The 1,153,433-nt window shown below is 43.1% G+C and overlaps 1 protein-coding gene, 1 long non-coding RNA gene and 1 pseudogene across 6 annotated transcripts; 1 reads left to right on the top strand and 2 right to left on the bottom strand.

Annotated features, from left to right (window-relative positions):
* Positions 1-14,683: 14,683 nt before the first annotated feature.
* GRIN2B (glutamate ionotropic receptor NMDA type subunit 2B) lies at positions 14,684-973,425 on the bottom strand. Of its 5 annotated transcripts, none has more exons than XM_033935220.1 (13): positions 973,036-973,425; positions 881,267-881,680; positions 699,782-700,380; positions 423,932-424,046; positions 136,730-136,938; positions 109,859-110,030; positions 98,391-98,544; positions 94,064-94,189; positions 90,853-91,082; positions 61,218-61,378; positions 37,732-37,919; positions 29,913-30,151; positions 15,031-16,794 (listed from the first exon to the last, which is right to left on the bottom strand). In XM_033935220.1, exons 2-13 carry the CDS (start codon positions 881,660-881,662, stop codon positions 15,031-15,033), a joined length of 4,353 nt encoding a protein of 1,450 aa, XP_033791111.1. In that variant the 5' UTR covers positions 881,663-881,680; positions 973,036-973,425. The 5 variants fall into 5 exon arrangements, with proteins under 5 accessions (XP_033791113.1, XP_033791115.1, XP_033791114.1 ...); XM_033935221.1 differs by lacking the exon at positions 973,036-973,425 and adding an exon at positions 926,680-926,746; XM_033935222.1 differs by lacking the exon at positions 973,036-973,425 and having other exon boundaries at positions 14,684-16,794; positions 881,267-881,662.
* LOC117354859 lies at positions 954,277-954,979 on the top strand (annotated as a pseudogene).
* A 115,367-nt stretch (positions 973,426-1,088,792) lies between the features above and the next one.
* On the bottom strand, positions 1,088,793-1,124,004 carry LOC117355879. Its single transcript, XR_004538467.1, has 3 exons — positions 1,123,936-1,124,004; positions 1,090,717-1,090,831; positions 1,088,793-1,089,886 (listed from the first exon to the last, which is right to left on the bottom strand). It is a non-coding gene; the product is annotated as an uncharacterized LOC117355879 (long non-coding RNA).
* Between the last annotated feature and the right edge of the window lie 29,429 nt (positions 1,124,005-1,153,433).

Here is a 1,153,433-nt window from a genome sequence, read left to right on the forward strand (position 1 = left end):
AGGATGTGGTAAGAGCGGATAGTGTAGCTGGTTTTAAGAAAGGTTTGGACAAGTTCCTGGAGGAAAAATCCATAGTCTGTTATTGAGAAAGACACGGGGGAAGCCACTGCTTGCCTTGGATCGGTAGCATGGAATGTTGCTACTTCTTGAGTTTTGGCCAGGTACTAGTGACCTAGATGGGCCACCGTGAGAACGGGCTACTGGGCTTGATGGACCATTGATCTGAACCAGTAAGGCTATTCTTATGTTCTTATGTATTAATAGTTGTACTGATCTACCTGTACTAGCAACCCTATTGAATGTCCATGTCAAACTGTCCATTGCAACTTCCTGGGTAACTGAACCAGCCTCTTATAATTTAATCTGACCTTGAACTGAAAAGGTAAAGGCAGTGGTGTAGTGAGGGTGAGTGGCGCCTGGGATGGTGGCACCCCTCCCCTGCCCTCCTCTCTGCCCCCCCATCCCCTTCTCCAGTATCTTTGTAAGTTGACAGGCACCTGCTGCCCACAATGTGTCAGCTATCCCTCTGATGTCTCTTCCTAGGCGGGGGGCTCGGAAGTGACATCAGACAGAGGCAACACCGAGGTGGGAAGCAAGTTCGTAATAAAGAAAAATAAAGAGATACGAGGGATGGGGCGCATGCACTCGTGCGGCAGGGGGGCGGGAAGAAGTGGGGGCGCAGAGAGGAGAATGGGTGCCTGCGCCCCTTACAAAGACTATGCCCAGGGCGGACCGCACCCCCCCAAAATCCCCTTTACTATGGAAATGTATTTTTACCTGCGTTTTTTTCCAGCAAAGTGTCCCCTGAGGAAGGCGTCCTCAAAGCCGAAACATGGATCCTTGTTGGGATCACCGATTGAAATAAATACTTGATCATTGGTTGGAAAAGACGCCTCCCTTGCCTTCTGTTAGACTGTCTATATCTCTAGGCGAGGTGTTATTTCTGTTTGTTGGCATACTTTTACACATGCATACCTTACCTCAGTGGTCTCAAACTCAAACCCTTTGCAGGGCCACATTTTGGATTCGTAGATACTTGGAGGGCCTCAGAAAAAATAGTTAATGTCTTATTAAAGAAATGACAATTTTGCATGAGGTAAAACTCTTTATATTTTATAAATCTTTCCTTTTTGGCTAAGTCATAATAATAACATATTAATTCACTCCTTGGTTATTTCAAAAATCGATTATTGCAATGCCCTATTCAAGGGAATAGTCCAAAATGAAATCAGACGTTTGCAGATTATCCAAAATGCATCAATCAAACTTATTATGAAAGCTAAGAAATTCGATCACGTGACTCCCCTTCTTAAGAAAGCGCACTGGCACCCATTCGCACACGTAGGCTAATGTATAAATTAAGTTTGCTTACCTTCAAATCTTTGCTATATAAAACTCTGGCTTTCATTTACATATCATTGATTCCCTATACCTCAACCAGACTTCTGAGGTCTAATGATCAACATTTACGAGTTATCCCCTCATTCAAAATTATTAATACAAAGCGGCACTTCATCTTTTCTGTTATAGCTCCTCAAACATGGAATTCCCTCCCTATTTACTTAAGGGAAGAAAACAATTTGGATAAATTTAAGAGCAAACTAAAAAGCTTTCTTTTTAAAGACGCATTTAATAATTAGAAAGCCTGACTAGGAGTTTCATTCCAATTCCATAATTTCTTTGAGATTCATTGTTCTTTCCCTTCCTTTTATTTTTTTACCATAATTGGCTTCTCTTCTATCAATCAAATTGTATTTCTTTTCCCATCCTTTCCTCGTGTTTTATTATGTTTGTAAAGTTAGTCTTTAATATGTTTTGTAAGGTTTAGGTCTTTGTTTGTTTTGCTGCCCCCTCAATTTTGTAATTTTACTGATATGTTCATCGCTTAGAATTTGGAATAAGAGATTAATCAAATTTATAATAAACTTGAATAATATTGTCATTTATAGCTAAAGAGACATATGATCAAGAAACTGTTTTATTTTACTTTTGTGATTATGATAAATATACCGAGGGCCTCAAAATAGTACTTGGCGGGCCGCATGTGGCCCCCCCAGCCCACCAGTTTGAGACCACTGCCCTACCTCGATTTTTGAAACACCTGCTTTTCCAGGTGGTAATTCTGCAAATGAGCTATTTTTGTCTTACCATGACAGTAATATACCTCATTCCTATGCCAGGATATGTGGAGTATGATCTCGGTCTCTCAAATTTACTGCTGACACTGGCTTTACTACTTGCATTGTGCCAAAAATAGCTTCTTTTTGGAGTTCATAAGATGTAAACATGTATAGACATGTGCGCTTGAAAGTTCTTTTTGATCAAGACTGTATCACCCAAAAGGATGGGAAATATTTCTGCATCTTTCTGCCCCATTTTCTTGGTCTCGGACTACTTTTCTTGGTACTTAAGGATCTTCCCTCTCTCCATGTGATTCACTGAGTAATCTCTTGGGACCGGCACCTCTATCCAATGCCATTCTGATGTTTTTCTCTATCCAGTTTTGGTACATACTTATTTTTATAAGTTGGGATTGGAGGGGGGGGGGGGATCTGCAGCTGATCATAATTCTCTTAATTTCATGATCCCAATGAAGTACTTTTCTGATACACTGATGTCATAATACTTACAGAGTTTCCAATGAATGAGTTGTGCCACCTCGTTGTGCCTTTCTGTTTAAAAATTTTCCATCGGTACTTTGCAGTCATGCATAAGATGAGCAATTGTTTCCTGCTCTTTCTTACAGAATCTACAAATCTGTATGTAAAGCACTATTATTAAACACAAAAAACTGAAGGCTTTTTAGAAGATGGGATTCACCAAACCTGAATTCTTATCACCATTCTTCATTGCCGAATGCATCCTGTAATGCTTTACTCCCAGAAACAAACATTCACATGTGTATTTTGTTCTTGGAAGTTGCTTCTTTCTGAACATTAGTGCTTTGGGAATTTGTTTTCTGAGAAAACGGGTATAAAACTGATTGATAGGTAGGAAATTGAACTTATTAATTGTATCAGTATCTTGTAGTTCAAGCAACTGAAAATTGTTCCCAAGAGAAACTGGAATAGAAAAATCAGTTTTGAAACCAGAAGTTCAGGTAAAGTTTAAGAGCTCAGTCTAATAACTTGTTTAACATTTAGTGATATGAATACGAAATGCATGTAGTGGCACAAATATTCCCCTGAAACCTTGCCCTGCCATCACTCTGCAGGTTACTGTGGAATTGTCATACCTTCACTTTTAGTGGGCAATTACATGGTAAAAAATGTACTGACTCCTGACTCCAGCTCCAAAATAAAAACTTATAACATTGTAACATACAGTAAAGGTATCATGTTATCTATAATAATAAAATGTTAAGCGCGCCTGTGCACTCTTGCCGCGTTCCCTGAGATCTGATCTGTCGGGGATGTGGCCACAAGAGTGCGCATGCGCGCTTACCAGCATCACTCTCTCTCTGTGGCAGCGGGCTTGAACACTTGCAATTACCTGACAAAGTTCATTTTTTAGCTCAAGCCGCCGCTCCTCTCTCGAACCGCACCAGGCGGGGATCGAGAGAGGAGCTGTGGCGTCGGCTTTGAACTAAAAAATGAACTTTGAAAGCGGGCCGGGGACCGCAGCCAGCCACCGATCGCCTCCACGAGCGAAATGAGGAGCCGGCCCAGGCAGTGCAAGGTCCATGCCTGACCCCGGCTCTGCCTAGCGCTGGCTGCAGGGCCGAGCTGCTGCCATTGCTGCTCCGCGCAACCCCAGCCTCTTCCTCCTCCCGCAGATATGTGCGCACAGACGGGCAGGCGGCCCGCAGACAGGAGGCTGCCAAAGCCGGAAACACACGAAGCTTCCCCGGGGTAAAGGGGGGGAACGGCGCGTGACGGCGAGGAGGGAGTGGGAGCAGGCCACAGAGGCTGTCGGTGCTTGCAGGCCACGGCAACTTGAGGCGGATGTCGGTGGAGGGCAGACAAAAAAGAACGGAGGTAAGGGTTGCTACTGGACATGGGAAAAGGTGCTTATGGACGGGGGGAGCAAAAAAAGGAAGGGAGGCCTACTGCTGGACAGGGGGAGTACAAAAGAGGTGCTGCTGGACAGGGGGGGCAGAAAAGGAAGGGAGGCCTATTGCTGGACAGGGGGAACAGAAAAGAGGTACTGCTGAACAGGGGAAGAGGTGCTGATGGACGGCGGGGGGCAAAAAAAGGAAGGGAGCACTACTGCTGGACAGGGGTAGCAGAAAAGAGGTGCTGCTGGACAGGGGAAGAGGTGCTGATGGACAGGGGGTCAGAAAAAGGAAGAGAAGCCTACTGCTGGACAGGGGGAACAGAAAAGAGGTACTGCTGAACAGGGGAAGAGGTGCTGATGGACAGGGGGGGCAGAAAAAGGAAGGGAGGCCATTGCTGGACAGGGGGGGAGTTAAAACAAAGGGAGAAGGGCTGCTGCTGGATAAGGGGAGCAGTGAAGGGGTGGTGGTGGACACAGGGGAGGTAAAAGGAAGGGAGAATGGACAGGGGGAGCAGGCAAGGGGTGGTGGTGAACAGCAGAGAAATACAGAAACAGGCTAAGGAGAGAGAGAGAGAAAGAAATAAATACAGACACACACACACATATTCTAGCACCCGTTAATGTAACGGGCTATAAGACTAGTGTTTATATATAAATATAGTTTTGTCCAAATTTCACAATATATTTTGTGATCTAGTGGTCCTCATTTTGTACACTTCTCCCTCCGAATATGCAGTTTCAGTATCCATGGATTCGGTTATTCATGATTTTTTTTTTTTTTTTTTTAATCGATTTTAATTTTTGGGGATATTTTTAAGCCCTCCGAGACTCCCCAGAACCTTATCTGGTGGTCTAGCGGGCTTTCGGGGCAGGAGCGATCTTCCTACGCTCCTGCCCCTTGTAGATCACTCATAGGAAATGGCTCCCGTTAGCTCCCGTATTCTCTCAAGACTATGACAGGAGCTCACGGCAGCCATTTCCTATGAGTGATCTGCACGGGCCAGGAGCGTAGGAAAATTGTTCCTGCCCCGAAAGCCTGCTAGACTACCAGGTACGGTTCTGGGGAGTCTCAGAAGGCTTATGGTAAGGTCCGGGATTCCTGGGGAAGGCGGGGGATGGGTCAGAACCAGACCAAATATTATTTGCGTTTTTTAAATATTCACGGGCCGGCTCTGCCCCTAATCCCCGCGAATATTGAGAGAGAAGTGTACATAAACAAATATCCTGTTTTTATAATGAATCAAATTTCTCTTAGATTTACTATAAGAGTTGGGAGTCCCTAGGTAGAGAAAGAGGAATTGGAGTTGGAGGTTTGGGGTACTGACTCTACAGCCCACTATATTGGCATGCCATTTTACTTTACTACACATATAAATGCTAGCATGGATCCTAAGTGTAAGGGGTGAGTATATACAAAGATGGAAAATAGGGACTCCCATATATGCAAGTAACGTACAAGTTGGTTTGTATCCCTCCAGCACTCAGGCGCGAACATATATCAGCTCTATGGCTGATATGTGAGTGCCTATATTTTAGGCACTTTGGCATTTATTTTATAAAGTCCGCCTAAAGTTAGTACTGATAGTGGCACCGATGCTATAAAACTTAGGTGCCCATTATAAAATCATGCTTAGCATCACTTAAGCATACTTAGGTAGCACTTAGTGTAGACACTTTGGGCTAGATACCTACTTTTTACAGAATCGAGTTTTTCAAGTTAGCCTAACTTTCAATTAAGTCCAATTTAAGCTGATTGTGAGGTGTTGAGAGCCATTATCGGCACTGATTAAACCTATTGATCAATTAAGTCAGGCACTGATATTGGCGCCTAACTTTAGGTGGACTTTAATATAATCAGGGCCTTTAATACCCAGTTATGCTAGTGTCTACTTTTGGTTACACAGTAGGCCGGTGGTTCTTAAACTTATCCTGGGAAACATCCAGTCGGGTTTTCAAGATATCCCTAATGAATATGCATGAGGCAAATTTGCATATAATAGAGGTGACATGCATGCAAATATTTACTATCCAAAGCAGGAAGTGAATTCTGTAAAATGTAACAAACTTATAAAATGAACACAATAAACTGAAAGATATCTGAGGAATAAAGACCTCAAATACCCCTTGTGTCAAAACCAAAGTTTTGCAAAGACAAGTTTGAGGCTTGCAAATCTGCTTCATGCCTATTCATTAGAGATATCTTGAAAACCCAACTAGCTGGGAGTCCCCCAGGACAGGTTTAAGAACCACTGGAATAGGTTTCTACCATGCACCCTCCAAGTATCTATATAATTGGAAGCATCGTTATCAAATTGCTCCCTTAATGCAGATGAAGTCATGACACATCGTTTAAAATTCAGCTCTTCTCCTCTTTGTGAGAAACAAGTAGTTGGCTCTCCAGCCCCTTTTTGGACTGCGAGTACTACTTCAGCCTCATCAACAACACTTGAGTAATCTTCTGAGAAGCAACAGCCAAGCTATGGATCAAACCTTAGCCTTCAACTTGACAGAACATGTTTCTAGCCCCTTATGCATCACAGCCCGTGGGGCCCTTAGTGAGAACATACAGGAGGCAGAGTTATCAAGAGTGATAGATCCCAGTAAGTGCAGTTCATCTGAAGAATATTAATCACGTAGGCTAATATGTATAGGAAGAAACCTGGTTTCAATGGGTAAACAGTGCAGTGGCCAACCACTGGAACAAGTCCTAAACTCAGGATCACAATCCCCGTGGGTAACAGGGGTTTCTCCTCTATAGCTATGGCTTGAATGCCTACTGGAATGTCTTTGTACAAGTTAATAAATTATTACTTATAATGACTGGGGTTGCCATTCAACAAATTACGTATAATTGGAAAAATTGGAGTAGATTAAATTATAATTTCTGGTGAAATTCCTTATGTCATGTTTATAAAATGGAAAGATTTATTGCAATACAGTGCGGTTTTTTCAGGAAATTTCAGGATGTGTGGGAGCCATTTACAAAGTATTGTACCGATTAGATGATATTTTATTTTATTTTTTTTTCCCTTAAATTTACAAGTTTGATTGTGAGGGGGCGAGGGGAGGGTAAATTTATTGTTACATATTGTATAAGGTATTGATTATATGATAGGAAGGGTGGGAGATAAGAGCATATTATTTGTACCATTGATGATTATTAAGTGTTATATTTATTGTTAATTTGTTTGGATATATTGTTACACTTATTGTAAATTTGAAAATGAATAAAGAATTTAAAAAAAAAAAATAAATTGAACAGACTAGGTGAATGTTTTTTCACGGTTGTTTTGGTTGTTGGTTGAACATATTGCAAACAACCTTGGGGATGACTCTGGAGGATCTTACCAAACTAGCATAAAATTGATCTCTTTTAGATCTGTAATTCATCAAGTTGCTAGGACTCGAACATGAATCAACCTTGGGACAATTTATTTGTATAAATTCAAAAAAAAATACAGAAGCACATGAATAAAAACACATGTCCTATGAACATAATGTCCTTATGTTGAAAGGATCCAGCCGATGACTTTTATGCATGTGTTTTTATTCATGTGCTTCTGTATTTATTTTGAATTTATAGAAATAAAAGATTGTTTGTCCCAAGGTTGACGTGTTCTATCCCACTCCCCACTTGCTCTTTCTTTGTTGGATCTTACGTGGTTTCTATTCCCTTTACTTTGTTCTATATTTGACCTAACTAACCCCCTTTTGCAAAATTGTGCAAAAGGTTTTTAGCGCTGGCCAGCGCGCTGAATGCATTGCTCCAATGCTCCTAGGAACTCTATGACTATCAGAACAGCACAGAGCATTTACTATGCCGGCTGGCACTAAAAATCTATTGCACAGTTTTGATAAATGGGGGGGGGGGGGTTGTTAAATGTTTTAATATTTGCAGCCTTTATGTCATCTTAAGCTGAATGAAAACCAAACTTTAGTGTTCATTCAAATGAAGGAGACTTTAGCCTGTCAATTATGAACAGGAATACCTTATTTAGAAAAAACCCCAATAACTTTGGAACAAGAGACCACTGAGGTTTTGGGCAATGGCATCCATTCTCTTTTAACAGTCTTATGGTATTGTATTTTCTGAGGGAGTCAGAATCCTCTCTAGCTCCTGAGTGCCTGAGATAGGATAATGGAGTAAAGCACTTATTTATCTTTTCAACTGAAACAAATTGGGTTTAGCAAATGCTCTATGGATCAGGTCCAATATTTTTGGTGACTACCCTGCTAAAGGTTAAATTATGACAGAGTATTCCATGCCTTAATATGTTACTATGAATTATATTCTGATGCATAGTATATAATACGATGCTGGTGCATTGCAATGGCTTATCGTGTCAAGTTATGTTAGTTATAACATTGACCGCTTACAAATTCCAGCAGACTGTGGCCTTCCTACACATTTTCTGGGAGTTTCCACGGCACTCCCTGAAGACCTATTATCTCTAGTGGATCATTTAGTGGTCAGCCAGAGAAAACTCTGGAAAAACAGTGAGATACATCTTAGGGAAAGTTGTAAGCAGTCAGCATTGTAATATATCAAGCCTTTTATATATTGCAAATTCTGGCAAAGCACTTGTTTAATTTCACGTCTTCTAATGGCATTTCAAATACCCCTGAAATAAAGTGAATATTGTGCTAGACCCCGATTTAGTATGTTTATCAGAACGCAGAGAATCCACTGAAAAGTGACAGGCACTCAGGGATACCAGTGATCTCAATATTTCATAGTCACATGGCTAATTATTATTTTTAGACATTCTACTATACTTTAATTCATATTAGGTCAATTCTGATGGTATCTATGTACCCCCAGCATGTCAAGTTGCAACTTACTTTAGTACGCTTTTAAGACAGAATATGCAGTATTAATGCTTTAAGTACTGTTATGCAAAATTATGCAATTGAGACTTGGGGTGTGTTCTATCAGTATATTGTAACAGAGACCCTGCAAACCCTGAGCTTGAACCTCAGGAATATGAACCTAGTCCTACCAGCAGCCCAGGAAGGAAAGGTTTAGAACCCCTGAGAGAAAGGCAGAACCAAATTAAAAGTCCCAGATACAAAGCTGTCACTTTAAAGTCTGCAAAAGCCGAGTCCCAGTTTAAGAGTGCAGGTCCCTTGAAATCTCCAGCTAGAGAGAGGGGGGTGGGGCCCTGGAGCACCGAATTTTAGAGAGCAGCTTTCTTCCTCAGAAAGAGACCCAGCACCTGGCCAAGGAGGAAAGAAGCAGCCCAGAAAGGCAAATGTAGAGCTGATAAGAAAACTGTTTGAGAGAAAACACGAGCAGGTAGAATTGCATGATATTGAAATGTAGGAATTGGATTCAGAAGAGGCCATTTGTGACCCCCAAGGGGAAGTAATGGACTGGCAGCTTGTTTCTGAAATGCTGGGAAATGTAGAGGAAAGTATGGACTTTTAACAGTGTCCTGAGATCATGGAGGAACTGAGTAACTGCCTTTTACGAAACTGCGATAGGAGTTTCTAGTGCAGGGAGCCATGCTGAATGGCCCGCGCTGCTTCTGATGCTAATAGGAACTCAATGAGACTAATGGAACTCAATGGGACTTCCTATGAGCATCAGAGAGAATACCACCATGAAGGGGCCTAAATTACTTGCTATCCCTGCTTACAGATATAATTCTCATTTTTTCACAAACAGGTTATCTGTCTCTGAAAAAACATATTTGCTTAAAGTTTTTCCTAGGATCGTTCATTTTCTTATCAAGGATCCTTTACCTTGAGAATTAAGACAAATTTCATCTTATCTGGGGTTTTAGAAAAGTTTTAAAAACAATATATTTTAATAATTATGATTTTTGTGGATAATTGTATATCCCTCAAATACCGAGGCTCTCTTGGTTGTGGTCTACTACGAATCTAGTTTGGAATGTGGGCAGAATATGAAACATGTATAGAATAAAATAGAATAGAAAAATCCAATGCAGATGGGGGACTGTTCATGAGGGGTTTTTCACACTGTAATGTAAGTAGTCCCTCATCTGTACTTATTGATTGAGCAAGGTACTATTCTCTCCTCCCTCTCCAGGATTTTCTTCCGACTCCGTTGGAGTTGCCGTGTGGGATTACAGAATTCTTATTACATGTTTACTATTTGAATACCTTATCTGTCCATTTATGTTCTCGAACACTGGAAACTACCATGTTTGCTCTATATGTTATGTTCCACTTGTTTAAAAATTTCAATAAAAATATTTGAAATCGAGAAAATCCAATGCAGTAGAAAATAAAACAGCACAAAAGCAGCAATCAAATAGGTGAAATGTAGACCTTGTGAGAGAGCTTGTAGCAATAGGCTCAGGGGGCTCATTATGAGTAAATAGAATTGTTGTATGGCTCCGTTCAGGTGGCTTCGCATCTAGCACACAGATCAATGAACTGTTTGATTGCCCTTGACATATATGCATTCTACCACCAATTTTGATGATTTTTGTGCCAGCTGATTCATTGGCCACTGCTCTGCTGTGACATCAGAATTTAGTATGCCTTATGTCAGGCATGGATACCTTGTGAGAGACTGCATGTTGATGTTCACCAAGATAGCCCATGGCTCAGTGGGCGCTGCGCTGTAGCGTTTTAGAGAAAATATAATTTATGAGAGTTGCTGAACCAAAGGGGAGACACAACAGTAAACCTTCTAGATAAATTTGCTCAGATTTTAACAATGGCCCAAATTCACCACAGTTACTTCTGTTTAGAAATTTCTGATACAGCTTTATTACCAACCTTGGACACATGTCTGGTTAAATACCCATGCCTTCCACATCCAGGATGTCATATATACCTTATCATTAAGAACAGCAACCTTTTGAAAGTTATTTTATTTTTTTGTTTTATTTTCCTTTTTTTTTTAATGAAAGAACATCTTGAATAAAAACGGTTAGGCAGCACTAAAAACTTTCAAAAAAAAAAAAAAAGCCCCAAAATCATAATCATCTTTTAACCCAAACCTCTGTACTGGGAACATACTTGCACTTGTACCCTCACCCTTATGTCAGGGCTGTGAAAGTGCCAGTCAAAATTCCCCTTGACAAGTCTGTGACCCTGTAGATGTGGGTGCTGAGATGCTTAAAATGGAAAGATGCTGGTATAAGCTTGAAACAGGGTGATGAGGACAGTGCATGCCCATTAAAAAGTGAGGTGGCTTCGGTCCCAGCGTTGAAGCCTGTCCTTGAAATACTAAGGGCATTTCCTACTGTTCTATGCTTCTTTCAACAGTTCGTTTGATGTGCAGAAAACCCTGCTCTATAGCCAGCCTGAAAGTCAGTCTTCCAGACACCCTGATTATCAGTGGGGGGGAAAAAAAGAAGTTTGAACACCTATTTATACAAACAAAACAAACCCAAAAAATATTTACAAAAACAAGAAAGTGTTAAAATCTACTGGCAGCATTTCCTATTTCATCAAGCGATGCCATTTCTCCAAATCTTTCATATTATCCATTGGTGGAACTGACCCATTCCCTTTCCCTCCACAACTTTCTTTTATCCATGATTTCTCTACCAAAGGGAGCAGTCAGAAACAGTTCTTTTAAATAAAAATTATCAACCCAAATTTCTAGAAAATAATGGAAGATGATGATTACCGAATAATAAACACCTGGCAGAGAAACCTAGCAGGAACAAATATGCAGTATTCCATTTCCAGGAAAATATCCCATTATGAGGTAAACATTTTAGAAATGTGTTTTAACAGCGCTGAAAAAAGAAGATATTGATTTTTCTTATTCTAAATTAGGGGTCCTTTTACTAAGCTGTGGTAAGAAATGGCCTTAGTACTCTTGCATGGGTCCTTTACGCGAACTAAGGCCATTTTTACAGAGGCCATACGATGCTCTAATTTCTAGTTATCTCATTAATGGCTATGCACTAATGTCACCATTTGTGCATAACCAATGAAAAGAATTACCGCATGGTGGTAAGGGCTCTCGCGATAGCCCTGTGTTAATCAGTTAGCAAGTACTCTCTACCTATTCCCTGTCCATGCCATGCCCTTACCCCTCCCCCCCAAATTAAGGAAAAATAAATACTGCACATTGGTGTTAAACCATTACGAGTAATGTGGCATTAGGCATGTATTACCTAACACAGCGTAATAAAAGGACCCGTTAATGAATTAAAGAGGAAATTACTTCCTCTGGCAAATTTCTCTGTATAAACTAGAGTCTTTGTAGCTTGTGAGATTTGATAAAGGATTTATACTGCTCTTCAAGTATCAGTAATCATCTGCATTTAAATAGATTTGAAAACATATATACAGTAACATAAAAACACATAATAAATTTTCATCAATTATCTAAGAAGCTATTTGAAAATTAAAAACATTTTGGAGCTATGATTAAAACACTGCATTTTGCACCAGATGGTTAGATTCCTGTTTGTTCCTTACCAGTATACATTTCTTAATCAGTATAATTTTATGTTGTTGATCATTTTTGACAATATGGTTGAAAGAATCAACAAAAAAGATGTTATATAACATATCAACGTTATAAATTTCCCAGGCCTCTTCTTCAGATGTCCTCTTTATCACAACCTACAAAGACTTCAGTAGAAATCAAATGTTGATCTTGATGAACTTTCTCTATGGACAGATAAAGCTGAAATGTCCCTCAGGTGATCATGATATTCAGCTTGGGGGGTCTTGTGAGACCACAGTTCCTTTAGTGGGACATTTATGTGGTAATGATTATAGATAGGAGGAGTGAGAGGGATGTGATTCCAAAAATAGAACACTACCTTTTGGTTTCTTCCATTAAAGGTATTCCACACCCTTGTTTTGCTGGCTCTGTTTTATGCAGGTCACATGACCTAATCAAAGACCTCAAAAGAATGGTTTACATCTGTTTAAAGGAACACCACTGACTTCAAGCAGGCTCCACAACACCATCTGTTTTATGCTGTATAGAGAGAGCAAGAACCTGCAAGCTCTCCAGGACTTGTATCAAGACAGTAAATGTGACACCATTTCAGATACATCATAGCACTATCTCTCCTTAGAATACATGGAGCCAAGGAGTTAAAAAAAAAATGCTATTAATGCCTGATTCAGTTTTAGACTGGCATTGATTTGCATTGTGCTGTAATAGGCTCAAATCTTTTAAATGTCTTCTGGCAAGAGAATTCTATGATTTTCCAGCTATTCCTTTGGGGGCACAATTGGGATAGCCCGGTGTCATCTGAAAGCAGTTTAATCAGGACTTGTTCTAGAAAGAATGAAACCTTTCTAGAAGCCTTTGGTTGCAATACAGAATCAGAACTCTGGTGGGTTCTTATAAATGTTCTAAGTAAACATACATGACTCCCTGAAATAAAAAACAACTGAGCAAAACCTTCCTCTGAGTTAAAAAATGTCATCATTGAATACATGTCTTTCTGAGGCATTCTTTTTTTGGCCTTATATCCTGGGTTCAAAAGGTTTTGGTTCTAAACAAAGAAGCAATCTAGAACTAGAACCCAGAACTGCTGGAGGTCCTGCACACATTTAGAACCTCAGCCTTCAAATACTAGAAGTGAGGGTCAAACGTGAAAATATGTATTGACCTTTAAACAGACATGAGCATTTGTCTAAACATCTAGTAAGACCATTAGCTGCCATCGAAGATTCTGTTATTATAGTTGAACATTATCAAGTAAAATATATGGTAAACCCACATTAGTTATTTTTTTAAATATACTTTACAGTCAAACAAGTCCACACAAAAAAAGAATTGTAAAATTCACAACGTACACATTTAAATAATTTCAAATGTGATATATCAACAAAATATATGGCAAGCTACCAATCTCATTGGTTCTTCCTAATAATAGCAGTGGCCAGGAAACTGTAAATTAAGAGTTGCAGTGATACTTAAGGTGGATGTTGGGGGTATGTGGAATACCTTTAACCAAGCAAAAATAATAATAATAATAATAATAAAAAAGACCCCCCACCCCTTTTTATACTTAGATCCTCTCTCTCCCTTTTAACTTGGATTTAAATGATTTAACACAGGTACCGGTAGCTTGCACTTAAGCATTGTGAACTTTCAAAGTAGCCTTGGGGCTGTCTGACCCTGCTTTCCCTGCCTCCCCTGATCATAACATATTAGCTGATTGCAGGTCATTCTCCTTCCTGTGGTGGAGGAGGGTCACCATTTATATGGCATTGTGATTCCAAACAAGCGTTAACTAATGAACAAGGTCCTCATCTGTGCAAGCTGAAATATGACTTTTACCCAGCCCACCTCAATCTATCCACAAGAAATTGAGCCCTTCGAGGAATGAAGGCTGGTGTACTGAGAAAAAAAATAATCTACAATTATGAAGTAGTGGGAGGCCTCTTCACTTTAGTCTCTCCTTTCCCTGCAATGACATTGACCAATGAAACTTCTACAGTGTAAGGCCAATTCCATCAGAATAGAGATACTCCATGCCTCTTCATCCTTCTTAATTCCCAATACTTTTCATTGTATACATAATATATGTATATATAATGAATTGTGTGTATATATTTATACATACAATACATTATAATTTTGCAATACATTCTCCTTCTCCTATTTCAAGTATAAGTCAGCCCTAAAATCCACCTTTCTTTTCACATTAAAAAAAACCCTGCTTCATCTATACTCGGCACTTTATTTTCCCCCCAAGCATTTTCTTTCCCTTTTATACCTTACTTTTTTTTTTTTTTTTTTGTCTTTTTACAGTTTGGGGGAAGAATTGCTTGAGAAAATGTGTCCTCTTTTTGCTTGTTTTCTCTCTCTCCCTCTCTCTTTTATACTCTGCTATTTTTCACCACACCCTTTATATCCTTTTCAGTTGTTAAATAATATAAAAAAGGAAACTGCTGTACTCCTTTCCACTGCTAGGGTATGCACTCAACATCAGTGTAGAGGTGAGATGATTAGGAAGGAAGGAGGAAAGGAAGAAGTGCAGTGCCACTCATTGCCAGCTCTGCCCTAGCCTCAGAACTCCAGTATTCCAAATTAGGACAGTAATAAGGGGAACCTGCCCAACCCCCGCCTCAAACATCAGACTCAATGCTGGAGAGTTTCTCATAGACGTGCCCATTGTTGGCAGAACCATTGAAAGCCCGGGGATTTTTGTTATTAGGCACACAGGGATTAGACTGGTTCCCTATACAGATGTCTTTCTGGAAACGCCCAGGAATGGCCCCGTGGAGAGATGACATGGGTTTGTTCACCATTCGGAAGTCTGACCTGGCTTTCAATGCTCCTGGGTGCTGCCTATAGTAGTAGGACTTGTTTCCATGGAGTAAGCATTGATCATCCCCAAAAGTAGGGATAAAAGGGTTTTGTGTGACCCGATCAGGGTAGAGAGACCTGCTGAGCATATAGCCACTGGGGTTATGAGTGGACATTGAGGACTTGTTGGCAAAGGAGGTCTCCGCTGGCATCTCAAACATATGGGCATAAGGGCTTCCTTCCAAGAAACGGTCTTTGTCCTTCAGGCTCACGCTTCGTGGAGCAAGTGCAACATCTTCTTTCTGGAGGTCTACAAAGGTGTCATAGGAGTGCTGCCGGCGCAGCTTGTTGCGATTTTTCTTCTGTACCTTGGAGTTGGAAGGGCTCTGGGGATATTTGGAGGCACTCGATGCCACTTGACCTGATGGCTGTTCTATTTCTTGGAGAGAGTTATCTTCACTGATGTCATAAAGGTTTCCAGCTTTCTTACAGGCTTCACAGCGGATACATGCTGGGCGGTTGGAGTTTTGCCCAGCATAGTTGTGGAGCTTGGAAGGACAGTTACGACAGAAATTGCTGGATGACCTGTCCTCCCAGTCCATGCTAGTGAGATTCTTTTCCCAAGGTGTTCCTCCAGATCCATGCTTACGATCATTGGCTATAAAATCCCCACCATGCTTGTGATGCTGCCTATTTGAGCAGGACCCCTCATGTTTGAAATCCTCCCCTCTTTCTTTGTATATATCCGTCAGGTCCACATGCTCCCAGTGGGGATTATTCTCCTTGGTCCGGAATTGATCCAAGTAAAAATCCCTCAACCCTTCTTTGTCCCTAAAATAACGTTTGTGGTCAGGGGAATGAGGCCGCCGTCGATAAGCCAATTCAATTTCATCAAACTCACGCCTTGACTTGGCTGATGCTGGTCGCTTTTTTAGGCTATCCTTGTACTGTTTCCGCCTTTTGGCATTCCCTTCAATGTTGCCATAGGTAACCGTGTGAGTAGAGATATCAGAAACGTCAGATCGTATTAAGTCATCAGGCCCATAACGGTCGCTCTTGAATGAGAATTTCCCATAGAGGTCACTGAATTGACTAGAAGGAAGCTTGGAAGGCAGCCCAATGTCAAGAGGCTTTTTTGTGATAGATCTGGGTTGGTTGGTGAATGGTGCATTATCACAATCATATAGTCCATCAATGGAACTGCTGCTGCCAATACTGTGGGGACGATGGTGATGATAATGGTCCTGGAATAAATTGCTGTCCTTCAGTTGCAAGTTGCCAAATGTTCTCTCCACTTCTGTGATGTAGTCACTGAAGAGGTTCTCCTCAGGCTGGTAGGACTTACAGTCTGAGTGGGTGAAGCTTCGCCGATGCTCGGAGATATCATACACTGATGACTCTCGCCGGATGAAGTCAAGCGCACTTTGAGGGGAGCCATTCACACCAGAAAGATTGGTCATGTTCTTAGCAGTCCGTAGCAGTCGTAAAATGTTGGAGTGTGTGTTATTCATGGTAGCTGTGGGTGAGTTCATAACTGACTGCCTGTCTTCTATAGGTACCCCATGGATACAGCTGTAGATACCCTGCAATGACATCAAAATATGGATATTTACTAACACATTAATTTAGTTCTTTCTATTTTTGCTGCTTCTACACCTCTTAATAGTCTTGAATGGGAAAGTCAAATGGTCCAGAGACTTTGGCCCTCTTTTACTAAGGTACGCTAACCGATTAGTGCACGCTAAACGCTAACGTGTGTTTGTTGGTTTATGGACGCATTAGCATTTAGCGCGCGCTAATTCGATTAGCGTGTGCTAATCGGTTATCGCACCTTAGTAAAAGAAGGGGGTTAAACACAGTACTGACAGAGGAACCCTAAAGTGTCACTGTTTCTTGAACTATACTTGGGTAATAATAATAATTTCCCTAATGTCCCTTTCAGCATATGTCATGTGCTATCTGCTAGAATCAGAAATGAGCTATTGGACCAATCTGCCCAAAGTAATGGCTATTTTAGAGGTTTTATTCTTGTTTTAGACATCTGAACACTGGCATTTGTAATAATACATATAACAACATAATATGTATAATATATACTATCTAACCAAAATGATTTACATATAAAGGTGGAAAAAAATCCCCACAGAATACTTTGCTCAATTCAGCAATTACAAATAACTAAAAATGATGAAAAATAAAAGCTAGTGCATACAATATATTTCACAAATAGCCAAGTTTTCAAAGCTTTCCTAAATCTCAAATGATTTGTCCATATTACATGGACATCCAAATTCTGATTATATAAAGCAGTGGTTCCCAAACCTATCCTGGAGGACCCCCAGGCCAGTCGGGTTTTCAAGATAGCCCTAATGAATATGCATGACAGAGATTTGCATATAATGGAGATGCCAGGAATGCAGATCTGCTCCATGCATATTCATTAGGGCTATCTTGAAAACCCGACTGGCCTGGGGGTCCTTCAGGACAGGTTTGGGAACCACTGATACAAAGCCTGGATATGGATATCTAAAACTGCTGTACATCCATATGCCAAGGGGGTGTAGTCTGGGTGTGTTTTGGAAGGGACTAGAGAGGGGCTCAAAAAAGGATGTTCAACTCTGATTGCAGACCTGAAAGGGATGTCCATGTTCAAAAAGATGGAGGTCCATATACAGTCATGTGAAAAAATTAGGACACCTCATGAAATATTCAGTTCTTTCTTAAGAAATGCTCACATATCGGAGAAACAAAATGGGGGCAGCATGATAGCAGCTAGTGAGTCGAGCTCCGTCATGCCTTGCAACTTCAATAATTAATGCCTCAAGTTTAAAGGGGGATTTCTTTCCTTCGTGGACACATGGAACGCGCTTCCAGAGGCTGTTGTAGACAAGAAAACATTAAATGGTTTCAAAGAAGGTTTGGATAGATTCCTAGAAGAAAAAGGGATTGGGGGTATATATAGGTATAGACCATTGCTCAGGCAATGGGCCTGATGGGCCGCCGCGGGAGCGGACCGCTGAGCAGGATGGACCTATGGTCTGCCTCAGCGGAGGCAACTTCTTATGTTCTTATGATAATACTCCATACCAAACGCAAGGGCTTTCTCCGGGTAGATCCACCACGCCCGGTCAAGCGTCAATGGATCACTTTCTCACCAGCTCTCCGGCCAGTATTGAAGGGGGTAAGAACCCAGCGATGACTCTGTTGGAGGGAGCCACCGGAGCCTTAGGACTTGAAATCTCACTCTCCCCTTCGGCTATTCGTTTGCCACCTAAACCGGCACCAGAGGACCTTGAGTGCCAGCGTTCTCAAGCAGTGGGGAGCCTGACACCGCTCTGAGCGTCGAGTTTTCATCAAGTTTAGGAGCGGAAGACAGCTGCTCGTCAAAGGTGACATTGCACGGCATTTGGTGAGGGCTCCAGAAATTAGAAGTGGCTGCTACAAAATCTGCCTGTGATATCACTACAATTGTGAATAAACTGGATGATTTTTCTGCTTCTGTATACAATATTCAAATTGAAACTACTGCAAAATTTGATCAAATCAATAAAAAAATTACTTCAGTCCAAAATTTAACAGGTTAAAGACAGGCTTTTTTTTTTTTTCTCTCCAAAAGAAGATTGAACATTACAACAGGAGACTTAATCTTAGAGTGCTAAATTTTCCTAAATCTTTGACTATTACCCCACTTGACATATTTAAAAAAATACCGTACTGAGAATTTACAATTTCCTCTGGATGCAATTCCTCCTATAAACCTATTAATTTAAATAACTTAACAGGTATGTTGGAAACCACCCAAGAAGACACTGAATATCGTAGCGCACTTATATTATCCCTAATCTTTGAACAAGATCTTAATGCTATATTGAGAATGTTCTTCCGGTATTACAAAGGCTCTATTTATGGGTCAGAGAATTTGGTTTTTCCTGATGTGACAAAGTCTACTCAAGACCGGAGGAAGCTGTTTCTTGCTATGAGGGAGGAAGTGAAGAGCTACCCTTGCAAATGTTTGATTAGATACGTCGGGATTAAATATGTTTTATTTGTTCCTGAGCACCTTCGTAGTTTTCTGGACACAAAGAAAATGCTGTAGGGTAGTAGCAATTTGATGGTCTGTTTATTATCATGTTAAAATGCCTTACCCCAGATGAGAGGGGTCAGAAAGACTTAGAACAAAAAATAGAGACCTGCTCTCTATTCTCCGAGCACTTTTAGAGAATATCATTGGGATATTACATACAAGCTGTTGAATCAGTAGGTAGGAACTCATGAAAAAGATTTATCCGAGTTCACCAGGGTTCAATATGTTACCCACTCATATCACTTAAAACACCCTGTGGGCTAATCTAAAATTCTATACTTTATAATGCAAAAAGCTTTTTTAAATCTGTTTTCTTTTTAACTATATTTATTACAAAAACTAGCCAGAGATAAATTTAAAAAAAAAAAAGATTTGACATCGATATTTGAACAATTCTTAAGAAAGAACTGAATATTTCATAGGGTGTCCTAATTGTTTCACATGACCTTATACAGACCCAATGCTTGGAATGTCTAGGCTACAGAAAGTGAACTGATTGAATACCTGTCCACTGAAAGGATTGCAGAAATGTCACCTTCCTAATCCTCCCTTATTTGTTGTCCCCCTCTTTCCCCCTAATGGAAAACTGGCAAGAGATACTGGGATCGATGACAGCTTTAGGACTATGAACATTCTTAATAGTCTTCTATGCAGATTTGAGAAATAACCTAATGGTTAGTATAGTGGACTGAGAGCCAAAAGTCCTGGATTCAAGCCCCACTACAGATCATTGTTTTTATTTGTATGTTAAATTATGAGCTTTTCTAGGACAAAAATTATCTACTGTACCTCAATGTATAAGGGAACTGCAAGCCTGAAGACTGCTGAAGTAGTGCACTCAGGTACAGTAGGTATTTTTCTGCCCCTGGAGGGATTACAACTAAATTTACAAAAAAAAAAAGGCTGATAGCTGAAGTGAGACTTGGGGCTCCTTTTATCAAGGTGCGATAGGGGTTTAACGCGTGGAATACCGCACGTTAAACCGCCTGCCGCGCTAGTTGCTAACGCCTCCATTGATGAGGCATTAGTATTTTGGCTTGCCGCAGGGGTTAGCGCGTAATGAAATGTCCGACGCGCTTACCCCCGTAGCTCACCTTGATAAAAGGAGCCCTTGAACCTTGATCCCCTGAGTCACAGCCCACTGTTCTAACCACTAAACTACCTTCTGCTCTGTGTGGATGCCTGTATGGCCATTTTATAACATAATCCCCCCCCCCAATGAAAACAAAAAAGGAAATCAACAGACCCCACAGTGGTAAACCAGTCAAGAAAAGTTTCAATAACCAGTTTTCCTGCACAGAATGCAGTTGGGTTGCAACAACATTTGATATTATAGCCACAAAGGTTTGTGTCCATTTATGTTTCCAAGGTTGTATGCTCCCACTAAATACTTATATTACTCTGCATTTTACCGTAAGATTACGGCTGCTGATGTAGGCTTCCAAGTGCTAAAACGCGGCCCTGTATTGAGTCATAGTTTTGTGGTGGTCATTGAGAGTTCTTTTAACTTATTTAATAAAATTGTTCTTTGGACTTCTTCAGGACTCTTCCCCCCCCCCTTTTTTTTTTAAGACCATTTACCGGCCCTACTTTTCTTGAGTAGTTTACCATCCTATAACATAGACATTTCTTTGCTGTCCCAAAGGCATCCATGTCCCTTGTTTTTCCCATTCATAATTGGGACGTTTCAGTTTCTTTAATGGATGACTATGCTGGACATAGTCCAGCACATGGAGGTCTATTTCTCATGCATTTTAGAACAGGCTGTATGATGTAATTGAACATCCATACTCTGAGTTGGATGTCCTTTCTAAAATCTGCCTCAATATGTGTAGTGCTTTGCAAAAATCTTCATACCCACATATATTGCTTATGCTGTTTAAAAACTGCAAGTCAAATTACATTCAAATAGGAGTTTATTTCCTTGATTGATACAACATACTCTACACTCAACTGTAAATGTGAAGAAACAATTGTAGAAACAGTCAAAAAGCAATCAAAAATAAGAAACCAATAAGTATTCATTGTATAAGTCTTCACACCCCTTGTGTCAGTCCTTGGTAGGGGCCCTTTTTTTGCAGCAATTGCAGTCAGAAGTTGTTTAAGATCAGTGTCTAACAACTTTGCACAGGAAGGAGGGGATGCTGGTGTTTTGGACCATTCTTGGTAAAATAGCTCAAGTTTTTTTCAGGTTGGTTGTGGGCTGCAATCTTTAAGTCTTGCATACGTTTTCCTTTGGATTCATGCCTAGGGTTTGACTGGACTACTTGAGGGCATTCACTTTCTTCTTGCTGAGTCACTCCATTGTTGCTTTTGCTTTCATGTTTGAGTTTGTCCTCCTAAATGGTGAATCTGTCACTACGCATTGCATCTTTCCTTCACGCTTTGCAAGTTTCCCTGTCCCCATTATTGCACAGCACCCCTACAACATAACGCTGTAGGGATGCTCTTAGCAGGATGATATACTACGGTTATTTTATGCAACCCATATTGCTTAGCACTGAGAAAAAAAAACAGTTCTATTTTGGTCTTAACAGATAGCAAAATCTTTTTCCCTTAGCATGTAGCACTTCATGGGGTGGTTTTTTTGGGTTGTTGTTTTTTTTTTTTGCAAATGCTATGAGGCACATGATATGATTTTTCTCCAGCACCGGTTTCCCTCCAATGCAGGCCAAATTTGTGAGGTAATCTTGAAAATGAATAGTCAGCATTTTCCTCAGTCTTTTAAAATAGTGTTAGGCCTCGCATTGGCCTTTCCTCAGCAGTTTAATCCACAGCTATTGTCTTTGAAGGGATGACTGATTGAGGCAGTGTCTTGATGGTGCTAAACAATTTCTACTTAACAACGATGGGCCCTCAAAGGAAAATCAAACACACTGTAATTTTTTATATCCTAGAATTCTTTCGGCAGTTCTGTGTTTGGCATGGTTTATTCTTTGGTTCAAATTAACTTCATACATTAATAATAGCTTGATTCTTCATCAAAACATATTCACATTATCTCAACTACTGTGACTGGATACAGGTGATCGCTATAATTTATTATGGGCTTTTTAAAGGCAATTTTGGAAAACAGAGCTAATCTGGGGTTGCTATCAGTTATTGATTGATTACCAGATGATGTGGATCAATAGTAAGACACATCTAAAGAGTGTTTATTCAAAAATGAAGGTTCTAGACTTCAAAAAACTAACTTTGTGATGTGAAGATGGGAGAATATCTCAAGGAGTTGTTAGTTGGATTGGAGAATCTGGGAGAAGTAGAAAAGCAATGGGTAAAAACAAAGGATAGTGAGATTCTGTATATGGTCTTTTTTTGTCATCATGTTCTGTTTCTGTCTGCTCTTCAGTGTGAAGAAAGATTGTTTTGTTTATTAGGTGTTTATATACTGCCTTTCAAGGTTTTATCTAAGCGGTTTTACAATCAGGTACTCAAGCATTTTCCCTATCTGTCCCGGTGGCCTCACAATCTACCTAACGTACCTGGGGCTATGGAGGACTGAGTGACTTGCCCAGGGTCACAAGGAGCAGCACAGGGTTTGAACCCACAACCCCAGGGTGCTGAGGCTATAGATCCAACCACTGTGCCACACACTCCTCCAGTATGCCTTGTATTCCAGAGTTTCAGCAATCAAGGAGACAGTGAAATGTAAACAAAGAAAAAAAAATGATGTGAATTCATGAATTTCATGGAGAAAAAGTCTATAGTCTTGTTATTGAAAAAGACATGGGGCAAGCCACTGCTTGCTCTGGATTGGTAGCATGTAATGTTGCTATTCTTTGGGTTCTGGCCAAGTACTAGTGACCTGGATTGGCCACTGTGATAATAATAATAATAATTTATTTTTTTGTATACCGCTATACCAAAAGTTCAAAGCGGTTCACAACAGAAAAGATACATACAGTCAATGTATATAAAGTACATAATAACACAGTCGATAAAAAAGAATACATCAATTAAAAAGCAAGAAGAAGTTAAAACAGTAACACAACTAAAATGTAAACATGTCAAACAGGCGTGTCTTTAGTGATTTTCTAAAATCAAAATAAGAAGTAGCCTCAAGTATAGGTTTTCCAAGCCATATGTTCAGTGTAGCGGCCTGGAATGATAAAATTCTGTCAAAAAACTTCTTATACTGACATGACTTTAGAGAAGGGTAATTAAATAGATTTATTCTACGTGTACTCTTATTGGAATAGTTCAAAGAAAACTGAGAGGCAAGGTAATCTGGTAGCATCCCGAAAACTGCTTTGTAATAAATGCAAGAAAACTTAAACAGAACTCTGGACTCCACTGGCAGCCAGTGGAGTTTTTGATAGAAAGGGGTAATGTGCTCCCATTTTTTTTGTCCAAAAATGAGGTGAACCGCAGTGTTCTGAATCAGTCTCAATTTTTTTGAGTATTTTTTTTGTAGGCCTCTAAATATATATTATTACAGATTATTGGGCTTGATGGACCGTTGGTCTGACCAAGTAAGGCTACGCTTATGTTCTTATGTTTTTATGAATATCAATCATAAAACATTTTTGGCTAGCATGCTTATAAAATCAATTTGAATGTGTGACAGGAACGGCATCTATTTCTTTTTTTAACCTATGGTGTTAACATTTGCATTCCAATGGATCTTTATACTTTCAATAAAGGCATGTCTTGGCCTTTCATTTGCGAAATATTTTATTAATAAATGTTTCCTGCATTTTCTACATTTTGTTTCTGTTGTTAGTCCTTCTATGTTTCTCTTTACTCTGTATCGCCCGCTTACAAAATATACTACACTAACTAATGCACGATGAAGTGTCACGTGGTACAAGGGGCATTCAATAATTTATCTACTCAAATATGAACGAAAGTTAGCAAGAGGGTTGAAACAAGTCTGTGCATATTGTGACATGTCTCAAGGTTACTCAGGCACAGTTGCAGCTCAGAGTGTGTCCAGTGTTCCAAGAGACAGAATGTAAGGAAAGTCCTCATAAAAATCAAGTATGAAACTGCTAGATTTGGAGCACAGTTCAGTGATAAAATTTCTCACATGAGAAAGGAAAACACCCAAAAGAGATCCATGAGATCAGTTTATGGTGCATCTGCCCCATCATCGTACAAAGTAAACTTTTAGAGCAAGCAGTTTAAGTGCGGTAGAGAATCCATTGAACATGGCCCTCACACTGGACGGTCTGTGGAAGTAACTTCCACAGAAATGTGCATGAAAGTTGAGGATTTAATTTTGTCAAACAGATGAATTAAGATTTCCCGAAGAAATGGGCATCTCAGAATGTACAGTTTGGAAAATAATTCATGAAAAGTTGGGCATGTCCAAGGTTAGTTCAAGATGGGTTCCAAGAATGCTGATGCCATGTCAGAAGGCAACAAGGCTCCAGTGCTGTCAGGAGAACTTGGAGATGCTCCATGAAAACTGGAGATGAGACTTGGGTCTATCACAGAGATCCTTAGTCCAAAATGGAGTCAATGCAGTGGAAGCACAAGCCATCCCCACCTCAAAAGTGTTCAAGACAGAAAAATCTGCAGGCAAAATCATGGCAACTGTCTTCTGGGATGATGAAGGACTTTTGCTTCTGGAGTTCATGCCATACAAGACGACCATAACCAGGGCAAGTTATGCCAATGCAATGATCGTTTTGCGGGAGTCAATCATGGAGAAAGGATGAGGAAAACTCGCTGCAGGCGTGCTGCTTCTTCACAACAATGTGCTGGTACACAAGTCACGACAATCACAAACTGCCATCTGAAAATGTGGGTTTCAGCAGTTGAACCATCTACCCTACTGTCCTGATCTGGCTCCCTCACATTATTTCCTGTTCCAAGTTTTGAAGAAATCTCTCCATGAATAGCAGTTTTCAAGTGATGAAGACATCAAGGAAGTTGTGGTGTCCTGGTTCGAAGGTCAAATAGAAGAATTCTTTTCGAAAGGGTTAAAGTCATTGCAGGAAAAATAGATAAAGTGTATGGAGTTATCAGAGGACTATATTGAAAGATAAAACAAAAATTTTTTGAAAACTTTTTTCTTTCCTACTGATGTAGATAAATTATTGAACGCCCCTCGTAATATACCATGCTTGAGGATATGAAGCTGGTCTAAGTGTCGTAGAAGCAAGCGTTGCTTGCTCAAATGTCTTATAACCCCAAAAATGTCTCTTGCTATAGCATTTGAAAGCTGCATGGTCTAGAAATGTAGAAACTGACTGAAGAATCAAAGCTACATAATTTACTTGCCAGAGGAGGATGAGTGCACTTGTGTTTCTGAATTGTTCAGAACATGTGTGGATCCTGTCTTGTGAATGGTGGTTTAAACGTACCAAACTATGTCTCTTTAGCTTATGGACAATATGGCAGAATTTCCTTAGACTTCGATGTCCAGGTGGCAGCAATCAAAGATCTGACACAGCAGCAAAGAGTACTGATCTAGGACTGACCTGTGTTTTGTAGTCTTAAGGAGACTAATCTGATGCATATAGCACGGGCCTAGTACAGACTGAATACACTGGCCTCAATTCTTCAAATCAGTCTAATAGAGTGAAGTACTCTTCCCTTTCCCACTGACTATAGATGCATCCTAAGTCTGCGGATATCGCTCAAAGACAGATAAGAGCTGCAGGCCCAGAGCTGCAGGCTCTGAAGCTGAAAAGCATCAATTATAAGCTGGTCGCTACTGTTCAGTTCATACTTCACCAATATGGCTTGCTAGTTTCATTCATTTCTAAATACTTTTGCTAACTCAGTTCAACTGTAGCAAATATCTGTGTGTGCAACAGCCAGTGACTGTCTCATAATTTACACTCCTGTTTAAGTCAATTAAACCCTTCCAAAAATTGATTTACTTCAAAACCAAGCATCAGGGACACCTATTTTTTTATGGCAGCTTTGACTTTTAGCTTGAATTAACCTTACTTGTGTGGAACTAATCCTTTTTCACTATTCAGAGGCAGCAAGAACTCGTAAAGAAGGGATCTATTTCATTTGAGCCGAGAAAAGCAGTTCTTGGGTTACTACTAAAAATGAAAGTAAAAGGCAGCAAAATTTTTCTCCATGTCCAACTTAGGCTGAGATACCGCAGCCATATTTGTTTTAAGTAGCATTATGCTTCAGCTTTACTCAGGTAGCCGTCTGTGAGAAAGAAGGGCTGTTGTGTGGGAGTTCACCAATATTCCCATCTGTGGGTGCAGTGGTGTAGTAAGGGGGGGCAGGAGGGTGGTCTGCCTCAGGCGCAGTCTTAGTGAGGGTGCAGGCACCCATCCTCCTCTCCGCCCCCCCCATTCCTTCCATACACCCCCCCCACCCCCACTGCTATGGGTGTGTGCTACATTCCTTCCTCTGTACCTCTGTAACATTTCTGGCACAAGCAGCAACCCCCAACCTGGAACCATGCTTAGGAAATGACATCAGAGGAAGAGCCAACGCTGGTGCAACAGCAGGCTGGGGGCTGCTGCTCACGCCAGGAATGTTACAGAGGTATGGGGGAAGGGATGCGGCAGAAGGGGGCAGGGAAGGAGCATGTGGAGAAGAGGGGAGGGTCACCCCTGGCACCTCTCACCCTCACTATGCCATTGTGTGGGTGGAGGTTCTGTAATTGAAAACACTATCGCAGCATCGGTAGAGGATTTCTGTCAACAGAGAAGGCATAAATTCCCAGACAGTCCATAAATCATTACCTGTTGAAGATTGAAGTTTGGATAAGAAAGCATGGCTTATGCTTAAATGTGGGAAAAACAGAGGTAATTTTGTTGGAAGGAGTGAGGAAGAGCTGTGGCCCGATTCCTTAAGTGTTTTGGGGTGACACTACCTGTGAGGAAAGAAATGACTGATCTGGGGGTTGTTATGAATTCAGGCCTGGCCGTGAAGCTGCAAATAGTTAAGACTGTTAAGATATGTTTTAACCAACTTCATATGCTCCATCATTTGAAATCATTGATCTTGCCTTCTGATTTTCAGACTGTTATGCAGGGATAATAATAACTTTATTTATATCCCGTCATACCTTTCAGTTCAAGACGGTTTACAACAAGAGAAACTGCATGAATGTAGCTAAGTTACATCATGAGTATTGTGACAGGAATCTGGCTAGCCCTACTAGAAACAGGGAGAAAGTCCCTGTAAGCCCCATTAAAAACCCTGTTACCAGGTATAGGAAACATCCTGATCAGTGTGAAAATCCTGTGTACAACTTTAGGAAGGTGCCTGTCCCTTTAAGAGTGTTCAGAGCTCAGGCTGATATTGAGATGGCAGGGCCCTTTAAGAGTTTGTCTAACCCTGCTAGGAGGGGGCATGGCATATTGCCGAGGCTCCCATTTATAGAGCTTTCCTGGTCAGATATAGAGGAGAGACAGCTGGGACAAGGAGCTGAACAGAAGATGGGAAGGAAGCCAGTCCTTCCAGCTGAACCATGGCCAGCACAAGGAAGTTTCCCTGAGGATTGGGAGATGGAGGAACTGGAAGCCAGCAAGTCCAAACCAGTCACAGAAGCCCAGCCTGAGGACTATGACATGGAGTACCAGGAGGACTGTGTTTTGCCTAACTGGGAAGAACACTCAATGGACTGTGAGTAGGCTGTTAAACCAAGCAGTTTTTCTTTTTCCTCCTGGGAATTTTGAGTTTGTGTTTTATTTTTTTGGAGCAGTTTGTGCACTGCTCTGACTTGTGCTTGGGGGTTGAAGAAGGAAAACCTGAGCCTGTCTATTGGGAGGGTGGTAACACCTGTGGTATACGGGCTTATCTCCTCCCAGCCTGTTGGGGATTCGGCTCTACCCAACAGGGCCACAGCCAAAGCAAGAGAGAGTGTTTTCAGAGAACAAGTGTTTGGTGCATGTACTGTTTTGTTAGGCCCTGAGTAAGGCCAGAAGGAAAAGTTAAGGACTTTTTTTGTTGATGGACTGGACTGACTCTGAAAGCATGGCTTGTGCTAAAGTGAGACTTATTTGCTTCCTATGAGGAATTAATTGAATTCCTGGAAGCCTGTCCTTTTTGCTCGTGCCATTTCTGAAATTGTGTTTGGAGTTTTGTTTTCCATTAAAGTGTTTTGTTTTGATCAACCAGGAAATCTCAGTGTGCAATTCTTGGGAGGCACTGAGTGCTGTGTTCCACCACCTTTATTTAAACTTTGGAACTGGGATTCAGTGAAGCAACTAGGCCTAGCCAGGATCCTGTCCCACAGTATGAAGTAGGAGGAAATAGACAGGCATATACAACAGGAGCATGCCAGAAGACGTAAAGGAAAAACGATTAAGGAAGTTAAACAAATTTGTCAAATAAATGGGTTTTCAGTGATCTTCTGAATGATTGGTATGACAAATAGTTAAGGAGTAAGTCACTTAAGAGTACTGTTCCAGATTCTTGCTTGGAAGGAAAGTGTCTTGTTGAGGAATCTTTTGAATTTGCATACTTTAGGAGTCGGAAAGACGAATAGTAATGTTCTGCGTGAGAAGCGGAGTTTGTCTTAGAGAACAAAGTGATTCAGAAGCTAGGTTTGGTCTGTTGTAACGCTCTCTATCTTGGAATTTTGAAAACAAGGAGAGTGTTACAATTGATACAAAATGCCGCAGCTAGGTTGGTGATGGGAGATGACAGGATTGCACATATTAAGCCAATTTTGAAGCAATTACATTGGTTACCAGTTGTATTTCGGGTGCAACATAAAGTTGTTTTTGTGGTCCACCAGACTATCTAGCATCAAACACCATGGTACTTTCAACAAGTTGTGGCACTCTATAAGCCTAATAGATCTTTACGATCCAAAAATCAAAAGCTATTAATTCCAACAGCGCAGAGAAATAATGTAGAAACTAGTGATGACTTTCTGCATTGGTGTTGGCTCCAGTGGGCCAATTGTGACTGTGCGTAAATCTGTTTCATTTTAAGAAACAGTTAAACACTCATTGAGTTCCTATGAGCGTTGGGAGCAGTGCGGGCCATTCACTGTGGCTCCCCGTGCTAGAAACTGCCATTGTAGTTTCGTAGAAGAGGGGGTTAATCTCTTTTCATAAACCATGGCTAACTCTACTGCATATCAGACCTTGACTAAGACCCTAGGAGCCAGCGATTCAAAATAATTGTGGATAAGTCAGATGACCTCACTTCCTTGGACATAGTAAAGGAGTATGCATCATATTGGGGGCACTCAAGCAACTAGTACACCTAATGTTACAATATGCCAACCATAGCTTTTGTTCTTAACTCTAAAAATGGTCAGCAGTGTTTTTGTTAAGAATCCAGGGTAGTACTTATAATAACCATGATAAATTGTATGATCAATTCCAACAGTCAAAATATTGTCCGACCTTGCAAAACCATTCCAAACCATTGTTAACAACTACAGGTCAATTAAAATAGTTCAGACAATCCTTAATCCAGCAATTCTTTATCATAAACTTAATTGGATGCAGGTGACAAGCTGGCTCACAAAGAATTTTGACTTGACCGTGACACAGTTCAGACAATGTTGATCTTCTTCTTCTGAAATATCATCAACCCATTTAGGAACTATTTCAGATGTGGATTATTAATTCAGAGGCAGAATCAAAATAACCCTGGACCAGTATCATAAAACAATACTCCACGATTATATGCTGAAATAGATGAGTGGGGACTATAACTTTGACTAGTACTTACTCTGCTGATGGAGAAAACCATTCCTGGTTTGCCAGAACAGACATTCATGAAGCAGTGGCGCAGCTGCCAGAAGAAAAGGTGCTCACAGATGAATGTGATAAGACTGAGCGCCATGGCAGCCCCCAACATATAGAAGACACCAGCCATGTTATCGATGTCCAGTTGGCTGCTCATAACCTCATTCTTCTCATTATGGCAGATACCAGTTAGCCATAAAGCCTCCAGTTCTTCCATCTCCCCTGAAAAGCAAACAAATTCAAATATTACCTTCATCTGATACTATATTTGCATATTCTCTTTGCCTTGAGGTAAATTGAAATACAGTAGGAAAAGTCCATAGTCTGTTATTGAGACAGACATGGGGGAAGCCACTGCTTGCCCTGGATCGGTAGCATGGAATGTTGCTACTATTTGGGTTCTTGCCAGATACTTGTGACCTGGATTAATCACTGTGAAGATGGGATACTGGGCTAGATGGACCATTGGTCTGATCCAGTAAGACTATTCTAGAATGGAACAATCAAGCCACAGTGACATCACTGAAGAGGTTGGCTCTCATACGTTTGTGGAATGAGGCATTATGACATCACTGTCTCAGGTCTGAAATGTTGCTACTCTTTGGGGTTTTGCCAGGTATTAGTGACCTGGATTGGCCACCGTGAGGCTGGGCTACTGGGCTTGATAAGACCATTGGTCTGACCTAGTAAGGCTATTCTTATGTTCTTATATGTAAATAATCAGAATACTAAAGTTAAAAGGAGATAGATTCCGTACAAATGTAAGGAAGTTCTTCTTCATCCAGAGTGGTAGAAAACTGGAATGCTCTTCCGGAGGTTGTTATAGGGGAAAATTCCCTCCAGGGATTCAAGACAAAGTTAAATGAGTTCCTGCTGGTCTCAGTTAGGGCACTGGTCTTTGACCTAGGGACCACCGCGGGGGCGGACTGCTGGGCACGATGGACCACTGGTCTGACCCAACAGTGGCAATTCTTATGTTCTTATGAATACTATCAAGAGAACACCAATAGAAAGATGTTATTTAAATGAGGAAAAGACCTCCTTTTATCTGTTAAGAAGCTGTTGAAAAAGATAAGTGCTTTTCTTATTTGTTAAGAAACTGTTTAGGATTATTGAGATTGCACATAACACAAAATAAGCAAAAGAAAAACAAGAAAAAAGGAAGAATAGCACACATTTGAGGTTAGACTACTGCAATGCCTTATATTTAGGGGTTCCAACAGCTCAGTGCAAAGCTTTACAAATGGTCCAAAATGCGGCTGCAAGGCTAATTTTGTGGAGTTAGAAAATTGGACCATATAATATCTTGGTTGAAGAAATTGCACTGGCTACCTGTGCGATTATGCATTATTTTCAAAACATTAACTTTGATATTTTTAAAGTCATTTACCATGGGATTCCTTGGGATTTATCACAGGCTATAGCAATTTACTGACCACTCAGAACTTTGCAATTTGAGGGTGCAATGCAATTGGCCTTGACAGATTTCTCAAAAATACACTATGAGAACACAAGAACATCGGCCATTTCTACCATGGGAGTAACGCTGTGGAACAAATTAACTGGACTGATAAGAGCGTTACCGGATATTCAGAAGTTCAAAAAAATCCTTAAAACCATGCTATTTTTAGAAGCATTCCAATAAAGTTGAAACGCTGAATGCTAGCTTTAAGATGAACAGTACTGTGAAGAGTTATTTAAAATGATATTATTCATCTGTAAACCAACACGTTTGTAAAAGTCTTGTTTGTCATATTCTGTGCATGTTATTGATGTAATGCCGTCTAGATATAGGCGGTTGATAAATTTTTTAAATAAATAAAATGATAAGACTAAGGTGTTGTTCTGACACTAAGGCTCACCAAGAACAATCTTGAGGTCTTCCCCTCATTTAAATAACATCTTTTAATTCATGTTCTCTTGATAATATTCATTTGGTATGACAATTTGAACACTTACTATCGCCTCCAATAGCTTGAAATAATCAGAATACTAGCATATACATGTGTACATATATGCATATATGCTAGATAAGTGCCTATGTGTAGAAAGCACATATATTACAGGTTGGTATCCATCTAATAACAATAATAACAGTTTATATACCGCAGGAGCATGAAGTTCTATGCGGTTTACAATGGTTAAAAGATGTTACAAATTAAGTAGAATTACCAAAGTTAGAAGCTAGTTATTAACAGCGCTAGAGATCAGTTATTGTGGAGTAGGATTGTACAGGTTAGTTGCCTAAATACTTCAGGAACAGATATGGGCTGCTTTTACGAAGCCACGTTAGCGGCTTTATCGCATGCACATTTTTAGCACGCGCTAACTGAAAAACTAGCACTAGCTGAAAAACTTGCACTCTGAGGTTGCCCACTGGCCTTGTACTGGAGGAAGTCATACAAACTGCTCCCCAGCTGGAGAGACTCGTGTCTGTGGACAGAGTCACCCAGCCCAAAATCTGAAGCGGCAGACCCCTAGGCAAGTGTCAAGGGACTCAACCCCCACTGCATGCTGCTGCACGCTCTTGCCATCCAGGGCAGCAGTGTAAATAATGGGTTCTGTTGCAGACTCCAGCGGGACAACAACGCAGTTGGGACCTGGCCCACGGCATCACACGAATCGACGCCTGCTCAAGAGGCTACCGCAGCCAGCAAATTAGCGTGCGCTATTACGTACATTAAACCGCCATCGCGGCTTCGTAAAAGGAGCCCTATATATTTAGGTGTTTCCTAAATTCCCCATAAGTAGTAGGCATGAGCAATTGTTCCAGATCTTTGCTCCATAATGCCGCTTGATGTAGAGAAGATGTGAGAGAAGATGGGTCAGCTCACACTTATACATATACTAGTATTTTAGCCCGTTACATTAATGGGTGCTAGAATATATGTCGGTCTTTATTTCTGTCTCTCTCTTTCCCTCCCACTGTCTTTCTTTCTGTCTGTCTCTCTCCCTGGCCCCCTTTGTCTGTCTGTCTTTCTGTGTCTTTCTTCTTTTCTTTCTGTCTCCCTTCCTCCCGCTGTTTGTCTTTCTTTCTATCTGTCCTCTCCCTGCTTCCTATGCAGCAGCATTTCTCTCCCCTCACTTTCCTGTGCAGCAACCACAGCAGTATTCCCTCCCCCTCAATTTCCCTGTGCAGCAGCCACAGCAGCAGCATTCCCTACCCCTCCATTTCCCTCTCCCCACACCATTTCCCTGTGCAGCAGCAGCGTTTTCCCTACCTCCCCTTTCTCTTCCCGCAGTCTGGCCGGCTCCCTTACTTCCCCCCCTTCCCTTCCCGCGGTCCTGACAAACCTGCCGATTCCAGCAGCGTGTGCAGCACTCTACACACGCTGCTTCGGGGGCCTTCTACTGCCTTCAGAGACGCAGCAGAGCAAATCAGGGCAGTAGAAGGCCCCGAAGCAGCGTGTGTAGAGTGCTGCACACGCTGCTGGAATAGGCAGATTTGTAGTCGGGACCGTGGGAAGGGAAGGGGGGTAGTAAGGGAACCATGTCTCTGTCTCGCAGTGGGGTTGCTGGCTCCGGCCAGCCAAAGTTCATTTTTTAGTTCAAAGCCGACACTGCGTCTCCTCTCTCGATCCCCGCCAGAGTCGGAAGTCTTCTCTGACTCTGGTGAGGTTCGATAGAGGAGCCGCGGTGGGGGCTTTGAACAAAAAAATGAACTTTGGCTGGCCGGAGCCGACAAGCCCGCTGCGAGACAGAGACATGGTTCCCTTACTACCCCCCTTCCCTTCCCACGGTCCCGACTACAAATCTGCCTATTCCAGCAGCGTGTGCAGCACTCTACACACGCTGCTTCGGGGCCTTCTACTGCCCTGATTTGCTCTGCTGCGTCTCTGACAGAGAGATGCGTGGTAAGCGCGCATGCACACTCTGCTGGCCATGGAACTACAGATCAGGCAACACGGCGTTAAGAGTGCGCATGCGCGCTTAGCGTTTTATTATTATAGATAGTATCACACCCAATGTGATAAATCACTTGCATTTAGGTTACAGGGGTGTTCTCTGGACATTGGATATGTATGTATAAGTAGTAATAATGATTGTAGTATGTTAATTATTTTATAAACAAGAATATTAAATTTTCACCATTTGAATTTTTGTGAGTTTGTAGATGGTTATTGATTCTTAACAAACTCTTTTTTTGTAAGAATTCTTGAAATTGGAGGCTGTATATTTATGTAATACCCTAATTGTTTTTTATTGGTATATCAGAACTTAGACACTCACACCTCGACCAACTCTATGGCTGACATAAGTGGCTCAAGTCTAAACCCATATACAAACTGTTTCCCCCGAAAATAAGACAGTGTCTTATATTCATTTGGGGTCCAAAAAAGGCACTAGGTCTTATTTCCGGGGTATGCACATGTCCATCTCTCCCTCCCTCTCCTTCACCTCAATTCTTCCTCTTTCCTTTCTTTCTCCCACATGTGCAGCATCTTTCCTCCCCTCCCTCCCTTCCATCCCCCTGTGCAGCAGAAGTTTGCCCAGCTGGACCTGGAAACGGGGACGAAATGTGAAGTTATAAAATTTGCGGACGACACTAAACTCTGTAGAAGGGTTAGAACTACGGAAGAGTGTGAGGATCTACAAAGGGACCTAAACAAACTGGAGGAGTGGGCGAATAAATGGCAGATGAAATTCAATGTAGGGAAATGCAAGGTCATGCATATAGGGAGAAAAAACCCGATGTTCAGCTACCAAATGGGGGGATTAGTATTAGAGGGAAGTAACCTTGAAAGAGATTTGGGTGTACTGGTGGATACAACAATGAAGTCTACGGCGCAATGCGCAGCAGCCGCGAAGAAGGCAAACAGAATGTTGGGTATTATTAAAAATGGTATTATGACCAGAACAAAAGAAGTCATCCTGCCGTTGTATCGGGCAATGGTGCGCCCGCACCTGGAGTACTGTGTTCAGTATTGGTCACCGTACCTCAAGAAGGATATGGCAATACTTGAGAGGGTCCAGAGGAGAGCGACACGAATGATTAAGGGCATGGAAAACCTTTCATACACTGAAAGACTGGAGAGGCTAGAGCTCTTCTCCTTGGAAAAGCGGAGACTCAGAGGAGACATGATAGAAACCTACAAGATCATGAAGGGCATAGAGAAAGTAGAGAGAGATAGATTCTTCAAAATTTCAAAACATAAAAGAACAAGAGGGCATTCGGAAAAATTGGTAGGGGATAGATTCAAAACAAATGCTAGGAAGTTTTTCTTTACTCAGCGGGTGGTGGACACCTGGAATGCGCTTACAGAGGACATAATAGGGCAGAGTACGGTAATGGGGTTTAAGAAAGGATTGGACAATTTCCTGTTGGAAAAGGGGATAGAGGGGTATAGATAGAGGATTACTGCACAGGTCCTGGACCTGTTGGGCCGCCGCGTGAGCGGACTGCTGGGCGCGATGGACCTCGGGTCTGACCCAGCAGAGGCATTGCTTATGTTCTTATGTTCTATCGTTCCCTTCCTCCCATCTCTTATACAGCAGAACCCTTACCCAGCTTCTATCCATCCTTCCCTCCCGCCCTCCCATCCCTTGTGCAGCAGAACCCTTGAGCACCCCCCTGGCCCCACCTGCTGACCCTCCATCCTTCCTTCCCCGCCGACCGTGAGTGAGCCCTACCTTCAACTGAAGCAGCGTCAAGCCAGCAGCACTCTAAACAGGCTGCTTAGACTTGTCCGTCAGGGATGTCACTCTGTAATGTTGGGGGGTTCCCCCCATCCACCCCCAATGGTAGTGCCAACACTACTAAGTTAAGTGCGGGGTTCCCCACTCACACCCCCCCTCAAATTGAGTTTAAATCCGGCGCGCTGATGTCCTGCGCATGATTGTCGTCCCGGCTTTGTCTGAGCGCGATTGTCTTGCACGGTTTTGATGCGTCACCGTCTGAAATATATATTGCATTGGTTCTCAAGTCGTTAAATTCAAAACGTAATTGCCAGATTAGGATATTTTCCTTTACTGCCAGCTTTGGCCATCCTCTTTTTGTAATGTTCTAACTTGTGTCATCACTGCCAGCGCTGACTGGATTCATAACAGTATGAGGTCAGTTCTGGTTATTTGGCCAGATGTGAAGGAAATAATTTCCTAAGTAATAACCATAAAAGATAATATTTGGTGTCTGTTTTTTTACAGGAGCATTTGTTGCTTGCTAGGACTGTAAGTTAGGAAATTTTGTGAGTTCAAATGAGGTCTCCTTTCAGTAACTATGTGTCACTGGTAAACTTGCTATATTGCCTTGCATTTCAGATTACACAGTTGAGACTGTATAATGGAAATAGCGCTCTGACTGCTACAATCTTAAACAGCAAGCTTAGAGATCCTATTAGAATTTGACGTGACAAATAGGTTCATAATGAGTATTACTATTCTACTTTACTATACACTCTGTTAATCTTTGTTATGGTTTTAAACTGTTCTAGTCTCGTTTCTTTAAATTCCAGAGAGGGATTAGGAGTCCCAGGACACCGCTGACTGAGAGCTAAAAAGCCAGAAATGACACAACCCATACAGAATTGCCTCTGCTGATGTATTATGTCTGTGGATTAAAAGTGTGGATTTTATGTACAGCATCACATGGTTCACCATTTGAAATCTGTATTCTGAGCAATGGCAAAATGAACTATAGCTACCAAACTAGCAACATTTCCTGCACTTAAAGTAGGCTACACTTCCTGTTCCGCAACCGAGCTTCGGTGATCAGAGTCTGTTATACTTTTTAAAGCATGGCCTTTGCCTTATAACGGCCCTTTTCTCTCTGAAAATGGGCATACAAACGAATAGTTAAACACAGATACATTTTTAAAACATCTTCTCTTTAAATCTCTTACTGTACTGCTTGTCCTTTTTTGCAGCCTCATTCAAACTGTATATTTGACAAGCAGAGATATGAGTGTGAGTCAGCCAGTGTGTGAGAAGTCAATATTCAATAGAGTTATTAAAATATTTAAAAAAAATTACCCTTCTTTAGCTGCTGTGTAGGCAGTATTTGTCAATCTTTTGTGATTGTGACCCCATGATAGTGGCCAAATAAAATTTATGACCCTCTGGAGGTACGGAATAGTGATGAACCTATAGAGACCCCACCAACCTGTAACCCCATTTGGGTCCTGGCTAGAGAATGACACGGGGAAAAAATTTGTCCCTGTCACCGCCCCGTCCCCATGACCACTGTCCCCGTCTCCACAGCATCCATACAAGCCTCAGTACTGCAATATTTAGATTATTCCTTCCTTATAAATCAAAGTTCTGGCTGCTGAACTAGAGAAAGAGATGTGGGGGCAGATGTGGGGGCAGAGGTGGGTGTGGAGCTGAGGGTGGGGCTGGGTAAAACTGGGCGGGCCTGGGGGGGCGGGTCTAGGGGGGGGTCCAGATTTTACTAGTGTAAAATCTGGTAATCATACATTCAAACATCCAAACTTTAGTTTTTGGTTTCTGTTTCAGCTAAACCAGGCAGCAAGTTTCAGCTGCAGTTTTGGTTTTGGCCAAAAATTGAAAAAAGCCATTTCTGTAGGCCTCTACTACTAAATGATACCTTCATCTAGAACCAATTAATACTGCTTTGCAAATGACTGCATAAAATGTAATTGCAAGTAGTAAAGCTGAGCGACAGTCTTCTAATCAATGAAGATCTCATCTTTACAGCTAAATTCCTACCAATCTATCAAGATTACCACCTCATCACTCAAATTCATTGCATTAAGTAGCAGAAGTCTTTCATCTATCATATGTTAGAATGCAGGTCCTTAGATACACATATTAAAAAAAAAAATACCATCTGCTTTTACACTTACCATCCCCAAATAGCTGTAAGATGGCGAGATCTACATGCCTCTTCCAGCCAGAATCTTTCTGGATTGCGATCCCATATCCTGTGGTAGCAAATACCTTCCCACTGCCGATGGTCACCAGCTTGCAGCCCTCATCTCTTCCAGCCATATAGTTCAACACTGCTGCATCGTAAATAAATGCATCCAGTTTCCTACAATGGCAGATTATAAAAACTCACTTAGATGGATCCAGTGACTCTGTAGACCAGGGGTGTCCAACCTTTTGGCTTCCCTGGGCCACATTGGCGAAAAAAAATGTTTCTGGGGCCGCACAAACGCTACAGCAAGACAGAGGAGGGAGCCAGCAAAACGGTAAACACCCGGGGGCAGCAGAGGAAAAACACTGCATCAGCCTCGACCGGGGCCGCACAAAATACTTAACGGGGCCGCATGCGGCCCTCAGGCCACAGGTTGGACAACCCTGCTGTAGACCTTACATAATTAAAAAGAAACTTTGAGAATGTTGAACTTGGATTCACAACCCTGCACATATTCTCTAGCAAACCAGGACAGTACATATTTTAAAGGATTTATAGAAGCTGATATTTATACTCTCCCCCTTCCCCCCACACAGAAAATTGGTGATAAAAATAATTAGGAGTATATGGTAGTTCAAGAAGAATAAAGCATAAACTAAGTATAAACTAAAGAAAGCATTGTGATGTTCTTATTCAAGCTTACTTATCACTGATAGGATAGGTAGAAACAATAGCTTACATATTACTGAGATACATGGAGAGGTATTTTCGATATGAAATCCAAATCTGAGTTTGGACATTTTGCAGAACACGCACAAAAATCCAGTAGTGAACATGACCATTTTGGAAGCAGAAAAAGTCTTATCTTTTTGTTTGAAAAATGGTCATTTCTCAGATCTGTTTGTCCTCAATGCATTTATATTTGTGAACTATTTTTTAAAAAATACAACCCCACATCCAAAAGAAAAACGCACAAAACAAGTCACTGGGATGTAGGAGGGGCCTGCAGTTTTAGTAGATTTGCCACACAGACATCCCATCAGAGCAGCTCTCTCCCTTTCAAAAAAAGGGAGGGCTCTATCTAAAATATATCATTTTTGCTTAGCTCCAGAAGTTTCAAGTGCTGCAGTTCTTGAAGTCCATTGGGAAATGGGAGTAAAGCTGTAGCCTTTCTGACAAGGAATGGCATATGATTTTTGAAAGCCTAATAAACTCTGCCACATCTTGGAGAGGATATTTCAAACGAGTTGGTTCCTTTTTTGACGTAACTGTGGGGAGAGGTTACTTCATTCAAGTATGCCCTATCTGTGAAGAAAAAAAAAAAAAAGCCAAGACAGAAGGGAAAGAAAAAAGGAATAAAAAGCTGAGATAAACATCCACAACAAACTAAAAAGCATAAACAAATTCACTCTCATCAAGAACATCAGTAATCATAGATGGTGATAAAGGATACATCCCCCCCCTGTATCAGTTGCCTCTAAGAATGATTTCCAGATATTGTAGGGCAGTGGTTCCCAACCCTGTCCTGGAGGACCAGCAGGCCAATCGGGTTTTCAGGCTAGCCCTAATGAATATGCATGGAACAGATTTGCATGCCTGTCACTTCCATTATATGCAAATCTCTCTCATTCATTGGGGCTAGCCTGAAAACACCGATTGGCCTGCTGGTCCTCCAGCCCTATAATACAAATTCCCATTTCAACCTGCTACTGTTAGATCATGATCTGTGTTGATGCAGACCTAGAATTAAAAGAGGCATTCAAATGGCCTGATTATTTACTGATTGTTGCAAAACACAGAACTGCTTCTTATTGAAAGCTAGCAATCTGCCAACTCTCTCTCTCTCTCTCTCCCCCTGAAGTAGGTCGCTGTCCAAGCCTACCTCAAAGGTGATCTCACATGCTATATGCTGATTTCAATAAGTATATATTTATTTAGTCAATCAATAACAGCTTACAGCAATAAAGTATTTAGCATATAGCGTAACAGAATAATGTGATCCTCAGGTCTGAGGGTCCTCTGATGTCTCTTCCTCTTAAAGGCCTGTTTTTATACATTTCTTAGTGGCCAACACCACGATGCCCTAAATCACATGATACATCCTTATTTGCTATTTTCTTATACATTACTGCCTAACTACATTCATTTATTGGCTGGTTTACCTGCGTCATGTTATACGTTCGCTCTGTTTACCGTAAGACCTAACCTTTTCCCCGAAATGCCTCTCCCCTATACCATATAAGCATTTCCGAGCATCAAACCCCCTCCCAACTGCAACACATTTCTGACACCTGCTATTAGATGATAATTCTTGAGAATTCTATCTTCTGACCATGGTCTGTGTTTATCTTTTCATGATATCTGGCTGGGTGGGCCCTGGTGCCAAACCGCAGCATCAGGACCTGCCTAAGGACCTGTTACTTCTTTCTCAAGTTTCACTGATACAGTAGCTTAACTTAAAAACAGGGTATTTCCCCATCTTTGCATGCTCTCTGGTAAATGGTGTGAAATATCTTTTCACAGTTAATCTACTGTTTCTATCAGCTGCAGAAATAGATACCAGTTGCAGGGAGAGAGAAGTTTCTGTAGAGAGAGAAAAGTTTCTGTGAGCTTCTGGTTTTTCCTTATCCCATTTCAACTGGTTTAATGTCAGGACTTACAAGGATCTTTCCATGCCAGAACTTTCCATGATTTACCTTCTTTCCATCTTCCTCCTCCTCTCACACCCCCCCCCCCCTGCAGTTTCTATAATGGTTACAAAAAAAAGCATGGAATATATTTTCACTGGAGAAACACAGTAAGGGATTTTTATTCAAATGCAATGCTTATCTGGAAATCATTCCTAGAGGCAACTGATACAGGGGGGATGTATCCTTTATCACCATCTATGATTACTGATGTTCTTGATGAGAGTGAATTTTTTTAATGCTTTTTAGTTTGTTGTGGATGTTTATCTCAGCTTTTTATTCCTTTTTTCTTTCCCTTCTGTCTTGCCTTTTTTTTTTCTTCACATATGTGGTGTTTAACCTCAGCTAGTTGTGATTCTGATATATTTTATCTGGAATGATTGAGTCATGGAGGCTGCACAAACCTCCAAGCCCTGCAGCTTCCACTGGCAACAGGCAAACCGGCTCCTCACAAAACAGGGATTTTTCCCTAGGTCCTTGCAGAAAATGTCAGGTAGAAAACTTCCAGAAAGACAGTTTTCCTGACCCCCTCCCCCCCCCCCGAGGAAGCCATTACCGATTGTCGAAACAGGCCCCGTCGGGTGAATACTTTATTTTACAATCTATTTTGCACAAAGGCACCGAAGCACTTTAGAAGACATTTTAAGATAAGTGCACTTTTTTGCTGATTTTTATTGAGCATGATATATGCACACGAGCTTTAAATGAATGAGTGAGAGGTTTTGGTCAATGAATGATAACCCACCCTGCATTTGTTAATCCAATGTTCATTCATTGAATGAAGCAGGGTATCTGAGACCTTTCCTCTCAACACTAACATAACTTTTAAGTTGTGGTACAGAAACCTGTGTTTTTGTTTTCAATCTTATATCCTGCCTTATTATCATTAAATTGAGTTCTAGGCAGGATACAGGTAATATATGGTTACATAGAATTTTGTATAGAGTCAAATATGTTATGAAGACATATAGAATGCTACATAAACCCCCCTTTTACTAACGCGTAGCGCGGGTTTACGCCGGCAGTGGCTGCAACTGCTCCGACGCTCATAGGAATTCTATGAACGCCAGAGTAGTTACTGCTGCTGCTGGCGCTAAAACCTGCGCTGCGCGTAAGTAAAAGAGGGGGAAGTTATCAAATTGGTAACAAATTATACATACGGGCTCCTTTTACAAAGGTGCGTTGGGGCCTTAATGCGCGGAATAGTGTGCGCTAAAATGCCCCGTGCGCGAGCAGGCGGCAGTTTTTCGGGTAGCGCGCACTATAGCGCATGCTAATCCGGTGCATGCGCTAAAAACGCTAGCGCACCTTTGTAAAAGGAGCCCACAGTCTGAGGTAATATATCATAAATAGCAGCTGACCATTCACATTGTCTTTGTTTCAAGTGGTTTGTATATTAGTCTGAGTCTTTTTGACCCCCTGGTACGGATTTTTTTAAAAAGCCGTGTTTTTAGATTTTTGCACATAAGTGGCTGGTTTTAACATGAATATTTATTGTACTCTCTTCTTGGAGTGTTGCTCTGTCCTTTTATCACTTTTCTTTGGTTTTTATTCTTTATATATGTAGATGGAGTTGTATTGTAGATGCCTTGGTTTTCTATTGATGTCTGGAGACAAATTCATTAACAACAAAAAAAATACATTAAAAGGTTATACAGTGATTTTCTTTGTCTTATAGTGAACTGGGGATTGTTATTTGGCATATATTTTTTCTCATAATGTTCATGGATTTTTTTTATCAACCTGTGATGAGTTGTGAAGTCCCAATTCTCCAAGGGCTTAGTTCACAGAGTTTGCACTTTCTACATACAGCAGATTTATACTGCAAAAGGCAAATCAGTCAATCCAATTGATCAATTAGTCTTCCTCCAGAGAAGATTAAGTGGCAACTCTATATCTTTGAATCATGTTTCAAGTTTTTTTTTTTTTCATGAATAAGGAACAGATATACTTGAGCATGAATAGCATAAGAAATGAGCTATATGAACAGATATCGAAGAATGAGAACAGATACACAGAAAGTCTGTCGAGCTATCTTTCCCTCTAGCTTGTTTCCTTGAAGTGTGGATCTGCTCCCACAGCTTTCAGTACCACTGTTATGGTGATGATTCCCAGATTTTCCTCTCTACACTTGAGATTCCACCAAGAATTCAGTAACAAATTTCAGCTTCTTAAGTCTGACACCATCACTTGGAATTTAATATAGCCAAGACAGAACATCTTATCTTTCCTCTCAAACTCATTGTGGCTCACTGGTTGAGCTGCTGACTCTGTACCCAGAGGTTGTGAATTCAAATCCTGGTGCTGCTCCTTGTGACCCTGGGCAAATCACTTAATCCTCCAGTGCCATCAGCTTTGAAATGCCAAAGTGATAACAAGGTGGTACACAAGTCACTGTTCCCTTTCTCTCTTTTTTTCTGCCACCTTGATTGGCACTCTCATTCTTTTGGTAATATTGGCTTATAACTCTGGGGTCGTATTTGATGCCCTTCTCTTCTCTACCTGCATGTATTGGTTCTGTACTGCCCTTGATGCTGTGGCGTGAATGGAGAAACTGTTCAAGAGCTTTTGGCAGATGTTAAAAATTCCTTATAAGATCTTATACTCTTTCAGAATCAGAAAGCAAAGCAGAGGAATTTATTTGCATTGCCCATGGTATAATAAGGGAAAAATGTTTTCCTGTATCCTCTGTCATTCATCTATGAATTATTTTTTTTGTAGATGTGTGTTCCCTATTCTGTTCTTCATCTCTTCTCCCCAGAATTTTTTCCAGCCAGCTGGCATGAAGGAATAGCTGGATAGGGGCAGGGAAGGCATTTGATAAAGTTGTCATGAACAACTCCTGAAGAAATTAGAAAGTCTGGGGATAGGAGGTAATGTCCTATTGTGGATTAAGAACTAAATTATTAATATTCTCAATGGAGAAGGGTAGATATTTGGGTTACCCTGGGATCTTTGGTGCTTTTTACAATATTTATAAATGATCTTTAGAAAAGAATTGCCATACTGGGATAGACTGAAGGTCCATCAAGCCCAATATCCAGTTTCCAACAGTGGCCAGCCCAGGTCCCAAATACCTAGCTAGATCCCAAGTAATAAAACAGATTTTATGCTGCTTATCCTAAAAATAAGCAGTGGATTTCCCCAAGCCATCTCAAAAATGGCTTATGGACTTCCCTTTTAGGAATTTATCCAAATCTTTTTTAAACCCCACTAAGCTAACTGATTTCACCACAATCTCCCGCAACGAATTCCAGAGAACATAAGAACATAAGAATTGCTACTGAGTGCCCTAACTGAGACTAGCCTTACCTGCGTACGTTCTGGTTCAGCAGGAACTTGACTAGCTTTGTCTTGAATTCCTGGAGGGTGTTTTCCCCTACGACAGACTCTGGAAGAGCGTTCCAGTTTTCTACCACTCTCTGGGTGGCGAAGAACTTCCTTACGTTTGTACGGAATCTATCCTCTTTTAACTTTAGAGAGTGCTCTCTCATTCTCTCTACCTTGGAGAGAGTGAACAACCTGTCTTTATCTACTAAGTCTATTTCCTTCATTATCTTGAATATTTCAATCATGTCCCCTCTCAGTCTCCTCTTTTCAAGGGAGAAGAGGCCCAGTTTCTCTATTTTCTCACTATACAGCAACTCCTCCAGCCCCCCTCCAGCCCCTTAACCAGTTTAATAGCACATTATGTGAAGAAATATGGGAATTATTAGTGAGATAATTCAATTTCTGATGACAGTTATTAAGTTGTTAAATTGAAAGAGGACCTTGGGAGACTGGGCAACCAAATGGCAGATGATATTTAATATGAGCAGGTGCAAAGTGATGTATGTGGGAAAGTAGAGCTATATGATAATGAATGTACTTATTGATTTTTTTTTTCCCCTGCTCTCAATATCTTAATTCACTCATTAGTAATTCAACAGACTACTGTAATTCCTTGTTCACAGGCATCAGGAATAAAGAATTACATAGACTTCAAATCATCCAAAATACTGCCATCCGACTGATACACAATGCCAGGAAATATGATCATACTAGATACATTTTTATCTTCAGTGTATTTTTGAATTTATTTATCTGTCTTCAATATGTTGCTTATTGTTTTCATGGATGGTTAGGCATGGAATTATGTTTGTATAACGTAGATTATGTTTTGAAACCCTTTTGTAATTTTGTTGGCAGTCCTTTGTTGATTTTCGAGTTTCTTTTCACTCGTATTTTGATAAAAAAAATAAGGGTTTGATTGTATTTTGTTTATTAAGATGAAGATTGTGGGGGTGCTGGTGTTTTGTGTGAGTGGAGGTGTGCTGTGGAGTTGGGTTTGTTGGTCTCTGTGAACGATTGATTTAATGATGGCATGGATGGTCCTTTAAATTTAATGCTATCAAAATGTTCATCCATTCTTCTTTCACTTCCCTCTTAGATCAGTGCATTTTAGTCTTTCCTCATATGGAACTCCTCTTATATGAGGAAAGACTACTGAGGGGAGCTATGATACTCAGATTTAAAAATTTCAGCTTGATATGTTTCCCCCTGATGCAGGCCATTACCAAAACATGGCCACATGAGGTTTCATTTTACCATTAAACCTTTTTGCTATACTGGTTGGGTCTTCTTGGTGTCTCCTGACCAGGCTATAATTTTTCTTACCTCTAATCTGTATCAGAACAGCACTGTATACACCTAAAAGAGCTTTAGAAATGATACCTTTTTCAGCTAGATTTCCTCACATTGTCTCCATCAGTGTAAAAATGCACTATGTCACAGCTAAAATGAACAAATGTTGCAATAACAAAGTGGGCCTTATTTCAGAGATTCATCAAAAAACACTCTAAGAAGAGGCATAAAAAATGATTTTAAAAATCCCAAGAGATACCCTTTTCATGCCTGTTCATGTCCACTTATTCAGGAAGTCACTATCAGCAAAGCATAAGACCTTCCCTTGCTGTGTGTGACCCTCTACAGTGCCACTTCAGGGTAAGAAAAAGAAGGTAAGGTCATTGAAAAAAAAAAACCCCAAAACCCCAAATTGCCACTGTAAGCATTAATCATTAATTTTGCTCCACAAACTCTATAATACAGGACACAGGTAAGATACCCATCATGCACTGAGGTCATTCCAGCTTAACGCATCTTTATATATTCAATTATATTTATTGAGCTCAACAATAGTAAATAACAATCAAAACAAGTAAGCTCAGTATTTTATATAAGAAAATCTATACCTATGAATAACCCAACACAACCCACTCCCCAAAATAAATAACCCCCCTCCCTCCCTCCCAGGGTCCTCCTTCCAAGTACATTTCAACCCAGAAAAATTTAACCAGGTAACCATATAAAATAAAGGAAAACAAAATAAAGAAATTCAACAGTTTAGCAAGTGGCTTCTTTATAGCCTCCCTTTCTCAAAGCATCTTTCCTTCCCTTATTTTGCTTTCACACCTTAAATATACAGTAAGTAGGCAAACACTGACAGTATGGGCAATCACAATGCTGGCACTAAGTGGGACCTCTTCCTCCTCCGATGTCAGGTTTGTGTAGTGCAAGGATCTCAAAGTCCCTCCTCGAGGGCCGCAATCCAGTTGGGTTTTCAGGATTTCCCCAATGAATATGCATGAGATCTATTTGCATGCACTGCTTTCATTGTATGCTAATAGATCTCATGCATATTCATTGGGGAAATCCTGAAAACCCGACTGGATTGCGGCCCTCGAGGAGGGACTTTGAGATCCCTGGTGTAGTGGTAGCAGCAGCAACAAACAGAAATTCAATACAGAGTCTGTAATTGCCTAAGTAGAAAGACTGAACCCTGTGATAAGAAAAAATATATATTTTGTCCTCTCCACAATCAGGCCCCATCCATTCTCTTGGTACACCAGTACAGTATATTGGTATCACTGTTTCACAGAATGATACGTTACCTTTAACAATGGAATATGAGCATAACACAGAAAGACTGAACCCGGGGCAGCAACGGCTCATTCTGTCTATTGCAAACTAGAAACCCCTACTTGATCTCTTATTTTACCCTGACCTTTTGGACACCGAGGGTCCTCTGTGCTTATCCAATGCTATCTTGACTTCAAACATTAATTTTGTCTTCAACTCGCTAAGTTGGAGTTTGGGGTGGAGGAATGGCCTAGTAGTTAGGGCATTGGGTTGAGAAGCTGGGAAACTGGCTTCAGTTCCTTCTGGGGCGCTGTGTGATCATGGGCAAGTCATGTAATCCTCCATTACTTCTTATACAAGAGCTTAGATTTTGATCCCACTGGGGAGAAAAAAATTATCTGTATATAACATATAAACCACCTTGATAATATCACAGAAAGGCAGTATATGGAATCCATAAACCCTTTCTTTCATGTGCATACCACTCCTGCATGTTGCTCTTCAGTATGCCCCTTTTTTGCCTCATAATTTGATTTTGAACAGGGGTTATTAAGCCAATCCTTAGTTCACACCAAGCCAGTCAGGTTTTCAGGATATCCAAAATGAATATGCATGAGGTAGATTTGCATACAATGTAGGCAGTGCATGCCAATTTATCTCATGCATATTCATTGTGAATATCCTGAAAACCTGACTGGCTGCGTCCTGAAGACTAGACTGAGCATCCCTGATCTATTCCACTCAGATGCTGACACATCTACAGTATGTTAAGTATTCTTTTCAGGTATTTGGATGTCTCTGTCCTATACTGCTCCCCTCTTCTCTCCTCCAGGAGAGAGCTTGTGAAGCAGACTTTGCATTGCTTTGATAGCTCACCTCTGGTATACAAATAGAGGAACTTGTCCTTTCAGAAAATAATTCAGTAGCACCTCTGCAGTCCAGACTTCTATGCTAATGAATATATTATGATTCCAGAAACAGCTCTAATATCAAAGCTCTTTGCAATGCTAAGTATCCTTGGCAGAGTGAGATTAATTGTATGTTTCTTTTAGAAAAGCATTAGCATGATTTTTTTTTTTTTTAAAAGAGCAGTAAGTATAACTAATGCCAGCAAGATGAGGAAAAAAATTCCTTTAGATTTTTATCTGATAATATACACACTTGCCAATGCTCTTTTTGAAATCTTTGTCCCTTTATTGTATGTAAATAAATGTTCTTTATCAGTGCGTCACGGCTGAGGAATATCTAAATTAGATTATCTAGAAAGCCATACAGTGGAACAAAGACGAGGGCATAATAAATCAGATGCTTTAGTTCTGGCCTGGGTAATGTTGCAGATAAATGGAAGTGCTGAATAACATTTCTAAGTAGAATGAAAATTCACCTTGTCATAAAAAGGCACATTGGCAGGACCTGTGCAATGTAAATACCCATGTGGTTTATTTATTTGGCCAGCTTACTTTACCCATCCTCACAGGCCCGTTTATAGCCCAGTGGAAATCTGCTCCAGCACCATCAGGTCATCAAGGCCTGAAATTTGGACACCAGGCTAGAACTCTGTATTTACTATAAAGCACAGTTACTTACCGTAACAGGTGTTATCCAGGGACAGCAGGCAGATATTCTCCACATGTGGGTGACATCATCCATGAAGCCCCAATCGGACACTCTCGCAAGCAAACTTGCTTGAAGATCTTCAAGCTTGTGAGAGTATTGCGCATGCGCGGTTGCCTTCCCGCTTGAGCTAGGGGGCGCGTCTCCTCCTCGTGATCTCAGTTCAGATAGCAAGCAAAGAAGCCAACCCCGGGGAGGTGGGTGGGTTGTGAGAATATCTGCCTGTTACGGTAAGTAACTGTGCTTTATCCCAGGACAAGCAGGCAGCTTATTCTCCATATGTGGGTGATGTCCAAGCTAACCAAAAAGGGAGGAGGGAAAGTTGGCAAGTTAGGAGAATATATTACTCAACACAGACTGGCCAAACTGGCCGTCACGCCTGGAGAAAGTATCCAGACAGTAGTGCGAGGTGAAGGTATGAACCGAGGACCATGTGGCAGCCTTGCAGATCTCCTCAATAGGCGTGGACCTGAGGACAGCAACAGACGCCACCATCGCTCTGACTTTATGCCCCGTGACCCGACCCTGCAGCGGGAAACCAGCCTGAGCGTAACAGAAAGAAATACAAGCAGCCAACTAGTTGGACAAGGTTCGCTTGGATACAGGACGCCCCAACTGATTCAGATCGAAAGATATGAAGATCTGAGGAGCAGTCCGATGAGTCTGAGTGCGTTGCAGATAAAAAGCCAACACCCTCTTACAGTCAAGAGTGTGAAGAGCCACCTCTCCAGGATGCGAATGGGACTTAGGAAAAAACACAGAAAGAACAATGGATTGGTTGAGATGAAATTCCGAAACCACCTTAGGCAATGTCTTAGGATGGGTGTGTAGAACCACCTTATCATGATGAAAGACGGTGAAAGGCAGATCCACAACCAAAGCCTGCAGCTCATTGACCTTGTGGGCAGACGTGAGCGCAACAAGAAAGACCACTTTCCAAGTGAGATACTTCAGATGAGCCCGATCGATAGGTTCAAAAGGAGGCTTCATCAACTGAGCAAGGACAACATTGAGATCCCAAATCACAAGAGGAGGTTTGAGGGGAGGATGAACGTTGAAAAGGCCCTTCATAAACCGGAAAACCACCGGATGAACTGAAAGTGGTTTCCCCTCAAGCGGCCGATGAAAAGCCGCAATGGCACTCAGGTGGACTCAAATAGAGGTGGATTTGAGACCAGACCGGGACAAGTGCAACAGATAATTAAGCACAGAAGGCAAGGAGGCAGACCGTGGCTCTAGCCTCAGCGACGAACACCAAGAGGAAAACCAGGTCCACTTCTGAGAATAACACTGTCGAGTGGACCGCTTCCTAGACGCCTAGGGAACATCCCGAACAGATTGAGAGAACTGGACAGAGGTGGTCAGATGCTGAGAAACCAAGCTGTCAAATGCAGGGACTGCAGGTTGGAATGCAGAAGAGAACCCCAACTCTGAGAAAGCAGAGACGACAAAAACGGAAGAAGGAGAGGCTCCCTGGCACTGAGTTGAAGAAGCAGGGAGAACCAGGGCTGCCTGGGCCACCGAGGAGCTATGAGAATCATGGTGGTGTGCACAGATTTGAGCGTGACTAGAGTCTTCAGAATCAGAGGAAAAGGCAGGAATGCATAGAGAAACAGGCCTGCCCAGTCCAGGAGGAATGCATCCACCATGAGGCGGTGTGGGGAATAGATCCTGGAACAGTATCGAGGTTTAGGGGGGAAGCAAACAGATCGACCTGTGGGGTCCCCCACCGATCGAACACCTGATGCAGAATCCGCAAACTGAGAGAACAATCATGAGGTTGCAGCAGGCGACTGAGTCTGTCGGCCAGGCAGTTCTGTTCGCCCTGAATGTAGACCGCTGTGAGAAAGATGTTGTGGTGGATTGCCCATTCCCAAATCTTGAGAGCTTCCTGGCAAAGGGACAGGGACCATGTACCCCCATGTTTGTTGACATAATACATGGCCACCTGGTTGTCCGTCTGGCTGCGAAGCCAGACGGACTTTGAGAGCGTTGAAAATGGCTTGAAGCTCCAATAGGTTGATGTTACAGCGCCTCTCCCCGCTGGACCAAGGCCCCTGCATCCGGAGGCCATCTAGGTGAGCTCCCCACGTGTAAGCGGATGAGCCAGTCATCAAGACCTTCTGCGCCGGAGGAGCATGAAACAAAAAACCTCTGGAAAGATTGGAACAGTGCATCCACCAGCAGAGAGATCGCTTCAAGGAGGGAGTCACTGCGATCCTGGCAGAGACTGGATCATGATCATGACGCCACTGCGAGGCCAGGGTCCAGTGAGGAACACGAAGGTGAAGTCTGACAAAAGGTGTCACATGCACGGTGGAGGCCATGTGCCCCAGCAGTATCATCATGCCTTTGGCCGAGATGGTCGAAAGGAGGGAGACCTGCCGACAAAGGCGGATGATGGAATCCTGACGAGGACGAGGCAGGAACAAACATAGACGCAGCATATCCAACACCGCTCCGATGAACTGGAGAGACTGGGACAGACACAACTGGAACTTCGGAAAGTTTATCTCAAAGCCCAGACTTTGCAGAAATAGAATAACCTCCGAACGAGACGAAACCTTGATCAGCCAGTCATCCAGGTACGGGAAAACCTGGAGCCCCTGCGTCCGCAGGGCCACGGCAACCACCACCAGATACTTTGTGAACACCATCTGGGAAGACGCAAGGCCGAAGGGGAGAACATGGCACTGCAAATGGAGATTCCCCACTCGAAATCTCAAGAATGGGCGAGAGGTCAGATGAATCGGGATGTGCGTATAGGCCTTTCTCAGATCCAGGGAGCAAAGCCAATCCCCCTCGTCCATGAGGGGATACAATGTTGGAAGAGTGAGCATGTGAAACTTCTCCTTGACCAGGCATTTGTTTAGAGCCTGAAGGTTGAGAATGGGACGAAAGTCCCCGGTTTTCTTGGGGACCAGAAAAAAACGGGCGTAAAACCGCGAGTCCCGCTGATGCTCTGGAACCTCCTTGACCGCCCAAAGGCACAGAAGAGCCTGGGCCTCCTGAAGCAGGAGGGTAAGATGCACCGTGTCAGAAGGAAACTCCCGGAATGACTGGGCCGGAGACACATGCTGAAAGCGAAGAGAGTACCCCTCTCGAATTATGGAGAGGACCCAAGCGTCGGCTGTCAGCATCTCCCACTGATGGTAAAAAAGATAAAGACGACCCCTGATGTGTGGCCCATAATTGTCAAAAAGATGGCGTCGGCTTCGCCGCCACAGGCGGCTAAGACTTGGCCAGATGCTGCTGCTGAGGGTGCCAAGACGGCGGATGAGATAGAGGAGGAATGGACTTCTGCGGAGGAAGCTTATACTGCCGAGCAGGAGGGGCTTTCGCCTTATGGCGCATCAGAGAGACGAAGGATCTCTCGTGTTCCGAGAGACGTTTCGTGGCCGCTTCGATCAAGTCATCGAAGAGCTTGTTCCCCACACAGGGGAGATTCACCAAGCGATCCTGCAAATTGGGGTCCATGTCTACCAGATGCAGCCAAGCCAAGCGACACATCGCCACCGCAAAGGCTGTGACCCGGGATGACAGCTCGAAGGCGTCATACGTGGCCTGCAGCATGTAGAGAGGGATACTGGGCAACGTCTCCAAAAGGCCACTGAATGCCTGCTGACGGCGAGAGGGGATGTCAGGAAGGAAAGACTGCAGTACCTTCAGGCAGTGCTTGAGATAAGAAGTAAACATAAAATTGTAGTTAAGGACGCGGTTCGCCATCATCAAGTTTTGATAAAGGCAGTGACCGAACTTATCCATCATCCGGTGACAAGTGACTGTAATGCTAAATATAAACCTCATCTTCTTGAGTGGAATTTTTTTCCACCTGCGAAAGATATGGTTGGACGCAGGCTGCTTCGTGGTATGTGTCCATGTCCTTCATAACAGCCCAAAGATAATCTATCCCACAGGAAAATGATGCAAGGCACTTAAATTATTTAAAAAAAATTTAAAAATTTTATACGCAAAAACACAAAAAAAGGGGGAAACACTCGGATCAATGATAGCCTGCAAGCAGGTCAATAACTAAGACTTGTTCTAACGGTAATTGACCGCGGGCACTTGAGATCCTTAGTCTTTCCCTTGGATAGGTTTAAATAAAGATCTCATTAGTCTAGGATTAGTCTTTTTTAGGAGAATATAATTCTGGATTTGACACTTCCCGGTGCTTATATTTTTTATCACCCTGGTGCCTTGCCTCATTTTCCTGTGGGATAGATTATCTTCGGGCTGTTATGAAGGACATGGACACATACCTGCGTCCAACCATGTCTTTTACAGGTGAAAAAAAATTCCACTCAAGAAGATGAGGTTTATATTTAGCATTACAGTCACTGCATAACTTTATACATATATGTTAGGTGTATAATTTTTATATACAACCTTATGCATATTTTCCAGGCTTGTATACATGTAAATGCTGGCACTGAGAATGCATGTATAAATATTATGGGTGCAATTCTGTAACTGTGGGCCATAATTTAAGTGCTACATTAAGCAAGTTTATTCTAATATATTACAGTAAGTTAGGAGATTTCAAAAACATCTAAATACTTCACACCTACCCTATAAAGTACAGAATAACAACAACAAAACAGGTAGTGCTCTCATTCCACTTCTTCAAAATTGAGTAAAATCATTCCAACTGTCATACAAAAAGAATTCAGATAGATAGGGAGCTTGGGGGAGGAACAAATGATAAAAAAAGATCAGGATTGGTGAAGAGGGTTCTGAAATAGCTGTGTGCTATAAGAGACCCCATGATCCATTTTCCTGAATTAGATTTCTGATGTTCCTCTTAGTGAATTTTAGTTTTCTCAGTTTTAGAAAAACTCCCTAGTGCATGGGATATAGAAGAAAGGTTTTGTGTAATTACTCTTAAAAGCCACTTTGGTGTGAAGAGAAAGCGCTTTTTATATGATAGTTAGTGATTTTACTCAATTTTGAAGAAGTGGAATGAGAAACACTACCTGTTTTTTTTTCTTTTTTGTTGTTCTGTAATTTATTCTAATATAACATTTACATGCATAATTACTGTTATAGAATACTAGTGAAAGTCGGCACCAATGGGCCATCATTTACCGTATTTTCACGCATATAACGCGCGCGTTATACGCGTTTTTACCTACCGCACATACCCCTCGCGCGTTATACGCGTGAGCGCGGTATACAAAAATTTTTTTACATAGTTCCCACCCCGCCCGACGCCCGATTCACCCCCCCAGCAGGACCGCTCGCACCCCCACCCCGAACGACCGCTCGCACGCGCTCCCACCCGCATCCACGATCGGAGCAAGAGGGAGCCCAAGCCCTCTTGCCCGGCCGACTCCCCAACTCCCCGACAATATCGGGTAGGAGGGATCCCAGGCCCTCCTGCCCTCGACGCAAACCCCCCTCCCTCCAACGACCGCCCCCTCCCAAGAACCTCTGACCGCCCCCCCAGCCGACCCGCGACCCCCCTAGCCGACCCCCACGACACCCCCACCCCCCTTCCCCGTACCTTTGGTAGTTGGCCGGACAGACGGGAGCCAAACCCGCCTGTCCGGCAGGCAGCCAACGACGGAATGAGGCCGGATTGGCCCATCCGTCCCAAAGCTCCGCCTACTGGTGGGGCCTAAGGCGCGTGGGCCAATCAGAATAGGCCCTGGAGCCTTAGGTCCCACCTGAGGGCGCGGCCTGAGGCACATGGGAGTCGGGGCAGTGCACGGAAAGTCAGGGCGGGTGAACGGAGAGTCGGGACAGCGCACGGAGAGGCGGGGCAGTGCACGGAAAGTCAGGGAGGGTGAACGGAGAGTCGGGACAGCGCACGGAGAGGCGGGGCAGTGCACGGAAAGTCAGGGAGGGTGAACGGATAGTCGGGACAGCGCACGGAGAGTCGGGGAGGGCGAAAGGAGAGTCGGGGTGGCCAGAGGAGAGTCGGGGCGGGCGAAAGGACAGTCGGGCTGCATGCGCGGTATACCCGTGAGCGCGGTATACAAAAGTTTTTGTACATAAAATTGTGGTTTCTGCGCGCTATACCCGTGTGCGCGTTTTACACGGGTGCGCGTTATCTGCGTGAAAATACGGTAATCACTAACATTTACAAGTCTTTGGCTGGCACAAATGTCATTGCCTACATGTGACATTTACACTCGTTATTTATAAGTTAAGGGTGTAAATGTTAGCCTTGCCTCTGCCCTGATCATGCCCTTCCCTTGTGAATGTCCGTCTTACAAATACATGTTACGCAATTTTAGCATGTAATTATAGACTAATGTACTATCCTATTCTATGAGGGTTCTTCAAAAAGTTTGCACACTTTCATATAAGCATGCTCAACCAAAAGCATTCTTTTATGACGGCATTAAGAAGTTGGTAGGATGCTGGGAAAAATATTATCGCAAAACAGGATGATTATGTGGAAAAGTGATGTCATTTGCTTTTGAGATATTTAATAAATAGAGTTTATGAAAAATAAAAGTGTGGAAACTTTTTGAAGATCCCTTGTATCTAATATAATAAAACCCTAAGCTGCGCATGCGCACTCCCACCTGCGTGCGCCCGTTTTCTGTGAGCTGTATGGTACCGCAGGTAGGAGTGCGCATGCGCGTGAAGCTCTCCCTCTCCCTCCCCCCCAAGATGGATGTCGGCTGGGGCAGCTGTCGGCGGCTGCAGACTGCAGCGGCCGAGTCCGGACGGCATTTAAAAATAAAATAGGCAAGTTTTTAAAGGATGGATTTTCAAACCCCCACACCACCACCGCCGCCGCTGTACCTTTTAAAACCCTCCCCCCCTCCAGCTTTGTGGTTAAGGCCTGGCTTCTTCGGGCAGCAGCAGCGTTTAAAATTTGCTGCTTTTGCCGGCTTCAGGCCTTCCTCTCTGGCGGGTCCTGCCTACTTCATGTTTTCATGAAGACAGGACCCGCCAGAGAGGAAGATCTGAAGCTGGCAACAGCAATTAATTATAAATGCTGCTGCTGCTGCCTGATGAAGTTGAAGGAGGAAAGGGAGCAGAGGGGGAGAGAATGGTAGGGCATGGAGGTAAGGAGGAAAATGCTGCACAGGGAAGTGGGATGGGAGGGAAATGCTGCAGCACACGGAAATGGAGGGGCAGAAAAAGGAAGGGAGGCGTACTGCTGGGCAGGGGGAGCAGGAAAAAGGGATTGATGGACAGGGGAAGAGATGCTGATAGACAGGGGGGGCAGAAAAATGAAGGCAGGCCTACTGCTGGACATGGGGAGCAGGAAGGAGGTGATGATGGACAGGGGGAGGTAAAACAAAGGGAGAAGGGCTGCTGCTGGATAAGGTGAGCAGTGATGGGGTGGTGGAGGACACAGGGGAGGTAAAAGGAAGGGAGAATGAACAGGGGGAGCAGGCAAGGGGTGGTGGTGGACAGCCAAGGAAAAAAAAAAAAGAAAGAAAGACAGACATAAATACAGAAAGCGGCTAAGGAGAGAGAAAAATAAATAAAGACAGACACACATATATTCTAGCACCCGTTACTGTAACGGGCTATAAGACTAGTAAAGTATAAAGTGAGCAAGCTCTGACTGTGATCTTGAAAATGGCTTTAAGGATTTTGATGAAATTGGGTCAATCTACAGTTTTTGGTGCGAGAAAGTATTTTAGCTAGGTTTGGAGTTCAGCAAAACTCATTTGGGCTTCAAACAGGGGATTTTTCAGATGTTCCTGCCAAACCCTGCAGTCCGTTGGTCAAATAAGGAAGTTTAGCTAGAAAAAAGCAAGACTGGAGGTTGCTAAGCAAGTCTCTAAGGCACTACACCTGTGTAGCTACTGCTCCCACTTCCCTCTGCAACCCATTGATCATATATTCTCAAGGAAACCAGGCTGCATGGAAAAACACAACTGAAGGTTGCTAGGCAGGTTGTTAAGGCATTGTCTCTATAGGTACTGCTCCTGCTTCCCCCTGCAGCCCATAGGTCACACACTCTTAAGGAAGCTTAGTCAGCCAATAGGCTACATTGAAAACCAGAACTGAAGGATGATATATCAATACCTTTTGGTCCTGTCTCCTCTGAAGCTTACTGACTGGCTAAGGAAGAAAACCTGCTGTGGTTTCTGAGGTAAAGAGATGCTGAGGCAAGAGATATGGAATGTATAAGGGAGAACAGCTGAAGTTAATGCAAGCTGGGAGAGTCATGAAAACTGATAGAAAGATAATAGCAGCACATTGGTCAGCCAATAGGCTGTATGGAAAAACATAACTGAAGGTCGCTAAACAGGTTGCTAAGGCACTTTTTCTATAGATACTGCTCCCGCCTCCCCTCATAGCCCATTGGAATCTTAGTCAGCCAATAGGCTACAGGGAAAATCAATACCTTTTGGTCCTGTCTCTACAGCTTATTGGTTGGCTTAGGAAGAAAACTTGTAGTATAGCTGAGGGGTTGAAAGGGAAAGAGAGGCTGAAGGAAGAACACAGCGGAAGTCAATGCAAGCTGGGGAAGTCATGAAAACTGATACAAAAATAACAGCAGCACATTGGTCAGACATTCCTAAGGAAGCTTAGCCAGCCAGTAGGCTGCAGAGAAAACCAGGACTGAAGGTTGATGTCTCATAACCTATTGGTCCTGTCTCCTCTGCCGCATATTGACTAGCAAAAGAAGAATACCTACACTGAAAGTAAGGCGTTCTGAGGGAAAAAGCAGGATAGGGAAGACATATGGAATCTAAAAGGGAGAACACAACTGAAGTTAATGCAAGCTGGAGGAAGCATGGAAAGTGATAGAAACAATGAAAATTGTAGCCCATTGCTAAGATATTCCTAAGGAAGCTTAGCCAGCCAATAAGCTGCAGGACCCCCCCCCCCAAAAAAAAAATAAAAAAATAAAATAAAGACTCAAAGTTGCTAAGTCACTGTCTCTGTAGTTACTGCTCCTGCCTACCCCTCCCCTGCTACCCATTGGTCAGACATTCCTAAGGGAAACTTGAACCAAAAGTTGATGTCTCATAACCCAAATAACAACCCCTCCATAATCACACAGCCCACTTTCCCAAATGAAGCTCGGTCTCCCAGGTCCGTGTCATTTATGTACATAAGTGTACACTGTAAACAGGTAAATGCTAATATTTTGTTAATTTAAGTATACAATTAACACCTAACTTTAGGTGACCTAAATGAGGGGTTATGCACCAGGTTCTGTATGCCTAGTTATGGGCACAGATCCAAAATTTGTGCATAAGCTAATTAGCCAATTAACAATTATTGGCGTTAACAAATACTTCATTGGCAGTAATTAGAAATTACATGTGGATCTGCGCTATATCCTATTCTATAACATGCTCCCCTAAATTTCATGTCACACAATATCCAAGGGGGCGTAGCCATGGTACAGTCATGGGCGGGTCAGGGGCATTCTTAGAAATTAGGTGTGATGTTAAAGAATACCTGCATTTACATGCTCCAACTGCCATCGTTTAGGCACAAGCATTTATACCAGCCTTTGGCAGAAGAAAACGCTCATGCCCAGAGTTAGGCACAAACCCCCAAATTCTGTACATGGCACCTTTAAACTGTGCGTGTAAATCGATGCACACAGTGTATTTGCATGCTCAAGTTAATTGGCTTGATCCGTGCCAATAATTGACAAATAACATTCATAATTGAGGCTAATTGGCAGTAATTAAAAGTTACGCACATAACATGAAAAGCACAATTCTCTAAAAGTATGCACCAGTTTTAATATATGAATTTGAAATATGGGCACTGAAAAAATTATCACTCTGCACTATCCTATAAAGGGTGCTCTGGGAATGAGTGTTCTTTATAAAATAGTGCTGAGCACCAAATTCCATGCCTAAATTTGGATGTGAGGACTTACGTCAGATGAAACCTACAAGGGAGCTTGTTGTGGTATGTTATGGGCGGGACTAGGGAAGGTTTAAAAGAAGGACATCCAATAGCAATTTTTAAATGGGAAGGAACGTCAATGTCTATAAAGGATGGTTTTATCTAGAACTGCTGCGATCACGTCCGAGTTACAAAAGGTTGCTCTAACTGAGCAGCTGACCACTGGAAGGATTAAGGCATGACCCATCATGAATCCCCCAGTGGTCGTTGTCGCCATCCCTCTCCTTTGAAAGTGAAACTGGAAAAAAAAAAGCTAGGATCTATGTCAGCTGCAGGAATTATAGCCATTTTGAAAAAAGCAGTAAGCAGAAGAGCTGCCCAATTCCTGGTTCAAATTGATTCATCGATTCAGTTCAAGTGAATTGATTCTAATTGATTTGTTTTAAAAACCCAGATTCAAACCCAGACTCACCAATTCAGGCCTGCACTTAGGCTTTCCCAAGATAGAAACCAGAGCCTGGGACCAACATGATTTGAATAATAAAATGACCAGAGAACAAAAGGTAGCAAAATAATTTTATTTTCTATTTTGTGATTATAGTATAAGTATGTTAGATTTGAAATGCATATCCTGCCAGAGCTAGTATCAGACAGCAAGCGCAAGCTAGAACATAAACAGTGTTTGTTTAGTTTACACATGACACCACTGGTGTGGAGTTGGAGAGGGCAAAGGGAGGAGGGGTGGGTAAAGAGGCTGCAAAATAAACCTGCCATCTCATTTTAAAGCTATGTAATAAAAAACTAATTGAATCATATTGAATCAAAAAATTAATTAAATTGGCAAAATCAAATCAAATCGAAAACTTTTTTCTGGAATCGTACAGCTCTAGAAAGCAAATTAGAGGAGTAACCTAGTAGTTAATACAACAGACCTGTGTTTCTCAACTTGGTCCTGGAGTACCCCCTCTTTGCAATCAGGATATCCATGATGTATATGCATTAACTTGATTTATATACACTGCCTTCATTATATGCAAATTTCTTTCATGCATATTCATTGTGGATATCCTAAAAACCTGACTCCAGGACCAAGTTAAGAAACACTGCAGTAGACTATGATCCAGGGAACATAGGTTCAAGTCCACTTCAACTTTTTTTTTTTGGGGGGGGGAGTTTCTAATTCTGAGCCTTCTAGAAACAGAAAAATACCCAATGTACCTACAAATATAAGACACCTGCAAGCCTGAAGGCTATTTAAGTGGTGTACATTCAGGTACCATAGGTATTTTTCAAGTCCTGGAGGGATCACATTTATATAAAGAGTTACGGGAGGGGGGCTGAACCTGTGTCTGCTGATTTACAACCCACTGAACTAACCACCATGCTAATCTTCTGTTCTACAAAAAAGTCTGTGTAGCCATATTTTTGATAATGATGCCAAAAAATCATTTCCCTAGCTTTCAAGCATTCAAAACTTGGGACATTTCACTTTGGAAAATGGCTATTCATTTTGGACTTTTTCAGTGTAAAAACATCCGTCTCATAGCTATAATCAAACAGGAAATCTAGAGGGGGGTTTATTTTTTCCTGTTTTATTATGCCTGTTAGATGGACTTTTGTTTTCTGGACAGACTTTTTTTTTAAAAAAATTCCCCTCCATATGAGTATTTTAGGAAGTGTATCACTGCATCACTACTATACTCCCAGCAATGCCTGCACGTGGTACACATATAATTATGCACATTATTGTACTTATACAGTATGGGGCTCATAATCGAAAGAGAAAAACGTCCAAAAACCGTCCTAAGTCGGCACTTGGACGAACATTTCTCAAAAACGTCCAAGTGCCGATAATAAAACCGGGCTTTGGACGTATTTCTAAACAACCTAGGCCTTCATAGTGCCGCTCAACGTCCAAAGCTAAACGGGGCATTTTGGGAGGTGTGTCGAGGGCGGGACATGGGCCAGCTTAGACTTAGTCATACAGCACGTATAACCGAAAGTTTAACAACAGAGCCTAGACGGAACTTGGACGTTGTGACTTAGACCATGTAAAACATGGTCTAAGTCACAAAAACCCACCTAAAATCACTAGATAAGCACTGCAAACACATAACACAGACCCCAACACACTACCCCAGTGATCACCAACCCCCCCACCCCATAAAAATTTTATTCACAACTTTAAATTTCAGCCTCCAGACCATCATCACCTGGCCACCTGGCATAGGAAAGCCTAGTCGTCCAGCCCAGAGGCAGCTTAAGTCATCTTGGGGGTAGGTTAGGGACCCATAGAGAAGAGGACCCATGCCCATAAGCCCCTGTAATCACTGCATTGATACTTAAACATGTGCACTGCCCTATACACCCCCAAAACCCTTTTTGACTGGCATATAAGTGGCTCCTGAAGCCATAAGGGCTATTGGGGTGGTAGATAAGTGGGTCTAGGGGATTCTGGAGGTGGGTTGAGGGGCTCACCATCACCTATAAGGGAGCTGTAGTGAGGAGAAGCCATGGCACCTTTTATGTGAAGTTCACAGCAGTGCCCTGTAAGGTACCCCACTATTTAGGTGGCATGTCTGGGTGTTCAATCCATCACTTTGCAGACTCCTCCCACGTCCAACAGGGCTTGTTCTAGGCGTTTTGGACTTGGACGGAAATGGGGTATAAAGATGGACGATTTAGCGGCTTGGACGATCAGATCGACAAGACAAATAATTAGACGATTTTCTAATGTAAAAAAAAGTTGGACATCTCTTTCGAAAATATGTCTTAGGCTCTTTTTAACTTTGGACGACTTGCAAGATGGACGTAAACGGACTTAGACGTCCCTTTCGATTATGCCCTTCCACATAGATAAGTTGTGTGATTTTAGAAATTCCTTTTTCTGCAACTATGAGAGGGCTGTAAGGTAGAAAACCCTTTTTATAGTCATTTATGATAGTTGACAACATAGGCCTCCTTTTACGAAACTGCGATATTGCGGGGAGCCGCACTGAATGGCTCACACTGCTCCCGATGCTCATAGAGTTCCTATGAGCGTCAGGAGCAGCGCGGGCCATTCAGTGCGGCTCTCTGCGCTAGAAACTGCTATCGCAGTTTTGTATAAGAGGGGGATAGTTGCTCTTTGGGATTTGGGTAAATTGTGAAGACTTTATGAGTGGATATTATCAACATGAGCTACTCTTAAGTTGGGTTATTTTAGTTCAGGGTCCCATTTTATGCAATGAGATTCTGTGCTAAAATAAACCCACTTGTGGTAAAATAACCCGAACAAATAGTCGCCCACCTTGATAATTCCCACTCTTAATTGCTATATATGAACTTAAAGATACAATTTGCAGAGTACATAGTAAAATACATTTCTTTAAATTATGAAATCACTTTTAAATGGAATGCTCTTATAATAATTAGCTCCCTCCCCCCCCCAACAAAAGTCTTTCTTTTGGCGGTGCCTACAAAGAATATGATAAGGTCTTACCCAGTCTTCAGAGAATGGAGAGCATCCTGCACTGATCGCTGGTTGAACTTGACCATGTAGTTGGACATATCTGGGTAGTTATTCCGGATATTTCTCTCTGTGCTGCCATTGGGGACAGTTCCAAAGCGAAAAGCTGGGGAGAAGTCAGTGGCTTTTTGAAACTATAAAAAAAAGAGAAGAATTGAGAAGGAAATCCATAAAGAAATAATGCTCAAGACAAACCAGTAAGTTGTGCAAAGTGCCAATGTACCATATAATTTTACAGAAAAGGGATGTCATGTTCTTTAGTTACTTCAATTTGCTTAATAGTCAAATTGTCAATGTACCGTGTTATTGAGAATGTGATCTAAATTCCTATCCCTAGTTCTATAATATGCTCCTTTTCTGGTATCGATGGTTAGTTTCTCTTTTGGCTTAGGTTCTACTTCAGAGTCATTCATATCCACTAGCAGACGGACATACGCAGCTTAATTACCAGTAATTTCATTAGTATTGTGCCTAGCTAATGGACCTTATACTGTGCCCATACCTACTTATTCCTAACAACAGATGATAGGTTCACTTGGGCAGATTTTAAAAGCTGCTTTACTGAAATGGTCACAGTTTGAAAGGAGACTGGTGATCCACTAAGTCAAACTTTCTTCTTGTTTGTTTATTATTCTATACTGTTTTCCTGGTCATAAAATCATTCAAAGTGGTGAAAAGAGATACTCTCCATAACAATAAAAAGCAATACATCAACCACCAACAAAAGGCAAACAAGTGTTTAAAATAAACTCACGATAAGCAACCACTGAGGTTCATAATAATCTGATAGCAGTATAATTTAACTCCTGTACTTAATGTTTAAAAGGGTGAGATCCATCAAGTGACAGATTACAGACCAGTTTTGTCAGTTCCTCTGTTTATAAAAATCATGGCAGTTTGGGTTGCCAAAAATGTAGTCATATCTGGATAAATTTCACATTCTCTATCCTTCCCAATTGGGATTTCGGAAAGATCTTAGTATGGAAACAGTGCTTAGCTCTATTATATCTCAAGGAAAATCCTCATTAAGTAAGGGGCAGAAAGCGAAGATAATGCAGTTTGATCTATCCAGTACATTTGAATTTGCAAAGCATGATATTCTTTTTAACAAGCTTAGAGGTCCTTTTACTAAGGCGCGCTAGTGCGTCTTAGCGTACGTTAAATGCTAACGCGTCCATTATATCCTATGGATGCGTTGCCACTCGTTAGCATTTAGCGCGCCTTAGTAAAAGGATCCCTTAGTGATTTCAGAATAACAACATGCTAAGATGGTTTCAGGTTTTTGTATTTTGAAGATCCTACAAGTTGAAGATGAACAGAGTTCTATAAGAAGCATGGCAAACTAGCTGAAGGGTTCCATAGGGGTCTCAGCTCTTCCCCATTCTGTTCAATGTATTGATGCAATCTTTGGGAACACAGTTAGATCAGTTGGTGGGTTGATTCATTTATTTATGCAGATGACATCATAATTATGTTTCCTATACCTCAAGACAAGGAATTAGTAATAAATGAGATAAAAACTTGTTTAGATCTTATTGATAATTGGTTATCTTCGCATAGACTTAAGTTGAATAGAGAGAAAATTAAATTTGTATTACTTGGAAGCCCCACTAGTTTCTGGATTAATCAATCTTTTCAGATTGACTCAGATCTATATAAGTTTGATATCTCAACTCAGATTTTGGAAATTTAGGTGGGCAGTCTGTTAACAATGGACTTGTAGGCTAATAAAATTGAAAAAGATGCTTTTATATTGTGGAGAAAATTAAGAATAGTCAGAAAATATTTTGAATCTTCTTTTGCTTTGATTGTGCAATCATTGAACTTGGACATATGGGTAATTATTCTGGATGTTTCTCTCTGTGCTGCCATTGGGGACAGTTCCAAAGCAAAAGCTGAGAGAAGTCAGTGGCTTTTTGAAACTAAACAAAAAAAAGAGTCCAGCACTGGTCGCCGTACATGAAGAAGGACAAGGTACTACTGGAAAGGGTCCAGAGAAGAGCGACTAAAATGGTTAAGGGGCTGGAGGAGTTTCCGTACAGTGAAAGATTGGAGAAACTGGGCCTCTTCTCCCTTGAAAAGAGGAGACTGAGATGGGACTTGATCGAAACGTTCAAAATACTGAAGGGAGTAGACTTAGTAGAGAAAGACAGACTGTTCACCCTCTCCAAGGTAGGGAGAACGAGAGGGCACTCTCTAAAGTTGAAAGGGGATAGATTCCATACAAACGTAAGGAAACTTTTCGTCACCCAGAGAGTGGTGGAAAGCTGGAACGTTCTTCCGGAGTCTGTTATAGGGGAAAACACCCTCCAGGGTTTCAAGACAAAGTTGGACAAGTTCCTGCTAAACTGGAACGTACGCAGGTGAGGTTGGACTCATTTAGAGCACTGGTCTTTGACCTGAGGGCTGCCGCGTGAGCAGACTGCTGGGCAGGATGGATCACTGGTCTGACCTAGCAGCGGCATTTCTTATGTTCTTAACCCATAAAGAAATAATGCTCAAGACTAACCAGTGAGTTGTATAATGTGTCAATGTGCCGTGTCATTTTACAGAAAACATATACCAAATTCTTTAGTTGCTCCAATTAGCTTAATAGTCAAATGGTTAGTGCACCATGTTACTGAGAACTGAGATCTAAATCCCATTCCAAACCCGGACTGAAACTAGTTGACCAACAGGTGACAGAGGGTGGTGATAAATGGAAAGGGAGGCGAGCAATAGAATGCCTCAGGGGTTGGTACTGGGGCTGATTCTGTTTAATATATTTGTGAAAGACATTGCTGAAAGGTTAGAAGGAAAAGCTTGCCGTTTTTGAGGATTGCTCATAGATAATCAATAGTGTGGATATCCACGAGGGAGTAGAAACCATGAGAAGAGATCTCCAAAAATTTAATGTAAAGAAGTGCAGAGTGATGCACTTGGGGTACATAAATCCAAAGTAGATAGGATGAGAGAAATTGGTAAGCACAGCTCAGGATAATGGTGTCCTAAGATCTCAGAGTGATGAAATACAAGGCAGGGGCCATTATCAGAAGGATGCTGGGCCGCATAGAGAGGGGAATAACCAGCATAAAAAAGGAGGTGTTGATGCCTCTATATAAAATGTGAGGCCCACTTAGAGTACTGTGTTCAGATTGGATCCCATATCTTTAGGGCTGTCCAGAAAAACCTAAAGTTAGAGAAACTTTACTAATTGAAGTTTTTCCCATTAATTTGTATGTGCTTGATCACAAAATATTTATAATACAATATTTTTAGGCCCATCCTGGGATTGCTCAAAGCCAATGAATATAGGCAACCCCAAAATCTATTTTTCCCTTAAAATTGGCTGATAATGCTTATAATATTATTTCAAAGTGAGTTACAAATATATTAAAATAGGGTAACAAAAATAACATTTAGTTAAATTTACATTGACAAAGTTCTTAGACAGACTTATAAGATACAGGAGGAGATAAGGTGGAACTACAGAAGTTTAGAGAAAGGCAACACTGATGGATCACATTGATGGATAATGCTATCATTCTGCTATGAACATAGATTAAATGTTTAAAACAAGTAAATATTACATTAGAAGTAGGTGAAAGAATTCCTGGGTTACAATGATTGCTTTTTTGCTCAAGTTAGGATAACTGCTGCATAAAAAAATTAAAATAAAATTAAAATTGCTTGCCACTAGTTTTCAAGGACCAATCATGTCAAAGAATGATGCTTGTCTGGGCGGTTGTATCCTTACGCACACAGACACTCATAACATTGACAGACCCTTATGCATGCGATGCTCGTATTTGTTATCTATTCTAGTGTATACTTATGAAGGGAATTTTTAAAAATATAGTAAAATTCTGGAATCTCTCGTGGCACACCCGGAATCTCTTCGGGGCACACCATTATGCCGTGGCACACAGTTTAAGAAACACTGCTGTATATCCTCACTAACCAGCCAAGTCCTGGCTCTGCTCAAGCTCCAACCCTAATTTAACTGGTTAGGAAATGTCCAGTTCGCAATGATATGCAGCAGCACTATCCAATTAACTCCCATTAAATATCGGTGGCCAACCAGCTCAGCAGGGTTTAACAAGTTAGGAGCCCTTTTCAATATTGGCTCCTGTTTCCTGACCTCACATTTATATCATGTTCTACTAGAGTCTTCAGACCTATTGATCCCTTTTGTTCCTTCAAAATGCAGTCACTAGTTATCAGTAGATTCACACTACCTTGCTTTAGCAGCTGCACTTTGGAACAGGGCGCTTGCAAGCCGATGTGCCATGAGACCTAATGGCTGACAATTGAAACTTGGCTTGTCTTCCTACTAAATCAGTCCAGTAGTTCAGGTAGGTTCAGATCAAGCTCATGATGAATTAATCTCAATATCAATTTAACGAGCTCCCCTACTATTTTTCATCTAAGTGTAATTTTATATTATATAAACTAAAGTTTCATGGTAGTGTAGTTATGAGGATCTAACCCCAGCAGATCTGTCACTGCTGTATAGGAAGCCTCTGGTTCTTTGAGGCATTCCATTTTATGCCACTTGTTTTACTTAAGTTATAATCAATGTTTTAGAATTTATGAGCAATAAAATATAGATTTGCTAATTACTAGAAGCCTTTAAAACTGCCATAAAAGCTACAAACAAATCAAAGATGAAGACTCTAGGAAGCAATAAAATATCTATGAGACTGAGACTTCCAGAACAAGTTGCAGCACTGCTAGAGAGCTCTGTATTACCTGGACAATTTCTTTTTCATCCAGTGAGGTCTGTACGATAAAGCTTAGTGAACATACTAAGGCTATTTATTATTAGGGCTCTCTAATTTTTCATAGGCTGTGTGCGCAAAAAATTTAATCTGTGCGCATTTTAAAGAAAAACTAAATTTGTGTGCGCTATAAAAATGATTGCCAGAGGGCCCGGAGTTCAGTTATGGGCGTTTATGGGCAGGTCTTTGAGTTTAGTCTGAATTAATGAAAACACAATGTAATTTTAGTTACACTTTATGTTAGTTACAATAAACATAAATTATGTTTCATTGAAATGTTTCATTGAGCGCTACCTATAAATAAGGTATCATTGTACTTTATACTTAAAATTTAGAAAATAACAGCAATTTAGTTTTCAAAGTTTTTCTCTGCGATCTTTCATATTTATCCAGTCCGAATAAATTCTGTCAAAATCTGTTGAGCCTCCATCTTGAAGGTGACTCTTAACATTTCCAAATGCTCTAAATGTAAAAGATTCCTTTGTTTAGTCTTCAAATTGTTCATTAGACTAAAACCACGCTCACAATCTGAACTAGATGCTAAGAATGTGGCACCAATGTCCATCAATTTTGCTAAATCTGCAAACTGATTATTCTGAAATGCAAATTTCGTCATATCTGGAAAGTTGTTTATCAGATTGCTTTTGAGTTTTTCTGCAACAAGGAATTTAAAGTCATTGTATTGCTGAATAATAACACTTTCCTCCGGAAGAAATTGTTTATACTTTAAACAAAGAGATCTGATATGTCCATTTCCGAAGTCAAAGTCGCATTGTGATATTGCTGTACAGTCAAAAGCAGACCATTCCTCAACTTCATTTTCAGGAAATCTTTCACCCAGATGCAAACATAGGATGTTGATGAAGGTTAATATGGAATTAGTATCCACTGAAACTTTTTCTCCAGACCTCATCCTGTTGTCAAGAATACTGTTGACTTTATCACTCCACTTAAACTTGTCGCCTAAGTATTGCATTCAAAGTTTGTTCAATTTACCCTGTGCAAGATGATAAGCTTCCAATGGTGTCAAACCACTTTTTTGAAATGCCATGGTTAAGGAAGCCAGTTCTGATAAGACATCATTCAAAACTTCAAGTGTAATATGAAATTGTTCACTATTCAGCTTCTTATAGCAGGATCATTATCTTTGCCTTCTTCAAAATATTTTAACAGGGGTCATAATTTCAAATAATTGCTTTAAGTGCAAAGTGTCTAGATAACCAGCACACTTCATTCAGAAGTCTGAAAGCAATTGATTCACATTCAGATGCATCTGCTATTTCTTGAAATTTGCATCATTTAGTAGAAGACCGACAGAACACCGTGTACACAGTTCTCATTACAGTTTCTACTTCTTTCATCAATTTTACTTCTTTCCATGAATCAGAAAGTCCCAAATCTTCCCGATGTGCAACATAATGTTGCTGCACTAAATGTGGAATGTCTTTTCTCAGCTGTGCTGCAACACCATCTATTTTGCCCAACATAACAGAGGCACCATCAGAGGTGAACATAACCATTTTATTCAGGTCAAGTTCATGTTTCCTATAGAATTCCCTAATTGCTGTTACTATTGATGTAGCATCACATGTTTCCAACTGTAGCATCCCACCAAATGATATCCTATACTCATTTGAATTGACTGGCCGATACTTAAAGTAGAGTATTAAATACTTGTTGACAGAAATGTCTGTGCTTTCATCAACAGTTAACGTATGATACGTTGCTAATTTAATGTCTGCCATACAATCATCTTGCACGATGCCATTGATAAGTCCAAGAAATTCAAACGCATAGTTTTTGCTTCTCCAGCTATCAGGTATACTAACATACTTCGCCATGTGCTCATTGATATCTTGAACAGAGAGCATTGAGATATTCATCTTAATGGCCAGCACAACACTGTCGACAAGAACCTTAATTTCATCAGGACTGAAATGCTTCCGTTCATTACTAGTTTGCCTATTTTCTTTTTTGGTTGGGCTTTCAAGCAACATGTTAACCAGTCCCCCTCTTAAATTCGGATTTTTACTTCTGAGTTTCCTAATACTGTCGGTATGAGATTTACTTGATAGATGGCGTTTCAGAAAGTCCAGTTTCCAAACATCATCCCATATTTTTCCAGTAGAGAATTTTCCAGTTGCTTTGGCATCTTGACAATAACAACACACAACTCCATCGTCTTTCATCATAGGTAAATATTTCACAAATCCGGTGTCTCCGTTTCAACAATTTCTTCAAGCCATTCAGACCTAAAAGCTGTTGCAGCTCTCTTGCGTTTTACACTTTTCACCATTCGAAAGTTTAGACATTTTAAGAGTTATATCTGGTTGCAATTTAATAAACAAATACAGTTATACAACCGCAGTACCACGCTGCACACTACGATTCCACGAAATAAACAATATGGTGGAACTTCAGGAAGTCAAAGAATCGGAAGTTTCATATCCTATGGGCCATAGGCTATGACCCTATGGGGCACATGACGTGTCAAGTTCAACTGCCAAAGATAACGGAATCACGTGAATGACTTAAAATTTATATTATAGTGCTTCAATAAATGTGATAAATGGGAAATCGGAACAGCTGGTCTTTTGCAACATTTCATTTTAGCAGTGAAAATCATTTTAGACAAAAATTTATTTTTTTGTGCGCGCTATTTTAATTTATGTGTGCGGGTTTGGCAAGTTGTGTGCGCGCGCACAAGCGCACAGCTTAGAGGGAACAGTGCTTATGATTATAGTTTATTAAATAAACTCTGATAACCGTTTCCCCCATATACAAAAAAAGAAAGCACTGGAAAAATGTCCATTCTCCTACTGCTCTGGCCCCTCCTCTGGACTGTCTTGTATCCTCTGATTAGTGTCTGTTTATCTTCTGTTCTGATGATTCCTAAGTAACACAAATGTGCATGTTTCATTCTAATAGAAAAGGTGCTCAGTAATAGTACTTATGGCACAAATAATCAAAACTCCTCTAATTAGCTGGAAAATAAACACTTTAGAGTACAACATTAAAACTCAAAGTTATCCAGATTGTTGGATTGTCCAACCTGTGTGCTGTTTACTATCTGCCCTGTATGCCTGCCTTCTATTCACAGGAAGAGCCTTGGGCACCTGGGCCAATCAGGGCATTAGGCCCCATTCAGTGCATCCCAGGGTACACTGGGAAGGGAAACATAGAAACATGATGGCAGATAAAGGCCAAATTGCCCATCTAGTCTGCCCATTCACAGTAACCATTATCCTTTTCTCTCTCCGAAAGATCCCACGTGCCTATCCCAGGCCCTTTTGAATTCAGACACAGTCTCTGCCCACCATTTGAAAAGGCAGGCCTGCCGGCAGGAGGGAGTAAGCATCCCTCCTGCCCATCCAAAGGTACAAGGGGTGTGTGGAGGGCTGTATAGGGATGTCGGGCTCGGTGTGAGGGGGCTCTCTTTGGAGTGGTGGATGGGAGGAGAGAGAAATCAGGGATCTTCCTGCTGGTTCAGCTAATTGCATCAGGAGAATCCCCAATCAACTAAGCTGACAAGACTCCCCAAAGCTGTGGTTTTGGTGGGTGGGTCTTACCAGCTCAGCTGATTGGGGATTCCCCTGCCACAATCTGTAGACTATTTTCGGGATCCCCTGGCAAAGACAGGTGCCGGAAATGTAGGCCAGAGTTTTCTGGGACTACGTTTCTGGCGCCTATCTTTGTGTAAATTGTACTTATGTAGATGCTATAGGTCGCTTAACACCATTTCCGGCATTGGCCAAACCTACTTTGGTATTTGGCGGCCTAAAGCACCTACATAGATGTGATTCCAGTGCCTTTTATTTAGGCAGCAGTAGGTGCTTCATCCTCACTGGGGTTTTTTTGCCATTTATAATGGCATTCTTCAATTAACATGTCGCTGGTAGGGCCCCTACTGGCACCTAAGTTTAGGCGCCAGGTTTCAAATCTCTCTGTCAGTTTATTTATCAACTGACTATATGGCACCATGTCAAAGGCTTTGCTAGAGTTCAAGTACACCATATCCAGCGCCTCTCCATATCCAACTGTTTGGTTACCCAGTCAAAGAAATCAATCAGACTTGTCTGACAAAACTTGCCTCTCATAAACCATTCTTCCTTGGGTCCTGCAGTCCATTCGATTCTAGAAATCTCATTATCTCTGCTTAAAAAGCATTTCCATTAGTTTACTCACTACCAAGATCAGACTAATTGGCTTGTAATTTCCAACCTCCTCCTTACTTCTGCTCTTGTGCAGATTAACCACATCTGCCCTCCTTCAGTCCTCTGGGACCACATCAGACTCTAGGAAAACATTCAAAAGATAGCAGAGCCCCCAGAACCTCTCTGAGCTCCTTGAGTACACTCATATATATTCCATCAGGCCCCATCACTTTGTCTATTTTTTAATTTTGCTAGCTCCTCTCAAACACAATCTTCTGAGAATCTCTCCTGGTCTACCATATCCATTTTCATTTGTTTGCTGTGGTCTTTCATCCGTGAACACAGAACAGAAATAATTGTTAAGCAGTTCACCCTTAACCTTATCAGATTTTGCAAATTTGTCCCTGTCATCCTTGAGCCTGATAATGCCATTTTGACACTTCTTCCTATCACTTGCATTTCTAAAAAATGTTTTGTCTCCCAATTTTACAGTACGAGCTCTCTTTTCTTCCATTTGCATCTTTGTTTGTCTGACAGCTTTTCCAGCTTCACATAGCTTTTCCACATTTTTATGCTACTACATTTCAGCTACTACATTTGAGAACCAAAGTGGCCTTCTTTTCCTTTTACCTTTATGTACTTTTCTAATTAGAAACAGCTCCTTTCAGTTTCCCCCACAGTTGTTCTACTTCGTTCAACTGTTCCCATCCAGCTAACTCCTCCCTGAAGTACTCGTATTCCCCCATCTTGACAAAGTTAATTCTTTTGAAGTCTGAAGGCTCCTTGGTATAATGAAGATCTTCTGGATGCTAAGATGCTGAGAGAGCCTGGAGCCTTGATGCTTAGGTATGCTGAGAGAGACTGGAGGAAGTTCTCCTCTAGGGTAACTCTTGAAAGTATAATTTTGCTAGGCAGTCTTATAGTGTTGCTTGCCTTCAAATTAAGAAGCTGTACTATAACACCACACAGAGTCAGTGCCCTACCAATCTAAGTAATTGTACTCCATTGTGAAATGATTATCTTCTGTTCCTGCTTCTAGGAAGCATTCTTGGACGACATCTCGAGTCAGGATTTTGCAGATGGTTTTAAATCAAAAGCTTCCAAAATTCATTTACCAAGCAGTCATTACCAGTTGAGTTGGAATATTCTTTTACTAAGAATGAACAATGGGTTGCTTTTCAACCAGTATGTATGGAACAGACTGTGAAAACATTATCTAGGGTGAATAATTCCTCTTGTATGGAACAGACCTTTATCTACTATATTGAAATCATTGAAGGATTTGACTAGCGGGTATATGGAAATATAATTAACTTGTCGTTTCAGAAGGTTATGTGCCAGATTCCTTACTGAAGGATTCTTCTTTAGATCCTAATAAAGTTTCAAGTTATAGGCCAATTTCATTTTTGCCCTACCTTGCAAAAGTTCTTGAAAAATTGATTAGCAGCTTAGCTTTAGACTGGTTTGCTTCATTTTTGACAGATAGGAAGTTTGGTGTTTATAAAAATTCAGAGTTCTCATCAAAGATGGTATATCAGACCAGGGTTCCTGTCTCTCTGCAATGCTGTTAAATATTTTTCTGTTGCCATTATGCAGATTGTTAAGCAGTTTTCCTATAAAATTTCATTTATATGCTGATGATATACAATTTTGTTAGAAATTAAGAATTCTGTAAATGATTCTTTCCATATGCTGACGCTTTGCTTGAATGCTGAGAGCTAATGTTTGCTTGGAAATCATCTGCAATTCAATATGGCTGACTCAAATTTTACTGTTATCAAGTTCTTCTTGAGATGACATTCCTCCTGGTTTTCATATTAATGACCTATGCTAGATTCAAGTATTACAATGAAATCACAGGTTACGAAGATCATCAGACAAGTTTTTTCCAGACTAAAGTTGGTTAGAAGATTACGTGATTTGCTTTCTTCTGCTGATTTTAGGATGGTCATTCAAAGTATAGTGATGCTATGTTTCAATTATTGCAATAGTTTCTTTTTGGAATAGCGTGGAGGAATTTTGACACCATTTTAGGTTGCTCAGAATACTTCCACTCATGTTTTTGGGGGAGGTGTATTCTTGAAAAAAAGTCCAGAATTCAGCAATTCGACTCCTATACAACCTCAGCTACCATGACCCCATTACTCCAGTGCTCTATGCAGCTCACTAGTTACCAGTCAAAAAGCGATGCATCTTCAAAGCCCTGGTCATGACACACAAGAGATTCTACCAAAAAAACCTAGCCTACATAGCATCCAAGCAACGCCTATAAACCCTTTAACTGCCCCCTCTGCTCCAAAGCAGAACAAAGACTCAGCATTCCCGCAGGGAGATCCTTCCGAATGAGTACGGCTTACAAAAGATCCTACAGCCATTTCCTACCTCAGCTATGGAACCGACTACCCACACAGATCAGGTCAATAGACTCACTAATGACCTTCCACAGAGCAGTAAAGACCTTCCTCTTCCACCAATCGGACCATTAAAAACTGCTTCCTCAATAGACTTCTCCTAGTACTCTTCGCTATGTCCAGTCTGGTCTCTAGAATAAGCTCTGTTATTGTCTACTGTAACCTATTTGTTGTCATGACTAGTCTGTTTTCAAACGATTGTGAATGTCTACTTGTAACCCGTTATGAGCTTCTGGGAGAACGGGATAGAAATTACCTTCAGAAAGATATAACCCTGCTGGAGAAGGTGCAGAGGCGAGCCACGAAACTAGTCAAAGGTATGGAGAATTTGAGCTACAAAGAACGCCTCGGAAAACTAGGACTGTTCACCCTTGAAAAGAGGAGAGTGCGAGGGGATATGATAGAGACTTTTAAAATATTAAAAGGATTTGACAAAATAGACCAAGAAACAGCATTTTTCACTTTTTCAGATGTGACACGGACAAGAGGTCATAGACTGAAACTGAGGGGCAGCAGGTCCAGGACAAATGTCAGGAAGTTCTGTTTCACACAGAGAGTGGTGGATGCTTGGAATGCTCTCCCGGAGGAGGTTGTGATAGAGACTACCGTTCTGGAATTCAAGCGCAAGTTGGATGCATACCTTCTTGCAAATCACATCGAGGGATACGGGAAATCAGGGTCTCCAACAGGGAGCACCTAGCTTGGCCTCCGCGTGTGCGGGTCGCCAGACAAGATGGACCTAGTGTCTGATCCGGTGAAGGTGTTTCTTATGTTCTTATGAAATAAATAAATATTACTCCAGCTCTAAAATCACTTCATTACCTAACATTCTTTTGCTAGTATTTAAGGTTTGTAATAATTTGGTTTCCCCAATGATTGCTTCAGCTTTATGAGTTTATCAACCTGCAAGGTCCTTAAGATCCTCTGATGCAAATTTGATAGATGTCCCCTCTTTTACACCTGTAAAACTGGATACATACTACTTGTCATTGTTTAAAATAAGAGGCCCTGTGGAATAAATTGCCTCAGGCTTTGAGATCTACTACATCTATTGGGTCATTCAAGCGGGAATTAAAACTTTGCTATTTTTTGAAGCATATAATGAACAAATTTTGTTGTGCTTAAGGGATTATTGCCTGAATGGGTACATTTTTCATTTGTAATACAGCAAATATGTAATGAGTATGTGTTGATATTACTCAATTTTTTGCACAGTTTAATATTTCATTATGAATGTTATTGTTTGGAAGACACCAAGAACATTTAGATATTGTGGGTTACAAATATTTTAAATAAATAAATATTCAGTAGCACCATCTGAAACTATCAGAATGTCTTGACACTGTAGTGATCAGTTTAGAAAAATTCTTGTTTTCACATCTGAAAACTGGCTTTTACACATCCATATTGCATAGATGTCCAAACCCAAATTTTACAAGGGCAGGATATGGATACTGTAATACATCCATATGATAAGGGAGCATGGCCTGGGTGTGTTTTAAGTTGGACTGGGGAGGGCCCAATATATGGGCATCCAACTCCAGTCACAGAAAGGGAAGGGATGTCCAAGTCTAAAAAGATGGATGTTGTTATTAAGACCTGGTACTTGTTATGCCCAAGTTACAGAAAGGTGCTCAGATTGATCAGCTATCCATAAGAGGGCATAATCCTTCCCTAATCCCCAGTGGATGCTGTCCTCCCTCCTCTTCCCTAAATGTGAAACTGGTAAGGGATACCAGGATGTATGGCAGCTGCAGGTATTATGGATATTCTTAACAGAGCATTAGGCTACTCCTCAGACCTACATACTGCTTTGTTAAGAATATCCATAATACCTGCAGCTGCCATACAGCCTGGTATCCCTTACCAGTTTCACATTTAGGGGAAAGGAGGGAGGACAGCATCCACTGGGGATTAGGGAGGGATTATTCCCTCTTATGGATAGCTCTTATGGATAGCTGATTGGAAATGTTCCTCCACGTAGAGGAACATTTCCAATAACAACATCTGACTTTGGACATTTGGGGGAAAACGTCTATAAATTCAGTAGAGAAAATGTCCATTTTCAAATCAGAAAAATGTCTATCTTTGTATTTCAAAATTGACCATTTTCTAAATGTTTTTGAGTTTAGTGTGTCTTATCTTTTAGGACCATTTTAGAAAAAAAAAACCTTCCATATAATTTAGACAACCCACCCTTTCCCTCTCCCCCCATTTGCAAATATATTTCCAATAGTAAATACCTTCACCGTGTGTAATTCACTCTTTATAAATTATTTTATAGGGCACATTAAAGTTTGCAGAAAAAGCAGATTAAAAAAAAAGTCCACCACAGCATGTAAGACCTCAGTGCATTCTGCATGATATTTTTCTTGTTGAATTTTGTTTGCAGAAGAACAGAAAATTAAAATCTTGGGCAAAAGATATGCTAACTCGCACTACATTATTTCAAAGTTCTGTAGGAAAAATGACCTGTAGAATTTGCATCCGTCTTTTATGTCATACTTCTGTGACATTCTGGTGAGGAATGGGTACGTGAAGCCATATATAATGAAATTGGTTTGAGTATTTGGTGGTACCTCTGAGGGTCATTTATACATCAACCAGGATTTACTTATTTGGCAGTGTGAATATATTGGAGGTGGCTGAGAGTGGGTCCACTCTTATCAAGTACAAATACTTCTGTTTAAAGCACATGAGCTACACTGGCACATGTAGTCGCAGGAGATTCAGGATATGTGCACCATCACTGTGAAATGCATTGTCCCTGAGATTCAGGTGGAATAGAATTAACCCCCTCTTCTATTAAACTGCGCTAGCAGTTTGTAGGGCAGAGAGACGCTCTGATTGGCCCGCGCTGCTTCCGACGCTCATAGGAACTCTATGAGCGTCGGAAGCCGTGCGGGTCATTCAGCGTGGCTCACCGCACTAAAAACTGCTTTCGCAGTTTCGTAGAAGAGGGGGTAAGGCTGGTGGAATTAGGATAGGCCTAGCTGCTCAGCCATACTTTTGGATAACGTTATTACCCTTCTCTTCTTTTCTGAGCTTGTTTGAGTTTAATATTTGGCAGAAAGTTGTTATTATTTGTTTCCTTGCTATATTTTATCTGTTCATTTTATTTTATGTGCTATCCTATCTTAGGTCCTCTTTTATTAAGCCACGGTAGAGGCACTATATGCTCCGAGGCTCGTAGAATTCTATGAGTGTTGGAGCATTTAGCGCTCCAGGCTGTGGTAGAAACCTCGACTGCGGCTTAGTAAAGGGAGGATGGATAACCAAGAAGGAATGAATTCAATTAATCTGTTCTGGAAACATGCCAGCTTTTTCTCTAAGCTACGAGTTATTCTATTAGTCAACAAAATACAGGACCACTTGTACCAATTAGTTTACACGTAAAGGGGCCCTTTTACTAAGTTGTGTTAAAAAGCAACCTGTGCTATTTGTAGCGTATGGGTTACCCATGTGCTGAGACCACTTTTTTAGCACAGCTCTAAAATGACTTCAACCCTATTAATGGCCATACACTAATTTCAAAATCAGCGTGTGGCCATTAGCACGTGAGCTCTTACTGTCACCTATTTAGTAGGTGATAAGGTCTCCCGCACTAATTATGCACTCATCGGTCAGCACGCGCTGATGCCCATGTGCTATCCCAGTGGTTCCCAAACCCTGTCCTGGGGGACCCCCAGCCAGTCGGGTTTTCAAGATATCCATAATAAATATGCATGAGAGAGATTTGCATATAATGGAAGCAAAAGGTATGCAAATCTCTCTCATGCATATTCATTAGGGATATTTTGAAAACCCGACTGGCTGGGGGTCCCTCAGGACAGGGTTTGGGAACCACTGTGCTATCCAATTAGCGCAGGGCACGCTTACTCTCTGCCCCCCTCACACCCTCCCCACGCTAAAAGTAAAATGTATTTTTTTTAATGCATGGGTGACATGTGCAAAGCCACACAGCGCATGGTTCTTGAGGGTGGTCCACTGGTGCCATTTTTAAGCAGGGGTAAGCACCCAAAATAAATGCGCTCTTCATTACACATTGGAATTGGGAGGACCAATATGGCCATAGTCTGATCAGCTTTTTATTTCATATAACCCAGTAGTTGACGGAAATGGGGTGAAGGATGGTTCCCAACCTAAAGAATGGTCCACCACTTCTGTGTTTTATCAACCTCAAAATTGCCTAACTTTTGTCTTCCAAAAGTTTCTATTAAGGAAAAAAGCAAAGTATCAACAGCATAACATATTAATGCCAACTAGCAGAAACCCCCATCTTTGCACCAGAAATTAAACAAAACAAATCTTGTTTGAATATCCAGACAATCATGTAGCATTAGCTCTTAGCACAAAGACACCTAATTAACAGAATCCTGACAATTCTTAGTACTCAATACCAAATTCCTAATTAACCACTAGAGTTAGTAACGTAGAGTTAGCCACTCAAGCAGCCAAACTAGACAACCAAATCGCCAATCAACTGACGGCATCCCTCGACTACAAGACTTTTAGAAAAGAAATAAAGACCATACTCTTCAAGAAAACTCTGAAAAAAGAAATTATACCACAAGTCTTAAACTCCACCTCTCACTAAAGCCAACTACCCCAAACAAATAACCTTACCCATTTCTTACTCTTTTTGAAAATGACCAATTTTTTTTTTGTAAGTTCTTGTTGTAATACATCTTGGATAATTCTTTTGTAATCTGCCTTGAACTGCAAGGTAATGGCAGAATAGAAATTCCTAATATAATGTAATGTAATGCTACGCATTATCACATATTCCCCCTCTTTTACTAATGTGTGCTAACGATTTTACTTTTCAGATTCTGAATTATGGTTCTCCTCTATTTTTATTTTTGCATTTGATTCCATATTCTCTTAGAAGGGAACTGCATTCCTCCAATCAATCCTTACTGACCATTCCATCAATTAGGCAGCTTTTTCTAGATATCTACAGAGATTCTAGTTTCTCTGTAATGGCTCCAAAGCTTTGGAACTCCCTTCCACTATATCTGCGCACAGAAAAATTTCTTAAAACATTTAAATCACACTTCAAAGCCTATTATTTCAAACTGGCATTTGACCCTAATTCTTAACAATTCAGTTTAGTTTTTCCCATGCTTTCTTTTTCTCGCATTTTCCCCCCATCCTTCTATTCTTACCATATTTGTACTTACCTCTTGATATTATAAACCTTTCCTCCCCTTCATTGTCACTTAGTTCCGAATTCTGTATAGGACGCCCGGGAAGGACGTCCTATTCAGAATAGGGCCTAAGCCCACCCAACATAAACCCGATTATATAACTGACGTCCATGTTACAGACGCCGGTTACAGAACCGGATTACTGTAGATGCGGCCGCTATACTTATTGCAAGGGATCTCCCTGCCGCGGTAAGTATAGCGGCCACGGCTGCCAGAACCCCCACCCTTGTACGATTGCGGCAGGAGGGAGCCCAATCGCTCCTGCCCAATGACCCGCCACCCGCCCCAGACGATCACCGGCAGGAAGTTGCCCAACCCCATCTCAGCCCATGTACCTAAGGCCCCACCCATAGGAGAGGCCTTAGGCGCCAGGGCCAATCAGGCCCTAGGCTCTTGTGGGTTGGGCAGGGGAGGGGGCAGGTGATCTTCAGAAAAGGGTGGGTGGTCATCGGGCAGGAGGGGTTGGGCACCCTCCTGCCAGCGATCGTCGGAGGGTGGGGGGGTCCTACCAGAAGGAGGGATTGGTCATCTCTCCTGCCTCGTTCGTTTAGGGGGAGGAGGAGACTGGCAGCCGCTATACTAATCGTGGCAGGGAGATCCTTTGCCACGATTTAAGTATAGCGGCCACGTCTACTTACAATGTAGGCCAGCATTTTGCTGGCCTACATTGTAAGCGTCTCCCGCTCTACTACGGAGATGCATATGGCCGCCTAGGTTCGCCTTAGGCTATCGCCTAGCTTTAGACAAGCTTAGGTGGGTTTGAGGGCATCCCTAGGCTCCCGGAGGTGCCTTCAATATAGGCGGACTGCCTGGGAGCATTTTTTTTTAAAAAATGTGCGTCCCTATTGGCTGATTAGACAGCTGTAGGATGTCTACAGCTGCCTACAATCAGGACACAGTTTTCAGAATCCGGGCCTGTTTTTAAAAAATTATTTTCCTTTAATTTTTATCTATTGTTTACCATTTTGATTTGACTGTTTTTGTTAATGTTGGTATATCAAATTAAATAACTTTATAACTGTCTCGTATAAAATGGGACCTGTAGTAAAATATTGCTTGTTAATGGCATTAATACACTAATGCTGTAACACCCATTAGTAACTCTAGCTGTAAGTTCATAGAGAAAGCTGGACCTGTTCCAACCACTAAAGAAAAGGAATCTTACACACATCCTAGTGCACGCTAGAAAAGAATATGAAGTTTGATTTATGCTCCTTGCATTATTACTCAGGCCACCTTGAGGCTTCTTTGGCACTGAGGGAGGAAGATTTTGTAAGCTACACTGTCTAGAAAAGTGCTAGAGATTAATAGTTTGGAGAGTTCCATTGTTCTGTTGAAATACCAATTTGCAAAATGAAGTGGTTAAACATCTCTTTGGCTTCAGTTAGCTAGCCGTGATTGGCAGAGAGAGCTGGTTGCACTATAATTGGCTGCAATTAGTGTGACATCCCAAACAAGTCAGAGAATAGCATTAAAAGGCATTTCACTTGTTATCCCTCCTTCTGGACTGGTATGCCTGCTAGTGAATACAGTTCTTTCGGAGATCTCTGCCATTTGTATTGTAACTATCTTGACTCAGAAGGCACATTTACATATTCCATACTGAATGATCTGGTTAGATATAAGAATACAGATATCTGGATGGAATAAAGAACACCCCCAGGTACTTCTGTTTTTCAGACTATTACCTCATGCTGATCGGAAAAAAGGGCAGGCCAAATTTTGTTCCATCTCACTCTGCTGAGCATCCTGCTCAGAGATAAACCGTGCAACTAAGCTACTGTTCAACTCACACTTCTGTTTAACGCCAATATCATTTTAAAATCAAATTTTGTTAAATCATTTTATATTTCAGCTCATTTTGTCTTGAGAAAAAGAATAAAATTGGACTTCCAGTCTATCGTGCCACATTAATTCAAAGGTCTCTTGGTCTATGAAAATCCACCATAGAAGAGCACATGACAAGACCAGTTAGACAAAATGTCCCACTGTAAGCTGCAAATGCAATAAATCCATCAACAAGCTGACCCAATAGCTTGATGTCCCAGCCAGAACCCTGCTCCCAAAACCAGCCAGGGATAGAGCTTTCCTCGACCTTTGTCAGGGTACATCCAGTCACTGATATGTGGCACCCTAAGGAAGAGGCTGGATTGCCAGAGACATGGCAGACAAGACAGTATTAAATACCCTAGGGGCCTGATTCTGTATAGGATGCCCTGTCTCAGCAGCCACCTACACAGCTTTTGAGAATCGCACACAGGTGTCCTATACAGAATCGCATCTATCCTAATGGAAGTCACCTAACCTTGCCTAACCATTCCGATTCTATAACTGGCATCCATGTCACAGATGTTGTTTAGAAAATCACGTTGCTGCTGAGCTGATCTTTCACCCTGCCCCCTTCTTTCTTTCTCTCTCCCCATGCCCCCTTTCTTTCTTTCACCCTGCCCCTTTCTTTCTCTCTCCATGCCCCCTTTCTTTCTCTGTCTTTCTCTCTCTCTCGTGCCCCATTTCTTTCTTTCTTTCACCCTGCCCCCTTCTTTCTTCTCTCTCCATGCCCCCTTTCTTTCTCTATGTCTGTCTTTATCTCTCTCTCCGCATGCCCCATTTTTTTCTTTCTTTCTTTGTTTCACCCTGTCCCCTTTCTTTCTTTCTGGCTCCCTGAATCCTCCCCCCCCTTTCTTTCTTTCTTCCTGCCCTCCCCCATGCTACCGCCATTGGGAAACATGCTGCTGCCACCGTCGCCGGGGAAAGGCTGCCACTAGCCATCAGAAACAGGCTGGCGCCGAGTTCGCCCTGCTTCTCTTCCCCGCGGGCCGACCAACTCTCGCTGCCCAACGTCAATTCTAACGTCGGAGAGGACGTTCCGGGCCAGCCAGGCAGCGATTGGCTGGCCCAGATCGTCCTCTCTGACGTCAGAATTGACGTCGGATGGCTAGAGTTGGTCGGCTCGCGGGGAAGAGAAACAGGGAGGGAGAACTCGGCGCTGGCTTGTTCCTCATGACGGCAGTTGCAGCCTTTTCCCGGCGGCAGCATATTCCCCGGTGAGTGGCCAGCTGTGCACCCCTTGGGCCGTGCACCCTGGGCGGACCGCCCCCCCCCCCTTGGTACGCCACTGTCAATAACAGATTATGGACTTTTCCTCCAAGAAATTGTCCAAACCTTTCTTACAACCAGCTACGCTATCCGCTCTTACCACAACCTATGACATTGCGTTCCAGAGCCTAACTATTCTCTGAGTGAAAAAATATTTCCTCCTATTGATTTTAAAAGTATTTTCTTGTAACTTCATCAAGTGTCCCTAGTCTTTGTAATTTTTGACGGAGTAAAAATTTGATCCACTTGTACCCATTCTACTCCACTCAAGATTTTGTAGACTTCAATCATATCTCCCCTCAGCAGCACCAACACAATTCCTGAAGTTACTAGCAACCAAAAACTTATCAGTGCTTTTGATAGTTGCCAAATGGCCACCAGGCTTCAGCTCTGCTACCCTTTAGTAAAGTGGTTGATTTATCAAAGATTAGGTACAGCTAATATAGATATAGTTATCTATATTAGCTGTATCTAAAAGAGCTGCAGGACAAGTACCAGGGATGCCATTGCTACTCCTTGAAATCTTGGACAAGTCACTTAACCATCCATTGAATCAGGTACAGAAATTAAATCGTAAGCCCTCCAGGATGATGAAAATACCAACTGTAGCCGAATGAAATTTGCCTTAAGCTATTACTGAGAAAAGTGTGATCTAAATCCAAATTCAAAATCCAGTAACAGGCATACTGTGAAGTAATATAGAATATTACAAATGTCACCCAGGACCTGAAGAGCAATTCTATTGTGCCAAAACAGCAGTAACATCAACGAGTCACGTAACAAGGGCCTACTTAGGAAAACACAGCACCAAACACTTCAGTTGATACTAGAAGATCAATAAACCTACTGGAAAACTAAAGAAGTCAAATTAGTTCAGATCTATCTTACACAGTCAATGCTAACAGAAAACCATGTCTCTTTCAGATACACATATAGACCTTCACACACAAACCACAAATTAAAAATAGAAATATGTAGAAAAATATTAAACTGCACCCCAGTACAACACCAGAGAAAAAGAAAAAGTGACGCATGTCCCCCTTTGCTGTGCAAAATATAAAGCTAGTAGACTTAAATTTCAAAAACTGACATATTCCAATCACTACATTAAAAGTTAACAAATATAGGACTTCTCTTATAAAGCCGCGCTACTGGCTGCCATCCGGCAAACACTCCGACGTCCATTAATTCCCTAAGGACGTCAGAGCAATTACTGCAGCAGCAGCCTCTAGCGTGGCTTTGTAAATCACCTTCCGACAGCAGTGAGAAGGATGAGAAGGGGCCTGCAATGACTTTATCTTTGTTTGGTCGTGGCAACTGTTAGTCAAGATAAACAGCAGCAGAAGCAGACACTTTGTCATTACAGTGGGAATGCCAAAAGAAAGGTTCCCATTCTTACGATACTATCGTGGAACAGTCCATTGTTCCTGCAGGGAATTTTATGGGGTTCTTCCCATTACCATGGTAACTGTGGTATTGCTGAGGTAATGGTTCCCTTGTCACTCTCTAATACAAACCTTGGTGCCAGGGCCGGATTAAAGGGTAGGCCCAGGAGGCACATGCCTAGGGCCTGAAATTGTCAGGGGGGCCCCAGGGCCAGCATCAGGGGGGAGCAAACAGGGCAGCTGCCCTGGCCCCAGAGATCCAGGGGGCCCTGCAGTCCGAACTTAAACAGCTCCCTTAAACAGCTAAATGCTCCTTTTCAGAGGGGCCCTGACATGGCAGCCATTCTCACAAACTGCTGGCAGCTACCCTGAAGCTTTCCCTCTTCGGTGATCTGCCCTGTTGGAAACAGGAAGTTGCAGCAGAGGGAAAATTTTGGGGCAGCCTTAGGCAGCTTCTGAGAAAGGCTGCCGTGTCAGGGCTTCTCTGAAAAGGAACATTTTGGCTACAGGGGGCGAGGGAGAACTGGTCTGACCCTGGTGCTCCAAGGCCCGGCGTCATTAACTTCTTTGGGCAGCAACAGCATTTACAATTTGCTGCTGTTGCCGGCTCTGGGCATTCCTTCTGCCGGATCCTGCCTACCTGTTTCCAAGAAGGCAGGACCTGATAGAGGGTGGGGCAATGCCAGGGGAGCCCAGTGTAATTGTGTGTCTTGGGGCCCTCGAATAATTAATCCTGCCCTGCTTGGTGCAGTTCTCTTTTAAGGCATAGGGCTCAGGTGAAGAGCCAGAACTTACAAAGATATCTTAAATCAGTGAAGTACAATATTACAATGCTGAGTGCAGCTCCAGATCAAAAATTAGGCAACCTCAGGAAGATGAGAGGAACTACTTAGAGCTACTCCAGGTGAGGACATACCATATATATTCAAACATAAACTGAGGTAACATTTTTCCCCCCAAAAAGGAGGAAAAAATATGATCATGGTACTCCCTTCCTGATTAATTCACATTGGCTTCCTATCAACCATCGTATTACCTTTAAAATATTACTCTTAGCATTTAAAACTCTGTCCACTAATGAACCACAATTTATTAACAGATTGCTTATTCCTTATAATACACCGCGCTCCCTCCAATCCACAAACCAAAAGCTCAGAGTAGTCCCTTCCTTGAAAGTTAACGGCACCAGGCGTCACGATATGTTTTCAGTGATGGCCCCACAACTTTAGAACACCCTGCCTCAATATTTAAGAGAGGAAAATGATCTTAGCCGTTTTAAAAAAATTTAAAAAGTTTACTTTTTTTTTTTTTTTCAAAATATTTTTATTGAAAATGGCAAAAGGTCCAGACAAGCATCCAAGAACTGTACAGAAACTTATACAGTATCAAAAAGAACACAGGATGAGAATATCAGCAACAACAAGCCTGAACAAGCCTCTCCCAAGAGAAAGTTGCCAATGAGAGGCATAGCAAAACACAACAAAAGGCCAAAACTTGGGGCAAGCAGGCAAATCCCACCCCAGGCCCCACAAGAATAATAAGCCGGACTTGACCCTCAGCCATATTTTATAATGAAAAAACCCGCACAAGCAGCAACACCCAGACCGCTCACCAGACACACCAATCCGCACAACAAGCACCCAAGAAACACCCAGCCATCACCCAGACAAAACTATCAGACACACCTACCCCACCAAACCCAGACCCAACCCCCCCTCCCCAGAGAGTGCAAGCGCGAAGTGGACCAGGAAAAGGGCAGCTGCAGAAGCGGAAAGCCCCAGATAAGTAGGTGAGCTAAAGAACGCCCACAGATAGAAGAAATCAGGATAACAGAAGTTCCAACAAGTGCTCCCACAAAGCGACGTAGTGCCTCAGATCCGGCTTACCAGATTTATTGTAGGAGCGGATCTCAAATTGCGCCATCTCTCTCAGCTTGGCCCGCCAGTGGGCCGGGGGGGGATCGTCTTCGGACACCCAATAAATCAACATCAGTTTCTTCCCCACTAAAATGGCATTGTAAAGGAATCGTCTCTGCGGGAGGGAGAAACCCTGATCCCGAAGGGACCCCTGAAAGCCCAGGAGGAGAGTACCATAATCCCATTCTATCGAGCAGTGGAGAACCGCATCAAGAAGGCCCAGGAGCCCCGTCCAGATAGTGAGCTTTGTACATTCAAGGAAAGAGTGAAGGTACGTGCCAGGCTGGCATTTACATTTACTACATAAGTCGCTAGTCCATAGCCCTATCTGAGCCCCCCGCTGTTTAGTAATATAGACTCTGTGCAAGATTTTATACTGCATTTCCTGATAGTCTGCCGATTTGGAGAAGAGATAAAGAGACTGAAAGCACTCCAGAAATTGGGGCTCTGAAATACTCAAACCCATATCCCCCTCCCATCTCTCCCGTAGAGCACTCATCCCAGAAACCTGAGCAGAGAGACGGAGAACACTATACCAGTGGGACAGCCGGTTAGACGCCGGCGGGGTCGCTTCAAAAATCCGATCCAGAGGCCCCGCGTCCCAGCCCCGCTCATGAACCTGCCGGGTGACCCCCCAGTAATGACGAAGTTGAAGGAAAGAAAACAAATACCGAGAAGGGAAGTCCCATTTCCTCTGAAGCTGTTGAAACGAGGGGAAAGTACCCCCCGAGACGGCCAGAACATCGGATACGGTACGACATCCACTGCGTGCCCAGGCTCGGAATATCGTCCGTCCCCAACCAGGGAGAAAGCCCGTATTACCCTCAAAGGATAGAAAGGGAGAAACCGCAGCCGGCAGACCCTGCCTGCGCCGCCACCACTGCCAGGCTCTCCTAAAAGGAGCCAAGAAAACTGAACGACCCCCCGAGCGAGCCACATGGTCCGGTTGAAAGTGAAGCAGATTAAAGAACCGAAAAGGTAGGCTCCAAGATTCAACCCAGCCCTGAGGGAAATAGCGCGCCAGACCGGTGTGACCCTCGTGGATCCACCGCAGAAGGGCTGCTACATTGTACAGGCGTAAATCAGGGACATTCAACCCTCCCCTTCCTCTGGCCAACATCAGCTTTGCCAGAGCTACACGAGGGGCCCTAGAGCGCCAGAGAAATCGGGAAATCAGAGAATGAAAGCGGAGGACATCGGGGCGTCGAAGCCAGATCGGGACCGTTTGGAGCGGATAGAGCAATTTGGGAAGCATGACCATTTTCACCAAAGCCACTCTGCCCATCAAACCCAGGGGAAGGTCCTGCCATTGATGGCACAACTTCCCGATGGCGTCAAGGTGACGAAGAACATTCATGGAGTAAAACGTGGTCGGCTTGGTGCTAAGATAAATACCCAGATAACGGACCGGGTGAAGCGACGGAGGAATGGGGAGTAAGGCATGCCACGGTTCCACAGGGCCGCCAGCCAATAGCAAAAGTTCGGATTTACTACAATTAACCAGCAATCCCGATAAGGCCCCAAAGTCCCGAACAATCGCCAATGCAGCCTCCAAGTGGATGGGGGCCTGATCCAGATACAATAAAATGTCATCCGCAAACATACTGATTTTGCACTCCTGTCCCCCCACTTGGATCCCCCGGACCTCCGGAGCCTGACGTATTTTGATAGCTAGGGGCTCTATAGCTAACAAAAATAACAAAGGAGATAACGGGCACCCCTGCCGTGTTCCCCGCTGCAATGCAAACGCCTCCGTCAAACTCCCATTAATAAGTATACGGGCCCGAGGGTTAGTGTACAAGGCTTTGATCCAATCCAAAAAACTCCCCGTAAAGCCAAAGTCCGCTAATATCCGAAATAGATACTCCCAGGAAACACTGTCAAACGCTTTCTCCATGTCTAAACCCGCCACTGCCGATTGCCCTCCCTTACCCCTATGCTCGTGAATAGCCCCTAACACTTTCATCAAATTCATAGATGCGTACCGGCCCGGTACAAAGCCCACCTGATCTGGATGAATCAGGTGCGGAAGAAAACAATTAAGCCGCCGCGCTAACGTCATAGCTAACACCTTAATATCCTGATCTAAAAGAGAGATCGGACGAAAAGAGCTCACCAGGTCAGGGTCCTTCCCAGGTTTGGGCAACAGCACTATGTGAGCCAGGTTGTCAGAAAAGGAGTCAACCCCTCTCGCCACCGCATTACACATCCCACTGAGCGGTAGAGCCACTAGGTCCCTCAGGATCCGGTAGAATTCCGGGCCCAGGCCGTCCGGCCCCGGCGCTTTAGCCAAAGTGAGCGAACCAATCGTAGTGGAAATCTCCTCTGCTGTAATGGGCTCGTTGAGAGACGCGGCCTGAGTCGCCGTCAACTGGGGCAACTTCAAATCAGCAAAGAACTGGGACATAGCATCGGCATCCAAGGATCGTCGGCCATAAAGGGCCTGATAGTATTGAACAAATTGAGAGGCAATGTGACGCTCCCCCTCATGTCGAACACCCCTCGAGTCCTTGATAGAAGTAATAACCTGTCTCTTTTTGTGCGGTCGGATCAAATTGGACAGGAGCTTCCCGGTTTTACTCCCCCATCTATAAAGTTGATATCTGTGATAGTGCAAGGAGGTCTCCGTACGCCTATTGAGAAGCTCCTCAAGCTGACCCCGCACCACCCGCATCTCCTCCCGAACCGAATCCGATAAAGTAGAGATATGCGATCGGCGGAGGTCATGCAACCGGGTAGACAGCCGCAAGAGTTCCCCCTCCGTCTGTTTACGCTTGCTAGCAATATAAGCGATAATGTGCCCGCGGAGCACCGCTTTGGAAGCATACCAAAAAGTAGTGGGACCCACATCCGGTGTGTCATTTGTAATTTGATAGTCTAACCAACGTGCCCGCAAAAAAACGCGGAACTCCGGATCCTGATACAAAGAAGAAGGCAACCGCCAAGAGGAGGTCCTACCCGCCGGCGCCACGCACAGACGGAGTCCCACCGGTGCATGATCAGATAATGTGCTCTCATAGATTTCAGAATGAGTGGCCCTGGAAAAGAGGCGTTTATCAAGGAGGAGGTAATCCAGCCTGGCATACACCTTGTGGGGATGAGAGTAAAAAGTGAAATCAGTGTCATAAGGGTGTAAAGTACGCCAAACATCTACCAGGTCTAAGTGTTGAGTGAGAAAACCCACCCCTCGCGTGTCATGATCCCGGGTCCGTGCCCGTGGCGGCTTGCAATCTACACCAGGGTTTGCAGTGATATTGAGATCCCCACCCACCACCAAATTGTAATCAGAGTGCTGCGAAATATGGGCCAGTACAGTGGAGAAGAACTTATGACAGTAGACATTGGGTGCATACAAGTTGCACAACAGTAACTTGAGTCCCCATAACTCTCCCAGCACCAGAACAAAGCGACCCTCCGAATCCTGAATTTGTTTATGAAGATGAAAAGGGAGATGTTTGTGAAGGAGAATGGCCACCCCTCGCTGACGACCCGCAAAGGTCGAAGAAAACACGTCCCCCACCCAGCCCCTGCGTAATTTGGCATGTTCCAGCTGAGAGAGATGCGTTTCCTGTAGGAAGGCGATATCCGCGCCCAACTTGCGGAGGCAAGACAGCACTCGCGAGCGCTTAATAGGAGATTTGATACCATCCACATTGAATGTGAGTACCCTGAGGTCAGCCAGGATCGATTCTAAGTGAAGTAGAACTGAGCTGACAAGAGATAGAAAAAGCCGCTCCTGGGTCTCCCAGCTGGACCCAGCAGCAAGACAACAGGTACCAAATGAGCCTGCACCCCCCCGAGACCTCCCCCCCCTGCCATCCAACCCACAATCCTAACACAAACACACCAACATACAAACCCCCATTCACACACCCCCAGCAAACTCCCCCAACCCCCCTAGCCCCCCTCCCACCCTCCCCCACACCCCCCCCATCGTGTAACCAGTACACAGACCCTAACATACCCACTGCCTACCCATAGCAGAACCCCTCCCCCCTCCCGCAAACATCCACCCCCAAAGAACTACCGCAGCAGGCAGAAAGAAGCAGGTGAAAGAAAAATAAGACCAACTCAAGCCGAAATAGGCTCGAGAGCAGTGCTAAGCCCCAACAGCGAAGGACTAGAGTCCAAGGGCAGTCCAGCATAATGTGAAGGAGAGCAGCCATTGTCCGCCCCTAGGACCAAATGGGGGTCCGGCCGATACACCATCAGGAACCAGCAGAACAAGAAGGACAGTCAGAGCAGCAAGTGCTCGCAGCAGATCATCATCCGAGACACCCACAAGTCCAGGCACCAAGGGCATGGCGGTGACCCGACAGTCGAAGATCAAGGAGAAGGGCAAGCCGCCAGATTGCCCACGTAGGCGCGAGCTTCCTCCACATTGGTCAGGGTCTCAGATGCACCATTCCGCCATACCCTCAGCGTAGCAGGGAAAACCAAAGCAAACTGGATCCCCCTCTTGTGAAGCTCAGTGCAGAATGGCGACATCAACTTGCGTTGGGCAGCGACACGCACCGAGTAATCATTAAAGACCAGCACCTTCGCCCCCTCGAATTCCAGGGCACCAGCCTTACGATAGGCCCGTAGCAGAGCTTCCTTGCCTCTCCAATTGCAAAAGCGTGCAATAGCTGTGCGCGCTCGCTTGCCATCCCCCGATTTGGGGCCAATACGATGAGCTCTTTCACAATCAAACTGCATGCTGGAGCCCGACAGGCCCAGCGTCTCCGGCAACCAGGTGCTGAATACCCGGTACAAATCAGCATCACCGACAGACTCTGGGAGACCAACCAGCCGCAGGTTGTTACGGCGGCTGCGGTTCTCCAGTTCCTCAATTTGCTCCTGCAGGTCAGTGTGAGATTTACGGAGTGCCGACATCTGGGTCTCCAAAGCCGCGCACGTGTCTTCCTGGCCCGAGACACGCTGTTCCACATCAGTTAGGCGCCGCTGCTGGGAGTCAAATTTTTCATGGACCTCGTCAACTGCCGATTGCAGTTTGTTGAGGCGATCCGCCAGGGCAGCCGATACCGACCTGGTGATTTCCTGTATCCAGTCTCCCGCAGGGATAGTGAAAGAGGCAGGCTCCGCCGCCATTTTAACAGCGGGAGACTGGGGCCGATCCCGGGTGGTCTTTGCGGATCGGATGGGCATGCCCTGCGAGAACGCGCCTCAGGACCGCAGCTATAACAACGCAGGACTCCCAGCGCTGCTCCCGAGGAGATCGTGGGTCTAAACGGGTGGAAAATCGCTGATATGTGCCGATTTCAGCGGGATCAGGACGGAGCTCTCCTCTCCCACGACCGATCAAGTAGGCTGCATCACGTGACCCCAAAAAGTTTACTTTTTAAAGATGCTTTTAATCTTTAATGGTAAAATAGTTATCCTCCCGACTTATACTATTCCCTCCCTAATGTTTTTCCCATCTGTGGCTCTTTCTATTTTAAAGCACTGATTTGTAACTTTAATCCTTCATTCCTTGTGTATCAATTGGTCTGTAAGTTTGTCAGTCTAACCCATTATTTTGTTTTAAAATTATAACTAACATGTTTAAAAACTTGAAACTTGACTCAAATATAAACCTGGAAAGGGGGGGGGGGGGGTTAATATTCAAGTGCAGTGCCTTGCCCTGCAAGGCTCTGCACCCTGTTCTCCCTCCCTCGCTGCTCTGCCAGTCTCTGCATCCAGCCCCCTCACTCACTCACTCCCCTTCCCTGCCAGTCTCTACACCCAGCCCCACTCCCTCCCTGCCAGGTTCTGTATCCTGTCCCCCCTCCGTCCCAATGACTTGCAGGCCTCCACCGGGCCTGCCGTGAGAGATGGTGGTTCTGCGGTGGCCGGGACAGGAGGGATCCCTCCCGCCTCTTGTCCCAGCCGATTCTAAGAATTTTATCTCCCTCCTGCCCCCTCCCCCGTACTTTTAACATCCATGATGCTCCAGTGGAGTAACCTTCCTTCGCTCTTGTCTGTGCAGAGCCACAAGCTGATTGGCTGCTGTGAGTTCTCGTGGGAAGGAAGGTCGTTCCTGGTGCGGTTCACTGCTAGACCACCAGGTATACTAAAGGCACGTGGGGAAGGCAGAGCTGGGACAGGCGGCAGGAGGGATCCCTCCTGTCCCGGCTACCGCTGGACTACCAGGTCTCACGGCAGGCCTAGCAGAGGCCTGCAACAGGTTTGGGGGGGGGGGTCAGCGCTGACCTGAATATAAACCAAGACCCCCATTTTGGGGACATTTTTTAGCCCAAAAATCTCAGTTTATATTCAAGTATATACGGTAAAACACATCTTTACATATTTCACTTTAATGCCTGCCACAAGCAGTCAGCATCCAGTGCTAAAGTCTTGGCAACTTGCCCTCCTGCTTAAAAGTTTCACATTTGTGCTAATCCAATCTATTAGTTTACACATGCCCACAATACATGTATGCATTCTACTCACACTTCCTATATTGTTAGTGCTGAGAGATTTGGACCCTGTTTTCCCTACTAGAAAATCCCCAACTCTTTAAATAATTAAGAGTGGTAAAAAAACATGATCTGTTGTTTATGGAGCCATCTTCTCCCTCTGTATTATATCTAAATGTCACCAGTACAGCAGAATACTATAATGCTACCAAATGAGGCACAAAAAATCCCCACTACTGTTAATAAAAATGGCAAGCAATCCTGAAAAGCCGCGATACCTTTTTGTCGCTCAGACCGGACACCTGATCCACATACTCCTCTTGGATCATGAAGGCAGCTAGGTTGGCAGTGTAACTGGCCAGAAAGATGACAGCGAAGAAGGCCCACACTGATACCATGATCTTGCTCGTGGTTCCCTTAGGGTTCTGTACCGGAACAGAGTTGTTGAAAACCAGCCCCCACAGCAACCAGATGGCTTTGCCAATAGTGAAAGAAGGACCGCCTGGCTCTGTAGTGACCAAGAAAGAGCACAGAGATTCATGAGGCAATGGATCCACCATCTCAATGTCATATCTCAAACATGCACACATATGCAGGCCAATAGAGATTTGCATGATACCATAAGATTAGAGCATTAGAATAATTTAGGACCCCATTCATTACAACTTATCCTGATTCTGTTGCTATGAGAAAATAGCTTAGGGAGTAATTGTATAATGGGTGCCTCAAGGTAGGAAATCCTGATGCCGAGCAATGAGCGCCAATTATATGATACCATCTGTGCGCCAGAATGCTATTATAGAACCTCAGTGTAAAGTCAGCATTGGCACGCCTGAAGTTGGGTGCAGTTATGTCGGATCAGTCAACGGCAGGAGTAAATGCTGGTCCTCTAACCCCCTGTTTTACTAAGGCGCGCTGGCCAATTAGCGCACGCTAAACGCTAACGTGTCCATAGACTAACATGCACACGTTAGCGTTCAGCACACGCTAAATCAATTAGCGTGCGCTAATCGGTTAGCGCACCTTAGTAAAAGAGGGCCCAAGTGTTCCATGATCTGCATGAAGCATACAGTATTCTAAAATTTCCATGTGTAAGTTGGAGACATGCTTACGTCCCTCCCATGCTCCGCCTATATGTGTGCCTCTTGCAGGTATGCACTAATGAATTTACATGCTATTTTACAGATTAACACACAGTGACCATCACTATCTTTTTGAGGGGGTACGCAGAAGAACTGAGTATCAGCAACGTTTCTATTACCTGATAAAAATGACCCTTAGTCAGTAGTGTAGTAAGGGGGGGGGGGGCGCAATCTGTCCCTGGCACCATCTTGTTTGGAGCGCCAGCTCTCCTCCTCCTCTCTGCCCCTCTTCCAACTCTCCCCTGCCCTGCCTGCGCCCCTTCCCTCCCCTGGGACCCGCGCCTAGGAACTGATGTCAGAGATAGCGCCGAAGCCAACGTGTGCAGTAAGTTGGTGGCTGCTCACGCTGAAGTTAAAATGGTATGGTGAAGGGGAACGCACGCAGCAGGGGGGCAGGGAAGAGGGCGGGGGTGCCACTCACCCTCGCTAAGCCACTTCCCTTAGTCCCCCAAGTATTAATAAAATAACTCAGGTTCTGCTCATGTAGGGCTGTCTTTTCATGGATTCTGTGGCTGGTTGCAGGGGACTGACTATTTTGGGGTGGGTACCTCAGTGATCACCCTGCTCCTGAAGAATGGCCAGGTTCTTGAGTACTGGCATCTTTTCCACTAGAAAACAATGCATGGGTGACCATACATACAAGTGCTAATTATCTCAGAGTTTACACACATGTAATTTGTGCAGTGGAGTAGTAAGGGGGAGGGGTGCGGTCCATCTAGGGTGCTGTCTTGGTGGGGGCGCCTGTACCTGTCCTCCTCTCCCCCTCCCCTTCCCTGTACCTCTTTAATGTTCCCAAGGTGAGCAGCAACCCCAACCTGTTGCTTGTACCAGCGTCAGTTCTTCCTCTAATATCACTTCCTGGACTCTAGGAAGTGACATCAGAGGAAGACCTGACGCTAGCACAGCATCAGGTTGGGGGTTGCTGCTTGCGCTGGAAACGTTAAAGAGCTATGGGGGAAAGGAAGGGGTGAATGCACGGGGCAGGAGGAGGTGGAGAAGGAGCGGATAGGGGAAACAGGGGGGAGGCACCACTCCCGAGGTGTCTCTCACCCTCGCTATGCCACTGGGTGTGGTAACTACATACACAGCTATAGAACTGCCCTTTTAATAAACCAGGACCTTAGTGAGAGTCACAGTGTAATTGTCCTCCACTAATTCAACAATGCAATATTCTGATTCCTTTTCAGTGCTTCCTGGGAGGCAACAATTGGAAACTCCAGAGAGGCGATTGTGAGAAGCTTTCATCTGCAACAGGGTTGTCCACTATCGGGCTTCAAAGGCAGCAATCCAGTTGGGTTTTCAGGATTTCCCCAATGAATTTTCATGAGATCTATTTGCAGGCACTGCTTCCATTGTATGCAAATTGATTCTAAAAACCAGACCTGGCAAGGGCTGAGGTTAGATGCCCAGTGTGCACAAAGGAAAATTAGGGCAGTTTTGCTGGTTTATGGTACCATTGTGTTGGAATCAGAGTGGTTCCCCCCCATATTTTTGTTTATCTTATTTTCTCCTTGGAAATTTTTCTTCTCTTTTTTTTTTTGTTAGTCATGTACTGCCAGAAAAGGACAGTGACCAAATACCCAGAATTTTGCAGGAATCCATTTTCTAAACCCCTTCTCCCCCCCCCCCCCCCACCCCCACACACATTTTGCATTTAAATTATTCAGAAAAATTACAGAAAAATTTCCATTAAACATTTGGAAACACTTGACGGATATCTTACTTCTGGAGAGCATGTTGAACCATATTGAACTATTATAAAGTATGCAAAGCTCATTTGTTTGATTTTTTTTTCCCTTTCAATATAGTACAAAGATGACGACTTTTTATTTCATTTCTCCACTGCCACTATCTGACTAGGGTTACCCGCTCCTCCCCCGTCGCATATGTACCCCTTTCCCTTACCCATACCTCTAGTTGTTCACCGCAGTGAGCAACAACTTCAACGTGTTCCTTGCTACCGCGTTGGCGCCCAATGACATCACTTCTGGATGCCGCGCACAGGAAGTGACATCAGAGGGAGAGGAAGCAGTCACGAGGAGCGCATTGAAGTTGTTGGTCGCGAGAGTGAACAACTGGAGGTATGGGGGAAGGGAAGGGGGCACAGGCAGTGGGGAGCGGAGAAGGAGCCACCACCCCGGGTGCCTCTCACCCACGCTACGCCACTGGACAAACACACAATGAGAAGAGAGAGAACATAGCTAGAAAGTTGGCCTTATTATGACAACAGCAAATCAGGGACCAATTGTTGAGGAGCTCCATTCTCAAATGTGGATGACATGTTGATTGGAGGATGGTTAATTGCCTCTGACATATTGGCACTGAACAGGAGGAAAGAATGCCTTACCTCTGCCATCAGCAAGGCAACGGTTGTACCCCACGGGGCTGAAGTACTCAAAAACGAAGACAGCCACGGCAGAGACGATCAGGAGCATCACAAACATCATCACCCAGACATCTGCACTGAACGGTTCTGCAGATGATGAGATGAGACAGAATTAGCAGCTATTTAGACATTATAATTCCGACTCAGAAGAATCAACAACAAAAAAAATCTGATAAAGCTAAGACTCACTAAAGTGGTGATTTTATGCAATTATGCTTGCACCAGCCCTTCAGGCTCCCTTCAGATTCATGGAATAATGATAACAGAAGCTCTCTTAAAACATTTAACCGAGAAGTTTTACAGAATTTGCAACTACTGCCTCCATCAAAGATGTGACTGAATATAGAGTAGAACCCCCTGTCACTCAGCTAGAGGAGCCACCAGTGGTGCTTAATATGGAGGCAGAGAGGTTGAAATTCAAATCTTGACAGGCAGTGGGAGGAGCAAATCACATGTATCCCAGCTGCAGTGTTTGCAGTCCAAACAGTGCATCATATCCACTGGTATTACAGGATCACGGTGAGATTTCAAATGAGCAGTCACTGATTCTCTGGTACAGAATGAAACAGTATCTCTGTGAACTTCCCATCAAGTTTAAGAATTAAATTTAAGATTTGGTTCATGCCTTTTCAAGCATTTCATAATGCTATGTGCACTCATTATCCATTCGCTATACACCCTCACGTACCTTTAGATCACTAAATGATCACCGATCGGGTTTTCCAGAACTATGAGCCACTCAGCTTGAGAATATGAGACACAATACTTTTTACTTCACAGCGATTGGCTGGCCCAGAACTTCCTCTCCAACGTCACAATTGACGTCAGAGGTGAAGGCTTGTGGGTCCGGTGCTTGTACGCGCCAGGCCTGGCTCGGGGAGGCAGGAAGAACAAGATCACAAAGGCAACGCGATTGACTCATGTTGCCTTTGTGATCTAGTGGTCGATCGTGATCAACCCTTTGGGCACCCCTGATCTAATGTATGTGGGGCAGTGCCCAGGATCACAAAGAGCAGTGTGGAGTTTGAACCCACAACCTCAGTATTTCATGGAGTAAAAGAATCATCATAAGCCTTGATCATAAAACATACTAAATAATATCTAGGAATACAGAATTTATATCCGAGAGAGAGGATTTGTAATTTACTAATTTAATAGAGTCTCTTATAACAAGGGATTCTTTCTTCAGTAGTTTAGTGTTCATGTTTAGTTCATTCATGTCCCATAGATTACTCATAGGGCTCCTTTTATCAAGCCGCGCTAGTGGGGTTAGCACGTCGGACATTTCATCATGCGCTAATCCTCGCGGCCGGCTAAAAAACTAATGCCTGCTCAATGCAGGCGTTAGTGGCTAGTGCGGCAGGCGGTTTAACACGTGGTATTATGCGCGTTAAATCCCTACCGCAGCTTGATAAAAGGACCCCTTAGTCTTTGTTTTCTTACAATTAAATAGGCAGGCCCTATTGGCTGTATTTTTTTTGTCATTTAGTCCTCCCCAGTGTCTCTGATGTTCCCATAATGCCCAGCTGGTTGATGGGGCCTTCGCACATAGATCACAAGCCCCAAAGCTAGCTCTATGCAATTCTGCAGGGAATTGCATAGAGTGCATAAAGTGCTCTTCTGTCTCCTCCCCCACAACTTTCTTCACCATGTGAGCAGAAGGAGAGACAGGGAAGAGGGAGAATAATGTTACTGGACAGAAGGTGAGAGATATAAGCATAAGCCCAGACATCAGAGCTGAAATCTTCCTGATGTAGAGCTGCAGGAAGGCTGTGTCTCTGTAGCTACTGCTCCCGTCTCCCCCCTGCAGCCCATTGGTCAGTCATTCCTTAGCTAGCATGCCAATAACCTGCAGGGGAAAGCAGGACTGAAGGTTGGTGTATCTATCCTAACTATTGGTCCTTGCTCTTCTGCAGCTTATTGATTGACTAGTGAATATCTGAGTAATGGGCTAATAGCAGGGAGCAAAGAAGAGCTATAGTGTAGGTTAGAGACCCTTCCCTGCTTTTAGTCTAACATAGAGAAGGGGAGAAGTGCTGAAAGAAGTAGTGGAAAAGGAATGAGGAAGGAAAGTGGGCACAGGCACTGAGAAATGAAAGACATGAGTTGTGAGGGGAAGAGAGTCTGAGGGAAGAAATATGGAATGTAAAAGAGAGAACTGAGATGAAGTAAATGCAAGATGAGGGGGAGGCAAGGGCTGTGATACGAAGTTAAATGCACTGAGGAAAGAAAAACAGATAAGGACAGGGAGAGGAACTGTGGGGTTCAAAGAGGAAGGAGCTAAGCTGAGAAAAGGGGAGATAAGCTGAGAAAAGGTTTCTGAAAAGTGAGATCAGGTTGGAGGGATGGAAGTGGCAGGAGATGTGAAACTAGGAAGAAAAAATAAATCAAGAACAAAGAAAAGATAATTTTCAGATTTGGGGGAGCATGGTTTAAATCTATCAGTTGCTCCCCACAATTGAGCGAGCCCAAGAATCACTGTGGGAATATATTATACTGCTAATTGAGCAGGGGCAGATTGGGTACCTGCTCTTTTTCTCCAACCTTGCTGTCACAGGGATATTTCATTAGGTGGATGGGGAAAGGGAATGAGGTTATGGAAGCATGGAATTCCATGAACTGGAAATCTCACTTTTATAACGTACTTTCTCTTGGAAGCTTTGGTGTTAAGAGGGGCTATGGTCAGGGAGTGAACTGAATGGGTGAGCCTAGCTTGTAGGGGAGGGGCACTGACCAATGAAGAGTGAGAAGGAACCTAACGGGGAAGGAATTATTATGGGGAAAGGTAAATTGGGTCAGGAGGATGAAGAGAGCAGATAAGTATAGAACAGGAAAGTAGAGTAGGTACAGGGGGATATTAAGCATTCTACCCCCAAACAAAAGTCAATCTGCATTGGAGAAAAAAAATGAGGGAAGATGAGAAAAAGAAAATGAGAGGAGGAAGAAGACATAAAGGTGAAAAGGGACTGAGAAAGAAGTAGGCATGGTTTGAGAGAAAATAAAGTGTATGGTGTACACAGTTTAAGATAAGGCAGGAGGACTATTCAGGACTGGCTGGGAGGGGGAGAATATGGGTTGTATAGATGGGTCAGGGTAGACTGCAAGGTATAGCGTGAATGTGGTGTAGATGGGCTGGGTGTAAGATGGTAAACTGTGGTGATGTGTTGGGATTGGGGAGGAAGAGAGACTGATGGAACTTGCAGTGCTACCTCCTAGCATTTCTTTTACCCACAGGTCCTCCATGTGTGACACCAACTATTGTGCTTTTCAATTAAGGACAGCCTGGCCAGCTGTGTTCACAATATAGTGTAGAAGAAGATTGAAGTACAACATACATAGAAAATGAAGAGAAGCACACCCAGAATACTTTAATTTTGTTTATATGGACTTGGTAACTTGTACCAAGTTGAACACCCCTAATCATTTGGAAAAGTTGGCTCCTATGGGTATAAAGAGAGTGAAGAGGGGAAGCTGTGTTAGAACTATTTCCTGAACTGAAGGAGAAGGCTCTGTGTCTGAGCTGCCATCCCTGGTCAGTTTTAGATTTTGCAGAGGTTACTAAATGTCTAAGGATGGCCTTGCATTCAAAGGCTCTACCAATTTCTGAGTTACCTATCCTAGTAGCCAATTTACCTTACAGTTAGAAAGTTCTTCATAAAGCTGGACCTAAATTGTTGTCCTATACCCAGTGGAAATATAGAACGGTTTATAATATTGTTCTATTGACTATCCAAGTGTTTTGAGAAACAATTGTATGAAACCTATATTGAACTTTTTATAAACTTGTATTGACTTCAAGACATTTGTTAGCTTTGCACCTATGCAATTGATGGCAGTATAGACCATACAAGGACTTGAATGGAAAATTTTGGATGTATAACTCATTATTCAGTCAAATTTATCCCCCCCCCCAAAAAAAAAAAAAGAAAAAAAAGGCAGGCCTTGTGGCATTGCAGAGGTGGTGAAACTTAGACAGTGATATTTAAAATATAAGAGTCGATATTCAGCCCATGGTGTTAAGTGGCTTGTAAGCTGCTTCCAGCCATGAGCTGAACTAATCCCCAATATTTAATGTTCCATCAACCTGGAAGTTAGCTAGGCATCAGCTGATACTCTTATCCACTCTTATCCAAGGTGTCACAGAACCTTTCTTATTTACTTTTTGAAGATGTATCATTTGTATTCCTTATTATTGACATATGTGACATCATATTCATCAATAATATGGCTGAAAATAGTCATTCAGAAGAAAAATGAATGCATTACATTCTTGTCCCCAGAACATTACCAAGAAATGCTGATGGTGAAACGGTTCCATTGCTACGGGACACCATGACACTAATGCCCGTCTCTATGAATGGTACAGAAAAATCCACCACCTCTGAGCGTTCTTCATTAATGGTCAAGGATCCCACAGCCATGTAGGCACGCTTGGTTACCACCTGAAACAAAGGAAAGATGGACTAATTGGACAACCTGCTGACTGAACATTTTACCATAGAAACAAACAAAATGATGCATCATGGGAAGACTGATGCTGGAGCAATAGCTGGAGGGAATAGAAACGATGACTTCCCAAGAGATTCAATTCACCATGCTTATCCTGAGAGTACCCTGGAACACTAAGATACAGAACCTGCTTTGATTGATTGGTAGTCAACCTTCTGTTTACCTCTTGAATTAAGGATCGGATCACTGATGCAAACAAAGTACTCATCACAATGCCAAAAATATCTCCTTGAGATGAGGAGCAGCTTGGCCTGTTTGAGGCTTCTAACAGCATCAATGTCTACCAGAGATTTATGTTTCTTGTTCTTAACTCCTTGTTGGGTTAAAAACTCTTGGATCCTCCTTCTAAAACAGTGGTCTCAAACTTGCAGCCTGCCAGGTACTATTTTGAAGCCCAGTTATTATAAAGAATGATTCTTTATGGAAAACTTGTGCCTTAAGTGTCCGGCGGTCGCATTCTGGAACGTTGCCTACCTCACTGCTGTAACCTTACGCAAACACTTTCCTGCATCTGTACGCGATTATCCTCTCCACTCCACCTCACAATAGGGTAAAGACGCAGGAAAGCGCTTGTGTGAGGTTACAGCAGTGAGGCAGGTAACATTCTAGAACATAAGGTAACCATTGGAGACAGTGCAGCTTGTGCGTGTGTCCGGTGCTGGAGGAGGTGAGAGCTGAAGGCAGTTGCGGACACGACCACTGGACACTTAGGCCCTGATTCTGCAAAGTGCGTTCTACAGCTGTTTAATCAGCCAATCGGGAGGCACTTTTTCTAAAAAAATGGTCCCCAGGCAGGCCGCCTATATTGAAGGCACCTCCAGGAGCCTAGAGAGGCCTGCAAGCCCGCCTAAGCTCGCCTAGGCGGCCCTACGCATCTTCCTAGCAGAGCGGGAGACACTTACAATGTAGGCTAGCAAAATGCTGGCCTACATGGTAAGTAGATGCGGCCGCTATACTTTATCGCAGCAAGGGATCTCCCTGTCGCGATTAGTATAGCGGCCGCGGCTACGGCCACCAGTCTCCCCAAACCCCCGACGTTCGCAGCAGGAGGGTGCCCAACCCCTCCTGCCGAAAGAACCCGCCCCTCCCGCTATAGGAAGGGCCTTAGGCTCTTGGGACAATCAGGCCCTAGGATCCTGTAGGTTGGGCAGGGGAGAGGCAGGCCCGCCTCATTTGGACAGAGACGGGCCTGCTGGCCGGATGATGCGAAGACCCATCCAGCCAACTTGGAGGTAAGCCCAAGGGGGGGTTCCGGGGTGGGGGTTTCATTGGGGGGGGTACGACAGGAGGGGTTGGGCACTCTGTCAGCGATCTTCGGGGGGGGGCTGTTGGGGGGTTTGGCAGTAGGGGATGGGCACCCTCCTGCTGGCGATCTTCGGGGAGGCCGTTGTGGGGGGGGGTCCGGTGAGGGCGGTTGGGGCATTTTGTTTGGGGGGGTTGTTGCGGGGGGTTCCAGCAGGAGGGGTTGGGTACCCTCCTGCCAGCGATCTTTGGGGGGCGCGGGTTCTTTCGGCAGGAAGAGTTGGGCACCCTCCTGCCATGAACATCGGGGGGGGGGGTTGGGGAGACTGGCAGCAGTAGCCGCAGCCGCTATACTAATTGCGGCAGGGAGATCCCTTGCCACAATAAAGTAGAGCTGCTGCGTCTAAACAAACCCGATTCTATAACCAGCGTTTACAACATGGACGTCGGTTACAGAATCGGGTTTACTTTGGCCGGGTTTTGTTCCTATACAGAATCCGGGCCTTAAGGCACAAGTTTTCCATAAAGAATCATTCTTTATAATACTGAGGGCCTCAAAATAGTTGATCCAAAATCTTATCTCTTGCAGTTGATACTTTGATAGTTTTTCACTTTCTGCATGTTGCACTGCTTTCATCTGTGTATAGCTGAAATTATCAGAAGCAATTAAGGAAAGATTTATAAACTATAGTTTATAAATCTTTCCTTAATTGCTTCTGATAATTTCAGATAATCCACAGTTGTCATCTAATATAATAAAATGGTAGGACGCGCATGCGCACTAAAAAAATTGTGTTCCCTGATCCCGTCGCAGAAACACGAGTGTGCATGCACGCCTACTACGTCACCACAGCCTGCTCTCCACCTCGCGCCGCTGCAGGCCCCACACTCGCAACTCACACAGCCGCTGCAGCCTAGCAACTCTGACCACAACCTTCCCACCTCAACCGCCTATGCCGATTCAGGCTCCCGCCGCAGTGGAGGGACGAAAAAGCCTATGACCCCATCTTCAAGGTTTGTCTCCAGCGCCTCTTATTTGCTCTCCGCTCACCTCTCTTCTGTTGACTCCGAGAGGGCCGCAGTGCGACCGTGTGGAAGGAGGGGGGGGGGAGCGAATGGTACGGTCGGATGGGAAGGGAAGCACTTTAGTCCATGGGTGGCGAAGGGAGCGACACTCCGCGGTTTGACCGGGCAGGTTGGTTGGCGTGTACGGGAGGGGTGGGGCAGGACCGACCAGGGACTTCTGCTAACGGAGCTGGACCCCGCCTGTCAGCAGCGGATCGACCACATGGCGAACGGCAGACAGAGGTGAGGATGGATTGATGGGACATGCTGGACTGTTGGGGGGGATAGACAGAGGGGAGATTCTGCTTTGGTGGGGGTTGGGGAAAGGAAGGGAGGCCTACTGCTGCACAAGGGGAGCAGGAAGAGGTGCTAATGGACAGGGGGGAAAAATGAAGGAAAGCCTACTGCTGCACAGGGGGATCAGGAAGAGGTGCTGATGGACAGGGGTGAGGGGGAAAGGAAGGAAGGGAGGCCTACTGCTGGACAGGGGGGGGGAAGGAAGGGAGGCCTACTGCTGGACAGGGGGAGTAGGAGGAGCAGGAAGAGGTGCTGATGGATAGGGGAGGGAAAGGAGGGCTACTGCTAGACAGGGGGAGCAGGAAGAGGTGCTGATGGATGGGGGGAAAGGAATGGGGGCGTACTGCTGGACAGGGGGAGCAGGAAGAGGTGATGATGGACAGGGGGGAGGTAAACAAGGGAGAAGGGCTGCTGCTGGATAAGGGGAGGTAAAAGGAAGGGAGAATGGACAGGGGGAGCACGCAAGGGGTGGTGATGGACAGCCAAAACAAAGAAAGACAGAAATACAGAAAGCGGCTAAGGAGACAGAGAGAGAAAAAAATAAAGACAGACACACACATACGTTCTAGCACCCGTTAATGTAACGGGCTAAAAAAGACAGAAATACAGAGAGAAAAAGAAATAAAGACAGACACACACATACATTCTAGCACCCATTAATGTAACGGGCTATAAGACTAGTGTCTTTAATAAGACATTAACTATTTTTTCTGCGGCCCTCCAAGTACCTACAAATCCCACTGATATAAAGCAACACGAGGATGATTCAGTAACATAGGCGCTAAATTTTAGGTTCCTGATATGCACGTACATTGTTAGAATAATGATATTTATACATGCATGCACATACATGTATACATGTATGTGCATATGCTAAAATTCTACCTAAACACTATTCTGCAAATACCTGATTATCTTACATAGTGTGGATTTGCAAGAAGGGCATACATAGGGGTAGATTATTAGTGGGGCTCACCGTACAAATATTGGAATATTATAATTTACATACATACCTCTAAAATTTAGGTGCTAACACAACAGCTGTATGGCTGAATTACATGCTCACACCTAAATATTAAGAACATGTGTATTTATATTCTTTTATAGAATGAACTCCTACCAGGCATCTTCTAGGTGCCTAATTTTAGATGCTCTGTTATAGAATTGCCCCTTAATTGCTGATAAAATGCTTAAAGTTGAAATGATTTTATATTTAAAAAAATCAATGTGATTCTCTTGTGATGGTCTTTGGCAGCTCTATGACTTCCAGCTTTTATCTATTCAGTTTATTTATTTATTTTTAAAATTTATATACCATCTATATTTAAACAGTTTCCATATAAAATATACATAGAATAAAATTAACATTACAAAAAGCTGAGTCGTCATGACATTTCTTGCCCACTTCCATCTACTGCCTGTACAAATAGAAATCTTTCATTACATAAAAGCAGATACAAATAGCTGCCTTTTCAATAGTTTTTCAAATTTCAATCAGTCAGCACATAGATGTAATTGCCCCATCACTGTGCTCTACATTTTAACACCTGCCACACAAAAAGCAGCTGCTCTAGTCTCAGCATATCACACTTTAGTCGATGTTTCAAGTAACATGGCATTTTCTGAATGCAATGCTCTATTGGGACAGTATAGCATCAGGAATTGCTTAAAATATAAAGGTATTGGATGGTAAAGCGTTTGATGAACAATCAAGTGGCTGTCATGCAATATAGCCAACTAAATTTTAGCTACTAAGCGCTAATATTCAGGGGAAATAGCCAGTTATCTGCTGAATATTAACAGTTAGCCGACCAAATACTATTCACCAGCCAGGAGCTGCTCCTGGCCAGTTAAATAGCACTGAATATCAGAGGGTTTAAGTTTGAAAAAGAGCCAGATCAGACTAGGAATTCCAGAAAACAAAAGTCTCCCTAAGAATGGCCTAAAGTATTTCTATGGGAATAGCAGTTCTAGTATGGAAACATTGATACTGTATATTGAAACACAGCAATTAGGCAAGTGCTCATTTCATACTGCTTTTCCCCTTTTCATTGCTCTCCCAGTCATGAACACTCAAAGAACCAGAACATAAACACACACAAGCACAAGAACAAATATACACACAAAAAACACAGGGATCCACACTCATACCCACCCAAATAACACCCCCCCCCATATGTATATTCACAAGGAAAATACACATATACTCTCTTTCGCTCTGTTTTGCACATGCACGCACACACCTACACGTGCAACATACCACCTTAGCACTGTGTCCACAGAGTGGCTTTGTAAGGAGGACCACACACAGGGGCAGCACAGGAGCAGGTCATAGGAAGATCCCTCTTGCACAATACGATATGTTTACACTGGTACCTGCCACACTTAGGTGCTCAGACTTCCACCAGTTATATATTTGGTGAAACATAACATAACATAACATTGTGCTTATTGACTGCGTAACCAGAAGTTCAACGCGGTTTACAAAAAGTTATAAAAGTAAACATGTTACATGAAATAAGATGATTCATTAAACAGTCAATGTTATGTGCATTGATACCCAATTGAGACCTGTCTACATTCCCTTATAGATTAGTCTCTTACTATGTGCCCTCCAGATGCCTAGTCTAAGTGCTTTATTATAGAACTAGTCTTTAAGCCTGTTACATTAATGGGTGCTAGAATAGATGTGTCTGTCTGTCTGTCTGTGTTTCTTTATCTCTCTCTCCTTGGCCGCTGTCTGTATCCTTCTGTTTCCCCTCCCCCCACGAGCAAAGCTGTCTGCCCTCAGGACACCCCTCCCCCCAAAGCAGCCCCCTTTCCCTCTCCCTGTCTCTCCATGGCCCCTTCTGTCTTCCCCACCAGAGCAAAGCTATCTGTCCCCAGCACCCCCCCACAAGTAGCCCCCTTTCCCTCTCCCTATCTCTCCATGGCCCCTTCTGTCTCCTCCCAGAGCAAAGCTGTCCCCAGCACACCTCCCCCCAAAGCAGCCCCCTTTCCCTTTCCCTATCCATGGCCCCTTCTGTCTCCCTCCAGCATACCCCTCCCCCCAAAGCAACCCCCTTTCCCTTTCCACCTGGCTCCCGGTATTGATCCCCTTCTTACCCTCCCCTCCATCCCGGCGTCTTCTGGCCTGCTCCTCTTCAAAGCAGCCTGCGATCGTGGTGGCCGGCTTTAGCGAACCTTGCAGGCTGCTCTCCAACTCGGTAGCACATTCCCTCTGACGCGATCCCGTGCGTCAGAGGGACCATGCTACTGAGGTTGGAGAGCGGCCTGCGAGGTTCTTTAAAGCTGGCCACGATCGCAGGCTGCTCTGAAGAGGATCAGCGGCGGCGGCAGTGGCTAGTGAGGTGACACGGCGAGGACGCAGGCAGGCAGCGATTGAGAGGCAGCGGTGAGTGAGGGCGGGCGGTGACGCGCCGAGGACAGGGAGAGAGCACAGTCGTGCGCCTTCAGCCCCCGCATGCGCCGTGAGGTTAGAATGTTGCCACAGAAGCACACCTCACAGGACCACACCGCACGAATTTTCAAGAGCGCATGCGCGCTCTAGCATTTTATTATATAATGATTGCATTATATGTGACTGATCTGTGTAATTTGCCACTAGTTGCTAGCTAGGGAGTGAGGTGGTGAGGAAGAAAACAGTGGCAGAGTTCAAACAAGCGTGGGATGATCAAAGAAGATCTCTAATAAGAAAATAATGGGTATACATTGAAGGAACTAAGGCCAGTACTGGGCAGTCTTGCACGGCCTGTGTCCCGTATATGGACATTCATTTGAGGACGGGCTGGGAGGGTTTCGATGGCTGGGATGGTTAAGATGGGCTGGAGTGAGCTTTGATGAAGACTCCAGTAATGGAACCTTAGCACACTACCAGGCAGGGCTCTGAGTTTCTGGCCCAGAAATATCTAAGAAAAAGGACCGGCGATCCTCTTGCAGGCTGCTCTGGGGATGGGACCGGGAATCTGAGATGGAGGAAGGGAAGGAACGGTGTACCAAATCACGGGCCAAATGTAATACTGTATTTTATTATTCAGCAAAAACTTTGACAGTTCCTAAGCAACTCCTTAGGAATGAATTGAAGGGAAGCTTGACCTGTTGCGCAATATGCAGCCTGTGATATAGTCAACTCATATCAAGTAAAAATGTTACTGCCGGAAATGATTTGGGAGTGTCGGAATGTCGCTTTTCCAGGTCAAAGATGTAGGCCCCATTTTACAAAGTCACGCAACCAGGCGCCATGTGGCAAATGCTCCGGTGCCTATTCAATTCCTATGGTGGTGGAGCATTTACCATACCAATCCACGCTACTGGCTTTAGTATATGAGAGGGTTAATTACTCTGAATGGCACAGTATAATACAATGCAGTGTGGCCTCATATTTTGCAACCGCCAGAACTAGAATTCCCAGTTCATAGTTTATTAAAATTTTGATTACATGCTTATTATTACATTCGAAGTGTTGTACAATAAAAATGTATAAATATAGATAGGGGAACAAACAGATAATAGACAAAATCTTGATACAACAGACAGACTTGAATGGGAAAGGGTAGTGTGAACAAGAGGAAAAGAGGGAGAACTACAATTTGCAAGTAAATAAAACGTAGAAGGATAAAAACAATGGGATATGAAAAGGTAGGGATTAGTTACAGGAGTAAAAGAATAAAAGAAAGGATAACTCAATCGTAGGCATCTTTAAAAAGAAAGCATTTTAAACTACTCTTGAATTTATCCAAGTTTTGTTCTGCTCTAATATATAATGGGAGAGAGTTACAGACTGAGGGAGCGGTGACCAAAAAGATGGAAGCACGACGGGTGCCGATTATTTTTAGTGAGGGGACACTGAGAGTATGTTGAGAGGTGGACCTTATAGTTCGGGGGGGATCGTAGGGTATTAGAAGTCTATCTATGAAAGCGGGGGCATTAGTCTTTTGAGTTTTGAAAGTTAATAAGGCAATTTTATATGTAATTCGGTGCAGAAAGGATAACCAGTGTGCATTCTTTAGCAAAGGAGTGACATGTTAAGAATGAAGCAGCCCTATGATCTCTTTCTGCATGATACGGTACCATCGACTGTATCAAATGGATGGATGTGTTTCGCTGTAGGACTAAAGTTGTTATCTTTTAGGAAGAGGGTTCACTTATTCTTGTACAATATTTTCGTTGGATGACACACAGATCACAAGGGGATATTATCTTTAGACCCAGTGGCGTAGTAAGAGAAGTATGAGGAGGTGGTCTGCCCCGAGCGCAGTTTTCCTAAGGGCACAGCACCCCTCCTCCTATCCACCCCCACTCCTCTCCTTGTCACGTGCACACATGCCCCTTGCCTTCCCCTGTACCTTTTTTAGTTCCCCGGCGTGAGGTTGCTGCCCATGTCGGCATCAACGCTCTTTCTGATGTCACTTCCGGGACCCGTGCCTAGGAAGTTGCATCAAAGGGCGAGCTGACACTGATGTGGGCACGCTGCTCATGCCACAGAAGTTTAAAAAGTACAGGAAAAGGGAAGGGGGTGTGCGCAGGGCAGGGGGGGCAAGAGAGAGGCCACTGTATAGACCATCTAAACTTAGATGGAATAACGCATGCTAAATGCAAATTAAAATAACAGCAGTTGTGCATGCAACCGCTGTTATAGAATACGTCCTAAGTGTGTATTTCTGCAGCTAGCTTTGGGTTAAGCACTTACACTAGCTAAATGTAAGTGTTAATATTCTATAACCCATGCATGTAACTGCCTGACCTGCTCCCGATCCAGATAAGATCCACAAACAGAGGAACACACACTCCATAATCAGCAACAGAAGAAGAAAACAAAAGTGGAGATGACTAAACGAGAGTAGCACAAAGCAGCTTTATTAAATCTTGTTACTTCTTATTGACATGACTTGACACAGGCCTGTGTTTCGGCTAAATAGCCTGCATCAGGAGTCTGAACAAACTCAGCCAATCCAATATCCATGATGTCAGTATAAAAGCAAAATAGATAATACTCAATCCTGACCAAAATCAGCCAATGTATCCACAATTGCTGTGTCGCTCATAAACAAAGATGACCAGCTTTCTGCATAGTATGAAACTACAGTAGAAAGCCGATTATCCGGATGTCCAATTATCCGGATTGCTTCAGGGTTCTCAGTTTATATTTGAGACACCCCCAAAGTACCATTCCTATCACTCTCCCTCCCACTAGTGCTCCTTTTCTGCTTCTTCCGCTGCTGCCAACAGCCCAGCCCAACGTCCCCTGAATCGGGAGACTTTCCCCCACCATCAGCAGGACCCCTGCAAGTTTTTAATAATTGTTAAAAAAAATATATATCTGACAAAAAAAGGCAGCATTCCCCCTCCCTCCCTGAATAGGCACCACCATCCCGCTCCAGGACCCAGAGGAAAGACCCCAGGCCTACCTTGTTTCCCTAGCAGCATGCTGGGGCAGGAGCGAACCTACTCACTCCTACCCCAGCTCTGTCAGCGACAAAAATAGCTGCCGAGACTTCCAGAGGCAGTCTCGCGAGGCTATGAGTAGCCTTTTTTAATGAGTAGCCACTTTTAATTTATTTTTTTCTTCTTAGACCAATAAAATACTCAACCTATGGAAAGCTGGATGCTGATGTTTTAAGACTGTCCATCTTTGTTTATGAGCAATGAAGCTATTGTGGATACACTGGGTGAATTTGGTCAAGATTGAATATTATCTATTTTGCTTTCATACTGACATTGTGGATAGAGAATGACATGGGGACAAATTTTTCACCGTCATCACGGGAACTATTTTCCCATCCTGTCCCGGCGAGTTCTTTTCCTGTCTCATCCCCATTCCTACAAGCTCTGTCCTCATCTGCACAAGCCTCAAACACTTTAAAAATCATAAGTGTTCGAGGCCTGTGTGGTTAAGGCAGAGCTTACGGGAATGAGGCAGGGACAGCACCAAAACTTGTAGGGACGAGACGAGGAAATAGAATTCCTGCGGGACAGGGACAAATGTCATTCTCTAATCATGGATATTGGTTTGGCTGTTTGTTCAGACTCCTGATGTTGGCTAATGTGTCGAGTCACGTCAATAAGAAGTAACAAGATTTAATAAAGCTGTTTTGTGTTACTTTCATTGGGTCATATCCCTGACCCACCGATATCCCCTCTCTCATTTTGCGCCATCACTTTACCACCGCCATGCACACTCGAATATCCATCAACCTTGACCTATAGCAGATTTAAACCGAGTTTTGGAAGATACTGCTTTAAAACACATTGCACAAGTATAAATGATTATTTTCAGTTTACTTTTCACATCAGGACCGACTTTGCCTTTCTTTTCAAGATTACCGTATTTTCACATAGATAACGCGCACCCGTGTAAAACGCGCACAGGGGTATAGCGCGCAAAAAACACAAATTTATGTACATAAATTTTTATATACCGCGCACACCCGTATACCGCGCATGCTGCCCGACTCTCCTTTCGCCCGACCCGACTCTCCTCTGGAGACCCTGACTCTGTTTTCGCCCACCCCGACTCTCCTTTCCTCCTTGAAGTCCTGTCCCTACCCTGAAAGCCTGATGCCCCCCCGACGTCCGATTCACCCCCCCGCAGGACCGCTCGCACCCCCACCCCGAAGGAGCGCTCGCACCCCCACCCCGAAGGACCGCTCGCACCCCCACCCGAAGAACCGCTCGCACCCCCACAGCCTCACCCCCCTCCCCCATGGAGAAGCTGTCTACCTTGTTTCCGGATGCCAGCGAGCCCAGCTGTTTCCTCTGCCGGCGGTCCCGCCCTTTCTCTGAGCCCTGCTGTGCTGCTTTTTCTTCCGGCAGTCCCGCCCTTTCTCTGACATCAGAGAAAGGGCGGGACCGCCTGAAGAGGAAGCAGCGCAGCACAGGGCTCTGAGAAGGGGCAGGACCGCCGGCAGAGGAAGCAGCTGGGCTGGCATCCGGAAACAAGGTAGACAGCTTCTCCATGGGGGAGGGGGGGAGGCTGTGGGGGTGCGAGCGGTCCTTCGGGTGGGGGTGCGAGCGGTCCTTCGGGGTGGGAGTGCGAGCGCTCCTTCCGGGTGATGAATCAGGCGTCGGGGGGGGGGGGAAACTATGTAAAAAAATTTTTGTACAACGCGCTCACACGTATAACGCGCAAGGGTATGCGCGGTTTGTAAAAACCACGTATAACGCGCGCGTTATATGCGAGAAAATACGGTAATCTAATAAATTACATGCATGTATAATTAGTGCACGCTGTCAATGCATACTTTACAGACTTGCCCTGCACGAGTTTATGGGAAAGTCTGTGGAAAAAGTACATCTGATTCTGGCTCAGTATATTAAAACAGAATCATAGAACTGCAGATGTGAGACTTATCAATTATCTCTTGTGGAAGAAGGAAAGCCTCAGATCGTGTGTCCATTTTCACATGCCAGCCCACTGTCCATTCAGCTAATGTGGACAACAATTTCAATCACTAGCCATCCTCTACCACCCTTAATTAATGTGCAAAAATCATGCTGTACAAACTCGCATTGATAACATATAAATTATATCAAAAGTGTAAAAACCACTTATCTTGAACTTGTTTTAAACTCATTCAGTATATTAAAGCCACTTTCACGTGGGACTCTGCCATGGCTTCAAATGTCCTGATGCCATTAGCTTACCTCACCAATCATTCCATTCCATGTGCCATTAATTTTCTTCCCATGCTTCCCATTGGTGACTAGGTAAAGGTTATAGGTGAATTTGACAGTTTTGGCAATCTTCTTCAGGATGTCGATGCAGAAGCCCTTGCAGCATCTCTTGATGTAGTTTCCGCCCTCTTCTGTCTTGTTACTGATTGATCAGAGCAAAGAAAGAGTTAAGACGTTGACAGATCAAGATCTGCTTGTCATCTTGGTTTTATCTCATTTATATCACTGTGCAAATGACAGAAATGGCTGCTGACGCTACATTTCCAAAAGAACATGAAGCAGAGGCAGAACAGAGCATGAACTGTAAGCTAAAATGCAACACTTCATCTTTGCTGGGTCAATATTTAAACTTCACAGTTGGTGTTTTTTTTTTTAAACACCAGCTGCAGCATTTAAACATATACCCAAATATTCAGCACTGGCTGCCTTTAATCTGGATATTGACACTGAATACCCCAGTATATTGGCAGCTTATTTACTGTCTCGAGGCATCCCAATAATTAGCTAAATAGCAGTCCTGAATATCATCATCTTATGGATAATTTGCTGCTCTTCTCAGGCTCCTCCCCTGGCTGTTCTGGCACTATCCAGAGAGTTCCGGGGCTGTCTGCAATGACTTTTAACAACATTACCTAGATCAGGGGTAGGGAACTCCGGTCCTCAAGAGCCGTATTCCAGTCAGGTTTTCAGGATTTCCCCAGTGAATATGCATGAGATCTATTTGCATGCATTGCTTTCAATGCATATTCATTGGGGAAATCCTGAAAACCCGACTGGAATATGGCTCTCGAGGACCGGAGTTCCCTACCCCTGACCTAGGTAATGGAACTGTAGATCACCGATTGGTGAGACAGAAAAGCCCTGTCATGGAATGAGAAGAGAGGGGATGGAGAGAGGAGAATGCAGGAAGGTTTTCTATTCCGCCTTTACCTATTTAGTTCATGGTTGGATTACATTACAAGAGGTTGGATCAGTTACCCAGAAGTTACAATGGACAGTTTGACATGGACGTTCAATAGGGTTGCTAGTACAGGTAGATTGGTACAGTTATTAATAGAGTTAGGTCATAGTTACAAATGCATAGTTACAAGTACAAGTAGGTCATTGTTGGCTATCTGTTTTGTTGCAGGAGTTGCATTAGACCAGTGGCCTCAAACTTGCGGCCCGGGGGCCACATGCAGCCCTCCAGGTACTATTTTGAGGCCGTCGGTATGTTTATCATAATCACAAAAGTAAAATAAAACAATTTCTTGAGCATATGTCTCTTTAGCTATAAATGATGATATTATTATTAAGACTTAGCCAAAAGGAAAGATTTATAAACTATAAAGAGTTTTACCTCATGCAAAACTGTCATTTCTTTAATAAGACATTAACTATTTTTTCTGAGGCCCTCCAAGTACCTACCAAAATGTGGCCCTGCAAATGGTTTGAGTTTGAGACCATTAGACAGTTTAGAAATGGACTTTTAACAATTACCATTTTAGTTACTGAAAGAGTTAAACTGGCTCCCGATTGAAAGCAGGGTGAAATTCAAGATCTTGTTGCTGACACACAAAAACATTCATCTCTCAGAACTGTAATACCTAGCAGACAGACTACATAACCATACACCAGCATATGCCCTGCGCTCGAGCCAAGAACCCCTGCTAGAAATACCCTCCATCAGAGACATCAAATACAAAAGCATTAGGACAAAAATGTTCTCAGTGTCATCTTAATGTACAGGTATGGGGTGGTTTGGGGGTTGGTTCAGTGAGGCTGAGGGGGCATCTGATGGAATGTGGGAGTAGGCATCCATCCTGCCGATTTTTTGTAAAGTGGAGTAGGGAAACGGATGGGAGGGGTCGGTTCATGGGGGGGTGTAAGATTGGTTGGGGGGGGCACAGCAGAAGGAGGGAGTGGACATTCCTCCTGTCAATTTTTATTGAAGTACGGGGAAAGGGGTCCTGCAGGGAGGGCAATTTGGCTAAACGGGGAGAGGGTGTTTGCAGCAGCAGGAGGGAGTGGGCATCCTTTCTGCCTCTAGTTTGGTTCTTGGGGGTGTTGGGGTGGGGAGGGGGAGACCATCAATGGAGAGGGTGGCTCGCATTTTTTTTTTAATGGGACAAATACTGTGCGTGTGTAACACATGCATAACATCTGTGCCATTACCAGTCTCAGTGCAGTCTATGCTGTTTGCCCATTTCTCTTCCTTGCATATGTACACTTCTTATGAAAAATTATTTCTTAGTAAATGCTTTATTTTGGGGAAGAAATGTATCCTGTGTTGCTGGCTTTCTTCTGAACCACCTTCTTTCTGGTATTGGAGGAATCGCCTTCATGAACTCCTGGGTTGGGAGGCCCGTTTGGCCTGTTCTTCTCGACGCCGGAGCAGAGACTTTGTTCACACTTGGACTCCGTATCTGAACATTTTGACTCCTGAGAGTCGTAGCCGTGTTTTGAATAGACTTCACCTCTGAATCTGTGCTTCTATGTGTCTTTGATGTTCCCTGCCTAAGAGTTTTCGGTATCTGTGGGGGGTTGGGGTAGGGAGGGTGGGGGGTTGGGGATTCTTTGCTGTGGGGTGGGGGTGAGGTGGGTCCGGGGAGGGCATAAGAGTCCAGTCCTCCGCGGGTGTTTGTTGAAAATGCATACCATGGTTGTTATGACTATTGTGTTTACTATTGCTTAATAAAAATAGATTTGAACATAAAAAAGAAAAGAAAAAAAGCTCCAACAGCTGAATGGCAGGAGGCTGCTTTGGGGCTTCTCCTGCCACTCAGCTGTTCGGGCTTCCCCAAACTGGCTCTGTGCATGTGTGAGAGCCGGTTTCTAACTGAGCAATTGCCCTCCGCAAAATTCATTTGCATGGACAGCCGTTTGAACATTGAGAAATCAGCCAAAAAATCAGCTCATAGCGATCTGCACAGTCTTAGTGACTGTGTTTTGTGCATCTATCTCTAAGTATCTTTAAACAGAAGAGGAAGGAGTGATACGAGGAAGCTAGAGTGCTGCAGAGAAGATAAAGGGCAGAGGAAGTTGGCAAGGGAAAGTGAATATCCTTTAAAAATGTTAGCCTTTATGTATGGAACGATGCCAGCAGGAGCTCACACAGAGTCCTTGAAGGGTGGAGTTCAGCCCTTGTAAAAAGGACAAGAGAATCTCTAAGAAAACCCAAGCTAAGGAAGTGCTTGAGTGGCGAAAAAGTTTGTGATTCTGAAATGAGGTTCAGGAAGAGAAGAATAACCCCTGTTAAGGGAAGATTACTTGGGGAAAGGGGCCTTGTACTCTACTTAGCACATTCATGTTTGAGCAATTAGTTTAGTGCTGTTTATTATGTACATGTCTTATTCACACTAAGGAACATAGGCCAGGATTCTCAAAAAATCCTTGTTAAAAAGCGACGGTCTGCTAATGCAGCCGTTTTGATAGCGAATTGAAAAAAGTGAGACATTCTCATAAAATTGAGCATGCAAATGAGGTCATTGTACAGCAGTGAAAATTAGCTAAATTTGCATGTGCCCATCGCTGGTGATAGTTGTGGGCACATTACCAGAAAACAACGAATAAAAAACCAAAAACATAACAGCGGGAGAGATGCACAGGGGAGGGTCTAAGGCTCTGATTGGCCCAAGTTGTTTAAGGCCCCTCCCATGGAAGGGGCCTTAAACAATTTGGACCAATCAGAGCCTCAGGCCCCTCCCTGGTGCATCCCAAGATGTACTGGGGAGGAGGAAGGTCCATTTTGGACAACGCAGGTCAGCTGGGAGGAGGAAATCCACATCCCTCGGGCATCTACTTAGCTATGTTTTGTTTAAATGCTCTTAATTGTTTGGAAGGAGTCAATACTGTTTGTAAGAGGAATTTGTGTTTCACTCCTGTGTAAAAAAAAAAAAAGGAAGATTTGTGCTTTTGAACTTTTTTTTTGGGGGGTGGGGAGGAATTGTAGCTGGAGTTGAAAAGCCTGCCTCTAGAAGGGGCAGGGTATAGTACAGAGTGACAAAGCTCCCTCTTTAGGACAGTATTTCCCTGGATGATGCTGGCTCCAATATAGGGAACTGTTGCCCAGGCAGCAGTGTGAACCTGGGAACAGATGCCAGGATGCCCTCCAGCTGTGACATTGGCTTTTAATGAATTTCATTTATCCACACAGCAGCTGCTGCTATCCAGATGTGCTTTTAAATATCAGTCCTGTCCATATACAGTATATGTCAGAGAGAAGAGGTAGGAAGACTATGTCAGAGATATTCCTGTTCAAATAATTTATTGGTTTTATTCAAAAGAAAAAAGTATAAACATAACAGAAACATAAAATACGAAAATGGTAACTGGCATGTTACAGACTAGCTGCATTAAAATCTTCAAATCCTGCATAAATAACCGTATCTTAAACTTTATACAACCAGTCGAAACATGTCAAACTCGTAGCACAAAACCAACGTAAAATATTAGCAGAGATATGTATCTGTTGTAAAGACAGGAAGAAAAAGGAAAGAAAGAAAGAGTTCCCAGTGAGCACCACACAACAACAACCAACCAGGAGTCTTTGGAGAGATGACATAGACAATAGTTTACACTCGTATATATCAGTGGTCTTTACTACAGTAAGACTTAACGGGGTCCCATACTTTGAGAAACGTACTGGTAGAATTATGTTTCTCAGCTATTACACTTCCAAATTTGGTAATGATACAAACGGTGTTCCACCATACAATATATTCCACATTAGATAAATATTTCCAGCAGTGTAAGATATTCTTAATAGCCAAAAACAGTAAAATGTTGAGCAGACGAGCATTATACTGAGACAAAGGATGTAAGAGACCATGATGACCCAATATAATGATCTTAAGATATAAAGAATCTTGTATATTCAAGATGGATGAAACGGTGTTCCAAACCTTAACCCAATATATAGAAAGGTGACAGCAATGATATATTATGTGGGATAATGTTCCTTCAGCTTTCTCACAAGACCAAAAAAGGCTAGAAGTGTCCTTTGAGAATTTAGCTAATTTTTATGGTGTCCAATGAGTTCTATGCAGAAGGAAGTATGTGGACTGCAATACCGCAGCTGATCGTATAGATTTAAACATTCGGGTCTAGACCTTTTGCCAAATATCGTCATCTATCTCTATTTCTAGCTCAGGATGAAATGCACTCATCAGTTGTAATATAGGAGTAAAGAGGCCTGTTTTAGTATTGCATACCATTTAGAAGCAGTGCCCTTTTGAACATTAAGCAATTTAGATTGTGAAAGAAGATCCGGTATAGCTTGTTGTTGGGTCTGGGTAGTTCACATGTATACTGTATCGCAATTGAAGCCATTTGTAGTGTTGGTTAGTCGGAAGACCATATGTTTCTTGTAGTTCCTCAAAAGTCATCCATTTGCGGCGTTTCATCAAATCTCGTAGCATCCAGATTCCACATTTTTGCCACTGCACCCAATCTAAGTCATCATCTTGAATTGTTATTTTTGTTATTATGCCATACAGAGACACTGGAAGAGTCTGACCATTTGTTCTTCATCAAGTTATCCAAATGTTTGAGTACTGTTGCCATGGACCGGTAAATAGTATCAGTATTCAGCTGTGTAGAGATTGATAAATTAAGGGCAAGTTTAGCGATGCCAAACATACTTTTTTCTAGAGTTAACCATGTTGGGGAATCCATTAATTCTTGATTTAGCAACCAAAGTGACCCTTGCCTCATTAAAAAGGCTTGGCGGTAATTAAAGAAATCCGGAAAATGAACTCCTCCTGATAATTTGTCATTTTTCAATTTTTGCAATGCAATTCGAGGTTGACGATTATTCCAAAGAAATTTGCTTAGAGTCTGTTCTATAGTATGATAGTTTTTTTTTTAATGTAGAAGAAAAGGAATCATGCTTAAGTTGTAATTTATCTTTGGTAGAATCATCATTTTGATGGTAGCTAAGTGTCCCCACCAAGTGCTCTTAAGAGGAGACCATCTATGTGACAAATCCTTTATCTTAGATCAAATAAGATCCGTATTTAATTGCTCCATCTCTTCTAAGGTTGGTCCGATAAAAAGGCCCAAATATTTTAATTTGCTGGAATCTCAGATGAAGCCAAAGGAGTCCATAACATGTTTATCTTCAGTACAGTTTATAGGCAATATTTCAGACTTAGATTATTTAGTTTGGAACCTGATACATTTGCATATCGATTTATCACTTGCATAAGTTGTAATATGGAATTTGGTGTGATATAAAATAAAATATCTTCTGCATAAACAGACAGCTTGATTTCCCCTTCTCCATATCTGAAATCATGAATATCAGGGGACTCCCTAATTGCCTCCTTCTAAAGCAAGGTTAAAAAGCAATGGGGATAAAGGACAACCTTGGCAAGTGCCTCTAGTGGGTCTAAATCAGTGGTCTTAAACTCAAATCCTTTGCAGGGCCACATTTTGGATTTGTAGGTATTTGGAGGGCCTCAGAAAAAATAGTTAATATCTTATTAAAGAAACTAGTGTTTTAGCCTGTTTCATTAACGGGTGCTAGAGACTCCTCTTCCTCCTGCCTGGTTCTAGCGCTCGTGCGGGCCACTGGAGCAGAGAGGACGGGGCGGAGGGGGCTGACACCTGGGGCCGGTGGAGAGAAACTAGGTGGCTGGAGGAGCAGCAGCCGCCGCCGCCAATTGCAGCCTCCTCGTAAGCTGCTTGCAAGCTTGGGCGCTAGAGAGACATGCAGGGATTTGTGAGGTTGCAGCTGGAGAGCAGCGAGATGTAATGCTTCCTTGCGCCGTCTTACCTTTGCCTACCTGGATTTGCTTTTTTTTCTTTTAGTTTTCTTTGCCGATCCTTTTGTTTCGTGCATTGTGGATGGCATGGTTTGGAGACGTGTCTTCAGTGAGTGAGGGGGGAGACGTGCCGGGCGTGAAGTGTAAGGGAGCCGGCAAGACCGCAGGGACCGTTGTATGCACGCATGCTTCAAGACCCTCCTCGGCATTCACCTACCTCCTGAAACACCTCACCCTACAGGACAAACTCCGCCTCTCTTTCAGTACTTTACTGTTCACATTTCCTTCTCTGAAAGGATGCAAATTCAAAAGATTATATTACTGATGAATATTGTATTGCACTTTTTGTTAAGTTATGGAAAATCAATAAAGATTTATAATTATAAAAAAAAAACAAATTCAAAAGATTCCTCAACAGGTCACTTTCCTTCCATGCAGGGATCTGGAACAACATCTTAAGCGACCTAATCCTGAAGGCGCCCACATACCACTCTGTCAGAAAAACACTAAAAACCCATTTATTCAACAAATTTATCTGATCCTTCAATTCCGCTCTTCTCTCACCTCTTCTTACTCGACCTGTTCCCACCCTACCATCCTTTTCTCTCAACTGTCTCCCACTCCTTTCCAATCCTTTCTGATCTGATGTAACCTCACTATTCTTACAGCATCTCTTGTTGTATACCGTCTTGAACTGAAAAGGTATGATGGGATATAAATAAAGCTATTATTATTATTAAAAGCTATTAATGATCTTAGGTAAATATTGAATAGTAAAAGAGAGAGGCGAGCCCTGTGGAACTCCACATTCTGGTTGCCAAAGATCAGAAAATTTACCTTCCATACTCTGTATGATCATTTGCATAGAAATTCAGTCAACCATGCCAAGACAGTTCCTGTAATACCTAACTCATTCAGCCTGAAAATCATGACATGGTGAACAAAAGCAGCAGAAATGCCAAACTAAAAGAACCAAATCCTGTTTTTTTTTCTAATCGCTGCAACCAAAGTTAACAAATAGTGTTTCCGTTCTATGGAGAGCATGAAAACCATGCTGGCTAGGTTGCAGGACATTATAATTCATTACATACTTAGTTGTTCACAAACATCAAACTCCAATAGCTTAGCAAATGAAGGAATACTAGCTATAGGTTTTTGACTGTCAACTTTTGTAAGATCTAGAACTGCAGATTTGGGAACAGGAGTAAAAGCAATCTGTGATATATCCTCAGGGTAGTGCCAAGCTAACCAAGACAGATCATGGATCACGGATCACGCAGGTAAGAGTGTGCATGCGCGCTTAGCGTTTTATTATAATAGATGACAATTTTGCATGAGGTAAAACTCTTTGTAGTTTATAAATCTTTCTTTTTGGCTAAGTCTTAATTATAATATTGTCCTTTATAGCTAAAGAGACATATAATCAAGAAACTGTTTTCAGCATCGAGGCTGATTAGTCCGAGCTTCTGAGATGACACTTGAGTGGCCGCAATGATATTTAAAAGCGTATGAGAGTTTCCAAGTTTATTTAAAATTTTGTAGCCTGCCCTAGGGAGAACCTTCTGGGCGGCTTACAATCTAAAACATAATAAAATAACAATATAATGTACAAAAATGACCCATACGCAATACATAAAATGAGGGTTCAAAGGGAGAAATACAGTAAATTATACACAATGTACAAGAAGCAAATAATTGGAAAGGAAGATCTAGAACAAGGACTCATGATATAATGCTAAAAGGGATAGATTCAAGAGTGACACAAGGAAATATTTCTTCAAAAAATAGTCAATGGATGGAACACTGTACTGGAATACAGTAAAGTACTGGTCAAGCATACAGGAGGAAAGATAGGATAAAAAAGGAAAAGAGGATAGAGAACTTGAATTACCTCAAGTTCAGTCTCGGAACTTTCTCCACCGGATACAAACTTGGGGCTCCTTTTACAAAGCCGCGCTAAGGCCATAACGCACGGAATAGCGCGCGCTAAATTGTCGCACGCACTAGCCGCTACCGCCTCCTTTTGAGCAAGCGGTAGATTTTCAGCAAGCGCGCGCTAATCCGGTGCGTGCGTTAAAAATGCTAGCGCACCTTTGTAAAAGGAGCCCTTGGTATTTCACAATCTTGTTCAAAGCACTCGTATCATCTTTTGGAACTATACTTAAGGCAGCCTTTAGACACAAACGAAAACTAGCCAAAAAAAAATAAATAAAAAAATTATATATATATATATATATATATATACACACAGACACACACATACACTTCTCCCTCGTTATTCGCGGAGGATACGGGCAGACTGTGAATGGCGAAAAACCGCGATTATCCGGCTCTGACCCACCCCCACCTCCCTGCTGCCTTCCCGGCCTTACCTGGTGGTCTAGAGGGCTTTCGGGGCGGGAGCAATCTTCCTACGCTCCTGCCCCTTGCAGATCGCCATGAGGAAATGGCTGCTGTGAGTTCCCGTAGTGTCTCGAGACTACGTCGGGAACTCCCAACAGCCATTTCCTCATGGCGATCTGCACGGGGCAGGAGCGTAGGAAGATCACTCCCGCCCCGAAAGCCCTCTAGACCACCAGGTAAGGCCGGGAAGGCGGCAGGGAGGTAATAAAAATATGTTTTTTTAAATTTTCCCCCTCCCCAGAAAAAAATCGTGATTATGTGAAATTGCGAGTGCAGAAACCGCGAATGGGGAGGGGGAAGTGTATATACAAAATGAGACCCTAAAATAGTACAAATGGAATAAAAAATCCCCATCAAACTTACCTTTCCTGAAGGCTCTTTTTTAATGTGGGGGTTTTTTAAAACCCTTTTTTAATGCTTTTTTTCAAGTTTTGAAGTATCCCTCTTTTCAGGTGTGAGTCAATCTCATGAGGAGGTTTATAATGCTTTAAAAGAAGCAGGATGGCTGTTGTAGAAATACTTTTCTGTTTTCTGGCAGGTTATTTTGCTGTGCAGCCTTCAGGAAAGATGCATTTTACGGCTTTTATTCAATTTGTGCTGTTTTAGAGTCCCTTACTATATATTTTTGGCTAGCTTACATTTCTGTCTTAAGTCTGCCTTTGGTGCAATTATTTTTAAATGTTTGTGCCTCTAGCTGGGTTCAAAACCCCTGGAGTTTTACTAGCCCTTTAACAGCCGCAGCAATAAAGTAGCATTTAAGTTTGATGTTTTAGGTGCCAGTTATTCAGAGCTAAGTGATTGTGCCTTAAGCTTCTAAAAGTTAATTGAGTTGGTACTAATGGCATGTTTTTTATGGTTTTTGCTTTCAGTTTTCATTGGTGGTGATACAAGACCATCCTGCAATGCAAGTACACTTATTTATGATTATTGCATTATTTAATTTTATTTCTGTGGTTTATTTGTCTAGCTTTTGACAATGCTTTTTAGTTTTTATGGTATGTTTTCTCAGTGTGTGCAAATAAGGCCTTGTAATTTGGTCTTATATGGTATTTAGAACTGATATTTAAATTAGCATGGGGTGGTTTTTTTTTATTTTTCCTTAGGCTCTGTCACACTTAGGTGACCTTGGTGGCTGCCTGTTATTTTATGTTTTCATTTACATAGGCTCTGAAGCAGGTGGTTTGCTGAAACATGTCAGGTATTTTATTATTTTTTAAATATTATTTATAATAGTACAGTAAAACCTTGGTTTGCGAGCATAATTCATTCCAGGAGCAAGCTTGTAATCCAAAGTACTCGTATATCAATGCAAGTTTCCCCACAGGAAATAATGGAAACTCAGACGATTTATTCCACAACCCAAAAACTTTAATTCAAAATACTATACGTACTTGTATTGCAAGACCTCGCTCATTTAGAACAGTCACTACACTCCCACAGCGTCAGAGACAGAAGAACCATTGGCTCAGTTGTGATGATGTGACGCGTGTATACTATATGTACTTGTATTGCAAGACTTTGCTTGTTTAGAACAGTCACTACACTCTTGCAGTATCAAAGAGAGAAGAACCATCGACTCAGTTTGATGTGTGTATACTATAAGTACTTGTATTGCAAGACATTGCTTGAATATCAAGTTAAAATTTAATAAAATGTTTTGTTTGTCTTGCAAAACACTTGCAAACCAAGTTACTTGCAATCTAAGGTTTTACTATATATGAATAATTCTGTTTACGATCAACCTTATAAGCAGCATTATTCTATAATCCTGGAAGCAATGGGCCATAAAGCCATGGCATGATGCTCTGAGACACTTCTTAAAGGAGTTGAACAAAGAGATATTGAGCTCCTTCAGATTCTCCCCCAAACACCCCCCCCTCCTGAAGATGCCCCCCAAATATGTTCTCCCCATCTGTATGGCCTATCCTCTAATTCAAGCCCCTCTACTTGGAAGCCCTGCCAATGAAAGACCCCCTACCTCCCCCCCCCCCGTGGAAGGTCCCCTGATCCAGAAACCCCCTAATTCAAGACCCCTATAACTGAAGCCCCCATTTCAGCCAATAGCCCCTCTCCCTTAGCCAGCCTTAGCTGAATATGAAGACTACTGGCTGATTAGGGAAGGCTTCAGAGTGGAAGGGCTTCCAGATATGACATGGGAGGATCTGATTGGAGGGGTGCTAGCAGGGATCTCAATGCCCCTTTGGCTGGTTACTTTAAGAAATGCTTGAGAGCACTGGCCACAGCTTTGTGGCTTGATGTGCCCAGGTTGGCAGTATAACACCAGTTTTTTGCTGGTGGTATTTTTCCAGGAAAAACATAGACATGCTATTGAATTTACCGTACATATTAATGATCTGTTCTATATGCATTTGCATCTCATTAGTATGTATCTCACAATATCTAAAAATGCCATGCATTATGGTAATATAACTTATATTAGTGTCCTTTAATATGTGTTCTGTTGAGGATATACAGTAGTCTATACTTGAATTGTTGATTCCCATTTCTTGCGAACTCCTCCCCTTCTTCATGGCGCACAGCACCACCATCAGTTCATTCCTTCTGCAAGCAAACTCAGAAGGTGGGTTTTGCTCTGCTTTGTTTTTATCATTATTGTTTACATTTTTTCTGCTGGATTTTTGAAGTTCTTCATGGCTTCGGTGCTCGGAGTCCCCTGTTCGGGCATAGTCCACCGGGGAAAGGATACAGTCCCACAAGGGAGGACTGCTGCTCCCAGGACAATCTCTCTCAGAGTTCTTGCAGAGCCAGCCTGCTTTGGATCCTTTCAGGAGCTTGGGGTCCATCCCCCCTGGAAGTGGCTCGCTTGCTGATTTTTTCAGAGGCTTGAGCACAGGCTGTGTGGCCCCTGTGTAAGAACTCTAAGGGTATCAGGGAGCTGGCTGAATAATTTCTCCCCTTGTCACTGTATGAGGAATCACAGGGGTGGGAGTCTGTGGACATAGTCCATTCGGCCGGCAGCCAGATTTCCTTCGACTGCTGAGGATCTGAGCATTATGTGCACCCTCTCCAACACTCCCTTCTGTCTCCATAACATTACTCCCTGCAGATGCAGCTTTTCTGGATGACGGAGGTGAAGCACAGCCTGCTTTGGTGGCTCCAAGGGGAGAACTTTGCAAGGGGCATGACACTCCAAATTGAAGCACAGGTGAATGACCAATGCCAGCCTCAGCATCTGCTGTGATCGCCCTCTCAAGGGCAAGTAGTCCCCATCAGAGAGCAAGTGGTCCAGCAACCATCTGGAACTGAGAGTAACTTCGGTTGGCTTTGCTACAAGTATAGTTTTTCCTGTCAGGAAAGCAATCAGGGTATTTTCGGATAATGCCACAGTGGTGGCTTACGTAAACAGACAGGGCCCAGAAGCATGGCCCTCTTCTTGGAGGCTTGGATACTTTTCCAGTGGGCAGAACTTCACTTGCAGGCCATTTCAGTGGCCCAAGTGGCAGGAATAGAGAACATCCAAGATGACTTTCTCAGCTGGCAGACCCTGAATCCTGGAGAGTAGTCTCTGTCTCAAAAGGTGTTTTCCCTCATAGTCCAAACTTGGGGCAAACCGGACATGGTTCTCTTGGCCACAGCCAAAAATGTGAAAGCAGTCTGCTTCTACAATCCCAGAGTCAAGCAGTGTAATCACAGGGCTGGATGCCCTGGTCCTACATTGGCCCACAGATCTGCTTCTCTATGTGTTTCTGCCGTGTGCCATGGTGGATCAGATCATCTGCAGGATAGCCACCCATTGAGGTCTGGTGATCTTGGTGATGCTGGGCTGGCCCCGGAGACCTTGGTATACGGACCTGGTGCATCTGCAGAGAGGCAGACCCCTGAAGTTCCTGTTTATACGGGGCTTCTCAGTCAAGGCCTGGTTCTGATGGAGAAGCCAGAATGCTTTGGTTTTACAGCACGTCTCTTGAGTACGTGGCCTTGATTCAGAAGGGTTATTCAGAAGTTGTAGTTATGATTCTCCTTTGGGCCAAGAAGCCTGCAGTGGTTGCAGCTTATGCTAAGACCTGGTGTGCCAAGGAGCAGGTGGAACCAGAGAGAGCTCCTGCGCAAGTGATCCTTGCCTTCCTGCAAGCTGGCCTCGAAAAGGGACTTGTGATTTCATACGTCAAAGTGCAGCTAGCCAGTATCTCATGCTTTCAGGCTCAGACTGGCCTTCGACAACTGGCTTCTAACCGTGAAGTCACTCAGTTTTTGATGGGGCTCTCAGGCTGAGACCCCCATTGCACAGACTGTTCCCGTCTTGGGATCTCATTTAAGGGCCTGGTCTGTGCTCCCTACAAGCCTCTTTTGAAAGCTACCCTACTACAAGGAGCTCCATTGGCTTCCATTCGAGGCTCGTGTGATGTTCAGACTAGGAACACTCTGTTATAAAACCTTATATGATCAAGCAGAGTATGTGTTAGAATTATTTACTTTATTCACATCAAACCATCCACTACATTATACTACTTTATTTGTTTTTCCCCAGTTCGAAGTTGTGTGTATAAGAAGTTCCAGCAACGCCTATTTGCTTTCCAGGCAGCTAGTTGGGATAAGGAGTTGCGTTCTCTGTTTAGATCTTGTTCTTATATACATTACAGAAAGTTACTGAAATCATTTTTGTTTGTAAAATTTCTAGAGAATTGAATTGATTGATGTTTACTCTGTTGTTCGCTGGGAATGTCCAGTTTTCTGTTTTGTGAACCGCATCGATCTGCGAGGTTTTGCGATCTAGAAATAATAATAATTATAGCTTTATTTATATCCTGTCATACCTTTTCAGTTTAAGATGGTGTACAACAAGAAGTGCTGCAAGGACATCAAGGTAACATCAGTTAGATTTGGGAAGGGGTAGATGGACCATTTTGAAACAGGCCAAAATTAGCTAGGGGGGGACATGTGAGATGAGGTAGGTGTAGAGCCGAATTGAAGGGTCAAGTAAATTTGTTGATAAAAGTGGGTTTTTAAAGATTTCCAGAATGAGTGGCAAGTTAGTGAGTTCAGGATTAAGTCACTTAAGGTGTTGTTGCAGATCCCTGCTTGAAAGGAGAGTGTCCTGTTGAGAAATCTTTTGAATTTGCATCCTCTGGGAGAAGGAAATGTGAACAGAACTGTTCTGCAAGACAAGCGGAGTTTGTCCTGTAAGGTGAGGTGTTTCAGGAGGTAGGTGAGAGCAGTGCCGGAAAGGGTCTTGAAGCAGAGGCAACTGAATTTGAAGATTATTCTGGCTTCGATGGGTAGCCAGTGAAGTTTCTTGTAATAAGGGGTGATGTGGTCAGATTTTTTCAAGCCGAAGATTAGTCACACGGCTGTTCTGGATTAGTCACACAGTGTTCTGGATAAGTCTCAGTTTTTTAATGTTGTTTTTTTTTGTGAGCTCCTAGGTAAATTATGTTGCAGTAGTCCAGTGAGCTTAGGACCAGAGACTGGACCAACAGTCTGAATGATGCAAAATTGAAGTATGGTTTTAGCATGCGTAGTTTCCAATGTAAGTGGAAGCATTTTTTAATTAGGATGTTGGTGTGGGCATTGAGTGTCAGTTGATGGTCTATGGTCACTCCTAGGATTTTTATGGTGGGGTTAATTGGGAAGTTTCTTCCATTTAGGTTGATAGACGATTCGGTTGGCTTGTTGGTTGTGGAGGCCATAAATATCTTGGTCTTTTCTGGGTTTAGCTTTAGTTTGGAGTTTGTTGACCATTTTTCTACTTGGTTGATGATAGATGAGATGAAGTGTCTGGTTTCGGTTGACAGTGTAGAGATGGGGGACGATGATTGTGATGTCATCTGCGTAGATGTGTGATTGGAGGTTAAGATTGGATAGTTCCTGCCCTAGGGAGAACATGCATAGGTTAAATAGGGTGGGGGATAACAGGGAGCCTTGGGCGACACCACAGGGGTTGGTCCAGGCCTGGGAGTAGGTTTTCTCGCTGGTGACTTGGTAGGATTGTTTTTTTAGGAAGCCTTTAAATCAGTTGAGGACTGACTCGGGACCTCTACTCTCATATCTAAGATAAAGAGCAGATGTGTTCAGGACGTGACCCGCAATGCCTATGGCATCTAGACGGCTTAGAAGGATGTCATGGTCCACCAGGTCGAAGGCGCTGCTAAGGTCAAATTGGAGTATTAGTGCGTTTTCCCCTGAGCTGAGTAGCTATACGATGTGATCTATGATGGAGGCTAAGATTGTTTCAGTGCTGTGGTGAGATCGGAATCCTGATTGGTATTCGTGAAGGATTGAGAATTTAGGTAGTTCATGAGGGCATCATTAATCAGACCTTCCATCAGTTTGGTGAAGAAGGGGATGTTGGCTACTGGTCTGTAGTTGGATGTTGTAGATATGGGGTCATTATGGTTCTTTATAATGGGCGAGATGGGGATATGGTTCAAATAGGTTGGGAAATTGCCGTTTGCCATTAGATGAGAGATCCAGTTAAAGAGCATAGAATTGAAGGGGGCGGGGGCTGCTCATGATGGTGGGTGGGCAGTTGTCTAGGTGGCAGAAGGTTTTGGCGTATTTATTATAGAGCTTGAGAAATAGGAACCAGTTAAGGGGTTCAAAGTGGCTACAGGTCATGTCTACCAGGACTGAGTCAGAGTATGTGGGTGTGGTTGTTGGGGTGGAGCTGGACGGTGAATTTTGGAAGAAGGCTCTGAGATTGAGGACTTTTGACTTGAAGTATAGTGCGAAGTTCTTAGTGGTTGGTAGTTGTGTGGAGGAGGATCTTTTGTGGTGATCAATTTCAAGAAGTGAGTTGATTAATCTGAAGAATTCTTTGCTGTTGGTTGTGGGGGATCCTATTTTGTTAGAGTAGAAGGCCCCTTCTTTTTTCCTTGGTGATTCTTTTGTAACGTAGACTTTACAGTCAAGACAGTGTTTTTAGTTGCCTTAGTCAGCAAGAAGGATCTTAGAATTACAGGCTTTCTCCTGCAGTGAACCATTTCTCCGTTTCACAGTCGGGTGTTTCTCGGCACACAGTTCCTTTCTTCCAAAGGTGGTTTTTGCCTTCCATGTCAATCAGGAAATCTGTTTACCCGCCTTTCAGCTTATGGGTTCTGCCAAACAGGACAAACTTTTGTGCAAGCTGAATGTGTGCAGGGTCCTGCTCATTTACCTACAGCGGACTAATGAGCTCCAGGTTTCTGACCAGTCACTCAAGACGGGGCAGGCTGGCCTCCAAGACAACCATTGCCAGATAGATCCACAAGGTGATCTCCTCTTCCTACATTTCCACCAGAAAACAGTTGCCTCTTTCCCTAGCAGCACATTCCACCAGAGATGTGGCAACCTCCCGGATGAAATCCCAGGCCATTTCTCCTGATGAAATCTACAGAGCTGCTATTTGGGCTACTCTTCAGATTTTCACAAAATTCTACAAAGCAGATTTGGCGGCTTGAGATGATGCCACCTACGGTTCCTTGGAACTGGGGTCAGGCTCATTTGTCCCTCCCTAGACGTATGGTACTGCTTTAGTATGTCAGCTCAAGTATGGACTCCTGTGTATCCACAACAAATTAGGTTCTTACCTCGGTAACCTGGGTTCTGCTAAAATACACAGGAATCCATACTTCTCTCCATCTATGGACTTGTTTTGATTCACCTGATTTCTGCCTTGGACATTGGCATTGTCTGACTCTGGACCTCTACTCTCATACCTAAGATAAAGAACAGATGTGTTCAGGTATTGGGGGTTTCCTTTTCTCTCGCCTCTTGGGAGGGTCCCATATCTCCTGCTTGTTATCGTTAGCAGTTTGGATCTGAGTTATTCCTGCAAGTGTTTGTTCTTTGTTTATTTGTTAAATATTTATTTATAATTGTTCTATTTTCCAAGTTTCAGAGTAGAACAGAATGTGTTCTTGCTGAGGAAGTTCCCCGCACCTCTCCTTCTCTTTTCTTGTTTCAGTGAAGTTCAATTGTTTTGGTACCAATTGAGGGGGTGGGGTGGGGGTGCTGTGCTCCACTGCAGAAGGGGAGAAGTTCTCAAGTTCTTAAAGGGATATCCTTCTGCAGTTCATGGGAAATGGGAATCAACAGCTCAAGTATAGATTCCTATGTATCCTAAAAGAACCCAGATTACTGAGGTAAGAACCTAATCTGTTGTTAATTGGTAAATAACAAAACACACCTGCATAATTATCACCCTCAGTCAGCTGTCAACAGTTGATGTTTGTATTGTATTTTACTCGTAAGATTGATTTTATTTAATATATATTATTTATGATCAAAAGACTTTATACGTAGCTAGTATTAACTATTGTATTTTTAAATGTTATTTGTATTCCCTTGCAAGGAATTTTTCTCTTTTGGTTCTGGCCTTCCAACTATTTGTCACAGTCTAGTATTGCAATGTTTCCTGACCTTCTCCTGGAGTGCCATAGAGGTCTGTACTTATTTATAAATGATCTGGAAATTGGAACGAGGAGTGAGGTGATTAAATTTGCAGATGACACTAAACTGTTCAAAGTTGTTAAAAAACATGTGGATTGTGAAAAATTGAAGGCGGACTTTAGGAAATTGGAAGACTGGGCGTTCAAATGGCAGATTAAATTTAATGTGGACAAATGCAAAGTGATGCACATTGGGAAGAATAGCCTGAATCACAGTTACCGGATGCTAGGGTCCATATTGAAGTCCATATTGGATACTAATCCCATATAGGGTCCATATTGGGTACTAATCCCTTTTCTTGGGATTAGTACCCAAGAAAAGGATCTGGGCATCATCGTAGACAATCCGATGAAATCTTCCGCCCAATGTGCGGCGGTGGCCAAAAAAGCAAATAGGATGCTAGGAATTATTAAAAAAAGGGATATTATAATGTTATAATAAGAATATTATAATGCCCCTGTATCGCTCCATGGTGCGACCTCATCTGGAGTATTGCATTCAATTCTGGTCTTCTTATCTCAAGAAAGATAGTGGCACTAGAAAGGTTCAAAGAAGAGCGACCAAGATGGTAAAGGGGATGTAATGCCTCTCGTATGGGGAAAGACTAAAATGATTAGGGCTCTTCAGCTTGGAAAAGAGACGGCTGAGGAAAGATATGATTGAAGTCTACAAAATCCCGAGTGGAGTAGAACGGTTACATGAGGAGCGATTTTTCACTCCGTCAAAAATTACACAGACTAGGGGACACTCGATGAAGTTACAGGGAAATACTTTTAAAACCAATTGGAGGAAATTTTTTTTTCACTCAGAGTAATAGTTAAGCTCTGGAACGCGTTGCCAGAGGATGTGGTAAGAGCAGATAGCGTAGCTGGTTTTAAGAAAGATTTGGACAAGTTCCCAGAGGAAAAGTCCATAGTTTGTTATTGAGAAATATCGGTAGCATGGAATATTGCTACATCATGGGTGAGAACGGGCTACTGGGCTTGATGGACCACTGGTCTGACTCATTAAGGCTATTCTAATGTTCTTAGGTACAGGTAGCCAGTCAGTGTTCAGGATTACCACAATGAATATACATGAGATAAATCTGCATGTACTGGAGACCCATTATATTCAATGCTAACTCATGCCTTTTCATTGCGAAAACCTAACTAGTTTGATGTGCCTCCAGGAAAGAGTTAAGAAGAAGTGCTTTAAGAGCCTTGTTTACCAAAGTGTAGGATAGTTTTGCACTTCTGTAAGTTAAATGCAACATTTAATGTTCAGAAGTGGAAAGGCTGTACGCCAGCCATTGGGGGGTATTCCCAGCAGGTTCCCATGCAATTCCTGCCCATTAAAAGTCTTTATCACATCTCAGTAAGGTGCAATATGCTAACGTCATTGTGAAGCCCATGTGGATCCCCTACTTAAATCAGGCTATGCAGTTAGCATGTAAAGTAGCATGCGTTGTCATGTCAGTACAGTAATGGTTAACATACTCTAATTCATGTAATAGCTGCTTGGCACAATTTAGCAATTATACCCCTTTATGTCTATCGTTTAGAACAATGGTCTCAAACTTGCGGCCCGGGGGCCACATGCGGCCCACCAGGTACTATTTTGAGGCCCTTGTATGTTACCATTGTTCTGGAACGTTGCCTGCCTCACTGCTGTAACTTCTCACAAGTGCTTTCCTGCATCTGTACGGTTCATAGTCTTTAAGCCATGAGACAAACGCGCGCCGACAAACAAGCGCTGACAATTCAGCGCAAGACTTAAGCGTGCCGCAGGAAAACCTTCTTTTAAAGGGCTCCGACGGGGGGTGTAGGTAGGGAACCCCCCACTTTACTTAACAGGGATTGCGCTGGCGTTGGGGGGGGGTTTAGGGGGTTGTAACCCCACATTATACTGAAAACTTAACTTTTTCCCTATTTTTTAGGGAAAAAGTTAAGTTTTCAGTATAATGTGGGGGGTTATACCCCCTACACTCCCCCAACACGGCAGCGCGAAGCAGCGTGATCCCTATTAAGTAGAGTAGGGGATTCCCCACACCCCCCCCCCGTCGGAGCCCTTTAAAAGAAGGTTTTCCTGTGGCACGCTGAAGTCTTGCACTGAATTGTCGGCACTCGTTTGTCTCATCACCGTAAAACTCTATAGTTTATAAATCTTTCCTTAATTGCTTCTGATAATTTCAGCTATACACAGCTGAAAGCAGTGCAACATGCAGAAAGTGAAAAATTATAACGAATTTTACCTCGTGTAAAGTTGTCATTTCTTTAATAAGACATTAACTATTTTTTTCTGCGGCCCTCCAAGTACCTATAAATCCAAAATGCGGCCCTGCAAAGGGTTTGAGTTTGAGACCACTGGTTTAGAACATCTTCAAACCATAAATGTAGTATTTGTAGGTAAATGTGAGCTATATTATTTTTAATTGGAAAAATATGGCAATATAGCTTCAGGCCAGAAATCTTGAGCAGAGAAAGGGCATCATTTCACTACTTGCTTTGCCTGACAATCGTAAGATTGCTCTGTCTTACCTTAAGCTATATGCATTATGGAGTAATAAAATAATAATCTATATAGTGTTGTACTGAAATAGAGAAATAACAAAGGTCAGAATTAAGGTAAGAGGTAGCAAGGTTAGAAAATGTGCTAGAACACTACAGGTGAGCGGAGTTAATGTTTTTGGTACTTTACTCTCAGATTTTGTCATTGCAAAGCTATATTGGTTTTCTTTGTTTTACACTGTGGGGCATAAGCAAGTTTTTATTATTATTTATTATTGCAATTCAAATAACAGAACAAGCAAAATATTCTTGTTACGAAGGAAATCTGAGTCAATTCCATATTAACAGCAGAGAAGGCCAGGTCTCCAAACTAAATGGACTTTCCCCCCTTTTACAAAACTGTAGCACGGTTTTTAGTGCCAGCCACGGCAGTAGCAGCTTTGACGCCCATAGGAATTCTTTGAACATCGGAGCTGTTGCCGCTGTGGCTGGCGCTAAAAACCGCACTACGGTTTTGTAAAAGGGAAGGTTTAATAGCAACCACTTGTATAAAACACACCTATGACGCTGTAACCCTGTCCTGGAGGACCACTAGCCAGTCGGGTTTTCGGGAGAGCCCTAATGAATATGCATGGGGCAGATCTGCACTCCTATCATCTTCATTACATGCAAATCTCTTTCATGCATATTCATTAGGGCTCTCCCGAAAACCCGACTGGCTAGTGGTCTTCCAGGACAGGGTTGGGGGGACCACCGCTGTAGACTCGACACGGCACATAAGCTTTTATGTGTTCTATTCTTTTTGTCAGTTTCTCATATAGTGGTCTTTTTACTAAGGTGCACTAACCGATTTAGCGCATGCTAAAGATTAGCACGCACTTAATGCTAAGATGCCCAAAGGAATATAATAAGACATCCATTATATTCCTAGGGGCATCTTAGCAATTAGCGCATGCTAATCTTTAGCATGCACTAAATCGATTAGTGCACCTTAGTAAAAGGACCCAAAAGTTATTTCAACTATTTTTTGTATTTAAGTGACCTGATGAGTCACCCAAAAGGTATGATTTTACTTTTATCAAAAGTGTGATTTTGATATATATATTTTGCATGGTTTTATTTATATGTTTTAATGTACCAATTTTATTTACTGATGTATCTTTATATATTTGTATACTGCTTTCTCTTTTACTGTTGTTTTTAGGACTCCTGAGGCAGGCTTTTTAGCCGAAACGCATGCCATGTCGCATCATATAAATGGTCTACAATGTCATATGTATGTTTTACACAAGGGATTGCTATTAAAGTCCATTTAGTTTGGAGGCCTGGCTTTCTCTGCTCTTTTTGGTTGCCTTGGTATTTGTGCAGAGAATGTCTTTTTCTATTTGGTAATCAATACAATATTAGACAGAAAAAATAATAAAAATTATCCTCCCATCTAAAAGAAAAAAAAGAAAGAAAAGACTCCATTAGACCACAAAAGGTGGGGCTGGAGCAACAGAATTATATGAGGATTTTAACAGGAGTTTCATAAGATAAAAGTAAAAGCTTAAACAGTCAATAGCAAATTATAACTTCACAATCAGCCATTGTCACCTGTATTGGGAGCTATTGTGGAAGTGGTTGGAATCAATGATTTCTTAGCATAGAGAAAAGATCTCAACTGATCTTGGACATAAAGAATATAGGAATTACCTAAGTATTTTATCAGACATTTACAGGAATATCTAAGGAAAAATGAAGCTCCCAAGCTTTGTACCTTTGTCCTCAAGGCCAGGAAACATTTTCCTTGCTCCAGAGTGGATCTTGATAAATAAGGAAAAATCCAAACTTTATGTCCCAGAAACAAAGTCTGAATCTTGCAAAAATAGAGATGAAGTAGTTTTCCCAAAACCAAAGGGTCTTCGGAATCTAATCCAGTTGCCATATTAGAACTGGCCAAAGAGATAGTTGAATCTTGCAGTTTTCCAGTATGAAGTTGTACTCCTGATTTGGAGGGTATATAATAAACCCTTGCTATAGGTGGTAATAATTCTGATTAAATCTTTAAATTCTCAGTCATATACTTTTTACAGAATTCCAATAGTGACATATCTTGAACCTTTGGAAAATCCAAAGAGTTGATGGGGAAACTCACAGAGTGAGCACCGGGTGGACAACACCAGAAGGCTGTATAATGTTTGTCCAAATAGTACCATATTTACTCGAATATAAACCGACCTGAATACAAACCAAGGTAACCTTCCCCCCCCCCAAAAAAAAAAAGAAAAAAGGTTGACTCAAATATAAACTGGGAAGTTAATATTTAAGTGCAGTGCTTTGCCTTGCACTGACCTGCCAGGCTCTGTACCCTGTTCCCCCTCCCTCCCTGCTCTGCCAAGCTCTGCATCCAGCCCCCTCACTCACTCCCCTGCCAGCCTCTGTCCCCAGCCCCCCCTCCCTCCCTGCCAGGTTCTGTACCCTGCCCCCCTCCCTCCTGATGCATTGCAGGCCTCCAAAGGGTCTGCCGAAAGTCCTGGTGTTCCAGTGTTGGGCTGGAATCCCTCTTACCTCCTGTCCCTGCCAATTCTAAGAATTTTTAGTTCCTTCCTACCTCCCCTGTAGTACCTTTAGAATCCCTGGTGGTCCAGGGGTAAACCGTGGCAGAAGCAACTTTCCTTCGCTCCTGCCTGAGCAAAACCACTAGCTGATTGGCTACCATGAACTCGGGGCAACCAATCAGCTAGCGGCTCTGCATGGGCAGGAGTGACCTTTCTTCGCTCCTGTCCATACAGAGCTGCTAGCTGATTGGCTGCCGCGAGTTCTCGCAGTGTCACGAGAATTCACGGCAGCCAATCAGCTAGCAACTCTGCATGGGCAGGAGCGAAGAAAGGTCGTTCCTGCCGCGGTTCACCTCTGGACCACCATGGATTCTAAAAGCACTGCAGGGGAGGTGGGAGAAAGCTAAAAATTCTTAGAATTTGATGAGACAGGGTCAGGAGGGATCCCTGCTGAACCTGGCTCACCGCTGGACCAGCAGGGATTTAAAAGGTACACCGGGGAGGGGGAGGGAGGTAAAAATGAGTAAAGTCAGCTGGAACAGGAGACAGAAGTATCCCTCCTGTCCCAGCCCACCACGTCTCACGGCAGGCCCGGCAGGTTCGGGAGGGGGGCCAAGTCAGCGCTGACCCAAATATAAATCGAGTCCCCTGTTTTTAGGCCATTTTTATGGCCCCCAAATCTCTATATACTATATATATATATATATATATATATATTGAATATACTATATATATTCAAGTATATATAGTAATAAACGTGTGTATTTCTAGGTCTTTCCCTGGTGGGGGTCAACATCACAGAGTTGGGCTGGGGCGCCCATGTGCTTGCTAAGTATCAAAAAGCTTTCCAATATACACTACATCGCATGCAGATACAAGGCCCAAAACATCTACAAAAGTAAGCAAAGTTCAGAAAATCGCAAACAGTACATGAAGAGAAGATTATTTTAGAATTTAAGCTGATCTGTGTAGCATTTCCTCACAGCACTACGGTCATTAGATTATGGATTACTGGACTTTACATAGTACACTTGTTTTAGAGGTAGATCAAAATTTGCTACTCAGTATTTGTAATAAAATTGTCAGATGTATATGTTTAGAACTGCATCTTTTCTTTCCTGTTGGCATTTGACTTAAGTTCTTTCAGAATGAAACCATAAATCAGGTAACAATTTGTAGTTTTGCTCAATAGATATCCAAGTCTAGAAATGAAAGGGGAATTTGGGTATTTGGAATAGACCAATACGGACTGTTGCAGATCATCACTTGTAAAATTGTTGTAAAGAAATTCCAGCAAACATGTGGAACTGATTAGATATTAGCTTGTTATAGACAAATTCTAGTTTCTTTTGGCGACTTTTCAAATTCAATTTATTTCTGCCCCGAGAGAGAGAACTGGTTGTGATAGAAGCACTTGCTGTAGTAATGTGTGCAGGGTTTACTAGGGTAATATTCAGCAGTAAGAATGAATAGTTTGATCAAGTTAACAAGAAGAAATTCTGTCTCTAAAAATGTCACAGGATATCATATACACCACATTCATTACTTTTTCTATAAGACATTTTTTTTTTCTTAAGAATGGGAAAACTTGGTTTTATAATAATGAGAATTTTCAAGGATCATACAAATCCGGTTTTATCGCACGCTAAAATGCCCCGCGCGCTAGCCGCTACCGCCTACTTTTAAGCAGGCGGTAATTTTTTGGCCTGCGTGCGCTATAGCATGTGCGCTAAAAACGCTAGCGCACCATTCTCAGTATTCCTTTTGCATGAATTACGAAGAATGTGTTTGAAAACATATGTTTTGATTTTAAAGAAAGTGGGGCTAAGTTGAAATACATTGGCAAAACCGTCAGCGGGCCTCAGGGAGAGAATTTGGAAAGGCTGTGCAGCAGGAATGAGGTGATTGTTTGGAGTTACTACTATTTATTATTTCTAAAGCGCTGAAAGGCGTACGCAGCGCTGTACATTTTAGCGTACAATAGACGGTCCCTGCTCAGAAGAGCTTACAGTCTAATTTAGACAGGACATTTCGGGGTTGGGGAGATTATGGTAGAGGAAATGATACAGTGGGTATAGGTATCTGACAGCAGCAGTGAGTGGGAGTTAGGAGTTGAAAACCGATTCAATAAAGTGGGCTTTGAGCTTGGATTTGAACGCTGCTAGGGAGGGAGCATGACATATGGATTCACGCAGCCTGATTCAGGCATACGGCGCTGCAAGAAAGAAGGGACGGAGTCTGGAGTTGGCAGCGGAAGAGAAGGGTACAGATAAGAGGGGCTTATAGTATAGTATACATTTCCCTACTTAATATTCTTTATTTATTTTTTGTTAAATCTGTACAATATAGCAAGTCACACAAGCATCTAATGAACATTAAATAGTACTGAATTTAAAAAGATTAACGTTGTAAATTTATAAACTGGCACACCAGTTGAGGTACCCACAATGTCGTGTGCCTAGTGCCAGCTCTATAATGGGCAAGATTCCATTATAGAATACTAGGGTATGTTATTAGGGCTGATATCAATTACTTAAGGTTTCGTAAAAAAAAATATGAAAATGTTTTTATATGACTTGTTATAATATTCATGGTGTTATGATATTTTAATTATTGATTGCTTTTGTATTCTCCCATAGATTTTACAGCTTCTTTGAATGTAAATTGCTTTTTGATATACTGTGATTAATAAATTGTGGATTAGATTAGATTAGTATTGGCATGCCCTCTTATGCCAAGAAAATGGCAGGTATAATCTAATGCACCTACGTGGATCAAGTGGCGCACAAATTTATAGTATTCTATAAATGGCATGCATAATTGGGAGACATACTCATGGCCTGTCCATGCTCTACCCACTTGTGCTCATATAAGTACCTGTTAAGTAAAGGAGCCTTTAGGTGCCTAACCCCCTCTTCTACAAAGCCGCACGGTAACAGCCCCAAAGCCCATAGAGATTTAAAGGGCTTCGGGGCTGTTGCCACGCGGCAGCCGCTAACTCGGCTTTGTAGAAGAGGGAGTAAAGTGGCTCATACCTCTAGGTATCATATAATATAGAAATATATCCAAATCAGCACACTAGTAGATTTTTTTGGGACCATCATAGGTCATATTCTCAATAGAATATAAATCCACCGTCCATAAGTCATCATTTAGTCTGATATTTTTGCAACATTCAATCCACTCTTCATCAATTGTCACTTTAAAATCACTAACTCACATAAGTTAAAAAGACAAGACAAAACTGAACATACTTATCTGGGTTCGCACTGGGGAAGTTAGATTTGCCGACACGAATTCATGTTTTGCCCAAATAGGCTGTATCAAGGCACTTCCCCCTCATGTATCTGTCTCTCACACAACATTCATTCATGTGAGGGGGAAGGGCCTTGAAACAGCCTATTTGGGCAAAACATGAATTCGTGTCGGCAAATCTAACTTCCCCAATGTGAACCCAGATAAGTATGGTCTGTTTTGTCTTTTTTAACTTATGTGAGTTAGTGATTTTAAAGTGACAATTGATGAAGAGTGGATTGAATGTTGCAAAAATATCAGACTAAATGAGTTATGGTGGATTTTATTTTATTTATTTATTCAATTTTCTAAACCGTTCTCCCAAGGGAACTCAGAACGGTTTACATTCATTTATTTTGGTACTCAAGCATTTTTCCCTGTCTGTCCCGGCGGCTCACAATCTACCTAATATACCTGGGGCAATGGGGGGGATTAAGTGACTTGCCCAGGGTCACAAGGAGCAGCGTGGGTTTGAACCCACAACCCCAGGGTGCTGAAGCTGTAGTTTTAACCACTGTGCCGCACATTCCCCTATATTCTCGTTAAAATTCTATTGAGAATATCACTTCTGATGGTCAAAAAAAACTACAAGTGTGCTGATTTGGATATATTTCTCTAATGTATGATATCTATCTATCTATCTATCTTTTTGAAGGAGTGCAATTTCTCTAATTTAGCATACCTCTACGTGCCAGCTTATAGAACTGCTCTGAAATGCAATGCCTTTAGCTCAACATTAGGTTATTTAATGCAAGTTCCAAATACTAATCCCAGTAGTATACAGAAATATGAAAGAAAGAAAGATTAATGGAGGGACAGTATGAAAATTTAAGTGGACAGTTCTGAAAGCATGTAGATATGAAGAAGAAAAGGGAGGGATAAGGGCATGAGAGGGTCAACAAAGGACACAGTGAATGCATGTAGGGATAGGAGAGAGTGAGACATGATTGGTGAAGAAGATATAGAAAGGGTGCATCCTACTCTTGCCGAATGTGCTCCCGGCAGGGGACAGTATTCCTCATGCAGGTGCCACTGAGCGGGTCTACATCCTCCACAATGACGAAGGGAGCCTCCTCTAGAGTGACGATGCTCAGGTGATCTTCACCAAACTCCTCCGAATCTGGATAGAGGTCATCAGGTGGCCAGACAAAATGCTTCATTTGTAGACTCCTATCCTTGTATTTCCCCACCTTAGGAAAAAATAAGAAAAACAAACAAACCAGAAGACGTTACCAATGTAGCTATTTACAGAACCTGGGTGCATCACAATTTACGGACAGCATGTAAAATTTAGAAATGGGTGAATACACTAAAATTTCTAAATCAGCAGATCTCTCTAGAAACGTTCACTGGATCTTTTGTTAACTGACTTGGGTGAAATTTTGGTTTGTGGAAGCTGATACATAAGTACAGAAGAGCATTGAATAAATCAAAACTGCCCTACTGGTTTTCCTTATATATTCAATTAACCCAACCCTTCATACCTGTTTAGAGCACCACTTTGTATACATAAATGACCTTTTTTTTTTTTTAAATAGCAACTAGCAAAAAGTATGCACATGTCATGGAGCGTGGCAGAGCCATTCTTACACTCCTTAGTGTATGCACATATATATGGAAAAAGTGCTTCAATATTTACACCAGCTCTTAAGCTGGTGGTGTAGGTGCTACCACCTATATGTAAACACATTAAGAATGTGCACTTGCCCTGGATTTTATATATGGCACCCAAAATAGCATGTTGAAATTTGGCATACATCGGGAGTATTGCATATTTGCATGCACAACTTAATTACTGAATGAGCAGTTAATTGGCAGCAATTAGGCACTAATAATTATTGGTGCTGACAACAATTTCAATTTAGGCATGCATCTTTGTAGTTGGTATTGTATAAAGATGTGCGCATAAATTTTACATTGCAGGTTTGAAAAGGGGTTGTGGCCATGGACAGGTCAGGGGCGTAGCTAGAATTTTCTCAGTGTTATACAAAAAGGCAGATCTGCACCTAATTTAACACGAAGATTTACATCAGGTTTCAGTCGGTGTAAATCCTCACGCCTAAAATTGGATGAAGAGCCCAGCACTAAATATTATTCTATAAACGGTGTCCAACTTGGAACACCATTTATAGAATAGTGCTTTGTGCTCTTTTTTTTTTTTTTTTTTGGGGGGGGGGGAAATTTGGGTGCCATTTATGGAATTTATTCCTATATGCATACATGGCCCAATTTTATAAACGAGACCTAAAACGAAGGTGATCTTGTTCAACAAAATAGGCATCCTTAGGTTTACCATATTTGTGCCAGGGTTTTCTTGGCCTAAGTGCTGGTGCCTAAGTCTAAAACAGGCACCTACAAGTAAAACACACCCACAATCCACCCATAACTATGCCTACTTTCTGTTGGGTGCCTTGGATTAGGCGCCTACCATCCAATTAAGTGCAATTAACATCAATTAAAAGTTAATTGCCATGTATCGGCACTGATTAAGCTAACTTTAGGTGTTATTGATAGAATCTGGCGAAATAAAAAGAAACCAACAGAAACTGCAATAAAAATCGCGAAGCAAGAAAACAAAACCAAAACTGCAGAAAATGTACAAGGTGCAGGAATTTATACTATAAAAGTCATAAAAACATATATAAAAATATAATCAATAAAATGATTGTATCCAAAAAAGGGTTCTTGTTGTCATGCGTACCGGACCCAACCCAGAAGAGGAAGAAGTGTTTTTCAAAACAAGGATAGTGTTGGGTCCGGTACGCATGACAACAAGAACCCTTTTTTGGATACAATCATTTTATTAATTATATTTTTTATATATGTTTTTATGACTTTTATAGAATAGATTTCTTCACCTTGTACATTTTCTACAGTTTTGGTTTTGTTTTCTTATTTATAGAATCTGAGCCACAGCGTGCCATTTTCTTAAAGGGGGTGCACTCTAGGTGTACAGTGCACACTCTTTCCTGAGAAGGCATGCATATATAATGACTCACGCACATATTTGCACACTCATTTTATAGAATAAAGTCAACTGCATGCACAATTGAATTCAATAATTGGCTATTAATTGGAGTTAGCTAATTATTGGGTTTACCGTAATTGGCAACAATTAGTAGCTATGCACATAATTGCCCTTAGCTGCTATTCTATAAGTTCCATGTTGAAATTCCAGAGCAGGCAACTTCAAGAGGAGGTGTGGAGCTGAAAGGAGCATGGGTGGCTCAAGGGCATGTCAGACAGTTACGTCCACAGGTTATAGAGTACTAGCATTTATGCACCTAATCGCTGACAAGTAGGCACAAATGTTGACAGTAGCCTTCAGCTGTTATAATGGCTCACACCTAAAATTTAGGGGGGGGGAGGAATGCTATATGTAACACCCAAATTTGTGTGCTGAAATTTGGATGCACACATTAACTTGCATGCACAACTTAATTGAGCAACACACCCTTAACTAGCAAAAATTGGATGCCAACAAACTAAAATCAATGGGATTAGGGGATACATTCACTACATGGGTAAAGGATTGGCTAGATGGTAGGATTCAAAGGGTGATGGTAAACGGTACCCCCTCCAAAATGTCAGCAGTGATGAGTGGAGTACCTCAGGGCTCCGTCTTAGGGCCGATTCTATTCAATTTATTCATAGGAGATTTGACCCAAGGACTTAGAGGAAAAGTATCACTGTTTGCCGACGATGCCAAACTATGCAACATAGTTGGCAAAAGCAGTGTGCCTGACTTTATGACGCAGGACCTAAAACAGCTCGAGCAGTGGTCATCAACTTGGCAGCTAGGCTTCAATGCTAAAAAATGTAAAATAATGCATCTAGGCAAAAAAAATCCACACAGAACTTACACACTAAATGGTGAAACCTTGTCCAGGACCACGATGGAACGTGATTTAGGAGTGATCATTAGCGACGATATGAAGGCTGCCAATCAGGTAGAGAAGGCTTCATCCAAGGCAAGACAAATGATGGGATGTATCCGTAGGGGTTTTGTCAGCAGAAAACCTGAAGTAATAATGCCACTGTACAGATCCATGGTGAGACCTCATCTCGAGTATTGTGTTCAATTCTGGAGACCACACTACCGAAAAGATGTGTTGAGAATTGAGTCGGTTCAGCGAATGGCTACCAGGATGGTCTTGGGGCTCAGGGATCTCACGTATGAAGAAAGGCTAAAGGAACTGCGGATGTACTCATTGGAGGAGCGAAGACAGAGAGGAGACATGATTGAAACCTTTAAGTATATTACTGGGCGTATAGTGGTGAAAGATGATATCTTCAGTCTTACGGGGCCCTCGGTAACCAGAGGACACTCGCTGAAAATCAGGGGAGGGAAATTTCAGGGTGATGCTAGGAAGTACTTCTTCACCGAAAGGGTGGTCGATCATTGGAACGAGCTGCCTAAGCGGGTGATTGAGGCCAGCAGCGTGTTAGATTTCAAGAGGAAATGGGATATTCATGTGGGATCTCTAGGAGAGTAAGAATCAGGGAGTGGGTCATTGGTATGGGCAGACTCGATGGGCTATAGCCCTTTTCTGCCGTCAATTTCTATGTTTCTATGTTTCTATGTTTCTAACAACCAATTATTGCAGTCAATTAGCATCAGTTAGAATTTAGGCATGCAGCTTTCTCTCATAGGTGTATCTGAAAAGGGGGTGTGGCAGGGGTGTTTCAAAAGGTTCACATGGAATTACTGAATTTGGCCTAAGCCACCTAACTTGGGCACTGGCATATACCTCTGCTTTCATAAGAAAATAAGAATAGCCTTACTGGGTCAGACCAATGGTCCATCTAGCTCAGTAGCCCGTCTTCACGGTGGCCAATCCAGGTCACCAGTACCTGGCAAAAACCCAAATAGTAGCACATTCCAGGCTACCAATCCAGGGCAAGCTGTGGCTTCCCCCATGTCTGTCTCAATAACAGACTATGGATTTTTCCTCCAGGAAATTGTCCAAACCTTTCTTAAAACCAACTAGGTTAACCACTCTTACCACAACCTCTGGCAACACGTTGCAGAGTTTTAATTATTCTGTGAGTGAAAAAATATTTCCTCCTATTGGTTTTAAAATTATCTCCCTGTAACTTCATTGAGTGTCCCCTAGTCTTCGTCATTTCTGATGGAGTAAAAAAATCAATCCATTTGTACCCATTCTACACCACTCAGGATTTTGTAGACTTCAGTCTTATCTTATCTAGTTTTTCCTCATACGATAGGAGTTCCATCCCCTTTAACATCTTGGTCGCTCTTCTTTGAACCTTTTCTAGTTCCACTATATCTTTCTTGAAATAAGGAGACCAGAATTGAACGCAATACTCCAGATGAGGTTGCACCATAGAGCGATACAGAGGCATTATAACATTCTTACTCTTGTTAACCATCCCTATTTCAATAATTCTTAGCATCTTGTTTGCTTTTTTGGCCACCGCTGCATACTGGGCGGAAGGTTTCCCTACAGTGACACCCAAGTCTTTTTCTTGGGCACTAACCCCCAAAGTGGTCCCCTGACATCTGGTAACTATGATTTGGGGGTTATTCTTCCCAATGTTCACATTAAATTTCATCTGCCATTTGAACACCCAGTCTTCCAATTTCCAGCAGGTGCTCAAAAGTTAGGCAAGAGATTCACACCTATGCAGTATTCTATAAGGCACCCAAGTTGCGGGGCCATACTGCATATGAAATTTTCCCCTAAGCGAATAAATGCAGATGTGCTGCATTCTATAACTGCAACCGCTGTTACAGAATTTGCGCTTAGCATGTATCATCCTGGCACTTTAATTTCAACGACCTTTTGAGAATTTAACCCTTTGCATTCTTAATCCTGAATGATATTCGTTGTAAATAACTGCTGATCCCTAATACCAACTAGCAGAAAAGTACATGCCGTGTTTTAATGAGGATGGATGGAGTTTGGGAGCAGCTGGGGCAGATTGCTCAAATGCATGCACAGATGATAGGATACTACAATTGACTCATGCTCAGGTAACATCTAGTCACAGACATTTATACCAGATATAGAGCTGGTGGAAGTGATCGGCCTTAAATGTCTCCACTTTTTCTGCCACTTGCACCAGTATTCTACCATGTTTCATGTTTATTAAAATTTGACGCAAACGCTTATAACGTAGTTTCAAAGTGAATTACAAATATAAAAAGGGGTAACAGGAACATTTTCACACATATAAAAAAAAAAATAGACAGACTTACAGACAACAATAGGAGAGGGGGTGGAAGTCCAAAATTTTTAGAAAAAGATAACAATGAAGGGTCACATAAAAGGGAGGGGCTAAAAGCAGAAGCAAAAATGTTTAAAAAAACCAAAGATCTACAAAAATAAATTTGACTGGTGAATTTTAATTTTCAAAAGCATCTTTAAAAAGAAACGTTTTCAAAACACTTTTAAACTTATCTAGAGCGGATTCTCCTCTAATTTATCCAGGCAAAGAATTCCATAATTGAGGCGCAGCTACTGAAAATATTTCTGCTCATCTCGTGCCGATAACTTTAAGAGATGGTACTGAGAAAAGGTTTTGGTCAGAGGACCGCAGAGTTCTGGATCAGTAACCAGTTCTGGATCAGTAACCTGTCCAAAAAGGTAGGCAGATTCGATTGGTGGATCTTAAGTGAAAGTAATGTTATTTTATAGGTAATACGATGGGGTATTGGCAACCAATGAGCATTTTTTAAAAGAGGTGTTACTTAAAGCAGGTATCTGCTTACTCTTTTAAAGACATACCCCTCCACATGCATACATAACTTCTTTTATTTTGTCCGAAAATGTTGCTTCCCTATGCTATTTGAGTTAGGTGCTTTAAAAAGCCCTTTCCCTGGAGCTACTTTTTCAGAAAATGTTAAATGATTGAAGGACAGTTTTTAAAAGTGTTATGAAAGACTTTTTTTTTATTTTTTTGCAATCTCCCAAAAACTCTGAATGAGTTTGTTTGATGGGTTAGCACTTAACTGTATTTCCCTTGGGCACAGACATTTACTCATATTTTTCACTTTGCACAACAAATGTAGTCATGTTGCATGAAACACAATATCAGATAAGAGAATCAGAAAAGGTGATACCACTGGTTCTAGATATCCTGTTACAAAGGATTCTTTTGTAGAACATAAATATTGTGGTATAATAAAAAGAAAGAGAAAATGGCAGGGAGCAAAACTGATGGAAAGAAAGCCACCTGCTAGGAGAATGTAGAGGAATGAAATGCTCAAATAAAGAACTGCTCAGACTTTCAAGGTAATAACATACCCAAGAGCACTGGTTAATGGAATTTCATTTGTACCTTCTAGAAAGTGAATTATTTGACTTGAAGGCTCTTTGAATTTATTTCATTCTACTAAAACAATGGTCTTATAAAGGAATATGGGATTATATCATCGCATAGTAATGAATAGAGTCAGATAGGAAGCACATATTTGTTTAGAGATATAAATCAGAATGGAAGTTCAGGAGATCATTCCTTCGCTTTTTCCTCAGGCCACGGCAGAGTACTTCCACAAAGTTTACAAGATTAACCTTGAGTTTTTGACCAAATTGCCTCCGCCTCTCCCTCCTCCTGACCCCTGCTGATCTTTCTTCCTTCTCTGAAATCACAGAGGAAGAAACTACATATCTTCTCTCCTCCAAACAGCTCCTACTTTATGGAACTCTCTCCCTCAATCTCTTCGGGATGAAACTCATTTACTTAAATTCAAAACTAATCTAAAAACATTCCTATTCAAGGATGCTTTTAACAATCCCTAATCACTTATATCCACTTACTTACTCATCATTTATTTCTGCGCATATCTTTTATACCATGCACCCCTGTCCCTCATGTTTTATCCCCTCCTTCTATCTCATTTCCTCCAATATTATGTAACTTTTCCCTTCCTTCCCATCTCTCCTCACGATCATGTTTGTCAGTATATGTCTAATATGTTTTCGAAAATTTCTCAAACACACCTTTAACTAGCTCTTCTCTCCTATCTTAAATTTTTTTATATTGTTAACCGGTCAGATATTTATTTTATGATCGGGATATCAAAAATCAATAAACTTGAAACTTGAAACCTATTCCTCTGAACTCATCCCCACCCATCTACTGATCACCATCTCTCCTACTGTCAGTCCCACTATCTGCTATATCCTTAACTATCGCTCTTTACTGCAACTGTATCCGACACCTTCAAACATGCCCTAATTATGCCGCTCCTTCAAAACCCATCACTGCATACAGTTCAAACTCCTCACACTGACCTAGAAGTGTATTTACTCTGCATCGCCTTAATCTCTCTCCTCTCTTATCTCCTCCCCCCCCCCTATAGTCCACCTAGGAAATCTTTTCATCGGGCAAATGTCTCTCATGTGTTCCCTTCTCCTCTACTGCCAACACCCAACTTCATCTCGTTTGCCTTGCTGTGCCGTATACCTGGAGCAACCTGCCTGAATCAATACATCAGGCTCCGTCTCTGGCGGTATTCAAATCCAGGCAATAAGCCCACTTTTCCAAAGCTGCATTTGTCTTAACCCCACTGACTTGTAAAGCACCATATTTGTCTGTCATTCCCTCTGTAGTCCCTGACTCTCTCTACCTCGTCATCCCTTTGTATTTCCCTACATGAACTGCATATATTTATTTGTCCTTTTTGTCCAGTGTGTCTGTCATAATTAGATTGTAAGTTCTTTCAAGCAGGGACCATTCCTTGTGTGCTATAGAAATAATAAATAGTACACTTCCCCCTCCGTATTCACGAATTCCGTATCTACGGATTTGCTTATTCGCGGTTTTAAATGAAAAAAAAATTACTTTCATTTTTCGGGCTATTTTAAGCCCTATAAGCCCCCCTTTAAGCCTTACCTGGTGGTCTAGCGGGTTTTCAGGCAGGAGCGATCTTCCCACGCTCCTGCCCCATGCAGATCGCTCACAGGAAATGACTTGAGAGACTACGGGAGCTCAAGGCAGCCATTTCCTGTGAGCGATCTGCATGGGGCAGGAGCGTGGGAAGATCGTTCCTGCCTGAAAACCTGCTAGACCACCAGGTAAGGCTTAATGGGGGTTGGGGGGGGAACTCACAGGGCTAAAAATAGCCAGGGGAAGCGGGGGATAAAGGCAGAACTGGCCCGAATATTATTCGTGGTTTTTCCATATTCGCAGGCCGGCTCTGCCCCTAACCCCCGCGAATACGGAGGGGGAAGTGTAGTAGAAGTAGTAATACATGTGAAGAAATCGCTATTGGGGAAATTTTAGACCAGGTCAGCTAGGTTAACAGAGTAAGAAGGCACCTATTTTCAGCCTGTGTCCATAAATTTTAGGGGTACACCAGAAGAAAGTTTATCTGGAGCCTCAGATATTTACCCTAGCTTAGGAGATGGGATACATGTGTGCACATACAATTGGAACAACCTTGCACACTTTGGGCTAAATTCTATATATGATGCCCCAAAAATTGGCATAAAAAAGAGCTATTTTATAAACTGCACTTAAAGTTAGGCACGGTTTATAGAACAGTGTTTATATCCAGGAACAGCAACTAAATTTAGTTATGGCCATTTGCTCCAACAGACGCACACAAAAAAAGGGATACCATAGAAATTGGAGAGGCTACCAGTGAGTGTGAAAGTTTAACCAACAGAAAAAAAACAAGCCAAAGTTAAAAACAGTCTTTTATTCTCACGGACATCGAATAGGATTTGTTCTTGAACATAAAAGACTGTTTTGTTTTACTTCAACTTAAGTTTTCTTTTGTTGTTTCTTTGAACGCTGTGACTTGTGTTTTTTGTTTAAAAAAAAATAAATTTTTTTATTCCTATTCAGAGCAAATATTACAAACATCCTAGAGACATTATAACAATAACATGTATCATCCATGTTATCTTCACACCCACTGGTGGCCGCACCAACTTCTATGGTACTCCACTTTTGTGTGTGTGTGTCCTTTTGTATTCATGTGGGGATCTTTTCTCCTGTCTGCTTTCATTTGCTCCAACGAAAATGTGGTGCAAATGCCTGAGCCTAAACTTAAGGCTCCTTTTACTAAGCTGCGATAGCGGTTTTAGCGCGCACTTAGCACGCGCTAAATTGCCCCGCTTGCTAGATGCTAATGCCACCATTGAGCTGGCGTTAGTTCTAGCCACATAGCACGGGGTTAGCGCACGCTAAAAACGCTAGCGAACCTTAGGGCTCCTTTTACCAAGCTGTGCTAAATCGCCGGCCGCGCTAGCCGCTACCGCCTCCTCTTGAGCAGGCGAGTTTTTCGGCCAGCGCAGGGGTTAGCGCGTGATTAAAAGTCATGCGCGCTAAAGCCGCTAATGCGGCTTCGTAAAAGGAGCCCTTAAGCGCAGATGCCCTTATTCTATAATTACGTGCATACCTTAAAGTAATGCCCCCATCAGCCCAGGACCTACCCATTTCCATGCCCCCTTTTTTGATTCAAACTATAATTTAGGTGCAGATCCCGCACCTTAATTTACATGTGTAACTCATAATTGATTTTAATTAGCATCATTAATTACTTGTTAAAATGCCAATTATCTGCGCTAAACCGCTTGTTATTTAATTAAATCACATACCCAATTATTGTTATTTAATTAAATCACAATACCAAAACTGAACGCAAAGGTTTTAGCGTTATTATAGAATTAGGGGGTTTGTGGCTCTACGCATGCTCCCCCACCCACAAAAATATGCCTTAGATCAGGGTGTCCAACCTGCGGCCCGAGGGCCACATGTGGCCCCATGAAATATTTTGTGCAGCCCCGGTCGAGGGCGATGCAGTGTTTTCCTCTGCTGCCCCCGGGTGTTTACCGTCTTGCCGGCTCCCTCCTCTGTCATGCTGCAGCATTTGCGCGTTTGTGCAGCCCAAGAAAAACTTTTTTCGGCCAATGCGGCCCAGGGAAGCCAAAAGGTTGGACACCCCTGCCTTAGATGGATGTCGTGTAACAGTACACTTTTTTTTTTTACCATGAATGCTTTTTTAAGAGTGTAACAACTAAAAAAAGGTTTGTAAAATTAACTCTTATGAATGCTCAAATAGAACTAATCATACCATCTCTAAACACACAGGTTAGAAGGGAAAGCATATCCCATAATATTAGATCTGAAGATCCCATGGGAGGAATTATAGAGTAAGATGCCTAAACAAGAACTCTAAAATGATACCTATTTTAAACCTATGTCAATCAGGTAACATAAGCAATCAGAACCAGTCCCAACAGTACACAGATGCCAATGCAAAAAAAACCAAAAAAACCAACCACCACCAAAAAGAAAACAAATCTGCTCCACAGAAAGGTGTTAAAAGGGTCTCTGTACTCGTACTCACATATTTTAAGTTAGTTCTAGCCTTTATTCATTCTAGTCTTGATTATTGTAATTTTTTTCTTTTTGGGTAAATCTTAGTCGCTACTGTCTCGTTTACACTTACTAGAGAACATCGCGGTTAAGATAGTTTTTGGTAAAACTATGTATGAAAGGGTCTCTCCTTTGTTGCATGACTTCACTGGCTGATAGTCTCAGCGAGAGTTGACTTTAAGATTTTATTTTGGGCTTTTAAAATTTTATAGCGAGGATCCCTTTTTTATTTGTCAAAATTATTTCAAGTCCGACCTTGTTAAATTCCCACTCAACAGATTCATATAAACACGTCCGAGTTGCCTTCGCCCTCAACTGTTCGAATGTTCTGCTTTCCTTCTTCAACAAAGCATTTTAATTGTGCAATTTCATCAATGTGGAATTCACTACCACTATCTATTTGATGTGAAACTAATTATTTAAATTTAGGGAAAAAACTGAAAGCTTGGCTGTTGAAAAATATGCAGGCAAGGAGCAGACTAGACATACCAAGCGACGTGAATACCAAATTGTTCATTTGAAGAATAGATCATTAAAGCTTGCCTGATGTGGTCACGTTTCACCTAAAAACAGGCCGTGTCAGGGGCTAATTATACTGAATTTGCTACTTTTGAGACTGCTGTGCTAGTTGCTCAAGCCCTGATTAGGGGGAAGAGCTTTTATTTGATCCCCTTTGGTTGTTAGCTCCTGACCCAGCCTAATTTTAGGCAAAACTTGGCCACATTGGGCAGGTTTTAATGACCTATTCTTCAAATAAACAATTTGGTATTCACATCACTGAGTGTGTCCGGTCTGCTCCTTGCCTGTACTGCTTTGTCACTTGTGGATCATTGTTGTTGTGTGTTGAAAAATATATAAACAATTTTTTAAATTAATTTATTTATATACCACTTATATCCTAAAGGGCTCATAATTTAAAAAAAACCGGCTACAAAGTGGCCTAAATGGGTACTTGGATGATCAAAAAGCATGATCGTACAAGTACACATAATCAAAGCTGGTTTTAGACTTATCTAAAATCAGCTTAGGCCTTTCCCCTGCCTCTAAATGCATAGAGTGAAAAGAGGCGTTTTTACAGGAGGGGAATGGGCGGAGGTGGGCAGAAGGTGGGCCGACCTAGACATAGTCGTACAGCAGGCATAACCAAAACATTTGACAGGTTGCCTAGTTGGCACTTACACGTTTTGACTTAGACCAAGTCAAAACAGGTATAAGTGCCGAAAAAGGGGCCGCCGAGCGCCGGCAGCCTGCCCACCCTCCACCGCAACCATCGCGGTAGGAGAGATGGCTCATCTCCCCTGCTGCGTTAACGATCCTGAAGTGCCGCAAACTGCCAATCTCTCCTGCCGCGATCCACTCCCCCCCGTCCGATCGGATCAGGCAGGAGGGAGCCCAAGCCCTTCTGCCCCAGAAACCGGCACTCTCCCCGACATGATCGGGGCTGGAAGGAGCCTAAGCCCTCCTGCACCGGTGTAACACCCTACCCCCACCCCCCCTCTAAGATATGGACAGGAGGGATCCCAGGCCCTCCTGCCCTCGTTGCACCCCCACACACACACACAATCGCCCCCCACGGGCCCCAAAAAACCATCAGGCTCAATTAGTTTTGAGTTGGTTTCAAGTTCCTTTTAGCATGAGAACTTGGGGCAGTTGCCCTGTTTGTGCCCCCCACGCCCCATGCCAACCCTGCATTAGATAGTTGTAAGCAGGTAATAAATCATAATACCAAGAGATACTAATCCAGTTTCTTAGAAGCAATATATGATACTGGAAGTGTTAAAGCAAATTTTCTGCCTTAAGTGGGTGGGATTCATGCTATAAAATGAAAGTATAAAATCCTTTATGAAGGAGGGGTTTTATTTTAAAGAAAATAAAGCTGGGTTGAAGTGCGTTGGCAAAACTGTCTACAGGCCTCGGGGAGAGAGGGGTCACATAGAATCGTCACTGAATAAATACACTTCCTTTGTCAGAATGCTGGTGATAGCATTCAAATGTCAAATATGCAAAGAATGCACCATATGGTACTGCAATACCTCTCTTAAGAGTATTGCAATACTGCATGGTGGGCTCTTTACATATTTGATGTTGGATTGATATCACTGATATTCGGACAAAGGAAGCATTTATTCCGTTTCATGGTTACTACAAAAAATATTTTTTTACATGGGGGGGTCAAAAAATGATGGGCCCCGGGTGCCACATACCCTAGGTACGCCACTGGGAGGGTTAATTCATTGTCCATGAGATTTATTTTCTTCCATCTCACTTAAGGCCAACTGCACTTGTCCTGCTAGTTTTTTCTTTTGTGTTGCTGTTCATGCTTTGCTCTATTCATCGCACGGTACCTCAAGGGCATCATTAGTAGTTTTAGAGAACTGAGCTTCCAATAAACATACCCAATGCTGTTTGAAAGAAACCATTTGAAGCTGCTAGAAATGTTAGAATGCTGACCACTGCACCATCCCAAAAGCTCTCCTCACTTTTGACATAGAGCAACAGAGACAAACAAATATAAATAGTAAAAAGAACTGAAATAGCTGGGAAAGGACACACACACACACTCCAACATCCTCCAGCCACAAACATGTATACACACTTCTATTCTCTCTTGAACCGCAAGGTAATGGCAGAATAGAAATCTCTAATGTAATGTAATGTAATATATGTATATTACACTACTCCATAGTTACATGTTCATCTCAACTCCCCACACCATTCATTTCATCAGCTATTCACAAACAAAACTGGAATCTCCAACAAATACCACACACATGTATTTCACACACACAAACACATTCATCAGATAAATACACACATTTCTTTAATCCACATCCACTAAGCAGACATTTATACCACCAGGCCAGTTCACTACCCACATAATCTTATATTCATGCATATTTTATACCCTTCACCTCCCACCCACCCCATATACTCCTCCATATATACCCACACATTTACATCATTTTATACCCATTCTCTCACAAACACACTCCTATGTACTCTCTCATATGCACATAACCTCACCACTGTTCCCTCTAAGCTGAGCAGGAGTCCTTCAACTGCACTGCTACCAGTAGAGGGTGGTGCTTAAATATTGTATCTTCAGTTGCTAGGGACAGACAGGTTCTCTGGAGTCCTGCAGAGCTTGCTCCTCTTTCATTATTGAACATGAGATAGTGAAACAGCTCCCCCTGCTGGTAGGACTGAAGGTGGAAGACATCTGCTCATCTTAGAGGCAACAGTGAACCCCACCTATCCCCAGTTATCAGATCCTCCATCGAGGATAAATCTAGAAAGAAATAAGTTTGGCTCAACCAACCTTGCTCTTAACCTATCAATCTCTGCCCCCACAAACAAACTTAACAACTCTATTCATTGGTCCACTGCGTCTATTCTTAAACACTTTGACAGTTTGATGAAAAACAAATGGAAAGACTCTTCCTATGTTTCGATATGGCACAATAGCAACATTACTATGCAAGATGCTACCCTAGATTAGACACAATGGCAAAACTGTAGAATATGGACAGTGAAAGATTTGATTATGCAGAAAAAATGGATGTCTTTTGAGGAACTGCAAAAATTGTATTGCCTTCAGGCCAACCAATACTTCCGATGGCTCCAATTATGACATAGCTTACATGTACATTACCCAGATCCAACCAACTGAAGTCAACTCCTGATCTTGTCACACACTCCAAAATACTAAACTTTCAAAAAGGTGCAGCCTCCAAATGGTACTCAATACTTAAACAAGCCTCTTCTACTTCTATATTGCAACTTATGTACGCTTGGCATTCTGATTTAGAAATGGAGGTGGATGAAGACACTTGGAAAGATGTATGGACCAGGCTATTCAAATCCATACAATCAGCAGCTGTTTCGCAATCGATCTATTTTCTCCTACATAATGTCACAAGCTCGACTCTCATTACGGCCGTGTGCCAGTTAAGTGCCCCAGAAATCGCCAGATAAAAATGGTTAGGGCTGACCATTATGTCCTGCTGGGCTCCTTAGGAACAGGACCAGGAAGTGCAGACTGAGTTTAGGCAGGACTCAGTACACAGCCCTGGGGAAATAGTTTGGCCCCTTTAAATCCTCCATCTTGGAAACTGCTGACCAAGCAAGGTAGAAGGCAGCCTCAGGTGGAGAAAACCCTTCCCCCGCAGAGGGCTGGGTGTGGCACAGCAGCTCTTGAGCACTTAGAGAGCTGGCTGTCTGGAAGGAGAAGGCAGTCAAATGAGGCTCTCATGTTGGAAGAGCCTACACCTCCTCCAGAGTAGAGAGCTGCACGGGAACGGGGATGACGGGAATCCCGCGGGACCCGCGGGGATCCCGCGGGTTCCCCCTTTGGGTCACGGGGATCCCGTGGGGACGCCCCCTAGGGTCGCGGGGATCCCGTGGGGACGCCCCCTAGGGTCGCGGGGATCCCGTGGGGACGCCTCCGAGGGTAGCGGGGTTCCTGCGGGGTTGGATCGCAGCGGGGTTGGTCGAGCCGCGAGGGTAGTCTCCTTCTCCTTACCTGCCCTGTCGCAGCACACATCCGAACGGAAATCTTCCCGATGTCAGCGCTGACGTCGGAGGGAGGGCTTAAGCAAAGCCCTCCCTTCCTCCGACGTCAGCGCTGACATCAGGAAGACTTCCGGTCGGCTGTGTGCGGCTGCGGCAGGGCAGGTAGGAAGAAGGCAATGGCGAACGAAAGAGGGGGGAGGGGGCGGTCCGCCCCGAAGAATGTGCACAGCCGGTCAGGTCCCCCGATCGACCGACAACAGGCCCGGCCGACAAACCTCCCTGCCCTGTAGCCGCGAATCTAAATTACCTCTTACAGCAGCTTCACTACTCCAGCTGCTGTAAGAAGGTAATTTAGATCGCGGCTACAGGACAGGGAGATTTGTCCGACCGGGCCTGTTCTGTTGTCGGTCGGGTGCAAAAGCGCCACAAAGGTGGAGGCAGGGAGGGAGGAAAGGTGGAGTGGAAAAGAAAAGACGCTTAAGGGGGGAGAAGGCCGCTGAAAGTACTGGGGAAGACAAAGGGGTGGAAAAGAACGCTGAAAGGACATGGGGTAAACGGGAGGAAGGGGGGGGGGAAGGACCCTGAAAGCACTGGGGAAGACAAAGGGGTGGAGAATGCCACTGAAAGGACATGGGGAAGACAGAGGGGGGAGAAGGCCGCTGAAAGGACATGGGGAAGGCAGAGAGGGGAGAAGGATGCTGCCTGAAAGGACATGGGAAAGATGGTGGGGGAGAAGGACACTGAAAGGAAATGGGGAAGAGGGAATGGGAAGAAGACGCTGGCAGGGAAGAAGACAGAGGTGCCAGACTATGGGGGGAGTGGAGGGAAAAAGATGGGTGCCAGACCAATTTGGGAGGGGGGAGAAAGGGAGAGGCACAGTAACAGAGCAAATGGAAGACGCAGAAGGAAGAGAGACAGTGGATGGAAGGAACTGAATGAGAACATGAGGAAAGCAGAAACCAGGCAATAAAGGTAGGAAAAAAATTTTTTTTTTTTTTTTTTTTTTGCTTAAGGATAAAGTAGTATATTAGTTGTGTTGATAAAAATTTATAAACATTAGAGGCTCTGGTAGAAACCCGTTTACAAAGTATGTATTCTTCCCAATTAATATTTCCAAATTAATAAAGTCTTTTTGCTTATTTTTAAATGGGTTTCTACCAGAGCCTTTAATTCAGTAGCATAATTAAATGAAATAACTATTTCTGTAGTTTATAGGGACAGGTGGGGATGTAGGGGGATTCCTCGCGGGGACGGGCGGGGACGGAGGGGATTCCTCGCGGGGACGGGTGGGGACGGAGGGGATTCCTCGCGGGGACGGGTGGGGACGGAGGGATTCCTCGCGGGGACGGGTGGGGACGGAGGGATTCCTCACGGGGACGGGTGGGGACGGGTGGGACTTTGGCGGGGACGGGTGGGGACGGGTGGGATTTCTGTCCCCGCGCAACTCTCTACTCCAGAGCTCACTGATGTGGAAATGGTGAGCCCAGAGTCAGATGAAGCAGCCCTAATAAACCAGGAACCTCAGGAAATTGACTGGAGAGCTTTGCCAGAATTTATGCTTGTTGAAGAGATGGAAGTAAGCTGATTGAATTGTGGGCTTGTATTTTGAAAAGTTTTCTTTTTGTGAACTTTTTGGGTTTTTGGATGTTTGACTGCTGGGACACTAATTTAACTTCTGTGATGGTTTGAAGGAAATAAATAAGTAAATTCTCTGTGTATGCTAGCAGAGGGAAGTGTGCTGGATGTTTACTCTGCTTGTTTGAAAGTTGTTTTGGGTTTTTTTTTTTTTTTAAGCCAAAATGGCTACTGCAAGCTGAGGCTTGACTGCAGCAAGGAGCTACTTGCAGTGTTCTTCCTAGGGTGGGAAAACCCTGAAGGCTAGGGCAGGATCTACCCAATATCTGTGTGGAGGGATTTGAGGGTTCATTTTGCTCCTTGTCCTGATAAGGAGCCATTCTTGACAAATCCTTCTACTATGGAATTCTGAGGAGAAGGGAAGATCTCTGTCATTGCAATGTGATAAGATTTTTTTTGTTGTTGTTTGCATTGAGGACTACAAGAGACTGAATTAAGTTTTGTTGCAGTAAGGAAATAAGACTTACCTGGGACATAAGGTGAACTGTTTTGAGTTCTAATCAGACCAGGCTGATGAGCGCAGCATTATTGAACTGTCAATTAATGTTACTGTTGTTTTGCACTTTTGTTTTTTTCTTGCATTCTTTTGATCCTGACTGGATAACAAATAAACCTAAGTTTATCCTTTTGATACTTAACTGTGAGAGGCCATTCTGTTCAGTGTGCACAGGGTAAGCTATCCACCACAGGACTTCCTCCCGTTTAAGGAAGCATGCCAGGGCTGTTTTGTGGTTGTGTGCCGGTCCCTGCTTTACCTTAAGGGATGGCCATGCTACAATAGAACCCATTGGACCCCAAAGAAACTTGCTAAACTCTCGAAGGATCCATCTAACATATGCTGGTCTTGCGGTAAAGCTGAAGGCTCGTTATCTCACATGATATGTTATTGTTGTCATCTATTGGCCCGTAGCTTGAAATAACAATCAATTAGAAGTGTCAAAATAATATGATATTAGGGGGGTTTTATAGTCAAACCTCCCCTTCACCACTTTCTATATACGGAGTAGTTCATACAATTCTTTCCGGCCCTCAGAAGTGCCACCAAATGTTCAATAACTTTCATAACATTTGGCTTTATGCACCCAATCGTCACCGGGTCATTTTTTTTATAAAGATTTGTGCATATTTTATGAATAATTTAGTTATAAGAGTGGTACTTAGCTTGGGTAGTGAATCTGGAGGGATGGAAACGCCAACATGTTTCACCCATAGGGGGTTTCCTCAGGGCAATAATCCCTCGTTTAACCTGGGGATAAGCTGGGGCAGGATTGGGGCATAATGGGGCATGGATGGGTGAAACTGGACGGGCCTAGGGGTGGGTCTAGTAAAATCTGGTAATGCTATTCATAGGGGAATGGGAAGGGGTCAGTAACCATTAGGAGAATCAGATCCATGTTTGTACACTAGACATAAATGAAACAGGTCTAGAATAAAAACATCCTTTTTCCATGCCATTATAGCTGAAAAAAATCCTAATTTTGGATCCTCCCTAGTCCCATCCAAAACACACCTCCAACATCCCCCCCCTTGCTAGTTGAACAAACTGAAGTGTAAAACATCTTCATTTTGCTATGTTTTGGATGTTTTCAACAGATGGACAGTTTGGCCGTTTTGAGATGTTCATTTGCTTCAAAAATGAATGCCATAAATGACAGTCAGCATGGATTCAACCAAAAGAGGTCTTGCCTCATCAATTTTCTTGACTTCATTGAAGGTGTGAATAAATGTGGATAAAGGAGAGATGATTGATGTAGTGTATCTAGATTTTCAGAAGGCTTTTGACAAAGTTCCTCGTGAGAGGCCCCTGAGAAAACAGTTATAGGATAGGAGGCAATGCTCAGTTATGGAGTAAAAATTGGTTATCGGACAGAAAATGTGCATTTTTCTCAATGGAGGAGGGTAAATAGTGGAGTGCCACAGGGATCTGTAATGGGCCCAGTGCTATTTAACATATTTATAAATTATCTGGATATTGGAAAGATGAGTGAGATGATTAAATGTGCAAATTACACTAAACTGTTCAAAATTGTTAAAATGCATACAGACTGTGAAAAATTGTAGGAAAACCTTAGGAAATTGGAAGATTGAGCATCCAAATTGCAGATGAAATTTAATGTGGGCAAATGCAAAGTGGTGCATATTGGGAAGAATAACCCAAATCATAATTACCAAATGTTAGGGGCTACACCTTGGAAGTCAGCGCCCAAGAAAAAGATCTGGGTGTCGTATATAATATACTGAAACCTTATGCCCAAGGTGCGGCCAAAAAAGCAAACAAGATGCTAGGAATTATTAGAAAAGGGATGTTAAATAAGATTAAGAATGTTATAATGCCTCTGTTTCGCTCCATGGTATGGCCTTACCTTTAGTATTGTGTTCAGTTCTGGTCGTTGTATCTCAAAAAAGATATAGTAGAATTAGAAAAGGTTCCAAGAAGAGCGACCAAGATGATAAATGGGATGGAACTTGTCTCATATGAGGAAAGGCTAAAAAGGTTAGGACTCTTCAGCTTGAAAAGAGACAGCTGAGGAGAAACATGATTGAAGTCTACAAAATCCTGAGTGGTGTAGAATGAGTAAAAGTGGATTGATTTTTTACTGCATCAAAAATTACAAAGACTAGGGGACACTCGAAGTTGCAGGGAGTAACTTTTAAAACTAATAGAAGGAAATATATTTTCACTCAGAGAATAGTTAAGCTCTGGAACGCGTTGCCAGAGTAAGTGGTTAACTTAGCTGGTTTTAAAAAGGGTTTAGACATGTTCCTGGAGGAAAAGTTCATAGTCTGCTACTGAGACAGACATGGGGGACGAAGCTCTGCCAGAGTAAGTGGTTAACTTAGCTGGTTTCTCCCCACTAACCTATTGTTTCAAGTAAGTAAAGTTATGTCATTAATAGTTTAACTGAGCCCCTTTTTAAATTTTTACTGTAAAACGCTTAGAAATTTTGATTAGCGTTTCATCAAATTTTTAATAAACTTGAAACTTGTTTAGATATGTTCCTGGAGGAAAAATCTATAGTCTGCTACTGAGACAGACATGGGGGAAGCCACTGTTTGCCCCGAGATCAGTAGCATGGAATGTTGCTACTATTTGGGTTTTTGCCAGGCACATATGACCTGGATTGACCACCGTGAATGCTTTGTCTATGTATTATGTGTGTCAACTCTGTAACCTGTTCTGAGCTCGATGGGGAGGATAGGATATTAATTGAATCAAATAAATAAATAAATATATATGGAATGCACAAAACTCCAATAACCCTGTAAAAACACTGGGTGGGGAGTGATTTTGATTTGCCAAGCTATGCTCAGCACAAACAGCATGCAAATCATTCTATTTAGAAACATAGAAACATAGAAATAGACGGCAGATAAGGGCCCACGGCCCATCTAGTCTGCCCACCTTAATGTCCCTCCCCTACCTTTGCCCTGTGAATAGATCCCATGTGCCGATCCCATTTGGCCTTAAAATCAGGCACGCTGCTGGCCTCAATCACCTGTAGTGGAAGACTATTCCAGCGATCAACCACTCTTTCAGTGAAAAAGAATTTCCTGGTGTCACCTCGTAGTTTCCCGCCCCTGATTTTCAACGGATGCCCTCTTGTTGTCGTGGGACCCTTGAAAAAGAAGATATCTTCCTCCACCTCGATGCGGCCCATAAGATACTTGAACGTCTCGATCATGTCCCCCCTCTCTCTGCGCTCCTCGAGCGAGTATAGCTGTAATTTGTCAAGCCGTTTTTGTATGGTAGATCCTTGAGTCCCGAGACCATCCGGGTGGCCATTCTTTGCACCGACCCCAGTCTCAGCACATCCTTGCGATAATGCGGCCTCCAGAATTGCACACAGTATTCCAGGTGGGGCCTCACCATGGATCTATACAATGGCATAATGACTTCCGCCTTACAACTGACGAAACCCCTTCGTATGCAGCCCATGATTTGTCTTGCCTTGGACGAAGCCTGCTCCACTTGATTGGCAGACTTCATGTCCTCACTGACGATTACCCCCAAGTCTCGTTCTGCTACCGTTTTTGCTAGGATCTCGCCATTAAGGGTATAAGACTTGCATGGATTCTGGCTGCCCAGGTGCATAACTTTGCATTTTTTGGCATTGAAATTGAGTTGCCATGTCCTAGACCATCGCTCCAGTAGGAGTAGGTCGTGCATCATGTTGTCGGGCACTGAATCTTCGTCTGTTGTGCATTTGCCCACTACATTACTCAGTTTGGCGTCATCGGCGAATAATGTTATTTTACCTCGAAGCCCTTCTGCCAAGTCTCTTATAAAGATGTTGAATAGGATTGGGCCCAAGACTGAGCTCTGTGGTACTCCACTAATCACCTCCGTCATTTCGGAGGGGGTGCCGTTCACCACCACCCTTTGGAGCCTACCTCCAAGCCAGCTCCCAACCCATTTCGTCAATGTGTTACCTAATCCTATAGAACTCATCTTGCTCAGTAACCTGCGGTGTGGTACGCTATCGAATGCTTTGCTAAAGTCCAGGTACACGATGTCCAGGGACTCCCCAATATCCAGCTTCTCCGTTACCCAGTCAAAGAAGCTGATCAGGTTGGATTGACATGATCTCCCCTTAGTAAATCCATGTTGTCGGGGATCCCGTAGATTCTCCTCATCCAGGATCTTATCTAATTGGTGTTTGATTAGAGTTTCCATTAGTTTGCTCACTATCGATGTTAGACTCACTGGTCTTTAGTTTGCTGTCTCCATCTTTGAGCCTTTCTTGTGGAGTGGAATGACGTTAGCCGTCCTCCAGTCCAACGGGACGCTGCCTGTACTAAGGGAGAGGTTGAAGAGCGTGGACAGTGGCTCCGCCAAGACATCACTCAGCTCCCTAAGCACCCTGGGGTGCAGGTTGTCCGGCCCCATTGCTTTGTTAACCTTGAGCTTTGACAGCTCACCGTAGACACTGCTGGGCGTAAACTCAAAGTTACTAAATGGGTCAACTGAGCCAACCCTTTTCTGTAGCTGAGGGCCGAGCCCTGGCGCTTCTCGGGTGAAGACTGAGCAGAAGTATTCATTTAATAGTTGGGCTTTTTCCGAATCCTTTTCCACATAGTCTCCGTCTGGTTTCCTAAGACGTACAATCCCGCCTGAGTTTTTTCTTCTATCACTGATATACCTGAAGAAGGATTTATCTCCCTTCTGGATGTTCTTTGTTAGAGACTCCTCCATGAAGAATTTAGCCTCCCTGACTGCTGTTTTGACGGCTTTTGATTTGGCCAGGTAGTCTGCTCTAGAGTCCTGCTTCCCTGATTGTTTGTAAGAGATGAATGCTTTTTTCTTCTCCTTGATCAGGTCTGAGATCTCCGCAGTAAACCACTGTGGCTTATTGTTCCTTCGCCGTTTACTTACTGATTTTACATAGCGGTTTGTTGCTTCTTGTATGGTTGCTTTCAAAGTCGACCACATGTCTTCCACGTTATCGGTTTCTTCTTGGCTTTGTAGCGCCTGGTGAACGAAGTCTCCCATTTCTTTGAAATTTGTGTCCTTGAATTTGAGGACTTTGGTTAGTGTAGTAGATTTAGTGAAACCTTTACTGATATTGAACCATACCATGTTGTGGTCACTGGAGGCCAATGTGTCGCCTACCGAGACCTCTGTGACACTTTCTCCATTGGTAAGTATCAGGTCCAGTATTGCCTGATCCCTTGTCGGTTCCAACACCAGTTGCCTGAGGCTTGCTCCTTTCATAGAGTTTAATAGCCTCCTGCTGCTGCCGGAAGCAGAGGTAACTGTAACCCAATCCACATCAGGCATGTTGAAGTCACCTAGCAATATTGAAGTCACCTAGGATATTTCTGCTGAGTATCCTGGTAAAAAAAGGGGGGAGGGGCTGTGCCTTGCGTCTGCACACGAACCGAGTTGTAGGCACAGCGCTTGTGCGCAGGTCCCCAGTACAAGCGGTACAAGCCCCACTAGGAAACAGCGATCAGAACACGATCCAGTACAGGCTAGAAATTGGATCATCAAAGGTGAAAAGAACTACGACGACTGCACTTAACTTCAAAAAAGGGAATTATGATGCCATGAGGAAAATGGTGGGAAAGAAACTCAACGACAGCGCAAGGAAGATGGAGTCCGTAGAAAATGCCTGGACCATACTCAAGGGCACAGTGCACGAAGCACAGAACCTGTGCATCCCCAAGTACAGGAAAGGGTGCAAAAAAAATAGAACAAAAAACCCAGTGTGGATAACAAATGCAGTGAAAAAGGCGATAAGTGACAAGATAGCATCATTCAAAAAATGGAAAAAGGACAAAACAGAGGAGAACCAAAAGGAACACAAAAAACACCAAAAGGAGTGTCATCGAGTGGTTAGGAAAGCAAAAAAAGAATATGAAGAGAGACTGGCAGGGGAAGCAACAAACTTCAAATCATTCTTCAGGTACGTTAAGGGGAAGCAACCAGCAAGGGAGGAAGTGGGACCCTTGGATGATGGGGACAGAAAGGGAGTGGTAAAAGAGGAAAAGGAGATAGCTGACAGGCTAAATAAGTTCTTCACGTCAGTTTTCACGAGGGAGGACACAACCAACATTCTGGAGCCCGAGGAGATCGTAAAAGGAGAGCAGGATGAAAATCTGGTCCAGCTAGAGGTGAACAAGGTAGATGTCCTCAGGCAGATAGACAGGCTAAAGAGCGACAAATCGCTAGGTCCGGATGGCATTCACCCAAGGGTACTCAAGGAACTAAGGAACGAAATAGCCGAGCCACTTCGACAAATATGCAACCTATCCCTAAAAACTGGAGAGATTCCGGAAGACTGGAAAATAGCAAATGTCACGCCCATCTTCAAGAAAGGCTCAAGGGGAGACCCAGGAAACTACAGGCCGGTGAGCTTGACCTCGGTCCCGGGAAAGATGATGGAAGCACTGATTAAAGACAGCATCTGGGAACACATCGACAACTATGGGCAGCTAAAGTCGAGCCAGCATGGCTTCTGCAAGGGCAGGTCATACCTCACGAACTTATTATACTTCTTTGAGGGGGTAACCAGCCAGGTGGATAAAGGGGAATCCATAGATATCATTTACCTTGACTTCCAAAAAGCCTTCGACAAGGTGCCACACGAAAGACTACTAAGGAAGCTATGGAACCATGGGGTGCAAGGGGAGGTCCACCGATGGATCAAAAACTGGCTGGCGGACAGGAAACAGAGGGTTGGAGTAAAGGGACATTACTCAGACTGGCAATGGGTCACGAGCGGAGTTCCACAGTGGTCGGTGCTGGGACCGCTCCTATTCAATATATTCATTAACGACCTGGAAGCAGGAACAAAATGTGAGGTTATTAAATTTGCGGATGACACCAAACTATATTGCAAGGTCAATAACATGGAGGACTGCGAAGATCTCCAAAAAGATCTGACAACACTGGAAAAATGGGCCAAAAAGTGGCAAATGAATTTCAACATAGGGAAATGCAAGGTCATGAATATAGGGAAAAAACCCCCAATGTTCACTTACAAAATGGGGGGATCAGCGCTAGGGGTGAGCGACCTTGAAAGAGACCTGGGAGTGATGGTAGACACAACATTGAAGGCGTCGGCGCAGTGTGCCACGGCCTCAAGGAAAGCAAACAGAATGTTGGGTATCATTAAGAAGGGTATCATGACCAGGACAAAGGAAGTCATCCTGCCACTGTATCGTGCTATGGTGCGCCCGCACCTGGAGTACTGTGTTCAGTTCTGGTCGCCGTACCTCAAGAAGGACATGGAGGTACTTGAGAGGGTCCAGAGAAGAGCAACTAAGCTAATAAAGGGCATGGAGGACCTCTCATATACTGACAGACTGAAAAAGCTAGGGCTTTTCTCCCTGGAAAAGCGGAGACTTAGAGGAGACATGATAGAAACCTTCAAGATCATGAAGAGCATAGAAAAAATAGACAGGGACAGATTTTTCAAATTAAGGGGATCAATAAGTACAAGGGGGCACTCAGAGAAATTGAAAGGGGAGAGGTTTAGAACAAATGCCAGGAAGTTCTTTTTCACACAGAGGGTGGTGGATACATGGAACGTGCTACCAGAGGATGTGATAAACAGGAGCACGCCACAGGGGTTCAAAGAAGCTTTGTACTTGGAAGACAAAGGGATTGAGGGGTACAGATAAGAGTAATAAGAGTAGAGGTAGATTATAGGGATGGGATTATAGGGATATAGGTAGATGATGGGATAGGTAGATGATGGGATATAGGTAGATTATAGGGATAAGTTACAAAATTAATCAGGGACCACTGTTCAGGCACTAGGCCTGATGGGCCGCCGCGGGAGCGGACCGCTGAGCAAGATGGACCTCTGGTCTGACTCAGCGGGGGCAACTTCTTATGTTCTTATGTTTGTTCTCGGGCAAATTGGACACGGCTGTTGTGTTTTGTGCGAGTGTGTCCCATGCCTAACAGCTGAATTCTGACCAAAGGGGTGGGACATTTGCTCACACAAAACATACACAAACAGCTACCAGCAGCCATTATAATACTAATGAGCTCCTTGTAATACATCTGTATAGGGTTCTCAGTGTCTGCTACTAAGATTGATAAAAGCCCCTGAGAACCCTATTGTACGTTGGAAGCTGACACGCCTTGCAAGAAAGATTGGCTACAACCAGTCTTACCTCCGTGGCAAGCTTTTGAGCATCAGGGCCTGGCTGTTAGCAGCAGTAGAATAAGATGACAGATGACCATGGGTAGACTCGAGGGAGAGGGGGTAAGGGACATTTCCCGATTTGATCTGTGGCTTCCCTCTTTGGTAACTGCTGTTGCAGGTACACCTGTACTATGCTTTCCTCTGGGAAAAACAATCCTACCTTTTCTTTAAAAAAAAAAAATATATATATATCAGAAAATGCCAGAAAGAAAAGCCATGTAGAACAATTTACCTTCTTTTGTTCTCATCAGATAATATAAAAATACCAATCTTGCTCTGTTTATATACACTATAGAAAGCTTCCCATGATTTTCCATAACCAGGGCCGGTTTTCCTACTGGGAATGGCAGTCCTTGCCTTTTAAAGGCCACCTTGATTTAACCTTTTATTCTAACTAGTGCCTTGTTTTACTTTCATTCGTATTGAATGCTGCTTTTCACATGCCACTCAAATTCTATACTCCGGAATGTCTTTCTCACCGTTTAATCCCTTTATCTTCCACTCACCCCCCTCGTCACTGTTACTAAATAAAGTTTTCTCCATTTTTTTTCTAAGTACTTTCTCTTGCTAGGACATCAAACTCTTCTTCAGAAGGTAATTTTTGTTTCCTTCCCCCCCCCCCTTTAGGACTTGTCTCTCTCTGATCAGGCATTCAAATGAAAGCAATCTCCAGCTCTTTAATGAGCTCACAGAAGCTCACCAGTGCCCCTATGTTCTCGCTGCCTCCGTAGCACAAGAACAATCTACTCTTTGAAAAAATAAAAAGAAGCAATCAGTCAGTAGAGTCAACAGAGCTAAGATATCACAAAAATGGAAAGATATCTAAAAATGGAAAGCAGAATACCTTGCTGGCAGCCTATCATCTTTATATAGCATCGCGTCAAGACCTTGCTGCACTGTGGCAAGTGTTTTGAAATCATAACTAGAGCTGCACATACAGAGAAATAGAAAAGAGTGGTTTTAGCAGACAGCTGGGAAGCAAGGATTCAATCCCTCTCTTCCAGTGACGTTCCCTGTCACCTTGGGCAAGTAATTTCACCCTCTTTCAGGTCAGATGCAAACTTACGGCTGGATTTAAAGTGGTCTTGAAAGTGATTCACTATAATATTCCTTGGTATCTGACACAAGTAATGACACTCTTATCGGCCTATCAGATCCTTAAGGTCCGAGGGAGTGATGCGATTATCTACAAATGAGTTCCTACATGCACATTATGAAGACACAAGAGTATCTCTTATCTCAATAGCAGAGGTATCATTATGGAACAATTTGACAGGACCATTGAGAGCACTTTTGAATCCTCAGAAATTTAAGACGACACTGAAAACTACTCTGTTTATGGTGGCTTTTAATTGAATGGGCTGTGATATTTTTATGAGGATATTGGAACTGTGCTATGCTTTGTATGTATGTATATTTTTATAATTATGATTGTATTTTGTAAGCTACTTAGGTTTAAGTGTGTAAGAATTTTTAAAAAAAATAAATACATTTACTAAAGTTCTTTAGTGCAGGACCCTTTTTATGAAAAAAGACCTCTTTAGTACTAATGTGAGTTAACGGTTAACATACACTAGCATGGTAATGCACTACAATACATCTAGCCCACAGATTGTATGCTCTCTGGGGCAAGGGACTACTCTAACTATGGCAACCACGTGGCAATTCACTCTGAGCGCGGATTCCTAAAGGCAAGTAATTCAATTCAAAGATGTGCATGCATAGACAAAATTTCTAATCACAACATTTGTTTTATTTTATTTCTATTTATAACCTTTAGAAGTGGGCTAACACTTTTTCTACGTTACACATGTAAATGTGCGGTTTATTTTTCCTCACAGAAATATGTCTTTTTTCAACCGTTCCAGTTGACTGCTTTCCTTTCATTGTCGCGACTGGAGAAAGATAAAGTTGCTAGCCCTAAATAGAATTATATAGATGTGACCATTCCAACTAGATATCAGCCTGACCAGTCATATTATCCTGTTTATGAACTTTCCTTTTTCTTTTGACTAGTCTGCTCTCTACATTTTGGATTCCATATATTGGGGACTAGAGCAATTATGGTCAACATTTTCGTAAGTATATTGTATTCTTTTGTGTATTGATATGATCCCATATGCTATCTGTACAAGTCTATACTTGAAATATAATTATGAAAATGATAAATAAAATAAAATAAAAAAGTGGGCTAACACAACTACTACACCACCTCACCAAAATCATTACATGAAAGAGTGCAATTTTTAATTTTGGGGGGGAGGTATATTTCTTTCTATTCTAGAACAAAGGCCTGCAGAATTCACACATTCATCATACAAAAAGATGGAGGAGTCATGAAGTGTGGTGTGCCCAGTCAGGGGGCCATTTTAGTACATAAATATCAACATTTACACATTTTTTGTGTGTAAATTTACAAAAAAATGTGTAAATGTTTATATTTATGTACTAAAATGGCCATTGGGAGGTACATAGGTGGGTCTATGAAGGGTTAGGTGAATTATGGGCAGAGTGGCTCGTGTGAAACTAGTCACCACTGAGGCTTCTGAAGATTATATCCTGCATGAGGACTGTAGCTGCGCTCTTTGTAAAGGTGTAGCTGTGCTGTCCATAATTACACATGGAGCGCTGGGCACATGTACAAGGTGTGCTAGAGTTCTATACCAGTGGTTCCCAAACCTGTCCTGGGGGACCCCCAGCCAGTCAGGTTTTCAAGATATCCCTATGCAAATCTCTCTCATGCATATTCATTAGGGATATCTTGAAAACCTGACTGGGGGTCCCCCAGGACAGGTTTGGGAACCACTGGTATAGAACTCTAGCACACCTTGTACATGTGCCCAGCGCTCCATGTGTAATTATGGACAGCACAGCTACACCTTTACAAAGAGCGCAGCTACAGTCCTCATGCAGGATATAATCTTCAGAAGCCTCAGTGGTGAGTAGTTTCACACGAGCCACCTCTGCCCATAATTCACCTAACCCTTCATAGACCCACCTATGTACCTCCCAATGGCCACCCTGCCTTTTGGGTTGTCCGCAGGAATAGTTAAGCGCCAAGTTATGGAACAGCGCGCAAGGAAGATCTGTGCACGACTTCAATCAAGCACCAATTAGCGTCAAATAAGTGGCCAATTAGTACCCATTTCCTCACCAAGATCCACAAGCAAATTCTGACACCCATCTTTGGGTGGCCTATATAAAACCCAATCAATTTTATAAGTGGTTGGAACGTCAACATTGTTTAAATGCTTTTTTGAAAAGTAAACATTTCTGTTCTTCTACTCCGAGTCTACTTTCCAGCATGTCAGTGATAACACCTAAAAAGGAGCTGTTTCTAAATGGTATAGGTTGTAGAGTGAGAGTGTGGTGCAGTGGTTAAACCTACAGCCTCAGCACCCTGAGGTTCTGGGTTCAAACCCACGCTGCTCCTTGTGACACTGGGCAAGTCACTTAATCCCCCCATTGCCCCAGGTACATTAGATAGATTGTGAGCCCACCTGGACAGACAGGAAAAAATGCTTGAGTACCTGAATAAATGCATGTAAACCATTCTGAGCTCCCCTGGGAGAACGGTATAGAAAATTGAACAAATAAATAAAAAATAAAAATACATTCTCCCGCCCTATGGGTACTGAGTCTACATGGCAATTTGATATTCAGATGGATGTTCCTGAGCAACATGTTTGGTCTTCTATTCATAATTCATTAAGATCAGCTGCAATTAAACGATCTATATATTTTGTATTTCATAAAGCCATTTGGACACCTTATAAACTATGTAAAATTTAAGAGTGATAGTTCAAATAAGTGTTGGTCATGTTGCGAGGATGCGAGTACATTAATTCACTCTTTATACCACTATGCTCATTTACGTGAATATTGGTTACGAGTAGGGGGATAACATTTGTACCCTGTTGAGTATCATGGAACCACTTACTTTGAAAATCATAGTCCGAGGTCATTTTGGCCTACAGCACCCCAATACCTGATAATCACTCGAAATGATTGAGAATCCTGCCCAACCTGGCCATTAAAAATATTTTACAACATTGGAAGGACGTTTCAATGGTGGAACATGGTCTGCATAACTGCCAAATATGAGCGTGTTGGCGCTGAAAAGTATAATGCTTGAAAAGCTTTTGCTAAAATATGGGAGCCATTGGATTCTTATAGCTATGTGTCTGTTTAGCCATGTGATTAATGTATTTGTCTTACTGGGTAAAGTGTACATCCATACTGTTCTCTTTGTTGTATCTTATGATATAATTAATGATCATTAACAATCATATTATTAATTTGCTGTTTTATTTATTTACTTATATTACATTACATTAGTGATTTCTATTCCGCCATTATTTGTATTGATCTCATATCATATCTTCTTGTTCCTTTACATATGTATGATTTACTTTAGTAATCTAACTAATAAAAATTATTTAACTCACAAAAAGAAAAAGAATAGTGTAAGTTGTACGTGCATCTTTGACACTTACTATACCAGGTCTATTGCTGGCATAAGTGCTCGCACCTAAATGCTACATGAATATAAAACCAGTTTTACTAGTATTTTATAAAGCAAATTAAGCACCTACTTCCCATTACAGCAGTGTCTTGCAAACTTTGCAAAGCCACGGCACACTACACGTGGTGGCCGCAGCATGATGTCATCACATTGAGGTCCGCCCCTCCAGATGGGGCCCTGAGCCACCGGTGGGGGAGGGGGTGATGGAAGGGAAGAGGTGTGGAAAGGAGAGGGGCTGGCGCTGGCTGACTGCCTACAGGATGTGCCTCTCACCGCGAGAGGCACGTCCTGTCGGCCGTCAGCCGGCACCAGAGTCTCTCCTCCTCCCCGACATACCTTGCGATCCACTGCTTTACAGAATAAGCAAGCACCAGGCAGCTTATTATAGAACAGCAATACATATGGAACAAATTGCCAGAGGAGCTCCGTGGAGATATATGCATTTGAGGAAGGACTTGACAGGGTATTTGTTTCCTCCAGAAGGCGGCTAATGTTTTATTAATAGTATGTTTAATGGGTAATTGATTAGGCTACTTTTTAAATCTTTTATGAGATGCGCTTCCTGATTATTTGTGAACCCTTTGCATGGATTTATTCCAGGCAGATGGTAAATAAATTCTTATAAATAAATAGATGACACGGAAGCATTCCACTTAAATGGAAGGATAGCCAGCAATATTCAGCCTCTATCCATCCAGAGGCAGCGCTCACCACTGTCTACATATGTTCAGCACTGTCACTTCATCAGAGAGTGGCACCGAATGTGTGTGAAATATTTAAATGCTGCAGGATGTAATTAAAAAAAACAAAACAAAAAAAAAAAAACACAACGGTTGAATATTGACCCTTTGTATTTTGCACAGTACAGGAGGAAATGCGTTTCCGTTTCTCTAGTGTTGCCTTGCAGAGAGGCTGACTATCTAGAGTTTATATTTCAGTTTTTCTGTGCACATTTCTGTTCCTAAACTGTGACTTATAACTCGGCTTCTTAGACTGCACGTTAACACATGTTAAACAACACTATCAATATTCAGAACGTGTTCAAAATGCATTCATGGGATTCACATTTCCACATTACTGAAAATGAAGCAAAATCAGGCACAGCCTGTACCCCCAAATTAATGGGCCACATCACATGAACTAGTGCAGGAATACTCAAATGGATTAACGTGGATTGTGATAAATATTGTGATGCATCTTAAACCAAGACCATTGACTAGAGTTAAAAGATGTTAGCTAATTTGCACTGAGAGCATTAACAGGCTAAAATGATTACTGAGGCTTTCAGTTTTCTCCATCGCCCACTGATTGTTAAAGAGACATGAAGCTCTGTTTTATAAACCCCTTCAATAATGGAAGAATCCACTCAATCCCACCTGAGACAAATCCTCCTCCCAAAAAAGAACTCCTTCTAGGCAACATCTGTTTATCATCCCCACCTACCCTCCACATATATAAAAAGGTATGGTCCACCCCTGCTTCATTATGTCCCCATCCAAATTATAACACCCTCAAGTAGACACCCCCACTGCTTCACCTCTACCAGACCCCTCTCTTACCTCCTGGTCCATAACAGACTAGCTGCAATCGCAAATCACTCATTCCCTATACCAGGGCTGCCCAATTCCGGTCTTCGAGAGCTACTGGCAGGCCAGGTTTTCTGGATATCCACAATGAATATGCATGAGAGAAATTTGCCTGCACTGCCTTCTTGGAATGCAAATCTCTCTCATGTGGTTATCCTGAAAACCTGGCCTGCTAGTAGATCTCGAGGACCGGAATTGGGGCAGCCCTGCCCAACACCATTGCCATTCAAAATAGTACTAGCTGACTTGAAGTTCATTTTTACCCCTGTTGCATGGATGGAGTGGAGGGGTTTGAAGTTGACCAAGAGTACCCTTTTTGCACAGAAAGCCTTCAGATTTTATAGTTACTTTAGCATTTGTAGATGCAGTAAGGTTCAGGCCAGGGTATGCAAAGTTACTGCCTATTGTACCTCTTGCTTATTTTGAAAACAATGGAATTTCTGTTGGGTGATTTTTTTTTTTTTTTTGTCTTTTCTGGGACATCATATTTTTAATTTTCTTCAGATTATTTATTTTAGTTATTTGTTAGAAAATCATTTTCTGCCTTTTAAAAGAAATTCATCCAAGATGGCGTCCAGCAAGCGTAAGCCAGATACAAGCAATGGCAGTAAAATATACAAACTCATTTTCCCATCCCGTCTCCGCTCCATTCCTGCAAGCTCCATCCTCAACTGCAACATCCTCAAACACTTAAAAATCATAAGTGTCCGAGGTTAAGGCAGAGATTACAGGAATGGGGCAGGGACAGGGACAGCGACAAAACTCACAGGGATGGGGAAATTGAGTTCCTGTGGGAATGGGGACATATTTGTCCCCGTGTCATTCTCTAAAACATAGAAACATGATGGCAGATAAAGGTCAAATGGCCCATCTGCAGTAACCATTATCTCTTCCTCTCTCTAAGAAATCCCACACCTTCTTGACAGAAACAAAATTTGTGCAGGTACTCAAAGTCTGTCCTGGTGGGCTTACAATCTATCTACTGTATCTAGGGCAATGGGGGGGATTAAGTGACTTGGCCAGGGTCACAAGGAACAATGTGGGTTTGAACCCACAACCTCAGGATGCTGACTGCACCACACTCTCCCCCAGAATAGCATATTTTATTATTTGGCTGAATATGAATACCGAATGCGAGTAATGGCAACTGAGCATTAACATAACAAATAATAAAAGAAGCTACATGAAATCATCTTATAATGACTGGTGTTGCCATTCAGAAAATCACATATGATTGGAGGAGATTAAACTATAACTTTATGCCATATCTATAAAATGGAAAGGTTTATTGCACTACAACGGGGATATTTTAAGAAATTTCAGGATGTGTGGAAACCATTAACAAAATATTGTAAAGATTAATTGAAATTATTTCCCTTGTATTTATCAATTTAAGGTGTAGGGAGGGGGAAATTTTATTATTATATGTTTTATATGATTATGGAATTATATGGGTGGGAGGGATGGGAAAGGAGAAGGGATAAGAATTTATGAAATGTACCGATGATTGTTTGTAAGTGATGTATTTATTGTTAATGTGAATGAATATATTTAACACTTAATGTAATTTTGAAGATGAATAAAGAATATATAAAAAAAAAGAAATCATCTCACCAGAACTCCCTTATAGGTGAGACTTGGTTCACGGATTCTCATGGGTGGGATATGGCTATACCGGGTTACAACTTGCTTCGCCATGACAGAGAGGGCAAGGTAGGGGAGGGGTGGCACTATACACCAGAGAGGGCATCAAAACTACGAGAATAACAGATGTCAAGTACAGTGGGGAATCCCTCTGGGTTAACCTGGCCAGAGGCAACGAAAAATGCCTGTACCTTGGTGTAATATACAGACCTCCAAGACAGCAGGAAGACAAGGACACTGAATTAATCAATGACATTGAGAATATCACCTTACGGGGGGATACAGTACTGCTAGGGGATTTCAATATGCCAGATGCAGATTGGAATGCACTTTCAGCATCTACCAGCGGCAGCAGAAGGCTGCTCTCCTCCATAAGGGGAGCACGACTCAAGCAATTGGTGCTGGAGCCTACTAGGGCCCAAGTGATACTGGATCTGGTGCTCACCAATGGAGAAAGCGTCTCGGAGGTCTTGGTAGGCGATAAGCTAGCCACCAGCGACCACAATATGATATGGTTCAACCTCAAAAAGGGGTTCTCTAGATCAAGCACGACAACAAAAGTACTCAACTTTCGAGGCACGGACTTTAAACGCATGGGAGATTTTGTCCATCAAGCACTGCAACACCAAGCGATGACCAATGATGTGGAGGATATGTGGTCAACCTTGAAATCTATCTTACACACAGCAACAAACCACTACATAAGATCAGTAAGTAAACGGAGAAGAAATAACAAACCTCAATGGTTCACCACAGAGATATCAGATCTAGTCAAAGACAAGAAGCATGCATTCATATCCTACAAACGCTCGGGGGAAAAAGAGGCTAGAACAAAATATATGGCCCAAGTCAGCAGCTGTCAAACTGGCCAAGCTTCAAATAGAAGAAAACTTAGCAAAGAACATCAAAAAGGGGGACAAATCTTTCTTCAGATATATTAGTGACAGAAAAAGGAACACGGATGGGATAGTACGCCTCAGAAAACCTGATGGCAGTTATACAGAGTCAGACACAGATAAAGCCGAACTACTAAATGAGTACTTCTGCTCAGTCTTCACCTGCGAGGGGCCAGGGTCCGGCCCACAGTTGCAGGAGAAGCACAACTCGGGAGACCCGTTCCTGAACCACAAGTTTACACCCAGTGACGTCTACAGCGAGCTATCAAAACTCAAGGTGAACAAGGCTATGGGACCGGACAATCTGCACCCCAGGGTGCTCAGAGAGCTGTGTGATGTCCTAGCGGAACCATTAGCCGTACTCTTCAACCTCTCCCTGAGTACGGGAAAAGTCCCTTTGGACTGGAAAACAGCTAACGTCGTTCCTCTGCACAAAAAAGGTTGCAGGGCAGAGGCTGAGAATTACAGACCAGTGAGTCTCACTTCAATTGTGAGTAAGCTCATGGAAACACTAATCAAACGTGAATTAGACACTATCCTGAACGAGGAGAATCTACGCAACCCCCACCAACATGGTTTCACCAAGGGTAGGTCATGCCAATCCAATCTTATCAGCTTCTTTGACTGGGTAACTAGAAAGCTGGACCAGGGAGAGTCCCTGGACGTCGTGTATTTGGACTTCAGTAAAGCTTTCGACAGCGTCCCCCACCGTAGATTATTAAACAAAATTAAATCGATGGGATTAGGTGCAACACTAACTCAATGGGTCACTGACTGGCTAAGTGGTAGACTTCAGAGAGTGTTGGTTAACGGTGCCCTCTCCAAAACGTCGAGGGTGTCCAGTGGAGTGCCACAGGGTTCGGTCCTGGGACCGATCCTTTTCAATATATTCATAGGAGACCTGACCCAGGGGCTTCAAGGCAAGATAGCATTGTTTGCCGACGACGCCAAACTATGTAACACTGTAAGTAAAAATGATTTGTCCGACAGCATGAAGCAAGACCTGCTTTTACTGGAACATTGGTCCAAGACCTGGCAGCTGGGCTTCAACGCGAAAAAATGCAAGATCATGCACCTTGGCAACAATAATTCGTGCAGAACATACACACTGAACGGCGAGACCTTGGCTAGGACGGCAGCAGAGCGGGACTTAGGGGTGGTCATTAGTAAAGACATGAAAACAGCCATCCAAGTGGAAAAGGCTACATCCAAGGCTAGACAAATGCTGGGTTGTATCCGTAGAAGCTTTGTTAGCCGGAAGCCAGAGGTCATAATGCCATTGTACAGAGCCATGGTGAGACCTCATCTGGAGTACTGTGTGCAATTCTGGAGGCCTCACTACTGTAAGGACGTACTGAGAGTTGAGTCGGTTCAGCGCATGGCCACTAGGATGATCTTGGGGCTTAAGGATTTCTCATACGAGGACAGGCTGCACAGATTGCGGCTATACTCTCTTGAAGAGCGTAGGGAGAGGGGAGACATGATTGAGACATTTAAGTACCGGTACATCACTGGCCGCATAGAGGTGGAAGACAACATTTTCTCTTTCAAGGGTCCGTCAGCCACAAGAGGACATCTGCTGAGAATCAGGGGCGGGAAATTTCATGGGGATACCAGGAAGTACTTCTTCACAGAAAGAGTGGTAGACCATTGGAACAAACTCCCAGAGCAGGTGATCGCGGCCAGCAGCATACAAGATTTTAAGAATAAATGGGATACCCACGTCGGATCTTTACGGGGGCAGTATAGAGGTGATACCACCTGTCAGCGACCCCTTAGGAGTGGTTAGGGGAGGGTTAATGGAGTGGGCAGACTTGATGGGCTATGGCCCTTTTCTGCCGTCATCTTCTATGTTTCTATGTTAGGTCATGGTCAGCCGCCCCAAAACCCATTATACCCACCCCAATAGCCCTTATGGCTGCAGGTGGTACCTATATGGCAGGAGAGTAGGGTTTGGGGTTTCTCACTATAAATACAGAGGTTAGAGATGCTTATGGGCCTGGGTCCTTCTTTCTATGGTTCTCTAGCCCAGTGGTTCCCAACCCTGTCCTGGTGGACCACCAGGCCAATTGGGTTTTCAGGATAGCCCTAATGAATATGCATAGAACAGATTTGCATGCCTGTCACTTCCATTATATGCAAATCTCTCTCATGCATATTTATTAGAGCTAGCTTGAAAACCCGATTGGCCTGGTGGTCCTCCAGGACAGGGTTGGGAACCACTGCTCTAGCCCACCTCCCAGACTACTTTAGCAGCTCTACTAGGCTTTCCTATGCCAGCTCTACTAGGCTTTCCTATGCCAAGTGCTGATGTTCCAGAAGCAGGTATGTACAGTACATTTTTACTCAGATTTTTATGGCAGTGTGAGGTGGTCAGTGAACACGGGGAGGGGGAAGTGTATGTGGGTCTTTACTTTGTCCCTGTAGTGGTTATCTGGTCACTTTGGATACCTTTTTGGCACTTATACCTGTTTTTAGATCGCTTAAGTTACAACGTATAAGTTCCATCTAAGCAGTCTCGTCAAACTTTCGATTATCCCTGCAGTACGACTAAGTGTAGGCTGGCTCACATCCCACCTTAACCACATCTTAAAAAATGCCCTTTTCTGCTCTGGGTGCACAGTGGGATTCAGAGGCCAAGAAAGTCTATGGACATATCTAAAAACCTGTTTTGGATGACCTGTCTTTTTGATCAGCCAAGTGCCGACTTGGCTGGGTTTTTAGATGTATTTCTGTTTCGATTATGAGCCCCATAGTCTCTGGGGTTGCCATGCAATGATAGCAATCTTACTCTTGCGCAATAGCTCACTGCTTGGAAAATGCAAAACCTGCATTTTGTCAACTCTAAATGTTGCTATTCTCAGAGGCTGCACCAGAGATATGTAGCTTGCTCTAAATGTTTAAGAAAGTGCTGAGATTCATAGTTGACATGGCAACATGATGCAATATTTACTGTCGTCATCTTGGATACATTTATTCCACTCCACCAGCTGCTAAATAAAACCTCTAAAGAAAGAAGCACAAGATGCCAATTTTGGTTTTGAAGATAAACTGCGAGTGGAGCACTGGGGATCCATGGAGTAAAAGTCTATAGTATGTCTGTGCCCTAAGCAGTCCTGCAGTGCAAAGATGCGAGGCATCCAGAGGATGCTACAACTTACTAAAGCATCATTCCTGGTGCCATGGACAGACAGCCAAGGAAGGAAAGGGAAAAAAATAGGTAGAGATCAGGTTCATATGTGTAATATTTTAACATGAAACAACCAAAATTGGCCCACAGTCTATGTTCGAAATCGAATATAATATTAAATGTGAATATGTTGTTGAAGGAAAAGTTTGAAAACAATAATAATAATAATGTTGTCAATTTGGTTAGGTGGTCATAAATCCCTTAACCTCAAAACGTCATTACTCCCATGGACCTTCAGTATGAGCCATAAGAAAGGCGCTCGATATGTCTCAAAGGCTCAGGTAGTAACCCGCGATGACTTGCATCATCCAAACTTTGGTCTGGATTGGAGTTACTGCCTCATACATCATGTATGGTCCATAATAAGGGAGACAGACTTTAAATGTGAAAAATAATGTGAAAAACTCAAAAAATCAAAAAATGATGGAAAGTAAAAAAATAAATGAATAAATACCAAACTAACCCTCACAGTTCCTACTCATAAAGTGAAACCCCATAAATCACAAAGTCTCCCCAAGGCTAGTGTAATGAAATGTAAATGGCTAAAAATGTCTGTGCTTAAGTACTATATCCATGTGTGAATGGAGTGTCTATGTGAATAAAGCAACCCAAGAAAAACTAGAAAAGTAAAAAACAATCCAAATAAGTAAAATATTGAGCTTGAAAAGTACTTAGCTTCAATTACTGAAAGCAAAAAGTGTCCAGTATTGGTCTCCACTCAAAATATTGAGCTTGAAAAGGTTACTTAGCTTCAATTACTGAAAGCAAAAAGTGTCCAGTATTGGTCTCCACTCGACGAAGCTCCGTTTCGTCGCCTTCATCAGGAGCGGGGATCCGGAGTAGTGGACAAACGGCAGACTGCAAATCGAGCTGTCAGCTGCCTGGGCGATGGTTAAACATAAAAGCCATCAACTCTCTTGGTGAGGAGCGGTTCCAATTACTTCCATCACCTCTGAATATTTTAACATACACTGTATACTTCTGTATCTGAATTTAAGAAAGTTTGGGATATATAAAGTGGCATAATCCCAACCAATCCCAACCCAACATCCAACACTCTCTATACCCTTAGTACTCTCTAATATTCTTCTATTTACCAAACGTTATCTAAAACCCCATAATTCACCCTATTCTTATCTCCTAAAACTTGTACTTCCCGTTGGTAACTCTTTATTTTTTTATTACCTTAAAAATTTTATGTCATCGCTTATTCTATTCCTTCAAATTTTTGAATGTAATTTTTGTTTTAGTTTTGGATGTAATCCACCTTGAATCGCAAGGTAATGGCGGAATAGAAAATCACTAATGTAATGTAATGCAATAATTAAAAAAAAGGTCTAAGTCTGTTTTGGGCCCAAAGCGCTAGTCGTCCAAAGTCAATTCTTGAAAAATATGTCCAAATTTTTTTTCGAGAAGAATCATCTACTTCTACATCCAGCTCTTTGATCATCCAGACTGATAAGTTGTCTATCTTTATACCACACTCTTGTCCAAAATGCCTGGAACAAGACCTTTTGGACATGGGAGGGTCAGCAAAGTGATGGACTGGCCACCTAGACATGGCAACAGAGTACTGGGCACTATATCCACCTGTATACCAACCCAATAGCCCTTATGGTTGCAGGTAACACCTATATGGCAGTTCAGAAGGCTTTTGAGGAGGCTTGGTGGACACATATTTTCCACCATGACTGCAGTGGTTAGAGTGGCTTATGGCCTGGGTCCTCCTCTCTATGGTTCACTAGTTCACCCCCCAGACTACTTAAGCCAACTCTGTGCAGCTTTACTAGGTTTTCCTGGAGGCAGGTATGTACTTTTTTTATTCCAAATTTTTATGGCGGTTGGGAGGTCAATGATCACTGAAAGAGTGTGTGGGGGTCTGTACTTTGTAGATACTAGAAGGATGCAGAAGATGAAAAAGTGAGGCACACTGGAAACAACCACAGCAGTTACAATCCTCACTTGTTTGGGTCAATTACGGGATGACAAGAGAGCTCACAAAGCCATTCATCTAGCTTTGGCTCATCTAATTGCCTCCTCTTTATATGCAACTTGCTTGCCTGTCGCTGTATTGCTTGCTATTGCATTTCAAAAATAAATACTAACAGCAGCAATTTATTTTTTACTTAACCATTTAATGCAGTGTCTCTAGCCCTAAATGAGGAAGGACGCTGAACGTGAGCTCCTTTGTGAACCCTTGAAAAAGCCCCTGTGGGTGAAACGGGTCCCGTCGGGGCATACTAAAGACACTGCATTAAATGGGTAAGTAAAAAATGAATTGCTGTTTAGTATTTATTTTTGAAATGCAATAGCAAGCAATACAGCAACAGGCAAGCAAGTTGCATATAAAGAGGAGGCAATTGGATGAGCCAAGGTTCATAGTCTAAAGCGCGCGAGGACAAAGGCGCACCGACAACCGAGCACGGACAACTGAGTGCAGGACTTCAAGTTTCAAGTTTATTATATTATTTGATTGAACGCTTTTCCAAATTACAAAGCGTTTTACAAAAGATAAAATAGGATTTCGAGAAATCACTTATACATAGTATATTAATCAAACATACAAGGGTAACAACTTTAAAAACCACTAGAAACAGTAGGAAAGAGGGGAAGAAAAACAATTTTTAAAGAAAAAGTACATAAAAGGGAAGTACATTAGGGGGGTGTGAGGAAAAGAATTAGGGACTGAAGAAAGGTCAATAGAGAGAGAAATTAGTAGTCTGGATTTAAGGGAGGTTGGAAACTAAAAGATTTTACCGTGAAAGTAAACTTTCAATTAAAGGCTTCTTTAAAAAGAAGGCACTTGAAACTTTTCTTGAATTTTTGCAAATCTTGTTCAAGTCTTAAGTATAAAGGAAGAGAGTTCCAAATCGTTGGGGCAGTAACCGAAAAGATAGAAGCACGGCGTGTTCCGATAATTTTTAAAGAGGGAAAATTAAGAGTAGACTGAGAGGATGATCTAAGAACTCTTGACGAACTATGTATGAATCAGAAGCCTATCTATAAATGCAGGTGTATTTGTCTTTATTGTCTTGAAGACTAAAAGAGCTATTTTGTATGTAATCCTGTATGATATTGGCAGCCAGTGAGCTTTTTGAAGTAGAGGTGTGACGTGGTCAAATTTTTTTGAACCTGAGATTATCTTTATTGCAGTGTTTTGTATGAGTTGAAGACGCCTTATATCCTTTAGATAAGCCCCTTTTAATAAGGAATTACAATAATCTAATTTTGATATTACTAGGGAGTGAACTAAAGTATTAAGGGAAAATGAATCAAGAAGGGGGACAAGTGAACGAATCATTCTTAGCCTATAGAAACAGTTTTTGACCATTGCACTGATGTGTGCACGGAACGTGAGATTATTGTCTATTAGGACTCCAAAATTTTTGTATTGGTAGTTTGATTAAGAGGTTTATTGTCGATTATGATTGGGTTAATGAGTTGTGCCCCTTCTTTCCCTGAGAAAAGCACAGTAGTGGTTTTATTGATACTTAGAGATAGCTGATATACTTCATCGCGCCGAAGAAAAACCTTATTTTCAAGGGCTCTGATGGGGGGTGTTGGTGGGGATCCCCCCACACTTTACTTAATAGAGATCGCGCTGAGATTGTGGGGGGTTTGGGGGGTTGTAACCCCCCCTCATTATAATGGAAACTGAACTTTTTCCCTGTTTTGTAGGGAAAAAGTTAAGTTTTCTGTATAATGTGGAGGGTTACACCCCCCACATCCCCCCAACATGGCAGCGTGAGGCAGCGCAATCCCTATTAAGTAGAGTGGGGGGTTCCCCCCCACACCCCCATCAGAGCCCTTTAAATACAGGTTTTCTTCAGTGCGATGAAGCCCTGCGCTCGGTTGTCAGTGTGCCTTTGTCCTCGCGCGCTTTTGACCTGTCACCTGAGCCAAAGCTAGATGAATGACTTTGTGAGCTCTCTTGTCATCCTGTAATTGACCCAAACAAGTGAGGATTGCGATTTCTGTGATCTGTACTTTGTCCCTGCAGTGGTTTATCTGGTCACTTTGGATACCTTCTGGTCCCTTATACCTATTTTTAGATCGCCTAAGTCACATCGTATAAGTTCCGTCTAGCAGTCCATTAAACTTCGATTATCGCTGCAGGACGACTAACCCCTTCTTTTACAAGGTATGCTAACCGATTAGCGCGCGCAAAACGCTAACGTGCCCATAGACTAACATGCACGCATTAGCGTTTACTGCTTGCTAAAATTTGTCCCCCTCTCCGCGAGCTCGCCCCCGTCACCATTTTGTCCCCATAGGCTTAGTCTCCATCACCATCCTGTCCCCGTGAGCTCGGTCCCCGTCACTGCCCCGTCCTTGCAAACCTAGAGAGAAGATTGTTCTTTAAATAGAAGGAGTTAACCAAAGTGGATGGGATTTGAGTGAGGAGGTAAGGAGAAAAGGCAGGGGAGATTGATAGGGAAGAGTCAAAAGGGGATGGCAATTCAAATATTTTTAATCTAGCCTCTTTCCCAGCGTCTTCTTCCCACTCTTTCTTCCCCATTTCCCAGCGTCTTCTCCCTACTCTCTCTTCCCCATTTCTCAGCATCTTCTCCCTATTCTCTCTTCCCCATTTCCCAGCATCTTCTCCTCTCTCTTTCTTCCCCAGTTCCCTTCAGGCTGCTTCAGCATCTTCTCTTCTCCACCCCCCCCCCCCAACAGCACCCAACACGGTCCAGAAGCTCCCTCCCGCTGGCTGGCAGTGCATCTTCCTCCCTCCTTTCCCCTTACTTTCTCTTCGTGGTGATTTCTATAAGGCTATGCGTTCTATTGCAGCCAAAGCCTTGAAGTCGCGTCACGTTGGCTGCTGGAAAAGTCTTTTCCGATGCAACCAGAAATAGGAAGTTGCATCAGAGGAGACTTTTCCAGCAGCCACACGCGATGCAACTTTAACTGCGGAGACAAGACCATTCACCACTCCACGGGGCGATGAATGGCCTTGTCCCTGTAATTGCGGTGACCTTTTTCTTTGTCACCATTTCGGCGGGCTAGCCGCGGGTAACAACCACCATGTCATTCTCTAGTTTCCACCATAAGTGTACCAGTTAGAGTGTAATACGGGCCTGAGTCTCTTTCTCTACAGTCCACCACATTGACCACTAGGCTACTCCATGGACCCACTTGCTGCTTTGAGAGGAATGGTCATTATATCTACAGCTGTCATAGAACCTGGTATTATTGTCACTTTCACCTCTTGAGGGGGTCAGTCATTGTGGGATTAAGGGGGGGGGGGTCATGTCTTTATTCCTCCAGCTGTCATCTGAATCAGTTTGGGGCTACTTTTTGGCCCTTGTCATTATTGAAACAAGTCTAGCCAAAACCATCCTATTTTCCCCCTCCACCCCTTGATGTTTTACTATATTCCATTATCACAGCATAATGTCCAAATCATAGTCCCACCTAAAACATGCCCCCTTGAGATTTAGATGAACTGCACAGAAAAAATGCCTTTGCAAATAAGTTTTATAAAAGCAATTTGGACATTTTTATGGAAAAAACGGTCTTTCTGCCACTTTGTGCCTTTTTTGGATGTTTTTCTATTTTGTAATTGAGCCAATAAGCACATGCCTGGCCACCCCGCTTAGGTGACCTATTGTAAAATTACCCTCTAAGGGTGAAGTGCACTAAACTGTGCCTAATATTTATTAGAATATATTGTGTGTACTCACATTGACAACAACTGCATATTAAAAGCAGCCAATGCTATAAAAATTCTGCGGTACCTGCTTAACTCGGTAAGGAAAATATTCGGGTGGTCTTAGGTGGAGATGGGTTATGACTAGCATTGATTGCTACATAGGCTTTTATTGCATGCTAGCACATGATGCCACTTCTTAATTTAATTTGATTATAGAGTTTTATAACCCACCACTTTCAGCCACAGGCCATACAAAGTGGGAATAGAAATGCAATACATAATACAACGTGACATACCTACCCACTCCTACAACCACCGTCTCTTTCCTCCTTCCCACACTACACTGCCATTTATACTCTCCTTGATAAATGTTCATGACAGCCATCTCTCAGCTTGCAAAACAACCATTATGAGGCCCTTAAAATTGTATATAGGATCTGCAGTGGTTCCCTTCCAGAACCTGCGACTTGGTTTAGAAGTAGTTCTCAATCTTTTTTTTCATTCATTCAGGACCCATATGACAGGCCGATGCTTCCATATGTGACACACTGCACACATGACTCTCATGTACCTTTGTTCTGACACAGTATGGCAGTTCTTATGAGTTAAATGCATCCACAAAATCCCTATCTCCCCCGCCCCTCCCCACCATCAATGTGCAGATCAAAACTAGCACATTTCTCCATGGGAGTTAACATACAAAAACACTCTCTCTTTCTCTCTCTCTTTTGACAAAGAATTCCTGTTTCTCTATAGCCGGACCATCGATGTGGAATGCTTTGTCTGGAACGTTTATGTTTTTGTGGATAATCTTCTGCAATTTAGAATAGCTGCTTAAACCCATCTGTTTGTTCAAGCTTTCTTTGAATGAATATATAACTTGGCCTAGATTCAGTAAACTTACCGATCCTGTAACGATGATTGCAAAATCCTGGTTTTGCAATGTTCCTGTTCCCCAACCCAATTCACTAAATGGTCCACCACCTAGTTTACGATCCCATCCGATCCACCCATGCAAATGAGTAAAACCCCATGCAAAATAGCCAAGCGATTGATTCACTAACAATTGCTTGGCTACTTTGAATCGGGTTTTACTATCCTACAGCCCAACTGTTACAGACCTGTCAGTAACTGTGTTGCCAAACAGGTATGCCTGTCTTTTTTATTCATTTTTTTTCCATGGCACAGATATTTTGTGTGTGTTACAAAGGCGAAATATCTGCCCCAATATAAAAAAAATGAATAAAAGACTTGATCTATCAACCCTCCCCCCAACAAAACGCACCGCCCCCTAAACATGCCCCCCCTGTGACTCACAAATGACAGGAGGGATGCCCCACTCCTTCCTGCCATCCCCCTGTTAGATATGGCAGGAGGGATGCCAACTTGGGAGGGGCCTGAGGTGCCTGAGCCAATCAGGGAGGGACCCGAGGCGCCTGAGCCAATCAGGGACTTCCTTAGGGCTGAGCCTAAGGAAGTCCCTGAATGGTCAAACAAATGGCCAATCAGGGGCTTCCTTAGGCTCAGCCCTAAGGAAGTTCCTGATCAGGGCCTTAGGCCCATCCCTGTGCATCACATGATGCACCGGGGCGGGGCCTATAGCCGGCATTGTGTCGCAGCCGGGCGAAGAGCAGAAGTAGGAGGACTTCTCCTGCTCCCGAAGACTGGAGGCCTATGGAGCAGGAGGGACTGATCACCCCTCCTGCTCCCAACTTTTACATGTACAGGGAGGGAGTGAGCATCCATCCTGCCATTTGGGGTTTTTTTTTGGGGGAGTGTTGGTACAATGTCAGGAGGGAGTTGGCATCCCTCCTGCCATTTCTTTTTGGGTTCGGGGAGGGGAGGAGGGAGGGAGCGCAATTTTTTTATTAGTCAGATTTTTGCACGTGTAATATATGCAAAATATCTGTACCTTTAAAAAAAAATTGAAAAAAAACAACAACCCGGCAAAAGCCCTGACATGAGGCTTCTTCTCCTGTCACTACTGTCAGGGCTCTTCCCCAACTCAATCGCTCACTGAGCAATTGAGTCAGGGAGTCCACTTGCAAATGATCTGTTTTGAGTTATTACTAGAAAGCTATGTACTATATTGAAGAATGATGTTACTTGACAATTGATTAGACGTAGTCCTGTTGAAGACGTGATGACATAATAACATAACTCTGTGCTTTCCGCTACCTAAACTAAACTAAACTAACTAAACTAAACCTTAGGTTTGTATACCGCACCATCTCCACAATCGTAGAGCTCGGCATGGTTTACAGGAATTGGGATGAGAAAGGAACTCCAAGGAAAGGATGAAGATCGGAGGAAAGAAGAATGTTTACAGGACTAGGATATCAAAGGAGGAGGGAGTGTTATATTTTTGAGAAAAGCCAGGTTTTCAGATGTTTACGGAAAAGTTGGAGAGAACTACCTAATGTATGTCTCCTCTGAAAATGTGTATTTTATTATGTATGGAAATTTGTGAGCTGCTTTGAAGAAAGGCAGATTAGAAATGTTTTAAATAAATACATAAGTCAAGAAATTTGCTCTGGCCTACAAGTGCATCTGTGATAGAAAACTACCTTATTTATTTAAAATACACACCAACTAGATTACTAGGTTGCACCAGATTTAGACTCCACCTACTCCATTTAGACTCGAATCCACACTCAAGGGCATCCAGGTTCTCTGCCATGCCATGATATGTGATCAAATCACTCCAGTCCTTATCCAACACCACTGGCTTCTGATCCATTACAGCAGGGTTGTCCAACATCGGTCCTCGAGGACCGCAATCCAGTGGGGTTTTCAGGATTCCCACAATGAATTTGCATGAGATCTATTTGCGCACACTACTTCCATTGTAAGTAGATAGTGCTCATGCATATTCATTTGGGAAATCCTGAAAACCCGATCTGGACACCCCTGCATTACAGGATACAATTTAAAATCCTGAAGCTGACGCTTAAGATCCTAAATCCAGCCTTTGATTTATTTTGCTTCCTTCATTATTTCTTACACTCCTGCAAGAGTACGGTGCTCCCTGAATGTCAGTCATCTTCATATTCTGCCTGTGTCCAGAGCTAGGCCGGGCACTACGGCCCATATTCTATAAATGGTGCCCTACCAGCGCCTAACTAAAGTGCAAAACGCAATTATAAAAAATAAGTGTCTAAAAAAATGTAGGCATCTGCATCACGGCTACAGAGGTGCTTTACGACACCCAATGCCACTGTAGGCATGGCAAATTCCGTAAGTGACGTTCAACATTGTACAGTGCCTCCATAGCCACGATTCATGTGAAAGGTAGGCGCCGGAAATGCAGGCCTTGAAAATCCTGGCTATAAATGTCCTGTGCCTTTCAATGCTCAGCCTCCTTCTGTGGAATACTTTCCCAGCCTTTCTGTATCTGAAAACTTACACAAAGAAATTCAAAGCTACTCTTCTGACCAAGTTCTGTGGGGACTTGGTTAGTATGTTTCCAGATGTCTCAAGAGCTACCCAGTTTAGAAGAAAATAATTTTTGAAATTGAGAACTAGAGTAATGGCACTTGAGGCATCATTTTATTTGAAGTTTCCTTGTAAATGTTTGGTTAAGATACAAGATACTGAATTTGTCTTTTGGGATCCCATTCAATTGCAACAATTTTTGGTAGCTCGTGAACAGAAGTGAGATTTTTTTCTTTTCTTTCTTTTTCATTTATTGATGAGGAATTAGGGTAGGAATGTCCTAAATTAAGTTGGGAATGATTTGGGTTCATTGGAACTCAACCCATTTCTATGTTTTTTCCTTTAAAAACTTATTTGATATAAGCAATATGTTTCCTCTTTTAGTGGGCTTGTAAAGAATTGTTTTTTGTATTATTTGATATATTGAAAATTTGTATGGAAACCTTTTTTTCCTTGATATCTTTATGATATTGTAAATGCATTAAATTCAATTTAAAAAAAAAAAAAAAGCTACCCTTCTTCCCCCTTCCCTACAGTCTACTTGACCTCCTCTGTTCTTTTTCCTAATTTCTCTACTTTTCCTGTTCGGTCATTGCAAGGAGTTCCTTTCTCATCTTCATTTTGAACTTGTAAGCTGCTTTCCTATTTTGTTAGGAATAAGCAGCCATATTTTGCTTCTACTCTCTGGAACAAACTCCCTGCATACTTGAGATCTGAGCTGTGTTACAAGTGTTTTAGAGAACTCCTTAAGGTTCGTCTCTTCATTCAAGGCTTTGGCACTCAGATAGAATGATTCGCCTGAGACGGTGCTTCCTTACATTCTAATTTAAGTCTGATGCTGTCTTAACTAAACATGTTAGAATTTGTTTTGCTATCTCTCTACATCAGTGTATCTCAAACTGTGTGCCAAACTGATGTTGTAGTTCTTTTCCTACCTTACTTTGTTCCATGTAAACTGCTGTGACATGTTATTTAGACCTAGTGGTATATCAAATGATACAGTAATAATAATAAATTAATTACTAGTACAAACAAATTGTGAGACTGCTACAGAGTTCTACACAGAAACTACATACAAATGGAATACCATATCTGGGTCATATGCAAAACACAGACAGACATTCACCAAATATAGAACAAGGGATCACAAATTAAAAATAGTTGAATTGTGAATCACAAAAGTCAAACTAGCATGTACCACAACATGGGCAAAATAAAAACAAATGTATTTCCTCTTGTACTGAACAAAATGCAAAGACATCCATGAAGCACATTTTCCAAAGTTAACATATTCTACTTAATAAATTAAAAATAAAACACTTTTTTCTACCTTTGTTGACTGGGCATTTTATTTTTCTATGCATAGTGGGCCCAGTTTCGCTTTCCTGCATTGCTTTTTAATGTTTTCTTCTCTTTTCCTGCGAGTACTGTCCATTTGTCCTTTCCTCCGCATCTATCTTCTTCTATTCCCTTACTGCATCTGTCCCTGACATATTTCATCTTTTTTTCTTCTGTCTGCCTACTCAAATTTCATTGTCTTACTCTTTAGTCCTCTATCTACATTTCATCTACCTACCTGCTTTCCGTCTCTTCCTCTTGCCCCTAGGTCTCCCATTTCTCCTGTCTCACTCCTTCCCTAGTCTCCTATTCCCTTCTATGTTTTACCCACCCCCGTTACTGCACTTCAACCCTTTGTACTCACCATCTCTTCTCACTCATCTACTTGACAACCTCTAAAGCTTCTCTCACATCTTTCCATCCATTCCCAGTATTTCCCTTCCCTCTTCTTCCCCACACCCTAGTAGTTCAGATTCTCTTCTCTTTTTCCACACTTGTAGCTCAGTATTGCTTGTCCCCCTAACCCCCTTCCACCCCTATTGTCCAGCATCTATATCCACCCCTCTCTCTTTTTTAGTTCTCCATCCCTAAGGTTCAGTATTTCCCTCTCTATGGTCTAATATTTCCCTGTCCCCTCTCATGTCCCTTCCCCTCATATTTATGGTCCAGCAACTCCCTATCTTCTGTCCCTTCTCCTGTACTCCTATGGTCTAGCACAGGGGTGGACAACTCTAGTCCTCGAGGGCCGGAATCCAGTCGGGTTTTCAGGAGGAGGCTGTTGAACAAACTTGATGAGCTGAAGTTAGGACCCAAAGTGGTGAACTGGATTAGAAACTGGTTGAAGGACAGACGCCAGAGGGTGGTGGTAAATGGAATTCGCTCGGAGGAAGGAAAGGTGAGTAGTGGAGTCCCTCAGGGATTGGTGCTGGGCCGATCCTTTTCAATATGTTTGTTAGCGACATTACTGAAGGGTTAGAAGGAAAGGTTTGCCTCTTTGTGGATGATACCAAGATTTGTAACAGAGTAGACGCTAAGGAGAGAGTAGAAAACATGAAAAAGGATCTGCAAAAGTTAGAGGAAAAGTCTAATATCTGGCAACTAAAATTCAATGCAAAGAAGTACAGAGTAATGCATTTGGGGATTAGAAATCGGAATAAGCCATATGTGCTGAGAGATGAGAGGCTGATATGCACAGATGGGGAGAGGGACCTTGGGATGATAGTGTCCGAAGATCTAAAGTCAAAGAAACAGTGTGACAAAGCGGTGGCTGTTGCCAGAAGGATGCTAGGCTGTATAGAAAGAGGCATAACCAGTAGAAAAAAGGTATTGATGCCCCTGTATAGGTCATTGGTGAGGCCCTACTTGTGTTCAATTTTGGAGACTGTATCTGGCAAAGGATATAAGAAGACTTGAAGCGGACCAGAGGAAGGCGACGCAAATGGTAGGAGGTTTGTGCCAAAAGATGTATCAGGAGAGACTGGAAGTCCTGAATATGTATACCCTAGAGGAAAGGAGAGACAGGGGAGATATGATTCAGACGTTCAAATACTTGAAGGGTATTAACGTAGAACAAAATCTTTTCCAGAGAAAGGAAAATGGTACAACCAGAGGACATAATTTGAGGTTGAGGGGTGGTAGACTCAAGAGTAATGTCAGGAAATTCTTCTTTACGGAGAGGGTGGTTAAGGCCTAGGATGCGCTCCCGAGGGAGGTGGTGAAGAAAAAACGGTACTCTGCAACTTAATCACAGCTCTCAATAATACTAAATAAATACATACAATTTTTATGAAGTGCTCAGACCAATAACCAATGATTTAGTGATAACACCAAACTGTGGTTATAAAGGGGACCATCATTGCCTTTATAGTCCCCGACCCAATCGTTAGAAATCCTTAACATTACATTACATTAGTGATTTCTATTCCGCCAATACCTTGCGGTTCAAGGCGGATTACATAAAAGTTTTCAGAAATTATATAAAAGTTTACAGGAATAGCATAAGAGATGGCATAAGAGTTACATATGAATTACCAGAGAGTTGTTGAGATCTTAAAGTGGTGAGTGTTGGGTAAATAGAGGCATTTAGCATTAGTTGGGTAGTTGGGGGCATATTAGAGTATATTAAGAGTGGGTAGGTGGGGTCTTCGTTCCAAGCAACTCATGGGCGCTTGGAGGAGGGAGGAGGCGGAGGGGGTAGTAAAGAAGTAGAGGGGGAGCAGAGCCACAAGGGGTGAGGAGGACCTCCTTCCCGAGACCCCCGGGGCAAACGCAGAACTTCCTGCTGCCTGAAAATAAGCTCTACATAAAGTAAAAAAATAATCTGGGGAAAAAAACCCTGGCGGCCCCAAGGGACTCCCTGCCACAGCAGGGAACCCAGATAAAACCTGCCCCTGTTTTCCAAGACAGGGGGAAGGTCACCTGAGGCTGCAGAGAAACTGGAGGGTCTTTCCACCAAAAATGGTGAAGTTGCAGGTAAAAATAACCCCTCCAGGGCCTGTAGTGGCTGGGAAGCCTGAACTGTTTTGCTAAAGCCTGAACTATCCCAGCCCCTAAAGCAGGCATGCCGGCATCAGCTGTGAGAGAAACAGCTTTGAGGGAATCCCAAGCCGCTTCAGCGGTATGGGAATCCTTTTTACCTTCACCATCGGCGACCGAAGAAATCCCTCCATGGGCAGCTGGGGAAGACCGGGCCTCCCTGCTGCAGCTGCCGACTTGCAATGCACTTTCGATGGGAAGTCCTGGCTGCTGGCACACGCTGCCGATTAGGCTTCTCCACCGCTCCGGCCTGTGCAGTGCTTACACAGGCCAGCTGCAAGTGCCTCACATCTGGAGTAAAATGAGCACTTCTTCCCCTATGAAGTGCTCATTGCTCCATAAGCGACCTAACTAAAGAAAAATGCCGGTTAGTTGAAAAATACATTAAAATACATTAAATTTAAAGGGAAAGCAACCCTTCAGACTGCCTCAGGATATATATATTTTTTTTACACAGAGCAGACTTCACTGGCTCTCAAAGCAGTATGTCTTGCTTTACTGCTGAGGCACCTCTAAAGAAATGTTGGGAAGGTGAAAGAAAGGGGGGGAGGCAGCATGAGACCTGCCAGGTTTGACACCCCCGAGGTCGGACGGACCCCCAAACAGGGCCCATCCAAGCTCACTCCGGCACAAAAACAAGGACTAGTGGTCCTGAACAACTACAGAAGAGAAATGGGTACAACTCACTCACACCTGCTGAAGACTGAGAGAAGACTGAGGTAATCAGGGGGAGTAAGCTATTAAGTACCATTCCAAAGTTCTGTCTCAGTCTCCACCTGCTGGTCTTGAAGAGATATAACCCACTTACAAGATGCCTATGCCGGTCTGGAATGTTGCTAAAGAAATATATTTTATCCTCCATTAACTCTCTCTTTTTCTACAACTACCATCCTTTTGAGGCTAGTTGAAATACACCTTTTTAGTTCATAGCTGTTTTTAATCACAACCCTTGGTTTTACATTCAATACCTATGTTTTGCTTTATCCTTCACTAGAAAATCATTCTGAAATTGGCCTGGAATTTCAGGCTAGAAGACAGAAGCAAGTTTACATTTTCTTCTGGCATTCCAATAACCATATTTCTACCATGGATCATGGTCAGCTTTGTGATCAAACTCCAGGAAGCCAGACTGAACCACAGTATTTAAAAAGGTACAAAATAGGCTGGGAAAACAGACCCTAAAGTAGTTTTCAATGGTTCAGAATCAGCCATGGGGAGATATATCAAGGAGGCTCCACAGGATGAGAGATGGCGGCAAAGGGGATGGAACTTGATATATCAATTTTTTTGTGTAGTCTGCACAATCAAAATGTTTTACATATTTTAGACAGGTACTCATTTTGTACCTGGGGCAACGAAGTGTTGAGTGACTTGCTCACAGTCACAAGGAGCTGAAGTAGGAATCAAACTCCCTCAGGGAGCTGAGACAGCTGCTCTAACCACTAAGCCACTCTGCCTAGCTCTGTTCAAATACAGGTACAAAACTGAACACTGAGAGGATGGGGAGAGAAGGAAGCAACATGGATATCAGGAGTAAAGTTCCAAACTAATTTAGAAATTCTAGAAACTGTCAGAAATCAGAGGAAATTCAAAGTTAAGTGGTACCACTGCAGCTCTGATGGCGATTTAGCTATAACTGAATGCACAGAATGCACTTCCAAAACACATAGCGCACTGGCACTTTATCACAGCTGTGGTTATCGACAGTGGCATACCAAGGGGGGGAGGGTGGTCCACCCCGGATGCAAGCCCTGAAGGGGTGCTCCTGGCCTGAGGTCATTGGCGTCTAGTTCCCCCCCCCCCCACGACGTCCTGTTCTCCCCCTGGCGTCCGGATTTCCCCTCCTTGGCCTCCCCGCACCATTTACCGTAGCGAAGCTGCCTGCAGCAAGATCACGATGCCAGCGATCTTGCGCTGCTTCGGTGCTGTTTCCTCCGCTGCAGTCCCGCCCCTCCTCTGATGTCAGAGGAGGGGAAGGGACCGCGGCGGAGGAAACAGCACGTAGCAGCGCAAGATCGCTGGCATCGCGATCTTGCTGCAGGCTGCTTCGCTACGGTAAATGGTGCGGGGAGGCCAGGGGGATGAGCAGTCCTTTGGGATGGGGGTGAGCAGTCCTTCGGGGTGGGGGGGGCGAGCGGTCCTTTGGGGTGGGGCAGCAGGCCTTCAGGGTGGGGCGGGCAGGCAGGCCTTCAGGGGGGATACAGGCCTCCAGGGGGAATGCAGACCTTCAAGGGGTGGGACAAGCCTTCATGGGGGGGAGACAGGCTTTCGGGGGGACATGCCTTCAAGGGGGACAGGCAGGCCTTCAAGGGGGGCAAGCCTTCATGGGGGGAGACAGGCTTTCAGGGGGACATACCTTCAAGGGGGACAGGCAGGCAGGCCTTCAAGGGAGGGACAGGCCTTCAAGAGGGACAGGCAGGCAGGCCTTTAAGAGGGGACTAGCAGGCAGGCCTTCAAGGGGGGGACAAGCCTTCAAGTGGGGTACAGGCAGGCAGGCCTTCAAGGGGGGGGACAGGCCTTCAGGGGGTGCAGGCCTTCAAGGGGGGAGGACAGGCCTTCATGGGTGAGATGCAGACCTTTAAGGGGGGGACAGGCCTTCAGGGGAGAGAGGCCCTGGTGTAGAAGTACACGGAGGGAAGGGGGGTTTCAAAGAGACGGGCATATGCCGGACTTTGGGGGGGGGGGAAGAAATAGTGGGTCTGAAAATAGAGGAAAGGGAGAGAGATGATGGACCATGGGATTTAGGGAGGAAAGGAACAAGGGATGGTGTGGAGGGTGGATAGAGATACTGGATAGGAGGGTAGTTGGGAAAAGAAAGGGAGAGATGGTGGACCCTGGGGGGGTGGGGAAGGAGGGAGTGATGCCGGATGAAAGGGTAGTTAAGAAAAGGTGGATCTATGGAGGGAGACGAAAAAAAGGAAAGATGCCAGACCTCCTGGGGAGGGAAGGGAAACTGAAGGGGAGGACAGAGATGGCAGATGAATAGTTAGCATGCAGAAAGAAGGAGACCCTGGCAAGCAAGTTATCAGAAGACAACCAGAGCCTTGGACCAACAAGATTTGAATAATAACCAGACAACAAAAGGTAAAAAAACTAATTTTATTTTCTGTTTTGAGATTACAATATTTCAGATTTGAAATGTGTATCCTGCCAGAAGTTGTGTTAGACCGCAAATGTGAGCTAGGATTTAACAGAGAGAGGAAAAGTCCTTTTTGTTTCTTTATTTTATTTACACCACAGCACCAGTGTGGTTAGGAGAAGCTAAAGGGGGTGAAAAAGCTATAAAATAAACCCATCAGAATGTTTGAAAATAACACCCAATTGGGCAAGAAAATCGAATCAAAAAACCAATTCAATAGGCTGAATCGAAACTTTTTTTCCTGAATCGGGCAGCACTAGTTTGCGCTACTGTCTTAGACTTTAGGACCTGGGATTTGGGAGAGATGGCATCCTCAGTATTTTATACTGCAAGTGAAATGAGGATTTGGTCAGACTTTTGAAGGGTCTGCAGAAGAAAAATATTGTATAGGCCGGGGACATGAAACAGCAGGAAATGGGAACTTTTCTTCCTTCTATTTTTGTGAATGGCAAAGCTGAGGATGTCAGAGAGTTCAGTTAAAATATGTGCTGTATAAGAAAATATAATAATGTGTTTTATAAAGTTTATAAGCATTGCTGGCCTACCCAGTGAGGTGGTGGCAGCGTGTCAATGTGTTGAGAGGAAGAGGTGGTCTGGGAAATTGTGCTGAGCAAACTCCGGGCCCATTTCTACCCCCCAGTTAGTCTACTCCACTTAACTGGTTCACACACTGAGTGGGTCTTTGGGTGTTGTGCCTGGGTAGTTGTTTTGGGATCTCTTCCAGTGGTTTGCCAGTATCTCCTTGTGGTCCAAGGAAGGAAACTTTGTTAACTTTAGCATTGACCTTCAGAATATGTTTGTAACAGCACTGCTTGTGTGGCTATGTAGTGATCAAAAGAAAAAAACCAGACCTTTGCACATTTTTGCACTATAGGTGGGTGTATGAGGAGATTCACATTTCCTGCACAGCTAAGTCCGTGTGAAGTTACCTTCTGCTGTATTTAACATCTAGCAAGGTCTCTGTTTGGAAGGAAAGATCTAAGCTTAAAAATGAAGTGGCCAGAAGTTATGGTAAAAGTAGATAGCGTAGCTGGTTTTAAGAAAGATTTGGACAAATTCCTGGAGGAAAAGTCTATAGTCTGTTAAGACATGGGGGAAGCGTCTGCTTGCCCTGGATCGGTAGCATGGAATGTTGCTACTCTTTGGGTTTTGACCAGGTATTAGTGTCCTGGATTGGCTACCATGAGAATGGGCTACTGGGCATGATGGACCATTGGTCTGACCCAGTTAGGCTATTCTTATGTTATGTTCTCATCTGTAGGGGCCTTTGTTTTCACTTCTTATTTTAATGTATTTTTTTTTCTGGGAACTTGTCAGTGTTTTTTATAATGGGAACAAAAATGGAAGAGAATTAATGTGTGTGGAATGGGGGGGGGGGGGTAACTAATTTCTTCAGCTAAATAATTCAATCCACCTTTTTAAAGATGCTTTTAATTGATTATCTGAAACTTAGAGATTAATCTACTCTTGTTTTTTACATTCAATTTCCCAGTCCCTTTTGTGTTTACCATAAGTGTTTCTCACATTTTCTATATTAATTGTATTTTTCCCGTCCTTCCCATTTGTGTTTAGGGGCCTTCAGGTCCGTAATTACCCTGTATGTAATTGTCGTCAGTCTAGAAATTTTTATATAAAGATATGTTTTAATTGTTAAATTTGTTTAAATGTTATTTTAAACCTTGTACAACGCTTTGTAGTATCGATAAAGCATTTAATCAAAAATTTGAATAAACAATAAACAAACACCTCAACCAGACATAGGAGAACTCACGCACCATTCACACACCCTCCAACCAAAAACGTCAAAAGAAAAAAACAGTTCGACAACCTCCTAGTCATTCGAGCTGCAACACTCGACCCCCCAACTCTACAACCTATTGACCTTGACCATAGACTACAAAACCTTCAAAAAAGAAATAAAAACCCTTCTATTCAAAAAACACATAAAACCAAACTAACACAATCAGACATGTCCCAAGCATCACCTACAACTACTACATATGAACTTCTAATGTCATGACAATTCAGACATAATTTATGTTATGTTATGTTATGTTTGGAATAATGGTTACATATGAGGTTCAATAAAAGAAAATTTTCACTGCCTGTTTCTATTCTGACCATTTATTCCGTTTCATGGTTATTACAAAAAATATTTTTTTACATGGGGGTGGGGTGTGTGTGTGTCAAAAAATGATGGGCCTTGGGTGCCACATACCCTAGGTACGCCACTGGTTATCGAATACCCAGCCTTCCAGCTATTTCAGATAAGTGTGTCTTTTTATTTATTATCTTTAAGGATTTCTAACGGTTGGGTCAGGGACTATAAAACCACAGTTTGGTGTTATTACTAAATCATTGGTTATTGGTCTGAGCATTTTATAAAAATTTTATGTATTTATTTAGTATTATTGAGAGCTGTGAATAAGTTGCAGAGTTATGAGAGATTCATCACAGATTTATATTGATAATCAACCTATTTTTATGAAATAAGAAGAAAAAACGGTGACAGAGTTGAAAAAAGCATGGGATGAATACAGAGGATCTCTAATCATAAAATAATGGTACAGTATATATTTAAGAACTAAGACCAGTATTGGGCAGACTTGCATGGTCATTCAGTTGAGGATAGGCTGGGATGGTTTAGATGGGCTGGAGTGAGCTTTGATGGAGACTCCAGTAGATGGAACCTATGCACAGCACCGGGCAGAGCTCTGGGTTTCTGGCCCAGAAATATCTAAGAAAAAGAACAATTTAAATTAAATCATTAAATTATAGAGAGTGTATGTTTGGGCAGACTGGATGGACCATTCAGGACTTTATCTGCCACAAACTCAGGCAATTTATTCAAGGGGGTAGCTAGATGAAAGGAGCGAAGTCTGGAATTGGCAGTGGAGGAGACGGGTACATATAAAAGCAGCTTATCTGAGGAATGGATTTATCTGGGAGGTGTATAAGGAAAGAGAAGAGAGAAGAGATATTGAGGGGCATCAGAATGAACACAATTGTAGATCAGCAATAGGAGCTCTCCCAGAGCTGGTGTTACAGGTAGGGAAAGAGGGCAATTGCCCTGCCTAAACCTGCCTGAAGTTGAAAGAGGAACAGCCTACAAGCAAGTTTTGAGCCCCTGTTCCTAGTGTTTGCCCTAGGCCTCATTATGTCTAGCACTAGCCTTGCTCTCTCCCTGCCTCACAATAGAGACATTCTGAAATGCTACCCATATCAGAAAAGAAAAAAAATGTGTGGATCCACGCTGGTTTTATGGTTCTGCTAGAACTGCCTGAAGTGCATTATGCTATCTGGTAGTTCACAGACATTTAAGATTTTTAAATAGCAATTCCGATTATAGAGGAAATGACATGTGGATGAATTAGAGACTGTGAGAAGCCGTTAAGAAAAGAACAAGGTCAGATTTTAACAAATCTCTTCCCTTTGCAGCGGCTGCGGTGCCCACAGAACAAGGGAAACATAAATAAAACAGAGATCCTGCCAGGAGCTTATGAATTACAGCAGAGAGGAGGGAGCATAGAGGAGCCAGAAAACCTTTGCAGGCTTAACATGAAATGATAGATTTGATAAGCATGGTGGACTACCATACATCAATGTCATTAACCATGCCACATCCTATCCTCTTTTGTGGCCTTGCACCTGTATGAACTCTCCTTTTTGCTCAATGGCTGACTCAAGCTATTTACCCTAGGGTGTGGATGGATGTCTCAAATGCAGACACACAGATAAGGTCAAATCAGCAAACCCAATTAGATCAGTTGCCCTTGTCAGGCAAATATAGCAAGTGGGGCTGCAGCGCCTTTAAAATAACCACTTAGAATATTTTTCTGGTGTTCTACAGCACCTGTTTTCCCAAATGTAACTGTAATTCACTGCATGCCTGGGGATTTGGCATAGGGGTAGTAGATTTTCTGCTGTTTGGAAAGCCTGATTCTGTACTTCATAGCACAGCATATGCTACTGCTGTTACAGAGCTAGCCACGGAAAGATAAAAACATTTCAGCTTCAGATTGGAGGTGAATTTGTGTCTTTTCAAAGTGTCTTAAGTGCCAAAAAGGTACCCAACCTGACCAGATGACCCCTGGAGGGGTGACAGCATGGCTCCCCACAAACCCCCAGGGACCATTGACACTCTCTCCCCAAAGATGTAAAAGAAACAATACATACCAGCCTCTATGGCAGCTGCAGATATTAAGAGACATCCCCATGGGTGCCGGTTAACAGAGTCTACTCTATTTCTAAAATCAATATGGATAAGATTATGTCTAAAGGACATTAAACTTTGGTCACCTTTGCATTTATCCTGGTGGGGCAGATTAGATTCCCTGAAAATGACGATAGCACACCAGTTTTGTTTTTATCCCTCTACACCAGTGATCTCAAACTCAAACCCTTTGCAGGGCCACATTTTGGATTTATAGGTACTTGGGAGGGCCTTAGAAAAGCAAAAATAGTTAATGTCTTATTTACCTCATGCAAAACTGTCATTTCTCTAATAAGACATTAACTATTTTTTCTGCAGCCTTCAGTTAAAGTTTAACATCTTTCCTTTCTCAAAATTGACACATTTCAATCACTATATTGAAAATAAAATCATTTTCCCTACCTTTGTTGTCTGGTGACTTTATTTTTCAGTGCTTTTAACTATGTTTCCAGGGCCTTCTTGTCCATTGACTAGTTTTCTCTCCGTCTTCACTTTCTGCCTTGCATCCATTTTGGCATTAACTTAACAATCAATTTTTCTGCTTTCTTCTCAAATCTACTTTTCCATATCTTACCTTCCCTCCCTATTTCCAAGGTCTGGCATCTCTCTCCTTCCCCCCCCCCCCCCAATATAACATTTCTCTTTCCCTTCCTCCTTTCTGCCCCCTGCAGTCCATCTCCCTTCCCTTCCTCTTTTCTGACCCCCTCCTAGTCCAACATTTCTCCCTCCTTTCCACCAGTCCAACATTTTTTCTCTCTTCCTCCTGCATGCTTCTGCTCTGGTCCTCCTTCCCTCAACTAAACAACATCTCTCTCTCCCTCCCTCCATGAATCCAACTTTTCACTCTCTGCCCTCTCCCCCTTCCCCTGTGTAACATTTCTCCTTCCCTCCTTTCTGTCCTCTCCATCCATCTTGCCCACTCCATGAGTCCAACACTTTCTGCCTCCTGCATGCTTTTTCTCTCTGTCCTTGCCCCTTCCCTCAGTGGCATCCCTCCTTCCCACCCCACAACCCAACATGCTCTCTCCCCATGCACCATCTCATCCTCCCTTCCAGTGTGTAGAACCTTTCCTTTCCCTTCCTTTCTGCCAGGTCCATCAGCACCTCTTCTCCCTTCCTTTTACCTCCCCCTGTCCAGGAGCACCCCTTCTCCCTTCCCTGTTCCCCCTGTCCAGCAGTACCCCTTCTCCCTTCCTTGCTCCCCCTGTCCAGCAGTACCCCTTCTCAATTCCCTCCTCTCCTGCCCAGCAGTACCCCTTCTTTCTGTAGCCTAGCAGCAGCTCACTTTGTCACACAGCTACCACTAGCTTTAGCCACGGTTTAATCAGGCAGCCTCGGGGCTTTTGCTAGGCTGGCCCACCTCGCATCATCAAAGTGGGCCGGCCTAGCAGACAAAATGTATGCAAATTTGGGAAGGGTATATTCAAGTTTGTAGCTTAGTTCTTACCAAATTCTATATGTAGGCTCTTAATGAATGGTGGCATATAGACATATGGCAAAAAAAATAGAAATGGGGGTTAAGATTAGGCTAGTATAGGGGTAGGCAATTCCAGTCCTCGAGAGCCGGAACCAGGTCAGGTTTTCAGGATATCCACAATAAATATGCATGAGATAGATTTGCATCTCAAGGAGGCAGTGCATGCAAATCCATTTCATACATATTCATTGTGGATATTCTGAAAAACTGACCTGGCTTCGGCTCTCGAGGACCGGAATTGCCTACCCCTGGGCTAGTATATCTAGGAGCTTGGGAGGATTGGGAAGGATCAATCACAAGGTACTGGGGGGGGGGGTGTAGGGTTTAGATTAACAGGAGGACAAAAGAACACAGGCCTTCGGCACAGCTGTTATTACTATTTGATGCCCATAAGGAGCAAGGGTGGAGGCAGTCAAAGGTGGTTAAGGAGGGGAGGAAGGGGTGGGGTTAAGTAAATAAGGTACAATTGAAATTTGTTCATGAATTCTACAGACACTGTTGTCAATTTCCTTTTCATATGAGCTGTTATTGCATTTACTGTTTCTGCTTCAATAGAGATTTAAACTAAAGAATGAAGCATACTGAGAATAGAAGGAAGAACAAAGATAGTTCAGATGTACAGGCTCATCCAAGTTCATTTTTCAAGGGTTGCAACAAGCCAGGTTTTCAGAATATCCCTAAGGAAGAGAAGGTACAGTGGTGATATGATAGAGGTCTATAAAATACTGAGTGAAGTGGAAAGGGTAGATGTGACTCGCTTGTTTACTCTTTCCAAAAATACTAGGACTAAGGGGCATGCAATGAAACTACTAAGTGGTAGATTTAAAACAGACCAGAGAAAATATTTATTCATGTGGCATATAATTAAATTTTGGAATTCATTGTCGGAAAATATGGTGAAATCAGTTATCTTTGCGGGGTTTAAAAAAGGTTTGGATAATTTCCCTAAAGAGAAGTCCATAGGCCATTATTGATATGGCTTAAGGAAATCCACTGCTTATTCCTAGGATAAACAGCATAAAATCGGTTTACTACTTGGAATCTAGTGAGGTACTTGGGACCTGAATTGGCCACTGTTAGAAACAGGATTCTGGGCTTGATGAACCTTCGATCTGTCCCAGTATGGCAATTCGTATGTTCTTAATATATGTGAGAAAGATTTGCATACAATGGATGTGGTGGGCAAGCAAATCTTTCTGATGCATATTCATTAGGGATATCCTGAAAGCCTGGCCCGTTTGCAGCCCTCAAGAACTGAACTTCTACAATCCAGGTTTAGAAACTACAGAATTTCAATCTCTGCATTGGCTAAATTTCAACCAAATAGCAATAAGAAGATAGTCACTGATGAGGCTGATTAGCTTTACTGTGCCAAAATGTGCAGGTATTTTTGAAACAAGATAAAACGGAAGGAGAAATAGCTTTCCCCAAGAGGTAGTTCTCATAATACGAACAGCAAGTAACTTGGGGCTGGATTCAGTAAATGGTGCCCAAAAATAGAAATGAGAAAGGTACGTGCTGAACTTGTATTCTATAAAGAACAATCTGCACCAAATCTAGCGTTCAACTTTGAGTTCAAGGACTTATGCCTGCTGACACCTGGTTCTTGTTCCCTACATTATGGAGTGTCAGGACAAAAGCGTGCTGGGACAAAGGCGCGAGCAGACAACTGAGCGCAGCGCGGAGGCACGCGCCAAAGAAAAAGACTGCTTTTAGGGGCTACGACGGGGGTTTTGTTGGGGAGCCCCCCCACTTTACTTAATACAGATTGTGCCGCGTTGTGGGGGGTTTGGGGGGTTGTAACCCCCCACATTTTACTGAAAACTTAACTTTTTCCCTGTTTTTAGGGATTTTCGTCCCTGATGCATTGGTGGGAGAATATGATTTCAAACGGGAGAGGGAGCCTTGATAAAGCCCTGTCATTTGGGCGAAACATGTTGGACAACTGATGTTTTCTACCCTCCCGACTAGCGTCACTAAGCTAAGTACTTTTAGCATATTTATATTCAAGTTAAGTTATTAGCATTTATGAGACATATAAAATATAGGTCCAGTGACGAAAGGGTGCATAAAGCCCCGCACTATGAGATACATTTGAGTGCGTGGTGGCCCTCTGAGGACCCATAAAAATCAACATTTCTAATGCTCGTAGAATGAAGTGGGGCAGACTTGCGAGGTAACGTCTTGCATGAACGGACTGATCTATGATAGTACTCTTCATTCAAAATATAGGTGAAGTAAGTGCCTAGGTTTTCAATATCTCCGTGGATGACATTCTGTAGTTTCAACACAAGATCCATAATCTTAACTCATTACAAATCTGTCTAGATTCCATAAATATCTGGCTTAATAGCAATTAGTTAATTCTTAATTCTTCTAAGTCGTCAGCCCTTTGGTTCTCGGGTTCTGGAATTACTCCATCTGTTGTTCCCACTATTTGTTCTACATCTATAAAACTTACCAATAATATGCACTATTTAGGTGTTCTCATGGATAATGCACTTACATTCATTCCACATATTTCATCAGTGGATCAAATCCTGTTTCTATTCATTGAGACTTATTTGTTCCATCCGCCCCTACGCTGATGAATCTTCTTGTGTGACCTTGCTTTATGCAAGGTCACACAAGCAAGACAAAGTTAGACAAGTTCCTGCTGAACCAGAACATATGCAGGTAAGGCTAGTCTCAGTTAGAGCCCTGGTCTTTGACCTAAGGTCTGCCGCATGAGCGGACTGCTGGGTACAATGGACCACTGGTCTGATCCAGCAGAGGCAATTCTTTTTATTTATTTATGCAATTTTCAAAAAATTATTCCAAGCCTAATAACATCTTGTACAGAAAAGTGTGATCAAGACATCATAAATTCAATTTACTTTCAAACTTGAAAGGTAAATCAATCAAATTATTAAAAAAGAGATGTCAATAATTAATGTATACGCTCCTAATCAAGACAAACCTGAATACTTTGATAGTCTCCTTTCTACAATTTTGGATGATAACTCACAGGCTCACATATTGGTTGGTGATTTCAATCTTGTAATGGACCCCATGGCCGACAGAAAATCAACTGTTGCTCACAAGCCCACGCGTGCTTGGAAAAGCTTACTCAATGTAGTCACACAATTGCGCCTGGTCGACATTTGGAGGCTCATGCACACTTCAGACAAACAATACACTTTTTATTCTGCTCCGCATAACTCATACTCCAGAATAGATTTTTTCTTAATCAGCAACAACCTAATAAATAGTGTAACGCATTCTGATATAAGTGAAATCTCAGTGTCAGACCATGCAGCCATCGAATTATCCTTTGATGACTCCTGTTTAACCAAGAAAGGTTCGTCCTGGCGTTTCAACAACGCTCTTCTTACAGATTCTGATTTTGTAGAGACAGTACGCAAAGCCATCAAGGAATACTTTGAGTTTAATACCTCTGATGATGTGGATTGGGTGACACTTTGGGATGCGTTCAAGGCCACCGTTCGTGGGGTTATTATCTCTTATCAAGCTCGCAAAGTGAGAGTCCTGACCAAGCAACTGGCTGACTTTGAGAAGTCCATCAAAGATTTAGAGGGACGACATCAAACTAACTCAGCGGATATGGATACTCTGAGGTTACTGCATCAAGAGAGACTACAATATAATTTGCTACTCAGCAGATGAGCAGGTAACGCTATCTTCATGCAAACGGCTCACTATCATTGTGAGGGCAACAAAGCTGGCAGAGCTCTAGCACGATTTTTAAAGGTCCATGAAGAACGTCTAAACATATCTGCCATTCAGACGGAGGAGGGCTGCCTTACCACTGACCCCTCTCAGATATCACAGGTTTTTCATCATTTTTATAAAAAACTGTACACCTCAGAAGTGGCAAATTCGGACACATCTGCTGTATTGTCTGACTCTGTTCATCCTACTCTGTCCACAGCAGACAACGAGTCGTTGGTGGCGAACATCACTGAGGATGATATTCGTTCGGTTCTTCACCTAATGTCCAAGTGGAAAGCGCCAGGCCCGGATGGCTTTACCTCAGAGTTCTACACCACTTTTCAAGACCTTTTGTCCCCATACGTGGTCTCTCTATTTGATCTCTTCATCAGCACTGGCAACGTACGGGGCACTTTTACGGAAGCTAGCATAATAGTGCTACCGAAAACTGGCAAAGATCCGTTACTGGTCTCCAATTATCGGCCTCTGGCCCTTATTAATGTTGATGCCAAAATATACGCAAAGATAATTGCCACCAGGTTACAACAGTTACTACCCAAATTGATAGGTCCTGAGCAGAATGGTTTCATGGTAAATAGGCTCTCAAGTGACAATACTCGCATGTTTGCAAACGTCATACATCATGCCAATACCAATCAATCTCCGCTGCTAGCAGTAGCTTTGGATGCTGAGAAAGCTTTCGACCGAGTGGAATGGGGTTATTTATTCTCTGCACTAAAATGGTTTGGTTTCAACAAGTCAGCTATTTCCATGATAAAAGTACTATACTCAGCTCCTAAAACGAATGTTAGAATCAATGGATTTGCTTCCACTAACTTCACGCCATCGAGAGGTACGAGACAGGGCTGCCCTCTTTCACCGCTATTGTTTAACCTAGCACTGGAGCCTTTTCTGCATTCAATCCGCCTCAACAAAAACATACATGGTGTTCGATGTGGTGACCTTGAAGTTAAATTATCAGCCTATGCGGATGACGTCCTCTTGTATATTACTCCAGACTCTATCCCTGCGTTACTCACCCTCATTAAAGATTATTCGGAGACTTCGGGTTATAAACTCAATACCAGTAAAACGGAAATCATGCCACTGAACTCTTTGGTACAACATCATATGGTTACGCATCATGGCTTTCAATGGTCTGACACTAAACTAAAATATCTAGGCATCCGCTTCGGAAATACCATCGATTCAACAATAGAAAATTGCTCGTCTCATTTATTGCAACTTGCTAAGGATCAAATTGCTAAATGGTCTCCTCTTCATCTGTCATGGTGGGGACGTCTGGACTCGATCAAAATGGTTCTTGCTCCTAAAATTCTATACACCTTGAGCATGCTTCCGGTTTTACTACTACCATCTCTTTATAAGCGATTAGAAACTATCTTGTCCACATTCTTATGGAACAACAAATCTCCTAGGATTGCTTTGCATAAACTAAAACAGAAAAGACAGCAGGGCGGAGTCAATTTCCCTGATCTGTTTGATTATCATTGCGCTTATATACTTCGTCAGAGCTCTCGATGGCTTTTCATTGATACTCCGAGTTCATCCACCAACTCCTGGCTACTCTTTGAAAAAATCAAATATCATCCTCTACAGCTACAACTACTCCCATTTATGTGCCCATCGGCGTCAGCGTCTGTACGTGATCATATCTTACTCTCGACAATAACTGCTTTCAAACATGTGGAGCAATATCTTGATGTCAAGTGGCTAGATACCCTACACTCTCCGATTTGGTGAAATAAATTACTACTTTTACAGAACCGGCAGATTGAATGGAAACAATGGCAGAACATTGGAATACACCAGATACGACATTTATTTGATGGTGAAACCTGGTTATCATATGATCAATTGAAAACAAATTTTGACCTGTCGAACACTCAACATTTTCGTCTTATACAATTGAAGCATGCCCTGGCTACTCACGTCAAATCTCATTCCTTAGTAACAGATAAGCCCTCAATACTGACGATTGGATTATTGTTACTGACTGGGAGAAAAGAGGCGTCTAACTGGTACAAGTTCATTAGACACCACAAGACTACTCAACCAATAGACTTATTAGACAAGTGGTCTTCTGAACTTAAGTTGGAGATGGAAGACCAACAATGGGAATACATATGGTCTCGTACTTCTACTGCTTGTAAAGCGGCTTCCTTCCTCCAAACCTCAATATTCTTGCTACATAGAGCATATTGGACACCCAGTCGATTAGCCAAATTCACTCCGGGTATGAAAGATAATTGCTGGTCCTGTGGTTTACCGCAGGGCACATTACGCCACATGCTATTTGATTGCCCGCTACTACAGACCTTTTGGAGCACAGTTTGGGCGGACATCAGATCAATGTTAAAATTACCTACACTAGTTCCCCTATCGTTCAACTTGGTTGTTATTGGTGATAATGGCTTTAATCTATCTCTAACTAAGGAACAAGACTGTATGCTGCACTTACTAATCATCATAGCCATTAAACATATTCTTTCCAATTGGAAAACGTTAGAGAATGTGAATTATCAAACGTGGTGGAACACTGTATGTTTAACTGCTAAATTTGAACGTATATACGCTGAAAGAACTGGATCTCTGATTCGTTTTGAACGGATGTGGGCTCCTCTCATTGATTCCACTGGCCTATCACTTGGCACAACCCTATGAGTTTCTTGCATACACAATGTCCATGTAGTATTATATGATTCTTTGCATATTATAGCTGTCAGGCTGCACTCTCTGTTATTGGCTGGCATATTTGTACACATCTATAATGTCGTATTACATAGCATACAGATGTTGCTTTAACTTTAATAAGTGTATCTGTTTTTGATCATTTCTCCATATTTCTTTATCCCACTGACCTTTTGACTGTTGTATCACTGCGCAACAAATTTGTACTGAATATTTCATTTTTGTGTTTTGTAAAAAAATTTTCAATAAAAAACTTTTTGAACTGAAAAAAGAAAAAAGAAAAATCAACTTAACTTAATCACACACCAGTCCTCAAACTTTGGATCCAAGACTTAAAGAGTAGAATAATTCAATCAAAATATTCAACAATCAAAAAGCACATTAACTACTGCTGAACAGAGAGCTAATTATTAGTAAGGTGCTGTTGTTCCTTCATTCTCAAGAAGCTTCATTGAGAGAAAACTTGGGCAATTCTTATGTTCTAAAATAGATTATTTATTCAAGAAACATGAAACACAAAATTGATTTTAATTTTTAAATTGTATTAATTCAGTTAAGTTTTTTTATTGATTATTTGATGAATTTGTACTATCAACCGAATTCCATTTTTTACAAGTTTTTGAATGCTGTAAGTTTTTTGCCTAGTGTTATACTACTTAGATTTGTGTTATTTTCATTTTTTAACATTGCTGTATAATTTAGGACTCCTAATGCCCAGTGAATTATTATTGTGAACCACCATGAACTGATGGTTTGGTGGTATATAAAAAATAAACTATTATTTATTATTATTATTATTTATGCAGGTCTTCCTTTGGTATCAATTACGAAACTTCGAACAATTCAGAATATCTCAATATGTTTACTGATTCACATGAAATGCTTTGACCATATTACCCCCCTACTGAAGGAACACCACTGGCTCCCAGTGAAATACCACATAGAACACAAATTTCTTACTTTGGCTTACAAGATTCTGCATACTGGACTCCCTTCTTACTTGGCTTATATCATTATCCCATACCGGCCGATACAACCACTTTCATCTATTTCTTCCCACCAATTAACTTCAGTGCACACGACTAGACTTACTTCCACATTAACACTCAACTTTTTTTTTTGCTTTGGTACCCTTACTTTGGAATTCCCTTCCTTCTGAACTTTGTTCAGAAATGTTTTATCTTAAATTTAATGCTTTACTCAAAATGTACCTTTTCATGTGAGCATTTGGTCATGATAGCCGAGTCTGATCTTGGGCAGTTCTGTGTGGCCTAGAGCAGTGGTGCCCAACCCTGTCCTGGAGGACCACCAGCCAGTCAGATTTTCAGGAAAGCCCTAATGAATTTGCATGTCTGTCACTTCCATTATATGCAAATCTCTCTCTTGCATATTCATTAGGGCTATCCCGAAAACCCCGACTGGCTTTTATTTTCCTTTTCTTTCCTATATGCTATTGTATTTCCTTTCAGATTTTTTAAATTGTAAACCGCCTTGACGTTTGTCAAAGGACAGTCTAAAAATATTGCTCTCAAAATGCAAAAAAATAAACATACACCTTGTTTTTAAAAACCCAAACAAACCCAAAACTTCTATAAACGGCATGGGAAACTAAAACATTTTTGTACTCCACCTCCTAGTTTTCACATGACATCACTTACAGATACTATCTCCTTCTGCAGTTGATAAGAATTTGGGGCTCAGTTAATCCAACATCTCAGCAACAGTGCAATGCATGACTTTGTGGGAAATTTGTTTCATTCTGAGACCTAAATTGTGCTCTTAAATAATCCAGTGGTTGTAGAAGCTACAGAAAGAGAATTTGGAATCCTTGACACTGACTCCTATATTGTGGTTTAAGAGTACATTTGTACTAGTTTTTTCAAAAGGAGCGCTAGACCTTGTTCCTTAACTAGAAGGAAGCCACAAATTAATGCCTATATGGCTAAAAGCCTAGAAGAGAAAAGAGGTAAGCTGTTAGGTGAAAGAAAAGAGAGTAAAATTTGGAATTATTACAAATGAGAGACAAAGAAGACACAAAACAATTAAACCTCCATATTTCCTAGCAGCCCATCGCTGTATTTTGATGGATAATAAAATAAATGGATTGCCTTTAGCAATTTCAGGAGAGGATTTGAAGCTGGTGATCATTAAAATATGAAGAGGAGGCGGAGGCTTTATAATTTTGCATTCACCCAGTGGACTTGATAATGAGGCTCTCTCCAAAGCAGAGCTGCTCCCGATTGGATTGCAAGGCAATAATTAATGAAGCATGGAAAAGGCAGATTTCCAAATGGCTGAAGGAAAGAACTGGGTAACTCAGCCCTGCTACACACCTATGCAAAGAAGCTTAATATGTTCTGCAATAGCGATTCTGGGTTTTTACAGAGAAATTCTTAAAATAAGTAAAGAGCATACCGAGGGTTATTCAGTTTAGCAATCTTAAAATGATCTAGGTGGGAAATACAAATGATCCATCACCTAATAAGGTCCCTCTTTTACTAAGCCACGGTAGAGGTTTCTACTGCGTCCCAGGGTACGGAGGCAGGGATTCTGTATAGGACGCCCGGGACGGGCGTCCTATACAGAACCGGGCCAACTCCCGCCCAAACTAAACCCGATTCTGTAACCGACGCCCATGTTACAGACGCCGGTTACAGAACTGGGTTATTTTAGACGCGGCCGCTATACTTATCATGGCAAGGGATCTCTCTGCCGCGATTATTATAGCGGTCGTGACTGCGGCTGTCAGTCTCCCCCCCCCCCCCTGAACAAACAAGGCAGGAGGGATGCCCAATCCCTCCTGCCATAGGCCCCCACCCCCATATGATTGCCAGCAGGAGGGTGTTCAACCCCTCCTGCTGGTAGGCCCCCTACCTACCCCGATGATCGTCAACAGAAGGGAGACCAACCCCTACTATCAGCCCCCCAATGATCACCGGCAGAAGGGTGCTCAACCCCTCCTGCCAGTAGGCCCCCCACCCTCCCACGATGATCGCTAGCAGGAGGGTGCCCAACCCCTCCTGCCGGACCCCCCAATGAAACCCCCCTCCCTGGACCCCCCCCAATGGAAACCCCCAACCCCCCTTCCCGCCCCCACCCCTGGTTTACCTTGATAAGTGGCTGGACGAATGGGTCTTCACAGTGTCCGACCGGCAGACCCGCCTCCGTCCAAATGAGGTGGGCATGCCTCTCTCTGGCCCATCTCACACCATCCTAAGGCCTGATTGACCCAGGTGCCTAAGGCCCCTCCTATGGGTGGGGCTTAGGCACATGGACCAACTGGAGATTCCATAGGAGGGGCCTTAGGTGCCTGGGCCAATCAGGCCTTAGGATGGTGTGGAATGGGACAGAGAAGGGTAGGCCTGCCTCATTTGGACAGACGGGCCTGCCGACTGGACATTGAGAAGACTCGTCCATCTGTCCACCTTTCAAGGTAAACCCGGGGGGGCAGGGAAGGGGGTTGGGGGTTTCTTTTGGGAGGTATGGGAAGGGGGGTTTCATTGGGTTGGGGTCTGGAGAGGGGGACTCGTTGGGGGGTCCGGCAGGAGTAGTTGGGCACCCAGTTGCCTGCGATCATCTGGGCAGGTGGGGGGGTCTACCGGCGGGAGGGGTTGAGCACCCGCCTGCCGGTGATTGTTCAGGGGGAGGTGTGGAGACTGGCAGCCGCTATGCTAGCCTACATTGTAAGCATCTCCTGCTCTACTAGGGAGATGCGTAGGGTCGTCTAGGTTCGCCTAAGGCTACCGCCTAGCCTTAGGCGAGCTTAGGCAGGCTTGCGGGCCTCCCTAGGCTCCCGGAGGCATCTTCAATATAGATGACCTGCCTGGGGAGCATTTTTTTTTATGAGCATCCTGATTGGCTGATTAGGCAGCTATAGGATACCTACAGCTGCCTAGAATCGGGATGCAGTTTACAGAATCCAGGCCTCAATGCTCCGATGCTGCTCCATAGAAATTCTATGAGTGTCAGAGCAGCGTCAGAGCATTTTGCACTCTGGGCCCCAGGAGAAACCTCTACCGTGGCTCAGTAAAAAGGGGGGGGGGGCAGCAATCAGAAGGGCAAACTTTGCTAGAAAAATGGTTAGCTAGTTTATTCAGATTTTGAATACTTAGATAAATAAGTAAATTTAGAAAGAGACTCACAGAAAAGGAAGAATTCATCAGGGAATTAATCAGACATATTTAGAGACCTAACAGCAGAATTAGAATAATTAATTTTATAGCCATGGAAAGAGACATATTTACTACAGAGGCTGATGAAATTAGGAAGAGAAATGAGGGACTTTGAGGCAAAGGCCAAATTATCAGCAGCATATAACGCTATTTTATTTGCTAATGTGCTTAGAGTCAGACCGTAAATATCAGGTAAATCCCTGCCGATTTTATGAGGTGTTCAAGCAATAATATGATACAAATAAAATGAGAACTAGAGCAGAGCAAAGGCTGCAAAATTAATACTGTTTACCTGTACAAAAAGCATTAGAATGATACATGGCTTCAAACAAACTTATTGTGTTAGTACCAAAAGTAAGTCTGTGCGATGTAACCAATAAAATATTCTATTCCACATGCTCCAAAGCTTTTCAGCATCAAGTGAAATTTTAAAAATGAGAATGCCATTTAGCCCACAGGGTGGAAAACATGGAAAGTATTTCTAACTTTAGTAAATGCTTGTCAAGTAAGGATGGGCAGCCAGCCATTTTTAAAAAAATTTTTTCCAGGTTTTCTTTTATTCTGGGACGAATGTCATCATGAGCACACACTTTTCGCAAAGGAGTGTACACTATGGGGGCCTTCATTTACAAGGTGTTAAGCCGTGGGTTTAATGGGCTACAATGTTGAATTTTAACACATGGCAAGCCCAAACTAATGTAGAATTATATTACATTAGTGACTTTTATTCCGCCATTACCTTGCGGTTCAAGGCGTATTACATAAGAGGTTATCTGGACATTTCCAGAAGAGTTACAGAGTTGAGCGGGTTACTTCGGGGGTTAAAATGCTTCCTGAGGAGTTAGTTTGTCTTGATGGATTTCTTGAATAGCAGGGTTTTTATTTCTTTTCTGAAAGTTTTGTAGTTTGGTGTCATGATCAGTAGATTGGAGAGTTGGTGGTCTAGTTTCACTGCCTGCATGGCCAGTAGACCATCGTATATTTTTTTGCATTTGTAGCCTCTGATTGGAAAGTGCGTGAATGGTGTCTGGGTTCTCCTTTGCCTGGTTGTGGTAGTTTGGATAAAGCAGTTGTTCAAGTAGGCAGGGCTGTCCCCATTTATGGCTTTAAATAATAGACAGTAGAATTTGAATATATTCTTGCTTGTATTGGGAGCCAGTGTTGAGTAGAGGTATGCAGCGGTGATGTGGTCGTATTTCTTCAGCGAATAGATCAGTCTCAGAGCTGTGTTTTGTACGTTTATAGTTGTTTTATCATGACTGTAGGGCAGGGGAGATAGAGGATGTTGCAGTAGTCTAGAAGTCCTAGGACTAGAGATTGGACCAGGAGCTGGAATTGTTTTCTGTTGAAGAACTTTCGGATTAGCCTTAAGTTTTGCATGACTGCGAATGATTTCTGTATTGTTTTGTTGATTTGTGGTTGCATGGTACAGCAGCTGTCTATCATAACTCCCAGAAGTCTTAGGGTGGGTTGAATGGGGTATGTGATTGAGTTTATTACTAAGTTTGTTATGGTTGGGGTTTTATTTTTTTTGAGAAGTATAGATTTTGTTTTGTCTGGGTTCAGTTTTAGTTTGTGATCTTTCATCCATGTTGCCACTGTATCTAGTGTTCTATGTAGTGAGTCTGTCATGGAGGGTGTTGATAGATCAAAAGGAAGTAGGATGGTGATGTTGTCTGCATAGCTATAAGAGGTTAAGCCTAATTTGTCTAGGCAGGTGCGAGGGATGCAATGTAGAGATTTAAGAGTGTTGGGAATAATGGCGACCTTTGGGTATGCCACTGGGGTTGGACCATGGTTCTGATTTCTTTGTTTGTCTTTACTCTGTAGGTCCTGGATTGTAGGAATCCTTGAAACTATGTGTGCACCTTACCTGTGATTCCTATTGTTTCTAGTATTTGTAGTAGGATGTCGTGGTCTACCAGGTCAAATGCTGCGGTGAGATCTAGTTGTATAATCAGCATTTTTTTTGCCTTTGCTGAGGTGTTGTCTAGTTGTGTCCAGGAGGGAACCTAGTAGTGTCTCTGTGCTGTAGTTGGTTCTGAACCCAGACTGTGTAGGGTGGAGTAAGTTGTGGTTTTCAAGGTAGTTGGTGAGGTGTTTAGCTACGAGGCCTTCCATTAGCTTGCCATATAATGGGATTGAAGCTATGGGTCTGTAGTTGGATGGTAAATCTGTTGCTCCTTTTGGGTTTTTATGATCGGGGTGATGATGATTTCACTGAGGTCTTGTGGGAAAAGGCTATCTGTGAGCAGGGATTGTATCCATTGTATGAGGAGAGTGCGGAATTTAGGGCTGGAGGCTTTTAACAGGTATGGATGGCAATGGTTGAGGTCGGACCATTGTATTGTGGCAATGTCGGACCAGGTTCTATCTACTGCAGCCAATTCTTTTTCTGGGGGGGGGGGGGGCATTGTGATCTCATCTAGGTGGATTGGGGGTTCTTGTAAAGGTTTCTAAAATATTTAGCTAGAAGGGTGGCTGAAGGGGGTGGAATGTCATTATTGGCCAACTAGGGTTTTTTAGTAATTGGAATAGTTTTTTGTGTCTTGAAGCCTTAGTGTGCGCCTTTGTGAAGCGTCCTCTGTGAAGCGACCTCACAGATTGGACCCAGCACACAACAAGACGAAGCGGACGAAGAGCCTTATGGATTTCACTTTCTTCCCAGTTCCTCTATAGGGTAGTCGACCCTCCCACCTGCCCCCACTGTTTCCAGCATCCCACATCGAGTCCAACAACTTCAGGGCTCCCAAGCCGCCTCCCTCTTTACTAGGCCGGGCGTGTGATCACACTCCACCCCCCAGAAGCGACCTGGGAACCCTAACCCCGCAGCAGCTAGAGCTGAGCACTTGCTACAGCCCTCCTGCCTACTACCACCAACACTGATAGCCAGCTAAGTTTTTTACTAAGGTTTATCCAATAAGATCTCTGCCTAACTTGGTTGTCCACGCTATAACTGCCAGATCTTGAGATTCATGTGTAACTGTTAGAGGCACGTGTAACTGTTCAGAGGCATGTGTAACTGTTAGAGGCATGTATAACTGTTAGTGGCATGTATAACTGTTAGAGGCATGTGTAACTGTTTAGAGGCACACATTACTGTTTAGAGGCACGCATAACTGTTCAGAGTCACGCATAATTGTTTAGAGGCATGTGTAACCATCAGAGACATGTATAATTGTTAGATGCATGTGTAATTATTAGAGACTTGTATTAGGACTGCTTAAGAACTATATCCACTTGGGTCACCTTTAGAACTACATCAATCCGCCTAACAACCATACAAACTATAAATCGAGAATTTTAGGGAAACTAATACAGTTTCTGTGTTAGGAAGAAACACACTATCCTGCAAACACGAATCTCCTACTGATCTTACTGATCTGTCTGATAAGTGGTAGCATCAAAGACGTTAACTCACTCTACCCACTACTCTACTCTACAATTACAATCAATCCACTACCCTGATCTATCAATCATGCACATTATTAACCCACAAGAAGACATAATAAAGCACATTAATGTTATCTCAAATAAAAGAAGCCATCAACGAACCCTTAAAAAAAGAATAAGGCAAGTAAAACCCATCAAAACCACTACCTCTACCAAACCTATCACATCCGCATCTATTCCCTGTGCATATCTTAATACTAGATCTGTCAGGAATAAGGCTTTCCTAATTAATGATTGGATCATCAGCAAGCAAATAGCCTGCCTTTTTCTAACCGAAACATGGCTATTGTCTGAAGATGATCCAATAATAAATGATCTCCTACCAGACAATTTCAAAATCCTTTCGCTAAACCACGCGGGGAAAAAAGGAGGAGGATTAGCAATTATTCTTAAAGAAGGATTTGAGTTCGAACTACTGGATTCCAAAGTGACCAACTAGAAATTTTAGCCTGTAAGATTAGTAACAGTCAACTAGAAGAATCCCTATCCTGCATATTATTCTATGTCCCACCAAAAAGCTGGCCAAAAGCCAAATAGGACTTTTGTGAATTTGTCATAATTCAATTGGTCCTTCCTACAATATCATCGCAGCAGACATAAACATACACCTAGATGAAGAGGACAACACAGACATGAAAGAGTTTAAAAACTTTCTATCCCTACTTAACTACAACCTCCCTTTACCCACACAAACACATGAAAAAGACCATCATCTAGATGTGGTAGCCATGTCCACAAAGGAAATCCTAGACTTTGTCATCTCTTTACCTCAAGGCACCTGGTGTCACGATATCTGGTCTGACCATTTTACTTATTATTTCAAGTCAATCTGGTCTCATCGAAAATCTAAAACACGTCCGATGATAAAAAGAGAACATCACACAAGAGGTTATATTAATCCAGAAGAATACTGGTCACAATATGAACTGCAAATGGAGATAGACGAAGGAATCGATTTCTGGGATCACTGGACGACAACCAGCACATCCTTTGTAGATAAAATTGCCCCTAAACGTAATAGCAAAAGTAGTGCAAATAAATATAACAAATGGTTTGACACCGAACTTCTAAAAACGAAGCAACTAGCTAGACGATTGGAAAGAATTTGGAAAAAACAGGAGAATTAATAGACCGTAACAAATGGAGAGCTAACATAAAAATCTACAAACAACTGATAAAAGACAAACGTAAAGCATTCTACTCCACTAAAATCAACTTATCTTGCAATGGTTCACAAGAAATCAATACAAAAGAGCTGTTCAACCTGATCACGAATTTATTTGACACCACTCGTTACACCATATCCGTACACAACACTAAGTTACACTCTGCGAATGACTTAGCACATCATTTCGATTCAAAAATTAAAAACCTAAGAAAAAACTGTTCAACAAACGACCCTAGTGATCATCAAATAGCTAACATACAAGGAAATGAAATACCAGCAGACTTGATCTGGAGTTCCTTTCAAGACTTAGAATGGAATAATTATACCAAACAATATAACAAATACTCTAAATCTTATTGCGTTCTGGACTCATGCCCCCCAGAAATTACGAAAGCGGCGCCTTTAGAATTTAAACTATCGTTGTTGCAATACTTAGCTCAAACCTAAAAAATGGGAAGTTCCTCACTAATAACGGTCACATAATAATAACCCCAATCCTAAAAAATAGTAAAGAATATTCAGCCCTAGTAACCAACTACAGACCAGTAGCATCCATTCCATTTATTGTAAAATTCATGGAGGGATTGGTACACACCCAATTGATGGAATATCTTAATCAGTTCTCTCTCCTACATGAAACTCAATCCGGGTTTAGACCTTTATTCAGTACAGAGACAGTAATTGCGGCTATTTTAGACAATCTGCGCCTACTGTTTAGCAAGGGCCTCAATGCCCTGGTCATTCAATTCGATATGAGCTCCGCCTTTGATCTGGTAGACCATGGGAAAATGCTACAATGCCTAGACACTATTGGTGTCAGGGATGAGGTGTTGAACTGGTTTTTGTGGCTTCATTATATCCCGTACCTATTAGGTACGTTTCAATTATGATCTCTCCGATATGTGGAGCAATCCATCCGGTGTGCCGCAAGGGTCACCGCTATCCCCTTTGCTTTTCAATGTCTACATGTCTTCACTGGGTGCGCAATTAACCCAGCTGGCGTTAAAATTATTCAGATACGCAGATGACTTTACGATTATCATCCCATTTGCTGACTCTATCTTGGAAACTATTCCCAAAGCTTCAGAAGCTATAAGCAATGGATGACAGACTTCAAGCTCAAACTTAATTCAGAAAAAACGAAATTCTTTGTTGCTTCACCACATCCGCTTGACACCAAAACACCACTATGCATCAATGAACTTAGTTACCCTATTCAATCCACCATGAAGATACTGGGTGTAACTCTGGATCAATGCCTAATCATGAAAGACCAGGTGGACTCCTTAATCAGAAAGGGTTTTTTCACTCTCTGGAAACAGATCCATTAAATCATATTTCGATACGTCAGCATTCAGAATCCTGGCTCAATCCCTCGTACTAAGTCAACTTGACTACTGTAACATCGCCTATTTAGAAATTTCCCAAAAGAATATGCGACGTTTACAACTAATGCAAAATGCAGCGGTCAGACTAATCTTCGGGCTAAAGAATTTTGATCATGTGACACCCTACTACCGGCAGTTGCTTGGCTACCGATGGAAGCACACATAAAGTTTAAGTTCGCCTGCCTCTGCTTTAAAGTACTATACGGATTAACCCCTAAATACATAACTGACCTTTTCTCCTTCTCAGCCAACAGACACAAGAGAAGCTCACATTCAAACTTCGTTCCCCCCCCCCCCCCCCAGTTAGAGGTTGTAAACTGAAAAAAACACCATGAACACCTTCTCTCACATCAAGAAGCATTATTTGGTAAAGATCTAGAACAATTGCTTTCGCACACTACTTATGAGGAATTCAGAAAGCGTCTAAAAACATACCTGTTCCTGAAGTATCTAGACAATTGACCCGTACATCTCTTTCTCCTTAATAATGGTTTTCTTGACCTATTAATCACTTTCTTCCACCTCCCTTAAGTTCAATCAATTTGTACCTTCGTTTAATTTTTTGTAAACCGCATAGAACTTCATGGTACTGCGGTATATAAACTGTTGTTATTATTATTATATTCCCACTCTTTTTTTTTACTGCAGCTCACGCATTAACATTCAGATTAATGCACAGTACCTGTTCCTGGTTAATGAGGAAGTATTTAATGTCTCCTATTTAGAAAAGAAACGCTGGAATGAGGGGGCACAGGATGCAGATGGAAGGGAATAGATTTAAAAGTAACCTCAGAAAATACTTTTTCATGGAAAGGGTGATGAATGTTTGGAATGACAAAGTGTACCTGAATTTAAGAAAGCTTGGGACAAGTGCTTTGGTTCTCTAAGGGAGAGAAGGGGATAGTAGATGGCATGGTTGGACAAACTAGATAGGCCATATGGACTTTATCTGCCTTTATTTTTCTCTGTTTCTTAGGAGGCTTCAAGTGGTCCTGTGTAACTCAGCATTAGCCAGTTAGCGTGTGGTAAGTTAAAATGCTAACTGACTAAAGTTTACGCATACATACTTTCTGCCTCTGTCATGCCTCCTGAGAGAAACATTTTGAAAAATTCACAGTTATCCACAGTTTAATGTACAAAACCAGGCAAACCACCACGAAAACTCATAAATCAGTTGCACTATAGTTTATCCTTGCATGTTAACCCACACATTAAAACCCTAATTCTCTATATGGTGCTCAAAATTGAATCAGTTATAAAGGAATATCGGCAATATAGACTTTATAGTCCTAATTATTTAAAGAATCAGCTCAAAATTTCACACACAAGTTTGGGCGTGCTACCAATTTGTGCATGCAGTTTGACAAACAAGTCAATTAGTGTAGCCTAGTGGTTAATGCAGTGGCCTGAGACCCAGGGAAACTGAGGTTGATTCCATGCAATTCTGAGCAAACCACTCCATTGCCCTAGGTACAGAATAAGCACCTGCATATATTATGTAAGTCCAGTGGTGTAGCGAGGATGAGGGGCGCCTGGGGTGGTGGTGCTCATCTCCCGCCCCAACCACCACGTGCACACACCCCTTCCCTGTACCTTTTTAACTTCGACGCAAGCAGCCACCGACTTGCTGCCCACATCAGCTGCGGCGCTGTCTCTGATGTCATGTTTTAGGCGCAGGTCCCGGAAGCGACGTCAGAGAAAGCACCAAAGCCATCGCAGGCAGCAAGTTGGTGGCTGGTGAAGTTAAAAATGCATGGGGGAAAGGAAAGGCACGTGCGCGGCAGGGGGAGGACCGGGAAGGGGGGCGGAGAGGAGGAGGAGTACTAGCGCCCCGAGCAAAACTGTACCTGGGGGTGCACCATTCCCCTCGCGCCCCCCCCTTACTACGCCACTGAGTAAATCACTTTGATTATAACCACAGGAAGTCCCATTTCCTTTCCACTAATCATCATCATCAGCTCAAGTTCTGAAGACTGTCCAAGCTTCATTTTATCAGCTTCAGGACCTGAATAGTGAATTCAGAATCCAGAACTACACCTAAATTCACACCCAACTAATAGCAGTTAGTTGCAGAAATACAGGTATTCTATAATACTGACCTGCCCATTCCCCCTTTGGAGTTGTGTGCCTGGCCAGTTTTCTGCCCTTGAACACTGTAAATGCATAACATCGAGGCAATGGACTAAGGACAGGGTGCATCAAGTGACTGATGTTGCTGGCTCATGCATGTGTCGGTGTGATCCCGCCTTCCTATGATGCTACTTCCTGTTTCTGGCAAGGCTGGATGCCTGAGAGGGAGAAAAATTGTATAATACAGGATGGAGTACCGGAGAAGGAAAGCTTCGGGATTACTGGTGGGCAACCTCAGAAGGTACGTCTTTTGAAGTGGGGCCAAATAATTGGATTGCTGCTGAGACAAAGACTTATAGACTCACTGGCTTCTAGCTAGCATTCATTGAATATAACATCAAGGACCTCTGATGAAGGCATAGTTCTGCCAAAACACACAACGTATTTGGTCTGAAGTCTGAACTACATGTTTACCTGATCGCAAATGCCATTTCAGACTGGCTTATATTGCAAAACGGACTATTTGTTTTCACTGCAAGCAGACCGGTTTTATGAACCAAATGTCAGAAAGTTCTGCTTCACACAGCGGGTGGTGAACGCCTGGAACTCTCTCCCAGAGGATGTGGTGGAGGAAACCACCATTTTAGGATTTAAGGTAAAATTGGACGCACATCTTCTGCGGGACACATTGAGGGATACAAATAATTAAGGTATTCACCCAGGTACGCCTGGCTGAGCCTCCGCATGTGCGGACCACCGGACTGGATGGACCCCAGGTCTGATCCGGTGCAGGCATTTCTTATGTTTCTTAGACAACTTGTTTACACCATAAGCTGTAAGCTCATTGGATTTATAATTTTATATTCATATTATTTTTAATAAAGTTTTTCTGAGTCATCCAGAAACCATTATTCCACTCCTTTTTTCCTTTTGGTTTCTCCAGACTAGTGTGGACATAGATCTTTTTTTAGTTCTGGTAAGGACAGGATATCCATTTCTAGTTAGAAAGCCAAACCTTTCAGTTATACTCAAGAAAAACAGGTGAGGTGATCCTGTCCAGCAAATCTTTATTTTATTTTATTTTCCTAAAAGGCAATAAAAATGGCATCATGGCTAAAGATCAGACGAAAGCAGGAGGGTCAAATCCACAAAATGATAACCATCAGACATCATGTGTCTTTCTACAGAGAGCTGAAAATGTAGTGTTGACGTCAGACGCACGATAGCGTCAGTTATGAGAGTGTGATTGAGAGTTGTTTGCTGTTCATTTGTCTTTTCAAGTACATAAATTCACAGCGTATTAAGTTGATTTGATTGTTACACAATATACTCTGCAATCAATACATTTTGCTGTTCTTGAGGCTCCTGAGGCAGGCCAAAATGGCCGAAACATGTGTCGAGCCATTATATCAGGGCTGCCCAAGTCCGGTCCTCGAGATCTACTGGCAGGCCAGATTTTCAGGATATCCACAATGAATTTGCATGAGAGAGAGATTTTCATACGAAGAAAGCAGTGTAGGCAAATCTCTCTCATGCATATTCATTGTGGATATCCTGAAAATCTGGCCTGCCAATAGATCTCGAGGACCAGACTTGGGCAGCCCTGCATTATATTAATAAAAACTTAAGTTTAAATTAGGCACCTTGGTTTTCTTGGACATTTCCACTGTTTATCTTGGCTAAAGATATCAGACTGAATGTCCAATATCATTGAAGAACCTCAGTTGAATATGGGCAAGGGCAGTACCTTCATGTGAACAGGATTTGGATTTAACCTGCAACTTTTCCAGTAGTAGTTCAAAGCCAGTTAGGTTCAATTTCCAGTGAAGGCTCTGATCTAAGCATATAGATAAGACAATGGAGGGTTAAGAAACTTGCCCAAGATCATAGTGTCACGGTGGGATTTGAGCTCTGGTGTCCTTAGATCTGTTAAGCTATTCTTCCACTCACTACCCCTTGCTCTTACCATTAAGCATCTCTTTCACTCAGGAACTCATTAGTAAAGTGAATCGAACTCTTGCTAAAGTGAAAAAAATGAATGGTGACATTAAATAAAGTCAAACCAGGAAGAAAGAAAGAGGCACAAAGCGGCCACAGCAAATGAAAGTCCAAATAAGAAGCAACAATTGAAAGCAGCTGCCAAAAATAAAATGCTTAATAAAGCAACCTTTGATAAAAGTGTGTCCATATCGTCCTACCATGCACATTACAAATGGAGAAATGGATGCCATTTGGATGGATCATGGCCTGTTTGATTCAGACTTGGAAACTAGCACCGTTCATATATGCTGATGGTATTCAGATTCTCATCATATACCGATCCCTAAATCCAAAGGATAATCTGTCCATTAACAACAAGCTGTCCACAATAAGAACATAAGAATAGCCTTATTGACTCAGACCAATTGTCCATCAAGGCCCAGTAGCCCGTTCTCACAGTGGCCAATCCAGGTCACTAAAACCTGGCCAAAACCCAAGGAGTAGCAGGACAAGCAGTGGCTTCCCCGATGTCTTTCTCAATAACAGACTATGGACTTTCCTCCAGGAAATTGTCCCAAACTTTTCTTAACTTGCAGTTTAGTTGGCAAGCTAATAAGCTTAAAATTAGGGCCTGATTCTCAAAATTCGCCAGTAAAATCCAACAAGTCGATGTAGTGGGCAGCAGGTGGGAACAATTTTTTTGGGTTGATGCTCAGCATAATAACAAGCAAATAAATGCACACTGTTTGTGCAGAGAATTGCCAGTAAAGAGTGGGAGAAACTGGGCCTGGCACTTGCTCAGAAGAGTAGCTGCTAAACACAGTTCCTCCCTTCTGTCAAAGCTGCTCTCCCTGCTCCAATCAACTAAGCCGCAGATCTCCCGGAGTCCTGCCAGGCTGAGCAGGGAGAGCAGCAGAGGGAAATGTTCTCCCATCCCGCCAACACCCTCTCTCGTCTGCCACTAGCCCAGCCCCCCCACACACATTGTACAAGATCGGCAGGTGGGATGCTCACATCCCTCCTGCTGCCGGGGTCCCCCGCCTTCTCCCCCGGCACTCATGACAAACCTCTGACACCCCCAACAACCCACCGGCACCATGGCAGGAGGGATACCCACTCCCTTTCACCACGGGGTCCCCGTCACCCCTCCTGGCAAACCCCCCAACAACCCCTCAACACTCCTAGCAGGAAGGATGCCCACTCTCTCCCTGCCATGGTCCCCCATCTCCTCCCGACAATCCCCCTGTTAACCCCCACCCCCTGCACCTTTATGACAAAGGTTGGCTAGAGGGATGCCTACTCCCTCCGGCCGACAGGCCTACCTCTTCAAATGGCAAGGCTTTCCCCTTCCCGGTGTATCCTGGGATGCATCGGGGAGGGGCCTAATGCTCTGATTGGTCCAGGCGCCTAAGGCCTCTCCCACAAGGACTAACAGAATTAAGTCAACCCACACTTAACAGAGGTGCTGGCATTTACATCTAATTTTAGGAGACATAATTTCTGTACCCAACAATTAGGTGCAAATCTACGCCTAAGCACAATTCTATAAAGCACAGAACCTTTATAGAATCACGCTTAGTGCCAGTTTTCTTGAGTGTAAAGTTTTGAGAGCCATTTACTGAATTGCCGCCATAAAGTAAAGAATGTTATCGGCAATACACGTACTTGCTCCTATGTACACCCATAGTGAAAGTGCATTCTATTCTAACCATGCCCATACTTTTTTTTTAGTTCATTCCCAAATATTTGAATAAAGTCCAGAAATTGTGGAACACAAAAAAAAGAAAAAGATCTCGCTTATTAAAAAGATTTTGAAAGAGACAGATGTTTATTTGATCTCGCTTTCATTATGTGTCAATTTTATGCAATGACTGTAAAAAAAATATATTATGGTAAGATATGACTGATGTAATCTGCCCAGGGTTTGGCCAGGAGTGACAGACTATAAAAAAGCACAAATAGATGTTTCAAGAGAGTCTATCTGAAACTACTCAGTATCAAAAGACTTATTATTGGACAGTTATTATAAGAGACAATAAGATTGTGTTATTGAGTTCAGCAGCATTCTCTTACAATTACCACGGCTAAGTTAATTTAGGAAAGAAATTGATTGAGAGAGTTGAGTATGAAGACCCTTGAAGTAAATATGTTAGCATAATATTCATCAGAGACATTTGTGATTAACGGATAAGAAGAAAGTACTTCCCATGAATCATTTAGAGCCCATGAAACAATTCTGAACTTGTTTTTTTGCCTGAATTGGCGAGCGGCAGTCGGCCAGATTAAATTGCCCTTTTCATAATAGGCTTGGCTGTTCTGTTTTAATACATTCTGTCTCTTCCAACAAAAACAGATTCATTTGGCCACTAATAGCATTTAATTTAGCCAAGATCTATAAATCTTCAGATCTCTTATGAGAACATTCTTGATTGGCTCTGTCCTGGTTTTCTTGTAAGCTTACGCCTAATTTAACTGTAATAATACAGTACAGATGCAGAACACTGAGAGTATAATAGCAGGGAGTCCAGGCAAGTGAATGCAGTGAAACAGCATAGGCACAATAATTCATTTGGAGAAAGGGCCAAGCAAGCTAAATGGAGAACAACTAAAACAGGGACCCAGGTACTCAATACTGTGCCTTGACTGGGCGTGTACTCTTTCAATGTGCTTCCGCACCAAGCACGCTGCTCATGAAGTGGCGCATTGTTGCCGTTGTGTGAGCTAACCCTAACAGGTGCCAATATGTCAATAATTGTGCTGCTAGCGCCCACGTATTGCCACTCAATTAAGTTGCACGCACATCGCATGCATCGTGGCCAAATTCGGGTGACCTTTATAGACTCTGGGAGATATTGCAAGGTCATTGAGAAGAGTGGACCCTTACTATTGAACACCAACATTTCGCCGCAAACATTTAACCTTTCTCTAGTTTTTAATGCATGTTTCATGAGTCAAATTTAGGCGAGAGTTCCTCTTGCTTCCCCCACATCCAGAAATACTTAAATTCGGTGCATGCAATCTGACTGAAGCGCTAACCTTAAACTTCGTTTCTATTCGGTGCTATGAACGTGGAAAAGAATGACTGTTATTTTGGCTTGTGCAGCACTTTACAGTCACATAATTGAGAGCCCCTGCTCTTTGGAGCATACAGTCTAGTCAAGCCTTTTAAGACACATAACTAGAAACAGATATGATGATTAGAGTTAATGCAGCAATGTACCTGACCCTCATATAGGAGATCTTGTAAAATGACTGGCAAAGGCTGACTATATGCCCTCAAATCAATCTACAAATGAAAACACCCCTGGGGTGGATGGGTGAGGGGGGATAGGCTATAATTTAAAGACATGTGGACAAAATACCACCAGGGGGTAGATTATACCAGTGTTTCCCAAGTCAATTCTGGAGTAACCCCTTACCAGTCAGGTTTTCAGGATACCCAAATGAATATGTATGAAATTGATTTGTTTATGTTTATTAGAAATTTGATAATCCTCTCCCACATATTTCATGACCTAAGCGGTTTACAATATAACAATTAAAAACAGAAAGGAACGCCATAGAACAGAATCAAATAGGAAAGGTAGAGATAAAGAAAGATACAAGATTATATAATACAAATCCTAACAAGTATTCACCACAAAAACAAAAAATTACTTTATAAATAAAAAACTTAAATTTAAGCAAATACACTATCTCAATATATGCAAATCCCTTTCATGCATATTCATAGTGGGCATCCTGAAAACCTCACTGGCAAGAGGTTACTCAAGGACTGACTTGGAAACAGTGGATTAGACTGTTACATATGGCACACAGTAGCAGAGTTATTATTGACATGTACCTGAGATCATACAGAAAATAATATTTTACTTCCTCCTACTTTAGGATGATTTTGAACTATTTCTCGATTCTACCCGCAAAACCATTTTCTCAGTCACTGCCGCATTATGAAACACCCGTCCGTCATATCTTAGACAAGAAACATCTCTTGAAAAATTCAAATATAAACTAAAAACATTCCTTTTTAAAGACGCCTTTTCAGTTTGATTCCATTCACTTAAAGCCCTAACAGCTTCTATGTAGACAGCAGTACGGATCTGAAACACTTCTTTTGAAGCGACCCCTATCCTAGTGTGCTAAAGCCCTTCCGTTTCTTCCCTCCCTTTTAAGATTTTATTTTTTCATTGTATTTAATTTATGCTCTTATCTTTTCCCATTTTTCCTTTTTATTCCAGTAAGTCTATTGGTTTTGTCATCCCCTTCACTTTTTACTTTTAAGTTTATGTTTTATTGTAACAATATTCTGATAATTGTAAACCGTTTAGGTATGTTTTTGATAAACAGTATATCAAAGATTAAATAAACTTGGAAAACTTGCAGGGCACACATCAGTAAATGGCAGTCACGGTTCCTACTACCTACAATAGCAATCTACAACAGAATCTGGGCCCCCCAGATGCAGTTATAAAAAAGTCTCTGGCCATGTGGCATCAGGACACCTAAATGGAGTTGCCCCAAAGCGCTATAACAGCTGGGCGTAATCGCCGTGTTCTACCTTGGTGTACGTAAGAATGAATATTGCACAGACTTAGAGGAAGGGAAGCAGGAAGTGATTAATTAGAAGTGAAGGCAGTGGAGATACCAGACCTTGGCATGCCAGAACAAAGCTCCCGTTTTCTTTCTTTTTAATACAGCTTTAAGCTGCAGTATTACCCCTGGAGGCTCATTGATTTCTCTGCCTTTTTAACTTATGTTCCAAAACAACAATACTGCTGTGCAAATTTCTGAATCATCATCATAGCTCTGCATAAAGGCTAATACTCTACTGGCTTGAGAACTTCTTCTTTTACTACAAAACAGTTCATGTGGTTTTCTAGGTATTGGACTGAATCATTTTCCTGAAAAAGAAGTGACTGTGTTTCTGACACTGAGCCATACTGCATTGCCCTTCATAGCTGCTCTGGTGGGACAAACAAAACATGCCCCCACCCAGTAGAGTAGTAAAGGTGGTGGAGTTGGGGGGGGGCAAGGTCTTTGTAAGGGGTGCAGGCACCTGTCCTCTCCACTCCGTGTTCCTTCCTGACCTCTTCTGTTGCCTGAATGTGCCCCTTCCCTGTGTGAGCAACATCACAAATTTGCTGCCTGTGTCTGTGTCGCCTCTCTCCGTCACTTCCAGGCCCCATGCCTAGGAAGTGATGTCAGAGGGATAGCCAATACAATGCTGGCATCATGTTTGTGATGTTGCTCGCACCTGGAAAATTAAAAAGGTACAGGGGAAGGAGCGGGGGGGTGGGGGCAGAGAAGAGGGCAGGTGAGGGGTGCCACTCACTCTCGCTATGCCACTGCCACTGCCCCCACCCGAAACCCGTGCAGAGGAACTTGGGACACTAAAGAAGTGCAGCAGTCTCCCGACCTCTTAAGACCTCGTAGCTCACCTCCATGGTTTATAGTGCCATGAACCTGACAGCCTCAGACACAACAAATAGTTGCAGCCATTCTGCAGCAGCCAACAAGTTGCTGTGGAGTGAACCCTGAAAATCTGCTCAGCCAACAGGCCATAGACTGCAACTCCAGGGAGTCAGGCTCAATGAAGGGATATATTCTGCTGTATCACTTCCATTCATGAGCCATCTGCTGGAGGCAGAGAAATGCTAGCAATATCTAATGCTTATAGTCACAGAATTGTCAGTGTTCTCTGCCTTCATTTTCTGGTCAAGGGACATAATTCCCTTGTCTGGACTGGTCTAAAAGGATGATAAGGAAGCAGTGGCAAAGTAAGGGTGAGGAATGGACCACCCTGGGCACCATGTCGGTGAGGGCACCGGCACCTCTCTGCCCCACCACACCACGCTCACCCCATCCCTCCCCCACCCCATACCTCTGTAGATCTTCGCTAGCACGAGCAACTTCTCTTGCCTGTTGCTCGCACCAGCCTGGTTCCCCTTCGAATCACTTCCGAGTCACGGGGCCAGGAAGTGACATTAGAGGGAAATCCGACACTGGCACGAGAACCATGCTGGAGAAAAGCCACTTGTGCTGATGAAGATTTAGAGGTATGGGAGTGAAGTGTGAGTGTGGAGTGGGGGGTGGGAAGGAGCAGGGGTGTGGAGAGGAGGGTGTGTGTGTGTGGGGGGGCACCCCTATCCCGGTGCCTTCTACTCTTACTACGCTACTGTAAGAAAAAGTTCATTTTGCTGCTTTTCATACTGAGTGATGCTCATTTCTAGCATTAGTTGGGTTACTATTAATTTGGGGTTCCAGTTACCTGTCGATGTGTACAGTGGACTCATTTTTATCTATACCCTTTCAAGGGAAAAATCAGAGACTAGGAAAGCTGTAAAGAGTGAAAGCCTTTGAGTTAATTCCCCTCCTCCCATCCCAAAGGATTGATTATGTTATTGTGTCGCCTTAGAGATCACCCTTAAACAGGTAGTCCACACATACACATCAGCATTTACTTGCTATTGGGCATTATTTTATGAAAGCATACAGACACCTATTGAGACTTCTCACCAGTGGCATACCAAAGGGGGGGGAGGGGGCACTCTGCCCCAGGTGCAGCCAATAAAAGGGTGCTCTGAGCAATGGGCCGGCATCATGGTCTGACTCCAGGAACTTCTTCTGGCAATGGAAACATTCAGAATTTGCTGTTTTGCTAGCATTGGGCCTTCCTCTGTGTTGTGTCCTGCCTTCATGGAAATAGAAAGTAGGTGGGACCTGGCAGAGAAGAAGGCCCATGCTGTGCTGCTGACTGGAAGGGTGTCAAAGAGAGAGAGAGAGAGGGGGAGAAGGAAGACCAGGGAAGGGAGAGGAGAGGAAAGAGATGCAAGACCATGCGGAAGAAAGGGAGGGAGGGGAAGGAAGGAAAGAAATGAGATGCCAGACCATGGAGGGGGAGGAAGAGTTGCCAGGGCATGGGAGAAGGGAAGGGAAGGAGATAGATGCCAGACCAGGGAGAAAGGAGGGAGGGACGGAAAGGAAAGAGAGGAAGTATCAGAGCATGGAAGAGGAGAGATAGATGGAAGGAAAGGAGACTGAGGTGCCAGACCTTTGGGAAGGAAGGGAGGGAGAGAAAGGAAGGAAAGAAGATGCCAGAGCATGGAGGGAGAGGGAGAGATGGAAGGAGATCCCAGGGCATAGGGGAAGGGAAGCAGATGCCAAACCATGGGGTGAGTTGGGATGGGAAGCGGGGAAGGAAAGGAGAAGAAAGAGATGCCAGAGCATAGGGGAGAAAGAGAAAAATGGAAGGGACAGAGAAAGAGGGTGGACGCTGGATGGAATCAAGAGTGAAGATAACATGAGGAGAGCAGAAACCAGAGATTTCAAAAGGTAGAAAAAAGATTTTTTTTTGTTGTTTTTTTGTTTCTTTAGAATAGAGAATGGGGACAAATTTGTTCCCTTTCTTCTGCATGGTCTGGCATCTCTTTCCTCTCCTCTCCCTTTCCTGATCTTCCTTTTTCCTCTCTCTTTGTCACCCTTCCAGTCAGCAGCCCAGAATTCAGAACTTGTTGCTCTTGCCAGCATTGGGCCTTCCTCTCTGCCAGGTCTGCAGAAACTCATTTTCCCCATCCCCGTGAATATTGTCACTGTCCCTGTCCCATTCCTGTAAGCTCTGCCTTAACCATACAAACTTCGAACACTTATGATTTTAATGTGTTTGATGCTTGTACAGATGAGGATGGAGCTTGCAGGAATGGGGCAGAAACAGGAAAATAACTCTCAGGAATGGGACGGGAAGGGAAAATGAGTTCCTGCGGGATGGGGAAAAATTTGTCCCTGTGTCATTCTCTACTTCAGAATAAAGTAGTATTGTAGCTGTATTGATAAACATTTATAAATAGAAAATGAAAGATAATACAATCTTTTTATTAGACTAATTTTAATACATTTTTTACTAAATTTTGGAAACCAAAATCCCCTTACACAAGCAATGGCCTACCGAGGGGGGGGGGGGGGGAAGGGGAGCCCCTAGGGGGTGCTCCTCTAATCCCTTTTTATATGGGGGAGGGTGTTAAAAATGATCGATCCTGAGTGTCACATACCTAGATACACCACTGCTTCTTATATAGGCATACAACTATAAAAACAAGCTCTAAAAGTATTGGCTGTAAATATAAGATGTATTTATTTATGTGATTTATTAGTAAACCAGTTTAAATCTTTACTTAAGCCAAATGATACATGCTCGCACAGCAGTCAGATACGCTGTTCCTTCTAATTTATGAACCTTCTTGGGCAGGAGCTTTTTCTGAAAGATTTGATAAAGCAATTTTCCACATTTTTAAGCTTTGCAGCATAATTAGAGTAAAATCTTCGGAAAGCAATTCACTTCTGTTTTAATGAAAAATGCATGTTTTGGAACAAGGCGGTGCTAGGAAGGGAATCTATTCTTGTAATTGACTTTTGCAAGGGTCTTGTATAAAAGCAAGCACAATATATGTTGACGGGAAATTTTTTCCAAACTTTGCATTTATATAATAGTGTCTATCTCTAGGATCCTTTTAGGCACAAGCACTTGCACCAGCTGAAAGCTGGCATTAATCCTAATTAATGCGTATATTTGGCACGGATCTCCCAAATTCCAAAATACTAGGTGCATCTCTCATGAATGCCCCTGTTCTGCCCATTCACCTCCCATGGCCATGCCTCCTTTTCAGTTGAACGTTAAAGGATTTAAACACGCCTCTTTATAGAATGGTGCTTAGCATGACATCCATGGAAATCCAAGTTTTGCTAATTAACAGTAATAATTGGTTGTTATGGCCCAATTATAAACATTAATTGGCTTGTTAACCAAAAGGAGAGTATGGTGTAGTGGTTTAAGCTACAGCCTCAGCACCCTAAGGTTGTGGGTTCAAACCCCGCGCTGCTCCTTCTGACTCTGGGCAAGACACTTAATTCTCTACTGCCCCAAGTACATTAGATACCATGTTTCCCCCAAAATAAGACCTACCCTGAAAATAAGCCCTAGCATGATTTTTGGGGTAGGTCTTAATATAAGCCCTATCCTCAAAAATAAGCCCTAGTCATAGACATTTTTTGATTAGTGGCATTTTGTATATGTGCCATAATAATTGAATACTCAAAAATCAAAAAATAGTGCACCAAAAATCAAAGACTAATCAGTAAAGTTTAAATTAGCCACCAGGTAATAAAAATATATAGAAAACTAACCACTAGTTCCTCAGTTTGCCACACTGTAATAACGTATGGTAGCTGTCCTCATAGGAACCTTATAACGTGTATTGTTTTCATTATTTTTATGCTTTTCTTTCTTTTTTACTTTTTCATCTTATTCAATAACTTATAATTATAAAGTGCTTGTGCCTAGTATATTAGCTACTTTTGCTATAAATGCTAATATACTAGGCACAAGCACTTTATAATTATAAGTTATTGAATAAGATGAAAAAGTAAAAAAGAAAGAAAAGCATAAAAATAATGAAAACTATACACGTTATAAGGTTCCTATGAGGACAGCTACCATACGTTATTACAGTGTGGCAAACTGAGGAACTAGTGGTTAGTTTTCTATATATTTTTATTACCTGGTGGCTAATTTAAACTTTACTGATTAGTCTTTGATTTTTGGTGCACTATTTTTTGATTTTGACTAGTCATAGACAGCCACGCTTCCCCCCGCAACCACCCCACCACGCACCGCCGATCCCCCGCTGAACCTCCATCCTTCCCTCCCAACCGAACCCTGCCGACTGCGACCATAAATACCTTCTGGCAGAGCAGAGTCAGTCCAGCAGCACTCTAAACAGACTGCTTCGCGGCCCTCTCGCTGGAGAATTCCTTCTGCCGTGTTACTGATGATGCTACCAGTAACGTGGTACACAGAAGGCCCCAGCGAGAAGACCATGAAGCAGCCTGTTTAGAGTGCTGCTGGCCCGACGCTGCTCTGCCAGAAGGTATTTATGGTCGCAGTTGGAGGAGTTTGGTTGAGAGGGAAGGATGGAAGGTCAGCAGGGGTTCGGCTGTGTAGCGAGTGCTCAAGGGTTCTGCTGCACAAGGGATGGGAGGGAGGGAAGGATGGAAGCTGGGCAAGGGTTCTGCTACACAGGGGGTTGGGAGGATAGAAGGATAGAAAGATGCTGCAAAGGGAAGGCACAAAGGATGGGTGAGAGGGGAGGAAAGATGTTGCACATGTGGGGGAGAGAAAGGAAAGAGGAAGAATTGGGGTGAAGGAGAGGAAGGGAGAGATGATCATGCACATGAAAAAAATTAAGCCCTACCCGAAAATAAGACCTAGTGCATTTTTGGGCCCGAAATGAATATAAGACACTGTCTTATTTTTTGGAAAATACAGTAGATGGTAAGGGAATAATCCTTGAATACCTGATTTGTAACTTGTTCTGAGCTCCTTGGACATGTTAAAAAAAATTAAATAAAAAAATTAAATTGGACACAAAAAATTGAACGTGCACATGGAATTGTAAGTGCCATATATGGAATCTGGCCCACTGAGTATGACGGTAGCAGGTTCTTTCCATTCCTACACGTCTTGAGAAAAAGTGGTAGGTTAGAGAATGCCTTTCACTGGATTAGCTTTGTTGATTTGAATATGATCCTGTATGAAGGATGAGCTGCTGTTTGTAATGACATGGGAGATGTCAAGAACAGTGTCGTAGTATGGGAGGGGTTGGTGGTCTTCTCCGGGCGCCATCTTGGTGAGGGCACCGGCACTCCTCCCCCTCTTCGTCCCCACTCCTTTCCCCGCCATGTATTCGCCTTCACTTCCCTTCACCACCATACCTCTATCTTTTCACTGGCGCGAGCAATTCCAACCTGCTGCTCATGCCAGCGCCGGCTCTCTTCTGACATCACTTCTGGGTCCCACGCCCAGGAAGTGACGTCAGAGGGAGAGCCGACATGGGCAGCGAGCTGGTGATGCTGCTCATGCCAGGGAAGTTAAAAGAGGTACAGGATAGGGAAGGGGTGCATGCACGCAGCAGGGGGTGTGGGCTGGGAAGGAAAGGGAGGGAGTAGAGGAGGGACGCCACCACCCCAGACACCTCTTACCCTTGCTACGCCACTGGTCAAGAACATCTCCAATATTGTTGCATGAATGACAGAAAAAAAAATAAGTAATGACATTTTTCCCAGGTTTCTACATAGGTTAGTCATAACTGGGCACCTAAGTTTATGTGTTCAGAGCAGATACATAGGCAAATTAATGAGTTAACATTAACTGGCACTAATTTGGATTTGTAGGCAGAACTGCCTGCACGCCTAAGTTATCTCACAGGCAACCTAAAAGGTATACGGTAATGGGAGGGGCACAGTCGGCCGGGATTTAGGTGCAGTGTTAAGGGCTATTGGGGTTATGCCCAATTTGTGCGTCAAGTTTTACACCATGTTTCAGCAGGCATAAATTGTCGAGCCCACAGCTGGGCATGGGAATCTGCATGAAGGTCCCCATCCTATAAACGGCGTCTAAAGCATAGGTGCCAGGGAACGTGGCGCAAAGCACTTGTCAATCATGAGTTAGACACCGTTTATAGACTCGTACCTAATGGCAGCAACATTGGATTTAGACACCAGGAAGCCTCAAAACCATAGGTACCCCTATTTATGCCAGGTTTTCTTGGCCTAAATACTGGCGCCTGCATGTAAAACATGCCCACAAGCTACCCTTAACCATGCCCACTTTCAGATGGGCACCTTGGTCTAGGCACCTAGCTGAAAGTGGTAGGCGCCTACAGAGTTAGGTGTCTAGAATGCAATTAATTTTAACTTAAGATAATTATTAAGCCAATTAAGCTTGTTACTAGTGCTGATTACGCTTTTTAAATAATTAACCCCCTCCCCCTTTTACAAAACCGCCATAGCACATTTTAGCTAGGGCACCAGATTTTCCAACCGGAAAATCCGGACCCCCTAGACCCATCCCCAGGCCTACCCAGTTCCACCTATCCCCGCCATGCAATGTCCTAATCCTGCCTTCCCAGTCCCACCTTAGCCCCGCCCTCGCTGCCTGCTCTCCCTGCCCGACGCAATTTGAGGAGGCATTTCAAACTCGAACAAAGTGCCAAGGAAATCCAGACATCTGGTATCCTATTTTTAGTGCAGGCCGGCATGCTGAATGCCCTGCGCTGCTCCCGATGCTTATAGGAACTCTATGAGTGTCGGGAGCAGCGCAGAGCATTCAGCATGCTGGCCTGCGCTAAAAACTACAATTGTGGTTTTGTAAAAGAGAAGGGGGGTAAGTTAGGTTCCTAGATCATAAGACTTGCCTTTCTAAGCACTTAATGTTAAGGGTCTTTTATAGAATCTAGGCCTAAGCACTATTCTATAAATGGCACTTAGCCCATCCTTTATAGTACAGTGCTTAGCCCAGATTTTTCCCAGCACAAAAATTTGAGCACCATTTGCTGAATCTGGCCCTTTATGGGGGTTTTCAAGTCACTAATTATAATGTGTACCCTTTGCAAAGAGTGGGTGCTTTTTTTTTTCCCAGATAGTGTGCACATGCGTAGACCATTATATGTGTGCAAACCAGCATGCATGCACACGCTTTCAAGGAAGGAATACATCCTTTTTAGGAAGAGTGTGCTTTCTATGCAAAGTGTACATTCTGTAAAGAGTGCACAGTCTGGACGACATAGCTGCCGTAATAAACAAATGGCCAGAAATTATAATTGCATTTATATTCCACAATTACCCCAAAAGTTCAATACGAATTACGGTAAAATTACCACCAACCATAAAACTGGCAAAATATAAAACTGAAGATTAACAATTCAATTACCTAAATATTGACTGAATAAATATGTTTTTAGTTTCTTCCTAAACTGCCCATAATTTGTTTCCAACCTGATCGTTCTTGGCAAAGAATCCCAGATCTCTGCACAATGATAAGATTTAAAAAAATTATACTGTATATGTTTGTATTTAACATGATTGACTGAGGGAAAGTTATGCTTTAACCAGATATTTGAATTACGCTTTTCTCAGACAATGAAAAGGACAACACAAGCTTTAGTGCAGGGGTGTCCAACCTGCGGCCCCATGAAGTATTTTGTGCGGCTCCAGTCGAGGGCGATGCAATGTTTTCCTCTGATGCCCCCGGGTGTTTACCGTCTTGCTGGCTCCCTCCTCTGTCTTGCTGCAGTGTTTGTGCAGCCCCAGAAACATTTTTTTCGGCCAATGCGGCCCAGGGAAGCCAAAAGGTTGGACATCCCTGCTTTAGTGGCAGGGGGAAATACCAATCCACATAATTTAAACAATGTCCACCCTTTGATTAGTAACCAATGCAGTTACTTTAACAAAGAACTTGCTCTTTCCCATTTGGATCCTCGAAATATCGTTCTAGCTGAAGTATTTTGCAATATCTGCAGTCGCTTGCACAATCTTTCAGAATAGCTCACATAAAGTAGATTATAATAATCTAATTGGTTGATTATATGAGCACGAGCAACTCGGCTGAACTGGGTTAGAGAAAGATATTTTTGTATTCTCCCACACTGTTTCAACTTCCAAAAGATTTCCCCCCCCCCCAGTACATTGATATGACTCCCGAAAATTAGCATGGGATTGAGTAACACTCCCTGTACTTTCGGAGTCATTTCATTTTCCAGATGTACCTTCTTTAAAGAGAACATTATTTATAGGTGGTGGCGTCAAGATATCTAGTGCAAACAAAACAAAACTGCAGATCTGTACAAGACGTAGGCAAAATTTATTAGTGACAAAAATATATGCAAACCCTTTTACCAATCAGGAGACCCGACACGGTCCGTGTTTCAGACAAACCTTCGTCAGGGGTCCATGGTAAAAATAGAGGGAAAAAAACCAAAAGTCACAAAAATATTGTATAGTGGCAGCAAAGTATAAGCGACGTCAAGGTCCGTCACTGTAAAAAGCAGTCAAGAAGCAACGGACCTTGACGTCGCTTATACTTTGCTGCCACTATACAATATTTTTGTGACTTTTGGTTTTTTTCCCTCTATTTTTACCATGGACCCCTGACGAAGGTTTGTCCGAAACACGGACCGTGTCGGGTCCCCTGATTGGTAAAAGGGTTTGCATATATTTTTTGTCACTAATAAATTTTGCCTACGTCTTGTACAGATCTGCAGTTTTGTTTTGTTTGCTCTCGGTTGTTTTTTACTGCAGTTTAGGTTGGACTTTTTTTGTTTTATTGTCAAGATATCTAGCAAAATCATTTATTCTTGTCTGCATTTAACTTGAAATGAACATTCCCAGAAATGACAGAAACATTTCTGCCTGCCTATCCCCTTGTCTCGTATGCAAGGTTCTTCATCAGATGTACTATGTAGTATGGGGTGACCTAACTAATACTATATTAGGGAACCACAAAAAGTGTTACAGCCTGTTAATATGGGCTGTTTTTGAGTCCTAGCGACTTGATGAACATCATCAAGTTTTCATGGCAGAATACAGAAGTAGATTGCTCGGTCTTTCTTCTGCGCAGTATAAATTTGATGTTGTCGCCTTTGCAGCATCAAACGCGATCCTCCGCCTCCAACACTGCCCATCTGCTGCTGCCCAGACGGGTGGTACATATTAGTCTGATATCTCCACTGAAACCTGTCCACCTTGGGAAGCCCTGCTGGTAATGAAACTACCGACAGCGTAGCTTTCAGCTTCTCAGATGCACTTATGCCCCAGTGGTGCAACGGTTCATAGACAATGGCGCGAAAGACAAAGGCGCGTCCGGACAATTGAGCACAGCGCGGAGGCACGCGCCGCTCTAAATTACTGTTTTTAGGGCTCCGACGGGGGTGTGTGGGGGGGGGACCCCCCCACTTTACTTAATAGACATCGCGCCGGCGTTATGGGGGGTTTGGGGGGTTGTAACCCTCCACATTTTACTGTAAACTTAACTTTTCCCTAAAAACAGGGAAAAAGTGAAGTTTTCAGTAAAATGTGGGGGGTTACAACCCCCCAAGCCCCCCACAACGCCCCCACAATGCGGCACAAGGTCTATTAAGTAAAGTGGGGGGTTCCCCCCCCCCCCCCCGTCGGAGCCCTAAAAACAGTAATTTAGAGCGGCGCGCGCCTCCGCGCTGCGCTCAATTGTCTGGGCGCGCCTTTGTCCCGGCGCGCTTTTGACCTGACACCGGTGCAACAAGCCCATGTATCATGGGTTAAGGGGCAAATAATGTGGGTTCCTGCCCTAACATTTCTTGATAACTACCTTCCTTAAATGCGATATTCCCTCCCTTAACTGACAGTATTCTGTGAACTGTGTAGTCATTGCCACTGCCTGCTCCCCACTCATAACCGTCCCTTGTGAATGCCCCCTGTGCATTTATACACTAAGGCCGTCTTTTATTAAGGTGCGCTAACTGATTAGCGCGTGCTAAAACGCCAACACATGCATGTTAGTCTATGGACATGTTAGCATTTAGCGCGCGGTAATCAGTTAGCGCACCTTCGTAAAAGAGGGGGGTAAGAGAGGCATAATCAAAACATCCAGATGTCCAAAAACCTGCCTAAATCGGCACTTGGATGTCTTAATCGTCAGGATGTCCAAGAGGAATACAGACTTCAGTACCTTCTTGCATAACTCCAGGAAGGGACTGAAGTAAGTATTCCTGATCGATGGACTGTGCATTTAAGATTTTCTCACTACATGTACTTCCTCAAATGTTTCAAGTTTATTAGGATTTTATATACCGCCTATCAAGGTTATCTAAGCGGTTTTTACAATCAGGTACTCAAGTATTTTCCCTCTCTGTCCCGGTGGGCTCACAATCTATCTAACGTACCTGGGGCTATGGAGGATTAAGTGACTTGCCCAGGGCCACAAGGAGCAGCGCGGGGTTTGAACCCACAACCCCAGGGTGCTGAGGCTGTAGATCCAACCACTGCGCCACACACTCTAGTTTATCTATTAGGGTGTCTCTGTCAACTTTGTTATTTGGGTCACCACTGAAAACTTTGTTATTTGAGACCACTGAAAACGCAGCTTTTTGAACATCGCCATAACATTGAGCACAGAAGGGAAGTGGATCCTCTTGCCCGACATGGTACTGATAAAAATCATTCTTTCAAAGAATTCATTGCACTGTATTGCAGTTGCAACAATGACCACTTTGAAGATCAAAGTAGACGTCGAGGCACATAACGTTTCAACATATCAGAAAGAAACTCAGGAACACTTATTTTCAGAGCCTTAAAGACTAAACACAATGTTTTAAATATAATTCTTGATGAAACTGGCAACAATTCTCCTTATTCCAGTATCACATAAACATGTTAACCATTAAATACCGTATAAACCTGTAATGAATCTATCAGTGTCACTCATTATCACTTAAAATTAAATACCGACAAGATGAAAATGTTATGGCTATGCACACTCGCTGCATTTTTACTAGAGAATGACACGGGGAGAAATTTTTCCCCATCTCCGCAGGAACTCAATTTTCCCATCCCATCCGCATGAATTTTGTCGCTTTCTCTGCCTCATTCCTGTAAGCCCTGCCTTAACTGTACAAGCCTCTAACACTTATGATTTTAAAGTGTTTGAGACTTGTGCAGATGAGGACAGAGCTTTCAGGAATGGGGCAGGGACAGGAAAAAAAACTCTCTGGGATTGGATGAGACAATGAGTTCCTGCAGAGACGGGGAAAAATCTGTCCCCGTGTCATTCTCTAATTTTTACTCATTGGAGAATTGAGACTTAGAAACACTACTTTACAAAATGAATCAATATTAAAATTATTAGTACGAGAGTGGTTTGAAAAGCTTGGTAAAAAAAAAAAAAAAAAAGCAAGCTAAACAATGTAGTTTCCATCGAGGGCTTAATACAGTGAGTTTCCAGTTTATTCGGAAGATATTTTTACTATGATACGAAAAAAAACTAGAAACTTGCTGGACTAAGGGGTCCTTTTACTAAGGCGCACTAGTGTGTCTAAATGCTAACACATGCTAACGTGACCATAGGATATAATGGACTCGTTAGCATGCGTTAGCATTAGCATGCGCTGACGCACTAGTGTGCCTTAGTAAAAGGACCTTTTAGTGTATAGCCCTCGAAGGAGACCATTTTTTTAACTTGCTATTCTTACCAAGCTTTTCAAACCACTCTTGTAGTTCTAAACACAGCACTGTTTGAACAGCAAATTACCTTGCTTAATAAAAAGGCTTTGTGGACATTGACAACTTCAAAAGATTAGACAATACTTAATTTTGAATCATTTATATCTAGTAGTACATTCTCTTGTGGTTAGTCAGTTAGACTACTGTAATGCACTTTATGCAGGGTGTTCTAGAATGTTGAATCAACTGCTGCAATTATTGTAAAACACCACTGCTAGATGTATATTTCAAACATGGTGGTTCAAGAGAGCTACTCTTCCTATAAAATCTTCATTCCTTGCCTATTAAGAATTGCTTTATCTTAGGAGGTTTATTGTTCCATAGAAATTTTGTAAGAAAACTTTCCATCTTATGATAAGGATTAGGAAGGGGTCAACTTTCCTAGTTTTTACGAGTATCATTTGGCCTTTATAGTTCGACAGAGTTCAAAGTGGATGTTAATGGAATCACAAACATTATTGCTTGCTTGGGTTAAATATGAGGAAGCAGTATTCAAGGTTCCATTATGGATGATTCCATATACAGCAATTCAGGGGGATCTGGATAGGAACCCGGTAATCATTGCTACTAAATCTGCTTATCATGAATTGCAAAAAACTGTAAGTCTTAAATGGAATGAAACATCCCGGGCTTCAATATGGAATGAAGAAGAATTCTGATCTAAATGATTTTATGTTTATAATGTGATGTCATTACCAGACTAGGACAATGACAGGTAGGGTTGGGATGACATGCTTCTCTCTAGGTTGTTTGGTTAGGTCTCTGGGCTACGTACTCTCTCCCTTTTCCCCAGCGACCCTACGGCACTCCTGTTCATCAAGAATTGCTCAACATCAGCTCCTTTTCTGCTCTGCCTGCTCCAACTACCCACGGGTGATGCCCCTTCTTCTGGGGTATCAGGGGCATCAAGAGGGGGATGAAGAAGAATTCCCTGTCGGACCCCCTCCCTGAAGACACGACTAGAGCAAACCCGTACTTTCTTAAATTTTCTCAAATTACTACACTTAATTGCATATAGTTTTTCATATTTACTGTATAAACATAACATGTTCCACCACATATTATATTCCAATTTAGAAAAATCTTTCCAATGAGATAAAATTGATTTAATTGTTATCATTATTAAGGGCTCCTTTTTACAAAAGTGCGCTAGCAGTTTAACGCGCGTAATAGCGTGCGCTGGACGCGCTATCCGCTACCGCCTCCTCTTGGCCAGCGCAGGGGTTAGCGCGGGATGAAAAGTCACGCGCGTTAACCCCGCTAGTGCGGCTTTGGAAAAGGAGCCCTAAGTTTTTCAATAATTGTATTTTAGTAGTCCTTTTACTAAGGTGTGGTAGCCCATTTAATGTGTGCTAAATGCTAACGCGTCCATAGGATATAATGTACGTATTAGCACGTGTTAGCATTTGGCGTGTACTAAAATGGCTAACGCGCCTTAGTAAAAGGACCCCTTAATGTAGAATGTAGAACCCTGAACCCCCTAATATGATTATTGGTTAAGTTAATGGTTCTGATATAGAAAACAAAGGTTGAAATTGTTGACCAAACTTTACTCCAATAAGAAGCATTTGCAATAAGGACACTTGAAAAGCATATGTTCCATTGTTCCAGTTGTATCCTTACATGACCAGCAGAATTTCCCTTTGGAGGTATCTATTTTTTGATACTTTAATCGCCTTATGCATTAAGAAGAAGGAAAATTGCATTAAACCTGCTGAGTGTAATGAGTTGCTTTTAATATAGTGCAAAAGCTGATCTACCTTTAGTATTGTTGTTTAGGTAGCCCATACTTTTCTGCAGGATCAAAAAATAGTATCTATTAACTGCCTGATCGGCCAGATACCTGAGTTTTTTCCCCAAATTTTCCAATCAACAATCGACCCTTGTATTTTATATGTTGGATTGTTCCTGGTAAAGGGGGCTGCTGACCCTCACCACAAATGACTCAGACCTCACACAGAATGCTGTTGCTTAGAAATGTGAATTTATTATAAAATAAATGGCAGTATACAAGAAAGAGCAGTAAATTGGTACAGCATTCAGTGTCAAACAGAGGAGATAAAATCCACACCTGCAGAATGCAGAAAATACCCGGTATGTTCTAACTTCTTTATCTCACAGCTGCTGATATACTTCTTAGCCTTGCATTACCATCTAAACTAAACTAAACTAAACCTTGGGTTTATATACCGCACCATCTCCACGAATGCGGAGCTCGGCACGGTTTACAGGAAGAAAGATGAGAGAGGAACTACAGTGGAGAGATTAAAGAGTTAGGTGTAAAGGGGGAAGGTGAGAGGTCTAAGAGGGGGGAAGTGTTACAGTTTTGAGAATAGCCAGGTTTTTAGGTGTTTGCGGAAGAGTTGGAGGGAGCTTGAGGTTCGGAGAGGGGAGGTGAGGTTATTCCAGATCTCAGTGATTCTAAAGGGGAGGGATGACCCAAGTTTGCCTACATGGGAAATACCTTTTATGGAAGGGAAGGATAGTTTAAAAATTTGGGAGGATCTGGAGGAAGTAGGGGTTGGGGAGTTCCAGGATAGAGGGATAACGGCAGGAAGGATGCCATGTAGGATCTTGTAGGCCAGACACGCACATTTGAAGTGGATCCTGGGGATTACTGGGAGCCAATGGAGCTTAGACAGGAGTGGTGAGACGTGATCAAATTTGCTTTTCGCAAAAACAAGCTTAGCTGCGGCGTTCTGAATCCGCTGAAGTCTGTGGAGGCTTTTCTTGGTTAGGCTGAGGTAGATAGAATTGCAATAATCTATTAGGCATGTTCTGATTAGTAGGAGTCATTAGCATAATTAATCAATTGGCAATAGATATCTATTTCTTCTCCTAATTGGCCATGTCCTTTAATGACGTCTAAGCAATTAGCATTGGGGTGATGGTCAAAAACTACCTAACTTATCTAGGCCCAACACCCTTCTTATCTGGGGCTTTCCAAAGGTTATCTGTGTATGATCTACGCCCCTTCCCAAAACTACCTACACCCTGTCCTGCCTAAGGGATATTTGGAGCATTGAGATAAAGCAAGACATTTCTGCTACTCAATGGCTACGGATTTGGTCTTGGAGGATGAGATGTACAGCGTCAGCATCTATGAAACAGACCTGGTTTTTTCTGTTATATAGGATTTTTTGGACCCCTGTTTGTTTGCAAACGCTAGATAGTTCGAAGTTTAATAGATCCTGGCATTGTCATCTTGATATAGGGACGCGGGATCATATGTTGTACTATTGCACCTTAATACTAGGCTTCTTGAAGTCGATATGGGTTACAATTAATAGGATACTGGAAACTTTCATTCCAATGTCATAAGATATTGTTCTCTTTATATTACATCCTAAGACTCCAATTTCTGCAGCTAAGTATAGACTACTTCTTGTAATGACTGGGATTGTTAGTATTTTTCTTGTTTGTGATGTTTTCTTTTAAATTTCAATAAAATATTTTTGGGGAAAATACTGGGCAGACTGAATGTCTATCAAGCCGTTATCCTGTTTCTAACAGTGGCCAACCCAGGTCCCAAATACCTAGCTAGATCCCAAGTAGTAAAACAGATTTTATGCTGCTTATCCTTGGAATAAGCTGTGGATTTCCCCAAGCTATCTCAATAATGGTCTATGGACTTCTCTTTTAGAAAATTATCCAAACCTTTTTTAAAACCCGCAAAGCTAACTGATTTACATTGTCTGGCAATTAATTACAAAGCTTAATTACATGTTGTGTGAAGAAATATTTTCTCTTCTTCAAGCTGCTCATGTGAAGTTTAAGCTATGTACAGTAATTTTTGAGATACAATATGGAGAGGTCTCACTACTTTGTAGGTCCAAAGTTTCATTTCGCTAAATGCCTCTATTTACCCAACACTTACCACCTTAGATCTCGACAACTCTTTGGTAATTCATATGCAACTCTTACGACATCTCTTATGCTATTCCTGTAAACTTTTGTATAATTTCTGAAAACTTTTATATAATCCGCCTTGAACTGCAAGGTATTGGCGGAATAGAAATCACTAATGCAATGTAATGAATGTTTTCCTTTCTATTGGCAAAGCAAGTCTGATACAAATAACTTCATTGCCTTATTACCAATAGATGTTAAATTAGAAATCAACTATGAAAATAAATAAAACACTAATTTGTTTCATAAATATTTACTGGAATAATGTTATAGTTATTTCATTCTAAATCTAAATTTCCCAGTAGTTCATTCTTGGTAAAATTTATGTACTCCTCATGGAAGAATATAAGTGTAATCTCAGTTCAATTCAGTTCCACTCACCTGCAAATAATTATGTACCATCGAAGATTGGCACAAACTTTCAGAACAGCAGGTAGATAGTATATTATCTTTGTTCATATATGTTCATAAAAGACCAGAAAACTGGCAATTACATGCATTCATGCCACCTAAATCTAGGTGACTTCTTATAGAATTACCACCATCGTGCCAGGGGGAGTGAAGGCAGAGCAAGGGCATTTCGCCTGACTAAATGGACAGAGGTGATACTGTACTACTTACAGCCGAATATCCACACAAGTGTAAGAAGTGAGAATCGCACGTGACTTTTGAAAAACAAATGCTGACTTGACAGGGAACACAAAAATTGTTAAATTAATTTGGGGCCCATTGATGTCTTTTGCAGAATTATTATAGTTTAAATTGTCTGATGTAATAATGGCACATCTAGGGGAGCGAGGTATATAATTACATGATCTTCTGATTTCTGAATTTTCTTGAGGGAGGGGAAGGGAAGGGGTTTTAATTTGTTAAGGGTTGATGAACTGTTTCTAATAGCTTGTAAGTGCTTAATTTTCAGATGTATGACAAGTATGCTATATTGCACTTTTGTAAGAACTGAAAATTTAATAAAGAATTAAAAAAGAAAAAGCAATATGGAATGATACTAAAGGCTACTAAAGGCTATTGTGTGAAGGAATTAGGAAAAAATACGATTGAAGAAGCACGGCCCCTGAGGAAACTGAATAATGTGTAACGGTTAGGTAACCGACATAACCGTAGGGCTAAAGTTAAATGCTCTTCTTGTACATTCTGAGTTGGAGCAACAGTAATGCTCTTTTTCCTATATTGTAATTGATACATTTGATTGCCAACAAGACCAATGATGAATGAACTACCCTAGCAAGGGCACAAAATAAATTAAAGTAGTGCCTTGGGTATATGAGGTCTCGTGTGAAAAAAAAGTTAGTTATATTGCATAGTTTGCTCTCTTTAAGCATTTGCATATATGAGGTATTTTTGAGTGGACTTTGAATTTCCTTTGTATGATCTGCATAATTTCTTTTTTTTTGACATGCCATTCATTTCTGTCTAGCTTTCCTCTGGCTTCATTTTGATCTTGAGTCATGCCTACTGCTTTCCTCATTAATGTAATGCTCTAATTATATGACTGGATGCGTTTCTAATGCCAAAACTGTGCTATGCCGATTGAATAGGCCTTGGACAAGGAGCCATCGTTCTGATCGGCCACCTCCTGAGGTTAAACAGATAAAGGCTTCTATAGAATTCAGCCAGCTTTATTCAACCAAGATACTGCATTTGTGTTTCATGATTTGCAATGGTTTCGTTTTAAAGAAAAGTGTGACTAACTGATTTGTTATATGATGAAAACAGGCACATAGGAAAGCATAGATCAGTGGTCTCGAACTCAAACTCTTTGCAGGGCCACATTTTGGATTTGTAGGTACTCGGAGGGCCGCAGAAAAAATAGTTAATTTAAAAAATGACAATTTTGCATGAGGTAAAACTCTTTATAGTTTATAAATCTTTCCTCTTGGCTAAGTCTTAATAATGATATTGTAATTTATAGCTAAAGAGACATATGACCAAGAAACTTTTATTTTACTTTTTTGATTATGATAGATCTAAAGAGGTAACAGCAGGGATCTGCCCCATTGCTGGGGAAGAAGGGGAGAGGCACCGGTGCCCCCCGCCAAGTTGGCAGTCTGCCCCGGCGCTATTCCTCTGTGGGGAGCACCTATTGGATAATGGCATCTAGGTGCCCAAGTTCCATTATAGAATACCATTGTAACCTGGCATTGGCACGTCTTACATTTTAGGCACCCAGAGTTAGCGCACGCTAATCGGTTAGCGTACCTTAGTAAAAGAGGGGGATAATTTTATCTGATCAGATGGAGGCACATTTGGGTGTATGTGCATATTTTACAGAATAAACATATACGCACGTAATATAAACCAGGAAATGTATTCCTCACAATGAGCGGCTGTAAATTTGTGAGCACATGAGATAGTTTTCACAGTGAAAAAATGCACAGACTTTTCTTTAAAAAACTGATGTAACTTACATTTTTTGAAGGAAATTTAAGTATGTATCCCTAGGTTCAAAATACATCCCAAAACCAAGAGACCTCTATGCTTAGAAAACCCTAATTTCTTCATTATGCAAGGTCATGCCTTTGGGCTGCAAAAACCCGAGGGAACGGTACACTTTAGGGGGAGAAGAACTTATGTGCACGACGGAAGAGCAGGACTTGGGTGTGATTGTATGCGATGATCTTAAGGTGGCCAAACAGGTTGAAAAGGTGACGGCAAAAGCTAGAAGGATGCTAGGTTGCATTGGGAGAGGTATGGCCATTAGGAAAAAGTAGGTATTTATGCCTCTGTATAAGACTCTGGTGTGACCTCATTTAGAATATTGTGTACAATTCAGGAGGCCGCACTTTCAAAAAGATATAAAAAGGATGGAATCAGTCCAGAGGAAGGCTACTAAAATGGTATGTGGTCTTCATGATAAGGCGTATGGGGACAGACTTGAAGATCTCAGTCTATATACTTTGAGGAAAGGCGGGAGAGCGGAGATATAATAGAATCATTTAAATACCTACATAATATAAATGGCATGAGTTGAGTCTCTTTCATTTGAAAGGAAACTCTGCAATGAGAGGACATAGGATGAAGTTAAGAGGTGATAGGCTCCAGAGTAATCTAAGGAAATACTTTTTTACGGAAAGGGTGGTAGATGCGTGGAACAGTCTCCCGGAAGAGGTGGTGGAGACAGAGCTGTGTCTGAATTCCTGGGATAAGCATGTGGGATCTCTCAGAGAGAGAAAAAGATAATGGTTACTGTGGTTGGGTAGACCAGATGGGCCATTTGGCCTTTATCTGCCGTCATGTTTTTATGTTTCTATTATAAAGCAATGAGGTATTGTTGTAGAAAAAAAATTAAAGGGCCCAATCTCTATCAGGTTCCAATATGAATGAAGCCATAGAGTAGCGCTACCAGATGCTTGGGTCCAACTTAGCAGCACCCAAGAAAAAGATCTAGGTGTCATTGTAGATAATATGCTGAAACCATCCGCCCAATGTGCAGCAGTGGCCCCCCCCCCCCAAAAAAAAAAAAAAATAGGATAGTAGGAATTATTAGGAAAAGGATGGTAAATAAGATCAAGAATAATGCTTCTGTATCGCTCTATGGTGTGACCTCACCTTGAATATTGCATTAAATTTTGGTTGCCATCTCTCAGAAAAGATATAGTGGAATTAGAAAAGGTTTAAAGAAGAGCTAAAGGGGATGGAGCTCCTCTCATATGAGGAAAGGCTAAAGAAGCTAAGGGGCTCATGTTAAAAAAAAAAAAACCAATGTTCAAAAAGTGGCCTAAATGGGTACTTGGACGATCAAAAAGACAGATCGTCCAAGTACCGATAATCAAAGCTGGTTTTAGATGTATCTAAAACCAGCTTAGGCCTTTCCCCTGCCTCTGAACGCCTAGAGTGAAAAGAGGTGTTTATAGAGGAGGGGAGGTGGGCAGAAGGTGGGCCAACCTAGATTTAGTTGTACAGCAAGTATAACCAAAAGTTTAACAAGGTTGCCCAGTCGGAACTTACACGTTTTGACTTAGACCAAGTCAAAGCAGGTATAAGTTCCGAATAAGGACCGCTGAGTTGATCGCGGCTGCCGTGATCAGCTCAGCAGCCCCAGCAACCTGCCCCCCCCCCGCAACAATCATGGTAGGAGAGATGCCCAATCTCTCCTACCGGCTCCCCAACCCTCCCAACAATACTGGCAGGAGGGTGCCCAAGCCCTCCTGCTGGAAGGCGACCCCCACCCCCCTCAAATACAGGCAGTAGGGATCCCAGGCCATCCTGTCCACGGCACATCCCCATCGACCCCCCTGAACCCCCTAACGCCCCCGAACCCCTGAATGGCCCCACAACTCTCCACACCCCACAACCTACTTTAAGGTTGCACAGACGGATGGGACACAATGATGTTACAAGGACATTTTTTTTCCACTCAAAGAATAGTTAGGCTCTGGAACTTGTTGCCAGAAGGTGTGGTAACAGTGGTTAGCGAAGCGGTGTTTTAAAAAGGTTTGGACACGTTCCTGGAGAAAAAGTACATAGTCTGCTATTCAGACAAACAAAGGGAAACCACTGCTTGCCTGACTCAGCATGGCTATTTTTATGTTCTCTCATGATCAGATGATTCCTATACCACCACCAATTTCAAGCCATTCATTGTTAGATCTTCTTGAACTTCCATCTCAGGAAGGCAAATAATATGCATTAGTTAAAGGAGGAAATGTTTTATACAGATATTTTAAAATCTCCAGAAAATATTTCTTCGGCATATCTAAATACAAAACATGTTTTAATGTAGGAAAATGTGTAAATCTCAGATTCTTCTTACTAAACAAATGTTCAAGAACCTTAGAAAAAGATTATCTTTCACAAGGGCTATATTCAAAAGACAGGGTTATTTTTGCTTCTCAATCCAACAATTGTTCTAAATGATCTTGAACAAGTATGAGAATTTTGAAGAGAGAACTTCACCTAGCTGTCAGACACCCAGTTAGAGAACTCTATTCTTCAGACGATGGACAATTCTTAACCAAACGTCACCACCGCTTGTGGAGCTGAAAGAGGGATTAAACAGAAAATCACTGATGGAGGTATAGGGAGATTAGACACTTTTTCTTCTTTCATCCATTCTTCAACTTCTCTTTCCCCAGCAGATCTATTAGAATGGCACGGGGACAAATTTTTCCCCATCCCCACAGGAGCTCAATTTCCCTGTCCCGTCCCCGCGAGTTTTGTCGCTGTCCCGGTCCCTGCCTCATTGCTGTAAGCTCTGCACAAGCCTCGGACATTTATGATTTTAGAGTGTTTGAAGCTTGTGTAGATGAGGACAGAGCTTGCAGGAATGGGGCAGGGGCAGGGACAGGAAATGAATTTGCCGGGACAAGAAAATGAGCTCCTGTGGAGACAGGGAAAAATCTGTCCCCATGTCATTCTCTAAGATCTATCACTTGCTACTACTTGAATCCTAACTAATATTAGGTGAAATTTGCCCTGCCTCTGGCTCTATGACTATGGTTGAGTCTCCTTTTTCATTTTAATGTTGACCACTTACCCCCTCTTCTATTAAACTGCACTAGCAGTTTTTAGTGCAGAGAGCAGCGCTGAATGCCCTACACTGCACCCGATGCTCTTAGAGTTCCTAGGAGCGTCGGGAACAGTGCAGGCCATTCAGTGCGGCTCTCTGCGCTAAAAAATGCTAGTGCAGTTTAATAGAAGAGGGGGTAAGTTTCCTCCTTCCAACTCAGCCCAAATTGTATTGGCCTGTTATCAGCTGGTAGTGAGAGGGAGAGATTGCTAGAAACCATTTCTTATGGTGTTTCTGGGGATGGTAGGGGAGTGCTCTCCCACAGTGAATCCTTCAGCCCACACGGAACTGCCACCAACACCTTGGATCTCAATGGAGCAGAAAGTGCATCAATCACTTCATTCAAATGCTGGACAAATGGACCATTAGGCAAGAGTTAGGCAAGCCCTGAGAGAACATAAAGAATCGCCATATTGAGAGAGGCCAAAGGTCCATCAAGCCCAATATCCTATTTCTAACAATGACCAACCCAGGTCACAAGTACCGGGCAAGATCCCAAAGAGTAAAACAGATTATCCTAGGAATAGGCATTGGATTTTCCAAAGTCCAACTTAATAATGGCTTATGGACTTTTCTTTGAGGAAGTTGTTTAAACCTTTTTTAAACCCTGCTAAGCTAACTACTTTTACAACAATCTCTGGCAATGAATTCTAGAGTTTAATTTCACATTGAGTGAAGAAATGTTTTCTCCAGTTTGTTTTAAATCTACCACTAAATAGCTTTATTTCATGCCCCCAGTCTTATTTTTGGAAAGAGTGAACAAGCGATTCACATCTAACCGCTCCACTCCACTCAGCATTTTATAAATCTCTATCATATTTCCCCTGAGCCTTCTCTTCTCCAGGCTGAAAAGCCCTAGCCGCTTTAGCCTAGAGAAGTTGTCCCATCCCTTTTATAATTTTCATCACCCTTCTCTACCAGAATTGCATACAGTATTCGAAGTGTAGCTGCACCATGGAGCGATACAAGAGCATTATAATACTCTCATTTTTGTTTTCCATTCCTTTTCTGATAATTCCTAACATTCTTTGCTTTCTAGGTGTTATCCTCAATGACGACACCTAGATCCTATTTCCTGGGCAGTGACTCCTAACATGGAACCCTGCATCATATACTGTAGCTATAGTCCAGGTTCCTCTTTTCCACATGCATCACTTTGCACTTACTCACATTAAACATCATCTCCCATGTTGATGCTCAGTCTCCCAGTCCTCTTGCAGTTTTTCACAATCCTTTTGTGATTTAACAACTGTGTGTCATCAGTAAATTTAGTTCTCACTAATTACCATCTCTAGATCATTGTTAAATATGTTAAAAAAGCTGCGGTTCCAGAACTAGGGTTACAAGATGTCCGAGAAAACCCATGTCCTCTTTTTAGAGGACTGTCCGGACTCCCAGATGGAGCTTTCCGAAACCCGGTATTTGTCCAGTGATGTCACAGGCTTCCACGCATGTTCCAGGCATTCTAGACATGGCCGGAGCTCGTTGCACAGAGAGGAGGCTTTCTGGGGGTGGGATGGAGGGCAGAATGGGGTGGGATTTGAGGCAGAATGGTCAGGGTTGGGGCAGGGAGGGACTGAAGGTAGAACAGGGCAGGGTCATGTGTCCGGGGTTTTCTTTTTTTAATATGTTAACCCTACCCAGAATAGACCCCTGGGGAACCCCACTATTTACCCTCCTCCATTGAGAATATTGACCATTTAACCCTTCTTTCTGTTTTCTATCTTCCCCTTCCCACTCTTCTATATTAACAATATTGGTCTCAATACAGCAGAGCTCCAAGAGCTGCAATCAGTGCTTCTGCAATCCACGGGATGCAAGATTTAATGAGAAAAGGCACCATTTGCTTTGCCATTCTAATGAAAAGAAGGAGTGAATTTTCTGATTAACTCTCCCCATGGAAAGCTGCCAATCGATAAGCTGCCAATGTGTCTTAAAGGCAAACTTGTCTTTGTTCTCCTTTCTTCTAGGCTGACTGGATAAGCTGCTGGACTCAAGTCAGTGAGGTCCTGGATGTTGACTTGGGTCCTAGAAAAAAATAAAAAGGGCACTGAAAGATGTTGCCTTCTTTTTACCTGAAGAAAAGTTATAGGAGACTGGAGTTGAAGATTCTGAACAGCTGGTTATAACTGGGGTACAAAACTTACATCTGGGAGAAGAGTTATTGGTGATTAGGCCCGAATTGAGCTTCTGGAGAACTACATATCCAGTAAGATTCTTCTTGTCAAGGGAGTCTAGGCATATATAGGTTAAAAAAAACCTTCTTGGAGGATTGCCAGACAGAACTTCCCCTGGGTTCAGTGAAATAGCAGTTTGAGGGAATATGAGGTGTCTTTTCAGATTCCAGAGAGAGAAGCTTGTTATAGAGTGGAAAATTATAGAGAAAATAAGCTTGAGAAGACAAAGCACTTAAAACTAAAGAAAAAGAGAAGTAAGAGGAAAAATTCAGAAATTAATCTGGCTGACTGTATTTGTCACTTTTTTTTTATCTGTGTTTATAAAGAGAACCAGGCTCAGCCCTACCAATGCTTTTAGTATAAGGCCCCATTTTACGGCTCTTACTGACCCCCACAATGAACAGACCATCACTGAAGATAACAAATAATGCTTCTCATTTACTTGGATTCACCCGGTATATTATATCTTGACCACCCGGTATCTAGAGTGGACATAGAAATTACTTGGAATGGATGTGTACCTGAGTAAAAGAAAAGAGTGAATGACTGTTGAACAATGTAAAATCTTGAAGTTTCTTCCCTCCCCTTCCCCACCTCTCATTGGCGAGATCTCCCACTTTCTCAATCTGTAACTCTTGATACTTCCCTCTCCTCCCCTCCCACCCGGAGAGACCCACTTCATTTAATCAACATTTCAGAGATTAGATTAATAGCTTTGTACCCTTCTTGCAGGGACCAACAGGGAATGCCCTTCCACAGAAGATAAATAACCTGTCAAAGAAGTTGAGAGCCTTATATCATTAAGTCCTACTAACAGCTACATAACAGAAAGGATGTCTTTTATGAATGTTTTAAACACGTAATCAAGGGCTGCTGCGTGCAAAAAGCACTTTCTGTCCATTAACTTCAATCAAGTAAATTAATTTAAAAAAAAAATCATATACCACTAATATTGCAAACTCCATTCTAAGCAGATTTGCTTTCTTAACCACTGTGCTAATGAGAACATGAACATCCTGATGTGAAGAGTATTAATGGAGCCCAATTTCTAATTCATCCTTGTAAATGCTCTCTCATACGCATTTATGGCTGAGGCACATCAAAGCTATGTGATCAATATCTCAAGAATGCAAGTGAGGCCACATGCGAGTGCTGTACCATCAGAGTCTTTAACATGACATGAAACAGATATGAGAGAAAAAGATAAGTCAATGAAGCCCTCTGCTCAATGTGTGGCGGCAAAAAGGGCAAACAGAATGCTAGGAATGATAAAGAAAGGGATCACGAACAGATCGGAGAAGGTTATCATGCCTCTGTACCGGGCCATGCTGCGCCCTCACCTGGAGTACTGCGTCCATCACTGGTCGCCATACATGAAGGAGGACACGGTACTACTCGAAAGGGTCCAGAGAAGAGCGACTAAAATGGTTAAGGGGCTAGAGGAGTTGCCATACAGTGAGAAATTGGAGAAACTGGGCCTCTTCTCCCTCGAACAGAGGAGATTGAGAGGGGACATGATCGAAACATTCAAGGTACTGAAGGGGATAGACTTAGTAGATAAGGACAGGTTGTTCACCCTCTCCAAGGCAGAGAGAACAAGAGGGCACTCTCTGAAGTTGAAAGGGGATAGATTCCGTACAAACGTAAGGAAGTTCTTCTTCACTCAGAGAGTGGTAGAAAACTGGAACGCTCTTCCGTAGTCTGTTATAGGGGAAAATCCCCTCCAGGGATTCAAGACAAAGTTGGACAAGTTCCTGCTAAACTGGAACGTACGCAGGTGAGGCTGGACTCATTTAGAGCACTGGCCTTTGACCTGGGGGATGCTGCGTGAGCGGACTGCTAGGCACGATGGACCACTGGTCTGACCCAGCAGTGGCAATTCTTATGCACATATCAAGGAGATGAAAGCATTGTAAGCTTCTTCCCTTTTTCTATGATGTTCTTGAACTTGGTGGCACCTTACCACTAAACTACCATAGCTAAGTAACAATGGACTGGGTACCATGTGTGATTGTACAGGCAGGTAACTAGATAGGCGCACACACACACTCACATGCACACATAGATACATAGATTAAACCCCCCCCCTTTTTTTTTGCCAAAACTGTGCAAGAGGATTTTAGCGCTGGCCAGCACGCTGAATGCTCTGTGCTGCTCCAAAGCTCATAGAGCCAGAGACATAAGAACATAAGAAATTGCCTCCGCTGGGTCAGCCCATAGGTCCATCGTGCACAGCAGTCCGCACCCGCGGTGGCCCATCAGGTCCATGACCTGTATGGTGATCCTTTCCTAAGCCCTTTAATCCCTCCTATCTTCTGTCTATACTCTTTCTATAACATATCTCTACCCCTATCTGTATCCCTCAATCCCCCTATCCTTCAGGAATCTATCCAATCCTTCTTTGAACTCCCGTAGTGTACTCTGTCCTATCGCAACCTCCGGAAGCGCATTCCAGGTATCCACCACCCTCTGGGTGAAAAAGAACTTCCTAGCATTGGTTCTAAAATTGTCCCCTTTCAGTTTCTCTGAGTGCCCCCTTGTACTTGTGGTACCCAATAGTCTGAAGAATCTGTCCCTTTCTACCTTCTCTATGCCTTTCATGATCTTGAAAGTCTCTATCATGTCTCCTCTGAGTCTCCGCTTTTCCAGGGAGAAGAGCCCCCAGCCTTTCTAACCTGTCTGCGTATGAAAGGTTTTCCATACCTTTTATCAATTCCGTCGCTCTTCTCTGGACCCTTTCAAGTATCGCCATGTCCTTCTTGAGACCAGCCATTTTTACAACAAATCAAAGGTAGCCACAGGGGGGATGGAAAAAATGCCGATCAGAGGGAGGAGGAGGGTGAAAGGATTAGATGCTGGGAGGGATGTGGTAAAGATAGCTGACCAGCAGGTAGGCTAGCCAGCAGCAAGATGCCAGAGTTCTGCCTGAAGATACAGTAGATATTGGACTCAGGGGGCCCTAGAAAGAAAGCACGTTGCGAGACAGTGTTACTCGGGGATGGGGTAGAAGGCAGAGAGGGAGAAATAGTGATTTGGGGGGAGTAGGGGAAGGAAGAGACATTGGACTCAAATGAGGAAAGAAGGGTAATGGATGGAGGGAGAGATGTCAGTATTGAAGTGCTTGTGTAATAATTTGAAAAATCCAATAAATAAATAAATATAAAAAAAGAAAAAAAAGATTGAGAATCATTGTCATAGAAACTATGCAGCATTTTGAAAATAAAACAAGCATATCTTTCAAAGTTTATACCCCTGAAGCACCTCTAGAAAATCTGTCATTGTGGTGGTGAATGGCACTCTTTGGGATGGGCCACCCTTTTCACATTGTTGTGGTACACCAGCCTTTTGGCTCCAGCAAAACTTGTGTCAGCTACTCCTTTCTATTATCTGCCAGGTCTGGTGCCATTAAATCAGCTCCATAGTTAAGAGCTCCTCTCTTTGAGCTGCTCTGGCTGCTAACATTGCACAGCTGTTAAAATCAGAGAGAATCAACTTCCTGCTTCATGTGCAATACAGGAAGTATTTGTTCTCCATTTTCAACTCCTGTGCAGTGCTGGCAGCTAGAGTGGATTGAGCGAAGAAAGGAGCTTCCTTCTGTGCAACAGATTTAGTGGTGCTGAGCAGATAGGTGAAGGGAGCTGATGAAACCAGTCTGCTGCTGGGAATGGGTAGACTTACCAGATGTCCAAGAAAACCCGGACATGTCCTCTTTTTAGAGGACTGTCTGGGTGCCCGGATGGAATTTCCAAAACCTGCTAGTTTGTCCAGGTTTTGGAAAGCCTCTACCTCCTGGCTGCGTCTGGAGGGCCTCTGAGCATGCGCAGATGACATCATACATCTGCACATGCTCGGAGACCATGCAGATGGGGCCTGGAGGTCAGAAAACAAAGATGAGGCTTTGTGGGGATGGGGCAAGAAGCAGAACAGGGCATGGCTAGGGGTGGAACAAGTCAGGGCCATGTGTCCGGGTTTCTCTGGACAAAAATCTGGTAACCCTAGGAATGGGTAAAGGGGGCTGGGGGCAGGTAGGAGAAGGGAGCTCGGAGCTCGGCAAGGAGCCTGTTATAGGGGATGGGAGGACAGCATTGGTGGGAGGAGAAGGACAGATATTTTTGGAGGACGGGAAGAAAAAAGGTGAAGATGGAAGGGCACAGAGATAGATGCTAAGGTTCATGCGGAAGAAAGATAAAATAGTGGATGCTAGGGATGTAGAAAAGGAACTATGGGAGAAGAAGTATGAACAGTGGCAGCTGGGGAAAGGGGATAAAGAAGTGTTTGAGGAATAAAAGAAGGTGACAGATGAGAGAAGGTGGAAATAGGGGAGGTATAAGGAGGTAAGACATAAGGAACAGACTGGAGGTAGCAAGAAGATTAATAACAGGGAGGAGATGAAAGGTAGAGATTGAAGAGGCATGGGAAGTGATGAATACAGAGGCTGGAAATGGGGGACAGGAAAGTGAGTGAAATTCAGGAGATAGAAGGCTGGGGAAGGAATAGGAGGAGAAAGGAGGAAAGTGTAGGAAGCGGAAAACTATATGTAGGTGAAAGAGGAGACTGAGGATTGTGGGAATGAGGAGGCATGAAATCTAATTACAGACAGTGACATAGTAAGGGGGGAAACAGACCGCCCTGGGCGCAGTCTTGGTGGGGGTGCCCTTCCACCCCCTCCCACGCCTCCCCTGCCACGCATTTGCCTTCGCCTTCATTTTCCCGCCACCATACCTCTAGCTCTTTGAGACGAGCAGCAGCTCCAACCTGCTGCTCGTGCCGGCCTCGGGTTTCACGACAAGGAAGTGATGTCAGAGGGAGAGTCGATGCTGGTGCGGGCAACAAATTAGAGATGCTGTTCATGCCAGGGAGCTAAACAGGTACAGGGGAAGGGAAGAGGAGCATGCATGAGGGGGGGAGGGCAAGGGAAAGTGCCACTGCCCCGGGCACCTCCCACCCTTGCTACGCCCCTGGTTACAGGTTCATAAAAATAAATGGAGAAAACAATTAAAGAGAACAGCGAAGAAACAGGAATTGAAAGTGATATCCTTGAAAGGGACTTGGAGAAAAGCATCAAAAGGAAGTAGGTAAAAAGTCCAGGACTAACCCAATTGGAAAAATAAAAAGTTCAGAAAACAAAATTTAGAAGAAGGCAATGTCAGCTTTGAAAACGTACATGTCTTGTATTTTATTCTGTATTGATGGAAAGGCATTCGAGTTTCTCTAGGATTTAACTACTCACAGTCTCATTATTTTTGTTTTCATTTTCATTTATTAAATCTACATGGCCGGTCTGTAAAAATGCTACATGTTGATAGTGAATATTTCAAATGGAATGAATGTGTTTCATTTGCAAGTTAGCTTTTGAAATTCATATTATTATATCTAAGTGTTGCTGATATTTATTGAAGACATTTTAGGACAAAAAAGCAATTATGAAGATAAATTAATGATGATATATCAGTTTTTCTATAGATAAGACACTTTATTAAGTTCTATAAGATTAAGTAAATTCATTTTTAATGAAATATTAAAGTTAATATAAAAAGTTGTTCAATTAATTAAGGGATGGGAAGGAGGATTTTGGGATAGATGATTATTTATAACTGAACAGAATACGGACTTGGGATAACATAGTTATGAGAGGTCCTATGCACTGAAATCAGTTTATATTGTATGATATACCACCCTCCTAGTTTATAAATTGGGGTTTTTTTAAAAAAAGAAAATAGAATTGAAGATGTATGTATAAATTAGATATGGATGTAAAGTGGTTGAATCTGATTATAAAAGAAGAAATGAGATGTAAAAGTACATTTGTGACTAATTTTAAAAAATATGAGATAAATTTAATAGGTTCCTACAGCCTTATTTGCTAAGATTTCTTTTAATTTGGGTAGGAATTTTGTGTAAAAGATCCATTTTTGTTTTGGAATCTCTTAAAATCTTTGCCAGAAAGACAATGTCAGCTTTGAAAACGTACATGTCTTGTATTTTATTCTGTATTGAAGGAAAGGCATCCGAGTTTCTCTGGGATTTCACTACTCACAGTCTGATTATTTTTGTTTTCATTTTCATTTATTAAATCTACATGGCCGGTCTGTTACATTAAAAAGTGCTACATGTTGATATGTATATAGTGAATATTTCAAATGGAATGAATGTGTTTCATTTGCAAGTTAGATATTGAAATTCATATTATTATATCTACTTATCTATCTGTAATAACACTTCATTGGCTCTCCTTTCAGTTTAACTCCTATGTTGCTAATACTTGTGGTAAAATAGCTTGGGAAACTCATATCAAGGACCTGCTCATAAACTAGCTATTTTTTTTTTTTTTGGGGGGGGGTGATGTCCTTATATGATTTAAATATTTCTTGGATTCCTATTGAGTGCATGTCAGATATTTTTTTGCACATGATCTGCATGTTTTGTGTGCCAAAATGACAAAGCATGGTCAATTGTTTTCGCATGATGCCTAATTTAAAATACAGTACAATCCAGAAAAATTGCTACCCATTGGTAAATGTTGACTCTTTTGTGCAGAATTTCCTTAGCACTGCAGTAAGACATCATAAGACAAAACACTCAGTTCTTGCTTCTTCAGTCTCTCCCATAGGCTTAGCATCCCAGCATTGACCTGTCACCCCTCTTCTCTAACACCCCCCCAACACAGTCCTCCTCAAGCCCAGAGAAACTGTGAGTAGAAATAAAATTTTGATTAAAAAAATAATCTTTATGATATTTATGTTACCTGTATAGATAATAGTGTAATATGTAGAATATCTTTTGTTCTTTCATTTGTATGACACTGTTTTTGATTAAAAACCAAAAAATAATAAAAATAATAATAATAATAATAATCTTTGTTATATTAATTCTGTTAATTTCACGATCATCATAAGCAATGTAACAGAATCGTTATGGCTCATGTCAAGTAGGTCCTCTGCTCACGCAGAAAAATATTTGCTCACATTCAGTCGGTCCTTAGAGAGAACATAGCTAGGCGCCAAGACGTAGCCGTGATTCCGGCGCCTACTTTTTTAATGGATTTTTAATTGGTTTTTAAACTGTGCAATCAATTACTGCACCGATTAAACCAATTCAAGCAATTAAGTTAGTCGCCTAATTTACAGCACTGTTTTTAGAATCTGGGCTATACTGTATATCAGTGGTCTCAATCTCAAACCCTTTGGAGGGCCACATTTTGGATTTATAGGTACTTGGAGGGCCTCAGAAAAAATAGTTAATGTCTTATTAAAGAAATGACAATTTTGCATGAGGTAAAACTCTTTATAGTTTATAAATTTTTCCTTTTGGCTAAGTCTTAATAATAATATTGTAATTTATAGCTAAAGAGACATATGATCAAGAAACTGTTTTATTTTACTTTTGTGATTATGATAAACATACCGAGGGCCTCAAAATAGTACCTGGCGGGCCGCATGTGATCCCCGGGCTGCGAGTTTGAGACCACTGTTGTATATGAATGAATTACATTATATAAGTAGGGTTACCAAACATCTGGATTTCCCCAGACATGTCCTCCTTTTTGAGGACATGTCTAGGGGTCTGGACGGCTTTTCAAAACCCGGCACTTTGTCCGGGTTTTGAAAAGCTTCCTCAAAATTGCGTCGGGTAGTGAGGGCATACGTGAATGCCCTCCTGCCCGACGACAGCAGGCAGTGGTGGGGGGGAGGAGGGCTAGGAAGATTGGGGGCAGGACTGGGGTGTAACGGGGTGTGGATTGGTGGAACTGTGCTGGCCTGGGGGTGGGTCTAGGGGTCCAGATTTTACTAAGCATACTACAGTATATGAAATGAGAAAATGAAGGTTTTAGCTGCTCACTGATGCCCCCTATGTATATCTTAGAGCAGTGTGCTTCAACCACCGGTCCATGGACAAGTGCCGGTCCACAGGGCCAGCATGTGCATCAGGCCCAAGACAGTGTTCTTCAACCGCCAGTCCACGGTGCGATCGATGCGGCATTATCTTCGAGCCAGCTCCCTCTTCCTAACCGATTCAGTGCACAAAGCCACGGGCAGTGGCTCCTACGGGCATCCTGCGCCTGAACCGGAAGCCTTCGCTCTGACGTTGCAACGTCAGAGGGAAGGCTTCCAGATGAGGCACGGGACGTGCAAGGTGCAATTAGTACTATTATGGGGGCGGGGTCTGGCCCACGACTTAGCCCCGTGTTCCTCAACCACCGGTCCACGGACCGATGCCGGTCCACAGAATAATTCTTTTATTTCTGCCGGTCCATAGGTGTAAAAAGGTTGAAAAACACTGTCTTAGAGTACGCCCAGACATTAAAAAAAATAATAACAGCCCCTTTTGACCATAGCTAAGGAAGTGTGTCAGATGAGTGTCCCTGTAATCAAATATTCTTTTCATGTACATTAGGAGCATGACAGGGCAGCAGCATGCAGCACCTGAAAGCAACAATCATTTCAAAGAAATTTTTTTTTTTCTTCTTGTTAGAACAACAAACAGTATAATGAGGTCAGCTGTTCCTGCCACGTTTCATTTCTTTGGACACACTGAAGCTGGCGAGGAAACGACGCTAAAACGCTGATCTAGATTTGTACATTTTACTTCGAGCAGCTGTGCGAGGGATCAGTGCACTCTCGAGTTTCTGGATGTCATGAAATTGTATTCATTCAATTGTGATCGGCAAGTGAAGTGGAAAATAAATGACTGTAGGAAACGGGAACATTTCTTGCAGGCTGCCAGCTGCAAAATTCAGCCGGCGTTATTGGATAGCGGGAGCCTGATGGAATTCAGAGTTGAAGTGGTGGGTGAAAGAAAAAGTATCACAGATGTACTGAGATAATTGCCGCTTTTTCCCCGCCCTTAGATGCTTTTGGTTTGGGACATGTCACTGCAGTTGTAGAGGCAAGAGAGATGTCAAAACCAACCAGCAGTTACATTTATTCAAAGCATAAATTATAAAACACCACCAGTCCTAGATCTTGACAAGAACATATGGTATTTATCCCTCAGACCGCAGAGTTCTAAGCGGCCAGTAGATCGCCATAATCTGTGATAAATACCAGGGAATTCCTTGGCAAATAACTTTGAACACCAGTACTAATGTTTTGAAAATAATACGCGAGTGCACAGGTAGCCAGTGGAGTTTCTTCAACCAAGCTGAAAATTCTAGGAGTCTGGCTGGATTGCACCCTTAGAAAGGATCAAGTTTTGTTTGTAGTTAAGTCTGTTTTTTTTTACACTTGCGATTGTTAAGACGATTGAAACCGATGTCGGTATATGATTGTTTATTGTTTATTCAGATTTTTGATTAAACTACAAAGCGTTGAACAAGATTTAAAATTAACATTTAAACAAAAATTTAACAAGTAAAACATACATTTCTATATAAAAACTACAAGACTGACAACAATTACATACTAGGTAAAAACGGACCGAAAAGCCCCTAAACACGAATAGGAAGAGGGGGAGAAATACAATCGATATAGAAAATGTGAGGAACATTTAAGGTAAACACAAAAGGGGATTGGGAAAATAAATGTAAAAAACAAGAATAGGTTAATTACTAAAATACAGTTGATCAATTAAAAGCATCTTTAAAAAGAAAGCACTTTAAATTGCTTTTAAAATGTTTTAAGTTTTTTTTCCATTTTTAAGTGTAAAGGAAGAGTATTCCAGATCATAGGGGCTGTCACATGATTTTCGTATAGTGGTACAGACGATAGTCATATCAAAACTGGACTATTGTAATGCCCTTTATTTAGGTAGGTATTTAGTGTAAAGCCTTGCAGATGATTCAAAAAGCTGCTGCAAGGTTAATTTGTGGTGTAAGAAAGTTTGAACACTTAACACCTTGGTTGAAGAAACTCCATTGGCTACCTGTGCACTCACGTATTATTTTCAAGACATTGGTATTGGTGTTCAAAGTCATTTACCAAGGAATTCCCTGGTATTTATCGCAGACTATGGCAATCTACCGGCCGCTTAGAACTCTGCGGTCTGAGGGCGCGATGATCGTCATTGATGGACTTCTCAAAAGTGCGCTATGAGAACACGAGATCTTCTGCTATTTTCATTATAGGAGTAAACTCTGTGGAGCAAGTTAACTGATCTGCAAAGAGCTCTTTCTGATATTCAGAAGTTCAAGAAAATGCTTAAGACTACACTTTTTGTAGAAGCATTCCAAAGAACGATGAATCTGGTTTATTTTGGTTTTTCGACTGACATCTAATCGAGCGCTGCAAATTAATTGTTTTTATGGAATGATTTGAAATGTTTGTTGTTCGTATAGTGTGAGCGGACTGTTGGGCGCAATGGACCACTGGTCTGACCCGGCAGCGGCAATTCTTATGTTAGGAATAGGCAGTTGAGAAATCTTTTAAATAAAATAAATAAGCGGTCCCAAAAGTGGAATTCTAGGAAAGTTCCAACTGGGATCAAGGTTTCGGCAACTAACGTCACCTTCCTCAGGGGACAATACAAGCAATGTAAGTAAAATCAGCAAAACTGTCATGAGCTCGTTGACGTCTCCGAGTCAGAAGCGCCAAGTTGTACTGAGATAATTGCCGCTTTTTTTTTTTTTTCCACCTTAGATGCTTTTGGTTTGGGACAAGTCATTGTAGTTGTAGCAAATATCAGGCAGTGTAGCCTCCTACCGAAGGGACTACTGATCTGCCGCCACAGTCCAGGTTTCTACCTCAGCCTGCTTGGAGAGTGCACAAGCACACAAACATTTGATTCATTTTCCGTATTTTTGGAAAATTTCTCAGTTTTCCGGAGCCGATGTTTTTCTGTTTGTTTCCAACATTTAGGGCTCCTTTTACAAAGGTGCGTTAGGGCCTTAAGGCGCACTAAAATGCCACGTGTGCTAGCCGCTACCGCCTTCACTTGAGCAGGTGGTAGTTTTTCAGGTAGCGTGCGCTAATCCGGTACGTGCGCTAAAAATGCTAGCACACTTTTGTAAAAGGAGCCCTTAGATTTAATCAAATACTTTAATATGTGGTAAAAAAAAAAAAAAAAATGTTAACGTGCAATTTGACTGCACACACAACTTGCAGGTTTCTCAATCATATGTACATTTTGCACTCAGTTACCCCCTTCCTCCTTTTTACAAAACCGCACAAGAGGTTTTTAGTACCAACTAGTGAACTGAATACTCTACGCTGCTCAAATGCTCATAGGAACTCTATGACCATAAGAGCAGCGCAGAGCATTTAGCGCTAAAAGCCTCTTGTGCGGTTTTGAAAAAAAAAAAAAAAAGTGGGGGGAGGTAAATTTTTGAAGGCAGAGCTGGTACAAGCCATAGAGGGCACCCTAGGAAACCTTCATCCTTACCCCCTCTTCATTGTTAATTTTCACACCCGTGTTAGCCTGCAACTGCCCCCCTCCCCTAGATTTTGATAAATAAATTTAACATACATGACTTAGGCGTCGGAATGGGGGAGGCCACAGGCAGCAGTAAATGGATTAGGATTGCCAGCGGTAGCAGTAAATGGATTAGGATTACCCTTATCTTTCGTTCCCCCGACCTTGAAAAAGAGATTCGAAACGCGTCGGGAAGGGGAACCGATAAGGATTTAAAGATAAGTGATACACTTAAATCTATGCTTAAATTATAAATAAGTTATAATAAAACTATAAATACAAAAATCTAAAATCTAAATATATGTCCAATAGTGGGGAATGATGAAGAATCCCAATACCACTGACTCTGTGTGAGTAGGTGGAATCAGAATTCCCATTGGATTGTATAGTTTGTACTGAGTGGAAGTTGTGACTGGTACTCTTATTGAAAGTTTAACAGTGAGTCAAGTATATTTGGCAGGAGGCCACAGGGGCCATAGCCTCCCCCAAAAGTGCCAGTAGTAATAGGGCCAAACACCAGGGTAGAGATCAACACTTTATACTCCAATTATCATACAGCAACCTCTTTTATCTTCTGTCTTCTACACCAAGATAGTTAAAAAAAAAAAAAAAATCTACATAAGAACATAAGAAACCCTTCACCGGATCAGACCGAGGTCCATCTAGTCCGGTGCTCCGCACATGCGGCGGCCCATTTAGGTACTCCTTTTTGGAGACCCGACTTTACCTATCCCTCAATATGATATGCAAGAAGGTGTGCATCCAACTTGCGCTTGAATCCCAGTACCGTAGTCTCCGCCACAACCTTCAACCTATGACATTCAAAATATCTTCTTAACACCAGGTGGATCTTTCACATGTACTCTCTAAAATTTATTTTAAGAACTAAAACTAACCAGCAGAGGAACATCAGAAATTCAACATTGGAAAGGGATCATGGGGCCTCTCATAGCACACAGCAATATCAGAACCCACTTCACCAATCCCAATCTTTTAATCATTTGTTCCTCCCCCTGACTTTCCTATTTCTGAACCTTATTTACTAAATATTTCTTTTAAATGACTTAAATATGAAATATTCCATAGAACAAACACAGCAAAGTGCACAGGCCAGTGGCAGTAAGATTTCAGTTACCCTGAGCGTGACGCCGACAAACTTGTTTTCCATGGAATCCCCCAATGTAGGTTTAATTTAATTTAATTTAATTCTTATATACCGCTAATAACCGTGAGGTTTCTAAGGGGTTTACAAAAATGAGTGCATTAAAAGATACAATAAATAAAAATAAATAAGATAGGTACTTGGAAATTCCCTAACTGTCCCAAAGGCTCACAATCTAACTAAAGTACCTGAAGAGACAATTTATGAAAAATAAAGATAAAATATAAAGACAGAGATAGAGATAGAGATAGAAATGAATATTCCTCCAAGTAATGAATAAATAAATTTAAAGATAGAATTAAAAATAAATAAGTAAAATAAATAAAAAATAGAGATAAAAAATAAGTATCAAGAGAAATAAAAAATATATATTTAAAGTATTCTCCCCTGCTGGATCGGGGGAGTGGTGTAACTGTGATCAGGTTTTTTTTACTGAAATGACCTATCTAGATTTTTTGGCCCTTACTATGCCTTTTTCTTGGGGCATGTTCTCCAGTCTGTTTTAAATCCACTACTTAGCAGCTTCATTGCATGCCCCTTAGTCCTTGTATTTTTGGAAAGAGTAGACAAACGATTCAAATCAACCCGTTCCATGCCACTCAATATTTTATCCTCCCCAAGTTCTAGTCTGTGAATATGCACACATCATGAGTACTGCGTCACATGGCCAATTTTTAGTGGAAAGCTCACATACAAACTGTGTAGTCAGCGTCTCTACCGTGCGGCCTTCTGCCATCAGCTCCTCAGAGAGCTTCTGGTCGAAGCCTGTTCTATAAAGGAAAGTAGTTGTGGACACTTAGGCCAGCACTAGAACTGACATACATGTTTGTGCCTAAATGTCAGAAATACACATATAAATTCAGATCCCACATTCTGAGAACCATCTTACCTGGCACAGCAGGAATTAGAAACACAAGACCTTCTTAAATGGCACCATAAATAGCTCCCTGCCGATAGCAATCGATATGCTCAATATTGCCGGCTCTGCAGACACAGGATCCAGTCCTCACAGCTACTGACATTGCTCACAAAGAAGCAACAGGAGCTAAATCAATGAAGAACAACCAGACCAAAGGCTACCGCAAATCGGGCTATAGTAGTACAGCAGGAAGGAGAACAGCAGGGGAAGCTGGAGTCTTGTTGGGGGGGAGGGGGGAGGGAATTGAGCTGCTGAATGTCTTGTACATAAGTTTTTGGGGAATCTAAAACTCCTACAAATCATGATTCTTGATGGGTTAAACTGAAGCCAAGGCCAGGGGGATTATATGGGCATATAGGGGATTATATGGGTGGTAGCTCCTGCCATCTCGCTCAATAGACAACAAAATGAAGCAGGGTTGCAGATTGTATTCTGGGCTATTAATCCATGCTGTGAGCAAAGTGGTATCTAAATTGTACCAAATACTCAAGAAAAAAAGATAAGGGGAAAATACGATATACAAAACACTCAAAGAGGCGTGGAGGGGAACTTTCAATAGGACATCTAAGTAACATAGTAACATAGTAACATAGTAGATGACGGCAGAAAAAGACCCGAATGGTCCATCCAGTCTGCCCAACCTGATTCAATTTAAATTATTATTTTATTTTTTTTCTTCTTAGCTATTTCTGGGCGAGAATCCAAAGCTTTACCCGGTACTGTGCTTGGGTTCCAACTGCCGAAATCTCTGTTAAGACTTACTCCAGCCCATCTACACCCTCCCAGCCATTGAAGTCCTCCCCTGCCCATCCTCCTCCAAACGGCCATGCACAGACACAGACCGTACAAGTCTGCCCAGTAACTGGCCTAGTTCAATCTTTAATATTATTTTCTGATTCTAAATCTTCTGTGTTCATCCCACGCTTCTTTGAACTCAGTCGCAGTTTTACTCTCCACCACCTCTCTCGGGAGCGCATTCCAGGCATCCACCACCCTCTCCGTAAAGTAGAATTTCCTAACATTGCCCCTGAATCTACCACCCCTCAACCTCAAATTATGTCCTCTGGTTTTACCATTTTCCTTTCTCTGGAAAAGATTTTGTTCTACGTTAATACCCTTTAAGTATTTGAACGTCTGAATCATATCTCCCCTGTCTCTCCTTTCCTCTAGGGTATACATATTCAGGGCTTCCAGTCTCTCCTCATACGTCTTCTGGCGCAAGCCTCCTATCATTTTCGTCGCCCTCCTCTGGACCGCCTCAAGTCTTCTTACGTCTTTCGCCAGATACGGTCTCCAAAACTGAACACAATACTCCAAGTGGGGCCTCACCAATGACCTGTACAGGGGCATCAACACCTTCTTCCTTCTACTGACTACGCCTCTCTTTATACAGCCCAGAATCCTTCTGGCAGCAGCCACTGCCTTGTCACACTGTTTTTTCGCCTTTAGATCTTCGGACACTATCACCCCAAGGTCCCTCTCCCCGTCCGTGCATATCAGCTTCTCTCCTCCCAGCATATACGGTTCCTTCCTATTATTAATCCCCAAATGCATTACTCTGCATTTCTTTGCATTGAATTTTAGTTGCCAGGCATTAGACCATTCCTCTAACTTTTGCAGATCCTTTTTCATATTTTCCACTCCCTCTTCGGTGTCTACTCTGTTACAAATCTTGGTATCATCTGCAAAAAGGCACACTTTTCCTTCTAACCCTTCAGCAATGTCACTTACATACATATTGAACAGGATTGGCCCCAGCACCGAACCCTGAGGGACTCCACTAGTCACCTTTCCTTCCTTCGAGCGACTTCCATTAACCACCACCCTCTGGCGTCTGTCCGACAGCCAGTTTCTGACCCAGTTCATCACTTTGGGTCCTAACTTCAGCCCTTCAAGTTTGTTCAACAGCCTCTTATGAGGAACTGTATCAAAGGCTTTGCTGAAATCCAAGTAAATTACATCTAGCATATGTCCTCGATCCAGCTCTCTGGTCACCCAATCAAAAAATTCAATCAGGTTCGTTTGGCACGATTTACCTTTTGTAAAGCCATGTTGCCTCGGATCCTGTAACCCATTAGATTCAAGGAAATACACTATCCTTTCTTTCAGCAACACTTCCATTATTTTTCCAACAACTGAAGTGAGGCTCACCGGCCTGTAGTTTCCTGCTTCATCCCTGTGACCACTTTTATGAATAGGGACCACAATCGCTCTCCTCCAATCCCCAGGAATCACTCCCGTCTCCAGAGATTTGTTGAACAAGTCTTTAATAGGACTCGCCAGAACCTCTCTGAGCTCCCTTAGTATCCTGGGATGGATCCCGTCTGGTCCCATCGCTTTGTCCACCTTCAGTTTTTCAAGTTGCTCATAAACACCCTCCTCCGTGAACGGCGCAGAATCTACTCCATTTTCTCGTGTAACTTTGCCAGACAATCTCGGTCCTTCTCCAGGATTTTCTTCTGTGAACACAGAACAGAAGTATTTGTTTAGCACATTTGCTTTCTCCTCATCACTCTCCACATATTTGTTCCCAGCATCTTTCAGCCTAGCAATTCCATTTTTTATCTTCCTCCTTTCACTAATATATCTGAAAAAATTTTTATCTCCCTGTTTTACATTTTTAGCCATTTGTTCTTCCGCCTGTGCCTTCGCCAAACGTATCTCTCTCTTGGCTTCTTTCAGTTTCACCCTGTAGTCCTTTCTGCTCTTCTCTTCTTGGGTTTTTTTATATTTCATGAACGCCAACTCTTTCGCCTTTATTTTCTCAGCCACTTGTTTTTATTGATTTTCTTCACATAAAGGTCCGTAGCCATTTTTATCGCTCCTTTCAGCTTAGACCACTGTCTTTCCACTTCTCTTATGTCCTCCCATCCTAACAGCTTTTTCTTCAGGTACTTTCCCATTGCATTAAAGTCCGTACGTTTGAAATCTAGGACTTTAAGTATCGTGCGGCCGCTCTCCACTTTAGCCGTTATATCAAACCAAACCGTTTGATGATCGCTACTACCCAGGTGAGCACCCACTCGAACATTAGAGATACTCTCTCCATTTGTGAGGACAAGATCCAATATCGCTTTTTCCCTTGTGGGTTCCGTCACCATTTGTCTGAGCAGAGCCTCTTGAAAGGCATCCACAATCTCCCTACTTCTTTCTGATTCCGCAGACGGAACATTCCAGTCCGCATCCGGCAGGTTGAAATCTCCCAACAGCAGAACCTCCTCTTTCCTTCCAAACTTTTGGATATCCACAATCAGATCCTTATCAATTTGCTGCGATTGAGTCGGAGGTCTGTAGACTACACCCACGTAGATAGAAGTTCCATCTTCTCTTTTCAGAGCAATCCATATCGCTTCTTCCTCTCCCCAGGTCCCTTGCATTTCGGTCGCTTGGATATTGATCTTTACATAGAGAGCTACTCCTCCACCTTTATGACCATTTCTGTCCTTCCTAAAAAGATTATATCCCGGTATGTTTGCATCCCATCCATGTGATTCACTGAACCATGTCTCTGTGATAGCAACAATATCTAGATCTGCCTCTAATATCAGGGCTTGCAGATCATGAACTTTGTTGCTTAGACTGCGAGCATTTGTGGTCATCGCTTTCCAGCTATTTTTCAGCGATAATCTCCTTTTTCGTATGGATTTTTGTGTCGTTTCACTTTCCGTTGCAATACTAAGAAATGAGTTGCTGATATTGCTTATGTTGCAGCCTTTACTACTATCACATCTTTTCTTTTGCCGGGGGTGGTCTCTATAATTGTCCTTCGTACATACACCACCCCCACCTTCTAGTTTAAATGCCTAGAAAAATATTGTCTAAATTTCTCTGCAAGGTTTCTTTTTCCTGCTGTAGTAATATGTAGCCCATCAGTGCAATATAGCTTCTTGTCCTTCCATGTTTTACCTCAAGTCTGAGGTTGGATGTTTTGTGAAAGACGTCCAAAATTCCAGCAGATAAAGGGCTCCTTTCACAAAGGTGTGTTAGGGCCTTAACGCGCGGAATAGCGCGCGCTAGCCGCTACCGCCTCCTGTTGAGCAGGAGGAGTTTTTCACACCTTTGTAAAAGGAGTCCAAAATGTCCATTTCGGAGAACCACAATATGTCTCTCTTTTTTCCTGAAAATGACCTATCTAGATGTTTTGGCCCTTACTATGCCTTTTTCTTGAGGGTGGGGGTGTATTTTTAAGTACAAAAACATCCAAACCAAAAACACGTCATACAAGCAGCCAGCATTCTTAGCAAACTGGCCACACGGTAACTTAGCAGAACAGAGCAGAGGGGCACTTTAGGGCATTGGTCTCAAACTCAAACCCTTTGCAGGGCCACATTTTTGGACTTGTAAGTACTTGGAGTGCCTCAGAAAAAAAAAATAGTTAATGTCTTCTTAAAGAAATAGACAATTTTGCATGAGGTAAAACTCTTTATAGTTTATAAATCTTTCCTTTTGGCTAAGTCTTAATAATAATATTGTAATTTATAGCTAAAGAGACATATGATCAAGAAACTGTTTTATTTTACTTTTGTGATTATGATAAACATACCGAGGGCCTCAAAATAGTACCAGGCGGGCCGCGAGTTTCAGACCACTGCTCTAGGGGGTAGTGCAGTGAATGTCACATTAAAAAGTCACAGGTACATATTGCATGCTGAGTCCTCCAAAACCCACCCAAAACTTATTGTACCCACCTATACACCACAACAATAGACCTTCTGCCTGCAGGTGTCATCTTTATGTAGGTAATGTAGGTTTCAGGTGGGTTTTGGTGAAATATGTACCTGGGACTTTTAACATGATATTCACTGCGGAACCTCCTAGAATGCCTCTCTGCTCAGATGTGCCTGCATGCCATCTGAAACTTAAATAAAGGCTGTTTCTTTCACATCTCTGGGTGGTGAGAGGGGGTTGGTGACCACTGGGGATTAAGGGGGGTCATTTAGACGAACAGGGGACGACCATCCTAGAAAGACGTCAAAAATATGGCTTTTGAAAATAGTGATTTGGACATTTTAGCAAGAAAAACATCCAAATGCCACTTTATGCCATTTTGGGGATGTTTTTCTCTTGAAAATCAAGTTTCAAGTTTATTAAAATTTTATTAATCGCTAAACATAAAATTCTAATCAATGTACAATTAAAATGAGGGGAATACATGTGATCATCTAAAATATGAATAATGACAAAGACACTAGCAGACATACAGGAACATTAGGAAAAAGGATGAACTGCAATTATTTTAGGAAAGAAATATAAAAAGGATTGGACATGAGCCCCATATATTCTTGCCTTTCTGTGAGATAATTTTATAAAGGATTTTCCATGTGAAAGGCTTTTTTTTTAACATGTAGAAAAGGCCTTTAAAAAAATCACTGCATTATTTGAGAAGATGGTGCTTACTTATACATGCGCATTCCTGGGGGCAGAATTGTGGTAATTTATAAAATACATGAGTACATACTTATTCCTGTAAATATCAGCATTTGCAAGCTGCAAGGCCTAGATCTGGAGCTGATTTTATAAAGATCCATATATGCCAATGTGTCTTTATAAAAAAGACTTCATAAATAGTGTCCAGTGATGATGATGTGCTTTCAAGACCACTCGAGCAAAGCACAAACACATCTTTAGGTGTTTCTTCTGTTGGTTCAGTAATAGTTATCAAATCCTGCAAGTATGCAGTTTGTTTCCAAGACCAATAACAACTGACTGAACTCTACACTAGAGAATGACACGGGAGTTCTTTTCCTGCCCCATTCCTGCAAGCTCTGTCTTCATCTCCACAAGCCTCAAACACTTTAAAATCATAAGTGCTCGAGGCTTGTGCAGTTAAGGCAGAGCTCACAGGAATGGGGCAGGGACAGCGACAACAACAAAACTCGCGGGGATGGGATGGGGAAATTGAGTTCCTGCGGGGATAGGGAAAAATTTGGCCCTGTGTCATTCTCAACTCTGCACTAGAACTACACAAGATGACTTGAGACATGGTTGCTATGGAACTTTGTTAAGTCTAACCCCCTGTTCTACGAAACTGCGCTAGCAGTTTCTAGCGTGGGGAGTCGCACTGAATGGCCCGTGCTACTCCCGACACTCATAGGAACTCAATGAGCATCGGGAGCAGCAGGGGCCCTTCAGCATGGCTCTCTGTGCTAAAAACCGCTAGCGCGGTTTCGTAGAAGAAGGGGTAAGTTTGTTGAAAATATGTCTCTATAGTATATAAAGTACCAAACAAACCCAGCTTTTATGAAGCCAAGTTAGGGTTTTTTATCACCGGCAGTGGTGGTAAAAGCTTTGATGCTCATAGAATTCCTATGAGCACTGGAGCTTTTACCACCACGGCCTGTGATAAATAACCCTAATGTGGCTTCATAAAAGGGGGAGAAAGTCAGAAAACAATCAAAAACTAGCAAGCTATACAAAATTTCCAGAAGAGTGACATCTGTGTGAGTGTATATATACATTGTGTTTAAAAAAATATATACAAAGCTAGTTTTCTACATAACTGTCAAAACCTAATCAATTTCAATAAAATTTTGGATTTAAATCTGCAATAAGTCTGCACTCACAGCAGCCACCTCAAAGGAGTGGCTCAGTGGTTAGTGCTGCTGATTCAGCACCCTGAGATTGTGAGTTTGGTTCCCACTGTTGCTCCTTGTACCTCTGAGCAAGTACCTTAACACTTTATCGCCCCATGTACAAAATAAGAACCTGTTTAAAATACATAAACCACTTTGACTCTCTCACATGATGTTTTCCGTAGTGCAAACTGATTGGTTCCTGCCACTTCTTGACTGGTGATCAGTTGACCCCATTTTTCACAATTTCTTCAAAACATATTCTATGTTTACCTTCTTCCACCTCTTTTCTTGAAACTCTTGCACCAAAAATTATAACCTTTCTTCAGTTACAAGTTTTTAATAAGGATCAGATCCTTTTGACTGAAAACTAAGGGAACTGTTTAAAGCACAATGGCATGCACATATCATGACGATAATCGCTAGGTCATGGTGATGTTGTTTAGGTGAGGTGGCTGGCCCAAGAGTATCTTACTACCAATTCTTCTTAATAATAGCTTAAAGATATCTCAATACAATAGCATTCACAGAGTCCTGAAAAGATTTAACCCATATAGAATGAGTTCTTGATGAGGTCCGAAAGGGGTATCAGACAGCCCAACAAATAGTCTAGTTTGAAGGGAATAAATTCTTCATTTGCCCCACGGTACCTCCTCCTCCGTGTCTTTTGAAAAGTCTTGTGGCGGTACGCTGTGTATGTTCATAACAGTAGCTTTCCCCATGTCGCCTTGACAAAGAATCCGAAACGCGTTGGCGTTCAGGGGAATGATTTCAAGGCTGAAAGCTAAGTATTCAGTATTGATATTCATGAGTAATTGTATGAAATAATAAGACATATGCACCAGAAATGATAAAAAGTGGTAGCAATAATTGAAAAAAAGAAAAAAAGAATTAATACGGAGGAGGAGATACCGTGGGGCAAATGAAGAATTTATTCCCTTCAAACTAAACTGTTTGTTGGGCTGTCTGATACCCCTTTCGGACCTCATCAAGAACTCATTCTATATGGGTTAAATCTTTTCAGGACTCTGTGAATGCTATTGTATTGGCCCAAGAGTAGGCTTATTGCAAATTTATTCAAGATGATGTATCCCAAATTTTAGGACCCCATTTATAAAGCCACGGGAGCGATGCTGCCGTATCCCTGGTATCTGTTCTCTAATAAAAAAGGTTTAAACACTAAAAAAAAGCACTGAAGCCATAAGACTTGAATTAGCTTGTGTCCTTTACTGCCCTGGCTTTGTAAAAGGGGCCCATAATGAACCTGATAAGAGTTTTGACAGTTATGCATGAAACAAGTTTTGTTATAGCGTTTAATTCTGGTCGCTTTATCTCAAAAAAGATAAAGCAGAATTAGAAAAGAAGAGTGACCAAGATGATAAAGGGGATGGAACTCCTCTCGTGTGAGGAAAAACTAAAGGGGTTAGGGCGCTTCAGCTTGGAAAAGAGAGGGCTGAGGGGAGATATGATTGAAGTCTACGAAATCCTCAGTGGTGTAGAACAGGTAGTTTAGTTTAAATGGTCCTTTATCTATATAAATAAAATCGGAGGTATGTATGTGTGTATGTATGTGTATGTGTATGTGTATGTGCCGCGATCACGCAAAAACGGCTTGCCCGATTTGAACGAAACTTGGTATGCAGATCCCTCACTACCTGGGGTGATATGTTCTGGGGGTCTCGCGGCCCACCTGCACACATGGGTGGAGCTACAAACTGAAAATCAGATTTCAACCATTCATGTCAATGGCAAAAATGTAAAAAGCTGCCAACGTAAAAACGGCTTGCCCGATTTGAACGAAACTTGCAACAGATCTTCCTTTTCAGTTTAAGAGATTGCAAATTCCAGTGAGACTTGCATTCTCTATCACAATCAACAAATCACAGGGACAGACTATTACATACTGTGGAGTGGATTTAAGATCCCCCTGTTTTTCCCATGGTCAACTCTATGTTGCTTGCTCAAGGGTGGGTTCACCCAAGAATTTATATGTTCTTGCTCCTGGAGTTGAAACTAAAAATGTTGTTTATAATCAAGTTTTGTGTTAGTTGTATTGTATTCATTTTGTCAAATATTTCACATTATAATTTGAATATTGTACTTTTTATAAAGCTGTAAAAAAATAATTTCATTCACCACTATAAAGTATCTTTATTTGAATCCATTTACAGTGTTATTGCTATAATTAAATACCCGTGCAACGCCGGGGCATCAGCTAGTCTTAGATATTTCTGGGCCAGAAACTCAGAGCCCTGCCTGGTAGTGTGCTAAGGTTCCATCTACTGGAGTCTCCATCAAAGCTCACTCCAGCCCATCTTAACCATCCCAGCCATCGAAACCTTCCCCAGCCCATCCTCAAATGAATGTCAATATACGGGACACAGGCCGTGCAAGCCTGCCCAGTACTGGCCTTAGTTCCTTCAATGTATATCCATTATTTTCTGATTAGAGATTCTTTGTGTTCATCCCACACTTGTTTGAACTCTGTCAACGTTTTCTTCTCCATCACCTTCCTCGGGAGCGCATTCCACGCATCAACCACCCTCTCCGAAAAGAAGAATTTCCTAACATTACTCTTGAATCTACCACTCCTCAACCTCAAATTATGCCCTCTGGTTTTACCATTTTCCTTTCTCTGGAATAGATTTTGTTCTACGTTACTACCCTTGAAGTATTTGAACGTCTGAATCATATCTCCCTTGTCCCTTCTTTCCTCTAGGGTATACATATTAAGGGCTTCCAGTCTCTCCTCATACATCTTCTGGCACAAACCTCCTACCATTTTTGTCACATTCCTCTGGACCGCTTCAAGTCTTTTTATGTCCTTCGCCAGATATGGTTCCATTTTTTTACTCCATCAAAAATTAGAAAGATTAGGAGACACTTGATGAAGTTACAGGGAAATACTTTTAAAACCAATAGGTGGAAATGTTTTTTACTCGGAGAATAGTTAAGCTCTGTAATGCATTGCCAGAGGATGTGGTAAGAGCTGATAATGTAGCTGGTTTAAAAAAATATTTGGATAAGGTTCCTGGAGGAAATGTCCATAGTCTGCTATTGATACAGACCTGGGGAAAGCCACTGTTTGCCCTGGATCTGTAAAATGGAATGTTGCTACTATTTGAGGTTTTGTCAGGTTATTATAACTTGGATTGGCCACCGTGAAGCCAGGATACTGGGCTGACCCAGTAAGGCTATTCTTATGTTCTGTTTGTCTGTCATATTTAGATTGTAAACTCTTGAGCAGGGACTATTTTTTGCATGTTTACTATAACATAAGAACATAAGCAATGCCTCCGCTGGGTCAGACCTGAGGTCCATCGCGCCCAGCAGCCCGCTCACGCGGCGGCCCAACAGGTCCAGGACCTGTGCAGTAATCCTCTATCTATACCCCTCTATCCCCTTTTCCAGAAGGAAATTGTCCAATCCTTTCTTGAACCCCAGTACCGTACTCTGCCCTATTACGCTCTCTTGAAGCGCATTCCAGGTGTCCACCACACGTTGGGTAAAGAAGAACTTCCTAGCATTTGTTTTGAATCTGTCCCCTTTCAACTCTTCCGAATGACCTCTTGTTCTTTTATTTTTTGAGAGTTTGAAGAATCTGTCCCTCTCCACTTTCTCTATGCCCTTCATGATCTTGTAAGTCTCTATCATATCCCCTCTATGTCTCCTCTTCTCCAGGGAAAAGAGACCCAGTTTCTCCAATCTCTCAGTGTATGAAAGGTTTTCCATCCCTTTTATCAGACATGTCGCTCTCCTCTGAACCCTCTCGGAGTATCGCCATATCCTTCTTAAGGTACGGTGACCAATATTGGACACAGTACTCCAGATGCGGACGCACCATTGCCCGATACAGCGGCAGGATATCTTCTTTCATTCTGGTTGTAATACCCTTCTTGATTATACCTAGCATTCTATTCGCTCTCTTAGCGGCCGCTGCGCACTGTGCCATCGGCTTCATTGTCATGTCCACCATTACCCTCAAGTCCCTTTCTTGGGTACTCTCCTTCAATAACATCCCTGTACAGTGCTGTGTGTGTCTGATAGCGCCATAGAAATTATTGATAGTAGGTTTTTTTTTTTTAATGCATATATAAATTAGTTATCAAAGATTGGTTTGTGGCAACTGATCTCTTTGTATCCTTTATTGACACAAATTCCAAAACCATTACCTGGTTTATATTTATGATTCCCTAAGTGCATCACCAGCACAATACTTTACAAAGTAATACAGAAGCGAATTACTCTGCAGTGACATTCATGCAGTGTGTGGATAATGTCTTTCATTTTATCTTGGCAGAGAATTCTAGAAGTTTCATTTGTCCTGAAGAAAACTGGATTCATATCTTGACAAATGAAGTATCACAAAGACAGAGACAAGAAACTATCCATTTAAAAAACCCTCAAAAATTGTGTTAAGGATTCTATATAAAGCCCCATTTAGACAGGTGGTATAAATAGGAATTGAGACTGGCAAGAAGACAGTGTGTCTCAAGTTCCACCTGTATTTTAGAATAGTTCACACAGTTCAGCTTTATTTAATACTAGTTGATCACCCGGCGTTGCCCGTGTATATATTTATATTTATCCCAACCTTCTATTAGACAGGAAAAGGAATCAAATGTATGTATAGTGTAAAATCAAAGTAATTTTATGTACAGGTTTGTAAAAATATAAGTACAATATGCAAATTATAAAGTAAAATCTTTTACAAATTTACTATAATATTACTTTAACACAAAACTTGATTATAAACAACATTTTTAGTTTCACCTCAAGGAGCAAGAATAAATAAATTATTGGGTGAACCCACCCTTGATCAAGCAACATAAAGTTGTCCGTGGGAGAAACATGGCGTTCTGAAATTCACTGCGCAGTACTTAAGACTGCCTCTTTGACTTGTTGATTGTGATCGAGAAGGCAAATGTCACTGGAAGTTGCCATCTGTTTAAGTTAAAAGGGAGATCCGTCGGAATGAGTGGTATCCGTGGAATAAAAATTGTTTCACCCTTTCCCGTTAAGATAGTCGATTCAATTACATTGCCCAGCATGTTCTTAACAGAAAATCTTGCGCCGTTGCACAATTTTGTTTCCGTAGTAAAATAATTAACGATCCCATTTTAAGTAAAAGACGATGTGGTGGGAATCAAGCCGAATCAAATGAGTTTAGGAAACGTGGTGGGAAATTGATGACCTCTAGTACGGTATCAATAGACTTGTATTCAGTGATTACGCCTGTTAAAATATAAAGTACAGGTAGACAATCTATTATCCAAAATTCCTTTATTCGAAAGGAGATGCTTTATTCAACATTCTAATATCCGAATTACTAAATTTTCTGTCCCTCCCCGCCCCCTTGACATTAGCTTATTCGGCTTTTGAGACCCCCCCTTCCTCTCCATCCCTAGTTGTCTATTGTTTACAAATCAGGGATGATGGTTTTTAGCTCATACTGGTGCTACCATTCTGAAAACCGAAATGTCCGAAGCATTTCAGATAAAGGATAGTTTACCAGTATTTGATTGTTTATTCCGTGGACATCTTCATTTTTAGCAGCAAGAATGGCCCTCTCTCGCAACCAGTTAAAATTGTGATGGGGCTGGGGCTTAACTTGGACGGGGCTCTGAGCCACCAGTGTGGGGTGCCGGAAGGAAAGAGTCACGGAGAGGAGAGGCGCCAGCGCTGGATGACTGCCTTCAGGATGTGCTTCTCGCTGCAAGAGACACGTCCTGTACAGGGCAGGATTAAGTCTTCGAGGGCCCCTAGGCACACAAGTGCAAAGGGCCCCCTGGCCATGCCTCGCCCCATTTATTTACCTGTTTTCTTATTTTTTTATGCTTTTTAGTAAAATGATTATATATGTATATCCCTTTTTTATTGTAATAAATCTCCTGGTGCTCCTGGTGCTCAAAACTGCTAGCGCAGTTTAGCAAAAGGGTATCAAAATATAGATAAATAATAAAGCAATAGGACAAACCACTAAGGCCTCTCTCTGACATCGCAATGTCAGCGGGAAGGCTTCCAGATGAGGCGCGAGACGCGCAAGGAGTCGCTGCTGCACTGAGGAAGAGGGAGCCGGCCCGAGATAACACCGGGAGGCAGGCCAGAAGGCAAGGCACCGCATGGAGGGAGGGAGACAACAACGGTAGGGGGAATGATTTTATTTTTGAATTTAGTGATTGATTTACATCTGCTGTCTGTATTTTGCACTGTTCAGGAAGAAATGCATTTGTTTCTTTTCCTCTGGGGTTGTACTGCATGCAGAGTCTTGCATCTTAAGGTTTGTTTGTATATATTAGTACTTTTAGTTTTTGGTCCCGTATTTGCATGGGGTTATCTGTGGTCTGGTAGGAATCAATATTGAGAAGCATACAGTGTGCTTTGTGTAGTTTAATTTTGTGGTTAACCATTATGTGTTGTTAATACAATTATATTGTGTGCATATATGAAAATGAATGGAAAAAATGGTGATCCAATTAGTACTATTATGGGGCCGGGGTCTGGGGTAGAGATTGGGTGGGAACGGCCCACAACTTAGCCCAGTGTTCTTCAACCGCCGGTCCGTGGACCGTTGCCGGACCACAAAATAATTATTTTATTTCCGCCAATCCATAGGTGTCAAAAGGCTGAAGAACACTGATTTAGACTATCTAGTCTGCCTAACCATGCCATCTACCGTACGATCCCCTCCTCTCCCCCAGACATCCAATGTACTTGCCCAAGCTTCCTTGAATTCAGATACTTTTTTGTCTCCATCACCTCCACTGGGAACCCATGCCACACATTCACCACCCTTTCAGTGAAAGAGTATTTTCTGAAGTTACTTCTGAGACTCTCCCCTTTCACCCTCATCCTATGCTCCCTCGTTGAAATAAACTCACCCCCTGTGGATTTATGCCACTCACATAGGTACTTAACCATTTAAGTGCCAGTTTATGCTTATATTAAATGTGAATGGGGCTTCTAAAATGAGAGCCAGAATTATCCACTCCATGGTCCCTATCGATCAACCCAGTGACTTGCAAACTGTGTGCCGCGGTGACATTGCAGGTGTGCCTCAAGTCACCGACCGATTACCTACACAGCAGGGATCTCAAAGTCCCTCCTTGAGGACCGCAATCCAGTCAGGTTTTCAGGATTTCCCCAATGAATATGCATCGAAAGCAGTGCATGTACATAGATCTCATGCACATTCTTTGGGGAAATCCTGAAAACCTGACTGGATTGCGGCCCTCAAGGAGGGACTTTGAGACCCCTGCTACACAGCATGTCTCTCGTGGAGAGAGGCACGTCCTGTAGATAGTCAGCCAGCACCTCTCCTCACCAGGTTTTATTTGGTGGAAATCCTCCTACCCAAAATTGGTCGCAGATCCCGGCACAATAACCCTTTAATGTAGGCTAAGCATGAGTTATTAAGACATAATGCTTACTTTTAAAAGTTATTTCTTTAGGTTTATTTTCATGCACTGAAATTTGGAAGGGACTTAATTGCTAGATATAACCATAGATTTTTAATCATTTTTTGATAAATATGAGTTTGCTGGTTAAATTGAAACACTAACATATGCATTGTTATTAATGTTCAAGATTTTAAAATAAAATTCTGTTTTAAAAAAATTTTGAAAGGCAAATGGATGCATATTAAACACAGATCCATGGCAGGCTGTTACAAAGGTGCACTGCCAAGCCGTCTATAGGAATAGAATGGTCAGCTCAGCGTATAGCCCAGGGGTGAGCAACTCCGGTCCTCAATCCAGTCGGGTTTTCAGGATTTCCTCAATAAATATGCATGAGATCCATTTGCATGCACTGCTTTCAATGCATATTCATTGGAGAAATCCTGAAAACCCGACTGGATTCCGGCCCTCGAGGACCGGAGTTGCCCACCCCTGGTATAGCATGTGCACCTTTGCAACAGGACTCGCCTGTTAGCAGGATTCTGATATATATCGTGCCCCTCGGGATTTTTTTAAGAAGAGTTTCGTATTCTTGCCTTTGCAGTATTTGACTCACTGGTGTTTTTTGGCAGGTGGTGACTCTCTTTTGTATTTCTTGGACCAGTATCACTTAATTCCTCTTTGAAAAATATTCTCCGATTAAGAACGTCTATTCAAAGCTAGCTCCAGGACGTTTCTTTCCTATAGAAATGATTCTTGTTTAGAAGAACATTCTGCTTCGAAGAACAATTTTAAGTACTCCCAGGGGTGTCCTTAGAAAAGGAATAATCCACTGTAATTATAATCAATAACTTGACAGGATTGTTAGTATCAGGCACTGTCAGTCTCTCCTAATGTATGCTGTCAATTTTACCAGCTGCTATCATGGATCATATAGTACTTTTTAGTGCTGTACTAGAAAAACAGATAATAATAATAATAATAATAACTTTATTCTTATATACCGCATAAGGCCCACCAGATATTTTAACACCATTACAAATTAGGATTTTCCAGCTAACTCTATTCCATGTACTTTCCTTTTACAGTCTTCATACTCTGCTTGCTCTGTTTCTTGTTTCTGTAGTTGCTTATCCCATCACATTTCCATTCCAATTCCAGACTGTTTTGGTGTTGACCCCCCTGATTTTTCCTCCTTTATATTTTTAGCTTTATGAAAACCAAAGCTGGGACCCTAACCTTTCTTTCACAGCCATGGGGGCTGGGGGATGGTTGACCTCTATTATATCCCTTCTCTCCCTCCTCTTACTTTAGTACAGAATATTGGGATCCAAATTGAGATCATGGCCATAAGAAGGGCATGGGTGGATCGAGGGTATTCTTTGAAAGTACCTGTAGTTTTATAGAATAAGGAAGAACCACCATAATTTAGGTGTGAGAATTTTCACCAGATTTTATTTGGTGGAAATCCCACCAAAAATTGGGCGTAGATCCCGGCAACAAATGCTATTCTTGAGGACCGCAATCCAGTCAGGTTTTCAGGATTTCCCCAATTAATATGCATGAGATCTATTTGCATGCACTGCTTTCATTGTATGCTAATAGATCTCATGCATATTCATTAGGGAAATCCTGAAAATCTGACTGGATTGCGGCCCTCGAGGAGGGACTTTGACACCCCTGATTTAAGCCAAACCTTCTTGATGCTACATGCGTTTTAGCATTCTCGCATAATTAGCATGCTGAGAAGGCAAGTACGCCCTATAGTGATTTCCAAACCTATTCTGGGGGAACCCCCATTCAGTCCAGTTTTCAGGATACCCACACCTCCTCCACTGGTTGCAAATCTCTCTCATGAATATTCATTGCAGATATCCTGAAAATCAGAACAGGTTTGAAAGCCATTGGCTTATGAGATTTAGACCTCAGCTTGCGCAACCCTAGAGGCTTGTACTAGTGGGCTGTTGTGACACCATGGGGCTCATTTTCAAAACAGAAACACGTCCAAGAAATGGCATACAGTGACACTTGGACGTACTTCTCGTCAAAACGTCCAAGTCGCCATTTTCAAAACCTACTTTCTGGATGGTTAATGAGGCTTTTTGTCTGCAGTGTGTCTAAATCTCAAGGGAACATGTTGAAGGTGTGTTATGGGTGGGATTTGGGCAGGCTTAGCACTTGGATATTTTGAAGGGATAATCAAACATTTTACAAAACGTCCAGGGTACAATTTGGACTTTCGCAGCTAGACCTGTTTTAAAAATGAATAAGGGCATCTTTCTACCTGAAATTTCCTTGTAAATGTTTGGTTAAGTTTCAAGATACTGAGTATGTTTTTTGGGACCCTATACAATTACAACAATTTTTAGTTGCGAGAGAACAGAAATGATTTTGTTTCATCTGTTGAGAATGGAGGAGTAATTAGAATCCCTATTAGTAAGGAAGGATTCAAGGTTCGTTTGGACGAACTGAGAATTTTTTTTCCCTTAATCTTTTCCTTTAAACTTGTGTGTTTAGAACAGGGGTGCCCACACTTTTTGGGCTTGCGAGCTACTTTTAAAATGACCAAGTCAAAATGATCTACCAACAATAAAATTTTAAAAAAACACAACGCACACTGTACGCATAGAAAATGTTAATCATCATTCCTATTCCAGGGTTTTTCAAAGAGGTCAAAGCAGATGACTCTATGCACTGTCACCTCACTAACAACCATACAAAAACAGACAAATACCCCCCTCCCTCTTTACTAAACCACGATAGCAGTTTTTAGCGCAGGGAGCTTCGCTGAATGCCCAGCGCTGCTCTCGACGCTCATAGGCTCCCTGCGCTAAAAACCTCTTGCGGTTTAGTAAAAGGGGACCTTAGTGTAAAATATAGGCAGCAGATATAAATTCAGACACATTTTGATCACTAAATTTAAAATAAAATCATTTTTCCTACCTTGTCTGGTGATTTAATGAGTCTCTGGTTGCACTTTCTTCTTCTGACTGTGCATCCAATCTTTCTTCCCTTCTTTTAGCCTGTATGCTTCCTCTCCTCCAGACCTCATTCCCTCCCCCAACTTTTCCTTCCTCTCTCCCTGCCCTTTCTTTCTCTCTGCCTCCCTTTCTTTTTTTTCTGTTTCTCTTCTTTCCTTCTGTCTCCCTGCCTGCCCTTTTTCTTTCTTTCTTCCTGCCCTCCCCCAAGCCACTGCCACTGCCATCGGGGACTAGTACCCAAACTGCCATCGGGGACCAGGACCCAAACCACCACCAATAACTGTCCCGAAAGCCGATGCCACCCCAAGCTCTCCCTGCTTCGGCCGGCCAGCATCGCAATCGACCTATTGGGGGAAATGCTGACGGGTCCTGCCTTCGCAGAAAAAAAAGCAGACAGGACCCAGCAGCAAGAAGAGGAAATGCTTCACTAGCCTGTCTCCCGCCTTAGCCCGTAGCGAACGCTTGCTTCAGGGCTCTCAACATGTGCGTGCCGGCTTCCCTTATCCCCCCCCCACCCCCGCGGACATAACTTCAGGTTTCGGAGGGAAGAGAAGAGAAGCTGGCACGCACACCTTAGAGCCCGGAGCATAAGTTCGCTACGGGCTGAAATCTCCCAAGCCGGGGTTTTTTTTAATGTTCAGCAGCGGTGGCAGCAGCAGATGACAGCTGGGTGGACCGCCCAGCTAAAAGGACCTAGGGAGAACACAGAGGAAGGCTGATCAGCCCGGTAGATCAGGACGGCAACACGAGTCTAGTGATCGACTCACGTTGCCTTCCTGAGCTACCGGTCGATCGCGATCGACGTATTGGGCACCCCTGGTTTAGAAATTGTAACATGTTTCCCCATAATGTGGGCTTAAAAAGAATTTTGTATGAATGAATGATTACGAATTGTTTTGTGAGATTTTTTCTTTTTTTCCTCGAATTATTGGATATTGTAAATATATTCAAAAGCATTAAAAAAAAATGAATAAGGGCCAAAAAGGTGCCCAAACTCACCACGTGATCCCTGGAGGGATGAAGGATGGCCTCCGCACACTCCCTCGGTAGTCACTCGCCCCCTCCCACTCCCCAAAGATGTGAAACAAATAGTACATCGCAGCCTCTATTACAGCTTCAGATGACTGCACAGAGACATTTCAGCAGAGCTAGGATTACCAAACATCCGGATTTCCCCGGACAATGTCCTTTTCGAGGACATGTCCGGAGTCCAGATGGCTTTTCAATACCCGGCACATTATCTGGGTTTTGAAAACTTCCTCGAAATGGTGTCGGGCAGGGGAGGCGTGCATGTGATGTCATTGCATCGCATCCGCGCGCCCTCCTGCCCGACGAGAGCAGGCAGTGGGGGGAAGGGCTAGGATAGGATTGGGGGCGGGACTGGGGCATAACGAGGTGGGGATGGGTTGAACTGAGTGGGCCTAGGGGCAGGTCTAGTGATCCAGTAACTCTAAGCAGAGCAGAGAGGCACTCAAGGGAGTACTGCAGTGAACTTCACTTTAAAAAGTCCCAGGTACAGATCTCACCATAACCTGCTTATATTATACTAGTCTTATAGCCCGTTACATTAACGGGTGCTAGAATATATGTGTGTGTGTCTCTCTTTATTTCTTTCTCTCTCTCTCCTTAGACGCTTTCTTTCTTTTTCCTTGGCTGTCCATCACCACCCCTTGCCTGCTCCCCCTGTTCATTCTCCCTTCCTTTTACCTCCCCTGTGTCCACCACCACCCCTTCACAGGTCTCCTTATGCAGCAGCAGCCCTTCTCCCTTTGTTTTACCTCCCCCCTGTCTAGCAGCACCTTCCTTCTCCCCCTGTCCAACATTAGGCCTCTGTTCCTTTTTCTTCACACACCCCCCATCCATCAGCACCTCTTTCCTTCTCCCCCTGTCCAGCAGTAGGCGTCCCTTCCTTTTTCTCCCCCCTCCTCCTTCTTATCCCTATGATACACTTACCTTGCTCTGCCCGTGATCAGAGGCTCCCGACAGCCGCCCAGTTGCATCCATTGGAAAAGTTCCCTCTGCGGCATCCCGCACCCCTCCTGACGCGACTTCCGCTGTCCCGCACCTGCCCCTGTGTCTTTCTTCTTGTCTTTCTGTGTCCCTTCCTCCGTCTGTATGTGCAAAGCAGCATTTCCTCCCCCCACACCAGTTCCCTGTGCACCTGCCCCTGTGTCTTTCTTCTTGTCTTTCTGTGTCCCTTCCTCCCTGTTTGTCTGGCCAAAGCAGCATTCCCTCCCCCCACACCAGTTCCCTGTGCACCTGCCCCTGTGTCTTTCTTCTTGTCTTTCTGTCTTCCTTCCTCCCTCTGTTTGTCTGGCCAAAGCAGCATTCCCTCCCCCCACACCAGTTCCCTGTGCACCTGCCCCTGTGTCTTTCTTCTTGTCTTTCTGTGTCCCTTCCTCCGTCTGTATGTGCAAAGCAGCATTTCCTCCCCCCACACCAGTTCCCTGTGCACCTGCCCCTGTGTCTTTCTTCTTGTCTTTCTGTGTCCCTTCCTCCCTCTGTTTGTCTGGCCAAAGCAGCATTCCCTCCCCCCACACCAGTTCCCTGTGCACCTGCCCCTGTGTCTTTCTTCTTGTCTTTCTGTCTTCCTTCCTCCCTCTGTCTGTCTGTGCAAAGCTGCATTCCCTCCCCCTTCCATTTCCCTCCCCCCACACCAGTTCCCTGTGCCTGCATTAGCGTTTCCTCTACCCTCTTTCCCTTCCCACAGTCGCGACTACAAATGCGGGCCCGAGTCCTTTCCCTTCCCGCGGGCCCGACTACACATGGCGATTCAAGCAGCGTGTCAGCACTCTTCACACGCTGCTTCGGGCCCTTCTACTGCCCTGATTTGCTCCGGACGTGCCAGAGTAAATCAGTGCAGTAGAAGGGCCCGAAGCAGCGTGTGAAGAGTGCTGACACGCTGCTTAAATCGCCAGTCAGGCCCGCGGTAAGGGAAGAGGGGGGCGGCAAATGAGTCGGGTCCCGGACAGCGGAAAGTTGCTGGGCTCCTCGGTGGGGGCGCTGAGTGGCCGCGATCCCTCTCCTCCCAGACCCCCATCCCCCGGAGGAACGGAGATCGATTTGCCGCCATTTTGAAGATCGTTCTGCCCTGCTCCTTGCCTTAGTATATTTTTAAGTTGAAAGACACGGCGGCGGCGGCTCCTCTCAAGATCCCCGACTGCATTGGACTTCCGACACAGGTGGGGATCCTGAGAGGAGCCGCTGCCTGGTCTTTCAACTTAAAAATATAGTAAGGCAAGGAGCAGGGCAGAGCGAAGAACATTGATTCCCATAAGATCATCCGCCTCGGGGGAGACAACCGCCGCGTCCGACATCAGCCTCGGGGGAGGAGAGAGGACTTCAGGCAAGGAGCAGGGCAGATCAAAAAACAGCACGGGCCGACAGCCGCCGTGTCCGACATCCGTCTCGGGGGAGGAGAGTGTTTCGGTCTGAGATGCTGTACATCTCACGGAAAACGGACCCACGCGATGGAACTGCGCATGCGCGGCCTAGCGTTTTATTATATTAGACTAGTGTTTTAGCCCGTTACATTAGTTACAGTAACGGGTGCTAGAATAGCCCCTGACCCTGACTCTGACCCCCACCCATGCCCCGCCTCTATCATGCCCGAACCCTGCCTCCCACTGATCCCAGTCCCACCACCTCACCTTTCACCATTTCCTTTGTACCCTTTTGGCCCTCCTGACAGGGTCTTTACTTACCCGAGGCGGCAGCAGCAGTCCTGACGTACCAACCTTTCCTCCCTCAGTGCCCCAAAGCAGCAGTGGTCCTACCATTTCCATCTCTCCCTTTCCCCGTTTCACCCCTTTTGCCATCTTTCCCTTTCCTGTCCCCCTCTGTCCTTCCCCAAGACCATCTCTCTCTCCTGCCCCCTCCACACTCCCTGAAGTCTATCTCTCCCTATCCCCTACCATCTCTCCTGGTCCCCCTAGAAGCCCCTCTGTCCTCCTCATCCATCTGTCTCTGTCTCTCTCTCTCCTCATCTCCTGCCTCTGTGGAGCTCTCACATACCATAACAAATACCAACTTAACCAGCTTCAAACCACCAGACAACTCTCCTTACACAGCTGTCTTCTCACAAAAAGCACCCCAAACTGTCAAACTGGCAATTTAGGACTTTTAGAAGCACTACTGACTTCTTCACTTAGAAATCCAACCTGGTGTAGAGCCGCCGCGGCCGACATCTGCCTCGGGGGATTCTCACGCATGCACACTCCTACCTGCAGTGCCCTACAGGTTTTATTATATTAGATGAGCCCAACCAAAACCTACTGCACCTACATAAAGATGACACCTGCAGGCATAAAGATGTTGTGGTGTATGGGTGGGTACAGTAAGTTCTAGGTGGATTTTGGAGGGCTCACCATATAATAGAAGCAGGTTATGGTGAGATCTGTGCCTGGAACTTTTTAAGGTGATAGTTACTGCAGTATCCCTTAGAATGACTCCCTGCTCTGCTCAGATGTCCGCGTGGCAGATCCATGTGTCCTCTTTTTTGTCTTCACAAATATGGCAACCCTAGTGTGGCCAGTTTGCTAAGAATACTGGCTGTTTGAATGTCCCAACAGCTTGTTTTTTTGTGCTTTTTTTTTGGTTTGGTCACTTTCATATTTGAAAATGGCAAAAAAAAAAAAAAAAAGATAGATGCACTAAGGGCCAAAATATCTAGATAGGTCATTTAAAAAAATAATGTCTTTCAGTTTCGAAAATAGACATTTTCTCTACTGGATTTTTAGACATCTTCCCCAAACGTCGAAGCTCAGACTTAGACGTCCTATTGAAAATGCCCCTCCACATTGTTTCTGTGCATTTTTTATGTATTTTAGTGAATGTCTGTAGGTTAATAAATTTGCCCATTACACACAAGCCTATATGAGACAAAAATACAATACAATCACACTTTCAAAACGTTTTGCAGCACAGCAATCACACATACCGTGTAAATGCTACGGAGTAATTCACAAACAATCTCCCAAAGCACTGAATGGAAACAAAGCAGGGATTGGCTGGCAACTGGTAAACAGGCTTAATATTGTGAAAATTATCATGAGGTAGGAAAAAGCCTCATATCCCCTCCTCCTACCCAACAATATATTGAAATTGTAGATAAATAGGAGGCTTTATAGGGGTAAATGTAATCACTGGCATAAAAAACCTCCTCTTATAATATTTCACTAAACAATAATAAATTTGAACAGAATAACAGTGAACACTCATAATAACTCATTCTGTTCTATATACAGTATATGTAAGTGACCAGGGAGAATAGTTAAGCTCTGGAACGAGTTGCCAGAGGATGTGGTAAGAGCAGATAGCGGAGCTGGTTTTAAGAAAGGTTTGGACAAATTTCTGGAGGAAAAGTCCATAGTCTGTTATTAAGACAAGGAGGAAGCCTCTGCTTGACCTGGATCTGTAGCATGGAATATTGCTACTCCTTGGGTTTTGGCCAGGTACTAGTGCCTTGGATTGGCCACTGTGAGAACAGGCTACTGGGCTTGATAGACCATTGGTCTGACCCAGTAAGGCTATTCTTATGTTCTTATGTGAGGGTGACAGAGAGTTTAGGAAGGATAGAAAATGAGAGGGAAGGAAAGAAACAATATACAGTAGGTAAGAGATCTCCATTGTGCAGTGGAAGAAGTCTTACATCCCCCAGCAATGGTCCCTCTATGCTGGGGGTTCTCAGGACACACTCATCTAACCGGGTTGTTTTTGTTTGTTTTTTTAGGATACCCACAATGAAACATAGAAACATGATGGAAAATAGAGGCCAAATGGCCCATCTAATCTGTCCATAGTAACAGATTTGCATATGATGGAATCAAAGGAATCTAGAATTTCAGTCAATCCTTGGTCTTCAAATTGTCTCAGCTATGGAACAAACTTTCTCTTATCTTAAGGGGTCCTGGTCCTTTTCAACTTTTTTGCAAATCTTTAAAACTATTTTATTTGCTAAACACTTCGAAAATCAGTCACATTAATATTTTTTGACTGTTTTCTTTTTTCTTTGTATTTCTTTTAGTTTCTGTTAACCGAGTCGAGCTCCATTTTGGTTGAAGACCAGGTATGCAAAGCTAAGTTTTAGTTTAATTTAGTGCATGCAAATGCAACTCATGTATATTCATTGTGGATATCTTGAAAACTTGACTGGCTAGCTCTGTCCCTAGAAGTGGATTGAGAATCCCTACTCTAAACTAAGTGGGAGTCCTCAATCTACAGTCCTGAGAGTGTGTGTGTGTGGGGGGGGAGAATTTCACTATCATATCACTTCCTCTTTACTAACCCAGCGCCTTAAAGTCATTCACCCTGAAATGCCACCCAGTCAACGCACCTATACCACTTAATCTCACCAGATGCTAATTAGTGCATATGTTTTATTGTCATGTCTATATTGTAATTTATGTAAACTATGTCATCTCTGCTCTGTCTGGATTATTATGGATGTACTTTGTAACCCGTTCTGGGCTCCTTTGGGAGGACGGGCTAAAAAAAATTGAATGAATGAATGAAATCATATTTTCAATAGTGAGGGGCAGGCAAGCTCTGCAGGACTCCAGGGAATTTTCTTGCCCCCTAGTGGTTGAAAATATAATACTGAAGCAACACCTCCCACTGACAGAAATTTTATTTATTTATTTAAAACATTTATAATCCGCTTTAAAACAAAGCGGCTCACATTAAACATACACAGTATGGAATACATCACATTTCCACAATAATCTTAAACAATAAAAAACTGAACCAATAAAAATATAGAAGGCGAAGAGGAATACTAATCATGTTTTTACAAAGACGAGGAAGTTGTCAAGATACATCATCTGCAATTGTACTAAACTTTTCATATCAAGAAAAAAGCGTGTGCAAAAAGATGTGTTTTTCGTAATTTTCTGAACTGCAATAAATTTCTACAGAATCTCAAAATTCCTGAAATGGCATTCCATAAATCAGGCCCAGCAATGTAGAAACAAGATTTCCTCAGACTTACATATCTTACTGTATTCCTTTTACATGTATCAAGCAACAAACGGTTCTCAGATCTCAGAGCTCTAGTCGGTTTGTACACAATCAAACACTTATCCCCTCTTCTATTAAACTGCGCTAGCAGTTTTTAGCGCAGAGAGCTGCGCTGAATGGCCCACGCTGCTCCCGACGCTCATAGGAACTCTGAGCATCGGGAGCAGCACGGGCCATTTAGTGCGGATTCCCGCGCTAAAAACTGCTAGCGCAGTTTCGTAAAAGGCCTTAGCCAAATCATCTGGCAAGGCATCATAAATACCCCGCTAAACAAGTTTCAAAATTTTAAATTGTATACAAAACAGTATTGGCAACCAGTGTAGTTGGAGGACTCCTGCTGAGGGAACAGTGCCCCCAGCATGGCCCCCTTGCTCGTACCCTGGTCAGACCTTTTCTTACTTCTCCCTTGCTGTATTTCCTAAGTTCTTCCCCCCCAGTAGTTCTCAAATTATTTCTATGTCTTTGTAGCAGTAGGGTTACTAGACTTCCGGATTTTTCCAGACATGTCCTCTTTTCGAGGACATGTCCGGGGATCCGGATGGCTTTTTAAAATCCAGCACTTTGTACAGGTTTTGAAAAGCTTCCTGTCAAAATCGCATCGGGAGGGGGCATCCGCAGATGCATGCATTCCGTCTGGGGGTGGGGTTGGGGGCGGAACAGGGTAGAACTGGATGTGTCTGTGGGTGTGACTTTCATAGCAGCGTTTCCTTTTTCTCCAGTCTTATTCTGTTGAGTCATTGGTTGATGTTTATAAATTGTCCTGTCATTACTACAAGTCACTCATTTATTGTTAGCTTCTGCATCTTGGCTTTCTTAAAAGTGTTACGTGCAGAGGAAAAAAAAAGGTGCTATTGTTGTTGGCCTTTTAATATAGGGAAAACAAATATAGGTCTGAGGCTTTTCTGTATTAAGTCTAAAGTGTTTTCTTATACGCTGCCAGATTAAAAAGAAAAAGTACAGCAGTGTAGTAAAAAGTATTTTTACCCACTCAGTAAAGGTTAAAGCGTTTTATTGAGCAATATAGACTTTGGGGATGGATAATCCTGCACATTGGTTTCTAAATGGAGTCTGTCATAGGGGAAAACACCCTCCAGGGATTCAAGACCAAGTTTGACAAGTTCCTGCTGAACCGGAATGTACACAGGTAGGGCTAGTCTCAGGGTGCTGGTCTTTGACCAGAGGGCCGCCGCGTGAGCGGACTGCTGGGCACGATGGACCACAGGTCTGACCCAGCAGCAGCAATTCTTATGTTCTTAAGTAGTGGGATCCTGTTTGGATGAAAGGTGCTGTGAAAAACATACAACCCCTAAACTAGGAAAACACTGGAATAAAAAATAACCGATTTAAGGTGTACAGAGGACAGGCATGGGAAAAGTAGCTCAAGCCTTCTCCTGTGTGTCCCTATCCTTTCCTGCCAGTATCAGTAACCGCTTTACCCAAACCCTTCTTGGAAGAGGAAAGACATGCAGCTTTAATTATAAGATGTTGGGCATGCTACAGTTTGCTAATGGCTCCGATTACAGCATTGGCGGAAGCGGTTCTTTGGAGGAGTAATTAATTAACATAACAAGGCAGCAGGGACCTGGTGCCAGACAAGAGCCTGGATGGTTACGATGGTGAAGGGGCTACATAATGTGACCATTTATTTTTTTCCTCAAAACGGGACATCTACTGATTTTTAGGTAATAACATTGTAGATATCTGTCTTTCTTTCTCTCTCTCTCCCTGCCCCCCTTTCTTTCTTTGTTTCTCTCTCCCTGCCCCACCCCTCCACCCCCACCACCGCCGATTTCTCCAAGCCACCGCCACTGATTTCTTCCTGCTTCCCTGACGTAGCAACAGGCCAGGTGCGTGCAGCGACTTTACAAGCAGCGGGTCCATAAGCCTCCCCCACCCCCCACCGATGTCAATCCCGTTGTCCCCAAGCATAGTGCCTTTTTTTGAAATTGTTACAGTGGATTGCTCTCTTTCTGAAAATGTGACATTTTGGCATCCCAAAGCTGTGCTTGGGTACAACGGGATAAGTTACCTAAAAACGGGACATATGATCACGTTAGGGATGCAGCATATTGTGTTGAATTACTAATCAGGCAATTTCCTGCTTTAGAAAAGGAAACCTGGACCCCACAGTTTCGGTTCATAGACAACCCCGCGAAAGACAAAGGCGCGCGCCGACAACTGAGCGCAAGATGGAGGCGTGCGCCGAAGAAAATTACAGTTTTTAGGGGAACCGACGGGGGATTTTGTTGGGGAGCCCCCCCAGTTTACTTAATAGAGATCGCGCCGGTGTTATGGGGAGTTTGGGGGGTTGTAATCGTCCACATTTTACTGTAAACTTAACTTTTTCCCTAAAAACAGGGAAAAAGTGAAGTTTTCAGTAAAATGTGGGAGGTTACAACCCCCCAAGCCCCCCACAATGCCCCCACAACGCGGCGCGATCTCTATTAAGTGGGGGGGGTCCCCCCCACGCCCCCCCGTCAGAGCCCTAAAAACAGTAATTTTGTGCGGCGTGCACCCCCGCGCTGCGCTCAATTGTCTGGGCGCGCTTTTGACCTGACACCACAGTTTCAGTTTCATATCCGAGACATGCACGATCTTGAAGAAGTAATTTACACGTCCTATAGTCAAACCTTTAGTGCACACAACCTAGTAACCGCACATTTGTCTCGTACCATACTTTATCTCCATACTGTATTAATAATGGCTCTACTACAGTCTTGATGTTCAGGGACTGAGCGCTTAATCTTCTAATTTAAAAAAGTATATAAAAAAACACTCCAGTAATGTGTAACAGTATACAGAAAACACCCTGTAGAAGTAGCACAAATATAATAGCACACATAAATGCAAAAACTAATAAATGAGTCAGCCGAGGCGTCATTATGCTGGAGACTCCTCATTTGCGCACTCACTGATCCCATGTCCTGAAGCAGCGGCGTCATTGCCGTAAAACGATGGCCAACATCGGGGGATTTTAATAGCGTTCAGTGTCCCGATAAGCGACTCGGGAAAGATTCTCAAAATGAAAATGTGCCTTTGACGTGCTCGCTAAACCGGTTCCAGCCAGTTTAGCATACATGTGTTTTAGCAGCGGATTATCAAAATGGCTTACTCTGGTCTTTTCTGAGTCTCCTAGCAATCTCCAAGACTGCTATACAAATGTAGTACAATGAGGTCATTAATATTAAAATGAGCACTCCGAGCAATTCTCTATCATCGCCGAGTGATTCCCTAACCTCGTTGTGTCACATTTGCGGCCAAAATTTGACAACAGATCTGAGCTGTCATAGCCTTAATTTTTGATCAGTGCCTGAGCACTGAATGGCTCAGGCACTGACAGGAAAATAAGGTTTGAAAGCTCAGACCACCCAACCCGCAAATTTAAAAAAAAAAAATAAAAAACCCAACCCCAAATTGAAGATTGGCAGGAGGGATGCCCACTCTATCCCGCTGCATCGCACACTACTACCCACTGGGGGGCTATCATGCAGCAGAAGAGATGCCCACTACCTCCTGCTACACAACTCCCTGACACTATTGCCCCACCCCCCACCCTGCAGCGGGAGAGATGCTCACTCCCTGCCACCAAACAATCTCCCAACACTACTACCCGCCTCCACTCTGCAGGGGGAGATATGCCCATTCCCTACTGCCATCGCCCAACCCCCCTGACAACTCCCCTGACAACTCCCCATCTACCCCGATGAACATCCCCTGCCCCTCCCTACCTTATTTACGAAGTCCAGCCGGATGGACGCCTATATGCTCCGGCTGGCAGGCCCGCCTCTTACAAAATGGTGGGCCTTCCCCTTCCTGGTGCATCCTGGGATGCGCCGGGGAGGGATCTAAAGCTCTGAATGGCCCAGACGCTTAAGGTCCATCCTAGGAAAAAGGTAGGGAAGGGCAGGGGGTCGTTGTGGGCATGGGGGAGTTGGGGGGGTTGGTCAACACTGCAAGATGGGAGGGTGGGTAGTAATGTCGGCAGCTGGAGCGCAGGAAATCACTCACGGTATGCTCCGACCACTTCTTCCTGCACTAAGTCGGGCCTTATCCAATCAGGAGCTGCTTTGACACACAGCTCCTGATTGGATAAGGCCCAACTTAGTGGAGGAAGAGGCGGTCATAGCATACCGCGAGTGATTTTCTGCACTCACGGCGCTTCGGCTGCTCTCCTGCTGCCCTTTTCAGGCTCCCCTATGAAAAACCGTATTCACGTTTTTTCGAGATTCGCAGGGGTTCCTGGAACGGAACCCCCGCGAATATCAGAGGAGTACTTTACTGTTTACACATTACTGGAGTGTTTTTTTATTTATTTTTTTGAATTGTACATTAGGCTATGGCCTAAATACCACCATGACAGAAGCTTCGGCTTGTCTGCTTAAATCACTGATTTTCATTGCCATCAAATTAATACTGACCCATTGGAAAAACTCATCTGCTCTGTCACACACAGCTTGGTGGAATATGGTCTGTCTGACAGCTAAATACGAACTCTATGCTGCAGATAAGAAAGGTATGCTATCAAAAATCCAGTCCATCTGGCAACCCCTAACTGATTTCTGTGCTGGTATATAATTTCATGATGTATCTATGATATTGCCCTATTTCTGAAACACTGTGATAAGAATTCTGATTGATGTCTCTGGTTTTCTTGTAGCTGAACGGTCATTTATTATTTATTATTATTTTTTGCTTACGGTATGATTTCTCATCTTTTTCTTTTTGTATATTTTCTTGAGTTTCAGTAATGCGCTGGCTCTACTTGGCTATCCTGATAGACAATAATTTGATATTGCATTACTATTGTTCTGCTTGAACTTACCTTGTTGGTTGTGTTCCTTGTTTATTGAACTACTTAAATGCCAATAAACAGTTTGAACTGAATTGTAAATTATTTCTCCTGTCCCTTTTTGTTTTGTAATCTTAAAAACAGGATGTACGTGGATGGATGTTCATTGTGGATATCTTTAGAGTTGACACAGAAACAACTAAAGAACACATTTGGGAGCCCACTATGGTATCACTGAAGACTGTGGGCTCTTCTTATCAAGCCGCGCTAGTGGGGTTAACGCGCGTGATGTTTTATCATGCGCTAACCCCCCCGCGCTGGCCAAAAACTACCGCCTGCTTGATAAAAGGAGACCTGTATTTAAGTTCTCATTTCTTGCCCAAGAAATACTATTCATGGATTCTTCAAAGACTTCTGTCATGAGTGAATAGATTTTACTAGAAATCTTGATAAGGTGAAACCTATTTGCTTAATATGAAGAGAAATCAGATAAAAGAAAAATGGGAATTCTCAGAAAAACTAATGCAGAATCAATCAGTCATTGGAATACACTTTAATGATTTGGGACAAAAAATGTAATATAAAAAGGAATTTTTTTTTTTTTGGGGGGGGGAATAATTTGCAAGAGCTGACAGAACACCCTTCATGTTTTTCAATTACACTTCTAATTTTTTTTTTCCTCCCTCTGCTTTCAGACAATAACCTGGCAATCTTGATGACTGGAAAATGGTGTCAAATAGAGTTCATTTTTTTTTTGGGGGGGGGCTTAGATCTATAGAAATACATTGCTATCCCTATATCATGGCAGAAGAAATTAATACAGTACTTATCTTAAATACAGTTTTTGCTAGAGAGTGTACACAAGCAGTGGCGTAGCGGGGGTGAACAGCGCACAGGGCGGTGGCACCCCTCTCCCGCCCTCTTCCTTGCTCCTCCCACTGCACGTGCCCCTTCCCTTTTTATCTTCGGCTTTAACAGCCACGAACTTAATGCTCGCCTCAACTTTAGCGCTCTCTCTGATGTCACTTTATAGGCGCGGGTCCCGGAAGTGACATCAGAGAGCGCACCAAAACTGACGCGAGCAGCAAGTTCGTGGCTGCTTGCGCCAAAGTTAAAAAGGTACCGGGGGGCAGGGAAGGGGCGCGCATGGGGCAGGGGGAGGACTGGGAAGGGGAGGCAGAGAGCAGGAGGGGTGCCAGTGCCCCAGGGAAGACCGTCTCCCCTTACTACGCCGCTGTACACAGGAGTTGGTGGAGCTCGAAATTCAGATATCTTATACCAAGAAGGGAATGACGTGGAGTCATGAAACTTAGATGCAAGTCCAGATATTCACTCCTAAGTTCAACACACTTGGGATATCGTGGGCTCTTTTTATCAAGCCGCACTAGCGGAGTTAACGCACGCGACGTTTTATCACGTGTAACCCCTGCGCTGGCCAAAAACTACCACCTGCTCAAGAGGAGGCGGTAGCGGCTAGCGTGGCAGACGGTTTAGCGCACGCTATTACGCGCGTTAAAACCGCTAGCGCGGCTTGATAAAAGGAGCCCCATGTCTGAAGTTTCTGTAACCCTTCCCAAAAAATACTCTGATGTCTGGTCACTGAAATACTGCCCTGCTGCTGCAATGACCTCCGAATCATTCGAAAAGTGTTGCCCTTTCAATCTCTTTTTAAGGTTTGAAAACAGAAAAGAGACGGAACAAGATCCGGTGAGCAGGATGGCTGGTCTATGCACGGAAAACCCCAGCGGCGTCAAAACATCCATCATTTTGCCAGCCTCGTCAGCAGGTGCATTGTCTTGCAAAAAGAGAACTCCTTTCCGCAGCTTCCCTCTCCTTTTTTCTTTCCATGACTCCTTTAATCGACACAGCAAGTTACAGTAGTATTCTGCATTAACTGTTTGAGCTCGCTTTCCAAGGGTCTCAGCCCTCCGCACTAGCCATTAGGATACTGGCACAGAGTGAAGGAGTAGATTTTAGAGGTCAATTAATGGCACTTAGGCGTTTAACATAGAAAAAAAAGGCTTACCGTAAAATACATTAAAGTGTTTTGTAGTAATTTTCCTTCTTGCGGACACTAACCACTATCCCCTCTTTTACAAAACCACGCTAACGTTTTTAGCGCTGGTCACGGCAGTAACAGCTCTGACACTCTTAGGAATTCTATGAGCATTGGAGCTGTTATTGCCGCAGTCAGTGCTAAAAACGCTAGCGCAGTTTTGTAAAAGGGGGGTATATTTATGGGGAGTATTTATTTTTGGCGGGAGCAAGTCAGATGCAGAATATAGGCATGGAAATACTATTTGGGTAGCATACTCACTAAATAACTAAGGGTCAATGTAGGAGCCCTTAGGGGGAAATTCTGTAAGTAGGTGTCTAGATCATGCCTACCGGCACCTATATTAATTGTTTTAATCAACTTTAAGTGGCACAATAATTGAACATAACCCTTCAAAATGATGATTATGGGTAATATTCCCCATAATCATCATTTTGAAGGTTTATTAGTCTTTGACATAGCATTTGGAGGAAACAATAATTGAACATGCCATTTAAAGATGATTAAAAAACAATTTAAAAAAATTTAGGCAGTGCTAGGCGCCTTCCAGGAGTGACGCCTACTTTTCTGGTACCTAGCAGCGCCTAGTGATACCCCATGCGGAAAAAAGAATGTTTTGGGGTGGTGCCAGACTTGGGTGTCACAATGCACAATTCTCTGACACACTTAGGCGTCAACAATGTAGGCCTTTAAAACCCACCTACATTCAAATGGCTTGGTTTTGGACATTTTTGTTTTCAAAAATGGCCAAAAAAAGTTAAACATCCTAAGGGCCACAATGTCTAAAAAGATCATTTTCAAAAATGAACATTTTCTCCACCTGAGTTTTGGACACATTTCTCGAGACGTCCAAATCTGACTTAGACACACTATCGAAAATGGCCCTCCTCTACGTATCTATATTATAGAGACATGCCTGAGTTTGCAAATGGAGAAAAGGGAAATCCTATTGTGTCTCACTTTAAGTCTGAACTTTTCAACTCAATTTTATTATATTTTGCAGACCTTTCAGCAGCCTTTGATCTCGTTGTTCATTCCTTGCTTATTCAATACCAGTTAGAGCAGGGGTAGGGAACTCCGGTCCTCGAGATCTGTATTCCAGTCGGGTTTTCAGGATTTCCCCAATGAATATGCATAAGATCTATTTGCATGCACTGCTCTCGAGGACCGGAGTTCCCTACCCCTGAGTTAGAGGAATCTCTGGATCTGTACTTAATTGGTTTGATTCTTTTTTGCCTGAAAGCACCTTTTCAGTAACTTTTGCTACTAAATCCACCTTATTCCTCTCTTCCATCAGGTGTACTTCAATGATTTATATTATCACCATTACATTTCAACATATTTTTAAAATGGATCGTGTGATAACCATACAACAGGGGCATTATAAGAAATTTAAGGCTGTTTGGAAGCCATTAACAAAATTTTGTAAGAAATGATTATTACTTTTTCCCTTTGAATATACATGTCCAAGGTGGGAGGGGATACTGAATAAAGAATTAAAAACCAACAACGACATATTCTTAAGCCGTTTAGCCATTTTATTTTAGTCTTGCAATGTTAATTTTTATTTTTAGTCCAATGACATTCTGCTCCTCTCCCCAGTCAACACTGACCTCCGCCCGCTGCAATCCTGTTTAGCTACTTTGGCTAGTTAGCTCTCACAACATAAGTTGGTGCTTAATCTACTAATAAAATCTCACAGGTTACCGATCGAACTCCCGGAGCAGGTGATCGTGGCCAGCAGCATACAAGATTTTAAGAAAAAATGGGATGCCCATGTCGGATCTCTACGAGGGTAGTGTAGAGGTGATGCCACCTGTGAGTGACCCCTTGGAGGGTAGTTTGGGGAGGGATAACAGAGTGGGCAGACTTGATGGGCTAAGGCCCTTTTCTGCCGTCATCTTTCTATGTTTCTAGAATTACCTTTAAAATCTTACTACTAACATTCAAAATAAAAAAAACTCGCATGCACCAGGATTAATTGATAGACTACTCATCCCCTACTGCTCTCCAAGAACACTTCACTCCAGCAATCTCCAAAAAGGAGAACCTAAATGGGCCGCCGCGTGCGCGGATCGCCGGACAGGATGGACCACGGTCTGATCCGGTGAAGGCATTTCTTATGTTCTTACATATCCCTCAGTAAGACATATTTTTTACGATACCACTAGGAAGCAAATATTCTCAGTCACAGCCCCTCCGCTTTGGAACACACTCCCTATTTATCTGAGGTAATCTTGAAAAATTCAAAGGAAACTTAAAAAACCTTCCTATTTAGGGATGCCACAACCTATGATTTCCCCACCCCCAAAGACTCTCAAAAGGAAGAGCATAACAATCCCTCCCTAACGTTCCCTCCTTTTTAGGTATCTTTTCTATTTACAAATGTAATTCCACCCACCTTTCCACTCATTTCTGTACGTCATAACACGTCGTATGTCTCTGTTTTTATCCCCCTAAATTTTAAACTTTTTTAGACAGCTATTATAAGTGGTATAGCAAATTTTAATAAACTTGGAAAAACCTTTGCTGGTTCGATACTTGGTCATGTCTCTCAGCCCTCCTTGTCCCCAGTTCTGTTTAATATACCAATTACCGTAGCCCTGTTCCATCCTTCTGCTATTTAGGAATTAGCTTAGACTCATCTTTGTCTTTTCAAGAGCATGTGGTAAAACCAGAGGACATAATTTGAGGTTGAGGGGTGGTAGGTTCAAAGGCAATGTTAGGAAATTCTACTCTACGGAGAGGGTGATGGATGCCTGGAATGCGCTCCCGAGAGAGATGGTGGAGAGGAAAACTGTGACTGAGTTCAAAGAAGCATGGGATGAACATAGAGGATCTAGAATCAGAAAATAATATTAAAAATTGAACTAAGGCCAGTACTGGGCAGACTTGCACAGTCTGTGTCTGTATATGACCATTTGGTGTAGGATGGGCTGGGGAGGGCTTCAAAGGCTGGGAGAGTGTAGATGGGCTGGAGTAGGTTTTAACGGAGATTTCAGCAGTTGGAACCCAAGCACAGTACCAGGTAGAGCCTTGGATTCTTGCCCAGAAATAGCTAAGAAGAAAAAATTTAAAAAATTTAAATTGAATCAGGTTGGGCAGACTGGATGGACCATTCGGGTCTTTATCTGCCGTCATCTACTATGTTACTATGTTAAGTATCAGCTTTGTCAGAACTAGGTTTGCTGTTTTCTGTAAATTATGTTGCCTTCACAGTTACCCTGATCCTGGGAAACTTATCTATGCTCTCTTGATATCAAGATTCAATTACAGCGATGCAGTCTATGCTAGCATTGCTGGGCACTTCTACTCTTCCAAACTTTACATAGTATACCAGCTAGACTCCTCTCCAGATCTAAATTTTGACCACAACAACCCCCCTATTTATTCGCCTATATTGGCTTCCCATCTCATGCTGAATTCGCTTTAAGATCTTACGTCTGAGTCACAAGCCTTAATATTTAGGGTACCATTTTTGTCTCTCCATTCTTACAATCCCCTATATCGCTTCCAGGAGCCTGAGATCTCTTGACTCTCACCGTCTTGTATCACCAGGCCCAAAACGAGCCACTATGGGGTCATTTTACTAAACTGTGGTTATGTGCTAGCGCATGCTTACTGCACATTAAACAGGCAAACCACGGGATGTGCCAAATTTGCCTGTCTGTGCATGTACTCTATGTGCTAAAAATATTTTTTTCCTAATTTTCTCCAAGGGATCATGCTTGGGGGTAAAGAGTAGGCATGACAGTGCGTGAGGCATTGCCACACACTAATTGATTAGCATGGGGTTAGCATTTGGGCCCTTACCGCCTATAAAATAGGTATCGATAGGGGCTTATGCAGTAACATTTTTTAATGGTGAAATTAGCATGTGGCCATTAATTGGGAAAATGGAAATGTCAGCTATTTTCCGGCCATGGCACAAGAGGCCTTAGCGCAAAGCAAATACATGTGTAAGTGGCACACCAAGGCCACTTTCTCCACGACTTTAGTAAAAGGACCCCAAAGAGTCTACAAGACAATCTGCCTTTCATTTTATAGCACTGAAACTTTGGAATAGTATACATCTTTTCACAAATTATTTATCTAGGCATTTATATACTGCCTATCAAGGTAGGGTTGCCAGATTATACATTACTAAAATCTGGACCCCCCTATACCTGCCCCCAGGTCTGCCCATCCGCTTCCTGTTAAGCTCCAGTCCTGCCCCCAATCCTGCCATAGCCCCCCCCCCCAGTTCCGCCTCCTACTGCCTGCTCTCATCCGGCAGGAGGGCATCCGCACATACGCAGATGTGACGTGATGATGCACGCGTGTGTATGATGTCATCATGTGGCATCCACGAATGAGCAGATGCCCTCCTGCCCGACGCGATGTGGAGGAAAGCTTTTCAAAACCCGGACGTCTGGTAACCCTATATCAAAGTGGTTTATAATCAGGTAGTCAAGCATTTTCCCTATCTGTCCTGATGGGCTCACAGTCTATCTAATGTACCTGGGGCAAAGGAGAATTAAATGACTTGCCCAGGGTCACAAGGAGCAACACAGGGCTGGAACCCACAAACCTCAAGGTGTTGAGGCTATAGTTCTAACCACTAGGCCACTCCTTCCTATTTTTGCCAAGCCTTTAGGCCTCAGCTACCAGGCTAGATGCATGATCAGCTCCTGCGGTTTTAATTACACATAACTGTGCTTGCGTATCTGTATTTTCCTTTTGAATTGGAGTTCCTTTCCATTTATTGGTAGGCTGTCTGTATACAGTCTCTTCCCTTGTAAACCGCTTAGAACTGTTTGTGGTATGGCAGTGTATAAAAATAAAGTTATTATTATTATTTTATTGTTCGTCGCTCTGGCTTGCACGGCAGATATCACTCTAATACTTCAAGCCATACATGAAACACAGACTAGAGAAAACTGGTTAAAAGGACCGTAAAAATAAAATATATTAGTCATATACTCACATCTGAAAGGGCTGCTATGGAATAATCGCAAAGCTTAAAGTCTAGCCCCCTTTCCAAGCCAAAAACACAGAATCAGATGCCGCATAGTCTGCTCTTACGACATTGACTGATGCTTTGTGCCGCTGTTCCAGATCACGGCGATTCTGAACCTTTCAGCAGCTTTCACCACTGTGGATCATCTCATTCACAGAAAGATTAAGACATGTGGCAGCTTGCAGAGCTATTTTGGGTTTTATCTCCAGGGCAGAGCCTAACAAGTGATTGAGGGTCCTCCTGCCCAAAGGCATGGCCTCTAAACAAAGGACACACTTTGGCTGGAAATATTCACGACGTACTTTACCATTACACAATCTGACACAGTACTGCAACATAACCTGTGGCCTCTAGCATGTATCTTGTCATGATTGTAAAGCGGCTGCAACTGTTAAACAAATGTGAATGCCATGCAATTTTACAAACCACATAATGTCATTTTCAACCAATACCACTATTCTGAATCTTTCAGGTTTTAATTAAGGGGATGAAACTCCTCTCGTACGAGGAAAGGCTAAAAGGGTTAGGGCTCTTCAGCTTGGAAAAGAGAGGGCTGAGGAGAGATATGATTGACGTCTACAAAATCCTGAGTGGAGTAGAACAGGGGTACAAGTGGATCAATTTTTCACTCCATCAAAAATTACAAAGACTAGGGGACACTTGATGAAGTTACAGGGAAATACTTTTAAAACCAATAGGAGGAAATATTTTTTCATTCGGAGAATAGGTAAGCTCTGGAACGCGTTGCCAGAGGATGTGGTAAGATCGGATAGCATAGCTGGTTTTAAGAAAGGTTTGGACAATTTCCTGGAGGAAAAGTCCATAGTCTGTTATTAAGACATGGGGGAAGCCTCTGCTTGCCCTGGATCGGTAACATGGAATGTTGCTGCTCCTTGGGTTTTGGCAGGTACTAGGGACCTGGATTGGCCACCGTGAGAATGGGCTACTGGGCTTGATGGACCATTGGTCTGAACCAGTAAGGTTATTCTTATGTTCTTAAACTTAATTTCATCTAATCAGTAGTGTTCAGTACCACGAATCAATGTTTTATCTGCAGATTAAAAAAAAAAAATCTTACAGCAAAATCCAAGGCTCAGGCATCCCGCGATAGTTTTGGGATTGGCATGCACAATCCATTTAATGCAGAACACGTCTACTCGCTGCCCCCATACATGCCCTCAGTACTAAAAAAAAAATAAAAAAAAAAATACATGGTCGAGTCACATTACTATGACCCCTTGCTAATATTCAGAATAACTGCCTCTGGCAGCACGAATGGCAAATCGAAACTCTTGAAGCCTGAATTTTTTTTTAATTTGGAAATTGCGGCATTTGGACCGCGAAGAATCGGAAACATCGTTTAAGCTTTTGGAAACATACCAGCCTGCTATCCTTGCTGTATGCTGAGGGTCATGTGGACTATCCATCTAAAGATACGTTTTTAGACTTGTATTTATTATGCAGACACTGGTTATATGCTTTTAAAATATTAGTTTGGATTTATGACATAAGATTGAGTACGGAGTTTTTCTGACCAAGGATGTGCCTCCTACTTCAAAATGAGTGTCGGAGCATTCAGCGTGCTGGCCTGTGCTAAAAACCACTATTGTGGTTTTTGTAAAAAAAGGGGTGGGGGGAGGGGTGGTAGGTACCTAGTAGAGAATGACATGGTGACAAAATTCATCACCGTTCCCGTCCCCGTGGATAACCGCGGGAAATAATTCCATGTAATTTTTTAGTGTCTATTTGAGCCTCAGTCCTTCTACACCAGCATTCTTCAAAGCAAAGCTTGAGGGTCAGTGGTTGTGCCCAATTATACTCTGATTCTTCCCTCTCTCCTTAAAGAATGTCATGAAGATGGTTTACTGCGGTTATCCACGGGGATGGGAACGGTGATGAATTTTGTCACCGTGTCATTCTCTAGAACCTAGATCGGCTAGGTGCGCCAATCTAAGCGCCTAAGTTTAGGCATCTTTTATAGAATCTGCCAGTAACTGATTGATATAAGATTAGAATGTGCGCCCTTACTACCTAGAAAATAGATGGAGAAATTAGCACATGGTCATTCATAGGGAAAATGGGACCATTTTACTGCTTTGCTAAGAGTGGCCTCAGTTTGCAGGAAAGCCCTGTTTTGGGGTTATCTCAGGCCACCTTTTAGCACAGCTTAATAAAAGAGTCCTCACACCATTCATTCTCAGCACTCATGCTTATGGGTTGAACATACTGAAGATTAAAAAAAAAAAAAAAAAAAAATCCATTGCCATTCTTTCTGATTCATAGACACTATCCAAACTCTCTCCTGTGGGATTTTGTCACTTGGTCTATTAGTCCCCTTCACAAATCTTTAAAAACTTGGCCAGACTGAATGCAACGCTCAATATAGGAGGAAGTACCTTGGAAGTGTGCCGACATCATCTCTGTTCAATAAATCTTGCGACATGCTATTACGAAGGCATTTTGCAGTCCATTTTATTTATTTCAAAAAATTTATATACCGTCTAAAGCTAAACGGTTTACATGCACAGTGTTAAAATAACGAAAAAATAAAAACAAATACATAGTAAAATAGTCATCTAATAAAAGTAAAATTGCATACGATCCTCAAGAAAATACCATAGAAGTAATAGCAGGGCTCTTGGAAAGTGCACCAATTTTAGCGGAGATAATTTTAAAAAAGGCATCTACGAAAAGTTGTATCTTTAGTAATTTTCTAAACCTGCCCTTTTCACAGCAGTTTCATATCTGACTCGCTAAGGAGTTCCAAATCTTAACTCCTGCATAACAAAAAGTCCTTTTACCTGTCTCAACAAGTCTTGGATTAACGGACGTCTTCAGTAAGGCCAAACTCTCAGAACACAGAGATCTCATTGGTGTATAGCTGAGTATGTTACTTTTAAGCAATTCAGGTATATTGCTAAAACATGCTACTTTTTTGACCACTGAAAATTGGCAGGGCATGCCAATATTTTGCCACTGCTGATCTATGGACTTCACTATACTGCCAAATATAAAAGATGTCATAAATATACCTGCTCTACTCCCTAAAGCAGGGGTGGACAAATTAATTGTCCCAAAGGGCCACACGAGAAAATGGGACTGTTTTGGAAGGCTGGACTAATAGGTTGAACTTAATTCTGCTCCACTTTAATTTTCTCTCTTTATAAAAAGCCGTAAATTGTATGATTTTGATTAGCTGCTGCTGGTAGATGTTATGATTAGGCTATGAAAATGTGAAACAGGCATAGTAAAAACACCAACATTATATTACTATTTAATCAACATTCACAAAAAAAACAATTTTGAAAATGTGCATGTTTTAAAAAAGCAGCATTAAATTAACTTTATACAGTACAAAAAAAGTAATAAGTACTATTGGAATTTTTGTAGTCTAATTACCTCATTGTAATCCTTAAACATAGCAATCTATTCTCCGCAAACTAAGCACACGGCTTTACCTTTGACTTCAGTAAATAAATACTTAGAAGGCCATGTCTTGTTAAAACTCTACATTCTTTATCAATCTTTCCTTTTTTTAACGTGAGCTGACATTTGTGAGGCCTAACAGCTAATACATCTCTCAAAAACGTCTGTTTGCAACACATTACGGTGAAGGTGCATACGCTTGTATGCACATGCACGCAGAAACGTACGTAAAAAAAAATTAGCACTTGCCTTCAAAATAAAAACAATGAAGTTGGTGTAGAATCACACTTCTCCCTCCAAATTTGCAGGTTTAGGACTCGCGACCGGTTATTCTGACCCACCTCCACCTCCTGGACCTCTCCACTGTACCTGATGGCCTAGCAGTGAAGCGGGATAAGAGCGATCTTCCTACGCTCCTGTCCTGTGCAGAGCTGTCAACAAAAATGGCTGCCGTGAGTTCTCGTGGGCTCATGAGACTACAGCGGGAACTGCATGTGGCAGGAGCGTAGGAAGATTGCTCTTAACCCGCTTCACTGCTAGGCCAACAGGTACAGTGCGGAGAGGTTGGGGAGGCATGAGGGAGGCAGGGGTGAGTCAGAGTCAGCCCTAAAAGTTATTTGTGATTTTTTCATATTCACGGGCCGGCTCTGCCCTAAACCCTATGAATATGGAGGGAGAAGTGTATTATGTTTGATTCCTAATTTGCCATTGATCTCATGCGGGCCAGTCAGAGACAACCAAAGTGCCAGATGTGGCCCGGGGGCTGTACAATGCCCAGGTCTGCCCTAAAGCAAAGCAAACAAAACCTTTTCTTCAAAATTAGCTTCTGGCTATTTCACGGTGAGCATCCACTGAGGAACTATCCCAATTCCCACAGTGGTTAAATTCTTTGACCTAAATCTGAGATTCTCAACGAGTTTTTGCCACTAGTTTCTGACTCTTTGGCAAGCTTCTTTTCAAATTCTCAGGGTTTACTACTTCACTGTTCTACATGGAGTTTGATACTGTTTATGCTCTTTTCAATTCTTCTCATGCAGACTTGCTTTCCATTTATTTGAAAAGATACATGCCTTTTGGGCTTTAATAGGCTCTTTCACCACCGCATTTAACCAGTCTGATTGTCATTTAATTACCCAACCTCTATTAATACGTGAAATGCATTTATTTCCAGTATTTAAAATGTATACCTCGCCACATCACTTGAGCTTTAGTGGAGGACGGGCCTAGTGGTTAGAGCAGCTGCCGCCACACCCTAAGGTTGTGAGTTCAATTCCCACTGCAGCTCCTTGTGATTCTGGGCAAGTCACTTAATACTTCATCACCTCAGGTACAAAATAAGTACCTGTCTAAATAAGTAGCTTTGATTGTAACCACACAGAAAAAAAAAAAAAAGCAATGTATCAAGTCTCATCCCTTTTACCTTCAAAACAAAAAAAATCCCACCAAAGCCACTGATAATTCTCTCCCCGTCAGTCCAATATCTGATATTACAATCTTATCACCAAACCTGCCCATATAATTGTTCCCTTAATCAAACAATCTCCTTTGACCTTGCAGGATGCTATTTTTCAACCATGTCCATGCATAATATAAGCAACTACTCCTTGTAAATGATTTTTAGGTTTTCATTTTTTAACCAAAGTAGAAAAATTTCATTTTCATTTACCCCCTTCCCCTTTTTACTACGCCACGGTAGAGGTTTCTATCGCAGCCCAGAGCGCTAAATGCTCCGACTCTGCTCAAAGAATGCGCACTACTGCACGTTGTTCTTCGATGGTGCAATCTTGCAATGGAGTGTCCATGTCTCTGACCTCATGGCTGCCACATGACAAAAGGCCAAGCGCGGCACTTTGCGTGGACGAACTATCCAACAGGCAATCTACGAGTGCACATGTTGCATTTTGGTAGCTCTGTTCCGGTTATTGCAAAATTTAACAATTGCCTTTAATTTTTGATTCACCCTCATGTTTATGTTACATATTGTGAGTGATTTGTAACTCACCTAGGAAAGAGGCATGAGATAGATTTTTTTTTAAAAATACATAAAATAAATAAATAATATAAGGATTGATACATCTTTAAAGATATTTTTCCTTATTTTTTGGAAGTGGAAGTGTTTGTTGGGTAATTACAGTAATGTTTTACAAAGGCTACATATGTTTTTATAAAACGAGCTCCATGAACAACCCCCAATAGGGCACAAATTCTCTCATGTAAATTTATCTCTCCTCTGAGGCAGGCGCAACTCTGTATGTGTGTTTATTCTATGCAAGTAGCCATGCATTTTATAAAGTCTGACATAGCTGATAACTCTGTACGAATGACACCCCTAGAACTGCATAGAAGTGCACAGGCTTCTATCAGATTTAGAACAGCCATTTTGTTAAACATGCTTCACACACAGAAAATGCTTTATGAAACTGCCCTGTTAATGTATTGAAAATTTTTTATTTATTTACTTCCAGAACTCCCATTTCTGTCTCCTAACAGCAGTTATAGAATATATTATTTTGAATGAAAACTTGTTTATCTTAGACATTAAGGGGCTCATTTGCAAAAAAGAAAAACATTCAAAAAAAAGAGACACATTTTATTTGCTACAATGCCCAAATTGCCATTTTCAAAACACATCTTTAGATGTTTGAAGTGTGTCTAAATCTCAAGGAGGCATGTTGGGGGCATGTTTTGGGTGGGATTAGGGCAGATTTATAATTTGGACATTTCTCTGTAATTATGGAACATTGCAGAAAACTTCCAGGCAAAACTTGGATATTTAATAATAATAATAACTGTATTTTTGTATACCGCTACACCAGGTGTCAGGTCAAAAGCGCGCCGGGACAAAGGTGCACGCAGACAATTGAGCGCAGCGCGGAGGCACGCGCCGAAGAAAATTGCTGTTTTTAGGGGCTCCGACGGGGAGGAGTGGGGGGGAACCCCCCCCCACTTTACTTAATACAGATTGCGCCGTGTTGTGGGGGGGTTGTGGGGGGTTTGGGGGGTTGTAACCCCCCACATTTTACTGAAAACTTCACTTTTTCCCTGTTTTTAGGGAAAAAGTTAAGTTTCCAGTAAAATGTGGGGGTTACAACCTCCCAAACCCCCCACAACGCCGCCGCGATCTGTATTAAGTAAAGTGGGGTGGCTCCCCAACAAAACCCCCGGTCGGAGCCCCTAAAAACAGTAATTTTCTTCGGCGCGCGCCTCCGTCTTGCGCTCAGTTGTCAGCGCGCGCCTTTGTCTTCCGTGATTATGTCTATGAACCGCCACACCATTGTAGTTCTAGGCTAGACTTGTTTCAATAACAAATAAGTACCATAAAGGTGAACAGATGACCACTGAAGGCAAGGCTCTTCTTACTCCCCAGGGATTACTGACCCGGGACCCCTTCCCACCCCTCAAAGATATGAATGAAACAGTACATGTCATGTCATGGCTAGTCCTATTAGAGTAGCCTGGTGGGCTGCAGAGAAGGGGACCCAGTTCCCTATTCCCCTCTAACTAGTACACTTGTGGTGGAAAGTGTGAGCCCACCAAAACCCACCCAAAACTTAGTGTTGACATATCGGTGACACTTGCAGGCATAAGGGCTATTAAGGAGGTATACAGTTGGGTACAGTAAGTTGTGGGTGAGTTTTGGAGGGCTTCCATACATTGTGAGGGCCTTTTAAATGTGAAGATCATTGCAGTGACCCCCCTAGTGTGTCTCACTGCTTTGCTGGGATGTCTATGTAGTCAGTCTGCTAAGAATGCTGGCCCCTGGTTGGTTTTCGTATGTTTTTCTAAGAAATGGCCATTTTCGACAACAAAAGGTATATTTTTTTCTGGTTTTAAAATGGTTATTTTCTCTACTGGATTTTTGGACATTTTTCTCAAAATACCCCAAATCAGATTTAGACATCATATTGAAAATGCCCCTCCACATAAAATACGTCTGAGACCGATTCAGACATATGGCACTAGATGCCCAACATTGGCAATGGGAGAATGTCTATTTTCAAAAAATACGTATAATTTTTTTTCAAAAATTGTCTATCTGGACATCCAGGCTATTGTTCATCCAGACTGTGAGTACGTCTACCTTTACAGTATACCACATTTTCGACCAAAATTTTGTCCAAGTCACAAACGCTCAGAACAAGACCATTTGGACATGGGAGGGGTCAATCTTAGAAACATAGAAACATGATGGCAGATAAAGGACAAATGGCCCATCCAGTCTGTCCATCCGCAGTAACCATTATCTCTTTCTCTCTCTGAGAGATCCCACATGCCTAGCCCACGCCTTCTTGAATTCAGGCAGTCTCTCTGTCTCCACCACTTCTTCCAGGAGACTGTTCCATGCATCTACCATCCTTTCTGTAAAAAAGTATTTCCTTTGATTATTCTGGAGCCTCTAACCTCTTCATCCTATGACCTCTCATTCCAGAGCTTCCTTTCAATTGAGACTCAACTCATGCTCATTTATGCTACGTAGGTATTTAAATGTCTCTATCATATCTCCCTTCTCCCACCTTTCCTTTAAAGTATAAAAGCATGCATATTGAAATCTTTAAGTCTATCCCTATATGCTAGTGCTGCCCGATTCAGAGAAAAATATTTCGATTCGATTCACCCTGTTGAATCGATTTTTTGATTCGATTCACTGTTAACGACACAGCTTTTTAAGTTTAAACATTTTATTTAACCAAGGCAATATCATATCAAAAATTCCCAGCTTCCATCCCCAGCCCCCCAGACTCACCAGCCCCCCTGCCGATTCCCAGCTTCCATCCCCAGCCCCCCAGACTCACCAGCTTCCCTGCCGATTCCCAGCTTCCATCCCCAGCCCCCAAGACTCACCAGCGCCCTGTCGATTCCCAGCTTCCATCGCCAGCCCCAATACTCACCAGCCCCCCCTGCCGATTCCCAGCTTCCATCCCAAGCCAAGACTCACCAGCCCCCCTGCTGATTCTCAGCCCTCCCTGCCGATTCTCAGCCCCCTCCCTGCTGATTCTCAGCCCCTCCTGCCGGTTCATATACTTACTCGACTGGATGTTGAATCGCGGGGAAGAGAGGAAAAATGCGGAGAGAGAGCCAGCAAAAAATAACGTTTGCTTCTGAGGTCCGCTCCACGAGGTCTGCTCGCTCTCCCCTCAACGCTCCCACATCCTTTCGTTTCTTCTGATGTAACTTCCGGTTTCGCAAAACCAGAAGTTACATTAGATGGGAACGAGTCTGGCGGCCAGCGATGAAAAAAAATAATGAACTTCAATCGGGGCTGAATCGGCGAGTCTGGTTTTTCACAAAAACGAACCGATTCAAATCGATTCACCTGATTCGAATTGGTGAACTAATTCGAATCGTGAATCGGGCAGCACTACTATATGCCTTATGATGAAGGCCATGCACCATTTTAGTAGCCTTCCTCTGAACCAACTCCTTCCTTTTTATATATTTTTGAAGATGCGGTCTCCAGAATTGTACACAATATTCTACATGAGGTCTCACCAGAGACTTATACAGAGTCATCAATACCTCCTTTTTCCTATTGGCAATACCTCTTCCTATGCACCCTAGCCTCCTTCTAGCTTTCGCCATCACCTTTTCAACCTGTTTGGCCACCTTAAGATCATCATATACAATCACACCCAACTCCCGCTCTTCTGTCGTACACATAAGTTCTTCACTCCCTAAACTGTAACGTTTCTTTGGGTTTTGCAGCCCAAATGCATGATCTTGCATTTCTTAGCATTACATGTTAGCTGCCAAATTTCAGAGCTTTCTTCAAGCTTTGCTAGGTCTTTCTTCATGTAATTCACATCATCCGGGGTGTCTACTCTATTGGGGCACATCTCAAGAGCACTCAGTTTATTTATTAGTCGTCTGTGTGGTACACTGTCAAAGGCTTTGCCAAAATCTAAATACACCACATTTAGCGCACTCCCTCTATCCAATTCTCTGGTGAACCAGTCAAAGAAATTGATCAGATTTATCTGACAAACCTACCTCTAGTGAATCCATGTTGCCTTCTCTGGTCCTGTAATCCATTGGATTCCAGAAACTTCACCATTCTGTGTTTTAAAAGCATTTCCATTAATTTGCTTACCACAGACGTCAAACTTACTGGCTTGTAATTCCCTGCTTCTTCCTTACTTCCACTTTTGTGTAGAGGGACCACATCCGCCCTTCTCCAGTCCTCCGGTACCACTCCCGACTCTAGAGAAGCATTGATGGGCCTAGATAAGGATGAGCTTTTATGTTTCTTTTTTTGTTTGTTTGGGTTTTTGCATCTGGTGTGACTTGGCTTCCCATAATGCATTTGTGCTGGCTTTGGTCTTACCTGCCCCATTGTGATGGTTTGTGAAGAATATGCACAAAACTAGGACTTTCTCTGGTTTCTTTCTTCACTTTTAGATTTAGAGGGTATTCTCATTATCCATGTGTTACATATTCACAGATTTGCTTATTCAAGCAAAATAAATTGTATCCCATTTTCACTGTTCACGGGCATTTTCACTTATTCACACAAAATAGAATTCCCCCTTTTTGTTATTCATGGACATTTTTTGTTTATTCGCAGTCATGCACAGTGAATTCCCATGAGGATGACTATATTCATTTAGCTGTGCATGAATAGTGTTAGACCCAAGATTGTTTTGTTTTTTTGTAAAAGCAATGTATAAAATATATTTACTGTATAAAATGCAGAAAGTAATAAGCAAGCTGTTCTTTACAAAAAGGATTCACAAAATGATAAATGTAGCAAAAGCTACAGTAAACAGGGTTGCACAGGAACCTAATCCCCTTTTTCCCATAAGGTCATTATTTCTCTATTCACAGGGTTTTCTAGGAACCTAACCTCAACGGTTCATAGACAAAACCGCCGAAGACAAAGGCACACGCCGACAACTGAGCGCAAGACGGAAGCGCGCGCCGAAGAAAAAGAGTGTTTTTAGGGGCTCCGACGGGGGTTTTTGTTGGGGAACCCCCACTTTACTTAATACAGATTGCGGCGGACTTGTGGGGGGTTTGGGGGGTTGTAACCGCCCTCATTATACTGAAAACTTAACTGTTTCCTTGTTTTTTAGGGAAAAAGTGAAGTTTTCAGTAAAATGTGGGGGGTTACAACCCCCCAAACCCCCCCACAACGCCCCCACAACGCGGCGCGACTAGTATAAAGTAAAGTGGGGGGTTCCCCCCCAAGCCACCCATCGGAGCCCTTTATAACAGTCATTTTCTTTGGTGCGCGCCTCCGCGCTTTTGACCTGACACCAACCTCAACAAATAGCAAGAACGCACTACAAACACAAAAGAAAAGTTCACAGGGGGCAAGACATATTTAAATTGCTACAATTTCCTGCTTCAGCCGGAACAGCCATACTGATAGGAGTCGAATAGCCATTGCACATGCTAGCGTCTTGTTAGCGCAGGTGACGTCGGTGACATTAAAGCCAAATCTGAATCAGCTAGATACACCGAGTATACGGTAATCTATTCCTCCCTCTAGTCTAAGTAGTAGGGATCGACAACCAGAAAAGGGTCTTTTCCCATATCATTCCTGAGAATGTGTGTTTTATTTGTTTGTGCTTGGCTATTTTGTCATCATAGGAACAAAAGTTGTTCTGTGTACTCTCTTTTCCTGACAGTGCGAACATGTGCATTCTTTCCACACCTACACAATGGCTCACACATGTGGAATGGTTTGTATGGGCTCACCACTGACAAAAGCATAGTGCACACTATAAATAAAAATGTGATTTTTCTGCTTATTTTCATTTGAGAATGACATACAACAAGATTAGAAATGTCATTGACACCTTCCATGTTATTGTAAACAGTCCATCCGTCCTACTGAGGTTTTTCTGCTTCCTCCTACTGACATTCCCTTTTGGGTTACACTACAGCACTCTCTGACCTTCAGATCTGTGCTTCATTTTCTTGTCTTTTTGTCTTTCTTTATCTCTTTATGGGGTATACACCCTGCCTTACATCTCCCAAAGATTCAGGGGAATTTCAGGACAGCTGCTTGAAAGCAACAACATTTTACAAGTTAGATTTTTAATTGACACAGGATAACTATCACTGCTTGCATTAGTGATGCCTGAAATTATGCATCCTCTTCGTTGACTAAGCTTTTTTCCAAACACTGCCTGACTGTAATTATGAGAGACCTATCATTAAGGATGTAGCCCACTCGACTTTTCATTTCTGTGTATTTGTTCAGCTGATGCCTAGAATCTAGTTATTGGACTAAGGCAGTGTATCGCAAACTGTGCGCCGCAAGATGCCGGCGAGGAGGAGAGGCACCGGTGCCAGCTGACTGCCTACAGGACGTGCCTCTTGCCACGAGAGGCACGTTCTGTAAGCAGGCAGCCAGTGCCGTACCTCTCCTTCTCTCCTTCGCCAGCACCCCGCTCCCTCCTCCCCTGGCAGTAGTTGGAGGCACAGGGCCATGGCTGGAGGGAATCTGCACATGTGCAGACGTCGATGTGATGACATCATACATGCGCGTGATGTCATCGCATCGACATCCAAGTATTTCCAGATGCCCTCCAGCCTCAGCCTCGCATTTAGTGTGCCACAGCGTCAAAAAGTTTGCGGCGCACTGGACTAAGGGATAAGAACTTGTATACTGCCTTTTTATAGTTACACAACTACATTCAAATAGGTTTACATACAGGTAATCAAGCATTTTCCCTAGCGTGGGATACAGGAGTAAATGTGAAAAGGAGGGAAGGAAATGAAAGAGAAAAAATGGTGCAAACAATGTATCATTCTGCTTTGCCTATGATCAGCCAGACAACTATGGGTTAGATTCACTAAGCAAACCGATCGTATACCGATTGGTTTGGGAGCCCTTTGCGACCCGATTTCCCTCCAACCCGATTCACTAACCTGTGTACCAATCCGATTCCGATTCATGCATGCAAATGAGGGAAGCAGCATGCAAAGTAGGCAAAATCTTGAACACCGACTGGGCTTGCCAATCAACAAGAAGCGAAAGCTGGGGACCAGTCGCTCACCTTTCCAACTGCCTTGCCAGCCCTGCAGCCCTGAAATAAACCCGCTCTCTGCCTCTGCTCTCTTAACCCTGACAAAACAAATTTCATCCTATTAGAAAACAACAAAACTCCAACATTAACTGAGCTTGTTAGAAATTCATTCTCATACCCAATACAACCTACACTAAAATTGCTTAGAATCACAATTGACAGAGGCTGCACCATGCAACCCCACATTAACAAAATAATAAAGGCATCGTTCATGACCATGAGACATCTAAGAAAAATCAGAAATTCTTCGAAAAGAAGCAATTCCTACTATTGGTATAATCTCTTATTCTTGGGATGATAGACTACTGCAACATACTATACCTACCATGTCCCGCAACCATGATGAAGCAATTGCAGACAGTACAGAATACAGCCCTAAGACTTGTCTACTCACTAAACAAATATGACCGTATCACACAGGCATTCCATGACTCGCACTGGCTTCCAATAGAAGCGAGAGTGCACTTCAAATTCTACTGCTTACTTTACAAGGCTCTCAACGGAGAAAGCCCAACCTACTGGAACAACCGACTAAATCAATCCTCCTCAACCAGACACAGAAGAACCCACTCACTATTCTCTCACCCATCCAAAAATGTCAAACGAAAAAAACTTTATGACAACCTAATAGCCTCCAAAGCAGCTAAATTGGACAGACAAATTACCACTCTGTTATCTTCAACTACAAACTACAAAACATTCAAGAGAGATACTAAAACCATACTCTTCAAAAAATACATAAAACCTATCTAGCACGACTAATTCCAACCCAATATCCAACACTCTCTATACATTTAATACTCTCTAACATTCTTATATTTACCAAATGTTATCTAAAATCCCCACAATTCACACTATTCCTATCTCCTAAAGACTTCTTCTTCCCGTTGGTAACTCTTTTTACCCGACATTTTCATTACCTTAAAAATTTTATGTCATCGCTTTTTTATTCCTTCAAATTTTGAATGTAATTCTTGTTTTAGTTTGGATGTAATCCGCCTTGAACCGCAAGGTAATGGCGGAATAGAAATCACTAATGTAATGTAATTCTTTAAAAGAAGTCATTGATTGGATTTTGATTTTACTCCTGCTGCATGCAAGAGATAGGGCTAGATTCACTAACCTCCAAAACATGCCCGTTTGCATGCAGGCCGACAAATTCACTAAAGGCCTGCATGCAAATGGGGACGATTGTTGGCACGCCCCCCACCCACTGCACAGATCGCTAGAAAGTGATCCTTGAGCATACGCAGACCATCTTCCTTGCCTGTAGATGGTCTGTGCATGTTCTCAGCATTTTTTTTTTTTGCAAGCCCTTCGTGCCCGGCAGAGCTTTTTTTAAAACCTTTTTACTGTTTTTTTCTACTTCGTGAGCCCGTGCTTTTAACCTGCTTTAAACCCGCAGGTTAAAACCACAGGCTCGCACTGCGGGGAAGTGCAGGCGAGTCGGGAGCTGAACAAGGCAGGAGATCGGCTGGAAAGTTGGGGGCAGAGAGCAGGTCGTGGCGATGCTTGATGTTTTCAGTAGGTATAGGGGGCAATGGTTGAGGTCACAGGCTGCATGGCTATATTTATTGTAAAGCTTGTTGAACTCTTCCCCATCTATAGTTGAGAAAGAATATGGAGCCAGCTGGATGCTGGGCTGTGTGCTTCCTTGTGGTTAGCCCTTGGCTGATGTGAAAATAATTAACCTCTGCTTCAATGCATTTTTGTGAAAATGAGTTTCATAGGTGTTTATTTAAGAGCACTCACTCCACTGTTTACTAGGCAAATTCCAGCACTAGGCTACCTACTCCCTATGGCCTGTAATTCTCATCCATGTGCAAATGATGGCGCCTATTTCATTTGTGTCAAGCTCCAGATCTCTTGGTATTGACCTTTCTACTGTTTGTTCGCTGGAAAACAGCTGGAAACCTGAAAGGCCCTGCAATACATACTATACTTTAAAGGTTAACTTACAATTCTACCTCCTGTCATATACAGGACATAGTAACATTGCAGATGACATTTAAAACAGAGCTATCTGACATGCTTACTCTCATCGCCTCTTTTTTTTCCTTCTCTCTCTCTCAAATCAATTTGCTTCACTGGGCACACCGAGGATGTAATTTGCCAAAGCTGGTCCCAGTTTCCAAAGCTAGAAGTCCTGCAATTATTTTTCTGTATTTAGTGAAATTCTGGCATGCAAAGGGCACACTCCATATCCAAGACTGCTATCCTGCCACAAATACAATTCTAGTACCCTCCCTGTTTCAGTCTTTCTACCTAGATGAATGCATATTTTTCTTAATTCTCTGCTTGGTTCAGAGAAATGTATTAGAATGATATCATTCTCGACTGCCAAAATTATTATATGAAATCCAACATATCAAATATTTAAGGGGAAAATGTCTGCAGCACAATATCTTCTTTTTCCACTCAATTCAGGAGTACAAGTATCAAAGGAATACTAAATTTTAATCAAATATTCAATATATATGCTTGAATGTGTCAGCAGTAACATGACAGGGTTATGAAAGGAGGCCAAGGGCTAAGTGTATTGAACAAGCAGGAAATTATTGCCATCTTTTACCATGTACCTTGGAGTGTGTTACTGGTTCTATTTAATGAAATGATCACTAAATTTTAGTGCTCAATTCAACAGCATTTTAGCAGGGCTTAAAAAAAGGTTTGGATAATTTTCTAAGTCCATAAGCCATTATTAAGATGGCTTGGTGAAATCAACAGCTTATTCCTAGGAAAAGTAGCATAAAATCTGTTTTCCTCTTTGGGATCTTGCCAGGTACTTGGTTTGGCCACTGTTGGAAACAGGATACTGGGCTTGATGGACTTTTGGTCTGTCCCAGTATGGCAGCTCTTATGTTCTTAAGCCATCACCTCTCCATAACTTCTTCACACCCAAAGTCCTTATCTTCTTCAGGCATTACAGTTCCAGAGCAACATCATGTCCATAACTTCAAAAGCAGGGTCAGTTTCTTGCTCACTTGGGAGTGGCTGTCTCTCTTTCTCTGCCCCTTTTGTTGCCCTTCTCCTCTCTTCAAGAACCTCTTACTCTAGTTACCTATTACTCCTATTGGAAGCTTTAGTCAGAGACTGTAGCCTGCCCCAGGGTCCACCCTTCCAGCTTAGTCTTCCCCGCATGACTGCTTAGCATTTCCATGGGGATCAATCAGGTGTGTTCTCTTCTATCACCACTACCCCCCCTCCTGGCTTTCCCAGCCCCTCCTGGGGAACACAAAGGGTGCATGTCCCTCCCATGACACCCTCTCCTTGGAAAACAGACCTTAAAGTATGACCCTGTTTGCTGCCTGCTTCTATTTGGCTTCTCCCATGCCTAGTGCTGAGGTTTTCCTTAGGGCTACTTCCTACATTCACTCCCCCCCCCACCAATTTTTTTTAGCACATTTTATAGAATATAGGCTGTACGTATGCATAATGCGCCTTAATGACATTTGTTTCTAACAAAAAAAACAAACATAATAAGCGCCCATCCCTTTTTGCTAAACCACATTCAGGAAATAACATGTTAATTGGCAATAAGGTGCATTATTTAAAAATACAGCTTAACACAGTTGTTGTTTTTTTTTTACAGCAATATTAAATAATGAGCTATAAAATATGCAGATGCACGGAACGCATCATTATTATGCAAAACGTACAACACTACTACTACTACTACTACAGTTTAAAGTACTGTCTTTGGTGCACTAAGTTTTGTATAGATCAGCTCCGGCCTTTTTTTCGCTTGCTTTGAGAGATCTATAGACCTAGAAGGACTTTGAGATCAGAGGGAGATATGAAATTAACAGCAATTAAGGAAATGGGAGTGCACTATGCAACTACGAAGATGAAAATATTTTTGATTGCTGGTGTGCATTTATGAAATAATCTCCCTGGACACTTAAAGACTATGTACTGACTGTGCTAGTTTTAAGAAATTATTAAAGACACAATTGACTTGATGCCTACATGCAGTGCGGATGGGAAATCCCCCATGCTGTATTGGGTACTCAGCCAATATTTTTGAATATGAAGACAGAGATTGTTGATTGTACGTCTATAGAATTATTATTATGAATGTTTGGCATTAGAAACTGCTTAGATATTAGGCGGTACCGTATTTTTTGGACCATAAGACGCACCGACCCATAAGATGCACCCACCTGTAGAGGAGGAAAAACCAAGAATAAAAACTTGGTTCAGAATTTTTTTTCTTCTTGGTTTTTCCTCCTCTACACATAGGTGTGTCTGGTGCTGGGAAGCCCAAAGCTGCCCGGAGCCGCTTGCAGCCCCCCCGGTACCTTTTTTTACTGGTGGGGTAACTGACTGCAGCCAATCACAGAGCGGCATGACCAGACAGGAAGCGCATAGGTCGCGCTCTTATGTTGTGCATCGCTCTTCTAAAGACCAAGGCAGCCGTCTAGGAGACTGTGCTGGACCACAGCCACTAAACAAGGTACCGGGGGGGGGGAGGGGAGGAGGCGCAATGTATTCGGTCAATAAGACGCACCCTGTTTTCCACCCCCTTCTTGGGGGTGGAAAAAGTGCATCTTATGTTCCAAAAAATACGGTATATAAATTTTTTAAATAAATACTTATCATTTCTATAGTGCTACTAAACATATGCAGCGCTGTGCATAAACGTTCAAAAGACAATCCCTGCTCAGTAGAGGTTACAATCTAATGAAGCAGACAAACAGGACAAGTAGGGGGTTAGGGTAGGGTTACAAGAAGTCTGGATTTACCTAAACGTGTCCTCTTTTTAGAAGACATGTCTGGGCGTCCGGACGGCTTTTCAAAACCCGGCACTTTGTCCGGGGTTTGAAAAGCTTCCACCTCGGGACTGCGTCGGGAAGGCATTTGCGCATGCAATGAGGTGACGCCAGGTCATGAGTGCATGCGAGTGACATCATTGTATGCAGATACCGCCTGAAGCGGCTCAGAGCACAAGAGCAGGTCAAGGGGGGCGGGGCTGGGAGCAGGGCTATGTGTTCGGATTTTACAATAGTAAAATCTGGTAACCCTAGCTTAAGGAATTTCTCAGAGAGGGAATGATGAAAACCGGAATGGGAGCTATACAAGCAAGTGGGAGTTATGAGTTAAAAGCAAGCTCCTAAAAGTGGGATTTTAGCCGAGATTTGACTACCACCAGAGACAGTAACTTCATTGAGTGTCCCCTAGTCTTTGTAATTTTTGACGGAGTGAAAAATCAATCCACTTGGACCCTGCAGTTCTACTCCTGCAGCTGGAAATGAATCGTAGTCCCAAATGCAGCACCACAAAACCAAATTTACTACCATATTTACTATCATGGGTTAGTGAAACCCTATATAAAACAGTAAACACACATACACTTCCCCCTCCATTTCATGGGGGTTAGGGCCAGAGCCAGCCCGCGAATATGGAAAAAACCTCAAATAATATTCGGGCCGGTTCTGCCCTTATCCCCCCGGCTGCTTTTAGCCCTGCAAACCCCCCCTTAAGCCTTACCTGGTGGTCTAGCGGTTTTTCAGGCAGGAGCGATCTTCCCACGCTCCTGCCCCGTGCAGATCGCTCACAGGAAATGGCTGCCTTGAGCTCCCGTAGTCTCTTGAGCCATTTCCTGTGAGCGATCTGCACGGGGCAGGAGCGTGGGAAGATCGCTCCTGCCTGAAAGTCCGCTAGACCACCAGGTAAGGCTTGGGGGGGGCGGGCTTACAGGGCTAAAAATAGCCTGAAAAATGAAAAAAAAAATTTTTCTGGTCAAAAATTGCGAATAACCGAATCCGTAGATACGGAATTCGTGAATATGGAGGGGGAAGTGTAGTACCATTTTACTGTGGGTTAATAAATAGTAGTTTCATCTGTAAGACCTGTTGGGCAGAGTCCTAGCTATTGTATCTGAACTGTAACTCACCTTGAGCATACAGTATATTTGGAAAGATGGATAATTAAATCCAAACTCCAAATTACAGTCTCTCACACAGACACAAACAGCATTCTTGAAAGTCCTTTGCCATGTTTGGTGCTTTGCATGGTGATATCAGAAACTTAACAGCTATCTCTGAATTTTCTTTATCTCACTTCCTGAATCTCTCTCCTCCACATTACCTTAACACTCTGTCCTTCCATGTCCCATCAAATGGTTCTCTGGTTCTGTTATCTCTCATTCTCTCTCTCTCTCTCTCTGTGTTCTCAGTTCAAGAAATTTTATTGGCATGACTGTTTGAGCCTATGTTGCCAAAGCAATACACAAAGTAATAAAGGAAACACAAAAAGAGAACATAAATAAGAAAAATAATTACAGTGATTCTGTTCATGTTCAGTTTTGGCTGTGGTCAGTTTATATTTCTTGCCTGGTGGCAGCCTGCGACATGTTCTTCTGCCAGATAGCTGCTGTTATTTCTGTTTCCCAGAAGATTATATAGTGTTTCTGCTGCTCATACTTTACTGGAAAGTCCTTTTATTTTCTCAGTCAGTTTCAGGGGAAGTATATTTCTTATAGTTTTATGTGTGGCAGAAATGCAAGAGGAAAATGCACTACTGCTTGTTTCTCAACTGCTACAATGCAAGCAGAGTCTGTCCTGGGAATTTCCACTTTGATTTATCTATACTCTTCCATTTCTAATTTGTGATCACTTGGGGGGGGGGGGGGGCAATATGGAATGGCCTGTCTAGCTGCAAGCTTCACATGCACTTTGGGACTGATTCTGTATAAACGATGCACGCTCTTCAATGAAGGCTCTTGACAAAATATTCAAAGGCAAGGAAGTAACACTCCAAACAAAGATCAGACTTGTCCAAGCACTCATTTTCTCAGTGGTCAATTACAGATGCGAAAGCTGGATACTACGGAAACAAGACAGAAAGACTGACTCAACTAAGCTATGGTGCTGAAGGATTTTATGCGTGCCGTGGACCGCCAGAAGAGATCAAACCGGCTATGTCATTCGAAGCCCAAACGATGGAGTTACTACAGGTACTCGTCGACTTATGACCTATTCAGGTTATGATTGTTCGACTTTGACGCGTTTACTACAGTTTCCCCCACCAGCTGTTAACAGCCCCAGTCTCCCACACTCCCAAGTCTCGCTACGCAGCAGTAATAATATAAAGAGGAGGAGGCGCCACAATGAATGTTCACCACAAAGGGATTGTGCTGTGCTTGATTTAAAAAGTAAGAAAATGTTGATAAAATATTACTTTAAGATGATTACAATGTCATTACCCAGTCTAATATAGTATTCTTACCTTAGTCTAACACAGGCCGACTTGCGTCCCGATCAACTTATGACCCGTCAGTCGGAACCAATTATGGTTGTAAGTTGACGAGTATCTATACTGTCTTATTTTGGTCACACCGTCAGAAGAGAAAGATCAGTGGAGAAGGACATTGCGTTTGGGAAGATCGAAGGAACCAAGCGAAGGAATCAGGGCAACTTGCAATCAGACGGCTGGACGTGTTGAAAACAACCATGGGGATGACGCTGGAGGACCTTCCCGGACTAGCACAAAACCGATTTCTTTTTAGATCTGTAATTTATCAAGTCGCTAGGACTCAAGCATGAGTCAGTGGCTCTTATAAAAACTAACTAAACCTTTATAGAAAATGAGCATAGTGCATAAGTCATGCTTAACTTTGGACACTAGACATGCCTCATAAAAACAACTGTAACTTCAGTGCCCAAATTTAGGTGCAGATAGGCCTAATTCTGTAAACCCATGCCTAATCTTTAGAAATGCCCTTCCCATGGCCATACCCTTTTTGCGATCCATGCGAGACCAGTTAGGTGTGGTTGGTAGAGAAGCTCATAACCCCCTCAAGCGATGTCAATTAAGTGCTTAACACTAATTGTACCAATTAACTAATAATTAACCCAAATATGAGTTTAAATTAAGATCTCTGAGCCACACACAAATTTTCATGCCAGTCTTCCAGTGCCATATAGATTTGTCCTTTATGTTGAAGCTCCTACAGTTTACTGGCATACACAAGGCACACTATACAATGATGTGGGCAGTTAATCAGGAGCCTAATTTTCTATATAGAATAGGCTTGAAATAGGTGCTTTCCAAATGCTTAAATCTAGGCAGCCTCTCTCATAGAAATACCCTTTTTGAATAGGGTTTGGTACTAGAAAAGCAGTGTATACTTTGAAATTGCAATGCATTAGATTAATATAGTCATCTATTCTCTGATCTACATTAGGATTATCCCTGAATACCTCCTTCCTTTCTGATTTGAAGGGTAATGTGTCAATGCATCATTACCTTTACAGGTTTCCTGTAATACAACCAGGTTACAGTTTAGAATACTACTGGAAAAGTTGAGATCTCTGCTTTGACTCTGAAGACTGAAGAATCAGACTTTGGATGTTCACAGGGGTGTCCAACCTTTTGACTTCCCTGGGCCGCACTGGCCGAAAAAAATGTTTCTGGGGCCACACAAATGCACAAACACTGCAGCAAGACAGAGGAGGGAACCGGTAAAACGGTAAACACCCGGGGGCAGCAGAGGAAAACACTGCATCACTCTCGACCGGGGCCGCACAAAATACTTCACGGGGCCGCAGGTTGGACACCCCTGTATCTAGCAGGTAAAGTGTCTGCTAGTGTCTAATAGTACAACATACAATGCAATAATTTAATAATAATGGGTTATGGCAACTTACGAATGTAACCCTATGGTCAGATATTGGTATGTTTCAAAAATGCCCTGTGGTCATGTCAGGATTGCACTGCAAGTGAACAGGTATTAAAAAGACCAGCATCCATTCTATCTCCATTTATTCCCACAATAAATCTCCTCCATCCGCAACCATAACCTGTAGGAGTCAACACTATTATTTAGCTGCTTGCTACCCACTGTTTCATCCCAACCCCAACAGCCTCCTGTAGTTTTTGGGATGGTATTCTGGCTGCCTCTCTGGGCATTCCAAGCCTCATTCTGGCACTCCATCTGCCCCTCCCTCTTTTTCTCTCTGTATATTTCAAGCCTCATTCTGGTGCTTCAGCTGCCTCTCTCTCAGTGCATTACAAGCCTCATTTTGGAGTCACCAGAGAATTTGACTACACTTCCACAGGAATTCCATGGCAACTTCTTACATCCCTGTGGAAATCCTGTGGCACCTTCTTGCATCCCAGCAGGAATTCCACAGGTTCTACGGGATTCTTACAATCCCCATTCCTGTGCAGCTCTCTACATAGCCACTAGGTGTCACACAAAGGCATTTCCAGGGAGTAGAGGTGGAGTGGCAGTGTGCATGCATATTTTATACAAACATCTGCACCTTTTTTGAGCAGGTGTAAATCTGTGCATGGATATGTACACACGATTGGGCTGGCTTAGATGCATGTGCGCTTTTACAAAATAGGCATCTATGCTGTTCATATAAAGCATCAGATTACTGCATCTCAATGGCCACAAATCTGAACTTGGAGGATGAGATGTACGGTGTCTGCATCTATGAGACAAACTTGGTTTTTTTTATTACATAGAGCAGTTTGGACTCCAGTTCGGTTACAGAAATTAGATAGTTCCAAGTAGAGAATGACATGGTGGCGGTTTACCCGCGGCTACTGCGTTTAGCTGCGGGTAACCCGCCAAAAACGGGGAATGAAAATTAGCAGCCTCTGCGGGGACGGGGACAAGGCCATCACCGCCCCGTGGAGTGGTGAATGGTCTTGTCACCGCAGTGAGGCATAAAGGATCGTGCGATCCCCGCAGCCCCCACCCGCCCACCCGCACGTCGGCTCGATCGTTTAACCAGCTTCCTCTCTCCACCTCACCTTAGTTTGCCGGCTTTCTTTTTCGGCGACCGGAACGCTTTCAAAAGAGCCGCGCACGCGCGGCTGCTCAGTATTCAATCTTCTGTTCTGACCCAACTGGAAACAGGAAGTTGCAGCAGAGCAGAAGATTGAACTTTGAGCAGCCGCGTGTGCGCGGCTCTTTGAAAGCGTGCCGGTCGTCGAAAAAGAAAACCGGCAAACTAAGGAGAGCTGGAGAGCAGTAGCGTACCAAGGGGGGGGGGGCGGGAGGGGCAAAAAAGGTAATGGCGCCAGGCCTTGGAGCACCGAGCCAGACCGCTTCTCCCCCCTCCCAGCCGAACCCCCGCTGACCCTCCTATCTCTCCCCCCCCAAGTGAACCTTTCCGACCCTCCCAGCAAAAGCAGCAAACCTCCCTCCAGTAGCGTCGGCTTTCTCCTCCCTCTGCCGCATCACTGATGACGTCATCAGTGATGCGGCAGAGGGAGGAGAAAGCCGCGAAGGAGGTTTGCTGCTCTCGCTGGGAGGGTCGGAAAGGTTCACAGGGGGGGAGATAGGAGGGTCAGCGGGGGTTCGGCTGGGAGGGGGGAGAAGCGGTCTGCCTCGGTGCTCCATTACCTTCTTCGGGCAGCAGCAGCGTTTACAATTTGCTGCTGTTGCCGGCTTCAGGCCTTGTTCTCTGCCGGGTCCTGCCTACTTCCTGTTTTCATGAAGACAGGACCCGACAGAGAGGAAGGCCTGAAGCGGGTAACAGCAGTGAATTGTGAATGCTGCTGCTGCCCGATGAAGTTCAGGACATCAGGGGAAGGAGCAGGGAGAAATCGGCTGCTGGCTTGGGAGTGAGGGTAGGGAAAGAATCGTGGAAGTGGAGAAATTGGCACGATGGCTTTGTGGGGGCTAGGGGGAGAGAGAAAGAAAGGAAAAAATAAAGAGGGGGGCCAGGGAGAGAGAGAAAGAAAGGCAGAAATAAAGAGGGGTCAGGGGGAGAGAGAAAGAAAGGCAGAAAGAAAGAGGGGGTCAAGAGGGAGAGAGAAATAAAGAGGGAGGCCAAGGGAAGAGAGAAAGAAAGGCAGAAATAAAGAGGGGGTCAAGGGGGAGAGAAAGAAAGGCAGAAAGAAAGAGGAGGGCCAGAGGGAGAGAGAAATAAAGAGGGAGGCCAGGGGGAGAGAGAAAGAAAGGCAGAAATAAAGAGGGGGGCCAGGGGGAGAGAGAAAGAAAGGCAGAAATAAAGAGGGGGGCCAGGGGGAGAGAGAAAGAAAGAGGGGGGGGGGGCAGGAGACGAAAGAAGGACCAGAAGAAGGACCAGAGACTCATGAAATCACCAGACAAAAAGGTAGGAAAAATGATTTTATTTTCAACTTAGTGATCAAAATGTGTCCGTTTTGAGAATTTATATCTGCTGTCTATATTTTGCACTATGGCCCCCTTTTACTAAAACGCAATAGCGGTTTTTAGCGCAGGGAGCCTATGAGCTTCGAGAGCAGCGTGGGGCATTCAGCGCAGCTCCCTGCACTAAAAACCGCTATCGCAGTTTAGTAAAAAGGGAGGGGGAATATTTGTCTATTTTTGTATAGTTGTTACCGAGGTGACATTGCATAAAGTCATCTGCCTTGACCTCTTTGAAAACCCGCGGAATATAAATGATAATTAACATTTTCTCTGCGTACAGCGTGCTTTGTGTTTTTAACATTTTATTGTTGGTAGATCATTTTGACTTGGCCACAAAGATAAGGGGGAGGGAGGGAGGGGAGCTGCTGAAAGACATCTAGTAATCCTTGCAGGCTTGACTGTGCAGGGAATTATTTTTGTAAAATCATGTTTTGTTATGTGACTGGCATTATCTAGACTTTAATTTCTATGAATGAATAGAATGAAAATGATATAAAATTACTTGCTTGCGGGGACCGCGTGTTCCGGCTCACACAAGGAAGGAGGGGGTGAAAGGGAAAAAGTTTCTCTTCCTTGGAAATAAATTCTGAAGTGACCTCATCAAAGAAGACCAGCACCAAATCCCTTAAACAATGTCAAAAGAGCCCAAAATAGAAAACTGCTACTGCCTTGAGACTCCATTATTGAAGGAATCAACTTGAAATCACAGAAGAGACAGGAAAAGGTTAAATGCCTCATGGAATCCTCAGGTACAAAACACAAACCAAATTGTGAATGAAATCAGAGCAGACAGTATGAATTATAAAATTGATGTCATTATCCATTTGGAAAAAAAGGCGTACTAGAAATAATGCCTCAGCAATACAATTTTCAGAAGTTCTATTTGCTCATGGTAAGGGAGAAGAGAGACTGCTAGTGATGGTGGGGGGACTGATAGAAGATATGAAAGAAGGGTGGTAGAAAGGAACAGATGGTAAAGGAGGGAGGGAAGGGTGGTGGTGGAAAGGAATAGAACAGACATTGAAAGAGGGTAGAGAGGAACAGACCCTGAAAGGAAATGTGGAAGGCAGAGTGGGGAGAAGACGCTGGAAGGGAAGAAGACAGATGCAAGACTATGGGGGAGTGGAGGGAAGAAGATGGGTGCTAGACGGGGATGGTGACGGGGCGGTGAATGGGAAGGCAGTGGCGGTGACGGGGCGGTGAAAGGGATGACGGTGACGGGGCGGTGAAGGGAACGGCGGTGACGGGGCGGTGCAGAGGATGGTGGGCCCGGGACGGTGCAGTGATGGGGACAGATTTTTTCCCCGTGTCATTCTCTAGTTCCAAGTCTAATAGGTGTTGGCACTGTCATCTCGAACCTGAGACATTAGATCACTTATTATTTTATTGTCCCTTGATACTTCAATTTTGGAGATCCATTTGGGATCAGGTAAACAAAGTAATGGAAAATCCAGTGGCCCTAACATATGAGAGCACTATGATGAGAGCTAAAAGCCAAATATCATCTCACAATAATAAACGTCTCTTTATTATGACAGGGGTTGTCATACAGCTTATTATAAGGAATTGGAAAAACTGGGATATACTGAACTATACCTTTTGGTGGGAGTCTCTCTGTCACGTTTTTAAATTGGAACGTAATATGGCTATACAAACGGGATATTATAAGAAATTTCTGAAGATTTGGGAGCCATTGACAAAATTTTGCAAAGGGTGATTTTGCCCTTTGGTCATACAAGTCCAGGGTGGGTTGGAACGGGGTGTTTTTTTTTTTTTTTTTTTTTCTCATTTTGAGTGTACTTTTTTAATATAATGATGGGGGGGGGGTGATATATCTGTCATAAATTAGAATTGTAATAGTATTTAAGTGCTTTTATAGAGTTATATGACTATTATATTTTGCACTTACTGATGGCTTTAAAATTAATAAAGATATATATATATAAAAAATAGGCTTAAAACAGGCATCTCCACAAAGGCATTCCATTATAAAATTATTCCCATGAAATTCAGTTTATATTGGCCGTATTTCTTAGGTATTTCAGCTTGAGCTTAGTTTCTCTTGATTATTCTTTTAAAGCCTGTAAATGTATGGTTTCACTGCTTAGGTGAAGAGACCAGCAATTTATATCACAGTTCATTACTCAGCTGCTGCTCCAAACGAAACATTACAAATGCCCTAAGAAACTCATCCATACCTCAATCACAGCATTCGTTCACACAGTAAACAAGCTAGAAGAAAGCTGATCTTTGTAGAATTCACTATTCATAACCCATACCAGAGAAATCACTATTCAAAACCCCTAACAGAGAAGCTTGAACACGAGATAAACAATTACAAATTAAGACATAGGTAAAAAAAAAAAAAGTAGAAAAACATAGAAAACTGTCAAGGTCACTAGCAGATTTTTCTGTAGTGATAAATGAAAAGATTTGGTTTTAAAGATTGTGTGGCTAATATCTAGAAGCTCAACTCCTGCACAAAGAAAGGGAGATGAATTATCCACCTGTCAGGCTTAGATGGTTTTTAGCAGATTTTTCCTATAAATGTATTTATCGTATTCATAGAAATTGCTATGCCTTAGGCTTACTGTGTAAGTGTAGGCAAATAGAAAAAATGTCAGTGTAGGTAAATAGGCAAAATGTCTGCTGTTATTCTATGTAATGTCCAGTTTTCAGTGGTGTTCTCCATTTATGTAGGACAGCTTTATAAGGAAGCTAAATTTAAATATTTAAGTGAGTCTGCTTTTTGTGTGGACCTCTTAAATGGTTACCATTATCTGGAAAGTGGCTGAATATTGATCCTGGCCCCTCCTCGTCTTACGATACATTTTGATTAGACATCGAGTTGTCTGTCCAGAATGTATACATTAGCTGACTGGGAAGTTTAAGAAAAAGCATTTTTTATGAATAATATCTGCTGAAACCACATATCAGCCGGTTTATAAGCATTGCAGATGTATCGTTCCAAGCACAAATCTATTCAGCTTTGATTGACCGATTATGAACCAGCAAAATTATACAAGATGGGCTTCCCCATTTCCAAAAAATGCATAGCAAGAAGAACAAAGACTCCAAGGCTAGACTTGAAAGAGTTACAGGGTTGCTTCTCCCTGGGTGATGAAGCTTCCAGAAGAAATCACAAGCAACAAAATAACAACATTGGAAGAACAAGGATAAAAGGGGATAGATTCCGTACAAACATAAGGAAGTTCTTCTTCACCCAGAGAGTGGTAGAAAACTGGAATGCTCTTCCGGAGGCTGTTATAGAGGAAAACACCCTCCAGGGATTCAAGACCAAGTTGGACAAGTTCCTGCTGAACCAGAACGTACACAGGTAAGGCACTGGTCTTTGACCTAAGGGCTGCCGCGTGAGCGGACTGTTGGGCACGATGGACTACTGGTCTGAACCAGCAGCGGCAATTCTTATGTTCTTATAACAATAGAAGATATAGCAAGAACAACCTCCCAAATGAAAGAGTCCAGCAGGGAGCTCCAATTTTGCTGCTTGTAATTTCTTGCCTAGGCCATTTGCCATTCTCAATAAAAATAAATTAAAAAAAAAGAAGTGGCCACCAGTCCATAGCAGTATCTTTTCTTTACTGGTAACAATTCAATCCTCTTATCTGACTCAGCACGGTATTCTTTATAGAGGGCAATTTGACAAAAGGTACTAAAATAAGGTGCAGAAATGGTAGCATTTTGGTCACATGAGCTCTTTTACCTGGGCATGATTTTAAAAGTGTAGAATTGATGGCACAAACCTTGTCAGTGGGCGCCTACATGGGTGGAGTCTAGATGGAGCAAGCAATTACACATAGAAATGATCAAATCTTATCAATTCTACACAATCTTTAGATATCTTGGTGCAGGGCTTTTACACTAGCTCTAAGGACAGATGTAAATGAACATCCCTGAAATGTAGATGCCATTATGCTACATATGCTTAGGGTTACCAGATGTCTGGATATGTCTGGGCGTCTGGACAGCTTTTCAAAATCCAACACTTTGTCCGGGTTTTATAAAGCAGATCATGTCAGGGGAGACATCCTCTTATGCGCGGATGCCCTCCCGTCCGAGATGAGATGAGCATGTGGGGGGGGGGGGGGGGGCTAGGAGCGAGGCTGGGGATGGTGTGGGTGTAATGGGGCAGGAATGGGTGGAACTGAGCAGGCCTGGGGGGGGCAGGTCAATGGGTTTGGATTTTACATATGTAAATCTGGTAACCCTACATATGCTAATGTGTACAATGCTTACTTTTCTATATAAAGTAATGCCTACATAGGTGCCTACTCATAGAATTGTCTCCCTAAGGGCACTTCTGTAACTGGGCACCTCCATTTAGGTACCCTGAGGATGCTTCCGGAGAGTCTGTTCTAAAAAGGCATCTGGGCAGATTCTATTACAGAGCACTAGTGCAATTCAATCTTAGCAAGCATGAAAGATTTGCTGGGGGGTGCACACAACTTACCGATCGTGTCCCGATCGTTGCTAAACTGGTTTGACTAGTTTAGCAATCGATCGATCGGATCGGATTCCCCGATGCACAAAACTGCCCAATGTGTGTTTTTCCCCTCGATCGCCCAGTTTTCTGAGAGTGGAGAGGACTCCAGAGCAGGATAAGAAAATGATTTCTTTACGGAGGGTGGAGATAAGTGACAATCTCCATATAGAGGTACCAGGCATGAAAAGAAAGTTGAAATTCAATACATCCTTGGGAAATGTGTTTATCCAACATAGCAACATAGTAAATGTCGGCAGAAAAAGGGTGTCAGGTCAAAAGCGAGCCGGGACAAAGGCGCACGCCGACAATTGAGTGCAAGACGGAGTCGCGCGCCGAAGAAAATTAAAGTTTTTAGGGGCTCCGATGGGGGGTTTTGTTGGGGAGCCCCCCCCACTTTACTTAATAGAGATTGTGCTGTGTTGTGGGGGGTGTGGGGGGTTGTAACCCCCCACATTTTACTGAAAACTTCAGTTTTTCCCTGTTTTTAGGGAAAAAGTTAAGTTTACAGTAAAATGTGGAGGGTTACAACCCCCCAAACCCCCCCACAACGCCGGCGCGATCTCTATTCAGTAAACTGGGGGGGCTCCCCAACAAAACCCCCCCGTCGGAGCCCCTAAAAACGTTAATTTTCTTCGGCGCGCGCCTTTGTCTTTCGCGGGGTTGTCTATGAACCCAGATAAAGACCTGAGCAGTCCATCCAATCTACCCATCAAGGTGGCCAAAGTTGAATCTGCACAGGTACAACTTCTTCATAATTAAATATCGGTATACTTTCTCTCTATCTCTCCCTGCTAATTTTGGGGAACAGACTGGCACAGGTTCTACTTCTCAGCTACTGGAGTTGCCAATGAAGTCCACTCCAACTTCGATCCTCGTCTGTGTTTCCCCCCCTCCCCCCCATTTAGAGGACCCAGATAGAAGTCACCCCAGCACTGGCCTTACTTCCCAATCTCTAAAGCTGCTGTCAACGCTCAGTTGTTATGAGATCATTTACGTTTCGCTTTAATTGGATTCCAATCCTTTTCAATATAGTGTCCCTCTGTGTTTGTTCCACACATTCTTCAATTCTCTCATCTGTGAAAACTGGTAGCCACTCATTATTTCAGAGACACCGTTCATGAGACTGCAGTAGGTAAGAAAAATGTAAACTCTTATCTTCTATCATGGTCTATTTCTACAGGTTAATTTTGATATTCCATAAAGCTCAGGAGGAGTAGCCTAGTGTTTAGAGCAGTGTCTCTCAAACAGTGGTGTGCCCTGAAGAGATTCCGGTTGTACCACGAGAGATTCCTGAATTTTACTTTAATTTTAAAAATTCCCTTCATAAGATACACTAGAATAGATGACATGTATGTTGCATGCGCAAGAGTCTATCAATGTTATAAATGTGTGGGTGCTTAAGGATACAACCATCCAGATAAGCATCGTTCTTTGATGTGATTGGTCCTTGAAAACTAATGGCAAGTCATTTTTTTAATGCATTAGTTATCCTAACTTGAGCAACAAAGCAATCGAGGCTTTGTTATTATTTTGGATCTTTTTATCTTTGAAAACTTGGATTTTCAGCTCTGACAGAAATTAAATAAAAAAAAAAAAAAAAAGAGAATGACTACAAATGGTAGATGATAAAATGTGTGTGTTTGCTTGTCAACTATCAAGCACATTCGTCGCATTGAGTAGCAATTCTATTCTATCTACTTTGCCCACCTTTTTACTAAATCGCGATAGCAGTTATTAGCGCAGCGAGCCATGCAGAATGCTCCGCGCTGCTTCCGACGCTCATAGGAACTCTGAGCATCGGGAGCAGCACGGAGCATTCAGCCCGGCTCCCTGCGATAATAACCGCTATCATGGTTTAGTCAAAGGTGGGATTACCGTATTTTCTCGCATATAACGCATGCGTTATACATGGTTTTTACAAACCGCGCATACCCTTGCGCGTTATACGCGTGAGCGCGTTGTACAAAAATTTTTTTACATAGTTTCCCCCCCCCGACGCCCGATTCATCACCTGGAAGGAGCGCTCGCACCCCCACCCGAAGGACCGCTCGCACCCCCACAGCCTCCCCCCCTCCCCTATGGAGAAGCTGTCTACCTTGTTTCCGGATGCCAGCCCAGCTGCTTCCTCTGCCGGCGGTCCTGCCCCTTCTCAGAGCCTTGTGCTGCGCTGCTTCCTCTTCAGGCGGTCCCGCCCTTTCTCTGATATCAGAGAAAGGGCGGGACCGCCGGAAGAAAAAGCAGCACAGCAGGGCTCAGAGAAGGGGTGGGACCGCCGGCAGAGGAAACAGCTGGGCTCGCTGGCATCCGGAAACAAGGTAGACAGCTTCTCCATGGGGGAGGGGGGTGAGGCTGTGGGGGTGCGAGCGGTTCTTCGGGGTGGGGGTGCGAGCGGTCCTGCGGGGGGGTGAATCGGACGTCGGGGGGGGCATCAGGCTTTCAGGGTAGGGACAAGACTTCAAGGAGGAAAGGAGAGTCGGGGCGGGCGAAAACAGAGTCAGGGTCTCCAGAGGAGAGTCGGGGCGGGCAAAAGGAGAGTCGGGCAACATGCGCGGTATACGGGTGTGCGCGGTATATAAAAATTTATGTACATAAATATGTGTTTTTTTGCGCGCTATACCCGTGTGCGCGTTTTACACGGGTGCGCGTTATCTATGTGAAAATACGGTAGTTTCACCGTTGTTACAATTATCCATACCTAGCTTTCAAGAATTTTAAATAAATAACTCCCAAAATTAATTTTTTTGTTGGTTTTGCAATTTTATAATTTAAATTATATTGTGCTGTGAAAAACATTTGCTCCATTTAGTGTACCACAAAAAATGTTTGCTCCATTTAGTGTGCATAAGCTAAAAAAGTTTGAGAGACACTGGTTGAGTGCATCAGGCTGAGAACAGGGAAACTAGGTTCAAATCCAGCTGCAGATATTTGTGACCTTCGGCAGATCATTTAACCCCCCATTGCTTCAGATACAAACCAAGCCTCTCTCCCTGGTCCCATTACAGGTGCAACATAACATAAAAATTGAATTGTATACCGTAAAACCTTGCAGTTTATGTAGTTATCAAAATAAAAGAGGACTGAACAATTACAGTGAAATATAAAACACCTATCTTCCAGGAATTCTACAAATAAAAAAGCTTTCAGTAATTTCCTAAAATGCAGATAAAAAACTTGAGCTGTCTATTAATCGACGAAGGTCAATAGCCCAGCTTGTGACTTGAAATGACAGTGGTTGGTGAAAATTACTTTTTACAGGTGGAAAAACAAATAAAGCAGAAGTTCGCAACAAATGTCTTGGATTAGCAAACATGAAATGCTCCACTAGGTGCAGCACAACAAAGAAAAATGGGGAGACCCAATGATCCACAATGAAAACAATCCACCGGTGAAAACAAAAACAAAAAAACTGTGGATACAGATGTTCTGGAGATAATTTATTATACACTGACATATAAAAGCATGAAAATTCAATTTAAAAAGTACAATGATAAAAAAATACAGTGATAAAAATCCAACCGCCCAGTTCTACCAATCACCACCCTGTTATGTCCCAGTCCTGCCTCCCAATCCTGTGCTAGCCCCCCCCCCCCCCTGCTGCCTGGTCTCGGAGATTTGTTGGGAGCTTTTCAAAACTCGGACAAAGTGCCGGGTTTTGAAAAGTCATCCGGACCCCCGGACATGTCCTCAAAAGGAGGACATGTCCAGGGAAATCCGGTAACCCTAGCTAAATGCCATGCAGCCCATTGTACACTTATGGGTTATATTGCACTTAACGCACACTAATTTGTTAGTGTATGCTACATCTGTTAATGCGCCTTAGTAAAAGGGCCTCTTTATGGCCATAGGCCTCGATTTTATAAATGGCACCTAAGTATTATAAGAACAGCCTTACTGGGTCAGACCAAAGGCCCATCTAGCCCAGTATCCCGTCCTCACGGAGGCCAATCCAAATCACCAGTACAGTACCTGGCAAAACCCCAAATAGTAGCAGCATTCCATGCCAGCAATTTAGGGCAAGCAGTGGCTTCTCCCATGTGTGTCTCAACAGCAGTTTATGGACTTTTCCTCCAGGAACTTGTCCAAACCTTTTTTAAAACCAGCTACATTAACCGCTCTCACCAATGCATTCCTGAGCTTAATGATTCTCTGAGTGAAAAACTATTTCCTCCTATTGGTTATAAAAGTATTTCCCTGTAACTTCATCGAGTGTCCCCTTGATGCAGTAAAAAAATCGATCCACTTGTACCCGTTCTACACCACTCAGGATTTTGCAAACTTCGATCATATCTCCCCTCAGCCATTTCTTTTCCAAGCTGAAGAGCCCTAACCTTTTTAGTCTTTCCTCATACAAGAGGAGTTTCACCCCCTTTATCTATAGCCATGCTTTATAGAATCATACTAGTGTTGCCTAAAGGTGTCCTAATCTTAGGTGCACCCTATTTACGCCAGGGTTTTCTTGGCATAATTGAGTGTGTCTAAGACCAAAATAGGTGCCTATATGTTAAACAAGCCCACAATCCACCCCTTAACTCAAAGTCAGTGGTGTACCGAGGATAAGAGGTGACGACCCTTCAGTGGCGTACCAAGGGGGGGCGGTCCGCCCCGGGTGCCAAGCCCTGAGGGGGAGCTCCCAGTCCGGTCCGGTTCCCCCCCCCTGCGCCGGGTGTCGTGTCTGGAAACAGCCTGCAGCAAGATCGTGATGCCAGCGACCTTTGCCTACTTCGGCTGTTTCCTCTGCCACGGTCCCGCCCCTCCTCTGACGTCAGAGGAGGGGCGGGACCGCGGCGGAGGAAACAGCCGAAGCAAGCAAAGATCGCTGGCATCGCGCGATCTTGCTGCAGGCTGTTTCCCCAGGGAAATGAAGCGGTGAGGCTGGGGGCTTCGTGGTGGTGGTGGTGGGGCCAAGCGGTCCTTCTAGGTAGTGGGGGGGCAGCAGTCCTTCAGGGTGGGGCGGGCAGGCAGACCTCGTGGAGGGGGGGACAGGATCACCTTTGAACCTCACTGCATTGCACAGCACAGTGTTTGATTTTACAACTGCCATTATTTTTATTGTTCACGTTCCAGACTCCGCCCTCCCTCTTACCGGTACATGTCTTATAAATTGGAGCACTTTGCGGCGCACGCTGATCACCTTTGAACCTCACTGCATTGCACAGCACAGTGTTTGATTTTACAACTGCCATTATTTTTATTGTTCACGTTCCAGACTCCGCCCTCCCTCTTACCGGTACATGTCTTATAAATTGGAGCACTTTGCGGCGCGCGCCAAAGGAGCGCACTTAAGGAGCAGGTTCTGCTCCTTAATGCGCTCCTTTATGCGATACTTGTTTGCACATTAAAAATCTTTAATACAATAGCACTGAAGTTAAAAAACTGTCTCCTAGTCCTTGGTCAGTTGCAGCACTCAATTTTTACATCATATATACTTTATCTAATTCTACTTTTATTCTTAAACAATTGTCTTAATTCTTACTCACAAGACGCTACTAAAACTCATATGACATTACACTATAAATATATAATGGATAATTCTTCTTCCACTTTTCAAGACCATTCTACTGCATCTATCCCGTTTTTTTTATAATGGGAACAAAAATGGAAGAGAATTAATATGTGTGGAATGGGGGGTAACTAATTTCTTCAGCTAAATAATTCAATCCACCTCAATCAGACATAGGAGAACTCACGCACCATTCACACACCCTCCAACCAAAAACGTCAAAAGAAAAAAAACAGTTCAACAACCTCCTAGCCATTCGAGCTGCAACACTCGACCCCCAACTCTACAACCTATTGACCTCGACCACAAACTACAAAACCTTCAAAAAAGAAATAAAAACCCTTCTATTCAAAAAACACATAAAACCGAACTAACACAATCAGAACTGTCCCAAGCATCACCTGCAACTACTCCATATGTACTTCTGATGTCATGACAATTCAGACATAATTTATGTTATGTTATGGTATGTTTGGAATAATGGTTACATATATGAGGTTCAATAAAAGAAAATTTTCACTGCCTGTTTCTATTATGACCATTTATTCAGTTTCATGGTTATTACAAAAAATATTTTTTTACATGGGGGGGGTGTCAAAAAATTATGGGCCCCGGGTGTCACATACCCTAGGTACGCCACTGCACTCCTCCCCACCCTCATCTTCACTCCCTGCTCCTTCCTGCCATGCGTGCCCCTCCCCCTTTCCTTCCCTTGAAACCTCTAGTTGAAGTTGTTGCTCACGGTGGTCAACAACGTGCTCCTTGCAACCCCGTCGGCTCTCCCTCCGACATCACTTCCTATGCGCGGCACCCGGAAGTGACATCAGCGGGAGAGCTGACGTGGAGGGGAGGAATAGGAAGAGACATGGGGGGGCAGAAAAGAAGAGGGGTGCCAGCATACCCACCAATATGGTGCCCAGGGCAGACCATCCCCTTCACCCCCATTTACTACGCCACTGCTCAAATTGGTAGGCCTCTACCATCCAATTAAGTGCAATTTTTGTCAGTTACAAGGTGCTAATTGAGACATTTATAGAATCAGGGCTAAAGTACCTGTGTACTTTTCAGCCTACACAAACGTACCTGACCTCACACACACAAAATACCTGGAAAGTTCATGTTTGAAGATCAGGTGATTGTATGTTTTATTACTATAGAACCAAACCACGTGTATTCTACTTTTCTGGAAACCCCACTCTGAATTGGTCTCTGTTCAACTCGCTATCTCCTTATTCAATGAAAGCAAGGCTCTTAAAGGTCTGCTACTGAACACCTTTTGATTACTTCTCAGAGTCATAATTAGCCCTACATTTTTTTCCGTCAGCAGCAAAGGAAGTGTGAACCGCAGGGGCTCTTCATAATTAGGAAGAGAATAATGACATTATGCAAAGAACAAAAAAGTTAAGGCTGGACTTTTGCAAGAGTAAATACTAAAGGAAACTGAACTGAGTAGTTCAAAAACTCAGATCATGGAATAAACTGAGAAAAAAAAAACTTGCTTAAAATCTTTTTATTATATATGTTTTGGATGTAAGTATTAATTTATCAGTTTAATGCATTACATTCTTGACAGATGATTTTTAGCAGATTTTTCCTGTAGATTATAGAAAATAAAGCAATTGGCTGGTAAGATTCAACGTGGAAACAGCAAGCTGATGAGGAGATAAAGGAAAACTTTATTCACTCTCTTCCTTTAGGTTATAAAAGCAGATGTTCAACATGACCATGTTTCACCTAATGCTGTGTCAGGAGCAAAATAAAATGCCAACTAGTCCTAAAGTCCAATTCTGACCAACTAGTAACAAACCTGGACTGCAATAAAGTGAATCCTTTCCCAGATTTTATGCTAGAAATAAGCAGTGGATTTTCCCAAGATCCTCTTAATAATGGCTTATGGACTTTTCTTCTAAGAAATTATCCAAACCTTGTAATGATACCTATTAATATTCAGTTAATCCTGTTACTAGGATTCAGTTTGCTGCCTTCAGGCTTACCTCAATTCATTGTGTTTGTGTTTATATATGAGGGTTCTTCAAAAAGTTTGCACACTTTTATATTTTCGCGGGAAATGATTGGGGCGGGAGGGGTGGTAAGAGGGCGTGCCGTAGAACATCATATGACTAGTCAGTCAGGCAAGCCGGCTTACCTTGTGGAAAAGTGATGTAATTTGCTTTTGAGAAATTTAATAGTGTTCAAAAAAAATAAAAATGCGGAACTTTTTGAAGATCCCTCGTATATTTATTTTACTACTGTTTACGCTGTCAACAAAATTTAAGTTTTACCTGCTATACACCACCATGAGTGAATCTCTTAAGGTGGTTAATAAAATACCAATCCTCCTAAACAAACTTTGCCATAGACTAATAAACCTAAAACCAATTTGATGGTTTTGTATGGAAATATCTTACTTTGTCGTCCACCTTCAAGTTTAAAGCTAATAGTTAGCTGATAATTAACCCGAGGGGAATAAAAACTTCAAGGGCTCACAGCAGTCTGTTTTTAGAACTAGTCTTAACAAAACTGCTACTTGCGAGCTATCATGAGTCTAACCCCAATTAAGACCCAGATTCACTAAAGATAGCGACTCAATCGCTGTTGTCAATTCTCTGGCTGATTTTAGAACAGCGATTGATTCTCTATCAAGTTTGCATGCAAATGATTTGCACGGAGGTGCAAATCATATACATGCAAACTCATCGACTCAATCGTTCAGTGAGTGATTGAGTCGGTACAGAGCCTTGACAGTAGTGACAGGAGAAACAGCCTCCTATCACTGCTGTCAGTGCTTCTGCCAGGGGGGGGGTTCTTTATTTTTTTTATTGGCACAGATATTTTGCATGTATTACACATGCAAAATATCTGCCCAATAAAAAAAAATTTGAAAAAAGCCCCCCCCCCGACAAAGCACCCCCTCCCTCCCTGAACCCCCCCAAAAAATGGCAGGAGAGATGTCCACTCCCTCTTACCATCGCAGCTGCCGCTGAACTGAGGGATGCCCACTTCCTCCTGCTATCGGCTCCCCCCCCATGGTCGGGTCGGGCCATCGCACCCCCATACCTTTAAGATGGGAGCAGGAGGGGTGCCCCTTCAAACCCTCCTGCTCTTCCAGCCTGCTCTCGCTGCAATGCAGGCCTTAGGCCTTTCCTGGTGCATTATGTGATGCATGGGGAGGGGCCTAAGGCCCTGATTAGCTCAGGCATCTCTGGCTCCTACCCTAGGAGGGGCCTGAGTCAATCAAGGACTTCCTTATGGAGGATCCTAAGGAAGTCCCTGATTGGCCAAAACAATGGCCAATCAGGGACTTCCTCAGGCTCCTCCCTAAGGAAGTCCCTGATTGGCTCAGGCACCTCAGACTCCTCCCAAGGGAGGAGCCCAAGGTGCCTGAGCCAACTAGGGCCTAAGGCTCGCATTGAAGTGGGAACAGGACAGAGGAGCAGGAAGGTTTGACGGGGCACCCCTTCTGCTCCCATCTTAAAGGTACGGGAATGGGGACCAACAAGGGTTTGTGTGCAACAGCCCGACCGGGGGGGGGGGGGGGGGCGATGGCAGCAAGGAGTGGGCATCCCTCTTACCATATCAGTTTGGCAGCGGTTGCAATGGCAGGAAGGAGTGGGCATCCTTCTTGCCATTTTTTTGGTTCGGGGAGGGAGGGGGTGCGCTTTGTTGGGGAGTGGGCTTTTTCATTTTTTTTAAATTGGGCAGATAATTTGCATGTGTAATACATGCAAAATATCAGTGCCATTAAAAAAAAATGAAAATAAACCCCCACAGGCAGATCTCTCGGTAACAGCAGTCGTGTTTTAGAATTGTAAAACCCGATGCAATATAGCCAAGCAAATGTTATTGAATAAATTGCTTGGCTATTTTGCATGGGTTTATACAAATTTGCATGGCTGGATTGGAAAATGGGCGATTGAGGGGGAAAACACGCGGTGGGCCGTTTAGCAGCGATCGTGGCTAAACCTGTGAAAACAGGTTTAGTGACGATCGCTGACTTTAGTGAATCGGGGCCTCAATGGTGGTTGTACTTTTTATATGCAAACTTGCAAGCAGTGTTCAAGGGTGCTTTAAATTTTGATTTGCTCAATGGAGCATCCCCGTTTCACTCAATTCTGAGCTTTATCAGGAGAATCACTGCACAATTCTTTTTCACTGAAAGGGTGGTTGATCGCTGGAATGGTCTTCCACTGCAGGTGATTGAGGCCAGCAGCATGCCTGACTTTAAGGCCAAATGGGATCGACACATGGGATCTATTCACAAGGCAAAGGTAGGGGAGGGTCATTAGGGTGGGCAGACTAGATGGGCCGTGGCCCTTATCTGCCGTCTATTTCTATGTTTCTATGTTTCAATGAACTCCAAAGAGAAATTCATCCTCCTCGTTCAATGTTATGTGTCTGTTTGGCAATTTTAACATGAGCCACAGCCAGAAACATATGCCTGAGATGCGATTTTCACAGTCCCAGCACCTCCGGAGCAGTCGGTGATTTTTGATCACCAAAGCCAGCATTGCACTTGGGGAAATCACATGGCGATGACAGAGAATTGCCTGGAGTGCTCCTCTGAATATTGATGAGCCCATTTTAATATTAATGACCTTGTTGTGCTATATTTGCCTGGCGGAGTCAGAGACTGCTAGAAAGCTCAGAAAAGACCGTAGTGAGCCATTTTGATAATCGGCTGTTAAAATACATGTAAGCTAAACCAGCTGGAATAGGTTTATCAATCATCGTTAAAGGCACGGTAAGTTTTGAGAGTCTTCTTCTATGTTTTCTTCTGCAGTACAGGCTCCTCCTCCTTATTCTCCAGCCAATTGTAGTAGAGAGCACAGCGCATGAGGAGGAAGACTGCAGTACTGCCATCCCATTAACCGAGTGCATATACCATTAACACATAGCCACCTCTAATTTTAAAGATCCCTTGTTTTCAGCCTCTGACATGATGCTGCATTAGGATGACAGCAAATATTCTGGCTTTTACGTGCATGCCAGCAGTGAGCATGTGATATAGCAATTCCTGTGCATATGATAAATAGATTAAATATGGAAACAGTAAAAATAGCAAGCCAATGAGAAGATAAAAGTAAACTTTATTTGCTTACAGTATTTTGTTTCAGGTTCTAAAAGTAGATGCCTCATCAGGGGGCATAATAAAATACCAATTGATCCTAAAGTCCAATTTTGACCTAGTAAGATCTGCAGTGTCACAATCCCGGATTCCTGTTTTTACTGTTTCAACGTTGGATCTTGCCAGCTGATTGCAAATTGAATCCTAGTAATAGGACTAACATGAAATAGTATCAGAAATATAAACAGGTATATTAATAGGTATAATTAAAAGGTTTAGATAATTTCCTAAAAGAAAAGTCTATAAGCCATTATTAACATGGGAAAATCCACTGCTTACTTCTAGGATAAGCAGCAATAAATCTGTTTTACTCTTTAGGGATCTTGTCAGATACTTTGACCTGGATTGGCCACTGTTGGAGACAGGGTACTGGGCTTGATGGACCTTCGGTCTGTCCCAGTATGGCAAACCTTACAGTATGTTCATTTGAAGGTAATGTGAAATTGTCATACTACAGAAATGTGATAACTGTCAGCAGGATATGAATCATGCCCTAATAGACACAATGAACAACATTCAAACAACATAGATATGATGCTAATACAGTTCATACAATACAATAAAACATCTTAATAGGTAGCCAAAAAGGCATGTGCAGTTGAGATATATAGACAGGACAAGATAGGTAATTCAAAGTTATTGGAGTACAACAGATGAAGTCAAAGGTGGAAAGAAGAGCAAACAAGAACCGGTCTTGCTAAAAGAGGAAGTGAAAGAGCCACAAGAACATCCTTCAAAGGGGGGAGGAGTCAATTAAGATGGCGGACTGAAGTCGTTTGGCTGAACGCTCCTGAGCCTATCTTCCTAATAATGGTGAAGCGCAAGTCCAAAACTCGGGTTTTTCCTATTGAACCCGAGTCACAGCAATTACCTGGCCCTATGGACGCGTTCGTCGAACGCCGGGCCCAACGAGATACGGTGAGAGCCTCGGCGCAAGGTGGGGGCGTTTCGAAAAGCCCTTCCACCTCTTTTGAGGCGGTCAGCTTCTCTCCGGAGGAACGAGACACGCCGGCGCAGCCACTCCCTCAACTGTGTTTGCAGGGTGAGGAGAGTGAAGAGAGCATGGCGGTAACTTCCGGGAGCTGTGAGGAGGAGGAAAATGAAGAACTGGCAGCCCGGAGAATGTCTACAGCATTTCCAACGCAGGAGGTCTTGGGGAAAATGGAGGAATGGCAAGAATCACCATTACCTTTAAATTCTCAAACAGGTACTGAGCAACTTAGATTTGGATATTAAATGTTTCCTAGCTCCTCTAGAAAAGCCTTCAGTGGTGGATTTAAACTCAATTTGGGAGGCAATCTCAACATTACAGATTTCCCTGGGAAATCAATTGCAAACTCTGTCTACTCATTCTGCAGGGATACTTTCTGAGACTTTAAAATTGCAAAAAAAAGTGGGCAAATTGGAGGAAAAATCATTAGAACATGAAAGAAAATTGGAAGTTATGGTGAACATTGAGAAAAAATCACTTGGAAAAAAAGTTGGAAATATTGGGAGCACAAAATCAGCTCCTTATGAGGGATAATGATAATATCAATTTCAAGATGGAGGTTCTTGAAAATGTAGTACGGAGACAAAATTTGAGACTGATTAATTTTCCAAAGTTAATATCCACTACAGCTCTTGATATGTTTAAACGGTATCTTTCGGAGATTCTAAAAGTCCCACAGAGTTCCTTTCCACCAATTTCAAAAATATACTATATTCCCTTGGGAAAGAAGAAGACTCCGGAGGACAAGCAAGAACCAGTAATAGATGTATTGGACTTAAAAAACTTATTAGAGAAGTCAGAATCAAAGGAATTAATGGTTGCCACACTTTTTGTACAATTAGCATTAGATTCAGATAGAGAATGGCTTTTGAAGTTGTTTTTTAAATATAAAGATGTTTTGTTTTTGAATCAAAAAATAAGAATGTATCCAGATGTTTCTAGGATAACTCAAAAAAAAAGGAAACAGTTTTTGCTCTTGAGACCACAGGTGTTAAAAATTGGAACTACATTTATTTTGAGATACCCCTGTAAATGCTTAGTTAATTATAGGGGAGCTAAATATATCTTTTTTGAATCTGCACGGTTATCGAGGTTTATATTAGATAAGGAGGTGATGTGTGCAAGTACCCCTATTTGTAACCAAGAAAATGTTCCAAGTTAGTTAATTGGGTCCACTTCAGTCAGCCTAAATTTCTTATGATTTGCTGGATTAATTAATCAGTCTCCGATTTGTGATACTTCTCCCTCATTATTTGTGGACTAATTAACAGTAGAAAGAATGTTAAAAATGTTCCTTATATTCTTTTATGTTATGTACTGTAAGGTGGATACTGTTTTATTCATCATGATTGTGTTAACATATAATTTAAACTCAATAAAGATAAAAAAAAAAAAAAAAAAAAAAAAAATGAATATCCTTCAAAGAATGAAAAAAAAAAGATCCAAATGAAGAAAATAAAAAGCAACATAGGCCCTGCAAGTTAGATTCAAAGCACTGATTTAAGAAAAAGGCTAAAAAGAACATGAATAGAAACATGCCAAAAGGCAAAAACGTTTTCAGGTATATCAAACCAGAAACCTGTGAGGGAATCCATGGGACTTTCTTGGGATCTAGCTAGATACTTGGGACCTGGGTTGGCCAGTAAACCGAGTCGAGTTCCAAATTGGCTGATGACCCGGTTTATAAAACTAAGTTTTAGTTTCGTTTAGGATGCTGGGCTTGAAGGACCTTCGGTCTGTCCCATTATGGCAATTAACATAAGAACGTAAGATTTGACGCTGCTGGGTCAGACTAGTGGTCCATCGTGCCCAGCAGTCCGCTCACGCGGTGGCCCTTAGGTCAAAAGACCAGTGCCCTATTTGAGTCTAGCCTTACCTGCGTATGTTCTGTTCCAGTAGGAACTTATCCAACCTTGTCTTGAATCCCTGGAGGCTGTTTTCCCCTATAACAGCCTCCGGAAGAGCGTTCCAGTTTTCTACCACTCTCTGGGTGAAGAAGAACTTCCTTACGTTTGTACGGAATCGATCCCCTTTTAACTTTAGAGAGTGCCCTCTCGTTCTCCCTACCTTGGAGAGGGTTAACAACCTGTCTTTATCTAGGAACAAAAGAGGCACTTAAGGAGGGTAAGGCTAAAGCAGAGAGACTAAGGGCAATATTCTATAAATGGCACCTCTATTCGGTGCCAAAACTGCAGCTGCCTAGCAATGCCTAATTTCAGGATCGGCGTTGAATTTAATTTTTGTAATTGTCTTAATTGGCACGGTAATTGACCAGAAATAAAAATTAAGCAATTTAAGAGATCAGCGCCAAATTCTTAGGAAGACTAGTGACGCTTAAGTGGAGGTGTCCTTCCACACCTAACAATGCCTATGTTAAAAAGTACCAAGTTATGGCTATATGATTTACTGGTATCACTTTATAACAGATACAGGGTTATGCATAAAAGATGGGTAATCCAGGGAGGGAGGGGTCTTGAGTGGGCAGACTTGTTGGGCCCCCGGCCCTCTTCTGCCGTCATACTCTATGTTTCTATGTTAATCCAAATCAATGTTGTGCAACCTTAATATAGTGCTCTTATATAGTTGTTTTTTGTTTATTTTTTTGTTACTTGGATCTTCGGAAACTTATGCAGTAATCTCATCTCTTTTCCATATAGAAAAACTGCTGTTGAATCTTCATTGATCCATTTTGTACATTTTATTCACTTAGTTATACTTTCCACTTATAAATTATCTTGATGGTAGAGTACGGTGTAAAACGGGAACAGCATTGAAACAGCCTAAACGGTGAAACATGTCGACAAGAGTCTCCAGCCAACAGTGACTAACGAAAGATAAATATTTATGTTTAAATTAAAACCAAAAATAAAACTGAAGTTTTAATAAAGAGATAATTTATAGGAGGCAAAATTCAGTTGTGGATTAGGAACTGGTTACTGGACAGAAAACAGAGGGTAGAGTTAAATGGCCATTTTTCTCAGTAGACGAGGGAAACATGTAGTTGAGGGTGTCAGGTCAAAAGCGCGCCGGGACAAAGGCGCGGCCAGACAATTGGGCGCAGCATGGGGGTGCGCACCGCACAAAATTACTGTTTTTAGGGCTCCGATGGGGGGCGTGGGGGGGGAACCCCCCCACTTTACTTAATAGAGATCGCGCCGCGTTGTGGGGGGCTTGGGGGGTTGTAACCCCCCCATTTTACTGAAAACTTCACTTTTTCCCTGTTTTAGGGAAAAAGTTAAGTTTACAGTAAAGTGTGGACGGTTACAACCCCCCAAACCCCCCATAAAGCCGGCGCGATCTCTATTAAGTAAACTGGGGGGGGCTCCCCAACAAAAACCCCCGTCGGATCCCCTAAAAACTGTAATTTTCTTTGGCACGTGCCTCCATCTTGCGCTCAGTTGTCGGTGCGCGCTTTTGTCTTTCGCTGGGTTCTCTATGAACCGTAGTGGAGTGCTGAAAATTAGAACAACAAATGTGGCGATTAAATTTGCAGATGACACTAAACTAGTCAAAGTTGCTAAAACGCATACTGGCTGTAAAAAAATTGCAGTCAGATCTTAGGAAATTGGAAGACTGGACATCCACATGGCAGATGAAATTTTATGTGGACAAAAGCAAAGTGATGCGCATTGGGAAGAATAATCCAAATCATGGGGCTCCTTTCACAAAGGTGCGCTAGCGTTTTTAGCGCACACCCCGGATTAGCGCGCGCTATAGCACGCGCTACCTGAAAAACTACTGTTTGCTCAAGAGGAGGCGGTAGTGGCTAGTGCAAGCTATTCCGCGCTATAAGGCCCTAACGCACCTTTGGGAAAGGAGCCCATAGTGCCAGATGCTAGTGTCCACTTTAGGGGTCAGCACCCAAAATAAAAATTCTAGGCATCATTGTAGACATTACACTGAAACTTTCTGCTCAATGTGTGGTGGCAAGCAAACAAGATGCTAGGAATTATTAGAAAAGGTACGATAAATAAGACTAAGAATATTAAAATGCCTCTATTGCTCCATGGTGTGACCTCAGCTTGAGTATTGCATTCAGTTTATCATATCTCAAAAAATACACAGCGGAATTAGTAAAGGTTCAAAGAAGAGCGACCAAGATGATAAAGGGGATGGAACTCATCTCCTATGAGAATAGACTAAGGGCTCCTTTTACAAAGCCACGCTAGCGGGGTTAACGCACGCGAGTTTTCATCACGCGCTAACCCCCACGCTGGCCAAAAAGTACCGCCTGCTCAAGAGGAGGCCGTAGCGGCTAGTGCAGGGGTAGGGAACTTTTGTCCTCGAGAGCCGTATTCCAGTCGGGTTTTCAGGATTTCCCCAATGAATCTGCAAGAGATCTATTAGCATACAATGAAAGCAGTGCATGCAAATAGATCTCATGCATATTCATTGGGGAAATCCTGAAAACCCGACTGGAATGCGGCTCTCGAGGACCGTTGTTCCCTATCCCTGGGCTAGCGCGTCCAGCAATTTAGCAAGCACTATTGCGCGCGTTAAACCACTAGCACACCTTTGTAAAAGGAGCCCTAAAGAGGTTAAGGCTCTTCAGTTTGGAAAAGAGATGGCTAAGGGGAAATATGATTGAAGTCTTCAAAATCCTGAGTGGAGTAGAACGGGTACAAGTGAACTGATTTTTTACTCTATCAAAATGTACAAAACTAGGGGACACTTGAAGTTCCAGGGAAATGCTTTTAAAACCAATAGGAAGAAATATTTTTTTCACTCAGAGAATTGTTAAGCTCTGGAACATGTTGCCAGATGATGTGGTAACAGCGGTTAATGTAGATGGTTTTAAAAAAAGGTTTGGACAAGTTCCTGGAGGAAAAGTCCATAGTTTGCTATTGAGACAGACTTAGAGGAAGCCACTTGGTATCATGAAATGTTGCTACAATTTGGATTTTTGCCAGGTAAAATTTGTGACCTGGATTAGCCACTATGGAAACAGGATACTGGACTAGATGGGCCACTGGTTTGACCCACTATGACAATTCTTATGTTCCTATTTTCTTAAATTATATGTCGAGTTTAAAAAGATACAAGGAACTGGGCTAAGCTAGTCCAGGTGTGAGTCAACAGTCACCCAGAACTTGAAAAAGATACAGACAGCAGAGACTTGTATGACAACTCTTATGAGATATAATCTGTTTCTCTGACACACATTTCTTCTCCCCAGCTTCCTACCATACTTCAGGAAGATGCATTTCCAAGATTCTTCACAGTACAATCCTTCCTAGACCCGATTAAAGGAGCCACACATTTTACTCGCTCACATTATCTACCTAGATCAGAACTATGATGTAACATCCAAATGAAAGTGTAAGGCCTACTGCATTTATATTTATTAAAAACTTATTATACCGCTTATCATATTAGAGACCTAATTCTAGAGAACTAAAGCAATCACCTATCATAATCTAGAAACTCCATTTATAAACAGGAAAGCTTAAACCATTTTCCAAGCACAATAGAAACCTACTTTCTTAATCATAGCTAAATAATGTCCTGCAGAATCGCTAGTGTATCCTAGCATTATCCACCACTCCTGTATTAAAAGTGTGTGAAAAAATATGTTTTTGATTATATTTTAAATTTACTTTAATTCACTTCACCCCTCAAATCAGAGAGGAGTTTATTCCACAAAGTAGGCGCTAAACAGAAAAAAGCTTTATTTTTAGTTGTGAACCATCAATCTAAAATCTTGCAAAGATTTTAAAACTCTCATTTTAGAATATTGAATAACCATTGTATGTTTTTGAATATAATAAGCCTTATGCATTAAGGTCAAAATTTTAAAATCATAGGTCAGTGGTTCCCAACCCTGTCCTGGAGGAACACCAGGCCAATTGGGTTTTCAGGCTAGCCCTAATGAATATGCATGAAGCAAATTTGCATGCCTATCACTTCCATCATATGCAAATCTCTCTCATGCATATTCATTAGGGCTAGCCTGAAAACCCGATTGGCCTGGTGTTCCTCCAGGACAGGGTTGGGAATCACTGTCATAGGTAATCAATCATACTTTAGATAGAGAAGGGTGACATGACCAAATTTCTTATAGTTACCCTTGTATACAATATTGCAATAATCTAATTTAGATACTAATAATGCTTGTATCAGAGTCTGTAATGACTTCTCATCAAAATATGTTTCACTGAATATAATCCAAATGTGACAAAACCTCTCTTAACATATGCAAATGTATTCCATAGGCCTTATATTCCATCACAGGGATCTGATAAGAGAATCATTAGAGAGAAGCAGTTTAAGCAGACCAGTTGGGTATAAGGAGTACCCATAAGGCCTCTGGAATACATTTGCATATGTTTGTCATACCAGGAAGATTCCTAGAGGGAAATAATCTTGCCAAAAAAGGGAGGGGGGGGGAGAAGTGACTCATGGGCCTCTGAGAAGATGTTGAAGTCAAAAGAGATTGATAGGGTCTTTGATTCCTCTTGATCTTGAGCTTTACCTTGAGAACCAAGACCCCTGCCAAAAAAAAATCAGTTAGTTGGGAAAAAAATTCTTGTGACTCACAAGCAAATGTTGGTGGGAGGAATGTAGAGTCTAACCACTGCTAAGCCTAAAAGATCAGAGTATGACCAAGGGCAATCCAAGTGGCTAGAGCATGGTGCAAGTGACCAGAAGTGACATGGAAGGACTAGGAGGGACAGAAAGTGGGCAGAATGATGGTCGGCACACCCACAACCATCCTTTCTGTAAAAAATGTATTTCCTTAGATTACTCCTGAGCCTACAGTATAACCTCTTAACTTCATCTCATGCCCTCTCAGTCTAGAGTTTCCTTTCACTTGAAAGAGATTCATCACATGCATATTTAGGCCATGTAGGTATTTAAACATCTCTATCATATCTCTCCTCTCCTGCCTATCTTCCAAAGCATACATATTGAAATCTTTAAGTCTGTCCCCAAACGACTTCTGATTTAGACCACCAACTATTTCCGTAGCCTTCCTCTGGACCAACTCCATCCTGTTTATCCTTTTGAAAGTGCAGTCTCCAGAATTGTACACAATATTCTAACTGAGGTTTCAGCAGTCTTATATGGGGGCATCAATGCCTCCTTTTTCCTACTGCCTATTCCTCTCCCTATGCACCGAAGCATCCTTATAGTTTTCACTGTTGCCTTTTCAACCTGTTTGGTCATCTTAAGATCATCAAATACTATCATATCCAAGTCGTGCTCCTAAGTCCTAAGTCATCACCTAACCATATATGTCATGAGATATAGCGCTAACAGGCAATATTCAGTGGAAATAACCAGTTATCTCCTAGTTAAATAGTGTGGAATATCAGGAAATATAAATATTAGAGCAGGAAATATTTTAGCACTACAGAAAAAAGCTTGAGATAATGCATTTGATTTGCTAAAGCTTTCTCTCAAGACAATGAAAGGAAAAAAATACAATCTATAGAGCTTCTACTCTGGACTCAAGGGTTCTGGCTGGAACAAGCCCAGAAATGGACTAGGAAGCATCTTGTTAAACATTTAAATGACATCTACTTAATAACACTCTATCCCTCAAAATACTGCATCACATTAATCAGTAGTAATAGTTTAGAAACACAGCTGTAAAATAACCTCTTTGGTGAGTATCAGAGATGACAGCATTCCACTACAACACTCATTCCATGAATTGCTCACAGCCCCTTATCTCAGCTGAAATCTGATAGATACTGGCCATGTTAATGTTCAAATTCTTTTCTGCGTATCCTGAGAAAATCCATTACTATCCCCACCCATCCCACTTCACCCTAGCTGAATTGAAACACCAGAAGACAAATGTCCTTCCAACCAGGGCTCCAAAACTTCAAAACTTTTGGAAGCTAGCAAGGGGTTTTTAGCTGCCAGCTCCTTCTCCCTCCCTTCCCATACTTTCTACTTTCTTCCCTTACAATCCCCGGCTTAATCTCCAGTCCTCTCCCCCCCCAATTCAGTTTCATTTTTCCCTCTAGTTCAGGGGTAGGCACTTCCGGTCCTCGAGAGCCGGAGCCAGGTCATGTTTTCAGGATCTCCACAATGAATATGTATGAGATGGATTTGCATGCACTGCCGCCTTGAGATGCAAATCTATCTCATGCATATTTATTGTGGATATCCTGAAAACCTGACCTGGCTCCGGCTCTCGAGGACCGGAAGTGCCTACCCCTGCTCTAGTTTCTCCCCTCTTCAGTTTGTTTCTGCATCCCCTCCATTCAAATTCCATTCTCCCTCTTTTCCTCCTATCCAATTTCTAACCTATTCTCCCTTCCTTCTTCCATCCCCTATCTCTTTTTGAGTTCCCTCTTCTTTCTTTTTCTCTTCATTCCTCACACCATTCCCAGTTCTTTCTTCTCCTCCAGTCCACTTTCCCACTTCTTAATTTCCTCTTGTGTTCTGTCCTCTCCTCAAATGATTCACAGCCCATGCTCATCTCTTTCCCCTGTTGATTCTCATTCCCTTATTAATTTCTTCCATACTCATCTTACCTCAGTCACTGGCCCATTCGTTCTTTTTCTCCTCAGCTCACTTCCATTGATCTCTCTCACTCCTACCTAGTCCTTCATTTATTGATGGACCAAAGGCCTTGATCCTGTCCTCTTGCCCTTAGGCCCCCCTCTTCCTCCAAGGGCTTAATCTTAGTACTTGTACTAACTCATAGAAGTGTGTTTTGTTTAGTTTTCCATTTATGGAAATTTTTGCTTTATTTGGGTTTTGTTTGTTTGCATATTTTCATTACAGGAGCAATATTGTTAAGGGCGCATGACATGAAACAGGATGGTAAATGTGGTTTCAAATGAATATCCATCCCTACTATCCCTCTTCTTCCTGGCCAATTCCTTCTTCTTCTACATGTGCTTCAGATGTAATTCTCAATTGGAAACTCTGGAACGAGGGGGCTTAGGATGAAGGTGAAACGGGATAGTTTCAGAACCTCTTGATATTCAGCGGGAATTAGCCAGCCGGGAAAGTCTCCCGTCTGGCTAAGTCCCATTTGGCTGGCTATCCACTGATAGCCGACTATTTCCCGCTGAATATCAGGCTCGCCAGCTAGCCCAATGACTTGCTATGTCACATGACATAGTCATTCTCCACCAATTTTCATCAGCTGCCCAGCTAAAGCACAGGACAGATAGACCCACCTAAAATGCTAGTATAGCCTTAGCTAGCCAGCTGATAAAAATCAGCTTAGCTGGCTAAGTGCAAGCCGCCAAACTTTGCCCTTGAAATTCAATGCCAGTGATCCCAGCATTGCTGCTGACTGCGGGAGGCAGCCAGGCTGCCCCCCATAGTTTAATATCAGGCCCAGGAATAATCTGTGGAAAGGGGGAACAGCCTCCCAATAGAGGAAGTGGAGATGAGGACAATGTCTGGTTTCAGGAAAGCATGGGAAAAGCACAGAGAATCTCTAAGAGAGAGGAAGGGATAGTAGAAATTATTAATTGGTATATATGGGCAGACTGGATAGGCAGGATAGTCTTTATGTGACAATATTTTCTCTGTTTCCTAGGGATGAATAGGGCATGGCCATTGTTCCTTAAAACAGAACAGGCCTGGAGGAAAGCAGGCATTCCTGTGGATCACTGGGACAAGGTAGATAGGAAGGCAGGCAGGCAGGAGTACTAGATTGGGACTAGCAGGTCTCTATTCTCTATTTCAATTGCAATGGTGAAAAAAGAAATAAGTTCAGAACGTTCTGGATGATTAACTGAAGGTTCATGACTTGGTACAAAATCACCACTGAAGACAAGGCTTCCATTGTTGCTCTAGCCTCTGAAGGCAAGCCCCTGAGCTTAACCTCTGTCTAAGAGTTTCTTCATGAAAATTGAAAAGGGAGTTACATATAAATAAACACAGATTAAATGGTCATGTGATCCCATTATATTCCAGTAGCAAAGGAAGTAAGACTTAGAAACAGCTCAGAATTCACAAAGCAGGAGTGTAATCTTAGCACATGCGACCAAAGTAATCTGTAGCCCTGCATTCCTTCTTCACTTCTGAATGCACTGTGAGATATACTTAGGGGTAAATATTCAGCTAGCAGTAGTCAGTGATGTTTTAATCATCATTGGCTTTAAGCCTAGTTGTTCAATGCCCAATGGATGGATTATGCCACATAGTTAGCCATCAACTCATGGCAACATGCACATGAGGAATTCACCCTGTGATATTTCATGGAGGAGTACAGAAGTTGTTTGCCATTGCCTTCTCCCATGCAGTGTGTGGCTCCACTATGTCACCAAAGAGCCCCTCAGCCTACAGTACCTGGTGGTATCCCATCCAGGTACTAGGCAGGCCTAACTCTGTTTAGCTTCCGATAGTAAGAGTGGGCCTGCTCTGGGTGGCCAGGCCATAAGCTCAATGCCTAATATCCAACCTTATATGATTCAGTTGAACCAGCCAAAGATAGAACTGTTATTTATGTGATCCTATTTGGCTGCTTAAACTTAATGAATTAAGGCTGAATGTTGGCTCTTAACCGGTTAAGTGGCATCCCTGAACAACCAACTGAATAGCTGGTTTCAGCTTAGGCGGTTAGGGGCTGATTCTGTAAGCGGCCTAGAAAACAGGTGCCTGCCACATGTCAATCACAGACAGGTGCCGCTTACAGAATCGCAGTTAGCAAAGACCATAAGCAGTGGAAATGTAGGCCAGGGTTTTACAGGCTTAAAATTTCCAGTGCCTAGGGTCCTTGCAGAATTACATCCAGCAGTGCCTATTGACGTCGAAATACGGCTCTGCCCCTAAACACACCAATTTCCAAGCTTCAGCATCGCTAGGCGCCATGGATTCAGGTGCCAGTCTCGAAGGTCACCTAGCGGCGTCTACTTTTTTTTTTAATGAATTTTTAATTGTTTTTTTCAATGGTGCAACCAATTATTGCGCCACTTAAAACCAATTAAAACTTTTAAGTTTGGGTGACTTTTTTCAGAATTCGGCCCTTAGACCCAGATTCTCTGTATGGCACTGATATTGGCAGCTGCTTAAAAAGTGGCCCCCAATCATGTGTCATTCATGTGATTGCGCCATGTAGAGAATTGCGCCTCTGGGAAAACAGGCACTGAAAATGAAGGCCAGCATTTTCCAGGCCTACATTTCTGGCACCTATCTTTGTCGTGAATTGTACTTACATAGGCGCTTTACATTGCTTAATGCCACTTCTAGCATTAGTTATACCCATAGTGGGGTTAAGCACTGGTAGGCACCTCCGGAGACGCGATTCCGTTGCCTTTTCTTTAGGTGCTGGTATGCGCTTTAAATTTAAAGTTATTTGCCATTTCAAACAGTGTTTCCTTATTAACATAGAGGCTGGTAGGGCGCCTACCGGCTTGGTTTGGTGGGGGCTCAGGAGCTCCACCCTATCCCCAATGGAATTCTACAGCACAGCCTCTCCCAACTCAAGTTTCAAGTCAAATTTATTCACATTTGTTATCCTGTCTTTTCTGTAATCAAAGCAGCTTTACATAATAAAAATTATAGGGTGCAGGGAGCAAATAAACATAAGGTTCAACCTCAGGAAGGGCTTCCCTAGATCAAAAACAAGAGTACTCAATTTCCGGGGGACAGACTTCGCACGCATGGGAGAGTTCGTCCATCAGACACTGCAGGATCAAGAAGTAACTGATAATGTGGAAGCTATGTGGTCAACCCTGAAACTGACCCTACACGAAGCAACTATCCGTTAAATAAAATCGGTAAATAAACAACAAAGAAACAAGAAACCCCAATGGTTCACTGACGAGGTCTCGTACCTCGTCAAGAAGAAAAAAAAAAGAATTTCTTTCATACAAACGTACGGGGAAAGAAGAAGCTAACATTGAATACCAGGTCCACAGAGGTCAAAACAGCAGTCAGGGAGGCCAAATCACGAGTAGATGAAACTCTAGCGAAGAACATTAAGAAAGGGGACAAATCCTTCTTCAAGTATATTAGTGACAGGAAAAGGACCACAAAAGGGATAGTACACCTTAGAACACCGGAAGGAAATTGTGTGGAAACAGATTCCGATAAAGCCAAACTACTGAATGAATACTTCTGCTCAGTCTTTACCTACGAGGCACCAGGGCACGGGCCACAGCTGGAAGCAAAGCCAAGCGCGGAAGACCCATTCCAGAATCTGAAGTTCACACCACCTGATGTTTACAGCGAACTGACAAGTCTCAAGGTGAGCAAAGCCATGGGACCAGACAAATTGCACCCAAGAGTGCGATATCCTGGCGGAATCATTAGCCCTGCTCTTCAATCTCTCCCTACGTACGGGGAGAGTCCCCCTGGACTGGAAAACAGATAACGTCGTTCCTCTGCACAAAAAGGGTTGCAGAGCAGAAGCTGCGAATTACAGACCAGTGAGCCTCACATCGATAGTGTGTAAACTCATGGAAACACTACTTAAACGTAAAATAGACACAATCTTGGATGAGGGGAATCTAAGGGATCCCAGCCAACATGGATTCACTAAGGGTAGTTCATGCCAATCCAATCTCATCAGCTTCTTTGATTGGGTAACAGGAAAGCTGGACTTGGGAGAGTCTCTGGACATAGTGTACTTGAATTTCAGCAAGGCTTTTGACAGCGTACCACACCGCAGGCTATTAAGCAAGATGAAATCGATGGGGTTAGGTGAGACACTAACTGCATGGGTCACTTTTTGTTTCTCTCTCTCCCTTTTTCTGCCTCTTACTGCGAATAAGTACTTGCTTCAACAATGCCACCCTATCCCTCACGTTCTATCCCCTCCCCACCTCCCCCTACTTTACTAAATTATGTAACTTCTCCCCTCCTTCCCTTACTTTCCTCACCTTCCAGTTTGTCTAGTCTATGTCATTTACGTTCACTTTATTTTATAACATTTTTAGCCTTTACAAAACATTGTTAACTGGCCAGACATTCGCTTGAAGGTCGGGATATTAAAAACTAATAAACTTGGAACTTGGTCACTGACTGGCTGAGTGGGAGACTTCAGAGGGTGGTGGTCAACGGCACTCTCTCTGAGACATCAGAGGTGACCAGCGGAGTGCCACAGGGCTCTGTCCTGGGTCCACTACTTTTTAACATATTCAGAAGGGACTTGACACGAGTGCTTCAGGGTAAAGTAACGTTATTCACCGATGACGCCAAGCTATGTAATATAGTAAGTGAAAGCAATTTGCAGGATAGTATGACGCAGGACCTACTTATGTTGGAAAGCTGGTCCTCGACATGGCAGCTGGGCTTCAACGCTAAGAAATGTAAGGTCATGCACCTCGGTAGTAGAAATCCTTGCAGAACTTACACCTTAAATGGAGAAACATTAGCTAGGACTTCAGTGGAACGAGATTTGGGAGTAATTATCAGTGCAGACATGAAGGATGCCAAACAGGTAGAGAAGGCCTCATCCAAGGCTAGGCAAATGATGGGATGTATCAATAGAAGTTTTGTCAGCCGGAAACCTGAAATCATAATGCCACCTCACCTGGAATACTGTGTGCAATTCTGGAGGCCACATTATCGTAAAGACGTGCTTAGAGTCGAGTCGGTTCAGCGGATGGCCACTAGGATGATCTTGGGGCTCAAGGGTCTCTCATACGAAGAGAGACTGAACAAATTGCAGCTCTACACCCTAGAGGAGCGCAGGGAGAGGGGGGACATGATTGAGACATTTAAATACATCACGGGACGTATTGAGGTGGAGGATGACATCTTCTTTCTCAAAGGACCCTCTGCCACAAGAGGGCATCCGCTCAAACTCAGAGGAGGGAAATTTGGTGGGGACACCAGGAAGTATTTCTTCTCGGAAAGAGTGGTGGATCACTGGAACGGGCTTCCAGTGCAGGTGGTCGAGGCCACCAGCGTGCTCGACTTTAAGAATAAATGGGACATCTACATGGGATCCCTACGAAGGTCGGGTTAAAGGAACTGGGTCATTTGCACACAGACTTAATGGGGTGGGTCAGTAGAGTGGGCAGACTTGATGGGCTATAGCCCTTTTCTGACGTCCTCTTTCTATGTTTCTATGTAAGATACATTAGATCATGGAATCATCAAGAGACAACTGTCAAGACTGACATGACTAACCCTAACTAAACAAACAGGCACATGAGGAAAGGAAAGAACTACAATCGTTGATAAGAAAGAACAAAAATAGGGGAATATGAAAGGGTGGGGAAACATAGTAACATAACATAGTAGATGACGGCAGATAAAGACCCGAATAGTCTATCCAGTCTGCCCAGTAAATTAAAACCCGGTAAAAGATACTGGGTACTGAAAAGAATTTTAAAAAATTAAAAACATCCTTAAAAGGACGATTATATTGCAAATGCATCTTTGAATAGCGTGGGGGTGGGTGGGTCCGTTTTCATTTAAGTCGCAAGTCATCCAAAGTAAAAAAACAGCTTAGGACACATTTTCGAAAAATACGTCCAAATTTTTTTTCGTTTTGAAAATCCTCTAAGTATACATCCTGCTGATCTGATCGTCCAAGCCACTAAATCATCCATCTTTTTACCACATTTTCATCCAACTTTTCGTCCAAGTCAACGTGGCAGGGGTCTGCAAAGTGATGGACTGAATACCCAGACATGGCACCTAAATAGTGGGGTACCTTACAGGGCACTGCTGTGAACTTCACAAAAAGGGTGCCATGTCATCATCTCACTACAGTTCCCTTATAGGTCATGGTAAGCCCCCCAAACCACCTCCAGAATTCACTAGACGCACTTATCTACCACCCCAATAGCCCTTATGACTGCAGGAGCCACTTATAAGCCAGTACAAAAGGGTTTTGGGGGTATATAGGGGAGTGCACATGCTTCATATCAATGCAGTGATTACAGGGGCATGGACATGGGTCCTCCTCTCCATGGGTCCCTAACCCACCCCCAAGACAGCTTACGATGCTTCTGTGTAGCACGACTAGGCTTTCCTATGCCAGGCTGGCAGGTGATGATGTTCTGGAGGCATAATTTTCAAGTTGTGATTAATTTTTTTATGGGGGGGGGGTTGGTGATCATTGGGGTAGTATGTAGGGGTCTGTATTATGTGTTTTCAGTGCTTATCTGGTCACTTTAGGTGTTTTTTTGTGACTTAGACCATGTTTTAAATGGTCTAAGTCATAACGTCCAAGTTCTGTCAATCCTGTACTGTATAAATTTCGGTTGTACATGCAGTACGATTAAGCTTAAGCCGTCCCATATCCTGCCTCACTCCTGCCCTCGACACTCGACATGCCCCGTTTAGCTCTGGTTGTTCAGCGGCACTATGAAGGCTTAGGTTGTTTATAAATACGTCCAAATTCCGGTTTCATTATCGGCACTTAGACCTTTTTGACTGATGATCTTCCAAGTGCCGACTTAGGCCGATTTATGGACGTTTTTCTCTTTCGATTATGAGCTCCATAGTTTTCAGACTAGACTTAAAGTTATCTAAGGTAGTAATATCACATAAATAATTTGGGGCTGAACTCCCCACCCAACTCCTCCTGGCACTGTACTTTTAAAACTTCGGGCAGCCGCAGTGCAGCGTCAGCGAGCAGGCCTGCCCCCGAAAGTAGAATGAAGTGCTCCAGGGCAGGCCTATTCATTGACGCTGCGCGGCAGCTGCCTGAAGATTTAAAAGTATGACACCAAGAAGCAGGTGGGAGGGTAGACACCAAACAAGAGACTGCCAATCTTTGGGGAGGTCATGGCCCCTCCCATTCTGATGCCTCTGATCGGATGTACCTAGAGCAATGGGGGGCAAGGGTCTCTGCCATAGTAAGCGTGTGAGTTAGTACGCTGCTATACTAGTCCGGAGCCCTGATGCAGCTCGTGGGAGAAACGGCAGCTAGCTTGACGTCGGCAAGGACTGGCGGGGATGCAGTGACATTCTAAAAACATCAAACCACCCTACCTGGAGCTAAGTAGCTTGATTTGTTCTAAGATTTAAGCTTTAAGTTTGAGCGGTATTTTGTGGGATAGGAGGGGGAATCAAGAGCCGGTGAAGAATTATTCCCTTTCCAGTGCAGTTGTAATAATTAGCAATACACGGGGATCTGAGGCTCTCCCATCACAATTTGACACACACAAGTTATAACAATATTTTTGATGCAAAAAAAAATGTTCAATGAATTAGGGTCTATGTTAAGATTTTGAAACTATTCTGAGAAAGCCATTGGACCTAGAAAAGGGACAAGTGATTTGCCCAGGGTCACAAGGAGTAGCATGGGTTTGAACCCACAACCTCAGGGTGCTGAGGCTGTAGCTTTAACCACTGCACCACACTATATCTAGCAGCAGTATCCAATTATCAGCAGAGACCACTGGATAAGTTAAACTGCTTTGAATATTGACCCCTTAATTTGCAGCTGTTTCTAGATGAGCAAAAAAGAATTAAAGAAGGGATCAGATTCAAATGAAAAATCCACAGGAATAACTTCAAAGACAGAGGAACTCTTATTAGAAACAGATAGTATAAACCAAACTAAAGCCGGTACTGGGCAATCCTGCACGGTCTGTGTCCTATATATGGGGATTTGGTTTAGGATGAGCTGGAGAGGGCTTTGATAGAAACTCCAGTGACAGGATGGTTAGGATAGGCTGGAGTGGGCTTCAATGACAACTCTAACAGTGGGAACCTAAAGACCTTACCGGGCAGACTTCTATGGTCTATTGCCCAGAAATATTAAAGAAAAGACAATTTAACCATGAATATATAACTCACAACCTGTTTAGAGAAGAGAGCAGGGCATAAGGAGAGCCATGAACAAAGCCCTCCGAGGACTTCTTTGGCACTCAGCTGGCAGTGCAGTCAAGGAAAGCCACTGAAATTTAAATCTATCCACTTCCATGGTGTAATCTGTAATCCGCAATCTCTAACAGTCGTGTGCTGATAAAGAGGCCTGAAAGAGAACTTTTAAGAAGAAGATGATGATAAAAGTGGACACGTTTTTAACTACAGAAAAGCAGAAAAGAACAAGTTAACTGATTTACACAAGACCAAAGGAATAACAGTGTTTGAAATTCTTGAGTTTGAGGGAGGGAATTGACTACTTTTCCCTGTTTGTCGTCTTATGTCTCTCCAAACCTCCCCCCCACCCCACCCCAGTAGCTTTGAAAGTCACTGCTGCCCATTTTCATTTAGGGGTAAACTGATTTACATTCTGCTGTCAAACGCCATGTGCAGCTCTGGCTTTCCTCTGCAAGCCCTGCTATGTGTACGTTTTGCGATTCTGCAGCATTACATACTGTAGAAGCAAAGAAATTAAAAAAAAAAAAAAAACACAGCTTGAAAGTAGAATTCCATTCCCACTAATGGTATATCAGAAGGAGCAGGAACTGATCAACAGCATCTTGCCACTCAGAACTCTAATTAATTGTGAATATTCATATTGGCAGAAGCGGCACAGTCAGGGACACATTGTGCCACAGGGAGTCTTCAGAACTGGGCAAGCAATCATGACATTAATAGGGAATCAAAAACGTATTCACAGCATCGGCATAAGACTCAGACATAATTAAATTATGGCAAATTAAGCGTAATCAAAAAGCATTACAGTAAGCATTATAGCTGAGATCTATATATAGATACGGTAAATATATAGATATGAAATGCTTACTGTACTGCTTTGTGATTTAACTTAACAATATATTTAAATGTACGCACACTCGCACAGACATATCGTAATTCACCTCCATAATGCTAGCAACTTAAAGTCATAAAGCTGCTGTCAGCCTGTGATATCTCACATATTTCTTTCAAATTGAACTTTTGAAGACAGCAGCATCGCAGCTGGTTGCTACAGCAAGCTGGCAAAGTCAACACCACTGTTGATTGTAAGCTCCTTATCCTTCATATCTATTTATATCATCTAAATGTCATGTAAGAGCTCATGATTTAGTCAGCCAGTTAAGCTTCTGGGATCCATCATGCCGCCTTGTTTCTTTTTAGAATTTTGGGCAGAGCTCTGTAACTGGAATAAAATGATGCGCGTCATGCAAGAGACAATCGTTGGCTAATCAGATGCGCCAGCCGATGAATCGATCATGAAATAAAAAAAAAATCCCCCCTGCTACTATTAAAGCAGAAGAGCCTGGTCCCACATATTTTGGAGAATATTTGGAGAAAACTGTTCATCTTGTTACAGAAAAGTGTTCTTTATGCGAGGTATTAACAGGACAGACAATCGAGGCAATATTCAGTTACCATCAGTCTGTAGATTTATAATGGGTATCCTAGAATAGGTGGGATGGAGCAGAGAGGAGGAGGAGCCTAAAGGTTGGATCAGTAGGCTGAGACTAGAAGCAGCTAGGGTCCCAGTCTGCTGAGGTGATGTATTGGATAAATCACTTCATTCTGCATTGCCTTAGCTAAAAACTTAGGAGTCGATTCATTTAGGCTACATTACAACAGACATATGCAATATCTGCCAATAATACAACTTGATGCAAAACATTTGCAGCCCCAATGTTCATTAAATCGCTCATTATTATGCAAATTGAATTGCACAGCTTATATTAAACATCACAAGCTGTGTTATTTAAGGAATGTTAACCACATCTGGAGCTGATGCTCCTAGGGATGAAATGAAAGGGGCCAGTGACAAAATGAAAGCCTCTCAACCCCTATCCAGCTAACATCATGGGGACTACTAAAGTACTATGTGGTCATCCCCTGAAGATCCCCCACCCCCAACCCAGGTGGACCTCTTTATTTTCACCAATGTGGTGTTATTCATTCTCACCCTCCTGTAGAAAAACTGGCACTAGCCCTCACTTCCATACCAAATATCATAGGTAGTTCAGTAGAGGGCAGACATGCATTCTCATAGTGCTTCTGCCCCATTGAGCCGTTTTATAAGATGGCATCAGCTGCCCTCAAGCACTAGAACAGAGGTGATATATGTAGTATTAGGTGTAGATACTTTTTTAGGTGATGATTTTGTTGAATAAGGCAGTTTTTATGGCTTTTCTAAAGGCATTATATGCCAATCTTGCTCCATTTATGTAGCTGTCTAACCAGTGTTGTTGTTTGTTAGCTTGGTACATAAAAGTTCTATCCAGGAAGGTTTTGTATCTGCAGCCGGTAATGCTTGGGTATGCAAATAGGTTGCTGTTTCTGGTTTGTCTCGTAGGGCTGATGGTGCCATTTTGAGAAATGGCGTTGCTAGGGCAGAAGCATCTGGTGAACACACCTTAGCTCCCTGGAAGGGGTAACACCAAATTCTTTTCCTTGATTTCTACCTTTTTTATTTTTCCAGAAGATAAAAATCTTACTGATAGTGGGGTGGGGGCTCGATGTGGACAAAATCTTACTTTATTCTATTTACAGCATCAGGTAAGTGGCTGGCTTGATGGGTGGTGAGAGACTATTTCTTTCTTATTGCTGGCCTCTTGAAAAGATAGCAAGCTCAAATGGGAGCCAATTATTATGCAATGCCATGGCTCAGTGGTCTCAAACTCGCGGCCCGGGGACCACAAGCAGCCCGCCAGGTACTATTTTGAGGCCCTCGGTATGTTTATCATAATCACAAAAGTAAAATAAAACAGTTTCTTGATCATATGTCTCTTTAGCTATAAATTACAATATTATTATTATTAAGACTTAGCCAAAAGGAAAGATTTATAAACTATAAAGAGTTTTACCTCATGCAAAATTTATTTAAAATGAATATTTAATAAGAAAATTTCTTTAATAAGACATTAACTATTTTTTTCTGAGGCCCTCCAAGTACCTACAAATTCAAAATGTGGCCCTGCAAAGGGTTTGAGTTTGATACCGCTGCCATGGCTTGTAACATGCAATGCTCATTTATTTCTTTAAAATACTTATAACATACACATTCCAAACTATTCTTGGTGGCTTGCATGTAAAACACACAACGAGGGAGTCGTGAGGGCAGGATATCAATAGATCAGCCAAGGGTGTATTGTTCCCCTTCCCCCATCGTAACTCTTTAAATCTTCGTCAGCATGAGCAACTTCTTTGGCCTGCTGGTCATGCCAGCCTGGCTCCCTTCTAAAATCACTTCTGGGTTGCAGGACCACGAAGTAACATCAGAGGGAAAGCAAACACCAGCATGAGGCCGGAGAAGCTATTTACACTGGCGAAGGTTTAAAGAGGGATGGGGATGGAGGGGGGGGGAGAGAGAGGGTGTCTGTGGCTTGGGGAGTGCAAAAGGAGTGGGGGGGGGGCATGGAAGAAGCAGGGGGCATCAAGGAGGGCAGGGGTGATTCCACCACCCCAGGTGCCTCCTATCCTCACTATGCCACTGGTACTACTTAAAGTGCACGCCCCTGTACCAAATTCTCCTCGCTTAAGTGTAGTGATTCAAGGGTTGCACATTTAAACTCTTTTGGGACAACTACATCTCTTTCATTGGATCTTATAGAAGCTTGTAGGTGGTCAAAAAAAATTTAAACTGTGGTGTAATTTTACAAAACCCGTTTATACATATGTAACATTCCTCCCTGTGAATCTAGGGTCTAACCTGACTAGAGTCCCTCTGGGGCAGGCTCCATTGGTCCCTTGAGCAGTTTGTACCTGGTGTCTCTACTTGGAGAAGAAAACTGTTTAGGGGTGAGTTTACCCTCTTTTCCTCCAAGGAAAAAATTCAAAAAGATCGCTATGTGACAAGGATGACAAAAATGTAACCGTTTTATTGAATTGTAGGCAGGTTTTGTTATAGAGATATATAAAGGTGTTGCAAGATTAGCAGTGATTAAAGATTTGCTCTGAGATAAACACTGAACTGTATAGAGGACTAATAACCATATACCACACAGTAACACCAACACTTTTAACAGATTACTTTTCCAATATCCAGCACTCTTAACTAATTAGTTCAACACTTTGAATCTATTAGTCTTGCTACATGACGGAAAATGCCATTTAATGGATGCCTCAATACATAAGCCATCTATTTGATCTTACCACCACACTGGTACATAAGAGAGCAGGAATCGCTCTCATACGCTTTGGTAGGGTTAAAGAGCTCATCATAGTGAAGATTTCACACACACACACACACACACACACACAAAAATTGAATATTACAATCACTTTGCTGTGAAATACAATGCTTGGAGAAAATCTATATCTACATATATAGAGAGAAAGAAAACAGATTAGATATAGATTTTCTCTCTTTGTACATAAACCTAATAAGAACTTACTTTTGCAAGCATTGTATTTCATAGCAAAGTGATTGCAATAAATGCAAACAGATACCCACGCACATATAGAGCTTAAATAAATCACATGAACTTACAGTATATTTGAAATATGGACTGCTCTCCAGGGGCTTTGAAGGGAATTTGTTCAGTGGGTGGATAATTATGACATCATAGGGTCCTGTCATATATGCTGTAACTGCAGCCCCTTCTTACCTTGAGGGAGCCTTAAAAGGACAATCTAAGTGTGCATACATGTTTAGAATCACTAGCACATAGGCGCTGAACTTACAAAGCACGTTATGTGCAAGGGCAGAGCATACATGAGCAGAACATGGGCAGGAACATAGGTGTGGCTCCTGTTTACACATTTAACTTATACACTTCCCCCTCCATATTCGCGGGGGTTAGGGGCAGAGCCGGCCCGCGAAGATTAAAAAACCGTGAATAATATTTGGGCCGGTTCTGCCCCTAACCCCCGCTTCCCCTGGCTATTTTAAGCCCTGAGAGCCCCCCCTTAAGCTTTACCTGGTGGTCTAGCGGGATTTTGGGGCAGGAGTGATCTGATCTTCCCACGCTCCTGCCCCATGCAGATCGCTCACAGGAAATGGCTGCCTTAAGCTCCTGTAGTCTCTTGAACCATTTCCTGTGAGCGATCTGCATGGGGCAGGAGCGTGGGAAGATTGTTCCTGCCCCGAAAACCCGCTAGACCACCAGGTAAAGCTTAAGGGGGGGGGGCTCTCAGGGCTTAAAATAGCCTGAAAATTTTAAATTACTTTTTTGTTTTAAAATCGCGAATAAGCGAATCCGTAGATATGGAATTCGCGAATACGGAGGGGGAAGTGTAGAATAGTGTGAGCTGTATGCATCCCTGCTGTATTTAGGCAGCTCTATGGCTGGTGCAACCATGGGCACCTATATGTTAGACATGCCAATACTAGGTTATGTTAGTATTCTATTAATCTAGGCACCTAGGATTCATTATAGAAAAGGCACCTACCACGCAGTCTTAGGATGCCTAAATGGAGGCGCTCAATTAGATCCAGATGCATCATTGATTCATAGAATTGTTCCCTAATTGTCAAACATTGCCCAAATAAAGTCTAATGAAAGCATACAGAGCCAGAGTTTGGGCACTGAAAAAGATCGGAACTAAGTGCAATTCTGTAAAGGGTGTACAGCCTTTGCAGACTAGTGTTTAGCAACAATTTCCACACCTAACTCTGTGCACTAGACTTATGCCTGCTGAAACATGAAGTAATTTCCAGCAGCCAAGCTTGGTACGGAGATCCCTTATTCATAACACTGTGCCTGTTATACCTCCTGCAGCCTTGCCCTGGTTGTAACAGGGCTCTAAGATATGCCTTATGTAATTCAGTATTGTCTTAGAACCTTATTGTTATAGTCATTTCCTGCCAGAACTTGTGAGATAAGCATTGTGGGCAATGTAGTCTTAGAGATGTTACAGCCCCCTGCTTGCCTATATAAACTGTGTGTGTATCTATTGGTCTTTATTCTGCAAGACCTCTTCCTCTGTCTCTCTCAGCTAAATTTGAATCTTTTGTCCCACTGCTGTTCTTCCTGGTCATTTCTTTACCTCTGCCTCATAAGGTCATCAAAGTACTACCTTTCCTCGGCCACCTAGGGCTAAACTCAGCTCTGATTGGCCTCCCTCTTGCACCCCCTACTTTGCTCTGGGGTGTTTCCTTTAGATCAGGGATCTCAAAGTCCCTCCTTGAGGGCCACAATCCAGTTGGGGTTTTAGGATTTCCTCAATGAATATGCATTGAAAGCAGTGCATGCACATAGATCTCATGAATATTCATTGGGGAAATCCTGAAAACCCGACTGGATTGCGGCCCTCAAGGAGGGACTTTGAGACCCCTGCTTTAGACCCTTTGTTCTGGGTCAGTCATTCTTTAGCTCTGCTGAAATACACTCCTGACCGCATGGCTTTTCTGCTGTGCCTCTTTGGCTAGAGGACCATTGTTTTCACCCTTCTCCATCTGACTTCATGCAAGAATCATCCTGCTATCCTCTCTGGCACCTGGATTCTTCAGTACCTGCCTCTGTCTCTCTCCCTCCTCCTGCTCTCTAGACTTTACTATACTGGAACAAAGAAGCTGTAGAGGGGATCTACTTCTGAGAAATTCTTCTACTGTGAGTACTTATGTTATATTTACTCAATAAAACATAATTCAAAAATTAAGAGGATTATTTGCATTTGTGTTAGCATATTGGGGGTTTAAACTTCTGATAAGTGTAATCTATATCTGGGATTTGGATATGCAAGAACACCTAAGTACCAATTTTCTCTGAATGCCCCTGCCCTGTCTATGCCCCTCCGATAGCCACTCAAAAGGGGGTTTTGAGTTGGGTACCCAGGGTTATCTAATCTAATCTTTGATTTATATACTGGGTCATCTCCAATCAGAGCTCAACTCAGTTAACAAAAATCAGAAGACCAGAAAATACATAGAGATAAGAAAAAGGGAAGATCATAGAGTTTAGCCTGGCCTACGGCAAAAGTGAGTCCTGTAATATTTAATGGTTGCTAGGTCTTATGGGCAAACTATTTAACTATTGTGAGAATAACAAAGTTTTTAGAGTTTTCTGAAACAATTGAAAGTGGCTTATCATTCTAATAGAACAAGGAAATCCATTCCACATCTCTGTTAACTTGAAAGTATAAGATTGACAGTTTCCCAACAAATTTGATTCCCTTAAAAAAGGGAACGAGAGTTTATACTTCTGTGTATTCCTCGAATAACAGGACCTATGAACATTCCAGTATAATGGAATCAGAGCATCAAATATTCCATAGAGAAGTTTAACCACAATGCATGCACATTTGAATTGGATCCTAAAATAGATAGGGAGACAATGAAGCTTTCTCAACAAGGGAGAAACATGATCAAACTTATGGAATAGCTTTCAGGCATATGCACGCACAAATCCAGATAATCGCCATACATTGAAGTTACTTGGCTCATTAAACAATTTGTGTGTGCATCTTCAATCTGCACTGAAATTTCAGCACCCGAAATAGGCACCATCCCCCAAAGTATAAATGTAGTGGCTTAAGTTGTGTGTACAAATCGGTGCACACAGTTGAATGTCACGCACAACTTAATTGATCAATTGGCCTAATCAGAGCCAATAATTGGCAGTTAACTCATAATTAATATAATTGGCACTAATAAAAAGTTACATACAGAACTCAGAAAGCATGATTCTATATACAGTAAGGGGCTCAATCAAAACGTAAGCACGTCTAAAAACACGCCAAACCTGTCTTTTAGGTCATCCGACGATCAAACCGACTTTCTGGATGTATCGTGGGACTTTTTATGCCTCTGAATACCGTTATGCCCCTTTTAGCTCTGGGCGCACATTTGGAGGAGTGGTTAGGGCAGTATGTGGGTGGGATGGGGGGGGCCGATCTAGACTTAGGCCTCCTTTTATCAAGTCGCTCGAGCAGGGTTAACGCGCACGTGACGTTTCATCACGCGTTAACCCCCGCGCTGGCCTAAAAACTAACGCCTGCTCAAGGGAGGCGTTAGCAGCTAACGTGGCCGGTGGTTTAGCGCGCGGTATTACACGCGTTAAACCGCTAGCGCGGCTTGATAAAAGGAGCCCTCAGTCATCCTGCAGGGATAATCAAATGTTTTACTAGACATCCTGGACAAAACTTAAAACGTTGAGAGTTAGACAATGTAAAAACAGGTATAAGTGTCAAAAGGTATCCAAAGTGACAAGATAACCACTGCAGAGACAAAGTAAAGACCCACACACACTCCCCCCCATGTTTACTGACTCCCTCCCCCTAAAGATAGAATAAAAAAGTACATACCTGTCTCCAAAACATCAGCACCTGGTATAGGAAAGCCTAGTAGAGCTGCACACAGGGGGGAGTGGGTTAGTGAACCATAGAGATGAAGACCCCGGCCCATAAACCACTCTAACCACTACATTTATGGTGAACATGTGCACCCACCAACCTTCCCCATCCCACCTTACTCTACTGCCATATAGGTGCCACCTACAGTCATAAGGGCTATTGAGATTGTAGACAGGTGGGTATAGTGGATTTTGGGGGGCTCACCATAACCTATAAGAGAGTTCTGGTGAGATCTTTATCTGGCACCCTTTTTGTGAAGTACACAGCAATGCCCTGTAAGGTGCCCCACTGGTCTGTTGCCATGCCAAGGTGGCCAGGCCATTACAAAATTGGCTCCTCCCACGTCCAAATGGTCTTGTTTTGGGTGTTTGGGACCTGGGCAAAATTTTGGTCGAAAATGTGGTATAAAGATAGACATCCTGGTGGTCTGGACGTCTAACTAGGTGATCTAAAAAAAAAAAAAAAATTCTAGACATTTTTTTTTAAATGGGCATTTCCCCATTGCCAGCTTTGGGCGTCTAGTGCCATATGCCCAAATCGGACTTAGGCGTATGTTTTGATTATGCCCCGCCATGGGTCACTTGCAGTGCATGAATTTGAAAAGTGGTCTTGTTCAAGGTACAGATTATGGGAGTTCCTAAAAGTTATGTGCATTGTTCTAACACTATTCCTACTACTCCTCATTTCTATAGCACTACTAGACATACGCAGCACTGTACATCAAAACACAGAAGAGACAGTCCCTGCTCAAAAGAGCTTACAATCTAGTCAAGACAGACAAACTGGACGAGAAGGTGCAACAATACTTAGTGCTCAAGTGGGGGAATTACAGAGGGAACGATAAGAGAGATATTGGGGCTTAGAAGATGGGTTGAAGTTTGGAATTGAAAGCAGCTTCAAATAAGTGGTCTTTGAGTCTGGATTTGAACACTGCCAGAGACAGAACCTGACATATCGAATCGGGCATACGGTGCAGCATCGTAGAAGGGTCTGAGTCTGGAGCTGGCTTTAGAGGAGAAGGATACAAATAAGAGATATTTATCTGATGAGCGGAGTGCTTGTGGGGGAGGGGAGGAGGGATGAGTGTGGAGAGAGGAAAGATGCTGTGGAACGAATACGCTTGTAGTTCAGTAAGAGGAGTTTGAATATGTTATAGAACAGTGTTTTTCAACCTTTTTACACGTATGGACCAGCAGAAATAAAATAATTATTCTGTGGACTGGCATTGGTCCGTGGACCGGCGGTTGAAGAACACTGGGCTAAGTCATGGGCCAGACCCCACCCATCTCTATTGTGATATACAAGGTATGCCTGCTAGGGCTGTTCCTAATATAAAGCCCATTGCTAGAGCGGATAGTGCCTATCCAGCTCTGCTAAAACCTCAGAGTAAACTTTTTCCTGCCATTACTCCTGTGGCCAGTAGGGGGAGTGCTAGTGCCAGACTGCAGGTTTCCCTTCCCCCACATAGTCAGGGAAGGAGAAACAGGATATCCTGCACACCTGAGAGTTTGGGGCGTGGTTCTCATCTGCTTAATCTTAGGTCTGCCCTGCTGGAAGGGGAGGAGGAAAAGGGAATTGGAGCAAGGCAGTCAAAAAGCTCAGAGCTGGGAGCTCTGCCAAGCTGTTCAGTTCCTGAGCCGATGGAACTTGTAGAGGCTGGGGCAGAGTCACCTGAAAGTCCATTTGAAGAGTTCCAAGGGATGGAACTGGATTTGGAGCCGGAGTCTTACCCTGAGTTACCTGCCAATATACAACCCATGGAAGTCTGCTAACCAAAGGCAAGTGTCCAGTGCTGTATAATTGTGGATTACAAATGTCCAGGTTTTCCTGGAAGGACTATTTTTGAACTGGTCAGACCGGGTTGATTTGCAAGGTGTGTGGGGGTTAGCCTCACGTTATATGTGGTGGGATAGCGGGCCAGTGTTTGGCGAAACTTCATCACGTGAGGCACACCACCTTGCCCAGCACTGCAGAGGCTGGAGGAAACCAGTGCCGTAGCACTGGTTCAGGCTCAGTCTGATTAGGAGAGAAATCAGGACTTGTGCTGAACCCATGTCTTAGTCAGACTAAAGAAACTTTATTGTGGGGAACTCTGTCTTAAGCTGTAAAGAACTCTTTTTGGAACATGAAGAGTTAAAGATTCAGATTTTTGAGTTTTGTTGTTTTGACTGTTTTTGGTTTTGAAATTCCCTTGTTGGAGAGAGTATTCAGCACAATAAGACTAATGAGTTTGCCTCTTCTGAACATTCAGAGACTTACCTGTTTATGGTCAATGCCCGACAATGTTTAATTTCTTATTATTTTGTTTTGAGGACTGTTATAAGGCTGAAGTGTGAAGCAACCATTTTGTTTTTGGATATCACAAATTAAATCCAGTCCAGGTTTTGGTTTTCCCTTACTTACCTGTTTGCATTGTGTTTTCTTTTTGGCTAAACCAGACTTATTCTTCCTTGTGTCGCCAGCCGCAGCACACAAGAGCTAAAAATCCATGTCCCAGCGGCTCGGGACCCATTGCCCTGACCCCGCTGGTGATACTACCCAATCTGCCCCCATAATAGTACTAATTGTAACACTATTTTTTCCATTCATTTTTCACAAATACACAATATAATCTTATTAACAACACATAACGATTAACTACAAAATTAAACTATACAAAGCACACTGACAGCAGATGTAAATTCTCAAAATTGACATCATTCAATCACTAAATTCAAAAATAAAATCATTCCCCCCTACCTTTGTTGTCTCCCTTCCTCCATGCTATGCCTTACCTTCTGGTCTGCTCCTGCATGGCAGTGCACAAAGCTGCGGGCAGCGCCTCCTTGCGCATCCCGTGCCTTATCTGGAAGCCTTCCCTCTGACGTTGCAATGTCAGAGAGAAGGCTTCCGGTTCAGGCGCAGGACGCGCGTAGGAGCCACTGCCCGTGGCTTTGTGCATGAATCAGTGAGGAAGAGGGAGCTGACTCGAAGATAACGCCGCATCGATCGCACCATGGACCAGCAGTTGAAGAACACTGTTTTGGGCCTGATGCACATGCTGGCCCTGTGGACCGGCAGGAAATTATTGTGGACCGGCACCGGTCCACGGACCGGTGGTTGAAGAACACTGTTATAGAACATGCCCGATCTGTGCATAACTTAGGCACAGGCATTTAGGCCTGTTTTCAGCTGGTCTAAATGGGCGTGCCAAAGTTATGCAACACACACAGGCATTAAGCATGATTTTATAAAAGGTACATATACCTTACAGAATCATACTAAGTGCTATTCTATTAGGCACCAATTTTGTAAGTGCTGTATATACAAGGGTCATTTCATAAATAATGCATACTTTTTTTGAAAAAAAAATTTACATGTTTTATTTTTTTTCAAGTATTTCTTTACAATCCTTCAATATAGTCTCCCTGCTTTGCAATGACCGAGTTCCAGTGTCCAGGAAGCTTCATTATTCCATCCAAGACACTGTTTTAGTTCAGTTGCCGAATGGCTCAGGTACCAGCGGAAGAAAGCTCTTCCAGAGATGCAAAACGATGTCCACGCATAGGTTGTTTCAACTTTGGAAAAAGGTCAAAGAATGGTGGTCTCATGTCTGGACTGTAGAGAGCATGAGGTAACACATCCCAACTGTATTCGTGTAGTTTTTCCAATGACGACTTTCCCTATGTGCGGGCGAGCGCTGTCGTGAAGAATGGGTGGCCCAGCCAAGAGCAACTGAGGTTGGGTTTTGTGCATTTTTCTGCACATTTTTTGGAAAAAATCTTGATAATACGCTGCTGTGACACTTCTTCCACAAGGAACTTTGTCTGTGATGATGATGATGCCTTCATGATCATAAGCAAAAAAAAATCATCATTTGTTTGACTTTTGATTGAGCTCGTCGAAATCTTTTGGGTTGTGGAGAAGATGGAGCTCTCCACTTGTCATTGAAAAACTACGCGAATACAGCTGGGAGGTGTTACCTCATGCTCCCTACAGTCCAGATATGAGTCCACCAGACTTCGACTTTTTTCCAAAGTTGAAACAACCTATGCATGGACATCGTTTTGCATCTCTAGAAGAGCTTTCTTCCGCCAGTACCCGAGCCATTCAGTAACTGAACAAAATGGTGTATTGGATGGAATAATGAAGCTTCCTGGACACTGGGACTCGGTCATTGCAAAGCAGGGAGACTATATTGAAGGATTGTAAAGAAATACTGTACCTGGAAAAAAATAAAACATGTAAATTTTTTTAAAAATAGTGTGCATTATTTATGAAATGACCCTCTCGTAGAATCCAAGAGACTGTACACTTTTTTTCCCCTTCGGATATGGCACTAGCACTGGAGCTGCTGTCCCTTCTCCCTGCAGACACAGACTTTCAAAACCTGAAATACAGGGTAAATAATCTTAGCCAGTAGGAAACAGGAGAGAAGTTGTTCAGGCTTAACTTGCAACAGCTTCTTAAAAGGTCAATTTAAAATAGACTCAGGTGGCTTAGAAGTCTTTCAGGCATGAGAGAATTCTTGAATAAACCTCATTACATCTGATGTGATGATACTGTACAGGTAAGCTAATCTTTTTTTTTTTTTTTTTTTAATATTCTACGTAGGGATACAATTTTTAACAAACTTTTAACCAATAGCATTCCAGCTGCATTCATACGCTATCATAAAACCAGACGATGACAGACACAGGGGATGGAAGGAGCAATCATTAATGATTCAATAAACAGCTCTCAGATGACATGATATGAACTTCTTTATTAGCTGTAGGGCTCAGCTCGAGCTAGAGTAGAACAGCCTGTCTCACCATTATTGGGGATGACAGCAAAATGGCACCTAAATAGTCAAAGCACTCCAGCTAGTAAAGGCGTTCTACATTTTTTTTTAGTAAAATGTTATCTTATGGGGTTGCTGAGGTGATCTAAAGTTGTGTAAGCGTTGTTAAATCTTCTTTAACTGAAATGTGCACTTTATTTTATGGACATTCACTGAAGTTTTGGGGAAAATGGGAATGTTTAAATCTATAAGAGAAATTATGATGCACGGAGCAGACTCGCCCCCTCTTTTACGACCAAATAGGGCTCCTTTTACTAAGCTGCGTTAGGGCTTTAACACGCAGAATAGCGTGTGTTACATTGCCGCGCGTGCTAGACCTTAATGCCAGCATTGAGCTGGCGTTAGTTCTAGCCGCATAGCGCCTAGTAATTTCCTGCGTGCGCTAAAAACGCTAGCGCACCTTTGTAAAAGGAGCCCATAGCGCGGGTTTTAGCGCCGGCAGCGGCGGTAACTGCTCCGACACTCATAGGAATTCTATGAGCTTCGGAGCAGTTACTGCCGCTGCCAGCGCTAAAACCCGCGCTATGCGTTTGTAAAAAAGGGGGTCAGTTAGGTACTGATTTCATAAGTACCACGTTTAAGACACTGTCTCGGGTTAAACTGCCTTTGAGTACCTAGTGCAGTTGCCCTGTACTGAATTCTCTTAATAATATTATTTAAGATTTTTTTTCTTGTGTTTTCCATCAGTGTTATAAAATGTATTTTTTGAAGTTCATGTATTTTTATTTGAGATCAGTCTACAGGAATTATTTTTCCTATTAATACACATTTCCTGCCTGTTTTTGTAAGACTATTTCAGATTTACTGGCAGTTTGTGTGTGTGTGTATGTGGGGAGGGGGGGTTTGGGGGGGTCCATTTATGGATTTTATAGAGTGTACACACTTTGAGTTATGAGTGTGTTATCAAACAGAATAAATAAATGGCTAAATAAATGTATATATGCAGTATCTCTTAATTTGGAGTTTTGCTACTCATGGGTTTGACCCTCTCCTTACTCAAGATCAGGCAGAAGAAACTTTTCACCTGATGAGCAGTTATGGAACATGCAATACCAGGAAGCATTTTCAAAATGAAGAGAGAAGCCATAATTGAATGAAAAGTGGAATACAGCTGGAAGGTAATTTTATTCATATTTTTCACATATAAAACCTTGCTTTATATGTAAAGCCCTAAATCCCTGGTGAGATAGGAGATCCTTGGTCATAGTGAGTTTTAAAAACAGATTTTCTCTGTCTGTATTATACTGAGAAAATAAAAGAGGTTTCTAACTGACCTCGTGCCTGAGCAGCAACACTGTAGTAGAAATGGGTCAGTTGGTTGAAATATAACATGGCTGAGCTAAGCAGAGTAAAATAGGCAGCGCTTTATGTTAATTATTCACTGTAAGAGAGACAGGCAGACTGATGGAGCCACATTTATACACTTTGGGGGATATTATCCACTAAAGGGGATACGATTAAAATGGGCTTAGTAATGTAAGCACACAGGGAAAGGATAGCTGAAGCTAAATGGGGAAGGTGGGGTCATTGAATTTACTCACCCTAATAAAGGAGGAATGTCATTAGAGCAACTCATTAATTGGGAGCTAGGACCTGGGTCTTCAAGTGTCCGATACTCAATAAATTCTGTGCTTGATCTTTTAGCTGAACTAGTCGGTTGCTCTCTATTGAGGAAACCCTAAAACTATTGGTGGTACTGGTAGAGCTGGTATTCTGAACCACAGCAAAGAAAAGTACTCTATGGGCTTTTTCTAAAGACTAGTGGCGAAGAAGAAGTTGTCCTTTATGGCGAAGTTCTAGGACTCTTGATCACGGAGCTCTGTTAAAATCTGGCAGTCTAAGCCACAGCAGAACCCCCAGAGGTACCTTGAGAAGATAAAATGATCACTCTAGGCGCCTGGGCCAATCACGCCTTAGACTTAGTGGGGATGGGCGGACCCGCTATGCCTTAGGTCTGATTGGTCCAGGCTTCTAGAGCCTGGGCCAATCAGGCCTTAGGCTTTGGCGGGATGGGCCGGGAAGGGGCGGGCCTGCCTCATTTCGACGAGGCAGGCCTGCCGGCTGGACGGGTAAGACTCGTCTGGCCAAAAGAAAAGGTTAGTTTGGTGGGGTGGAGGTTTGGGGGCTGTTAGCTCAGGGGAGGAGGGTGCGGAGGGGGTGCGTCTTCGGGCAGGAGGGATTGGGCACCCTCCTGCCAGCGATCGGTAGTGTCGGGGGGGGGCATCTTCTGGCAGGAGGGTTTGGGCACTCTCCTACCAGCAATCGGTAGTGTCGGGGGGTATCTTCTGGAAGGAGGGTTTGGGCACCCTCCTGCCAGCAATCGGTAGTGTCGGGGGGGGCATCTTCTGGCAGGAGGGTTTGGGCACCCTCCTGCCGGCAATCGGATAGGCGGCCGCGGCCCGCTATACTTATAGCGGCAGAGAGATCCCTTGCCGCAATAAGTATAGCGGCCGCGTCTACTTACAATGTAGACCAGCAATTTGTTGGCCTATATTGTAAGCGTCTCTTCCTCTACTAGGGAGATGCGTAGGGCCGCCTAAGGCCCTTAGGCGAGCTTAGGCATCTTGCGGGCCTCCCTAGGCTTTGGGAGGCGCCTTCAATATAGGCGGCCTCCTGGGGAGCATTTTTTTTTTAAAAACGTGCATCCCAATTGGCTGATTAGACAGCTGTAGGACGCCTACAGCTGCCTAAAATCGGGACGCACTTTGTAGAATCAGGCTTAAGTGACCAAAGAAAAACTCAAGAAAATCCTGCATTTTAATATGCGCTTTAATATTTTTTATAGACAAGTCACCCACAGTTACCCAATACCTTCTCTGCTCCTCCACAACATACAATTTCATTTATTTTCTGCACTTTGCTCTCACTGCCCTGTCCCTCCCTTGACCTACAAAAGCTGAAATATCACATACTATGATAAGAAAAGATTTATTTAGCCTTGTTTCGCCTCAGTGCCCGTAATTCATTCTCCTAAGAAGGAGGAAAGGGAACAATTTGCAAGATCAAGCGATCAGTCAGAGACTGCAAACTACAGTGGATTACAAACCGCAATATACCTTACATTTCTAAAGACAATCCACACGGCTAAGATCTTATCCTGTTCTTTTTGTACAAGCCTCAAACATTTAGTATTCAGTTAGATAAATATATTTTAAGCAAATGCACAAATTAAAATCTTTTATAAATTTAAAAACACATAGGGCCTGGTTTACAAAGCCGCACGGCAACGGCTCCGAAGCCCTTTAAATCTCTATGGGCTTCGGGGCCGTTACCGCACTGCAGCCGCTAGCGTGGCTTTGTAAAACAGGCCCATAGTACGGTAATTCAAGTTAGAGGACCTAGAAGGAAATATTGGTTAAAAGTATGAAAAATCAGAAAAAAAAAACTAAAATGAAGGCAAAAATACAGGGTGATCAGGGGAGAGTGTGGCGCAGTGGTTAAAGCTACAGCCTCAGCATCCTAAGGTTCTGGGTTCAAATCCACGCTGCTTCTTGTGACACTGGGCAAGTCACTTAATCCCTCCATTGCCCCAGGTACATTAGATAGATTGTGAGCCCATCAGGACAGACAGGGAAAAATGCTTGAGTACCTGAATAAATTCATGTAAACTGTTCTGAGCTCCCTTGAGAGAACAGTATAGAAAATTGAATGAATATATAAATAAATAAATAAGCGGTGGCCGGTGTAGACAAAGACAGAGAAATTGCATTTTTAGTGGGATACTTTAAATCATTCATACACTTAACATTACCAAATGCATTAAAACCTTGGATAGCGAGTAACGTGGTGTGCATTTTATTAAATTTTAACTTGATAAATGAGTGGCATCTTGCAGTACGAGCACTCATATATGCACGTCACGTACGCCCAAAATGCGCGCATCACCTCGCTGGGCACGGCTAAACCGCAATACAAGCACCCGCAGTTCAAGCACGCACAACATACACACATCTCACACTGAGCGCAGCTGAACGTAATTCACCCGCAGTGTGGGGACTGTTCAAAATGAGCGAGGTCTTGCAATCCAAGTACGTACAGTACTGTGTTTTGTATTAAAGAATTTGGGTTGTGGAACAAATCGTCTGAGTTTCCATTATTTCCCATGGGGAAATTTGCTTTGGATTACAAGCATGCTTCTCGAACTAATTATGCTCGCAAACCAAGGTTTTACTGTGTAACCAATATTCTACCTATGCATAACTGTGGCATGTGTGGGCTCTTCTGTGAATATGCAGATCAAAAGTACAGTGGTGCCTCACACAACGAACTTAATTCGTTCCAGGAGCAAGTTTGTTATGCGAAAAGTTCGTTATGTGAAACGCGTTTTCCCATAACAATACATGTTAAAAAAAATAATTCGTTCTGCAGCATAAAATATGCTAAGATGACATAAAAAAAGATAAATTTGTCAAAATGGTGAAAATGGTGGTCTTGCTGAGGCCAAACTCTTTGACGAGGTCACACTGTTTTACCCCACATTCACTCCTTCTAATTATTTCCCGTTTCATTTCAACAGAAATCACCTTCCTGGTTTTTTTAGAAGCCATGATATATAAAAAATATTGAGTTTATCTTAAAAAGATGACTGTATACAGTGAGAGAGGGCAGTTAAGCGCAGTGACTAACGACTGCCTGCAGTGCCTGCGCGGAAGGATGCAATACATCGGCAGCTCGGGCGACTTCGTTGTGTGAAACGAAGTTCGTTGTGTGAAACGAAGTTCATTGTGTGAAGTTCGTTGTGTGAAACGAAGTTCGTTGTGTGAATCAAGACATGAAGTTCGTTGTGTGCAGCGTTCGTTGTGCGAGGCGTTCGTTATGCGAGGCACCACTGTACTACACTTTCACCCTAATGCACGAATGCAAACAGCAGTAATACAGCGGGGCACCCGACACGGTCTTCGCTCCTCCCCATTCCAGCAGGGGAGAGCCGACGGAGGAGGGCTGCAGTCCGGCCATCGGACCAACGGTTGGCTCGGGGGCCCGTTCAAGCTGGATTTCAGTTTTGACTGTTTTGATTTTATTTTCACTTCTTTTTAGTTTATGATATATTTTTTTAATCTCACTCATTGTTTTACCACTTGTTTTGTTTTATTTTATCATTCAAATTTCATTTAAATTTCCCCAGAATTCTATTGCTTCAACGGTTCTCCCTCTGCATCTATTTCTATCTCCCCTCTTTTTAACCTTTCAAATTCCTTTAGATCATTGTAATCTTATTAAAATGTTTATTTTCTTATTTTTCTCCTCTATCTCTATTTTCTTTCTTTATTACTCTTCTAATTGTCATTTTTCCTGGTACTTTAGTTAGATTATGAGGGAATTTCTAAGTACCTATCTTACTTATAATTGTAATGCACCAATATATTCATTGTAACCCGTTCTGGGCTCTTTTGGGAGGATGGGCTAAAAAATTGGACGTCAAAGAAAGCACTGAGGTAACCTGCATAAAGTGGTGGCTCTTGCCTTAGCAGCAGAGATATGGTTGCATCAGGCTTCCAATCAGTTTACCATGATCCATAAAGACTGACCACGGTTAATGTGAAGATATCAAAGCACATTGGAAAACCAGATATTCTGGAACACTAATTTTATTGACTGTGTGGATTAATTAAAATGGCAGTAACAAAACATTGTTTAAAATAATGATCATGAAAGGAGGCCTGGGTATTTGGGCTAGGTATTGGTCCTGAGAGAATCAAGAAGAAACAACAGTAAGACCGGAACTGGCCTAACACCAGAAGTGGAGGAAGCCTGCAATCTAGCAGGTTGTAACTATTCTTGTGACTAGATGCATATATAACAGTTTTTGTTTCATTTTGGGCTTTGTCCTCTAAAAGTTATAGATTTTTTTTTTTTTTTTTGGGGGGGGGGGCTTTTTTTCACATCTTCACATTAATAAACATTGTTTAACACCCATTAGGACTTTGCAGTATACAGAAATGACTAAATAAGAAGGGATGCTGGAAAGGTCTCAGTTTAACCAACTTCCTATATTCCAAGCATTATTTTGCCACTGTTGCTGAAAATAGTGTTATTTTATTTTGCAAAGTGACAATTTGCAGAATCATAATGCTATGTTTTGACGTTGTTCCAGATCATTGAATGAATCATGTCAGCGAAAAGTGTGGAATCTTCAGGTGTGGAACTCCTAGCCGTCATGAAGTCCCTATTCCTGCAGAGGAAAACTCCAAAAGAAATCCATGACTGTATGATGAAAACATTGAGTGAAGAAGTGGTTTACAAACTCTCAGCATGGAGATTTTGAGACCCAAGATGCAGCAAGGTCTGGGAGACCTCAGACAGTGTCAACTCCTGAAATTGTTGACCATTTCCTTGACCTGATTTTGTCAGATCAACGAATATCAGCTAAAACAATTGCTGAGACACTACAGATATCCAGGGAACATATCGGGTGTTTAAACCACGAGTAGCTAGGTATGCAGAAGTGGGTGCCTAAATGTTTGGATACTGACAAGAAACAATATCGCGTGGACACTTTCAAGTTGATTTTGCTGCATTTTCAGCAAGCTGGTGCCAAGTGTTTAGAACAACTAGTTAATGTTGATGAAATATGGTTATACCACTATGATCCTGAGATAATACAACAGTCCATGCAATGGTGACACTCAGGTTCTCTAAGGCCAAGGAAATTCAAGGCCTAAAAGTCAGCAGGAAAGATCAAGGCCACAGTGTTTTGGGATCAGGAAGGTGTTGTAATGACTGACTATCAAACAGTTAATGCAGAATACTACTGTAACTTGCTGTGTCAATTAAAGGAGGCATTGAAAGAAAAAAGGAGAGGGAAGATACGGAAAGGAGTTCTCTTTTTGCATGACAATGCACCTGCTCACACGGCTGGCAAAAGGATGGATGTTTTGACACTGTTGCGGTTTCAGTGCATAGACCATCAACCCTACTCACCAGATCTTGCTCCATCTGACTATTTTCTGTTTCCAAATCTTTAAAAGAGTTTGAAAGGGCAACAATTTTTGAGTGAGTCGGAGGTGACTGCAGCAGCGGAGCAGTATTTCAGTGACCAGGCATCAGAGTATATTTGGGAAGGGTTACAGAAACTGCGGACACGATATGTCAAGAGTGTTGAACTTAGGGGTGAATTTGTGGAAAAACGTCTTAAGTTTCATGACTCCACGTCATTCCTTTCTTGGTTGAGCTGAGAACTTTTCATCACCCTCTTGTATGCATTCATTCATTGGTTAATGCTCTTTAAATCAACTTTGCACAAATTTTTTTGAAATACTTTTTAATGAACCAAATGTGTACTTATGAATGCACATTCCAGCAAAGACAGATATTGTGGACAGTGATAAGGAAAGGATTGAAATAGTAGGTAAATAGCATGAAGGGGGAACTAATGTGGGTATTTTGTGCTCATCTATTCAATGTGTTGGAAAATAAGAGAAAGAAGCTCAGCTGGGCTCAGATAAGTCAGTTGAAATTATCTGCCATCATTTATTTATTTATCCAGATTTTTTTTTTTTTTAAATTATTTGGTTTTTAATGCCAACAGAAGGTGCAATACAATTTACATACAAATAATAATCATCAAATAAGCACTTATAAACAATCGGAATCTATACAAAAAATAAAAATCCCCTCTCCCCTCCATCATTACCATCAGGAATAATACCAAACCAAAAGATATACCACCCCATGCTCCCACCTCCCCTGGATGTGTGGGTACAATACAACGGAAAATAAAGATAAAGAGCTACTATAACAAATCTACAAAAGACGTCAATGGACCCCAAACCCATTTGAATATCTTATTATGCCCCAGCAAGTCAGCATTCATTTTCTCATACTTATAAGTTAAGCATAAGCACCAGAAAGGAAAACTAAGGTGATCCCAATTCTTCCAATTGCGAGTAATCATTTGCATGGCTATCCCGGTCATTACACAATCCTATGTTCTAGGTGGAATTACATAATTAACATTCATAATTCTAAAAACATAAAACAAACACCATACATTTAAAATATTAAAACAGTGATCCTCCTATTTACCATTGATCAAGACTTCATCCTGCATCTTTAAACATTTCCTGTTTCCTCAAAGCCTTCTGAAAAATCAGGTCCTCTAAAGGTAAGTAAAGCCTCTATAAATCCAGAGGTAAAGTATTCCATAATTCAGGTCCTGCAATTTGTAAAGTGGTGGCCCGGATACCTAATAAACTCACTGATAGCAAACTTGGGACTTCGAAAAGATTTTTATTCTCTGATCTCAAAGAATGCAAAGGTTTATATATTTTTTAGAGTGGAGATTGAACTGCAGTATTCAATGCTTTGAAAATCAAGGTTAAAACCTTGAATTCAGCTAAAGTAGATGGCATAGGACAGTTCTATGACTGGGTGCCATAGTGGGGCATTCTGGGTGCTAATTCTATAATGGCACTTAGGTGCACCTATGTCATTATAGAATACTAGCACAAACCCGCTTTGGCATGCCAAAAGTTAGGCTTGATCACATATTAATATATTGTTACTTATCATGAACATGTCAATAACATTGTTAAATGCTGCTTCTATCGTCTTCGTTTAATTCGTTCAATGACAAAATATTTAGAACCGCAATCCTTAAATATTCTAATGCACTCTCTTGTTATATCAAGACTTGACTACTGCAACTCTCTTCTACATAATATTACTCAAAAAGAAAAAAAACGTTTACAAATTGTTCAGAACATAGCAATTAAAATAATTCATAAAGGTAAAAAATACGACCACGTAACACCTCTTCTAATCAAATCACACTGGCTGCACATAAATAACCGAATAACTTATAAAATAGCTCTACTGATTTTTAAAACATTAAATACTAATGAACCACAATTTATAGATCGTCTATTAATCCCCCATTCTTCAAATCGCTCTTTACGATCCGAATCCCAAGAATTATTAATGGTTCCCTCTTTAAAAATAGTAGGGACAAAACGCCACGATATTTTCTCTGTAGTAGCTCCTCTTACTTGGAATACTCTTCCTCTATATATCAGAAATAATAAAAATTTAAATCAATTTAAAACTAATTTAAAATCATTTCTTTTTAAACTCTCTTTTGATCTCTAAATTCACTTCATTGCCAATTTCTATTTTAGAACTTTTAATCCCTTCCTAATGTTTTTCCCTCCCCTCTCTGACCACTCTCTCTCCCTTTTAGGGAAACAATATTTTTGTAACTTTTAGCCCTCATAGTCATTCCACATGTGTCATAGTTTGTTTATATTGTTTTGTGTGTCCAATTCCCTTTTTGCTAAAGTAGTATTAATATATTGTTAATTTTACCCGTTTAATGTTCAATATTATATAATTTAACAATGTTTGTAATATTTTGTTAATCGCTTAGATTGTAATAAGCGATACATCAAATAAATTAAACTTGAACTTGAAACTTGATATGCAAGGTCAGTGCCTGGTGTAAGTGGGTACACCTAGGTGAGCCAATCAAAGCGCACAACTACTAGTATTCTATAAGTTGGGCACATTATTTGACAACCTGTCCATAGCCCGCCCATGTTCTGCCCACATATATGACCCCTTTGCACTTATGTACTATGGTGCTCATTTTCAAAACAGAAAGACATTCAAAAAATGGCATAAAGTGCCACTTAGACATTTTAATTGCCAAATCGCCCAAGTGCTGATTTTCTAAACTGACTTATAGGATGTCTTGCAGGTCACTTTCCATCCAGTACATCTAAATCTTAAGGGGGCATGTTAGAGGCATGGGTTGGGTGGGAATAAGGAGGGCTTAGGACATGGACGTCTTGCAGGGATAATCAAACCTTTTTGAAGATGTCCAAGACGTTCAAAATTAGACCTGTTTTAAAAGCACATAAGGGCCAAAAAGGTGCCCAAACTGACTAGATGACCTCTGGAGGGATTAAGGCATGACACCCTCCCACCCCCCCCTTTATTCCCTCAATGGTCACCGACTCCCTCCCACCACCCAAAGATGTGAAAGAATCCGTACATAGCAACTTCTATGACATCTGCAGATATTATGGGAAATCCGAGTGAAGCAATGTCTGGAGTAGCCTGATGGGTGGTATAGTGAACCAGAGAGAGTGGGCCCAGGCCCATATCCCAGCCTGTGGTAGACATGTGGGTACACTATGTTTTGGGGGAGTTTTAGGAGGGTTCACCTTACACTATAAGGGGGTTATGGTGAAATATGTACCTGGCACTCTTTGTGTGAAGTTCACAGCAGTGTCCCCAAGGTGCCCCACTGTTCTTTTGTCATGTCTGTGTTGCCAATCCATTAAAATGCTTACCCCTCCCATGACCAAATGAATTTGTTTTAGAAGTTTTGCATTTGGCCATTTTGATTTTTGAAAATGGCCAAAAAAGACAGACATCCTAAGGACCAGAACATCTTTGCAGAAACACCCAAAGTCTGACTTAGATGTTATTTTGAAAACGCCCCTCTATGGCGCTTAGGCACTATCTTAAAGACTAGGTCACTGATTATTGGCACAAATGACGTGCACAAGTGGCATGGAATTCTAGTGCCAAAGAGAGTGGTTTCAATGAAAATTGAAAGCTTTTACTCCAGCCTGAGTTCTAAGGTAAAATGTAAAGCTGACCTCACAGGACTGGTGGAACATGCAGATCCAATAATGAAATATTTTTTTCAGTCATATCTACCACCATTACTACGATGGCATTTTATACAGCAACCTAAAAAATGTTTGGGAAAATGGTTTTATAAACACCTGGTGCAAAAGACCCCTTCGAGTGTAACCACAAAACATGCACCAGATACACTAAATCTTAAGAACACTTAAAGCCATTTTCTTCTGTGCTCAGAGCTATGTAGATATCGAGACCATTGAGAGAGCAAAAATCTCACAGTTAAACGGTTCTCCCAATCGTTACAGTTTTGCTTGTATGCTTGATGCTTATGCAACAATATATGTTTTAAATTTCACAAGTTGTATAAACCATCATGAACTTAACTTATGAAGATGAAGGTTGAATCATCCTCTGGCGGGTCCTCCTGACGCGTTTTGCCAACGGCTGCTTCAGAGAACCCCGTTGGTCTTCAAAGGACTCTGCTTATGATGTCTCAGCTTCAATTCTTCCAATATTCAAAAAAGACAATTTTTTTTTAAGTGTTGGAAGACATTAACTATTTTTTTTCTGAGGCCCTCCAAGTACTTACAAATCCAAAATGTGGCCCTGCAAAGGGTTTGAGTTGGAGACCACTGGGCTAGAGCAACAAGTGCTGAGTGCCCAATTTGAGTGTTCTTATGATTTTATAGAGCAAGTCTAGGTATGTGCAGTAACTGCACAGATACACATTTTGTAATGCAATCAAGGTAAGTGAATAATACAAATAAGAGTCTAGGAGAGAACCAGAGTTTAAGATTTAAATTACTCCCAAAGATGAATTTAAAGAAGAGGCTTAATTGGGGATATGGATCTCTTTATCTAAATCAAGAAAACCTGCAGGAAATCATATCAACCTCCACTGGACCTTATTCACAGGTTCTTTTTGATGGCCCCTGCTTTGCTACTGTACCTAAATCACAATCTGATTCTGTTAGTTTCATACAGCTAAATGTCTTAAAGAGAAACTATTTCAGATAAGCTTCTATAAAAGCAACAGTATCCTTGCTTGTTTATATTTCCTTGCTCTGCTTTTCACCTTGACCTACATCTCATATACCTTTAAAAGTGCCCAGAACCATCTAAAAAAAACATAAGAACATAAGAATAACCTTACTGGGTCAAACCAATGGCCCATCAAGCCCAGTAGCCCGTTCTCGCAGTGGCCAATCCAGGTCACTAGTACCTGGCCAAAACCCAATGAGTAGCAATATTCCATGCTACCGATACAGAGCAAGCAGTGGCTTCCACCGTGACTTTCTCTAAATAATAGACTATGGACTTTTCCTCCAGGAACTTGTCCAAACCTTTCTTAAAACCAGCTACGCTATCCACTCTTACCACATCTTCTGGCAATGCGTTCCAGAGCTTAACTATTCTCTGAGTGAAAAAAAAAATTCTCCAATTGGTTTTAAAAGTATTTCCCTGTTACTTCATCGAGTGTCCCCTAGTCTTTGTAATTTTTGATGGAGTGAAAAATCGATCCACTTGTACCCATTCTACTCCACTCAGGATTTTGTAGACTTCAATCATATCTCCCCTCTGTCGTCTCTTTTCCAAGCTGAAGAGCCCTAACCGTTTTAGTCCTTTCTCATACGAGAGGCGTTCCATCCCCTTTACCATCTTGGTCGCTCTTTTTTGAACCTTTTTCTAGCGCCACTATACCTTTCTTGAGATAAGGAGACCAGAATTGAACGCAATATTCCAGATGAGGTCGCACCATGGAGCAATACAGGGGCATTATAATAATTCTTAGTCTTGTTAACCATCCCTTTTTTAATAATTCCTAGCATCCTATTTGCTTTTTTGGCCACTGCCACACATTGGGCGGAAGATTTCATCACATTATCTATGATGGCACCCAGATCCTTTTCTTGGGCGCTAATCCCCAAGGTAGACCCTAGCATCTGGTAACTGTGATTCAGGTTATTCTTTTCAATGTGCATCACTTTGCATTTGTCCACATTAAATTTCATCTGCCATTTGGATGCCCAGTCTTCTAATTTCCTCTGGTCCGCCTGCAATTTTTCACAATCCTCATGCGGTTTAACAACTGTGAACAGTTTAGTGTCATCTGCAAATTTAATCACCTCACTCCTCGTTCCAATTTGGGTTATTTTAACACAGGATCTCATTACATAAACGGGGAGGGGATGAAGTTATCAACATGGGCATCCGTTAAAATGGGTTATTTAATTTTACCACAATCTGTGCTACTGTAGCACAGGTGACTGGTCAAAAGCGTGCGAGGATGGTAGTGAGATCCAGAAAACTGATGAGGTCTAGTGTGTGGCCTTTTTTGTGGGTAGGGGAGAGAGTGGGAGGGGGAAAGCCTAAAGAGGAGAGGAAGCTATTAAATTTGGATGCGTCCTTGCTGGTGACATCGTCAAGGTGGAGATTGATGTCTCCGATGATCAGTAATCTTTGAAATTTGAGGAAGGCGTTTGTTATGGTTTCAAAGACGAGTTTGGAGGAATTGTTCCAAGGGGTAGGTGGGCGGTAAAGGAGCAGGATACCCAGTGGATGAGGGTGGTATTCATCGTTAACTGAGGCTAGCATGTATTCTAGTGAGGAGAGGCTGCCCTTTTCAAGGAGCTGGACATCGAAGAATGATTTGAAGAGGAGAGCCAGGCCACCTCCTTTTCGGTTAGTTCTGGGACAGAAGAAGCCTTGATAGCCGTGGGAGCAAAGTTCGTTTTGAGTAAATTGGTCATCTTTTGTGATCCAGGATTCAGTGATGAATAGGAATCCGGGGTCTGAATCCTTGAGTAGGTCTTTCAAGATTTGAATCTTATTACAAGCAGATCTGGTATTGCAATAAAGTGTCTGGACTGGGGTGAGAGAATCAGAGGCAGGATCGGAGAGAGTGGAAGCAGGGACAGGTTTTAGAGAGGCGTGGTTGACTTTACGAGGGTTTTTATAGGATGTGTGGTGTTTGGAGCGTATCAGCATGGGAATTCTGAGGCCAGGGCAGGTACTGCGGGCATTTGCAGGGTCGAGGAGGTTGGGGAAGGGGGGGTCAGGCAGGGGGAGAGTTTGAGAGAAGAGCAGAGTAGGAGAAGAAGGAGCCAAGAATGCGGCTTCATGATGAGAGTTGGGGGACCTGTGGGCTAGACGGGCCTATTTGGGGCGTGTGAGAGTAGGTTAAAAATAGAGGAGCGGCTAGATAATGACGTACTAGGTATCGGCACAAACGATATTAGAATAAATACACTTAATACAGTTATGATCTGGATGAAAGATCACAAACTCAAACTCAACCCAGACAAAACTAAATTCATCCTCTTCGAAAATGACAAAATCCAAACCTCAGCCAATTTAGAACTCAACTCAATCAACTATCCCATCCAAACCACCATAAAACTACTAGGAATGACCATAGATAGATGCTGTACTATGCAACTGCAAATAAACAAAACAATCCAGAAATCCTTTGCAATCATGAGAAATCTGAGACAAGTCCGGAAATTCTTTGAAAGAAATCAATTCCAGCTTATAGTACAATCCCTAATCCTTGGAATGCTAGACTACTGCAACATCCTTTTCCTCCCATGCCCTGCTACTATGATCAAACAACTTCAAACAATCCAAAATACAGCCTTGAGACTCATCTACTCATTGAGAAAATATGACCACATCACAGAAGCTTACATCAACTCACATTGGCTACCAATCCAAGAAAGAATACAATTCAAATTCTACTGCATGCTATTTAAATCCCTAAATGGATACAATCCTTCTTACCTGAACATCCGCCTCAACCAAGCATCCACACTCAGACACAGAAAAGCGCACTCCCCATTCATACCTCCTCCGATCAAAGAAGTAAAAAGATCAAAACTTCATGACGGCCTCCTAGCCACTCAAGCCGCAAAACTGGATACCCGGATCTCCAACCTGCTGATGACCACATCAGACTACAAGACATTCAGAAAAGAAATAAAAACTATACTTTTTAAGAAATTCCTAAATCAGCCCTAAATTACGTACTATTAACAACGCCAAAATAGACAAAACATCTACCCTCACTACACCAGCAATAACAACTATGCTACCATTTACACACTTCCTGTAAACTGTATTTATCCTCACCCCGAAATTATCTATTTACCACTCTAATTTATCATCGGTTCCTCCATTGTAACCCCGTTTATAAATATTTTGTAAGCCGCCTTGAACCGCAAGGTAATGGCGGAATAGAAATCCCTAATGTAATGTAATAAACTAGTAGAGCGTTTCTAAATTGGAAAAATTCTGTAATTGATCTAGTGGAAGGGGAGTGAAGATAATCCGGCTCTTGATTCTCAAATTAGCATAGACTGTTAGATACAATAGGCATTTAACAGATTATTTAAGAATCGACAACAGTTATCAAATATTAAGAAACAGCAAGCATTTAACAAATTATAAGATTCAACAAGTATTTAACACAATTTTTTGTTTGCTTTTGCCTATTATATATATTTTTTTAATTTTTTTTGAGAGCTAGTAATATTTTTTTTTTTGAGAGAGCTAGTAATTATACTTTACAGTTGAATGAATTCACGATAATACTTAACAATTGGAAAAGTTTGGCAGAATCCATCCTCTTCATCATAAAAACCTCCCTATCATCTGGGAATGTTCCACTCAACTGGATTACAGCCATTATCAAGCCCACCCTCAAGAAATCCACCCTCGATCCAAAAAACCCAAGCAACTACCGACCAGTCTCCAACCTCCCTTTTGTATCCAAACTCTTGGAACGAATAGTACTCCACTGCCTACTCTCTTTCATAGAAGAACAAGGAGCCCTATCCCCCTTCCAATCTGGCTTCTGAGCAGGCCATAGCTGGTCAATACTAGACAAAGGAAGCAATGCCCCACTAGTACTTCTAGACCTAAGCACCGCCTTTGACCCCATTGATCACCAGCTTTTAGTGCATAGATTCACTGACCTTGGAATCACATGCTCTGCCCTTCAATGGTCCACTTCATTCCTACAGCAGAGAACACAATCAGTACTTCTAGGCTCAAAAACATCAGAACCCAAGCCCATCGAATATGGAGTCCCCCAAGGTGCCCTGCTATCCCCACTCCTATTCAACCTGTACATAAGACCAGTCATTGATATTGCCCAGAAACATATCATCAAAATTCACTCCAATGCAGATGACATACAGCTACTCCTCCCGCTAGGTGATAACCGATCTACCCAACTCACCAAATTCCAACACTGCCTTGCCGAAATAAAGAACTGGATGACAAACAAACTCCAGCTGAATGCTGCTAAGACAGAACTGTTATGGATCAGAAAAAAAACCCACCAACTTCACCTGTCCTATACTACCATGGGATGCCACCCTCCTAACAGAAAAGGACCAGATGCACAGTCTCGGAGTGATACTGGATGGCCACCTGCCCCTTTCAGCCCAAATCTCGCAAGTGGTCTCCACTTCCTTCTACTATCTGCGCCAACTAAGAAGGATTAAGCCTTATATCTCTAAACCCAACCTGGTCCAGCTTCTCTACGCCTACTCTCTATGATGGACTACTGTAACTCCAAATTTAATGGAATTACCACTAAAGAACTCAAACACCTCCAACGAGTCCAAAACTAGGCGATCTGCCTCCTACATAGCTTCAACTACCGGGACTCCATCTCCCCAGCTCTCCACTCAGAACACTGGCTACCTGTCAACAAATGCTGCATATTCAGAGCCCTGGTAATAACGTACAAAAGATTCCATATCATCACTCCCTCTTACATCACATTCAAGATACACCAGTACACCCCCACCTGCTCCCTCCGCTCTGAAACAGAAAGGCAACTATGTCTCCCCCCAGGAAGATCTCTCCAAATGTAAACTGCACGTAACTGCTCATATAGCCACTCCACCCCTCGGCTTTGAAACCAACTGCCTGCACAAATAAGATCTCAGGACTCATTGATAGCCTTCCAAAAGGCAATGAAGACTCACCTCTTCAGCTGAACAGCCACCAACAAACAGTCTCCTCCCCATCCCCTTCTTCCTGTGAACACTTGCTTTACAACCTGCCTTCTCTTAATCTACTGCGACTTCCTTTATTCTACTGTAGTTTTCCTCTCACATCTTCCATGTGCTTATGATGATCTTGACAATGTCTTTGTAATATATTGTAATATTTTATGAATGTCTTTTTGTACCCCGTTCTGAGCTCCTGGGAGGAAGGGATAGAAATCAAAGCAAATAAATAAATAAATAAATTTAAAGGCCCCTAGTAGTCAAGTGGCTTCTTCAGAGCAGCAGCATCCCATGTTGCTCCTGCCCCCAGTGGCTCCACAATCAAAATGGTGGCTGTGACTTTCTGTGGCAGCCTCTCAAGACCACCACAGGAGGTCATGGCTGCTATTTTAGAATTGGGAATGTCATGAGCAGGAGTTTTTTCCAATTCTAAAATGGAAGCTGTGACCTCCGACAGCAATCTCATGAGGCTTCTGTGGGAAGTCGTGGCTGCCATTTTGAATCTGGAACAATCAGGGACAGGAGCAACATGCTCCCTCAAAGAAGCCACCCCAAAGAAGCTACTAGACCACTAGGGTCTTTAAAGGCAGGCCTGGGGAAGGGAAGGGTGAGATGGGTGGGGGTGTTAGCTCAGGGAGAGGGTAGTTTTGCCAAATTGGGAGGCTGGCTCAAAGAGATGGTTTTGCGGTAGTGGCCATGCTTTTGGTTCCAACTGAAAATGCTCAGGCATTTTGACCAGAATCCAAACTCAAATTTCAGACCGGTTTTGGTGCTGAATCTTAAAACAAAAACAAAATTCAGTCATCTTCTAAAAGATATGTTAATATTACATTACATATCAAACATCTATTCTACTATTTAATAATAAATAAAGCTAGGTACCATCATATTGCTATGAAAAATCATAATCAACAGTATAATCACCATACACACATTCACCAACAGACTCTCATGAGTGGGGAGGAAAAAGGCTCAGAACCCAACCTTCACCTTACAGGTGTCAGAGGATGAAGGATCTTCATAGTACAAAAACCTCCATTTAAAAATAGTCTGGTGGCTCTCTGCAATGCAACTAAAGGGGCAAAAAAAGGTCTCAAGGCTCATCTTATGAAGAAGGTCCATCTCATCTGACCTAAAATGTGAAAGCCTTCAACAAATTCATAAATCCTTAATAGTTGTTTTGTCAAAATTCAAGTGAATGCGTATATGTGTAATTGGCACCTCTATTTGAAAGCATCAAACATGATATCCTTTTGCTCCACAAAAAGTGGAGGAGGGTTTTACTTTTATGCCAATGAGGTTCCTTTCCCCTCTGATACCTACCACCAAGTCTCTGTAAGGTGGAGATTGGGTTCTGAGGCTTTTTCCTCCCCACTCATGAGAGTCTGTTGGTGAATGTGTGTATGGTGATTATACTGTTAACTGTGATTTTTCATAGCAATTTGTATGATATCTAACTTTATTTATTATTACATAGTAGAAGTGTAGATATTTGTTATTCTTGGGTTTCAACTTCACCTATGTGGGGTTTACTTGTATTACATTGCATTATATTGGTTATTTCTAACCCACACTAGCCATTGCTAGTTCAGCGTGGCCTACATATCAAGAAAGGCAGGATATCACCCTACTAATTATAGTGTATTCGTAACTTTCTGCTCTTTAATTATTATACATTGTTTACTATAAACTTCTGGAAAAGATAGGTCTTTAACATAGTAAATGATGAAAGATAAATACCTGAATGGTCCATCCAGTCTGCCCATTAGTTATTCTCATAAAAAAAATGATTAAATTAACTTGTCTCTTCTTTGATATTTCTGGGCCATAGACTAAAGTCCACTTGGTATTGTCCTAGGTTCCAACTGCTGAAGTTGCCATCTAAGCTCACTCCAGCCTATCCAACCATCCCATTGTTTGCAATATATCTACTGTAAAATCTGGCCAGTAACTTCCTCATGTTCCAAGTTAGTGGAGCTCCCATTGATGCCCTTCTCAGCTCATCCTACACCAAATCACCATATATGGGACACAGACCATGCAGGTCTGTCCAAGACTGGCCTTAGTTCTTTAATTTACATCTTTTGTTTTCTAATTAGAAATCCTCTATTTTTATCCCACGCTTTTTTGGATTCCATCACCGTTTTCCTCTCCACCACCTCCCTCGGGAGGACATTCTATGCATCGACCACACTCTCTGTGAACAGTTTCCAAAATTTACTATATATGTACTATAGCTCGATTTTACATAGTAAACATAAATATTGAAATGCTTATTTATGTTACGCCTTCATCTTATGTCAGTGTTCTTCAATGTAAGGCCCAGGGGCCAATTGGCCCCTAAAGTTCTATGGGGCAATCCCTATCATTATTCGGGGGGGGAGGTCCCCCTACTCTGCCTTTCCACCCAAGCTCAGAACAGAGAGGGGGAAATGGACGGAGGGAAGAACCACAATGCCTGAAGGGCAATACAGTTTTCAATAGAAGATAATACATTAGGAAATGCCCTACACCTTGAGAATACCTTCAATAAAAAGTTTGAAGGTGGGGCTGGTCAGATAAATGTCATTAACACACTGGTCAGCAGTGTTGCAGCCTCACATAGAAAGACATTTGGCAGCGCCTCTTCAGCTCTTTTGGATCCAAAGTGGCCTCAACTTAAAAGTTAGCGAAGACCACTGCCTTATGTACCTTCAGCGGGAAAAGGAGAAAATGTGCAATGAGAAATCAAAGTAAACTCATTGGTAGGAATCAGGGGTTCTCAACCCTGCCCTTGGGACATTCCGAGCCAGACACAATGAATATATGTACGAGATAAATCTGCATGCACCCAGTGGCGTAGCAAGGGTGGGAGGCACCCGGGGCGTGGCCCCCCTCACCCTCTTCTCCGCCCCTCCCCCCACCCCATTGCTCATGCCAGCAAAGAGCTAGAGGTACAGTGGTGGGGGAAAAGAAAGGCATATGTGCTGCAGGGGAGGAGTGGGAAGGAGCAGGGGGCGGAGAGGAGGTGCCAGCGCCCCCACCAAATTAGTGCCCAGGGCAGTCCACCCCACCACTACCACTTTCCCCTGCTGCCCCCTTACTATGCCATTGCATGCATCACCTCTGTTTTACACATATCTATCTCATGTGTATTCATTGTGGGTATCCTGACAACCTCCCAAGATCTGGATTGAGAGCTGCTGGTATAGATCAATTCCTGAAAACACCAAAAACAAAAAGAAACTGCAGAGAGGAATGTACAAGGTACAGGAACTTTTATTAAAATCAGTAAAAAGTTATTATCCAAAGGATGGCTCTCATATACATTGAGACCAGACCCAACATGGTCCGTGTTTCGGAGAAACACTTCTTCTTCAGGGGTCCAAGTTGTACTGTTCTTCACTAATAGAGAACCTTATGGGGTACAACGATGTTGTATAAAATCCTTGAAATTTGTGGATAGCAGGCAATACTCTTGTCAGACTGACACTCAGTGTGAACATTGGATGTGAAAGTGTTCACACTGAGCGTCAGTCCGACAGGAATATTGCCTGCTATCCACGAATTTCAAGGATTTTATACAACATCATTGTACCCTATCTCTATTAGTGAAGAACAGTACAACTTGGACCCCTGAAGAAGTGTTTCTCCGAAACACGGACCGTGTTGGGTCTGGTCTCAATGTATATGAGAGCCATCCTTTGGATAATAACTTTTTACTGACTTTTAATAAAAGTTCCTGTACCTTGTACATTCCTCTCTGCAGTTTCTTTTTGTTTTTGATGTTCTCCCTTCACTGCAGACTTGTTGGATCTCTCTTTTGTTTTGCCTATAGATCAATTCCTGACCTCTCTCATTTTTGGATCTTACAGCTCCATAGCCAAATCATTCAGTGTGACCTTGCCCAGGGAAAGGAAGATTCCTGGAGCAAAAGTGAGAAATGATTTGGTTGATCTCTCCATTTCAGCATAGCAAAAATCACATGGAAGGGACCAGTGAGCTGGCAGCTTTGTTCTATTCCGTGAATTGATTTTGCCATCTGTATCCGCCTTGGCTGATTCCTCACTGAGTAATGAACTGATAAACAGCTTCTGGAATTGTATAGAAGAAGGCCAGCTAAACCCTCCCACAGACCAGATTTCTTCTTGCCTGGCAGCCATGCTCCTTGCTTTAAAAACAGCAGAAAAGTACTCAATGTACCTTCCCATTCCCTAAATCCCAGGCAACCATTAACAGATGCTATTTGGTATCCCAAATGTATAATGAACTTGCTGCTAGTAAATGGTACTAGTTTAACATTAATGGAAATTAAGGCCTCCATGTATCTCCTATGTGGATAAAATACAGGTGGCACCAGTTTCTCCACACCTAAGGATTCAACTGCATCAACCTTGGACTAGAAACTGAGGCATGGACATCACTTTATTCCAACATGCATAGTAATATATTGTCACCAGCAGCAGTCAATGAGTTGTCCGTTTGTCGGCTATAACATGGTTCAGTTCAATGGTAATGCACTGGTTGGCAAAGTGTTGCCAGCAAACATGGGATTGTAAAACTATGAATATGCTGCAACAATAAAACCCCATCTTTCATTATAAAATATGAGAGAAACATCAAAAATAGTCCAGAATAGCAGAAAGCTAACTCTTCAATTGCAAAGTATAGAATTCTCCTTCATATGAGCGCCCAGAATCCTATAATTTTGTAACTGTTGTAAAGGTTGCAGAATTTGGACTTTCCCATGGAACACAGGAAATGAGTCAGTCAAAAAAGCTCTCCCTAACTTAAGAACATAAGAAATGCCATACTGGGACAGACTGCAGGTCCATCAAGCCAGTATCTTGTTTCCAAAAGAGGCCAACCCTAGTCACAAGCACCTGGCAAGATCCCAAAAAGTAAACATATTTTATGCTGCTTATCCTAGAAATAAGCAGTGGATTTTCCCACATCCATCTTAATAATGGTTTATGAACTTCTCTTTTAGGAAGGTAGCTAAACATTTTTTTAAACCCTGCTAAGCTAACTGCTTTCACCACATGAGTATAGAAATATTTTCTCCTGTTTTCCATTGGAGGTGCGGGTGAAGTTTAAGTTTAGCTGTTTTTGTTATAAGGTTTTGTTTGGTCTTACCCCTAAATATTTAACTGATCTTTTTTTTTCTTGCCAGTAATAAACAATGAAAAGCTCGCATTTGAACTTTGTCTTTCTGCCTGTAAAAGGTTGTAAACTTAAAAAAAAAAAAAAAAAATCAACATCTTTTGTCTTATCAGGTGGCTCTATGGGATAAGAATTTGGATCGATTGATCATGACTTCTAGTTCCTACTTAGAATTTAGGGGGCATCTAAAAACATACCTATTCACCAAATATTTTGGTAACTAATTTTTTCATTGAACTGTATATCTTATTTTTTGTAAACGCATAGAACTTCAGGGTCCTGCGGTATATAAGCTGATTTTTATGTAATATTATGTTAGTAGCTTCATTATATGCCCCTAGTCCTGGTATTTTTGGAAAGTGTGAACAAGTAACTCACATCTATCTGGTCACTGGTGTAGGAAGGGTAGGAATCACCCAGCGTGGTGATACCCCCGCTCTTTCCCTGTTTCCCTGCGAAACGCTTGCCTTCCCTTTCCCCCGTACCTCTTCAACTCTTCGCTGGTGTGAGTAGCATCTCCAACTTGCTGCCCATGCCAGCCTTGGCTCTCCTTCTGACGTCACTTCCAGGTCCAGCAACCAGGAAGTGACTTCAGAGGGACAGCCGACCAACACAAGCAGCAAGTTGGAGATATTGCTCACGCTAGTTAAGAACCAAAAAGGTTTGGGAAGGGCGGAGAGGAGAAGTGCCGATGCCCCCACCAAGACAGCACCTGCAGTGGTTTGCCCACATCCCCCTTATTACGCCACTGTACCTGTTCCACTCTACTCAATATTTTTAAGACCTCTATTATATCTCCCCTGAGCAGTCTCTTCTCCAAACTCAAAAGCCATAACCACTTTAGCCTTTCCTCATAGGGAAGTCATCTCATCCCTTTGATCATTTTTGTTGCCTTTGTCTGTACCTTTTTGTACCTTTTCTAATTCCACTATATATTTTTTTTGAGATGCGACAACCAGAATTGCACTTAGTATTCGAGGTGCGGCTGCACCATGGAGCAAAACAGAGGCATTATAACTTTTTTGTCTTTGTTTTCCATTCCTTTCCTGATCATTTCTAACATTCTGTTTGCTTTCTTAGCTGCCACTGCACACTGAGGTTTTCGTCATAACAGCAACGATGACACCTAAATCTTTTTCTTGGGCAGTGACTCCTAGCATAGAACCCAGCATCATGTAACTATAGCTTGGGTTCCTCTTTCATACATGCATCACTGTCATTTTGATGCCCAGACTCCCAATTTTGAAAGGTCATCCTTCAATTTTTCAATCCTCTTGCGATTTAACAACTTTGTGTTATCAAAAAATGTAATGATCTCACTAGTTTGTTCCCTTCTCTAGATCATTGATAAATATGTTAAAAAGCAGTGGTCCCAGCACAGACCCCTGGAGAACCCCACTATTTACTCTTCTCCAATGAGAATATTGACCATTTAACCCTACACTTTGTTTTCTTAATCCATAATAGGACATTACCGCCTGTCCAATAATATTCTAATTAACATAAGAATTGCCGCTGCTGGGTCAGACCAGTGGTCCATCCTGCCTAGTAGTCCGCTCATGCGGTGGCCCTCAGGTCAAAGACCAGTGCTCTAAATGAGTCCAGCCTCACCTGTGTATATTCCAGTTTTGCAAGAACTTGTCCAACTTTGTTTTGAAACCCTGAAGTGTGTTTTCCCCTATAACAGATTCCGGAAGAGCGTTCCAGTTTTCCACCATTCTCTGGGTGAAGAAGAATTTCCTTATGTTTGTACGGAATCTATCCCCTTTCAACTTTAGAGAGTGCCCTCTCATTCTCCCTACCTTGGAAAGGGTGATAAGTCTGTCTTTATCTACTAAGTCTATTCCCTTCAGTATTAACATAGAAACATAGAAGATGACGGCAGAAAAGGGCTATAGCCCATCTAGTCTGCCCACTCTAACAACCCCACCCCCTTGAATTTACCCCCCTAGAGATACCCAATGTGTATCCCCTCTACATTTTTTTTACCTCCCTAGAGATCCCACATGGGTATCCCATTTCCTTTTAAAATCCGGCACGCTGCTGGCCTGAATCACCTGAAGCTGAAGTTCATTCCAACGATTGACCACTCTTTCGGTGAAGAAGAACTTCCTGGTGTCACCATGAAATTTCCCACCCCTGATTTTCAGCGGATGTCCTCTTGTGGCCGAGGGACCTCTAAAAAAGAAGATATCATCCTCCACCTCAATACGGCCGGTGATATATTTAAACGTTTCTATCATGTCTCCTCTCTCTCTACGTTCTTCGGGTGAGTATAGCTGCAATCTATTCAGCCTTTCCTCATACGGGAGGTCTTTGAGTCCCGAGACCATCCTGGTGGCCATTCTCTGAACTGACTCAACTCTCAGCACATCTTTTTGGTAATGTGGCCTCCAGAATTGTACACAATATTCCAGATGAGGCCTCACCATGGATCTGTACAACGGCATAATAACTTTGGGCTTCCGGCTGATAAAGCTTCTTCGGATACAACCCATCATTTGTCTTGCCTTTGATGAAGCCTTCTCCACTTGATTGGCAGTCTTCATGTCTTCGCTAATGATCACCCCCAAATCACGTTCCGCCTTGGTCCTAACTAAGGTTTCACCATTAAGTGTATAAGTTTTGCATGGATTCCTGCTGCCGAGGTGCATGACCTTACATTTTCTAGCATTAAAGTTTAGCTGCCAAGTTGAGGACCAGTGTTCCAATAGAAGTAGGTCCTGCGTCATACTATCTGGTAAAGTGTTCTCACTTACAATGTTGCATAGTTTGGCGTCATCGGCAAATAATGTGATTTTACCCTGAAGCCCCTGAGTCAGATCTCCCACAAATATGTTAAAGAGGATCGGGCCCAAGACCGAGCCCTGCGGCACTCCACTGATCACCTCTGACGTTTTTGAAGGGGCACCATTCACCACCATTCTCTGAAGTCTACCGTTTAGCCAATCACTGACCCATGTAGTTAATGTCTCTCCCAGTCCCATTGATTTCATCTTGTTCAATAGTCTGCGGTGCGGGACGCTATCAAAAGCTTTACTAAAGTCCAAGTAAACGACGTCTAGGGACGATTCTTCTCGTCCAGGATCGTATCTAATTTATGCTTAATTAGTGTTTCCATGAGTTTACTCACTATGGATGTGAGACTCACCGGTCTGTAATTCTCAGCCTCTGTCCTGCAGCCCTTTTTGTGGAGTGGGATTACATTGGCTGTTTTCCAGTCCAAGGGGACTCTTCCCGCCCTCAAGGAACGTTTCGATCAGTCTCCTCTTTTCAAGGGAGAAAAGGCCCAGTTTCTTCAATCTCTCACTGTATGGCAACTCTTCCAGCCCCTTAACCATTTTAGTCGCTCTTCTCTGGACCCTTTCGAGTAGTACCGTGTCCTTCTTCATGTACGGCGACCAGTGCTGGATGCAGTATTCCAGGTGAGGGTGTACCATGGCCCGGTACAGCGGCATGATAACTCTCTCCGATCTGTTCGTGATCCCCTTTTTAATCATTCCTAGCATTCTGTTCACCCTTTTCGCCGCCGCCGCACATTGCATAGACGGCTTCATTGACATGTCGATCAGAACTCCCAAGTCTTTTTCCTGGGAGGTCTCTCCAAGTACAGCCCCGGACATCCTGTATTCGTGCATGAGATTTTTGTTACCGACATGCATCACCTTACACTTATCCACGTTGAACCTCATTTGCCATGTCGCAACCCATTTCTCAAGCATGTTTATGTCACGTCTTTCATGACATATTTTGTCAAATGATTTTTGAAAATCCAGATAAACAATAACCAGCTCATCTTTATCCACATGTTTATTCACTCCTTCAAAGAAATGTAGTAGATTGGTGAGGCAAAATTTCCCTTGACTAAGTCCATGTTGGCTTTGTCTCATTAATCCATGCTAATGTATATTCTCTAATATTATACTCTTTATACTAGTCTTTACCATTTTGATTAAACAACAATGTTAGACTTACCGGTCTATAATTTCCCGGATTACCTCAGCAGTCCTTTTTAAAATTTGCTGTTACATTAGCCACCCTCCAGTCCTCAAGTACCATGCTGGATTTTAAAGATACATTGCAAATTACTAACAGTAGCTCTGAAAGTTCATTTTTCAGTTCTGTCATCAATCCCTCGGCTAACGTTTTATGTTTCTGTGACTTAAAGAAGGAGAAGGTAGTCCTTCAGTGATTCATTTTTTTTTAACTGTTGATTTTCCTTATGGGTTGTGCCAGCTAGAAATACACTGCCAAATTTAACTTCATTAAGTATCGCAGTAAACCTTTTTAAATTTTGGAATAAGCCTATCTGGAGTGACATTGTATATCTGTGGTAGTGGTGGAAAGATCATTCTTTGTGTTTGTCCTGATCTGGACCATGCTATCAGGAGAGAATCCAGAAACATCAGTAGATTGATGGCACTTGGATTCAACTCCTCGATGGACGAAAGGCTACTTAAACTGCCTCACAGATCGGCAGCGATTGTAATGGTGCCAAAGAGACTACTGGGTGTACATATGTAGAAGGAAATGCCGAGCATGCATTCCAGATAATCCCTCCCCCTCATTTCACAAAGATGCGATCCATACAAGCCTTGTTGTTCCATTGTGTTTTGAGATAATGAGCACATTATTTGCCAAAGCCTCTGTAGAAAACTATAATTTGTTCTTTTGTGATAGTGCAGGTGGAGGGACTTGCTGTACAGTGGATCGTTAGCTGTTGAAAGCAACTGCCATTTTCAGACACCAGAGTGCCGAGGAGTGGATTTTTATACACATATTTCTTTATATGCCATCCTATCTTTTTTTTTTTTTTAGATTGCAAGAAGTTTTCTTTTGAGTATAATCGTCTTTGGGGAAAGCATCTCACCGTGGGCCCTGTTAAAGCAAATCTCGACAGAGGGAGTCAGGGAGAATATTCTTAGGTTTGAGATGTTTTACTGGAGAAACTCCTTTCTATGCAGCTAAATCAAAGAGGAGACCTGGTTATTGTAATAGGAATAATTAGAGAATGACACGGGGATAAAATTTCCCCCGTCCCCACAGGAACTCAATTTCTCCGTCCCATCCCTGTAAGCTCTGCCTTAACCGCACAAGCCTCAAACACTTACGATTTTAAAGTGTTTGAGGCTTGTGCAGAAGAGGACAGACCATACAGGAACGGGGCAGGGATAGGAAAAGAACTCATGGGGATGGGATAAAATTTGTCCCCATGTCATTCTCTAGGAATAATAAACACTCTCTCCTATCTGTCTTCAGTGTTACAAATAATGTGAGCAAGTAGATTATTTTAGACCTCTTTTTATTAAGCCACGTTAAGAGTTTTTTTTATCACCGGTCGCTGTGGTAAAAGCTGCAATGCTCATAGGCATTGTATGAGCAGCGGGGCTTTTACCGCAGCAGCCAGCGATAAAAATACCCTAATGCAGCTTGATAAAAGGGGGCCTTATTGCTTTGAAACATATCTCTGAGAGCAGGCAACAGGTTGGCACAAGGAGAGTAGCACAGGAAGATTCAATTTTGCATGGTAAACCTGCACTGATTAGCATTGGACACAATGGCCCCAAAATTATTCTTCACTCCTCTGGCCTTTATGGTGTGAACTGGAGGTGAATAAACAGAACATTTTCCTTTCATTCTATTTTTCTTTTGTGTTTCATGTTGCTTAATAGTGTATGCTAAGGAAGAAATTTATGAAGACATTTTTGCACATTAATGCTGTTATATGCATGTAAAAAGTCTTATAAAATTATCCCAGGTGTTCAAGTGCATGCTATAACAAATAGGCATTTACTTGTGTTCAATCTGTATGAAAGCATATTCGGCAGCATAGTCTGGGTGGAGGGCAAAGGAACCAGAAGGTAGAAAGAGATAAAGAACTAGCTATATTCTGTAATTAGAAAGGAAAAGATTCAAAGTCCTACCCTATTTTCATAGAAAATGTTGTTTTCTGTTGATCTTGTTTTTATTCAGAGACTGGCTGGACAATGAACTTCAGGGCAGGAGCATCCCAAGCCAAAATCATATCCTGTGCAACATGCCTCCTAGTTAAGGTTACCAGATTTTGTCCTACAAAAAAAAAAAAAAAAAAAGGATGTGTGGTCCCGCCCTGTTCCATCCCCAAACAAAGCCCGACTCTTCGGGGCCATATCCGGAGGGCATCTGCACATGCTCAGATGCAAAGCTATGATGTTACATGCATGCATTCATATGACATCATTAGGTCGCAGCCGCTCATGTGCAGATACCCTCCAGATGTGGCCCTGAGCTCAATGGTTTTCAAAGCCCAGACAAAAGAGCTGGATTTTGAAAACCCGTTCGGATACCTGGACAGTCCTCTAAAAAGAGGACTTATCTGGATAAACCCGAACATCTGGCAACCCTGTTCCTAGTACCCACTCCCTGTCCAAAGTGCCCTGCAGGCACCGTAAGGTAGGGTTACCAGATTTTACTCCTGCAAAATCTGGACCAATGTCCTCGCCCCCAGGTCCGCTCAGTTCCACCCAAGTCATGCCCCATTCTGCTCCAGCGTTGCCCCCCAGCCTCGTCCCCCCTCAACCTGTTCTCATCCTCAGGACCGCGTTGGGAGGGCATCCATGCATGCACAGATGCCCTCCCGACGTGTTCCCAAGGTGGAAGCTTTTCAAAACCCGGACAAAGCGTCAGGTTATGAAAAGCCATCTGTATGCTTGGACAGTCCTCTAAAAAGAAGACTTATCTGGGTATATCTGGACATCTGGTAATACCTACTGCAAGGGAGACAATGAACAGGAAGTGATTTTTTTTTTTTATGGCCCCCATCTCCTTTATGCCCTCTGTGGCTACACTGCTGCACAGCCCTCAGAATGACGCTGCTTTATGATATGCCTGCGAGGTGAAGAAACTAGTGTAGTCAGAAAAGGAAGATTACAGCAAAGCCTTGAAAGTTAGCATCCTCCTCCACTCCCTCCTTCCAGCAATGCATAGGGTTACCAGATTTTCAGATGGGAAAACCCGGGTGCATGGCCCCGCCCTGTTCTGCCCTCAGCCCCATCCCATTCTACCTTCAGCCCCGCCCCATTCTGCCTTAAGCCCCACCCCCAAAAGTGCAACTCTTTTTTTTTTTTCTCGATCGCCTGGCCACATTTGGAGGGCTTCCAGCATGTGCAGATGCGTGCAACATCACCCGTGCATGCTTGTTGGAAGCTCTATAGACAAGGCCGTAGCTCAGGGCTTTCCAAAACCCAGACAAACAGCTGGGTTTTGGAAAGTCCGTCCAGGAACCTGGACAGTCCTCTAAAAAGAGGATATGTCTGGGTTTTCCCAGACGTCTGGTAACCCTAGAAAAATGCACATGCCCTGTGAGTGCGCTATATGCGATGAATTTAGATTTCAGCAACGGCAATCCTGAACACCCTTGTTAGGGGCCTTAAAGTTACTAATATTTTCATTAATGTTATGTTTTTATAACTGGGTTAAAAACTAGATGAGCAGCAGTAAATAAGGTTCACTCTGAGGATAGGGGTGGTGTGCCACAGGGGTTGATTCTTCATCTGATTCTTTTTAACATTTTTTGTGATTGATATTGCAGATACGTTGGGGATTAAATCAAAATCTGTCTCTCTGGATGGTGTACATAAAATGAGGAAAAATCATGTGAAACTTGAAGAATGGGCCTGAGCTTATGCAAAAGAAAAAAAAAAAAAGCAGGGTCATGTTATAGAATTCAAAAACCCAAAAGAGAAGTACAGTATAGGGAATGAACATATCTGAATATCCTAAGATGGCCCTTTCTCAGGTCAGTATATTGACCTGAAGAAGGAAGAAAGTTAATTGAAAAATGGATTAGTCCAATAAAATGGTATATTCTTATTTTCATTTTTTGTTTTATTTCTATTTGTTAATTTGTAAAGTGGTGAATGTTTGTCAGTTTCTTCAAATTTACATCTGCTATATTTATATTTTTCAGAGTATTAGGGGGCTCTGTGTCATTGTTTCTGTGGTGTTTCATTGTATGCAGTTTGGCTTCTTGGAGGTTCAGTTTAACCTTTATTTACATATTTCTATTTTTAGTTTGTGATTACTTATTCCATACTGGGTGAGGGTGTATCTGTGTTCTAAAGACATGGTTTTCTGTTAGCGTTGACTAGCCTTGTTTGGCGAAATGCATCGGGCATGGTTCTTGGGAGCACCTTGAATAAACCTGATTTGAATATCTTTATTTTCTGCCGATCTTCTTTTATTTCATGTTGGATTCTTTGGTGGACTTCTTGCCTTGTTGTTTCATTACAAGTTAACATACATGGAGTAGAACGTACTAGAGGAGTTACAGATTTAGTTGTTTATCCATACATAAGGGTTACAGTTGGTTGACTTGGAGTGAGGCAGTTGAGAGGCGTTGTAAACTTGGTTATTAATATAGACTTATATTTCGGATACTATTACTGCTTTACAATATATTTGAACACTTTTATATATGTATGAAAAGGATTCAGAGTTAAAGTCCTGGGTAAGTTGGTGGGAAGGGAAGGAAGGGGGATTTGTTCAGAGATGTTTGGGGGTTGCATAGAAGAAAAACTGTGCACTGGTATGCTAATCTTTGTTTTGAATTAAGAAAAAAGAAATACAAGTGGAAGTAAGTAAATAAGAAAACAGATAAATGTGGACGGGGTGTGGGCAGGGCAGGGGGCGGGGCAGGCCCAGTATACTTGTGTGCCGAAGGGCCCTCGAAGAATTGATCCTGCCCTGCACTCATCTACTACATTCGAGCAGCACAAATCTAATAACCAAAGATGATATTCAGAAAGTAAAAAAATTAACTCAAGAAGCAGAATATTAGCTTAGAAAAGTTGAACAAACAAATGGGCCTTGAGCAACTTTCTAAATTGCAATAGATTTCTACAGAACCGTAAAGTACCAGACAATGCATTCCACATAAATGGTCCAGCTATAGAGAAACATGAATTTTTGGTCTGTACATATCGTAAAACATTCCCCTTTGATGACTGGAGAGATAGATTTAGAGATATTGCAGAGATGGATAATAAAGTTCAGTAGAAAGTGCATATCTGTCCATTGACTGCGAAGATGCAGGGTTCACTGACAGAAAAATGTTAGGCTTTTAGGGTAGAAGAGAGTTTAATATCGTCAATGTAAAATGTACCGCTAACTTCCCTCTCTACCTCTCCCTAGCTGCCCTTTCTCCCTCCTTCCTCCCCTCCTAACTCTTCTCCTTTCCTCCCTCTACCTATTTGCCTTCACTTGAATTGTACGTCGCCTTGAATCTTTGTAGGCATAAAGCAACTCACAAATCGTAGATTAGAAGAGAATACTTTCTCCAGAAGGAAGAAAGAGCCTGAGCTACCTGCACTTGAGCCCAAGGTGGAAAATTCTGCTCTGCAGGGAGGGATACAGAAAATACCCAGGAATTGAAGAAATGAAAAAGAAAGTCAGTCAACTTTGGGCTGAAGCCTGAACCGGTCAGGATTCTGAAGGACTGGACAAAATGGGTCACATGCAAGGGATGACCTGTGAAAACAGAAGCTACAAGTCCTATCAGGTAGCCACGGCTAGTTTGAATCCACAATGCAAAATACAAACACAACAAACAGTGTGGGTTATAAATGGTTAAATTAAAATAAATATGCACACACATCTAAAATAGTTAGTGGTCTTTGTCACGCTTACAGATCTCAATGTGTATATTTTGGAAGAAAGGAGGGAGAAGAAATGCTAGAATTTAAATATCTTTCTGGCATAGGAGGAAGCTTTGAAATAGCCCCAGAAAGAGTGGTGGATGTGTGAAGTAACCTCCCATCGGAGGTGGCGATAAGAGCATTATGGCCTGGGTTCCATATGGTGCCATACGTTAGGCAGCGATAGGTGCCCTAATGCTGCCTAACTTACCCCCACCCCCACCTTTTACAAAACTGTAGCGTGTTTTTTAGCGCTGGCCAGCGTCAGTAACAACTCCGACGCTCCTAGGAATTCTAGGAGCATCAGAGCTGTTACCACTGCGGTCGGTGCTAAAAAAAAACATGCTAGTTTTGTAAAAGGGGGGGGGGGGATAATTGCTTTAATCGATTTTAATTGGTGCAGTAATTTACCATGCCATTAAAAAACAATTAAAACGTCATTTAAAAAAGTAGGCACCGGAATTGCATCTAAGCATGGCGCCTATCAGCACCTAAGGTCAAAGTAAATGTGGTTAGGGGTGGAAATTACCTCAGGCACCACCATGCGCATTTCTCCATCAAACATAGGCCTTTAAAACCCTGGCCTACTTTACCGGTGCCTAGGTTTTCGGTAGCCCCAATTCTGTTAACGGCGCTTAGGAACAACTTACACACAACCAATGCCGTTTTTGAAGCCGCTGGCTGAGGTAGGCGCTGCTTATGGAATCCAGGTCTCTCTGAATTCAAGAAAGCGTGAAAAAAGCGCTGAGGTCTCAGAGAGAGGAAGGGGTTGTACAGCTTAGTAATAGGTGTGGATGGGCAGAATTTGCAGCCATATGATTTTTATCTTTTTTCTAAGGCCCTCTTTTACTAAGGTGCGCTAATCGATTTAGCGCATGCTAAACCCTAACGCATGCATGTTAGTCTATATCCATCATATAACAAAAATTTCTTAAACAAATTTATCATAAAATAAGTCTTCACAGATCTTCTAAACATTTGGTAAGAGACTGAATCCTATATAATAAAACCCTAGCCGTGCACGCGCACTCCTACCTGCGTGTTCCATTTTCCCTGTTCCGTGAGATATAGGTCCGTGGTGGCAGGAGTGCGCATGCGCGGGTCCCCAGCCTTACAGCACCTAACTACACTTGCCGGCAGAACTGGCCGCCAATGCTGGACTCCCTGCCTTGCAGCCCCCCCCCCCTTCCTGCGGTCCCAACTCCAAACCTGCCGACTCCAGCAGCGTCTGCATCACTCTACACACGCTGCTTTGGGGCCGTAGAAGGCCCCAAAGCAGCGTGTGTACAGTGCTGCAGACGCTGCTGGAGTCGGCAGGTTTGGAGTCGGGACCGCAGAAAGGGAAGGGGGGGGCGGTGGCCAGGGACTACGAGAGCCGACCACACTTCTAGCACCTGTTAACGGCTAAAATACTAGTTTAGAAATAAACCACTTATTGTTTTGCTCCAAACACCAGCCTGATAAGATAGAGTGTGAGATGGAGTATGAGACGGGTTTGCTTACAATGGAAGCAGTGCATGTAAATCTCATGCCTGTTCATGGTAGAAATCTTAAAATGCAGGGCTCGTGGTGAAAAAACATAAAAGAGGTGTGTACTTTGGTGTGCAGGGTACACATTTGGGAGCAGAGAGCCGTTTGTGGCAAACAAAAGAATTTGTAGAAATCATTTTCACATTCTTTCATATCGCTGGCAGATTTTAAAGAAAATCATTAACAGGTTTATAAAAAAAAAAAATAGCAATAAAGAAATTATATTGGAAGCAGGTTTTCTTTTATCCTTACAGTGAAATATCCTGAATCAAGGGACATTTAAAGTTATCCAAATGATTAAGATACACCAGAAATTTCAGAAGAAGAAATCATCCTGGTTCAATTTTGGAGGTCCAGCATACAATGAAAAGCTAAACCTAATAAAAATTCAAGATCAAATGGCATGCCCAGGGAGTCTTAAACATTACATTTAAATAAGGTTAGAAATAAATTAAATGGAATGTCTGTAGCATAAAGGTAGCACAATTAAAAGGCCAGGAGATACATGTTACAGACAGACCAAAAATCTGACTGTTCAGACTGTTTTACCTCCGTTTTTATCTATATTAGCTGTCTGTCACAGATGTTATGGGGCATCAAATTCAATCTGATTGAAAAAGATATCACCTATCAGCTTAGGAACAGAGCACGAATAGACATGTTAACCTCACAATTTCTTTGAATTAATGTTTATAATGTACAGTATCATGATTTGCATAGCTTGATCTCTTCAGCAGATGCTGACATCTGCTGTTATCATCCTGCATTAAAGGGGTAGAGATTAAAAGAGAAGCCCTCATATACAAACTCACAAATTGTCTGCAGGTTAATATCAGTTTTTGTGAGTGGCATAGCGAGGGCGAGAGGCACCCAGGACGGTGGGTGCCCCTCCCCAACCTCTCCGCCCCTGCTTCTTCCTCATGCCCACCCCCCTTCCCTACCCCATACCTCTTAATTTCCCCAACACCAGCAGCATCACTGACTTGCTGCCACATTGGTATCAGTTCTCTCTCCAACGTCACTTCCTAGGGGCAGAACCCAGAAGTGACATCAGAGAGAAAGCCGACGCCAACGTGAGCAACAGGTTGGGGTTGCTGATCATGCCGGCGAAGACACAGAGATACAGTGTGTGTGTGGGGGGGGGGGGGGTGGAGGGGGGGAGTGAAAGTGTGCGCCTGGCAGGAGGAGGAGTGCTGAGGCGGAGAGGAGTTGGGGTGCCATGCCCTCACCAAGAAGGCACCCGGGGAGGACCGCCCCTCCCCACGCCTGGCTGTGGAATTCAAATGAACTTTGCATGTTGCCACAGCCAGGAACTTCACACCACAGGAACCACTTTTCTACGTGATTTGGGGTAGGGTTTCCATAAGGCTCCAGAAAAAGGAGAATGGATTGAGACATCCAGGTTTTACTTCAATTGCTTTCAATTGAAGTAAAACCTGAATATCTTAATCTGTCCTTTTTTTTCTGGAACAAACAAACGAAACTGCAGACGTGTACAACAACGTAGGCAAAATTTATTGTGACAAAAAATTATATATTAAAACCTTTTTACCAAACAGGGGACCCAACATGGTCCGTGTTTCGGACAAACTTCATCAGGGGTCCATGGTAGAAAGGGAAAAAAACAAATGTCACAAATATTTGCGACGCTCGGCGATACATATAGTCCGTTTTTTTCTACTGAATTTTGTCCATAGCTATTTTTTGTGACATTTGTTTTTTCCCTTTCTACCATGGACCCCTTATGAAGGTTGTCTGAAACACGGACCGTGTTGGGTCCCCTGTTTGGTAAAAAGGTTTTAATATATAATTTTTTGTCACAATAAATTTTGCCTACGTTGTTGTACACGTCTGCAGTTTTGTTTGTTTGTTCCTGGTTGGCTTTTGCACTGCAGATAGAGTTGGACCTTCCCCTTTCTTTCGGGCTGTTGCTTTTGCTTTTTTTTCTGGAGCCATATTTCAACCCTAATTGGGGGTGCTTAACTCACCACAAATTACCAAGTTCATATGAAGGAATTTAAAGCATGTTGGGGTGTGAACACAACTGGTCAGGCTGTCCTTAACTGAAAAGTACAGTAGATGGAGCCTCGCAGGGAGGACTTGTGGGTAAAGAAGTGCTAGGGGTAGCACTGCAAGTCCCACCAGTCTTTCTTCCTCCTCAACCCCAATTCATCACCACAGTTTACCATCCTACTCCCAGACCATCTACGCCACATTCACGCTATACCATCCAGCCCACCCTGATCCATCTATACAACCCATATTCTCCCTTCCAACCAGCCCTCAATTGTCCCTCTTCCCAAACAAACCTATGCAGACCATACACTTTATTTTCTCCTAGACCACCTCTACTTCTTTCTCAGTCCCTCCCTTAATATCTTCTTCCTCCTCATCATCTTATTCTGTTTTTCCATCGCTTCAATGCAGTTTGGCTTTTGTTTTAGGGTAGGATGCTTAATATCATCCCCATACCTATTTCAACCCCCCTCCTCCCCATTCTATACTTCTCTGCTCTTGTCTTCCTCCTAACATGACGTACCTTGTGTTAGGTGCCATCTCATCGGGTTTGAGTCCTAGCAACTTGATGAATTACAGATTATACCACTTAAAGGTATGTGAGCATTAATGTCTGAATAGGCTTCAAAAAACCAAAAATATTACCAATACAATAGGAAACTAAGCTGAATAATTGGTAAAAGAACCCCTTTAACTCCTGACAGGAATGACACCTGCAGTTTAAATTTAGCAAGAATTAAGCCATACAAATAATCAAGATAAGGAGAATTCAATATGGGCTCAATCAACCCTCCGAATCATAAAAGGCCCCGGGCAGGTATTCATAGGTGACAAGCACCAGACCGAAGGTCTAAATAAACCCTGTCCCGTAGTTCCCTATTTCAAAAACAGATTTCTTATTCAAATAAATATAAAGTGCAGATGTGCATTCGGAGGTTGGAAAAGGAGATATAAAGTGGTTTGAAATAGGGGAATTTATGATGTATGGGGTACTAAGATCCTCTGTACTTTTAACATTTCTTTTGGTCACTGTCTTAATTAGTGACCCATTTGTGAAGCATCTCACTAACTCAATCGGATCTAGACCTTGTGATGCTGGTGAGTACATACAGTATCCCATCTGAAATGTGGAAATCTCAGACTCTGAAAATTCTGCAGAGTGGTCTGCGTCAAGTCTAAAACTGAGAACCACTTGCTACCCATCAGACAGTCCAACACATCATCTATTTTTGGCAATGTGTACTGATCTGGTATGGTTCTTTAGTTCAATGTTCGGTAGTCTATACATATGCATATGAACCCATTCTTATTCCTAGCCACCACTATAGGTGAGGTATATTGACTTCAGGACTCTTCGATGATTCTTGCAAGTGCTTTCTATCATCGTCTATGTCTCCTGGTGCCAACTGTCTCGATCTCTCCCGGAAGGAGCATGGATCATGCAGACGTATGGAATGTTCTACTTCTTTGGTCAATCCTACATCTCACTCATGTATTGAGACTACATTGCTTCTGTTTAAAAACTGCTGTATCAATCTCTCCTTCCAATCAGGAGGAAGAGGTGAGTCCCCAAAATTGGATCAATTTTTGATGCTGATACCTTTTGCTGAAAACAGCCTGCAGTAATGGATTCCACACTATATACATGGACTATTTGTCATCCTTTTTGTAAAGTGATCTTGGATTTCTTTCATACCCACACCTGCACTTCATTTGTTTTCAAATCAGAAACAGGTAATATGCCTGCAAAAGCTCTCAAGTGGAGCATCGATCATCAATGGTTGCTTCTTCATCTTTGGAGTAAGCTCTAAATGCCCGGTAACTGAGATTATTGTTCCAGGCAGTAACTTTAATGGCTTGGGAGAAGCATACAAACAGGGCCCAAATATTCTTCATGGGTCTGAGAGTGGTGCTGCCCTGCTTTAACATACTAAGCTATATTTCCTGACCACTCTCCTAAGCAAAGCTTCCAAAAGTTTTTCTCTCTTTTTTCTACCTGTGTTTCTAAATCAAAAATACAGGTCAGGTCCATTTTCTGCATTGCCAAATGTGCTTTCTAATGCTTCTAGGCACTCTTCTGCTGAAGCTTAGGGTTGGGTTTTGTTTTGTATTTTTTTTAGCTTTTACAGTCCCAAAAATCTGTAGAGCTGGGCCCCTTAGGCTTTCGCCTATTTACCTTCTTGTTTTCAAGGCAGGGCATTCTCACTCTTCCACCATCTGGGTAGCTTGCTCTATCCAATTTTCATAATCATCTTCTCCTCCAAGCACAGGAAGTCTGCCTGAAAGAGTTCTTAACCTCTTTAGACAGGGTTTTCTCTTTGAACCTTTTGATTATTTTCTAGCAGAATAATAGAGGCAATGTCACTAGAAATATTTTCTCTGAGACTGAGCATTGATTTAATGACAGCTAGTGGTCTACCTTGCAGATTTAAGAATTCAGCGAGTTCCTTCTCTGTTTGTTCTGAGGGGGCCACCAGCTTCCTTCACTGCCAGAATCTTCTAGAGTATGGCTTCAGTGTCTGGCATAATCTCCCCTGGAAGTGTCCTAAGATCAAACACACAGGACTAGTCATTTTTCCTGTGTGGAATCTCTCATCCTACCTAGAATTTTTATCTTCTACTTTTGTGTTTCTCTCCAGTACAGTCTGCATTTCCTGAGAACTAATTCCCAAAGGAACCTCTTCTACTAGAAAAGCTTTTGCAGAATCAATTCCCTCTTCTGAGCATCAATTTAGTAAAATTTGCATTGCCATTTTCACAGTAATATCCAAAAACACACAAACCAGTTTCTATTTCTGCTTGTTTGACTGCTATGTGTTGTCTGGTATGTGTATTGTCCCTTGCGTAGGGAATTCTTGGGGAGGGATGAAACATTAAAAACTTTATGAGGCCACAAAGAGAGGTGGGCTGTTTTTGCTCTTGGACAGTCCGGTGTTTTCTTGGTGTATTTTGAACTTTTGTTGCTGACTAATGTGCCCTTGTACTGGCTGCTAATGTTTGCATATTTCCTATTTCATTATGGAACCATGCTTGTTTTCTTGTGGACTCTTTAATAAAAATGATGTTAAAAAAAAAAAAAAGAATGTCAAAAAGAAAATTGCATAAAAACTAACCATTGGGACATACAAGCAACCAGAATTCTTAGCAAGCACACTGGTCAAACAGACAGCTCAGCTGAGCTGAGGGGCATTTTAGGAGGTACTAGAGGGACCGACACATTAAAAACTTGTTCACATATATTTATATTGTATAGTGAACCCTCCCAAACCCACCCAACACTTACTGTTACCTACAAATATTAAATCCCAGTTTTTAATGAGTGTTATGTGTAGGTCGCCAAAATACTCTTTATTTCACTTTATATCTTGGATTTGAGATCCTACCATATATGTTTTCCATGACCCCTCCATATGTGTTTTTTTCCTTAAATGTTTCTTTTTCTTTTCTTAAAAAATGTGTAGTTCACCCCTTTTGCCTTTTGTACCAGTTTGTAATAGAATGCCAAAATTTGTCTATATTATCTTGTTTTGTCCTCCCCACATTGTTATTTTAAAAACAATTGTTATACGCATTGAAATATATGATATTGCGTAGATAACAAATCCCAATAAAACTTGAAACTTGAAACTGTACCCACCTGTACAATGCAATAAGTCTGCAGGTGTCATCTTTATGTAGGTACAGTAGATTTTGGAGGGTTCATCATGCAATATAATCAAGTTATAGTGACATGTGTACCTCGGACTTTATATGTGACGTTCACTGCAGTACCCCTTTGAGTGCCCCTCTGCTCTGCTGAGCTGTGTCTGTGATCATTTGAAGCTGTAATACACTTCTCCCTCTGTATTTGCGGTTTCAGCATTCGCGGTTTCAATTATTCATGGTTTTTAACTTGCTGGCTCCTCCCCCGAAATTACATCAGCTTGCATAGAGAAATCGCCGATTCCAAGCGTTTACAGAAAAAAAAATCGCTGATTCCCAGCACTTTCTTCACCGTGTTTTGCCTCTCCTTCAGGAACAGGCCAGATCTCACACCATGTTATTTGCGGTTTCACCATATTCACGATGGTTTTTAATAGAAAACAGCGAATAACATATGAAAAAGGTATTTGCGGTTTTTCTGTATTTGCGGTTCTGTTAATCCCCTATCACAGCGAATACGGAGGGAGAAGTGTACAGGCTGGTATTCTTTTACATCTTTGGGTGGTGGGAGGGGGAGTCAGTGACCACTGGGGGGCGCAAGGTAGGGCCATGCCTTATTTCCTTCAGTGGTCATATGGTCAGTTTGGGCACCTTTGGTCCTTATTTGTTTTTAAAACAGGTCTAGCCCAAAATATCTAAATGGTACATAATTTGTCTTATTGTAGTAATTTGGTAAGGGGGGGGAGAAAATGATTGTTCTAAGTATAAATTGTATGTTTAACAATGCGTTTTATGAAATATTTAGGTTCAGATAATTGTATTACATTGTCAAAGTTTAAAAATCAATAAAGATTAAAAAAAAAAAAATAAATAAATAAGAAGAGGAACTAAGCAAATAAAAACTGTCACACTCATCCTAAAAAAATTTTTAAAAAATGGTGCCCCGGATGTTCTGTTAAATGTTTATCGCTGCAAAATGTCCAAGCCCGCCCCAAACATGCCTTCAATGCGTATCCTTGTTATATAGGGTTTTGAAAACTGATTTGGATGTTTAGCAAGAAAAACGTACAAATGCCATGTTATGCCTGTTTTGGATGTTTTCTCTTTTGAAAATGAGCTCTTTACTTAATTACTTTACGACACAGAATATGTGGATCAGAATTTTAGAAAGGACATCCAAGTCTCTACATCAGATGCGGATGTCCATGTCTCGTGTATTTTAGAAGAAGATCTGTTCTAAAATACATGAGGAATGAATGTCCAAGTGCTGCCTATGTCCAGCATGAAACTCAATTTTACAAACTGAACCTAAACTCTGAACGAGGCACAACAAGTGACGTGGATGTCTTATGTGGCAGTATAGGAAGATCCATGTTATAAAATTGTCCTATAGCCATCCATATGGAGGACTAGTTAATGACTCAGAGCTGGGATCCAGAGATCATGGGTTCACATCTCCATGAAGCTTTTTGTTTCTTTTTTTTTTATTATTATTATAAGCCCTCAAGGGACAGGAAAATACCTACTGTGACTTCCCTTGCTCCATTCGGCGAAGAATTGCTCAATTGGAGTGCACCTTTCTGTAACCTGGACTTGCCAATAACAGGTCTAAATATGAATGTCCATTTTTTAACATTGCATTCAGTGTTTGACATCCATCTTTTGGGCCCTCCCTAGTCTAAAACACCGATAGAGCTTCTAAAGTAAACACCATAGTATCACTATCTGGACAGCGTCAGTCAATATTCCTGGATAAGCCCAGCTAAGCCATTTATCCAGATAATGACAACTATTATCCAAATGTATGGCTTTGAATTCTGCCCTATTACCAGCTAAAAGCTACCGTTTGATGGGTTAACAGACAGACTACTTACATGCTGCTGTGATCATTTTTACCACCCACTTGTTAAAACTTACGTCGGTCAATTACTTTAGTCAATTAAGTGGCACTTCAGCATTCATGTGGAATTTTTAAGGACGTGTATGCTAAATTTTCTTTTAGCATGAATTTTACGCATTGGACTTCAATGGTGAAGAGAATAAAGGATTGCCTAAAGCAGCAGTTCTGTAAAGCACTTTGAGAAAGAAAGTTTTGACTTCTTCCTAGCCATGTTATTCAGAGCAAAAGCAAAAGCAAGTATGGCAAAATTGAACAGCAGGGGTTGGACTCCAGTACAGATCAGAGTGATTAACTGGTTATCATTACGTGGAAAATGATACACCAGGGCAAATCTACAATACATAAAAACAAATGAAAAAGGCCTCCAGAAAGATGCAGTGGGAAACCTGATGCAATGAGTCATATTCTTCCCATGTCCTTTTGGCAAGAAATTTGTTTGCAATTGCATAAACATTAATGAAAATTAGGGAAGAGTTGAGTGGCCTTCCTGACAAATGTTGGGCCACAGAAGGTGACAGCTCTGGCCTTTGTGCTATGCTCTTTATATGGATAGGTGTGTGCCTTAATTACTGTTGCTGTATTTTTCACATGAGGGCACCAGGTTATTTTAATGTTGTTTTTGCCTCCTCAAATTGGGTTCTCTTCTGCTAAAGGCTAATCCTCACACGGTGTTCTGAAAAAAATAAAGCCGTTCCATTTAATAGTCTCAAGTGTATCGATTTCAAAACTATAGAACCTCAGCAACAGCACTCCGGGCTCAAACTTTCATTGCCCTAAGCTTTGTGTGTCAGATCATCACTGGTTCTTTTATCTTTAATTTTTTTTTTTTTCAATATTTATATATTTCTCTTTTATATTTGCATAGGGTAACACAGGAGAGTCAAACCACAAACACAACACTCAGATGAGAAAGAGTGGAAAAGTCCAAAAGAGCCCCAGAGCATGGGTGAAGTTGCTTGCAGGCTACGGCAGTAGATAGGGCAGCTGCCCTATTTGCTCCCCCTAATGCCGGGCAATTTTTTGGGAGGCCACGGCCCGGGGCCCCCCCCCCATTCCGACGCCTATGATTCATTCTGCTGCCCCTCAATATCTCTCCTCGCTTCTCTCTCCTTATACACCTCCCAGAGAACTCAGTTAAGTCGCTCTTAGAGTTACCCTTCTCCTCCACTGCCAATTCCAGACTTCATTCCTTTCATCTAGCTGCCCCCTATTCCTGGAATAAATTACCTGAGCAGACTGAAAACCCACCTTTTTGATATAGTTTTCAATCTTTAATCCTACTCCTCTGCCCTCCAACACAACCCGCTGATTAATCGTTCCCCTTAACTGTATCCATGACATCCTGTTTGTCTGGCTTGCCTCTTTAGATTGTAAGCTCTTTCGAGCAGGGACTTTTTTCTTACTCTTTGTGACTCTGTGCAGCGCTGCCTGTGTCTGATAGCGCTACAGAAATAATTAATAGTAGTAGTAGTACTCTTTGAGTTTTTGCCAGGTACTAGTGACCTGGATTGGCCACCGTGAGAACAAGCTATTCTTATGTTCTTATGTAACACATTTAAGAGATGGCCCTTGCTCAGTAGAGCTTACAATCTAACAGACAACAGGACAAGTAGGGGCTTAGGGAGTTTCTCAGGGTGCTTAGGGTAAGGGGACTGTGAGTTAAATGCATTCTTGAAGAGGTGGGCTTTTAGTCTGGATTTGAATAGTTCCAGAGACGGCGCTTGACGTACTGACTCAGACAGTTTGTTCCAGGCATATGGTGCAGCAAAAGAGAAGGGACGTGGTCTAGAGTTGGCAGTAGAGGAGAAGGGTACAGATAAGAGAGACTTGCTCGATGAACAGAGTTTCCAGGGAGGAGTGTAGGGAAAGACAAGAGAAGAAAAATATTGAGGAGCTATAGAGTGAACGCAATTATAGGTCAATAAGAGAAGTCTGAACTGTATGCGGACATGAATGGGAAGCTAGTGAAGTGACTTGGAGAGTGGGTGATGTAAGTGTAGTGACTCTGGTGGAATATAAGTTGTATCTGCAGAGATAACATGCCTCTTCTTCACATCAAAAATGCTACAAAATACAGTAAATCCCAGTTAACCGGTACTGAACCAACCGACACTCTCAACTAATCGGCAAAAAAACCAAATAATCCTCCCTCTAGCCCCCAAAGCAGCAGCAACAGCAGCAGCCAGTCCTGACCCGACAACCCTTTCCCTCCCTCCATCCAGCCCCTGAAACAACAGTGGCAGCCAGTCCTGACCAGATAACTCGCCTTCCCTTCCTGACAAATTACAGCTATACTCGCTCGAGGAGCGCAGAGAGAGGGGGGACATGATCGAGACGTTCAAGTATCTTACGGGCCGCATCGAGGCGGAGGAAGATATCTTCTTTTTCAAGGGTCCCACGACAACAAGAGGGCATCCGTTGAAAATCAGGGGCGGGAAACTACGAGGTGACACCAGGAAATTCTTTTTCACTGAAAGAGTGGTTGATCGCTGGAATAGTCTTCCACTACAGGTGATTGAGGCCAGCAGCGTGCCTGATTTTAAGGCCAAATGGGATCGGCACATGGGATCTATTCACAGGGCAAAGGTAGGGGAGGGACATTAAGGTGGGCAGACTAGATGGGCCGTGGGCCCTTATCTGCTGTCTATTTCTATGTTTCTATGTTACAGTTCCCAAAGCAGCAGCAGCAGTCGGTCCCGACCCGACAACCCCTGGTCAGCAGATGCAGCGTTGAAAACAGGCTGCTCGAAACCAGCCCTGGAAGGGCCTTTCCCCTGCCATGTTACTTCCAATATGGCAGAGGAAAGGCCCTGCCAGGGCTGGTCGCAAGCAACCTGTTTACAGCTCTGCCTCTGCTGACTTCATGCCGCTTTGGGAGAGCCTCAGGTAAGAGATACCATCCCTACTCATGTGGAGGGAAGGAGGGCAGACCCAGGGAGGTGGACTAACAGTGTGTGGGGGTTAAGGAAGGGACATGGATGCTGGACCTGCAGGGTGAAGAGCAGGAGAGGGCAGATAGATGGATGCTGGAGCCATAAGTGTGTGGGGGGGGGGAGAGAGAAAGGAGGGTGGGAAGGGAGGAACATATGCTGGACCTACATGTGAGGGTGGGGAATGAGAGGAAGAGAGAGTGACTCAGACCAGAAAAGTGAGATGGGAAGGGAGACACAACTATTTTTAATAGTAACTCTCAAGCAACTAGAAACTACATTTTCTGGCATCTACCAATCCCAATTGAGAGTCTACTGTATACAAAGTTAAGAAAAAGACTCCAATCCCACTGTTCTCCTGCAAATTAATAGCTGGTTAAATGAGATATTCACACTTAACCACCTATGGGTTACCCCATAAAGATATAATAGATATAACAGGCAACTCAGAGACTTGGTGGAATGAAGACAATCAATGGAACACTGTTACCAGGGTACAAAGTATAGTGCAATAATAGAGTAGATCACATTTGAGGAGGGATTGTGCTATATGTTAAAGAGGGAATTGAATCAAACAAAATAAACATTCTGGATAGAAATTCCACATATAAAGGGAATGAATATACAGGTAGGGCTATACTACTGTCCCTCTGGACAGAATGAGCAGACTGATGAAGAAATGTTTACAGAGATTAGGAAAGCTGACAAATTGGGCAGCAGCAAAATAATAGGCGATTTCAATTACCCCAATGTTGACTAGATAAATGTTACATCAGGGAGTGCTAGGGAGGTAAAATTCCTAGATGTCATAAAATGACTGCTTCTTGCAACAACTGGTCAAGGAAACCAGGAAGAGGGGGAGCTATTTTAGATTTGGTCCTTAGCGGTATAGTATGAGAGGTTACTTTGTTGGGTCTGCTTGGAAATAGTAATCATAACGTGATCAAATTTGAGCTGACACCTGGATTGACATCACTAAAGAAATCTAACATAGCAGCAATTAATTTTCGAAAGGACAATTACAATAAAATGAGGAAAATGGCTAAAAATAAACTAAGGGCCTCTTTTATCAAACTGAGCTAGCAGTTTTTAATGCAGAGAGCGGTGTTGAATGGCCCGCACTGCTCCCGACGCTCATAGAGTTCCTGAGAACATCAGGAGCAGCACGAGCCATTCAGCGCTGCTCTCTGCACTAAAAACTGCTAGCACAGTTTGATAGACGAGGCCCTTGGTTTATTTTTAGCCATTTTCCTCATTTTATTGTAGTTGTCCTTTCGAACAAAGGTTAGGACTGTAAACAGGTGTTTACACTATTTAAAAATCTATCATGGAAGCCCAGACAAGATGTATTCCACATATTAACAAAGGAAGAAAGAAGAGAAAACAAGAGCCGGCATGGTTAAAAGGTAAAGTGAAAGATGTTATTAAAGCCAAAAGAGCCATTCTTTAAAGAATGGAAACAGTATCCAAAATAAGAAAAGACAAGCACTAGCAAGTTAGATGCAAAGTATTGATAAAGAATGCTAAAAAAGAATATGAAGAGAAGCTTGCCAAAGAGGCAAAAACTCATAGGGCTCCTTTTATGAAGCCACATTAGCATGCGATAAACTTCCAGCCGCACTAGACGCTAACGCTAGCATTGAGCTCGTTAGTTCTAGCTGCATAGCGTGGGTTTAGTGCATGCTAAAAATCTGCGTGCACTAAAACCGCTAACGCGGCTTCGTAAAAGGAGCCCATAGTAACAACTTTTATAAGTACATCAGAAGCAGAAAACCTGCGACTTAATCCATGGGACCATTGTATGATCAAGGAGAAAAAGAGGTGCTCAGGGAGGATAAGGCCTCAGTGGAGAGACTAAATAAATTATTTGCTTCAATCTTTATAGAAGAAGATGTAAGAGATCTACTTGAACCGGAAATAGTTTTCAAGGGTAATGTTGTGAAGGAACTAAAATAAATCTTGGTGAACCTGGAAGATGAATTAAGTCAAACTGACAAGTTAAAGCATGATAAATCACCTGGACTGGATGGTATGCATCCCAGGGTACTGAAAGAACTCAAACATGAAATTGCTGATCTGCAGTTAAAATCTTCTAACCTGTAGTTAAAATCTTTTGCAGTGCCTGACAATTTTTTAAAAGAGTTCCAGGGCAGATTTGGGAACTTGCAGACCGTTAAGCCTGACTTCAGTGCTGGGCAAAATAGAAACAATTAAAAAAATAAAATTGTGAAACAAGTAGACAAACATGGTTTAATGGGACAAGTCAGCATGGGTTCTTGCCTTACCAATTTGCTTGTATAAACATGTGGTTAAAGGTGAATCGGTTGATGTAGTGTATCTAGATTTTCAGAACGTTTTTGACAAAGTTCCTCATGAGAGGCTTCTGAGAAAATTAGAGTCATGGGATCGGATGCAATTTTCAGTTGTACATTAAGAATTGGTTATTGGATAGAAAAAAGAGGGTAGAGTTAAATGGTTATTTTTCTCAGTGGAAGAGGGTAAATAGTGGTGTGCTGTAGGGGTCTGTACTGGGACCAATACTATTTAACATATTAATACAAGATCTGGAAATTGGAAAGATGAGTAAGGTGATTAAATATGCAAATGACACTAAACTGTCAATATTATTAAAATACATGCAGACTGTGAAAAATTGCAGGAAGACCTTAGAAAATTGGAAGAGTGGGCATCCAAATGGCAGATAAAATTTAATGTGGACAAATGCAAATTAATGCACATTGGGAAGAATAACCCAAATCATAGTTATCACATGCTAGGGCCCAAGAAAAAGATCTGGATGGCACAATAGACAATATGCTAAAACCTTACGCACAATGTGCAGCAGTGGCAGCAGCCAAAAAAAAAAATTATTAGAAAAGGGATAGTAAAAAAGAATGTTATAATGCCTCTGTATCATGCCATGGTGCAACCTCACCTTGAGTATTGTGTTCAATTCTGGTCATCTTATCTCAAAAAAAGATATATAAGGAATTCGAAAAAGTTCAAAGAACAGCAACCAAGATGATAAATGGGATGGAACTTCTCTCGAAAGGCTAAGAGGTTAGAGCTGTTCAGCTTGGAAAAGAGACAGCGGAGGGGAGATATGACTGAAGTCTACAAAATCCTGAGTGGTGTAGAATAAGTACAAGCGGATTGATATTTTACTCCATCAAAAATGACAGAGACTAGGGTCACTCAATGAAGTTATAGGGAAATACTTTTAAAACTAATAGAAGGAAAGTGATAAATATAAACACTTAACCAGCCAAGTGCTGACTATGTGCACAGAATGATCCTAAAAAGTCAGTTTTGTGTTTGGGGCTAACCAGTTATTTTCAGTGACAATAACCAGTTACGTGCCACTGCAAATGACTGGTTAGCCTCAAAAAGGCAATTTAATATGCCAGAAGAAATTTCTGGTCAGTTAAATCACATTGAATATTGATCCTGTAGTGCATTGGTGGAACTGTTTTGGGGTCACAATACTGGTGTAACAGATGATGCATTAAAAGGACCAGAATGGAAAAAATTAGTTCAGTGCCTACAACAATACCATCAGTGTTATCAGAGCCTCACCTGAAAGTAAAAATACCAACAAAAAAACCCCCTGACTGTATGGTCCTTCTTCTGTTCTTTATTTAGATGGGGCTCTTTTTCACTAGGGGTAAGAGATATACTTCAGAGTTCTAATGATGTACCATGGTAGTTCTCCAGTCAAAAGGCTTCATCACAAAGCATACAGGCATAGGCTCAAAGCCCATAAGCAGCCCTGTACTAACAGTATGGACCTTATAGCAAGGCATTCAGGAGTAGAGAATGATATGGGAACACATTTGTCCCCGTCCCCGCAGGAACTCAATTTCCCCGTCAGTTTTATTGTTGTCCCTGTCCCATTCCTCTACCTTAACCACACAAGGTTTGTGCAGATGAGGATGGAGTTTGCAGGAATGGAGCCGGGACAGGAAAAGAACTCGAGGGGGATGAGATGGAAAAATGAGTTCCCGCGGGGACGGGGAAAAATTTGTCCCCCGTATCATTCTCTATTCAGGAGGTCCCTGAACAAAAGCCTTCTAAGTTTTTCCCTCCATTCATCTATCTCTGTGTCAGTGTATTCCTTCTGTTTCTTGTCTTTCTGCCATCTCCCTCTCTCTTTCATTTCCCCTCTCAACAAAGTCAATCTAAGCACTTTCAATGCCGAGCATGTAGTTCCCAGGAGGATCAACACTTTACGATGAACTTCAAGACTTATCTTCATATAGGGAAGTTATACCCCAGTAGACGGTGGCGAGAAGAGCTCATTTAAAATCCCAAAATTACTTTGACTCCCAGAATACTAATAGAAAAGCATCTGGCTTGCTGGACTGTGCAAGATCCAATATTCCTTCTCTGAAGCAGCAGTGAAAGGATTAATAGACTGAAGTGACTGCACCAGTTTGATCCGGATAAGGCACATTCATTTTATGTGCTGTGGCTCCAATGGAGAGAGATATTATTTCTGATTCTGTTCAAAGAGCAGCCCAGGATTACTTCTTTAGAAAAATCTATTTGGACCTTTCTTAACTTTAATTCTCACTACTTATATGTTGCTTTTCGGCAAGTCTTTTTATTTTTAATGTTCTTTCCTTGCTTTAAATGTTTTGAATCAGAGATATGTTCTGAATCTTCATAGGGGACAGTCTGCACCCACTGTATATTTTACTTTCCTTATTTTCTGAACATTGCTATATCTTACTAGGACGGCTCACCTCTGTAGAAAACACAGCGATGCCTCTGCTACCCCCAGGAAAAGTAATGGGTCAAGGCTGTTTCCACAGGTTAAATTGTGTTTTACACATGAAAATGAGCTCTTTGACTAGTGCCTTTATCTGAAGGAAGGGATCTGGAAATATGTACATTATTTTAATTGGAAAAAGAACATACTGATGCAAGCATCTGCAAGTGCTTTTTTCTTACGGATCTGTCAAAGTTAAAGTAGGTATATGCTTTCACTGAAAAATTGGGTATGTGCAGTTTGTAAGCTTCTCTCTATCGGTCAGATAGAAAATGCTGAATGCTCTAAGATAGAATTTCTTAAAAGAAATCTTTGGTGTCACTTTCTTCCCAAAATATTGCTTATCTTCTACTGGGAAATGGGCATACTCTACCACTTCTGACTGAAGGATACCTTCATGCATTACCAGTGTGGAAGTGACCATTTCTGACATAGAGAATATAGTTCCTGTGTGGTCCAAAACTTCTAAACTTCAAGGATTTTGATCAAGTATATCAATAAAGGATTAGCCAGCAAAATCAAAGGGTTATGCCATGTAGGTTCTGCACTGGAAAGAATAAACCCCACCAGTCTGACCAACATCTCAAACCAGAGAGGAGCATGCAAGCTTTGGATGCTTATGTAAGCTCTACTGAGCAGGGACTGTCTCTTGATTGATTTAATGTATAGCACTTCATACGTCTAGCAGCACTATAGAATGATAAGTAGTAGTAATATCTGTTATAACCAGCAGTGAAAGATTCTAAACAAGATCCAATAGGAAACACTTTGCCAATGACCTAGACATTTCAGGTTTAAATGATAGGAGATTAGAAATTTACTTAAGGTCTTGTCCATGAAAATCTAGCCCACCGGTACTAAAATACTATTATTTTAGAAACAGGCCGCAATCTGCATTAATTTGCCAAAATGTACCTCTTCCCATTCTAGAACATGCCATTGTTATGGGAAGTATAGGCTATAGTAGAGGAGTAACTTATGCTGGGTTTTACTAAACAGCAGTAGAGGTTTCTACTGCGGGTCAGTGAGTTAAATGCTCTTAGAATTCCTATGAGTGTCATAGCATTTATCTTGCCGGCTCGCAGTACAAACCTCTACTGCCGTTTAGTAAAAGGATCCCCTAGTGCAGGGGTGCCCAATGCGTCGATGCTCGCTCAGGCGACCCCAGTCTATCGCAGAGCGGGTTCCCTTCTTCCCTTCTCTTTTTTCCCCTCCTGACTGGCCTGCTCCTGAATTCTGCTGCTGCCTCCGCTGCTCAACATTTAAAAAAAAAAACGGCTTGGAGAACTTATGCTCCGGGGGCTAACGTGTGCTTGTACCGGCTTCCCTTCGCTTCCCTCTGAAATCGGAAGTTATGTCCGGCGGGGAGGGGGAGAGAAGGGAAGCCGGCACGCACATGTTAGAGCCCCGTTCGCGGGCTAAAGCGGGAGACAGGTCAGTGAAGCTTGTGATTGCTCTTCTTGCTGCCAGGTCCTGCCAACTTTCTGTTTCCTCAAAGGCAGGACCCGGCAGCATTTCTTCCAATAGGTCGATCTTGGGCCGATCAGCCTTCCCGACGTCAATTCTGCCGTCGGAGAGGAAGTTCTGGCCAGCGGAACTTCCTCTCCAACGGCAGAACTGACGTCGGGGAGAGGAATGCTGGTGGGCCCGAAGCAAGGAGAGCTTGGCCGGCGGTAGGCGGCTTTGGGGGCCTGTTATCCGATGGCAGTGGCAGTGGCTTGGGGGAGGGCAGGGAGGGAGAAAGAGGGCAGGCAGGGAGACAGAAAGAAAGAAGAGAAACAGAAAAAAATAAAGGGGCATGAAGAGAGAAAGAAAGAGAGGGCAGGGAGAGAAGAAGAAAACGTTGGGGAGGTGGAATGAGGTCAGGAGGAAGCATACAGGCTAAAAGAAGGGAAGAAAGATTGGATGCACAGTCAGAAGAAGAAAGTGCAACCAGAGACTCATGAAATCACCAGACAAGGTAGGAAAAATGATTTTATTTTAAATTTAGTGATCAAAATGTGTCTGAATTTATATCTGCTCTCTATATTTTACAATATGGTCCCCTTTTACTAAACCGCAATAGAGGTTTTTAGCGCAGGGAGCCTATGAGCGTCGAGAGCAGCTCTGGGCAATCAGCGCAGCTCCCTGCGCTAAAAACTGCTATCGTGGTTTAGTAAAAAGGGAGGGGGTGGGTATTTGTCTATTTTTGTATGGTTGTTACTGAGGTGACAGTGCATAGAAATGATAATTAACAATTGTATGCGTACAGTGTGCGTTGTGGTTTTTTTTTTTTTATTTTATTGTTGGTAGATCATTTTGACTTGGTCATTTTAAAAGTAGCTCGCAAGCCCAAAAAGTGTGGGCACCCCTGCCCTAGTGATTAGTGCAGTAGCCTGAGAACCATGGGGGCTGGTTTGGATTCCCACTGCAGTTCCTTGTTTCTCTGGGCAAGTCACTTAACCCTCTATTGCCGTAGGGGGGGGTCGCGGTTTGACATGGCAGGAGGGTGGGGGGGGGATTCTGTAACCGGTGTTGTTTTTGACAGGCACCGGTTACAGAATCCAGCTTTTAGGCGAAGGACTGGCTCCTCCTTCGCCTAAAAGCCCTTCTGTTGGACGTTTGTGGCCTAGGCGTGTTTTTGTTTCATTATGGCTAAAAAGTGTAGACGTGCTGTGGGGGTACTTTTAGACGTAGTGGAGATTGGGCGTTTAGGCAGAGGAAGGCCATAATCAAAACATGGACGTTTGTTTTGGTTATGGACACTTTCCCTGCTTCTGGGTTGAACGTTTAGGGACTTAGGCCAAAAGGGGACTTAGACGCTTTTTTTGATTATGCCCCTCCAAGTGTTTTGACTAATTTTTTTTTTGAAGAAAAAACTGACACATTGAATGTAATTGGATTTATAAAGTGCACCTTTATTTTTGAGCATATTGGGTTAAATAAGGGGTCTGAGTTCACCTAGTTATGTGCAAGTAAGAGGGGTTTATTTTAGGATCTATGATTGAAAACTGGAACTGATAAGTCTCAGACTGTTTTCAATTTCTTATATACTGAGCAGGTTTCTGAGATCATTTTCCCCTCTTTTTCATATTTGTTGTGTGCTACAATTAAAAAGAAGCTATTTTAGTGGTTTGTAATGGATCTGTGTATTGACCATCCACCCTACTCACCAGATCTTTCTCCATCTGACTATTTTCTGTTTGCAAACCTTAAAAAGAGTTTGAAAGGGCAACAATTTTCAAGTGATTCGGAGGTGATTGCAGAAGCGGAGCAGTGTTTCAGCAACCAGGGGTAAATATGTGGAATTACTTCTAAGTGTCATAGATCCCCATTATTCCCTTCTTGGTCATGCTGAGAACTTTTCAGCACTCTCTCGTACTAAACAAACTGGATTAGTACTTGTACAAATTGATTCTACAGACATTCAATGCTATCAGAATAACTGGCCTCTTTCACACAAACAGACTCTCGTCAAACATGGGATAAGTATCTATACACTAAAAATAGAGATATGTAGACAAAAGTTAAACTGAATTGCCAAGAAGCCAGACTCTGCATACAACACAACACCACAAAAACAGAAACAATGAGACGGGAGAGGATCCGCGGGACTGGAGAAGAGTGGATGTGTTCCTTCTTCACAAAAGTGTTCGCAGAGATGAAGTGGGAAACTACAGGACAGTAAGCCTCACTTAGTTATTGGAAAAATAATGGAAGCGTCGCTGAAGGAAAGGATAGTGAAATTCTTAGAAATTCATGGATTACAAGATCTGAGGCAACATGGATTTACTAAAGGTAAATTGTGCCAAACGAATCTGATTGAATTCTTTGACTGGGTGACCAGAGAATTGGATCAAGGATATGCACTAGATGTAATTTACTTAGATTTCAGCAAAGTCTTTGGCACGATTCCTCAGAGGAAGCTCTTGAATAAACTCCATGGCTTGAAGTCCACCTGGCACTGTCCTTAGGTTCTAATTACTGGAGTTGTTATCGAAGCCTACTCCAGCCTATTCAAACTATCTTGCCATTTGCTGGACACAAATAGTAAAAGTCTGCCCGGCACTGTCCTCATGTTCTAAATTATTGGAGCTTCCATCGAAGCCCTCTCCAGCCCATCCTAAATTGAATTGCCATATATATGACACAGACCCATATACGTAAGTGTGCCCCTTACCAACCTTAGTTCTTCACAGCTGGAGTTGCCATCTAAGCACCACTTGACACATCAAACAAACATGTAACCAGTTGAGTTTTGTTTTTTTATACCACTTATTTCCTCATTAGCGATCCTTTGTGTTCATCCCACACCTTTTAAAATTACATCACCATTTTCATCTCCACCACCTCCCTTGGGAGGGCATATCACCCTCTCCATGAAAAAGAATTTCCTGACATTATTCCTCAATCTACTACCCCACAATTCATGTTCCCTAGTTTTACCATGTTCCCTTCTTTGAGATAGTGGAGTATGGATAGGGGTGTCAGGAAGGGCCCGTGGCCCTCTGAGTGTCAGCCTGAGGACCTTGAAAGGGCAACAAAAAACAAGAGCCTTTGATATGGTATGAGGATTTGTTTTTGAACGGGAAGTTCAAATGTAAATATTGATCCTTGGGTGCTGGAGACCCATAGTATGCCAAAGGCAGGAGAGTAGTACAACAGTTGAACATCATACATTAACCCACAGATTCTATAAAATACTGTGTTTTAGGTGGTATAGAGCCTATATTTCTGGTGCCTATATTTCAGGGTGACTAAAGTAGGGAAAATCTGTTATAAATCCTGTGTTTTAGGGTAGCACTGATAGAACCTGCAGTTTTGTTTAAAATACTGTGTTTTAGGTGGTATAGAGCCTATATTTCTGACTCACTAGTTTTTAGCCATTGTGTCTGATTAGGTGGAGAAAGGAGGGGCTCTGTTTTACTTCTAAGGTTAATTGCATTATCTTTGGGACATTGCTGTGAACAAGGCTGCCCTGTAAACATCTAAAAGCTAAGTTACTCAGCATTTCATATTCTGCTCTTTTCACTGGTTTTCAGCATTATATCTGCTTAATTTCTCTTCTCCTCCCTGTTTCTTACTAAAAAAAAAATATAAAAAAGCACAAAAAAATAAATCCTTCTCTTTCCTCTGTTAAATCTTATTTCCTCTTCCTGCATTTTTGTTTAAAATACTGTGTTTTAGGTGGTATAGAGCCTATATTTCTGGTGCCTGTGGCTCAGAGTGACTAAAGTAGGGAAAATCCTGTTATAAATCCTGTGTTTTAGGGTAGCACTGATAGAACCTGCATTTTTGTTTAAAATACTGTGTTTTAGATGGCATAGAGCCTATATTTCTGGTCACTTCACAACCAATCAAGTCACTTCACAACCAATCAAGATGACCTTTATTCTATGCAATCACTGTGGTGCTTTAATTCCAAGACATACTATTTGGAGGCTTAAGGCTTGCCCCATCTGTCTTCAACTTGCCAGTATTAAGGAGGAGCTCTGCAAACTTAAACAGGAATTGAATACAATTAAAGCAGCTTCCATCACTCCACAAAATCATACCAACTTACCACCTCTACCTCAAAGAATAAAACAGCCCAGGAATAAATGGGTCACAGTAGGCTCAGGAAGACTGCGACATATAACACAGAAACATCCACCTTCACTATTATTACCTCTACAGAATTCCTTCGCTCCACTAGTGCACTGCGATACTCAGGAAAACAGAAGGGAGGTGGGACTTGAACCAATGAAGGAAACTCAAGGGAACAAGAGCACCCTAAGTACAAATAAAAAAGCCAAAAACAGAAAACTATTAATGTTGGGGGATTCCATCATCAGAGGCATTAACCTTGGAACACAGGGCGAGGAGACCAAAATAGTGAAATGTCTTCCAGGATCCTCAGCTACCAGGAGTTCCAGGCAAATACTGACTATAATTAAGGAAGAAACTAAGGATTTTAACACTGATGTTGTTATCCATCTGGGAACAAATGACCTGGCCAACAACTCCACACTTGCAGCACAGAAAGCTTTTCGGGAGCTTGGTGAGGGCGTGAAACCTTTTGTAAAGACTTTAGCTTTTTCTGAAATACTGCCTGCATATGGAAAAGGAGAGCAAAGAGTGAAAAACACAGAGGACTTTAATAGATGGCTCAAAGCCTGGTGTCATCAAAAAGGCTTCAGGTACATAGGAGGATGGGGAAATACATGGAAGGACAAGAAGCTATATTGCACTGATGGGCTACATATTACTACAGCAGGAAAAAGAAACCTTGCAGAGAAATTTAGACAATATTTTTCTAGAAGGTGGGGGTGGTGTATGTACGAAGGACAATTATAGAGACCACCCCCGGCAAAAGAAAAGATGTGATAGTAGTAAAGGCTGCAACATAAGCAATATCAGCAACTCATTTCTTAGTATTGCAACGGAAAGTGAAACGACACAAAAATCCATACGAAAAAGGAGATTATCGCTGAAAAATAGCTGGAAAGCGATGACCACAAATGCTCGCAGTCTAAGCAACAAAGTTCATGATCTGCAAGCCCTGATATTAGAGGCAGATCTAGATATTGTTGCTATCACAGAGACATGGTTCAGTGAATCACATGGATGGGATGCAAACATACCAGGATATAATCTTTTTAGGAAGGACAAAGATGGTCATAAAGGTGGAGTAGTAGCTCTCTATGTAAAGATCAATATCCAAGCGACCGAAATGCAAGGGACCTGGGGAGAGGAAGAAGCGATATGGATTGCTCTGAAAAGGAGGAGTGTGTGGCGCAGTGGTTGGATCTACAGCCTCAGCACCCTGGGGTTGTGGGTTCAAACCCCGCGCTGCTCCTTGTGACCCTGGGCAAGTCACTCAGTCCTCCAAAGCCCCAGGTACGTTAGATAGATTGTGAGCCCACCGGGACAGATAGGGAAAATGCTTGAGTACCTGATTGTAAAACTGCTTAGAAAACCTTGATAGGCGGTATATAAAATCCTAATAAACTTGAAACTTGAAAAGAGAAGATGGAACTTCTATCTACGTGGGTGTAGTCTACAGACCTCCGACTCAATCGCAGCAAATTGATAAGGATCTGATTGTGGATATCCAAAAGTTTGGAAGGAAAAAGGAGGTTCTGCTGTTGGGAGATTTCAACCTGCCGGATGCGGACTGGAATGTTCCGTCTGCGGAATCGGAAAGAAGTAGGGAGATTGTGGATGCCTTTCAAGAGGCTCTGCTCAGACAAATGGTGACAGAACCCACAAGGGAAAAAGCGATATTGGATCTGGTCCTCACAAATGGAGAGAGTATCTCTAATGTTCGAGTGGGTGCTCACCTGGGTAGTAGCGATCATCAAACGGTTTGGTTTGATATAACGGCTAAAGTGGAGAGCGGCTGCACGATACTTAAAGTCCTAGATTTCAAACGTTAGGACCCAAAGTGGTGAACTGGGTCAGAAACTGGCTGTCGGACAGACGCCAGAGGGTGGTGGTTAATGGAAGTCGCTCGAAGGAAGGAAAGGTGATTAGTGGAGTCCCTCAGGGTTCGGTGCTGGGGCCAATCCTGTTCAATATGTATGTAAGTAACATTGCTGAAGGGTTAGAAGGAAAAGTGTGCCTTTTTGCAGATGATACCAAGATTTGTAACAGAGTAGACACCGAAGAGGGAGTGGAAAATATGAAAAAGGATCTGCAAAAGTTAGAGTAATGGTCTAATGCCTGGCAACTAAAATTCAATGCAAAGAAATGCAGAGTAATGCATTTGGGGATTAATAATAGGAAGGAACCGTATATGCTGGGAGGAGAGAAGCTGATATGCACGGACGGGGAGAGGGACCTTGGGGTGATAGTGTCCGAAGATCTAAAGGCGAAAAAACAGTGTGACAAGGCAGTGGCTGCTGCCAGAAGGATTCTGGGCTGTATAAAGAGAGGCGTAGTCAGTAGAAGGAAGAAGGTGTTGATGCCCCTGTACAGGTCATTGGTGAGGCCCCACTTGGAGTATTGTGTTCAGTTTTGGAGACCGTATCTGGCGAAAGACGTAAGAAGACTTGAGGCGGTCCAGAGGAGGGCGACGAAAATGATAGGAGGCTTGCGCCAGAAGACGTATGAGGAGAGACTGGAAGCCCTGAATATGTATACCCTAGAGGAAAGGAGAGACAGGGGAGATATGATTCAGACGTTCAAATACTTAAAGGGTATTAACGTAGAACAAAATCTTTTCCAGAGAAAGGAAAATGGTAAAACCAGAGGACATAATTTGAGGTTGAGGGGTGGTAGATTCAGGGGCAATGTTAGGAAATTCTACTTTACGGAGAGGGTGGTGGATGCCTGGAATGCGCTCCCGAGAGAGGTGGTGGAGAGTAAAACTGTGACTGAGTTCAAAGAAGAGTGGGATGAACACAGAAGATTTAGAATCAGAAAATAATATTAAAGATTGAACTAAGCCAGTTACTGGGCAGACTTGTACGGTCTGTGTCTGTGCATGGCCGTTTGGAGGAGGATGGGCAGGGGAGGGCTTCAATGGCTGGGAGGGTGTAGATGGGCTGGAGTAAGTCTTAACAGAGATTTCGGCAGTTGGAACCCAAGCACAGTACCGGGTAAAGCTTTGGATTCTCGCCCAGAAATAGCTAAGAAAAAAAAAAAAAAAAAAATTAAATTGAATCAGGTTGGGCAGACTGGATGGACCATTCGGGTCTTTATCTGCCATCATCTACTATGTTACTATAAATGGCACCCAAAGAGGTGAAAACAATTTAATTGTCTAACAAACCGATTAGCACCGATAATTGGGTGCTAACAATCAATTACTGGTGTTAATTAGCAACAGTTTAGTTTTGCATAGGCAGCTTGCTAAGCGCTATTCTATAAAATGTATGTGCAAATCTTTTAGCGTGTAAGGAGGCATGCCCAGGGTTGGGGCATGGGTGGGTCGGAGGTGTTCACTAAAAATGCACTTATTAAAGAATTTGAGGGATCCTCGCCTAATTTATGTGCAAGAAGTTATACTAAGGCCCTCTTTTACTAAGGTGCGCTAACTGATTACTGCGCTAATCAACTTAGCGCACGCATGTTAGTCTATGGACACATTAGCGTTTAGCACGCGCTAGTCGGTTAGCTCACCTTAGTAAGGGATTAGTTTCAGTTGATGTAAATCCTCACTTCTAAAGTTGGGCACAGGTCCTACATGCTATCCTATCAACCAGGGTCTCTCAAACTGTGTGTCCCAGCACAGTAGTGTGCCCCGAAGGGATTCCGGATGTGCCACGAGAGAGTCCAAAATTTTGCTTTATTTTTTAAAATTCCCTTTCATAAGTATACACTAGAATAGATGGCATGTACGTTGCGTACGCAAGAGTCTATCAATGTTATGAACATCTGTGTGCGTAAGGATACAACCACCCAGCCAACATCATTTTTTTATGTGATTGGTCCTTGAAAACTAGCGGCAAGTATTTTTAGTTTTATTTTGTTTTATGCAATAATTATCCTACCTTGAGCAATAAAGCAATCGAGGCTTTGTTACTATTTGTTTCTTATCTTTGCGAACTTGAATTTTCAGCTCTGGCAGAAATTAAATTGAAATAAAGAGGACAACTACAGATGGTGGATGATGAAATGCGTGTTTGCTTGTCGACTATCGAGCCACATTTTGAGTTAATTTGCACTCAAAAACAAGCGCATCCATCACATTGATGAGCAATTCTATTCTATCTACTTTAGTTTCACCGTTGTTACAATTATCCACATATAGCTGAAAGAACTTTAAATAAATAACTGTCAAATTTAATTTTTTGTTGGTTTTGCAATTTTATCATTTCAATTATAATGTGCTGCGAAAATCATTTGCTCTGTTTAGTGTGCCATAAAAAACATTTGCTCCACTTACTGCCTCTTTTACAAAGCCAGGCTAGTAGCTGCCACGCGGCAACGGCCCCGAAGCCCTTTAAATCTCTATGGGCTTCAGGGCCATTAGCACGGCTTTGTAAAAGAGGCCTTTAGTGTGCCAGAGCTAAAAAAAGTTTTCAGAGACACTGCTACAAACGGTGCCCAACTCGGAGCACCATATATAGAATAGCACTCAGTGTGCATTGTTTTCAGAGACCAGGTTTGGGCATCATTTACTGAATCTAGTCCTAAATGCTTAATGCCTTTTAGCAGAAGGGCTTCATAGTTAGGCAGAAGGGGCCTTGCTCTGCTCTTGCTCTGTTCTGGCACCATCTAGATCAGTGGTCTCAAACTCACAGCCCGGAGGCCACATGCGGCCCACCAAGTACTATTTTGAGGCCCTCAGTATGTTTATCATAATCACAAAAGTAAAATAAAAGTTTTTTGATCATGTCTCTTTAGCTATAAATTACAAAATTATTATTAAGACTTAGCAAAAAGAAAAGATTTATAAACAATAAAGAGTTTCACCTCATGCAAAATTGTCATTTCATTAATAAGATATCAACTATTTTTTCTGCGGCCCTCCAAGTACCTACAAATCCAAAATGTGGGCCCGGCAAAGGGTTTGAGTTTGAGACAACTGATCTAGATACTGCTGTGACAGTTAGAGGGATTTTTATCAGCACACATAGGAGAAATAGTCACTAAACACATTCTATAAAGGGTGCTTTGATCGGCAGTCGCCCTCAAAAGCAGAATCAATAGTGTGTCAATCATGCAACGGCAATATTTATAGAATCGAGGCCATGTCACGGCTAGGCGCTGGAAATATAAGTGTTTCAAGGCCTACATTTCTGGTGCCTATCTATGACAAGAATCATGACTACAGAGGTGACTACCGATGCCAGCATTAACCATGCCTGGTTTATACTTAGGGCTCCTTTTACTAAGCTGCGATAGCGGTTTTCACACACGCTTAGTGCGCACTGAATTGCCCCGCGCGCTAGACCCTAATGCCAGAATTGAGTATTAGCCGTGTAGCGTGGGTTTATCGCACGCTAAAATTCTGCGTGCGCTAAAAACACTATCGCAGCTTAGTAAAAGGAGCTCTTAGGCACCAGTAGACACCTCCATAGTCTCAGTTCCCTTTTTGTGGAGATGCCATTTTTTAAAATGACATTTTAATTACTTTTAAATGACACAATCAATTATCGCTTCAATTAAAGGCAATTAACATAAATAAAACATAACATAAAAATTTATTTCTATACCGCAATACCATTAAGTTCTACGTGGTCTATAAAATTGAATTTCAAAAACTGCACATATACAGTTGAATATAATACATTAATTTCCTAAGAATCTTGTAAACAAATATATTTTCAATTGTTTCCTAAAATGCTGATTTGAACAAGAGGTCACTATTAGAGAATTCAGATCTTTATTCCAATTAAGTTAGGCGGCAGTAGGTCAGCTACTGCTGCCTAACATTCGACGACTGTTGTAGAATCTGGTTCTTAAGTCCTTTTGAATATTAATCCATTATAATTATTGTAAACCCCCCCCCCCCCCCGAAAAACAGCAAATTCAAACCTAATGGATTTCAGCAGGAAATACTGGCTTATTTCAAGTCTGCCCTCTCCAAAACAACTTTCCAATACTTTGACTGACATACTTTATAAAATGCTAAAAAAAAAAAAAAGGCAAAAATATCAAAACTTTATTTTCCAAGATATCCTATAACAGTGGTTCCCAACCCCGTCCTGGAGGACCACCAGGCCAATCGGGTTTTCAGGCTAGCCCTAATGAATATGCATGAGAGAGATTTGCATATAATGGAAGTGAGAGGCATGCAAATCTGCCCCATGCATATTCATTAGGGCTAGCCTGAAAACCCGATTGGCCTGGTGGTCCTCCAGGACGGGGTTGGGAACCATTGTCCTATAATATATGTAGGAGACAAATGTATGTGATAGCAGAAACTTCACATTTTTCTTTTCCTTCGAAGCTATTTTTGTCCATCATGGAGGAGTGTTCTAACCAGTGAATACCACATCATCTCAAGATTGCATTCTTTATCTATGAATAATCTGGATTCCTACTCACAATACTTCTGTCCCTTCCCCAAACAGTGAGACAACAATGAATTAGTAGACTGGGCTCCTACCCGTTCCCATTTCCGCGTCCTGGTAAGGAGGATGATCACCAGCTTTGGATGCATTTGATACCCGTCCTGGCTAAATGACAGGTTCCTGTCTTCATATGTCACATTGATCAGGTATCTGAAACAAAAGAAAGAGAAGAGAAATAAATGGATGTTAGTGAATGAGCTATGCAGTACCAGTGAACATAGGAAACCTGAAAATGCACTGAAACCTTTCCACCAAGATTCTTAGAAACCTCCATTATTTTGTAAGCAGCCAAAGATTTTGGGAAAGCTTAACAGTTTGGCTGTGTCTCTTATGAAGGTTATGAAGATAAAAGAAATGTATCTTAAAACAAACACTTGCAGATACTGCTTTTCTTGGGTAGCCCCTCTCCCCTACATCCAAAACAATATAGAAAGAGAGACATTGGGGAAGAGGGAATCTTTCCTATCAGAGGAAAACCAAACATTAAGTGAAAATAAATTTAGCCACTGTCATAAGAAGCAGCGGGGCATTCTGGAAGCCCCACCCAGGTAAACCATCCAACTCTGTAAGCAATGCTTTCCTATCTCTCTAGCAACCGAAGGCACAACATTGAAGCGCCACCCCCTACTGGCAGCAATGCAGTTGGAGGACTCCCACTTAGCTTAGAGAGAACAGTGGTTGGGGAAGTTTTGGTTCAGTTTCTGCTGAAACAGAGCAGCTATTTAACTAGCTAGGAACCATTCCTAGAGCCAGAGGGATCCCTAGTCATTGTTCAAATCTGACATCTAGTGGCTGGTTTCAAGTTGTACTTCTATAGGCTCCACATAGAGTTGTAGCGCAGGCTTTCTTTCCACTTCCGCCACACACCCTCACACATATGCACAAATAAACTGGGTGTAAAGATGGCTCTATATTGAGAAGCCTTTCTTGGGATGGAAGGGCATTTTCCCTTCACAAGATGAGCTTCCTTATAAAAGGCAGCCTACAGGCAGTAAACTAGCCAGACAGGAAGTGCCACTAGAGCCTACATTCTGCTCTTACAAATCAAACTAATTACTTGCGGTGAGTGGGATCCAGATTTAAATTGAACTGCTTTGGCCACAAGGTAATTTTATTTGTGCTGCTTATAAAACTCCTGCTATTATAGATGGCATTTACCTATAATGAGCACTGGGACTGCAACATCTGTATTTCAGTGATTATGTATGTGTCTTCAGTAAAGGACCCCTGATGGTATTATACACAGTATTTATGTGCCCAGTCTCATCCACTCTGAGAGCACATTAAATCCACATTAAAACTAATAAGTGATCTCAGCCCGCTTAACATGATTATTCTCAGAAACACCCAAGGAATCTTCTAATGATTTGTCACTTATTAGAAAGTGATGCTCACTCCTAAAATAACTCCCTCTCCATCTTACTATACACAGATCTCATAATCTGAGAGGGTTTATAGCTCCCTGCTTGCAAGCATCTTCTCTATTCTATTCTATATAACATTTATAGCATGCTCTAATCTCTAGATTCTAGGCAGGTAACACTTAAAAAAAAAAGATACATCAAGGTGGATAACAATATTTAAATATAATACATCAAAGTTCTCAGCAATTTACAACAAATCAATTAAAATAATGAGTTTTTAAATCTCTATGGGCTTCGGGGCCGTTAGCGCAGCGCAGCCACTAGCGCGGCTTTGTAAAAGAGGTCGTTACTATGAAGAAACTTTCCTTAATTCAGTAGAAAGATCATGCCAAGTTTGGTTCCTACATATTCAAAAGATTTTCTCATCAAAGACTTCAGACGAATATATTTACTTGCTGAATAACCGAGCTTCAAAGAATGCTTGAAATGAGAAGCAATCTTACTTAATGGAAAAGATAAATATCTTAATAAACCTTCAGGTCCCATACCATCTAACATTTTATATTTTTCAATAGAACCACTTTAAAATTTATTCTCTTCTCAACTGTCAACCAATGCAATCGATTTAAAAATGGAGTCACCCAATCATATTTCTTAGCTTTGAATATCAGACGCGCCCCTGTGTTTTGAAGCAATTGTAACCTATACTTCAAATTTAATGTAATACCACAGTAAAATGAATTACAACAATCTAACTGGGCTAAAATAATTGCCCTAACTATCCCCCTCTTTTACTAAGGTGCGTGCTAAATATTAGCATACGCTAAATACTAATGTGGCCATAGAATATAATGGACGCGTTAGCATTTAGCACACGCCTTAGTAAAGGACCCTTATATTATCTGAAAACTATTAGTAGAAAGAACAGAACATATTGCACATAGTTGATGTAATCAATAAAAAAACAACCTCTTACTCAATTCATTAACTTGATTCTCAAAAGTCAAACCACAATCCAGGAATATATCCAGAACCCTAGACCTCTCCTCAAATATAAGTATTTCACCAGTAGACGATGCTATTTTTTTTTTTTTTTTGCCAAAACAAACCAACTTGATCTTCTGTTTATTTAATCTTAAAAAATTAATAGACATCCAATTATCAACTAATTTTATTGTATTCTGAATAAACCTAAAAGCCTCCTCAAAATTTTCTAAAGCTGGACTCAAAATACAAATATCATCTGCTTAAGATAAGACAAATATTCCTAAATTAGACAGCCATTCCTTCAAAAGGCTTATGTACAAGTTAAAAAGTAAGGGTGAAATTGGTGAGCTCCGGGAAATGCCACAATCTGCCAACCTAAAAACAGAATTTGAAGTAGCCCCTTTTACACTATATCTTCTTTTAGTCAAGAAATCAATAAACCAACTCAACACCTTACCACCCACTCCTACAGCACTCAATCCATTCAACATTACTTTATGATCTATCGAATCAAACGCTGTAGATATATCAAATAGAAGCAGCAAAGTTTGTTTACTAAAACTCATCATTTTTCTAATTTCAGAGACAAAAATTAACAATTAGGTTTCCATGCTGTGGAGTGGGAAGAAACCATGCTGAGTTCTTTGTAAACAACCTTTGGAAAATATGTAATCAGAAAATTGTTGATATAACAAATTCTAACAATTTGGCTTGCCATGGAATACCAGCCACTGGATGACAGAATTCAACTTTACTTAAATCAACATTTGATGCTTTTGGTATTGGTTAAATTATGTTTAAATCATTTTTATTAAAGCATAAACATAGCAAGGAACATCGCATCGTACAATTTTCAAATATTAAACAAATCCAATCCCCACCCACCCAACCCCCCAACCCCCCTCCCACCCTCCCACCCACCCTGGCAGCAGCGGTAACAAATCAAGAAAGAAAAAGCAAAAAAAGGGGAGAAAAAGAAGTCCATTAAGTACCCCAAAGTTGGTTTTGAATATAAGGTGTAAAAGTCAAGCTAAAAGGGTACCAGCACTGAGTGTATAAACGTCCAGCTTTAGTGGATAAGTCCATCACTTCACGCCGCTCCAGTAACATTTGGTGTAACATTAATGCTCTCCATTGAGGCACAGTCGGAGGTTGCGGTGAAAGCCATTGCAACAAGATGCATTTCCGTCCCAGCAATACAGTTTTCCTTAAGAATGCTGCACAACCTGGTCTGGGTGGATGAAATCGAATCTGCATCGTGAAAAGGAAGTTTGGGTGCAATCTCCAAGAGCAATGCCAAAGGCGTGCCACCAAAGACACTAACTGGATCCAGAAGGAGGATATCATAGGGCAAGACCAAAACATATGTCCAAACGATGCCATAGGACCAGCACATTTCCGGCAACAGTAATTATGATAGTATAATATTAGTAAGCTGAACAGGATATACCCTTTCTGTTAACATCGTACTAACAAAGGCCCTCTTTTACCAAGCCACGATAGAGGTTTTTACCACGGCCCAGGGTGCTAAATGCTCCAACGCTGCTCCAATGCTAATAAGAATTCTATGAGCGTCGGAGCAGAATCCGAGAATTTAACACTCTGGGCCACGGTACAAACCTCTTTAGCTGCTTAGTAAAAGGGGGGAGGGAGTTAGTCAACCAATATAAAATCTCAGATGGCATTAATGGCATTAAAACAACAGGACAAATATCTAAAACACACGATTTAAGTGATAATCACAACAAAACCTTTAAAACTTGTTGGTCTGAGACTCTGGAAAACATATCCCAAAACAAATCTCACAAAATTCCTGTTTCCATATAAAAAATGTTATAATCTGGTACTTCACATGTAACCAAATTTTAAAAGAAAATCAAATATTTTCCACTTTAGATTTTTGAAATGGCCAATTTATCCACTGAAGGTATAGATTCTTTTGCCATTGATTTAACAGGGTCAAGATTGGTCAACTCTGTAAAAACTTGAAACATGGTTTTAATTTCATTATTTGACTGATTAATTCTATCATCATAGTAAGCTTTTATTACCTCAAACATTTTAGTTTTATATATTTTAAATTTATATTTCCATTCCAGGTATGACTTATCATCATTTAATTTCTGCCATTGTATTAAAGAAAGTACAGTACCAGCAGCTCTTGAAGTAATTACTGACCTGTCTCATGGTTTTGGTTTTAAAGTAGAACCACCACCAGTTTTCCCTGTGTTTCCTTAATGTTACATATGTATTGCCAACAATGAAGCTGAACTTTTGGAAACTGCATCTGAATTTAAAACTAAACCATATCGATGTTCTCTGAAAAGTGTTTAACGTGCTACCACAACAGTGGAAACTTGGCTTCTGATATCGTGGCAGGAAATATATATCAGCCAGCGTCAACACTGGAGAGATCTCCAGTGCCTGCTTGTTTTGGTTTTGGAAGGGGAAAGGACTATACAGAAAAGACATCTCAAAACAGTAGTAAAAAAGAACCACCTCATGTTTTGGTTTCACCCCTTAATTCTGCCACCAACCTCACATTATTCCCCCACTATGTGCAGTTCAAATGTAAGAAAAGATAGCAGAGTCAGACCATGTTTTATTGAACCACAACTTCCTCTGACAATATCCAGTCTAGTTCATAAGTACCCAGCAGACTTTAAGCAGGTAGACGCTAACAAGCAAGAAGAGCTTATGGTAACATGGAGGATATGGGTGTGGCTACTACTTAGTGAACCCAGCAAAGAACCGAGGGCTGATCACGGACTTGCTCTCAGGCTCCCTGCTCCTTACTCCAAGAATCTGGCAGCTCTCTCTCCCTTTATATCCCTTCCACCTCCAAGGGTCTCTTCTACCTCCCACCAAAGGTCCAGCATCTCTCTTTCCCTTGCTCCTTGCAGTCCTCCAAACTCACTTGGGTCACTGGTAGCACAGCCCTGAAAACATGTTACCTGCAGCCAGCAGTAGGTGGCACATAACCAAGCCAAGCCCTATGTGTATGTGTGTGTGGGGAGGGGGGGCAGAGAGAGATGCTAGACCCATGGAAGGGAGTAAAAGAAGAGATGCTGGACAGCCTGGAAGGAGGGACAAATGCTTGACCTGAGGGGAAGGAGAGAGTGGAGAGGCAAGAAGAAACTGAACCAGGGGGAAAGAGAAGATGAGATGCTGGAATCAGAGAGGAGGGAAGTGGAAGGAAGTGAGAGAGGGAGTAAATAGAGGAGAAGGAGGCAAAACAAGAGAAAAGGAGAGGGAGATGCTGGACTAACGGGGGCAGAAGGGGGCAGGCAAGAAAGAATGAGATGCTAGCTCCAGGAGAGAAACTTGACACAAGGAGGAACAGAGAAGAGGTGTTGGACATAGAAGGGATAGGGGACATTGAAGGGAGATACTGAACTGGGCGAGCTAAGGCTAAAGAGGGGAGATGCTGCATATGGTATTTTAGGGTCCACTGCAATATTTACACTGCTGTCTTTTCATGGATAAGATTAATGCTCTTTCAGTCTTGGCAGTTAGTCCTGTTGTATATGGTAATGTTCTGAATATGTTTATGCACAAGTTTTGTGTATAATATTTTGAAATGGAGGGATTGTATGTTGGCCTTACTGAAATGACATCAGAGGTGCTGCTTTTCATAAGTATGGTTTTTCTATTTGAGTCCAAGACATCAATGCTACTTTATTACAAGAGGTTTTCTATATAAATCTGGATTTTTAAAATTTTTTATTTTGCAGGATTTTGTTACTGGAGCTTTGAAGAGATTTCTTCCCTCTACATCCATGCCCCACTATCTTGAGAAAAATGGTGTTATTGGGGGACCATCTTAATTTTTGTACCGGGGGCCCATTCATTCCTAGGTAGACCACTGGTAGAGAAGAGGAGCCTTCCCTCCAAGACATCTGAGAAAAAAAGTTTTAAACTCCCCCCCCAAAAAAAACTCTGCATAAATCAATCTCACACAAATGGACAGGATGAATGCGGCACTACAATGATGTGAATTTTCTCAAACTTGAACTCTTTGGCAAAGATTTGTAAAAATATGCACAAACAGGAGAGCATGATATGTCATTCAATTCAGTTGCTTCCAGGCCAACACTCCCAACCAATCCTAGTCTAGAGTCCATCCAGGAATCTGACACCCATGACAAAAGTGCCCTGAGGCTACACATAAGACTTCTGATTTTAGGTTTAACCTGAAAAACACTTATAACACCCCCCTGATGCACCAAAAAATTAACATAGGTATTTATTAGATAAATACTGGGAAACACCACTTCCTCTAGTATACTTTCATCCCTCTCCAGACCTGACCAATATACTTACTATACCTGAATGTACACCACTTTGATAGCTTTCAGATTTGCAAACAGTATATAAGAAACTGAAATAAGGTAAAACCTTTCATCCAATACTCAGTTTTTGTGCCTTTTCTGTACTAATGATTCCTAGGTGACATATTGGATTCCACCTGAAAAAGTGCCTAGCGTCAAACACTGATATTTTGAACCCTCAAATAACCCTCAGTTCGCTGTAAAATAAACATCTAAATTTACAGTTTATAAACCCCTAAGAACAGAATCCCTACTGTACAAATAGACAGACCTCATAATATACACTTGCAAAACAGGTTAATAGTAAAACAATCACCGCACTAACTATATACAACATAGCAGAATAGTCTGAAATGTGTCATATATATGCATTATTCAGGTATACTGTGCAAATGCATAGTACATGAACCCTCATGTGAAACAAACAGAGGCTGTACACATGCCATCGGCATTTGCTGGAGTTAAAAAAAGAAAAAAGGCAAACTGTAAGTGACACATTTTCCAGCTATCATGGATCTCTAATTAGACATTCCTCAGCAATGTCACAGTGCTGAAGAACTCATTATGGCCTCCCTCAGGAGTGGCAGCGTGTTAGATGAATGGGGAAAAGACAGAAACGTGTAAGGAAAGCGTGATATGTTAAAGGGAACTATAAAGAGGAAGGAGAAGCACTTTGAGTCCTGTTTCCAAGAGACTTGTGTTAGAAACAGAGAATTAAAGAGATCATTTTGAGTAGAGTTGATTTATTTTTAACAAGTGTGAGTAAAGAGAAATCTCAATATTTTATGTTTGCCTATTTGGGTTGCAGAATCACTGAATACCTAACAGCTGAAAAGGTGAAACTGGAATGACAGGGATGTTTTGGTGCTACTATTTTAGGTGGGTTTGTGCCAAACATAGTGGACAGGTCTGATGAGGACATCAAGAGTTGACAAAAATAAAGTGAAAAAAAAAAATACATATATACCAGCCACCACCTAGAGAAGACTGACATGTTTCTTTGAATGAATAATTATGTTTCATTCTTTCAAATGTAGTGCAAAGACAGAGAACCTTTCAGTTAAGCACCAAAAAACAAAGATCATTACATAACCCAGTGTCTACTTTAGTCAAAATGTTAGTACATTTTAACTCTTTGGAATGTGTTTATGACTCACTCATGTATTCAAGAATTTTTTGCTCATTCTGTCTTGAACTGAGGAGGAGGGGGCATTTAAATTTCATACGTAAGTTAGTCAAAAAGAGGGTACTTCTGTAACAGGGTGCCTAGAAGATAAGAGAGTAAGCAGGCATATATTTCAGGCCTATTCTATAAAAGAAGTAGGTGCCTACTTTTCTTTATAAAATACTAGTGAAAGTGCAGGAAACATGCTTAAAGTTAGGCCTGGAAAGCGGGATGTGTTTACAACCAAAACAAGTCTTTATTAGAAACACAGCACAGCTCATTGTTTCTGCTCAAGTGTCCCCTACAGAAAGCATCTTTCATACGCCAAAACTGGGAATCCTTGCTGGGACCTACTGTTTCTAATAAAGACTTTGTTTTGGTTGTAAAGACATCCCTCTTGCCTTTCCATGTTGTTTTGGCTTGTATCCCAAGGCGAGGGGCTCTTCTGTTTGCCTGTTAAATTTAGGCCTGATCACTTATACCAGCCCAGGTGTAAATGTTTGCACCTAATTTTAGCCAGAATACTAGAATTTATGCATTTATTTGCATTCTCCACTCAAACTCTGCCCAAGGACATACCTACTGGTGCATATGTTTTGTGCTAGTTGATATTCGACCAGAGGTAATTTACACACATAAGTGGACCCTTATGCATGCAAATGACTAGAATACTGCCATTTATACATGTTCCTGCTCCTTATGTGATTACCCCAGAATATTTATTCCAATGAAAAGGTATTACCTAAGATTCTACTTTGTTTAGATTTCAAGTAGATTAACATGGATATCATACTATTTTAGGATAGTAGCGGATTTAACCAACGTCACTCTTGTTTACGCTACATAGGAAGATCACCATCAATCTAAGAGCTAGCAGACCACTTTAGTTAAAAAATCCTGACCCTTCGCCACACACTTAGCCTCAACAATGCTGTAAATGATAGACCGAAGGACCATCAAGCCCAGTACCCTGTTTCCAACAGTGGCCAACTCAGGTCCCAAGCACCTAGCTAGATCCCAAGTAGCAAAACAGATTCTATGTTGTTTATCCTAGGAATAAGCAGTGGATTTCCCCAAGCCATCTCAATAAAAGCCGATGGACTTCTCTTTTAGGAAATTATCCAAACCTTTTTAAAACCCCGCTAAGCTAACTGATTTCACCACATTCTCCAGCAACGAATTCCAGAGTTTAATTACGTTGTGTGAAGAAATATTTTTTGCAGTTTGTGTTAAATCTACTACTTAATAGCTTCATCACATGTTCCCTAGTCCTAGTAGTTTTGGAAACAGTGAACAAGTGATTCACATCTACCCTTTCCAATCCACCCCTGAGTCATCTCTTATCCAAGCAGAAGAGCCCTAGTCGCTTTAGCCTTTCCTCATAGGGAAGTCATCCCATCCCTTTTAGCATTTTTGTCACCCTTCTCTGTACCTTTTCTAATTCCGCTATATCTTTTTTGAGATATTTTGAGCGACCAGAACTACACACAGTATTCAAGGTGTCGTCATACTATAGAGCGATACAAGGGAATTCTAACATTTTCATCTTTGTTTTTCATTTCTTTCCTGATAATTCCTAACATTCTATTTGCTTTCGTAGCAGCCACCACACATTGAGTTGAGGGTTTCAGCTTATCCTCAACAATGACACCTTACAGTGTACAAGCTTTTGGACTTAATCTTGAAATTGATTGGATTTCAGCTATTTGAATTGACTAGAAGAGTTCCTACTGGCTGGAGCAGATCACGGGATCCTTTTATTAAGGTGCGCTAACCAATTTAGTGCACGCTAAATGCTAAGACATCCATTATATTCCTATGGGCATCTTAGCATTTAAGGTGGGCTAAATCTGTTAGCGCACCTGAATAAAAGGACCACCATGTGAAGTGTCCTCACTAATGAAAGGCAAGTTTCAGCTGCCATTTTTTCTGTAATGTTGGAGGAGAGTGAAGGTGCTCTGAAGGTATTGTTTATTATGTGGGGATTTTTGAAATCATCCAAGTAATTTAAAACCTTTTTATAATGTTATTTTTGAATAGAATTAATTTTTGATGGTGATATTTATGCTTGCTTTTAGGAGTTGTTACCCCAATGCCCTGATGCAGTGAATGAAACATTGCTATGTCGGCAGGGGCTCTCCTATACAGCTTATAAGATAAGTCTTTCAAATCTGAATACTACATTGGAATGTGTTTTGAAACAATTTGAGAAGAAAAAATTATTAAATCAAATGAGACTGATGATGAGGTGTCAGTTGGCTTGATGTTGTCAGAATGGAGTGTGTGCAAAGAATGGCCACTTCTGACTGGTCCCGAAGTAAATTGAAGTTGATGCATGGTCTACTTCACGCAGAATTCTCAACAGGATCCAATTAAACCTCTCCTCGACAAAAAATCTCAAGTACAAAAGAATCTTCCAGTCCATGTTCACCTTCCTCGGAGTCAAAATCTGAGACTATGGGCTCCTTTTATCAAGGTGCGGTAGGCGGTTAACGCGCGGAATACCACGCGTTCAACTGCCTGCCACACTAGTCGCTAACGCCTCCATTGATGAGGCGTTAGTTTTAGGCTTGCCGCAGGGGTTAGCGCGTGATGAAATGTCCGACGCACTAACCCCCCCGTAGTGCGCCTTAATAAAAGGAGCCCTATAAGAACGGAAACCAACCATACCCTATTCTGAAAGAAACTGAAAACTTCGCTCTTCGACAATTAAGTCTTCAAAGATCATCCAGTCCATGTTCACCTTCCTCGGAGTCAAAATCTGAGACTATAAGAACTGAAACCAACCATACCCTATTCCGAAAGAAACTGAAAACTTCACTCTTCGACAATTAATTCTTCAAAGATCATCATAAGCATCTGACCTTTACTTCATTCGCCTAAGTTTTTATGTTTCCTGTCCCCTTTCCGCTCCTTCCCCCAACCCTAACCCTTTTCCCTCCCTTTCCTCAAGTCGCCTAGAGCCCGTTTAGGTGTGCGCGACACAAAGATTAGATTAGATTTATTGTGGGATTTTAGGAGTAATTTTTGTTGATCATCCCACTGCGCTCAGTTACTGACCATACAGCTGTGCTAGAATACTTGAATATGCATGTGTAAATTGCACAAACACGTATAAAGCCCAAATATGAACCTAGGTGCTATTCTCTAACTATGCACATATCTATAATAACATGTGGTTTACAGGTAGGCATATACATGGATGGAACATGGAGAGGGCATATTATTACATGCATAATTTATAGAATATTGTAAGTTATGCATATATCTCTGGAATATAGGCACAAACACTTGCACCAGATGTTAAGGTATTATTCTATACACAAAAATAGGCACCTACTTTTCTTTATAGAACATGTATCAATCAGGTGATCTCTGGTTGCCTATATGTAGATAGTTATAGAATTGCTACTATAATGCTATGCATTTTTATTTGTAGGATTTGTTGTTTGTGTGTGCCTTGTGGGCCTGAACATCTTGCCCACCTTAGATTTGTGTACTGATACAAAATATTACTACCAAAGAAGGATATATAAAGTATTTCCATATAATCTGCATGTCTCAAAAAGATCTTACAACCTACTCACAATGCAGTAAAGAAGTTTAAGTTCTATAAATAAAATAAGCTTCTTAATGGTAGGACAATAATGCAGTATAACTCTAGCATGCTATCAGGGCAAGATAATGCCAGATAAAATGCTAAGCAACACATGTATCATTGCATATATAATTCAATATCCATGCTCTCTTGTTGCGTTCCTTGTCCCTCTCTTCCTCTAGTGCATGGAGCATGATGAGAAAGGCTGAGCCTGAAGAAGACAGCAAAGTACTCTGCTCCCTAATCTAGCCCCTCTACTCCTTTTATTCAAAGACAGAAGAGGAAGAGTGAGGATAGAACAGAAAATACAAGTCAGTCTACTTTTTAATCCTGTCCTTTCCCTCCAGTCATGCTGGGGAGGGGGGAGAGGAAAGGATGGAAGACATTTGCCAACACTTTAATACAGTCCCTCCTTCCTTGCTTGCTATTACCAGGGACTGGAAAATAAGGGGGGGGGGAGACTGTAGCAGTAACAGGTGTGGTTTCTGTGAGTGATTTCTATGGAGGGAGAAGATAAAGGAATGCCTGGGGAGTGGTATAAGAGGGAGCGGTGAGAACACTGTAAATAGCTGGGGCAGTGCTGCAAAAAGGGGTGAATGCTGGATAGGTGAGGAGGGTGACATTTAAGGGGGCAAATTTTGGGGAGCTGAGGAAGGAACTAAAAGAAGAAACAGAATACAAATAAAGCTGATCTGGAGAGAAATTGCTGGCCTGGGGAGAAGGCAGGCCTCAGAAGGAGATAGAATGAGGATGGAGGAGAAGGAGAAGGCTAGACTTAGGTAGAGGAGCTGTGGCAATAGTTAGAAATCATTCCTGAACGAGGGGAAAATTGCCATCTCCTACTGTCAGACCCCTCCTTTTACTATCTACTCTAGTCTCAGAGTAACAAGCTGAAACGTTTGTAGACATACCTAGTTCTTCCAACTCCCATCATTGCTGAATCAGGACTAGTAACCTCAGCTTCCCACATGTTTAGGATAAATGAATCCTCTTAGAGGAAGGCAGCAGTGATTATTGAAGGAGCAGTAGGACTAGGGTTAGAAATGCAGCAATGAAGTTAGAAAGAGAGAGCTGGGGTTTTGTATAATTATAATGGGATAGGCCCGCAGGGGCAGGCAATTCCGGTCCTCGAGAACCAGAGCCAGGTCAGGTTTTCAGGATATCCACAATAAATAATCATAAGATAGATTTGCATCTCAAGGAGGCAGTGCATGCAAATCCATCTCATACATATTTATTGTGGATATCCTGAAAACCTGACCTGGCTCCGGCTCTCGATGACCGGAATTGCCTGCCGCTGGGATAGGGGGGACTTGGACCTCGGATCCTTGCACCAGTGCTATTCCTGCTTCTGTTTCTTTCCTTCTAGTTGGCAGCAGAAGATATCATGTTATACCCAATGAAAAGAAAGAGGACATAGTGCCACCAAATCCCATCTTTCTCCTTTCCTCACCTGTTACCAAAACAATAAGTATGCCCCCTAGAAGCAGCATACGTTGGGGAGATATTTTGGACAGGATAGAACATATAATCAATGCCTCATTACACAAGGGCTCATTTCCCTGTTCGTTGAAAAATGTAGTGGTAAAACCATTATTGGAAAAAAGCATATAGATTCTCAAGAAGTGACAAATAGCCCACAGCAAGCCCTCCTTTTTCAGAGAATGTAATTGAAAAAGCGGTGGCTGACAAATTGTTGGATATTTTAGATTCAGAGAGTCTACTGGCAACTTCTGCTAGGCTTCCGGCAGCACACCATGGAACCAAGTCAGATGATATTTAATGTAGTAATATAATGATCGACGGCAGATAAAGACCAGTATGGTCCATCAAGCCTACCCAGAAAAGTCACCAGGGCTGCATGAGCAAGTTACCCTCTTCTAAGTTCTCTCTCTCTCTCTTTTTTATATGTTAGAAACATTTACATTTTACTTTTGTGGAAATAATCTATCTGGTTTGTTGTCCCAATGGCTATATGAAACAGGAATTTGCAGGATGATACTGAAATGGCTATCATTTTATTTGAATAATAGAAACAGGTTGTTTTAGGACCACATAAATCATGGGGAAAGGATTATGGAGTGTTCCACTAACATTGATATTGTCACTGATCTTGTTTAATATTTATATACAGCCCCAGTGTAATGTACTCTGACAAGAAGAGTTTAAATTTTATCTTTACATAGATGATATTCATATTAGACCAAATTCTATATATGTCACCTATAAAACAGGCACTGCAAAGGTTGGTACTTAACATGATTCTATAAAATGCCTCCAGGTGTAGTGCCCTTCTGTGTGACTAACATTTAAGAACATAAGAAACTAGGAACATAAGAATTGCCGCTGCTGGATCAGACCAGTGACCCATCGTGCCCGGCAGTCTGCTCACACGGTGGCCCTCTGGGCAAGACCAGTGCCCTGAGACTAGCCCTACCTGCATACGTTCTGGTTCAGCAGGAACTTGTCTAACTTTGTCTTGAATTAGAGGTCTGCACGGGAACGGGGATCGCGGGGATCCCGCGGGGATCCCGCGGGTTCCCCCCCTGGCCCACGGGACTCCCACGGGGACGCCCCCTGGCCCACGGGACTCCCACGGGGATGCCCCCCTGACCCACGGGACTCCCACGGGGACGCCCCCTTGCCCACGGGACTCCCACGGGGATGAAAACAACCTACCTAAATTCTGGCGATGCAAGCATGCAGATTACAAGTCTGGCGTCGTGTCGGGAAATAGCCATGTTGAGCAGTGAGCTCAGCACGTACACAGATGAAAGCCTTGCTTGCTGATTGGTCCGGCGGCCCCGCCCCACCGTGCCGCCGGACCAATCAGCAAGCAAGGCTTTCATCTGTGTACGTGCTGAGCTCACTGCTCAGCATGGCTATTTCCCGACGCGGGCATTAGGCTGTTTTTTTGTCATTTCGGGTGGGGGATGGCAGCGGCAGCAGCAGCCTGAAAAAGAAATCATCCTGGCCGGGTTCGGTGTCATGCTCCGGAGCTTCTACAGCCTTCCTATCTCCCTCTCCCTTCTACCTGCGGCTCTCTTCGGCAACTCAGCAGCAGCTTCTGACGTCGGGGCCTACCCTCTGCGAGTCCCGCTTGTTTCAACTTCCTTTTTCCACAAAGGCGGGACTCGTAGAGGGAAGGCCTCGATGTCGGCAGCTTGTCTTGATCACCGCTGCTGACGAGTTGCTTAAGAGAGCCGCGGAGCAGGGGGGTGTTGCCAGGTGCAGGTAGAAGGGAGAGGGCCAGATGCAGGACTCGTGGGTGAGGGAGGAGAAGAGAGAGGGGAGAGAAACAAAAGGAAATATTTCATACTGGGTTGGGCCGGAGTGGAGGGAGGGTGGAAAGATTCTGGCTACAGGGTGCATTAACAAAGGAAAAGGGGGGAAAGCTGAAAATGGAGATAGTGACACAAAGAAGAGAAAGGGTAAGCAGGACCTTCTGAATAAGGATAGAGATACAGAGGGGACATGAAGAGGAGGTGAAATAGAGACATAGAAGTAATGCTGAAAAAGTGTGTGTGGGGGGGGGGAGATAAAGACATTGAAAGGGCAAATGGTGAATATGGGGTAAAGACAAGGACAGAGACAAATGAAGATTCTGAAAAAGTGGTGAGATAGGGATATAGGTGAGATGGACACAAAGAAGGGTGATGCTGGAAAATAGGTGGAATGGTAATTCTGACAGACACAGAAGGGAAATGCTGGATCAAGGAGAGATGGGGCTCAGGCTGGATGGAATGAGGAGAAATGCCTTGTTGGCCCGGAACTTCCTCTCCTACGTCAGAATTGACGTCAGGGAGCGGAATGCTGGTCAGCGCGACGCTTCTGCAGGGAAAGCTTGGGACAGCGGTGGCTTGGGGACTATTCCCCGATGGCGGTGGCAGCAAACCGAGTGGCTTGGGGGAGGGCACGGAGAAAGAAAGAAAGGGGGCAGACAGAGAGACAGAAAGAAGGGGGAACCGGGAGACAGAAAGAAAAAGTTGGGGGAGAGAATGAGGTCTGGAGGAGAGGAAACATACAGGAGGCTGAAAGAAAGGAAGAAAGATTGGATGCACAGTCAGAAGAAGAAAGTGCAACCAGAGACTCATGAAATCACCAAACAGCAAAGATAGGAAAAATGATTTTATTTTCAATTTAGTGATCAAAATGTGTCTGTTTTGAGAATTTATATCTGCTGTCTATATTTTGCACTATGGCTCCCTTTTACTAAACCGCAATATTGTTTTTTAGCGCAGGGAACCTATGAGCATTGAGAGCAGCGCGAGGCATTCAGCGTAACTCCCTGTGCTAAAACCTACTATTGTGGTTTAGTAAAAAGGGAGGGGGTGTATTTGTCTATTTTTGTATTTTGTTACCGAGGTGACATTGCATAGAGTCATCTGCCTTGGGAAATGTATATGGCAGATATCTTTGTTTTGTGTTCAAAAGAAAAGGAAATGCATTTCTGGTTTTATTTCTACAGTGTTGAAGTACTTGTTGGCCCTTGCTGTGACTGGTGGGGATCCCCAAGCACCGCCAGCAGAGGACCTCCTCTAGAGATGGTCATAACTCCCCTCCACCAAGCGCAGCAGTCGCTGGCAGCATCCATGAGCCACTGAGGTGCCAGCATCTGTGACTCAGGGACGCTACTGCTGCCTGCCAAGCTTGGCAAAAGGGACCCCAGGCCAACTGCAAAGGAAGTCCTCAGCTGACAGTTTGTGGGTTCTCATCAGCTGAGTATTTATATTTTATATTTACATTAGAGGTTCTGGTAGAAACCCATTTACAAAGTATGTATTCTTCCCAATTAATATTTCCAAATTAATAGTCTCTTTGCTTATTTGTAAATGGGTCTCTACCAGAGCCTTTAATTCAGTAGCATAATTAAATAAAATAACTATTTCTGAAGTTTATAGGGAAGGATGGTGACGGAGGGGATTCCTCGCGGGGACGGGTGGGGACGGAGGGGATTCCTCGCGGGGACGGGTGGGGACGGAGGGGATTCCTCGCGGGGACGGGTGGGGACGGAGGGATTCCTCACGGGGACGGGTGGGGACGGAGGGATTCCTCACGGGGACGGGTGGGGATGGGTGGGATTTTGGCGGGGACGGGTGGGGACGGGTGGGATTTCTGTCCCCGCGCAACTCTCTATCTTGAATCCCTGGAGGGTGTTTTCCCTTATAACAGCCTCCGGAAGAGCGTTCCAATTTTCTACCACTCTCTGGGTGGAGAAGAACTTCCTTATGTTCGTATGGAATTTATCCCCTTTTAACTTTAGAGAGTGCCCTCTCGTTCTCCCTACCTTGGAGAGGGTGAACAAACTGTCCTTATCTACTAAGTCTATTCCCTTCAGTACCGTGAATGTTTCAATTATGTCCCCTCTCAATCTCCTCTGTTCAAGGGAGAAACGGCCCAGTTTCTCTAATCTATCACTGTACGGCAACTCCTTCATCCCCTTAACCATCTTAGTCACTCTTCTCTGGACCCTTTCGAGTAGTACCGTGTCCTTCATCATGCCAATGAAAGCCAGGCCTATATGCCTATACCTGTTGTATGTGGATTGGGTATATTCTACTACTAATAATAATTTATATAGTGCTACTAGATGTACATAGTACTGTATACACTATATGAAGGTACTTTCTATGTCCCTGATTTTGTACCTGGGGCAATGGAATGTTGAGTGACTTGCCCAGGGTCACAGGAGCAGTGCAGGGTTTGAACCCACAATTTCAGGCTGCTGAGGCTATAGCTCTAACCACTATGTCACATTCTCTTCCATACATCATTTTACGCTTAGAAATTTGTGCACATAAATTCTAAATAGTGCCAATTAGCATCAATAATAACTTGTTAACTTATTCCTCAAATCTTGGTCGACATCAACCAGAAAACTAAAATTGCTTCAACTACTCCTTCCATTTCCCAAAGGGGTCAAAATTCAAATGCACATTTAACTTGCTCTTCACTTATCTTGGCACCAAGTTCTGGAACAACCTCCCAACTGACATCAGGATGGAAACATTCTACAGCAGATTCCCCAAAAAATTAAAAACTCTCTTCTATGAAAGCATACACCTCATAGACAACTAACTCAAAATACTTAATTGTCATTAAGGGCCAGATTCTCAAAATTTAGGTTGCCTTTAACGTAGTCGCTAAACCAGTTCCAGCCGGTTTAGTATGCTTGTATTTTAGCAGCAGATTATCCAAATGGCTTACCGTGGTCTTTTCAGAGCTTCCCAGCGGTCTCCATTTTTTTTTTTGGGGGGGGGGGAGGGGGTAGTAGACAAAAGCACACTTTTTGAGCACCTATATTATACCCCTGTCTTATGTGTTTCTGGCTGTGATTCATGATAAAATTTGACATTAAAACAAATTACAAGATTTACATGAATTATAGCAGTTGTTTTTTTTGGGGGGGGGGAAGAAAACACATGTTTTATGCTGTGATCAGTCAGGCTCTGGGCCTGCCATGGTCCCTGGTAAATCTGGTATAAAGGGTGGCAAGAAGCCCAAAAAGGGGATTTCCAAGGCCAACTCACAGTACCAGTCAGACCAGCTTGATGATGTCAATGACCCTGAGTGGGGGGGGAGGGGACAGGGAAACCCTACCCTCCACACAGCAGAGCTAGAAACATAAGTCTATTTCTGGGAATAGGGAACAATGCTATTTCCTTGGTGTCCACCAGGGGAGTCAGAGAGAGACCCAGGTGAGATCCAACTCATCCAAGGTAGGGCGTGGCTCCCCACATGAAAAAACCTGTAGATTAGACTAGACCAAGGGTAGGCAATTCCGGTCCTTGAGAGCTGGAGCCAGGTCAGGTTTTCAGGATATCCACAATAAATATGTATGAGATGGATTTGCATGCACTGCCTTCTTGAGATGCATATCTATCTCATGCATATTTATTGTGGATATCCTGAAAACCTGACCTGGCTCCAGCTCTCGAGGACCGAAATTGCCTACCCCTGGACTAGACTGTTAAGATAGGGAGGAGGAACAAGCCTCTCCCCAAGGAACAACTTCCCAGCTAAAGCCAGGGTAATCTGCCAGACCCGATGGAAATAGAGGAGGCAGGTTCTTCTATTGAAGTTGCAGCTCCAGCTAAGAGGAGCAGATGGAGTTCAAGGAAACGCTGATTTCACAGGAGCTGTTCCAGAAACCGGAATTGATGGATGTGAGCTTGGCTGCCAAGCACTACTGATTGCAGGGCTGTGAGTTTTTAGATTTTGCTATATTTTGGACATTTGAATGAGAATGTTGGGGGTTTTTTTTGCTACTGCTTATTTTGCTGAGGATTTTTTATTTTTATTTTTTTGCCTTTTCATTTACTGCCAGAACTGTGGGATTTATAGTGGCAATAAATAAGACTACTCCACTTATTTAATCTATAAGCACTATCTCCAACGGAAGACAAAGCCTCAGGTATTATCACGGTAGAGCAAGAATGCTCAAACCTCCTCCACCCACATCATTGGCAAAAAACTTCTAGAAGGCGTGTGCTATTACCACTACTCTATTTATGCAGGACTAAAATCATTAGCTGCTTTTTAAATTGTGAAGCTGAAACAACATGTTAGCCAATGTTTCACGGCATATAGCCGTTTCTTCAGGGCTTTATCAAATGTCACCTCTCCACATATGTATGTGAAAATAAACAATCATTTTATGTACCTCGTTGTAAAATCTTGAGCAGTGCTAGATGTAACCCGCTAGAATACTCACTGTGTGGCTTTCTTTTCTGTTCTTACCAGCGTCCTTTCAGCTTAGTGGTGTCTCTTGCTCCATTTTAACAAGAGCTTCGCCAATCAGTTCACTACACGTCACTCACATGGGGGACGTTGGCTGCTCTTTGCTGATTGGCAAGCTCAGCCTAGACACTTTCAGGTAGGTTGTCTCAGAAGTACAGAACATTTAATCTCATTCTCTGAAACTGTATGTTTAACAAATCACAGATTTAGATTTAGAACAAATCCGATTCCAATCCATGCATGCAAATGAGGGGAAACGGCATGCAAAGTAGGCAGGGACGCAATTCACTAAAAAAAAAAAAAAAAGAGGGACACCGACTGGGCTGACCGATCCAAAATAAGTGACTGCTGAGGACCAGTCGCTGAGGTCCTTTCCAACTGCCCTGCCTTCTGCCGCTCTGCTCTCTGCCCTGCTTCTTTGCTTTCAGCCCCGATCTGCTGCCTGCCCCGATCTCCTACTCTTGCCCCAAATCTCTCCTGCCGCCCTGACTCACTTGCCCTTCCCCGCAGTGCAAGCCCGTGGTTTTAACCCACAGGCTTAAAGCGGATTAAAACCATGGGCTTGCAAAAAAAAAAAAAATAAAATAAAAGTTTCCTGCTGAGAGCATGCGCAGACCATCTACAAGCAAGGAAGATGGTTTGCACATGCTCAATGATCGCTCTCTAGCAATCTGTGTGATCAGCCTGCATGCAATCGGACACGGATCGAAGGTTAGTGAATCTAGCCCTAGGTCTCATTGCATAAAATGGGACCTATGCTAAACTAGCATGAAATAGTGGTAAAATAACACATCTTAATGGAAGTCCATATTGATATCTTCCCCTCCTAAATGACCATGGAAACAGATGAAAGATGATGTTTCATAAACTTTAAATATCAGAAATTGAAAAGAAATGGGGACTCAAAACAATTACATTAATTCTAGTTGCAATATTGACAGCTCTGCTATTTTAAAGCAACATCCGGCCTTGTGAATGTTTAACCTTATTCAAAGATCATTAGGAATATTTTGAAACGGCAAGTATACCAGGGACTACCATTGTAAGTGTTAGGAAATCCCAAATGCTTTTTACATGACGATCTTCTGATTTTACTGCACCTCCTTCCTTACAATAGCTGAGCATGTGAGCCATAAAAAAATCTGCAGCAAATTCTCAAGGTGATAAAACAAGTGTGGAATCCTAGTAAGGTGCAGAAAAAAAACAACCCCAAAGCACTTGCAATTATTCTCTATACACCTCCCTTTAACTGATCTTTTTTTGAGCTTTTCTTATGCTAAAAGCAGGAGATAGAGACATATAATTACTTGCTCCACAGTGATGCTGGAAATATAGAGGTACCAGTTCTAGAGGATTTGAATAACCTGCCTTGTACATCACAGAAAGGGCCTGTTAACCCATGATATTCTGCTTGTAATACTAGCCCACGGGAATGATATGCAAACCAGGTAGGCACAAGATCATGAACACGAATGCAAAAATATTTAACAATGCCTCCCAGAGAAGTACTTGTGTCCTGTGAAAAGGTAATTTTATGCATGTTAAAACTCACAAAATTGATGTTGCTGCTTTGTACGGTTCTGCAGTTCAATACTTCTTTTGCATTCACACTACAGGTATAACGTCTTCTCATAATTTTATAGAAATATAGAAACATGACGGCCAAATTTTATAGAAATATAGAAACATAAAGGCCAAATGGCCCATCCAGTCTGCCCATCCATAATATCTGCTATCCACTCCTCTCCCTAAGAGATCCCATATGCCTGTCCCATGCTATCTTGAATTCAGACAGTCTTCATTTCTACCACTTCCATCAGGAGACTATTCCAAGCATCTACCACCCTTTCTGTAAAGAAGGATTTTCTTACATTACTCCTTATCCTATCACCTCTTAACTTCATCCTATGCCCTCTCCTTCCGGAGTTTTCCTTCATTTGAAAAAGACTCACTTCCTGTACATTATTCCACAGAGATAGTTAAACATCTGTCATATCCCTTCTCTCCCATCTTTCCTCCAAAGTATACATATTAAGGTCTCTAAGTCTGTCCCCATACGATTTATGACAAAGATCACTAACCAGTTTTGTAGTTGCTCTCTGGACTGGCTCCATCCTCTTTATATCTTTTTGATGGTGGGGTCTCCAAAATTGCACATAATATTCCAAATGGGGCCTTACCAGAGACTTTTATAGTAGCACTATCACCTCCTTTTTCCTACTGGCCATTTCTCTCCTTATGCATTCAAGCATCCTCCTGGCTTTGATCATCACCTTTTCTACCTGTTTTGCTACCCTGAAATCATCAGACACAATCACCCCCAAGTCCCGTTCTTCTTCCGCACACAGAAGTACTTTGCTTCCTATATTATACTGTTCTCCTGGATTTTTGCAGCCCAAGTGCATGACCCTGCATTTTTTATCATTAAATCATAGCTGAAAATTTATATGCAGTTAAACACAATTGTTAAGAGTCACTCTCCCCAGCTTCTTTTTTTAAGTTCTGCTTTACTCATTCCTGATGATAAAGTTGTTCAGAATTTGCCAGTTTGTCATAGAAACACGATGGCAGACAAAGGCTAAATGGTCCATCCAGTTTGCCCATCCGCAGTAAAGGGGGTAGGGCATTTTGGCCTACTAAATTTGTTTTCATCATCTGGGGCCACAGGAATTTTTAGCTGTTGAAAATGAGGTCATACTGAACAGAAGTTTGGAAAAGCACTGCATTAGTGTATAGGAAATGGCCTCAGTCTCAGCTCTTCTCTCCTGTTTTCAGTACTTTGCTCTCTTATCAAGAGCCAAAGGTTTTTATTAAGGTTATTGTAGAGACATTTGGAGTATCGAGTTAAAACAGCATATTTCTGTTTCTCGTTGGCCACGAATCTGGACTTGAAGATTAAGATGTACAATGTCATCATCTATGAGACAAACATGGTTGTTTTTATTACGTAGAATTTTTTGGACTCCAGTTCGGTTGAATAAAGTAGATAGTTCTAAATCTAATAGATGTTGGCATTTGTCATATTGATATTGGGACTTTGGATCATCTTTTGTTTTTTTGTCCATTGATACTTGGCTTTTGGAAGTTGATTTGGGGGCAAATTAACAATATTCTTCAATCCTCTATTCCTTTGACATATGAAGCAATAATTTCTGGAACGATTCTTCATGATAAACCCACTTTGGATAGAAATAATAGTCGCCTTTTCATGATCTTATCACTCTAAACAGGCTGCTTCGCGACCTTCTCTCATCGGGGAATTCTCTCTGCCACCTCACTGATGATGTCATCAGTAACGCGGCACATGGAAGGCCCCAATGAGAGAAGGCCGCGAAGCAGCCTGTTCAGAGTGCTGCTGGCCCGCCGCTGCTCTGGAGGGAGATATGTAGGGCTTGTGGTTGGTGGGGTTTGGATGGGAGGGAAGGATGGAGGGTCAGTGGGGGTTCAGCTGCACAGTGGGGATGGGTGCTCAAGGGTTCTGCTGCACAAGGGATGGGAGGGAGGGAAGGAAAGAAGCTGGGCAAAGGTTCTTCTGCACAGGGGGATGGGAGGGATGGAGGGATAGAAAGATGCTCTTGGTCCGGCCCCTCTAAAAAATTTAAGAATCCATTGTGGCTGAGTCAAAAAGTTTGCCCACCCCTGGGCTAGACCAACATATACTGGGAGTAATAAGGGGTAAGATATGATTGACCATATTGACAAAGATTAGGTTCTCATGTTAACTTAAGCGTACTATCCTTAGAGCCAGACGTTTGCAGGATCTCCAGACTTAACATGGGCTGTAATAGTGTAGCTTGCATTTGCAAGCATCATCCTTCACAGTGCCAGTGAGAGCTGAATGGGAAGGTGTAAGGGGAGAGGCCATACAGCAGAGGATGAAACAATTGTCGTTCAGGACAACATGTTCAGTGAGAGGTGAGGGAAAGAAGGGTCAGAGGGATGCTGTTACTCCGTTGTCAGCTGAGCACTCTTTCTATGCATGTCCTTTCTATTCTTCTCTTTCTTCTTCTCTCTGTGGGTTGAGGTTTCCATGGATACCGATTCTTGCGCCTCTGAAAGTATATTGTGTTTAAGCTGTTAACCTTTCATTTGCCATGGGCCCTATTAAAAACCATTTATTATTATGATGATGATGATGATGGTGTTATTTTTAGGGAACCACTGTTTTTATTTGACCAGATGAGACTGACAGCAACAAGAGTAAAAACATAAGTAGATATACGACTCTGGCCTGCCCGGTGGCTAGCAGGGCTAGACCCCTATCTCAAAGAATACACTACAGAAGAATATATAGAGCCGTGTTTCTCAACCCATTCCTGGAGGCACACCAATCCAGTCAGGTTTTCAAGCATACCCCCGTGAATATGCATGAGATAGACTGGCACACAATGAAAGACTCCTTAAGTATGTCTGTAAGCAGAGTGCAGGTTGCTATGGTGGTTACTTGTCCTGTGTGTCTCAAATCTTTCATACAAGCTATGGAAATGTTTTCCTTTCTTGACAAATATCTGCTAAATATCTTCTTTTATGACCGCTATTCAACAAAACTTCCAGAGGCTAAACAACTGTGGGAGAATCAAGCCCCAATGGATATTTTAAACAGCCATTTAGATTCAGAGCGAATTATCTAGCTACTTGGATGAAACATTTGTATTAGTCAGTCACAATTTTACATGGTGCCCAACGACAAGATAATACTTCAGTCATATTATAGAGAATAGATCATAACAAGATCAGGATAAAAGCTCCCCCACCACCACCACCAGAAAAAAAAAAATTCAGGCAGTAGGATGAGGCTCTTTCATGACATGAATTCTAACTGGAATATTGGTAAGGATACAGTCCTAAGACACTAAAACTGAGTAAATCCCAATTATGCCCCCTCTTTTACGAATGCATAACTCGGGTTTTAGCGCCGGCAGCAGCGGTAACTGCTCCGACGCTCATAGTGAGCATCGGAGCAGTCACCCCGCTACCTGCGCTAAAACGCGCACTATGCGTTCGTAAAAGAGGGGGATGGTGCTCTAAAAGAGAGAAAGCCAGAACAAGGAGAACCAGCAGCCTTTTGGGTACATACTCTTTTTTTCTTCTTTATCCTATACAGATCATCGTCGACTTACGACCTATGCGACATGCGACCGTTCAAGTTTACGACACGTTTCCCCAGCCCATACTAATTACATTTTTTTCCCCTCCCGGCCTACCTTTTCCCTGGTGGTCCAGCGGTGTATCCTGCCTGAGCCTTTCCTGCTGATGTCAGAAGCCAGCAGCGCACCTGGGACGGCACACACAGGAGCGAGCTTTTAGACCTCCCGCCCTGGCCGCTGACTGAAACACTGCCGTAAGTTCTTACGGGACTTGTGGTTCTCACGGCACTTAAGCACAAGCACATATGCATGAGTACTTTTTCATTTTGGCTGCCTTATGAATAGAGCTGTCAGCTGTCCATCCCGTAACTTAAGAAAAGTTGTTTTATTACCATTCGTATATGTATTAAGTTCCAGTGATGTCATCGCATTGCATCCACAAATGTGCGGATGCTCTCCTGACCGACGAGAACAGGCTGAGAGGGCAGGGCTGTGGGTGAGGCTGGGGCGTGGTATGGGAGGCTGGGTGAAACTGGGTGGACCTGGGGGGGGGCGGGTCTATGGATCCGGATTTTACACAAGTAAAATCTGGTAGCCCTAATGATGTATCCAGTGATCGGCACTGAATTTATGTTTTCGTGTTTGGCCGCTGGAACTGAACCAGTTAAGCCAATATTCAGTGCAATCTGGTTATGTTCCTAGCAGTTAAAGACAGGACTACTATCTATGCAGTCCTATTTAACCGCTAAACCCAGCACTGAATATTTACACTAACCAGTTATATTGCATGATATAGCCAGTTAGGCCTGGATTCTCTAATAAGTGTCAATTTTTTAGGCACCGGTTGGCACCCAAGCTCAGTAAAAAAATGCTGTTTAAATGACATTTTTAACCGAGTTTCAAGGCGCCTACTTGCACCTATAAAATCAGCAAAAACAACAAGCACAACACAGGCGACCTCTGGATTCTAATAATTTATTTGATTTCAATAAAGACTAGACATGTCTGTGTTTTGGCCCAACTGGTTTGCATCAGGAGTCTTAATTATCATGAGAAACTATAATTAATCCTCTATTGTCTTGTAGTTTGGTAAAACTCAATATGATGTGACTTTGGCAAATCTCAGAAAAAATAAGGAAATAAAGAACCACGCACTGTCACCGACCAGCCCCGTAAGCTGGACTACAGGTGCTGGCTGGTGGCAAGATTTAAAGTTTTGAAAGTTCTTTACTGAGGAGCTACGGGTGGTCAAAAGAAAGAGAAAAGTTAGGTTTAAACCCAAACCACACACCCGACATCTACAGTGCTCTTTAAAGTGGGCAAGTCTATTTCTGGAGACTTCAAACTTCAACAGAAAAGATATTGTCAGAATGCTCCCATTCATAAACAAGACTTAAGCACTCGTTTCCTCTTCTCAATAGAAATAGGTGAGGCTGTGAACACCACCTGCATGGCACCGTCCTTGAGCCAGCAGCTTTTCACAAAAATAAACACAAGTTAAAAGAAAAACACTTCCCAACAGCAATATTCAGATTTACAAAAACATGCTGCTTCTGGTAACTTTAAACTTCAGTTCTTTTGCTTTATCACACAATGATGCTGTTCTTGGTTACGCCCAGTGCAAAGCGCTGGGAAAGAGTTGCTGAGTCTGCAATAAGGTTGAAAAAAATAGTTCCTCCAAGAAACCCATCCGGATTACACAGACTGTCCAACACAACTCTTACTGCAGGTTGCAGAATTAAAGCAGACCAAAATAAATCATAATTAAAAAAAACAAAAAACAACACTTTTGAAGGCTTTCTTTGTAAAGTACTCTGTCAGTTCACTTTGGCTTTTCCAGGAATCTGGCAATGCCACACAATAACACAGCACCAAATTCTCATACAAAAAAAAAGCACTTGCCTTTCTTCAGCATACACCCATTACCTTTGCTTGCCCATTCTAGGGCTACCCTATGGCTCCAGAAAAAGGAGGATGGATTGAGACAACCTGCTTTTACTTCTACTGAAAGCAATGGAAGTAAGGAGGTCAGATAGAGACGTCTGGGCTTTACTTCTATTGAAAACCTGAATGTCTTAATCCGTCCTCCTTTTTCTGGAGCCATATGGTAATCCTATTAACTGCATCAGTTTCCATGTCCCAAATCATGATTTGTCCTGCACTGGTTTCAAGGCTCTGCCTTTCCTGGCATCAATGTCCATACCTTCAGCAGGCTCTGGCTATGTGCTTCTCAGCTGTGCATGTGGCTTCTCTTCCTGCTTGACCTTCTGTTTCTCTCCCTGTGTCTCTCTCTCTCTCTAACCAAACTCCCAGCTTGTTTAAGGTGTGAGTGCCATGCCCCAAACTTTGGCTTCCTCCCTGGCCCTGGGATGTACTGCGCTGATTCATACAGGGGTTTTTCCCCTCTCTGAGCTTTGTGTCTTCCCCTCCCCCCACCTGTTTCCTTGCGATCTAGTGTTGGGAGGAATGCTGAGCTCAGAAGGAAAGCAGGCTGGTTTGAAAGGGCTGTGCTTGACGGCCTTCTCGCCGACAGTCTCATCTTCAAGGTTTGGGTGAGTGGGCATGCCTGGCACAGCCAGCAAGTAGCAGCACGCAGTTATCCGCATGTCAAACAAGCTTAAGAAGAGTTTGTTTGACGTGTGGACCACTGCGTGCGTGATTCTATATTTGCTTACTTTTTCTGAGATTTGCCAAAAGTCACATCATATTGAGTTTCACCAAACTACATGACGTGAATAGCTATCCAAATGGTCACACATAACTGGAAGAGCCACGACAGAATAAATTACACATTTTGGTGGGCAAATGTGTGTACCACATATAAATATGAGAGAATAGAAACATAGAAACATAGTGGCAGAAAAGGGCTATAGCCCACCAAGTCTGCCCATTCCAAATATTCGCTACCGAATTTACTCCCTTAAAGATCCCACGTGAGCATCCCATTTACTCTTAAAATCCGTCACGCTGCTGGCCTCAACCACCTGCAGTGGGAGTCTGTTCCACTGATCCACCACTCTTTCGGTGAAGAAGTACTTTCTGGAGTCTCCATGAAACTTCCCTCCCCTGATTTTCAGCGGATGCCCTCTGGTGGTCGAGGGTCCCTTAAGACAGAAGATATCATCTTCCGACTCAATGCGACCCGTGATGTACTTAAACGTTTCAATCATGTCTCCCCTCTCTCTTCGTTCCTCAAGTGAGTACAGCCGCAACTTCTTTAGTCTTTCTTCATACGTTAGATCCTTTAGCCCCGAGACCATCCTGGTGGCCATTCGCTGAACCGACTCGATCCTCAGCATGTCCTTACGGTAGTGTGGTCTCCAGAATTGAACACAGTACTCCAAGTGAGGCCTCACCATGGATCTGTACAACGGCATAATGACTTCAGGTCTCCTGCTGACAAAACCTCTACGGATACAACCCATCATTTGTCTTGCCCTGGAGGAAGCCTTCTCCACTTGATTGGCAGCCTTCATGTCCTCACTAATGATCACTCCTAGATCACGTTCTGCCGTGGTCCTAACCAAGGTCTCACCATTTAGTGCATAAGTTCTGCGCGGGTTTCTCCTACCCAGGTGCATTACCTTGCATTTTTTAGCGCACAATGAATGCGTAATGTATGAGGTTTAGTGTGGAGCCCACTGAATAAATGTGTTACCTCGCAATAAGGGTCATGTATCTTTCCTTTTCTTAGATTTCATTACACATCCAGGGTGGGTGGGGGGAGGGAAATGTATTTTGAGGATTAAAATTACTTAATTATAATATTGTAATCACATCATATGTCTTATTGTATTAATAATTGGGAGGAGTGTTTTATTATTGTTTTATGTATTAATTGTATAGTTAATAGTGCGTTTTATGCAGTATTTTATGCTCAATTAATTGTATTGCACTATCAAAGTTTGAAAATCAATAAAGATTAAAAAAAAATAAAGTTTCTCGTGATAATTAGGACTCGTGTCGAGTCTATATTGAAATCTAATAAATTAGAACACAGAACTCGCCTTCGCTGTGGTTGTTGTTTTCTCCGGTGTGAGAAGGATTTTTTTCTCCTGTGTTTGCTACTGTGGTACCAGAATCACACCTCCATAGGCGCTTTAAGATGCCTAAAGCCATTGGGCATGGCTAATGCCGGAAGTGGCTTTGGCAGCCCAAAGCACCTATATAGGTGCAATTCATGACAAAGGCACTGGAAATGTAGGCCTGGAAAACACTGGCCTACATTTCCGACACCTATATTTCCCAGAGATGCGATTATCTATACAGTGCCATCACGTGATTTGACATGCGATCGGTGGCCACTTTTTAAGCGGCCACTGATATCAGCACCATTTAATAATAATAATAAATTTATTTTTATATATTGCCATACCCGAAAGTTCTAAGCGGTTCACAACATATTGGATAAGATTTAGAGAATCCAGGCCTTAGTAGCTATGCACTAGCCATGAATATTCTACAGAGATAACTGGTTATCTCCCACTGACTATTTGAGGAGAGACAGTTAAATGCCCTGTACAAGGGATTACATTAAAAGAAATGCGTAGATTACAAATTCTCCAAAACACCGCAATAAAAATTATCATGAATAAGAAAAAATTTGAACATGTAACACCTTTGTTAAGGGAAAATCACTGGTTACCGGTTAATCACAGAATCACTTATAAAATAGCTCTATTGACACATAAGATATTACTAAATAAAGCTCCAGTATTTTTAGAAAGATTTTTAATACCATACACACCTACAAGATCTTAGATCAGAAGAAAAATCTCTGCTGGTTACTCCTTCACTAAAAATTATTTATTCAAGGAGAGACACGATGTTCTCTGTTAAAGCTCCCCAAATCTGGATTCCCTACCTCTCAATAATAGAGATGAAAAACTACTCGCTAAATTCAAAGGCTTACTAAAAAGCTGGCTATTTAGGGATGCTTTTATCTGACCTTTTTCTGGTTTAATCATTTTACTTTTTCTTAGAACTTATCTGGACAAGGAATACTGTTAAATAGAAATCAAGTTGGTACCGTCCCTAACCTTTTCATGTCCTACCCACCCTTTTTATTTTATTTTTACATTGTATTTAATCCAATTTTTTTTCCCCCTCATTTTTTTCTTAGTATTTATAATCACAATGTTTTTAATACCATGTTTGTTGAAATTGTTTTGATATTTTTAGTTTTGTAAATCGCATTGGATTTAGATATTGCGATTATATCAAACATTAAATAAACTTGAAACTTAAAACTATTTAACCTAATCTAATCTTCGATTTATATACTGGGTCATCTTCCGTCGGAGCTCGACTCAGTTCACACGTAATTAAAGACCAGAAGTACATAAAAGGAAGAAACATGGGAAGAATAGATGTTATAGTGCTATCAATTTGTTGATTCTATATATAAACCATTTAGATATTGTGTAAACAGCAAAGTTTTTAGGACTTTATAAAATTATTTTAGCTGACCTATCAATCTAACAGAGTCAAGAAGTCCGTTCCAAGTCCCTACCAGCTTGAAAGCAAAGGATTGACTGAGCTTCCAGGCAGATTTAATTCCCTTAAATAATAATAATAATAAATTTATATACCGGAAGGCCTTAAAGTTCTATGCGGTTTAGGAGGGGAACAATAGCTTGTATCTCTGTGTATTCCTTGAATAGTAAGATCTGAAGGTATTCCAATGTACATGCACATTTAAACTGGATCCTAAAACGAACTGGGAGCCAGTGAAGATTTAACAACAGAGGAGAAACATGATCGTACTTTCTTTTCCTGAAAATAAGTTTGGCTGCCGTATTTAAGTGGTCAGCGGCAGTTGCTGACCAGTCAAATAGCAGTGAATATCATAGAGACTATTGCTAAATATCAGCATGGACATTTCAAGCAGATCGAACCAGTGATTTGAAATGCCCATTGAATCAGTACAGATATTGTAGCTTTTTAAAATTTGCCAAAATTCCTCAAACCTCTCATACACTGAGGCAATAAATTCCATAATTTAGGACTAATCACATAAAAAATTGAATTTTTGTATTTGTCCAAAAGATCTCTAACTAATTGATGCTGATCTTAACCCCCCTCCCCACTTTGACAAAACTATAGCGTGGTTATTAGCACCAGCCAGGTGGTAACAGCTGTTACCGCCATGGCCGACGCTAAAAACCGTGCTACAGTTTTGTCAAAGGGGGGTGGGGGGGGTTAATGATCTAACAGACTGATGCAAATGTAAACTGGAGGTCATATGTTACTTTAGAACAGAGCTACCAATTTTGCAGTTAAAAATATAATTGTTTTGATTCTCCATTTCTTTCCAATTTCTGTTTCATTTCTGATATTTAAGCTTGCGAAAGATCATCATCTCTCATCTGCTCCTATTGGCTATGATCCACTAATTCTTCAAACATGTAGGATTCTGCAAAGCAGAGTAGGCAGAGGCACTGGAACAGACTGGGAGCGTGAAATGGTCATGATCTACCAATATTTACTGTGGGTCAATATTTAAAAGTCCACTGAAAGGGAAAACATTACTGAAGGGTCAGAACAAACATTGTCTGTTGGAGGCCTGGTAGAGCGAAAAATGCTAAGCTTCCACCGAAAACACAGCTTTCTGGAGAACTAAAACTTCTGACCCCGGAGTTTTTTACCACTGGTACTAGAGAATGATATGGTGATTGTTTCCTGCAGCTAGCTGCGGCAAGCAGCGGGTAACTCACAAAAACAAGGGAAAAAAAAATCGACTGGTTGCCGCGGATATGAGGATCTGCAGCAAGTTGCCTCCCTTCCAAGTTTCCAAGTTTATTAATTTTTAATATCCCGACCATAAACCAAATATCTGGCCGGTTAACAATATAGTTTAAAAAAAGGGGGTAAAAGGGGAAAATGGATAAAATATTTAAGTGAGACATGAATGACAAAACAAGACAGACTTGACTGTGAGGATAGTAAGGGAGGAGGGGAAAAAGTTACATTTAATAAGAAGAAAAGGGAAGAATGGGTAGGGGAAAAACGTAAAGGTAAGGGCATATTGTAGTGATAATTGCTTGCAAAAGGAGAGAGAATAGAAATAAAAGAGAAGAGAGAGAAAATGGATAGAAGAAGATCTAGGTTCGGTTATAAGCGTCATGAAATAAGAAAGTCTTTAGACAAGATTTAAATTTAACAAGTTGTTGTTCGTCGCGGAGGTATTGTGGCACCCCTCCCAGTCGGCAGCCTCCCCTCGCAATCATGGGTACAGCAGCAGCTCCCCCCTTGTGAATCCAGCAGCCTCCTCCCTATCACGAGTCCAACAAACCCTTGCACCCTCCCTTCCTCCCAATCACGGGTGGCAAAAAAACAAAAAAAATACAACAAACCTGTGACTCTCCTGGGTCGACCCCTTCACACCTCCTGGGGCGGGCCTACCAGCCTCTTAGAAGTTTCCTGCATGCAGGGATGCTTCGGAATCTTCTTGCCGCTGAGTTCCTCCTTCTGATGTAACATCTGGTGAAACTAGAAGTTCAGCGGAAAGAAGGTTCCGGAGCAGCCCTGCGTGCAAGAAGCTTCTAAGAGGCTGGTAGGCCCGCTCCGGGAGGCGCGAAGGGGTCGATCCAGGAGAGTTGCTGGTTTGTTGTCTTTTTTTTTGCCACCTGCGATCAGGAATGAGGGATGGAGGCTGCAAATGGGGGGGGGGCTGTTGGACCCAATATGAGTGAGGGAGGGGGCTGCTGGACTAACGAGGGAGGGCTTCTGCTGCATCCATGAAGGGGGAGGGGGTTGCTTGGGCTTCTGTACCGGCTGGAGCTGAAGGGAAAGGAGACAATTGCTGGATTGGGAGGAAGGGAAACGGGTGCTGGGCCCAGAAGGGAGATGTGCCAGATCCACACATGGGCGCTGAAGGGAAGGATAAAAGTGTTGGACCCATGGGAAGGGGGCTAAAGGGAAGGGAGAGAGGTGTAGGACCTACAGGGAGGAAGAGAGCGAAGGAAAGGGAAAGACAAAAGCTGAACCAAGGGGATGAAGGAAAAGTGAGTGAAATATTGAACATAGCAGAGAGAGGCAGGAAAGAGAGTGTGAGAAAACACTGGTGTAAGGGAGTAAGAGGGGAGAAGCTGGACACAGGGAGATATACAAAAAGAGGGAAGATGGTGGGCATGGATGGGAGCATAGGAACAGGGACAAAATGGGGAATGCTCCATGGGGGTGGTATATAGACACAGAGAGAAGATAGTTAGACATGGGGAGAATAAGAATGTAGAAGGAAGATGCTGAACAGGGAGGAGTATAAGGATATAGAGGGGTGATACTGTATACAGGAGGAGGGGATAATAGAATGGTGAGATGATGAAGACAGGGAGATGGGCACAGGGGAAATACTAGAAAGGGACGTATAGGAGACATAGAGAAGGGAGATGCTGAACATGGGAACAATACATACACAGAGATAGAAGATGGATGGAGAGCATGGAGAAAGAAGAAATGTCAAATGGTCAGGAGACCCTGGCAAGTGAGTTAAGAGAAGACAAAAGAAAACAGAGACTAGCACCCGAGATGGACATGATTTGAAGAATAAAATGATGAGACAATAAAAGGTAGAAAAAAATTGTATTTTCTATTTTGTGATTAGAATATATCAGGTTTGAAATATGTATCCTGGTAGAGCTGGTGTTAGACATAACTAGGGACTGCAAAGCCCAGGCTGTGCTTCTTTAGCTTCCAGCTGGCTTAGAGCTCTCTGACCAGGGGGTATTTGCTCTAGTTGCGTTCCCCTAACACTATTCCTGCCATGTGTGACTGACATATTCTCTTAGCTTGATTTTTATATGTAGTATTCTGTAGTAATTTGACTTCAGTTTTCTCAATAGTGGAGGGGATATATGTGAGGGGAGACAGGGGTTTTGTTGATCCTTGCTCTGTATTATTTGTGATTTATAAAATGACAATTGTATAGAATATTGTTTCTTTTTATACTTTAATAAAATATGTTCAATATAAAATCATAACTATTCCAGGCTTGTGCCAATGGAATCAGACGATTTGCGGGGACGGGGCAGAAACTGAGCTCACAGGAATAGGGTGGAGATGAGGCCTAAGCTCACAGGGACGGGGCAGGGGCAGGGCAGAGATGGGGACCAATGTTTTCCCTATGTCATTCTCTAATTCAGGGGTGCTCACACTTTTTGGGCTTGTGAGCTACTTTTAAAATGACCAAGTCAAAATGATAAAATTTAAAATGATAAAATTTAAGAACGTTATTCCTACATGCATTACCTTTGTTCATACTGCAATTACTCTGGTGGTTATGGTTTTTTTCTTTGTATTTGTACTTCATAAATACCAATAAACAGTTTTGAACTTAAAAAAAACCAAACACACCACCACAAAGCACACTATACGCAAAGAAAATGTTAATTATCATTTATATTACATGGGGGGGTCAAAGAGGTCAAGGCAGATGACTTTATGCAATGTCACCTCAGTAACAACTATACAAAAATAAACAAATATACCCCCTACCTTTTAACTATACCGCAATAGCGTTTTTTAGCGCAGGGATCTGCGCTGAATGCCGTGAGCTGTTCTCGACGCTCATAGGCTCCCTGCGCTAAAAACCATTATTACGGTTTAGTAAAGGGGGACACTAGTGTAAAATATAGACAGCAGATATAAATTCTCAAAATGGACACATTTTGATCACTAAATTACATTACATTACGAATTTCTATTCCGCCTATACCTTGCAGTTCAAGGCGGATTACAAAAGATTTGACTAGACATTTCCAGTGAGGATCACATTACAGAAGATTTGACTGGATATTTTCCAGTGAAGATACATTTTTTTTTTTTTTTTTTATAAGGGGGTAGAATTCTAGGGGACCTTACGGGTTGGATAGTAAACTGACTGTGCCGAACTGGGTGAATTAGCAAATGGAGTACAGTTAGAGTAGGCAAGATTGCAATCTATTTTAGGGGTCTGTTTACTTGAAATGTGTTTAAGTGGGGTATTTGGGGAGAGTTATCTGGCGGTAGGTGAGTTGTCTGGAGGTAGGTGAATTAGTTGGAGGTAGGTGTAGAGGGTTTAAGATATTTGGATGAATTTTTTGAAAAGCAGGGTTTTGATTTCTTTACAAAATGTTTTGAAGTTGTCCGAAGTTATCAGTAAGTTGGAGATGGAATGGTTGAATTTTGCTGCTTGTGTTGCCAGAAGGTTGTCAAACATTTTCTTGCGTTGTGTACCTTTGAGTGGGGGGAAGGCAAAAGGGTTCGGAGTTCTTCTGTGTCTTGAGGTGGAGATCTGGTTTAAGCGGTTGTTTATGTAGGAGGGGGAAGAGCCGTGTACTGCTTTGAATAATAGGCAGTGGAATTTGAATTGAATTTGTGCTTGTATGGGTAGCCAGTGGGAGTCTAAGAAGGCAGTTGTTATGTGATCATATTTTCTAAGTGAGTAGATCAGTCTGAGGGCGGTGTTTTGTATAGTCTGGAGTTGCTTTATCATAATGGCTGGACAAGGAAGATATAGGGAGTTGCAATAGTCCAGCAGACCTAAGACTAGGGATTGTACAATTGTGTTTGGTTGAAGAATTTTCTGATTTTACGTAGGTTTCTCATGGTGAGAAAAGCTTTCTGGGTCGTCTTGTTGATTTGGGACTGCATTGTGCAACATCTGTCTATGGTAACTCCTAGGAGTTTTAATTCGGGTTGTATTGGGTATTTGGTATTTTTGATTATCAGTTCTGTGATGGTAGGAGTTTTGGCCTTTTCGAGCAAAAGGAATTTTGTTTTTTCAGAATTTAGTTTTAGTTTGTGATCTATCATCCATTTTTCTTCAATATCTAGGGTAGTTTCCAGCTTTGCTGTGGTGGAAGGCTCTGATGGGTCGAAGGGGATGAGTATGGTGATGTCGTCTGCGTAGCTAAAGGATGTGACATTTAGGTTATCTAAGGTGGCTCCAAGGGAGGAGATAAAGAGGTTGAAGAGCGTAGGTGAGAGAGGTGATCCTTGTGGGACTCCGCAGGGATTTGCCCATGGTTCTGATTTGATATCATTGTATTTTACTTTATAGGTTCTTGATTTGAGGAACCCTTGAAACCAATTGTAGACTTTGCCTGAGATCCCTATGGCGTCGAGTATCTGTAGTAATAAGGTGTGGTCAACAAGGTCAAATGCTGCAGAGAGGTCGAGTTGTATTAGTATCATCTTTTTTCCTTTACTGATGTGTTGCCGTGCTGTATCAAGAAGTGAGACCAGTAGTGTTTCTGTAGTATGGTTAGTTCGAAATCCTGATTGTGAGGGGTGGAGTAGGTTATGTTTTTCCAGATAGTTTGTGAGGCATTGTGTAACTAGGCCTTCTATTATTTTGACGTATATTGGAATTGAAGCGATGGGTCTATAGTTGGAGGGGCTATCTATTGGGCCTTTGTGATCTTTCAAGATTGGGGTGATTAAGATCTCTCCTAGGTCCTGTGGGAATTGGCCTTCTGTTAATGTGGATTGAATCCATAGCATGAGGTTGGTTTTGAATGTGGTGGAGGAGTTTGATAACAGGTAGGTGGGGCAATTATTTAGTTCGCTGGAAGCATGGCTGTATTTATTGTAGAGTCAGTTCATATCCGACCAAAGTAGGATTGGGAAGTTGGACCAGCTTCTGTCTGCTATGATGGCTTCACCTGTTGTTGGGTTAGTTGTTATCTTTTCGAGATGGGTGGGTGTGTTGATGAATGCAGTTCTGATATTGGTGATCTTGTTTTTGAAGTGGTCTGCTAGGTGGATGGCTGTCAGTGGGTGGGTTCCTTGAGTGGCAAGGTAAGGTTTAGTATCAGTGAGGTTCTTTACCAGGTTGAATAGCTTTTTTGCGTCTGGGATTTTTGTGCCTATCATTTTGGAGTAGTAGGCTTTCCGTTTTTCCTTGAGTTTGGTTTTGTATTGGTTAATTTGATTTCTCCATGCTGTTTTAGCTGTTTTAGTGTGTTCTAAGCTCTTATTTTTTTTCCAGTCTCTCTCTAGTTGTCTGCAGATCTTTTTTGATTGGAGAAGTTCGGAGTCGAACCATTTATCAGAAGGTCTACATATTTTAGATTTTAGTTTTTCTGGGGCTAGTTCATTCAGAATGGTTTCGCTTATGGTTCGCCATTGGGATATGAATTCGTTGTGGGCTATGTTGGTGATGGCATGGTCTGCTTTATCCCAGAATGTGGAGGGTTCGATTTTTTGGCGTGTTTTGAAGGAGGTTTTTTTTGGAGGTTGTTTGTTAATGCTTTGAGGCCAATGATGTTAAAGGTGTATTTATAGTGATCTGACCAGAGTGAGGGGTGCCAGGCCCCATTTGAGATATGGATTACGGGTTTGTGAGGGTATTGGGTCATGTAGGCAGCGACATCTAGTTGGTGGCCTTTTTCGTGTGTGGGTTGGGAGTTAAGGATCTGGTAGTTCAGTGCTTTGAGGTATGCAATTAAATTTACTACTTGTTTAGAGGTGTGATCTTCTAGATGGAGGTTTATGTCTCCTAGGATTAGATTATGAGGTGATATTAGGGAGTTCTAGTATATAAATTCTTCGATATCTTGTTTGTTATCATTCCATTTTCCTGGTGTTGAGTAACAGAGGATGCATGTTAGAGTTCCAATGAGAGAATCATCGGATAGTTGACAGGCTAGGAGATCTAGGTGGGGGGTGGAGTGTTTGTCTAGGGTCTTTATATTGATGTTGTTTTTGAGTATGATGGCTAGACCTCCACCACGTTTTTTTTCCCTGCAGATCAGTTCTATTTTGTAACCTGTTGGGCATATTTCTGTGATGGTGGGATCAGATTCCGAGGTTAGCCAGGTTTCGGAAAGAAATAAGCAGCTTAGTTGTTTTTTAACTATCCAGTCCTTAATAAGGTCTGCTTTTGTGCTTATTGATCTGATGTTCATATATGCGCAGGATAATGAGGTGTTGAGAGTTTGGGGAGTGGGTGAGCAGTTTGGGTGGATGAGATTTTCTTTATTTTGTGGATGATGGTTGTGGTTTTCTGATTTTGGATTTGGGGGTGGTCTTTTTCCCCAGCTGGTTGGTATGCTGATGTGGTTGAGTGAGGAGCAGTCTATTAAGTTTCTGGGCGAATATGGTTTTCTGGTAGGTAGAGGGAACCTATGGGATTCTGTTAAGGTTGGGATGGAGGATGTATGATATCCTTCTGTTTTTCTGTTGGTTAGGAGTAGGAAGAGTAGTAGATGTAGGAGTACGCTTGTGGAAAAGTTGGGAGGCATAGTGATTTTTTTGTAGTGTGCAGGAGAATCTGTAGTTTGGTAACTGGTGTGAGGTGCAAGGTTCTGAGTGGTGTAGGGAGGTTAGGGGGGAGGGGTTTTTTTCTTTTCCTTTATTCTGTATCGTCTGTGATCCTCAGTAGTGAGTTCAGAGATGGGTAGGTTTTTCTTCCCACTGTTGTGAGATGTGGAGCTCTTATTTGAATTGAAAATAAAATAATTTTTCCTACCTTTGTTGTCTGGTGATTTCATAAGTCTCTGGTTGCACTTTCTTCTTCTGACTGTGCATCCTATATTTCTTCCCTTCTTTCCGCTTCCTGTATGCTTGCTCTCCCCCAGACCTCATTCCCTCCCCCAACTTTTTCTTCCTCTTTCCCTGTCCCCCTCCGCTTTCTTTCATTCTCCCTGCCCCTTCTTTCTTTATGTCTGTCTTTCTGTCTCCCTGCCCCCTTTCTTTCTGTCTGTCCTTCTCCATCCATGCCCTTTCTTTCTTTCTGTCTCTTTGCCTGCCCCCTTTCTTTCTTTCTGTCTCCCTGCCTGCCCCTTTTCTTTCTTCCCGTTTCCCTTCTTTCTGTCTCCCTGCCTGCCCCTTTCTTTCTTTCTGTTTCCCTTATTTCTTTCTGTCTCCCCCCTTTCTTTCTTTTTCCCTGCTGCTCCCCAAGCCGCCGCAGCCATCAGGGAATAGGCCCACAAGCTTCCACTGCTGCAGAGTTGCGAGTTCTCCCTGCTTCCCGATGCAGAAGCGGCGAGCTGATCAGTCTTCCTCCCAATGTCAATTCTGATGTCAGAGAGGAGGTTCTGGGCCAGCTAGGCAGCGATTGGCTGGCCCAGAATGTCCTCTCTGATGTCAGAATTGACATCGGGAGGAAGGCTGGTCGGCCCGGCGCTTCTACTGGTCGATCGCAATCGACCTTTTAGGCACCCCTGCTCTAATTTATGGTACTAATTCTGAAATATGAACTGTGAGTTTAAAATGCACACCTATTTTCTGTAACTCTGAAACGGACACGAGTCCTTGTAAAAACTTGGAAGTATAGTGACTTGCTTTACAGTTCTCTGAAATTATTTGAAATTTAAGGTAAGTTATTAAGGGCTCCTTTTACTAAACTGTAGTAAAGTGCTAGTATGTGCTTACCGCAGCTTTACCATAGGACGCACTGAGGTATCATGTAATAAAAGCCCAATGTGTGTACACAAACCATGTACTAAAAGTTTATTTTTCTCTGAGGGGGTGTGTCAGTGACAGACTGAACATGACATTATAAATCACTAAGTGCAGCCACATTACCACTTGCTAAGTGATTGACGAGTAATTAGCTTGTGAGCCCTTACCCAGTGGCGTACCAAAGGAGGGGGCGGGGGGGGGGGGCGGTCCACCCCGGGTGCAAGCCCTGAGCGGGTGCTCATGGACTTCCAGTGGTTTGTCAGTTTCTCCTTGTGGTCCAAGGAAGGAAGCTTTGTTAACCTTAGCATTGACCTTCAGAATATGTTTGTAACAGCGCTGCTTGTGTGGCATTAGGCTATGTAGTGATCAAAAGAAAAAAAAACAGACCTTTGCACATTTTTGCACTATATGGTGGGTGTATGAGGAGATTCACATTTCCTGCACAGCTAAGTCCGTGTGAAGTTACCTTGTGCTGTATTTAACATCTAGCAAGGTCTCTGTTTGGAAGGAAAGATCTAAGCTTAAAAATGAAGTGGCCAGAAGTTATGGTAAAAGCAGATAGCGTAGCTGGTTTTAAGAAATATTTGGACAAATTCCTGGAGGAAAAGTCCATAGTCTGTTATTAAGACATGGGGGAAGTGTCTGCTTGCCCTGGATCGGTAGCATGGAATGTTGCTACTCTTTGGGTTTGGACAAGGTATTAGTGTCCTGGATTGGCTACCATGAGAATGGGCTACTGGGCATGATGGACCATTGGTCTAACCCAGTTAGGCTATTCTTATGTTATGTTCTCATCTGTAGGGGCCTTTGTTTTCACTTCTTATTTTAATGTATTTTTTTTTCTGGGAACTTATCAGTGTTTTTTATAATGGGAACAAAAATGGAAGAGAATTAATGTGTGTGGGATGAGGGGGTAATTAATTTCTTCAGCTAAATAATTCAATCCACCTCAACCAGACATAGGAGAACTCATGCACCATTCACACACCCTCCAACCAAAAACGTCAAAAGAAAAAAACAGTTCGACAACCTCCTAGCCATTCGAGCTGCAACACTCGACCCCCAACTCTACAACCTCGACCTCGACCACAGACTACAAAACCTTCAAAAAAGAAATAAAAACCCTTCTATTCAAAAAACACATAAAACCGAACTAACACAATCAGAACTGTCCAAGTATCACCTGCAACTGCTCCATATGTACTTCTGATGTCATGACAATTCAGACGTAATTTATGTTATGTTATGTTATTTTTGGAATAATGGTTACATATATGAGGTTCAATAAAATAAAATTTTCACTGCCTGTTTCTATTCTGACCATTTATTCCGTTTCATGGTTATTACAAAAAATATTTTTTACATGGGGGGGTGTCAAAAAATCATGGGCCCCGGGTGCCACATACTCTAGGTACGCCACTGCCCTTACCACCTAAAAAATAGGTGGCAGTAAGGAGTTATGTGCTAATTTTTGGTAATGGCTGTATGCTAATAGACACTGTAGCTTGGGTGTAGGAGCACCAAGCAACTTTAAATACAAGATAAGTGCTCATTTTGAAATAGTGATAAAATTATATATTTAACAGAAATAAATTTCAATATGGTTGTGAGTGGAGTGGCAGACCAATGAGGAGGCTAGCTATATATAACCCAAACTTGAATGAAATATGTTGGTTTGGGTGTAGCCTACTGAGGTCTCTCTCCAGATCAATAACTACATAAAATAATTATTAATAAACTCTTCTTTATAAAATCTTTTTTGAACTAAAGATGAGATTTCTGAGAGAAAAAATAATATCTTATAATGATCTGAATAGTGTGGAAGTGGGGCTTTATATATTGATTGTATGTTAATGGAAGCATTAGTGCATACCATTAATTTGGAAAATGGAAAAGTGTCTATTTTCCAGCTGTGGTAAAAGCAGCATGCAAGAAAAAACAGCTTAGCAAAAGCACCCCTAGGGGTCTAATATTCAGAAGAAGCTCAGCCCCTAAATTTAGGTTCCTAAGGAGCCCAAAAAATACAGCGTGTAAGAACAGCCTACTGCAGAAACATGTTTAATCATTTTGAGGTATTTTGCCTGTTTGTGCATGCTAACCAATGCATTACACTATCAGACTCATAAATAAAAAACATAGATGTCCAAAAAGCATCCTCAATCAGTATTTGGACGTCCTAATCACCAGGACGGCCAAGTACCAATATTCAAAACTGTCTTTCTAGACATCTAGCGAGTTGTCCCAGCCTCTGTGCATCCAGAGTACAAGATGGGCATGGTGGAGGCATGCTATGGGTGGGCTTTCAGCATTCCCAAGGGCGGGTCGGACATGGACGTCTTGCAGTGATAATCAAACATCTTGCAAGACATCCTGGATGGAACTTAGACACTTCTAAATCAGGTCTAGTTCCAAATGTATAAGTGCCACAAAGGTGCCCAAGACTGACCAGACGACCACTGCATGCATCAAGGCAAGACATCCCCACATTCCCCCTGTGCTTACTGACCCTCTTCCGCTATACAAAAATGAGAACGAAAAGGTGCATACCCATCTTTAAAACAGCAGCAGCTGGTATAGGGAAGCCTAGTAGAGCTGCACACAGGTGACTTAAGTAGCCTGGTGGGTGAACCAGTAAACAATAGAAAGGAAGATCTAGGCCCATAAGCCACTCTTAACTACTACATTTATGGTAGAAAGTGTGAGCCCATCCAAAACCTACTATACTGCCATATAGGTGCCACTTGCAGCTATAAGTGATATTGGGGTGGTACACAGGAGGGTATAATAGGTTTGGGGGGGTTGGGGAAGGGGGGATCACCCGAGTCAGAGGTAAATACACACATTGCAAACAGTATTATAGGAGTCCAATTAGCTCAAGCAGGAATATCTACACAGGGACATAGCAAACATAAGGTATGGAGGGCTATGTATGTTAATGCCCACAGTTTGGGCAATAAGATTCTGGAATTAAAGACAGAAATGAGGAACGCCGACCTAGATGTGATGGCGATATCCGAGACTTGGTTCACAGACTCCCATGGGTGGGATATGGCTATACCGGAATACAACTTACTTCGGCGGGACAGAGAGGGCAAAATGGGAGGAGGGGTAGCACTATACACTAAAGAGGACATCAAACTTACCAAAATCGCAGATGTCAAGTACACCGGGGAATCCCTCTGGATGAATTTGGCTAGGGGGAAGGACAAATGCCTGTATCTTGGTGTAGTATACAGACCTCCAAGACAACAGGATGACATGGATATAGAATTAGTCAAAGACATTGAGAATATCACTTTGCGTGGAGACACAGTATTGTTAGGAGACTTCAATATGCCTGATGAGGATTGGAACAATCTTTCCGCTACAACCAGCGGCAGCAGGAAGCTATTAACCTCTATAAAGGGAGCGAGAGTCAGACAAATGGTATTAGAGCCCACTAGGGATCGGGCGATATTAGACCTAATATTCACCAACGGAGAAAGTGTCACAGAGGTCTCGGTAGGTGATAAGTTGGCTTCCAGTGACCACAACATGATATGGTTCAACCTCAGGAAAGGTTTCACTAAGTCAAGCACATCAACCAAGGTCCTCAACTTTAAGGGCACAAACTTCGAAAGCATGGGAGATTTCGTCCATCGGGCACTGCAAAACCATGCCGAAACAGATAATGTAGAGGTAATGTGGTCAACTCTGAAATCAACCTTACACGAAGCAACCAACCGCTACGTCAAATCAGTAAGTAAACGGCGAAGAAACAATAGACCACAGTGGTTCTCTGCGGAGATCTCAGACCTCATAAAAAAAGAAGAAAAGAGCGTTCATCATCTACAAACAATCCGGGAAGCGAGAATCCAAGGAAGACTATCTGGCCAAGTCAAAAGCAGTCAAAACGGCAGTCAGGGAGGCCAAACTCCAAATGGAGGAGAACTTTGCAAAGAACATCAAGAAGGGCGATAAATCCTTCTTCCGGTATATTAGTGACAGAAAAAGAAACACAGATGGGATAGTATGCATTAGGAAACCTGACGGGAACTATGTAGAATTGGACTCTGACAAAGCCAAACTTTTAAATGAATACTTCTGCTCGATCTTCACTTGCGAAGCGCCGGGATCCGGCCCTCAGCTGCCGACGAGGGAAAACTCGGAAGACCCGTTTTGAAATTTAGAATTTACGCCCAGCAGTGTCTATGAGGAGCTATCAAGACTCAAGGTGAACAAAGCTATGGGACCGGACAAACTACACCCCAGGGTGCTCAGGGAGTTGAGTGACGTCCTGTTGGAACCGTTATCCGCGCTCTTCAATCTTTTCCTAAGTAAAGGAAGAGTCCCGTTGGATTGGAAAATGGCTAACGTCATTCCACTCCACAAAAAGGGATGCAGGAAGGAGGCTGAGAATTATAGACCGGTGAGTCTCATATCAATAGTGAGTAAACTTATGGAAACACTAATCAAACGCCAATTGGATACGATCTTGAACGAGGAGAATCTACGAGATTCCCATCAACATGGTTTTACGAAGGGAAGGTCCTGCCAATCAAATCTGATCAGCTTCTTTGACTGGGTAACAAGAAAGCTGGATATAGGGGAGTCCCTGGACATAGTGTACTTGGACTTTAGCAAAGCGTTTGATAGCGTCCCATACCGCAGGTTATTGAGTAAGATGGGTTCAATGGGACTGGGTGAAACATTAACCCCATGGGTTAGGGACTGGCTTAAAGGTAGACTTCAGAGGGTAGTGGTAAATGGTACCCTCTCCGATACGACGGAGGAGATCAACGGAGTGCCGCAGGGCTCGGTCTTGGGCCCGATCCTATTTAACATCTTCGTAAGAGACTTGGCTGAAGGCCTTCGAGGTAAAATTACATTATTCGCCGATGATGCCAAACTATGCAACATGGTAGGCAACCGCACAACAGATGAAAGCACAGTGCCCGACAAAAGCTCAATGCCCGACAGTATGACGCAGGACTTACTCCTGCTGGAGCATTGGTCAAAGACTTGGCAATTAAGTTTCAATGCCAAAAAATGCAAGGTCATGCATCTTGGCGGCAAAAATCCATGCAGGACTTACACCCTAAATGGTGAGATCCTAGAAAGGACTGTAGCAGAATGTGACTTGGGGGTGATTATTAGCGAAGACATGAAGACTGCCAATCAAGTGGAGAAAGCTTCATCCAGGGCTAGACAAATCATGGGCTGTATCCGTAGAAGTTTCGTCAGCCGTAAGCCCGAGGTCATAATGCCGTTGTACAGATCCATGGTGAGACCCCATCTGGAATACTGTGTACAATTCTGGAGGCTGCATTATCAAAAAGATGTGTGGAGAGTTGAGTCAGTTCAGCGAATGGCCACCAGGATGGTCTCAGGACTCAAGGATCTCCCGTATGAGGAACAACTGGGTAAGCTGTACTCACTCGAGGAACGCAGAGAGAGGGGAGATATGATCGAGACGTTCAAATATGTCACAGGCCGTATCGAGGTGGAAGAGGATCTCTTTCTCCTTAAAGGACCCACGGCAACAAGAGGGCATCTGTTGAAAATCAGGGGTGGGAAATTTCATGGCGACACCAGAAAATATTTATTCACCGAAAGGGTGGTTGATCGCTGGAATAATCTTCCACAACAGATAATTAAGGCAAGCAGCGTGCCAGATTTTAAGAAAAGATGGGATTGGCATGTGGGATCTCTTCATGGAGGTAGTTAGGGGGTGAGCCATTAGTGTGGGCAGACTAGATGGGCCGTGGCCCTTTTCTGCTGTCATGTTCTATGTTTCTATGTTTCTACCAGTGCCCTAAAGGGATTCATAAACTCAGTCAAGGGCTGAATAAGCATCAAATAGAACTGCACGAACATTACCTCCACTGAATGCAAATCTTTTTCATTCCTATTCATTAGGGATATCTTAAAGTCCTAGCAGACTTGCTGCTTTCAGAGATTGAACTTGTATATCCCTATCCTACAGAAAATATTGTGTGCTGCCTTTCAGTTCCTCAGAGCTCTCTCAAGAAGATTCAGCAGTGAGTGCTTAAAAGTGGTGTCTATGTGCAGAAGCAGACTGCAGTTGCCAGCAAACTTCTCTTCTGAAATCTGCAGAAACTGATGCATACCTATGCCTGCCCATGCACTTCTCCTACATGGCACTAGGAGGCAGTGTCTTTTTTTTTTCCCCCTTTTTGTAAAGAATACTGGAATTCCCATGTAAATTGATATTTACTGTCATGTTTGCAAGTTATGCACCATATCACGTGATCTCCTTCTATCCATTTTCCTTTCTTGAGTGACACATTCTATAACTAATGGGCAGAAGAGGCAAAGTGTGTCACGTAAAGCCAGCCAATGGCATGCTAAGAGTTCTGATTCCAGCTTTGTCACACATTTTATTTGTGACCCTCTGAGTGTGACTCTACCTTCATGTGCATCTTTACTCATCTGCAATTAGGTAACACTAATTATAATAATTTAGATTGAAAGCTCTTTGTGGCAGGGACAGGTTTGCATAATTATTTTAAAGCATGTAAAAATACATTAGTGACACTTATACAAATGTCAAATATAATTATCCATTCCAGAAATGAGTTGCTTTGCTTCTGCAGCCGCAAATGGCCATGGGGGAAATATAAAAATATATTTTTAAGTTAAAATATATTAAAAGAAACATCTGAACCATAAAAGAAAAATAAGATAAATTCTTCGTGGATTATGTTCTCCATGGCAACAAGAAAATGAAGAGTGGGGCCAAGCAGTCTGCTGCTTACAGTCGCCATGACAACTGCTTCTTATGTATGCAGCAGTGGCAGGATTCGTCATGATCCAGTTAGCTCTGCTCAGAAGAACTAGCGCTGTCCCCTTGTGTCTGGGCATCTTCCTTGGCAGCCATACAGATCACAAAATCGTGGAACACCATCGATGACAAACAATGTCATTTTCCAGAGCTATACCAAATTTTATTTCAATCAGAAATAACCACTTGTAGGCAGGCTTATCTTTTTATCAATCCTACTCCATTATGACCACCACCATCAATGCACCCCAGCTGTCATATAATCTTCTTTACTTGTAGGAAACTTGCATTAAACAATGGGCCTGTTTTACAAAGCCACGCTGGTGGCTGCCACGTGGCAACAGCCCCGAAGCCCTTTATATCTCTATGGGCTTCGGGGCCGTTACCGCACGGCAGCCGCTAGCGCGGTTTTGTAGAATAGAAACATAGCGGCAGAAAAGGGCCATAGCCCATCAAGTCTGCCCACTCTACTGACCCACCCCCCTAAGTCTACTCTCCTAGAGATCCCACACCTAATGACCCAATTCCTTAACTCAACCCTCGTAGGGATCCCACAAAGGCATCCCATTTATTCTTAACATCTGGCACGCTGTTGGCCTCGATCACCTGTACTGGAAGCTCGTTCCAATGATCAACCACTCTTTCGGTGAAGAAATACTTCCTGGTGTCGCCATGAAATTTCCTGCCTCTGAGTTTGAGCGGATGCCCTCTTGTTGCTGAGGGTCCTTTGAGAAAGAAAATATCATCTTCTACATCGACACGTCCGGTGATGTATTTAAATGTCTCAATCATGTCTCCCCTCTCCCTGCGTTCTTCGAGAGTGTGGAGCTGCAATTTGTTCAGTCTCGCTTCGTACGAGAGACCCTTGAGACCCGAGACCATCCTGGTGGCCATCCGTTGAACCGACTGGCTTTTCCTGTGGTTCATCTTGTGGACTCTGGCTGCTTTCATTCAGTTGGTTTCTACACAAATAGTATGCAGAGTTTCCCTGAACATGGAGAATCTCCACAGAATTAACATGACGTAGCCCACCTTACTAAATGCATCATAAAGTATATGGCAACAAGAAAAGATCACCAACCAATCAGAAGCTGGACTCCAGTCTTCATTCTGGGACTATATCTCTAAGCCAAAGAGAAACACCCTGCAACTATTTGGAGTTAGAAGTTTGGATGAGTTTTGAGTGGGCTTTTCTTTCTCTTGGGGAACTGTTTTTCCCCCTCTCAAATAATTGGCTGTGGTGGTAGCTTTTGGGGATGTTTTCCACAACCAATATAAGAGCAGCAGAGAGAAGTGGGCTCTAACATCACGGAGTTTTCTGTGGAGAGCTCAGCTGAAGTAAAATCCTGAAAAATAAGGTGCAGTTTGTAGTGCTGAAGCAGACTTAGAAGGAAAGGAAGTTTGCAGTAGGAGACTGAAATTTTTTTTGCTGTTTCAATATCTGCAACATCCACATCAAGGGGAGAACACTGTTGTGTCTCATGAGACTAGCAGGCTGTCTTTCAAGTAAGATCCACATCTGAAACAGAGGATAGTGATATTTCTGGGATCCAATAGATTGTAAGACCTGAGGCAGAACTGTTTTACTAGTGATACATGTTATCAGATTAATCTGATTAATTATTTTTTGACTGCATTAGACAGTTGGATTTAGGAAAAGTACCATATGTAGTGTATTTAGATTTTAGCAAAGACTTTGACACTTTTCCATATAGGTGACTTATAAATACCGTACACTGAGTTTCCTCAGGATATTGAAAACAAAAAAAGAAGATGTCCACATGAATATGTAAATACAGAATGAAGAGAGGAGTGAGATATAGAACAGAGGTTCTAGTCAATGAAGGTTAGCTTATTCCGAGTTTTAAACAAACATACAAAAATAGACTTATCTTGGGCTATCATACTATCCATGACAGCTGCTGGGGTTTTCTTCAATAGAAAAACACTTACTCGGGTCTTGGGACACACTGAGGATTCAGAAGCAAAAATACACTCACCAGAATTGCTGTTTCAAACAAAAAAGATTTTCATTGCATTGTGGACTTCTAAGGGCTCTTTTTACAAAGATGCGTTAGGGCATTAACGTGCAGAATAGCGCACGCTACAATACCGTGAAGGATTTTGTGTGGCCCCGGTCGAGGGCGATGCAGTGTTTTCCTCTGCTGCTCCCGAATGTTTATCATCTTGCCGGCTTCCTCCTCTGTCTTGTTGCAGCGTTTGCACATTTGTGCGGCCCCAGAAACATTTTTTTTCGGCCAATGCGGCCCAGGGAAGCCAAAAGGTTGGACACCCCTGGTTTAGATCTTTATCTGCTGTCATTTACTATGCTACTATATTGTCATCAATTCGCAGAAAGCATATTTCCTGTGCATAACTTATGTACATAAGAACATAAGCAATGCCTCTGCTGGGTCAGGCCTGAGGTCCATCTTGCCCAGCAGTCCGCTCACGCGGAGGCCCAACAGTTCAGCAACAAGGAAGGCCTTCTGACTCCAAAACCATTATCAGATTACTCTGGATACTCCTTACCTTTTGGGTCTCTATCTATTGGTATCTAAATCAAACCAATATTTTTCCCCCTCCTCTGACATCCTCTAGGTCAAAAGGACAGATTCCCTGCACTAGAATTAATTTACACATTTGCATGAGTTTTCCTCTGAAATTTCTCTTTGCAACTTTCATAGGACACAATTTCTGCTAGTATTCTCCTGGGGCAGAATCTCTCCAGAGCTAGACACTCTAGAATCATCTCTCTCCTTCATAACACAAAATTTCAGAACAAACAAGAAACCTGGAAGAGGCTCCCCCCTTAAAAGGAATCATAAGAACATAAAAATAGCCGTACTGGGTCAGACCAATGGTCCATCCATCCAGTACAGTATCCTGTTTCCACAGTGGCTTCAAGGTCTTCATAGCTACTTTAAGTTCCATTTCCTTGTAGCTCCTCTTGCCTGGTCCCACCTTCTCATCCCTCTGTCAACTATCGTTGACTTTTCTTCCTTCTCTGAAATCAGAGGAAGAAACTGCACAACTTCTGTCTTTAGCCAAGCCTACTACATGCCCCTCAGACACTATTCCCACCCCTCTACTTGACTCCACTTCACATACTGTTATCCCTCTCATTTGCCATAATTCTCAACCTATCCGTTTCCACTGCAACTATCCCCGTTGCCTTCAAATATGCAGTGGTTCAGGTGATTCTCAAAAAACCCTTGCTGGACCCCACCTGCCCATCCAACTATCACCCTGTCTCCCTTCTTTCATTCCTATCCAAGCTACTCGAGCGTGCTGTTCTCCATCGCTGCCTGGACTTACTTTCAACTTGACAGATTCTTGTTCCTCTACAATCTGGCTTTCACCCCAACACTTAACAGAGACTGCCCTCACCAAAGTCTGCAGTGACTTGTTCATGGCCAGATCTAAGGGCCTTTACTCGATCCTCATCCTTCTTGATCTGTCTGCTGCCTTTGATACTGTTAATCACAGCTTACTCCTTGATACACTATCCTCGCTTGGATTCCACAAATCTGTCCTCTCCTGGTTTGCCTCCTAACTCTCCCATCGCACCTTTAGTGTATGTATTGTTACCCCTCTAGTGGTTAGTGTACCCCAGGGTTCTGACTTAGGACCTCTTCTCTCTCTACACCTCTTCCCTCGGTGCCCTGATCTCCTCCCATGGCTTCCAGTATCACCTATATGCTGATGACTCCCAGATCTACCTCTACACCTGAAATTTCACCTAAGCTTCTCCCTGTTTGGCTGACATTGCTGCCTGGATGTCCTGCCATCATCTGAAACTAAACATGTTCAAAGCTGAGCTACTCCTCTTTCCTCCTAAACCCTCTGCTCCTCCTCCTCCTTTCTTCATCTCGTTAAATAATACTGTCATCGATCCAGTCTCCTCTACGCAACCTTGTCGTCTTCGATTCTGACCTCTCATTTTCTACGCACATCCAACAAACTGCTAAGGCCTGTCACTTCTATCTCTATAACATCACCAAAATTTGCCCTTTCCTCTCTGAGCACACTACCCGGACCCTTGTCCACACTCTCGTAACCTCACGCTTTGATTACTGTAATCTATTTCTAACTTGTCTCCTGCAGTGCCACCTCTCTCCCCCCCCCCTGCAATCTGTGCAAAGCTCTGCTGTATGACTCATCTTCTACCAACCTTGCTACACTCATGTCACCCCTCTCCTTAAATCACTTCACTGGCTCCCTATCTGCATTCACATACAGTTCAAGCTCCTATTGCTGACCTACAAGTGTGTTCATTCTGCTGTCCCTCAATATCTCTCCTCTCTCCTTATATACCTCCAAGAGAACTCTGTTCCTCAGATAAGCCATTCTTATCTATACCCTTCTCCACCACTGCCAATTCCAGACTTTGTTCCTTTCATCTAGTTGCCCGCTATGCCTGAAATAAATTATCCCTTCCCTTACCTTGTTTAAAAGCAGACTGAAAATTCAATCTATAACCTTATTTCCCACTGCCTACCAACCTAGCCAGCAGATTAACTGATCCCTTTAACTGTATCCATGACATCCTGTTTGTCTGTCTTGTCTGTTTTAATTGTAAGTTCCATCGAGAAGGGACTGTCTTCTTTGTGACTCTGTACAGTGCTGAGTACATCTGGTAGTGCTATAGAAATAATAATAGTAGTAGTAGTAGTTCCAGGGACACCAGTCCTGAATCCTGCCTATTTCAGAGGAGAACCCGGCAGTGTTCCCGCTAAGCTGCGTTGGCCTGCGCTCACGCACAAAATATTACATCGCAGCGCAAAGTTTCTCTTCACAGCGCACACACGCGTCGGTAAGGTAAGGGGACGCACTGGGGGGATTGCACTTCCCCACAATTGCCATGCTTCGGTTCCTCTTCTTCCTTCCTTCCTCCCCCCCCCCCCGCGGGACCCTGCGGCACCATCAACTCTTACTCCCTCTAATGTCGGCCCTGCAGCTCCAGACTTCCTCGCACCTTCTCCCCTCCCCCTTTGGATCGCTATTATTTTAAATGTTATAGCCGCGGAGCTGTATCCATCAGTGGAGATGTCTAACCTCGGCCTGCCCCGGAACTCTTACTGCAGCAGCCGCCCGTCTAGGCAGGAACAGGAAGTCACTGTTGCAGTAAGAGTTCCGGGGCAGGCCGAGGTTAGACATCTCCATTGATGGATACAGCTCCGCGGCTATAACATTTAAAATAATAGCGATCCAAAGGGGGAGGGGAGAAGGTGCGAGGAAGTCTGGAGCTGCAGGGCCGACATTAGAGGGAGTAAGAGTTGATGGTGCCGCAGGGTCCCGCGGGGGGGGGGGGGAGGAAGGAAGGAAGAAGAGGAACCGAAGCATGGCAATTGTGGGGAAGTGCAGAGCTGCAGGGAAGAGTGTTGCGGTACCCAGCTGGAGGGAGAAGGAAGATGAGGGAGGGAATTAAAGGAGATGCCAGGGCTTGGAGCGTAGGAGGAAGGTATGCCAGTCTAAGGGAAAAGGAAGGGGGAGATGTGAGAGCATGGAGGGGGAGCGAAAGATGGAAGAAAAGGAAAGGAGAGAGATGCCAGAGAATCAGGGAAGGGGAGATACCAGACTATGAGGAGAGGTGTGGGAGAGGGAAGGCGAGGAGAGAGATGCCAGACCAATGGGGTGAAAGGAGAGATGGAAGGGGGAGGCATACAGTTTCTGGAAGGGGCATAGAAGGAGAGAAGATGCCATATAGGGGAAGAGAGACGGCAGACAGTGAATGGAAGGAAGAGAGTTACAAGAAGATGAGGAAAGGAGAAACCACAGAAGACAAAGGTAGAAAAAAATTTATATTTATTTATTGCTTTAGGAGACATGTGTCACTGTTTCTGTGAAGCATTGTATGCAGAGTCCAGCTTCTTGCTGGTTCAATTTAACCTTTGTCTATGTATTTTTATTTTATCCCCCCTTTTACAAAACTGTGAAGCGTTTTTAGCACCAGCCTTGGTGGTAGCAGCTCTGATGCTCAGAATTTTATGAGCATCAGAGCTGTTACCTCCGTAGCTAAAATCCACACTACAGTTTTGTAAAAGAGGGAGGGGTTAGTTTGTGATTACATATTCCTTACTAGGCGAAGGTGTTTTCTGTGTTATGTGTGTTCGAAAGACATGGTTTTCTGTTAGGATTGACGGTGTAGGATTGATCTGTGCTGGTCTGGCTTGTTTAGTTTTACAATGGGTGTATTGATGTACTGCTCACTGCAATATGTAAGATGCTGCCTTTTCCTAGGTACTCATGTGTGACGTGTGGTTTGTTACTAAAAATCATGTTTTTCTTACAGATGGGGGGGGGGGTGCCAAAAAAATGATGGGCCCCGGATGTTACATATGCTAGGTACGCCACTGTATGTAAAGATACCAGAAAGCTGGCGTAGCAAAAACTTCTAAGTTTTGAGTATTTAACCCTCCCACAATCTCACGGGCACTCGTTTCAAGTTTATTGAGATTTTGATTTAAACGCAATATCAAATATTTTCAATGCGTATAACAAAAATAAATTTGGGGAAATAAATAAAACCATTTGAACCAGTGTTCCCGCTAAGCTGCGCTGGCGTGCGCTGGCGCACAAAATATTACATCGCAGCGCACACGTTTCTCGTCACAGCGCACGATCGGAAGAGGCGTACGGCAGATGGCAGGGCGGCGAGAGGAGAATCGGGCGAGTTGGCTCATAACTTGCTGGCGCCCGATATTTTTGGCTCACGGTGAAAAAAGTTTGCTCACAACACCCGCCCGCTTAGAGGGAACACTGGAACCCGGAACTTTTTGCAATATCCAGCACCAACTGTTCAGCTGTGTCTATCACCAAATCAGCTCACTGAGATAAGACTCTATGGAAATACATGCATGACAAATAAGGGACCTTTAGATTCCCATACTTATGTAAGGAAGTCAATACATTATTCTTTACAAAAGCAATTTTAGAGGTTTCCCAGTCTCTGTTACTAATATATTCATAGGAGAAGGTGAATATATTGAAGACACATTATAAAGGGAGGTATCACTTGAGGAGAATGATGGATAAAACACTGAGGAGAGTGTTTCTCAATGATCAATTATGGATGTGAAAGCTGGACACCATGGAAACAAGACAGAAAGAAGATTGACTCATTTGAGCTTTGGTGCTGGAGAAGGATTTAAAGTGTGTCCGTGAACCGCTGGAAAAATGAACAAATTGATTATGGAGATCAAACCGACTATGTCACTCACAGTACACATGATAAAGTTACGACTGTCTTATTTTGGTCACAGTGTCAGAAGAGAAAGATCATTGGAGAAGGACATTATGTTTGGGAAGGAACCAGGCAAAGAGGGTGACTTGTAATCAGGCAGCTGGACATGTTAAAAACAACCATAGGGATGACACTGGAGGACCTTACTGAATTAGCACAAAACTGGTCTCTTTCTAGATCTGTAATTCATCAAGTCGCTAGGACTCGAGCACAAGTCATTGGCACCTAACTAGAGTGTTCTAGGTCTTTCTTATCTATCATCCCTGCACTAAGCTGGGGATTATGGGCTCCTATGTCCAGGACATGGGAGAGAGTATCCCATGAAGGAAATGTATCTTGTGAGTTGGTATTGCGCACAATTTGCAGTCTCTACAATATGTCTTTGTTTTTCTCATCACCATGAAGCTTGGTTTGCATAACAGAACAGTTTTTAAAAAATATATTATTATTCAGGGTTATAAAGCTGTTGGATTTGATTACACATAACTCATAAGCAAATCTGTTTTACTTTGAATTATCAAATCTCAGTAGACAAATTGCTTACTTTAGAGCACAGTTCTTCAACCGCCGGTCTGCAGAAAATTTCTGCCGGTCCGCACAGGGCCGGCGAGATCCAGTCGGCAGTTAAATTTCCTGCCAACTGTGGTTCCTCCCGACTAATGTTCCTCCCAGCCTCAGGCAATCAAGACAGGCTGCCAACGTCGGAGCTTTCCCTCTCTGAGTCTCGCTTGTTAGGAAACAGGAAGTTGAAACAAAATAGGCGGGACTCAGAGAGTGAAGGTCCAGATGTCGGCAGCCTGTCTTGATCGCCGCCCCTGCCGAGTTGCTGAAGAGGGCCACGGGGAAGTCGCGAGTAGAATGGAAAGAGCTGCAGATACAGGTGCAGGTGGAGGGAGATGGTCAGCGTGTGCGAGCAAGATCCTGGGGAGCCTTCACAGTGGCTGTCTCCCCTCCCACCAGCTCTCCTACTTGCCAGGGCAGTGATTTACCGGCAACTTCCTGCAGGCAAGTACTGAGAGCTGCTGGAAGGGGAGGAAGCCACTGTAGGAGGCTGGGAAGCTGCTGGATAAAGGGAAAGCTGTTACTGGACTTGGAGAGAATTAGAAGGAGAGATGCTGCTGGGAGGGGAGGAGGGAAAGGGATGGGAAGAGAGTTAATGTTGGATAGAGGGAAGGGAGAAGAAGGAGAGATGCTGCTGGGAGGGGAGGAGGGAAAGGGATGGGAAGAGAGTTAATGTTGGATAGAGGGAAGGGAGAAGAAGGAAAGATGCTGCTGGGAGGGGAGGAGGGAAAGGATGGGAAGAGAGTTAATGTTGGATAGAGGGAGGAGGGAAGGGAGAAGGGAAAAAAAGGAAGGAGGGAAGGGAGAAAGAAAAAAGGAAGGAAACAGCTGGCAGGGAGATTACAGGAGGGGAAGGGGGTCAGGGTGGAATGGAGAGATCAGATGAGGGAAAGGGGAGAGAGAGGAATGAGAAAGTAGAGAGACATTGATGCTGGAAAGGGGGTCAGCAGAGAAATGAGAGAGGGATAAAGATGCTATATCTGGTGGAGGAGAGATAAAAATGAAGAAGGCAGTGAAGCTGGAATTAATGATGTAAAAAGGAGAGAGGAGGAACAGGCTGGATGGACAGGGAAGAGGGGCATAGAAAGAAGTCAGATACATATGGAAGGGGGAGAGGGCAGACATTGGATGGAACGGGCAGATGCTGGAAGGAAAAGAGTGAAAAGAAGATGAAAGCAGAAACCAGAGACAACAAAAGGTAGAAAAAAATAATTTTATTTCTATTTTGTCATTAGAATATATCAGATTTGAAATATATATCCTGCTAGAGACATAACTGGGGACTGCAGTATTCTGTTAGCATGATATTTCTATGTAGCATTCTATAATAACTTGGCTTGTTCAGTTTTCTTGATAGTAGAGGGGATATATGTGAAGGGGAGGGGAGACAGGGGTTTTGTTGGTCCGTGCTCTGTATATTTGTATTTATAAAATCACAATTGTTCAGAATATTGTTTCTTTTTATACTTTAATAAAATACGTTCAATATAAAATCATAATTGCGGCTTGTGCAGATGGGATCAGATGGTTTGCGGGGACCGAGCTCGCGGAGATGGGGCGTAAACGGGGTTTTTAAATTTTAGTCCTAGTAGTTTGCCGGTCCACAAAATAATTATTTTATTTCTGCCGGTCTACGGGTGTAAAAAGGTTGAAGAACACTGCTTTAGAGTGCTTCTGCCTACTTGTGGGAATATTGTGTGAGTTCCTCAATCCTGAGTCCAAAGACATGGAATATGTACTAGCTCTCCTTAACTCCTCCAGGATACTATGCCATAGAATAACATCCCAGGGTCACATAAAACTATCTTGATAAATGAAGACATTTTAATGTTTCTGTTACTATTGTCTTTTACTCAGCACAGAATTCTGAGAATGATGCATGTAAAAGTAAAATTTGGAAATAATTAAGAAGAAAATAGAATTAAATATTTTTAAATCAAAATTGGCATGTCTGACCTACCTTTCTTCTTCCTCTCTTTTATCTGACCCAGTTCACCTCCCTCTGTTCCTTTATATTCACCACCATCTCCAGCAAGTCCCCTTACTAAACCTTACCAGGGTGCTTCTAATAATGATTCAAGTGATATAAAATGTAGTGTATGCTTGCTTCCTCATGAAGGATTGCAAATTTGAGACCTTAGAATTACAGGGTTCTAACGTACCGAAAATTGGCTCGCAGTTAGAACCTTGTAATCCCATGTATAGACTAATTTCTGTACATAAAACCATGTAATTTCTTATGAAACAAAGGAACGGTTAAGTTGCAATACATAGTCGTGAGTGTTGTAACATCTACATGTCAGATAGAACCCGGAAGTCATCGGAGTTAAAAATACTGAAAATTGTCCCTTAGAATCCTGTAATTCTAAGGTCGCGAATTCTTAATCTACAGCAAATGGACTGCAGCTAAGCATGAGGTTGGTGTTAACAAATCAAAAATACCAGTAGAAAATAAATGTCAACTTACACTATAACAAGATCCTCAATAGGTTAACTGTTAGCTACAAATGCCTAAGTGAAGGAAAAGATCTGAGAACACCGGCAGCCATTCAGAGAGCAGCATGGGGCTGAGCAGGAAGGAGGAAGAGCTTGGCCCTGTCGGGTGCGCTGCTGGCCACCAACAGGGAACGGGGATGGTGAGGCTCAGCATGGGACAAGGCGCAGAGAGATCGTTCCTGCCCTGTACACTGCTGGACCATCAGGGATTAAAAATGGCAGGTAAGCGCGTGCCGAGGGGGGGGGGGGGGGAGTGTTTTAAAAAAGTTATTTTTCCGGGACAGGAGCCAGGAGGCATCCCTCCTTTCCCGGCCTACCACTAGACCACCAGAGGTAGGAAGGTGAGGCAGGACACAAAGCCTGGCATGGAGTGAGGGTATAGAGCCTGCAAGGAGTGAAGGGGGCTAGATACAGAACCTGGTAGGGCAAGGAGGGAAGAGCCTGGCATGGAGTGAGGGGGGCTGGGTATAGAGCCTGGCAAGGAGTGAGGGGGCTGGATACAGAGCCTGGTAGGGCAGGGAGGGAAGAGGGCTAGGTGCAGAGTCTGGCAAGGAGTGAGGGGGCTGGGCATAGAGCCTGCAAGGAGTGAGGGGGGCTAGGTACAGAGCCTGGTAGGGCATGGAGGGAAGAGGACTAGGTGCAGGGCCTGGCATGGAGTGAGGGGGGCTGGGTATAGAACCTGGCAAGGAGTGAGGGGGCTGGATACAGAGCCTGGTAGGGCAGGGAGGGAAGAGGGCTAGGCGCAGAGCCTGACAGGGAGGAGGGCTGGGTGCAGAGCCTGGCAGGGGAGGGCGTGAGGGAGGGGACGCTGGGTGTAGATCCTGGCAGGGCATGGCACTTGAATATTAAGCCCCCATCCTATATTCGAGTCAACCATTTTTCCTCCTTTTGGGGGGGAGAAATGGGGGGTCACGACTTATATTTGGATCGACTTATATTCGAGTATATAAGGTATATTGTTCACCTGCAGTTGTAAAGTGGTGGCTGGTATCTTTCATAGATCAAAAACCTTCACATATTTTATAAATAATGGCTATAACCTCAGCCTTTCTTCTTATTGAATAAATCATTTAAACTGTCCAAAGGATGCTAGCGCATGCGCACTTATTGTATGTGACGTTAAGGTTACTAATTGGTCAAATCCAAACTCATTCAAATTACATCATTCATTGATGCAATTGAAGTGATATGAAATCCAAGTTCTGAGGCTTATACTGTTACACATAAAACGAAGAGCACTAATAGCTGTTAGAATACTAGCAGAATTTTGCTAATTTATCCCTGATATTAACAGCTTACTCCTTGATAAACTATCCTCGCTTGGATTCCACGAATCTGTCCTCTCCTGGTTTGCCTCCTACCTCTCCCATTGCACCTTTAGTGTAAGTGTTGGTGGGTCCTCTTCTGCTGTTACCCTGCTAGTGGTTAGCGCACCCCAGGGTTCTGACTTAGGTCTGAGGCCTATAATCTAATATTCATTGGTGTCTACAATAGATAAATTAATAGATAAAAAAGTAATACAAAAAGAATAAAAAGTTTAAATTATTTACTCAATAAGAAGAAAGGCTGAGATTACAGCCAGTATTTATACAACATGTGAAGGTGTTTGATCTATGAAAGATACCAGCCACCACTTTACAACTGTAGGTGAACAATATATGTTCCTTGATGTGGTGCTCTGAGATCTTTTCCTTTACTTAGGCATTTGTATCTTACAGTTAACTTATTCAGGATCTTGTTATGATGTTAACAAATCAACACGGCCTGAGCTCAATATTCTCCGTTGGTATTCCAAGAGCTCATACTGAGGCCTATAAATTTATAAATTCCACTTTCTTTATAGATTGTGTCATTGTTATATTTTTTCAAGTTTAAACATTCTCCCGAGGGAACCTACTCAGTTAAGCTAATTATTGATTTATATATATTTTGGACTTATTGGCAACTGTCAAGTCCTGAGGGTTAGTTTTTCTTGTGCTTATATCAACAAATCAACAGACCAGTTTTTTTTAATATTGCATATTAAGCCTTCTTTAGATAGATATAAAAGCCAGCTCTTCTTGATTATGACCGGAATAGCCATCCAGATGATTATGCGTAACTGGAAGAGTTACGACAGACTTAATTACATATTTTGGTGGGCAAATATTTGTTCCACATATAAATATGAGAGAATGAATGCGGAGTGTTTGGGGGTCTAGTATGACATTCAATAAGGTATGGAGCCCATTGACTGCATATGTTGAATTGCAATGAATGTCAAGTATCTTCCTTTTTATAGATTCCTTACACATCCAGGGGTGATAGGGTGGGGGGAGGGGAAGGTATTTGGGTTTGCTAAAGGTATTTATCTATAATATTTCAAATAATATATGCACATGCCAAGTCTCCAACCTATTGACAACAACCCCAGACTACAAGATGTTCAGAAAGGAAATAAAAACTATACTCTTCAAGAAATCCCTTAATAAAGCTTAATACCATGATAAAGCTTAACCCCCCTCTTACCATCCCCTCCCTAACCCCAGATCCTACTTTTCCCTCTCTTGGAAACCTTCTCTGATCTAACGTTGTAACCCTTCTTCCATAACTCTTTTTGTAATCCGCTTTGAACCGAAAGGTAATGGCGGAATAGAAATCTGTAATGTAATGTAATATGCAGTGTACCGTATTTTCACGCAAATAACGCGCACCCGTATAAAACGCGCACACGGGTATAGTGCGCAGAAATCACGATGATATGTACAAAAACTTTGGTATACCGCGCTCACGGGTATACCGCGCATGCTGCCCGACGCTCCTTTCGCCCGCCCTGACTTTCCGACTCTCCGTTCACCCCCCCCTGACTTCCGTGCACTGTCCCCCCTTGAAGGTCTGTCCCCATCCTGAAAGCCTGATGCCCCCCCCCCGACGTCCGATACATCCCTCCCCCCGAAGGACCGCCGACTCCCCAACAATATCGGGCCAGGAGGGAGCCCAAATCCTCCTGGCCACGGCGACCCCCTAACCCCACCCCGCACTACATTACGGGCAGGAGGGATCCCAGGCCCTCCTGCCCTCGACGCAAACCCCCCTCCCCCCAACGACCGCCCCCCCCAAGAACCTCCGACCACCCCCCCAGCCGACCCGCGACCCCCCTGGGGGCGCGGCCTGAGGCACATGGTCGGGTTGGGCCCATGTGCCTCAGGCCGCGCCCCCAGGTGGGACCTAAGGCTCCAGGGCCTATTCTGATTGGCCCACGCGCCTTAGGCCCCACCAGTAGGCGGAGCTTTAGGATGGATGGGCCAATCCGGACTCATTCCTTCGTTGGCTGCCTGCCGGACAGGCGGGTTTGGCTCCCGTCTGTCCGGCCAACTACCAAAGGTACGGGGAAGGGGGGTGGGGGGGTCGTGGGGGTCGCCAGGGGGGTCGCGGGTCGGCTGGGGGAGCGGTCGGAGGTTCTTGGGGGGGGCGGTCGTTGGGGGGGAGGGGGGTTTGCGTCGAGGGCAGGAGGGCCTGGGATCCCTCCTGCCCGTAATGGAGTGCGGGGTGGGGTTAGGGGGTCGCCGTGGCCAGGAGGGTTTGGGCTCCCTTCTGGCCCGATATTGTCGGGAAGTCGGCGGTCCTTCGGGGTGGGGGTGCGAGTGGTCCTGCCGGGGGGGGGGATGTATCGGACGTCGGGGAGTCGGCCGTGCAAGAGGGCTTGGGCTCCCTCTTGCTCCGATCGTGGATGCGGGTGCGGGTGGGAGCGCGTGCGAGCGGTCGTTCGGGGTGGGGGTGCGAGCGGTCCTGCTGGGGGGGGTGAATCGGGCGTCGGGCGGGGTGGGAACTATGTTTTAAAACTTTTGTATACCGCGCTCACGCATATAACGCGCGAGGGGTATGCGCGGTAGGTAAAAACGCGTATAACGCGCGCGTTATATGCGTGAAAATACGGTAATAGTTATGTGAGGAAGTGAGGGAGAAAAGGATTGATAATGTATTAATTTTGTGTATTTTAAGTGCGTTATGTATAATGCTCATGTTTAATATATTTGTATTGCACTGTCAAAATTTGAAAATCAATAAAGAATTTTTTAAAAAACCAAACAGACCAGTTTTGTTGTAATTAAAAAAACAAAAACAAAAACCAAAGAACCCTATATATTTATATACATATATATACATATATAACAGCCATAAAACTGAAGAGCTGGTTTTTCTCGCAACTGAACATTGGTGCGGTTGACACAGTTTAAGTCTGGAGTTCCCCCTGAATGAGACTTCATCTCCTTTACAGTACTGTCACGCTTTCATAGTCTCACACAATTTGTTTATGTGAATTATGCTTGCTTCCACTGGAGACCCAGTGTTAGACCATCTGGGGTTGAGAGCTAATCTCCCTTACAACACTTTTAGGGTCACACTGTTAGTGAGTGAAAGAAATATCCATTGTGACACTGTTCCTGAGTCACTGCCAACACTGCAGCTGAGAGATAATCAAGGGTTACGGGCATAGCGGGGATATAGGCAACAGTAGTTATCACCCTACCCATGGAAGCCTCATGAAAGTTCTATAAAGGGCAATAAATCAACCTCTGAAATATAGTGCTCATGAAAGCATGATATGGCCTTTGAGGTTACAGCATAGCACTGGGTATCTGCAGGAAGAACAGAAGAACAGAAGAACAGAAGAACAGAAGAACAGGCCCCACTTGGAGTATTGTGTTCAGTTTTGGAGACCGTATCTGGCGAAAGACGTAAGAAGACTTGAGGCGGTCCAGAGGAGGGCGACGAAAATGATAGGAGGCTTGCGCCAGAAGACGTATGAGGAGAGACTGGAAGACCTGAATATGTATACCCTAGAGGAAAGGAGAGACAGGGGAGATATGATTCAGACGTTCAAATACTTAAAGGGTATTAACGTAGAACAAAATCTTTTCCAGAGAAAGGAAAATGGTAAAACCAGAGGACATAATTTGAGGTTGAGGGGTGGTAGATTCAGGGGCAATGTTAGGAAATTCTACTTTACGGAGAGGGTGGTGGATGCCTGGAATGCGCTCCCGAGAGAGGTGGTGGAGAGTAAAACTGTGACTGAGTTCAAAGAAGCGTGGGATGAACACAGAGGATTTAGAATCAGAAAATAATATTAAATATTGAACTAGGCCAGTAACTGGGCAGACTTGCACGGTCTGTGTCTGTGTATGGCCGTTTGGTGGAGGATGGGCTGGGGAGGGCTTCAATGGCTGGGAGGGTGTAGATGGGCTGGAGTGGGTCTTGACGGAGATTTTGGCAGTTGGAACTCAGGCACAGTACCGGGTAGAGCTTTGGATTCTCGCCCAGAAATAGCTAAGAAGGAAAAAAAAAAAAAAATTTAAATTGAATCAGGTTGGGCAGACTGGATGGACCATTCGGGTCTTTATCTGCCGTCATCTACTATGTTACTATGTTACTATGTTACTAGATTAAATATGTCACTAGAAAAGAGACTTCTAGTATGAAACCATTTCTGAATTACTCATATTTATATTCTGGACATTATCATCGTATGATAATGATGAGGAGACGCTATAAGGCTGCGGTGATAAAGTAGGTCTACATTCAGCTCCTGCATGACTTTTTTTTTTTTGTATTGTCTACCCTATAAAGATACTTTTCTCAAACCCAACTGGTGTGAAGAGTTGGCCAGCAACAACTTCTACCTGCTGTTTTCATTCCTCAGAACTAGTCAACAATACGGGTGGCTTAAAGAGCCTTTGACCAGAAATATCATTGTGTTGGGTTGACTTTGCATGAATACTTCAATCACAGATGAACAAACTTGTATGAATTTTGCTTAACTTAGCTCCTTGTGACCCTGGGCAAGTCGCTTAATCCCTCCATTGCCCCAGGTAGATTGTGAGCCCGCTGGGACAGACAGGGGAAAATGCTTGAGTACTATGTAAACCGTTCTGAGCTCCCTTGGGAGAATGGTATAGAAAATTGAATAAATAAATAAAATAATTCTTGCTCACTGGAAAGACTTTTCAAGAGTTGAATACATAGAATGGTGGAATTTAGTAAGTCTAACTGCTAAGTACGAGAGAATGTTTGCGGAAAGAAAGGGATGTTTACATATTTTTTAAAAAGTTTGGAATCTCTCCACAAAATATAGTGACATATTACATTTAAAATGAATTTTTTTTTTTTTGGGGGGGGTGAAATGTACATCCATGCTTAGTTTTCTTATGTTTAGGTATGTTTAGTCTTAGAGGTCCTTTTATCAAGGCGCGCTAGCGGGGTTAGCGCGTTAGACATTTCATCAAGCGCTAACCCCTGCGGCTGGCTAGCGCAGCAGGCAGTTTTACGCGCGGTATTACGCACGTTAAACCCCTACCGCAGCTTGATAAAAGGACCCCTTAGTGTCAACATTATTTGCATACTTCTTGTTGTAATTAATCTGTTTTACCAATCATTTCTGTGAACTATTTGAGTCATGACTTGTTTATATTGGAAATTATTAATAAAATATATTGAACAAAAAAAACCCCAAACAAACCACAATACAGGTGGGTAGCCTAAAAATGACCATGATGTGTCATTTCCTATATCATTTATTGGAACAAGGGGGGGGGGGGGGGGGGGGGAGGGAAGGCTTTTTTTGTTACAGGAACAACGTCATCGAAGACATTAAAAAAAAAAAAAAGCATGTGCTTTTCTGGAAAAAGTGTAGACTTTTACAGAAAAAGTCATTTGCATTCATATTCATACTGTTGTCTAACATAAGCCTCTATTCATCGAGGCTCTGATTCTCATAGAGACGCCGAAAGTTAGGCAGTGGACGTTTAAAACCAATTTTAAAATAATTTTTTAAAAAGTAGGCCGACGATACCCCATCCACAGAGGTGCCTACAGTCATAGTGGGAGTGGCTTGTGCCGGAAGTGAATGTATGCGCTAGTAGGAACTAGAGAATGACACGGTGACAAAACTCATCACCGTTCCCGTCCCCACGGATAACCGCGGGAAATAATCCCATGTCATTTTCTAGTGTCTATTTCAACCTCGGTCCTTCTACACCAGCATTCTTCAAAGCAAAGCTTGCGGGTCAGTGGCTGAGGCCATTCATACTCTGATTCTTATGGAAGCCAAGAATAATGAAGCCATTGTGACATCACTGATGTGATTGGCTCTTAGGCACTGGTGGAATGAGGCATTATGACATCACAATATCTGCTCTGGATACCAGAGACTGTCATTCTGTAGTGTCTATCTCAACCTCAGTCCTTCTACACCAGTATTCTTCAAAGCAAAGCTTGCGGGTCAGTGGTTGTGCCCAATTATACTCAGATTCTTTCCTCTCTCCTTAAAGAATGACATGAAGATGGTTTCCCGCGGTTATCTGCGGGGACAGGAACGGTGATGAATTTTGTCACTGTGTCATTCTCTAGTAGGAACCCCTGTGGACACGATTTTCATGTAAAGTAGGCAGTGGAAATGAAGGCCAGGAAAACCCTGGTATCTACTTTACACGTGACCACAATTCTGCAACTGGTGCTGGTACATGATTGGCACGTGACTGGCACTGGATTTGGAGGCGCCCACCGATACCGGCACCAGTTGCAGAATCCGGCCCTAAATGGTACCCAAATCTGAGTGCCCCAAAAATAGCACTCAGCACCAGGATCCATTGTCAACTTTGGGTACAAAGATTTCCTATAACTGAAATTGACAGCAAGCAGGGAAAGAATGCAGAAATGAAATTCTTTCCAACCTGTGTGTGTCTGCTCTTCTCACCTCTGCCGCCGCGAAGCAGCGGCCCGCCGGACTCCTCCCCTACTCAGGTCAGCGCATGCACTATAAAACAAGATCCTTTGCGGCGCACGCCTTGAATCTGAGCACTGTTACCCACTTCACCTCTTGGATGCATGAAGAAGAAAGCATTTAATTTTAACTGTACTGGTCTTAACTATTTTATCTTTTTAGGCTTTTTATTTACTGTCTTACTTTATTTTATAGTTTGTCTGCTCTTCTCACCTCTGCCGCCGCGAAGCAGCGGCCCGCCGGACTCCTCCCCTACTCAGGTCAGCGCATGCACTATAAAACAAGATCCTTTGCGGCGCACGCCTTGAATCTGAGCACTGTTACCCACTTCACCTCTTGGATGCATGAAGAAGAAAGCATTTAATTTTAACTGTACTGGTCTTAACTATTTTATCTTTTTAGGCTTTTTATTTACTGTCTTACTTTATTTTATAGTTTGTCTGCTCTTCTCACCTCTGCCGCCGCGAAGCAGCGGCCCGCCGGACTCCTCCCCTACTCAGGTCAGCGCATGCACTATAAAACAAGATCCTTTGCGGCGCACGCCTTGAATCTGAGCACTGTTACCCACTTCACCTCTTGGATGCATGAAGAAGAAAGCATTTAATTTTAACTGTACTGGTCTTAACTATTTTATCTTTTTAGGCTTTTTATTTACTGTCTTACTTTATTTTATAGTTTGTCTGCTCTTCTCACCTCTGCCGCCGCGAAGCAGCGGCCCGCCGGACTCCTCCCCTACTCAGGTCAGCGCATGCACTATAAAACAAGATCCTTTGCGGCGCACGCCTTGAATCTGAGCACTGTTACCCACTTCACCTCTTGGATGCATGAAGAAGAAAGCATTTAATTTTAACTGTACTGGTCTTAACTATTTTATCTTTTTAGGCTTTTTATTTACTGTCTTACTTTATTTTATAGTTTGTCTGCTCTTCTCACCTCTGCCGCCGCGAAGCAGCGGCCCGCCGGACTCCTCCCCTACTCAGGTCAGCGCATGCACTATAAAACAAGATCCTTTGCGGCGCACGCCGCAAAGGCGCGCGCCTTTGGCGCGCGCCGAAGGAGCACGCAAAAGGAGCAGAACCTGCTCCTTTGTTCGCTCCTTCGGTCGCCTCCCGAGAGCGCCGCCAAAAGCCACTGCTCTATAATTCTTCCAAGACGTCCTAATCTTAATTTCGCACACACCATTTACACCATCCTGACTTTGCTTTTCTTCTTTTCACTTGTCTTAAAGTTTCCTAATCAAACAAAAGAATTCACAAAAATGGACTTCCAACAAATTTCAATTCAGTTAAACAATAGACCCAACTTTCATAAATTTCCTAGATCAATCCCATGTTCACTTCTACCTATTCCTACGCATCCTTCTGCCTCTACTGACTTTACATTACAACCAACTTTAGCTAGTAAAATACTTAACCAAACTAAATCCCTAAACTTAAAATTAGGCTTGCTCAACACTAGATCACTCAAATCCAAACATCACCTTATCAAAGACGCCATCCTCCAACAAAACTTACATATTCTCTGTATTACTGAAACTTGGCTTTCTGATGGAGAGGAAGCCTATCTTTCCTTTTGCTGTCCCCCTAATTATGATTTTTTATGGAACCACCGTCACAAACGTAAAGGCGGAGGTTTAGCTATAATCTTTCTCAAAAATTTAATTAAATCTCAGGATCAATCTGCTATCAATTCCACTATTGAATATCTCCATTTCAAAATAAATTCCACAAATAAAACTGACTTTCTCTTACTATATCTTCCCCCTCCAATAGACTACTCAAAATTATCCTCACTTCACAATTTACTCTTCGAATTTTGTTCAACTGCTAACTGCCCAATCATACTGGGTGACTTCAACATCCATTTTGATAATCATAATAATCCACAAACCTTAGAAACTATCAAACTTTTTAATGACCTAGATCTGCAAATCTTGATTCATGAACCCACTCACCAGGCTAAACATATTTTAGATATGATTCTAATTCCTTCTTCGGAATCAATATCTTATTCCACTCCGAACATCCTTTCAGTTCCCTGGTCCGATCATTGCCTAATTTCTTTAAATCTTCACTTCCCCAAACAAATGATATCAAATTATTCTTCTAAAACCAAAACATACTCATACAGGGACTTTTCTCAATTAGAAAATTCAGACATCTCATTAAAATTTAGCCCTTCAATCATCATTCCATCATTTGAAACAATTGACGAACAACTTTATTACTGGAATTCAAACCTAGAGTCCATACTAAATACTAAAACACCACTAATTACTAAAACTATAATCAGCAAAAAACCCAAAAATCCATGGTATTCCAAGAAGCTATCTTTAATCAAGTCTCAACTTCGTGCTGCAGAAAGGAAATGGCGCTCTTCAAAATCCCTCACCAACCTTCAAAAATTTAAAGACACCTCTCTCTACTATAAACAAGAAATTACCCAAGCAAAAAAATCTTTTTACAATAACAAAATTCAAAAGGCAAAAAACACTTCTGTCCTCTTTAATATTTTAAAATCATTTAACCCAGAAAAAAACAAAAATATGCCAAATCAAACTTCATCACTGACAGCTCAAGATTTAGCTAACTATTTCTGCCAAAAAATATCAACAATAAGACAAACATTCTTGACCAATACATTAATCTCTCCGGGTATCGAAGATCTATCTACAATTAACTCTATTCCAATAGCCAAATGCACAAATTTCAAAACTCCAACTGCAAATGACATTGAAAGACACCTCAAATCAATCAACTTAAAAGGTTCTCCTACTGAAATTATTCCGCCATTCTATATAAAAAAATATTTCGATTTCTTTGGTCCCTTTATTCTATCTCTCATTCAAAAATGTTTATCTTCTGCTACCGTTCCTTCTGCTTGGAAAACTTCCACTGTAATACCAATTTTAAAAAACTTTAAGTCCAGTCAAGATGACTCATCTAACTACCGCCCCATTTCAAATCTTCCATTTCTAATGAAATTGACGGAAAAACTAGTTTTCGAACAACTATCTGACTTCATTGAATCCTCCAATGCGTTACATCCGAACCAAACAGGTTTTCGTAAATACCATAGCACCGAATATTCCATGATTGGTCTTGTCACTAACATTCACTACTTCCTTGACCATCACAAATCTGTAGCTCTCTTTTCCTTAGATCTATCTGCAGCTTTCGATACCATAGATCATGAAATTCTTCTTAATCGTCTACAATCACTAGGAGTAGAAGGCCAAGTCTTACAATGGCTTACCTCCTTTCTATCGGATCGTCTCTCAAGAGTTAAATTCAATGGATCCTATTCCGACTTTTTCCCCTCATCTTTTGGAGTTCCACAAGGATCAATACTTTCTCCTCTTCTATTCAACATTTTCCTATCCCCACTTATCACCATGTCACAGTCTCTAGGATTTACAACCTTTTCTTATGCAGACGACATTCAACTGATGCACCCTCTCAATCCAGAAAACTCTGCAGAAATAAAAATTATCAATGACAAACTAGAAAAAATTAAAAACTGGTTAAGTATTAACAAACTGGCTCTAAACACCAAAAAAACCAAATCCATGCTTTTCAATTGGAAAAGAGATATATCCCAAAAAATACCATTCACACTCGACAATATTTTAATAGAATCAGTACCTAAGCTAAAAATCCTAGGTGTAACACTTGATGTAGATCTATCTTATCACGATCATATCAGTGTAATAGTCAAATCATGCTTTTACAGACTACGACTGTTACGTTCAATCTCTACATTCTTAGATACTAAATCCCTCAATATTTTAATTCATTCACTTATTATTTCCAAACTGGACTACTGCAACTCTCTTCTAATTAATATAACTCAAAAAGAAAATAGACGCCTCCAAATTATCCAAAATACAGCAATCAAACTAATCCATAACGCAAAGAAATTCGACCATGTTTCCCCCTTACTAATTAAATCACACTGGCTTCCAATAACCCATAGAATCACGTTTAAAATTTTATTCCTGGTTTATAAATCTCTAATCTTCAATGAACCTCAATATATTGCTAAAATGATTGTCCCACACAAAACTTCACGTTCTCTTAGATCTTCTTCTTCGCAATTGCTCTCAGTACCCTCATTAAAAGTCATAGGCACTAGGCGAAATGACATATTTTCTGTAAAAGCCCCCTCACTGTGGAACTCCCTTCCAAATTTCATTAAAAACGAAACTGACCTCGCTGTTTTTAAGAAAATTTTAAAAACTTACCTATTTCAAGACGCGTTTGACATATGATATTCCACCTTTTAGCATTTTTTAGGTCCAACATTTTTTCTTACCCTTTAATACCCAATGTGCTTCCCTTTCGATGTCTTTCTTTAACTAAGAACAAGATTGTAACTTTTCCCCTTCCTTCCCACCCCCTCCTGTTCGTCTAATTTTGTTTGTTTTATGAGTAATTATTGTAAATTAATTGTATTACCACACCCTGATGGTTTTTATTACTGTACATCGCTTAGATGTTATTATAAGCGACTTATCAAATAAAGGTCAAACTTGAAACTTGAAACTTGAAACTGTGTGTCTATGGGGCTCATTTTCAAAAGGAAAAACATCCAAAAAGTGGCTTAAAGGGGCAGATGGACGTTTTTCTCTCCAAACCCTTCCAATTCACTATTTTCAAAACCTGTTTTTTTAGATGGATATCTATACTGTTCATTAGCAGTTTGTCTAAGGGCTCCTTTTACAAAGGTGCACTAGGGCCTTAACGCACGGAATAGCGCACGCTAAATTACTCCCCACGCTAGCCTCTACCACCTCCTTTTGAGTAGGCGGTAGATTTTCGGCTAGCCTGCGCTATAGCTTGCACTAATCCAGTGAGTGTGATAAAAACGCTAGTGCACCTTCGTAAAAGGAACCCTAAATCTCAAGGGAGCACGTTAGAGGTATGGTGTGGGCGGGACTAGGGCGGTCTTATGACCTGGATGTTTTTCTGCCATAATCAAACATTTAAGAATACGTCCAGGGCACAGTTTGGACTTCTGGGGCTAAACCTGTTTTAACAACAAATAAGTGTCCAAACAGTGCCCAAACTGACTAGGTGACCACTAGAGGTATGTAAGCCTTAACCCCTCCCCCCGTGAATGGTCACTGACCCCCTCCCACCCCAAAAGATATGAATGAAATGGTGCATATCTGTCTGTATGACAGCCTCAGATATAATGGCCAGTCCTATTAGATCATCCTGGTGGGTGGTGTAGTGAACGAACAAAGGAAAACCCAACAGTTCCACAGTAAAGGGGTTGCAACCACAAAGCAAAAAGAAGACTGTGGAAGCAATATCCGTGATGCAGGGTTTTAATTCATTCAATCAAAATGTGTCACAACAATACAAACAACATATTGAAACAGATATGGAGGATGCCAATGCTTGCCTTGGGTTCAGTAGCATGGAATATTGTTAGGATTTGGGTTTTTGCCAGGTACCCATGGCATGGATTGGCCACTGTGGAAATAGGATACCGGGCTAGATGAACCACTGGCATGACCCAGTATAGCTATTATGTTCTTATGGGTCCTATTGGGATGTTTGTTTGGCTAGTCTACTAAAAATGTGGTCCCTCCATCCCAATGATCATTCTGTGCATTTTTCTTATGGATGGGGTTTTTTGAAAATGGTTCAAAAAGATGGCTACAATTTATATCCCGCATATACCTAGGCGGGTTACAGAATAGCTTTTGTTTCTCAAGTGCAGCTCACATGCATATGAAAAATTCATCAAACAAAAATTAAAAATAATGGAGATTCTTAAGACTGTGTATGAGAGATAGCGCTCCTCAATGTACAGACATTTCATCACTGACACTTCATCACTGTGGACATTTCATTATGCAATACTTTGTCATATATTCAAGCTAAAGCCATTGAAATTGTGTGTGTGGAAAACTTATTTTCACAACACATATATTTAGGTCAGATAATGAAGTGTCACCAAACTGTTCTCAAATCAGATAATTACCAGCCAGCATCAAAAGATACAACTGGGATTCTCTGTCACACTGTTCCTCCTAAGCTGAGCGAGTCTTCAAACTGCATTACTGCCAGTGGGAGGGTGTGCTTCAATATTCAATCACTAGGGCCAGGCAGGTTCCCTACAGTTCCGTAGTGCTTCTCTGTCCCTCCCCATTGAAAATGTAATACTAAAAACAGCACCCCCCACTTGTAGGACTGTAGACGGAGAACTCCCACAGACCTGCCCAAGCTCCATTCCAGACCCCTCCCTTATAAAAATAGTATTAATTGTAAATGCCGTTCATTTTTCATATACACACAATATAATCTTTTTAACAACACATAATTGTAACCACAAAATTAAACTATACAAAGCACGCTCTTTTTCCCCTCCCCACCCCTGCACAGCATTTCTTCCTCTCCTTCACCCCCATATGCAGTGTCTCCCTTTCTCTCACTGGCTACCATCTCTCTTTCTCTCATTCCCTCCCTTGTTGCAAAGGAGTGGGGAAAGAGAGAGAGGGATCCAGGGTGCATCTCTCCAACTCCCTCTACTGCCACATCCAACATTTCTCCCTCTCTTATCCCCCAGACTGTGTGCAGCATCTTTCACCCCTGTCCACCAGCCCCATTCCCAACATTTCTCCTTCTATAAACCCTCTCCAACACCATGCCACATCTCATCCTCCATTCCCTCCAATATGCCAAACATTCCTCCCTCTTGCATCCCTTTCCATCTGTCTCACTGTTCCTTTTCTACCACCACATCCACCACTTCTTCCTCTCATCTCTCTGTACCTCACTCTTCTCCCACCACCATGTCCAACAATTCTCCTCCCCATGTACACCATCTCTTTCCCTCCCTCTCCAGCCTTCCATCCTACGTTCCATGTTCATGCCCCCTCCCAAGGGTATGTACCTGTGTTCACTCTAAGACATTCAGGCCGCTTCCTCCTTTCTTCCTGCTGCACTTCTTTCCTCTCAAAGCCACAGGCAGCAGCAGCAGAGTATGGTCAGAGGTCCTGGTGTGCTGTTTGCAAAGCCTGCTACCAAAAGGTGTGCGGCCACGCTGCCCATGTAGCTTAGAGGGAACATTGCTTTATTCCTTTTCACTTTTATCTAATCAACTTTTTATCTCCTTCTCCCATCCCCTAGCTTTCACATTTCTCATCCTCTTATTCCTTTTTATCTGCTTCCCATTACCAAATTTCTACTCTTGTATACTCATTTATTCTGCTCACTCATCTCCTTGACAATGCTCCCACATTGATCCACCATTTCTAGCATACCCCCTCATCATTGCTTACTCCCCCATTTCTGACCTCCCCTTCTGACCATGAGCCCATATCCCCTCCACCTTTCCCTGTCCATCTGTCCTCTCCCTCCTCTGCTCTCCCTGAGTTGTCCATCTCTCCCTCCCCTTTCTGCCACTCCCCTGAATCCACATTTTGCCTTCTCCACAAATCCATCTCTCCTCCCCATTTTGCCCCTTCTACATCCATCTCTTTCTTCCCCCCTCCCAACTCTCCATTTCACCTCCTTCTACCATCTCTCCCTAACCCCCTCTACCTTCCCCCATGTCCAACTCTCCCTCTCTTGCCCCCTCTGTCCTCCTCAAAATCCATCTCTCACTGTTCCCCTTCTACCCCCATGTCGTCCCCAAGTCCATCTCTCCCTGTCCCTCACAAATCTGACATCTTTCCATCCCTCCCTCCTTCCTTCCTTTACCCCATTCCTGAGTCTCACATCTCTCCCTCCTTCCCTCATTTGAGTCCAACATCTCTCCCATCCTCCACTCCCTTCCCCAAGACCTATATTGCATGTTCTCTTGCTTCTATCCCTCCCCCAAATCTGAAATGTCTCAGGATAGGCCTTATTTCTAGGCGGTATTCCGGTGCAAGCTGCATCTTGCTGCCAGCTGCTGGTCGGCTCTCTGCTGCGTCCCTTCCCTGACCTTTCTTGAAAAATTACCAGGCGGTGGAACCAATTCACAGCGTTGCTCTGCCGCTGGCCCCAGTGTCTTCTCTCCACTGTGGCCCACTTTCTCTGACAACTTCCAGTTTCCACTGGGGTGGGTTGCAGTGGAGAGAAGACACTGTGGGTCAGTGGCAGAGCAACACTGTGAAACGGTTCTGCCGCCCAGCAACATTTACAAGAAATTCAAGGCAGGCGCGGGGGGGGGAGGGGGTGAGAGGAGTGGATGTCAGGGAAGGGATGTGGCAGAGAGAACCGATCAGCATGTACACTGGCCAGCAGCATGATGTCGCTCCGATGAGAGTGCCAAGGCTGCCGCCTCAGTTGGTGTTACTATCCACGCAGAATCCCTGTTGACCCTGTTACTACGGACAATTTTGGGGGAGGCCATGGCCTCTGTGCCCCTCCCCCCCATTCTGACACACGCACCGAGTATGTATGTGTGAACACATTGTGATGATTGTATGTGTGTGTGTGTCACAGTACTACTGCTAGGAGTCAAGCTGTCATTGAAGCATATAATTTGAACAGAGGTGCCTATGTAGCTGTATAACAAGGGATTGCTGTGCTAAAATAATAGATATTTCGCTACTGCCTAGATCTTTTTGTTCTCTTGTCTTGGATACAAACAGAATATGTGATTTGGTGATGTAATTGCATCTTCAGCACTCTCTTTCCATTTGCAAACTGACCTGCAGGTCATTTTACCTATCCCTCATCATTTCTCTGGCTGTTCCCTGGATTTTCTCTGACCTTTTTGTCACGATCAACTATAGTGCCAGTTGATGGTGCACTTTCATTTTCAAATGATAGGGAAACTAGCAGAGTTTCTTGTTTCATTTTTAGGGACATTTCCAATCTAAAGTGACATTTAACCAAACTATGTTTGAGTTTTTCTTCTGTTTGGTTCTGTCTCTATCAATATTCCCCTCCTGCCCTGAGAAAGCCCCACTCTCAGCCAACAATATTGTCCCTTCCATCTGCTTCATATTCCTGGGTCCTAATGAGGCAGAAGCAATCTCTAGTCACTCCTACCCCACTGTTGCCTTTAGTAGAGTAAATCAACTTCAGTAGCCAGTACCATTTGTGCATTACAGCCATAATCCAAAATACCCACCAACTGACAGAGCAAGGGTCAACTGCTTTTGCCCCATTAGAATCTTGGGGAATAAGTAGATGTTAGTAATTGGAATGTGAATAATTCATCATGGTCGTTTCATCATGGGACATTTCAGTGTGACTGCGATGAAATGGCCATGCTGAATCATCTCCTGTCATTGCCACAGACACAGGAGCAAGGAGAGGTGTTGGTGGATCACGGACAGGAAGGAGAGGGGGAGGGAAAAATTGGGGGGGCATTGACACTTCCCCCTCACATAATGCAGTCAGGCTAAGATTCCTGCTGTGACAGAGAAGGAGAGGGAAGAATTTGAGGGGTAGGTACATCACCAAAATTCAAAGGTTCCCTGCTGTAGCTCCAAGACCCAACAAATTTGTGTGGGCATTTCATTGTAGGATGATGATTCAGCATTGAAATGGGTGGGGAAGGGACACCATATATCAGCCGCAGGAACAAATCAATTTATTACAAGCATAGGCAGAGGAGAGCAGAGGAGAGGAAGAGACCAGCGCCAGGGTTCCCGTTGGTCCCGGCCAAGAGAGGAGCAGAGTCGGGCCAGGCACAGCAGGGGAAGCGGCGAGAGACGAAGCAGTAGGCTCGGGGAAGCGGCGAGAGTTCGCTCCGCCCACCCCCACCGCATCAGAGGCTGCGCCGGACTCCCCCTTAAAAGGGGCGGAGCCAGCGCGGCACACGCGGCAGAGGAGAGGAAGAGACCAGCGCCAGGGTTCCCGTTGGTCCCGGCCAAGAGAGGAGCAGAGTCGGGCCAGGCACAGCAGGGGAAGCGGCGAGAGACGAAGCAGTAGGCTCGGGGAAGCGGCGAGAGTTCGCTCCGCCCACCCCCACCGCGTCAGAGGCTGCGCCGGACTCCCCCTTAAAAGGGGCGGAGCCAGCGCGGCACACGCGGCAGAGGAGAGGAAGAGACCAGCGCCAGGGTTCCCGTTGGTCCCGGCCAAGAGAGGAGCAGAGTCGGGCCAGGCACAGCAGGGGAAGCGGCGAGAGACGAAGCAGTAGGCTCGGGGAAGCGGCGAGAGTTCGCTCCGCCCACCCCCACCGCGTCAGAGGCTGCGCCGGACTCCCCCTTAAAAGGGGCGGAGCCAGCGCGGCACACGCGGCAGAGGAGAGCAGAGGAGAGGAAGAGACCAGCGCCAGGGTTCCCATTGGTCCCGGCCAAGAGAGGAGCAGAGTCGGGCCAGGCACAGCAGGGGAAGCGGCGAGAGACGAAGTAGTAGGCTCGGGGAAGCGGCGAGAGTTCGCTCCGCCCACCCCCACCGCGTCAGAGGCTGCGCCGGACTCCCCCTTAAAAGGGGCGGAGCCAACGGCGCCCAGCCGTTCGGCGCACGGCGAAGGCGAGCGGTAAAGGCGCTCGCCTTAGCGAGAGCGCCTTTGCGAAGGGCCTTGCAAGGGACGAGTACCTACTATCAAGAACACCGAGGAGGACTGAACGGTAAGAAAGCGACAAACACAAAAGGTAAGGAAGAGACAGACGCCAAGGGAACAAACCCACACATACAATCAAGGTGAGGTAGAGCGGAGACAGCACACACAAAAGCACACACAAAAGAGACAGCAAGGCAAGCAACATAAGGAAGCAGCAGGAAAGGGACACAAGCACACACAAGGGAAGTAAGAAATGGAATCCCAAGGAAGTCAGAAGGTGAGCTTTCCGGTCTTCTGTATCGGCTGCAATATGTATGACTACCTCCCTTCGGGGATCCAGGCATACATTTGCAATCGATGCATGGAGATGGATAACTTGAAATGTCAGGTAAGACTATTGGAAGGAACAGTGATGGAACTCGAAGACAGAATCCGAGTACAGGAGAAGATGCTAGTGGAGTACAGCCCAAACGACGAGGTCAAGGAACTAGAAATGTTCATAGAGGAAGCTCATCAGCACCACGTAGAGATCCCAGGGCTGGAAAACTGTACTCAGGAAACCGATGTGAGGAGAGAAGACACCCATGCAAACACAGAAGAAACCGAAGACGAGGTAGGAGACAACCGCACATCAGGAGGAATAGTGAGAGCACAGGAAGACATCGCCCCACCCAAAGAACAGGAAACAAGTTCAAGAGTATCATTGGAGGAAGAAGACTGGCCCTACTCCAAGGACGTGGACCTACGCCCCCCAAGGAATCCCCGAATAAAGAAGATGGGGATCATCGTAGGAGACTCCATTATACGACATGTGGACAGCCACACCGCAGGAGGAAGAGAGGACAGAGTCGTCACCTGTCTGCCTGGAGCAAGAGTGAAGGATGTGACCAACAGGATCTCCAGGATCATAGATGGCGCACGGGGAGAGGACACCGCTGTGCTTATCCACGTGGGAACAAATGATGTGAGCGGGCGGAAGTATGACAGGGAAGAGCTGAAGGGCCAGCTCCGCTCACTTGGAAGAAAACTGAAGATCAGGGAGGTGAAGGTGGCCTTCTCTGAGATCCTCCCAGTACCAAGAGCGGATGGAAAGAGACAAGGGGAATTGCAAGTAATCAACGCCTGGATGAGACGATGGTGTGAAGAAGAAGGCTTCGACTTCGTGCGCAACTGGACGGCGTTCTGGGGAAAAAGCAAGTACTACAGAAGGGACGGACTACACCTCAACAAAGAAGGAGCAAGAGTTTTGGCAGGCAACATGAAGAAGGCAATCGAGAAGGGTTTAAACTGAAAGATAGGGGAAAGCCGACAGTCGACCACCGGTCGATGGCACGGATAGCAGGATGCCCCGACGAAGAAGCCAAGGAAAACTACTCCTACACAAGAGAAGACGACCTCACGGCAAATAAGGGAGAAAAAGCAGGAAGGGACAATTCAGACACAGGAGGGGACGACCACACAGCAAACAAGGGTGATAACACAGGAGCAGTTAAGGATATCGTAATTGAAACTACAGGGACGGCCAAGAGTAGAAGGTCCAAAAAGGTAACACGTAGGGAACTTAGATGTATGTATACGAATGCTAGAAGTCTAGGTAACAAAATGGGGGAACTAGAGACAATAGCAAGACATGACATATTGGATATCATTGGCATAACAGAAACATGGTGGAATGAAGAAAACAAATGGGACACAGTACTACAGGGATACAAGCTGTATAGAAGAGATCGAGTAGGGCAGAAAGGTGGAGGTATTGCTCTATATATTAAGGAGGGAATAGATTCTGTTGAAATGGTTACAACAGAAATGAAAGAGAAGCTTGAGTCACTCTGGATCAAGATTCCTGGTCAATTTGGAGCAGATACGAAAATTGGCCTTTACTATCGTCCCCCAGGACAGGTGGAGGAAACTGACTCAGAAATGATGGAGGAAATCAAACAAGAATGCAAGACAAGCAATGTAATTATATTGGGAGACTTCAATTTCCCAGGGATAGACTGGAAACTAGCAACCTCCAACTGCGGCAAGGAGGCCAAGTTCCTGGAGGTGCTAGGGGATTGCTTCCTGGAACAAATGGTAAAAGAGCTGACAAGAGGCAACGCCACCTTGGACTTGGTCCTAAATGGCCTCACGGGACCGATAACAGTAGTGGAAGTCATGGTTCCACTGGGAACGAGTGATCACAATGTAATTTACTTTAAACTTGACATCGGGAAAGGGAAACATGCCAAAACCTTAACCATCACATTGAACTTTAAAAAGGGTAAATATGATAGCATGAGAGCCATGGTAGAAAAACGACTCGAAAAGAAGGTGGACAAACTTGAAACGGTAGATCAGGCATGGTCCCTACTGAAAAATACTATCACAGAAGCACAAGATCTCTACATTCCGAGGATTTCCAAAGATCGGAGGTCAAAGAGCAAAAGAGAACCGGCATGGCTTACCAAACAGGTGAAGGAAGCCATAAAAGAAAAGAAGGACTCTTTCAAAAAATGGAAATACATAAAGACAACCGAAGCCTGGAACAAACATAAAGATGATCAGAAGAAATGTCACAAGGCGGTGAGGGATGCAAAACAGGAATATGAGGAAAAAATAGCCCAGGAGGCCAAAAACTTCAAGCCCTTCTTTAGATACGTGAAAGGGAAAAAACCTGCAAAAGAGGCAGTCGGACCCTTGGACGACCAGGGAAGAAAAGGGTACATCAAGGAAGACAAACAAATCGCAGACAAACTAAATTCCTTCTTTGCGTCCGTCTTTACGAAGGAGGACACCTCAACAATACCTGAAGCGGAGAAAGTGTTTGCAGGAGAAATAGAAGACAGCCTCACCACAGTTGAAGTGGACTTAGACCAGATATACTATCAGATCGACAAACTTAAAAGTGACAAATCCCCTGGACCGGATGGAATTCACCCGAGAGTCTTAAAGGAATTGAAGGTTGAAATCGGAGAGTTATTGCAAAAACTTGCAAACCTGACAATCAGAACTGGACAGATACCGGATGACTGGAGGATAGCGAACGTCACCCCAATTTTCAAAAAAGGATCGAGAGGGGAACCGGGCAACTATAGACCTGTGAGTCTTACGTCTGTCCCCGGCAAGATGGTTGAAGCACTGATCAAGGATAGCATGGTCCGGCACTTGGACGCACACGACTTGATGAAACCCAGTCAACACGGATTCAGGAAAGGGAAATCATGTTTGACGAATTTACTCCAATTTTTTGAGACCGTGAACGAGCAAATTGATAGTGGGAAGCCGGTGGACATAATATACTTGGACTTCCAGAAAGCGTTCGACAAAGTTCCACACGAAAGACTTCTCAGGAAACTACAAAGCCATGGCATAGAGGGGGATATACAAAGATGGATAGGCAAATGGCTGGAAAACCGAAAGCAGAGAGTGGGCATAAATGGGAAGTTCTCCGACTGGGAGAAAGTGACTAGTGGTGTACCCCAGGGCTCGGTACTTGGGCCGATCCTTTTTAATATTTATATCAATGATCTGGAGGAAGGAACATCCAGTGAGATCATCAAGTTTGCAGACGATACAAAACTATGCCGGGCGATCAGATCGCATGAGGATAGAGAGAAACTCCAGAGCGACTTGTGTCGGTTAGAAACATGGGCGGAGAAATGGCAGATGAAGTTCAATGTGGAGAAATGCAAGGTAATGCATTTAGGCAATAAGAATAAGGAATACGAGTACACAATGTCAGGTGCAACTCTGGGGAAGAGTGAACAAGAAAAGGACCTGGGTGTACTGATAGATAGGACCCTGAAGCCGTCGGCACAATGCGCGGCAGCGGCAAAGAAGGCAAATAGAATGTTGGGCATGATAAAGAAAGGAATCTCGAGTAGATCGGAGAAAGTTATAATGCCGCTTTATAGGGCAATGGTCAGACCACACTTGGAATACTGCGTCCAACATTGGTCTCCCTACCTAAAGAAGGATATAAAACTGCTGGAGAGGGTGCAGAGACGAGCAACAAAACTGGTGAAGGGTATGGAAAAACTGGAATACGAGGACAGACTTATAACACTAGGATTATTCTCCCTTGAGAAAAGGAGACTGCGTGGGGATATGATCGAGACCTTCAAAATACTGAAAGGAATCGACAAAATAGAGCAGAGAAGATTATTTACATTGTCCAATTTGACACGGACTAGAGGACATGTAATGAAGCTAAGGGGGGACAGGTTCAGGACTAATGTCAGGAAGTTCTGCTTCACTCAGAGAGTGGTTGACACCTGGAATGCCCTCCCAGATGAGATTATTGCAGAATCGACCGTCCTAGGCTTCAAGAGCAAACTAGATGCATATCTCCTTAAGAGAGGCATGTAAGGATATGGTGGACTATAAATTACGACAGGTGTACACCTGGCAGGGCCTCCGCGTGTGCGGATCGCCGGACTTGATGGACCGAAGGTCTGATCCGGAGATGGCATTTCTTATGTTCTTATGTTCTTATATAAATTGAAGCATATACAAATAAATGGCTAAAAAAATAGTACATAAGTCCATAGAGAGTCCTTAATTCCTTTTGGTACTGAACCCCCTGGACCCCAACACTTTCTGTGTTTCGGCTTAAAAAAGTCTTCCTCAGGGGTGTGTAGATAAAATCCAGTAGATGGCGCCAGTGTATAAGTAAAAGATTTTAAAAAAACTCAATCGGATATCAAAAAGCTTGCGTGTTGCCCAAGTCAAAAGAACGCTGTGAACTGCCCAATCATTTGCTGCCAGTTCACAGCATTCTTTTGACTTGGGCAACATTAATAGCTCCTAATGAGTCAGAAAATAAACACCAAAATTTACAATTTATATGCACCTAGAAATAAAAGTCCTATTTATAACCTATAAGTCACATAAATCACAAAAGAGGAAATGCAATAATACTGGTAATAATACAATAATAATAGAATACCACAGAGCAGTGGAGAGAAAGAAAGACAGATAGAAAGATAGACCAGAGAATCAAAAGAAAGAAATTAAGGAGGTTTTTATAGGAAGAATTACACGTGTACCCTTGTGTGGAAATGAGAAACTCATTCAATACAACTTCATAGACATGTACTATAACAAACTTCCACACTGATGACTTCCTAGTCTAAACATGGTGACTCAGCATTTCCCATTGCAGAAGTACCTGCAGTGGTTTTCAATTCCAGTCCCCAGTAGTGCTGCCCGATTTCAGATTTGAATCAATTCACCAATTCGAATCGGGTGAATCGATTCAAATCGATTTGCTTTTTAAAAAAAATTGGCCTCCTGATTTGGTGATCAACCCTCCTCCTCATGCCTTCCTAAAGCTGCCTCTTACTGGCTGTCCACTGCCGCTGCTGCTTTAGGGGGCGAGGGGGGAGGATCAGTCGCGAAGACCTGCCCCCTCCCGCCTCCTCCAAAGGCCTGCTTCCCCATTCTTACCTTAACATAATACAACAGCCTGCAGGATCACCGGTGCTGTAGTGCTCCTTGCAGCTGCCATCATTGTCAGCGGCACATTCCCTCTGCCACGATCCTGCCCAAGACATCAGAGGAGTGGCGGGACTGCAGCAGAGGGAACATGCCGCTGACGATGACAGCAGCTGCAAGGATCGCTACAGCATCGGTGATCTTGTAGGCTGCCGTATTATGTTAAGGTAAGAGCGGGAAAACTGGCCGAATGTGCGGGTCTTCGGAGTGGGAGGGGGCAGGCCTTCAGGGGAGGCTGGCTCTGGTGTAGAAGTACACAGAGGGATGGAAGAGGGGGTTCAAAGAGATGTGCATATAATGGGGGGAGAAATAATGGGTCTAAAAACAGAGGAGAGGGGGGATAGAGATGGTGGAAAATAGAATTTAGGGAAGGAAGGAACAGAAAGGGAGAGAAGTTGGACACAAGGGATGGTGTGTAGGGGGGTGGGGGATAGAGATACTGGATAGGAGGGTAGTTGGGAAGAGAAAGGGAGAGCTGATGGACCCTAGGGTGGTGGGGAAGGCGGGAGAGATGCTGGATGAAGGGTAGTTGAGAAAAGGAGAGATGGTGGATCTGGGGATGGTGGGGTCCATCGCTGCAGCTGCGGGGTGATGGAGATGAAAAAAAGGAAAGATGCCAGACCTCTGGGGGAGGGAAGGGAAACGGAAGGGGAGGACAGAGATAGAAGATGGATGGTTAGCATGGAGAAAGAAGAAAGAAGGAGACCCTGATCAGAAGACAACCAGAGCCTGGGACCAACATTATTTGAATAATGACCAAACAACAAAAGATAGAAAAAATAATTTTATTTTCTGTTTTGTGATTACAATATATCAGATTTGAAATGTGTATCCTGCCAGAGCTGGTGTTAGACCGCGAACATAAGCTAGAATTTAACAGAGAGAGGAAAAGTCTTTTTGTTTACACCACAGTGCCAGTGTGGGTAGGAGAGGGCAAAGGGGGTGAAAAGGCTATAAAAGGAGTGAAGAGGCTATAAAATAAACCCACCAGGATGTTTGGGAAAAAAAAAAAAACACCCACTTGGGCAGGAAAATCGAATCGAATCAAAAAATCAATTCAATAGGCTGAATCGAATCAAATTGAAATTTTTTCTCTTGAATCGGGCAGCACTAGTCCCCAGGGACTACCTGACCTGTTGGGTTTTCAGGATACAAAAACAAGAGTGGAATTGTCACGATCAGAGTGGTGAGCACCAAAAAAGTGTCCTTCAACTCATCTGGTAAATGCAAATGCCTTTATTCATACAAAGTTTAGTAGCTGCATTTAGAGGGTGCACATCTCTATACACTATACAGTTTTCTAGTACACCCGTTGAAGACTTATAAGGTATGCTTTATACTCATTGTGTTTTATGAAATTGATTTATGATGACTATCTAGTTTTAACGTTTGAATCTTTTCCCTCTTTCCCTTTTTTATATATATCTACTATAATAAAATGCTAAGCGCGCATGTGCACTCTTACCACCGTGTTCCCTGTTATAGATCTGTCGGGCTGTTGTTATAGATCTGTCGGGCTGTGGCCGGCAAGCATGTGTGCTTACCACGCATCTCTCTCTCTCTCGCTCCGGAACACTTGCAATTACCCAACAAAGTTCATTTTTTAGCTCAAAGCCGCTGCCGCGGCTCCTCTCTCAAACTCAGGCGGAGATCGAGAGAGGAGCCGCGACGGCAGAATTAAAAAATAAAATTCTCATAATCACTAAGGGAGCTGTTAGCCTTAAAGCAGCTGCCTCTTTCAGCGAAACTTGCGGATCTGTACTGCACGAGCTACACAACCCGTGATGTCATCCTAGGCATGACCCCGTAGCGTGAGCCGGCTCCTTGCACCTGCAGCTCAGGCACCACACAAGCCGTGGTGGGGGCAACGTAATCCTACTGAGCGTGAAAGCGTGCAACCCGATCCCCGCGCCTGCCTGCCCCCCCCAACACAGCGCTCGAGCCGGTCCCCGGCTCTTGCCAACTCGTCAGATTTACGGACACCATGGCAACGGCGCAGGGAGGAGAAACGACACTGAGTCGTGACAACAACAATAGATATGGCCTCGCTCATTGGGCCTTCCGCCTCCGCAGCTCCAATTAATAATAATTTTTAAAATGTTTCAGAAGGTGCAGTGCTAGAGAGAGATGACAACCCAAATTAATGGTGCGTGCTTTTTACATCTCTTGAGCAGGCCGACGTATTTTTATCTGTCGCAGGATTCACCATGTGTAAAAAAAACAAAAACAAAAAACCTCTAAAGCAAGAACACCTGGGCAGGAGGGAGGAATACATGACCTAGGATCCACAGATTCTAAAACCCAACCAACAATTTGCTCTAGGGAGGGAGACATAAGGGGGCCACGGAGAGACAGTCAGGCATGGCAAAATGGAAAAATACAGTCAGGGGGCCAGGGAGAAAGACAGACAGAGAGAAAGGGGGCCAGGGAGAGAGACAAAGAGAAAGAAAGACAAACAGACGGGGCCAGAGAGACAGACAGAAAAAAGACAGACAGACAGCGTCCAAGGAGAGAGAGGCAAAGAAAAACATACAGACAGACAGAGTCCAAGGAGAGAGAGAGAGAAACCCCCCCTCCAGACAGACAGACAGCATCCAAGGAGAGAGAGAAAAAAAAAAGAATGACAGACATCTATTCTAGCACCCGTTAATGTAACGGGCTTAAAGACTAGTATAGTATATATATAATGTACTGCTTGATAGTAAGGATATTCTTATTTTTATGTCCCTTACTCCCGTTTATTTTTATACCTCTTCTTAGTAGTTTTATACTTTACTCCTGTATAATTTCATATTACTGTATGCATTTTAGCTTTTTAGAAGGTTAATTTGTATATGAACTGTGCATATTTATTTGTATTTTAGTTACCACATACTTATTGAGATGGTGTATGATATATCTAATATAATAAAGCCCTAAGCGCGCATGCGCACTCCCACCTGCGTGCTTCCATTTTCCGTGTGCTGTAGGGCACCGCAGGTAGGAGAGCGCATGCACGAGAATCCCCCGAGACGGATGTCAGCCGCGGCATCTGTCGGCGGCTGCAGGCCGCGGCGGAAGATGACGCGAAAGAAAGTGGCATCGAGCCACAGTGTCTCCAGCGACCGTGTCCCTGTCTCTCTGTTTCCGGCCTGTGCTGGGAAAGAATGGGCTGAGGACAGGGCTAGAAGAGGAAATGCCTGATCCGGCAAGTAACTCAACTGCTGAGGAAACTGCTCCCTCTAGCTGATGGAGAAGCCAGGGAGCCAGAAAGAAAGGGGGGGGAGGACGATACAGAGGATAAGAGAGAAAGAAAAAAAAAAAAGAGAGACAACTGAAGGATAAAAAGGGAAATTAAGAAACAGAGGAAGGGATAGAGAGAATATTGTAATCACATCATATGTCATATCTAATATAATAAAGCCCTAAGTGCGCATGCGCACTCCCACCTGCGTGCTCCCGTTTTCCGTGCGCTTTAGGGACCCGCAAGTAGGAGTGTGCATGCACGCGGCAGCGTGGAGCCTGTCGGCTGCGGCGGCTCTTGCCGTCTGAGGCGGCTCTTGCCGTCTGAAGGATAAAAACCCAAAAAACCCCAGAGCTCGCTTCGGATCCGGCAAGGGCTGCAGGTCCTGAAAACCTTCCGATTCAAGCAGTGTCTGCAGCACTCTATACACGCTGCTTCAGGGCCTTCTATTGCCCTGATTGCTGGACAGTAGAAGGCCCCGAAGCAGCATGTGTAGAGTGCTGCAGATGCTGCTGGAATCGGAAGGTTTGTCGGGATCATGGGAAGGGAAGGGGGGGGAAGGGACTAAGGTAGCCGGCCAGACCGCGGGAAGGGAAAGGGAAGGTAGGGGAAACACTGCTGCTGCACAGGGAAGTGGTGTGGGGGGGGGGGAGGGAAATAGATGGGGAGGGAATGCTGCTGCGGCTGCTGCACAGGGAAGTGGTGGGAGAGAAATGCTGCTGCATAGGAGGCAGGGAGAGAGACAGATAGATAGAAAGAAAAGAAGAAAGACACAGGGGCAGGGAGAGACACAGAAAGACAGACAGACAAAGGGGACCAGGGAGAGAGACAGATAGCGGGAGGGAGAGAGAGACAGAAATAAAGACACACAGACATATATTCTAGCACCCGTTAATGTAACGGGCTAAAATACTAGCCTGACTATAAAGTGAAGATGCTTGCCTGTAACAGGCGTTCTCCGTAGGCAGCAGGGGAATGCAGCCATCACCTTCAAGTGGGGCTGCATTACCCTGCTTGTCTATTAGAGAAACTATTGAATACTTCCTGAATACTTCTTAGATAGGACCCTAGCATTTCAAGCTGATAGGCAACAATCTTGGTTAGGTAAATGTATTCAGCAAGCTATGTTATCCTATTGCAGTTTTCGGAAATTAATTAAGACCACTTTGTTTGATAAGTTTATTACTTAGTGAGTTTTATTATTGAAATTGTATTTCGCTGATTGTCCAGCTCTTTTTAGTGTAAACCGCCTAGAACTTTTGGTTATGGCGGTATATAAAAGAATAAAGTTATTATTATTATTATGAAATGTACTGAAAAAAAGAGTTTCAACAATAGATGACAATGAGATTAGCTCTGCAACAACATGTGGCTTTATCTAGTTCCAGAAATAATAAAGTGTTTAACCTGTTTGCAAAATCCACACATTTGCTGACTTTTGAAAAGCCAAGGTAGAGGTTTCTACCGTGGGCTGGTGAAGTAAATGATCTGATGCTCATAGAATCCCTATGAGCACTGGAGCATTTACCTTACCATCTCATAGTAAAAACCTCTACCGCGGTTTTGTAAAATGCTTCAGTGCTCAGGTACTAAAGTCATAAGCCCGGATTCTGTAACCAGTGCCAAAGTCGGTGGCCGCCTGAAAAGCAATCAGTTACAGAATTGCTCTACGATAGGCGGCTGAAATTGTAGGCCAGGGATACATTTCAGCCACTTATCTTTGCCGCTAGACCACAGCAGCCGATTGCGGCAAGGGGATTCCCCCATCAGCTGAGCAGCATGGATTTCCCAAAGCCAAGTTCTTGGCATTGGTTACAGATTTGTGGCTTTAGGAAGTCCCTGACGCTCAGCTGATATTGGAGGGGGAAATTCCCCCGCCATGATCAGCTGAGAGTGGCCATGGCAAGGAACTCCCGAACCCGACCTCAAGTCAGCCGGCAGGAGAGATGTTCACTCCCTCCTGCCAGCACCCCCACCCCCTGCTAACATCCCGCCAATCCCTCCTGCCGGCAGCTCCCCAAACATCCCTGGCATTCCATGGAAGGGTCATAGAGATCTGGATAATGGAAGTCTTAGGCCACTCCTAGTGCATCCCAAAATGCACTGGGAAAGAGGACTATGACTCCGGTTGGCCCAGGTGCCCAGGTGCCTAAAGCCCATCCTATGGGAGAGGCCTTACTGAACTGGCCCAATCAAGGCCTTAGGCCCTTCCCTGGTGCATCTGAGGATGCACCTGGAAGGGGAAGGTCTGCCATTCGGAAGAGGTGGGCCTGCCAGCCAGAGGAAGTGAGTATCCCTCTGGCCGGCCTTCTAATAAAAGGTGCAGAGAAGGGTCTGTGTGTTTTGTTTTATTTGAGGGGGGGTTAGTGGGGTGTGTCAGCAAGAGGGATTGGGCATCCTTCCTGCTGGGAATGTTCTTGGGCATCCCTCCTGCAGGGGATTTTTGGGGGAACTGCAGGCAGGAGGGATTGGGCATACCTCCTGCCGGGGATGTTAGCCGGGGGTGGGTGTGTCGGCAGGAGGGAGTGGGCATCTCTTTTGATGGCTTATTTTTGAGGTCAGGTAAGGGGATTCCCTGCCTCGACCGCTTTCAGCCTTTCACAGCAGGGGAATTTCCTCCTCCAAAATCAGCTAAGCGATCGGCTGCTGCGGTCTAGGCAAAGATTGGCAGCTAAAATGTAGGCTAGGGTTGCCCAGGCCTACATTTCAGCAGCCTATCTTGATGTGATTCACAGCTGGGTAGGCACTTTAGATTGCCTAAAGCCACGTAGGGTGTTGGCCCCGCCTACTTTGGCGTTAGGCGATCTAAAGTAGCTACCTAGCTGCGATTCCAGCAACAATTTTAGCTGTTTTTTATTTAGGCATCGGTAGGCACTTCAATCGTGTTGTTTCTGACCATTGGCAGGGTGTCTACCGATGCCTAAATTTAGTCGCTGGTTATAGAATCAGGGCCATCTTGCCAAAACCAGGGGCAAATAGGTTACATCAAGGCTATTTTCTGTTTCTCTTGTGAAAGCAATGTCTGACCAGTAAGCTATCCTACACAACCCAGTTTCTGAATAAGAATTTCAGAAATGGATGACTGTTCTCTCCTCACAATGCCATTATACCCCAGAATCCTGCTTGAAGTGGTGTGATATTACTGAAAAATGCTTTGATTCAACCAAATTGCACCTTGTTAGGATTATGGATAAATATTACACCGATGTGATGAAAGCACTGCATGGTGAAAACTCCTGGTTATAATGGCATAAAAAAATACATGATATGCCTGGATAAACATAAATAATGAAGGAGTTATTATGGTTTTAAGAACTGTATTGCAAAATACAAAAAGGTCAATCCAGAACTAAAGAGCCTACTTTCTGGGGCATGAATGCACATAGCTTATATACATATCTATCTATCTATGCATACATATCAGAGGTGAATGAAAAGTAATGCCTCCATCTCCATAACTTTGTTTACATGAAGATATTGTCTTGAATAAAAAACAAAAACATACTTGAAACTTGCTCTTTTATTATATGTATTTATTTTTCTACACAGTCACCACCTTTTCACCACACATTTCTTTCATAATGGATAATTTTTTTAAAAAACTGTTGTCAAAGACCTACACATTCTGTTTTTTCAACCAGCGGCTTATACTTCTTTCTACCTCTTCATTCAAGTTGAAAAGATGCCCTTGATAAAAGATGGGAGACCTATCTTCACAATTGCTTCGGTGGTGTTTCATACTTAGTGAGGTCCAGCAATATCATGTTGCAAAAATAGATTTCCTTATTGTGCTTCCAAACTCATCCTAATCATTTTTTCAAGATTTTCAGGGTTGCGGTATAACGCTCTGAGTTAACGGTTGCACTAGTTCAAAAATTTTTAAAAAATCCATGTGAGAATACCATCCATGTCCCAAAAAGCTGTAACCATGATTTTTCCTGCAGAGGGCTGTGTTTTGAATTTTTTTTTCTTTGCAGATGAACCTTTGCAATGATACTCCATGGACTGGCTCTTTGTTTCTGGCTTATAATGATGAACTTGTGTTCTCGGCTGTCACGATCTTGTGAAGAAATTCCTCATCTTCCTTCACATATCTCAATTGCTAACAGTTTTCAGGTCTCAAAGCTTCCATCGCTGCAGTCAGCATGCAAGAAATCTATCTTGTACAAACCTTTCACTCTCTAAGAATATTAGTAATTTAACCCACATGTTCCTGTAAAATGCCAAACATGTCTGATTGTCCTTTACGAGTTTGTCAACCTTTCTCATGTGAGACTAATCCACTGCTATGATGGGTCAACCACTTCATTTATAATCACACAAATCAGCCCTTCCCAGTCCACAATATTTGCATTTATTGGCCCAGCAAAAGTACTCACATCAACACAGTCATCACCATAAACAATCTGTGTGTGGTAGTAAATTTCAATTGGTGAAACTCCAACACTCAGAAATTTTATCACAGCACATTGCATAAATCACACCAAAAAGTGCTCACTGTGTGCTTCATTTTACAAACGACAGCAAAGCTGCCTCATCGCACAGTTACTTCTTGACAGCTGAGGTGAAGGAAGAGATTTGAAAGGACAAATGAACATGTGTAGCACATAAGTGCTGCCATCTATTGATGAACTATGGAATTGGAGGCATTACTTTTCATTCATCTAAAGAAAACGCCCATACTCCCTTACCTCCTGAAGCCCTCAGACCGTCCTAATATGGCCCCATAATCTGGCGTAGACTGGACACCAAATAAAAAGTAATTAGGCACACAAACATATTCACATATGCACAGAAGGCTGTACCATTGGAGCAAACTTCCTGAGTTGGCGCATCATGCTCCTTCTATTTTAAAATCCAGTCCAAAAGCCCACCTTTTTGAGGCTGCTTTTAAATCTTAACTTCTTATTCTCCTGATCAATCATGCTATGTTTGGCCATTTTCTTAATGAATAGAACTTCCAAACTCTTGTTTGTCCAGCATATTTGTCTTGACTAGACTACAGGCTCCATAGAGAAATGACTTGTGTTTATATAGTACTGTGTACCTGTATATCTAGTAGTATTATAGAAATAGTGCTAATAGTAAAACAATCTCACATGCCATTACAGGCACTTAGGCAGCATAAGGATAATGTGCAATAAGTTTCAAGTTTATTGGTGCTTGATATACCGCTTATAACAACCTAAGCGGTATACATTAAAACATAGTTTTAAAAAACAAAGAAAGAAAATATGTACTTATATGGGAGGTACAAGGCAAGAAGATCCAATATTCCACAGGAAAAGGAGCAATTCAAAGAAAAGCAGACTGTGGATAACAGAATGTTCTTGACTTTCCTTTTATTTCTTCAAATGCATTTTCAGACAGAATAAAACCTGTCCACATGAATTATATATAGAGGTAAAACGGACCCAACACGGGCCGTGTTTCGGCTAACAAGCCTTCCTCAAGGAAAGTTCAATCCACAAATGCCACTGAATGGCCACACAGCGAACCGCAGTGGGCCCAAAGTCAGAGACAAAGGACCAAGGTTCCACAATACAACAGGAGTGTCCAATAATGCACGAAGTGGAACCAGGACTTGGAGCCAGGAGAAAATATGTAATGCTTTATTGAAAATTATAACAAAACACACACTGGAACCTAGACTCTACACAGTCCTTCACAAATTGCCTTCCTCAAAAGTCCTGTGTCCATGTCATTGTGGCTGAGGTTGCTATGCTTTGATCAGTGAAATGATCTTTGGTGAAATACTGAAATTGGATATAATACATTTCTCCTGAAGAAGCGGTGTGAAACTCTGGCTGAGTAGGGGAATGCAGTTATGAATTTGGAACTTAAGGAGTGACTTTCAGGACATTATCTTAAGGATAAAGACTTATTTGATTTTTTTTTTCACTTTCCGGGAACGTTATCATGGACCACTGGTTGGAACAGCATTAGGATAAGGAGAAAACAAGTATACCGTGATCACAGCTATCCATGAAATATAAGCTATTTAATCTTTTTTTCATATTTTACTTTTATATAACATGATCTTCTGCAATTCAGGGAACTTGGTGCAGCTGTGATGGTTCCCATGTACCATTGGTCTATTTCACAATAACCAGGGTGTTGGAACACTGAGTGCACTTCACTATACATTTCTAGGTGGACCCCAGTTGATGGCTGAATGCTTCCATGTCAAAGTTCACAAGATCACCCTTGAATTTGCTGCATGTCACATCCTTCTCCCCTTTCTGCCATCCACTCTCCTGACCTTCCGGCTCGCCATCTCTTCTTCTTTCAACCAAACAACTCAGGAAGTACCCGCACATCCTCCCCTTGTCTGGTCCCACTCTCTCAACCATCTCCTGCCGGCTTTTCTTCCTTCTCTGAAATCATGGAGGAAAAAAATTGCACAACTTCTGTCCTCAGCTAAGTCTACTATATGCTCCTCAGTCCCTATTCCCACTCCTCTACTTGACCCCATCTCACATACTCTTATCCCTCCTATTTTACATATCCTCAACCTATCCATTTCTACTGCAACTGCTCCTGATGCCTTCAAACATGCAGTGGTTAAGCCGCTTCTCAAAAAAACACCACCTGCCAATCTGAAATGGTGGGCCTTCCCCTTCTTAGTGCATCCTGGGATGCAGAGGGAGAGGCCTAAGGCCCCTCATCTTCCCCTGCCACTCAGCTGTTCTGATTTCCCCAAACTGGCTCTGCGCATGAGTGAGAGCTGTTTCTAAATGAGCGATTGGATAGGATTACAGCTACCTTCCACAAAACGTATTTGCATGGGAGCCATTTGAACATTGATCGCTGGTTAGAAAGCAGCCAAAAAAATCGTCCCACAGTGACCAGCTCAGTCTTATCAACCATTTTTAGTGCATCTAGCCCTAAGTGTTTTATAAGGTGAAAAAGAAGCAATTTGGAATAGATAAAGCTCCCCACCCCCTACACAGCTGGTTAGAGGGAGAGATGGGTATTTGTTTGGATAAGACTAGAAGGTAGCTAAAGATTAATTTGCATAAATCCAATGACCTTTTAAAAAAGAGACGTCAGAAGGTTCCTGGTCTAATGGTCTGGTTTTAAGTCAGAGGGAAAGGCATTTAAGGGGATTGCCCTAAAGTTAAGCTACCTTGTAAAGAAATTCATCCCAAATGTAGCAAGCGCTGTAAACATAGACTACTATTACTGGAAGAGCTAAGTCTGCAGACTATCTCTGGGCTCTGTCTTGCTGCACTGAAAAAGCTATTTACCAGCTTGATCTCCCATGGACTCGCAAGGGAGGCAGGATTCAAACAGCCCTGAAGTGCTGGGGGCCCAAAGTCTCATCACAATACACAAATGTACACTTAGCAAAGATGCACATGCAAGTTATAGATAACTGTGAATTGAATGTGTTACTTAATATGATATTACTGGCTAACTGGATTCAGCAGCCTGGTCCTTTCCTGGTTCCAAGGCTTCCTAACCACTCAGCACTATGCTATACATAAGGATGGTGAACTATTCGATAACTGGCATCTTCCCAGTGGAGTCCCCCCAAGGATCCCCACTCTCACCATCAGTGTTCAATCTCCTAATGCAATCCTTAGGAGCCAACCTCTAGATCTTGCATGACTAAAACATTTTACCATTCATCATTTATCTCGACTTCCAAAAAGCCTTTGACAAGGTATCCCACGAGCGGCTACTTAGGAAGCATTGGAACCACGGAGTGGAAGGGGACGTACACAGATGGGTTAAACACTGGTTGGCAGGCAGAAAGCAAAGGGTTGGAGTGAAGGGTTACTACTCGGACTGGAGGAGAGTCATGAGCGGTGTTCCGCAGGGGTCGGTACTCGGACCGCTGCTGTTTAATGTATTTATTAATGACCTAGAAACAGGGACAAAGTGTGAAGTTATAAAATTTGCGGATGACACTAAACTCTGTAGCAGGGTTAGGACAGCGGAGAAGTGTGAAGACCTACAAAGGGACTTGAACAAACTGTAGGAATGGGCGAATAAAGTGGCAGATGAACTTCAATGTAGGGAAATGCAAGGTCATGCATATAGGGAAAAAGAACCCGATGTTCAGCTAAAAAATGGGGGGATTAGTACTAGGGGAAAGTAACCTTGAAAAGGACTTGGGTGTGCTGGTGGATACAACAATGAAGTCAATGACACAATGTGCAGCAGCCTCAAAGAAAGCAAAAGGAATGTTGGGCATTATCAAGAAGGGTATTACAACCAGAACAAAGGAAGTCATCATGCCGCTGTATCGTGCGATGGTGCACCCGCACCTGGAGTACTGTGTCCAACATTGGTCACCGTACCTTAAGAAGGACATGGCGATACTTGAGAGGGTTCAGAGAAGAGCGACGAAAATTATAAAAGGTATGGAAAACCTTTCATACGCAGACAGGTTAGAAAGGCTGGGGCTCTTCTCTCTGGAAAAGCGGAGACTCAGAGGAGACATGATAGAGACTTACAAGATCATAAAGGGCATAGAGAAGGTGGAGAGGGACAGATTCTTCAACCTATCGGGAACCACAAGAACAAGGGGGCACTCGGAGAAATTGAAAGGGGACAGGTTTAGAACCAATGCTAGGAAGTTCTTTTTCACTCAGAGGGTGGTGGACCTCTGGAATGCGCTTCCGGAGGTTGTGGTAGGACAGAGTACATTACGGGGTTTCAAAGAAGGATTGGATAAATTCCTGATGGATGCGGGGATTGAGGGATACAGATAGAGATATAGATAGGATTAAATAAGGGCATAGATAGAGGGATAAAGGGGATTGAAGGGTTTTAGGCAAAGGATCACCTTACAGGTCATGGACCTGATGGGCCGCTGCGGGAGCGGACTGCTGGGTGCGATGGACCTATGGTCTGACCCAGCGGAGGCAACTTTTTATGTTCTTACCTATGTGGATGACATAACGATTATTTCCTGTAACAGCTGCATTAGTCAATACCTTCACCACAGTCAAGAAATGTGTCCACACCATAGAAAACTAGACTTCAACCCACTGCTTCAAACCAAATAAGAATAAAACCAAATTCTTTTGGCTAAGACCCTTGACTGACCCATGCTACACTCCAAGAATTACAATAGACAACATAGACTTTCCATTAGGACTACAATCCTGAGTCTTGGGAGTAGAAATTGATAACTACTTTATCCATGAAAAGCCACGTACAATCAATAAAACAACCTTTCTTTGTGATGAAAAAGCCAAGATCTATCAGAAAATACTTCAAAACGGAAGCCTTCCAAATTATAGTACAATCCCTAATTCTATCTTGACTAGACTACTGTAATGCTCTCTGCTCTAAAATGTTACTATCATGTCTTCAACTAGGTCAAAATGCAGCGGTAAGATTCATATACAGATTATGGAAATCGGAACAATTATCGCCCTAATATATGAAACTACATAGGCTGCCTATAACCGCAAGGATCAAGTTTAAACTAGGTTTCACTGCCATTAAGATCCTAAGAGGGAATGCCCCCCACCTATCTAACAGAGTTAGCCGCCCTAATTCAGGGTACCTCCAAAAGATATTCCACCAGAAATCTTTTCCACTTAAAATTCTCAGCATGCAATATTAAGTCTACCAGTCAAATTACCTTATCCATCCAATATCAATCAGCACAATACTGGAACCAACTATCCCTTACGCCTTGTGAGCACTATCTCAGGTTCAGAAAACTTTTAAAAGCATTTATATAGCAAGACAGGGAGCCAACCCTGAATTAACTGAATGGCAACTGTAAAAGCCCATTTCTAAATTGTCTAATGCAGGGGTCCCACACATTTTTGGCTTGCGAGCTACTTTTAAAATAACCAAGTCAAAATAACCTATAAACAATAAAATTTAAAAAAACACAAAGCACACTGTACGCAGAGAAAATGTTAATTATCATTCATATTTGGGGAGGTTTTCAAAGAAGTCAAGGCAGATGACTCTAAAATATGCAATGTCACCTCAATAACAACTATACAAAAATAGACAAATATACCCCCTCCCATTTTACTAAACCGCAATAGCAGCTTTTAGTGCAGGGAGCTGCGTTGAATGCCCTGCGCTGCTCTCGACGCTCATAGGCTCCCTGCACTAAAATCCGCTACGTATATTTATATCATATTTCAATATTCTTTTGGGTGGGGTTTTTTTTAAAAAAAATCTTTCTATTGTTAGAAGCCCTCAGAAGCGGCTCTCATGCGGGACATGTTTCGCCCGTTGAGAAGTTTTTATAGCCGCAAGCTTCCTCATCGGCTTCAATTTTATTATAACGGGTTTGGCAGCAAGCCGATGAATTGCAGATTGAGATAAGTGCATATAAGTTTTAAAATATTATTAGAAAAAAAAATAAGTTTTAGAATAGAATTAAAGCCAATGAGGAAGCTTGTGGCTATAAAACTTCTCAACGGGCGAAACATATCCCGCTTGAGAGTCGCTTCTGAGGGCTTCTAACAATAAAAAGAGTTTTTAAAACAATTTAAAAAAAAACAAATAAAAGAATATTGAAATGTGATATACATACTGGAATTTAAAATGATGTATCGAATATATCAGATATGCATATTGTATGAGGAAAGATTTATTTAAAAAAAAAAACAAAAAAAAACCTAGGACTAGTGACTTTTGATTGAAGTTGTATAGTTAGGTATAAGCATTTACACCAGCCATTAAGCTGGTGAGTTGCTTATGCCTAAAGTTAGGTGTGTAACTTAGGACTTGCACTAGTATTCTGTAACAGCAATTACATGCAGTTATGCATGTAATTGTGTTTAGCTCAGAACGGGTTACAAGGTAACATACATAATAATTAGTCAAAACGACAACCTTTTGAGAATTACCATCATAGTGCAGAAGTAGACCTGCTCTCTCTCTCTCTTTCTCTCTCCTGATCTGTGGATTGATTTTTATTTTTAGGCCAGTGTCATGAGCTGTTTAAAATCAAATAATGATACAGCTGTTGTGTTACACAGGCATCCAAGATTACAGCCTGACAAAACTATACTGTAATTCTCTTTTAACCCAACCCTCAGATTACAGGTTTTCACAGTACATATATTGACTACAGTAAACTCTGGAGATTTGACCTAACACACTACTTGGTCTCAAGTGAGAGAAACATGAAAGCAGAGATGAATGAAACAGAAATTGTAGGTCTAACAGGAAAAAAAAAAAATCAAAAGATTCTGGACATTTTAGGAAATAATTTTATGAAGTCATTTTTATGCTGTAGCCAAATCCACAATGAGGGAATGGACGCCGATACCAAACAGACATATGTGGTCTGTGTCATGCACATGGTGAGAGATAGGTGAAGTTTCTACAAATCCAGTGTGTTAATCACTTTATATGGAAGAGGGAAGATATGATAGAGACGTTTAAATATCTATGTGGCATAAATAAACATGAGGCAAGTCTCAGTTACAAACATAGAAACATGATGGCAGATAAAGGCCAAATGGCCCATTCTGTCTGTCCATCTGCAGTAACCATGACCTTTTCCTCTCTCTACGAGATCCCACGTGCCTATCACACACTTTCTTGAATTCATACAGTCTTTTGTCATCACCACCTCTTCCAGGAGACTGTTTCATGCATCTACCACCCTTTCTGTAAAAAATTATTTTCTTAGATTATTCCTGAGCCTATCACCTCTTAACTTCATTCTATGCCCTCTCATCCCAAAGCTTTCTTTCAAATGAATGAAACTTGACTCATGCGCATTTACACCACATAGGTATTTAAATATTTCCCCTCTCCTGTTTTTCCTCCAAAATATACATATTGAGATCTTTAAGTGTCACCATACGCTTTATGATGAAGACCACACACCATTTTAGTAGCCTTGCTCTGGACTGAATCCATCCTTTTTATATCTTTTTGAAGGTATGGGCTCTAGAAATTTGTTAAGCAATTCAGCCTTTTCTTTATCAGTTTCTACATATTTCTCCCCTTCACTTTTGAATCTCACAATGCCAATTTTGCTCTTCTTCCTATCACTGATATATCTAAAATATGTCTTGTCTCCCCCTTTTTACCATGTCTGCAATTTTTTCTTCAATTTGTATCTTTGCTTTCCTGACTAATCGACCAGTCTCTCTTAACTTTTCCAGATATTTTTGCCCGTCTTCCTTTTTCTGTGATCTTTTGTAGTTTATAAAAGCTAACTTCTTATTCCTTACCTTCTCTGCTACTACTTTTGAGAATCAAAGTGGCCTTCTTTTCCTCTTACTTTTACTTACTTGCCTCACAAAAAGGTTTGTCGCTCTTATAATTACTCCTTTCAGTTTTACCCACTGCATTTCTATTCCTTCTAGACGTTCCCATCCAAACAATTCCTTGACATAATCCCCCAAAGTTAATTTTTTTAAGTCTAGAACCTTTACTTTTGAATGAGCCCTCTCTATATCATTCTTAATATTAAACTGTACCATGCAGTGATCACTGAAAGCTAGATGATCACCCACTGTAACATCAGAAATGCTTTCCCCATTTGTAAGCACTAAGTCCAGTATGATCCCCATCCCACATGGGTTCCATTAACAACTTCTGTAACAGTTCTCCTTGTAGAGAATCCAGAATCTCCCTACTGTTAGAAGATCCCGCAATAGGGATACCCCAATCAACATCCGGCATGTTAAAATCACCTATTAATAAAATTTCCCCCATTTTTAGATATATTCTGAATGTCTATTATTAAATCTCTGTCCACTTCTTCTGTCTGTTATGAAGGCCTGTATATCACACCAATGTAAATATATTTATCATTCCCTCTTTCCAAATTGATCCACAGTGCTTCTTCCTTTCCCTTCAGATCCTGCAATTGTGTGGCTTTAATATGATCTTTAACATATAATGCTACTCCCTCTCCTTTTCTTCCTACTTCTTTCCTGAACAGATTACAGCCCGGTATAAGTACATCCCAGTCATGGTTTTCCGTGAACCACATCTCTGTGATTGCCACTATATCCACCTCATCTTCCATCACAGTTTCTAGATCCAGAATCTTATTTCCTGTACTTCAAGCATTAGTATATACTGCTTTCCAGACATTGCCCCGTTTTCCCATCTGTGTAGAGGTATTCAGTGATTTACTTACCTGAGGGCTTATACTCACCTAGGGGGCTTTGATCACCTTGCCCTATCGCTTCTAGTTGAATGGAAACTCCAGACATAGAATGAGGTTAAGAGGTGATAGGGTCAGGAGTAATCTAAGAAAATACTTTTTTTTTTTTTTACCAAAAGAGTGGTAGATTAACCATGGTGGAGATAAAGACTGTGTATGAATTCAAGAAAGCGTGGGACAGGAACATGGAATATCTTAGGGAGAGGAAGGGATAGTGGATGCTGCGGCTGAACAGTTTGGATGGGCCATTTAGCCTTTATCTACCATCATGTTTCTATGTTTCTACATACTGCAAGTGGGGAGAACTATGCAGTCTAGGAAGGTTGGTAAAGCATCATAAGAACATAAGAATTGCCGCTGCTGGGTCAGACCAGTGGTCTATCGTGTCCAGCAGTCCGCTCACACGGCGGCCCCCAGGTCAAAGACCAGTGCTCTAAATGAGTCCAGTCTCACCTGCGTACGTTCCAATTTAGCAGGAACTTGTCCAACTTTGTCTTGAATCCCTGGAGGGTGTTTTCCCCTATAACAGACTCTGGAAGAGCGTTCCAGTTTTCTACCACTCTCTGGGTGAAGAAGAACTTCCTTACGTTTGTACGGAATCTATCCCCTTTCAACTTGACTGATACAGTTAAAGCATCTCAAATCAAAACTGAAAACCTTCCTATTCACTGACGCTTTTGAAATATCTTCCGGGCCCAGCTCAGATAAAAAACTAAAACTCAACCTTCCGGGCACAGCTCAGATAAGATCTCCCCTCCCCTATGTACTTCCCATAAATGTCCTACTATTCTATATATTTTATGAATTTCCCCTTTATCTTCCTGTCTGCAATATGTTTGTTAACGTCCTGTCAGCGTAAATTCGTATTATTAGTTTGTAAATCCTTTTTTCTTTTTTTACTATTTTATACACTGCACACTGCTTAGAATTATGATAAGCGGTATAACAAATTTTAAATAAACTATTTAAAAAACTATATTAAAAAAATTAACTATTCAGGAAAGATTCCCATAGCCTTCACTCGCCCATGACAATATCTTTGGAAACAATTCAGTTAATCCTCATCTAAGGAAAGGGTGAAAGAACTCAGCTGCTGTCTGGACTTCACTGAATTCTTCCTATTGTTTCACTTTCTTTCCTCGCACTTATGCTCTTCCATAATTGTTTTCCATCCTCATTCTTTTCTCTTCTCCATATCATTCCTTTACACTGTCCCCATCTGCTGTTTATTTTTGCAACTGCCATCGTTCAGTTTTTTTTTTTGTCTTGACCTTGTTTCCTCCCTAGGTTGCACCCTCTGCGTTTTACCTAACACTTCAACTCAGTTCATATATATCCTTGTTTACTAGCTTTTTATTTGCCAAGTTTCCAAGTTTATTTATAATTTGATAGACCGGCCATCAACAAGTATCTGGTCGGTTTACAGAGCTAAAATTTCCAGCTTTTCTGCAGTGTGGGCAGGAGACGTCATTCAGTCCTGTGTCACCAGCTTTCTTTTGCATCCAATATTAGCCAAAGGACATCAGAAACTCTTCTATGGAGTGAGAGATCAAAGTGATGCAAAAGAGGTTTTACAAGAGGGCCCAAAAGCCCTCAGGGCAATGAATGGCATTCATATTGGTTTAATACTTTATAAAAATGAAGAAACCATCTGTCATAACAGACTTTTGACATATTAGTATTTTGTGACTCAAAAATGCTTAGTAATTGAGTGGTTCCAGTGGTTCATGCCCTAAAATTTATATACTAAAGTAAAATCAACTAAATAATAATTACAAATGGTTAACCAGGAAAGTCAAATTAAAAGACAAATGCCTTGCTTTCATCTGACAACATACACTGCTCAGACAATGAATGAGAGTGTGTGCATTTTCACAGTCCCTTCACTAGCACTGGTTTCTGAAGTAAATACAGAAACTGCAATTAGAGTTGGCGGGCAGCAGGAACACCATAGAGATGGTAAGCATGAGCACTCCTTCAATATACTGTCAGCAATTGTCTGCCAATAGCAGCTTGGGAAGATGGCTGAGGCCAGGCACACTGAGGGAATGGAATGAGTAAGAGAGAAGACAGGAGCACTGGAAAAGGAAAACCAAGGCGTGGGGAGGGGCATGAGTGAGGCGTGAAGCAGGCACCAGGGGAGGAGGTAGCAGAGATAAGAAAATGATACTGAGAAGAGACAGGGTTTCCCCGGACATGTCCTCTTTTTGATGACATATCCGGGAGTCTTGACGGCTTTTCAAAACCTGGCACTTTGTCCGGGATTTGAAAAGCTTGGAACAAATCACTGTAGGGCAGATGCACTCTTGCCCAATGAGAGCAGGCAGCGGGGGGGCGCGGGCTAGGGCGGGACTTGGGCGTAACGGGGCAGGGATGAGTGGAACTGGGCGGGCCTGGGGGGGTGGGTCTTGGGAGTCTGGATTTTCCAAACAAAAAATCTGGTAACCCTAAGATGAGAGGATCAGGACATTTCATGAAATATTGAAGAATTATGAAGGCCGAGGAGATCAATGGAGGAGGATGACTGAAGTTAAAGAACACTGATTGAGAGAGTTTGAAATTGGGAGGGCATACATAGAGAGTCAGATAAAGATGCCGTCAAACTTATTCACAACGGTAAAAAAATATGATCATGTAACTCCTTTCTTGGTCGATTCACATTGGCTTCCCATTAACCACCGCATTACCTTTAAAATTTTGCTCCTAGTATTTAAATCCCTATCCACTAGTGAACCGCAATTTATAAGTAGGATGCTCATTCCGTACAACACATCCCGCTCTCTTCATTCTATGGCCCAAGGACTACTGGCAGTCCCTTCCTTAAAAGTTATTGGCACTAGACGTCATGATATGTTTTCAATAGTGGCCTCCCAAGTCTGGAATTCCCTACCTCAATATATAAGAGATGAAAAAGACATTAGCCGTTTTAAAAATAACTTAAAAACCTTTCTGCTTAAAGATGCTTTTAACCTCTAAATGGAATACATACAAAGAAGTAGATTCCTTACTAAAAAATTTAAAAATAAAAGATTGAAAAATGGATACCCCTCCTTATGTTTTTTCCCTCTATAGCTCTTTTCTTTCTCCAAAATGATTAATTTTGTAACTTTACCCCCTTACTCCCTTCGTATTCAGTTCTGTCGGTATGTCTGTTCGTCCAACCCTTTTTAACTAAATTTTTAAATTTTATGTTGTATGTTTACTTTGGATTTTACTGTAATTCGCTTAGTAAATTATGAATAAGCAATTTTTCAAATTTATAATAAACTTGGAAACTTAGAAACTGAGAAGGATAAACAGACATGGGGAGGGGGGTAGCTGATGTTAAGAGGTGGAATGCTCTGGTGGGTCAGTTGCAACAACGTATTGATTGGTTTCAATTCAAGAAACAGCTAAAACCCAACTGTTTGTCACTATATTCTTATGACTTAACAGTTCTTTGGAAAAAAATAGATAGTTCTCCCCTGTTGATTTTAAGATTTTTGTTTGTCATAATTATTAGGCTTATTTTAACTCATGTGGGCCATTTACCTCCCCCCCTCTTCTACTAAACCGCGCTAGTGGTTTTAGCGCGGGGTGCCGCGCTGAATGGCCCGCGCTTCCGACACTCACAGAGTTCTTAACAGCATCAGGAGCAGCGCGGGTCATTCAGCGCGGCTCCCGGCGCTAAAAACGCTAGCGCGGTTTAGTAGAAGAGGCCCTTAGTTCTTAAGCGGTATAGTTAAATTTTAAATAAATAAGCAGGAAGATAAAATTTCTAAATGCAGTTGAAAGTCAGAGAGGGGAGAAATATGAAGAGAAAAGGAAGATCATAAAAAGGTGAAGAATGATGGAAAGTCAAGGGGAGATGAAGGTGGAAGAATGAGACAAAAGATAAGATATGTGAGATAGGATAAAGGCTGTAGCCCCTACCCTCTACCTCTTCTCCCTTTATATTTCCTGACGTGACCAGCATATATTGATTCACCATTTTTGTCCAATGTGTCTTTCATAATTAGATTGTAAGCTCTTTTGAGCAGGAGCCATCTCTTGTATGTCTTATCAGATGTACAGCGCTGTGCGCATCTGGTAGCACTATAGAAATAATAAATGGTGGTAGGAGTAGTAAGAGGTAAAGCAGAGCAAATGAGATGCAGGATGTCAGAGATGAATATTGATAAAAGAGAAGGAAACATATGCCAAAACAAATGCAAGGGAAACCTACTCAGAAGACAAATAAGAGGAAAGACTGCCCTCCTCGAGGGCCGCAATCCAGTCGGGTCTTCAGGATTTCCCCAATGAATATGCATGAGCTCTATTAGCATACAATGAAAGCAGTGCATGCAAATAGATCTCATGCTTATTCATTGGGGAAATCCTGAAAACCCGACTGGATTGCGGCCCTCGAGGAGGGACTTTGATACCCCTGCTGTAAGGGGGAAAAAAAAAACCTTCAGACAGCAGGTCTTTTATTTATGGTAGTGATTGAAATATATATATCTTCAGTTTAATTTTCTGTATAAACTGCTTGAAATGGGGAGGACAACTGTTGAAGTCTTTTACCAGTTTTTTTTTTTAACAGCTGCCTGAATATTACACACACACCGCAATCTAAATAAAAGCTAACCCGTTCTACCACAAGTTATGTACTTCTAGCTGTACTGAGATGAAGGGGTTAACCTTCCACATAAGGGGACTGAAAGAGCTCAGACATGAAATTGCTGTGCTGCCGATAGTGATCTGTAACCTATTGCTAAAATCGTCTGTAGTGTCTGAAGATTGGAGGGTGGCTAATGTTATGCCGATTTTTCAAAAAAAAGGGTTCCAGGGATGATCCAGGACATTACAGACAGGTGACTTCAGTGCTGGGAAAAATAGTTCAAACCCCATTATAAACAATAAAATTACAGAACACATAGGGCCTGTTTTACAAAGCCGCGCGGCAACAGCCCCGAAGCCCTTTAAATCTCTATGGACTTCGGGGCCATTACCGCGCTGCAGCCGCTAGCGCAGCTTTGTAAAACAGGCCCATAGACAAAACACGGTTTAATGGGCAAAGTCAGCATGGGTTCAGCCAATGGAGATCTTGCCTCACCAATTGGCTGCATTTCTTTGAAGGCGTGAATAAATATTTATTTATTCATTCATTCAATTTATTTATTCATTCAATCTTCTATACCATTCTCCCAGGGGAGCTCAAAATGGTTTACATGAATTTATTCAGGTACTCAAGCATTTTTCCCTATCTGTCCCAGTGGGCTCACAATCTATCTAATGTACCTGGGGAAATGAAGGGATTAAGTGACTTGTCCAGGGTCACAAGTAGCAGCGTGGGATTGAACCCACAATCTCAGGGTGCTGAGGCTGTAGCTTTAACCACTGCGCAAAGGAGAGCCGGTTGATGTAGAGGGCAGACCGCCCCAGGTGTCATCTTGGTGGGGGTGCCAGCATCTCTCCACCCACCATGCCTCATTTGCGCCCAGTGGCAAAGTAAGGGAGGCACGGAGGAGGGGGGAGTGGTAACTATGAGCGTAAAAGCTTATACCAGCCATAAGCTTCATGACCTTGAAACCCCACAGTAAAACATATAACAGGCAAACTTGGTTGTTCCCTTCAGAGTGATAATTGATGGGAATCCGGGTTTAATAGCAGCCATTTAAAACATTGTGAGAATGGCAGAGCAAATTTTGTTTGCAAAGCCTGAAAGGTTACCAAATGTCCTTGACACATCACATCCTAGAAGGTTCTAATACCTGCTTGCATCTAGATTTTCCAAAGAATCATAGAGCCATTAATGGTAATCACAGGGTTCAGCCATAGAGATATTTGTGTAGAGCCAAAAAAGATAAAACTTGCCACTTAGATTGAAAAATTTCATTGTTACTATATATATGTGGAAGTCGTATACTCATCAAATGGCACATTTGAATTGGTGACAACAAGGAAGATTCCAAATGTAGCCACTCAGGCACTTGTTCGTATAACTCCGGTAATATCCAATGCATTCCTTGTCTCAATATATAAACACGATGATATAATCTGAAACTGGGAAAGTTGACACCCCCTAACTCTTTAACTTTCTATAACGTTACAAGTGCAATCCTAAGTGATTTCCCTAACCATATTAATTTAGTAAGCACGTTAACCTGTTTATAAAATCCTTCAGAAAAAAGATGGGTAACATACTCATATAATACTGTATCACTGGCGCTATCATCATTTTCACAATAAAGGCGATCATGTCCATTTTTGAAAAAGATAGATAAACATAGAAACATGATGGCAGAATCAGGCCAAATAGCTCATCTAGTCTGCCCATCCACAGTAACCATTATCTCTTTCTCTCTAAGAGAGATCCTACATGCCTATCCCAGGCCCTCTTGAATTCAGACGACTTTTCAACAATTTCTTAAAGGCATCCAAATTTTTTGATGTTTAATTCCACTCTTCTGGACCACAACATGAGAGATGTTGAGATCTTTAAGTCTGTCCCTATATCCTTTATAACAAAGACTGCTGACCATTTGAACAGCTGCCTACTGGACCAACTCCATCCTATTATATCTTTTTGAAGATGTATTCTCCTGAATTGTACACATAAGAATAGCCATACTGGGTCAGAAAAATAGTCAATCTAGCCTAGTATCCTGTTTCCACAGTGGCCAATCCAGGTCACAAGTACCTGGCAGAAACTCAGCAGCAATATTTTGTTCTACCAATCACAGGGCATGCAGTGGCTTCCCCCTGTCTGTCCCAATGGCAGACTATGGACTTGTCCTCCAGAAACATGTCCAAACCGTTTTTAAACTCATCTATGTTAACTACTGTTACTATATCCTCTAGCAATACATTCCAGAGCTTGACTGTTCCCTGAGTGAAAAAAATATTTCCTACTATTGGTTTTAAAAGTATTTCCTTGTAAGTTCATCGTGTGTCCCTTAGTCTTTGTAATATTTGATGGAGTAAAAAAATTGATTCACTTGTACCCGTTCTGAATAGTATTCCAATGATCTCTTATCAAGCTGCACTAGAGGTTTTTAATGTAGGCTGGCACAGTAAATGCTTCAAGACTTATAGAATTCCTAGGAGCTTACCTCGCTGGCCTGTACTAAAAACCTCTAGTGCAGCTCAATAAAAAAGGGGGGAGGGGTAAATGAGGTCTCACCAAAGACTTACACTCTTTTCTCTCCTTTTTCCCATAAGGTTAAACCTAGGAAGGTAAATTTTTAAAAGCATTTTTGCAGGTATACCACCACTGTGCTCATGGAAATGTGCTTCTATAAAACTGCCCACCCCACATGTACGTACACAATCTATATGGGTGCAGATTTACCCAGACATTTCTGGATGTAGAGTTGTGCTTCCTTGCACATTTTTGGGAACAGAAGCATCTGTGTGTAAATTAACTTTGAAGATCAGCATGTGCCAATGAGCAGTGAGCAATAAATGTAATCACAGCCTTCCACTGCATAATTTTCAAAGCTGAAGGGCACATATACTTTCACTTTGAAAATGAGGGCAAATTTGCAGAGAGAAAACAATGCGTGTAATTTTTTACACATACCTCTTGGCTGATCCTGGCCAAGCAACAACCACCACTAATTCTGACTTAGACAATGGGGATTTTGCTGCTTCAGATCAGTAAAGACAGCTATAAGTTATAGGAAATTAGATTTGGGGCCTCTCCTCAGCACTAAATTTAACAAATGTGATAACTATGCCTTGGAATTCTTGAACCAGTTTTCTACAGTCTCTAGTGATGAGATATTAAGGGACCTGAAACCAAAAAACATGGTACCTAAAGCTCTGTCCACTGTAGCTCAGTAAATCTGTCCAGGAGGGTCGGTTAAATATGATTACAATCACAACCAATGCATCTCTTACTTAGGCAATTTTAGCAGGCCCAAAAAAATGTTGCAATATTCATTTATCTTTTACTAGATATATGGTTAGACATGGAAAGGTCTTACAAAATCTAATATAATAAAACGCTAGGCCGCGCATGCACACTCCCATCACGTGGGTTCATTTTCCGTGAGCTGTAGCGACCCATAGGAAGTGCGTATGCGCGGCTTACGGTTCTTTGAAAGACGTAGCGGTGACTATTCTCACGATCCCCGCCTGCGTCAGACTTTCGACGCAGGTGGGAATCATGAGAGGAGCCACCTCCGCGTCTTTCAAATAAAAAAAAATACGGCAAGGCGGATGTCGGCCGCGGCGGCTGTCGGCGGCTACAGGCCACGGCAGCTGTAGCCCACCGCGGCCGAGCAAGGAGACGGGCCAAAGTTATTTTCAACTTCTCAAAGATGCTGCAGCGGCTCCTCTCACGAGCCATTCCTGCGTCGGAGAAGGCGGCGATCGTGAGAGGAGCCGCCAGGAAGTTACACTGCTGAGGGCTCGGGCTGTTAGGTCCGTGCAGGCTCCTCTCACGGTAAATAGAGGGCGAGGGAATGCTGAGGCTGCTGGACAGGGAAGTAGGGAAGGAGATTGGAAGAAAGACACAGGGACAGGGGCAGGGACAGAGATAGAAAGACAGACAGACAAAGGGGGCCAGGGAGGGAGAGAGACAGTAAGAAAGACAGCGGGAGGAAGAGAGACAGAAAGAAAAAGACAGGGGTATGGAGAGAAACAGAAAGAAAGACAGACATATATTCTACCACCAGGGGGAGGAAGGGAGACAGAAAGAAAAGAAGAAAGACACAGGGACAGGGAGAGACACAGAAAGACAGACTGACAAAGGGTGCCAGGGACAGAGACAGACAGAAAGAAAGACAGCAGGACAGAGAGAGAGAGAGACGGAAATAAAGACAGACAGACAGACATATATTCTAGCACCCTTAATGTAAGGGGCTAAAATACTAGTGATAGATAAAATGATATACGAAGCATATCACATAAGCCAATCAAATATTCAAGAAAACTTAAGTCCATAATGGAGGAGATATGTTATTTAAAAAAAAACAACAACCCAACAACAGAGAAAGGAAAAATAGATTTTCCTTCTTTCTTTTTCTAAAAAGTCAAATATTGAAATAGTTCTGAAAATTATAAACCTGATTTGAATATTCATTTGTTGATAAAATGATTAAATAGGTTGTAGTTGAGAATGACACGGTGACAAAATTCATCACCATTCCCGTCCCTGTGGATAACCATGGGAAGCCATCCCGTGTCATTCTTTAGCGTCTATCTCAACCTCAGTCCTTCTACACCAGCATTCTTCAATGCAAGGCTTCAGGGTCAGTGGCTGGGCCCATTCATACTCTGATTCTTTCCTCTCTCCTTAAAGAATGACATGGAGATAGTTTCCCGCAGTTATCCATGGGGACGGGAGCAGTGATGAATTTTGTCACCATGTCATTCTCTAGTTTTGTAGCTACTCGATTTCAAAAGACTTTAGATATGTCAGATGGGTTTAGAACCAGCTTGAGGACTAAAACCATTTTATGTGTTTCCTATACTGTGAAAGGTATGAGGAATACAGAACTGTTCAGTTTATAAGATCCCCTGCAGTGGTTTGACACTTTAGACTATATACGAGGGCTGTTCAATGCTTTCCCAACAAATGGACCTAGACAGCGAATCCCTCTCAACCTTCTTCCATGACATAATATGAAAGATACGTGCAAATCTGGACTCAGAGGCTAAAGCACTCCCAAGCACCCCAGAGACCACTCAAGACAACAGTCCACAGAAGATGGAAACCTTGAACAGTTTCAAACCGATTCTCCACAACGACCTTAAAACTATAATCAAATCTGTACAACCCACGACCTCTATCTTGGACCCATGTCCCTCCACTACACTCCTGGATACAAACAAGGTATTCCTGGAATCCAACCTACCCCTAATAAATGAGTCCCTTATGACAGGTGTAGTTCCACAGAGCTGAAAATCTGCTATAGTAAAACCAATCCTGAAAAACCCAACCATGGACCCAGACAACCCAAGCAGCTTCATACCTGTCTCAAACCTCCCATTCATCTCAAAAATATTGCAAAAGACAGTACTCACGCAATTGCAAAACTTCATGGAGACAAACATCACCCTATCAAACTTCCAATCAGGCTTCAGGAAACACCACAGCACAGAAACAGTGCTTTTAGACATCGTAGATAACTGCTGGAAAACCCTAGATAATGGGAATGATGCATTGATGGTACTATTAGACCTCAGTGCCGCCTTCGACACCATCGACCACTCTCTTCCCCTGTCCAGGCTAAAGACCATTGGAATCCGTGACAATGCACTTCGATGGTTCTCTTCATTCCCGAACGACTGATCGCAGAGAGTTCTACCAGGAAAATCCTTATCTGAATTCAAACCATTCCACTATGGAGTGCCACAGGGAGCCTTACCATCACCACTCCTGTTCAACCTCTATGTTAAACCTGTACTGGACATAGCGGAAAAACACCAAATCAGAATCCACTCTTTCGCAGACGACTTACAACTCTACCTCACCCAGGCTGACACCGAGACACACAAATTAATAATCTCCAGACCCACCTAACTAAAATAAAGACCTGGATGACCAGAAACAAGTTACAGTTAAATATATCCAAGACAGAACTTCTCTTGATTGATCCACAAAGATCTTTGCGCATACCCCCGTTCGTCCTTTTCCTGGGGCATAAACACCCTTATACCCAAGGATAAAATCCGCAGCCTAGGAGTAACTCATGACTCAAATTTATCAATGACAGATCACGTATTCAAACTAGTATCATCCTCCTTCTACTATTTTCAACAGCTAAAATCCATATGTGCATACTTCTCAGAACTCAAATTCGTCCAACTACTGTAGGTTTTCATACTATCCCGCTTAGACTATTGCAACACGCTACCAGTGGGCCTGCCTACCAAAACTCTCTCCCGTCTCCAAAGGGCGCAAAATGCTGCAATCCGCCTGTTGAAAAACCTAGGCATCCGGGACCACGTTACCCCTGCATTAGCTTCCATGCATTGACTGCCCATTCAAAAGTGCTGCACCTTCAAGGCCCTGGTCCTTGCTTTCAAAACCTTCCATGAAACGATTCCAAACTACTTAAAAACTAAACTACAAATCTACTTCCCAAAGCGACCACTGAAGTCCCAAGGAGAAAAACGACTGACCATACCTCCTGGCCACTCCCTCAAAACTGAAACAGCCTGCAAACGCTCCTACTCACATTTCATACCCAGTATATGGCACACCATCCTCCCATCTGGAGCTTCAGGAAGGCTGTGAAAACCTTCCTCTTCACAAACCCAGCGCCTTAAGGACATGCTCTCAGAAATGCCATCAGAGTCAACGCACCTACGTCACCTGCTCTCACCAGATGCTGTTTAGTGTATATGTTTTACTGTCATGTCTATATTGTAAATTATATCATCCTGTCTTGATTATATTGTGGATGTACTTTGTAACCCATTCTGGGCTCCTATGGGAGGACGGGCTAAATAATTGAATAAATAAATTTAAAAAAAGTATCAGACCTTAATTTTTCTTGCGTAAACAAATAAAGCTAGGGAGGTATGGTTTGGTGCACCTATGTAGGCAACCCTAATGCGCATGCTTGAATTTTTTCCCACCTACAGAAGCTCGTATATGTGTAACTCTTTCTTGCCCATGAGCATCCACTCATTCAGCACAGGCCAAGTTACAGTTCTCCACCAAAAGGTTTACCTTAACCTGGATAAAGTATGAACACAATAGGACAACTATTCAACACTACTATATATACAGTCAGTAGTAGAATATAGTGGTTTACATGGACTGTGTTCAGGCTGTCCCAAGGCTACTGATGTGTGAACCTAGCTGTGGACGCTAGGACTGAATATGAATTTTTCATAGTGGCCCCTAACTTGAAAGACTGAGAAGCCCTGGTCTAAAAATGAAAAATGAAAGAAAAATTCATAGAAATATGGAAACATAGAATAAAGAAGGCAGATAAAAACCATGTGGCCTATCTAAACTAAACTACACTAACTTAGGTTTATATACCGCATCTTCTCCACTGAAGTGGAGCTCGACACGGTTTACAGAGTTTAAAAAATATGGGAAGAGAGAAGAGAAAGAGTTTACAAAGCATAAAAAGAGGGGATGTAATCAGGAGAAGAGATTATTATATGCTAGAGAAAAGCCAGGTTTTCAGTTGTTTTCGGAATAGTTGGAGGGAGTCCAGGTTCCGCAGCGGGACAGTGAGGTCGTTCCAGAGGCCGGTGATTTTGGAGAGGAGGGATCTATCCAGTTTACCTGCGTGGAGGATGGCGTGTAGAGAGGGGAAGGATAGTTTATGTCTGTGGGCAGATCTGGTGGTAGTTGGTGTCGGGGCGAGGAAGGATAGAGGGAGTAGGGGCGGAAGGATGCCGTGAATGATCTTGAAAGCCAGGCAGGAGCATTTGAAATGAATTCTGGAAAGTACTGGGAGCCAGTGAAGATTGGTAAGTAGAGGGGAGACGTGGTCATATTTGCGTTTAGCAAAAATCAGCTTAGCCGCAGTGTTCTGGATACCTATCCATGCCATCTACTATCCCTTCTTCTCCCTTAGAAATCAAATGTACAGGTCCAAAGCATTCTTGAATTCAGATACAGTACTCCCCCGATATTCACGGGGGTTCCGTTCGAGGAACCCCCGCAAATCTTGAAAAACCGCCAATACGGTTTTTCATGGGGGAGACTGGAGAGGGCAGCGGGAGAGGCAGGAGAGAGCAGCCGGTGCGCCGGCAAATGAAGGAAATAACTCGCTGTATGCTCCGACCGCCTCTTCCTGTACTAAAGTCGGGCCTTACCAATCAGGAGCTGCGTGTCAAAGCTTTTTTCCTCACATGTATTGTACAGTATTTTTTTGCAAGTGAAAGGGAGTGAGCCCGCCATAGTATCTGCCATAGCCCCTGGTGTTGAGACTTTGTCTTAGGGCAGGGGTAGGGAACTCCGGTCCTCGAGAGCCGTATTCCAGTCGGGTTTTCAGGATTTCTCCAATGAATATGCATTGAAAGCAGTGCATGCAAATAGATCTCATGCATAGTCATTGGAGAAATCCTGAAAACCCAACTGGAATACGGCTCTCTAGGACCGAAGTTCCCTACCCCTGTCTTAAGGGAAGTTCTTAGCTCTGAGACTATCCCCCCCCCCCCTTTTTACTAAACCGTGATAGCAGCTATTAGCGCAGGGAGCCACACTGAATGCGCCACGCTGCTCCAGATGCTCATAGGAACTCTATGAGCATCAGGAGCTGCACAAAGCATTCAGCGCGGCTCCCTGTGCTAATAACCTCTATCACGGTTTAATACAAGTGTGTGTGTGTGTGTGGGGGGGGGATAATATTTCTTGCCTCATTCTTTTTCATTTTTGTGCTGGGTTCTTTCCCCCCCCCTCCTCTATATCTGTTTCTGCGTAGTGGTCACATATATGTCAGCAAGTTGAACAGGGAATTTGGAATCTGAGACCTACCCATGAAAGACATTCATGCAGTGCTATCACTAAGATGAAAGAGTGGGCCTTCTCTTCATTGGCTCCTAGGCTGTGAAATTTCCTTCCTAGGCAGGTACACTTATCTAAAAATGGCTTGTCTTTTGGGAAAGTTTTGAAGACATGCCCCCACCTTTACTAATGCATAGCACGGGTTTTAAAGCCGGCAGCGACAGTAACTGCTCCGACGCTCATAGGAATTCTATGAGCGTCGGAGCAGTTACCGCTGCTGCCAGCGCTAAAACCCACACTAAGCATTTGTAAAGGCGGGGCATGGTTTTTCTCATGGGCCTTATCAATAGATTGCGTTTCCATTTTCATAAAGATTCTGCTGCTGTTGTTGACATTCTGGGCTCTTTGTGTTTAATCTTTAATTAACATTTTAGATTTTATTAATATAATATCTGATGTTTATTAATTGTTTTATGGTATTTTACAACTGTGTTATGTTATATCCCATCTTGAGCAGTTTTGGAAAGGCAGTATAAAAATGTGATGAATAAATACATAAAATTTGCAGATTAATGTTTTTCATGTATTTCTTACAAGTGTTTTTATGGTGCAATAAATATTGAGCTGAGCTGTTATCGGTGAGCTGCTCTGAATCTGTGGACATAAAACAAAAGAACACAGAACTGGCACCAATAAAATGTGCCAGGGAGAAAAATGGCAAACGGGAATTAGAATTTGTTAGAATCTCTACCTCAAAGAACTTACAATCGGAGAAAAGCAGTGATAGGACCAAAGGGACGTGTAAGGCATCTCTTAACTTTTGTCTATTGAAAAACCTATAGGCTTTTAGGGTATAAGACATGAAAGAATGCACATAAACTGAATGCTATATTTTTGGCCTAGTATTTCAAAATCAGCACTCTGAAGTAGAGAATGACACGGTGACAAAATTCATCACCGTTCCCGTCCCCACAGATAACCGTGAGAAAACATCTCCATGTCATTCTCTAAGAAGAGAAGGAAGAATCAGAGTATGAATGAATCATTTGTTACATCAAGTTCTTCAGATAGAAATAGATGATATCCTTTCTCTCTGATCATGCTGGGATTTGGATTACTATTCAAGTTGCATTGATATTTAATTCCTCTTTAGTTTGGCGTTTTAATAATGCTTTACTTACTGATCCTCAGTTTATTGGGGAAATTCAGGGAAAAACCCAGGAATTTTTTCAATTGAACAAATCAGAACAGATATCATCTGAAATAGTCTGGGATGCATTTAAAGCAACTATTAGGGCATAGGCGTCGGAACGGGGGAGGGGGGCAAAGGGGCCATGGCCTCACCAAAAATTGACCGTTCTGTGGGTGATCCAGTGGGAGGGAAAACCCCCACTTCTTGCAAGGCTGGGAGCTTGGTACCGGCCAGCGTGCCTGCTGGTCGTCACTCTCTAATGCGCCCTTTAGCCTGTATTTACTCCTCCTGCCCGCATGCCCGATTGCTCACCCGATGCCACATTTAACTTTTTAGAAAAGTACTCCCTGCCGCTGACCCAGCGTCTTCTCTCCACTGCGGCCCACCCTAGCAGAAACAAGAAGTTTTCAGAGAGGGCAGACCACAGTGGAGAGAAGACGCTGGGCCAGTGGCAGGAAGTGCTTTTCTAAAAAGTTAAACGGGGTAGCGGGGGAGGAGGAGTAGATGCAGGCGAACCGAGGTCGGCGCCTAACCAAAATGTGGAAGGAGGAACAAAATGATGAGAAAGCGACGATTGCAACAACTGACCTGAAAAGTGAGGAAGAAGGGAAAACAGGAATTTCTCATTGCTTATTAGAGAGGAAGCGATAAAAGAGCAGGTTTCAGCAGCATGGAAAGAGAAGCGGCCATTTAAATATAGGGGATCTAAAAGCTTTTTCCTAGATATAATTGTTTGAACTTACTAATTATCAGTAAAACAAACTGGAAATTACTGTTACTAGTGTTTGGGAATGTTAGAGATTAACAACTTCCTTTATGAGTTTTTACCAAATTTCTGTTCTGAATTATCGAGATGGCCATTTTTTAAACTTTATATTTGCTTTTTCTTTATTCTGTCAAGGAAATGTGGCTCGGATAGGAAAAGACTTACCTATCCCCAGTGAAAAAGTAACTACAAAATTAAATTATCTTGGGATTTTCTTAATTGAGACAGTATCTGGATTTGGGAACAGAAGAGGGAGTAGAAGGAGGACAGGGATGGGGGCAGAAGAGGGACAATAAGAGATGGATTTGGAGAGCAGAGGGAGTAATAGAGGGAAAGATGGACATGAGGGAAGGGGGGAGGGAGAAATGGATATGGAGGGGCAAAATGAGGACAGGGAGAGAGATTTGATGGAGGAGGCAAGATGGGGAAAAGAAAAGATTCAGGGGAGGGAACAGAAGGGGGAGGGAGAGATGGACAACTGAGAGAAAGCAGAGAAGGAAGAGAAGACATGGCTAGGGAAAGGCGGAGGGGATATGGCCTGGGGACCGAGAGAGGTGAGAGATGTCATACTTGGGAGCACACAAGGACCTCTGGCTATACTCTGCTGCTGCTGTCTGTGGTTTGTGAAGAAAGAAGTGCAGCTGGAAAGAAGGAAGAGAAGACCTACTTGGATGTTTTAGGGCCAGCCAGAACACAGGTGGGAGGGGACATGAACTTGGGACACAGAAGGGAGGGAGGAAGAGAGGCACATTTTATTTGCCATCATTGGGTCACAGGAGGGAGGGAGAGGGGCATGTTGAGACAAGGAAGGAAGAGAGCATGAACTTGGGACAAATGAGGGTGGGGGCATGAACTTGGGACAAAGGATGAAAGGATGGGGAAAGAGATGGTGAGGTGGGGTAGGGATTAGAAAGAGAGAATTGTTAAGCATGGGTGTGAGTGAGAGGGAAAGAGATGGTGTACATGGGGAAAGGAAGAAAGAGGAGAATTATTGGACATGGTGATGGGAGATGAGGGAGAAATGTTGGATGTGGTGGTGGAGAGGAAACAGTGAACAGATGGAAATGGATGTAAAAGGGAGGAACGTTGGACATGGTGGTGAAGGGAATGGAGGAAGAGAGGTGGCATGTAGCTGAAGAGGGGTGATAGAAGCAGAAATGTTGGACATGGGGGCTGGTGGGCAGGGGCGAAAGATGCTACACACAGTCCGGGGGATAAGAGAGGGAGAAATATTGGATGGGGTGGGAGAGAGGCACCCTAGATCCCTCTCTCTCTTTCCCCACTCCCTTTGCAGCAAGGGAGGGAATGAGAGAGAGAGTTGGTGGACAGTGAGAGAGAGGAAGACATTGCACATGGGGGTGAAGGAGAGAGGAAGAAATGCTGTGCAGTGGTGGGGAGGGGAAAAATAGTGCACTTTTGTAGTTTTATTTTGTGGTTATCATTGTGTATTATTAATAAGATTATATTGTGTGTATATAAAAATGAATGGAAAAAATAGTGTTTACAATTATTACTATTATGGAGTGAGGTCTGGGGAACAGCTTGGGCAGGGTCTAGGGTAGAGCTTTTGGGTCCCCCCAAACAAAAAAGTGTTCCGCTGCCTATGTATTAGGGGACATATTAATGCTTATTCGGCCTATAAAAGTAAAGTAGCTTTAGCTGAATTGGGGGTTTTGGAGAAGGAAATATCCTATTTGGAAGCACAACTGGTTACAAGATGAGATGCGAGGGTGGATACTAGGCTTATGGGGCTAAAATTTAAATATAATTCTGCTTTAAGTCATATGGCGTGCAGAGATCTATTTATAAATAATGCTGCATACTATGCAGGTGCCAATATAGCTGGGAGGATACTGGCAAATCACCTTAAAACAAAAAGAAACAGAGAAAGGATATATTCTATTAAGGGTAATAAAGGCACAATACTTGTTAATCAGAAATATTATGGGCCAATTTTTACAGTTTTATCAAAAGCTATATTCTTCAGAATATGACCCTACACTTTACAAGAGGAAGGATTTTTGGCTATGTTATGGGGCCAAAGTTAACTGGACAACAGGCACAACTTCTAGAAGCTCCCATTATGTTAATGGAACTCAGGACAGCATTGGGGTCTTTGCAAAATGGGAAATCACCAGGGAATGATGGGTATACAGTCAAATTTTTAAAATCTTTCCAAGATAGTATGCTGCCAGAATTATTACATCTTTATCAGACTGTTTTATCAGTGGGGTGTATTTCAGGGACAATGGAGAGGCACTTATGGTGGTTCTCCCTAAACCAGGGAAGGACCCAATGTTAGTGGCCAATTAAAGACCTATTTCATTATTAAACTTAGATGGTAAACTTTTAGCCAAAGTTCTGGTCCTCCATCTGGCTATGGTATTACCTAATATAATAGGTATGAATCAAATGGGCTTTGTGTCTGGTAGACATTCTTCTCAGAATACCCATCTGGCACTTTAACTTATGTCCTTGGCTAAGACAATTGAAAAACCAGCCTTCTCTGTGTCCTTAGATGCAGAGTACGCGTTTGAAAGGGTAGAATGGTCCTTTATGTATAAAGTGATGCAATGGTTTGGTATGGATTCAGGTTTCATACATATGATTAATACGTTATACAGTCATCCCAATACTAAAATATCCTATATAATAAAATGTTAGTGGCGCATGCGCTTTTAAAAATGTGTGATTACTGCCGCTGTGGTGTGTGATCCGTGGCCGTGTTCCATTTTAGAACCCGGCCATGGATCACACTGGCCACTCCCCTCCTCCCGCCCTCACCAACCCGAAGCAAGCTCAACACACCTCCCGCCCTCGCTCACCAACCCGAAGCAAGCCTCCTCCCACCCTTGCTCACCAACCCGAAGCAAGCCTCCTCCCGTCCTCGCTCACCGCTGCTGCCGCTGCCGCTGATCCTCCTCTTCGGGGCAGCCTGCGATCGTGGCCGGCTTTGGCGGGCCTCGTGGGCCACTTTCCAGCCTCGGTGGCACGTTCCCTCTGACGCACGGGATCGCGTCGGGGGGGAGCGTGCTTCCGGGTTGGGGAGCGGCCTGCAAAGTTCGCTGGGGCTGGCCACCACGATCGCGGCCTGCTTTGAAGAGGAGCAGGCCAGAAGACGCTGGGATGGAGGGAGGGTAAGCAGGGGGATTAATTCAGGGGGCCAGAGGGAGAGGGAAAGGGGGCTGCTTTGAGGGGAGGGGTGTGCTGAGGGGAGACAGAAGGGCCATGGAGAGATAGGGAGAGGGAAAGGGGGCTGCTTTGGGGGGGAGGTGTACTGGGGACAGACAGTTTTGCTCTGGGGGAAGACAAGGGGCCATGGAGAGACAGGGAGAGGGAAAGGGGGCTGCTTTGGGGGAGGGGTGTGCTGGGGGGAGACAGAAGGGGCCATGGAGAGATAGGGAGAGGGAAAGGGGGCTGCTTTGGGTGGGAGGTGTGCTGGGGACAGACAGTTTTGCTCTGGGGGGAAGACAAGGGGCCATGGAGAGACAGAGAGAGGGAAAGGGGGCTGCTTTGGGTGGGAGGTGTGTTGGGGACAGACAGCTTTGCTCTGGGGAGAAGATAGAAGGGGCCATGGACAGACAAGGAGAGGGAAAGGGGGCTGCTTTGGGGGGAGGGATGTGCTTAGGGCAAACAGCTTTGCTCTGGGGGAAGACAGAAGAAGGCCATGGAGAGACAGTTAGGGAGAGGGAAAGGGGGCTGCTTTGGGGGGAGGTGTGTGCTGGGGGCACATAGCTTTGCTCGGGGGGGGAGGGGGGGGAGACAGAAGGACACAGACAGCGGCCAAGGAGAGAGAGATAAAGAAACACAGACAGACAGACACATCTATTCTAGCACCCGTTAATGTAACGGGCTTAAAGACTAGTCTACTATAATAAAATGTTAAGCGAGCATACGCACTCTTACCTGCGTGTTCCCTGATCTGTATGTCCGTGGCAGGTAAGAGTACACATGCGCGCTTAGGGTTCTATTCTAGGAAATACGACCACCGGCAGGTAACACGCTGCGACTCCCCCCCTCCCAGCACCGACCCTACCCGGCACACCCGAAACCCCCGTTGACCCTCCCAGCCGAACCTCCCACCGCGAGATGAACACAAACCTCCCAGCTCCAGCAGCGTCCGAGGCACAGTAAACACACTGCTTCGCGTCCTTCTACTGGCCTGATTTCCTCTGCCGTGTCCCTGACGACATCATCAGAGACACGGCAGAGGAAATTAGAGCAGTAGAAGGCCGCAAAGCAGCGTCATTAATGTGTCTCGGAAGCTGCTGGAGCCGGGAGGTTTGTCGGCCATCTAGCGATGGGAGGGTCGGATGGGAGGGTCAGTGGGGTCGGCTGCACGGCGGGGTTAAATGGAAACATGCTGTTCAGTGGAATGGGAGGAAGGCAGGCAGGCTGGCTTCGGGGGGTGGGGGGTTTAAATGGAAACATGCTGCTCAGGGGGATGGGAGGGAGGCAGACAGGCAGGCTGGCATCAAGGGGGTGGGGTGGGGTGGGACAAAGTCTGGAAGATAGTGATGGGGACATAGGAAGGAGACACTGGGGGCTCTAAGAACATAGAAAGGGGCACTAAACAGGACAGAGGCACTGGGGGCACTAAGGACATGGGAACAAGACACTGGGGGCACTAAGGACACAATATGCAGGCAATGGGGCACTAAGGACACAGTACGGAGGCACTGAGGCACTAAGGACACAGGAAGGAGGCACTGGGGGCCCTAAGGGCACGGGAAGGAGGCACTGGGGGCCCTAAGGACACGGGAAGGAGGCACTGGGGGCACTATGGACAGGAAGGAGGCACTGGGGGGCACTATGGACATGGGAAGGAGGCACTAGGGACACTAAGGACATAGGGAGAGACACAGACAGAAAAAATGACAGACAGGCAGCGTCCAAGGAGAGAGATTCAAAGAAAAAAACCCCAGATAGACAGACATCTACTCTAGCACCCGTTAATGTAATGGGCTTAAACACTAGTGTATTAATAATGCTCTTACTAAAAAGTTTTATCTCTATCAAGGTGTCAGACAAGGTTGCTCGCTCTCCCCACTACTATTTGACATAGAATTTGGAACCTCTTATTCTGGCTATTGAGCAATCAAGTAGCATTAAGGGATTATGTTACAGAAATGGTATGTTCAAGATCTTGACTTATGCTAATCTATTATATCTTACGGAACCAGAAATATCTGTACCAGCTTTATTACAGTTGATTGATGCCTTTGGAACCTTTTCGGGATATAATATTAACTGGAATAAATCTGAGGTATTACCTTTAAATGTTCATTGTGTGACATCTCCATTAGATCCATATCCATTTATCTGGAAACCTAAGGGCATTAAATATTTAGGAGTAATGCTCTTGCAAACTGTGGGTGACACTATGTCAACTAATGAAAAATGTCTTATTTCTAAAATACAAGGATTGTGTGAGAAATGGTGTCTTTTGCACTATCTTGGTGGGGAAGGGTTCACATTGTGAAAATGATGATCGCTCCAGTATGAGTATGTTACCCATCTTTTTTTCTGAAGGATTCTATAAGCAGGTTAACAGAATGCTTACTAAATTTATATGGTTAGGAAAAACACCTAGAATTGCACTTGCAACATTACAGAAAGTTAAAGAGTTGGAGGTCGTCAACTTTCTCAATTTCAGATTATACCATCGTGCTTCTATATTAAGTCAAGGAATATATTGAATATTGCCGGAATTATATGAACAAGTGCCTGATTGACTACATTTATAGTCTGCTTTGATGTCACCACTCCAACTTAGCCATTTGATGGGTATACGAATTCCACATATATAGAGAGAAATTTTTAAATCTTCGCGGCAAGTTTTATCTTTTTGGGATGATTTGCTTCTTACTCCAACTAAAGGTTCTACACAAATATTTCTATGGTTGAACCTTGCAATTATCATTAACGGCTCCATGATTGTTTGGAAAACTTGGATGCAAGCACGTATTAGAACCTTGCAGGATATGATGTGTCAAGGACATATGGTGACCTTTCAGACTTTACAACAGAAATTTGAGCTGCCATACTCTCAATGCTTTAAATGGCTGCAAATCCAGCATGCTATTACAGCCAGCTTCTCATCACTTACTGCTCTGAAAGAGCAACCAAGTTTACCTGTTATATGTTTTACTGTGGGGTTTCAAGGTCATGAGGCTTCTAGCTGGTATAAGCATTTATGCTCATATTTAGCTAAGAAACCTCTTTCTGGCTTTTAATTTGTTTGGTCTAGAGCAGGGGTGTCAAAGTCCCTCCTCGAGGGCCGGAATCCAGTCGGGTTTTCTGGATTTCCCCAATGAATATGCATTGAAAGCAGTGCATGCAAATAGATCTCATGCAGATTAATTGGGGAAATCCTGAAAACCCGACTGGAGTCTGGCCCTCGAGGACCGACTTTGACACCTGTGGTCTAGAGAATTGCAATGTACTGTTTCATCTGAGAATTGGAAGAAGATATAGTCTCAAAGGATAGAGTTCCTCACGAGAGGTTCTTGAGAAAATTAAAGTGTCATGGGATAGGTGGCAAAGTTCAGTTGTGGATTAGGAATTGGTTATCGGATAGAAAACAAAAGAGTAGGGTTAAATGGTCATTTTTCTCAATGTAGGAGAGTAAACAGTAGAGTGCCGCAGGAGTCTGTACTGGGATCGGTGCTATTTAACTTATTTATAAATGATCTGGAAATTGGAACGACGAGTGAGGTGATTAAATTTGCAGATGACACTAAACTGTTCAAAGTTGTTAAAACGCATGCAGATAGTGAAAAATTGCAGGCGGACCTTAGGAAATTGGAAAATGAAATTTAATGTGGACAAATGCAAAGTGATTCATATAGGGAAGAATAACCTGAATCACAGTTAACGGATGCTAGGGTCCACCTTGGGGATTAGCACCCAAGAAAAGCATCTGGGTATCATCTTAGAAAATACAATGAAACCTTTCGCCCAATATGCGGTGGTGGCCAAAAAAGCAAACAGGATGCTAGGAATTATTTTAAAAAGGGATGGTTAACAAGACTAAGAATGTTATAATGCCCCTGTATCACTCCATAGTGCGACCTCACCTGGAGTATTGCGTTCAATTCTGGTCTCCTTATCTCAAGAAAGATATAGTGGCACTAGAAAAGGTTCAAAGAAGAGCGACTAAGATGGTAAAGGGGATGGAACTTCTCTCATATGAGGAAAGACTAAAATGGTTAGGGCTCTTTAACCTGGAAAAAAGACGGCTGAGGGGAGATATGATTGAAGTCTACAAAATCCTGAGTGGAATAGAAAGGGTACAAGTGGATCGATTTTTCACTCCATCAAAAATTACAAAGACTAGGGGACATTCAATGAAGTTACAGGGAAATACTTTTTTAAAACCAATAGGAGGAAATTTTTTTCCACTCACAGAATAGTTAAGCTCTGGAATGCATAGCCTGAGGATGTGGTAAGAGCGGATAGCGTAGCTGGTTTTAAGAAAGATTTGGACAAGTTCCTGGAGGAAAAGTCCATAGTCTGTTATTGAGAAAGACATGGAGAAAGCCACTGCTTGCCCTGTATCGGTAGCATGGAATATTGCTACTCCTTGGGTTTTGGCCAGGTGTTAGTGACCTGGATTGGCCATCATGAGAACGGGCTACTGGGCTTGATGGGCCATTGGTCTGACCCAGTAAGGCTATTCTTATGTTCAGCATCTTTGCAACAAACTCTTTACTTTGTGCTTCACAGAACATTGCGGACACCAGTTAAATTACAAAAATTGGATGCTTCCATTTCTAATGTATGTTGGAGTTGTAAGAAAGAGGTGGGTACACTGAACCATCTATTGTTTTATTGCCCACTGGTTCAAACATTCTGGCAAGAAGTTTGGAATAAAATACAATGTATATTGGAAGTTCGTATACCTTTCTTATATGGCACAGTGATATGTGGATACTTCAGTAACCTTATTGACGGTACACAAAAATAAGTTGTTCCTGATATTGCCTGGAGTGGCATTACAGTTAATTAAAAAAATGGAAAAAATGTTACTCTTTTGAACTTTCTAATTTAATCTAATCAAATCTTCTATTTGTGTGTCGCAAATACCTATTCAGGCTCTAGGCGACATTCAGAGAGGGGTTGAAAGGGGGGGAGGGTAAGAGGGGGGCAAGAAATCATAGTTGTCTAGGAGCTCATCTAGCGAAAGGGTTGAGAAGATTCATTTCTGAGAAGTCAAGTAGGGTCAGCTGTCAAAGAGGAAGGTTTTCAGTTTTTTTCCGGACTGTTGTATGTTTAGTTTCTTTTCTGATCATTTCTGACAGGTTATTCCATGTTTTTACTCCTATGAATGTAAGCATGGAGTGGAACAAACGCCTGTAATGGAGATTTTTTGTGGAAGGTAGAGTCAGCTGTATTCTGTTTATGAGTCTCCTGGAGGTACACCAGGCCATTGACAATAGTTGGGTGAGAGGAGTGGCTGAGTTTCCGTGGATTATGTGGTGTAGGATGCATGATGTTTTGTAGAATATTCGCAATGAAATTGGTAGCCAGTGTAATTGTTTGAGGTAGGCTGAGATCGAATCATATTTCTTTAGGTTGAAGATAAGTCTGACAGCTGTGTTCTGAATGAGCTGCAGTTTGTAAACTAGAGAGGAGTTGATCCCCAAGTATGCTGAGTTGCAGTAGTTCAGCTGGGGTAGTACCATCAGCTGGACAATCAGAGCAAAATGATATTGGTGGGAATATGGCTTAATAAGTCTTAGTTGGCGCCTAGTGAAGATGGTCTTTTTCTGGAGGCTGGAGATTTGAAGATTCATTGCGAGTGTGTCATCCAGAATGATGCCAAGTACTTCTGAGGATTTCTCTACTGTGAGGGTGGTACTGGATTGAAGATATGAAGCTAATTTAACTGAAAGATCTGGGAATATAGCCTCCTTTGTAGAGGTGTGTGGCCCTATAGAGGGTTTTGTTAGGCAGTGTGTGTGATTGTATGAATGACCTGCCATACAAATGGGAGGGTGGGAGGTTTGGGTGAGGGAGGGAGTGGTAGATAAGATATTGTTTGTTGTGATTTTGCAGAGATCTTCCTAATTTATGTTTAAATATGATACAATTTATTTGTGAATTGCACTATTTGTAAGATGTTAAAAATGTAACAAAGATTGAACTAGAGAGTATGAATGAGCACAACCGCTGACCCTCAAGCTTCGCACAGAAGAATGCTCCTGGAGAAGGATTGAGGTTGAGATAGATATAGAATGGTTTCCAACGATTATCTGTGGGGATGGGAACGGTGATGAATTTTGTGTCATTCTCTACTCTAAAGGACTCAAGCTCTGATTCTATAAACGGTGCTGAAAAAATAGGTGCCAAGGAACGCAGCGCATAGTGGCTGTCATCAGCTGGATGCCATTTATAAAATCACGCCTAGCGGCACCTAAATTAGACTTGGGCACCGGTAGGCATCAAAATCTTAGACACCCCCTATTTATGCTAGGGTTGTCTTGGACTAAATACCAGCACCTAAGTTAGGCGTCTACTGGTGCCTAAGTCCAATTTAGGCACCTACATGGAAAACATGTCCAACATCTGCCAATCAGGGACTTCCTTAGACTCCTCCCTAAGGAAGTCCCTGATTGGCTGAGGCGCCACAGGCCCCTCCAATGGAGGAGCCCGAGGCGCCTCAGCCAATCATTGCCTTAGGCCCCTCCCCATGCATCAAATGATGCATCAGCGCGTGGCCTAAGGCCAGTATAGCAGCAGGAGCAGGAGGGACTCATTGGGAGAGGGGGGGGGGGCAGTGCGAGCCACGATTTTTTAAAAAATTTTAACTTTTTTACATAGGCCAGGGAGCCCATGGTTTTAACCCGTGGGTTAAAACCATGGGCTCGCAGTGCAGGGAAGGGCAGGAGAGATTCGGGGCTGGTAGAGAGCAGAGCTGGTAGAGAGCAGGGCTGGAGCTGGAGAGTCAAAAAGATGTTTTTGACTGGTCCCCAGTCGAGTTTTGGGTTGATCGGCCAAGCCTAGTCGGATCGGGAAATTTGTTTAGTGAATCGCATCCCTACCTACTTTGCATGCAGTTCCCCTCATTTGCATGCACGGATTGGAAGTGGATCGCAGGAGAGGTTAGTAAATCGGGCCGGATGGAAATGTGGTCGCTAAGGGGTCGCAAACTGATCGGTACACGATCGGTTTGCTTAGTGAATCTAGCCCTAAAGTACATAGCTAGTAATTAAATTTAAGTTAATTACTGAGCCAATTAAGCTTTATAAATAATTAGGTTAGGTGCCTAAATCGGCTAGGTGTGCCGATTTAAGCGCATAACTTTAAGCATCTTATATAGAATCTGGGCTTTACTGACTAGGTTGAGAACAATCAATGTAAGCAATGTCAATTGTACTCCTCTATGAACCAATGCTGTCATCGGGAAAGAACTCTAGTTCTTTTTTTTTTTTTTTTTTTTAAATAAGTTTTATTGGTAAAGCAGCCAATACAAAATGAATCCAAATTAAGAACAATAGATGAACATGGGCTCCTAAGAAACTGTAAAGTTATGGAACAGAAGGGGAATAAACTTTGTTCTTAATTTATTTGAGTTGGATTTCTGCTTCCTGAACAGAAATGGAAAACAAAACTGAAGTCATCACTGTAATTATGACAGGACTTCTCAGGCATGCTTTTCGGCTGCTTGGTTCTTCCTAAGAATGGTAATGGGTTGAAAAGGTGCTTTGTTCCTAACACCTAGAGCTGACTCTTTCTTTCTGCTAAGGCATAGTCTTTTTCACAGTGCTTCAGAAATGCTGCTTATTATAAGTAGTAAGGGAAGGTTAATGGGAGGAGACTGGTAGTTGTGAAAGAAGTGTGAGGGCAGAACAAGCGCAGAAGTACATCCAGACTAATTATAGTAAGCAAAAAGGTCCTGAGGAAGCATGCGGTGCATGGAGAGGGATAGAAGCAGCTCCGGCAAGACTGAAAAGCTTGTGAAATGCTCTTAGCTGAAGTAGCAGCATTTAGTAAAAAAAAAAAAAAAATCAAAATTAATTAGTAGGTGGTTAATAATCCTGCTTTTCTGTTATGATTTGTTATATTTCATTTCTGAGGATGTACAGTAAGTGCTCAAAATTTTGACAGCACCTCTTATGTAACCATCACTTCACCATTATGAAATAGTTAATTCTGACAGCGTTGTGCTGATTTTCTCATCAAAATCCCATAGACGTTTCAACCTGGCATACACAGGGGAAATAATCACCAGGTCTAGGGTTACCAAACATCCGGGAAAACCCGGACATGTCCTCTTTTTTAGAGGACTGTCCGGGCTCCCGGATGGACTTTCCAAAACCTGGCATTTGTCTGGGTTTTGGAAAGCCCCTCCAAGCTTTGGCCACATGTGGAGGGCCTCTGAGCATGTGCAGATGATGTCACACGCATCCGTGCATGCTCTAGGCCCTCCAGACATGGCCCAGAGCTTGTCGCAAAGAGAGGTGTCTTTCTGGAGGCAAGGCTGGAAGGCAGAATGGGGTGTGGCTAGAGGTGGAACTGGGGGGAGGGGGATCTGGAGGAGGAAAGGGGCGGGGTCATGTGTCCGGGGTTTTCTTTTTTTTAATATGGTAACCTTAACCAGGTCCTTTTACAAAACTGCGCTACCAAGCAGCACATGCTCTATTCCTACCAAGCAGCCTGTTCTATTCCTATGGGCAGTTCAACATTTAGCATGCACTGCTTGGCAGCACAGCTTTGTAAAAAGGACCTGCAGATTTACTGCATACATTTGGCCAGATACAATAAATGGCACCCAAAATTAGATCAAATAAATTTTGTCAGGATCATCCAATTCACTATTATTTTTAAATCATCATAACCAAAATTTTCAACAAACTTTGTTAAGAACATTTTATAAATGTTATTTATGTGCTCAGATCCCAGTGCTCAAACCACACAAGGTGACCGTCCAACCCATTATTGCACATACAAGTCTTTTGAATCCACCATTCATAATAGAAACATTTTTTTAAAAATGTCTAACTTATCTCAAACTTTTCTGATTATGATGGGTGGATAGCATCTTGGGTCGTCTTTGTCCTCCAAAGTGCAATACAATTTATCATAGTGTGTCTCCAAACACACTCCCCGACAGTTGTTTTTTTTTTTACGTTTCCATTATGGACAAAAGGGACCAGATTCTGTTAATGATGCCCTACAATGTAGGCGTCTCGATGTGTCAGTCATGCATTAGGGCATCGCTAGCATTTTTTTTTTTTTTTGCTACTTCAGCTTGTCTGCGGTGTTCTTTGCTCACACGTTTAAAGACAATAGACTGTTTTCAGTCCAATTCTTTATATGACCCTTGAGGAAGGCGTGTTCGCCGAAACACGGACTGTGTAGAGTCCGGGTGGATTTTTATCACTATATTTTTTAGCATTGTACTTTTTTAATTGAATTTTCATGGATTTATATGTCAGTGTTTAATAAATTATCTCCAGAACATCTGTATCCACAGTTTTTGTTTTCATCGATGGATGGTTTTCACTGTGGATCATCGGGTCTCCCCATTTTTCTTTGTAGTTATGCATTAGGGCATCGCTAACAGAATCACACCTACATTGTAGGGTGACCCATCAAATGAGCGCAGGGCAATTACGTTCAAACAATTGCATGCATGGACCCCCCCTCTTTTTTGAGGGGGTGGGGGGACCCCTCCCTCCACTACACTTTAAATATTCACTTGCTATCTAGTTTTCAGGTAAGGTTTATATCATGATTATGGGAACCCTAATCATGATATAAACCTTACCCTAACATGAAGACCTTGATTTGCTGAGACTCCTCAGGCCCCGTCCCTTCCAGACTCACGGGCCACAATTGTCCTGCGCAATTGTCGGTCCGCATTTGTTGGAGCACAATTGTCCTGCGCTCATTTGTTGGTGAACCACATTGTAGGCGTCCCTAATGTAGACCAGGGTTTACCTCGCCTACAATTTATTTATTTATTTCTTTTTCTATCTCACCCTCCCCAAAGAGCTCAGAATGGGTTACAGGTTAACATGCATAATATACAGTTAACAGTTTACCATTTGCCATAGTTACAATGCAAGGTTTTTAATTCAACTTTTTTATCCTAACTTGACACATGCGAAGGATCTAATACCAATATAAACAATATACAACTTACAGGTCAAATTTTGCAGTTTTACAGTGCAAGATTTTTCAATACACTTCTCCCTACGTATTCACGGAGGTTAGGGACAAAGACAGCCCACAAATACAATCATATTCGTAGTATTGTGGTTAAATCCATCGCGAAATTGTAAATAAAACTTATTGTTGATATTTGCAATTGTTTTAAAAATCCTAAGTTATGTATTACAGTTCTGGTATTGTACTGTACACTTTTGCATTACAATTCAAGTACTGTTCAATATTAAAGCATGGTTCATATACAGTACTGTAATATTAAACATAATACTGTAACACGTAGCTATCTCTTATTCAGGCATAGCTATCTCTTCATCCTTGTCGTTTTGTACATGTTCTGCATGCGGTGCAGGAGGAGAAGACAAAGACGATAAGTGAGCACCAGGTGCCTCCTCAGACAGTGGAAGTGGATCTTCCGTGTCTTCATCCTCATCATCCTGCACATGCTCAGTGTGCGGTACAAGAGGAAGAGGAGGAGACAAAATGGGTGCCGTTTGGTCGACCACACTGAAGTGCTGAAATTTTCTCTCTGCACGCAGCCGTTTGCCAGAGCACGCTGAAGCAACTGCTGGAAAAAAAAAAGCGCCAAACTTTTTCTCGGCGCTCCAGGATGACGTCATTTAGGGGGTGGAGCCAGCAAGGTAAAAACTGCGAATAACCAAAGTCACGAGTGCTGAGCCTGCGAATGCGGAGGGGGAAGTGTACAATTAATGTAAGCAAGAAATGCCCCCAATCTGCCCCTAACCACGCCTACATGGTGTTAGGTGCCACAGGCGTAGGCACCTACCACCCAATTAACCTTCATTTTTATGTCATTATGAGCTTATTTATTTATATTCTGCATATCCTACAATTCTTTGTGGATTACATATTATTCAGGTACTCAAGCATTTTTTCCCTATCTGTCCCGGTGGGCTCACAGTCTATCTAATGTACCTAGGTCACTGGGGGATTAAGTGATTTGCCCATGGTCAAAAGGAGCATTGCAGGATTTAAACCCACAACCCCAGGGTGCTGGGGCTGTAGCTCTAACCACTGCACCACATACTCCCACACTTGTTAAAGCTCACTATTGTTGCCAATAAAACTAATTTTGAAATTGTTTTTTTTATTTAAGTGCCACCTATAGAATTTCCCCTAAGGCAGGGGTAGGCAATTCCGGTCCTCGAGAGCCGGAGCCAGGTCAGGTTTTCAGGATATCCACAATGAATATGTATGAAATGGATTTGCATGCACTGCCTCCTTGAGATGCAAATCTATTTCATGCATATTTATTGTGGATATCCTGAAAACCTGACCTGGTTCCGGCTCTCGAGGACCGGAATTGCCTACCCCTGCCCTAAGGCAACCGTCCAACCCATATAAGTCCTTAACGCAGTCTTGAGTCAACTGTTCATAATTTTGTTTATGCTTATTCAAAAATAATAGCGAATTGGATGATCCTGGCAAAATATATTTGATATGATCTGGGTCAGGCTATTTAAATACAGTAACCTCAGAGATATTCGCTCAAAATTAGATGCTTTTATGATCACACTACGATAGTATTCTGTAAAGGGCACTCCACTCAGAGCACCCTTGAAGAAGAATAGCTTGGCAAGCATTTCAAACCTAACTTTGGGCACGAGGCTTACACCCCACTAAAAGCTGGTGTAAATGCTTGTGTCCAGCTGCCCAACAGTTAGACACACAAATGCAGGTATTCTAAAACATCACACCTAATTTCTGGTAATGCCTCTGGCGCACCCATACACATCCTAAGGACATGTCCCCTTTTAGGCTATTGCTATGAAATGTAGGCACATGCAGTGGCATAGTAAAGGGGGGGGGGGCGGAAGGTGGTCCGCTCCACCCCAGGCGCCATCTTGGTGGATTCGCTGGCACCCATCCTCCTCTCCACTCCCCCCACTACTGCACATGTGCGCTCCTTCCCTTCCCCCGTATCTCTAACATTCCCAGCGCAAGCAGCAACCCCAATCTGCTGCTTGTGCCAGTGTTGGCTCTTTCTCTGATGTCACTTCCTGGAAGTGATGTCAGAGGAAGAGCCAGCACTGGCACGAGCAGCAGGCTGGGGTTGCTGCTTGTGCCGGGAATGTTACAGAGGTACGGAGAAAGAGAAGGGGCACGTGTGCATGGCAAGAGGGGGCAGAGAAGACGGCAGGGAAAGTGTACCACTCTACCGGGAGCCTCTTACACTCACTACACCACTGGGCACATGTGTTAAAGAATTAGGGCAAATTAAGGCTTTTAAACTCTTCAAGTTTTAAGTTTATTAAAATCCGTTTGATCGTTTTACATAAAATTCTAAGCTATTATTGATTGTTAGTACTTAATTGACTAATTAGTTTATGGATCTGTACTCGGTGTCCAAATCTGGGCTACTGATACCGAATCTGAGGAATTGGGGGGGGGGGGAATTTTGTTATTGTTTCCTCACCTCTTTGCGAATAGAGTGCACTGCTGGCAAAGAAGGCCCATTATTTCACAAGAACGCACATTCTTAATGACATTGTCCCCAAAATGTTAACTAACCAAACCAAGCCAAAATAAACAATGATGAAAAATTCACAGGAGACAACCCCCCCCCCCCCCAACCCCAACAATTTTGAAGCTGCTACAATAAAGGCCAGAGAGCTGATCATTTGTATTCCTAAACTCCCTTTTGCCTGAATGTCAGGTAGCAGAGCGTAAAGAGAAGGCACCTGACATGTGGCCTGTGCTGAAAGTCTCCTCTGTAGACAGCTTAGTTGATTAATAAAAAGTCTGTTGTGTAGTAGATAGTGTTAAGATCAGACAGCCCTAGTCTGCAAAGGCCACCTCAAGGTGGAAAGGAATCAGGCAATTGGGTACTCCCCTCCCTTATCTCCCCACCCACAGTACAATAGTCATTTTCTCCATTTGCATTTACATTGGAAATACTGAGTGCAGACTCTTGAGCCATGCAGAGTCACTTGTTGATTCTCATATACATAATCAGTGAAGTGCGGCAGGTTCTTATCATTTGACTCTCCCCATCTCTGCTCCACTTGATGAGACACCATTTATTTTCATACAATTATTTAGTCCTCTGCCACATCACTGCCTATAATTAGAAAAAACTAAATTGTACACAGAGCACACAAAAAAACCTAACATTTAAAAGTCACATTCCAATCACCGGGTCTCAGCAGGCTGCGATAACTCTCTATTGTGCTGCATGGGCGGAATGTAAATGTTAAATTAAATTAAAAATTATTCATAAAATATTGTGCACAAGCTTTGGAGAACCATCTAGGCCCCTTCTATTTGATATGAATAATTTCTCTGAGGTGATATGTGAAAAGGAGGTCTCTGCGGTTCTCTAAAGCTCAGGTACAACATTTTGGCGTCTGTGGTAGAATGCTCCTCTGTTTATTAAAACGAGGTACTTTCTGGACTTATTACTCCTTGCATAGGTGTTGGAACGGGGGAGGCCACAGGGTCCTTGGCTTCCCTAAAAACTCTCAGTCGCTGGTTTTAGCCCTTACGCCCATCCTTCTCCCAGTGTTAGGCTTTAAATCTTCAGGCAGCCACCGTGCAGCTGCCGCGCAGTGTCAAACAGCAGTCCTGCCTTGAAACCCTTCATTCTATTTCCAGGAGGCAGGCCTGCTCGTGGACGCTGCGCAGAGGCTGCTGAATATTTAAAACTAAAGTGCCAGGAGGAGTTGGGTAGGGGATTAGTGAGCTGTTAAGGGTCATGCCCTAGGACCACTGTTCCCTCTAAGCTGTGCGCTTGTGTGCGCGCACACAACTTGCCGAACCCTCACACACAAATTAAAATAGCGCGCACAAAAAAATAAATTCTTGCCTAAAATGATTTTCACTGATAAAATGAAATGTTGTAGAAGACCAGCTGTTCCGATTTCCCATTTATCACATTTATTGAAGCACTATAATATAAATTTTAAGTCATTCACGTGATTCCGTTATCTTTGGCAGTTGAACTTGATACGTCATGTGCCCCATAGGGCCATAGCCTATGGCCCATAGGATATGAAACACTTCTGGTTCTTTGACTTCCTGAAGTTCCGCCATATTGTTTATTTTGTGGAATCGTAGTGTGCAGCGTGATACTGTGGTTGTATAACTGTATTCGTTTATTAAATTGCAACCAGATATAACTCTTAAAATGTCTAAACCGCGAATGGTGAAAAGTGTAAAATGCAAGAGAGCTACAACAGCTTTTAGGTCTGAATGACTTGAAGAAATTGTTGAAACGGAGACACCGGAATCTCGAAATACAATGCGTGTTCGACTGTGTGACATATTTACCTATGAGGAAGACGATGGAGTTGTGTGTTATTGTCAAGATGCCAAAGCAACTGGAAAATTCTCTACTGGAAAAATATGGGATGATGTTTGGAAACTAGACTTTCTGAAATGCCTCTATCAAATAAATCTCATACCGACAGTATTAGGAAACTCAGAAGTAAAAATGCCCATAACAGAACTCCGAGCCCTCTGGCAATCATTTTTATAGCGCACACAAATTTAGTTTTTCTTTAAAATGCGCACAGAAGAAATTTTTTGCGCACACAGCCTATGAAAAATTAGAAGGAACATTGCCTAGGACGGAGTTCCTGGGAGGACAGGATATAAATCCAAATTAATAAATAATCATTCTCCATAATGGACTGATGTAAAAGAGGGCAGCTGTGATGTCTAGACCAAGTAAGTGGATGCTCTCTCTATTAGTTTTTTGGAGGAAGCTATTAAAGACCATGGGCTCCTTTTACTAAGCCGCGCTAGCGGTTTAATGCACGTAATAGTGCGCGCTAAACCGCGGGACGCGCTAGCCGCTACCGCCTCCTCTTGAGCAGGTGGTAGTTTTTGGCCAGCGCGGGGGTTAGCGCGTGATGAAAAGTCACGCGCGTTAACCCCGCTAGCGCGGCTTAGTAAAAGGAGCCCCATGTATAACCTAAAACGGGGGAAGGGAATTATTTAGTAGGGATGTGCACAAAAGAAAGTTTTCATTTCACATTTCTGTGGTTTATTTTGTGTGAAAATGAATTCTGGTAAAAGCATGCACTCTGCGCACATATAAATGGTGCCTAACAGCGCCTAACTTGTAGGTGCCGATAGGCATGGTCGTCAATCAACCGCTAGGCACCATCTATAGAATCACGCCTAGTGGTGCCTTAGGCAACCTAGAAGTATGCACAGGTATATTAGGCCAGGCTTTACCTGGTCTAATTTACCGGTGCCTAACTCTGATACCTAGTAATGCCTAAGTCAACCACGCCTATTCTCTGCCACTAACCATGCCTACTTTGCAGGAAGGTGTTGGTAGGCCTCAGATAGCACCACAACTTAGGCATCCCTAGGTTCCACACTGATATCCATGTGCAATCTAATCAAGACAAAAAAAAAAAAAACCCCGGTTGCGTTTAGCCTTGCTAGTACGTGACCAAAATCGCACGCAATTTTTGGCACTTTTTATAAAAATTTCAGAGATAGTGTGTACTCTCCTGAAAAAGTGTGTGCTAGTTATACAAAATAATAAAGTACAGACTTTTATCTGTAAACAAAAAAAAAAGATGAAAAATATTAATAATTAAGCGACTCTTTTACTAAAGTACATTAAGCACTTAATTCTGTACACTGCCTTAGCAGAGTCTCTTTATAAAGGTGGTTAATAAATTCCAAAAATCTACCATATTTTTCGCTTCATAAGACACACTTTTTTCCCACCCCAAATTGGGTGGAAATTTTGGTGCGTCTTATAAAGCGAAGGTAACTTTTTTAAAACACCTCCACCCACCCCGTCATACCTTTTTAAAATGTCCCACTCATTGGGGGTACGTGGGCTAACTGCTCTCCTCCTCTGCTGCTGCTTCCCGCCCACCTGCCTGCTGCCGCTGCTCCCTGCTCGCCACCACTACGCTGCAATTCCAGGAAGGGAAGGGCCAGTGTACAGCAATTGTAAGTCTCCGGCCCACAAGCCTTCCCCCGACGTCAGTTCTGACGTTGGAGGAAGGCTTGTGGGTCGGCGACTTGCAATCACTGTACGCTGGCCCTTCCCTTCCTAGAGTTGCGGCGCAGTGCCAGCAGCAGACCAGGGGCAGAGAAGAAGGAATCAGCTGCAAGATTGGGTAAGGTGGAAGTAAAGAGAAGTGGTTTGAATACTCTCCTCTTCTTTCCTCCTTCGATACTGCTGCCCGGTCCTGACAGGATGTGACTTCTTAGACCAGCTGCTGTGAGAAGGGAGGGCTAGCGCCAGCATCAAAATCAGCAACAGAGGTCCCTTCCAGTCATAATGCTGCTGCTTGATACTAATGCTGAACTTCCCTCCTCGCGGCAGCTGGCCTATGAAGCTGCATCTTGTCAGGACCAGGTAGTAGCATCAGAGAAGGGAAGAGGGAACAGGCCTGGGGATGCAGAGCATGGGAGGTGCTAAAACAGAGTGAGTCTGGGCCCGGGGCATGGGTGCCATAAACTGAAGTTGATCCATGATGCCATAACATTTTGAACCAGCCCTGGACTGGGAGATCTTGATTGCCCAGTTTGCAAGTCAGAAGATGGAAGTTGTTTTTTCCTGGTAACTACTAAAATATGAAATACTAGTCTTATAGCCCGTTACATTAACGGGTGCTAGAATATATGTGTGTGTGTCTCTCTTTATTTCTTTCTCTCTCTCTCTCTCCTTAGCCTCTTTCTTTCTTTCTGTCTTTCTTTTTCCTTGGCTGTCCATCACCACCCCTTGCCTGCTCCCCCTGTCCATTCTCCCTTCCTTTAACCTCCCCTGTGTCCACCACCACCCCTTCACAGGTCTCCTTATGCAGCAGCAGCCCTTCTCCCTTTGTTTTACCTCCCCCCTGTCCAGCAACACCTTCCTTCTCCCCCTGTCCAACATTAGGCCTCCGTTCCTTTTTCTTCACCCCCCCCCATCCATCAGCACCTCTTTCCTTCTCCCCCTGTCCAGCGGTAGGCGTCCCTTCCTTTTTCTCCCCCCCTCCTCCTTCTTATCCCTATGATACACTTACCTTGCTCTGCCCGTGATCAGAGGCTCCCGACAGCCGCCCAGTTGCACCCATTGGAAAAGTTCCCTCTGCGGCATTCCACACCCCTCCTGACGCGACTCCCGCTGTCCCGCATCTGCCCCTGTGTCTTTCTTCTTGTCTTTCTGTGTCCCTTCCTCCATCTGTATGTCCAAAGCAGCATTTCCTCCCCCCACACCAGTTCCCTGTGCACCTGCCCCTGTGTCTTTCTTCTTGTCTTTCTGTCTTCCTTCCTCCCTCTGTCTGTCTGTCCAAAGTAGCATTCCCTCCCCTCACACCAGTTCCCTGTGCCTGCATTAGCGTTTCCTCTACCCTCTTTCACTTCCCACAGTCGCGACTACAAACGCGGGCCCGAGTCCTTTGCCCCTTCCCTTCCCGCAGGCCCGACTACACATGGCGATTCAAGCAGCATGTCAGCACTCTTCACACGCTGCTTCGGGCCCTTCTACTGCCCTGATTTGCTCCGGACGTGCCAGAGTAAATCAGTGCAGTAGAAGGGCCTGAAGCAGCGTGTGAAGAGTGCTGACACGCTGCTTAAATCGCCAGGTGGGCCCGCGGTAAGGGAAGAGGGGGGGGCGGCAAATGAGTCGGGTCCCGGACAGCAGAAAATTGCTGGACTCCTCGGTGTGGCCGCGATCCCTCTCCTCCCCCCCCCCCCACCCCCCGGAGGAACGGAGATCGATTTGCCGCCATTTTGAAGATCGTTCTGCCCTGCTCCTTGCCTTAGTATATTTTTAAGTTGAAAGACACGGCGGCGGCGGCTCCTCTCAAGATCCCCGACTGCATTGGACTTCCGATGCAGGAGGGGATCCTGAGAGGAGCCGCTGCCTGGTCTTTCAACTTAAAAATGTAGTAAGGCAAGGAGCAGGGCAGAGCGAAGAACATTGATTCCCATAAGATCATCCGCCTCGGGGGAGACATCAGCCTGGGGGGAGGAGAGAGGACTTCAGGCAAGGAGCAGGGCAGATCAAAAAACAGCACGGGCCGACAGCCGCCATGTCCGATATCCGTCTCTGGGGAGGAGAGAGAGAGTGTTTCCGGCGCACTCCTATCTGAGATGCTGTACATCTCACGGAAAACGGACCCACACGATGGAACTGCGCATGCGCGGCCTAGCGTTTTATTATATTAGATACCATGTTTTCTGTTCCAACTTGGGAGATTCAAATTCAGGAAACTTTATTGGCATGACACTTGGCACTCTGTGGAAGATTTGTGTAATGCATTGATGTGGGCATTCCAGAATCTACACTCAGGGCCAGATTCTCAAAACTTAAGGTTGGATTCTCAAAACTTAAGGTTGAATAAGGTTAAGGGTAAGCAGGCTTCGGCGCGGCAGGGAGAGAGGAAAGCAGGCTCGGTGCTGCAGGGTGGACGAAGGACAAAGGCTGGAAGACAGTGAGAGAGCACAAACTCAGGACATGGGAGGGAGGGAATAGAAAGGGTCAACTGTTAGGCCTGAGTGAAGAAAGGAAGGAAGGAGACTCATGAAATCACCAGACAACAAAGGTAGGAAAAATGATTTTATTTTCAATTTAGTGATCAAAATGTGTCAGTTTTGAGAATTTATATGCTGTGTATATAGTGTGTGTATATGAAAAATGAAAGGAACAGCCTGGCAGGGAGGGGGGGGGGGACAGGGTGCAGAGCCTGGCACGGAGTGAGGGGGGCTGAGTGCAGAGCCTGGTATATACTAGTACACAGTTTGGTTCAGAATGGGGGTTTTTTCTCTTGTTTTCCTACTCTAAATCTAGGATGCGTCTTATGGAGTGAAAAATACAGTAGCTAAAAAAAAATAATAATAATAAATACATGAATTAGTGCATGCTATTGACTATATTCAATAAATGTACCCAAAGGGCTTAAGAACATAAGCAGTGCCTCTGCCGGGTCAGACCAGAGGTCCATCATGCCCAGCAGTCTGCTCACGCAGCGGCCCATCAGGTCCAGGACCTGTATAGTAATCCTCTATCTATACCCTTCTATCCCCTTTTCCTTCAGAAAATTGTCCAATCCCTTCTTGAACTCCAATAACGTACCCTGTCCTATCACGCCCTCTGGAAGCGCATTCCAGGTGTCCACCACCCGTTGGGTGAAGAAGAACTTCCTAGCGTTGGCTCTGAATCTGTCCCCTTTTAATTTTTCCGAATGACCTCTCGTTCTTGTAGTTTTTGAAAGTTTGAAGAATCTGTCCATCTCCACTTTCTCTATGCCCTTCATGATCTTGTAAGTCTCTATCATATCCCCTCTACGTCTCTGCTTCTCCAGGGAGAAGAGCCCCAGTTTCTCCAATCTTTCAGCGTATGAAAGGTTTTCCATACCTTTTATCAAACGTGTCGCTCTCTTCTGAACCCTCTCGAGTATCACCATATCCTTCTTTAGGTACAGTGACCAATATTAGACGCAGTACTCCAGATGCGGGTGCACCATTGCCCGATACAACGGCAGGATAACTTCTTTCGTTCTGGTTGTAAAGACCTTCTTGATTATACCTAGCATTCTATTCGCTTTCTTAGCGGCCGCTGCGCACTGTGCCGACGGCTTCATTGTCTTGTCCACTATTACCCTCAAGTCCCTTTCTTGGGTACTCTCACTCAATAGCAGCCCTCCCATCGTGTAGCTGTACCTCGGGTTTCTGTTTCCTACGTGCAAGACTTTACATTTCTCTACATTGAACTTCATCTGCCATCTCGTCGCCCACTCCCCAAGTCTGTTCAGGTCCCTTTGTAAATCTTCACAGTCTGCTTTGGTCCTAGCCCCACTAAATAGTTTGGTGTCGTCTGCGAATTTTATTACTTCATACTTCGTCCCTGTTTCTAGATCATTTATGAATACATTGAATAGCAGCGGTCCAAGCACCAACCCCTACGGAACACCACTCGTGATCCTCCTCCAGTCTGAGTAGTAGCCCTTCACTCCTACCCTCTTGCTTCCTAGCCGCCAACCAATTTTTAATCCATCTGTGTATGTCTCCTGCGGTAGAGATTTTTATTGCGGGCTGGAGAGGTAAATGTCAGCTTAATTAACCCCCTCCCCCTTTTACAAAACTGTGATAGCAGTTTTTAGCACAGGCCAGAGCTCTGTGCTGCTCCTGACATTTCCTATGAGAATCAAGAGTAGTGCAGAGCATTCAACATGCTGGCCTGTGCTAAAAACCACAGGGGGGGGTAAGGTTTTAGCACAGGGGGGTAAGTTAGGCACTGGGTTGATCTACACTTAGCTAGTATTCTGTAAAGGGCACACTGCTGTATATGCAGAATCCTTTACAGAATTCTAGCTCAGTGCACATGTCCTCTCCCCCCCCCCCTGATTCTATGATTGATGCAGTAATTGTTACCACACTGGCATGATAGCATCAGCTAATTTGTACGATAAGGGCCTGATTTTACATATAGCGCCCACAAAATTGGCACAGACTAAAACAACGCTGTGTGATTCTACAAGGTGCGCATAATTTTTATAGAATCACACTTGTGCCTGTGTGCCACATAACTTTTAGGCACACCCATTTATGCCAGCTAAAACCAGGCCTAAATGCCTGAACCCTAGTTATGCGCATAATCTATAACAATTTGCATAACTTTTAGGAATACCCACGATCTACCCCTGGCCACACCCCTTTTTCAAATTCGCAAACTGCAACTGGCGCATACTTTATATAGAATCATGCTTTCTGAGTTGTGCACTTAACTTTTAATTAGTGCCAATTAGTATTAATTATGAGGTGTTAATTGCCAATTATCAGCACCAATTGGGTCAATTAATCAATTAAATTGCATGCACAGCTTGTCATTTTTATCAGAATTGGGGAATAAATGTGTCATATTAGAGGGTAGGAACTAGGTCAGTTTTGTGGGTGGACTATACATTGCAGCTTCCCCCATGTGCAATCAATTGGGGGAGGGAGGATAGTGCAATGCATCCTTGCTAATTGACAAAAATCTTAATACATGGTAAAGAACTTTTATGAGTGGTAAATGTGGGGGGGACATGCCCATGACAGTTACTGCACATTAACTTTCACTGTTAAAGTGTGATAAGTGCAAAAACTTATGGCACTGTAGTAAAAGTTCATTAGGATAAAAAAAAAAAAAAAAAAGGAGAATTCACAGGCACCTTGAAAACACTGCACAACAATTTTTTGGTTAAGTCTTGATTCCTGAAAAGTTTTTGGTGATTATGACAGGTACCAACTTGGTATGCTCAAATATGGTTTTGGTTTTACTGCATCACGTAAGAACTATGAGAAATAGACATTTTTATGTTTACTGACAATAAAATATATAGTCAAGTTTACGTTTCGCACAAGCGACTAAATGAAACAGAATTAAAAGTGTTTTGCTCCCGAGTTTCTTTTATATTCAGTGTCTGGTGCATCACGTTGTAGCATCCAACAATAGTCGGCAAGCATTGACGGATTCCAATTGCCCTGGTATCGTTTCTCCATCGTAGCTATGTCTTGATGAAACCTTTCACCGTGCTCGTCACTCACAGCACCGAGATTTGCGGGGAAGAAGTCCAAGTGTGAATGGAGGAAATGAATCTTGAGTGACATATTGCACTTCATTCTCTTGTATGCTTTGAGAAGTTTGTCTACCAGCTGAATGTAGTTTGGGGCTCTGTAATTGCCCAGAAAATTGTCAACAACGTCTTTCAAGGCTTTCCAGCCAATTTTTTCCGGCCCAACTAACAGATCTTCAAATCGCTTGTCACTCATAACATGTCTGATCTGGGGGCCAACAAAAATACCCTCTTTGATCTTGGCATCAGTTATTCTTGGGAACATCTGTCTTAAATAACGAAAACCTTCCCCTTCCTTGTTCATTGCTTTCACAAAATTCTTCATGAGTCCCAGTTTAATGTGAAGAGGAGGCAAAAATATCTTTGTCGGGTCAACAAGCGATTCATGTGCTACATTTTTCTGTCCTGGAACTAACTTTTTACGGAGTGGCCAGTTCTTTCTAGAATAGTGCGACTCTCTGTCTCGGCTGTCCCATTCGCAGATGAAACAGCAGTACTTTGTATAGCCAAGCTGCAGTCCTAGTAACAGAGCAACGACTTTGAGGTCTCCACAGATATTCCAGTTATACCTGGTATACTGGACATACTTTAGTAACATTTCCATATTCTCATATGTTTCTTTCATATGTGCTGCATAGCCAACAGGTACTGAAGGATAAACGTTGCCATTGTGCAACAGAACAGCTTTCAGGCTTAACATTGACGAATCAATGAAAAGACGCCACTCTTCCGGGTTGTGATCACAACCAAAGACCGAGAACAATCCTTCAATGTCACAACAGAAACAGAGACTGTCGACTTGTGCAAAAAATTTGGTTATATCATGATGCCGGTCTCGAAACACAGAAATTTTCGTACCTGGTGATAGCAAACACCATTCCTGCAGTCTCGAACCTAGCAGCTCAGCTTTTGCTTTTGACAGACCCAAATCTCTGACCAAATCGTTCAATTCGGACTGTGTTATCAGATATGGATCGCCTGATGAGGATGGTTCAAAATCCGGGTCAATGTCACTGTTAGAACCCTGCACTGCAGTTTCTTCATCTGGTTCGTCTAAGGTCCAATCCTCTGGTGGTTTCGGAACTGGAAGATTGTCATCATGTGGCATGGGTCTCATTGCTGAAGGCAGATTAGGATATTCAATTGACTTCTTGTTTTTGGCAGAGAAACCAGACACATTAGTCAAACAGAAATAACAGTCCGTCACATGGTCTTTCTGTTCTCGCCATATCATCGGAACAGCAAATGGCATCGTCTTTCGAGTACCTCTGAGCCAGGCTCTCAGACTAACAGCACATGTCGCACAGCAAATGTGAGGCGCCCATTGCTTGTCTTGATCACCTATTTTGCAGCCAAAATACAGATGATAGGCTTTCTTTACAAGGGCAGTCATCGAACGTCTCTGAGGCGTAAGTGTATATTCCCCACAGATATAGCAGAATGTGTCGCGGCTGTTACGACACCGACGAGACATATTGCCCGACACCAAAACGTCTATAGCATCAAGCTTACTTACTGTTATATTGCTACAGCTACTATACTACTATACTTTACTATACTGATACTATATACACACACGGACTATCTATATTAACCAAATGAGCAGGATCGGTGTATGGAAGCCACCATTATAGCATGGTGAGACAGCGCAAGCTCGTTCAGACCTGCCCAGACATGCCCAGGATGTCATCTTCCATAAAACAGCTTCCAACCTGGCTAGATTTTATGCATGGACATACCCAGGCGGCACAAACCGTTGTTGATAAGACACTTATGGGAGAAAAAATTGTTTGCATCCAAATATAAGAAAAAATCACGACAAAATTGAAGATTTCTCTGAAATGGTACGTGATGGGTAATTTTTGATGTAATATTCATGATCAGCACCCAAAATTCTATAAGAAACACCCAGCAGTGTTCAGGAAGCAAAAACTTTGTTGTGCAGTGAAATTGGACAGCCAGAGTAAACAGTCAAGGAAATACAGCAGCAAATCTGTACTGTGATCGGTTCTAAATAGCACTGAGAAAGAGAAAGCTAGTGTAACACCCATGTGCTGCTAATAACACATAGTTTCCCTATTGCAAAATGTAATTTGGAGAGAGAGTTTAAAAGTGTGTTTTCCCATTTGTAATATGCGCTGTGTGGAGAAAGTGAGAGCTCAAGGGAGGAGAGTGAGAGTCAGTGAGCAGACATTGCTAGAAAATTCTGGTTTTGGATACTGGTCAGAACTGCTCATTTCGTAAGCGTAGAGTTACCAGATTTTTGGCCCCAAAACCCCAGACACATGGCCCCGCCCAGTTCCGCCTCCAGCCTGTCCCCCTTCTGCCTCCAGCCTCACCCCACTCTGCCCCAGCCCCACCCCCACAAAGTCTCCTCTCTTCCAACCATATCTAGAGGGCCTAGAACAGGGGTAGGAAAATCCGGTCCTCAAGAGCCGTATTCCAGTCGGGTTTTCAGGATTTCCCCAATGAATATGCATTGAAAGCAGTGCATGCAAATAGATCTCATGCATATTCATTGGGAAAATCCTGAAAACCCAACTGGAATACGGCTCTTGAGGACCGGAGTTCCCTACCCCTGGCCTAGAGCATGCATGGATGTGTGTGATATCATCTGCGCATGCACATACGCCCTCCAGATGTGACCGGAGCTTGTGGGGCTTTCCAAAACCGGGACAAACTGCCAGATTTTGGAAAGTCCATCCGGGCATCTGGACAGTCCTCTAAAAAGAGGATGTCCAGGTTTTCATGGACAACTGGTAACCCTAGCAGGGTGTCACAAGTTTCTCCTAATTCAACTCATTAGGCACAACTAGGCGGTCACCTAGATCAGCTGCTGCTAGCAGCAAAGAACAGCTACAGTCAAATGAAAACAATAGGTCCTGATAGCCATAGAAACTCAAAGAACCCTCAGCACACATTTTAACCTGTATTTTAATAGGCTGTTTGTGCGATGATCAGGCACTGGGGGCTGCACACAGCCTGAAAGTTAATTGAGGTTGGGATTACCAGACATCCAGATTTCCCCGGACGGCTTTTCAAAACCCGGCACTTTCTCCAGGTTTTCAAAAGCCTCCCTTAAATCGGGTCAGGCAAGAGGGCATCCGCACATGTGCGGATGCTACTCGCGTGCGCGTGACATCATCATGTGGCATCTGCACAGATTTCCTCCTGCCTGACGAGAGCAGGCAGCGAGGGTGGGGCTGAGGTGGGGCTAGGGTGGGATTGGGGGTGGGGCTGGGGCATGAAGGGATGGGGTGGGAGGAGATGGTGGGGCTGGGGCGGGGCTAGGGTGGGATTGGGGTGGATCTGAGATGTGAAGGGACGGGGTGGGTGGGGCTGGGGCATGAAGGGATGGGATGGGTGGGGCTGGGTGGGTCTAGGGGGCAAGTCTAGGGGGGGGTCCAGATTTTATTAGAGTAAAATTTGGGAAACCTAAATTGAGGGGACAGTGGGATATAAAGGTTCGGTTAGGGAACCCACCACCTGTGCACCAGCTCTGAGTGCCAGAAACATGTATGAAAGGTTAGGAGGTTTCCAGGAGATTTCTGCATGTGTCTGTTTATATCCTGCTAGTACTAGTCTTTTGTACTGCCGAAATGTGTGAACACTAAACAGGAACCACCTCATTTTTTGTTATATTTTGTACCTTCTTTAAATAAGCTTGAACTCTTTTGGAACACCAACTAGGAGTTCTGTATTTGAGATGTCCATGCCCCAAAATGAAACAATTTAAGAAACCACTAAAATAAAATTAAATTTGTAATATAAAGCTTCTGGAAATTATCCGAGACTGAGCTGTTACACAAGAAAGCTTAAATTGGCAGGCAGAACATCACTATTGTATTAAAAGATGGAGATGGTGTATGGGGAGATTGGGAAAGGTCTCACCTCACTAGGAATCAGTACGAATGCAGAAACAATTGAAAGAAGATTGGTATAGTTCCTGAAAAGTTGGCACTAATGATACTGTGAGGTACCTCTCTAAACACACCAAAAGTAACTTCATGGCTCCGGGAGAGAAGGTGAAGCAGTCAGGTACACAGTGGAGATCCTTATCAATTCTCCCTGTCGAGGGTAATAGCCAGGGCAGAGAAGCTTGCATCCTGGAGATGAATGTGTGGCTGCATGGATAGTGTCAGAGAGCGTTTTGGCTTTCTGGATCATGGGATGATTTTCCAAGGGCTACTGAGCAGGGATGGTGTGCATCTATCAAAGAAGGGAAGAAATGTCTTCAGCAGCAGATTGGCTAACCTACTGAAGAGGACTTTAAACTAGACTTATTTGGCAGGGTGAAGTATAAGCCTTCAGGTAAATGAAACGCTAAGGCCAGGATTCTTTAAATGGCACTGAACTTTCAAAAAGATATAAGCAGGATGGAGTCAGTCTAGAGCAGTGGTCTCAAACTCAAACCCTTTGCAGGGCCACATTTTGAATTTGTAGGTACATGGAGGGCCGCAAAAAAAAAAAAAAAAATAGTTAATGTCTTATTAAAGAATTAACAATTTTGCATGAGGTAAAACTCTTTATAGTTTATAAATCTTTCCTAATATTGTCACTTATAGCTAAAGAGACATATGAGCAAGAAACTTTTATTTTATTTTTGTGATTATGATAAACATACCGAGGACCTCAAAATAGTACCTGGGGGACCGCATGTGGCCCCCGGGCCACGAGTTTGAGACCACTGGTCTAGAGGAAGGCAACTAAAATGCTTGGTGGTCTACATCAAAAGGCATACTGGGACAGACATAAAGATCTCAATATATATACTTTGGAGAAAAGGCGGGAGAGGGACGATATGATACAGATGTTTAAATACCTATGTTGCATAAATATGCATGATATCAATGCTGTATAAGACTCCTAAAATAAAGAATAAAGTGAATTATATGTATATATATGTATAGAGCTTATAATTTTTTCACATACTCAGAATTGTGTAATTCGGTCAAGAGCCGAAGCTCCTATAGCCGAACACACCACCCAATCACTGTGTACGTAATTTCTGAAAAAAGTGCTGATAAATGTGCTATTCAAAAAATAAAAATTGTTTTCAATGGCAAAGGAAAGGGGGGAGAGAAATTCCCTCTTAGCTCTTAAAGATATTCAACAGGTCCCAACATGGACCATGTTTCAAAGTTCTTTTTCAAGGAACTCAAAGTTAAATCTGAATAACTTGAATGCCAAAGAACTGGTGATAGTGTAATTGGGGTAGTAATTTTGCATTCTATTAAAAGAGAGAAAGACATGAATATCATACCTTCATAATTGTATAACAATCTAAAAGTGACTATATTGAATCACTATAAAAGCAACGCAGGTACTTGCCATATATACGTGGATAGGAGAAAAAAATTCTCTGCTTCTTCTTTCGTGTAATGGCTGTGAAGACGCCGACTTAGATTTAAAATGAAGTATGCTGATGTCATCCCGCCTTTGCGGGGTGACGTGAAGACCAGCTGAGTCTGATCGAACTGTCAGTAAGAGCAAATGCTAGGGCTAACCGAAACCTACAAAAATGCTTGTCATTCTATTTTGCTGTTTAAACCCTCAGGGTGTAGTGTGTGTAATTTAAGAATCAAATGCTGTTCTTCGATCCATAAGACCCGGGAGAGGTCACCGCCTCTTGGTAAATTGGGTACTTCTACAACTGAGAAATGGAAGTCTTCAATGGCGTGCTGTTTGTCCGTCCAGTGCTGTACTAAAGAAGCCTCCAGTTTATTAGTCTGAATTTTGCTTAGATGTTCTGCAATCCTGAGCTTAATACTGCGTGATGTCTGTTCAATGTAATGTAGCAGGCACGGACATTGAATAACGTATATAACTCCCTGGGTCTCGCAGTCAGAGGACATATACATAGCTTTCTTTTTAATCCAGTCAGGGAGTGAGAATTGAGAAAGTGTTGCGCTGTACTGGCAGTATTTACAATGGCCACCTGGTAAATGCCCGCTGTGTACAGTGGATTCTCCTGTGGGTATGAATTGTGATCGTTCACGTTGTTGTTTTAGATTGGGACCCTTAGAGAACGCAAATCTGGGCCGGTCTTGAAACTCAGGATGGTATTGCATGATGTTCCAATGCTTTTTAATGATGCGTTTGATACTGAATGCGTAGCTGGAATGAGGTAGTACACACACAATAGAGGAGTCCTGCTCTTGATGTTGTGACTGTAAAGTGTCGCCCGTGGAGCACTCAAGGCTCCTTTATATGCTTTTTTAATGACAGGTTCAGGGTACCCCCCGCTCTGAAAATCTGGGCTTTTATGATAAAGTCTTCCTAAGTGGAACAAACTCTCTTGAGTCTAAGAAATTGCCCTGTGGGGGTGTTGTCCCTAAGATGTCTGGGGTGAAAGCTGTCGTTAACTCAGCAAATTATTGCGATCAGTTTGCTTTCTATATATAGTAGTGGAGAACAAGCCATTTTTAAGTGCAATTGTCAAATCTAAGAACGAAATTTGATTATGATGAATTTGAACTGTAAATTGCACGTTTGTGTCACAAGTGTTAATCCAGCGTAAAAACTCATGAAGCTCTATTGAGGATCCTATCCAGACTGCAAAGATGTCATCGATTTATCCAAGTTCCAAGTTTCCAAGTTTATTAGTTTTTAATATCCCGACCATCAAGTGAATATCTGGCCGGTTAACAATGTTTTGTATAGGCTAAAAATGTTATAAGATAAAGTGAACATAGATGACATAGACTAGACAAACTGGGTAGTGAGGAAAGTGAGGGGAGGAGGGGAGAAGTTACAAAATTTAGAGAGAGAGGGGGGGGGTGGGGAAAGGATAGAACGAGAGGGATAGGGTGGCATTGTTGAAGCAAGTACTTATTCGCAGTAAGAGGTAGAAAAAAGGAGAGGGAGAAACAAAAAAGAGAAGATTTGAAAGGAGATAAAAAGTGATCTAGGTTCAATTGAAAGCATCTTGAAATAAGAATGTCTTTAAGCCAGACTTGAATTTAATTAGATTTTGTTCGTCCCGTAGAAATTGTGGGAGAGAATTCCATAGTGTGGGGGCGGTTACTGCGAAGTTGGTTTTTCGGGTGTAGTAGAATTCTTTTAAAGAAGGAATAAACAAGAGTTTTTGGTCGGTAGATCTTAGTATACGAGGGGAACTTTGTGGAATTACCGTATTTTCACGCAAATAACACGCACCCGTATAAAACGCGCACACGTGTATAGCGCGCAGAAATCACGATGATAAGCACAAAAACTTTGGTATAACGCGCTCACGATTATACCGCGCATGCTGCCCGACTCTCCGTTCACCCCCCTGACTTCCGTGCACTGCCCCGCCTCTCCGTGCGCTGTCCCGACTCTCCGTTCACCCCCCCCTGACTTCCGTGCACTGCCCTGACTTTCCGTGCGCTGTCCCGACTCTCCGTTCCCCCCCCCTGACTTCCGTGCACTGCCCCGCCTCTCCGTGCGCTGTCCCGACTCTCCGTTCACCCCCCCTGACTTCCGTGCACTGCCCCGCCTTTCCGTGCGCTGTCCCGACTCTCCGTTCACCCCCCCTGACTTCCGTGCACTGCCCTGACTTTCCGTGCGCTGTCCCGACTCTCCGTTCACCCCCCTGACTTCCGTGCACTGCCCCGCCTCTCCGTGCGCTGTCCCGACTCTCCGTTCACCCCCCCCCGACGTCCGATTCATCCCCCCCCCCCAGCAGGACCATTCGCACCCCCACCCCGAAGGACCGCCGACTCCCCGACAATATCGGGCCAGGAGGGAGCCCAAACCCTCCTGGCCACGGCGACCCCCTACCCCCACCCCGCACTACATTACGGGCAGGAGGGATCCCAGGCCTTCCTGCCCTCGACGCAAACCCCCCTCCCCCCCCAACGACCGCCCCCCCCAAGAACCTCCGACCGCCCCCCCAGCCGACCCGCGACCCCCCTGGCGACCCCCACGACGCCCCCACCCCCCTTCCCCGTACCTTTGGTAGTTGGGCCAGAAGGGAGCCCAAACCCTCCTGGCCACGGCGACCCCCTAACCCCACCCCGCACTACATTACGGGCAGGAGGGATCCCAGGCCCTCCTGCCCTCGACGCAAACCCCCCTCCCCCCCAACGACCGCCCCCCCCAAGAACCTCCGACCGCCCCCCCAGCCGACCCGCGACCCCCCTGGCGACCCCCACGACCCCCCCACCCCCCTTCCCCGTACCTTTGGTAGTTGGCCGGACAGACGGGAGCCAAACCCGCCTGTCCGGCAGGCAGCCAACGAAGGAATGAGGCCGGATTGGCCCATCCGTCCTAAAGCTCCGCCTACTGGTGGGGCCTAAGGCGCGTGGGCCAATCAGAATAGGCCCTGGAGCCTTAGGTCCCACCTGGGGGCGCGGCCTGAGGCACATGGGCCCAACCCGACCATGTGCCTCAGGCCGCGCCCCCAGGTGGGACCTAAGGCTCCAGGGCCTATTCTGATTGGCCCACGTGCCTTAGGCCCCACCAGTAGGCGGAGCTTTAGGACGGATGGGCCAATCCGGCCTCATTCCTTCGTTGGCTGCCTGCCGGACAGGCGGGTTTGGCTCCCGTCTGTCCGGCCAACTTCCAAAGGTACGGGGAAGGGGGGTGGGGGGGTCGTGGGGGTCGGCCAGGGGGGTCGCGGGTCGGCTGGGGGGGCGGTCGGAGGTTCTTGGGGGGGGGACGGTCGTTGGGGGGGAGGGGGGTTTGCGTCGAGGGCAGGAGGGCCTGGGATCCCTCCTGCCCGTAATGTAGTGCGGGGTGGGGTTAGGGGGTCGCCGTGGCCAGGAGGGTTTGGGCTCCCTTCTGGCCCGATATTGTCGGGAAGTCGGCGGTCCTTCGGGGTGGGGGTGCGAGTGGTCCTGCCGGGGGGGGGGGGGATGTATCGGACGTCGGGGAGTCGGCCGGGCAAGAGGGCTTGGGCTCCCTCTTGCTCCGATCGTGGATGCGGGTGCGGGTGGGAGCGCGTGCGAGTGGTCGTTCGGGGTGGGGGTGCGAGTGGTCCTGCTGGGGGGGTGAATCGGGCGTCGGGCGGGGTGGGAACTATGTTTTAAAACTTTCGTATACCGCGCTCACGCATATAACGCGCGAGGGGTATGCGCGGTAGGTAAAAACGCGTATAACGCGCGCGTTATATGCGTGAAAATACGGTAGTAGTTTATCGAGGAATAGTGGTTGATGGAAAAGTTTAATTTTGAAAGAGAGTAGGATGATTTTGTAGGTGATGCGATGATTGATGGGAAGCCAATGGGCCTCTTTAAGGAGGGGAGTGACATGTTCAAATTTACCTTTTTTATAAATTTATCTCTTCCAGCAGTCTGGGTAGGATCCTCAATAGAGCTTCATGAGTTTTTACGCTGGATTAACACTTGTGACACAAATGTGCAATTTACAGCTCAAATTCATCATAATCAAATTTCTTTCTTAGATTTGTTTAACATCTTTTTAGAAATCTTGGATGGGTACGCTATGTTTACGTGGGTGATGTCCAAATGATCATTCCAATGAAGAGGACTGATGATGGGATAAAGCAACAGATTACTGTGGAACTGGCGGTTCAAGGTCAATGGATTGGTGGTCAACAAAGATAAAACAGAAATGTTGTATATAAACAAATTGGGAGGGATGGGATCTAAATTTCAGCTAATTTTGAATGGAGTAGCATGCGAGATTTGGGTGTTTGGATAAGTCAGATTTTCTTATGACAACACAGATACAATGTGTGGTTAAAACTGCTTATGGTAAGTTTTATTGGGTAAGGGGTTTGGAACCAAGTTTGTCATTTCAGGCTATGAAACAATGTGACTGTATCATTTGTTTTATCTCTCTTTCATTATTGATATACAGTACTGTTGGGGTTGCCGTAAAACTTGATAAAGACAAATTCAAACAGTGCAGAATGCTGCAGCAAGATCACTGCTGGAGAAATCAAGGCAATCGGGTGCATCTCCATTATTGAAAGAGCTGTTCCGGCTCCCAATTATATGTAGAGTAAAGTTTACGATTTTACTGTTGGCCTTTAGAGTTTTACAGAATCACATTACTTACATGCTAGATTAAGGAAATATGTGTCAAATAGGACATTGTGTCCCAGCCAATATTTTTTGTTGGAAGTGCCCTCTGCAAGAGAAATCAATAATGAATGAACTAGGCTGTTTTCTGTGATGACACCCATTGGTGAAATACCCTACAAAAAGGGTTAAGATTGGAATCAGAATACATCAATTTAAAAGAAAATTTAAGATTGTTTTTATTGATATCTGTATATGATATGAACGCTCACAGGAAGAAATATGGGGCGACAAAATCTAGGGGTTTTTAATGTATTAATGTTTGAGAATGTGGAAGATTTTTATTTATGATTTTGTTTTGGAAGCAGTGCATTTAATGTAAACTGCTTTGAATGCCAAGATGGTGACAAGAAAAGCAGATAAGCCGAAGGGAAATATTCAGAACTTTTATTATTGTGGAGCAGGGGTACCCACACTTTTTGGGCTTGTGAGCTACTTTTAAAATGACCAAGTCAAAATTATCTACCAACAATAAAATTTTAAAAAACACAAAGCACACTGTACGCAGAGAAAATGTTAATTATTTATATTCTGGGGGGGTTTCAAAGAGGTCAAGGCAGAAGACTTTATGCAATGTCACCTCAGTAACAACTATACTCCCTTTCTTTTTTACTAAAGCACAATAGCGGTTTTTAGAGCAGGGAGCTGTGCTGAATGCCCTGCGCTGCTCTCGACGCTCATAGGCTCCCTGTGCTAAAAATTGCTATTGCGGTTTAGTAAAAGGGGGTCATAGTGCAAAATATAGACAGCAGATAAAAATTATCAAAATGGACACATTTTGATCACTAAATTGAAAATAAAATCATTTTCCTACCTTTGTTGTCTGGTGATTTCATGAGTCTCTGGTTGCACTTTCTTCTTCTGACTGTGCATCCAATATTTCTTCCCTTCTTTCAGCTTCCTCTATGCTTCCAGACCTCATTTCCTCCCTCAACTTTTTCTTCCTCTCTCCATACCCCCCTCCCCTTTCTTACTTTCTCCCTGCCCCCTTTTTTCTTTCTGGTTGTCTGTCTTTCTCCGGTTATCTTTCTTTCTGTATGTCTTTCTCTCTCCATACCCCCTTTCTTTCTTTCTGTCCCCCCTTTCTTTCTTTCTGTCCCCCCTTTCTTTCTTTCTGTCCCCCCTTTCTTTCTGTTTCCCTTCTTTCTTTCTGTCTCCCTGTCCCCCCCTTTTCTTTGTGTCTCCTTGTCCCCCCCTTTCTTTCTTTGTCTTTATTTCTCCCTGCCCTCCCCCAAGCCACCGCCATCAAGTTTGCTCTCCCTGCTTCCCAAAGCCGTAAAGAGGATGCAGGAGCGCTGGGCCGAGCAGCCTTCCTCACCTGACATCTGCCCTGTTGCTTTCTGGAACTGCATTGAACTGACTTTGGTTAGAATAAATGCTATAAAAATTGTTAATAAAGATAAAGGAGCAAGCAGTAAAAATCTGAGTGGTATATCAAGTATTAAAATCAAGTAAAATCAACCCAAAACTTTTTTATTGGACTAAGTCAGTGTCTCTTAAACTGTGTGCCGTGGCACAGTAGTTGTGCCCTGAAGAGATTCCAAGTGTGCCTTGCGAGATTCCAGAATTTTACTTTGTTTTTAAAAATTCCCTTCATAAAGTATATACTAGAATAGATGACATGTATGCCGTTTACACAAGAGTCTGTCAATGTTATGAGCAGCGGCGTGATACAACCACCCAGACAAGCATCATTCTTTGATGTGATTGGCCCTTGAAAACAGACAACAAGTAATTTTAGTTTTATTTTTTATGCAGTAGTTATCCTAACTTGAACAATAAAGCAATCAAGGCTTTGTTACCATTTGGATTTTCTTATCTTTGCAAACTTGGATTTTCAGCTCTGACAAATTAAATTGAAAAAAAAAAAAAAGAGAACTGCAGATGGTTGATGATGAAATGCATGTTTGCTTGTTGACTATCGAGCCACATTTTGAGTTAATTTGCACTCAAAAACAAACAAGTTCATCGCATTGATTAGCAATTCTATTCTATCTACTTTAGTTTCACCATTGCTACAATTACCCTTAACTTTAAATATGTAACTCAAATTTAATTTTTTGTTGGTTGTGCAATTTTATAATTTCAATTATAATGCACCATGAAAATCATTGCCGGAGCTAAAAAAAAGTTTGAGAGATACTGGCAGTGGCGTACCTAGCATATGTGACACCCAGGGCCCATCATTTTTTGACACCCCTCCCCCCCCATCTGTACGAAAAACATGATTTTTAGTAACAAGCCACACGTCACACATGAATACCTAGGAAAAGGCAGCATCTTATATATGCAGTGAGCAGTACAACAGCAATACACCCATTGTAAAACTAAACAAGCCAAACTAGTACAGATCAATCCTGCAGTCAATCCTAACAAAAAACATGTCTTTCGAACATACAGAACAGAAAATACCTTCGCCTGGTATGGAATGTCATCACAAACTAAACCCTCCCCCTTTTACAAAACTGTAGTGTGGATTTTAGCCATGGTGGTAACAGCTCTGATGCTCATAGAATTCTGAGCATCAGAGCTGCTACCACCACGGCTGGTGCTAAAAAACGCTCCACAGTTTTGTAAAAGGGGGGATAAAATAGAAATACATAGACAAAGGTTAAATTGAACCAGTAAGAAGCTGGACTCTGCATACAGTGCACCACAGAAACAGTGACACATGTCTCCTAAAGCAATAAATAAATAGAAATTTTTTTTCTACCTTTGTCTTCTGTGGTTTCTGCTTTCCTCATCTTCTTGTAACTCTCTTCCTTCCATCCACTTGTCTGCCATCTCTCTTCCCCTATATGGCATCTTCTCTCGTTCTATGCCTCTTCCAGAAACTGTATGCCTCCCCCTTCCAACTCTACTTTAACCCCCATTGGTCTGGCATCTCTCTCCTCTCCTTCCCTCTCCCACACCTCTCCTCTGCAATCCCTTTCCCTTTTTTCTCTCATTTTCTTTTTCAATTTATTTTCTGCATCTGTCTAGATTACGTTCTTACTACCCTCATCAATGTCCTTTTTTACTGGCTACCTAAAGCTTGTCACCTCTTTCCCTCACCCCTCCAGTGTTTCCCTAACTCAATCCTTTTCTCCCCATCATGTGCCCTCCTTTTATTTATCCCCTCCTTCCATCATATACCCTCTTTCTCCAACCCTTCCATCTAGTACCTTCTCCTCTCTCTGTCCACTTCCATCCAGCGTCTGCTCCCCTCTTTCTCTCCTCCCATTTCCTTCCTGCATTTGCTCCCTTATCTCTCCCATCTGCACTTCCATCCAGCATAGGCTCCACACTACCATCCAATGTCTGCCCTTTCTCTCGCCATCCACCCGTCTTCAATCAGCATCTGCCCCCTTTCTCTCCTTCCAATATCCTTCCCCCTTATGTCTCTCCCCTTTCTCTGTACATCAATTCTATCAGCACCACCCTTCCATACCACCCTGCCCCCTTTCTTTTCCTCCACCACTCTTCCATTCCAGCAATCCTGCTCCTTTCTCTCCCTTCATGCAGCAAGGTCCCACGATGATTGTAGCTGCCGGCTGCCAGTCCACCCCATTCCGACGTACTTGCTCTTGAGCGGACTCAGCAGCTGCATGCTGGAAGGTCCCGTGATGACTCGTCTGCTGACTCTGCTCCAGAAGAAGTAAGTTACGTCAGAGGGGGTGGACAAGGCAGATGCAAGGAGTTGTGGCAAAGTCCTGAAATGACTGCATCTGCCGGGCCCACCCCCTCCGACGTAACTTACTTCTTCCGGAGCAGAGCCGGCAAACGAGTCAGCGCAGGACCTTCCTGCACCTCAGCATGGCTGACGACTCTGCTGCAGAGAAAGCAAGTCAGAGGTAATGTGACCATTTATTTTTTTCATCAAAAGGGGACATCTATTAATTGACTGTGCATCCTTTCTTTCTGCACTCAGGCCCAACAATTAATTGTCCCTTTCTATTCCCTTCCTCCTTCCTTCCAATGTCCATAGTGCCCCCAGTGCCTCCGGCCCATGTCCATAGTGCCCCCAGTGCCTCCTTCCTGTCCATAGTGCCCCCAGTGCCTCCTTCCTGTGTCCATAGTGCCTCCAGTGCCTCTGTCCTGTGTCCTTAGTGCCCCCAGTGCCTCCTTCCTGTGTCAATAATGCTCCCAGTGCCCCCTTCCCCTGTCCTTAGTGCCCCTGTCCTGTGTCCATAGTACCCCAGTGCCCCCGTCCTGTGTCCATAGTGCCCCCGTCCTGTGTCCATAGTGCCCCAGTGCCCCCGTCCTGTGTCCATAGTGCCCCAGTGCCCCCGTCCTGTGTCCATAGTGCCCCAGTGCCCCCATCCTGTGTCCATAGTGCCCCCAGTGCCTCCGTCCCGTGTCCATAGTGCCCCCAGTGCCTCCTTCCTGTGTCCATAGTGCCTCCAGTGCCTCTGTCCTGTGTCCTTAGTGCCTCCAGTGCCTCCTTCCTGTGTCCATAATGCTCCCAGTGCCCCTTCCCGTGTCCTTAGTGCCCCTGTCCCATGTCCATGGTGCCCCCAGTGCCCCTGTCCCATGTCCATGGTGCCCCCAGTGCCTCTGTCCCATGTCCATGGTGCCCCCAGTGCCTCTGTCCCATGTCCATGGTGCCCCCAGTGCCTCCGTCCCATGTCCATGGTGCCCCCAGTGCCTCCATCCCGTGTCCATGGTGCCCCCAGTGCCTCCATCCCGTGTCCATGGTGCCCCCAGTGCCCCCGTCCTGTGCCAATAGTGCCCCCAGTGCCTCCGTCCCGTGTCCATGGTGCCCCCAGTGCCTCCGTCCCGTGTCCATGGTGCCCCCAGTGCCTCCGTCCCGTGTCCATAGTGGCCCCAGTGCCTCCGTCCCGTGTCCATAGTGGCCCCAGTGCCTCCATCCCGTGTCCATAGTGGCCCCAGTGCCTCCGTCCCGTGTCCATAGTGGCCCCAGTGCCTCCGTCCCGTGTCCATAGTGGCCCCAGTGCCTCCGTCCCGTGTCCAGTGGCCCCAGTGCCTCCGTCCCGTGTCCATAGTGGCCCCAGTGCATCCTTCTTATGTCCCCCCACTACCTTCCAGATTTTGGCCACCCCCAAAGCCAGCCTGCCTGTCTACCTATCTCCCTCCCTCCCTGCCGCGCTAAAGCTAGCCAGCTTGCCTGCCTACATCCTCCCTCCCTGCCACGGAAAAAAAAAAGTGCCTCTCCCCTTCCTTTTTCCCGGTCCGCGCCGCTGCAATCTTACCTCCCCCCGCCAACAAGAAGTCTTTCCGACGTCAATTCTGACGTTGGAGAGAGAGAGTTATATGTATTAAAGATTCCAGATCTCTGACATCTAGATTTTTGGACTTGTACTGTAGGATTGCCAACTGGCTCCAGATTTGTCCAACAGGGTTGATCCAATCCAAGTTTTATCCACATTGCATGCACGGATTTGAAGTTCTGATTTTCAAACTGAATTCCCAAAGAAAAGCCAGACATCAAGTCGTTGCATGCAGTGGGGTAAAACCAGGACTGGATCGACCCTGTTGGAAGAATTTAAAGCCAGTTGGCAACCCTAATTTGGAAAACGTTAGCTAGTTGTGCATATACCATAATTATATTGGTTCCACACTCTCCCATGGATTTGTGAGAGAAATATTTGCTCACGGGTTCAGCTTGAAGAAGAAAGCTGCCTCACTTTGTAAAGAGAGAACTGTGCTCAGGCTGCAAGTGAAAATGACAAGCTGCCAAGATGTCCTCTATAGAAGGTGCTCTCTCTTCTCTAGCAAGAAATATTATTCCATTTTTACCATTATATTTCCCATCTAAAAATTCCTCAGTTCAAAGGCATTTCAGTGGTGCAGCAAGTTATCCCTTCCTCTTTCCTTCCTGAACTCTCAAACTTGAGGGCTCGTAAATGCTGTCAAGTCCTCGGAAAAAGGCAAGAGAGAGGGCAAGTCATTCTTTGAATCCCAACAGCTAAGGCTTTGTTTGAATTCACACAGATCCTGTCCCTCCTTGAAATCTCACCCTCCTCCCTTCTACCACAAGGCAGAACACATAAAAAATTACCCCACATGCATCCTTGTTACTTTTACAAAATTGGACTTTTGGTCAGTCATAAAAGAAAACTATAGCCAGGCAGAAAACATGTTGGTACAAGAATATCTATTTACAAGCAGAATTTTTTTAAAGTTCTCAATAGTATGAGTCCAGCTGTTCTGAGTGTTTAGAGCAGTGTTTCTCAACTCATCACTGGAGTACCCCCTAGCCAGTCAGGTTTTCAGGATATCCACATTGAATTTGCATAAACTTGATTTGCATACCCTGCCTCCATTAAATGCACATTTTTTCATGCATATTCATTGTGGATATCTTGAAAACCTGACTGGCAAGGGGGTACTCCAGGACCGAGTTGAGAAACCCTGGTTTAGAGGACACCCATCATCCATTCTACAAAATTCACTGCTAGGCTCTCGACAAGGTGCTATTCCTCAGTCCATTCTATGGCTTTTACACTATATCATGCAAGGAAAGTTATAAAAACAAACTTTCTATAAAGTCACTCATTTTTATTGCAACATAAATTACAAGAACACGCTGCAGTCTCCACCATCTCATGACTGATAAGGGTAGAGTACAACTTTTCCTTGGAGATCTGTTATTTCACAGAAGCTAATGTCTGTATTAAGTGAAGCTCTCTTCCCTTTCTCCCATGCAATCCTACTACGAGAAGTCATTGCTCTTCAGTTACAGGGGAGAAGGTAAGAAAATGGAAAGTGCTTTGGTCAAATGAAATGTACTTCCCATCCAGGGAGAACGGCTGCACCTCAATCTTGTCTGGCTAAAATGAAAAGAAACAGTATACCATGGTGGGGTTGATATTCAAAGCAAATTTAACCAGCCAGGGCTATCTGCTGATATGCAATGGTACTTAACCTGTTCATACTGCTGAAAAGGTAAAGGCGGTGGGACTTAATATACAACTTTTTTTTTTCTCTGTGTTTAGAATCCAAGTGATCTACATATTTTAGACAGGTATTTTGCACCTCAGAGAATAGTTAAGCTCTGGAATGCATTGCCAGATGCTGTGGTAAGAGTGGATAGCGACTGGTTTTAAGAAAGGTTTGGACAATTTGCTGGAGGAAAAGTCCATAGTCTGTTATTGAGAAAGACATGGGGGAAGCCACTGCTTGCCCTGGATCAGTAGCATGGAATACTGCTACTCCTTGGGTTTTGGCCAGGTACTAGTGACCTGGTTTGGCCACCGTGCAAACGGGCTACTGGGCTTGATGGACCATTGGTCTGACCCAGTAAGGCTATTCTTATGTACCTGATTCAATGAAGTCACAAGGAGCTGCACTGGGAATCAAACTCACAACCTCAGGCTGCCGAGGAAGCAGCTCTAACTACTAAGCTACTCCTCCACAGAACACCAAACTCAGAGGCAGCTATTTTGTTGGTGGTCTGGGGGCAGAGTTGGCATTTATGGGGTTAAGTGCCAGCATTCAGCACTTAACTGCTTAACGGCCCCCTTTATCAAACTGCGCTAGAAGTTTTTAGCGCAGGCCAGCGCAGTAAATGCCCCGATGCTCATAGAATTCTTATGTCATATCAAGAGGAAATTCCAGTTGAATAGTAGTCTTCAAAAATAATAACAAATAAGGAAATACTTTGATACCCGATCCTCAGAGGGTCAATTACCCATTAGTTCAAGTGGACAGAGCCCACCGAACCCGATCTTCACAGGATCAAATGTATCTTTTTTTCTTTTCATATAATTTATCTTGTTCATGAGTTATAAATGTAAAACTTTTACAATTTTTAAAGGGGGAGCGCCTCCACCTTTAAAAATTATAAAAGCTAAGTAAAAGTTTTACATTTATAACTCATGAACAAGATAAATTATATGAAAAAAAAGATACATTTGATCCTGTGAAGATCGGGTTCGGTGGGCTCTGTCCACTTGAACTAATGGGTAATTGACCCTCTGAGGATCGGGTATCAAAGTATTTCCTTATTTGTTATTATTTTTGAAGACTACTATTCAACTGGAATTTCCTCTTGATATGACAATATAGATTGATTCCAGTCACAAGTAAAGCCACTAGAGTAATTTTCTATGCATAGAATTCTTATGAGCATCGGAGCACTTACCTTGCTAGCCCGTGCTAAAAACCTCTAGCCCAGCTTGATAAAAAGGGGAGGGGGGGAGCGGGATGTTAAGCAGCCAAATCAGACTGCATAAAAGTCAGTCCTATCTTTATGCTGTGTCGCTTAGGTGGTTCAGTGCTGAATATTTTTATTTTATTTATTTATTTAGTGGACTTTATTAACCACCTTTAGGAAGAAATTGACCCATTTAACTGCATATTTTTCAACCCCTTCCTTTCGTGTTTCTGGTTTTATTGTTCAAGGATGATTATTGTTGCGCAACCACAATTCCGTGCTTTTTTGTGTCTATGTTTATTATTGAAGAGAACAGCAAAAAAAAAAGAGGCACTGGAGATGTCGCTACCAACAAATGGATACAAGTCTTTTATTGGCAATAAGTCACTAAAATGTGTAAAAACAAACGAAGTCCCAACTAGGAACCCTGTTTCGGCGTCTCATTTGTGAAGCAGATACGCCAACACGATTGATACTGTGCCATGAAGAAGGCGAAACTGGGTTCCTAGTTGGGACTTTGTTTTTACACATTTTAGTGACTTATTTCCAATAAAAGACTTCTCCAGTGCCTCTTTTTTTTTTCCTGTTTTCTTCATAGTAGTTCGAGGCTTTGTCTCTTCTTTTTTGTTCTCCAGTATGTTTATTTTTGACAATTTTGTTATTTTTGGTTTATGCTCAGTTATACTAAATACTGTGAACCAACTTGAAGATGTATTGAAAGGCGGTATATCAAATACACTGAAATAAAATAATTAGAAGGGGCGGGATGGACTTCTACCCCAGGCCCTTCAGCTTTTGGGACTGCAAAGGAGGACACCGTGTCTGGGGGTATCACTTGTCAGAGCAAGCAACATTTTGCAGTACACAAGTAATGTTCTCTCACTGGCATTTTTGGATTCCCAGCAGGATCCATTTGAAACTTATCTGAGGGAGAGATAGAGGAGGATTTTGCTGTCTCTCTGGCCGCTAAAATACGGAAAGGCAAACACAAGCCTTTCTGTCCCTCTCTCCTTGTCTTTAATCCACCCCACACCCTTTCTTTCAGCTCAGTTCTGCTCCCATCCCTCTCGGGTCATCTTTCTCCTTACAATTATAGGTTCTCTGTAATGGCTTCCTATTGTCCTTGATTTCTCTGGTACTATTTCCATGCACACAGATCAGAAAAGGGCAGACTTCCTGCCTCTGTCTCTCACTTACTGGCAGTTACAACATGCTCCCTCGATGTCTGCGCTTAACTCTCTGATGCTGGCAGTTATAACATTTTCCTACCGTTTCTCTGTCTCTCTGATGCTGACAGTTATAAAATGTTATTGCTTCTCTCTGTCTGGCTGACAGCTACAGCCGGTTTCTGAGATTTCTCTGTCTCTCTTACTCCTGCAGTTTTAATGTGCTCCTATTGCGTCTGTCTGTCTTATGTCGCTGGAGCAGTTCCACAGACAACCCTCCATGTTTGCGCCCTCTGAGGTTATACCACTCACACAGCCCTTGGTAGGCCACGGCTAGCAGCATCCCGGGTGCCAATCCCGTTCAAATTCCACTGCTGCTCCTTGTAGGCTTGGGCAAGTTACTTAAGGGCAAATTCTACTTACTTAGGCGCCTACTTAGGCACTGTTCAGCGCGATTCAAGTAAAATTGGGTGCTGTTTAGTGAATCACGCTGAGATGCACCTATTTGCCACCTATTTTGGAGGCGCCCAATAAATAGGCCAGCTCTAGGTACAACTAAAAGTTAGGCGCCCATGCGAATGCTTAAGCATGCTTAAGAGCAGCGATTCTGTAAGAAGGCGCCTAACATACATAGTGCCCACGCCTAACATACATAGTGCCTATTTTTTTGAAGGCCACCTAAATTTTTAGAGGCGCCTTCTTACAGAATCGTGCTTTCTTGATAGGCGCCTATGTTACAATCAGTGCTGATTAAAAAGCCTATTTGAGCCTCCGAAATAGGTGCCTAACTTTAGGCGCTGGTTACAGAATTTGGGCCTTAACTTTCCATTGCCTCAGGTATAAACTTAGGGATTGATATTAAAAATGATTAAACCTACGGTTACCATATTTTCAGCAGTAAAATCCCGGACATATGGCCCTGACCTGCCCCGCCTCCAGCCCTGCCCAGTTCCACCTCCAGCTCCACCCCATTCTTCCCCAGCCCTTTCCCTGCAAAGCCTCCTCTTGTCTGCCCCGATGAGCTCCGGCTGCGTCTGGAGGGCCTGGAGCATGTGCGGATGTGTATGACGTCATCTGCACATGCTCAGAGGTCCTCCAGATGTGGCCAGAGTTTGTCGGGGTCCTTCCATAATCCAGACAAACTGCTGGGTTTTGGAACGTCTGTCCGGGAACCCAGAGGTGCATATATAGAAGGAGGCATAGCCCCTGATGAAACCGAATGTGAGGGCATAAAAGATAAGTGCCTTCCTTTCTTTAGCACTTTAAGCACTAAAAGCACTTTTATATTTATTATATGCTATCAAATCAAGTTTACTAAATCAATTTAGAGCACATGTCACTTTACCAAGACCAATGATGAACTCTATCACCCCAGTAAAGACACGAAAGATTATTTAAGTAGTGTCTTGGGTATTTGAGGTCTGGTGATCTAATCAAACTTGATGTCAATTTGTTCTCTAGCTTATGCAATGGGAATAGAGTCTGACCATCTAAATAACACATAGCCAGCTATCCAATGGGAGTTAGCTGGCTATCTTCCGCTGAATATCCGGCTCAGCTGATTGGCCAATGACTGACTATGTTGTGTGACATAGCTGGCCAACCGCTGACTATTAGCCTAGACACTGTACAGTGCTGCATGCGTCTGGTAGCGCTATAGAAATAATTAATATAGTAGTAGTAGCTGGCTATGTCTCAGCCGGCCAAAGATAAACCAGAAATTCAATGCCAATCCCTGGATAAAGCGCCAGAATTGAATTCCCATTATCGTCGCGGACCGTGGGAGATCGCCAATACTCTCCCGCAGTCTAAATATTGGGGGGAATGAGGCTAAAATAAACTGGAAACCTGTAGAGGGAAGCTAAGTAAATTAACAGGGTTGCCAGTAATATTTTGCCTATATTTCTGCAAAATTGTAACAGCTGCTAGTCCTGCACTCCCTAACTCTTCCTGTCTGTCACACACTTTTATCTCTTCCCAAACCATCTCCACGCTATCATCATATGCCTTTGAAAACTGAGAATTTATTCAGTTATTACAAGACTTTTCTAGACTGCCATTAGAACATAAATACTCACATGTCTTCAAATTCATAAATGAAGTCCAAAAGAATTAACAGTAAAATCAGCTGCAAATTTTTGAGTCTCCAAACTCATCATGTCCCAAATGCACTGCTTAAAGGCATTCAGCAATGCTGCTGTGCTGGATGGATGCAAGAAGAACACAGATCGCCTCACCACAAAGGCACAATGTGTTTGAAAACAAGTCCCCTTTACACCTTCACCCCATACAGCCCGCAAAATCCTCTCTTCCTGCGTTCTGAATTATTCTTCCTCACCAGTATTCACTTCACTTTTTTTTTTTCTTGTATCAACCTCATTCACTTCATCCTCTCTCGCTCTCTCTCTTTCTGGTTCTCTCCCACTCACTTGCTCCCTCACAAACACCTTGTCTGGTGTTCTTCATCTGTCAAAGACTCTGGAGATCTTTTTTCTTACTGAATTCCTCTATGCTGCACTTGTTACCTAGCTATCCCTTCTTCCAGATTTTTCTTTCTACCTTTGCCCCTACTTAACTGTCCATCCTTGCCCTTTTCCCCTCATTTTTCACTTTTTTAGGACCTTATTCAATAATGATTTTTTTTTTTCCCTGTAGGCACGGAAGTAGAAGAAAGGCCAAATTGTTCTTTAACTGGATACATATTACAGCTGCAATTCTCCCCTATTTGGGCATATTTTTTTCACACACAGATTATTTGCATAAAATCAGTGTACTGTACCAGGTGCAAACATAATTAAGAAACTGCACACTGAAGCTGAGTGCACAGCTCTAACTCTCAGCTTATTACACTAGCCCTTTAGCAAAGGCAATGCCATTGCCACACCTAAAACAGTGCTTTAGCCATAGAAAATGGCATTTTCAAAAATGATCATGTTCTCTCAGGCAGTATAACATAGCTGTAGAGACATTATGGGGGGGGGGAGGGGAATTCTATAAATGGTGCCTTGGTTAGGCACCATAATTGAAGATACCTAGCCAAATTCCACATGCACTTCCAAATTAGTGAATCGACTTTAGAAAACATTTATTTAACGTTAAAGTTGTGTGCAAAACTCAGCATGGCACCTACCGACGCCTAAGTCAAGATGCCTACCCAAAAAGTGCTCGTGGTTAGGGGCAGAGAATAGGTGTGGTATGACATAGGCATCGTTAGGCGTCTGAGGTAGATGCCGGTAAATTAAGTCTAATGTACAGGCACCTACCATTAGGACACCTAGCAATGCTTAAGTCAAGTTAGGTGCCAGCAGGCACAATTCTGTAAATGGTGTCTAGCAGTTCCTTCATTAAAACTTCTAGGAGAGATATGATCTTTTCTGTTACAGCCCCTCAAAAGTGACACGGACAAGAGGTCATGGACTAAAGCTGAGGGGCAGCAGGCTTAGGACAAATGTCAGGAAGTTTCACACAGCGAGTGGTGGACTCTTGGAATGCTCTCCCGGAGGAGGTGGTGACGGAGTCTACCATTCTGGGTTTCAAGCGTAAGTTGGATGCACACCTCCTTGCAAATCACATGTGAGGGATACGGGTGATCAGGGTCTCCATCTGGGAGCACCTGGCTTGACCTCTGCGTGTGCGGATCGCCGGAATAGATGGACCTAGGGTCTGATCCGGTGAAGGCATTTCTTAAGTTCTTATGTTCTAAATTTGGAACTCACTTCCACTTAATATAAGAGAAGAAAAATTAATGAGCAAGTTTAAAAGTCTCCTAAAGAGTTGGTTGTTTAAGGACGCTTTTTAATGGATTTATTCTAAGTTACAATAGACTAGGAAGACGATCTAGTAAAATCAAGCAGATTTTTGTTCCCAAACCTTTTGTGTACGAGACCTTCCTTTTTTTTATTTTTTATTTTTTTTAGAATTGTATTTAAGCCAACTGTTGTCGGTCCCGATGTCCCTAAATGTGTTATTATAATTAGTACTAATTGTTATGTTTGTGTGTTTTCATTTTAACCTAATGCTTAACTTATGTAAATCGCATTGGATTTGGAGTATGCGAGTAAATCAAAGAATTTAAATAAACTTGAAACTTCAACTGCGCCTTGGATGCCTTGGATTTAGTCGCCTTTAGGCGCTATTTATAGAATCAGGCCCTGGTTTGAAAGCAAGATGCACAAAAAGGACTTGATTCAGGAAATTAGGCTCCGCGTGGAGTGTTATTCCATAAACGGCACTCTCAAGTTGCACCCCATTTATAAAATAGCGCTTAGAGTCAGTTTCTGCGACAAACTTCAGGTGTCAGGATTTGCAGCAGCTGAAATCTGGTGTAAATCCTGGCACATAAGATAGGTGCAGATCTCCAGTATTCAGTAATACTGCGTGCATCTTTAGTGATCACCCGAACCCGACCGTGGCCACGCCTCTTTTGAAGTTGCACAGTATATAATTCACTCACAGATCTTTATAGAATAGCAAACCAATCCAAATTGTTGCCAGTTAACGCTAATAATTGTTAGCCAATTCAGTAGTGCATGAATCTCAGAATGGCATGCAATTTGTGCACCATTTATGGTGATGGGATAATCATGCGCCGGACACCAGCGCGTTGACAATCGAGTGCTGACAATTCGGCGCAAGAAAGAAGTGCGCCTCAGGAAAACTTAGTTTTAAAGAGCTCCAAAGCGGGGTGTGAGTGGGGAACATACCCCCCCACACACACACTTTACTGCATAGTGTTCGTGCTGCCGTTGGGGGTGTGTGGGGGTGCAACCCCCATTATAGAGAAAACGGAACTTTTCCTGAAAAAAATTGGAAAAAGTTCCATTTTCTCTATAATGGAGGGTTCCAACCCCCCCAAGCCTCCCCAACAGCAGCACGAACACTATGCAGTAAAGTGTGTGGGGGGGGTTCCCCACTCACATTCCGCTTCGGAGCTCTTTAAAAATAAGTTTTCCCGAGGCGCACTTCTTTCTCGCGCCGAATTGTCAGCGCTCGATTGTCGGCGCGCAACTATGAACCCCATTTATAGAATCTGTTTTTACGTGACCTACAGGTAGTATTCCTGGGTCACAGTTTGGATGGAACAGAGGCAGAGTTGAATTGTTTGTGCAGATTTTAGAACAGGTGTACATGTGTTCACTAGCCTTTGTGAATCTGGGAGCTTATTTTATAAAAGCACGTAGGTATCCTGTTATATAATTAGCCCCCTTTCAGGCCATTCTAACTACTGCAACCTTCAAGGTGCTCCATTGGCGCATAGTGAAAGCCTATTCTATAAGAGTACTGGGGCACCCAGTAGAAGTTGATGGACAACCGCAGAGAGCTTGCAATCTCAGGGTCATCTGTGATTCCTTTCTCTCCTTCTCTGCCCAGATACAATATATCGATAAAACTTGCCATTTCTGCCTCTATAACATTACCAAAATCCAACCCTTGCTCTGAGCACACTACCAAAACCCTTATCCAAGCCATCATCATCTCGCGCTTAGATTACTGCAACTCGCTACTCTCTTTCTCCCCTTCAATCCGTCCAGAATTCGGCTGCACCACTCATATTCCACGAGAGCTGCTATAATCATCCTAAAGTCACTTCAATGGCTTCCCATCCATCTCCAAATTCAATTCAAACTCCTCTTATTGACCTACAAATGCATTCACTCGGCTGCCCCTCACTATCTCTGTTCATTATCTCCATTCAGCTGGTAAGTTCCTCCTGTCTGTACTCTTCTCCTCCTCTGCCAACTCCAGACTCCATCCCTTTTATCTTGCTGTGCCATATGCCTGGATCAAACTGCCCAAATCCCTACGGTGGGCTCGGTCTCTGGCAGCGTTCAATTCCAAGTTAAAAGCCCACCTCTTTCAGACTGCTTTCAACTTCTAATTCCTCTCACCTTAGGTTCTGCATCCCCAACCCTATATATCATGCCTGTCTGTCTGAGTTAGATCGTAAGCTCTTCTGAGCAGGGACCATCACTTTAATGTCAAAATGTACAGCACTGCATACGCCTTTCAGCATTATAGAAGTGATATATAGTAGTAGTAGTAGTACATTATAGGTATGCTTAAGCTCCATTTATAGAATTTGGCCCATAAGGCCTCAAATATATTCCTGCACTAACCAGGTAGCATGTAGCAATGTAGCTGTACTGTTTAATACAGAAACACCTACTCCCTACCTCCTGACTTGCCCCCTCAAAAAATTTTTTTGTGTGTTGCACAGCTAGAGCATGTAGATTAGGCAGTTACCACAGGATGCCTGAATGTGTCCCACTGAATGCCATTTTAAACTGGATTAGGTGCAAATTAGCAGTTTAGTAAAAATGCCCCTAAACTCTCACACCCTCTTTCTTATACTCGTACCCTCACCTCAGCTTTGTCACTCTAGTCCAGTGGTCTCAAACTCAAACCCTCTGCAGGGCCACATTTTGGATTTGTAGGTACTTGGAGGGCCTCAGAAAAAATAGTCAATGTCTTATTACAGAAATGACAATTTTGCATGAGGTAAAACTCTAATAGTTTATAAATCTTTCCTTTTGGCTAAGTCTTAATAATAATATTGTCATTTATAGCTAAAGAGACATTTGATCAAGACACTGTTTTATTTTACTTTTGTGATTATGATAAATATACCAAGGGCCTCAAAATAGTACCTAGCAGGCCGCATGTGGCCCCCAGGCCGCAAGTTTGAGACCACTGCTCTAGTCTGACCCCTCTCCTTTCTCTCATTTTTGCTAAAACACTTAATATATATTTATATATTTTTAAAAAAATCAATGGCATTCAGTCAGGTGGCAGGGCACTTAGGCAGCTCAGATGAGTTTGTACTGTAAGAACCTGGGTCATTATGATTTATTCCAGAGACCCTGTGAACGACTCTGATTCAACAGGGCAGGCGAGCTCAGTGACAGCTTTCAAACAATTAGCCTACTCTCTTATTGTGGCCATACTGATACTGTGTCTTCCCCTTTTTGTAGTACCATGATTAGAACTTTTGTACTACTGCCACTTTAACTGAGAACAGAGCACAGGGTGACCCAGCAATTGCTTCCTGGTCAAGAGCAGTTTTATCCCAGCTTAATTTTTGTAACAATGTTGAGCTATATTGACATAGGTGCAAAAAAATTAAGGTAAAGTGTATCAGCCAATGTCTCACTCCTTTGCCTCTATTTTCTGTTCAGAGTTGAAAGTTGGGCTAAAGCATTTTTCTTTCTTATTTGCACCTAGTATCCATGGGAAAACTTTCTCTTTCCAGCATTTTGTTAATATGTGCATTTAAATCTCCAACACTGTCGTTATAATTTTTCTTTTAAAAAAAGCCTCTCTTTGTCTGCCAAAGGTTTTGTTAAAAATCACAGCCTATGAAAAACCATATAGCTGAAATCTCAAATCTGAAGTCTGAAATTATTATACAGAAGCCTATAAATTATTTTATTTAAATACTTTTGCACACCATAAAGCTATAAGAGGAGGAGGTGGGGAATTTCTGACAAATTTAAAAGGGGATTTTATAGACTTTCAAAACTTCTCATTTAAATAATTGTGTGAATTTACCTTCATTTGGTCCAGTCCATGGAGGAAAACTGCGATTTACAAGAGACCACATGAAGCAGGCTATAAGGAATGAGTGAGGGAGTTAAAGAGGAGGTGGTGCCATAAAAAAAATTATTGTGTTTATTTTTAATCAAAAGTACAATTGTGAATTGTTTTCACACTGGTTTTCCTGCTGTGATTGTAACATTGCTAACTACAGCTCCAAGCTGAAGTCACTGACCAGTAGGGGTTATACAGTATGTTGAGCAGCTGGTTAGTTAGAGCATGCACTCATCTCCTCACCAGTTCTCTCACTTACTGATGGTCAACTTACTTGCATTCTCTTCTTGACCGACTCTTTCATAAGAACATAAGAACATAAGAAGTTGCCTCCGCTGAGGCAGACCATAGGTCCATCCTGCCCAGCGGTCCGCTCCCGCGGCGGCCCATCAGGCCCATTGCCTGAGCAATGGTCTATACCTATCTATACCCCTCAATCCCTTTTTCTTCTAGGAATCTATCCAAACCTTCTTTGAAACCATTTAATGTTTTCTTGTCTACAACAGCCTCTGGAAGCGCGTTCCATGTATCCACCACCTTCTGAGTGAAAAAGAACTTCCTAGTGTTTGTTCTAAACCTGTCCCCTTTCAATTTCTCCGAGTGCCCCCTTGTACTTGTGGTGCCCCTTAATTTGAAAAATCTGTCCCTGTCTACTTTTTCTATGCCCTTCAGGATCTTGAAGGTTTCTATCATGTCTCCTCTAAGTCTTCGCTTCTCCAGGGAGAAAAGTCCCAACTGCTTCAATCTGTCGGTATATGGGAGATTTTCCATTCCCTTTATCAGTTTAGTTGCTCTTCTTTGTACTCTCTCAAGTACCGCCATGTCTTTCTTGAGGTACGGTGACCAGTACTGGACACAGTACTCCAGATGCGGCTGTACCATTGCACGATACAGCGGCATGATTACTTCCTTCGTCCTGGTCGTAATACCCTTCTTAATAATACCCAACATTCTGTTTGCTTTCCTTGAGGCCGTGGCGTATTGCGCCGATGCCTTCGGTGTTGCGTCTACCATCACTCCCAGGTCTCTCTCCAGGTTACTGACCCCTAGTGGTGTTCCCCCCATTTTGTATGTGAACATCGGGTTCTTTTCCCCCACGTGCATGACCTTGCATTTCCCCATGTTGAAGCTCATCTGCCATTTTTCGGCCCACTTTTCCAGCTGCGTTAGATCCTTTTGGAGATCTTCGCAGTCTTCCCTGGTTTGAGCCCTGCTGTATAGTTTGGTGTCATCTGCAAATTTAATGACTTCACACTTGGTTCCCGCCTCTAGGTCGTTTATGTAGATATTGAACAGGAGCGGTCCCAGCACTGACCCCTGCGGAACTCCGCTCGTGACCCCTTTCCAGTCTGAGTAGTGGCCCTTTACACCAACCCTCTGCTTCCTGCTTGCCAGCCAGTTTTTGATCCATCGGTGGACCGCCCCTTGTACCCCGTGGTTCCATATCTTTTTAAGCAGTCTCTCGTGTGGCACCTTGTCGAAGGCTTTTTGGAAGTCAAGGTAAATGATGTCTATAGATTCCCCTTTATCCACCTGGCTGTTCACCCCCTCAAAGAAGTACAATAAGTTTGTGAGGCATGACCTACCCTTGCAGAAGCCATGTTGACTCGGTTTTAGCTGCCCATTTTTTTCGATGTGCTCACAGATGCTGTCTTTGATCAGTGCCTCCATCATCTTTCCCGGGACTGAGGTCAGGCTCACCGGCCTGTAGTTTCCCGGGCCTCCCCTTGCGCCCTTCTTGAAGATGGGCGTGACATTTGCTATTTTCCAATCCTCCGGGATCTCTCCAGTTTTTAAGGATAGGTTGCATATCTGTCGAAGTGGCTCCGCTATTTCGTCTTTTAGTTCCTTAAGTACCCTTGGGTGAATGCCGTCCGGACCTGGCGATTTGTCGCTCTTTAGTCTGTCAATCTGCTTGAGTACATCCTCTTGGCTTATCGTCTTGGTCTCCATAGGCTTCTTTGTGCCCTGGTCTTTTCTAAGCTTGATCTTTGTAATTCCATCTATGCAGGAATTTCGTCTAACCAACTTAAACATTTGCAAACTCTCCAGAACACTGCCATCAACTTGCTTTGCCATGCCGAACATTTTCACCTTCTAATCCCACTCTTCTTACGCTGGCCATCCCTTTCAAAGTTCTCTGCTTGGTATAAAAGACTCTTTACTTGGGTTAACCTCCATATACAATACGGCGTCTTATATACCACAATTCTCTACAAGGAATCTGTGCGGTTTACAATAAGAGTTAAATTAAGTTCTTAAAGTTACATATTTAATCTAATCTTGTGGTTGTTAGGAGGCAGAGGTGAGGGAGTGGGAGTCTAGGTAAGTGGTAGGTTTCCTTAGGTATGCTGGCAGTTTGTTCCAGATAACAGGTCCTTGATATTTAAAGGTAGCCTCAAACGTCTGCCGCCGAACTTGTGGTGTTGAAGGGAAGGATAGTTTAAAGTGTTGCAATACTCGTGAATTGAAGAAAGAGGGTGGAACTTTAATATCAGGTTAGTCAATTTGAGTTTTCTCCACAGATTGCTTTACGAACCATGCAGGCTATCTTGAATTGGATTCGCTTTTTCATCAGTAGCCAATGCAGTTGTTCTAATAGCGGATTTGCCTTCTCATACCAATTCCTTCTGAAAAATAGTCTGGCGGCAATGTTTTGTAATCATTGTAGTCTCTTGTATTCTTTTTCAGTAATGCCATAGTATAATGAGGTATAATAGGATGATATAATACGTATGGTATTAGGGCGGATTGTGCTACTGTCATGAAACTGGCTAGAATTAGGACTGGTCTTATTGGCCTCAGTTGTCTCATTTTAAAGAAGATTTTTTTTTTTGCACTAGTGAAGTGATATGTGTGTTTAAGGTTAAGTTTGAGTCTAGTGTAATTAGGTATACACTTCTCCCTCCGTATTCACGGTTTCGATTATTCACAGGTTTTAACTTGCTGGCTCCTCCCCCCAAATTACGTCAGCTTCCATGGAGAAATCGCTGATTCCAAGCGTTTACAGAGAAAATCGCTGATTCCCAGCACTTTATTCAAGGTGTTTTGCCTCTCCTTCAGGAACAGGCCCAGTCTCCCACCATGTTATTCGCGGTTTCACCATATTTACAATGGTTTTTAATAGAAAATGGCGAATAACATATGAAAAAGTTTAATATAGGTGTAAAAAGAATACCTTTTTTCCCATCTGAAAGTTTTTTCCTAACACTTTTCCAGATTTTCAGAGAGCATTTACTAAAGGGATTATTTGTATTTATTGAGTCTTTTTCTCCCACCCATGGTAGGTATTTCAAATCTCTTATACCTTTTCTCTCTTCTAACATTGATTGTTCTATTTTTACCCAAAGCTTGGGAGGAGATGAGTGCCATTCAACTATTGCTCTCAACTGTGCTGCTTTATAATAGTTTTTAAAGAAGGCAACCCTAGTCCTCCTTCTGCCTTAGACTTAAACATTGCCTGTTTTCCGACCCTTGGATGCTTCCCTCCCCATATAAATCTGAGTATCATATTAGTCCATTTTTGAAAATACTGTTTTGGATTTCTGTTGGTAGAACTTGGAAAAAGTAAATAAACTTAGGGAGAATCATCATCTTTACCACTTCCATACGTCCTAGCTGATAGTTGGCCATATTCACTCATAATATCTTTAAGGGTAGTTAAAGTCTTCTCCGATGCTTCAACAATAGCTAATATATTGTCTGCAAACAAAGACAACTCTTGCTCTTCACACACCAGATTCTGGCCTTTTACCTGTTGAGATTGTCTAATTTTCTATGCTAAGGGCTCAATAATTAATGTAAAAATCAAGGGGGATAACGGGCACCCATGCCTTGTCCCTCTTTGGAGTTCAAATGTAGTGGAATAAATTCCATTTATTTTAACACATGCTAGTGGGCTGTTATATAGTGTAAATATCCAATCCCTATACCTTTTCCCAAAGCCCATATGTCCTAAGACAGCATCCATGAACTTCCATTCAGCCCAGTCAAAGGCTTTTTCAGCATCAACTAAGACTGCCACCCATCCTGTTCTTTCCCTTTTAGCCCTCCATACCAAATCTAGCATCTTTCTGATCCCATCAGATGCTTGTCTCCCAGAGATAAAGCCAACTTGGTCTGGATGGATAAGTGATGGCATATATGATGACAATCTATTGGCAAGAACTCTAGCCATAATTTTTGTATCTATTCCTAACAATGAAATGGGTCTATAGCTAGCACAGTATGTATTATCTTTTCCTGTTTTAGGAATTATTGAGATTCCCGCCAATCTCATGAAATATGGTAATTTTTCTCTATCTTTTAAATTATTGAATAGTCTTGTTAGAAGAGGAGTTACATAAAATATAAACTTTTTATAAAACAATCCTGTAAATCCATCCATTCCTGGAGACTTGCCCAATTTAATTCGATTTATTACTCCTCGAATCTCATCTTCAGTTATATCTTCATCCAATCTTTGGGCCTCTAAATCTTGGAGCTTGTTTAATTCTAAATGAGACAGATATTGTGTCAGGGATTCCTCCTATCCCTGAGATTCTGATATATATAGATTTTTATAGAAATCCACAAACCTATCTCCTTATCTTTTAACAGGAGATCACCATGTTCAGATCGTATGCCTATAATATTACTTTGTTGATGTTGAATTTTAATGCGATGTGCTAATAATTTCCCTGCACGATTCCCAGATTCATAATGTTTGAGTCTAAGGCAATCTACATTAAATTGGATGGTTTCATCTTCCATTTTCCCTAAAGTCATACAAATCTCTTTTATTTGGGTCCTAATCTGTTCGTCACCAATTTCCTTTTTATGCTGTGTTACTAATCCCATCAATTTTTCTCTTAAATCTTTTTTCTTCCTTTTCCCAAATCTTTTTCTTATAAGAAGCTATAGCAATCAACTCTCCCCTTAGAACAGTTTTTAAGGATTCCCAAATCGTGATGGGTGAGTATTGATCTATACTATTGTTATCTAAAAAATTCCTATTTTCTGGACTATCTTAGGGTCTTTTAATAGGGTATCATTCAGTTTCCAATATCATGTCCCTATTTAGCATATCCCCAAGTTATATCTATCCACAGGCCGCCATCAGAAACTTCTGGGCCCCTTACTGAGCAATCCTATTGGGCCCCCCATGCACCCCTTCCCCCTGACCCCCCTTTTTTCATGGGCCGAATACACACATACTTTTCTCTGTCGCCGCACTCTTTGACCAAAAGATTTGTAAGCCTGCAACCATGTCAATGTAGACTCTTTCAGCAGGGCCCTAACCTAACCTAAACTAATCTATACCTATCTATTCTAAACTAACATATGTCTAATACTGAACTAATAACAAACTAACAAACATCTGCATAATAAATAACTAATAAATAATAGTGCTAGTAGCTATAATTCACTTTTGAATGTAAAATCTCAGTTAAGGATTTCTTTTGACCTTTGCAGGTCAGAAGTAGATCAAAATTGCACAATATTTTTTGTAATAAGTATTAAATGTGTTTTTATAAATACTGTAAGCTTAATAAATATATCAGAAAAAACTACACATCTGAGCGCATATCTGAACATACATATCTGTAAGATCCCATCCTCCTCAGCTTGCCTATAGCTGCATCATGCATGTTAAAAATGTACGATATGTTGATATGTGCACCTTCCTTCCTTCCCATCCATCCTCCTCAGCCTGTCCTTACACATCCACAGCTGCATGTTAATGATGATGTATATGTTATGATGATAAATAAGTGCATATGAGCACATCATTGACATGCAGCTATGGATGAATATAAAAAAGAAACAATATTCTGTACAATTGTCAATTTATAAATCAGCATCTTTTCCCCACTCTCTCTTCCCCATTTCCCTTCAGCGTCCTCAGCTCACTCTCTCTCCACTTTCCTTCAGCGCACGCACATAAAAACAAGCAAGTAATTTATATAATTTTCATTCTATTCATTCATAGAAATTAAAGTCTAAATAATGCCAGTCACATAACAAAACATGATTTTACAAATATAATTCCCTGCACAGTCAAGCCTGCAAGGATTACTAGATGTCTTTCAGCAGCTCCCCTCCCTCCCTCCCCCTTACCTTTGTGGCCAAATCAAAATGATCTATCAATAATAAAATTTTAAAAACACAAAGCATGCTGTACGCAGAGAAAATGTTAATTATCATTTATATTCCGCGGGTTTTCAAAGAGGTCAAGGCAGATGACTTTATGCAATGTCACCTCAGAAACAACTATACAAAAATAAACAAATATTTCCCCTCCCTTTTTACTAAAACGCAATAGCGGTTTTTAGCGCAGGGAGCTGCGCTGAATGCCCCACGCTGCTCTCAACGCTCATAGGCTCCCTGCGCTAAAAAATGCTATTGTGGTTTAGTAAAAGGGGGCCATAGTGCAAAATATAGACAGCATATATAAATTCTCAAAGCAGACACATTTTGATCACTAAATTGAAAATAAAATCATTTTTCCTACTTTTGGTAATTTCATCAGTCTCTGGTTGCACTTTATTCTTCTGACTGTGCATCCAATATTTCTTCCCTTCTTTCAGCCTCCTGTATGCTTCCTCTCCTCCAGACCTCATTCCCTCCCCAAACTTTTTCTTTGTTTCACCCTGCCCCTTCTTTCTTTTTCTCTCTCCATACCCCCTTTCTTTCTGTATGTCTGTTTTTCTCTCTCTCTCACCCTGCCCCCTTCTTTCTTTCTCTCTCCACACCCTCTTTCGTTCTGTATGTCTTTCTTTCTCTCTCTCTCTGTGCCCCATTTTTCTTTGTTTCCCCTGCCCCCTTTCTTTCTTTCTGGCTTCCTGTCCCCCCTTTCTTTCTTTCTCACTGCCCTCCCCTATGCCACCATCACTGGGGAATAGGCTGCCACTGCCGCCATCGGGAACAGGCCGGCGCCGAGTTCGCCCTGCTTCTCTTCTCCGCAGGGCCGACCAACTCTCACCACCCGACGTCAATTCTAACGTCGGAGAGGACGTTCTAGGCCAGCCAGGCAGCGATTGGCTGGCCCAGAACGTCCTCTCTGACGTCAGAATTGATGCGAGTGGCGAGAGTTGGTCGGCCCTACAGGGAAAAGCAGGGAGAACTTGGCATCGGCCTGTTCCCGATGGCGGCGGTGGCACTCAAGTGGCTAAAGAGCCGCAGTTTGCCGGCCTAGAGAGAACATTGGAGGGTGGCCAGCTGTGCACCCCCTTGGGATGTAAACCCGGGGCGGGACGGACCGCCCTCCCCAACCTTGGTATGCCACTATCTGTACCTCACTCCCTCCCTATGACCAAAAATTATCTTTTCTTCTATTCCACGTGTAAACAACCATCTCTTTCCCTCCTTTCCTCTCTCCCAAGTCCATGCCTTCTGTGTCCAAAAAAACATTCCCTCCCCCACCTCAGCATCTCTTTCCCTCCCTTCCTCTCTCCCAAGTCCATGCCTTCTGTTTCCAAAAACCCATTCTCTCCCCCACCTCAGCATCTCTTTCCCTCCCTTCTTCTCTCCCAAGTCCATGCCTTCTGTGTCCAAAAATCCATTCCCTCCCCTACCTCAGCATCTCTTTCCCTCCCTTCTTCTCTCCCAAGTCCATGCCTTCTGTGTCCAAAAACCTATTCCATCCCCCACCTCAGCATCTCTTTCCCTCCCTTCCTCTCTCCCAAGTTCATGCCTTGTGTCCAAAACGCACTCCCTCCCCCCTTTTGTGTTCTGCGTTTGCCTCCCCAGCCCATCTTTGCAACTTTCTCAGCAAAACGGAGCTCGAGCCGCGAGGCTTGTCTCCTGTTTCCTGCCTGCCCTGCCGCGCACAAATAGCCGACCGGAAGTATTCTCCGATGTCAGCGCTGACGTCTGAGGGCAGGCTTTGCTTAAGCCCTCCCTCCGACGTCAGTACTGACATCAGGGAACACTTCCGATCGGCTATATGTGAGCGGCAGAGCAGGTAGGAACAGAAGACAAGCCTCGCGGCTCGAGATGTATTGAACTCCGCGGGTCCCCTGTCCAGCTCTCTTCTGTGCACCTGGGGCAGACCTCCCCCCCTAGGGGACCGGCGGTTGAAGAACTGTGGCCTAGGACCCTAGGGGAGCCCGGGCCCCCTGTCAGCTCCGGGCCCCTGAATGCAGGACTGGTAGTACTGCCCTGATGGTGGCCCTGTCTATCCATAATGGGGCATGGTCTGCCAAGCTAGTTTCCTTTTTTTTTTTCATCTATTAGCCTACCTCCTAGGGATTTATCTACCAAAATTATATCAGTATGGGAATATACTTTATGTGGGGAAGAATAGTAAGTATAATCTCTTTCTAATATATATAAATTCATCCATCCATCCAATAAATGTAATACTTCCAAAAATCTTTTTAATTGTTTCCCATCTCTTTTTGTTCTATCGCTTTTAGTACTCATAGTGTCGCAATGAGGGTCCAGAACGAGATTAAAGTCCCCTCCTGCTAAGAGTAGCCCTTCCTGGTTTTTTAAAATTATACTTAGAAGATCTTCAAAAAATTTCCCTTGATTGATATTAGATGCAGAGATTCACCAAGGTCGCCTTTATCCCATTCAATTAACCCACTGAAATGATCCATCTACCTTGATCATCACTCCATTCCTCTTTCGTTGTAACTTTCAATTTTTTTTTCAAATAATATTCCCACCCCTGTTTTCTTTTTATCCTTTATATTAGAGGCCCATATTCTCACCGGATAGTCTATAAAATGGATCTTCTTTTTGCTTAATTTTTGTAAATGCGTTTCTTGTACAAAGCATATATCAAATTTCAACCTCCTCAATTCCTTCAGGAGCAACTGGCGTTTTTGAGGTATATCAAGTCCATTCACATTTAGACTTCCTAATCTTATCTTATTATCATACATTCTTTCACACTTTCCTAAATTTGCAGATCTTAAGTCCTTTCCCCGGGTCACCTTATCTCCCCCAGTAAGCACCTTACCCATAGTACCCCTTCCCCATCCAATCATTCCTAAAAGCAAAACTAATTTGCCCTGGATCCCTTGCTGCCCCCCTCCCCCTTACCCCTCCAGATCTCTCTCGTCTTCTGTCCCTGGGTCTAGATCCAGTCACCAGTCGATAAGACCAGGTGTCGGGTCCAATTCCAGACATCAGAGTCGATTTTATGCCAGGAAGGGAGGGTGGAATCTTTAAAAAGTGGGAGCTAAAGGTTAGTATGTTTTGGCCAACTAGTTGAAGAAGGGGAGGTCAAAAATCTTACAGATTTACAAGACCAATATCAACTAGAAATGAGAGATCTTTTCCCTTATCTACAGATAAAAAATTATTTAATGACATATAAGGCAAAGAGGAATGGAAATTTAAAGAGATCTGAATTTGAAAAAGGCTTAGGAAAACCAGTACAGAAAGGGTGTGTATCTTGGTTATACAAGATTATAAATGAAGATAAAGCAACTAAAACATCATACATGAAAGCATGGGAAAAAGACTTGGGGAAGGATTGGTCCATAGATGAGTGGGGGGTAATTGTATTACATCTTTTTCAGACAGCTAGGGCAGCCACTTTGGTAGAAAATGCTATTAAACTCTTAGTACGTTGGTAGGTCAGTAAGAGGAGTTTGAACTATATGTGGAAATGGACAGAAAGCCAATGAATATTAATAATAATAATAACTTTATTCTTGTATACCGCCATACCCAGAGAGTTCTAGGCAGTTCACATAGGTTAAACATGGATTACATGCAGTTAAGAGTTGGTTGAACAGATTTACATAAATTAAGTATAGTTGCGTGCATCGTTACATGCGGTTCACATTAATTAAACATAGTTACATGCAGTTAAGTAATAGTTGAACAGAGTTGCGTGGAGTTAGGTGTTGAAATGAGCAGGGATGCAGGCAGGGGAGAAGATAAGATTGGGGAGAAGGAAAAGGTGGGTCGGGGGGGGAGGAGGGGCGAGATAGAGGGGGGAGTGACTGGAGGAGAGGGGTAATATGAGCATAGCGACATTGGCAGAATATGAGATGTACAGCAGTTCTTATGTGCCCCCTATTTGTGCCAGGGTTTTCTTGGCCTAAATACTGAAGCCTAAGTCCACTTGAGTTGCCTATATGCAAAACATACCCCAAATCAACCCATGATCCACCCCTAATTAGTCCACTTTCTGGTAGGCGCCTATAAAAAGCAGTAGGTGTCTACCGAGTTAGGTGCCTACCACCCAATTAATTTTAAGTTATGTGAGGAAGGAGATCGAGAGGGCTTTAAACTGAGGAGAGGGGGAAAGCCGACAGCTGATCTGATGTTGACGCTTCGGACAACAGTATCCAGAACAGATGCTGAACGGGCTGACTGCAAGGAGGAAGTAGAGAGACCGGTGAATCTTATGATCAGAAAGCGAGGGAAACACCAGGTAAAGGGAGCTTGCTGGGAGGAGACTAAGGGGCATGGAGACACAGGGGGACTCGGTGGCACGAGGGCGAAAACTGAGGCCAATATGGGGGTGCCACAAGGCGAGGGGGATCAAACAGAGGCTCAAGGGATGATAGCCCAGGAGGGGGCCGGTAGGGCTAGAAAACCCAGAGGAAAAGCGGGGGAGTGGGGTGGCGGAAATGTGGGGAAACCGAAAGCTAAGAGGGTAAAGGCTGAGAGCAAAGCAGAAGCACAGGGAACAGGAGAACTGCCCGAAATTCAAGGGGAGGCGGCCCAGGTAAATACGGAGGTGGAGGAAAAACGACGGAACCTGCGGTGCTTATACGCAAATGCAAGAAGCCTCATGGCCAAGATGGGTGAACTAGAGGTCGTAGCCAAGGGGGAGGACCTGGATATAATTGGAATTACAGAAACATGGTGGACAGAGGAGAATCAATGGGATGTGGCGCTGCCGGGGTACAAGCTCTACAGGAGGGACAGGACCCACAAGAAGGGGGGAGGCATAGCACTATATATAAAGGACTCTATCTACTCGGTCGGGATGGATATGGCTAAGAAGGCAGAGGGGCTGGAATCGCTATGGGTCAAATTGCCGGGAAACAAGGGTGCAGGCATAAAACTGGGGCTGTACTATCGCCCACCTGGTACGCCGGAGGAAATCGGACACGACTTGGAAGCTGAACTGAGACAAGAATGCAGGACTGGAAGTGTAACAGTGATGGGGGACTTCAACTACCCGGGGATTGACTGGAGTACGGGTCACTCCAACTGCACTAGGGAAACAGGATTTGTAGAAGCTGTGAGGGACTGCTTCATGGAGCAACTAGTCAGGGAACCGACGCGAGGGAGTGCTACTCTTGACCTTATCCTAAACGGATAAGAGGGGCCTGCAAAAGGGGTAGAAGTGGGAGGACCACTAGGCAACAGTGACCACAACGCGATCCGATTCACATTAGAAAGAGGGACACCCACAGTAAGGAGGACCGCAACAACTGCGCTCAACTTCAGGAAAGGGAACTATGTTGCTATGAGGGAAATGGTGGGGAGGAAGCTCAAAAACATCCTTAGGATGGAGACTGTAGGAAGCGCCTGGACCTATTCAGGGACACCCTGCAGGAAGCACAAAGAATGTACGTCCCAAGTTTCAGGAAAGGCGGCAAGAACAAGCGGTCAAAGGACCCGGTTTGGATCTCAACAGAAGTAAAGAGGGCAATAAACGACAAGAAAGTGTCCTTCCGGAGAGGGAAAAAGGACCCAACGGAGGAAAATCACCAGGCGCACAGGAAATGCCAAAAGGAATGCCACCGAGAAGTTAGAAAAGCAAAAGGGAAATACGAAGAGGGGCTGGCCAGGGAGGCGAAAAACTTCAAGGCATTCTTCAGTTACGTAAAGGGGAAGCGACCAGCGAGAGAGGAGGTGGGGCCGTTGGACGATGGGGATAGGAAGGGAGTGATTAAGGAGGATAAAGAGGTAGCTGAGAGGTTGAACACGTTCTTCTCGTCGGTTTTCACGAGAGAAGACACATCTAATATACCGGACTCAGAGGAGCTCATGAGTGGGGAACAGGCTGAAAAATTAGAACACATAGAGGTAAGTAAGGAGGATGTCCTCAAGCAGATAGACAGGTTAAAATGCGGCAAATCGCCGGGCCCGGACGGGATCCACCCAAGGGTTCTGAAAGAACTAAGACAAGAAATAGAGGGCACATTCCAGCATGTTTGCAACCTATCCTTGAAAACTGGAGAGGTACCAGAGGACTGGAAATTGGCGAATGTCACACCTATCTTCAAGAAGGGATCTAGGGGTGACCCCGGGAACTACAGGCCGGTGAGCCTGACTTTAATTATAGGGAAGATGGTGGAAGCTATGATCAAGGACGGTATTTGCGAGCACATCGAGAGATATGGCCTACTGAGAACAAGCCAGCATGGATTCTGTAAGGGAAGGTCATGCTTAACGAACCTTCTGTACTTCTTTGAGGGAATAAGCAGTCTGGTGGACAATGGGGAACCTATAAACATCATTTACCTTGATTTTCAAAAGGCTTTCGACAAGGTGCCACATGAAAGGCTGCTTAGGAAGCTGTGGAACCACGGGGTGGGAGGGGATGTGCACAGATGGATCGAGCACTGGTTGTCGGGTAGACTGCAGAGGGTCGGAGTAAAGGGACAATACTCTGACTGGCGGGGAGTCACGAGCGGTGTGCCACAGGGATCGGTGCTGGGGCCGTTACTTTTCAACATATTTATCAATGACCTGGAAAAGGAGGCAAAGTGCGAGGTTATAAAATTTGCAGACGATACCAAACTGTGCGGCAGAGTTAGCTCCAGGGAGGAGTGTGAGGACCTGCAAAGGGACCTGGACAAGCTGGAAGACTGGGCAAACAAATGGCAAATGCGCTTTAACGTGGAAAAATGCAAGGTCATGCATATAGGGAAAAAGAACCCGTTGTTCAACTACAAATTGGGAGGGGCATTGTTGGGAGACAGCAGTCTTGAGAGAGACTTGGGTGTGCTGGTGGATGCATCACTGAAGCCATCTGCACAGTGCGCAGCAGCCTCGAAAAAAGCCAACAGGATGCTGGGCATCATAAAGAGGGGCATAACAACCAGGACGCGGGAAGTCATCATACCATTGTATCGAGCGATGGTGCGCCCACATCTGGAATACTGCGTTCAATATTGGTCGCCGTACCTCAAGAAGGACATGGCGGTACTTGAGAGAGTCCAAAGGAGAGCAACGAAACTGGTAAGAGGGCTGGAACACTGCCCATACGCCGAGAGGTTGGATAGGCTGGGGCTCTTCTCTCTGGAAAAAAGGAGGCTCAGGGGAGATATGATAGAGACCTTCAAGATCATGAGGGGCATAGAGAGGGTGGATAGGGACAGATTCTTCAGGCTGAAGGGGTCAACAGGCACGAGGGGGCATTCGGAAAAACTGAAGGGAGATAGGTTCAGAACAAATGCAAGGAAGTTTTTTTTCACACAAAGGGTCGTGGACACTTGGAATGCGCTACCGGAGGAAGTGATCAGGCAGAGTACGGTACAAGGATTCAAACAGGGATTGGACGGATTCCTGAGGGATAGGGGGATCGTGGGATACTGAGAGAGGTGCTGGGATGTAACACAGGTATAGAAAGCTAACCAGGTAATAAGTATAGAAATCCAACCAGGTCGTGCATGTGCAAGACCGGAGGGTTAGGACTTCGATGGGAAGATAGGACTCAATGGGAAACCAAGGTGGCAAGGGGGCCCCTTCTGGTGACTCAGACAGGCCGTGACCTGTTCGGGTCGCCGCGGGAGCGGACTGCTGTGCGGGATGGACCTATGGTCTGACCCGGCGGAGGCACTGCTTATGTTCTTATGTTCTAAATTGCCAATTAATATTTTTAAATATTTATTAGGCACCTAACTTTAGGCGTCTTTTATAGAATCAGGGTTTATATGCTAATTACATAAAGGCAGATCAGGGCGGGTAAAAAATATATACATACATAATTTCCAAAACAATCAAAATGACAACAACAGAATCACAACTAATAAAACAACTTCTAAAAAACAAAATCAGATTCAAAATAAACCCTTATATCACTTACAATGCCAAATCAAAAATAAAAGTGATTCTCTGCAGTCTATACAATCAAGGCAATAATGGGGATGAGAAACACAGATTTAGAGTGGTCAATTACCTTCATACTGCTGGAACAAAGAGAGTATGGTAATTTTGTAAAATAATTACTTTCAACTTGTTAAAAATACTATTTTACTTTGTAATAAAAAAAAAGTAGTTTCAAGAGGCTATACTTTATTACTTTTACTTAAGCAGTTTTTTGGGATAAGACTTTTTACTTTTACTTTACAACTTTTGAAGCCAGTACTTTTATGTTTTACTTATGTACTTTTAAAAAAGTATCGACCCCATCCCTGCTAACTTTAGGCATGATTACTTATGCCAGTCAAAGGCATAAGTAATCGCTTGCGCTTGATTACTGGCCTTTAGAGGTGTATTCTATGCAAACTACTTCTAAATGCCAAGCATACCCCTGACTCACTCATGCTCTTCCCTTGGCCACATCCCCTTTGGAGTTGCATGCTATAAAACTTAAGAGGCACTTAGTATAGAATAAGGTGCAGATCAGTCATGTGTGTTACTCCTAATTAGTGCTTGTTAAGGCCAGTTATTGGTAGTTATCAGCAATTAAGTCAATTAATTTATACACATAAACAATGTTCCCCCTAAGCCAGGGATCTCAAAGTCCCTCCTTGAGGGCCACAATCCAGTCGGGTTTTCAGGATTTCCTCAATAAATATGCATGAGATCTATGTGCATGCACTGCTTTCAATGCATATTCATTGGGGAAATCCTGAAAACCCGACTGGATTGCAGCCCTCAAGGAGGGACTTTGAGATCCCTGCCCTAAGCTGAATGGGAATCCACCACCTACAGTCCTGCCGGGGGGGGGGGGGGGCTGTTTCACCAATCCATTTTCAATAGTGAGGGACAGGCAAGTTCTGCAGAACTTCAAGGAACCTGCCTTTCTCAGCAATTGAAATTCACAAAATTGAAGCACCACCCCCTACTGGCAGTTGGTGGACACCTGCTCACCTTATAGCAGTGTCCTGCAAACTTTGTCGAGCCATGGTACACTAAACATAGTGGCTGTGGCTCAAGGCATCCAGAATTACGCTGACATTGATGCGATGATGTCACATGCATGTGTGATGTCATCACATTGACATTTACACATGTTCAAACACCCTCCAGACGGGCCATGAGCTGCCAGTGGGGGGGTGCCAGCAGGGAAAATGCATGGAGATAAGGAGAGGCACAGGCTGATTGCCTATAGGATGTGCCTCTCACTGGGAGAAGCACGTCCTGTAGGCAGTCAGCCAGCACCGGCACCTCTCCTCTTCCCCAGCATCTCACGGTACACCTGACATCTCAGGAGGCACACAGTTTAATAATAATAATAATAACTTTATTTTTCTATACCACCATAGTCAGGCGACTTCTAGGCGGTTTACATTGTAAGAAGGTTGGACATTCAGCGAATAACAAAAGGTCTTAATACAGTACAATAAGTCAACTTACAATACCGTACCATGAGTCTAAATACAATACAATACAATACAATACATTACAATGAGTCTAAATACAATACAATACAATGAGTCTAAGTACAATACCATACAATGGGTCTAAATACAAACAATAATCTAAAAGGGAAACTTACGTATTAATTGGAGTTCTATGGTTAGTGAGTACCTGAATACTTTAGTACTTACATGTTGATTGGGGTTCTATGGGTAGAGAATACCTGAATACATGAGAGGAGCTTCTTGAGAGGAAGAAAAAGGCGTTTACAGGGGGGAAATCCTAGTGAGTGAGGGGACAGTTTTAGTCAATGAATTTGGCGAACAGGGCGGTTTTAATCGATTTTCGGAATGCACTATATGTCAGATTGGGTTCGTTTATGTAGTTTTTCAGCCAAACTTGCTGTCTGTTCGCTTGGAACTTAAAGGTTCTGTCCAGGAATGATTTGTACCTGCAGCCTGTAATCTTTGGGTATGCAAAGATGTTTTTGTTTCTGGTTGTTCGAGTGGGGTTGTGTAGGGTGAAGTGAGATTGTAGGTAAGAAGGTGCTAGTCCCCAGGCTTGTCTGAAACAGGTGCAGGCAAATTTGAATAATATTCGCGCTTCTATTGGTAGCCAGTGCAGCTTTTTATAGTAGGGGCTGATGTGGTCTTTTTTTCTTAGTCCGAAAATTAGACGCACGGCGGTGTTTTGTATTAGTCTCAGTTTTTTTAGTGTTTTTTGTGGGATACCCAGGTAGATGATGTTGCAGTAGTCAAGAATGGATAGGATCAGCGCCTGTACCAGCAACCTGAATGATGTTGGGTCGAAGTATTTTTTTATGGTCCTTAGTTTCCATAGTGTGAAAAAACATTTTTTCACTAGTGAGTTTGTATGGTCAGTCTTCGTGATTGTTTACTTTTATCGATGTTCTCGTAATTTTGTCGTTAGGACTCGCCAAAAAGACTTTTGTTTTCTCTGCATTTAGTTTCAGTTTGAAATTGGTGGTCCATTTATCGATTTCGGTCATTATGTTTGAGAGGTTGTCTACAATTTCTTTTGTGATGTCATTTAAGGGGATTAGAATGGATATGTCGTCTGCGTAAATGTAGTGTATTAAGTTTAGTTTTTTTAGGAGGTGACCTAAGGAGGCGATATAGATATTGAAAAGGGTGGGCGATAGTGGGGAGCCTTGAGGCACGCCTGACGGGTTTTTCCATGGTTTGGAGTAGTTTCCATTGCTGATTACTCGGTAGGATCTGTTTGTTAGGAATTCTTGGAACCATTTCTTTGCCTTTCCAGAAATTCCCATTATTTCAAGGCACAGTAGCATGATTTCATGGTCTACCAGGTCGAACGTGCTGCTGAGGTCTAATTGAAGAATCAGTGCGCTTTTGCCTTTACTAAAGAGATCATAGAGGTGGTTCAATAAGGAGGCTAAGACAGTTTCTGTGTTGTATCCTTTCCTGAATCCTGATTGGTGTTCACTGAGGATGTTAAATTTGTCTAGGTAGTTTACTAGTTGAAGGTTGACCAATCCTTCCTGTAGCTTTGTGAAAAGGGGAATGCTTGCTATGGGTCTGAAATTGGATGTCAGTGCTGAAGAGGTTTTCTGATCTTTAGGGATTGGAGTGATTAGTATGTGTCCCATTTTTTTGTTTAATGTTCCGCTTGTAAGGGCGGTTGTTAGCCATGCGAATAATTCATTTTTAAATTCTGGAGGGGCAACTGTCATGATTTTTGGGGGACATGCGTCAAGTATACAGTTAGATTTGGTGTACTTGTTGAATAAATTTAGGAACTGATGCCAGTTTGGGTATTCGAAGTGGTCCCATATCATATCTACTCTGGTGTCTTGGTCGTGGGGTTCGAGGTATTGAAAAGCATTTGTTATGGTTGTGGGTAGAGTTGCTCTTAGTTCAGCGATTTTATTTTGAAAGACGTTGGCTAGGGTTTGTGCCGATGGAGTGGGCTCGTTGTCCTTTTTCAGTATTTGTGTTGTATCGGTTATTGTTTTTACTAGTTTGAACAATTCTTTGCTGTTTATTTTTGAAGTACCAATTTTTTTTGCATAATGCTTATTGCGTTTTTCTTTGATCAGATTTTTGTATATTTTCATTTTTTGTTTCCAGCTTGTCTTGTCTGACTCATTGTTTGTTTTTTTGCCAGATTCTCTCCAATTTTCTTAGTTCCTGTTTGGTGGTTAGTAGTTCACAGTCAAACCATTCATTTGGTGGTCTATTTTTCTTTTTGTATGTTTTATATGGTGCTATTTGGTCTAGAAGTTCTTTGCTATAAGTTTCCCATCTTGTGGGGAAGTCCTGAATTTCATTGGTTATGGGCTGTAACTCGTAGTGGGTCCAGAATTCGGTTGGGTTAATAATGCCGCGGCTGGTTATTGTGTTCGTGTTGACGTTTTTGTGTTTTTGTTGTGTATTCTGTTTTAGCCAGTGTAGATTGAACTTGCCAATGTAGTGGTCTGACCAGATACATTTTTCCCAGGGTCCTGGGTAATATTGTATTTTGGGGTCTATTGTTTCTTTGTGGGAGAAGGTGATTAAGTCTAGTTTGTGTCCTTTTTCATGGGTTATTTCTGCGTCTGGGTTAGGAAAGTCCAGTGACATTAGGAAGTTGGCGATTTCAGTTATTTCTGGTTTTGTCTTTTGTTCTAGGTGAGTGTTTATGTCTCCCAGAAGCAGGTTTGTGATACACTACCTTAAAGGGAACAGTGCACATGATTGACCCTATTCAATAACTATGCTCCAGTTGCATGCCTAGCTTTGACTGCCATTTATATAATCTGGGAGTTCCTATGTAAAAGGAAGGGGGAATTTCCATTGGAGAAGCACAGGCATAACCAATATTTGCATACCTAATTTACAGAATGCTGTAATTTTAAATATATAAATGTCACAGACAGGTGCTCACATTTATGGCATAACTGCGCCAAACAGTGGCATAGTAAGTGGGGTGTAGAGAGGTGCAGGCCCCCCCCCCGGCCCCCTCCTCTTCTCCTTGCCGCACATGCCTTGCCTTCCCCTGTATCTTTCTTACTTTACTGGCGCAGGGTTGCTGCCCGCATTGGCATTGGCGCGCTCTCTGATGTCACTTCCGGAACCCACGCCAGAAAGTGACATCTAAGGGTGAACCGACACCAACATGGGCATGCTGCTCATGCCAGAGAAGTTAGTAAGGTATGGGGAAAGGAAAGGGGGTGTGCGCTCAGCAAGGGGGGGGGGGGCAGGGAAGAGGGCAGGAGAGGGCCGCTTACCCTTACTAAACCACTGACACCAAATATAGACATGCCAATGCCGATTTGCACAAGCATTCTATCATAACACTTAAGCATGAAAGTGTCCTTACAAAATAGGCTCACAGCCTGTTTAAAGTGAGTGCATATATTGTAGAACCCAGTTATAGACCTGCCCCCAAAGCATGCCAAATCTTTACTGTATAAGATATGTGAGCTGCTTTTCTATTTCTCTGTGAGGATTAACTATTAAAGGCATCTACTATAATAAAACCCTAAGCGCGCATGCGCACTTCAAATTTCATGATCCCTGCGTCCGTGATCCGTAGCTCCGTGCCAGTAGAACGAGCCTGTGCGGATTTCTGGCTCCTACTGCACATGCAGAGTTTGAAATGGCGACCACGGATGCAAGGAGGTGGAGAACACACCGGTGATTCCCCCCGCCTGCCTTCACTCACTCTAAGAGGACCACGCAACGGAAGCTGCCACGGTTTGGGAGCAGGTATTGGGGAGCAGGGAAGAGGTGCTGCTGGACAGGGGGGGAGGTAAAATGAAGGGAGAAGGGCTGCTGCAGGGCAGGGGGAGCAGGCAAGAGGTGGTGGTGGACAGCCGAGGAAAGAAAGAAAGGAAGGAAGAAAGACAGTGGCCAAGACGAGAGAAAGAAAGAAAGAATGACAGACATACACATCTATTCTAGCACCCGTTAATGTTACGGGCTTAAAGACTAGTTTCTATATAATATACCTGTGAGTCCCTATGATTTGTGACTTGCTCTGTTATTTTTTGAGGAACTTAGTGAGAAAACTCACCTGTTCCATCAGGACCCTCTACTTGTGCTCTGAGTGAGTTCTGTAAATTACTTTTGCCCTCACCCTAGTTGATGGAGGGTCCACTGCATTACTCATATCTGTTATGAAGGGCAAAGCAGAGAGAAAGGTGAACAGTGAATAATGTGTGGGGAGCTTCGCTGCCTTACAAATCTTCTTCATATGCTGAGAACTGCCGGGATGAACAAGTGTATTTGGGTTGCCTCAGAGCTGCATAAAAGAGTGATGGACAATAAGGAGATAGGGAAGAAGTACCTCACTCTCAATTCTTAACCAATCTAGAAAAGAAAATAAAGCGGTCTGGATATCTAATAAATGACACTTAGGTATGTATCCCAGAAATATTTCTGCACATTATAGAAGTGCACACCTCATACCTCTCTTTTGGGAATGCACATGTGCATCTTAAATCGCCAGATAAATCTGAAAAATATCTTACATAAAGCCATGAAGAAGCTACAAGGCATATGAAGAGAGAAAGAGAAAAGGAAAAGGAACCTGGAAAAGGATAATCATCTTAATGTAAAGGCTGTAAAAGAGTAAGATCCTTAAGAATGTATATCCCCAAATATTGAAACTGCATTACTCCCTGAGAATTAAATTACAGGGCAGGGGAGTTTGGATTGTAACATTTATCCCCTCTTTTACTAAGGTGCGCTAATCCGTAGATTAACATGCACGCGTTAGTACGCTCTAATCGGTTAGCGCACCTTAGTCTTACAGGACATCATAACTATGGATCCAATAACTGTGGGAGGAAGATGGGTTACTAATATGCATTAGAATATCATCTATTTATTTATTTATTCCATTTTCTATACCATTCTCCCAGGGGAGCTCAGAATGGTTTACGTAGATTAATTCAGGTGTTCTGTCTCAGTGAACTCAGTATCTGTCTAATATACCTGGACCAAGTGGCCTGTCCAAGGTCACAAGAGCAGTACGTGTCAGAACCCATAACCTCAGGGGGCTGAGGTTGCAGTTCCCCCTGCACCACTCTCTCAGATATAGTATGGAAGGAGATAGCACGTAAGGAAATTGTGTGCACCTAAGGTTAGTGTACTGAGGTGTACCAAATTTCCTTAAATGTGGATGATATTCCTAATGCACAGTATGTTAACAACCCATCTTTTCCCTCCCAGAGTTATTGGATTTGATCTAAAATGGAACAGCCTCAGTTCACCTAGTGCAGGGGTGCCCAATACGTCGATCGCGATCGACCGGTAGCTCAGGAAGGCAACGTGAGTCGATCATAGAGCCCATCCCAGGCTCCGTGATAGACTTGCGTTGCCTTCAAAATCTACCAGCTGATCAGCCTTCCTCTCCCCGATTGCCTGGTGAAGACAGCTTCCCTCCCTTCCACTCACCACTGCCCTCTTTGCCCACAAGCAAATTGAACTCAGGCTGCGGGGCTTTAACACTGCATGCGCTGGCTTCCCTTCTTTGAAACAGGAAGTTATGTCATTCCTGTTTCAGAAAGGATGCCAGCGCGCGCAGTGTTAGAGCCCGCCCCCCCCTGCCTGGGTTCAGTTCCTCTAACAATGCGTGCAAACTCCGGCCTTGGGGCGCGACACTCTAGTAGCTGGCTGCAGCCGCAGACGCGTCCCGCACGGCCACAGTGGCAAGTATTTGGACTGCCGAAGGGGCAGGACGCGGCAGCCATGCTCTGAGCGTCGCCTTCCCTCCCCCGTGGAATGTTTCCGTTCGTGTCCGCCCCCGAGGAGAGCACCACCGAACATAAATGGGAGAGTACCGTTCTCCCCACATATTTTTCTGTCACCTTCTCCCGCTCCAGCATCCCCAGAGCCAGAGAAGGCAAGTGGCTGCGTCCGTTCCTTCACTGGGGTTTCTCCAGAAGGCAGGGCAAGTAGGGATTAAAAATAAAACAAAAAATATTATAATGCATCTATATTGCTTGGCCACTAGCCGGCAAGTCTGAGAGGCCCAAACCGGACATTATAACTGTGGGGTGATGCCGCCCTTTACCTCCAGCCTGTCTACCAAACATGGAGGCGGCAGCAGATGCACAATAAATGCCACGGGCTTCCAAGAGAAGGGAAGGAAAAGAGAAACCAGACCATGGAAGGAGAGAGAAGGGAAGGAGACAGATGCCAGACCAGGGGCAAGGAAGGAGAGAAAATGCCAGATAATGGAGGGGGGAGAGAGAGATAGAAGAGAAGGAGAGGAAAAAGATGCCAGGGCATGGGGGGAGCAACGGGAAATTAAGAAGACAGATGCCAGACCAGTGAGAAAGGAAGGAGAGGAGATGCCAGAGCATGGCAGGGGAGGAAGAGATAGAAGGAAAGGAGAGAGATGCTAGGCCATGGGGTTGAGTAGGAAGGAAAGGAGGCATGAAGAGAGAGAGAAAGAAAGGGCAGGGAGAGAGCAAGAAAAAGTTTAGGGAGGGAATGAGGTCTGGAGGAGAGGAAGCATACAGGCTGAAAGAAGGGAAGAAATATTGGATGCACAGTCAGAAGAAGAAAGTGCAACCAGAGACTCATGAAATCACCAGACACAAGGTAGGAAAAATGATTTTATTTTAAATTTAGTGATCAAAATTTGTCTGAATTTATATCTGCTGTCTATATTTTGCACTATGGCCCCCCTTTTACTAAACCACAATAGCGGATTTTAGCGCAGGGAGCCAATGAGCATCGAGAGCAGCGCTGGGCATTCAGCGCAGCTCCCTGCGCTAAAAACTGCTATTGTGGTTTAGTAAAAAGGGAAGGGGGGTATATTTGTCTATTTTTGTATAGTTGTTACTGAAGTGACAGTGCATAGAGTCATCTGCCTTGACCTCTTTGAAAAAAACCCGGAATAGGAATGATAATTAACATTTTCTCAGCGTACAGTGTGCTTTGGGTTTTGTTTTGTTTTTTATTTTATTGTTGGTAGATCATTTTGCCTTGGTCATTTTAAAAGTAGCTCGCAAGCCCAAAAAGTGTGGGCACCCCTGATCTAGTGGGTTCTATTTTAGTATCTCATGGTAATTTACCCAAGAGGCTCTTTCTTTACCATCAAAGGGATTAAGGGGGGAATTTATCAATGTGTACTACTGTAAAGACAGGTGGTGCTATTTTAACACAAGGTCTCATTGCATAAAATGGATTCCTATGCTAAAATAGCATGATGTGGTATAATAATCCCTTTTAGTAGCACACATTAATTTCCCCCTTAAATCTCTTAAACAAGCTAATTCTTCAATTATGTATTAAATGATTTCAATTTGAAATTCTCTTACTGTAGAGATTAGGGGACCAATACTCAGGCCATGGGAGGCTGCCTGGTTACCTCCCGTGGTGGTTGACTGCGAACCATATCTGGCCCCTGACACTGAATTTCTGGGTTAAATGCAACCGCCAAAGACTTAGCCAACCAAGCCTATATTCATCAGTTGGCCAGCTAAAGCATAGCAACCATAGATAGACCTGCTTTTTAGGTGAATCTATCTGACAACTAGTGGATACCTGTGCTGACTGGCTATGTCATGCAACATAGCCAGTCATAGACCAATCCGCTGACTGGGATATTCAGCAGGAGACAGCCAATTATATCCCGTTGAATGGCTGACCTTAGGGCCTGATTGGCCCAGGCGGCTCAAACCCCGCCCACAGGTGGAGACTGAGACACCTGGGCCAACCGGAATAGGTCCAGTAGCTTTAGGCCCTTCCTGTGGTATTTAGCCAGTTGAGAGCCATTCCCAGTCAGCTACATACTGCTGAATATCAGGCAGTAGTGTCTAACAGACTATTTGTCATTTAGAAGAACAGTCAAAATCTTTTCATTTAGAGAGTACTGGGTTGATGACTAATTATTAACTTAACCCCCCCCCCCCATACACACACACACACACACACACATACACATACACACTTTTTACTAAGCCGCAGTAGAGTTTTCTACTGAGGCTCAGAGTGCCAGAAGTATATCTCACAATAACCCTCCTTATAATTTATGGTGAGCCCTTCAAAACTCCCACAAAATCTACTGTACCTACCTTCCTACCACCCTAATAGACCTTATGGATGCAGATGGCACCTATATGGCTACTTAATACACCTGTGTGATGCTCTACTAGAATTTTTCATACCAGCTGTTCTATTTAGAAATTTAGGCGGTGGGAAGGGGGGCTGTTATTACTCAATTCCTTCAGTGGTCATCTGGTCAGTTTGGGTCTCTTTTTGACACTTAGATGCTTCTAAAAAGATTGAAACAAAAATGTCTAAGTTCCATCTAGGATATCTTGCAAAAGGTTCAATTATCACTCCAAAACATCCAAGTCTAACCAATCCCAAAGCCTACACAAAATACACCCATAACACACCTCTTACATACCCCTTAGATGTTCTGGAGGACAAATGACTCTCAAAATATCCAAATTGTTAGGTTTTTTTGGGTTTTTTTTAGGGAAAATGATTTTATTTTCTGTTCAATATTTTTATTAGTTTTATAACAATAATGCATAAAATACATATACTTTGTAACCTGCACATTATTGATAATCAGTGTCAAATATCGTACACAGCTTAGTAATCTGAATGTGCAAGTAATAGAACAATGTATATCAACATAGAACTATACAACTAAAATATAAAAGAAGGAAAAGAAGTCAGTCATAAATTGAGACCTGGTCTGTATCATCCCCTAACACCTCTAATTTGAAACAAATATTAATGTATAATACTAGAGAGATTCATATGCAAGCAATTCTATACTAAAGAGATTCACAATATTTGATCATAGTACCCCATACCTTAATATATTTAGCAAAGCTACTATGTTTCTCTGCGTATGCTTTTTCAAATTTTGCTACCTGAAATGAAAAAACCAATATTACTGCCATGAGAATGGAGAATGATACCATCTCGACTGATCCGCCCACCATTTTAAGTAAGTTTCAACTCTTTTACGAACAACTATATACAACCTCAATTGATCCCAATATAAATCCTGAGACATTTTTGAAAGACTTGTCACGGCCGATATTATCAGAGGAAGATAACAATATACTGAATAAGCCACTTTCTCAGTCAGAATTAGCCACGGCTTTAGCTTCAATGGCGAGAGCAAAATCTCCAGGTCCAGATGGACTGTCATCAGAATTTTATCAGGCCTTTCAAGACTTATTACTTCCTAGATTATTATCTTTCTACAATTATCTAATTGAATCTGGGGACGTTGATGGCACGTTCACCGAAGCTACAATAATAGTATTGCCCAAGCCTGGCAAGGATAAATTGTCGATACAGAACTATAGGCCTTTGTCATTAATAAATATCGACGCAAAGTTGTATGCAAAAACACTAGCTACACGCCTCCAAGCTGTTCTACCTCACATCATCTCAGCTGATCAAAATGGATTCATGGCTGGGCGTCTTGCTGCTGACAACACCGGATTATTCACGCATATCATAGACTATGCCAACCATAATGATTCTGCATTAGTGGCCATGGCCCTAGATGCAGAAAAGGCTTTCGATCGTGTCGAATGGCCTTTTTTGTTTTCTGTGATGAAATGGTTTGGATTTACACCTGAATTTTTGGCACTGGTTAAAGTGTTGTACTCCAAACCATCCACAAAGGTACTTATTAATGGGTTATACTCAAAAATGTTTAGACCAAGTAGAGGAACCAGACAGGGCTGCCCATTATCGCCCCTACTATTTAATATCGCTCTAGAACCACTATTGATAGCGATACGGTCACACCCACATATTAGGGGCATCGAATGCGAGAATACTGAAATAAAATTATCCGCATATGCGGACGATGTCCTGCTTTATGTATCTCCGACATCGCTTAGAAAAGTGCTGGAGGTGCTTGACTCATATTCTCAAGTATCGGGTTACAAACTGAACTTAACTAAAACCGAAATTCTAGCTCTTAACTGTCCTGAAATAAAGAATGAGATTGTGGAACTTGGGCTTCAATGGACTACCAGCAAAATGAAATATTTAGGTATTTTTTTTGGCAAAACATTAGAAGAGACTGCAGAATACAACATGAACTACATTTTAGACTCGATTCAATCACTTACTTCCAAATGGACCCCTCTGCGTCTTACATGGTGGGGGCGACTGTGTACCATAAAGATGATGATAACACCTGTTGTGAACTACGTTTTAAGTATGCTTCCGATGTACTTGCCTAGACATATATATGCCAAAATTGAGACTATACTATCCAAATTTCTATGGAATAATTCCACTCCAAGGATAGGTTTGAAAAAGCTGAAAGGCGAGATCTCAGAGGGAGGGGTTAAATTCCCCAGTTTTTTTGAATACCACACAGCGTTCATATTGAGACAATGCTCCTTCTGGATATCTGATACACAAGCTACACATCAAAAAAGTTGGACCAACTTGGAAAAGTCAGCGTTGGGTATTCCAGACTTGCGCTCGGCTGTATTCACAAATATACACAAAAAAGGCGAACAAAGAGAACCTACTCACTCAACTAAACTAGCTCTTCGTGCAGCTGATGATCTGGCAGATATTAGATGGTAAAAACCACTTCTTTTGTTTATTTGTGGAACAATCCAAAGATTTTGATTCAAGGGAAACCCATACACTGGTCGCTATGGCACACTGTAGGTATTTGTTATCTTCACCAACTATATTGCTCAGATGAATGGATTCCCTTCTCTATACTTCATGAGAAATATCACCTTCCGATGTCTCAACACTTCAGGTGGATACAAATCTGTCACTCTATCAAAGCCTCTATTGATCTGTCGTATATACATGAGTCTCAACCCACTCTAATGAGATTGAATCGATTGGTAGAATCTAAGAAGAAAGGCAAAGCTGCCTTTTGGTATCACTACATAATTGATGCCAAATTCCAAGGATCTTCGGACTTACGTGACAAATGGATTAAAGACACGGGAAAAGAGGTCGACTCCCAGGAGTGGACTGGAATTTGGTCTGAGTGTATCCACTCTCTACACTCTGCAAGTATATCTCAATCAGCATATTTTCTCCTTAACCGTGCCTTTTGGACACCTTATAAACTCAGCAAACTTCCTAATTCGACATCGAACTGTTGTTGGTCATGTAAGTCAGCTGTGGGAACCCTAGCTCACATGATGTTTGAATGCCCCCCTATCAAAACATACTGGGATAAATTATGGGACACGATATGCATAATCACTGGTATTAAGGAAGACCTTACTCTTGCAATTATCATATATGGCAAATATGGGTTAAAAGAACCTATTGATGAGTGGTCTGGGAGACTACTGAGATGCCTACTTCTTATTACTGTTAAAACTATTCTGTGTAACTGGAAGAACAGTGGTAATTTATCTTATCATCTCTGGTGGGCTCAGGTATGTCAGGTAGCAAAATTTGAAAAAGCATACGCAAATTTCTAGTTTTGAAAATCGGCACTTGGACATTTTGGTAAGCAAAACTTCCAAGTGCTTACTTAGGTGGATTTTGGGACATTTTTGTGTTTTGATTGTGCCCCCAATAGGTAACTTTACACTACAGGTATACAACTCTCAACTTGGTCTCACTTTCAGGAATGCTGCTACGGTTTGGGTTTTTACCAGGTACTTGTGAATTGGATTGGCCTCCATGAAGATGGGATACTGGGCTACATGGACCATTAGTCTGATCCAGTAAGGTTATTCTTATGTTCTTAACCAGATTTAAGGAAATTATCTTGTTTTTTTAAACCAAATCCTTGTCCTGAATATTCATCACCAAAATTGTGAAAGACTCCTGAGAAATTTAACTGATTTTGCACCTATTTTCAAAGAAAAATCACATTTGCTTTGTCTTGCTCACGATTTGCACCTTTTTCTGTGGTTACTTTTTCTTAATAAAGGAAACACATGCACAGTTTTTAAAAATTCAAAAATATGCATGCTACTGTCTCCTGTAGTCTAGCCACACATGCAGGAACACATCTGTAAAAAATGCTGGTATAAACCCTGTTTTGTTCCACACGGGGGCATATTTTTACCTGCATAGAATGGGTATTTTTCAAACAGCCTGTTTGCCTCATCATAATGGATATGAATAGATGTAATTCTGATATACTCCCTGAATTTGACAGTCAGGGCTTCAATAAGAAATCAAAAATAAACTAGTGTGCTTTTTCCCAACTAGCAGCCAGAGCTTGTAAGAGATAAGACCAAAGAGAAGCAGATACTGCAGATGGAGATCTTACTGTATAAAGGTGCATAGTACTCTAAGAAGACTTGTCACATAAGGCAGCTGCAGTGGAAAATGATGTTTTAAAGAGAAGAGGTACTGTATTTGTTTTCTAGTCATGTTTGGAGACATGACAGCAATTTCTCCTGAAGCTCCAAAGCAATCTGTAAAGAAGTTCTCTGGTAACCTAGCAACTATCTTTTTCTTCCTGGTAACCTTGGCAACAGAAGAGTGTAGGAATGTGCAGCAAAGGTTAGCCTCCATATTGTGCTACCTTGGTGACTGGCCTTGCTGGAATCCTTTAAGTTTTTGTGGATAAAGTAGTATGGTTGCCATCTTCATTGATAAACAGAGGTCAACAAACAGGTTATAGGCAATATCTTCTTATTAGACCAACTTAACCCTTTTGTGACAAGATTTTGAGAGCTATGGTTCCTGCATCACTTTAGTGCATTTTAAGGCCAAAAAGGAGAGTAAAGCGAATAGGAATTGGATAGGCTGTTGAATAAAAAAGACATCTTTGCCATTTCTACTGTTGCTTGAGCAGACTGATGTTGCAGAGGAGGATGAAGAGAGTTAATATGGCAAAAATAGAAACATACAAAAAAATTATTGAAAAGTTATTGAATTCAAGAATTTTTCAAGAATTTTTTGTGTGATTTGAGTTATTCTCTTTAATATGTGTGTGGTACAAAAATAAACACATACAATGGCACATGATGGCAGAAAAAAGCCCAGTTATCCCTATTCTTCCTACTAAGGACATATCATGACTTCAAACCACAGAACATGATGTGTTCCTAAGATATTATTTCTTATCCAAGACAGGAGTTTTCAAAGCATGCAACTAATATGCTTAGCTATTTAGAACATTTAGAAATCTCTTCAAACCTATGATTCATAATGCAAAGACATTTCTACTTCTTCAAATCTGAAATTCATTGTTCATGACCACTGATTAGAAATCTTGTTGTAATCTACATTGAATCCTTGTCAAAACTTGTGGTACATAAGAAAATGTATAGCATTGTATAGTCTTTTGGGATGTTACCTTGCCATCATCAACCTACATGATATCTGAGGAGGTGTAGCTTGTTGGTATCAACCTAACTACTTTCATGGCCTGCAGTTTTAGTAAATCATTTATCTGCTACTATAAATAATACACAGTACAACTACGACTATCCATTCAGTTGTGTCCGACCCTTGGGATACTCTGTAGACCAGTCCTCGCCATGCTTCCCTGTTTTCCACAGCTTCTTTCAATTGCTTGATGTTCATTCCCATGTCATTCTTGATGGTATCCAGCCAATGGGCCTTTGGTCTCCCCTGCTTGCTTTTACCACTGATCATTCCGATTAGCACCTCCTTTTCTAGTGAATTCACCCTCATCACATGTCCAAAATAAGTCAGTTTCTGTTTGGTAATCTTGCCTTCCAGGGACAACTCTGGGTTTATATGATCAAGAATATCTTTGTTGGTGATCCTAGCTGTCCATGGGATCCGTAGAAGTCTTCGGGATTCGAAGAAGTCTTCTCCAGCACCTTAGCTCAAAGGCATCAATTTTTCTTCTGTCTGCTTTCATGAGTGTCCATGTCTCACAGCCATATGTCGCAATTGAGAACACAATGGCAGTGATCAGTCTTTGTTTCATGGTGACTGAGATGTCCTTGCACTTCCACATTTGGTCCATGCACACCATGGCTGCATACCCCAGTGCTAATCGAAGCTTGATCTCTGCTGTTGAACCACCACTGTGATTCATGAGGGTCACAAGGAAAACAAAGCTGTCAACCACTTCTATTTCTTCATTATTGATCTTTATGTGGACTTTCTTGTTGATGATAGTCAAGATTTTGGTCTTCTTGATGTTCAGGTAAAGTCCCATCTTCTCGCTATAAATAATAAACTATAAAATGAGCATGCAATAAATACACTTCAGACTTACTCTACTCCACGCAGCAAATTTCATTAGCTTCGTTATCTCCCTATATCTGAGACACATTATCCACTATCAAACAGAGAAAGGTACTTGGATGATGTCACTTTCCTAAAAGAAAGATGAGGAAAACAATCTGAATGCATCAGAATGATCTAAGAGCAAGAAGCCAAAAATACCCTGCCACAATCTTTGAAACACTAATTCATCCTAACTTCATAAGAATCAATGGTGGTACCTACGGTTCTCACACACATGGAACAAAAAGTCTTTTTACAGTCAGAAAACAAACCAGCAATACATTAGCAAACTACAGATCAAAAAGAGCTACTAGCATACAAGGCCATCATATCTCTAGAATGGGGAAAAAAAACATATTAGTTCCCATTCATGCCATTTTATTTCTGCCTCCTTTACTCAGAGATAAGAACATAAAAATAGCCAAACTGGGTCAGACCAATGGTTACAAATACCTGTCAAAAACACAAATAGTAACAACATTCCATGCTACCGATCACAGGGCAATCAGTGATTTCCCCCAGGTCTGTCTCAATAGCAATGGACTTTTCCTCCAGAAACTTGTCCAAACCTTTAAAAAAACAGTTACATTAACCACTCTTACCAACTTATTATTTGGAATCACGGGAACCTTCTCAGTTGTACTTAACCATCCAATAGAGACCAATACTGTACAATACAGTAAGAACATAAGAAAATAAGAATTGCCGCTGCTGGGTCAGACCAGTGGTCCATCATGCCCAGCAGTCCACTCACACGGTGGCCCTCTGGTCAAAGACCAGCACCCTAACCGAGACTACCCTACCAGTGCACGTTCTTGAATCCCTGGAGGATGTTTTCCCCTATAACAGTTTATGCAGCCAGTTCCTTGTTCAGTCAGGACTGTTGACTGTCTCTACTGATGTACAAAAGAATCTGTACATTCACACATCTTCTAGCTATGGACCACAATTGTAGAATTTTTGCCACTTAAACTGGGTGGAAAATAAGATTATTTGAAATTTTGGTAAACGCTTGAAGCCAGGCTGTTTCTCTCTGCTTGTATGTTCTAGTGTTGTCCATGTGGACTGTTTTAATGGATGTTATTTTATTTTGTTTTATCTTATGTGGTTGTCCTGTTGTATGTGAACTATTGTGACAGTAGTTTTTGTGAGCTGCATAGTAAAAGAAGGTCTAAGTTAATAGTATGGAACCCAAATTAAAAATTTAAACCAAAAATAAATATAAAAGTAATGCTGAAAATGACATGAGAAACTACTCAAAGGCCTGGATTCTAGAAACAGCGCTATATGTTAGACAGTAATAGGCGCCCTACCGCCACCTAATTTAATTGCTTTAATTGGTTTTAATCAGTGTGGTAATTGACTGTGCCCTTTAAGAAACTATTAAAAATTAATTTAAAAAGTAGACACCAGAATCTCATCTAAGCGTGGAGGGGCATAATAAAAAAAAACATCTAAGTCCCTTTTTGGCCTAAGTCCTTAAACGTTCAAAGCAGAAGCAGGGAAAGTGTCCATAACCAAAACAAACGTCCTTGTTTTGATTATGGCTTGCCTCTACTAAACGCCCAGATCACCACTACATCTACAAGTACACCACCACGACATCTACACTTTTGGGCCATAATGAACCAAAAAAGCACCTAAGCCCCTAACGTCCAACAGAAGGGCTTTTAGGCGAAGAAGGAGCCAGTCCTTCGCCTAAAAGATGGATTCTGTAACTGGTGTCTGTCAAAAACAACACCGGTTACAGAATTGCCCCCCCCCCCCACAACGATCCAGGCAGGAGGGTGCCCAAGCCCTCCTGCCATGTCGAACCGTGACCCCCACGACAACATCGGGGCAAGAGGGTGCCCAAGCCCTCCTGCCCCGGCGAACCCCCCCTCCGACACAAAGAGGCTAGGAGGGAGCCCAAGCCCTCCTAGCCCTGGTGACCCCCCCCCCCCGACTGGATTGGGCCAAGAGGGAGCCCAAGCCCTCCTGGCCCTGGCGACCCCCCACTAAAATATGGTTAGGAGGGATCCCAGGCCCTCCTGCCCTCGACACAACCCCCCTCCCCCCAATGACCGCCCCCCAAAACCCCTGATCAGCCCCCCTGCCGACCCGTGACCCCCCCAGCCGACCCTACGACCCCCCACTCCCCTTCCCCGTACCTGTTAAGTTAGCCAGACGGACGGGAGCCAAGACCGCCCATCCAGCAGGCCAGCCAGATTCAGAATGGGGCTGGATTGGCCCAGGCGGCAGTAACCCCGCCCACAGGTGGGGCTGAGGCGCCTGGGCCAATCAGAATAGGCCCGGGAGCCTTAGGCCCCTCCATGTGCCTAAGGCCCCGCCCTATTCTGATTGGCCCAGGTGCCTCAGGCCCCACCTTTGGGCGGGGTTTCTGCTGCCTGGGCAAATCTGGCCCCATTCTGGACCCGGCTGGCCTGCCGGACAGGCGGGCTTGACCCCCGTCCGTCTGGCCAACTTAACAGGTATGGGGAAGGGGGTGGGGGTCGTGGGGTCAGCCGGGGGGATCGCGGGTCGGCGGGGGACCGATCGGGGGTTCTGGGGGGATGTCGTTGGGGGAGGGGGATTGTGTCAAGGGCAGGAGGGCCTGGGATCCTTCCTGCCTGTATTTTAGTGGGGGGAAGGGGATCGCCAGGGCCAGGAGGGCTTGGGCTCCCTCCTGGCCCAATCCAGGCGGGGGGATCGCCAGAGCCAGGAGGACTTGGGCTCCCTCCTGGCCCAATCCAGTTTGGGGGTCGCCGGGGCCAGGAGGGCTTGGGCTCCCTCCTGGCCTGCTCGTACTCGGCGGGGGGGGGGGGGGGCATGATCGCCGGGGCAAGAGGGCTTGAGCTCCCTCTTGCCCCGATATCGTCGGGGGTGCCGCGGCTGCCGTGGGGCAGGAGGGCTTGAACTCCCTCTTGCCCCGATATTGTCGGGGGAGGGTGATGTATTGCGGCAGGAGAGATTGGCCATCTCCCCTGCCGCGATGCGATCACTCCTGTACCCGAACTGCCACAACCTGCGGCAGGAGAGATTGGGCATCTCTCCTGCTGCGGGTCGCGGCAGTTTGGGTAAAGGGGTGATCGCATCGTGGTAGGGGATATGAGACATCTCTCCTGCCACGATGGTTGCGGTAGATAGGTTGCTGGGCCGCTGAACTGATCGCACCAGCGGCCATCAGCTCAGCGGCCCCTTTTTCGGCACTTAGACCTGGTTTGACTTCGTCTAAGTCAAAAAGGTCTAAGTGCCGACTAGGCAACCTGTCAAATATTTTGGTTATACCTGTTGTACGCCTAGGTGTAGGTCGGCCCACCTCCCACCCATACCCCGCCCTTTCCCCTCCTCTAAACACGCCTCTTTTCTCTCTGTGTGTCTAGAGGCAGGGGAAAGGCCTAAGCTGTTTTTAGATACGTCTAAAAACCAGCTTTGGTTATGGGTACTTGGACGATCAGGCTTTTTGATTGTCCAAGTAGCCATTTAGGACACTTTTTAGACGTTTTTTTGTTTTTTTGATTATGAACCCCATAGTGCCTAAGGCGTGGTTAGGGGGCAGAGATGACCTTAGGTGCCATTAGCCATGATTCTCCATCAAACTTAGGTGCGGTTAATGTAGGCCTTTAAAACCCTGGCTTACATTACTAGTGCCTAACTTTTTCTGTAGCCGTGATTCTTGTAACAGCACTTATGCATGATTGACACTTGATTGGCACAGTTTATAGATGCCGTTTACAGAATTTAGCCCAAAATGATTTTTATTTCTCTGCACACTCCTAGGATGGGTGCAGAATGACTGAAGAGAGAGATGTTTTATATCTGGTGAAAAAGTGATGTGAATTCAGAGTGGAAAGGGAGAGAAACACTTTAGAATGCCAAGCTTTCTGTGCCTAAAATGGAGATTTTTGCATTAGAGGTAGGGGTGTCAAAGAATATCCAAAAGAACTAGGAACTCTGGAATTGACTAACAGGATCAAAGGTTCTAGCTTGGGCTGGGGTATGAAGCCAGGCAAATCTCAATGATGCAGGAGGAATGGGTCACATCCAGCATGATTACATGAACCTTACAGGAAGCAGGGAAGCGAGCAGCTACGCAGGGGACAGCCCCTGAGCCAACAAAATACAAAAGCAGGCTAGCTAGGTGTCCCCGGGGACTGATCCTGTGAGCAGCAGATTTCCGCAGTGTGAGTCTGCATCTTCTCCCAGGCAGAGGTCCCAACAAGTGGGAACCTCTGGGCACCGAGCCTCCAACCAAATACTTAGAAAAAATACCTGAAAATAATAAAACCCCAGAGCAGAACAGAAACACTTCTGAGTAACTTGCCTGCAGAAAAAAAAAACTGAGGGGGGGCAGTAGCAGCTCCCTGGTAAGGAGGCAGAGTTCAAAAGATGATTGGCAGCATTCTGAAAGCAACTTACGAGTTCAGATACATAGCCATGGAGGGCATAATAAAAAATAAAAAAATCTAAGTCCACTTTTGGTCTAAGTCCCTAAATGCTGAAAGTAGCAGCAGGGAAATGTTCTCTCTCAAAAAAACGTCCAAAATGAGTTTTTTTTTTTTAAAGAATGGCCTACCTATATGTTCTAAAATTACCTGGATATAGGCTACTGCTAGAGAAAACTAATCTCAATAGCACTCTATTAGAGACTATGGATCTCAAGTGCTCACAGCTAATAGCCACCTGAACTTGTCTAGGCATGCTAGCCTAAATGCAAGCTATCATCGGTCCAAAAGGTCGCTTATTGAAAGCTACTTAATTTCTAATTTTATTACTTATTTTTTTATCTTGTATTTCTCAAATATAAATAAATAAATAAATGCCTAAGGGCTTTTACCCAACTAGCATGAAGGTATAAGAGCCCTTATCAGGGCCATAGTGTAAGATACATAGCTCAGGTGTGATTTTCTACCCGGCCTCAAAACCAGCGACGGAGGATCTCCGTTTCGCTCTCATGCTGAAAAGAGAGCTTCTTCAACACATGGATGGTATAGGGCTCATAATTAAAAAAAAAAAAAATGTCTAAAAAGTGGCCTAAAAAGATACTTAGACGATCAAAAAGCCTGATCGTCCAAGTACCCATAATCAAAGCTGGTTTTAGACGTATCTAAAACCAGCTTAGGCCTTTTCCCTGCCTCTAAACACATAGAGTGAAAAGAGGTGTTTTTAGAGGAGGGGAAAGGGCGGGCGGTGGGCAGGAGGTGGGCCGACCTAGACCTAGGCGTACAGCAGGTATAACCAAAGGTTTTGACAGGTTGCCTAGTCGGCACTTATATGTTTTGATTTAGACCAAGTCAAAACAGGTATAAGTGCCAAAAAAGGGGCCGCTGAGATGATGGCGGCTGGCGTGATCAGCTCAGCGATCCAGCAACCTACCCACCCCCCACCGCGGCAGGAGAGATGCCTCATCTTCCCTGCTGCAATAGTGATACCACCAAGTGCCACCAAAAGCGGCACTTGAGATTGCTAAAGCAGCAGGAGAGATGACCTCACCGACTACGATCGGGGCAAGAGGGAGCTCAAGCCCTCTTGCCCCACGGCAACTCAAACCTTCCCGACTCGATCGGGGCAAGAGGGAGCTCTCTCCTGGCCCAATCGTTGTAGTGGGGGTGGATTTTGTAATTGGTGTTTTTGACAGACACCGGTTACAGAATCCAGCTTTTAGGCAAAGGACTGGCTCCTCCTTCGCCCAAAAGCCCTTGTTTTGGGCGTTTGGGACTTAGGCTTTTTTTTTTAGGTTGATTATATGGTGTAAGTTTAGACATAGTGGTGGTCTGGGCGTTTAAACAGCTGAACGTAGAGGCAGGCCATTATCAAAAATAAACCTCCTTTTTTTTGATAATGGACATATTCCCTGCTTCTACTTTCAACGTTTAAGACCTTAGGCCAAAAGGGGACTTAGATGTTTTTTTTGATTATGCCCCTCCACGCGTTTACAAATACTATAAATATAAAAAAGAATGAAAGTATACATTATACATACTCAAATTCCTTAACATATAGCCTAATCAGAATTAAGACAAACTTATTCTAGCCATTTAAGAAAACTCAGGGGATCGCTAAAGGATTTCTAAGAGATCACAGCAGGATTTCTTAATACCTGCCCAGTTCACTTCATAAGTTTTAAAATGAAATTGAAACTGAACTCTATGTTCAGCAGTTTAATTGCCCAGACCACTACCACATCTAACCTTAAAACACATTCCCAACAAAAAATTGCCCAAGTCTCAAACGTGCAAAACAAGACGTTTTAGGCGAAGGAGGGGCGGGTCTGAGGCACAATCATGCCCTAGGCCCCTCCCCGGTGCATCCCACAATACACCAGGAAGGGGCAGGCTCGCCATTCCGAGGATGGCGGGTATGTCGGACAGATGGACTAGGGAACCAGCCTGCTGGCCAATGGTAAGGATAATGTGGGGGGGGTCCGGGGTGGGGGGGATCAGGGGTTGTGGTACGTCTTCAACAGGAGGGCCTGGGCTCCCTCTTGCCAGTATTGTTGGGGGTTTGGGGGGTGTCAGCAGGAAGCCTTGGGATCCTTCCTACTGGTTCAGGGTTTTGTCAGGGGGGATCGAGATCACAGCAGAAGAGATTAGGCATCTCTCCTGCCATGATTATTGCGGTGGGCAGGTTGCCGGGGCTGCTGAACTAATTGCGGCAGCCGCGATCAGATCAGCGGCCTCTATTCAGAACTTATACCTGTTTTGACTTTGTCTAAGTCAAAACGTATAAGTTCCGACTGGGCCATATCCCTACACTTTTGCTTATACTTACAGTACGACTAAGTCTAGGTTGGCCCATCTCCCGCCCTTTCCCCTACTCTAAAAGCGCCTCTTTTCGCTCTAGGCGTTCAGAAGCAGGGTAAAGGGCTAAACTGGTTTTAGATACGTCTAAAATCAGCTTTGATTATTGGCACCTGGACAATCTGTCTTTTTGATCATCCAAGTAGCGATTTAGGCAATGTTTTGAATTTTTTTTTTTTTATAATTATGAGCCTCCTAGTGCTCAGGACCACTAGACACATTGCACTAGAACAGAGATTACATGAACCTTACAGGAAGCTGTTTGTCCTAACTGACATGCTCGTTTTACAATGTAAAACATACACACATAAATCAGTTGAAGCAGAAAAGTGGAGACAATCCCTGCAAAAGTAGCTGTGGACACATTTAAAGATCTTAAAGGAGGGGGAAAGGGAGATATAGAGATATTTGGGATACCACCAAGAAATAAAGGGTTCTCTAGCCTTTTACTAGGTGCCCATGTTTTCCCTCTGAGTAGCATAGAGACTTGAGAAGGCCTGTGTTGCCCAAGAAAAATAGAGGTAGAGAAGTTTACATGAGCAAGAAGCTGACTTTCAGATGTATTTATGGGGGTTGGTCCCAGGAGTCTATATAGGAAGTCCACATAAAGTCTGAAGAAGAAATTTGGAGTCAGTAAGCCAGGGAGAGAAGGAATCAATGTGAGTTTGTGTCTCTCTTGTGAAGTATCTAAAGAAGAGCCAGCATGCTGATCCTAAGAGAGAGAAGAATCTGGAGCAACCTAATGGTTAGTGCAGCAGCCTGAGAACCTAGGCAACTGAATTCAATTCCCACTATCTCTTCTTATGACTCTGGGCAAGTCACTTAACCCTACATTATCCCAAAGACAAAATAAATGCTGGGGAAACCAGGACATGTCCTCTTTTTATCTACACTTGATTACTGCAATTCTATCTTAGTTGGTCTCCTGAAATACAAGTTACATTGGTTGCAATTAGTTCAAAATACTGCTATCAGATTGCTTTATCATCATTCAAAATTTAATCATTACACATCTATTAAAAGCTGTTTCTTACCGACTACCTTTCAAGTATATTATTATTATTCTTTTCAAGTGGTCTTCTTTCTTTCTTATTTAGCTTCTTGGTTCCATACTCTCCACATCGTCTTAACAACAGTTGTTGACAATTTCCTTGTTTAAGTAACTGTTCCTCAATGTTCACAGAAATTTGTCTTTCAGTTATGGCTCCTACCCTTTAGAACTCTTGCCGTTTTACCCGTACAGAAAGTTCATTTCAGACATGTGGAGGGGCATAATCAAAAGGGATGTCTAAGTCCATTTTTGTTTAAGTCGCAAGTCATCCAAAGTAAAAAACAGTCTAGGACACATTTTCAAAAAATACGCCAAAATTTTTTTTGCTTCGAAAATCGTGTAATTATACGTCCTGCCAACCTGATCATCCAAGTCGCTAAAGCGTCCATCTTTATACCAAATTTCCGTCCAACTTTTCGTCCAAGTCCAAAACACCTAGAACAAGCCCTGTTGGACGTGTGAGGGGTCTGCAAAGTGATGAACTGAACACCCAGACATGGCACCTAAATAGTAGGGTACCTTACAGGGCACTGCTGTGAACTTCACAAAAAGGGTGCCATGTCTTCTCCTCACTACAGCTCCCTTATAGGTCATGATGAACCCCCCAAACCGCCTCCAGAATCCCCTAGACCCATTTGTCTACCACCCTAATAGCCCATATGGCTGCAGGAGCCACTTATATGCCAGTACAAAAGGGTTTTGAGGGTGTATAGGGGAGTGCACATGTTTAAGTATCAATGCAGTGATTACAGGGGCTTATGGGCATGGGTCCTCCTCTCTATGGGTCCCTAATCCACCCCCAAGATGACTTAAGCTGACTCTATGTCAGGCGGCCAGGTAATGAAGGTCTGTAGGCTGAATTTTAAAAGTGTGATTAATATTTTTATGGGGGTGAGGGGGTCGGTGATCACTGGGGTAGTGTGTGTGGGTCTGTTTTATGTGTTTGCAGTGCTTATCTGGTGACTTTAGGTGGGTTTTTGTGACTGACCATGTTTTACATGGTCTAAGTCACAACGTCCAAGTTCCGTCTATGCTGTGCTGTATAACTTTCAGTTATACATGCAGTACGATTAAGTCTAAGCCTGCCCATGTCCCGCCCAAATCCCGCCCTCGACACTCCTCCCAAAACGCCCCGTTTAGCTTTGGTCGTTCAGCAGCACTAAGGCCTAGGTCGTTTAGAAATACGTCCAAAACCCGTTTTTAGTATTGGCACTTGGACGTATTTGAGAAATGTTCGTCCAAGTGCAGACTTATGGTTTATGGACGTTTTTCTCTTTCGATTATGAGTCCCTTAAGGTTCAGCTGATGGCCTATTACTTTTCTCAGGCATTCAGCTCGTAGAACAGTTTTGGGCTGACTACTACACAAAAACCTTTTTCCCTAACCTTGTGTTTTTTTCCATTTTCCTGTTTTTAGAATTTAATTTTTATTGTAATTTTAAATTTTCTTTCCTTATGTTTAACATCTGTATCCCCCTCTTCTATTAAACTGCGCTAGCAGTTTCTAGTGCGGGAAGCCGTACTGAATGGCCCGTGCTGCTCCCGATGCTCATAGAGTTCCTATGAACGTCGGGAGCAGCGTGGGCCATTCAGTGTGGCTCTCTGTGCTAAAAACTGCAAGCGCAGTTTAATAGAAGAGGGTTATATAATGTATGTACTGTTTTTTTCTTAATATGATTGCATATTTAGATTTGTGGGGGTTTTTAAAACATTTTTATTATATTGTAAACTGCTTAGATTTTTAACCTTGGTTTTATATTTGTGATATATCAAATAAATTGAACTTGAACTTTCCAAACCTGGCGGTTGGTCCAGGTTTTGAACAGATATGTTTTTAAGCATCACCTAAAATGCAGGTATGATGAAGAGGACCCTATGACGGGCAATAGTTGAATAATGAATTTGGCCATGCGGAGACCAGGCTGCCACCTAAATAATGGAACAATTGGTTATAGAAGAAGTATTAGTGTAGTGGGAAGGCCAGACTGCCACCTGAGTGAAGGAGCCAGAGTTGTTAGGAAACAAAAGAAGAGGAAAGGCACAACCATCCCCATCAGCTAGGATCTGCTCTGAGTTACAGTCCTACTTAGAGAAATATGGGCAAGAATTCCAGCTCCCACCAGTGAATATGTCTAAGACAGATGGTTGGATGCGAAGAAGGGGGATGAGAGGGAAGCAAAACAGAAAAAATAAAGAGAAGAGGCTGAGATAAGAGAAATAGAGATAAGCTCATTCACACTGACAGCATTATGAGGATCTTAAGAGCTTGTGAGGCACCTGAAGACGGGATATTGGTACAGTTTTGTACTTTGCTTAGCTGTCTCTAGAGTCTGAAGCAAATAATAACATTTTAAATAAACCTAAGCATTGCTCCTTATTATTAATACATACTAACAGACTAATCCAGGACTTGACTATCTTTTTTTACTTCTGGGCAGCACAGAGGTCCCCTGTTCCTTAGAGGCTCAAAGCTGCACTGATTTGGTCCCTTCCAGCTCCCTACTCCCAACTGATTACAAATCTCCAATGGCATGTCAGGGAAAGAATAGACAAGGTACTTTTCTATAATGCCCCCCAAAGGTTTAGTAGTGCTTTACTTTAATTTATTCAGATATTTGATATACCATCTTTCAAAAATTAAGCACTGCAGTCCATGATCAAAAAAATGTTGGAGAATGAAATAGAAATATTTCCAATCATTTTGGGTACCATTTACTTAAAAATATCAAAGCACACCTGGATAGATTGTCTATACCAGTGGTCCCCAACCCTGTCCTGGAGGACCACCAGGCCAATTGGGTTTTCAGGCTAGCCCTAATGAATATGCATAAGTGAGATTTGCATATAATGGAAGTGACTGGCATGCAAATCTGCTCCATGCATATTCATTAGGGCTAGCCTGAAAACACAATTGGCCTGGTGGTCCTCCAGGACAGGGTTGAGGACCACTGGTCTATACAACATCTTTCAGAAATTAGGATGGCTAACAAATTGGGTAACCCGCTCAAACTCAGGGGCAGAAAATTTCATGACAACACCAGAAAGTATTTCTTCACAGAGAGAGTGGTTGATCATTGGAACAAGCTTCCAGTGCAGGTGATCGAGGCAGACAGCGTGCCAGACTTTAAGAATAAATGGGATACCCATGTGGGATCCCTACGAGGGTCAAGATAAGAAAATTGGGTCATTAGGGCATAGACAGGGGGTGGGTAAGCAGAGTGGGCAGACTTGATGGGCTGTAGCCCTTTTCTGCCGTCATCTTCTATGTTTCTATGTTTATGACGGAAACCTTATATTGTTTGTATTTTAATTATGAATGTATTACTGTAACTCGCACAGAATTATAGAATGGCGCAAGTACCGTATATACTCGAATATAAACCGGGATTTGGGGGCCAAAATTGGCCCAAAAATGGGGTCCCGGTTTATATTCGGGTCAATGCCCCCTCCCAGAATTATTTAAGGCCGCTGCGGCCAGGCTCTGCTCCCCCTCCTCCTCCCTGCCCTATCTTCCTACCTCTGCCGATCTGGTGGAGGTGTAGCAGGTCCTCTGCCGATCATTGGTGGAGGTGCAGCAGGCAGGAGCAAGCTTTCTGAACTCCTGCCCTGCTGCTAACCGCTTGCGTGGATCCACTTAGTCTAAATCAGCGGCATAAGCAGCAGAGCGATTTGGCGCTCCTACTCGGTGCTGAGCGGCTTCCTTACTGGCTCGCGAGAATTCACAGGAACCAGTAAGGAAGCTGCTCAGCGCCGAGAAGCTGCTCGTGCCGCTGATTTGGACTAAGTGGATCTGCGCAGCCAGTTAGCAATGGGGCAGGAGTTCAGAAAGCTTGCTCTTGCCCACTGCACCTCCACTAGATCAGCAGAGGAAGAAGATAGGGCAGGGAGGAGGAGGGGGCAGAGCCTGGGACGGAGAGTGCAGAGCCTGACAGGGGAGGGGAGGAAGGAAGGGGGCTGGGTGCAGAGCCTGACGGGGCAGGACACTTGAATATTAAGCCACCTGACTTATATTCAAGTCAACCATTTTTCCTCCTTTTTGGGGGAAATAGGGGGTCTCGACTTATACTCGTATCGACTTATATTCGAGTATATACAGTAACACATTTTTAAATAAATAAAATACCCTCTCTAGTTTGAGGAGGGTTTCCTTCCCAAAGGGGTTCTGAGGCTTTTTTCTCCAGCATTAGTTTGTTCAGTATTCTTTTTTTTTAAGTTCAATAATTTTTATTAAGTATTTTAAAGGATACAAGAATCATTTAAAGTACATAGAAACAAAATAAAGCTTTCTGTATATAAAATATATAAATCTATGTTTAACTGTATAGGAGCAAAGGCTCCAATTATTAAAAATGTATGTAAGGGATATATAAGATAAAGATGAGAGAGAGCAGTAAAGAAAAAGGAAAGAAAAATGAAAGAGAGAAGAGAGGAGAAGAAAAGGATAACAGGAGTGTCTAAGAAGATGAGCGTACATAAGAATCTAAGAATGACCATGGAGATTTGTTGTATTTCAAGTTCATGCAGGTTCGGAATTTAACTCTCTTCTCATATGCATAGGATTCAAATCTATGATACATACTCAGAGAGTTCCACCAAAAGGTATAATCTAATAGCGAGGGTGATTTCCAATTTTTTAGAATGTGCATGAGAGCAGTCACCAACATGGTATCAATGAGTTTAGGTGGACAATTTGATTGTGTGAAACATGGGTGTTGAGAGCGAAGGATTACAATGTCTATAGAGATTTCTTCTGAGCAGTTAGTAATAGATTGTATGGTGTTCCAGACATAGGTCCAAAAAGAGCGGACTAGAGTACAATGAAATAACATATGATCAAGAGTTCCTTCCTCTTTCAAACAGTTCCAGCAAACAGAGTCTTGCTTTAATTTAGCTTTCCACATGCGAAGTGGGGTCCATATTGCCTGCCACATAAGAAAGTACATTGATTGTGATACTCTAGAAGATAAAAGCGGGCGATTTGTTGATGACCAGAAAAGCTCCCAATCAATGTCAGAAAGCGGAGTGGTAAGTATAGCGTCCCAGTGCTTCATAGAGTGAGGTGAAAAAGTGAAGGAGTGATCTCTTAAAATACTGTAGAAGGATGATATCGCCTTGCCTTTTAATAGAGACAGAGAAGACCAGTTGTAAATAGTATTTTTGGAAGTCATATAGTCAAATCGTATATGCAAAGACGGCAACACTCCAGTGAGAGAACGCCATTGTGAATAAGTAGAAGGAGGCAGCGAGTATGTAGAGCACAGTATATCGAATGGAATTAACGAGTTGAGGGTAGACAATTGATGGACAAACCATATACCTGCCCGCTGCCACCTTTTCCATGATAGAGATTTGTCGTGATTTTGAATTTTGGGATTGTTCCAAAGGGACATGAGTGGACTAACATTAACTGAGATTTCAGTCAATGTATCTATAAGATAAAGAGCATGCTGCGTTGCACCCAATAAAGAGTATCTCTTTAAGTGTCTTGGTATTGACACCGTTAGTAAGCATGAGATGTGTAAAGGCGTACATAAAAAACATTCCATTTCAAACCAGGCAGGAAGATTTTGAGTGGGAAGATTTTGAGTGGAGGAGTTAGTGAGCCAGTAAGCTCCATATTTGGCTAATGAAGCAATATAATAGTGATAGAAATCAGGAAAGTTGAGACCACCGTTGATCTTAGAGGCTTTCAGTTTGGCGAGAGCAATTCGAGGTTTTTTCTTGTTCCAAATGAATTCAGATATTTTCATATTTAGCCAATGAAATAATGATTTCCGGCATAACAGAGGGAGCATAGAAAGGATATAATTAATTTGAGGGGCCAGAGTCATTTTGATGGATGCAATTCTACCCCACCAGGATAAAAAGAGTGGAGTCCATCGAGATGTAGTGTTTAGAACTAGATTTTTGACTTTAGATATATTAAGATCTTGAGCATGAACCGAATCTTTATGTATTAAAATCCCCAAGTATTTCACAGCTTCATGTGACCATGAGAAAGGAAAATGAGCCAAATCTGATGGAAGTATATTGTCATTTAGAGGGAAGATCTCTGATTTCTCCCAATTAACAGAGTATCCGGAAAGGAGGGAGTATTGAGTGATAATATGGATAAGATTGGGAAGGGAGAGTAAAGGGTCTCTCAGAAAAAGTAAAACATCATCAGCATAAGCTGCTAATTTGAAATCTCGATCAGAGGAGGGAATACCTTTAATTGAGGGACTTTGTCGTATAGCTGAAAGGAGTGGCTCTAATACTAAGTTAAATAGCAATGGTGAGAGAGGACAGCCTTGTCGAGTACCTCTATGGAGGGGAAATTTATTGGATAAAGAATTGTTAATCCTAATACGAGCTGTGGGTTGATGATATAGCGTTTTTATCCAGTTTGTAAAAAATGGGCCAAAATTATACCACTTCAGGACACGGAAAAGGAAAGGCCACTCCACTCGGTCAAAGGCTTTTTCAGCATCAATAGCTAGGCCTATTACAGGGTCTGACATTGTTTTAGCATGAGCGTTAATATAGTGAAATAGGCGCAGGTTGTCTCCTATATATCTTTGTTTAATGAACCCTGTTTGATCTTTATGTATAAGCAGTGGGATTATTTTGGTAAGTCTTAATGCAAGTAATTTTGCCATTATCTTGTAGTCTAAATTGAGGAGAGAGATGGGGCGAAAGTTTTTAACTAAAGTGTCATCTCTGTCAGGTTTAGGGATTACTACAATGGTGGCCTCGGTGAAATTGAATTGCTTGTCCGGAGTGGAGTGGAGGAAGTCATAATATTTAAGGAGATGAGGAGCTAGTAGGGTGCGAAATTGCTTAAAGAATTCGTTCGTGAAGCCGTCTGGGCCAGGGGCTTTCCCAGCAGGTAAGGAAGATATGGCAGTTTCAATTTCTAATATAGTTATTGGAGAATCAAGTTCCAATTTAACAGATTCTGGAATGGTCGGATGAGTTAAGGAGGTAAGAAATGAGTCTATATCTGCTTCAGGAGTGGTAAATTCGGATTGGTATAAAGAAGTATAGAATTTTTCAAATTGAGAGGAAATTAGAGATTTGGTTTTGACTAATTGACCTGATGGATTCTGAATAGCCGTTATATGTAGTCTTTTAGATTTATTTTTAAGGTATCTGGCTAAAGGACGACCCATTATATTATCTCCCATGTAATGACCAGAGTTAGAGATAAAAATATCACGCCTAGCTATATATGAAACTAAAGTATTATATTCATATTTAAGATTTTGAATACGTTGGAAAGTATTTGGGTCATGTATGTGGTTAGACATATGTTGTAATTCTAAGATTTTGATGGAGTTTTCTAAATCTTTTTCCTTTCTCATGGACTGTTTCTTTTTCCAAGAGGCAATTTTAATCAATTCGCCTCTAAGGGTTACTTTGTATGCTTCCCAGACAATGGAAGGGCAAATTTCAGGATCTTTAGAATTATTTTCAAAAAACTCCGCAGTGAAAGAATTGATTTTTTCAATAATTTCCTCGTCTAGCAGTAAGGCGTTATTTAGCCGCCATGAGGGGGATTCCTTATGTGGGGCTGAGATGGATATATATAAAGAGATGGCAGCATGATCCGTGAGAGAGATTGGATGTATAATGGTATTGGTGAGATCTTGAATAAGAGAAGGGGATAAGAGAAAATAATCAATTCTCGAGTATGTATTATGTGGAGGTGAAAAATGTGTGTATTCTCTACCTTTCGGGTAAAGCAAGCGCCAAGGATCCACAAGAGAAAAGGCGTCCTTTAAAGCATGAAGAGCTGTGAAAGACTTGGATTTGGAGGGTTTACAAGAAGAAGATTTGTCAATATATAGATCTTGAATTTGATTAAAGTCCCCTCCCAATATCAGAGAACAAGTATCAAATTCAACTATCGCCAGCTGAAGCTCTTTGAAAAAGTCTGGGTGGTCTTTGACCGGGCCGTATATATTAAGAAAAATAAAATTAGTTGAGTGTATCGCAGCATGTACTAGACACCATCTTCCTTCAGTGTCTATTTTAAAATTGTGAATAACGGGAAATAGTTTATCATTGAGAAATATTGACACACCATTTTTCTTTTGATGAGTTGCAGGGGAATATAAGTGAGTTGAAAATCCCTTTAGTTGAAATTTCGAGGCAGCAGCGGGTAGGAGGTGGGTTTCCTGCAAATAAATTATATCAGGATGTTTATTGGATATATAATTAGCTATCTTTTTCCTTTTAATGGGATGGTTAAGACCATTCACATTAAAGGAAAAAACATGTAAATCAGCCATAATATATGATATATATTGTTGAATCATAGATTATATCTCCTCTGTCTAGAAAAATAACTGATATAATTGTAAGCTCGGGCAGACACTCCTGTCTAAGAAGAAGAGAGATAAAAAAAAGGGTGAAAGTAAAAGAAAAGAAATCAATAATATCAGCATAGTATATGGTCAGAAAAAGAATGGACCACACTATTCTACATATTTTAAAACATTTTAAATGTGATCTTGTGACCACGGAATAATAACACATATGGAACAACTAGTAAATTCCGCACCTATTCAATAATAGAAAATTTGAGATTAGTGTGCTTGATTTAGCAGTATATATGACATTGTATATACAATTCATTACGAATTATAAGAAGATGAATAGACAAAATAGACAGTGAATTTGGAGCTATCCAAGCAGGATGTCATATCTCTATATTGATCAATCTAAGGTAGGTTTAAAAGATGCAAAAATAAGAGGAGTTAAACCGTTGGATCCATCGCCAGGGCGCCGCCAGTTACTGTCACAGGTATAGAATCTATAAATTTTTGAGCAGTTATTGTGTCTGTGAAGGTGTGTGATTTCCCATCATGCCAAATGCGTAGGGATGCAGGATATATAAGTGCAAATCGCACTCCTCGATGATGAAGTATGGAGCATAGTGGTGTCATCGCCTTACGAAGGGAGGATACATGTAAAGAGTAGTCATTGAATAGTAGCAATTTTTGTCCTTTATATTCAAGCCGGCCAGATTTCCGGAAAGCTTGCATGATAAGCTCCTTTTCTTTCCAGTTGATGTATCTAGCAATTGTTGTTCGTGGGTGGTTGTTATCACTTGTACGTTGGCCCAAACGGTGTGCCCGTTCGCATAAAAAACCAGTCGTTGGGGTCACCAGGCCAAGTTGCTTTGGTAGCCAATCTTGGAAGAAGTGATAGAGGTCTTGGTCTGCTTGGAGCTCAGGTAGCCCCACTACTCGTATATTATTACGACGCTGACGGTTCTCCTGAGCATCTAAACGTTCTGTCAGTGCTGTCACCTGGGTCTGTAAACTAATCACACTCTCCCGTTCATGTAGTACTGCGTCCTCATTTTCAGATATCCTCTGTTCTACTGCTGTAATTCGGCCAGCCTGTGTTTCAAAGCGGTCATTAATGCAGTCAACTGCTGATTGTAATTTATGAAGTTTATCTTCCAAGGATTTAGTGACCATTTTTGAAATTTCCTTTGCCCATTCACTCCAGTGTATTGAGGTTGGAGTGGGAATTGGTGACGCCGCCATTTTGAGCATGGAGTAGTCAATTTTGTGTTTCGGCGTTTTCGCCGATTTTACTGGCATGACGGGTTGTTTCGCATTAAAAGAGGGCTCACTTACCAACAACCGTCAACAGGGACCCCAGTTGTGGCGATCTGATTTGTTTATTAGGCAGATGAGTTCAATAACTCCGAGATATTCGGTTTCAGATACAAATTGAAGTTCTTTGCATCAAGTTCTCTCCGATTGTATAAAAATATAAGATATAAAAGCACGGTTTAATTTAAAACTAGGTGCGGGTGTAAGGAGCCGTTACACCATATGTGTAATCACCGCGGCAATCAGGCCACGCCCCATTTTTTTTTTTTTTTTTTTTTCTCCCCTTCCCCTTCCTTCTTTCTTCCCCCTTGGCGACCAGCAGTGGGCTGAGAAAAGAAAAAAAAAAAAAAAAGTAGCACTCGAATGAATTGAGGAGAGCAAGGCTCCTAAATGAGCAGTGCAGGATAAATCTCTCTTGCTCGAGGGGTGGAGGAAGTTTGTTCAGTATTCTAACTTCTTTTTTGTAGCCTTAAATAATGGAGTTCCCCAGAGCTCTGTGCTGAGACTGCTGCTTTTTAACATATTTATCAATGACCTAGGGATGGAAATAAATAGCGAGATAATTACATTTGCTGATGACATAAAGTTGTTCAACGTTGTTAAATCACAAGAGGACCTTGTGAGATTGGGAGAATGGGCATTAAAATGGCAGATGTTTAAAGTGAGCAAGTGCAAAGTGATGCATGTGAGAAAGAGGAATCCTAACTAAAACAATGATACATGGTTTCACGATAAGAGTCACTGCCCAGGAAAAGGAATTAGGTATCGTTGAGGATACATTGAAACCCTTAGCTCAGAGTGCAGTGGCAGCTTTTGTTTGCCTGAACGTGTGTTGGGGGGACATAAATAAATATATATATATATATATATACATATATATATACACATACATACATACACACACACACTAGTCTTTAAGCCAATTACATTAACGGGTGCTAGAATAGATATGTGTGTGTCTGTCTTTTTTTCTCTCTCTCTCTCTCTCCCTTTGGCCGCTGTCTGTCTGTCTATGTTTATTTGTTTCTCTCTCCTTGGACACTGGCTGTCTGTCTTCCTTTCTGTCTGTCTCTCTGGCCCCCTGTGTGTCATTCTTCGTGTCTGTGTCCTTGTGTCATTCCCCCGCCCCCCCGCCCCCAGAGCAAAGCTGTCTGCCCCCAGCATATCCCTTCCCCCAAAGCAGCCCCCTTTCCCTCTCCCTGACTGTCTCTCCATGGCCCCCTTCTGTCTTACCCCCCAGATCAAAGCTGTCTGCCCCCCAGCACACCCCTCCCTCCAAAGCAGCTCCCTTTCCCTCTCCCTGACTTAGCCCCCTTCTGTCTGCCCCCCAGCACATCTCTCCAACAAAAGCAGCCCCCTGTACCTGCAGCACCGGCATGACACCCTTCAGCCAATCGTGAGTGCTCAGAGCGCAAGAGGGAGCGGGGTCAGGGTGTATTGGGCGCGGCCCCGAAAGCCCCAGCTGCAGCTTCTTCGGCGTCGGTGAGGAAGGAGAGGTTGGCCCGACTCTCCGCAGGGGCTTTGGGGAAAGTCTTCTGCGGCTCGAAGCCCTCCTCCCAGCAGCCACTACCAGCAGCGCTCCGCACTGCCTTCCTCCCACCGTCCAGAGTAGATGTCTGTATGTCTGAGTTTTTTTAATTTGTCTCTCGCTCCTTGGACGTTGTCTGTCTGTCATTCTTTGAGTCTGTGTCTCTCCCTGGTCCCCTGTCTGTCCGTCTTTCTTTCTGTCTGTCTGTCTCCCTGGCCCCCCTGCATGCCAAAGCAGCCCCCTTTCCTTCTCCCGCTGTTCTGCAATGCGTACCTGCTCCGTGGCCCACTTCTGTTCCTCCCCCACCTGATTGCTGTCTGACCCATAAGAACATAAGAACATAAGCAATGCCTCCGCTGGGTCAGACTTGAGGTCCATCATGCCCAGCAGTCCGCTCACGCGGCGGCCCAACAGGTCCAGGACCTGTGCAGTAATCCTCTATTTATACCCCTCTATCCCCTTTTCCAGCAGGAAATTGTCCAATCCTTTCTTAAACCCCTGTACTGTACTCTGCCCTATTACGCCCTCTGGAAGCGCATTCCAGGTGTCCACCACTCGTTGGGTAAAGAAGAACTTCCTAGTATTCGTTTTGAATCTGTCCCCTTTCAACTTTTCCGAGTGTCCTCTTGTTCTTTTATTTTTTGAAAGTTTGAAGAATCGGTCCCTCTCTACTCTCTCTATGCCCTTCATGATCTTATAAGTCTCTATCATATCCCCTCTTAGTCTCCTCTTCTCCAGGGAAAAGAGACCCAGTTTCTCCAATCTCTCAGCGTACGAGAGGTTTTCCATCCCTTTTATCAAATGTGTCGCTCTCCTCTGAACCCTCTCGAGTAACGCCATATCCTTCTTAAGGTACAGCGACCAATATTGGATGCAGTATTCCAGGTGCGGGCACACCATCGCCCGATACAATGGCAGGATAACTTCTTTCGTCCTTGTTCTAATACCCTTCTTGATTATGCCTAGCATTCTATTTGCTTTCTTAGCGGCCGCTGCGCACTGTGCCGTCGGCTTCATTGTCATGTCCACCATTACCCCCAAGTCCCTTTCTTGGTTACTCTCATTCAATAATATCCCTCCCATCGTATAGTTGTACCTCGGGTTTCCACTTCCCACATGCAATACTTTACATTTCTCAACGTTGAACTTCATCTGCCATCTCGCCGCCCATTCCCCCAGTTTGTTCAAGTCCCTTTGCAATTCTTCGCATTCCTCTTTAGTCCCAGCTCCACTAAATAGTTTTGTCTTGTCCGCAAATTTTATTATCTCACACTTCGTGCCTGTTTCCAGATCATTTATGAATATATTAAATAGCAGCGGCCCGAACACCGAGCCCTGCGGAACACCACTAATCCAGTCCGAGTAGTGGCCCTTCACCCTACCCTCTGTTTCCTACCCGCCAACCAGTTTCTGATCCATCTATGTACATCTCCGTCCACTCCATGGTTCTTCAGTTTCCGGAGTAGACGCTCGTGAGGCACCTTGTCAAAGGCTTTTTGGAAATCAAGGTATATGATGTCTATGGGGTCTCCTCTGTCCATCCGTTTGTTAATTCCTTCGAAGAAGTGCAATAAGTTCGTTAGGCACGATCTCCCCCTGCAGAAACCATGTTGGCTTGTTATCAGAAGTTCGTTTCTTTCCAAATGTTCATCGATGTGTTCTTTAATCAGTGCTTCCGCCATTTTCCCCGGAACCGAGGTCAGACTCACTGGTCTGTAGTTTCCCGGGTCACCTCTTGATCCCTTTTTAAAGATAGGCGTGATATTGGCTATCTTCCAATCCTCCAGGATCACACCTGTTTTCAAGGATAGGTTGCAAATTTGTTCCGCTATCTCCTCCTTTAATTCCTTCAGAACCCTTGGATGGATTCCGTCCGGACCCGGGGATTTGTCAGTTTAAGTTTTTCTATCTGCCTGTGTACATCATCAAGGCTCACTTCCATGGATGTTAATTTTTCTGCTTGATTTCCATTGAAGATTTGCTCAGGTTCCGGTATGTTGGTTGTGTCTTCGTTTGTAAATACAGACGAGAAGAACATGTTGAATCTTTCTGCAACTTCTTTATCCTCCTTCACCGCTCCCTTCCTGTCTCCTTCGTCCAGCGGTCCTACCTCCTCCCTAGCTGGCTGTTTCCCTTTAACATATCTGAAGAACGGTTTGAAATTTTGTGCCTCCCTAGCTAACCTCTCTTCATACTCTCTTTTGGCTTTTCGAACCACACGGTGACATTCTCTTTGATACTTCCTGTGCTCCTTCTGGTTCGCTTCAGTTTTGTTCTTTTTCCATTTCCTGAATGAATTTTTCTTATTGCCTATCGCTTCCTTCACTATTTTAGTCATCCATATCGGGTCTTTAGTTTGACTTTTTTTGCACCCCTCCCCCAAAGCAGCCCCCTTTCCCTCTCCCCCTGTTCTGCAATGCCTACCTACTTCTGTTCCTCCCCCCCCATGATTGCTGTCTGCACTCAGCACAAGCCTCCCACCAAAACAGCCCCCTTTCCTGCCTGCTCCATGGCCCTTCTTTTTCCTCTTCCCCTCCCGTTCTTCCCCTCCCTCCATCCATGGTTCCTGCCGCCGCTGCCGCTCCTGTTCAAAGCGGCGTGCTGAGGTTCGCAGCTGGCTGTAGTGAACCTCGCAGGCTGCTGTCCACCTCAGTAGCATGTTCCCTCTGACGCGATTGCCCTTTCTAAAACGTCAGAAGTGACCAGCGGAGTGCCACAGGGCTCGGTCCTGGGTCCACTCCTCTTCAACATATTCATTAAGGATTTGACTCAAGGGCTTCAAGGTAAGGTAACCTTATTCGCTGATGATGCCAAACTATGCAATATCGTAAACAGCTACAATCTACAGGATATTATGGAACAGGACCTCCGTACTTTAGAAAGTTGGTCCTCTATCTGGCAGCTGGGCTTCAACGCCAAGAAATGTAAGGTCATGCATCTCGGAAATGGAAATCCATGCAGAACTTACACCTTGAATGGAGAAACTTTGACCAAGACTATGGCAGAACGAGACTTGGGAGTGATCATCAGTGCAGACATGAAGACTGCCACTCAAGTGGAGAAGGCTTCATCTAAGGCACGGCAGATAATGGGTTGTATCAAGAGAAGTTTCATCAACAGGAAGCCTGAGGTCATGATGCCATTGTACAGAGCCATGGTGAGACCTCATCTGGAATACTGTGTGCAATTCTGGAGGCCACATTACCATAAAGATGTGCTCAGAATTGAGTCGGTTCAGCGGATGGCCACCAGAATGGTCTCGGGGCTAAAGGGTCTCTCGTACGAAGACTGAACAAATTGCAGCTCTATACTCTCGAGGAGCATAGGGAGAGGGGAGACATGATTGAGACATTTAAGTACATCATGGGACGGGTCGAGGTGGAAGATGATATCTTTCTTCTAAAAGGACCCTCGAACACAAGACATCTGCTCAAACTCAGGGGAGGGAAGTTTCGTGGAGACGTCAGGAACGAGTGATAGAGCATTGGAACAAGCTTCCAGTACAGGTGATTGAGGCCCGCAGTATCCCAGACTTCAAGAATAAATGGGATACCTATGTGGGATCACTGCGAGGGTCATACTAATGAATAGGGTCGCTAGGATATAGACTTAATAGAGCAGGTCAGTAGAATAGTAGTATGATCTGACTTAAGGGGGCCAGTAGACTTAAAAGGGTGGGTCAATGGTGTGGGCAGACTTGATGGGTTGTAGCCCTTCTCTGCCGTCATCTTTCTATGTTTCTATCTTCGTAAGTGCGCATGCGCACTTAAGAGGATTATTATTATAGATATAGATAGATAGATAGATAGATAGATATATAGATAGATAGAAAGATAAAAGAATATTAAAAATTATCAAGAAAGGAAAGGAAAACAAAGATAAGTATGTTATAATGCTCTTTTATTGCTGTATGATGTGGCTGCACCTTGAATACTGTGTGCAATTCTGGTCGCCTCATCTCATAAAAAAGATACAGTGGAATTAGAAAAGGTACAAAGAAGGATGACAAAATTGATAGAAGGTATGGGACGACTTCCCTATGAGGAAAGGCTAAAGCAGCTAGGGCTCTTTAGCCTGGAGACAAGATGGGGAGATATGATAGGTCTATAAAATACTGAGTACAGAGGAATGGGTAGATGTGAATCACTTGTTTATGCTTTCCAAAAATACTAGGACTAAGGGACATATGATGAAGCTATTAAGTAGCAGATTTAAAACAAGCTGGATAAATATTTTTTTAATCAACGTGCAATTCAACTCTGGAATTCATTGCCAGAGAATATGGTGAAAGCAGTTAGCTTAGTAGGGTTTAAAAAAGTTTGGATAATTTCCTAAAATAAAAGTCCATAAGCCGTAATTATGATGGACTTGGGGAAATCCACTGCTTATTTCTAGGATAAGCTGTATAAAATCTGTTTTGTTCCTTGGAATCTTGCCAGGTACTTGGTATCTGGGCTGGCCACTGTTTGAAACAGGATATTTGGCTTGATGGACCTTTGATCTGTCCCAGTATGGCAATTCTTATGAAGCTCCCTTTGCATGAGGCAAATAATATGATGAGAGACTAGGATAATATTTCACATAGCCTAGCTTTGGAGCGAGGTTCATTACTGTTATGGTATGTAGAAAATTAACCCACCTGGAGAAATTGTCCCCAAGAGAAACAAACACCTCGGTATTTTATTTGTTGTTTTTTTTTTTATTATATTCTGTTTCTACTTTTCTTACCTATGGTCATCCTTTCCTATTTGAATTTTGGAGCACCATTTCTTTATGTGCTTTATTTGTAAACCACTTTGCTGAGTTATGAAAGGCGTATATCATGTCAATGGATGTAAATATAAACATAAAAAATGAAGAAAGAGAACAAAAATATTGGTTCACTTCAGCAGAAATGCCAAAGGTGGACCATCCCAAAGAGTGAGATTAACGAAAAGAAACAGTATTGTCTAAGTTGCGCCTTGAATTCCAGATGACATGGGAGAATTCCCCAAACTAGAAGGCAAGCCCCAAATACAGTTGGCAACAGAGATAGTATGTTTACGCTGGAGACAGTTCCAATTGCCCACCCAAGGAGCCATAATCAAACCAGAAATTTAGATGTTTTACTGGTTCAATTAAGACTGTGAGCTAGATGGGGATTTTTTTTGTTTTTTAGGTCTTTTTGACAAAACATCCCAGTTCGCACATAGACATTATATCGAAAACACTTCTCCTTGTGTCTTTATAATATAGGCTTAAATAGATGTTTTCCTGCCCTATTAACCTAGGCATCTCTGTTATAAAAATTACCCTCTGAAAAGAATGGTATTATGACAAATTACTGCTGCTCAGGGGCTACAGATAATTGCATTCTTTGCAGCCCCCTTGTGAATATCATGCAATCTTCTGTTCTCGCCAATAACTTTTATATCCCCAAAGTAGCATCTGATTCCCTTACTTATATATCATTTAAGGGTTTAGCCTGTCACATCAGTATTCAAGTTTCAAGTTTATTTATAATTTGGTATACTGACCATCACAGGTATATGGCCAGTTTACAATTTTAAAAATATAAAAAACAGAAATAAAATAAGGCAAGTTGAAGCCAAGTCAAGGACAAAGGTTTAGACAAGTTGGATACAAGAGGAATTGAGGAGGGGGGGAGAGATTATCTGCCTCTTTTACAAAGCCACGCTAGTGGCTGCCTCGCGGCAACAGCCCTGAAGCCCTTTAAATCTCTATGGGCTTCGGGGCCCTTAGCGCAGGGCAGCCGCTAGCACGACTTTGTAAAAGAGGCCCTATAATTACATCAAAAAATAAAAATAAGAGTTAGAGAAGAGGGGGAGGAGAACACAGGAGGAAAGGGGGGGGGGGTCGCTTCTTAAAAGTGGTTCTCTGTATATTTTTTTTTTCCTTGGAAAGTATTCTTAGCTGAAGTTTTGATATGCATCTTTGAATAGAAATGTTTCACTGGCAGATTTCAGTGGCCAGTGTTTAAAGTTCTATGATGTCGAACTCTGATCTCTCTTTCAAGACACAGCATTCCACCATTCACAACTGAGATATAAACTGTCCGGCAACAATGAAGAATTCCATACAATATGCTTTAGAAGGAAAACATGCAGAACAGTGAGAGGAGTCATTGTGCAAGAATACACAGAGATAACTAAACACTCGGCTTTTGATGTAGCCCAGCAGGGGCTTTGTATCTCAGCTGCTTAGAGATGGAATGACATAAGGACTCGCATGAGCTCCATGAGATGCTGTTGCCTGGTTACCCTGCCTCTGCTATACTTTATTTAAAACACCACCTTACAGCTGTAAGTTCCAAGGATACCAGCAGTACCTACAACAGAAAGACCTGCTGTACCACTGTTACAGCTCACTGCATTCACCTTGCCAACATCCTCATTACCATATTCTCATTCTGTTTCATTAGCTGTTCATTGTTAAGTGTTCTGGGATTCATAATCCTGCCTTGCAAAGCACAGGTCCATCGCAGCCAGCCAAATTTATGACTCGCTGAGATCCTGCCAGTATAGGAAGGCAGACGGATACACTGATGGAGAGAGATGGCAGACGGGCAAGCAGATCCAGAGAAAATAATGCTATGCCACTGAATAGTTCTCACTCAGAAATATAGTAGTGTTCTACTATTCAAATAATGTTGTGGGAGGATGTTGGAAGAAAGGTGAGAGAGGGGTGAGAGAGACATTTAAATACCTCTGTAGCATAAATCCATAGGAGGTGCGTCTCATTCAAATGAAAAGAAACTCTGGAAAAAGGCAGCATAGGGTGAAGGTGAAAGGGGACAGACTTAGGAGTACGGTAATTTAAAGAAATACTTATTCATGGAAAAGAAGGTAAAATTGTGAAATGGCCTCTTGGCAGAGATGGTGGAGAGGAAGACTGTATCTGAGTTCAAGAAAGCTTGGGACAAGTACACAGGATCTCTAAGGGAGAGAAAGGGATAGTAGATGGCATGGATGGGCAGATTAGATGGGTGATATGGTCTTTATCTGTCTTCATTATTTTCTCTATTTCTATGTCTTTTTCCTAATCCAGGCCCTTCCTGTACAGAGAAATACTTTTAAAACCAATAGGAGGAATTTTTTTTTTTTTTCTCAGAGAATAGTTCAGCTCTGGAACGCGTTGCCAGAGGATGTGTTAAGAGCGGATAGCATAGCTGGTTTTAAGAAAGGTTTGGACAGGTTCCTGGAGGAAAAGTTCATAGTCTGTTATTGAGAAAGACACGGAGAAGCCACTGCTTGCCCTGGATCGGTAGCATGGAATATTGCTACTCCTTGGGTTTTGGCCAGGTACTAGTGGCCTGGATTGGCCAACGTGAGGATGGACTATTGGGCTTGATGGACCATTGGTCTGACCCAGTAAGACTATTCTTATGCTCTTATGATCTAAAGAAATTTGCTAAATTAATAGCAAGGGGGCCATCAATGGTTCTGTAGCATGTAGAAACTCCTTAGTTCAACCCCCAACTCAGGTCTTCTACTACCCAGGCCAGCTGGGGTTGGGGATGCTGCATTCACAGCCTCCAAGGAGAGGAGCCATGGCCACTGCTTAACATTGACACCATGTAGCTCAATGTAGGACCCATGATTGCAGTATTCCCAAAGGAGCCTCATTATACAGTCTGCAGACAAGGCCTGTCACAGGTAGGACCAGACTAGGTATGTTTGGGTGTAAGTTATAAAATAAATGGGGGGAGGGAAATTCCCTGAATAGTTGTGAGCAAAGGGATCAATACAGCAGACCACCAGGTGAAAAAAATCTGTCCAAAACAACAGTCCAATAAAGGTTAAAGTGCTTTCATCGGTACCTAATTCAAAGACAAACAGAAGAACCCGGCATGGCCATGCTTTGTAAAATCTGTTTTGGGGTTACTATGCCGATTCCTACTACTATTACTAATTATTTCTATAGCGCTACCAGATGTACGCAGCGCTATACAAAGTCACGAAGAAGACAGTCACTTCTCGAATGAACTTACAATCTAAACAGACAAGACAGAGAAACAGGATGCCATGGATACAGTTAAGGGGAACGGTTAATTGCTGGCTAGGTTGGTGAGCAGCGGGGAATGGGTTTATGGATTGAAGGTTATATTAAAAAGATAGGTTTTCAGTCTGCTTTAAACAAGGGAAGGGGCGTGGCAGACAAACTCAGGTAGTTTATTCCAGGCATAGGGGGCAGCTAGATGAAAGGAACAAAGTCTGGAATTGGCAGTGGGTTCTTGTTCTGCTAGTCCCTTGCAGACTTCTGTCTCTGTGTTATCTCTGTTTTCTTATATTTGCATGTATAAATCAAAAACGAATGAAGAAAATACAAATTTGTCCACAAACAAAAACTAATACAAAACAGAGGACAAAATTAAATCAAGTTGTATTTGCATTACCAGACCTCAAATTACCCAAGGCACTACTCAATCAAATTTTCGTGCCCTTACTGGGGTGGTAAATTCATCATCGGTCTTTGGTAAGGTGACGTGTGCTGTGCAAAATTGTTTTAAATATCAGTTATTAATAAATATAAAAGTGCTTTAAGTGCATAAGGTGCTTAGAAAAGGAGCGCACTTAACTTTTGTGCCCGACCGCTGCCCAACCGTTTCACATTTTGTTTCGTCAGGGGCTATGCTTTCTTGTATTATTGCACCTAAACCTTATATATTTTGTGTTTATTTCTATGTAGTATGTTATATGTGGTCTTATATCCCACCAAACCCTCCAAAGGAGGGTTTGAGGCGGGTTACAACAGTATTCCAAGTTTCCAAATTTATTCTTCATTTGATATACCATTTATTAAGGAGTACCTAAATGGTTTAAAATAACGAAAAATGCTTAAAAAGTTTAATAAAAGCAAAAACAAATAAAAGAATTCTAAATAAAATTATGAAGGGGATTATATTTCAAATAATACCAACTGAGACAGAGAACATAAGAACATATAAGAACTTTGTCAGACCAATGGTCCATCAAGCCCAGTAGCCCATTCTCATGGTGGCCAATCCAAGTCACTAGTACCTGGCCAAAACCCAAGGTGTAGCAATATTCCATGCTACTGATCCAAGGCAAGCAATGGCTTCCCCCATGTCTTTCTCAATAAAAGACTATGGACTTTTCCTCCAGGAACTTATCCAAACCTTTCTTAAAACTAGTTACGCTACCCGCTTTTACCACATCCTCTGGCAACACGTTCCAGAGTTTAACTATTCTCTGAGTAAAAAAAAAAAATCCTCCTATTGGTTTTAAAAGTATTTCTCTGTACAGGAGGGCCTGGATTAGGAAAAAGCCATAGAAATAGAGAATATAATGAAGACAGATAAAGACCATATCACCTATCTAATCTGCCCATCCGTGCCATCTACTATCCCTATTCTCCGAGTGGAAAAGAACAATTTTCTCCTATTAGTTTTAAGAGCACTTCCCTGTAACTTTATTGAGTGTTCCCTAGTCTTTGTAATTTTTGATGGAGTGAAACTTGTATCCGTTCTACTCCACTCAGGGGAAGAGAGGGTATAGGGAGGTGAAAAAAATTGAGATTGAACATAAAAGGGAAAAAGGGAGGGAGAGTACAATAGGATGGGGTTCACTTCTAAGGAAGAATTTGTCATTCTCTGCCTACATAAGAATAAACATACAATGTAGAGTTAAGTTCAGATTAAACTCCTAACAGGGACTTCTGATGCATCAGTTACATTTTACAGATATAGACATACAGTGCAAAATCAAGGTTATGCTAAACCCCTGTACCTCACCTTGAAATTTAGTAGGAGATGCAGGCACTAATAAATTTGAACTTGACCTTAGCTACAATGAAAGAACATGTTATCTTGCAGTTGAAGCCGAAAGCATTTCAGTGAGCGCCATTTGTCATTCTCTTCACCAAACATGCTGGGCTACAGCTGGTCTCCATGAGTTTCCAGCTGTAACGTCTCCTTTAGGTTCACTGCCTCTAATTTTTATTGCTGTGACAGTCTGCGCACAGCCAAAAACTTCATACAGCTGAGGCCTCACCAGATGTGGTCCAAGTGGATGGGAAAAGCAGGTTCAATTTACATTTGTATCCATTGGATTACAAAAAGAGCAACCGTTGAAAGCCACTTGCTGAGAGCATCTATTGTCAAATGAAAATAAACAGCAGAGCAAGAAGTTCGCACCATTATAAATGCAATTTCCTGTCTAATCAATGTGTGAAACTAGACAAGCATAAAAGTTGAATAATTCCCAGCAAAAACAAAAAGAAACTCATGCATGTATGCAAACAAAGACCATTCCTATTGTGTCAATGCCAGAGAAAATACTTTAAAGTCACGACTGCATAAACAATTAACTTATTCTGGAAATCTTAACTTATCAATTAAAAAAAAAAAAATTAGAGCCCTCAGAAGCGGCACTCCAACGTTAAAATTCTGAGTAAATGCCGCTATGCTTCTTCAATGGCTCAGTTTTTTACTCTTCTTCATAATTTCTTAATATCTTAATTCTTATATTATTTTTTTTTTAAAGTTCAAAAAGTTTTATTTATTTTCAAGTATAAAATAAACAACAAAAATGGTGACTTATCTTAAGTTGATGTTTTTCCTTAGTTCAAACCGTCGCCGACATGCATGTTTCGCCTCATGTCTTCTACATCAGGGCATGGTTTTAAACATTTGCTCTCTTAACATGGCTGCTCTACTCTGGGGGAAAAATACTCTGGCATTCTTTGCCTGCTATATCACACTTAAAGGTAAAAAAAAATACCTGAAAAGGGAAAGGGACTTGTATACTCCCTTTTTGTAGCTATACAACCATACTCAAAGATTACACATGATCAGATCACTTGCCTCATTTCTTGACACATCTTCTCTGAATGTTCTTATCCATTCACTTGTTATATCAAAAATAGACTACTGCAACTCATTTTACAAGGGAATCACATTGAAAGAACTATGCCGATTACAAATAATACATAACACCACCATAAAAATCATTACTCACAAGAAAAAGTTTGATCACGTAACACTACTCCTCAAGAATGCTCATTACCATTAGCATACAGAATTTCATACAAAATTCTTTATTAACCTTCAAAATATTAACAGCTAAATCTCCAACATTTCTAGAAAGACATCTCATTCTATACAACCCAATAAGAACTCTAAGATCTAAAGGCAAAAATCTCCTTTTTGTACCATCCCTAATAACCATAAATACACAACGAGATACAATCTTCTTGGTTACAGCACCACAAATTTGGAATGTGTTGCCAACTCACACCAAGGAAGAAAATATCTCTCAATAAGTTTAAAGGAATGCTAAAATGTTGGCTATACAAAGAGGCTTTCGAGACCTGCATTTTATGAGGCTCAAGGAAATAAATAATAAAACCTTTTACCTCTCCTTTTGTTTTATGTTTCTTTTCTATATGTATTGTGGTTCCTCCCACTTTCCTCATGTGTAAGTTCATTAATGTCTTTGTTTTTAGGAATATTTAAATACGTTGGATTGCCCCTTTTTTAACTGTATATCACTTTGAATTAAGATATTGCGATTGAATCAAAATTTTAATTTAAAAAACTTGATACAGGTACTTCAAGTATTTTCCCTATCTGTCCTGATGGGCTTACAATCTATCTAATGTACCTGGAGCAGTGGGTGAGTGGGAACAGTGCAGGGTTTGAACCCATAACCTCAGGGTGGGGGAAACTGTAGCTCTAACCATAGCATTCCATTGAAAGGCTGAATCACTTTTTTTTGGGGGGGGAGAGTGTGGTGCAGTGGTTAAAGTTACAGCCTTAGCACCCTGGCACATTAGATAAGATTGTGAGCCCACAGGGACGGGCAGGAAAAAATGTTTATGTATCTGAATAAATTCATGTAAACTATTCAGAGCTCCCCTGGGAGAACAGTATAGAAAATTGAATAAATAAATACAATTGTGTAGTAACACACCTTCTTTTTATTTATTTATAAATTTTTCAAATTATTTAACAAGCATATAATTTTGATTAATTTTCCAAAGGTCTTGTCAATTTCTCCAGGATAAATGATAAAACGTTACTTTCTGGAAATCCTAAAAATTCCTGAGAATTCTCTGCCACCATTTGCCTAAAAAAAATCAGGATTCTCAAAAAAAAGACGAGGATGGAAAACCACAGGAAAATTCTTTGGATGTTACAGCTGTATTGGAACAATCTGAAAGAGAGGTGGCTAGTCCAGCCTCTCTCCTACTGACTGTGGCTTTGGCTCCGGACAGAGATTGGATCCTTAAACTTTTCTTTAAAAATAGATCTAGAGACTTCCTTGGCTTCCATATTCAAGTTTTTCCTGATGGTTCGAGAGAAACTCAAAAGAGAAGGAGGAAATTTTTATTATTAAAAGCAGGTGTGACCCAGATAGGGGGTTTATTTTTTCTTAGATACCCCTGTAAGTGTGTAACACACCTTCTAAGGTACAACGGTGAAAAGCATATACATGCATTTCTCTCCCTTCTGTTTCATCGCTACCATGAACCCAGTTCCACTCACCACAATCAAACATTCCTGTCCATTTTACCTCACTGTGTTCTGACACATAGAGCAAAGAACATACCCAGTTATTTAATCTTGTCTGCTGCGCTCTGCTGAGCACACAGTACTGGCTTAATTGTAGAAATCTATACTTTGCGGGCATAATTATGCAGCATAATAATGCAGCACCACCCTGACCAATTATTTATTTAAAAAAAATTTTCTTCCCCGCTTTAACACCCAAGCGGGTTACAATAGAAAACATACACATTCATAGCATACTCGAACATCATACGACATATACATCTTATCCAGATTTCCATATAATATATGGATCCTATCCTGTTTCTCCATAGATAATAGTTAAAGCTAGCATAATACTTCTAAATATACTCGCTAAAACTAGCAAATGCTAATAAAACTGTTCATCCTCAATGAACGGTAAAATATCCTGTTATACAGAGCTAACAAAAAGCTTTCACCTAGAAAAGCGTTTTCAGTTGCTTCTTAAATGACATTTTCTCTCTGCATAATCTTAAACACCCTGGCAAAGTGCTCCACAAATGTGGACCAACCACCGAAATGGCTGTTGCTTGCGTCTTTCACCTACTACATCAATTGATAGCTTTATTACAGATTGTGATCTCAGATTTTCTGCTTCAAAAACTTAGATACAAAGGAGTCTCCCCATAAATTACGTGATGAACTATTGTCAAAATTTTGTATTCAATCCTCCACTGAATTGGTAACCAATATAAACTCTTCAATACTGGCGTTAATGTGATCATTCCAGGCTACCCCTGAGATCATACGGGCAGCCGCATTTTGTACTACCAGTAACGCTTACCTGGTAGCACTATAGAAATAATTAGTAGTACCCTGTTTCCCCGAAGGTAAGACACTGTCTTATTTTTTTTGGAAGGCCAAAATATGCTCTAGGGCTTATTTTCGAGGGGATGCCTTATTTACCCATGAAGAAGACTACAGTACACAGTTATTGTTGAAAAAAAAACAGAATTTTATTACCTGTATTGGATGTTCTGGCCGTGAACAAACTCCTGCAGTCTCCGTTAGGGAGGGATGAGGGAAGCTGCCTGTGTTTCCTTGCGCGGAGTCACGTGCGCGCGCTGCAGTCCTGTCACTTCCTCCTCTTCACTTCATGACGAGGCGCGGCACGCAGCCATGGAGGCAAATACGGTAGACGGAGGGACCACACGGAGTCACCCACCGTACCACCCGATTCGGGTAAGCGCAGGTATCGGTGGGTGGCTTATTTGCGGGGGGGTGCCTTATTTTACATTTTTTTCTAAAAAGGGGGGGCTGTCTTATTTGATGGCCCTGCCTTATCATCGGGGAAACACGGTAGTAGGAATCGGCATAGTAACCCCAAAACATATTTTACAAAACATGATGAAAATGGCCTGCGTTACAGGTAGTACAAAATACGGCTGCCCATATGATCTCAGGGGTAGTGTTACAGGTAGTACAGGTGAAAATGGCCTATCTTGGTGTCTTTTGGTGATTGTTGAGTGCAGGGAAGAGTGGTTAACTTCATGGTGAAGAATAAATAGGTTTGTAAGATCCAAGCATTCTATAGCTTGTTCAGCTATTTAGGGGCAAATGTGCAACATTCATTTTACGTCTTTGAAGGTTACGTTGCATGACATAATTTTCAAAGGCTACGAGCACATCAATTGATTTACAATTGATTCTAAACCCGCAGAGCTAGTGCAACTGCGGGGACCTAAATGCTGAAGACGCGTATTTTCAGTTCAAACATTTTATAACAAACACAGTACACAGTACATATTTTTCACTCAACTTCTGTAATCCCTCATGCCTTTTAACTTCACATTGGCTGTTTTTCCTCCATGTCAAAGAAGATGCTGAGGAACTTCAAGAAATTTGCTCGATGTAGTTGGACCATTTCAGGCTCTGACCCCTGTAATTGGTGTGATCAGTGTCTGGGTCCTGACCACAGTCTAAAGATTTAAAGTGACAGTGCACGTGACAGTATCCGTACTAGGTTCCATGGATGATGTCACCTATATGTGAAATTAGTATGCCTGCTTTCTCCTCAGAAAATAAGCACATAATTAGTGGAAGATGGAGCTAGAAGAACAGAGAGATGGATGCTGGGGCAAGTAGGAAAGGCATGGTGAATACTGGAGGAGGAGATAGGTGGGCAGATGCTAGAGAAGGGGATATGGGGAAGAGATGGGTAATGGATGCCTGGGGAAAGAGAAGAGGCAGAAGTTGTGAAGGTGAGAGACAAAGGGTAGGGGCAGGAAGGAGGTGAGAGAGTACAAATAGAAGTATAAAAGACAAAAGCCTGGATGTAAATTGTCACTGTCCGAAGACTACAATCGTAATCAGTTTACAAGGGGCGCTGAAAAGTTTGCAGCCCAACCAAGACAAGAATAATGTGGAAATGGTTCACTCAATGATCCGAAACCATCTCCCCTATTTTGCAAACACGCGCTCTGCTTTTTTAGCGCACACTAAACACGTGCTAAATGCCAACGCATGCCTGTTATCCTATGGACGCGTTAGTGGTTAGTGCACGCATTGATTCAGCGCATGCTAAACATGCGCTAAAACGCAAAAAAGAGGGCCCATGTCAAAACATAGGGCTCCTTTGATCAAGGCGCGCTACGGGGGCTAGCGCGGCGGACATTTTATCACGCGCTAACCCCTGCGGCAGCCTAAAATCCTAACGCCTCGTCAATGGAGGCGTTAGGTACTAGCGTGACAGGCGGGTTAACGCACGGTATTTCGCGTGTTAAACCGCTACCACGCCTTTGTAAAAGGACCCCATAGAATTTTGTTGCTGCAAATTGGCACTTAACAAAATAAGATACTCTTTTCAGCTACAGTGGCAAAATAACGCTCAGAATTTAGGAAGCTGAAAACTTCCTGGTTGGGCTGAAAACTTTTCAGTACCCCCTCGTATAATTAACAGAAACACAATCATAATACTCATTGATGAGATAGTATATTATATCCATGAAAGATAAGTAATGTAATGTAATTTATTTCTTATATACCGCTACATCCGTTAGGTTCTAAGTGGTTTGAAGAAAATATACATTAAGATTATAAATGAGAAGTAAGAAGGTATTTAAAAAAATTCCCTTACTGTCCCGAAGGCTCACAATCTAACTAAAGTACCTGGAAATTAATAAAGAAGAGAAAATAAAGATGGTTGAAAAAAGAAAAATTCTATGTGAACTTATAGGATGGAAATTAAACTGACAGTGAAGAACTGTATGAAAAATACATATGGAATAAGTTTCAAGAGGTTTCCAAATCTTACACATTTTATGGCATCTATTGTTTTTTTCTGCTGTCTGAAGTTCATATTTGTAGTTAAGAAAAATTGTATGCCACCCAAAAATATCATTTAGTTGTGGCCGTCTTCCAACAACCAAAAATCATTTGAATTGCAAGTACAATTAATATGCTGTGTTATCATCTAATTGTAAAGAAGGATGCGCTGAACGTAAGATGATGATGGATAGAGAAATCAAACTTGTTGATTTTCAGAATGTTTTGAATAGTTGACCATATCTTTTGCTAGAAAGGATTAATGCATAAACAGTCGAAGATGATAACGTGTATATTTTATAGTATTCTATCAGATAATTTGAGGTTACAGGGAGGAAGACAGGAATAATGTTAGGAAATTCTTCACGGAGAGGGTGGTAGATGCCTGGAATGCCCTCCCAAGGGAAGTGGTGGAGCGGAAAACGGTGATGGAATTCAAAAAAGCATGGGATAAAAAAGAGGATTTCTAATTAGAAAATGAAAGATGTAAATTTTTTTTTTTTTTTTTTTTTTTATTTATTTATTATTTTCAACTTAAATTTCAAGTATTTCACTTGTACAGAAAGCAAGAATAGGATAGATATAAAATACAAAGCAATATAAATCTTAAATTAAACAAATATACTATTTATGCTCAAGTCCACAATTAGGATCCAAGAATTATTGAAAATTGGCGAAATTATCTAAAAAGAAAATTGTAAAAGAAACTGAGAACTATAGCACTGAGATGAGGTCACAATATCCTAAATATAGGGCTCAAAGATTGTTAACATTCAGGCGAGACATAGCCACAAAGTTTGTCAATTGTGATGGTTCAAAAAACACATATTTAAGAGTACGGTGATATACAATACATTTACACGGATGTCTCAAATAAAAGGTTGCTCCCAAAGATAAAACCCCAGGTTTCAATAGAAGAAATTCACGGCGACGCCTTTGCGTCTCCCGTGCCAAATCTGGGAACATTTGTATTTTATAACCAAGAAAGCTTTTTTGTCTATTTTTAAAGAAAAGTTTTAACAACCATGTTTTATCAATTGGCAAAGCTAAAGTAATAATCATGGTGGCTGGTGATGCTAAATCCTTCTCAGATGTTTCTAAGATCTGCGATATATTTGGAAGTTCTTGATCTGAGGGTTTTTCTTTTAGTTGTTGATTTTGTTCTTTATCAGGCAGATAATAAACCCGTGAAAATGGTGGTAATGAATCTTCGGGTATCTCTAAGTTCTCTACTAGATATCTCTTTAGCATTTCTCTAGGTGTTACTAACTCGAGTCTTGGAAAATTAATTAACCTTAAGTTATTACTGCGTGAATTGTTCTCGAGCATTTCAGTCTTCTTCCTTAGGTTAATATTATCTTTAACTAAAGCCTCTTGATCTTGTTTCAATGATACAATTTCTTTTTCCATTTTTTGAACAGATAAATTAGAAATGTTCGTTTCTTTCCTTAAATCCTTCAATTCTTTATCATGTTCCTTAATTTTCCCTTCAATTTGTTGGAGTGTAGGAGTAATTTTTTTAACAAAACCAGCCAATAAGTCCCAGATAGAGTCTAAAGTCACTTCTGCAGGTTTAATCAATTCAATTGAGATTTGTGTAGGTGTAGAGTGCTCACCGTTCTGAAGTCCTTCGGGGGGTTTCTTCAGCCCTTCCCCCTCATGTTGAGATGATATTCCCCCAGATACCTCCATAGGGGCCCTGGAAAAGTGGGCCCCAGTCTCCAAGCTCTCCAGTAACTCTTCCCTTGCCTCTGGAGAGGAGAAAACCAATGAATCCGGGGTTTCCCCGCCCCTGGGAGAGCTGGTCGTCTGGGGTTGCGGGGGCGGTGCCCTAACGTCGGGGCTCAGTGTAGTGTCGGGCCCAGGAACATCCACGTTGGTTTCGCCTCCCTGTGTTGTCAGCGGGCCGCCATCCGACGTCACTGCGACCTCCTGCATGCGCCGCAGTAAATCCTGAATGTTCCCGAGACCCGGGGCTCCAGGACGCCGCGAGGCAGAAGCGGCACTCCGGCCCCGTCTCTTCGGCATCGCGGTAAGTAATTACCGTTAAGAAAATTGAAAAAAGCACAGTCCTGGGACACGCAGCTCAGCGCGTCCTGTCTCAAATCGCCATCTTGGATCTTCTCGAAAGATGTAAATTAAAGAACTAAGGCCAGTATTGGACAGATCTGCACGATCTGTGTCCCATATATGGTGATTCGGTGTAGGATGGGCTGGGGTGGGCATCGATGGGAACTCCACTAATATGGAACATGAGGATGTTACTGGCCAGACTTTATGGTTAATATCCTGCAAACGGGATGGTTGGATAGGCTGGAGTGAGCTTGGACGGCAAATTAAGCTTTTGGAACCTAGGAAAATGCCAGACTTTATTGGATGGACCATTCAGGTCTTTATCTGCCGTCATTTACCATGTTACTATGTTACTATATGCACATAAGTCTCCATCCCATCCAAGCTCCAACTATATGCCCACCCTTCCCCTTCTAATGCATGCTATGCTAGATAGGAATATTTACAGAACATCGATTAGGTGAAATTTTTGTGTCTATGCTAGTATTTGAAATATATGTGCTCAGTGAGAATGAACATAGTATGGCCTTAGAGAAAAGGCTTCTGGGTAATACTAATCAGCATGTGACAAGGGAAAAAGAGAGAGAGTAAATTCCAATTAAAGAGGAAGAAAGTGGGTCAGAAACAACCAGGGCTTGAAATAGGTACCTGCTTGCCAAATTAATTGGTAAAGCAACAAAATATGGTAGAGCATCAACCCTTGGTGCTCATGGAGGTGCAGTTAGTATTTAAGTTGTGTACTTTTAATTCTCTATTGTCTAGCACATAAAAATTCCTGAATTAGGTCAATTCGATCACACGTCCACACACACTGTACTCCACTTTCCATCTATAATAGGGATTAGACTAAAATCTGTTTTTACATCTTCTATTCTTTATCAGATAACCTAAAGTTGGACTGATTAACCTGTGAACTTGAGAAGAGAAACTGGTTATTTTAGGTTTACAAGAAACTTGAAGTGCACCTCTTTCAGAGATTTTTTTTTTTTAATTACTTATTTTCTATTTTTAGCATACAGTCAGAGCTTAGAAAGTTTTACTTGTTGACCTGTCAAGAGAAATGAGACAGTTTATATAAAGTTGAAGATACATCTCCATTAGAGATTTTTATTTATTGTGTATGTTTTATATTAGGAATTTTCTACTGCTACATCCTAATCTGATGTACTGGTAATCTTATGTTTACTCTGTGTTGAACCAAATTTCATTAGGTACCTGTGGTCACTGCTCCCTCTAAGCTGAGCAGAGGCCCTCCAACTGCATTGCTGCCAGTGGGGGGTGGTACTTCAATATTGTGTTTACAATTGTTAGGGACAGGCAGTTTCCCTGAAGTGCTGCAGAATTTATCTGTCCTTCACTATTGAAAATGTGATGGCAAAACACCCTCTAGTGGTGGAATGCAGGTGGAAGACTCCCGCTCAGCTTAGAGAGAACAGTATCTGTGGTCTATAAGAACTAGTGTCATATGGTAAAACACAGAGCAGCCTGGGTAGGGTTACCATATTTGTGAAGACAAAAAAAGAGGACATGACCCACATACACTCCTCCCACAGCCCCGCCCACCCTCCACCCCCATTCCCATCCTTTGTACCCCTTTAGTGCTTCTCTGTCTCTCACCCTCCCTCTAACCCTCCTTCCCCATGGGTGCTTTTCTCTCTCTCCTTCCAACCCCCTCTCCTGTAGGTGATCTTTCTTTCTCTCTCTCTCCCTCTCTATGTCTCTCTCTCTCTCGCTGTCTGTCTCTCTCTAACTTCCTTTTCTGCTGTTTCTTCTCCCCCTCCCATCCTGCACTACCCTACTCCATGCTCTTTTCTCCATCACTCTCTCCTTTCTATAATGTTTCTCCAGCCCTCCCTCCATGCTGTTTCTCCAGCCCTCTCTCCCAATGTTGATTCTTAGCCCTCTCCTCCAACCTCTCCGATGCTGCTAACTTCCCCTCACGACCTCTCTCTCTCCAGCTCCTGACTCCCACACCTCTATCCTCCCCGGCCACTGTAATTCAGTCGGGTCAGCCAGCAGTGGCAATAAAGTGAACCTGCTGCCACTGGCCAACCCCAGACGCTGCCTCTCTGCAGTGACTTCCTGTTCCCACATAGGCAGGATCTACAGAGAAGTGGCTTCAAGGGCAGGCCGGAAGCAGCAGGCTCACTTCATTGCCGCTGCAGGCTGCCCAAAGATTGAATTACAGTAGCCAGGGAGGAGGTAGGTGGGAGAGTTGGGAGAGCCGACTCAACCCAGGCAGACTCCTCCATTTGAAAAAAAATGTCCGGGGACGCCTGGATACTCCTCTAAAAAGAGGACATGTCCTGGTTTTCTCAGACATATGATAACCCTAAGCCTGGGAGAGCAGAGAGTGGTCAAAGAGGATTGTAGGAAGCTTAAAGGCTATCACTCCAAGTGTTCATAAAGTTTGTACAGCCTGGGAAGCCTGCAGCTCAAGTCTGGCTCAGAGGAAATGTACCATATAGCTCTGTAGGGAATTTTCAGGTCATTGTTACTGGCCGTATTGAGATGGAAGAAGATATCTTTTTCCTTACAGGACCTAAGGCAACAAGAGGGCATCCGTTAAAAATCAAGGGTGGGAGATTTCATGGTGACATTAGGAAGTATTTCTTCACCAAAAGGGTAGTTGATCGTTGGAATGATCTTCCACTTCAAGTAGTTGAGGCCAGCAACGTGCTCAATTTTAAGAAAAAATGGGATAAACATGTGGGTTCACTTGGAGGAAGTGCTTAGGGGGGAGGGTTCTTCGAGTGGGCAGACATGTTGGGCCAATGGCCCTTTTCTGCCGTCATATTCTATGTTTCTATTGTTGAACAGTCCTTGCTAGCCTGCTGTGTGTGAACAAAAGCCCCTGCAGCAAAAACAGAACAGAATTGACAACCTTCCCAAATGAACTAAAAGTCACTGTACATGCAGGTTTGCCCAGCTAGTCAGGCTTCTGCTGCTGTCTGATAACATCCGGGACAGGGCATGAACCTGTGATAGGCATACATGCACTTTCATGCAACGCATGTTGCATTAAAATGAGCCAGTCCTCATAAACTGCATATCAAATCATCTCATTAATGCAGTCATTGAAAAATAGTCATGTTGCCATTAATGCGCCCAGAGCTACTTTAGAGGACAGGCTACATAAAATAAATAAAATGAAATGAAGTGAGCATTAATCTTACTTTAACATGTGATCGGCGCTAAAGCAAGCACTTACAAGGAAATTCTATAAAAAGCACCTTACTTAATTGGCAAAATACCCTTAATAGGCTCAATAATTGGAAACAAAATATAACTGTGCAACAGGCGCCTATCTATCGCATGGCGCTTATCGGCGTCTAGTGCCTAAGTGGGTATTTTTATGGATAGAGCATGCATCAGGTGCTGCTAACAGCAATTCCCCAAAAACTTAGGCACCTGAAAAGTAGGCCTTTAAAACCCTTGCCCGCATGTCAGGCGCCGCTAGCCGTAATTCTGTAAACAGTGCCTACGTATGATTGACAGGTGGCCGGCTCCTGTTTTTTTAGGCCGATTTAGGCACCGTTTATAGAATCAACCCCTTAGGAAGTAGTTCTAGAACAAGCCACATAGATGTGGGCAGTAAGTACTCATTTAAATACTGGCATTCTAGTCATTTATATGCGCGTAGGAACATATATTTGTGTAAATTACAATAACATGGCTAGATGGTAATCTGTATTTATAAACATATATTTGATAGTCTGTGATAACTTATAGATTTATAAATTATGCCACAATTTAAAAAGAAGCCTTTACGCCCTTTCTATGGCTGCCATCTGAGGTTCCCATAGGGGTATAATATGGACTAGCCAGATGGTAGTACTGCACAGCCTGAGGTCCCCTTAAAAGCCTTCCAAATGAGACTCCATGGGGTGAGAGGGGTCCCTACACCTTGTCACTAGAGCAAGCCAGAACCGGGTTACAGGCCTGATACTTGCCCCAGTCTCCGATACCTTGCTCCTCTAGCAAGTGCCAATAATGTCTAACCTGGGTGGTATAGACAGGTGGAATCTGTCTCTCAGGTGTCAGCTTCTGGCATAGGCATACAGGGGCTCTCCCTCAGCATGTGTGGTCATTGGCAGGAGAGATTCCAAAGAAAAATTTGGCAACCACAGTAGAACTTAAAATTTCTTTGGGGGTGTATCTACTGCCACTAGCATATCCCTTCAGAAAATCCAAGTACCACCTTGACTTCTTGTTGGGTCTAATTCCAGAATTTGCCAGAAGATTTGATATGAGTCCCTGACAGCTACTGATGCCATAGTGTCTATAAAGCTCTAAAAATCCCCCTTGAAACACTGCTCCAAGAAGGTGCAAGAAACTCAAACCGGAAAAATATGATGTCAAAAGTGCAGCTCTAATTTCCAGGGCTGCAGGTAGCTTAAAGACAAAAAAACACACCGCACTAATAATGAACTTTTCAAAATTGTCAGCTAAGGAAAGCTGCCAGCTATCACTGCATACGAACTGATAACTTTTTTTTGCAACAGCCAAAAGCAAAATACTTACAGAAATAATTGTTACATTTTTATAAAGCTATATGTAGTTCCTACATAACAGTATAAGGGGACATGATAGAAACTTTCAAAATCCTAAAGGGCATAGAGAAAGTGAATAAGAACAGATTCTTCAAACTGTGGGGAGCCACAAGCACTAGGGGTCACTCGGAGAAATTGAAAGGGGACAGGTTTAGAACAAATGCTAGGAAGTTCTTTTTTACCCAGAGGGTGGTGGACACATGGAACAAGCTTCCAGAGGAGGTGATAAGCCAGAACTCTGTACAGGGGTTCAAGAAAGGTTTGGATAGGTTCCTAGAGGATAAGGGGATAGAGGGGTACAGATAGAACTTGAGTTAGGTTATTGAATTGGTCAGTAACCACTTCACAGGTCGCGGACCTTATGGGCCGCCGCGGGAGCGGACCGCTGGGCAGGATGGACCTCGGTCTGACCCAGTGGAGGCAACTTCTTATGTTCTTATGTTCTTATGAACCCCTAGGTCAGAGGCTCCTGCAGTACAGCTTAGGTGAGCCCTTGGATTTGGAGATCTCTTGCAATGAAATCCTAGAGTACAGATGGAGCCAATCATCCAACACGGTTTCCTTTCTGGATTTTACTTTTATTTCAATGCTTAGCTGGAATGCTTCTGGGGAGGTTCATGAAGAAGTACCGTACTTCTTGCTCCATTAGATGCATTTTTTCCCCAAAAAAGTGGGTGGAAATTAGGGTGCATCTTATGGAGCAAATAACCAAAGAACCCCCTCCCCCCGGTTATCTATTTTTAATGCGGCCATCCTCCCTCGTTGGACGCGGCGCCCTCAGCTGGCTGGCAGATGACAGACAGGCCCTGGCCCTCTTCCTTCTTCCCACCCTCCCCCCGCGCGTACTTTTTTTTTTTTTTACTTCTATTCACGGCCAAGGCTGGCTGGCTGCCTGGTTTCTGCCGCTTCCTTCCAGAACTGCCGGCCGACGCAGCTGCCTCCTCTTGTTCTCTCGCGGCATAGCGGTGCGGGACCAGGCAGGCAACATGCTTGCCCTGACCCTGCCTGCCCTGACCCTGCCTGCCTGCCAACCACTAGGCCTGCCTGCCTGCCCTGTCCCTGCCTGCCCTGTCCCGGCCTACCACTAGACCACCAGAGGGGGGACAGGGTAGAGAGCCTGGAAGGGAGGAGGGACAGGGTACAGAGTTTGGCAAGGAGTGTGGGGTTGGGTGTAGAGCCTGGCAGGGAGAATTTGGTTCAGATTGTTTTTTTCTTGTTTTCCTCCTCTAAATTTAGGGTGCGTCTTATGGTCAGGTGCATCTAATAGAGCGAAAAATACATGATTCTCTTACATTTTGTATGGTCTGACCCCCACAGTATTTATTGGATCTAATCATTTTATTGGTAGGAAGGGCAGAGCATGCTCCTCCTAATTTATTCCATATCCAGTTCCCTTCTCTGAAGTTAGTAAAACAGTTTAGTCAACGGTCAACTTTTTTCTATCAGGCCCTTTCTGTCTGGAATGGTTTTCCTTTTTTTTTTTTTTTTTTTTTAATAAGAGCAGAACACAATTATATGGCATTTAGGACACTTATGAAAATACATCTTTAAAAAAATATTTACTCTGATTACTAGATATGGTTCTTTTTTTATTGTACTTGAACTATATGAAGAATTATTTTATTATGATTGTTTACCTAGATTTGTTCCCAGTTTTTTTGTTTCTTTGTAATCCACCATGAACTCTTCAGGGCAGAGGCAGAATATACATCTTAATGTCATGTAATTTGGCCTTTAGAGAAGCTGTCTGTATAACTCCAGACACACCTGAAGGTCACTGGGAAACCAGGAGAGAAAGCTGTGTGACAAGTAACACCCTCAAAGGTAAAGGGGGATGGGACTTGATATACTGCTTTTTCTGTGTGGTTACAATCAAAATGGTTTACATATTTTAGACAGATACTTAAGAGGAGAGAGCAAGGGACAACCGTTTCTAAGGGGAAAGATTCTGTTCCAAACTGAAAATTTCTAAATGTTCTTTTAAAGCTTTCACAGCTGGTGATTGACATGACTGCCCTAGAACATGTTGTATTATTGCTCACCGCTTTAAATAGAAACCAATATTTACTAAACTTACTGTTTCCTGCAAAATAGCCACCATTTAATCAATGTTCCTTTTCTAAGTAAGTCAATCTAGTTTGCAAATTATGCTAGAAGATTGTGTCTGCAAGTGCTGCATTTGTGACACAGAGAGGATTCCATAAACTGGAGCCATTCTTCTTCAGTTATTTTAAAATATATATATATATTGGTACGTGCCATTGCATTGTATATTTTTATGATCGTTTTGTTTATTAGCTGCCATTTCATGTCAGAAGTGTTGCACAAGGAGATATGAGGATTTGTTTGTTTCTTTAGGATTTAGCTGACACCTTTTTCCTGCCTGGATTAACCATTAAGCAAAATAAGGAGTGCTTAGGGCACCATGGAAAAGTGAGCACCACAGAGATTTTCCCCTAGCTATCATGCCCTTAACTCTTTCACTGCCATCCATCACACTCATTATTCAACGTGAATTTCAGTGTTTTTTTAACCATTATAAATATTTGATCTTTTGTTTCATACAATAATGATATTTCTCAGCATTTATTGAGTCTCAATGTCTTGTCAGTTAAGCAATGGAAGAGCAGAGGAGCACCATTGTTAGGCTGTGTTTAGGACATCAGCTGACCTTAATCCAGCTCCAGTACTGTAGTAAGATGTGGGGTGGATTGCTCCAGATGCCATCTTGCTGGGTGTGCAGGCATCTTTACACCCCCCCCCCCATGCCACAGTCAGGCCCTCCCTTCAACCCCCACCCCTAATCCCACCTCTTTAAATCTTCACCAGCGCAAGCAAGTTTTACATTCTGCTGCTTGCACTGGCCTGGCTCCCCTCTGAAATCACTTCCGGGTCGCGAGGCCAGGAAGTGACATCAGAGGGAAAGCCTACGCTGCTCCAAGAAGGTCGGAGAAGCTGCACTCACTGGCAAAGATTTAAAGAGGTACGGGGGAAGGGAAGGTGTGAGTGTGGCATGGAGGGCGAGGAAGCAGTGTGGGAGCGGAGAGGAAAGTGCAGGGGGTGCCACCTACCATTCCTACGCCACTGTCCAGCTCTGCCATTTTCATTAGTAACTTAAGGTGAGTTACAGTCAGGTACATTAGGTCTGCTTCTCCATGAAAATTATCATATGCACCAAAATTGCTTGACTTTCTGTACCTGCTGTTAGTGTGGGCAAAGGAGAAGGGGGAAACGTAACAGCAGCTATTGTAACTGTTAATGCCTAATCATGCCTATAGGATTCTATAAATTATGCGCGTATTCCAGTAGCACGCCCATGACCCACTCAGGTTTACATCCCCCTCACACACATTAAGGGATGACGCCCATTTTGCAGAATAACGCCTAGCATTTGTGCATGTAATTGCCAACTAGTTGCGCCAATCAAATGCATAAGAGTAATTATTCAATAACTGACATGCACAACTGGGCCCCGATGCTATAAAAGACGCCTACAGTTAGGCGACTTGATTGGCACTCCTTGCAGACTTAAGCCACCTAATTCATTTTTTTAATTGACTTACCCTCCCCCCCTTTTACAAATGCACAAAAGAGGTTTTTAGCGCCGGACGGTGCGCTGAATGCTCTGTGCTGCTCTGACGGTCAAAGAGTTCTACGAGTGTCGAAGCACGGCATAACATTCAGCACACTGGCCGTCACTAATCGGTGTTGATCAGTACTGATAACTGAAAGCACTGTCAAAAAACAAAAACCATAAAAAAAATGTTTTGACTATAGGTACCTAATTTGGTAGGCGCCTACCACTTCAATGCAGGCGCCTACACTGAGGTGCTTACCAGTGCCTATCAACAAATAGGCATGCTTAGAGGCAGATTCAGGGCAGAGTTTAGGTATGAATTGATTAAGGCACCAGTAGGCACCTACTTTAGATCAAGAAACTCCTGGCCTAAATGGCATAGTGCCTACGGATTTAATGCCTACCAGTACATAAGAACACTTTGATACGATTCTATAAATGGCACCTAGCGACTGATTGGCAAACATGCTGAATGCTAGGGTTACCGTATATACTCTATTATAAACTGGGATTTTGGGGCCAAAAAATTCCCGTTTATATTCGGGTCAATGCCCCTCCCAGAATTTTTTAAGGCTGCCGCCACTAGGCTCTGCCCTATCATACCTCTGCCGATCCCTGGTGGAGGTGCAGCGGGTCCTCTGCCGATTGCGGGAGCCAGTAAGGAAGCCGCTCAGCGCTGAGAAGTAGCACCAAATCGTGCCGCTCAGATGAAGAAATTGGATCGCGCAGCCGGTTAGCAGCAGGGCAGGAGTTTGGAGAGCTTGCTCCTGTCCGCTGCACCTCCACTAGCGATCGGCAGAGGTATGAAGATAGGGCAGGGAGGGGGGGGACAGAGGGCAGAGCCTGGGAGGGAGAGTGTAGAGCCTGACAGGGGAATGAAGGAAGGAAATGTGCTGGGTGCAGAGACTGACAGGGGAGGGCTGGAGGGAAGGGAGCTGGGTGCAGAGCTCGGCAGGGTAAGACACTCAAATATTAAGCCACCTGACTTATATTCAAGTCAACCATTTTTCCTCCTTTTAGGAGAAAAAGGAGGGTCTTGACTTATATTCAGATCAACTTATATTTGAGTATTTACAGTACCAGATTTTGCTCCATTCCACCCCTAGGTCTGCTCCGTTCCACTCCCAGCCCCTTCTCCATTCTGCCTCCCAACCCCAGCCCCATGCAAACCTTGTCTCTTTGGGCTGTTTCTGGAATGCATCTGCGAACGCGCTGATGCAACATGACGACGTCGCACGCATGCGTGTGATGCCACCCCATCACATCTGCGCATATGAACACCAGACTTAGCCCCCATCTTACCAGCTTTTCAAAACCCGGACAAAGTGCTGCGTTTTGAAAAGCTATCCGGACGCTCTGAAAAGAAGACATGTCCGGGTAAATCTGGACGTCTAGTAACCCTAAGTTAGGCGCCATTTATAGAATCAAGACCTTGACACCTATCTTTCAATTCATAGAATTGCCCTTCATGTGTTCCGAGTCCCTCCTTATGCACTCCTGGGCACTTTTAATAAGCGCCTGTTTGAGCTCATGAAATGCTGTTGTCTATGCCCAAGTCACTTATAAAATTGTCCCCTAAGCTCCTGCGCTTTGGAATTCGCTATAATTGTGCTTAAGACACAAAGGGCCTCATCAATCTTTTTCCACGATCAATTTTTTTTCACACCTCAATAAGTAAGCAAGTTGTAAAGTGAATATAAATGTATTGATCACAAAATGATTTATGAATCTGCACTTCCTGTGTTTGTGAGTCTGTGAACCAGGCCCAGGTTATGTTTCATTAATATAAACAGTAAATGAATTTTGTTGCTCTTGGAGAGTGTGGCATAGTGGTTAAAACTACACCCTCAGCAACCCTGAGGTTGTGGGTTCAAATCCTGCACTGCTCCCTGTGACCCTGAGCAAGCCACTTAATCTTCCACTGCCCCAGGTACATTAGAGAGATTGTGAGTAGAGAATGACACGGGGAAAAAAATTTATCCCCGTCACTGCCCCATCCCCGCGACTACTACCCCTGTCCCCGCCTCGTCCCTGTCCCCGCAGCATCCATACAAGCCTCAGTACTGCAATATTTAGCTTATTCCTTCCTTATAAATCAAAGTTCTGGCTGCTGAACTAGAGAAAGAGATGTTCAGCTGGCAGGACTTTGTTTATAAATTTTTATCAACACAACTAATATACTACTTTATCCTACAGCAAAAAAAATAAAAATATAAATATAAATATAATATTTTTTTTCTACCTTTGGTTTCTGCTTTCCTCATCTTCTCATTCTTTTCCTTCCATCCATTGTCTGCCTTCTCTTTCTCGTCCATATGCTCTGTTACTGTTCCTCTTCCTTCCATCTCTCCCACCAGCCCCACCGCAATTGGTCTGCCACCCATCTTCTTCCCTCCGCTCCTCCATAGTCTGGAATCTCTCTCTTCCCCATTTCCCTTCAGCGTCTGTTCCTCCCCACTCCATCTTCCCCAGTCCCTTTCAGCATCTGGTTCCTCTCTAGCCCACCTTCCCCAGTTCCCTTGAGCGTCTATTCCTCTGCACCCACCTTCCCCAGTTCCCTTCAGCGCCTTTTCTCTCTAGCCCACCTTCCCTAGTTCCCTTCAGCGTCTGTTCCTCCCCACCCCACCTTCCCCAGTTCCCTTCAGCGTCTGTTCCTCCCCACCCCACCTTCCCCAGTTCCCTTCAGCGTCTGTTCCTCCCTAGCCCACCTTCCCCAGTTTCCTTTAGCGTCTGTTCCTCCCCACCCCACCTTCCCCAGTTCCCTTCAGCGTCTGTTCCTCCCCACCCCACCTTTCCAGGTCCCTTCAGTGTCTGTTCTTTCCACCCCACCTTTCCTCCCTTTTTCCCTTCCTGCTCCTTACCTTCGCGGCAGGAAATTTCTCTAAATGTGCTTCCTACCAGCAGCTGGAGCATTGAAATTGTGTGTGGCTGCCGTAAAGGTCATCTCTGATGCAACTCTGATGCAATGAAGTAGTAGGCTCTTATGATATGAGTCTGCCACTCAGGATAATTTTATTAATGGTTTTTTTAAAAAATTATTATTATGTTATGTATGTCTTGGGGTTTTTTATTATTATTATTTATATATTTTGTAAGCCTCCTAGGCTTGGAGATAAGCAGGATATAAACATGGGTGGAATTTCAGGTTGTCGGAGAAGTCCAAGCAGAGGTTTAGAGTTAAATGACAGCAAAATACGTAGTTTGTTTTTGATTATAGTAATCTGTCAAGTTTATTTATAAATTTGATATATCGCCTATCAAAATGTATCTGGTCGGTTTACAATGCTGAAAGTTAAATAATAAAAAATATAAAAATAAAATTTAAAAAGGGCAAAGTGAGGACAGAGCATAAACAGAGACATTGACAAAAAAGATACGAGAGGAGCTGGGGAGGGGAAGGATTGAAATTACAACATAAAACAAAATTAAAAGAAAGTAAGAAGGGATGGGAAAGAACAGAGAGGGAAGGGGAGTCGCTTCGTAAAAGCAGTTCTCTTTATTTATTGGATATGATTGGTAAGAACATAAGAAGTTGCCTCCACTGGGTCAGACCAGAGGTCCATCTCGCCCAGCGGTCCGCTCCCGCGGCGGCCCATCAGGTCTATGACCTGTGAAGTGGTTTCTGACCACTTCTATAACCTACCTCTGGTTCTATCTGTACCCCTCAATCCCCTTGTCCTCCAGGAACCTATCCAAACCTTTCTTGAACCCCTGTAAAGTGCTCTGGCCTATCACATCCTCCGGAAGCGCGTTCTGGTATTTTGGTAGGCATCTTGGAATAGAAAAATCTGAACCTTGGTCAAACCCCTGCGGAGTTCCCCATGGATCCCCTCTATCTCCTACACTCTTCAACCTCTACACAGCCTCCTTCAGCTCCCACCTGGACAAACAAGGCATAACCTCATACAGCTATGCAGATGACATCACCATTCTTGTACCCTTCGACCAACCAAAACCCTCCATGACAGACACAATACACCAAACACTAAAATCAGTAGCGACCTGGATGAAAGATCACAAACTGAAATTGAACCCAGACAAAACTAAATTAATCCTCCTCGAAAACAACAAAATACCAACCATAACCAACATTGAAATCAATGTAATCAACTACCCCATACAACCCACTCTAAAATTACTAGGAATAACAATCGACAGATGCTGCACCATGCAACCGCAAATCAATAAAACAATACAAAAAATGATTCTCAATCATGAGAAACTTAAGACAAGTTCGGAAATTCTTCAAAAAATCACAATTCCAGCTCATAGTACAGTCCCTAATACTAGGCCTACTAGACTACTGTAATATCCTCTATCTCCCCTGCCCTGCAACAACAACAAAATAACTACAAACAATCCAAAACACAGCACTAAGACTCATCTACTCATTGAAGAAACATGACCACATATCTCAAATCACACTGGCTTCCAATCCCAGCAAGAATACAATTTAAATTCTACTGTCTACTACTTAAGACTTTATATGGAGACAGTCCAAACTACCTGAACAACCGCGTCATCCACAACACCGCAACCATACGTAGGAAAACTCACACCCCATTCTCAGACCCCTCAATTAAGGAGATCAAACGGAAAAAACTATTTGATGGCCTACTAGCCACTCAAGCAGCCAAACTAAACAACCAAATCGTCAATCTACTGACAGCATCCCTAGACTACAAAACTTTTAGAAAAGAAATAAAGACCATACTATTCAAGAAATACCTGAAAAAGAAATAACACCGCAAGTATCAAACACCTCCTCTCACTAAAGCTAACTGCCCTAAACAAATAATCATACTCATTTCTTACTCTCTTTGAAAATGGCCAAATCTCTTTTTGATAAGATCTTTTTGTAATGCTTCCTTGATAATTCTTTTGTAATACGCCTTGAACTGCAAGGTAATGGCGGAATAGAAATCTCTAATGTAATGTAATCACGTATCTCAAGTTTCAGAGGTTGTAGTATTATGGATATGCTGTTGGGAAAAGTAAGACAGGGCCAGTAGTGCAACTTCTGATGTAAGTCAAAAGCAGTGGCACTGGGACCACATAAGTAGGGTTACCAGATGTCCAGGAAAACACAGACATGTCCTCTTTTTAGAGGACTGTCCAGGTGCCTAGAGGGATTTCCAGATTTTGGAAGGTCCCAAGCTTGGGGCCGTATCTGGAGGGCATATTTGCAGACATGCATGCATGCACGCATATGTGTGATGTCATCACATTGATGTCAGCGCATGTGCACAGGCCCTCCAGACACATCCCCAAGTTCAGGGAAGGAGATACAAGGTTCATGTGGGGCTGGGACTGAGGGCAGTATACGGTGGGGCTGGGGCAAAAAATGGGGTTGTGGCAGGTGTCCTCTTTTTTAAAGAGAAAATCTGGTAACCCTACACATAAGGGACTGGAATAGATAGTAATGCGGTCTGCTAGAGCCCCACTTGTGGGACACCGAGTCAAAAAGATGTTGAGGCAGCAGACCAAAAAGTTAAAGAGACATGTTATCACAGGGAGAGAGAAAGTATGACAAGTGATGGAGGCCATCATTGCATAGTGAGAGAGTGCAGTTGATACATTCTTAATAAGGATGATCAGTGTTAACTATTATGAACTAATGATATTGACTAGATTGTTTGACTACAAGGTCCTATTATTTAGTACAACCAAGGGGAGATTTTAGTTTCTTATGAATGGAATGGTAAACAAACAAGTTCAGGAGACATCATGTCAACCACAATACTTTCCTCATTATGACTTGATAATGTCACCTTTAGTGTGTTTAATCCATTAAGGATTAATCCCATTGTTTGAGAGATGGAAATTTTAAAGGATTATGATGATTCTATATTGAGTGTTGGAAAAAACAACAAGATGTTGTGGATTTATAAGATGCTTTTAAGTCTTTTTTGAGATTTCAAAACACACATTCACAAAGTAAATCATCAATTAATGATAAAAATAATTCCAATAATCAGACATAGAGGAAAAATAAACAAAACCAAGTAAATTCCAATGTTTCACCCCATCTACAAATCAGTAGATCAAGAACAAGAGGCAAAGGAAGAAAATAAAAGTAATCCAAATGCATCCAGTCATGATTTATCCATATAATCCCTTCAACCTCAGTCCCATAGAGAGACTGTTGATGGGCTTATTGTAATCTGAGTGGATTTGGCCACAGCAAAAAGCAGAATATATGAAACAAATTAATGAAATTAAAGACTGCCATAATGCTGGAAAAGTAGGACATAGCTCCCTTAATTGTTTCCATATAAAGTCAGAGGAAGCATCTGAAGTTATTTGAACTATCAGCTGCCTTCTAAAAGCTGGATCTGAGTCATACTCTTAAAGATAAACCACAAAATTATGCATTTATTGAATTAGTTCATTCTAACACAGTAGGAATACATACTATATCTCATATTCATAATAAAGTCTAGACATAATAAAGGCCAGCATTACATTACATTGCATTACATTAGGGACTTCTATTCCGCCTATACCTTGCAGTTCAAGGCGGATTACAAAAGAGCTAACTGGACATTTCCAGTGAAGTTAAAACAGTATTGGTTTTTGGGGGGTTTTTTTGGTTACAAGGGAGGAGAGGTAGCTAGATTAATTCCGGAAAAATTTGCAAATTGGATATTAAATTGACTGTACGTTACTGTGTGATATAACAAATAGATTACAGTTAGAGTACAAATGAGATTACGTTACCTTTCAGGGATCTGAATACTTGGTTGGTGTTTTGGGGAGGAAGAGATTATTTAAGTGGAGGTTTTGGGGGAGAATTTATTTAGGAGGAGGGGGAAGGGTTGGGTTAAGATGTCTCGCTCGAACCGGCACCCCCCGCCCATACTTGAATTTACCCCCCTGTCTGGCACCGGCACGTCCTGCGGGTTGCGTGCCGGTGCCAGAACAGGAGGGGTAAGTTCAAGTTGTTCGTGCGGGGGGGGGGGGGGTTGCCAGTTCGAGCGGGGGGGAGCGATGCTGGTTTTCGGGGGGGGTGCTTGCAAATCGAGTCAACACTCGGTTTGCAAGACAAGTTTTGCGAGAATGTTTTGCTCGTCTTGCAAAACACTCGCAAACCGAGTTACTCGCAAACCGAGGTTTGACTGTATATGCTGACTAGTTCACGCTGTTAATATTTTATATACTGACAATTGTTGTTCCTCCTATATACAACTAATAACATGCATATGCATTCTTGCATGTATTTAAATGCCACTTCACATTATGGAAATTGTGAACAATATGATCTTATTTTGAATTTACTGCTTTTAGATTACTGGTTCAATCGTTACTACTGAGTCTTCTCGATTATTGTAATATTATCTATCTGACAGTCACCAAGAAAGAATTGGCAAGACTTACAATAATACAGAATACAGCGGTCAGAATGATTTATGGCCTGAAGAAATTTGATCATGTTACACCCTTTTATTGCGAATTGCATTGGCTGCCAATGGAGGCCCAGGTATTGTTTAAACTAGGCTGTTTCTGTTACAAGGTTGTTTATGGTACAGCTCCTTCTTACACAGTCAATAGATTTTCTTTAGCATCATACAGACATAGTAGAAGAACTCATCCTTTGTTTAATTTTCCATCTGTCCAGGGTTGCAGGAGTAAGAAATTTCTGAATTTGACATCTCATGCATCTTTGGCAACCAGATATAACTCTTAAAATGTCTAAACCGCGAATGGTGAAAAGTGTAAAACGCAACTTCATGACAACAAATTCCGAATATTGTTGCTTACTACCCATTCCTATGGCCATTTTAGAAAACAATTGAAGACCTATCTTTTTTCTAAATATTTGACTGTTTAACAAATCATCTTATTTCATGTAACATGTTTACTTTTATAACTTTTCATAAATCGCGTTGAACTTCTGGTTACGCAGTCAATAAGCACTATGTTATGTTCTGTTTAAAAAAGACTCTACATTGGCAGATCCTTTTCTATAAAATTATCATATTTTGCTATGTCCCAGCCTAGAGTTCTCAGTTCCAATCTCTATCTAAAGTGGGGATGATCAACTTATATGTGAATGGATGAATGCTCCCACTTAGATGTATAATTTTAATTACATTTAATATGATAGTTATAATCTATTTAACCAATTTTAGTTAAAAGTAGAGTGAAAAATTACAAGGACTAATGAACACTTGATTAAATTACAAGGAAATACTTTTAAAACCAATAGGAGGAAATATTTTTTCACTCAGAGAATAGTTAAGTTCTGGAATGCGATGCCAGAAGTTGTGGTAAGAGTGGATAGCGTAGCTGGTTTTAAGAAAGGTTTGGACAATTTCCTGGAGGAAAAGTCCATGGTCTGTTATTGAAACAGACATGGGGGAAATCTCTGCTTACCCTGGATTAGTAGCATGGAATGTTGCTATTCTTTGGGTTTTTGCCAGGTACTGGTGACCTGGATTGGCCACCGTGAGGATGGGCTACTGGGCTTGATGGACCATTGGTCTGACCCAGTAAGGCTATTCTTATGTTCTTATGCAGAGTAAAAAGTTCCCTCTAAGCTGTGCGCGCGTACACAAATTAAAATAGTGCGCACAAAAAAATAAATTTTTGCCTAAAATGATTTTCACTGCTAAAATAAAATGTTACAGAAGACCAGCTGTTCCGATTTCCCATTTATCACATTTATTGAAGCGCTATAATATAAATTTTAAATCATTCACATGATTCCGTTATCTTTGGCAGTTAAACTTGACACGTCACATGCCCCATAGGGCCATAGCCTATGGCCCATAGGATATGAAACACTTCCGATTCTTTGACTTCCTGAAGTTCCACCATATTGTTTATTTCGTGGAATCATAGTGTGCAGCATGGTACTGCGGATGTATAACTGTATTCATTTATTAAATTGCAACCAGATATAACTCTTACAATGTCTAAACCGCGAATGGTGAAAAATGTAAAACGCAAGAGAGCTGCAATAGCTTTTAGGTCTGAATGACTCAAAGAAATTGTTGAAACGGAGACATCGGAATCTCGAAATACAATGCGTGTTCGACTGTGTGAAATATTTACCTATGACGAAGACGATGGAGTTGTGTGTTGTTATTGTTAAGATGCCAAAGCAACTGGAAAATTCTCTGCTGGAAAAATATGAGATGATGTTTGGAAACTGGACTTTCTGAAACGCCGTCTATCAAGTAAATTTCATATCGACAGTATTAGGAAACTCAGAAGTAAAAATCCGAATTTAAGAGGGAGACTGTTTAACATGTTGCTTGAAAGCCCAACCAAAAAAGAAAACAGGCAAATTGGTAATGAACGGAAGCGTTCCAGTCCTGATGAAATTAAGGTTCTTGTCGACAGTGCTGTGCTGGCTATTAGATGAATATCTCAATGCTCTCTGTTCAAGATATCAATGAGCACATTGCGAAGTATGTTAGTATACCTGATAGCTGGAGAAGCAAAAACTATGCGTTTGAATTTCTTAGAATTATCAATGGCATCTTGCAAGATGATCGTATGGCAGACATTAAATTAGCAACGTATCATACGTTAACTGTTGATAAAAGCACAGACATTTCTGTCAACAAGTACTTAATACTCTACTTTAAGTATCGGCCAGTCAATTTAAATGAGTATAGGACATCATTTGGAGGGATGCTACAGTTGGAAGCATGTGATGCTACATCAATAGTAACAGCAATTAGGGAATTCTAAAGGAAACATGAACTTGACCTGAATAAAATGGTTATGTTCACCTCTGATGGTGCCTCTGTTATGTTGGGCAAAATAGATGGTGTTGCAGCACAGCTGAGAAAAGACATTCCACATTTAGTGCAGCAACATTGTGTTGCACATCGGGAAGATTTGGGACTTTGATTCATGGAAAGAAGTAAAATTGATGAAAGAAATAGAAACTGTAATGAGAACTGTGTACACGGTGTTCTGTCGGTCTTCTACTAAAAGATGAAAATTTCAAGAAATAGCAGATGCATCTGAATGTGAATCAATTGCTTTCAGACCTCTGAATGAAGTGCGCTGGTTATCTAGACACTTTGCACTTTAAGCAATTATTTGAAATTATGATCCCCTGTTAAAATATTTTGAAGAAGACAAAGATAATGATCCTATTGCAAAGTACTGCTATAAGAAGCTGAACAGTGAACAATTTCATATTACACTTGAAGTTTTGAATGATGTCTTATCAGAACTGGCTTCCTTAACCATAGCATTTCAAAAACGTGATTTGACACCATTGGAAGCTTATCATCTTGTACAGGGTAAATTGAACAAACTTCAAATGCAATACTTAGGCGACAAGGTTAAGTGGAGTAATAAAGTCAACAGTCTTCTTGTTAACAGGATGAGGTCTGGAGAAAAAGTTTCAGTGGATACTAATTCCATATTAACCGTCATCAACATCCTATGTTTGCATCTGGGTGAAAAATTTCCTGAAAATGAAGTTGAGGAATGGTCTGCTTTTGACTGTACAGCAATATCACAATGCGACTTTGACTTCGGAAATGAACATATCAGATCTCTTTGTTTAAAGTATAAACAATTTCTTCCAGAGGAAAGTGTTATTATTCAGCAATACAATGACTTTAAATTCCTTGTTGCAGAAAAATCAAAAGCAATCTGATAAACAGCTTTCCAGATATGATGAAATTTGCATTTCAGAATGATCAATTTGCAGATTTAGCAAAATTGATTTACATTGGTGCCACATTCTTAGCATCAAGTTCAGATTATGAGCGTGGTTTTAGTCTAATGAACAATTTGAAAACTAAATAAAGGAATTGTTTACATTTAGAGCATTTGGAAATGCTGATGCGTGTTAAGAGTCACCTTCAAGATGGAGGCTCGACAGAATTTATTCAGACTGGATAAATATGAAAGATCGTAGGGAAAAACTTTGAAAACTAAATTGCTGTTATTTTCTAAATTTTAAGTATAAAGTACAATGATACCTTATTTATAGGTAGTGCTCAATGAAACATTTCAATGAAACAATTTATGTTTATTGAAATGAGACTTTATGTTACATAAAGTGTAACTAACATAAAGTGTAACTAAAATTACATTGTGTTTTCGTTAATTCAGACTAAACTCAAAGACCTGCCCATAACTGAACTTCGGGCCCTCTGGCAATCATTTTTATAGTGCACACAAATTTAGTTTTTCTTTAAAATGCGCACAGATGAAATTTTTTGCGCACACAGCCTATGAAAAATTAGAGGGAATATTGATCCAGACCCTGACTCTCATGATCCTACCTCTCTTTTCTCCCGAAAGACCTCTCTTGCCTTATCTCCTCTTGTTTGTAAAATGTTTTATCGACTACTTTGGAAATGCTTCATGTTCTTATGTTCCCCATATTCTTATTTTAATACAATTAAAAAATTACAGCAAGATACATGAAATTAAAAATCAGAGCAATTATTTAAAAAAAACAGATGGAACTTAATTGTGGTAATCAAAACAACCCTAAAGGATCAGAGTCATAGATCTGATATACTGCTCACTCTCCCTCTTCACTTATAAATACATTTGAAACAGTCACGTTTTCAGAGCCTGCCTAAATATTACATATCCAAAAATAACACAGATGTCTTCCCCAAAAGCATTCCAATACATTAGGACTCTGTAACTAAAATTCCTCTAACCGATTAGCGGGCGCTAAACAATTTAGCGCACGTTAAACGCTAATGCGTGCACGTTAGTCTATGGATGCATTAGCATTTAGCGCGCGTTTAACGGGTTAGCGTTCCTTAGTAAAAGAGGGGGTAAAATTCCTCTTAACTTTTTATAATGACTTCCCATGGGTAACGGAATCTTTAATCTGTAGGTATCAAATAATGAAGAAATCTTGAAGACACACAAATCTCCAACATAGAAACCAGGTAAGCTAGCCCAAGTTCATATTTAATCTTTAAAATAAAACATTTTAAAATGCACTTGAAACTGAATAGGCAACCAATGTAATTCCTTTAAAAATGGAGTTCCACTTTCCCATCTCTAACCTCTCAGAATCAACTTAGCGCCTTTTCTTTTTTAGGACTCTGAAGTATAAATATAAAACATTATAGTAGTCTAGCTGAGACAAAATGATGACTTACAGTATCATTGTCATAGTTTCTTCAGCAAATAAATATTTAATCTGATGAACAAGACAGAGATAATTTACAAATCACCCTCTCTACCAATCCAACACGGAATCCAAGGTTACTTCTAACACCATAAGGGGCCTTATTAGAGGCACAGTAGTCCCTGCCAAGCAGCGTTGCTCATCAGGGAGAGATCTATCTAAACCTTCCACAGATTAGTTTTGTCAGCATTCAGATTTCATTGATTTGTTAACACCCCTTTGTGTACAACAGAAAAGTTGGCAGTCAGCAACTGAAATGTAAAATTCAAAAAGTTTCCTAAAACAGAATATTCAGTATAATACAACCTGGATATGAATAAAAGGATTTCTTCAAATCCTGTAGACCTGCTCCAAAGATGTGTGGCTTCGGGGCCATTAGCAGCGCAGCCGCTAGCGCGGCTTTGTAAAAGAGGCCGATAGCACCATTTACAAAGCTGCGGAAAGCACTAATACATATATGCTTACCACTGCTTAAAATGCTTCCCATGGGTAAGGTTACCAGATTTTTGTCCCGAGAAACCCGGATACATGGCCCTGCCCCATTCCACCTCTAGCCTTGGCTTGGGACCATATATACTCTAATATATACTGAGATTTTTGGGTCCAAAAAAATGGCCTCGAAATGGGGGTGTCTCGGTTTATATTTGGTCAGCGTTGACCTGTCCCCCCCTTCTGAACATGTCTGTAGGCTTCTGCCGGGCCTGCCATGAGATCTGGTGGTCCAGCGGTGGCTGGGACAGGAGGGATCCCTCCTGCCTCCTTTCCCAGCCCGATTCTAATTATTTTTATCTCCCTCCCGCCTCCCCTGCGTACCTTAAGCATTCCTAGTGGACCAATGGTGAATTGCGGCAGGAGCGACCTTCCTTCACTCCTGCCCGTGCAGAGTTGCTAGCTGATTGGCTGCCATAACAAAGGACTTCTGCATGAAAGCAGTTTTCTGGATTTATTTCTCCCCTGAATGTGGGGGAAACAAGGAATCTCTTGTCGGGAATAAAGACAGCGTGTGGAGTGAAGTCACGCATATCTGGAACCATGCTGGTGAATAAAAGTTAAGTCCTTTTGTTCCCCCTTTTGTGTGCACTTGATTGGCAGTTGCTCATTGCTGAACTTTACTGTTACCAAGTGGGAGTTTTTTAATGTCAATATTATATGGCAGCTTGCTACTACATGACTGAGGCTTTTTTCTCCCCTCGTCGTTTTGCGGTTTTGAGTGAGACTTAGTGACAAGCCTTTATTGAATTTTAGTTGCAATTAGCATTTTTAGCTGATCTTCCTTTTTGAGTTTGTCTAATATGAACATCTGCTCTCCTCCTCAAAACTTGTTACCTACAGTTTTTCTCTGATCTTTCCCACCAATCTACTTGGCTGTACCTCCCCTATAGTCACTCCTTCTATTTGTCATATCCTTAATCTATCACTTTCTTCTGCAACTGTTACTGATGCCTTCAAACATGTTGTGCTTATACCACTCCTCAAAGAACCTTTGCTGGACCTAACCTGTCCTGCCAACAATCATTCCATTTCCCTCCTCCCTTTTGCATCCATGCTACTAGGCCATGCTCTTTACTGCTGCTGTCAACTTTCTTTCATTTCAACTATTCTTGATCCACCATAATCTGACTTTCACCCACTATATGTTACAGAAATGGTCCTTGCCAAAGTTTCCAGTGACCTGTTCTTGGCCAGGTCCAAGAACCTCCCATTTTCTTGACTGCTTGATTCGTTGCCCGTACTTATATTTGGGGGAATTTATTCTGGCTTGCTTTTTTTATTGAAATATTTTTATCATATTACATTAACATGAACATAATTAAGATATGGATTCCAAAGCAATTAATACACTGTCAAAATCAAATAAACCAATTAAGGTGAATATCCATCTAGCCCCCAACTTGAACGAAGACAACTCTATAGTTCAGACAACAACAAGAAATCAAAAAATAGGAGTGGAAGAGGGAAACCTTTCCCCCTTTCACAACCTATATACCTAGATATTAGCGCTACTCATATATAAATCCCCATTGAGATTAGCAAATAAACAAGTCAGGTTTCTTTCCCTTTAAGAAATAATTCTAATTGAATTGTGTCCCAAAAAACATCATCTTTATCTTGGATATGTAATAAACATTTGCAGGGAAATTTTAAGAAAAATGTAGCACCAATTTCAAGAACTTTAGGTCGTAAAGCCAAAAAGGCTTTCCTCCTATGTTGAGTAGATTTTGCCACATCGGGAAACATTAAGACCTTATCTCCACAAAATTTTGCCTCTCTATTTTGGAAATATAGTTTCAAAATTAAAAGCTTTATCTGATTCATTTACACAGGTAATTAACAAAGTAGCCTGGGTTGGGATCAATTCTTGAGAATCTTCTATCCCTTCCATTGCACTTATAGTCTGGTGGATCCTCTTCCAGTGCTATCCCACTTTCAGTTGGTATACCTCCGGACTCTGTTTTAGGATCTCTTCTCTTTCTATACTTGTTTCCTTGGAACTCTGAAACTCTGAAACTCCACCTAAGGATTTCTGTATGATCTTTACACAGATGACACCTCTCTGCACCTGAAATGTAACAAGGATTCCAGGCCCAAGTCTCGGTCTGCTTGTTTGATATTGCTGCCTGGATGTTCCATTGCCATCTAAAACTGGACATGGCCAAGACTGAATTTCTTAGTTTTATACCTTCTTTATGCCAGTTCATTATTTCTGTGGCTAATACCGTCATCCTCCTCAGCTCCAGTAATATATAAAGTTTGGAGCAGTGGGTGTGTCCACCCCAGGTACAGGGATAAGAGGGTGCATTGAGTTGTCACAGAGCCACAGTCTACAGTATATGCATGTGGCTGTCGGCTCTGCTGATCCCCTTCTCCCTCGGATGTCAACTTCCTGTTGTGGGACAGGGGACCAGTACAACCAACAGCCCCATGCATATGGACCGCGGCTCCACGACTGCACTCAAGAGGAGGGAGAATGGAATTGATATACCCGGAGGAGTTGGGTACTCAGCTCATAAGCCTTGTGGTCATCTTTGACTCCTCTCTCGCTTTTTCTGCTACAACCTGTAGGTTTTGTTTTTTTTCTATAATGTCACCAAAACTCTATTCTTTTTTGAGCACACTACCAAAATCCTCGCTATTCCCATCACATTCTGCTTAGACTACTGCTCTTCACAGGTTTTTCCACTAAACCACCTATCTCCCTTTCAATCCATTCAAAATCCTGCTGTATGTCTTATCTTCCATCAGTGTCACTACACTCACAATACATTTCCTCAAGTCACTTCATTGAGGTTGTGGGTTCAATCCCACGCTGCTCCTTGTGACCCTGGGCAAGTCACTTAATTCCCCATTGCCCCACCGGGACAGATAGGGAAAAATGTTTGAATACCCGACTGTAAACCACTTAGGCTTGTATATTTTATTTTAACAATAGTCTGATAACTGTAAACCATTTAGGTATGTTTTTGATAAACGGTATATCATAGATTAAATAAACTTGAAACTTGATATATAAATACGAATTATTTATTCAGTTTCCTATACCATTCTCCCAAAGGAGCTCAGAACCGTTTACATTAATTTATTCAGGTACTGAAGCATTTTTCCCTGTCTGTCCTGGTGGGCTCACAATCTATCTAATGGATTTGGGGCAATGGGGGGGGATTAAGTGTCTTGCCCAGGGTCACAAGGAGCAGCGTGGGTTTGAACCCACAACCCCAGGGTGCTGAGGCTGTAGCTTTAACCACTACACACACACCAAAGCATTCATTCTGGAGCAATACAATATAACCACGTACAAGCAACTGAACAGACACTAATTATGGAACACAGAAGCAGCACGTACCTTTCCATTACATGTCAACATTGTATAAGAAAATACTGATTCAGTACCCAAAACGTACAACAGAAGAAAGTAGGAACCAGGGAGGAACAGGAGAGGAGGTATGAATGTAGGATCAAAGAGCAGCCAAACAGACAGAAGGAGAATGTGGCAGGTGCTATACCAACATGCCAAAGATTTAGATACCGCATGAAAGAAAACGTGATGACATGATGGATGACGTACATCAATCAACATTATTTACTATGGGTTAAGCAACAGTGCCTGCTCCAGCTTCATCATAGATCTCTTTTGGTCAATTTGATTACCTCCCTGAGTACTAATATGCATCCCTTTTCAGGCTGCGACAGCAGAAGATGTGTAGAGCATCCTAATCAAGGCAATGTGCTAAGTAATGGCCATGTCATGGAAAGATGCTTGCTGATCTGCAGTCATGGCAGTGCAAGCATGGAGAATGCACAGCGTATTATCTGGGAAAGGTGTATGGCTAGTGTTCTGTGAACGCAGTCCCTTTATGGATTGGGTAACTGCGATCGACTAAAGAGTGCAGAGTAAAGACCGTGCAGACAGGAAAAGGTATTTATTTTATTGGGACTCCTTATTAACCAACTTTTTCATGAAGAGACGCAGCCAAAGCAGTTTACAGTACACTAAAGGCTTCTTTAACAAAGGTGCGTTAGGGCCTTAATGCGCGGAATAGCTCGCGCTAAAATGCTGCGTGCGCTAGCCGCTACCGCCTCCTCTTGAGCAGGCAGTAGTTTTTTGGCTAGCGTGCACTAAAAACACTAGCGCACCTTTGTAAAAGGAGCCCTGAGTAGTAATCAGGTACTCTTAAGTATTTGCATTGTTTGGGGACATGCTGACCTTGCATATCTTAAGTTCGACAAAGTTCCACATGAAAGACTTCTCAGGAAAGTACAAAGCCATGGAATAGAGGGAGATATACAAAGGTGGATAGGCAAATGGCTGGAGAACAGGAAGCAGAGAGTGGGCATAAATGGGAAGTTCTCAGACTGGGAGAAAGTGACTAGTGGTGTGCCCCAGGGCTCGGTACTTGGGCCGATCCTATTTAATATTTATATCAATGACCTGGAAGACGGAATATCCAGTGAGATCATTAAGTTTGCAGACGACACAAAGCTTTGCCGGGCAATCAGATCGCAGGAGGATAGCGAGGAACTCCAGAGCGACTTGTATCAGTTAGAGAAATGGGCAGAGCAATGGCAGATGAAGTTCAACGTGGAGAAATGCAAAGTAATGCATTTAGGTAGTAAGAATAAGTAACACGAGTATAGAATGTCAGGCGCAACTCTGGGTAAGAGCGAACAAGAAAAGGACCTGGGTGTACTGACAGATAGGACCCTGAAGCCGTCGGCACAATGCGCGGCAGCGGCAAAGAAAGCAAACAGAATGTTAGGCAAGATAAAGAAAGGAATCATGAGTAGATCGAAGAAAGTCATAATGCCGCGTTATAGAGCAATGGTCAGACCACACTTGGAATACTGTGTCCAACATTGGTCTCCCAACCTAAAGAAGGATATAAAACTGCTGGAGAGGGTGCAGAGATGAGCAACGAAGCTAATAAGAGGTATGAACTTGGAATATGAGGAACGACTCAAGAAACTGGGACTGTTCTCCCTTGAGAAGAGGAGGCTGCGAGGGGACATGATCGAGACGTTCAAAATGCTGAAAGGCATCGATAAAATAGAGCAGAAAAACAAATTATTTACATTGTCCAACGTGACACGGACAAGAGGACATGGTTTGAAGCTAAGGGGGGACAAGTCCAGGACAAATGTCAGGAAGGTCTGCTTCACGCAGCGAGTGGTGGACGCCTGGAATGCTCTTCCAAAGGAGGTTATTAAGGAATCCACTGTGCTAGGATTCAAAGGCAAATTAGATGCACATCTCCTTACGAGAGGCATAGAGGGATATGGGTGATTAAAACTACATCAGGTGTATACCTGACTGGGCCTCTGCGTGTGCTGATCGCCGGACTCGATGGACCATGGGTCTGATCTGGAGATGGCAGTTCTTATGTTCTTATGTTCCTCATGACCTGCAGTTTGCCAAGATGCTGCTGATTTTATTTGTGACTGATCAATGCACAAGATCTGGCATGAGTTGGTTCCGAGTTTCAAAAATGGCATGCTGATTTGTTTAGAGTTTGTGTCTGTGTACTCCATACCAAAATAGAATTTTGTAGTTTAATGTAATAAGGTTTTAAGGATTTAAATTAATAAAAAAGAGTAGGAATAGGGTTTTTAAATATTTATTTGTAAGTAAAAATATAATGGAGTTTAGGTCTTATAAGAAGATAATTAAATATTGATTTAACTAATCTATACTGGTAGGGAGGTGGGGGCAATAGCCGGTGATGTTATAAGGAGACAGGAGAGTAATTTATTTCTCTTGGAGTAATCCCAAATTTGGGAAACATATACTCCTAAATCTGAGGCTAGCCCCTATTAGTATTAGATTAAGTCTAATTCAATTTAATTCCAAAAAGATTAATAGTTCAACTAATAAATTTATGAAAATGTAATGAAACTTTAAAAAAAAATTTTCAGGGAATTTAAAATCAGTGCTTATTTTTGATCCTTTACAAATGGTCTTTAATATTTGTATATTTTATAGATAAAGTACCATTTGAAATTTGTAGTGTTTTGTTGTTTTGTTTTTTACCATGTGTGTGAATGCGAGGATTTTCATCATTGATTCCTGTGGCGCTGAGGACAATATGAGGTCGACAGTCAAAAAGCACTTACATGGCTGATAGGCTTTTCTTTAAGCACTTACACTAGCTGCATAAGTGCTTAAAGAAAAACTTCCCAGTAATTGAATATAACTTTGAGCGTATAATTGTTGTCCTCCAGATTCTTTAAATGGTGCGCAAATTATCAGGATATCTTACATTTCACAAGAAGTTGAAACTTGGCTTTTTTCCTCAACATTTCATATTACACATCATTAAATTAAGTCCTAGGAGTGTTTATTATTAAGTTAGGTCTTTCTTGTCAGTAGTTTTATAGGGGCTGATGTGTTGATTCTTGTAAAGCTTAATTATAAGCTAGCAGTTAGTTTGATTGTAAACCACTTGTAAACCTTGTGTACTGGGTGGTATATAAAGCAGATGACTCAAATCAAATCAAATCCCTAGATTATGGCACATAATTCCCCCATCCATTAGATCACTGGTCAGACTATGGAACTTCAGGAAGGCTGTAAAAACCTTCCTCTTTACTAACCCAGCACCTTAAAGACCGAAGCCTCAGTGACTCAATACCTTCATTCCTAACTGAACTCAAAAGCATTCCCCAGTACAACCTAATGAATTCCTACTGTAACTCAGGTTTAGACCTGTAATGCAAAGCTATAATACCTTTATGTTATGTCTGCATTTGAAATGCTGCATTCAACTATGCTATGTTCGCTATGCTATGAGGCGCTCCCTTAAAATATGAACAGTCAAACTGAGATAAGTACTATTTATCAAATTAAGTTGAGTGATATATAATGAGAAATCGAAAATAAGAAATAACAAAAAATTTCATATAATTGATCCTATGACGATTGGGTGTGTGTGATTATTTCGCACTAACCTATGGACAAAAAACAAAAGGAATTGGCCCCAAAATATCCACAGAGAAGAAAATCCAGAGAAAGCAAAAAAAAAAAAAAAAAAAAACTCTGTGGAGTGACAATATTCCTAAATGGACTTTATTTGAAAGTGTCAAAGTTCCGAAGGTACACTGAAATCATCCACATAAAAATAGGTTATCCACATAAAAGCCTTAAAGGACCTAGTCCGTTAGGGATACAGGACCCAACACGTTCCGTGTTTCGACAAAAAGTCTTCTTCAGGGTGAATATGTGGGAAACAATTGATGTTTAATCTGAGCATTTATTGTTAAAGCAGAGTCTAGAATAACTCCCCAAACTCTTGAAGTTCTTTTCTTTATGAATTGAGTATCATCAGAATTGGTGATATGTAAATGAGATTATCATCCATGTTTGCACTGAACCACATAACTTTTCTCTTGTCTGTATTTAACTTAAACTTAAAAGGACCAATGTCAAATATCCTACATACAGTTATTGATCCTAAAAAGGGTAATATCTTCAGATGAGAACAACAGAATCAGCATAAAAATAGTATCTGTATATGACAAGAGTTTTACACCAGTCTCCAATACATGTCCAAGTGAGCTTATAGATATTATATAGGTGGAAAAATAGGAGACCCCTGTGGAACCCATAGGGATATCTCCAAAGCAAAGAAGATACTGTACACTATCCTTAATAGAGTATTGCCTATTTTTCAAAAAAAACAGCTGAATTATTGGAGCACAGTAGCGGTGAAACCAAGTTCTGATAAATTAACATGTAGCTTATTGTGATTAACAGTGTCAAATATCAAACTGTAGTAAACACCATGAGGGCCATTTTCAAAAAGGACATCTAAGTCCGACTTGGAAGTTTCCTGCAAGACGTCCAAAGTAAGATGCACAGAAACGTCCATTTTTGAAAGCTAAACTGCTGGACGTCCAAAAATATATATTTTTTAAATCACCTAGTTGGACTTCGTGGCCAACAGGACATCCAACCCTTAGGATGCCTAACTTTATACCATATTTTTGACCATAGAAACATCCAAGTTGAAAACGTCCAAATCCAGACCATTTGGACTTGGGAGTGGACATCATTGTAATGGACAGGCCACACACACACATGTAGTGGGACACTTTATAGGTCACTGCTGTGAACTTCACATAAAGGGTTCCAGATATACATCTCACCATAACTCCCTTATAATTTATGATGAGCTCTCTAAAACTCCCCCCAAACCTACTATACCTACCTGTCTACTACCCCAATAGCCTTTATGGCTATAGGTGACACCTATATGGGTGACAGCCTCTATAATTCACTATCCCATCTACCAGGTTACTTAAGATACCTGTGTGCTGCTAGGCTTTCCCATACCAAGTGCTGCTCTTTTAGAGACAGGTATGTACTGTTTTATTCAGATCTTTGTGGGGTGGGAGGAGGTTTAGTTAGTAATCACTGGGGGAGTGTGTGTGTGTGGGTGTGGGGTCATTACTTAATCCATTCAGTGGTTATCTGATAAGTTTGAGTACCTTTGTAGCACTTAGATGCTTCTAAAACAGGTCTAGCCTAAAACTAAGTTACATTTAGGACATCCCAGAAAGGTTTGATTATCACCGCAGGACATCCAAGTCTAATCCATCTATAGTCGGCCCAAAGCTCACCCATAACATGCCTCCAAGCAAGCCTCCTAGAACTCTGGATGCACAGTGGGCTAAACACCTCACAAGATATCCAGAAAGTCAACTTCAACAATCGGCATTTGGATGTCCCAGCGATTAGGACATCCAAGTACTTATTTATGATGTTTTTTTGACGTCTTTATTTTTTGATTATGAGCCCTCATATTTCTACCTCTACTTAATATATTGTTAACGTCAGTTATTAAAGATAATAAAAGCATCTCTCTGCTATGATATAGCCTGTTTGTTGAGAGTCATGAAGTAAATTTGCTCTTAACATGTAATCAGACAGTAGAGATCTCACCACAAATGCAATTATTTTGAGTAAAGAAAGATATACTTTTAATTGGTCTAAAATTTGCAACCTGAGAAGTCTGAACCAATAAGCTTGGGAACTGAAGTTACAATATTCCCCACATATGGTGAAACCCATTCTAGATTCAAGGTCAAATTAATCTAATAAACTAATCAATTTAAGAACCTCAAAAAAGGATTTCTTAGCAAAGCAGAAGGACAAACATCCAAAGAGCGTGATGACATGATGGTCCAAGATGGCTGCTTAAGCCAGATGCTCCTGCTATTCCAGGCAAATTTTGATCCCTAGCAGTTTAAAAAAAATATAAATAGCATTTTCAGCAGTGCTACCTTTGCTAGAAAGTGCAAATATGCAAACCTACAGTTAGATTATTCTACCTCATCTGCTCAGTCTGCTCAGGGTGTTAAGCACTCCAAGCATGAATCACTCTCACATACAAAGCCAGAAAACAGAAAGACCAGAGATTTCATTGACACGATTATGACAGAGCTTTTACAAATTAAGTACTTAAAGTACACAAGGATACACTCCTTGTATTACAGGAGGAAGTTTCAGGCTTAAAGCAGCAGCTTGGAGAAACCTCACAGGGCATGGACCACATAGAAGTCAAAATAGCGATACAAAGCGGATGGAGATTCTGGAGAGAGACTACAAAGATATGAATAACAGAATGTGCCACAGCAGCATCAGAATATTAGGTCTGCAGGCAGGGCCGGATTTAGATGAAAAGAGGCCCTAGGCTATTCCACTTATGAGGCCCTTTCACCTCCCATTTTTAAGTTTGTAAATTACATGAGAGATAATAAAATACATCATTACTGTGATATATATCAATATGTTAAATGTGACACGGATAATAAATTAAAAAAAGTCAAAAACACTTATTTGGACATTTATTCTCAGCACCATATATAGTTACATTACGGATTTCTATTCCGCCTATACCTTGCAGTTCAAGGCGGATTACAGAAGATTTGACTGGACATTTTCCAGTGAAGATACAATTTTTTTTATTTTTTTTTTTGACAGAGGAGAGATAGCTGGATAGATTCCTAAGGGGATTTAGGGGTTGGATAGTAAAATGACAGTGCCGAACTGTGTGATATGGACAAAGAGAATATAGTTAGAGTAGGTAAGATTACCATCTAATTTTGGGGGTCTGTTTGCTTGGAAGGTGTTTAGGTGGGTTATTTGGGGAAGTAATATCTTGAGGTAGGTGAAGAATGGTTAAGATATTTGGATGAATTACTTGTAACAATAACTAATCAAACCTAACAAACAACATTGCCCCTTCCCATGTCCATAGTGCCCCCAGTGCGTCCTTCCTCACCTCACCCCCCTCCAATGCCTGCCTGCCTCCCATCCCCCTTCCATTGAACACCCCCCCATGCCATCCTGCCTGCCTGCCTTCCATTAAACTCCCCCACCCCCCTCCGATGCCAGCCTGCCTGCCTCCCATCCCCCTTCCACTGAAACCCACCCCCCCCCCGATGTCAGTCTGGGCCGCCCTGTCCTGACGGATCCACGTTTTGCCTCTCTCCCCGCGGGGCTGGGCTTTGCCCAGCTGTTTCTGTACTGAAGTCTTTCCCTCCCCGATCCTCCTCCCAGGGCGAGAAAAAGAAAGGGAGAAGCCGAGTCGGCGCCCCGTTGCAGCCGTAGCCGGTTCCAATCCCGAAGCGTAGAATTTCTCCTTATTTTCGGTTCAGTGTTTTAGTGTTCACTGTTTTTAGAATAGTGTAATTTTAATTTTGCTAACAATTTGAATGTAGGCCCCTCTTGATCTTGAGGCCCTAGGCTGAAGCCTAGTTAGCCTATAGGAAAATCCGGCCCTGTCTGCAGGAAAGCCTGGAATCAAATAATATGTAAGCATTTTTGGAATCTTGTATTCCTCAGTTGATAGATCTGCGGCTGGAGTGGCCATTGAGCATATTTTGCTCCCTCACCCTCTGCTGGAAATAACCGATATCAATGTCAGGTGATGGCTGAGATTTTGCAGAACACTCATACATTGGTGGTTTTACAGGCCACCAAGTTAAAGTCCCCATTGCAGTATCAGAGGCATATGATCTTGATTTTACCAGATTTCAACTGAAAAACCTTAAGGAGATCAAAACAATAGCTCTTACCATTTATCAACTCAAAAATGTGGTTTCTAAATATGGCATGCTCTACATTGAACAATATAACCAAAACTTTTGAGGATCCAGACAAGTTGCAAGAGTTCCTGGATGAGCAAGTTGGTTCTACTATGGATGTAAAATGACATTTTGGACATTGGTTCGGGTCAACTGTTGTATACCTCCTGTGCTCATAACCATTAACCAGCCACAAGAGGCCAGGGGCTACACAATCCGGTAAAAAAGTGGGTAAATAAGACATATAGAAATTCCCCCTTTACCAGTATATTCAGGGTTCTGGGACACTGATCCCCAGAGCTAATGTATAAAAGTAGCCAGCTGCTTAGAGAAATTCTCTGCCAGCTTCTACAAAACTATTAACCAAAGAGAGACAAGCTGCCTCACTCTCTACTCCAAAACTGCTTCCTTCCCCTTCTTCTACCAAGTACCTTCTGTCCCTGTGTACACTGTTTTCAGACTGAAAAAACTCTGAAATCTTTCAAAAGAGCCAATAGTAGTTCTCTGCTCTTGGCAATGGGAGGTGTCTACACAGTGTACATGACAGCCTCCCCGTTGCCATGACATCAGAGGGACTAGAGAAACCTCTAAAACAGTGGTTCCCAACCCTGTCCCGGGGGACCCCCAGCCAATCAGGTTTGCAAGATATCCATAATGATTATGCATGAGAAAGATTTGCATATAATGGAAGTGACAGGTATGCAAATCTCTCTCATACATATTCATTAGGGATATCTTGAAAACTCAACTAGCTGGAGGTCCCCCGGGATAGGGTTGGGAACCACTGCTTTAAAAGATTCAGTGAGCAGATAAATCCCCACACAAACATTTCTCTCTGTCTGTCCCAGTAGGTTCACAATCTGGCTACTGTACTTGAGGATTGGCCACAGGATACTGTGCTTCATGGACCTTTGGTCTGTCCCAATATGGCAATTCTTATGTTCTTATGGCAATGGAGTGTTAAGTGACTTGCCCAAGGTCACAAGGAACAGCACTGGATTTGAACCTGCAACCTCAGGTTACTGAGGCTGTAGCCCTAACCACTAGGCCACTCCTCCACTCCAATATGTTAGAGTGTCTCATGCTTTGTGAGGCAATGTAAGGCATGATGTTGGCTCTTAGTTTAACTATTGTGATTATAATGATTATTGCTGTTTTATTATAGTAATTTTGTTCTCTGCCTTGAGCACACCAGGAAAGTTTCTTACATTGATGTTTGCTTTTTATTACCCGATTGGATCTGGTGCATCTGTCATGTGTTCTTTGTATGCTTTCTACACCATATTCCTCTTGTGTGCTATAAAATGCAATATAAAAAGAAACAAGACTCCAGAGGTATTGCCTGTTCCACTAATACAGATTAGTAAGATATTTATTTGTCATAAAACAAAGCTGAATGATATGTACTAAATTATGGTAGCTAATCATTTGGCCATAATAGTAGACAGAAAGCTTTGTAAAAGATATGTTTGTCTTTATAGCAGACTTCCACCTTTTCATGTTTAAATTAAGTTTTCAATACAGCCTCTTGAGACATCTTTTGATTTAATTGAACTGTTTACAGTGTTGATGAGTGCTTGGAAAAAAAAAAAAAAAAAAGACTTCAAAATATGTACCTGACAGCTGTCACAAACGACACTATCTGTTGTCTGGTACACTCGAAGGCTTTATTTGTCATCGAGAGTATGACTAGTATAGAATGTGTGTATTAATGTTGGACACCCCTTCCTCTCCTCCCTTCAAAAACATTATTTCTGGTTATACCACTATCCAGAACATACAAGAGCCTCTCGAATGAGCCAGTGGCTTGCAGAATAGGCATGCCAGCAGTAAGACCCTAATTCTATTAAAAAAAAAAAACCAACAACCTAAAGTTAGGCATCTAAATTGGCACACCTAGCCAACTTAGGTAGCTAACAATTATTTAATTAGATTAATTAGTGCTGATAGAAGCTTAATTTGTCAATATTTTGGAGGAAAGGCGGGAGAGGGAAGATATGATATGATAGAGGTGTTTAAATACCTACATTACATGGTGTAAATGCACATTAGTCAAGTCTCTTTCATTTGAAAGCAAGGTCTGGAATGAAAGGGCATAGGATGAAGTTAAGAGGTGATAGGCTCCGGAGTAATCTAAGGAAATTCATTTTTACAGAAAGGGTGGTAGATATGTAGAACAGTCTCCCAGAAGAGATGGGGGAGACAGAGACTCTGAATTCAAGAAGGAGTAGGATATGCATGTGGGATCTCTTAGAGAGAGGAAGAGATAATGGTTACTGCAGATGGGCCAAGTGGATGGGCCATTTGGCCTTTATCTGCCATCATGTTTCTTTGTTTCAATTATTGGCTTAAATTAAGATTACTTGCTAGTTAGGCACCTAAATCAGTAGGTGCCTAGCTCAAGGTGCCTACCAGAGCAGGCGTGATTAAGGGCAGATCGGGGATGGATCTTGGTGGTGTTTTATATGTAGGTGCATAAAATGGACTTAGGCACTGGTAGGCACCTAATATAGGTGCCGGTATTTAGGCCAAGTAAACCCAGGCATAAATAGGGGGCACCTAAGGTTTTGATGCCTAACTGAAGATTGACAGCCACTATGCTCTACGTTCCTCGGCACCTAACTTTTAGGTGCAGTTTATAGAATTGGGGTCTAAATGCTCTAAATGGCCCTTATTTGGCAGCTTGACCCCTGCCAGTAGTATCTTGATGCAACCACTAGGTGCTGACTGGTACTATTTTGATTATGGCAGCCTAGGAAGCCAAGAGTGGCTAGAAATTACACCAGTGTTTTCTTCTCCCGCTAGATACCAGGAATAGACCTGGTAAGTGCTGAGGGGATAAGTTCTGTGGAGTTTAAGTGCTGGGGGATCTTTAGCTGGGAGCAGTCCAGCGGATGGCAGAGCTTTCTGTCAAGAGAGGTGTCAGGGAAGGAAGAGTTCTTGTTTTATTCACTGGCCCCTTTAAGAAGATTCCTCAGGGCATAAGGCTACGTGTTAACTGCTCAATGTTACCAGGGCAGAAAAATAATGCTGCTTGTAAAGTTAAAAGGCAAACTGCAATTCAATTTGATTAATAATGAAGTACTTTATATACTTTGCATCTCATTATAATGTAGCTTGGTAAAATAATGCATTAAAGTTGTGGGAGTGAGGGGGCTGTGCTCCTGCTCCAAACAACCCCCATGGAACGACCTCAAAAGCTGTCCTAAATTAGGCAGCTTCGATAACCCCAGGATTGTCCCGGAGGCTGACCCCTGTACCACCCATGACCTGCCCACTTTTTTGTGAGCAATCAGAATTGATATTCAGCAGAATTGATCCACTTTAATGCTGCTGAATATTGGGTGTTAGACAGTCCCATGAGATTTAACTGGGCCAGAGCCTCTTCTGCCCATTTAAATTACTTTGAATATCAGGGGGAGTGTGCCTATGGGAAGCAGTCTGTACCTGCTAAAGTTCATGGGCTTGGTAAAGATCAAATATTTATTACCAATCTACAGCCAGGTATTGAAATTTTACTGGGCCCAGAAATTTCTCTGTCATCAAGTCCAATGTGAAAGTCAACCAGCACAAAGTAAAAGTGACTGAATGTCCCCTATTATCACTCCTCTCCCCTGCACCCGGTACAAAGTAAAAGGGACCTTTCAAAAGGTAAAGAAAAAGATTTGGGCAGAAGAGAGCATTTGCAGGGCGACACTGCCTTGGATGAATCTCTTCATAAAGGTGGAAAATGAAGTGCTGCAGGAGGATAGCTAGCAGTCTTTAAATATGAGACCTCTGATGCAGAAGGGATTTTGCTTTCTCTTACCCTGATTTTCTTTACCTCTTTGTCAGGGGTAGACAGGAGTTCCAAGAGGGGAACTGCTAAGGCTTGTGACTCCTTTTACTGAGGGTGGGAGGAGGGGGGGTGGGTGAGGCATTTGGAATATGCAGCCATTTTTACTCTAGGGTGGACGGGAGAGGGGGCAATCAGGACATGCGTAGGGTTACCAGATTTATGTATGTAAATTCTGGACCCATAGACCCGCCCCCCCAGGCCCGCCCAGTTCTACCCGCCCATGCCCCAGCCTCGTCACTAACTCTGCCCCTCTCAGTCTGCTTGTTGGGAGGTAGGGCATCTGCGCATGCGATGACATCATGCACGTGAGCACATGATGTCACTGCATTGCATTCGAACATGCGCAAATGCCCCTCCCAACATGATCTGCTTTTCAAAACTCGGACAAAGTGCTGGGTTTTGAAAAGCCATCCAGATGCCCGGACATGTCCGGATAAATCCGGACGTCTGGTAAACCTAGACATGAGGGCTCCTTGTACTCTTTACATAAGAACATAAGAATAGCCATATTGGGTCAGACCAATGATCCATCTAGCCCAGTATCTTGCTCCTAATAGTGGCCAATCCAAGTCACGTTACCATATAATTTCATCGAATGTTCCCTAGTCTTACTATTTTTCAAAAAAAGTAAACGATTGATTCATGTTTACCCATTCTATACCACTCGTGATTTTGTAGACCTATATCATATTCCCCCTCCCCTCAGCTGCCTCTTTTTCAAGCTGAACAGCCCTAACCTCATAAGCCTTTCTTCATATGGGAGGAGTTCTATCCACTTAATCATTTTGGTCGCCCTTCCTTGAATCTTTTCTAATTCTGCTAAATTTTTTTTTGAGATACAGGGGTCCTTTTATCAAGCTGCGGTAGGGGTTTAATGCGCGTAATACCGCACGTTAAACCACCTGCCGCGCCAGCCGCTAACGCCTGCATTGAGCAGAAGTTAGTTTTTTAGCCGGCTGCGGGGGTTAGCGCGTGATGAAATGTTTGACGCGCTAACCCCGCTAGCGCGGCTTGATAAAAGGACCCCACAGTGACCAGAACTGTATACAATAGCTTTGTACATATTTCTCATCTTCAAACCTCCCATGTCCTTTACTCCCACAAACAGTACTCTCAAACTTGTTACAGTCTTGAAATATGGACAATCAAATTACCACATGCTTGTTCAGATAAGCGATTGAATAGTGAAACTTTAGAACAATGGTGGCGGTGGGATCAATGGGAGTGTGATGATGGTTCCTTAATGTCCTTTCCTCTCAGTAGGAAAAACTACTGGCATTGAGCACTTCTTTCACAAAGTATTTGTTTGTGTTTAAGTACATTGGTGTTATATTTTGTATTGAGCAAGGGACATCAACGCCTCTTGAAAGCTTAGATTTGAAAAATAATAAACTATGCAAAATGACACCAGCGCAAGGTTTTAAAAATTATAACCAAGATTTATTGAATTATTGTTTCTATTTTTCCATTATGAGATCAAAAGAATCAAGCATAATTGCTTAACAGTTGCGCTAATGGGAGATCGTTATAGTTGCCAAATGCTGGCCTTCTCATAACGAGCTGATCTTACTATCTCATTTCATTCTATTATATACTTTTGGCTTATTGTGACATCATCAGGTTGACAACCAATAAAATAATATGGGTGGTCTTAAAAGTTGGACAAAGAAAAAATTCCTCCACGTTTCAAAGTTAGACAAAGTTTTAGAAAATTACTTTTGATTTCTGAATTAACATTATAACATATTCAAGAGAATCTAGAATTATTAACAGGGTGCTGAGAAGTTCTCAAACTCTTCCTAAATTGACAGGTTCAGATTACATAGCCTTAGCCTGGAGGAGGAGGGGCTGGTCTCCCCCTCTCCTTCTAAGTTGACAGTATATTTTAGTATTATTATTTTTATAATTTTTCTACATATATTTGGAGAAGAAGCCCTGTGAATTAGGAGAAAGCTCAGTGAGTAAACAGTTCTAAAAGCCTGACAATGGAAACTAATATTTGTAAGCTCTACCTCTGGAATTCTCTGAGTATCTTTTTCTGGGCCCAACTAAATAACTTACTAAGAGTTTGAAAAGCAACAGTTAGCAGCTGAGCATCTCGTTTTGCAGCAGTAGATATTAAGGCAAGCCAAATATTCTGTCACTGCTACCCAACTTCTCAAAAGTCACCAGGGATGAATGAAGCCTTAATGTGCAATTTAATATAGCACTCACTTTAGGGCAGGGGTGTTAAAGTCCCTCCTCGAGGGCCCCAATCCAGTCGGGTTTTCAGGATTTCCCCAATGAATATGCATGAGATCTATTTGCATGCACTGCTTTCATTGTATGCTAATAGATCTCATGCATATTCTTTGGGGAAATCCTGAAAACCCGACTGGATCGTGGCCCTCAAGGAGGGACTCTGACACCCCTGCTTTAGGGAGAAGTTAGAGAAGCTAGAAAAAAGGAACTATGGCAGGAACAAAGCTCCCGAGCTGAGGCCAAGTCTGATGTGAATGATTACCGGTGCACTTAATTCAGTGCGCACATTGTTTCAGATTTAGATTCATCGGATTTTGGAAAACAGATTTAGTTTCTGTTAATTGGAAAGTGCCCTGATTTACAAAACACTTAAAAAGAGTTGATGGTATACACGTCCATGTTAATGGAATGGATGAGTTCTTCTGATGTGTTTTTGTGGAAGATAACATCCTGGAATATTTTTAGAAAGCTTTTATTTCAGAAAAGGCATTGCTCACCTCACCCAATTTTCCATCTGCTGAAAAGTGTTAGATGCATTTAGGGCTGCCTTATCCCCAGAAATATACTCAAGTATGTACTTCTGAAGCATTAATTTGGGCATATAGCTCATTCCACTACTCATGGATGGTGTGGTCTACTGTAGTGTTTCCAAAAATATCAAAAATCGAGAGAAAACAATACTCTAATTAAACTCTCATACAAAATAGTCTACCCAACAGGAGAGTTTACTTAATCAAAAATAAATTAAATAAATGTGCTCAGTGAAATAATCAAATAATGCCACTGGAAAGCAAAAATAAAGATGGTTATCAATTACATCATAGCACAGGCCCTCCCTACCTCCACAATCAAATCACAAAGTGGAGGTAATAAACTAAACAACACAGCCAAAAAGATCAAAAAAAATAAAAGTTACTCATCTTAAATGATCCTCAGTCTTCTGCAGTGTTTCCCAGCCTACTTCAGAAGACTCATCTGCTAAGTTTAGCTTTCAGGATGCCACAGTGAATACACATGATCTTTCTGGGAATATATTTATAAAGCATTTTCCACTTTTAAAGCACAGCTGTTTTAAAATTGGGTGGAGGTATACACATAGGCCCTGATTCTCCAAAGTGCGTCCCGATTTTAGGCAGCTGTAGGCGTCCTACAGCTGTCTAATCAGCCAATCGGGATGCACGTTTTTTTAAAAAAATGCTCCCCAGGCAGGCCTGAAGGCGCCTCCAGGAGCCTAGGGAGACCCGCAAGATGCCTAAGCTCGCCTAAGGGCCTTAGGCGGGCCTTAGGCGAACCTAGGCGGCCCTACGCGACTCCCTAGTAGAGGAGAAGCTTAAAATGTAGGCCAGCAAAATGCTGGTCTACATTGTAAGTAGACACGGCCGCAATACTTATCGCGGCAAGGGATCTCTCTGCCGCTATAAGTATAGCGGGCCGCGGCCTGTCCGATTGCTGGCAGGAGGGTGCCGAAAACGCACCCTCCCCCTCCCGGCGCTAACAACCCCCAAACCTCCACCCCATCAAACTAACCTGTTCTTACGGCCAGATGGGTCTTGCCCGTCCAGCCGGCAGGCACGTCTCGTCGAAATGAGGTGGGCCCGCCCGCCTCATTTCAACGAGGCGTGCCTGCCGGCTGGACGGGCAAGACCCATCTGGCTGTAAGAACAGGTTAGTTTGGTGGGGTGGAGGTTTGGGGGTTGTTGGCGCCGGGGGGGGGAGGGTGCGTCTTCGGGCAGGAGGGATTGGGCACCCTCCTGCCAGCGATCGATATTGTCGGGGGGGAGGGTGTGTCTTTGGGCAGGAGGGATTGGGCACCCTCCTGCCAGCGATCGATATTGTCGGGGGGGAGGGTGTGTCTTTGGGCAGGAGGGATTGGGCACCCTCCTGCCAGCGATCGGACAGGCCTCGGCCCGCTATACTTATAGCGGCAGAGAGATCCCTTGCCGCGATAAGTGTAGCGGGCCGTGTCTAATCTAACCCGATTCTCTAACCAGCGTCTGTAACAAGGACGCCGGTTACAGAATCGGGGTTTAGTGTAGGCCGATTCTGAATAGGACACCTCTCCCGGACGTCCTATATAGAATAAGGACCTAGGTGTCTTGCGGGCCTCGCCTTCAATATAGGCGGCCTGCCTGGGGAGCATTTTTTTTTTTAAACGTGCATCCCGATTGGCTGATTAGACAGCTGTAGGACGCCTACAGCTGCCTAAAATCGGGACGCACTTTGGAGAATCAGGCCCATAGAGCCTGATTCTATATAGGACATCCGGTCTCAGCAGCCACCTAAGGGGCTTTTGAGAATCATGCCTAACCCCATCTAATCCCACCTAACCACCCTGATTCTCTAACCGGTATCTATTTCACAGGCGCCGGTTAGAGAATTACATTACTGCTGAGCTGATCGCGGTAAGGGAATCTCCCTGCCATGATCACCTCAGTGTCAACCACAACGGAATGGAACCCCCCACTGCCACCCCCCTGAAGAATCTCCCCAAAGCATCTGCCAGCAAGAGGAGTGTCCAATCCCTCTTGCCAGAACCCCCAAGCAATCCCCGGCAGGAGGAGTGCCCAATTCCTCCTGCCGGACCCCCCCAAAACAACCCCCACCCAACCGAGATAGGAAGGAGGGATGCCCACTCCCTCCTGCCAGAACATCCCTCCCACCAGGTGACCAACTGACCCCCTACCCACCCAACAACCACCCCTCTACCCAGCAACCTGGCGAACCCCCTAAAGGAGAGACCACCCCCCCAACTTCCCTCCCCCCCGTACCTTGTAAACAGAAGGTCCGGCCAGAGAGAGGCATACATTCTTCAGCTGGCAGGCCTGCCACTGGAAAATGGTGGGCCTTTCCCTTCCTGGTGCATTATGGGATGCACTGGGAGGGGCCAAGACTCCAAATGGCCAGATACCTAAAGCCCCTTCCTGCCCGGGGTTGCTCAGGGGTTCCAGCAGGAGGAATTGGGTACTCCCCTGCCGGGGGATGCTTCAGGAGGGGTGGCAGGAGGAAGTAGGCATCCCTCCTGCAGCCCGACTTCGCGGGGGGGGGGGAGGAAGTTCCCTGATGCGACCACTCAGCTGATCGCTGCAGTGAGATTTCTTTGCCACGATCATCACAGCGGCTACGCCTTTTTGAAATGTAGACCAGCTCTAGTGAGACAAGAAGGGTTGCCTAAGCTCACCCAAGGCTACTTCTGGGTGAAACCACGCCCATGCCTAGCCTTGGATGATTTTAAGCATCCCTATGCATCTCCTTCAATCGCAACAGATGCCTAAGGTATAGGCAGCCTACCTCGGAGTGGTGGTTTTTTGTTTTTTTAAACGTGCATCCCAGTTTGCTGGTTAGACAGTGTCAGGATGCCTACCACTGCCTACAATTGGGATGCCGTTTATAGAATATGCCCCATACAGTATGCAAGCCGATGATGGCATATATGTTTCCAAGTTCTTTGTACTTAAGTTGTCCCAGGAGCATTATCAGGGAAGGGATGGGCCAGGGTTGCAATGTATGCACATATTTTTTTAAATACCTGAATGCACACAAAGCCCCTGATTCTATAAATTGCACCCAGATAGGTGCACAACTGGGCATTTGATTATTTATTTAAAACATTTGTATTACATGCTTTCACAAATGTTCAAAGCAGATTACATGTGAATTGCATGCACAATGAAGTAACACAAATGCATACTAATCAAACCATAACTAAAATTCACAATAAATAAAATACAAAAAGTTGCTCAAAATGACGCTTCATAAGACACACAGTGAGGCTCATTTACAAAGTTCCATATGTTTACTATGTAACACTAAGTCTATCGCCCTCTTTTACTAAGGCGCCCTAATCAATTTAGTGCATGCCAACGTGCCCATTATATTCTATGGACGTGTTAGCATTTAGCATGCGCTAAATCGGTTAGCGCGCCTTAGTAAAAGGACCCCTATGTGTTTTGAAAATGAGCACCTATGAAATGAAACAAAAAGTGTCAAGAAAAGTGCGAGATAACTTGTAAGTTTCACGGCTCCACATCATTCCCTTCTTGGCTGGGATGAGAACTTTTCAGCGGCCCCTCCTATTCAGTTTTGTACCCCAATCACGAACAACTATTTGTTTCTGAAATACCATGGCTCCAAGGTTCATCTAGATCCAGATTATTGGAGAAGCATATAAATGGTTCTCCATTTTAATCACACAGCTCACAAGACGACGAAATGTCTCCCAAATTAAGAATAGTTCATTATGATAGAATTCAGTGTGCAGGATGAAATCAATTTCCCAGTCATCTCTCACTTCAAATCCACCAGGACGTTTGGTCATTTATGGTGCTACAGCTGTGCCTCATGTTTTCTTAGGTAACAGTGTCATATTTATTCTGTTTTAAACTACAGCCATCTACTGGAAAAAATACCTCAGCACTGTAGTTCTCACTTCCTAATGATGCACAGTTCATTGCTTGATTGCCAGCAGTAGGGGTTCTTTTACTAAGCTTTGGTAAAAAGCAGCCATTCAGGGGGGGTTTCCTGCATGCTAAGGCCATTTTTACTGCAGCTGTAAAAGTGGTCTTTTTTTGTATTTTTTTGCATTGATGATCTCACACTAATTTTATTATTAATGCACGGAGTCACGTTCAGATATTCATACATATAGATATTTCTCTAACATATTGCAGGAGCTGTTTTCAACATTTTCAACGCTTCTGTCAATATAACCAAAGATCAGAAGAAGTTAATAGCGATTCAAACCATCTTAAGAACATGGAAGAATGCGTCCTTATTACCTTCTCATTTTTGGTGGAACTCTGTATGTTTGACTGGGAAATATGAGGACTGCGGGCTTCTTCAGGCTTCCCAGCACCAGCCCACCAGAAGCACCTACATGTAGAGGAGGAAAAACCAAGAGAAAAAAAAAATAATAATTCTGAACCACTTTTTTTTTCTTGGTTTTTACTCCTCTACAAGTGGGTGCGTCTTATGGTCAGGGGCCTCTTAGAGAGCGGGAAAAATACGGCAATTAAACTCTGGAATTTGTTGCCAGAGAATTTGGTTTGGAAATCAGTTTAGCTTAGTGGGGTTTAAAAAAGGCTTGGATAATTTCCTAAAATAGAAGTCCATAGGCTATTATTGAGATGGCTTGGGGAAATCCACAGCTTATTCTTAGGATAAGCAGCATAGAATCTGTTTTGCTACCTGGGATCTAGCTAGGTACTTGGGATCTGGGTTGGCCACTGCTGGAAACGGGATACTGGGCTTTGATCTGTCACAGTATGACAATTCTTACATTCTTATATCCAAGTGTGGCTCAAAGTGAGTTACATTGGGGCACAGTAGGTATTTTCCTGTCCCAGAGGGCTTATGATCTAAGTTTGTACATGAGGCAATGGAGGATTTAAGTGACCTGGCCAAGATAACAAAGAACACCAGCAGGATTTAAACCCTGGTTTCCCTGTTTCTGCTGAGCCGGAAGTGAGACACCACATATTAGCTTTCCCACTTATTCACCATTATAGGACCCCCCAGGGACCCCTGAAGAAGACTTTGTCGAAACGCGGACCGTGTTGGGTCCTGTATCCCTACCGGACTAGGTCCTTTAAGGCTTTTATGTGGATTACTTTACTTTTATGTGGATGATTTTATGTGATTGATTTTAGTGTACCTTTGGAGCTTTGACATTTGCAAATAAAGTCCTTAAGGAACATCGTCATTCCACAGAGTTTCTTTTGGTACCCTCTTGCCAGTCAGGTTTGAAGATATCCACAATGAATATGCATGTCAGAAATTTGCATATAAAGGAGACAATGTATGCAAATCAAATTTATGCATATTCACTGTGAATATATCCTGAAAGCCTGGCCGGCACAGGGGTACTCCAGGACCGAGTTGAGAAACACTGTTTTAGAAGGCTAGGGCACGTCACAAAAAGAAACTCCCAATCTAAAGCTATTTTCAAAACACTCTCACCCCAATTTCTTTCAGAAACACATTGACTGGCGCCCCATCACGCATACTCTCATTCTCACAATACCTTTAGAGGCAAGTCATATCTTCCCTACTCCTACCCTCCCTTTAGAAGCATGTTGGTGGCAAGTCACATTTCTTTTATTCCCTCACCCTCAGTCTTTTAGAAATGATGGCACCCAGACTCTCTGGGGTCTAGTAGGGGACGCGAGTGATCCCCAGTTGAACATGTAATGGTGACTGCCTCTTCCAAAATAGTACTAATCCTAGAGGTCAGACTGCTAAACAAAAGAAGTGAACCTGACCTCAAGCAATAGTACTGCAAGGCTACCAATGGATGGCGCTGTTTTGGAAGAGACAGCTGATAAGGCAGGATAGACCAGAGATCACTCCTACTTCCCTGTAGACACCCCCCTCCCCCCAGAAGAACAAATATGTGCCAGAGAGTGTCGGGGAGGAGGGGTCTGATGCCACAAAAGGTTTCTAAAAGAGATTGGGGGATTGAAAAAGGTGGAAGGACATGGATGCTGCCAGCACAATTCTAAAACGGATGAAGAAGGTGTGGGGGTGCAGAAATAGGATACCCGGTCCCACCCTGCTCCACTCCCAGCCCTACCCTATCCTGCATCCAGCTCTGCCCTGTTCTGCACCTAGTCCCACCCTCAGACAAATCTCCAGTCTCCTTCACTGTGCTTGGGGCCACATTCGGAGGGCCTAAGCGCATGCACAAACATCAACGCAATGACTACACATACATGCGTACACCTAGGTACCACAAGAAACCAAAATGTTCAAAAGCAAACAACGTGGAACCAGATTCTGGACTTCCAAGAGTTAAAATGGTATAATTTATTAATGTCTGTTTCAAATTCAACTATCACAATGTGGTAAAAGCCAAACACATTTCAGGAAAATAAAGTTACTGTGTTATATATTGCTGCATTCTGATGATCAGACCCTACATGGGCCGTGTTTCGGTAGTATTTTGCCTTCTTCAGGGCTCCTTTAAAATACAATCATACATAAAACATATAAAACAAAGAAATGGTCATTCTCATTGAAAGTTTAAATAACTTTAGACAATAAATATACACAACAGTATATAACTTAAGACAATAGATATAGAAAATGAAAATTAGATATGCAAAATGCACCAACCTTTGAACACAGCTAAAAAAAAAAAAAACAGCAGCATCTCAGAAACACCCTATATTGATTTGTTTTTTTTAATATGGCCATATATTAATTTTAAAAATATATTTATTGTTTTTTATGATATAGATTCCATTATTGTAAACTGTGTTTTCATGTTTTTATGTTTTAATTGTTTTGGATTTTTGTAGGGTGTTTCTGTGATGCTGCTGGTTTTTTTTTTATTTTAGCTGTGTTCAAAGATTGATGCATTTTGCATATCTAATTTTCATTTTTCTATATCTATATCTATATCTATATCTATCATTGTGTATATTTATTGTCTTAAATTATTTAAACTTTCAATGAGAAGGACCATTTCTTTGTTTTATATTTTTTCGTATGACTATTTTAAAGAAGCCCTGAAGAAGGCAAAATACTGCCGAAACACGGCCCATGTAGGGTCTGATCATCAGAATGCAGCAATATATAACACAGTGACTTTATTTTCCTGAAATATGTTTGGCTTTTACCACATTGTGAGAGTTGAATTTGAAATAGACATGAATAAATTATAGCATTTTAACTCTTGGAAGTCCAGGATCTGGTTCCACATTGTTTGCTAGTTCTGTATATGCCACTCAAAATTGCATGTGGAAATTTGGCCTAGCACTCAATTTGTCCATCCAATGTAATTTAATAACAATCCAATTAATGCCAATAATTGAGCACTAATAATCAGTTATCAGCACTAAGTAGCGCCAATTAAAATTTACTCACACATTTTTAGGCGTCAGTATCTGTGCGCAAATTTTATTCATGGATTCAAAAAGGAGGCATGGTTCTGGAAGGGGCATGGATGGATCAGAGGTGTTTCTGGAATTTACACACATTTTTATAAAATAAAGGAGTTCATTGTATAATTTTGACATGAGAATTTGCACCAGGTTTTACTTGGTGTAAATCCTCATACTTAAAACTGGGCAGAGATCCCAGTGCCAAATGCTGTTCTATAAATGGGCCAAATTGGCTGAATACAGTCAAAGCAATGATTGGGTTAAATGGGAAGGAAGAACAGGTTGAAAAATGAAGGTAGAGAGAGCCATAACTCACAATACCATCGTCCCGATAAAGGCCAACTATTTATGAGGGAAAATAAATTTTCAATTCATAAAATAAAATAAGAAAAGAAATGGGGTTATTGGTTGTAAAACTAAAATTTAAACCAATTTCCTAGACTTCCCTACTGTTTCCGAGGTATGCTTTCCTGAAGCTGATCATTCTGTCCCTTTAAGGACACAACAAGTGAAGTTAATCACATATTCCTACATTATGCTACATCCCAGGGATTGCCTAGCATACCTTGCCTAATATATACATATCTACAGTACATACGCCCAATTTCATCCAAACCACTATTTAATATGGTAATTAAGAGGGGTGTGGTTGAAAGAGGAACGTTAACATTAAGATGATTTTTATAAAGCAAGAGTAACAATGAAAGCTGTGCAATGCAAACATGTTCTCAAGGACATCACCCAAGAAATGCCCAAACATTGTACAAACCGATCTCCCTTCAACCCTTCCTCCCCATCCTGCCCTCTTACTCCCACCAAACAGTCCCCTACCTGTTCAGCATATTGGATTGGTAAATACGTTTCTCCTGAGTGTTGAAGCAGCTACTTTTGGGTTCTGGAATAAAGTTGTGCTCAGATAGCATAGTTGAGGCAGCCGTGATGATTATAGCGATCCCATCCCTGATCCTGGCAGGCAGGTCATAGTCCCATTCATCATATGATACAGAGATAAGTCCAGTGGGGTATTCTGCAGGCACGGTGTCTGTGTCTCCTGCCACAAGGCTGGGCACAATCCATGTGTAGCCATAACCCGTCAACCCCACAGAATGGGCTACCTCAAAAATATAGGTGGCTTCTTCTTTTGTGCAGTAGAGAAGGATCACAGGGCTCTGAAGTTTTTTCAGCTGGTTTTGAATTTTGGAGTCACCGTCATCTAAGGACATGTCTAGCAGAAGGACATCCTCCAGCTCCCAGCCCACAAAGCTATTCTCAATAGTACTACGCACTTTGTTCACAAAGTCCTGGTAACCGGGGAAATAGGTCGTGACAATGGAGAAAATGTACCAGTCATACTCTTCCATGATGTTCAGCATAACAGAAGCTTGTTGTTCAATGGAGGGACCAAACTGGAAGAACATGGATGAATCTTCCTGAAAGAAATACAAGCAAACGAGAGGTCATAAGAAGGTAATACAGTATGCTGATTTGGATGGCTCTATAGATAAACCAAAGAATATGTGGTCTTTGGTCTTCAATCTCAATCTTTGAGGGCAATCAATGGGTCAGGTTTTTATGATATCCCTAATGAATATGCATGAAAGATTTTCATAGAATGGAGAAAGTAGGCATGTAAATCCCCTTCATACATATTCTGTAGAAATATCCTGAAAATCCGACTCATTGGTGACACTCAAGGATTGGAAGCGACTGCCAGGACCTCAGAGTATCCTATTATGTAAACTAGACAGAGAAATTCTCAACTCTGGTGAACAAGAGTTGCAATCGCACTATAAAGTACCTGAAAAAGCTTAAGAGTAGTTCATATTGCTGGCCAAAGTCTAAAGAAAAAGCATCAACTCACAATGTAAAGGTAATGAAAAATATCCAGGAAATAATTAGACTTCTGCTGGCAGAAACTATTTGGGCAACGGTTGAAGCAGCTGCACTGTGTGTGCTGCCTCTGTTATTGACAAGCTCGAACATTCTGCACAGAGCACCATGTTACAAACACAAAGATTTTTGGGTAAGAAAATATGCTTGCAAACTGAAGGGGAGGGGATGTAATCTGTGAATATTCAACATTACAACAGCAGTTGCAAAAAGCTGAGTAGCATAAATGTCATATTCACAAAGAGAATCTTCCTGCAAATCAGAAAAAACATAGCCTTTCTTACATGAACCCTCTGATTGACTTCAAAAGGATAAACCATTTTGGGAAAGTAGGATGATGTCGCTGTTATGCTCTTCTGCCCTTCTTATTTAAAGATGCTTTTGAATCCTAGAAACTCTGTTAAATTACAGCCAATACCTTTGTGCAGAAATTCCTGCTTTTTTCTTGCCCATACATTTTTAAATGATCTAGGCCCCGATTCACTAAAGTCAGCGATCATTGCTAAACCTGCTTTCACAGGTTTAGTGACGATCGCTGCTAACCGACCCGATTCACAGAACGGCCCACCACATGTTTTTCCCCTCGATTGCCCATTTTCCAATCCGTCCTGCAAATTTGTAAAACCCCATGCAAAATAGCCAAGCGATTGATTCACTAACATTTGCTTGGCTATTTTGCATCAGGTTTTATGATCCTAAAATCTGACTGCTGTACACCTGTTGGTATCTGTTACTGACAGTTCTGCCAGGGGGGGGGGGGGGTCTTTTTTTTTTTTTTTTTAATGGCTCAGATATTTTGCATGTATTACACACGCAAAATATCTGCCCAACAAAAAAAAGAAAAACTCTCCCGAACGACCCATGACAAAGTCCCTTGCTCCTTCCCTACCTCCCTGAACCCAAAAAAATACCCCCGCCGCCGCCAAAATTATGGCAGGAGGGATCCCACTCCCTCCTGCCACCAGACGCCCAACGCCAACGAATGGCAGGAGGGATGCCCACTCCCTCCTGCCAGCAAAGACCATCCTCACTCGGCCCCCCCTCCTCCTTGTTACAAGGGGGAGGAGCTTAGGTGGTTAAATTCGGAATATCTTATTTAACTGCCTCCATTGCTGTAATAACTATAGTTTATAGTAAACCAACCTTTATAGTCTGAATCTTTATGAGAAGTTAGAGATTTATCTCAATACTGAACTAGCTCTAAATCACTTAACTAGTGAGCTATTTTTATGGGGTTCTAAAGGCTGTTAGAGTTGTAGGAGGTATAAGGGGTTAGAGACTAGTGGTTGTAGTCATTTTGTAATGAGAAGGTAGGAGAGGATTAATTATGGCAGGTTACCTTCTGGGCTTCAGTTTGGTAGGTTAGAATGCAGTCCAGGAACTGCACAAAGCAGTGCACCCTTGGCTTGCATCTTAGGCATCGTGCTAAGCAGTGATGCACTGCTTAATGCTTCACCTTAAATGGCATTGCAGCTCGGTTCTAAACTGTTAAAATAAATTGATTTTTTTTACTCTTTCAAAATGTACAAATGCAAGGGGGACACACAATGAAGTAACACGGAAATACTGTAACCATTCTAGTTTACATTCTTTTTTTTTTTTTAATGTTTATGTATTATGTTTTCGTTATTGTTAACCGAGTCGCGCTCCTTTTGGTTGAAGACCCGGTCTATAAAACTAAGGCTTACTTTAGTTAACCTGTCACCCGTTCTCAGCTCGTTAGGGAGAACGGGATGAAAATGAATTAAATAAATAAATAAAATTTACTAAGCTGCAGTATGCACTAATGTGTGCGCACATCGGGTTCTAAAGCACTACTACGGCACATGCTGAGGCATCCCATGGTAGTTTGGGGGACGGGTGTGCACTACCCATGTGCTAAAATATAGAATTTATTTGTTTAGCGCTGGAGACGGGTCTGGGAGTGGAGAGTAGGCGTGTCCTGCACCAATTGGTCAGCACAGCTACATCGCTGCATGTTAACCGGCGTGAGCCCTTACCCTCTACAAACGGGTGGCAGCAAGGGCTCGCACGCTAATGGCCGGAGAACATTTGAAGATTGCATTTTCTTCTAAGATATTGGGTTTCTTGCTCGATTCTTCACTCTCTCTCTTCAATCTCAGGTTCATAACACTGGTCAACAAAAAAAAAAAAGTTTTGGTTTGCTACTGAGTCCCTTCTTTAAAAATAGTGGGCACAAGAAGAAACGAAATGTTTTCCGTTTTAGCACCTCAAACTTGGAATGCCCTGCCCCTTTATATAAGAAAAGAAAAAGACCTCAGTTCCTTTAAAAAAGTTTTAAAATCCTTTTTATTTAAAGATGCTTTTATTACTTAATGATTTAACACTTTATTTAAAATTTTTCATGTTCAAACCTCTTAACCCTCTAAACAGATCCCTTGCCCCCTCCTATGTGTTTTTACCCTTTATGTTTTTTCTATTTTAGATTGAGAATACTGTAACTGTGCCCCCCTTTCCTACTGTATCTAGTTAGTCATGTTACCCCTTTAGTTCTAACATTGTATGTTATAAATTATTGTGGTTTTTTTTTAATTTATTTTAAAACTTGTTAAAAATTTTGTTTCTAATAGAGTCTGTTATCTCTTATGATGTTTTAAATTGTACATCGCTTAGAAATTGTTATAGGCGATTCATCAAATAAAATTGAACTTGAACTTAAGAAGTGTTCCTAGTTAATTTAGTGGCGCTGATTTCAGTTCTGTAATTGAAATTCATCTAGCACGTCAGGTTTCTGAGATACACGTTACTGATTTTTTAGACAGTTTGCTATATCGGCACAATATTGCGAGCATGAACTGTGTCCCACCAGACTTGTGTTAAGGAATTTACTCTGAAAACAAAAACAAAGATAATGAGACATGCTACAGCATATATTTACGCCTCTCTTAACCCACATAGAAGTGATGTCAGCATGTTCAGAAATGGTTGAGACGCTTGCTTTTACGCGTGCATTGTACATTTCTCTCTCTTTGCAAGAACCAACAATAGTCTGCCATCATACTGGGATTGAACTTTCCCTATCCGCTTTCCATCACCTTGATATCTTGATGAAATCTTTCCCCATGCTCATCGCTGACATCACCAAGATTGGGTGGGAAGAAGTCGAGGTGAGAATGGAAGAAGTGCATTTTAAGTGACATTCTGGCACCCATTAGCTGATATGCTGTCAGCAAGTTCTCCACAAGCTCAGCATAATTCTCTGATCTGTGATTACCAAGAAAATTCTGAACCAGCACGAATGCTGTTAATCCGGAATAGCAGACAGTGTAGTACACATGAGGTGCCCACGCTTTATCTTAGCCGTCAACTTTACAGCCAAAATAATGCTTGTATGCACTTTGAAGTCTGCTGGACAGATTCTTTCACTGATCTTGTGCAGTAAATTGTCCGCAGACATAACAGAAATTATCAGGATGATTAACACAACCTTGTCTGTTCATAATAATTATAATATCTTAGACAAAACCAAACAATATATAAAAATTCACAGGTAGAAAAAGCAAAACAATCACATTTTAGTAAAAAAAAACTTTCAAATTACTGGTATATGTGATTGACGAGCTGTCCTAAAATGCAATATTGTGTTACAGAAACAGTAAAATACCGACGCTCCACGGTAGCATTATTGATGAAAATGACATAAGCACAAACTGACGCATAACTTAAAAACCGGATGTGATAGATGAAAACTGTTTTCAGATTTAGAGTCAGCATGTGGCCCTTGTTAAGGTACAAGTGACAGAACTCCAGTAGCAAAATGCTTGTTGACCAGTGTAAGTAGTCAAAATAATGTTTTTTTAGTCTTCGAATGTTGAGAAGGGTTCGTCATTTATTCTATCAACAGCACTTTGCCACATTGGTACAAGCTATTATGTTGGCTCAGTTAGATTATTGTAACTCTCTGTGCATTTGCTTGAGTAAGGGTAATCTAAAAAGATTGCAACTGATTCAAAACACGGCAGCCAAACTGATCTTTGGCAAAAGGAAGTTTGACCATGCTTCCCCACTGTTAAAATTTAAGGGCTCCTTTTACAAAGGTGCATTAGGACCTAAATGCGCGGAATAGTGCGTGCTAGCTGCTACCACCTCCTCTTGAGCAGGCGGTAATTTTTCGGCTAGCGTGCACTATAGCTAAAAACGCTAGCGCACCTTTGTAAAAAGGAGCCCTAAGTGTGCCAGTATACTATTCAAAATCTTACATGGAATTTTTACACCATTAGTTGCTCTTTCATTCAACTCTGGGCTGCAAAACCAATATTTTTTTTATATGTTTAAACTTTCTTTCCCTTCTTTCAAAGGTATCAAAGCTGTAGGTTGTATTTCTCGATCTTTTACATATACTGTATATTTACGACTATCTGGAATGACCTTCTTTCTGAGATTAGGACACTCTTTCCCCTTCAAACCTTTAGAAAATCTTTAAACACATCTTTTTTTTCCAACAGTCTTTGAATGATTGTTGAAATTGTGGTCTGTATAATAAGTATTATGGCAGGTTGTTTAACTCAGAATTTTTTAATTTATTCTGGGTTTCTTTTCTATTGAACTCAATCTGTAAACCGAGTCGAGCCCCTAAGGATTGGATTAGTTTGGAAACTGGCACATGGCCATCAACAGGAATAATGGAAAAATGACTCCATTTTACTGTTGCACCAAAAATGGCCTTAGCGAACAGCAAAGTTAGTGCAGGCTACTTTTTAGCATGGCTTGGTAAAAGGATCCCAAAAATTATTAAGCAAAATGACCAAATGTACACCCCCCCTTTTTTTTTTTTTACAAAGCCGCATTAGGCTTTTTTATCGCCGATCTTGATGGTATTAGCTCCAACACTCCTAGAATTCCTATGAGGGGCAGAGCTAATACTGCTGTGGCCAGCGATAAAAAAGCCTAATGCAATTTTGTATAAGGAGCCCATATAGAGTGATCTAAGCTTAAATAATAATAATAACTTTATTCTTCTACACCGCCACAATCTTGCGACTTCTAGGCGGTTTACAGTCAAGACAGCTGGACATTCAGCGAATTACAATATGCAGATAGTCAGGAAATACAGAGAGCAGAGACTTTAAGAAAGCAAGAATATAGAAATACAATTTGCTGAGCAAGAGTATAAGATATACAGTTTGGTTGGTAATGTCCAAGAGGACCTGTTTGGAATAAGCCGCACATTTCAGAAAATACAGCGAAAAATTACGATATGATAAATACATCATTGACACTCATGCTATCCCCAACCTACAAAAAGGATGACATTAAAGAGACATGTGGGAGTGTGTAGTGCAATGGTTAGAGCTACAGCCTGAGGTTGTGGGTTTAAATCCCACAGTGCTCCTTGTGACCCTAGACAAGTCACTTAATCCCCAGGTACATTAGATAGTGGGAGCTCGCTGGGACAGTTAGGGAGAAAATGCTTCGAGTACCTGAATAATTTGTAGTCCGCATAGAATTGTAGGATATGTGGAATATAAATGATAAAAAAAGAAAGTAAGGAACTTTAGTAAGAGATTTTTCAGGAAGAAATTTCTCTAAAAGAATATTATTCAGAAAAAAATGTCTATTCCACTCAAACAAGACTAAGTGCTTACAGGGAAATTTAAGGAAACACGTAGCTCCGTTTTATGAACATTCTATTTTAAAGTATTTTTTTTATCGAGGCACATTATTTGGAGATACATTTATGCAATACACTACAGTGAAAACATTGATTTCCTCACTTTCACCCAGATGGATAACCCAGTCCGTCTCCACTTTATTTTCTCTCTCTCTCTTCCCCTCCCCCCCCCAAAAAAAAAGCTTCTTGTATTTCCACTAGTTTGCACAAGCGCTCACCCACATTGGGTTTCCAGTGAAGCAGAAGTCAATGGCTCCGTCTGCAACTTGCTCCTGTCACGTCTCCCTGCAGTTCACCTAATTGATTTGCAACGTTAAAGTGATTATTGATTTTTTTTCTTTCCTATTAAGGAGGACTTTATGATCAATCAGCACTTAAAAGATATTTAGAATGAGATGGCAGTGGAGTGGCAAATCTAAATTCTTGTCATCACAGGATTTTAATCCAGCCTTGATTTCCTAACTCCCATTCTAATGTCCTCTGGTACTTGACTCCTAATTTGCGCTGAATGCAGTGGGCATGAATTCTGAAAAAGGCAAGATGAATGAATCAGGTACAATTGTAGAGAGTGGCAATCATGACTGTGTTTCATCTGTTATGTGATAATGTGAAAATACCCTGTGGATATCCTATATAATAAAAGGTTAGTGGCGCATGCGCTTTTAAAAAAGCGTGATTACTGAGGCCTTGGTGTGTGATCCGTGGCCGTGTTCTATTTTAGAACCCGGCCAATGAGCCCTCACCAACCTGAAGGAAGCTCAGCAGACCTCCCGCCCTCACCTCACCAAGCTGGAAACAATACCTCCCGCCCTCGCTCACCGCTGCTGTCGCTGCCACTGATCCTCCTCTTCGGGCCAGCCTGCGATCGTGGCCGGCTTTGGCGGGCCTCGCGGGCCGCTTTCCGGCCTCGGTGGCACGTTCCCTCTGACGCACGGGATCGCGTTGGGGGGAGCGTGGCGTGCTTCCGGTTTGGGGAGCGGCCTGCGAAGTTCGCTGGGGCCGGCCACCACGATCACGGCCTGCTTTGAAGAGGAGTAGGCCAGGTAAGCAGGGGGATTAATTCAGGGGGCCATAGGGAAAGGGAAAGGAGCCATGGAGAGATAGGGAGAGGGAAAGAGGGCTGCTTTGGGGGGGAGGTGTGCTAGGGACAGACAGTTTTACTCTGGGGGGAAGACAGAAGGGCCCATGTAGAGACAGGGAGAAGGAAAGGGGGCTACTTTGGGGGAGGGGTGTGCTAGGGTGAGACAGAAGGGGCCATGGAGAGACAGGGAGAGGGAAAGGGGGCTGCTTTGGGGGAGAGGTGTGCTGGGGGGAGACAGAAGGGGCCATGGAGATATATGGAGAGGGAAAGGGGGCTGCTTTGGGTGGGAGGTGTGTGCTGGTGGCAGACAGCTTTGCTCAGGTGGGGGGGGGGAGACAGAAGGACACAGACAGCAGCCAAGGAGAGAGAGATAAAGAAACACAGACAGACAGACACTCTATTCTAGCACCCGTTAATGTAACGGGCTTAAAGACTAGTCTACATATAACAAGAGATAAAAATCCCAAACCAGGAGAATGCAAAGATATAGGGCTCCTTTTACAAAGGCGTCCTAGAGGTTTAACGCGTATAATAGCGCATGCTAAACCACCAGACGCACTAGCCGCTACCGCCTCCTCTTGAGCAGGCGGCAGTTTTTGGCCAGCGCGGGGGTTGGCACGTGAGGAAAAGTCACGCGCGTTAACCCCGCTAGCGCGCCTTTGTGAAAAGAGCCCTTATGCAGATGTACACAGTCTTAACCAATATACAGCACGGATCCATATAGTAATATTTAGTAGGGCCATACATTAGTAGGTAGGTTACTCCGAAACCCTGCAAAGTACCTGGTGACACATCACATTATGTTAGGTTAAATGAAAAAAACACACTGTTCTTGCAAGGAACGGTGACTTCTGTTTGATGAAATTATGTTTCACTATATCAATGTGAAATGTCAGGCAAATCTGTAGTGATTGCTTTTGCTATTATATGCTAGATGAAATGGCCATCAGAAATGACAGGATTTCATCGTTTAGCACAGTAGTAAGATGGCAAGAAGTGATTTTGTGCTTTACACCAGCCTTTATCTTCTCTCAAACCATTTTCTCTCTCCATAATAGCCTCTTTTCTCCACTTCACTCATGCAACATTCCATAACCACCTCTCTAACTTGTTGTCATTGACACCGCAAGGCCTAGTCCTTTCCCCCTCACCCCCCATCATCTTCTTGATCCCACCATTGCAGCCACAGTGCTTGCCCCAGCTGAAATGCCCAATAGAAATGATAGGCTGCCAGTGGCCTAAGTATGATCACTTTGGCTCAAGTGCAAGTTTTCAGTTTGAGCTCTCCCTGACCCTCCCTCAAATACACATTCATTTTCATGCCATCACACTCACTCTCCCCTCCCTTCCCTTGTCAGAACGCATTAATAATAATAAGAATAATCAGTTTATATACCGCAAGACTGTAAAGTTCTTTTATTGTTTTTATAACTATTGTAAACTGCATAGAAGTTGAATAGAACTAAAAAAGACACTAAAATGATCAAAATAGTGCATAATAAAATGTTTACGAATTAGCTGCCTAAATACTTTGAAAATAGATATGTTTTTTAGATGTCTCCTAAATTCCCCATAAGTGTCAGTAAGCAAAAGCAATTGTTCTAAATCCTTACCCCATAACGCTGCTTGATATGAAAAAAGATGTTGATGATGTTTTTAATTTACGTCCTGTAACAGGCGGAAAAACAAAATTCAGATGCGAGTTTCTCTTTTGTCTGTTGGTTGCAAAAGAGAAAAGCTCAATTATATATTTGGGAGCTAAACCAAACAAAGCCTTAAAACAGAAGCAACCAAACTAAACTTCACCCGCGCCTCCATTGGCAGCCATGTCACATCACACTCTGTCTTTTACCTCCTTCCACCAAGAAGAACATTGCCAAGCCTCTCTTCTCCTTTCCCTCAAACTGAACTTTACCTCACTCTCTCCCAATTTTTCTTTGATGGACCAGCCCTACTACTAGATGGAAATTTATGAAATGGTCCGTCCGGTCTGCCAATTCACTTTTTCTTCCTTCCCCTAAGTCGATCCCACATGCCTGTCCCATGCTTTCTTGAATTCAGACACAGTCCACCACCTCTTTTAGGAGATTATTCTTTGCATTTATCACCCTTTCTGTAAAAAAGTATTTCCTTAGATTACTCCTTAGTCTATCACCTCTTAACTTCATCCTCTGCCCTCTCATGCCGGAGCTACTCTTAAGTGAAAGAGACTCATCTCATGTGCATTTATGCCACATAGGTATTTACATGTCTTTACCATATCTCATACTTTTGCAGATATTAGCAGAAGTTTGTTGTCCTGAATATTACAGCGGGAAATGAAGGTGAAAGTTTTTGAGAGCAATAAGTATTTGTAGCAGAGATTAAGGAGTAATTAGGGGGGGGATTACAGTATTCCAAGTTCTAGAGGTGAGAGGCTGAATCATTCATGTGTGTGGTCAGATAACTTAAAATAAAAAAAGACTATAGGAGGTGTAGGAAGCCATGTGCTTCTGATTGAAAGATAAGTGTGACTAAAAGGAATGCCCACAAGGTAAGGGGGGGGGGGAAGAGAAAAGACCAATAGGGACAGAGCTTAACAACAGGTTACAGAGAGCGACCACATCTTTGCTGACCCATCAATGCAAGGCCTGTACAAGTGACCGTGAAATAAAGAAGGCAAAGAAAAGATCCAAGCTCAGTTGAGAGAAAGGAATGACTTACAGGAGTGAAGCTTATACAGGTAAACAAGAGTGGCTGCAGCATGCACGGGACTACATTACACACACTGCATTGCTTACACATCTTGACAGGAAATGACTGCAGCACTAGAGTTCCAAGAAGCGAAAATAACTTAGAGCCATGTCATAAAGCTAGTATAAGGCTTCTGAGGGCAGAACATGGTGCATTTGTAAATTTGGTATGAATTAAATTCTATATGCTTTGCTGGGATATATTTATGCATTGTTAATATTTTGATATCGAGCGTATTAAGGTTGAAAGAATATTTATAGAGCACTTTTATTAAAAAGCATTAAGTGGGCTTAGCGCATTTTAACATGGGACTTTGCCATTGGCTAAATCTATTTCTAAAGTGATCCAAAAATACGCTGGGGGGGTTTTCCCCCCTTTTTGTTTTTTTTTGCAGAACACACACTAATTTTTCCATTACCTCGTTGCCCAAGCACTTTCTGCCTCCTATTTAGGAGGTGCCGAGTGTACCTGCGTTAAGTCCGCATTGTCCAAGCAATTCTCCACCCATGATATGCTCCATCTCGAAAAAAAATAAAATTGTGCCCTGGATGTATTTTAAAATGTTCAGGTCTTAAGTCCGCCCTAGTCCCGCCCACACCACAGCTCTAACATGCTCCTTTGGGATTTAGATGAACTGCAGATGAACGGCATAGAAATCCATCTAGAAAATGAGTTTTCAAAATAGCAATTTGGAAGGGTTTGATGAAAGAAAACATCTATCTGCCCCTGTATGCCACTTTAGGACGTTTTTCTTTTTTGAAAATTAACTCCATTGAGGCATTAGCACACTATCTCGGGAAAACTACAGAATGGACTGATTTAGCTTATCCAGAATGAAAAACAATACCCCCCAAAAAGAGAACTCAATGCTTAAGATACAATCACTGATATTAAGGTATGCCAAAGAGCAAAGCATGCCCTGCGAGTGCGATGGCTTCCTGAATCTAATCAATGTGCAATAATATAAATTATAAATTAATAGGGAGTGCCCTCAGACTGAAGTTGAAAGCTCCAAAGAGTAACTCAGATCGAGCGACTAATGCATACCAGAAGCAAAGCCAGCAACAAGCAGACCAGTGGCGCACCATCATCTGGGCGCCCCCATGTGCAACTAAGTGTAGAAATCAATAAACTAGTGAAGACAGTGTTCACATAAGTATACAAGGAATGCCAAAGCAAAACATAAAACTCGCAAGGCATACAATGCCTCAATTGCCAAGCCCATAGACCAGGGGTGCCCACACTTTTTGGGCTTGCGAGCTACTTTTTAAATGACCAAGTCAAAATGATCTACCAACAATAAAATTAAAAAAAAACACAAAGCACACTGTATGCATAGAAAATGTTAATCATCATTCCTATTCCAGGGTTTTTCAAAGAGGTCAAAGCAGATGACTCTAAGCACTATCACCTCAGTAACAACCATACAAAAATAGACAAATATACCCCCTCCCTTTTTACTAAACCACGATAGCAGTTTTTAGCGCAGGGAGCTGCGCTGAATGCCCAGCGCTGCTCTCGACACTCATAGGCTCCCTGCGCTAAAAACCTCTATTGCGGTTTAGTAAAAGGGGACCTTAGTGTAAAATATAGACAGCAGATATAAATTCAGACACATTTTGATCACTAAATTTAAAATAAAATCATTTTCCCTACCTTGTCTGGTGATTTCATGAGTCTCTGGTTGCACTTTCTTCTTCTGACTGTGCATCCAATCTTTCTTCCCTTCTTTTAGCCTGTATGCTTCTTCTCCTCCAGACCTCATTCCTTCCCCCCAACTTTTCCTTCCTCTTCCCTGCCCTTTCTTTCTCTCTGCCTCCCTTTCTTTTTTTTCTGTTTCTCTTCTTTCCTTCTTTCTCCCTGCCCTCCCCCAAGCCACTGCCACTACCATTACCATCGGGGACCAGGACCCAAACGCCACCAATAACAGGCCCCAAGCTCTCCCTGCTTCGGCCAACCAGCATTCCTCTCCCCGACCTCAATTCTGCTGTCGGGAAGAGGAAGGCTGATCAGCCCAAGATCGTGATCAACCTATTGGGGGAAATGCTGCCGGGTCCTGCCTTCGCGGAAACAGAAAGTAGGCAGGACCCGGCAGGAACAAGAACAAATGCTTCACTAACCTGTCTCCCGCATTAGCCCGTAGCGAACGCTTGCTTCAGGGCTCTCAACATGTGCGTGCAGGCTTCCCTTCTCCCCCCCCCCCTCCCCGGACATAACTTCCGGTTTCGGAGGGAAGAGAAGAGAAGCCTGCACGCACATGTTAGAGCCCGGAGCATAAGTTCGCTAGGGGCTGAAATCTCCAAGCCGGTTTTTTTGGTTTTTTTTTTTTAATGTTCAGCAGCGGCAGATGACAGCTGGGCGGACCGCCCAGCTAAAAGGCCCTAGGGAGAACACTGGAGAGGAAGGCTGATCGGCCCATAGATCAGGACGGCAACACGAGTGCGATCGACTCGAGTTGCCTTCCTGAGCTACTGGTCGATCGCGATCGACGCGTTGGGCACCCCTGCCATAGACCCTTTGGTATAGCGGCATATAAATGATGTAAATAAATAAATAAATGTCTCTGCCCCTACAGTAGCCACATTCTCCCACTCCCTCCCTTCACCCCTTAGTTCATCTCATCCTCTGCTCTCCTCTGATCTGATATCTTCCCCTTCTCCTCTTCCATTACCCCATCCCCATTTCTTTCCCTCCCTCCCTTATTTCTAACCCTTCCCCAACACACAGAGTCGAACATCTCACCTTTCTGCCTTTTGTTTTCCTCATTCACTCACACATACTCCCCCTGCCCACATTTCATCGGCCGTGTTCTGGCATCTTCCCCTTCCGTCCTCAAATCCCTTCCCTAAGTCTAACCTTCCTACTGGTGTTCTAAATGTCTACGGTGGCAGTGAATCCCAAACACTGCTCCCCACCAGGCCTGGGCTATCTACTGCAGCCTGCCTCTCTGATGTACTTCCTGTTTCCTCCAAGGTGGGCCACAGTAGAGAGGCCAGGGCCTGCAGCAGTGCAGTGTTTGGGAGCAAAAACAGAAGTTGCCTGAGCATATCAGGGTGAGGGAGAAAGATAGAAAGAAAGAGGGCTGATGTGTGTTTGCAGATTGAAAAGAAAGTGACAGACAACAAAATTATGTTTGATTGTCAGTCAAAAAAAGAAAACAAGTGTGTGAATTTTAGAGAAATTCCCCACAGGTTTACAAATTTTTTGGCTTTCTCCTCAGACAATAGGTTTCTCACAGCTCTCTCCAGCTGCCAGTTCTCTTATGTCCTCAAACAAGGACTTTCTAATGAAGCAAAACTCTGGTGAATTGGATATCTGGTTGAATTGATTCATAATCCATCTCTATCAGGAGAAAAAAATTTGAAGTGAAGTGTGTTTTGTTTTGTTTGCTTTATTTTTGTTGTTACAGTAGCACTCCATTTAAAGGGGGGTTTATAGCATCAGATCTTGTAAGGAAAACAACAGGTAACTGTTCCCAAAACTCTTATGAAGTAGCGAAAAGAAAGAAGGAACACCTCACCTCAAGAATGCAAACAGTACAGCAGGAGAGGCAAGGGAGGAGTCCAATCAGCCAAGGAAATCAGTCTTTATTGAAAAATGCAGTCCCAACAAGGATCCTAGTTTCGGCGTCCAAACGGCACCTTCCTGATGGGACACTGAACTGACGCTGAAATTGTATTGCACACTTGAAAAGTGACATACAATGCTCAGGCAAAATTGCTCTCTGTCGTTGATCAGTGTGGGGGTGGTTCTTTCTGGCAGGAGGGCTTGGGCTCTCTCCTGCCAGTGATCGTGGGGATTCGAGTAGGAGGTCTTTCTGGCAGGAGGGTTTGGGTTCCCTCCTGCCAGTGATCACAGGGGTTCAGGATGGTTCTTCGGCATGAGGGCTTGAGCTCCCTCCTGCCAGTAATTGTGGTGGGGGTTGTCTGGCAGGAGAGATTGGGCATCTCTCCTGCCGGTAATCACGCGGGTGTTCTTCGGCAGGAGAAATTAGGCATCTCCCCTGTGTGGGGGGGGGGGCACGACGGTTCCCAGATCCTGTAACCAGCGTTGTTTTTTTACAGACGCCGGTTAGAGAATCCTGCTTTTAGGCGAAGGACTGGCCCCTCCTTCGCCTAAAAGGTCTTGTTTTGGCCATTTGGGACTTGGGCAATTTTGGGGTTGGGAATGTGTTTTAAGGATAGATGTAGTGGTGGTTTGGGCGATTAAACTGCTGAACGCAGAGGTAGACCATTATAAAAAAAAAATTAAAAAAAACACTAATTTTGGATGTTTTTTTTTTTTGAGAATGGACATTTCCCTACTGCCTACTTTCTGCGTCTAAGGCCAAAAGGGGACTTAGACGTGTCTTTTGATTTTGCCCCTCCATGTATGTTAACCTGTAACCCATTCTGAGTTCATTGGGATAGAAAATGAATTAAATAAATAAAAATTAATAAATAAAAACTAAGTAAGCAAGGTGGTCGTAGACAGCCCTGACAGTCTATAATCCAACTTCTGTTTCCTCTGTGAATCCAGTTTCTAAACAATAAGCTACCTGGCCGTAATATGTTGTTTGTGAAATATGCGATATGTTCTCTTCCATAATCTTGCTTGAATAGGTGATGGATATAATGGCGCTAAGGTACTTTTCATAATGTTTCAATTTCAAGAGAACCGTGGGCAAAAAATAAATTCATTGCAGAGGAAAGAACTGTCATCTGTTCTTGAAACTCTCCTTTATAATGGCTACAAGAATCATTAACTTGTGGCATCATGGCTTCTTGTGGAGAGACGCTGGCTCCAGCGGAGAAAACAGACAATGGGTCACAGACAATATTGGCTTAACCTTCTATATACCCTCTTCTTTGGCATGAGATTATGATGTTTGAACAATAACATGTCCTAGAATCACTTTTCCTATCTGAAACTACAGAAAATGTAAAAAAAAATTGAGAAATTGAAGTATTTTCCCATCACAATGGGCTCTTACACATGAACACTCTTGGATCAGAAGCAAAAGTACAACATAATAGCATTTTTCATAATATTCGAGTTCAACGGGGGACTATGGATAGAAAATCTAGGCAGGGGATGAACTATCACCCATTCTGAAACAATTTATGATAAAATGGCTTACTGCACAGATATTGCTTTCACAAATTAAAAAGAAGCAGGATCTAGGACTGTTTCTTTGTGGTCTGTTAATCACTGCTGGGACTTTCCTCACTCCACCTCCCTTTTTCTGTGAAATCACTTTTAAATAATAAAAGAACTGAATCAAAGGAGGGGGCTCAAAACTGAAAAGAGCTCTGGAACAAAGGGAAGGAATGAGTTCAGCCCCTGCCCCCCTCACATCCTCCGGCCGGTCCCACCCCTCCCCCTCGCACACAGTGGTTACCACCAGTAGGTACAGAGATAATGGGCTAGATTCACTAACCTGCCCGATTGTGTCCAATCCATGGCAGGCCAACCAATTCACTACGGGTCCATATTCAAATGGGCAATCAGAGGAACGCCCCCCATCGACCGCACGGATCGCTGCTGAGCGATCCCAACACATGCGCAGACCATCTTCTTTGCCTGTAGATGGTCTGCACATGCGTTCTGTTATGCCCATGGCTGGCCAGGGCATGGCACATAGTCATTTTGGCTATTAGGTGTAAATCTTCATCTACTTGCTTTTTAGTATCAATCCTTGCCTTCCAGACAATTAGGCAGCCTTTCGTGAGAACAAGTTGTATCAACTTGTATCATATCTCTTATACTGTTTCATGTCTTACCAGGAAGGGCCGAGGAAGGTTTCTCATGGTACTGTAATTAGGAAGGGCCTGAGCTCATTCCATCTGTGAGAGTTAGGAGATAAGGGGGACACCTGTTGTTACTGCAGAAACAGCAGTGTCTGTGTGTGTGAGAAATTCAGCATTTGCTGTGCTATGAAAGACTGAGAGTCAGACTGGATTTGGAATCTTGCTGCAGCCTCGGGAGCCTTGGGTTGGGTCTCTTCCCTTGATCAAACAGATTCCCAATCAGTATTGGAAGGGGGCTTGCCAAACATGGTGATGTATTTTGTTTGATATCTATTTCTTGTACATTATCTGATGTCTATCTGCATTGCTTGGTATTATCCGATGTATTATTTGATGTGTATATAATAAAGTATCATATTACTCCGACGCTTTGGTGGAGGTGACTTCTATATGCCCTTGATATAGAAATACGTGGCAGAACACGCTCCATACTGAACGTGACCATTTATTTTTTCATCAAAAACGGGACATCTATTAATATTCAGTCCCGCCCCCAATCCCGCCCAAACCCCAACCCAACCCCCAATTTCTTCCATTCATTTTTCATGTAAACACAATATCTTATTATTTCATAATGGTAACCATAAAATTAAAAAAACACAAAGCACCCTATACACAGAGAAAATGTAAATCATTTATATTTGGGGGGTTTCAAAAATGTTACCTCAGTAACTATAGAAATAGACAAATATAGTACAAAATATAGACAGCAGATATAAATTCTCAAACCTGACACATTTTGATCACTAAATTGAAAATAAAATCATTTTTCCTACCTTTGCTGTCTGGTGATTTCATGAGTCTCTGGTTGCGCTTCCTTCTGACTGTGCATCCTTTCTTTCATTTCCTTCTGCACTCAGGCCCAACAATTGTTCCTTTCTATTCCCTCCCTCCTTCCTTCCTATGTCCTTAATACTCCCAGTGCCTCCTTCCTATGTCCTTAGTGCCCCCAGTGCCTCCTTCATATGTCCTTAGTGCCCCCAAATCCAATGTCAGTTCTCCTTTGTACCTTTGTTCCAGGTCTCCCTCTCTCTCCCTCCTCTGTTATGATTTTGCCTCTCTCTGCTCTTCCTCAGGGTCTCTCCCCCTCTGTCTGCACCTCCCAAAGTCCTGCTTCTGCCTCCTGTCTTTCCCCTTTGGTCCAGGCCTTTCTCTCTCTGGTCTTTCTTCTACTTACAACCCCCCCTTTTCTCTGCCTCTTTTTCTCCTTCCTTCCTTCCTTCCTCCCTCCTTCCTATGCCCCCCTCACTGCCTTCCAGCCTTTGTCTCACCCCCTCCCAAAAAGCCTGCCTGCCTACTTCCTCCAAAGCCAGCCTGCCTACCTCCCCCAGAGCCAGCCTGCCTGCCTGGTTCATAGTCTTACGCGCGCTGACAAACGAGCGTCGACAATTCAGCACAAGACTTCAGCGCGCCGCAGGAAAACCTTCTTTTAAAGGGCTCTGATGGGGTGTTGGTGGGGAACCCCCCCCTTTACTTAATAGGGATCGCACTGGTGTTAGGGGGGTTGGGGGGGTGTAACCCCACATTATACTGGAAACTTAACTTTTTCCCTATTTTTTAGGGAAAAAGTTAAGTTTTCAGTATAATGTGGGGGGTTATACCTCCACGCCCCCCCCAACAGTCAGGCAACGTGATCCCTATTAAATAGAGTGGAGGGGTTCCCCCCACACCCTCCATCGGAGCCCTTTAAAAGAATGTTTTCCTGCGGCACGCTGAAGTCTTGCTCTGAATTGGCGGCGCGCTTTTGTCCACTTAGTTATAATATAGATATTATTGCTTAACACAATATGCACTCCCATTACATCTTTTATGCCATTATCTGTGTATTCCACCACAAAAAGGAAAATGCAACCCCATGTATAACAATGCAAAACACAAAAAAAGTAGGGAAGGGACACGGTACATCAGCCTTAAGGATAATCAGTTTATTGAAAGCATATAAATAGCTAAAACATATACAAGAGATAATGTAAGCCTATCAGAGAGTCTTTAATCCTCTTTATGCTGGGAGTTTTTAGCTGGATTTGAGAAGGCCAGTCTGCTACTAGAAGAACTACACTGGCTGCCAATAATTAAAAAAAAAAAAAAAAAGAGTTCTATTTAAGATCGCTTACATGGTTTACAAGGCAATATATGGAGAGAGTTCTAATGGACTAGTATCAGATACCAAGGTCACGCACTCTTTTCATAACTCAAGGGCAATACAATGCTTCAAACTGACCTTCCCTTCTCCCCATCAACGGTTAAAGCTATTTGAGTCTACTTTCAAATTCCAGGGACCCAAAGCAATGGCATAGCAAGGGTGAGAGGCGCTTTGGGCAGTGGTGCGCCTCCCCCACTCTCATCTCCCTCACCCCCTGCTCCTTCCCCGATCCCGGCTGCCACATGTGTCCCCCTCCCTTCCCTTTCCCCATATCTCTAGTTGAAGTTGTTGCTTGCAGCGGTCAACAATGTGCTCCTCATGACCCCATCAGCTCTCCCTCTGATGTCACTTCCTCTGTGTGGCACCCAGAAGTGAGTCAGCGGGAGAGCCAACGGGGTCACAAAGAGCACATTGTTGACCACTGCAAACAACAACAACTTCCACTAGAGGTATGGGGGAAGGGAAGGGGAACATGCGTGGAGAGGAGGAATGGGAAGAGACGGGGGTGGGGAGGAGGAGGGGTACCGGTCCCCCTGCCAACATGGCACCCGGGGCGGATCACCCCCTCATCCCTCCTTATTACGCCACTGACCCAAAGTCTAGAATAGCCTACATTTTTTTGTGTTGGCTCCCCGCTTACTACAATTTCAGGAACATGTTAACATATCTCTTCCCATTGTAATCCATTAGAAGCCTACCCATTTTATCTGAGAAACCTTACTGGAACTCAGACCACAATGAATCCTAGCAGAAAACTGTGAGATATAAGAAATTGTATGGTATGGTGTGGTAAGTGCTGCAATGCATAGCTGCAAAGGGTGTTTGCATGTGGGTGGGCCACAGGCAGTTCACCCACTTAAGTGCCAACATTAAGGAGCTAAAATCTACACCTGCCTCTTGCATGGCGCTTAAATGTTGGTGCCCAAATGCCAACTTAGGCTCTATTTTATAACAGAATCTTGGCACCTAGATGTCATTATAGAATACTGTCATAGCACACAGATTTTATAAAACTGCCCACAGTGATGTCCAGTTATTCTTTGGGAGGGGTGATTATGGGCTCATTATGATTGCTGAGTTTTGTTATTTAAATCACAGGGTGGCAGTCTATAGGTCTGGTCTGAAAGTTAATTTAGAGGGAGGTTTGGTGGGCTGAAGGTTCACCTCAGATTCCTAATATCCCTGAGCACCTTCTTCTGGTCTTCTTTATTCCTCTCAATGTCCCTAGGAAGGTGCAGCCTCTAGAACAGACCACAGTATATCAGGTAACATTGACCTATTTAGAAGCAATGTGGCCTCCTTTTTTCCTCAAACCAAGATTTCTACTTATGCAATCAAGCATCCTGTTGCTTTTTTTGGGTGGGGGAGGGAGCATCAAAACAAAATAGATCCTGCCAACTACACAGTGAAACAGGAGGTACTTTTACCAGAAGGGAAAGTGGGCAGTTTCCATATAGCCCATTTATCCTGATTATTTTGGGAGGGGTGGTGTTGGGATGATTATGATTGCTGGAAGGGAGGCTCCAAAGACCTGTGGATACTAGGCCGAAGGTTTATGCAGAGCATCTAATAGCCTTGTACCAGCCTTATTCCCTCCTCTCTTGCTCCCTGAGTCCAAAACCCTACTCTGAGGCTAGGTCTTGCACACTACCTCTGCATCTTCAGTATCAGTCAAGTGGAAGCAACCAGGATGAAAATATATTCAGATAGCCTGAGAGAAACATTATTAGTAAGGCACATATGGATGACAAGTCATGTAACCTTCCCTCAAGTAATTGTTAGTTTTCATCCTCTTTGGAGCCCAAGAATGTGGTGGATCTCTAGAGAATATATACCCCAAAAAACAGTGAGAAAACTCAGAATTATTCAGAACACAGCAGTCCGCTTGATATTTGGATTAAAAAAGAGCGACCATGTCACCCCCTACTACAAATTACTGCACTGGCTGACAGTCGAGGCACAAATAATTTTCAAGTTCTCCTGCATATGTTTCAAACTAGTTTGGGGACTAACTCCTACGTACTTACTATCTCACTTCACATTCTACAGCCCTATAAGAAAAACCAGAAACCGCTATCTTTTTGCACACCCAAGCATTACCAATTGTAAATACAAAATCTTTCTGGATAGAACTTTCGCATACCAAGCAAACAACAATACTGGCTAGACAAATACATTAATAAAGCTAGACTGACCTACAACGCTTTTAGAAAACTCATAAAAACTGCCTTATTCGACAAATATATCACCTAAACAGAATCTTCACCGAACACTTCTTTCTTTTCTCGCTCCCAATATACCCCCTCTGAAATCCTAATAAAACCATATTTTGCAATTCGGGACATGTCTTCTAATATGTCCCCCCTGAAAATTCTTAAACTGTATATTGTAATTTGATGTATTTCTTGTAATTTGCGACCTTTTCCTAACAGGTCCTCTCGGAAATGTATTAGCGTACTGTACATTTTTATATCTTCACATTTTTAAAGTTGATGTACTCTGTATTTCCTCTGACTATCTGCATATTGTAACTCGCTGAATGTCCAGCTCTCTTGAATGTAAACCGCCTAGAAGTTGCAAGATTGTGGCGGTATAGAAAAATAAAGTTATTTATATTATTATTATTACTGTACAAATGTTTTTATTTTCACTTCCATCTACAAAATAATTAAAACCAGGATTAGTCTAACAGGTCATACTTTATTATTGCTTACGCCACACAATCCATATGCTAATGCTCAAAGTTGGATATAGTGGTGATCAGAGATGTGGTTCACGGAGACCCATGACTGGGCCATAGTTATATCGGGCTATAATCTGTTCAGAAAAGACAGGGTAGGAAGAAAAGGAGGGGGGGGGGAGTAGCATTATATGTTAATCATATTAAAGCCACACAATTGCTGGAGCTGCAAGGCAAGGAAAAGGCACTGTGGATCAATTTGGAAAGAAGAAATGGTAAATATATTTACATTGGTGTGATACAGGCCTCTTTCACAGACAGAAGTGAACAGAGATTTAATAGTAGACATTCAGAATATATCTTAAAAAAAAGTGGAAGTTTTACTAATAGGTGAATTTAACATGCTGGATGTTGATTGGGGAATTCCTATTGCGAGGTCTTCTAGAAGTAGGGAGATCCTGGATTCTCTACAAGGAGAACTGTTCCATCAGTTAGTAATGGGATCATACTGGACTTAGTGCTGACAAATAGGGAAAGTGTTTCTGATATTAGTGGGTGATCATCTGGCATCCAGTGATCACTGCATGGTATTGTTTAATATTAAGACGGGTATAGAGAGGGCTCATTCAAAAGTAAAGGTTCTAGAATAAAGAAAACTAACTGATTGGATGGGCGATTACATCAAGGAATTGTCTGGATGAGAACATCTGGAAGGGGTAGAAATGCAGTGGGGAAAAACTGAAAAGAGTTATTGTAAGGGCGACAGACCTTTTTGTGAGGCAAATACGCTCCCTATCCAAAATTCTTGAGACTTCATCCTTAAACATCCCGATTCATTCTCTGGTCATCCCCAGGTTAGATTACTGCAACATGCTATACAAAAGGAACCACCTAAAAAGAACTCAGAAAATGCAAGAAAATTTGAACATGTGACACTGCTTCTAATTAAAGCCCACTGGTTTCCAATATCCTATAAAATCTAATATAATAAAGCCCTAAGCGCGCATGCGCACTCCCACCTGCGTGCTCCCATTTTACATGCGCTGTAGGGCACCGCAGGTAGGAGTGCACATGCGCGAGAATCCCGAGGTGGATGTCGGCCGCAGCGGCTGTTGGCGGCTGCGAGAGCTCCGCAGAGGCAAAAGGTAAGGAGACAGAGACAGATGGATGAGAAGGACAGAGGGGCTACTACAGGGACCAGGAGAGATGGTAGGGGATAGGGAGAGATAGACTTCAGGGAGTGTGGAGGGGGCAGGAGAGAGATGGTCTTGGGGAAGGACAGGGAAAGATAGCAAAAGAGGTGAAACAGGGTCAGAGAGCAATGGTAGAGGGTATGAAAGGGGGAAGGGAGAGATGGAAATGGTAGGACCACTGCTGCTTCAGGGCACTGAGCGAGGAAAGGTTGGTACGTCAGGACTGCTGCTGCCGCCTCGGGTAAGTAAAGACCCTTTCAGGAGGGCCAAAAGGGTACAAAGGAAATGGTGAAAGGTGAGGTGGTGGGACTGGGATCAGTGGGAAGCAGGGTATAGGTGGGGCTATTCTAGCACCCGTTACTGTAACGAATGTAACGGGCTAAAACACTAGTAACATATAAAATATTACGCCTAACATTCAAAACATGAGCCACAAACCTTCCAGAATTTCTTCAAGACTCATAATCCCAGACGCTCTTTCTAGAACATTAAGATCTATCACCCAACATCGGCTGCCAATTCCATCGATGGGTCTCATTAGCATGACCCGTTCTACCATATTTTTGGTCACCGCCCCTACACTATGGAATTCAATGCCCACTGAACTACAGGAAGAAACAGTTAGACCACTTCAAAACCAAATTAAAAACATTCCTATTTAATGACACTTTCAATCTTTAATCAATTTTTTTTTTCGTATTCACAAAATTTCAGATGGGTACCTTCCTACTGTACTACCCATTAACATTTTTCTGTCCTTTGATATATACTCTCCCTCCCCCTTTTTGTACCAGTACGTCTGTTTGTCCAATTTAATGTCTTCCCGATTTTAGATTTGAAATGTATACAGCTTAGAAAATTGATGAGTGGAATATAAAATTTTAATAAAACTTGAAACTTGAAATAAGTAAAAGTAAGAGGAAAAGAAGGCCGCTTTGGTTCTCAAAAGTAGTAGCAGAGATGGTAAGGAATAAGAGGTTAGTTTTCATAAACTACAAAAGATCACAGAAAGAGGAAGACAGGCAACAATATCTGGAAAAGTTAGAGAGGCTGGTCGAGTAGTCAGGAAAGCAAATATGCAAATGGAAGAGCTGACATGGTAAAACAGGGAGACCCAAGACATTTTTTGGATATATCAGTAGCAGGATGAAATACAAAAGTGGCATTGTGAGAAGCTGATAAAGAAAAGGCTGAATTGCCGTTCTGTGTTCACGGCTGAAGCACTGGGAGCAGGACTGCAAAAGACAAACACAAATAGGAATGGAGGATTGGTAGATCCTGATCAATTTTCAGAGGGTTGTGCTCATGAGAAGTTAGCTAAAATAAAGGTAGGCAAAGCGATGAGGCTGGATGGTGACATCCGAGGGTGCTGAAGGGAAGGTCTGGTGGCTCCACTTACTGACCTTTTTAATTCTTCTCTAGAGTCAGGAGTGGTACGGGAGGACTGGAAAAGGGCGGACGTGGTCCCTCTCCACAAAAGTAGAAATAAGGAAAAAGTAGGGAATTACAGGCCAGTAAGTCTGTGGTAAGCAAATTAATGGAAACACTTAAAACAGAGAATGGTGAAGTTTCTGGAATTTGGTGGAGTGGAGTGGAGGCAATATGGATTCACTAGCAGTAGGTCTTGTCAGACAAATATGATCAATTTCTTTGACTGGTTGACCAGAGAATTGGATAGAGGGAATGCACTAGATGTGGTGTATTTAGATTTTAGCAAAGCCTTTGACAGTGTTCCACACAGACATCTAATAAATAAACTGAGTGCCCTCAGGATGGACCCCCAAAGTGACAGCCTGGGTCAAGAATAGGTTGAGTTGAAGCCAACAGAGGGTAGTGGTCAACGGAGATTGATCTGAGGAAAGGGATGTTACCAGTAGTGTGCCTCAAGGTTCTGTTCTTGGATCTGTTCTTTAACATTTTTATAAGCGATATAGCTGAAGGGCTGTCAGGTCAGAATTGCCTCTTTACAGATGATACTAAAATTTGCAATAGAGTAGACACCCTGGATAGTGTGAATAACATGAAGAAAGACCTAGTGAAGCTTGAAGAATGGTCTGAAATTTGGGAGCTAAAATTTAATGCTAAGAAATATAAGATCATGCATTTGGGCTGCAAAAACCCAAAGGAACGGTTCAGTTTAGTAGGTGAAGAACTTATGTGCACGTTAGAAGAACAGGACATTGGTGTGATTGTATGTGATGATCTTAAGGTGGCCAAACAGGCTGAAAAGTTGGTGAAAGCTAGAAGGATGCTAGGGTGCATAGGGAGAGTTAGGGCCATTAGGAAAAAAAGGAGGTATTGATGCCTCTGTATAAGACTCTGATGAACCGCATTTAGAATATTGTGTGCAATTCTGGAGACCGCACCTTTAAAGAGATATAAAAAGAATGGAGCCAAATTAGAAGAAGGCTAATAAAATAGTGTGTTGTCTTCGTCATAAGGCATATGGGGATAGACTTAAAGATTTCAATATGTAATCTTTGGAGGAAAGATGGGAAAGGGGAGATGTGATAGAGACGTTTAAACACCTATGTGGCATAAATGTGCATGAGTTGAGTCTCTTTCATTTGAAAGGAACTCTAAAATGAGGGCATAGTATGAAGTTAAGAGGTGATAGGCTCAGGAGTAATTTAAGGAAATACTTTTTTACAGAAAGGGTGGTAGATGCATGGAAGTGTCTTCCGGAAGAGTTGATTAAAAACAGTGGTGTACCGAAGGCAGACCGCCCTGGGTGCATGCCCTAGGGGGGTGCACAGCCAGACCTCCCACGCTACTCTACAACGGGACCTGCACCTCAGCGTGGCTGCCGTACTTATTCCGGAGCCAAGTCAGCACTTCGCAGAAGTGCAGGAAGGTCCCGCGATGACTGCATTTGCCACCTCTGCTCCGAAAGATGTAAGTGACGTTGGAGGGGGTAGACCAGCAAATGCAGTCATCGCGGGACCTTGCCGCAACTCCCTGCATCTGCCGGTCCAGCCCCTCCGACGTCACTTACGTCTTCCGGAGCAGAGGCATCAGATGCAGTCATTGTAGGACTGTACTGGTTTGGAGGGAGAGAAAGGAGCATAGAAGGGTGGCAGAGGGAGATAAAGGGGTCAGGGTGGTATGGAAGGGTGGTGAAGGGAGAGAAAGGGGGCAGATGCTGATGGAATTGGTGTGCAAGTACCTGGCTAAACCCCAAGGTGTAGCAATATTCCTTGCTACCAATACAGGGCAAGCAGTGGCTTCCCCCATGTCTTTCTCAACAACAGACTTTGGACTTTTCCTCCAGGAAATTGTCCAAACCTTTCTTAAAACCAGCTACGCATGAGTGAAGAAATGAATGAATGATAAGGAATTTGCAAGCTTTCCTGAAACAGAGTTTAGATAACTGATTCATTTTCCTTATACTTAAACTGTTTATTGTAATTTCTCTGCATTCACTGTAATTTCACTGACTATCTGCATACTGTAACTCGCTGTTTGTCCAGTTCTCTTCAATGTGAACCGCCTAGAAGTCACACGATTATTGGCGGTATAAAAGAATAAAGTTATTATTATTATTATTATTATTATATTATCTCTCTCTGTGTGCTTTGGCTATCATTAATTGTCTCCCTTGCACTATGATTGGCTGAAATCAGTTTTATATGGTCTCTAGTTTTGCAAGCTATGAATAATTGCACAGAATGTGTCTGATTGGTTGAGGTCATTCTACTTCCAAACAATAGCCTAATTATTCTCCTGGTTTCATCATTAGATAGGTCAGGGCCGCCATCAGAAATTTCTGGGCCCCTTACTGAGCAATCCTATTGGGCCCCCCACGCACCCCTTCCCCCCCCCCCCCCGACGCCCCTCCCTTCTTCCATGGGCCGAATACACACATACTTTTCTGCTAATGCTCCACCTAAGCCAGTCCCGTAAAATCTTCTCACGTCCATTGGGTGATTTGGCATAGAGGAGATATTCATAAAAAGAACGTCCGTCAAGATCTTTACTCATAGACTGTGCCATTTGCTTTAAATCATCTTCCATCATTAATCCAAATTGCACAATTCTTTCTCTGTCTTTGTTCTGAATGGCATCTGGCCACATTGCTGGATCCTTCCAGTCAACAAATTTATGAGCAGGCGCGGGGAACGCATTTTTAAACAAATGTAGTTTATCCTTGTACTCCTTATGTAATTTTAAACATCTATGGATATGTTTGTATGTTTATTGTTCAAATTGTTTTATTTATTTCCCCAAATTTATTTTTGTTATACGCATTGAAAATATTTGATATTGCGTTTAAATCAAAATCTCAATAAACTTGAAACTTGAAACGAGTGCCCGTGAGATTGTGGGAGGGTTAAATACTCAAAACTTAGAAGAATAACAATTTAAAGTTTTTGCTACGCCAGCTTTCTGGTATCTTTACTTACAGTGGCGTACATAGCATATGTAACACCCAGGGCCCATCATTTTTTGGCACCCCCCCCATCTGTAAGAAAAACATGATTTTTAGTAAAAAAAACCACACGTCACACATGAGTACCTAGGAAAAGGCAGCATCAATACACCCATTGTAAAACTAAACAAGCCAGACCAGCAAAGATCAATCCTACACCGTCAATCCTAACAGAAAACCATGTCTTTCGAACACACAGAACACAGAAAACACCTTCGCCTAGTATGGAATATGTCATCACAAACTAACCCCTCACTCTTTTACAAAACTGTAGTGTGGATTTTAGCCACGGTGGTAACAGCTAGAGAATGACACGGTGAAAAAATTGGTCCCCGTCACCGCCCCGTCACCGCCATTCCCTTCACCGCCCCGTCACCGCCACTGCCACCCCATTCACCGCCCCGTCACCGCCACTGCAACCCCATTCACCGCCCCGTCACCGTCACCGCTGCATACATAAAAGCCTCAAACGGGTACGATTTTATATACTTTTCTTTATTTACATATAAAGGAAACATACTTTAAAACTTAGTTAAATATTAGTTAATAACTATACAAAAACAAAACACGCAGAGAAAAAATTAATTAATATAAATTCTCAAAACTGACACATTTTGATCACTAAATTTAAAATAGTTATTTTTCATACAATTTTTCAATCACTAATCTTCCACCACCCCTGGGGCTAGCAATGCAAAAACAAACACGACATGTACTTTAAATGCTTACAATGTTAGCCTACATGGTAAGTAGACGCGGCCGCTGTACCTAATCGCGGCAAAGATCTCCCTGCCGTGATTAGCATAGTGACCGCGGCTACGGCTGCAAGTCTCCCCTCCCCCCAGCGATCACGGCAGGAGGGCACCCAACCCCTCCTGTAGACCCCCCCCAACGGCCCTCCCGACAATCGCAGCAGAAGGGTACCCGACCCCTCCTGCCGGTCCTCCCAATTGCCTCCCCTAAGATCGCCGGCAGGAGGGTACCCAACCCCTCCTGCTGGCCCCCCCCCCAACGAACCCTCCCACCCCGGAACCCCCTTAGTCTTACTTTCCAAGTTGGACCGGACGGCTCCTCACACGTATGGCCAGCAGGCTTGCCTCCGTCCAAATGAAGCGGGCCCGCCCCTACCCTGCCCAACCCACAGGATCCTAGGGCCTGATTGGTCTAGGCACCTAAAGCCACTCCCGCTATAGGAGGGGCCTTAGGTGCTTGGGCCAATCAGGCCCTAGGATCCTGTGGGTTAGGCAGGGGAGGGGAGGGGCGGGCCCGCCTCATTTGGACGGAGGCAGGCCTGCTGGCCAGACGAGCGAGGAGCTGTCCGGTCCAACTTGGAAAGTAAGACTAAGGGTGGTGTTTCGGGATGGCGGGGTTTGTTGGGGGAGGGTCCGGCAGGAGGGGTTGGGCACCCTCCTATTGGCGATATAGGGGGCCGTTGGGGGGGGTCGGCAGGAGGGGTTGGGCACCCTCCTACCAGTGATCATAGGGGGGCTGTTGGGGAGCTGGCAGGAGGGGTTGGATATCCTCCTGCTGCGATCGTCGGGGGGGCTGTTGGGGTAGGCAGGAGGGGATGGTACCCTCCTGCCGCGATCGTTGGGGAGGGCTGGTTCTGTCGGCATGAAGGGCTGAGCACCTTCCTGCCGGCGATCGTCGGGGGGGGGCGGGTTCTATTGGCAGGAAGGGTTGATCTGACAAAAGAGGAGCACGGTGAAACACAGGTAAATAGCGGTTCCTAGAAGGGGGCACATTGGCCTGCGGGGACAAATCTTTTCACCGTTTTTGCGGGCGGTGAAAACTTTTGTCCCCGTGTCTGCGGTGATTTGGCTTTGGAGTCTCCATAACCCGCAGCCAAACCGCAGCCACGCCGCAGCTGCCTGCGGGGATCGCTCCCCGTGTCATTCTCTAGTAACAGCCCTGAAGCTCATAGAATTCTGAGCATCAGAGCTGCTACCACCACGGCTGGCGCTAAAAAACGCTCCACAGTTTTGTAAAAGGGGGGATAAAATAGAAATACACAGTTTCAACGCTCTAGCTCAGAGGTGCCCAAACTTTTTGAGCTTGTGAGCTACTTTAAAATGACCAAGTTAAAATTATCTACCAACAATAAAATTAAAAAACACAAAGCACACTATACGCTGAGAAAATGTTAATTATCATTCCTATTCTGGGTTTTTTTCAAAGAGGTCAAGGCAGATGACTCTATGCATTGTCACCTCAGTAACAACCATACAAAAATAGACAAATATACCCCCCTCCCTTTTTATTAAACCACAATAGCAGTTTTTAGCGCAGGGAACTGCGCTAAATGCCCAGCGCTGCTCTCGACGCTCATAGGCTCCCTGCGCTAGAAAACACTATTGCGGTTTAGTAAAAGGGGGCCATAGTGCAAAATATAGACAGCATATATAAATTCAGCCACATTTTGATCACTAAATTTAAAATAAAATCATTTTTCCTACCTTGTCTGGTGATTTCATGAGTCTCTGGTTGCATTTTCTTCTTCTGACTGTGCATCCAATCTTTCTTCCCTTCTATCAGCCTGTATGCTTTCTCTCCTCCACACCTCATTCCCTCCCCCAACTTTTTCTTCCTCTCTCCCTGACCTTTCTTTCTTTTTTTCTGTTTCTCTTCTTTCCTTCTGTTTCCCTGCCTGCCCCCTTTCTTTCTTTCTCCCTGCCGTTCCCCAAGCCACTGCCACTGCCGCTGCCATCAGGGAACAGGACCCACCAATGGTTAACAGGCCCCAAAGCCGACGCCGACGCATGCTCTCCCTGCTTCGGGCCGATCAGTCTTCCTCTCCCCGACGTCAATTCTGCCGTCGAGAGGAAGTTCCGCCCAGCCAGGCAGCGATTGGCTGGCCCGAACTTCCTCTCCGACTGCAGAATTGAAGTCGGGGAGAGGAAGACTGATCGGCCCGATAGATTAGATCGCCAAGACAAAGTGAGTCCTGGGTGATCGACTCACTTTGCCTTGGCGAGCTACTGGCGCCCCTGCCTTAGAACACTGCCTAGGACCCTGGGGGAGCCCGGGCCCCCTGTCAGCTCCGGGCCCCTGAATGCAGGACTGGTAGTACTGCCCTGATGGCGGCCCTGAGATAGGTCATTTAACACTGCATTGAACAACTATCATGAATCCCAATTCTTTGTCATTTACATTCAAATCCTGCATTATATTCTGTATGTTGGGTTTCACTGGGTAGTCTTTGTTGTTTCCTTGAGGAACTATTCCATGCAAAATAAATACATAAAAAAGTAAGTCAGTGGCATCATTCAGAAGCTGATTTCAGAAATGTTTCATGCCACTTGCTTCTGTAACTAGGTTGCCTTGTGCAGTGGCAAGGTGCCACATTAAAGGTATCACTCCATTTCTGCTGCTAAATAGGGCCTGTAAATTATGGAAAATAAATCTCATGCAGCCTAATGGCTTGCCTTTGGCAACCTCCACCACATCTGCACATTTTAAATAAGCAAAATGAGCTCATTTTTCACTTGTCTGGTGAAGGGAGAATAACATATCGAAGCTAATCATGCATGTATTAAATTAATCCAATAAAAAGATTTTACCTACAGCTTTTCTGTTGACCTGTTTCTCCTTATATAACATGTCGACCAAACTGCTCTCTGTGATCCAAGGCCACTGTATGGTTTATAGGGTACTAAGGTGACACCTTCAACTTTGTGTCCCCCTGTCAGTTAATTTTCAGGCCCCTCCCTTTGAGATTGTGATAATTAAACACAATCATGATTAATCCAGTACCACCTCGGTTGGTTAAACTTGACATGGAAGAGGCTGTTGACAGAGTAGAGGAAAGTGGCTTGAAAGTGCTAATAGATCTGGAAGTCTGGGATTCAGCTGCAACTATGAGTAGCTGATGGCTTTGCTTTGACCATATTTTGGTTCCGAGCCCCCATGGGATGTGGGTTAGGTAATGGATACACCTAGAGCGGCAGTGATGTGGTTGGGAGGGTGGAAGTTTTTAGTTTCGCAATGGAGTACAATTGGGATGAAAAATTCTATACCATGGAAGAAGATTTGTCCTTATTACTATTGTTTTGTGCTGGTGTCTTCACATCTGCTTAATATAGTTGGTTTTTATTTTTAAAGTTCAATATATTTTATTAATAATTTCAAATATAAACAAGTCATGACAAACAGGTCACAGAAATGAATGGCAAAACAGATTAATTACAATAATCAATATACAAATAATGCTTACACTAAGACTAAACATACCTAAACATAAGAAAATTAACAGCATGGATGTACATTACCAAAACAAAACAAAAACAAAAAAAAATTCATTTTAAATATATGTCGCTATATTTTGTGAGGGGATTCCAAACTTTTAAAAAAATATGTAAACATACCTTTCTTTCCGCAAACACTCTCTCGTACTTAGCAGTTAGACTTACTAAATTCCATCATTCCATGTATTCAACTCTTGAAGTCTTTCCAGTGAGCAAGAATTATTTTAATTACCACTATTTTTTCTCTCCCCATTTCAGCGGGTTATCTATGGCTACCAGCGGCTAGCTGCGGGTAACAGCCACCGTGTCATTCTCTACACATAACATCTTTTTTCTAGGAAAGGCCAGACCAACCTTTTTCTACCTTCCTGGCTGATGCTTTGTGGTGCAAAAAGTTGGTAGGATCAATGCCGCTTTGGCCCACCTCATTCTGCAGTCTATAATCAGTGAACCAAAATGGGAAGAAGATCACCAAAAGCAACCCTTACTCTGGGCACTGTTTTGCCCTGCAGACATATACATAGGGGTATCAGATTTTCCTATACCCACCCATAGACCCGCCCAGCCCCGCCTATCACGCCTCAGATCTCATCCCAGACCCGCCTCCAATCCCACCCCAGTCCTACTATTCTCATCGGGCAGCACATCCGCGCAAATCCTGGAATTTAAACTTTCCTACCTTAACATTCTGGGATTTGTATTCCTTTTTTTTTAATGAATAGAAAATTTAAGGCTACAAATTCCACATGGTGGTTTTGATTAATTGAGTGATGTGTGCATATGAGCACACACACATGCATACTCCAGTGGTTAATAATTGAAGTAAGCTATATTTTTAACCTTACTTGATACTCCTGTGGAGAATTTCTCACTTGAAACCGCACACAGTTCTGTACTGCTGTGCTTTGTTCACCCACATTTGTTTCTCACCTACAAGGAAAACCAAGGCCATAGGAAATCTGTGCTAATATGCTTTCTGAATAAAGATGCAGGCCTTGTTCCCATGGTGACAGCAGGAGAATTGGCATTAGTGCAACTGTGTAGGCCTTCGCTTTTCAAAATTCTTCAGACTGCTGTTAACCATTGTTGAGGCCTATGAAGACTATTATGCATGTCACCTAATTCTACTCACTACAGTATAAACTTCAGGAAATTACATTTATGATAACTGTACAACTAAAAATAACAGGTTTTTTTTCCCCAAGAAGTGTGTATATATTGTGTGGTTATATGCATGGTTGTGTGTATGTGCATCTGTGTGTGTATTTGTGGCTGCTAAGAGCTTGGTGATAAAGAGAGGGTCAAAGGGCAGGGCCGTTGCTAGGGTTTTGGGGACCCTTCCCCAGTAATTATAAATTGGTTCCCTCCACCTATTTCCTCCCTTCTCCCCTCTTTTTAGAGGACATGTCCAGGTGTCTGGATGGCTTTTTAAAACCCATCACTTTGACCAGATTTTGAAAAAGCTTTTTCTTTGGGACCGTGTCGGCAGGACATGCCTTCTCTCCCGGGTCCTGCCTTCGCAGAAGCTGGAGGAAAGTCCAATGCCAGCAGAGCAACAAGTTAAGGCTTCCGACAATGAGAATATTCTGAACAGGCTTCTTGTGGCCCACCGGGGCCTTTTTGTGCCGCATCATTGATGATGTGGCAGAGAGAAGCTCTGGTGGAGCAGGCCACAAAATATCTCATGGTGGGGGTTGATCAGGTCTGAAGCTGCTGCACAGGGGAAAGAGGAGAGTGGAAGAATTGTTGGACATGGGGTGGAAGGGAGTGCAACAAAGAGGTAGAAAGGGATGAGAGGGAGAAATCCTGCATATGGTGGAGGGGAGGGAGACATGCATGGAGAAGAGAGAAAGGAGAAATGTTAGACATAGGGTGGAGGGCGGGGAGAGATGGTCCATGGGTAGAAAGAAAGAAATTTTGCACATGATAATGGAGGGGTGGAAGGGAGAGCTGCTGCATGGAGGGGAATAGAGAGGCTTGATCCAGGGCACAAGGCAGAGAGAGAGAGAGAGAGAGATGGTAGACAGTGGGAAAGAAATGTTGGCTATGGCAGTGGAAAGGAAGGTCCAGAGATGGAAGATGGATAGTGAGCATGGAGAAAGAAGAAAACGTCAAATGGGCAGGAGACCCTGGTGAGTGAGTTAACAGAAGACAAACAGAAACCAGAGCCTGGGAACAACATGATTTGAATAATAAAATGACCAGACAACAAAAGGTAGAAAAAAATAATTTTGTTTTCTATTTTGTGATTACAATATGTCAGATTTGAAATGTGTATCCTGCCAGAGCTGGAGTTAGACAGCAAGTGTGAGCTAGGACCTAACAGAGAGCGGAAAAGCCTTTTTTTGTTTAAACCTCAGCGCCTGCGTGGGGTTGGAAAGATTGTAACCCTATGTAATGTTATATTGTAACACTGTGAATGCTAAACTATAACCCGTTCTGAGCTCCCTGGGGAGGACGGGCTATAAAACTAAATAAAATTAATAAAAATATTTTTTATATTGGGGGGTATTAAAAAATGATCAGCCCCCGAGTGTTACATACCCTAGGTATGCCACTGGTTATTTAGCAGTATCTCCTGCAGTCAAATGTAAGACATTGAAAACATAACTAATCCAAAACCATCTCAATGTCCGTGATGTTCCTTTAATTTTCTTTTAAACTTTTTTTAGGCCTCAGACTAGCCATTAGGTGCCATGTATTTCTATGGTCACCAAACAAACTTATGGCAATGGCATCCTCATTAGCCCCATTATATATTTTTTTCACATTTTTCTTATTTAAAGTGCTCAGTGCTATTTTTTTTTAGTGTCTCATAACTTAATTCTTAAAATTATTATAGCTTAATCGACTTATCTTAAGTTAGTCTTGTCTCATACTGTCGTCGGGAAGGGACCTGTCATTCCGACATGTTTCACCTTCTGGCTGTTTCAAGAAAAGTCCCCACTTGTTCACACCATCCCGATCTGTATAATGCTTATTGAGGCATGTGGGGTAAGGTTACCAGATTTTATGTATGTAAAATCTAGACCCATAGACCCGCCCCCAGGCCCGCCCATCCACACCCTGCTACACCCAAACCAGGCCCCAGCTTAGCCCTGCCCCCCACAGCCTGCTCATCTCGGTCGGACAAAGTGCCGGGTTTTGAAAAGCCTTCCGGATGCCCAGACATGCCCTCTAAAAAGAGGACATGTCCGGGTAAATCCGGAAGTCTGATAACCCTAATATGGGGGCTGTAAAGTGTGGCTGGTGGGTGTGTGCGTAGGGAGGACACTGGAAAAGGTGGATGAAGTGAGTTGTGGGGCTGGAAAAAGTAGATCCCCCCCCCCCAGTGGCGTACCTAGGGTATGTGGCACCCGGGGCCCATCATTTTTTGACACCCCCCCATGTAAAAAAATATTTATTTGTAATGACCATGAAACGGAATAAATGGTCAGAATAGAAACAGGCAGTGAAAATTTTCTTATATTCCAAACATAACATAACATAAATTATGTCTGAATTGTCATGACATCAGAAGTACATATGGAGTAGTTGCAGGTGATGCTTGGGACAGTTCTGATTGTGTTAGTTCGGTTTTATGTGTTTTTTGAATAGAAGGGTTTTTTTCTTTTTGAAGGTTTTGCAGTCTGTGGTCGATGTCAATTGGTTGTAAAGTTGGGGGTCGAGTGTTGCAGCTCGAATGGCTAGGAGGTTGTCGAACAGTTTTTTTTCTTTTGACGTTTTTGGTTGGAGGGTGTGTGAATGGTGCGTGAGTTCTCCTATGTCTGGTTGAGGTGGATTGAATTATTTAGCTGAAGAAATTAGTTACCCCCTCATCCCACACACATTAATTCTCTTCCATTTTTGTTCCCATTATAAAAAACACTGATAAGTTCCCAGAAAAAAAATACATTAAAATAAGAAGTGAAAACAAAGGCCCCTACAGATGAGAACATAAGAATAGCCTAACTGGGTCAGACCAATGGTCCATCATGCCCAGTAGACCATTCTCATGGTAGCCAATCCAGGACACTAATACCTGGTCAAAACCCAAAGAGGAGCAACATTCCATGCTACCGATCCAGGGCAAGCAGACACTTCCCCCATGTCTTAATAACAGATTATGGACTTTTCCTCCAGGAATTTGTCCAAATCTTTCTTAAAACCAGCTACACTATCTGCTTTTACCATAACTTCTGGCCACTTCATTTTTAAGTTTAGATCTTTCCTTTCAAACAGAGACCTTGCTAGATGTCAAATACAGCACAAGGTAACTTCACATGGACTTAGCTGTGCAGGAAATGTGAATCTCCTCATACACCCACCATATAATGCAAAAATGTGCAAAGGTCTGTTTTTTTCTTTCGATCACTACATAGCCTAATGCCACACAAGCAGCGCTGTTACAAACATATTCTGTAGGTCAATGCTAAGGATAACAAAGTTTCCTTCCTTGGACCAGAAGGAGATACTGATAAACCACTGGAAGAGATCCCAAAACAACACCCAAAGACCCACTCAGTGTGTGAACCAGTTGAGTGGAGTGGACTAACTGGGGGGTGGAAATGGGCCCGGAGTTTGCTCAGCAGAATTTCCCAGACCACCTCTTCCTCTCAACACATTGACACGCTGCCACCACCACCACTAGGAACACCTCACTGGGTAGGCCAGCTATGCTATAAACTTTATAAAACACATTATTATATTTTCTTATAAAGCACATATTTTAACTGAACTCTGACAACCTCAGCCTTTCCATTCACAAAAATAGAAGGAAGAAAAGTTCCCATTTCCTGCTGTCTCATGTCCCCGGCCTATACAATATTTTTTTTCTGCAGACCCTTCAAAAGTCTGATCAAATCCTCGTTTCACTTGCATTATAAAGTACTGAGGATGCCATCTCTCCCCAATCCCAGGTCCTAAAGTCTAAGACAGTAGCGCAAACTAATGCTGCCAGATTCAGGAAAAAAAATTTTGATTCGATTCAGCCTATTGAATTGGTTTTTCAATTTGATTTTCCTGCCCAGTTGGGTGATTTTTTTCAAAACTCCTGATGGGTTTTATAGCTTTTTCACCCCCTTTGGCTTCTCCTAATCACACTGGCGCTGTGGTGTAAATAAAATAAAGAAACAAAAAGGACTTTTCCTCTCTCTGTTAAATCCTAGCTCACGTTTGCAGTCCAACACCAGCTCTGGCAGGATACACATTTCAAATCTGACATATTATAATCACAAAACAGAAAATAAAATTAATTTTTCTACCTTTTGTTGTCTGGTTATATTTCAAATCTTGTTGGTCCAAGGCTCTGGTTTTCTTCCGATAACTTGGGGTCTCCTTTCTTCTTTCTGCATGCTAACCATCCATCTGCCAACTCTGTCCTCCCTTTCCTTTTCCCTTCCCTCCCCAGGAAGTCTGGTATCTTTCCTTTTTTTCATCTCCCTCCACAGATCCACCTTTTCTTAACTACCCTTTCATCCGGCATCTCTCCCTCCTTCCCCACCACCCGAGTCCACCATCTCTCCCTTTCTTTTCCCAATTACCCTCCTATCCAGTATCTCTATCCCTCCTCCACACCATCCCTTGTGTCCAATTTCTCTCCCTTTCTGTTCCTTCCCTCCCTAAATCCCTTGGTCCATTATCTCTCTCCCTCTCCTCTATTTTCAGACCCATTATTTCTTCCTCCCCCCCCAAAGTTTGGCATATGCACGTCTCTTTGAACACCCCCTTCCCTCCGTGTACTTCTAAACCAGGGTCCCCCCCAAAGGCCTGTCCCCCCTTAAAGGTCTGCCTGTCCCCCCTTGAAGGCCTGCACCCCCCTTGAAGGCCTGTCCCACCTCCTTGAAGGCCTGTCCCCCCCCTTGTAGGCCTGTCCCCTCCTTGAAGGCCTGCCTGCCTGTCCCCCCCTTGAAGGCCTGTCCCCCCCTTGAAGGTCTGCACCCCCCCAAGGCCTGTCCTCCCCCCCCTTGTAGACTTGTCCCCCCCTTGTAGGCCTGCCTTCCTGTCCCCCCCTTGAAGGCCTGTCCCCCCCCTTGAAGGTCTGCACCCCCCTGAAGGCCTGTCCCCCCTTGAAGGTCTGCACCCCCCCGAAGGCCTGCACCCCCCTTGAAGGCCTGTCCCACCCCCTTGTAGGCCTGTCCCACCCCCTTGTAGGCCTGTCCCACCCCCTTGTAGGCCTGTCCCCCCCTTGAAGGCCTGCCTGCCCCCCCTTGAAGGCCTGCACACACCCCCAAAGGCCTGTCCCCCCCCTTGAAGGCCTGCCTGTCCCCCCCCTTGAAGGCCTGTCCCCCCTTGAAGGCCTTCCTGCCTGTCTGTCACCCCCCTCCTCCTTGAAAGCCTGCCTGCCTGCCCGCCCGCCCCACCCCGAAGGACCGCTCGCCCCCTGGCCTCCCCGCACCACTATGAAGTAGCACTACCTATGCTCCCGGCCTTGCCGTTCAGTCCCCCCCCCCCCCCCCCGAAGGACCGCTCGCCCCACTGACCTTCCTGCACCACCTATGAAGCAGCCGCAGCAGGATCCCGACGTCAGCGATCTCTGCGCTGCTTAGGCGCTGCTTCCTGCGCCGCGTTCCCGCCCCTCCTCTGACGTCAGAGGAGGGGCGGGACCGCGGCGCAGGAAGCAGCGCCCAAGCAGCTCAGGTATCGCTGAAGTCGCGATCCTGCTGCGGGCTGCTTCACAGGTGGTGCAGGAAGGTCAGTGGGGCGAGTGGTCCTTCAGGGGTGGTGGGGGGGGAATGAACGGCAAGGCCGGGAACACCCCCTCATGGCTGGCACCCGGGGCGGACCGCCCCTCCCGCCCCCCCCCCCTTAGTACGCCACTGCCCCCCCCCATCTACCTTTTCCAGTCCTCTTCACTCTATCCACCTTTTCCAGTGTCCTCCCTACACACACACCAGCCACACTTTACAGCCCCCCATATTAGGGTTACCAGACGTCCATGGGAATGGGGTGGAAGTCTGTAGGAAGGTGCATAAGAAACTGCTGTGGCTTTGGTGATGGTGGAGGGAGAGTATTTCATGACTAAGGGAAGATGACAACCCTTATAAAGGGAGGAATTCTGCACAAGAAAATTGCAAATAAAATGTGAAAAACTATGCAGAATTTTCTTTTTTTTTTTTTTGCACAGAATTCCTCTGGAGTAATGAATATAGCTGGGTTCAAAAAAAAGTTTGGACAAATTCCTGAAGGAAAAGTCAATAATACATTATTAGAGTAGATATATAGAAAGTTACTAGTTATCCCTGTGGTTGAGGGCATAGAATCTTGCTATGTTTTGGGACTTTGACACCCCTGACCTACTGGGTCAATGAAGGGTCCATCTTGCACAATAACCTGTTTCCAACAGTGGCCAGTCCAAGTCACAAGTACTAATGGCAAAGTCCCTCCTTGAGGGCCGCAATCCAGTCGGGTTTTCAGGATTCCCCCAATGAATATGCATGAGATCTGTTTGCATGCACTGCTTTCATTGTATGCTAATAGATCTCATGCATATTCATTGGGGAAATCCTGAAAACACCGACTGGATTGCGGCCCTCGAAGAGGGACTTTGACACCCCTGCAGTAGGCCAACTCTCATTTTTCTGTTTCTATGTTATGTTCTGTGCCACCCTTTCTGTGTACTGTATTTCTGTAGGTATGTCAGATGTTTGTGGGATTTGAAGACCTCGAGGTTGATATTCAGACTGTAGGAGTTAGTGGCGAACCTGGAAATGCCAGGCCATATCCAATTTCAGCCGCTAAAAATATAGCCAGCTAAGCCAATATTCATTGGCTGGCTGGATAAGTTATAACAGCCAAAGATAGGTCTGCTATTTATGTGGGTCTATCTGGCCATTCAATGCAGCCAGTCAGCCAATGAATACTGGTGCTAACCAGCTATAGCGTGCACATAGCCATGACAGAGCTAGCCACTAAGTGATAATATTCACTGACCATCTCGCTTGTATTTATTTTTTTATGTCTTGAACATAACTACAAATGGTCTTAATATCCAGGGCATTTTATATAATAATAAAGATGTATTACCGTACTATGTGGAGCTTGGTGTCCTCTAAATCACAAGTTCTATGGGGGATGTAGTTGTGTTCAACCATCATGAAAATAAAATGAAATTTGTGGTTGAATGCAGCTGAAATAAATGGCAAATCTCATTGATTTGATATAGCCTGTTAAATTGGGGATGGCTGTTCCTTAGATACCTCAATAATACTGTGAATGAGAGAAGAAATTTAAATCAACATCAGCATTTTTTTTTCCTGTTTTAAGACTTGGTATTGGTTTTGTGTATCAGAACTAAATGGATTATATAAATGCTGTGAACCTCACACATAAATATCAAGACGGAGCACAAGAAAATGGACAGCGAACTTAAGACGAAAACAAGGAGGGCGTATATCCTACACTGTAGGGTTCTAAGGCCGTCCAGCTGAGGAAAAACAAAAGGCGACTTTCCTTTGTGCACTGGTTTTCATAGTGTATTTAACCGAGAGCCCCAATAATGAATTTGCTGTAAATAAATAAGAATTAGATGCTGTCAGCTTAAGTGGACCAATATACAATGGCAGCAACGACCATGTTAATGTAAGTGCCAGTGCAGCCTTCACATTAATTTAAATGCCTGTGTCAGCATTTAAGTTAATACATATATTTAGTGCTGCGACACATAGTCAGTGGCTCTGAATATGCTTATAATTCAACGACCAGTGCCTCTTATCCTTTTAGTTTAGACCTCCCGATTTAGTTGTTCCTTTGTTATATGTGGCTTGAAATACTAATAGCCGTGACAGAATGCTTTGAATAGGTCCAAATCTCTGGAATTTCTTACCAAATACAATTAAATAAATCCACTTCCAATTTACCTTTAGGGAAAAGATGAAGATATTTACGGGCCCTTTTACCACACAGTGGTAAAAATTGACCCTATGTGGGTCCTTCACACGCACTAGGGTCATTTTTAATGGTGGGGTAAAATGGCCAATTTTCCTCTTTTTTTGTGTGTACTTATTAATGGTCACACACTAGTTTTCTCATTACTGCATGACCATTAGCACGAGAGTCCTACCACCACCTATTTTGTAGGCAGTAGGGACTCGCGTGCTAAACCTGCGCTAATCAGTTAGCACATGGCAATTCAGCTGCACTAACCAGTTAGCAGAGAACACTCCCATTCTCCACCCCTAGACACATCCCTGGTGCTTAAAAAAAAAAAAAAAATTACAAAAAAAGCACAATTACTTACCTGTAACAAGTATTATCCAGGGCCAGCAGGCAGATATTCTCACAGATAGGTGAAGTCATACACAGAGCTCCAGTATGGACAGTGCAAAAGTATATTGTCACTTTACGTCTTAAGACTTCCCATACCTTGCACGCACAAGAGCCTCCGCACCTGACATCAGCTCGCAGGACCATCAGTTCAGTACAAAATCTAAGAAGCCAACTAGGGGAGGTGGGAGGGTTGTGAGGATATCTGCTTGCTGTCCCTGGATAACACCTGTTACAGGTAAGTAACTGTGCTTTATCTCAGGACAAGGAGGCAACATTCTCACAGATGGGACTCCCTAGCTAAACTGACAGGGATGGAAGGAAGTTGGCATTTATAAACAGAAAATACATTTTGCAGAACTGCTTGGCCAAACTGACTATCTCGTCTGGAATGAGTTTCCAGACAGTAATGAGATGTGATGTGAAAGTGTGTATTGAGGACCAGGTGGCTGCTTTACAAATGTCCTCAACAGGAGTGGAACGGAGAAAAGCTACTGAAGCTTCCGTTGCTCTTATTTTATGTGCTATGACACGACCTTCCAAAGGTAGCCTAGCCTGAGCATAGCAAAGAGATACAATCTGCTAATCATGTAGAATGTTCTTGGTTACAGGAGTTCCAAGTCTGTTAGCATCAAATGAGAGGAACAGCTGAGCAGAGGCTCTATGAGGTTTTGTCCAATCCGGGTAATATGCTAAAGCACGTTTACAGTCAATTGTGTGGAGTGCAGCTTCACCGGAATAGGAATGTAGTCTTGGGAAGAAGACAGGTAGAACCACAGACTGGTTGAGATGAAATTCTGAAACTACTTTTGGTAGGAATTTGGAATGAGTGTGAAGGACCACTCCATCATGACAGAATGTTGTATAAGGTGGATCTGAAACTAGTGTTGTATAAGATGGATCTGAAACTGACTCAGCGTGCTAAAGTAATGCAGATTAAGAAGATAACTTTCCACATTAGGTACTTGAGGGACGAAGACACAAGAGGTTCAAATGGTGGCTTCTCATTAAAGTAGAAAGAACAATGTTGAGGTTCCAAGCAACTAAAGTGCGTTTGATTAGGGGGGTTTGAGCATAGCAGGCCCTTCATGAACCTGGAAACCAAAAGGTGTGTAGCCAGAGGTTTGTTGTTTAGAGGTGTGTGAAAGCACTGATAGCACTGAGGTGCACCCTCATTGAATTGGTCTTTAGTCCAGAGTTGGAGAGATGTAAGAGATAATCCAGAACTGATGCCAGAGGACACGTAGCTGGAAGTAATGTTTGCTGGTTACACTGGTTACAGGATAAACCTGATCCACTTGATATGGTAACAGCACTGCGTGGATGGTTTTCTGGAAGCGTCTATTATAGCTGATACTGGAGCAGAGAGATGGAATTAATCTATCTTTTGGGAGAGAAGTACCAGGCTGTGAGCGCTAGTAAAAATAGATTGGGGTGGAGGAAGGACCCCCCTCGTTCTGAGTCAGCAGAGTTGGGAAAATCTGCAGGGGAATGGGTTGAAGGAGAAGCGGGAACCAGGGTTGTCTCGGCCACCTTGGAACTATGAGAATTATAGTAGCTGGCTCCTGTCTGAGTTTGAACAGAGTTCTTCCTATTAGAGGGATTGGAGGAAACGCACACAGAAACATGTTCACATAATCTAGCAGGACTGTGTTACAAGCAAACATACATAATTAAAATAATATCACAAACTACAAAAAGACATAAAACCAATTCATTTCATAAACTATATCAAAACAATAGAAGTCTTCATAACTCAGTCATTTACTGAAAAAAAACATAAACAGCACAATGGAAAGGATTCATTTAAATAGTTCCAACTCAATCATTTACCAAAAAAACATTTTTGGAATAGCAAAGTTTTAACCAATTTCCTGAACTGAAGTAAACTGGTAGCATTCTTTATATCCAATGGGAATGCATTCCACAATATTACACCCTGCACAGTTAATAACGATTGCCAAATGCCTACCAACTTTATCTGTTTAATAGATGGAAACTCAAGACTGATCTTGAATTTGTGGGTGGAGGAGAGCCAGGAATGAAGAAAGTGCCAGGGAGATCTAGAGGGGGAAGGCAACGACTGCTATGGCTCTTAATTTTTTACTTTGGGTACCAGAAACAATGCCCTATATCTGGGTTTACTCATGCTGCCTAGGCATAGGACATGGACCCATACAGCATGTGTCTGCCCTGTGCATTAAATGGTGGAGCAGATGCTGGGAATGCTCCCTGCATTTATGGCACTTACAGTGCAAAACAGGGCTCCTAATTATCTAAATGACAGAAGACATTTATCCCCCTTTTACAAAACTACGCAAGAGGTTTTTAGCGCCAGCTGGTACGCTGAATGTTCTGCACTGCTCCCACGCTCATAGAAACTCTATGAACGGCGGAGTAGCATAGAGCATTCAACGTGCCAACCGGGCTAAAACCCCTTGCACGGTTTTATATAAGGGGAGGTTAATGTGGACAAATGTGAAGTGATACAGATAGAGATAAAAGTCTGCTACAGGAACAAAATGCTGGTTGAAGCTTGATGCTCATTTTGCATTGGAGCTTGCTGTTTATTTTATGCATTACATTCATAGAACAATATATAGTTGTTTCATCTTCAATTCTCATCCAATCAGTTCATCCTATAAATTTTAACGACCCTCAGAAACACCACCTATAATTCATAGTCTTAGGCTTTAAGTGATGTTTCTTCATTGGATCTTGCTTCTGTTAACAATACTGTTTAAATATCTAATACTAGCTGATGCTCCGGCGTTGCACGGGTATTTAATTATAGCAATAACACTGTAAATGGATTCAAATAAAGATACTTTATAGTGGTGAATGAATATTTTTTTACAGCTTTATAAAAAGTACAATATTCAAATTATAATGTGAAATATTTGACAAAATGAATACAATACAACTAACACAAAACTTGATTATAAACAACATTTTTAGTTTCACCTCCAGGAGCAAGAACATATACATTCTTGGGTGAACCTACCCTTCCCACGTGTGCAGGTGGGCCGCGAGACCCCCAGAACATATCACCCCAGGTAGTGAGGGATCTGCATACCAATTTACGTTCAAAGCGGTCCCACAGCTTTTTACATTTTTTCCATTGACTTGAATGGGTGAAATCTGATTTTCTGTTTGTAGTTCCGCCCACGTGTGCAGGTGGGCCGCGAGACCCCCCAGAACATATCACCCCCGGTAGTGAGGGATCTGCATACCAATTTTCGTTCAAATCGGTCCCACAGCTTTTTACATTTTTTCCATTGACTTGAATGGGTGAAATCTGATTTTCTGTTTGTAGCTCTGCCCACGTGTGCAGGTGGGCCGCGAGACCCCCAGAACATATCACCCCAGGTAGTGAGGGATCTGCATACCAAGTTTCGTTCAAATCGGTCCCACAGCTTTTTACATTTTTTCCATTGACTTGAATGGGTGAAATCTGATTTTCTGTATGTAGCTCCGCCCACGTGTGCATGTGGGCCGCGAGACCCCCAGAACATATCACCCCCGGTACTGAGGGATCTGCATACCAATTTTCGTTCAAATCGGTCCCACAGCTTTTTACATTTTTTCCATTGACATGAATGGGTGAAATCTGATTTTCTGTTTGTAGCTCCGCCCATGTGTGCAGGTGGGCCGCGAAACCCCCAGAACATATCACCCCAGGTAGTGAGGGATCTGCATACCAAGTTTTGTTCAAATCGGTCAAGCCGTTTTTGAATTACTGTGAGAATGGCAGCTTTTTACATTTTTTCCATTGACATGAATGGGTGAAATCTGATTTTCTGTTTGTAGCTCCGCCCACGCGTGCAGGTGGGTCGCTAGACCCACAGAACATATCACCCCAGGTAGTGAGGGATCAGCATACCAAGTTTTGTTCAAATCGGGCAAGCCATTTTTGCGTTGGCAGCTTTTTACATTTTTTCCATTGACATGAATGGGTGAAATCTGATTTTCTGTTTGTAGCTCCGCCCATGTGTGCAGGTGGGCCGTGAGACCCCTAGAACATATCACCCCAGGTAGTGAGGGATCTGCATACCAAGTTTCGTTCAAATCGGTCAAGCCGTTTTTGCGTGATCGCGGCACATACACACATACATACATACACACATACATACCTCCGATTTTATATATATAGATAATAAAATGGTAGGACGCGCATGCGCACTAAAAAAATCGTGTTCCCTGATCCCGTCGCGGAAACACGATTGCGCATGCGCGGGTTTTACGTCACCGCACTCTGTTCCTCCTCCACCATACCATGCCACGCCAGTCATGGCCGCCGCCGGCCTCGAGCTCCTGGGGGCCCCATGTCCGGCACCGGCCTCCAGCTCCTCGGGGCCGGAGGCGCGAGCCGCCCGGCCGGTGCTGAGGCCCCGCCTCCCGTCCTACACGCTCTTCAATTCCTCCAGGCAGTGGCAGACCAAGCAGGACCCGATCGGACACCAGGGTTCTACACACTCGCGGAACCCAAACTAATGTTCACAAAGAATTAATTTTTAAGTTCAGCAGACCCCAAGGTAATGTTGTGGCCGGAGTTATTTTTTAAGTTCTAAGCCGCTGTGCAATCCCCCCCCCCCAACTGGAGATCACCGCTCTCCCCCCCTCTACCGGAGATCGCCGCTCCCACCCGCTCCCACTGTGCAAACCCCCCCCCCAACTGGAGATCGCTGCTCCCACCCGCTCCCACTGTGCAAACCCCCCCCCAACTGGAGATCGCCGCTCTCACCCACTCCCACTATGCAAACCCCCCCCCCCCCATGGGAGGATGCGCCGCAGCAAAGTACTGCACAGGTACTGGAGGGGGAGAGACATATCGCTTCTGCACCGGTACAAACCTCCCTCCAGCGTTGGCACTCGCTGCACGTTAAACAGGCTGCTTCGGCCTTTCTCCTGCAGTTGAGTCCCTTTGCTGCGTCACTGATTATGTCATCAATGACGCAACAGAGAGCCTCAACGGCAGAAGAAAGCCGAAACAGCCTGTTTAACGTGCAGCGACTGCCAACGCTGGAGGGAGGTTTGATATTAAAGTCTTGCTAGGAGGGTCGCAGAGTCAGCGGGGGTTGGACTGGGAGGGGAGAGAAGCATCTGCCTCGGGTGCTTCAGGCAGCAGCAGCGTTTACAATTCGCTGCTGTTGCTGGCTTCAGGCCTTCCTCTCTGGCCGGTCCTGCCTACTTTCTGTTTTCATGAAGACAGGACCGGCCAGAGAGAAAGACCTGAAGCCAGCACAGCAATGAATTGTGAATGCTGCTGCTGACCAATGAAGTAGTTAAATGAGGAAAGGGAGCAGAGGGGGAGAGAATGGCTTGGAGGGAAGGAGGAAGGTATGCCAGACCAAGGCAAAAGGAAGGAGGAGATGGAGAGAGGCCATATGGGAGAGAGAGAGAGAGAGAGATGGAAAGAGAAGAGAGGGCAGTGAATGGAAGGGGCAACATAGAGGGTGAACGGGTATTCTAGCACCCGTTAATGTAACGAGCTTAAAGACTATACAAATATAAATACTTTAGCTTTATGTCTTTAATAAAGTGACTTATCTTAATTGTGATGTCTCTTTAATTGTAGTCTAACATGTTTCATCTAGAGGTTTTATCAAGCTGTTCATCCCTGCAAATACATAAAATTGCCATTCAAATATTTTGCATATCCCCTTAAAGATCATGCTAAACCACCCTCCAATAACTGAAATACTCATCCCATTACCGGAGTAAAATATTTTGTTTACCTTAGAAAAGCTCTACGCTACTCCAACCGACCACAGCATGTGTTAACATGGCCGCCACATTTCTGCAATGTCTTTTAAAACCCAGTGAAGCATCACCAACGATGACATCATTACATCACCGGGAGATCGCTCCGCGGGGAAACTTCTTTCTTTGATAAAAGCGGTAATGGATAACTTGCACTAAAGTTAAATTTCTGTTTGCTGTAAGTTGCCTGGAGCACAGTTTGTGGGCGGACGGTGGAGCAATTTAATAAACAAATGAAAATACATTATCTATATTTAAAAAGGTGAATAGTTTCTCTTGTGGGCAGCTCGGCAGTAGATGCATTGCATGGATGCTTTCAGTTTCACGAACAGTGTGCAGTAAGGAAAACTAGCAGAGCGTCACTAGAAATGGTGAGAATGAGAAGCAGCCAGCTCCATATGTCAAGTTATTGGCTTATGGAGACTACAGGCTCCTTTTACTAAGAGACCTGGGGAGAGGAAGAAGCGATATGGATCGCTCTGAAAAGAGAAGACGGAACTTCTATCTACCTGGGTATAGTCTACAGACCTCCGACTCAATCACAGCAAATTGATAAGAATCTGATTGTGGATATCATAAAGTTTGGAAGGAAAGAGGAGGTTCTACTGTTGGGAGATTTCAATCTGTTGGATGCGGATTGGAATGTTCCATCTGCGGAATCGGAAAGAAGCAGGGAGATTGTGGATGCCTTTCAAGAGGCTCTGCTCAGACAAATGGTGACGGAACCCACAAGGGGAAAAGCGATATTGGATCTAGTCCTCCACAAATGGAGAGCGTATCTCTAATGTTTGAGTGGGTGCTCACCTGGGAAGTAGCGATCAAACAGTTTGGTTTGATATAATGGCTAAAGTGGAGAGCAGCCACACGTTACTTACAGTCCTAGATTTCAAACGTATGGACTTTTAATGCAATGGGAGAGAGCTGTTAGGATGGGAGGACATAAGAGAAGTGGAAAGACAGTGGTCTAAGCTGAAAGGAGCGATAAAAATGGTTAAGGACCTTTATGTGAAGAAAATCAATAAAAACAAGAGAAAAAGGAAGCCGTTATGGTTCTCCAAACTAGTAGTGGAGAAAATAAAGGCAAAATAGTTGGCGTTCGTGAAATATAAAACACCCAACAAGAGGAGTGCAAAAAGGACTACAGGGTGAAACTGAAAGCAGCCAAGAGAGAGATACGTCTGGCGGAAGAACAAAAGGCTAAAAATGTAAAAAAGGGAGACAAAAATTTTAGATATATTAGTGAAAGGAGGAAGATGAAAAATGGAATTGCTAAACTAAAAGATGCTGGGAACCGATATGTGGACAGTGATGAGGAAAAAGCAAATGTGCTAAACAAATACTTCTGTTCTGTATTCACAGAAGAAAATCCTTGTCTGGCAAAGTTATACGAGAAAATGGAGTAGATTCTGCGCCATTCACGGAGGAGAGTGTTTGAGCAACTTGAAAAACTGAAGGTGGACAAAGTAATGAGACCAGATGGTATCCATCCCAGGATACTAAGGGAGCTCAGAGAGGTTCTGGCGAGTCCTATTAAAGACTTGTTCAACAAATCTCTGGAGACGGGAGTGATTCCTGGGGATTGGAGGAGAGCGGATGTGGCCCCTATTCATAAAAGTGGTCACAGGGATGAAGCAGGAAACTACAGGCCAGTGAGCCTCACTTCAGTTGTTGGAAAAATAATGGAAGTGTTGCTGAAAGGATAGTGTACTTCCTTGAATCTAATGGGTTACAGGATCCGAGGCAACATGGCTTTACAAAAGGTAAATCGTGCCAAATTTTTTGATTGGGTGACCAGAGAGCTGGATTGAGGACATATGCCAGATGTAATTTACTTAGATTTCAGCAAAGCCTTTGATACAGTTCCTCATAGGAGGCTGTTGAACAAACTTGAAGGGCTGAAGTTAGGACCCAAAGTGGTGAACTGGGTTAGAAACTGGCTGTCGGACAGACGCCAGAGGGTGGTGGTTAATGGAAGTCGCTCGGAGGAAGGAAAGGTGAATAGTGGAATCCCTCAGGGTTCGGTGCTGGGGCCAATCCTGTTCAATATGTTTGTGAGTGACATTGCTGAAGGGTTAGAAGGAAGTGTGCCTTTTTGAAAATGATATCAAGATTTGTAACAGAGTAGACACCGAAGAGGGAGTGGAAAATATGAAAAAGGATCTGCAAAAGTTAGAGGAATGGTCTAATGCCTGGCAACTAAAATTCAATGCAAAGAAATGCAGAGTAATGCATTTGGGGATTAATAATCGGAAGGAACCGTATATGCTGGGAGGAGAGAAGCTGTTATGCACGGACGGGGAGAGGGACCTTGGGGTGATAGTGTCCAAAGATCTAAAGGCGAAAAAACAGTGTGACAAAGCAGTGGCTGTTGCCAGAAGGATGCTGGGCTATATAAAGAGAGGCGTAGCCAGTAGAAGGAAGGTGGTGTTGATGCCCCTGTACAGGTCATTGGTAAGGCCCCACTTGGAGTATTGTGTTCAGTTTTGGAGACTGTATCTGGCGAAGGACGTAAGAAGACTTGAAGCGGTCCAGAGGAGGGCGACAAAAATGATAGGAGGCTTCCCTGAATATGTATACCCTAGAGGAAAGGAGAGACAGGGGAGATATGATTCAGACATTCAAATAACTGAAGGGTATTAACGTAGAACAAAATCTTTTCCAGAGAAAGGAAAATGGTAAAACCAGAGGACATAAAGTGAGGTTGAAGGATGGTAGATTCAAAGGCAATGTTAGGAAATTCTACTTTACGGAGAGGGTGGTGGAAGCCTGGAATGCGCTCCCGAGAGAGGTGATGGAGAGTAAAACTGTGACTGAGTTTAAAGAAGCGTGGGATGAACACAGGATCTAGAATCAGAAAATAATATTAAAAATTGAACTAAGGCCAGTACTGGGCAGACTTGCACGGTCTGTGTCTGTATATGGCTGTTTGGTGGAGGATGGGCTGGGGATGGCTTCAGTGGCTGGGAGGGTGTAGATGGGCTGGACTAGGTTTTAACGGAGATTTCGGCAGTAGGAACCCAAGCACAGTACCGGGTAGAGCTTTGGATTCTTGCCCAGAAATAGCTAAGAAGAAAAAATTTAAATTGAATCAGGTTGGGCAGCCTGGATGGACCATTCGGGTCTTTATCTGCCGTCATCTACTATGTTACTATGTTAGGTGTGCCAGCGTTTAGTGCACGCAGTAAATTACCGCGTGCTACACCACATGCTACACTTCTAGAACTAATGACAGCTCAATGCTGGCGTTAAGGTCTAGCGCGTGCGGCAATGTAGCACGCGCTATTCCACAAGTTAAAGCCCCAACGCAGCTTAGTAAAAGGAGCCCTAAGCTTTGTACTGGACCCGAGTCTCTTGCCTATCATTTTCCCTCTTCTTTTTCTCCGCACCCCTCGCCCCGTCTCCATTCGTTCTGTGCCTTCTCTCGTCTCAAAGTTTTTTCCACTTTTTCTCACTCTGCTACCATTCGCGTGCATATTTATAGAATTCAATGATTTTTTAAATGTCACCCATGAACATACTGTGCACAGTCTTTCCTCTCTAGTACACAATTAATATAATAAAGCATCCAGACATGTACTGATTTCTTACAATCCCACACACAGTTCTACTGGTGCAAGTCAATTGGCACTTGCCACCTGTTATTCTTCATGCAGCTCTGCTGTTCTTTCTATCCTCAACCTACTCAACTACTGACTCTGGCAAATCTCATCCATCTGCTCTTTTGCTGCGTCTCCTTCTGGGTTCTATGATCTGTTAACCCTTTCAGGACCATAAGGATCGTAGGCCAATTTTTGTGGTTTTGATGACATTTTTATGGTAAAAAGGGCTTGCAGATGCCAAAAAATTGATTTTTTTTGTGAAATATCATTATTTTTTTAAAAAAAAATCAAACTTCTGGCTTATGGACAGTATGGCAAGTGAATCTTCTCGTCAATCTGGCAACGACGCTAATGAATGAATGTCGGAACCAGTTTGTTTACATAAAGGCAGTATCATATGGAATCCGTACATATCAAATTTAGAACTGTAGACTATCCCAATCAAAATTTATAGGATTTTAAAGTTATGGGACAAATATGTCCCTTGGTCCTGAAAGGGTTAACTCATGGCTATCCTCCTCTCTCAATACAGCGTTGCTCTCGATCCCTTCCTACTGACCACTGGTGCTTCCCAGGGCTTCATCCTTGTCTAAGCCTTTAATCCCACTCCAGCCTGCCATTTGGCATTTTTTTGTCTAAGATCTGAGCATCACCGGTCCTTTCTTTCATCTGAGTATCAACCATTAAGATCATTGCACTCTGAAAGTTCAGCATGGCTGAAAACGAAGGCCAACCCTAAATATGTGGAAACGGATGCCATGACTTTTACATGTGCAGGGGTTAAGTTGTGGAATAGCCTGGTAAGGTCAAATCCAAAAATGTAGAGATAAGAGCTCATTTAGGAAAATGCTGAAAACACAATTATTTGTAGATGCATTTCTTTGAGAAATTGATTGTATGTAAGGATTGAATCTGTTTTTATTTTGTTCTTACCTTTTTCTGAATTTTATAATATTTTATGTGTGTAACTATTTGCAAACCGTTTTGCAATAAAACGGCAAATAAATTTTATGTTTAAATGTATTTATTAAATAGAAAAGTACAAGACAATGTGCCAAACAAAATACAACAATTTTCTGTTATATACGCACCGAAATACATCCCTCCTATCCACCCGCCCCGAAACAATATGGAGCACAAAACAAGTTTTTTTAAAAAACAATCAACTGCAAATATTCAACAATCTACTGCATGTGGAGTGAGATCCATCCAAAAATATTCCCAAATTGAACAGAAACAACGACCTTCCATAGTGTCCAGGTCCCCAAACTGCCAACGCTCTAAAGAAGCATGGACGATCAGAGACCTCCACTGACTATAAGTCAGCAGGTCAGTAGACAACCAATTGGTCAAAATGGCCTTCTTTCCCATCAATACAGTTCTGGCCACAAATGCAGACAATCCTCTTGGTTTAGGAGAAGCTAATAAATTTTTAAAATAAATAAATCTCAAAGCTTTGGGCTCCTTTTACTCAGGATCGTTTTTAGCGCATGCTAACCACGAGCTAAACGAAAAATACTAATGCAAGTTCTATGGAGGCGTTAGCGTTTAGCACATGCGATATTGTAGCGCGCACACTAAAACTGCTAGCACGCCTTTGTAAAAGGAGCCCTTTATCCTCTTGTCTTCTATATGTGGATTTGGATTTTAGATTTGTTACTTGCCTTTCCCAAATTCAAGCTCAAGGTGAGTTACATTAACAGCCTGTTTTGCAAAGCCGCGCTAGTGGCTGCCATGTGGCAAGAGCCCTGAAGCCCTTTAAATCTCTATGGGCTTTGGGGCCGTTACCGCGTGGCTTTGTAAAACAGGCCCTAAGTTTCAAGTTTATTTAGGTCTTGATATACTACTTTTATGTGCAAAGCGGTTTACAATTTATATGAAGAACATTAAAAAAAAAATATATAAAATGGTGGGGAACAAATTCACAACAACAGTATAGACATGACAAGATACATAAGGGCAAATGGGGAGGACACTGCTTAAAATAAAAGAAAGGGGAAATAAAATACAAAAGGAGTAGAGGGAATCTTTAATGTTAGGCCTACTGTCTGAGTATTTTGAATAAGGAGAACTAAGTATAGATATCAAAAGCGTCTCTGAAAAGAAATGTTTTGAGATTAGATTTAAAGTTGTTGAGGTTCTTTTCTTGTCTCAGGGTCAGTTGTAGGGCATTCCACAATGTGGGTGCGGTTACTGAAAAAAATTGTTTTACCTGTTGTATCATAAAACACCTGATGGACAGAAGGAAGGAGATATTGTTGGGAAGAGCATATCATAGGGGATCAGCATTAATTAATTTCCGTGCCTCAGTGGAGCACAGAATCACTTATAAAATCCTTCTATTAACATTCAAAACACGAACCAGTAACCAACCGGAATTTATCAACAGACTCCTTATTCCTTACACTCCGCTAGGGTCCCTCCGCTCAGTCACGCAAACTATGCGATCCAATATCTTTTCAGTTACTGCTCCCTCCCTCTGGAACTCTACACCAAATTATCTACGTGACGAAACAACTCTAAACCACTTTAAATCAAAACTAAAAACATTTCCGTTTACTGATGCTTTTGGACTATAACTGTTCTTATAATGTGCATCGCCTACCTCTCGTCTTCCCCTTCTATGATCCTTTTCTCTCAATATTGTAGTTCACTCCCCCTTCCCTCCTGTGGACATACGTCTTATCAGTCTGTTTGGTGTAGTAATCCACCCTAGTGATGTTCTACCTACTAATTTAGTTATTTTATCTTAGTTTTAATATACCTTGCGTACTACTTTTATTGATGTACACGGCCTAGAAATCTGATTAGGCGGTATAGAAATTTTTTTAATAAACTTCAAACTTGTTTACATCAAAATTATACTGAGGTAGCAAAAGATTAACTACTGTAACTTACCTAAGGTCCAGAGCCACTGCAGAGGGTATTAGGTGCCTTAGGCAATCCTTCAGTTTTGTACCTCGTCCTATTAACTTTTAGGCCCCTTGCCCCTCCCCCACAACAATCATGATCACCTCAACATCATTCCTCTGGGCAAACAGGCTGTCTGAAAACTGTCCTGCTCAATCAACAAAGTAGAAATGAAAGAGGTACTTCATCTGGAACTTTATTGCACTAAAACAGACATCAGACTCAACACAGCCTGTGTTTCGGCACCGTAGTACCTTTCTCAGGAGTCAAACTTTTCATATATTGTTATTTGGAGAATGGCACTTCATATAATGGTACATAAAAAAAACCCCAAACACCGCATTATCAATCCAGTCACTTAAATACTGAAATGAGTCGAGAGTCTTAAGTTTAAAGGAATCAAACTACCAGGAAGCATAACGCTTTTCATTCACAATGAGTATTATGCTTCCTGGTAGCTTGATTCATTTGGATATAAGACTCTCTTGACTCTTTTCACTATTTAAGTGACTGTGGATTGATAATGCAGTGTTTAGGCTTTTTTTGTGTACCATTATATGAAGTGTCATTCTCCAAACAGAATATATGAACAGTTTGACCCCTGAGGAAGGCACTAAGGTGCCGAAACACAGGCTGTATTGAGACTGATGTCTGTTTTAGTGCAATAAAGTCCCAGTTGAAGCATCTCTTTCATCTCTACTTTTGTTGGTTGAGTGTGATATTTCAGAGAGGCATTTCTCTGGGGGTGTTTGGGTTTGCTGAAAACTGTCCTGCCCTGCTGGTAAAAGCACCTCCTCTGATTTTCTTCAAGTTTGTACAATAGGACATCAGGGCCTAGTTTGCTTTGGCTCCAGTGGCTCTTTGCCACCTCCCATCCCCAGAAACTGCTGCTCCAGGCAAATGCCTAGTCCTGTCAAATGGTTGAACTGGCCCTGCTAAGTTCAGAAGAAAAGTCTGTGGGAGAAATAGGATCTGAACCCCAGCTTTGCTAGTTCTAATCATGCTGCTCTAAACCACCATGGTCTTTCTGCTTTTTTTTTTTTTTTTTTGCCTTTCTGTCTGAAAATCGCCGCAGAGTCCACCTCTCCTTATCCAAGTATTGCCTCTATTTTTGCCTATGGCTCTTTTTCTTCGTAATCTTCAGCTTTAACCTTTCAAAAATACCCTAGACTTGTCTTCTGTCATCCTTCATCACTAAAGGAGGAATTCATGAACAGGCGCCAAGAGATTTATGTGTGCACTAAACACTAAGACACCCATTATATTCCTAGGGGTGTCTGGGCATTTAGTACGTGCTAATCATTAGCGTGCACTTATGCAATTAACACCCATTGATGAATTCTCCTTCTTTACCTAGATGGCCTGGAAATCTGCTGTCTTTACACATTTCTATTCTCCCAAGTACCATAGCTTTGCTTTCCCAGGTCAATCTCTATATATGCATTTCTCATCTCTCCTCTTGGGCTCATCCAAAATCCATCCTACTTAAAATTTGATTAATCCTTAATCTTACTTCTAAGCGACACACAAAAAATAAAAAGTTTAAAAACAGTCAGGGAACTACAATATGAGACATGGACTCAGTGGTGTACCTAGTATATGTGACACCCGGGGCCCATCATTTTTTGACACCCCCCCCAACTGTATGAAAACATGATTTTTAGTAACAATCCACATGTCACACATGAGTGAGTACCTAGGAAAAGGCAGCATCTTACATACTGCAATGAGCAGTACAACATCAATACACCCATTGTAAAACTAAACAAGCCAGACTAGTACAGATCAATCCTAACAAAAAACCCTGTCTTTCGAACACACAGAACACAGAAAACACCTTCGCCTAGTATGGAATATGTCATCACAAACTAACCCCTCTGTCTTTTACAAAACTGTAGTGTGGATTTTAGCTATGGAGGTAACAGCTGACGCTCATAGAATTCTGAGCATCAGAACTGTTACCACCACGGCTGGCGCTAAAAAATGCTCCACAGTTTTGTAAAAAGGGGGGATAAAATAGAAATGCATAGACAAAAAGGTTAAATTGAACCAGCAAGAAGCTGGACTCTGCATACAATGCTCCACAGAAACAGTGACACATGTCTCCTAAAGCAATAAATAAATAGAAATTTTTTGTTCTACCTTTTGTCTTCTGTGGTTTCTGCTTTCCTCATCTTCTTGTAACTCTCTTCCTTCCATCTACTGTCTGCCGTCTCTCTTCACCTATATGGCATCTTCTCTCCTTCTATGCCCCTTCCAGAAACTGTATGCCTCCCCCTTCCATCTCTCCTTTCACCCCCATTGGTTTGGCATCTCTCTCCTCTCCCACACCTCTCCTCTGCAATCCCTTTCCCTTTTTCCCTCATTTTCCTTTAATTTCCTGCATCTGTCTAGATTACGTTCTTACTACCCTCTCAATGTCCTTTTTTGCTGTCTACCTAAAGCTTGCCACCTCTTTCCCTCAACCCTCCAATGTTTCCCTAACTCAATCCTTTTCTCCCCATCATGTGCCCTCCTTTTATTTATCCCCTCCTTCCATCTTTCTCCAACCCTTCCATCTAGTACCTTCTCCTCTCTCTGTCCACTTCCATCCAGCGTCTGCTCCTCTCGTTCTCTCCTCCCATTTCCTTCCTGCATTTACTCCCTTCTCTCCCATCTGCACTTCCATCCAGCATAGGCTCCCCACTACCATCCAATGTCTGCCCTTTCTCTCTCCATCCACCCCTCTTCAATCAGCATCTGCCCCCTCCAATATCCTTCCCCCCTTATGTCTCTCCCCTTTCTCTGTACATCAATTCCATGAGCACCCCCCTTCCATACCACCCTGCCCCCTTTCTTTCCCTCCTCCACTCTTCCATTGCAGCAGTCCTGCTCTTTTCTCTCCCTTCATGCAGCAAGGTCCCGCTTTGACTGTAGCTGCCGGCTGCCAGTCCACCCTACTCCAACGTACTTGCTCTGGAGCAGACTCGGCAGCCGCATGCTGGAAGGTCCCGCAATGACTCGTCTGCTGGCTCTGCTCCGGAAGAAGTTACGTCGGAGGGGGTGAACCTGGCAGACGCAAGGAGTTGCGGCAATGTCCCGCAATGACTGCGTCTGCCGGTTCCCCCCCCCTCTGACGTAACTTACTTCTTCCGGAGCAGAGCCAGAGATGAGTCATCGTGGGACCTTCCTGCACCTCAGCACGGCTGCCGACTCTGCTGCAGAGAAAGTAAGTCAGAGGTAACGTTACAATTTATTTTTTTCATCAAAAAAGGGACATCTATTAATTGACTGTGTATCCTTTTTCATTTCTTTCTTTCTGCACTCAGGCCCAACAATTGTCCCTTTCTATTCCCTCCCTCCCTCCCTCCTTCCGTCCCATGTCCATAGTGCCCCCAGTGCCTCCATCCCATATCCATAGTGCCCCCAGTGCCTTCCAGATTTTGTCCACCCCCAAAGCCAGCCAGCCTGCCTACCTCCTTCCCTCCCTCCCTGCTGTGTAAAACCAGCCAGCTTGCCTGCCTACATCCTTCCCTCCCTGCCATGGAAAAAAAAAAGCCTCTCTCCTTCCTTTCCCCTGGTCCGCACCGCTGCAGTCTTACCTCCCCGCTGCTGCTGCTAATCGTTGACAAGAAGTCTTCTTTCCGACATCAATTCTGATGCAGGAGAGGACGTTCTGGGCCAGCCAGGAAGTGATTGGCTGGCCCAGAACGTCCTCTCCGACGTCAGAATTGACGTCAGAAAGAAGACTTCTTGTCGGCGATTAGCAGCAGCAGTGGGGAGGTAAGACTCATGTGACCATTTTTTTCATCAAAACGGGACATCTATTAATATTCAGTTCCGCCCCCACCCCCAATTTCTTCCATTCATTTTCATGTACACACAATATCTTATTAATTCATAATGGTAAACATAAAATATATTTAAAAAAACACAAAGCACACGGTACGCAGAGAAAATGTTAATCATCATTTACGAGTTTCAGAGATGTTTTCAAAGATGTCAAACAGATTACTTTAAAATATGCAATGTCACCTCAGTAACTATAGAAAAATAGACACATAGTGCAAAATATAGACAGCAGATATAAATTCTCAAAACAGACACATTTTGATCACTAAATTGAAAATAAAATCTTTTCCTACCTTTGTTGTCTGGTGATTTCATGAGTCTCTTGGTTGCACTTCCTTCTGACTGTGCATCCAATCTTTCTTCCCTTCTTTCTTTTGCATCCAACATTTCTTTCACAATCCAGCCCCATCCCCTTTGGGTCCAGGTCTCTCTCTCTTTTCCCTCTATTACCCTCCCCAGAACCAGTGTTTTAGCACGCGCTAGCCGCTACCGGTACGTGCGCTAAAAATGCTAGCGCACCTTTGTAAAAGGAGCCCTAAGTCTGCAGTAAGAACATGCCTTGACCGGATCTTACAAAGGTCTTTCCTGGGCACTCAGTCCATTTTTACTGCAGCCAGAGAAAACCTTTATTTCCTTTTAATTTCATTTATGGTCAAGTGCTAATTACTGCACGGGCACTTGGCAGCACTTATTTAGGAGGCGGTAAGGGCTCCTGTGTTAACCAGGTACTTGGTCATCTAGATGTGCTCACCAGAATGCCCTTTCAAAAAAATAATTAATGGATGGTTAGTGTGCACACATGGAAAACCAAACAAAAATTGCAGACAATGTACACGATGCAGGCAAGAATTTATTGTACCAAAGTTAAAATGCAGTAATATAAAAACCTTTTTACCAACCAAGAGATCCAACACGGTGATTTCATTCTTGGCAGCGTTTTTGGCGTAATACGCAGGCATTTGTTGTTATCTTCATTTTTTGCAGTACACTGTATATCTTATTTACCATGGACCCCTGACGAAGGTGTGTTGTCCGAAACACGGATCGTATTGGGTCTCTTGGTTGGTAAAAAGGTTTTTATATTACTGCATTTTAACTTTGGTACAATAAATTCTTGCCTGCATCGTGTACATTGTCTGCAGTTTGTTTGGTTTTCCTGTTCCGGTGGTTTTTCTGCAGATTCGGTTGGATTTCTTTTTGTTGCTCCTAGTGTGCACACATGCCAAAATTAGAGCTCCTTTTACAAAGCCACGTTAAGCTTTTTTATCGCGAGCTGCGGCAGTATTAGCTCCGACGCTTGTACCGACGCAGCCGGCAATATAAATGCCTAATGTGGCTTTGTAAAAAAAGGGGGGGAGGGAGTTAACGAAGGATGCTTTAGTGTGTCCCACATTAGGTTTCCATTGCTTAGGGCCTCTTTTACAAAGCTGTTTAGTGCGGGCCACTACAGTAACGACCCCGAAGCCCATAGAGACTTAAAGGGCTTCGGGGCTGTTGCCGCACGGCTTTATAAAACAGGCCCTTAGTAAAAGGACCCCCTATGCTTTTGAAAGTTATTGTCACTCAAAAGGAGAGACAAGGAAGCTTTATAAAGCTGTTGCTGTAGTAACATTCTCCAGCACAAAAAGAAAGCTGTTCAGGAATTTTTTTTTTCTTTTTCTTGCACAGTAAAATTCTGAACTTACCAGTTTTTCCTTCCGTGGCTGAGCCTCAAGTTCCCACCTCCTGAATACAGCTGTCAGATCAGAATGTTCTCTCCCTCTTAAAAGCGGCATAAAGCACAAGCAGAGAGAAACAAAGAGACTGCATCCCACACAAACACGAAGAGAAGGAGGAAAAAAAAGCCCACATGAACTAGTAGCACGCTGGTAACCTCATCCGGTAGAGCCTGAAAATAACAGCCATGAACAGTACAACAGAGAATCGAACCACAGAATGAAAGGGCAAGTGCAAAAGAACACAGCTGGGTGCCCTAGTAGAGTCACTCCTGTCAATAACACACCAAAGTACCAAAGTACTGAAGTGTGTGCTATTTCCAAACGTGTGAGAATTTCCTGGTAGAAAATCTTCCATAAAGAAAAACCACTAGACAACATGATTTTGCATAGCAGTTCATCATAAAGTATTAATTTCAATAAAATTTGCACGTGGAAAACTACGAGACCCTTTCACTAAACTGTGTTAAGAGCTAACACGGGGTTTACCTGACAGTAGCGCAAACCCAAGCTACTGTCTTGTGCATTAAAAAGGTAACCATAGCATTTGCTGCCCAATAGGGGAGTGGGCGGGATCAGGGCATCACAAGGGTAGCTGGAGGTGTGGCCTCTTGTGACAGCTAGGGCCCAGGTCATTACCATCTTCCCTTTATTCAATCTTGTTTTATTTTAGATTAAATCAAATACCAAACATCCACTACAAAAGTGCTGAACTTACTATTTATCTTTTCTTACACATAGCCTATAATGCTAATACCATAGGGGAGTTCGGTTCATAGTCTAAAGCGCGCGAGGACAAAGTGCGCCGACAACTGAGCATAGGACTTCATCGCGCCGAAGAAAAACCGTATTTTAAAGGGCTCCGATGGGGGGTGTTGGTGGGGAACTCCCTCTCCCCACACACTTTACTTAATAGAGATTGCGCAGGCGTTGTGGGGGGTTTGGGGAGTTGTAACCTCCCTCATTATACTGGAAACTTCAACTTTTTCCCTGTTTTGGGGGGGAAAAGTTAAGTTTTCAGTATAATGTGGGGAGTTACACCCCCCCCCACACCCTCCCAACATGGCAGCGTGAGGCAGCGCGATCCCTATTAAGTAGAGTAGGGGGGATTCCCCCACAAACATCCCATCAGAGCCCTTTAAAATACAGGTTTTCTTCGGCGTGATTAAGCCCTGCGCTCAGTTGTCCGCGCGCCTTTGTCCTCACGCGCTTTTGACCAGTCACCGGGGAGTTCAGATTTCCACCCGAGTAATTTAACTCGATGTGGTTTTGTTGTAAATAATTCCCGGTATAACATTTTAGCTATTAAATTTTCATATATATATTTTTTCTTTAGTTATGTTCAATAAGATAAATAACTTAGCTTTTCAGCAGATTAGTTCCCTTGCCGACGCGTTTCGCATAACTTTATCAAGGACAGGGGAGCTTAAGTTTATCTTTGCCTATTTTACTCTGCCGCTGGCGATCAGAATGGCTCCGGGCAGAAAGGGAAATGGGTCTAGTCAGTGCCAGGTGTCCTGAAGCTCTACCTCAGTGACCTTCTCATAGGGTAAAAACTACAGTATCAAGGTATAAGAAAAAAGTTGAACTTTCACTGCACCGTAATGTATCATAAAAGTCACCAGCTGGAGGGTAACAGAGGTTACTGACTCCTGTGATATTCTTTGGTGGCATGCAGGTGGTAAATAATTATTGATAAATTTTAATAATTAAGATTCTTATGAATAATACTGCTTTTGAGCCATCTCAAACAGCATTATTCTACCATCTCGGAAGCATTAGACTGCAAAACCGCAGCCTGGTGCTCTCAGGAATTGCTTAAAGGGACAAGCCACAGTTTAAAAAAACCCAAAAAAACTGCACCCCAAATCTCCTCTAAGTCCCCACTATCCAACACTTCTCTCCCAAAGGCTTCCCATATGTTAGGGGGTTGGTTGGGAAGGAGCCTAATTCGAGATCCATCAGCCATTTTGTTCCTTCAAGCTGAAGACCTCTTACCCAGAAGCTCATTCCCAATTCACGTCTCCCTCACAGAAACTCTAAAGAAGAAGCAGAGTGAGCCAGGTCTTCAAACGAACCACACTTTAATGGCAACCAATACAACGTACCATATTTTTCGCTCCATAGGTTGCATTTTTCCCCCAAAAAAAGTGGGTGGAAAAAAGGGTGCGTCCTATGGATCGAATACCCCACCACCACCACAGCTGTTACCTTATTTTGACCGCTGCCACTGCTCCTGGGCTCTTCTCCTGCTGCTGCTTCTGCCTGCGTAAGTAAAGGAAAGGCCAGGTGGGTGCAGCGATTGCACACCGTCGGCCCAGAAGCCTTATCCCCGACGTCAATTCTGACGTCGGACTGAAGGTGTAGAGCCTGGCAAAGAGAATTTGGTTCAGAATGTTTTTGTTCGGTTTACGAGTTCACCAGTTTGTGAGTGTTTTGCAAGACGAGCAAAACATTTTCGCAAATCATGACTCATAAACCGAGCATTGACTCGATTTGCGAGTCCCCCCGCCTGCTAACCAGCATCGCCCCCCTGCCTGCAAACACTGCCCCCCTACGAACTGGCATCATCCCCCTTGCGAATGCCCAACCCCCCCCCCGTGCAAACTGGCATCCCCTGCCTGCCCAAACTGAAAGCTTACCCCCCCAATGTGGCACCGGCACGCATCACCAACCCACAGGAGATGCTGGTGCCCGAAGATCATGCCTCTCCTCCGACTGGGCCTTGAGCATCTGTGAATGCTCAAGGCCTTCTGGCTCTCGTTCTCTCTGAGAAACCCGCACCAGTGGCCTCGGGGGTTGGAGGTCTTTTGGGGATGTGGTGGGGTGGGGTGGGATGGAACAGTACCGGTGGCCGGGGGGGGGATGGGAGGTGGAATGAATCAAGTGAGTTTCCCTTACTTTCTATGGGGAGACTCGCTTTGATATACAAGTAAATTGGTTTACAAGCATGCTTCTGGAACGAATTATGCTCGTAAACCAAGGTTCCACTGTATGGATAGATAGATATATAGTCACTGTGCACCACTAGGCCGGGCCCCAGCAGGTGTGGCTGAAAGAGCCCAGAGCACACGGTGCTTTTATCAGTACTAATTGGAGTTGATGAATCAAGTAAAAATACCCAGTTCTGCTTCCAAAACAAAATTCTTTATTCCATTAGGAACTTCAGCTTTCAAAATCCACAATTGCATTCACAGTTCAAAAGGAAAAATAAACTTGTATTTCCCAGTTATAGTCCAAAAATGATTCCTCTTCTCAGTACAATAGTCCATAGATTCCCAAACTATTTTCAAGTTGCTTTCATGCAGTTGTATACAGTCTCTTGCTGGCAATCACTTCTGGCAGCTTTAGACTGGATCCGCCCTGAACTCTTTGGATGCAGAGCTCAGGGCAGAAGGTGCCTCCTCTCACAATGACCGTTGCTTGTGGTCCCTCCCTACTAGGACCCACAATCCAGTTTATGAAAACAAGCCCCAAAAGGAAAAAGGTCTCCAACTACTGCCAAGGCTGTGCAGTGTTAATTGCTCCAGCCTAGAAATTTTGTGGTTCTTGCCCAAAGGAATGCAAGGACCCCTCAGAAGCCACTAAGGCTTTCAGTAACCTTTCTTTTGCCTTGAGGTTACAGAGACAACCAGCCCCTTAACTAGCACAACCAGTTCCAGCCTAACTTCCTTTAAATCCCATCAGTTTCCATAGCCCACAGGTCAGAATCAACATTTCCCTCTTTGAAGTCCATGTCTTCTTCCTGGTCTGAAATGTCTTCCCTATCTGAAGCTTCCCTCATGCATTCATCTAACATTTCAGTTTCCATAAAGTTAGCTCTGACCTGGGTGTTAGGCTGAGGTATACTGCGGTGTGCTCTTGTAACTGGTCTCTTGTCTCCATTCTGTCTCCTCTACTCCAGTGGGATGGTTCAGTGACTGCCTCCTTTCTGAGCACTGCTGCTGGTCCCTATAAGCCTCAGGATAATGAGCAACAGGTGTGGCTTGTTCCTGTCTAAATTGAGGATGTTCCTGGTGTTGCCTGAAATTGTGTCCCCCATGAATGTTAGGAGATGGGTGGTGCATCCTCCCCTAGGAACAATATCCTGAGTACTTTTAGTTCCACTTACCCATTGTTCTCCCTTCTTTAACTCAGGCGAAAACAAATAGGTACTTCCTTCTCCTCACTGAACCTTCCTTGTCTAACTATAGTTCTGGGCTGAGGTGTTGGTGTGGGTAGTGTTTTATCTCTTTGGGAAAGTATTTTCCCTTGCCTAGCCCTATCTATCTATCTATCTATATAGTCACAGGGTAGGCCCTGCGACTGAGCCGGGTAGTGAAAGGACGCCTATGCCTAGGGCTAGGTAAGGGAAAATAATATATTTAAGGGAAAAAATATTTAATCTAATGTTTTTTATTTTTCTAGGGAAACGATCCTTGATAAAGCGCTGAAAACACAAAACATGTCGGATCCGAGTTTCCACGATCATATAAACTGAGATAAGTCATACACCTTTAGTACATATGTAAAAGCATTTGACTAGTAGCACTTAAAGGCATTTTTTAAGCACTCTGAAACTGTTGCACTTTAAAAACTGCACTTTAAATATTGAAATCCAATTAGGATTTAAAAAAAAGTGGGCCAGTGAGGAGACAACACGTTGAGCTTATCGCTATGATAAACATTTGAGTGATGAGTGGTGTTTCCGAGGTCCAAAGCTTCAGTAAATTTATGAAAATTTATAGCTATTAAGAGTGGTTGAATAATATATCGCAACGGATATTTATTTCTTGGAATAAGAGATATTTATGAGCTATATGCGATTACAAGTTAGAGTACTATTGAAGAAATAGCCATCTTAGTGGAACTGTTTTCATTTGCAAGCACGATGACTTAGGAAGCACCTGACTTAGGAAGGTGCTTCCTGGTGGGGTCTTCAATTTGAGAAGCAGGGCCTTGAACTAGAGGAGGTCTTGGACTGGGGGAAGTCTTCTCGGAGGAAGTCAAATATTTGGGTGTTTTTGTTTTTTTTAGGAGGGGTGTAGGCAATTGAGGGGGGAGGGCGGGTTTTAAACCTTAGCCAGCCCCTTTAAGCAGAATCTTGGAGCATCAATCTACAGCTTTGAGACCTGATTCTCCCAGGATAGAAAGATAACTCGAGCTTATGGTTTGCATTATTTTTCCAGGAATAACGCAGTTTGCAGTGTTCCCTGCACGTCGCATCATGAAATTTCTGTTCTAGCCCTAACCTTAGAATGTAAGCCAAGCATTAAATTTAACACAAGCATAAACCCTTGCCCTAATACAATGCAACATATTAATGAGCTATTTCATAAGCATTTGCCTGACTTTTCATCTCTTTAGTGTGCAATCTGTGGTGACTTAACTAACCTTGTGTAATGGGAACAGAGCTTGTGTTAAAGATCCATTAAAGAGCAAATAATGTATGTTAAAAAAGCCATAATGGCAGCTTATTAGCAACCTCTACCACTGGTTAGTTTCTTCCAAGAGGCACCTTGAGGTGCTACTGCTCTAGGCAATATTTTCCATTTCCATCTCTACCCCCATGCCAGATCAAATCTTCAATTACACTAAAAACCTGTCTAAACCATTTGTAATTGTACTTTGGGTGGAGGAGGGGGAAGGGAGAAGAAAAATACCAGAGGAAAGATGCAGCAAGACTAAAAAGGGACAATGAAGTAACTGGCAAGATGGAGCTAGCAAGGTCAGCTCTCTAATGCAGCGTTTCTCAACAAGTGGTAAGGGTATGTGGCACTGGTTGTCGCCAAGGATATTGCCTGCCTCCCTGTTCGCCCCCTCCACTGAAGCCGTCACCAGGGATCCCACCTTCCTGCCCTCCCCCCTCTCCCGAAGCTACCACCGGGGATCTCTCCTTCCTGCCCGCCCCCCTCCACTGAAGCCGACCCAGATGGCTTCTCCCCAGAGCTGACATCGGAGGAAAGCCTTCTGGGTCAGTGGGAGGTCCCAGTTACCACCTGCCTTCGGCGGAACTCAATGGAAGGATGCGTCAGCGGCTCTTTCACAATGTGTGTAGCTGTCTCGGAAACCTTTTCTCTGATGTCAGAGCTGACGTCAGAGGGAAGGCTTGTGGGTCAGCTATGTGCAGCGTGTGAACCTCTGCCTGCGCGTCCCTGCAAGTGCCGCTGAAGGCAGAAGGAGCAGATCAGCTGGAGGCCCTGAAAGAAGCGAGTGCGGCTCGAGCAACTAAGGGGGAGAGGGGACATGATCTGGGACAAAGAGAGAAAGGAGGGGGGAAGGAGCACATTGGGATATGAGAGGGGCATGTATTGGGACAAAGGCTGGAAGGCAGGGAGGGGAGGCAAAAACTCAGGACACAGAAAGAAGGCAGCAGGCATGAGCATGGGACATAGAAGGGAGGGATAAGGGAGATAGGAGGGAGATAGGAGGGGACATAGGAGGGAGGGAATAGCTAGGGAGAATTGTTGGGCATGAGTGTGTGAATGAGAGGGAAAGAGATGGGCATAGAGAGAGAGAGGAGTAAGATAGAGATGAATGGGAAATAGAAGGATGAGAGGGAGAAATGTTGGATATGGTGGTAGAGAGGAACAGAGGGACAGATTGAAGGAGATGCAGGAGGGAGGAATGTTGGACAAAGTGATGGAGGGAGAGAAGTGGCATTGTGCTGGAGAGGGGTGATAGGAGAAATGGGTATGGGGCTGGTGGGCAGTGATGAAAACTGCTGTACATGATCCAGAGGATGAGAGAGGGAGAAATGTTGCCAATAGGAGTGGAGGAGAGAGGAAGGAAATTTGGACTCATGAAGGGACAGAGAGAGATGTTGGTTGGGGAAAGGAATAAGGTCTGGAGGAGAGTAAACGTACAGGAGGCAGAAAAATAATGTTGGATGCACAGTCAGAAGGAAGTGCAACTAGAGACTAATAAAATCACTAGACAACAAAAGTAGGAAAAATTATTTTATTTTCAATTTAGTGATCGAAATATGTTAGTTTTGAGAATTTATATCTGCTTTCTATGTTTTGCACTATAGTTGTCTATTTTTCTATAGTTGTTACTGAGGTGACATTGCATATTTTAAAGTCATCTGCCTTGACCTCTTTGAAAAAAAAAAAAAACAAATATAAATGATAATTAACATTTTCTCTGCATACACTGTGCTTTAGTTTTTTTATACATTTGTTTTTACCATTATGTATTAATAAGATTATATTGTGTGTATGGAAAATGGATGGAAGAAATTGCATTACAATTATTATTATGGGGGTGGGGTCTGCGGCAGAGCTTGGGCAGGTATACTCAGTTGATATTTGTTAGACTTAGGGGGTACTTGACTTGAAGAAGATGAGAAACACTGCTCTAATGTATATGCATTGACAATGGCAGACGTGTTATAAAGGCCACTGAAATACACTGAAGTGAATGAAATATTTTAGGGAGAATTTCTCTTTAGATAGGGACAGGTAGCCACCCTACGAAAAGGAGGGGACAGAAGTAGAATAAGATACAACAAAAGTTAAGGGGGGAAGAAGAAAGGAAAGCAAATGAGGTGTACAAAAAGGGAAGAAAGATTAAAAGTGGAAACAGCAGTAAGTTAGGAGGATCAAGAAAGAAGTGTGTGAAAAAGAAAAGTGAGAGAGTGGGATTTAACACTGTTAACAATGAGATTAGTAAACAATACAGGCCCAGTTTATTTTGTATTGTCTTATTTTATTATGTATGTTTTTTTCTTTTTTCTTGAAAAGCGAAGACGAGATACTGGGCTAGCTGGACCATTGGTCTGACCCAGTAAGGCTATTCTTATGTTCTTACGCTAGCCTGCCACATATGATGGAGGAAAAACTTTACTGGAAAGCTATAAGTTGGCATGTGAGCCAGCAATGGTGGTATGGGATCAAGACAGGATACCAACATAATGCGTTAGGATGTTGCCAGACATTCCACGACATCTCATGCGTACAGATGAAATGGAATCTGTGACCTTTGAAACTCTTGTAACACAGAGAACACGGTCATTTTTTGATCTCTTAATTGAAGGAGGATCAACAAAAGCGAAAATATTCCTGAAGAAACTTCCCACAGAGAAGACTGATGAGCCAATTTTCAAGGAACTTTGGAATCAGGCATCCAAACTGACTTGTTAATGATGCAGTAGAACGAAGGATAAGCCTCATTGAAAAATACGATACTTTGACAAAAGATGAAGAACAGAAGCAATTTCTTCTTCAGCAAGCGGCCAGCCACCAAAAGAAGTTTCCTTCTGCATCAAAGGCGGCTCTTATGTCATAGACCAGTGTCTCTCAAACTATGTGCCACGAGATTCCAGAATTTTATTTTTTTTAATTCCTTTCATAAGTATACACTTGAATAGATGACGTACGGCATGCACACAAGAGTCTGTCAATGTTATGAGTGTCCGTGTGTGTAAGGATACAACCGCCCAGACAAGCATCATTCTTTGACGTGATTGGTCCTTGAAAACTAACCGCAAGTAATTTTATTTTTATTTTTTATGCAGTAGTTATCCTAACTTGAGCAACAAAACTGTTTGGATCTTCTTATCTTTGCAAACTTGGATTTTCTGTTCTGATAGAAATTAAATTTTAAAAAAAGAGAGTGACTGCAGATGGTGGATGATGAAACGAGTGTTGGCTTGTCAACTATCAAGCCATGTTTTGATTTAATTTGCACTCAAAAACAAGCACATCCATCGTATTGATTCTAAATTCTTTTCTATCTACAGTACTCTAGTTTCATCATTGTTACAATTGCCCATACATAGCTTAAAGAACTTTAAATAAGTAACTCTCAAATTTAATTTTTTGTTGGTTTTGCAATTTTATAATTTCAATTATAATGTGCCACAAAAAAACATTTGCTCCATTTAGTGTGCCGGAGCTAAAAAAGTTTGAGAAACACTGTCATAGACTGTTGATTTGTCGAGTGCATAAGTGTAACCCCAGGAGGAAGTGAAAGAAAAAGAAACATTGGAGCTGGCTTTGTGCTATGGTCCATGGAGACTAATTTTTAACTTCTTCATTTATTGTATTTATCTGTTATTATTTGATATCCCACCTTTATGCAATTAACCCAGCGCAGCGTAGAATATAAAGCATTATCAGTCTTAATAAAAATGTCCGATTTTTAATTGAATATCCTTGGCAGCATGCTTTATACCTGCTATTTTTGCAAATGGTTCAGGCACCAGAAACCATGCATACACTTTTGAAAATTCAATTACAACACATGTGGGCCTCGGTTTACTAATTCCTAGCATGGGATAACAGTGTTATTGGATATTATCTGCCGCAAAGCCCATGACAGGTATCCCACAACACTGTTATTGTTTAAATAGGACCCTTAGGGGGGAAAATTCTATAAACTGTGCTCAAAGTTCACTGCTAAAATAAATTAGTGCTGAAGGGTATACTATGACGGGCATTCTGGGATCAGCGTACTTTAACGAACATCCCATAGCAGCGGGATTTGCGCTCAACTTCGGATGCGAGGACTTTCATCAACTGAAAACAGGTATAAATCCTAGCAAGCAAGCCGGGCGCAAATCTCCTGAATTCTATAACACCTAACTAGGATGCCTAACAATGTCTAACTGTAATGTAAACGTACTCCACTGCTCACAAAATCAATTCACATACGTTCCTCAGATTGCCACACCATTTTGCAGTGTGGTAGCCTATCCTCACCGGAACCTTATTTTATGTGACGATTTTGTGTTTGTTCTTATTCTTAAATAGTTTTATCAGTTTTTAAGACTTTATCAATTTTTAAAACTTATACTTATAAAGTGCTGCTGTGCAAATTTAATAACTTCTCTTATGAACCGGGTCTGCATCATTCCCCACCGACGCGTTTCAAAGATTTTTTCAGAGTCGGGGACATAGATGGCAGACGTAGTCTAAGTCAACCACGTTTATTCTCTGCCTCTAACTACACCTACTTTTCCAGCAGACATTGTTTGGTGTCATAAGCGCCTCGACATAGGCATTGTTAGATATCATAAGAGTTCAGCATTGAACTCTTGTTAATTTTAATTCTTTTTATGATTGGCTGAAAACTGGTGCGGTCAATTACCATGCCAATTAAGCCAATTAAAAAAAGGCATCCTTAATTAGGGCACCTAGCGTCACCTAAAATAGGCACTATTCTATAACAGGGGGCATCAGTGTGTTTTCGCACGGATCTACTGTTTCTGCCATGTTTCGGCACCTTGAATCTGTTAGAATACATTGTTCGTGCAGGAAATTTGCTGCAGAAGTAATGCATAACATTCAGTACCATACATAGAATTTTCCCCATAGTATCCTCCCCCTAGCTTAAATATCCATGGAAATGCCTTTTTTCCCCCCTTATACCAAAAAAAACCTCACCCATTATGAAATGCCCATGTATTCTTTTCAAATAACCAGATTTTCTCATGTCACTCCCTAAATCACAAGGGTAAATCCTTTGAAAAGATACCCCTTACATATCTAGAGCTAACTAATGTCTGTCAAGAAATCTGAATGTCACTCACTGGCACCTCTTCTTTATGGCACTGGGTCTGGGTATGGTACATATAGCCCAAAACAATTAGAGATCAAAACCCAAAGGGCCCCTTTTACTAAGCTGTACTAATAGTAACTTGTTCTATGACTAGCACGTGGGTTTCACACACACTGAGGCCGCTTTTAGTGTGGCTGTAAAATGAACACAGGTTCCCCCTCCTCCCCCCAATAATTGCTATGGACTGATTTCCCTGTTAGCGTGTGGCTCCGGCTCTCGAGGACCAGAATTGCCTACCCCTGCCTTAGGGGGAAGAAATTTTACAGGGTCTTATCTCTGTGGAACTTCAACAGAAAATGCTACCCCTAGACATCGTTAGCCTCAGCTCTTTTACAGATGGAATTTGCAACTCTAATTGTTCTGCAGATCAAAGTTGAAGGATTTAAACCAGAGTTCTGTTGGTACACCAGGGTTCAGTAAATCCTTGCACCTAAAAAGTTGCATGCAGATATCAGCACTGAATGCTATTCTATAAATGGTGCCCAACTCAAAGCAGCAGTGCCACAGTGAAGGCAAGGCAAACCAATAGGCTATAATTAAGGAAATGTATTTGGTAATTAAAAATGACTCAACACCATTTAAGGAATAGCACTCAGCATTCATTTTTTCTCTGTGCCCAAATTTGGGTGCCATTTATTCAATCTATTCTAGTCCATAATGTGAAAGGTCTAATTTAGAGGTTTCAAATTATGCATAATTTATTTATTTGCCGAATATCCTACAATTCTATGCGGATTACAAATTATTCAGGTACTCAAGCATTTTTCCCCATCTGTCCTGGCGGGCTTACACTCTATCTAATGTGCCTGGGGCACTGGGGGATTCAGTGACTTGCCCAGGGTCATAAGGAGCAATGTGGGATTTGAACCCACAACCCCAGGGTGCTGGGGCTGTAGCTCGAACCACTGCAGAACCTAATCAGTAGAACCTTTGCTGATCTTGTAAATCGGCAGTTGGAACTTTAGAATATACGATATTCCCAATATGTAACTGCATATTGGGAGAAAATATGGTCAACTGTATCTGTGATACTTTCTATATCAGAACACTTAATATATAAAATAGCTATTTTAAGTGCTCTTGGGGGTCTTTTTACTAAAGTGCGGTAGCCGATTTAGCACGCGCTAAATGCCAACACATCCATTATATCCTAGAAACATAGAAATAGACGGCAGATAAGGGCCACGGTCCATCAAGTCTGCCCACTCTAATGACCCTCCCTATTTATCTTTGCGGATAGATCCCACATGTCTATCCCATCTGGCCTTAAAATCTGGCACGCTGCTGGCCTCAATAACCTGGACTGGAAGACTATTCCAGCGATCAACTACCCTTTCAGTCCTATGGACATGTTAGCATTTAGCACGGGCTACATCGGCTACAGCAACTTAGTAAAAGATGGGGGTTGTTTGGATATTGAATTAGAAGCTTATAAAACACAGTTGTTAAAAATGCATTAATTATAACTATTAAATCTATATTATCAAATTGGAAAGATTTGTCGTACAGCGAGAGATTAGAGAAACTGGGCCTCTTCTCCCTTGAAAAGAGGAGACTGAAATGTTCAAGATAATGAAGGGAACAGACTTAGTAGATAAAGACAGGTTGTTCACCCTCTCCAAGGTAGAGAGAACGAGAGGGCACTCTCTAAAGTTAAAAGGGGATAGATTCCGTACAAACCTAAGGAAGTTCCTTCTTCTCCCAGAGTGTGGTGGAAAACTGGAACGCTCTTCCGGAGGCTTTTATAGGGGAAAACCCCCTCTAGGGATTCAAGACAAAGTTAGACAAATTCCTCCTAGACCAGAACGTACGCAGGTAAGGCTAGAATCAGTTAGGCCTCTGGTCCTTTACCTATGGGCCGCCGTGGAAGCGGATTGCTGGGCACGATGGACCACTGGTCTGACCCAGCAGCGGCAATTCTTATGTTCTTAAGTTCAAAATTGGATTATAATAACTGGTAGAATATGCTGGGTTTATAGGTTAAATATGAAAAAAAAAACGTTTTCTATTAGGCGAAGAAACTTGGGGAAATTTAAGAAAATATAAGAACTTTTACATAAATATGGTAATTAATGCAGGTATAATATAACATCCCAGGACTAATTATAACTATAATAGTTATTTTGATAATTATAATTTAGATTGTTTGTACATGTAGAGTATTATTTTATTTGTTTTAATGCTTGTATGCTGTAAAACATCAATAAATTATTATTCTATTAAAAAAAATTATGCATACATTCCACAATGCCATCCATTTACATTAGCGCTGAGTCTTACAACTTGGGTGGCGTTCCGATGACCCTTACAACGTATATTGGATCAACAATATACGTTATATAGAGGAGCCACAAGTACTAGGGGTCACTCGGAGAAATTGAAAGGGGACAGGTTTAGAACAAATGCTAGAAAATTCTTTTTTACACAGAGGGTGGTAGACACATGGAACGCGCTTCCAGAGGAAGTGATAGGCCAGAACTCTGTACAGGGATTCAAGAAGGGTTTGGATAGGTTCCTGGAGGATAAAGGGATAGAGGGGTACAGATAGAACTTGAGGTAGGTTATAGAAGTGGTCAGAAACCACTTCACAGGTCGCAGACCTGATGGGCCGCCGCGGGAGCGGACCGCTGGGCGAGATGGACCTCGGTCTGACCCAGTGGAGGCAACTTCTTATGTTCTTAACAATGGATTAAGAATTTGAAGTTGTGATCTCAGTGCTATTTTGATATCAAGTTATTGAGATATAATATTGAATATCGGTGCCAATCACTTTTTTGTGATCCATTTACATAGCACCACTGAATATTCATGTGTAATTCTAAACACAATACTTTAGGCGCCCTTTTTAAAATCTGCCCCAAGTAGCTTCCAATGCAAACATAACACAAAATTTTAGCTTTCTAATGCAATAAGCAAATAGTATATAAATGATCACTGCATTAAAAAAGTGTGTGCTACGAGAAAAAGTAGCATACACCTCCATGGTAATATGCAGCCGTTAGCTCCATTGAAAAGCAAAATATATTCCTTCCTATCAGTATGTGAGCAGGGATTGTCTAATTCTCTGACAGCAAGAAAGACATTAGAAAAAAAAAATCCTGCTGGACTCCAGGGTCCTCTATCCCCACTCAACACCTTCCCCAAAATCCCAACAGATCTTGTGGAGCCACTCCCCTTCCAGTATCCACCAATTCCCCCCCCCCCTCCCCACACACACACACACACACTCCCGCCAGAAGCATATCTAGATAGGGCATAAGTAGAGCAGTCAGTACCTCAAACAGATCATACTGCTAATTTCTCCTGTCGCCACCACTGCCAGTGTGCTGCATTCTTCTGAACTTGCAGGCCGCCAACAGCATCAGAGAGGTAATTGCTGCCTTTGGTCAGCCATGGAAGCCTTCTGAGTACAGCCACTTCCTGTTTCCTCATAGGTGGGACAATGTACACGGAAGGCTTCTGGGACAGACGGAAGGGAGCACTTGACGCTGCAGGTGACCTGCTAATTTGGAAGTGTGCAGTTCAGTGGAAGGATGGGAAGAGGAGGGAGAGTGATATCAGCTGCCCCATGAAGATAGAGTGAGATGCCAGACTGAAGGAGAATGGGAAACAAGGATGACGAGTTGGGGGAAGAGAGAAGGAGTGAAGCTGGACCCATGGGGGAGGGGGAAGGGGGGAGAGAGAGAGAGATGCAGTACCATAAGGATGGGGCAGGGAAGAGAAGAGGGAAAAATGTTGATCCTGGGGTGGGAGAGAAGGAAAAGGAAGAGAGAGTAACATGAGGAGAGGGGGGAGGGTTTTTGTTTTGTTTTTTTAATTCTTGGATTGGGGAGCGAGGGTCAGGGGATTAGGAGAAATGCTGCACTTCACCTCAGGTCATCTTCCGCTCCACAACCAGGACAAAGTTGCAGGCCCTCTAGGCCTCCTCTGACTTGGCATTAAAGCCCTGGCAATATCTTAACCTGTCACTCTTTAGAGCACTTTGCTACATCTGTGCTGAATAGTGAATGAGCCTCATTACCATTACTTTAAATATTCTGTGCACTGGTATCTAACTCAAGGCTTTGCAGGGGTAAGCTTGAGCACAAACTCCTTTCTATATTCTATACCCACAAAATTGTGCATGAAAGTCACAATAAGCCTGAGAACACTTTATTGCATCGACCCCCCAAACTTATTTTTCCATTCTTCTGAATGAGCATTTCTTTCATTTACATATTAAATATGTTTTGTAGTTTCTCTTGACTACCAATAGCTTCATTAAAAAAAATTTCAATCTCTTTAATGTAATCTGTCAATCCTTCCCCTAATTAGATCCCTCTAGAAGAAATGGCTCATCTGTCTATTTCACACTTTAATTTTTTTAATCCTTTAAAAAAAGAAGCTCAAGGAGAGGACTGTAAACAGTAGATTAAAACTGCATAGAGTCGTAGACTATATTGAAACAATCCTTGCCTCTACACATGTTCACACCAGCGTGCAAAGCAATGCATTTTCTATTTCCTTGTTCAATCAGACCAAGATTGTTTGGGGAGTTTAGAGATTCTGAAAAGTGATGCAATTTGACCCCTTTCATTTTTATAGACTGATCATATAGTCCAGGGGTGCCCAACGCGTCGATCGCGATCGACCAGTAGCTCAGGAAGGCAACTCGAGTCGATCGCACTCGTGTTGCTGTCCTGATCTACGGGCCGATCAGCCTTCCTCTCCAGTGTTCTCCCTAGGGCCTTTTAGCTGGGCGGTCCGCCCAGCTGTCATCTGCCGCTGCTGAACATTTAAAAAAACCCCAAAAAAACCGGCTTGAAGATTTCAGCCCCTAGCGAACTTATGCTCCGGGCTCTAAAGTGTGCGTGCAGGCTTCTCTTCTCTTCCCTCCGAAACCGGAAGTTATGCCCGGGGAGGGGGGGAGAAGGGAAGCCGGCACGCACATGTTGAGAGCCCTGAAGCAAGCGTTCGCTACGGGCTAAGGCGGGAGACAGGTCAGTGAAGCATTTCCTCTTCTTGTTGCCGGGTCCTGCCTACTTTCTGTTTCCGCGAAGGCAGGACCCGGCAGCATTTCCCCCAACAGTTCCTCGCGATGCTGGTCGGCCGAAGCAGGGAGAGGTTGGGGCGTCGTCGGCTTTTGGGCCTGTTATTGGTGGCGGTTTGGGTCCTGGTCCCCGATGGCAGTTTGGGTCCCCGATGGCAGTGGCAGTGTCTTGGGGGAGGGCAGGGAGAAAGAAAGAAAGAAAAAGGGCAGGCAGGGAGACAGAAGGAAAGAAGAGAAACAGAAAAAAAGGAAAGGGAGGCAGAGAGAAAGAAAGGGCAGGGGAGAGGAAGGAAAAGTTGGGGGAGGGAATGAGGTGTGGAGGAGAGGAAGCATACAGGCTGAAAGAAGGGAAGAAAGACTGGATGCACAGTCAGAAGAAGAAAGTGCAACCAGAGACTCATGAAATCACCAGACAAGGTAGGAAAAATGATTTTATTTTAAATTTAGTGATCGAAATGTGTCTCAATTTATATCTGCTGTCTATATTTTACACTAAGGTCCCCTTTTACTAAACCGCAATAGAGTTTTTTTAGCGCAGGGAGCCTATGAGCGTTGAGAGCAGCGCTGGGCATTCAGCGCAGCTCCCTGCGCTCTAAAAACTGCTATCGTGGTTTAGTAAAAAGGGAGGGGGGTATATTTGTCTATTTTTGTATGGTTGTTACTGAGGTGATAGTGCATAGAGTCATCTGCTTTGACCTCTTTGAAAAACCCTGGAATAGGAATGATAATTAACATTTTCTATGCGTACAGTGTGCGTTGTGTTTTTTTTAAATTTTATTGTTGGTAGATCATTTTGACTTGGTCATTTTAAAAGTAGCTCGCAAGCCCAAAAAGTGTGGGCACCCCTGATATAGTCTGTTTGAAATTGGTAGGTGGGTATCTGAGGGAAGCTGGTGCTCCCTTAGGGCTAGATTCACTAAGCAAACCAATCGTGTACCGATCAGTTTGCGATCCCGACCCGATTCACTATCCTTCTGGCCGATCCTGTCCGCACCCGATCCGATCCGCGCATGCAAATGAGAGAAATGCCATGCAAATCTAGGAAGGCAGCGATTCACCAACATTTTTCAGGCACACCGACTGGGCTGGCTGATCCGAAACCAAGCGACTGATGAGGACCAGTCGCTCACCCCTTTCCTGCTCTCTCTCGCGCTGAAATACCAGCCATGCAGCCCAGAAAAAAACCCTACACTTTGCCACCCTGCCTGCCTCGTGTGTTTAAGCAGCAAGCCTGTTTCTCTGTGGGGAAAAGTGCCACCCCGACTCTCCTGCTCTCTGCTGCCCTTCCCCGCAGTGCATCCCCGCTTTAAAACCACGGGCTCGCACTGCGGGGAAGGGCAGCAGAGAGCAGGAGAGTTGGGGCAGGTTTCATGTTCTGGCTAGAGCATCTGCATGGGTCTGCTCTTTGCTGGCCCAGCCTTGCATCCAAGATGCCTTGCCCTATCTTCATCCCTTTTGTCCCTTAAGCCTTGGATTTAGCCTCCTTGATCTCCCCTCTCCCTCCCATGCTTGTGCTGAGAGCCAACGCATGCGCGGACAATCTACAGGAAATTATGATGGTCCACGCATGCGTCCCGATCACAGTGACTGTGGGGCGTGCCTCCAATTGCATTAATTTGCATGAGAAGGCTTGCTGAATCAATTGCCCAAGAAGACTCAGCCACAGATCGGCCACAGATTGCCCAGCAAAGGTAGGCTTTGTGAATCTAGCCCCTTAGTGACCATTCACGGCTCGTAAATAAGGGTTTTAACATCTCTCTCATGCACTCTCACGTCATTATGAAAACCTTAATATATATCTATTAGGCAATTAATCTCATATCACATAAAGATGAGCTCAATGTTCAACTTTAAACTTGGATATTGGGGGAGGGTCAATTTGTATCATTTACATACTGTACTTGCAGAACTGAAAAATTAACTTACAGAGATATTAGTAGTAGTTTGTAATTTATCCTTAAAATTCAGCATGGTACCAGAAGACAGGAGGGTGGCCAACCTAATGCCAATTTTTAAAAAGGGTACCAGAGGTGATCCAGGAAATTTTAGATTGATGAGTCTGATGTCAGTTCTAGGCAAAATGGTAGAGACTATTATAAAGAACAAAAATTACAGAGTTTATACATAAGCATGGATTAACGACACAAAGCCAACATGGATTTAGTCAAGGGAAATCTTGCCTCACCAATCTAATACATTTCTTCAAAGGGGTGAATAAACATGTGGATGAAGGTGAGTCAGTCGATATTGTGTATCTGGATTTTTTAAAAGACATTTGACAAACTACCTCATGAAAGACTTCTGAGGAAATAGGGATAGGAGGGAATGTCCTATTATAGATTAAAAGAAAACAGAGTTAAATAGTCAATATTTTCAATGGAGAAAGGTAAATAGTGGGATTCCCCAGGGTCTGTCAGGCTGCTACAATCTTCCAGCCCTTCTTTTCTGTTTCGATCATGCCCAAAGGGAAAGAAGAGGTAGGGTCACTTACAGGAGTGACTTGCTTGTTTACTCTTTCCAAAAATACTAGGACTAGTGGGTATGTGATGAAAGTACTAAGTGATAGATTTAAAATAAACTGGAGAAAATATTTCTTCACTCACTGTATAATTAAACTCTGGAATTCATTGTCAGAGAATGTTGTAAAAGTAGTTAGCTTAACAGGGTTTAAAAAATATTTTTCTAATTTCCTAACACAAAAGACCATAAGTCATTAAATGGACTTGGGAAAATTCACTGTTTATTCACAGGATAAGCAGCATAAAATCTGTTTTACTCTTTGGGATCTTGCCAGTTATTTGTGACCTGGGTTGGCCACTGTTAGAAACAGGATACTGGGCTTGATGATCCTTCGGTATGTCCTAATATGCCAACACTCATGTTCGTATACACGAGCTTCTGTTTGTTGTGTGCATAATAATTAGATACTTTCCTGTTAGCAATTGTTGAAGCTTGTTCTCACCCCTAAGTGAACACCACTTTTCCTACCGCAGCCACCATGTGGCCCAAGAGACGCAAGAGGGAGCATGCTGACGATGAGCTGCTGGCAGAGATGCGCTGGACTAGGGATGTCATAGCGTCGATCTGGCAGTCCGGTAGAAAGGCCTTGGTCTGTGTGGTATCGATGACTGCCACGATGAACGATATCCTCTGGGTGGGTATCAGGTGGGATTTTTTTTTAGTTGATGAGGAACCCCAGTTCTTGGAGGAGGGTTATGGTGGTTGTCAGGGCTGCTTGGGCCTCTCCTGGTGAGCGGGCCACTATCAGCCAGTAGTCGAGATAGGGAAGGATGCATATTCCCTGCAGGCGAAGATGTGCCGCTGCCACGGCCATGCACTTTGTGAACACTCTTGGGTCTGTCGAGAGTCCAAAGGGTACTGGAAGTGTATCTCTCGGATCATGAAGCGAAGATACTTCCTGTGGGCGGGATGGATAGGCACATGGGTGTAGGCATCCTGTAGGTCCAGCGAGGCTAGCCAGTTGTTGGGCTGTATCAGGGAGTGCAAGAGGAAATGTTCTTTGTGTATGCACTTGTTGAGCTTGCGGAGGTCCAGGATTGGGCGTTTGCACTTGTCCTTCTTTGGCACGAGGAAGTACTTGGAGTAAAACCCCTTGTTGATCTCCTCTGGTGGCACTGCCTCTATTGCTTCTGCCCGGAGCAGGTTCTCTGCTTGTTGCAGAACTGGATCGTCTGTTGTTGGGTGCCCTGCCCGCTGCGGCGGTTTCTCTGGAGGGCGGGAGTCGAAACGAATGCGGAATCCCCGTTTGATTTTGTTGAGGACCCGCTGGTCGGTGGTGATTCTGGACCAGGCACTCGCAAACAATCTGATCCTGCCTCCCCTGCTGATTTGGAGGGTAGTCAAAGGTTCTGCTTTTGTTTTGGGGGGGGCGGTCTGCCTTTGATTGCCCCTGTCCCTTGGGTGACGCTTGTTCACGTAGGAGTTGCTATATTGTTGTGAGCGTGGGGGCCCAGACTGCTGCCAGCGTAGTGTTGCGGAGTACCGCTTGAAGGGCTTGCGAGGTTGATTCCTCTGCTGTCTTCGTGGAGGGGCCCAGTGTTCTAAGCCGTCAGAAGGGTTTGAAGGGTGGTGCAGTCATCTTTAATGCCGTCGACTGTCTCTTTGACCTTATCACTAAACAGGTGTTCTCCTGTGCATGGTGCATCTGCCAGGGGCTCGTGGAGGTCCTCACGAAGAGCCGAGGCACAAATCCAGGCCAAGCGCCGGGCTAGGATGGCTGTTCCCCCAATGCGGCTGGATGTCTCGAAGATATCAAAAGCCGCCTTGAAGAGGTGCTTGTTGCATTCCCCTTGGTCATGGAGGAGGGGTGAGAGAGAGTCCTGTGACGGCTTGGAGGTGAGCTGTAGAGCCTGTTTTATCTTTTTCTGTATGGCCTCCTGATACAGCAACATCTGGAACTTGTGCGCGGCGATCCATGCATTAAGCATCGCGCCCTCGAAGGTCTTTTTCCCAAAGGAATCCAGGGTTTTTAGGTCCTTTCCAGGCGGAGAGTTGGAGGATGGTCGCGCTATCTTGTGTCTCTTGAGCGCTGAGGCTACCACAATGGACTTGTGTGGTAGCTGCGGTATGTCAAAACCCGGGACCGGAAGGACCTTGTACTTTGCTTCCAGTCTCCTAGATGTGGGATGCCCTGAGGAGGGGGTCCGCCAAATCTTGTCTCTGCATTTGAGGAGGTTCTTGTGAACCGGGATCGCTACTGGCTGCTTGGGATTGTCCAGGGATTGCAGGACGTCATCCTCTGGCATGGGTTCCGATGGTCCCCCCACGTGGATCCCGAGGAGGGCAGCGAATTTCCGGATGAACTTGGGATAGGCCAGGTCCTCCGGTTTTTGTGTAGGTGGCGGAGGCTTCGTTGTCGTCTTTGTTGGAGATGGCGCAGGGGATCAGTCCGAGTTGTAGGCGCTCAGGAAGCTGGCATTAGATTCGTCCCCCATACCAACATCAGTGGCTCTGTTAGCTGGACTTTTCCCTTGTAGAGCTTAGGCACTGCTCACCTGAGTGCTGTGCTGCTGCGGTGTCTGGAGGGTCCCCTGCTGAGCGAGGAGCTGGGTCAGAAGCTGGACCAGTTGTTCCCCTGGACAGTCGTCTGACGCTGCAGGTGGAACGTTCCCTCCAAGCGGTTCTTTTGGTAGGTGGTGAGGTGCATCATTTGGTAGGTGGTGAGGATGAGGAAGGGCTGGAGGGAGATGGTGTGCTGCATGGTCACCTGCTATCTCTCCCTCTGTGTCTGTGTCTGCAGGGGAATGGTGGTTGTGCCTCTTGTCATCCCTGCTGTGGCTGTGGTGGTGGTGGAGGCGGGAGGACTCCCCCCAGGGAGATCAAGAGGCATCTCTATGCTGTTTGTGCTGGTGGGGGGGAGTGCTGATTTGCAGCCCTGCAGTGCGCCCCATTGTGCCGCGTTTTCTGGCTGCCTGTAGCTGAGCCACCAGCCTCCGTGAATCGGGAAGGCTTGCTCCGGCGATCTCCCAGCCCAATGACGTCAGCGATGACGGGAGGGAGTCCACAATGAGTTCTCGTTTCGGGGAGGCGGGTCTGGCTGCTGGTTGGCTGGTTGTTCATGAGGTACTAGGAGGCGATCCTCCGATGCTGGGGGGGGCGTGGCCAATTGGGGATTGGCTCCTCCGTTGCTGGTGGGCGTGTTTGGGTGGTAGCTAGCTACTCCTCCGTTGCTGGGAGGCGTGGCTGAGTACAGACTTGTTTCTGCCCAGGTTCCCTGTCGATTCGCTGCTCCCTCGTTGCTGGGGGGCGTGGCTTCATGCTGGGATGGCTTGTAGAGGAGCAGGGAGATGGCGTCACTTCCGGCCCACATGTAGGGGTAAATGCGAGACCGGGTGGCACCCCGAGGGATGGGCCCGCTGGGGAAAAAGCAGAAGGTGCTCCGATAGACTTCAGGAGGGGGGGCTGGAGAGCGAACCTGATCGGTTGCATGCAGGGGCTGGCTGTACTCGGCAGCATGCAGGGACTCCGGAAGAGATATCTCTGCCAGGCGGGATGCAGGTGGGGGGATTAGCTGAGCCAGGGTGTCCTGGAGGCTCCTTACCGCTGTAGTTTGTGGATCCCCTGCTGCTGCATTCCGATGAGGATGGCTGCTGGAGGAAGATTCTCGGGCCTCACTTCTTTTCAAGAAGTCTCTCAGTGCCCTCTTCCTTAGCTTGCGTGCGCGCGGAGACAAGCAGGCACAATGCAAGCAACATTGGTCATCGTGCGCCGGACCCAAGCAGCGGACGCACAATTCATGAGGATCCAGGTAACTCATCCTTTTTCTGCATCCTGGACATTTCTTTGATGTTTCTGGCATCTTGAAGATGGTAAGTAGAAAAGTTTTGATGGTAGAAAGTTGTAATGGAGAGCTGTAGAAAATCTGACCGATCGGAACGGGCGGAGACTAAAGACTGGGAATTAGGGGGAAGCAGGGGGAAATGAGTAGTGCTCGGGCATGCCCAGTGGGGCCCGGGCACTGCACGTGCTCAGAGAGAAAAAAAAATCTCTCTGAGCTATTGGAGAGCTTATCCGCAAATTGGGAGCTGTTGGGACAACACCCATATGTGATTGACTATCCTGCTTGTCCTAGGAGAAAAGATAATCAGTGTGTAGATCTTTATATTTCTAAGTTATGAGTCTTCACAGGTTGCATGTTCTCCAAAGTATTGCAGCACAACAAAGAAAAATGGGGAGACCCAATGATCCACAGTGAAAACAATCCACCGATGAAAACAAAAACAGAAACTGGATACAGATGTTCTGGAGATAATTTATTAAACACTGACATATAAAACCATGAAAATTCAATTTAAAAAGTACAATGATAAAAAATACTGTGTTAAAAATTCAACCGGACCCTACACGGTCTGTGTTTCGGCGAACACGCCTTCCTCAGCTTGTCTGCGGTGTTCTTTGTTCACATGTTTAAAGGCAATAGACTGTTTTCAGTCCAATTCTTTATATGTGAGTTTGCAAACCATTGGACCCCTGAGGAAGGCGTGTTTGCCAAAACAGTGTTTAGTGTCAGTGTTTAATAAATTATCTCCAGAACATCTGTATCCACAGTTTTTGTTTTCTCCAATGTATTGCGTCTCCTGCCATTTCTTCAATCTCTGCCTAGGGAAATTCATCTCTCTTTTCTTTGCAGCCACAGAAGTTCTTGGACCTGTAGCTAGAACTGCAGGAGAGAGAAAGAGGTGGGGTAAGACAAGCGGCAGGCCTTTTTAAATTAGGTCTCAACCGGCGCAGCCATCTTTTCAGCGGCACACTAGGAGAAGAGGACACCCACCCTCTTGCCCAAAGAGTTACATGTCAGCGCACTGCCAGCATAACCACCAAGGCAGTGGCCAAGCTGATCGCTACAGGCAGGATTAGTGACCCGGGGGGGCCACGAGATGAACAGAGGGAGGGTCCATGTAGGAGGATGGGGACTAGGATTTGTGCCACTCTAAAGTGAAGGCTCCTACCCCTCGATGGCTGATAAACACCTCTTGGATGCACGAGAAGTAACCAGCGGTACCCACTCGCTTGAACGGCGCCAGGGAGCAGGAGCAGTCAGCGGGGCCAAAGAAGCTTGCACAGTGGTTTGGGCCAAGTGGGAATAGAGCGCGGCTTGAACGGCAGTGCCTACTCGTATATAATCAGCTACACGTTTTGAAATGCCTAACAAATGGCAGCAGCCACAGTTTCCTCCCACTTCGTGCGATAGTGTGGCCTCCCAGGTCTAGATTAGGACAGCTAGTAGCCGGGGTAGAAATTAGTGATAGATAAGTAGTTATTGCTAGTGCTAAGCATTGTTATTCCATAGAGCAGGGGTGTCAAAAGTCCCTCCTCGAGGGCTGCAATCCAGTCGGATTTTCAGGATTTCCCCCAATGAATATGCATAAGATCTATTAGCATACTATGAAAGCAGTGCGTGCAAATAGATCTCATGCATATTCATTGGGGAAATCCTGAAAACCCAACTGGATTGCGGCCCTCGAGAGGAATTAAGTTGTATGCTAGTGATAACTACTGTATTGCTTATTGTTATGTAACCATGCTGTGGCCTTCAATAAACTTCTTTTAGCGGAAAATTTACCATGGACTCAGACTGCGGTTTGTTGGAGGGGGGAGGAAATGGGGGCGGGGGAAGGGGCAAGAGTAGGGTGACCCAGCTGAGGCCTCCCCAGTTTTGTGTTAACTGGACATTGTTTTCTTAACCTGCTGCTGTGATTTTCTCTGCATGATCTTCTCCTCTTTCACAACCATGGTTTTGTCGATCTAACGCTGTAATGGCTTGTGTAGCCTCACCACGCAAAACAGGGCTGTAATTTGAAATTTTGTTAACTGCTTTGTGATAATTCAATTTGGCTACCATATTTCAAATTTCTACCAGTACAATTTACGCGGATGATTAAAATCCTTTGTTAGAGAATTTTGTGGACTCTAGTAGACTTTCTCAGATGCTCACACTTGTATTAAAACTGCAGAAGTTTTTATTTTTTGCAAAAGGAGGAATGCATGAAAACCATATTTTAAAAAAAGCCCCCCCAAATCCACACCCCATCTAAGGGCTTCTTTTACTAAGCTGCGGTAGCGTTTTTAGCACGCGTTAACCTCCGTGCTACGTGGAAAAACTAATGCCAGTTCTATGGAGGCGTTAGCACGCTAAACCGCTAGCGCAGCTTAGAAAAAAGGAGCCCTAAATTTCCACCTTAGACATTATCTTTTGGCATATTGCCATCCCTTCCTTTTATTACAGAAAAATTAGCAAAAAATCCAGCATTTTGTGAAGTGAGCTTTCTTCCCTATCCTACTAGGTGCAAATGTATATTTGAAATTCATTTATTAATAACTGCTATGATGCAGACCAGAAAACATGTTTTCGCATGACAATTTTCAATAAATTCTTAGTTAATAAGCTGTTTTCTACATGTCTGTGGGCCAGCTCTTGCAAATCAAAGATAACTACACCTCACTGGTTCAGGAAATTTGCTTTCATGAAAACTCAGGGAATACAGCGAAAGGTACCAAATCCTTGCTTCACAGCAAAGACTGCTCCAATTTTGCACCTATGATTTGTCTCCCACTGTAAATGTTGAGATTTTCCATGCATAACTTTGTAACAATGTTCACACAAGAACCAAAGATTTAAATATGTGCCCTCAAGTCATCATGAGAGATATGTTCATTCCTGGTTTAGTAATGTCTCCTAATTCCAATGCTGTGTGATCTTTCATAAGGATTTGGAATACAAAGGATAAGAAATGTACTTTCATTTCATACTATTGTGTCATTGAAGACATTAAGAACATAAGCAGTGCCTCTGCTGGGTCAGACCAGAGGTCCATCATGCCCAGCAGTCCGCTCACGCGACGGCCCATCAGGTCCAGGACTTGTATAGTGATTCTCTATCCATACCCTTCTATCCCCTTTTCCTTCAGGAAATTGTCCAATCCCTTCTTGAACCCCAATACCGTACTCTGTCCTATCACGCCCTCTGGAAGCGCATTCCAGGTGTCCACCACCCTTTGGGTGAAGAAGAACTTCCTAGCACTGGTTCTGAATCTGTCCCCTCTTAATTTTTCCAAATGGCTTCTCGTTCTTGTAGTTTTCGAAAGTTTGAAGAATCTGTCCCTCTCCACTTTCTCTATGCCCTTCATGGTGGTAGAAGTAAACAGCTGGTGATTATTTGAGACACATTCAGATACATACTCAGGCAGATACATATACACACTCAGATACATCCAAAGACAAAAAGTATAACACACACACAAGCACATACAACACTGACACAAACACACACATACACACACTCGGATACATCCAAAGACAAAAAGTATAACACACACACAAGCACATACAACACTGACACATAAACACACACATACACACACTCAGATACATCCAAAGACAAAAAGTATAACACACACACAAGCATATACAACACTGACACATAAACACACACATACACACACAAATCAGACACAATTTCAACAGAAAAACAAAGCAAATATAAACACACAAACATACAACACAGAAGCACACAGAAGCAAATATCACACCCAAATCCACTAACAAGAAAACAAACAAAACAAATAACACTGACACAAAACATACACACAAAAAGCACAAGCTAAAATCAGACACACACAATAAAACAGAACATAAACACACACCCAAAGAAAAACCAGTCACACACAAAAAAAAACAACAACAAAAAAAAAACTATGTAAATATATATATATACACATATGACAATGCAACAAATGCAGATGGATTGGAATTAACCTTTATTTCCTAGATTTCTACAAACATCCAGAGAGGGAGGGAGGAATAATGGACTGTACTTTGTTTAATAATTGTTTGAATATAAGTGCGGTTATATATTTACCTGACTGTATATTTGTTTGCACTTTGTATAAGTTCTGAAAATGAATAAAGATTTACAAAAAAATAAAAAAAATATCCATGTGGCATGATGTGCATGCTTTCCCTACCAAGTACAAGGGTGGTTTGAAAAGTTTGGTTAAAAGCAAACAACAAAAAAAAACAACCCAAAAACCAAGGGCTCCTTTTACAAAGGTGTGTTAGGGCCTTAACACGCGGAATAGCACGCGCTAAAATGCCCCGCGCGCTAGCCGCTACCACTTCCTCTTGAGCAGGCGGTAGTTTTTTGGGTAGCGTGCGCTACAGTGCGCGCTAATCCGATGCATGCGCTAAAAACGCATGTAGTCTCCATCAAAAGATTTACTATACACTTACCCCCCACCCCCCCTTTTACAAAACGGCACAAGAGGTTTTTAGCGCCAGCTGGCACACTAAATGCTCTGTGCTATTCTGACGGTCATGGAGTTCCTATGAACATTGGAGCAGCATGGAGCATTCACCACACTTGCCGGCACTAAAAACCTTTTGTGTGATTTTGTAAAATCACACAAAAGGTTTTTAGTGTTAATCCAACGAGTTTCTACTTTTTTTCATATCGAATGTAGAGTTCTTTTTTTTTTCGGTTGTTCTTGTGTTTGTATAATTCATTGTGAAACCATGAGACACTGGTGCCCTGTGGTTATACTGAAGATCTTTCTTTGGAAATATGTTAACACTGACATCGCACTTAAGCGGAGTTGACTGTACTTTATGGACAAGTCATCAAAACGCTTTCTAATATCTATAATTAATAGCATGTATCAGGAGACCAAATCATTGTATAAATGCGTATAGCATTACATCTCTTGGCCAAAATACGTTCAGATTTGGCTGTTTGACAAACGCTATTCCACCAGGCCTAAAACTCAACTTTGGAAAAGTCTTTACTGCAATGTCTTAAAGAAGCACGTTTAATAACACTGCTGGAACATACGATTCGGAAGCTACCCTTATGCTGTACACACTGTTAATGCATAACTGTATTCCCTTTTCTATTTCTGTTTGACTTAATAAAAAGATCTGAACTTTAAAAAATAAAATAAATAAAATGTATCAAAAAGGTAAAATAAAAACCAAAAGAGAAGAATAAAAGTTATATCTCACAAAAGAGGAAGGGAGAAAAAACTGCAAGTGAGCCAACCGGTGACAGGTCAAAAGCCCGCGAGGACAAAGGCGCGCCGACAACCGAGCGCAGGGCTTGATCGCGCTGAAAAAAACCTGTATTTTAAAGGGCTCTGACGGGGGGATGTGGGGGGGAACCCCCCCACTCTACTTAATAGGGATCGCGCTGCCTCACGCTGCCATGTTGGGGGGTATAATGAGGGGGGTTACAACCCTCCAAACCCCCCACAATGCCAGCGCGATCTCTATTAAGTAAAGTGGGGGGGGGGTCCCCACCAACACCCCCCATCGGAGCCCTTTAAAATACAGGTTTTCTTCGGCGCGATCAAGCCCTGCGCTCAGTTGTCTGCGCTCGGTTGTCGGCGCGCCTTTGTCCTCGCACGCTTTAGACTATGAACCGAGCCAACCAGCCTAGCACCTCGTCAACCGTACACCTGCCAGCTGACAAGCCGAGCCTGGTGTTGCATTGTCTCTGAGTCTTGTGAAAGAGATGAGGCTTCAGAGATATTTTGACATGTTGATGAAAGGAAATCACACGTGTGCAGGGCCACTTATCTTGAACACCGAATCCTGAGAGTGACAAGAAAGATTTGATAGAAAGAAGGGACCACACGGAGAATTTGCTGCAAAGAATGAGGCATCTTCATTTTTCCGTTTTAAGTTTCTGATTAATACACGAAAATAACATGTGCAATGCACCACATGCTTTTCCTGCTTCTTGTTTCTATCTCTCTCTTCTTTTAGGGCTCTTTTTACTAAGCTGCGATAGCGGTTTTAGCGCACGCGCTAGACATTAATGCCAGCATTGAGCAGGCGTTAGTTCTAGCCGTGCAGCGCGGGTTTAGCACGCGCTAAAATTCTGTGCGTGCTAAAAACGCTATCGCAGCTTAGTAAAAGGTGCCCTTAGTCAATATCTCCAGTTTCTTTTTACTCTTTTCTGAGCCCTTTCTGCTTCTCTTTCTGGTTTCCTCGTATTTTAAGGAGGTGAAGACCAGAAGTTTTCATTTTGTTTACTTCCCTGTGTTCCCCGTTTCATTTATACAAATTTTTATTTTGCTCTCTTTTTTTTTTTTTTTTAATAATGCATTCTATTTATGACTTAGGAAAGTCAAGCTCTCCCCTCCCCCCCCCCATCTAGGAGGGATAGCGGTGACAAAAGGACCAAGGTCATTGCCCGGGGAGGGAGGCAGGGGAGGAGCAAAGGGGGAAGGGGTAGAACAAATTGGGCAGGGGGCCAATTAGGGGGCAGGGACATAGGCACAGGGGCAAAAGAGGACAAGGTGACCAGGACCAGGATAGAGGCAGCAGTTCGGCCTTTGCCAAGGAAGCATCGCGGCATTTCCTCCCCCCCCTCCCCTCCCACCCCAACAGCAGATCATTGCAGCTATAGATGCAAATGTGGAACATCACAGTTGGGTCATAGGCACAGCATATGGACAAGAAAGAACACAATGTTACATTTGTTGATAACAAAAAAAAAGTATAGCATTGCAGAAGCAGGTAATTTGAACGCTCAAAGAAGCATCTGTCCCTGCTTGGACGGCAGGGAGACCCTATGACATGTGAATGGCCCCCTTCCTTGAATGGGTTGGGGAGGAGGCAGGGGCAGATTGAAGAGCATTCCAGGAGAAGAATGAGAGTTGCTTGTTATAAGAATTAATGTGTTGGGCAATTGTATCTAAACCAGTGGTCTCAAACTCGCGGCCCGGGGGCCACATGTGGCCCGTCAGGTACTATTTTGAGGCCTTCGGTATGTTTATCATAATCACAAAAGTAAAATAAAAGTTTCTTGATCATATGTCTCTTTAGCTATAAATGACAATATTATTATTAAGACTTAGGCAAAAGGAAAGATTTATAAACTATAAAGAGATTTACCTCAGGCAAAATTGTCATTTCTTTCATAAGACATTAACTATTTTTTTCTGCGGCCCTCCAAGTACCTACAAATCCAAAATGTGGCCCTGCAAAGGGTTTGAGTTTGAGATCACTGATCTAAACATTCATTGTTAATGGTTTTTGACACTGGTATTTGCTGTTTTGAAGATGTTGGTAGTTTGGCATTTATGGCTGCGGCTGTTAATAAAACCCACAATTTGTCGAAGATCATCCGATCTCTGCAGTACTTGCAAGGATCCTGAGGGGAGTGGGGAGGCAACAAGTGCCGAGTGCCGGTTTTGAAGATTTTTCAGGTCTTTCCCTGTTTTGGGCTAAAAATGACATTTTCCATGCCATTTCAAATCAATACACATCTCTTTTTTTTTTTTTTTTTTTTCCAGAGAAAATGATAAAGACATGAGCTATTTTTTCCCTCTCTGCTCACTTGGGTGTAATTTTTGTTGCTGTCTCACTTTTTCTTGGTCCCCCCTCACTCTCTCTTACCTTATTTTCATTGTCTCTGAACTGAAAGCCCTGTCCTTTACCTCTGTTCTCCCTCCACACTCCCTCTCTTCTTTCTCTCTGTCTCTCTCGTGTATGCGCGCACGCACACTCTCTCACACTGTACTCAGAAAGAGAGAGAATGGCAGACCTGGTTTCCCTAGAGCTGCCATGGAAACAGCCCTTTCCAAATCTGTGCCTTCAAGCTTTTACTGCAGCTGCCTCTCTCTGACACCCACCTCCAGATCACATGCATGCTGCAAGTGATTCAACAGCAGCGCACAAGGAAGACTCCAGGCCCCTTCCTTCACTCACAGGCTTTCTTGGCATGAAAGTGTCCTTCGACTTTTCTTTTTTTTTTTTAAGCACCATTGAATGGCTGATACTACATTTCTGTTTATTAAATAAAAGGTATTTTCATCCTTTTTCATGCTGAACAAAGCTTCTGCCATTTAACCCTACCATTCTGCTCATAATTTAAGTAGTAAAAGAAAGATTTCAGCTCCAGTCTTATTAGTAATACAAATGGGTAAAGGAAGCAGGAATTTTTATTTCCAACTTTCTACCTAAAATCAAAAGGGAGCAAAGGAAAGATCACAGAGCTCCCAGGTTCTAACCTGGCATCTGGATTTCTACAGAAAAGCAAACACAGTGTTTCAGCCTTCTCCATAGCATTTGAATGGGAAAAGAACTGGGGTAAAATATGTTTAAACCTTAGCAGACTTGAAGAAACTGAGGGAGACAAAGGTACAAAGAAGAGACCTACAGGGACGCTGTAGAGAAGTCTCACCTCCAGTGTGGCAGCCCCTGTGCTGCCTTGGAGGAAGGAGGTCTCCTTAGAGGAGAATATCACCCCAATGATGCAGGAAATAATCATGTAGCCAGGACCTGCCCACTAGGAAATGCAGATGCAATATCCTCTTGCACCGATAATCTATCTCCAGGGTCTTCAGCCCAGAAGGGAGGAGTCAGGACAGCCATGGTAGTGGGAGATTCAATCATTAGGCATGTAGATAGCTGGGTGGCTGGTGGGCGTGAGGATCGCCTGGTCACTTGCCTGTTTGGTGCGAAGGTAGCTAACCTCACTCATCACTTAGATAAGATATTACATAGTGCTGAAGAGGATCTGCCTGTCTTGGTGCATATAGATACTAATGACATAAGAAAATATGGAAGGGAGGTTCTAGAAGCCAAATTTAGGATCTTAGGTAAAAAGCTAAAATCCAGATCCTACAGGGTAGCATTTTCAGAAATGTTCCATGTTCCACACGCAGGACCCAAGAGGCAGACAGAGCTCCAAATTCTCAATGGGTGGTTGAGATGATGGAGCAGGGTTGAGGGATTTAGATTTGTTAGGAAAGGAGGGGCCTATTCTGAAAGGATGAACTCCACCTTAACTGGGATGGAACCAGACTGCTGGTGCTAAAATGGAGATGGCGCAACTTTTAAGCTAAGATGGGGGAAAGCCAACAGTTGCCCGGGAGCAGATGGTTCAGTGTGGAGTATCCTTGAAGGATACTGTTAAATCAGAAGATGTAGGGAGTCTCAATAGAGAGATTTCAAAAATGGTGAAAGAAAGCCAAGCGTGCTTAAGAGGGAAGCAGTGTAAAGTTGTCAAGTTATCCCTGTCATCTTCTCAACAGCCTGTAGATACAAAGAAAAAAAACACAATCTGAAATGTCCGTATACAAATGCTAGAAGTCTAAAAAATAAAGTAGGAGAGTTAGAGTATATAGCACTGAAAGATGAAGTAGATATAATAGGCATCTCAGAAACATGGTAGAAGGAGGACAATCAATGGGACACTGTGTACCTGGGTACAAATTATATTGCAATGATAGAGTAGATCAAATTGGAGGGGGGTTGCGCTATATGTTAAAGAGGGAATTGAATCAAACAAAATAAACATTCTCCAGGACATTGATAGCCATATGGATAGAAATTCCAAGTGTGAAGAGAAGGAATAGGGTTAGGAGTAGGGTTATACTACTGTCCCCAAGGACAGAATGAGCGGACAGATGAAGAAATGTTTTCAGAGATTAGGGAAGGTGGCAAATTGGGCAACAGTATAATAATGGGTGATTTCAATTACCACTCTAATTATGAGAAGAGCACACTTATATACACTATTTTTGGTTCTTTTTTGATCCTTTTGTCATTCCTTGAGTGTGGGTTTAGGTATTTAGTCTTCTTATACATGTGCTAGCACATTTCTTTTTTGATATACAGTATATCAGGGGTACCCACACTTTTTGAGCTTGCGAGCTACTTTTAAAATGACCAAGTCAAAATGATCTACCAACAATAAAAATTTTTTAAAAAACACAAAGTACACCGTACGCAGAGAAAATGTTAATTATCATTCCTATTCCGGGGTTTTTTCAAAGAGGTCAAGGCAGATGACTCTATGCACTGTCACTTCAGTAACAACCATACAAAAATAGACAAATATACCCCCTCCCTTTTTACTAAACCACAATAGCAGTTTTTAGCGCAGGGAGCTGCGCTGAATGCCTAGCGCTGCTCTCGACACTCATAGGCTCCATAGTGCAAAATAGACAGCAGATATAAATTCAGACACATTTTGATCACTAAATTTAAAATAAAATCATTTTTCCTACCTTTGTTGTCTGATGATTTCATGAGTCTCTGGTTGCACTTTCTTCTTCTGACTGTGCATCCAATCTTTCTTCCCTGCTTTCAACCTGAATGCTATCTCTCCTCCAGACCTCATTCCCTCCCCCAACCTTTTCTTCCTCTCTCCCTGCCCTTTCTTTCTCCCTGCCTCCCTTCCTTCTGTCTCCCTGCCAGCCCCCTTTCATTCTTTCTTTCTTCATGCCCTCCCCCAAGCCACTGCCGCCGCCATCGGGGAACAGGCCCCCTAACTGCCACCGCCATCGGGGAACAGGCCCCCAAACTGCCGCTGCCCCAAGCTCTCCCTGCGTCAGGCCGACCAGCATTCCTCTCCCCAATGTCAATTCTGCCATCGAAGAGGAAGTTCCGGCCCAGCCAGGCAGCGATTGGCTGGCCTGAACTTCCTCTCTGACGGCAGAATTGACGTCGGGGAGAAGAAGGCTGATCGGCCCGGTAGATCGCCAAGGCAAAGTCCCAGGATGGGCTCCGCAATCGACTCACTTTGCCTTGGCGATCTACCAGTCGATCGCAATTGACCTATTGGGCACCCCTGCAGTATATGATTTCAACTACCCCAACATTGACTGGATAAATGTTACATCAGGTAGTGCTAAGGAGGTAAAATTCCTAGATGTCATAAATGACAGCTTCTTGGAGAAAATGGTCTAGGAACTGACAAGAGGGGGAGCTATTTTAGATTTGATCCTTAGTGGAATGCAGGATATAGTACGGGAAGTAACTGTGTTGAGTCCGCTGGGAAACAGTGATCATAACATGATCAAATTTGAGCTGATAACTGGAGTGATGTTACTAAAGAAATCAACTGTAGCGGTGTTTAATTATCACAAGGGAGACTATGATAAAATGAGGAGAATGGTTAAAAAGAAACCAAAAGGGTCTGTGGCAAAGGTCAGAAGTGTAAACCAGGCATGGATGTTGTTTAAAAATACCATCGTGAAAGCCCAGACCAGATGTATTCCATGTATTAAAAATGGTGGAAAGAAGAGAAAAAGAGAGCAATTGTGGTTAAAAGGTGAAGTGAAAGAGGCTAGTACAGCTAAGAAAACATCCTTTAAAGAATGGAAAAAAGGATCCCAATGAAGAAAATAAGAAGAGATATAAGCACGGACAAGTTAGATGCAAAGCACTGATAAAGAAAGCTAAACAAGCATATGAAGAGCAACTTGCCAAAGAGTCAAAAACTCATAGTAACAATTTTTTTTAGGTATATAAAAAGCAGAAAACCTTTGAAGTAATCCATGGGACTGTTGGATAATCAAGAAGTAAAAAGTGTGTTCAGGGAGGAAAAGGTTATAGCGGAGAGACTGAATGAATTCTTTGCTTCGGTATTTATGGAAGAATATGTAAGAAATCTTTCTGAACCAGAAATTATTGTCAAGGGTGATGAAGCAGAGGAATTGAATAAAATCTCGGTGAACCTGGAAGATGTACTAAGCCAAATCGACAAGTTAAAGAGTGATAAATCACTGGACCGGATGGTATACATCCCAGGGTAGTAAAAGAACTCAAACTTGAAAATGCTGACCTGCTGTTAGTGATCTGTAACCTGTCACTAAAATCATCTGTAGTACCTGAAGATTGGAAGGTGGTCAACCCTCCTGCCTTTTATTCGGGGAGAGGGGGGGGAGTCCATCATGGCAGGAGGGAGGAGGCATCCCTCCTGCCATTTGTTTTAGGTTGGGGGGGCTTGCCACATTTTTTTGGGAGGGGAGGGGCACGATTGTCAGAGGTCATTAGGAAGGGCCTTCGGCGGCAGTGGGGAATATTTTTCATTTTTTTTTTTTTATGGGGCAGATATTTTGCATGTTCAATATACGCAAAATATCTGTGCCATTGGGAAAAAAAAAAAGAAAACCAGGCAGATCAGACGGTAACACACAGTTATCAACACACAGTTACCGACAGGTCTAGAGCAATCGGGTTTTATGAATGGTAAAACCCGATGCTAAATAGCCAAGTGATGTTTGTGCATCAATTGCTTGGCTATTTTGCATGGGGTTTTACTAATTTGCATGGGTCAGATCGGATCGTTAAATGGGCAATCGAGGGGAAAAACATGCGGTCGTCAATTTTGTACATCAGGGAATCCGATCTGATCGATTGCTAAACTGGTCAAACCGATTTAGCGATGACTGGGACACAATCAATAAGGTCTGCAACAAACCACCAATGCAGATTCAACTTTGTTCTGGTATGTAGGTACACTTCCCCCTCCCCATTCGCGGTTTCCCTACTCGCGATTTCACATAATCGCAATTTTTTTTTGGGGGGGGGAGGAGAGGGAAAAAACCCCATATTTTTGTATTCCCCCAGGCATCCTGGCCTTACCTGGTGGTCTAGCTGGTTTTCGGGGCAGGAGCAAGCTTCCTACACTCCTGCCCCATGCAGATAGCCATTAGGAAATGGCTGTGGGGAGTTCCCGTAGTCTCTCGAGACTACGGGAACTCCCCACAGCCATTTCCTAATGGCTATCTGCACGGGGCAGGAGTGTAGGAAGATCGCTCCTGCCCCAAAAACCAGCTAGACCACCAGGTAAGGCCGGGATGCCGGGGGAAGGCGGAAGGGAGGCGGGAGTGGGTCAGAGCCGGATATTCGCGGTTTTTCGCCATTCGCGGTCCGGCTCTGCCCCTATCCCCCGCGAATAACGAGGGAGAAGTGTATTAATATGAACTCTGGCATCCTAGACTCCACAAGCCAGTGTTTGAATTGAACTGTATAGTATTTATTATATTTGATATACCACTTGTACATTAGTATTAAGCGGTTTACAAAAATAAATACATTAGGCACTTTGGAGTTCACTCTCTTGTCATGAACGAGCTCACAATCTAAACTAAAGCGTCTAAGAGAAAAAGAACATCATTCACAAATTCAAAGATACAAATACAAAGAAACTGAGAAGGAAGAAGGATCCCTAGAGAGATGTAGAGAACCAGGGAAAGTGAAGCAGAGTGGTTACATTGTATGTTTATTTATTGTTTGATGGTTTTGTGCTGTGGTTTGATTTGTCTTGAACGTCAATGTGTATGACTGAGTATTGTTTATTGTACATTTGATATCCCGCTTAATGCAAGGGTTCAAAACGGCTTTACAAATTTAATAAAATAAGACACATTAAACTACCCTCTCTGTCCCAGACGGGCTCACAATCTAAACTAAGGGCTCCTTTTACAAAGGCGTGTTAAACTGCCGGATGCGCTAGCCGCTACCGCCTCCTCTCGAGCAGGCGGTAGTTTTTGGCTAGCGCGGGGGTTAGCGCGTGATGAAAAGTCGCACGCAATAACCCCGCTAGCGCAGCTTTGTAAATGGAGCCCCAAGAGTGTCTAGAAAATAACATTTGTATAATACGGAATAAAATAGAGAGAAGGAACGAGCACAATTAAATATACCCTAGCAGAAAGAATCAATAAAATAAAGTTGAAATAAAGTCAAATACAGGCCAATTCATAAAGAATTAAACCAAAACAAAATGTACTTCGGTATCACCAAATTGTATTCTTTTGCTTCTTTTGAATTGTGATTGTTGATTGTACTTTGCTGTGTTATGCTTGCAGGATGAGTGGTATATCACATTCAAGGATGGTAAACATGGGTTCATAGACAACGGCGCGAAAGACAAAAGCGCGCGCCGCACAAAATTACAGTTTTTAGGGGCTCCGACGGGGGGTTTTGTTGGGGAACCCCCTCAGTTTACTTAATAGACATCACACCGGCGTTATGGAGGGTTTGGGGGGTTGTAACCCTCCACATTTTACTGTAAACTGAACTTTTTCCCTAAAAACAGGGAAAAAGTTAAGTTTTCAGTAAAATGTGGGGGGTGACAACCCCCCATACCACCCACAACGCCCCCACAACGCGGCACGATGTCTATTAAGTAAAGTGGGGGGGTTCCCCAACAAAAACCCCCGTCGGAGCCCCTAAAAACTGTAATTTTGTGCGGTGCGCACCTCCGCGCTGCGCTCAATTGTTAGCGTGCGCTTTTGTCCCGGCGCGCTTTTGACCTGACACCGTAAACATGATTGGTGACCATTAAATACACTAAGGCCCAGATTCTTAAAGCAGCACCCTTAGGAAGGTGGCAGTAAGTGATCTACCAGCACCTAAGCTAATTGTTTTAATTGGCTATTAATGGTGTTTTAATTGTCTATTAATGGCATGGTAATTGACAACACCATTAAAAACCAATTAAAAACAAAATAAAAGGAAAAAAAGTAGGCACCACGAGGCACCTACAAAACACGGCACTGGAATCGTGTCTACACAGGTGCTTCGCGGCGCCAAACATTAAAAAAATGATGGTTATAGGCAGGGTTGATGTTTGGCGCTGCTTATGCATAATTCTACATCGAATGTAGGTATTGGAAAAGGTCTGTAAAAGTGTAGCCTACATTTCCGGTGCCTACCTTCGACACAGGCACTGCTTTCAGAATCTAGGCCTAATTGCCCTGTTCTCAAAATATAAACTAAGATCAAGCAATAGAAAAATTGATTAGCCCTTTGATGAATTCTGCTCAACCTAGCCTGCTAGTAGGAATTTATGCAGATTAGCAAAGTGTAATGCCTTCCAGGGAGGATAATGCAAAGGTTCTGTGTATGTAAGCACATGACAAGAAAGACCCCCTTCCCCCATCCCTCCCCCCAAAAAAAAAAATCAGAGGGAATGGAAGACAAAAAAAAAAAATCAAAATATGTCCTAATTTGGAGAGTCAAGCTTCATTGCCATAGCAACCTGAATCTCTCCACAGCAAGTCTAGCTTTCCGGTGTGCTTCAAACTGGTTCAAATATGGAAAATCTCTAACATAAGAATTGCCATACTGGGACAGATCGAAGGTCCATTAAGCCTAGTATCCTGTTTCCAACAGTGGCCAACCCAGGTCCCAATTATCTAGCTACATCCCAAGTAGTAAAATCAATTGTTTGCTGTTTATCCTAGGAATAAGCAATGGATTTCCCCAAGCAATGAGGCAATATAAACAATTCCCAGAATGGTATTGTTAAAAAGAATATAATTTGCAAAATGATTTATTTTTCTGTTTTGGAAAACCAAACCACCAACAAATGTGTATCATATAGACATTTACAAAGTACTTCAATGATGTTTGTTTTCCTTCATGTGAGAATGATTCTTTGCCAGATTCCTCTGTGATAGGAATGTTGGAACTTTATGTTCCCCAACCCCAGGGGTAGGCAATTCCAGTCCTCGAGAGCCGGAGCCATGTCAAGTTTTCAGGATATCCACAATAAATATGCATGAGATAGATTTGCATCTCATAGGAACTCAGTGAGCGTCGGGAGCAGCGTGGACCATTCAGCGTGGCTCTCTGCGTTAAAAACCGCTAGCACGGTTTCATAGAAGAGGGGGGAATGTCTCTGCCTCCTCCATAACATAAACCTGACAGCAGAGTGAGCATGAAAATGAGCTCCGAGCCCAACTGTAGCTGCCCCATAGTGGCAAAAAAGGATGAGAATGAGTGGCGGTGGCCTGTACACCACATGAAAATGTCAGGTTAAAGTCAGTAAGATGTAAGGTAGTTTACACACACACACGGCTTAGAGCAGGGGTGTCAAAGTCCCTCCTCAAGGGCCGCAATCCAGTTGGGTTTTCAGGATTTCCCCAATGAATATGCATGAGATCTATTAGCATACAATGAAAGCAGTGCATGCAAATAGATCTCATGCATATTCATTGGGGAAATCCTGAAAACTAGACTGGATTGCAAGCCTCGAGGAGGGACTTTGACACCCTGGCTTAGAGGGAACAATAGCTCCAACTCCACCCTCCTGAAAAATCTCCATGGTACTAAGCACACTTCTATCCACATACGGGGTGGACAGATTTATAGAAGCTCATTTCTGCAGTAATGTACTCTTTTCCCACTAAAATGGCCTTTATAGTCATCTTCCCTGAGAGTGACAGCCACAGATATGTTTCAGGAACTCAGAATCAATTCTTTTAGCAGTTTGACAGTTGGTGCTGAGGCATCAGCAGAGGAGCTATAATGATGGAAGCAAAGCTGATTTCAAAGGGATAACCTATCCATGAGGAAGGGATGTAACAAACATTTGTATACCGCATTGCCCTACAGATCTATGCGGTTTAACAAAAGTAAAATATTGCTACACCACAGAATGAAGTACATTTTCAATCTTTCAAAAATTTCCTAAATAAATAAGTCTTTCATAGTTTCCTAAAATTCTGATACTATGTAAAAAATAATTGACGAAAGTCAGTATCCCAAGTAGCTGCTTGAAATGACAACAGTCAATTGCGATATCTTTTATAGTGGCAAACTTTGGGCGATGGAAAATCAAAAAAGGGAAGCTATTCGAGTAGAACGTCTATGATGGGAAAAAATAAATTGATCAACTAAATAGACTGGAGCCATACCAGACATTACTTTTAACACAGGCAACCGAGCTTGAACTGTACTATGTGCAGGGTTTGAAATGCACTACACAGGGGAGCATAAAATTAGCTGTTCCTTTGTTCATAATTTTGTTCTGTTCCGCAGGAAAGCTATTGTTTCTGACACTCCATACTTTTCTTGTTCCCAGAGTAGATCTGGCCAATGGAGCAAGTTTTTCAGCTTGTATTGTCTCTCTAATCAGTTCATTCTGCCCCAATCTTTTCCTCTCCTCTTCCCAGTTTCAGTCTCACTGATCCTTGCTCCTGAAGCCTCCCTGCTGAGCCTTTGCTGCTCATCACCTCCTTCTTTTCTCCATCAGAGACAGTGGAAACAATCCCAGGAATAAGATGAGGGAGAGTGAAAGGGACTTCTATACCACCTCTTTGTAGTTATAAAGTACAACCACATTCAAAGTGGTTTATATGCAGGCACTTCCAAGCATTTTCCCTATCTGAACTGATGGGCTCTCAGTCTATCTAATGTACCTGAGCCAGTGGAGGAGAACAGTGGGTCTAGCCAGTGATTTTGGAAGCTGTAGGGTCGATCGCGATCAACTAGTAGATCGCGAAGGCAATGTGAGTCAATCACGGAGCCCATCCCAGGCTCCGTGATAAGACTCGTGTTGTCTTCCATTCTACCTGCTTCCCGACCCTGTAAAGAGGACGCTGAAACACTGGGCCACCCAATGTTCCTCACTCGATGTCTGGGTTTTGAAAACCGTTGAACTCAGGGTCGCGTCTGGAGGGCATCCACGCATGCATGGATGTGACACAATGACATCACATGCATGCACACATATGTGTGACATCATCATGTTGGAAGCGCGGATGCCCTCCAGACAGAGCCCTGAAGAGATGAGGTTTGTGTGAGGCCAGGTTGGGGGAGGAACAGGGCAGGGCTGTGGGTGGAATGGAGCGGGGCCTAAGTCATGCTCCACCCTTAGAAACACCCACTTAGGCATTAGGCGCTAAGCAATTATTAAGCCTATTAAGGGTATTTAGCCAATTAAGTTAGGCGCCCTTTATAGAATCAGCCCCTATATTCTTTTCATGTGGGTCAGCATTATGTGTGTGTATATCTTATTGCACAGACAGTCCGTAATGTACCCTATCCAACCCAAACTGCAAAAAGATCAAAGAAAAATAAATTGTGCAGAATTATATTGAGATCAGTGGCATAGTAACGGGGGGGGGGGGGTGGACTGCCCCAGGTGCCACTTTGGTGAGGGCACCAGCACCTCTCCGCCCCCCCTGCTCTCCTTGCCAGCATGAGCAGCTACTTTGGCCTGCTGCTCACACCAACTTGGTAGGGGTCGCAGGCTCAGGAAGTGACATCAGAGGGTAAGCCAATGCCAGCATGAGCAGCAGGCTAGAGAAGCTGCTCACGCTGGTGAATATTTAAAGAGATATGGGGGTGGGAAGGGAGGACATGAGTGTGACATGGGAGCGTGCAAGGAGTGGGAGGGGCGTTTACGCAGAAGGAGCAGGGGGGATAGAGAGGAGGGCTGGGGGGGGTGCCACCGCCATGGGCACCTCCCATCCTCACTATGCCACTGAATGAAGTTTTGTTTTTGGTGCAAATTTTGGAAATATCTCCCTAAACAGAAAGGACTTAGCTGTACACAGAGAGCGTGCTGCTTGCAAAATGGAAATTCCACAGAATTCCACAACTCCTAATGGGTTGACCAAGGAAAGAAATGATAAAGTTGGGATAAGGGTCTCATCATCAGCTCTGATAAATGTATCTAGTAAAAGGAAGCCTCAGAAAATGGATCACTTGGTATGGTGCCATGTGCTGGGGTTGAAGCACTGTCACAGAGATCTAAGAGAGTTCAATCTCTAGGCCAAGGGTGCCCAACAGGTCGATTGCAAAGGCAACGAGAGTCAATCGCGGAGCCCATCCCGGGCTCCGTGATAGACTCACGCTGCCTTTGCATTCTACCTGCTTCACCATGGACAACATTTGCTTTCCCGACACGGTAAACAGAAGCGCCGGGCCGACCAGCTCCCCCCTCCCCCCGATGTCAATTCTGCCTGGCTGACCTGGAACTTCCTCTCCAACATCAGAATTTATGTCAGGTGGAAGGTTGGTCGGCTCAGCGCTTCAGTTTACTGCGTCAGGAAGCAGGGACAGCTCACAAGTCCGCGTCGGGTGGCTTGGGAGCCAGTTCCCTGATGGCGGCAGCAGTGGCTTGGGGGAGGGCAGGGAGAAAGAAAGAAAGATAGGGGGCAGACAGGGAGACAGAAAGAAAGGGGGGCAGGGAGACAGAAAGAAAGGGGGCAGGGAGACAGAAAGAAAGGGGGCAGGGAGACAGAAAGAAAGAAGGGAAACAGAAAGAAAGAAAGGAGGCAGGGAGACAGAAAGAAAGAAGGGAAACAGAAATAAAAAAGAAAGGGGCAGAGAGACAAAAAGACAGGGAGCAGGGAGACAGAAAGACAGAGAGAAATAAAGAAGGAGGCAGGGAGAAAGAAAGAAAGGGGAGGGGGGCAGGGAGAGAGGAAGAAAGAGTTGGGGGAGGGAATTAGGTCTGGAGGAGAGGAAGCATACAGGAGGCAGAAAGAAGGGAAGAAATATTGGATGCACAGTCAGAAGAAAGTGCAACTCATGAAATCACCAGACATGAAGGTAGGAAAAATGATTTTATTTTCAATTTAGTGATCAAAATTTGTCTGTTTTGAGAATTTATACCTGATGTCTATATTTTGCACTATGGCCCCCTTTTACTAAACCGTAATAGCGGCTTTAAGCGCAGGGAGTCTATGAGCGTCAAGAGCAGCGTGGGGCATTCAGCGCAGCTCCCTGTGCTAAAAACCGCTATTGTGGTTTAGTAAAAAGGGAGAGGGTATATTTGTCTATTTTTGTATAGTTGTTATTGAGGTGACAGTGCATAGAGTCATCTGCCTTGACCTCTTTGAAAAAAAACCCCGGAATATAAATGATAATTAACATTTTCTCTGCGTACAGTGTGCTTTATGTTTTTTAAAAAATTTATTGTTGGTAGATCATTTTGACTTGTTCATTTTAAAAGTAGTTCACAAGCCCAAAAAGTGTGGGCACCCCTGCTCTAGGTACCCAGCTAAGCATGCAACAGATGTAACACTGCATGGGGAGGCATGTGTTCTAAGGCTTCAGCAAATCTTTGGGTAAGACTTCCTACTATATCTACTGCTTGTTCATCTTATCCAAATCACTTTGTAGACTTAGTAAGACCAAATTAAAAACTGTCACAATTTGTATTAATAGTACACAATAAGTGGGAGACTTGCTTATTATTTATAGGCGGGAGGCCCACTTATTCTTTACCAATATGTATGCCCCTTGCATTTATGTACTATTCCATGAATTCTATATATTGCACCCAAATTGCCATGCCCAACTTTGTACGCGCTTTAAAGATGCGCATGCAAGTAAGTTGACTTATGAGCTCAGAAGCATCCATAATTGGGTGCTAACAAACAGTTACTGATATTAATTGGCACTTAAAAATCTGCACACGCATCTGGCTGCATGCTAGTCTATAAAGCATGGTGCCTATCTTCAATCACACATATCTGGAAAGGGGACATGGCCAAGGGTTTGTCGGGGACATTCCATAAAGTTGCATGCGGATTTATGGCTCAAGTTTTTTGGTGCCGAATTTTTGGTGTTGTTGATTGAATTCCCTCCTATGCCACTTAAGCACACTCCTACAAAAAAGTGCTTAGGTGCTCTGGCTCTTTCCCAGGCATGTGTACACCTATGCATATAATGCTTGTATCTGTACCGGGAAGGGGGGGGGCGAGGAGGCAGTTCACCCTGGGCGCCATGTTGGTGGGGGCACCGGCACCCCTCCTCTTCTCCGCCCCCCACCATAACTCTAGTTGAAGTTGTTTGTCACTGCAGTCAACAACATGCTTTTCGTTAACCCGTGGGAGAGCCGATGGGGTCGCAAGGAGCACGTTGTTGACCATCGCAAGCAACAACATAAACATAACACTATACTTATAGACCACGTTACCAAAAAGTTCTACGCGGTTTACAAAAGATTATAAACATTAAACATAATCGTATATTTGAATGAGTCAGCTATTTGGAGAAAAGATAGAGGTACGGGAGAAGGGAAGGGGGCATGCGCAGCAGGCGGAATTGGTGAAGGAGTGGGGGGGCGCGCATGGCATGCAGGATCGGGAAAAGAGCAGGGGGTGGAGACGAGGGGGGGAGGGGCGCCTCTGCCCCAGGTGCCTCTCACCTTCGCTACGTCACTGATCTGCGCGTTTATACACGCAAGAGGGGTGTACAGGTGCTGTTCAGTTACAGATTGACCTTTCAGGTTTTGGAGTCCTGTTTATTGCGCATCCTGGGGCTTCAAGGGAGAATTTTCAAAGAGTTTAGTCGACCAGCTTCTAGAGTTAGCCAGACAAACATTTGCTTTTGAGAATCCCTGAATGACTAAACATACCCACCTGAAAAATTCACAAAGTAGCTAAATTTAGCTACTCAGTTAAAAATAACTAGGTAACCTACAGTTTCATCTAATTTTAGTGGCCAAACCAAGAATAGCAATTGTGGGTTTAAATCTGACTAGCTAAATTTTGGCACATGAGATTTAAGCCTATAATTAGCCTAACTTTAGCCATTAAAAATGTACATTTCTGTGGAATTCCAGAAACTGGAGTATCTTACTGTTTCACAAATATGATTGTGCTTAGTACGATAAAGAGTGAAGCTGCAACACCTCTTATTATTAAGCACCTACAAATTCTATTTAAAATAAATGTCAGAAGCCATATTTCAATACCATGGAAAAAGGTTCCCCCACTGCCTAAATTGGTACAGCCCAGGTTCCCCCATTGCTTGAATTGGTACACCCCAGCTGTCCTCCCACTTAACACACTAGTCCAAGCACAGCTTCTGAACCACAGAAACATTCCAACTAGTTGAAGGGCTCTTGGTGCTTTTATAGCTCACAGCACATTTTTGTTGTTATGCAATGCAGCTGAAAAGCTCTGTTGCCTTTCCCGTCTCTTTATTTCCCATTTCCATTTGTTTCTGGTTTATTACCTAATCATTTTTTGTTCTTATTATTTTATAATTTCGTTGGGTTTTTTTCCACACAAGCTAGAAAAAGCAATCCAAATGCAGAATGTGTAAAGAAATATCAAAGTTAAGTGTGATTTTTTTATTTTTTTTTATTCACTTGGCCCACAAATACAATATCCTGTGGCTATTTAATCATGCTGTTTGAAAAGTAATCTTAGTTGAACACTTGCCTGCTGGCATAATCATAATACTAATAAAAAAAAAAAGAAACATACAATTCCCCCCCCCACCCCAGATAATTCTCTGATAAATATTTTAGTGTTATATAAAGAGAGAAGGGAAGACACCAGAAGACCAGGGTAAGAGGTTTCTGGTGCTCAGTCACTTCAATGCCTAAATTTCAATGAAGGCAAGACACAGGCTAGCGTTGCGCTGTAATGTCACAGTATTGCAGTTCTGCTTAACTGCCAGATAATTATAGATGCTGGAAAACCAGGGTAATTTGTCATCTTTGGTTGCTGCACAGTGATCAAGAGGTTTACTGGATTTTACACACAAAGAATGAGAATGGTACAAGTAATGCATTCTCCTGTTCTACTCAGGTCGAGAACTGGAATACAACTGTGAATGAGAACCTACCATCTCTCCCTGTGAACACTCCCTACCATCAGCCCCAACCAACATCTTGGTATCCTTAGGGTTACCAGAAGTCTGGATTTCCCCGGACATGTCCTCCTTTTGAGGACAGGTTCAGAGGTCCGTCTGAGTTTTGAAAAGCTTTGTCGGGCAGGGAGGAGTTCTGCGCATACCCGACAAGAGCAAGCAGCATGGGGCGGGGCTAGGGCGGGCTTAGGGCAGGATTACGGCGGGGATGGGTGTAACTAGGCAGGCCTGGGAGCGGGGCCAGGGGGGTCTGTATTTTCCAAAAGGAAAATCTGACAACCCTAAGTATCCTTCGTGTTCACTTTATTTCAGTGGTAGTGACTCATGTGAGAGCACAATGGGGGGATATGCATTCATGTCCATGCCACACCTCTGCTGTTTCCCCACCTACTTTCTGTCCAGAGAAGAAATGTATGCAGGAGATGGTGGAGCACTCACAGGATTCAGGCTACACAACCCAGGAAAACGATATGATAGCTCAGGAAGGATAGGAGAAGAAAAACTAACGCATGAGGTGGAGTAGTCACTATTGTATTGTAAGAGTACCGTAATAGCTCAGTTTTGTAATCAAAATGGGAGAGAGTGGGCATCTCTCCTGCTGCCAGAGGTGAGTGTCTGGAAGTTGTGCGAGCAGGCGGGAGAGAGTGGGTATCTCTCATGCTGCAATCTTCGATTTGTTTTTTGTTTTTTTAATATGTGGGTGTATTCTGTGTATGTGCTGATTGCTGCCACCAGCGACTCATCTCAAGTAAATTTAGCGAGCCTAAGTGATCATCCATGAACCTCATTTGCATGTAGGGGCTTTTGAGAATGACTCACCTTTTTGAAATCGTTACAAATTCAAAAATAACTTAAAAACCTTCCTCTTTAAAGATGCATATGACAAGTAGATGCTAGATCGCATTTAGAAGGAAGAGCTTATTCCCTTCCCAATGTGTTGACCTTTTATGTTCTTGTAAATTGTATTTCCCCCATAATCCAATTTGTATCTTGTAAGTCAGTAAAGTCTTGTTGTCTAATATCTTCCCCTGGATTTTTTTTTTTTTTTTTGTAAATCTTTATTCATTCATTTTAAAGCCAAAAATAAGTGCAACATATTATACAGTCATTTACACTTTAACAGCACCTAAATTCAATCAGAATTATATTATATGACAAATACATTTATCATCCCCCTTTCTACTTATCCCAAAATTTGCACTCAAAATTTTAAAAAACATCTTCCCACCCACCCTGGATGTGCATTATCAAAGGGGGAATCAACAATCACTCCTTACAGAATTTTGTCAATGGTTCCCAAATATCCATAAACTTCCTATAATGTCTCTGTTGTATGGCCACCATATGTTCCATTTTAAAAGTGTGACATAGAGATTCCCACCAAAAAGTATAATTTAACCCAGTGTTCTTCAACCTTTTTACACCTGTGGACCGGCAGAAATAAAAGAATTATTTTGTGGACCGGCAAACTACTAAGACCGAAATTAAAAAAACACATTTCCACCCCCTCTCCACAAGCTCGGTCCCCACAAACCATCTGATCCCATCTGCACAAGCCTCAGTTATGATTTTATATTGAACGTATTCTATTAAAGTATAAAAAGAAACAATATTCTGTACAATTGTCATTTTATAAATATAAATTTTCAGAGCAAGGACCAACAAAAACCCTGTCTCCCCTCCCCTTCACATATATCCCCTCTACTATCAAGAAAACTGAACAAGCCAAATTATTACAGAATGCTACACAGAAATATCATGCTAACAGAATACTGCAGTCACACATGATAGGAATAGTGTTAGGCTTTGCAGTCCCCAGTTATGTCTCTAGCAGGATATATATTTCAAATCTGATATATTGTAATGACAAAATAGAAATAAAATGATTTTTTTCTACCTTTTGTGGTCTCTGCTTTTATCTTCTTTCCACTCTTTTCCTTCCAGTGTCTGCCCGTTCCATCCACTGTCTGGCCTCTCCCCCTTCCATATGTATCTGACTTCTTTCTATGCCCCATCTCCCCTTTCCATCCAGCCTGTGCCTCCTCTCTCCTTTTTACATCATTCATTCCAGCTTCACTGCTTTCTTCATTTTTATCTCTCCTACACTAGATCTAGCATCTTTATCCCTCTCTCATTTTTCTGCTGACCCCCTTTCCAGCATCAATCTCTCTACTTTCTCATTCCTGTCTCTCCCCTTTCCCTCTTCTAATCTCCCTGCCATCTGTTTCCTTCCTTTTTTCCTTCTCCCTTCCCTCCTCCCCCCTATCCAACAGTAGCTCTCTTCCCATCCCTTTCCCTCTTCCCCTCCCAGCAGCATCTCTCCTTCTACCTCCCTCCAGGTGCAGTAGCAGCTCTCCCTTTATCCAGCAGCTTCCCAGCCTCCAACAGTGGCTTCCTCTCCTTCCAGCAGCTCTCAGTACTTACCTGCAGCAGTGATTTCCTTAGGCAGCCTTGGGTCCGTTGCCGCCTCTGAGGAAAGGGGAAGTTGCCGAAGTGAATCACTGCCCTGGTAAGTACAGAGCTGCTAGGAGAGGAGACAGTCACTGTTGAAGGCTCCCCATGATCTTACTCCTGCTGTGCCTGCACAATCGCGACCCCCCCTAGCCAGCAATAACAGCTTTGCACCGCAGGCCCTGCCGCCTAAGACGAGCCGGAGGCCCCTACCCGCCGCATCCTGCACGTGGGCAGACTCAGCACATACGCTGCTGATGGCCCCAATCCACACGCTGACCCCCCCCCGCGCAAGCTGACCATCTCCCTTCTACCTGCACCTTCCCCGAGGCCCTCATCGGCAACTCGGCAGGGGCAGCGATCAAGACAGGCTGCCGACGTCAGGCATTCCCTCTCTGAGTCCCGCCTATTTTGTTTTAACTTCCTGTTTCCGCATAGGCGAGACTCACAGAGGGAATGCCCGACGTCGGCAGCTTATCTTGATTGCCCGAGGCTGGGAGGAACAGAAGATTTCCGGGGCAGGAAATTTAACGGCGTCCATCTCGCCGACTCTGCGCAGACCGGCAGGAATTTTCTGCAGACCACCACCGGTCCGCGGACCGGCGGTTGAAAAACTGTGATTTAACCGATCTCAGTTTTTCCAGTTTCTCAAAATAAGTTGTATGGCAACCCCTGCCATTATAAAGAGAAGTTTGTTATTCCGAGCAGATATTTGGCTTTTAGCCCTCATTAAGGTACCAAATAGGATGGTATCGTACATCAATGCCACTGGATTTTCCAATATTTTGTTCACTTGATCCCAGATGGATCTCCAAAATTTAAGTATCAAGGGACAATAGTACAATAGATGATCCAATGTCCCAACTTTGAGACGACAGTGCCAGCATCTATTAGACTTGGAACTATCTAATTTCTGTAATCGAACAAGGGTCCAAAATGCTCTATGTAACAAGAAAAACCATGTTTGTCTCATAGATGCAGAAGCCATACATCTCATCCTCCAAGTCCAAATTTGTGGCCATTGAGATGTAATAATCTGATGCTTTATCTCAATGCTCCATATGTCAAGAAGACCAGTCTTTGGTTTCTTATTCAAAAATTCAGATATTAATTTGTACCACTGAGTGGCCTGATGTCCCAGGAAGTCTGTCTGGAAGCATAGGACCGGCAAGCTATACTGATTTTTAAGATTTTGCCAATCAGAGAACCCCTTCTGAATAGCTTGCTTCAAATGCAACCATCTATAACTTTGAGACTTAGCAATACCAAATGTGTGTTGCAGTCATGAAAAGTCAAGCATCTTTCCATCTGATACTACATCATCCAGAGTACGTATGCCTGCTTTCATCCAATGCTTCCAGATGACCTTAAACCCGCCAATTTGAATTTTGGAGTTCAGCCAAAGAGACTGACACGTGGATTTATGAATCGGTATAGGTGTTAAATTATTAATAAACTTTAATGTCTGCCGTGTGTCTAATAAAATGCCTTCCCCTGGATTTTAATAGTCTTAACATTGTACACCACTTAGACAATTTATTTAAAGCAGTATATCAAATTTTAAATAAAACTTGGAAACTTGGAATAGCAACCTAGGTAGCAGCCCATTGGATTGTACCGTGAAGTTTTGAGACTCTTACCCTCAATGAGTTCCTTCTCTAGAGTGCTATCTTCTGTCTGTTCTGAGGGGACACTAGCTTCTTTCACTGCTAGAATTTTCCAGGGTGTGGCCTGTGTCTGGCACAATCTCTCTTGGAAATGTCCAAGGATCTGTGTCATGAGGTCATACACACAAGACTAGTAATTTTCTCCTGTGTGGAGTCCCTCATCCTACCTAGGATTTTTATACCTTCTACTTTTGTATTTCTCTCTAGTGCAGTCTGAATTTCTTGAGAACTAATTCTCAAAGGAACCTCTTCCAACAGAAAGGTACTCTCCTGAACACCAATTTAGTAAAGTTTGCATTGTTATTTTCACAGTAACATCCCAAAAGTACACAAACCAGTTTCTGGTTGCCAGTTATATGGAGAATAGAATTTAAGATACTAACATTGGTATTTAAATCCATAAGTGACTTATTGCATAAGGTGATTGTTTTTCTTCAGTAGATTTTTTTAATCAAATTTTTCATACAATTCTTAAAGAACAGTAAAGGATAAAGATATACATCAAAAGAAAAGGAAAAAATATCATAAATATCTAATACAAATCTTTCTAGCCCACATTAATTTGGGGGAGCCACCTTAAGTTCAAGTACAATTAAAGAAAATAAGATTAATCTTGAGAAAAAAATATAGGTTTTAGGATGTATATGTTGTTTTGGGTTTTTTTTTAAACTTTATTTAGTTTTTAATGCCAAGAAAAAGTGCAATACAATTTACATACAAATAATACATACAAAGGGGCACAGTGGTTATAGCTACAGCCTTAGCACCCTGAGGTTGTGGGTTCAAACCCACGCTGCTCCTTGTGACCCTGGGCAAGTCACTTAATCCCCCCATTGCCCCAGGTACATTAGATAGATTGTGAGCCCGCCAGGACAGACAGGGAAAACTGCTTGAGTACCTGAATAAATGCATGTAAACCGTTCTGAGCTCCCCTGAGAGAACGGTATAGAAAATTGAATAAATAAATAAATAATAATAATCAAAATAAACAATCAGAATCTATACAAAAAATAAAATTCCCTCCCCCATCCAACATTACCATCAGGAATAATACCAAAAGAAAAGCTATACCGCCCTCCCGCTCCCACGCCCTCCCCCCTTCCCCCGATGTGTGGGTGCAAAACAACGGAAACTAAAGATAAAGGGCAACTATAACAAATCTTCAAAAGACGTCAATGGACCCCAAACCAATTTGAATATCTTATTATGCCCCAGCAAGTCAGCATTCATTTCTCATACTTTTAAGTTAAGCATAAGTTTGCCCACCAGAAAGGAAAACTAAGGTGCTCCCAATTCTTCCAATTGCGAGTAATCATTTGCATGGCTATCCCGGTCATAATTAGGAAAAGCTGGCATTTATAGTGGTCCACGGGGGGCTTAATATGTACATTATATGTTGTTGTTCTATTCTGATTTGTCAAGTTTTGTTTTAATTATGTATGTAATGATGTTATCTGCATAGATGTTTGATATGCGGGCTATAAGTGTGGAGGTGTGGGTGGCGCAGTGGTTGATCTACAGCCTCAGCACCCTGGGGTTGTGGGTTCAAACCCCGCGCTGCTCCTTGTGACCCTTGGCAAGTCACTCAATCCTCCATAGCCCCAGGTACATTAGATAGATTGTGAGCCCACCGGGACAGAGAGAGAAAATGCCTGAGTACCTGATTGTAAAAACCGCTTTGATAACTTTGATAGGCGGTATATAAAATCCTAATAAACTTGAAACTTAAATAAATAATTATTTCAGACCTTTTTCTTGTGTTTATTTTATATTCAAATCCCTCTGGCACACTGGTATAACAACCAGTGGGTTCCAAAGTGGTTAGAGTGGAGTGCAGCAAAATATACCAAAATTAATATAAGTTCTTTGGGATAGGTCCTTGCCATTTGTATAACTCCTGGCCTCCTATGGTACCCTATGATTTGGTTATGTGTACAGGAAGCAGGCCAGAAGAATCTAATCTAATCTACCGTATTTTCACGCAGATAACGCGCACCCGTGTAAAACGCGCACACGGGTATAGCGCGCAGAAACCACGATTTTATGTACAAAAACTTTTGTATACCACGCTCACGGGTATACCGCGCATGCAGCCCGACTGTCCTTTCGCCCACCCCGACTCTCCTCTGGCCACCCCGACTCTCCTTTCGCCCTCCCCGACTCTCCGTGCGCTGTCCCGACTCTCCGTTCACCCTCCCTGACTTTCCGTGCACTGCCCCGCCTCTCCGTGCGCTGTCCCGACTCTCCGTTCACCCTCCCTGACTTTCCGTGCACTGCCCCGACTCTCCGTGCACTGTCCCGAGGCACATGGTCGGGTTGGGCCCATGTGCCTCAGGCCGCGCCCCCAGGTGGGACCTAAGGCTCCAGGGCCTATTCTGATTGGCCCACGCGCCTTAGGCCCCACCAGTAGGCGGAGCTTTGGGACGGATGGGCCAATCCGGCCTCATTCCGTCGTTGGCTGCCTGCCGGACAGGCGGGTTTGGCTCCCGTCTGTCCGGCCAACTACCAAAGGTACGGGGAAGGGGGGTGGGGGTGTCGTGGGGGTCGGCCAGGGGGGTCGTGGGTCGGCTGGGGGGGCGGTCGGAGGTTCTTGGGGGGGGCGGTCGTTGGAGGGAGGGGGGTTTGCGTCGAGGGCAGGAGGGCCTGGGATCCCTCCTGCCCGTAATGTAGTGCGGGGTGGGGGTAGGGGGTCGCCGTGGCCAGGAGGGTTTGGGCTCCCTCCTGGCCCGATATTGTCGGGGAGTTGGGGAGTCGGCCGGGCAAGAGGGCTTGGGCTCCCTCTTGCTCCGATCGTGGATGCGGGTGCAAGTGGGAGCGCGTGCGAGCGGTCGTTCGGGGTGGGGGTGCGAGCGGTCCTGCTGGGGGGGGTGAATCGGGCGTCGGGCGGGGTGGGAACTATGTAAAAAAAATTTTTGTATACCGCGCTCACGCGTATAACGCGCGAGGGGTATGCGCGGTAGGTAAAAACGCGTATAACGCGCGCGTTATATGCGTGAAAATACGGTAATCTTCCATTTGTGAGTCACACATACCTATACAGGCTCAAGGTGACAGATCAAAGAGGAAGGGGAAAGGAGTGGGGGAAGGGGGCATGGAGAAGCAAGAGGAGAGACCTAGAAGTAGGGGTGCTATACAGAAACTAAGACAGTTAATTGTCAAAGAGGTGAGTCTTCAGGCTTTTTTCTGAATGTGGTGTAGTTTGTCTCTTTCCTGATAGCTTCTGGTAGGTCATTCCAGGTTTTTACACCCAGATAAGTTAGCATAGAGTAGAAAATTCGCTTGTAGTGGAGGTATGTTGTGGATGGCAGGTTTAATTGGATTCTGTTAAGGAGTCTCTCTGATGTCGACCAACCAGTAGAGAATAGTTGGATGAGAGGGGATGCTGAGTTTCCGTATAGAATCTGGTGTAGGATACATGACGATCTGAAAATTATTCGGGATGATATTGGGAGCCAATGTAGTTGCCTGACGAAGGTTGTGATTGAATCAAATTAGGTATTAGGCATTAAGTAAAAATAGGGTAAATAGGACCAATAGAAATTCCTCCTTTATCAGTATATTCAGGGTTCTGTGACACTGATCCCCTGAATTATATGTACAGAGGTAGCCAGCTGCTTATAGAAATTCTCTGCCAGCTCCCACCAGACTATTAACCAGGGAGACAAGCTGTTTCTCCCTACTCCAAACTGCTCCTTTCCCTTTCTCAGTCCAATTGCTTTCTGTCTCTCTCTACGTGGTTCTCAGATTGAAAAAAACCTCAGAATCTTTCAAAAGAGCCAATAGTAGCTCTCTGCTCTTGGCAGTGGGAAGAGTCCACACAGTGTGCATGATTGCCTCCCTACTGTCATGACATCAAAGGCAAAGCAGCTCCCTGCACTTTGAAACCTCTGAAAGGTTCAGTGAACAGGGGGATCCCCCTTCCTCACAACAGTTTTGCATGTAGTGCTTTTGCTGAATGATGATCTTATGCATGTTCATTGTGGATATCAATGGTAATTTTCTAGGGGGGGGGGAAAAGGACCAGTTTTGTATAAACTGCAACCTCTTCCTTTAACTCAAACCGGGATGTGGAAAATGGAAACAAACTCAAAAATATTGCAGGTCAGTGATAAAAAAAAAAGTTCCAGGTCAATGACCTGGCAGAAAATTACCACTGCAAGATATCATGAAAGCCAGACTGGCAATAGTGTACTCCAGGACTGACTTGAAAAACATTGGTGTACAAGACAGAAGGGGTAAAATAGGAGGAAAAGAAGGGGAAAGAGAAAATCCTACTGTGAAGACAGAGGCTAATATTGGAATGAGGAAAGCCTGAAAGATAACAGATGAGGAGGAGGAAGCATTTGAAGGGAGAGTGAGGATTTGGGGACATACTGCAGAAACAGAAGCAAGAGGAAAACTGAGGGCCAGATTCTTAAAACTTACCATGCCCTTAACAATGGTCGCTAAACTGGTTCCAGCCAGTTTAGCATGCCAGTATTTTACCGGCCAGTTATCAGAACGGCTCACTGTGGTCTTTTCTGAGCTTCATGTACAATGCGTAAAACATTATGTACTATTTCATTTTTAAAACTGTAAATACGTGAAGGGGAATTCTATAATTGGGTGCATGTAGCAGTGTATGCCTTATGCACATAAATGCATAGAATAACAACACTTATGCATGTAACTACACTACTCTGAAATATCCTAGTTTATATCAGTGTTTCCTGGCATATTCCCTTGTCAGTCAGGTTTTAGGATATCCACAATGAATATGCATGATATTAATTTGCATACACTGCATCCATTATATGCAAATATCTTTCATGCATATTCATTGTGGATATCCTGCAAAACCTGACTGGCAAGTATGTACTACAAAACTAACTTGAGGTCCATATAAATACTATGAGAAAAAGGCGCTTTTGAAGAAGGAGTCCACATCACTCCAAGGCTCATTTGTGAAAACATCATTTCATTGGTCCAGTAAAATAATCATAACCTGAAAAGATTCCATTTTTACTCTTAACAGCCGACATGAACTTACTAGGGAATAAAAAAATGGGAAGGAGAGAAAGCATATGCATTTCTGTATCTTCTTGCACATTCAGGAGAGAACACTGACCCCTTTTCATGCTCCAAATCTTGACCTTAAGCTTGTCGGGGAAGGAGGTCTCCTGGCCATGTCATTTATCTTTCACAGTGCTGTGCACAGGGCCAGGGTTCAAACAAGCTACTAAATGCTATTATCTGAATTGTCAGTGCAAAGGAGAGCACACTCTGCAAAAAAATAAAAAAAAGAACTCCTCATGTAGTACACCATGGGCAAATATACACACATTGTTCATATACATAGAACAGGGATCTCAAAGTCCCTCCTTGAGGGCCGCAATCCAGTCGGGTTTTCAGGATTTCCCCAATGAAAATGCTTTGAAAGCAGTGCATGCACATAGATCTCATGCATATTCATTGGGGAAATCCTGAAAACCCGACTGGATTGCGGTCCTCAAGGAGGGACTTTGAGACCCCACCTCTCTCTTCTCTCCCCTGTTTAACTTCTCCCTAAATTTCAGTATAGTCCTCTCTTAGTCTGTACTCTGATAAATTGTATCTAAACTCAAATAACTTGTACTAAACTAATCTACTTATACTAAACTAAACAACTTATCTAAACTAAACTGCTTATACTTAAACTCTACTCCTAATTTGCCGTATACCCCCTGTATTTAAATACTGCACAGTCTTGTATGTCCAAACATTTAAACCTATTGTACATCTTATTTGTCTAATTACTTCCATTGTGTATGTTTACTTGTAGACCGTTCTGAGCTACTGGGAGGACGGGATATAAATCTAAATAAATAAATAAAATAAATAAATAGAACATATAAGAATATGTAGTCAGCTCCCAACGGAGGCACCGAATGTTCGGGATCTACAATATCTATTTGAAAATCCAATAAAAACTTTAAATATTAAAAGAATATGTAGTCAGCAGGTTGTCAGCATTCAATCAGTATAGGCTAGTAAAAAAAGAACCAGGAAGTAACAGTACACTTCTCCCTCCGTATTCGTGGGGGAATGCGGGCAAAACATAGCCGTGAATACTGGAAAAACCGTGAATAACTTTTTGCATGTTATTTGCATTTTTTCGGTAAACTAGACCTGAAAAAGATAATAAACCGTGAATAACCCGACCAGCAATTTGCTCTGTACAACACCGGGAGCAGCCATTTCCTTCAGGAACCACCGGGAGCAGCGATTTCCAATGTGAAACACCGGATTCAGTGATGAAAATTAAGGGGCAGAGTCAGCAGCCAAAAAGATTGCAAATAAGTGAATCCACAGATACGGAAACCGTAGATACAGAGGGATAAGTGTATACTGTAACTCAAAGACTGGCCTCAGTGCTCCAAAAGATATCAAATTCCAGACCTCCCCTTCTGTCCCCTCCCCCAAATAAAATAAATAAGCAAATAGCAAAAGGCTATGGGGCTCATAATCAAAAATAAAGATGTCCAAAAAACGTCATCTCCGGGACATCCAAGTGCCAATTTTCAAACCATTCTTTCTGGATGTCTAGCGAGGCATTCTAGGCCACTTAAGTTCTTAGGTAACTGATCCTTTTGAATACTGAATTTGAAGTATTTTTTCAATGGACCTCAGGAAAAGTCAGCCAACAGCCATTCTGAGTTTCTGACCTGAAATTCCCACACACAGAGACAGTCTCCCACCAGGCAGCTCCATTACCAGATTTGCTTTCTTTATAGCAGTGAGACTAGAAGGTTAAAGGAGAGTGAGAGGATTTTAAGACTGCCTGCTGATCCAGAAGACTGAAGTAGCGGACTGGCACTAATGCCCTGCAGTGGAGCGAGCAACCTTTCCCCTCGGAGCTGGATGTTAGAAAGAAAAGTGAAATGGACATGAGGCTGGACTAGGATTACCATGTGGCTCCAGAAAAAAGAGAGGACGGATTAAGACATCCAGGTTTTTCTTCCACGGAAAGTAATGGTAGTAAGGAGGATAGATAGACACATCTGAGTTTTCCTACCATTGAAAACAATGGAAGTAAAACCTTTTTCTGGAGCCATATGGTAACCCTAGGCTGGGCAAAACTGAGAAGGCTACACCCCATATGTTTTTTTCTTTCTCTCTCTCTCTCAAGTAGGGAAATTGTATTATGTTGATAGTCAAAAACATTTCCAAGCTTTAATGTCCACACATTAAAGCTGAAACAGTGGCCTTGTTATCAGTGGAAGTAAACACATACTGAGGCAAGAGATATCTCAGCCCATCATGCCTGATATGGAGGCATATGCCACTCCTAGTGATACTTCAGTGTTAACACAATTGTTTTCTTTTTAGTTGTGTTAGAAAGGGTAAACATCAAGGATTTCACGGATTCTTAGACGGTGCATATCAACTCCAATATTTTCAGGAAATCTAATCTGATTTATAATTGTTATATATGTAAGCCAGCAATAATCCATCAGGATACTCCAGGATAGTGCTATGCTGCAATGGTATAAATTAAAAGGCAAAACCAACATTTTTCAACCTTGTAGAAGACAATGTCAGTCAAGAAATCATATATCCAGAAGGGTAGAATAGATCTTTGAAAACATGAAAAAAATTCTCTTTCTGTCCCCTCCACCCATCCCCCACCTCTACTCCCAACATGACAAAAAAACCAGAAATATTTTCAGATCATTTTCCAGATAACATCTTTGCAATTAGAAAATGCCTGCAGTAGAAAAATGTATGTATTAATAAGACTTATTTAATCACCCTTAAGGCAAAACACACCATCAGAGTGATTTACAATACTGAAAGTACATAAATAAAACATGAACTAAAAGAATAAGCAAATACAGCATAAACTATATGAATTTCAGATTACTTTTCTTTAAGATTTAGATTTGATTACTTGCCTTTCCAAATCTGAGCTCAAGCTGATTTACAAGCACATACAAATGTTATTTCCCTGTTTCCTAGGGATTTACCATCTTGTTTACAAAGCACCTTTTCCCATAGACACAAAAAGAGAGAAGCCATCAAGTTGATAATTATTCTGAACTAAGTTTGCTATATCTACTGAGAAAAGCCAAAAGTCATAACATGGGATTAGAACTGAATATAAACAAGATGAAAATCATGAAGATTTTATATATTATGAGGAAATTTAGGTTTGTTAAGTCGTGCTTTTTTGAATATCATTTTGCACTGTTGGTTCAGATGGTACAGTTAATTACTGTAATTCTTTATATTTGAACTTAACATCAAAACCGATTTTAAAAATTGTAGTTACTTCAGAATATTGTGGTTAGATTAATTTTTTGTCTAAAAAGATATGAAAGTGTTGCATTGGCGTATAGAAATCTTCATTGGTTATCTGTTGAGGGGTGAATTAAGTTTAAAGCATCTTACATAGTTCAGTGGACATTAAAGACTCTTCAGATAATCTGATTATGTTTTTTTCTCATTTGCATCATTCTTCCACCAGATTAGGTGGTACTTTATTACTATATTTTCCACAGATTTGAGGAGTACGGTATAAACGACACCTCAACTCCTCTTTTGATTATGCTGCCATTACAATTTGGAATAATCTACCTGTTTACATTAGGACAGATATCAATTACTTAAGGTTTCGTAAAAATTTAAAACTTTTTTATATGATGTTGTAATATTCATTTTATGATATTTTAATTGAATGTTTTTGTATTTTTTCTTTAGATTTTACAGCCTCTTTGAATGTAAATCGCCTCGATTAATAAATTGTGGATTAGATTAGATTAGAATAGAAGTTGTAAAGGATTTCAGTCTCAGGGGCTCTTTTGTAAACAAAGATACAACTAGCAGGGAAGAAATATTCCACAGAGTAGCAGTTGGTCGCTCTTCAATGAAGGCTCAACAAAATATTCAAAGGCAAGAAAATAACACTCCAAATGAAGATCAGACTTGTCCATGAACTCATTTTCTCAGAGGTCAATTATGGATATGAAAGCTGGATACTAAGGAAACAAGACAGATGGAAGAGTGACTCATTTGAGTTTTGGTGTTGGAGAAATATTTTATGTAAGCCATAGATCACCAGAAGAACTAATCAATTATGGAAGAGCTCAAACCAGCTATGTCACTAGAAGCCCAAATGATGAAGTTAGGACTGTCTTATTTTGGTCATACTGTCAGAAGAGAAAGATTATTGGAGAAGGACATTAAGTCTGGAAAGATCGAAGGAACCAGGCAAAGAGGGTGACCTTCAATCAGATGGCTGGACACATTGAAAAAACCGTGGGATGATGCTGGAGGACCTTACTGGACTAGCACTATTTCTTTTTAGGTCTGTAATTCATCAAGTTGCTAGGACTCAAGCACAAGTCAATGGCACCTAAGAAGAAGGTTGGCTTTCAGCCAGATTGCTACTTGTTATTGCTAGCTGTTATTGTTCCAATTTACCCTATTGCCATTCTTCCTCTTTTGTATTGACTTTCAACCCTTCCAAGCTTGATGTTCTACTTATGATCATTCTCTTCAAATGATATGTCCAAGATTGAAAATCAAAGTCTTCTCATTTACGCTCCCAAGAAAAGCTTAGAATTGATCTCCTCCATTAGATAGATTTGTTCCTTTGGCATTCCACAGTATACAAAGTATTCTTTGCTACCATAGTTCAGAGGCATTAATTTTCTTCACTGTTTACCTTTTACATCCATATGACACTATTGAAAATACCATACTTTGGACAAGTCAAATCTTTGTATGAAGACATACATCTCTGCACTTGAAGATCTTTTCTAGTCAGGACTTTGTTTCAATATTTTTTAGATGTTTTACTTTTAATAAAAGACTTGTGACCATCAGTTGGTTTTGACATCTCCAATGCCTCTTTTTGTTGTTTGTTCTAGATTCTTCATAGCCGTGCTGCCAAGAGCGGTGCATCATTAGATTTCTTGACCATTTGTTGTTTTGCTATCAATTATTGATCCAAGTAGGCTGAAATTTGTCTACTATTTCTATTGATTTCCCGTCATGATGAAATGATTGATGTTATCAGATGATAGGATCTTTGTTTCCTTCAAAAGGTGCAGGCCCAAGGCCCATTTTGAGACTATGTTCCTTGAATTTGATAACCAGATGTTTCAAATTGTCATCACTTTCAGTTACTAACAAAGTATTGTCAAAATAACAAAGGTTGTTGAGTCTTTCACCAATTTTCACAACTTGGGTTTCCTTCATATGGTCTTGGTTCTCCAATGATTTATTTTGTACATAAACTAAACAGCTGTAGGGAAAGTATGTAGCTTTGTCATAAACCTTTGCTGATTTTAAATCATTCTGTTTCTCTTTTTTCCATGTAAACTGTTGTTTCTTGATCAATGTAAAGGCTATGTATGAAAACTATCAGGTGCTCTTGTATACCCAAGCTTCTTAATATGGCCCAGAGTTTTTCATGATTTATATAAAGGCCTTGCTGTAGTCAATGAAACACAGATACTCTTTTAGTATTCTTTTGTCCATCTCCCATCCACACCTCAACATAATCTATGACCACCACACGCTCCTCCATATTCTCGGTCACAGCTCCCTAATTATGGAACTCCATCTTCTCTTATCTCTGCGAAGAAACTTCTATAGATAAATTTAAATCGAACCTGAAGACCTTTTTATTCAAGGATGCATTTGATTTATGAATTTCTATCCTTTTCCCTATCTCCTGCACAAACTGAATTCTTCCTTTCCCTAATGTCTTAACCTTAAATGTTTATCTTTCCTATACAAAATTGTAGTTCTACCCTCAAACCCCTTGTAATCAAAGTAATTAAATAATGTTATGTCTGTCTGTCCGGTGTCTGTTGTACACCATCTAGAAGTTACTATAGGCAGTATAACAAATTTTAATAAAACTTGGGGAAAAAAAAAATATTTATTTTGCTCTTTGCCCTTTCCTGAGCCCTGCTTACACTTCAGATAGTTCTTGATCCATGTATGACTGCAGAATAATCTTGAGTAGAATACCGCTGGCATGTGGAATCAGAATGATTGTGCAATAATTTTCACAGTCAATGGGAACACCTGTCTTCAGTATTGGTATGAAACCAGATGTTTTTAGGTCAGTCGGCCATGATGCTATCTTCCAAATTTCCTCACAGAGCCTTGTAAGTATTAACAATTGCATTTGATTGCTGTAATACCTCAAGGATTATGCTATCTAGCTATGTTTCTTGATAAAGCTTTAAATGCTGGTTCGATTTTTCATCATCAATGGTTCCTGATTAGCTACTGATCCATTTGATCTTTATATCATAATGACTCGGTTATTTCTTGCCACTTTATCTTTTCAGTGTCGTTTAATGATCCTCGAGTGTGTTTTAGCATTGCTATTCTAGGCAGAAATTTTCTAACTCTCATAGCTTTAGGATAGCCGATCTCATTAGGCCTCTAATATTTTCTATATTTTTTACACTTGTAGTAGCATTTCACTTTATTTCATTTTGCAGCTTATTGGAAAATTCTGTTAGGTTCTACTACTGCCTCTCTCTCTCCTGTGGCTTTAACTTTTCTATGTTTCTGATACATTTTGAAAGTTTCTTTGGTCGTCCATTTTTGTCTTTCCACTTTCTTTGAGTACAACTTTCTTGATGTCTTCCTATAACTCTTATGGTGCACCGTCATTAGTATCTAATGTGGAGAATCAATTTCACAGGAGGCCTTTACTTTTTGGTGGTATATTTTCAAGATCATGTTTTGCTATATTCATGATTGGCCTGCTCTTTTTCTTCTTTAGTGAGTTCTCCTAATAATAGCTGGTGATCTGTACTACACCCAGCTCCAGATCTTGTCTTCATTAATGTTATTGAACTTATCTCTTGCTGACTTCTACAGATACTATAGCGCTATATTACATTAGAGAGATTATGAGCCCACTTCCCAATTTTCACATCAGTCTAATGTCACTTCACTATTCTGCTGAGCTTTTTTTCAAACTACTTGGCTTTTCCTTTAATGCATTCATCATTCAGACACTCGCTGTCTCTCTTTCTCAGCTTCTCACTCTCTTCTACATCACTGTTACTAATTAGTTTGTTGCTTGCTCTCCTTTGTACTCTCCTTTCATTAGAAAGTGACACGGGGACAAAGATTCACCCTCATCCACTCACCATCCCTGCATTTTTCATCCCCTTCCCCTCACCGTCCCCACAGACTTAATTTTCTTCCCTGCTTCTCCCTGCTCAAAGCAGAGAGATGATTTTATGCAATTTTATGGGCCTAAGGCATTGCAAATAAACATTTTAAGCCTATAGTGGGGGGAGGGGGGTTCTAACTTTTGATTAAAAGAACATCAACAAAAGTACAACTTGCGAGGCATGCCAGGTTCTGCATTGCACACAAAAAGCCAAACATCAACTCAATACCAGTGATATTTTAGTCCTGACAATAATTTTAGTTCTAATTATTTATATGCAAAACATATCAAGAACAGCTCTCAGAATATCACACACAAATAACTTACATTCCCCACCTCCCCACACACACCTTTTACAAAACCACACAAAAGGGTTTTAGCGCCGGTCAGTGCGTTGAATGCTCTGCGCTGCTCTAACACTCATAGGAACTCTGTGGCCATCTGAGCAGCGCAGAGCATTCAGTGCATCAGCCAGCACTAAAAACCTCTTACACGGTTTTGTAAAAGGGGGGTTAGTGCTTTTTTCCATTGCAAAAGCAAACCAATAGCACATGGCTTAGTGTTTTTCTCAGTATGAAGGCAAACCAAAACACAGACAATGTCCATTCCCAAGCAACAAAACAAAGCCAGCAAATAAAGAAAAAAAAGTCAATCAAGTATAACCTTCAGAATATCACATGCAAACAACTTAGTGCTTTTCTCTTACTCATTTCCATGAACCTTGAAATCTATACAGGCAATCCTTAACATTAATCTATAGCACATGGCTTATTACTTTTTCAGTAAGAAACAAAACTGGACATGCTTCAGAAAAAGGAGGACAGATTAAGACATCCAGGTTTTACTTCCATTGAAAGTTCCTTTTTTCTGGAGCCATATGGTAACCCTAGGGCAGTGGTCTCGGCTAATTTTTAAGTGATGGCTATTTTGGGTCCAAAAGGGCTGAAGGAGAGCAGACAAATATCTTCCTACTTGGGGTCATGACTAACGTGACCATTTATTTTTTTCATCAAAAGGGGACATCTATTAATTGTCAGTCCCGCCCCCAATCCCACCCTAGCCCCACTCTTTGTCCCACCCCCACCCCCCAAGCCAGCCTGCCTGCCTGTCTACCTCTCTCCCTCCCTCCCTGGCCAAAGCCAGGCTGCCTGTCTGTCTACCTCTCTCCCTCCCTGGCCAAAGCCAGCCTGCTTGCCTGCCTACCTATCTCCTTCCCTCCCTGCCGCAAAAAAAAAGCCTCCCCATCTTCCCATCTTTTCCCCTGTCTACTGCTCTGCCGCTACAGCTGCTAAACTCCACAAGAAGTCTTCTTTCTGACGTCAATTCTGACGTCTGAGAGGACATTCTGGGCCAGCCAGGCAGCGATTGGATGGCCCAGAACGTCCTCTCCGACATCAGAATTGACGTCGGAAAGAAGACTTCTTGTCGGGTTTAGCAGCTGTTTAGCTGTTTAGCGGCAGGGCAGTACGTGCAGCAGACAGGGAGAAAGATGGGGAGGCTTTTTTTTTTTTTTGCAGCAGGGAGAGACAGGAAGTGATCGCCTGTCCCGTTGTTCCCGAGCACAGCTTCGGGACGCTGTCCCTGAAAACAGGACATTTTGGCGGGACGCTGTCCCTGAAAACAGGACATTTTGGCGTCCCGAAGCTATCTGTGGGGACAACGGGACAGGAGGTCTGAAAACAGGACCGTCCCGTTCAAAACAGGACATATGGTCACCTTAGCCATGACACAAATAATGCTTCTCAACATTTATTCCTACTAGAACACCTGGCCTTGGTCATATATTGTCACCCACTCGGCCTCCGCTGGGTAGCTGTAATGCCGGGATGGGTGTCTAGGCCGACAGCTGCACGCCACTCAAAAAGGAGAATGGCCCTTCAGGGCGAGTATGCCAAAACTATGCAAGTAAGGTGTATTGCAAAGTCAAACAGAACAAAAGCACTTCCAAACAGTTCTGGCTTTTCCCAAACGAATAAGTTTGGTTTATTATAGCATGCCAGTAGACTATAAAACAAAAACAAAATGAGCCCTGACTTATAATTCGTTCAGACAGGCTTTTGCAAGTCTTACAAGGGTTCAGTTCCTCCTGGGCTGCATTATTCCCAGGCAGGCCCAGAAAGCAATTACCAGAAAAACAATTTTCCAAAAGAAAAAAAAAAAAATTCCAAACACTAAATCAGTGCTTTGGGCTGGCAAGAAGGCCACAGCCCAGTAAGGTGCCTGGACTTCAGTAGTCCCAATACAGTCCTCTTCACCAGATCCTTGCTTGCAGTACAAGTCCCAAACTCTCAAAGATTTAGCAAAATTAATAAGTCCTTTGCCTGCCTCTCACTAGCATGGGCAGGTGTTTGCTCCTCAGAGCCTCAAGTTGCTGTGTAGCTTTTTTAAATTTACTTTTTCCATCAATGGCACATAAGAAAAAGTATCCCACAAAAAGAAATATCCCACCCAGATGTCACAGCATACACATCTCCAACTTTACATACTCCCCAGCACTGCCCACAAATGCTGCAAGGTTCTGTTAACAAAAAAAAACCCTCAAAAGCAAACTGTTCTAGCAGTGCACTATGGCAGTTGGGGCACTGCTAGCAGCCCAAGTCTTTTAAACAGTTCCAGGTTTTACCAGGCACAAAACACACAAATACCTCAGTCCTTCTCAAACACAAAAGAGAAGAAGCCAAAAGAAAAAACTCAAAACGGTTACCTGCCTACCAGGCAGAGGTTTATCTCCATTTCCTCTGGTGGAGCAGGAACTGGCTATGGCTCACTAATGTCCGTTCTTTCAACTCCTGTGCATGGTTCTGGTGTCTGAGAATCTTCAGGACCCTGCCATTCCATGGGGTCTTCTGCCTGGACCCGCTGCTTTGGCTGGAGAGGTTTTCTCAGCCATTGCTCCTGAACTGCCCTGGCTAGCTTCTGCAAGCTAGGCTTAAGTTTGTTTGAACCACACCCAGTCCTAGCTGAGGTGGCAGCAGGCTTCAGCTCTCTCTGGTTCCCCTGGTGGTCGCTCAGGAGATTTTCCTCCTCTGGGCTAAAAGGGCTCTGCCTAGGCTGAATTGGTGGATAGACAACTCCGAGTGGTTTATACTGCTTTTTACTAATAATCTGCTTCTCTCTGTGGCCTGAAAGCACAGTTTCTTGCCTCATCTGTGTGTCAGGGCTGACTAACGGGTTGGAACTATCACAATATGCAGAACACAGATAAACCCTATGCAAATACAGAATCAGAAACTAAAAGTAAATATACACAAATGAAACTCTAAGATGCCAGACTCTGCATGCAGTACACCACCAGAGAAATAGAAAGAAACAAATTTCTTCCTGAATAGTGAAAAATATATACAGCAGATGCAAATTCTCAAAACTGACACATTTCAATCACTAATCTCCTCATTTACAAAAGGTGTCAGTGTGGGCCAGTGTGGTAATGCTACGACACCCATAGGAATTGAATGGGCATCAGAGCATTTGCCATACAGCACTCGGCTGCAAGGCTTTGTAAAAAGGGGCCTAAATTGAAAATAAGGTCATTTTTCCTACCTTTGTTGTCTGGTGATTTTATTTTTCTAATCATTTTCCTAGTCTCTGGCTATACTTCCTTCTGAATGTGCTCTTAACTCTATTTCCAGGGCCTTCTTATCCATTTGCTGTTTTTCTCTCCTTCACTTTCTACCCTACATTCATCTTTGGCATTAACTTTTGACATTCAACTTTCTTCCATTTTTCTGCATTCTTTTCAAACCTATCTACTTTTCCCATGTCTTCCCTTTCCATCTACCCATGTGCACTCACTCTGCCCTGCCCTTTCACTCTCTTCCCCATCCCTGTGTTCCATCTCCTCCTTCTTTCTTCTCCCTTATTCCCATCTATCCATAAAAAGCATTTCTTCTATCCCTATTCCTTTCCCCACCTATACCTGTGTACCATCTCCTCCCTCTCTCTCCCCATTACTGTAGAATTGCGCATGGTGTCGGTTCCTTTTCCTGCAGCAATTATGCAGAACAGTTTACCAGTACTACAGTAATACCGTATGAGCTTCTGACATGGTCCCCATTACCACAGTAATTACTGCAGTAACTGTGGTATCACCGTGGTAATATTTACTGTGTCACTCTATACCTCTCATCTTTGTGTTCTAATCCCTTTTCTTTGGATAAACTAATATCCAAGAAGACCATTCTCTGGTTATTTTCAGAAAAAAAAATAAATACAAATTTATTTCTACTGGCTAACTAAAGTGCTTACTCTTCCTCTATCCCTTCGCCTCTTTTGTTCATTGTTATGCACTGTGTATTTTGTTACCTTTGTGTAAAGCACCCAGGTTAGGTACCATATACATACTATAAATAATTAAGGCCTAGATGCGCTAAAGAGGATCGCTAAGACCATGTGGGTCTTCTCTGATTCCATTTTTGGCTGATTCACAAAGCTATTTATGCATAAGGTTTACATGCAAATGATTCCCATAGATATTCGTCATAATCCCCAATTCTGCCGTCTGATTGTTCGCTGTGAGATCGACTCTCACACATACACAGAGCCGGCAGAAAACCTCATTTTAATTTATTTATTTTTATAATGGGCACAGATTCTATGTGTGTTACACATGCACAATACCTGCCCCATTAAAAAAGCCCCCCTCACTGATGATGCCCCTCCCCAACGACCCTGATTAACGCAGCACCAGGAATCTCCTCCTCCGTGCAAGCGAAAATCAGCAGTAGGGAGGCTCATTCCCTTCTGCCATTCACCCCCCTCCCCCCACATGAGAAAAAAAATGGCAGGAAGGATGCCCACTCCCTCCTGCTATGCCAACCCCCCCTCCTCATAGCACTAAAATGGCAGGAAGAATGCCCACTTCTTCCTGCCCACCCCAAACATTCCCATACCTTCCCCTTCCCCTGAAAAAAAAAAAAGGTAGGAGGGATGCCCATTCCTTTCTGCCACTGGAGATCCCTAAACCCCCACCCCTCTCAAAGCCCCCCATACCTTTCAAAGAAGTTGGAGCAGGAGAGAAGCTCAGTCAGTCTCACTCAGAGGCCCACCAGTCCAAAATGGCAGGTCTTCCCCTCCCTGGTGCATCATGTGATACACAGGGAGAGGTCTAAGGCCCCGATTGGCTCAGATGCCTAAGGGGCGGGGCCTTAGGCATCTGAGCCAATCAGGGCCTTAGGCCCTTCCCTGTGCATCACATGATGCACCAAGAGGGGAAGGCCTGCCATTTTGGGCTGGCAGGCCTCTGAGCATTATGGACTGAGCTTTTTTCCTCCTCCATCTTCTTTGAAAGATACGAGGGGGTTCAGGGGTGGGGGTGGTGTTGGGGGGGTTTCTCTGGTAGCAGGAGGGAGTGGGCATCCCTCCTGCCTTTTGAGAGGGGAAGGGGAAGGATAGGTGATAACTGGGGGGTGCCTGGAGCGGGAGTGGGCCTTCAGAGGCAGGAGGGAGTGGGCATCCCTCCTGCCATTTTGCTGCCTTGGGTGGTATGTGGTCGGCATAGCAGGAGGGAGTGGACATCCTTCCTGCCATTTTTTCTCATGTGGGCAGGGGGGGCCGAATAACACAAGGGAATGGGCATCCCTCCTGTCATTTTTCATTATCACGGGTAGGATTCCCGGTGCCACGTTCATTGAGAGTCGTCAGGGAGGACCATCAATGGGGTGGGTTTAAATTATTTTTTTTTCATGGGACACTGTCGTTTTTATGAGTCACTTTTTTCGTGTGTCATTTTTTTCAGGTCACTAAAACCCTTGTATTTTTTTTATGCATAGCCAAGTGATGTTAGTGCATTAATTGCTTGGCTAGTTTGCATGGGGGTTTTAGCTAATTTGCATGGCCAGATCAGAAAATGGGCAATCGATGGAAAAAAACATGCGGTGAGCATCGGGTCTACAAATGTGATTGCCGCTAAAGCTGTCAAAACAGGTTTAGCGACAATCGCTATCTTTAGTGCATCCGGCCTAAATCAATTAACAAAAAAAGCCTAATCAATCAGCATTGATAGAAAGAATCCAACTTCCTGCTTCAATCATCCCTAACTCTTCAAATGCCTAGACCAATTAGCAACTGCAATTCCGCTTAAATTCAGATTAGTACTCCCCCCCCCCACACACACACACACCTGTTCCATCTCAGGAAAATCACTGCTTTTGCTCATGTAATTTAATGCTTGAAAAAAAAAAAAAAAAAAAATCAACATCATTTAAAAAAAAATACTATCCGACCTAGGAAATTCATGAGTACCAGTAAATTGAGCAGCCTGGGTGTCGAAAGCAAGCTGGAAGACTGGATTAGAAATTGGTTGAGAGATAAGCAGAGGACTGAGGTAAATGGAATTCACTCTGAGAAGAGAAAGGCCGTTAATGGGGGTTCCTTAGTGGGTAAATTCTGTATAGTATGTCTGTGAGCAATTTATTTATTTCTTACTTTACTTTTTTATACCATTTACAAAAAAACTAAATGGTTTTACATCAATTCAAACATACATAAGATTAAAAACAAACCATGTCATAAAATCTACATAATTAAACAATTTCTTCTCTTCAAATGTCACCTAGTAAATCGCAAGATTACATTAGCAAACATGATTAAACAGATTCTTTTCTTCAAATACCTTTTAATAGATCACAAAAATGCAGTAACAAACTGCTGAGTTTTTAACTGTTTCCTAAACTGAAACCGATTTACACATAGCCACAATGTTATGGAGAAGATAAAAGGAAAAGTTTGTATTTTTGCAGGTTATATTAAGACTCGCAGTAGCGTGGACACCACTGAGGGAGCAGACAAAATGACAAGTATTTTTAAGAGAAGTGGTCAAATACGTGGCAACTAAAGTCTAATGCAGCAAAGTGCAGAGTCACACATTTCTGAAGTTGTAGGTTCAAACCCTCACTGCTCATTGTGACCCCCAAAAAGTCATCTAATCCCCTCATTGCTCCAGGTACATTAGATAGATTGTGAGCCCACTGGGACAGAGAGGGGAAAAACATTTTGAGCTCTCTTGGGAGAACAGTATATAAAATTGAATAAATAAATGGATTAACAACCAGTTGAAATACCGAAAACAGAGTAAGGTTAAATGGTTAATATTCTCAATAGAGAAGGTTAAATAGTAGGGTTCCCCACAAGTCTGTGCTGGGACCACTGCTTTTTAACATATTTATCAATGATCTAGATATATAAATACCTAGTGAGATAATTAAATTTGCTGAAGACACAAAGGGCTAGATTCATTAAGCCCATCGATCGTGTTTGCGATCGTGTACCGACCCGATTTTCCTCCGACATGCACGTGCCGGATCATCCTCCGATCCAATCCGTGCATGCAAATGAAGGGGAACGGCATGCAAAGTAGGAAGGACGCGTTTCACAAAACAATTTCAAGAACACCGACTGGACTGCCCAATCAAATAACAAGCGTTTGCTGGGGACCAATTGCTTGTTTAAAAAACCCTGCTCTCTGCCCCGATTTTCCTGCTCTCTGCTCGATTCTGCTTCTCCTGCTTTCTGCCCCAACTCCATGCTTTTAACCCGCGGTGCAGCTCCGCATTCGACCCGTGGGTTAAAACCACAGGCTCACAAAAGTTTCCAGTTCTGTATTTTTAAAAAAAAATTCCAGCTTTTTATTCACAGTGAGCATGCGCAGACCATCTACAGGCAAAGATGGTCTGCACATGCGCGAGGATCGCTCTCCAGCATGAGGACACGTTGAGAATTCATCGGCCTGCCACTGATTGCACATGGATCAGACACGATCGGGCAGGTTAGTGAATCTAGCCCAAAGGGCTAGATTCACTAAGCTTTGTGCGAGTCTTCTCCGACCCCGACCCGATTCACTAACCTTCTGGCCGATCCGATCCCGATCCGATCCGCACATGCAAATGAGGGAAAATGGCATGCAAAGTAGGAAGGCAGCAGTTCACTAAACCAACGAATGAACACCGATTGGGATCACCGATCCAAAAAGAAGCGAAATCCCTACCCTGCAGCCCTGAAACCATCAAAATAAAAAACATCTCCCTTGTGCAAAAAGTGTTCTGCTCTCTGCCACCCTGCCTCTGCTCTCTGCCACCCTTTCTCTCTGCCGCCCTGCCTCTCTGCAAAACCGTGTTTTTAACCTGCAGTATTAATCCGCAGGTTTAAAGCGGGGCTGCACTACGGCATGTTCTGTTTAGTTGTTCCAATCTACCTGCAAAGCGTGTTCTGTTCCCTTGAAATGATTCTCGTGGGCCCAGCGAGTGCAGCCACCCCTCCCCCCTTCTGTTTTGACCTTAAGCTTGTGCGGAGAGCAAATGCATGAGCGGATCACATCCCCAGGCAGAGAGAATGGTCTGCGCATGCGTCGGGATCGCTTGTGGGCGTGTGTCCAATCAGATCATTTGCATGGGGACTCTTTAATGAATCGGTCGCCCAGCAAGACTCGGCCAGGGATTACCCACAGATTGGATCGGAAAGGTGAGTTTAGTGAATCTAGACCAAAGTTGTTAAGTCGCAAGAAGATTGTGAAAAATTGCAAGAGGACCTTAGGAGACTGGGCACCAAAATGGCAGATGGCGTTTAATGTGAACAAGTGCAAAGTGATGCATGTGGGAAAGAGGAACCTGAACTATAGCTATGTGCTGCAGGGTTCCACGTTAGGAGTCACTGTCCAGGAAAATGATCTAGGTGTCCTCATTGAAGACATGTTGAAGCCCTCAGCTCAGTGGCTAGCAGCGTCTAAGAAAGCAAATAGAATGCTAGGAATTACCAGAAAAGGAATAGAAAACAAAGATGACAATGTTATCATGCCTTTGTATTGCGCTATGGTGTGGCCACACCTCAAACACTGTGTGCAGCTCTGGTCACCGCATCTCAAAAAAGATATGGCGAAATTAGATAAGGTACAGAGAAGGGTGATGGAAATGATGGAAAGGCTAAAGCAGCTAGGACTCTTCAGCCTGGAGAAGAAACAGCTCAAGGGAGATATGATAGAGGTCTATAAAACACTGAGTAGATATGAATCACTTGTTTACCCTTTCCAAAAAATACTAGGACTAGGGGGCATGCAATGAAACGACTAAGTAGATTTAAAACAAACCAAAGAAAATATTTCGTCACTCAACAGGTAATTAAACTCTGGAATTTGTTGCCAGAGAATTTAATGAAAATGGTTAGCTTAGCAGGATTTAAAAAAAAAAAGGTTTGGATATAATTTCCTAAAAGAGAAGTCCATAAGCCATTATTAAGATGGCTTGGGGAAATAAACTGCTTATTCATAGGATAAGCAGCATAAACTCTTATTTTTCTCCTTGAGATCTTGCCAGGTACTTGTGACCTGGGTTGACCACTGTTGGGGAACAGGATACTGGACTTGATGGACTTTCGGTCTGTCCCAGTATGGCAACTATGGGCTCCTTTTACTAAGCTGCGATAGCGTTTTTAGAGCACGCAGCATTTTAGCACAAGCTAAACCCACGCTAAGTGGCTAGAACTAACGCCAGCTCAATGCTGGTGTTAGCGTCTAGCGCGTGGGGCACTTTAGCGTGCGCTATTCCGCGCGTTAATGCCCTAACGCAGCTTAGTAAAAGGAGCCCTATGTTTTTATGATGCTGGCATAACCAGCAAAAAAAGAAGGAAGTGATCTTACCCCTCTACAGGTCATTGGTGAGACTTCACCTAAAGCACTGTGCTCAGTTCAAGAGACCATATCTCAAAAAGGAAAGTGGCAGCCTAGAGACGATCCATTTAGGTTATAGAGTCTCCATCAGAAGTAACAAGAGATGAGATCAAGATTGAAATGTATAAACTACTGTTCCCGTCTGTCAAATGAATTAAATCGGCCGTGAAACTCAGTCAATCTTTCGCTTATAAACTGGTAGAAATGTGGAATGGGCTTCCTGACTCTGTCAGATTGATAGGTCAGTTACAACAATTTCATAAAGTCCTAAAAACTTTATTATTTACACAATACTTGAACAGTTTACCTAAAGATTCAACGAATTGATTGCTCTAAAACACTTATTTTTCTCTTATGCTTTTGTTCGTTTTCTTGCTGGTCTTTAATTACTTGTAAACTGAGTCAAGCTCCGTTGGGCAATGACCTGGTATATAAATCGAAGACTAGATTAGATTAGACTAGATATACGAAAGAAGCAAAAGAGGAGATTTAAATGCCAAAAAGATACCAATAATGCTTATGAAACCAACCTTTTTCCATGGAGAGAAAGTTCAAGTGTAAACTCCAGGGGAGGGAGGTTAGGTTCAGGAACACCACCGACAAATATTTGGGGGGTTAAGTTCAGGAACACCACCGACAAATATTTGGGGGGTTAGGTTCAGGAACACCACCGACAAATATTTGGGGGGGTTAGGTTCAGGAACACCACCGACAAATATTTGGGGGGTTAGGTTCAGGAACACCACCGACAAATATTTGGGGGGTTAGGTTCAGGAACACCACTGACAAATATTTGGGGGGTTAGGTTCAGGAACACCACCGACAAATATTTTGGGGGTTAGGTTCAGGAACACCACCAACAAATATTTTAGGGGTTAGGTTCAGGAACACCACCGACAAATATTTTGGGGGTTAGGTTTAAGAACACCATCGACAAATTTTGGGGGGTTAAGTTCAGGAACACCACCGACAAATATTTTGGGGGTTAGGTTCAGGAACACCACCGACATATATTTTTTGTGTAAAGGACACCTAGAATGCTTTCCCAGAGGAGGTGGGAAAATTGAAAACAGCACAGAACAAACATAGGGGATCTCTAGAAACAAAAGGTCAGAAGTTCAAATTCAAGTTTATTGTATTTGATATAGTACCTAGGCGGTTTACAGAAAATGAAAACATTTGTGCATGCATTAAGCAACGTTTACAGATGTAAACCATTATTTCTCTGAGAAAAAAAACTAAAGGCAATCTATGTTGTGACAACTGCAGTCCTAAAATGGTGCTACCTTAGTGTTTTACACGATGAACATGGAAGAAGGTAAACTGGGAGTTGGGTTGCCATGTTCAAATTTTTATGCGTTATCTACCCAAATTGGACAGACTGGAAGAGCTATTTTGATCTGTATCTGCCATATTTACTATTTAGCATATTCATTTTTGTTTCTTGAAATTGAGTTTGAAGCCTGACGTGCCTCATATAAATCTTGAATCCATTAATAGTTTTGATAGCAACCTGGGCATTGTTCCAGCCTGCTCTGCACAATGCTGGTATGAGTTCTGGAGTGCTGTCAGGTCTAGCACGCCCCAAATACGTTTTCCAATTCAATAAGTGTAGCACACTTCATAGAGCCTTTTCCTAATTTGATTTCCCATCAGTTATGGCTAATGGCCTTCCAGCTGAATTTCTAAAGTCATTTTAGCACCAGGAAAGTAGACTCTGTGACATCAATCACATTTGAATGGCTACAGATGGTCTATTACATCATTGTATTCCAATTCTAGAGCAATGTTCAAAGATATAAAAACAATAAAATAAAAAAATATATGTTTAATGGCTGTATCAAGTTTACTACTTGCTCAAATAAAAGACTTTATGTATTGGTATGAAGGCTAAATGCTACGGGGCTCATTTTCAAAGAAGAAAGTTGTCCCAAGAAACAGCATAAAATGGCACTTGGACATTTGAATTGCCCACTGGGACAGGCAGGGAAAAAACATTTTGAGCTCTCTTGGGAGAACAGTATAGAAAATTGAAAGACAGAATTTTTGGAAGATGGTCAAGATATGATCCAGAGTAGGTCCACTCTGGTAATAACATGCATGAGTGAGATAGATAAAATGCTTATAATGAAACTTTACTTTAAAAATAGGCTGACCAAATTCTGTGGAGATTTGGTTAGAATTTTTCCTGATGTCTCAAGAGACACACAATTAAGAAGGAAAGAATTTTTGAAGTTAAGATCAAGAGTTTTGGCTCTTGAGGCATCATTTTATCTAAAATGTCCATGTAAATGTCTTGTTAAATTACAGAAGCTAGAAAAACCCGAAAAGATGGGAGCTGCAACACTCAAAGAACAAAAAAGACTCCCAAGCCCCTAGACGATAACTGAGATCAGGGGTAGAGACCACCCGCTAAGAGAATGAAGGAACTGAACTGTTCCACTAAAAATAACCTAAGAAAATATAACTTAGAATTGTGTAGAGAGCCCTCAGTCACACAGCCACCTCCGGACGGAGGCAACGGCTGTCACTGGCTTACACCAAAAGGTGTCAACTGTGAAACATCCTTGGGCTCTCAGTGAGTTTAGTGCAAAATAACACAAAAAGTGCTTAAAGTGCTTACTTAATCTTCACTCGTAGTGAGTAGTCTCTATCCCTGATCCAGGGGGGCTAACAAAAAACAAGTGTCCAAATTCGACCAGCAAGTTCAAAAGAAGATACTTAGCTTCTTCAAAAAGGCGATCAGCGTATCACCACACGTCCTACGGGACTCCGTTTCGGGGGAGTACTCCCCCTTCCTCAGGAACAGCTGACGCTAGGCAGGAGCCGGTCAATCTTGCGGCTGCTGCGTGAAAGCAATAGAAGAAAATGGCCAATAGATGCAATATTGTTAGGTGAAACTTGGGGCTCCTTTTACTAAGGTGCGCTAACGTTTTTAGCGCACGCACAAGATTAGTGTGCGCTATAGCGCGTGCTAGCTGAAAAATTACCGCCTGCATAAAAGGAGGCGGTAGCAGCTAACGCGTGCGCTAAAACCACTAGCGCGCCTTTGTAAAAGGAGCCCTAGGTCACTTCAACTACATTTTTAGAAATACACTTCTCCCTCCGTATTTGCGGTTTCAGCAATTGCGGTTTCGATTATTCATGGTTTTTAGCTTGCTGGCTCCTTCCTCCCCCCCCCCCTAAATTACATCAGCTTACAGAGAAATCGCCAATTCCAAGGGTTTACAGAGAAAACTGCCGATTCCCAGCACTTTCTTCACCGTGTTTTGCCTCTCCTTCATTTACAGGCCAGATCTCTCACCATGTTATTCGCGGTTTCACCATATTCACGATGGTTTTTAACAGAAAACAGCAAATAATATATGAAAAAGTTATTTGCAGTTTTTTCTGTATTTGCAGTTCTGTTAATCCCCTATCACAGCGAATACGGAGAGAGAAAACTACCATCTTGAATTTTCTCTCTTTTTTTGGTACTAATTTTTTGTTCCCACTACTGGCAGAGTATTTCTGAAAACTGGTATACACTGTAAAAATGTATAATTCTACTTATTTGTGGCTTAACTTTTTCATTTTCAGTTGAGTTCCTGAAATAATAACTGTTCTATTATTCTACAGGACTTCAGTGTGTTCATTCGCTCACTTCTGGAAAAGTTCCCCTCAGAAATCTATTTGCAGAAGGAGGATCCACCACTCTACAATTCCATCCTATGGTGGGGCTGCATTAATCTACCTACCAAAAAAATAAGAGAAATGGACACCTTACCTAACTTACATCTAAACTGAAAACCGTGTTCACTACGATTAAAGCTAAGTGGTGATTTTTTTTTTTTTTTTTTAAATTCTTCTTTATTTATGAAGTTTTTAACTCTTCTTAATCTGTGGTCAATGGACTGGATCGTATTTTGTGATTATATGCGGATTTTTTAACCTGAGAACTTTTTCTGCTATTTAGAAGTTTTTTTCTTCTCCGTTTTTATTTTCCTGCGGTGGGGCCAATTAAGACCTGTTAAGAGGGACTGTCATCTCACTGTTGGAGTCAAAATTTCCTACGGATTTTGAGGCCCGTTTCTTTAATATTTGTGATTGATTGAATACAGCCACTGTTCACAAATTTGACATTTCTCTGCAAATTAAGGCCCCCTTTTGTCAATTCCTATGAGCTTTGGTACATTTACCAAGTGAGCCAGCGCTAAAACGTTTGATAAAAGGGGGCCAAAGTTACACTAAAATGTCTGTTTTGAGAAAAAGGAACCTAGGCAAAAAGTCTCACAGAGCCACCACAAAATTTGTACCTCTCTCATATGGGCCATGTGAAACTTTTGCAAGAAGTATCCCAAACCATTTGACCTACACAGTTCCGAAACACACACATGCTTGTACAGCAGGGATAGGGAACTCCGGTCCTCGAGAGCTGTATTCCAGTCGGGTTTTCAGGATTTCCCCAATGAATATGCATGAGATCTATTTGCATGCACTGCTTTCAATGCATATTCATTGGGGAAATCCTGAAAACCCGACTGGAATACGGCTCTCGAGGACCGGAGTTCCCTACCCCTGTTATACAGCATTGCATAAGTCTCACATGGTGCTGAAAAGAATTACACTTGCCTTGCAATGCACAAGTTGCACCATGGTGGGGCCTTATATCCTTCATTCTGATTTTGGACATTTTAATCATTTGTTCTGAGGTGCAGCAGGAAAGGCTATAAGGTTGAAGTGACATGTCTGGATCATCCTGCTAGGTCAGGGGTAGGCAATCCCGGTCCTCAAGAGCCGGAGCCAGGTCAGGTTTTCAGGATATACACAATAAAAATGCATGAGATAGATTTGTATCTCGAGGAGGCAATGCATGCAAATCCATCTCATACATATTCATGCTGGATATCCTGAAAACCTGGCCTGGCTCCGGCTCTCGAGGACCGGAATTGCCTACTCCTGTGCTAGGTCATTTTGCAGTATATTGCAGAGTCTTTTTTTTTCTTTTATTGCTTTACCCTGCTGCTGAACCACAGTTATAAAGAAATATCTGCCATTTTTAGTTTAGCAGATCTGACAGAATCTCTTTAATACATCCTTTTTATGGACTCTCTCTCTTTTTCACCTGCAAACACTCTCCTTTGAACCTGAGGACAAGACCCTAATCAAGAAATAAGCTCTAGCAGCTGCCAGTCTCTTTCTTTATGCACTGCAATCCCCATAGTCCCTCCTACAGCTTAAGGAAAGGCTGGGCTGCATCCAGAGCTGATGGCAAACACTGGCCCTCTCTTTGCAGTGCATGCAGTGTCCTGGTGCTGCTGATGACGGTGGTACAGTAAAGGGGGGGCAAGGGGGGTGGTCCGCCCCGGGAGCTGTCTTGTTAAGGGTGTGGCACCCTTCCTCCTTGCCATGTGTGCACCCCTTGCCTTCCCCAGACTTTTTCTTACTTCCCCGGCACGAGGTTGCTGCCCCCGTCGGCATCGGCGCTCTCTCCGACATCACTTTCGGGACTCGCTCCTAAGAAGTGACGTCAAAGGGCGAGCCGACACCGACGTGAGCATGCCGCTCACGCCAGAGAAGTTAAAAAGGCACCGGGAAAGAGAAGGGCATGTGTGCAACCGGGGGGGAGGGGGGAGGAAGAGGGTGGGGGAGGGGCACCACTCACCCCTACTACGCCACTGGCTGATAAAAGGGCTCTACATTTTCCTTTTTGTTTCTGAGAGTGCTCCTTAAGGTTGGAATCCCCTTTTTGGCTCAGCCCCTGAATAACCATTAAGCAGTGCTGAGGGTAACCAAGGGAAGGGGGTCACCACAGAGCTTTTTTCCCCCTAGCTATCATACCCTTAACTCGTTTACTGCCATCCCCTACATCCATAAGAACATAAGAATTGCAGCTGCTGGGGCAGACCTGTGGTTCATTGTGCCCAGCAGTCCGCTCACGCGGTGGCCCCCAGGTCAAAGACCAGTGCCCTAACCAAGACCAGCCCTACCTGTGTTCGTTCTAGTTCAGCAGGAACTTGTCCAACTTTGTCTTGAATCCCTGGAGGGTATTTTCCCCTATAACAGCCTCCAGAAGAACGTTCCAGTTTTCTACCACTTTTTGGGTGAAGAAGAACTTCCTTACGTTTGTACGGAATCTATCGCCTTTTAACTTGAATTTCAGTGTTTTTCTAATCATGATAAATATATATGATGTTTTGTTTCATACAATAATTATATTCCTCAGCGTTTTTTGAGTTTTAGGCAGGCTTTTAAAAAGCTGTGATTAAAATGCCGAATTGCCCTTAGGAACAGAACGGGCAGCTCGGCATTTAGCGTGTGCTGCTTGGCAGCGCATCTTTGTAAAAGAATGCACTGTCGTCTTGTCAGGTAAGCAATGGTAGGGCAGAGGGGCACCATTGCTGGGCTGTGTTTAGGGCATCAGCCAACCTTAACCTAACCCTGTTTATGCTGATTTATGAAAGAAAAAAAAAATGGCCTTTTAAAAGAACCTCACCCGGATTTCACTTTTCCTCTTGTGCCTATTTTTTCACTGGATGAGTGGTTATTTTATCATGCACTGTGCCTGCTGTCAATTACAAAGAGTGAAGTGTGCCATTCCGTGTTGTCCGGCCTCATTGAGAACACTAGGATTTCCCCTCGCAGACATTTCCGAACAGCTGATATCTAGAACGCATCACTTATGATTTGACATGATGTTAAACCCCCTGTTGCTCGGCTGCTATAAACAATAACAAATGAGATGCATACTAGCCTAAATACCTGCTAATTGCTGTGAAAATGACTTGCAAGTCAGCTGCTAGCCAAACAAATTAGCATGTGCTCAGACAAAGGGGAACTGGCAAGGCAGGACACAATAGATTGGAGAGGGCAGAGATCAGAAATGCAAGATAAAAAAAAACAAAACTGGGTTATACTCCAATAAGTGAATGGGGAAAAATACATGGGAACTATTTTAAAGATGTTTTTATTGTAAGCAGCCTAAGTTTTAGGTGGATAATAAATATTTTAAATACATAAATAAAATAAGTGAATTTTATTATCTTGCATCTGCCACTAGGTTGCATGTGAATCTGTCTATACTTGTGAAAAATAATGCAAAAACATAAGAATACCCATACAGATTGTAAGCTCTTCTGAGCAGGAACCGTCTATTGCATGTTAAATGTACAGCACTGCGATGCCTTTCAGTACTATAGAAATGATAAATAGTAGTTGTAGTAGGGTCAGACCGATTTATTTATTTGGTTTTATATCCTGTTCTCCCAAGAGAGCTCAGAATGAGTTACAAGTTTACATAGAAACATAGAAAATGATGGCAGAAAAGGGCCACGGCCCATCGAGTCTACCCACTCTAATGACCCACCCGCCTAACTTCTTCCCCTAAGAGATCCCACATGCCTATCCCATTTTTTCTTAAAATCTGGCACGCTGCTGGTCTCAATTACCTGCAGTGGAAGTTCATTCCAATGATCAACCACCCTTTCAGTGAAGAAATACTTCCTGGTGTCGCCATGAAATTTCCCGCCCCTGATTTTCAGCGGATGCCCTCTTGTGGCCGTGGGTCCTTTAAGAGAAAAGATATCATCTTCCACCTCGATACGGCCCGTGATATATTTGAACGTCTCAATCATGTCTCCCCTCTCTCTACACTCCTCGAGTGAGTATAGCTGCAATTTACTCAGCCTTTCCTCATACGGGAGATCCTTGAGTCCTGAGACCATATCAAAGCATGGTACAACATAACATGACAAACATGGTACGGTGTGACATAGCATGAGGAGCACTTTATGACAAAAACATAGGAAGGCAACTTAGAATGGTAAACATTGTATACAAGTGTGGCTAACAACAGTACGGCTCTTAACATGGTGGAACCTAGTGTGATGGCCAAGGGATGGCAACTATTTTGTAGTGGACATAGCATGTGAATTTGTAGCATGGTATGGTAATTTTAGTAAGACAAATACAATGTATGGTAAAGGAGAGTGGGAGAAAAAGGTGACGGTATGACAAGATGTGGCAAAGTATTGTATGAGTTTGTTGTTAAAATGGGGCATCATTTGAATGATAAAAAGTAGTGGGTTAATAGAAGTGTTATATTAATTATAAAATAGAAATTGATTGGCCCCGGACAAAAACTGGTTGCTGAGACTCTTCTTTAAAAATAATCTGAAAATATTCTTAGGAATGCAGATACAAATGTATCCTGATCTCGCCAGAGAAACCCAGAGGCGTCGTAAAGAATTTATATTATTAAAGCCAGGGGTGTTGGCCTTAGGGGCAACTTTTTATTTACGTCACCCATGTAAATGCATAATATATTATTCTTCTCAGAAATTTGTTTTCTTTGATCTTTCCCAGCTGGTGACCTTCCTGTCGCTGTCTCGCTTGGATAAAGAAAAGGATGATAAGACCTAGCCCTAGATTGGAAGTTTTGGGGGGAACTTTGAGCCCAGCTTAGATTAATCTTAGCATTCTTTGTTTTCTTTCTTAATTTAAACTGTCCCCTGCACATCTAGATCCTCAAAGTGGACTTGAGTATAAAATTTAAGTAATATAATGGAGTTTTGCCTTTTCTTTTTTGAAAATATGGATATGTATTATTCATTTGCTTCTTTGTATTTTGGACTTAAATATGATGTACATGGTTATGTATCCCTAAACTTAAAATTTTACTTTTTGTACAAGTTTATATTTGATAATCAATTATAAAATGATAAATAAATAATAAAAAAATAAAATAAAATAAAATAGAAATTGGACACTGATGCATAAAAAACTTTTAAAGCAAGTATCGTAGAAACTCAGATAGTAGCAACATTCCATGCTACTGATCCAGCAGACTATGGACTTTTCCTCCAGGAGCTCGCCTAGACCTTTTTTTGAAACCCAACTACACTAACTGCTGTTACCACATCCTCTGGCAACGAGTTCCAGCACTTAACTATTCTTCAAGTGGACAAAAAAATAGTCCCTACTATTTGTTTTAAAAGCATTTCTATGTAATTCCAATTAGTGCCCCCTGTTTTTTGTACTTTTTGAAAGAGTGAAGAATTGATTCTTTGAACAAAGATGCTGGTGGTGTCTTATAAACTTCCTGAATTATTGAAGTATGAGCTTTCAAGGACTGAAGTTCACTTCATATCTGACAAAGACAGCTAGCCTTCGGAAGCTCATAGCCCCATAAATGAGTCAGCCTATAACACATCATAATCTTCTTGTCAGTTTTGCTAGTACAGACTAATATGGCTACCCCTCTGGTTGCCTATATTTAATGTAATTCTCATTCAGGGAATATTCTGAGCATGAATTCTAAGGTTCAGTGTAATCGGTGGTCAATTGCATGTTACAGCAGGCCAGGGTGAAACATTTTAATGAACACATCTGAGACCTCTCTCTGGATAGTTTAACTCTGCATTTCAATATAGAATGGAAAATACTGTAAGCAGTAACCTATTATGGCTCCAACTGTTACACTTTTATTTGCCCAAGAGGTATTTAAAAATCCAATCTGGAGGAAACTCCACAATAAATACAGTTTAAATATGTGTGCTTTGAGACAGAGACGCATCCATACACTACTTTAGAAGACATTAGTTCTGGGGAAAAGTTATGGCAGCTTTAAGATCAAAACCAGAAATATATCTGAAGTACCCGCAGCAGTGGGCGGAGTCTCTGCCCTCATGAGCTGACTGGTATCCAAATCACTTGAGTATACCAGAAATTTCTTTTGTTTCAGCTACTGAATCCATCTCTGTAATCACTATTACAAAGTTCTCATTTCTCGCATTCCTCAGAAGTAGACATCAAGTCTGAGCTCAGAAAACAGTATGAAATTATGTTCAGAAAGTAAGATGTTAATGTCCCACATTAAGATTGGTGCGACTATGTTGTCTGTAGCGGGTGTAAAGTTGTGGCATACCTTGCCAGGAATTTTGCGTTTGTGTGCTGCTAGATTGAATTTTAAGAAAATGTTAAAAGCACAACTGTCTGTGAATGCTTTTTTGAGTTGAAATTTTATATTCAAACTGGATTTGGAAATTTTTGATACTTATTGACCATTTTTAGGAGTGTTGTTTTCTATCCGATAACCAATTCCTAATCCACAACAGAACTTTGCACCTATCCCATGACACTTAGCTGCAGATGGTATCCAAGATTTCAGCCTACTCCGCCAGCAACCGTTGAGGCTCACCAAGTACTGGAACTGCACACATCCAAACACTTAAAAGCTCAGGCGTGTTTAGATGAGGCTTAACAAGTACTGGAACTGCACTCAACGGTTGCCGGTGGAGTAGGCTGAAATTTTTCCCCTGATACAGCTAGGCGAAACAGAGATTTCCCCGTCGGGCAGGAGTGGCCGTGGGGCCGAGCAGGCTAGCACCGTTTGGGTGCATGGAAGACAGCTTGGATACCGTCTGCAGCTAAGTGGTTTTGTTTTCCCTGCTTCCCATTGACAGTGTTTGAGACTTTAATACGTGCTGTATGCTGTGCTCACACCTTTGGATGTTTTGAAATTTAGCTTACTGATGTTTTTTTAGGTGGTTCCTAAGTGGACTACTATTGTGTTTTTCACTGCTAATTTCATTGATACAATTTGGACCTTACTTTTTTGTGGTCTTTAAGTGGAGTTTTTTGCCATATGAAGCTGAACTGAGGCTTTTTCTCCACTTTTTCTTGGTTGTTTTTTGAGTGAGTGGGTCTGTGTATGAGTGCAATGGATATTCCTTCTAGTGTCTCGGTAGGTTCCCCTGTTGTGTTTCCAATAGGACATAATTTGAGTACTTGAGAGATTTCAATTAACCCAGCATTGACTGGTTAAATGATGCATCGGGGAGTGCTAGGGAGGTAAAATTCCTAAATGTCATAAATTACTGCTTCATGGAGCAACTGGGCCGGGAACCGACAAGAGGTGGTGCTATTTTAGATTTGGTCCTTAGTGGAATACAAGAAATAGTACAGGAGTGTGTTGGGTCCGCTGGGAAACAGTGATCATAACGTGATCAAATTTGAGCTGATACCGGGAATAACTTCGCAAAAGAAATCTACTGTAGGGACGTTTAATTTTTGAAAGGGCGACTATGATAAAATGAAGGAAATGGTTAAAAAAGAAAAGCTAAAAGGATCAGTTGCAAAGGTTAGGACTGTAAATCAGGCGTGGATGTTATTTTAAAATACCATCATGGAAGCCCAGACCAGATGTATTCCACGTATCAGCAAAGGTGGAAAGAAGAGGAAACGAGAACCGGATTGGTTAAAAGGTGAAGTGAAAGAGGCTGTTAGAGCCAAAAAACATCCTTAAGAATAGAAAAAGGATCTGAATAAAGAAAATAAGAAGAAACACAAGCACTGGCAAGTTAGATGGAAAGCATTGATAAAGACAGCTAAGAAAGAATATGAAGAGAAACTTGCAAAAGGGGCAAAAACCCATAGCAATTTTTTTTAGGTATATTAGAAGCAGAAAACCTGTGAGAGAATCTGTGGGACCATTGGATGATCAAGGAGCAAAAGGGGCGCTCAGGGAAGATAAGGCCATAGCGGAAAAACTGAATGAATTCTTTGCTTCAGTCTTTACAGAAGAAGATGTAAGAGATCTACCTGAACCAGAAATGGTTTTCAAGGGTGATGATGCGGAGGAACTGAAAAAAATCTCGGTAAATCTGGAAGATGTACTAAACCAAATCTTTTGCAAGAGGTGATCAACAATTCAAATTATCTCTTCCTTCCAAAAAAGGGATTAAGGGAGTTACGTTTTTCAGTCACTCTTTGATTTTTAAGCTCTCTCAACTGTGGAATGACCTTCCACTTCTTTTAAGGAGTTCCGGCTCACTTCAACCTTTTCGCAAATCCTTAAAAACTACTTTATTTGCTAAACATTTTGAAAATTAACTTTACCAAACTTAGTCTTATTCTTTTCTGTTTTTTTATTTGATAACTTAACTACTGTAAACCGAGTCGAGCTTTCCTTGATTGATGACTCTGTATATACAGTCAAGCATTAGATTAGATTAGATTAGACCAAATCGACAAGTTAAAAAGTGGTAAATTGCCAGGACTGGATGGTATGGATCCCAGGGTACTAAAAGAACATATACATGAAATTGCTGACCTGCTGTTAGTGATCTGTAGCTTGTCGCTAAAATGTAGTACCTGAAGATTGAAGGGTGGCCAATGTTACGCCGATTTTTAAAAAGGGCTCCAGGGGAGATCCGGGAAATTACAGACCAGTAAGCCTCACTTCAGTGCCGGGCAAAATGGTAGAAACAATTATAAAAAATAAAATTGTGGAACACGTAGACAAACATGATTTAATAAGACGGAGTCAGCACGAGTTCAGCCTATGGAAATCTTACCTCAACAATTTGCTTAACTTCTTTGAAGGTGTGAATAAGAATGTGGATAAAGGTGAGCCAGTTGATATGGTGAAGGAGGCAGAAGGCACCGGTTTTAAGTTACCTGAGAAGAGAAGCAGGATTTAAAAGCACTGACAAGAAGGGAAGGCAAAAGGAAACAGCAGGCAGCGTGGGGTAGGCGAGAGGTAGCTCCGCCCACCCCCAGCACGTCACCACCAGCGCGACCTGACTCCCCCTTAAAAGGAGGAGCCGTGGAGAAAAGTCCCAGCCGGTGAAGGAGGCAGAAGGCACCGGATTTAAATTACCTGAGAGGAGAAGCAGGATTTAAAAGCACTGACAAGAGGGGAAGGCAAAAGGAAACAGCAGGCAGCGTGGGATAGGCGAGAGGTAGCTCTGCCCACCCCCAGCGCGTCACCACCAGCGTGACCCGACTCCCCCTTAAAAGGGGGGGGCCAACGGAGCGCAGCCATTCGGCGCGCGGCGAAGGTGAGCGGCAAAGGCGCTCGCCTTAGCGAGAGCGCTTTTGCGAAGACGCCTTAAGAAGGAGCCAGGAAGCAAGGCCAACCATCTGAAAATCCCAAAATGTAAGTTACAATCTGTTTTATACACACACACAGACGACTAGCACAGAAGGAGGACAGCTAACAAGAAGTAGGACTCACACAACTTATTGGTACAGAAGGTTCACACATAAAGCAGAGGCAGTTCGGAAGCCAGAAGATGAGCTTTCCAGTCTTCTGCACCAGCTGCAGTATGTATGACTACCTCCCCTCGGGGACTAGGGCATACATTTGCAGTCGGTGCAAGGAGCTGGATAGCCTCAAACAGCAAGTCCGGTTGCTGGAGGGAACTGTGGAGAAACTAGAAGAACTCCTCGCCATGAAAGAAGAAAACCGCATGCAGGAGAAGTTGCTGGTGGAGTCCAGCGCCAGCAAAGTGATTGAGGAATTGGAGAGATTCATCGAAGAAGCCCACCAGCAGCTTGAGATCAGTACCCGAACAACCCAGGAGGATGGACTAGGCAATATGGAAGGAGGCGACAATGCAATTGACGGGAAGGTAGAAAAGGAGGCCGAGGATGTCCACACACTCAGCAGAGATGATAGACCATCTGAGGATGCATCACAGAAGGAGGAAGAAAGGACTTACACCTTGGATACGAACTTACGACCCCCAAGGAACCCCCAATTAAGGAAGATAGGGATCATAGTTGGAGATTCCATCATACAGCCACACCGCAGGAGGAAGAGAGGATAGACTGGTTACCTGCCTGCCTGGTGTAAGAGTGAAGGACGTGGCCAGCAGGATCATAGACGGAGCAGGAGGAGAGGACACTGCTGTGCTTATCCACGTGGGAATAAACGATGTCAGCGGACGGAAATACGACAGGGAGGAAATGAAGGACCAACTCCGCTCACTCGGAAGGAAACTAAAGGTCAGGGAGGTGAAAGTGGCTTTCTCCGAGATCCTCCCGGTACCGAGAGCGGACGAAATGAGACAGAATGAACTGAGAGCAGTCAACGCCTGGATGAGGCGATGGTGCATAGAAGAGGGTTTCAACTTCGTGCGCAACTGGACAACATTCTGGGGAAGAAGCAGGTACTATAGAAAGGACGGACTACGCTTCACCAAACAAGGAACGAGAGTCTTGGCTGAGAACATGAAGAAGACCATTGAGAAGGCTTTAAACTAAAGATCAGGGGAGAGCTGACAGTCGATAATCAGTCGATGGCCCGGACATCAGGAGAACCTGAGGAAACTACAAGCAACTGTATAGGTAAAAGAGCAGAACACGTTGAAATCACAAGAGGCAATGAAAAAGAGCTAATGGATACAAAAAGGGATGTGAAGAATAAAAAGTCCAGGAAAGTAGCAGAAAGGAAACTCAAATGTATGTACACGAATGCCAGAAGCTTAAGTAACAAAATGGGAGAACTAGAAGCACTAGCAAGAAGCAAAAAACTGGATATCATAGGAATAACTGAAACATGGTGGAATGAAGAAAATGAATGGGACACAGCACTGCAAGGATATAAACAATACAGAAAAGATAGAATAGGGAAAAAAGGGGGAAGTATTGCTCTGTATGTCCAGGAAGAAATAGAGTCTATTAGAGAAGGGGAGAAGGAAGAAAAAGATAAACTAGAGTCCCTCTGGATAAAGATTCCTAGACAAAAAGAGGCAGACATAAAAATTGGCCTCTATTATCGACCCCCGGGACAGATAGAGGAAACAGACAAAAAAATGATGGAGGAGTTTAACCGTGGATGTAAATCAGGAAACGTAACGATCATGGGGGACTTTAATTTTCCGGGGATAAACTGGAACCTGGGAACGTCAATCTGCGGCAAAGAGATAAAGTTCCTGGAGATGATAGGAGACTGCTTCCTTGAACAAATGGTGGGAGAACCAACAAAAGGAACCTTGATCCTGGACTTGGTCATAAATGGCATAACTGGAAGGACAGCTGATGTAGAAGTTACGGCCCCGCTGGGGACAAGTGATCACAATATGATCAATTTTAACATTGGCATCGGTAAGGGGAAACCAATCAAGACTCAAGCCACAACCCTTAACTTCAAAAAAGGGAATTATGACAGTATGAGAACCATGGTTAGTAAATGGCTCAAGGAGGGAAAAGCCGAAATCCAAACGGTTGATCAAGCATAGTCCCTACTGAAAAACACCATCACAGAAGCACAGAATCTTTACATACCACAGATATCCAAAGGAAGGCGGAACAAGAATAAAGGAGAACCAGCTTGGCTATCTAAAGAGGTGAAGGATGCAGTGAGGGAAAAGAGGAACTCATTTAAAAAATGGAAAAGGGAAAAAACAATGGAGGCCTGGAACTGTCACAAAATCGACCAGAAAAAGTGTCATAAAGTGGTAAGAGAAGCCAAAAAGATCTATGAGGAAAAGATAGCGCAAGAAGCCAAAAACTTAAAGCCCTTTTTTAGATATATAAAAGGGAAGAAACCAGCAAGAGAGGCAGTAGGCCCTCTCGACGACCAAGGAAGAAAAGGATGCATTAAAGAAGACAAACAGATTGCTGACAAGCTAAATTCATTCTTTGCCTCTGTCTTCACCAATGAGGACACTACAACAATGCCAGAAATAGGGAGACAGAGGAAAACCTCGCCACAGTAAATGTGGATTTGGACAAGATATACTATCAGATTGACAAACTAAAATGTGACAAATCCCCTGGACCAGATGGAATTCACCCAAGAGTATTAAAGGAGCTTAAGGTTGAAATTGGAGAACTATTACAAACCTTAGCTAACCTGTCAATTAGAACCGGGCAAATACCAGATGACTGGAAGATAGCGAATGTCATCCCAATCTTCAAAAAAGGATCAAGAGGAGAACCGGGTAACTACAGACCTGTGAGTCTTACGTCGGTTCCTGGGAAGATGGTTGAATCACTAATTAAAGATAGCATTGTGAAACACCTGGAAAATCAAGATCTAATGAGAGCTAGTCAACACGGCTTCAGGAAGGAGAAGTCATGTTTGACAAATTTACTTCAATTTTTTGAGAAGGTGAACAAACAAATTGATAGCGGAGAACCGGTGGATATAATTTACTTGGACTTCCAGAAAGCGTTTGACAAGGTCCCGCACGCAAGGCTTATGAGGAAACTACTAAGTCATGGAATACAAGGAGACGTACTCAGATGGATCGGCAATTGGCTAGAGAACAGAATGCAGAGGGTAAGCGTAAATGGGAAATTCTCTGACTGGGCGAAGGTGATTAGCGGCGTGCCCCAGGGCTCGATTCTTGGGCCCATTTTGTTCAATATTTTTATAAATAACCTGGAAGAGGAAACAAGCAATATAATCAAGTTTGCAGATGACACAAAACTATGTCGGGCAGTTGGCTATCAAAGGGACTGCGAGGATCTCCAGAAGGATCTGAACCAGCTGGAGAAGTGGGCGGAAAAGTGGCAGATGAATTTTAACATAGACAAATGCAAGGTGATGCATCTGGGTAGGAAAAATAAGGAACATGAATATAGAATGTTAGGTGTAACATTAGGTAAATGCGAACAAGAAAAAGACTTAGGGGTACTGATAGACAAGACCCTGAAGCCGTCGGCTCAATGTGCGGCAGCGGCAAAGAAAGCAAACAGGATGTTGGGCATGATAAAGAAGGGCATCACGAGTAGATCGGCGGACGTCATAATGCAGCTTTATAGAGCGATGGTCAGACCACACTTGGAGTATTGTGTCCAACACTGGTCTCCATACCTTAAGAAAGATATAACCCTGCTGGAGAAGGTGCAGAGGCGAGCCACGAAACTAATCAAAGGTATGGAGAATTTGAGACACAAAGAACGCCTCGGAAAACTGGGACTGTTCACCCTTGAAAAGAGGAGACTACGAAGAGATATGATAGAGACTTTTAAAATATTAAAAGGATTTGACAAAATAGACCAAGAAACAGCATTATTCACTTTTTCAGATGTGACATGGACTGAAACTGAGGGGCAGCAAGTCCAGGACAAATGTCAGGAAGTTCTGTTTCGCACAGAGAGTGGTGGACGCTTGGAATGCTCTCCCGGAGGAGGTTGTGATGGAGACTACCGTTCTGGGATTCAAACGCAAGTTGGATGCACACCTCCTTGCAAATCACATCGAGGGATACGGGAAATCAGGGTCTCCAACAAGGAGCACCTAGCTTGGCCTCCGCGTGTGTGGATCACCGGACTAGATGGACCTAGGGTCTGATCCGGTGAAGGCATTTCTTATGTTCTAGGTTTTTAGAAAACTTTTGATAAAGTTCCTCACGAGAGGCTCCTGAGAAAATTAAAGTGTCATGGGATAGGTGCAAAGTTCTGTTATGGATTAGGAATTGGTTATCGGATAGAAAACAAGAGAGTAGGGTTAAATGGTCATTTTTCTCAATGGAGAAGAGTAAACAGTGGAATGCTGCAGGGGACAGTGATTTTTAACTTATTTATAAATGATCTGGAAATTGGAACGATGTGAAGTGCAGATGACACTAAACTGTTCAAAGTTGTTAAAACGAATGTGGATTGTGAAAAATTGCAGGCGGACCTTAGGAAATTGGAAGACTGGGCATCCAAATGGCAGATGAAATTTAATGTGGACAATTGCAAAGTGATGCACATTGGGAAGAATAACCTGGATCACAGTTACCGGATGCTAGGGTCCACCTTGGGGATTAGTGCCCAAGAAAAGGATCTGGGTGTCATCGTAGACAATACGATGAAACCTTCCACCCAATGTGTGGTGGTGGCCAAAAAAGCAAACAGAATGCTAGGAATTATTAAAAAAGGGATGGTTAACAAGCCTAAGAATGTTATAATGCTCCTGTATCGCTCCGTGGTGCAACCTCATCTAGAGTATTGCTTTCAATTCCGGTCTCCTTATCTCAAGAAAGATATAGTGGTGCTAGAAAAGTTTCAAAGGAGAGCAACCAAGATGATAAAGGGGATGGAACTACTCTCATATGAGGAAAGACTAAAATGGTTAGGGCTCTTCAGCTTGGAAAAGAGATGGCTGAGGAGAGATATGATTGAAGTCTACATAATCCTGAGTGGAGTAGAACGGGTACAAGTGGATCGATTTTCACTCCGTCAAAAATTACAAAGACTAGGGGACACTCAAAGTTACAGGGAAATACTTTTAAAACTAATAGGAGGAAATTTTTTTCACTCAGAGAATAGTTAAGCTGTGGAACTCGTTGCCAGAGGATGTGGTAAGAGCAGAAAGCGTAGCTGGTTTTAAGAAAGATTTGGACAAGTTCCTGGAGGAAACGTCCATAGTCTGTTATTGAGAAAGACATGGGGAAAGCCACTGCTTGCCCTGGATCGGTAGCATGGAATATTGCTACTCTCTGGGTTTTGACCAGGTACTTGTGACCTGGATTGGCCACTGTGAGAACAGGCTACTGGGCTTGATGGACCATTGGTCTGACCCAATAAGGTTATTCTTATGTTCTTATGTTACAATCCAGAGTTAGAGTGTTTCTGTGATGGTTTTTCATACATGGCTTCTGTAATGATGTTACAATAAATAGACATATCTTTTACATTAGTATTTTGACTGCATTTACAGTAATTATACACTATCTTCACTCTATAAAATGATGTCAGATTGGAGAATTGGTTGACTAGTTATTATGTTGATATGATATAATTTATATAAGTATGAGTGGAGTTGCAATTAAAATAAAATAAACAAATTGCTTTATTTTGTGAGCAAGGATCTCCTTCTGTAAAATAAATAACTGGCTTTAAACCTTCCAGACATGGCTTCTATCTCCCGCCTCTGCAACAGGATGCTATAAGTGGCCTGTTTTCCAAGATGACCTATAAAAGAAAATTAGGCGAGAATTTGTCAAGATCACTAACCACGTTAGCACGCACCAATCACGTTGGTGCTTGCTAGCGATTTGCACATGCTAAACATTAAAAGACATCCGGTATATTTCTATGGGCATCTTTAGCATTTAACATGCACTAATATGATAGTGCCCTTTGATGAATTCCCCCCTTAATGGCTATTCAAAATCAGTTCTTCAGAAGACACAATGGCTGGAAACCAGTCCAAATGTCAGGACATATGGTTCCTTCTATCTCATATAACATGCCCCGATACACAGTTTGATTCTAAAGACCAACATAATTCAGTTCCTTTTGCTAGAACCTGATTCTGAAATGAACACAGGCCAACTGCCAATCATGTAGTCTATATCTTCATGCTGAACGATTTGATCATAGTGAAAATCAAGCTTCAGTCAATTGACTCCCTAATACAGAAACTAACTTATAAATAGATACAAGTACACTTTTCAGTGGCTGTCGCAAATCAAACAAAATAGCACAAGAAAGCCTGAAGAGACTCCGCTGAGGCTTTTTTAAGAGGCAACTATCAGCTCTTTTATTCCCACTGAGTAATTCCTTCAGAGAAGAGAAGGCGGCTCCTCACTACAGGAGAATTGTAATTAACTAAGCATCGATGCTGCCACTTCGTTCTGAAATACTATAGTTGTTACCAACTGGGACCACAGTTACAACAATTAATCAACTCAAACTTCAAGCAATGAGCATGTTGTAAAGTGAATCTCTGAGGAGCCTCAAGTGCCAGCACAGAACAAAGTCTGAGTTTCGCAGAACCAGAGGGAGGAAGATAATATCACGCCCCTAAAGAGAGCCAGGGAATGACAGATGTTCTAGAGAAACACATGATATCAGAACAAGGGAAGTGACAGAATTAGAGCTAGAGGGAGAAAGGCAAAGGATCAGTAAGGAAGAGGGAAGCAGAGACAGGAAAAAATGAGAAAAATAAATCAAGCAAAGGGGAAGAAAAAATGAAAAGTGGTCAGAAAACAGGTGAAGAAAAGGACAGTGGATAGAAATGAGAGACCAGGGAAAAAGACAGAAAGGTGCAGAATGAAAGAAAGTCTACACACGCCATGTTGTCACCTGGGGAAAGCAACCATTTGAGAATAACCTTGACCCTCTCTGCATGTACAGCTAAATGTTAGATATTAATCAATCTCATTTGCAACTTGCGTCTGCCTAACAGTTTTTTACGGCAGAGGTGAAAGAGCATCAGTATGCAACCAGCAACTGCTGAAATAACACAATTACTAGAATAATTGTAAACAGGGACACGGTTAATTAATGACGGTGGTGCAGAAAGGTCATTAGCTTCAATCATCAGGGCATATTATTAGCATCTCCAGTTTTCCCACTCCGAGTCAGAGATGTGATTTGGGCAACAAAGGCGACCCGTTCTTTTCAGAGAAAGAAACGCCATGCGCTCCTCTCTGGCGTCATGTATCTCTCCTCCTTCTTTTGGATGATTGATGACTACGTGGGCAGCAAAGAGGCACTTGCCTATCAGGTTTTCCGTTTCTTCAGCTTGGCCTGGGTAACTTAGAGCCTGGTTAAAAATTGAAGCACCTGCAACTTAAGACCCCCTCCCTCCCTTTCCACACAAATATTTCTTCTTCAATTTTTTTTTTTAGAAGACATTGGGATCAATATTCAGGCAACAGCAGTAAGCTTCAGCCTGAACTAACCCCATTTATTCAATGCTGGGGCATAAATGGCTCCTGGCACTGAATATTCAGGTATGACTGCCAAGCCAGAAATTAAACTGGCTGATATTCAGACGGGTGCCTGGTTAACTTGCTGCTTAAAATTAGGACAGCTGTTTGCTGTCCAAACTTTATGCAGTTACTTAGCCAGTTAGTGGACGGAAAATCACTGCTAACCTGCTAAGTTGTTGTTTTGCCCTACACTGGGCCCACCCCTAACCTATCTGGTTAGGGGATGGCCAGTTAACAGTGATATTTGGTGACACTGATTGGTTATATAAATAAATAACATATGCTCCACTTTATTATCTCAAACTCCTATTAAGAACCTTAGGGCTCCTTTTACGAAGCTGCGTTAGCGGTTTAATGCGCGTGCTAATTTGCCGGCCGCGCTAACCGCTACCGCCTCCTCTTGAGCAGGTGGTAGTTTTTCGGCTAGTGCGGGGGTTAGCGCACGCTACAAAGTTGCGTGCGATCAAGCCACTAACGCAGCTTCGTAAAAGGAGCCCTTAGTGGCAAATGGTCAGTCTATACGGAAGCTTTTTGAGCTGATGATGTGGGCAGTGGTGGTTTGAGCTTAAGGCTCTACCAGATAGACCTGAGGCTTTTTCTTCTGTTAGATTTAATCCGTCAGCTAATAAAGTGGAGCATATGTTATTTATTTATACTATCAATTTCCACTTTCATCTATTGGATATTTATTAGTAAGACTGACTGTTTATATGCCACTAAATATCGTGTGTTGGCTCATTCAACATTGTTGAATTGGGAAGGAACTTTTCTAGCCCTGCTAAACCATTTCAACTCCTAACTCCAATCCACTTGTAAAGTTTTGGGTTGGTTTTTTAAATTTACTTTTATAAGGAAAAGAGAGATTTAACATATTAAATAAAAGGAAAAGGAAATATCAAATGACTATTCTGGCCAAATAATCTATCTATATATATAAAATCTGAGGTATGTATGTGTGTGTGTATGTGCCGCGATCACGCAAAAACGGCTTGACCGATTTGAACGAAACTTGGTATGCAGATCCCTCACTACCTGGGGTGATATGTTCTGGGGGTCTTACGTCCCACCTGCACACGTGGGCGGAGCTACAAACAGTAAATCAGATTTCACCCATTCATGTCAATGGAAAAAATGTAAAAAGCTGCCATTCTCACTGTAATTCAAAAACGGCTTGACCGATTTGAACGAAACTTGGTATGCAGATCTCTCACTACCTGGGGTGATATGTTCTGGGGGTCTCGCATCCCACCTGCACACGTGGGCGGAGCTACAAACAGTAAATCAGATTTCACCCATTCATGTCAATGGAAAAAATGTAAAAAGCTGCCTTTCTCCCTGTAATTCAAAAACGGCTTGACCGATTTGAACGAAACTTGGTATAAAGATCCCTCACTACCTGGGGTGATATGTTCTGGGGGTCTCGCGGCCCACCTGCACATGTGGGCGGACCTACAAACAGAAAATCAGATTTCACCCATTCATGTCAATGGAAAACATGTAAAAAGCTGCCATTCTCACAGTAATTCAAAAACGGCTTGACCGATTTGAACGAAACTTGGTATGCAGATCCCTCACTACCTGGGGTGATATGTTCTGGGGGTCTCGCGGCCCACAACTCTATGTTGCTTGCTCAAGGGTGGGTTCACCCAAGAATTTATATGTTCTTGCTCCAGGAGGTGAAACTAAAAATGTTGTTTATAATCACGTTTTGCGTTAGTTGTATTGTATTCATTTTGTCAAATATTTCACATTATAATTTGAATATTGTACTTTTTATTAAGCTGTAAAAAAATAATTTCATTCACCACTATAAAGTATCTTTATTTGAATCCATTTACAGTGTTATTGCTATAATTAAATACCCGTGCAACGCCGGGGCATCAGCTAGTATTAAATATAATATTAACAATCTCTCAAATGAAGCCCACATTATAGGAGAAGCAATTAACAATCATGGTTATCTGATATTTACTGGAAATATAGAGAATCATTAATGTAATGTTACATCTTCCACTGAAAAATTAGACCTTATTTCGCTATGGAAGCACTGGAGAGTATTGCTCCTTTTGCCAAGAAAAAATCGTAGCTGGAGGGGATAAAAAAAAAAATATATGAATGTTGATCAAAATAGATCAAGGGTATCTGAGCTGTAAAGTATTCTTGTCTATTTTGTCACTCCCTCTGTAATTTCCCTACCCCCAATTGTCTTATTTGTTTTTCTCATTAGATTGTAAGCTCTGTCACGCAGCCCTTTAAACTCTGTTTGGAAAAAAAAAACACCATTCTCAGGTGCACTGAGGCCCCACCTACTACCTCCTGAACCTGATTAAGCAGCCCTTTAAAGGGCTTCATGAGGCAGGCCTACACCATCAGCAGGCCAGGCCGAAGGGTCACGCCAAAGGGCTCTTTGTGCGGCCCTTCGTATGGACCAAGTTAAAACCTCTGCTCGACTTCACCCGTAAGTAGCAACAGTCCAGAAAGCTGTTTAATCGAGGACCAATGCATCGGAGGAAATCACTCTTCGAATCCACCTTCGAGTTTCAAGGCCCCAAAATTTGGAACTGCCTCTCGACCTGTTTACGTCAGACCTCCTCCTATCTTCAATTTAGGAAAGCGATAAAAACACATCTGTTTTCCTTATAGTCGTGCTATGACTCATAATGTCTATGTTGCTAACCTTATTAATCTTATGTAAGCTGCAATGATTCCCAGTTGACATTTGCGTGGTATAAGAAACAATATGGTATGGATGTCTCTTATCTGATTTATGTAATGTACAACGGATAGTAGCAATAGAAAGGAATAGCGACCCCCTTACTATTTAAGGGACTGTTCATTGCTCTCTTTACTTGACTACTCCAGTGGTTACCAAGCAGAAGTAATCAGCATTGCCGTGCCAGTCCCTCAGTAGGGATATTCACAAGGCAAAACTTTTTATTCGGATGTTTTCTCTGGTTTTCCGAACTTATTTTTGGTTCTCCTCACGCATTTTATTTTAGTGTACAGTAGAACCTTTTAACATACAAAAACTGTCTCACTGCGTGTTAATTCGTAGATTAACACGTGTTTAAGTCAATTTAGTGTGCATTAATTCTTTAAAGAAGCACTGCTAAATGTAGGTGCATAGCTCCCACGCAAGTATCTCAATGACAAATGAAACAAAAGTAGGGAAGGCAGCACAGAGTGAGAAAAGCATGGGGGGTGGGGAAAGAAAGAAAGCAATGGGGGGAGGTGAAAAGCAAGAAGAAGGAAGCGAGTAAGCAGAGGCGGCTGAGGAATGGTTTTGGGGGGGGGGGAGAGGCTAAACACTGTGAACCCAAGGAACAAGACAGAGAGCCATTTTCACTTATTTCCACTGGGGAACAATATGTTGCCCATGAAAATGGGCTGCCTGAAACCTTTGAATCGTGTTAAGTACACATTGCAACAACCCATGCACTTTTTTTTATCCGCATGTGGAGGAGGTTTTCCCAGGAATGGAATTGTAACAGTCTGAAACAGAGAGGCTTTTCAATTTCCAAAAATGATGAGCATTTTATAATCTCCCCTCCCCCCATGCCCCCCAAAAAGGCCTACACAGAAAGGAGGTGCGAGTGAGTGTGGATGTATTTCTCCTAGGCAACTTTCAAACTTACCCTCATACTCTGCAGCAGTTTGCTTACTATTTCCATTTATCATTTCTATAGTGTACAATTCTGGAGGTCGCACCTTTAAAAAGATATAAAAAGGATGGAGTCGGTCCAGAGGAAGGCTACTAAAATGGTGCATGGTCTTCGTCATAAGGCGTATGGGGACAGACTTAAAGATCGCAATCTGTATGCTTTGGAGGAAAGGAGGGAGAGGGGAGATATGATAGAGACGTTTCAATGCCTACGTGATGTAAGTGTACATGAGTCGAGTCTCTTTCATTTGAAAGGAAGCTCTGGAAAGGCATAGGATGAGGTTAATAGGCGATAGGCTCAGGAGTAATCTAAGGAAATATTTTTTTACAGAAAGGGTGGTAGATGCGTGGAACAGTCTCCCGGAAGAGGTGGTGGAGACAGAGACTGTGTCTAACTTCAAGAAAGCCTGGGATAGGCATGTGGGATCTCTTACAGAGAGGAAGGGATAATGGTTACTGCAGATGGGCAGACTGGATGGGCCATTTAGCCGTTATCTGCCATCATGTTTCTATGTTTCTAACATGCAATAGACTGTTCCTGCTCAGAAAAGCTTACAATATAATTGGACAGAAAGATAGGGCATGTAGGGGTTGGGAAATTTAAAAACTGTTCCTCATGTTATTAATGATAGCTTTGTGTAAGACATATATATCCCATCAGCCAGAGCTCAGGGAAGTCGACGCAGCACTCCAGTGCACTTTAATCTGGAACAGTGGGTTTATAGAAAACAAGTGACTGGAAAGTAAATTACAAGGGAATGATTACAGCAAGAATTTAAGATGGGGCCAGCCCATGAGTGTAGTTTTCCTATTAATTTTAGAAGTAGGGGAAAAGGAGGTCATATTGGTAACAGGGAATAAGGACCAATTCAACCTTAGGGCTTGTAACATTTGGGGCTGTCACTGCCCCTCATGCCGACCCTAAACTAAGCCTAAGGCCATGCCAACACTACACTGCCATACAAAAAGCTGACACATTCCCAATCTTGGTTTCTGTTCCTGGTGTTGATGTGGACTAATGAATGTTGAAGAGGTAGGATTCATAACCTCTGGAGGGAGACGAAGCAGTGAGCATAGTGGAACAGGGAAGGGATCTCAGTTATACCACAGTGGTAGCAGATGCTGCCAAGGCTACAGATTTCAAAGGGAGCTGAAGTCCTTAGCTTAGGACTTTCACAGCAATGGCTGGATTAGATGGGGTTGAGAGTTTGAAAAGTTTTATAAAACACTGAGTCGGTGTCAGGGTTTACTCAAGGGATTATGGCATCCTGATCCATCTTGCTTCAGCCTACCACACACACACATAAGGGGTGCCTCCTTCCACCTACATTGGCATCCCTCTCATTAGTTCCCTGCACTTCAGTATTTAAACTAAACTAAAACTTAGTTTTATAGACCGAGTCATCAACCAAAAGGAGCTCGACTCAGTTAACAATAATGTAATACATAAATACATAAACTTAACAAGGAATAGTAGACTGAAATAATTAATTTCCAAAATGTTTAGCAAACAAAAAAGTTTTCAGAACTTTCCGGAATAAAGCAAAAGAACCTAAACTTCTTAATGTAAATGGTAAAGCATTCCAGAATTCAGTTAATTTAAAAGCAAAAGAATGACTGAATCTCTTAAAGGTTCTGTTTTTACCACTGAAAGGAAAATGTAAGTTTTAATTTTTGAAAACTTCTGGCAAGATGAGATCTATGAACATTCCAGTCTGAAGGAATCTAAGTAGCAAAAATGACAAAGAGGATCTTAAATGTAATACAAATGCACTTAAATTGAATTCTGAGATACACTGGAAGTCAATGTAATTCCTTGAGCAGAGGAGTTACGTGATCAAATTTACTCTTACCGAAAATAAGTTTAGCTGTGGTGTTGTGTATTAATTGAAGTCTCTGCAGACTGACCTTTGAAAGACCCAAATACACTGAATTACAGTAATCTCTTCTCCGTCTCCTTTTCTTTCCCCTCCCTCCCCCCCCCCCCCCCCCACACACACTTTGCAGGTCTAGCATCTCTCCCTCTTCTGCCTCCCACCTTTGGTCTAGTGTATCTCTCTCCCTCCCCCGCATCCCTCTTCTCATGGTGCTGGAAACTGATCTTGAGTTGCCAGTAGAAGCAGTGATAATGACAGGCTTCCTCCCATCTACCCCAGGTCTTCCCTCGGCTGTATTCTGCCTCCTCTGATGCAATTTCCTGTGGACGGGATGTGGCAGAGAGAAGACTCAGGGGTGGGCCAAAGACAGCTTGTCTTTAATGCTGCTCCTAGAGCAATTCAAGGCACGTTTGCAGGCCCATGAATAGGGGCAGGGAGAAGACGGAGTGATCCCATACCTTTGAGGAATGGGGGGGGAAGAGAGGCTAAACCAGAGAGTAGGGACAGACACTAGACCCACAAAGGGAAGGAGAAGAAGGAGAGATACCAAACCTTCCAGTGGTGGGGAGAGGGAGAAAGACTTAACCTTTGCATCAGATAAGGCATTGGTGATGACATCAGAGGCTGGGGAGTTTGCTGCCCTTTATCACTGCCACCCTGAGCAAGTGCCTCACCTGATCCTACTACTACTAGTACTACTTATTATTATTATTTTCTATAACGCTACCAGATGCATGCAGCACTATACATTAAACACGCAAGAAACGGTCCCTGCTTGAAAGAGCTTACAATCTAATTATGACAGACACACAGAACAAAGGGTAAATCAATATATGTTGCTCATGAAAGGAAATATATGTTTAAGTGGCTTTGGTAATAGCATTGAAGGACCACTATGAGTCATCAAATGCACAGCACAACACTAGTAAAACCAAAGGCAGAGGAAAACTGGCCACATCCCTTCCAGGCATGAGGTTTATGCCCTGTAGGAAGACATCTGAAAAAAAGACAATCTCGGATTATTTCATAATTTTGTACTTGTTATCCAATGGCTCAATCCACGTCAACGATGGTCACATTAATATGTTAACTTAAAACCCTCACCTTTTCTGTAAAAACTCAACCTGACTAGCAGCTACAAAATTTTCTCTCATTTCTCCAAAGGCACTTCTGAAGTTACGTTGTTCCCATGAAGACAGCTGCCTGGTTGATGAGTCCTTTCATTCCTGGGGTTTGCCATCACTCGCAATCACTCGTGCAGCAGCGGTGTTTCATTTGTGGATTAAAAGTCTTTTCGATGGCAAATGTCCTCTGCTGGAATGTGAGCTAACAGCAAAGCTATCTATCTGTCTGTCTGTTTCTCTATACACACTTATTTTTAGATACCTAGATGGCCTTCTGGCCAGGAATTTTCTACCTGAATTGTCTGCAAGTTTTATAGCATTCACTGAAATCTCTGAAGCATTCTGTGTACATCACTCAGCCGCTCTACCTTCCCTATTCACTGCCTGACACGCTCCTCCTTTTTTATATCAGACTGACCGCTCTGCCTGTGCAAAAGATTCCTCATTTGTTCTTTTTTAATGGGGGGGGGAGTGTTTTCCAAGGTTGCCCACTCTCTCCTTCCTTACCCCCACCCCCTACCCCTTCATCTGTGGAACATGAGGTTTCCATGGCAACCTACTCTATCTGAATTTTTCCAGCTCTGGTAAAAAATGTCATTAAATTGATGGCACAAACCCCCTGCAGCTGTCACCATTTTCTTGTAAAGAGGAAGCCTAGTTCTGGTTAAAAGACTCACCATGATCTAGGTGGCTTTATGGATTACTCTAGAGTAGAAGAGTAGCCTGATGCTTAGAGCAGCAAGCGGGGAACCAGAAGAGCTCCTTGTGGTCTTGGGTAGGTTGCTTAATCTTGGGAAAAGATAATGACAATCCACTCCTGCATCATACCAAGGAAATCATGAAGAGTCCCTCACTATATGATTACCAGGAGTCAGATCTGACTCTTTCTTCCACTGTCAAGTGTTGCAAGCTGAAAAAACACTTGACATGGATAACTGACATACAGATGATTCAACTGGACACTACAGACCTATATTTTCACTTGTGTATGCTAGACACTACAGACCTATATTTTCCCATAGCCAGGCCCAGCCTGTACCTTGCTGTTGCAATGCTAACAACGTGTTTGTTTCCATTCCCTGCTGGGAAGATATTTCTCCAAGGTTCTGCTGAACTGTTATCAGTGCTGTATGACTTCATCTGCCAGGCACCCTGGAAAACCATAAAACTTTTATAATGAGCAAGGATCCCTGCAGGACGATGTGGGTGTAGTGAGATGAAAGAACTTGGTACCAAAACATTTGCTCCCTGTCTCTGAACCAAGCTATGGGAACCAAGCAGCTGGATTGTTGAAAGGTCACCTTTGCCAACTTTCAGCATACAAGGACACCAGAAGATGCACAGAATTGTAAAACCACTAATTAGCAGCTACATGTCTCAGTGCTGAAGAAAGAAAGTTCACCAAGAGTTCTCTGTTTCTGCAAGGCCCCCCCCTTACTGGGGAGGGGGGTGGAGGTGAGAGAGGCGTGGACTGAGAGGAGGAGGAGTTAGATATACATTATTTTATGTACCAATAGGGAATTACATAACCAGAATTCGGGGATGGACTTTTTTGGAACAAAGGAAGAATTGCTCTGTATAAAAAACACGTGTATTTTAGGTAGAGCCAAAGAGATTTGCTTACTTATGCTGCAGGGAACAGCTAGCCCCCTGCTAAGCATATGAGTGTTAGTTCTGCTCTCCATTGCATATTCTGAACTGACAATATATTTACTACGCCTTTGCTACTGCCATTTTTGTAACCTTTTATACTAACAATAAACAAATATTGTCTATTTTTGGAACATACAATGCTGTCTCGTAGTCATTCCAATGAGGTAAAATAAGTGGCTTTACTTCACACTATAGACAGATGGTACACGGACACAGTGCTCCATAGCAGCCCCAGGACTTACAGTGGAGCTCAACTTTGCTGAAGTAGAAATTGAAGTTGGGTTGGGGAAGAAGCGCATCAAAGGTGTACAGACCAAAAAAAGATCATAAGAACATAATAGCCTTACTGAGTCAGACCAATGGTCCATCAAGTCCAGTAGCCCGTTCTCACGGTGGCCAATCCAGGTCACTAGTACCTGGCCAAAACCCAAGGAGTAGCAATATTCCATGCTACCGATCCAGGGCAAGCAGTGGCTTCCCTCATGTCTTTCTCAATAGCAGACTATGAACTTTTCCTCCAGGAAATTGTCCAAACTTTTCTTAAAACCAGCTATGCTATCTGCTCTTACCACAACCTCTGGAAATGCATTCCAGAGCTTAACTATTCTCTGAATGAAAAAAATTTCCTCCTATTGGTTTAAAAATATTTCCGTGTAACTTCATCAAGAGTTCTCTAGTCTTTGTAATTTTTCACGGAGTGAAAAATCGATCCACTTGTGCCTGTTCTATTCCACTCAGGATTTTGTAGACTTCAATAATATCTCCCCTCAGCCATCTCCAAGCTGAAAAGCCCTAATTGTTTTAGTCTTTCCTCATACGAGAGGAGTTCCATCCCCATATCATCTTGATTGCTCTTCTTTGAACCTTTTCTAGCGACACTATATTTTTCTTGAGATAAGGAGACCAGAATTGAATGCAATACTCCATGGTGCAATACAGGGGCATTATAACATTCTTGGTCTTGTTAACCATTCCCTTTTTAATAATTCTTAGCATCCTGTTTGCTTTTATGGCCGCCACCGCACATTGGTCGGAAGGTTTCATCATATTGTCTACAATGACACCCAGATCCTTTTCTTGGGCGCTAATCCCCAAGGTGGACCCTAGCATACGGTAACTGTGATTCAAGTTATTCCTCCCAATATGCATCACTTTGCATTTGTCCACATTAACCGCTCCCCTCCATAGAGTATCATGGAGGGGAGCGGTTAATAAATAAGCTAGATAAGTAACTACTGGAGCCTCAACCCTGATTAAAAGATCTACTTGAAACGTGTACATGTCGGTAGAGGCGCTCCCATGGATTGACTATGAATATTTAAGTTAAGTAAATGCTAAATATTATAAAATACAAAGATAAAACATATATGTACAAAAATTTTACAAAAAAAATTTATAAACTAATGATCCTATGACGATTGGGATCATAGTCTATTTGCCATATGAATCAATGGGATGTTTTAACCCTCTGAGGATCATGATAAGTTTATGAAAAAGATAATTATAAGGAAAAGTGATAGACTGGTATTATATTTAACAAGTCTACAGTTACAATCTGGTCTAGAAATAGCCTTTATTTATTGCTATTGATTTGATAAAATCCTTCTCCAGCACCAAAGCTCAAATGAGTCCATCTTCTTTCTGTCTTGTTTTCGTAGTATCCAGCTTTCAACATCCAAAACTGGCCACTGAGAAAATGAGTGCATGGACAAGTCTGATCTTCAGTTGCCTTTGAATATTTTCTCGAGAGCCTTCATTGAAGAGCGACCAAGTGTTGTTTATGTTTATTCAAATTTGATATCCCACAGAAGCTTACAACAGAGCTGACTATCAAACTCCTAGGAGTGGTTCTTGATAACCCACTCACTTTCCACGCACAAATAAGCTCAGTGGTCCAAAAATGCTTCTTTAAGCTCAAAATGATAAGATCTCTATCTTCTCTTCTAGATCCAAAGTCATTGAATATTCTCATTCACTCCCTGGTAATTTCCACTCTAGATTCTTGTAATTCTCTTTACCAGGGAATAACACAAAAGGAGATTAGGAGATTACAACTCATTCAAAACACTGCAATTATCTTAAAAATTATCTTTAACGCCAAGAAATTTGATCATGTTACCCCACTTCTAAAAAAAAAAAAAAAAAAGCATACTGGTTACCCATCGCCAACAAAATTACATTCAAAATTATTTTCCTTGCTTTCATAGTCCAAACCAATCACACCCCTTTATTTATTGACAGACCGCTGATCGCATACGAATCTTCGCGCTCTCTTCGCTCATCACAGCAGCATCTTCTAGCAGCCCCCTCGGTTCAACAAGTATTTTACGATACCTCTCACAAGACTATTTATTCTGTGGTGGCACCTACTTTGTAGAATGCCCTTCCTTGGGGCCTGAGACAGGAGGATAACCCTAGCAAGTTCAAATTCAGTCTTAAAACTTTTCTTTTTAAAGATGTTTATGAGATTTATAGCTAGGACTAACCGCATACGAGACTCAGACAACGGTTACAGTTCAGATAATTCTCCTCTCCCCTCCTATTATTTTTGAAACGTATCCCACTCATTTCCATTTTGTAGCATGTGTTATCAGTTATTTGTTGTATTTTATGTTCTTTTCCCTATGTTACTTATATTTTATAACTTTTGTATATAAATTTTGTACAGTGTACACCGCTTTGGCAATTAAAGCAGTATATCAAGCTTAAATAAACTTAAAACTTGTTCTCTGCGGCTATCAATCAAAACATATATTCAAAAGAGGTAAGAAAGGAACTCCAAGACATATAGGAAAGTGTTATTACATTACATTACATTAGTGATTTCTATTCCGCTTGTGCCTTGCGGTTCTAAGCGGATTACAAGTTAGAAGACTGGACATTTCCAGTAGCATTGCAGTACATATAATCAAGAATGCGTTAAGTTACAATTGTTGTTCTGGACTTTTCCAGGATAAATTGGTAGTAGATAGTAGATAGTGATAGGTTGTTTAGACGAATAGAGATAATATTGTCCGGGTTCTGTTGTTTAGACGAGTAGAGATAATACTGTCCGGATTCGGGTGTTGCTGGTGGTGGTGTTTGGGTAGTCATGAGAGCTTTTTCTAATACTTTTGTGAGGTTATGATGATGGGAAGTGTTTTTTGAAGAGATGAGTTTTGATTTCTATTCTGCAAAGTATTTCCTCCCTGCTAGTTGCTTCTTTGTTTATAAAAGAGCCCAGGAGGTTGAAATCCTTTACAACTTCTATTCTATTTCCTTCAAGCTCAAAATCTTCATCATTTTCCTAAGGCTCCAATCATACGTTGAGCAAGAACCACTCGACGTGCAGGCTAGTTTCAGAAAAGGTATTTACCTCTTACCAAGGAAAATTATTCTGAAAAAAAGCCAAGGCACCTTCAGAAAGATGATCCAAGCTTGCCAGGATAAGGAATGATATCTGATAGCATTTTCATACTGTTGCTGTTGACTAAGGTGTATTGTTGACAGAATGGACAGGAATTGCTAAGCAGGAGGGATAGGTTAGTTGGTTTTTGTTCTGCCATCATCTACTGTGGTACCTAGGAACTTGGCTTCCCGTCTTTATTTCTCTCTAATCATTGCCCATTTTCTTCTTTCTCCATTCTCACTTTCTGTTTGCACATTCCATCTTTCTTTTTTTAAACTGTGGTAATGTCCTGCAGCCTTTTCTTTGACAGAAGGCACTGTTCTGTAAAGCTAAGAGCTGCTCTAGCAGCCATTGTCGAAATTGACTTTTTAACAATGGCTGTTGACATAGCCACAGATCTAGTGCTTAAAGTAGGCACCTCCGACAGTTCTGCATGACTGTATGCATTAAGTGAACACTGCATTTGCCCATTTCAAAGATACTATCTTTTTTTTTTTTTAACTTGTCTTTTATTTCCATTTGTACAAATAGGTTATTTTAGATCTCTTAGCTGCCAGGTTGACAACACTGGATGTTGAAGTCCTCTATCTATTGATCAAAAACTTCACAAAGCACGCAGCAAAATGCTTCTCTCAAATATATTGCCCTATCAGTACACTTCTGTTACTATCTGGAGACACTAGCTCGAAGAAGTAAAGATTTGACTTTGCCTCCCATACCTGTCCATTCTTGGGCTGCTCTACAAAGACTGAGATATGTTAATATTTCCCAACTGTGATTTCTTTTTATAATTGGGACTCCTACCCATAGGCAGCTCCAGTGAGATAGGGAACTCATGTGTGCCACCAAAAGGGGCTCTTGTTGTGCGGCTCAATGGTTAAAGGGTTGGAGGAGTTGCCATACAGTGAGAGATTAGAGAAGCTGAGCCTGTTCTCCCTTGAAAAGAGGAGACTGAGAGGAGACATGATCGAAACATTCAAGATAATGAAGGGAAAATATGGTCAACTGTATCTGTGATATTTTCTATATCAGAACACTTAATATATAAAATAGCTATTTTAGGTGCTCTTGGGGGTCCTTTTACTAAAGTGCGGTAGCCGATTTAGCGCGCGCTAAATGTCAACACGTCCATTATATCCAATGGGCACGTTAGCATTTAGCACGGGCTACATCGGCTACAACACCTTAGTAAAAGATGGGGGTTATTTGGATATTGAATTAGAAGCTTATAAAGCACAGTTGTTAAAAATGCATTAATTATAACTATTAAATCTATATTATCAAACTGGAAAGATTTGTCGTACAGCGAGAGATTAGAGAAACTGGGCCTCTTCTCCCTTGAAAAGAGGAGACTGAAACGTTCAAGATAATGAAGGGAACAGACTTAGTAGATAAAGACAGGTTGTTCACCCTTTCCAAGGTAGAGAGAACGAGAGGGCACTCTCTAAAGTTGAAAGGGGATAAATGCCGTACCAACATAAGGAAGTTCTTCTTCACCCAGAGAGTGGTGGAGAACTGGAATGCTCTCCCGGAGTCTGTTATAAGAGAAAACACGCTCCAGGGATTCAAGACAAGGTTGGACAAGTTCCTGCTGAACCAGAACGAACGCAGGTAGGGCTGGTCTCGGTTATGGCACAGGTCTTTGATCTGGGGGCCGCCGCATGAGCGGACTGCTGGGCGCGATGGACCACTGGTCTGACCCAGCAGCGGCAATTCTTATGTTCTTATTAGAGAATGTAACGTCCAAAAGGGTAGTGCCTCAGTTGTATCTTCAATATCATCAAATACAGGTAGTGATTGTCTCAATTATTAAACATTTAGGCTCAAAAAGTGCTTATATATAGATCTCATGTATGGACCTTCAGGCCACCAACAGGGTACATACCCCAGGCTGTTATATTCTTCGTCAGTCCAACTTTATTTATTCATACTTTATTTATTTTTATTATTATATATTTATATTTGAAATCAACAAAACATCACTTAGCTGTAGCTTATAGTGATGCTCTTCAATCTTCCCTCCCGACATGCATGTTTCATACAGAGAAACTTTCTTCAGGGTCGAGGGATACTACAACACAAAACAGCAACACAGAACTGCCTTAATTTATCAAAATATCATGACAAACCACCCCAATTAGGCAGTCTCCTTTATTTAAATATATTACAAACTTTCAACTTGACCCCAGCCGACAACCCCGAAATTACAGAAATTTCTTGCTTACCAAATAACAGGAGCTACTTCACGACGTAGGAAAGGCTGCGGTTTGTCCTTCACAGAGATTTTATACAGCTGGCCTAACGCACATAATTGGGCGTGAGAAGACGTCATCCTACGTGGTGCGGGTGACGTCAGCCAACACCCGTGCAAGACTCAGCTGCGGCCATCAAATTTGACATCTATATTATAGATAGCCATTCAATTTCTTCGTTGAGCCCTGCAGGAACTAAAGTTTTAAGATTATAGATCCATTTTTGTTCCTTAAAATCATAAGTGTTTGAGGCTTGTGTGGTTAAGACAGAGCTTACAGGGACAGCGACAAAACTCACGGGGACGGGATGGGGAAATCGAGTTCCTGTGGGGACGGAGACAAATTTGTCCCCGTGTCATTCTCTATTGTGCATCCAAGTGGAACAGCAGTCTGTATCAATGGCATGTAATAACAAAGTAGGAAACATGTCATAAAAATCAGATGCGTCACTCTTTTCATCTCCAAAGGTTCAATGGAAAGGAAGGGCTAGCACCAGCATCTGAAGATGTATATGCACCCATTTGCCAGAACAACCAGTCAACAGAATCCAGTCCATGTGTTTAAACAGATCATATCAGAACACTTCCAATCTAACGCTTTTATATCTGAAAATGAGCACGAACAATTACATCACAATTGTAGCAGGAGCCTCATAAGTACGTCCTCCACATCCACAAAAAGGAACATTCTAGAGTCCCTGCTCCCAAGTTGAACCCAGCTCACAGTATGACTTAATGGAGGCTGGAGCAGAAATACCCTTTCCCAAACTGGAGGGAATTATACATGGGCCTTGCATACAGGAGCTCCTACTCTTCCTTCTGGTCAGGAGCTCAGGGAGCAGGAGCAGCTGTAGTTATTCTCTTGGGTGCTACATAACCAAGAGCATGACATCTAATATGCCCTACCCGGCACTTGATACAGATTGCAGTTTACTCACAAGCTGGATAAGCTTGAACGAACATCATTCTGAAAAACAGGGGTAAGAGGAGGCAAAAGAGAAGCAAATTTAAGGAGATCCGAAAGAAAAAGATTTCATTACAGACAGTGGCATAGCAAAGGTAGAAAGTGCCCTCCTCTCTGCCCCCTGCTCCTTCCGCACCAACCCAATACCCTTCACCTTCCTCTCCACCCCCGGCTCCTTCTGCGACCCCCACACCACACTCCCTCCCTCCCTTCCCACCCCCTTACCTCTTTAAATCTCCGCCAGTGCTAGCAGCTTTTCTGGCCTGCTGCTCGTGGTAGCATTGGCTTTCCCTCCGATTTCACTTCCTGGCTCCATAACCCAGAAGTGATTTCAGAGGGCACCAGGCTGGTGCGAGCAGAAGGCTAGAGCAGTTTCTTGTGCTGGCGAAGATTTTAAAGCGGTATGGGTGGATGGGGAAGGGAAGGCGCTAGCATGGCAATGGGGGGGGCAGAAAGGTGCCGGCACCCTCCAAGATGGCACCTGGGGCAGTCTCCCCCCCCCCTTACCATGCCACTAACTACAGAGTCTTGTAGCAGAGGTCATTGGTACAAAGGGGCCTGTCTTCCAGGTCTATTCCTTGCCTCCCAGTCAAGGTTTGTTTCAAGCACTTTTAGCAATTATTTACGAGTAATTTACTTGCACTTTTGGGAAAGAGAGCAAGTAAATCCTCCCACTGAGGTGCTTAAATTAGGTATATAAATACCATATGTGAAGGTGAAGCAAAAATATCTTAGGAGGAGGGCAACAGCTAGCCCAACCTTTGTGCCTGGAAGAGAAAAGAGTGGAACGTAGTGACTGGATTGCTGAGGATGTTACACTAGCCTTTAAGTGTAAGCCACAGCAGGATACTAGCTTGCCACCACTCCTGTAGAGGAGGATAAAGGAGTGAAGCAAAGGAATTTAAGAAACAACATAGAATTCTGAAAAGTAGGAGGGGGGGGATCACAGGATTTGTAGATCACCTTTTTTGTAGTTTTACAACCACACTCAAAGCAGTTTACGTTCAGGTATTTCAAGCATTTCCCCAATCTGTTACAGTTGGCTCACAATCTATTTAATGTACCTGGGGCAGCGGGGGATTAGGTGACTTGCCCAAGGTCACAAAGAGCAGTGCAGGGTTTGAACCCACAACTTCAGGGGGCTAAAGATGTAGCTGCAAACAGTACAGTACACTACACTGCACTCTCCTCTAAGAAGGAGCTGTCCCTTGGATCTACAAGGATACAGAAACTTAGAGAGGAGTTCCCTTGTTGGGAAGAATCCGCTCAGAGAGGTACAGCAGTAAAAGGCTTTAAAAGAAGTCGCTAATGAAAAAAAATACAGATAAAAGTGATGCTATTTTGTTTTCCTGCCACCTGCTTGTAATTTAATTTAAGGTTGTGAGGACTTGTCCCTTTTTCTCACAGACTCCACAGACTTTTATTCAGCCTGGACTGAATTATTGTGTGCCACTGGATGGCTTTGTGCTAATGCTCCCCCCCCCCCCTCCCCAAATGAATACAGGCAGTCCTCGACTTAAGAATAACTCACACTTAAGAAGGCGGTTGCAGCTTCATTTGATTTCATAGAGCAGTATTTCCAGTGGCGTGGAGGGGCATAATCAAAAAAAAAGTCTAAGTCCCCTTTTGGCCTAAGGCCTTAAACGTTGAAAGTAGAAGCAGGGGAAATGTCCATTATCAAAAAAACATCCAAATGGAGGTTTTTGTTGATAATGGCCAGCCTCTATGTTCAGCTGTTTAAACGCCCAGACCACCACTATGTCCAAACTTATACCATATAATCAACCTAAAAAAACCTAAGCCCCAAACGTCCAAAATAAGGGCTTTTAGGCAAAGGAGGAGCCAGTCCTTTGCCTAAAAGCTGGATTCTGTAATCGGTGTCTGTCAAAAACAACACCGGTAACAGAATCCACCCCCTCACCCCCTGACGACATCGGGGCAAGAGTGAGCCCAAGCCTTCCTGCCCCACAAACCACAAACCCCCCCTCCCCCCCGCCGAGTCCAATGGGGCCAGGAGGGAGCCCAAGTCCTCCTAGCCCTGTGATTTCCAACCCCCCTCTCCCCCATGATCCGGCCAGGAGGGAGCCCAAGCCCTCCTGGCCCTGCGATTTCCCACCCCCCTCCCCTGGCCCATGTTCTTAAGGCCCCGCCCACAGGGGGCGGTCGTGGGGGAATTGAGTCGAGGGCAGGAGGGCCTGGGATCTCTCCTGCCCGTATTTTAGAGGGGGTGGGGTAGGGGGTCCACCTGGGCAGGAGGGGTTGGGCTCCCATCTGCCTGATCTTGTAGGGGGTGGGGGGTCACATGGCCAGGAGGGCTTGGGCTCCCTCCTGGCAGGATCGTGGGGGGGAAGGGGGTTGGAAATCGCAGGGCCAGGAGGGCTTGGGCTCCCTCCTGGCCCCATCGGACTCAGCCGGGGGCGTGGGGGTTGAGGATCGCGGGGCAGGAGGGCTTGGCCTCCCTCTTGCCCCGATGTTATTGGGGAACGTTGGGCTCTTGACAGGGCAAGAGGGCTTGGGGTCCCTCTTGCCCCGATGTTGTCGGAGGGGTGGGTGATGATTGGCCATCTCCCCTGCCGCAATGCGATCACTCCTCTACCTGAACTGCCACAACCCGTGGCAGGAGAGATTGGGCATCTCTCTTGCCGCGGGTCACGGCAGTTTGGGTAGAGGGTGATCGCATCACAGTAGGGGAGATGAGGCATCTCTCCTTTCGCGATGGTCGCGGTGGGGGGTTGGGTAGGCTGCCGGGCCGCTGAACTGATGCGCCAGCCGCCATCAGTTCAGTGGCCCCTTTTTCGGCACTTATACCTGTTTTGATTTGGTCTAAGTCAAAACGTATAAGTGCCGACTAGGCAACCTGTCAAAACATTTGGTTATATCTGTTGTACACCTAGGTGTAGGTCAGCCCACCTCCCACCCACTGCCCGCCCTTTCCCCGCCTCTAAAAATGCCTCTTTTCTCTCTGTGCGTTTAGAGGCAGGGGAAAGGCCTAAGCTGGTTTTAGATACGTCTAAAACCAGCTTTGATTATGGGTACTTGGACGATCAGGCTTTTTGATCGTCCAAGTAGTCATTTAGGTCACTTTTTAGACTTTTTTTTTTATTATTATGAGCCCCATAGACTCCTACTGCCATAAACTTCTCCTGTAGCAGATTTGGGAATGATGCATGGCCACATTAAGAACAGAGTGTGGTTGTGCATGCTGTACCTTAGAGTAAACACCGGTAGGGACAATTAACACTTTGTCAGCTGGGAGCAGAGGTAAGAAGCAAGAATTTGAAAAATCTACAAGTTCCGAGTTACATACAAATCCAATTTATGAACAGCTTTAATAACGTAACTCGTTCTTAACCTGGGGCTGCCTGTACTGGTGCTAATGTAGACCCACCAATAAACTACTATATTATCTAAAAGTAACCCTGAATTCTCTGGGTAAAATAGGGTTACATTAAGAAATACTTCAAGTCCAGGGATTTTGGTTTAAAATCTCTACTTGTAACTTTTGTATTGCTTCACCTGCTTCTAAAGAACTGTAGATACTTACCGAGGATTATCACATAAAGGTGTTTTATTTAAATTACCTATTGATGAGCACACGCTGTTTACTTTTGTCTCTTTCGAATTTATAGCCAGTTTAAGCTGTGCAGTTACCATGCACTAGTTGCAAAAATTAATGAACAGTAACTGCAGAGCCTCTGTGGTAGCTGTTGGGGGCATGCCAAGAATCTTCCCATATAATTAATGCAGAGACTATACATTTATGGAGGAAATTCTGCAAACGGTGCCTAAACAGGCGCCTAATTAATTAAGAAACACTGTTTAAAATGTCAAAAAATATTAAAGCGCCTACAAAATCTTTACCAAAATTGTGCCTCCGTAGGTGGTGTAGGCTGCCTAATGCCACTGTGGGTATGGCTAATGCCGGAAGTGGCATTAGGCAGCCTAAAGCATCTATGTAGGTGTGATTCATGACAAAGATAGGCACCGGAAATGTAGGCCTGGAAAACCCTGGCCTAAATCCGACGCCTATTTTTCCCCGAGGTGCAATTCTGTATACGGCGCTGTTGCGTGACTGACACGCGATCAACAGCTGCTTTTTAGGCAGCCGCCGATCGACACTGTACAGAGAATCTGGGCCTTGCTATGCATATTGGGCTGGATTCAGTCAATGGCGCTCAAAATTCGGCACTGAATGGTATTCTATAAAGCAGTGTCTCACAAACTATCTGGAGCGGGCCACGGCTGGAGGGCATCTGGAAGTGCGTAGACCTTGACGAAATGATGTCACATGCACGTGTGACGTCGTCACGCCGCCTGTGCATGCGCACAGGCCCTTAGCCACCAGTGGGGGGTGCTCAACAAGAGAGGCGGGGAGATGAGGAGAGGCACCGACGCCGGCTGAATGTCTGCAGGATGTGCCTCTCACATTCTATAGGCAGTCATCCAGCGCTGGCTACTCGGGGTACACCTGCAATCTTGCCACGGCACACAGTTTGCGATTCGCTGCTATAAAGGGTGCTCTGGGATGTGCGCCTTTTATAAAACAGACCATAGCGCCAGGATCCACTCAGCTTTGGGCATGAGGAATTACACCAGCTGAAACCAAGTGTAAATCCAGGCGCTCAAGTGGGCATGGATTCCACACTATTCTATAACACTGCATGCATTGTAAGGAAAAAACCCTGACCCGCCCATGTCGTGAAGTCCCCTTTACAGATCCATGTGAAAACACTTAGGCACTATTCTATAAATGGGCACGTTAAGTGTGTTTTCATGCAGATCTGATATTTCTGCCCCATTTTGGCGCTTTACGTTCGTTAAAACACTTTTCAGTGCTGAAACCTCCCATGCAGAAATAGCGCCTAACGTTAACAGCCCTATATAGAATTCAAGGGAAATTGTATTGCAAATACTGTGGATGTACTTAATGTTATGTACAGAGGTGGCATTAAGTAATCTACATTATTTACTGGGGTAAGAATACGCGGTAAGTTACAATTTGTTAACTACAAGGCACAGTCCATGTCTCTTCCCCAATTATTTTCTATAATATGCAGTAAATGTGGGGTTTAGTCATGCTAAATGGCAAGCCATTTTGTTTGCTGCTAGCATACTCGTAGCTGTATACTAAGGCCCAGATTCTGTATAGGATGCCCGGGAGGGGCATCCTACACAGAATCGGGCCTACACTACCCAGATTCTGTAACCGGCGTCTATGTTACAGACGCCGGTTACAGAATCGGGTTAGAGTAAACGCGGCTCTAGGGCCTGGGCCAATCAGGCCTTACGCTTAGTGGGGATGGGCGGACCCGATATGCCTAAGGCCTGATTGGGCCAAGCTTCTAGAGCCTGGGCCAATCAGGCCTTAGGCTTAGCGGGGATGGGCTGGGAAGGGGCGGGCCCGCCTCATGTACTTCTATAATTTTGCCTTCTTAAAGTCTATGCACTCTGTATTTCCTCTGACTATCTGCTGAATGTCCGCTGAATGTCCAGCTCTCTTGATTGTAAACCGCCTAGAAGTCGCAAGATTGTGGAAGTATAGAAGAATAAAGTTATTATTATTATTTTTTCGACGAGGCGGGCCTGCCGGCTGGATGGCAGCAAGACCCGGCCGGCCGGCCGGCCAACAATTAGAGGTTAGTTGGGGGGGAGGTTAGTGGGGGGGGGTCATCAGGGGGTGTTAGCATGGGGAGATCCAGAGGGGTCGTCCTCCGGCAGGAGGGGTTGGGCACCCTCCTGCCGGCGATCGGGAGTGTCAGGTGGGCGGCCTTCTGGCAGGAGGAGTTGGGCACCCTCCTGCCGGCGATTGGGGGTGTCGGGTGGGTGGCCTTCCAGCAGGAGGAGTTGGGCACCCTCCTGCCAGCAATCAGGAGTGTCATGTGGGCGGCCTTCCAGCAGGAGGGGTTGGGCACCTTCCTGCCGGCAATCGGACAGGCGGCCCCGGCCGCTATACTTATCACGGCAGGGAGATCCCTTGCCGCGATAAGTATAGCGGCCGCGTAAGCGTCTCTTCCTCTACTAGGGAGACACATAGGGCCGCCTAGGTTCGCCTATGGCCCTTAGGCGAGCTTAGGCGGTCTTGCAGGCCTCCCTAGGCTCCCATTGGGGCCTTCAATATAGGCGGCCCGCCTGGGGAGCATTTTTTATTTTTTTTAAACATGCATCCCGATTGTCTGATTAGACAGCTGCAGGACACCTACAGCTGCCTAAAATCAGGACATACTTTGCAGAATCAGGGCCTAAGAGTGTACACCAGTGATTCTTAAACCTGTCCTAGGAGACCCCCAGCCAATCAGATTTTCAAGATATCCTTAATGAATATGCATGCAGATTTGCATGCCTGTCTCCTCTATTATAAGAATATAAATAAAAACGTAAAGGCAAAGTACATTTAACGGCTTTCTTAGAAGTAAATATCACTTTTCCACATAATCCCCATGCAAGACGACGCATTTGTTGTATCTTTCAATTAGCTTCTGCATTCCAGCAGAGAAGGTTTTCGGTAGCTCCTAAAGCCATGTAAGCTTTACTTCCTTTACTTCATCATGCTTTTTCTTTTGCTCTCTAGGTCACATGTCTCATTTCCAGTGACAATTCTCTCAAGAATACTCAGATATTTATGTTTTATGTTTTATTAACATTTGATATTCCGCTTAAGCATATTACAGATCTAAGCAATTTACAATAAAATACAGGTACTTAGAACTTCTCTATCTGTCCTGAAGGCTCACAATCTTCTTCATATCATCTTAGGAACTGGGTTGCAAGCTCCACGCACTGTTGCTTTTTGGGAACCCATCATGTGCAGACTTTTCTGTATCCCAAGTCATTATGCATTATGGCAAATTTAGATCCATAGCCGATAGCTAAATCTTCAGCCAATTGAGAGACTTATTAATCGAGTGGCACACAGCCACTCCCGAATGAAAGACAGAGGTACAGGGGAAACAGGAAAACAGACCGGCATTAGAGGACAGCTCTGCATCACACGTCTGTCCTCAACGCCATCTTGGTTCCCTTATCCAGAATTTTTTTATTCACCCTTGTATGCAAATCTGCCTCATGCATATTCATTAGAGATATCTTGAAAAACAGACTGGCTTGAGGTCCTCCAGAACAGGTTTAAGAACCACTGGTGTACATTATTTCAACTTTAGTAAAGGATCTCCTAATTTAGCTGATGTGAGGCATATGCTTTGTAAGGCCTCACTCCTATGCACTTTCCAGGACATTAAATTACAGTAGAATCAGGAGACCGAGGAAGGAGTGGGTGGCTGAGTGATGGCCTGTGCTGATATGTGGGCTATTCTCTCTGTAGATTAATTTTCTTTTCAATTTTGTGTGCCGCCTTCACGGCTTTCTGTCTTACTGTCTTCTAATTTTGGGGACTATGAGAAATCATATTTTGCTTTGCAGCCTGTGGAAATGTTTTTTTGGGGATGCTGTATCTTATCTAGTCCTTTGATCAAGGGTAATGCTTGCTGTTCGATTGAAAATGCAAATCATTTTTTAAAGACTGTATAGTCCAATAACCTCACAAAATACTGGGGGTAGTTTTCAAAGCCTGCCCGGTATGTTTTCAAAGCGTGTGGTATGTTTTCACCATTGGTCTTTGTGCAAATTCTCAAAGGAAGAGTCCAGGTATACCTTCACTTTGAAGACTATTGCAATATAATGCATGAATAGACAACAGTACCTCGTTTTTTGTGCAGACTAAACTTATCTGGAAAATGCAATGTACGTGTGCTATTTTCAAAATCCTGCTAACTCATGCTAAAACATGATTGCTTCCCCCTATCCCACCTAGAAATGCACATCTATACATTTAGGTGTGTTAAGGGTAAACAGTTGTAATGGTTGTAAGTGTTTTATAATTTTTCTGTTTTTACAGCTCTGGGTTGTATGTTGGATTCTTTATGTGTGGGTTTTTTTTGGGTGTTTTTGTTTTTTTGGGTTTTTTTTTTTGGGGGGGGGGGTTGGTTTTTGTTATTGTCTTTGTACTGCAATGGGTTTCCTCAGGGTATTCCCAAGATCCCCAAAACACAGATCTCTCAAATCTTTCACATTAGAGACCCATCACCGGCATCCCTATACTTGCATAACTTCTAGAAGTGCATGTCTGCAAACAACTCTCAACTTATATCGAAAAATTCTCCTGCCTCCATCCCTCACAGTTTGGGTTTCACTAACAACATAGCACAGAACTTCTATTAACCTTAACCACCAAAATCAAACAAACCTTAAGCATGGGACACCAGGCAGTTATATCAAATTGAACCAGCTTAAAGCAGTGCTCTTAATTTCTATTTCATTTAGTTTGGTTAGAAGTAGGTGGTGGTTGACCGAGTCAAAGGCAGCTGATCTACTCCAATTTGATATAACTGCCTGGTGTCCCATGCTTAAGGTTTGTTTGATTTTGGTGGTTAAGGTTAATAGAAGTTCTGTGCTATGTTGTTAGTGAAACCCAAACTGTGAGGGATGGAGGCAGGAGAATTTTTCGATATAAGTTGAGAGTTGTTTGCAGACATGCACTTCTAGAAGTTATGCAAGTATAGGGATGCCGGTGATGGGTCTCTAATGTGAAAGATTTGAGAGATCTGTGTTTTGGGGATCTTGGGAATAGGGGTGAGAGCAATATGACACATTTGAGGTGGTAGTTGGCAATGCTGTAGTAGATTTAGGAGTTTGGTCAGCTAGGATATGATGTGATCTGAGGCATCTGCTAATAAACATATAGGGGCTTTGTCAAGGATGCTGCTGTGAGTGTATAGTTTTCTTAGTTGGGAGGCTGTGTCAGATGTTTTTAGAGGCTTGAAACTATTCCAAATTCGGTCAGCCATACAGGGGTCTGCTATCCTGGTATATTCTGGTGTTACAATAATGGTTGTCTTATCAACCTCAGTTTGTATATTTTTTATTTTGTTTAAGAAGAAGTCAGCTAGTATTTGTGCATTTGGCTGGGAATTAATGTCGGACAGCCCTAATTTTGGAGGTGTAGTCATGGTGCGCGTTAGGCAAAATAGCTTTTTTTATATCAAAATTTTTGGATTCAATTTCGCAAGCGTAGAGGGTTCTTTTGGCCAGAAAGTCATCTAAAAATTCAGTGTTGAAAATGCCCACATGGCCATTTTGACTAGTAAGACGTCCAAGTGCCAGTTTATGCCATCTTTTGGACGTCTATCTGTTTTGAAAATGAGCCCCAATATAATGCTCTTACAATGCTCACAAGAAAGTTTAAAAATAAATAAATAAATAACCTCAAACCCTCCTCAACCCCATTCCCCCTCAAATATTATTTAAATTCACATTAGTAAAGTACATGACTTTAATTAGCCTGTCTATGGTCAAGTAGGGGTTCTATCTTTTCTGTAACAGCTCCCATGATCTGGAATTCTCTTCCAACTCACATTAGGGCAGAACAAAACATTGATAAATTCAAAAGTGGGCTAAAATATTTTCTTTTTAAAGATGCCTATGAATAAAGTAACTATTTTACTTTTTTAATTCTCTCTCCTACTAGATTCCCCCTTACCACCTTTTGTGTTTTCCCTTTATGTCTTCTTTTCCTACAAATATTGTAGTTCTCCCCGCCTTCCCTCTATTCTTAGTGTAAGTCATGTTACGTTATGTTAATCGTTGTTCGTTCCCCCATTATATCTTTGTAAAACGCTTAGAATATGATAAGCATGTAATCAAATTTTTTTAATAAACTTGGAAACTTGGAAGTAAATTCATTATCACATAATACAAGCTAAAAATATGGGTTCAGTCTGAAAGAAGCTTCAGACGCATGCTTGTTTGTTTATTTATTTTCTTAAAATAGAATTTAGTTATTTCCATACCATAAAATCATTTCAACAAAATTTCTGCTGACAATTTTTCTCTATCACAACTTTGAGAGACTCGAACTCCACGCTTACAAATGAAGGCAGAGCTCGCTTAGGGCTGATCTCTCAGGGGTCCTCTTACTAAGTGCTAATGTATGCTTAACACAGGAAAAATGGCATCTGTGCATTCTAGATGCATGATATTTATTTTTAAAGTTTCTTTTGAGGAGATGCGTCACAGGCGGGGGAGTGGACAAGGAAATGCTATTCAGCTAGTGTGCTGACGTTACTGCCAAGCTAAACTGATTAGTGCTCCTGCACTGATTTTATTAAATGGTGGCAGATGACCAGAATTTCAACAATATTAGTATATGAGAACGGCGTCCATGATAGGATGTGCAAAGGCCATTTATTAGCCCCTCAGTGATTTAATGGGAAGACTAAATCACACTTTATGATTGGTCAAATGCCACCATTTGACCATAGTAACAGTTTCATATTATTACAGAGTTTGGATTCACAAAAGCTCCTGTGAATAGGTCTTTTAGGAAGAGATTGGAAATAGAAGTCTGCACAGGAACGGGGATCGCGGGAATCCCACGGGTCCCGTGGGAATCCCCCCTAGGTCAACGGGACTCCCACGGGGATGGAACTGGAGTTCCTATCCCAACTCAAGGCCTACCTAATTTTCGGTCCGGTGCCACGCTGACCTCCCGACGAATCAGCAGCAACAGTTTCCGTCACATAGGCAGTAAGCTCAGCAGAAGCACACTTTGGTTCAGCTGCAGCACAACGGGCCAATCACAAACGATTTTAGAACTCTGGGCCAATCACAAACGACCTCAGAGTTCTAAGGTCATTTGTGATTGGCCCATTGTGCTGCAGCTTAACCAATGTGTGATTGTGCTAAACTTGCTGCTTACGTGCTGAGCTCCAGAGGAGGGAGAGCAGGCAGCTGAGTTGCTGCTTCTGGGAGCTGTGACGCTTCACTTTTCGTTGCCTTTTTGTGCGTGTCTAAGGTGCTGCTTTGTGCAGCTGCTTGAGCGAGGAGTGGGATGGCTCTCTAGCTCCTAGCTGCGTTCTGCCCTGCCCCCACCTGAGCTGGCCAAAGTTCTGCGGGGTAAGTGTGGATACAGAGTCTGGAGAAGGGGGGCCGGACCAGGCCAAAACCCTGTGCCTCCCCCTCCACGGCTCCCTACTGCCGTGGTGAAGGTGGCTGCTGCTCCTGGGCACTGGGGTGGCTGGCTGGGAGAGGGCCTACTCCCCCTGCCAAACCACTTGGCAGGAGCTGGCTGGAGCTGCTGAGGTCAGGTTAGTGGGGGTGGGGGAGAGGAAAAGCTTGGCAGGTGCTGGGACTTGGCATGCATGTAATAGGTGGGGGAGGAAAGAGAGGAGAGTCAATTTGGCCCACAGATTAGGCGCAGGTGGGCTTGGGATTGTGAGGGACAGCTAGGGGGAAGTGACAGGCAGGGCAGGGTGAGGAGAAGAAAGAGTGAGAGCTAGCATGAAGGGAGAGAGTGAGGTGACAGGGAGAGAAGGGGGCACAAGATAGCAGAGACAAGTAAGCAAACAGTATGCTAATATGAGAACTAGCAAAAGGGACAGGTGACGACCATCATGATGGGTAGGGAGAATGAGGCAATGGTGACATGGAGCATGGGATGACAGGTGGCTAGAGAATAAGGAGGCAGACAGGCCAGTCAAGGTGATAGCCTTCCACCTTGGGCAGAAAAAGAGGTAGGGAGAGTGAATTGGCAGGCTGGATAGGGTGAAGGTGAAGGGAGAGAATCTGGTGACAAGAACAGGCATAAGGGGTAGAGAAATGATGGTGACAGCCAGGCAGGCCTGCCAGGATCATGGGTAGGGAGAGTGTGGTGATGGTGACAAGGAAGCAAGTGGGCCAGTGTGAGGTGTAGGGAGGTTGTGTTCTGTATGTATGAAAAGTACTGTTTTCTTTTAGCATTGACTGTGTAGGATCGATCTGTATTAATCTGGCTTCAGTTTAACAATAGGTATATTGATGGGTTCATAGACAACGGCGCGAAAGACAAAAGAGCGTGCTGACAATTGAACGCCGCGCCGCACTAAATTACAGTTTTTAGGGGCTCCGTCGGGGGGTTTTGTTGGGGAACCCCCCCAGTTTACTTGATAGACATCGCGCTGGCGTTATGGGAGGTTTGGGGGGTTTAGTTTAGTTAGGGAAAAAGTTTAGTTTTCAGTAAAATGTGGGGGGTTACAACCCCCCACAACGCCCCCACAACGCCCCCACAACGCGGCGCGATGTCTATTAAGTAAAGTGGGGGGTTCCCCCCCACACACCCCACCGTCGGAGCGCTAAAAAAAGTAATTGAGCGGTGCAGCGGCGTGCGCTGCGCTCAATTGTCTGGGCACGCCTTTGTCCCGGCGCGCTTTTGACCTGACACCATATTGATGTTCTAATGCTCACTGCAGTGTTTATGATGCTGCCTTTTCCTAGATGTATCCTTGCTATGTGACTCGTGGATTATTGCTAAAAATATTTTTTTATAGAGAGGCGGTGGTATTAAAAAAGGGGGGGGGTGTTAAAAAATGATTTTATTTTATTGTTGGTTTAAATAAACTAACACTTTAAAAAAAATCAAAACTTTCTGAAGTAATTGCTGCTTTTTATGGGAACAGGTAACTTTTAGGGGGGGATGGGCGGGGACGGAGGAATTCCTCACAAGGATGGGCGGGGATGGAGGGGATTTTGGCAGGGACGGGTGGGATTTTGGTGGGGACGGCTGAGATTTCTGTCCCCGCGCAACTCTCTAATTGGAAAAGCAGAAGTAATTAATTCATAATCCTGTTCCTTTTATTGTTAGTATTTTCTTGCATTATTTTTTGTTCCAGGCATTTGTCCCTGTTTGCTTCCATGATGTGGACTATACGAAACACTGTTTTCCTTGCAGAATGGGTTTTCATTTCTATTGTTTTGCAAATCCATTTTTAAATAAAAAAAAAAAAAAGTCAAAAGTTTTTTCACTTGATTTTTTTTTGTGGCGTTCTTTCTCCTCTTAAAGTTTCAGAAAAATAAAACCTTGGGCAAAAGATGCACCGTTCAAATCTGTAAAAGCTAACTGTATTGAAACACTTTTTAAATCTTTTACCTTTTCACCCAAACTTATCCCCTCTTTTACAAAGGTGCCTAAGCTTTTTAACGCGTGCTAAACACCCACTAAACGCTAACATGTGCATGTTATCCTATGGACACATCAGCGGTTAGTGCACGTGCTGATTCAGCGCACGCTAAAAACTTTTAGTGCACCTTTGTAAAAGAGGGCCTTAGGGCCTGTTTTACAAAGTCACGCTAGCGGCTGCCCTGCGGCAACAGCCCCAAAGCCCTTTAAATCTCTATGAGCTTCGGGGCCGTTACTGCGCTGCAGCTAGCGTGGCTTTGTAAAACAGGCCCTTAAATTTGATCTTTTCTCTGAAACCAGTTTGTGAATATTTTACCTAGCAGGAAAAGAACCAACTAGCTACTGGAAATCAATGAATCAAACAGGGTTGGTTTTTTTTTTTTTTTTAAATTGCCTAATTCAATTCAGGCTTTCTGTGGTGCCTGGTCTAGTTTCCTGCTGCTCCTGACACTCTTATCATTAACAGCATGTTATATCCCCGAAAGTGTAGTGAGATTATATTGTTTGGTTTTTCGAGGGGCTTGTGTTGTGTTTCCTTTGTTGATATCCCATATGAATGACATCATCTTAGGAGGTAGCCATGGTCTTACACAAGGATCTCAAAGTCCCTTCTCGAGGGCCGCAATCCAGTCGGGTTTTCAGGATTTCCCCAATGAATATGCATTGAAAGCAGTGCGTGCACATAGATCTCATGCATATTCATTGGGGAAATCCTGAAAACCCGACTGGATTGCGGCCCTCAAGGAGGGACTTTGAGATCCCTGGTCTAACATTATTGATCTCTCAGGAGATAAGTTCAGCAATTCAAATTGCATGCAGACAATTTTCAGTTTTGTTTCAGCATTTATAAGAATGTAGGGAAAAATACTGATCCGCGATTATGTTTGTGTTCAGTTAGTACAGGGGTAGGGAACTCCGGTCCTTGAGAGCCGTATTCCAGTCGGGTTTTCAGGATTTCCCCAATGAATATGCATGAGACCTATTTGCATGCACTGCTTTCAATGCATATTCATTGAGGAAATCCTGAAAACCCGACTGGAATACGGCTCTCGAGGACCGGAGTTCCCTACCCCTGAGTTAGTACTTGAATGAAGGCAAATCACCTGAAACTAATCGTGGCCTAGACTCGGGTGTTGTTATTAACCAGTCTTCCTTTGCCTAATTTCCCTTTACTATTGATTAAGACATCACACTTATAGTTCATGAGATTCAATATCGTGGCATGCTCGGAACCGGCAGTGGCGTGCAGTCAGTCCAGAAAAGCGTTGCTAAGGAGTCATATCCCTGACGCAGCGGGGATGTAACTTTATCCTGCGAAACGCAGGCCTCATCGGAAGATCGAAAGTATAAGCAATGGCCCTGGTTTCAAAAAGAGCAAAAAAGCTAAGTACTTTAAGTTTTGAGAAACATTGAATTAACTGAAGTACTTATAGCACATAATCACTTTCCATAAAGCACTTTGAAACACCAGTGCACTTTAAAAATACAGCATAGCTGCCGATTTCGAGTGTTGAAATGAATTGTAGTTCTTTAATGAAAAAAATCCCCAACCATGAAAGACTATTGAATTATAAAGACGGATGACAATAACAGTACTGTAAAGTTAAATTATAATCCCCCCTTTTACAAAACCGCAGTAGGAACTCTATGAGTGTCAGGAGCAGCGCAGACCATTCAGCACGCCCGGCCTGTGCTAAAAAAAAACCACGCTATTGCGGTTTTGTAAGAGGGGGGGATGTCTTTGATGTTATTTGATATTTTTTATTGTATTTTATGAGATTATATTTTGTATTATTTGTTATTATTGTGTATGTTATTGTTTGTACCCCACCTGGAATTTTGTTTTTAATATAATTAACTGCTTTATTGAGTTTGGCAAATAAAACACAATAACGCTAACTGTCAAAACACCTAAAATTACAAAACTAAACGAGAGATGTTTGGGATTTCTTGAAAACATCCCTCCCAATTCAGAATAAGCTGTAGTCCACCTCAAACAAAATTACCATCCCTTCCCCACTCTATATCCCCCACCCCAACTCCACCGGGCCTGATCCCTCCTTCATGTCTCAAACCAGTGCAATTTCTGAGCAAAATTTCCCATTTCCTGATATTTCAAAGTAGTAAGCTTATATACGAGTAACACATACCACTCATCCAGTTTCCGAGATACCAATTTCTAGCCAAGCAGCAGCAGTGATCACCTTGCAGCTGCCAGCGCCAACTTGGCTGCGGTCAGCAACATTTTGCAAAAGAAATCTCACTTTCATCCATATCTGACTCGTACAAATACAGAAATACCCAATCCATTTTGGGGTCAACTCTCCTATCCAGAATTTGAGAGAGCACTTCTGAAGCCCCCACTCAGAAGTCATGAGCCACCCTGCACTCCCACCACATATGTAAATATGTCCCGTCCATCTCACAGCTCCTCCAGCAAAGCCCATTACCACCACCTTTAATTCATTCCAAAAGCACTGGAGTGTAGTACCATCTCATCAGGGTTTTATATCCACTTTCTACCTGAGCAGTTGCCATACCCAAAGTTTTAGTGTGGTACCATACAGTTTCCCACTCTAGCACAGTTAACAGCCACCCCAGATCAGCCTCCCAAGCCTGAATATATTTCAGGGAGCTCACTCCTTCTTGAATTCCAATATTAATAAATGATTGAGATAATTCCCTTTGATAAGGATGGCACTAAAAGCTTCTCAAAATCTGTTTTCCCCAGTAAGAAGTCACTGCGGTAAATTCTGATGCTCATAGGAATTCTATGAGTATCAGAGCTTTCACTGCAGCGGCCTGCAATTAAAAAAAAACCTAATGCAGCTTGATGAAAGGGGGGGGCCATAATTTGTATACCACAATCAGTTTGGTTAATACAAAATTTGGACTTTTGTAAGGTGAACAGGAGAAATATGTTGACTTACTACATAAATATCATCAAAATGTAAATAAGAACCACCTTGACTCTCACTGCAGTGTTTTTGTTATCTGTCATTGGGTAGGGCAAAAAACACAACTAGAAGGTTCCAATACCACAAGTCTATGCAAACTGTTATCCATAGTCATGAAGTGATACAGGAGTTGCCAATCATTGTACACATGACAAATTGTTGCCTGATGATCACGTAAATGGATATGAAGGTGCTAGAACCAGAGATTCCCTGTTACATTTTACCCAATGGGTAGCAATAGAGAATGAGGCAAGGAAGGCAGATTGGCACTTGTTTCTCCTTTCATGACAATGATAAGAAAACCTGTCTTAATAACAAAGAAATTCACAGAAGTGGTACAAAACACCATGACACAGATCCAGACACAATGAAAATGGAAGACAAAAACAGTCATGAATACCAAAATAAAAGGCATTGCTGGCAAGAGGAAGTACAGTAAGAGAAGGAATGTGCCTTGTGAATGAAAAGACAGTTTCACAGCTGTGGTGATGTTAGAACATAAGAAAACAATCAAAAGAGGAACTGGAGAAAAAAAATATATAAACAACAATTTTCAAATACTCCAGTAAAATACTTGTGCTGGGAGCTTATGCGCTCAAATGTCTAACCCCTGATATCTTCAGACATATATGAATTGAATTTCAAACAAACATCAATCATGGGGAAAAATGCCTCAGAAGCTGCAGGGCTTGAAATGCAATTCATATATGTCTGAAGATATCAGGGGTTAGGCATTTAAGAACATAAGAATAGCCTTACTGGGTCAGAACAAATGGTCCATGAAGCCCAGTAGCCCGTTCTCACGGTAGCTAATCCAGGTCACTAGTACCTGGCCAAAACCCAAAGAGTAGCAACATTCCATGCTACTGATCCAGGGCAAGCAGAGCCTCTCCCCCCCCCCCCCCCCCCGTGTCTTAATAACAGACTATGGACTTTTCCTCCAAGAAATTGTCCAAACCTTTCTTAAAACCAGCTACGCTATCCACTTTTACCACAACCTCTGGCAATGCATTCCAGATCTTAACTATTCTCTGAATGAAAAAATATTTCCTCCTATTGATTTTAAAAGTATTTCCCTGTAACTTAATTGAATGTCCCCTTTTTGACGGAGTGGAAAATCAATCCACATATACCCGTTCTACTCCACTCAGGATTTTGTAGACTTTAATCATATCTCCCCTCAGTCACCTCTTTTCCAAGCTGAAGAGCCCTAACCTTTTTAGTCTTTCCTCATACGAGAGGAGTTCCATCCCCTTTATCATCTTGGTCGCTCTTCTTTGAACCTTTTCTAGTGTTGCTATTTCTTTCTTGAGATAAGGAGACCAGAATTGAATGCAATACTCCAGGTTCACAAGGATTCACCAGAACGACCCACCAGCATTGTTCAATTTTGTCAGGCCCAACTTAAAGAGAAGGTGGAGGAAGATGTGGAAACAAAAGGATGAGGAATGAAAATAGGAAAAGAAGCAAGAAGAGGAGTAAGAATGATTGTATAGACAGAAAGAGAATGATATGAAAGGAGTTCAAGTTCAATTTATTTGATATACCACAAATATAAAACCAGAGTTAAAATCTAAGCGGTTTACAGCATCATTAAAAAAAGGGTGGGGGAACATACTAAGACCGTTAACAAGGATAAGGTCTACAGACATAAGTAGGAATATGAGGAAAGAACGAAGAGGTTAGTTATGGAGGAAGGGAAAGCCATACAGGATAACAGGTGAAGAAGAGGAGAAGTGATGGAAAAGAGAAAACAACGGATTGAAATTGAGGGAATCCAATATAAAAGCAAACTACCAGAGCGAACTTGTATACTGTCTCTGCAATAGTACTAACATTAGCGCACTATAGAAGAGTTCACAATGACACAGGATGTACTGCTCTATGAGAAGTTGAAGACAAAGAGAATTCAGCATTCTTTCTTCACACATATAGCTTATCCGCCAAATGAGAACTAAAATAAAAAATATATATTAATTTTCTTACCTTGTCTGCCATAATCATTGAAGATCCACCATGAATACCCAGGATAGGTGTGAGGGTCTGGGCAGAGATGAAGTCTAGAATTTGGGCAATAGCTTCCTGGTCTGTGTCATCCCCGAAGACAACACCTTGAATCTTTTTATCAGACATGAGATCACAGATGCGGGTGATGATGCTTTTGGGGTCTGTCTCATTCATGGTGACCAATTCAACACGAGGTAGCACGGACAAGTCATGGAAGTCATCTTTCTCATGGGCGTCTTTGATGGCCACCTCATCTGATGTACCCACCAAGACTACAGCGATACCCACAGTGGGATGTTTCTGGGCATGGCCACCCATTACGAGGAGCGCCATGAGGCAGATTTTTAAGAAGTCGCATAACCGCTGAGGCCTCATCTTCAGCTATAATACTCCCTGTGAGGAGAAAAGAGGAGTAAGAAATTAATGCAACAAACAACTATGTGAACTCAGTTCCAATAGATCAATGAGAAATATAACTGTAAAGCCTACATTAGTTTCAAGTCAAACCTCATGACAACAAGGATATAAAGTTTTACATAGCACTGGCAGTACAGTGGTTAGAATGCAGGGCTGTAAGCTTGCTGACTCAAATCCTATTCCTCTATTCAAGGGGTTCCCAATCCAATCTTCAGTACACACCAAGATAGTCTCGTATTCAGGATACCCAGTGGCGTAGTAAGGAGGAGCAGAGGGGGCAATCTGCCCCAGGCACCATCTTGGTGGAGGGTACCAGCATTCGTCTTCCTCTCCACCACCCCCACCCTTCCATCTCCCACACACATATCATTTCCTTTCCCCTGTACCTCTTCAACGTACCCAGCGTGAGCAGCAACCTCAAGCTGCTGCTTGTGCCAGCGTCAGCTCTTCCTCCGACATCACTTCTTGGACCCATGCCAGAAATATTACACATTTTCAGCCACAGCAATGCAATAGAAGTGGGCCCAAAGTCAGACCTGCTCTCTTTTTAAAGGGCTGGGCTGGTACTTAGTGAAAAATACTCCACCCTTCCCAAACCCCTTTCAAAATAGTTGCATAGAATCCCAGACTTCTGCTAATCTTCCTACTTCCAATCCCCTTTCAAAATACCCCCAGACCCTGCACCTAACAGGGGTTTCTCTAATGCAGATGTGGGTAACCACGGTCTGGGCCACAACTCAGTCGGGCTTTTAAGATTTTCACAATGAATATTCACAAGATCTACAAGCATTTGCATACAATGGAAGCAATACATGCAAATCTAATCTCATGCATTTTTATGAGGGAAATCTTGAAAATCTGACTGGGTTGTTGCCCTGGAGGACAGTGGTTTTCTACCCCTGCTCTAATAAGTGTTGAGGCGAAGGGACACTAGAAATCTCCGGATACTTGTTTCCTGGTGGTTCCTAATCAAAATGGTGGTCTCGGCACCCTAATGAAAGTCTTGTGGTAATGCTGCTAAGGAGTCAGGCTGCCAAGTACTACATTTGTAGTATTTCTTTAACTTTTTACATCATGAATACCCTTTATCTTCTAAGTCAGGGGTGCCCAATATGTCAATCGCGGTCGACCAGTAGATCTCAAAGGCAATGCGAGTCGATCGCGGAGCCCATCCTGGGTTCCATGATAAGACTCACGTTGCCTTCACGATCTACTGGGCCAATCATCCTTCCTCTCCCCGACGTCCCCCACCACCGCCCCAAGCTCTCCCTGCAGAAGTGTTCTCCCCGACATCAATTCTGATGTCGGAGTGGAAGTTCCGGGTCAACCAATTGCTGCCTGGCTGGCCTGGAACTTCCTCTCCAACATCAGAACTGACGTTAGGGAGAAGGCTGCTTGCCTGTTGCAGCATTGGAAAATGAAGAACTCGGCAATGGCGGCATCTGCGGTGGCTTGGGGGCCCAGAAGTCAGCGGTATTCCCAGAAATTGGCGGTGCCTTGGGGGCCTGTTCCCAGACAACAGCCCGGCAGTGGCTTGGGGAGAAACAAAGGGGAGACAAAGACAAAGAGGCAGAACAGGGAGACAGATAAGAAGGCAGAAAAGAAAGAAAGGGGGCAAGGAGACAGAATAATAATAATAATAATAATTTTATTTTTTATATACCGCCATACCTGGAGAGTTCTAGGCGGTTTACATAAATTACATTAGGATCTACGTTAACAAGCAGATTTACAAACAAATAATCGATTATATAATAAGTAAAAACCGAAATTGACAGAAGATGGAAGGAGCTTGTTGAAGATAGGGAAGAGAGAAGCTATTAAGAGGGGGGGGGAGAGGTGATAATGTGAACAGGTGGGGCCATTAGGGGTCTTGTTTGCTGAATAGGTAGGTTTTCAGTGATTTTCTGAAGTCGAAGTAGGAGGGGGTCTCGAGTATCATTTGGGCCAGCCATGGGTTGAGCGAGAAAGAGAGAGAAAGTAAGAAAGGGGCATGGAGACAGAAAGACAGACAGAGAGAGAAAGAAAGAAAGGGGCAGGGAGACAGACAGAAAGAAAGAAAGGGAAGGGGAGGGGGCAGGGAGAGAGGAAGAAAAAGTTGGACTCATGGAAGGACAGAGATGTTGGTTGGGGAATGGAATGAGGTCTGGAGGAGACGAAGCATACAGGAGGCAGAAAGAAGGGAAGAAATATTGGATGCACAGTCAGAAGAAGAAAGTGCAACCAGAGACTCATGAAATCACCAGACAACAAAGGTAGGAAAAATGATTTTATTTTCAATTTAGTGATCAAAATGTGTCCGTTTTGAGAATTTATATCTTCTGTGTATATTTTGTACTATGGCCTCCTTTTACTAAACCGCAGTTGTGGATTGTAGCGCAAGGAGCCTATGAGGGTCAAGAGCAGTGTGGGGCATTCAGCGCAGCTCCCTGCGCTAAAAATTGCTATCGCAGTTTAGTAAAAAGGGAAGGGGTATATTTTTCTAATTTTGTATAGTTGTTACTGAGGTGACACTGCATATTTTAAAGTCATCTGCCTTGGCCTCTTTGAAAAAAAAAAAAACCTTGAATATAAATAATTACCATTTTCTCTGCCTACAGTGTGTTTTTTTTTTAATTTTATTGTTGGTAGATCATTTTGACTTGGTCATTTTAAAATTAGCTTGCAAGCCAAAAAAGTGTGGGCACCCCTTTTCTAAGTCAAACCGTCTATTTTACTTTAATGTTTTTCTGAAATTGCAAACTGCTTTGAATGACCTTCATTAAAGAGTAAAGGAGATAGGACTTTTTCTGTGTGGTTTACATAATCAAAGCAGTTTACATGGGGCAATGAAAAAAAAACTTGCCCAGAGTCACAAAGAGCTGCAGTGGGAACTGAACTCAAAACGTCAGGGTGCTGAGGCAGCTGATCTACCAGGCCACTCCTCCATCCCATTAGATTTGGCAGTGTATGAGATTTTATAAATAAATTGTAACCATCACCATCCCACACACCCCAAATTGTTACTTTAAACATTTTATACCCATCTCCCAACAATCCATCCTGTGACATCTTGCTATTGGACTAACAATGTTTTTATGACTATGTTGAAAGTGCTGGATCTACCTTAAGAACACAAGAATTGTCATACTGGGATAGACCGAAGGTCCATCAAGTCCAGTATCCTGTTTCCAATAGTTACCAACCCAGGTCCCAAGGACCTAGCTATATCCAAAGTAGATTTTATACTGCTTATCCTAGGAATAAGCAGAGGATTTCCCCAAGCCATCTCAATAATGGCCTATGGACTTCTTCAAGTTAATGTAAAATAGATCTGTTTCTGCCTCGAACCATATAACTTGCAAGTCTAAAAGTCCTATTTTGTAAAGATTGTTTACATCCAAAAATAACCTTGAACAGTTCGCAGCTTGTTTTACGAAAGGCTTACGAAACATGGACCTTTTTCTCAAACTATCCATAAGAATCCCTAGTAAAACCAGCAATCTAAACTAAATCTCACTGCAGCACTTGTACTCCACCAAGTCCCCCTTGAGGTTCAAAGCAGATCAAATCTGAGAATAGAGCAAGGCATACCCTAGGAATTACCAAAAAATTTTAAACAAGTGAATATAAAATTAACCGAAATAGTTTTTAAATAAAAATATCATGCAAGAAAAATGAAATAAAGAGTAAGATTTTAAAGATTGTCATTCACAGGGTAATGAATTCCATACTTCAACTGCTTAGAAATTCAAAGAGCTCTCAAGGGTCCTCTAAAAATGGACCTCTTTTTACTGAAAAAAAATAAAGCTCCTCTTTCACTAAGCCACAGTAGAGGTGGCCTGGGGTGCTAAATATTCTGACACTCATAGGACTTCTATGAGCACCAGAGCAGTTTCAGAGCATTTAGAGCTCCCAGCCATGATAGAAACATCTGCCGTAGCTTAGTAAAATGGGGAAAGTAAAAAAAAAATCTCCATACCTCTATGTGGTCTAATCTATTTTGGAAAAGAGAATCGCAGTGGAATTGGGGGGATAGAAGGAAGGGCTGAGAGGGAAAAATGGACATGGAGGGGAGGGAGAAATGGCGCATGTGGAAAAAGCATGTTAATTGTGAGTGGGGTTGGGGAGGAAGGAAGGAAAATTGTTGCAGGAGGGATGACAGTGGTGAGAGAGAGGGAGACATGGACATAGGAAGAAATGGTGCATGGGGAGAGAAAATGTTAGTAGCCCAGATTGTGGCCCAAAAAGTTCTGTCTTTGTTTGGAACTAAGCCGCAGTAGAGGTTTCTACCGTGGCCCGGAGCAGCTTCGCAACATTTAGCACTCCGGGCAAAAGGTAGAAAAAGAGGGTCTTTATTATGGACTGTGATGAAAGCGACAGGCAGGCAACAGTGCCTTGTGGAAAAAGTGGAAGCCAAGCTAATAAAAGACCTGAATCATGCTGAGTTGACCCGGAATCATTCCATTTTCCATCAAACTGTGGAATTCAGAGGGAGAAAGATGAAAGAGGATGGAATATACATAAACATCATGTGATGTACGTGCTGACTGAAGGAGCAAATAAACAAATTTTTTTGTTTCAAGCATAACCTAAGGGGATTTTTTCGCCAATGATAGAAAGCTGAAAGTGAGCTATTGAACAATGGAAGCTCTCTTTTCAAGTCTCAAAGCAACGCTAGCTTTGTAGCATCTGAGGCATTTCCCCTATAATGTTTTATGGGCTTGAAGTTTACCTGCAGTTGCATGCATATGAAGGGGTAAGGTATTGAGCATGTTCCACCAGTGTACATTAGAACTGGAAAATGTGTTTATTTGATTGAGAATTGAGTTTCCAGTCCCTCTGTTTTTTGTTCTGACTGAAGGAGCTACATAGCTCTACTGTATAAAGGAGAGCATCTTGTCAAATGGTAACACTGTATGGAAATTACACCATGCAAATTTTGCTCCTTACTGAGGATGAACACTCAAAGAAGCTGCAGTGCTGTTTATCATCAGTAATAACACCAGAAAAAGAGGAGTTCTACTGGTGAAGAAAGAACTTTAGATTTTCAAAGACTTTCTCTTGTGTGTTTATAGTCTGTGCCTTTCTGCAGGTTTCCGTTACACAAGGAAAACGGTTAAGGCAGGGGTGTCCAATGTCGGTCCTCGAGGGCCGCAATCCAGTCGGGTTTTCAGGATTTCCCCAATGAATATGCATGAGATCTATTTGCATGCACTGCTTTCAATGCATATTCATTGGGGAAATCCTGAAAACCCGACTGGATTGCGGCCCTCGAGGACCGACATTGGACACCCCTGAGTTAAGGTCTGTATACTGTATAATTGACTTTAGTCTAGCAGAGAGATGATCTGGCTAGCCTAGAGGCTTGGAAGACCAGAAGACTCAGGAGAGGTTTAGATCAAGGACTTTTGACTAATGCTTAAGTTACATATTTCTATTTCACTTATTTATTTTTGATATATTTGTACTCAAGGGAGAAAAATAACAAAATTATTGTATAATAAACGACAAAATCTTTAAAAACCTCAACAAACTGGTGCTCCAATTAATTGGTTTATGTTGTAACTGCTCTCATAACTCATTTTGAACTGCAGGTTGCTGCTAACCATTCCATTAAGGACAGCACTCCCCGCCTGTAACTGTTCATTTTTTTTTTTTATAGTAAGAACAGTGCCATGTTTGTGATTTCCCAGGATAGGACTTCACAGTTCATGTGATCTGCCAACAGTGGAATGTTCTGACACAGTGACAAAATTCATCACCGTTCCCGTCCCCGCGGATAACCGCGGGAAATAATCCCATGTCATTTTCTAGTGTCTATTTCAACCTCGGTCATTCTACACCAGCATTCTTCAAAGCAAAGCTTGCGGGTCAGTGGTTGTGCCCAATTATACTCTGATTCTTCCCTCTCTCCTTAAAGAATGACATGAAGATGGTTATCCGCGGGGATGGGAACGGTGATGAATTTTGTCACCGTGTCATTCTCTATGTTCTAACTCAAGGCCTATTTCAAGAGCAAGTTTGCTCTAGTAATGTCATATGTTATTTGAGCCTTGAAGTACCTTGTGCTAGTGTTTGGATCATAGGTGCCAACATTTCAAAGTAACCAGAAGTGTCCACCTGTGATGTAGCCATGGGTGGGCCTAGGCATAGGAGGCTCCAAAACACCTCAGTGGTGGCACCTCACTCCTCTCTCTCCCTCTTCTCCATCTGTTGCCCGGCATCTGTCCATCTGTTTGAGTCCTACCCTAGTCTATAGAAATCGCCACCGGATGCATCTCTCAGATAATCCCGGGGGAGGGCCTTGGGAAGGGCCTTAGAAAGAGACAAACAGATGTCAGGCCCTAGGCCCGCAGAGAAGCAGATGCCGATTTAGGGCAGAGGAGAGTGAGAAAGAAGTAGGGTCAGAGAGGATGGAAGGGAAGAGAGAGGGAGTGATGGATGCAGGGTGGAAGGGAAGGTTTAAAAAAAATTGCATGTATGTGCAGGGCTGGGGGTAAGAAGAGCCCACCCAGGTTAAATCTGGGTCCACCCAAAATGGCAGGTCTGACTATGACCCTAGTGCCCACACAGTACAAATTACTACTCATTGTACACAAATAAAGGAATTTGCTCAGTGTTTGGGGTGCTCAGCATCCACTACTCCCACAGAGCTGGTTCCTCTGGATGTCTCTATCGATAGATTTGAAATGCAGTTAGCAAAAGTATGGATGTCATTTTTAAGGGATCATAATTATAATAACCCTAGGGAAGAGGTTCTCAACACGTGGTAGATATGCAGCACTGCGTGGCTTTCCCACCCCTCTTCCTCCTCAACCCCCTGGTGGAGCTACTGTGGTTACTGCTGCCACAGTCCCTACAATTAATTTTGCAGTCTTGGTCCTGCGGTCCCTGCTTCTCCTGCACTACTCTGTTGCTTCAATGGGTTAGCTGTAGCAATTTCTACAAGCTACCTGCCTCTAACCCGGAAGCTTCTCTTCTGCCAGATCCCGCCCTCTGTCAGAACTTCCTGTTTCTGCCTGGGTGGGACACAACAGAGAAGAGGCTTCCGGATTAACAGTAGGCAGCATGTAAGAATCGCTGGCGCTAACCCATTGAAGCAAGAGGAAGCATGTTATTTGTGAGTGGAGCTGGAGTTTGGGGAGGGAGGGAAGGAAGGAAAAATGTTGCAGGAGGAATGAGAGTGGTGAGAGAGGGAGAAATGGACAGGGAGTGGAAAGGAGGGAGAAATGGTAAATGGGGAGAGAGCATGTTGAATTGTGAGTGGAGTTAGGGGGATGAAAGGAAGGAAAATTGTTGCAAGATGGGGTGAGAGTGATAAGAGAGGGAGAAATGGACATAGAGGTGAGGGAGAAATGGTGCATCTGGAGAAAGCATGTTCATTGTGAGTGGGGTTGGGGAGGAAGGAAGGAAAATTGTTGCAGGAGTGATGAAAGTTGTGAGAGAGGGAGAAATGGACATGGTGGAGGGGAGGAAGAAATGGTGCATGGGGAGAGAGAATGTTAGTTGTGAGTGGGGTTAGAGAGAGATGGACTAGGGGGGTGGGAAGGAGAGATGTCACACTCGAGGGAAGGGGCGAGGAGAGAGATATAAAGAGTGCAGGAGGCAGAAAGTGTTGGACACATGGAGAGAGAGAGAGGGAGAGATGTTGGATGGGGGAGGGCAGAAAGGAGGGAAGGAAAACTGTCATCCTCAGGGGAAAAGAGAGTGGGCAGAGAGTGAAAAGTTGGACTCATGGAGGAAGACAGATGTTGGTTGGGTGAGGGAATGAGGACCAGAGGAGAGGAAGCGTGCAAGAGGCAGAGAAAAAAATATGTTGCATTCTTTCTGCCTCCCATTCCATCTCTGGGAATCTCCAGACTCTAGAAACAGATGAGAACAGGGTAAGGCAGGGATGAGAAGGTGGGGACATGGAGACAAAATTCAGGGTAAAGGATGGCAGGCACGGGCAGGGGGGCAAGGCAGTAGGGAAGCTGTTGGGCAAAATTTTTATAGTGCTTATCTGCCACCACTTTCTAATGACCTTCATTGTTTGGCTTCTGGCAGTTTCTTGTTTCTATTATTCCCAAACCCCTTACTTCCCGTTAGTAGTTCAGAGGAGGAATCCTCTCCCTGTTCCTTGTAGGGGGGGGGGGGTGTTCAGCTCCAGGGACACCGTCTCATCCTTCGCCTCAGCCTCAGGCAGCAGGTTGCCTTGAGGTGCCCCAGAAGGCAGCCAACTAATGAAGTACCCTTGGTTGTTTATTCTTAAAGGTCTCGTAGTTAAAGAGTATATACATAATTAAGGAAGATTAACAAACGTGTTTTCTAATTATTTTGTGGTAATACTGATTGAGTGTCATCATATGCAAGTTAGTGCTGGTACCTGGTTCTGAGCCTTTTGTGGTCTAATCAGCCATAAAGAAATGGGTACATAATTATTCGCCAAGTAATGTTTATGTGTTATTTGTGTAATTACTGGAAATGTACTGTAATTATTGCTGTAAATTTGTGTCTGTGAGTCCCAAATTTGAAACAACTGGAGGGAGGGTATAAAAATCTTTACAGGACCCTCACTAGTCCTGTATACTCCTTCTTCCTGGGATGGCTGCAATGCGATGCCTACTCCTATATATATATATATATATGTTAGAGCAGAGCATTTACTGAGTGTGATGTGGTTGCTGTGGCTGGGAGAAAAAGCAGTACGTTAAGGGGCGTCTTTGGGCCTCTCTTATTATTTTATGTCTGTTTTAATTTGTGCCCAGTGTGAAATTAAATATAACAGGACAGAGATTTTTACCCACCCCTCAGCCTGCAATTTAGTCAGAAAGTGGAACAAAAGCTTGAACCTCAAAGAAAATGAGCAAAGAAAGGGAAGCCTCACTCAGGAGCTGGGCTACAAGACGACACTGTGTACTATTGTTCTGCCCCTCATTCTGTGTTGTTTTGCATTTGTAGTTAAGTTGTATCTTGAACTACCAAGTCACGACCTTCTAGTTATACTTCTAAGATCATTGGTCACTTCCTCTGCACGGGATCCCACCGCCACCACAACCCTGCTAAGCGGCAGTGATGCCAAACAGCAAATTCTGGGTGAGCCTAAGGGTGGAGTGGATGGGCATGAAATCCTTTCCACCCCCCACCCCCACCCCCGCAACTTCAAATATAAATATCTGAGCTGCTGGCAATCCCCTAGACCTGCCAGCCGAAAACCTCCACCTTCAATAGCACTCAGTGAACCAGAATGCCTTTGAGCTCAGTAGTCATCTCGACGGCAGTATTTCTGAGCCTGAGCTGGCACCTTTCAAGCTTTGTCATACTTGTGTGAAAACTGAGCATGCGCAACCCACACATGCAGGAAAAGTTTGAGTGTGAGCTGAGTGCCACATCGGGATCAGGAATGCTGCCACCAAGCCAACTCCAGAGCTTGGTGGCATGGTGGTTTTAAGTTTCTGTGTGCCTTTGGAGGACTGAAGGTCTTCAGCTGGCAGGACTTTGGGATCCCTATCAGTGACAGTACAGGTACTCCACTGCTGGGTGGGCCTAAGCCCAAAGTGAGTGGTCCCTGGCTCACTGAGGCCCACCTGTGTTTATACCCCTGCTGCTAACACTCAGCAGCGTCTGTTTGGTCCCTCCTCATTCCACTGTCTCATGGCCTTTTCTTATTAGCCCTGCTCTCTGCATGATTCCCTTCTCTGAAGCTGTTTTCTCCTCCTATCATGCACAAGGAGAGAAGTAGATCTCAATTCTGTGCTTCAGCATGGCAAACAGCAGCTCCTCACCCTCTCTAAACTCCCTGGGACTGCATTGCTTTTTCACTAATACTACCGGTACTCTCCAATTCAATTCCTATCCACATCAACTTCACATGTTTCTGCAGCTCAACAGCTGACTTCACAGCCCCTCGTGTTCGAGGGTGCTGTATTAAAATAACAGATAGACTCTCCTGCTTGGGCAGTACTACTGGTTAGAATGACATGGGGACAGGTACTCGTGGATAACTGAGGGACAGAACCCGCAAGGCAGAGACAGAGTCCTAGGGATGGAGACACTATTGCTACTTATTTTTACAGTGGGCGTGGCTGGTCAGAATAGGCATTAGGCGGCCTAAAGCACCAACATAGGCACAATTCACAACAAAGACAGGCACTGGAAATGAAGGCCTGGAAAACCCTGTCCTACATTTCCGGTGCCTGTCTTTCCAAGAGGTACGATTCTGTATACAGTGCCATTGCATGGTTAACACGTGATATTGGCACCATAAAGAGAATTCACACATACAAAATAAAAATAAATTTTAAGGTCCAGTTAAGCATTTTTGTAGGATTGCGTTGGATGATCACACCTGTTGGGTTTAATTAGCAAAATCTAGGGGCAGGAGTTGGGGGGGTGGGTTTAAACCAGGGACCTGAAATTTAATTAAGGAGGGCATAAGCCTGAACTTTCACCAAGAGCATCCAAGCTATTGCCCTGGCCCTATCTGTGAATAAAGTTCTATTTTACACACAAAGGTTGAATAAAAAGTGCTCACATCAGATTCTTAGATTCCAGACTCCTTATCCCATGGTATTGCCCTTTCTCCTCCTCTCTCAGTACTTCCTCCCTCCTCTGGTTCTTTTATACTTCTGTCTCTCATTTTGCATCTCTGAAATACTTTGGTAAATTTACTGGCAATATGTTCTGCCAGTAGTTCAGCCTGCCAAATCTCGTTCCCCTGATTAGAAACATAGAAATAGAAGGCAGATAAGGGCCTTGGCCCTTCTAGTCTGCCCACCCTAATGTCCCTCCCCTACCTTCCTCTGTGAATAGAGCCCACGTGACGATCCCATTTGGTCTTAAAATCAGGCACGCTGCTGGCCTCAATCACCTGAAGTGGAAGGCTATTCCAGCGATCAACCACACTTTCAGTAAAAAAGAATTTCCTGATGTCACCGTGCAGCTTCCCGCCCCTGAGTTTCCACGGATGCCCTCTTGTTGCCGTGGGACCCTTGAAGAAGAAGATATCTTCCTCCACCCTGATGTGGCCCATGAGATACTTGAAAGTCTCAATCATGTCTCCCCTCTCTCTGCGTTCCTCAAGCGAGTATAGCTTGAACACAACGTAATACAATACTTGTTTATATACCGTAGATACTTTTAACAGAGTTCTTTGCAGTTTATAAATTATAAAAATGGAGGCAATATCCAGGATTATAAAAATAAAACCCAAATCAAACTCCTTCAACACATATTTACTAAACAGATACGTTTTCAAAGCACCGGTCATTTTAACCAATGTAGTATGGTTAAGGTGACCATACGTCCTGTTTTGAACGGGACCATCCTGTTTTGGGATCCCCTGTCCCATTGTCCCCACACACAGCTTCGGGACGCCAAAATGTCCCGTTTTCAGGGACAGTGTCCCAAAGCTGTGCGAAAGGACAACGGGACAGGCGATCGCTTCCTGTCCCTCCCTGCTGATCAAAAACAAGCCTCTGTCCAGTGCCCGATTTAACCCCCCCCCCTCCCCTGCTCTCCTTCTTACCTCCCTGCTGCCACTGCTGATAATCACCGCCCAGAAGCCTTCTTTCCGACGTCAATTCTGACGTTGGAGAGGACGTTCCAGGCCAGCCAGGCAGCGATTGGCTGGCCCGGAGCGTCCTCTCAACGTCAGAATTGATGTCGGAAATAAGGCTTCTAGGCCGCGATTAGCAGCAGCAGGGAGGTAGGCAGTGGCGGCGGACCATTTTTTTTTTGTTTGTTTGTTTTTTAATGACAAGAGCATTTTATTTAGTAAATTGTATACAGAAAAATAATTAATTGTATTTATCAGTGCTTTGATACTTAGCTATAATGCCATAACCCCATATCAGGCAGAGTTGGCATACTGTACAGAATTTTTACAGTACTATTTCATTAGAAAAAAGCTTTTTAAAAAAAGTAAAGCCTTGGAAAAGAGATGCAAGCAAAAATAGGCATTTTTCCAGTTGTGCCACTTCTTTCTACCATGCAATCGTCCATTCTACAGAACAGAAATACTTTCAAAGTGCAAAGATAAAAGTTTCTGGCAATCAATAGAGAAACAGCAGCAAAGATGGGTACAGACTCTGGCCAGCAGCAGATTTATGCATTCATATTGCAACCAAATGGACCAAACTCCTTTAAAAGGCACATTCCTTGAAATCATTTTCACACAGCTTTAAAGTAACGGAAACTTAAAAACTGCACAAAAAAGTAAGTATACCAAAATCTGGATGTGTGATATGCTTCTGCAGTACCGGGGTTTTTTTTAATCGGGCAATGGAGGGAGGCTTTTTATTTTGCGCAGCAGGGAGAGAAGGAGGTAAGCAGGCAAGCAGGCTGGCTTCAGGGGTGGGGGTGGGACAAAGTCTGAAAGGCAGTGAGGGGGACATGGGAAGGAGGCACTGGTGGCACTAAGGACACAGGAAGGGTCACTAAGGACATAGGAAGGAGGCACTGAGGGCACTAAGGACATGGGAAGGGGCACTAAGGACATGTGAAGAGGTACTAAGGACATAGGAAGGAGCTCTGAGGTCATAGGAAAGAGGCACTGAGGGCACTAAGGACATGGGAAGGAGGCACTGGGGCAATAAGGACATAGAACGGAAGGAGGGAGGGAATAGAAAGGGACAATTGTTGGGCCTGAGTGCAGAAAGAAAGAAATGAAAGAAAGGATATACAGTCAGAAGGAAACACAACCAGAGACTCATGAAATTACCAGTCAGCAAAAGTAGGAAAAATGATTTTATTTTTAATTTAGTGATCAAAATGTGTCAGTTTTGAGAATTTATATCTGCTGTCTATATTTTGCACTATATTTGTCTATTTTTCTATAATTACTAAGATGACATTGCATATTTTAAAGTCATCTGCCTTGACATACTTTTAAAAAAACGATTCGTAAATGATAATTAACATTTTCTCTGTGTACAGTGTGCTTTGTGTTTGTTTGTTTTTAATTTATGGTTACCATTATGAATTAATAAGATATTGTGTGTACATGAAAAATGAATGGAATAAATTGGGGGTGGGGTTGGGGCAGGGTTGGGGGCGGGACTGAAAATTAATAGATGTCCCGTTTAGATGAAAAAAATAAATGGTTATGTCCTATTAATTCTCTTTCTTCCTCCCCTCTTAAAGTCAATCAATTTGTTACCTTTGCTTAATCTTCTGTAAACCACATAGAACTTCACGGTATTGCGGTATATAAGCTGTTATTGTTATTATTAAGTATGGTACACTGGCCTTCAAATATAAGTACTGTGTATAAGTATAATATTTAGGATAATGTGTTTCCACCACCCAGCTCCTCTTTCCATCTTCTGTTCATTATTCTGCACTCTTGCTAGAGTACAATAGAAGTCTTGACCTCAGTGCTCTTTCTATGAGTTTAATGACTGGCAACAGGCTGTGCACTGCCACTGACTAGAAGCTGTTTTCACAGTACATTAGCACAGTCCAGAAAAGCATGCTATGCTAGCATTCACATGAGCTGAGTTTCCCCAGGTTCAGCCTAATTATATAAAAGGTGTCAAAAACTGCGTGCAAATTTGGGTGCATGCCTAATTTCACTGAATAATGAGCAAATCAACATTAAGAACATAAGAAGTTGCCTCCACTGGGTCAGACCAGAGGTCCATCTCGCCCAGCGGTCCGCTCCCGCAGCGGCCCGTCAGGTCTGTGACCTTTGAAGTGGTTACTGACCACTTCTATAACCTACCTCTAGTTTTATCTGTACCCCTCAATCCCCTTATCCTCCAGGAACCTATCCAAACCTTCCTTGAACCCCTGTAAAGTGCTCTGGCCTATCACATCCTCCGGAAGCACGTTCCATGTGTCCACCACCTTCTGGGTAAAAAAGAACTTCCTAGCATTAGTTCTAAACCTGTCCCCTTTCAATTTCTCCGAGTGACCCCTAGTACTTGTGGTTCCCCACAGTTTGAAGAATCTCTCCTTTTCCACTTTCTATATGCCCTTTAGGATTTTGAAGGTTTCTATCATGTCCCCTCTAAGTCTCCTCTTTTCCAGGGAGAACAGCCCCAGCATTTTTAACCTGTCAGCGTATGAAAAATTTTCCATACCTCTTATCATTTTAGTCGCTCTTCTCTGGACTCCCTCGAGTACTGCCATGTCCTTCTTGAGGTACGGCGACCAGTATTGGACACAGTTCTCCAGGTGCGGGTGCACCATTGCGCAATACAGCGGCATGATGACTTCCTTCGTCCTGGTTGCGATACCCTTTTTGATGTTGCCCAGCATTCTGTTTGCTTTCTTTGAGGCTGTCGCACACTGCGCCGATGGTTTCAATGTTGTGTCCACCATCACCCCTAGGTCTCTTTCAAGGTTGCTCACCCCTAGCAATATTCCCCCCATTTTGTAGCTGAACATCGGGTTCTTTTTCCCTACATGCATGACCTTGCATTTCTCTACGTTAAAACTCATTTGCCACTTTTTTGCCCATTCTTCCAGTCTCGTTGGGTCCCTTTGCAGGTCTTCACAGTCTTCCATGCTTCTAACCCTGCTGCAGAGTTTGGTGTCATCAGCAAATTTGATAACCTCACATTTTGTCCCCGTCTCCAGGTCATTGATAATTGGGATCTTAAAAAATTATTGGGGCTAACTGGCATTAATTAAAATGTATGCGTAAAAAATTTATGTGCGATTCCAAAAAGGGGGCCATGGCCATGGGAGGGTTAGGTTCACCCCAATTCCTATACAACTGTTCCGAACTAGACCCGCTACAAATTAGAGAGCTGCACGGGAACGGGGACGACGGGAATCCCGCGGGACCCGCGGGCATCCCGCGGGTTCCCCCTTTGGGTCACGGGGATCCCGTGGGGACGCCCCTAGGGTCACGGGGATCCCGTGGGGATGCCTCCGAGGGTCGCGGGGTTCCTGCGGGGCTGGATGTACTCAGTCGCGCAGCTCTTCTCCCTACCTTCTCTGCTTGCAGCACAGAGCCGAACGGAAGTCTTCCCGACGTCAGCGCTGACGTCGGAGGGGAGGGAGGGCTTAAACAGTAAGTAAGGTCCCCTTACTTTTGTGGCACTTCCCCGACCGACCGACAACAGCCCCGGTCCGACAATCCTCCCTGCCCTGTAGCCGCGAATCTAAATTATCTTCTTACAGCAGCTGTAATAAGGTAATTTAGATTCGCAGTTAAGGGCAGGGAGGTTTGTCGGACCGGGGCTGTTGTCAGTCGGTCGGGGAAGTGCCACAAAAGTAAGGGGACCTGGCCGGCTGTGCTGCACCCGGGGCGGTAGAGAAGGAGTGGGGAGAAGGACGCTGAAAGGCCATGGGGAAGACGGGAGGAGGGGGGGAAGGACTCTGAAAGCACTTGAAGACAGAGGAGGGAAAAGGATGCTGAAAGCACATGGGGAATACAAAGGGGTGGAGAAGGACGCTGAAAGGCCATGGGAAGGGCCGGGGGCGGGGGGAAGGACTCTGAAAGCACTTGTGGAAGACAGAGGGGGGAGAAGGATGCTGAAAGCACATGGGGAAGACAAAGGGGTGGAGAAGGACGCTGAAAGGACATGGGGAAGACGGGGGGGTGGAGAAGGACGCTGAAAGGCCATGGGGAAGACAGAGGGAGAAGGATGCTGAAAGGACATGGGGAAGCAGAGGGGGGAGAAGGACACTGAAAGCACATGTGGAAGACAGAGGGGGGAGAAGGACGCTGACAGGACATGGGGAAGATGGGGGGAGAAGGACGCTAAAAGGAAATGGGGAAGAGAGAGTAGGGAGAAGACGCTGGCAGGGAAGAAGACAGATGCCAGACTATGGGGGGGGAGCGGAGAGAAGAAGATGGGTGCCAGACCAATTTGGAAGGGGGAAGAAAGGGAGAGGCACAGTAACAGAGCAAATGGAAGATGCAGAAGGAAGAGAGACAGTGGATGGAAGGAATTGAATGAGAACATGAGGAAAGCAGAAACCAGGCAACAAAGGTAGGAAAAGAATTATATTTCTTTTTTTTTAATTTTGCTTCAGGATAAAGTAGTATATTAGTTGTGTTGATAAAAATTTATAAACATTAGAGGCTCTGGTAGAAACCCATTTGCAAAGTATGTATTCTTCCCAATTAATATTTTCAAATTAATAAAGTCTTTTTGCTTATTTGTAAATGGGTTTCTACCAGAGCCTTTAATTCAGTAGCATAATTAAATGAAATAACTATTTCTGAAGTTTATATGGACGGGCAGGGACGGAGGGGATTCCTCGCGGGGACGGGTGGGGACGGAGGGGATTCCTCGCGGGGACGGGTGGGGACGGGTGGGATTCCTCACGGGGACGGGTGGGGACGGGTGGGATTCCTCACGGGGACGGGTGGGGACGGGTGGGACTTTGGCGGGGACGGGTGGGATTTCTGTCCCCGCGCAACTCTCTACTACAAATCCACATAGCAAACATCATTCACAAACCTTCCAAATCACACAGAAATAAGACCAAGAATAGATGAATTCTAAAAAAGTTAAAATATACCGAAACCCCTATCACAACACACCATGGGAATTTCCTGAACGCCCGTTCCGTGAGAAACAAGGCACAGGTGATACATGACTGGATCGAACAAAAGAATCCAGACCTCCTATTTCTAACTGAAACATGGATGGTCTCATAATGAAAGAAATGCTACCGCAGGGTTACAAAACCATTCCACTATCTAGAAGCTGGAAAAAAGGGGGAGGTGTAGCAATAAACTTTAAAAAAATTCTTCGATTTTAGCAGGATAGATTTTAAAACTACAGAAGAATTGGAAATCCTAACTTGTAAGATCACTAATACTGAACTGAACTGAAGACTCTTAACAATCAATATAGTCTGGAGTTCTTATGCTTCCAAGCCGACTTCAAGCCGCATTGTGGTATAAATTATTATCTGGATACTTGAATAAAAAATCAAAATGTGGTCTTAGAGACATTTGGAGCATTGAGATTAAGCATCAGATTTCTGCATCTCAATGGCCATGAATTTGGTCTTGGAGGATGAGATTTACAGTGTCAGCATCTATGAGGCAAACTTGGTTCTTTTTGTTGCATAGAGCGTTTTGGATCCCTGTTTGTTTACAAAAATTAGATAGCTCTAAGTCCAATAAATGCTGGCAATGTAATCTGGAACCAGGGACATTAGATCATCTACTTTATTATTGTCCCTATATTAAGTTATTTGGGAATTCAATCTGGCCTCTAGTAAACTCTTTATTGGAAAACCATGTTGCTCTTACCTATGATACTGTTTTATTTGGAATGGCTATGAGGAAGAAGACTCAAATATCGTCATATAATATTAGTCATGACAGGGGTTGCCATTCAACATATTACCAACAATTGGAAAAATTACAAGAATCTTAATTACACATTCTGGTGGAATTTGTTATGCCATATTTTTAAGATGGAAAGAGCAATAGCGATACAAAAAGGGACATATAATAACTTTGTAAAGATATGGGGGCCATTGGCAAAGTATTGTGATGAATAGACATCAATTCTTTTCTTTTTTAGATCTATTTAGCACACTCAAGGGGGAGGGTGGATATGGAGTGTAAGTTAATAAGATATGTTATCATATGTTATATAATATAGTACACTCTATTTTAGTTGAAAATGTGATGAAGGGTGGGTGGTTTTTGTTTTTTACACTATTAGATTTTATGTGTTAGATATTATGGTGCTATATTGGAATTATTTGTATGATATATTTTTGTGCACTTATTTGATTTGAAAATGAATAAAGATTAAAAAAAATACTGAACTGGAAGAATCATTAGCTGCGACACTATTCTATATCCCCCCAAAAATGGACAAGAGCCAAAGAAGAATTCTTTGAATTCCTCATGGCTAACACCATAAGAGGACCGTATAATCTGTTGTTGGGCAACATAAACATACATTTAGAACAAGTGGGAAAACTGGAAGTGATTGAAATTGACACGTTTCTAACTACCCTCAGCTTTACAATACCAGATACGGAGGAAACACATGAAAAGGGACACCAATTAGATATAGTCACTTTTTCTCACAAAGACATCCCAGAACCAAAAATACAATATTGTACAGGAGCATGGGAGAAATGCACATGGTCAGATCATTATATTTGCAACTTTGATTTACGCTGGCAAATGAAACAATCATTTGCAAAACACACAAGCAAAAACAGAAAGAAAATAACAGTCACCAGCAAAGGCATCATAAATCCAACTGAATTCTGGGCATATTACGAATTATATCCCAAAATTGAGGAAGAACAGGACTTTCCTACTATATGGGGAAAGTTCAAAGAAGTGTTAAACCAAATAGCACCAATTCAAACATACGTAAAGAAAGAGAGGGTATCAAAAGAGTGGTTCGATGCTGAACTACTAGTTCTTAAACAGGAACTCAGAAAACTAGAAAGAATATGGCTCAAAACAGATACAGAGGAAGATAAAAGAAACTGGAAACAAAAAATGAAAAGAATATGGCTCAAAACAGATAAAGAGGAAGATAAAAGAAACTGGAAACAAAAAATGAAAAAATACAAAACTCGGATAAAAGAAAAACATTCTAAACACTACGCACAAAAAATAGGAACATCTAAAATAAATAGCAGAGAACTGTTTAAACTGGTGAATAGACTGACAGACACTACACAGGTCCTGAAAAATAATAATGAACACATATCATCGGTCGACACCCTTGCCAGCTACTTCCACAAAAATATTTTAGATTTAAGAGCTAAAATACCTACACTTACATCCGATTTCGAGAGTTGACATGCTCTGGGATCACTTTGAGCCCCGCAATTGGTACCAAGTCCTCACTTAAACAAATACTCCAAATCAAATTGCTTGCTAGACAAATGCCCATCTAAGTTGCAGTACCTGAATTTAAAAGGGATCTATTTAACTGGATAACAACCACTCTCATATGTGGGACATACCATGAGGAAATGGGACACATCCTGATCACACCCATCCCTAAAGACCAGAAGAACTCAATCGCACTGACATCCAATTATAGACCCATAGCGAGTACCTCCTTATTCACCAAACTACTGGAAGGGTTGGTCAACCTAGAACTAGTGAATCACCTAAACAAATTTAACCTCTTCAGCGAACACCAATCAGGTTTCAGAAAAGGATTCAGCACAGAGACAGTCTTAGGCTCAATCCTCAACCACCTATATAATCTTTTTAGTAAAGGTACCATCGCTCTGATCTTACAACTAGATTTTAGCAGCACATTTGACCTACTGGATCATGAAATAATGCTACATTGCCTAGATGCAATGGGACTCTTGGGAAGAGTTTGGAACTGGTTCCAGGGCTTTTTAACCAAAAGATCATATCAAGTGGTCTGCGACAGAAAATACTCCAATTCTTGGAAAAACCCTTCGGGAGTACCTCAAGGTTCCCCTCTATCACCCACCTTATTTAATATCTACATTTCATCTTTGGGCCGAAAATACTATATATATACTGATGATATCTCTATTTTAATTCCTCTAACGTGACCAACAAAACTTTAAAACACATTTCCCATATCATGACTGAAACTGAACAATGGACTATCAATTTTAAATTGAAATTAAACACAGAAAAGACAAAAATTTTCTTGGCAAGCCCAAAGGACAAAATCACTATAACATCAATACACCTAAACGGTCATGATCACCCAATATCAAAAAGTATAAAAATATTAGGAGTCACTTTAGACACCCACTTGACCATGATCTAGCACATGAACTTGGTGGCAAAAAAGTGCTTCTTTGCACTATGGAAATTAAAAACCATCAAAAAATATTTTGACCCTTTATTTTTCAGACTACTGGTACAGTCATTGATTCTATCCACCCAAGACTACTGCAACATCATTTATGTGGGTATACCTAAAAAAAAAAAAAACATGAGAAAATTAAGAATAGTGCAAAACGCGGCCGTCCACTTAATATTCAGACTAAAGAAAAGCGAACACATTAGTCCCTACTACAAACTACTACACTGGTTGCCAATGGAGGCACGAATAATATTAAAATTCATTTGCTTTTGCTATAAACTGGTGTGGGAAATGGCCTCTACCTATCTCTTACCACACTTTGAACTATACATCCCCACGAGGACAACCAGAAATCGCAATCTCTTTGCCTATTCAAAGATCACTGATTGCAAATACAGGTCCTTTCTGGACAGAACCTTTAGATTTCAAGCTAGCAAACAGCAAACCTGGCTAGGCAATTACATCAATAGAGCCAGGTTGACCTACGGTGCTTTTCGGAAAGAAATTAAGACAGTTCTGTTCAATAGACTTATCTCCTAGTCAGATATCCCCACCCCCCTTTTTAAAACTATTATTCAACATATTGATATTGCGTATTCTCACTAATTGTATTCTATATTCACTGACTGCTCAGTGACATCTTCCCTATTTGTATTCTGTAATTCGCTGATTGTCAGCTCTCTTCACTGTAAACCGCCTAGAAGTTGCAAGATTGTGGCGGTATAGAAAAAATAAAGTTATTATTATTATTATTAGATAAGGGAAGGTTCCTGCAATTTATGTACGTGGAGGGACATACGGTAATCAAAAAAAGCGTCTAAGTCCCCTTTTGGCCTAAGTCCCTAAACGTCCAACCCAGAAGCAGGGAAAGTGTCCATAACCAAAACAAACGTCCATGTTTTGATTATGGCCTTCCTCTGCCTAAACGCCCAATCTCCACTATGTCTAAATGTACACCCAGACCACGTCTACACATTTTAGCCATAATGAAACAAAAAAACGCCTAAGCCCCAAACGTCCAACAGAAGGGCTTTTATGCGAAGGAGGAGCCAGTCCTTTGCCTAAAAGCTGGATTCTGTAACTGGTGTCTGTCAAAAATAACACCGGTTACAGAATCCCCCCCATAACAATGATCCAGGCAGGAGGGTGCAAAAGCCCTCCTGCCATGTCAAACCACCAACCCCCCCCCCGCGACCCCCCGGCTGACCCCACGACCCCCCACCCCCACCCCCCTTCCCCATACCTTTTTTACGTTGGCCGGACAGACAGGTGCCAAACCCGTCTGTCTGGCAGGCAGCCCACAGAAGAATGGGGCTGGATTGGCCCAGCCGTACCAAAGCCCCGCCTACTGGTGGGGCCTAAGGCGCCTGGGCCAATCAGAATAGGCCCTGGAGCCTTAGGCCCCCTCCTGTGGGTGGGGCCTTAGCCACATGGTCCGGGTTGGGATCCCTCCTGCCCGTAATGTAGTGGGGGGTGGGGTAGGGGGTCGCCTGGGCCATGAGGGCTTGGGCTCCCTCCTGGCTCGATCGTGTCGGGAGGGTCTAGGCTGCCGCGGGGCAAGAGGGCTTGGGCTCCCTCTTGCCCCGATCGTGTCGGGGGGTCTAGGCTGCCGCGGGGCAAGAGGGCTTGGGCTCCCTCTTGCCCCGATCGTGTCGGGGGGTCTAGGCTGCCGCAGGGCAAGAGGGTTTGGGCTCCCTCTTGCCCCGATGTTGTGTGTGTGGGGGGGAGTGATTCATCGCGGCAGGAGAGATGCCTCATCTCCCCTACCGCGATGCCATCACTCCTCTACCGGAACTGCTGCGGGTTGTGGCAGTTCGGGTAGAGGAGTGATGGCATCGCGGTAGGGGAGATGAGGCAGCTCCCCTGCCGGGATGGTTAGGTTGCCAGGCCGCTGAACTGATGGCGCCAGCGGCCATCAGCTCAGCGGCCCCTTTTTCGGCACTTAGACCTGGTTTTCTTTCGTCTAAGTCAAACAGGTCTAAGTGCCGACTAAACTGTTTTGGTTATAGGTGTTGTACGCCTAGGTGTAGGTCGGCCCACCTCCCGCCCACTGCCCGCCCTTTCTGCTCCTCTAAACACACCTCTTTTCTCTCTGTGCGTTTAGAGGCAGGGGAAATGCCTAATTGTTTTTAGATACGTCTAAAAACCAGCTTTGGTTATGGGTACTTGGACGATCAGGCTTTTTGATCATCCAAATAGCCATTTAGGACACTTTTTAGACGTTTTTTTTTTTTTATTATTATTACCCCCATAGTATACAAGGGGGTGCTGAAAAGCTCTCAGGCCAACCAATGAACTTCCTAAATTCTGAGCGTTATTTTGCCACCCTAGCTGAAAAAAGTGTTATCTTATTTTGTTAAGTGCCAATTTGCATAAATGAAATTCTATGTTTTGCCATCGTTTCAGATCATTGATTGAACCATATCCACATCACTCTCTTCTTGGCTGGGCTTGTGGTCTGAGAACTTTACAGCAGCCCCTCGTAGAATAAGGAGGATCCACGCCTAATTTTGGCACAAGGATTTACATCACCTAAATTGTTGTAAATGACTGTACCTCAGTTCCTGGTGCCAAGCACTTTTCTATAAACAATGCCAAACTGAGTACCATGTATAGAATAGTGCTAAGCACTATTTATTTTTGAATAAGGTGCATTAAGCAGTGTATAATCAGGTTTACAATCAGGTACTCAAGCATTTTCCCTATCTGTCCTGGTGGGCTCACAATCTATTAGGGGCAGTGGAGGAATAATTGACTTGCCCTGGATCACAAGGAGCAGCACAGGGTTTGAACCTACAACCTCAGGGTGCCAAGGCTATAGCTCTAACCACTGCACCACACTCTGTGTATTTTAGTCTCTCTGGCAGTAGAGGTAGCAAAGCCACACTGTAAATGTACAACTTAAGGCCTCAACATTGATAAACCAGGCACTGTGATGCTAGACTGGCTCACCATAGAGCTCTCAGTAAAGCCACATGCTCATCTGTTACCCACACATTTACAAAAAGAAGAGGCAAGAGAGGTGTCTAAGCCAACCAACAGTCACATTTATTCCAAAGCTGTATAAATTTCAAAGCAATATAAAAAGTTTTAATTATCTTTGTCAGAGTCAGCTCTTTGATTTGTTTAGGACTTTACATAAGTTCATTCTGTCACTTTAAACAGATCTGCCACCATTAGAAAGAGCCCTCTTCTTCAATAACCTTTAGTAACCATCGAAAACTTTTCATTTTTGTCTACACTTTTACACTGTGCATGGGTAGTTGTGCAGTGGATTTGATTCTATTTTATTTAATTTTGTTGTTTTATTTCCAGAACCCGCTGTTCATTTCTCACTTTTGGTTCAGACTAGTTCCCGGAAACTTGCAAACCACATCTGTCATTTCATATAAAGGAGTTCTACTTTCAAGCCACGCCCACATTCTCTGTCAGAGTGACGTAAAAACATGCACGTATATTTCTTCACACAAGAAACCTATTCAGAGTGCTGCCTGCAACAGCTGGCCACCGCCACTGCTGCTGCGGCTTTAGAAGGCAGGCCCAGAGGTTTGTAAGTTCTCTCTTTGTTGGCAGCCTTAACTCGCTGCTCTTCCGTCATTGGGCCTTCTCTGCTGGACCCACCTACTTTCTGCTTCCACAAAGGCCCAACACCAGCAGAGCAGCAAAGTTCCCAGACCATGACATTAACCCAAGGAGCATCCCCTCATGGTCTAGACCAGGGGTGTCCAGCCTGCGGCCCTTCCCAGTGAAGTATTTTGTGCGGCTCTGATCGAGGGCGATGCAGTGTTTTCCTCTGCTGTCCCTGGGTGTTTACCGTCTTGCCGGCTACCTCCTCTGTCTTGCTGCAGCGTTTGTGCTGCTCCAGAAACATTTTTTTTGGCCAATGCGGCCCAGGGAAGCCAAAAGGTTGGACACCCCTGGTCTAGACCCAGGACGTCCAAGTGCCGATAATCGAAACGGGTTTTGGACTTGTTTACAAACGACCTAGGCCTTCCTAGTGCTGCTGAAGGACCAGAGCTAAACAGGGCACTTCAGGAGGAGTGTTGAGGGCGGGATTTAGGAGGGACATGGGATGTGCTAGACTTAGTCGTACTGAATGTATAACCGAAATTTTACAACACAGCCTAGACGGAACTTGGACAATGTGACTTAGGCCATTTAAAACATGGTCTAAGTCACAAAAAACTATATAAAGTGACCAGATAAGCACAGCAAACACATAGTACAGACCCTCACACACTACCCCAGTGATCACCGAACCCCCCCCCTAAAAATCGTAATCACAACTTTAAATATCTGCCTCCAGAACATCAGCACCTGGCAGCCTGCCATAGGAAAGCCTAGTAGAGCTGCACAGAGGCGGCTTAAGTCATCTTGGGGGTGGGCTAGGGACCCATGGAGAGGAGGACCAAGGCCCATAAGCCACTGTAATCATTGCATTCATGGTGAAACATGTACACTCTCCAAAAACCCCCCAAACCTTTTTTTACTGCCATATAAGTGGCTCCTGCAGCCATAAAGGCTATTGGCGTTGTAGACAGGTGGGTATAGTACGTTTTGGGGGGCTCACCATGACCTATAAATGAGCTGTAGTGAGATGTTTATGGGGCACCCTTTTTGTGAAGTTCACAGCAGTGCCCTGTAAAGTATTCCACTATTCAGGTGCCATGTCTGGGTGTCCAGTCCATCACTTTACTGACCCCTCCCATGTCCAACAAGGCTTATTCTAGGTGTTTTTGACTTGGACGAATATTTGGATGAAAATTTGGTATAAAGATGGACGATTTAGAAGCTTGGATGATCAGACGGCTGGACGTATAGTTAGACGATTTAAAAAAAAAAAAAAATTAGGGGTATATTTTTCAAAAATGTGTCCTAAGCTGTGTCTGACTTTGGACGACTTGCGACTTAGGCAAAAACAGACTTAGACATTTCTTTTGATTATGCCCCTCCAAATCTCTTACAATTCTCATTCATTCACTGATAATCTCTCATTTGGATTACTGTAACTCGCTCTACCAGGGCATTACACAAAAGGAAATTAGAAGGCTTCAAATTGTACAAAATACATCAATTAAAGTCATTTATAAAGCAAAGAAATATGGTCATGTAACACCCCTCTTAAAAGATGCACATTGGCTTCCAGAGAAATGGGCATCGACATGACAAATGAGGTTCAATGTGGATAAGTGCAAAGAGATGCATGTCGGTAACAAAAATCTCATGCATGAATACAGGATGTCTGGGGCGCTACTTGGAGAGACCTCCCAGGAAAGAGACTTGGGAGTTCTGATCGACAAGTTGATGAAGCCGTCTGCACAATGCGCTGCGGCAGCAAAAAGGGCGAACAGAATGCTAGGAATGATAAAGAAGGGGATCACAAACAGATCGGAGGTTATCATGCCGCTGTACTGGGCCTTGGTGCACCCTCACAACTGGAGTGCTGCGTCCAGCACTGGTCGCCATACATGAAGAAGGACACGGTACAACTTGAAAGGGTCCAGAGAAGAGCGACTAAAATGGTTAAGGGGCTGGAGGAGTTGCCGTACAGTGAGAGATTGGAGAAACTGGGCCTCTTCTCCCTTGAAAAGAGGAGACATGATCGAAACATTCAAAATACTGAAGGGAATAGACTTAGTACCGTATTTTCACCCATATACCGCGCACCCGTGTAAAACGCGCACACGGGTATAGCGCGCGGGGAAGAGAAATTTATGTTAAAAAATTTTACTATAGCGCGCACACGCGTATACCGCGCATGCCGCCCCGACTCTCCTCTCGCCGCCCCGACTCTCCTTTCGCCCGCCCTGACTCTCCTTTCCGAAGGACCGCTCGCACCCCCACAGCCTCCTCCCCTCCCCCTTCCTCATGGAGAAGCTGCCTACCGTTGTTTCCGGATGCCAGTGAGCCCAGCTGCTTCTTCTGCCGGCGGTCCCGCCCCTTCTCTGAGCCCTGCGCTACGCTGCTTCCTCTTCCAGCGGTCCCGCCCTTTCTCTGACATCAGCCCATCTTCAGCCCATGAATAATTGTCGTCAGCATTGAATTGGCCCCTCTAGGCCTCTTTTTTTTTTTTTAATCTTCAAGTCTCTTTCCCACCCTCTTGTTATGTCCTCTCCCCCTTCCTAAATTTATATGATGTATCCTTTTTCATTTTTGCTTTTGTATCCAACATTGCCCTATAGTGTCATTATTGTTTGTTCCGTTTTTATTATTACCTTTGAAACATTTGTACAAATGTTTTTTATTTTATGTAAACCACCTAGGCATTTGGGGCGGTATATCTGTTCACCAACTACATAGGAATCTAAGTCATTCTGTTCAATTTTAACAACTTTCTCTTTTGTAAACCGCAGAGCTTCACGGTCCTGCGGTATATAAGTAGAATGTTATGTTATATCAAATGCAATAAACTTGAAACTATGTAGGTGCTCAGCTTTATCCTGCTCCCCAGTTCTAACCACTTAAATCAGTGCTGCAGCATAATGCACATTTCATCAGGATGGGGCTGTCAGAAATCCAGGACTGGCTTCAAATCTCCCTTCTGGAGAGGGATGACTTGGATGTTCGGTCTATCTATACAGCCTTCTGTTTGTGCTTGAATAGAAAAACTGTGTGCCTTGTACTGTGTAAAACCAGCTCAGACAGCTAGATAAATGAATGTGATCAGGAAAGCTCCTTTCCTAAAGGAAATATAAAAGGTTTCCGAGTGGAATTCTAAGTACAGGCATATTTTGTTCTAGCTAGCTTGTTGACACAAAACATTTAAGTGAACTTGCGAGGCACGTTATTTCTCTGGAGAAGATTCTGACACAGTAATGATCTAAGTTTGCTTTTAGCTAATCCCAGGAGAGTCAGTGCGTCCCACCAGGGTGCTGCATTCCCTGTTCTTGAAGCTCTTGCATTTTGCCGCAAGCCCTAAACACCTCCTTCCAGAGCATTAGCTAACAATGATGGCATTCCCTGTGTGTTTTTAGTCTTTTAATTTGAAGATGAATGGACTGTTCACTGATCCCGAGCGATCCATGTGCTTGCAGCAGACCAGAATATCTTATAAAATGCCTACAATTACAAAGAAACACGTCTGGAGGTTTAAAAAAGCTATGGCAGAAACTTGCAATATGCCAATCTGATTTCTTTCTGGCATTCAAGGGCTGCTCATGGAAGATTTTTACTACAAAGCAAGGGCCTTATTCGGGTCTCCTAAATTCTTTTTCAGTGTGAAAACACTTTAAGAAGGGAGCCTAACTCAAAACTATGTTAGCACGTACTAGCCTAGTAAAGCTTTGGATGTCCTTCGTACGAATGGTGGACTGTTGCCCAGCCTGGCAGCTGGAGTAATGGCTTCGCTAAATGTCATTACCGCACGGCATGTGAAATGAGGCTGAGCCCTAGCCTTGGCCCATTGGCATTCACAGGCACGCTGCAAGCGATCAAGGGCTGACGCTGCCTTCCTCTGCTGAGTCTATACCCACTCCAGACTCCATTTCAACCAGCACGCACTGCTGCATGGCAATGAAGTGGGGATAGGTCGACGCCACTGATAAGAGAGGCAACTCGGCAGATGCTGAAGAAAATCAGCATTGGCAGTATTTATAGCTGGCTAGGTGTGAAAGATGCAACCAGGAAGACAGGACCTGGAGGCAAAAAGTAGCTAATATTTTTATTCTGATCAATCTTGTGCAGCTTGAGCCAGCAGATAGGTAGCAGGTCACTGCATACAAAACAATTTCTAGGCAGCCGGAGAAGGATTGACCTGGTTGTTTGACAAAGCGAGGGAAATATATTTCATCATGAATCTAGTACAGCAGTGGGAAAACTAAATTCTCTGCAGTTATAAAGACCAGGTAGTGAGCCAAAGTAAGAATTATGTTGTATTCACTGATGTCCAGAGAAGGGTCCTTTTGAAAGTTTATGAATATCAGTTCTTGTAGGGGAATTCAGAAGAGTCATGACATGTAAGGACCAAACGCTGTAAGGGTGGATTTTACCAGGCACGACTGGCTTTTATAAGAAAACAACAAAATTTTTCCGTGTTTTGTGTGGCTTTCAAAAAGAAGTGAAACATAATATGAAAAATTGTGTGGTTTCATTTTTACAATTTGGTGCAATTACACCCTTTTATGCACACTATGTTTTGAAAACAAAATGAAGAAAAAAAAAAAAAATCAAACAAATCCCCAGTTCAAAAATCACCAATAAAATAGAACAAAATTAAATGGAACAAAAAAAAAAAAAAAAAGCTGCATATTTGCTGTAGAGTTGCTGCTAATCTATCAATCTCTACAAATTTTTTTTGCTGTAAAGTTACAATGGACTGGGGGTTGTGCATCTCACCCTGTGTTTTTTTTAGTTCAAAGACTTTATTGAGTTTTTAGCAAAAAAGATCATGGACCCTGTTAAACACGAGTGTAACACTTTATTATCTGCTCACCCTGTGGTTTACCGTTCAATAGCACCAGTGACTTGTGGCAGCAATTCTGTAACTGGGTGGCACAAATTTGGCATCTAGATGCTGCAAAATGAGGCCCTGATTAGAAAAGTCCACTTCAAGTTAGGCACCAATGTTCTTAGGCACCCATTATAGAATCATGCTTAGGTAGCACTAGGGCCTGGATTCTCTGACCAGTACTAATTTTTTAGGCACCCAAGCTCGCAAAAAAAAAAAAAAAAAAGCAAGCCATTTTAACTGAGTTTCAAGGCACCTAAAAAGTCAGCACTGAAATCACATCTCCATAGGCACTTTAGGCCACCTAATGTCACTGTAGGCATAGCTAATTCCATAAGTGACATTAGGTGGCCTAAAGCGCCTAGAGGCATGATTCACATCAAAGGTAAGGCACTGGAAATGTAGGCCTGGAAAAGCCTGGCCTATATTTCTGGTGCCTACCTTTGTCGGAGGCACGATTCCGTACCTTGTGCCATCAAGTGAATGACACTCGATCAGCAGCCACTTTTAAGGTGGCCGCTGACAACAGTGCCGGTTACAGAATCTGGGTCTACGTGTTCTAACATTTAGGCGCACCATAATTTTGCCAGGGTTTTCTTTGCCTAAAGTTAAGTGCCGATATCAGTGCCTAATTCACAGAGGCACCTAACTCGAAAATATGCCCATGCTCCACCTCTAACCATACCCACTTTTAGTGTAGGCATTTTGGGCTAGGCGGCTAACTTTCAATTACGGTAAGTCCAATTACAGCCATTTAGGAGGTGTTAAGTGCCAATATTGGTTCCGATGAAGCCTATTACTCAAATTAGCCACTGATAACAGAGCCTTATTTTAGGCAAACTTTATAGAATAAGGGCCTGAGTGTGAAGCTTTCCTTTTGCCACATTTTAGCTCCCATGAAAACAGGAAATTATGTCAGAAAGGAGCAGGACTCAGCAAAGGGAAAGCTCCCGGAATAGTGGAGGCAGTATTATATGAATCACTAATGCTGCCAGCTGCCTGGAGAGAGAAGCAAAATTTTAGAGGTAGATCAAGGAAGGAGTGAGGTTACAGAGATGGGATGCTTTGGAGAAGTGCATCAAGGTAAGATAAGAGTACAGAACTCAAATTTACTAAATCTAGAGCTTTTTACTTTGTCTCCATTTACTTGGAATAACCTACTGTTACATATTCAAAGTGAGTTATTGTTTAAGAAATTTAAATCGGCATTAAAAGCTTGGGCTGTTCCATCAGGCACAGAATGGTGGCTAAGGCTATGTACAAAATCCCTCCCATTTTCAGTCACTACTTTCTGACTGTTTTCCTTCTAGTTCTTTAATTCTTCCTGTTCTTTCTAGCCCAATTTAAGTGAGTTTGGTGTTGCTGTCCTATCTATTATTTGGAGTGCCTTTCACTGCTTTTATTAGATTGTACACTGTCCAGTTCTGTGAGTCAGTAAGGGCGATATAGGAATTTTTAAAAAAACTATATACAGTGCAGCCACCTCATCTGTTAGCAAGTTCTACTTAGACCCAGAACTCTGGCTTTATTTTATTTATGAAGAAATAAATTTACAGATGTGACATTTGGAGAATACGCTTTATGCCTTCCTGCATGTTGTGATAGAAGCAGACCATGAAGAACCTGCAGCATTAATATCTTGCTGTGTCACTGGGGAGGTCATAGGATGACATTAAGCTCTCGGAGTGTAAACTAAAAATTGCTGTTACATCAACCATAACAAGATAATCATCTGATATTCTTCCCTGCCTGGAAAGGCAAGCTTTACCCTCTTACAGCAAGTTTCTCCCATCTCCGTACTCTTCCCAAATTTGTATCTTTCACACATGCTTCTTCATTGTGTACATTGTTCATTAAATCGTTGGTTCTCAAACCTGTCTTGGGAACCGCAGTCAGTTGGGTTTCAGGATATGTTGAGGAAAGTGAGATCGTACTTTCATCATTTTCACTTCACCGTCCTTGTTCAATCCACCATCCTCTCTAGACTGGATTATTGCAACTCCATCTATTTAAGCCTAACTAAAAAAAAAAAAAAAACACTCCATAGACTTCAGCTAATCCAGAACACCACGGCCAAGCTTATTTTTGCAAAAGGCAAGTTCTACCACGTCTCCCCACTCCTGTCCAAACTTCACTGGCTCCCAGTTCACTCCAGAGTTCTCTTTAAATGTGCCTGTTTAGCCTTCAAGATCCTACATGGCATCCTCCCTCCCGTTATCCCACTCTTCTGCAATTCCTCTAACCCTAATTCCACTAGATCCTCCCAAAAACTGAAACTATCATTCCCCTCTACAAAAGGTATATCCCGCGTAGGAAAACTAGGAACATCCCTCCACTTTAGAACCACAGAACTCTGGAACAACCTCACATCCCCGCTCAGAGTTTCAAATTCCCTCCAATCCTTCCGCAAACACCTGAAAACTTGGCTCTTTTCAAAAATCTAACACTTCCCGCTTTTTGGTTCCCTGTCCCTCTTTATCTTCCTAGCTCCTTTCCTATAACCCTTCATTGTAGCTCCTTTTCAACCTAACCCTATAAAACGTGCCGAGCTCTAAGCTTGTGGAGATAGCGCGGTATATAAACCTAAGATTTAGTTTAGTTTAGTTTAGGATACCCCTAATGAATATGCTTGAGAGAGATTTGCATTACAGGTCTCCCTCCATATTCTCAGGTTTGGCATTCGCATATTCAGTTATTTCATGAGCCTCCCAGACCCTCTCAACACCTTACCTTATAGTCCTGGTGGTCTAGTGATGAAGCAGGGCAGGAGCGATCTTCCTACACTCCCGCCCCATGAAAGCTGCTGCAAGTTCCCATGGCAGTCTCGCAAGATTGCGGGAACTCGTGAGACCACTGTTGGAACTTGCAGCAACCATTTTTTTATCACAGCTTTCACTGGGCAGGAGCATAGGAAGATCGCTCTTGCCCTGGGCTCTACCGCTAGACTACCAGGGCTTTAAAATAATGTGTGGAGGGGTCTGGGAGACAAGGGGGGATGGGATTTAAGGTTTGAGGGGCCTTAAAGTTATTCATAAATACTTAGTATTCATGAGGGGGCTATGCCCCTAACCTCTGTGAATATGGAGGGGGGAGTGTATATGCAAATCTCTCATGCATTTTTATTATTATTTTGTTTATGCATTTTTATTAGGGATATCCTGAAAACCAGATTAGCTAGTGGTCACCCAGGTCAAGTTTGAGAACCACTATCTCCCGATTTTACAAAAGCATAGCAGTTTTTAGCACCAGCCGTGGTGGTAACAGCTCTGATGCTCTTAGAATTTCTATAAGCATCAGAGCTGTTACCACTGCAGCCGGTGCTAAAAACCACACTACATTTTTGTAAAAGAAGGGGTATATTAGGTAACTCACCCAAGGGTACACTGAACACTTGTATCCCAGTCCTCATTCCTCTCAGGACATGCACACTAAGAGAACTATTCTTTGAGGGGGGGAATGTAGGGACTCCTCATCAAGGTTCAGACAGATACGCCAACTAACTTTCATGATGACTTGTGCAAAACAACCATTGCTTTGAGATTGTTGTCCTTTACTGGGATTACATAGTTTTACATAAACACTATTATCCCAAGCAAACAGGCAGCCTATTCTCAACATGTGGGTGACGTCATCCACGGAGCCCTGACGCGGACAGCTTCGCAAGCTGATTTGCTTGCAGAACTTAGAAAGTTTGCGACTACCGCACATGCACGAGTGCCTTCCCACCCACACAAGGGCTTGCATCTCCTCTGTTCTCTGTTTTCCAGGGAGTCGAGAAGTTGTCTATTTGACGCTCTACACTAGACTCAGTTCTAAACTTCGTGCCTTCTCTCACCGCAGCTCGTGTTTTGTTATTTTTTAGGGTCGCTGTGTTTTTTATTTGCGCGTTTTTCACTTAAAAAATAAAAGACTTTAATTATATTTCTTTTGTCACGGCGGGGCCTGCTTTGCGGCCTCCGCTGGTGGGTTTCGATTTTGATGAGGCCATCTTTCCGTCTATGTCCAGGCCGGTCACAGGCTTCAAGAAGTATAGCCGTTGCCAGCACATGATCTCCCTTACTGACCCACACAGGTGGTATTTCAACCTCGAGCCCGCAAGTGTCGTCGAGTTCAGGTGGAAAAACTCTTTGGCGGTATGGATCTGCTTGTCCCGACCTCAACCTCGCATCTGGTCAAGCTTCTCACCAGGGTTCCGCCTTCTGCCTCGACCTTGTCTTTGATCAAGCCTGCCTCATTTAATGGGACCTCGTCCTCGAGTAAATCTGCTAAGTCTTCTCCTGACGAGACGCTTGCCTAGCTGCCTCCCTCAGGTCAGGTGCCAGCAGTAGTTATCAAGCTGCCTAAGAAGCATGTCTCCAAGTTGAAGAATCGTTCTTCCTCGGAGACTGTTGCTGCACCAAAAGTACCAGATCCTCCAGTCTCAGAGTCACATTTGGAGGCTCTGAACCGGACCATTTTGGATCGTCAGTTGGGCAATATCCTTGCCAAACATACTTCTGCCTCGATTCTGCTTTCTGCAGTCCAGCTCGAGCACTCACAGTAACATCTGGAGTCGAGTCTTTGGCTGAGCCTCGAGCTCAATCTCCTCACTCTATACAAGGAGTCGAGTCCTTGGGAGTGCCTCAAGAGGATGCCACACTCTGTATGCTCGTCTGTATGCACACTCTATGCTTGTCTGGAACATAAGTACGCTACTCAAGGAGCCGAGTCCTTGTCAGTGCCTCGAGATGCCTCGACACCAGGAGTTCAATCTCTGGTGTCTCGATCTCCAGCCTCCAGCCCTCATTCCTCGCATAAGGCCTTGCCCTTCCTGAGGCATAGGACAAAGACTCCTCGACTTTCTTCTCAGCGAGACCTGCCTGGTTCGAGGCACAGTTCTCCACACCAGTTGAGGCATTCATCGAGGCACAGATCCTCTTCTCGAGATACGCCTACACCTCGAGGCTATTCGAGGCTTTCTACTCCAAAGATGAGGACGCCTCCTTCATCTGCATCTCTTGTGAGGGATTCTTCTCCTAGTGAGTCATCTATACCTGCATATTCAGGTCTCAGGTTTGAGTACTCCAGGGATGCTTCACTTTCATTCTCTGCTCTTCGAGGCGCTTCGAGGTCAGCCTACCTTGGAATAGATATCCTTCTCTTCTTTTCTACGTCAAATGAGTAAGGAACTCAAGATTAATTTGGACTCTGATTCCAAATACACTACTGAGCATTTAGAAGAGATGGGCATGTCTCAACCTCCTGCGGAGTCTCTTAAAATATCCATTAATAGACTTCTTTCACAAACTTTCAAGAGGAACCTTGAAACACCTTATTCCATTCCTGCTGTTCCAAGCAAGCTGGAATCCCATTACAAAATTGTCCATTGCAAGGGCTTCGAGAAGTCTCAATTATCACATCAGTCCCTTCTCGTGGAGTCCTCTTTGAAAAGAAACAACCCTTCCAAAGTATATGCCACTGTCCCTCCTGGAAGGGAAGGCAGGACCATGGACAAGTGTAGTCGCTGTTTGTAACCGAATTCTCTGATGGCAATCAGGGTTCTGAATTACAATTTTATCTTCATTTCTTATTTCAAGCATTTGATTGACACACTGCCTGCATATTTCAAGTATGTTCCTCAACACCATCTTACAGGTTTTCAGAATACCATTACTACTCTGAATCAACTCCGCATGCATCTCCTTCAATCTTCCTATGATGCATTTGAGCTTTCCTCGAGGGTCACTGCCTTCTCAGTGGCTATGTGCCGGCTTGCCTGGCTTCACACTGTTGACATGGATCCTAATCTACAGGATCGCCTCACCAACATTCCTTGTCAAGGCAATGACTTGTTTGATGACTCCATCGAGGAGGCCACTAAGAAGTTGTCTAAACATGAGAAGTCATTTGCTTCCATCATTCATCCTAAGCCTAAGCCTTCCACCTCTAAGGGTTTCAGGCCTCTACCACCTTACCAGCTGCGTTTCCCAAAGAGGGCAGCTCCTTATACCAGGGCGCCTCCTAAGAAACAACCACAGCAACAGCAACAGAGGCAGCAGAAACCTCAGACTTCTGCTCCGCCTAGGGCCTCTCAGCCTTTTTGACCATCTATTACAGAGCATAACCTCCATCATTCTGCCTCTGTCCTCTCCCCTTCCCATTGGAGCTCGTCTCCATTTTTTTTACCAACGCTGGGAGATCAGACCTCTGGGTGCTCTCCATCATCAGGGAAGGATACTCTTTTCATTTCATCCAGGTTCCTCCAGATCTGCCTCCAAAAGAGTATCTTTCCAATCCATCTCAGATCACCCTTCTTCAGGAAGCTCAAGTTCTGCTTCATCTCCGTGCCATCGAGGAGGTTCCGCTGGAACAGCAGAGCAGGGGGTTTTACTCTCGTTATGTCCTAGTTTCGAAGAAGATGGGCGATCTGCGGCCCATTTTCAATCTCAGAGCCCTCAACAAATTTCTTGTCGGGGAGAAATTTTGCATGCTGTCTAGCATCTTTATACCCCCTTCTAGATCAGAATGATTGGTTATGTTCTCTAGATCTCAAAGAGGCTTACACTCACATTCCCATTCATCCAGCCTCTCGACAGTTCTTCAGATTTCGGGTGGAAAATTTGCATTTTCAGTACAGAGTGCTGCCTTTCGGACTGGCTTCATCTCCAAGTGTGTTCACCAAGTGCCTTGTAGTAGCAGCAGCAGCTCTGAAGAACCATAGGCTCCAGGTGTTCCCGTACCTGGCCGACTGGCTCATCAAAGATTCCACATCTCAAGGGGTTATTGTAGCGACCCTACGAACTACATGGTTCCTACAAAGTTTGGGGTTTGAAATTAACTTTCCCAAATCCCAGCTACAGCCCTCTCAAACTTTACAGTTCATCGGAGCTGTCCTGGACACTGTCTGACACAGAGCATTCTTTCCTCAACAATGTCAGTATGCTCTCATTCGTCTCTGCCACAAAGTGTCTTCACTGACGACAATTTCAGCAATTCACATGATGGTTCTCCTAGGTCACATGGCCTCTACAGTTCATGTGACTCCTTTTGCCAGACTTCACCTCAGAATTCCTCAGTGGACCCTGGCATCTCAGTGGGCACAGGCATGCGACCCACTATCTCAACACATTACAATAACTCCTTCGTTGAGACAGTCTCTCCACTGATAGATGCTCTCTTCCATTCTCTCCCGAGGTTACTGTTCCAAACGTCCCCTTATCAGAAGGTCCTCACGACAGATTCCTCGACCTACGCTGGGGGGGTTTCATCTCGATGGTCTCCGTGCTCAAGGCCATTGGTTCAACACGGATCGCCAGTGTCACATCAATCTATTGGAACTCAGAGTGATTTTCAGTGCTCTCAAAGCTTTTCAGCATCTTCTTCACGACCAGGTAGTCCTCATTCAGACAGACAACCAAGTAGCCATGTACTATGTCAACAAGCAGGGAGGAACAGGATCTCTCCCTCTGTCTGGAAGCTCTAAAAGTGTGGAACTGGGCAATCCATCACAACACCTTCCTGAAAGCAGTCTACATTCAAGGAGAGAAAAATTGTTTGGCGGACAAATTGAGTCTTCTTTTGCAACCTCACGAATGGACACTCAATTCCTTGCCTCTTCATTACATTTTTTTCTCGGTGGGGAACTCCTCAGATAGATCTCTTTGCGTCTTCCCACAACAACAAATTGCCTCAGTTTTGCTCCAGGATATACTCTCCTCATTGCCTTGAGACAGATGCTTTCCTTCTGGAATGGGCGAATCAGTTTCTCTATGCATTCACTCCATGTCCTCTGATTCAAGACTCTTTGTCAAACTCAAACAGTAGCATGCCACCATGATTCTGATAGCTCCTTGGTGGCCCAGGCAACCTTGGTTCTCCCTTCTACTTCAACTCAGCAATAGGGAGCCACTACTTCTACCAGTTTTTCCCTCTCTGCTTACACAGAGTCAAGGGTCTCTACTTCATCCCAACCTGCACTCTCTGCACCCGACAGCTTGGTACCTCTCAACCTAACTGACACTCTACAGTTTTCTCAATCTGTACAGGACATTTTAGAGGCTTCTAGGAAGCCTATCACTAGACAATTCTACAATCAGAAATGGACTAGTTTTTCTGCTTGGTGCACCATTCATCACAAGGAGCCCCAAACTACCTTCTTGTCTTCAGTTTTGGATTTCCTGTTCCACTTATCACAATCAGGCCTCAAATCCACATCCATTCAAGTCCATCTCAGTGCAATTGCTGCTTTTCATCAACCTTTCGAAGGGAAACCCCTTTCTGCTCATCCTGTGGTTTTCAAATTTATGAAAGGACTTTTCAATGTCAAACCACCTCTCAAACCGACTCCAGTGATTTGGGATCTCAATGTCATTCTTGCTCAACTGATGAAACTCCTTTCGAATCAATGGATTCAGCTCATCTTAAATATCTCACTTGGAAAGTGGTTTATCTCATTGCTCTTACATCTGCTCACAGGGTGAGCAAACTACAAGCTTTAGTAGCGGACCTACCTTTCACAGTATTCCATCATGACAAGGTGGTCCTCCATACTCATCCTAAATTCTTACCTAAAGTGGTTTCAGAATTTTTTCTCAACCAATCAGTTGTACTTACAGTGTTTTTTCCAAAGTCTCATTCTCATCCTGGAGAAACAGCTCTTCATACTCTGGACTGTAAGCATGCTTTGGCTTTCTACTTGCAACGCACTCAACCACATAGATCTGCACCTCAACTTTTTGACTCCTTCGATCCAAACAAGTTGGGACATCCAATTTCCAAGCGTACCATCTCTAAATGGTTAGCGGCTTACATCTCTTTCTGCTATGCTCAGGCTGAACTGCATCTGCAGAGTTGAGTCACAGCCATGGCAGCATCAGTAGCTTTCCTTAGATCGATTCATATTGAGGAAATCTGCAAAGCTGCCACTTGATCCTCTGTTCATACTTTCACCTCTCATTGTCTGGATGCTTTTTCCAGACGGGATGGCCATTTCGGCCAGGCAGTATTACAAAATTTATTTTCCTAAATTGCCAACACTCCCACCATCCCATTCTGGTTAGCTTGGAGGTCACCCACATTTGAGAATAGGCTGCCTGCTTGTCCTGAGATAAAGCACGGTTACTGTAACAGGTGTTATCCAGAGACAGCAGGCAGCTATTCTCAAAACCCACCCACCTCCTCTGGTTGGCTTCTCTGCTAGCTATCTGAACTAAGGAGACGTGCACCCTTGTGTGGGCGGGAAGGCACGCACGCATGCGTGGTGCTGCAGTTGCGAACTTTCTAAGTTCTGCAAGCAAATCAGCTTGCGAAGCTGTCCGCATCTAGGCTCCGTGGAAGACGTCACCCACAAGTTGAGAATAGCTGCCTGCTGTACCTGGATAACACCTGTTACGGTAAGTAAATGTGCTTTCTGTATAGCCAGAAAACACACAACTGTGTCTGTTTCACTGTTTGTCAAGTTGTTCTAAGTTAGGTATTTCCTTAGTGTTGGACAATCACCTTTTAATTTCACAGAGGCCAAAACCACCTGTTTCAGGTCAGTACAGTATACTGCAATTATGGTATCCTGTCCTGAGTGGAGGAAGGGGGTTTTGGTCTCCGAAAGTTAGTAAAAAATATATTAAAATTGGTCACCTTATTTCCATTTTCTATTTATAAATGTTTATCAACACAACTACAATAGTACTTTATCCTAAAGAAATTTTTTAAAATTATTTTTTCCAAACTTTGTTGTCTCTGGCTTCTGCTTTCCTCATTTTCTCTTCACTCTCTTCCTTCCATATAGCATATGCCCTCTTTCACTGCCCCTTCCATTCACTGTCTAGCCTCTCTCCCCTTCCATATGGCACATGCCCTCTTTGTCCCTTCCATATAGCATATGCCCTCTTTCACTGCCCCTTCCATTCACTGTCTAGCCTCTCTCCCCTTCCATATGGCACATGCCCTCTTTGTCCCTTCCATATAGCATATGCCCTCTTTCACTGCCCCTTCCATTCACTGTCTAGCCTCTCTCCCCTTCCATATGGCACATGCCCTCTTTGTCCCTTCCATAAACTGTCTATCCTCTCCCCCTTCCATCCAACTTGTGCTCCTCTCTCCTTTTTACATGATTCATTTCAGTTTCAGCCCTCTATTTTTCTCTCTCCTTTCTATCTCCCCTCCTCCCATACTCTGATATGTCTTTTTCTTTTCCTTACCCTACTCCAACCCAGGGTTTAGCATCTCTGTCTCATCCCTTCCATCTCTCCCTCCCTTCTTCCTCTCCCCCAATGGTTTAGCATCTCTCTCCTTTCCTCCCCCCAGGTCGGGTATCTCAATCTTCTCTTTCATCTCTCTCTCCCACCCCACCCTATGGTCTGGCATCTTTTCCTCCCCTTCATTCCATGGTTGCATCTCAGTTTCCCTTCCACATCTCCTCCTACCCCCCCCCCCCCAATGCACTGGCATGTCTATTCTCTCCATCCCTCTGCTCTCCCCATAGTCTGTCTATCCTCTGCTCTCCCCATAGTCTGTCTATCCTCACCCTTCTCTTTCCTTTTCTTCCCTGCTCCTGCCCCATGGTTTGGCATCCCTGTCTTCTTCCTTCTATCCCTCCCTCCCTTCTTCCTCCCCTCTCCATGCTCTTATCATCTCTCTCCTCTGATTTCCTTCCCTCGCTCCCCTGTGGTCTGGCATCTCTTTCTCCTCACCCTTCCCTTTTTTTCTGTCCAAGCCTCCACCCCATGTCTGGCATCTCTCTCTTTCCCTTCCAAATTTCTCTGCTTCCCTTCCCTCCATGCCCCATGGTCTGGCACCTCTCTATCCTCACCCTTCCCTGGTCCTTCTTTCTTCCTTCTTGCCTCCCTTCCAATTTGGCAGCTTTCTCCTTTATCCTTCATTGATTTGTCACTTCCTGTGGGACACTGCAGACGGAAGCCTACAGAGATAAGCACAGGCAGAGAAGAACCTTTACTGCTGCTGCTCATGAAAGTGGTGAAGTAGAAAGGGAGAGAGTTGCCATGCCACAGACCAATCCGGGGAAGGGAGAGAGGAAGCGAGGGGACCCAGATGGCCACATCGAAAGTGTGTTGAGGGGCCAGACAGGGTGGGCCTGTGCTTACCCAGGCCCACCCGTATCTATGTCACTGTAGAGCAGAAGTACAATTACAAAAATATTCCATTCAAACTCCAATGTCACATCATTGAGAGTAATAGAAATTCCCTTTACTACCAGACACTGAGAAGTAACACAAAACCTTGCAAATCCACTCTCAAACTCCATTAATCCCACCTTTGAAAATCAGCACTGCACATATTCTACAACACCAGTGTTTCCAGTTGGAAACAGAACAACGGTGCACAGAATCTACATGCATCTACGGTTGCAAAAAGAAAACACAGATGGCCATTCAGTAAAAAAATAAATAAATAAATAAAAAAGACTACATATTAGAAACACATAATACACAAAAAATGAGTGAAAATCTAAGAAACCAGATTGTGAGCAATGGATCACTGGGGAAAAAAGAAAAAGAAGGACATTTCTTCATGTACAGAACAAAATTCAAGAAATCAGTATTTTCAAAGCTAACATCTAGTTTCTCTAAAATAAATACTAAAAAACTGATTTTTTTATTACCCTTTGTCTGACCATTTTGTTTTTCCACTTGTTGATCCTGGTGTCTTTTTACTACATCCCCTGGTTGCATATGGCCTTGCTTCTCCCCCTCACCCACACAGTATAGAAATATAGAAAGTGACGGCAGATAAGGGCCAAGGCCCATCAAGTCTGCCCACACCAAAGACCCTCCCCTACCTCCCTGTGTGAAGAGATCCCACCTTTCGATCCCATTTAGCTTTAAAATCAGGCACACTGCTGGCCTCAATCACCTGTATCGGAAGACCATTCCATCGATCCACCACCCTCTCGGTGAAGAAGTATTTCCTGGTGTCGCCATGCAATGTCCCTCCCCTGATTTTCCACGGATGCCCTCGTGTTGACGTGGGTTCCTTGAAGAAGAAAATATCCTCCCCCACCTCGATACGGCGCGTGAGGTACTTGAATGTTTCGATCATGTCCCCCCTCTCCCTGCGTTCCTCTAGGGAGTAGAGCTGCAATTTATTCAGCCATTCCTCATACGGGAGATCCCTGAGCCCTGTGACCATCCGTGTGGCCATTCGCTGGACCGATTCAAGTCTCAGCACATCTTTGCGGTAATGTGGTCTCCAGAATTGTACACAGTATTCCAGATGGGGTCTCACCATGGACCTATATAATGGCATTATGACTTCGGGCTTAAGGCTAACGAAATTCCTGCGTATGCAACCTATGATTTGTCTGGCCTTAGATGAAGCTTTCTCCACTTGAGTAGCAGTCTTCATGTCCTCACTGATGATTACCCCTAAGTCTCGTTCCGCTACAGTTCTCTCTAGGATCTCACCATTAAGAGTGTAAGTCTTACATGGATTTTTGTTGCCAAGGTGCATGACCTTGCATTTTTTGGCATTGAAATTTAGTTGCCAGGTCCTGGACCAATTCTCCAGTAGGAGGAGGTCGTGTGCCATACTATCGGTCTTGGATTTGATGTCAGGTCCTGTTGTATTCTTGTCTACTATATTGCATAATTTGGCGTCAACGAGAATAACGTTAATTTACCCTGAAGCCCCTCAGCCAAGTCCCTTATGAAGATGTTGAATAAGATTGGGCCCAAGACCGAGTCCTGCGGTACTCCACTGATCACCTCTGTCGTTTCGGAGGGGGAGCCATTCACCACCACCCTCTGAAGTCTACCTCCTAGCCAGTCCCCCATCCATGTAGTCAAGGTATCACCCAAACCTATAGAGCTCATCTTGCTCAACAACCTGCGGTGTGGTACGCTATCGAATGCTTTGCTGAAATCTAAGTACACGACATCCAGGGACTCCCCAATATCCAGCTTCCTCATCACCCAGTCAAAGAAGCTGATCAGGTTGGATTGACAAGACCTCCCCTTTGTGAACCCATGTTGACGGGGATCTCGCAGATTCCCCTCGTTCAGGACCGTATCCAATTGGTGTTTGATTATAGTTTCCATTAGTTTGCTCACTATTGATGTGAGACTCACTGGTCTGTAGTTCGTAGCTTCCGTCCTGCTTCCTTTTTTGTGGAGTGGAATGACATTAGCCGTTTTCCAGTCTAGCGGGACTCTTCCCTTGCTAAGGGAGAGATTGAAGAGTGTTGATAGTGGTTTCGCCAAGGTGTCTCTTAACTCCCTGAGTACTCTGGGGTGTATGTTGTCTGGCCCCATAGCTTTGTGAACCTTGAGTTTGGATAGTTCACTGTAGACACTACTGGGCGTAAACTCGAAGTTGCAAAACGGGTCTATCAAGCTATCCCCTGTTGGTAGCTGAGGGCCGGATCCCGGCGCCTCACGGGTGAAGACTGAGCAAAAGTATTCATTTAACAGTTTAGCCTTCTCGGAGTCCGATTCTACATAGTTCCCGTCCGGTTTCCTAAGGCGTACTATCCCTCCTGTGTTCCTGTTTCTATCACTAATATACCTAAAGAATGCTTTATCGCCCTTTTTGATGTTCTTTGCTAGATTCTCCTCCATCTGCAATTTGGCCTCTCTGACTGCCATTTTGACGGCTCTTGACTTAGCCAGATAGTCTTCCCTGGAGTCCTGCTTCCCTGAATGTTTGAAGGAGAAGAATGTATCTGTTCTCTTCCTTCTCCTAGTTCCCAACCCTAATATCCCAGCTGTCACTTCTCAAATCAAAGACCCCTTCTCTTACGGCTGCATTAAATCAACTTCTCACCCACATTCCTAGCCCCAGTCTGATAGCTCTCAGACCATCTTCTCTCAATTCCCAACATCAGACTATTTCTGTCCTCCTACCATCTTCAAGCATCAGCAGTAGTCTACCATGGGCAGGGTGGGGGTGGTCCACTCTAGGTACAGGGGGTTGGGGGATACTGGAGTGGTTGCAGAGCTGTGGTCTGCCTGCAGTTGGTCATTGGCTCCACCAGCCCCAATCTCCTCTGACATCAACTTCTTTTGCTTTCCCTATCCCCAGCCCTTTTCAGCCAATAGTTCCAGTCCCCTTCTCCACCTATCCCCCTATTCAGCCAGTAGTTGTTTTAGCCCCAATTCATTTCTCCTACCTGCCCTCTCTTTTAAGGCATCAGCTCCAGCCCACTTTCCCCTTCTGCCCTCCCTTTAAGGCATCAGTTCCAGTCCCAACCCCAATCCTCTTCTCTTACCAGCCTTCCTTTTCAGACAGCAGCTCCAGCCTCAGCCCTCATCTCTCACCTGTCTCCCCTTTTCAACCAGCAGTTCCAATACCAGTCCCCTCTCCCACCTACCCCCCCTTTTCAGCCAACAGCTCCAGCCTCAGCCTGTTTCTAGCCCCAGTCCCCCTTTCTCCCTCCTGCCTCCCTTTTAGCCAGCAGTCTCAACCCTGTCCCCAGCCCCTTCTCCCTCCTGTTCTACTTTTCAGCCAGCAGTTCTAGTCCCAGCCCTCTTCTCACCTGCCCCCTATTCAGCAAGCACTTTCAGTCACAGTCCATTTTTTCCCCTTGCTCCCCTTATTCAGCCTGACGTTTTAGCCCCAGCCCCTTTCTCCCACCTACCACTCCTTTAAGCCTAGTTGTGATCCTAGCCTCCTTTCTCCTACTGCCATGCATTTAAAAAATATCCCATAACATGGGCCTTCCCTCAGCTGTGCCTCTACCCACAAGGAAACAGGACATTGCCTCAGAAGAAACAGGAACAGCTGAGAGAAGGCCTAAGGGAATGGGAGCAAGGTCTTTTACTACCCCGCGAGAGTGATAAATTACACCTGGGCTGTCATCTTCCCAGCTCCCCTCGTGCATCTTTTACCTTCAGGAGCCAGAGTCTCAGCCACACCATGAAGAAGAATCTTCAGAGGTCTGCAAAGGAGTCCCTCCTTGAGGTAACTTTTGGTTTTTCTTTGTCCTATTCCACACATAGATTTCTAGTTCTGATGTTTTGAGGAAACTCAATCCATGAATCAGAACTGGCAAATCCAAGCATGTAATAGAATAAAACCAGGATTGGATTGTTCTGTAACTTATGACCTGGAATCAGGTGGGATTTAAGGCAGATCACTTCAGTCTCCTTTGCATCAAGTGCAAACACAGGACTAGCTTTCCTAACGTGTTAATGAGAGTACCTGGAAGATCAAGCTTCATTTGGGGGAAGTATTAATTATGTCTTGAAATCATGATTTTATCAGCTTAACTGTCCTCCTGTGTGTTTGCGAATTGCCCAGATTGAGTGTTAAACAGTGGCATAGTAAAGGGAGCTGAGGCCCACCCTGGGCGTGGTCTTACTCAGGGTGCTGTAACCCATCCTGCTGTCTGTCCCCCCCCCCACTCCTCCCCCTGCCCCGCACATGCCCCTCAATTCTCTCCATACCTAGGGGCCATGACTGGGAGGGTTATGGTATGGTCAGTGGCATGCCTATCAGTTATGCACTTATAAAATACTGCCAGCAGTTAAGCACAACCACTCACACCAGCCTTTGACATAGTGTAAGTGTTCATGCCTAAAGTTAGGCATGAAACTAGATATATGCTATTGGGGATATATTCTGTAAATGGCGCCTGACTCAGTAGGCTCCTAGCAAAATGACATATGAATCAAAGTTAGGCACCATTTGTAGAATCGCACCTAGTGGTATCTAAGTCAACTTAGGCATCAGTAGGCATCATAATGTTAATTGCCAATATATTAAGCCAGGGTTTTCTTGGCCTAATATACCAGCACCTAAGATAGACACCTACTGAAGCCTAACTTAATCCACACTCAAACTCCTCCCTTAATCACGCCTACTTTCCATGTAGATGCCAGTGGTAGTAGGTGCCTACCGGCTAATTAACTTTTTAAAATTGGTTTTTAATGGAGCTTTCAATTAGTGCCAATTAAGCCAATTTTTAAAAAATTAGGCGCGTAGATTGGTAAGCGTCCTGATCTAGGTACCCACCAGAAGGCACCATTTATAGAATCAGGGCCTTGATGCACATCATCCCAGGACCTATATTTGGCAACCTTTTGAGAATTTATCTCTTCAGTAGAAGGCTACTAAGGGGAACATTTAACAAATATACCAGTACCCCCACCTCCACTTTTGATGTGTTTGCCTGGAACTCTGCAGACACTGGTCTCTCAGTACTTTTTACCTACACTGAAAACATTTTCCCAGTTGTGCTTTATCTTGAATCCCTTTAGCTGCTCCTTGGGCTTTGAGGCTCTACTGAGAGTTGTTCTCAGATTAGAGGCTGGTCCGAGGAGCTGCACAGAAAGCCAGAAACTAGAAAAATAACAGGATAACTCTTCTTGACAGATAATAAATATGCTGCCCTGGGTACTTCTCACTATTCCCTGGGCTGTCATCTCCAGTGATAGTATTTATCCATCCCTTTTTCACACAGTACAGTCTCCAGGTATTTATCTGTAACTGCACAGAAAAGATCCACTGTGAGTTTACTTTCAAGGACACAGAAGGATGGCTGAAATAATATATGCGAGGTGGAGATCAGGATTCTTAATAGGGTGCTACTGCATCTCTCACCTCCTTGACATTCAAATGCTCTTCCTTCAGACAAAGAGCCTTTCTTTTGCAGCATTTTGCTTCTCCCTTAACTTTTTCGGTGCCTTAACTCCTGTGTTTGTGAACAGGATGGAGGAATGAACACTGGCAAGAGGGAAATGATGTGAACAGTGGCATAGTAAGAGGAAGATGTGGTCCGCACCGAGCACCGTCTTGGTGGGGGCACCAGCACCCATCCTCCTCTTTGCCCCCCCCCCCTAGCTCCTTCCCACTCCTCCTGCCGCACGGACGCCTTTACTAACCTCCACCATATCTCAAGCTCTTCGCCGGCACAAGCAGCACCTCCAGCCTGCCTCTCGCGCCAGCTTAGGCTCTCCTTCTGACATCACTTCCAGGTGCTCTGCCTAGGAAGTGACATCAGAGAGAGCTGACACCGTTGCATGCAGCAAGTTGGTGATGCTGCTCACGCAGGAACAATTAAAGAGGTACAAGGGAAGGGAAGCGGAGCGCGCACTCAGGGGGGGGGGCGGAGAAGGAGTGGGAAGCAGCGAAGAGGGCAAGGGAGGGGCACTACTGTCCCGAGGGCCTTTCACCCTCGCTACGCCACAGGATGTGAATGAGCAAGATCTGAAACCTTGTATATGGTATGTCTGGACAGAAGCAGCAACAAGGTTAGTTTCTGGTGTGTCAAAATTGACCCATATGTCACCAGTATGAAAACAACTTCATTGGTTACCTGTGATCTACAGCAGTGGTTCCCAACCCTGTCCTGGAGGACCACCAGGCCAATCGGGTTTTCAGGTTCGCCCTAATGAACATGCATGGAGCAGATTTGCATGCCTATCACTTCCATTATATGTAAATCTCTTTCATGCATATTCATTAGGACTAGCCTGAAAACCCGATTAAGCTGAAACGAGGGCTTCTGCTTTCTCAGTAACAGGACTTATGCTCTGGAATTCAATATCAGATCAGATACGTCTACGTTTCACAGTTTCAGAAGCTACTGAGGACAAATCTGTTACAGCATTTTTTTTGAATGTTAAACTAATTTGGGTATAGAAAAAAGGTTGGAATTGGTGATGTGCATATGGTTAATGATTTTTTTTTTTTTGGTTTTATGTTATATAATTATGGAGATTAGAGAACAATGTGCGGCACTGACACTTTGGGCCGGATTATCTAAACGGTGCCATTGTCGGTGGCCGCCTGACAGTGCTGTTTAGAGAATTGTGCCTCCAGGAAAGGTAGGTGCCAGAAATGTAGGCCAGGGGTTTCAAGGCCTACCTTTGAAGTGAAATTGCGCCTAATGCCACTTCTAGCATCAGCCGTGCCTAGAGTGACATTAGGAGCTGTAAAGTGCCCACAGAGGCGCAATTCCAACACCAGTAGGCTCCTTTAAAATCAGTTTAAAATGTCATTTGAAAGGCATTTTTCACTTAACTTAGTCTCCTAAGTTAAAGCGCTGTTTATAGAATATAGGCCTTTGTGACTATGTGGTTTTTATTATGTATGTGAGTCTGTAAACCGCCTAGGATACAGATGATAAATAAATTCTTTAAATAAATATAACAAGAGAGAATTTACAGCCCTAAACTATTTTGCCAACTTTAGCAAATATATTGGACCGTACGAAAGGAAGTGGGAACGGTCAATGAACACTCCACTGAAGATCACTGAGGTAAAACCAACTTGTTTATTTCACAAAAGGACATATTTTATTTCATAAAAGTTGGTTTTACATCAGTGATCTTCAGTGGAGTGTTCATTGTCCGTTCCCACTTCCTTTTGTACTGTCTTATACCCGTGGGTTCTCTGTCATGTTGGACTTTTTGGTGTTTACTTAAATATATTGGACCGTACATACTGTAGCAGGATTTGCTTATCGCTAGCTTTCTGTCTTCAGGTGCAATTTTCTTTAAGTTAGCCATCTTTATTCACTCTAACTCAGGGTTGTCCAATATCGGTCCTCGAGGGCCGTAATCCAGTCGGGTTATCTGGATTTTCCCAATGAATTTGTATGAGCTCTATTTGCATGCACTGCTTCCATTGTATGCAAATAGATCTTATGCATATTCATTTGGGAAATCCTGAAAGCCCACCTTGGCGAGTAGTGAGGTTGCCTGCCCCTACTCTAACTCCTGTTGCTCTATCTTATCTGTCTATATGTTCCACCTCCACTTAAACCCTATAATGTCTATTAAGATGTTTTAATGTGTATTTTGTTGGTATTTTAAATAGTGTACTGTGCCATAATGTGTATTGATATTTGAGTATTTTTTCTGCTGAAATTCTCTATTGCCTATGTCCAGATTGTTTTTCCTGTACACTGTCTTGGGTGAATTTCTTCAAAAAGGTGACAAATAAACCCTAATAAAAAAACACATTCTTCCAATGTTTCTTTTAGAGGAAAGCATGAATAGTTCGCTCTTGTGCTACCTTACAGGAAAATGAGACTCTTGAAAAACAGGACGACTACTGTGGCACATATCTCATCATGTCTTGCAGCTCAGAGAACGAGAGTGGATAAGCCAGAGGAATGAAAAGGTGGAAAAGTGAAGAATGAGGCAATAATTTGCCTGGCTTTTAAAGGGATACGAGGGTTGGGAGAAAGAATGAGGGCCATTTAAGGGGAATATCGCAGGTCCCTGAACTCAAAACCAGAGTGCAGGATTCACAGTGAATTGCAGGCCCAAACTGTGGTGCATCCCCCCTCTTCCACCATCCTGTCCCAATATATGTAAATTCACCACATTCAAGAGTCCCAGGTTCTCCACAGCATATTTTTCAAGATTCTATAGGAATTATGTGCCAAATTTGCATCCCTGTGTAAAAAGTGGCTAACTGGCATACTTACACAAAAAAAAGTAAAAACATTTTACATTGTTTTTAAAGAGTAGCCCGAGAGCTAGTCTCGAAGGGCGTAGGATAACACGGGGCTGGGAGCCCTATGGCATCCGTGTTGTCATAGAGACAGGGTAAGGATTGGTAGGTTTTAAAGTTGCTTAGATATCATAGATAATTTAAAAATAAATGGTACATGATTGGAGGACAGGGGAAGTGGGCGGTACCGGGGGAGGTGTTAAAAGCCGGGACCTTGGAGGACTCGGTTTTCAGGGTCCTCCAGGGCGGTTTTTCCCCGCCCACCCACCCTTTATAGATGGCTTTGGTAGCTAGGGAGGCGGGTCTCCCGAGCTACTGGGTGCTGGGGCTCATCCAGCGATGAGCGGAGGGACGGCTGGGAGCCGTGTCTTGTGGTCTACTGACCTGGTTAAAGGGGCATGAGGTCATGCCACCCCTCAGGCTCTTGCTGTTCATGGCGGGGTCGGGGGCCATGGATTGATGTTTACACTATGTAGCTCGGGGAGAGCTGGCTGATCTTGTGTTACGAAATTACAATGTTAATTATGTTAATTTATGCAATTACGTTAATTGCTGTTGTGGTTAATAAATGGAGCTGCGGCTGAATTCCAAAAAGAAAAATGGTGTGGTCTCTGTTATTTGGTTTAAGACATAAAGATAAGAGAGGAGGGGGTGGTGGTTTGTGGCGGGAATAGGAGCTATCCAGATCCCGCTGTTAATATATAAACTATATGTAAATTCCCAAAACTTACCATGTGCAAACATCAGCTATTTGTGGAGTAATGACATATAAATTCAAACTTATAACTGTGAAATGTCATTCAAGTTTTCAAGGTGTTTATATACCACCTATCAAGGTTTATCTAAGCCAGGAGTGTCAAAGTCCCTCCTCGAGAGCCGCAATCCAGTCGGGTTTTCAGGATTTTTCCAATGAATATGCATGAGATCTATTTGCATGCACTGCTTTCATCGTATACTAATAGATCTCATGCATATTCATTGAGGAAATCCAGAAAACCTGACTGGATTGCGGCCCTCGAGGAGGGACTTTGACACCCCTGATCTAAGCGGTTTTTACAATCAGGTTATCAAGTATTTTCCGTATCTGTCCCGGTGGGCTCACAATCTATCTAATGTACCTGGGTCTATGGAGGACTGAGTGACTTGCCCAGGGGTTTGAAACCACAACCCCAGAGTGCTGAGGCTGTAATGCCACACATTGCAACTGTCTTTACATTTTCCTGAAAAAGTCCTTGTCCTCTTTCTAGGCATGTGAGTTTGTTTATCAAATAGCACAATTTGTCACACGGTTAATTTAATTTTGGATACTTCGATGACAACAAAACCCCACCTTACGACGATTATATAGACTTTTTTTTTTTTTTTTAAAAAAAAAAGGTTTTTGCCACTTATGTGATTTACTGAACTATTTGAATCCAGTGTTCTGTTTTCCCTTTGATTATTGTAATACTCCATTTATTGGACTCTCTGTATGCTCTTCATTCTTTGCAAGTAGCACAAAGTGTGACAGCTCTGTTAATTTGTAAAGCTTTAAGCACATTGGAGGGAATTCTATAAATGGTGCCTAGATCGGTGGTGCCTAGCCAAATTCCTTGGGGAATTTAATTTTTTTAAACTAACTTAATTGACGTGATAATTGAAAACACCATTAAAAGCTAATTTAAAAATTAATAAATAATTTAAATTGTGCATGGAATTCAGTGCAGTGCCTAAGTGCCCTTGGCAGGAAATTCACAGACCATCTAACCCACGTGCGGATGACATCTTTATACCAACCCCTGTTAAAGAAACCTTCGCCAATACCACAGCACAAATATGACGACTAGTCAATGACCTCTGTGTATGGGCTACAACAAACTTCCTGAAACTGAACAAATTAAAGACCAAAGTCTTATGGTTCAGAAACTACAGCACTTTACCTTACACAGACCCGATGCTGACGACTAGCAAAATGCTCAAATTGGAACAGTCCTCATAGGTCCTAGGGGTGATCTTCAATTCAGATCTCACCTGCACGGACCAAATAAACAAATTGGTCAGGAAATTTTTGTTCGAGCTCCAGCAACTGAGAGCGATCAGATCACTGCAGAACCAATCCAACTTTAGAACAATCGCACAAGCGGCCCTCTTCCCATACCTGGATTCCTGCAACTCCATATACATAGGTAATAATAATAATAATAATAACAGTTTATATACCGCAGGACCGTGAAGTTCTATGCGGTTTACAATGATTAAAAATGCTACAAATTGAGTAGAACTAACAAAGTTGAAACTAGTGACTAATAGTTCTAGAGATCAGTTATTGTGGGAAAGATTGTACAGATCAGCTAGCTAAGTACTTCAGGAACAGATATGTTTTTAGGTGTCTCCTAAATTCCACATAAGTATTAGTGAGCATAAGTAATTGTTCGAGATCTTTACCCCATAATGCTGCCTGATATGAGAAAAGATGTCGCTGATGTCTTTTAAATTTGCAAAATACAATTACAAAAGATTGCAACTGCTCCAAAACACAGCAGCTAGATTGATTTTTCCAAAAGGGCACATATGAAAGCTTCTCTCCACTCCTGAAGGAATTACACTGGCTCCCCGTGAAGAGAATACAATATAAAACAGCCTGCATGGTACACAAAGCCATCTACAGAGAGAACTCCCCAGGACATTGCATAGAAAACACAGTTAAACACTCCTTCCTCAATTCAAGAACACACCAACAGTACAAACTAGCCTTCCTCTCCCCCCCCCCTTTTCAGGCAAATGTAGGAAGAAGCTGCATGAATCAACATTTGCATACCAGGGACCCAAGATATGGAATGCTCTCCCTCTCCACTTGCGATAACCATGCCAGCATTATATCTTCAGAAAGAATCTTAAAACCCACCTTTTCTCCTTAGACCTATAACGAAATCCCAGAAGCCTACCCCCCTACTCTTCATTCAATGTACATATCCTATTCTTAAATATTGTAAACTGCATTGAATCCTAGCTAAAAAATTGCAGTACAGAAGAAAAATGTATGGTATGGTATGGTACTGGTGCCTACACCAAGGCACCAACTGACACTTACCCATGCCTACCCAAAAAGTAGGTGTGGTTAGGAACAGACTATAGGCATGCTATTATCTTGTTTATTTATAATCCACTTTTTACAAAGCGGAGTACAGCATAACAAACAACATTACAGGCATCAATAATAAAAAAAATTCTACACAATCATAAAAAAAAAGAAGAAAAAACATAACAACAATATTATCCAAACATCGGTCTTTCTTTACAGAAGCTGGCAACATTAATCGCATCAAGCAGGTAGCTCTGCCACCTCCCCCAATTCAGCTCATGTACTTCATAATACCGCACAAGTGGCGATTCAGTAATTTTTTTTTTTAAGTCAACTAAATTCCCCTGCTGTTTAAGGTGGAAGCCTGTTCCACTCTTCAAGACCTACACATGAGAAAGTCCCAGCTCTAATAGTCTGTAATCTGAGCTCTCTTCTAGATGGTATCAATAAATCATGCTGGCCAACTGAACACAACTTTGAGAGAGAACTACACATTCCACCAAATATTGTGAAGTGTGTCCCTTCACACTCAAGCTAAGTCAACCACAGAAGTTTGTACTTAATCCTGAATCCTTTCTTAAGCCACTACAGTTAGATAATAATTTCTTCAGCCGAAACAACGTTCTAATAATAGAGTTCTGAACCAGCTGCAGAGGAGCCTTTAACACCACCAGAAGGATACCCAGCAATACAGCGTTGCAGTAATCAAATGCAGATGGCACAATCGTTTGCAGTATGTTTCGGAAGTCGTCCCATGACAAATATTGATACAGTTTGCTCAACAAATGCAATTTAAAATACACTTCTCCCTTCTCGCGATTTCAATTATTTGCGGTTTTTTAGCTTGCTGGCTCCTCCCCCCAAATGACATTAGCTTGCATAGAGAAATTGACAATTCCAATCATTTACAGAGAAAATTGCTGATTCCCAGCACTTTCTTCACTTTGTTTTGCCTCTCTTCCAGGCACAGGCCAGGTCTCCCACCATGTTATTCGCAGTTTCAACATATTTATGATGGTTTTTAATAGAAAACAGCGAACAACATATAAAAAAGTTATTCGCGGTTTTTCTTTATTCGCGGGACTGTTAATCCCCTATCACAGCGAATACGGAGGGAGAAGTGTTCACTTTCTTAATCATATACAGCACATGCTGTCTGAATGATAATTGTGAATCAACGATCACGCCTAGATACTGAAACTCTTGAGGAAAGCTGCACTACAGTATCAAGAATCCTGACTGAGGATAGTGGGCTAGCTACAGGGTCTTTAGCCAGGTGCATCACTTTGGTCTTTTGAATATTTAACATAAGCCTGTTCGCACACATCTACTATTGGACTTGCGACATCACCAATTCCAAACGCCCGATAGGGCAACTGAACCTTCCTTCGGAAGGAAAAACAATAAGTCATCAGCATAAACCCTATACGACACCTAGAGACTTTGGGCTCCTTTTACGAAGCTGCGTTAGCGGTTTAACGTGCATAGTAGCACGCGCTAAACCGCTGGCCACGCTAGACGCTAACGTCAGCATTAAGTTATAGCCGCATAGCGCAGATTTAGCACTAAAACCGCTTACGCGGCTTTGTAAAAGGAACGCTTTGTTTTGGTAGGGGGGTATGTATACGCTTTGTACACTGCCCAGACTTGTAGATGTGAGGTATGTAAACAAATATAGACATCGTTCGGCACGGTTGTCAATCAACCGCTGGGCACCATTTATAGAATCGCGCCTAAATGTTCTTAAAACTGGTAGGCGTTGAAACCTTAGGCACACTGCCATATAGGCCGGGGTTTTCTTGGCTTGAATGAACATACATAAGTCATTCTATGCCCAAATCCTGCCCTGAATCTGCCCCTAACCACACCTAGGGGTCGTTTTACAAAGGCGCGGTAGCGGTTTAACGCGCAGAATACCACACGTTAAACCGCTTGCCGCGCTAGTACCTAACGCCTCCATTGATGAGGCGTTAGGATTTTAGGCTGCCGCGGGAGTTTGCGCGTGATGAAATGTCAGACGCGCTAACCCCCGTAGCGCGCCGTGATAAAAGGAGCCCCTAGTGTTCCTTCAATAAGCACTTGAAAAAAACCTAGAATCCATTCATGTTGGATGTCCAGTGGCAACCCGTTCCATGAAAAACCAAGTCCCAAAACTGAAATGAGAATGGCAACCCTTGGAATAAAAAGAGAAAAGTAAAAAACATGGCCGTACACTTTCCCAGAAAGCTTGTGTTAGAGCCGCACACTGATAACCGAACGCACGGCTTCTAATACAAAAATAAGAGCATAAGAAGTTGCCTCCGCTGAGGCAGACCATAGGTCCATCCTGCTCAGCGGTCCGCTCCCGCGGCGGCCCATCAGGCCCATTGCCTGAGCAATGGTCTATACCTATCTATACCCCCCAATCCCTTTTTCTTCTAGGAATCTATCCAAACCTTCTTTGAAACCATTTAGTGTTTTCTTGTCTACAACAGCCTCTGGAAACACGTTCCATGTATCCACCACCCTCTGAGTGAAAAAGAACTTCCTAGCGTTTGTTCTAAACCTGTCCCCTTTCAGTTTCTCCGAGAGCCCCCTTGTGCTTGTGGTGCCCCTTAATTTGAAAAATCTGTCCCTGTCTACTTTTTCTATGCCCTTCAGGATCTTGAAGGTTTCTATCATGTCTCCTCTAAGTCTTCGCTTCTCCAGGGAGAAAAGTCCCAACTGCTTCAATCTGTCGGTATATGGGAGATTTTCCATTCCCTTTATCAGTTTGGTTGCTCTTCTTTGTACTCCCTCAAGTACCGCCATGTCTTTCTTGAGGTACGGCGATCAGTACTGGACACAATAACACCTAATTTTTTGCTCTCCAATGCAGTAAGCTAATTATATGCAAGTTTGATGTGCACAGAATTGGTGTGCTAATCAAAGAGAACACACTGAATGCATGCACATAAGATTCTGCACTAAGGGCAGCTAGTACTGTGCACAACTCTACTCCTACTGTTATTTTAGTGACGGGTCAAAAGCGTGTGAGGACAAAGGCGCGCCGACAAGCGAGCGTGGACAACTGAGTGCAGGGCTTAATCGCGCCGAAGAAAACCCGTATTTTAAAGGGCTCTGACGGGAGGGGGTGGGGGGAACCCCCCACTCTATTTAATAGGGATCGCGCTGCCTCACGCTGCCATGTTGGGGGGTGTGGGGGGTGTAACCCCCCACATTATACTGAAAACTTAACTTTTTCCCTAAAAAACATGGGAAAAGTTAATTTTCTAGTATAATGAGGGGGGGTTACAACCTTCCAAACCCCCCCCCAACGCCAGCGCGATCTCTATTAAGTAAAGTGGGGGGGTTCCCCACCAACACCCCCCGTCAGAGCCCTTTAAAATACGGCTTTTCTTCGGCGCGATGAAGTCCTGCGCTCAGTTGTCCGCGCGCCTTTGTCCTCGCGCGCTTTAGACTATGAACCGTTATTTCTATAGCGCTACCAGACGCATGCACAGAGTCACAGAGTGAGAAAACAGTCCCTGCTTGAAAGAGCTTACAATCTAAACCACAGGTGTCAAAGTCGGTCCTCGAGGGCCGGAATCCAGTCGGGTTTTGCTTTCAATGCATATTCATTGGGGAAATCCTGAAAACCCGACTGGATTACGGCCCTCGAGGAGGGACTTTGACACCCCTGATCTAAACAGACAAACAGGATGTCATGGATACAGTTAAGGGGGAACGGTTAATCAACGGGTTGGGTTGGAGGGCAAAGGAATAGGGTTAAGGACTGAAAGCTATACGAGTTTGTTGGAGGCAGAATGAGCATTCCATAGTGCACATGAGAAAGGGAGAAAGGAGGACTGAAGGAGGGGAATAGGTATAGGTTAGGGCGGTTACACACGTGAGGAAGCAGCTGAGCAAATAAAAAGTATCGACACATTAGGATGTTCTTCTGCACAGAATTTCTGCAGAGTGGAGGAGCAGCCTACGTACTGCGTAGAGCGCTGGGTAAACAAGGAAGCCCATCTCAAATCCCACTGCTGCTCTTTGTCGCCTCGGGCACGTCAGTTAGAGGTCCTTTTACTAAGCTGCGTTAAAAAGTGGGCTTAGTATACCCTTGCGTGGGGTTTTCCTGTTTGCTAAGGCCATTTTTTACTGCCAATTTTCTATTTTTTTCTACAAATGGCCATGTGTTAATGTTGCCATTAACAAGCGCACGCAAACAACTAGTAAAGGAACAAGCTACTTTAAATACCTTTTTAAACGAGTAAAGGTGCTGAGAATCCAAGATGGAGTGAAAAAAAACTTCAATTTGGGGTACAAACCCCTAAAAGGCGTTTTTTATAGAATCAATCATTGCACCATTTTGAGTAAAAAGGTAATGGAGAGTGCTTGTTGAAAAACACCCTAGAATTAAATGTCCTTTAAATGTCCAATAAAGTGAATATTCTCCAACTACTATATAATTTCAAAGAGTTAAAGTTCAAAAAAATAAGAACTTATCTAAGTGAGTTCAGATAGCGTTGACCCGGCGAGGTTCTGACGCGTTTCGCCAATCCTGGCTGCTTCAGAGAACCTGCTACGCTGCTAGTGAACTGTTGCTTAAATAGTCCAAAGTTAAAGGTGCTTCATATATCTGGTTCAGAGGAACTTCTTTTGCATTCAATGTATATATATATATATAGATATATGAAGCACCTTTAACTTTGGACTATTTAAGCAACAGTTCACTAGCAGCGTAGCAGGTTCTCTGAAGCAGCCAGGATTGGCGAAACGCGTCAGAACCTCGCCGGGTCAACGCTATCTGAACTCACTTAGATAAGTTCTTATTTTTTTGAACTTTAACTCTTTGAAATTATATAGTAGTTGGAGAATATTCACTTTATTGGACATTTAAAGGACATTTAATTCTAGGGTGTTTTTCAACAAGCACTCTCCATTACCTTTTTACTCAAAATGGTGCAATGATTGATTCTATAAAAAACGCCTTTTAGGGGTTTGTACCCCAAATTGAAGTTTTTTTCACTCCATCTTGGATTCTCAGCACCTTTACTCGTTTAAAAAGGTATTTAAAGTAGCTTGTTCCTTTACTAGTTGTTTGCCTATCCAGAGTTTTTGGGAACAACCCTTTTTCTGAAACTCTCCCCAGTCGTGTATATTGGCCATTAACAAGCGGCCATTAAAAAAAGTTACCGTGTGAGCACTTACCAACGCCCATTTAGTAGGCAGTAAGGGCTCACATACCCCCCTCCCCCCCCACACACACACACACTGTTGAGGAATTTCTGAAACTTACAGGTGCGATGGATAAGGTGTCACAGAAAATTGAGGTTAAGAATGAAGTAAATTAGCAGCCTCCTGGATAACACACACACACCTTTTACAAAACTGTAGCGTGGTTTGTAGCACTGGCTTCAGCGGTAACAGCTGACGCTCATAGAACATAAGAACATAAGAATCGCCGCTGTTGGGTCAGACCAATGGTCCATCGTGCCCAGCAGTCTGCTCACGCAGCGGCTCTTGGTTAAAGACCAGCGCCCTAACTGAGACTAGCCCTACCTGCTTATGTTCTGGTTCAGCAGGAACTTGTCTAACTTTGTCTTGAATCCCTGGAGGGTGTTTTCCCCTACGACAGACTCTGGAAGAGCGATCCAGTTTTCTACCACTCTGAGTGAAGAAAAACTTTCTTACATTCGTACAAAATATATCATCTCCTTTCAATTTTAGAGACTGCCCTCTCGTTCTCCCTACCTTTCTAGAGAGTGAACAACCTGTCCTTATCTACTAAGTCTATTCCCTTCAGTACCTTGAATGTTTCGATCATGTCCCCTCTCAATCTCCTCTGTTCGAGGAAGAAAAGGCCCAGTTTCTCTAATCTTTCACTATATGGCAACTCCTCCAGCCCCTTAACCATCTTAGTCGCCCTTCTCTGGACCCTTTCAAGTAGCATCATATCCTTCTTCATGTACGGCGACCAATGCTGGACGCAGTACTCCAGGTGAGGGCACACCATGGCCTGGTACTGCAGCATGATAACCTTCTCCGATCCGTTCATGATCCCCTTCTTTATCATTCCTAGCATTCTGTTCACCCTTTTTGCTGCCGCCGTACATTGCATGGACAGCTTCATTGACTTATCGATCATAACTCCCAAGTCCCTTTCCTGGGAGATCTCTCCAAGTACCGCCCCGGACATCCTGTATTCGTGCATGAGATTTTTGTTACCTACATGCATCACTTTACACTTATCCACGTTAAACCTCATCTGCCATGTTGATGCCCATTCCTCAAGCCTAATTATGTCACATTGCAGATCTTCGCAATCCCCCTTTGTCTTCACCATTCTGAATAACTTTGTATCGTCCGCAAATTTAATCACCTCACTCATCGTACCAATGTCTAGATCATTTATAAAGATGTTGAAGAGCACGGGTCCAAGAACCGAGCCCTGCGGCACCCCACTGGTGACGCACTTCCAGTCCGAGTATTGTCCATTTACCCCCACTCTGTTTCCTATGATCCAGCCAGTTTTTAATCCACGTGAGTATTTCACCCTCGATTCCATGGCTCGCAATTTTCCTAAGTAGTCGTTCCTGCGGAACCTTGTCAAACACCTTCTGAAAATCCAGATATACAATGTTGACTGGGTTGCCCTTGTCTATCTGTCTGTTTACTCCCTCAAAGAAGTGCAGCAAGTTTGTCAAACATGATCTGCCTTTTCTAAAACCGTACTGACTAGTCCTCATCAGCCTGTGTCCATCAAGGTGATCAATGATGCCAATATTGTATCAGGGGTGGGAGGTGGAGAGGTTTTGGGGGGAGGATCACGGCAGGGGAGATGAGGCATCTCTCCTGCCACGATTGTTGCGGTGGGGGGTGGTCAGGTTGCCGGGGCTGCTGAGCTGATCACGGCAGCGGCCCCTATTCGGAACTTACAGTATACCTGTTTTGACTTAGTCTAAGTTAAAACGTATAAGTTCCGACTGGGCAACCTGTTAAACTTTTTCGTTATACTTGCTGTACGACTAAGTCTAGGTTGTCCCACCTCCCGCCTTTTCCCCTCCTCTAAAAATGCCTCTTTTCGCTCTAGGTGTTTAGAGGCAGGGTAAATGGCCTAAGCTGGTTTTAGATACATCTAAAACTAGCTTTGATTATCGCTACTTGGACAATCTGGCTTTTTGATCATCCAGTACCGATTTAGGCCACTTTTTGGACTTTTTTTAAATTATTATTATGAGCCCCTAACTGTTCAGCATAGGAATGTTAACGTTCCACCTACTGACATATCCCTCAAAAAAATTAAAATTGTTTTTTTACCACGCAGTTGGCATGCACAGATTTTGCTGTTACCCCAGGACTCCAGAGCGTATCTCGCAGTACACAATTGTAATTTGCATTAGACCTACGCAGCTTAGTAAAAGGGCCCCTTAACCCTCCAATGCCTCAGGCACAAACCTAATCTGTAAGCACTCTAGGGACAGGGAAATACCCAGTCTACCCGAGGATAAATAAATATTGCATCACAAAAGTTTCTGTGCATAAAAGTTGTGCAATGTTGATATTTATGGGAGAATAGCATTCCAGCACATGCACAGATACAATTTTTTTCTGCTCAGACCTGTGCACAGACCTGCCACCACCCGTTCTATCTTAAAAAGTTCTGGGTACTATTATGATCGAAGCAATAGAAGTATGCATGAAAAAAAAACCTCACAGACCCTCTGCAGAATGAGCTAGCCCTGCTATGCCTCGTCAGGCCTGGTGTTAAAACTCCTGCATTGCACTCGCCTTAAAGTAATCTGTGCTGTTTTCTGTGACAAGGTAGACTGGCTAATTGCCTCGTTACCATTGATTTTAATATGCTCTGTGCAGCTATCTAACACAAGGATTTTATGCAGTTAGGTTCTGCACAAATCCCTTTTCTGCAAGTGCCCAGAAAATGAGTGCAGAAATTGCTCTAACCGCACACTTCCATCTGCACTAAATTTCTACAGTGCCCTGAATCTAGTCCATCCTCAGCCCAGGCTCCAGACCTGTCAAGTTACCCAGTTTCAAGAGGGGAACATTTTGGCCAGTCCTGGTTGTAAACTGATTTATCCCAAAGCAGTGCAAGGTTTGTAGTGCCTGAATCTCCCTGTTGAAATCAGTGAGGCAGGTCCCATAATGCATCAGGATGAGGTTGGCAGAAATCCAGGTCTGGACTAAAAGCTTTGTCGTGGAACTGGGAAACGGGGCTCCTTTTACGAAGGTGCGCTAGCGTTTTTAGCGCCCGCACCGGATTAGCGCACTAGCTGAAAAACTATCGCCTGCTCAAGAGGAGGCGGTAGCGGCTAGCGCGCGCGGCATTTTAGTGTGCGCTATTCCGTGTGTTAAGGCCCTTCGTAAAAGGAGCTCTTGGTCTCCTCTCCCATTCTCTGGCCTGGGGATAATGACTGGGACTATAAGGGAAAATATATATTTTATTTTACAAGAAACAGAACCATCATTCCTGTAGTCTTCCATCAGACGAATGCATTAGGCAGTGAGGGAGCTTCAGGTTTGTTGATTGTGCGGAAGGTTGTAAATTATGCAGCAACAGGTTAATTATGCAGTCTCTCTTGCAATCACAGAATCATCCAGAGACACTGACTACACTAATAAATAAAAACAGAACTACTAGCTCCACTGATTAAAAAGGGGTGGGAAAATAAAGGGTGTCAACAGCATTTCCCTTATTATTTTGTGCCATTTTTCTGCCTGAAATTTGCTTTTCTGTTGTATGCACTAGAGAATGATATAGGGACAAATTTTTCCCCGTCCCCGCGGGAACTCACTTTCCATCCTAGAGAGTTCTCTTCCTGTCCCTGCCCCAGCTCTGTCCTCATCTACACAAGCCTCAAACACTTGAAAATCATAAGTGTTTGAGGCTTGTGCAGTTAAGCTGAGCTTAGAGGAATAGGACAGGAACAGCGCCAAAATTTGCGGGGATGGGACGGGGAAATTGAGCTCCTGTAGGAACGGAGAAAAAATTGTCCCCATGTCATTCTCGAGTGTGCACTGTTGGGAAAGTGTCTTTGCACATAGTATTTGTGCATGTGCAGAATATGAGGAAAGAGTGTGCACTTGAGTACTAATAATATCGCTTCTGGAACAAAAAAATAGAAAATCACAAACAAAATGAAAAATTCCCCTAAATGACAAGAGAAACTAAATATATGAAAAATTTTTTTTTTTGGGGGGGGAGGCAGTAGATAGAGAATGGCACGAGGACAAATTTTTCCCTGTCCCCGCAGGAACTCAATTTCTCCATCCCCACAAGTTTTGTCGCTGTCCCTGTCTGTGCCCCATTCCTGTAAGCTCTGCCTTAACTGCACAAGCCCCAGACACTTATGATTTTAAAGTGCTTGAGGTTTGTGCAGATGAGGACAGAGCGTGCAGGAATGGGGCAGGGCCAAGAAAATAACTCACAGGGACGGGATGAGAAAATGAGTTCCCATGGGGACGAGGGAAAATTTGTCCCCATGTCATTCTCTAGCTACAGATACCTAAGGGATATACTCATGCATGATGAGTTTTCAACATGTGAGGAAGAGAACTTGTTCTGCTAGGGAGCACCTGCAAAGTTACAAATTTCATAGGCGCTGACTTTTTTAAATGATTGGCAGTGCTAATCACAGCACAAATTACACCTCTTAGTGTTACCACATGGCTCTAGAGAAAAGAAGACGATTTGAAATATCCGGGTTGTCCTTCCATTGAAAATAATGGAAATTACTTTCCATTTGCTGTCACTGCCCCTACTCTCTGGAATTCACTGCCCAATCATTTGCGCAGTGAATCCGAAATAAAACAATTCAAATCAAGATTAAAAACATTTTTATTCCAGGATGCCTTTGGACAATAACTGTCCTCTTAAGGACAAAAAACAAACAAACAAATTTTATCGCTTTTTACCCTAACCTATTGTATTTTCCTTTTTTGTTTTGCTTTCTCTTTTACGATTGTAGTACTTCCCTTTCTTTCCTATTGTTTGAAGTAAGTCCATTTGTCTTATTATGTGTTTTATTAAGATGATTTTGTTTTATCTAATATCCCAGATTTTTAATCTGTTTTTATGTAAATTTTATATTGTACACTGCTTAGAAATTTGATTAAGTGGTTTAAAAATTTTTTTTAATAAACTTGAAACTTGAAATAAAATCCAAATGTCTCAATCTGTCCTCTGTTTTCTGGAGCCTTATGATAACCCTAATACTATTCCAGACACAATAAAGGAACTTGCTCTACTCGTACAGTGGGGGGTGCTGGCTGCAATGTATTAATGAGCAAAGACAAAATCAGATTCCATTGATCAGCTTTGCTTTAGTCACATATGATAATGGTGGGGTTGGCCCTGTGGCTCACTAGAGTAAGGCATACTGGCAGAGAATGGTATTTCCTTTGGATTCATAACTCACATCCTTCATTTCCTGAGTCCCCCAGAATTAAGGATAGGATGGAAGCAGAATTCACAGCTCCAGAAGGAAGGAGGGAGTCATAGTCATTGTACAATGGTGACAGCCAGTGGATGATTTTGGACATATGACTGGATGGTTCTTAGTTGCTGCAATGATGAAATAGAAGTATGTTGGAAGGAGATAACAGAAGGTAAGAGACATCCCTGGTGGATGTGGATTCTTGGTTCTAAATACCACCCTGCCTCTAAACAAGATAGAAATCCATAGGAACAGGAAGAAACTGGTGGGTCAAAAGGAAAGAGTAACTGATCTTGGAGTTTGCTTTGGTAAAAAGGGAAAGTAGACCAGTGCTCTGCTGAGGACTGAAAAGGGAGATGCATTCTATTCACAACCAAAGGGAAGTCTCAGGCAAACCAGTGTCATGAGTAGGTTTGGTGTGAACAAGTGGAGTTTGCTTCAGCCTCAGGGACCCTGAAACCTTGGTTATTTGGTTAAGATGATGGCATAGGGCAGGCAGAGTGTACCTCGAGGGGACAGCTTCTGTTGGGTGAGAGAAGGTTTACTTGGATGCTGTGTCTTATTTGCAGAAGAAACTATGCATTGATGCACTTTTTTTTTGGGGGGGGGGGGTTCTTTCCATTTTTTTGTGGAGGGGAGGTTGACACAGCCAATTCCTCCTGCTCCAAGGCTGATATCTATGGTGATGTTTTCATTTACAACTATCTAAGGATTTTTGTTATCACTATTTTACAGAAAACTTTTAAAAGCATTTCTATACCAAGACAGGGAGCAACCCTGAAATAAATGAAATGGGAATTGTAAAGCCCTTTTCTAAACTGTCTAATGCATCTCCTGGGACATAACAATGAGTCAACGATGACCTACTAGTAACTATGAATTTGTAACTTTGACCTATCTATATTAGTAGCTATAGTGATCTACCTGTACTAGCAATCATATTGAACGTCCATGTCAAACTGTCCATTGTAACTTCCTGGGTAACTGACTCAACCTCTTGTAATGTAATTTGACCTTGAACTGAAATGAACTAGGGTGGGCTTATGATTTGGATATTTTTTCTGAAAATAATCAAACATTTTATTTTTTTTTTAAAGTCTTTATTCATTTTAATAACATACAAAGTGTATACAAAAATACAACAATTGGCACCAAACAACAGCACTTATTACTAACAATAATAATATAAATATCTTCTCCCCCCTCTCTCCCTCCCAATCCGGATATGTGTAAAACTCAATAAAATGGAAGGCTTGAACAATTAATGGATACAAAATTTGCTAAAGGGCTCCAAATCTTATTAAAATTTTTACCATAACCCTTTATTTCTGAATTCATACGTTCGTATCGATAACACAAGCACAGGGATTCCCACCAAAAGGTGTGATTTAGTCTATCGCAATTCTTCATTTTTTGTGATCATTTGTATAGCAATCCCAGTCATTAGATGAAGTAATTTATTCTCAGCTGCAGAAGTTAGGGACTTGGGTTGCAGTATAGTTCCAAAGAGAACCACATCGTAAGACATGGACATGAAAGTACCCAATATCCTATTAATTGTACCCCAGATCGACTTCCAGAATCCTAATATTAAGGGGCAAAAGTACAACATGTGATCCAATGTCCCTATATCAAGATGACAATGCCAGAATCTATTAGACTTTGAACTATCAAATTTTTTCAAACGAACAGGGGTCCAAAAAATCCTGTAGTTTGAAACCAACATGGGATCTTTATTTGGCTTTGGCAAAACAATGGTTAACGATTCTGCCATAGTACCTGAAATACAACCCTGAATCAGTTGTGATTGATATAAATTTAAAAGATGAGATAATAATAAATTTTGAAAAGATTTTTAAAAACTCCACTGTGAATCCATCACTACCCAGGGTGCATCCAACCCAGAGAGACTTCAATGCTGCCTGGAGTTCTGCAGATGATATACGTGCTTCAAGTGTTTCCTTTATATGTTCGGCAACCTTTGGCCCATTTATTGAATTAAAAAATTCCCTACCATCATGTTCTTTAGTTGAATAAAGCTCAGAATATAAAGCCTTATAATAGTCCAAAAATTGTTTTAAAACATTTCCAATATGGGTATGAATTTTGCCATTGCCATCTTTAATAACCACAATCTTTTCTTTGAGATAATTAGCCAATAATCTTCCCGCTTTATTCGAGCTTCCATAATATAAAGCCTGTTGAGAAAACAAATCTTTCCTAGCCAATTGTGAGGAAATCTCATTATATTTATATTTAGCTTTCAAAAGGGCATTCAGAGTAACCTGATCCCATTTCAATGCCAATTGTGACTCCAATAACAGTTTGCTCTAATTTGGAAAATTCCAATTTAAGTAATTTACTAATACGTGCCGAATATGAAATTATATGCCTTCTCATTGTAGCTTTGAAAGCATCCCAAATAATCGCCAAAGGAATTTCCTCTGAAGAATTGAAATAAAAATATTCATTCATTTTAACTTGAATTTCCTCAAGGAAGTTTGAGTCTGCAAGCAATGTATTATTGAATCTCCAAACAGGTCTATTAGTATCTTCCTCAGCAAATCTAAATTCTATCCAAATTCAGTGTTCTCCCCAGGGCCTTTCAGCCGGGCGCTACGCCCGGCTAATTTAGATGACCGCCCAGCTGTCATCTATCGCAAATCCTGCTGCTGCCGCCGCCACTCAACATATATAAAAAAAAAAACAAAAAAAAACACCTCTCACCGGCTTGGAGACGCGAACTCAGTGATTTGTATTTATTGGAGACGCGGCAGTGATTTGTATTTATTTCACAGGCAGCTGCCTTAGCCCGTAGCAAACTCATGCTTCGGGGCTCTAAGGTGTGCATGCCGGCTTCCCTTCTCTTCCCTCCGAAACCGGGACGGCACATCAGAAGCCAATCTGAAGGGCACTCCTCAGGTTGCCTCCAGTTTTGCTCGGGAGGGTTACTGAGCTATTTTGCTGTTTCTTTAACCAGGCTCTGTCCTCTGATTGGGTATGTTTCCCTGTCTCCAGAAAGCAGAATAATCCTGCTGCGTTGAGTGTAAACAACACCTCCCACAAAGCTGCTGATAATGCCTCTGCTGGTCAGATCGTGTGGCTGCAGTGAGTCTGGGACTCCTCTGGGAGAAAAAAAAAGTGTCAAGTTCCCTTCAGTTCCAGCAAGCAGGGTGATCAAGACCACGTGGGGGGGTTTCTGCCTCGGGAAAGTTTAGTTTTTGGTCTCTTGGATTGTTACTCGGTTTGTAACGTCATTTTTTTTTCTTGAGAGGGAGCAGAATCCGAGTTGTGCCTCTGCCACTTGAATTTCCTGGCGAAGGAAGGGGGTCAGTTGCTCTGATCTTTCCTAAGTCACAAAAAATGCCCACTGACCCCCAAAAGAGGCAGGACGGCAAGTCATTATTAATCAGTTGTATGCATCTATGGGTAGCAAAGAGTTTTCTCACTGGGTTCCAGTGCTGTTTGCTATTTGAACTGCAGTGCTTAAGGTGTGCAGCTCAGAAGAGAAGTGTTTTTTTTGTGGGTTTAGAAAAAAAAAAATCCTATCCCTTACAATACAGGGAAAAAATCTTGGCAAATCTTCAGATGAGAGCTGCTACTTGAAGCTCTTACATGGTATGATTTTGAAATGCAGGGATTTTCATGCTGTGCGTTGTGCACAGATGTTGGTATGAGTTAATGATCGCGCAAACAGGGCTATGTGCACGGCTGCTGTTTCCAAGTCCTGCAAGAAGGTAGAGTTGTAGTTCCATGACAGAAATCGAGTTTACTCTGGGCTATTTTCAAAACTTCAGGCCAATGAAAAGTTTGTGGGTGCTTTCTCTTTGATAACTGGTACACCACATCTATCATGAAACTAAGAGCACTGAGCACTTTCTCTTTGAAAAAGACATCCAAGAAAATAAGTATTCCCCTAGATTTAAACCTTCCTTTTCTGGAAACAGCATCTGGGTAAATAGCTTTAAAAAAATTACTCTCAATGCATACACTTTCCTACGTTTGGGGACCGGGTAAAATAAGGATTGCCCGGATCCCACAGACCTCGCACATCTTTGTGGCATGGGGTCTGCAGGGCATTTTAACACCCGCAGACCTCACGGTTCCCGCTCACCCTAGAGATAAGCAAATTTTTAAGGATGTGAGGTAGAGATCAGTGAGGTTCATGGGGCCTGCAAGATCCTCGTTTTACCCAGTCCTCTAGGTTTGTGTGTTGTCACTATGCATGTCATGCACAAAATACATATTTTTTTGTGGTGTTTTGGGGGGACACGAGTGACTAATTATAATTTTCTTGGGTCTCTTTTTGGTATCAAACAAAGTTGTTCCTTAAGGATCTTTTTCCTGTACATGTTCTTGCCCTAGATGGAAACCCCAGGGATGGAGTGTCATAGGAAAGGAAGGGCAGAGAGGGTGGAGAGTGGATGCAAGGGTCAGAGAGAGGGTGGACACTCTCTGGGTGAAGAACTTCCTTACGTTCATCCGGAATCTATCCCCTTTCAATTTTAGAGAGTGCCCTCTCGTTCTCCCTACCTTGGAGAGGGTGGACAACTGCAAAAATCATCTAAATGAGATATTCTGACATGAACATCTCTATTCTGGCTTGGATGTCCTTTTAAAAATGCTCTTCCATGCCACTTATCTGTGCACTTATAGAATAGTACTTAGTTGCTTTGCTGCCACTTACACATCTATGTATATACTTACAAATGAAAGTGCAAGTATTCTATATATTTATGTGCTCAAGTGGCAAGTAAATGCAACATCCAGTTATAGAATGTAATGTAATGTAATGTAATGTAATTTATTTCTTGTATACCGCTACATCCGTTAGGTTCTAAGCGGTTTTAAGAAAATATACATTTAAAATTAAAATAAGAAGTAAGAAAGGTGCTTAATAAGTTCCCTTACTGTCCCGAAGGCTCACAATCTAACTAAAGCACCTGAAGGTTGTTAAAGAAGTGAAAAATAAAGAAGAAGATTAAGGTTAAACATTTTAACTAGACAGCATTGATCTGAATAGTACTTTGGTAGTGGAAGAAAGGAGAAAAAAGGAATAGATGTAAAAGGGAGAACAGTTAGACAATAGAATTTTGGAGAAAATTTAAATGAAGGAGATAGAACATAATAAAGGCAGAATTAAAAACAATAGTTAAGGTTAAAGAAAATTCATAATATGATAAGAAAAATAAAGTAAAATGAAAAATAGTGTCTTTAATCACAGTTTCAGCGTTATTGATGAATTAGGATCAAGCAAGCTGCTCCAAGGAAGTAGTATCATACGAGGCCCACAGTGACTACTAGATTACCCTCTTTGTGGGAAAGCCGCCCAGTGTTGAAAGACTGTGTATGCTGGTGCCGTTGTTACTAGGGTAAATAGGGTACTCCTGTCCTGTATTTACTGTGTCAACCTGGGCCGACGGACAGCGGGACATCAGGGCAGAAGTCCTCCAAATCTCGGGTAGGAAGGTGATGACTAGACCAACGCTGTTGAAGTCTTGCATGCAGGATATAGGCGAGGGAGGCAAAAGCACTGCAACAGACACAAGGCGCCGAGCTGTACACTGGCATCGTCGGGGCTGAGGCCAACATGGAGTTCCTTCTTTGCTGCCGCTACGATCCCGCATCACCCGATCTCCTCAACTTCGGCGAGAAACCCTGGAGAAAGGCTGGGCAGATGGACGCTGGGACTTCGGGGCAAAAGCCCTCAGATCCCGGGTCGAGCAAGCGCTGAACAGGCCCATGCCGCCCGAAACCAGGCATGCAAGGGACAGGCTAAAATGGCGAAGAGGACCGCATCGACCATGGGCCTGATTCTTCTGCTTTGGCATGATCCTCCAAACGCTTTCTGACAGCTGACCCCGCAGGAATCCCCCTCCAGATCCTTCAACCGCAGGTCATCACCTTTTATATGCAGTGCGTTCAGAAGAAGGGCATCAAATTCTTTATTTGGTACAGGGGAAGGAAAAGGGTGCACACGCATTGTAGAGGAAAAACACGGAAGGCAGAGAGGAGGATGGGTGGTGGCACCTCTACCAAGAAGGTGCCCAGGGCGGACTCCTGCTCCCCCTTACTATGCCACTTGGTCTTAGTACCCCTTACTGTAGTTACACAACAGAAGAGGAAGGGAGGGACTAGAGCAGCCCCTTTACTAAGAAGGTGGTGGATCTGGAGGAATATGTAGGATGGGTTAGATACTGATGAAGGGAGAAAGAGACAAGGGGGCAGGGACCAAATCATGGGGGAAAAAACCAGGGGGCAGATGCTGGGGAAAAGAAAGAAGAAGATGGGGCAAAAGGAAGATTTAGTACAGGCAAAGTATAAGAAATGTGGATAAAGAGAACAATGGAGACATTACAGGAATGTAGATAGATGATTAAGAGGTGAATGGGAGACAGTGATAAGGAACGGGAGTACAAGAGAAGAGAAACTGGAGATTGGAGTACAGAGGTAGGTAAAGGAGCTGAAAGATAGAGAAAGTTAAGCAGGAGTGAGGAGAGAAGGGATGAACATGATAAGATGTATGAAAGCTGAAAAGAGAAAGATGGAGATAGTAAGGGAGTGAGGAGAACAAAGAGCTTGGGATTTTGGTGGTAACAATGCTAGATGTTGGTGTTAAAGTAGAAAATTACATTACATTAGTAATCTTTATTTTGCCATTACCTTGTAGTTCAAGGCGGATTACAGAAGAAGATTTCTGGACATGTCCAGAGGTGTTACAGAGTAGAACGGCGAAATGGCAAAAGGAGTGAGCTAGAAGCACTATAGTGGGGGCTCCCTCTGCACATGTTCCAGTTATTTGTACCACAGTAGAACATACCTCATAAAAGAATGGAGATGCAAAATGAAGTATAATCCCCCTCCACTGCTGGCAGATGAAAGTATGTGCCTACAAGAATTAGAGGGATCATTGGTTTATAGATTGAATTTGATTTGGATAGTGCATGATGCTCTTTCAGGCTGCCAGAATGGTGTGGGAACTCTGCTTTCTGGAGGAGACAAAAACAGTAAACTCTGGAACCAAAGTGGCAGTCTCTTCCAAATCCTCACCCAGAGACCCACCATTGACAGTGGCATAACCAGTGCTTCTGTGCTATCATACAAGGTCAATAAATCCAAATAAATAAGTCCCTTAATGTAGCAACTGTGGCTAGTATGGAAATTAAAATTGATACCCCCAATCCCCCCAAGATAATCATAAAAAAGCTGCAGTCTCTAAAGTTACTAATGATAGATAATTATGTTGCAGCTAAGGAATATAAAATGAAAATTTCCCTTGCATCTTAATTCTTCTTTATGTCAAGAGTGAAGGAGGGGATGACTTTCTTGCTGAAAGTTACACTAACTTGACACTGCTACAGAACAAAGACAAAATCACGTCTGATCCATAAAAGGACTCTGTAGATGCAACTGGAATGAGAAGAATCAAAGAATTTGGAGGATTCCAGAGGGAATAGAATGTGAATGAGTCATTGAAATTTATGAAGAATTTTGAAAGCGAACAAGCATATATAGAAAACGTCTGAATCCGAGTTGACATGTTTTATGGAAGATGCACAAAAATCCAGTACAAAACATGACCATTTTCATAACTGTAAAATGTCTTAATTTGCTTTTTTAAAAAAAAAAAAAAAAAAAAAATTAGATGTGTTTGTGCTCAATGAGTCTATCTTTTAGAACCATTAAAAAAACCCCACATCCATTGGGATGTAGTAGGGACCAGCATTTTTAGTAGACTGGCCACACGGACATCCCAGCAGAGCAGTGGGGCACCCTAGGGGGCACTGCAATGAACTTCATATAAAAAGGCCCAGGTACACGTCTCACCATAACTTCCTTATAGTGTATGGTAAGCCCTCCAAAATGCACTCAAAACCTACTGAACCCCATTATATACCACACCAATAGCCCTTATGCCTGCAGCTGTCACCTACATGTAGGTACAGTGGGATATGGGTGGATTTTAGAAGGCTTATATATTCCACCATAAGTGTAGTAGTTAGACTATAGGCTTGAGTCCCCATTAGGCTACTCCAAGAACCTTCTTGCTGCTCTACTAGGACTTGCCATAATATCTGACACTTTCATATAGGCTAGTGTGTACTGTTTCATTCATATCTTTGGGAGGAGGGAAGGGATCAGTGACCTCTGGGGGAGTGTGTAGTGGTCATGCATATATCCCTCTCGTGGTCAGCTTGGACACCTTTTGACACTTATTCATTATTAAAACAGGGCTAGCCCCAAATGTCCAAATTGTGCCCTGGATGTATTCATAAATGTTTGATTATGTCAGAAAAATGTCCAATTCATAACCTGCCCTAGTCCTGCCCACATCACACCTCTATCACCCCCCTTGAGATTTAGATGAACTGCTGATATCCGTCTAAAATATAGGTTTTGAAAATAGCAAATTGGAAGGGTTTGGCAACAAAATGTCCATCTACTTCTTTATGCCACTTTTTGGAACATTTTTCTTTTTTTGAAAATAATAACAATTTATTTATATATTGCAAAACCGTGAAGTTCTATGCGGTTTACATTATTTAAAATACTTAATTTAGTATACAATAAGTTGAAGAGAATTAAAGAATTAAAACAATGGCTAAAAACCCTAAAAGATCCGATTATTGCCTAAAAGTTTTTTACAAATTAACCATCTAAATGCTTCAGAAACAATGAGTCCCATACTGTCTTCCCATAATACTGGCAACAAAAAAATACATGAGACCAGTGTTAAAGTCTTTCATGAGACAGCCTCAGTGAATGGAAACACTGAAATCAAGAAACACATACCTGTAATGAAAAGAAGAAAGGGCAACTTTGAGTGGAAGACTAGCCTAATGCTTAATGCAGTAGATTGTAAACCAGTAGAGCTGGCTTTGATTCCCACTGTAGCTCCTTGTGACCCTGGGTAGTGTGACAGGGTGGAGTACCTATTACTGGCCAGTGGAGGGAGACTGAGCATTTGAAAGAAAGAGCTAATCTGCATACCATCCTGCTAAGGCTCCTGGAAGCTGTCCACTCATCATGAGGGAACAGTGGTGCTGAAAAGGACAGTTCCCAAGCTGAGCAAAGAAGAACTGAGAAAAGAAGAAGCTCCTTTGGGAGCTGGGTGGCCCTCGGGAGAAGGAATGCTGACTTCTGGTCTAACTCCCAGTAAGCCCTGAAGGCTACTGCTGACTGGTACTGATAGGGGGCCCAGTGCAGCAGAGTAGAGTGGCCAGGCTGACCAGTCCTGACAGGGGGTTCTGGTGCAGCAGAGAATGGCAGCCTGGTGGTGGGAGGGTCCGTGAGGACCTATACACAGGCAGGGAAATCTTGCACGCTACTGGCCACAATCAACTTCCACTGCAGATGATTGTAGCCAGCAGCGTGCAAGATTTTAAAAGTAAATGGGATAAGCATGTGGGATCTCTAGGGGGTAAAGTCGAGGGGGTGGGTCATTAAAGTGGGCAGACTTGATGGGCTATGGCACTTTTCTGCTGTCATTTTCTATGTTTCTATGGAAAAGCTAAGAGTAGCCTGACGGCCCAGTAGAGCCTGGAGTCAAGGAAGGGCTCGGGCTTGATGACTGGTGGTGGAACCAGTAAAGAAGGATCCATGTGGCAGGGACTCAAGAGACCAGAGAGTGAGGGACTGGCAGAGGCCCCACAAAGAGAGTCCTTAGTGTATGCATTTGTGATAAGACGCCTGAAGGGCTGGGAGAATCCTCAGTGTGTGCGTGCAGGATAAGACAACTGAGCAATGGAAAACTGGAAGAGTCCAAGGCTGAGGAAGAAGGTCTGACAGCTGACTGGCAGAGGGACCGGCTGGGACGGTAGCAACCAGCAGAGAGACCGGTAATGGCACTGGTAGCAGCAGTCAGTGGATCCCTAGAAAGCAGCCTGGTAGACCCTGGGAGTATTGGCCAGAGTTCTAAGGAGCATCCAGCAGAGGGACCAGTTGGGATGGCAAGCACAGGAGGGACTGGTAATGGCACCAGAAGTTGCCAAACACCTGGAGAGCCAAAGTAGGGTCAGAGGAAGGACTCACGAGAAGACCTGGAGGGACAAAAGTCCAGGGAGGACCTGGAGAATGACCAGGAGTAGCTGGGAAGACCTGGTGAGGAATTTTAATGGAATGTGTGATGAATGATGTAATCCTGTATGTTTTATGTTTTAACAAAGACCTGGAGAAAAAAGGTGCCTAGGGGTATGGATACGTGACGAGTGTTACCGCTCGGTCCTGTCATATGATCACAGTAAGTCATTAATTTCTCCATGGTCCCAGGTTCAAAATCTTAGATTATGAGCCCTCTAGGTGACAGAGAAAGTACTAGTATATAATATGTAAACTGTTTTGGTTCTACTCCAGAAAGGTGGTATATATCAAATGCATGACCCATAGAAATAAAAGAGGCAGCAGATGTTTCTGGCATTGTGAGGGCAGCTAAGAAATAGAACAGCAAAATCTGAATTGCTCTGCCTAGCATGAAAGTCAGGATGAGAAAATACCAAGTTTTGGTTTGTATTTGATATACCACCCATCAATGAAGCCATCTGATTAGGTATTTTCCCTATCTATCTGTGTGAGCTCACAATCTAGCTATAGTATCTGGGGCAATAGAGGGTTAAGTGATTTGCTCAGGGTCACAAGGAGGAAAACGTGAGGATCCAGAAAAACAAGGAGGTTATGCTAATTCCCTTTCTGAAAACAAAGAAGGAGATACGGTGATTAATATTTGCAGAAAGAGACAAATGGAGGACACCAGAATGAGACACTGAATTCTATATACTTCTAGTTAAGGACTTGTGTTGGTTTTTTTTATTTGCACTATTATTATAATCACAGACAAGCATCTGTATATAGATTTTGGATCAGGCAAGACTCTTGATTACAACTTGATTAACTGCAGAAGATTTGTGAATGCCTGAGATAATTATGAATAATTACCACGTCAGTTTTGTGAAGCTTGTATCGTTTGAAAGCTTCAGGACTGCAAACAGACCCGTTATCCCGTTATCAAAAACTGTAATGTCTGAGTTTACAAGAGTTCACTAGAGAAAAAAAATGAAATCCTGCAATGTCCCTATGCAATGGGATGCACATTTGTTAGCATGTCTTTAAAAAGCTGCTTGCAAAATTGATTTGACATATGAATTAACATGCATAAAGCCAATCTCCATATGTTTAAAAAAAGGATTTAACAAAAATGTAGAAAAAATACAAAACCATATAAAAGAAAAATTATAAAAAGACTGGAAAATGAACCAAAACTGTTTTCCAAGGACATCTCTACTGTGCAATATGAAATACGCATCTATTGATTTCCCGTGAAATGTTAAGAGATGGGCAAAGAATGCACTGTAGGAATGTAAGGGTCCTTTTACTAAAACTTAGTGCCATGTGGCCTATATGAATAAAATGGAATGCACAGAATTTAACTTGCACAAAGGCCTAGATGCACAAAAGTCAGTCGGTATTACCGACTGGATCGCTGTTGGCCGATTCGCTGGCTGATTCCCCAACAGCGATCGATGCACTAACAAGTTTACATGAAAACGCGACCAATTCAATCACTCAGTGAGCGATTGACACATGCGCAAAGCCTTCAGGTGTACCCGGGGGAGGCTTCCCGCATCCCCGTCTCGGACCACTCGCTGCACCTCAGCCAGGTCAAGATTGCCAAGCCAGCACCCTACTGGGAAGGAACAGCAGTCATCAAGGGTGAATTTAAAGAGCTGAAGTTGAGAGATTTCCTGGGAAAATCTTTCGTGTTTTTCTTTTACCCTCTTGGCATCACATTTGTGTGTCCAATGGAGCTTATCGCCTTCAGTGACAGGATTGAAGAATTCAACACTATAAACACTGAAGTGGTGGCATGTTCGGTGGATTCACCGTTTACACACCTAGCCTGGATTAATACACCACGAAAGCAAGGGGGACTTGGGCCAATGCAGATTCCAATTCTTTCAGATTTAAACACATCAGATATCAAAAGATTATGGAGTATACTTGGAAGACCAAGGGCATGCACTTAGAGGCCTTTTCATTATTGACAACAAAGGAGTTCTTCAGCAAATTACAATGAACAACCTTCCTGTGGACCACTCAGTAGACGAAACTCTCCATCTAGTCCAGGCGTTCCAGTACACTGACAAACATGGAGAAGTTTGCCCTATAGGTTAGAAACCTGGCAGTGAAACAATAATACCAGATCCAGCTGAAAAACTGAAATATTTTGGCAAACAAAACTGAAAATATACAGATCTTGTACGTCATCACGTGTTCAAATAGATTAATTACCAATACATTCATCAATTTTGACATTTAGAAAAAAAATAAAAGGCTTCTGGTTTTGTTTTTTATTTAATGGCACAGATGTACGTATGTTAACCACAACCTGATCCATTAAAAAAAAAAAAAAGCAGCACCACCCGTGCCATGCCCTCCCACCCCGCACTGGCACCCCAAACTACTGTCCACCCCCCAACCCGTAGCAAAATGGCAGGAGGGATGCCCATTCCCTCCTGCCACAAAGGAACTCCCTCCCTCCCAAAAAAAAAGGCAGGAGGAATGCCCGCTCCCTCCTGCCATAAAGGAACTCCCTCCCCCTCCACCTGAAAAAAAAGCAGGAGGGATGCTCACTCCCTCCTGCCACCGGAGGCACCCCTCCCCCTCCAGGACCCCTGCCATGTACCTCTCAAACGTTGGGAGCAGGAAGTATTAAAAACTCCTCCTGCTCCTCCTCCCTCTGACTATGACACTGGGCCTTAGGCCTCTCCTCACTGCATCAAGGGAGGGGCCTGTGGCGTCTAAGCCAATCAGGGACATCCTTAGGCTCTTTCCTAAGGAAGACCCTGATTGGCTTGACTGTGCTGATCAGGGCCTTAGGCTCCTCACCATGAATCACATGATGCACCAGGGAGTGGCCTAAGGTCCAGCATTCTGGACGGCACATTGGAGGAAGCAGGAGGGACTGAGCATCCCTCCTGCTCCCCAGAAAAAGGTACGGGGAGGGGTCCTCCTGCCTGGGGGATCAATCAGAATGGCAGGAGGGAGTGGGCATCCCTCCTGCCATTTGTTTTAGGTTTGGGTGGGGCACCTCATTTGTTGGGGAGGTTGCCATGTTTGTCAAGGGCACAATTGGGGGTCATTGGCGAGAGCCAGTGGCGGTGGGGGATTTTTTCATTTTTTTTTTTAAGGGACAGATATTTTGTGTGTGTAATACATGCAAAATATCTGTGCCATTGAAAAAAAAAAAACACAGGCAGACCAGTCGGTACCGATAGGTCTAGAGCAATCGTATTTTAAGATCGCTTGGCTATTTTGCATGGGGTTTTACTCATTTGCATGGGTCAGATTGGAAAATGGGTGATTAAGGGGATAAACACATGGTGGGCAGTTTTGTGCATTGGGGTATCCGATCCAATCGATTGCTAAACTGGTCAACCAGTTTAGCGACGATCGGGACATGATTGGTAAGTTTTGTGCATCCCCCAGCTAGTACATTAGCCCACGCTAAAATCTTTATTAAAAGGATCCCTTAGGTCTTTAATGGAAATCTTGCAGATATATATTAATCCATTATTTGACTTGAAATATAAACCCACTATTTTTACCAACAACCTATGACTTTAATAAGAAAAAAATATGGAAATGATATGAGAACACATGAACCAACCAAGATTATCTACGGACCATGTTTTTGTGTTATAACAGGTCTCAGAACATGCTAATTATCAGGTCAATATTTAATTCCCGTAGTCAGCATCCACTTTTGTCTCAGGGTCGTCCACCAATGCCATGCCATTCATGGAGATGGTGGGGATCCTCAAAGCTTTGTCAGTGAAAAAATCCACAGCCTGACCACTGCCTTCAGAAAACCACAGCCATCAGCAGGAGTGCTCCAAGATGCCAATGCCAGAAATTTGAGCATGTTTGGTTCTCACACATGCTCAGTTCATCATCAAGAACTGAGCATGCATGGGTGCTGGTATCAGTAGGTCAGAGCACTGCTACTGACTTACCATGTTTATCTAAAGGGGGTCAGTGTGCTGTGGAGTCTTTAGGTGGTAGTACTTGGATATCTATACCAGCTACGGTATTTGATTTTTAAGTTTGAGAGGGGGAAGTGGGAAACAAAGGCAATGTGTACCCACATGATCTACCCATTGGCCCACCCAAAATTTGCCTTCTAGCTACACTACTGGATGGTAAGATGGTAAAACTGGAAAATGAATGAGTGGAAAAAAATAAAAGTGAAGTTTTCTTAGGGACTGCTTCTAATGTACTAAATATGGCTTACTTCAACAAGAATTTTTGTCATGGATAAAGAATGGAAAAGGGGGCTTAGTGAGTCAGGCCTACAGACTTCTACAGTCTGTGCCCCACAATTGTCAGGGAGAGATAAAGATTAAGTACGAGGTGTGATCAAAAACTATGGTGAATGTTTAAATTTTAAAAAATTTATTACTGTAAAAGACACTTTGCCATTAATCCACCTCAAAATACTCCCCCTCACACATTGTTCTTGTCACTTTCTGAAGCAGTTCTGGAAGTCCTCAGTTTTAAAACACAGCAGAGTGAATCGCTTCCTCTCCATGCATTGTATTCACTCCTTTTCTGATATTCTTAACATTCTAGTTGCTTTCTTAGCTGCCGCTGTAAATTGAGCTGAGGGTTCCAATGTATCCTCAACGATAACACCTAAACCCTCTTTGTGGAACCCAGCATCACGTAGCAATAGTTTGGGATCCTCTTTCCCATATGCATCACTTTGCACTTGCTCACATTAAACGTTGTCTGCCATTTTGACACTCAAGTCTCCCAAGGTCCTCTTGCAATTTTTCACAATCCTCTTGCGATTTAACAACTTTGTGTCATCAGCAAATCTAATTATCTCACTAGTTATTCCCATCTCTAGGTCACTGATAAATATGTTATAAAGCAGCGGTCCCAGTACATATCCCTGGGGACCCCCACTATTTACCCTTCTCCACTGAGGATATTGATCATTTAAACCTACTCTCTTAATCCATAATAGGACATTACCTTCTATCCCATACAATTGTGTGACTCCACTCCCACCCCCACCCCCGAAGTGTAGCGATACACTTACATAGAGCCTACCCAGGTCATTGACCCAATGTGAGTTTTGTGACCCCATTTGGGATCCTGGCCCATAGGTTGAGCAGCTCTGTCTTAGGTCACTCCATTTTTCCAAAGGGAAAATACACACATGCTTTCTGTTTCAGAATCGATGCAAAGTTCATGGGTCAAGTCCCACATACAATAGTTTTTAAAATTACTTCAGCAATAGAACAGAATTTCTCATGAGAATGGGCACGTTATATTTCCAAAATGTTCATTCTGTTCCAATACTACGTTATCTACTAGCAGTCCAAGTACATTGCAGTACTATTAGGAGGGGATAGCCATATTGGATCCTCCCAAAGATCCATCAAGTCCAGTATCCTATTTGTCCAACTGGCCATTCCAGATTCCAAAATGTAGAAGGTTCTATGTCACTTACCCCAAAGATATGCAGTAGCTTTCCCCAAATCTGCCTGAAATAATGGTTTATGGACTTTTTCTGCAAAAATTTGTTCACATCTTTTAAAAACCCAGCTTTACTGCTTTTGCCACAATACCACATCCTCCAGCAACAGATTTCAGAGCTTAATTACTGATGTTATTTCGTTGTCCTTGAGTTTTGGATATTTTCAGAATCGCCCTTTATATGCCTCCCATTTTCACTGAAACTCACTGGATATGGTCCATTTTATTATTACCTTTGAAACATTTGTACAAATGTTTTTCATTTTATGTAAACCACCTAGGCATTTGGGGCGGTATATCTGTTCACCAACTACATAGGAATCTAAGTCATTCTGTTCAATTTTAACAACTTTCTCTTTTGTAAACCGCATTGAGCTTCACGGTCCTGCGGTATATAAGTAGAATGTTATGTTATGATTGCGATCCTACTGGTGAATAGTTAGATTCTATTTAACTCATTCTTAACCAGAATTAAATGAAAAGCCTCTTTTAATGCTCCATATCTAACCCACAAGCTTCAGGCTGACATAAACTGGAGTACTGTGTTCAGTTTTGGAGGCCACATTATCAAAAGGATGTGAAGAGAATGGAGTCGATTCAGCGAATGGCCACTAGGATGGTCTCAGGACTAAAAAATCTCTCATATGAAGAACGTTTGAGCAGGCTGCGCTTATATTCTCTTAAAGAGCGCAGGGAAAGGGGGGACATGATAGAAACATTCAAATACATCACGGGCCGTATTGATGTGGAGGAAGAAATCTTTTGTCTTACGGGTCCCACGGCGACAAGAGGGCAACCGCTAAAACTCAGGGGGGGGAAGATTTCATGGGGACACCAAAAGTATTTCTTCACCGAAAGGGTAATTGATCGATGGAATGGTCTTCCACGTCAGGTAGTCGAGGCCAGTACCACGCTCGACTTCAAGGGACGATGGGACAGACAGGTGGGGTCGTTCCAGAGGAATGCTTAAAAGATGGATTCTCGAAGGAGGGAGGGTTCTTGAATGGGCAGACTTGTTGGGCCATCGGCCCTTTTCTGCCATTATACTCTATGTTTCTATGTTTCTACAATCCTTGTCAAGGGCTCTTTTGTATGAGGGGGTGCTGAAAAGCTCTCAGCTCAACCAATCAATGTCAAAATCAAGTTCAATCAATGTCAAAACATAGAATTTCATTTCTGTAAATTGCCATTCAATGAAATAAGATAATACTCTTTTCAGCTACAGTGGTAGAATAACAGTCAGAATTTAGGAAGTTGGTTGGTTGGGCAAAGAACTCTTTAGCTCCCCCTCATAATACAGAAACTCTTTCTTCTTTTCATTGACTTCCACATGTAAGTGCTAGTTTAACCTCTCAAACTCTCCAGTTGTCTGCTGATCTTTAATGGTTATACAATTGTGTCTGACAGGTTGCCTCAAATAACTTTTCCACCCTTCTCTCCCCATCCTCCTCTATTCAGTCCATCATTCGCTCACAGTTCAGAAAATGGCAATAAAGCATGACAGCCATAATAATGGGAAAAATATAAATGCTGTCTCTTACTTTGATACCCAAATGGATTGTAAACCAGCAATTATCTAACCCCCCTCCCCCCAACCTTTAGGTGCTGGTCTGTGCATGTTGCCCAAAGCAGTGGAACTGTAAGCAAGACACTTCCCCAAACCCTAAAGTGCCCATCTGTGAGAAAAATAGAACGCTATTAAGATGTGATACGGTGTCCATGACTCTTCCATGACAGGTGGCATAAGAAAGATAAAAGAATTTGAAACTATTCAGCTCCCACACCCGACTACTCTAACAGAAGGATTGATGTCCCAACTCCTCACTTAATCTTGCTGGCCTTCTCCCTGAGCTGAAGCATCTGGCACGATTAACGGCAAGGCTGCCAGCTAATGGGAAACTACTCTTCTTCTAACTGTGCCCCTAAATCCAACATACTTTCCACATTAAGGACAGCGAGAAAAACAAATCACTTCGGGGGAAAATGCATTCCATTTCTTTTCAGAGTGGATTACTGAATGTGCTTTTAAAATTACATGGGTATTTTAAAGGCACTAGAACAGTGGTGGGCAATCCTGGCCTTTCCAGCATCCCAAAACTGGTCCAGTTCTCAGGATACTCTCCTTGAATCCATACAAAAAGTACTTACATACAAATGCACTCACTCAGCTGCCCCTCACTATCTCTCTTCATTTATCTCCCCCTATGATCCCTCCCCCAGTGAGCTCCGTTCAGCTGGTAAGTCCCTCCTTTCTGTGTCCTCTTCAACTGCCAACTCTAGGCTCCGTCCCTTCTGCCTTGTTGCACCGTATGCTTGGAACAAGCTGCCCGAATCCCTACGGCAGGCTCAATCTCTGGCAGTGTTCAAAAGCCCTCCTCTTTTAGAGGGCTTTTGACTCCTAACTCCTCTCACCTTGGGTTCTGCATCCCCTACCCTATATGTCATGTCTGTCTGTCCAAATTAGATTGTAAGCTCTTCTGAGCAGGGACCGTCTAAAAATGTCAAAATGTGCAGCACTGTGTACGCCTTTCAGCATTACATAGGTGATAAGTAGTAGCAGTAGTGAAGGATATATCACCCCCTTAAACTTAGCATTGCCCGCCACTTCTCTAGACTACGTATATTGAAGGCAGTTGTATTACCGGTAACCCGTCAAAAGCGCACCAGACAAAGCCGCGCTGACAATCCCGCAGCAACATCTGTGTACAGGATAAATGCGCGCTGCCATTTTCTCGCCTTTCAGGGCTTACCGTTTGCGCTGTGAGGGGGGAAACTCCCACCACAGCCCACTTAACTTACAAGTCCTCGCGCTCCTGTTGGGGGGGGGGGGAACCCCACACACTACACTGAAAATTCTCAAAAAGCGAAAAAACAAGATTGAATCAGGTTGGGCAGACTAGATGGACCATTTGGGTCTTTATCTGCTGTCATCTACTATGCTACTATGTTTTCACTGTACTAGGGGGTGTTCCCCCCCACAAGCCTCCCCCCCCCCAACGGGAGAACGAGGACTTCTAAGTTTACTGGGGGGTTCCCACGTTCACCACCCACACCCCCACTCACAGCGCAAATGGTAAGCCAAAAAGCCCAGAAAACAGTGGTGCGCATTTGTCCTGCATGCAAATGTCACTGTGGGATTGTCAGTGCGCCTTTGTCTGGCGCGCTTTTGACATAATACCACAGATATGATTTATTTCAGTTGTATAGAGTGAAGCCTCTCATATGTATTCAGGACACAGAAGGCCTGAACTACTACAGGGGAAATGCTTAGTATATCTGGTCAGCCTTTAGCTTGTTTTGAAGATAAGGCTCACACCCGTGGAGTTATTTCCTAATGATGCCATTGCCTTGTGCCGGTGTTCCTAGTGGATCTCTTAATGCCCCTCTACTGGTCACACAATTTATCCAGCAGACCTGCATGCAAGAACATGAGTTTTAACAGTTACCATAGCCAGCGACAGGCCAGAAGAGCTCGGGAGGGTTCCGAGTTCAAATTTTTGTTCTGACTCATTGGACTCTCTATGAAGAGCTGGGTAAGTAACACCCACTCTTAGGGCAATACTCAAAACCTAACGCCAGCGCTAAAGGCGATTAGCGCCGCTGTTAGTGTGCCACCTGATGCTCTAATGCAGGAGTGTCAAAGTCCTCCTCGAGGGCTGCAATCCAGTTGGGTTTTCAGGATTTCCCCAATGAATATGCATGAGATCTATTTGCATGCACTGCTTTCATTATATGCTAACAGATCTCATGCATATTCATTGGGGAAATCCTGAAAACCCAACTGGATTGCAGCCCTCGAGGAGGGACTTTGACACTCCTGCTCTAATGGTTTCAGCACTTAGCTCCACTGGGTGCATTCTGGGATGCACTTGGGAGGGCCTAACTATCAAATAAGGGAAAAACTTAGGTGTTTCCCAGTGCACCAGGCAGGGCTGGACGTCACCATTTTGGATGATGCCACCCATGAGGGAAAAGAGTAATGCTTGAGTACCTGAATAATTTGTAATGCGCATAGAATTGTAGGATATGTGGAATATAAATGAATAAAAATTAGAAGAATACCTATTCCCTCCTCCCTTCCAGCCCAGGGTTAACCTAGGCTACCAGAGAACATTTCAGTTTGAGGAGTTCTGGCCCGGGGTCCCACTGGGCCACCAGGGTTTTGTCTAGATTTAGGAGGAGTTAGGGTCAGGGTCCACTGTACCACCAGGGCTTTCTCTAATGTTTGCAGTCGGTGTGTGTGTGTGGGGGGGGGTGTCGGGGTCCACTAGACCAGTGTTTTTCAACCGCTGTTCCGCGGCATACTAGTGTGCCGCGAGATGTTGCCTGGTGTGCCCTACGGTGCAGACACTGATTAGGCCTCAGGCCGGGTCCCACACGCGCTCCCATGAGACTCCCCCGGTCCCCGCTGCTGTTCAGTTTCGATCTTCTGCTCTGACGCGACCGGAAACAGGAAGTTGCAGCAGAGCAGAAGATTGAACACTGAGCAGCCGCGCGTGCACGGCTCTTTGGGAAAGCGTGCATGTCGCCGAAAAACAAAACCTACAAACTAAGGTGAGGCGAAGGGAGAGAGCTGGCTAAACAGTAGGATCGATTGGGCAGGCGAGTGGTGGCTGCAGGGACCGTGCGATCGCTCGTGTTCCCGGCTCAAATTGGAAGGAGGGAGTGAAAGGGAAAAGGATTCTGGGCCAAGGGGATGAAGACGGAAAGAAAAACCCACAGCAGGAAAGAAAGGGAAGGACAGGCAGGTGAGCCAGATGCTAGAAGCAGGGGGGGGGGAAGAAAGAGGGAAAAAAGCTAGATGGGGTTGAAAAGAAGAGACACACTGGAATGGAAGAGGAAGATAGGGGAAATCTGGACACAGGAAGGTAACAGAAAGAGGGGAAATTATGTGCATGGGGCATAGGGACAGAGACATAAAGGGGACATGCCATGGGGATGGTATATGGACACGGGGGGGGGGGGGCAATGACAGATACATAGGGGAGATATTAGAAATGGAGAAAATAGGAGCACAGAAGCGAGATGGTTTGTGGGGATGGGACAGGGACCGAGCTCGCAGGCTCCAGTGGCTTGCACAAATTACATTGTAACGTGCCATGAAAATAAGAGGGAGGAAGGTAGATAGATAAGCCACGTGAGAGGAGCTGAAGGGTAGTAGAAAGGAACAGATGGTAAAGGAGGGAGGGAAGGGTGGTGGTGGAAAGGAATAGGACAGACATTGAAGGAGGGTGGAGAGGAACAGACCCCGAAGGGAAATGTGGAAGACAGAGTGGGAAGAAGACAGATGCCAGACTATGGGGGAGCGGAGGGAAGAAGATGGGTGCTAGACCAATTGGGGGGGGGGGGGGTGAAGGGAGAGGCACAGTAACAGCAAATGGAAGACGTAGAGAGAAGACACACAGTGGATGGAAGGAATTGAGTGAGAAGATGTGGAAAGCAGAAACCAGACAACAAAGGTAGAAAAAAAAATTATATTTATTTTTTTTTTTTTTTGCTTTAGGATAAAATAGTATATTAGTTGTGTTGATAAAAATTTATAAACAAAGCCCTGCCAGCGGAACATCTCTTTCTCTAGTTCAGCAGCCAGAACTTTGATTTATAAGAAAGGAATAAGCTAAATATTACAGTACTAAGGCTTATATGGATGCAGCGGGGACGGTGACGGGGCGGTAAATGGGATGGCAGTGGCGGTGACGGGACGGTGAAAGGGATGGCAGTGACGGGGCGTTGAAGGGAACGAAGTTGACGAAGAGCTACGTGTGTGTCTTTCTTCGATTCCACCCAGAATATCAGCTTTGTGTTCAGCCAAACAGGCCCAGGTTTCGCACTGAATAAAGTATTTTATAATTTTTCACTATTCTGTTTACTTAATATTTCATAATAAAGTAATTATAAAATACTTTCTTTGTGTTTATTTGATTCCTATTCAAGAGAATTACTTTATATATAGTCAATATAGGCACAGAGTTAAATTTTTTAACATTTTCTAATGGTGGTGTGTCTCGTGATTTTTTTCATGAAACAAGTGTGCCTTTGCCCAAAAAAGGTTGAAAAACACTGCACTAGACTACCAGGGCCAATTGGGAGTGGGGTCAGGATGGCGATCGGTCTGGGTTCCGGTTCCTGTCAGAGTCCACCAGAGGGAGGGGGAGAGAGTTTGGGCCAGCAATAGTGGTATTTCTTTTCTCAGTGTTCCTATCAGTGCCTTAGCCAACCAGTGCTAGGGCACTGACAGGAACATTAGTTCAGAATAGGTATGCAACAAATTAATACTGCAATTTTAGTATGGTATAATTTTGCATGCTCATTACTCTGAGCCCTGGTAATTTTGTGGCACAAAATTTGTGGTAAAATCAACCCATCTATGCCTCATTTTACCTAACAGCAGATGGGTGATAGCAACATTTGGAAACTGTTGTACAAAAGATGCTTAAAAATTGCCATGTGTAATTTCCATGCATGTTTTGCAGATTTACAATACTGTATAGTCCATCACAAACCCATTCCCATGTTCTAAAAATCCAAATTATTGCTTTTTGTCAATTTATGTGAATAGTAAGTGTAGCTGGACTCTCAGGGTGTCACGCTGATATTTTACGATCTATTCTTCTTTACTTATCTGTCCCTCCTCCCGCTTCCCTCTGTATTTGCCTCTTGTTTTTCGCATGTTATCTTTCTCTTTCCAGCCCATCAGTTCACACATACATAAAAAGAGAAGTCTATTTAGCATGGAGACTCATTTTCAAAGCCATATTCAAGGTTTTTAAAGTGCTTCCCCTACAGAAATGAGCTTTTAGAGACTTGTCTGCTCTGTTGATGGCAGAGCGTTGAGTACAGTGACTCTATGTGCATAGCAATATCCACAGGCTGAAGACACCTTCCTGGAGGCAGGACCAGTGGCGTAGTAATGGGGAGAGGGGGTCAGACTGCCCCAAGCATCATCTTTGGGGGGGAGGCACACCTCTCCTCCTCTCCGCCACCCTACATACCTCTTTAAATGTTTGCCAGTGCAAGCAGCAACTCCCACAATCAGAACATGACGTCAGAAGGGAGCCGACGCCAGCGTCAGCAGCATGTGGAAGATGCTGCTCACACCAGCAAACATTTCAAGAAGTACACGGGGGTGGAAGGGGCGCCCAAGCAGCAGGGAAGAGTGGGGGGGCACCCAAGCAGCAGGGAAGAGTGGGGGGGCACCCAAGCAGCAGGGAAAGAGTGGGGGGGGCACCCAAGCAGCAGGGAAAGAGTGGGGGGCACCCAAGCAGCGGGAAAGAGTGGGGGGCACCCAAGCAGCGGGAAAGAGTGGGGGGGCACCCAAGCAGCGGGAAAGATGGGGGAACCCAAGCAGCGGGGAAAAGAGGGGGTTCCCAAGCAGCGGGGAAGAGTGGGGGTGCCCAAGCAGCAGGGAAGACTGGGAAGCGCCCAAGTAGCGGGGAAAAATGGGGGGCACCCAAGCAGCAGGGAAGAGTCGGGGACACTCAAGCAGCGGGAAAGATTGGGGGCACCCAAGCAATGGGGAAAAGAGGGGGACGCCCAAGCAGCGGGGAAGAGTGGGGGACGCCCAAGCAGCGGGGAAGAGTGGGGGACGCCCAAGCAGTGGGGAAGGAATGGCACCCAAACAGTGGAGAAGAGTGGAAGGGGGAGCATCCAAGCAGCGGAGAAGAGTGGGGGGAGGTGCATGATGCAGCCATGTTGGGCGCCGCCACCACCCCGGGCACTAACCTCCCTCGTTCCATCACTGGGCAGAGCTGGAGAGGAGCAAACAGTGTGTGTGAATTTCTCCATGAGAAACTTAGCCTAACAAATTAGCAGGTGCAAGGGATAATTTGGGGGTACAATAGACTTTGCACTAATGTAGTCAGTTACTAAATTGCCCTCATAAATTATATCACTTTATTGTTTTTGGTTTTGATAAGCTTCATATTTGCAGCTCTTTTATTTGTCTTCCATGGTTATCTATATTATACCTTTGCAAATGGGAGCAGCCCTGTCTCCTCCTCTGTATATAATCACCTTCTTGCATCATCGTATGGATGCCTTCATGTGTTCTCATGCATATAAAACCAAGGTTTTCTTTCTGTCTAAGAACAAAGACAAAAACTGCAGTGGAACTTTCACAGATTGTCTGGCTGTTCACTGTCGATTCCAGTTGTCATCCATCAGGTTTCCTGCATGTGTTAACCCAGTGGTTCCCAACCCTTGTCCTGGGGGACCCCCAGCCAGTCGGGTTTTCAAGATATCCCTAATGAATATGCATGAGAGAGATTTGCATACCTGTCACTTCCATCATATGCAAATCTCTCTCATGCATATTCATTAGGGATATCTTGAAAACCCAACTGGCTGGGGGTACCCCAGGACAAGGGTTGGGAACCACTGTGTTAACCATTAGGACTCCTGAGGAAGGAGTGTTTCTTCGAAACACGGACCATGTCGGGTCCAGGTTCATCAATCCTTTTGGATGCAAACTGTTATATGATTATATTCATTATTTATTTTTATGATCATTCCATTAAAGACTTGGTATCTTGTACATCACCACTGCAGTTTTTGCCTTTCTTCTTCTATGTCAGGGCTGCCCAAGTCCGGTCCTCGAGATCTACTGGCAAGCCAGGTTTTTAGGATATTCACAATGAACATGCACGAGAGAGATTTGCATACCAAGAAGACAGTGCAAGCAAATCTCTCTCATGCATGTTCATTGCAGATATCCAGAAAACCTGGCATGCCAGTAGATCTCGAGGACCGGACTTGGGCAGCCCTGTTCTACATGATATTTTACTGCAGCTCCGTTGGATTTTGCCTTTCTTTCTGTCTATCAATACTCATATCTCTTGTGCTCCACGGTGGGGGTCCTACTGACTCCACACACTTCTTTTCTTCCATGCCCTGAACATAAACTATCATCTTAGATTCCTCCCTCTTCTTTACTGTTCTCTCTGTCACTGATTCTATAACATTTGGTCAAGTTCTGCGCTAAACAAGAAGTAAAATTAACTTGAAGAGTGTGATGACTTTTCCAACGTTCTCTGAATCCAGGGGCCAGATCCTAAACTTAACAGTCAGTGACTGAAATCTCTTTCAAACCCCCTCTCCCCCAAAGAAAAATTGAAGAGCTGGATGGTTGGGTAGAGATCCCCTCCGACGGCTGTCTCTGCTCTTTCAGAAACCAATGTATTAATGTAACATAGTAAATGACAGCAGATACCTGTGTGGTCTGGTCCATCCAGTCTGCCCAACAGTCATATTCATTATCAAGGCAATGTTGAACCAACAATCCAGCATAATGTTACGTTTTACTTGCTAAGTTCCACTAAAAGATGTCCTCCCCTCTCCCTGAGATACATCAGACCTGCAGTGGCGTAACTAGGGGGGTGGGCAGTCCACCCCGGGTGCACGGCCCAAGGGGATGCACAGCTGGCCTGCCACCGGGGAAAGGCTGCCATTGTGGTCATCAGAAAGAAGCCGGCGCCAGTTCTACCTCCCTCCGAATTTGTCCTGCTTCTTTTCCCACGAGCCGACCAACTATAGCCATCCGACGTCAATTCTGACGTTGGAGAGGACGTTCTGGGCCAGCCAATCGCTGCCTGGCTAGCCTGGAACATCCTCTCAGATGTTAGAATTGATGTTGGGCAGCCAAAGTTGGTTGGCTCGCGGGAAAAGAAGCAGGACGAATTCGGCGCCGGCCTGTTTCCGATGGTCAGTGGCAGCCTTTCCCCAGCAGTGGTGGTAGCATGGTGGTGGTGGTGGCGGTGGCATGGGGGAGGGCAGGGAGAAAGAAAGAAAGGGGGGTGGAGACAGGGAGCCAGAAAGAAAGAAAAAAAGGAGGCAGGGTGAAAGAAAGAAAAAAAAAATGGGGCATGGGGAGAGAGAGAGAAAGACAGACATAGAGAAAGAAAGGGGGCATGGAGAGAGAAAGAAAGAAATGGGGCACGGAGAGAGAGAGAAAGACAGACATACAGAAAGAAAGGGGGCATGGAGAGAGAAAGAAAGAAGGGGACAGGATGAAACAAAGAAAAAGTTGGGGAAGGGAATGAGGTCTGGAAGAGAGGAAGCATACAGAAGGCTGAAAGAAGGGAAGAAATATTGGATGCACAGTCAGAAGAATAAAGTGCAACCAGAGACTGATGAAATTACCAAACAAAGGTAGGAAAAATGATTTTATTTTCAATTTAGTGATCAAAATGTGTCCGTTTTGAGAATTTATATATGCTGTCTATATTTTGCACTATGGGCCCCTTTTACTAAACTGCAATAGCAGTTTTTAGCGCAGGGAGCCTATGAGCGTCGAGAGCAGTGTGGGGCATTCAGCGCAGCTCCCTGCACTAAAAAATGCTATCGCGGTTTAGTAAAAAGGGAGGGAGTATATTTATCTATTTTTGTATAGTTGTTACTGAGGTGACATTGCATAAAGTCATCTGCCTTGACCTCTTTGAAAACCCGCAGAATATAAATGATAATTAACATTTTCTCTGCGTACAGTGTGCTTTGTGTTTTTAAAATTTTATTGTTGGTAGATCATTTTGACTTGGCCACGAAGGTAAGGGGGAGAGAAGGAGGGGAGCTGCTGAAAGACATCTAGTAATCCTTGCAGGCTTGACTGTGCAGGGAATTATTTTTGTAAAATCATGTTTTGTTATATGACTAGCATTATTTAGACTTTAATTTCTATGAATTAATAGAATGAAAATGATATAAAATTACTTGCTTGTTTTTATGTGTGTGCGCTTAAGGAAAGTGGAAAGAGAGTGGGCTGAAGACGCTGAAGGGAAATGGGGGAACAGAGAATGGGGAAAAGACACTGATTTATAAATTGACAATTGTACAGAATATTGTTTCTTTTTATACTTTAATATAATAAGTTCAATATAAAACAATTCAAGGCTTGTGTGGATGGAATCAGATGGTTTGTGGGGATGAGGACCGAGCTTACGGGGATTAGTCCAATAAAATGGTATTTTTTTATTTCTCATTATTTCTTTTATTTTTATTTATTAATTTGTAAAGTGGTGATTGTTATGTATCAGTTTTTTCAAATTTACATCTACTGTCTTTATATTTTACACAGTATTAGAGGACATGTATTACTGTTTTTGTGGTGTTGCATTGTATGCAGTCTGGTTTCTTGGCAGTTCAGTTTAAATTTTGTCTACATATTTCTATTTTTAGTTTGTGATTATTCCATATTGGGCGAAGGTGTATCTGTCTGTGTGTATGAAAGGGACATGACTTTCTGATAGCATCGACTGTACAGGATCAATTGACTGTGCAGGATCTGGTTTGTTTAGTTTTACAATGTATATGTTGGTGTTCTAGTGCTCACTGCAGTATTTAAGATGCTGCCTTTTCCTAGATACACTCTTGTTGTGCGATATGTAGATTGCTACTAAAAATCATATTTTTCATATAGATGGGGGGGTTGTCAAAAAATGATGGGCCCCGGGTGTCACATATGCTAGGTACTCGGCCGGAGAAACCCAGATACTATGAAAACTCAATGTGTAATAGGATAAACACTTTCAAAAGGAGTATGGTAAAGTCCACTAAAGTAAATCAAACAAACACAGCATAGACCAGATCACTCCAACATGAAGGAAAAAGCCTCAGAAAAGGCCCTCCCACCTCACCAAAACGGCTTAAAGAGGCAGTTGAGCAGTCACCTCACTGGCAAAAAACCTTCAATTTATGTTCATATCTTATGCTGTGCTGTATAATGCCAATAAACACAAAAGATAGAGGAATAAAATCCACTTATCCTGCTGATCGGTTTGTTTGATTTACTTTAGTGGACTTTACCATACTCCTTTTGAAAGTGTTTATCCTATTACATATGCTAGGTACGCCACTGCAGACCTGTACTCAGACTATTCTTGCTCCTAATCCACTCTTGCCATTTTCAGGGCTCAATCCATAAGAAACCTACCTTACCCTGGCCCTATTCCTCCAGCTACCGAGATGCTGTCAAAACCTACTCCAGCCCCTCCTGATCTGTCTTGCCACTTACGGGACCCAGACCGTAGAAATCTGTCCAGCATAGGCTACTCTGATCCATTTCTGCACGGCCAGAGTTGCCATCAAAGCTAACTCCAGCCCATCTTGAAATGTTTTGCCATATATAGGACAGTATATCCCAAATATGGGATAGTCTGTGTCTAAGGAAAAGAAAGTTTTTTAAAATTTTTATGTACTGCCTGAACACCCAAAAGCTATGTAGTGGTAAACCTACAGAGCTGTAATGATATTTGAACCAGGCACCCCTCAACTTCCACACACTAAATGAACCATTAGGCTACCTTTTCACTCTTATTAACCAGTCCTTTAATGTGCCCCTCATGAAGTTTCTAAATAATTTTCACAACATAGTACCGTATTTTCACGCAAATAACGCGCACCCGTATAAAACGCGCACACGGGTATAGCGCGCAGAAATCACGATGATATGTACAAAAACTTTGGTATACCGCGCTCACGGGTATACCGCGCATGCTGCCCGACGCTCCTTTCGCCCGCCCTGACTTTCCGTGCGCTGTCCCGACTCTCCGTTCACCCCCCCTGACTTCCGTGCACTGTCCCCCCTTGAAGGTCTGTCCCCATCCTGAAAGCCTGATGCCCCCCCCCCGACGTCCGATACATCCCGCCCCCCGAAGGACCGCCGATTCCCCAACAATATCGGGCCAGGAGGGAGCCCAAATCCTCCTGGCCACGGCGACCCCTAACCCCACCCCGCACTACATTACGGGCAGGAGGGATCCCAGGCCCTCCTGCCCTCGACGCAAACCCCCCCCCCCCCCAACGACCGCCCCCCCCCAAGAACCTCCGACCGCCCCCCCAGCCGACCCGCGACCCCCCTGGCGACCCCCACGACCCCCCCACCCCCCTTCCCCGTACCTTTGGTAGTTGGCCGGACAGACGGGAGCCAAACCCGCCTGTCCGGCAGGCAGCCAACGAAGGAATGAGGCCGGATTGGCCCATCCATCCTAAAGCTCCGCCTACTGGTGGGGCCTAAGGCGCGTGGGCCAATCAGAATAGGCCCTGGAGCCTTAGGTCCCACCTGGGGGCGCGGCCTGAGGCACATGGTCGGGTTGGGCCCATGTGCCTCAGGCCGCGCCCCCAGGTGGGACCTAAGGCTCCAGGGCCTATTCTGATTGGCCCACGCGCCTTAGGCCCCACCAGTAGGCGGAGCTTTAGGATGGATGGGCCAATCCGGCCTCATTCCTTCGTTGGCTGCCTGCCGGACAGGCGGGTTTGGCTCCCGTCTGTCCGGCCAACTACCAAAGGTACGGGGAAGGGGGGTGGGGGGGTCGTGGGGGTCGCCAGGGGGATCGCGGGTCGGCTGGGGGCGGTCGGAGGTTCTTGGGGGGGGACGGTCGTTGGGGGGAGGGGGGTTTGCGTCGAGGGCAGGAGGGCCTGGGATCCCTCCTGCCCGTAATGTAGTGCGGGGTGGGGTTAGGGGGTCGCCGTGGCCAGGAGGGTTTGGGCTCCCTTCTGGCCCGATATTGTCGGGAAGTCGGCGGTCGTTCGGGGTGGGGGTGCGAGTGGTCCTGCCGGGGGGGGGGGATGTATCGGACGTCGGGGAGTCGGCCGGGCAAGAGGGCTTGGGCTCCCTCTTGCTCCGATCGTGGATGCGGGTGCGGGTGGGAGCGCGTGCGAGTGGTCGTTCGGGGTGGGGGTGCGAGTGGTCCTGCTGGGGGGGTGAATCGGGCGTCGGGCGGGGTGGGAACTATGTTTTAAAACTTTTGTATACCGCGCTCACGCATATAACGCGCGAGGGGTATGCGCGGTAGGTAAAAACGCGTATAACGCGCGCGTTATATGCGTGAAAATACGGTAGTCATTTAGGGGGTTAATTTGATAAAGACAAGCCAATTTGGTAATTAAACCTCCCCCCCCCATTTTTTTTTTTTTTTAATTTATTAAGCCGTGGTAGAGGTTTCCACCGTGGCTCGAAACGCTAAATGCTGCTCCGACACTCATAGAATTCCTATGAGCATTAGAGAATTTAGCGCCCCGGGCCAAGGTACAAACCTTTGCCTCAGCTTAGTAAACGAGGGCTGTCACAACCCGGGCTCCTGTAAGGCGCAACGAGCACCTGGGAACGGGACCAAAGCTTAAACCCGGCGTGTCCCTTTCCACTAAGGGATCCTTCAGGTTTTAAAAACAGGCACATTCTAAAACTTATAAATATGCAAGGTAAAAAGGAATCTTAGTCAGAGATGGAAAAACAAAAATAAACTTTTATTTCAACCACTGGTTGAATAAATCAAAATACAGGCAACAGCCTTGTAGTTCAAAATGAACTGATATTGCATGAAATCAAAAGGGTTCAAATAATATAATCAGGCAGTTGAATCTGGGTCAGCACTGCCTTGTGTACAGTCCCCTGCTTCTGGACTTTAATCAGACAAGAAATACAGTTCTCTCCACCAGAGCAGTAATAATCAGGTAAGTAATGCTTTTATCAAACAGTCCAGACACATAAAAATCACAGCATTATTCAGAGTTCAAAATCAGGCAAACGTTTCCCTCTAAACGTTGCTGTAGCAATCAGGCACAGCTGTGCTGGACCAACGTGATTTCCTAGCTGAATCGCCATACAGGAAATACATTCAAAATGGTTTGTCAGAAAACACATACATTCCTGCTTTACAGAAAGCCTCAAAATGTGGCTTTCCAGGAGAGCTTCTGCACTGGCTTCAAATAGGTCAGAGACAAGCTGGCAGCAAAAAGAAATTAAATCCCAATCTCAGGCTTACTGTGTCTCCATTGGTGTTGGCAGAGTGTCAGCTCCTAAACAGCTTTCCTGCACCTCCATGTCTTCCCCTTCTGGTTGTACTCCAGTGTCCCAGACAGGAGGTAACTCGTCTGCCTCAAGCATATGACAGTCTGAGAGAACCTGCCTCTTCTCAGCTTCCATTCTCCCGTCTGCTTCTCTCCTATGCGCCCCCTTCCTGTTCTCAGAAGCCTAGTTATATCCTGTGGATAACCACTCCCCCTCTGAGCAGGTGGGGGAAGGGTTTTCCACACTCCGGCTTGCTTCCTGCTATTACAGGCAGGTTTCGCCCTAGTCCTAATTTTAACAGGCTGTTCAAACTGAATAAGCTTTCTGACAGTGGCAGGTCTGCATGGAGTGGAGCTTTTTCTCTTAATCTTATCCTGCCCTGTCTCTCCTACTTCCATGTCAGAATCAGAGCAGAAGTCAGCTTTATCAATCAATTGGCAGGTCACCTGATCAGCCCTCCTGCATCTAGGTGCACTGTGAATACTCCTGCTCACTGGGGCAAACCCCGGTACGGATTCAGGTGTGTTTTGGCCAAAACCCGAAAAGGACTTGGGTTTGTTGCAGGGTCTAAATTATTCCATTTATTTTCCTTTTTATGTATCATGGATAGTGAATGTTGTCTCCAGTTTCTCCATTTATGTGGGCTGCTGTGCTAAATTATGTAATTCTGATATATTCTATTTTATTTTTCTTATTTCTTGTTCATGGTGCATTACTATAATATATTGCTTTATGTAATATGATGAAAACGCTAATAAAAATGGCAAAACGCTCAATAGCTTCATTTTCGGCACTGTTGTAACATGCATAAAGTTATGGCAAATAGATTTTTCAAAAATTGAAAAAAAGTCAAAGCACATTGCTGGATCCCAACACAGAACCTACATGTATCATATCTAAAGTCACATCAAACACAGTCTGCTTCAGTTCTGTGAAAGCTTCTCATAGTCATAAAGTTAAGGAGTATGAACAAAATATACGCCCATCAATTTCTTTGACTTTTTTGCCTTTCGGCTGTACCACTTCACAATGAGAACCATTAAGGTCATGCTTCAAATGCCAACAGATCGCATTTTATGCCCTCATAGTCGAAGATTTCCAGGGAAACCATACATTAAAGAAAAAAAATATTGTTTCTCAAGAATCACTTGGCAGTGCAACCATGCATGCAACAAACCAAATACGCTAGATATCAAGAGTCAGTGTAGGCTGCACTATTATTTCAACTTTGAAAATAAACCAAATTCACAAATTTAAATATACTGCTTTTCCAGTAAAAGTGTACAATTTAAAATCATAAAAATTCAAGGAGGAATTACAATAATGTATAAACAAGAAAAGTAAAAGTAAATTACCGGTACATTAAAAAACATTCAGTCAAAAATATAGGCCTCCTTAGTTAGGGTTTGTTTGTTTTTTTATCACTGGCCACTGCGGTAAAAGCTCCAACATTCATAGAATATACTCGGAGAAAATGCAGAGTATACTAAAAATATAAATGTATTAAATACAACTAATCAGACTGACTGCAGTGTGCACAGGCTATATGTGCCCCAAATATGAGGGGGCGACTGAAAAGTTCTCAGCCGTACAGAACAAAAAAAGTGGAAAATCACTGGACTAACCCCCTCCTTTGCAAAGTTTTTAGCACCAGCCATGGCGGTAACAGCTCAGATGCTCACAGGAATTCTATGAGGTCAGAGCTGTCACTGCAGCGGCTGCTGAGAACTTTTCAGAGGCCTATGTTGGAAACAGGAGACTGAGCTGACCCAGTATGGCTGTTCTTATGTTCTTTGACCTTAGCTCCTCTCAATATTGGAGCTGCCAAGAGAAAGTAACTTTTAAAAGGGATACTTTCAGTTCATGGTATTCCATTCTTCCACAACCTCTTCCCCTTTCCCCATCCTTATTTATCCCCAACAACTGCAAGGTCGGAAGAAAAGAGCAGTTACCAGAAGCTACCCAAAACTTACCCAGCCCAATTAAACTTAGTAACATTGTAAATAATGTCAGATAAAGACCTGAACGGTCCATCCAGTCTGCCCTGTAACTACATGCATTACAATTTCATGACTGAATTGAATTGTCTTTTTTTTCCTTTATTTCCTCTAGGCCACAAACCTTAGAAGTTCACCCAGTACTTTCCTTAGGTTCCAACTACTGGAGTTGCCATTGACGTTTACTCCAGCCTATCCAAACAATCTCCTTTGTGAGATTCAGACTAGGAAAGTTTGCCCATTCATATTCTAGTTAGAAATCCTCTGTGTTCATTCCACGCTTTTTTTGAATTCTGTCACTGTTCTTCTCTCCACCACCTCCCTCAGGAGGGCATTCCAGGTATCCACCACCCTCTCCATGAAAAAGAATTTCCTAACATTACTCCTAAGTCTACCAGTACTCAACCTCAAATTATGTCCTCGAGTTTTACCAATTAGTGCCTGTGCTACTCTTTCCTTGCTCTGCTTCTCTATCAGTTCCTCATTCTTTTTCCAATGCCTCCCACAGCACTTCTTCCCCTTTCTATGGTATACCAAAGGCAGGAAGCTTGTCTGCTCTCTTCTGCTCTCTGCTAATAGCCCGTTGCTCAGACATTCATTAGTCGTACCAGTAGCTTAGGAGATACCAACTTCTATCCTGTGGCCTATTGACTAGCTAAGGAATATCTGACCAATGGTGTCTCCTATACTGGTCCTGCCTCCATTGCAGCTTATTGGATGGTTAAAAAAATCTGACAAATAGGTTGCAGGGGAAGGTAGGAGCAGTAGCTGCAGAGACATATCCTTTCTTCCTGTTTGCCCCTGTTGCTCTACATTGGGAAGATTTCAGTTCTAATGTCTGGGCAGTACTGGAAAGATCATTGGGGGTGCTCTAGAACCCACAGAGTTGGCATTTATGGCTGGGGCCAGACCGTGGTACCTGACTAGAGAAAGACTGTTGTAACCTGTGTTTGGGGCATGGTAGCCATTGGCCACAGACAGGCCCATTTCAAGACTTTTGCCTTTGAATTAAGAGACTACTTTTCCTTTTCTGGGGCCTGTGAAATAGCAGGATATGGTGTAAATCTCCTAGTGGTGATTAGAATTTAATTATTACAATTAAATGTATGAGATGTTATAATCACGGTCAGATGTTTCAATAGGTTTCCCCTTCAATTCATACCAACACAGAGGTTAAACATTTAAATATTTGTATTTATTTGTTATAACTATAAAAACAATAACAATTGAAAGTGAAAGAAAACTAAATAAGTATGTCCAACAATTGTTGTTATCAGATGTTTAAACAAGGATATTTAAGGGCTCCTTTTACTAAGCTGTGCTAGCGGTTTTAGCCCGCGCTAGACGCTAACACCTCCGTTGAGCTGACATTAGTTTTTCCGCATAACGCGGGGGTTAGCACACGCTAAAAATGCTACCGCAGCTTAGTAAAAGGAGCCCTAAATGTAAATGAAATGCAAAGCTAACATACCATTCACATGTGATCAAGCTTATATTGCTAACACCATTATAGTTAGTGATAATATTCAAACCTCAAACATGTCATGCCTTTCAGCTTAATACTAACTTTATTCTAGGACTAGTCTTTAAGCCCGTTACATTAACGGGTGCTAGAATAGATGTGTCTGTCTGTCTGTCTGTGTTTCTTTATCTCTCTCTCCTTGGCCGCTGTCTGTATCCTTCTGTCTCCTCCCCCCCAAAGCAGCCCCCTTTCCCTCTCCCTGTCTCTCCATGGCCCCTTCTGTCTTCCCCCCCAGAGCAAAGCTGTCTGTCCCCAGCACACCTCCCCCCCAAAGTAGCCCCCTTTCCCTCTCCCTATCTCTCCATGGCCCCTTCTGTCTCCTCCCAGAGCAAAGCTGGCCCCAGTACACCTCCCCCTCAAAGCAGCCCCCTTTCCCTCTCCCTCTCCATGGCCCCTTCTGTCTCCCCCCAGCACACCCCTCCCCCCAAAGCAGCCCCCTTTCCCTCTCCCCCTGGCTCCCGGTATTGATCCCCTTCTTATCCTCCCCTCCATCCTGGCGTCTTCTGGCCTGCTCCTCTTCAAAGCAGCCTGCGATCTTGGTGGCCGGCTTTAGCGAACCTAGCAGGCCGCTCTCCAACTCGGTAGCACGTTCCCTCTGACGCGATCCCGTGCGTCAGAGGGAGCGTGCTACTGAGGTTGGAGAGCAGCCTGCGAGGTTCTTTAAAACCGGCCACGATCGCAGGCTGCTCTGAAGAGGAGGATCAGTGGCGGCGAGTGAGGTGACACGGCGAGGACGCGGGCAGGCAGCGAGTGAGAGGCAGCGGCGAGTGAGGGCGGGCGGTGACACGTTGAGGACAGGGAGAGAGCACAGTCATGCGCCGTGAGGTTAGAATGTTGCCACAGCACCTCACGAATTTTCGAGAGCGCATGCACGCTCTAGCGTTTTATTATTATTGATATCCAAAACCACAGGTAAGTATTTGACTAATTTCCCTAGATAAATACAAGCTAAAGTCAATGTCTTCTTAGGCTAAGGCCATGTATTTCTAACTACATATGCAAAAGAACAGATAATTCTTTTATCCTTAAGCTGACCCTCCCAGGAAAACTCCCCCAAATGCTTCTGATATGAATCAGCTCAATGTTTCAATACACACATTCACACAATATCTGAGCCACCTCAGATTTATCTGACTATCTAAGTATCTTTGATTCAGAAATAATGAAACTCCTCGGCAATTACCTCACTGTCTCACAGCTTCTTCACACAGAGCCCGATAGTGCTGTATATCAGGAATAATGACTGGAAATAGCTCTGTACCACAGAACTTCCTAAAGACAATAAATCACTCCCAAGGCTCCAGAACCTCAGTTTTCAATAGAACATTTAGCTTTCAAATAATAGTTTCAGATTCTCCAAACTTTGCACCAATAATATTAGATAATCTGATTTGAATCAATGGTCTTATGGTTTTACACAGTGAAGGGATTAAAATTTTCTACTTCCCAATACTTAATATCTCTTTTTAGCAACAGGAATCATAAAACTCCTGTTTAAATTCTGAAACACACTTTAAAAGTTCTTATCAGTTTCCCTTTGAAATATAACTCCAGACTTAATTTAGAAATCTCCTTCACAACCTTCTCAATATACACCTCAGCTCAACTGCTCATAAACAGGTTTAATCTGCAGCATTTCTCATGAAATCAAACATTTACAGGAAATATTTAAAAAATATCCATTCTTCCACATTCAGACAAACTTCAGAGTAGACCTAGAAACTTTCACTCAGCAGCTCCACCATTTCCTCACCAATTCCTGGTGCTGTCTTAAGCTCTCTGTGCTCCTCTAGCTCACAGTAAGGGTTCTGGGACTTAATAATAGAGACTGTTATGTGTAGCTTTCTGCTGGAGACTCTCTGTCTCTCATCTCTATGATCTTCCTGCAACTCATAGGCTCTGGACATGGGCCCATCCCCCAGCAGCCCTCATCATTTCCCTCCTGCCTCTCCCCTGTAAGTGCTCCAAATTTATTTATTTTTTTTCTTCTTTTTTATATCAGGTTTCTGAACTAAGGTCTAGATTCACTAAGCCGATCGTGTCCCGACCACTTTGCGACCCCGACCCAATTCACTAACCTTCCTCCCGCACTGCTGTGGACCAGTTGCTCACGTCCTCTCCTGCTCTCTGCTGCCCTGAAATCCCAGCCCTGCAGCCCTGAAAAAATCCTGCTGTCTGCCTCTCCTGTTCTTGCCGCTCCAACTTCTCCTGCTCTTGCCGCCCTTCCCCACATTAAGAATCTATTCTTCCCCACTGAGTAGCATAAGGAAGATGGAATACCTATGTACTCTTAAGAGCAGCAAAATAAAAAATATAGGTATTTATAGTATAGGAAAAATACTCCCCTCCAGGACTATTCTAGCAGCTGGGTCCCAGGAATTTAAGTGTAAAGACCCTAGAGTCGTGCTTTAAAGCTACACACAGTGACACCTATAAGCAGTTTATTATTGAACTAGTGTTTAAGCCCGTTACATTAACGAGTGCTAGAATATAGCAGCATTTCCCACCCTTCCCTGTGCAACAGCAGCATTTCCTGGCCTTCTCTGTGCAGAATCAGCATTTCCCACACACACTTCCCTGTGCAGAAGCAGCATTTCCCGCCACCCCTTCCCAGCCGCCGCGTTTAAATTGTGAGAAAAGCGCTGCACCGCGCTACCGCTGGCTTCAGCGTCTTCTATCCACTGCGGCCAACCCTAGCAGAAACAGGAAGTAGTCAGAGAGGGCAGGCCGCAGTGGACAGAAGACAGCAAAGCCAGCGTTAGCGTGGAGCAGCGCTTTTCTCAATTTAAACGCGGGTGAGCCGGCGAGAAGGAGGAGGCTTTGGCGGTGAGTGAGGGCGGGAGGGGGGAGTCGCCGGCTGTGCTTTCCCGATCTGGCCGCCGCATACGCACTCTGACTACGGACCTACGGATCACAGATCGGGGATCACAGATCACGCAGATCTGAGTGCGCATGCATGGCTAGCGTTTTATTATATAGGATTATTTGTTGCTAGTGAGGAGTGTCCACTGTAACTAGTATTATTGAGGGAGGGGCCAGTGGCATAGTAAGAGGGGAAAGGACGAGAGCCAGCACAGTCTTGGTAGAGGCACCGGATCTCGTCTTCCTCTCCACCCTCCCACGCCCCTTCCCTTACCTTGTACCTCTTTCATTTTCCCTGCATGAGCAGCATTATGAACTTGCTGCCCACGTCAATGTCACCTCTCTCTGACGTCACTTCCGAGCCCCGCGCCTAAGAAGTGACATCAGAGGGATAGCCAACACAATGCGGGCAACAAGTTTGTCTGTTGATCGCGCCTGGAAAATTTAAACGGTATGGGGAAGAGAAGGAGGGCACGCATGGCAGGGGGAGTCAGGAAAGAGCGGGGAGGGGGGCAGGGGAGGGGTGCCACTCACTCTCGCTATGCCACTGGGAAGAGCCCAGTTATGGAGGGAACTTGTCAGAAATATAAAACCCTGTGCATAGTTCAAATCTTTGCCTTTTGCCTGCCTGTTGTGATTTGCATGTGAGGCCAAAGGCACTTGCCAGCTAGCTAAAGCAAAGATACAGAAGGACATAATTTGAGGTTGAGGGGTAGGAGATTCAAGAGCAATGTTAGGATATTCTAATTTATGGAGAGGGTGATGGATGCCTGGAATGCCTATTCCGGTTGGCCCAGGCGTCTCAGGCCCCACCTGTGGGCGGGATTTGAGCCGCCTGGGCCAAACAGGTCCTAAGGCCAGCCATCCGTCCGACCAATGTTTTTGAAGGTACGGGGAGGGGGGTGGGGTGGGGAGGTCATGGAGTCGGCGGGGTAAGTAGCGGGTCAGCCGGGGGGGGGGGGCGAACAGGGGTTCGGGGGGGGCCCTAGCGTTGAAGACAGGAGGGCTTGGGCTCTCTCCTGCCCGATCCTGTCGGGGAGTTCGGGGGTGCCGGGGCAGGAGGGCTTGGGTTCCCTCCTGCCCTGATAGTGTCGGGGAGGTCGGGGGTGCCGCGGGGCAAGAGGGCTTGGGCTCCCTCTTGCCCCGATAGTGTTGGGCAGTTTGGAGGTGCCGCGGAGCAAGAGAGCTTGGGCTCCCTCTTGTCCCGATCATTGTAAGAGGGGGGATTCTGTAATCGGTGTTGTTTTTGACAGACACCGGTTACAGAATCCAGCTTTTAGGCGAAGGACTAGCTCCTCCTTTGCCTAAAAGCCCTTGTTTTGGATGTATGGAACTTAGGCTTTTTTTAGGTTGATTACATGGTGTTAGTGTAGACTGGTCTGGGCGTTTAAACAGCTGAACGTAGAGGCAGGCCATTATCAAAAAAACCTCCTTTTGGATGTTTTTTTGATAATGGACATTTTCCCTGCTTCTACTTTCAACGTTTAAGGCAGGGGTGTCTAATGTCGGTCCTCGAGGGCCGCAATCCAGTCGGGTTTTCAGGATTTCCCCAATGAATATGAATTGAAAGCAGTGCATGCACACAGATCTCATGCATATTCATTGGGGAAATCCTGAAAACCCGACTGGATTGCGGCCCTCGAGGACCGACATAGGACACCCCTGGTTTAAGGCCTTAGGCCAAAAGGTGACTTAGACGTTTTTTTTTAATTATTCCTCTTAGAGGATCTAGAATCAGAAAATAAAATAGTATAACCTTGTTATAACGGACTTCAAGGGACCTGGAAAAACGGTCCGTTATATCCAGAGTTGCATTTTTTAAAAACTTTATTTAGGTCAACTTGAAACAATGTACAATCAATGAACAATAGTCACTACACAAGCATATCAGCAACATCAAGAACAAAACTCAGCAAAATATTGCAAACCAGCAATGATTGCAAACCAGAACACTGTACTGGAAAGAAAAATACTCTGTCATTTTCTTCTGGAATGCATTTTGATACTATATCACCGGCACGCCATGCACCTTGTAGGCAGAGCCTGCATGTCCGTTATAGCAGAATAAAACTACAGCTAAAAGCGGCTCTGGGGACCAAATTAGTTGTCCGTTATATCCAAGTCCGCTATATGCGATGATTTTCTGCATGTTTATAAAGGCGCTCGGCCGGGACCAGCGGACTTCGTCCGCTATGGACGAGGTTCCATTATAAGTGAGACCGTTATAACGAGATTATACTGTAGTAAATATTGAAGAACTAAGGCCAATACTGGGCAGACTTGCACGGTCTGTGTCTGTATATGGCCGTTTGGTTAAGGATGGGCTGGGGAGGGCTTCAATGGCTGGGAGGGTGTAGATGGGCTGGAGTGAGCTTTGACGGAGACTTCAGTAGTTGGAACCCAAGCACAGCACCAGGCAAAGCTTTGGATTCTTGCCCAGAAATAGTTAATATTAAGAAAAAAAAAATTAAACTGAATCAGGTTGGGCATACTGGATGGACCATTCGGGCCTTTATCTGCCATCATCTACGATGTTACTATGTAAGTTCTGGCTACCCTAGCCAAATCAACTAATTTTGAGAACCCTCAAAGCCTTTTGCAATTATAGCAGTCACATAAGCTTTGTACTATATCAGCAACAGTGAAAACAGGGAACCCCGGGTGCAAAGGAGAAAGGGAAAAGCTTGAAACAGTTGTATATTATCCCCCCTCCATTACAAAGCCAGCTAGCATTTTTAGCACTGGCCACGGTGGTAAGAACTCCAACACTCACCAGCTTTTACTGTTGATTCAAAACTTTCTTGGGACTGGTGGTGAAGTGTATTCTTGGATGGAAGGATTTTTGACAAGTAGATTTTATCGAGTGAAAATAAAAGGAATACACTGTGGGTGTAGTCTACAGACCTCCGACTCAATCGCAGCAAATTGATAAGGATCTGATTGTGGATATCCAAAAGTTTGGAAGGAAAGAGGAGGTTCTGCTGTTGGGAGATTTCAACCTGCCGGATGCGGACTGGAATGTTCCATCTGCGGAATCGGAAAGAAGTAGGGAGATTGTGGATGCCTTTCAAGAGGCTTTGCTCAGACAAATGGTGACGGAACCCACAAGGGAAAAAGCGATATTGGATCTGGTCCTCACAAATGGAGAGACTATCTCTAATGTTCGAGTGGGTGCTCACCTGGGAAGTAGCGATCATCAAACGGTTTGGTTTGATATAACGGCTAAAGTGGAGAGCGGCCACACGATACTTAAAGTCCTAGATTTCAAACGTACGGACTTTAATGCAATGGGAAAGTACCTGAAGAAAGAAAAGAGCTGTTAGGATGGGAGGACATAAGAGAAGTGGAAAGACAGTGGTCTAAGCTGAAAGGAGCAATAAAAATGGTTGCGGACCTTTATGTGAAGAAAATCAATAAAAACAAGAGAAAAAGGAAGCCGATATGGTTCTCCAATCTAGTGGCTGAGAAAATAAAGGCGAAAGAGTTGGCATTCATGAAATACTGTATAAAAAAACCCAAGAAGAGGAGAGCAGAAAGGACTACAGGGTGAAACTGAAAGAAGCCAAGAGAGAGATACGTTTGGCCAAGGCACAGGCGGAAGAACAAATGGCTAAAAATGTAAAAAAGGGAGATAAAAATTTTTTCAGATATATTAGTGAAAGGAGGAAGATAAAAAATGGAATTGCTAGGCTAAAAGATGCTGGGAACAAAGATGTGGAGAGTGATGAGGAGAAAGCAAATGTGCTAAACAAATACTTCTGTTCTGTGTTCACAGAAGAAAATCCTGGAGAAGGACCGAGATTGTCTGGCAAAGTTACACGAGAAAATGGAGTAGATTCTGTGCCGTTCACGGAAGAGGGTGTTTATGAGCAACTTGAAAAACTGAAGGTGGACAAAGCGATGGGACCAGACGGGATCCATCCCAGGATACTAAGGGAGCTCAGAGAGGTTCTGGTGAGCCCTATTAAAGACTTGTTCAACAAATCTCTGGAGACGGAAGTGATTCCTGGGGATTGGAGGAGAGCGGATGTGGTCCCTATTCATAAAAGTGGTCACAGGGATGAAGCAGGAAACTACAGGCCGGTGAGCCTCACTTCAGTTGTTGGAAAAATAATGGAAGTGTTGCTGAAAGAAAGGATAGTGCACTTCCTTGAATCTAATGGGTAACAGGATCCGAGGCAACATGGCTTTACAAAAGGTAAATCGTGCCAAACGAACCTGATTGAATTTTTTGATTGGGTGACCAGAGAGCTGGATCGAGGACATATGCTAGATGTAATTTACTTGGATTTCAGCAAAGCCTTTGATACAGTTCCTCATAGGAGGCTGTTGAACAAACTTGAAGGGCTGAAGTTAGGACCCAAAGTGGTGAACTGGGTCAGAAACTGGCTGTCGGACAGACGCCAGAAGGTGGTGGTTAATGGAAGTCGCTCGAAGGAAGGAAAGGTGACTAGTGGAGTCCCTCAGGGTTCGGTGCTAGGGCCAATCCTGTTCAATATGTTTGTGAGTGACATTGCTGAAGGGTTAGAAGGAAAAGTGTGCCTTTTTGCAGATGATACCAAGATTTGTAACAGAGTAGACACCGAAGAGGGAGTGGAAAATATGAAAAAGGATCTGCAAAAGTTAGAGGAATGGTCTAATGCCTGGCAACTAAAATTCAATGCAAAGAAATGCAGAGTAATGCATTTGGGGATTAATAATAGGAAGGAACCGTATATGCTGGGAGGAGAGAAGCTGATATGCACGGACGGGGAGAGGGACCTTGGGGTTATAGTGTCCGAAGATCTAAAGGCGAAAAAACAGTGTGACAAGGCAGTGGCTGCTGCCAGAAGAATGCTGGGCTGTATAAAGAGAGGCGTAGTCAGTAGAAGGAAGAAGGTGTTGATGCCCCTGTACAGGTCATTGGTGAGGCCCCACTTGGAGTATTGTGTTCAGTTTTGGAGACCGTATCTGGCGAAAGACGTAAGAAGACTTGAGGCGGTCCAGAGGAGGGCGACGAAAATGATAGGAGGCTTGCGCCAGAAGACGTATGAAGAGAGACTGGAAGCCCTGAATATGTATACCCTAGAGCAGGGGTGTCCAATGTCGGTCCTCGAGGGCCGCAATCCAGTCGGGTTTTCAGGATTTCCCCAATGAATATGCATGAGATCTATTTGCATGCACTGCTTTCAATGCATATTCATTGGGGAAATCCTGAAAACCCGACTGGATTGCGGCCCTCGAGGACCGACATTGGACATCCCTGCCCTAGAGGAAAGGAGAGACAGGGGAGATATGATTCAAACATTCAAATACTTGAAGGGTATTAACGTAGAACAAAATATTTTCCAGAGAAAGGAAAATGGTAAAACCAGAGGACATAATTTGAGGTTGAGGGGTGGTAGATTCAGGGGCAATGTTAGGAAATTCTACTTTACGGAGAGGGTAGTGGATGCCTGGAATGCGCTCCCGAGAGAGGTGGTGGAGAGTAAAACTGTGACTGAGTTCAAAGAAGAGTGGGATGAACACAGAAGATTTAGAATCAGAAAATAATATTAAATATTGAACTAGGCCAGTTACTGGGCAGACTTGCACGGTCTGTGTCTGTGTATGGCCGTTTGGTGGAGGATGGGCAGGGGAGGGCTTCAATGGCTGGGAGGGTGTAGATGGGCTGGAGTAAGTCTTAACAGAGATTTCGGCAGTTGGAACCCAAGCACAGTACCAGGTAAAGCTTTGGATTCTTGCCCAGAAATAGCTAAGAAGAAAAAATTAAAAAATAAAAAATTTTAATTGAATCAGGTTGGGCAGATTGGATGGACCATCCGGGTCTTTATCTGCCGTCATCTACTATGTTATGTTACTATGTTATGTTACTATGTTAAATATCCAAAGAGTGGACAGCTTTAAGTGGTGTGCTTCAGGGCTTACCACTTTCTCCAATACTTTTTAATGTACTGATGTCAACGCTGGGATATTTCTTAGATGAGAAAGAGCTTATATATTTCTCCTATGCAGATGATATTACAATCTGATTTTCTTTTTATAATGTAATAGAGAAAATCTCCCTTCCTCTGTCACATTGAAAACAGGTATCTCACTACATATAGATTTTTCATCTAGAGTCCTGGGTGTCATCTTGGACTCATCACTTACGTTTCATGAACAGATAAATTCCTTGACAAAAAAGTGTTTTTTTTAGTCTGCGCATGTTGAGGAAGGTCAGATCACTATTCCATCAAGAACATTTCTCAGTGTTGGTACAATCCACTGTACTTTCTTAGCTAGATTATTGTAACTCTGTTTATTTGGGCATTAAGCAAGGCAGTCTAAAACAACTTCAGTTAATACAGAATACAGCAGCTAAGCTCTTTTTTGGGAAACAAAATTATGATCATGTTTCCCCTTTGTTGAGAAAGCTTCACTGGCTCCCAGTTCGCTTTAGGATCCAGTTTAAATGTGCATGCATAATCTTCAAGTTTCTCTATGGAATATTTGATCTTTTTGTCCCCTTATGTTGGAATACCCTTAGACTTTGCCATTTGAGAAACACACAAAGATATAAATTAGCCTTCCCTTCCTTTAAGGGAATTTAATCTGCTGGGATGCTCAGTCGATCTTTTGTTTTCAAGTTTGTAGAGATCTGGAATGAACTTCCTGACTCCATTAGGCTTTTAGGCCAACTGCAACTATTTTGTAAATCCCTGAAACCTTTGTTGTTCTTGCAATTTGTAAATGGTTTAACTACAGTCTCAACAAAATGACAATACTATAGTTATTTTTCTTATGCTTTTTTACTATGTACTCTAGTTTTTAATTTTAGTTCCTTTTTCTCCTATGCCTTTTATTGCTATGTACTCTAGTCTTAATTATATGTGAACCGAGTTGAGCTCCACTGGGAGATGACCCGATATATAAACCAAAGATTAGATTAGAAAATAAGATTAACAGTTTGGTATACAAAGTTTTAAGTCTAGTTCAGTGGTTACCAACCCTGTCCTGGAGGACCACCAGGCCAATCGGGTTTTCAGGATAGCCCTATTGAATATGCATAGAGCAGATTTGCATGCCTCTCACTTCCATTATATGCAAATCTCTCTCATGCATATTCATTAGGGCTAGTCTGAAAACCCGATTGGCCTGGTGGTCCTCCAGGACAGGGTTGGGAACCACTGGTCTAGTTGATGATTGGGTAAATAGTATGAAACTAAAAATGAACAAGAATAAACCCAAATTCCTATTGTTAAGTCCACCTAGGATCACTAGTGATAATACACAATTGGTATTGCATAACACCCCACAGAAATTGAAATCAGAATTGAGAATTTTGGAGATTAACTATACCAGTGATTCCCAACCCTGTCCTGGAGGAACACCAGGCCAATCGGGTTTTCAGGCTAGCCCTAATGAATATGCATGAGAGAGATTTGCATATGATGGAAGTGATAGGCATGCAAATTTGCTTCATGCATATTCATTAGGGCTAGCCTGAAAACCCGATTGGCCTGGTGTTCCTCCAGGACAGGGTTGGGAACCACTGAACTATACTATATACTCATTCTGCATCAGGGCTAGCTTGCCACACATAGTAAGGGCTCCTTTTACAAAACCACGGTAGGGATTTCTACCACGGACTGGCAAGGTAAATGCTCCAATGCTTATATGAATTCTATGAGCGTTGGAGCATTTACCTCGCCAGTACGCAGTAGAAACCTTTACTGGTGCGTTGTAAAAGCCAGTATAAATGAGTTCCTTATTTAACTGTATAAAAACTTGCCTTGAGTTTAGCCTCCCATTTGTTTATCCCAAAGCACTCTACTACCCATCTTGTCTCCATCTAATATCTGCATTTGATCTCTCTGCTGTAGGATAAGCTGTATTATAGAAAAGCATTAGCGTCATACCTATGTTATTTGAATGTTCTGATCTGTGCTTATTAGATGCTTCATAAGTATTATGTCTCTCTTTTAGTACGTATTATATCTCTCTTATTTGAATTTCAGTGCTGTTAAAAAGTATAGAAACATAGAAAAAAGCGGCAGAAAAGGGCTATAGCCCACCAAGTCTGCCCATTCCAAGTATCCCCTCCCCTGAATTTACTCCCTTAAAGATCCCATTTGAGTATCCCATTTTTTCTTGAAATCCGTCACGCTGTTGGCCTTTATCACCTGGAGTGGGAGTCTGTTCCAATGATCCACCACTCTTTCGGTGAAGAAGTACTTCCTGGAGTCGCCATGAAACTTCCCTCCCCTGATTTTCAGCGGATGCTCTCTGGTGGTCGAGGGTCCCATGAGCCAGAAGATATCATCTTCTGACTCGATGCGTCCCGTGATGTACATTATATGTTTCAATCATATCTCCCCGTTCTCTTCTTTCCTCAAGTGAGTACAGCCGCAATTTTTTTAGTCTTTCTTCATACGTGAGATCCTTGAGCCCCAAGACCATCCTGGTGGCCGTTCGCTGAACCGACTCGATCCTCAGCACGTCCTTTCGGTAGTGTGGTCTCCAAAACTGAACACAGTACTCCAAGTGAGGCCTCACCATGGCTCTGTACAACGGCATCATAACTTCAGGTCTCCTGCTGATGAAACCTCTGCGGATACACCCCATCATTTGTCTTGCCCTGGAGGAAGCCTTCTCCACTTGATTGGCAACCTTCATGTCCTCGCTAATGATCACCCCTAGGTCACGTTCCGCCGTGGTCCTAACCAAGGTCTCACCATTTAGTACATAAGTTCTACGTGGGTTTCTCTTACCCAGGTGACCTTGCATTTTTTAGCATTGAAGCCTAGCTGCCAAGTAGTTGACCATTGTTCCAGCAGCAGTAGGTCGTGTGCCATATTATCAGGTAATAAGCTTTTGCCTACTATGTTGCAAAGTTTAGCGTCGTCGGCGAACAGTGATACCCTTCCTCTAAGTCCTTGTGTCATATCTCTTATGAATAAGTTAAATAGAATCGGGCCCAGGACCGAGCCCTGCGGCACTCCACTGATCACGTCCGATGCTTCGGATGGGGTACCGTTCACCACCACCTTCTGAATTCTACCGCTCAGCCAATCCCCAACCCATGTAGTTAGAGTGTCTCCTAATCCTATCGATTTAAGCTTGTTCAGTAATCTTCGATGAGGGACGCTATCAAATGCTTTACTAAAGTCCAAATATACCACGTCCAGTGACTCTCCGGCGTCCAGTTGTCTAGTAACCCAATCAAAAAAGCTAATCAGATTAGATTGGCTAGATCTACCCTGGGTGAACCCGTGTTGGTGTGGATCACGCAGTTTTTCTTCGTCTAGGATTGTGTCAAGATTCTGTTTGATCAGTGTTTCCATGAGTTTACACACTATAGACGTAAGACTCACTGGTCTGTAGTTTGCTGTCTCTGTCCTGCAGCCCTTTTTGTGGAGTGGGATTACGTTGGCGGTTTTCCAGTCCAAGGGGACCCTTTCTGTGCTTAGGGAAAGATTGAAAAGAACAGATAATGGTTCTGCCAGGACTTCCCTTAACTCCCTGAGCATTCTGGGGTGTAGGTTATCCGGCCCCATGGCTTTGTTTACTTTGAGTCTTGATAGTTCGTCATAGACGCTACTGGGCGTAAATTCGAAATCTTGAAACGGGTCTTTCTGGTTATCTCCTGTCTGCAGTTGTGGACCAGCTCCCGGTGCTTTGCGGGTGAACACTGAACAGAAGTATTTGTTTAGTAGTTCTGCCTTCTCAGAATCTGATTCCGCAAAGTTACCGTCCGATTGCTTCAGGTGTACTATCCCATCTTTCTTTCTTTTCCTGTCACTAATATAGCTGAAGAAAGATTTATCACCTTTCTTAATTTTCCATGCTAGCTCTTCCTCCATTCGGAGTTTGGCTTCTCTGACTGCTGTTTTGACAGCTTTAGATCTGTCTAGATAGTCCTCTTTCGCCCCCTCTCTGCCTAAATGTTTGTAGGCGATAAATGCGTCTTTTTTCTGTTTAACTAGGTCTGAAATTTCTTTACTGAACCATTGGGGTCTTTTGTTTCTCCTGCATTTACTTACTGTCTTTATGTATCGGTCTGTTGCTTCGTGTAGGATGATCTTCAGAGACGACCACATATCCTCCACATTGTCAGATATTGCTTGTTTATGTAGCTCCTGATGGACAAAATCTCTCATACGGTTGAAGTTTGTGCCTCTAAAGTTGAGAATCCTTGTTGCTGTGTTTGTCTTAGGGAAACCTTTCTTGAGGTTGAGCCATACCATATTATGGTCGCTGGAGGCCAGTGTGTCTCCTATTGACACTTCCTTGACGCTATCTCCGTTGGTGAGAACTAGGTCAAGTAACGCCTGGTCCCTGGTGGGCTCCAATACCAATTGCTTGAGACGTGCACCATTTATGGAGGTTAATATTCTTTTGCTGCTACCCGTAGTCGCAGAGAGTGTGTTCCAGTCTGCATCTGGCATGTTGAAGTCTCCTAGCATTACTGTGTCCCCACGCAGTGTGATGTTCTCTATGTCCTCGATTAATTCCATGTCACTGTCCTCCTGTTGCCTGGGAGGTCTATATATCACTCCAAGATATAGGCATTTTTCATTCCCTCTGGCCAGGTTCACCCAGAGGGATTCCCCGGTGTATCTAACATCTGTGATTCTGGTGGTTTTGATGCATTCCTTAGTGTATAGTGCTACTCCTCCTCCCAATTTACCCTCTCGGTCGCAACGAAGTAGGTTGTACCCTGGTATAACCATATCCCACCCATGCGATTCCATGAACCAGGTTTCGGATATCGCTATCACGTCAAGATCGGCGTTTGTTATCTCAGTCTCTAATGCTAGAATTTTATTGCCCAAGCTGTGTGCATTAACATACATAGCCCTCCATATCTGTGAAGCGATTCCTTTACGAGCTAGTGTGGCTCCTAAATTATCAGTGATATTTCTCCCTGAATTATTGTGGATATCATTGGTACTTACCTTAGACTTGGTAGTGTGAGTGCGACTTGCCTCCTCAGGGTGGTTTCTTACTGCTCTGGGATAAAAGTATGTACCCTCCCCCAACTTACCTAGTTTAAAGCCCTATGGAGTAGGCAGGCCAATCGATGTCCAAATACGTTTCTACCTCTTCTGGTTAGGTGGAGTCCGTCTGGTCCTTGTAGTCCCTGGAGCGTCTCGCCGTATGAGGGCGGATCAAAAATTAAAGGCTATTGTTAAATTATACAATAACTGGAACAGAGCTAACGAAATGCAACATATGTATTCGTACATTGCCTGTTGGATAGTACAGCACTTGGCCTTTAATCGTGTATATATATTTTTTGAACTGTTTCATGGTAGTCCTATTATTACGTTTCAATTTACTGATTTTAACTCTACCTCACTCATTATATTTATGTTTATATTTGGTCTTTTTACTATTGTTATGCTGTTAACAAAATTGTAATTTTTATGTTGAATTATACCTGCTGTACACCACCTTGGGTGAATCTCTTCAGAAAGATGGTTAATAAATCATAATAAATAAATATATATCCCCCTTTTTACAAAGCTATGCTAGTGACTGTCACTGCGGTAACTCCCTTGAAGCCCATAGGGAGTTAAAGGGCTTAGTAGCTTTCGCTGCACAGTTTTGTAAGAGAGGGGGTATATATATATATATATAATATATATGATGGGCGTCTGACATAGGAAGCACAGGTACAAGCTTTAACTAGGAGAGTGTTTGCAACACTGAGAAAATTAAGACAAATTCATCACTGCTGTGACAGAGAACACTTTCGTCTATTGTCTCAACTAGATTACTATAATTTTTTTTATGTAGGTTGTACAGTAACAATACGTACAAAATTACAGACCATCACTAATGTGGAAGCTTTTAAAGTTGATAATTTGTATTACATCTCAAGAGATTCCAAGGTAATGGCAGATGAAGGTGAAATGGATAAAATGGTGTCACCTGATAGTTTGAATGTTTCGCAGTTTTTAGAATCATCTAAAGATATAATAGATAAGCGTGCAACTCTTCTTGTGACTTTTAAGACAGAGTTGGAAAAACAAGCTATTTTAAAATTGTACTTTGTGAAAAAACAGGAGATGTTTTGTGGCCAACGGGTGATAATTTTCCCTGATGTCTCTAGACAAACCCAGTTTAAAAGGAAGCAGTTCCTTCAGCTAAAGCCTAAGGTTTTGGCAGTCGGAGCCAAACTGAAATTTCCATGCAAATGCCTTATATCGTACGGAAGTGATAAATATGTGTTTTATGATCCAGTCCAGTTAGAAGACTTTGTTAAAGAGAAACCTTTGTTGAAAGTTTAGTTTCTATTACTGATTTTATTTTTGGAGGATGATGTGTATAAATATAAATGCCATTTTGCCTGTCCTTAGATGGTAGATTGATGGATTTGATTCTCTTTTTCCTTTTAAAAAAAGGTACTGGTGACCATGATAATGTGGACTAAGACACTGTTGATAATTGCCTATGTTTTTATGTTCTCTATATTGAGTTTGTTGTGGTCATTCATGAATATTTGTTATTAATGTACTGTAACAAATAATTAAATAAAGAATTGAAAAAAAAAATTACAGACCATCCAGAATGTTGCTTCTAGGCTTATATTCTGATCATCAATATATGACAAGATGATGCCTTTATAACTCAGATTACATTGGCTTCCTTTCGAAGCAAGGGATATTTTTAAATTATGTACATTAGTTTTCTTGATCGTCCATGGAGAAATCCAGGACTATATGATAAATTCAGAAGAACTGCCAGCTGTTAAGAGCTATATTATAACTTGATTAGCAATCATCTGAGGTTAAGATTTCCAAATCTTGGAGATATCTACTATTATAAAACGCTAAGCACGCATGCGCACTCTTATCTGCATGATCCATGATCCGTAGGTCCCTGGCCGGCAGGAGTGCACATGCTCGCTTAGCTGTGCCCGGCCTCCCTGCTCTCTACCTTGTGCAGTCCTCCATCCAGTAAATATAGCCCTATCGGCCGAAGTTTATTTTTAAGTTAAAAGCCGCTGCGGCGGCTCCTCTCACGAGCCGCACCTGTGTCAGAGAAGGCTACCGATACAGGCGGCGATCGTGAGAAGCTGCTGCATCGAGGCTCAAACTAATCCTGTAAGCTAGACCATGGGAAGGGAAGGGAAAGGGGGGCAGTAAGGGACTAAGGGAGCAGGCCAGACCGCGGGAAGGGAAAGAAGGGGGTTGGGGGAAATGCTGCTGCTGCTGCTGCACAGAGACATGGAGGGGAAGGGAATATCGCTGCTGCACAGAAGTGGAGGGAGAGGGAAATGCTGCTGCTGTACAGGTAAGTGGGGTAGGGGAGGGAAATGCTGCTGCACAGGGAATTGGAAGGGGAGGAAATTCTGCTGCAGCTGCTGCACAGGGAAGTGGGGGGAGGTGAATGTTGTTGCTGCTGCTGCACAGGGAAGTGGGGTGGGGGGAGGGAAATGCTGCTGCACAGGGAATTGGAAGGGGAGGAAATTCTGCTGCAGCTGCTGCACAGGGAAGTGGGGGGAGGTGAATGTTGTTGCTGCTGCTGCACAGGAAAATGGAGGGGGAGGGAATTCTGCTGCAGCTGCTGCACAGGGAAGTGGGGGAGAAGGAAATGCTGCTGTTGCATAGGGGGCAAGGAGACACATAGAAAGAAAGACAGACAGCGGGAGGGAGGGAGGGAGACAGAAAGAAAGGAATAAAGACACAAGGGCAGGGACAGAAAGACAGACAGACAAAGGGTGCCAGGGAGAGAGACAGACATAAAGAAAGACAGCGGGAGGGAGAGAGACAGAAAGAAAGAAAGACAGACATATATTCTAGCACCCATTAATGTAACGGGCTTAAAGACTAGTTAAATATAATACATGATTTTGTAAAGGTTTGAAAACCTATTTGTCTGCAAAATATTTCTTTCACTATAACAGATGAGCACATTTTCTGTTTTGATTTTAATGTAAGATGGTAATTTTGATTTTAAAGTAAGATTATAATTCCTGGACATGGCCAGCTTATTAATTTGGAAATCACATTGAACTCCTATTAGGGTATATTAGCGATTCATACATTTTTATGTGCGAGTAAAGCATTATACTTTCTTCCAGCAGAGCATCCATGACCACCTATCACCAATACAGGACCCTGAAACAGCTCCAGAAGCTGAAGAAACCAGAACTGCTTATAGCAACAGGTGTCCTGGGGAACATCTTGCATACAACCAGGATCAAGTCAACTAAAGTGTTGTTTGGTAGTCTCAGAATCTCTGGGTTCCTCAGCACCTCTAAAGAAGACTGTACGTGATAAAATCTTTGAAACTGCTTACATTACCTGTGATACCCTAAGTAGGGGAAGTTAAGGAGACTATACAGAAATATACTATCAAGGAGGAAGGAGCAGAGAAAACTAAAGAAACTCTGTAAATACTATTGGATACAAACATTGAAAAAGTTTAGGTTATTAAGTTGTCCCAGTTACTTGCTTTAAGAGACTTACAAGTAAAGTTGTTGGCTCAGAATACCAAATCCGGAATGGGTTGACTGAAATCAATGTGCAGTGTGTGGTGAAACTGCCTATAATCTCCTGTTGGCTCAGAATACCAAATCCGGAATGGGTTGACTGAAACGAGTGTGCAGTGTGTGGTGAAAATGCCTACAATCTCCCGCTATAATATATGTAAACCGCTTTGGTTGTATCCACAGAAAGGCAGTATATCAAATCCTTGACCAATTCTCTTTTGTTGGTCCCAGTCCTGTTCCCAAACCAATAACTTTCTTATGTGAGCAGCCCCCAGCACCTCCCCCCCCCCTACAGTCTCTGGTCATACAGAAGGAGACCACCTTAAATATCAGAGGCCTTTGGGAGTGTTAAATTAGAGTTGCAGTTGAGTACCTTGAGAAGAGTGAATGAGCATGGTGAGTTCCTGTCTCTCTAGTGAAGTTTCTTTAAGGAAGAGAATCCAATTTAGAATCTCTCATCCTTAGAAGCACTGGAAAATTGAAAGCAAATCAGCCTGCTTGCTCTTTGGAGATCTAGGAATGAAAGATGCTCTCCTGGGCTCCAAGTCTTAGAAAAGCAAAAATCAATAAGTGGAGGACTTAACAAAGATGTCTACCTGAGGTAATATTCCAGTCTATGCTGAAGAAAAAAGATAAGTTGCCCCAACTGAGTTGAGGAGTCCAGGAGATTGCAGAGGAGAGGGGTGCTATGGAAAGATCCAAGCACTGGAGAAATCAGATACAAAAACAGGATCCTTAAGGACCAGAATGCCCAGAGAGTAAAAAGGGAACCCAAGAGTCTAAAGAAGAAGGAAGAAAGGTTTTTCAGGAATCAGGAAGCTAGTCCTTAATCTGTGATTTACATTGATGTATCTTAGATTAAAATCTGGAGTCTGAAACCTGCTTTTGATATGAGGATTTCCTCACTAAAAATTTCATCTTGAAGCACCACATCCATGTCTACAGTTTCATGTTATTAAGAGGCATACATTTTGGTCTTGAAGAGGAATAATTCTCCCCCTCTTCAGAGAATCCACATCAGATTTCCCCATAAAATCAGGAACAAAGGAACCTATAATCCTGTGAAATTGTGATCTATAGGAAGTATCCATTATAAGAGCTATATATTCAAGATATACTGTGATCTTAATAAAATGCAGGTTTTGTTTGAAAGCCAGAATTGAAATCAAATTTCTAATATAGTGTGGCATTGTAAGTAGCAAAGGAGGAAAACACAAAGAATAAGGTTGGTCTGGTCCTGATGGCTGACCACTGCCATAAGGAAGACTGAGTTTAATTCCAAAGGACAGTTTCTACTCCTTATGCCACAGGGGGCCCAGGATGCTGTGGACTCAGAGCTGGTGTTCCCAACTCTCAGGGTAGGAAAATAAAGTTCCAGTCTTCACCTAATTACACCATCTATTGGTAGATTCAGGGTGCACCTGTACCAGGTTGCAGAAGGAGTAGAGGCCTGTGGCCTCTGGATGAAGGCCAACATTAAAAAAGACACAAAGGGAGGAGAAAAGGGTTAGAAATTGTGACTTAGTTGTGACTGAAGTCTCATGCCACCAGTGACCCAATAGATGTTGGTTTTTAGACTGTCCTGGAAGACAAAAAGAACAGGAGGAAATTGTCAGGCAACACATCTTCTATCCCCATGACTCACAGCTGAGTGAATGCAGTAATTGGTAATCAGAAGAATGTCAGAGAAATTTTCTTGAGTTGAGAAGAAGCAAGGATCCCATTGTATGCTTGCCTTTATACATGCGTGGGCTGCAGTGCACTGGCAGCACAGCTGAGAAATCATTTCAAAGCAGAGCTCTGTGACAGCGTTTCCAAGGGGACTGCAAAGAAGCTCACCGACATACAAAGAAGAGCATTTTATTTAAAAAAATAAAAATCAGTAGCTACCCTCCCTCCCTCCCCAATACACACATATTTAAGGGACAATAGATGATAAAGTCAGAATCTATGTGCATGTTGCCATGGCGACAGAGGCTGCTGGCTCTGATACTACATATTCCCCGAGCAGGCTGAGATTATCTTCACCTTTTATTAACCTTATAATTTACGTATCACCATCCGAGCAGTTTAAAGGTAAACAGAGTGTTTCTTAGCACCTTGCCTGCTTTCTCAGACACAGACACATGTGCGTGTGATGGGAAAGTAATTAACATTAACATAAAGCTGTAGTTTTCCCAGCCCCATTAAAGCTGCATGCTGGTTACAGAGGATTTGGGCTAGGTTTTCCAGCTAGCACTGTGAAGGGAAAAGTGCTTTACCTGGTTGATTTATGAAGGGACAGATGACTATCAACACTAAGCTCAGGGCAAGTACAGGGTTGCCAAGTTATCCTGCTCCAGGAAGGAGACTAGACAGTCCTGGTTATAGCCTAAAAGCAGTGTGGGATTTGTAGTCCTTGATTTTAACCACTGAAATTGATACTGCACATCCCATAATTAGGGTTTCAGATGCCAGCGATTTATCATTTGGAATTAATGGGGGGGGGGGAGGAAATTTAGTGCTTTTCCACGGTGGGGAAAATAGATGCTTTATTTGCTTTATGAAAAAGAAATTGTTGATTTTGAGGTGGATTCCCAATGGATTCTATTCAATAACCTAAACACAATTTTGCAACCTCAGCCCTCACTCTTCAAATTCCAGCATCACCATTAGCTGCAGCCTGAGTATCAGCCTCTCCTTGCCTCCTGGGAGTTTGTGTCATTTCTCCAGCCACTCTATCATTCTTTGCATGGTTCTTCAGCTGTCACTGTGGGGAGGGTTTACAACACATGAACAGCATGTCTATACTCCTGTGGGAAACAGGAAATGTCTTTTTTCATATGGTGAACCCTTTCGCAGTGCTGGCAGAAAAGCCAGGCAAAGCAACATAGACAGACAGGAGGGAAAAGGGACACCAGCAGTAGCGGCCCACTTCAATGACAATGTCTAACCAAGATAGTAGCTTCTGGATAATGCTATCAGATTCCTGCAGAGGGATGGGCTTGATTATAACCAGAACCCCAGTTTCTCCATTGGGGGTTCTTTTTGGGGCTGCTGGTTATAATTGAAAAATCAGAAGCCCTATCCATTATGCAACAGGATGGGTTACCTACAATCTAGGACTCCTTTTTTTATAGACTCGCACTGGCTTCCCATTAATCAACGTATAACATATAAAATATTGCTTCAAGTATTTAAAACATTATCTACCAACGAACCTCAATTTATCAACCGCCTACTAATTCCATACAACACGACTCGTTCTCTTCGTTCTACAACTCAAGGGTTGCTTATGGTTCCTTCCTTAAAAATTATCGGAACCAGACATCATGATATATTCTCAGTAATGGCCCCTCTTACCTGGAATTCCCTGCCTTTATATAAAAGAGAAACAAAAGACCTCAAAATATTTAAAACCTATTTAAAAACTTTTCTCTTTAAAGCTTCCTTTAATCTTTAAACAAAATCTTTCTTAACAATTTTATCCCAAACCTCATGTTTTTTCCCTGTCTGGCTTTTCCTTTCTCATCTGAAGAACAACAATTTTGTAACTTTTACCCTCCCTTTTTCCTTTCCGTATGAACATAAGAACATAAGAACATAAGCAGTGCCTCTGCCGGTCAGACCATAGGTCCATCCTGCCCAGCAGTCCGCTCCCGCGGCGGCCCAAACAGGTCACGACCTGTCTGAATCACTAGAAGGGGCTCCCTTGCCACCTTGGTATCTCGTTTAAGTCCTGCCTTCCTATCGAAGTCCTAGCCCTCCAGTTTTGCACATGCACGACCTGGTTGGTTTATACTCATTACCTGGTTAACATTCTATACTTGTGTTACATCCCAGCTCCTCCCTCAGTATCCCACGATCCCTTTATCCGTCAGGAATCTGTCCAATCCCTGTTTGAATCCTTGGACCGTACTCTGTTTGATCACTTCCTCTGGTAGTGCATTCCAAGTGTCCACGACCCTCTGGGTGAAAAAAAACTTCCTTGCATTTGTTTTGAACCTATCTCCCTTCAGTTTCTCAGAATGCCCCCTTGTATTTGCTGTCCCCTTTAGTCTGAAGAATCTGTCCCTATTCACCCTCTCTATGCCCCTCATGATCTTGAAGGTCTCTATCATATCTCCCCTGAGCCTCCTTTTCTCCAGAGAGAAGAGCCCCAGCCTTTCCAGCCTCTCGGCGTATGAGCAGTGTTCCAGCCCTCTTACCATTCTCGTTGCTCTCCTTTGGACTCTCTCAAGTACCGCCATGTCCTTCTTGAGGTGTGGCGACCAATACTGAACGCAGTATTCCAGATGCGGACGCACCATCGCTCGATACAATGGCATGATGACTTCCCGTGTTCTGGTTGTTATGCCCTTCTTTATGATGCCCAGCATCCTGTTGGCTTTTTTCGAGGCTGCTGCGCACTGTGCAGATGGCTTCAGTGATGCATCCACCAACACACCCAAGTCTCTCTCGAGTCTGCTGTCTCCCAACAATACCCCCCCCAATTTGTAGTTGAACAACGGGTTCTTTTTCCCTATATGCATGACCTTGCATTTGTCCACGTTGAAGCGCATTTGCCATTTGTTTGCCCAGTCTTCCAGCTTGTCCAGGTCCCTTTGTAGGTCCTCACACTCCTCCCTGGTCCTAACTCTGCCGCACAGTTTGGTATCGTCTGCGAATTTTATAACCTCACACTTTGCCTCCTTTTCCAGGTCATTTATGAATATGTTAAAAAGCAACGGCCCCAGCACCGATCCCTGTGGCACACCGCTCGTGACTCCCCGCCAGTCAGAAAATTGACCCTTTACTCCAACCCTCTGCAGTCTACCCGACAACCAGTGTTTGATCCATCTGTGCACATCCCCTCCCACCCCGTGGTTCCACAGCTTCTTAAGTAGCCTTTCATGTGGCACCTTGTCGAAAGCCTTCTGAAAATCGAGGTAAATGATGTCTATGGGCTCCCCATTGTCCACCCGACTGCTTATTCCCTCAAAGAAGTACAGAAGGTTCGTTAGGCACGACCTTCCCTTGCAGAATCCATGCTGGCTTGTTCTCAGTAGGCCATTCCTCTCGATGTGCTCGCAAATGGCGTCCTTGATCATAGCTTCCACCATCTTCCCTATAATTGAAATTAGGCTCACCGGCCTGTAGTTCCCGGGGTCACCCCTCGATCCCTTCTTGAAGATGGGTGTGACATTTGCCAATTTCCAGTCCTCTGGTACCTCACCAGTTTTCAAGGATAGGTTGCAAACATGCTGGATTGTGCCCGCTATTTCCTGTCTTAGTTCCTTCAGAACCCTTGGGTGGATCCCGTCCGGGCCCGGTGATTTGCCACATTTTAACCTGTCTATCTGTTTGAGGGCATCCTCCTTACTTACCTCTATGTGCTCTAGTTTCTCAGCCTGTTCCCCACTCATGAGCTCGTCTGAGTCCGGTATATTAGATGTGTCTTCGCTCGTGAAAACCGACGAGAAGAACGTGTTCAACCTCTCAGCTACCTCTTTATCCTCCTTAACCACTCCCTTCCTGTCCCCATCGTCCAACGGCCCCACTTCCTCTCTCGCTGGTCGCTTCCCCTTTACGTAACTGAAGAATGCCTTGAAGTTTTTCGCCTCCCTGGCCAGCCCCTCTTCGTATTTTCCCTTTGCTTTTCTAACCTCCCGGTGGCATTCCTTTTGGCATTTCTTGTGTGCCTGGTGATTTTCCTCTGTTGGATCCTTTTTCCATCTCCGGAAGGATACTTTTTTGTCCTTTATCGCCCTCTTTACTTCTATTGACATCCAAACCGGGTCTTTTGATCTCTTGTTCTTGCAGCCTTTCCTGAAATTGGGGACGTACATTCTCTGTGCTTCTTGCAGGGTGTCCCTGAATAGGGTCCAGGTGCTTTCCACAGTCTCCATCCTAAAGATGTTTCTGAGCTTTCTCCCCACCATTTCCCTCATAGCAACATAGTTCCCTTTCTTGAAGTTCAGTGCAGTTGTTGCGGTCCTCCTAACTATGGGTGTCCCTCTTTCTAATGTGAATCTGATCGTGTTGTGGTCATTGTTGCCTAGTGGTCCTCCCACTTCTGCCCCTCTTGCAGGCCCCCCTAATCCGTTTAGGATGAGGTCAAGAGTAGTACCCCCTCGCGTCGGTTCTTTGACTAGTTGCTCCATAAAGCAGTCCTTCACAGCTTCTACAAATCCTGTCTCCCTAGTGCAGTTGGAGTGACCCGTACTCCAGTCTATCCCTGGGTAGTTGAAGTCCCCCATCACTGTTACACTTCCAGTCCTGCACTCCTGTCTCAATTCCTCTTCCTGAGTATGTTTGTTTTGTCAGTTTGTTTTTGCCCCTTTTTTTAAAAAAACTGTACAACTTATATTTTATTGTTATTCGCTTAGTATGTAATAAGCGATTCATCAAATTTGATTAAACTTGAAACTTGACTAACCTAAAATTTCCCTCTTGGAACTCAATAACTTGTGACATTTTCCCTCAGAAACTTTGCCAGTGGAGCCTCTTATAATTGCCCTGCTTCACTCTGCCTCTCTTTCTCCCTACCACCGTCACACACAGTATTACCAATCCTAAATACATCACATAAAGCTTACCAACATTTACCCTTCCCCCCCCCCAGGAGATAAAAGATTCTCCTGCTAAAATCCAGCCTTCAGTGAGATGAGACCATTCCCTATCCTGCCTCAATGCATTTCAGTTTCAGTAACACTTTCCCTGACTGGGATTTGATTTAATTAATCACCTTTCCAAACCAGAGCTCAAAATAAGTTACAATCATTCAGGTAAAGTTGGTCTCTCCCTGCCTCAGAGATTTTAGTCTAAGGCCCCTGTTTACTAACTTGCAGTAAGAGAGCATAGCTATGCGGGGTTTTTTACCACAGGAAAATTCACTATAGGATCTGTTAACCCACTGTATCTCAACACTATGGGTAGATAACAGTGCCAGCAATTAGCTTGAGGATAAAGCCAACGACTGGTTTCTATGACACATCAAACCGAAAAGATGTTCTGTAGTCCAGAAACACTGCCACATCCAGTGTTCCCTCTAAGCGGGCGGGTGTTGTGAGCAAACTTTTTTCACCGTGAGCCAAAAATATCGGGCGCCAGCAAGTTATGAGCCAACTCGCCCGATTCTCCTCTCGCCGCCCTGCCATCTGCCGTACGCCTCTTCCGATTGTGCGCTGTGACGAGAAACGTGTGCGCTGCGATGTAATATTTTGTGCGCCAGCGCAGCTTAGCAGGAACACTGGAAATGGTTTTATTTATTTCCCCAAATTTATTTTTGTTATACGCATTGAAAATATTTGATATTGCGTTTAAATCAAAATCTCAATAAACTTGAAACGAGTGCCCGTGAGATTGTGGGAGGGTTAAATACTCAAAACCTAGAAGTTTTTGCTACGCCAGCTTTCTGGTATCTTTACATACAGTGGCGTACCTAGCATATGTAACATCCGGGGCCCATCATTTTTTGGCACCCCCCCCCCCCCCCATCTGTAAGAAAAACATGATTTTTAGTAACAAACCACACGTCACACATGAGTACCTAGGAAAAGGCAGCATCTTACATATTGCAGTGAGCAGTACATCAATACACCCATTGTAAAACTAAACAAGCCAGACCAGCACAGATCAATCCTACACCGTCAATCCTAACAGAAAACACACAGAACACAGAAAACACCTTCGCCTAGTAAGGAATATGTAATCACAAACTAACCCCTCCCTCTTTTACAAAACTGTAGTGTGGATTTTAGCTACGGAGGTAACAGCTCTGATGCTCATAAAATTCTGAGCATCAGAGCTGCTACCACCAAGGCTGGTGCTAAAAACGCTTCACAGTTTTGTAAAAGGGGGGATAAAATAAAAATACATAGACAAAGGTTAAATTGAACCAGCAAGAAGCTGGACTCTGCATACAATGCTTCACAGAAACAGTGACACATGTCTCCTAAAGCAATAAATAAATAGAAATTTTTTTCTACCTTTGTCTTCTGTGGTTTCTCCTTTCCTCATCTTCTTGTAACTCTCTTCCTTCCATCCACTGTCTGCCGTCTCTCTTCCCCTATATGGCATCTTCTCTCCTTCTATGCCCCTTCCAGAAACTGTATGCCTCCCCCTTCCATCTCTCCTTTCACCCCATTGGTCTGGCATCTCTCTCCTCGCCTTCCCTCTCCCACACCTCTCCTCATAGTCTGGTATCTCCCCTTCCCTGATTCTCTGGCATCTCTCTCCTTTCCTTTTCTTCCATCTTTCGCTCCCCCTCCATGCTCTCCCATCTCCCCCTTCCTTTTCCCTTAGACTGGCATACCTTCCTCCTACGCTCCAAGCCCTGGCATCTCCTTTAATTCCCTCCCTCATCTTCCTTCTCCCTCCAGCTGGGTACCGCAACACTCTTCCCTGCAGCTCTGCACTTCCCCACAATTGCCATGCTTCGGTTCCTCTTCTTCCTTCCTTCCTCCCCCCCCCCCCCGCGGGACCCTGCGGCACCATCAACTCTTACTCCCTCTAATGTCGGCCCTGCAGCTCCAGACTTCCTCGCACCTTCTCCCCTCCCCCTTTGGATCGCTATTATTTTAAATGTTATAGCCGCGGAGCTGTATCCATCAGTGGAGATGTCTAACCTCGGCCTGCCCCGGAACTCTTACTGCAACAGTGACTTCCTGTTCCTGCCTAGACGGGCGGCTGCTGCAGTAAGAGTTCCGGGGCAGGCCGAGGTTAGACATCTCCACTGATGGATACAGCTCCGCGGCTATAACAGCTCCTGCAGCTCTGCACTTCCCCCCAATTGCCATGCTTCGGTTCCTCTTCTTCCTTCCTTCCCCCCCCCCCCCCCCCGCGGGACCCTGCGGCACCATCAACTCTTACTCCCTCTAATGTCGGCCCTGCAGCTCCAGACTTCCTCGCACCTTCTCCCCTCCCCCTTTGGATCGCTATTATTTTAAATGTTATAGCCGCGGAGCTGTATCCATCAGTGGAGATGTCTAACCTCGGCCTGCCCCGGAACTCTTACTGCAGCAGCCGCCCGTCTAGGCAGGAACAGGAAGTCACTGTTGCAGTAAGAGTTCCGGGGCAGGCCGAGGTTAGACATCTCCACTGATGGATACAGCTCCGCGGCTATAACATTTAAAATAATAGCGATCCAAAGGGGGAGGGGAGAAGGTGCGAGGAAGTCTGGAGCTGCAGGGCCGACATTAGAGGGAGTAAGAGTTGATGGTGCCGCAGGGTCCCGCGGGGGGGGAGGAAGGAAGGAAGAAGAGGAACCGAAGCATGGCAATTGTGGGGAAGTGCAATCCCCCCAATGCGTCCCCTTACCTTACCTCCCCTTACCTTTGCGACGCGTGTGTGCGCTGTGAAGAGAAACTTGTGCGCTGCGATGTAATATTTTGTGCGCGAGCGCAGGCCAGCGCAGCTTAGCGGGAACACATCCCCACCTATACTCATCCCAGAGATTCCTTCAATATTTTCCCAGTCACTGAAACTCATATAAAATTAAACTGCATCGTTGCCCCAAAGTCAAAAATGATCTCTCATTGCTCTAACTCCAACAACTTCCCAGAAAAGAGAATACTCTCTGAATGAGCCGAAGAGCGGCGAAACAAGGACCTTGTTGGAGAATGGACTAAAGAGAGTGACGATTGAGCTGTTGCTGGCATTTAAATAACTTGACGCTGATGTCGGAGAGTAGGAGATAGTCAATGTTGGAACGCCAAGTTCTTGAGCTAAGTGAAAGAATGTGTGAACATTATACCTGTGCGCAGTGGTGGGCTTAGTCCCTATTTGAGATTGGTATTTTTGAAGTGGAGTTTTTTAATCCCCATGATACAAAACTCTAAGTTGATCGCTGTCTCTATACAAGATTACTTTTTTTTTTTCCATTTATATATTTATTGATTTTTCAATCATAATCAAGCATAACTTGTACAGAAAGGAAATTCAGCATGAAATAAAGAAAATAAGGCAAAAATTAACATTATAACAAGGAATCAAATATACGCTTGAATTTCAACTCAAGTCCTCAAAAGAGGAATCAGAATCGTTATAGGCGAATATTAAAGAAATCTACATTCACAAAGGCAATAAACCAGCTGGGCAATGTTCCATCTTTCTCCAGACGTGATGTTGAAAGAAACGTTGTCAGTTGGGATGGCTCAAAGAAAACAGATTTATGAGATCGATAATTAATTACGCATTTACATGGATGTCGCAAATAAAAGGTCGCCCCCAGAGCTATAACACCAGGTTTCATTAATAGGAATTCACGTCTCCTTCTCTGTGTATATTTAGCCAAATCTGGGAACATCTGTATTTTAAGACCTAAAAATTATTTTTGTTTATTTTTAAAGAAAAGTCTCAACAATCAGTTTTTATCTGGTTTATCTATATTCATTGAATCGTGTCCCGTTTCGTGTTGCTGTTGTCGATCCTGCGTCTTATTTGGAAGATAATAAACCTGTGTAAATGGAGGAACTGACTCCTCAGGAACCTCCAATACTTCCAACATATAATGTTTCAGCATTTCCCTAGGGGTTACCATTGGAGCCCTAGGGAAATTAATCAGTCTAAGATTATTACTTCGAGAAAAGTTTTCCAATATCTCCATCTTCCTTCTTAAGTTAGTATTATCTTTAATTAATGTCTCAGTAATTTGCTTAGAGACTTTTAATTCTTGATGAACAGTCTGTACTATAGTCTTGGAGTCCTCTATTTCAGTCTTTAAGCTGTTAATCTCAGTTTCATGGTTATTAAATTTCCTTTCCAACTGTTATAGCTGTGGGTTTATAGAACTTGCCAAATTAGCCACAAGATCCCATGAAGAATCTAGTGTTACTTCTCGAGGCTTCTCAGTTTGAAAGGAATGTGACTTTAATTTAATTGACTCACCCTCTGGCAGCGTGTCTCTTGCTGGGCTTGTTCCTCTCCAACCGCTTCCTCCTCAGTCTCCATGCAGAGTTTCCTCTGCACCGGCAAAGAAACCGGCAACACAATCCCCTTCTCGGTTTCCTTAGCCTCTGGGAGGAGGTAAACTCCGACTTCCGGTAGTGCCTCCTCTCGCGGGGAGCTGGTGGACTGAGGACATGGGGATGGTGTTCTAACATCGGGGCTTAATGATGTCTCTAGTCCCATAGACTTGCCTCCACTATGTGTCTCTTGCTGGGAATTCCCCGATAACAACGGCGTACCTTGCACTCTCCTCACCAGCTCCTCAATATTGCCGAAGGCAGTCATCCTGGAGCGCTGTGAGGCTCCAGCAGCGCTTCGTTCCCTCCTCTTCGGCATTGCCCAAAAGCAGGTAAAATTGTAACAACGGAGGTTAATTAAAGGGAGCTTCAGGGGGAGTGCTGCTCAAAACCAGCTAGCATGCGGCCATCTAGTCTCTATACAAGATTTTGAGGCTTTTTTCTCCACTTTTTTAAAATAAAGACGGTTCTCTATGGGTTGAACCCACCGCTGGCTAGTCACATTGATTAACTTTGAGGCTGTTTTCATGCATACCATGACCGTAATGTACTGAAAATAAGAAAAGCTTCATCTGGCTTTCACATCTGAAAATTCACCGGCGGATCCATATGGGAGAAAAACTATATACTGTACATGTACAAGTGGAGTGGAGGAGTAGGCTAATGGTTGGTACACCAGACTTCAATCCTAGGGCAGTGGGTTCAATTCCCACTGCAGCTCCTTGGGACCCTGGGCAAGTTGCTTAACATTCCATTGCCCCAGGTACAAAAATCAGATTGTGAGCCACTAGGGACAGAGAAAATATCTGAATGTAAAACCACTATAGAAATGATAAATACCAGTAAATAAGCACATTTTGCCAAAGCTGACACATTACATTTAATTTTTTTTTTTTTTAATTCCTCCCTTAGTTGTCTCAGCATTGCTTTGATCCAAATGTCTCTTTTTTATTTTTTCTTAACTCTTGTCCTTTTCACATTTCTTCTCTCTCTGTCTACCATCCATCTTTCCTCTGTGTTCCTTAACCATCCTATCCAGCATCTCCCCTCTGTGTCCCTCTCCCTGTTCTCCTCCTAAGTCCCTCTGTGTTCATATCCCTGTGTTCCTTCAACCCCAGCATCCCTTCTCTGTGTCTCTGTCCCTCCCCATATCCAGCTTGTGTTTTAAATTGAAACATTATCAGTGATTTTATGTTATATTTTTTGTCAGTTATTTTATTATGTATGTTTTGTTCTTACCCGCTCTGAATGTTGGATGTAGTGGGATTCAAATTTTTTAAATAAATAAATAAATTTCAGGACAAGGGCAGCTGCATATGCACACAGGGCTGGTGTTAGACATACTGGGGCCCAGGGTAGAAATTAAGGAGGCGATCTCCCAATTCCTCTTCCCTCTGCTCCCTCTCCCAATTTCCCCATCTACCAAATGCCTTTCCATCCAGTATCTTTCTCTCCTTTCCCACCACCCTTTGGTCCTTCATATCTCCCTTCTACTTTCTAACAGCCCACCCTTCCAGCATCTCTCCCTTCCTCCTGCTTCCATCCCCCCACCACAACCCCTGGGTCCACCAAATGCCCTCCCATCCAGCATCTCTCCGTACATTTTAAAATCAGCTGCTCCAGGGGGCCCCCACGAGCCGAGATGTCCTTTCCCTTCCTCCCAGCTTGATCCGAAGCCCACTCCCCCTCACCTTTTAAATGTAAAGGGGTCACCAGTGCGGCAATGAATCTCCAGAGCTACCTGTGGCCTCCTTAGCACTGTTCCTCTGTCATGGTCTGCCCCCTCTGATGCAACTTTCTGTTTACACTTGGGCAGACCACAGCAAAGGAACAGCACTGAAGAGGCCATGTGCAGAACTGGAGATTCACTGCCACACCGACAACCCCTTTACATTTTAAAAGGTGAGAGGGAGTGGGTATTGGACCAGGGTGGAGGCAAGGGAAGGACATCTTGGCTCTCAAGAGCCCCCTGAAGCTTTGGGGCCCAGAGCAACTGCCCTGTTTGTCCCCACCCCTTGACACCAGCCCTGCTTACACTGATACAGTACTTTTGTGTTGCTGAAACATGAGTATTAGTCTGCACACTTCAGATTTGCATATGATTAGTTTATTGGGGAGCAAAACTTTCTCATCACATTTACATTTGAAACCATACACTCAGCCACTGGCAGACAGCTCTGACACATGGCTTTCTTCATCGCCCCCCTAGTATGGAAAAGAACATTTTACAGGTTCAAGTGGGCATGTATAAAATTGTCTGAAGGTAGACCCAAGTGAAAATTAGGATCACACTTACTTTTCTGTGATTATGTATAAGCTTTCCTGGAGACAGTGAATGAGGGGGTGGGATTTTATAAAATACATACCGATGTGCCTACCACCACCTATACATACTGTATATACATAACTACAACTATCTTGTAGCCAGGGCAGGATTAATTCATCGAGGGCCTCTAGGCACACAAGTACACTGGGCCCCCTGCCCCGCCCCACCCCACCAAGCGCCCATGCGGAAACAGGAAGCTGCGTCAGAGGGAAGCTTTGGGCAAGCAGCACTGCTTGTACAATTACAGTTCCGTTGCCTTTCTTACCCACGTTGCTTGCTTGTCTTACTTTCCGTCAATGGGGGGGGGAGCGTTGCCGATCGGAGTGGGGCCCGTGTTGCCGATCGATGCTAGAGGGGCCCATCGCTGTTTGGAAAAAACAATGATGCCCTCCTTCATCGGGCCCCCCCTGACTATTTCGGGCCCTAGGCACGTGCCTAGTTGGCCTATTGGTTAATCCTGCCCTGTTGTAGCAAGTGTAGATGTGACAGCTGCTTTCTTTAGGATAATTTGATAAATACATATGTGAACTTCCATTATCAGTTGGCTGCCCCTAACAGAACTCACTTTATGGGCAGACTGGATGGACCGTTCAGGTCTTTATCTGCCGTCATTTACTATGTTACATACGGGCTCATATGTTGCCTTTATAAAATATCATTGTTTAAAAACCCTCCCTTCTATTTGGTTCAAATCCCCCTTGCTTCTCCTTGTAATCTTGAGCAAGTCACTTAAACTAGTGCTCCTCAAGGCAGGCCTTGGGGAACACTCAGCCAGTGAAGTTTTCATGATTTCTACACTGGATATGCATGTGATAGATTTGTATAAACTGCAGAGAGTGCATGCAAAACTCTCATGCACATTCAAAAAAAATAATTTATATTCTGCATATCCTATAATTCTATGTGGAATACAAATTATTCAGGTACTTAAGCATTTTCCCCTAACTGTCCTGGTGGGCTCCCACTCTATCTAATGTACCTGGAGCATTGGGGATTAAGTGAGTTGCTCAGGGTCACAAGGAGCAGTGTGGGATTTGAACCCACAACCTCAGTGTGCTAAGGCTGTAGCTCTAACCACTGCACTACACAGTCCTATTCATTATGGATATCCTGAAAACCTGACTGGCTGGGTGAGCCCCAAGGATTGAGTTGAGACCCACTGTCTCAGGTACAGAGAAATACCGTGCTCCCCCGAGATTTGTGGGGGTTCCGTTCTAGGAACCCCGGCGAATCTTGAAAAACTGCGAATACGGTTTTTCATGGGGGAGCCTAAAGAGGGCAGCGGGAGAGGGCAGCAGAAGAGCAGCCGGAGAGCCGTGAGTGCAGGAAATCTCTCGCGGTACGCTCTGACCGCCTCTTCCTGCAAGAAGTCGGGCCTTATCCAATCAGGAGCTACATGTCAAAGCTGCTCTCTCCTCCCTCTCTCGCTGCCCTCTTCTTGTCAGCGGTTCGTAGTCAGAAATACCGCGAATGACCGGGACCGCGAACCGCCAACTGCGAACAACCGGGGGAACACTGTACCTACTGTACCTGAATGTAATTTGCCTTGATCTACTACTGAAAGGGTGTTAACTAAATACAAAATTCCCTTTGCTTAGGGTTACCATAATTTACTATTGTAAAATCTGGACCCATGGCCCCACCCCCAGGCCTACCCAGTTCTACCTAGCCCCTCTCCATTCCACCCAAGTCACGCCCCATTCCGCTCCAGCCTTGTCCTCCAGCCCTGCCCCCTCAACCTGTTCTCGTGCATGGAGCCAAGTCAGGTTTTGAAAAGCCACCCGGATGCCCAGACATGTCCTCTAAAAAGAGGACATGTTCGGATAAAGCTGGATCTCTGGTAACCCTACCTTTGCTGAGATTTAAAAATTGAAAGCTGTAAAGGCAATTTGAGCAGTACCAAAAAACAGTGGAGATGTTCAACCAACTGGTGGTCTTTATTAATTCAACGACTCGACACGACTTTGTTTCGGCCAATGCGGCCTGCTTCAGGAGTCTACACATAGTTGACAAGCATATATTATATTAGTACACATATATTAAAAATAGATCTAACTTTAAAAATAGAATACAACAGTAAAATGAATACAAGTCAAAAAATAACCGCCCCGCATACAAAACCGTAGCACAGGAATTCTATGCGCGTCGGAGCTATTACCGCCGCAGCCAACGCTAAAAACCGTGCTACAGGTAAATTAATTAGCTATATTTATCATGTTAGAAATAAAAGCATATAATACATAAGATATTAATAACAATTTGAGCTCCATATGATGCAAAGAATATGCATAAGCTAAATTTCCATACCATGGAGGCTGTTCATGCAAATTTATTTCATGTGCATTCATTGTGGGTATCCTGAAAACCTGACTGGTAGCTCAGCATGTCCTGAGCACCCCTGGATGTGGGTAATATGCATGTCAGTTAACAGCTGTTGGACAAAACATGGGTGACCTCAGAGATCAGAGATTGAAGCCCTTGGAGAAGGATTGCTTTCTTCCAGCTGGAAACAGTGCCTATGATTTTCTGGGCCATTTGGCACATCAAGATAAGTTATTGTTGAAGACACAGGTGCCTGGTTGGGGGTGCTACCACAATACAAATTGCCTCTCTCTAAGCAAAATGAAGAATGTTCAATATTGGAGATGTTCAGCCCCTCCACTGAAGGTACAGAGCTGGCTCCTGCAGTGGAAGAGTTCCTTAACATTTAAACAATGGTTCACTGAAGTTGACTTTTTTTCTTATCTGGAAGTTTTTTCGGGCTACAGAGATGTAGAAACTGCAGCTGTGAAGCAACATTGGTTTTCTACTCTCTAACCCCCTCTTTTACAAAACCCAGTAGCACGGGCCGCTGCAGTAACTGTCCCAAAGCCCATAGGGATATAAAGGGCTTTGGGGCTTTTGCCGAGCGACAGTTGCTGGCGTGGCTTTGTAAAAAGGGGGGAGGGGTGTAGTGATTTATGAGTACTCTTTTTTCCCCCTTATTTTCTGGCTGTGTAAGATCTAGTTTACTCCCCCTTTTACAGAACCGTACACAGTTTTTAGTGCCGGCCACAGCAGTAACAGCCAATTTTTTTTTAAAGGGCTGCAGGGGAATTCTGGGAAAGTACAGACCGGTAAGCCTCACTTCAGTGACAGGCAAAATGGTAGAAATGATTATAAAAAATAAAATTGTGGAACACGTAGACAAACATGATTTAATGAGACGGAGTCAGCATGGGTTCAACTGAGGGAGATATTGCCTCACCAATTTGCTTGACTTCTTTGAAGGTGTGAATACACATGTGGATAAAGGTGAGCCAGTTGATATAGTATATCTAGATTTTCAGAAAGCTTTTGACAAAGTTCCTCATGAGAGGCTCCTGAGAAAATTAAAGAGTCATGGAATAGGAGGCAAAGTTCAGTTGTGGATTAGGAATTGTTTATCGGATAGAAAACAGAGGGTAGGGTTAAATGGTCATTTTTCTCAATGGAGAAGAATAAACAGGGGAGTGCCACAGGGGTCCGTACTGGGACTGGTGCTATTTAACTGATTTATAAATGATCTGGAAACTAGAATGAGGTGATTAAGTTTGCAGATGGCACTAAACTGTTCAAAGCGCATGCAGATTGTGAAAAATTGCAGGCGGACCTTAGGAAATTGGAAGACTGCACATCCAAATGGCAGATGAAATTTTATGTGGACAAATGCAAAGTGATGCACATTGGGAAGAATAATTTGAATCATACTTACCGGATGTTAGGGTCCACCTTGGGGATTAGATACCAAGAAAAGGATCTGGGTGTAATCGTAGACAATATGATGAAATCTTCTGCCCAATGTGTAGCGGCAGCCAAAAAAGCAAACAGGATGCTACGAATTATTAAAAAAGAAATGGCTAATAAGACTAAGAATGTTATAATGCCCCTGTATCGCTCCAGGTTGTGACCTCATCTGGAGTACTGCATTCAATTCTGGTCTCCTTATCTCAAGAAAGATATAGTGGCGCTAGAAAAGGTTCAAAGAAGAGCGACCAAGATGGTAAAGGGGATGGAACTCCTCTTGTATAAGGAAAGACTAAAACAGTTAGGGCTCTTCAGCTTGGAAAAGAGACAGCTGAGGGGAGATATGATTGAAGTCTACAAAATCCTGAGTGGAGTAGAACGGGTACAAGTGGATCGATTTTTCACTCCATCAAAAATTACAAAGACTAGGGGGAACACTCGATGAATAGATAAGCTCAGGAATGCATTGCCAGAGGATGTGGTGAGAGTGGATAGCGTAGCTGGTTTTAAGAAAGGTTTGGACAAGTTCCTGGAGAAAAAAATCCATAGTCTGTTCTTGAGAAAGACTTGGGGGAAGTCATTGCTTGCCCTGTATCAATAGCATGGAATATTGCTACTCCTTGGGTTTTGGCCAGGTACTAGTGACCTGGATTGGCCACCGTGAGAACAGGCTACTGGACTTCATGGACCATTGGTCTGACCCAGTAAGACTATTCTTATGTTCTAATGACACTCATAGGAATTGTATGAGTGTCAGAGCTGTTACCGCCATGGCCGGCGCTAAAAACCCACCTTTTTGATATAGCTTTCAATCCTTAACCCTACTCCCCTGTCCTCCAACGCAGCTAGCTGATTAACAATTCCCCTTAACTGTATCCATGACATCCTGTTTGTCTGTCTTGCCTGTTTAGATTGTAAGCTCTTTTGAGAAGGGACTGTTTTCTTACTCTTTGTAACTCTGTACAGCACTGCAAGGATCTGGTAGCGCTATAGAAATAATTAATAATAGTAGTACTAGTAGTAAAAACCGCGCTACAGTTTTGTAAAAGGGGGTTTAGTGAGAAAGTTAATTTTTAAATCTCAGTGAAGGGTTCATTGTGGTGATTTATTAATTTGGATCCAAATTCTTGTAGGCACTCTCATAAAATTACCCTTGACATGGAAAAAAATAATCATCCATCTGCTCCTTTTATCTTTGTCTTCGCACTCTCTTTTGGCATGATCTTTTCTTGATTTCAGCCCTGGATCCCTCTCTTTATGACTCCTCTATGCAACGTTGACTATCCCTTGGAAAGCACATCACTCACCTCCCCAGACCTCGCTGGCGTCACTGAGGAGTGTACTCTATTAAAAGTTACATAAATCACACTCAGTCCTGACTCAGAGAGCTCAGAGATGTACCCTTGCATTTCTCAAGCTAGGGATCCTTGCAAACCAGGCCCTTCTGTTTACATTTTCCTCCTGCCCTTTTGCACCTTCTGAACTAAGTTCAATTGGCGCTGACATATTCAGACCTCTATGGTGGTTATGCTCCCTCCTTCATCTTGTCTGTTATTCTCACGCCTCAATCAAATGTCAACTTCCCCTCATTTTGCAGGCTTCATCTTATTTTATGATCTCCAGTCTCTTTATTCCAGCAATTATTATTTAGATTTATTAACTGCCTTTTCGTGATGAGATTCACCCAAAGTGGTTTACAATACATTGTATAGTAATCAGGTACGTACTCTTAGGTATTTTCCCTCTCTGTCTTGGCAGGCTCATAATCTAACTGTGATACCTGGGGCAATGAAGGGTTAATTGGTTTGCACAGCATCACAAGGAGCAGGTTGGGAGGGATTGAACTCACAACCTCAGGGTGCAGAGGCAGCAGCTCTAACCACTAGGCCAGACATGGGCAACTCCGGTCCTCGAGGGCTGGAATTTAATCTGGTCTTCAGGATTTCCCCAATAAATATGCATGAGATCTAGTTGCATGCACTGCTTTCAATGCATTTTTATTGTGGAAATCCTGAAAACCCGATTGGATTCCGGCCTTCGAGGACCTGAGTTGCCCATGTCTGCACTAGGTAGTGGCATAGTAAGGAGGGCAGGGGGGGGTGGACCGCACCAAGTGCCATCTTTGGGGGGGGCACCAACATCTCTCATCCTCTCTACCCCCCACCCATGTACCTCTTTAAATGTTTTCTCCAGCATGCGCCGCATCTTCGACTCACTGTTCATGCTAGCCTTGGCTGCCTTCTGACATCACTTCCTGGTCACAGGACTATGATTTGATGTCAGAAGAGAGCAAAGGCCAGCACGGGCAGCAGGCGGAAGATGCTGCTCATGCCAGTGAATACTTCAAGAGGTACACAGGGGTGCTGGGGGTGCTCAAGCGATGGGGAAGGCACACAGCATGACAATGCCGGGCCCCGCCAACCCAGACGCCAACAACTGCTCTCGCTACGCCACTGTCACTAGGCCAACCTTCTACTCCAATATTTTTATACTTTTTAGTTTTGTTGAGAAAGAAGACTCTAAGGGCCTTTTACTAAGCTGCTGTAAACACTAATGCATGCTTTCTGCAGGTTAGAAACCACTACTGGGGAAACCACTACCCATGATCAAGTGTCCTGCGGAAGTGTGTGGAATTGGTATGTGCTTTGGGGTGGAGAGTAGGTATGTTCTGCACCAACCTGTTAGCTCAGCTGTAGCGGTGCATGCTAATCAATTAGTGCAGGACTAGGTGTATATGCCTTTGAGTTGACCACTGATCTCTGGCAAAATGCATGGTGAGAAATCCTCCCTGTGATGGTCCAAGGCAGAGTACAGGAGTGGTTTGCCATTGCCTTCTCCTGTGTAGTCTGTGACTCCATACTGCCCAAAGTAGGGCCCTATAGTCTACAGCACCATGGTATTCCCTAGTGGTCCCCCACCCAGGTACTAGCCAGGTCTAACCCCACTTAGCTTCTGATAGCAAGAGCAGATCTACCCTGGGCAGCCAGACTATAGGTTATGTGAGTCCTTACTTCCTAGAAAATAGTACTCGCATGCTAATGGCCATGAACTGATGGGGAAATTAGCATGTGGTCATTAATAGAGAAAATGGGGCCATTTTGCTGACACGCAAAATGTGGCTTCAGCACATGGGAAAACCCTGGGCTGGGGCCACCACTGGCCACTTTTTAGCACAGATTCGTAAAAGGACCTCTATGTTTTTGTTTTCTTTTGGTTTTTGCTTCAAATATCTCCTCTCCCCAGCTCACTATGTGGCTTTCACTGCTATCTCCAGAGCTCTTGCACATGGGATAAATTTTTCCCTGTCCCCGCAGGAACTCAATTTCCCCGTCCCGTCCCCTCTAGTTTTGTTGCTGTCCCTGTCCCTGTCCCATTCCTGTAAGCTCTGCCTTAACTGCACAAGCCTCGAACACTTATGATTTTAAAGTGTTTGAGGCTTGTTCAGATGAGGACGGTGTTTGCAGGAACAGGGCAGGGAAAGGAAAAGAACTCGCGGGGATGAGACGGGAAAATGAGTTCCCGTGGGGGACGGAGAAAAATTTGTCCCCGTGTCATTCTCTAATGCAGATGCGGCTTGTCTGCCTGATTGAACACTATGTCTCTTAGCTCTGTCTCTCTTTGTTCTCCTCTCTATTAATCTTTTGATGCAATTTTTTCCACTTCGTTTTCTCTCCTTTTATTCTTTTTCTGTCCTATTTGATCTAATTCCAGTCGAATGTCTCATAGACTATGAGACACATTTCATTTAGTTGCACCTTCATTTAAAGGAATTAGACTACGGAAATACGTTATCTAGTAAACTCTCAACATTCTGTACAAATTTGGAATGCTCTACCTTAGTTGTTGAAGAATCAGTCTTCTTATATGTTTTTTCGGAAAGCTTTGAAGACATATTTATTTGAGAAATTTATGAGTTAGAAATTGGATGATTATATGTTTGTGATTAATTTTATCCTGTAATAAGTACAAATATAATTTTTATTATGAGCCTCTCTGAATCTATTTGTAGGGAGAAAGTGGTTTATAAATACCAATTTGGATTAGATCAGCTTAGAAGTTGGTGTTCCTTTTCTTTTTTCATATTCTTATTTATAAACTGCTTTGCTTACATGGTTACGAAGGGTGGATATCAAGCCAAATAAACATGTTCCATGCTGCCGTAATGTGCGAGTTGCCCAAGATAAAAGTCCACTAGCTACTTTTCTTCATTAAAATAATCTTTGCAAAACCAAGCCCCTCCATATTTCAGTTTGGTTTCCTGGTATCCCTATTCTAATCCTATATCCACCTAGGGCCTGATTCTATAAACAGCGTCTAGGTTACGCTACGGGGATTCAAAGAGGGATTGGATGGATTCCTGAAGGATAGGGGGATTGAGGGATACAGATAGGGGTAGATAAGAGTATGGAAAGAGTATAGATAAAAACAAGGGGGCTATAGGACTAAATCAAGATAACCTGACAGGTCATGGACCTGATGGGCCGCCGCAGGTGCGGACTGCTGGGCACGATGGACCTCTGGTCTGACCCAGCAGAGGCAAATTCTTATGTTCTTATGTTAGATGTAGCTAGGCGCCCTAATCATGGACACCTACCAACGCCTAACTAAAATTGGTACACCGTTGAAAGCGCGCAGGACATTGGTGTGCCAACAATCCCGCCCCGACATCTACACGCAGGTTTGAGGCCTTTCCATTTGCGTTCTGAGGGGGTGTATGGGGAGGGACCTCCACTACACTTAGAACTCACGCTCCCATTGGGGGGAACCTCCCAGTACATTGAAAACTCCCGTTCTCCTTCCCGTTTTCGCTCTTCAGGAGTTTTCAATATAGTTTGGGTGGTCCTACCCCCCTCATCAGAATGCAAACAGAAAGGCCCCAAACCAGTGGAAGCGGCAGTGCGCATTTGTCCTGTGCACACATGTTAGGGTGGGATTGTTGGCGCGCCAATGTCCTACGTGTTTTGGATGGGTCACCCTAAAATTTGCCCACAACTTAATTATTTGTTAATGGGTTAAATGGAATAGTAAATGATCATGCCGTTAAAAACCCATTAAAAAACAATTATTTTCAATTGCTAATTTAGGTTGTGCGTGGATATCTACGCAGCTCCTAGCAATGCCTAAGTCAGGGCACCCTCCAAAACCTAACGACACGGCATAACGATAGGCATATATAGGGGTAGAGAATAGGTGTGGTTGACTTAGGCATGGTTGCAGTTAGGCACCGGAAAACTAGGCCAGGTAAACCAGGCCTAACTCTAGGACACCTAGTGGTGCCAGTCTGCTTAGGCTTTGCTAGGCATGATTCTATATAGCAGTGGTCCCCAACCCTGTCCTGGAGGACCACCAGGCCAGTCGGGTTTTTGGGATAGCCCTAATGAATAGACATAAGAGATATTTGCATATAATGGAGGTGACAGGTATGCAAATCTGCCCCATGCCTATTCATTAAGACTATCCCAAAAACCCGACTGGCCTGGATAGGGTTGGGGACCACTGCTATATAGGACAGGGTTGGGGATCACTGCTATATAAGACACCTAACGGTTGATTGACAACCGCGCAGAGCGGTGCCTAGAGGATAGGGATAATCTAATTCCAGTCGGACATCTCATAGACTAGTGACTAAAAACAGGTTTTCAGCCTGAATGCTGCCTATGTGACAGTCATGTCAATCATAAGAAGGATGCTGGCTGCCCGTTCGCTGCAGGCTTTTGAATTGCCACTCTGTACGTACTAAATCAGCACTTTTGGCTGAACATTTGACCTCTACTGAGACCCAGGTCCCCTGCCTAAATGAGACATGGCTGAAAGCTGGGGATGAATCTTACTTATATCATGAACTTCTCGGAGAAATTGTGCCTTAGCTATCTTTCTTCCTGCCTATCGAATTGTTCAAGAAATCCACCCCCCCCCCCATCTACATTCAGCTTTCCTGAGGTTCTTGCCATACGTATTTCTTCACCATTTCTCTACATTCTAATTTCCTACTGCCCTCCCTCAATGGATGCTAGTATATGAGATTCCATCTTGCAGACTCTTAATAATTCCTCTTTTCATTATCCTAACCTCTCTCAGGCATTTCAATGGTATTATTTTAGATATGATTGATGTGAATTATTGATTCTGTATTTATATATTTTAAGAAATGCTATGTATTAGTGTTAATATACCTTAAGTACTGTATGTATGTTGTAAACCACTTAGAATTATAGATTTGCGGTATAGAATTAATTTTTTTTGTAATTAAATTACTCCTTGGTGACTTCACTGTGCGTGTTGATATCCCTTCCCACTATAAGACGGCTCATTTTTGTTCTTTAGCTCAGATTCGGGTTTCACTCAGCACGTTCACAAGCCTACCCATGAGGCAGACCTTATTCTTGACTTGATCTTTTCTGGGCCATATATCCTACAATTCTAAGCGGATTACAAATTATTCAGGTATTTAAGCATCTTTCCCTATCTGTCCCGGTGGGCTCACAGTCTACCTAATGTACGTGGGGCATTAAGTGACTTGCCCAGGGTCACAAGGAGCAGTGTAGGATTTGAACCCACAATCCCAGGGTGCTGTGGCTGTAGCTCTAACCATTGCACCATATTCTTTGTGGTTAGTCTGAAAACCCAAGTGTCTGAGGACTCCCCAAGAATTGTGTTAAGTAGAGAGGGATTTCAGACTCTCAACACAGATCCCTCTTTAGCAATGACTTCAGCAGGTGCATATCAAAGTGCTCGTTTGCAGTGGCTAGCATATGTGACACTTAGGGCCCATCATTTTTTTGACACACACACCCCTCCTCATCTATATGAAAAATATGATTTTTTTAGTAACAATCCACATATCGCACAACAAGAGTGTACCTAGGAAAAGGCAGCATCTTAAACACTGCAGTGAGCACTAGAATACCAACACATACATTGTAAAACTAAACAAGCCAGATCCCGCACAGTCAATTGATTCTGCACAGTCAATGCCAACTGAAAACTATGTCCTTTTCATACACACAGAACAGAGATACACCCTCGCCCAATATGGAATAATCACAAACTAAAAATAGAAATATGTAGACAAAAGTTAAACTGAACCGCCAAGAAACCAGACTCTGCATACAATGCAACACCACAACACCACAAAAACAGTGACACATGTCCCCTAATACTGTGCAAAATATAAAGACAGTAGATGTAAACTTGAAAAAACTGATACATAACAATTAAAAATAAAACAAATAATAAGAAATAAGAAAATACCATTTTATTGGACTAATCCATTTTTCAATTAGCTTTCAGAGGCTAAATCTTTCTTCAGAACAGTACAGTATACTACTGTTATGGTATCCTGTCCTGATCTGAGGAAAGTGGTTTAGTCCAAAAAATTGCCTTATTTCCATTTCCTATTTATAAACTTTTATCAATACAGTTACAATACTACTTGATTCTAAGTAAAGCAACAAAAAAAATCTTTCTACCTTTTGTTGTTTCTGCTTTAATCATCTTCTTTTGGTTCTCTTCTTTCTATACCACGTTTGTTCTCTCTCCCTTCCATGCAACAACTGCCCTCTCTTTGCCCCTTCCACCCAGCTTCTGCCCTCTCTCTCTACCTCGTCCATCTACTGCCCACACTCTCTCTGCCCCTTCCATCTACTGTCCACCCTCTCTCTCTTCCATAAGGCATCTTCCCTCTTTCTATGTCCCTTCAGTAAACTGTGTCCCTTCTCTCCCTTGCACATGAGTCATTTCAGCTTCACCCCCTCTCCACCCCCTCCCCTATGCTTTTTCATCTCTCTCTTTCTCTTCTCCTTTCCTTCCTTCCTTCCTTCCCACTCCACACCATGGTCTGGTATCTCTATCTCCATCTCTTCACACACCCCATGCCATGGCATCTCTTCCTCCCCCTCCATGGTCTGGTATCTCCTTTCCTTTTTTCCTTTCCCTCCCTCCCATGGACTTGGCATCTCTGGTTCCTCTCATTTTACTTCTCCCTCCTTCCCTCTCTCTTCCCAATTGGGTGCTGCAGCAGCAGCATTTTTCTCCCCTTCCCTGTGCAGCAGCAGCATTTTTCTCCCCCTTTCCTGTACAGTATTTCCCCCCTTGCCCGTGCAGCATTTTTACCCCCCCCCTTCCCTGTGCAGCAGCAACATTTCTACACTCCACCCACCCCTTCCCTGTGCAGCAGCAACATTTCTACACTCCACCCACCCCTTCCCTGTGCAGAAGCACCATTTCTCTTTCCTGCCCAGCATTTCTGGCCGGTTCCCCTGCTCAAAGCCGCGGGCATCTACACCTCACGCAATCCGCAGCTGAGTCGGAAGCTTTCTCTCTGACGTTGTGACGTCAGAAGGAACGCTTCCGACACAGCTGCGGATTGCATAAGAAGCCAATGCCCATGGCTTTGAGAAGGGGAGCCAGCCAGAAGCTGAACAACCGCCGGACACCCCTGTTTACAGGTTTACTGCTGCTGCTGCTGCTGCTGCTGGTTAAGGAAAGCAGCAGCAGCAGAATAGGGAGGGTGGCCGGCTGTGCACCCCCTTGGAGCGTGCACCCGGGGCAGACCTCCCCCCCTGCTCGTTTGGTATGGCATGATATGAATTTAAAAACTAAATTTTGCTTGTTGTTGAGCCATTGCTTTAAAGGTGAAAAGAAATGCTTCAGCTTCCTAGTGGTGATAACCCATCCACCTTGCCTGTGCCCTCACTGGAAGGCGTCCAAGATGTCGCCTGCAATCCAGTGCCTCAGCAGAGATGCAGAGCTGGACTTTCCTCCCACATACTGAGTTGTGATTTGTTGCAGTAATTTTGTGCTGAGACTAAGAATGTAGCAGTTTCTGAAGGAGAAAAGACTGCATTTTATAAAACACACACTTTTTCTGGGAGGTAGGCTTTGCTTTACTGAACGCATGCTGTAATAAATTGTATGTGGGATGGCCGGGCCTAGGTTAAGTGTCACAATATAACAATGAGTTAGTACCCTGGGTACTGAAATGTGCAGGCAGAGGATCAGAGAACAGGCCAAAAGCACACTGCTGGTTTCCCAAACTGTCTTAATGGACAGAGTCAGACAGAGTGTGGCACTACTTCAATAATAGCTCATTAACAATAACAGAACCTACCATCGCTCACTCATATTGTAGTTCTCCCCCCTTACCTCCTGTTCTATCGTATGCCAATTATGTCCTGTTTTATTAGTCTCTTGTTTGTATTTCCCATTTTTATTACTGTAAAACGCTTAGAATTCATGATTGGTGTTTTATCAAAATTGTAATAAACTTGATAATCTCGACAAGGGGTAAAGGAATGGCCTAATGGTTAGAGTACGGGATGAGAATCTAGGGAAATAGGTTTGATTTCCAAAGCTGCTCCTTGTGACTCTGAGGAACTCTCCCTTGCCTCAGGTAGAAAACATATATTGCGAGCCCTCCAGATACAGAGAAGGAACCTATATGTAATATATAAACTGCTTTGGTTATACCTAGGGTTACCATATGGCTCCAGAAAAAGGAGGATGGATTGAGACATCTGGGTTTTACTTCCATTGCTTTCAATGGAAATAAAACCCAGATTAGGGTTACCAGACATCCAGGAAAACCCGGGCATGCCCTCTTTTTAGAGGACTGTCTGGGTGTCCGGACAGACTTTCCAAAGCCCGGTAGTCCGAGTTTTGGAAACCTCCGACCTCCCAGCTGCGTCTGGAGGGCCTCTGAATATGCGCGCACGACATCATATCCATCTGCGCCGGCTCAGAGATCCTCCCGATGCAGTCCGAAGGTCAAAAAACAAAGATGAGAATTTGCATGGGCAGGGCTAAAGGCAGAATAGGGTGGGGCTGGAGGCAGAATGGGGCATGGCTAGGGGTAGTGCGATGTGTCCAGGTTTCTTCAGACAAAAATATGGTAACCCTAACCGAGATGTTTCAATCTGTCCTCCCTACTTCCATTGATTTCACTGGAAGTAAAACCTGGATGTCTCAAACCGTCCTTCTTTTTCTGGAGCTATATGGTAACCCTAGTTATGCCACAGAAAATTAGTACATTAGATATATGGCAATTACCCCCCCCCCCACCACCATCACCACACACACCTTATGTCTGGAATGAGCTGAGATAGCTATAGACCCTGGAGAAAAAGCCCAAAGAAGGCCTCAACGACGAGAGAAGCACAGCACAACAAAGGAGTCATGAGGATAAGATGTCAATGAATCAGCCACGAGTATAAAGTTCAAGGTTCACGAGGATAAGATGTCAATGAATCAGCCATGAATATAAAGTTCAAGGTTCACTTTATTGCTAGTAGCACTGCGAAGACTTGACACTGACAGTTTTTGGCATCTGTGCTTTTGTCAAGAGTCTCGAAGGCTGATTTATCTATCATACGAATAGAGCATAAAAACATAGGTCAATTGTCAGAGCGAGCAGAGAAGTAACTGGTGACTCTTAGCTTTGCTTTGGAACCTTGATACCAAGGACAAGATGCACAATGCTCCAGCAACATGGTAATATATACCATGTTGGGAGCGATTTTAATTTACAGTGTGACGCTCAGCACAACAGCATGCAAATTACAAGGGATCTTCAAAATGTTTCCGCATTTTTATTTTTTAAACACTATTTATTAAATATCTCAAAAGCAAATTACATCACATTTCCACATAATCACCCTGTTTTGTGATGCAATTTTCCCAGCGTTCTAATAACGTCTTAATGCAGAAAAGAATGTTTTTGGTTGAGCTTGTAAAAATATGAAAGTGTGAAAACTTTTTGAAGAACCCTCATATATGTATGCCATTTGTGACTGGCGCCTGCTCAGATGAGCAAAGGTAGGCACAGCTCTTCCCCCTTCTGTCCCTATCTAGCCTACTGCAAATAAAAACCTCTTCTACCCTGCCCATGATCAGCTGGCCAGTACTGGAGCTGAAATCAGCTGAGCTTGCAGGGGAGAAGAGAAGAGCCAGCACCAGAGACACAATCAGCTGAGCCAGTATGGGGCCATGATAAGCTGAGCCACCGGCTCAGCTGATTGTGGCTCTTCTCCTCTGCTGGCTCAGCTGATCACAGCTCCGTTGCTGCTCAGATGATCATAGGTAGGGGAGCAGTAGTTTGTGAGGTTTAAAATTTTTTAAAGTTTAAAATGGGCAAAGCTGTTGTGCATGTATTGTGTACCTGTGTGCCTCATGCCCATTTGTTGTGGATATCCTGAAAACCAGAATGGCTGGATGTGTCCTGAGGGCTGGGTTGAGAGCCATTCATATTAATGGGAACAGCAAAGAGACTTGGGAGTACTGGTTGATAAGTCGATGAAGCCGTCCACGCAATGTGCGGCAGCAGGGAAAAGGGCGAACAGAATGCTAGGAATGATTAAGATGGGGATCACGAACAGATCTGAGAAGGTTATCATGCCGCTGTACTGGGCCATGGTACGCCCCCACCTGGAATACTGCGTCCAGCACTGGTCGCCTTACATGAAGGACACGGTACTACTCGAAAGGGTCCAGAGAAGAGCGACTAAAATGGTTAAGAGGCTGGAGAAGTTGCCGTACTGCAAGAGGTTAGAGAAACTGGGCCTCTTCTCACTTGAAAAGAGGAGACTGAGAGGGGACATGATCGAAATATTCAAGATAATGAAGGGAATAGACTTAGTAGATAAAGACAGGTTGTTCACCCTCTCCAAGGTAGGGAGAACGAGAGGGCACTTTTTAAAGTTAAAAGGGGATAGATTCCATACAAACGTAAGGAAGTTCTTCTTCACCCAGAGAGTGGTGGAAAACTGGAACGCTCTTCTGGAGGCTGTTATAGGGGAAAACACCCTCCATGGATTCAAGACAAAGTTAGACAATTTCCTGCTATACCGGAACATACGCAGGTAGGGCTGGTCTCAGTTAGGGCACTGATCTTTGACCTAGGGGCCGCTGCGAGAGCGAACTTCTGGGCACGATGGACCACTGGTCTGACCCAGCAGCGGCAATTCTTATGTTATGTTCTTATGAAAATGTCATCAGGCATGAAAAACAATGCAGAACAAAAACAAAAATGTGGATCTTGCTGGTTTTTTTCTAATACCTATTTCAAGAACCTTAAAAATGTTTTCTTAATATGGTACACCATCTTTTATCCAAAGTCCCATTATCTAAAAACTGCTACTGCTGTGGAATTTGATCCATGTTCCATTATCAAGAAATATATGTTATCCAAAAGCAGCCACTATATTGATGTTCCAGCCAGCCCCCTCGGTTTAATTGTGCCTTGCTTTGAAAGCCAGTGTTTTGCCGACTCAGTCAATGGGGATCAGGAGCATTGTTTCACATCCTCTTTGAATGATGATACAGGCACAGATATTGAGAACATGTTGAAAGATACTGCGGTGAAGAGGTATGTGTTATTAAGAATTGCCATACTCAATTAGATCAAAAGGTCCATCAGGCCCAGTATCTTGTTTCTAAAGTGGCTAATCAAGATGACACATACCTGGCAGGATCCTACCAAGTAGTAAGATTCCATGCTACTTATCTCCAGGGATAGGCAGCGGCTTTCTCCAGATCTACATTAAAAACCATTTATGGACTTTTTCTTTAGGAATTTGTTTAAATCTTTATTAAACATATGAATGTTGACTGTTGTTTCCACATCCTCCAGCAATCAACTCCAGAACTTAGTTATGCATTGAGTGAAAAGCTATTTGCACCAGTTTGTTTTAAAAGTATTACCAGCAAGGGTGTAGGTACCGTTGAACAAGCTCGGCAAAAAGCCCAAGGCTGCCCAAATGGTAGGGGCCACCTGCTGTGCTACACTTCTTTTATATTTGCTGCTGGGTCCCTGCTCACAGTCCTTCGTCTTTCTCTCTCTCTCTTGCCACTGCCACCTCCACCTCAACTCCTGCAAGCTTATACAAACACACACTGCTTCTGGCCAGCCAGCCGCCAAAGTCTTCCTTCTTCCGCATCCTGCCTCTTCTGATGCAACTTCCTGTGGATGGAATACAGAAGAAGGAAGACCAAGGAGGCTGGCCAGCCAGAAGCAGCATGTATTTGCATCACTGCCACTGAAAATGCCAGTGAAGCACTGTAAAACATGCAGGTTGGGCCAGAGGCAGAGGGAAAGATGCCTCACTTTGAGGGGGATAGGGCAAATGACAGTAAAATATGCCAGCCTCAGAAGCAGGGAGAGGGGTAAGTGAGAGAGAGAGATGCCAGTCTTGGGCAAGGGGGAAGTGAGAGAGATGCCAGCTGGGGGGAGTGATTGAGTAGGAGGTGCCAGACCCATGGAGAGGAGGGGGAAGAAAGAGGGAGAAATGCTGAGCTCCCCTCGCAGGGGTTGGAGAGAAAAAGAGAGATCAGATAGGGGGAGAGGGGAGAAGGGGAGAGATGCTTGATGGGGGCAGAGGAAGCAGAGGGAAAAGGTAAAGAGAGACTAGACAACAAAGGGAGATGGGGGGAGCAAAAGAGATATGCCAGACTGCAAGGGGGTGGGAGAGACATGCTTGTCCCAGGATAAGGGATGTGGGAGAAAACAAGGGGATGGATGGGGACAAAGAAGAGATTCCAGGTAGGAAGGAGCATCAAGGACAGGGGCACTGGGGGTTGATGCTGGACACAGAGGAGGGATAGAGACATAAAAGGACAGAGGTTAAATAAGGGTGGAAGGATGGAGACATGGGCACAGAGAGGAGATGCTGGACTGGACAGATAATAGACGGAGAGGGAAGATAGATGGTAGACATTGAGAGAGGAGAAATAGAGACCCTGGAAAGAAGAGTCAGGAAAAACAGAGAAAAGCAGCAAGGAGACAGTCCAAAACAAATAAAAAAATAAAATGCTTAGACAACAAAGGAAGAAAAATATTTTATTCTGAATTTATTAATTAGTATAGGTCAGGAAATTCAAACTCCAAAAGGCACAATCAAAATATTTTTATCCTGAGATCTTCATAAAATGTATATATTATTCTCAGGAACCATACCCCAATCTTTGAAAAGCAGATTTTAGAAACACATTCATCAAACCATTCTTATTACGCTTAGAACATATCAAAAAGTTTAATCAAAACTTCAGCGGTGTCACTCTAGGCTCAGCTATCCTCTCATTGCCAAGAGATTTACACACCAGCCTCCTCATGAGTTTTGAAAAAAACTATTTCTAATACTAATTTTAATCTTAATTTTTAACTTCTCTCAAATATAGTAAAATCAATGAAAGTATAAATATTATATTATAAATCTTTGCCCCAAAAACCTCATTACACTTTTATGAAGGTGAATAAAGAGCTTAATCACTTAAGTGATTAAGCTCTTTATTCACTTAAGTGATTAAGCTCTTTATTCATCTTTATAAAAGTATAATGAGGTGTTTGGGGCAAGGATTTATACTAAAATATTTAAACTTTCATCGATTTTACTATATGTAAGAGAAGTAATACTACGATTAAAATTAGCACTAAAAATAGAATTTTCAAAACTCATGAGGAGGTTGGTGTGTAAATCTCTTGGCAATGAGAGGATAGTTGAGACTAGAATGACACCTCTGAGGTTTATGAAATTAGCATCTCTGACATCTTGTATTTAATATTTTTTCCCCCTCTGGTATTGCTGTAATTGTAGATTCTGACTTATTTTGAAGCTTCTAATTCTACTACTGATCTATGGTCTGTGTTATTTGTTGAAGGTCTATCTGTGTTTTGCACTTGTAACCAAGATGTGATATTCTGCTAGCACGTAGTTTCTGTGAGGTATTCTCCTAAGGGGTAATATTCAGCCCACTGTGTTAAGCAGCTTGTAAGCTTCTCACAGCTGCAACCTCACCTAACCCCAAATTTTCAATGCTGGGGAATGTATGACTTGCAGTATCGAATATCCAGGTACATGCACTGACCCAGAAGTTAACCAGGCACCGATTGATAGACTGGTGCCCAGTTGACTTGGCACATAAAGTTAGGAGAGAGATTTTGCTGTTTTAACTTTGTGTGCTAACCATATAAGTGCCGGCTTTGACCAAACTCTGCCTCCAGACTGCCCCTAACCTAGCCGGTTAGGAGATGTCCGGTTAGTGGGGATATTCAGTGCACCACCTGGTAAATTGCTGCTGAATATCTGGTATTATTTATTTATTTATTCATTCATTCAGTTATTTAGCCCGTCCTCCCAAAGGAGTCCAGAACTGGTTACAAAGTACATCCACAATATAATCGAGACAGGACAGAGATGACATAATTTACATAATTTACAATATAGACATGACAATAAAACATATACACTAAGTAGCATCTGGTGAGATTAGGTGACGTAGGTGCATTGACTCTGAATGGTAGTTCTGGGTGCATGTCCTTAAGGTGCTGGGTTTGTAAAGAAGGTTTTCACGACCTTCTTGAAGCTCCAAAGTCCATCTAGTGTTCTAACAGATGGGAGGATGATGTGCCATAGTCTGGGTATGAAATGTGAGTAGGAGCGTTTGCGGCCTGTTTAAGTTTTAAGGGAGCGGCCGGAAAGTATAGTTAGTCGTTTTTCTCCTTGGGACCTCAGTGGTCGCTTTGGGAAGTAGATTTGTAGTTTAGTTTTCATGTAGTGCGGAATCGTTTCATGGAAGGTTTTGAAAGCGAGAACCCGAGCCTTGAAGGCGCAGCATTTTTGAATGGGCAGCCAGTGCATGGAAGCTAATACAGGGGTAACGTGGTCATAGATGCCTAGGTTTTTCAGGAGGCAAATTGCATTTTAGACCCTTTGGAGGTGGGAGAGAATTTTGATAGGCAGGCCCACTAGTAGTGTATTGCAATAGCTATGCGGGATAGTACAAAAGCGTACAGTAGTTGGGCAAATTCGGATTCTGAGAAGTATGCACGTATGGTTTTTAGCTGGCGGAGGTAGTAGAAGGAGGATGATACTAGTTTGGATACATGTTCTGTCATTGATAAGTTTGAGTAGAGAGTTACTCCTAGGCTGCGGACGTTATCCTTGGGTGTAAGGGTGTTTATGCCCCAGGAAAAGGACGGACGGGGGTATGCGCAAAGATCTTTGTGGATCCAGAGAACTTCTGTCTTGGATTCATTAACTGTAACTTGTTCCTGGTCATCCAGGTCTTTATTTCAGTTAGGCAGGACTGGAGATTATTGATTTGTGTGTCTTGGTGTCGGCCTAGGGAGAGGTAGAGTTGAAAGTCATCTGTGAAAGAGTGGATTCTGATTTGGTGTTTTTCCGCTATGTCCAGTACTGGTTTAACATAGAGGTTGAAGAGGATTAGTGAAAGTAAGGCTCCCTGTGGCACTCCATAGTGGAGTGGTTTGGGTTCAGATAAGGATTTTTCTAGTAGAACTCTCTGTAAACTGTTGTTCAGGAATGAAGAGAACCATCGAAGTGCGTTGTCACGGATACCAATGGACTTTACGTTGGACAAGAGGAGAGAGTGGTCGATGGTGTCAAAGGCGGCACTGAGGTCTAATAGTACCAGCTATGCATCATTTCCATCATCTAGGATTTTCCAGCAGTCATCTAAGATGTCCAAAAGCACTGTTTCTGTGCTGTGGTGTTTCCTGAAGCCCGATTGGAAGTTGGAGAGGGTGACGTTTGTCTCCAGCTCAATGGGGTTTAACTGAGAAGGAGCCTCCTAGTATTCAATTTCTATGTAAGGATCTTTAGTAGCCTGACTTGTTCTGTTTTTCAAACCAAAATGATGTTGGTATTATTAGATGTTGCATTTTTTTATAGGTAGGCTGTTGCTTTCTCAGTTCTGGACATTAATGCTGCTTTATTATGACAAGTTTTCTTTAGAAGTCTCGATTGGTGTTGGTTTGGTTACTGAAGGGGTTCCACCTCCCCCATCCCCTTTGGAAAGCTGGGGAATCTATCTTAATTTTTCTGCCTAGGGCCCATTCAGTCCTAATGACATCACTTTTTACTAGCCCCCGTTTTGCGAAGCCATGCTAGGCTTCTTTTTATCGCCGGCCGCGGCGGCATTAGCTTTGACACTCATAGAATTCCTATGAGCGTTGGAGCTAATATAACCATGGCTGGTGATAAAAAAAAGCCTAATGCAGCTTCTTAAAAGGGGGAGTAGGCAATTTCATTGCATGCCGCCTAGCCCTTGTATTTTCTGCAAGAATAAACAGTAGATTCATATTTTCCACTCTACTCACGATTTTGTAGACCTCTATCATATTTCTCCTCGGCCATTTCTTTTCCAAGCTAGCCAAAACGTTTTTAGGGAAGCCATTCCAAACCTTTATCATCTTGGTCATCCTTCTCTGTACTTTTTCAAATTCTGCTATGCCTTCTTTCTTCCTTCATTGCAGTATTTATTTATTAGGATTTATTACTGCGTTTTGGGATATGCAGACCAGAACTGCACCCAGACTCAAAGTGCAAAGCATTGCTAAACTCAGAAAGAGCGATGGTCTGGCCAAACAACAGTCTATGCTTTAAATTTCTAGGAAGACAAGCTGCGTGCGGCATGGAACTCTACAGTAGGAATGGCTAAATGGGAAATCTTAGATGGGTCTCAGAATTCTCATCTGGACAGCATGCTGTCTTGAGTAGTAAGGTCATTCTCATTGTGAGCATGTGACTGTGCTTTTGATAATAAAGAAGAGCAGGTTTTTCCACATCAAATGCAGATGGAAAGTGGCTGTGAATTTTCCACTGCTCGGTTTCATAGGTTTAAGAATCATCACGGTATTTGTTGCCTCACAGCTGCTGGTGAAAAGTCATCTGCGGATCATGAGGCTGCAGAGAAGAATGTGGAAGTTTTGTCTTGTCACTTCTGTAATCAAGATGCCAAACAGTGAACTGAATGTTTAAGAATTCTAGCAGAAACCTGCTGTTGATGGCCCGAATCATACTAGCAACATGTCGCGGACTCTACTAATGCTGCCTTCTACTCTCTACTTCCAAACATACACACAAGGCTCAAGTATCTAGTGACCAGTCAGCCAAGTGGTTTTCCAAGATATGCGCAATCAAAAATTGTACGAAATGAATGTGCATATGGCAGAAAACTGTAATCCAACTTTTCCCTTCCATTTCCCTGCCTCTGGCTTCTTTTCCCTCTCCCTCTTTACAATTACCTTTTTTCTTCAATATGGTCTGGCAGCAAGGGAAGTTGCCTTGTGCCAAAGTGTTTGTGGATTCTTCTCTTGAGAAACCCAGCAGCAGTGGCTTCCTCTCCAAAAACAAGCGTTTCCTGCTCACAAAGTCGTTCAAGTTGTGCCCATTTAGGGTCCTTTTATTACCAATTACATCAGTTGGCCATTTGGGAAGCTAGAGATGCTGGAATTATAAGAAAGCGAAAGATGTTATTTATACAAATCTGGGATTCATATTTGCAAGATTTGCATCCTAAGGGCTGTAGTGCGATTTTAAGTTGGATCTCTTAATTGGGCTTTTATTTAGTTAAATGAAGAGAGTATCATTGGGAAGAGAGTACTATTGGATGGGGAGGGATGGGTGTGGAGAGGGACAGTAAAGGTTCAAACACATATAGATAAAGTGGGGGTTTATTGAAATTGAAATTTGTCTTTTATTATGTATACTAGCTGATGCCCCGGCATTGCACGGGTATTTACTTATAGCAATAACACTGTAAATGGATTCAAATAAAGATACTTTATAGTGGTGAATGAAAATATTTTTTTACAGCTTTATAAAAAGTACAATATTCAAATTATAATGTGAAATATTTGACAAAATGAATACAATACAACTAACACAAAACTTGATTATAAACAACATTTTTAGTTTCACCTCCAGGAGCAAGAACATATACATTCTTGGGTGAACCCACCCTTCCCACGTGTGCAGGTGGGCCGCGAGACCCCCAGAACATATCACCCCAGGTAGTGAGGGATCTGCATACCAATTTATGTTCAAAGCGGTCCCACAGCTTTTTACATTTTTTCCATTGACTTGAATGGGTGAAATCTGATTTTCTGTTTGTAGCTCCGCCCACGTGTGCAGGTGGGCCGCGAGACCCCCAGAACCTATCACCCCAGGTAGTGAGGGATCTGCATACCAATTAACATTCAAAGCGGTCCCACAGCTTTTTACATTTTTTCCATTGACTTGAATGGGTGAAATCTGATTTTCTGTTTGTAGCTCCGCCCACGTGTGCAGGTGGGCCGCAAGACCCCCAGAAAATATCACCCCAGGTAGTGAGGGATCTGCATACCAAGTTTCGTTCAAATCGGTCCCACAGCTTTTTACATTTTTTCCATTGACTTGAATGGGTGAAATCTGATTTTCTGTTTGTAGCTCCGCCCACGTGTGCATGTGGGCCGCGAGACCCCCAGAACATATCACCCCCGGTAGTGAGGGATCTGCATACCAATTTTCGTTCAAATCGGTCCCACAGCTTTTTACATTTTTTTCCATTGACATGAATGGGTGAAATGTGATTTTCTGTTTGTAGCTCCGCCCACGTGTGCAGGTGGGCCGCGAGACCCCCAGAACATATCACCCCAGGTAGTGAGGGATCTGCATACCAAGTTTCATTCAAATCGGTCCCACAGCTTTTTACATTTTTTCCATTGACTTGAATGGGTGAAATCTTATTTTCTGTTTGTAGCTCCGCCCACGTGTGCAGGTGGGCCGCGAGACCCCCAGAACATATCACCCCAGGTAGTGAGGGATCTGCATACCAAGTTTCGTTCAAATCGGTCCCACAGCTTATTACATTTTTTCCATTGACTTGAATGGGTGAAATCTGATTTTCTGTTTGTAGCTCCGCCCACGTGTGCATGTGGGCCGCGAGACCCCCAGAACATATCACCCCCGGTAGTGAGGGATCTGCATACCAATTTTCGTTCAAATCGGTCCCACAGCTTTTTACATTTTTTCCATTGACATGAATGGGTGAAATCTGATTTTCTGTTTGTAGCTCCGCCCACGTGTGCAGGTGGGCCGCGAGACCCCCAGAACATATCACCCCAGGTAGTGAGGGATCTGCATACCAAGTTTTGTTCAAATTGGTCAAGCCGTTTTTGAATTAATGTGAGAATGGCATCTTTTTATATTTTTTCCATTGACATGAATGGGTGAAATGTGATTTTCTGTTTGTAGCTCCGCCCACGTGTGCAGGTGGGCCGCGAGACCCCCAGAACATATCACCCCAGGTAGTGAGGATCTGCATACCAAGTTTCGTTCAAATCGGTCAAGCCGTTTTTGAATTACTGTGAGAATGGCAGCTTTTTACATTTTTTCCATTGACATGAATGGGTGAAATCTGATTTTCTGTTTGTAGCTCCGCCCACGTGTGCAGGTGGGCCGCTAGACCCACAGAACATATCACCCCAGGTAGTGAGGGATCAGCATACCAAGTTTTGTTCAAATCGGGCAAGCCGTTTTTGCGTTGGCAGCTTTTTACATTTTTTCCATTGACATGAATGGGTGAAATCTGATTTTCTGTTTGTAGCTCCGCCCATGTGTGCAGGTGGGCTGCGAGACCCCCAGAACATATCACCCCAGGTAGTGAGGGATCTGCATACCAAGTTTCGTTCAAATCGGTCAAGCCGTTTTTGCGTGATCGCGGCACATACACACACACATACATACACACATACATACCTCCGATTTTATATATATAGATTATAATAGTTGATGCATTATTGATGTGCTTTGATGTTGTATTTGTTGTATTTGATGATGTTTGCATCAATAAAAACTGTTTGAATCTAAGGTACACTAACCGATTTAGCGTGCACGCTCAAGATTAGCACGCGTTAAATGCTAAGGTGCCCATAGGATATAATGGATGCCTTAGCAAAAGGGCCCCTAAGCTAGAAAGTATGTGAGCAGGATTCTCGAAGGCTAATTATACTGATCAGTGGAGCCTGCTTTAACGTTTGACATTCATGACATGAACTTAGGTACAGAATCAAAAGGGCTTATTTCTAGTACACAAGTGTAAAAAAAAACAAAAAAAACCCCAACATTCTCTGCCTGTGAAAGTTTTCATGTCCTCCTCCCCTCCCCCCAGGACATATTGTGAAAATGTGGTGTGGAGAGGACACCAAAATCATATCTCAGTACGACTCTTATATGGCTAGCACAGTGTCTCTCAAACTTTTTTAGTTCCAGCACACTAAACGGAACAAATATTTTTCATGGCACATTATAACTGAAATGATAAAATTGCAAAACCAACAAAAAATTAAATTTGAGGATTTTTTAAGCTATGTATGGGTAACTGTAACAACTGTGAAACTAAAATAGATAGGATAGAATTGCCAATCAATGCCATGGATGTGCTTGCTTTTGAGTGCAAATTAACTCAAAATGCAGCTCGATTGTCAACAAGCAAACATGCACTTCATAATCCACCATCTGCAGTTGTTCTCTTTTTTTTCGATTTAATTTCTGTCAGAGCTGAAAATCCAAGTTTGCAAAGATTAAGAAGATCCAAATGGTAACAAAGCCTTGATTGCTTTGTTGCTCAAGTTAGGATAACTACTGCATAAAAAATAAAACTAAAATTACTTGCCGTTAGTTTTCAAGGACCAATCACATCAAAGAATGATGCCTGTCTGGGCAGTTGTATCCTTATACACACAGACGCTCATAACATTGACAGACTCTTGTGAACATGACATACAGGTCATCTATTCTAGCATATACATATGAAGGGAATTTTTTTAAAATAAAGTAAACTTCTGGAATCTCTTGTGGCACACCCAGAATCTCTTCGGTGGTACATTACTATGTCATGGTGCACAGTTTGAGAGACACTGGGCTAGCAGAACCCAAAGCTGCTTGAAACCTACTCACATTAATGCCCACCTCATTAGCCATATATGAGAGGAAATCTGTGTAATCCACAACAGCCCCATCACTGGCTGACCCTTGATTCCTTACAGGGCAGTTTTATAATTGGGTGCCCAGATATAGTTGCCCCTTGCATAGACAAAACTACAGAATACAGGTAAGTACATGTGATAGTGGACACTTAGCTGTGAAAGCGCTAGTAGGGCACCCAAACAAACCCTGTTCTGTAAATGTGCATATGTTGTGAAGTGAATGAATGTAAAGGAAGTACACATGGGTGGAGCGAGGGCCGGGGCTTCCACTTATATGTGAAACTTACAGAATACTGAAAAGTTACCCAACATCCCTGCCATATTCAGGCATCAGCAGCTATGCCAGGATATAGCTGGTGTAACTGTGGGCTCATAGAGGGAATTCTATAAACGGTGCCAAATATTAGGTGTTAATTAAAAATAGACACTCGATGTTCTATAAAAGCTGCTTGAAGATGAAAGGTCTTTATAGAATAGCACTGAATGTCAAATTCCGGGCTCAATTTATGGAGCAAGGACTTTTTGATTTGAAAAAATCAGATCATGATACTCCATACTACAGACAACTCCATTTGAGGCCAGGGTTTGGTTTAAATTTGGGATACTCTGTTATAAAGCCATATATGGACAGGCATCTGGTTATTTACTAGAACAATTAACATTTTTTAAGGCAGTTCGGCCACTAAGGATAGCTTCATTGCTTGTGTTTCCTCCAGTACGAGGATGTCTTTACAAGAAATTTTTGCATCGAACAATTGCATATCAGGCTGCTCGTTGGGATTCAGAACTGCATATTTGGTTTGTTTCTTTGATTTCATATATGCTAGAGAATGACACGGGGAAAAAATCTGTCCCCGTCACCGCCCCATCCCCGGCCCACCATCCTCTGCACCGCCCCATCACCGCCATTCCCTTCACCGCCCCGTCACCGTCACCGCCATCCCTTTCACCATCCCGTCACCGCCACTGCCATCCCATTCACTGCCCCGTCACCGTCCCCGCTGCATCCATATAAGCCTTAGTATTGTAATATTTAGCTTATTCCTTTCTTATAAATCAAAGTTCTGGCTGCTGAACTAGAGAAAGAGATGTTCCGCTGGCAGGGCTTTGTTTATAAATTTTTATCAACACAACTAATATACTATTTTATATTTTAAAGCAAAAAATAAATAAATAAATATAATTTTTTTTTTCTACCTTTGTTGTCTGGTTTCTGCTTTCCACATCTTCTCATTCAATTCCTTCCATCCACTGTCTGTCTTCTCTCTGCGTCTTCCATTTGCTGTTACTGTGCCTCTCCCTTCACCCCCCTCCCAATTGGTCTAGCACCCATCTTCTTCCCTCCGCTCCCCCATAGTCTGGCATCTGTCTTCTTCCCACTCTGTTTTCCACATTTCCCTTCAGGGTCTGTTCCTCTCCACTCTCCTTCAATGTCTGTCCTATTCCTTTCCACCACCACCCTTCCCTCCCTCCTTTACCATCTGTTCCTTTCTACTACCCTTCAGCTCCTCTCGCGTGGCCTATCTATCTACCTTCCTCCCTCTTATTTTCATGGCACGTTACAATGTAATTTGTGCAAGCCACTGGAGCCTGCGAGCTCGGTCCCTGTCCCATCCCCACAAATCATCTCGCTTCTGTGCTCCTAATTCCCCATTTCTAATATCTCCTCTATGTATCTGCCATTGCCCCCCCCCCTATGTCCATATACCATCCCCATGGCATGTCCCCTTTATGTCTCTGTCCCTATGCCCCATGCACATAATTTCCCCTCTTTCTGTTACCTTCCTGTGTCCAGATTTCCCCTATCTTCCTCTTCCATACCAGTGTGTCTCTTCTTTTCAACCCCATCTAGCTTTTTTCCCTCTTTCTTCCCCCCCCCCCCCCTGCTTCTAGCATCTGGCTCACCTGCCTGTCCTTCCCTTTCTTTCCTGCTGTGGGTTTTTCTTTCCGTCTTCATCCCCTTGGCCCAGAATCCTTTTCCCTTTCACTCCCTCCTTCCAGTTTGAGCCGGGAACACGAGCGATCGCACGGTCCCCGCAGCCACCACCCGCCTGCCCAATCGATCCTAGTGTTTAGCCAGCTCTCTCCCTTCTCCTCACCTTAGTTGCAAGCTTTCTTTTTCGGCGACCTGCACGCTTTCCCAAAGAGCCGCGTACGCGCGGCTGCTCAGTGTTCAATCTTCTGCTCTGCTGCAACTTCCTGTTTCCGGTTGCATCAGAGCAGAAGATCGAAACTAAGCAGCAGCGGGTGTGCGGCTCTCTGATAGCGTGCGGGTCGCCGAAAAAGAAAACCTACAAACTAAGGTGAGGAGAAGGGAGAGAGCTGGCTAAACACTAGGATCGATTGGGCAGGCAGGTGTGGGCTGCGGGGACCGCGCGATCCTTCATGCCTCACTGCGGGGACAAGACCATTCACCGCCCCACGAGGCGGTGAATGGCCTTGTCCCCGTCGCTGCAGCGACTGCTAGTTTTCGTTCCCCGTTTCGGTGGGTCACCTGCGGCTAAACGCGGTGGCCGCGGGTAAACCGCCACCGTGTCATTCTCTAATATATGCATTTCCGAAAACTATTAAAGACAACACTTTTTGTAAAATTCTTAGGAAAGTAAGGAAGATGATATTTCTCTTGTATTTTACTGTGAAGTACAGTCTTTTGCTGATGTAAACCGCATCGATCTGGGAATGTATTTTAATGTAATGTAATTATGTCTGCTGAAACCTGATGTAAATTCAGTAGCACAAGTTGGTTCATAGACAAAACCGCGGAAGACAAAGGCGCGCGCCGACAACTGAGCGCAAGACGGAGGTGCGCGCCAAAGAAAATGACAGTTTTTAGGGGCTCCGACGGGGGGTTTTGTTGGGGAGCCCCCCCACTTTACTTAATACAGATCGCGGCGGCGTTGTGGGTGGTTTGGGGGGTTGTAACCCCCCTCATTATACTGTAAACTTAACTTTTTCCCGTTTTTAGGGAAAAAGTGAAGTTTTCAGTAAAATGTGGGGGGTTACAACCCCCCAAACCCCCCATAATGCCCCCACAACGCGGTGCGATCTGTATAAAGTAAAGTGGGGGGGTTCCCCCCCACACACCCTCGTCGGAGCCCCTAAAAACAGTTATTTTCTTCGGTGCGCGCCTCCGCGCTGCACTCAGTTGTCAGCGCGCACCTTTGTCTTCCGCGGTTTTGACCTGACACCGCACAAGTTGGGCGGAGATCTGTGCTATTCTGAAACACTGCACATCTTTTGTGAGCACCCTTGATCTGCCCATGCCCCTCCTGTGGCCGTGGCCCTTTGTGAGTTGTATGCGATCTAATTTAGACGCCCATTGTTACAGGCTAGCACATGGCCAGATCGGCACCCAAATAATAATTAGTGCTCATTAAGTGCTTAACTTCAATATTGAAATCATTGGAGCCTTTTAACTAATTATTTTGGGTGCAGCTTTTGGATCCATGCCCAATTTTGGGTGCCCAGATGTAGGTGTTCTTTATAGAATCGGGGAGATAATGTAAGGCATGCGGATACCTGATTATTCTGCTGTTCTATAACAGAATCTGGGCACCACACCCAGCTATAGAATTGCTTGTTAGTGACTTATCATAGGACCAACCTCACTGGCATGGGGCTGTGGTTATAGGTGCTCAGCAATACTACAGATGTTACATCTGAAGCAATGATGGACGCATTTTCTCCACTCTATGAAATCAAGCAGATTACATGCTGGACAAGATCTAGCATTTTCTTTGCAGTCTCACGATTCAGACCGACTGTGCCAACACTGTCAGATGGGAATAAGGATGACAGCCTGTGATGTCACCTATTTGCATATTCCCATAGCAACAGCAAGGTTCAGTGGGTTGTCGGATTAAAATGAGGCTACTTGTCTGAATAAAGTATTTGCAGGATTGCTATATACAAAATTTGATTACTCACTTTCTGCACTCTTAATCAAATGAATTCCTTACTACAGTGGCCTATCCAAGTGCAACAAAGATAAGTGATTTTGTGTCTCCCCCTCTGTTGATGGTCCTGCCAAAACGTCGGTTGGTATTGGGCATTTTCTGGAGGGAATCAGATTTGATTTCCAGAGGTACAGCCTGAGTTTTGGATACATACATGACATCCTGTTTAACCTGTTAAGGAGAGAATTCATGAAAGGGGATTAAGGGCATTAAGGGTGTTAGCACATGCTAACCAATAAAGACACCCATAGGAATATAATGGGTATCTTTAACAGTTAGTGAGCGCTAATGCCTTAGAGCGCACTAACAAGCATAACGCTCTTTCATGAATTCCCCCCTAAGAACATAAGTTTTGCCACTGCTGGGTCAGACCAGTGGTCCGTCACACCCAGCAGTCCGCTCACACGGCGGCCCCCAGGTCAAAGACCAGTGCCCTAACCGAGACCAGCCCTACCTGCGTTCGTTCCAGTCCAACAGGAACATGTCCTTATCTTGAAACCCCGGAGGGCGTTTTCCCCTATAACAGATTCTGGAAGAGCATTCCAGTTCTCTACCACTCTCTGGGTGAAGACATTTGATTAGTAGCGGCATCAGGTGTTATTTTGGATTGACACATGCTTCGTTACGTGTTTTGCCCATTAACTATAAGATTTTTTTGGGGGGGGGCATTACAAACGTGTGAACACCGCACACTTGCATTTTCAGAATCTTTTTTTTATTTAAATATTTATTAAAGATTTTGTAAGATAAGGACACACACAATTCAACAGTCAACAAACACATCAATTGCCAAGGAAACAGCAAATACAAAATAAAAGGCACAACAACCTTACAATTTTCTCCCACAGAACCCCCCTTCCCCCCTGTCCTCCCACCCCCCAAACATATTATCCCCTAACCAATGCTCTCCACTGTACCCCCACCACCACCTGTAAATAACTGACATCCTGAGGTATCACTGAGTACAGTGACCTGGAAGTATCCGATAGCTCTTTCTGATAATTTTATCTTGACCCTGTTTTTGCAGGCTTGCATCATTTCTGGTGGTTTGATTATAGGGTTCAGAGGAGAGCGACACGTCTGATAAAAGGGATGGAAAACCTTTCATACGCTGAGAGATTAGAGAAACTGGGTCTCTTTTCCCTGGAGAAGAGGAGACTTAGAGGGGATATGATAGAGACTTACAAGATCATGAAGGGCATAGAGAGAGTGGAGAGGGACAGATTCTTCAAGCTCTCAAAAAATAAAAGAACAAGAGGGCATTCGGAAAAGTTGAAAGGGGACAGATTCAAAACGAATGCTAGGAAGTTTTTGTTCACCCAATGGGTGGTGGACACCTGGAATGCGCTCCCAGAGGGCGTAATAGGGCAGAGTTTGGTACTGGGGTTCAAGAAAGGACTGGACAATTTCCTGCTGGAAAAGGGGATAGAGGGGTATAGATAGAGGATTACTGCACAGGTCCTGGACCTGTTGGGTCGCCGCGTGAGCGGACTGCTGGGCACGATGGACCTCAGGTCTGACCCAGTGGAGGCATTGCTTATGTTCTTATGACCATTGTACCATAAGTTCATGGACTTTGTGATACCCAAAACACACTGAACTTGGAACTCTTCTTTTCTTTTGGACAGCTGGTACGTAGCGATCCCTGTGTAAGCCAATTATCTTCCACAATGCAAGCATTCAGGAAGTCATTTTACAAGGCTTGTGCGCCCTCTACACATGGAAAATATATTTCTTTAAAATATTTATACCCCACTTATACCAAAGCGAAGGCAGATAAAACATATATAATCATCAATGACAAGCAGCTTATCTGTTGGAAAGCTTTACATGAAGATTCTATCCTTACCACATATTTACAGCAGAGTAAAACCTATCAATTGCAGTTTTAAGAAAAAAAAAACATTGCCACAATGCCACTTCACCATAATTTTAAGAAGTAGCACAGACAAACATACATTTTCACATGGTAGATTGTGTTTGTAAATGCCTGTTTTACGATGCTGCTAATTATGTGTGTAGATGCTTCAGGTACCTGATACTGGTCTCCCTTGTGCTATCTTTTTCTTTGCACTGTCTCCCTTCTTCTTGCATCATTTTCCTAGGTAGCCAGTGGCATAGCGAGAAGGGAGCAGGTGGGCGGACTGCCCCGGGCACCGTCTTGGTGAGAGTGCCAGCATCTCTCCTCCTCTCCACCAACCCTTCTCTTCAAATATTCCTAACATCAGAGAGAGAGCTGAGGCCGACGCAAACTGCTTGCTGCGGGTGAATAATGGATGCTGTGGATGGGCGGACTGGATGGGGCTTTTGGCTTTTATTTGCCATCATTTTTCTGTTTCTATGTATTACTTGCTTGCTAATAAAACAATGATTTCAAATGTCATGTTTTTTTGCTTCTCACCTATCAGAGACCACTGCATTCATTTCTCATCTGGTGGCAATATTAAGAAGTACATATTAGAGAATGACACGGGGACAAATTTTCCCTGTCCCCACAGGAACTCATTTTCCCGTCTCCACGAGTTCTTTTCCTGTCCCTGTCCCATTCCTGCAAACTCTGTCTTCATTTGCACAAACTTCAAACACTTTAAAATCATAAGTGTTTGAGACTTGTGAAGTTAAGGCAGAGCTTAACAGGAAGGGGACAGGGACAGGGACAATGATAATGACATAACTCACAGGGACGGGACAGGGAAATTGAGTTCCTGTGGGGATGGGGACAAATTTGTCCCCATGTCATTCTCTGGTACATATCACACACTTCCAAACGTATATATTAGACTGCTAATGTTGGTGCATTTTTGAGAGAAAAAATTAGTTGCCATGACTTATGAATCAACCCATATGCATATATATATACACACACACACACACACATGTACTGTGTGTGTATGTATATATATATATATATAATAACATAAAACTCACTTTTATACCGCTATTACTGCTAAGTTGTATGCAGTTCACAAAAGGTTATGAGTACAAAAGACGAGAAGAATGGCAGAGCATGCCTAATTTCCAAAGTATTCAGTAAAAAGGTACATTTTAAAAAACTGTAGATAAGAGTCAGTCAACATAATTAAGAAATGAAAATCCTTATCCCATAATATACATACACACACACAGACATATATATATATAGTGACAAGGAGAACACTGTTACTAGCGCTGTATCTGTCACTAAAGAGTTAAATAAGCCCAGCAAACCTGTTGCCAGCCCCAGAAGAATTCAGGCAGTGAGGAACAGGATTCTTATATCCATTCCCTAGTATCCCTTTTATGAGAAGGCTACTAACTTAAAGCTCAGACCACAGGCAGAGCATGCTGACACAGAAAGGGTTAATAGAGAGGGTGGGGCCAAAAGAAACGTTGTGCTAAAAACACAGCATACTAATTCCCAGGGAGGGAGTGCTCAGCATAAGCCATAGTGCAAGAGATTAGGCATACCTGGGAATCCAATCAGTTAGGCAGAAACCCAGAGGGGAGGAAACTCCAGGGGTAGCTCAGAAGGTCAGAAGCAGAGCTCTTGTGCCTTTACCATGAGGAAGCTTGGTTCAAAGAAACAGGAAGGCTGGCTGGAAGGAAGTTCCATGGCAGCACCAAGTCAGGATAGAATGGCTTCAGGAGAAGTTCCTGAAGGAAAATTCCTATGGAAATGAAATAAAGTTTCCCTAACATTACAGAGAGTGATACTGCTATGGATTGGGAAGGAGTGCCTGCAGAAAGTGTATGTGAGTAGTATATAGTGTGTAAAGTTTGATAAAAGCTGTAACAAAGCAGATAGTTCTTAAGACTAAAGAGTAAAGTAATCAGGGTGTTCAGCTAAAGTGATTTAAATGGAATGAATGTGTAGTGAAGGCTAGGAACCAAGTCCCTGCAAGCTGTGATAAAGATAGGGCTGATTAAAGGGGGGATGGAATACAAGATATTTGGTATTAGAGTTTGTTAGCTTCCTCTAGCATTGGGAAAACCTTAACATAACTAAGCCCATAATACAAGGGGAACCTCGGGAGGGACTAGGATCATCTTAATCATATGGATGGCATGATTCCCCTTCCACTGATCCAGGTAGAGAAATAGATCAGTGTGGTGCGCAGGCAATTGTGGGAGAACTTCCCAGAAGCAAGAGAGGGAAAGACAGTTCAGAGACATGTAGGGTGGCCCCAGGGCTGATCCTGAGTCTAAGTGGTGGAAATGTGAAGCTCCAGAGTAGAGAATGACACGGTGGCTGTTACCTGTGGCTAGCCATGGGTAGCCGTGGGTAACCCACCAAAATGGTGGGGAAACAACTGTGTTCACCATGGCTATGGGGACAAGGCCATTCACCAACCCGTGGAGCGGTGAATGGCTTTGTCCCCGCAGTTAAGGGAGGGAACGCAAGCAGTCACCTATCGCACTCCCTCCTTCCTTACTGATCGCTGCTACTGCCGCCGCCCAGTCCCAACATCTCCCTACTCCCTCCCTGCCCCTTACATTCGTGGCCGGCGATTTCTAAACTGCCTTCGTACAGCAACCGGAAGTTGCATCAGAGATGACCTTTCCGGCAGCCATATGCAACTTCAACGCTCTGGCTGCTGTAAGAAGTCAGTTTAGAAATCGCCGGCCACGAAGGTAAGGGGCAGGGAGGTTTGTCAGCACAGTTGTGCGCTGCAAGCAGGAATACTCCTTCTGCCTGTCGGGGCCTGTTGTCTGGGGGAGCAGGGGTACATGGCGGAAGCGGCTAAGAGGTATTCTCACTGTAGGGGGGGTGAAAGCGCCACGAAGGTAAGGGGAAGGGAGGGAGAAAGGGAGGAAAGGTGGGGTGGAGAGGAACAGACGCTGAAGGGAAATGGGGAAAACAGAGTGGGGAGAAGACGCTGAAAGGACATGGGGAAGACAGTGGGGAGAAGACGCTGAAGGGAAATGGGGAAGAGAGATTGGGAGAAGATGTTGAATGGAAATGGGGAAGAGAGAGTGGGGAGAAGACGCTGAAGGGAAATGGGGAACAGAGAGTGGGGAGAAGATGATGAAGGGAAATGGGGAAGAGAGATTGGGAGAAGATGCTAAAGGGAAATGGGGAAGAGAGAGTGGGGAGAAGATGCTGGCAGGGAAGAAGACAGAGATGCCAGACTATGGGGGGAGCGGAGGGAAGAAGATGGGTGCCAGACCTATTGGGGGGAAGGGAGAGGCACAGTAACAGAGCAAATGGAAGACGCAGAGAGAAGAGAGATAGTGGATGGAAGGAATTGAATGAGAAGATGAGGAAAGCAGAAACCAGACAACAAAGGTAGAAAAAAAATTATATTTCTTTGTCTTTTTTTTTTTTTTTTTTTGCTTTAGGATAAAGTAGTATATTAGTTATGTTGATAAAAATTTATAAACAAAGCCCTGCCAGCTGAACATCTCTTTTTCTAGTTCAGCAGCCAGAACTTTGATTTATAAGGAAGGAATAAGCTAAATATTGCAGTACTGAGGCTTCTATGGATGCTGTGGGAACGGGGTGGTGAAGGGGACGGGGGGGGGGAAGGGGACGGGGCAATGACGGGGACAGATTTTTTTTCCCCATGTCATTCATTACTCTAGAGACTTTGTACCATAAAGTTTGACCTGAAGGGAAAGACTTGCTGTATGAAAGAGTTTAGATTCGTGCATCAGGACTATTGTGGACTATTTTTATGGTTTTGTTTCAAGAAGCTGTATGAGCTACATTTGTGAGATATGCCAAGAACTGGACAATTATGATTGGCTAAAGAAGACCCAGTGAACTGTTAACTGACAGAATAAATGCTTTGAACTTGCTCGGCTGGTGATCTGTGTCCTTTTTGCTATTTTCTTGTTGCCATTCCAGAGAGTGCTGGTCCTCACGCCTATGGTGGAAATCGGGTCCTCTGTCAAGGAGGCAGACCTCAGCCCCGCCAATATATATATATATATATATATATATATATATATGTGTGTGTGTGTGTGTGTGTGTGTGTGTGTGTAAAGTAGACTAGATATAGATGCCTACTTTGCCTTCACATGTACCCAACCTGTTGTAAAATTATCTTCATAAAGGCCCACGTGATGCTACTTGCTTGCATGTGTTTTCTAATAAAATGGCTGTTACCAGTGTTTGCAAATGTTTGCAAATGTTTGCAAATGTATATTTCCAAATGCACTTATACATATCTTGCATTAAGTTTTACATTCATCAGATGCGTTTCTAAAATACTTGGGGAAATGGGAAGGACTGGGCTTGGACACCCCAATTCCCACTTAGATGTTCCAATTTCTACCTGGACGTCCTATGCAAACTGGGGCTTAAAATCTGTTATTTACAGGAATGACAATCTGGCTACACGTGCTAATATTGCATTATTCTCTCAAACCAAAGTGCCTTTGTAAAGATGCCTATTTGGTTAGATATGCTTATTCTAATCTAAACATCTAAATAAATAGCACTTTTGACTTGGGGTGTTCATCATGCACTACAATATGATAGCAGAGATAAAAGGGACTAAACTATGTATCACTAATGGAGCCGGTATTCAGCTGGCCATATTTCAAGCTATGTATGTGAAACTATGGAAAAGCAAAATGTAAATATCTCTTTTTTTTTTTTTTTTTGCTACACCTGGGATGGTTTTATGGTAAGCAGAAGAGGTTCGGATTTGATAGACCTGTAGGTTCCTTTTATCCTGACTAGAATTAAGTAGCCTGCAGGGGATACTGGTAGAAGCAGTCAGGATGTCTCAAATTTATAGTTCAGAGCTTGGCAGCCCAGTTTAAAGAAATGATGTGATGCAGGGCATGTTCTGCCTTGGAAATGAAATGAATTTATGGCACTTTAAATTTGTAACAGCCTTCCACGCTGATTTAGATAAGATCACCTGCTCCTACCTAAAATGCCCTCCGAAGCAACTTTTCTTCCATTTGCATTCATGTCAAATCTTTTGACACTTTGTGTGATATAAATTTACAGCACCTAACATTTCTTAATCTCATAGATGGATGGGTTAAGGTTTGAAATGAAGGGTGCCAACTCACCCGGACCAAGCCCACAGGCTAATGCAGTCCCCGAATTTGCCCCACCACATGCATAGATTCGTAGATCGAGTTTTATTACGTGACGCACCACTTTTAGTTCAAACACCAAATAGGTTTACAACAGAAACTAGATAAAAGAATAGATAAACAATTATAACAATCATCATTATAGCAATTAAAGCAAAAAACAAATACACCTTAGTCAAATGGGCAACATTTAAAAAGAGTTCTGATCTTCCCAATGCCTTCCCTAAGAAAATCTGAATTACACCTTTATGTTTATTAAAAAAAATTGATATACCGCTCCCGCATTTTCATGACCTAAGCGGTTTACAATATAATAATTAAAAACAGAAAGAAATTTCATTGAACATATTCTGATAGGAAAGGAAGAGATAGAGAAAGATATAAGATATATACATATCCTAACAAGTATGAAAAACTTTAAAAAAAAATTACTTTAAAAATAAAAATAGAGTACATTTAAGCAAATTAAAAATTTTAACAATTGAAAAAATTAATCTAAATTAAAATAAAGTTCCAATTGAGCTCAATCCTGTGCAAGTCACCGTCTAAGCTTTGGTGAAGATATACAAATGCCCAGGACTCTAGCTCCCAACGGGGCCGATTCCCCGTCTGTGCACTGCTCTTCGTCGTTGGTCTCCACCGCAATCCTGGGAAGAGGGATCCCTTAGCTGGACAGGCTGTAGTGGTAGGTGGTTATGGCACCAGCATAGAGCCGGGGGTGTCTCCGACCTTCTTCCGTCCTCAGGCAGCTACTTTATGCATAGAGGAGAGTATGGTGCAGTGTTTAAAGCTAAAGCCTCAGCACCCTGAGGTTGTGGGTTCAAATCCATGCTCTTTGTGACCCTGGTCAAGTAATGTAATCCCCTCATTGCCCCAAGTACAATAGATAGATTGTGAGCCCGCCAGGACAGATAGGGAAAAATGCTTGAGTACAAGAATAAATTCATGTAAACCATTCTGAGCTCCCTTGGGAGAACGGTATAGAAAATTGAAAAATAAATAAATATAATGGGCACGTCTATAACTGGACACCATGATTTAGGTGCCCCAAGAGCCGGTGCTAGGATCTTATCCTATAAAGGAACTTAAGTACATAAGTTCCATTATAGCGTAACCTAGTATTAACATGCCTGATACAATGGAGGGTTAATTGACTTGTACAAGATCACAAGGAGCAGCAGTGAGACATGAACTAGAGAATGACACGGGGACAAATTTCTCCCCGTCCCCGTGGGAACACATTTTCCCGCCCCCCCCATCCCAGCGAGTTCTTTTCCTGGCTCTGCCCCATTTCTGCAAGCTCTGTCCTCATCTGCGCAAGCCTCAAACACTGAGTTTATAGGAATGGGACAGGGACAAACCTTGTGGGGATGGGACAGGGACAAACCTTGCGGGGATGGGACAGGGACAGTGGCATAGCGGGGGGTGAGCGGCACCCGGTGCGGTGGTACCCCTCTCCCACCCCCTTCCCCATACCTTTTTATCTTCAGCACGAGCAGCCACAGAGCCCATCAGCTTCAGCACTCTCTCTGATGTCACTTCCTAGGCATGGGTCCTGGAAGTGATGTCAGAGAGAGTGCTGAAGCCAATGCGAGCAACAAGCTCGTGGCTGCTCGGGCCGGAGTTAAAAAGGTACAGGGGAAGGGAAGGGATCTGCGCATGACGGGGGAAGAAGTGGGAAGGGGGTGCCAGCGCCTCGAAGAAGACCGTGCCCAGAGCGGACCACCTCCTTGTGCCCCCCCCTTACAACGCCATTGGATGGGGAAATGGAATTCCTGCGTGGATGAGGAAAAATTTGTTCCCGTGTCATTCTCTAACATGAACCCTGACTTCTATAGTTCTAGTATGCTGCTCTCACCATTAGGCTCCTCCTCCAGAACTAATATGGTGCCTCTTTGGATATGGGATGGAACGGTTTAGGCATTTTATGGTTATTCAAATTTGATATCCCACAGAAGCTTACAACAGTTCTCTGTAGCTAACACATAAAACATATGTTCAAAAGAGGTAAGAAAGGAACTCCATGACATATAGGAAAGGTCTATGCAATCTTACAAGAGAGAATAAAAAAAAAAACCCACTCCATAAGAAATACATTAAAGTCTTCCTAATAAATATGTTCCTTTTGAGGAACGTCAGACCCAAAGGCAGATTGAAAAAAGTAAGTGCTCCTTTTACAAAGGTGCGTTAGGGCTTTAACGTGCGGAATAGCACGCGCTGAATTGCCGTGCACGCTAGACCTTAATGCCAACATTGAGCTGGCGTTAGTTCTAGAAGCTTAGCGCACGGTAATTTCCTGTGTGCGCTAAAAACGCTAGCGCGCCATAGTAAAAGGAGCCCTAAGTCTTTAATAGTGTCTTGAAAGCTTTGACGTTCGGTTCAAGATGAATATTATTAGGAACTTGGTTCCAAAAACTCGGTGCCAGATTTTAAAAAAAAAAGCTTTTATGTTTGCTTTTTAGAAAGAGAATAGAGAGACACCTACTCCACTTGAATGTACTGTTGAAACATTATCTCCTCGAAAAGGAGAGAGAGCGTGTGTTAGAGAGACAGCTGTTTCAATGAGCTTGTACTGAAAGGAGATAATTTATGTCACGGCTTGCACCACTAGTAAACAGAAAGGCTCTCGGCATGTTAGCTGGACTGCGTGTTCGAGTACTACATAATGTTTCAGGACCAGAAAATATTTTTAGGTTGCTATTGTTTTCCATAATCCATCTGATTGCAGTCTGACTCTATGGTGATCTTTTTTTATTTTTTTTTTTTTAAGCACTTGTTTCACCTCAATCCACTTGTTTAGAAATGCCAACGAGAGGGGGGGGGGAGGGGGCTGCAGTGGAAGCAATGTGTGCATAAAGCAACAGTAGCTGATCAGTTGTGTTGCAGTCGCTGCAAATAAGCCGGTTTGTCAGCGAAAATACTGATCACACCTTTGTCTGCCTCACCGACGGCGACCCCTAATGTGAGATACAAATTGTATAGGGAGGAGGGGAAGAATGCTGACCAAGAAGAATATGCCATGTCTCCGACATCTTCCCTGCTCCCCTCCCCCTCCCCCAATCATAAGGGACACCATTTTCTCAATAACAGCTCCCCAATCTTGGAATGATCTCCCACTATTTCTTCGAGAGGAAAGGAACCTAGATAAATTTAAATCCAAACTTAAGAGCTTCCTTTTTAATGATGCTTTTAATGAATAAATTTTATATTTTAAAACTTTTTTACTTTTCACTTTTTACTTTATATATTAAATATAAATTTTATTTGTTACCCCTCCTATTGTTTTTTCCTTAAATGTAATTAAATTAAATTAATATTGATTGTAATCCTTTAATAATCTTTCCTTTGCCTTGAAATTATATGTAGAAATGATGTATAGCAATGTCTGTAATTATTATTTTTAACTCACTTTGAATATTGTTTGTTAGATTTGTCACCCCAAATGATTTTTAATGAAATTGTACATCGCCTAGGAAATGTGATAGGCGATTAATCAAATTTTTCTAATAAACTTGGAAACTTGGACTCGTCTACACTCTCTTGTAAAATGCAGAAGAGCTCTGCCAGAAGACACAGCACTGTCCATGCTGAGGAACAGGTGTCAATGACAGTGGGACAGGAGTTTTGCAATTTAGTTTAGAGCAGGGAATGACAAATTTTTCCCTGACCCTGCAAGAACTAAAGTTCCCCGCGAGTTTTGTCGTTGTCCCTGTCCCATTCCTGTAAACTCAGCCTTAACCGCACAAATCGCGAACACTTACGACTTTAAAGTGTTTGAGACTTGTGCAGTCGAGGACAGAGCTTGCAGGAATGGGGCAGGGACAGGAAAAGAACTCGCTGGGATAGGGGCGGGAAAATGAGTTCCCGCGGGGAGGGAGAAAAATTTGTCCCTGTGGCATTCTCTAGTTTAGGGCTGACAAGTTCCTGCTGAACCAGAACCTAGGCAAGTAAGGCTGGACTCAGGGCACTGGTCTTTGACCTAAGGGCCGCCGTGTGAGCGGACTGCTGGGCACAATAGACCAATAGTCTGACCCAGCAGCGGCAGTTCTTATGTTATGTTAAGAAATCCCATACACTGCACAGCTTGCACAGGTCATATCACACAGAGGCACTACACGCTCAGCCCCTGATTAAAATAGCACAGATAAGGTAATCATATTTAGGGCATCTATCTGTATAAGGGCCTCTTTTTCCTTCAGATTTGGAGAGGAAAGCGTTTACAACTGATGCTGAGCAAGTGTCACAACCAACCAGGAGCCTTCTTTTCACTGATGGCAAAGAGCCCGTGGTTGCTGCACTCTCCTGGGCTATTTCTCCTGTGGTAATTCATTCTGCAGTGGCAACACCAGCAAGTTTCTGGTTCTCAGAGATCATCGATTGCTTTGCAGAATAAATTGCACAGGGCACTTCAGTGATGCTGAATTACAGAAAGACTCTTACACAGCCTGAATGCATAGATGAGCTCACCCTTCTTCCATTCCTGCACCTCAATGTGTTCCATGCATCCGTCCCTAGCCTGGCCCTGCGGTCTCGATCCTCCTGCAGTATTTCGATAAATAGCAGAATGTGGTGGGCAACTGAACTGCAAAGCTCCCGTCCCTCTGCCATTGACGCCTGTTCCTCAGCGTGGACAGTGCTGTGTCTTCTGGTGGTGACGCATCAAAAGCGTGGAGGATAGTGGCGTGCCGACAATCCCGCGCCAACAAATGCGCACCGCCGCTTATGCCTCTTTGAGGCCTTCCCTTTTTGCGCTCTAAGGGGGGGAGTGTGGGGGAGGACCCCCCTCCCATCACTATACTTAGAAGTTCTCATGCTCCCGTTGGGGGGGGGAATCCCCCCCAATACACTGAAAACTCCCGAACAGCAAAAAGAATGGGAGTTAAAAGCATACTGGGGGATTCCCCCCAACCCCCACGGGAGTGCAAGTTCTAAGTGTAGTCGGAAGGTTCCCGCAAACACACTCCCTCACAGCATAAAACGGAAGGCCTCAAAAGCGGCAAAAGCGGCAGCGCACATTAACCTGCGCTCAAATGTCAGCACAGGATTGGTGGCGCGCCACTGTCTGCCACGCATTTGACGGTGTACCCTTCTGGCACAGCTCTTCTGCATTTTATAAGAGTATAGATAAGTCCCTTATGATTGGAGGAGGAAGGGGGTAGGGATGTTTTTGAAGATGTCGGAGACATGGCATATTCTCCTCGGCCATCTGGCTGCCCCTCCTCCCGACATAATTTGTATCTCACATTAGGGGTCGGCGAGGCAAGGCAAAAAGGGTGATTAGTATTTTCACCCACAAACAGGCTTATTTTCAGTGACAACATAATAGATCAGCTACAGTTGCTTTATGCACACATTGCTCACATACATATATACAACCATATCAATCGGTTCCTCTACCATGCATGCATTATAAGTTACTCAAAATTCCATCATTTGTGCTTTGTTTGGAGTAAAGAGACAGGATCACGTTTCCTCACATTATTCTCCTCCTTCACAAAACCAAGCTAGCGTATTTAGTGCCGGCCGCCGCAGTAGCAGCTTAGACACTCATGGAATTCCTATGAGTGTCTGAGCTATTACCGCCAAAGCAGGGGGTATGTTACCTTATATTGGCTGATGGTGGAGTTTAGAATTCATTTTAAGTTGTCATTGCTGGTCTATTTGAATATGCATCAGCTGGCACCAAAATATCTTCAGGACTGTGTGTCACTCTATGGACCACTGCGCTCTGCAGGGCGCTCTGACTTAATTATTCCAACCCGAACGAAATTACATTTGGAAGCGGAGAGATCTAGTGTGTTCTCCTGTGCGGGCCCCAACGGAATGGAATAAACTCCTAATTTACATGAGACGGCAGAAGGACTTGTGTGATTTCAAGAAAACGTTGAAGCGCCATTTACCCCCTCCTTTTCAAAGCCGCGCTAGCGTTTTTTAGCGCTGGCCGCCATGGTAACAGCTCCGACGCTCGTAGAATTGCTATGAGTGTCTGAGCTGTCACCAACACTAGCGCGGCTATACAAAGGAGGAGGTTATTATTCACGTTTCATTGTAATAGAACATAAGAATAGCCTTACTGGGTCAGACCAATGGTCCATCAAGCCCAATAGCCTGTTCTCACGGTGACCAATCCAGGTCACTAGTACCTGGAAAAACCCCAAAGAGTAACAACATTCCATGCTATCAATCCCACAGGGGTCAGTACTGGGACCGCTGCTGTTCAATATATTCATTAATGACCTGGAAACAGGACGAAGTGCGAAGTTATAAAATTTGCGGACGACACAAAACTCTCCAGTAGGGTTAAAACTGTTGAGGAATGTAAAGAACTACAAAGAGACCTGAACAAACTGAGTGAGTGGGCAAAAAAATGGCAGATGAGCTTCAAAGTAGAGAAATGTAAAGTCTTGCACATAGGGAAAGGGAACCCGATGTATAGCTATATGATGGGAGGGATGGTACTGGGGGAAGGCAACCTAGAAAAGGACTTGAGGGTATTGGTGGATATAACAATGAAGCCGGCGGCACAATGCTCAGCGGCCTCAAAGAAGGCGAACAGAATGTTGGGCATTATCAAAAAAGGTATCATGATCAGAACGAAGGAAGTTATCCTGCCACTGTATCGGGCGATGGTGCGCCCGCATCTGGAGTACTGCGTCCAATATTGGTCGCCGTACCTTAAGAAGGATATGGCGATACTCGAGAGGGTCCAGAGAAGAGCAACAAGGATGATAAAAGGCATGGAAAACCTTTCATATGCTGAAAGGCTAGAGAAGCTGGGGCTCTTTTCCCTGGAAAAGCAGAGACTTAGAGGGGACATGATAGAGACTTATAAGATCATGAAAGGCATAGAGAAGGTGGAGAGAGACAGAAACAAGAGGGCATTCAGAAAAATTGAAAGGAGACAGATTCAGAACAAATGCTAGGAAGTTCATCTTCACTCAGAGGATGGTAGACACTTGGAATGCGCTTCCAGAAGAGGTGATAGGACAGAGTACGATATTGGGTTTCAAAAAGGGATTGGATGATTTCGTGAAGGAGAAGGGGATTGAAGGGTATAGATAGAGGGTTACTATACAGGATATTAAATGATTAGGGAATAAAAGGTTTAGGTAAAAGATTACTTACAGGTCATGGACCTGGGGGGCCGCCGCAGGAGCGGACTGCTGGGCACGATGGACCCCTGGTCTGACCCGGCAGAGGCAATGCTTATGTTCTTATGTTCTTATGATCCAAGGCAAGCAGAGGCTACCCCCATGTCTTACAGACTATGGACTAGTGCTGCCAGATTCGCAATTTGAATCGATTCACCGATTCACTTCGGGTGAATCGATTTGAATCAATGTGTTTTGGCAAAAATTTGAACTTACCGATTTGTTGGCCCCCTTGCTAGAGACCTGTTCGGGCTTTCCCTCTGCCACCGGCGTCCTTCCATCTAAAGTAACTTCCAGTTTTGCGAAACCGGAAGTTACATCAGAAGCAAGGACTCCGGTGGCAGAGGGAAAGCCTGAAAAGGTCTCTGCGTGCATATCGGTGGCAGCAAGGCTCTCTCCTCCCTGGCCAGGCAAAAGCAGCGGTAGCAAATGCGATTTACTACCCTGCTGCTACTTCGGGCGTCTTTTCTCCATTCAGCCACCCAAGCGGAAACAGGAAGTTTTCACTGAGGGCAGGCCGCAATGGAGAGAAGACGCAAGGAGTGGCGACAGTTGTGGATTGCTAAATCACTACCGCCACTGGCAACATGTTGTAACGTCAAAATAAAGGTAGATGGGGCAGAGCGGAGATGGACTTGGAGGGAGTTGGTGGACTGGCAAAGGAGAGATGGGGAGAAGATGGATGGGAGAGATGAACTTGGTAGAGGGGGAAAGATGGATGGTGGAGAGGGAAATGGACTTTGGGAGATCATGGAGAGGGGAGATGGACTTGGGGGAGAGGAGAGATAGACTTGGTGGAGTTGGTGGACTGGAGAAGGAGAGATGGGGAGAAGATGGATGGGAGAGATAAACTTGGTGGAGGGGGGAGATGGACTTAGGAGAGATCATGGAGAGGGGAGATGGACTTGGGGGAGAGGAGAGATAGACTTGGTGGAGTTGGTGGACTGGAGAAGGAGAGATGGGGAGAAGATGGATGGGAGAGATGAACTTGGTGTAGGGGGGAGATGGACTTAGGAGAGATCATGGAGAGGGGAGATGGACTTGGGGAGGGAGAGATGAACTTGGAGATCATAAACAGGGGAGATGGGGGAACATAAGAATTGCCATCTCCGGATCAGACCCTGGGTCCATCAAGTCCGGTGATCCACACACGCAGAAGCCCCACCAGGTGTACCCTGGCCTAGTTTTAGTCCTCATATCACCGTATGCTTCTCAAGGGATATGTGTATCTAGTTTACCCTTAAATCCTAGATCGGTGGATTCTGCAATTACTTCCTCTGGGAGAGCATTCCAGGTGTCCACCACTCGCTGCATGAAACAGAACTTCCTGATATTCGTCCTGGACCTGTCCCCACTCAGCTTCAGTTTATGTCCTCTTGTCCGTGTCACATCGGACATTGTAAATAACTACTTCCCCTGCTCTATTTTGTTGAATCCTTTCAGTATTTTGAAAGTCTCGATCAGGTCTCCTCGCAGTCTCCTCTTCTCAAGGGAGAACAACCCCAGTCTCCTAAGTCATTCCTTGTAGTCCAGGAGAAGGAGAGAGATAGTGGACAATGGGATTTAGGGAGGGAAGGAACAGAAAGGGAGAGAAGTTGGACACAAGGGATGGTGTAGAGCAGGGGTGCCCACACTTTTTGGGCTTGCGAGCTACTTTTAAAATGACCAAGTCAAAATGATCTACCAACAATAAAATTTAAAAAAAAAACACAACGCACACTGTACGCATACAATTGTTAATTATCATTCCTATTCTGGGGTTTTTTCAGAGGTCAAAGGAGATGACTCTATGCACTGTCACCTCAGTAACAACCATATAAAAATAGACAAATACCCACCCCCTCCCTTTTTACTAAACCACGATAGCAGTTTTTAGCGCAGGGAGCTGCGCTGAATGCCCAGCGCTGCTCTCGACGCTCATAGGCTCCCTGCGCTAAAAACCTCTATTGCGGTTTAGTAAAAGGGGACCATATTGTAAAATATAGAGAGCAGATATAAATTCAGACACATTTTGATCACTAAATTTAAAATAAAATCATTTTTTCTACCTTGTCTGGTGATTTCATGAGTCTCTGGTTGCACTTTCTTCTTCTGACTGTGCATCCAATCTTTCTTCCCTTCTTTTAGCCTGTATGCTTCCTCTCTTCCTGACCTCATTCCCCCCCCCCAATGTTTTCTTCTCTCCTTGCCCTCTCTTTCTTTCTCTCTTCGTGCCCCCATTCTTTTTTTCTGTTTCTCTTCTTTCCTTCTGTCTCCCTGCCTGCCCTCTTTCTCCCTCCCTGCCCACCCACAAGCCACTGCTTCTGCCGCTGCCATCGGATAACAGGCCCCCAAAGCCGCCCGCCGCCGGCCAAGCTCTCCTTGCTTCGGGCCCACCAGCATTCCTCTCCCCGACGTCAATTTTGCCGTCGGAGAGGAAGTTCCGCTGGCCAGAACTTCCTCTCCGACGGCACAATTGAGGTCGGGAAGAGGAAGGCTGATCGGCCCAAGATCGACATTTTGGGAAAAATGCTGCCGGGTCCTGCCTTTGAGGAAACAGAAAGTAGGCAGGACCTGGCAGCAAGAAGAGCAAATCGCAAGCTTCACTGACCTGTCTCCCGCTTTAGCCCGCGAACAGGGTTCTAACATGTGCGTGCTGGCTTCCCTTCTTACCCCCTCCCCCTCCCCGGACATAACTTCCGGTTTCAGAGGGAAGCGAAGGGAAGCCGTACAAGCACATGTTAGCCCCCGGAGCATAAGTTCTCCAAGCCTTTTTTTGTTTTTAATGTTGAGCAGCGGAGGCAGCAGCAGAATTCAGGAGCGGGCCAGTCAGGAGGGGAAAAAAGAGAAGGGAAGAAGGGAACCCGTTCTGCGATCGACTGGGGTCGCCTGAGCGAGCGACCTGTCGATCGCGATCGACGCGTTGGGCACCCCTGGTGTAGAGTGTGTGGGGGTAGAGATACTGGATAGGAGGGTAGTTAGAAAGAAAAAGGGAAGGAGGAGTGGGGAAGGAGGGAGAGATACTGGATGAAAGGGTAGTTGAGAAAAGGAGATATGGTGGATCTGGGGATGGTGGGGTCCATCGCTGCAGCTGCGGGGATGGAGATGAAAAAAAGGGAAAATGCCAGACCTCTAGGGGAGGGAAGGGAAATGGAAGGGGAGGACAGAGATGGAAGATGGATGGTTAGCATGGAGAAAGAAGAAAACGGCAAATGGACAAGAGACCCTGTCAAGCGTGTTATAAGAAGATGTTTGTTGCAGAGCCTGAGACCAAAATGATATGAATAATGACCAGACAACAAAAGGTAGAAAAAATAATTTTATTTTCTGTTTTGTGATTACAATGTGTCAGATTTGAAATGTGTATCCTGCCAGTGCTGGTATTAGACCATGAATGTGAGCTAGGATTTAACAGAGAAAGGAAAAGTATTTTTTGTTTGTTTATTTTGTTTACACCATAGCGCCAGTATGGGTAGGAGAAGGCAAAGGGGGTGGAGTGGGTGAAGAGAGTATAAAATAAACCCATCAGGATGTTTGAAAAAAACACCTAATTGGGCAGGAAAATCAAATCGAAAAATCGATTTAATAGACTGAATCAAATTGAAAAATTTTTCCCTGAATTGAACAGCACTATTATGGACTTTTCTTCCAGGAATTTGTCCAAACCTTTCTTAAAACCAGCTACGCTATCCGCGTTCCAGAGCTTAACTATTCTCTGAGTGAAAAAAATATTTCCTCCTATGTGTTTCTAAGATTTTTATGCTGTATATTTACTATGTATGTAAGGTTGTAATCCACCTTGTTAAAGGCAGGCTATAAATAATAAATAATAAACTATTAGTAGACATATACAGAGATATCTCATAAATCTTTTTTTCCTTCAGTTTACTCTGTAGTCTTAAAAAAAGTTTATAAGAGAGAAAGATGAAGAGAGGCAGGAAAGAGAGAGAGAAAAAAAAGATAGGCAAAGAAAACCATAAGTGTGTGAAAGAGAGAGAAAATGAGAAAAAGATGGAACAAAGCAGAAATCGATAGGTTAAAATGCATGAAAGAACTCACAAAAGCAAACAATTTTAGAACATGAAGATGGAGGGAAAATGTGTGAGAGGCAGGGAAGCAATCATAAATAGGAGAAACGGAGAACAAAGAACAAGGAGAAATTTACTGAAGGGAGATTTTCTGATCTGTGGAAGAGGTCACATTTGAAAGCTAATCATAAACTACATTAAGTTAGTCCAATAAAAACAGTGTTTTTTTTCCTTTATGTTTTAATTTTATTTCTACATATTAACTTGAAGAGTGGACTAACACAGCCACCACACCATTTCACTGAAGGGAGAGAAAATAAGAAGATAATGGAGAACCAGAGTATATGAAGGAAAAGGTGCAGATAGGAAATAAGAGGTAATGTATGTTCAGAAGAGAAGAAAGAGACAACAGTACAAAAAGGGGTGAAATTCTGAGGATCTCTTGCCAGTCACGAGTTCGTTCTGTGGCAGGACAAGTGAGATTCATTGACTGCTTGGCGAATACAATGAAATATGACCATGTTGACATTCTTGTCACTCGCACATGGAGCATACAGAATCAGATTAAGGGAAAGAATGAGGGAGGAAACCAGAGACGTGGAGGGCCATTTTTGAAAAGGACATCTAAGGCTGATTTGGATGTTTTCCTCAAGACGTCCAAATTCGAACTAAAATGTCCATTTTCAAAAGGCAAACTGTTAAATGTCCAAAAAAAATGTATTTTGAAAATTGTCTTTTTGTACGTCTTGGCCAACAGGACATCCAAAGAATGTCCAACCTTAGGATACCTAACTTTATACTCCATTTTTGACCACAGAAACATCAAAGTCCAAAATGTCCAAACCCAGACCATTTGGACATGGGAGGGGCCAGCACGGGGAGGATCACTATTAAGTGGGGAAGTGGTCGGGTCAGGTCGTGGTGGATAGTTTAATGCAGCAGGAGAGAGAGGGCATCTCTCCTGCTGGGGGGGGGGGAGTCAGGTTGAGTCGCAGCAGGAGAAAATGGACATCTCTTCTGCTGTGGGGGGGGGGGGGGGCGGGTTGCAGCAGGGTTTAGTGCAGGAGAAAGTGGGCATCTCTCCTGCTGCAGGGAGGGTTGTGGCCGGGATTTTAGGGAAGGGGTGTTGTGATGCAGTGGAGAGAATGGATATCTCTCTCGCTGCATCACAACACAGGGCTTTCTAGCAGTCTCTGACACTGACCGGCACCCCTGGACAGGTCGCTTTTTTATTGTCGCCAAAAGCCGACACCACTTTTTGAAAATGGCTTGGCATTTTTTTAAGAATCCACCGAAGGACTCAATTCAATGTTGAAGAGCCCATTTGCATGTCAGTGTTGGAGATTGTTAGAAACCTTGCTAAAGACGGAGCTAATCCCTTTTAATAATCCGCCGCTAAACTGCATACAGGCTAAACCGCCGGAAAACAGTTTAGTGACTGCGTTAAACTTTTGAGAATCTTGCCCTCAGTGATATGTAATAACTTAAACAGTTGTCAGGAAGGTATTTCCTCTATAATATGAAGTGTAGCATTTGGTAAGATGTCTGGGTCTTAAAGGAAAGCAGTTTTTGTTAATTGTTGGTGTATGTATGCATTTGTAATCCGTTTTGGATAAAGGCGGACTAGAAATAATAATAAAATAAAGCCACAAAGTAGGCATGGTTAGGGAGCAGATCATGGACACGTTTTGCTTAAAGGGGCTTATTTTGGACTTATGTCTACATATTTAGGCTAAATCCAATAGTTCAGGGAAATTATGCAGATACTAGAGCGATGACGATCCGTATTGCTAGTGTTAAGATGTGGAATGCTCTGGTGGGCCCATTGCGCCTGTGTGTAAACCGATTTCAATTTAAGAGACAATTAAAAACTCAGTTGTTTGTTACTGCATTTCTGTGAATTGTTCGCCGGCATTCGGAGAGAAGGAACTGTTTAACTATGTCTGTTGCTGTATTCTTGAAATTTATTAGCCGATATTTGAAGAGAAGAAATTGTTTTTAATTATGCAGATTTTAAGATTTTAGTTTGTCTCCAATATTAAATATGCTGTTAATGATGTAAACCATTTAGTTTTTTGTAAACGGTATAAAAAAGTTTTAAATAAATAAGTAAACCTCTGGCATAAATAGAGGACGCCTAAAGATAGGATGCCTAGCAACATCTAAGGCCGCTTAGGCAACACTAAGCATCATTCTATAAAGTCTGCCTAACTTTTATAGAATCGCACTTAACGCCACACTAGTCAGTGCCTAATTTGTAGGCACCATATATAGAATCAGGCCCCACAAAGTAATCCTATATGAAAATGTATTGCAACACTGTATATGTAAACCCCTATATGGTAACACTGTGAATGTCAACTGTAACTCATTCTGAGCTCTTTGGGGAGGATGAGATATAAAACTAAATAAATATTTCCAATGCCGGTTTATTCACGTCCAAAACCTGAATAGCAGTTCAAAAAGAAGCACCTTAACATGTTAAATACAACAAAAGTGAGCTTGTGTTCAGTGGCGTAGTAAGAGTGAGCAGCGCCCGGGGCAGTGGCAGCCTTACCCCAGCCTCTTCCCTTTCCCCCCCACCACCACCACCACAACACACACTTCCCCTTCCCTTTCCCCAAACCTTTTTAACTTCTCCGGCATGAGTAACATGCCCATGTCAGTGTTGGCTCTCCCTTTGATGTCACTTCCTAGGTGCAGGTCCCGGAAGTGATGTCAGAGAGAACGCCAGGGAAATAAACAAAGGAATGGGGAAAAGCATTGGGTGTGCATGCGCGGCAAGGAGAGGAGCGTGGGAGGCAGAGAGGAGGAGAAATATCGTGCCCAGAGCAGACCGCACCCAACCTTACTATGCCTCTGCTTGTGTTAAATCACCAGTTACCAAGTCTAGCTTTACGTTTGTACCTGAAGCAGAGAAGGGTGAAGTGAATTGCCCAAGGTTGCAAGGAGAATCGGCAGATCTAAATCCTGGCTTTCAGTCTCCTTCTCAAACCTCTCCTCAATTCTTTTGCTCTTTCATAGCCCAGTTGTTACAAAGAGAGATACATTTATTTATTTGTCCAATTTTCTATACCGCTCTCCCAGGAGTGCTCAGAATGGTTCAGGTGCTCAAGCATTTTCCCTGTCTGTCCCAGCAAGCTCACAATCTAACTAATATATCTGGGGCAATGGGGGGATTAAGTGACTTGCCCAGGGTCACAAGGAGCAGCATATGTTTGAACCCACAACCTCAGGGTGCTGAGGCTGTAGCTTTAACCACTGTACCACAGCTGGAATGGGATGCATTAATGTCAGAGAAATCCTAAAGAATGTGGAAGCTTGTAAGACATTATTAGCTGTGTGGGGACTCCTTTCCAAGATATATGTAGCTGCTGGAAAACAAAAAAGTCTAGATAACAGCAGTTGCACAACGAGGAAAGAACTGACACACCAGATTTATTTCTAGATCTGGGGGATTGGTTAAGAAAAATCCATCTCGGCTTATCAGATCAACTGATGGATGTCTACATCTCATATTTATGGTAATGAAATTGGGAAGCTGGGATCATATCAAGGACTAAAGTTAATGGAAGGAAGCTTCATTGATTTAACTGGAAACCCTATGTCCCAGATCAGAAGCTATCTCAAAGTAAGCAAAATACAAACATGGAAGAGCTGGATTCAAGATTAAAGAAGATGGTACATGTTTCTTCCCTTCTGTTTCTTAGAATCTCTTCAATAATTCAGAGATCCTAACCAATAGAATCCATCCCCCCACCCCAACCCCACCCTAAGTATTTTGGGTGATTTCTTTCTGGCAGTTAGTTGTCCTATTCTCCTTAGGAAACATATTAACCAAATGGCCATCAGAACTGATATTCAAGAGAGAATATAAGTAAGGGATTTTTTTTCCATTTTTTGTTGGTAGACTTCTGGTTTACTATGGTTTGGTAAAACAGCTGTAGAATGCAAATTTTACATGAGTTTTATTTTATGTTGTGTATGGCAATTTGATTATGTATGTTTTAATGGAACCCGTTCAGAACTATGGATGTAGTGGGATACCATTTTTTTTTAATCAATAAATTCACCTGTGAACGTCAAGGTAGCCCTCCAGCCATGCTTCATGCTCATTATGCATCAAGAGATCAGGATTTTGAAGACCAACTGTTGAAGTGCCTTCACAGTCTCCCAACACTCCACTCAAAAAGTTATGGCATGACTTAGATGCTGAGATGTGAGGATTCTTCTGATGAAATATTTTAATGGCTTGCCAGTTTCACGTTTCAGTGACTCTGGAATTTCAACAGTATCAGTAAATTCTAGTGTTAGTTTGGCTCCAGTGAATAGTCAGTTTAATAGAATAGTCAACTGTTGAGATATACAAAATCTCCCTGGTATGATCAGTCATACCTAAAATTGACACTTTGGGGTCATTTTCCTAAGGTGTTAAGCCCTTAATAAGTAATTAGTGCAAACTAACAGATATCGCAGAACACGTTAAAGCGTTTTGCAGTATTTTGACTGTTTGCGAATGCTAATTCATGCATTACCAATCTTTCAGAAATATTTCTTGGATGGGACATATCATGGGTGGAGAGTGGGATGTCTCCTGTAATCTGACTAGTGCTTTATGATTAGCATGCACTAACTGGATAGCACAGAGTTATTGCGTGAGCGCTAAACAGGAAGAAGTAAGTGTTCCTGCATGAATTCTTTGCAGGTACTGCATGCTAATGGAAACATTAGTGAATGACCAGCAATTCACAGAACAGAAAAAGGGAAAAGTTCCTGCATTAACCCATGTTAAGCCCAGATGTGATCCAAAGTATTGCTGTATTAGGTGTGCTAACACACACCTAATATAGCAAAAAAATAAACTACTGCAGGATGTGCTACACTGTGACATGGTAAAAACATAAGAATAGCCTTACTGTGTCAGGCCAATGGTCCATCTAGCCCAGTCTTCACGGAGATCAATCCATGTCACAAGTACCTGGCTAAAACCCAAATAGTAGCAACATTCCATGCCACCGATCCAGGGCAAGCAGTAGCTTCACCCAGGTTTGTCTCAACAGAAGACTATGGACTTTTCCTCCAGGAACAAGTCCAAACCTTTTTTGAAACCAGCTACATTATCCGCTCTTATCACATCCTCTGGCAACGCATTCCAGAACTTAACTATTCTCTGAGTTTTTAAATATGCATGTGCTAACCATGTATTAAATATCTGTTGGGGGGGGTTGAGGGGGTATGTCAGGGATGGAGAGTGGGCTTTCTGTAGAGCATCTACATAACTGCATGCTAACTGGTCAGTGCATGGATAACTCAGAAGCCCCCCAAGACCCATTTGATTTCTTCAGAGATCTTATTCCGTAAATATTTTAAAGAAATCTTGGGGTTGGAAAACACGGATTCTCTGCCTATATTGAACAATTATTATATTCCGCAAAAAAAGAAAGTTCCAGTTGAATTTGGAGCTGATCAATTCCTTTCTGTTGATTTTTACCTAACTGGGTTTCTGGAGGATTCCCAAGATACAATAAGAGATAGATCTACCCTTTTGATTGTGTGCTCCAGTGAGATAGACAAAATGCTAATCATGAAGACTTATTTTCAAAATAAGAATACAAAATTTTGTGGTGATACTGTTTGGATTTTTCCAGACGTGGCTCGGGCTACACAACTTAGGAGGAAGGCATTTATTTTGCTGAAACGCTGAGTAGTAGCTATGGAAGTCACATTTTTTCTAAAGTTTCCATGTATGTGCATATATATTTGGGGATCCCTTGCAGCTTGAACATTTTCTAAAATCCCATGAAAATCAAAAGTAGTACATACAAGACTTTATATTTGGAGTTAACATAATAATGTACCACCAGAATGTTTATACTGTAACTTAGTTTTGTTATTTAGGGTGAGTTTGTATATTATTACAGATCTTATAATTCCTGTAAAGAATTTATGTAAAGAAAAAAAAAGGTCAAAGTCTCCCATAATATGGGCTTGGTAGAGTTTTCTATTGATTAAGATTAATCAGGATATTTCTATGTTTTGGTTTATTATAATTCTCAAGTTTCTTAATTCTGTATAAAGAATTATAACTTGAAAATTCAATAAAAAAAATTTTAAAAACTCAGAAGCCCTTAAAAGACGTCAGTAAGGGCCAGATTCTGTAACTGGCGGCAATATCGGTGGCCGCCTTAAAAGCAGCCACCAATCGCGTGTCAATCATGTATTGGTGCCAATTTCAGAATTGCGCCTATGGAAAGGCACTGGAATTGTACGCCAATGTTTTCTGGTGCCTGGCTTTGCATGAATCGTGCCTATGTAGGTGCTTTAGGCCGCCAAACACCACTTCTGGCCTTGGCTAGGCCTACTTTGGCATTCGACGGCCTAAAGCACTACAGAGGCATGATTCTGGTGCCATTTATTTAGGAATTGGTAGGTGCTTCAACTTAGTCGCCGGTAGGGCACCTACCTGCACCTAAGTTTAGAAACCAGTTTTAGAATTTCCCCCTAAGTGCTCCTGTGGTAATTTTAAAAACTAGATATGCACTATTTTCCTTCTCCCAAAGGATGCAGATTTAAAAGATTCCTCAACAGGACACTCTCCTTTCAAGCAGGGATCTGGAACAATACCTTAAGCGACCTAATCCTGAATGCACCAACATACCATTCATTCAGAAAATCACTTATTCGACAATATCCTTCCATTCTGCTCATCATCTATTTTATCTTACACGTCCTTCCCCCTGCCCATACCAACCTGTTTACTCAACTGTCTTCTACCCCTCCCCAAATCTAACTGATGTAACCTCGTGGACCTTACAGCACCTCTTGTTGTACACCGTCTTGAACAGAAAAAGTATGACGGGATATAAATAAAGCTATTATTATTATTAATGTTAATAGAAAAAATAGAAAAGTAAGATTTTTATGGCTGCAGTAAAAATGGCCTTAGTATGCAGGAAAGACCTGCATAAGGATGAGCTAAGCAACGACACAGCCCCAGGTGGGCCTGGGTGAGCCCAGGCCCACCCACTTTGGCCTCAGGCCCACCCAGAAAAAGCACGTCTACATGTAGCTGATGGGGATCTCCAAGCCTCATCAGCTAAGAACTTCTGAAATCTCTCCTGCCGCGTACCTTTTAGAGGGTCAATCTTTACTGACAGTGAGCAGCATGACTGATGCACACTGCTCATGCACGCCCCATAGCCTTCCTTCTGATGCAACTTCCTGTTCTGCCTAGGCAGAGTATGTCAGAAGAAAGGTGGTGGGGTTGGCATGAGCAGTGTATATCAGTCACGCTGCTCGCTGCCAGCGAAGATTGGCTCTCTAAAAGGTATGCAGTGGTGGGCTTGAGACACCAGATTATGAGGAGGGGGGCAAATTGTCCAGGCAGGAGAGGGACGACCTGAGACACTGGAAGGCCAGGGGCAGTAGCTGGATCACCCAGGGGGGAGGGGAGGGAGGGGAGAGACCTACCCACCTGATTTGGGTCCAGATCTACCCAAAACTGGGTGTCTGGCTGTGCCCCTGGTGCTAAGACCTATTATTACTACAGTCTATTAAAAGGACCAGTAAGAATTTACCATACTTGCTCATCTGCTTGTCATGACTGACCAGTAGTGATACTAATGTGCACTAGCAGGCGATAACACCATTAACATGTTATTTATAACCAGATCACATTGCATAAAATGTAATGTACAGTTAAAAAAAAAAACAACACCTATTGACAGCATTAGTGCACACTAGTGCTGCTTGATTTTCGATTCAAATCGATTCACCAATTCACTTTGGGTGAATCGATTCGAATCGATTCGTTTATACAAAAAAAAAATGAACTCACCGATTCAAGTTGGTGACTCAGCCCCCTTGGAAAGACCCGTTCGGGCTTTCCCTCTGCTGCCGGAGTCCATTTAATGTAATTTCTGCTCTGCACGCACTGCTTGACCAATGGCTAAAGGCGAGAATCCAAAGGCCAATTTTGCTCCTCTTTATTCTCGCACTCTTTCCTCTCAAGCCTCCGAGTACAGCTCTATCACCGCTATGGCTGTTTTCCACCAATGAGCGCCGAGGTATACCTTCCACTTCCTAGTGGCTAACAGCTCAGTCCACGCACCCTGCCCTGCGCACAAATCTCCCAGATGGAAGGCAGGCTAGGGGTGTGGTTAAGGCTACTGAATTGAATACAAAGAGCGACGTCCACTGACTGCAAGGGTTATGAGCTGGTGATGTCAGGGACAGAGCTTCATTCAGGCCCTGTTTCACGGAGATAAAGAAAGAACATCACTTCCTGCGGGACAGGTCTGGTAGCTGTAGGCAGCCTGCTGTGATTTGGCTGAGAGGGATGCCAACACCACATGACTTGCTGAGATACCAGTGCAGTACAGTGCTTGTGGTTTGGGGCGGGTTCCTTCTCTGGCCTCGCGGACATGCAGTTAGCTTAGTGCAGGGCAGGCTGCTGTATTAGCTAAAGCTAAGACCAGGAGATCGGGGGGGGGGGGTCAGGGGGAGCAGGCCTTCAGGGGAACATGCAGGTCTTCAGGGGGGGCCTGGTGTAGAAGTACATGGAGGGAGGGAAGGGGGGTTCAAAGAGACATGCATATACCAGACTTGGGAGGGAGGGAGGGAAGAAATAATGGGTGTAAACACAGAGGAGAGGGAGAGAGATGGTGGACAATGGGATGGAAGAAGGGAGGGAAGGAACAGAAAGAGAAGTTGGACACAAGGGATGGTGTAGGGGGTATAGAGATACTGGATAGGAAGGTAGTTGGGAAGAGAAAGGGAGAGATGGTGGACCCTGCAGTGGTGGGGAAGGAGGGAGAGATGCTGGATTAAAGGGTAGTTGAGAAAAGGAGAGATCGTGGATCTGGGGATAGTGGGGTCCATCGCTGCAGCTGCGGAGATGGAGATAAAAAAAGGAAAGATGCCAGACCTCCGGGGGAGGGAAGAGAAACGGAAGGGGAGGACAGAGATGGAAGATGGATGTTTAGCACGGAGAAAGAAGAAAACGACAAATGGGCAGGAGACCCTGGCAAGTGAGTTATCAGAAGACAAACAGAAACCAGAGCCTGGAACTAACATGATTCGAATAATGACCAAACAACAAAAGGTAGAAAAAATAATTTTATTTTCTGTTTTGTGGTTACAATATGTCACATTTGAAATTTGTATCCTGCCAGAGCTGGTGTTAGACTGTGAACGTAAGCTAGGATTTAACAGAGAGAGGAAAAGTCTTTTTTGTTTATTTATTTTGTTTATACCACAGCGCCAGTATGGGTAGGAGAGGGCAAAGGGTGTGACGAGGCTATAAAATAAACCCACCAGGATGTTTGAAAAAAACACCCCAAAAATACCCACCCAATTGGGCAGGAAAATCGAATTGAATTGAAAAATCGAATCAATAGGCTGAATCGAATCAAAATTTTTTTTTCCTGAATCAGGCAGCGTAGCTATGGGTAGGCTTAGATGGGCCTGACCTTTCCAGTTTGGGCTCAAATGCGGAAGGCTTCCGGGATAGCTGCCAGCAGCATATAGGACCCACTGCCAGTGACCTGAAGAGGAAGAGAGAGTTTGTACAGGCTGTGTGTGGGGGAGGGGGGGCAAGGGAAGGAAAGAGCGGCTAAACGAGCTGGGGATGGCAAGGGAGGGAGAGAGAGTCGCCTACCCACTTTGGACTCAGGCCTGCCCAAAATTTGCTGTCTGGCTGCTATATTGTTAAAATTGAGAGAGTAGATATGCATGGCCCCATTTTATTCACTTCTTTGGTTGAGTCTCCAGAATGGTGATTAATATATCATTTAGGGGGTCTTTTACTAAAGATACATGTGACCTGCCAAAGGGCCCATATTATTCCTAGGGGCCTTGCTGTAGAAAACATGTGCCAATCTTAAGACCCCATTATACTGGTTTTTCCTGCGTGCTAAGGTTGTTTTTATTTCAGACAGAAATTGGCTGATTTTACAAATTAATGACCTTGTGCTAATGTCATTAGTATGCATCCGTTACCAAAGATTAGCCTGTGTGCCCTCACTGCCTCCTATTTTGTAGGCATTAAGGGGTCGTATGCTAATCCCAAGACAATCAATTAGTGCATGGTAATGTGGCTGTGCTAACTTATTCATGCCGTCATGACCACTTTCCACCCCCTCGGAGAAAACTAGAAAAATTTTTAGCAGGTGGGTTGTGCAAGCGCGCTGGCCCTATACAAAAGGATGCCTCAGCGTGTCCTGCGGTATACCCTTCCCCTTCCTTTTGTGTTACCCTTAGGTGTCTCGCTTTTCTAAACATTTAGGGCTCCTTTTACAAAGGTGCGCTACCCAAAAAACTAACCCTAGCACACGCTATTCCGCGCATTAAGGCCCTAACGCACCTTTGTAAAATGAGCCCTTAATGGCGTTCCCCCTCTTACCTCCTGGTTCTTATATGTATGTTACGTCTCGTAAACGTTAATTTGTATGAATAGTTTGTTTTATCCTCGTTTTTGTAAATTGTACAGATGTAAGAATGTAAGACAGGCAGTATAACAAACCCTAAATAAACTTGAAACATAAAAACTGCAGTAAGCTCGCACTAGCACTTACCGCAGCTTAGTAAAAGGAGCCCATTGTCTTTTGTGATAGGGGATAACACTCTGTAGATTACTTTCATAAATCTGCAACTTTTTAAGGTACAACACTGTAGTTCAGTTCACAAGTTCAAACCATAAATCTGTGTTTTGTCAAAAATAGAGCTTAAATACTTGCAGCCACATACTTTACTGAAACAAAATGTCTGGAAGAGTGGGTCTGATTTGTCAAAAATAATCTGAACTACTTGACTAGTTTCAAGTTTATTAAAATTTTGATATAAACACAATATCAAATATTTTCAATGCGTATAACAATAAAAAAAAATTGGGGGGGGGGAGGACAACATAAAACAATTTAAATAGGCAAACATACCATCAATGTACACAATCAATAAGTGATACATAAGGAAAAAGGATTGAACTACAATTATTAAAGAAAGTAAGAGAACATTTAAGGAAAAACAACATCAGGAGGGTAATTAAAAATGTTTTACAAATAAAACAAGGTCTAAAAATGAAAGGGAGAAGTTGTGAACTATATATAGATCTGGTTAGATATAAATATTTGAACCTGAGATTGTTGATAAAAGAGTTATCCTGTTTATGACTCGAATGTATAGGTGGCTTTTTAATGTGCTTTTTTTAAATTTTTCTAAAGAAGTTTCACCACGCAAATAAATTGGTAACTTGTTCCATAGCTGGGGTGCTATGATTGGAAAAGTTGTAGCTCTTCTAGTGCCTATAATTTTCAGAGACGGGATGGTCAGCAAATGCTGATCTATTGATCTTAAAGATCTGGCTGGGGAATATGGTATCAAATAACGATGTAAAAATATTGGTAGGTTGGTTTGTTGAATTTTGAAGGTTAATAGTGCAATTTTATAGATTATTCTATGTGAAATTGGTAACCAGTGTGCTTTTTGTAACAGGGGAGTGACATGAACTATTTTATTCAGAACTGTGACGGACTGTGTCTTGACCCTGAATATATTCAGGAACGGATCCCCCTATTGATCAAGGCAGCTGTCAAGATTTAACAAAGTTGTATCATACAGCCTTAACTGGCACCCAGCAGACTTCAAAGAATGGACAGAGAGAAAAGCTCCTCGTTTTTCCTTACTTCTCGCGTTTTCAGTTTTTCAGATTTTTGGCAGATTAAGGGTGCGTCCCGAAGGGACTATTGGCAACCCTCTAGACTCCCTCTCAGATAAACAGAATATCACAGAAAGCATTCATCCCATAAGACCTAATTTCCATCGAAAAACAGCTGAAATTTATAGTTTTCAATGTGTTGCATGTTATCCCAGAGAGATCCTAATTCATCAGACTGTATTTCGTAGAGTCTCTTTGTGTCTGTGAAGCTCAGGGGTGTCAAATGTCGGTACTCGAGGGCCGCACTCCAGTCGGGTTTTCAGGATTTCCCCAATGAATATGCATGAGATCTATTTGCATGCACTGCTTTCATTGTATGCTAATAGATCTCATGCATATTCATTGGGGAAATCCTGAAAACCCGACTGGATTGTGGCCCTCGAGGACCAACATTTGACACCCCTGCTCTATAGGATGGTTGTCTTCATCACTGGGCAGTTTACTAGCCTCATTATTTGGTTCAAATATGGGGTTTTAAATACTAAAGGCTGTGCTTTGACAGTATTTAAATGATTCAAACTCACCAGAATAGCTCAGTTTTTATTTTTAATGCTTTTAAAATCTAGCTTCTTTCTTCCTTGTTTGTGCTCATGTTGTTTTTAACCTATAATGAATGAAACTTCCTAATTCTGGCCCCCTTTTATCAAGCTGCGTTAGGGTTTTTTTTATCGCCGGATGCTGTGGTAAAACCTCCGAAGCTCATAGGAATTCTATGAGCGTCAGAGCTTTTACCACAGCGGTTGGCAATAAAAATCCCTAATGTGGCTTGATAAAAGAAGGTCTCTGTTATTTGTCTCTCTTGAAAAGATTATAAGCTCTACCAAGCACAGCCTCTTTCTCATGTGTATGTACACAGCGTTCCACAATTGTCCAGTAGCACTCTAGAAATTATATAAGGGGCCACTGAAAAGATCTCAACCCAACCAACAAAATTGGGGCAGTCTCTATCGAGGGCTATATACTTAGTCCAGCGATTTTCCACTTTTTCCGTCCTGTATTTTTCTGATGGAACAAAAAAAAAAGTGGAAAATCGCTAGACTAAGGGCTCCTTTTTCTAAGGTGCGCTAGCGGTTTTACATTGCCGTGTGCACTAGACGCTAATGCCACAATTGAGCTGGCATTAGTTCTAGCCGCGTAGCGCGGGGTTAGCGCACGCTAATATTCTGCGTGCACTAAAAACGCTACTGCAGCTTAGTAAAAGGAGCCCTAAGTATATAGCCCTCGATATAGTGTATAGCACTCAGTGGAGACTGTCCCAACTTTGTTGGTTGGGCTGAGAACTTTTTAGTGGTCCCTCGTATGAAGTAGTTGCAGTAGCATGAAGTGAGGAGGTGAAGAGGAGTGAGGAAGGGAGCACAGAAAGATAAAATAAACCCAAGAGATGGGAAACTGGGAGATGTAAAAAAAAAATAAAAAAAAAAATTGTGATAGAGAAAAGAGATAGAAAAGAGAGATGTGAGAAGCGAAATATAATGCATTTCAGAGACAAATGAAGAGAAAGGGAAAGATGGAAATGAGATTGAACTGAAAGAAGGATAAGATGAAAAAGAAACCTAGTAAAAGGAATTATGGCAAAATACTATTTATTTATTTAAAAATTTTTTATCCGTTTAAAACTAAACGGTTTACAGAATTACATACATAATTTAAAAACAAAATCATCATAACAGAGGAGAGAATAAAAGCTGTATCAAGCAAGAAAGATATGAATGGAGTGCCTGATATTCAAAGGATTTGAATTGAATGAGTGTCGGAGCATTTATCTCGCCAGCCTGAGGTAAAAAGCTCTACTGCAGTTTGATAGAAGGGCCCTTTGAAAGCTCTGCTCCTAAACGGATCTCTTTGAAAAATTTACTAGGACTTTATACTCAAAATTTCACTACATGCCTTGACAATTTTTAAGTGGTATATCAAATTTTATTTTATTTTTTAACAGCACTTAATATTCCATCAAATTATATTTCATATCAAATATTTATATCCCCCACCAGTATATACCAAATATCTTCTAATAATAATAAACTTCTATTTATTATGACAGGGTTTGCCATACAATATATTATGAAGAACTGGAAAAATTGGGACTGGTTGAATTATAATTTTTGGTGGAATTCTTTATGCCACATTTTTAAAATGGAGCGTGTGATAGCCATACAACAGGGGCATTATAAGAAATTTAAGGATGTTTGGGAGCCATTAACAAAATTTTGTAAGGAATGATTATTACTTTTTCCCTTTGAATATACACGTCCAAGGTGGGGGGGGGGGGATACTTTGGTATATCAAATTTTAATAAACTTGGAAACTTGGTAAATTTAGGAACATAAAAAGTGGGTGGCAACAGAACTGGATTTAGGATGGGGAAAAAACATTAGGGATAGGAACTTGTATACTGCCTTTTTGTAGTTCCACAACCACATTCAAGTGGTTTACATACAGGTACGCAAGTATTTTCCCTCTCTGTCCTAGTGGGCTCATAGACTATCTCAGTGTTCTTCAACCTTTTTACACCTATGGACCGGCGTAAATAAAAGAATTATTTTGTGGACCGGCAAACTACTAAGACTGAAATTAAAAAAACACATTTCCGCCCCATCTCAGTGAGCTCGGTCCCCGCAAACCATCTGATCCCATCCGCACAAGCCTCAGTTATGATTTTATATTGAACGTATTTTATTAAAGTATAAAAAGAAAATATTCTGTACAATTGTCATTTTATAAATACAAATATACAGAGCAAGGATCAAACAAAACCCTTATCTCCCCTCCTCAAGAAAACTGAACAAGCCAAATTATTACAGAAATATCATACTAACAGAATACCGCAGTCACACATGACAGGAATAGTGTTAGGGGAGTGCAACTAGGACAACTGCCCCCTGGAAGCTAAAGAAGCACTGCCTGGGCTTTGCAGTCCCCAGTTATGTCTCTAGCAGGATATATATTTCAAATCTGATATATTCTATTGACAAAATAGAAATAAAATGATTTTTTTCTACCTTTTGTTGTTTCTGGTTTCTGCTTTCATCTTCTTTTCACTCTCTTCCAGTGTCTGCCCTGGGTCTCTTCAATCCAGCATCTGCCCCTTCCATCCACTGTCTGCCCTCTCCCCCTTCCATATGGTATCTGCCTTCTTTCTATGCTCCCTCTCCCCTTTCCATCCAGCCTGTGCCCCTTCTCTCCTTTTTACATGATTCATTCCAGCTTCACTGCTCTCTATTTTATCTCTCCTACACCAGATCTAGCTTCTTTGTTCCTCTCTCATTTATCTGTTGATCCCCTTTCCAGCATCAATCTTTCTCTCTACATTTTCATTCCTCTGTCTCTCTCTCCAGTCCACCCTGACCCCTTCCCCTCCTCCCTGCCAGCTGTTTCCTTCCTTTTTTCCTTCTTCCGTCCCTCCTCCCCCTATCCAACAGTAACTCTCTTCCCATCCCTTTCCCTCCTCCCCTCCCAGCAGCATCTCTCTTTCTACCTCCTTCCAGGTCCAGTAGCAGCTCTCCCTTTATCCAGCAGCTTCCCAGCCTCCAACAGTGGCTTCCTTCCTTTCTGTCCCTCCAGCTCTCAATACTTGCCGGCAGCAGTGATTCACTTAGGCAGCCTTGAGGCCTTTTTTCCGCCTCTGAGGAAAGAGGAAGTTGCTAAAGTGAATCACTGCACTGGCAAGTACGAGAGCTGCTGGGAGGGGATACAGCCACTGTCAAAGGCTCCCCATGATCTCGCTCACTCCTGCTCCCAAACTCCCGCATGCCCTGCACGCTCACACCCTGCCAAGCCGGCACAAACAGGGTTGCACCGCAAGCCCTGCCTCCCAAGACGAGCAAGAGGCCCCTACCCACCACCCTGCTGTCGAGTCACCACGAGTGAGCAGCCCGCTGACAGGAAAGCTCAGGGCCAGCGCTGCACCACTCGCTCACCCGTGGACGCTGTCAACAACCTGGCAGCAGCCAGAGAACACAGCAAGACCCCGCAGCCACATGGGCTCAACCCACTGCACCCAGACGCACCTTCTCAACCGCTGGGTGTCTGCACGCATCCCGGACTCTCACCGCACAAGCGAGCCATCGCAGAGGGAAGGCCCAGACACTGCCGATGGCACCATTCCATATGCCGGCCCCGCGCACCGTGGAGCCCGAGACTGAGTGGAATAGCAGTCGGGGAGCCCAAGACTGGTGCCGCACTGCTATACACCCGGCAGGAAATTTAAGTGAGTCAATCTCACCAGCCCTGCACAGACTGGCAGGAATTTTCTGCGGACCGGCAGTTGAACACTGGTCTATCTAATGTACCTGGGGCAGTAGAGGAATAAGTGACTTGCTTAGGGTCACAAGGAACAGCACAGGATTTGAACTTACAACCTCAGTATGGTGAGGCTATAGATCTAACCACTGTATCACATTCTCCTCCATAGGAGCTTAACACTAATTTTTAGCACAAGGCTCATAAATGTAGGTAAATCAATGGAAAGCCTAAATATATAAGGACAAATTTTAAATCTCTAAATTGAAATCAATTTTCTGCTCAAAACTTATGTTCTTAAATTTACCTGAATATAGAGCACAAATTTAAGAGCCTAGATTAGGCTCCAAACTTTAGGGCCCCTATTACAAAGCCATAGTAGCGATGCTGTTGCGGAAAACATAGCAAAGCCCATTTAATTCCTATGGGTTTTGGTGCATTTACCGCAGCCATATCACTACCGCAGCTTTGTAAAAGGGGACTTTGGGAGCTTAGGACATGATTCTGTATATTGCAGCCAAAGTTGCATCAATAATTATCAATTAGAAATCAATAATTAGCACTAATTAGGATTTATAATAATAATAAAAATGTATTTCTTATGTACCGCCAAAGCCGTAATAGTTCGAGGCGGTTTACAACAAAGAAGGACTGGTCAATCAGTGAATATAGGTACATTCAGAGAAAATAAGTACAAGAAGGGCTGGACAGTCAGCAAAAAGGTACAATCAGTGAAAATAGGAATAACAAAGAGGGGGTTGGATAGTTAGCGAATATAAGTATAAGAACATAAGAACATAAGAAATGCCATCTCCGGATCAGACCTTCGGTCCATCAAGTCCGGCGATCCGCACACGCGGAGGCCCTGGCAGGTGTACACCTGTCGTAATTTATAGTCCACCATATCCTTACATGCCTCTCTTAAGGAGATATGCATCTAGTTTGCTCTTGAAGCCTAGGACGGTCGATTCCGCAATAATCTCATCTGGGAGGGCATTCCAGGTGTCAACCACTCTCTGAGTGAAGCAGAACTTCCTGACATTAGTCCTGAACCTGTCCCCCCTTAGCTTCATTTCATGTCCTCTAGTCCGTGTCAAATTGGACAATGTAAATAATCTTCTCTGCTCTATTTTGTCGATTCCTTTCAGTATTTTGAAGGTCTCGATCATATCCCCACGCAGTCTCCTTTTCTCAAGGGAGAACAATCCTAGTGTTATAAGTCTGTCCTCGTATTCCAGTTTCTCCATACCCTTCACCAGTTTTGTTGCTCGTCTCTGCACCCTCTCCAGCAGTTTTATATCCTTCTTTAGGTAGGGAGACCAATGTTGGACGCAGTATTCCAAGTGTGGTCTGACCATTGCCCTATAAAGCGGCATTATAACTTTCTCCGATCTACTCGAGATTCCTTTCTTTATCATGCCCAACATTCTATTTGCCTTCTTTGCCGCTGCCGCGCATTGTGCCGCCGGCTTCAGGGTCCTATCTATCATTACACCCAGGTCCTTTTCTTGTTCACTCTTCCCCAGAGTTGCACCTGACATTGTATACTCGTATTCCTTATTCTTATTGCCTAAATGCATTACCTTGCATTTCTCCACATTGAACTTCATCTGCCATTTCTCCGCCCATGTTTCTAACCGACACAAGTCGCTCTGGAGTTTCTCTCTATCCTCCTGCGATCTGATCGCCCGGCATAGTTTTGTATCGTCTGCAAACTTGATGATCTCACTGGATGTTCCTTCCTCCAGGTCATTGATATAAATATTAAAAAGGATCGGCCCAAGTACCGAGCCCTGGGGTACACCACTAGTCACTTTCTCCCAGTCGGAGAACTTCCCATTTATGCCCACTCTCTGCTTTCGGTACAATCAGCAAACGAAGATACAGTTTGAATGGGTAAGCTGGAAACAGAAGCAATAAAAGGGGGCCATAGGTCGGGCATAGAGGTCTAGGTTATAAATCGGTTAAATAGGTTAGCTTTTAGTAGTTTCCTGAAGTTTAGGTAGGATGAGGAGTGCGAGATAATATTGGCCAGCCAACTATTAAGCTGGCCTGCTTGGAAGGTGAGAGTTCTGTTCTATTCAGGTATCTTTTGTAACGGCGGGCCTTTAGAGTTGGATGGCTAAACAGATGGGTTCTGCATGTGGGTCTGGATGGGCAATCTATATATATAAAATCGGAGGTATGTATGTGTGTATGTATGTGTGTGTGTATGTGCCGCGATCACGCAAAAACGGCTTGACCGATTTGAACGAAACTTGGTATGCTGATCCCTCACTACCTGGGATGATATGTTCTGGGGGTCTCGCGGCCCACCAGCACACGTGGGCGGAGCTACAAACAGAAAATCAGATTTCACCCATTCATGTCAATGGAAAAAATGTAAAAAGCTGCCATTCTCACAGTAATTCAAAAACGGCTTGACCGATTTGAACGAAACTTGGTATGCAGATCCCTCACTACCTGGGGTGATATGTTCTGGGGGGTCTCGCGGCCCACCTGCACACGTGGGCGGAGCTACAAACAGAAATTCACATTTCACCCATTCATGTCAATGGAAAAAATGTAAAAAGCTGCCATTCTCACAGTAATTCAAAAACGGCTTGACCGATTTGAACCAAACTTGGCATGCAGATTCCTCACTACCTGGGGTGATATGTTCTGGGGGGTCTCGCGGCCCACCTGCACACGTGGGCGGAGCTACAAACATAAAATCGGATTTCACCCATTCATGTCAATGGAAAAAATGTAAAAAGCTGCCATTCTCACAGTAATTCAAAACCGGCTTGACCGATTTGAACAAAACTTGGTATGCAGATCCCTCACTACCTGGGGTGATATGTTCTGGGGGTCTCGCGGCCCACCTGCACATGTGGGCGGAGCTACAAACAGAAAATCTGATTTCACCCATTCATGTCAATGGAAAAAATGTAAAAAGCTGCCATTCTCACAGTAATTCCAACTATAAAACACTTTCTATAACACTATAACCACTAGGGACATCGTTTCTATTCTACCACGGACACCATACATATAGAGTTTGTATGTTCTAACTGTGTTTGTAACTGTTTCCTTCATGCACCCCAGTTCATAATGTTATTACATTACATGAGTACTCACATATCCTGAACTAGGAACACAGGTTCCATTCTGAACCGGGAACAAACTGCATGGAGTTTCTTTTCAACCTGAGTTTCCACATATTGAGTTGTTTAAATCAATACTGAAACTTTTGGATGCCACTTATTCCAACAGATCTTCCTTTTCAGTTTAAGAGATTGCAAATTCCAGTGAGACTTGCATTCTCTATCACAATCAACAAAGCACAGGGACAGACTATTACATACTGTGGAGTGGATTTAAGATCCCCCTGTTTTTCCCATGGACAACTCTATGTTGCTTGATCAAGGGTGGGTTCACCCAAGAATTTATATGTTCTTGCTCCTGGAGGTGAAACTAAAATTGTTGTTTATAATCAAGTTTTGTGTTAGTTGTATTGTATTCATTTTGTCAAATATTTCACATTATAATTTGATTATTGTACTTTTTATAAAGCTGTAAAAAAATAATTTCATTCACCACTATAAAGTTTCTTTATTTCAATCCATTTACTGTGTTATTGCTATAATTAAATACCCGTGCAACGCCGGGGCATCAGCTAGTCTAAGATAAAATGGGGTACCAAGTATAGAGGGGCCAAACCAAGCATGGATTTGAAACAGAGCCAGGCAAACTTGAATTGCACTCTTGTTTCCAAAGGTAGCCAGTGGAGTTTTTGGTAGTAGGGAGTTAAGTGTTCCCATTTTTTTAGTCCAAAGATCAGACGGATAGCCGAGTTTTGGATGATTCGTAGTCTTTGAATGTTTTTTTGAAAGATCCCAGGTAGATAATGTTACAGTAATCGAGTAAGCTTAGGATGGAGGATTGCACAAGTAAGTGGAATGAGGGAGCATTGAAGTACTTTCTGATGGTTCTTAGCTTCCATAAGGCGGAGAAGCCTTTTCTGACCAGTAGGTCGGTGTGTGCTTCGAGGGTAAGGTTGCGGTGTAGTGTTACTCCTAAAATTTTTATGGAATCTGTGATAGGAAAGACTTGACTATTCAAGGATATTGATGAATCTTTGATTTTGTCGTTCGGACTCGCCAGGAAGAATTTGTTTTTTTCTGGATTGAGTTTCAGTTTGAAATCGGCCATCCACAGTTCAATTTGCGTTAAGATTGATGCCAGGTAGTTATTTGTCTCAGGGGTTATGTTAGTTAGGGAAAAGACTATGGTGATGTCATCAACATAGATGTTGAATTTGATCTTCAAACTTTGCAGTAGATTCCCTAGAGCGACCAGGTAGATGTTGAACAGCATGGGGGACAGGGGGGAGCCCTGCGGGACACCACATGCGTTAATCCAGCTGAAGGAATGAGTATTGTCACTGTAAACTTGGTAAAAGCATTTACTTAGAAAACCCTGGAACCATTTTAACACATTGCCCGAGAGTCCGATTGACTCCAAGCAGTTCAGAAGAATGGCGTAATCAATTAAGTCGAAGGCACTGCTAAGATCAAACTGCAGGACTAGTGCACTTGTGCCCTGACTAAACAGGTTATGAAGGAAGTCTAGTAGAGAAGCGATGACAGTTTCAGTGCTGTGTCTGGAACGAAAACCTGACTGGTTATTATTTAGAATGTTGAATTTGTCAAGATAGGTTGATAAATCTTGGTTGACCAGACCTTCCATCAACTTTGTAAAGAAGGGAATGCTCGCTATGGGTCTGTAATTAGACATCAGGGTGATGGATTCTTTGGGGTTTTTAACAATTGGAGTGATAAGTATCTGGCCTAGGTCCTCAGGAAATGTGCACAACTTTCTAAGCATATTCTATAAAGTGGTGCATGCAAATTCTAGTGCATGGATCTCAAAAGGGAGTGTGGCTGGGGGAAGAACATGGGTGGCTCATGGGCATTCCTAAAAGTTAGGCACACTGTTCTAGAATACGCCCGATCCGCTCACAGCTTAGGCCTGTTTTGCATTTGCCTAAATGGCTGTAGTTAAATGCTATTCATGCAGACGGGCACTATGTGTAATTCTATAAGCTATGCTTATCTCCATAGGTTTTAAGAAAGGTTTGGACAATTTCCTGGAGGAAAGGTCCATAGTCTGTTATTGAGAATGCCATGGGGGAAGCCACTGCTTGCTCTGGATCGGTAGCATGGAGTGTTGCTACTCTTTGGATTTTAGCCTGGATTGGCCACCGTGAGAACGGGCTACTGGACTTGATGGACCATTGGTCTGACCTAGTAAGCCTATTCTAATGTTCTTACTTAATAAAATCACGCTAATCAGGATATGTTCAGTGCTGATTTTTTTGGGCGACATATGTAGAATTTGCCCCTTGGTAGACAATTCTACAACTTGGTAGCAATATGTTGCTGCCACAAGGGGGCACACTTAGCATCAATTCTATATATCTTCAGGGCATGCCTAAGCCATCATAGAGTACTGGTATATAATATGTGATATATAAATACTAAAAATTAAAAATACTAGTGCAAGGCTACATTAGTATGCCAAAAATTAGGTGCACCTACTTGTGATAGGCTAATGGCTGGTTTAAGTTGGCACACTTATGTGTGTCATGCAACTGATGGTAATCTGCAATTTATCATTCTATTAGAAGTACACAGTGGGCACACATTCTACCTGGGGCAATGGAGATGTAAGTGATATGCCCAGGGTCACAAGCAGCTACACTGAGAACTGAACCCAGTTCCCCAGGGTCTCGGTCCACTGACCCAGCAGCAGCAATTCTTATCTTCTTATGCACTAACCATTAGGTACTCCTCCACCCATGTGTATGCCCCCAGTTACATGTTAACACATTTTGGCATGTAATTATAGAATAATGCTTAGCAATCGTATACATAACTGCCAATTGTTGCGCCTACTGAATATCGATTTTGTTTCAGATTCGGCACGGAAACTGACCCAGAATTTGGGTTCGGCTTCCAGTTGAAAATGCCAGATCATTTCTGGTCAGAACCAAAAACATGGCCCCCCAAACCCGTCATCGCTGCCACAAAACTGTCCACCAGCTTCTCCCATGGCCATCATTTTAGATTTCAGGATAGCATAAGAAGGAAGCAAGTCTGCTGCTTCTGCCTTTTCCAATTCCAAAATGGTGGCAACCTCCTGTAAAGATCCAGTGAGGCTGCCATGGGACAGGAGCAGTGCAGGTTTCTCCTGCCCCAGAGAAGCCACTACACCACCAGGGCCTTAGAAGATAGTCCTGAGGAGGGCCTCTGGGGATGGGGAGGGTGGGTCAGTGGGGAGGGGCAGGTTTTTTTCTCATGAGGGTAGGAGGCTAGCTTGAGAGGGCAGTCTTGTGGCAGTGATAGTAGTGGTAGCGAGGGTGTTTTTTTTTTTCAGTTCTGGCCAAAGCCAAGCCAAGGATTTCAGCCACAGATTCAGCTTCTGCCAAAACCAAAACCACCATATTCAGTTGGCCTCTACTTCTGACACTTGCAAGTACTAGTATTCTATAACAGTGAGTGTACTTCACACTTAATATTAGGCATCAAGTTATAGAAGGAGAGAGTTAGCTTTTTTTTGAATATTGGGCCCTGAGTTTCACGTTTGTTACTATTTCAACTTTAAAATCATGATAATGGGGGAGATTCATGAAAAGGCACCAAAAGTTAGGCGCAAAAAAATTGAGCACCAATTACGAGGGGCCGCTGAAAAATTCTCAGCCCAACCAAGAAGAGAATGATGTGGAGGCATGAAACTTAAAAGTTATTCCACACTTTTCTTGACACTTTTCATTTCAATGATATGAAATCCTTGTCTCTGACTGTGCGTATTTGGTGTATGGTTGGGGGAGGTGGTGGACCAATGGTTGACGAGGTGAACCCACTGAATGGACCAGCATGTGCTGTTCTGTTGTGGGTTGGGAGGGGGGAGTCTGGGGTCTTTCCATCCTCCAGGGGAGAATGTCGCGCAGTGGGATGTATTCAGTCGGCGTGTCTTTTGAATTTTTTGAGTGTTTTTGAGTGTGCTTGTGGGGCTGTTGGGGGATGGGTCTCTGAGATTTTGGGGAGGAGTTGTATACCTGCTCCACTTTTGTGGTGTTTATTTTTCAATGACATTTTGGTGGAATATTTTGTCTTTTTGTTGTCTAAGTGTGTAATGGATGCATAGCCTTAATACATATACAGTAGATTCAAATACATAACTCACAGAGGTGAAACTCAGTTACATTCTTACTAATATTTTTTAAGGATAGTTGTCTTACATGTTAGGCTTCTATGTTATTTTGTTGTAGGTTATGGTGTCTTTACCCTGAGTGGGCTTTAGTCTGTTTTTGGGTAGGCTTAAGTCTGGGTAACTGCTTCCTATAGATTTTTGGAATAGCCTTCATTATAGATATTTGCAGAACATAGTTGTGGCTCTGACACTGGTTCTAGCAAAGCTTTAGATGGGAAGATCTGGGGGTCCAGTTTCCTGGGGACTAAATTTCCTGTAGACATCGCATGTTATGGACTCCAGAGGGAAACTCTCTTTGGCAGGAAGTAAGTATAGTACTGAGTGTTTGCAGTGCATTTGAGAGACTGAGATCACGTCCCACCTACCCTGGCTTAAGAGAGCAGATACTTTGCCCCAAGAAAACCTCTTTTGTGAATCCAGCCCTTAGGAGTGAGAGAGATTTCACTGTGGCTTGGACACAAGTCACATACTGACTGACCATTGCATGAACTCAAATGAACAGGTTATTTCTGAATATTTAAACTAAATTTTAAAGCCCGAGTTCACTTTGGATTCTCTGACACTTCTTGCATGTGCCTTGCATTTGGCTCGGCTTTTTTTTTTTTTGCTAACCATGGCATTCTCTACATACCTCTAAATCACAGGTGTCAAAGTTGGTCCTCGAGGGCCGCAATCCAATTGGGTTTTCAGGATTTCCCTAATGGGTAGGGAGAACGAGAGGGCACTCTCTAAAATTGAAAGGGGATAGATTCCGTACAAACATAAGGAAGTTCTTCTTCACCCAGAGTGGTGGAAAACTGGAACGCTCTTCCGGAGGCTGTTATAGGGGAAAACACCCTCCAGGGATTCAAGACAAAGTTAGACAAGTTCCTGCTGAACCGGAACATACGCAGGTAGGGTTAGTCTCAGGGCGCTGGTCTTTGACAAGAGGGCACAATGGACCACTGGTCTGACCTAGCAGCGGCAATTCTTATGTTCTTATGCATTTGAAATGAAAAGTGCCAAGAAAAGTGTGGAATAATTTGTAAGTTTCATGGCTCCACATCATTCTCTTCTTGGTTGGGCTGAGAACTTTTCAGCAGCCCCTCATATTTTATAAAGGCAAAGTTGGTCACTAAAGCTGTTAAGAGAATATTAGCATAAGTCCAGTGGTATGAGGTGAGAGCTTTCAGGGGATTCAGTGAATCCCCAGCTCTACAGTCCTGCTTTTTTTTTTATAGTTTTGTTTACTTTTTTCTTGATGCAGTTTGATTTGTTGGGTAGGCAGCCTGCTCAACCAGTCAAACTGCATTAAAAAAAACCAACTAGCCAGGGTTCTTGGGCTGGGAATTCTCCAAACCCCCCCTGAAGGCCTTGACAGTACCGATCTGAATTTGATTGGCTGAGCAGCTTCTGCCTGTTGCCTGCTCAGCCAATCAAATTTAGAGCAGGGCTCTCGTGGCCTTTGAGGGGTGTGGCGAATACCCTGAAGCATGCCACTGCCTAAGTCTGTATTTGAGCACCTAACTGTGGGCACGAACATTTATGCCATGTAAATTCTCATGCCTAAATACTGTCAATTATGCACATAACTGACAGTAGTCTATAAACTTAGCAAGTAAGTATCTGGCACACCCCTTACCCGCACATACCCCTCCCGTGTTAACACCCCTTTTGCAGGTTCATGCTATAGAATTATTATTATTTATTGGCATGTTATACTTCCTGTGCCAATAAATGATCTAAGCAGTTTACAATCAAAACAAACCATCAGAAAATGGAAAAGAACATCATCAAATTGATAGTAAAGAAGCAGATCACAACTAGACACACACATACCACACACAGCGTACACCAGTGTACCACAAACTCTGTGCCGTAGCACAGTAGAATGCTACGAAGAGATTCCAGGTGTGCCGCTAGGAATTCAAGAACACATGACCACGTCCCTCACGCGCCTCTTGTCCTCTCCGCCCACACGTGAACCTCATCTCTTCTTCCCTAAGCTCGGGGCCATGTCTAGAGGGCCTCCCAAATGTGCCCAGGTATCGACATGATGAGATCACGTGCATGCACGCATGCGTGCAACATCATCGTATCGATGTCCACGCATGCTCGGAGGCCCTCTATATGCGGCCCTGAGCTCAAGGAAGACGAGATGAGGATTGTGTGGGGGTGAGGGTGAGGATGGAAAGAAGCTAGGGTAGGGGATGGACCGGGGTCACATGTCCTCTTATGTGTGCTACCGAAAAACATTCTCTCCATTAGTGTGCGGAAGCTTAAAAAATGTTTGCGGGACACTGGCATACACAATGTTGTGCACCTACTTGCCTGCCATTCTCACACCAACTCACCAGTCAGTGGTATCCAACCTGATTGAAAAACAAGAGAGAGAAATGTGTCTTCAGAAGAATCTTGAAGCGGAAAAAGGATTATTCTAACATGCTACTACTACTCTATAGCACTATAAGATGTATGCAGCGCTGTACACATTATATGCAGGTACATTCTCTGTCCTTAGTGGGTTCACAATTTAAGTTTGGTACCTGGGACAATGGAGGGTTAAGTGATTTGCCCAAGGTCACAAGCCCAGTTCCCCATTTCTTCCAGATTTTGTAAAGGTCACTCAAATTTGGGTGCAGGAATCCATGTTAAGTGCTGTTCTATATAGGGCACCCTTTACAGAATAGCACCGAGGCCCGGATTCTCTATAAGGCGCCGATATCAAATAGCTGCCTAAAATGTGATTGCCAATCATATGTCAGTCATGCAATGGCACGCTACAGAGAATCGCACTTCTGTGAAAGGCAGGTGCTGGAAATGTAAGCCAGGGTTTTCCGGGCCTACATTTCTGGTGCTTATGTATGCTGTGATTTGCACCCATGTAGGCGCTTAGCCAAGTCAATTCCAGCGTGTATTATTTAGGCTCTAGTAGGCGCTTTAATGGTGCCATTTTTAACCTCATTTGTTACTTAACTTAGGTGCCGGTAGATCACCTAAGAACATAAGAACATAAGCAGTGCCTCCGCCGGGTCAGACCATAGGTCCATCCTGCCCAGCAGTCCGCTCTCACGGCGGCCCAAACAGGTCACGACCTGTCTGACTCACCAGAAGGGGCCCCCTTGCCACCTTGGTTTCCCATTGAAGTCCTATCTTCCCATCGAAGTCCTAACCCTTCCCATCGAAGTCCTAACCCTTGCACATTCACGACCTGGTTGGGTTTCTATACTTATTACCTGGTTTGCTTTCTATACTTGTATTACATCCCAGCACCTCTCTCAGTATCCCACGATCCCTTTATCCCTCAGGAATCCGTCCAATCCCTGTTTGAATCCCTGTACCGTACTCTGCCTGATCACTTCCTCCGGTAGCGCATTCCAAGTGTCCACGACCCTTTGGGTGAAAAAAAACTTCCTTGCATTTGTTTTGAACCTATCTCCCTTCAGTTTCTCCGAATGCCCCCTCGTACCTGTTGTCCCCTTCAGTCTGAAGAATCTGTCCCTATCCACCCTCTCTATGCCCCTCATGATCTTGAAGGTCTCTATCATATCTCCCCTGAGCCTCCTTTTTTCTAGAGAGAAGAGCCCCAGCCTATCCAACCTCTCGGCGTATGGGCAGTGTTCCAGCCCTCTTACCAGTTTCGTTGCTCTCCTTTGGACTCTCTCAAGTACCGCCATGTCCTTCCTGAGGTACGGCGACCAATATTGAACGCAGTATTCCAGATGCGGACGCACCATCGCTCGATACAATGGCATGATGACTTCCCGCGTCCTGGTTGTTATGCCTCTCTTTATGATGCCCAGCATCCTGTTGGCTTTTTTCGAGGCTGCTGCGCACTGAGCAGATGGCTTCAGTGATGCATCCACCAGCACACCCAAGTCTCTTTCAAGTCTGCTGTCTCCCAACAATGCCCCCCCCCCCCCAATTTGTAGTTGAACAACGGGTTCTTTTTCCCTATATGCATGACCTTGCATTTTTCCACGTTAAAGCACATTTGCCATTTGTTTGCCCAGTCTTCCAGCTTGTCCAGGTACCTTTGCAGGTCCTCACACTCCTCCCTGGACCTAACTCTGCCGCACAGTTTGGTATCGTCTGCAAATTTTATAACCTCGCACTTTGCCTCCTTTTCCAGGTCATTGATAAATATGTTGAAGAGTAACGGCCCCAGTACCGATCCCTGTGGCACACCGCTCGTGCCAGTCAGAATATTGGCCCTTTACTCCGACCCTCTGCAGTCTACCCGACAACCAGTGCTTGATCCATCTGTGCACATCCCCTCCCACCCCGTGATTCCACAGCTTCCTAAGCAGCCTTTCATGTGGCACCTTGTCGAAAGCCTTTTGAAAATCGAGGTAAATGATGTCTATGGGTTCCCCATTGTCCACCCGACTGCTTATTCCCTCAAAGAAGTACAGAAGGTTCGTTAGGCACGACCTTCCCTTACAGAATCCGTGCTGGCTTGTTCTCAGTAGGCCATTTCTCTCGATGTGCTCGCAAAAGCCGTCCTTGATCATAGCTTCCACCATCTTCCCTATAATTGAAGTCAGGCTCACCGGCCTGTAGTTCCCGGGGTCACCCCTCGATCCCTTCTTGAAGATAGGTGTTACATTCGCCAATTTCCAGTCCTCTGGTACCTCTCCAGTTTTACTTAACCTAAGTTAAGTAACATTAAATACCGTTTCTAGAATTTTCCCCTAAGTGCAGATTTTTCCTAGCACCTAAATTTGAGTGCCATTTACTGAATCTGGCCCCGAGTATATATAGAATAACGCCTAAGTGCAGTTATGCATGTAACTACACACTGGGACCAATTAGTGCTGAATAATTAAACAATAATGCACTTAAACTATAAGTTAGGTGCTCTCTTATTTTGTGCTCTAGAATTAGGGGGATTGTGTACCTTTATATGCATGTTATAAATAAGGATAAAGAATTAACCAATGTTATTTTTAAAAATTGTGGCTTTAGATCAGCATCAAACTCTGAATGTGGGAGGGGAACTGAAATCCGGAAACTTTGAGGTTCCAGGTCTTAAAATTTGTTAAAGTGCCTGGGAAAATCTATTCCCATCATTCTCAAACTCTTCTGAGAGAAAATTCAGAGAAGACACTCTTCTACAAATTATCCTATGCCAGAAACATCTTTTCTTTTCTCTCTATAGCAAGGATCGTCCCAAGAACTGCCTGCCTTTTATTTATATTCCGCTTCCCTATCTGCTGGTTCATAAACATATCTAACCCGATTCAGAAATATTTTAGGTAAGTGGCACTCTATGGATATTTATTCTAAAGGTTGTCCAAGGAAAGAGGGTACAGAAAAATTAACTTATAAAACCCTAAGTAAATCTGAGAACAGCGCACAGCTGAAATCCTTCCCACTTCCTTACAGCGTGGTCTGGCAGAGGTCTCAAAGAGGCAGCAGGGAAGGGGGTGTTCTTGTACCCTGCTAGTTGGCAGCATAGAGTAGACGCATGTGCTCCTTAGTCTTTGCAGCGTTTAACAAATAATGAGTGGGAGATGTTCTGGTTGTAATACCTGTGTTTGCCAGAACTCCAAAGTAGGAAGACAAAACCCACTGCTGCCTGAATAGAAAAAGTCTGGCAGGCTCCCTTATGTTCCTTTCTCTGGTTTCAGTGTAATTAAGATACATGTGTACTTATACGACAGACATTTCGGAATCAGAAAGAATGGTAGTATCGGGGGCTTTGGATAGCCGTCTCCTGGGGTATTTTACTTTCAATAATATATCTTTCCAAGAATAATGTTATTTTTTTTATTTTTAGCCAAATGGGAGAACAATTCTAGATTACGATATAAGGAATACTTTCAAAAGATACAATTTAATGGATTTCCTAATAGCTGAAATAAATTATGGCCCCCTTTTATCAAGCTGTATAAGGGGTTTTTTTTTTTATCACAGACCGCTGCAGTAAAAGTTCCGAAGCTCATAGGAATTCTATGAGTGTTCGAGCTTTTACCGCAGTGGTCTGCGATAAAAAAAACCCTTACTCAGCTTGATAAAAAGGGGCCTATTTTTCTCGCTCTCACTCTGTACATATATTTTTTTCTGATTTTGTTTTTTTCAGAGTAATATGATCACCAAGCAATTCGTATTTATGGAGGTGAACCAAAAGTAGGTATATAGTACTTATTCATTATTTATTTTTATTGAGCAAGTATTGAATAGGTATAATACACTACTGAACGATAATCATGTAAAAGCAAATTGATGTAACTGATACATAAACTTTACACGAATATTATTCGTGACACCTGTAAAATGAAAATAATAATGAATAAATACTGTACACCTACTTTTGGCCCTCCCTATACATGTAAGAATTCAAGAGGGCCTGCGATAGGCACGTGGATCTCTCGGAAAGAGAAAGAGATAATGGTTATTGTGGATGGGCAGACTAGATGGGCCATTTGGCCTTTATCTGCCGTCATGTTTCCAGGGCCCTCTTTTACTAAGGTTCACTAAGCATTTTATTGCGTGCTAAATCAACGTGTGCGCTAACCACTAACACGTCCATAGGATAACATCCACGCGCTAATATTTAATGCATGCTAAAAAGCTTAGCGCACCTTAGTAAAAGAGGGGGTATGTTTCTATGTAAATATATATTAACTCTCTCTTGCCAACTAACCCCTCCCCCCCTTTTACAAAACCACGAATATGGTTTTTAGCATCCCTCAATTTAGAGAGTGTAGTAGACAGGCATTGCCTCTCCTGAAAGGAAGGTGATTAGAGTTTGTTACAGACGAAACAAACTGTTGAAAAGAAAAAGAAGTATCTGAAGTCTCTGGCACACCAAAGAAAAACTAATGATCAAACTAGGAGAGTGGTTTGAAAAGTTAGGTAAAAAGGCAAGTTAAAAATAACATACTCTCCATCGAGGGCTAAACACTTACCCCCTCTTTTGCTAAGGTGCACTAAGGGCCTCTTTTACAAAGCTGCGCTAGCGGCCCCGAAGCCCGTAGAGATTTAAAGGGCTTCGGGGCTGTTGCTGCGCGGCTTTGTAAAAGAGGAAGTAAGCGTTATAGTGCGTGTTTAGCGCGCGCTAAATCAACGTAGGCGCTAACCACTAATGCGTCCATAGGATAACATGCACGCGTTAGCGTTTAGCGTGTGTTTAGCGTGCACTAAAAAACTTAGCGCACCTTTGTAAAAGAGGGGGTTAGTCCAGCAAGTTTCCAATTTTTTTCATAAGCTATTTTTCCTGTGATGCAAAAAAACTGGAAGTTTTATGGATGAAGTGTGTAGCCCTTCATGGGCCTTTAACTTGGCTTTTTTTTTTTATACCAAACTTTTCAAACCACCATCATATGATATGAAACAGCTTAGATGGAGGCGTATACTACACAGAAGCATGGCAATGGCTGCAAAACAGCTAATTAAAAAAGAAATTGAGGCTACAAGTTTTGTAGCACAAGAATTAATCGTGCAATCAAATGTTATGAACAAATAAAAAAGATTTGTAAGGAAGTTAAATGCTGGTTATGTAAAAAAATTAAAAATAAAGATGAAACAGTAGATCACGTAATTAGTGGTTGTATTAAAATTGCTGAAACTGAGTATAGGAGGAACCATCATAATAAAGTCGTTTAAATAGTAGATTGGCACATAAGCAAAAAGTATGGATTTCAACTATGTAAAGATTACTGAGAACACAATGAAAAAAATCCTAGAAAAAGAAAAAGGGGCTTTATAATTCAGCTGGACCATAATTTAGAATATAATACCCTAGAAATAATAATAATGAAGAAAGGTTTTAAATGGTTCATAGAGGTATCTATATCAGGAGACAGCTGAGTGCAACAGAAAGAACTTGACAGTCCCAAAATACAGGAATCTAAAAATTAAAACCAAAACAGTATGAAAAAAATCAAAAATAGCATCAATTACAGTAGGGGCTTACAGAACCATACCAAATACATTGGGGGGGGGGGGAAGCACTTGGAAGCTCTTTAAAATCTAAGGGCTAATATCCTACCAATTGCAAAAGGCACCTTTATTTGGAATTGTGTTCATACTTGGACCCTACCTCTACAATTCGTAAGCCAGGGCTAACACATGCTTTGATGAACAGATAGATAGATAGATCAGTAATTATATTACCCTATTGGAAAGAGAGAGAGATTTCTCACTATAAGAACTTAGGGTTCCTTTTACAAAGCCGTGCGAGGGCCTTAATGCGCGGAATAGCGTGCGCTAGCCGCTACCGCCTCCTTTTGAGCAGACGGTAGATTTTCGGCTAGAGCGTTTTAATCCGGTGCGTGTGCTAAAACCGCTAGCGTGGCTTTGTAAAAGGAGCCCTTAGTCCCCAGACTGCTGGGAAATAAAGATGAGCCAGGAAAAAAAAAACCCACACGATGCAACAGTGAGTCACAGCTGAGTTTCATATTTATTTATTTATTCATTTTTATAGCCCGTCCTCCCCAGAAGCTCAGAACGGGTTACAATAAAATAAAATAGATACTTAGAACTTCCCTATCTGTCTCAAAGGCATATGCTACAGAATGGTCAACTTCAACACTTTCTTTCATTTCTAAAATAATAATAATAATAATAAAATTGTTGTGCAGTATCAAGCCTCCCTCACAGTCTTCTCAGTTCATTCCCCTATCTTGTACATCCAAACCTGTCCCTCTGACTATAGCCTTCCTAACTCTCCCTCTCTGTCACTCGGTACCATCTGCCCAGTCCTATAACAATTGTGGCAAAACTGTGGCTTAAAGGGGTATCCAATGTACTGCCCAGTATCTTTAGGAATATTAAGTTAGCTTTCAAGTATGAATCAGAACAAGAATGTTTGATTGCACTGAGTTATGTATTCCAGTACTTCAGGGCAGTGCTTCGCACCCTTTCCATGACAGCACATTTAGCCAGTTGGGATTTCAGAATTACCCAAATGAATATGCATGAAATAAGGTTGCATATATTTGGAGACCTATTGTATGCCAATCTATTTCACATGCTTTCATTGTGGCTATCTTGAAAACCCGATAGGTTAGGTGTGCTTTTAGAAGAGAGTTCACAGCAAATTTTCAGATTGGGTTACTCTCCCTGTCTCTTTCTCTTGCCCATCTCTAGGCAAGCAACTTCTTGAATTTCTCTTCCGTTCTTTTATTTCATCATTCCCAGACTCCCCATATTTCTTCCTGTTCTCTGCCCAAAATAAGTTTGCACTTCCCCAAAGAGACAGGAAGAGATCAGGCTGACAGAATAGAGCACCAACAGATATGTCCAGTGTTAGAGATAAATGGAAGATTACTGATCTGTAGAGGATAAAACATAACACCTAAGGATTTCTCAATTGGGTAGTCACCAGTCTCCTGCAGGATTTCAGCAGCTCTTCTGATGAATCAGAGGCCAACTAGAGGAACAAATGCAATCTGCTTGCCAGAGGGTGATTCTGTTTAGATTTCAATTGCGCCTTTCGGTTTCATTTTGCAAGTTTGTCCATGGGTCAGTGTGAATAACTACTTTTCTGTGTATGTGTGAAATATGCCTACATGCACTTTTTTATGTGTATACACATTTATGAAAATGACATAACCTAACTAAACCACATGAAACAGATCCTCTCTATGTTGGTCTCGGAGCTTCGTGGTACAAACCTCTGACAGAGCACTTATCCTTTTACAACTATGTTTGGTAGAACTTCTTATGCCAGACTTTCTCCAGAAGAGTGTTTGCTCCTATATTCTCAGAGATAAATTTCTTCCTATTAAAATTTTCTCTGAAATAAGAATCCCCCTCATACCAAATTCTCTCTCTCTTTTCCTCTGTCTCTGATTACAAACATCTTCAACTTTTCTGAGCCTCATCATGACCCCATAGTCTTATCATCCACTTTACCACCCATATAATCAGATGGGAAAAAAAGCACCAAGGGCCTGTAAGAATGGGACAGTAAAATCATCTTTATTGGTACACCCAGACAAACCCCCCCCCCCCCCCAAACCATCAAGGGACCTACCAATAGAGATGACTTTACTGTCCCATTCTGAGATACCCCTCCTTGGTGCTTTTTTTCATCTAGATCTACCAATAAATATGACTTTATTATCCCGTTCTGAGAACACTTGTTGCTTTTTTCATCTGGGTTTACCAATAAAGATAACTTTACTGTCCCATTCCAAGAGGCCCTTGTTGCTTTTTCTTTCTGGATCTACCAATAAAGAAGACTTTATTGTGCCATTCCGAGAACCCTTGTTGCTTTTTTTCGTCTGGTGCTTTATGTGTGCTTTGATTCCCTCTCTCCCTTGTTTTACCCACATAATCAAATATAGCCATTATAATATTCATATTCAAGTTATATATTAGAATGGGCTCATTTAATTGAAAATCAAATGAACCCACTTGTTGATATTTTATATGGGCTGCATCTAACCTATTAGATTCCACATTGCTAAAACTGAATCAGGATCATTAGGAGAGTGTGAGCACATGCACTTATCAGTAGCTGTGTATATAAAGATGGATGGACTAAATACATAGAGTAACAGCAAAAAAAAACAAACAACCCAAACAAACAAATGCATGCCAATGCCCCTCTAAAAGGGGATCTCCAAAGTTTATTTTAAGGCTTTACTTAACTGAGACATTATGCATGGATGTTATCCTGATGCAACCAGACAAGAACCTGCGTAGCTTTATCTAATAATTTCGGAAGGCTGACATACACACATACATTTTAAAACACATTCACTTCTTGTACTTCATATGCACTTCCCAATGCATTTTCAAAATGCATCCCTTTATATTCTATAAGTATCTCCCAACACATTTTCAAATATATATATTCAACTAGTGTCAAAATACAATTCCAAGACTGAAATAGTCCCAACATATCTTTTAAAATGTATCCTTCATATTAGGTTCCCAATTATGTCTAAAATACCAGCTTCCACATAGATCCTCAAAAATGAATCCTTTCAGAGCCTCAAAATACATTACCACTTATCTTCAACCTTCAAAATGTATCAGTTCCACCAAAGAAAAATTTCACCATTTATCCCATCATGTAATTTCCATACCAATCCAAACATGTCTACCCACGTTTTCAAGGGCCAGATGTACTAAGTATTATCCCCACTGACAAAGCACCCCCTTTAGTACATCAAATCCTCAACCTCCTCATATCGGAAAATAATGTAACTATTGTAGATAACCTCCAACACAGTAGGACAGAGCTTTAAACATGCATTTCTATGCAGCTACAAACTGTATCTGCACTGTGTCCCGCTCCTTCTCAATCACCTTTCGTGAAAGACTGAAAAATCCACAGCTTTCCTCCCAAATGCATGTGAACTTTGGCAGATTGGTTTAATGATTATTTGTCTATTTAAACTCAGCAAACTTCCTGTCTTTATATTAAGATCCATTAATATTTTTTTTCACCTCTTCCCTCCACCCCCCTTTTTCTTACCAGCCCTACCTTGGATTTTAGATGCAGATCCTGTAGGTTGATGGGTTAAGGGAGTGAGCATGTTGGGGATATCCAGATTCCTCTTCTCCCTTGCATATCCACATTGAATTTTTTTAAAAAAAAAGAGGGGGAAAAAAGAGGAAAATCCTTTTCTTGTAGGAAATTATTTCTTGGAAATGTCTTCTGGTTCGATACCAATAAGTAGAAACAGATAAATAAACAAATTAACACAGCAGCAAGATGATGTAGGGAGTGCAGCATGAGATGAAAAAAAAAGAAGGCTCCTAAACCATTAATTCCTTTAATTTTTCTGAAGTCTCAGGGCAGAAGCTTTTGCAGCGGTTGGTGGTGGTATGTCTCTGGCTTATTTATTTATTTTGGGCAACACATCAGGGCTATGTTCCTATCTGCAACATGATTGTCTTCCTTCCTGAAGAAAAAAAAAAGGGAATCAATATTTTATTAGAGTTCAGATAGACTACAGAGCAAACTACATATCTACATTTTAAAAATGCATTTTCTCAGCATGCTGCTCAAGAGAAGAATAGCAAATGCTCTGACGGTGGGGGAGGGGGGTCTCAATCAATAATTAAAATAAAGGTTCGGCTGAAGCATTTTCCAAAATTTGCATGGTTGGGAGGCGGAAAATCCTTAAACGTTTGAATAGTCTTGTGTTCAGAAACAGAGAGAGAAATAAATGTCTTCTCCAACCACCATCCTAACACAAACGCATATGTACATGTATACCTGACTACCTAGAAACTGTACTGTCTATATTGGTCCAGTAATCATTGCCCCCAACACACTATCCCTTCCCATTTCCCTACATTAAAAATATGTATGACACTTTTGCGATATTGTGTGGTTTTTTAAAGAAGACAAAGGTTTGCAAGAGAACGTCAAGGAATAAATAGAAGAACGGTGCCATTTTCTGACAATCGTTTGTCTGTTTCACCTGCAGCATGCCAGATTTCATGTCCATTTTCCAATCCTTGCCCGAAAACGTAGCATTCTCTCACTCTTCCTCCCCCCCAAAAAAAAAAAATTGCACACACTCTCTCTCTCTCTTCACTTCTTTGCCCCCTACTTTTGAACCAGTCCAGCACTTCCGTATAGAACTCACTACATTTTTTTGTTTCCGTTTAAAACTGCACAGAATAATATAGTTCTATGTTGATTAGAATGAATCATGTACAAAAGGTGTGTGTGTGTGTTGGACGTGGGGGAGGCGACGAAGAAAAGAAATTCATATTTACATACCAGTGAATCGTGTCAGCGACTCTCGTATTTCTGCCAAGCACCATTTAACAGCTCCAGCTCAGACATGGTTTAACTTCGGTCTGCTCTTGGAAGATAAAGTCCTCGTCTCATTCCTCTGCAGTAGCCGTCCAAGTGAGGATTCATTTTAAGGTGGCGATATCGTGGAGATAACAAACACACATACACACAAAAAGAAATCCGACATCCAATTGGTGATCCACAGCTTGGAAGCAAACAGTGCAGAAGACAAAAAAAAAAAAAAAAAAAGCAGGGTACTTACTAACCAGAGTAGAATCCAGGTACCCAGATCAAGAGGAAAGGAAAGAGGGAGGAAGGATTTGAATACTTATCACACACGCAAACATACACACACTCACACACAACATCCACACGCTGGCTCAGAAAAGGTCTCAAAAAAGAAGGGATTTCGCCTCTGCTCTCAGTAGCTGTCCCTGGTGCTGAAGCACTTAGGTTCCAACGTCATGGAGCCAGAGGCAGTAACTCAGGCATCGAGATCCTGACCCCCCCTAGTGGTCAGATAAGAGGACTGACACAAGTGGGAAGTACGGTGAACAAGAGGTAGGAAGCAATTCGTAACTTCGCGAGCCCTGTATAGTCCCAAGCCCGGGGCACCTTAAACCTACAAATTGATAATTATGAGTAAGAGTACAAAAAAAAGAAGGCACATGTACTATAGCAAAATAAAAACTGGTACTACAATCGCTTAGGTAAACACCCAACGTTAACAAAAATTACATTTGAAGAGGGGTTTTGTTTGTTTTTTTAGTCCCTTGGGTGCAGGAAGAATGCGATTGGAAGTGAAGTTGATTCGTTTTGTCCTAGGGCCATATGGTAAGCCAAAGACTTGCAATTCAACTAAAGGAATTTAGGAAATTTCAGTGACAGTAAAAATCTCCAACATTTCTGGATATCTTAAAATATACAGTAGATTTTAATTATAATTTTGCTTTTCTGTTACCCGTGTGTGATCCATTGAGAATATCCTTACCCTGAAGCACCTAAGACAACATATGTACTTTAGAAACTCTAATTTCGCATTAACATTTTCTAGTCCAGAATATATTTTATTGCTTCTTTGCCTATGCAATCCTCCGTGTGTCTATTTCTGGAACTGTAGGCATGACTGATTTATAATCTGTCAAATTAGTGTGTCTAACAGCCATTATGCTCTCCTATGTCACTCAAATGTAGAACTGTTTCTTGCGTTTAAAATTAAAACAGATTTATAAACCATGGAATTTAAGTGTTTTCAAGACAAGTCATTTAACTAACTTGTATTAACAGCAAAGCCCCATATTTAGAGAATTAAGCAATGAGCCTAATGGGCTTTGGCTCTCTTGCCTTTTCTCTCAACATGCAAGTCACTTGTCTCTGCTCAAAAAGAGCACCGAAACATATTAGATACATAGAAACATGATTGCAGATAAAGAACAAATGCCCATCCAGTCTGCCCATCCACAGCATTTACTATCTCCTCCTCTCCCTAAGAGATCCCGTGTGCCTGTCCCATGCTTTCTTTAATTCAGTCTTTGTCTCCACCACTTCTACCCGGAAACTATTCCATGCATCTACCACCTTTTCTGTTAAAAAAAAAAGTATTTTCTTAGATTCCTGCTGAACCTATCCCCTATTAACTTCATCCCATGCCCTCTCACTCTGAAGTTTCCTTTCAATTGAAAGAGATTTGCCTCATGCATATTTATGCCACATAGATATTTAAATGTCTCTATCATATCTCCCATCTCCTGCCTTTCCTCCAAAGTATACATATTGAGATCTTTAAGTCTGTCTACATACACCTTATGACAAAGGCCACCAACCATTTTAGTAGCCTTCCTCAGGACCAACTCCATCCTGTTTATATCTTTTTGAAGGTGCAGTCTCCAGAATTGTACACAATATTCTAAATGCAGTCTCACCAGAGTCTTATACAGGGGCATCAATATCTCCTTTTTCCTACTGGCCATTCCTCTCTCTATGCAGCCAAGCATCCTTCTAGCTTTCACCGTCATCTTTTCAACCTGTTTGGCCACCTTAAGATCATCATATATTATCACACCCAAGTTCCGCTCCCCTTTCATGCACAAAAGTCCTTTACTCCTTATGTACCATTCCCTCGGGTTTTTGCAGCCTAAATGCATGACCTTGCATTTCTTAGCATTAAATCTGCCACATTTCAGACCATTCCTCAAGCTTCACTAGCTTATTCCTCATGTTATCCACACTATCTACTCTATTGCAGATTTTTGTACCATCCGCAAAGAGGCAAATCTTACCAGACAGCCCTTCAGCAATATCGCTTACAAAAATGTTAAAAAGAACAGGCCCAAGAACAGAACCTTGAGGCACATCACTGGTAACATCCCTTTCCTCAGAGAGATCTGCATTGACCACTACCCTCTGTTACCTTCCATTCAACCAGTACCTCGCCCAGTCCGTCACTTTGGGGCCCATCTTGAAGGCACTCAGTTTATTTATTAGATGCCTGTGTGAAACACTGTCAAAGACTTTGCTAAAATCTAAATACATTGCATCTAGCACAGTCCCTCTATCCAATTCTCTGGTCACCCAGGAAAGAAATTGATCAGTTTTGTCTGACAAGACCTGCTTCTACTGAATCCATGTTGTTTCAGGTCCTGTAATCCACTGTATTCCAGAAACATCACTATTCTCTGTTTTAATAGAGTTTAATGCTGAAAGGCATACTCAGCACTGTACATTCAACATGTAATAGACAGTCCCTGCTCAGAAGAGCTTATAATCTATTTAGACAGACAGAACAAATGAGACAGATAGAGGATGGGGAGTTTCTTACAGAGAGAATGATAGGTATCATATGGTGAGTGGGAGTTAGGAGTTGAAAGCAGGCTTTAAAAAATGGGCTAGAGATAGAGATTGGCGTGTTGGCTCAAGCAATCTGTTCCAGGCATATGGTGCAACAAGATAGAAGGCAGTGGCATACCAAGGGCAGGGCAGGGGGTCCAGAACATCTTGTGCTTCTTTAAACGGCACCTGCACCTCAACGCAGTTGCCATTTTCATTCCAAAGCAGAGTCGGCAGCCGCGCTGAAGTGCAGGAAGGTCCCACAATGACTGCGTCTGCTACCTCTGCTCTGGAAGACGTAAGTGATGTCGGTAGGGGTGGTCCGGCAGCCGCAGTCATTGCAGGACCTTGCCGCAACTCCCTGCGTCTGCTGGCCCACCCCCTCCGATGCCACTTATGTATTCTGGAGCAGAGGCAGCAGAAGCAGTCAACATGAGACCTTGCTGGTTTGGAGGGAGAGAGGATCATAGAAGGGTGGTGGAGGGAGAGAAAGGGGGTCAGGGTGGTATGGAAGGGTGGTGGAGGGAGAGAAAGGGGCAGGGTGGTATGGAAGGGTGGTGGAAGGAGAGAAAAGGGGCAGATGCTGATGGAATTGGTGTGCAGTGAAAGGGGGAAGGATACTGGATGGAATAGGGTTGGAGGGAAAGAAAGGGGGCAGATGCTGGTGGAATTGGTATGCAGGGAAAGAATACTGGCAGAAAGGGGGCAGATGCTGGTGTAAGTGGGGGGAAGGAAGAGGAGAGAGTGAAATGCCAGACCATGGTGATATGGGAGAGGGAAGGGAAGAAAAGGAGAGGAGAGAGATGCCAGACCATTGAAGGAGGGAAGAAGATGGATGCCAGACCAATGAGGGTGAAGGGAGAGATGGAAGGGGGAGGCATAAAGTTTCTGGAAGGGGAATTGAAGGAGAGAAAATGCCATATAGAAGGGGCATAGAGAGGGTAGACAGTGGATGAAAGAAGAGAGTGACAAGAAGATGAGGAAAGCAGAAACTAGAAAAGACAAGGTAGAAAAAAATTCTATTTATTTATTTATTTTTGCTTTAGGGGAGATGCATCACTGTTTCTGTGGTGTTGCATTGTATGCAGAGTCCAGCTTCTTGGTGGTTCAATTTAAGAACATAAGAATTGCCGCTGCTGGGTCAGACCAGTGGTCCATTGTGCCCAGCAGTCCACTCCTGCAGCGGCCCCCAGGTCAAAGACCAGTGCCCTAACTGAGACCAGCCCTACCTGCGTACACTCCGGTTCAGCAGGAACTTGTCTAACTTTGTCTTGAATCCCTGGTGGGTGTTTTCCCAAATAACAGCCTCCAGTAGAGCATTCCAGGTTTCCACCACTCTCTGGGTGAAGAAGAACTTCCTTACATTTGTCCCCATTTAACTTTAGAGAGTGCCTTCTCGTTCTCCCTACCTTGGAGAGGGTGAACAAACTGTCTTTATCTACTAAGTCAATTCCCTTCAGTATCTTAAATGTTTCTATAATGTCCCCTCTCAGTATCCTCTTTCAAGGGAGAAGAGGCCCAGTTTCTCTAATCTCTCACTGTACGGCAACTCCTCTATTCCCTTTACCATTTTAGTCGCTCTTCTCTGGACCCTTTTGAGTAGTACCGTGTCCTTTTTCATGTACGGCAACCAGTGCTGGACGCAGTATTCCAGGTGAGGGCGTACCATGGCCCAGAACAGCAGCATGATAATCTTCTCCGATCTGTTCGTGATCCCCTTCTTAATCATTCCTAGCATTCTGTTCGCCATTTTCGCCATCGCCACACATTGCATGGACGGCTTCATCGACTTGTCGACCAGTACTCCCAAGTCTCTCTCCTGGGGGGTCTCTCCAAATACCGTCCCAGACATCCTGTATTTGTGTATAAGATTTTTGTTACCGACATGCATCACCTTACACTTCTCCATGTTTAACCTCATTTGCCATGTTGCGGCCCATTTCTCGAGCGTGTTTATGTCACGTTGCAGATCTTCACAGTCCTCCTGCGTCTTCACTACTCTGGACAACTTTGTATCGTCCGCAAATTTAATCACCTCACTTGTCGTACCAATTTCCATATCATTTATAAATATGTTGAAGAGCACAGGTCCAAGAACCAAACCCTGCGGCACTCCACTGGTGATGCTTTTCCAGTCCAAGTATTGTCCATTTACCCCCACTCTCTGTTTCCTATCCGCCAGCCAGTTTTTAATCCACGTGAGTACTTCACCCTCAATTCCATGGCTTGCAATTTTTCGAAGCAATCGTTCATGCGAGACCTTGTCAAACAGCTTCTGAAAATCCAGATATACAATGTCAACCGGGTCACCCTTGTCTGCCTATTTGCTCCCTCGAAGAAGTGCCGCAAGTTTGTCAAGCAAGATCTTCCTTTACTGAAGCCATGCTGGCTGGTCCTCATCAGATTGTGTCCGTCAAGGTGCTCAATGATGCGGTCCTTTATCAGCACCTCTACCATATTTCCCGGTACCGAGGTCTGACTCACCAGTCTGTAGTTTCCCAGATCACCCCTCGAACCTTTCTTGAAGATCGATGTAACATTCGCCACCTTCCAGTTTTCCAGAATCCTCCCCGATTTGATCGACAGATTGGCTATTAGTTGAAGTAGTTCAGCTATAGCCTCTTTCAGTTCCTTGATTACCCTTGGATGGATGCTATCTGGTCCAGGGGATTTATCATTTTAAGCCTATAAATCTGCTTGCATACTGCTTCTAGACTGACCGTCAACCCTGTCAGTTTCCCATCTTCGTTTCCTGTGTATAGCCTGTCGGCTTCCGGCTTGTTGTGTATGTCCTCTTTGGAAAAACACAAACGCAAAAAATGTGTTCAGTTTGTCAGCGATAGCTTTGTCCTCCTTTAGCACTCCCTTTATTCCATGGTCATCCAACGGCCCCACCACTTCCTTCACAGGTCGTTTCCCCTTAATATATTGAAAGAACGGCTTGAAGTTTTTTGTCTCCTTGGATATTTCTTTCCTCGTAGTCTCTTTTGGCCCCTCTTACTACCTTATGGTACCTGCTTTGATGCTGTTTGTGTTTTTTCCAGTTTTCATCTGTTTTTGACCTTTTCCATTCCTTAAATGAAGTCTTCTTGTCGCTGATTGCTTCCTTCACCGCTACAGTGAGCCATGCCGGTTCCTTGTTCTTTTTCCTCTTTGAACTCTTGTTGATACGCGGTAAATATAGATTTTGCACCTCGGTGACTGTGTCCTTAAAAAGGGACCATGCTTGCTCTAGCGTCTTTACAGTGTTTTTCCTCTTCTTAATCTTCTTCCCCACCATTAGTAGGGTACGGGTAAGAGGGACTTACCCGATGAACAGAATTCACAGGAGGGAGCATAGGGGGAGAAAAGTGAGGAGAAATATTGAGGGACTGCAGAGTGAATGCACTTGTAAGTCAGAAAGAGGAGTTTGCACTGTATTCAAAAATGGATGGGGAGCCAATGAAGTGACTTGAGGAGTGGGGTAATGTGAATATTACAGGGATGATCAATATTGCGGGAATGATCAAACGGCTGGACGTAGAAGTAGACAATTTTCATTTAAAAAATATTATGGCTGTACTTTTCGAGAATGGACATTCTGCTGCTGCCAACTTTGGGCAACTAGCGCCCTATATCTAAATCAGACTTAGATGTTTCTTTTGATTATGGCCCTCCACATGAAGACATTTTAGATATCAACTACATATGTTCTATATCAAATAACTCTACAGTGCACCATAACCCTACAGTGCCAGCTCTACCCTGGACCAGTAGTTTTCCATACTGCCCTGAAGGCAAATTTATTTATTTATATTTATCTCATATATGTTAAAAAACATTTTATATACTGCTTTCCAGGTAGTTACCAAATCAGGATTCCAAGACTGCCAAAACAATTATGCTTGAAAAATACTGATATACATTAGGTCTCCAATATATGTAAATTGAATTCAGGCATATTCATTACGGATCATTTGAAAGGGAAAGGACAGTGGGAGGGGATACTGTAGGGAGGAGGGCAGCAGGCTGAAAGTCTGCTTGCAACCTTAGGCAAATTACTTCACTTTCTGCTACCTCAAGCACCAATTCAGGGCTGGATTCACTAACAAGTTTTAACGTACATTATTAGTAATTAGGTCCCATCGATAATAATAAGACTAGCAATAAATTGCACTAATGCACATTGTTAATCCTTGGACATGGAAATGCCAATTGTTATTGCCCAACCAATGAAAAGCATGAGCTAAATCAAAATACTGTAGACTCTCAGTTATCCGGCATCCATTGGGATTGGTGAATGCCGGATAACTGTAGTTTCTGGTTCCTTGAGAGTTACTGTAAAAATAGTTTTGTCTCCCTTCCCATCTCACTCTATCATCCCCCCCACCCCCACATGTACATCCACCATCTGTTCTTCACTTCTTTCTTGGTCACTTTCTCTTCCCCCCTTCTCCCCCAATTTCTCTCCCCCCTTCCCTCCTACTCCTTCCCTCCCTCCCTCCCTTCCCAAAGCATCAGGCAATCCCTGAAGCAGCAGAGTCAGTCCTAACAACTCTCCCTCTCTCTGTTCCCCAAAATAGCAGAGCCATCTGACAACCCCTCCTTCCTTCCTCCCTCCCTCTGTTCCCCGAAAGCAGCAGAGCCAGTCTGATAACCTGCCCTCCCTCCCTCTGTTCCTTGAAGCAGCAGAGATTATCTGACCCCCCCCCCCACCTCACACACACACACTGTTCCCCAAAGCAGCAGAGCCGGTCTGACAACCCACCCTCCCTCCCTCCATTCCCCGAGACAGCAGAGCCAGTCTGACAACTCCCCCTCTTTCATCTGAAGCAGTAGCAGCAGCTAGTGAGCATATCATACCATACCATATTGTTTCTTATACCCCGCAAATGTCAACTAGGAATCATTGTGGCTTGCATAAGATTAATAAGGTTATCAAAATAGACATTATGAATCATAGCAAGACTATAATGAAAACAGATGTGTTTTTATCACCTTCCTAAATTGAAGATAGGAGGAGGTCTGATGTAAACAGGTAGGGAGGCAGTTCCAAATTTTGGGGCCTTGAAACTTGAAGGTGGATTTTAAGAGTAATTTCCTCCAAACTTGACATGGAGAGGGTAGAGGTAATTTATAGCATTGAGTCATTCTTGAGTTATAGAAGGAGGGTGAAACTTGGATGGCTGAAGTTAGTCAAGTCAATCTTTCTCCATATATAGCCCTGTGAACAATGCATGCAATTTTAAATTGAATTCTATACTTGACTGCCAGCCAGTGTAGTTCTATCAGCAGTGGACAGGCCCTCTCAAATCAGGCCTTGCGGAAAATCAGTCTAGCCACTGCATTCTGTAGTAGTTGCAACCGCTGAAGTCCTTTCTTTGTGATGTTGCAATATAAAGAGTTGTAATAATCTAGATATTGAAGTAGAACTGCTTGAGTCACTGTCCGAAAACTAGTTGGATTCAGGACTGATCTTATCGTCCTCAACTGCCTCAATTTGAAGAAAAATATTTTGAACAGTGAGGTAATCTGCTTGCCTAAGGTGAGATTGCCCAAGGTGGAATCTAGAATTACTCCTAATATTTTTGACGCTTTATTAATCATGAGCTTCTCACCCGAGGATAGGGTTAACTCTGAGTGAGGTATTGAGTTGTGATCACCAAACCATAGCACCTTCATCTTCTGCTTGTTTAATTTAAGGAAGTTCTACTGTGGTCATGTACTTAGATCCTCAATCAGAATAGATATGTGCTGCAATGTATCCATAAAGGAGTCGTGACTACACAGAGGAGAAAGAGATCATCTGCATAAGAAAAAGTATGGGTTTCTGTGGAGGAGAACCGCCTGCCTAAGATGTTCATGCATACATTGAACAGTGATGGTGAAAGAGGGGAACCTTGTGGAACCCCACAGAAGGCATCCCAGGTTTGAGATTTCTTATGATCTTTCCTCACTTCATATGTTATCTTGCTAAGGAATTCTGTGAACCATTTCAGCACTAACCCACACATTCCTAGTTCTTCTAGTTTTAAAAGTAGTAATGAGTGATCTATCAGATTCTGCTGAGATATCGAACTGCAACAGTACAGTTTGCTTGCCTTTGCTAAGATAGGTCTTTGCTGTTGACATTAACTCTAGAAGAAGGGATTCAGTACTGTGCATCGGCCTGAAGCCATGTTAGCTATGATAACCGTCTATCAGGCTTAGAAATTCAGAAAGTTGTGTATTAACACAGAATTCTACCAGCTTAGCTAGCCATGGTATTCCTGCTAGTGACCTGTAGTTTTCTACCTTAGATAGATCTAAACCTGCGGCTATGGGAATGGGTGTCAGTGAGATGGCCGATAATGTCTTAGGATAGAGTCCTTTTGACAGGCACCTATTAACAAGCTCTGTCAGCCAAATTATAAACTCAGTGGGTGCTTGGTCCAGTAAGTTAATAGGACAGATATCAAAGTGACAATGCTTTTTAGATAGTCTTTTTAATAAGCTAAAGACCTCAGCTGTGGTAACCATAGAGAATTCTTTCCACCACCTGTCTGCAGGAATCCCTTCTTTCATATCTATTTGTACTGAGTTCATCTCCATATAGTCTTCAAGTGTGTGGGGAAAATGATTTTCTTTTGAGTTTGTTTTTGTTCTGGAAGTAATTGGCTAGGCTAACTTCATCAGGATATTGCATGGAGAAATTTGAGGTAACATCTTTAGTGGAAATTAATGAGGTAAAGATCTTGAATAGACATTTGGACGAGTTATTTGACTGGTTAATCAAAGTAGCATAATAAACTTTTAGCTTAGTTACTGAGAGTTTGAAAAACTTAACTTATTGTCTCCAATTGACATAGTGTTCCTCTGATTGGCTTTTTTTTCCATGCCCTTTCTTGTTTTTGTACTCTTTTCCTGTAGTCTAGCAGTTTATTCATGAATCAGGGATTATTTTTCTGTTTCACTCTTACAAGTTTAATTGGAGCTATCTTGTCAAGAACAGCTGTGGTAAGTTGTTGCCAGGAGATAATGGTCTTATCTACATCATCAACCACAGGATCCAGCTGAAACATGATTTCTTCCCAGAACTTCTCCACAGGTATTTTACTTTGTGTCTCCCTATATGCCCTTATTTTGGTGACTGACATTTTTACTTTGGGTACCGTAAGGAGGTGATAATCTGACCAAATGACTGTTTCCCAGATGGCATGATCAACTAAGGGATAGTTTAGTCCCTCAAATATGGCAGCAATGAAATCTATACTGTGACCCCCCCCCCCTTATGTGTTGGTTCTGGAGTTAAGCTATCAAAGTTCAGTTGAGACAGTATATTCTTGAACGCATAGACTTTGGGATCAAGATGAAGATTTAAATTTCCAAGAATAACCAATTCTGAAAAAACTGTGGTGTAATATGAAATCATCCACAAGATTGTGGAGTGGATATTTTATCATCCACAAGATTCTACTTGCCAGGAGGCCTTTAGAGCAGGATTATTCCTAAATCTTTTCCACCCTAAGGGTTGCCCAGGCTGCAGACACCACATATTCTAGTCCTGGCTCATTGCAGTTGTCTAATAGACTCACAGAAAGAAATGATTTATATACAATAAGAGTAGGCCTCCTCCTCTTTTTGACTTTCTAGGGCTATATATCATCTTATATTTCAGAGGGCAGAGATAATTCAGATAGGAGAGTTATCAACCTGAATCCAGGATTCAGTTATGCCAACTATACCAGTTTCTCTAATTATTGCAGACTGATCGAGCATTGAAATAAATATATTCTATAATCCTCTGATGACATTTTAGTATTGCAAATGATCTGCTTTAGATTTACCCTACCTCTTTTCCAGTTGCTAATACAAGATACTTGGGGTTTTGAATGTCAGTATCCATAATTATAGCTGCACTATATACGGGGACTGCACGGAGATCAGCGGCTATCTGAACTTGGTTCCTGTCAACAGATGGATTGAGTTGTGAATTCATCAGCAGATACATAGGTCCTCAGTTAAACAGCTTTGTAGACTGTTGCTATTTATGGGTGAAATTGGGCAGAGGTTTTAGCTTGGTCCTATTTGGTCTGCACAAAGGGCCCTATGGCAGGGCCCTTCGGTGGGGCCCAACGATAGTACAGGCCCACCTGACACGTAGCCCTTTAAAGGGCTGCTTAATCAGGCCCAGGAGGTAGTAGGTGGGGCTTGTTCAGCTGAGCAGAGGAAGCACTGGTAAACAGGCTGCTTCCAGCCAGCCCCAGCAGGGCTTTTCCTCTGCCATGTCAGAAATAACACGATTGCCTCAACTAGGAGATTGTTCCACGTATTCCTTAGATTGCTTATCCTTAGTTTGCCATTCATATCACTTTTATCTTTCCCTGTAAAGGGCTTCACTGGCAAGAATAGGCAATACATAGAATCTACTAAATACAGGATTTACATGGACTGTATTTGAATTCAGAAAAGGATGGGACAGGCATGTGGGATCTCTTAGGGGGAGGAAGAGATAGCGGATGATGTGGATGGGCAGACCAGATGGGCCATATGGCCTTTATCTGCCTTCTTTTTCTGTTTTTATGAAACAAAATCTTCATTGTACTTCCATTTCTCGTAAATGCATACTTTAAAATAGTTTTTGACAAAAAAAAAAAAGACCCAAAAATATCAGTGCATGAAAGGTCCTATTAAACAACTGAATTGATATCATCAATCAAAAATGTATTACTCAGTAAATTTAAGGAACTTAGCAGTATCATGGGCACACTACATTTTGTTTTTACTAGAGGGAGCTTTATGCAGGTGCGTTATTTACTGCTCTGAGCTAGAAAGCTGGAACTGATGGAGCTGTTTATCCTTGCAGATTGGATGGATTACAAAAGCCTTCCAACCATATTATTGTTTTGTTTTCTCAATGACCTGATGATGACCGTGAGCCTGAACACATTAGCATGGATTTGTCTCCTGTTAGGCACTCGCTTACTGATTTTCTGATGTGGGCTTAAAAACGCCAAAAATTCTCCATCCTCAGAACTGGCATTAGTATATACAGCAGAACCTAAATATTTACGGGGTTAGGGGCAGAGCTGGCCCCCACCTCTCTCCTGTGTCCCGGACCTCCCCCAGACCTTACCTGGTGGTCTAGCGGTGAAGCAGGGCAGGATCGATTGTCCTACGTGCAGAGCCGTCATCAAAATGGCTGCCCTGAGTTCTCGAGACTACAACGGGAACTCACAGCAGCCATTTTGATGACAGCTCTGTATGGGGCAAGAGCGTAGGACGATCGATCCTGCCTCACATTGCCGCTAGACCACTGGGGTAAGGTCTAGGGAAAGTCCGATGCAGAGTTTTGTTGTTTTTTTTTTTTTTTAAATTGCGAATAACCGAATCTACGGGTACCGAAACCATGAATTTGGAGGGGGAACTGTACTGCTTTCTAGACCAGTGGTTCCCAACCCTATCCTAGAGGACCACCAGCCAGTCAGGTTTTCAAGATAACCCTAATGAATATGCATGGAGCAGATTTGCATCCCTTTTACCTCCATTGTATGCAAATCTCTCTCATGCATATTCATTAGGGTTATCCCAAAATTCCAACTGGCTGGTGGTCCTCCAGGACAGGGTTGGGAAACACTGTTCTAGACCATGTCCCTTTTTTCCCATTTGTGTAGAGGGCTGAGGACTTATACTACCTGAAGGCTTTGATCACCCAGCTCCAATGATTCTAGTTTAAAGCCCTCTTCAGTAGGTTAGCTAGTCTGTTGCTGAAAGCACTTCTTCCCTTTCAGTGGCGTAGCGAAGGTGAGAGGCGCCCCTCCCCCACCCTTGTCTCCACCCCCTCCGCTCCTTCCCTGATCCCCCCCTGGTGCACCCCCCCCCCTTCCCTTCCCCCGTACCTCTAGTTGTTCACCGCTGCAAGCAACAAGAACTTCAACGTGCTCCTCGCAACCCCGTCGGCTCGCCCTCTGATGTCACTTCCTATGTGCGGCACCCGGGAGTGACAGCAGTGAGAGAGATGATGCCGTCGTTAGGAGCATGTTGAAGTTGTTGCTCGCAGCAGTGAACAACTCAAGTTACGGGGGAACGGAAGGGGGTGTACATGGCGAGAGGAGGAGTGGGAAGAGGTGGGGGCAGAGAGGAGGAGGGGTGCCGGCGCCCCCATCAACATGGCGCCTGGGGTGAATCACTGCCCCACCCCCCTTTCTATGCCACTGTTCCCTTCTTTGATAGATGGACACCATCTCTGCTCAGCAGGCCTTGAAAAAGCATCCCGTGGTCCTGGAAGCCAAAATGTTCTTGATGACACCATCTGCACAGCCATACCTGTATATTCATCTTCCGAATGCAAGCTTCTCTTTCTTGGACTTTACCATTAACAGTGCTAAATATACAGATTAAGGTAAACAGTGGCTTCAGCACTCATCTTAATCTACTGTCCACCTGAAAATTTGGTCCATTGGTTTTACCTATAAGTCTGACGATGGTGTGGGGGGAGTAGCCTAATGGTTAGTGCAGCAGGCTTTGCTCCAGTTGAAATGGGTTCAATTCCCACTGCAACTCCTTGTGATCTTGGGTAAGTCACTTAACCTTCCATCGCCCCCATGTACAAAAGCTTAGATTGTGAGCTCACAAGGGAAAGGGGCTTGTATACCACTGTTTTCTAGTTATACAACCACACTCAAAGTGGATTACATACAGGCACTTCATGCATTTTCCATCTCTGTCCCAGTGGGCTCAGTCTGTCGTGTACCTGGGGCAATGGAGGATTAAGTGACTTGCCAGCATCACAAGCAGCAGTGTGGGTTTGAACCCACAATCTCAGGGTGCTGAGGCTGCAGCTTTGACCGCTGTGCCACACTCTCCCCTAATGTATATTGAATGGGGAGTACAAAAATGATCATTTTAGCAAATTGCAAAGATGTTTTGTGTTTAAATAACTAGAATCAAGTGCATTAGTGCACGTATAAAATGCTTCATTGTAAATGTTATGCTCTTTGGGAAAGGGATTGAGATTTATTTACTACCTTTTTGCAGTTTTGCAACCACATTCAAGGTGGTTTACATACAGATACTCTCTGTCCTGGGGGGGGGGGCTCACAGTCTATCTAATGTGCCTGGGGCAGTGGAGGATTAAGTGACTTGCCCAGGATCACAAGGAGCAGCATAGGGTTTGAACCCATAACCTCAGGGTGTTGAGGCTGTAGCTCTAAGCACTGCGCCACATAAAGTGCCAGCATTTAACATCTACGTGGCCTGTTACAACAGTGCAGTACAAGATGGAAATTTAACTCTTTGCAAGGATAGTTATATTGTCTGCATAGCAAGTTAATAGAATCAAGTCAGGACTTTGATGGTACTGCAGTGATAGGTTCTTTGACTGCTGGTTTGTAAGGTCTGATTGTTTGTTTTTAAATGTTTACTGTATTGTGTATGGTGTTTTGAGAACCGCCTAGGATTTTAGGTGGTGTCTAAATTTTTTAAATAAATAATAAATAGAAGTGCTAGAGAAATGATTAGTAACAGGTTCTGAATCCTTTTTGCCAAACATTGCTTTTGCACAACATATTCCTTGATGAATTTTCTGAATTGAGCTTCCTATATTTAACAAGCCAGAATAGAATTATTCACACATCACTTTTTTTCCAATGAATAGTACAGGGGTTTTTGTTGTTGTTGTTATTGGATAGCTCCAGAATTTATAAAGTTCACTATAACTGTCTCTGAGAGAGGAAATTCATGTGAAAATCATCTTTAATTTCTGCACATAATAAGACCATATGGTCTGTATCTCCTGTCATTTTCTAAGTTTCTATTTCCTTCCAAGCACTCAAGAGCACACAAGGACATGTTCTGTAACATGTCGAACATTTAGACGCCACATATAAATCCATGGCTTTTCAAGGAAAAAGGTTTATGGTTATGATTTTACCTGTTTGGAGGGCCTCAGGTAGATTTTTAGTCACATTGACCTACCCATTTCACTATAAAGAGTTTCAGCAGGAGACCTTGGGCCTTTCCTATCTAGCTCTCCTCAGATCCTCTCCTCAGAGAATGTCTGTACATCTGCCTTCACTATGGCTCCAACCTACAATGAGGATAATGTTGTTTGAGTAGTTGTGGGTCCTGATCAGTTGCTATTATTAACATGGTCTCCTTACGGGGAGTATTGCTATTCTAAGCCATCTGCTTAAGAAGGAGCCAGGAAGCAAGGTAGGAGGACTCACATAACACACTGGTAGGAGGACTCACATAACACACTGGTACAGAGGTTTCACACAAAAAGCACAGGAAGCTCGAAGGAAGAGCAGGTATGAGCACCCACGGAAGCCAGACGATGTGCTTTCCAGTCTTCTGCATCGGCTGCAGTATGTATGACTACCTCCCCTCAGGGACTACGTCATACATTTGCAGTCGGTGCAGGGAGCTGGAAAGCCTGAAACAACAAGTCTGGTTGCTGGAGGGAACTGTGAAGGAACTAGAAGAACTTCTCATCAAAAAAGAGGAAAAGCGCAAGCAGGAGGGGTTGCTTGTGGAGTCATGCACTAGTGAAATGATTGAGGAATTGGAGAGATACATCGAAGATGCCCACCAGCAGATTGTGGAGACCCCAGGGCTTGTAATCAGCAACCAAACAGCTCAAGATGATGGATTAATTGATGCAGAAAGAGGCACCAATTCAATCAACACAGACGGTAGGTCATATGAGGATGGGCCACAGAAGGAAGAAGATAGGACTTACACCGTGGATACGGACTTAAGACCCCCGAGGAACTCCCAGCTAAAGAAGATTGGGATTATAGTTGGAGACTCCATCATAAGAAATGTGGACAGCCACATTGCGGGAGGAAGAGAAGATAGACTGGTCACCTGCCTGCCTGGAGCAAGAGTCAAAGATGTGGCTAGCAGGATCACCAGGATTATAGAAGGAGCAGGAGGAAAGGATACTGCAGTACTTATTCACGTGGGAACCAACGATATTAGTGGATGGAAATACGACAGGGAAGAAATAACGGACCAGCTCCACTCACTCGGAAGGCTATTGAAGGTCAGGGAGGTGAAGGTGGCTTTCTCAGAAATCCTGCCGGTACCGAGAGCGGGCGCAAGGAGGCAGGAGGAACTGAAAGCTGTTAACGCCTGGATGAGGCGATGGTGCGAAGAAGAGGGTTTCGACTTCGTGCGAAATTGGGCAACATTCTGGGGTAGAAGCAGGTACTATAGAAAGGATGGCCTACACCTCACCAAACAGGGAGCGAGAGTCCTGGCGGAGAACATGAAGAAGTCCATTGAGAAGGCTTTAAACTAAAGATTAGGGGAAAGCCGACAGTCGACATCCCGTCGATGGCCCGGACACCAGGATATCCTGAGGAGGACACTTCAACCAACCGCGTAGTTATAGGGCAAGAACACGATGATACTACAAGTGGCAATGAAACTGATCAAATGGATACAAAAAAGGATGTGAGGACCACTAAATCCAAGAAATTAACACAAATTAGAGCAGAACTTAAATGTATGTACATGAATGCCAGAAGCTTAGGAAACAAAATGGACGAACTGGAAGAATTAGCAAAAAGAAAACAACTGGATATCATAGGAATAACAGAAACATGGTGGAACGAAGAAAATGGATGGGACACAGCATTGCAAGATTATAAACTATACAGAAGAGATAGGATTGGGCAAAATGGGGGAGGTATTGCCCTGTATGTCCATGAGGAAATTGAGTCTGTTAGGGATGGAGAAACAGAAGCTAATGATAAACTAGAGTCCCTCTGGATGAAGATTCCTGGACAAAAAGAAGCGGACATACGAATTGGCCTCTATTATCGACCCCCAGGACAAATTGAGGAAACAGACAAATAAATGATGGAGAAAATTAATCGTAGATGTAGATCAGGAAATGTAACGATCATGGGAGACTTCAACTTTCCGGGGATAAACTGGAAATTAGGAACGTCAAGCTGTGGCAGGGAGATAAAATTCCTAGAATTGATAGGAGATTGCTTCCTTGAACAAATGGTAAGAGAACCGACAAGAGGAAACGCAATCCTAGACTTGGTCATAAATGGCATTACTGGGAGGACAGCAGATGTAGAAGTTATGGCCCCGCTGGGGACAAGTGATCACAATATGATCAAATTTACCATTGGCTTTGGAAGGGGGAAACCAATCAAGACTAAAGCCACGACCTTTAACTTCAAAAAAGGGAATTACGACAGTATGAGAACCATGGTTAGAAAACGGCTCAAGAAGGGCAAAGCAGAAATCCAAACAGTTGAGCAAGCATGGTCTCTACTGAAAAACACCATCACAGAAGCACAGAATATCCACATACCAAAGATAGCCAAAGGAAGGCAAAAAAAGAAAAAAGGAGAACCAGCTTGGTTATCCAAAGAGGTTAAGGATGCAGTAAGGGAAAAGAGGAACTCGTTTAAAAAAATGGAAATGGGAAAAAATGGCGGAGGCCTGGAACTGTCACAAAATCGATCAGAAAAAGTGTCATAAAGTGATAAGAGATGCCAAAAAAGTCTATGAAGAAAAGATAGCGCAAGAAGCCAAAAACTTCAAGCCCTTTTTTAGATACATAAAAGGAAAGAAATCAACAAGAGAGGCAGTGGGCCCTCTCGATGACCAAGGAAGGAAAGGGTCAATCAAAGAAGACAAACAAGTTGCCGATAAGTTAAATGCATTCTTTGCCTCTGTCTTCACAAATGAGGACACAACAGCAATGCCAGACATAGGGAAGATATTCACCAGAGACATAGAGGAAAGCCTCACAACAGTAAATGTGGAGTTGGACATGATATACTTTCAGATTGATAAACTAAAAAGTGACAAATCCCCTGGACCGGATGGAATTCACCCGAGAGTATTAAAGGAACTTAAGGTAGAAATTGGCGAACTATTGCAATCCTTAGCTAACATGTCAATTAGAACTGGGTAAATACCAGAGGACTGGAGGATAGCAAACGTCATACCAATATTCAAAAAGGGATCAAGAGGTGAACCAGGAAATTACAGACCTGTGAGCCTCACATCAGTTCCTGGGAAGATAATTGAAGCACTAATTAAAGACAACATTGTACAACACTTGGAAGATCACAGCTTAATAAGGGCTAGTCAACACGGCTTTAGGAAAGGGAAGTCATGTCTGACAAATTTGCTTCAATTCTTCGAGAAGGTGAACAAACAATTGGATAGTAGAGATCCAGTGGACATAGTTTACTTGGATTTCCAGAAAGCGTTCGACAAGGTTCCGCATGAAAGGCTTATGAGAAAACTACTGAGCCATGGAATAGGAGGAGAAGTGCACAGATGGATTGGCAAATGGCTAGAGAACAGAAGGCAAAGGGTGAGCATAAATGGGCAATTCTTGGACTGGGAGAGAGTGACTAGCGGCGTGCCCCAGGGTTCGGTTCTTGGGCCTATTTTGTTTAATATTTTTATAAATGATCTTGAAGAGGAAACAACATGCAATATAACGAAGTTTGCAGATGATACAAAACTATGTCGGGTGGTTGGCTCTCTAGGGGACTGCGAGGATCTCCAGAAGGATCTAAACCAGCTGGAAACTTGGGCGAAAAAGTGGCAGATGAATTTTAACATAGACAAATGCAAGGTGATGCATCTAGGAAAGAAAAACAAAGAACATGAGTATAAGATGTTGGGGGTGACATTAGCCAAATGCGAACAGGAAAGGGATTTGGGGGTACTGATAGACAGAACCCTAAAGCCTTCAGCTCAATGCGCGGCGGCGGCGAAGAAAGCAAACAGGATGTTGGGCATGATTAAGAAGGGGATCACGAGTAGATCGGAAGAGGTCATAATGCCACTTTACAGAGCAATGGTCAGACCTCACTTGGAATACTGTGTCCAATACTGGTCTCCATACCTTAAGAAGGATATAACTCTGCTGGAGAGGGTGCAGAGAAGAGCCACAAAACTAGTCAAAGGTATGGAGAATTTGAGCTACGAGGAACGTCTCAGAAAACTGGGACTGTTCGCCCTAGAGAAGAGAAGACTGTGAGGGGATTTGATAGAGACTTTTAAAATATTAAAAGGATTTGATAAAATAGACCAGGAAGCAGCATTGTTAACATTTTCGGAAGTCACACGGACACAGGGTCACAGCCTGAAACTGAGTGGCAGCAGGTTCAGGACAAACGTCAGGAAGTTCTGTTTCTCACAGCGAGTGGTTGGCGCTTGGAATGCTCTCCCGGAGGAGGTTGTGGCGGAGACTACTGTTCTGGGTTTCAAGCGCAAGTTGGATGCACATCTTCTTGAAAACCATATTGAGGGATACGGGAAATTCGGGTCTCCTAAAAGGTGTACTTAAATGGGCCGCTGCGTGCGCGGATCGCCGGATAGGATGGACCTCGGTCTGATCCGGTGAAGGCATTCTTATGTTCTTATCATACTGTAAGAGCCAGAACGGATTTTGGAGTTAAGCCTGTGCACACACAGACAGACAGACAGACAGACAGACAGACATAAAAAGTGCAACAAAAGCTCTTTATTATTCCAGAAACCTGACCCCTTGTTACTTCATAGGCTCAGGGAAAGGGGAAATAGTCTCTTAGTTCAAAGGAATAAGTCTTTAAAGGTCCTGTGGTTTACAGAGCCCAAGATACTGTTTGTGGCCAGTGGATGCCATGCCTCAAACACAGGTTGCAACAGTAGCCAGGTATCACAGTCTGGGCCCAGCCAGACCCCAGAGCAAATCCACATATATTCAGCATAAGCAATTGACTTACCTTAGCCAAGCAGAAAGCAACCATCTCACAGCAATACGGCTTCCCTGGGTTTCTCCTCAACCCACAGCTAGGGATTATCCAGGTTCGCACATAGACTTGCCTTCAACCTTTTACACATAGCATCAAAGTCTTCAAATATGTAACAAGTATCTCCCCTTGCCAGTCTTTCTCACAGTCACTTGAGGGCCACTTTGCTTTCCCTGGCTTCTCCTCAACCCACAACTAGGGAAGATTTCTCCTTCTGGAGACCTCTTGCTGCAGGGCCTCCCTAAACTACTCCACTCTATGGCATATGAACTCTGCTCTGCCTGAGGCCCATCCCCTTGACTCATCAGAATTGTTCCACCTATACAAAAGTGGCTTACTCTTCCACTCTGCGAGCTAACCTCCCTGTTTTACAGTAGTATACTGCAGTATCAGTGAGGGAGTACCATTCACTCCCTCAACATACCTACTAAATTCTAAGCATGGAGGAAACAATAAAGTCCAAAGGCATGGGTATGGTAACCCAACTGTACTGTAGCTGTGCCACATGATGTGACTACCTAGATCCTTCTAATACCAATGAGGGATCTTATAGCTGATGGCTTTCCACAGCCGCTAACCATGTTTCTCATTTGGATATGTGTCCATTATCCACTTAGGTGCACACATATTTCAAGATGTATTATACATGCACCTTCCAGTGGCCTGCACATACCCAAATATGTGGCCTGTCCCACTAAGACAGAGGACCAGTGATCGTTGGGAGAGTTGGCCTCTGGTACATCTGTATTTAGAATAGTTGAGGCCAAGTCGTTCCTCTGTAACTGCTATGTGGTTTGCGCTGACCCAGAATAATACTTGTAGTCTCCTTGCATACTGCCTCTCCCTGGAGTAGAGTTCAAGGAGCATGGAAGGTGTAGTTAGCAGATGAGATGATATCAAGCATGGCACAAGGACACAAGCATTTAGATTTGACACAAATAAGGTAGCCTGTTTTGCCCTATAGACAAGGACCATGCTTGTGTTCAAGGCCCCAATGATATCTCATTAGAGTATCAGGCCAAGCTTTCATAGACCTACCTGTACTTGGATGTATTCTCAGGGATGCCACATATAGTACTAGGAGTCTGGTGCAAATTTAATATTGAAATTGGGATACACCACATAGGTCTGTAAAGAGTTTGTTCTCTTAGACTTAGTCTGTAAAAAGCTCCCTTACATGGCTTGTTATTTGGCCGGTTAGTTGTGGACTGAACAAGTCTGTTGATTGGTTGTTATTGGCCTTGACATCTATGGTGACCTTTTATGCTGTGGTACGCATCACAGGGCATAATGTGCAATGTGCAAAGGTTTCCATACCGTGGAATATGGTTCATGGTTTATTAATCTTGTTATGCTACTTGTTCATTTTACTGGTCCAAGCGGTTTACATGATACAATCAAATTTTAAAAAACAAAACAAAACTCCATTGGTAGATAGAATAGACCTCACACAACAACAAACATACAGGAAAACATTCACTCCTAAATAAAATAATATTATTAAAATTCCACATGATTGCTGACTAAAGAATAGGCTTGGGTTACTCACAGACAATATACACCCAGAGACCCAGATTGTATGGATGTGGGGGGATCGTGGGGTGGACTCTTTCATGTATTTACTGTATTGTTCTCAGTACTAGAGGTTATAATTATTTCTATCTTTTGAACACAGTTATCCAATGGTTTCACATTCTGCCTTTTTAAAAAAATTTGTAACCCGCTTTTCCCAAAGCGGCTCACAAGTATAAACATAAACATACATAATAAAAAAATACATAAAATACATATAAAACAATCACACAAATAAGCAACCAGCGCTTACACCTAAACAGCAATCTTAATAACCATATTTCATATGACTTTTGGTAACAGTAGTGTATCCATTGTGTCCATAGGTCTGGATGGTTGGGGAGAGGAAGATTTATGTGGTGGTGGTTAGTAGAGGACCTGATTCATGTACACTGCCAATATAGGTTATCAGGGGTTATAGTGAATCCTGGAGTAACAGGAATTCAATGGTCAGCTTTTACATGGACTATGTGGAGTAGGCAAACTGTACTGAGACATCTTGTCAAATTGCAACCGCACTCTGCACCCTATGGAAATCTGGAATATGCTTTCTGTAGAGTTTTAACAACACATGAGTAACAAGTCCCTGTACCTGAGTGATGGCTTTAGCTGTGCAATACTACCAGTTTATTCTGGTCCCTAAATTTAGATATATGGGGGGTTCTGAGTGATTCACATTTAAACTTCAATGAACAAATTGCGTCTTTGGTTAACAGAGGTTTTTTCACGTTGCAACAGTTAAGGTCAATACTTTGACCAAAAGGTGTTTCAAACATTACTCTATACATTCTTTACATCTAAACTTGATTATAGTAGTTTGGTTTATGTAGGATTACCTATGCGACAACAAAAACATTTGCAAACATTACAGTATATTGTAGTAACTGTTAGGTAATGCAAGATTCTATGATCACGTTACACTTTCGTTAAAACAGTTCCATTGGCTTCTGGTAAAATATCGTGCATTATTTAAGATTTTATGCATAATACATAGGGCACTATGGGAGCATCAACCATCATAGATGGGCTGTTCTTTACACTCCCACAAGATGTCTGAGATCTCTCTAGGATTATATGCTGAGAGGCTGGGGCTCTTTTCCCTGGAAAAGCGGAGACTTAGAGGGGACATGATAGAAACTTACAAGATCATGAAGGGTATAGAGAAGGTAGAGAGGGACAGATTCTTCAGACTGGCGGGGGCAACAAAAACAAGAGGGCACTCAAAAAAATTGAAGGGAGACAGATTCAGAACAAATGCTAAGAAGTTCTTCTTCACTCAGAGGGTGGTGGACACCTGGAATGTGCTTCCAGATGAGATGGTAGAGCAGAGTACGATTTTGGGTTTCAAAATGGGATTGGACGAGTTCCTGAAGGCAAAGGGGATTGAAGGGTTTAACTAGAGGGATACTATACAGGACAAAATGTTTTAAGTAAAAGATCACTTACAGGTCATTGACCTGGGGGGCCACCGCGGGAGCAGACTGCTAGGCACGATGGACCTATGGTCTGACTCGGCAGAGTCGATGCTTATGTTCTTATGTCATCTTCTCATCTCTTAATGGCCCACTGGAGTACAACAAAGGAAATAGCATATGTTTGGTTATCATCGGCTCTCTGGAATACAAAACCACGAGAGATCCAAAGTGAAATGAATTATAAAAAAATCAAACTTTTGTTAAAAAGCCATTTCTTCAAACAGGTGAGAGGAGGAATGGGAAGAGGCAGGGGCAGAGAGGAGGATGGGTACCAGCGCCCCCACCAACATGGCGCCAAGGGCGGATCTCCACCCTGCCCTCCCCCCCCCCCCCCATTACTACGCCACTGTTCTCTTCTTTGATAGATGGACACCATCTCTGCTCAGCAAGCCTTGGAAAAGCATCCCATGGTCCAGGAAGCCAAAACGTTCTTGATGACATCATCTGCACAGAATTGGTGTTTAGCAGGGTTTGCGCTCTCTTGGAAACATATGGGGTGATAGTTTATCAGTGAATGTTCTTATCTTGATTGAATGGATAGGTCTTTTCTGTTAAACTATAGAGTTCCTTTCCATTTTTTTATCTTATTTTATGATTGTAAATTGCCTAGTTTTGGCAAAGTATGGCGGTATATCAAGTTCTTTTAATAAACATAAGCTTAAACTTCCTTGTTACTCTCCCTATGCACATATCATGTGAACCTGGGCACAAATGAGTTCAATATGGGATCGTTTAAGGATCAACGTGGGATCTGGAGTTAATGAACACATTAATATATCTAGCAGTTTTGGAAAAATGAACTAATGATATATGATGAATAAGGGCAACTGCAGGTTTGAGGATGTAATGAATGGTGTTTAGTGTGTGAATGTTTAGTCTTCCTTGTGTAATTTTGTGTATATGGTTATTTAAGTAATTTTATAATGATTGTGTAAGTATTTTCTGTAATAAGGTGGCAAACCAATAGTTTAATATAATATTTGAATGTTAAACTGTTAGTCTTGAGTATAATAGCTTCCTGTAGAGTTAAGATGCATATTCATTAGGGATATCTTGAAAACCCACTAACTGGGGGAGTCCCCCAGGACAAGTTTAAGAACCACTGTCTTAGATGATAGCTAGTATACATACCAAATAGAGGCTTTTCCTGCTAAAAGAGAGAAAATTGTTCAAAAGCAAAGGATATTTAAAGTGCTAATTAGTTCAGAATTGTATTATTCATTTCCAAAAAAAAAAGAACATGCTGTCAAATTAAAGTGAATAGTTATTATCTAGAAAAAAATATTTTCTTTGCAATGATGTTGATACCCTTTCAGAAATAGATTTTGTCAGACCTAAGAGCTTTCCCTATTCCTCATATGTCCAATTGGGCCACATTGTAATTTATAGGCTCTACCTTCTCCATGACCTTGGAAGGGCTTTGCTACCTCCATAGTAGCTTGCTGTAGAAGACACTAGCAATAAGAGAACTTGATCTCCTATATTGGAAGACCTGCAGGACTATCAAGCAATTCTATTCCTGTGCTTATGTAATTTGAGCTTTTTCCAGACACAGTGGCTTCTCCAACTTTCCTCAGCTGCTCTTCTATTTGAATGACTTAGACCACCATGATTTGTTCCTCTTTCCAAGTCTCCCAGCTTACAAGCAAAATTCCCCAGGGTCTGCTCATAAAAAAGCAATGCAAAGAGAAACCCATCAAGCTCATGAATGTCAAGCAGCAGATATGGCAGCAAGGAATGACAGTTTTTGTCATCCTCTGCAACAGAATTCCTGAACACCTGCTTATGGGTGTTCATGAAGCATTCAATAAAGCCATCTGTCTGTGTGTGATACACTGAGGTACAAAGGATCTTCACCTTCGACAACATATAAATCTACTGCACTACCTGAGAAACAAATGGGATCCATTTAAATCTTCCTTAAGCAAACCAGCTGATAAGAAGATCTCTATCAAGGTTACCAATGTTGTATTCTTCATATTATTCAGAAGTACAGTTTCTGAATATTGGGTGGTGAAATCAATGATACCAAGAATATATCTTGGGTTGCCTCAATCAGTCTACTCCAAAGGTCCTACCAAATCCATGACAACCCTCATGAATGGTTTTTCCACAATAAACATCAGTATTAGAAAAGGGCAGGTCAGACCTCCAACAGGCTTAGTCAATTAGCAGGTATGGCATAACTGAAAGTAAAGCTGAATTTTCTTATATATCCTGGGCAAAAGGTTTGAATTAATATTCTCTTCCAGCCAGCTTGAAAGAGCTTGAGCTTTTCTACTAAGGAAAGTCAATCAAAACTGAACCATCCTACTACTTGGGATTAGAGCAGCGGTCTCAAACACGCGGCCCACGGGCCGCATGTGGCTCTCCAGGTTTTATTTGCGGCCCGCGGGCTGGAGGCCATCATTCTCTTCCTTTTTGGAGCAGCAGCCGGCTCGTTCGCTCAAAGCCACGGGTTGGCGGCTCCTTGCGCTATCCACTCCTGCATCGGAAGCCTCTCTGATGTCACAACATCAGAGAGGCTTCAGACGCAGGCGCGGATCTCGCAAGGAGCCGCCACCCGCGGCTTTGACCGAACGAGCCGGCCAGACACGCTGCTGCTCCAGTGGCGTACCAAGGGGGGGGGCGGTCCACTATTCTCTTCCCTGCAGGGCCGACCAACTCTGGCGGCCCGACATCAATTCTGATGTCGAGAGGACGTTCTGGCTAGCCAATCACTGCCTGGCTGCCCGGAATGTCCTTTCCGACGTTAGAATTGACATCGGGCAGCGAGAGTTGGTCGGCCCCGTGCAGAAGAGAAGCAGGGAGATGGCCTGTTCCCGATAGCGGCAGCAGCAGCAGCCTATTCCGCGGCGGCGGTGGCATGGGGGAGGGCAGGAAGGAAGGAAGAAAGAAAGAAAGAAAGAAGGTGGGGTGGGGATAGGGAGCCAGAAACAAAGCAAAAAATGGGGCACGGAATCAGAGAAAGACAGACAGAGAAAGAAAGAAAAAGTTGGGGGAGGGAATGAGGTCTGGAGGAGAGGAAGCATACAGGAGGCTGAAAGAAGGGAAGAAGTATTGGATGCACAGTCAGAAGAATAAAGTGCAACCAGAGACTGATGAAATTACCAAACAAAGGTAGGAAAATGATTTCATTTTCAATTTAGTGATTGAAATGTGCCAGTTTTGAGAAAGAAAAGATATTGAACTTTAAATGTGAGTGCTGCAGAAAAAAATAGAGTACTTGGAGGGCCGCAGAAAAAATAGTTAATGTCTTATTAAAGAAATGACAATTTTGCATGATGTAAAACTCTTTATAATTTATATATCTTTCCTTTTAACTGTTAAAGGAAAGTTTTATAAATTATAAAGAGTTTTACCTCAAGCAAAATTGTCATTTCTTTAATAAGGCATTAATTATTTTTTCTGCAGCCCTCCAAGTACCTACAAATCCAAAATGTGGCCCCGCAAAGAGTTTGAGTTTGAGACCACTGGATTAGAGAATGACACGGTGACAAAATTCATCACCGTCCCCGTCCCCGCGGATAACCGCGGGAAATAATCCAATGTCATTTTCTAGTGTCTATTTCAACCTCGGTCCTTCTACACCAGCATTCTTCAAAGCAAAGCTTGCGGGTCAGTGGTTATGCCCAATTATACTCTGATTCTTTCCTCTCTCCTTAACGAATGACGGTGATGAATTTTGTCACCGTGTCATTCTCTACTTGGGATCTTGCTAAGTACTTTGGACCTGGGTTAGCTACTGTTGAAAATAGGATACTGGCTTGATGGACTTTCGGTCTGTCCCAGTATGGCAATTCTTATGCTCTTACAATTCATGGATGTTATTGCTGCAAACAGGGCTCCCACTAAGTACTGAGAGAAGGGGTTGTTATGACTTAGAATCAAGACTTTTGGGGCTCCTTTTACAAAGCCACTCAAGCAATTCTGGTGCGGCAAACGCAAGGAAGCCTGTTCAATTCCTAGCTCGTTCAGTTCCTATGGGCTTCCTTGCATTTGCCATGCTGGAACTACTGCATGACGTTTGTAAAAGAAGCCCTTGGTTCCTTATTCTTATTTGCTTTTTAGGATATTTCTAAAACATAAAGGAAAAAAAATATAATACCTTTTTTATTGGACTAACTTAATGTAGTCCAATAAAAATAAGTACAGTGGTTCCTCAGAATCCGAATGCCCCAGAACTCGAACAGCTTGGAATCCAAACTTTTTTTTTTAATTAAATTATGCTTTGGAATCCAAACATACGAGAACTGCAGCCCAAAGCTTCCCCTCTGACGCAGCTTCCTGTTTCCGCCTGGGAGGGAATCTTTGGGCTGAGCACCGCTTGCAGTTGCCATTGCCAATCTTGCTGCCTATGCCGGCGGGGGCCCAATTTTACTGTCTATGCCGGCGGGGGCCTAATCTTGCTGTCTCTGCCAGGGGGGCCCGATCTTGCTGAGTTTGTGGGACCAAGGAACGAATTAATCCAGTTTCTATTATTTTCAATGGAAAAAATTGTCTTGGAACTCGAACATTTTAGAACTCGAACGGATTAAGTTCGGATTCCAAGGTACCACTGTATTATATTTTTTTCCTTTATGTTTTTGTTTTAATTCTACGTATATTACGGCCACCACACATTTTCAATAGAATATTTCTGTAATTGCTCTTTCATTCATTTATGTATTTATTTTAAAACATTTCTAGCTGCCTATTCCTAGAGGGGTTACAATAAAATATATGTAAAAACTGCAATCGTCTGACACTACCAACTCAAATGCATACTCGTGTTCATAGTTCAGCGCAAGCCCTTTCAGGCCAAATATGCTTGATTAAAGAAATACCCTTTCAACTATTTGTTAAACCCAGACAGCTTTGTAATATCCCCCAACCAGTTAGATAAACTGTTGCGGAACGGGCCTCTGATTGAAAACACAGAATTCCTTGTAGCTGCATAACTTTACCAGCTTCATCATGAAACTGTACAATACATTGTATAAATCAGTGGAACAAAACCCCTGTTTAATGCCTTTTTTGAAAGTAGTGTGCGTACTGTATGACTGGATGTGGGGAAAGCACTGTTTACATGGCAACTGCTAAGATGGACACCAATATATAGAGAATCTTGCAGCAATGAGGAAACGCACAGCAATCTATTTGTCTATACCATTCTCCCAAGGGAACTCAGAACGGTTTACATGAATTTATTCAGGGACTCTAACATTTTTCCCTGTCTGTCCCAGTGGGCTCACAATCTGTTTAATGTACCTGAGGCAATGGGGGGATTAAGTGACTTGGCCAGGGTGTCGAGGCTGTAGCTTTAACCACCGCGCCACACTCTCCCCTCGTACTGCTACAAGAGATTATCAACTGGGCGAGGGTCACAGTTTTTGTCCATGCCTTTCTAGATTTAAAGAAATGTCCCTACCCCTACCCCCCAAAAAAAAATAATTACATTTGATAGAGGTAAAGCTTCTGCCCAATTGCTTGATAGTATTCAAAGTCATCTATTGTCATTTTTTTTTCCAGAGAACAGATGGCTCGGTTCATCAGTTGTGCAATCACGCACTCCACAGACTACTGAATGTGCCCATCGACAGAGTACTTGTAATTGTGGCATCTCCCTCCTATTGTCTCCATGACTATCAAGCCCCAGGGTCCAGTAGGTAGACACTATTTGCATTTCATTTGAATGCCACTCTCTGGTACTGCAAGATTATAGCCATTTTAGTCACTTTCTTCTGAATTTCTTTCAAATCCATAGAAAAGATGAGAGCAGGGAAGTCGCCTTCTTCATTATCAAAAGCCTCAGTCTGAAGTTTGTTGAATGACAGTTTTACTTTTGCAGGAGACGATTACAAACTCTGAATGCTTGTTGTTCGGTCTAGAAATGGAAGCATGCAATTCTTCAGTGGTTCTCAGCATGCTCCTGTTCTGACAATGAGCACTGAAGAGCAGACAAGTGACTTCTGAATATGTCCTCTTTAGAAAATTACATTTCCTATTGAACTTCCTTCTTTTTTTAAATGTACTTCCTTTCCTATGGAAAAGACGACTGATGAGGTTACTGTGTGTACATATGTGTCCCCTTAACAACTTTTGGGTCCCGTATAAGGGGCTACTGAAAAGTTCTCTTCCCAACCAATAAATCTGGGGTCGTCTCTGTTAAAGCTATACACATAGGGGAGAATTCTCAAAACTTACCATGCCTTTACTTATGGTCACTAAACTGGCTCCGGCCGATTTAGCGTGGCAGTATTTTACCATCCAATTATCAGAACATCTCACTGTGGTCTTTTCCGAGCTTCCTGGCAGACTCCGACTTTGCCATGCATATGTATTACAATGAGGTCATAAATATTAAAGCGTTAGTAAAATGGGCTCATTAATATTTAAAGGAGCACTCGGGGTTATTCTCTATCATCACCGGGTGATTCCCCAAGCGCGGAACTGCCTTTTGATGACTAAATGTTACCGGCTGGTCTGAGGATGCCAGTCCTGTGCAAAGCGTGTCTCAGCCATGTGTTTCTGGCTGTGGCTCATCATTAAATTTTTTTAAAAATACACCATTTACAGAAATTATAGTAGTTTTAGGGGGAAAAAAGCACGTTCTCGAATGCTTGTATTAAAGGCATGTCTTATGCACCTTCCCTCCCTTCCCCTTCATCCAGTAGCACTGGCATACTTATGATTGACACAATAATGTAGCATTTGGTACCTTATTGTAGCAAATGCTACAATAATGCATTATTGTAGCGCCTATGATATTTGCATATATTATGTTCCAATAAGGTACGCATATGATATATGTGCCTATGGCATAGCTTTTCCCGGCACATGTACGCCTCTTACTATGGTCTATTCCAGGGCTTCCCAAGTCCAGTCCTCGAGATCTACTGGCAGGCCATGTTTTCTGGATATCCACAATGAACATGCATGAGAGAGATTTACATACCAAGAAGGCAGTGCAGGCAAATCTCTCTCATGCATGTTCATTGTGGATATCCTGAAAACCTGGCCTGCCAGTAGATCTCGAGGACCGGACTTGCATGTGCCAACTCATCTCATGCAAATTTGGCAACCCTCTGCGAATTTCATTTGCATGCGTGGTTTTTCTAGAAAGACTCGTCTTTTTTAAATCAGTACATTTATGGCTGCATAAGCAGCCTGTCAGATTTTACCACCAATATTAGAGAATCTTTCTCTTAGTCCTGAGTTGTCTCTTCTTCAAGCTGAAGATCCCTAGCTGCTTTAGCCTTTCCTCATAGGGACGTTGTCCCATTCCTTTTATTATTTTCGTCACCCTTCTCTCTACCTTTTCTAATTCTGCTATATCTTTTTGGAAATGCGGTGACCAATATTATACACAGTATTCTAGGTGCAGCATTATAACATTTTCATCTTTGTTTTCCATTCCTTTCCTGAAATTCCTAACATTCTATTTGCATTCTTAGCTGCCACCGCACATTGAGCTGAGGGTTTCAACATATCCTCAACAATGACACCTAGATCCTTTTCTAGGACAGTGGCTCCTAACATAGAACCCAGCATCACATAACTACAGATTGGGTTCCTCTTTTTCATCACTTTACACTTGTTCACATTAAACGTCATCTGTCATTTTGATGCCCAGTCTCCCAAGGTCCTCTTGCAATTTTTCACAGTCTTCTTGCGATTCAACAACTTTAACCAACTTTGTGTCATCAGCAAATTTAATTATCTCACTAGTTATTCCCTTCTCTAGATCATTGATAAATATGTTAAAAAGCAGCGGTCGCAGCACAGACCCCTGGGGACCCCCACTATTTACCCTTCTCCATTGAGAATATTGAATATTTAAACTTACTTTCTGTTTTCTATCTTTCAACCAGTTCTTAAACCATAATAGGACATTATTTCCGATCCCATGACTTTCTAATTTCCTCAGAAGTCTTTCATGAGGTACTCTGTCAAATGCATTTTGAAAATCCAAGTACACAATATCAGCCAGCTCAACTTTATCCAAATGTTCATTCACCCCTTCATAAAAATGCAGTAGATTGGTGAGGCAAGATTTCCCTTGACTAAATCCATGTTGGCTTTCTCACATTAATCCATGCTTACATATATGTTCTGTCATTTTGTTCTTTGTAATAGTCTCTACTGTTTTGTCCGGCACCGACATCAAACTCACCAGTCTATAATTTCCCAGATCACCTCTGGAACCCTTTTTAAAAATCAGCATCATATTGTCTACCGTCTACCTGTACTATGGTGGATTTTAAAGAAAAATTACTAATAACTCTGCAAGTTCATTTTTCAATCTTATCAGCACTCTGGGATGTATACCATCCAGAGGGCAGTAGAGGATTAGTTAGTACTGGGGGAGTGTTGGGGGTCATGCCTTCATTCCTTCAGCGGTCATCTGGTCAGTTCGGGCACCTTTTTTGACATTTATTGATTATCGAAACAGGTCTAGCCTCAAACGTCCAATTTGTGCCCTGGATGTTTTCTACAATGTTCCATTACTGCAGGAAAAACATCCAAATCATAGGCCCGCCCTAAATCCTGCCAAAACCACACCTCCAATATGCCCCCTTGAAATTTAGACACACTATCTTGGCAAACAGTCCAAATAACTATTTTGAAACCCTTTTTATAGACCGATATCTATGCTGTTCATCTGCAAACATCCATCTGCCAATTTTGGACCTTTTTTTATTTTTTTTAAATGAGCCCCATAGACTCTTGATTCACTGAAGTACCCAAAAACAACACCAGTTTCAAGGGAACCATCCAGCCACTGTCCTCTACATGCATTTCAAATAGATTTGTTCCTTCCCACATTACTAGATATCTATGTCCTGCAAGAAGAGAAAGGGAAGAAAAAGAGTGATCTTATACAAAGACATTTAGATAAAGAAACAATTTCTTATATATAGCATTTATTTTTGTCTATGTAAATCTTGGAAAAGGTTTCCCCCCCCCCCCCCACCTATGAGACAGATCTGCTGTGGATCAAAATGCAAATGGGTTGGTATTTCATTTGACTTTAAGTTTTCAGAAGGTGATTCACCCAATTTGAAGTCAGAAAAAAAAAGGCTAAAGTGAATAGCTGCTTCGGCAGGCCTGGAAACAAAAGTAATCATTATTCTGTGCTAGAGCAGATGCTATGTGGGAGGCCAAATAGCAGCAAATTAGGCAAAAATGAGCAAGTATATGAAGAACTGTTGTGGTTCCATGTCTCCTTTATCCTTTCTTGTGAAGAAACATTTCTGAACACTATTCCTTAGGCCGTTTCCTTTGAGTCTCATATCATTACCTGTTCTTCTAGAACTTACTCTCCACTCAAATATGTTTGCTTCTCATATATTATGTGTACTTTTGAGATATTTGAATAAAAAATAATCCCACTGAGCTGGCACCTATGTGGGGACCAGCACTAAATATCCAGGCCCTGAGTGGGAGTCTGGCCACACCTGGAATACATCCAGTCAGATGTGATATTCAGTCTGCCACCCTAATCAAATTTGTGGGTTGAATATCAGGCTAGCTTCTTCCAGCCCTACTCCCAGTCCCATCCAGAGCATTACCCCCCTCCTGAATGAATTCCCTCTGAAATGATAATACTCTTGTTTCTGAACCTCCTCAACAAGAAGCCTCCACCCCAGACCTTCTTCATTCTCTTTAGGTCCTCAAGACCTACTGTAGGGTCCTTCATAAGAGACAACTTTCCAAAATGCTTGGGAATGCCTAGCTCAATACAAATGAATGCTTCCTGATCAGAGTAGTGGTATTTGCTCAAGCACCTACAACTAAGATTACCATTTTTTGGGCCACAAAAATCCAGAGACATGGCCTCACCCTGTTCTGCCTCCAGGCCTGCCCTGTTCCACCCCAGCTCCGCCTTCAGCTCTGCCCAATTCTGTCCCAGCTCCTCACCCCTCAAACCTTCTCTCTTCTTCCCCGACAATCTCCGGCCATGTCTGGAGAACCTGGAGCATGCACGGATGTGTGTGAAATCATCCACACATGCTCAGATGCCCTCCAGATGTGGCCGGAGCTCATCCAGGTTTTGGAAAGTCCGTCCATCCAGGACCCCAGACAGTCATTTAAAAAGAGGACATGTCCAGGTTTCCCGGATGCTGTTATCTAAGGGGCCCTTGGTGGTCTAACAGTTAGTTCAAGAGGAACTTATCCCACTCACTGCTGCCCATGCCAATTCCTGCTGCAACCTCAAGAGACAGTCTAGTGGTACTAGGTATTATTCCAGTACTACCACTAGAGATTGCAGCAGCCATTTTGAATCCAGTGCCAGTATGGGCAGGAGCGAATGGAAATCCTTTTTTGCCCAAACTACTTGCTAGATTGTCAAGGATCCCTATCTGCCCTCTTTTCCAAAGTAAACGTATACAGGTCTTTAAGTTTCCAAGTTTATTTTGCCTGTTCAAGGTTGCACTCATAAGAAGTTCTATCAGCGTTTACTCGCTTATCAGGCAGCTAGTTGGGACAGGGAGTTACGTACTCTATTTACAAGGTCTGGCTCATACATACATTTCAGAAAGTTATTAAAATCCACCCTATTTGTAAGATTTTTAGAGAATTAAAAAAGGGTGTATGCTCACTTTGTAGGTCGCTGGGGCCATCCAGTTTCTTATTTTTTCTGTAAACCGCATTGATCCGAGAAGTTTTGCAGTCTAGAAATGTTATATAATATAATGTATTTGATATACCACAATGGCAAATGCATCTATGCAGTTTACAATAAAAAAAATTACAAAAATTAAACAGCATGAGAAATGAAATTACATCATACACAATTAAAAGAAAGACGAGAGAAGAGGATTAAAATATAATCTAAAAATGAATTTAAATTGTATTTTAATTAAAAGAGTAATTTTTGTGCTTCTGATTCCTTAGCGAAAACCACGGCGTTCTGTCTAAGATGACATAGTGCTGATTAGTTGAGAGCTTTTAAAAAAAGGCATCTGGGAATAAAAATGATTTCAATAGGGGTTTGAATCATTCAAGATTAGTTTCTGATCTGATGTGATCTGGAAGGGAGTTCCACAATTGTGGACAATTAACCGTAAAAATACATTCTCTAGTAGCAACATAGGTAACATGTCTTACAGATGGAACAGTAAATAGGTTCTGTTGAAGTGAATGCAATTTCATAGGGTATATGGTAGACACTGTTCACCATTTTGGTAACTGTTGTGTGGCCCAAAAATGGGGGTCTTGTCTTATATTCGTGTCAGTGCCCCCCCCCCCCCCCCTGGACTTATTGCAGGCCTCTGCCAAGTCTGCCTATGACCTGGTAGGCCAGGACAGGAGGAATCCCTCCCATCTCCTGTTCCGGCCAACTCTGACTATTTTTTTGCCTCCTTCCCGCCTCCCCTGTGTACCTTTTTGAATCCTGGTGGTCCAGCGTTGTACCAGACAGGAGCAAGCTTTCTGCACTCCTGCCCCATGCTGAGCCCCTCTGAATAGCTGCTGAGAGTTCTTGCAGTCCAGTGGTGTACTCCTGCCCAGTTCTGAACCACTCACTGAATGGCTGCCACTAGTTCTCGTGGGACTCATGAGAACTGGTGGCAGTCATTCAAGGAGCAGCTCAGGGCCAGGCAGGAGCACAGAAAGCTCGCTCATGCCCTATACACCGCTGGGCCGTGAGAACTCAAGGCAGCCATTCAGGGAGGGGCTCAGCACGGGGCAGGAGTGCAGAAAGCTCGCTCCTGCCCGGTATACCGCTGGACCAACAGAGATTCAAAAAGGTACATGGGAAGGAGGGAGCTAAAAAAATAGAGTTGGCCAGGACAGGAGACGGGAGGGATCCCTCCTGTCTCGGCCTACCACTGGACCATAAGGTCATATGGCAGGTTCGGTGGAGGCCTGCAGGCTATCGGGAGAGAGGGAGGACAGGGTACAGAGCCTGGCAGGGCAGGGTGCAGAGTCTCGCAGGGCAGAGCACATGAATATTAACACCCCCTCCTACCCATCCCCACCTCCATCCCCCCCCCCTCCAGCTTACTTGAGAGTCAACCTTTTTGTGGGGAGGGAAAGGGTACCTCGACTTACATTCGGATTGTCTTATATTCGAGTATATACGGTAATTTAGTTTCACAACTTATATCCACAACTTTCAGACAATATGAGTGAAGAACACAAATTACAAAAATATTTAAAACCACAATGGGCCCAATATTCAAAGCGATTTAGCCAGCCCCCTACTAGTTAAATCATTTGGTCAGGGCTTTAGCCACTAATATTCAACAGCACTTAACTGGTTAAGTGGCACTGAATATTGCAGTTAGTACTGAACATAAAACTCACTATGGGGGGGGGGGGCAGAGTCAGCACTTAGCCTCTTAAGAGCTGATATTCAGCCCTTAAGCAGCCAGATTTACTGCATAAATGGGACCGCATAAAAGTCCATCCTGTTTTTATGTAGTAACTTATGGCCATTTAACTAATGAATATCATCTTTAGGTGGCTATATGTTAGCTGGCTTAAAAATAACAGATATGCAAATGTTAAGCCTGCGCAGGTCCAAGCTTTGAATATCCAGGAATAATGTCAAAGGTGAGCGAAACCCTCACTGCCGAAGGCTGAATAATAACCCCAATTAATCAATACTTATTTCATCTTCCCTATGCAATCTCCCCAATAACAGATCAATTAAAAAAAAAACAACCCACCCCATAAACATATTAAAATTATTCCTCTTTCCCCATAATATGTAGTACAAAGCAATGTTTTTACCAATTTCCTAAACCTCAAATTCTCCTCGACATTTCTTTACCGTTGACTGGTAGTGAATTCTGTTGAAAATTTGTGTGGCAATGACACGGGAACAAATTTGTCCCGTCCCCGTGGGATCTTTCTCCATCCCAGTGCTGTCCCCGCGAGATCTGTCCCCGTTTCTTTCCCCTCCCTGCAAGCTCTGTCCTCATCTGAATGGGGCAGGGACGGGTACAGAAGTCGCAGGGATGGGACGTGGATGGAGACAGAGCACAAAGCTTTAAGGAGAGAGTTAAAGGGGGTGATACTCTAACACTAGGAAAATGATCCCTATTTGCCATAAAGCATGGGAATGATCTATTCTATACTATGAGTCAGGTAAGGTTTATAGACAGGAATAATTGCCAGTGTATATTCTGCATTTAAAGCAGCTGCCCTCATTAGCTGGCACATTTTTATCAACTGGTTAAAATTCTGACAGCAGGTAAATGTGCATAGTCATGCCAGTTTTATATGAGAAAACAAAAAAATCATGTTAACTCTATGATGCCAAGGAAAAAGAAGTAAACACAGCATGCTCTTGTTGTGTACCTTTGCTTTTAAATCAAACTGCATTTCAAAAGTAGGAAAATATTGTTTTCAGGACTCTTGATAAAGTCGATCATTGCATTCACTCCCCACAAATATGTAGGAAGAATCCATGGCAGCCTCGAAAAAAGCCAACAGGATGCTGGGCATCATAAAGAAGGGCATAACAACCAGAACGCGGGAAGTCATCATGCCATTGTATCGAGCGATGGTGCGTCCACATCTGGAATACTGCGTTCAGTATTGGTCGCCGCACCTCAAGAAGGACATGGCGGTACTTGAGAGAGTTCAAAGGAGAGCAACGAAAATGGTAAAAGGGCTAGAACACTGCCCATACGCCGAGAGGTTGGATAGGCTGGGGCTCTTCTCTCTGGAAAAAAGGAGGCTCAGGGGAGATATGATAGAGACCTTCAAGATCATGAGGGGCATAGAGAGGGTGGATAGGGACAGATTCTTCAGACTGAAGGGGACAGCAAATACGAGGGGGCATTCGGAGAAACTGAGGGGAGATAGGTTCAAAACAAACGCAAGGAAGTTTTTTTTCACCCAAAGGGTCGTGGACACTTGGAATGCGCTACCGGAGGAAGTAATCAGGCAGAGTACGGTACAGGGATTCAAACAGGGATTGGACGGATTCCTGAAGGATAAAGGGATCATGGGATACTGAGGGAGGAGCTGGGATGTAACACAAGTATAGAAAGCTAACCAGGTAATGAGTAGAAACCAAACCAGGTCGTGCAGGTGCAAGACCGGAGGGTTAGGACTTCGATAGGAAGACAGGACTTAAATGAGAAACCAAGGTGGCAAGGGAGCCCCTTCTGATGATACAGACAGGTCATGACCTGTTTGGGCCGCCGCGGGAGCGGACTGCTGGGCGGGATGGACCTGTGGTCTGACCCGGCGGAGGCACTGCTTATGTTCTTATGTTCTTATGGCATTCTGAATTTTGAACAGACACCTAGCTATATTGTCATAGGACATTGAAATCCAGAAATCTTGAAATTCAGTGTAGAGCTCGTTGGCAGACAAGTACAACCTCAGTGAAGAACTCCATTGACTCAGGCTACTTGCATGAGAACCATGGAGGAGCCGAGATAGTCACTATTACACTAAAGAATTTGACTTACTGTCTTTCTCAACCTGTTCTATACATAGACATGCTGCCTTTCTGGTCCAAAACTGATGATGCAGCCACCATGCAGACTAGTATACAGTGGTACCTCAGAATCCGAACAACTTGGAATCCGAACTTTTTTTGTAGTAAATTTTGTCTTGGAATCTGAACTCTGCTTTGGAATCCGAACGCCCTGCACATTGTATGTGTGTGTTTGTGATCCAGAATCTGAATGCTGCTTTAGAATATTTATTAATATTTTACTTTAAAATCCAGTGTATTTCCTGTTAAAATTTGAGTTTGTGGGACCCAGGAACGGATTAATCCAGTTTCTATTATTTTCAATGGTAAAAATTGTCTTGGAACTCGAACGCTTTGGAACTTGAACAGGGTTCTGGAACGGATTAAGTTCAGATTCCAAGGTATCACTGTATTTGCAACACTCTAGTGTTCAGTAAGTTCCACATAGCAAATATATGGAAGTCTTCAAGTGCCAGTTGGGAACAGCAAGGCCTGCCAAGAATGCCCCATCTAGGCACCTAATTGGGACATGTGGCAGGAGACTACGAGGTCAATAAGCGCCATTTTCAACACAAGGACAAGCAAGACAATAGCAAATTGCGCATTCATATTTCCAACTACATGCAAATTTGTGCCCATAATTTATAGAATTAGGTCAGTTGTATGCATATAGAGATTGGTTCTGTCCAGGCCTGATTATTGCAAGTCATTGTATCTTAGTATATCTAAAGCAAGGGAGAAGGAATTGCAATTGGTGCAAAATGTGACTGCATGTTTGATGATGTTTGGAAAACAGTGCATATTTCCTCTGTATTAACCTTTTATTTGGCATTGTGGCTCAGAAGCAACTTGTGTCTTCTATGGCTCTTATGGGAGAGCTGCATCTCCAAATGCAAGATCATGCACCTCAGCAGCAGAAATCCGTGCAGAACTTACACCTTGAATGGTGAGACCTTAGCTAGAACTTCAACAGAACGAGACTTGGGAGTGGTCATCAGCGCAGACATGAAAACTGCTGATCATGTGGAGAAGGCTTCATCTAAGGCAAGACAGTTGTTAGGTTGCATCCGCAGGAGTTTCGTCAGCAGGAAGCCTGAAGTCATAATGCCATTATACAGAACCATGGTGAGGCCTCATTTGGAATACTGTGTGCAATTCTGGAGGCCATACTACTGAAAAGATATGCTGAGAGTAGAGACGGTGCAACGGATGGCCACCAGGAAGGTCTCGGGGCTCAAGGATCTATCGTACGAGGAAAGGCTGAAAAATTTGCGGCTGTACTCACTCGAGGAACGTAGGGAGAGAGGAGACATGATCGAGACGTTTAAGTATATTACCGGCCGTATCGAGATGGAAGAAGAGATTCTCTTTCTCAAAGGACCCTCAAGAGGGCATCCGCTCAAACTCAGGGTCGGGAAATTTCATGGCGACACCAGGAAATATTTCTTCACCGAGAGAGTGGTTGATCCTTGGAACGAGCTCCCGGTGCAGGTGATCGAGACAAACAGCGTGCAAGTATTTAAGAGCAAATGGGATGCCCATGTGGGTTCCCTTAGAGGGTTAAGCCAAGGGAACCTGTCACCAGGAGTGGGATCCCTAGGATAGTAGACTTGGGGGTAGGTCAGTAGAGTGGGCAGATCTGATGAGCTATGGCCCTTATCTGCCGTCATCTTCTATGTTTCTATGTAAATGCCTGTTTACTTGGCACTGTTACTCTCGTTCAACATCAAGTTACGTAAAGCAGCCATTTCACCATCTGCCAATTAAAGGGTTAAAATCCAAGCAATAGAGCAGAGCATGCCTGGTCTTCAAACCCCTTTTTATTAATAATAAATAAATTATATAAGCAAATAAACTAAAACAGTCACATAAACATATGGCAAATGATAGATTCAAATCATGGATTCGACACGCTCTGTGTTTTCGGCTATGGTGCCTGCAACAGGAGTCCCAAACGATAAAAGCAAAATCAAATCTCAATGCTAAAAGATAAAAACACACTACAAGTGGCATCCATATTCGTCCTCATCTGCACAAGCCTCAAACATTTTAAAATCATAAGTGTTTGAGGTTTGTGTGGTTAAGACAGAGCTTATAGAAATGGGGCAGCGACAGCGACAAAACTCACAGGGACGGGCATGTCAGGCAGTTATGTGCGTAGATTCTATTAGACTGGTATTTACGTTCACTGTTATAGAATTTGTGCTTATCATCACAGCGCCAATTTTAGGTGAGCTACAGAGAATTATCCCCTATAAGTGGAAGGGATATCTCTATCCAAAAATATGGATGTTGGTATCTAGACAGGTACACAGTAGAAACCAACTGAATTTCTGTTTGCCGAAATCGTCCCATAACCCTTTTTCAGCCTGTTTCAGTTTTGACCAAAAGGTTATTTTTATTTTCAACCGGGTTTTCAGTTGAAGCTGAAAATGTGTGCTTTGTCTCCCTCCCCCCTTCCCCTAGGTACTTCCCCTCTTACACACACACCTGTATGCCCCCATGAGCCTATTTTACAATCCCTGATGGTCTAGGCCAGGGGTCAGCAACCTTCTTAAAGCATAGAGCCATTCTATCCTAAATTTTTGACTCAAGATTTACAAAAAGCCACAATGGGTAGAGAAGGGGTTTGAGATATGATTTTTTTTATGTGATAGGGGTATATATATATTATTTAACAGCTAGAACAAGGGTAGGGAACTCCGGTCCTCGAGAGCCGTATTCCAGTCGGGTTTTCAGGATTTCCTCAATGAATATGCATGAGATCTGGTGCTGGTGCTGAGCACAGGAGAGGCAGAAAGCAGCGTGCTCAGCAACCAGGAAGCGGCCAGAGTCGGGGCAGAGCAGGAGAAGGAGGCAAGTGGGAGCTGAGGGTTCGGGGAAGAGGCGAGAGTACGCTCCGCCCACCCCCACCGCGTCGGAGGCAGCGTCGGACTCCCCCTTGAAAAGGGACGGAGCCAACGCGGCAACTCGTGGTGCTGGTGCTGAGCACAGGAGAGGCAGAAAGCAGCGTGCTCAGCAATCAGGAAGCGACCAGAGTCGGGGCAGAGCAGGAGAAGGAGGCAAGTGGGAGCTGAGGGTTCGGGGAAGCGGCGAGAGTACGCTCCGCCCACCCCCACCGCGTCGGAGGCAGCGTCGGACTCCCCCTTGAAAAGGGGCGGAGCCAACACGGCAACTCGTGGTGCTGGTGCTGAGCACAGGAGAGGCAGAAAGCAGCGTGCTCAGGAACCAGGAAGCGGCCAGAGTCGGGGCAGAGCAGGAGAAGGAGGCAAGTGGGAGCTGAGGGTTCGGGGAAGCGGCGAGAGTACGCTCCGCCCACCCCCACCGCGTCGGAGGCAGGTCGGACTCCCCCTTGAAAAGGGGCGGAGCCAACGGCGTGCAGCCGTTCGCCTTTGCGAAGGGCCTTGAGAAGGGCCGAGAGAAGACAGCCAAGGACTCCAGAATCACCAGGAGCACACCAGCACTTTACAAGAGTGATGGAGGACCCAGGATCCCAGAGGTACTTTCCGGTATACTGCATAGAGTGCAATATGTACGACTACCTCCCCTTGGGAAGGCGGGAGTACATATGCAGTCGGTGTCAGGAACTGGAAAGCCTGAGGATGGAGGTCGGCAGACTGAGGGTCAGGGTCCAAGAACTGGAGGGGCTGGAGGGACCCCGCACCACAGAGGAGATGAGCTGGTCAACCAAGGACACAGACGGAGCAGGCTCCAGTGTGGACCAGGTGAGGGACCTCGAGAGTGTGGACCAGGTGAGGGACCTCGAGAGATTCATCGAGGAGGCCTACAGGAAGGTGGAGGAACAGGACCAGCAGCTGTACAGACGGATGTCGGCAGACGAGACCCAGGATCCACAAGGTGACACCGGGGAGGGACCTAGCGGAGGAACCACGCAAGAGGAGGAGACCGCGATCCACCAGGACCCTGAGGGAGAGACACCGCTCTACACCGAGGACATGGACCTGAGACAGAGGAGGTTGCTGAGGAAAGGGAAGTCTGCTATTGTGGTGGGAGACTCGATCTTGAGAGAGGTAGATAGTCACGTAGCCGGAGGAAGGGAGGACCGGCTAGTGACTTGTCTCCCAGGGGCCAAGACACGAGACATCACTGACAGGATCGAGAGGATTCTGGACGGAGCAGAGACAGAGGAGACTGCGGTGATAATCCACGTCGGAACAAATGATGTGAGCCGGAGGAACTTCAGCATAGCCACACTGACTGACCAGTTCAGGGTCCTGGGACGAAAGCTGAAGCGAAGTACACGGAGGATAGCATTCTCAGAGATCCTGCCTGTACCGAGGGCAGATGCAAAGAGGCAGGCAGACCTCCAGGCTGTGAATGCATGGTTGAGGAGATGGTGCCAAGAGGAGGGCTTCCACTTTGTGAGGAACTGGACGTCCTTCTGGGGAAAGAGCAAGCTCTACCGGCGGGACGGACTACACCTGAGCACAGCGGGAACTAGACTACTGGCAGCCAATGTGAGGAAGGAGATCGAGAGGGCTTTAAACTGAGGAGAGGGGGAAAGCCGACAGCTGAACTGATGTTGACGCTTCGGACAGCAGTATCCAGAACAGATGCTGAACGGGCTGACTGCAGGAAGGAAGTAGAGGGACCGGTGGATCTTGTGATCAGACAGCGAGGGAACCATCAGGTAAAGGGAGCTTGCTGGGAGGAGACTAAGGGGCATGAAGACACAGGGGGACTGGGTGGCACGAGGGCGAAAGCTGAGGGCAATATAGAGGTGCCACAAGGCGAGGGGGATCAAACAGAGGTTCAAGGGATGATAGCCCAGGAGGGGGCCGGTAGGGCTAGAAAACCCAGAGGAAAAGCGGGGAAGTGGGGTGGCGGAAATATGGGGAAGCTGAAAGTTACGAGGGTACAGGCTGAGAGCAAAGCAGAAGCACAGAGAACGGGAAAACTGCCCGAAACTCAAGGGGAGGCGGCCCAGGTAAATGCAGAGGTAAATGCAGAGGAGGAGCAAAAACGACGGGACCTGCGGTGCTTATACACAAATGCAAGAAGCCTCGTGGCCAAGATGGGTGAACTAGAAGCCGTGGCCAAGGGGGAGGACCTAGATATAATTGGAATTACAGAAACCTGGTGGACAGAGGAAAATCAATGGGAGGTGGCGCTGCCGGGGTACAAGCTCTACAGGAGGGACAGGACCCACAAGAAGGGGGGAGGCATAGCACTATATATAAAGGACTCTATCTACTCGGTCGGGATGGATATGGCGACAAAGGCAGAGGGGCTGGAATCGCTATGGGTCAAATTGCCGAGAAACAAGGGTGCAGACATAAAACTGGGGCTGTACTATCGCCCACCTGGTACGCCAGAAGGAGTCGGACACGACTTGGAAGCTGAACTGAGACAGGAATGCAGGACTGGAAGTGTAACAGTGATGGGGGACTTCAACTACCCGGGGATAGACTGGAGTACGGGTCACTCCAACTGCACTAGGGAAACAGGATTTGTAGAAGCTGTGAGGGACTGCTTCATGGAGCAACTAGTCAAGGAACCTACGCGAGGGGGGTGCTACTCTTGACCTCATCCTAAACGGATTAGGGGGGCCTGCAAGAGGGGTAGAAGTGGGAGGACCACTAGGCAACAGTGATCACAACGCGATCAGATTCACATTAGAAAGGGGGACACCCATAGTAAGGAGGACCGCAACAACTGCGCTCAACTTCAGGAAAGGGAACTATGTTACTATGAGGGAAATGGTGAGAAGGAAGCTCAGAAACATCTTTAGGATGGAGACTGTAGGAAGCGCCTGGACCCTATTCAGGGACACTCTACAGGAAGCACAAAGAATGTACGTCCCCAGTTTCAGGAAAGGCTGCAAGAACAAGCGGTCAAAGGACCCGGTTTGGATGTCAACTGAAGTAAAGAGGGCAATAAATGACAAAAAAGTATCCTTCCGGAGATGGAAAAAGGACCCAACGGAGGAAAATCACCAGGCGCACAGGAAATGCCAAAAGGAATGCCACCGAGAGGTTAGAAAAGCAAAAGGGGAATACGAGGATGGGCTGGCCAGGGAGGCAAAAAACTTCAAGGCATTCTTCAGTTACGTAAAGGGGAAGCGACCAGCGAGAGAGGAGGTGGGGCCGTTGGATGATGGGGATAGGAAGGGAGTGATTAAGGAGGATAAAGAGGTAGCTGAGAGGTTGAACACGTTCTTCTCGTCGGTTTTCACGAGTGAAGACACATCTAATATACTGGACTCAGAGGAGCTCATGAGTGGGGAACAGGCCGAAAAATTGGAGCACATAGAGGTAAGTAAGGAGGATGTCCTCAAACAGATAGACAGGTTAAAATGCGGCAAATCACCGGGCCCAGACGGGATCCACCCAAGGGTTCTGAAGGAATTAAGACAAGAAATAGCGGGCACAATCCAGCATGTTTGCAACCTTTCCTTGAAAACTGGAGAGGTAACAAAGGACTGGAAATTGGCGAATGTCACACCTATCTTCAAGAAGTGATCAAGGGGTGACCCCGGGAACTACAGGCCGGTGAGCCTGACTTCAATTATAGGGAAGATGGTGGAAGCTATGATCAAGGACGGCATTTGCGAACACATCGAGAGGAATGGCCTACTGAGAACTAGCCAGCACGGATTCTGTAAGGGAAGGTCGTGCCTAACGAACCTTCTGTACTTCTTTGAGGGAATAAGCAGTCGGGTGGACAATGGGGAACCCATAGACATCATTTACCTCGATTTTCAAAAGGCTTTCGACAAGGTGCCACATGAAAGGCTGCTTAGGAAGCTGTGGAACCACGGGGTGGAAGGGGATGTGCACAGATGGATCAAGCACTGGTTGTCGGGTAGACTGCAGAGGGTCGGAGTAAAGGGCCAATATTCTGACTGGCGGGGAGTCACGAGCGGTGTGCCACAGGGATCGGTGCTGGGGCCGTTACTCTTCAATATATTTATCAATGACCTGGAAAAGGAGGCGAAGTGCGAGGTTATAAAATTTGCAGACGATACCAAACTGTGCGGCAGAGTTAGGTCCAGGGAAGAGTGTGAAGACCTGCAAAGGGACCTGGACAAGCTGGAAGACTGGGCAAACAAATGGCAAATGTGCTTTAACGTGGAAAAATGCAAGGTCATGCATATAGGGAAAAAGAACCCGTTATTCAACTACAAATTGGGGGGGGCATTGTTGGGAGATAGCAGACTAGAGAGAGACTTGGGTGTGCTGGTGGATGCATCACTGAAGCCATCTGCACAGTGCGCAGCAGCCTCAAAAAAAGCCAACAGGATTCTGGGCATCATAAAGAGGGGCATAACAACCAGGACGCGGGAAGTCATCATGCCATTGTATCGAGCGATGGTGCGTCCACATCTGGAATACTGAGTTCAGTATTGGTCGCCGCACCTCAAGAAAGACATGGCGGTACTTGAGAGAGTCCAAAGGAGAGCAACGAAACTGGTAAAAGGGCTGGAACACTGCCCATACGCTGAGAGGTTGGATAGGCTGGGGCTCTTCTCTCTGGAAAAAAGGAGGCTCAGGGGAGATATGATAGAGACCTTCAAGATCATGAGGGGCATAGAGAGGGTGGATAGGGACAGATTCTTCAGACTGAGGGGGACAACAGGTATGAGGGGGCATTCGGAGAAACTGAAGGGAGATAGGTTCAAAACAAATGCAAGGAAGTTTTTCTTCACCCAAAGGGTCGTGAACACTTGGAATGCGCTACCGGAGGAAGTGATCAGGACGAGTACAGTACAGGGATTCAAACAGGGATTGGATGGATTCCTGAGGGATAAAGGGATCGTGGGATACTGAGAGAGGTGCTGGGATGTAACACAAGTATAGAAAGCTAACCAGGTAATAAGTATAGAAAGCCAACCAGGTCGTGCATGGGCAAGACCAGAGGGTGAGGACTTTGATGGGAAGATAGGACTTTAATGAGAAACCAAGGTGGAAAGGGGCCCCTTCTGGTGATTCAGACAGGTCGTGACCTGTTTGGGCCGCAGCGGGAGCGGACTGCTGGGCAGGATGGACCTATGGTCTGACCCGGCGGAGGCACTGCTTATGTTCTTATGTTCTTATCTATCTGCATGCACTGCTTTCAATGCATATTCATTGGGGAAATCCTGAAAACCCGACTGGAATACGGCTCTTGAGGACCGGAGTTCCCTACCCCTGAGCAAGAAAAAGCACAGCTGCACTCTTATTTAAATTTATTTATTTATCTTCATATGTAAGTGCTAAGTTGAATATTTAAAAAAGAAAAAAATAGCTACATTATTTGTAGCTAAAAAGTGATGATCACTGTCAATGCAGTATATGCTTTTTCGCCCTGATTTTGTAAATGTTTCATAGAATGTTTACAATGATGAAAATGGCAGCCAATAGTTTAACTATCAGTGGGTCAGAGAAGTTGGCAGTTCCTCAGTGGGGGTGTCTGCTCCTGATGAAGCAGAAGTGAAACGGGGAAGCTCCACCGAGCATTAAACACCCAGATTAAGGACCCCTTTTATCAAGCAGCATTAGGGTTTTTATCATTGGTTGCTGTGGTAAAAGCTCCAGCACCCATAGAATTCCTACGAGCGTCATAGCTTTTACCGCATCAGCTGGTGATAAAAAAAACACTAATGGTTTGATAAAAGGGGAGCTAAGAACATTGAACACCCAGATTAAGCTAAGTTACTGCTGAACTTTTTATATGTTATTTGGAAAATTTACTGAAAAAAGTCTTTTTGAAGGCTGGACTTTGGAAGATTTTTGAAGAACTTTAAATGCAACACAAATCAATAAAAGAAAGGTTTTTCTGACTAATGATAGCTCAGTGCATGATATATTCAATAGCCCAACTCTGGTGAGCACTTGAAGTCTTTTTTTTTATCAGGAAATGCAACTGGCAAAGTAAAAGTGGCATTGTTTTGCGATAGTAGTTACGGATAGGTGAGTCAAATTGTATCGTGGAATTGGTTTCAAGCACATATTTTATATAATCACTATATATATTTAGCTTTTTTTTATATTAATATACAGTGGTGCCTCGCATAACGGACGCCTCGTACAGCGAACGCTGCGCATAACGAACTTTTTGTCTTGCTCCCTATAACGAACTTCGTTTCACACAACGAAGTCGCCCGAGGGGCCCGGGGGGGGGCGGAACTACTCTCGCCACTTTCTAATGTGAGCCGGGAACAGCAGCACCCTCCTGTCTGAATGCAGTGTTCCATCATCTCCCTCCACCTTACCTTAAAAACCGAGTTTTCCGGCTTTCTTTTTCGGCCAGCCACACACTTTCAAAGAGCAGCACATGCGCGCATGCTCTGTTGTTCAATCTTCTCCTCTGACGCAACCGGAAACCGGAAGTTGCAGGAGAGAGAACATTGATCAACTCCAGCAGCTGCGCGTGCACAGCTTTTTGAGATCGTGCGGCTGGGTGAGGGAGAAGGCTGGCAGGCTCTGCATGTGAGGTGAGGTGGAGGGAGGGAAATGTAGGGCTGCAGAACGAATTATTTTGTTTTACAGGTATTCTTATGGGAAAACGCGTTTCACACAACGAACGTTTCACATAACAAACTTGCTCCTGGAACGGATTAAGTTCGTTGTGTGAGGCACCACTGTACTTTAAAGTGAAGTCACTCTAAACAATTCATACATAAAACTTTACTTCCTTTCACTCAATATATTCAAAAAGCGTTTTTAGTTCACTCCAAAGCTCTCATATTCTTAATTGGAGTCTTCTCACAAAAACTACTTAATACAGAACTTTTTTCTTTTTTTTTTCTTTTCCAGAATGAGGAAAGGCCCTCAGTAGGCTACATCCAAGCTAACAGCTAGGATTATCAATAGCAAGCCTCCTCATTGGTCCTAACCCCCATCCACCATAGTTATGAAATGAAATTTCTAATTTTTCTTTTTTCTCTTCTTTTAAACATATTTTATACAATACATTCATAAGCTATGCACATCCATTTGCATTTATTGTTGAAAATACATAATGCCATCATCATCAATGCATGTGTGATTTCTGCACCTTTGTCATTACGTCAATATTCAGCTTGCGGTGGTTGTAAGCAGCTGGTAAGCCACTGCTACCCGTGAACTGGGGCATGCACAGCTCCTGGCATTGAATATCCAAGTATGTCTGCTAACCCATAAGTTAACTCAGTTAACGGCTTATATTCAGATCAATGGTTAACTTGGCATACAGTGGCATAGCGAGGGAAGTTGGCGTCCGAGGTGGTGGTGCCTGGCATCGTTGCTTGTGCACTCCCCCACTCATCCCCGCCATGTGAGTCCCGTCCCCCCCCCCCCCGTTCCCGGCATTCCTCTTGAAAAGTTCACCACATGAGCAGCTTCCACCAGCTGCTTGTGCCAGCATTCTGTCACATCCTGGTCCTACAGCCAGGAAGTGATGTCAGAAAGGAGTCAATGCTGGCGTGAGCAGCAAGTGGAAGATGCTGCTCACATCAGTAAACATTTAAAGATGTATGCGGGGGCAGAGATGAGGAGAGGCGCTGGTGGCACCCAAGGCAGTCTGCCCCCTCACAGAACCCCTTTCTATACCACTTTTGGCACAAAGTTAGGAGGGTTGTTTTGCTACTTAGCCGGTTATCAGCTACTAACCTTTATTACACCTGGAGGAATTCTGCACAACTGCTGAAAATAAGTACAAATTGGACAGAAACAATTCATTTAACAATGCCCTATTCTCCCCCCCCCCCCCACACACCTTTTTATTAAATGAAAAATCAAGTTCATTGTTGACTAGAAAATTCATTAATCTTGGTTAGAGGAGCTGAGGGAGACAAAGAGGTACAAAGAGGAGACCTACAATAGAGGGACACTGAAGAAACATAGAAGAATGATGACAGATAAAGGCCAAATGGCCCATCTAGTCTTCCCATCCGCAATAACTATTATCTCTTTCTCTCCAGTCTGCCAGCCCCTATGCTGCCTTGTAGGTCTCCTCTATGTACCTCTTTGTCTCCCTAAAAAGTTAACCAGCTAAGTCACTATTCAACACTGACAAGTTACGTTTATAGCTGCCAACAAAAGAACTGTTATTTACGCAGTCCAATTTGGCTGCTAAACTTAGTCACTTAGCTCTGAAAATTGCCAGTTACTACACAATATGGTCAGTTAACATTTAACCACTAACATGAACATTCAGTGTAGATAACCAGTTATCTTCCACTGAATATTCACAGTTAACCAGTATTTAACGAGTTAGCACCATTTCTGCCCAGTTAAATAGTACTGAATATCGGCCACTATGTGCCCCAGTGATTAATTCAGTAACTGATATAAATGGTGGTTTTGTACTACAGGGGTACAACTAGCCTTTGTAGGAATATAATTCAATATATAGGCGTGCATCAGACCCCCTAGTTGAGGAGGGAAATTTACATTCTGCCATCTTAAGACAATGAGTTCAACGAATCCCCAAGCTCCAAGTCTTGAAGAATTAATTACTGAATAGGTTGAGACAGGGGGCTCAAATTGAAGAAGTCTAAATGTTAAAAGAAAAGGTCACAGTATCTGGACTACCTAACTGGGATCCTGGTAGTTGTGTCTTGCAGGGCTGAAAAAGCGAGATAAGGAACACCCTATAAGGACAGAGGTCCATTTGCCTCTGGAGGCCCTGAGAGCCAGTAAGAGGTGAGAAATTGGGAAAAGGCCTATTCAGATGTTCTCTTGGGGTTCAAGAAACCTACCTAGAGAGAAGTGGAAAGAGCTGGAGCAGGTGTTTGGGAGCTGAGAATGCTATGAGATGTCTTATAGGTCACAAGAGCAAATTTCTGGCTGTGTGATGAATGAAGATTAGAGAAGCAAGTTCCTTATTGTGAGACTGGAATCAAGGTGATGGGGATGCCTGGCAGCTGAAGCAGGGAGGATTCTGGATCAGTGGCTGTGAGGAGGCATTTCCCAAAGAGGAAAGAAGAAATGGGGTTTCCAATATTTTGCTATTTTGTCTTTTTATTTTTGCTATCAAGATAATAGACAATCTGTATTTTAAATCATATAACCGCCACCCCCCACCCCTTTTAAAAAACTGTAGCGCAGTTTTAGCATCGGCCACTGCAGTAACAGCTCTGATACTCATAGAATTCCTATGAGTGTCGGAGCTGTTACCGCAGTGGCCAGTGATAACAACTGCACTATGGTTGGAGTGGGGGTTGGGAGTAAAAACTTAGAAGTCTAAACCTGGACAAGGCATGACTTCATTTGTAACATAACATAGTAACATAGTAGATGATGGCAGATAAAGACCCGAATGGTCCATCTAGTCTGCCCAACTTGATTCAATCTAAAAATTTGTTTGTTTGTTTGTTTTTCTTCTTCTCCTTAGCTATTTATGGGCAAGAATCTAAAGCTCTGCCCAGTACTGTTCTTAGGTTCCAACTACTGAAGTCTCCTTCAACGCTCACTCCAGTCCATTTACACCTTCCCAGTCTTTGAAGCCCTCCCCAGCCCATCCTCCACCAAATGGCCATATACAGACATAGACCATGCAAGTTTGCCCACTACTGGCCTTAGTTCTTCAATATTTCATCCCACGCTTTTTTGAACTCCGTCATCGTTTTCGAGAGAAAGATGCCATGTAAAGACAAAGTGGCCACTGAACATAGTGCTTTGAAGTAAATTAGTGACCCCCTTCCCTATCTCAGAGAAGCCTGAAAAGTAGGCTAGAGTTTTCTTCTTCACTTGTGACAGCCCCTAAAGGCCAGTGTTGAAGAAGGTACAAGAGGGTCCCTATACTGGGTTTGGTTGCACAGATATTCCTGTACTTTTGTGAACACTGCACAGCATTGTTATTCTTGTGGAAGACAAAAAAGTAATTAGATAAAACTGAATAGGCAAGAAACCGCATTCATCAATCAATATCCTAAAAATATGTTCGGTGTTCTTAAAAGTTGAAGGGTATTAATGCTGATGGATAAACAGAAAGCAGCCAGGATGGCAGTATGAAAATGCATCTAGAGAAGTTTCTAATGAGGATGAGATTCGCCATCTAATGAAATCTTACATTGATGAATGTTTCCTCTTGTTGGTCATAAGCTCCTCCTGTTTTTGGATGCACAATGAATTACTAGATCTGAAGACTGCTGTAATGGAGTCTGAACTTCAAAGAAGACAGATTGGCTGTTCTCAAGTTTGTCTTCTTGCTGTCTTAATTATCCTGAAACTTCACCCTTTCCCTTTCGTTCTTCAAATGAAATGGGGAAAAAAAGCTGAATGCCATCTCCTTGAGAGCAAAGGACAAAGGGCATTTTGAATCTGTTTCTATGGAGATAAGTGTTGAATGTGGGCCTATGTCAAAGGACTCGATACTTTTATCAGTCTAGCAGTGCTAAAATAAAATAATTACTCTATAGAATTTGACTATAATGAATTAAATATAAAGCAGAGCTTATTTCATCCAAACCCTTGGTATTAAACATATCACAATTTATCATCATTTATTCATTTAGAAAGTGCTTAATGACATATTTACTATGCATTTTCAATTACTTTTAAGGACATACTGATCCTGGAAATCTGACCACTTGCATGCAATGTGGCTGCTGTATTACAGAGACAAAGACCATTCCAGACAATATTTAAATGCCACAGTTGACATTGCTTTAAAACACCAGTCACACTATCGGGAGAGGTGGTACTGATGAAATTTGAGCCTCTATTTTTGAGTTAAGTAGCCATTTTGAAAAAATAATAGAGGAATGAAAGTTAAAAATGAATGATAAATGAAATAAAATGAAATAAGAATTACTATGAAGTAACAAGTGGTGAAGCTATCAGCTTTTTTATTGAAATTTAATAAAAGATTGGACCGACGAAGACTTTTTGTAGCTAGTAGTATGAAATGCCTAGCTACATTCTGAAGGCCCATACACAAGAAACTATTTAATAAAAATTTCTTATCTATATATGTTGGGCCACTGTTTATGAGCGAGCATCACATAGCTCTATATAAGGAAATTGTATAAGATTTCAGTGGATTTCATTAGTGCAGTCAAGAGTGAATGTATTGTGAGGCACTAACTTTGTGGCAGTAATTTCAGCTATTAAATACTTTCTGCAGTGTCCTGCCTACAAGGTTAAAGTAAGTGCTGCAGAAAGAACACTTTTGGGGCAGGCAGACAATGGGAGACTGGCTTTGTTGGCTGCCCGAAGATTTTAAATTTCAGCGGTGAGTGGGGAGGTAGTAGGTGGGAGAATCGTACCATAGGGTCCAGCTGAGAAGGGAGGGCTGGGGTTGGGAATGAGGAAGGACATGCTGCAAAGGCTGTGTGTGTGTGGGGGGGGGGGGGGTTGGAAAAGCAAGAAAGACAGATGCTTCATGGGCTGTGAAGGTGTTGGCCCATCTAGTTTGCCCATCCACAGTAACCATTATCTCTTTCTCTCTCTGTGAGATCCCACGTGCCTATCCCAGGCCCTCTTGAATTCAGACACAGTCTCTATCTCCACCACCTCTTCTAGGAAACTGTTCCATGCATCTACCACCCTTTCTGTAAAAAAGTATTTCCTTAGATTTCTCCGGATCCTATCCCTCTTAACTTCATCCTATGCCCTCTCATTGCAGAGTTTCCTTTCAAATTAAAGAGAGTCGGCTCTTGCGCATTTACATTACGTAGGTATTTAAACGTCTCTATCATATCTCCCCTCTCCTGCCTTTCCTCCAAAGTATACAGATTGAGATCTTTAAGTCTATCCCCATACGCCTTATGATGAAAACCACATACCATTTTAGTAGCCTTCCTCTGGACTGACTCCATCCTTTTTATATCTTTTTGATGGTGCGGCCTCCAGAATTGTGCAGAAACCCCCAACCTGCTGTTGCACTAGTGTCATCTCTTCCTCTGATGTCACTTCTTAGGCGCGGGTCCAGGAAGTGATATCAGAGGAAGAGCTGACACTGGTGCAACAGCAGGTTAGGGGTTTCTGCTCAAGCCAGGAGTGTTATAGAGGTACGGGGGAAGGGAAGTAGTGCTCATGCGTGGCAATGGGGGTGGACTGCCCCCTTACTACGCCACTGGGTGCAAGCAGCACATAGGAAAAACATCAGATTTAAAAGTTCACAAAAGGGCAACCCAAAAGCTCTAAGATTGCTTACAAAATAGAAACAAGATACAGATTTAATTTCCAGGTAGCCTGCTCTCATTGTTTGCGCACCTATGACAAAAAGGCCCAAATTATTTAAACGGTACCATAAGTTAGGCAGCAGTAGGTGCATTCATAGTTTCATAGTTTATTAAAATTTGATAAAACGCTTCTCCTGGAATACAAAGCGTTGTACTGAGATAGATGACAGAAGCCTATGGGAGACTTTTACAGGTTGTGAGACCTATTCCTGCATTTTGCTGGAGTTGCTGAAGTCATGGACTTGTACAAACTAGTTTCAGTTTAGATGCTGAGATGTTAATGTGTGGCATGTGAGTGTGTAAATTTCTTGCTGTGAAGTTTCTCAAGGACACCAACCAGTGCTGGAAAGACAATGAGCTATTTGACAGTGCTGAAAGCAAATGCAAGTCAGCAGGACACTCCATCCAGGAACCTAAGAACTGATAAAGTGATGCCAGGCTAATGCACTGATACTGATGTACCCGTGGGAAGAATTGAAACTTCAAGAAGAAGAAAGTTCCAGAAGCTATGCCTGTCCAGGGCCCCCCAGGGAAGAATAGAGGTATGGACTAGGAGAGGGTTAGATAGGTAGCTTGTCTGCTCCAATAGGATGATACATATTCACATCCAGGGGAATGGTCTAAGACAAAGACACTTTCTGTATAAAACCCCCATACTTTGGCAGTTTCTTTAGAGAAGCTGCGCCATACTTACAGAAATATGCTAGCACTGTTTGTATGAGGGTTTTTTCTCTCCATTGTATATGTCCAAACTGATTTATTTCTGATTTGCCAAATGCTGCTATAATACTTATTACTAGAATAAAAAGTTATGTGCTTTAGAATATACAATGTAATCTTGTGGGTTTTATTTTTGGGGGGGTTTCCTTCACGACGGATCCCCAGTGAGGTAAAGTAAGCAGCCTTTTAATTCAGTACATTAAAAAAAAATTAAATAGGGAACAAACAACAAATGATAAACATAGGGCTCCTTTTACGAAGCCACGTTAGCGGTTTTAGCGCACGCTAAACCCGTGCTACGCGGCTAGAACTAACGTCAGCTGAATTCTGGCGTTGGCGACTAATGCAGCCGGAAGTTTAGCACGCGCTATTACGCGCGTTAAACCACTAACGCAGCTTCGTAAAAGGAACCCATAGACTTTCCAAGACTGACATACTTAGCTGGGGTAGTGACCTGAGAATAATAGGAAAGAAAAGGAAGGAACTACAATTTATTAAGAAAAAAGCACATAAAAGGGAGGTACAATAGGGAAGATGTGACCAGTTAAATGATAATAAAGTAAATATATATATATATATGTGATAAATCAATTGTAGGCATCTTTAAAAAGAAAGCGTTTTAAACTACTTTTGAATTTATCCAAATTTTGTTCAGCTCTGAGGTGTAAGGGGAGAGAGTTCCAAATTGAAGGGGCAGTAACTGAGAAAATAAGAATACAACGGGTGCCAATTATTTTTAAGGACGGGACATTTAGAGAGTGTTGTGAGGCTGATCTTAAGGTTCTGGGGGGGGTCATATGGAATCAATAGTCTATCTATAAATGCAGGAGCATTAGTCTGTAGAGTTTTGAAAGTTAGAAGAGCAATTTTATAGGTAACGGTGTGGGATAGGCAACCAATGAGCTTTCTTTAACAAAGGGGTGACATGATCAAATTTTTTGGAACCCGAAATGATTTTGATGGCCTCCAAAAACAGCACCGTTGTCCCGACTAAGGAGGCACCTATAGTCACTGTAGACATGGTTAATGCCAGAAGTGACCTTAGGCGCCATTAGGCGCCTCTGTAGATGTGATTCTAATGAAAGGTAGGAGCTGGAAATTTAGGCCTTTAAAATCCTGGCCTACATTTCCAGTGCCTAACTTTCACATAACCATGATTCTCCAAACGGCGCTACCGCATAACTGACATGCGATTGGCGTCGCTTTTCTAAGCGGCCGCCAATGTAGATGTTGCTTGGAGAATCTGACCCAAAAAGGTTTCACAGGAAATAGGCACACAGGCACAGAAAACCAAAATTAGGAACATCAGGGATAAAGTAATACATTTAATATGTTGAATTTCTCCCAGTGTTACAGTACACTGCTCAGTCTTGGAGATTACATTTTCCATCTCCCCTTCTAGAGGTGATATTGTAGGAAAAAGCTGAAAATGGGGATATCAACATAGGCTACATATTCTTCTCTGAAAGAAAGACCTTGAGAAGAACATGACTAATACGTTAATGGCAGAATACTGTACATGAGCAGGTTGATTTGCATATGTGATACATGCCTAGTTGGCTAAGAGCTTCAAAAGCGGAGGTGAAGCATTAGCAACAAAGAATAAAAGCCACTTCATCTAGGGAGACCACCACATGGTTCTCCAGGGCATTCAGATTGACTTGCATGCTGGTCATGCTGTTATCATTGGCAAGTGCAGTGATAGAGTGGCTTGCTATACCAAGTTCAAGATAATAGCTGGCTTAGTCTCAGGCCAGCTAGCATAACATTTTCCTTTTGACTAGGGCCTATGGCAGGCATCCTCATAGCCCTAGTATTGAGGAAGGCCGGCTTTTAAATATGAATGGATGAGTGAATGCTAATGAGGAAACAGCTACTTAATTGCTGCTCATCTATGTGTTTTTAAGATTTAGCCATGCACAAAATGAGCATCAGCTTAACAAGGATACATTTAATGAGCTATTATATGAATGAAGTAAATAAGGGTTTACATTCAAAAGCCCCTCTCCATGAACAAATTACTTATGAACACTTCAATACAAATATCCAGGTAACTAAGGCAGCCCCTGAACAGACAAATAGGTTAAGTTTTTCCCTCTGACGTAGCAAGATGAACAGTTGAGGCATATTGGAAAACGTGTATAAAGGCTGTTGGAAGTGATTAGGATCTATCAGTTGCAGGTAATTAATTGCTTGAAGGCCATATAGAGGAAAAGCTTAAACAGGTAAAGGGAGGAAGTGTGAGCAGAGGTGAAGAAACAAGTCAGGGAGGGAAACGTAAGGTTTATAATGTCAGTGGTCTCATACTGCAAGCATATATGAAGTACTAATGTGTGCCTACTAGGTATTTCATTGGTATTATGCTGACAATGTTCTTTCATGTTGTCTATTATGGTATTTATTTCTATTTCTATTCCATCCTCCCAGAAAGCTCAGGGTGGGTTATAGGGGAATATACATACTTTCAATAAACCAGTGTCTTGCAAACTTTGTCAAGCCAAGGCACACTAAACATAGTGGCCATGGCTCGAGGCATCCGGAAGTGCACGGTGATGTCACGCGCATGTGTGGTGTCATCACTTCAACATCCACGCATGCTCAAAGGCCCTACAGATGGTCTCTGAGCTGCCAGTGGGGTTGCCAGAAGGGAAGAGGCGCACAGAGAAGGAGAGGCGCTGGTGCCGGCTGATTGCCTACAGCAGTGTTTTTCAACCTTTTTACACCCGTGGACCGGCAAAAATAAAAGAATTATTTTGTGGACCAGCAAACTACTAGGACTAAAATTTAAAAACCCCGTTTCCGCCCCATCTCCATGAGCTCGGTCACCTCAGTAACTATAGAAAAATAGACAAATATAGTGCAAAATATAAATAGCAGATATAAATTCTCAAAACTGACACGTTTTGATCACTAAATTGAAAATAAAATCATTTTTCCTACCTTTGCTGTTTGGTGATTTCATGAGTCTCTGGTTGCGTTTCCTTCTGTCTGTGTATCCTTTCTTTCATTTCTTTTTTTCTGCACTCAGGCTCAACAATTATCCCTTTCTATTCCCTCCCTCTTTCCTTCCTATGTCCTTAGTGCCCCCGGTGCCTCCTTCCCATATCTTTAGTGCCCCTTCCTGTCTTTAGTGCCCCCAATGCCTCCTTCCCATGTCTTTAGTGCCCCCAGTGCCTCCTTCCCATGTCTTTAGTGCCCCCAGTGCCTCCTTCCCATGTCCCTCTCGCTGCCTTCCATACTTTGTCCCACCTCTACCCCCGAAGCCAGCCTGCCTGCCTGTCTACCTCTCTCCCTCCCTCCCTGGCCAAAGCCAGCCTGTTTGCCTGCCTACCATCTTCCCTCCCTGCCCCTCAAAAAAAAAAAAAAAAAAGCCTCCCTCCTTCCTTTCCCCTGCTCTTACTGTCCTGCCGCTACTGCTACAGCCGACAGGAAGTCTTCTTTCCGACGTCAATTCTGACGTCGGAGAGGATGTTCTGGGCCAGCCAGGTAGCGATTGGCTGGCCCAGAATGTCCTCTCTGACGTCAGAATTGACGTCGGAAAGAAGACTTCCTGTCGGCTTTAGCAGTAGCAGCAGGGCGGTAAGAGAAGGGGACCCGGGGAAAGGAAGGAGGGAGGGACAGGAAATAATCGCCTGTCCCGTTGTCCCCGAGCACAGCTTCGGGACGCTATCCTGAAGCTGTGTGTGGGGATAACGGGACAGGAGGTCTGAAAACGGACCAATGGTAATTTTAATCTTGCCGGCGGTTGAAGAACAGTGGCCTACAGGATGTGCCTCTTGTTGCGAAGGCACATCCTGTAGGCAGTCAGCTGGTGCTGGCATTTCTCCTCCTCCCTGGCGTCTCACAGCATACCTGAATTCTCAGGAAGCACACAGTTTGTGATACACTGCAATAAACAGTGGGGGGGGGACCTATAGGGGCATACATAGTTTCAAAAGAGGGAACCTATTCCACATAAAGGCACATACCAAGTTTTAATAAACAGAGGACAACCTATCTACAAAACATAGGAGCAGAGCAATAGGCGTGACAGTTCACATATAGGTCTTTAGTCCACATATAGAGTACCAGGACTGTGGTTGGGTCAATGGAAGAGGAAAGTCTTTACTGCTGTCCTGATGTCCATTAGGCTGTCCAGAGTTGTATTGATGTCTATCCTAGTTCTATCATACAAGTTGCACAATGTTGTGATACTATGGGCTCCTTTTACTAAGCTGCACTAGCGGTTTTAGCGTGCGCTACATTGCCCCGCGTGCTATACGCTAACACCTCCTTAGAGCTGGCGTTAGTATTTTTGGTGTAGCGCAGGGTTAGCGCATGCTAAAAATGCTAGCGCAGCTTAGTAAAAGGAGCCCTAACATAAGAACTGCCATCTCCGGATCAGACCTTCGGTCTGGTGATCTGCACAGGTGGAGGCCCAGCCAGGTGTACACCTGGTGTAATTTTAGTCACCCATATCCCTCTATGCCTCTCGTAAGGAGATGTGCATCTAGTTTGCTTTTAAATCCTAGAATGGTGGATTTCACAATAACCTCCTCTGGGAGAGCATTCCAGGTGTCCACCACTCGTTGAGTGAAGCAGAACTTCCTGATATTTGTCCTGGACTTGTCCCCCCTTAGCTTCAGTCTATGTCCTTTTGTCCGCGTCACATTGGACATTGTAAATAACTTTTTTTCCTGCTCTATTTTGTTGATTCCTTTCAGTATTTTGAAAGTCTCGATCATAGCCCCTCGCAGTCTCCTTTTCTCAAGGGAGAACAATCCCAGTCTCTTAAGTCATTCCTCATATTCCAAGTTCTCCATATCTTTTATTAGCTTCGTTGCTCGTCTCTGCACTCCTCCAGAAGTTTTATATCCTTCTTTAGGTTGGGAGACCAAAGTTGGACACAGTATTCCAAGTGTGGTCTGACCATTGCTCTGTAAAGCGGCATTATAACTTTCTCTGATCTATTCGTGATTCCTTTCTTTATCATGCCTAACATTTTATTCGCTTTCTTTGCCACTGCCGTGCATTATGCCGACAGTTTCAGGGTCCTATCTATCAGTACACCCAGGTCCTTTTCTTGTTCACTGTTACCCAGAGTTGCACCTGACATTCTATACTCATGTTCCTTGTTCTTTCTGCCTAAAGGCATTACTTTGCACTTTTCCACATTAAACTTCATCTGCCATTTCTCTGCCCATTTCTCTAACTGACACAAGTCACTCTGGAGTTCCCCGCTATCCTTCTGCGATCTTTCTGTCCGGCATAGCTTTGTGTCATCTGCAAACTTGATGATCTCACTGGATGTTCCTTCTTCTAGGTCACTGATGAAAATATATCATGTTAATCCTATTACTAGGTTTCAATTTACCATTTCCATGTTTACCTCATTGATTGCACTTGGGCTCATATCCGGTCACTTTGCTATTGTCATGCTGTTAACAAAATTGTAGATTTTATGTTAAACTGTACCTGCTGTATACTGCCTTGGGTGAACCTCTTCACAAAGACAGTATTCATCATCCTCACTGAGGACCACCAACAGCCCCTCCAGATGGATAAATGATAGTAGTAGTACCAAACTGAGATCACATGATGTCTAGGAAAACCCGGCCATGTCAATTTTTTAGAGGACTGGGTGCTTGGAGGGATTTCCACTACCAAGGTTTGTCCAGGTTTTGGAAGGTCCCAAGCTCAGGGCTGCATCTGGAGGGCCTCTGCACAGATGTTGACGTGACGATATCACATGCATGTCATCGCGCCCACATCCACACATGCACAGAGACCTTTCAAAAGTGGCCCCAAACTCAGAGAAGACGTGAGGTTCATATGGGTGTGGGGCTGGGGCTGGGGCAGAACAGGGCGGGACCAGGTGTCCTCTTTTTTTAAAGAGGAAATCTGGTAACCCTAACGAAGAGTCAATGTAAAAGAAAAAGAACACCAGCATGTTTACTATTTGCATCAATAAAACTGGGCTGGTGTAAAAAAAAAACCCAAAAAACTAATCTCTATCCAAAGTTGGCATAGGTGTTGGGAGTATTTTGACATGAAACTCATTGAATGATAGAATACTATTAGCTATTTTAGCAGCTTGAATATGCTATGAAACAGTTGTAGGTTAGTATCTCCTAGGATTTAATATGATTGTTAATGAAAATTATGTATTAGCTATTGGCTGAGCACTTTTTGTTTTTTTTTGCTTTTCTGTGGAGTTTCACTACATGTGAAATATTTAGAAATTGCTATAAGTATTATATTATTATCAGATTCACACGTGTTAATTTTGTTGTAATATATAGGTTCAAATCATGATGACATTTGTGCAGGAAATGTATCCCTTTTATTGTGTGGTAATTGTCAGTTGGTCCGCTGCTTTGGGTCAGTCTTACCTCAGTGAGCCCACACCAGTGTCCCTCCCTGATGAAGAGGTGAAACTCGAGTCGGGGTGACGGGATTGGATGAACGGATGAAAAGTTCTAGTATTTTAGCGAAGCACATGAAATTTAAGAGCACATAGTCACCATTGAGGATTAACGACAAACAACTATCTGCCCTATTCAGATAAGTACATCGAGATTATCTGATAGTAGTGTTGGTTAACAAGGGTGGGCAGGAGACAGGTGAAGGCGATGATGGTCCCCTTGTTAACCTCAATGTAGTGACATCACTATATTTTAGGTTACATGTTCTGAGCACTTCACTATAATATTTAATGCAATTATAGGATGTTAATATTATTAATATTAAAGTAAAGCTGTGAAAACAATACCATATATGTGGTAATTTAAGACACATCTACTGTCATTTGAGAAAATTGCTAAAGATAGATTGTTATAAGTAATGCTAGGTGTATATGGATACTTACTCAGGACCCTCTCTGTTAAAACTGAAAAAGATTGACAGACGTGGATAATGTAATCAAGATCAGAGAGCCTAACTGTACTATCTATGTCTAATCATTTTTATTTTTGATCATTATGAAGGGAACTTCCTCCGTGATAGCAGGTTTTAATTTTTTTTTATTTTTTAGATCTATTAACAGCCTTTTCAAGAAGAGATTCACCCAAAGCTGTTTACAATTCATTGAATAGTAACAAGGTATTCTTAAGAATTTTCCTGGCAGGCTCACAAGCTAAATGTAGTACCAGGGCCAACGGAGTGTTAAATGATATGCCCAGAGTCACAAGTAGCAGGGATGGATTGAACTTGCAACCTCAGGGTGCTGAGGCAGCGGCTCTAACCCACTAGGCCACCCCTTCCACTCTACAATTGTATTGTTTAGTGCAGTGATTCCCAACCCTGTCCTGGAGGAACACCAGGCCAATCGGGTTTTCAGGCTAGCCCTAATGAATATGCATGAGAGAGATTTGCATATGATGGAAGTGATAGGCATGCAAATTTGCTTCATGCATATTCATTAGGGCTAGCCTGAAAACCCAATTGGCCTGGTGGTCCTCTAGGACAGGGTTGGGAACCACTGGTTTAGTGGCTACCAAAAAGTTCTCAGCCCAACCAGCATAGTTAAGAACATAAGAACATAAGCAATGCCTCCGCTGGACATGCCCAGCATGTCCGTTTATGCGGCGGCCCAACAGGTCCAGGACCTGTGCAGTAATCCTCTATTTATACCCCTCTATCCCCTTTTCCAGCAGGAAATTGTCCAATTCTTTCTTAAACCCCAGTACTGTTCTCTGCCCTATTACGCCCTAAAACTTGATTACTGTAACTCTTTATTAATAAATGTCACCCAAAAAGAGAAAAAAACGTCTTCAGATAGTTCAAAATACGGCTATCAAATTAATACACAACCGCAAAAAATTTGACCATGTTACACCGCTCTTGATTGAGTCACATTGGCTCCCTATTGCCCATCGCATTACTTTTAAAATCTTACTTTTAGTTTTTAAAACATTGACTACAAATGAACCCCAATTCATCAATAGATTACTCATTCCATATAGTACGTCACGCTCTTTAAGATCCACTGATCAAAAACTTCTAACAGTTCCATCACTAAAAGTCATTGGAACTCGTCGCACTGACATTTTTTCTGTAATAGCCCCACAATTATGGAATAGTTTGCCCCAGTATCTTAGAGTAGAAAATGATCTGAAACAGTTTAAAAGCAGCTTAAAGAGTTTCCTTTTTAAAGATGCGTTTAATGTGTGAGCTTAATTAAGGATTATTATTAAATTTTTTCTTTTTTACCTTTTTATTTCCCCGTTATTTCTCCTACTTGTTGTATTTTTACCATTTATGTTTTCTTTAATATATACGATTGTAGTTCTACCCTTTCTTTCCTCATGTGTCTGTTAGTTTGTATGACTTTATTTATTATTCTGTATGATAATGTATTAAATTTTATGTATCTTTTTATAAATAATCTGATGTATCTATTTTTTATCTGTAAATCGCTTAGCAAATTAAATTAAGCGATTCAATAAGTCAACAATAAACTTGAACTTGAAACTTAAACTACGTCCTCTGGAAGCGCATTCCAGGTATCCACCACACGTTGGGTAAAGAAGAACTTCCTAGCATTCGTTTTGAATCTGTCCCCTTTCAACTTTTCCAAATGCCCTCTTGTTCTTTTATTCTTTGAAAGTTTGAAGAATCTTTCCCTCTCTAGTCTCTCTATGCCCTTCATGATCTTGTAAGTCTCTATCATATCCCCTCTAAATCTCCTCTTCTCCAGGGAAAAGAGACCCAGTTTCTCCAATCTCTCAGCATATTAAAGGTTTTCCATCCCTTTTATCAGATGTGTCGCTCTCCTCTGAACCCTCTCGAGTAACGCCATATCCTTCTTAAGGTACGGCGACCAATATTGGACGCAGTACTCCAGATGCAGACGCACCATCGCCCGATACAACGGCAGGATAACTTTTTTCGTTTCTTGGGTACTCTCATTCAATAATATCCCTCCCTTCGTATAGTTGTACCTCGGGTTTCTGCTTCTCACATGTAATACTTTACATTTCTCAATGTTGAACTTCATTTGCCATCTCGTCGCCCATTCCCCTAGTTTGTTCAAGTTCCTTTGCAATTCTTTGCAGTCCTCTTTAGTTGGGGCAGTCTACAATAAGAGCTATACACTTAAGGCTCCTTTTACAAAGCTGTGCTAGCAGTTTTAGCACGCACACTAGACGCTAACGCCAGCATTGAGCCGGCGTTAGTTCTAGCTGCTTAGCGTGGGTTTAGCGCACGCTAAAATTCTGCATGTGCTAAAAACACTATCACAGCTTAGTAAAAGGAGCCCTAAGTGTATAGCCCTCAATGGAGCCTGCCCAACTTTGTTGGTTTGGCTGAGAACTTTTCAGTGGCTCCTCATACATCTCTTTTTATTGTAGCAGACAGGCATAAAAAGTTTTTTTTTATTATAGTAGACAAACTCCCACTTAACATGAATGAGATCCACTATCTTTTTTCTTTTTATCTTGCATCACTTGTTAGCTCTTCTGACAATTCAAGATTGATTAAGAAAAGTGATCTACGAATAGAGAAAGTATTTTTAGTGTAAGGAGATATACCCTAATATAATTTTTAGACTATTAATATCTATCATAATAAATCTCTAAGTGCATATGCGCACTTCAAACGGCGTGATCCCTGCCTCCATGATTTGTACCTCCATGCCAGACATGCGCAGAACAGCATGCGGCACATGCAGCTCAGTACAGCGTGTGACACATGCTGTGGTGGAGCCAGTGGCAGTTTGCGGTGCATGTGGCAGTTTCCTCAAACTTCTTCCAGCTGGAGCAGTTTCCCTGCGTCAGACCCTGCCAGAGCTGCTTGATTTTTACAAGGTAGGTGGGAGAAGGGGGCTGGAGCTAAAGCATCTCAGCGCA

This window comes from Geotrypetes seraphini, chromosome 2 (genome assembly GCF_902459505.1).
Source record: "Geotrypetes seraphini chromosome 2, aGeoSer1.1, whole genome shotgun sequence".
In the NCBI taxonomy this organism is placed as follows: Eukaryota; Metazoa; Chordata; class Amphibia; order Gymnophiona; family Dermophiidae; genus Geotrypetes; species Geotrypetes seraphini.

Bases quoted from the DNA above. Each gene is read 5' to 3' on its own strand.
- GRIN2B (XM_033935222.1), bottom strand. From the start codon at position 881,662: ATGAGGCCTCAGCGGTTATGCGACTTCTTAAAAATCTGCCTCATGGCG. The intron at 424,047-699,781 runs GTAGGGGACTGT...CTTTTGTTTCAG, and splicing joins CAATCCAATATGCTGAACAG to ATACCTGATCAATGTGACAT. The intron at 37,920-61,217 runs GTAAGACCTTAT...CTGCCATTGTAG, and splicing joins CTCCATTCTCTGAAGACTGG to GAAACTGGATGCATTTATTT.